General features: G+C 44.4%; 12 protein-coding genes, 10 long non-coding RNA genes and 4 pseudogenes across 77 annotated transcripts; 11 read left to right on the top strand and 15 right to left on the bottom strand.

Annotated features, from left to right (window-relative positions):
• Positions 1–8932: 8932 nt before the first annotated feature.
• On the top strand, positions 8933–49728 carry LOC102547797 (uncharacterized). Of its 3 annotated transcripts, XR_010052716.1 has the most exons (5): positions 8933–9114; positions 33959–34062; positions 37698–37779; positions 44205–44275; positions 46809–49728. It is a non-coding gene; the product is annotated as an uncharacterized LOC102547797 (long non-coding RNA). The 3 variants fall into 3 exon arrangements; XR_593102.4 differs by lacking the exons at positions 44205–44275; positions 46809–49728 and having other exon boundaries at positions 8940–9114; positions 37698–37966; XR_010052717.1 differs by lacking the exons at positions 33959–34062; positions 44205–44275; positions 46809–49728 and having other exon boundaries at positions 37698–37966.
• A 5972-nt stretch (positions 49729–55700) lies between these two features.
• Positions 55701–98844, bottom strand: Tmem229b (transmembrane protein 229B). Of its 13 annotated transcripts, none has more exons than XM_063262351.1 (4): positions 71670–76156; positions 69793–69973; positions 65838–66032; positions 55701–59033 (listed from the first exon to the last, which is right to left on the bottom strand). In XM_063262351.1, exon 4 carries the CDS (start codon positions 59013–59015, stop codon positions 58512–58514), a length of 504 nt encoding a protein of 167 aa, XP_063118421.1. In that variant the 5' UTR covers positions 59016–59033; positions 65838–66032; positions 69793–69973; positions 71670–76156; the 3' UTR covers positions 55701–58511. The 13 variants fall into 13 exon arrangements, with proteins under 13 accessions (XP_063118421.1, XP_063118420.1, XP_017449805.1 ...); XM_063262350.1 differs by having other exon boundaries at positions 55701–59036; XM_017594316.2 differs by lacking the exons at positions 65838–66032; positions 71670–76156 and adding an exon at positions 98541–98844 and having other exon boundaries at positions 55701–59036.
• A 19703-nt stretch (positions 98845–118547) lies between these two features.
• On the top strand, positions 118548–167973 carry Plekhh1 (pleckstrin homology, MyTH4 and FERM domain containing H1). Of its 8 annotated transcripts, none has more exons than XM_039112286.2 (30): positions 118567–118798; positions 124289–127924; positions 129099–129259; positions 137231–137293; positions 138242–138391; positions 141522–141605; positions 143723–143804; positions 143900–144651; positions 147896–147974; positions 148516–148607; positions 150250–150400; positions 150582–150709; positions 152391–152501; positions 153421–153507; positions 153807–153968; positions 154663–154743; positions 155051–155233; positions 155600–155708; positions 156494–156606; positions 157272–157448; positions 157775–157872; positions 159365–159542; positions 160011–160166; positions 161092–161192; positions 161822–161963; positions 162790–162932; positions 163014–163143; positions 164900–164989; positions 165232–165378; positions 165691–166499. In XM_039112286.2, the coding sequence occupies exons 3-30, from the start codon at positions 129137–129139 to the stop codon at positions 165844–165846; spliced, it is 4068 nt and encodes a 1355-aa protein (XP_038968214.1). In that variant the 5' UTR covers positions 118567–118798; positions 124289–127924; positions 129099–129136; the 3' UTR covers positions 165847–166499. The 8 variants fall into 8 exon arrangements, 7 of the variants coding, with proteins under 7 accessions (NP_001382520.1, XP_038968214.1, XP_038968212.1 ...); XM_039112284.2 differs by having other exon boundaries at positions 118593–118798; positions 123919–127924; XM_039112282.2 differs by lacking the exon at positions 118567–118798 and adding an exon at positions 123646–124210.
• On the bottom strand, positions 147613–176458 carry Pigh (phosphatidylinositol glycan anchor biosynthesis, class H). Of its 6 annotated transcripts, XR_010052119.1 has the most exons (6): positions 176193–176458; positions 171708–171917; positions 169821–169904; positions 163332–163364; positions 150177–162664; positions 147613–148060 (listed from the first exon to the last, which is right to left on the bottom strand). XR_010052119.1 is itself a non-coding variant. In NM_001401362.1 (4 exons), exons 2-4 carry the CDS (start codon positions 171909–171911, stop codon positions 168735–168737), a joined length of 381 nt encoding a protein of 126 aa, NP_001388291.1. In that variant the 5' UTR covers position 171912; positions 176193–176403; the 3' UTR covers positions 166952–168734. The 6 variants fall into 6 exon arrangements, 4 of the variants coding, with proteins under 4 accessions (NP_001388291.1, NP_001102184.1, XP_017449717.1 ...); XR_010052120.1 differs by having other exon boundaries at positions 150177–163364; NM_001401362.1 differs by lacking the exons at positions 147613–148060; positions 150177–162664; positions 163332–163364 and adding an exon at positions 166952–168827 and having other exon boundaries at positions 171708–171912; positions 176193–176403.
• Positions 176459–205610: 29152 nt separating this feature from the next.
• Bckdk-ps1 (branched chain ketoacid dehydrogenase kinase, pseudogene 1) lies at positions 205611–207114 on the top strand (annotated as a pseudogene).
• Positions 207115–215244: 8130 nt separating this feature from the next.
• On the top strand, positions 215245–240619 carry Arg2 (arginase 2). The gene is made up of 8 exons (NM_019168.2): positions 215245–215458; positions 216325–216397; positions 232355–232532; positions 234536–234695; positions 235420–235514; positions 235643–235747; positions 236406–236542; positions 240150–240619. The coding sequence occupies exons 1-8, from the start codon at positions 215348–215350 to the stop codon at positions 240353–240355; spliced, it is 1065 nt and encodes a 354-aa protein (NP_062041.2). The 5' UTR covers positions 215245–215347; the 3' UTR covers positions 240356–240619.
• On the bottom strand, positions 240586–255788 carry Vti1b (vesicle transport through interaction with t-SNAREs 1B). Of its 4 annotated transcripts, XM_039111591.2 has the most exons (7): positions 255294–255712; positions 254686–254768; positions 249169–249227; positions 247999–248190; positions 243403–243576; positions 242418–242479; positions 240586–240882 (listed from the first exon to the last, which is right to left on the bottom strand). In XM_039111591.2, the coding sequence occupies exons 4-7, from the start codon at positions 248179–248181 to the stop codon at positions 240786–240788; spliced, it is 516 nt and encodes a 171-aa protein (XP_038967519.1). In that variant the 5' UTR covers positions 248182–248190; positions 249169–249227; positions 254686–254768; positions 255294–255712; the 3' UTR covers positions 240586–240785. The 4 variants fall into 4 exon arrangements, with proteins under 4 accessions (XP_038967519.1, XP_038967518.1, XP_038967520.1 ...); XM_039111590.2 differs by lacking the exon at positions 254686–254768 and having other exon boundaries at positions 255294–255788; XM_039111592.2 differs by lacking the exons at positions 249169–249227; positions 254686–254768 and having other exon boundaries at positions 255294–255715.
• Positions 255789–258616: 2828 nt separating this feature from the next.
• Positions 258617–274491, bottom strand: Rdh11 (retinol dehydrogenase 11). The gene is made up of 7 exons (NM_001012193.1): positions 274343–274491; positions 271671–271789; positions 271164–271319; positions 269238–269342; positions 268000–268209; positions 265593–265782; positions 258617–259309 (listed from the first exon to the last, which is right to left on the bottom strand). The coding sequence occupies exons 1-7, from the start codon at positions 274405–274407 to the stop codon at positions 259204–259206; spliced, it is 951 nt and encodes a 316-aa protein (NP_001012193.1). The 5' UTR covers positions 274408–274491; the 3' UTR covers positions 258617–259203.
• A 119-nt stretch (positions 274492–274610) lies between these two features.
• On the top strand, positions 274611–275946 carry Adtrp-ps1 (androgen-dependent TFPI-regulating protein, pseudogene 1; annotated as a pseudogene).
• An 18754-nt stretch (positions 275947–294700) lies between these two features.
• On the top strand, positions 294701–307623 carry Rdh12 (retinol dehydrogenase 12). Its single transcript, NM_001108037.1, has 7 exons — positions 294701–294901; positions 296553–296671; positions 297092–297247; positions 297997–298101; positions 298908–299117; positions 303951–304140; positions 306931–307623. The coding sequence occupies exons 1-7, from the start codon at positions 294834–294836 to the stop codon at positions 307031–307033; spliced, it is 951 nt and encodes a 316-aa protein (NP_001101507.1). The 5' UTR covers positions 294701–294833; the 3' UTR covers positions 307034–307623.
• A 3484-nt stretch (positions 307624–311107) lies between these two features.
• Positions 311108–374764, bottom strand: Zfyve26 (zinc finger FYVE-type containing 26). Of its 4 annotated transcripts, none has more exons than XM_063261931.1 (42): positions 374654–374764; positions 373903–374198; positions 372192–372270; positions 368414–368503; positions 365666–366188; positions 363895–364016; positions 363187–363351; positions 362962–363050; positions 361769–361929; positions 360487–360690; positions 358010–358618; positions 357709–357795; positions 356207–356275; positions 355476–355627; positions 353127–353328; positions 351990–352253; positions 350666–350785; positions 350402–350566; positions 349195–349413; positions 347985–348087; positions 345567–346309; positions 343655–343851; positions 342978–343082; positions 341625–341747; positions 341085–341261; positions 338858–339104; positions 338139–338255; positions 334706–334869; positions 332645–332781; positions 330414–330445; positions 329409–329545; positions 328634–328854; positions 326255–326402; positions 325818–326027; positions 323725–323943; positions 320478–320675; positions 319234–319433; positions 318242–318383; positions 317680–317739; positions 316724–316906; positions 316059–316103; positions 311108–313676 (listed from the first exon to the last, which is right to left on the bottom strand). In XM_063261931.1, exons 2-42 carry the CDS (start codon positions 374094–374096, stop codon positions 313473–313475), a joined length of 7626 nt encoding a protein of 2541 aa, XP_063118001.1. In that variant the 5' UTR covers positions 374097–374198; positions 374654–374764; the 3' UTR covers positions 311108–313472. The 4 variants fall into 4 exon arrangements, with proteins under 4 accessions (XP_063118001.1, XP_038968220.1, XP_038968219.1 ...); XM_039112292.2 differs by having other exon boundaries at positions 350396–350566; XM_039112291.2 differs by having other exon boundaries at positions 350396–350566; positions 361769–361932.
• Positions 374765–375633: 869 nt separating this feature from the next.
• On the top strand, positions 375634–920167 carry Rad51b (RAD51 paralog B). 12 transcript variants are annotated; one of them, XR_005506073.2, is made up of 13 exons: positions 375739–375831; positions 378090–378365; positions 378795–378900; positions 380756–380869; positions 383555–383671; positions 402750–402886; positions 413792–413911; positions 415815–415998; positions 757716–757812; positions 872149–872252; positions 909513–909591; positions 915060–915180; positions 919725–920149. XR_005506073.2 is itself a non-coding variant. In XM_039113277.2 (12 exons), the coding sequence occupies exons 3-12, from the start codon at positions 378817–378819 to the stop codon at positions 915128–915130; spliced, it is 1107 nt and encodes a 368-aa protein (XP_038969205.1). In that variant the 5' UTR covers positions 375739–375831; positions 378090–378365; positions 378795–378816; the 3' UTR covers positions 915131–915408. The 12 variants fall into 12 exon arrangements, 10 of the variants coding, with proteins under 10 accessions (XP_017449965.1, XP_038969210.1, XP_038969211.1 ...); XR_010052147.1 differs by lacking the exon at positions 872149–872252 and having other exon boundaries at positions 375634–375831; XM_039113277.2 differs by lacking the exon at positions 919725–920149 and having other exon boundaries at positions 915060–915408.
• Positions 561438–562791, bottom strand: Cetn2l1 (centrin 2 like 1; annotated as a pseudogene).
• LOC134479407 (uncharacterized) lies at positions 794491–826029 on the bottom strand. Its single transcript, XR_010052726.1, has 2 exons — positions 825420–826029; positions 794491–795037 (listed from the first exon to the last, which is right to left on the bottom strand). It is a non-coding gene; the product is annotated as an uncharacterized LOC134479407 (long non-coding RNA).
• Positions 848708–866756, bottom strand: LOC134479408 (uncharacterized). The gene is made up of 2 exons (XR_010052727.1): positions 864489–866756; positions 848708–850899 (listed from the first exon to the last, which is right to left on the bottom strand). It is a non-coding gene; the product is annotated as an uncharacterized LOC134479408 (long non-coding RNA).
• On the bottom strand, positions 885693–913865 carry LOC134479406 (uncharacterized). 4 transcript variants are annotated; one of them, XR_010052723.1, is made up of 6 exons: positions 898357–908916; positions 896934–897039; positions 893588–893659; positions 893121–893183; positions 891519–891694; positions 885693–885923 (listed from the first exon to the last, which is right to left on the bottom strand). It is a non-coding gene; the product is annotated as an uncharacterized LOC134479406 (long non-coding RNA). The 4 variants fall into 4 exon arrangements; XR_010052725.1 differs by adding an exon at positions 913772–913865 and having other exon boundaries at positions 891519–893659; positions 898357–898541; XR_010052724.1 differs by lacking the exons at positions 891519–891694; positions 893121–893183.
• A 25134-nt stretch (positions 920168–945301) lies between the features above and the next one.
• On the bottom strand, positions 945302–970105 carry LOC102546647 (uncharacterized). Of its 4 annotated transcripts, none has more exons than XR_010052718.1 (3): positions 969387–970097; positions 968598–968714; positions 945302–945716 (listed from the first exon to the last, which is right to left on the bottom strand). It is a non-coding gene; the product is annotated as an uncharacterized LOC102546647 (long non-coding RNA). The 4 variants fall into 4 exon arrangements; XR_005506075.2 differs by lacking the exon at positions 945302–945716 and adding an exon at positions 953391–965205 and having other exon boundaries at positions 969387–970102; XR_005506076.2 differs by having other exon boundaries at positions 968598–970105.
• A 5802-nt stretch (positions 970106–975907) lies between these two features.
• On the bottom strand, positions 975908–976363 carry Atp5pdl1 (ATP synthase peripheral stalk subunit d like 1). The gene has a single exon (XM_017594556.2). It carries the CDS (start codon positions 976361–976363, stop codon positions 975908–975910), a length of 456 nt encoding a protein of 151 aa, XP_017450045.2.
• A 13596-nt stretch (positions 976364–989959) lies between these two features.
• On the bottom strand, positions 989960–995163 carry LOC108351266 (uncharacterized). 6 transcript variants are annotated; one of them, XR_005506082.2, is made up of 5 exons: positions 993637–995163; positions 993305–993365; positions 992981–993076; positions 992457–992808; positions 989960–990652 (listed from the first exon to the last, which is right to left on the bottom strand). It is a non-coding gene; the product is annotated as an uncharacterized LOC108351266 (long non-coding RNA). The 6 variants fall into 6 exon arrangements; XR_005506080.2 differs by lacking the exon at positions 993305–993365; XR_005506078.2 differs by lacking the exon at positions 993305–993365 and having other exon boundaries at positions 992915–993076.
• A 16675-nt stretch (positions 995164–1011838) lies between these two features.
• LOC120103560 (uncharacterized) lies at positions 1011839–1020832 on the bottom strand. The gene is made up of 3 exons (XR_005506083.2): positions 1020177–1020832; positions 1017389–1017549; positions 1011839–1012683 (listed from the first exon to the last, which is right to left on the bottom strand). It is a non-coding gene; the product is annotated as an uncharacterized LOC120103560 (long non-coding RNA).
• A 14567-nt stretch (positions 1020833–1035399) lies between these two features.
• On the top strand, positions 1035400–1039992 carry LOC134479404 (uncharacterized). Its single transcript, XR_010052719.1, has 2 exons — positions 1035400–1037803; positions 1038227–1039992. It is a non-coding gene; the product is annotated as an uncharacterized LOC134479404 (long non-coding RNA).
• Positions 1039993–1081163: 41171 nt separating this feature from the next.
• Positions 1081164–1081778, top strand: LOC120103562 (60S ribosomal protein L39-like). Its single transcript, XM_063262771.1, has one exon. The coding sequence runs from the start codon at positions 1081304–1081306 to the stop codon at positions 1081571–1081573; it is 270 nt and encodes an 89-aa protein (XP_063118841.1). The 5' UTR covers positions 1081164–1081303; the 3' UTR covers positions 1081574–1081778.
• Positions 1081779–1083792: 2014 nt separating this feature from the next.
• Positions 1083793–1086262, bottom strand: LOC134479409 (galectin-1-like; annotated as a pseudogene).
• Positions 1086263–1088693: 2431 nt separating this feature from the next.
• Positions 1088694–1096284, bottom strand: Rpl36l6 (ribosomal protein L36 like 6). The gene is made up of 3 exons (XM_063262770.1): positions 1096131–1096284; positions 1095841–1095936; positions 1088694–1095409 (listed from the first exon to the last, which is right to left on the bottom strand). The coding sequence occupies exon 3, from the start codon at positions 1089067–1089069 to the stop codon at positions 1088752–1088754; it is 318 nt and encodes a 105-aa protein (XP_063118840.1). The 5' UTR covers positions 1089070–1095409; positions 1095841–1095936; positions 1096131–1096284; the 3' UTR covers positions 1088694–1088751.
• Positions 1096285–1116067: 19783 nt separating this feature from the next.
• Positions 1116068–1120966, top strand: LOC134479405 (uncharacterized). 2 transcript variants are annotated; one of them, XR_010052720.1, is made up of 3 exons: positions 1116068–1116205; positions 1118615–1120472; positions 1120565–1120966. It is a non-coding gene; the product is annotated as an uncharacterized LOC134479405 (long non-coding RNA). The 2 variants fall into 2 exon arrangements; XR_010052721.1 differs by lacking the exon at positions 1116068–1116205 and adding an exon at positions 1117445–1117552.
• A 24245-nt stretch (positions 1120967–1145211) lies between these two features.
• Positions 1145212–1148644, top strand: LOC120103563 (uncharacterized). The gene is made up of 3 exons (XR_005506085.2): positions 1145212–1145350; positions 1145627–1145833; positions 1147961–1148644. It is a non-coding gene; the product is annotated as an uncharacterized LOC120103563 (long non-coding RNA).
• The last annotated feature ends 4789 nt before the right edge of the window (positions 1148645–1153433 follow it).

Here is a 1153433-nt window from a genome sequence, read left to right on the forward strand (position 1 = left end):
ACTAAGGGCCAGGTAATGCCTATCGTGTATCGATGTGCAGAGAAAGCTGTTAAATCAGTGTCTGTGCGATGACTCAGCCTGAGGTGAATTCTGCCATTACAGCGTCATTCCTCTGGCTTAGGCTAAGAAGCCTCTGCTCACATCCAGCAGATCCTTATTCACAATGAACACTATGTCTTAATGAGTTTGTCAGATTGACCATTCAGCCCTGGAGAATCAGAGCTGGAAGTGGACTGAGGCGAGACAAGTCTCAAAGCCTGCCCCACCTGGACACTTCCTCCAGCAACATTTTACAAAATTGAGCCCTAACTTCCCTTTTACAACATTTTACAAAATTGAGCCCTTTTAACTTCCAATAGTTAACAAGTAACTTAACAAATCACTAAAATGATTCAAAAGGATGATTTCAATAGTTACATAAAACTCCATTACGACTGTGTCATAACATGTTCAATCATTTCCATATTGGTTGATTTAGCTGTCTTATATTTGGTACCAGTTTTGTTTTGTTTTGTTTGAGGCAGGGTCTTATTATATAACCCAGGCTGGTCTTGCACTTAAGATTCTCCTGTTTAGGGCTGGAGAGATGGCTCAGCCGGTAAGAGCACTGGCTGCTCTTCCAGAGGCCCTGAGTTCAATTCCCAGCAGCCACATGGCAGTTGAACAGCAACAATAGTAAAAACCAAAAGGTGCCTGTAATTCTGGATTCAGGGAATATGACACCCCCTACAGACATATGTAGGCAAAACACTAATGCAGATGAAATAAAATAAATAATTTAAAAAATATATTGACAAGATTCTCCTGCTTCAGCCTCCTGGTTGCTGGATTAGAGATGTGTGGTAAATCCTCAGTACTCATTACCAAGCCTCTCTCCCAGACATGGCCCCTGTGATCTCCTCACCAGCATCCCAGACTCCATGGAATACAGTAATTTTGGGAATCCGCTGATTTCCTCAAGACAGAGGCATAGGCTGTGTCATCTGTCAGGATGAACCCTGTTTCCTGGAACAACTTCCTGTGGAAGTGACTGAGAACTGGAAGAAGCCTGGGTCACGGAAGGGGCAGTGGCCACAGGGAAAGGTGGGCGCTTGTCATCCTAGAGCCTACAGTGCACCTCAGAGCACGTGAATAGGGTGTGTAGCTCAGGTCCAGGGTTTGGTCCCCAGCACTGTAATAATTATAACAACAATCACAACAGCCCACTGTAAATCAAGGAGCGCTCACGGTCTGTCGTCTGCCGTCGTCGCGTTCATTCACTAACAGCAGGAGACATGCATTGAGTGTGACAGGAGCCATTCATTGAGTGTGACAGAAGACATGCATTGAGTGTGACAGGAGACAGGCATTGAGTGTGTCAGAAGTGCAAAGGACAACGTGCAGTGAGCAGTCTGCAGATGTTCCCCTTGTCAGCCATCAGTGTAAACACAATGAATGTCACTGAGTGGCATAATAAGGACAATTGAGCCAGGCAGTGGTGGCGCACACCTTTAGTCCCGGCACCTGGGAGGCAAAGGCAGGTGGAACTTTGAGTTTGAGGCCAGCGTGGTCTATAGAGTGAGTTCCAGGACAGCCAGGGCTACACAGAGAAACCCTGCCTTGGAAAACAAAATGAACAAACAAGATAAATAAGTAAACAGACAGATAAGCAGGCAGAGGCAAAACAATTTGCCTAATTCCCGACTCTGCCCAAGCTCATCCACTAAACTGCCTTGCCACAGGAGGAACTCACTGGCTCTCAACCTGCTTGGATCCCGCCCTACGACGCTTCAAAAGCTGCTCGGCGTAGACACTTACTTATCTCAGAATTTTATACTTTTGTCTTTTCCCAGAAGAATGCTGCAATCCTCTCCGTTGTTTTGTTTTGGGTTTTAGATAAGATCTCACTGTGTAGTTCAAACTGATCTCAGACATGCTATGTAGCCCAGGCTGGCTCAAATTCAAGATCTCTCTGCCGCAAGACTTCCGTGCTGGTCTACAGGTGTACACCATCACCCCTGTGGCCCTCTTTCTGTTCAGAGCAATGAAGTGAGTGACGACACCCAGTCAGCCAGCCATCAGGACGGGAAGGGATGGTACATCCCACAGTACTGCTGAGCTGTGGCATTCCACAGGGTTGAACAGACTTTCTGTTTACAGTGGGTTTATGGAGCTGTAACCCCACTGTAAGTCAGGGAGCACTTATATTTCTCATTCACCCTTTCATTCATGCATTAACAGACTGTGTCAGAGGTGACAAGCATAAAGTGCTATGAGCAATTCAGACTTTGTTCTTGTCACTAATCACATAGACCCAACCAAGGTCACTTGGTGAAAGCTTTGCCACAGTCCCCTCTCCAGCCCGGCTGACCCTTTCTACCCTGGTGCTTCAGAAAACTCCATCTCTCTAGAATCTAGAGTCTAGATGCTCAGTAAGTCTTTTGCAAGGACCAGAGCCCAGATTCCCTGCTTCCTGCGGTGGTATCAGCACTGCCTGCCCTCTCGAGCACTTCAGAGAGCCATTCCTGTAGGGACTGTAAGGCTTCGGGTGGAGCAGGATGGTGTGACTCAGCCCTGTAAGCAGGCAGGACCCAACCTGTTGGAGAAAGATAAGGGCCCCTCTGCGCCTCTCTTTCATATTTCCCTCCCTTTTCTTAACTCCCTTCCCCAATTGTTATTCCGGGAAATTAGGTTTTCTTTCCTTTGTTTATTTTGTGTAGGGTAAGGGACAAAGGGAGCATAATCTTGGTTTGGGGATGTCTGAGAGACTGAAGAGCAGGAAAGAGTGGCTATGGTGTCCTGTGCCTAACACTGTGCACCGAAAGCTTCAGAAGTCACCTGCAGGGCTCTTAGGGCGATCACCTGGTCTCAGCGCTTAGAACAAAAGATAGTGCTGTACAAAAGAGACCCTGGCTGTGAGGTGAGAGTAAAGGACCAAGTGTCCTGGCACAGGGCCATCTCCTCCCAAGGAAGGAGGCTTCCTCTTCACTGAAAGGCGTGGCCGGCTCTCCAAGCCACATCCCAGCAGGACCGCAAGCAGGGATGTCCCCGCTTTTTATCAACTTTGTAGAAAAATAGCAGAAGCCCTGGAGTCTGTAGACTAGAATAGGTAAGTCTCATTCTAAGAAATCTCTTTACAACCTAGATGGAAACTATTCAGGAAAAAAAAAACAGTATAAAAAAAAAAAAATCCGGGCGTTTCTGAAGGTGAGCTGGCTCCCTGGACCCAGGAAATCCCCTAACTGCCCCAACCCTCCCCAGGCCAAGACTCTTAATCCCAATTGAAGGTCAGTCTCCTGAGAAGGACTGGGGGAAAGCACCGCAAGGAACCGCTGCGCCAGGGTCTAAGCCCCTCCCCATGCTCCGACGAGCTTGGAGGGGCCAGCAACGGGTCCAGCTTGGCCTTTCAGCCTGAGGCCCGCAGGTAAATGTCCTGAGGACGCTACTTTACACAGCCAGCCCCACCCTTGGGAGAGGTTGCCTGTTGCTAGGTGGAGCAGTTTGCCTGGGAAATTAAAAGCCGGGTGAAGAAAGCTACCGCCAACTTCAACAGCAGAGCTAAGAACTAAGGGGGTTCTGGGGCCGGGTGGGGGAGGGGACGTGCTGGGCACTGACTGCGGACTTCCTGAAGCTAAAAATCAGAAGAGAAGGCAAGGACATTGAAGTCTGATTCGCATCCATCACTCCGCTTTGGGTTTCCTTCCACCTGGCTGTTCGGACTAGAAATTCTCAGGGCGAACTTGATGCTTCTAATGCTGAGAACTACTAAGCAGCGTCCGCAGACGTCCTCCAGGCGAACAGAAGCGCCAGATAATAAACCCACAAGCGCCAACTCTGCCGCCACTGCAGAAAAGTAAACTAGTAGTTACAGACAAAAATTTAAGGCGGCACATGCCTCGGAGTCATGCAGGGGCAGGATCTGGCACCGAGAGTGCCTGTCTCCTTAAATGTTGCGCCCACTCGCTTGCTTGGCCGCCTCCACAGTTTTTGTCTTGACTTCAAAAGCAGGAACTTTCCATTCCTTGCAGGATGCTTGACTCCTCTGTATGGAAACTTGCGGGTCCTCTAGTTTCATGAAGGTAACAATAATCTCTTCTCATTTGAAGATCAGAAATTAAGATATATCGAAGGCAATTAAGGGTGTGTTTCTAGTAAATGCAAACATTTAATAAGCCAACGACCGCCTGCAGGCTCCAGATCTGATCTTGATAAAGTATATAACCGACTCCACTGAACCTGTGGCTTTTTTATTTTAAAAGATTGTTTATCTTATATGTATGTATCTTATACGTATGTATCCTGCATGCCCGGATGTGAACCGCATGCATGCCTAGCGCCTTGGGAGGCCAGAGAACCTCAGATTCGCTAGAACTGAAGTCATAGATGGCCGTGAGCATCTCTGAGGTGGACGCTGGGAACTAAACCTGGATTCTCCGTATGAGCAGCCAAGCGCTCTTAAACACCAAGCCACCAGTACATCTCCAACTTTGTATTTTTAAAAATTATGGGGACTGGAGAGATGGCTCAGTGATTAAGAGCACTGACTGCGGGGTTGGGGATTTAGCTCAGTGGTTAGAGCGCTTGCCTAGGAAGCGCAAGGCCCTGGGTTCGGTCCCCAGCTCCGAAAAAAAAAAAAAAAAAAAAAAAAAAAAGAACCAAAAAAAGAGCACTGACTGCTTTTCCAGAGGTCCTGAGTTCAAATCCCAGCAACCACGTGGTGGATCACAACCGTCTGTAATGGGATCTGATGCCCTCTTCTGGTGTGTCTGAAGACAGTGACGGTGTACTCACATATATTAAATAAATAATTAAAAATTAAAAATTATGAAAGAGCATTGAAGCTGAGGTTGAGTCATCTCTCTTTCTACATGACGACTTTTTTTTTTCCACAAAGGGGTAGGGTAAAATTATAATGGCATTTTGAAGGTGCATAAAAGAGTCTATTTTCTTTTCTCTTTCTTTTGGTTTATCAAGACAGCCCTAGCTGTCCTGGAACTCGCTCTGTAGACTAGGCTGGCCTCGAACTCACAGAGACCCACCTGCCTCTGCCTCCTAAGTGCTAGTTTTAAAGGCGTGGACCACCACTACTGCAACCACTACCACTGCACCCAGCCTACGGAGTTTGTGTCTAATGATGCCTGCTCCATCAAACTAACTGGGCTACTTGCTTATGTATTGTCTCTGGGTGCTTTGTCTTCTGTGTTGTCTTCTGAAAGGGGGTGGGAGGGAGAGGTGACAACAGCAAGCCTATAACTGCACACTTCGCATCTCCAAGGCGAGCCAGTGAGAAGCTGGGTGTGACCGTATAGGCCTGAGATTCCTACAGCTGAGAGGTGGAAGGGTCTGGATTTCAAGATCATCCTCAGCTCCATATAAACTTGAAGCCACTCTGGACTACATGAGAGACCCTGTTCTTGTAAAAAGAGCCCTTGCTTCATGTGCTAGTCAGTCAGTCAGTCAGTCAGTTTTCAACACCTTGACACAAGTTAGCATCATCTGAGAAAAGATGGCGCTCTGTTGAGAAAGTGCCTCCATCTCTGGCCTAGAGGCAAGTCTGTGTTTTTGCTGTTGTTTATAATAATTGATGTTAACCAATCTAGCCCACTATACCCCTGGGCAGAGGGTCTATATCAAGAAAGCAAGCCTGGAGAGCCAGCCGGTAAGTGTTCCTCCACAGAGCGCTTCCGCATTTCTACCTCCAGCTTCCCTCAGTGATGGGCTGTGTAAGATCAAATAGACCCTTTCTGCCCTGGGTTGTTGTTGGCCTGTGCTTTATCACAGCAATGAAAATCAAACTAGAGCGCTACATAGCCCTGGGACCCGTGTTAAAATCCCCAGTAACTCCATAGAAAGTTGCATACAAGCACCTGTAATCCCAGGGCCGTGGGAGGGGACAGGGAGATCACTGGAGCCACCAAGCTCCAGGTTTAGTAAGACCTTGTCTTAAGGGAATAAGGAAAAACAATTCAGGTAGAGCCCTCACAAGTCCCTCTCTGACCTCTGCATACCCAGATATGTGCATGTAAAACACACACGTGTGCACACATACACGCACACACACAGAAACACATACACACATGTACATACACACAGACACACACACGCATGTACACACACGCACACACAGAAACACGCACATGTACACACACAGATACACACACACACGCACATGCACATATACACACGCTCACACACACAGACACACACATGTACACACACAGAAACACACACACACATGCACATGCACACACAGACACACACGCAGACACAGACACACACACACACACACACACACACACACACACACACACGGGCACAAAGATGTGGAACAGTTCCTGGCCTACTGTGCCCTGTAGAGACATTTGTGACCACTGAGTGACTCACCTGGCTGAGGCACCAAAGTCTAAAGGCACAGTCTGAGTCTTCAGGAAGAGCGCAAAATTACACCACAGCTGCAGCGGTGTCCTTACGCATGTGACCTCTGAACTCGACAGCCCGTTGTGCTTTGTAGGTTTCTAGACTGTGTCTGACACCCTCTTCTGGTCTCCATGGGCACTGCACTCACCAGCACTAACCCACACAGAGATATACACATACACGCATAATGAATAAAAAAAAGTTTTGAGACAGAATCTCACTATGGACCACCCCAAAATCTTAAAGCCCTTTATGGCTAGCTGGATGAGAACTTGATGTGCAGACCAGGCTGGCCTTGAACTTATAGAGATCTGCCTGTCTTATTTTATGTACGAATGTTTTCCTGCTTCTGTATCTGTGTTCCACATGTATGCCTGATGCCTGTGGAGGCCAGAAGAGGCTGTCTGATCCCCTGGACCTGGTGCCCTGTTTCACACGCAGGCATATATGCAGGCAGAACTATACATCATTTCTTCAACCTGTCCCCTGTCCTGGGTGTTCCTTCTGTTTGATTCACTCTCTTGGTGACACTTTCCATTGTTTTCTTTGCTATTACTGTTTGCTTTCTCAAGACGGGGTCTCACAATGAAGACTGGGCTGGCATAGAACTCACGTGTAGAGCAAGGTGGCTTCAAACTTTTGGCCAATTTCCTGCCTTTCTGGAGGGTTAGCACTCAGGCTGAGTGTTTTCCACTGTGCTGTTCGTTTGCTTTATTTGGCTTTTTTTATTTTTTAAAATTGTCTTAGCTTAGTTATTTTCTGGTGGGGAGGGCACAGGTCACAGTATACTTGTGCTTCTTGAGTTCAGAAGGTGAGAAAGGATCTGGCAGAAACCAGTCCTCTCCTTCTGCCCTGTGGGTCCCATGGATCAGACTCAGGTCATGAGGCCTGGCAGCTACTGGCTTTACCCACAGTCGTTTCACTAGCCCATCATGGAGTTTTTCACTTACAAAATTACAGATTGTATTTTTTTCTTCAAAATCTGTGCTTCTTGCTGAGTTTCTCATCCATATGGTGGCCTTTCCCATACACTGACATCTTATTGTACCCATACACTGACACCTTACTGTGTCCATACACTGACACCTCACTGTGTCCACACACTGACACCTCACTGTGTCCACACACTGACACCTCACTGTGTCCACACACTGACACCTCACTGTGTCCACACGCTGACACCTCACTGTGTCCACACGCTGACACCTCACTGTGTCCACACGCTGACACCTCACTGTGTCCACACACTGACACCTCACTGTGTCCACACACTGACACCTCACTGTGTCCACACACTGACACCTCACTGTGTCCACACACTGACACCTCACTGTGTCCACACACTGACATCTGTGTCCATACACTGACACCTTACTGTGTCCATACACTGACACCTCACTGTGTCCCCTCTATAACCTTTTTCCATGCTGGTGTTGGTTTTCTGAGACAGGTTTCTCTGTGTAACCCTGACTGTCCTGGAACTTTTTTAGTAGTCCAGACTGGCCCCAAACTCAGAAATCCCTCTGCCTCTGCCTCTGCATCTGCCTCTGCCTCTGCCTCTGCCTCCTGAGTGCTGGGATTAAGGGCATGTGCCACCACGCTTAGGTTTTTTAAAATTATTCATTTGTATGTATGTATGTATGTATGTATGTATGTATGTATGTATGTATGTATTTACATTTTTGAGACAGAGCTTCATGTAGCCCTAGCCGGCCTGGAACTTGCTATGTAGACCAGGGTGGCTTCAAATTGACAGAGATCGATGTGCCCCTGCCTCCTAAGTGTGTCACACCACTCCCAGCTCTAAAATGTTATTTAAAAGAAATATCTTAAAGTTTATTACCACCAATGACCATAGGAGGAAAATGGCAAAAATGTAAAGTATGAAGCTAAAAATTGAAAGTTACAATAATAAGTAAAGGATGGGGCCAGAGAAAGGAGAAAGAAAAAATGGAAAGAAAAGACCAGGGAAAGGGAGGGGAGGGGAGAGGAGGAGGGAAGGGAAGGGGAGGAGAGAGGAAGGAAGAGGAGAGGACAGAAAAGGAGGGGAGTGGGAGGAGAGGGGAGGAGAGGAACAACAAAGGAGAGAGGCAAGTACTGTATCGCTTCCAGTTTTGAGTGAATTTCATCGGAATTGCCACTAGAGGGCAGGCAAACCCCGCTTAGTTGAAATGGTCGTTGGCAGGTAAGGTCCTTGGCTGCCAAGAGTTGTGGAAGCTGTGAAAGTAAAAGTGTTTCCTGCAGCCGATTCAGGGGATCCAAGCTGAAGTCAAATCCTCCGTCCTGTGCGCCCTCCTTTCAGGTTCCGCACTAAATCCAAGACGCAACCGGAGTGTTTTAGGTGCTTATAAGGGCTTAGGAATGTCCTCTCGGCCTCCACTCGCCCAGACGGGGTACCTCTGCTGCTTCTAGAACATTTGAGGAGCTCTCTACCCACATACGCAAGGTGTCCTCAGTGGACCAAACCCAAAGCAGCACCTTGATCACAGTAAAATACACAGCAGTAGCCGGGGGAGATGGCTTAGTGATTAAACACTGGCCATGCAAAGACCAAAGTCCAGGTCCAGAGCCTCATTACTAATGCTGGTTGAACACGGTGGCCCATTTTAAACCCAGCCTCAGAAGATGAAGACAAGGACCTCCAGAGCACCACGGCAGGAGACTATCCATATCAGTTAGCTCTGGGTTTTGGCTGAGAGACCCTGCCTCGTGAATAAGGTAGGAGAGAAATCAAGAATGATTTCCAAAATCAACTCGGAACTTCCAAATGAAAACCATACACATTTGCAGCCTAACATACAAATGAAAAAGAAAAAAAAAAAACCCATAACTTAAGATGTATAGTCTGTTGTGCGGTTTCAAACAGAGAAACAGGACAAGAGTTTTCTGCCAGGAAGTACCATTTATCTGTGCTGGCACTGGATCAGCAGATTTACATCCAAAGACGGAGCCCCAAGTGTAGCGAGATGTGGTAGCTTTTATACTTTTGTTAGTTCCCCATACATTTTAGCCCCTTTATCTCCCATTCTGATTATGTGGTCTGTTACAGGCTCGAGACATAGCCATGCATGCACACAAAGGACACTGGTGATGCCATGCTGCCTTCCCTTTGTTTTGAGAGGACCCTTACCGCAAGCCCCCACACGTTCCATATGTGCCCGGTAGTGCTTACACATATGTAATCTTCCAACCATCCACTAGGGGTGCTATTGCCCCCCACTGTTTCATAACCAAGAATGGAGTACCGTGACTAAGGTCACACGGGTGTTGAATGGAAGGGGCAAGGTTCAAACTAAGGCAGCCTGCCTGACGCCTCAGTGTGGCTTCAAAGCAGTATATACTCTTCCTTTGCAGAGAACTGCATTTTTAATCTACCTCGAGATCCCCTTCCACCTTTGGACTCAGTCAGGGATAGAGACACAGTTTACTCATCTCAGTCCTGCCTTTTCACCCTGGGGCTTGAGGCCTGCCCTGTCCTTCCTTAAGTGTTGGGTACTTGTCATTCTGTGTCTGTGGATGAGTTTCTGCATCCCCTCCCTCTGCTACCTGCCATGTGGGCCAGCGATCTCATGTTCTTTGGGCAGCCAGTCTCCTCATATAAGGATCTAAAAATCAAAACAACAAAATCCTTTTAGAAAGATGTTTATCTTATTATTTTATGTAAATACATATTGCCTGGGCTGGAGAGATGGCTCAGTGGTTGAGAGCACTGACTGCTCTTCCAGAGGTCCTGAGTCCAATTCCCAGCAACCACATGGTGGCTCACAGCCATCTGTAATGGGAACCGATGCCCTCTTCTGGTGTGTCTGAAGACAGCTACAGTGTACTTATACATGAAATAAATAAATAAATCTTTAAAAAAATTTATATTGCCCGAATGTCTGTATAGCATATAGTGCCTAGTGCCTAGAGTTACAGAGGGTTGCGAGCCACCACATGGGTGCTGGGAATTGAACCCAGGTATTCAGCAAGACCAATAATTGCTTTTAACCATTGAGCCAACTCTCCATCCCTCATCTGGTGATGTTAATGTTGGTTTTCATGGCAAGTGGAATTACCTCCTGGGAGTCAAAGGGATGCTAGGATCACAGCATTGGAAAAAATGTTAAGGTTTAAGACATATTTCATTTAATATACACTAGAGCCCGCAGGGATAAAATAACTAGTTCCAACGCCATCAGGCTGAAGCTGAACTAGAAGCAAAGTTTTCCATTAACAACACTCTCAGCGATGGTTACAGCTAACGCCTGCTGCTGTGCCAGCCACCAACAGGAGGCCCTTTGGTCGTCTTATCACTCAGTTTACCTGTAACTTGGAATGAGGGCAGAGAATTTTATTGGCTTTCGCTTCTTGGGTGAATGTTTTTGAAAACCATTTCTTAAAAGACAGGGTTTTATGTCGATCCTCCTGCCTCCACCTCCTCGGTGCTGGCTAGGATTACAGGCATGTACCACCATGCCCTGTCGGTATGGTGCTGGGATAAACTGTGTGCGTTCTAAGTCAGCACTCTACCAACTGAACTAAATCCCTAGCCCCTAAAATATTTTCAGGGAGCAGAGAGATGACTCAGTGTGTAAGAGCTTTGCTTGCTCTTCTCCAGATGACCCACACGAGGCAGCAAACGACCCCCGGGAAATCCAGTTCTAGGGTATCCGACCACCTCTTTTTGCTTCTGTTGGTCACACACAAATACACACACACACATACAAACACATAACACACACACATACACACACACGTGACATACTCCCATAGCACACTCTTTTCATTTAAAAACAAATCTTTAAAAGTATTTTCGACATTTTACTTCATTGAGGACATGGAGCTGGACTGGGATATGGTTTAGTAGCAGGATATGTCTCTATTACATGGAAAGCCCTGAATTTGATTCCCAGAACTCAAAAAATAAGCATAAGAGACCAGTGTCTGGAGTGTGGAGTTGTAACTGTTTTATACAGGACCTGAGTTCAGTTCCCAGTACCCAAGTTGGACAGCTCACAGCTCCCCATAACTCCAGCTCCAGGGGAGCCAATGCATTCTCCAGCCTTTGAGGCCACCTGAAGTCATGTGTGCCTACCACCCCCATATACATAGTGAAAATAATAAAATACATCTTAAACGCACAAAAGACGCAGAGCTGATACACAAAACAAGAAGTATAAAAGTAAGAAGTATGAGACCTTCCAATCCTTCACCCCGTCCCTCCTGCTCTATGGGCAACCACCAGTAATTGGTAAATCTACCCAGAGGTTCATGGTTTAAATAATGTTTTTCCACAAATCATCTCACGGATCCTAGCATCAGCTCTGTAAGACACACTGGGAGTAAATGATTGTTGTCTCCATTTACAGATGGCTTCAAAATATCTAGGTACTTGTCCAGAATTAGTCTCTAAAAGATCGTAGAACCAAGATTGAAAGCCTGGTGGTCAGAAACTTTCAAATTATGCTCCACTGAATCCCTTGATGACAGATCCTTGGGTGCTTAAAACCAGAATGTCCCATAAATAGTCCTGCTACAAAGACAGATTTGCAGTTGGTCAGGAAACAGGAGAAATTTTGTCCTTCCGTGATGTTTGCATTCCAGAGGGGACTGCTCATGTTCTGCTCTGGGCAGGATTTCAACAACACCCCCTCTTCTGTCTCAGCTGGGACAGGCTTAAAGTAACACCCCTCCTCTGTCTCAGTGGATCTAAGGGTGAAACACCAGTAGTGGAGAGGCCCAGGAAGATGGGAGTTCAGGGTGGACTGGAGCCATTCAGCTGCCCTAACAAGTGAGCAAAGTGTATACTCTCACACTTAGGGAGCCGAAAGTCTGAACTCAGGGTGTCCTCAGGACTAGGACCTTTGGAGGGTGGGAGGGAACCTGTTCTGAGACTCTCTCCTAGCTTTTGGGGGATGTTGGCAAGGTCCAATTATCTTGGTTTGCAGACACATTCCTCCACTCTCTGCCTCATTCACGACGTGGCTTCTCTATGTGTTTTCTTTTTTTTTTTTAAACATTTATTTATTTATTATACATAAGTACACTGTAGCTGTCTTCAGACACACCAGAAGAGGACATCAGATCTCATTATAGATGGTTGTGAGCCACCATGTGGTTGCTGGAATTTGAACTCAGAACCTCTGGAAGAGCAGTCAGTGCTCTTAACTGCTGAGCCATCTCTCTAGCCCTATGTGTTTTCTTTTATAAAGACACCAGGCATGGACGTAGTCATCCTGACCCAAGTGTGACCTCATTTTAACTGACTCTGCTTGCAAAGGCCCCATTTGAAATTAGTCACATTCTGGACGGCATGCATGTTAAGGAGACACCATTCAACTCAGTACACTGTCTCCTCCTGTTTCATACATTAAATAGGGATGGCACTTCTGGAATATTGAGTCTTTTTTCAATGAGTAAATGTTTTAATCCAGGAAGACAGTGCAAAGATAAGTCTGCCCGTTTACAGGAAGGGAAAAGGAAAGAGAGAAAGGCAGTGTGTAAGTGTCCTCAGAACAATCCAGACAGCTGCTGGCTGATGCCAAGAAGTGACATCTGTTGGGTCAGGAGGGTGGTGGTAGCGTATCATTTTAGCTGTGTGGCTTTTGGATCAAAATGCTTTTATTTTAGTAACCACAAGAATAAGAGTGGTATAGGGGAAAGGGAACAGAAAGGGAGAGAGCTAGCTTGTTCAAAACAACAACTCAGAAAATGAAGTATGCAGTTGGGAGTGAGTTTGCTTTGGAGCAAAATATATTTAGTCAAAGAAAAATAATTAAATAGGAAGAGTAAAGAAAACCCTGATTGACCAAGGGATGGATCTTCACTCTGGTTTTTGTTTTGTTTTGGAGACACTTTCTCTGTGTAGCTCTGACTGGCCTAGAACTATCTCTGTAGACCAGGCTTGCCTAGACCTATTTCTGTAGGCCAGGCTGGCCTCGAACTCATAGCGATCCACTTGCCTCTGCCACCTGAGTGCTGGGATTCTGTGCCGCCACCACCAGTGTTTCTGATTTTTAAAAATCTCTTTTTTAAAATTTACATGTATGTTGAGCATGTGCACATGAGTTCAGATGCCCTTGAAGGCCATAGCTGTGGGGTTCGCTGTACCTGAGAGTTGCCTGTAGTTGTGAGCTGCCTGGTGTAGGTACTGGGAAACAAACTGTTCCTGTGTAAGAGTTACCCACTTTAAACTACTGAGCCATCCCTCCAGCTCCTTTAATCCTGATTGTGAAGTTGAACAATAAGACTAAAATGGGGAGAAAAAGACAAAACGAGACACCTTATATAACTTATATAATTGTTACAATTCATTTGGAGTCTGAAGGGGCAAAGCTTTTTATAAAAAGTTGTTGTTGTTTGCCTGTTTGCTTGAGACAGAGCCTCACAGTGTAACCCATCTTGGTAGAACTTATGGAGCCTCCCATCAGGCTTGTCAGTGCAAGTCACAGGCAAGTGTCACCATGTCCAGCTCAAAACACACCAGGACAAAAATAGGAGAAGATAGTCAACTGTAGTGACACACACCTCTAATCCCAGCACTCCGTAGGCAGAGACAGATGGAGTTGTGAGTTTGAGGCCAGCCGCGGATACACAGTGAGGCCTCGATGCAAAAACAAAGAAAGGAAAGTTAGGAACCAGGGCGGACTCTGTTAAGACAGATACATTATTTAAAGACTTGGCTGAGGGCAAAGACGCATTCACAACGCTCAGGAAAGAGCCACTCTGCAGGAAGACTGTGGGACGTCAGCACGCTTTAGGGTCAGCTTCCACCCATGTTTTTTATATCATGCATCACCGTATACTCCAAATGGGCCATAAGAGAGCCAGAGAAAGAAATGGAAATGCAGATGACTTTCAGCTGTGACGGGAGAAAACATTTTAGCTATCCCTGCAACAGACATCCGAGACAGGACGGATGGCTCTAAATCTGTTCTTAAAAGCCGTTTGTGCCACCAAATGCAATAAAGCAAACAGGGAAGTGAAAGCCACAGAAGGGGGAGAGACTTGTGGAGCAAATAAAGCTCTTTGCCCAAAATAACTGAAGAACTGCCCCAAGCTTAAAAAAAAAAGCCAGACTCCTGATCCTTTCTGATAAGAATCAAATGAAGAGTCCACACTCACAAGTAAATAGAGCAGCCTCACTGTGAATCTTGAAGTCTAAACATCTCTTCTATGGTTTTCTTTTTCGTGTGTGTGTGTGTGTGTGTGTGTGTGTGTGTGTGTGTATGCGTGTCTGTCTGTCTGTCTGTCTCTCTCTCTGCGTGAGTGTGTGTATCTGTGTGAGTGTGTGTCTGTGTGTCTCTGTGTATGTATCTGTGTGTCTGTGTGTGTGTCTGTGAATGTGTGTGTATCTGTGTGTGTGTGTCTGTGTCTCTGTGTGAGTGTGGGTCTGTGTGTGTGTGTCTGTGGTTCTGTGTGAGTGTGGGTCTGTGTGTATCTGTGTGTGAGAGTGTGTGTGTCTCTGTGTGAGTGTGTGTATATCTGTGTGTGTATGTGAGTGTGTGTCTATGTGTATATCTGTGTGTGTGTATCTCTGTGTGAGTGTGTGTCTGTGTGTATAGGTATGTGTATCTGTGTGTGTATGTGAGTGTATGTGTGAGAGTGTGTGTGTGAGTGTGTGTGTCTCTGTGTGAGTGTGTGTGTATCTGTATGTGTATGTGAGTGAGTGTGTGTGTATCTGTGTGTATCTGTGTGTCTGTGTGTCTGTGTGTCTCTGTGTGAGTGTGTGTCTGTACGTGAATGTGTGTGTAGGTGTGTGAGTGTGCATGTATCTGTGTGTATCTGTGTGTCTGTGTGTCTGTGTATGTCTCTGTGTGTAGGTGTGTGAGTGTGTGTGTATCTGTGTGTCTGTATGTCTGTGTATGTCTGTGTGTGTAGGTGTGTGAGTGTGTGTGTATCTGTGTGTCTGTGTGTCTCTGTGTGTGTCTGTATGTATAGGGGTGTGAGTGTGTGTATCTGTGTGTGTATGTGAGTGAGTGTGTGAGTGTCTGTGTCTCTGTGTGAGTGTGTCTGTGTGTGTAGGTGTGTGAGTGTGAGTATATCTGTGTGTGTATGTGACTGTGTGTGTATGTAGGTGTGTGGGTGTGCATGTATCTGTGTGCCTGTGTGTCTTTGTGTGAGTGTGTGTGTATCTGTGTGTCTGTATGTCTGTGTATGTCTGTGTGTGTAGGTGTGTGAGTGTGTGTGTGTATCTGTGTGTCTGTGTGTCTCTGTGTGTATAGGGGTGTGAGTGTGTATATCTGTGTGTGTATGTGAGTGAGAGTGTGTGTGTCTGTGTCTCTGTGTGAGTATGTGTCTGTGTGTGTAGGGGTGTGAGTGTGTGTGTGTACCTGTGTGTGTATGTGAGTGTGTGTGTGTAGGTGTGATGCATTTGGAGGCAAAATGTTGATATGGGGGATCATCTTCAATTATTTCTCCATTTATTCTCTTCCAGTATGACTAATCTTTTGAGCTAATATATTCTGGGGGAACCTGCCTCTCAATTCTGAGACTAGAATTAAAGTTGGGACACCAGGGTTTCTGAACCATCTCCCCAATTTCATCCCCAACCCTCTATCTTTGAGACAGCTTCGCTGTGCACCCAGGCTAGCCTGCAACTCTTCATTCTCCTGTTTTAATTAACTTATTATGTTGTTATAAAAATCAATTTAAGGCCAGTCTGGTATAGAACATCCTTAATCCCAGCACTTGGGAGGCAGAGGGATATAAATCTCTGTGAGTTTGAGACCAACTTGGTCTACATAACGAGATGTTGTCTCAAGGAAACAACCCCTGGAAAAAAGCAATTTAAGGTACAGTGTGTGGTGTGCGACTGTTATCTCAGTACTTGGTGGGCAGAAGCAGGGTGATCGGGAAGGTAAGTCCAAAGCCAGGCTGCAATACATGAGAAGCTGTCTCAAGAAAAGAAAACAGAAATCAATTTTAGCCGAGCATAGAGTTGTGTGTCTGTAATCCCAGCAGTCAAGATGAGGAGGCAGAAGGATCAGGAGTTCAGGGCCAGCGTGTATTACTCAAGATCCTGTTTGAAAACAAAGCAAAATCCATTTAAGTGATACAATTTTATGTTTGGTAGTATAGACTTCCTGATGCTAATATGACAAAAGCTTAAAAAACTGCTTCTATCTTTTGATCCCACAATCTTACCTCCACAGATATAACTAATGTGTGGTCCGTGGAGTCATTTCTACAGTGCTCATTATAATACTTAAGTTAAAAAAAAACTCAGAAGCTAGCTGTTTGTACAATGATTCCCTGTGGTGGAGTTTGAGGCAGGAGGATGAAGAGTTGTAGGCCAGCCTTGGAACTCTGTCTCAAAAACAAAGGGGACGGGACTGGGTAGAGCTCAGAATCACCAAGATACTCTTGGAATAAAGTCACAGAGCCTACGAGACTCACTGATCAGAATCTTGAAAGAGGGCCCGGGAACATTCATTTTATAAAATCAGACCAGACTCAACTCTATACAAACCACAGACAAGAGAACCTTTGGAGGACGGAAGAGAAGGATTCAAGCAACAGGTCAGGGACATCCACAGAAATAAAAGGATGGATAGTAGGAATTTGAGGAAATTCCAGATCCTGAGGCAGCGGCAACCCCTCTGAGAGATGCCCTCAGTCACCTATAGTCATAATGCTGTGTTTAGTTCTACAAGCCCCCTCAAAACTCAGAATGGACATACAAGGGATATTTTTATATTATAGTATAATTAAACATTTCCCCCTTCCCTTTCTTCCCTCCAAATTTCCCTATACCCTTCCTTGTTCTCTTTGAAATTCATGGCCTCTTTTCTCAATAATTGTTGACACATGTGTATATGTACACACACGCACCATACACACACACACTCACACACACACTACACGTACACACACACACCACACACACACACACCACACACACACCACACGCACACATCACACACCACATCACACACCACACACACACCACACATACACACTCACCACACATACACACACACACCACACATACACACACACCACACATACACACACACCACACATACACACACACACACACCACACATACACACACACACACCACACACCACATACACCACACACACACACTCCTATAGACTTCTCAGTCTGTATAGTGTTATGTGTTTTCAAGATCGGCTATTTGATAGGAAATAACCAGTTGCTGCGCTCCTCCCCGGGGAAGGCTATTTCTCCCAGTCTGAGTGTTCCTCAGTTGTCTGCAGTTCTTTTGTAGGGCTGAGGGCTCACAGCCTTCCTGTCTACTTTGGCGTGTCTATGGGTGTTGGTCTTGTTCAGCTCTTGCTCCTCAGGAAGCCTGGCTGGTGAGACTGTGTGGGTGTAGCTTCTGATAGTCCCAGGAGACACAGTCTCACAGCAAACTCCCTGACCCTGGCTCTTACAGCCCTCTGCCCCTCTTCCTCAATGGTCCCTGAGCCTTAGGTAAGGAAGTCGTAAAAGATTGTTCTTTGGTTGTTTGGTTGTTTTTGTCAAAAGCCCGGGAAGGTCATTTGAATAATTAAACGAACACCTGCAAAGCCTCCGAGAGATTCTTACTTCAAGGCGTTTCTACTTGCAAGTCACCCTTTCCTTTTATCTCCTGGGGACCCCAGGCTTCAAGTGGCTAGAAGTCATATTGCTGTTCAAGGTCTGGATGGCACAACCATAGACTGACTGCAACCCTAACCGTGTCAGAGGAGGCACCACAAAGGGGGCTGTCTTTTCTTTCTTTCTTTTTTTTTTCCTTTTCTTTTTTTCCAGAGCTGGGGACCAAACCCAGGGCCTTGCGCTTGCTAGGCAAGCGCTCTACCACTGTGCTAAATCCCCAACCCCGGGGCTGTCTTTTCTTTAAGTAAGTTTGTTGGTTGCACATTTTGCACAGTATATGGGGTAACCAACAAATTATTTAAAAAGTCTTAGCAGGTTGCCTATTAAGGAGGCTGCTGAGTCTTGAGGGAGACAGAGCTGACGGCTTGTTCCTAGTGCTCTTCCGAGGCTCTCGGCTCCCAGGGGCTTCCTTTCCGGCACACGGATCCCTGAGGCCCAGAGGTGCCACCACAGCTGCTTCCCACAGGAGGTTTCTTCCTGGAACTTATAGATCTATCCTTGCCCAGAGTCTTGGGGCTTCTTGCCAGGACCTGGGGATGTCACATGACACTACTTTCCAGCCAAGGGTGGTCAACCTCTCCCAAGAAGGCTGGGCCAATGCCCAGAAAGCCAGGCCGATTACTTTTCACCAGGCATCAGTTAGGGGCATTGTGGAAGCCAGGCCTAACTCAGCAATATGTCCAGAGTTTCATTCTTGCTGCTCTGTGGCCCTGAGCCAGTCAAGCAGGCTTCTTTTGAAACAATGATTCCTGTCTATTCCCCGTCTTTCTTGGTGGTCCTCACAGCAGCTCCCTCTGGGTACACAATCTTGGCAACCTTCCAAGGCTCATCAAAGGGAGTCCCACTTCTATAAGGGAGATCAGGCTAAGGGAAATGCCTCTGGGGACACCAGAGTGGGTACTTGGGAGTTGTCATTGTTCCCAATATCCACTCAGCAGCAGACAGTCACTATCCAGTTGCCACCTTCAGTTCTCCCACAAGGCAGAGATAGAAACCAGCAAACTCAACACCTTCCCAGCTCCCCTTCAGTGACCAGCCTTCTGGAGACAGAGAGCAACGGGGAGCAGTGCGGTGCAGAGAAGACTCCTAACCCGGAGGCCTATGGGGACTTGCATCTTTCATTCCGAATTATTTCTTGAGTGCCAATTGTGTGTGTGTGTGTGTGTGTGTGTGTGTGTGTGTGTGTGTGTGAAAGAGAGAGAGAGAGAGAGAGAGAGAGAGAGAGAAAGAGAGAGAGAGAAAGAGAGAGACTGACTGCTGTGAACAGATCAACACTTGTAATGGGTGCTCAGAAAGAAGGAACCAGGTGGTGTTGAGGGGAAGCCAGTGGGATTTGGCTTTAGGTGTCGGCCAGTGAAGGCGTCTGGGGCAGAGTCTGAGTGTCTGTTAGGTTGAAAACCAAGAGATAAAAAGACCCGGAGTAGGGGTTGGGGATTTAGCTCAGCGGTAGAGCGCTTGCCTAGTAAACGCAAGGCCCTGGGTTCGGTCCCCAGCTCTGGAAAGAAAAAAAAAAAAAAAGACCCGGAGTAGAAAGAGATGTATTCAGGGGCCTTGAACTCTTTAGGATTACAGCTCAGGGAGTACGGTGCAAGGCCTGTGGTATGAGGTAGATGGAGGCTGGTCAGGGCACAGAGCATGTGACCAGGTTACAGCCCTCCTCTCCTCTCTTCTCCTCTCTTCTCCTCTCCTTACCCTCCCCTCCCCTCTCCCCCCTCCTCTCCCCTCCCCCCTCTCCTCTCTTCTCTTCTCTTGTCCTCTCCTCTCTTCTCCTCTCCTCTCCGCTCTCCTTTTCTTTTTAGGACAGGATCACTGAAGGCTAGCCTGGACAGCCCACCACTACCTCCAATTGCTGGAATTACAGGTACATGTGTACCACCATGTATAGTGTGATTTTTTTTTTATTATTTTCGTCCATGTCAAGTGGAAAGTTATTGGAGGGTTTAAGCAAATGACATGATCAGTTTTGAATTGTGCCTGTGGCTTCAGGTCTGAGAACAGATTATGAGGAGCAGACTCAGAGGCAAGCAGCCCATGGGAAAGGACACAGTGACTCGTACTTGCTGGTGGAGGAGGAAGAGGGGGAGACTTGAGACAAACCCAGAAATTCACCTAAGGACTTCTCCACAGGTGGGGGTGAGGGGGAGGGGAGGCAGTGCTATGTCCAAGGTGGGAAGGATTGGTGGGAGGGAGTTACAGAGAAATGGGCACAGGAACAGAGTAGCTTGTCTTCAGGGTCCTTCTGATTCCAAAGTCAAGGGATTTGTTATCTTGCTGTCCTTACCAGCCAGCCCCTAACACCTGATTTTATAGACTGAGGAAACAGTATGATTAAGCCTGGGGAGTCCAGAGTCAAGTCTGAGAGATAATACCAAGAAGCTGGTTTCCCACTTAGGGCCTTCAGTTCTCAGAGTCCAGGATTCCAGCCCACCAGCTCTCAACTCTCTCCCGAGCACCTTACCAAAGACCTCTTTGAGCCATCCTGGCACTGGGATTTGGGGCAGAATGCTCTGGTCAGGAGACACATGTTTTGTCTCCTTCATTCCTAATTTGCCCTGGCCTCCCTCCTTTCCCAATGCTTGTTAGTGGGTCAGCTTCTAGAATGAAAGATGATGACAGAATGGGCTGGGCAGCAGAAGCCCGGAAGCTGTGAATTAGGGCTGGAAGCAGGTTTCAGCTTCTGGATGGTTTGAGCTCATGACTTCCTTCTCTGAGAAGGATGGTCTCAAACTCACAACCCTCCTAACTCAGCAGGCATCAAAAGGGAAGTCCCTTCTTTCTTTACAGGGTGAAGATTAGGGCTTAAGAGTCAGAGAGACCTCACTTGGGATGTCAGCCATTTGACCCTGAGCAGGTCAAGGTATTCTGTCCTTTCTTCAGAAATAGTAATCGGTTCTCTGGAAGCTTTGGGAGAGTCACAGAGAGTTGAAGCACGAGAGATGAAGTGCCTCCCCGCCTTTACAGGTCATCAGGGAACGTGGGGGCTTCTGTTGTTCTGCTATCACGAACCCCACCCCCATTTTGCCTTGTTTTTCACAACAGGGTTTTTCTGTGTTTTGCTGACTGGCTTGAAACTCAGTCTATAGACCAGGCCCCAAATTCACAGAGATCTGCCTGCCTCTGCCTCCGGAGCGCTGGGATTAAAGACACGTGCCACCACTGCCCAGCTGCTAGATTCTTTCTTTCTTTCTTTCTTTTTTTTTTTTTTTTTTGGTTCTTTTTTTCGGAGCTGGGGACCGAACTCAGGGCCTTGCGCTTCCTAGGCAAGCGCTCTACCACTGAGCTAAATCCCCAACCCCTTAGCTGCTAGATTCTTAAGACCACAAGAGACAGGAGTCAAGTATCAGTCCCAAAGCTGGCTGGAAGTCACAGAATCTGGGGTGAGAAGGCTTGATCTGTCGGCCCCAACCTAAGCTCACACTTGTATTTTTCTCTGGCATCTTCAGAGCGTGGAACATCCAGGGCAAACTGGATGGGTCCAGGCTGGGCTGATGACATTCAGAGGCTGACAGTTTCAGATAAAGAGGCTGTTGGTAGTCTGTCTAAGCTTCACGTCCACAGCTACCTGGCAACAGCCAGCTATGCCTGACTATAGAAAGGGCTGCTTGGCCCCTCCTCACTCTCTTGCTCTTTCTCTCTCTTCTCTTCTCTGCTCTCTTGCCCTCTTCCCTCTGTCCCTCCTTTCCCCATTCCCCCCCCCCCGCCCTTCCCTCCACATGCTCATGGCCTTTACTTCTCCCCTCTGCTACTCTTCTTCTCTCACTAAACCTCTCCAAGTGGAGCCATGCTGGCTTGGTGTGTTCTGTCTGGACACGAGCCGAGATTTAAACCCCAACGGAGGCAAAGCGGAACAATTAAGTGGACCGCAGTTGAGCGTGAACACAGACCTGGGCGTTCCTGAGGTGCATGTTTCTAAGCGCCAGACATCAGAGCAGGGTCAGTCTGTGGTGGCATTCCTCCAGGCTGGGCAAAGAGAAAAGAATGTAATGTCATTGAATTGTTTTCTTTTAAAATATTTTTGCCCGGTGCCTTTTGTTTTTAATAGGTTGTGTGTGTGTGTGTGTGTGTGTGTGTGTGTGTGTGTGTGTGTGTTAGTCTGAGTGTGTGTATGTGTGTGTATAAGTGTGTATGTAAGAGTGTGAACCTGAGTGACAACAGATAGGTATATAAAAGTCAGAGAAGTCATTAGGTTCTCTCTCTCTCTCTCTCTCTCTCTCTCTCTCTCTCTCTCTCTCTCTCTCTCTCTGTCTCTGTCTCCTATATTCGGGTCCCTCACAGAATCTGGAGCTAGACTGGCATCGATAAAGGCCCAGCGGATCTTGTCTCTAGATTCCCTCAATGTTGGGTTTATAGGTACAAGTGACTGACTGCACTTGGTTTTTGTGTGGGCTCTGCAGACTTGAACTCAGGAGCTCATACATGTGCAACACACACTCCGGCCCACCGAGCCCTCTTCCTACTCTTTGTTCTGCCACAGTATCTTACTCTATAGCTCAGACTGGCTTTGCTGTGACCAGGCAAAGCAAGAATTGTCTGAAACTTGGGTTCTTCTGGCTTCAGTCTCCCAGGTGCTGTGATCATGAGTCAAGGCACCATGTCTGGTTCTGTGGTCATTGTTTTGAAACAGAATGTAGTTCTAGGGAGCCTCAAATTCAAAATTCTTCTGCCTTTGGAGTTGTAGGGATTATAAATGTGTACCACCATTTCTTAAGTATAAATTTATCCCATCATTCAGTTTTAAAATCTTGTTCTTTATATTTTTGGTGTTAAAACATCCTCTCTTTTGCTTGGTCCAGTAGCATGTGCCTATAATTTCAGCTATTCAGGAGGCTGATGCATGACAATAGCTTGAGCTTCAAGAGTTCAAGACCAGTCTGGGCGACATAGTAATACTTGCTTTAAAACCAATAGAACATATAGCCTCTCTTTTTGTAAAATATGGGTGAGAATTTTTGGTGCTCTGGATATTCGTGATGATTCATGATTACTTAACTAGATCTATGAAAGGTAAAACTCTGTCTATAAATGGGGAACTGAGCCCAGAGAGAAGATACAGCTTTCCCAAATCAAAAGCGTAGGTTTTGCAGAGTATGGACTACTAGGCCTCCTGACTTCAAGCCCAGGTCCTTCTACTAGAGCCATCTGTAGCTCCTTTGGGCCTCTTTCAGTAGCAAGTGACTGAAATCCAACTCACACGGGCTTAAGCAAGGGGAAAATTCAAGTCTTTCAACTAAAAAAAGAAGTAGATTCTTGGCATAAATAAAACAAAACACTGGATTCTCATGAGTTTTCTAGAAGCAAATGTTCTCAGGACCAAACTCTCTCTTCTGGTTCAAAACTCCCACCTAACTTGAGAGACTGAGGCAGGTAGATCTCTGTGAGTTTGAGGCCAACTTAATTCACCTGATGAGTTCTAGGTCAGCTGACCTGTCATTGAGACTCTCTCAAACTAACCAGCCAAGCGACCAACAATGCAAACAGTGATGTAATTAGAAACCAGACATACATTAACATACATTGGTAATCCTAGCCCTTGAAAGGACGAGGCAGGAGGATTGTGTGTCTGAGGTCAGCCTTAGTTATATAGGGAGGGAGCTCATCTCTCAAAACCAACCAACCAGCCAACCAAACAACCAAACAATCTGCCAACCTGCCAACCAACCAACCAGCCAACTAACCAACCAACCAACCAACCAACCAGCCAGCCAGCCAACCAACCAGCCAACCAACTAGCCAACCAACCAACCAGCCAACCAACCAACCAACCAGCCAACTAACCAACCAACCAACCAACCAGCCAGCCAGCCAGCCAACCAACCAACCAAACAAACAAACAAACAACCAGCCAGCCAAACAAACAAACAAACAAACAACCAAATAACCAACCAAACAAACAAACAAAACAGCAACAACAAAACTCCATGACTGGACTCCACATCATTTTTATATAACACACACATGCGCACACATTTTGTTGCTAATGATCAGCACATACCCAAAGAACTAAAAATAAGTGATGGGAGATCAGATTTGTTTGAGGCTGAGTACATGTGTATGTTCTCAAAGGTAAGACTTCCTGGATGTGGATGAAAGGCTGCCTGGAATATGCCTTAGGCTCACAGACTAGTGTGTGATTCAAATACTCAGGTGGGCAAAACACTATAAGTCCGCTTTGAAATTCTGTCCACTCGCTTTGCCCTGAGATTCAATAACGCTAGGGTAATGGAAGCACTATTGGCTCTGTTTGCTTTTAGCTGGCACACTGAGCAAATAGGTTCCTCTCATACCCATCTGTCTGGCTGATGGACAGGAGGAAACAAAAAGACAGCAGACATCCTAACACTTGAGGTGTCATTAGCTCCTCACAAAGAACCTTAGAACTCGCCTTGTTTCAAATCCATTTTCCCAGAATATTGAAGCCACGGGATGAAGGAGAAGCATCAATTTTGAGGAAAACAAATCTGAATATAATATGAATTATAATGTAAAACAAATGTAACACAAAGTCTCATTATGTTGCTCAGACTGGAACCAAACTCTTGAACATAAGTGATTCTATTGTCAGTCTTGAGCCATTGAGCCTACAGATATGTGCACCTCAAGGTGGTCAATTTTATATCTATTGGTTTAGTGTGTGAGTGTACATGTGTGTGTTCTTGCACACATGTGCCATCTACTTGTATGGAGGTCAGAGATCAGCTTTCAGAAACCTGTTCTTACCTTCTACCTTATCAAAGCAAGGGATTTCTTTTTCTGCTGTTGTGATATGTACTACAGATTAGCTGGTCCACAAGCTTTTGGACAATTCTCCTATCTCCACCTCCTATCTCACCACAGGAGTGCTGAGGTGACAGATGCAAGTTACAACATCTGGCCCTTTAAATTTTATTTTTATATGGTTGGCAGTGATGGCACACAGCCTTTAATCACAGCACTCAGGAGGCAGAGGTGGGTGTATGTCTGTGAGTTTGAGGCCAGCCTGGTCTATAGATCAAGTTCCAGCACAGCCAAGGCTACACAGAGAAACCCTATCTCAAATGTGACGACAACACCAACACCAACACCAACTGTGTATGTATGTGTGTGTGTGTGTGTTTTGCCTGCATGTATATGTATGTGCACCATGTGTATACAAGCAAAGGTTTATCTGGGTGTGGTAGCATATGCCAGAAATCCTTGCATTAGATAAGGTGAGGATTGAGGATTGCCATAACTTTGGGCTACATAATGAGTTTCAGATCAGCCAGAGCTACAGGCTAAGAACTGTCACCAAAAAAACCAAATGGATGAGTTGGCTCAGTAGGTAAGGATGCTTGGCCAAACTCAGGCACACTTGAGTTGATCCCAGGATCCACGTGGAACAAGAGAACTGATTCTCAAAAGTTGTGTACACACACACACACACACACACACACACACACACACACACACACACACACACTGACTGCCACTTTCTCTCTCTCTCTCCCTCTCTCTCTCTCTCTCTCTCTCTCTCTCTCACACACACACACACAGACACTGACTGCCACTTTCTCTCTCTCTCTCTCCCTCTCTCTCTCTCTCTCTCTCTCTCTCTCTCTCTCTCTCACACACACACACACACACACACACACACACACACAGACACTGACTGCCACTTGCTTTCTCTCTCTCTCTCTCTCTCTCTCTCTCTCTCTCTCTCTCACACACACACACACACACACACACACACACAGGCACAGCCTGTGATCCATCAGCTCCCAGGGTTTTGGGCCCTGCTGAGTCAATGCAGTGCGGCCAGAAGGCAGAAGTGCACGTAACACCAAGTAGGTTCCCATGACTGAAGGAAAGACAAAAGGGAAGAAGAGGAGTCCCTTCCCTTGTGTCCTAAAGACATCTCTGTAGGTACTGGCACTACCTTACAGTGCCATCCTGACGACCTAGCCTTGACTTCATGAGCTGTTGGAGAACAGTCAAGATCCAAACTGCAGAAACAGGTGACCACTGTGTGTCAGCCATGTCTTCTGTGGGTCCCACTTATACAAGGAGGTGACTCTGCAGAAAGGACCTATGTCCTTTCTACTTTCACACACCCAGGGACAACTTCTCCAACAGGCTCAGGACAGACAGTGTCCAGAGCTCTGTGATGATCCAATGAGGCCCTCACTTAGCTATCCAGATGCTTTGTCAGGCATCATTCAGGATATCTTTGAGAGTGTTTACCAATAAGATTAATCTATGAATCCGTACACTGACAAAGTGAATTGTGGGTAGGTCTTGTCAAATCTGTTAGCAGCCTGAAAAAAAGAATAAGGTAGAATAAGGATGTGCAGTCTCCCCTGAGACATTTGTCTTCTGCTTTTGACTTTAGTCTCTGATTGGAATTTACAAAATGATTCTCCAGAGTCCCTGGCTTGCCAAAGGCAGACCCCAGAATTTCTGAGTCTCCATATACTCATGAGATATATGTATCTTCATCTTGTTAATTCTGTTTCTTTGATGAACATAGGCAAGTTTTGAAAATACTTTATCTATGAAAATATTTTTTGAGACAGGTTTTCTCTGTGTAGCCCTGGCTGTCCTAAAACTCACGTGTAGATCAGGCTGGTCTTGAACTCAGAGATCTGCCTGCCTCTGCCCCCAAAGTGCTGGGATTAAAAGCATGTACCACCACCTCCCAGCTCTATGAAAATATTTTATTTGTAATATTTTTAAAAATTATTGGGAAAGGGTTGGAGAGATGGTTCGGTGAATGAACTCCAAAAATAAAGAACTAAAACCGTATCTCCAGAGTGAAGCGCTTTAGCAGGCCAGAGGATGGCAAACGCGGGCCCAAACATGGCAAACTTGGCCCTGACAGTTTTGCCTTTTACACCTTTCCCCTTCCTTTGCTAAAAACCATTAGGTTACATTCCTAAAGACCCAAGGTCTATTCCCTTATTTGACCACTTCCTCTCCTCACCACCAAGGTATAGTGAGAGTTTGGTTCCTTTAAAAACCATACATGAAGGCTTGGATTCAACCATCACCACCAATGAGCCCAGCGGGTGGCACACGCCTGCAGTCTCAACACTCAGGATGGCGGAGGCATGAGTATCAGGAGTTCAAGGCTAGTCTGAGCAATTTGAGCCTCTTTCCTGGGGGGGAAAAACCCCAAAAAAACCTAAAACCAGGGTTTGAGGCTGCCTCAGCAGGTAAAGGGCTTGCTGTGTGTGAGGAACTGCGTTCAGTCTCCAGCCCCCACAGACAGAGGGCTCTCAGGGAGTGTATCCAGCCAGTCTTACAAAAGCAGCTTCAGGGTCAGGCAGAGACCTTGCCTCAAAAACAAAACATAAAATAAAAGGTGTCTAGCAACAGAGTAGCACACCTGAAGTGACCTCTGGTCTCCATGCTTCATGCAAAGGTTCTGTGTCTGTGCGAGCATGTGCTACACGACACACACGTGTACCACACATACACACACAAACACTAAAGTCAAGAGCTTATAACAATAACGATCATAGAAAAAGGAATAAAATCTGGAGCATTCGCCTTTATAACAATAAAAATATAAAACTTAAAAATATTTTATAGGAGCCAGCAGGGTGACAGTGTCTAAAACCCACAGCAGTCACAGGAGGACCTGCTAACATTTTTAGCATACCCCTCTTTGAGCCAACGTCTACCTTCCGGTTCTGGAGATACCGGGGATGGGGTTCCCATGACCTTCCGATCACCTTGAAGACTGAGTTATTTTTGGAGTCATTGTTTTGAGTTTTGTCTACAAATAGAATTGTGTGTGTGTGTGTGTGTGTGTGTGTGTGTGTGTGTGTGTGTGTGTGTGTGTGTGTAGTGGAGGATGGTCTGGTCACACAGAGGCCAGCAGGTAGGCAAAAGGTGTGAAATAGCTTTTTCTGGCAAGGGTGGCTGTCCAGAGGCTGCCTGCCTCCCCTCCCCTCTTCCTCTGCGTCTTGTTCTGTTTTCTGTCTAATTAGGTTGACCTCTGCCTCCTGTAGGACTCAAATATTTACTGCTCATGATAGGCCAGCGACCCTGTCACGAGGTGAAGAAAAACTATTCACTACCCGGAGTCCTCAGGGAAACATTCCTGTACACAAGCTGTTCTCGCTATCCACACATTGGGGTTCTCACAGAACTCAGTGTCCCAGCTCTGTCTGCATCACGGAGCAAGGCCCCGTAGATGGAGGGGCATTTGAGCAGGTCTTGGAGGCATGAATGTGGTTTGACCATCAGGGTGGCCTCAGGGGAGAGGGGAGGAGGGCAGAGCCTTCCACAGGGAAGAGTTTGTGATGGTCTGAAATGAGACGAATCATTCACTAAGCCTTTGTTACACCTCTGTGAAGTGCAAAGCTATTTCTTTCAACTAAAAACTAGAAACAATATCTGAGACGACTCCCAATGAGGATAGAGTGGCAGAAGCCAAAGGCCTCCCAACAGACCAACAACTCATTGCAATGAACATTTGCAAGCAAAGAAGTGTGGACAAAAGGGTAAACTGTGGGACACACTGGGACACACTACAGCTTCCACAAGGAGATTTTTTTTCTGTTGGAAGGAAGGTTACAAGGGTAAAGGGCCTCTATGATGGGAGGGGGAGACGAGTGGGATTGGGGTGCATGATGTGACATTCACAAAGAACTAATAAAAAGTAAAAAAAAATTAAAAAGGAAAGAAAAGAAACAAAGGGCTAGAGAGATAGTTCAGTGGTTAAGAGTCTCTCCCTCTTTCCCTCCCTCTCCCCCACCTGACAGGGTTTCTCTGTGTACCCCTGGCTGTCCTAGAACTTGCTCTGCAGAACAGGCAAGCCTGGAACTCACAGAGATCTGCCTGCCTCAGCTTTCCGAGTGTTGGGATGAAAAGCTTGCGCCACCACTGCCTGAGTTCCTTGCCATTTTGGGGGAAGAACAGATTTCTGTTTCTAGAACCTAAGGTTACAACCACCTATAACTCCAGCTTCGGAGGATCCGATGTCTTCTTCCAGAATCCACGGACACCTGCATGCATACACACATACACATAAATAAAAATTTAGAAACAGAAGTAAATGTAGAGTGTACCATGTCATAGAAGACCAAGAATTCTGTGTCCCTTGTTTTTAATCACCCTCGGCTTTGACAGGAAAAGAAAGAGGATACACACAGCTCCTCTGAGGCTGGTCTTACCACCCCTCTCAGCCCCTTTGCCGTTCTACTTCCTCCAGATCCTATAGCTGACAAGAAGACCCAACTACTTGGGTAAGGAACTGACAAATATCTCTTAGCATCTCAGAACTCAAACCATCTGATGCGCTTCCTTAGTAACTAGCAAGGTCCCGTAGAGAAAGGAGCATTTGAGCAGGGCTTGGAGTGGCCTCAAGGCCATTGTACCGTCTAACTAGGGAAAAAGAAGAAAGCTGGCCCCTGGAGAAGTCCCCACTCAGCGTGCAGCTGCCTTTCCCTTCTCTCCTACAAAAGCCCTCTCACCCCTGAGCCCCGCCCCACCTTCCATGAAGGTGGAGCTTTGAGGAGCTGGTCCCCTGTCTCCAGGGGCAGCTTTGAATCATTGATTCCAATCTTCCAGCTCTCATCTTCCTCCTTTTGATCACTTGAGGAGGTAGACAGTAAGCCGTTTGATTGCAATAACAGAAAGTGGTCGTTCCAAGCAGATGGTGCGCACGGCACAGGCAGAGAGGAGAAGCCCAGGGTGCTGTGAGTGGCAGGAAGACCCGCACAGTCAGAAAGAGAGATGAGGACAGTTGAGACTGTCCCCACTGGTACAGTTGAGACTGTTATCTGGAAACTAGGAAAAACAGCTCACCTCGATGGCGAGCTGACTGTCCCTGGCCCTTGGAGGCTGTCTCCGCTGAAAGCAGGGGTTTCCACTCGGGCCCAACGATGTCTAATGTAAAAGAGCAGGTGTGAGCCTGGCTTCGCTGCCTTTATTTTACATCTGTTTCCTTTGATACGTTAAACTTTGGGTCGAATACCTGCACAACTCTGCACTTAGGCCTGTCAATCACTTAAGGAACATTCATTTAAAACTGGTGCTCCCAGCTGGCCTGTAGTGTTACATGCCTTTAATCCCAATATTTAATCCCGGCACTCAAGAAAGGCAGACAGATCTCTGTGAGTTCAAGGCCAACCTGGTCTCTGTAGTAAGACCTTGTTTCAAAAAAGAAGAAGAAGAAAGAAGAAAGGAAAGAAAAAATTAATTAATTTAAACAAACTGGTCATTCCTCCCACATCAAGGCTGACGTCATAATTACCACATTTTACAGCAGCCTGTTCCAGATCACCAGTGTAGCGCCTAGTAGACTCCAGCCATTATGCTAACCATGAAGAAAGGCCCAATTGTTGACCTCCATTAACCTTGGCTCCCTTTACCTTCCTTTCTTCTCTTCCTCCTTCTCCTGTATCATCCCCCCCCCCCATTTTGCTTTAATGTTTCCTCATATGTATGTGGAAGTGCGATGTGTGCATAGGAGCCCAGGTGCTGAGGCGGTCAGAGCCATCAGGTCCCTCAGGACTGGAGTTACAGGAAACACGATGGGAACCAAGCTCCTGCCCTCTGGCAACTGCTCTTATCTGTTGAGCCGTCTCACTGTGTAACCTAGCTGGACTCAAACTTGCAACTCTTCCTCAGCTCCATCTTACCTTGTCTCTCTAACTTGGCCTTCCTCAGAGTCCTCTCATGCAGTCACCTCGGATTCCAGGAACAAGTCTGGTCAATATACATCCGTGGCAACAATTGAAACTACCCACCTCTGGGCAGCAGGGATTTTCTCATCTGTTGCAAGACTCCTAAGGTGAACCTCGGCATACTGGAACCAAGTCTTTGCCTATTCACCACCAACTTTTCCCACTTGGTATTTTGGAGCAAATGTCCCAGCCTGGTCTGCTGAGACCCTCCCCTGAGCTGGGCTTCCAGCCTAGGACTCTAGTGGAATGTGGCTTAGGATTCTAATCTATAAGGCCCTAGCCGCTTGGAAAATCACACAGCTTAGCCTACTCCAGCACAAATAGCTGTTTGCCCTTTGACTCTGCTTCCTTGCACGTAGCTCACAGCCCGGTGGGACTGCCTGAGAGATAACAAGCTCCTTTCGAAACATGCTGGAGTTCACGATAATGAGGTGAAATCCTAAGGTAGGGGTTGGTTGCCAGAAAAACCAACACATAATTAAAGGGTGGGGAGGTTCAGCCTCACCTCGTGACCTCCAGGGAGGGGAGAGGCACCAGAGGGTGAACTGTAAAGACTCGTGAATTATGAAATCCAAGGCTGTTCCCTGTTGGTGAAGAAACACCTCTCCTGACACATCTGTTTGACTGTTCTGACGCATGCCCCCAGTCATAAAGCCACTGCCATGAACTTCCCTGCATTTTGTCCTCATGGGTAATCATTCTGAGAAGGATGCCATCAGAATCCCCTATTTTGTAGTCAACCAGATAGAAGCGCAGGTCATCTGGGGGCGCCACCTTTGTGGGGGTTACGTTGCACAGAAATAAACCTTTTAATTTCTGAAATCTAATGCAACTCCAGGAAGAGAGAGTCAGAATTGGGTACCAGTTTATATGGGAGAAATGGTGTGGAAAAATGGCACGTATTTGGTATCGCCTTCCCCTCCCCTGTCCCTTGCACACACATCTAGTTCAGAAGTGATGTCAGAAAGAATCACACACACACACACACACACAAAGGTTATTCACAAGGAAACATTAACCCGGCTTGAGGGAAGTGAGTCACAGAGCAGCCTATGCAGTTCAGTTTGCTTATGGCTGATGTAAAGTCCTTTTAGCCTTGGAACTAAGCCTCTGAAAAATAACACACACTCACTACACACTACACTACGCTACACTACACTATACTACACTACACACACATACCTTACACACACACACACACACACACACACACACACACACACACAAAACCACCAAGCAGCCAGGTGTCTTAGTCTGGTCTGTGCTGTGGTAAAGGACTACTGAAGGACTGGAGAGAGGGCTCCAGCAGTCTAGAGCACAGTTGCTCTTGCAGAGAGCTTGAGTCCCAACACCCACATCATGGCTCACAACCATCTGTGACTCCAGTTCCAGATACAGAGTACCTATGCCCTCTGGGAATGAGACAGGGGCGTGGTACATAGATACACATGTAGGCAAAACGCCAATACACTTAAAATAAAAATAAATCTTAAAAAAGATGGGGTTGGGGATTTAGCTCAGTGGTAGAGCGCTTGCCTAGGAAGCGCAAGGCCCTGGGTTCGGTCCCCAGCTCCGGAAAAAAAAAAAAAAAAAAAAAAAAGAAAGACTACCTGGGCCTGGAGAATGTACGCAACCAGAGTCGGTTTATACCTCACAGTTTTGGAGGCCGGGAAGGCCAAGATCAAGGCACCAGGGTCTGCTGTGTGAGGAGAGCCTGGTGCCCGTTTTTAACGTATCACCTCGAACACGTCATCTTCAGGAGTGACACTGCTCTCCATGTGGAGGAAGAGTGAGGGAATAAAAAGGAATTTGCTCTGAAATCTTAAAAGCCTTTGAAATCCGTCCACATTAGAGGAGCCCTCGTGGCCGAACCACCTTATAGGTCCTATCTTTTAGTATTGTTATATCGGGAATTAAATTGCAACATGGATTTCCAAGAGCCAAATATTCAGTAAAGCAAAAATGTTACCTCTTTGGTTCCCTTTAAGGACAAGCTGGGTGGTTCTGATGAGGTGAGTGGCTCCTGGGGCTTTATGACGTGGATGGTCTTTCTCTGGGAAGATGTGGAGGAGAAAAGGCAGAATTCAAGTTTCAGCCTAGCTCTTCCACAGATGCTTTCTTGGGCTTCTCTTTTTCCAGTTTGTAAAATGGGGGGACCCTGAGCTTACTAACTGCTAAGACCCAGGCCTAAAAGTAGGATTCTCTGAGTCTAAACTCAGAGCCCCTACATCCTGACACGCATACCCCAGAGATTGCTGGAGTTAACTGTAAAATAGCTGGACCACAGGCTCACGTTGAACAAGGAAACTCTCGTGACAGCCAACAGCCTCCACTGTACCTCTGTCCCACCTCTAAACCAAGCATTCTCTATGACACTGACACCAGAGAGTTAAGGACCAAGCCAACAGAGGCTGTGTGCTCCAGGCCACTTAGAGGGGCGTCTTGCCAAGCACCACATCCACTGCTGTCCTGGCTACTTACTAGTGTGACCTCTCTCAGGAGGCGTAGAGTGGGTCACCTCTTGTCACATCTTCAGGGGTCTGTGTACCTTTTTTTTTTTTTTTTGGTTCTTTTTTCGGAGCTGGGGACCGAACCCAGGGCCTTGCGCTTCCTAGGTAAGCGCTCTACCACTGAGCTAAATCCCCAGCCCCGGGTCTGTGTACCTTTAAGACACAGAATCTTCTGGGTATGGTGATACAGCATGAGCTGGGGGGCTAGCCTGGGATACATAGCAAGACCCTATCTCAGGAAGAAAGAAAGAAAGAGAGAGAGAGAGAGAGAGAGAGAGAGAGAGAGAGAGAGAGGAAGGAAGGAAGAAAGAAAGAAAGGAAGGAAGAAAGAAAGGCTATAAAAATTCAATTAATAAGCATACAACTCAGATGCTATTCCAAGTGATCAAAGTCAGGATTTAAAATACATCACTGAGAGGCAGAGCTTTGTGAGTTTGAGGCCAGCCTGGTCTACAATACATACTGAGTTCGGGGACAGGCAGAACTACAAACAAACAGCAACAAAAACCAATCAAGCAAAAATGTCGCCACGTTGAAAGATGGGCTGAAGCTAGCAAGAGTATATTTAATTACTGAGAAATGAGGATCCAAACTCAGACCCAAAAAGAGCTCTTGGACTGATAGTTGCAAGCCACAGCATGTGTGCCAGATCTAGTCTCTGCCTGATTTCACTTGCTTTTTTTTACTTTGCTTTGCTTTGGGTTTGGGTTTTAAACACAGACCTTGCATACATTAAACCTGGTCAGCCCCTTCTGCCTGTTACTACATGAAGTCCTACTGAAGCCCGGCCGTGTTCGTTTGTCTCCACAGCCTCTTCTGGGCTGTGGCAGCAGAGCTGACCAGTGGGACAGCGTCTACACAGTCTACAACACCCGCTATCCGGCTAACTGATCTGGACAAGAAGGACTAGAGAAGTGAGTTTATCATAGTCCCCTCAGGCTGCTACACAAAATACCACAGACTGAGTGGCTTACACATGCAATCGAAATTTATTTCTCACATTCTGGGAAGCTGGGCTGTTCAAGGTACTAGCAGGCTCCTTATCTGGTGGGGCAACTTCCTGAGTCAAAAACCACCCTCTGACTGTGTCTTTGCTTGGTACCAGGGGGAGGAGTCCTCTCTCAGATCTCTTTTATTTTATAGCTGTTAATCCCAGCACCAGAGTTCCATGGTAATCATGACCTCATCCTAGAAAATGTTTGCCTCCTGACATCACCACTTTAAGGAGTCTCTCAGAATGTTCACATTCGGGCAGGCAGCTGTGGCACGTGTACTCTGGAGGCAGAGGTGGGCGGGTCTGTGTGAGCTGGAGGCTAGTTTGGTCTACAGAGCCTTCTGAGACAGCCACAGCTACACAGAGAAACCCTGTCTTGAAGTATTTACACATTTGAAGGGTCATGTACTTAGCAGGGAGGTTTGAGTTCATAGCAATTAATGTGAAGATGGGGATCTAGCTGTTTAGTCTGTATTAATTAGTAGCATTATGACATTAAGACACTGTATTAGACAGACCAAATGTGATACAAAATTGGCTCAACACAAGGAGGCCTTGGGAAGATGCCCTAGAGACAGCAGGTCTTCCTTGGGAGTAGTCTCCCTAATACCTTTCTCTGCCTCTCTGGCTGCTGTTTCTGACTGCCCTCTCTGTATAAAGACTAGTTATCTATGCATCGAAAGAAGCAAGTGACCACAAAAACCAAATAAAAACTCAAACACACACATCCCCCACCGCATACATGTATCTACGGCAAGCTTCTACTTACTAGCTTGCTAGTTTTCACTAATTTTTGTAATTTCTCATCTGCCCTGAGACATAGAAAGATGAGATTCCCTCAACCTACCCTGCAGTTCAGGAAGACTAGGGATTGACACCTGACTGGTGAGCATGGGAGAAAGCAGCCAGAATCCCTTTCAGAAAGAGGCTACTCAGAATTAGTGGGCCTTCTCCATGTCTGCCCATCTCCACCTTCTTCCCTGCAGTTGGAAATGGAAGGTTTAAGATGATGGAGCCTCAGAATGGCAAGGTCTTGGGTCCCTGAATCTCCTCAGGAGAACTGCACAGCTGTAATTGGTGCACTGAGACGCTAACATTTCCAGATTGGTTCACTTTCAAGCATCTGTTATTTTATTTTGATTCACATAATTGGACATAGATTTTGACTAGTTTGTCTGTTGTAAAGATTAATTTGATTTTACATTAATTTTTTAAAAATATATTTGTGTGTGTACATGTGTGGGGGTGCCCGAGGTTAGAAGAGGACATCGAATCTCTCTAGAGATGGAGTTAACAAGCAGTGGTTGTAATACTCCTGACCTGGGTGCTGAGAACTGAACTCAGGTTCTCCAGACGTATTCCTAACCACCAAGTTGTCTCTCCTAATTTATTTCATTTTTAAGTGTGTGTGTGTGTGTGTGTGTGCATTTTTGCACATGTGTGTGCACATGTTAGTGAGTAGAGGTGCCTGCAGAGGCCATGAGAGGGCGTCCGATCCCCTGGAGCTTGAGTTACAGCTGTTTTTTGAGCCACTCGATGTGCATGCTGGGAACTGAACCCTGGCCTTCTACAAGAGCAGTCGCCATTCTTAACTGTTAAACTGTTTCTCCAACACCTTGTTTGGTTGGTTTCAAAAAGTTTCCCTTGCCTTAGGCTTCCAAGCTCTGGGATTCCAGCATGTCCCACACTGAGAGGCACAGGGGTTCACAAATTCCATAAAATGAATTAGGTTGACCAGGTTAAATTGAGGGCCAACCTCTCAGCTAATTAACTGGGCCTGGGAGCAGAATCATGGTGAATCTGGAAACCTCTACTGTCACCACAAGAATACACTTTGGTGAGAAAGGTTTCATTTCTGGGAAAAGCCTGGAGAGTTGGGGAACAGCAGGTTGAGGACAAACAGAGCCCCCCCACCCCACCCCACCCCCCACCCCCGCCATGACAAGAATGCTGGCCCCTGAGCAGGGGCATTGATGTGTTTGCTCCAGGAGTGGGAAAAGGATCCTGAGTCAGGGCTCCTGACAGATCCATTAGAATATGCTGGGAATAGAGGGAGCGCTGTGGTGACCTGAGAGAGTGCAAGGCAAGGGGAATATTTAATCTCCAAATAGAAGAATTGGCAGGGCCATTGTGAGCTCCTCAAGAATGGGAAAGACTGTCCAGGAGGCCTTGCAGGATGGTCACGACAGGGTAGTCAGATGGCAGCCTGGCTTCAAGAAGAATGTCAACCAGAAGGGCTTTAGGTGCTGTTTGCTGAGGACAGGAGGCTGCACTTGGTCTTTGCCCCTGCTGCACATTCCTCTCCAATACTGGGTCACAGAATTACCTTAGTTACCTATCAGGCCAAGAGAGTTCAGGAGAAGTTAGTTCTAGTCCAGATCAAATAAACACAATCCCACCTGCAGTGGACACGATTCATATTTTCCAGGAACAGCTCTCTCAGAGCCTTGGAGCTGCAGAAGTGGGGAACAGATCCTCTTCTCCTGTCCTGTCCTGTCCTGTCCTGTCCTGTCCTGTCCTCCTCTCCCCTTTCCTCCCACCTTCTCCCTTTCCCTTCCCTCCTTTCTCCTCTCCTCTCCTTTCCTCTCCTCTCCTCTCCTCTATTCTCCTCTCCTCCTGTCCCTTATCCTCCCCTTCCCTCCTCTCCCCTTGTCTTTTGTCCTTTCTCTTCTTTCTTTTCTCCTTCCTCCCTTCTTTCCCATCTCAGGTAGCCGAGGCTGGCCTGGACTTATCCATGTGGATGAGGATAGTCTTGAACTTCTGTTCATCTTGCTATGTCTCCCAAGTGCTGAGGTCACAAGCATGCCCCACCACACCTAGTTTATTTGGTACCAGAGCTTTCTGTGTGCTAAACAAGCACTCTATCATTCCCACCTACAAGCTACATTCCCACCTATTTTTCATTTAAACTTTTCTCTGCTCCATTTCTTGACTCTAAGTTGGGACTAAGGTGCTGCTTACCTCAAAGGGATTATTTTGAAGATTGGATTGCTTCGTTTTCACAAGGCTCTGAAATGGTAATTTGTCCCTTCCTGTTATCACCTCAGACAGGGCTTCCTTAGTCTAAACACAAGAAACTTCAGGCCTCACGCGTGGGGAAACTGAGGCACAATGCAGTCATTGTGGCATATTACTTCCAGAAAAGAGGACCTGGTGGCTGAAGAAGGTAGCGGATGTCCTTTAAGTCATGATCTGGTGATGGAAGTGATTGGAGAGTGAGCCAGAGATCCACCTGCCTGGGTTGCTCCAAGGGGATCCGCTTGGTGCTGCTACACTGGGTCGAGAGTGGGTTGACATATCGACCTATCTCTTTGTGTGAGAGGAGGCGGCCTGCCTGTCGTCCCAGCACTCAGGAGGCCAAGATGGCAACATCACTTGTCCCTAGCTTGAACAACACAATGAGACTTACCTCAAAACAACAACAACAACAACAAGCCAAAAAAACCCAAACAAACAAACAAACAAACAAACAAGCAAACAAACAAAAAACACGGAACCCAAACAAGTAACTAAAGACAAACGAAACAGTGAAAAGTTCCCATTGTTTTGTTTCAGGCTTTCTGAACCTGTCAGCTCTTGTGCCCTGGAGATGAAGCAAAAGAGAAGAATGGGTCAGAACCAGGAACAACATCCTCTGGTAAATGGACGCAGGGTCTACTTGAAGCTGCTGTCCTGGCCATCTGGACGTCTTGCATCAGCCCACTCAGATACTCAGGATGCTGACTTGCTGAGACCTTGAATGGCCTTCCCTCTGTTGTCTGCCTCTGTCCTCCCCACCTGGGACATATAAATAGATTCTAGCTGTACTTATTTTTCCTCCCAAAGTCGCTGATGCTCTGTGTTGTTCCTTCTCCTGGGCCAGGTCAAGGTGGCGTCCCTGTCTTCATCATGGTAGGTCAGAGGCTTAGAGCCGGGGGCCCAAGAGCTAGCTGCTGAGTCAGAAGTGTGCATGGGACATGGCCATCTGCTGGTCCTTATGGAGGCTCCCAAGCTGCAGAGAGTGACAGACAGAGGTGACCTGGGCCTACAGTTCAGTCTTGAGCATCTGGAAGGCGCAAGAGGCAGTGGAGTGGCTGAAACTGGAGACCTTGGATTTGCAGTTTATCGGCTGCCTGTGTTTTGGAGAAATTCGATTATCTCATTAGCCATGCATGCGTGCGTGCGTGCGTGCGTGTGTGCGTGCGTGTGTGTATGTCCCACTCTCTAAGGAAAGCCTTTAAACAGGTGTCCAAACTGGGAGTGGAGAGGAGGCACAGGACTGTCATCCCAGGTACTTGGGAGGCTGAAGAAGGAAGATTAAAAGCTCAGTGTCTGCCTACACTTCAGAGACCAGGTCAAGGCTGGGCAAGCAACCTAATGAGAACTCTTGCTTAGCATCTTCCCCTCCCTTTCTCCCTCCCTTTACATTCATATATGCATGCACACACACTCACACACACACACACACTCATACTGCACACACACACATGCACACACATGCACACATACATCATACTCACACACACTCACACATGCACACACACACAGGCACACACACACAGGCACACACACATACAGGCACACCCACATAAAGGCACACACACACCATACACACTCACACTCACACACACACACGGCACACACACAGGCACACACACATACAGGCACATACACACCATACACACACACACACACTGTACATACACACAGTATACACACACACACACTGTACACACACACAGTATACACACACACACTGTACACACACACAGTATACACACACACACTGTACACACACACAGTATACACACACACACTGTACACACACACAGTATACACACACACTGTACACACACACTGTACACACACACAGTATACACACACACACTGTACACACACACACACAGTATACACACACACACTGTACACACACACACACAGTATACACACACACACTGTACACACACACAGTATACACACACACACACTGTACACACACACAGTATACACACACACTGTACACACACACAGTATACACACACACACTGTACACACACACAGTATACACACACACACTGTACACACACACAGTATACACACACAGTATACACACACACACACTGTACACACACACAGTATACACACACACACTGTACACACACACAGTATACACACACACACACTCTACACACACACAGTATACACACACACACACTGTACACACACACAGTATACACACACACACACTGTACACACACACACAGTATACACACACACACTGTACACACACACAGTATACACACACACACTGTACACACACACAGTATACACACACACACTGTACACACACACAGTATACACACACACTGTACACACACACACAGTATACACACACACTGTACACACACACAGTATACACACACACTGTACACACACAGTATACACACACACACTGTACACACACACAGTATACACACACACACTGTACACACACACAGTATACACACACACACTGTACACACACACAGTATACACACACACACTGTACACACCATCAGGCAAAGTCTGGCTGGAGAACAGCACCAGGTGAAATAAGACCTTAGACTCTAGAATGATGTTGCTAGGGTCTAAAGCCTAGCTCTGTCGCTCACAGCTGCATTTCCCAGGCACAGGGCAAAGGGGTGTGTGCATGTAGCCTCTGAACTCCTCATCTTCAACATACACAGGGTACTACTCAAATGCTCTGCAGGTTACTGGGGGAAATTGGATGGCTTCGAACTTGGCAAAGCACTTAGAACAATGTTTGGCATACAGTGTGTGGGCAGCGGATGGGGACCCACCTGAGGCTCTGCGCACTCTGTGGTCCTTCCCCAGCATTTGGTAAACATGGCCCCCTTGAAAACATCATCCTTTCCTTCCTTCTAAGAATGGCACCTGCAGGTGTTGGGGATTTGGCTCAGTGGTAGAGTGCTTGCCTAGCAAGCGCAAGGCCCTGGGTTCAGTCCCCAGCTCTGAAAAAAAGAAAAAAAAAAAAGAATGGCACCTGTAATCCTTCCTTCCTTCGTGAGGCACTAAATTCACAGCATCCTTTATCTTTCTGTTTCCACCTTCTGACCCCTCCTCCTCTCACCAAGGCCTCCAGAGCCTTTGTTCTCACGCCTCTTGGCAGCCCAGACTTCCCCAGGGTACAGAGCTCCAAATGCCTGCCAGTTCACTCTAACATGGCACTTGTCTTGACCCAGGCACTGCATCAGGCAGCAGGGAATAGGTTGCACAGCCACAGTCCACCTTACCAGAGAGACCCTCAAACTGAGAGAAGGAGAAATAGAGAAAGCAAATCATTAAACAGGCCTGATAAGAAAGGGATGCGGGTCCTAGCTCATCAGTACAGGGCTCTCTTGGTGTGTGAAAAGGCATAGTTTTGTGTGACTAAGGGAAGCCTCCTGGGAGGACAAAGAAGGGGCTGGGTACAGTATCTCAGAGATGAAGCCTCCAAGGCCAGGTCAGTGGTACCAAGCACAGTGGACACTGCTGGCCTTTCTGTTGCTTCTCTGGCCACACCAGGGGTCTGCTACAGAGCCTGTTGTGTTGCATCCTGTCCACCCTGTCCTCACCCTTCCTACACACCATTGCCCCTCAGCTTCTGCCCTTTCCTGTGCCTCAGTGTGCTTTCCCAGACTCTGGCTCACGGTTAGCATCCCACTTCCTCCTACTGGCCTTGGTCACAGACCACCATGGCTGATACTCCCACAATCAGGTAGTAGTTTTGAGGTGTGTGTTCTGAGGTTATCTTTTGGGGGAGCGCAAGTTTCTCTGTGCAGTCCTGGCTGTCCTGGAATTCCTCTGTAGTTTAGGCTGGCTTCAAACTCAGCGATCCACCTGCCTCTGCCTCCCATGCCTGGCAAAGTTATCTAATTCTGGTTTCTCCCAAAAGCAGGGTGGAAGGAATAACCTAATGAGTGACTAAGAAATGGATATGAGGGGTTGGGAATTTAGCTCAGTGGTAGGGCGCTTGCCTAGCAAGCACAAGGCCCTGGGTTGGGTCCCCAGCTCCGAAAAAAAGAAAAAAAAAAGAAATGGATATGATAGGACAATGTGTTTATTAATCTTGAAAAGCTATAGAAATTACTGTTTCCTTTAAAAATCACAAATAACCACTTATTTATGATAATTACTTGTAATAACTATCATTCATCAGCTATCATAATACTGCCGAGGGGTTCTTTTTTTTTTCATCCAGCAAATGTTAATTCAGCACTGGCTTTGGTGAGGCACAGTTCCCAGCAATGGGATGGGAACGTAATGTAGATACAATTGATTATTGCCTTCTTATATTTGGCTGGGCTCCCTAGGGACCGAGGAGATGGCTCAGTGTACATGGTGTTTGTTGCTCAAGCCTGAGGACCAGAACTTGGAGCCCAGCACCCATGTAAAAGCTAGGTGTGACAGCACGTGTCTGTAACCCCAGTACTGAGAAACGGAGGCAAAGAATCCTCTGGGCTTTTTGATCCACCACCCTAACCAATCAGTGAGCTCCAGGTCCAGTTAGAGGCCTTGCCTCAAACACTGAGGCAGAAGAGCTGGAGAGGTCTCAGGGGTTACCATCATGAGCTGCTTTTGCAGGGGTCCCAGGTTCAGTTCCCAAAATTCACGTGGTGACTTACAACCTTCTGTAACTCCAGTTCCGACCTCCGAGGGCTCTGTGTGCACACATACATACAGGCAAATGCTTATACACATAAAATAAAACAGGAAATGGGTGGGAAGTAACAGTGGAAGGCACTGCCACTGATCTCTAGCCTTTACACGAGTATGCACAGGCACAAACACCTGAACACTTGTACATGTACACACACATACATACTATGCACGCAACTTAAAAAAAAACAAACCAACAACTCTCTGGCCAGAGTGGGGAGCCCACTGCAGTTACTAAAAGCCCAGGAGGACCAGAGTGGCTAAAAGACAACAGGATGCTGAAGACCCTGGTGGCACAAGGTACGAGCCTGGCCACATTCGTATTAGCATCCTTCTCGACTGACCAAAGTGTACTCAGTCGGTGACCTCTGGGGCCTGCTGTCCCTTGCCTCATCAACCAGGATCGGGAAATGAAGGGTGAGCCAGCCGATGAGTTGTGGTAGTGATTCCTGCACTCCGTGAAACACGAGAGTCTGGCTGAGGACAGCTCTTGCCTCTCCTTCCCTGTCCTGGGGCGAACTTTTAGCTTCAGGTTTTCACTCCCCTGAAAGAGACACTTGTTATGACAGATGCAGGATGTCAGGACCACGGTGCAGAGTCTCTGGAGAGGAGGAGCTGGGTGACCCCAGGTCCAAGCAAGTGCTGTGGGGAACACTGTCCCTTGTGGACCCATCAGGACACCTGCTGGTTCTCTGGTTCAGCCAACAAATGTTTTTTGAGCTCCTACTATGTGCTAGACCTGTGCTGTGCTGGGTGCTCAGTATGTAGTAACTGATGAGCTGTAGTCTCCAGCCTTCTTTTGTGCATCATTTGAGAAATGTTTTGCTATATCTTTTCTTTCTTTTTTTTTAGATTTGTTTATTTATTATGTATACAGTATGCTGCCTGCATGTTTGCCTGCAGGCCAGAAGAGGACACTAAGTCTTATTACAGATGGTTGTGAGCCACCGTGTGGTTGCTGGAAATTGAACTCAGGACCTCTGGAAGAGCAGTCAGTGCTCTTAACCACTGAGCCATCTCTCCAGCCCGATCTTAGATCTTAATCTGAGTGTGTGTGTGTGTGTGTGTGTGTGTGTGTGTGTGTATGTGTGTGTGTTCAAATGTGTAAAGGCATAAACTGTGCCATAGAGCATGTGTGGAGGTCATAGGACAGCCTCAGGGGTCGGTTCTCTTCTTCCACCTTGCTTGAGAAGGCGTTTCTTATTGTTTGCCACTATGTACACCACACTAGCTAACCTGGTATCTTCTAGAGATTCTCCTGTCTCCCCAAAACCCATCTCACTGTAGGAATGCTGAAGTTCCTGACTCCTGCTACTATGTCCAGTTTTACATGGGCTAAATCTAACTCAGGGCCTCATGCTGTCAGTACAGGAGCTTTACCTTCTGAGCCATCTCCCTAATCTTCTCTTTCCTTTCTAAGATTAGGGTTTTTATTTATTTTTGTTTGTTTGCTTGAAATATGGTCTTGCTGTTATCCAGGTCATCCTTAAACCCTCGAGCTCCCTCTTGTTAAACTCCGGGATTCCACGAGTGCACCATCTCAGCTGGTTTAAGGTTTTGATCTTTTGACTCAATCTTGGTCAGTGTTGAGAAGACTCCTCTGGAATGGGGGACCTGGTGCACTGTAATGTGGGACACAGGAAATGGCACGATGTTGATCTTGAAGGAAGTTCATTCTCAGGAGAGTGAGGTACTCCAAGTCTACAAGGAGATGCACACCGCTGGCCTCATCCCTACTTCTCGGTCATTCTGTAGAGCACCAGCGTCGTGCTGTGTGGACTCATGAGCCAGCAGAGCTTGGAGCCAAAGAATCTTCTTTACTTGTGTGTTTCCCAACCTCGGGCGTTTTGCTCTATCAGCTAGATGGACCAATAGATTGTTCTTTCCGTTTCATGAACAGGCAAGAGAGACAGGGAAGTTCCTGGCATTTTATATTTCTAAAAGGTTTTTGTTTGTTTGTTTGTTTGTTTGTTTGTTGCTGTTGCTGTTTTTTTGTTTTGTTTTGTTTGCTTGGGACAGGGTTTTTCTGTGTGTCCGTGATTGTTCTGGTGCTTACTCTGTAGAGGAGGCTGGCCTCAAACTCAGAGATCCACTTATCTCTCTCTCCTGAGTGCTGGGATTAAAAGTGCCTGGTTGCTGCTTCCTCCTCCTCCTCCTCCTCCTCCTCCTCCTCCTCCTCCTCCTCCTCCTCCTCCTCCTCCTCCTCCTCCTCCTCCTCCTCCTCCTCCTCCTCCTCCTCCTCCTTTCAAAGCTGATTTCCTTACTTGTGAAAAGAGTTTGGTGTGTGAGCAGCTGCCTAGCTTGATGTATCTGTGGGGGGAGCTCTCCAAAAGATCTGAATTCCCCTTGTTAATTTTGTTCGGCTGGTTTTTGGTTTTGAAACAGGAGTCACCATGTAGCAGGCTGGCCTTAAACTTGGGATGCTTCTCCTGAGTTGCCTGGATGCTGGTTTACAGGTGCGTGCCTATACTATTTTTAGTTCACATAACCTCAAGGGTCTAATGTTAAGGTGAAGGAGAGGAGGCTCCATACCACTCGAGAGTTTCTCCTCTCCACTCCATTTTTAGCAGCTTTTTGACAAGTGAAAGCCAAGCCCAGGACAGGCAGGAGGACAGATGACAAACCTATGTAGAGTTCTTGCTTTTATCACAGTCCTCATGACCAGACCCATCTGGATGACCTCATTTGCTGGATGCAAACACAGAGGAAAGGTCTCCTTGGTTACACACAAGCTCCTTGGGGGTCAGGGACACAGTTTATGCTTCTGGACCTCGAAGCAGCAGCACACACAGTTCTGCACTCGGGCACTCGATGAGGCCTAATTGAACTGATCAGCTGATTGGAAACAACACTGACAGAGTCGAAGTGCCTAGAAAGACAATCTCCCAAAGGCTGCCGGCCAGTGGGGTCAGAGAAGGCTCAGGAAACAAGTTACTGCAAATCAGTGTGTTTGCTCAGTCCCAAGACAAAAGTGAATGACCGAAGTATTGTTTTAGAACAGGACAAAACTGTAAACCTAATATTGGGGGACTAGCTAAGCTGACTAGGTTATATATTAAGATTTTGAAGGGTCTGTAGTTATTTAAAGGCATGGGTGTTGTCTATTTCAATACAGAGAAATGCACACCAGATACTAAAGTGGGAAAACCATAATCTGTAGAGAATGCAGAAATACATATGTGTGCGTGCGTGCACGTGCACACACACACACTCACACACTCACACACTCGAAAAGACAAGAAGAGGGCTTGGCTACGCAGTAGCTCATTTTCAGATTTTAGACGGGTATTGTTTTATTATTTTATATGTATGGGTATTTTGCCTGCGTGTATGTCTGGAGACCACATGCATGCCTGGTGCTCATGGGGGCCAGAAGAGGGTGTCAAATCTCCTGGAACTAAGGTTACCAACAGTCGTGAGCCACCATATGGGTGCTGTGAATAGAACCTGGATTCTCCAGAATAGATCTAAGAGCAGCTGGTACTCTTCACTGCTGAGCCATCCACCCCGGCTTCACATCTTCAAAATTGCATTTTTAACTATTTATGGTGGGGCAGTAGCAGGGGCAATTCCATAATATGCATGATGTGGAGGTCAAAGGATGGGTCAAAGGTTGTCATGCCCAGTGGTTAGTGCTTTTACCTGCTGAGACATCTTGCTGGCCCAGTAGCTCATGTTTTAAAATGTACAGAACAAAGGGACTGGGTATAATAGAGTCAGGTGTCATAGGAGAGATGACCCAAGGATTATAGTCTAGACTATATGGACTTGAGCCTTCCTCTGTCCTCCTCAGCTTGTCATCAATGTGGTAAGAACTATATATAATATTTGCCCTGCCTGTCTCACTAGGGAAGGATGGATTTAAGGCAATCTGGAATCTTTCTATACCCCCATGAATATATTCATAAATTCATGTATAAAAGTAATAGTAGCTCCGCTAATAGGGTCTAATTCACATATGACTCAGAAAATACAAAATATACAAGATAAAAGAGAATGTTTTGGACTGGGCATGATGGTGCTTCCCTTTAATTCTAGCACTCAGGAGGCAGAGGCAAGAGGAACTGTGGGAGTTTGAAGCCAGCCTGATCTATATAGTGGAGTTCTAGGTCAACCTGGCTACCAAGTGAGCCCCTGTCTCAGAGATAGATAGGTAGGTAGATAGATAGATAGATAGATAGATAGATAGATAGATAGATAGATAGATAGATAGGCAGATACTGAGAGATAATCAGACAGAGAAACAGAGGCAGATAGACTGATACATACAGAAAGGGGGGAAGAAAGGAGGGAGAGAGGGAGAGAGACAGAGACAGACAGACACACACAGAGACAATATTTCTCCTGATTTCAGACATTGCACACCACACACTGGACAATCACAGTCTCAGCTAATCTCTTCACGTCTCTGAGATGCTAGACTATTATTAGCTCCATTTTCAGATGGTGCCTAGACAGGTTATATAATATGCTCCAATGAATGAGTCAGGGACCTGGAATTCAAAGTCAAGTCCAAAGTCTTGGACACCGAGTCTTTTGCGGGCAGTCGAGAAGTTCTCAGGGCACATGGGTTGCAGATGGCAATGTCTGAGAAAGGGGATGAAGGTAGACATCTGTGAATACGAAGCAAGCTGACTCCTTCCCGGTCCTTCACTGTCTCTCGGTTGCCCTTCCCCTCATCCTAGCACCTTCTGGACAACAAAATGAGCTCTCATCTCTGGGGATGCAACATAAGCCAGGCTGGGTCAAGTGCCTTCAGCAGAGTTAGAGGGAGAAAAAAGATTACACAAACAACTGGAAGGGATCTACAGACATGCCACTCCGAAGATGAGGAGGTATCTCTTAGGAAGCGAAGGCAGGCACCATGAGATGTTCTAGTACACGGTGCCATCTGGTCCTGCTGGTCAGCAGGCATGAGATCCTGGGGGAACAGATTGAGAGAAAGTCAGCAGAATAACTTCTACTGTCATTGTGTCTTCACACCTAAAGGGATCCAAAGAAAAGGCTGCCACTTCAATGTCTAATGGGTCCAGACAGGCTCCTACCTCCCGCCTTGATGCTTGGCCGCTCACACCATTACGGAAGCTGCCAACGAGAAAGGCACGAGATGCCGGGGACCAGCTGACCTTGACTGCCTGCATCTGAAATACTCCTGTCTATCCCACCACGGAGAGAGACAGCAACTAAATTGGATTAATCCCAAAGGGATCAGTCTGTATCTCAGAGTATTTATAAAATTTGAAAGATCTAGGCGCTTCACGGGCAGCACTTGCTCTAGCTTTAAGCGGTTAGCACAAAGCTCTGGAGCGGGTAAAGCTATGCTGAGCAACTGAATGGACTGTGTCAGGTCTGTGGAGGAGTTGTGAGACTTGAGGCTTCGCATGAATAGTGAAAAATCATATGCATATACATATACATTTATATACATATATGCTAAAGAATATATATACTAAGTCCTCACCTAACTGCAGGCTGACCAGCAGGTACACATCGTACTTTATAGGAATCATAACTCACCTGCCTTTGTTCTGCTTCTATGATTGCAAGGCTTTCTGCTCCCCTTGAGCAAATAGAAATACCACGGTGACACAACTGTGCCCTGTTCTTATTAAAAATTTCCATATTCTGTCATGGTTGGTAACAGCCTTGTAAGTTACTGTCAATGTGAAGCACCAAATGTGTTGATTTTTACCTTTATAAACCCCCTGCTCACTCAGCTTGGGGCAGCGTCTTTAGACTTCTGGTCATGCCCCTGGCTGGGTCTGTGTGCTTCAATCAAAACTTCAGATTCATAAAGAGTTCTCATACTGGTCTCTTTTTCTTGGGTGAGAACAGCCTGGCTACAATGGCCCATGAGATAGGAAGAGAGTCTGAGGGCTAAACGCAGAAAAAAAGAAGATAAAATGCTTTAAATGGGTTTGCACATGTAATCCAGTTTTAGAGTGTTTGCCTGGCGTGCATGAGGCCCTGGGTTCAATTCCCAGTACCACATAAATGGGTATGGTGGTGTAAACTTCTAATCTCAGCCCAGCATCTGTGTAACCCAAGGTCCTTCTTGGCTACATGGTAACTTTGAGGCCAGCCTGGGTGACATGAAACCCTATCTCAAAAACCAAAAAGATCAACAACAACAACAAAAAAAAAATTTTAGAAGTGAGGTGTGCACTCTTGGGCATATATGTGAAGGATGCTCCGTTATAAAACAAGGATAACAACTATGTTAATTGTGGCTTTATTCATAACAACCAGTAACTGGAAACAACCTAGACGCCCCACAACAGAAGAGTGGATAGACAAGATGTGGTACATTTACACAATGGAGTCTTACTCGGTGGTTTAAAAAAAGAAATCATGGAATTACAGGCAAATAGATACGACTAGAAAAAAAAATCATTCCTGATTAAGGTAACCCACTCAGACCCAGAAAGACAAGTACGTTATGTATTCGCTTATAAGTGGGTATTAGCTGTTAAGTAATGATGATCAAGCTATAACCCACAAACCCAGAAAGGTTAGGTAAAAAGGAGGGCTATAGGGGGATCTTCCTGAGAAGAGGAAATAGAATAGATTCTGGGGGTGGACGCGGTGTTGGTGGAGGTGGGAGTGGAAGGATCAGGTTGAGGAGAAGGGATTAAAGGAGAGAATGCAAAGAGACAGCTGAAGTGTGTGCAGGGGTATTGGGGGAGTGGTGTGGAAACCCAGTATAGTGGAAACTCCCTGAAGTCTATGAGGGTGACCCCAGTGAGGACTCCTAGCAATAGAGGATATGGAGTCTGAACTGGCCAGCGTAAGTAGCCGGGCAAGACCTCCAGTGGTGGGAGGGGTTATGCTGGGTTGAGTTGTTGGCTGAGGAAGTCTCGAGGAGATCCCTAAACATCCCAGGCTGATGCTAGGACAGGAGGTCACCCTCTGAAGACTGCCAGCAGGGCCCCATTGCCTAGGACAACTTCCATTCAGCTCTTGAACATGGAAAGGTCTAGCTGGCGAGGGCTTGGAGCTTTCATCCCTACATTCTAGTCTCTTGGGCACGAGAAGGAACTCTGCAGGCTATAGAAGGATCACCACAGCCACAAAACTCTCCACCTATGATCTGTCCTGCCTGAAAGATGTGCTAGGGCAATGGTGACTCAGAGTATCTGGGAGTGGCCAACCAATGCCTGGTTCAACTTGAGGTCTACCCCACAAGAGGGAGCCCATGCCCTACATTGCCTTGATGACCAGGATCCAGAGACTGAGACTGTATAACCCAATACCAAGGTAGAACAAAACATGACTGGCAAAAAAAAAAAAAAATCAATGCGGTGCAATGATTCTTAATGACATTCTGCTATACTCATAGATCAGTGCTTTGTCTGGTCATCGTAAGAGAGGCCTCCTCTGGCAGCAGATGGGAGCAGAGACCCACAACCAGACATTATGTGGAGAGTCTAAATTGGAGGTCTCCACAGGGTGCCTTCCCTAGATTAGAGAACCCCATGGAGAAGGGGAGGAAAGAGTCAGCGAGGATGGGACACTGGGAGAACGTGGCCTACTGTATCAATTAAGCAGGACTCACACAGGCTCACAGAGACAGAAGCTACAAGCACGAGACCTGCATATATCGACACCAGACATGGGTATCTACATATTTGTATGGCTGTTAGCTGCATAGATCTGCACCAGACATGGGTATCTGAATGTATGTTAGCTTTTTGTTCTTGGGAGATTCAGAACAGTGGGAGTAAGCAAATCTCTCACTCCTTTGCCTGCTCTTGAGACTCTTCCTCCTATTGGGTTGCCTTGTCAGCCTCGATAGGAAGGCTTTGACCTTGTCTTATTGTATCTTGTCCTGTCCTGTCTGGCTGTTGTCTCTTGGAGACCTGCTCTCTTCTGAAGAGGATCTGGGGGAGAGGGGAGGTTTGGGGGGAGCTTGGAGGAGGAGGAGGAGGAGAGAGAGAGAGAGAGAGAGAGAGAGAGAGAGAGAGAGAGAGAGAGAGAGGAAACTTTGGTTGGGATGTATTGTATGAGAGAAGAATCTCTCTCTCTCTCTCTCTCTCTCTCTCTCTCTCTCTCTCTCTCTCTCCCTCCCTCTCTCATTCTCTCCCTCTCTCTTTCTTCTGAAAGAGGGCTGTTCTGTGTAACTTCAGTTGTCCTAAAACTAGTTCTGTAGACCAGGCTGGTCTTGGACTCACATAGATCTTATTGCCTCTGCCTACTGAATGCTGGGACTAAAGGTGTGTGCCAACACTGCCTGGCAAAGAATCTATTTTCTATTAGAAGGAGGAGGAGGAGAGGGAGGAGGAAGAGGAGGAGGAGGAAGAGGAGGAGGAGAAAAGGTATGTGGCAGATTCTGGATTGTTCACAGAGAAAGTTTTTGCTGCTATACAGAATGGAGAGACAGACTGTAGCAAGCAAGAGAATCTGTTGATATAAACCAGAAGGGAGTTTATTGGAACCCATGAGAAGAACTCCCCAGTGTTAAAAGAAAAGCTGAAAAAACAACAGAAACCCAAGTATGTCCAAACTTCCAGATAGGAGGAGTTAATGGACCTCCAGCTTAGGGTCTGGGGTGAGGCACCAATGAAGGAAAACAATGCTGGCTGTTCTGTTTCAGACCTGAGAATACTCACCAAGACCACATCCAACAGGAAAGAGGGCTTTCTGCAAAGTGGAGTCTTGTGACTAATAAGGAATATGCTTACACTAATGTGCTTTGTTTTGTCAGTTTGGGTGTTAAAGGTTCCATGTCCTAGCACACCCCTTAGTCTCAGGCACACTAGGATAGCAGGATACTCTGTAAACAAGGCGATGAGCTAAAATGAAAAAAATCTCCCAAAGACCTAACCTGCAAATTGCTTAATAACTCAGATGTGTAACATTGCAGCTTGACACACTTGCTGAGCTGAATGGAACCCAATACCCCTTTTGCTAACTGAACTTCTGCCATGGTTACTTTCACACACAGCCTGGGAGAGGAAATGTCAGTATGTATTCTCAATAAAATGAATCAAATCTGTGTAATGGCACTGTCAAAGGGGCCCAGTGTCTTGTCAAATGCTGTCTTAGTTATTGTTCTATTGATGTGTAGAGATAATTTGTATAAGACCAAGGCAATTGTATAAGAGAAAACATTTAATTTGGGCTTGCTTACAGTTTTAGAAGCTTAGTCCTTTATCATCATGCCAGGCAGCATGGTTGAAGGCATAGTAGGCATGGTTCAGGAGATGTAGCTGAGAGTCACATCCTTGTCTACAGGCAGAGAGAATGAGCCCAGGCCTGGTATGGGCTTTTGAAACTTCCAAGTCCATCCCCACTTCCTCCAACAAGGCCACACCTCATAATCCTTCTAATCCATTCAAATGGTGCCATTCCCTTGTAACTAAGCATTCTAATGTATGAGTCCATGGGATCATTCTTATTTAAACCACCACAAATGCCATACAGATAGATGGTAAGTGGTAGGAACAGCAGTTAGAACTCAAGTCCATCTGGATTAACACATGTGGTGTCCGCCACTCACGTCCTTCTGTGGCATCTTCTAACACTGCCAAGACCCCTGAGACTCCACAGGTTTGTAGGAAGGAAGGGATCTGAACACTCAGTTCACTTCAGGGTGCCCTCAGTAGCCATCTTATAAAGGTTCAGGTGGGGCAGGTATGTTTGCAAGTTTGCAGCTCCTCAGAACCCACAGTGCTATCTATCCTAAAGCAATGATGCTCTCATGACGCTGGGAGAGAAAAGGTTTCAGAGGCCAGGGAAGCCTGCTCTTTAGTCCTGCTGGTCTCAATCCATGACCTGGCCTCTGAGAACCCAAGGCAGGTGCTAACAGTACGAGCGCTTCCAGGATTTGCTGGCAGCCTGCTGGCACTTGGTCCTACTCCTCAGGAAGTAGGACCTGTAAGGACCTGGGTAAGACCCTGCCTCTTTCTTAGAACTTTGCTACATTTAGGTAAGTCTCCCTCAAAGGTATGTGTAGTAAAGGTCTTCAGCCAGCAGCAGTATTGGGAAGTGATGGACCTTTAATAGGTGGAGCCTATTTAATCATAGGATATGAGTTTGTTTGTGAAGGGGGTATTGGTAACCTGACCCTGTCTCCTCCTTTATAACTGGCCATAGGGGTGACAGGTCTCATCTGACATGCACTCTTGGATGGTGGTCTGTGCTATAACAGGCCTAATGTTAAGGATTGAAATCTCCAAGACTGTGAGCTAAAATAACTCTTTCTCTTCAGCATATGGTAGATCCTTAACCAGAAGCTCCCTGTTCAATAGGTGTGATTAAAGCGGGAGCAAAGCCTAGGCATTCTCGGTGGATTTTCCTTCTGTACACTATTTGACTCTAAAATGTCATTCTTTCCGAGGTCAAGATAACACACCACCTAAAAGAGCCAATCAATACAGCACGAAAGCTCCAAGAGGACACTAGCAAGGCTCCTTAGTGACTTAGTGAATTCAGAAAAGGGAGCAGGTCTGTCAGTTGCTTTACGATGGCAGCCACAGACAATGATGGGAATAGTCTGAATGAATTCCTAGTCTCAGGTCCCCGAAAGAGCCTAAGATACTCTGGAATGCAAATCTCACTTATCAGTTGGTCATGTTGGTGGCTCATGCCTTTAATCCCAGCACTAGGGATGCCGAGGCAGGAGGATCACTGTAAGTTTTAGGCCACACAGTGAGCTTCAATATAGCCTTCGTTACAGTGTTAGGCTCTATCTTAAGAAAAATAAATCATTGATCATGAGGTCTCTTAAACACTCACTATGTTCTGGCCTTGTTCTGTTCCAAACCCAGCTGAGATTTCTCAAGCATAGAAAACATTTGTGTTTTCAGGACAGTGGGAATCCAGCCCATCTCTGAAAGCATCAAAGAATGGCAAAGTCCTGTGTAGTTCTTGGGTACCCTTACCTGTCCCTGAAGACAAGCAGGGTCTCTTGGAAAGTCCTCCATGGAGAAGCATCCGTACATGGCATAACTGATAGGGTCCCTGTCACCATCTTCCTCCCTGATCATCCATCATTGCTGCTAGCCTGGTCCCTATCCTTGGAGATGATGGATATGGAATTGAGGAGCTAAAGTGGTGACTCCTCTGGCCTGTCTAAGTTTGTGGAAGAGCCTGGCAAAGGGTTCTTGCCTTGCCACAAAGAGGTTTCATCTGGTAGTTTCAAACCCTCGGAGAGTACATACAGCCAGAGGCCCAGACATCTCTTCAAGTTGAAAATAGGATCATTGAGAAAAGCCTGGGACAAAAATAAAACTGTGTAGGAAGGACAGAATGGGTGTCAAGGATAAATTTAGCATCCAGAGGCCAAGATTTCATAGCCTCCTCCACTGGGAGGGGTCTTTGACCAGTTGTCTTGGCTTGGCTGAGATGGCCTACATTATAGCCCCATGACACCCCATCCTGGTACTCACAGACATTTCCATTTAGCTTTGTAAATAGCATTCACATGAGCTGAGCTCAAGTCATCACCTGACTCCTCACAAATCCTCCTTGAAAGATCTGCTTGAGTCAAAACAAGATTTGTAAAGCTGGGAGCCTTGCCATGTGCCAGGTGTCAGCTGAGACCAGAGCATTTTGGCCTAGGAGTTCGGGCCAGCATAGGGCAATATAATGATATGGCATTTCAGAAAAAAGTGGGGGAGGGCATTGGAAAGAAATGTGGTGAGTGAATCCAGGCCGGGCATGGTGGTGCACACTTTAATCCCAGGCCTTGGATTAAACAGCTGGATCTCTTTGAGCTAGAGGTCATCCTCTACATAGACCTCTAGGTCTATGTGGTAAGGTCCCGGAAAGCCAGAGCTAAACAGAGATTCCCGCCCCCACCAAAGAAAAGAGTGATGAATCCAAGGTTGTAGACTGAGTATCAACAGTCCTCCTCTATAAACAGGGACAGGTGGTGCCTGACTGAAGTGGAAGAGAATGTGTGGGCACTGGTGCCTAGCTGCAGTGCCACAGGAACCACAGCTGCAGTTAAGTGAGACCCCGCTCCTCTAGCCTTAGACCAGGGCCTCCATCTTCTTGTATCACCTCCCCCTGGCAGGCAGTCTGCTCGTCTTCTGGTTGCACCAGCACACGGGGCGGAAATGCACACTTTGAGAGACCCGCTCTGGAATGAAAAGTTTAAGTTCTAGTACTTTCTTCGTTGTCGTTAAACATCATTCAGACCTTGGCATGAGCTCTCCTAGGCCATTTGTGTGAGTCCTGCATCTTTAGCCTTTGGGTTGGGTTGGTAGGGGAAGAGGAAAGGTGGGATTAATGTGTCAAGAAAAGATGCAGCCCAGCCAGGGAGCAGGCTATCAGTAAGGAGCTTGCTTTGCAGGTGTAAGGACTTGACTTTGGACTCCAGAACCTGCATAAAAGTTCTCTGGCCTGATGCTGCACTTCTTGTAATCTCAGGGCCAGAAAGACAGAAACAATATTTTGGGGATTAGCTGGCTGGCCAGACTAGCCTAACTAGTGAGTTCTAGGACAATGAAAGACCCTGTCAGAGTGGGTAGATAGCATACCTGAAGTATGACACCTGAGGTTGTCCTCTGGCCTCCATATACTTGTACATACATGTGCACATGTACCTGCACATACACAAATGGGGTGTGTGTGTGTGTGTGTGTGTGTGTGTGTGTGTGTGTGTGTGTGTGTATAACGGGGAAAAGCCACTCACTGAACTGGCTACTTAATAAGTTAAGTCTTGGGTCCTCTCACTGTAGCGCTCTCTCTCTCTCTCTCTCTCTCTCTCTCTCTCTCTCTCTCTCTCTCCCCTTCCCTCCCTCTCTCCCTCTCTTCCCCTCCCTCCTTCTTTTTCTTTCCTTTTGTTGTATTTTGTTTTGTTCTTCCAGGCAGGGTTTCTCTGTGGAGCCCTGGCTGTCCTGGACTGGATTTGAAGACCAGGCTGGCCTTGAACTCACAAAGATCCACTTGCTTCTGCCTCCTGAGTACTGGGATAAAAGGCATGCGCCACTACACCCAGTCTGCCTCTTTCTATGGCTCCATTTAGACTTTCATTGTTTGTCTCTTTCTACAAAATCTTACTCTGAAAGAATTACCTTGCAGGCTTGTTTATACTAACACGCAAATGGTTATTAGGGCGCTCTCGTTTTATAAGGAGACCAGCTATCAAAGAAATAAATACATTTGAGTGAGTATGGGTACAGGAAAAGCAAAGGGCCTTCCCAATGTCTTAAATCACACTGTCATGCTCTGTACCCCGGCTATGGCACAGGGGGATAGCACATTTGGATTTAGCAGATCAGACTGAACAACTTTGTCTCTTTCTGAGGCAGGGTCTCTCCATGTAGCCCTGGCTGTCCTGGAACTCACTCTATAGACCAGGGCCTGAAGGACTTCTCAACTCTCCCTCTTCTTCCGGAAAGCAGGAAAGTAGTCAGGGGTATGGTGTATGGCAGGGGTCAGGCAGAGGACCTGACAGAGCCAAGCTCATGAGGTAGGAAAGGACTGCATTCTCCAAACGCCTTCTTAGTGAATGTAACGTAGGTTTGCTAGGAAGAAGTAGGGAACTGTATCTTCAAGTGTAGTTTTCATGTTATACAAAAGGGGTCTTTTTTTTTCTTCTGAGTACCCATCAAGCCTCCTTCTCTAATCATGGGTCATACCAGGTTTTTGTCAATATGTCTAAAAGCTGCTCATCTCATGAACAAGTGTTCGTAACCCGAATGCTGCTGGGACTCCACGTCTACCTTGGTCTGGGACTGCAGGAGTTAGGGAGCATTGGAGTGGATTCAGGTGATTAGAGAGAGGGAGGGCTGATGGCAGGGCCACACGCCTTCACCACCAGCTATCCTGGTTCAGGAAGGTACGATGTAGAAACTGCCAAGTATGAAGGGCCCAACCTCCAGTAAGCCCTGGGAAAGGGGCCCCACAGTGGAACAGACGGGTCACAGCCAGTCCAGGAACACAAACACCAGTATATTTTATGTGCACAGTTATGAAAAGGGAGAGACAGACTAACGGAGACATAGCAGGCAATGGGCTCACAAATTAGTCACGTGCCTTTCTCAAGAGCTGTCCAGCTGGAAGACAGTCCTAACCAATTCATAGGCCCTGTTACAAAGCCAGGGCCTAAACTCCTCCAGGTAAGGGTGGCTTCAGGGTGGAAGGCACTCCCACTGCCTTACTCACAGTTCAGAGCTGGGCCTCTCACCTGCCTCCTGTGACAACACTTTGCACAGCCCAGAGCTTCATAAATTGATTCTCACATGAACTGACCCACTCAGTAGTCTCCTGGGAGATCCATGAAGAGTGATGGACCAGGACAAAGGGGACTCACAGATGCTCCCTATATATTATTGCTGTGATTAAGCACAGGCCATTGTGACTCTCTGGCATGAGGAGGGGGCAGGGCACTGGAAGCCTAGCAGACATCCAAAGCAACTCAACCATGCAGGGCAGCATACTTACTATCTGAAACTCCTACCTCGGGCTCAGAACATCAGAGGGAGGCTCCATAGACAGCCAGCAGACTCCCCACTGCTCAGAAGGGTTTAATTACCCCCACCTTCAAGCCCCTAAGCACTAAGGGGTTGGATTCCTGAAGAGAGCCAATGAGCAAGAGCTGAAGTCTAGACTACCCTGCAGGTCTGTGGTCAGGCCTTAAGGTAGAGTCTCCTCTGGCTGGGGGTTCTGTGCCTATGAGGGGCCCTAGGAGCAACAGGGACCTAGGGAAGCAGACCACAATGCTGAGTATTTCCAGGCCAGCAGATCTGCTCTGGGAACCTCTCCTGACATGGGATTAATAGCGCTTTGAGAAAAAATGGTACTAGGGGATGCCTGAAGACAACATCTGGAGCGCTGAGACCCAGGGGCCACCCAGTGGCGTTTTCTGGTTGAGAATTGGAGTTTTAATGCTGGGACACCTCAGCCAGCCAATAGATCAGTTGTGATCAGGTGTGAGGTGGCCTGGAGAGGTGTTAGGATTCAGGTAATTAAGATAATATGGAATTGGAGAAAATACGGAACCTTCTCCACTTGTATATGGAAAGCGACCACTCCCATAACCCCCAAGTCTTAGGGCCATAGCAAGTTTCCCTACGACAGAATAGTATCTGGTGATTTGAGAAGCCTACCAAGGGAAACACTTAGCATCTTACCCCAGACAGAGAAAACACAGGGAAAGGATACCACAGAAGGTTATGTCTCCAAGTCTTTCCCCCAGCCTAGGACAGCCCTGCTGCTGGCCCTGGCCTGGTGCTGTCTGCATGGTCCACAGGTGTTACGGTCATTTAAAAATGATCTATAAGAAATAAGGGTTGATTTCAACCTCTGAGAGTCCCAGGGTGGCCTCATGGTATGCTACACTCTCTGATGGTCCCATCTTCTCAAAGAGTTTGGGACAAAAATGAGAAGGGGCCTGGATTTCACCTGTCCACTGCCAGCAATGGACCCATCATGGGGTAAAGTTACAATAACCAAGCTGACAAGGCCCATGAGTGTGACAGAGTTAAGACAACACTGTTTGAGAACAAGCTTATGGGGCCGGCCTGGAGTTGTAGGAAGAGCAGCCCTCAGGGTTGACTGCTGAGCTGAGGCTGTGGTACAACTCATCTCTTTTCCAGGGAAGGGCCTCTAAAGAGCCTCCCGTGGTCTTCTGTATCTGTCTTGTTATCTTTGAATCTCCTCTAGCTCATAGGAAGCCATATTGGCTAGCTGGTGGAAATAATAAACCAGTTTGGGTAAATAGGACCTAGAACTCCACCCTTTATTTCCCACTGTGGATCCACCACACACCTCTGGGCCTCGCTGGACATTGTGGGGGGATATTATGCATTTTCAGTAGGACCTCTGCAGGGAAGGGACACCAAGACTATCATCCCTGGGTCAGGAAGACAGGGCGCCCCCAGTCATCAGAGGAAGGTGAAGGGAAGGCTGCAGCAAGGCAGGGGGGGTCCATTTCAGAGCTATGCCTCTGGCCACTGCTGTGTTCTATAGGGAGCTGGGAGAGGGGGAGGCTATGGTGACTGACACAGGAAAGGACTGCCTGCTAGTGGTAAATGTCTTGAACATAAGGGGAAACGCCACCGAACACACGGGGATTGAAACCTCCAAAAGCCCAAGGTTGGTGGGAATCCAGCACCACAGGGGCCCCCAGAAGGCCAAGGGAGCAGCGTGGGGCCCTGGGAGAGGGAGAGGAGCCAAAGGAAGCTTTCCTGGCCTTTGCACAACACCAGTGCCACCATGCAGCCCAATTGGCTACTGGGTCTCTCTCAGGCTGCAGCTCAGAGGCCCCCGGGGAGGTATTGGTTGCAAGCAAGCACCTGAATATTGCCTAATGGAACCAGCCAAAGCCCAGCTGAAGCCAGGGGGCAGGTGAGGTGGTGGCCCCAACAGCAGCCAAGGCCTTCTCAGACCTTGCCTCCCACCTGTAGCCCCGGAGTTCATGTCCCTTAGTTAGGACAGGTCTGCTGCTTCCAAAGTCATCCATCAAAGTCCAATTGTTCGCCACCCAGCCTCCAGCCCCCAGGATGTGTTGAGAGGCATGGATGAGTCTCAAAGTATTTCTGTTGTCTAGACACCCAACTCCCCAACACCCATCCCACTGCCCACCATGTGTGGTTATGTTTGCCCTACTGGGCTAAGACCCAGTTGGGGGCGGGGCTTGTGCTGAACCAAGGGGTAACCCCACCAGCTTGGTCTCTCTCTCTCTCTCTCTGTTCATGGGTTCCTACAAGAGACTTCAGGTCCTCACATTAATCTTCTGACTCAGTCAGTCTTGACGTGGCCATTGGCCAGGGCTGGTGGGCTGGCCGGCTCCCCGGGCTCCGCGTCCTTGTCAAAGCGCAGGCGGAGGGTGTTGCGGATGATAAACTGCTCCATGATGAGGGCCCCGCAGAACCAGGGCACAGCATACTCTAGGGTAATGAGGCCCATGAAATCAAAGTCGAACTGGGAGTAGTCCCAGGGACAGGCGTTGAACTGGCGTAGGATAAAGCCGGTAGTGAACTCCCACAGGTAGGTCCAGAGAGTATAGATGACACAGCGCACCAGAAGAGGGCAGCGGCCTCGCAGGCGCAGGTACATGCGCTCCACGATCAGGATGGAGGTGCCATAGATGAAGAGGGCCCACACGCTGGTGACCCCTGGGAACTTCCAGTTAAAATTCACCACGAACTCCCAGGCCGCTGTGAACATCACCTCGCAGAAGTAGCCATGGATGGCATATAGGTACCAGCGGGACAGCGCTGTCAGGGGCTCCGCAGAAGCCATGGTACCAACTGGGGCCTCCTGCTGGGGATACAGGGAGACAGATGAGGGACCCACCTTGCACCTTTCCCTGCCTCCTGCTTCCTATGGTGAGTGACTGGAGGAAATTTTACGTCGTCCACCTTTCTTCATTCTCATTGGTACCTACCATAGCCCCAATAGACTTTCTTCTGAGAAACTCTATTCAAATACAATGTGGAAATGCCTACTGAATCTCATATTTATGGTTATCTAAAGAGTTAGCTGCCCTGACCCATTGATCTCTTTCTCACCAGACCCACTGAAGACCTTACTTCTTCTTCCCCAACTACTCCAGGTCACTCATATTTCTGAGATCTAATATTCATATTTCTCTCTCTCTCTCTCTCTCTCTCTCTCTCTCTCTCTCTCTCTCTCTCTCTCTGTGTGTGTCTGTCTGTCTCCCTCATACACACTATTTTAACAATTTTTAACTGCCACTCTCCCCTCTCCTCCTTCCCCCAGCTCATGGCATTGTTTTAGTCTCTGTAAATTTAACAACATTCATAATTTTTCTCTTAGGCCGACTTAGTGAACTTAGTGTAATATGCTCAAGGTTTATTCCGGTTGCAGCCTGCACCTGAGCAAACCCCTTCTTTTCAAAGATGGAAGGACTTCCAGTGAATGGAACATTGTCTCTCCACTGTTCACAGACACCAGGTGACTTCCACTTTTGAACAGTGCTGTCACACACAGGCGAACAAGCGTCTGTTCAAGGCCCTCCCCCAGCTCCTTTGGGTCTATACCTGGAAGTAGAATTGTTAGGCGACTTTGTTGTCTTTCTGAACAGCCACAGTACTGGGTTGGACAGCACTCACATGATAACTCCCGTCCTAGGGGATCTGACATTCTTCTCTGGCCTCCGTGGGCACCACACACATGTGGTGCACATACATATGTGCATGCAAGCAAAACACCAATGTACATAAAAAGTAAATCCTCAAAAGCCGTGGCGATGTTTTATACCCCTCACAGCCTTGGCAGAACATGTACACACTCCAGCTTCTCTGTGTCCCTGTCAGCATTTGGGCTTTGTTTTCCTCAGAACGGCTGTCCGAGACTAGAAACCTAAATATGATATCATTGTGGTCACATTTTATTTTTAACTGCGACAGTAGATGGGGTTTGGCTAGCTCTTCTTTCCTCCTCTCTCAAACGCCACCACCGGTCTTCAAGCCTGGCTCCCCTCCCATCATGCTTCCTCGTCTGGCTCTTAGGCCTCTGTCTTTCTTCTAGCTCTCTATTTAAAGGGTCTGGACCACTGTGGCAACTAGAAGAAGCCGCTGTCTATTTACTTTTTGATGCTTGAGCCCTTGAGATTCCACAGGCTCTCCAACTTCTGAGCGAACTCTTTTTGAGAGTGTGGCTGTTTAACAGTGCTGTTATCCAACTATGGCCCCAGGCCTCTCCTCTGTAAGCATCTAGACAATACAATCTTGTTTATGCAGAGGGTAGTGTGGGAGGGCTTGTGATTTATCAAGAATTAAGAAGTTTTGTCAGCTACTGTGGCCACCTGGCCACGGTACCAAACCTCTCTCCCAGGTAGGACAAGGGATGGAGTTTATCAAGGTGGCACCTGCTGTTTGCCCAGCTGACTGAGAATCCTAATGCCATCTTTTAGCCACACAGCCTCATTGCTGTGATACTTGCCCACCCTTGTGCCTCAACTATATTTTTAAAACACTGGCTCTTAATTGAAACTCATATGAAGCCAAGTGTGGCTGTATGTGTCTGTGACCTTAGTACTTGGAAGTCTGAGACAGGAAGGCTGCAAGTTCCAGCCTGGGAGACATGGCAAGACTCTGTATCAAAACAAAAACAGAAATGGGGGGTGGTAGGGTTTGCCTATCATGCAGAGGCCCTGTATTTAATCCCCAGCACTGTGTAAACCAGACATGGCAGTACAACACTTAGGAGTTGAGGAGTTGAGGAGTAGAGGCAAGGAGGATCAGAATTTCATTCTTTTTTTTTTCTTTTTTCTTTTTTTTCGGAGCTGGGGACAGAATTTCATTCTTAACTACATAGTGAATTCTGGTCTAGCCTGAGCTGCAAGAGATCTGAGAGAGCATGGGTAGAGGTGAAGAGAGAGTAGACAGGGGAGAAAGGAAAGAGAGAGGGAGGGAGGGAGGGAGTTTTGCTCCTATTTTATATATATGAGATGGGGAAGGAAATATTATGGACCCCACACCCAAACCTGCTCTTGATTCCACTCCAGACTCTGCATAGCTCTGTATGCCTCCAAGGGCTCCCCCTTTCCTAATGAAACATGATAGCATCCTTGGCCTGACATTCAGGGCCCCAAATATACCTCCTCCACCTCATTCTCAGGACTCCCTTCCTGGATCGTGATTATTCTGTTTGGTATGCCTTCTCACACTGGCACCAGCACAGCCCCCTTGTCTGGGTGACTGTTAGAGCAAATGTCTCTTCTCTCAGGCCACCAATCCTCTTCCTCCTCTGAGTTTCCACAGCACCCTACCCTCTGATGCCAATTATTTTGTTCAGTTCTATTTTCAGTCCCAAGCCAGATCTTATGCTCTTGGCTCTCAAAGCCTAGACATCTTCCTTCAGCGATACAACTAGATTCCTTCTCCTTCCTGGATACCTCTTGGTACCACAAGCTCCTTCCCAAATCAATTCCGTATCTTTACCCAAAACCGGTTTCTTTCCTTTGCCTGCTCCTGACAGATGGCACCACTAAGCAACCAGTAAGAATCAAGAGGCCCTGCTACCTTAACCTGAGTTTCTGAGTGTCAGGACCTGTGTGTAGGGTTCACTGTCACAACCCTGTGTGCATACAGGACTTCATTCAGCAGAGGGTTGAGGGTAGCTCTCGATCTTTAGCAAATGTCACCAAGCATACCATCCCCAAACCATATCCTAAACCATCTGTCATTTCCTATAGCTCAGGCACATCTGCGGGTCTGAAGATCTCAGCTGGCCTAAGTCACAAGGCTGTGAGTCATCTGAGGCTCTGTTCTGTGCTCAGCTGGGGAGGCAAAACTGGGGTCACTCCGCTCCATCGGTTTCTCATCTTCCTCTTGGGACTCGGCGGACGAGTACTGATCTCAGGGTAAGCTTGTAAGTCACCAGCCCACCACCAAACCAGCCCCACCACACAAGTGTTTTTTTTTCACCCTGGACAAGAGAGAGAAAGAAGGGAAGGAGACCACTGTTAATGGTCCAGGAGTACGGTTAAAGAGAAGGAATAACTTCTAATGTCCTGGGGTAAGCTAGGTTAACCATGGTTGATTTACACGCATTGCGTACCTCAAGATATTGAGTTGGGAGGATTCTGAGTGTTCTCAAAAAATGACTCATGTCTCAGGTGACAGTACCAATATCCTGATCTGATTAAACACTGTGACCACGCCGGGAAAGATCGCACTGCATATCCTAAGTACTGACAATTACTAGGAGTGCATTAAACAGTTTTGTGTGTGGCAGGGCCTGGCATACCCAAGTTTGGCTCTTGAATTCACTACGTAGCCAAAAGTAACCTTGAACGTCTGATCCTCTTGCTTCTACCTACCGAGTGCTAGGATTACAGGCACGCAGCAATGCGGCCCTGCACAGTGCATGCTTGTGCAGCGGGAGTCCAACCCACGGCTTCCTGCATGCGAGACAAGTACTCAACCAACTGAGTCCATCTCCGGCCCCGTTTAAGATGTTTTTCATGTTAAAATTATTTAAGTTCTTTTCAATAGATTAAAAAGGCACCCCCCCCCCCGGCATTGCTTTTTAAAGCCCTTCCTAAGGCAAGTCTGTGAATATCTCATTGGTCAAGGTAAGTCGCATGGCAAAGCCCTGGACTTTACACCGTCAAACTCCCCTGGGAACCCGTCCCTGTGTTACCACTGTTCAGGTTTGACCATATCTCACCAGGCAGCTCTAAAAGTCTTCCAGCCTTGCCTCGCCTGCTTACAGTTCAAGTCCATAACCAAAGTGTACAGAGAGGGCGATCTTTCTAAAATGCCAGTCTGATGTTTCTCCCCATTAAAAGCCCATTAGTGGATCTTCAACATCAGCATCCCTCAGAGAAAGCTGGCTATGTCCTCCCGGGCTCAGCTCTACCTCTGAGTCCCAGCCAGCTCTATGCTTTGGCTCCCAGCATCTCTGGCTGTCTTTGCTGGGATGATGCCCTTTTCCATTTGCTGCTTATGAACCGCTTTACCCCCATGCCTATCTGACACAGTCCATGACCCTGCAAATCCTACAATATTCAAGAGCCGTCTACTGCCCCCTGTGCTACCTCCACTCACCCTGCTCATCGGCTGCAACAGTCAACCCTCGCTTTGCTACAATTTGTCCTGAGGCTAACCCCAGTAACCATCTGAGGGACATCTCACACAACGTGAAGAGAGAGATGTCAGGACTTGAAGCTTTGTTTTTGCTAAGGTGCATACTACCCCTATGAATGTGCAAAACATTTGGCCACCAATTGTCTCTGGGTGCGACTGTGGTTCTTCATTACATTTTTCTGTATATTTTAAACTTAACAAACAAGTGGACCCAAGGAAACCTGAAGACACGCAAAACTGATGATGTGGGTTTTGCCTTCTGTGCTATCCTCAACACACTTCACAAATTAGGTGTGGACGAAATAGACTGACTGACCTCAGACTCCTGCCTGATCTCCCAGAGCTGTAGCTTGGCAAGCTACCTCACTCCACCCAGCCTCAGCTTCCTTTTACATGAACTGGGAAGGATAGACTATCAATCACAGTTGTGGTGTAGATGGATTATCTGCCTACTTCTAAGTACTACAGTAAGGGCTAGAGAAATGACTCAGGTCGAGATCATTCGTTGTTCTTACAGAGGACTAGGGTTCAGTACCCAGCAGCCACATGGCAGCTCATAACTGATTGTAACTCAAATTCCAAGGGCTCCAATGTTCTCTTCTGGCCCCTGTGGTAACTACATGCACATGGTATACTTACACACATTCAGGCACACACACACACACACACACACACACACACACACACACACACACACTAAAAATATTAAAAACAAAACACACACAAATAATTCTGCAAGGATCCTGTCCTTTCTGGCATAGCTTCTGCTGCTACTAGGGTCACCTCGCACTTCAGGCAGGGTCACTATGTCCCTGTCCTAGCCAGCTTACTGGCACCTTTCCCTGCTAAGCAGGCTTACAGGACATCAAGTCACAGGACCAGGAAACCCTGTGAGACAATGGTGCCACACATATAGCCTGGGAGAACCAATGTGAGGTCCCTGCTTCCCTGTGACTGCCCACAGATGGATTAAAAGGAAAGGGTCAGGCCTGAGGGTCAGGCTTGAAAACAGAACAGAATAGAAGAGCAAATATCCCCAGGCACAGCCTTGCAAAGGTCCACTGTTTTGAAATTTTTCTTCACAGACCAAGAGAGAACAGACTTGGGTGATGGGGAAATGCAGGGGGTGGGGCATGGAGCCTGGGAGGAGGGAATACCGATAGGTTTATGGCGGGGGTAGCCCAGGTGAAGAATTTTAAGACTACTGAGCCTCCTAACATGATCCAGGTCCCTTTGAACTTAGGTTTGTCCACTTGTCCTGCACTCAAGCCCCTATGCAGGGGATCCTAAGATAGGGAGTATCCCACTCAAGTGATTTCCCCTGCAGCAGCTCGAGTGACTATGTGGATCTCCTTATACAACCTCCGTGTGTGTGTGTGTGTGTGTGTGTGTGTACATGTGTATGTTCATGTAGTTTGTGTAAGTGCATGTGTGTACATGTGTGTGTACACATGTTTATGTGTATGTAGTTTCTATGAGTGCATGTGTGCACCTGTGGGGTGGGTGGAGGCTGGGGCTCAAACCCAGGACCTTTTACATGCTAGGCAAATGTCCTGCTACTGAGCTCCTTCCCTAACCCACTCCTTCCCTTCTTCAGGTTGACTTTAAATCCTGCTCTACTTGTCTCTGATCTCCTCTTCCTGGAATAGCCAAAAAGGTTTTCTCAGCTGAGAACCATTGCCTCCAGCTTTCCCAGGTATCTGGGGAGAGCTGGACTTCAAAACTTCAGCAGCAGAAGCAAGATGGAAGGCATACATGTCTAAGGGAGAGAGAACATAGGACAGAAGGGGACCAACTCAGAAAATAGGGGGAGGACAGAACAGGGACAGAGGGAGCCAGCCGCAGGCATGGTTCCATTTCTAGACAGCAGAAAGTGCTTGGGAGGCTAGGTCAGACCTTGTTCAAGGAATCGTGGCAGGAGAACAAAGCTGGTTCACGCAGGATAAATGTGGCCAACTGAAAGATCTGCTGGGGCAGTCTTTGGGGGGCTGCAGCTTTGTGTGGTGGGAGGTGATCAGATGAAAGGTAGGGTACTGACAAGAACACTTCAGAACGTCACACCCAACTCCCATCTTTAGTTACCGTAGGTGCTGTGTCTGAATTTACATCTACGTTGGGCTCATCCCATCCTCTACTGAGCCCAGCAGGCCCACTTCTTGTTGTATCCAGCTTCCTTACCCTTGTGCCTTTTCCAATAATCCCCTGCTCAGCTCTGGAATCAGCCCTGGGAAAGTCTACAGCAGGGGTCAGCAGCTCCAAGGATGATGGCCTCTAAAGATGGGACAGTCCAAGAAAACATTTATGGTGACATAGAGGAGAGTGTGGATTGGAAGCATGGGAAAAAAGGCATTTGGAGAGTGTGGATTATTTTACTCTGCTCACACTTGGAGAAAGAATACAGTGTCCCTCAGAAGGATCAAAACTCCAGGGATTTGTCAATATGAGGGAACGGATGGTAGGGACAAGGAAGCTGGCTTCTTGCATCCAGTCCCTAGGGATATCTCACCTGAAGCTCTCAGAGTATGCTGAGCTCTGTCACAGGGTAGGATCACACAGAAGCAGTGGAGACAGGTGAAATCAGTCTTAATGGACCAGGATAAACGTGGCAGTGGTGGTGCCTGCCTTTAATCCCAGCACTTGGGAAGCAGATGTCTATGAGTTCGAGACCAGCCTGGTCTACAGAGTGAGTTCCAGTGAAACCCTGCCTCAAAAAACCAAAGAGGGAAGTAGGAGAGAGAGAGAGAGAGAGAGAGAGAGAGAGAGAGAGAGAGAGAGAGAGAGAGAGAGAGGTAGATCAGGATAGACAAAGCCAGCTGGAATGGCTTTGGTTTTGCCTTAAATTCTGATCCTGCTCTAGGAAGCTAAGATTCTGTAACACAACAGCTCTGAGGATTTTGCCCAGGGGAGCATCATGCTAGGCTTGGCATCCTGTTCTCTTTCCAAGCTTACTCCTCACCCCAGGCACCCAAATCATCACTAACCCATGCTCTAAGAAGCCACACCACCCATCTAGGAGGTTTTTGGGGCAAGACAGGAAAGACCTTGAGTCTTATCCCTAACAGGATTGGGCTGAGGAATCAATGGGGGTTGGGGGTGGTGATCATTATTGCCAGACCTCAAATGACCCTGGGTTTCCCTTGTCATCAGGGTAGAGGGAGGAAAACAGAAATGGTTCAAGGGAATGGTCCAAGGGAGGCCGGTTCCTGTGGCCAGTGGCTAACTCAGATGCTACCAACTTTCTCTTGCCAGGTCCCTAGTGTCACACTGAAGGCCCTGATGAGGTAGTCACCCTACATCTTGAGTGACAATAATAACCTTTCCTCATCACTTTCCGTGTTTTAACTCAGAGAATTCTGAAGCCCATTTTACAGAGAGAAAAATGGGGCAGAAAAAGCTACATAATTAGCCTATGTTCTTATAGATCTAAATGGCTGAGCTAGGAATTAGATCCTCATGAGCCTGGCTCCAGAGTCATCACCCCTGATTAGCACCCTGTACTGGTCCAAAAGCCACCTACATGCTCCTCTGAGATACCACAAATTCCAAGGTGCTGTCTCTAGATACTGAGATGATATCTGGAGTAATAAGATTGGTGAAATGGTTGTGTACTTTCTCACTGGGCCACCTACCAAGCTCACCACTAAGTGTTCGACATAGCAGGCTCCTAGCCTATTTCTCAGACCAAATTCTGGCAGGAGCCACATAGAAGTATTCCAAGGTCAAAGCTGAGCCTCACGGCTACGGCCACCCTTCTGAGCTTCAAGTCATGAGCCATTTAAAGACCATTTGCCAGGGCACACATTACCCAGTACCTTCCTAAGTGCCAACCCACCCTGATGTGGAAATCTGAGACAGCTCAGCCAAGAGCAGTGGCCTGTGTACAGGATGTCCAGAGGGGCCATCTGTCCAGAGTGGCAACAGCCAGGGTGTCAGAAACAACTATCCCACCCCAGACATTGGAAGGACTCAGACTAAAAGATGGAAAGGACTCTCATTCCAGAAGGAACGGATGAAGGGGAACGGACTCTGTCCGAGCTTGGGAAGCAATGGGTGACCTGCAGCTGAGGGCACGGGCTAGGCATTCTGTGCGTTGACTAGAATGCTCTTCTGGGACCTCCATGTGGCCATCTCTCTGCTGTCACTCAGGTCTCAACTTGGCTCTCACCCTTCTGAGACCTACCTGTCCCTACATCAAAGGTGGATGTTTTGTTACTCAAACCATCCCACGCTACCTTCTCTGTAACATCTTCCAATAGTTTACTGCTGTTTATGGTCTTTCTCCTACTGCCATGAGAACTCTGTAAGGTGTGAGACTCAGTCTTTTCTTCACTGATTCCTGGCAATAGTGCCTAATGATGAATGCATAGGTGGGTGGGTGGGTGAGTCGACTGATAGATGGGCCTTAAACACAATGGCAATAAAGAGCTAGCTGACTCAGTCTTTCTCTTCTCTTCTCTTTGGGAAAGATTGCCTTTTAAGAGGTTTTAATTCTAAACTTTAAAAATATCTTTATTGTTTAATTTCAATTACTAAAATAACACATGCTCACAGCTAAAATTTAAATATTATAGGAAGGAATGTTTTAGCAAACAAAAGTTCCCCACCCCACCGTTCTTAGAGAAAGTCACTATTAATGGTGCCTTCTTACAGACACTCTGCTTAAACTGCTGTAGAAGAAGCCTACTCTGGCGCCACAGAAAGGAAGAGCGCTCTTAAGGAGACTTAGGACACAGAGCCAGCATCTCTTCCTCTTTGCTGTCTGCCCACAGGTGCACAGGAAGTCACTGGGACCTGCACTCTCACTTTCTGTTTTCACTTACACTGAGACTGTCTTTTCCAAGTCCTACAGCCTGTGTGCTCATCCTTATAATAGCTATACAATGTCCCACCAAGTGGAAAACTATAATTTACTTGACTAAGATATTCAACAAAGGTAATAATTGTTTTCCATTTCCCCTATTGCAGAGAACAGCACAGAAATACCTTCCATGCCTGTAACAAAAGAAATATAGCCATTTTCCTCTTTGAGATTATTTCATGATAAAACATTCATCTATCCCTTCCCCCTTCTTCCCTCCCATCCCCTCTCCCTCTCTTCCTTCCTTCCACCATTTTTGTTTGTTTGAGACAGAGTCATTGATCCAAGGATGGCCTTAAACTACTGATCCTCCTGCCTCTCAATTAAAGACGTGCACCTCCACATTGAGCTTGCTCGTTTGCTAGTTTTCTTTCTTTCCTTCCTTCCTGCCTTCTCTCCCCTTTCCCATCCCAAACTGGAGAAGCCCAGGCTTACCTCTATCTAGATATCCATCTGTCTCTGCTTTCCATGTGGGGAGGTTACAGGCATGTACTCCTATGGCCAGCATGAAAGATCTCTTCATGGTAATTCTAGCAGTGGAACTATTTCTTCAGACTAACAGTGTAGATTGCTATGAGAAGCTGTGCCGTGTGATGGCTAGGTCTCACATCTAGGTCACTACATCCTACAGTGACCTTCACGAACCTCTTCTTCCTCCTTCCAGGCCCCCTTCAAATCCAGGCCCACTTACTCTACTCTGGTTGCAAATCAAAAGCGTGTCCTGAAATGACCTGTTAGTAGCACATGACTTTGCAAGCCTAAGTGGACTGATGATAAATAGATTGTGACCCTCGGCTAGAAGAGTCAAGATCTATCTACAGCTGAGAAATAACCCAGTTACCTGCCTCCCACTTTCTGCATGCACCAGTATAGAATCAACCCTGGGCTCCAAGGGACCAGCCCACAAGCTTCTTAGAAGCCATCCAATCAAAATGGTCTCAGTGCCAAGACAGCCTTAGTGCCAAACCTACCCTAACTTTCTGGAGCTTCCTTCTTTCTGATCCCACCATTGTATTGTCTGCTCTGCACTGACATAATGGTCTTTGGGCCTCAGGGGCTAGGGAAAGCATCCAATTGCCATTCTTTAAGGTATCATCAAGGAAAAGCCAGAGGCAGAGAATGGGATATAGGCCGGATGAAAACAGGAATGCTCTGTAGTCAAGGCCTTTCACCCTATGTAGCTTGTCTGGACTGAGGAGCCCAACTCCTGGAGGCCCAGTACACTAACTGTTCATACTATGGGGTAGAATTCAGAGTCTAGGTAAGTCCTAGCCCCCACTGCTTGGATGGGAAGCATCCAGGAACATCTTGAGGAGACAGAACATGGGAAGACACCCTAAGTGTCTCCTAGGTGTCTAGCTTTATGCTGGTCAGCCAATCTTGGTCTGGCCCAGTTTTAGCAGTCGTAAGATGGCTCCAACAGGGGCATAGCCTGAAACTGCTCAGCACTCCCGTCCCGTTTCAGAACTGTAACCTGTGACGAGCCCTTGGACAGGAAGCAAGCTGAGAACTTGAACCCCGACACCTGTGCCCATGCTGGTGAGGTGCCAAATGGGAAGGCAGACTGGGTCAGTGATCCCCTACATGTCTGGGGCATACTCACTTGTCACAGTCTTGACTGCGTGGCTGGGAACAGACATCAGGATCACTGTGCAGTTGTGTCCCTGTTTAACCTTGTCTTGGTATCAGACTGGACCTTGGCGCCATTCTTAGCTATGCAGACAAGCATTCACCCCAGTGCTCAGTTAATTCTTGGCTGGCAGAAGGATGGCTTTCATGTGTCTCTGGGAATAAAAGAGGAGGCCTTTAGATTAATCCACCCCCAGTTCTGAGCAACCAGGCCAACCAAAAGGCAGATCTAAGGCCAAGTACTCAGCAACAGGCCACCAAGGTTCCTCTCCTAGAACCTGACATCTCTCTGCTCAGGGCAGTTGATTCAGACATCAGAGGCTGGGGTGATTCCCAGGTGATCATCTTGCAGGGTTAGTTAAGACTTAGGGCCCTTTTGTACCACGCATGAATGCACACTTTGAAACCTGAAAGGAAATATAATTTTAGACTCCAGCTCCATTCTCCCCTTTAAAGCACACTCTGCCAAGCAGTGGGGACATCTACTTGCAAGGGGTAATCAAGAACCTAATGGAGGGCAGGCAGTACAGGTTAGAACACTGGTTCTCAACCATCCTAATTCTGCCACCCTTTAATAATACATCCCTCATGTTGTGCTGACTCCCCCTGCCCCCCCCACACACACCATAAAATTATTCCGTTGCTACTTCAAACTGTTTGCTGCTGTTAGGAATCATAATGTAAATATCTGTGTTTTCTGGTGGTCTTTTGGGGGTTGCAACCCACAGGTTGAGAACTGCTGATTTAGAGACCTAAGTATACCACACAAGGACAAGCAGGAAAGCAGAGAGCATGCTAAGCCTCCCTGAACCTGAGCTGAGCCTGGTGGTGTGCCCCTTTAATCTCAGCACTCAGGAGATTTAGGCCGAAGAAAGTCCCCAAGGCAGATGTAAGCCAGGGCTACATAGTGAGACCATGTCCAAGAAACAAACAGAACAACATCAACAACAAACAAACCCCAAATCTTATCTGTAACCCATCACTGCAATACTTACCGTATTAATACTACTGGTCCTTTAAGAGTAGGGTTGGCAACTGGCTTACAGTTGATATAAATCTTACATCATAAGGCCTTTTGCCACATACATTCTCTCAATAGTATCACGAGGACATTTTTTCCCTTCCTTTTACAACACTGGGGATTGGACCCAGGACTTGGCATACGCTAGACAAGGGCCTGACCACTGAGTTATACCCCCAGATCTTTAAAAATTATATATCTCTAGTAAGATACATACAATTGTCCTACCTCACAGGAGATAGAACCACAGCCTGGCTATCAAGACTAGTAAGATTTGATGCTTTTTTTTTTCAGGAATAATGAAATTAAATAAAGTACCAGAGCTCCTGTCAGACTTCCCTTAACACAGTGCCTTCTGCGCAGGTCCCCAGATGGGACTTTGCCCAGCACAGGGGGGCAGGGTGAGAGGTGGCACCATCACCCCCACAGATGGGTAGAACACAGAGATACCAGCCTGTGCTGATGATACTCTGGAATCATCTTCCTCCCTCCCAGAGGCTCTGAGTGGCAGCAGATAATCTCCCATTATTATCTAAACTAACAACTGGAAGAGCAGAGAACTGACAGAAAGTTTGAGGGTAGGGTCCAGAAAATGTACCCTGCCAAGATTGCTTTAGAGGCTCACCTGGCCCCATGTCTGCCCCCAGAACTCTGCACAGAGAAAACAAAGGTACATGCTGCGCCTGTGGAGGCTGCTGGGTTCAGGCTTGCCCATCTCCCAATTCCTCCATAAACAGGAACCTCAGCCCTCACTCACCTGTCGTCTTCCTCCCCTCGCCTAGCCTGCCTGATGGGGTGGGGAGCAGGGCAAAGGTTGGCTTGGCACCTACCTATCGCCTTGATGAAAGAGTCTTAATGAAGCATGTTCCATACCCTCCACCATTTGCACCGCCATGACATATGGTTTGGAAAGTTCAATCCCACCCATGGGCACTTCCTTTTTCCTGGGGCCTAGGCAAGCCACAGCAACAGCACAAGTCAAAACAGAAACAGAAACCAAAAACCACATCCTGCTTGTTCAGCCTGGTGCTACAGCACCCGATGGCCATCTGCTACAGGCTGAGATCCTATGCTAGGCAAGGACACCACTCTGGGGTGGTCAAAACGGCTCTCTGGGAACCAGCTGGACACTTCCTGCTTCTTGTCTGCTTGCCAGCCTCTTCTCAGGGGTGGATGAGATGCAATGGTCGGTCACCAGGGTGGAGTCTGGAGGGGGGTGGGGTGGGGGTCCCACCTTTCCCTGCAAGTGCACAAGCTGTCCCCAGATCTTTCTTACATTCTAGCCTTCAAGAGCAGGATCCACACCTTTAATCCCAGAACTATAGGAGGCAGAGACCGGCAGATCTTTGTGAATTGGAGGCCAGCATAGTCTACAGAGTAAGTTCCAGGACAGCCAAGACTACATAGAGAAACCCTGTCTTGAAAAACAACCAATCAACCAACCAACCACCACCACCACCATCACCACTACCACCACCAACAACCACAAAAACAAAGAGCATGATTCTGGGGACAGAAACTATAAGGCTCTTAGGTGGTTCATACAGCCTGAGTCAGAAGCCTGTGAGCGTGTGAATGTATCAGGAGCCCTCGCAGCAGCTAACGCACAGGCGAAGCTGGGCCTACTCAAGCTTATCAATTCTCAAGATTCTTTTAGGACACCTTCGGAGCAGGGAGGGCTTAGACACCATCTATCCTGGGTAGGTGGCAGTGGTGACAGATACTAAGGCTTAGGACATTAAGAGATTTGGTCAAATCTATGTATCTGATGAAACCCCAGGCCTGAGGCACCTCACTCCTTCGAAGCCCTGAGGATGGAAGGCTCAGTGACTATGTCTCAGTTTCAATCCCTGTCTCCTCCAGCCCTCCTCTGTGGTGTACCTACTCCAACTCTTCCTACTTGGCTGCTTGGAGAGGCCACTGCACCCCTGGGCCATCCCAGCAGTTCTAGTTCCATGAGACTTTAACTGTATTTCCATAAAATATGTTATCCCATCTGTAAATAACCTCACATGTGTGCATTTCACACCGGATGAGTTCCTGGAGACCACAGGTCTTCTATTGGACAGCGGAACGAGCAGAATAGAGAAGGATCCAGCTAATTCTTGGCTGAAGGAGTCACCCAGCTTGCTATTAACCAAAGCTAGCAATGCCTGGAGTTTGTCTCTTGCTGGTAAGCACCATCAAGGGGTCTACAGGTCCGTCTCTGTGGATGAGAGGAAAGAAGGGGGTGCTCCCCCCTCTTCCTTCTCTAAGCACCAGCACAGACTGAAAGGGGGTGGCATGGGTCTGGAGATACAAAAGACCTGTCTGAAGGCCCACAGGGAGAGTGAGGCTGGAAACAGAGTGTCCCACGCAGGCATCCCTGGGGACACTGCAGGCTCCTACATAGCAGAGGTCCAGGTAGGTTCAGGTCAGAGAAAAACAAAACTCATTTTGTTATTTCTACAATGTGCAGGGGCAGCCAGTTCTCCTGAGGAGGATTCATTTCCCAAAGAGGTTTAAGCAGCAGCTGCTGGCAGGAATGTCCCCTGCGTCATTTTCTCTCCTCTGTAACTATTTAGGGTAAGCTGGGCTTGCAGGATTCAGTCTGCTTCTCGGACTGGAATCCAAATCCTCTCACCTACTCCATCTCTGTAGCCTGGGACCTAAGGAGGGAGCCAGAGAGGGTTTGCAACAACACCCTTTCATTTGATGGCCTCCCTCCCCAGAAATCCCCCAATCTCTCAGGAAATAGGAAAGATCACACATTCAAACTGCACTTGGCATTAGCCTATAATCCCAGCACTCAGGAGGTGGAGGCAGGAGGATCAGGAGTTCAAAGCTAGCTTCAGCTACTTATGAAGTTCTACATGAGACCTTGTCTAGCAACAACAAGGACAACACAGCAATAACAAAGTCCATTGACAAAAAATATGATGGTTCACCAAAACAAACAAAACACACTGTCACAATCAAGTACTTAGTACTTCCCTAACCACACACACACACACACACACACACTCACACACAAGCACTCACACACACAAAGAGACACACACATACTCACACACAAGCACTCACAAACACACACACACACATAAACACACACACACATACTCACACACACACCAGAGAGAGAGAGAGAGAGAGAGAGAGAGAGAGAGAGAGAGAGAGAGAGAGAGATCCATTTCTTGACGATACGAATGGCTTATCCTAACAGTTTTAAAATCTGACATTCTACCCAGGACAGTGCCAGTTTCTCCCAGAAGTGTGAGGGCTCCCTACCTCAGATACCAATAACAAACCAGTTTTCACCCACACTTCTGACCACTGACTATAAGCCATTATTTCCAGACCCTCTGTCTCCATAGATTGATCCCTCATAGAACTCACAGAAACACATACCTTGACTAGGGCACCTGGATGAAGAGGAAAAGGGAGCAAGGTAGAGATGGTGGGTTTCACAATCAGTCCCCACTCAGCAACTGGGAGCACAGCACACATTGATAAGACTGTTGAGGGGTTTTATACTCTGAGAGGTTAATACAAGGGGCTAGAAGGTCCACCCCTCTAATCCCTTATCACAGGGTGTTCTGGTGACTGGCCAGGGCCCCACCCTGAGTACTCCATTAGTGAAAACTCAAGTGTAACCAAAGAGGCTGATTCAACCGTGTTAGCCTGTTCTATAGTGAGACCAGCCCTCAACACTATGGATGTGTTAGGTCCCCAAGCATGACGACTTCCCCTCCCCGAGCTACAAACACAATTGGTGTCCGTATTCCAAGGGACAGGCAGTGTATCACCATCCCCTGGGAAGTGAAGAGGAGGTACAGGCACACTTATGGAGTCGGCAGATGTCCCCTCACTGCTCGGGGTTTGGCCTTCCACTTGGCCCTTTGCTCTGGGCTTGGACTCTGGCGGTTCCTGCCTCCTCCTCATCTCATCCCCACCTTCTCTCTCATGAAGGACTTCTTGTCCTGCCCCCTCCTGTCCCCTCATATCGCCCCTCACGTCTACCTTAGCAAGCCCCATCCAATCTTCCTCTTAACAAAGCACTGATTGCCCAACCAGTGCTCCTGGGAGTGTTTTTCCTGACAACTTCCCCACACAACCTCTTTCCTTTCCTTCCCAGGATGCTCATTGGCACCTGGTAGCTCCTGCTCGGTGCCTGAAAAGCTGGACAGCTGCTGAGCTTTCTAATTAGCCTCCTGGCTGCTGTCCCAGAGCTAGGCATGTGTTACAGTAAAGAGACTCCTTACCTCTCCCTCATCCATAATCCCCCCAGTGCAGATCCCGTCGCATCACAGCCAGGGGCTCTAGAAACCTCATGGCATGACACTGGCTGGCAAGCCACCTCCTGAGTCATAAGAGACTGGCGACCTTACAGCCCGACAGGAGAGACCGGGAATCTGGGTGGGCCCCGACCCTCCCATCACTATGTCTTTGAGAATACCTTAGTCTTCAGGTACAATGATGGCTCCTCAGAAAGAAGACTAGAGTTCATTTTTTGTGTTTTAAAAATACCATCCTGAGTGAGGTAACCCAGACCCAAAAGGACATGTATGACAGGAACCTAGCGTAACTGCCCTCTGAGAGGGTCCACCCAGCAGCCGATGGAAAGAGATGCAGAGATTCACACCCAAACAGTAGATGGAGCTCAGGGAGTCTTATGGGAGAGTTGGGAGAAAGACTGAGGGGCCCTAAGAGAACCAGGACTCCACAAGAAGACTAACAGTCAAACAACCTTGGGGACTCCTAGAGCCTGAGTCACCAACCAAAGATCAAGCACAGGCTGGACCTGGGCACAAAGATCAAGCACAGGCTGGAGCTGGGCCCCTGCACATACATAGATGAGCAGCAGCTTGGTCTCATGTGGGTCCCTCAAACAATTGGAGCAGGGGCTGTCACTGAGCCCATTGCCTACCTGCCTGCTATGGATCCCACATCTCTAAATGCCTTGTCTGGCCTCAGTGGGAGAGGATATGCTGAGTTGGCCCAGTCCAGCAGCAACTGGATGCGTGGGGTGGGGGTGGGAAGATAGGGGGCTGACATCCAGAGTGGGGCTTCCCTTCTAAGGGGAATTGGGGGGGGACTTACAAGAGGAGATATTGGGAGGAGATAAGAGCTGATATTGGGTTGTAAAATGAATAAATAAAAAAATTAATTAAAACAAAACAAAACCACAGCTAAACCTGCCCAGCAGTGTGGTTCAGTGCCCTGCTTCCATAACTAAGCCACCTCAGAGGCTTTCAAGCAACCACAGCCAAGCCCAGGAAATCTGAGTTCACAGTAGGCCAGGTACTGCATGCATGTGAATTAAGGTGATGCCCTTGCCCCTCCCGGCACAGACAATCCCCACCCCTTGTTGCAAGGTACCCAGAGCGCTGTACAGTGCTGGCTCAGACAAGCAAAACCCCTGACTGCCAAACAGAGATCCACTAGCTCGAAATGCCCCCTGCGGGCAGGCACTGGCTGCACTAACAACAGGTTTGTTAGTAAGCCGAGACAAAACAGATTGCTTTGACCGATGGTCTAACCTTCTATCTGCCTGTGAGCATAAAGAATTTTCTTTTTTAAGACAGGGTTTTTCTGTGTAACTCTGGCTGTCCTGAGACATGCCTTGTAGACCAGACTGGCCTCTAGCTTAGAGATCCACTTATGTTTGCCTCCCGAGTGCTGGGATCACGGCCACTGAACATTCCTTTTTATCTAGGCTAATATGATGGGTTTTCCATCACTGTCAATCAAGAAACTCCTAAGACAGGCATGAGGATCACACATCCACATATCCACCTGTACAGCTCCAGCACATCCTTGCAGACAGAAAAGGAAACATGGAGAGAGGTCAGATCTCAAACTGGTGAGTTAAGCAGTATGGTTAATGCAAATCTCCCCTCTGGTCATTGTCTGGACCATAATCGGTAGAAAGGAAAATTTACTTTCCCTTTGCCAGCGACCTAGCAAATCTTGCCCATCTCCAGTAAACAGCATTCATGTGAACCAGAGATAAAACACATGCCATGAACAGGAAGTGTACAAATACATTTTTTTCTCAAAATTCTAATAGCAGCCATCTAATCGGATAGCCATTAGACATGTGAGATTATTTAAATGTTAGTGAGTAAAAGAGCATGAAATCGAAAACTTAATCTCTTAGGTGAACTCGCCACATTGCAAGTACTCAAAGCTAAATACGGCCCTTGTCTGCCATATTGGACAGCAGATGTGGAAATGCCACTGGGTGGCACTACTGTAGATTTGCTGACCCTGAGTTCCATTCCCCTGCTCTCAGGTATCTTGGCCTTCAGAACAGGCATCTGTGTTCTCTCGCCAAGTCAGAAAAGGTCAAGGTGACCAAGGCTAACGTTTGAAATGAAGGGAGGGTAACCAGAAGACAGTCATGGCTACTGATGAGTGAGGTCAGCCCTTGATTGTCTCGCTATAGCTCAGACCATCAGTAATGCTTTGAGTGCTGGAAATCATTTATTGATTTCTTCTGAGCCAGACAGCTTCTGATAGGCCAATTCATCTGACTCTACCCAGGTCTATGAGATGCACATAGGATCCACCCCCCAAACCTAATTTAGAAGGACGAAGCTCAAAGAGGTTAAGAGACTTGCTTAAGTTCACAGCTAAAAATTTGGAGGGCCAGGTCTCTACTCATACCTACCCAGCCCAACCCCTTCATGAAAGACAGAGGTCTTCATATAAGCGGGGAGGGTCTAGGAGGACTTGATTTGTCTATTTCAAGAGGCCGCTTATAGTTGATAACAGTTCCTCGAGAGCCACTGGACATTACCTATAGGCCCAGGACCTGCCAATCAAGCCTTGACAGATATCATACCAAAACCACAGGAAGGCCACAGTACTGTGACAATGGCAGAGGTCAGAAGACAGGCATGCCATATTTATCCTGGGCATGGTGCAAATGTATTTAAGGGAGCTTCCTGGGCCCTGGGCTCCTTGTCTCTGTATTCCCATGTTCTAGACAGCCCTTGAGGTATGTGTCCTCCAAGAACGAAGAACTTTGGCCGAGAGCAGCCTGAAGGGCAGGTCTACTAGAGTGAAGGGTATGAGGCCGACGGCTCACCTGTAGAACTGTGAACTCTGCTGTTTGCCCTCCACCTGACTCCGTCTGGCCCGTGTCATTTAAGGGATGGCACACAGGAAAGGTTGCCAGACACTTGGCAGAGCAGACTCCAGCCACCTCAGGCACCTACATCAAGAGCCATGAGCTCAGCACTCCCGCCCCCTCCCTCAGCTTCTTGCTGGACAGCTCCATCTACTGAGCACGGGGCCTTGCAACACGCTCGAATTATGGCTCCAAACAGCAGTTAGGCAAGAGTAATTAAAGGCAATGTTATCTCAGTCAGTCTCTCATTAGCCACATAATTAGACTGCTGAAAATAATTAACATTCCTTTTGACAAAGGAAACAGAGGACCCATTACATTCATTAAGGGAGCCTCAAGCCAGCCGAGGAAGCCGAGGGCTCCTAGTCCTGCCCGTGGCACAGCAACATTGGGTGACTCAGACCTGGTGGCAAGTCCTGCCTTGAGCCAGGCTGCTGGGGGAGCTAATGCATGTGACACTACATAACTCCATGGATCTGTTACGGACAATAATAACACACATGCGCACGGGGAGAAGGCAGCCCGGGGGAGGTGCAGGGCCGTGTCGGGGCTGGAGGCCAGCAAGGGCACACAGCTAGCTCCTCAGGGCCTGAGAATGACAGAAAAGACATTTTCTAGGAACAATTAAGCTGAGACAGCACCGGGAAACAAGAAGGAATCACAAGGCCTTTCTGAAGACAGAAGTCAGACGAGAATACGTTGAGGAGAATACCCTCCCCCCAAAGAAAACAATGACAAAGCAATAATGACAGCCGACATCCACACAGCACAGGTGACAGACATCGCTCCAAGGATCTGCCATATATCCTCTCACTTGCATAAATCCTATGCATTAGAGACTGGCATTGCTCCCCTATGTTAATGAGACCCATGGTTGCAGGAACTGTCTCCAGATCATGATGCCAGGGCTAGGCTGCCGATTCTCTGTTCCACTAGTGGGCCAATTTTTGGGGTCCATACTTAAAGAAGTGACTAGAAAATGTGAAGATGAGAAGCAAGGAGCACATGGTGTTCCTGCGAAACTGGACCAGCAAAGAGAACAGGAGGAAACGACTTAAAAACATGTAAGTAGGAGTTTGTTCTCTCCCCCACAGTGTGGCTGACAGGGACTGAACTCGGGTCACCAGGCTTGGTAGCAGTGCCTTTACATACAAGCCATTTCATTAGCCCCAGAAGCTACTTTATAAAATGCCTAGCATGACACAAGTACTTAACAAGATTTTATAGAACAAAGCAAAAAGCAGTAGCCCCTGTCTCTTATACCAACCCAGGCCTTATCAGCGTGGGTTGCTCATAACTGACTGTCTCTCAAACGCATGCTCTAACGTCTGTTCAGAATTTCCATCCCCAACTCCACCTGGAACGTCTCTGTCTCTCATCTTTGTTTACCCACCTGTCTTTCAGTGCTCTCTCAAAGATTCCGATCTCATAGAAAAAGGAAAAAATTACTCTCCCTGGAAAGAGTCCACTACAATCCTTCTGACCCCCACACTCTTAAAGGCACCTATTTCTCCAGGGTCCCAGTGCTGGTTGAACTGTTCTGTGAGGTCACAACATTGACAATTCACAAGCTTCTTACCTTTTAGGAGGTTCAAGGCTTGTCTTGGTAGGCTAACGAGAGGCCTCCTTTAATACCCCACTGTGTGCAATAAAGCTGAGTAATGTCTGTAGTCACACTCCTGCACGTCCTGTGTGAACGACAGGTCAGCTTCTACTGATGGGAGAAGAATGAGGAAAACAGCAGAGAAGCCGTGACTCAGTGGGCCCAGGCTCAGCGCAACCTGGCTCTTTTGCATGGCCATGCCTTCAAAATGGCCCACTCGGTCCTACAGAGATTTGAACTCCCATTCTTTAGGTTAATCATAAATACCAGTAAACGCACAGTGGCTGGTTGGAGATCAGAGTGGAACAGACATGAAAGCAAGCCAGGAAGACGGATGAGACGGCCCCTCCAGGCACACGAACTCCACCCTGGGATTTCTATCATCTGCCAAAGTATCGCCATGAGTGCATTCTCTCCCTCCTTTGCCTTGCTTCTCTGCCATTTTTTCTTCCTTTCTCTTCCCAGGATCATGTGATCTGTATTCTAAGGCCAGAAGACATGGGTAAGCTTTTGGCACCATACCTACATGTCATTAATGCACTCTAACACCTGGCGGCTCCATAAGCCCCCAAACGTGGCTCAAGCTACTGGTAAAAACCAGGATCTTTGAGATTCAGGAACTTGCTAGTCTCACTCACACGGAGGCTTCCAGGACAGTCTCTCCCTTTTGAGATCTCACCTGGGCATTCTAGAGCAGAAACTCCATTTTCAAGACCCTCTACCATCCTCTCCACCAAATTCTAAAAGAACATCCCCTCACCCCGCCCCAACACATACCACACAGGTGCTATCCCTTCCCCAGGTTCACTGCCTTGCTCTGTGTGAGCTTTAAATAACACACAGCCAGGTGGCAGAGTCTTTAAAGAGGCTCACTGAGGGCAACAGGGGATGGGGCGAACTACCCATTATACAAATGCATTTACATAGTAATGCAGAGATTCTCACATGCATCTTGAACGTGCAGACCAGATGCTAAGCAGGCCTAGTATGAATGCCAAGGCACATCAGGGAGCTGGCTGTGTTTAAAACATAAAATCTTGGAAGGCTAAAGGTACAATATCAAAGCCCAAAAAACCAACAACCTATCCCCCTATTACAGTGCGTTTCACTGTAAAAGCGGGATCTCTGAAGTCTGTCTTATTCTCCACACATTACTGACATGTTCGTTCAACAATCACTCAGCACCTATTTGTCCCATCAGGTGTGTTCGTGCAAAGACCCTGGCCCAGGCCAAGGTTCTTGACACTTTATCGGGCACACTCCTACAAACAGGGGACACCAGAAAAAAATATCTAAAGAATGGGACTGGGGTGGGCTCAGTGGTAGAAAATTGTCTGGCATGTTTAAAGCCCAGTTTTTATCCCCAGCATAAGAAAGGGTCAAGAAAAAGACCTAATATCCATTCTGAAGGCTGACAAAACTCTTAGTCCAGCCCCATAGTGAGTTAGGAATTGCGATCCTAATACTGGTAAGGAATGAACAGCCAGCACGATCAGCTAAGACGGCTGAGAAACCCGACCCCAGTTAGTGCAGAGCCATCATGGAAGATGGCCAGCAGGACTCCTGGGCGAGTCTCTAGAAGAGAGGGGTTGAGGATGCCACCCAGACTTCTGCCCCTGGCTATGGTGGTGCCATTCCCTGAGAGAAGGATCCAGGAAGAGGTGCAGTCTAGGGACCCACAGTAGCTCTGTCTCAGATGCTCTGTGTTTGAGGTGCCGATAGGAGAGTGCAAGGCTGGACAAGGCCTGGGCTCCTGTACTGTACCTCAGATTCCCGGGTCTTTGCATGCACGCACCTGATGTATGAATAAGTAAGCGAGTGACTGTCTAACGAGCATGTCAGGGTGGAGCACTGCAGTGGAGGGGCATGCTGGGGAGGATGGAGACATCTGAGGCTGGCAGAGGATGGGCCCTGTGAAGGAGCTAGAGGAAGACACTGGAAAGCATAAAGGAGAAGGAAAAGCTGAAGCAGGCATGAGAAAGGTCTACACACCACACACACGCACTCTTCCCTTTCTCCCCTCCCCCATCCTCATCTTGCCCCATCACTTCCTCCTTCTTCTCCTTCATTCTTTTTCTTTCCTTTCTCTCTCTCCCTTTGAATACAAAAGAAGTCTAAGAGAGTTTGAAGGCTAGAAAGAAATCAAGTGAGAGGGAGTCCTAGAGTGACCTGAGCTCCAGTCCCAGAGTAGGTAGGACACATGAGCTTTTTCAGTAGTAGTGGTGGTGGTGGTGGTGGTGGTAGAGGTTGTGGTGGTGGTAGTGGTAGTCGGGGTAGTGATGGTGGAGATGAAACCATCTTCATCACATGTGTATTGCTTGACTCTTCTTGACAGAGAAGACACACAGACATACAGAATGAAGTGTAATCTATGTAAGGTTATACAAACACTGTGATACTGTAAGCTAGACCTAGAGGCCAAGCAGCCAGTACCTACCTGGTCCTTGGCTCTTCCTCACCAGGACATAGAGTTGGAAGGTAGCTATCAACTCCATGGCAGGTGCCACAGGCTCTCAGAGGCTCCCACTTGCCAAAACGCTGCAATTTCTACCTGACTTTGGAGGGTTCTACAGAAAAGACACTCTAAATTATAATTACGATTAAATATATAATGGTTTTTTAAAACAGAGTTTCTCTATATAGGTCTGGCTAACCTGGAACTTGCTCTGTAGACCAAGCTGGCCTCAAACTCAGAAATCCTCCTGCCTCTGCCTCCTAAGTGCTGGGATTAAAGTCATGTACCACCATTGTCTGGCTTTGATTTTGTTTTGAGGTGCTGGGAACTGAGGGCCTTATCATGCTAGGCAAGCATGTGACCATTACGTGACACGGTATGAGACAGACCCCCGTCCCTTTTGCATGTTTTTTATGTTGTCGCTGTTTTATTTTGGTTTAGCTGAGACACAGTCTCACTATGTATCATAGGCTGGCCTCCAATAGAAATCCTCTTGTCACAGCCTATTAAATGCTGGGATCGTAGGTGTCCGTCACCACACTCAGCACTCATGACTTTACTGGACGCTGCATTGACTAGGAATGCTGTTAAAATGTAGACTGAAAGGCTCCTACTTTAGGTTCTCTGGAATGCTACCGAGAAACGTTCGTCATAATGGAGGATGACGTCAGTGCTCGGCAGCACCTTTCCTGGTATGGTGAGTCACCCACAACACACACCTGTATCTCTTTCCTGGTCTTTTCATTCTCAGTGGTTACTATGCAAAGGGTCCAGTTTCTGACTTCCAGGTGGTTATGACGAACCAATTACACACCAAACATATGATGCTGCCTGACAACTAAGTTCTCCCTTTATTTCTCTTTCCGGTTAGAGTTGACCATTTATACTGATTTAAAATAATGAATACAGAGGCAGCACATATGTTTGCACCTGCTGTACTCTCGACACTTGGGAGGCAAAGGTTGGAGATGCAAGAGAGTTCGAGGTCACCCTGGGGGACTGAACAAGTTCAAGGCTTAGCCTGAGCTAATCGAGACTATATCTCAAAAACAAGACAAAATAAAACCCCAAAAGGCCCAGTGTAGTCCTCAGGCCTATAATCCCAGCTACTCAGGAGACTGAGGCAGGAAGGGTACAAGTTTGAGACTTTCCTGGGCTACAAAGGAAGTTTAAGACAAGATTGGGCAACTTAGTAAGATCCTGCTTTAAGATAAAAATACAAAAGGCTTGGGCGGTGGTGGTGCATGCCATTAACCTCAGGGAGAGGATGGCAGACCTCTGAGGAAGGCCAGTCTGCTCTACACAGTGAGTTCTAGGGCAGCCAGGGCTACTAAAGAAAAACTGTCTCAAAACAAAAACCAACCAACCAAACAAGCTTAGCATATAACTCAGTGGTAAAGTACTGGGACCAAGCTCCAGTACTACACACACACACACACACACACACACACACACACACACACACAGGGTGGAGGGGCAGAGGGCAAGAGCGAGGGTAGAGAGAAAATAAACACAAGTAAGTAGCATCAATAATAACAACCAAGGGCTGGAGATGGGACACAATGGTTGACCACTGGCTTTGCACGTACAGTCCTGAGTTAGATCTCCAGCACTGAAAAATGCACAAAACTTTATGTTTATATAGGTAGGTCTGAATTTTATTCAAAGTAATTAGGAGGCCCTATAAACATGCTGACTTAAACAGGGCAACACTGTAGGTTGTGCTTTTAAAAGCAAAGAAAACTGAAATGCCAGGGGAACAAGAAGATTAGGGTAGATCCAAGTGATCTGTCCCACAGAATAAAGACAATGGTCTTTTCCTGACATAGACTGGAGCTGCTCCCAAGTGATCATTATGTGGACAATGTAGCCAAACTTCAATCGAGCCCCTTTGGCAAATGTTATTTGCTTACTGATTCAAGTTATACTCTACCTCAGCATTTCCCCCCCCCAGGGCAATATGACAACAGAAAGATCAGAAGTCATCAGACGGGGCAGGGAAATGATAAATGGTTCAATGCCTGGAGGCAGGAGGCAGAGATTGTGCTTAGAGGAGGCCAAAGAAACAGGTGCCAGGCTGAGTCTCTTCCTTAATGGATATAAAGATGAGGACACAGCTCAGAAGACGGTGCTCAGGGATATTTATGGAAAACGCCATATCGTGAGGAATTGTGGCAGGATATAAGGACACAGAAGGGAGCAGCCTGGAGAACTTCTAATGGGTTAAAATGGCAGAGCCAGAAATACTTACAGCTCAGCTTCTTGAGAGGGGCTGATTAATTAATAGGAGAAGTGGCCCAACCTTCCACAGACCTGGCCACCATTTCTCAACATGGACAAAGTCGAGAGAGGATAGTTGATTTGTGTCTCTCAGAACCGAGGGATACATAGGGACCAAGTGGAAGGAGAAGAAAGAACCCACCTTGGGAAAGGTCCAGAAGCAGGACTTAACGACTGTCACTGTGTAACTCTGTGACCTAATCTCTCTCAATTTTCAAGCAAAAGAGAAGGGGAGCAGGAAGAGGAAGAAGAGGAGGAAGAGGAAGAGGAGGAGGAAGAAGAGGAGGAGGAAGAGGAGGAGGAGGAAGAAGAGGAGAAAGAAGAGGAGGAGGAGGAAAAGGAGGAAGAGGAGGAGGAGGAAGAGGAGGAAGAGGAGGAGGAAGAGGAGGAGGAAGAAGAGAAGGAAGAGGAGGAGTAAGGAGAGGAGGAAGAGGAGGAGGAGGAGGGGGAGGAGGAGGAAGAGGAGAAAGAGGAGGAGGAGGGGGAGGAGGAGGGGGAGGAGGAGGAAGAGAAGGAGGGGGAGGAGGAGGAGGAGGAGGAGAGGGAGGAGGAGGGGGAGGAGGAGGAAGAGGAGGAAGAGGAGGAGGGGGAGGAGGAGGAAGAGGAGAAAGAGGAGGAGGAGGGGGAGGAGGAGGAAGAGGAGGAGGGGGAGGAGGAGGAAGAGAAGGAGGGGGAGGAGGAGGAGGAGGAGGAGAGGGAGGAGGAGGGGGAGGAGGAGGAAGAGGAGGAAGAGGAGGAGGGGGAGGAGGAGGAAGAAGAGGAAGAAGAGGAGGAGGAGGGGGAGGAGGAGGAAGAGGAGGAAGAAGAGGAGGAGGAGGGGGAGGAGGAGGGGGAGGAGGAAGAAGAGCACAGTGATGCCTTCTATCATTTTGCATTGTCCGTGCAGGGTTGTTTTGTCTGTGTAATTTTTGCATTTCCCATGAGCATTTGAATCTACATTTTAATTTTCAAATATGCAATCAAACAGGAGTGATGGCTTATGCGTGTAGTTCCAAGCACTTGAGAGGATAAGGCAGGAAGGCCTTGACGACACAGCGAGACTCCATTCCAAACAGCCAGTCTAAATAGATGCGCAGTCAACACAGCTGTAGTGGCCAATAAGCAAACTGATGGTCAGTACGAAGGTACATCACATCCCTTTGCAGATGAAGGAGCAGAGATGAGGTCTTGGGCTCCAAAGAAACAGCCAAGTATAGAAAATGCTTCTGGAGGCCATCAAGGTTACTCATGTGCGCTAACTATGCCAAGTGGGAAGCAGGGCAAAGCCTAGTCTAGCAAGTCTGCTCCACTTCATCTCAGAGCCACAGACTTAGTGGTCCAAGAGTCCTTCAGGGAATGAACTGGAAGCCAGGACCCGGTGAGGCAAGGAAGGCACTGGCAAGAGAGCACTGTAGCACATGATGGTCGTCACAGTACTTGGGAGTTTGAGGTTTCAAGTTCAAGGCCAGCTGGGGCTTCATAGCAAACCTCAGGCCCAAAACAAAAAGCATTTGCTTGAAGTCTAAAATGTAGAGCAACTTATAAATATAGATTGTGTGTGTGATTAAATATATAATTTATGTGTGCATGTATGTGTTCTGGAAACTGGAAGAGAATATGGGTCAAGTATCCGAGTACCAGGTCAAGATGAGCCACCTGACATGTGCGCTGGGATCTGAATTCTGGTATCGCACAACAGCAACAAGTATTCTTAATCACTGAGCCATTTCTCTAGCTACCATAAATAATATTTTTTTTTGGTTCTTTTTGTTCGGAGCTAGGGACCGAACCCAGGGCCTTGTGCTTCCTAGGTGAGCGCTCTACCACTGAGCTAAATCCCCAGCCCCCATAAATAATATTTTAATGCAACACACAAACACAGCAAACCATGGTCAACGGTAGCAACTGTATGGGAACCACGGTTAGGATTCAGGAGAAGTCAACAAAGTAGAGACTCCTCTGAAGTTCCATGACATTTAAAGAGCTCACAAGGCCATCAGAGCCAACAGCATCTCTGCTGAGAAACATACTACAGAACCTCAGGCCTTTATCCCACAGCCTTGGAATTTAGAATGTCTTAGGTTTCTGAAAAAGCAATTCTGAGCCAATTCCTATAGGCTAGGGAGGGCTCATCCCTTAGGGAAACCTCAGTGACATCTATGAACACTCACTGTGCTATGAGAATAGTCAGCAATGACCTTCTCGGTCCAGGTCTGGTCCCACTGTAATCAGTTAATTCTCCGTTTAGGGATGTTTCTATTTCATTGTAATCAAAGAGATCTGCAGCATAATGAGTATTAAATAGGTTTCTGAAAGGGGAAAGACAGCAGATTGGACCTGAAATGTTTGTCTTAAACTCACTCTGAAAAGAGTAAAACCTCGAAGCTCTCACTAATAATCACCCAGAGAGTATGATTTCTAGAGTCGGTCAAGTCCAGAATGAACATGGCATGAAATATTTCCCCAACTAATATTACACACATCTTCTGTATGCAAAGCTTGTGCAGAGTCCTGAACCCTCAGGATCCTCCCTAATGGAAAACAAAACGGTAATTAAGATGTGGTGGCTCCCAACTCCTGTAACTCTAGTTCCAGAAGATCCAACCCCCTCTGACCTCCACAAGCTCCTATGTCTAGTGCACATACATACACATACAATGAATAACATACATACACATACAATGAATAAAAATCATAGACTATTGCAAGTTGAAGGGACCTAATCCCCACCTCCATAAAGATGAAAAGACAAAGGTTTAGAGAAGCCAGGGCTTTGTATAAGTTAGCAACAGGCAGTTAGTGGCTTTGATTGCCAACCTCATATTCACTGCCCTTGGTGTGAACGAATGCAGTAATAATAATGGAATGACAGGAGGAGTTGAAAGAGACCAGCAGACGTGGTTTGGACCTAATATACCCCTGCGCTGAGTTCTAATGTAGACAGCCAGCCAGACGAAGGCCCTGAAGCCAGCACATCCACGGGAGGCAGTGACGGCACAAGCTTGGCAGGTCACCTGGGCAGGTGGGTTAGACTCTGGGAAAAGACACAGATGAGGTTGTTGGAGTAGGGATGCTGGGAGGGGAAAATGCAGAGAGCCTCCAAGCCAGAGTGAGGGAGTAAAAGTACATCCAAAAGCATCCTCTGTCGATCATGAGTGTCATGTTCATGACCCCTCCCTCGTGGGAAGCAGAAGAGTACTGTGGTTTAAAGATGCATGCTCTGGGGTCAGATTTCCTCCAGGCCAATCCCAACACCAATGCAAACCGACTATGTGACCTTAGACAAATTGCTTTAGCCTCCCTTTGCCTCAGTTTATTCATTTGTAAAATAGAGCGAGCCCAAGCACCTCATGGGGATTGAGAGTGCCCGCTCATTGTACTGAAACCAGCACTTAGCACGACAGCCGCCACTTAGTGTTGAAAGGTGGCGGTTTCTAGGGAACCCCAGCAGATACCCACGTCTGCAGAGATGCAGATCTCCTTTATGAAATGCATATGACCTAGGCACATCCTCCACATGTTTTAAATCATCTCTGGGTTGCTTGCCATACATAATAAATACTATATAGATAGTAGCTGTGTTGCATTGATTAGAAAATAATAGCAGGAAAATGCTATACATGCTTAGTAAAATTCGGTAATTCTCTTTCCTGAATTGTTTTGATCAGCGATTGGTTGAATCCATAGATGTGTAGTTGGATATAGGAGTACCTTTGGATATAGAGGATGACTATGTAAGAACTCAATAAAATGTTCATTATTCTCATTAACCTGTTTAGATTAGCTGAGTGTGTGTGTGTGTGTGTGTGTGTGTGTGTGTGTGTGTGCATGTGTGTGTGTGTGTACATATTCTTGTGTATATGTGCAGAAGTATCTGTGTAGAGGCCCATGGGTTGACATGAAATCTTCCTTAGTCACACTCCAACTTATCTTTGAGAGAGAATCTCTTACTGACGGGCACTCTGATTCAGCTAGGCAGCTTGGCCAGCAAGCTCCAGGGATCCACTGTCTTGTCTTTCTAGTGCTGGGATTATAGATATGTGCGGTGGTGCCTGGCTCTCACACACGTTCCGGGGATCTAAACTCAGATCTTCGACCTTGCATGGCAAAGCATCCAAAGGAGTCACCTCCCCAGCCTCAAACACACAGGCCTTTTCTCTGTCTTTAGTTTCCTGAGTGCTGAGTACGTACAACTACATCTAACTTGACAGTTTTTTTTAATTATATGTATGTATCTGTGACTTGCGTGGACATGTGTAAATGATTGCAGTGTTCATGGAGGTCAGAGGCGTTGGATCCCTGGAGCTGGGCTTGTTGAGAACAGAACTGAGGACCTCCAGAGGATCAGCACAATCTGTTGCTGCTGCTGTTGTTTTCAAGACAGTGTTTCTCGTGTAGCCCAGGCTGTCCTGGAACTTACCCTGTAGATCAGGTTGGCCTTAAACCCATGGAGATCCACCTGCCTCTGCCTCCCCAGCACTGGGATTATAGGCATAAGCCATTATGCTTTCTAACTACTGATCCATCTCTCCAGCCCTGATAACTTATGATCTTAAGGAAATACATATAAAAAGATATATAACTAAGACATATAACATATATAATACATATATATATATATATATATATATATACATATAACTAAGACACAAAGATACAAAATATATGTTGTTCTCCAGCGTGATACCGGTCAAGGATGGGTGTTTTTTAAAAAAAGAAAAGAAAACAAAGTGTGCACGATCCTTCCTCACACTGAGGGCTCAAATGGTCAGGATAGGCAGACACTGAGGAGCATGTACGTAGAGGGCTGGAGAGTGTTGCTCCTGGGCTGTGTCCCCATCCCACCACCAGAATTTTCTCTGAGGGCTGGGTGGGAAGAAGAGCTGCCACAGGACCACTCAGGAAACTTGATGTGTGTTCCTTACAGGTGAGAAAACAGCAGGTAGAGATGAGCAGTCGGTGAACCATCAGCTGCTGGAAGAGCGAGGCAGGCTGCTGAGCTGGGAATCAGCCTGTACTTCAGGTCCACTGCTCCGAAGGATGTGGGATTGGTTTCTAGAACTAACATGAGTGGGTGGGAGGAGGGCTGGTCCAAAGCACCTACATGGACAAACTAAAGGGACGCAGTGGACAGAGACTGGAAGTAAATCACTGGCTTCGGGAGCCCTAAGGCAGGAGCAATAATATGGAATGAAGAATCATTTTCTCTCTTTTATTGGTTTGTTTGTTTTGAGACAAGGGTATCACTTTCTAGCCTAGGCTATCCTGAACTCACTCTGCAGCCCTCACTGGCCTTGAACGTGTGGTAAACTTCTTGCTTCAGCCTTCCCAATGCTTGCCCAGAGATAAATTTTCCATTGTGAATATTGCAGCAGCTGGGAAAAGAGTGATCTCTAAGAAACCCATGAGCATGACCACAAGAGAAAGAATCAGCATTAAATGCCTGTCAGACCTAGAAACAGTAATGCCAGCCGGAGGACATCGGTCCTTTGCAGTTCAGTGACAAAGATGTGGATGTATGAAACTCTGAAGTGAGGCCATCCTTGTGACTTAAAGTGACTACAGGACCTTCTACTGCCCATGAACAGCCGGAAAACTTAGAAAGCCTGACTGTTCATGGGTAGGGAAAAGAGTAAAATCACCGAGTGAAATAAAGGCAGCCTGGGTCACAGAACTATTCGTGAATAGCTGTTAAAATAAAATGTCCTTGTAGTTAAAATGGCCTCTCATAGAGCTGGAGGGTGCTTAAGAGCACTGGCTGTTCTACTAAAAGATCAGGTTTGCTTTCCAGGACCCCCAGGGCAGGTTATAACTGTCTGTAACCCTAGTTCTAGGGGATCCAATGTCTTCTTCTGGCCTTCATGGGCTCTAAATACATGTGGTGCATAGACATATATTCAGACAAAACATTCATACACATATTTTTTTAAAAAAATAAGCCTCTCACACCCTCTGAGGCATGGTGATCACTATTAGAAATAACTAATAAGAGGGGGCTGGAGAGATGGCTCTGCAGTTAAGAGCACTGACTGCTCTTCCAGAGGACCTGGGTTCAATTTTCAGCAACCACAGGGTAGCTTACAGTTTTGGTGTCTGTAACTCCAAAACCTGACAACCCTCACACAAACATACATGCAGATAAAACACAAATATGTATAAAATAATAAATTGTTTTAAAGGAATAACTTGAGAAACAGGGAGCAAAGAGGGAAAAACAAAGTAGGCAGGAGTAGAAATGATCAGTTTGGTGGGTTTAAGAGGAGCTCACTTGCTACTCAACTGTGAGTATAATAAAATAAAAACCAGAGGATGTATAAGGAAGAAAGAATGGGTAGATCCTTATATAAATGACCCTACTCAAAGGAGATCCAGATGGTCCAATTCCGTGAACAAAGAGGCCATGATGTCTAATACCCTGGCTGAGTTCCTGGTTTGGTCTTGTTCCTTCAGGCAGAGGTAGGGCAGCAGGAGAGACGAGTCCTCCCAAGCACTGTGCTACCTAGGAGGTTTCAGGCAAAGTCTTGAAGTCCTGAAGACCTAAGAAGCAGGAGGAGGAGGGAGAGGAGGAGGAAAAGGAGGAGGGGGAGGAGGAATAGGGGGAGGAGGAATAGGGGGAGGAGGAGGGGGAGGAGGAGGGGGGGAGGAGGAGGAGGAGGAGTCATCCATAGAACTCAAAGGCAGAATATAAAATGCCTACAAGGCACAGCTGTGCTGGAGCTCTCCCTGGAGGCTGCTCTAGGGCTATGAGAGGACAAAGTGAGGTTTCAGAGAAGGCACAGGGTATTTACCATGCTGCAAGGAGTGGAGTGAGGAAAGGTATACAAATGCCACCCCTCCACTCCCTCAGTAGGACAAAGAGGAACACCAGTCCTGTTACCCCTTCACTAGAAAGTTCTTATTCTAGCTCTGGCTTTGTCCATTAACTTCTAGTATGGCTTCATTCTCCTTCCTCTCCACCCCAGCTTCCTCAACTCTGACTTCCATCAGTTCCAGAGGAGCTGAGTCCTCCCTGAGAAAGGCCAGAACCATCCCCAGAACACTGGATTACCCAGCATACTTCTTAGATGAAAGGCTACAGACAGTCTCATCTGGCAATCCCTATTTTATACACAAGGGGACCCAAACCCTCAGAAGTTACATCCCATGTACAGCACTGAACTGAGTCCAGAGCTCATCTCCTTGTCCCTACCATGTGATTCTATCAAATAGCTTCTCAACAACTCTAATACGGTCAGCCCCCTCTCCTAGGTCTCCTTCATAACACTCATTTCTTTCCATAAATGCCCCAAATGATGTAAGAGACATAAAGTCGAATGGTCTAGGACTGAGGATAATTACCACTGAAGTAGCTTGTTATCTCTAATCAGAGTAAATCCTTGCACAGAACGGAGTAACCTGATGGATTTAGAGTAATCTAATGACTATAAGGTAAACCTATTTTTTCCCAGTGCTGGGGATTGATCCCCTGGTCCTCATGTATTCTAGGCAAGTTCTGTGCCATTGAGTTATATTCCAAACCCTAGTTTAACGTTTTCTATGCTTTGCAAAGCATATCTGGGACTCAAGCATATTCAAGTCCCCCAGACATATACTGATGGTCAAGGGAAGGATGGGCTTGGAGGACAAAGACTACAGTCAAGAATTTGCTAATGTGAGCTGCTCTGTCGAGCAGGAGGGTAACAGAAAGGAAAATGCTACCCAAGAGCCTACCAAGCAAGAGGAAAAATGTTAGTATCAGAATGAAATGGGGTTTATAAGATTCATTGCTATTCCAAGCAGAAAGCCTGTTCCCTTTATAATAACTTCCAGGCCATCTGGTCTACTTCCCCACTGCAGAGTACAGATTTCCCCCTCCTTCCTGAATACTCATGAGGATGTTAGTTTTCAAGAATCTGTCCTTCCATCTTCCTTTAGCTGCCATGTTTAATCCGCATCAACTCTCTATACACTCACACCACCTCCACTGTCAGTCACTCATCAATGTTTGTTCTATCACAACCAATCCAACACTCACAATCAGCAGCAGAATCAGCCCTCAGCTCAAGTCCCAGTCTGAACATTTTCTAGCCAGATGACATGTGTGATCGTTCTTGCAGAAGCTCAGTTTTTCCAGCTGTAAAATGGGGATAATCAATAGTAGCTTTCTTAGTGGTATACAGGAGAACAGAAAAAGAGTACTTAGCCCAATGCCTGGCAGAGAGTAAGTATTCAATACATGGTGACTGTTATTCAATACTGTCAACTGTTAGCACTCTGACCACTGAAGCAATTTGAAATTTCATATTAAGTCTCAGAGCACTGAAATGGGTCACCCAAGGTCAATCAGGCAAGTGGGATGGGGAGTGTTCTCAGATTTCCTGATTTTGGAGTTGTTTCTTTAAAACGATGTCATTGTCCAGTGACCTAGAAGTCGGTGTGTCGGATGACATCCAACTATCACAGCTGGTGATTTAATAAGTACTTTCACATGTCAGGAACTATGCAGGCATACGCACTTATATTAGGTCAGTATAAGAAGGTCACCTCATTGCTTTGGGTAAGCAAAAAAAAAAAAAACCCTCTGGATCTGCTGCTTATGCTGCCCCAAATGATAGCAATAAGTATTGTTCATATTTGTTTAATGATGTAGATAAAAGTGTGCCCAATGTCCAGGTTCCTTAGTTCTGACTTTGGAAGTGTGTGTGTGTGTGTGTGTGTGTGTGTGTGTGTGTGTGTGTGTGTTTTAATTGGGAAAAAGAGGCAGAGGGATCCTGAAGACTAGGGAGCTTAGGAAGTAACATGGAGACGAGTTAAGGACACAGCTAGACAGACAATGGAGGTTGTACATGTGCTAAATACAGATGCATGATCCTCCCTGGGACTAACTCTCAGAGTATTGGAAGGTGCTATGCAAGCTGCTAAGGGGGGAAAGCAGTCAATATTCCTACCCAGCTGGAGAGACTAAGAACCACAATGATGACTGGCCTGCCGAGATACCCCAATGGTGCAACAGCTGTGCTTTAATCTTGGGAGGTAATCAACAGCTATCTAACTGGACTTCAAGCCTGCGTAAGAGGAAGGAAGCCATGCTAGGTGGTGCAAACTAACCAAATACTCATGGCTAGAGAGGTCACAGGCCCTAGAGCAGAATCTACCTCCGCCAGTTTCCTAAGCCAGTATAATTTTTAATAGTAAGCTAAATGCTTACTATTAAAAATCTGTAGGTATAACTACAGATAAGTGTAGCTCTTGCCCCCCCCCCCCATCAAAGAAACTCCTTTCTGAAACAGATGAAGACTATTATGGAGACCCACAACTGTCAGGAGTAGAGAATAAATGGCTGAGAAGGTCCCCATCCCCAGTTGATACATCTACAACACAACCCCTAGACCTGAGTGTCAGAGGAAACCACTGAACAGGGTTTAAAAAGATTTTAAGAGCTGGAGTACCAAGATGTCTGCTCCAGATATGACAGGGAGGCTGCGCCCAGGAAATCTCAGCAACAAAGTTGCCTCTGCAAGACCTGGAAGATGGCAGCACCAGTTGGCATACAACATGGGTGGAGGAAATTTCATAAGATCCCACCCACAGGCAATCATCGGCTGCTGAGAGAGGAAGAATCGGTTTTCTTTAGGGATGAGCCCTATGATTTATCCAAACCTAAGTGGTCAGCCCTAACTACATCTACCATGAGCAAAACTACATAGACTCCGTGTGTGTGCGTGTGTATGCGTATATGTGTGTGTATATGTATGTGTGTGTATGTGTGTGTGCGTGCGTGTGTTTGCGTGTGTGTGTATGTGTGTATGTGTATGTGTGTGCGTGTGTGCGTGTGTGTGTATGTGTATGTGTGTGTGTATGTGTATGTGTGTGCGTGTGTATGTGCGTGTATATGTGTATGTGTGTGTGCGCGTGTGTCTGCGTGCGTGCGTGTACACATATGCACATGCGTGCGTGTGTGGAAGGTTCAGGGTAGAACCCTCTCTCTGTAGCCCTCTGTCTTTTGGCTGGCATCTCTAGACTTGTGGCTGCTATCAAGGCCCTACTGAAACTTCTCTTATGAAGATGGACCAGTCTAGAAGCTCGTGTGGCAGAGGTGCCTCCTAAAAACTGAAACAGTGAATGGACAGACCTGCTAGAAGCCATCTATCATTTGAGCCCACCTGCTAAAGCAGTCTGCAGTGGATGATCCAATATGTCCCAAATGCGGGACCTCGGGAGAGAAGAGGTGTGACAGAGATGCTCTGACTTACTAAGTCCCCTTACCAATTAGATCTTCTAATACTACTTGGCCAGTGATTGCCAAGATTCCAGAGGAAAGAGCAGTGTCAAGGCCCAATTTCTGCCCTAGAGCCCAGACCTACAGACTGTTTGCTATAATATTAATGTTGCTGATCTTCTACAACACCGGCCATGATAGACAGAAGCTCTCGAAGTCCCCGGAAGCCATCAGAGGAAAAGAAAGGGAGGGCTCCAGAAGTTCAGAGATGCAAATGGCAATGGCTGTGTCCCCGGACTAGACCACTCCCAATCCCATCACAAAACTGTCAGCACTGGAAAGGGATAGAAAGCTTCCTTTGACAACCATTCTCTGAAGGAGCCGAGGGCCAGCATCACTCTACAACTTCAACACCACTAATCTTACAGGTAGAGGAACTGATGTCAACATGAACCTTAGGCAGAACCTCTGCTTGGAGGCAGGCAGGAGCCCACCTCTGGAGCCTAATTCATGTGAGCAAAAAGAAGCAACCGGGCTCTCCACATTAGCCAGAGAATTAGCAACTCACTGACCCAGCCTCAGTTTCATGGTGAATATGGGTGCCACGGGAAGAAGCCACTTCACTTCCATAAATGGCAGCAGCATGGAGCATCCCATAGCTTGATATGAGGCAGATGTAATTTTTTTCCCAGTTCCAGTTGGTCTGGAACTCTATATGCAAACCAGGCTGCCTGTACCTCCTAAGGGCTAGGATTAGGCACTTGTCAACCATGCTTGAACCAAACCTACAGCACCCAAACCCCCTTCTAGCATCTTGGAAAAGTTTAACCAAGAATGATAAGACCAGAGATTCTAAACCTTCTCTAATCCCAGAAAAGGAATGTTAGTATAGACCAACCATCCCGGGGTGGTGAGTGACTTGAAGACCAGGACCAAAGCATGCAGCTTCTGTCTCCTTCCCCTCAAACTCGCTTACACTCTACTGTTCAAAAACAGACTGGTTTCCAAAAGGCAGGGAGGGAAGAAGCAGAAAATATGGCCCGTTTCAGATGATCTTAATCCCTTTCTGGATTCCCTCCTTGGCCAGGTTTGAACAAAAGGAGCTGAGGGTGCCAGGGCAGAAATTATTCACACTTTAAAAGGAATGTTCTTGAATTAAAAAACAAAACCGAACCAAACACCCACTAAAACCCAAACCACCTTGTTTGTAATTAGGGGGTAGAGAGAGTGGAGAGAAGGGGGGGTTAAAGGGCGCAAATTTGAGAGCAGTTGAGTGAGCAAAGGGAGGGCTAGCTATCCTTTTCCTCCCTCAAGGACAGCCAGATCTGATACGGCTGCTGCTGCTAAACCAAGCTACCTCACTTTACTGCTCTTAGCCAGCTCTCACTCTCTCTCTCTGTGATACCAGAGGCCCCCACATCATCAGAGACCCTTTGCAGAGCTTCCAGGGAGACTGCCACTAACACCCTGGTTTGTCATCTCCTTTGGAGAGCTCGGAGATGTCCCATCAGCAGCGGCAGACAGAAAATACACCCACTGCCTGTGTACTATAGCAACTTTTCTGATAAAAACGACACTTTTAAAACTAACACTGGCCTTTCCCTATCGCAAAAGCTGTAATTTAGCCCTTCCCTGTAAAACGACACTTTCCCCCTTTTGAAACAATCCGCAAACTGGAGTCAACTGAAACAAATGCAGTGTAAGACTCACTAACTCTTCTGAGATCTTTCAGTCGAGAACTCCAGGCTCTTGAATCAATTTATAAATGTAGGAGATCAAGTCCCACTGCTTTCAAGAGAGCCCACACTCTTACCTCACAGACTGTGTCTGAAGAACAGTCAGTCCCTAGAAAAGCCTTCTTGTACCCTTTCCGCTGGAGAGGTCAGGCCACTGTGCACTATCCTCAGCTTGTGAACCAACAGCTTGGGATAAACCCAACAGGGACTGAGCCATAACCAACTGAGCTAGCCCATGGAGGACCTCCACAGAAGTAGTGCTGCCTGTGTTGACTGAGATAGCCACCTGAGCTAACCTGAGCCACTTTAGTTTCCAGGAGCACAGCTGGAACACTCAGCCACTTCCTTCTCTCCTGTGATCCCTTACAAGTCCTGGAATCTCCCTTGATCCTATCTTGGAGTGGCCAGAAGCAAGACTAAATGGACTAATCCTTTCTCTCCAAAGACCAGCGTTCCGTCACCCCAGTGCCTGTTTGTTTCAGAGCCCAAAGTCTCAGAAAGGGTAAAGAAGGCTCATCTCGAGCCCACCCCTCACGTCTCTAAACCTAGTTCTCCATGTTAGACACATCCTTGGTCCAGCCAAATGTGTCATTAGCTCCTTCACAGAGATGTAAAAGGGTCACCCAGGAGTACAGAGCCTACCGTGCCGCCAGTCTCTGGTCAGATCATACACAGAAGCAAGTGTAGCTCTACCCTGCAACCAGGTAAATGACAGGAGCTTCTGGATGGCTGCGCTGCCAAAGGACAAGAGCCAATGGTCATCCACATGCCATCTGCAAGCTGAAGGAACCTGGTGCCCGGAGACACAGATTGGGAATTGGGGTCTTGGAACCTGGCCCATTTGTCTTCTAGAGAGAAAGACCCCATACCATTTGACCCCTCTCTTTGACCCCTCTTACTATTACAGAGAGAGAGAGTGAGAGAGAGAGAGAGAGAGAGAGAGAGAGAGAGAGAGAGAGAGAGAGAAGCTTAGGCTTCTGAGGATCCCAGTGTGATGACCATTTGTTATTGGGGTGCAGAGAACACTCAACAGTGGGTAGGCAGAACCCCAAGGTTACACTGGTATGCAGCTTCCAAGGGTCCTTCAGTGAGCATCTAACCAGGTTTGGAACAACCTGACACCACAAACCCTGTGCCCGAAGAGATCATACACCCCACCTCCGAAGAAACCCCAGGAAAGAAAGGAGAAATGGTGAGGGAAAGAGGAGAAACGGGTCAGTTTCTGACTGGTCATAGAAAGAGAGAAAAGAAGACAGCTGGGAAAGACGCCAATACCTCCCTAGCCTTGCCCGAAATAGAGCTACATGGCTCCCCATCTCAGCCCTCCAGAGATGGAGAATGCAGATGAAGAACCAGCAGCCAGGGGCTGGGCACTGACCTAGGCACCCACCAGAAGAAAGAATGCGAAGGTGTGCAGCCCACCATCACCCAGTTCCTTCATGGCCACGGAAGAGAAGGCAATAGGTCATTTTGACGGGGATCCTTCCCCAACCCGCAAAGTCAGGAGGGTCCTTGGTTCCCATTCCCAAGACCTGGCTCTCCAGCTTCCATCCAGTCTGGCGCCCCCCTCTGTCCTATGCAGAGGGCCTCGGGGTGCACTCCACTAGGTTAGGGAGGAGGTGTCAACCTTCAGAGGACTCAGATCCTCAGTCGAATCTTTCACCCTCGCCTCAACCCCGCACCCCTTTGTTTCAGGCGAGGAAAGTTGCCAATGTGCACCCATTTCGCCAACACGCCCCCCTGTGCGCCCATCCCCCGCAGGGAATCCAAGCTCAGACACAGCATCTAATCTGCAGCTCGCTCTCCAGCCCCAGCAGTCGCTCCGAAACCGAAAGCAAAGAGGAAGCAGGATCTGGTAGTGTCCCCGCACGGGGTCTCCGGGTCTTCCCCATCACCGCCCCATCACCCGCGCCCCCGCGCACCGCGCTGCCCGCCCCGCGCAGACACCTCTCTCCGCGGCCGAAAGGCCTCTCTGCGGGCATCTTAGGCACCTACCGGTGCGGGGCCGGGGACGAGGGTAGGGCAAGGCAAGGCAGGGTCGGGCGGCCGTCTGCCCAACGCAGGTGCGGCCAGGAGCGCGGTCTCACCGGCTGGCTCCGGCTCCTCCTCCCGCGCCGGGACTCGGGGCGCTCTCCTGCGCCGCCTGCTCCCTGCCCCCACGCCCGGCGCTCGGGCTCCCCCCGCGCCGAGTGACCGGACAAGCCTCCCCCACGCCACCCGCCCGCAACTATTCCCGCATCGAGTGTCCGCGGCCGCCTGGGCGGCGCGGGGCCCGGGGAGCTGCAGCCGCTGCTGCCCCACGGAACCCAGCCCCAGGCGGCGGCGGCGGCACTCACCCATAGTACGGATGCGGTGCAAACTGCACATGCTCGCTTCTGACAGGCGCTCTGCCCCCGGCCCTGTTTAACTCCTTCAGCGCCCGCGTGTCCGCTGGGCCGGCTGCCCCCGCCAACCCAGAGGACTCCCGCCACTCATCCTCAGCCTGCGGTCAGCCCTGCCAGGACTCCGCCTGCAGCCCCTGCGGCTCAGGTGGCTGCTATAAGGATTCCGTGGCCCTCCCTGCCATTCATGTGTGGAGTAAGGGTCACCTCCGGATTGTAGGAATTGAAGGGAACAGGTTACAGAACATTCACTGTGGGTATTATGAAGGTTCAGGCTACCAGAGATCCACACTTCACATGGTGTTGCATACCCGCTGTGTGCCCTCAATATGTTTCACACAAGTTAATCATTGAAGCAGGAAGCAGGCAGACCAGGTCGGTTTATTTGCTTTTTGTTTTGTTTTGTTTTTTTAATCATCATCTTCACTACCACTACCACCACCACCACCACCACCACCACCACCACCACCACCACCACCACCACTACCACCACCACCATCAACAACATCATCGTCATCATATTCATTATTGTTATTATTCTCATTTCTAAGATGGAGAAACCGAGGCCCGTGAAAAACTAGCATTTGCCTCAATCAAGGCCTGGGCCACCCAGGTTCGCAATTTGGTTTGTAAAGAGTAAATGAAATATGTTCTTTCAGAGGTCTTCTTGGGAGTTGCAAAACGATGGACGTCACAGTAAAAACAATAAAAGAACAGGAGCAAAAACCCTTGGCAATTTAGAATTCAGCAACCGGGAAATCAGCTCAATGTCCCCGAGTTCTGATCGGCTGCTCAACTGCTTGTGGATCCTGCAGGAAACAGGAATGAAATTTCCCTCTCAGGCATCAACCATGAGTCCTGGTGCAGGGTACTTCAGCCAAGAGGAACATACAATCTTGAAGGCCTATAATAACATGTGGGAAGGAAGGTTTTTTTGGATAGGTACGGTCTTGAATTCCTCATCCTGTGCCCACCTGCCCAATGCTGGGATTACTGGAAGGCCTCAACAGGTCTCCATGGAAGTGTCTGGATGTCCTTTTTTAAAAAAAATCAGAAAGAGCAGTCTTCCACAATTCTCACCATACCTGATGAGTGCCTGATCCCAGAGGTCTGGTGGTTGCTTCTTCACACATTTGTGTGCAAGTGTGGGCTTACCCCCCACCCTTGCACAAATGGGGTACTGGGAGAACTAAATTAAAAGCCTGCACACATGCAGTGTGGAAAAAGGGGGGTGGGAGAAATTTAAGGAGAGGGATGACTGTATTGGTCAGAGTTCTCTAGAGAATCAGAACTGGTAGAAAAACATATAGGGAATTTATTGGCTTGGCTTACAGGCTGTGGTCTAGCTAGTCCACAAATGGTTGTCTCCCAACAGAGGGTCCAAGAATCCAATAGTTGTTCAGTCCACAAGGCTGGCTGTCTCACCTGGTCTCAGTGTACATCAGGATCCAGTAGAAGTAGGCTCTAAAGCAGTGAGGAATGACTTTGCAGCAGGAGAGATGCGCGTGCCGGTGAGAGTGAGAGCAAGCAGGCAAAAAGCAAAGAGCTTCTTTTCCCCCTGACCTTTATCTAGGCTGCCACGAGAAGGCGTGGCCCAGTTTTATGGAGGGTCCTATAACCTCAAAAGAGACAACCAAGAAAAATCCCTCACAGGTGTGCTCAGCTGCTTGGGTTTTTGGTTAATCCCAGATGCTGTCAGGTTGGCAACCAAGAATATCCATCACGGTGTTGGGGATTTAGCTCAGTGGTAGAGCGCTTGCCTAGCAAGCGCAAGGCCCTGGTCCCCAGCTCTAGGGAAAAAAAAAATATCCATCACAATGACCAAAGAAACTGTAACACTTACTTCCTTAAAAAAAAAACCCACAACCCATCCACCCCCCAAAAACCCAGAAACATGTGTTTGAGTTTTTGCCTAATTGTATGTGTGCTATATTCATGCCTCGTGCTCTCACACACACATGAGACCACAAAAGAACATCGGAACCCCTGGTACTTAGCTACGGACTGTTGTGAGTGGCCATGTGGGTGCAGGGAACCTGACCTAGGTCCTCTGCAAGAGCAGCAAGTGCTCTTAATGGCTGAAGCATCTCCTTAACCCCACTTACCCCATATTTATAATGCGCCAGAAGGACAGAAGTCTCGGAAGATCGAGGCAACACAAGTGTAAGGAAAGGATCCCAGACTTCATTCCTGGTCTTACCCCTCTCAAGACAGGGAACCAGGCTGCCCTTCTACTTTCTGAAGCTAACTGGATGGATCCCGTGTCTTCCCTTGATTGCCTAATGAGAGCACAGATCTCCATCGGTCTTCTGGCCCTAGCCAGGGTATTCAAGGCTCAACAAGGACACATCTTTAAAGTGGAGTGGGCAGTGTAGACCAGGGGCTTTAAGCCCATTCCCATACATACTCTGTTCTTCAGTAAGGACGGAGAGTGGAGCTGGGGATGAAACTGGGTGGTAGTGCCCGTGACTGCTATGTGTGAGTCTGGACTCCATCTAATACCATGGGGGCAAGCACTGGAGTTCAAGTACAAAGGATAGGCATTATCTTGGGCTCCTCACATCAGTAGAGGAAGTAGATAGCTGCGGGGTGGGAGTGATGAGAGCTATTGGCCTTCCTTATCTTCTGTGCAGTAGAGACGCTATCACCTACATTATGAATATGATGCAATAATCTAATGACATAATACGTGGGAAGTCCTGAACAGTCCAGCATAGATTTCCAACAACGGAAATTGTGTTCTGTTGGGAGGAAAGCAGGGAGAAGAACTACAAGCACTCACATGGGCTATATACACTGGGCCTTGTCAGGAAGACACAGACCACTCCGAACTCAGACAAGTCAGCCAGAAGTGATCTCCTTAAACCTAGCAGCAAGGTCAAGCTGATGGGGGGTATCCTCTACACCCCTTGCTGTAGAACAAACTCCTCGAGTCCTCATTGTGTTTGGCAGCCGTTTGGCTTTCTTCTGGGCTCTGGGAGGCAGCACTCTACAGAGGAAGGAAGGTGTTAGGAGCTGCAGGCAGCCAGCTCTGAATTCCCGGAAACTTAGCTATTGGGTCCGGTAGGTACAGTCCCTAGTGCCAGCAATATTTTTAGGGGCCCACAAAAATGCATTTTTTACAATAAAAAATGGATGCAAAAAATAAACTTTGAGGCCAAAGAAAATGTTTTCATGCAATATTAATATTTTCCTCCTTAGTCTGGAACAAGATGCCAATGGCAGGGTACAACGGAAGAGAGTCAGCGACTGAGACTTGGGCTTAGCACCGTGCAATCTCTGTTCACCTCTCCCTCGGGCTTAGTGACATGATCAGGATTTTCCTCCCTTCTTTAAAAGGGATCATTTCCTCCTAGCAACAGTTTACACAGCTGACCTCTCTCTGGGCAGGGCAGCTATTTCTATCCCTCATTACATAAATGAGGAAATCAAATCTGAGAGAGGGTGTGTACTTTGACCCAGGTTACACTGCTAGTGAAAGCAGGATATAACTCGGGTCCTTCAGCATCCTAACCGTGATCTTCTCCACCTGTTTATGAGAGATAAAACCACTCATAAACAGGACAGAGCAGTCTGCGGCAACAGGGAACCTAAAAATAGCATCTGTAGCAGTGAGTGGGTCCCCCGGCTTTTCTACCAAAGGATGCTGAGTCCTGTGTGCTGTGGTGTGGGGAGGAACTGGCGACGTGGGCCCAGCTGAAGGTAAGCACCATAAAATCATGGCCACAGTGACTCAAGTAAGCCCTGAGGGACCCTGAGAGAAACCAAGACCCAGCATCCATACAGACGGACAGTATCAGCCCCCTTTTGCTTCTTGTCTTAGAAAGCCAATGGAGCAGTGTGGTGAGCCGTACAGACATATATTTTTTACACACAATCCTGAAATATATATTCATATTCCTATTCATATTCCAGGGACACGACTGTCCTTGCCATGCAAGCCTGGGGAGCACAGTTTGGATCTCCAGGACGTCACGTAAGTGTGAAGGGCTTGCCTGTAATTTCAGCCCAAGAAGTCTGAGAGAATCTGATCTCCAGAACAAACAGCACGCAAGGCTGGCCAGGTCGGTGAGCTCTGAGTTCAAGTGAGAGACTTTTTGCCTCAGGAAATGAAGTAGAAGAAAATGATTCCTGAAATCAACCTGGGGCTTCCACATCCATAAGCAAATAGGTTCACCCATAAACATGCAAAAACATGCATACCCAAATGACACCACACATACACACATCAAAATTGGAGGGGGTGATGTCTTAATTAGAATTTTTTCGACATACCAGGCCTGAATTTGAACTCAGACTCCACATCCTAGTTGGATGTCTTAAGGCAGCTCATCTTGCTCCAACCATTTCTTCATCTGCAAAGTGGACATAGCAACAATACCCACCCTAGGATGTTATGTGCATAAGATGATACGTTAAAGATGCCTTGTACAGTACTGGGCACAAAGTACCTAATAGCACCAATACATTGACATGGAAAATCCCTGCCATAGTCAAGAGTTATCTTTACACATCCTTTCTACCACCATGATGCAAAAATAAAAACGTTTTAAGTATCTATGTAGCCTCTCATATGTCTTGCATGCATTAAGTTCTTAGGCATATTTTCTGAAGGACATGGGATTTCTGCTTTTCCTACAAAGCAAACCACCCATAAAGGACTTACTCTTATCTCTAGCATAAGGAATGTTCTTGGTGAAGGGAATCAGAAAGATCTCTTTATGCTTGTTAAAGAGGACTAGTTCCCTGGCGGTTGCCGTCTGGAGAGATGTGGCTCAAGAGAGTAATTTCTGTGGAGATTGGCCTGCAGCCAGATAAGAAAGGGTCTGGGCACAGAACCTGGAGGCTAAGAAAGGAACACACAGTCTATGGAAGATGTGTGGTAGGAGAGAAGTGAGGCAGAAACAGAAAGAACATGTATTTGGATGGGCTTTCTGGGGAAACAAGTTAGGTGGTGGGGGAGCAGGTATATGGTTCTTTATTTCTATTGGGGTGCTTAATGAATGGGCATTTGCTTTATTTAATGTTGACAAAAGCTGATAGAATGATTGCCTCCACAAATAAGTCATAGAAACATTACCTATTTGAAAGAACAATACTGTTAATTACAAAAGTTAGTGGTAAAACTCAAGCAGTGGTTACTGGTCAAATCTACTTTGGTAGCTCTAAACTGTACTTGCTAATTTTTAAGCAAATGACAAATACCAGTTCAGCTTTCCTAACACTTCAGAGTCTACATAAACTTGATTCTGTGCAGAAGGCAGAGAGAATAGAGTGAGGTCATCAATAATTAACCCAAAGGCATAATTTTCCAAACAACTTTTAGTAACAGCTTATAACTGCGTGAGTGTCTACAGCTATACAAAACTCAAAGCGATCTATTTTTCTACCTGAGATCGAAACAAGATTTTTTTTCATATCTGAACATAATTCTTAGTATTGAGGTAAATCTGAATTCCCACGATACACCCTGCTTTAAGGAGGAAGTCTCCTATCTCACATCTATGTACATCTTTTTTTTTTTTTTTTTTTTTTTGGTTCTTTTTTTCGGAGCTGGGGATCGAACCCAGGGCCTTGTGCTTCCTAGGCAAGCGCTCTACCACTGCGCTAAATCCCCAACCTCTATGTACATCTTTTAAAGGCTGCTGACAACTTCATGAAGTTCACAGGCCTGCAATGGGACCCTGCTATGGCTCACTGTATGAGAGTAAAAGGCACTCATTTATACAGTGTCCCTGCACGTGCAATATGAAACAGGACCCAAGAACCTACGTATATACACAAATCACTAAGGGCTCAGAAGTGAAGCTCACTTCTGAAAAACTCACTGTACTCTCCTTTAGACCAGAAGCTAAAAAACAGTGATGCAAAACAAAACACATGTATGAAAGCTCCTGCCCCAAGCAGTGAACTGTTTTGTTTTTTGTTTTGTTTTGTTTTGTTGTTTTTGTGACCCGTAGTTTCTTTAATGAGTCAACTTCATTTCTTGTTCCTTCCTCTTGCTCTTTACCACAAAACCAAAAAACCAACCAACACCAAACCAACCAACCAATAATGGCAAAAGCTATATATACAGGGGCCTGCTTCCTGGCTCTTGGCCAAGGCTTCCAAATCTTGAACACAAAGAGAAGCTAAATGACAAGGTGGAGAGATTGTGTGATGTCAGCGGCCTGTGAGAGTGAACTGAGGAAGACTGTAAGGACACCGGAGCAAGAACCCACCCCAAAAGACAGACAGTAAGGACGGAGGGGGGCATTCCTCCTCCCACCCTTCTCTCATAGTCTTTCAAACTCTGAATAAGAAATGACTCAGCAGGAGCTCGAGACTGAGTTAACAGGTAAAGAAGTACAACCAGCAGGGCTTTAGCCGTCAATGAGTTTCTCTGCTCTTGCATTGGCAATGCCAATACGATTCCTGTTGGTGTCAGGCTTTTCTGTGAGCTTCTGTATTTGCTGGGTTTGAGCATCAATTTCATTGCCCATATCCAGAGCCATGTTCTTTAGGTCACCTAGGATGCTGCCCACTTGAGTCAGGTTCTCTTCCAACGCATCTTCCCTGGCATCATCAGTTATACGTGTAATGTATCCACCGCCGGCTGCTCCTGAAGGCTGCTGAGGCTGACCATTTGTTACCCGTCTTGGTTGCTTAGATTCTACATTGTTAGGTGAGTCGTCTCCACCATCTCCCCATGTTGCCAGATCAGACTCTGGTCACTGGGCTTGAGATGCACATAAAAGGAGAAAACATTCCCACCAACTGTCTTCCAACCTCTGTGCATCCTCGGTGTCCAACGCAAAAAAGTCAGTAAGGAAGTCCTTGAGTGTTTGTAAAGCCTCAGAGTAGTAAAAAGGGAAATGGTGGCCAGGTTCAAAGGCTCCTTGGGGGTGGGGGGGTTGGGGGTGGCATGCAGCTTAATCCCAGCACTTGAGAGACAGAGACAGGAGGATCTCCGTGAGTTTGAAGCTTGCATGGTCTACAGAGTGAGTTCCAGGACAGCCAGGGCTGCACAGAGAAACCCTGTCTCAAAGGACAAACAACAACAAAAACACAAACACAGAAACTAGCAAAAAAACATTAAGATCTGGGGACATAATCAAGGTGTGATCGTGGGGACTGGGATGGGCACTTTCACAGAGCTCAAAAATAATTCATCTTTCTACTTCGAGGGTGTGTTCCTGCCCCAGCCCTTGGAGGAATAAATAAATAAATATTTAAGAACAAAGGTGCTATAGATGCTGTGCAGGTTTGGGTGTGGGCATACATTTTCACCTGCTTCCGGTGAATACCAAGGTCGTTCTCACTATGTAGCCCAGACTGGCCTCCACCTGCCTCAGGGATTGACTACAGGTCTGCCTTCACTCTTGGGTACTTCGGGATATCCAGAAGTCAGGAAGTCATGTCCTCTGCTTTCCTTACTTTCTTTCTATTGTTAGAAAGAAAATATAGGGGGTTGGGGATTTAGCTCAGTGGTAGAGCGCTTGCCTAGGAAGCGCAAGGCCCTGGGTTCGGTCCCCAGCCCCGAGAAAAAAAAAATATAGTGGGTAATAACCATACACGCTGAGTCTGAAAATAAGTAAATCATGATTCAATGCTGTCCTGACTGGTTTTATGTGTCAACTTGACACTAGCTGGAGTTATCACAGAGAAAGGAGCCTCCCTTGAGGATATTCCTCCATGAGACCCAGCTGTAAGGCATTTTCTCAACTAGTGATCAAGGGGGAGGGCCCAGCCCATTGTGGGTGGTGCCGTCCCTGGGCTGGTAGTCTTGGGTTCTATAAGAAAGCAAGCTGAGCAAGCCAGGGGAAGCAAGCCAGTAAGCAGCATCCCTCCATGGCCTCTGCATCAGCTCCTGCTTCCTGACCTGCTTGAGTTCCAGTCCTGACTTCCTTTGGTGATGAGCAGCAATGTGGAAGTGTAAGCTGAGTAAACCCTTTCCTCCCCAACTTGCTTCTTGGTCATGATGTTTGTGCAGGACTAGAGACCCTGACTAAGACGTATACCAACGTGAATTATTCATAAAGCATTAAAATATTAGTCACAACCTTGAAAATTAGTTCAGACTCAGAAGGCTAGCAGTAAATTAAGAAAGTATAAGTCAAAGCTAAAGAAGTAACAGAGGCTGGAGCTATAGCTCCGTTTATGAAGAGCTAGCCTAGCTTCACAAAGCCCTGCTTTGGTCCCCAGCACCACACAAAGTGGGAGCGGTGGCACATACCTTGTTACCTCAGTCCCGGAAACCCAAGTACTTTGAGAGGTAGAGACAAGAGGAAAATTTCAAGGTCCTTGGCTAAACAGCAAATTCAATGCCAGCTTCTAATAAAACTAGGTCTTAAATAATTAAAGAAAATATGATGTAACTGGGAAAACTGCAAAACAAGAATAGGAACACATTGAGACCACATCACTTTAGACTTCTAAGTGTGGGTTCAACTGGGAAGGCTGTAAATCTTTGGGAGGAGAAAGTTGACTTGAATACCTAAGAATCATGGGAGAGCTCCATTACACACACACACACACACACACACACACACACACACACACACACTGTCTCTGTCTCCGTGTCTCTGTCTCTCTCTGTCTCTCTCTGTCTCTCTGTCTCTCCCCCCCCACCCTGAACTTCCATTCCAACTCTGCTGCTGTCCTTTCTGACCCAGCAGTCAATCCAGATGCTAGGCATATTTAACAGAATTTCTATCCTAGAGATTAAAAACTGAACTCTAAGCTGGTCACCTCCCCTTTGTGCCTCCCTTTGCCAGGATACAGGGAGAGCAATCGTCTGAGGAGGGACAAAGGAGTATTGTTAGGGGAGCCTGGTTATGAGAGGGCTTTGCAACTAAAAGCTTTTCGGCTGCTGTCTAAGACTTCTCCCCCCCAGGGGACACTGTGTGCTTGTCCCAACTTTACCATATCAGTTCAAAGGGAAATTTCAGCCAGACAGAGCGATTACAGAAAGGTATCTTGGGACTTGGCAACATTAATAGGCTAAGAATTTCTATCATGATATCTCATCCAAGCCCAGATTACCAGCTCTACCAGGTCCTGGGATGAGGTAGAACGGGATTTTTTTTTTTTTTTTTGAGAACTGCATCAAGAGATTTTCCCCTTAGGAGCTGGTTGAGAGCAGACTGGCCTGGGGCTCCAAGATACATGGATTGCATCATAAAAAGTAGGGTAAAACCTAGCTCTCTTCTTGTCCATGCTCTTCTAGAACTCAGTCACCTTAAGGAAAAGATGCATGATCCAACAGAGTCTGCCTTGTCTGGGAAATTAGTTCAGCTAAGACATTTCATTAGCTTCGGATGCTAGTTAATAAATACACATTTGCTGCCTGTTCTCTTTTGCTTCAGACTGTGCTGTGTTGAGGACTAGGCTCTAGAAATGTCTATTCAACATCCACCAATGTGTAGTACGTTTTACTAAAGATTTAGAGCCCACAGGTAGCAAAGATTTACACCTATGTATTAGGGCAGAGAAGAACCGCTACAAGATGGTTTGTAACTTAGTCCAGCTCCAAGAGAATTCAAATTCTCCACCTGCTGTGTAGTGAGGAGCCTGAGGTTACGGCTTCTATCACAGGGCTGACTCCATAGGCAGGCTGTATCTGTACCACACATAAACTCTCTGATTTGAGCTCACAGTTGACCAGCATCTACACATCTCCCTTTCCCTCAAAACACTATGGCTCCTTTTTCTGGCTCCCATCTCAGGTCTAGGTCAGACACAGTCTTCACAAAGGGGTGTGGGAAAGGACGGTAACATCTTTGGTAGGATTTTTCCCCTTCTCTATAGGCCTGAGCAGTGATGGCCAATATATAGAGGTATGGCTTCCCCCATAGAAGAGCAGGGGGAGGTCTGGGATTAGGGAAGGGAAAACTTGGGGTTTCTAGGGACTCAGAGGAAGAGTAAAGTGGGGAGGACCTTTCATAATGAATATGTTTAGAAGATAGCCTAGAAAGAGAACTGCTATCCATTTGGGGTACCCTCCTGCAACCCCAGCATTTAAGAGTGGAGGAAAGAGAATCACCTTAGGTTTGAGACCTTGTCTGCAGGAGGAGGTCCTCACAGTGTGGGAATGCATTCGTGTAATCCTAGTTGGAAACAGGATGGTGAGGATTCAAGGCCAGAACTGGGAGCTAGCTCATGAAGGAGAAAAAAAGCACCCAAAACAAAAAACAACCAACAATAACAAAACCCGACTAGCCTGCTACATATACACCTAATGACCTTAGTTTGGGCCTCCAGAACTGTAATCCTGGAGGCCCCACAGGAAACAGGAAGCAGAGACAGGAGAGCCTCCAGAAGCTTGACAGTCAGCTACTCCAAGCTACTCCAGCAGACAAACCCAAAGTCTGCTCTGACCTACACATGTGCTCCATGACATGTGTGCACCTGTACCTACGTATAAAAAATGCACACACATGCATATTATACAGATGAAAAAATCATTAAAAATATTTTAAAGGAATTTAAAACCAGCCCTGGAGACATTCCAGGTTACATACTAGGTTACATAAAACTGTATCTCAAAACAAAAACCTCAAGACAAATGCCTCGTTCAATGGTTTGTGATGACCCCTCGTTTGCCATAGGATGTATGAGAGACTGTTAATATTTCTTCATGTTCTCTCTTTTTCACCATTTAGATCTAAACTGGCATCCTCAACATACGCTAGAACTTGTGGGCTCCAATCCCTACCATAACTGATGATTGAGCTTGACTGTACCCCGGTGCTAAGATCAAAGGAAGGACCATCGTGGGATCAGGGGGACAGTTAGGAGTAAGGGTGAGTATGGATGATAATGGACTGGCGAGAAGAGACAGAAGGGACGTGGGCTCAGGACTTCCTCCTCCAAACCTCCAGCTATGCTTCTCCCCTGAATACTCTAGGCCAGGCCTCTGGGCCACACCCAGCCAGCCAGCATAAGCTTCCTTCTTTTCTCGAGTGCAGAAAGTGGCTGAAAACAGCCTTTCACTGGTAGGATATGAGATGGGCTTGGACTAGAAATAAAAGCCCAATGTAACTCTGTCCCTAGACTTGTGTCTGCTTATTTAATACTTGGGCAACGGCCAGACCACAAGAACACTGTGTATAATAGGAGCCCGGTAATGCTCTTGTGGTCATAGTTTAATTGCTTTGAAGAGATAATAGGAGACCCACACAATAATAGAGTCATGTGAGTCCCCTCTGACCTAAAATTGATTCCTAACTCCCCCAGATCCCTGCTGCCATATTCCTCTCCAGGATCTTATCCAGCTGGAGACGGGATCTAAAGGGCTGGCACTAACCCCGAGGGGTGGGGCCACATTTGCTTTCGGACAGGGAACTGTGGCTTTATTGAATTGCTTGTCAACTTCCACTAATCTCAGCTTTCTCCCTTTCTCATGAGATCAATACTTTTTAAACATTTTAGTAGCTTTTATTTGAAAATGATTCATGCTTCTTGTAAAAATGTTTGAATAATATAGAAAAGAACAAAACAGAAACTCAAAAGAAAACATATTGAAATTCTTTACCCAAGGATAAATCATTCTGTGTGTGGGGGGGGGGGCTCCATATATGTTCATACATCATATTCTACATACTTTTTATCATGTTTGCTTTAATTCAGTTCTTTGGGAATCTCATATAATGTATTTTGACAGTATTTGTTCCCATTCCCAGCTCCCCTCCTTCCAACTCACCCAACTTCATTTTCTTTCTGGCTTAAAACAACCTTTTTTACATCTATTTACTCCATTTCTTGTGTATGAATATTTTCCCTGCATGCATGTCTATGTACCACATGCAGGCCCAATACCCTGAGAGGTCAGAAAAGGGTGCTGAATTCCCAGGACCTGGAGTTATAATGTTTAGAGCCAACATTTGGTTGCTGGGAAATGAACCCTGGTCCTCTACTAGAGCAATTAACACTGCGAACCATTCTTCCAGGCCTTCTCTTTTTCTAGTCTATATACTTTTTAAAAAGTTGTTTTACACAGCATCAAGCAATGACTATATTTCCATTTCAATAAATATCGTCCATCGCCTTAAGGTTTAATAATGTGTGGTGTTTGTTTTGTAGTTGAATCACCATAAGAATGCTTATTACTAAGGTTTGCATCCTCCCCCCATCCCTTTATTCTCTTCTCATTGCTGTTCTAACTACTGAGGACATCTCTCATTCTTTTCTTAACAAGAGGGGGTTGGGGATTTAGCTCAGTGGTAGAGCGCTTGCCTAGGAAGCGCAAGGCCCTGGGTTCGATCCCCAGCTCCGAAAAAAAAAAATCTTAACAAGATGTGGTGATCTGAATATGAATGGCTGCTGTAGGCTTGAATGTTTGAATGGTCCTCGGGTAGAACTGTTTGGTAAGGATAAGGAGGTGTGGTCATGCTGGAGAAGGTGTGTCACTCTGGTGGTGGGCTTTGAGTTTTCAAAAGACTCGCTCCATTCTTTTTGTGCTCTCTGCCTCCTGCTTGCAGCTTTGAGACGTTAACTCTCAGCTGTCCCTACTACTACAATGCTTTTTCTTTGCCGTTGCAGGCTCTAACCCTCTGAAACCATAAGTCCAATTAAACGGTTTCTTTTATAAGTTGTCTTTTCACGGTGTTTTATCACAGCAATAGAAACGAAATGCATGATCTATGAGAAATATTCAGTGCCCAAGAAAGGGCATAGAGATCACACACTGACACACCAGCAAAAGCTGAGGTTTGGGGTAAAGACCCTAGGGGAAATCGTCATCTTCCTTTTATAGAGTTTCTGGTCTTATATTTATGACTACACTTGTACATTACTATTTGACCGGCATGAGTGGCAAATGTATTTCAGGAACCTTATTTTCAGCATCACAGTGGGTTTATTTCTCAAAAGTTTTGCTTCTCAAATGAATCGCAACTTTCGCAAGAGTGTCTTTCGTTTCTGGAGAGCCTGGGTCCATAAAAGTATAAACTCTATGTCCAGGAAACCTGTGCTTTCAGGATCAGAACATTCCAGAAGCCACCTGAGTGTTTCCCCAATGGAACACAGAGCAATAAGGAGTACTTGAAAGAGGCAACGGCTTGGGGTCATCCCAAGAGCAGTGCCATCCTAGGACAACTCTTCTGCTCCACCTACACCCACCCTCCCTCTGTAAGTCTGAAGTCTGTGTGCCACCTACTTGATTTCTCTGGTTGGGCTGCCTTGAAAGGGAAGCAGTGGCTTCTCTCTGGACCTGAACTAAGAAGTTCAGAGTCTAGACATCTAAAAATTCCATGTTTAATTTTTTAAAAAAAGTTTTAGAAGGGGTTGGGGATTTGGCTCAGTGGTAGAGCGCTTGCCTAGCAAGCGCAAGGCCCTGGGTTTGGTCCCCAGCTCCGAGAAAAAAAAAAGTTTTAGAGATTTATTTTCGTGTGTGTGTGTGTGTGTGTGTGTGTGTGTGTGTGTGTGTGTGCATGTTTGTCTCTGTGTAGGTATGTGCACATGTGTGCAGGTGCCTGTGCAGGCAATGGGTATCAGATACCTCTGGAGCTGGAGTCACACGTGTTTGTGAGCCACCCGATGTGGGTGCTGGGAACTGAACTTGGTTCTCTTTGAGAATGGACTGCACTCTTAACTGAAGCATCTCTCCAGCCCCCAAATCCCCTTTTTAAAGTAACATTGCACGTGCCCTGCCCATAAATTCCAAAAAAGCTCATTTCCGCCCATGCCTCCAGAGGCGTGAAGCTAGGAACTCTCATCCCAGCTCTGCATCCCGTGCAGTTATTGCTAGATGAGTAAAGATGGCGTCTCGGTGTGCGCTGAGGGGAGAGAAGGTTCCTTCCATCTTTGCAAGTGACACCCTCGTCTCTCCCTGGCAGCCAGTGCTGGAGTTTGAACCCAGGCCCTGCCACATGCTAAGTAAGTGCTCTATCCCGGAACTACACCCCCAGCCTTACCCTTAGTGTCTCAGTATCACTAAGTTCCCCTGCTCCTCTGAGATTACATAATGGTGAATAGAAGGAGCTGGGTCTCACCTAGAGTAAGTGCTGTGGGTTGCCTGTTCAATCCCTGCCAGTCTGTAGAAAAACAAGAATGGGAACATAACTTAGTGAAGAGTTGAAAGTCTTCACTTTGGGCTAGGGATGTGGTTGGGTTGGCAAAGTGCCTTTCTAGCATGTACAAAGCTCTGCTTTCAGTTTCTAGGACCACACAATTGAAGTAGCACTCAGGAGGTACATGCGGGATAATAAAAGTCCAAAGTCATTCTCTGCTACACAGTGATTTTGAGCCCAACCTGGGCTACACAAGACCCTTTCTTTAAAAAAGTTCCTTTTTAAGTGGAGATTACAGTTACTAACATCTATGTTTGAAGGTTGATCAAAGCACACAGTGGTCAAATCAAAAGAGAACTGATCTGGCCCTTGACCTGCCTGGGAGTCAGAATGCTGGAGCTCTGGGTCCTTTGGGAAAGCAAACGGGCCACCATGGCCACTAGATGGCACTGGGAGATAGCCTCTCATATCTCTCTGGGTCACGCTTAGAAGAGGGAGGACAGGTTAGATGTGAGTTGACCACTAGAAATGGCAGACAGTGTCCAGGAAGGCACGAGGCTGGTGAGTGGAGAACGCAACAGCTTAAGTGTTAAGCCAATAAAGGAGATAGCCTCTCTGTTCTTTTCTAACCAAACCAGAGTGGCCAGACCTATTGTTCCCTGAAGTAGGCCCCAGCAGTGACCAAAGGCATGCTCAGCCTTTGGAATAGTCAGGCACAGCAGGGCCTGAGTCCTGGTTTGACTGCATTTCTGCTACCTTAGTCTACTCTGCTCACGAAACGGAGGTAAAAACAGCTCCAGGCACAGAGAATTGTGAGAACTAAGATCACTCCTTTGTAAGTGTTTTCTTTATTTTTCTTCTTAAGGTTCTCATTCAAACGCTTTATAAACTGCTCAGCAGATGCCTGGGAGAACATGCTCACCCCTCAGTGTTAAATATGTATTTCTCGATGAGAAAATCAGAGCAAACCCTGGAGTGGCTGGCTGTGTCCCGGGTATGATTAGTGATGTTGCCTTTATTCCCAGGTGGACATTCTGACACTAGCCAGAAGCGGGCTTTGTCCTCCTCCCCAACCCTGGCCCTCCTTAAGTGTCCATCATCTATCAATGAGGACGGGAACCATAGAAGCTGGCCTTGGTTTCACAGATTAACAGAGGCATGAGAACCTGGGAGACCGTCCTCAGATCATAACAAAGAGACTGAGCAAGCACTAGTGTGCACGCCCTGTGGGCTGTGTAGGCCCCCACACACCAGATCATAGGGCTCTTCCTATTAGAGCAAACAAGGGCTCAGAGGAGGGCCAGCCAGGGAGCCTGGTGAAGTCCGTCAAGATCCAGCTGTTTGGGACTGGTCTCTGCTCCGCACTTCCCGTTTCCTGGCTTCCAGTGGAACTGCAGCAGACAAGACTCGAACATAAAAGTCAGACCCCGAGTTTCCCAGACCTCTAGTCCAGATGAGCTTATGGAAGAAGACGTGGAGTCAGGTTGGTGAGGTAGAGGGTCGGACCTCTTCAGCTTGTGCCTGTCATGGGCTGAACAGATCACAATGTCAGAGCTAAGCTAAGAGCTAGAGCAGCAATTTCAACTCTAACCAGGATGCCAGAATTTACATGCTGTCACCTGAAAACTTGTAGATTTGACATTGCCATATACTTACCACAGAAAAGGAGCCAAAGGCCATACGACTAGCTCTGTAACTGACTTGAATTTTCTTGGCTTCTTTCCCAGGGTTTCTCCCAGCATGGAGAACCTGCCACCCACTTAGAACAGCTCATCCCTTCCTGAGTTGATCTGAGCAGGCCTTTGTTTTTATCTTCGATGAGAGATGAGAGAAAAACAGGCCACGTAAAACTGCAATACAAGCCCTGGGATGATCTAGAACTGGCTAGATATGCCTGGTCCTCATTTTCTACAGTCCACAACTCAGCTTATTTTTCCCTTTCTTCTGTTCTCATCGCACTGAGCCGCCCCTGCCTGGCTCCTTCTTGCCCACAGCTGCACTGGGCAGATCATTTTGCATTGACATAATGTTGTAATTATATCCGTTCTACCCTGTGTTTCCATCTGGGGCTGCTATTCTCTGAGGCAATCACAGAAATGTCAGAATATGATGTCTGGTCTACTAGTCAATACAGACACCCGACGAGTCCTGAGAAAGAGAAAACACAGCATCCTATGCACCCCCAGGTCTGCTGATTCAAAAGGCCATTGGTGGGACCTGGAATCTAGGGTTTTAATCAGTGCTCTCAGAATGTTATAATGTGAAGTCAGATTGGAAATCTGTCTATCCACTCTTCAGGGTCTTCCTTGGCCAGAGTCCCTTTCCATCCCATCCTGTCTTGTTTCCTTTAGCATCGTGGCAATCCTTTCTGCCTTTATTCCTTCAGGATCGCTTTTCATTGAAGAACAATTCCTACATGCTTATAATACGCCAGACACTAGGACAGGCCTTTGATCTCCACCATTTTAGGAAATGACTGACTCCTGTTTTACAGAGGAAAAGGCCTGACTTCCCCATCCTCTGTCTGGCTCCCTCTGACTCCGCAGATCATGTAGCTATGTGTGGTCCATCCTGCATCCTCTGGACTAGCCAGGAGTCTAGGGTAGACATATGGTGCTCTAAAGTCTATCTTCTGAACAGCAGGTAGTTAAGACATGTATTGGCGAGCAGCTGGATGGGCAGGTGGGAGAACAGGGAATACTAGAAGTGGGGACACCTTTTGCTCATCTGCCTTCAACATTCATTCATTCATTCATTCATTCATTCATCCTCAACCCCACCTCCAGACCTTCCATCGGACACTTCTCTGCATGTCCAATCACTGTTCATCTAGGCCACCTTAAGACGATGACCCCAATCTTGGCTCAACTCCATAATTCCCTAGCTGCCCCCAAAGGTTCAGCAGTAAATGACCTCTTGACTTCCCTAAGGACTACTATGCTCTACCCCTGGCTATGAGGCAGAGGTTAGACTAGGACTATCCCTACTTCCCCATTCCTAGAAACCTGGGTTTCTCCCTGCTTTCTCCTCTGCTTATCCCTCTCTAATCTTCTAAAAGCAGTGGGCAGAAGGAAGGCTGCATTGATTCGAGCAGGTATTAGTGAATGGAGGGGGCCTGGTTCTTTGCAGCCCAGGACCTGCTCAGAGAAAACAGGCAGTCTCAGGAGAACATGACTTGCTAATCACTCTGTAATTCTAGAGTTCTGGAGTTCTCCTGTTTCTCCATCCAGGAGAGACGGGAATTGCAGTCCTGTAACAAAGGGGCTCTTTAAGAGCAGATAGCGGTCTTGACCATTTTTATATCCCCTACCCCAGACTTTACTAGAGCGTCTGGGAAACATTTGACCTCCAGAAAATATTTGTTCAAAGATCAAATAACAAAAGCTGCCATAGATAGGTCTCCTGCTAAATGTCAGCTTCCATATTGTCTCATTTAATTCTTTCAGATTTCTTTTTAAAGATTGTATTTATTTACTTCATGTATGTGAGTACACTGTAGCTATCTTCAGACACATCAGAAGAGGGGATCAGATCTCATTACAGATGGTTGTGAGCCACCATGTGGTTGCTGGGAATTGAATTCAGGACCTCGGGAAGAGCAGTCAGTGCTCTTAACTGCTGAGCCATCTCTCCAGCCCCTCAGATTTATTTTTAATTTCTATTTATGTATACGTATGTTTATGTCTGCCTGGGTACACCACGTGTATGGGTGCCCAAGGAGGTCAGAAAAGGGTGTTAGATCCCCCCAAAGCTGAAGTTTCAGGCAGCTGTGAGACACCATAGAATGTGGGTGATGGGAACTGAATTCAAGTACTCTGGAAGGACTGCACGCACTCTTGAGCTGGGAGACATCTCTCCAGCTACTCCCTCAGCTAATTCTTCCTAAAGAACCTATTGCTAACAACACTTTCCAAAGGAAAAATTAACCCAGGAAATCCAGCAACATCTGGGAAGTCACATGACCCCTAAAGTGACAAAGTAGGGACTTGAACTGGTCTCTTTGGTGACCGGTTCCCCTTATTCCCACAGTGCTGTCTGGGAACCCGGGACCAGACTAAGACACTATTATACCTACTCTGTATGGTTAGTCAGCGTTCCAGCCTCAGCTTTCTAGTGTGTGTATACAAACAGACTCCTCCTCTACCCCAGAAGTGAGGTTAGCATCTGAGATGGTCTAGTCATGAATCTGTACTCCAGAACTTGGCTACATAAACACTTCAAAGGCCATGGAAATATGTATCCAACACTAACTAGGTCTTAATGTGCTTGAGAGAAATAATCTTTCCTGGGTGAAATAAGTGGTTTTCACGGCACAGAATCAGCGAGGAAGATTATCTGGGCCCTGCTGCCTTTGCATGAAGCAGATAAGGTCAACTGTTGGCCTGCCTTTAAGTAGGGTAGGTAACTATTTTGTGCCTGCTTGCTGGTACATGAACATTTGGCTGATTTGGTCTTGGCCATTTAACATAAAGGAATGTATAAGCGGTCATTTGTCAATGGCCTCTGCTCATGCCAATAGGAGAACTCTACCACCAACAAGGGTCCAAATTGGTTCAGACCGGATTTCATCCTCACTTCCCAAAGGTTCCCTAAGGGATCCTTGAAGCCAAGGCATGCGGTGACCTTCTTCCCACCTCAGGTGTCTGAACGCCAGAAACAATCACAAGCTAATGACCTAAAGTTTCAGTTTGTTATTACAAATGTAAGTGGATAATACATCATACTTAGTGTCTATGAATGATAAGGTCAGGAGTAAAAAGCAAGCTGGGTGGGGCGGCACACATCTTTAGTCCTGGCATTCTGGAGGCAGCGGCCGGCAGAACTCTGTGGGTTCAAGGCCAGGCTCATCTACAAGGTGGGTTACAGACCAGCAAGGGAGGGAGATACATGGTGTGATCCCATCTGGGAGTAGGGGGAGGGGGGGAGTAAAAAGAAGCGCTGCTTAATTAGTGTTAAAAGGTGATTGTGAATACATACATATGGATATAGACAAATGCATATGAACACAAATATTTATATGAGTATGCATAATTTACATGACAATAGTTGTATTTGGGTAGCGCTGGTCTGCCAAAAAGTGAGAAAGACTTGGTGTCCATTCTTAGCCGTCTGTATTTGAAATTCATACTATGCTCTTGATTACCTCGAGCATATTTAAAGTGTAGGGATGAGTCTCTGCTTTACAAAACCCAGAGGTCTTGCCCGTAAAGGCACTTGGCGTCCTACCCACCCAGTTTAACTGCCTTCCTTAGTGCCCGAGCTTTCAAAACTGTGCATGAGAATGCCTGAGGAGGTTTGCTCCAGGGGCAATTCCCCTCTCCACTCCCACTCCCAGATTCAGATTTAAACCTGGGGTGGGGCTGGGGATTTTTCTTTGTGAGTGCTTGGAGTGAATATTCTAGGCCCGTGGTGTTTTGTTTCAGTACAGTCTATGGAATTGGGAAAGGCAGCCCCCCCCCCCCGCCCTCCCCGGCCATCATCTCTCTTTTTGTGCTGGGAATCAAACCCAGAACCCGGGGCTCCTTCCTTCTTAACTAAAATTCATCTGCATCTTCTTCAGCCCCATCCCCTAACCAAATATCTATTAGTGTCCCACGCCCTCTGGAGGTGTAATTATTATTGTGCGAGTTAGGTATTGCAAACAAGGGCTCTTTGCCCTCTGGCTCCCTGACTGTCGCCTTTAAAATAAGTTAAGACATACACAAACAAACAAGGTCTCCTGGAACTGTAGTGACACGCTCCCCTTTCTCTCTTAACTCCAGTACAGACTGCTCCCAATAACGAGGTGGGACGTTCTTACAGGTGGCTAGACACTCGCTTGGACCTCCTTCGGGGGAGGAAGGATCCGGTCTAGTGAGCATCCCGCGGGGGTCCCACGCTGTCTGGGGGTCGCAGCGCGCAGCCAGCCCTCCGGGCGGCCCCGGCCGCGCCCCGCGGTGGGAGGCTGCGGCTGCTGAGGTCATTTCCTGTGCCTGGCCGCGAGCTGCCCGCCGAGCGCGGTGCGGACACAGCGGGCGCGGCGCTGCACCCTGCGCCGGGGCGGGCTTTGTGCGGAGCTCCGGGGAACTTCCAGGCTCCGGCCTCGGCCCGCCACGCCCACCGCGACCCCTGCTGCGGAGGAGCGGAGACCCGGCGGCCTCCCGGCACTCGGGGAGAGCCACTGCGGGGCAGAGGCGCGCGTGGCGGCCGGGGTCGCGGCGGGACTCCCGGCAGCTCACTCAGGTGAGCCGGGCGGGTCGGGAGGGCTGGGGGTGTGCCGCCGGGAGAGGGCGTTCGGCTGGGCGAACGAGGCTGACTCCTCGCGGCTGGGAGGGCGACTCTGGAGCAGGTGCCTCTTTACCTGGGAGCCGCGGGACGGGCGCAGGCAACCCGGAGCTCCTTGATACCAGCACTGGGAGGCGGTGACTGCCCCTCCCGCAGTAGGTACTGGCGTTTGGGGCCGGCTTGATCCAGTTGCTCCTGGGAAGGTCTCTGGGATGTACGTGCAGGCTTCCTTCCACCCCAGGGCTCTCTGCTCAACCCTTCCGCTCCCCTCAGCACCTCGTTCTAGGTTGTTAATGTGACTTCTGAATGTCTCTCCTAGGAGTCTTGAGTCAGGCTGAAAACTCTTACTGACACGTCTGGCCAAGCAGAAAAGAGCACAGGTTGGGCTCTGAGTGATATCAGGGGCTTTGGGGCTTAGCAGTCTTAGGAATATGCCTCCCCCGGAGGGTGGCAAGACCCTCCTGTGGAAATAGAATGTTCTCCCTGTTGCTCCTTCAGCATACTTCCTCCCTGTCAGGATCTTCATCAGCTTCTACTGTAAATCCAGCTCATAAAACTTACTGACACTTGATAAATTCCGGGTTCCAGGAGAATGCTCGAAAGATCGTTATTTGAATTTCAAACTTTGCCCTCAATGTAGTAGCTATCAATTCCTCAGCACCAAACTTTCCGGATTGTCTTGTTCTGGACACTGTGTGGTGGAAATAGTCGACATTCAGTTTAACAATCTATTCACCTTTCCCTGCGAAGGAGGAAACTAGGACTCAGAAAACTTGTGTCTTGCCCAAGGTTATAGTGAAAGACCGTAAAGGTCACGGAGAGACAGAACTCAAACCTAAGCCTTCTAGATTCCAAATGTGATACTGTCCATTGCCTTCCTAGCTGCCTACAGGACTTACTCAGAGTTTGGCTTGTGATATAGTTCACTTTGTGGTTCCAAACTTAGGGAAATGAACAATTAGCCTAAAATAATGTGCTGCCCTTCTGACTGAAATGATCATCAGCAATAGAAGTGTGTCCCTCTCATGCTACTCTTCATGGTGTATTTTTTTCTCTACACTCTATTTTTCTCCATTTGTCTCTTTCTCCTTCCCCTTTATTTCCTTTCTGAGTCTCTCAACAGTCCTCCTGCCTCAGCCTGTCTAGTGCTGGTGACACCCCCACACCCAGCTCATCTCCTAATTCTATTCCTGATCTCTACAAGGCTGCGTATAATGTTTAGGTGCTGGAATTCCCTCCCTCACTGCACACGGGTGCTGAGCCACCATCTGTAGTCTATGGATGGACCAATAATCTGTCTAACCCTGTCTGACCCTCTACCAGTAGCTGGCTCCAGCGTGGTGGTCCGTCCCTATAATCAGCATACTTGGGAGGGTAAGGAAGTCGGGAATACAGATTCAAAGTCGACTGTGTAGCAAGTTCCAGGCCTGCCTAGGCTACATAATAAGACACTGAGTGAACACCAAAAGCTGGAGTCTGATTTGAAGAACAGGCACTTACTGTTGACTGAGGTATGAATTAGGAGAGCCCCCAGGGAGTGCGCTATACAATGTACATTACTTAATCCTCTGATCCCATTTCCAGGACTGTCCTTCAGATATATGCTAATACATATAAAGCGAGGCACAGACATCCAATATTCATTGTCGTGATGCTTATTTTAGCAAAAGGTTGGAAAGCACTCAAATGCCCATCGACGAGGGATTCTTAAATAAGATCACATAATAGCCTCACAATAGGATGCACTAAGGTTCTTGAACAGCCGGGAGGCACACCGTAAGGATGTATGCTGAGGAGAAGAGCTCTGAGTTCTGCTGTTAAGTACAGTGGATCTAGTGTGTCAGGCTGTAGACATGGCTCAGCAGTTACTTACTGCTTACTGCTCTTGCAGGGGATCTGAGTTTGGTTCCCAGCATCTTCATCCATGGTAACTCCAACTCCATTCCATCTGCCCTCCCTCTGGTCTCTGAGGGCACCAACACAAGCAAACACACACATTATATATCCATCCATCCATACATTGTACGGGTATAGCGCATATATGTGTGTGTGTTTGTGTGTTTGTGTGTGTGTGTGTGTGTGTGTGTGTGTGTGTGTGTGTGTGTGTATGTTATGCTTGTACTCTGGCCAGGCAGTGATGGTACATGCTTTTAGTCCCAGCACATGGAAGACAGACACAGGCAGATCTCTGTAGATCTCTGTGAGTTCAAGGCCAGCCTGATCTACAGTGAGTTTCAGAACAGCCAGGACTGTTATACAGAGAAACCCTGTCTTGTTTATGTACTGTGGAAAGCTCTAAAAAAAAAATAATAATAATAGCTGTTGAAGTTCAGTGGTGGGAAGAAGCTTTACTGTGTACCTCCTTACACTCCTTTTTTAATACTGAAAAATTATAATAAGACATTGTGATTATTTAAAAGTACTGGCATCCCACGTGAACCGCATAACCTCATATGTCTGGGGAACATTAGCTGTCAGTTATTGAGTGCTTATAAACTCAGCAGGGGTCAGCCTTAGATAATACTCTTAAAATTTCAAGGAATTTCTGTGCAGCGTCTCCCCAACTCCTCCCCCGCTCCCTGTCCATAGTACAGGTATAGCAGAACCCTGGCCCTCACACATACTAAGTACACAGAACCCTGGGATAGCTACCCACCCCACCCCTGGGTTATCCTAGAGCTCGTCCCTCCTAGCTCTGGTTCTCAGGCACTGGGAATACGGGACATCACACCCAGATGACGTTACCTTTGTTTGTTTGAGGCAGTCTCACTCCATAGCACAGGCTGTCCTGGAATTTGAGGCTGTTTCCCTGTTTTAGCCTCCTAAGTGCTGGGGTTACAGTTGTGAACTACCCTGCCCAGCTTGGATTTGATGTTCTGACGGTCATAAAGATAGCTGAATGTTGACGGCTTCATAGGTCTCACCCGGTATCACTGCTCTTGCTTTCAAACACTGCTGTCAGTTTCAGCGTGGAACCGGGGACCAGAGGAGTCAAGCACATGGACTGTTTAGTGTGTGACCCAGTATCCAGACCCAGGTTGTTTGGTCTGAGCTTGGGATCTTCAGAGCTCTGCTGCTTCTCTTTCTTTTGATCCTTCGGTTCTCAGGGGATAGGGCATGTGTGCTCCTGCCTTCCCGCATCTCCTCCAATGCGGTCTGAAGGATGGGATGAGGTAGAGTATTTGTTGGTGTTCAGAGAGAGGTGCTGAGATCAGAGGGATCCCTGTGCTTGTTCACCATCCGCCCAGATGCATCAGAAGGAGGCGGGGTGGTCTTCCTTTCCCACAGTTGGCTTTTAAGAGAGTAGCACTCAGATTAGGTGAGAGCCCATCCCTAGAAATGAAAGTCACACGGGGCCCTAATGTCCCCACATTCCAGAAATGCATCACTCTCCTCCTCATCTCCCTTCCTTTCTCTTCTTCCTCTTTGTTTCATCCTCCTCCTTTCTTCCTTCTTTCTCCCTCGTCCCCCTACCCTTTCTCCTTTTCGGAAATTTCTTACTAGCGAACCCTCTGCCTCAGCCTCCAGAGTGCTGGAATTACACATGTGCGCCACCAACCCTGGCCTTCCTCACCTTCTGCTAATGTTATTGGAAGTGTTGTGCGGTCCTGGGTCTGCAGTAACCAGACTTGAAGGCTTGAAAGATAGACCATCTTTAACAGCCTTACTGCTCACATAGGAGTCACCGTAAGTTAGCCAAATTAAGTTAAATGTCAGCATTTTGTCTATTTCTGGCTAAATTCATCTGAGCAATCTCATAGCAAATTTGTGTTTTCCCTGATACGGACTGAGTCCAAAGTCACCAAACTGGTCTTGTGTCTTTTCTCCACTACCCTTTCTACTAACCCCAGCCCTTGCCTACAGCGTTGCCCCTGTGGGGCCTCTATGACACCATGTCCAGGATGCTGGGAATGCAGAGCTTCAGGACAGCAGGTAGGGCCCTGCAGATCATCTGGTCTATGTCATGCATTCAGCCTTTTGGGCCCTAGTAACAGCAAGAGGAAGAACAGGTTTCAGACAAGTGGACATGGGATGATGAAGTTGTTGCTGACTGGAGGACACAGGAATTTATTGTATGAGTCTCCTCACTTCTTGTGTGTGTTGTAGCTTCCCAACAAAACTGTGGAGAAGGAAGAAAAAACAAACAAAATCCAACAGTGCTGGGTCTGTTTCCAGCTCATTAAGCTACATCCCCCTCAGTCTGTCTGGTTGACTTCTTTGGCTGTTGTACGTTTGTTCTAAGCTGGCCAGGTACCACTGATGTCTACCGTCACTGAAGCATCCTTGCAGAAAGAGCAAGGCTGTCGGTGTTGGGACAGCATTGATTCTTGGTTCAGTCCTGTTCTTCCCTGTTGGTCTCTGAAGGGATCACATGTGCATGTTACCTCTCGTGTTCACTGTGAACAATTATATTTGCTCTCTCACAAGTTCACATGTTGCGGTGCTTTGAAAAGTTAAGAACTGGGGTTTGGGTTGATTAAGCTTTAGCCACAGAGCCTGAGAACCTGGGTTTGAACTCCGGCATTCTTATTTTAAAAACAACAAGTACAGCAACAACAACAACAACAGGGTGTGGCCACATACCTGAAATCCCAGCTCTGGGGAGGCTGAGACATGAGAATCCCAGGAACCTGTTGGCCAGTGAGCTCCATGTTCAGTGGAAGACCTGGTCTCAAAAAACAGAAACAAACTCATAAGTAAATAAAATGGAGGGGCTGGGGATTTAGCTCAGTGGTAGAGCGCTTACCTAGGAAGCGCAAGGCCCTGGGTTCGGTCCCCAGCTCCGAAAAAAAAAAAAGAACCAAAAAATAAATAAATAAGTAAATAAATAAATAAATAAATAAATAAATAAAATGGAGAGTGTTGAGGACAACACTTGATATTGATCTCTGGCTTTGACATTTGTGTACGTACACACACACACACACACACACACACACACACACACACACACAGCATTTCTTAAATGCCAGGTATTCCTTTCTGTTTATCCTTGGATGTTTTTTTGTGTGGTACACCTACAAGACTTAGGAGGCAGAGTTTGTTGGCATCTTCCCTTCACTTCTCCTGCTTTATAGCCGTAGGCCCTACCACCTGCTTCAGCCTGAAGAGCCTCCAGGCCTTTGACTTGGCAGTGGATACCCCTTACTCTAGATCTGACTTCAAACCTTTAAATCACTTCACGTGCCAAGGCACGCCTAACTGGAGCCCCAGCCTTCTCAGGGCCTGTCAGCATCCCCAAAGAGGGGAGAAGGATTAACCAGATCACTTGCTAGTCTACAACTATGAAGTCATGGAGATTCAATGGAGAAAGCACTCCCTGGAATCTAAGGGAATCTCTGCAGCAGTTTGAACAATCAAAAGAAGGACGTAAGTGTTTAAATCAAACTCAAGTCACCAAATTCCCAGTGTCCTACCTCTCAACCTGTAGCCTTTTTTTTTTTTTAGGTGTGTTAGTCCTTAGCCCTGCACCAGAGAACAAGACTCCCCCTGTCCCAGCCTCAGATCTACCACTTTTCCTGTTTATGGGATGAAAAACACGCTTCCCCAAGGACAAGGAGACTCAGAACGTGGAGCTTCCCAGTCTTCTCCCAGCCCTCCTAGACTCTGTTTGTCTTTACAGCGGTGAGATCTTAGCTCAGATAAGCTCAAGGTTTGTTTTTGTCTTTTGTCTTCCTGCTTGTTCCAGTCGGTCCCAGTCTTTTGAAGTGGGACTGGCTCGGAGGTCACAATGTCCCTATTGTCTAGAATGACACTTCTGGGCTTAGGTCATGTGTCCAGTGTTTAGAGGATCCCAGAGCCGAAAGAATCAGACAATAGACCTATCAGTGGCTCAATTGTTCTGCTCTTCTCTCCGGGGCTGCGGACAGGTGAGTGTCTGTGTTTATTGAGGCTTGTGGTAGCAGAATATTGGAGCCCCAGACGCCTTGGAAAATCTGGGCTATAGGTTTACCTTAGTTCTAAGGCTTCTGAAAGACATTTGACAATTCTAACACTTTGTCCTATGCTTTGCGCAATCAGGAATAGAATGCCTGCCACCTGATGTGCCACTGGCCCACTCAAACTCAATGCCTCAAGTACACTAGGCAAGCAGGTGTACTACTTCTGACCTGTACCCGCTGTGCCACCAGTCTCTTTTTCTTTTTCTTATTTTATTTTGATTTTGAATGGGTTTTGGAATCAGAACTCCAGTGCACTTCTCGTAGAAGTTGTTCACGTTCTTCCTCAGTGACTTTCTGTGTATGGACAATAGTGTCTTATAGGTTCTAGGTTGACCTGAAGTGACTGCTGTACACTAAGGATTCAAGAAGTCCTTATTTGTAAAGCCTAACTGGAGAGGCCTAGCACCACTTACCACAGTGTCACACACTTTTAGTGCCAGCACTCTAGAGACAGAGGCAAAGGGAGGCAGAGCTCTGTGAGTTCAAGGCCAGCCTTCTCTACATAGCAAGTTCCAGAATAGCCAGGGCTACACCGTGAGACCCTGTCTCAAAGACAACAAACCAAACCACAATGGGAGAGATCTATTAATCACAGTCAAGTGTGAAGGGAGAAACAATGTTGTCAATTCACCACGGAAGAAGCTCACAATTGCTGCTGGGTACTGTTACTACCTGGCCACAGCACAGGAAGTAACTGGGTAGAGGCCTCATGGCTCCTGAAGACTGAGAGAAGCTCTCAAAGCACAACACGTTTTATTATAGAAATTAACAAGCATATTTTCAAGTAGAAAGAGTAGTATAACAAACTTCCATAGACCTATCACCCAGCTTCCCAGATCATCAGCAGTTAGAGGTGAGGTATAGCTGAGAGGCAGGGAGGTCACCTAGCATTCCTGAACCTCTAGAACATATGAAATCCTGAGTTTGATTTCCCGCAACAAACACAAACACACATCTGTTAAATTTATTTTTTATTTTTGTCTTTTGAGACAGGGTTTCTTTGTATAGCCCTGATTGTCCTGAAACTCTGTAGACTAGGCTGGCATGGAACTCTTACTGCTTCTGCCTCACAAGTGCTGGGATTTAAGGTGAACACCACTACTGTCCGTCATCAAAATATGTATTCCTCTCTGTTATAAACATAACTTCCTCAGTCCATATGTTGCTTATCTGCTGTATTCCAGGGCTGACCATTTGGTACTGGACAGCAGTTTTCTCTCCCTGGGGAAGACTATTTCTCCAGCTCTCGGGATGTCTAAGGTTGAGGCCTTATGAGCTTCCCCTTTCTGTGTTAGGGTGTCTGCTGCTGTTGTCCTTGTTCAGGTCACGGTTGTATACTTTTTAACTTTTTATTTTATGTGTGGGTGTTTGGCCTGCATGTGAGTCTGCACGGCATTCACGTCACCCCGTGCCTCTGTCGCTAAGCTCAGGCATCGGCAAAGGGCAGAAGGAGGACTTGGATCCCCTGGAGCTGGAGTTACAGATAGTTAGGGGTCGCCACGTGGATGCTGGGAATTAAATCCAGGTCCTCCAGAAAAACAGTCAGTGTTCTTAACTGCTGAGCCATCTCTTCAGCCCAAATTGTCACTATTCTGACAGATCTTACTTGACATGTTTTTACCTCACACTGTCACCATAAGATATTTTATCATTTTCCCTACAGATCATATGTAATGCTTAACCAGGTAACATTAAAGAATACTATCAACAGAACTGTCAACAGAACTATTAACAGGTTTTGTTTTGCTTTGTTTTTTCTTATCTAAACTACAGGTAAGGGGCTTTTGGGTAAATACTCCTGGCTAGGGTTGTGAAAGGCTTTCACTAGAGGCTGGAGCAAAACATCTAGAAGTCTTCTGGCTTGCGTCTTATGACATGAAGGGTGAGAGTTTGTTCCCAGTCAGGATGATCTGATGACAATTGGCAAGGCCCCAGCTAAACAGAAAATTGTCAAGGAATAGCAGAGCATGTTTCCTGTCCACTCTCAGCCCGTCCAACATCAACAGAGGTAGAGGACCAAAGCAGGAACCAGAGCTCTGCTTCCAGGTAGCCATGCAGCTCACTTTAGAGGAATCCACGGTTTTCATAAACACCAAGGCTCTCACCTCTACTATGCTCAGCCTCTTACCCTGCTCCTATTTGTCCAACATATGGGTGGCACATGTGGTGTGATGGAAAACTTCAAGGCAGAGACCTCTGCTTCTTCAGTGGCCGAGCCTAGAATGGGATCTGACAGTATGGCAGTTGAGGAGACAGTTAAATGAAAAACAAGGGAGGGGGTGGGGATTTAGCTCAGTGGTAGAGCGCTTGCCTAGCAAGCGCAAGGCCCTGGGTTCGGTCCTCAGCTCCGGGGAGGAAAAAAAAAAGAAAAACAAGGGGGCCCTGTTCGTATCCAGTTGGAATAGCTACCATCTAGAAAGCAGGTGACAGCAAATGCTGGCAAGGATGTGGAGAAAGAGGGAGTCACTGCTAAAAGGAATGTAAACGTAATCTAGTACAGTATAGCAATTACCATGGAAGTTTCTCCAGAAATTAAAAACCAGGAAGGAGTTCATGAACCTCCACCCTAACTGGGGAGCTATGGACAATAGATGGCTTCCTAGGGGAGAGTCAGTTTTCTTTGAGGGTGTGGCCTGGTAGGTGCCTCATGCTCTGGTGGGTGGCACCACACCTAGAAGTATATGGACACCACGCATTGCAGTCACGTTATTTTTTTAAATGCCATAAAAAATTAAGAGTATAACTTCCAAATGACTCAGCTGTGCTACTCCTGGGCATATTCCCAAAGGACTCCCTGTCCTACCAACTCGGTGGGACACTCGACAAGCTTGCTCATCCATGTCACCATCTTACTGTTCATTATACAAAGCAAAGGGAGCCCACCTGTAAGTTCAACCGTGGGTGGATAATGGAAATGTGGTGTATGCCAAATGGAGGTTTGTTCAGCTGTAAATAAAAATGTAACCGTGAAATCTTTAGAAAAACCGATAAATCTGGAAATGGTTTTATTAAGCAAGGTGACCTGGTCTCAGAAAGTCTCTACCTCTACCTCTTCTTACCTCACACGTGGATCTTTTTTTTTTTTTTTCTTTTTTCTTTTTTTCGGAGCTGGGGACCGAACCCAGGGCCTTGCGCTTGCTAGGTAAGCACTCTACCATTGAGCTAAATCCCCAACCCTGTCACACGTGGATCTTAACTTTCAGTGTGTGTGTGTGTGTGTGTGTGTGTGTGTGTGTGTATGTGTGTGTGTCTGTGTGTGTGTGTCTGTGTGTGTGTCTGTGTGTCTGTGTATATGTGTCTGTGTGTATGTGTCTGTGTGTGTGTGTAGGTTTTGAGCAAGGGTGGGTATAGGTTCTAGAGCCCTGCCATCCAAGTTGAGTAGCCTTCATTTCATCCCAACAGCTGTGACTATTTACAAGTGACCTCCCCCACCCCCATGGTGCTTGTTGACTGTTGAAGTTCCCACATAGAAGGAAGGGTTGGGAAGAGCCATTGGGCCCTCCCCTGAGATTCCTGAAGCTTCCCTCTCACCTCCTGCCCTCACTTCACATGACCTTGTGGGATAGAGTATATAAACTGGAATGTTAGAGTGAGGAGATACCATCTATGCTCCTATAGGGAGGTTGTCACCCATGCTGGGGTGAAAAGGCTTTGTAGTCTCCCACATTCCTGTAAGTGCCCTTCACCTGTGTTCTGTAAGTAAGCCTGATAAATTCATTGATTTCCCAGGCTGGACTTCGGTGGGATTATGTTTGATTTGCTGTTGGTGCTGTATGAGGAAGAAGTTGGTGTTTGTTTACATCTTCCCAAGTTGAGAGTTGAGCAACAGTTGGGAAACTAGAAAGGGAACAAGAGAGGGAAGAGTGGTGCTGAGAAGGTGGTGTGGGCAAGAGTGCATGTGACAGGAAATAGAAGAAGGTGCCTGTTGGGCCAAGTGGGGCATCGGGTTGGAGGAGGAGAGTGGACAAAAGCAACTTCTATCTGAAAATACCACAATAAAACCTAATGCTTTGCATACTAATTAAGAGAATTTAAAGCCTGGAACTCTTTATAAGGTTCATTTACCAAAATATAAAAACAGACAACAATCAGAAGAAAGCGGGTTCTTCTTAAGGTGTCTTAAGTTTTGTTCTGAAGCTGCTCAGCCCTCTGGTCCTATCTCTGGATGCCCTGGCTGAGAGAAGGGGGACACAGTAGGGAGAGTTGGAACTACCTCTCCTCCTCACCTGTTGTCTCTGCCCTTTGCTCCCCTTTTCTCCTTCCCTCACGTTGCTCCTCCTCCTCCTCCTCAGACTCTCTTTTCTTTCCATTCTCAGTGTGCTGGATCTTGGAACTCCTGGGAGTATTTGGAATCATGGCAGAAGTCAAGGTGGAGGTGGTTGGCATAGACTGGCAGAAGCGCTGCCTTTCCCTGGAGACACAGCTTTTCCGCTTCCGCCTGCAGGCCAGCAAGATAAGGGAGCTGCTGGCTGACAAGGTGAGTCTCTGGAGAGGAGGCTGTCCCTTCCTCACATCAGGGCGGGGCGGACAGAACACACTCTCTCTCTTGCTCACTCAGTTACTCCCTCGATCGCTAAGATTCTGCTATATTTTTCACGAAAAATGGAAACTCAAAAGCTGTCATGTGGCATTTCTCCTGACTCTGCCACCTCAGGTGTCACATAGGAACGAATGGCACAGTTGAGCTGGGCATGGCGTGGCCCAGTTTAAATCTCAGCACTCAGGAAGCAGAGGCCGTCAGAGCTCTGAGTTCAAAGCCTCTTCCCTCTTCCAAGGATTCAAGGTCAACCTGGGCTATGTAGTGAGATGGTCAGAAACAATTAAAATTTAAAAACAATATGGTCTTCTTGGTTCTCTGTCACTTAGCGTGCTAGTGGCTTATCATTCTCATCCTCATTTCTCTTGCTGGTACTACTGCTGTTAACACTTTACCCTCATTTTGGGCTGGATGACTCTTTAAGAGAACAATGGGAATCCCCACCCTCTGCCCATCCCTTATTATCAGAAGAGCCTGATTTTCTGGGGACAGCAAACAAGCTTTGGAAAAAGACAAGCCTGGCTCTGTGAACTTCCACCTCTCAGGCCCAGGGCAGTATTATACCTCTGAGTTATTTTGAGACTTGTAACAGATAACTTATGTAAGAGTTCAGACACAAATTAAGTAATGTGAACAGGTGTGTTATCTTTATAAGCTTAGGTAGGCTGGTCTGCAAAACTGAGCACTGTTGTCACATTTCTCTGGGAAGGTACATTCACGTGGCTGACTCTCACAAGTATCTCCTGTTTAGAGAGTGGAGCCCTGCAGTTAAAATGTATTTGTGTGGGGGCTGGGGATTTAGCTCAGTGGTAGAGCGCTTACCTAGGAAGCACAAGGCCCTGGGTTCGGTCCCCAGCTCCGAAAAAAAGAACCAAAAGAAAAAAATGTATTTGTGTGGGTACACAGCAGGTGAATGACTCAACTAACTGCTCTCTTGATGGTTCTGATTACAGTATCAGAGTGCTTAGCTAATCCTTTCTTGGTACAAAGGTAAAGCTCAGCTCACCCCTTATAAGTACACCGAGCCTTGATTAGTAAAGCTGGAAAGAAAGGAACGAATGACCTGCTCCTTTTGGTGTTCCTGCAACCTGGGGTTTGGGAAAGCAAGTGGGTCAAGTCACTTCCCACAGCTGAGGCGTGGCCTCGGACTAGATTGGATTTGAACTCTTGAACGTGGGGTCTGCTGGCATTGCTTTCTTAGTTCAGAAGGCATAGGGTTCCTGTAGTGGGTATGGCCACCTCAGGGAAAGGGTAGTGGGTCTGAGGATGGCGTGGTCAGAACCCCTGTGTCGGAGTCACCTTGCAGCTTGCTTGTTTAGGGTGTCTGTTCTTGGATTGCTCAGTCTTCTTACCCTAAGTCTTCGGGGTGCTGTTAATATCTGGTTAACGGGCTCCTAGAAAATGGCTTTGTCAGTATGAAGTTTGAGGACCTTGCTTTTGTGGTGTTGGTGGAGGGAGTAAGGTAAAGAAACTGTAAGGGGGGCTCTGCTCAGCCAAGTGGGCTGAGGCATATCCCAGGGGAAGACTTCTAAAATAAAAATACAACAAGGAATTAGCATCAGATAAAACAAAGTAGAGGACCTCGAATGGAGCCCATAGGAACTCTGAGGGGATGAGAGATAAGCAGCACTTATCTTGGAGAAACAAGACTTCAGGACAGGTCACACAGGAGTTCCCAGGAATCAGAATTAGTGAAGATGAGTGTAAAACCCAAGTGACCAGTGCCTAGGGGTAATCTATAGTTAGTAGGGATTCACATGTGCAAGAGACAGCTGCACTTCTGACAATACAGCCATGGACAAGAGACTATAAATTAATTTACTAAAAACTACTAATCGTAGAATAAAGAAATTGAAAACTCGAGACAAGAATAACACTGTAGGGCTGGAGAGATGGCTCAGTGGTTAAGAGCACACTGGCTGCTCTTCCAGAGGTCCTGAGTTCAAACCCCAGCAGCCACACGGTGGCTCACAACCATCTGTAATGAGATCCGATGCCCTCTTCTGTTGTGTCTAGTGTGTGAAATAAATAAATCTTAAAAAAAAAAAAAAAAAAAAAAAAAAACAAAACCCAAAGTTCTAGATCAGGGTTCTGGCCCTCATTTAAAAAAAAAAGAATAACACTGTTTCAAAAAGACCAGCTGACTTTAAAAGCCAGCTAGAACTTTGAGAAAGTCTCCTGGTTGAAATTAGCTTTTCAGTGGATAGAATATATACCAGGTTGGGCACCATAAGATGGATTGTGTGTCTATTACTAGGAATAAAATCTAGTGCCTCCCGTGTGGCCGTATGGCAGGTAGGCGCTCTCCCAGAAGGTATGAATACACACACACACACACACACACACACACACACACACACACACACACACACACACACGATACAGCATGATGTGACTGCAGGATGCTGAGAACGTGTACATTCCAAATCACACTCCCTAAGAGCCATGGAGGAGAGGGAGTATTTGAAAAGCTAATGCCTAAAAACACTGCAAACTTGAGAAAAGAGGTGAAGCTGCAGATTCAGAGAACACAAGGAATGAGAACAGGATACAAGACTTAAACCTCTTTGTCTTCTGTTTTTAGCTACTTAACAGTGTGGCTGCTGTAAGAACCAAACGGCGGCTTAGACCAGACACACCAAATGGTGGCTTAGACCAGACACATGCTTGTGTCTGTCAAGTGTGGCTTCCCAGACAGCAGCAGTCTAGCCCTGAGCTGGGCGACAGTTTACCCTGGTGCCCCTGGTCTCACTCTCCTTCTAAGTGTATAATCCAGAGGTTGCCTGTATCCCTTCTGCCCAGATCCCACTGGCCAAATCTTAGTCACATGGTCATGCTCAGCATCAAAGAAAGCTGGGAACCCAGGACCCCATACGTGCTGCACAAGCACTCTACCACTGAGTTACCATCTCAGTAATCAGCTGTCTTTGAGTCTGGAATAATGAAAGTGATAATGAGTAGAAATAAGTTATACGCTAACTCAGATCATAGAGTGAGGAAATGGAATAAAACGTCTCCTGGATACAGATGGTAAATAGGAAAGGAAGGGGGATTATAAGCCAGGTATGGTAGACAGTGCCTGTAATCCCAGCAGCACTCAGGAGGAATTCACCTCCTGATTTTCTTGCAGAAGGGTCATGGCAAGGTCAAGTTAGGCTACATGAGATTTTGGCTCAAAAAACAAAAGGAGAGAGGACCTACAGAAGGGACAAATACAGTGGTAGAAATAAATCTAAATATATCAGTCACAGGTGACATATAAGAACTATATGATATATGAAAGTAGGAAATGGTCTAGTTAGGTGCTAGCATCTGCCTGTGATCACAGCACTGGGGAGATTGATGGAGTGTTCTAAAGCCACCAAGGACATCAACTAGAACCCCAAACCTTTGCCTTTACTTGTACTGTTTTGTCCAGTGTGTAAGAAAGGTAGTAGGGCACGGACTTTAGGGTGTTGGGAATCAGGCCCAGGGCTTTGTCCGAGGTAAGCAATGTTTTATTTCTCTGAGTTACACCCCCAGCTTTTGGGGAATTTTGAGACAGTCTCACAGGGCCCAGGCTGGCCTTCAATTTCTAAGTAGCCAAAAATAACCTTGAACGTGTGCTTCTGCCCCCACTTCCTAAGTGCTGGGGTTATAGGCATGCACTCCCACACCTGGCTTGAGCCCCCTTTTCAGGACAGTTGAGACCCAGGTCTCAGCTCAGGTCTTCTCAGGTAGCTCTGGGCATGGCCGCACTGGGTGCAGGAGAGTGCCTGCTACTCCACTACTGTGAGGTTGGTATTTCACAGTGCTGCCATGTGTCACAAGTTCTTGTGGACATGAGGCGTTGAATACCAATCTGGTGCCAAGTGCTTTTCGTCAGATTGCTAGAGCCAAGTCCTAGGGAGCTTGTGAGTCTTAACTGCAGCTGGTGAAAGTGGATCCTTGACAGCTGGGTAAACCTGACACCCTGGCTGGCAGGTCCTGAGAAACCCACACACTAAGAGGAGAGCTGAGGACAAGCTCTTAGGAATCCCTCTTCGGTGAGGAACCAGAAGCAGAGTGGCTTGCCCATAGAGCCTGAGTTCCCAGGAGAGGAAAGGAGGTGTGGAGAGGCAGCAGCGGCATCAGTGAAAGGAGAGCTCACACTTAAGAAGTGATGCATCAGCCTGATTACACCTGCGAAAGTGCAGAAAATCTGTCTTCATAAAAACAAACGTAAAATTCCTCCTCATTCAAGGCCAGTATTGCTAATTGAGTACAACAGAAGACACACAGATGGCCATGGTGCATGCCTGTGCATGTCGCCTTTAATCTAGCACTCAGGAGGCTGAGGCAGGAGGATCGTGAATTTGAGAATAGCATGGACTACATAAGTAGAGTCTCTGTGTCACAAACCAAAATAAAAATGCTTTTAAAATTTATTTTACTTTACATTTATGTGTGTGTGTTTTGCCTACATGTATGTATGTGCCCGCAGAGGTTAGAAGAGGATCTTGGATCCCCTAGAACTGGAGTTATAGAGAGTTGTGAGCCACCATGTGGGTGCTGAGAATCAAACCCAGGTCCTCTGCAAGAGCAGCAAATGCTTTTAACTTCTGAGCCATGTCTCTGGTCCCTCAAGAGTTCCTTTTCAAAAAGGGAGGGCTGGAGAGATGGCTCCAGGGTTAAGAGCACTTGCTACTCTTGCAGAGGACCTGAATTCAGTTCCCAGTAGACATGTCTGGCAGCCTGTAACTCCAGATCCAGATCTGACACCCTCTTTGGGTTCCACAAGCACCAAGCATGCATGTTGTGTGCACACATATACTTATCAACTCATGCATTCACATAAACAATAAAGCCTTCAATAAAGGGGGAAACCAGTTCTATATGTTTAAAATCATTCAGTGTTCAGAAGCTAGTTTTGGGACCTCTTCCTTCCCCCAAAAAGAGGCATAGAAGTGAGTGCAGAGTTCTCAGGAGCTCCAAGTGTCCTGAAAAGCTGATCGCAGGGAGGGTTTGCAACCATCAGCAGCTGAGGGACAGAGCTGCTTGCTAGTGGCTGACAGGGGGCCACTGGCTCTGGATGGCCTTACAGGGTTTCTCTGGTGTAGACCAGGCTGGCCTCGAACTCAGAAATCTGCCTGCCTCTGCCTCCTTAGTGCTGGGATTAAAGGCATGCACCACCACCACAGACCGGCTAAGACAAATTTTTCCATGTGACAAAATTAGAAAATGTGAGACAATAATTGTGGACGGTCATAAATGTGAATTATTTCCCAAGGCAAGCCTATGGCTTTTGAGCCACAGAACAGATGTTAGAGCTACTGTCTAACCGTCTGGGAAAGTTGTTGAGGAGCCAAGACCTTCCTGTTCAACATTTCATTGTACTCTTAGCGTACTCACAGTTTTACATTGTAAAACTAAAGATTTTATGGGTGGGGCAGCCACTTCTGTCCCTGTAGTATAGTTCTGTGCGGTGAGAAACTGGCTGAAGGTCAGGGAGCCCCAGACCGGCCTAGGACCGTGTGGTTTGACCTAAGTGATACTTAGTCTGGCACAACATCCCTCTCTCCTAGATGAGCTGAGTGAGTAATTTGTTCATGGTGACTCAATTCAGTAGAAGGGAAGAAGTGCACTTGGCCTTGGCCCTTCTCACCGGTTGGGAGACCTGTGCGTATAACTTTGAGTTTTACCTGGACCTTTGCAGGAGCATCCCCCAACTGCTCCTCAGATGCAGTGTCTACCAAGTAGCTGTGTCTTCTAGACCCACGGGAAGGCAGCCTCAGAAAAGAGACTCTCGGGGCCTCAGACAGGACCTGTGGCTCTGCTGTGACCTTCCCTGACCCACACCAGCACAGCTTCTCTTCTTCCCTTCCCACCTTTGCTCAAGGAAAGCAGAACTGTAGCTGAGGTGTGCCTGTGAAAAGACTCAGGGGATTGCTTACTGTTTCTAACGTCAAGCCAACGTCCAGGCTGAGGGAGACAGGGTTACATTTCTGGAGAAGTCAACTCCTCAGTGAACAGCAGCTGGATCAGTGCTGGCCTTTGGAAAACAAAGGGCTCTGAGCCTACCCACCCGCAAAGAGAAGGGTGGGGTGTGTCTCTCACGCATGAACAATGTAGGTGTGTTGCCCTGGGGCAGGAGAGAGAGAGAAAGCAGCTAGCGCCATCTCAGGGAAGGCACAGGACCTTTGACATGAGAGCGTATGAATTAATGGTAAGTGGTTCGTCAGCACACAGAGGTGCAGCTGAGGAACCTATGCTGCACACTAGGCTGTGGGCGTGTGGGGACTGCAAAGGGATGTCCTGTAGGCCATGGGCTGTACCTTAGGCTGCAGCTTAGAGCTTGTCCCTGAAGAGCCCCTGCATAAGATTTCAGAATTAGCCTTTAACCCCAGCCCTCAGGAGGCAGAGGCGGCCAGGTCTCTGTGTAAATCCCATGCGAGATAAGTGCTTTACCACTGACCACCTCCAGCCAGCAAAGCAGGTAGGTGACTAGGTAGGTAGATGGCTTTGTTTTTTAAATTACACAATGTATCTGTATAGGTGCACATGTCATAGCCCATGTGTGGAGGTCAGAGGACAACTTTGTGGAGCCAACTCTCTCCTACCTTTATGTGGGATCAGAGATGAGCTCAGACCCCAGGCTTGCACAGCAAACATCCTCCATCTGCTGAGCCGTCTGGCTGGCCCAGTATATATTTTATTTGTTTGTTTTGGTTTGCTTATTTATTTATTTATTTATTTACTTACTTACTTACTTACTTACTTACTTATTAAGACATGATCTTATGTGGCCCAAGCTGTCAAGAATTTTGTATGTGCTAGTCCTGGATTTTTTTTATCTTTCTGTCCCCGCCTCTCAGGGCTGTTACTGCAAGTGTACACTGCTATGCCCTGTGCAAGATAGAATTTTAAAAATACATGCTATTATTTTGTGTGTGTGCATCTATCTGTATGTCTGTGTGTCCATCATGCGTGTATGTGGTGAGAATACAGTTTTCAGGGTTTGTCTCTTATCCTTTTCCTTCCCACCTCTGCACTTGCTGGCTTGTTCCTGGCCAGGTCTGTCTCTGCCTCCCAATGGACCCCGTCTCATGGTAGAAGTGCTGGGATCACAGATTTGAGCCATCTCATCTGTTTCCAGAGATAGAATCAGGTTGTCAGCAAATGCTTACCTAGCAGATGCTTTTACCTACTTAGCCAGAAATCTTTTTAATTTAGGAGTTGATGGATCATCATACCCCTAAGTTTCCTTTGATCCTCAGCACACACACAAACTTACAAATACTTGAGTGTCTTTTTTGTTCGTTTGTTTGTTTCCTGCTCCCATTCCCCATGATCTTATGCTGTAGCTCTAACTGCCCTGGAACTTGCTATGTAGACCAGACTGGCCATGGACTCACAGAAATGCACCTGCCTCTGCCTCCGAATGCTGGGACTAAAGGTGTGCACTATCATGTCTGGCCTTTTTCTAGTCCTTTAAAATTAGTGAAGTCAAGTAAGAGGATACTAATGAATGCCACTACCCCAGCTGGTCAGACACTTGGAGTGGAGGAAGCATTCCCTTACACTGGCAGAAAGTGGACATGATCTGTGCTGGCACATGGGCAGACAGCAGTGTGGCCTATCCATCACCCAGTGCAGAGAAAAAAGAGGCAATAGAGAGGAGACCAAGGCAGGGTTGGAGTGGCAGTGTTCAGGAAAAATTACAGTGACCTGCTATCCTACATGGTGGCTTTTTGTCCTACAATGATGACAGCAGCCATACTACTTCATCTGCTGAGAATTGCCGTGGAAAGTCTCTAGCCTGACAACCTGGAGCCATTTCCACAGGCAGTTGAAGTCTGACCCAAGTATGATGTCTGTGCACCTGAGTGCCCTTATACCACTGTCATCATCAGGACCTGGTACCAATCTCTCTCCTCCCTCTGCCTTGAACAGATGCAGGAGCTGGAGCAGAGGCTGCTGGAGGCTGAGCAGAGAGCTGAAAATGCAGAAACTCAGGTAACTGTGTGGGGGAGTGCTGGGGAAAATGATCTTCCTTTCCCATGGCCACATGGGCACACGCTTAAGAAGAACCTCCAGTCATAGGCGGGGCTCAAACCCGTCGAGGCACTAGGATCTTCTGTGCTGACAAGGAAGGAGACGAGGGTAGTGAATGGGTGTGTTAGTCCAAACTGGCCTCGCTGTGCTGAGGGAAACTGCAGTCCGTGTTTGTCATGTCCTTGTGACTGGTACACAATTAACGTGGAGCCTGCTTCCCCTGTCATTCAGGAATAATCCACACTGAAGGACATTTCACTGTCTTTTAGCGGGATCTTACACCGGCGTGTACAACCTATGGGGTCTGCATTTATCCCAGAACAACACAACACATGTGTAGGTGACACTGTCATGTTACAGTGTCAGTGTATGGACACTCCTGCCTGGAACGCACAGCCTTCTTGGTTGCCATTGGAGAGAATTCACTGGGTACCCATGTACCAGATTTTTAAAGACTTCAGAGCAATACAGAGAGTTGAAGGTCATTCAGGGTCACAGAGCAGGACCCTGCCTCAAAACAACAACACTGTAAATACGTTAGCCCAGGAGTATGTGCTGTTTCTACTTGCAGTTGGCTGGTTAGATGAATGGCAGGGCCCTGTCCAACTCTGAGAGGGTTAGGAAATCTGAGCACATGGATGTCCTGTGAGGAGCAAATATCTCTGCCCCAGTGGGGTGGGAGCTGCTCAGCCCCCGATGTAACTGGTTTTCAGAGCAGCCGGAATGAGTTCTCAGTCCTCAGTCCTCAGTCCCTTCTTCGGCACAGATTAAGGCATCACTGGTCATTTCATTAATTGGCCCAGATTCCCCTGAAGTATCAAGGGGTTAGCCCATTCCCTATCATATTAGCCACTGCACATGGTTCACGAGCGGTCTGAAACCTTATGGGCACTCGTTGGTGCTTTTCAGGTGGGTGTGATGGAAGAAAAGATAAAGCTGTCCAACCTGAAGAGTGTGGACTCCACAGGCAGCTTGCACCAAAAGTACCAAGAATTGCTGAAAGCCATGCAAGGCAAAGATGAGCTCATCGGCCAGCTGCAGGCACAGCTGGAGAAGCAGGTAGGGGTTAATGTGGGCCAATGTGAGGCAGAGCCTGTTTCCCCTCTCAGCATCTGCATCAGTTGGCCTCGGTGTCCCTAGGCCCTGTGCTTGAGCCCTGGGGTGGTGGGGAAACCTTCCTTTCATGAGACTCTTCTTTTACATGGCAGTCATTAGCGTCTTCTTCATCTGTTCATTAGAAGCTAGGGGAATATAGAGGAAGTAGACCTGAGGGGAATGTCACCTCTGCTGCTTGCTGCTCTCTAGGGAAATTAACTGACTCACACCTTGGAGGTTACGAAGCCTCTGAGGTTTGGGGAGTAATTACCCCTAGGTATCTGTGGTATCAGACTTGTGGTTAGGACTTGCTAAGGAGATCTTTTCCTTCTCTGTGGTGGCCTTGTGCCAGGCCATCATGTGCTACTTGATACTTGGCTGTAGTGAGACTGAAATGGTGTAGGACTGGATTGTCCACAGATGGTTGGCCAAAGTTTCTCAATGAACCTGGACAGGCAGAGAACAGAGTTGTCACTGAAAATGGAGACTCCGCATGAGTACATGGGAGCCTAACAGACCACTGTCCAGTATTGAAGCAAGTTGGCCTTCTTGCTCCTAGGGGCTTCCAGAGCCCCTTTGGCCCTTCCTTTTGCTACTTTTGCTACTTCCTGTGCACAGACTTCCCCTTCATGGTCTTTTAAGCACCATCATGGAGCCCAGTCTGGCTCTGAACTCATCTTCCTGCCTCTACCTTCCGAGTTCTGGGGTTATGGACATGTGGCCCCATGTCTTTTCCATTCCAGTTCCGTCTCCTTTGTCACTGGTCTTATCTACCCAGCTTTGCCCTGGTGCCATATTGCCATCCATTCCCCATAACAAGCCCAAGGATAGAGTGGAGGCTTTGACTTATCTGCATGTGTATTTGCTGTAAAGGTTCCAGCAGATTCAAGCAGTTCCTTCAGTCATCGTGGGTGAGTGGAAATTGTCAGTACTCACTGAACAGTCCCTGACTGGATGTGCCTTTTATGCACTGATTTTAGAGATGTTTTTTCCTCTGAGTGACTCAGAGTTGGAAGAAGTGGCAGGCAGCATTCTGATGGTTGGTGGGGCAGAATGGCTTGCTCCCAGGTGAGGCTGAAAATGTCTACAATTATAATCAGTAGGGAAATTATAACTGATGTTAGAGAACTGAAGTCTGCCTGCTCTTTGTACAAAGCCAAAGGCCTTACTTGTTTTCTGGCTTTGCAAGTCATATACTCAGTGTGGCAACTGCCCAGTTCTGCTGTTAGAGTGTGAAATAAAACGTGATGATCTGTAAATGAGTGGGTGTGGCTGTGTTCCAATAAATCTTTGTCTATAAAAATGTGTAGGACACAAACAGGTGGCAGACTTTCCTTTGGCCTCAGGGATACTGTTTACCAGCCTTGAACTAGGTGTCCTTTAAGGTCCTTCCAGGTCTGAATCGCTGATCTGACATTCCCAGCTCCTCTTCACAGCCTTCTGGTTTGGAGTCTGTCTGTCATCTGAGTGTCAGGCACTTTGCACTAGGAGTTTAAGGAGAGTCATTTCTGCTCAGTTCTGAACAGCTCACGAGCTTCATGCTGTTCCGGTCTGGAAGTAGTTCTCTTTGCGAGCTAGCTGATACCTGTGGTGCAGCACTGCACTCTGCACTCTTACTTCAACTTGGAATGGCCCAACAAGAGGGGCCATCTTACCTTTCATTTTAGAGTGTATATTTGAGCCCAGGGAGATAGGCTCAGTGCCTTATAGCAGGAAAGCTTCGTGTAGAACCAGACCTGTTATTTCATTCTGGGCTTCCTCGTAAGCTCTGCCCAGCTCTGACCCTCAGACTCACACTCTCGTTCATGGTGGTCATGGGCGTGTGCTCTCCCATGGAGCTCAGTTTTCACTGTAATGTGGTGGAGTTAGACTCAGGCTGGCCTCAAACCCAGAAATCAGACAGGCTGCCTCCCTAGTGTTGAACAAAAGGCCTGGCTACATGAACACCTTTTCGATCATTGATTATTTTGAGAAATACTACTTCTATGCGCATTTATCTCTTAATGTATGGTATAGTAAAAAAAAATTAAAAACAATAAAACCTACAAAACTACACCCCCAACTCCATCCAGAAGGGATTAAAATGCTAAGTGACCTTTGCCCTCTCTCCCCAGTGTTCATTCCCACCCTCTCTGGTCTTTGTGTATCAGACTGTCGTTTTGTGGTTGTGCCATGCTTGCTGAAGTAAGTCCGTTGGTGGGCACTCGGGCTCGCTCGGGCTTTGGATTTCCTGTGTTGTGTTGTTTTCTCAAGTAGTATTTCAGTGAGCGCTTCCATGGCTCGTTAGGCCAGGGATGTGTATGCACGAAATGTCGGCAGATGTTGTCTAGCTGTCTCCACAAAGGTCTTGCCAGTTTGTGTGAGAGTTGCTCCCAGTATTGTTGACATTGGGGGTAATATCAAAGTAGTCTGATAGAGGGAAGTGATGTCCCCTGCATCTGTATGCCTAAAGTCATGGCTGAGCTTCACCCCTTCATGGGTTCTTTCTTTGTTGACTCTGTTCAGACCCTTTGCGTGTTTATTTGACTGTTTGTGGGAATACCCCTTTGTGTGTTGTTTTTGTTACAGATCCTTCTTAGCTAGGTCTTTTGTTTTGTTTGGAAAACGGGTCTCTGTATTTGCCCAGGCTGGTCTTGAACCTGTGTTTAACTGCTCTTCCCACCTCGGCCTTGTGTACAGTTGAGTGCACACTGCCCACCACCATGGCCGCCTTCCACTGGTGTTTCAGTTTCTTCAGCTGCTTTTCTTTTGTCACACAGTAATTTATAGTGATGATACAGGATGATAGTGACTTACTAGTTTTTTCTTCCGTGGGTTTTTAGAATTTATATTATGCTTAGGAAAAAGCCCTTCCTAAGTTAACTTTTGTTTTAATCAGGATTTTGTTGTATAGTTCAGTCTGATTTTGGGATCCACCTGCCTCAGCTCCTAAGTACTGAGGTTGTAAGTGTGTGGGTATCATGCCCAAGAAGAATGTGTTTTAAAAAGTGTAATGTAATTAGTTTTCTCTGCTGCAGCGCCATGTCCCATCACTGTGCTTCTCTTGGCTTCCCTCCTCCCTTGCTGTCACTAACCAAAGGCTGTCTCTTTGCAGAAGCAGACAAGAGCTGAAGAAGCCAAAATTGTTCAAGAAAAAGCTGCAAAGATCAAGGAATGGGTGACAGTAAAGTTAGCAGAGGTGAGTTAAAACCTCGGCCTGAGGGCCTCCTGGGCCTGCCTCTGCCCAGCTAACCTGGCCCTGCCTCTGCCCAGCTAACCTGGCCCTGCCTCTGCCCAGCTAACCTGGCCCTGCCTCTGCCCAGCTAACCTGGCCCTGCCTCTGCCCAGCTAACCTGGCCCTGCCTCTGCCCAGCTAACCTGGCCCTGCCTCTGCCCAGCTAACCTGGCCCTGCCTCTGCCCAGCTAACCTGGCCCTGCCTCTGCCCAGCTAACCTGGCCCTGCCTCTGCCCAGCTAGCCGGCCTGCGCCTGCCCTGATTCTGTTTATCAGAGTCCTGCCAGGCTTTGCTTCAGACACAGCCAGCTCCACTTTCCCCTTCTCCACTTTGTCTTTCTAATCACTTCCCTTTTCCTTTTGTCTGGGTCACCCTTCCTGAAGCCTTCCAGCCAACCCCTGGGTTGAGGCTGGGAAAAGGGATCAGTAGCTAGAAGTTCCAGAATCCTCTCAGCTGCTTTTCTGTGAGCACACTCACAGTGCCATTTATTCTTTGTCTTACTTCTTTTTAAAAATATTGTAACGCATGGGCTGCAGAGATGGCTCAGTGGTTAAGAGCGGGCACCGCTCTTATCGTGGGCCTGAGTTCAGTTCCAAGGACCTAAGTTGAGCACAACTGCTTATACCTCCAGCTCCAGGGGCTCACACACATGCACACACACAAACCAAAAATAAATCTTATTTTAAAAGAAATTGTGGTCAGCCTTGATGTGGCAGCGCACACTTTTAATCCCAGCACGTGGGAGGCAGAAATCTGTGAGTTTAAGACCAGCCTGGGCTACACAGTGAAACCCTGACTCAAAAAATGTGTGGTAAAGTATACACAAACTTTGCCATTTTAACTGTTCATTAAGTATCCAATGCAGAGGTGCTGAACACACACACACACACACACACACACACACACACACACACAATATAGCATATTGTGTGTGCGTCATCACCATCCATTTCCAAAACTTCTCACGCACCTCCAGTTCTCTCCTCTCACAGACCTCTTACCTCTCTCTCTGTAGACTTCATCATTCATTACAACTGGGTTAGGAGGCCAGGACTAGACACTTAGAGCATTTCTAGCAAGCAGACAGGGCTCTTTTTAAACTGTGAGTTCTTGGGGACAAAATAAATACCTCCCAAACCCACTATCTGGCCCTTGCTGCAAAGAGTTCAAGAAAAGTGTGTTGGGTTTAATTTAATAGAAAATTCAGTGGTTAAGAGCTCTTCCAGAGGTCCTGATGAGTTCAAACCCCACAACCACATGATGACTCACAACCATCTGTAGTGAGATCTGATGCCCTCTTCTGGTGTGTCTGAAGACAGTGATAGTGTACTTATAATAAATAAATAAATCTTTAAAAAAAAAATAGTCACCACAGGGATAGAACTCACAAATACCATAGGGAGAGAATCAAAGTGGATTTGAGAAGTGCACATCCCATGTAACTACTTAGCTAGAAAGTGAACATGGGTCCAGCTAAATTGGTACATGGGAATATTATATAAATCCAGTAAGCAGGAGAATCTGGTAAGAATCTCCCGCTCCTCCTGTGGGGAGGGAACAGCGTGCTTGTGAAAGGGCAAGGCCGGAAGTGTCAGGGGCTGACAGCTGCCATCAGGAGTAGCAGCTTCAGCATCGTTTCAGCAGCTCGCTGAAGTAGATTGTTTTCTGTGCGTGTGTTATATTTTCACAAATTTAAAAAGAGGAAAGAACGAAAATTGCCAGTTCCAGGACAGCTAGGCTACAAACACACAAAAAACAAAAATCCAAGTCATGGTGTGTACACACACACACACACACACACACACACACACACACACACACACACACAGAGAGAGAGAGAGAGAGAGAGAGAGAATGAGAGAGAGAATGAATGAGAATGAGAGAGAATGAGAATGAGTGTGCAGGGGTTATGAAATGATATCACGTACTATTTTTCAAAGATTTGGACTTTTAGGCTTTTGGATTATGTGCATGAACAGAGATTGGGCATTGCTTCCTTATTGCTAGGTATTAAACTGTGGCCTCCAGCTCAGGGCATGTGCTCTGCTGAGTGACACAGCCCTCATTTTCTTTTTGCCCAGCTTGAAATGGAGAATCAACACCTGAAGACCTGTAATCAGCAGCTAGTGGAGCAGGTGGCAGCCCTTCAGGATGCTCTTGAGGGTAAGTGGACCAGCTGGGAATTTGTATGCACCCCAAGAGGTGGGACAGAGGAAAGACGTTCTCAGCGGATATCCCTGGTCTTGCCTCGTCCACAGATCTTCGTATGACACCTTCAGAGGAGCTGCTAGGTGTTCCAGAGGGGACCCCAGAGGGGGATCCTGTCCCTTCAGGGCCCAGTGCCCAGCCTGTGGAGCAGGACAGTAATCCCAATACCCAAATTTCGAAGGTGGCTGTGCCTACGCCTCTGGGCACCCTGCAGAGCAAGGACTTTCTGTCAGAAGCCAGAAGTCCCGAGGATTTGAGTTTCAGCATGGCCCATCCTGGAGACATTGCAGAGGCCAAGACCCTTCAATCTCATCTTCAGAGAGAGGGCTCTCCCAGTCAGCCGTTCATGAAGCCTGGCAGCCCCAGATGTGGGTCAGCCTCTTACAGGGAGGGTCTGATCACTGCTCAGGGAGGGACATTCCCTGGGACCAAGATCTCTGCCAGGGAAGGTGGCCCGGGTAGTAGCCTGACCCTGCCAAAGGTGCGGGCTCCCAGCATCCCCCGGGACAGCTTTCAAGTGGCCAAAAGGCACCACAGTCAGCCCCAGGTGGGCCCTGGGCATGTTGACCATGTGGTAAGCATTGAGATTGGGGCCCTGTCAGCCCTCCACTCATCTGGCCTCCCCAAGTCTGAAGCCAGAGCTAAAGTCCGGGAAGAAGCCGAGAAGATGGAGATGGAGGAACTGCCTCCAATGGGCAAGAAGGGAGAAAGAGAGAGCCTGAAGCCCCGCAGAGGTGAACTGGAGGGAGTGGAACCGGAGAACAAGCCGCCGACGCCCCCACTGCACCGGTTTCCATCCTGGGTAAGTGACTTCATCAGGGCAGAGCCAACCATAGGCATGGTTTTCTCTGAGAGTATCCAGGGCCCAGCATGAGATAAGGCTCATTCTCACAGCAGTGGTGGTGAGGCTGGCAGGCAGGCCTGCCTGACCCACTCACCTAGGCAGAGCAGAGCCAGAGTCTGGCATGACATGTGCCCATGCCAAACCGGATGTTCCGTGTGTCTTCTCATTCACCTGATTCTGAGGCGACACATTCGAGAGTGAAGAGCTGTGCCCAAGGTCAAGCCACTGTGCTGAATTTCTACCTGTGAGCCTAGGCAAGTCTCCTATCTCCAAAGTGGGGGGTGTGATTGCTAATAGGGTTTATTTATTTATTTACACTGAATTTGGGGGAGAGGTGTCATGTGCCACCGTTCCCAGGTAAAGGTCAGGACAAAACTTACAGGAGTCAGTTTTCTCCTTTTCACTGTACAGATTCTGGGAGTCAAATTCAAGTTGTCGGGCTTGGTGGCAAGGGCCTTTACCCACTGAGCTATCTGGCTGCTCCTACTAATAGAGTTCCTAGGGGGATTGAATGTATATTGAGGGGCTAGAGAGATGGTTCAGCTCTTCCAAAAGACCCAGGTTTGAGTCCCTGCACCCCTATGGTCCTAGCTCACAACTGTCTGCAACTACAGTTTCAGGAGATCAGATGACCTCTTCTGGTCTCCTCAGGCACCAAGTGCACACACAGACATGCAGACAAACCTCCCTACATATTAAAGTCAGTTAATTAAAGTGTGTGTTAAACAAGTGCCTGTAAGTGGTTAGTGTCTTCCATTGCTATTTTTGTCCCTGAGCCTTCGCTTCCTTATAGGTGACATTTTACACAGTGACATGGTGTCTAGGTGGAGGTGGGATCCAGATAAAATGAGGCTGACCATACACTGATACAGGGTGAAGATGGGGACAGGGTTCTTTCCACTGGTCTGCTTCTCTGTCTGACGTCCGTGATAGAAGGTTAGAATAAAACCAGGGAGAGTGGGTATTACTAGTTCGCGGGTTGCTGAGAGGTTGACACAAAGGCCTAGCGCAGAGCCTGACCTTACCCTGAACGTACCCTCATCTTCATAAGGGATAGGTGTTGTCTCCTTTGATTGAGAGGAAACTACCCCAGATCAGGCTGTTAGTGAAGGAAGAGGCTTTCAGTAGCTGTGCGTCTGCCTTGTGCACAACCCCAGCCCTCAGCAGTGACTACAGGCCAGCTCTCTGGGTGCTACAAGAGCACCTCGAGATTCAAGTCATGAGTGTTGAGCAAGGTTGGAAGTCGGGACAGTAGGTGACAAAGTGTGGCATCCCAGGTAGCTAGACCAGACTTTAAGTGCTGGCTGCCGGCCCCTGCTGTTCATTGCAATCTTGTTCTGCAGCCCTGAAGCTAGATGGGGACAAGGGAACAGTTAGACAGAGGTGCTGAAAGAGAGTCTGTTCAGTAGGTGTTTTCTGAAAGAACTGTTGTTCATGTCTGCCATTTTACCAGAAAGTAGCTACTCACTGTGGTGGTTAACAGTGGGTTTTACATTTTGCCCAGACATGTTAAGTGAGTATACACATGTGTATGAGAGAGTGAAAGAGCAAGAAAGAAGAAAAAAGAGGACAAATAAATGAGAAGCTTTAGCCAGGTGAACGCTGAGGGCGAGAGAAGGAGCCCAGGAGTCTAGGCCAGCCTGGCAACACAATGACACCTCCTCAGATAGCCCAGAGCACAGAAGCCCCAAGTGCAGCCCTTTTCAGCTGCACTCAGGAGTGACGGTGTTAAGGCTCACTGTTGGTCTTTCCAATGACCCCCCACTTCATCTGGCACCCAGGAACCCCAGTTTCCAGCAGTGCGGTATAAGGAGAGGCTGTCTCCTATTTTCAGTTGCCTTTGTAACTTGCTTCTGAGGAAAGAGCTGCCAGCTCATCACGGTTCCTAGCTAAGCTTAGACATCCCCTCGGGCAGGGCCAGCAGCAGTGGCCACCAGCAAAGTCTGGAATTCAGAGAAGAACATCCTCGTCCAAGTGATTGAGGGCACAGTACACCTTCTTTTGCAGTGATCCTTTGACAACTGTGAGGGAAACACTCAGTGACCTTTGTCCAACAGGGCTGTCTTTTGTTTGACCTTCCCCCAACTTAGAGTTTCATTTCCTTTATGAAGTAAGAGCCTGTCCTTGGTGCAAGTCCCTGCATGATCTATGAGCAGAGATCTATACCCAGCTAGTGCTCACCCTTGATGTAGCTGTCCTGCCTGATGCAGTCTGCTGTCCTCCACCGGTCTTGCCACAGCTCTGGTTACCTCAGCAAATCACTCTACATTACCCCCAACTGCCCCCTCTTAGGCCACACCCCAGTATTCATCCCTGCCTCTTAGTTGCTTCTCTGGTCCAGCATGTCAGACTTTCCGGTCAGCTCCTGTGACTCAGCAGTCACCTGAGAGGGGGTTTGCATTCCCTGTAGGGGTAGTGGAGCAAACAGCTTGGAGCAGCCTGGAAAGGGCCTTCTAGGCTGTTGGAGCAAAACTCTGAGTCAGCTTCGGACTCAGGGGCCTGTATAGTTAGTATAGTGTATAGAATTTTCTGCAGAAATGCTTTAGTATAGGGATCCGGAGCCCTGTGGGACTGCAGCAGCTTTGCAGTTAGCCTTGGAAGATATATATATATATATATATATATATATATATATATATATATATACATACATATATATATATATATATATATATATATATATATATATATATGTGTGTGTGTGTGTGTGTAGGAAGCTAATGCACCCTAGTCCTGAACAGCTGAATTACAAAATTGTATCTATCTCCCTGTGGCTCTCCCTTCTCACTGTCAACACACTTAACCTCTGGGGTTGACACCCGGGGACCCAGGGGTCTCTAAAACAGGCCAGAATCCAAGGAGAGATCAAGGGAAGGGGTGGAGGCCAGGGGCATGGATATCTGTTGGGTATGGATTATGTCCTGCTTATATTACACATTTATTTGTATTTATGCATTATATTATACATTAATGACTTAATTTTAAGAGTTTTAGCAGGCTCTTAAAAACTCAGTAGTATTTTAGAGCTGAGAAATTAAGGCTTAGAAATGAAGACATTTGTTTAAAATACCTTAGCCAGTAACCAGCTCTTCGGGAGTGGTGAACCCAGTTCTGCCTACCACCCAAGTCATGTCTTCCCTCCACTTTCTTGGAAGGGCTGAGGTGAGCATAGTCCCTGACCATCTGGGACTTTTTCTTTCAGGAGCGCAGGATCTATGCGATGGCCACATCAGGCATGCAGCTGTCAGATGTGTCGTCCCGAAATACTGCTTCCTGTTTCGGTGAGTACAAGTGGTGTGTGGAGGCCTACAGATCTCCTTATGGGCCTGGCCCCCGTTCCCTGGGTGCAGCAGGCATGGAGGACTGCCTGGAAACAGAAAGCGGGTTGTTCAGTTTCTCATTAGCAAAGAAGATCCTCAAGTTTCACCTCCTGACTCTTAGTGTTTCCCTCCTGCAGGGCTGGCCTGGGGGTGGTTGGGTGGGTGGGAGAGCCCTGAACCCCGTGGTTCAGATGGGCACTGCCCACTGGCTCAGGAGTCACTGAGCACCATAGCATCTGCAGTGACAGGGGTGTGTTTGCAACTCACTTCAGCAAGAGTGGGACATGGAGAGGAAATGGTTAAGGGTGATGCCTGGGTTCTGTGGTGATGCCTGGGTTCTGTGGTGATGCCTGGGTTCTTTGTCCTTGGGGATCCTAAGCCAAGGGAAGTCACAGGAACAAAAGTAGGAAGAGGAGATATTCAGGCGTTTGCCCAGTTGCCTCCCTGAGCTTCTGGCTCAGTTGAGCCTCCTGGGTTCATCACCTCCCTCTTTTCCCCTCAGCATCAGGACCGCCTGCCCTTGCATTCCCTGGAGCTTTCTCTGGCCTTATTTATAAGAATGTCACTGTGCCTGTCTACACAGCACTGAAGGGGGTAAGCAACTGCCTTGAAAAAAGGGGCCCCTAATCCCAGGGCAGTGCTCGCCTTGGCTGGAGGGTCAGGCAGCTTCATGAGGTGATCGTGGTGATCGCAGTCAGGGAGCCCAGCCTCCCTTGTGTGGTTGTTTTCTTGAGTTTATTCAGTTCACTGCAGTTCCAAGCCAGGCAGGAACGAGAGCACTGCCCACCCATCCTTTTGTCATATTTGATAATTTATGATAAAGATTCATCATGTAACTGCAACATGACATTTTCATTTTTGCCAGTGGCTTTTGTTTGTTTTTGCAGTGCCTGAGCTAGAACACATCTCCTCTTGCTAGGCGGACCCCATACCACAGAGCTACACTCCCAGCGCTTACTCATTTTTAAATCATATTAGTAATATTAGTAATGCTTTCAAAGCTTTTCCTTAGATGAATAAAACCACAGAGGTTTCTCTCACATTGCTTTCCCCAATTCCTGACCTCAGAGCTAACACTCAGTGCGTGATGTTTACTCTGCAAGGCCTTCTGTTGCAATTGCAGCTGATCTGCAGATAGCACATGTGACCTGTGCTCTCTCCTTACTTCCGTTTCTCTCCACTCCACTCTCCTCCTGCCATACATGCAGACAGACACACGCACACACGGGATCCTGTACACTAACGTCACTTACTCACCTGACCGAGTCCGCCTGGCCTTCCATGTTTTCTGTGTATTATCTGCAGAGTAGACACTTTACCTTAGGTCTCCCTCCACTGACTTACAGTAGATTGTAACCATGTATTTTTTTTTTAAATAAATATTGCAATGGGTGTCACTGCACCACACGTGTTTCCATCAGAAGACAATTCTAACGAGAGATAGAATTGTTGGGCAGGTTCTATGAAAGCTTTAGATTCTGATAGGTTCTGCCAAATTGCTTTCTAAAAGTGCTCCGTGGGCCGGAGATGTACTCTGCGATGAAAGAGTGGGGTTCTGTGTTCTACCTTCAGGACTACCCAGCCCCCCACCCCACCCTCCAAAAAAAAAAAAAAAAAGGACAAAAGGGGGAAAGATGAAGCTAGCAAGTGGACAAACACTTCCAAATGCCGTGTCACAATAGGGTGTTTTTTGTTTGTTGGGCTTTGTTAGTTGGTTTGAGACTGGGTCTCACTGTGTATCCCCAGCTGGCCTCACCCGGTAGAGCCAGGCTCACCTCTTTGGAAATCTGCCTACCTCTGCCTCCTGGGTGCTGGAATTAAAGCCGTGTGCCACCATGAGTGTGCCACCATGAGTGTACCGCCACGGTGAGCACTAGAGTATTGCTTGGCTGTGCTCCTGCTGCACTCTTAGTACACTGAAAGGTCTCCCCCTGTCTCAGTGTCCTGTACTACACTTGACTTGCAGTATGGCTCTCTAACCTCCTAGTGAAGAGATCGCAGCTCTCTGGGGTAGGGAGTGGAGATCCAGAGAGCAGCATGGAGGTAAGACCATAGGAGTGAGGTCAGAAAAGGACTTTGCATTGCTTGGGACTACCATCTGGTCAGCAGTGGCTCAGCTGGGTGATGGCCTCATGTTTCCCCAGACAGACTGTGTAGACATACCAAAGTAGATACAGCTGTTGTGTGGAAGAGGGCTTGTTTCGAAGCTGTAGTTGGGGAGGCTCCTCTCTTGCAGAAAGCCACACAGATCAGCAACGTGCCTTTTGTGGATGAGTCCTCTGGGTCCGATGATGACTGCGGCTCTCAAGCGAGTTTCCGGATGTCAGTCCCTTGCTCTGAGTATAGGAAGACCAGTGGACTAGGCAGCCCCCGGGCCATCAAGAGAGGTACAGAGAAGGGGAGGGACTCCGTTTTTCTTGCCTGTTCTCTGCCTGGGGTCTCTAACAGTTTAACCCTCAGTTCCAGACTTGGGATCCCAGTGGGTAATGAAGGCCTTGCATCTCTGGCCCTGGGTGGAAGGGGTGTGGGATCCCAGCTTTGATTCCTGACTCCTTTTCCTCTGGCTAGGGGTCTCCATGTCCTCACTGAGCTCCGAGGGGGACTATGCCATCCCTCCTGATGCCTGCTCCCTGGACAGTGACTACTCAGAACCTGAGCACAAACTCCAGCGCACTTCAGCGTACTCCACTGACGGGGTGAGCACAGTACACGTGTGGGGGGGAGGGGGTGAGCACAGTACATGTGTGGGATGGGGAGGGGGTGAGCACAGTACATGTGTGGGATGGGGAGGGGGTGAGCACAGTACATGTGTGGGTGGGGAGGGGGTGAGCACAGTACATGTGTGGGGTGGGGAGGGGGTGAGCACAGTACATGTGTGGGATGGGGAGGGGGTGAGCACAGTACATGTGTGGGTGGGGAGGGGGTGAGCACAGTACATGTGTGGGATGGGGAGGGGGTGAGCACAGTACATGTGTGGGTGGGGAGGGGGTGAGCACAGTACATGTGTGGGGTGGGGAAGGGGTGAGCACAGTACATGTGTGGGGTGGGGAGGGGGTGAGCATGTGACAGTACATGTGTGGGGTGGGGAAGGGGTGAGCACAGTACATGTGTGGGGTGGGGAGGGGTGAGCACAGTACATGTGTGGGGTGGGGAGGGGGTGAGCACAGTACATGTGTGGGTGGGGAGGGGGTGAGCTCAGTACATGTGTGGGATGGGGAGGGAGTGAGCATGTGACAGTACATGTGTGGGGTGGGGAGGGGGTGAGCACAGTACATGTGTGGGATGGGGAAGGGCGCTAGGAGGGGTGAGCCTGAGCAGAGGTTGCCTGGGCCTCAGTGCCCATGAAGGCAGCAGAGAGCGAGGGGAAGAACCCAGAGAAAGTAGGGAGAAGGAGGCTCGAGTGGGTTTCAGAGACAGCTGTGCACAAACTCCAAGATGAAGAAAGACAGAGTTCAAGCCCAGGAATTTCTCAAAACCCATGACGGTTTGCACCTGTTACCCTCTTTAATCTCCATCCTGACCCTCAGGTGCTGGCATGAGCTAACAGTTAAGGTTCAGCAGTCAGGTGGCTGCCTCAGGCCCTCCTGTCTTCTCTGCCTCATGGTCGTCATGGTTCCTGCTGTGTTTTATGGATGTGCCTGTGGCTAGAGACCTGCCTGCTTTCTCCCATCTCTGATGCCTCAAATGGCCTTCCTCCTCTCTGCTGGTCTGTGAGGACTAGCCTTTCAGTTAGAGCAGTGATTCTTCTCAACTTGTGGGTCTCAACCCCATGGGAGTCAAGCAACCCTTTCACAGGGATTACATATCAGACATCCTGAATATCAGGGATTTTACAATTCACAACAGTAGCAAAACTATGGTTATAAAGTAGCAACAAAAATAATTGTATGGTTTGGGGCCAGCACAGCATGAGCTGTATTGAAAGGTCCCAGCACTAGGAGGGTTGGAACCTCATTGACGTAGGTGAGGTGGGATGCTACTCTTCCCTGAAGCCAGCTTCTCTGGCCAGCTTCTCTGCTGCTGACAGCCCCTGGTGTGCCACCATCTCACGGCGACTGGGTGGTCTTCCCCAGTCCTCACTGAGATCTCACGGTAGTACTGCCTTACCTTATTTATTCAGTTCTCTCTGGATCTCACAGGAGCACGGCGCCTGGAAATACTCATTAGACACACAATGACAGAGGTGGCCTAGACCATTTTGTCTTGAGTGGTGTCGGCAGCCTTCTGTGACTTTCCCCTTTCCCTCCTTGTCTTTTTCTCCTCAGGGTCCTCATCCGACTTCTTCCCGTTTGCCCCCTCTCCTCCTTGCCTTTAACCGCTCAGGAGCCTCATGCGACTCCCTTTTGTCCCCTCTTCTCTTCTTGCTTTCTACTTCAGGAGACACTGGAAAAGTCAGGCTACCTGCTGAAAATGGGGAGCCGGGTGAAGACCTGGAAGAGGCGCTGGTTTGTCCTGAGACAGGGACAAATTCTATACTACAAGTCTCCGGTGAGTCCCCCCTCAGGACCATGACCACGGAACCACACAAGCACAGCCCAGACCCAGAACCGTATAAGGGACTAAAGGGAAGGCAGTGTGGCTTGAGGCCTGGCAGGTAGAAGACTTGACGGCCTGACTGGCCTTTGCAGGTGCCGAGCCACACAGGAGACTCTGAGGTAGTCACCTGTTCTCAAAATGAGCTGAAGGACTATCAAAGCAGTCCTAGGCCAGCTGGTTAGGGATTTCCTCTTCCTTCAGAACTGATTTCCTCGTATGCCTAGCCTTGTAAAAGGTTGTTCCCAGGCTGCCCTTACCTCTTCTGGATTGTTCTAACAGAAAAGTTCATTGTTTCCCCTTCTTCCTCCACGGTCTGGAATTGAGGAGCCTTGGATATTGAGAACAGGTTGGCAGACCCAATCATAATGTTTTAATAAAGAGGAAAAAAGGATCTGTCTCTCGAGAAACTGATTGCTTAGTAGACATTGTTTCTAGCATGCCCACATTAAGGATTCTGAGCCTATATACCTCGGTGAGAAACATGCCACTATCAATTAGTAATGTCTAATAATCCTGGATAATAGTGATGTATGCGTCCTTTGACTAAGCCTCTTGCCGCGGCCCACTAAAGAGCTGCGACTAGGGACGTGTCACTGCACATATTTTGGTCAAAGGACTAGGAGGACTTTATAGATGGGTTTCTGATCCCATTTTAAAGTCTGCTTTTTGAGATCCTTTAAGGCCTACGTTAGAGGGTTTCATGTTCCTAATTATGGTTTTATTTTGCTAGAATAAAAATCTAGAACAAGTCACTCATTGTACCATAGCGTGGGACTCTCTTTTTCCTTCAAGCCTGTGACCTGGAGTAAGAAATGGTGATCTGAGAAGCCTCCAACTCCAATGCTCTCCTCTTTACTCCTTCCTTTCACAGAATGACGTCATTCGGAAACCTCAAGGTCAAGTGGATCTGAACTCTCATTGCCAGATTGTCCGAGGGGAAGAAGCACAGACATTTCAGGTGAGCCTGCTTGTAGCAGCATAGACTGCATGGTGTTGGGCTCAGGTATGGCTGTGACTGAGGCAAAGATGAGGCCAAACAAAACATGAGTGGATGATGTCACACCACGAGAAGGATGTACTCTTAGGTTGTGAGCATGAGAAAGAAGAGACAGAATGAGAGATAAAAGGAAGGGAAGAAAGTCAGGGACGATAGGAAGGGGAGAGAACAGGTGGTCAGTGGGGAGGCCAGCATGTCGAAGGATCTGTGCCTTCAGACTGTTGCTAGCTTTAACCCCTACCCCCAACCCACACCCACAGCTCATCTCTGGAAACAAAATCTACTACCTAACAGCAGAGTCCCCCAGCCTCCTGGAAGAATGGATCCGGGTCCTACAGAGCCTGCTGAAGGTGCAGGTCACTGGCCCTCCAGCCCTGCATCAAGGGGGCACCAAGCCTACTGTGAAGGGCTGGCTGACGAAGGTACAAGTGGAACTAGGAGGGAGGTAATAAGAGCCCGATATGGGAGTGCCCAGAGATGGTAGGCTCCATTCTCTAAGAACTACATCCCAGTGCTTAGTGGGTTGGCCCCCAAATATGATTTGAACATACAAAATAATGGTGGTGATTCTGGAAACAGAGATGGGGGCTATCAGAACACTTACTCTCAAGACGGAAGGAAAAGAAATGTTTTTACTAAATGTTTAGGACATTAGTCGTGGCCCCCCACAGTATAACTAGCTGTGTCGGGATGAAAGGGGAGTTAACTAGGGAGCGCATTAACAGGCTGAACACTTAGGGACAGTGGCTGAGCTCAGCCAGCAGGCGCTTGCTCAGACTTTCCTGAGCCTCTGCTTCCCATGAGTCAGTCTGCCGTTCTTCCGTTCTTCCGTTCTTCTGTGTGAGAGCGCAGTTGCTGTTCCCTGGTGATTCACACCACCAGGGGCCCTTTTTTTACCTTGCGAGGCATCCTTACAACTCTGCCTCTGCCAGCTAGAATATTCTGATTTCCAGGATAATCTTTCACTGGCCGGTCATAGGTCCTGGGTGGCCCGACAGTGGCAGTGGCTGGGTTACGTAATGTAGCAGTTTCACTGTGAGAGGAGACCTGATTTTGGCAACCTTCCCTTGGCCTGTCTTGGCCAGCCCTGGTCTAGAGAAGTCACTTTACTTACAGGTAAAGCATGGCCACTCCAAGCTGGTCTGGTGTGCCCTTGTTGGGAAAACCTTCTACTACTACCGGAGCCACGAGGACAAGGTATGAGCTTCCTAACAGTGCCACCTCCAAGCTGCATAGCTGCATGTCACTGACACAGTCCCCAGCTTACCTTCAGCAAATGCAAAGACTGGCTGTCCAGCTCCCTCCCGGGCACACGGCCAGCATCATGGCCATGTAGTCCGCTGGACTTTCTAAAGCAGTCTTCTGCCATGCTGCCTCTTCTGTCTCCTCACCTAACTGCCTTCTGTCCACATGTATGATCTCCAGCCCCACACAGCCTAAGCATTCGAAAAGGAGACTTCCTTCTCCATCTGTTTTCCTATTCATGGAAGGCTCATGTCCACAGAGACCCCTGGGCTGCCTACCTGTTCGGGACGCTCATATAGAGGAAGTAGATCGATCCTGCGACTCAGACGAAGACTATGAGGCTGGAGGAACTGGACGCTTGCTGTCCTCTCACTGCACACTGGTGATCCACCCACCAGAGCACAGCCCCACCTACCTCCTCATAGGCACCAAGCATGAAAAGGTAAGGGAGGAGCTTGACCTGTGTTCTGACTCCCCTTCTCTCCCCTGAGCTTTCCAAATTCAAGTTCTATTTCCTCCCGGCATCCGTCTCTTCATCATGCACCATGACAGAGCTTCTACTTTGAAACTTGGGTTTACCTGATCCTGTCTCTCTCTTTGGAGGGGTGATCTTGACTTAATGCCAGCCAAACTAATGAAAGCCCGCCTCCCCCAACACACCCACGCCCCAAGACAGGGTCTCACATAGCCTGAGAATCAAACCCAGAGCCTTACACGTTAGACGAGTGTTCTGTTTCTGAGCTGCATCCCCTGCCCCAAAGCCCTCCTCCTACCACATTACATCTGAGTGTTTTCTGTCATCTCCCAGGACACATGGCTTTACCACCTCACAGTGGCTGCAGGTGGCAGCAGTGCCAAGGTGGGCACTGTCTATGAGCAGCTCATTGGGAAACTGATGGACGGTGAGGGCAACCCAGGTAAGGAAAGAAGGAGTGGCCATCGGTGCCTGGGCAGCAGGGACCTGGCAGGGCTCTAATCGGAAGAGAAGCAGAGAGCACTGTTACACATAAGCTGCGCTGAGCGTGCCTGAGGGAAGTCCCATCGCACGCTCCAGTGTTGCTCTCTCCATGTCTGGTCACAACACTGAGGAAACCACTGTGCGTGAGGGAGTCTGTCTGGGAAACAGACTTCCCAGAAGCCTAGGTGAATGTTTACTCTGTTTAATCGGTAGCTTTGCTAGCTATGCAGAAGACATGGGGGTAGGGGGTCGAGTGGGAGGCAGCTGGTTAATCTACAGTTGAGTTTGTTAATAAGTGAAGCTTCAATTTGGATCAGACCAACCCAAGCCTGGGATGTTGGGAGTCCTTATTTTGCTACTAATCCTCAGGGTCCTCGTGGACCAACCTGAGGTGTCTTTTCTACTGCTCTCAGGGTAGGTGTGTTTCAGGCTGACGCATCTGTTCCTCCAGCCTGAAACTGGAGGGAAGGCTGTCCCTGCGTGTGTGTACTCACAGCTGTGTTCACTTAACCTTTGCGGCTCCTCGGCAGTGCTTTGGCCGCCTTCCTCCTTAGCTGTATGGGAGTGTGCAACTTGCAAAACACTGACATGGCCTCCAGCCTGTAGATGATCAACCCAGCAAAACCCACGTTTCCCATAGCATTAAGCCACAGTCTTCCCTGCAAGTCTGAGCTGGGACTGGTAGGTAGGAGGTGAGTTTTCCCTGTAGTGATTGCATTGCTCTCTGGTCCATGCTTTGTGCAGACTCCCCGCTCTGGAGGCACCCCATGCTGTGCTACAGTCAAGAAGGGCTGTGTGCTTCCCTCACCACGCTGCCCTCCGAGGCTCTACAGACGGAGGCCCTCAAGCTCTTCAAGGTAATATGGGAGTGGAGCCTGGTGATTTGGGTGCCCAAGCTCAGCCTGGCACAACTTGACCCCATCACAGCACAGGAGAACTCTGCTTACAGGGTGGCCCCAGGGTTGTGGGGAGGAAGAGAAAGTCCCACATGGTTCCCTTTATGGCTCCTTTACGGCAGGAACATAACCCTTCTGCAACCCAGGAAGAAGCTCTGGGGCTCTAGGAATTACCAGCAAAAGCTCTCCCTTGAGGAGCTGCCACCAACCTCAAGTAACAATAGAAGGGCCAGTTTGCACTACTCTGGACACCAGAGACCTGACCTAGTTTACAGTCTCTGTGTCCATTCGCATATTCTGGCCTAAAAAAAAAAAAGAATTTGCTAAGGGGCTAGTGTGGTGCTAAATGCTCAAAATCCATCCCAGGAGGCAGAGGCAGGACTTGGAGTTAAATGCCAGTCTGAGCTACATTGTGCTACCCTGTCTGGTAATGGCAAACTTATGTAATAGAAGCATTTAAAGAAGGTGTATGTAATTCTGACCCTACAGTAAGTAGCCCCTTTCAGCCTCACATGCAGAAACAGTCGCTCCCTCTGGAGAAGGCTGGTCATTAGTGAACTCGAGTCTTGAGGCTCTGAAGTACCATTGCATGTCACAAGAATAACCCACCGCCACCCTCCTTCCAGTCCTGCCAGCTCTTCATCAATGTGCCAGTGGAAGCCGCCTCGGTGGACTACCACGTGTCGCTGGCTCAGACAGCACTGCAGGTCTGCCTCGTTCACCCCGAGCTACAGAGTGAGATCTACTGCCAGCTCATGAAGCAGATCAGTCGCCGCCCACCTCAGAAGTACTCTCTCATGCAGGTGAGCATGCGCTGGGATTTAACTGGCTGGAGCCATTTGTAAGAGCTGGTTAGGGGGTAGAGAAGGAGGGAGCAGGTGCCTGGGCAGGTGTTCTCCCGTCCTAAACAGTGGGCAGCTTCTGTGCAGCAAGTTGCTTGAGCATGGTTGCCTGATGTGTGCGTGCTCACAGTGTGACTACCATTCTGGGCAATGCCTGGCCAAGGCAGCTATCCCAGTGCCTGTCAGGGGGGTTGAGGTTCTGGTTGGGGGAAAACAGTGTAGGTTCTGTAGCTCAAAACTGCAATGGCAGGAACCCACCACTGACCACACTGCCTGTTCCATGGCAGTGCTGGCAGCTCCTGGCTCTGTGTGCCCCACTCTTCCTGCCTCAGCACCACTTCCTCTGGTATGTCAAACAGCAGCTTCAACGCCATGCAGATCCCAGGTGAGTGAGAGCATTCTCTCTGTCACTACCACACTATTGACAGGCATGATTCAAAGGGATGAGGGGGAGGAAGAGGTTGAACTAACTGCATCTCCCCTCAGAGCTGCTCAGGGTTGAGAGACTCACTGTGTACACCTGAGCAGGTGGAGACTTTAGCTTTGAACACCAATCTCTGTGTGCTTGGGTATTTGGGGGACATTCTCATGGAATGGCCATGCTATCCCACATTATCCCCAAATGTTTATTTCCTCTTCTTCTGGCTGTAAGAAAATACCCGAGTATAGGGGTAGGGAAGAGCTCAGCTAGGGCAGACACCAGGCCCTGGCTTAGATCCCTAGTATAGGTTTTAAGAAGGGGTGGAGGGAGGGAGGAAAGGTAATAGTATCTTTTATTTGCCTGAAGTGACTGTCATCTCCCAGGCTTGCTGCCTCTGTCAGCTAACCTAGGCCTAGTCCTGGAAGCTTCTAGCCTCCTTGCCATCTTTTCTAGGCCTGGAATGTTTTCAGCCTCTGAAAGTTGCTACAGAATACACTCACCCCTTCCTAGCTCCTTCTGAGCTCTGGCTGGTTGGTTCACATTGGCCATTCTGGCTCTAACTCCTCTCCAAGCTGACTGATTCAGTCTGGCTTCTCTCTCCCTGCCTCTCCTGAATTGCTTGACTTTGGGAATACGTTCTAGTCCTCTGGCTCCTTCTCGTTCTCTGGCTCATTCTGTCTTCACCCGTGTCTAGCTTGTTCTCTCACTGCAACCTGTCTCTGTGAAACTCCCTGTAAAATCGCCTCCTCCTCTTCCTCTCTGCACTGCTCTCTCCAGTGGCTTCTCTTTCCTCTCTCTTCTCCTGAGAGCTGGGCATATCCTATTCTGATGTGTCATGTCTGCCACTCAGTTAGACATCACTTTCAAGCCTGGGTGCTTCCTTATACAAATTAACTTTACCTTCATTGTTTGCGATTAAAGGTGTGTGCAAAGGGTGTGCCTATATTCCATCAAGAAGGATTAAAGGCTGGTGCTAAGGGCTAAGCCACCACTAGAAACAAGGCTTTACAGTAAATAGCACAATCTTGGGGTTCACAATGTGATCAAATATCCTGCAAGAAGGAAAGGAAGGAAGGAAGGAAGGAAGGAAGGAAGGAAGGAAGGAAGGAAGCCAGCCAGCCAGCCAGCCAGCCAGCCAGCCAGCCATGGCAGCCATGTGCTGCGAATAATAGGTCCACAGTGACAAATGCACCAGGTGAGGGGGCTCAGTAGGTAAAGGAGATTTGCTGCCAAGGCTGACGACTCCCAGGACCCACACGGTAGGAGAGAACAGCTCCCACAAGTTATCCTCTAACCTCCACAAGTGTACTCCCTCCCCAAATAAAAATGTAATGACATCCCATGCTAGTTTTCAGGTCCACACAACCAGTCCAGTTAGCTTTTATCCTGGCTCGGTGTGGTATATACCACAGGGTGCCAAGAGGAAGGAATTCCCAATATTTCCTTCTGTTTTCAGAAGTGAAACTGGTCAGTATGCCATATACTGCCAGCGAGCCGTGGAGCGAACCCTGCAGACAGGAGAACGGGAGGCCAGACCATCGCGGATGGAAGTGGTGTCCATCTTGCTTCGGAACCCCTTCCATCACTCCTTGCCCTTCAGCATCCCTGTGCACTTTGCCAATGGGACTTACCAGGTAGGAGGTTGAGCACGTGCCTGTCCCAGGTCTGTCCATATCACTGTCCAGAGAACACTTCTGGCTGCTGCTAAACCTTGTAGGCTTTCAGATTTAGCCTAGATTCGAGGTGGGAATGGCATTCGTAGTATAGTGTGTGAAAGGAGAAACGAGTTTGAATCCAAAGTATGGAACTACTTGGTGCCTTGCAGTTAGGTCTCCTGAACCCATCATGGGAACAGGGAAGCTGAGACATTGGACCAGAAAAGCCTGAGATAAAACTCCCAGAATACTGACTACAAAAGAGTAACTAGGCCTCTGTCCGGTTCCAGTTTAGTGGGCAGGCTCAGGTTCTTCTGAATGGGATGTGGCTTTGACATCTTGCCCCCACCCTTGTACCTCTCCACGCTGTGTTCAGACCCTTCCGTGATCCCCTGTGACAGTTCCTCAGGAGGTTTGCTGGTTCAGGGTTCCTCTCCCCATCCCCAGGTGGTTGGTTTTGATGGCTCCTCCACAGTTGATGAGTTCCTCCAGCGGCTGAACCAGGAGACAGGCATGAGAAAGCCATCCCAGTCTGGCTTTGCCCTCTTCACAGATGATCCTTCGGGCAGGGACCTGGAGCACTGTCTCCAAGGGCGTGTCAAGGTAAACGTCCCACTCTTCCTCTTAGCTCAGAGATACAGGTGGTGGGTCAGAGCCCGTCCCGTGTGCGCGCCTAACTCTTCAGAGCCCTGAGTGGCACTGAAACCAAGATGCTATCTCCAGGCCAACATTTCAGTGACATCCTAAAATGTATTATCTATGCAGGCCTCGACCCTGGAGACAAATCCTCACAGTCCTGTCTCCCTCACAGGACTGTGCAGCATCCGGGGCAGAGCCTCTTAGCCCAGGGTAAAGATGAGGGAGCTCGGCCAAGCTTGTCCCCATGCTGTCTGCCCTCTTAGGTCAGCAGCTGTGCTGACAACCAGGGGGTGGGACTATCACCTAGCTTTTCCTCTGTCTGCCCATGCTTACAGACAGATGCTCATGGATGCTGAGTTTGGGGCGGGGTCCTCGGTTGGTCTGTTCAGTGGTCTGGGGTGTTAAGTGTTTGTAGGAATGGATGGGCGCATCTGGCTCCAGCATCTGCTTTCTTCCTTATCCTGGAACAAAGGGCTAGTCTTTAACAGTGCATGGAAAAACTGCCACATACCCTCCTAGTAAATGTATGGGTATCTGTAAGGCTTTGGTCAGAGCAGGCTTTGGGTGTATTTATTGAAAGGGGAATGTGGTGAGTGAAATAAAAATGGAGCCACGATGCCATGGACTTTGACTGGGGCCTGCCTAGTCTGGTCCCTCAGATGCTAGTCTTCACAAAGCCAGTTTGGCAGTGATCATTTCTTGCAGTGCTAACTACATCCATGGTGCTCTCCAGCTCCTTATCTGAAAGGGAATTGGTAGGCACTTCCCATCCTTGCAGCCTGAGACCTCACAGGGCAGCCGTCTAAAGCAGAGCGTCACTCGGCTTGGCCGGACCTCATCCCCACCCCAGCCCCGGGGCCTTGCTGACACTCCTCTTTTCCTCTTTAAGATCTGCGATGCCATCTCCAAGTGGGAGCAAACGCTGAAGGAGCTGCATCCCGGAAAGTCTGAGGGTGGGACACGAGTTGTGAAGCTGATGTACAAGAACAGGTCCTGAGAGCTGCTGAGGGTGGGGTGGGCATGAGGGCTTCTGATCGCTCCCTCAGGAGATGGTGACAGTACAGGTGTTCTGTTGGCACTCTCTAGACTGCCATGTGCACACGGGTATGTATGCATACGTGCCACAAAAGCATACTGAGGCCAGGGGATGCTGTACATTACCCTCTGAGAGTACAGATTTGAATAAGCACGAAATATTTAAAGCTAAGGAATAAAAATTTCCCGTATATCAACTTCAGGACACACACAGGTACTTTCTACCAATTTAAGTAAGAGACATTTGTCCCAGTATGCCTCTAGGCAAATATTTTCCATTAGTCTCTTGGGAGTCTTAGTTCATCCAGACCTCTAATAAACTGTGTAGAGGTACCATAATCTTCATGCAAAGTCCATGTGTAGTGGTGGTGTGTTCAGGACTAACCATCTGTTCCTCTGCGTGAGACCTGCATGCCCACATCTAGGTTAGGCTTGGCTACAAATTTCGTGGGTAGTAGAAAAGAGGCTTACAAATGGTGTAAACAGTTATCCTCACTTGAGGGGTCAAGAGAAAGAGTCAGGGAAAGCCTTATTTTTGTTCAGGGTGCCAGCTGAGATCTGGTTTTTCACTGTCTTCACTATAGGCTATACTTTCGAAGTCAAGTAAAAGGGGAGACAGAGAGAGAGCGGCTGCTACTTGCCTTCCAAACCAGTGGCGAAATAGTGGCAGGAAGATTTCCAGTCACCAAGGAACTGGCCCTCGAAATGGCTGCCTTGATGGCACAGGTAGGTTTCTTCCTGTTGAAAACACCATGAAACCTGATGGAAGACTGCAGATCCTGGGGCAGCAGGGAGGGGCTCTGTTGTACGGAGGCAGTGACCTCCTTACTCACTGCACATGGATGCTGTGTGCAGGGGAGACAACAGGGAACTGAAAGCCTGGGCTTATGTCCCGGCCTCCCTCCAATATGAGAACTTGGTCAAGTTGCTTTGGTGCTTCAGTTTATTTCTGTGTATTTGAAGAACACAACTCCCTTCCTGCCGCCATCCAGGGTATGTGCATGGGCATGCATTTGAATGGCTCCCCTTCGTCTTTCATATAGAAGGCTCTCTGCCAGGGGTATCCATGGCTCCTACAGATGCAGTCAGGTGTGGTGGCACACACCTATAATCTCAGCATTTGGAGAGCTAAGGCAGAGTTGGCACAAGTTCAAGGCCAGTCCGGGTGGCAGGCCAGCCTGGGCTGCACGGTGGTCTTCATAGTTATAGTCATCAGTGTGAATTGTCTGCAGCAAGTCACAAGCAGCATTCCAGATGTATCTGCGTACTTTCCATCCCCACTTAGGACAGGGTTGACATTCAGAGTTTAAATAACTTGAACAAAGTTCAAGGGGCTGATGCCTGAGCCGGTGACACCAAGCCCTCTTCTGTCCTCCAGTCTGTAAGCCCTTCCATCTTCTAGGACCTTCAGGATGGTTCTCTAATGTCTATGAAACATGGGGTTAATTCTTGCCATTGTTATCTGATAAGGCAGTGATTCGGTAAGGGGCTTGTCCACTTCTCGAACAGCACAACCACCCAGACTCACGACTGCTATCTCTTTCCACCTCAGGTGGAGTATGGGGACTTGGAGAAACCTACGCTGCCAGGCCCTGGGGGTACACCTCCGGCCAAAGCCCAGCATCTCCTCCAGCAGGTCCTTGACAGGTTTTACCCAAGGCACTATCGAAATGGAGCACCCCCTGAGCAGCTGAGGTGGGCTGGAGGAAACCTGTGGGGAAGCCTGGGAGCTGTAATGAAAACAGGCAGGCACTTCACTAGCATGTCTTTCTACAGGCACTTGGCAGACATGATGGCCACCAAGTGGGCAGCATTACAAGGCTGCTCCCCTCCTGAGTGCATCCGCATCTACCTGACTGTGGCTCGGAAATGGCCTCTCTTTGGTGCTAAGCTCTTTGCTGCTCAGGTGAGTGACAGGAAAAGGAATTACCCAGACCCTCAGATGCTGTTTTCCCTGGAGTTTCTCTCCCCTCTGTCTGGTCATAAGCCCATCGGTCCAGTCTGCAGCCCCCTCCTCCTCACTGTCTCCTTGTCCATTTCTGACCAGACCCTGGTCCACAGTTGAGTTATCACTCATTGTTTATCTTCACTGACCTGTGTTCCTTTACGGGCTTGCCAGTGCTTCTCCTGCAAAGACAAGTTCAACTAAGTCACACATGAAGATTCAGACTGAAAAGACAATGTGACCCAAACAAACTCATCTTGCCTCACTACCCAAAAGCCCAGAGGTAGACAGACATGGACCACCCAAGGGAATCAGACTATGCAGACAGTAGTTATTTTCACCTCTGCATTGAAGGCCAGGAGGCAAACAGTAATTTCAGTTGGAGGTTTCCATCAGTAGGTGTCTGGTATGCATGGACTCTACAGTTAATCACAGACATTACCTGTGACCAGACATCATAATCAGACATTGAGACTGGAACCATATCCTGATCACTGAAGCTATAAGTAAGAAAATGGACGTTCAGTCATCTATCTAGCAGAGATAGATAGGCTGTTGAAAGCATGGTATTTCTATTCCAGCTGTTGAGTTATAGAAGGCTGGAAAGAAGGCTCAGCAGGTGAGCATTTGCTGCTTTCCATGGGACCTGGGTTTGATTCCTAGCACCCATGTGGTGGCTCACAGCCATCTGTAATTCTAGTCAGAGGCAATCCAGTGTCCTCTTCTGGCCTCCTTGGATACAGGCACACACATGGTACTCAAACACACATGCAGGCAAAACAACCTACACATTAAAAGTAAATTTAAAAACAAATGTTTTTAAAGAAATGAACAAACAGCCCCTTGCTTTCAAGAGGCTTTCTAACTTGAGGGAACAGAGCAGTGGAGGTGTTGGGCACAGTCACAGCGTGTTCTTCATTCTCATGCTCCTGTCTTCAGTCTTAGCACCATTAGCCTCTGTTTAATTTTGAGAATATGCTGGGGACTTTGCACATGAATACTTTCTGCCCCTAAACTGTACCTCCAATCAAGAGTATGAGCATGCGTTTGTCGGGAGGAGGGGGATGAAGGTGGGAGGGAGGGGGGGAGGAGGGAGGAGGGGGAGGGGGATGGAGGTGGGAGTGAAGTAAAAGTGCAGTACTACTGTAATAGAAAGCCGCTGGCCTGGAAAGCTGGGAAAGCTTCACACAAGGGTCTCAGTTTGTCTCCTTCCCCCAGGCTCTTGGGTAGCAGAGAGACCTTCTGGAGTACCTCACTGTAGCCCTGACAGAAACACCCAGGAAATGGCTACCAAATAGTCACAAACTCACTGAAAGGACCTAAGGCCCATCTCACTTAATTCTTGTTATCCTATTTCTTTTATAGTTCATAGGAAGTTGGTTAAAGCAAGATGTATTTGCTTGTGAGAGTTTGAGGTACAGGAGAAAATACCTACCAACTAAGCTACACACCCAGCCCCTAGTTCAGCTTGTCTTCTGACCACAGAGCTCTCCATCCTGTTCTGACAGGTGTGACTCCCTCTACCTTTTCAATGTTGGGTGGCAGAGACCCAAGGCCAATGCCTCCTGCCAATCCCTGATGCTACAGAAATGCACTTTTCTGTGTTTTCCACCATGACAGGACTGTCCATCAGACTCTGGGTGGACCCCTCTTCCTCAGAGTGTGCTTACATTCAGAATCTCTAACTGTGGGTGGGTCTGACACGCTTTTTCTGCAGCCTGCCCAGCCGTTGTCTTCTAAGGAGAACACTCCGGTGTGGATTGCTGTGAATGAGGATGGTGTTAGTATCCTGGACCAACGCACTATGGTATGAGAGGAAAGGGCTGGTTCCAATCCTTTTTAGTCTTAAGCTCTCTACTCTGGTCGGAGGTCTGAACTACGTGGCCATGGTTCCTCTCTTCGGCTCTTGCCGAGTAGTGCTGTCTTATAGTCTGAGCACAACTTACATACATCAAGATTTAGCTCTCTAAATTATCATCACCTTGGGGTTCTCCTTCCCTGTGTCTAAAAGAAAGAGTTTCCCCTGAACTGGACTGGCTCCTCCCACAGCAGGTGAACATCACTTATCCCTACTCTTCAGTGACAACGTTCGGTGGCTGCAGGGACGACTTCATGCTTGTGATTAGATCCATTCCAGACCAGAACTCTGGAAAAACCCGTATTGACAAGTTGACCTTCCGAATGCCTGCTCCCAAGGTGGGTCTGACAACTACTGTAACAGTTTGCTCTGGCCTGGTGTGGTGTGATGTAAGCTTGATACTTAGAAAACTCTGGACAGCATCCCCAAGGGTTCAGGTGGAATAGCATATCCATCTTTCTATTGAGCTGGACTTGTGGGAACTATCTGATCCAGCAACTGCTGTCCCTCCTGGCCTCAGGAGGGTACAGTGCATCTCAGACTCTCTAGGCCAACAGCAACTAAAGCCCAGGTACTCAATGTTAGAGCCAGTGAAAAACCAGCATTCAAGATAAAGCTAGTTTAATCCTTCACTTTCCTGATCTCCTTAGATTACAGACACTACCTTAGTGATGGCCAGCTACATGAACCACTGTTCTGCAACTGTGAACCTATCAGCCAAGCTCCCTGCAGCCCGCCAGCCCAGAGACCTGGATGGACAGTTTTTTGCTTCTGTTTCCTGCACTAAGGGGTCAGCTTTGCTGTGAACGTTTCTCCTTCCCATACCCTTAAACCACCCCTGGTGCCTCTGGGATTAGATTATATCCTGGAGCATACTACTGTGATGGGTCTAATGGCCCCTCCTCAAACTGTTCTGTGAAATGTATATTTCAGGGTCTCTTGAAACCTTTGTGACCGTTAGGTGCCTTATCTTTCAAGGCCTAATGTTTTAAGATTCAGACCCAACATCAAAACCACTATTTCTTTAACAAGAATACTGACTCCGGATGCTACCTGATTCTAGATTAAGACAGGGATGGCCCGCAGTTACCAGGGCAATGGTACTGTATTTGGGGCTTCTGCACTGATACTCAGGGAAGCTCATCTTTTTATATTGTACATGGTCTTTACGTGGGGACTTATACTTGAAGTTTTCTGAACATCCCTGAATAAAATAGGACTAAAGTTCCTAATTCACCTAAACTCTGGCAAAAGCCTACAAATCTCTAAAATTGAATTTCTTTCCCAAATGGGAAAAACACTGGGGCAGCAGCTCTAATATTTTCAGGACAGCACAGTGTTCTGTTAAGAGTAAAGCCCTCTCGGGGCTGGGGATTTAGCTCAGTGGTAGAGCGCTTGCCTAGGAAGCGCAAGGCCCTGGGTTCGGTCCCCAGCTCCGGAAAAAAAAAAAAAGAGTAAAGCCCTCTCTCTCACACTGGACTAGCACAGGTAGGGACAGAGCCACACCCTTCCTGTGTCATTTTAAGGCTCTGCAAAGCTCGGTGACGGCTGTGCTCACTCCTGAAGGACAAGGTGGTCATCGTCTCCCTGCACTCTTAAAGACCACACACATGAATTTTGCTTGTTGCTGCTCTCAGAGGCCACCAGAACAAGGTGTCAGGAACAATAAAGACCCTTCCATTATTGGAAGGCCTGGATTGCTCACCAAGACTTTTGGTAGATGGCTTCTTGAAATCATTTGGAAGCACAGGGCATGTATATGATATCTGCCCTAGTAACATGTGGAAACAGAAGTTTCTTCCAACTTTGCCTTCCTGAGAATATTCTAACCCCTCTCAACTCAAATCTAGCTGATTTTGATGAAGATGATCTTTATTTTACCTCCCCACAAAATAAAAAAAAAGTTCATACTTTGGTTTTCCAACATATAAAAAAATAAGCTTTATTGTATAGCTTTCAGACAGTTTATCATTTTTCAGTAACATGGACTAGGGAATAGGAAGAATATCAAGAAATAAGCCTTTAACCTAACAATGTGTGTGTTGTACACCACAAGAAACTGCAAGGCCAAAAATTAGTTTGTCCGAATGCCTCAGCTGCTGTAGTCTTTCATCCTTTGAACTGACAAGCCTGACTTTAAAAGGGCACAAGAGTCTGCCTCTTAAAGGAGCGTGGCTCGAAAGCCAGGCAGCTTTATAACCGTTTCTGTTTGCACCCCAACTCCCACCCCAGAATTTGGGGTTGTAGTGGAGACAGGTCTACCTCAAGTCACATCACTATAGGCTCCTGGACAGCTCCTTCAAGGCTGGCTGAAAGGCAGAGAATTCAGTTCTAGGTTTACATCCAAGGGCCTTGAAGCCAGTAAGGATGCAGTCTGCTCTTAGGTTGTTTGTGCTTTGTAAACAGAACTCCAGCTAATGCAACTATTTGTACTAGACTTGAAGGTCAGAGACTTGAAGGTCAGATCTGTTGCTGCTCCCCTCCCCACCCCCCTAGTCCCCCCTTCTCTCTTGCTCTCTTTGAGACAGGGTTTCACTGTGCAGCCTTAGCTGTCCTGGAACTCCCTATGTAGACCAGGCTAGCCTAAAACTCAGAGATCTACCTGCCTCTGCCTCTGCCTCTGCCTCCCAAGTGCTGAGATTAATGGCAAATGCCGCCTAATCCAGCTCCTTTTCTCCTTCCTGATCTTTAGAATCTAAGGAACCACCTTTGAAACAAAGGCTTCTGTAAACTGGCTTCTTCATCCTTTAATGTGACAGTCTCAAGTCTGGGAACCAACATGTAATCTCTCATTTTTCATCTAAGCCCTCTTAGCCAAGCAGCTTTTGAGCAATAGAAAATATTAAGTAACAGAAAGGTACTAATATGCTTGACACCCATGGCTGAAATGCTGTGTATTATGTCTGTCAATAAAAAGCTGTCAGTGAACCAGACCATGACTGTGTGTTGTACATGTTTATTACCTTGGGGTTTGAGACAGTCTCATCATGTAGCCCAGGCTGGCCTCAAACTTTTCAATCTTCCTGTTGACACCTTCTGAGAGCTGGGATTACAGGCATCCACACCATTCCTACCTAAACTGTGGATTAAGGAGTCACTGTCCTGCACAGATCACAGGAGCTAGGTGGACAGAGGCTAGCCCTTTGTAAGGCATTTTATTCCTGCTAATTCATACATAAAAACGTGACTTATTTTTCCCTAGCTTTTCAATAAGAGTCTATACAGATGGAATTATATTTTTCTTGTGAAATCTGGTACATCTTAATACTCCACAGATTTTAACACAAACATGAAGGTACTTAAAATTTTCTTTCTGGACAATACATTTTTGGGGGTGGGGGAATCCTCACTATGTAACCCAGAATGGCCTTAAACTCAAGAGATCACCTGCTTCTGCCTCTTGAATGTTGGGACTAAAGGCATGTGGCACTATGACTGGCCTTCTTTTGACAAGTCAAAATCCTTAAGGTCTCCCCTTGATCAGTAATATAGATAAAACCTATACCGGGAACATTATGACACACACATCATGAACATGAATCAAGTTCCAGCCCCTCTTCTGTGGTTCTGAGATCTACTCGTTTTGATTCCCAGGACCGTGTCTGTCCGATGGTTTTGACAGTACAGAGAGTAAACCAGCTACTGTGGTTGAGGAGTCCTCTCCATAAAGATACTGGCGATTGAGTGCTGAGAGTCATAGGCTTGTTGGCGTGGCTTTCTGGTGTGCCAGAATCTCCTGGCAGCTTCTGTAGATTTCAATCAAGCAGTCCAACCGGGGCTTGGCGCTCTGGATTCCAAGGGGAGAGATGCAGAGCCAGGGGAGTGTGAGAAGAATGCACCTGCACCCTCCACCTCTCATACACCACAGCTCCAAATGTCAGCTGTGCGCTCAGACACAAGGGCGGGCGAGCGGATGAGGACCTGCTGGGAGGTCTCTAAATCCGGCCTTTGTGTGGGGGTGTGGGTGTGCAGGGGAGAAGGGGAGAAGGGGAGATAAAAAGAGGTTTTGGTGTGGTTTGGTTTGGTTTCTAGGCAGGGTTTCTCTGTGTAGCCCTGGCTGTCCTGTAACTTATTTTGCAGATCAGGCTGCTTCTGCCTCCTGAATGCTGGTATTACAAGCATGCAATCACATGACAGTGAGACAGATCATGTCAGAAAATGTTACAAGTTGTGAAAGAAGCATCAGAGACAAGATGTACATTCTGAAAAGATCTTGTATTATAAAATGTAATGCAACTAAAATTAAAAGACAACCCACAGAATAGGAAAACTGTATGAATGTCCATTTAATAAATGTTTACTATGCAAAATAACCCAAAATTATTACAAATACATAACTGATCTCTAGGTTCTATCATTGAGCAGAGAAGATTGATAGTTTACATGTTTTACCATAGTGGTTTTTATTGAAAGATCAAAACAAGATAATCTAGACATTATTTAAAACCTAGCAATAACACAGCTAAGTAAGCTGATACTTTAAGTATAATGGCTGTGACAGACAAGACATTATTTATATTATTACCCTCAACCTTAAGATATCAAGGTAAAATTATAGGTGAACAGAACTGAAGTACAAGAATGTGATTTGTAGGTAGAAGTGGTTATATGATTGGGAACTGTCTTCTCTAAAATCTAAAAAACCCTTTTACTCAAATTGGTTGTCAGACATTGCCAGTACTCTGACAACAGAAGTTCGTGTCCTACTGCACTTTCTGACTTAAGGGTAAGCAGAAAGAAAAGGCAGGCTTTCGGGAGAAAGGGAGAGCATGGTACTCACCTGGAAGACAGGCACTACTTGGGATATCTCATGTGGTTTCCCTGGATCCTTCAGTAAAATGCAGAGGTAGTAAATGACCTTCTGCTGTAAGAAAAGAAACCAGACAGAGACCTCAGTGAAACTCATCTTGTTCCTTTTTTCTTCAGAGGCAGACTAAAGAGTCCTTTTCGTAAAGTATCTCTTGTGTAGTAAAATATCTGACAACTTCTGAAACAGAAGAAAAGTATATTTTTGCAATGGGGGGCATGGTGGTGGTGGCACACACCTTTAATCCTAGCACTTGGGAGGCAAAGGCAGGGGGATCTCTGTGAGTTCCACGATAGCCAGGGCTTCACAGTGAAACCCTGACTGGAAAAAAAAAGGAACTTTCATTTCTTATTTTATATATAAAAAATATTTTTGTTTGTTTTTCTTGAGACAGGGTCTAATGAAATAGTCATGGCTAGCCTGGAACTCCCTTTGTAGACCAGGCTGGACTCATTAAGAGAGCTCTACCTGCCTCTGCCTCTGCCTCCCAAGTGCTAGGATGAAAGGGACAAGCCACCATGGCAGCAAGAGATCATCACTGTGTTGTAATGTGCTCACAAATAGAAACATCAGAGCTAGATTAAGGTAGTTACTCAAAACTATCCAGTCAGAATGGCCACTCTGGAGCCACGGGGCCTCACTTAGGGGTTATACTTTATCAACTACACTTTTATGCCACATATCCACTACAAAACAAGAAAAAACATGATGGAGTCGAAACTAGAACAGCAATTAGCTTTCTCTCTTCCTTCATAATTTCATGTATGCATTTACCTCCATTTTGTCCTTTAATAGATCACCCCCCCTCCAAAAAACAAAAACAAAAACAAAAACAAAAACAAAAAACGTTCCTTTGAACCAGAAGTTCATAGGACCAAGGCAGGTGGCTGCTTGAGACTAGGTTGGACCTGGGCAACACAGTAAGTCCTCGTGCCCTAGAGGAAGAAAGCAACAAGTAAACAAACATGTCTGAGCTGCAAGACAAATGGTGAAATGGTGACTGTATCCATGACAACCTGCTACTTCTCCAAAACAGTCATGCTTTACATATCTGCTATGTGTTTTAAGTAGGTGTGTACTCCTACTTGAAAGAGAAAAGCCTGGTAGCCAGGCATGGTGACATAATCCCAGTACTCAGGCGGCAGGAGCAGGTAGATCTCTGAGTTTGAGACCAGCCTGGTTTACAGAGTGAGAGGAGGTGGGCAGCTAAGGAGACAGCTCGCCAGGTCAGAGTGCTCGCCGTTCTCCCACAGGCCTGGAGTCAGTGCCCAGCACCCATGCAGGGCAGCTCACAACCACCTGTGACACCATTTTCAGGGCTCTGACATCCTCTTCTGGCCTCAGCAGGATATACATACAGACACACATGCATAAGCAGAAACAAAACCAAAAAAACTTAAATTAACAAGCAAAGAGAGATTAGCTGCAGGAGGATGGGAAGTTCAATGCCAGCATAACTATACAATGAGACCCTGACTCAAGTAAAGCAGCAGCAGTGTTGCACTTGGCAGCAACCTTAAGCATCTCGTATTTATTACACACCATCAGTGGGATGTCTGAGTGATTAAACTGTACCATCTAAGCCTAAGTGTGTGCTGTGATGTCTGTACAACCAGCAAACTCGTGAACAACACATTCCTTGCAACATACCCCATCACTGAGGAAAGCATGACTATAAAGAAACTTTTACTTCAATGTAAGTTTCTTTTCTACAGCTCACAGGCATGCCAGCCAAAAACTACCTGTATTGGAACAGAGGCACCGTAAGTTTAGTTCTGTGACAACGACTTTTTTTTTAATTAGGACTCAATTTAGGTTGCAGCACACCTCATGGGCTGACTGCCTCCTCTGGACACTTACCATGTAAATAGCCTCATTAATGATAATATCCTTGACCTTGTTCATCTCTATGAAGGTGGTACTTTCTTTGCCCGATGCATAGGACGAAGTCATCTGGATGCCAAGTGAGTCGATGATTAATAGAGTCTCCTGATCAATCTTCACAAAGTGGAGGTAACCAAGCAGGCCTAAGATAGTGATGAAGATGGCGGCAGAGAGGATCATGCTATTCTGAAGAGAGAGCCAGACACAGGCAGTAAGATCACCAAATGCTCCTCTGCGTATACCTATGCTATTCAGCAAGTTAACTGGACAATGAGGGGAAAGGCCTCTGCTGGGTGGCTATTCTGTGAGGAGAACAGATGAGGGAACATGCATGAAGGGGACATTATCTTCACTTGAGCTCTTAAAGTGTGAGAGAGGCACGTCGTGAAAGGGGATCCAGACTACTACTGAATAGGTCCGGGAAGCTCCCAGCGAAGCATCTGCCATCACATCCATCAGAAAATTTTCTTCCCCAAATTACAACTTAAAGGCCAGATGCTCCCTCCCTCTCATACTCCCCCTGCAAAACATGGAGCACAGAATTACAGACAGAGCAACAATGGAGTGCTTAGCACAGCAGCAGATACTATTTCTTGACTGATTAAATAGCCACTTGTTTTTTTCTAATAGAACTTGGAATGAATTGTGATTGGATCAGGAGTGGTCACATGCTGCGAGGAGACATGCAGGCTGGAGGACTACAGAAGAGGCCGATATATCAATTATGTTCTTAAAGGTTAATAGGAGGAACACTGGAGAAAGGAAAGGGGGGGGGGGGTTAAGATTAAAGCATACAGGAATAGCATATACAGCGGGACTTAACTGGTGCAGAGGTCATTTATTAGTGGTTAGTGCTTTCTGATGGGTGTGGTCTGCCACAAAGACAGCTAAGCTCTCACTGTGTGAGAGGAGCCAGGGCCAAAGAAGACTTTCACTTGAACTCTGCAATCTTTGAACCTCAATTCTTTCTGCATTAATAAAGCCCCTTATCATTTTGATCTCCTTTCGTTCTGGGCTACAGCTGTGACTAAAATGAATGTTAAGGGGTAAAAAGTGTTAGGTAGACTGAAGATGTACCTTAGTGGTAGAGCATTTGTCTAGCATGAACAAAGTCTTGTTTGATCGTGCACGTGCTCACACACACACACACACACACACACACACACACACAGCTACATATGCCCTTGTGTCTAAGGCACGTTTATAACCTTTTAACACTTCTGAACTGAACCGTGGGATGTTTTGTTTTGTTTCTTTTATCTGGTCTCTTGCACCTTTTTACTCCTCTGACTCTCCACAAGAAAAGGGAATCACAGACCTAGTGTCTCAGGTTCCTATTCCTGTGACAGAACACCATGACCAAAAGCAACATGAGGAGGAGAGGGTTTATTTCAGCTTACAGTGTACTCACACACATAAATAAATAAATCTTTAAAAACAAACACCAAAGCAAAAACAACAAAAAACAAACCATGAATCTTAACAAGTGAGGTCAACCACACACCTTTGCTCACCCATTCTGAACAGAGAATGGTCTTTAACATTTTTCACAAGGTTAACCAAAGAACAAAAAGAAGCAGGTGCAGTGGCTCACATTAATCCAAGCACCCAGGAGGCAGAGGCAGGTGGATCTGGACTATACACTGAGCTCCAGGCCAGACAAGGCTACACAGGCCACACAGTGAGGCCCTGTCTCAAAACAAACAAACAAACAAACAAACAAACAACAGGCCAGAGAGATGGCTCAGCGGTTAAGAGCACTGGCCGTTCTTCCTGAGGTCCTGAGTTCAAATCCCAGCATCCACGTGGAGGTTCACAACTGTCCATACCTCCAGTTCCAGGTGACCTGATACCCTCTTCTCACTTCCTTGGGCACCAGGCATGTATGTGCTGCACAGACAAATATACAGACAAGACACCCATATACATAACATAACACAAGGACAAAAGAATATGGGACAGAGATCCACAAAGCCTAAGATATTAATTTGGCCTTTTGAAGAAAAAGCTTGCTGACTTCTGTTCAGATAATTATTTCTGGCTGGTAAATAGGAGTCAGAACTGGGCCTCTGATGACCCAGAAACATCTCCTTTTGGCTAATTAACTTCAGGTGTGGGGCAGTGTCTTGTAAGCAATCCAAACTGAATAAGCACTATGGAAGAAAGCCAAGGTTTATCAGATGCAAGATTGATAGGGAAAAAAAGGCTAGAATACTGTGTTACTGACTGTTAAGAGTCAAATGGAGGAGAAAGGGAAGAGGGAAGGAGGGAAAAAGGATGGAGGGGAGAAGAAAAGAGGGGGACAGAAAGACAGATCAGAGCACACGGCTGGTCCATGAAGACTTCCAAGGAAGCAGGCCCCAACTGGTGCAGAGAAGATGGTACACGCTGATGGGCACACTCTGCTCAAAGGGCTAATATACTGCAGAATGGAATAATGTTAACAAAACTGATCAAAGCAGAGGGGGTCAGGGGGTCAGTGAATGCTTAGGGGATTTTACCCATCAGCCTCTGTCAAGATAATCTGCCTCAAAGTCTGTTTTCCTGGTCAACATTCTAAGGTGGCACACTACTCAGCCGAGTCAGGTTAAGCCACAGTTGAAGGACTCCTTTGAGAGTTCTTCCCACTATTCATCACTTCCATGAAGATTTGGAGTAGGAGAACGATCTGAACCTTTGCACACAGAGCCCTGGGGGAGTCTTGGAGTAACGTAAGGGAACACAATTACTTCTGCATTTGGGGGACATTTGGGTGTCCATGCAGGAGAGTACAATAGGGAACTGACAGAACAGCTATGAGCAGGGTGTGGTGCACACACCTGTAATACCAGCCCTTCCCTGGGAGGGGCTGAGACAGGAGGATGCAGTGTAAGGACTAAACTACATAGCAAGACCCTGTATCTCCAAACCAAACAACAAGTAACAAATGCGACTGCCTGAGATCTGGAGACCAAAGTATGGCGGAAAGGGATTTCAAAGTCAGGCAGCTCTAGTTTGGAAGCCCAGGTTTGTCACTTTATCAAAGTCAAGACTGTATTACTCTTTCTGAACATTTCCCCCATCTAGGGGTGAAATAAGAAATTCAGGGAAACAGCTGGCCTTCTGGGTATTTAATAAATATCAGTTCCTGCTTACAGATAACCGCACAGGTATCTGGAACACAGGCTGGAATTAACATTCAACTGGGCATGGTGATGAATCCCTTTAATAACAGCACTCGGGAGGCAGTAACCGCTGAATCCCTGTGAGTTCTAGGCCAGCCTGGTTTACACAGTGAGTTCAAGAACAGTCAAGGCTACATGGTGAAACCTTAACTCATACCTCCTCCCCCAAAAGAATAAAAATCCAAGTATCTTACAAATTTGGGGGAAGGGCTAGGTCAGTTTAATAACTTCAACTGACCTGTGAGGAAACTTTTAAATATGAATTGGTAAAAATTAGGAGTCTTTTTAAAATACTGTTTATTTGTGTTTGGTTGGTTGGTTTTTTGAGACAGGGTTTTACTGGGTAGCTCTGGTTTGTTCTGGAGCTGATAATGTAGACTGGTGTAGACCAAGCTAGCCCTGAATTCACAGAGATGCTCTTTCCTCTGCTTCCCTAATGCTGGGATTAAAGGTGGCCCCACCACACCAGCCCATACCATTGACTGTGTAGAGGTCAGAGGACAACTTTGTGAATCTGTTCCTTCCTTCCATCATGTGGGTTCTGGGGATTCACCTTAGGTGGTCCAGTTTGGCAGTAGGTGCCTTTACCTGCTGAACCATTCCTCAGACCCTAAATTAGGGGACTTAATTTCATCTATGTCTATGCACATTATTAATTATACTCTGCCATGCACTTGGATGGCATAAAAGTGATTGGACCAGGTGTGATGACACACCCCTTTGGGAGGCAAAGGCAGGCTCTACATGGAGGCTTCCAGGCCAGTCAGACTACATTTACTGAGACCCTACCGAAATTATTGATGATGATGATGATGATAATAGAATGCGGTTCAGAAAAAGATTAAAAAGTCTGGAAACTGAGCATAGAAAACACTCGTGTCTTAAATCTGGCAACTCTTTAGAAAATGCACTTAAATTGAGGAAGGGTTGGGAGAGGGGAGGTAGTTGATGTGGGCTTGAGAAACAGATATTAGGAGGAGATATTATAGTGTACAGTTGTGGAGGCATAAACCTTTCTGGAATTCTGTCGAATGCCCGCTATCCGTTGGCAGTGTTAGCCTGTAAGGAGTGATGGGAGGAGGATGCTCTGAGTTCTCTAAGGAGGTATGTTCCATGAATGAGCATGGCAAGTGGTCCACTGTGGTAGAAGGTTTAGATGCACAAACTTCTTGGGGAGGGAAGGCAGTCCGGCCGCGGAACGGCGTCCCAGATCCAGGGAGTCCCCTCCCTCCCGGATCCACAGGTGAGTCCCAAGACCTTTCCAAGCAGCCTGCACCGGCCGAGCGCCGGCCTTTACCTCGCACAGGGTGAAGAGCCCGTAGGCCGCCAGCCACACCGTACAGGTGACAGCGGTGAGCGACCACAGCGACAGCCGAGCCGAGCTGAGGCCGAATTCGCGGCAGTACGGTGAATAGTAGCGGCGCCGCAGGGCCAGGCGGCCGCCGCAGATATCGGAGAAGCTCTTCTCGTCCTCCATGGCCGCACACGCCGGCCCGTCGTGCCGCTCTAGCCTACACAGAGGCTGGAAGTCTCGCAGGCTCCCGACTGTTCCGGAAGTGGCTCAACCCGGCCCTCCAAACGCTCCGCGCAGCCGTAGTCGCTCACTGAGAGCCGGCCTGGGGCTTGGAACTAGTTCTGCCAGTTCGTCCTTAGCCAAAACTCCCCAGAATCGCAGCACCAGTTTTGGACAGATTAATATTTCTGTTCACTCGACTGACTCATTTATGTTGTTATGCCAGAATGACCAACAAAAAATTGTCTGCAGGTATATTCATTCATTCATTCATTCATTCATTCACGCATTCATTTCCCTGCGAAGGGATTTTAGGTACTGAAGATTTCTGGCCCCATCTAGCTTCTTTTCTAGTAGGAAAAACGATATAGACGTAACCTAATAGTATTATTGACAAAAACGTTCAGAGCTTCAGTGAGAAGGACTGGGCAACTAAGTAAAGGTCTTCATCACTAACCTACAAGGGCCACATTGTTCGGTGGGGAGTTGGGGGAGAAAATCTCCAAAAAGAAGAACCAGGAAAAAGCAAAGCTTGGAGGCTGGAACCAGTTTCAGTCACAGGAATCAAAAAACTATCGAGGCTAGAATGCATACCGGGAAAGAAGGTAGGCAGAAGATTCAGTTTTGAGTTGGACAGATGGCTTAACTATTCAAGAGTATGTTGACCCTAAAGATGGCAGGAGAAAAAAACACCACTGTACTGACTGGTTTTATGTGTCAGCTTGACACAAGCTGAAGTAATCACAGAGAAAGGAGCCTCCCTTGAGGAAATGTCTCCATGAGACCCAGCCGTAAGGCATTTTCTCCACTAGTGATCAAGGGGGAGGACCCAGCCCATTGTGGGTGGTGCCATCCCTGGGCTGGTGGTCTTGGGTTCTATAAAAGAGCAAGCTGAGCAAGCCAGGGGAAGCAAGCCAGTAAGAAACATCCCTCCATGGCCTCTGCATCAGCTCCTGCTTCCTGAACTGCTTGAGATCCAGTCCTGACTTCCTTTGGTGATGAGCAGCAATGTGGAAGTTAAGCTGAATAAACCCTTTCCTCCCCAACTTGCTTCTTGGTGGTGATGTTTGTGCAGGAATAGAAACCCTGACTAAGACAACCACTCAAATCATCGTGGCCAAATTAAAGCAAGCTTTTAAAATTCACTACACAGGCTGCCTCCTCCTGAGATGGGTTTCAACTTTGGATGTAAAGACAGGCTTTTATAGCTCAGGGGTAGGAAGGTTTCCAAATGGGGGATTTGTCTGGTAAAATAGGGTTACAGGAGCAGAACAAGTATAGCAAGTAAGTCCCTTCTGGAAAAAAGACACACAAGGTAGTTTTGTAACCTTTTGAAACAAAGGTTGCAAGATGGTTATAAACAACTTTTTCGAAACAAAGACATGATTACATTCCTGGAACAGGCAGTACAGAACCATTTGTAGTTAAGGTTACAGGTGGGGCATAGTTCAATCCTTGAGAAACAGGTTTCACCCTAAACAAGAATGAACCTAGTTTGTCTTTAAAATGACTTTCAAGCCTAACATGGAGGCAGGCAGGTTCTTCAAGTACTTACTCAGTGAGGAGAGAGAATTGGGGGAACCACTACGAGACCCTCTTTGCCACACTTTCTAAAGTTTTGGTTAAAAGAACCAGACCATGTATTTGCATAGATGGAGTGCTACTGTGGCAGTTCATAGAAGCAATCTTATTTCTGATGATGGGTGATTATTTATTTCTACTGTTGAATTTATTCTTAGAACTTGAATCACTATAAATATGAATAACGGAGAAGCAAATGTAATCAAATAATTCCGCTGGCGACTCCGCAGGCCCAGACTGGGTTCTTAAAATCTTTTTTATGGAGCTCTTGCTTTAGTATTCGCTTAGACTTAGATTTCGTAGTTCTGAGAATACTGTGTTAGGAGCCTTCCAGGGGGCTCTGCACGTAAAGCAACCTGCCTCCAAGGCTAATGACTTGAGTTCGATCCATGGAACCTACGTGGTGGAAGGAGAGAACCAACCCCCACAAGGTGTCCTCTGACTGTCACAAGTTGACCAGCTGTGACATGCCTGTACCCACGCTAATAAATAATACTCACACAAATAATTTTATAAAGGAATGCTGTCTTTTTTTTTTTGTTTTGTTTTGTTTGTTTTTTTTTCGGAGCTGGGGACCGAACCCAGGGCCTTGCGCTTCCTAGGTAAGCGCTCTACCACTGAGCTAAATCCCCAGCCCCAGGAATGCTGTCTTATAGCTTTTATTCTATTTGATTTTGGTGGAAGGGTATTTTGCAACAAGATTTCACTCTATAGCCCAACCTGGCCTCCAACTTGTGATCCTTCAGTCTCAGCTTTTTCTGAAACACTGGACATATGTTAATGGCCCATGTGAAAAGGTTACAGGCTACCATGTATATAAAGCCCAATTAAGAGTCCTTACTGGCCAGTGACCATGAGCGGCCTCAGAAAAAAACTCTTAGTAAGGGGTATACATAGCATTTTAAAAGGCAAGCCCCATGATGACATCAAGTGTAGGTCAGAGAACTGGCAGCAATTGCTTGGGTTATACATTCAGGTTATGCATTTGGACCATGGTCAGGGTCATGGTAAGGTCCTAAACGTGTTTGCCAAGGTAAAGATGACGTGTTTAGGGAGCAAACATAAAATGGGCCTAGGGTAAGATCAGAACAAGATGATATTGTCTTAATCACTTCAATTTTGCATTTTAAGATATATGTAAGCATCCTAGTTACTTTTCTATTGTTGTGACGAAATACCATGAGCAAGGCAAGTTATAGAAGAAAGTATTTAATTGGGGCTTACAGCTCCAGAGGGTTAAAGTTCATGACCATCATGGAGGGAGTGTGGTGGCAGATGGACAGGCATAACTGCTGCAGTAGCTAAAAGCTTACATCTGATCAGTGATCACAAAGGAAAGAGAAAGTACCAACTGGAAGGGTGTGGGTTTCTGAAACGTCAAAGCCAGCCCCCAACGATACATCTCCAACAAAGCCACACCTCCTAATCCTTCCCAGATAGTTCCACCCACTAGAGACCAAGTATAGAAACATATGAGTCTATGGGAGCCACTCTCATTGACAACACCACAGTAAGGAAAGTCTAACATCCATTTAATCTCACTGTTGGTTTTGTTAATTGTCTATATAATTTAAATTGAGATTTTTCTGGCTCTCAGAGGCATGTGTGTGTACATGTGTGCGTACATGCATGTACAGTTGTGGTGGTGATTGAACCTAGCTAAATTCTCAAGCATGCTGGTGTTTTGTTTTTGGTGTTTGTTTTGGGAATATGGGATTAAGAAAGCTGTGGCCTTATTTAAATGTTATGTCAAGACTCTTCTGTCACTATTGTGTCAAGGAAACAGGTTCCTACAACATTATCACCAAGGTAGAGGTAGAAAGAAGCCCGGGCCCCTCACTTGGCCTCTACTGATGCCTGGTTGGTAAGGTGCTGTTGGTACTCAGTGGCTGGGGTGAAAGTCCTTGATGTCCCCCTAGTGGCTAGGTGGGGCAAATCCTTAGCCCTAGTGAAAGTAAAGTTTGGGTCTCTCAGCCTTTGCTGACCGCTAAAAGTGAAAGCCACACTTTTTCCTGTGGTATTTGGCAGGAGTAGTTATTATCTGGAGTTTTCTCTCTTTCTAGGCCACTCCTTTGTTTGCCCTTTGGCAGCAAGAGGCAGGTTTTCTTCTGTGCATTTTGTGTGTGCATATCTACTGATGTCACCACGTTGCTCTTTCTCTTGTGTCTGGTTTGGGGTACACAAGGAAAAAGCAAAGTCATGAAATAAATCACTTCATCACTCCCCAGGCCCAGGATCCCTAGCCAGTCTGCAGGGGTGAAAGGGTATGATGTCTTTTCAGTTATCCGTCACAAAGAAGATCACATACTTCCAATATCACAGGTTATACATTACCATTTCAAAACGTCATAGTGAGGAAATACTGGACCAGAGCAAAACCAGAAACCAGCTGGGCAAACTCTAAATTCTGTATCTCCATATCTGATATCCGACTCCTTCCAGCTTTGTTGACTGCAACACAATTCTTTCTCTTGGGTTGGTCCCATTCCCTCCCTGTTAGCAGCTTTCCTCAGCAGCTATCCCATGGCTCTGGCATCTCTAACATGTTGGAGTCTCCAAGGCAACTTCAACTCCTTAGATTTTTGTTCCAGTATCTGGGACCCACACATGAGCTTCTGGGCTCCTCCAAAATGCTTGAGTCACTTCTCCAGCTCTGCCCTCTGTAGCACTCTAGACTCTGACTGACTCCACTCCACTGCTGCTGCTGTTCTTGTTGGTCATCCCATGGCACTGGCATCTCCAATACATTGGGGTCTTCTGCTTCAACTGGGCTGCACATTCATCATAGGCACTCACAGGCTCTCTTCATGGTGCCAAGCCTCAGCTTCTTTGCATGACCCCCTTGGTCCTGGGCCTTCAACTGCCACTGAGGCTGTACTTTCACCAATGGCACTTTTCACAGTGCCAAACCTCAGCTGTTCTCCATGTCCCCTTTATGCCTTCAAAACGAGTGCTACCTAGGTGACATTACCAAGTCCAGCTGCCAGCACAAGGTACAGCCTTGGCTATCTCTGGAACACAGCTTCTTTGTGCTCACAGAAAATTCAGAAGATTTCACCTCAGTGATTCTGGTCCCTATTTAACCACTGCTAATTCTTTAGCTCCAGAAAACCAGCATCAATTGTCCCCATAGTCCCCTTCTATTCTTGACTCTAAAGCCAGAGCCACATGGCCAAAACTGCTGAGTTCTGCTGTTTGCTGGGGCTGGAACATGGCCCCTTCAATTACATCATCAAGAGCTTTCTGTTTTCTATAGTTTCTTCACTGCCTAAACTTGGCTGTCCTGGAACTTGCTCTGTGAACTGACCTTGAACTCAGAGATCTGCCTGCTTCTGTCTCCGGAGTGCTAGGATTAAAGCCATGTATCACGACACCTGGAGATAAGCTTTTCTTTGATTCCTTTTTACAAGATCTTTATAAACATGGCCACTGTCCCTCAAGATCCCGATCAAAAGTCTGTGTCAGGCTGGAGAGATAGCTCAGTAGTTAAGAGCACTGACTGCTCTTCCAGAGGTCCTGAGTTCAAATTCCAGCAACCATATGGTGGCTCACAACCATCTGTAATGAGATCTGATGCCCTTTTCTGGTGTGTCTGAAGACAGCCACAGTGTACTTACATATAATAAATAAATAAATCTTAAAAAAAAAAAGTCTGTGTCTTCCAGCCTCAAGATCTGGACTGCAGGTGACCTCTCCATTTCTGGATTGAGGTTCATTCCAGATGTAGTCAAGTTGACAACTGAGAATAGCCATCAATTCACACTGTGTGAATTTGACACACAATTGTATCTCCTTGTGTCCAATTGAAAACAGTAGCCAACGAGGTCATAATAACACCTAGCATGATATACCCATCCTTTGTTCAGCTGCAAGTTTAAACAATAAGTTTAGCTGGGTGGGGTCTTGCCTGGAAGTCACCACCCCTTTAATGACATTTGATATCTTTGAACTGGATCGAGCTCCATTCTACTTCCTGCTGACTCTTTAATCTCTGATCCACACATTTTGTATTTTTCCTTCCTCAGCTTGCTACATCTGATCAGAACACTCTTCATAAGGGTGAACCACAGGACAGAGTCTTTGCTAGGGTGTTTTGATTTTCTTTATCAATACAATTAATCTTAATTTCTTTAGCACCAAGCAAACACTCCACACAAGGGCAAAAAGCTACTTTTTTTTTCACCAAAACATCACAAGAACAGTTTCTAGGCAACATACCAATTTTTTTTTACTTCTGAAACCTCTTGAGCCAGGCTCCTACAGTTAAAATCACCCTCAACACCACTGTCTTCCATGGTTCTAACAGTATGGCCCATTAAGCTCCACTTAAAGCATTCCACTGCTTTTTAAAGTTCCCAAATCCACATTCCACCAAACAAAAGCATGGTCAGGCCGATCACAACAACACCCTACTCAGGCGGCAAAGGCAGGCAGATCTCTGAGGGCTCGAGGCCATTCATCCTTGCCTACACAATGAGCTCTAGGACAGCTGGAACCATATAAAGAGACCTTGCCTCACACAAAACAAACAAATGAAAACAGTGTTTATCAGAGAGATGGCTCAGACTGAACAAAAGCATGAGGAGCCTTCTGGGTGGGCATGATGGTCCACCTATAATTCCAGAATGCCAGAGACCAGGAATCACCAGAGCAAACTGACTACCTATACTAGTCAAGTTGGTGAACTTATACTAGTCAAGTTGGTGAACTCCAGGTCCAAGTGGGAGATCCTTTGTCAATCTATTAGGTGGAAAACAATGAGAAAAACACCTGACATTAACATGGGGATTCTACACATACATGCACACATGCCAATTCCAGTTCACCTGCACATATACTTATGTATACACTTACACATATACCACACACTCGGGGAGGGGGGAGGGGGGTTGGAGAAGGCCAGGGGTGAGAAGAGGAAAACCAGAAATTACAGAAACCAGAGCTCTTCTCCATGGTGCCACAACCCCACCTTGTGGCCTTCCACAATAGTGACACTTGATAGTTTCAATGTAATTCAAAGACCAACATCTGGCTTTTGTGTGGAAGGTTTCTCTCTCTTTGTGATATCAGGATGTCTTTCACTTTTATACACGAAAGGGCTAGGCCTCCTCTTGGTTTCTTTGTGTTTTTTTGGTTGGCTGGTTGCTTTTGTGAGGCTGGGAATTGAACTTAGGGATTTGTGCATGCTAAGTGAGTTATCTACAACTGAATGACAGCTCCGGCCCTTACAAGCTTCTAAACCACATAAGCCAAAGTTAGAGGAAATTTTATTTAAAAAGATGAACCTAGCCTGGCTTGGTGGCTCACACCTGAAATCCCAGCACCGGGGAGGTGGAGTCAGTCAGGATCAGAAGTTCAAGGCCAGACTGAACTATGTAGTGAGGCTGTCTCATAAAATAAAAGCCCAAACAGACAAAAGGACGCGTGGGTCTAGATCTAAGAGACAAGTAGATCGGAACACTTTGCTACCCTGCTGATAATAACAGACAGTGCCCAACAGCCCACGTTCGGCCATTCACCTTCTAGGAGACAATTAAAGAGTCAAATTAGTGCTCAAAAAAAAAAAAAAAAAAAAAGGAGATTTATTACACAGAGGGACAAAGAGATCCAGTGACACCACCCCCTAATGGCCGCCACACCCAGTCCATCTCCATGGTCCCCACGTGAAAGTGAAGCTTAAGAAGAAAGCAGGGCATATGTAGTCTGGCCGAGGTGTGGCCCCTCAGCCACCACTGTCTCAGCTCCAGGTCTCTCCTGCAAGGCCATCAGACAGGTTGTAAATCCTTCTCCTGTGACAAATTCCCTCCTCTAGTTCCCATCATGACCTCTACATTTTCTTCCAGCAAAAGATTCCTGGGGAAATCTCATTTCTCAGAGGTTCATGCTCTGGTAGCTTGACCGTCAAAGAGAGGAGCATGTGTGTCTCTTTAGAACATTCATCCCTGCCAGACAGACGGCTTACACTTTCAGCTCAATTTTATGAGCTCATTCTGCAGCCTGGGCTGGTCTGGAACTTGCTCTGTAGAGTAGGCAGGCTCAAACTCACAGAGATTCACCTAACTCTGCCCCCCAGGTACTGAACCAAGCCCACAGAAAGATAGAATTTTTTTTTTTTCAGTTTTGGTTTGCAGCTCCAGCTGTCCTGGAACTCACTCTGTAGACCAGGCTGGCTTCAAACTCACAGAGACCTGCCTGTCTCTGCCTCCTGAGCACGTGAGCCACCATGCCTAGCATAGAATTCTGAACATCAACTTCTCTGTCTCTCAAAGCATGTTTGAGTCACCCAAAGAACTTTAAAAACCTGGGTCCACCCCACCATTAAAAATGAGAAAGATTTGGACATAAGTATTTTCTAAAACTCCCAAGTTCCAATTAAGGAGCTGCCAGGGTCGAGCTCAGCCAGGAGGAAATCTTTTCCTTGGCCAGCCTCAGTATTTAGACTCTAGAGGGTAGAAACCTAAGAGTTAACTGACCACAGAGCGAGTAACACTGGGAAGAGTTATTTACACTGTGTGTGTGTGTGGGGGGGTAGTTCTGTTGTGGAGTGTCCACCAGAGAAGACTACAGGACACAGGCTTAAGCCAATAGGAAGTTTTTATTAGCTGTCTGGTGACTGCATTGAAAGTTCAGGATCCCAGCATAACCTTTCTCAGGGTGAGCTTTTCAACCCCCAAAACATATCCTGAGGTGACAGACTTCAGTTATTAAAAACCACCACAAAACAGGACTGCAGAAGCCAAAAGCAAGGTCAGTACACTTAGAGACTTTGATGGATAGGGTCTTTGTTTTCATTTTGGCAGATAGTGCCGTCTCCCTGCTGGGTTTTATGGACTAAATAGTACTTTAATCATGGAGTCAGTTGGGCTAAGGTCTGGGGCCTGTGGTTGCTCAGTCACGAGAAACTTTCTGAAGAGCCAGATGAAAGCATAGCAGTAATGACCGAAGGGTGGGGCATTCTGCACCTGAGTGAAAAACCACTAGAAGGTTCTCTTGAGCTTTTTGGTGCAAATAAATAAATAAATAAATAAATAAATAAATAAATAATCAAACAAACAAACAAAAATCATTCTTTCTGGTGCTGAGTGGATCTTTCCTAGTCAGGAAATTCTCCTTTTTGTGTTGTGTGTATGAGTGATTGCCTGCATGTGTACCATGTACACATGATGTCTCTGAAGGCCAGAGGAAGGTGTTGGGCCCCTGGAACTCAAGGTGTGAAGCAAGCACCATGTGGTGGTGGAGACCTAATGAAGAGCAGGAAGTGTTCTTAACCACAGTTGCTGCTAAGTTCCAGAATGGAGATGCCAGAGTCCAGGGGTCAGTGACTGATGATGGACCGTTTCTTTGGGTCTTCTTTAATTTTATTTTATGCATATAAGTGGTCTTATATTTGGCTGGTGCCCATGGAGATCAGAAGATCCCCTAGAACTGGAATTACAAACTGTCATGGGTACTGGGAATTGAACCCAGGTCTTCTGCAAGAGCAACCAGTGCTCTTACCAATGGATTCTGTCATTTTTAAGACCACTAAGCCTGGCACCTATTTCTTCCACTATGCTTTCCAAACACAAAACACACGTGTGCCTAAATGTGGCAGTGTGGGGCAAGGAATCTCTCACGGTCCAACAAACGATTTAGTTCTGATATTATCCAGAAGTATGAAATCTCAGAAGTTGGCAATGGTAGTGTACATCTTCAATTCCAACACTTGGGAGGCAGAGGCAGGCAGGTCTTTGTGAGCTTGAGGCTAGAGTACTCTATAGAGTAAATTCCAGGACATCCAAGACTACACAGAGAAACCCTGTCTCAACCCGCCACCCTCCACCCCCACCAGGAAAAAAAGTTCCCAGCAGTCGAGAACCTAGTTCCACAGGACTACCTCATGCTTAAGATTCCAGGGGCAAGCCTGAGCTTCCAGAACTTCCAACTAGTCAGCTATAAGTTAATGTTCCTTGAACCTCTTCCTGGGGTTGATTAATTTGACAGAGAAGACCCCAGAACTCAGGGCGACAATTAACTTTTGCTTACTGGTTTATTATGAACAATAGTTTCATTCATGAGGAAAGAATTTTACAAAGAAGGAAGGTTTATTATAAAAAGCAACATAGACAGCAGAGAGAAATAAAGGCCCTCCTGTTGGGAATTGGTTCTAATGTGTGTCCTAATTTGCTCCCAAAAGCTGTTCTTCCGGACCTGAGGGTCCCTGCCCACAGTTGGCTTTGATTGATAATAAAGAATTGCTATACAGTCAATGGCTGGGCAGGGAGACAGGGCAGGACTTTTAGATTGCCCAAGCAAGGGGTGGAGAGAGAGAGAGGAGAATGGCCACGACTTGGAGGCAGAGGGATCAGATTTAAGAGCTGCAGAAGAGAAACCATCCAGCAACGTAGGTGGAAAGGGAATGTGGCCCTATGGGGGGGGCTGTCCAAAAGGTAATGGGGCAGCAAAGATAAAAATATAGATTTATTTACAAGGTGTTAAGCCAGAAATACTGAAGGGAAGTGTGTGCTAGTTGTGTGGAGGTTTAGAAGTGCCTAGGCATTGAGCTGGTCAAAACATATCAAAATTGGCTGGCTAGCTGGCGTTTGTGTGTCTCTCGGAGAGCTCCTGGGTAGGTGCAGCATGCTGGTGTGATCCCGGAGCCAAAGCAGTTTAACTAATTCACTGCTACATCCTCCTGCCTCCGGCCCTGCTACTTCTCAAGCTGGAGCCCTGGCAATGGACTGTGTGCAGTGCCATGTTAGTTTTGGCTGTCAAGATGCACTGGACACTGAGCACATCTTTAAGCCCCAGTAAGATTATAGAGATATTTCACCACTTTGAAACTGTACAGTGACAAGATGTGACAAGATGTTCCTGAGAGAGATCTACCCCGTGAAGCCAGAATGAGACGTCCTCAGATGGGGTGAGAAATTCTATTGGATGTCAACACAACCAATATTATCAACACAAAGACTAAAACTCATGAGTAGACAGGGAAAGCATTCTCGCTTCTGTATTGTATCCTTTTAAAAAACAAACATATTTCTACCTGGTAATTGTTTGTACTTTGATACCAGTATTTTTTAAATTTTTATTATTGTTTTGGTATTATTCCTATAATAGTTTTTCCTTTCTTTCTTTTTTTTTCTTTTCATTCTTTTGTTTTGCTTTGATTTTCAAGACAGGGTTTCTCTGTGTAGCCCTAGTTGTCCTGAAACTTGCTCTGTAGACCAGGCTGACCCTGAACTCACAGAGGTCCACCTGCCTCTGCCCCCTGAGTGCTGGGATCAGAGGCTGTGGCACTGCTCTGAGAGCTTTTTGTACTCTAGCTTGGGGTACATAATTGCCTTCCATTTATTAAATGCTAGGTCATTGGTTGAACATCACTGCTCTTACTATCGTATGGTGTATCCAACTGCCTGGATATACTTCTATTCTGCAACAACATTTTCTGACTAAACTCTGGGGACTGTGCCTCCCAGTGCAGACCCCAGGTTCCCCTGGCTCTTTCCTGTCACCCTTTTAGTCTGTTCTTCTAGCCCATCCCACTCTTTTATGACACCAGCCGATGCACAGAAACACTCTACCAGGGACCCCACAGTCACCAGTCACTCTTGGCTAGAACCCTGAGTGGGCAACAGCAACCAAAGAACGATCATCCAAAGAGACCAGACCTTAGCCAGAAACACTTCAAAGCTTTAAGTCTGGATGCCTACATCCCAGTGCAGAAACACAAATACAAACACACGACATAATACACTTCCTCCAGAGGCCCCGGGGAAAGCCATTCGCTGAAGCACAAGACAAGGACTTCAAAAAGCAAGTATGAATGTGTTCAAGGTCCTTAAAAAAAGACATGGACAAATGCCTAAAGGAAGGCTTTGAAAACAAACAGTTGAATGAAATAATAAAACATATTCAAGTCATTAAAGTGGTATTTAAGAAAGAAATAAAATCAATAAAGAAAACTCAACCGGAAATAAAACTGGATCTGAAAAACCGGGGATGTCAAACAAAAACCTCAGAGATCGGGGCACCAATCGATGGTCATCAGAGAAGTTTCTTGCAGGAGATGGGAATTAACACTGAGGCCACGGCCAGACAATGCAGGTGGTAAGAGACGAGCATTCGAATAGGATATCTTCATCAGAACTCCGCCCCCAAGCTCAGGCATCTATTCCAAAGAGTAGGAGAAAGGACGCTAAGAGCCTGAGGTGATAGATGAACCCACTTGATCCTCTTGAACTCCCCGAAACCAGGACAGCCCAGGTCCAAGCCAGACCTCGTCCAGCACTAAGAGGGGTAAGTTGACACGAGGTCCCATCTCTAATCTCAAACCAAAATCCCATTTGGAATTGATTCCTGCAGGCAGAAGGGAGTTTTCTCCAGTGAAGTGCGACAGAACACACTGGGTTTATCAATCACACCCACGCCCAGAAGTAGTTGGCCAACCCAAAAGGAACTCCATGTTTTTGTGTCTTTTGTTTCTTAAAAATTCGTTTCATGATTATAACGGATGCTAAAGGTGCATTTGTATGTTTTAAGATGTGATGAGATAAATTGTTAAAAAAAAAAAAGCAAACTGGACGCTTGAAGTATTTTTAAAAGTAATTTGTCCTTTGGCTGGAAGCGATGCTTCTGTGGTTAAAAGTGCTTACTGCTCTTCCAGAAAGCCTGAGTTCAGTTCCCAGCACCCATATGAGGCGGCTGCCTGTAACTCCAGTTCCAGGGGGCACTGACACCTTCTTCTGGCTTCCATGGGTTCCCACACATGTGTGATAAATACATATATACACATAAAAATGTTTTATTTAAAAAAGCAAGGGCTTTTTTATTCCTAAGGTATAATATGACTGTCCAAATTTTTTATGTAAAAGCATTAGATTCAGAGGAGTGGCTGAGGTGTTGCTCTGAAGGAGCAAAGAGAAGGGCTGGTTTATACAAAGGAATGTCTTGTCAGGGCTCCCGCTCTCTTTGCTATGCATTGATGGTTGGTATCAGCCACAGGATGGGGTAGGAGGTAGAGGGTGAAGGGTGGTTGGCTCAGTGGTAGAGCACTTGCTCATCTCCTGCACCGCAGGGTGAAAAAGGAAAGTTGAGAAGAGGTGGCAGAAGGGACTTCCTGGAGGCTGTTTACCTTGGCAATGGCGGCAGGAACATTCTCCCGGCAAGCGCTGCCAAGTTCAGTGTGTGATTATTCCAGGAACACAGAGTACCTGGGCAACCCCATCTGGAAGACAGCAACCAAGACTTTATTTTGATCGTAGGTCCTATTAACCACTTGGGACTTTATTTGAAGATTCAAGAAAGATGTTTCTGAAGTGAGTGCAGAAGGTGTGACAGGCGGGACCCAAAGTTTATTCTCAGACACTGACCCAGAGACCTTTGTTGCTGTGCTGGCCAATGGTTAATATGTTTTTGCAACACCCTCTCTTGTCTCTCCTGTAAGAACTGAGATACTTCTGGTTATAGACCCTTAAACTTGTGATAACAGGGAGGAGGTACCTGGATAGGAGTTGTCCCAGGACTAAGTGGGCGATAAAATTAGAACCAAGGCCCCAGTGGACCTTGCTTAAAACCAAGCCACCAGAAGACTGCACATGCACACACACAGAATTGCTGCTGATTATAATGTGTCTGGAGTTTTTAGCCTCCTGTTGGCTGCTGAGACACAGGCCAGACACCAGTGTCCCTCAAAGGCAGTGACCAGGTCACAAAGTCTAAGTGTCAGGATGTAAGACAAGAGAGGAGAATCACATAATTTTTGGTTTCATTTTGCTTTTTACTATTGTTTGTTTGTTTTAGGGACCCTCAGGAAAGTCTATGTAAGTTGACCTCATTCTTCTGGAGAGGTGGCTCAGTGGTTAAGAGCACTTGCTGATCTTCACAAGTACCCAAGTTCCCTATATCCACATTAGTGGCTCACAGCCACTTGTAACTCCAGCTCCAGGAGATCCGACGCCCTCTTCTGGCTTCCTCCGGTACATGCACATGTGGCAAGCACACATATGGCACAAACTCATACACACACACACACACACACACACACATACACACACACATAAATAAATACACATAAAAAAAACACATAAAAATAGGTGGCTGGAGAGATGCCTCAACAATTACGTCTCCTGCTCTTCCCAAGAGTCTGAGTTCAAATCCTAGTACCCATGTCAGGTGGCTTACAACCTAGTAACTCTAGTTCCAGGGGATCCAACAGCTACTCCTGACCTCCCAGGCACTACTCTCATGCACACATATCCACTGAAGACATACCTGTCATAGAATGAATCTTTAAGAGACAGAGAGGGAGAGGGAGAGGGGGAGGGGGAGGGAGGGGAGGGGAGAGGGAGAGGGAGAGGGAGAGGGAGAGGGAGAGGGAGAGGGAGAGGGAGAGAGAGAGAGAGAGAGAGAGAGAGAGAGAGAGAGAGAGAGAGAGATTAGGTCATTGGGGATTGTAAACCAATCACTCTGCAAAGGCAGTTCCAACCATAGGTTCACCAGCACCAATCCCCGTGCTCTTCCCCTGTGCTTCTACTCTTCCTAACAATAGGAATCTGGAGTCCTCAACAGATCCCTTTAACCCAAGAAAACTAGTTTCTCCTCGTCCTCATCTGCTTTCTATTGCTATGATAACATTTTCTGACCAAAAGCAAATCAGGGGAGAAAGAGTTTCTAGACCTACACATCCACGTCACAGTTTATCATTGAAGGAATCGGGGCAGGAATTCAAGGGAGGAACCTGGAGTCTAGAAGGTCAAAGAGAAATGGTGCTCACTGACGGGCTCTCTCAGCTTGCCTTTTTTTTTTTTTTTTTTTTTTTTTTTTTTTTTTTTTTTTGTTCTTTTTTTCGGAGCTGGGGACCGAACCCAGGGCCTTGCGCTTCCTAGGTAAGCGCTCTACCACTGAGCTAAATCCCCAGCCCCTCAGCTTGCTTTTTTATTCAACCTAGGAGCACCTGCCAGGAAGATGTCACAGTCCACAGATCTCACAGCAATCATTAATTTAAAACAAAACAACCCTTCCCCCCCCACCCCCCCACCCCAATGTGGTGGTTTGTATATGCTTAGCCCAAGGAGTGGCACTATTTAGAAGTGTGGACTTGTTAGAGTAGACGTGTCACTATGGGTGTTGGCTTTAAGACTCTTGTCTTAACTTCCTAGAAGCCAGTCTTCCACTAGCAGCCTTCTGGTGAAGATGTGGAACTCTCACCTCTGCCTGCACCATGCCTGCCTGGACACTGCCATGCTCCCACTTGATGATAATGGACTGAACCTCTGAACCTGTAAGCCATCCCCAATTAAATGTTGCCTTTATGAGTTGCCTTGGTCATGGTGTCTGTTCACAGCAGTAAAACACCCACAGACTTGCCTATAGGGCAATCTGGTAGTTATTTCCTCAACTGAGGGTTCCTCTTCCCAGATAAGATTAGTTTATGCCAAGTTGTTAAAAAGCTAGTCAGCACTGGTTCCCACAGCAGGGTTCTAGGATGCTGACTGGTAAGAAGTGTTACCCTTTGCCAGTCTTTTGTCAGAGGTCCCAGATCTCAGCTACAGCAGTTCCAGGGGAAGCATTGCTCCAATCTGTGGAAGCCTCATTTGGACAGGAAAGTTGAGGTCATTCCGAGTAATGTTTGTCCAGAGATTTAGCAAGTTACAACTCTATGGACAATAATTTTTTAGTCATGAAATGTGTTTGGAATGTAGGAGGTTGATGATCAAGAGATGAGCTAGAGAAATGGCTCAGTAGTTAAGAGTCTTGAGTGGTCTTCCAAAGGCCCTGAGTTCAATTCCCAGCAACTACATGGTGGCTCACAACTCTCTGTAACTCCAGTTTCAGGGAATCTGACACCTTCACATAGACATACATGCAGGCAAGATACCAATGCACCATATATATTTGTGTGTGTGTGTGTGTGTGTGTGTGTGTGTGTGAGTGTGAGTGTGTGATTTTTCTCTCTTGAAATATGTTCTGTAAGTCTTTTATCTGGAGTACAGGAGGTTTGAATTCAAGAGGACTTGTCTGAAGTAATTCAACATTTCCAAACATACAACTAGTCTCAAGGGCTCTTACAGACACTAACGTTATCATTCAAGATGGTGCTGGAAAGCCTGGGAAAGTTGGGCTGGTGAGCCAGCTCAGTGGATAAAGGTGCTTAGTACGAAAGCCAGATAATTTGAGTTTGATTCCATGGTGGAAAGATTGAACATACTCCTGAAAGTTGTCACCTGACCTCCACAAGTACGTGGGACACTGTGCCCACATTGACACACACACACACACACACACACACACACACACACACACTAAAAATAGTAAAAATGATGATAATAATAATATTTTTATATATGTATTTTGAAATAAGGTTTCTCTCTAAATATCCATACCTTGCTGTCCAAGCACTCTAGATGTGGACCAGTTTGAACTTAGAGATCCTCCTGCCTCTGCCTTCTAAGTACTAGGATTAAAGGTATATTGTACCATGCGTGGCTGTTACTTTTTATTTTATGTAGTTGTGTGAGTGCCTACATATATGTTTGTGTGCCATCCGTAAGCCTGGTGACATGAAAAGGTCTCCAAGTCCCATGGAGTTGGAGTTACAGCTGGTTGTGAGCCACCCTGTGGATGCTGGGAACTGAATCCATGTCTTCTGCAAAAGCAGCATTCACTCCGAACCGCTGAGCCATTCTTAACGGCTGAACCGCCTTTCTAGCTCCAGGTTTAAAAAGATGTTTTTAAATACGAAATAGTTCATAAATTTGCACAGGGGTCACGTTAACCTTATATGTATCAGTCCTATTTTAGTGTGTGTGCTGCCATTTTGAGCTCTAAATTTCATTTTTAAGAAAACTGAGAAAGTAACCGAAGACCCCATTTGTTTTATTTTATTTTACTAATTGCTGTTTTTGAGACAGGGTCGTGCTATATAGCTCAGACTAGAACAGGGCCTCAGACTCCATGATAGAAGGAGCACCATTCGGGCTGTAAAACTCACCACGTAGACTGCAACACCTGTCAAACATGAAAACAAAGATCTAATCCATCAAAGTCCATAGTTCTGGGAAAATCTCCAAATGTACTAACCTTGCATTTTGGCTTCTGTAGTTCCACTTCTGGCTAACTGTTCTTGCTAACTGAAGTGTGTCAACCCAGAACACGGTTTGTGTGCTTAAAAGCTCATCCTGAGAAAGGCTCAGGGCTATACTAGGATCCTGACCACTCAGCGTGGTCACCAGCCAGCTAAGAAAGACTTTCTATTGGCTTAAACCCATGTCTGAGCAATCTTCTCTGGTAAAAACCCCACAATGAGACTAGCCTTGAACTTAGGATCCTCCAGCCTCTGCCTCCTGAGTGTTGGAATTAGTTTATACCTGGCAGGACCCCACTTCTGATACCTAAAGATTAACAACAACAAAAAAGTACTAGAGAAGAATTTGAGGAAAAAGGAGGAGGTTAATTTTAGTTTGAATATTTATTTACTCCCTTGCTTGCAGCACTGAAGATTGAACCTAGGATTTCATGGATGCTAGGCAAATGCTCTACCATGCATATAGGTTTTTAAATAGCAGCTTGCAGTTGGGGAGATGGAGCAAAGCATGGGGACCAGAGTTTTGGAACCCTACATTAAAGCCAGTCATGGCAGTGTGGCACCTCTGTGATCCCAATGCTGTGGGGATGGAGGCCTTTGGGGCAGGCTAATACCAGTGTCTTCAAAAACCATGAGCTCGTAGAGCGCTTGCCTAGGAAGCGCAAGGCCCTGGGTTCGGTCCCTAGCTCCGAAAAAAAAAAAAGAACCAAAAAAAAAAAAAAAAACAAACAAAAAAAAAAAAACCATGAGCTCCAGTTTCAGTGAGAGACCTTCTCTCAAAAAGTAAGATGGAGAGCAAGTAAAGAAGATGGATAGGGGCTGGGGATTTAGCTCAGTGGTAGAGCGCTTACCTAGGAAGCGCAAGGCCCTGGGTTCGGTCCCCAGCTCCGGAAAAAAAAGAACCAAAAAAAAAAAAAAGAAGATGGGTAGCTTTGATCTCTGGCATCTGCACATGCATGGATGCACGCGCGCGCGCGCGCACACACACACACACACACACACACACACACACACACACACACACACACACACACACACCAGGGTCTGGCTTGTGTAGAAAACGTTTCTGCACTGTCAGCAAACAGAGATACAGCACCTGGGGAACAACAGTCCTGATTGACATTTAAATTTGACTTCGAGCAGCAAAAAGAGCTTCAGGAAGCTGGTTACCTCAGGGTTTCGAGAAGAACTTACCTGAGCAAAGGCTGCAAGTTTTAGTCTGTGGTTCCTCTAGAACACTGTGTGTGACCTCTCACTGGCAGATGGCCATTGAACTGAGACCCACTTAGCCACCTTGACCCTTCTTGAAGATTTAGCTCTTGTAAGCTTTCATGCTGCAAATGGACAGATAGACTAACAGAGGTACAAGGTGAGGTCTGGCAATGTCTAAGTACAGGAACTTTTATTTCTATGGTACTGAGTTGTCAGCCTCCTGGCAGCGGCTCTGAACTCTTGTCTGTCTGTCTGTCTGTCTGTCTGTCTATCTATCTATCTATCTATCTATCTATCTATCTATCTATCTATCTATCTATCTGTTGGGTTCCCAGAATCACCGAAGAACGATACCCCAGATTCAAATAGTATACAAAAGCAAAGAGTCTTTACCTAGCTGAATTTCCTGAATACAGGAGCCTCCCCGCTTGGGAATGGGGACCCCTGGTAGACTCTCAGGCCCAGCCTTTATCATCAGTTAGGGGAACTCCAGGGAGGGCATGTGCCCTCTTACCTGGATTGGTTAGCGCTCTCTATGAGTCTGACTGACACTCTAATTGGTTAGGCTCTGGAGACTTCCCAGGGGGCTGCTGATTCATTCCAGCCACCTATTCTTACTTCAGGCCAGATGACGAGGATTGCCTGCCCGTGGCTGTGGTTGGCTGATCACAGGTTCCTGGAATTGGGTTCTCATGCTTTGGCAAACAGAAACTTAGCCCTAATCTCCCAAACTGCCAGTTTGCAGCCTGTCATGGAGTCAGCCTGGCTCTGGCTAATTCAATCCTTCCTTCCTATCTATCTATCTATCTATCTATCTATCTATCTATCTATCCATCTATCCATCTATCTATAACCTATCTCTACTTACCTACCCATCTCTATCTCTATATACACCATATATGTATTGGCTGGTTTTGTGTTTCAACTTGACATGGAGTCATTGGAGAGGAAGGAGCCTCAGTTGAGGAAATGCTTCCATGGGATTGAGCTATAAGGAATTTTTTCAAGTAGTGATCGATCAGAGATGGCCAAGCCCATTGTGGGTGGTGCCATCTCTGAGCTTGTTCTCTAAAATGCTAGATTCTATGAGAAAGCAGGCTGAGCAAGCTGGGGGAAGCAAGCCAGGGGAAGCACCCCTCCATGCCCTCTGCATCAGCCCCTGCCTCCAGGATCCTACCCTGTTTGAGTTCCTGTCTTGACTTCCTTCAGCAATGTGGAAGGATAAGCTAATGAACCTTTCCTCCCCAACTCACTTTGGTCTTGGTGTTTCATTGCAGCAATAGAAAACGGAACTAAATTTTGATGCGAGTCTTTACTGTTTAGTTCAGGCTGGCTTCAGCATTGCAGCAATTCTTTGGCCTCTGCCTACTGAGTGCTGGAATTTATAAGTGTGAGCCACCTTTCCTGGCTTAGGATGCTCTCATTTACTCCTGTGAATGTGGCTATCAGCAACAGGCAACTCTGTCCTGTAGCCTGCTGGCACACCTTAGATCCCAACATGTCCCCAAAGGCTACGAGCTAACAGATTGGTTGCCAGCTGACGGGGAAGTGATTGAATCTTTGAGCTCATTAATGGTTTCATTATTTGACTCCATATGCAGTCCTTAGCACATTTCCTCACATATATCATGAGCACATGCATGTGTGGGTGTGTACACATGTGTGAACACACACAATAACAAATAATTTTTTCATCTCGTTTATCAGTCAACTATTTAGTTATTCCCAGAAAAGAAACCCATAGCAAAAATCAAATTAAATGTTTTAATGTATATTATATAGAGGTGTTTTGATTATTATAAAGATGGCTGAGAAGGCCTAGGTACTTGCTGAGAAGCCTGAGGACCTGTGCTTGATCTTCAAGATTTGCATGGCAAAAGGAGAGGACCAACTCCATCTAAGAGAGCCTGACTTCAGGCTGACCTCAGGTTAACTAACAGGCCAGTACCTAACGCCAGTTTCCAGGCTACTCCCTAACAAACCTGCACCTCCAGGTTACAAGCCCGCCCCTGTCACTTCACTTCCTGACCACCATCAGGGGAAAAACAGAAGTTAAGTTTATTATTTGGCTCCCAGCACCTGTCAATATGTTAAAGGCCATAATGCACCCCCACAATCAAATGTGTACCAGGTAGATACCCTCGTCTTGCCTCTATAAAGACCTGCTTGAAACTGAACTAGGGGCTGCTCCCTCCCGTTCTGTTTTATCAAACTGCCGGCGGTGTGGCCCAAGCTTATAAATAAAGACCCGAGTGCGATGGCAGCAGAATCCGCTCCTAATTGGTCTTTTAGGGCTCGGGAGTGCTTCATGGCCAACCCTAAGACCCACAGAGAGAGAGGAGAGAACTCTTACAAGTTACCTTCTTACCTACTCAGGAGATGGATACATAGACACATTTACAAACAATAAGTGTAACAGAGAAAACGGGGAGAGACAGGGAGAGGGAGAGAGAGAATATGTTTTTTAAATCTCAGATGTGACAGAGTCAGTCCTGGAATATTCAGCCATATAGATCTGATTGCTAATTTCTTTTGTAAAGTACCATTTAAAACCCACTTATTTTATGTGTATGACTTTTGCCCACTGGTCTGTATGTACACCACATGCCTGCCAGGTGCTCATGGAAGCCAGAAGAGTGGATTGGATCCCCTGGAACTGGAGTTACAGACAGTTGTAGCCACGATGTGGGTGCTGGGAACAGAACCCAAACCCTTTTAGAGAGCAGCCAGCGTGCCTAACCGCTGACTCATCTCCCTAGTCCCAAGAGTGAGAAAGAGGTACTTTTAGTGGATGTGAACCGGTAAATAAGTGAAAGAGGTACACACAAGTTGTAAGTTTAAAGGTGGTGTTGTTGCTTAAAAACGAACATTTTTAGAAGAGGAGAGCTGAAGCAGCAGGCTGTGTTCACCCTCCCAGGGTAGTAAGGGGCTCAGCCTGGCTCGGATCTTTCCACCAGAGCAATGCTACACTGAAGGGTCCAAAGACGTCTCTGGATGCAATTGACATTGGAGAAAACAAAACAAACAAATTGAGCATCTAAAAAAAAAATATATATATATATCAGGGGTTGGGGATTTAGCTCAGTGGTAGAGCGCTTGCCTAGGAAGCGCAAGGCCCTGGGTTCGGTCCCCAGCTCCAAAAAAAATAATAAAATAAAATAAAAAATAAATAAATAAAATAAAAAAAAAATATCAGGAACGGAAAGCATTTCCCAGGATGCTGGAGATAAAAATCAAAGCCCACATGGCCTGTCACGAGAGTGTCTGGGGGCGGGGTTTGATGCTGAAGCACTGCAGTTTGTAGCAGTAGGCCCAGGAGGAACCTACCACTTTCTTTGAAAAACCATTGGCATTGGACGGAGACTTAAGTTAGTTAAAACTGAAGGAGGCGTGGCTATTACAATTTATAGCTGTCCTTGAATGAACAATGCTTAACAAGGGCCATTGGGACTTTAAAGCTACAGGTCTAAGTGTGATAGAAGACACAGAGCTCCCATCTCTATGTGTCCGTCTCTGTCTCAGTGGCAATGTCTCTCCCTCTCCACTCTCCACTCCCACTCTCCGCTCTCCACTCTCCACTCCCTCCACTACTCCCTGCACTCTTTCCCTCCACTCTCCTCCTCCACTCTTCTCCCCCATCCCCCTTCCCTCTCCCTCCCCTCTCCTCTTTCTTTTCTACCCTTCTTTCTCTTCTATCTAGTGTTAGAGGGTGAAAGGGTGGGGGTATAAAGGGTGGGGAAAGAACCTACGAAGTAGCGAATCCAGCTCCATGCTGGCTTGCAGGTTATACCATATGGGTCCTATGCCTTGGCAGACCAAGAAATAAAAACAAAGACCCTTTTTTGAGATATCAGCAAAGAAAGCAAAATTCATAGTGTTGACAAAGACTACAAGTGTCAGCCAAGAAAAAGATGAAAATCCACACAGATTTTTTTTTTTTTTTTGGTTCTTTTTTTCGGAGCTGGGGACCGAACCCAGGGCCTTGCGCTTCCTAGGTAAGCGCTCTACCACTGAGCTAAGTCCCCAGCCCCACACACAGATTTTATGAATGCTTTTTGTTTTGTTTTTTAATAGACACTCAAAATATTTTGCAGAAAAAAAAAAAGCTGAATGTACGATAAGGCAAATAAACTACCTGAATGCCTACCGTCCCTGGAACCTAGACACTGTTTCACATTCACTCACATGGAAATGCCATCAGAAGTAATCAAAACCATATTACTGTAGGGGGAGGGGCTGATAATTAAAATTCTGTTTCCTAATTGTCTCTTGATTGGCTCAATAAAGATAGCAGAAGTTAATCAATGGGCAAAGATAGAGTGGTGGGTTTTCCGGGTCCCAGGAGGAGAGGAGAGAGAGAGAAAGGCCTTTTCAGCCAGGCTGTGGAGTGGAGAAGAGGGACATCGTATAAGAGGGACATCTATGGTCTGGAGGCTATTAGATCCGGTGGTGACTGGATGAATTCCAGCCTAGGATAGCCAATGAGTTTAGGACAATAGATTCCACGCCTATCGGTTTTGTCATCTGGATGATTCTAAATATAAGTTTGGTGTTTTCCATCTTTGATGACTCGGTTGGGCAAGAGAGAGCGCAACCGCAGGGAGGTGGTTGGCAGTCAGCAGAGCCAACCACCGAGGGCAGGGTCGTCCGTGTGTGGTAGCTCTAGGTGTTCTCAGGAGGAACGGGTGCTGTATTTGGGAATACAGGCAGTGGCTTTTCTTGGAGCAAGCCAGGATCTCGGGAAAGCATTAGCTAGCTGTGAGGGATGACTAGATGGCAGGTGAGTGGCTGATAGTCCCAGAGCCTAGCCTGAACAAGAGTGGTTTTAAAATTACACCCAACATATTACAAAAGATAATCCCCTGTTTTTGGTTGCTACGTGGGATAAAGAGTGACAGGGATTGGCTTGTATTTTGTGGTGTTTTGGATGAAAATGACTACCACCCTCCAGGCTTATAGGTTTGAACACTTAGTCTCCAGTGTTGGGAAGGATTAGGAGGTGTGGCCTTGTTGGAAGAAGTGTGTCACTGGGGCGGGCTTTGAGGCTTCAAAAGCCCAAACCTTTCTGAGTTTTCTCTGCCTCATATGTATGGATCAGATGTAAGCACTCAGCCACTGCTGCAGCACCATGCCTGCCTGCCTGCCGACTGCCATGACAGTCAGAAACTCTAGTCCTCTGAAAACCGTAGGCCCCAAATAAACTCTTATTTCTAGAAGTCGCCTTAGTCATGAAGTCTTACCACAGAAATAGAAAAGTAACTAACACATGTTTAAAAAATAATAAAAAACTTTAGCGGAGATTGGCCTGCTTGTGTTAGGGTGTCTTCCTGGAGGGGCTAAAACCAAGCCCACGTGGGTTTTGTTCAGCAGAGCCTTCCAGGCATCTGAAACACTTTACTCCTCGCTTTAAACATGGAGGGATGATGTTTGTTGTTAAATATTCTTTTTTTTTTTTTTTTTGGTTCTTTTTTTCGGAGCTGGGGACCGAACCCAGGGCCTTGCGCTTCCTAGGCAAGTGCTCTACCACTGAGCTAAATCCCCAACCCTGTTGTTAAATATTCTTATTCTAGGCCAATTTCCATCACATAAACCTATGTACCTGAGATCAGTAAAGTAACTCTCTCTCTCTCTCTCTCTCTCTCTCTCTCTCTCTCTCTCTCTCCCTCCCCCCCTCACTGTTTCTCTGTGTAGCCCTGGCTATCCTGGAACTCACTCTGTAGACCAGGCTAGCCTTGAACCTAGAGATCTGCCTGTCTCTGTCCCCTAATGCTGAGATTAAAGGTGTGTGCCTCTGAGCCATCTCTCCAGCCCCAGGTGTATGGTTTTTAAACGAAAGGCTAATGCCAACGAGGACTATTTGTGTTGGTTTATTTCACCACCAATTTTCATTACCAGCACAACGTCCAGAGTAAATCAAAACTCTACTAACGGGTGCAGCCCAAATGATCCAAATGATCTGGGATAAAGTATTTTATGACTGACACGGATGAACCTGCCATCAAATAGCCACCCGACCCTGTTCAAACTCAAAGTACTAGTCCTGTGTCTGTTCAGTCCCAGTGTCCTGAGACTGAAAGCCACGTACCAGAAGACTGAAATGGACAGTCTGACAGTGGAGGACTGGAGTGGGGCTCTATGCATGTTCTCATTCCTTACCATGAGCTTGGCAATCAGCACCAGGGCCTTGGGGCAGCTCTCCCATCTGGCCTGCCCCCTGTGATAGAAGCAGCACAGGAGCAAGCAAACTGGGGATAAGAACATCTTGAGAAACCACAACCTTAGCTCTTGAGATTCACAAAAAATGAAAAATACTGGACGACTAGGTTGGTAAGGGTTGAATATGGGTCATAGGCCCACCTGCTTTGGGATGATATCCTTCCCCTCACCGCAATTCTGTGGCTGCTCATCATCTGCTGGGAGAAGCTTGGGAATAGCACCAACCATAAGCATAAACTACCGCTTCCTGTGGAGATGGGCTTTGTGGAAAAAGAGCTTGCTCTCCCCCTCCAAAGAGGTCTTATGTATCCCCAGGCTGGCTTCACACCCCCTAAGTAGACAAGGATAATCTTGCATTTCTTTGTCCTAAATTTGTTTTTATTTATGCTTTCCCGAATGACCATCTGTGCGTACCCTGTGCATGGCCCTCAGAGGCCAGAGGATGATTTCAGAGTCCCTTCCAGCAGAGTTACAGATGATTTTTAGATACCGTGTGGGTGCTAGGACTCAAACCTGGACTTTGGGAAGAGCAGCCAGTGCTGTTAACTGCGGAGCCATCTCTCTAGTCAGGATCTTAAACTTTGCATCTTCCTAGCTCCACCTCTCAGATGCTGGGAGTCCAGGCACGTGCTACTGGGTCTTGGCTTACACAATACTAGGGACCAACTCCAGGGCTTCATACTTGCTACTCTACAGCCAAGGCACATTGCCAGTCCCAGATATTTGTACTTCTTGAAGATTTTGCTTTTATATTTATGAATGTCTGTCTGGGTGCGTCTCGGTGCACCACAAACATGCCTGCTACCCATGGAAGCTGGAGGATCTTCTGGATGGCTGGTCATAAACCACCATGTGGATGCTAAGCCTTCCCCCCTAAATGTCTGCAAGAACGGCAAATGCTCTTACCCACTAAGACGCCTCTCCAGCATCTACACTTTTATTCTTTATTTTATTTTGGTCTTTCAAGACAGGGTTTCTCTATGTAGTCCAGGCTGTCCTGGAACTCACTCTGTAGACCAGGCTGGCCTCAAACCCAGAGATCCACCTGCTTTTGCCTCCTGGGTGCTGGGATTAAAGGTGTGTGTCACCTCTCAGCTTTTATTTTTATTTTTTAACATGCTATGGATTCTTTGTGAATTCTACATCATGTACCCCAATCCCATTCATCTCCCTAACACTTTGTATCCACCCTCTTCCCTTGCAACTGCCTCCTCCCCAATAAAAGAAAAGAAAAAAACAACAATAAGAGGAAAGTACATCTTGTGGAAGCTGTAGTGTGTCACAGTGTGTCACACAGTGTGCCCTTTTGTCCACACTTCTTTACTTGCGAATGTTCATTGCAATGAGTCATTGGTCTGTTTTGAGGACTCTGGCTTCTGCTACTCTATCAGTACTGAATCCTCACTGACCACCCAGCAATTTTTATTTTATGTGCATGAGTGTTTTGTTTGTATGTATGTGAGTGCACTGTGGTATCTGGAACAAGAGTTATAGATGGTTGTAAGACACTGACTGAGTGTTGGGAACCAACCTGAGTTCCCTGCAAGAGTAGCAAGTGCTCTTAACCATTGAATTATCTCTCTGCCCCAGCCCCCACATAACTTTAAAATAAGCTGCCTTCTTCACCTCCACCCTTTACTTTTGACTTAGTTGGCCTGCTGTAAATGAGTAACTGGATTTGAACTTGGGCCTGAGTGTGGTGACAGTCCCAAGGGTGTTTCAAGAGTCAAGCTCAAGGGTCTGGTGTGGTAGTTCACCTATAACCCAGAACTCAGGAGACAGAGACAGGACTGTTGAAAATTCAAGGTTTGCCTGGGCTACATAGTAAGGCTGTGTCTCAACAAAACAAAACACAAAAGAATCAAGAACAAAAAGCCAAACTTCAGGACCAAAGGAGCTATGAGCTAGGAAAAAAGAATATATGCCTGTCGAAGGGAAGATTATGAACCACCATTTTGAAACTAGGAACTGAATCTGAATCCTTTGGAAAATAGACAAATCCTTAAGTGCTGAACCATGTCTCCAGTCTGAGTCACCCATTTCATAAAGCCACTCTTGTGACCATAAAGCTACTGTTTTAACTGCGGTTGCCCATTTGGAGTATAAGGGTCAAGACTGAAGGATTCTACATCTTGTTTATACAAGTAAAACACTGCCTTCTGCCAGCACACCTGATGTGATTGATTTGTGCCAATAAAGAATTACACCTGTAAAGTATCAAATCAAAGGAAAAACACAGGACACCAGACATGCCTTTCCCCTGGGACATATAAAATCGAGCCCACCAAGACTAAGAAAATCAAGTCAGAAGATTGACTTATTCCTTGGGTGCTCGTTGGGATGGTTGAGTCTTGATTGTCGACTTGATATAATAATGGAGTCACCTGGGGATGGAATCTCAATGAGGAATGATCTGGATTGGGTTAGCCTGTGAGGATGCCTATAAGGCATCTTCTTAACTGGGCTAATTGAGGTGGGTGACCCTATCTTGAATGTCAGCAGCACCATTTCATGGCTGAATCCAGGAGTGAGTGAGGCAGAGAGAGGGAGCTGGGCACTCACATTCACATCCTCTTATTCATTGTTCTCACTTGACTGTAGGTAAAATGTTAGCCTTCCCCACAATGATGGACTGAAACCTGGAATTGTAAGCCAAATAATGCCTTTCTTGCTTAGGTTGTTTTTGTCAGGGCATTTTATCACGGAACAAGAAAGACAACTAAGACATTAATCGTGATTCATAAGCCTCGTCCAGGAAAGTTACCAGAGCAAAAGACCTCCACACTGACCCAGGGCTTCAACTCAAGGGCACTGTGCCCTGCCTGGACACTTGGACACATGGAGACCATTTCAAAATGACACCCAACACTGTCTACCACCAGGAGTTGCATTTGGCAACTCAGTGTCCTACACATGTCCAGGTTGCTAAATCTTATCTGGTCCTGTGTGGTGGCTTTTTCTGGTATGAAGCGGGGAACTCCTGGTTTCCTTGGAGACTCAGTAATGTCATGTGATGTTTTTCTGGAAGCTGTCTGAGAGGATGTTTTGCTGAGAATAGGCACATGGAAGCTGTCTGGTGAAAGGCCATGTGATGTTTTTCTGGAAGGGACACTTGAGAAGATACATGGTGTTTGGAAAGGGTATAAGTATGACCCAACGGACAGTGGACAACATTCTGACCCTGGTTCAGCTTGCTGGTCTTCACTGAGGACACTGGCATTGGTTCATCTTGCTTTCTTTGCTGATCTTCTCTTGTGACTTCGTAGAGAAGAGCACACCAAAGAACTTCTGGAGGTGTTCTGGGTGCTTCAACAGACTCATACCAATCGGTAGAGCCTTTCAATTGCTTTTAGACCAACTTCAAGTCTCAACTTCTAGTGTTGCTTCAGACCAGAGAAACTTTAATTCCCTTCTGCTTACTGTATAAGCCTACTTATAGGCTCTATTTTTTTAAAGATTTATTTATTTATCTTATGTATATGAGTATACTTCAGACACACCGGAAGAGGGCATCGGATCCCATTACAGATGGTCGTGAGCGACCATGTGCTTGCTGGGATTTGAACTCAGGACCTCTGGAAGAGCAGTCAGTGCTCTTAACCACTGAGCCATCTCTCCAGCCCCTAGGCTCTAATTTTTATCACACTACACTGGCAATTCCCAGAAGTCCCCTGTCGACCACATTCAAAGATCACGAGAAATTGTCCTGGCAAGACTTTTACACGTCTTTAATCACTTGTTCATTTATCTCCCCTAACTTCTCTCTTCTTGGGAGCTCAATACGTGCTGCATCTACCATCCGGCCCTCTGCCTCTCATCTTAACTCTTCGTATCAGTTTTGAACCTCGGGAAGAAATCCCCACATGGCTTGCGCAAAATCTGGATGTTCTCTTCTATCCTTAAAAACAATTGGGCACTATCTGTAACATATATTTTCTACCATCCCACTTTAAGCTCCGGGCAAACCATGCTACCAGCACCCTCCCGGGAGTCACCCTGGATCCAAGGATGAAACATACACATTAACTTTTTTTTTTTTCTTTATTTTTTCGGAGCTGAGGACCAAACCCAGGGCCTTGCGCTTGCTAGGCAAGCGCTCTACCACTGAGCTAAATCCCCACCCCTACATTAACTAATTTTTAATATGCTTTAGCTCAGTGTCTGGGCCCTTCTAAGCCTTCCTCAGCTATCAGGCCCTTCTTTTCACTCCCAACTCAGCGTCTCTAAATCTTCCCTCAGCTTATTTTCCTGTTTCTAATCTCCCACCTGCTACCTCAGGCTCAGTCAGAGAAGCAGCCAATGGCCACTCTACCCAAGATCTCACATGGCTGGTGGCTCTTTCTCCCTCGGAATCATGGCAAACCCTTTTCTCTCTCCTCTATCTGCTAGCCTACCTTCAGTAACCTGGAAGTCCTGCCTATTCTTCCCAACCATTGGCTGCTAGCAACTTTATTGATTGATCGAGAACCAATAGGAAAACAGGACCTTCAGTGTTCATTCGAAGATTCCTGATCAAAGCATCAGAACCATCCCTACAGGGCATGGTTGTCTACATTTTAAATCTTAACACTTGGGGAGTCCTAGGCAGGAGGATTGCTGCAAATTTGAGACTGACTATGCTACATATTGAATTCCAAGCTCTGACTAGGAAAAGGAAGGGGGATGGGAGAGATGGCTCAATGGCCCAGAGCATGTAGTGTTTTTGCAGAGGAACTGACACAGAGTGTTTTTGCAGAGGAATTGAAATCAGTTCCCAGCACCCACCTGTAATTCTAGCTCCAGAAGATCCAACATCCTACTCTGAACTCCATAGGAACACATGTACGTACACACACACACACACACACACACACACACACACACACACACACACTTTAAAAATAAGAAAAAAAGAAGGCGGGCTTGGCCAGCCAGGCGGGTCGACTGCTCCCGCGGTTCCACTCGGACCCGGCCCAGCGTCTGACCTCGCGATGGAAGCTGCTGTGGCGGCGCCGAGCATGTCAGCATCCTCGAGGGAACCACATCCCTGAAATCTGGAGAAAACCCTGTCCACTCACTCTCTACTCCTGCTTTGGGGTCACCGTTGCCTGTCGAGCCCTTAGTCCCATAGTATCACCCTAGTTCAACAAAGAAGCAGGACAATGATACTGACTTCAGTGCTGGGCAGCGGCCCTCGGAGCGGGTCTTAACTTTGGCCCCCTCTTAGGGTCCTCACTGTCATTCCGGGTTCGCTCAACATCAGCCACCGATACACACCATGTAGAGCTGGCCAGGGAACGCTCCAAGACTGTTACCTCCTTTTACAACCAGTCAGCTATTGATGTGGTAGCAGAGAAGCCCTCAGTCTGCCTCACTCCCACCATGATGCTCTATTCTGGTCACTCACAGGATGGCAGCCACCTTCTGAAAAGTGGCTGCTACTTGCAGCAAGAGTTATCGGTGAGGATCGCTCACCGCATCAAGGCCTTCCGTAGTCTTCCTTTCATCATTGGTTGCAACCCTACCATATTGCGTGTGCACGAGCTTTACGTCCGGGTCTTCCAGAAGCTGACAGACTTCCCTCCGATCAAGGACCAGGCAGACTAGGCCCAGTATTGCCAGCTGGTGCGACAGCTGCTAGATGACCACAAGGATGTGGTGACCCTGTTAGCTGAGGGTCTTCGTGAGAGCCGGAAACACATAGAGGATGAAAAGCTAGTCTGGTACTTGCTGGATAAAACACTAAAGTCCAGACTTGGGATCCGAATGCTGGCTACTCACCACTTGGCGCTACATGAAGACAAGCCTGATTTTGTTGGCATCATCTGCACTCGTCTGTCACCCAAGAAGATTATTGAGAAGTGGGTGGATTTTGCCAGATGCCTGTGTGAGCACAAGTATGGCAATGCCCCTCGAGTCCGCATCAATGGGCATGTGGCTGCCGGTTTCCCCTTCATTCCTATGCGGCTGGACTATATCCTGCCTGAGCTCCTCAAGAACGCCGTGAGAGCCACAATGGGGAGTCACCTAGACACGCCCTACAATGTTCCTGATGTGGTCATCACCATCGCCAGTAATGTTGTGGATCTCATCATCAGGATCTCAGACCAGGGTGGAGGAATCGCTCATAATGACCTGGATCGAGTCATGGACCACCACTTCACCACATCTGAGGCCAGCACCCAGGACCCCCAAATCGGCCCCCTCTTCGGCCACCTGGATATGCACAGTGGACCTATGCATGGCTTTGGCTTCCGGTTGCCTATGCGGAGTATCTCGTTGGCTCCCTGCACCTGCAGTCCCTGCAGGGCATTGGCACAGATGTCTACCTACGGCTCTGCCACATTGATGGCCGGGAGGAAAGCTTCAGAATCTGATGGTGGATATTGGCCAGCTAGCCTGCCACACTCCTCGTAGGACCTACTGGGCCTGGCAGGGGGCCACTGTGCTCCACACACTGCTGCTTCGTGGAGCTTAGGGCCTCAGACAGGTGGACTTAGATGGAGCTGGGCACCACTCCTCCTCAACAAGGCTCATTGCTTTCTGCCTCCTGGTCTCAGAGGAGAGGAAGCAGGAGCCTCTGAGGCCTCCAATACCAGCTGTGCTGTGCTTACTCTTGAGGAGTCCTTATTTGACCTGCTGTTATTAAAGTTTGCATTTTGAATGCCCTCTTGGGCCCCCAAAAATATATTTAAAAGAAAAAACCAGGCATATTGGTGTATGACTTTAATTCCAGAACTTGGGAGGCCGAAGCAGGTGAGTTCAAGGCAAGCTATGTCTACATAGTGACCAGCCAGACCTGCATAGAGAGACACTGTCTCAGAAAGAAGAAGAGGAGGAGGAAGAGAAGAGAGAAAGGGTGTTTCCTTAGTATGTGTAAGGTTATGACTACAAAAATAAATACATAAATAAACAAGCAAGCCAAGAATAAGAGTAATCTCAGCACTGGGAAGGCTGAGGTGAGAAGGTAGCAGGTTCAAGACCAGCCTAGGTTACATATGGGGGTTATGGGCTAGCTTAAGCAACACAGCTGTGTCAAAATAAGAAAATAAAACCAAAACTAACCAACCAAACGAAATCCCCTCTAAATTGCTATAATTTTGTCCTTTAGAAGATAAGACAAAATATTTCAGACATGTAGAAATAATATTTTTGAGTTTAAAGAGATAACTATGTGGAACACAGAACACAAACCCCCTGTCGTAGGACCTTGGCATGCTGAGTACTTTGAGGTAAAAGGACATCAGAAGGACCTCGGATCACAGTCTCTTCTACCCCCTCATCTCCTATAGCCCCTTTCCTTTCTGAGAATCCAGAATTCCTCTTTCCAAAGCTAATCCATGGAGACTATGTGATTTCTATATCTCTAGAATGCATTGTGTTAGAATGTTTGACTTTAAAAATTTGTTGAGTTTCTGGCTTAAGTTTCTCAAAAAAATGTTTTTTCAATGAGTTTTGCCTAGGGATTAGGACAGAAATCCCAACAGCTACTGAAATGGCCCTAACCATACGTTTGGTGTTTTGTACTACATATTTATATGAAGTGGTGTTCTCGGCATTGGCAGTCATAAAATCAAAGCATCAACCCTGAAAAATGCTGAGGATTTTCGTCCTACTTCGCTTCTCTGGTGCTGTGATAAGACACTAACCAGAAGCGTCTTCATGGGGGTTCTGTTGCTGTAAGGAAAACAGATGACCAAAACATGGTCATCATCAAAAGAACGTATCAAAGGAACATCAAAGGAGCTCATCAGGACAGGAGCCTGGAGGAAGGAGCTGAGGCAGAGGCCATGGAGGGGTGCTGCCTACTGGCTAGCTTTTTAATGCTCACTCAGTCTGCTCTCTTATAGAACTCAGGCCACCAGCTCGGGGGTGGCCCTGCCCCATCAATCACTAAGAAAATTCCCTACAAGCTTGCCTATATCCCAATCTTATGAAGACATTTTCTCAATTGAGGCTCCCTCCTTTCAGATAACTCTACCTTGTGTCAAGTTGACAAAAAACTAGCCAGCCCAGCAACTAGTGGGGAAGAAGGGGTCCATCACTGAGGGGAGTCAACCAGGGACCATGGAGGAAGCTGCTTGTTTTCTTGCTGTAAATGGCTTGCTTAGCTATCATTCTTTCTTTTTAGACATAATTATTTTATTATTTTATGTGTATGGTTGTTTTGCTTGGCTATAAGTATTTGTACCATGTGTATCCCTGGTACCAGAGAAGATTAGAAGAAATGTTGAATACTCTGGAACTGGAGTTACAGATAATTATGAGCCACTATATTGGTGCTAGGAATTAAACTCAGGTCCTTGCAAGACCACAGTGCTCTTTTTTTTTTAAATATTTTATTTATTTATTATATATGAGTACACTGTAGCTGTCTTCAGACACACCAGAAGAAGGCATCAGATCCCGTTATAGATGGTTGTGAGCCACCATGTGGTTGCTGGGATTTGAACTCAGGACCTCAGGAAGAGCAGTCGGTGCTCTTAACCACTGAGCCATCTCTCCAGCCCGCCACAGTGCTCTTAATCAATTAGTTATCTCCTTAGTCCCACAGTTGCTTTCTCATACAACCCAGGACCACCTGCCTAGGAGTAGTACCACCCACAGTGGGCTGGGCCCTCCCACACCAATCCATAATCAAGAGAAAGCACTATAGACATGCCCACAGGCTGATCTGATGGAACCAATTCCTCTACTGAGGATTTTTTATTCCTAGATCTCTCTAGTTTGGGTCAAGTTTACAAAAAGCAATACAATGTTCTTCACAGGCAGTATCAAATATGCAGCTAAGATTTAATTCTTTATATAAAATTAATCAATCCAATTAATGTGCAAATTTACTTTAATTTTTCTGACCAAGTCAGCTCAGTCAGTCAATGGGCTCTCCAGGGAGGGAGCAAGGATTGAAAAGAAAAGACAGACGCACCCGCGGATCCCGGCCCGCAGCAGCTCTCTGCTCCCAAACCCCGTAGGAGAGAGACCTCACCGCCTGATCAGGTGGGCACTCCTGAGGCTGCAGAGCGGAGGAGACCACCAACACTGCCCACCCCTGCCCACATCCCTGGCCCAAGAGGCAACTGTATAAGGCCTCTGGGGTCCCATAGGGGAGGGCCCGGGAGCGGCAGGACCCCTGCGCCTGAGACACTGCCGGAACCTGAAGGAAACAGACCGGATAAACAGTTCTCTGCAACCAAATCCCGTGGGAGGGAGAGCTGAACCTTCAGACAGGCGGACACGCCTGGGAAACCAGAAGAGACTGCACTCTGTGCACATCCAGGCGCCAGAGGAAAACACCAAACGTCATCTGAAACCCTGGTGCACGGAGGCTCCCGGAAGGAGCGGCACAGATTTTCCCGGTTGCTGCCACAGCGGAGAGGACTTAGGCAGTACCCCACGAGCAAACTTGAGCCTTGGAACCACAGGTAGGACCAACTTTTCCCCTGCAAGAAACCTGCCTGGTGAACTCAAGACACAGGCCCACAGGAACAGCTGAAGACCTGTAGAGAGGAAAAACTACACGCCCGAAAGCAGAACACTCTGTCCCCATAACTGGCTGAAAGAAAACAGGAAAACAGGTCTACAGCACTCCTGACACACAGGTTATAGGACAGTCTAGCCACTGTCAGAAATAGCAGAACAAAGTAACACTAGAGATAATCTGATGGCGAGAGGCAAGCGCAGGAACCCAAGCAACAGAAACCAAGACTACATGGCATCATCGGAGCCCAATTCTCCCACCAAAGCAAACACGGAATATCCGAACACACCAGAAAAGCAAGACCTAGTTTCAAAATCATATTTGATCATGATGCTGGAGGACTTCAAGAAAGACATAAAGAACTCCCTTAGAGAACAAGTAGAAGCCTACAGAGAGGAATCGCAAAAATCCCTGAAAGAATTCCAGGAAAACACAATCAAACAGTTGAAGGAATTAAAAATGGAAATAGAAGCAATCAAGAAAGAACACATGGAAACAACCCTGGACATAGAAAATCAAAAGAAAAGACAAGGAGCTGTAGATACAAGCTTCACCAACAGAATTCAAGAGATGGAAGAGAGAATCTCGGGAGCAGAAGATTCCATAGAAATCATTGACTCAACTGTCAAAGATAATGTAAAGCGGAAAAAGCTACAGGTCCAAAACATACAGGAAATCCAGGACTCAATGAGAAGATCAAACCTAAGGATAATAGGTATAGAAGAGAGTGAAGACTCCCAGCTCAAAGGACCAGTAAATATCTTCAACAAAATCATAGAAGAAAACTTCCCTAACCTAAAAAAAGAGATACCCATAGGCATACAAGAAGCCTACAGAACTCCAAATAGATTGGACCAGAAAAGAAACACCTCCCATCACATAATTGTCAAAACACCAAACGCACAAAATAAAGAAAGAATATTAAAAGCAGTAAGGGAAAAAGGTCAAGTAACATATAAAGGCAGACCTATCAGAATCACACCAGACTTCTCGCCAGAAACTATGAAGGCCAGAAGATCCTGGACAGATGTCATACAGACCCTAAGAGAACACAAATGCCAGCCCAGGTTACTGTATCCTGCAAAACTCTCAATTAACATAGATGGAGAAACCAAGATATTCCATGACAAAACCAAATTTACACAATATCTTTCTACAAATCCAGCACTACAAAGGATAATAAAGGGTAAAGCCCAACATAAGGAGGCAAGCTATACCCTAGAAGAAGCAAGAAACTAATCATCTTGGCAACAAAACAAAGAGAAGAAAAGCACACAAACATAGCCTCACATCCAAATATGAATATAACAGGAAGCAATAATCACTATTCCTTAATATCTCTCAACATCAATGGCCTCAACTCCCCAATAAAAAGACATAGATTAACAAACTGGATACGCAATGAGGACCCTGCATTCTGCTGCCTACAGGAAACACACCTCAGAGACAAAGACAGACACTACCTCAGAGTGAAAGGCTGGAAAACAACTTTCCAAGCAAATGGTCAGAAGAAGCAAGCTGGAGTAGCCATTCTAATATCAAATAAAATCAATTTTCAATTAAAAGTCATCAAAAAAGATAAGGAAGGACACTTCATATTCATCAAAGGAAAAATCCACCAAGATGAACTCTCAATCCTCATCTTCGGTTGGTTTATATACAAGTGTGCAATTTCTAGGCTTGAAAGTAAAATGATGCTATCTGGTGCTGGATAGAGGAGCCTTATTTTTTATTATGGCAGCTTGCTATTTTTGTAACATGGTGATTTGGTTGAACACAATAAAGTACAGTAGTAACTGATCTCCCCTTCTTCCTGGATGAGTGAGGAGATGATTAAATGTTGATGTCAGCATCCTTGAGCATATTCAGATGAGCTTCTGCTTCTGTTGAAAAGGATGCTGTGTTTGATTGTGGTCCGAAGCTTTGAAGCAGTACTTGGCATCTCCTTCCTTGGAGGTCTCACTGTTTAAACATAACAGATTTGATAGCTTGTTGGTAAGGTGAGGTCCAGCTTGTCTCCACTAGGTCATCTTCATGTGAATCCGGTGGTTATACGGTTTTGTTCTAGGGATATTTCATTTTTTTAATAACGGTTTTAGCTGACATTCATGGAGAGAATGAATCCTTAGAACTGTGCCACTAGTGAAAGGAAATCCTGTCTAGAGTATGTTTCTTTACAAAGCTGTGTCACACCATCCTTTGGGCCCTCTGCTGGAAAAGTAGAATCAAGTCTCAAATAATGCCTTTTAAATTGTATCCTCTAGTATTATAGATGTAGGACAGTACTGTATCATACCTCTGTGGATGTAAAATAGCTTGTACCTGCTTTATGATACGTAGTAGTGACCGTGCTTTATCAGAGCTGTTTTTAATGATGTTGCTCAGAATGTTTTCTTTCCAGATGATGATTGAGAAGCTAATTTAAAAAAAAATGGTGCCAGGTACCACAAGAGTAACAGAACTGTGCTGTTTTCTCGGGTTTTGTTTTTTTACTTTTTTTTTTTTTAATGGAGTGTGCTGGATGTCTCTACAGTTTTGTTCAGATGACTGCAGAACCTGGAAAAGCTGTTGCTGCTGTTGATGCATAACACACTGCTATTATTGGTCTTTTTATATAAATATAAATATATATATACAGATATATAATTTGAATTTTTTGAAACTTTAGCTGTGCTGTCAACTTTGGAAAAAAGTATCCCCGTTTACTGTGTTGAGTTGGACTGTACAGAAATTAACAGCCATAATGGTCTAGAAATGTTGAACTTAAGTTTTTTCCATTTGTACAGGGGTAACACACTGTATTAAATATGTAAGGTCTTATCTACATGGGTTTGATTACAAAAACTAATAAAGTATTCTCTAAATTTAAAAAAAAAAGTCTTAGTCAGCAGCCTTCTTTTTAAATTTTCTGTTTTTTTTAGTACCCTCAATTAAAGGATTTTGCAGATTATTGAAGATACTAAAATACATTCAAATTACAAAATATTTGTTTTCTGTGACTCTAAATTGGACCTAACTTAAATATATTCATTGTTTTTCTTGTGATTCTTGAGCTGTACTATCTTTGAGATATATGACACCTGATAATTTTATTACTATTGTACTAATAAATTATTATCATCTCTTAAAAAAAAAAGAAAAGAAAAGACAATTAAGACAACACTGTAACATGACCCCAGCCAGTTCTGAAGCTGAGGCCGGTTTATTTTTTTCCAACCTGCTTTTATATTATTCTAGGTACATCCAAAGAATATAGTCAATCCTAAGGTGTAAACAAAGTAGTCAAGGAACAAACAAGACAACAATCAAAGTAACCAAACAAGGCAATAAACAAAATCCTGTGGTTACTATGTTTCGGGGTTTATCAGGATGACCAAGATACAAGGAATATAATACATTTCTCAGTTGTATTTACCTTGAGCCTACTTCGATGTCCAGGCCCAATGTCAAATTCTTGCCAAATTCCTAGAAGCAGCCCCAAAAGCTCTCCACAATTTTTAATAAATGGTAAAATTACATGCATGCCAAATAATTATTTTTAACATAAATTTTTTATTTGTCATCAGTAAACATTTGATTTGTATACTTATAGCAGGCCAGGTGTGGTGGCACACACCTTAATCTCTAGCACTGGAGAGGCAGAGGCACACACATTGCTGTGAGTTCAAGGCTAGTCTGAGCTGTATAAGAAAGCTGAGCAAGCTTGCCAGTGGCAGTCCTTTGTGGCCTCTGCTTCAGTTTCTGCCTGCAGGTTCTTGCCCTGATTTCTTTCAGTGATGGATTGTCCTGTGGAACTATCAGCTGAAATAAACCTTTACTTTCCTAAGTTGTTTGGTCATGCTGTTTTACCTCAGTAATAAAAAAAATGCAAAGCCATTTAAAGAACCACAGCCTTGCCAGGCGTGACAGTCTAGTAATAACTGGCTGCTTTTGCTAAGAGCACAAGATTTCTTTATTAAACCAGCAGGGGGAGACAAGTGTGCTGGGTATCCCCTAAGAATAAAGGCCTTTAAACTTGGAGTTAGTGTTGCTATGGAGACTGCTGAACTACTTTAGAAATAAGCACATAGATTGGTATCAGGTGTTTACATAAAAATGGATCTGGGAAGGAACAAGGTCTAGATATTTGCATACCCCAGTGTCACGGTTAAGAATACAGTGTTAGACACTCTAACTGTATGAAACATTCAATATGTCCATTTAATCATACTGTAAACTTGTGCTTACAACAAAGAATTCAAATCCTTCTATCTCCCCTAGCTTGCAGTGTCTGTGGAGGCAAGAAGCATCTGATTATCCAGAAGCTGGGGTTACTGGCTGTGAATAAAACTCTGCAAAAACTCAGGTCCTCCGTGTGTCCAGAACTGCAGCGCCATCAGAACCATCAACCATTATTTACTATTAAGCCATGAGTAGCTCCTTGATATTTTTGGACTTGTTTAAGCCTCCTTTTAATTTAGAATGGCCAAAATGTTTTTTTTGACATATTTGGCCTTTAATAACCAGGCCTCTCATTGTTCACGCAAAGAATTGAAGATGGGCTGGAGAGGTAGCTCAACAATTAAGAGCACGTATTTTTGCAAAGGGCTTGGGTTCAATTCCAAGCACTCACATGGTGGTTCACAAAGGTCTGTAGTAACTCCAGTTCCAGTAAATCCTATATCCACTTCTGACTTCCCTGGGCACCATGAATGCATGTGGCGCACAAACATATATAGAGGCAAAACACTCACACACATTAAAAAAATCTGAAAAAAAATAAAATTTTGTTTAAAAAATTAAAAACACCTAGAAAGTAATCGCTTGGTAAATTCTATCTTCCCCCAAAGATCCAAGGTAGATGAGTCTTTAAAAAGTCAGACTCAGAGGATACTGAGTCTCGACTGTAATGTTTCTAGGATGTTAAGCTTTGAGATAGAAAGCTGCAGATGGATGCTGGCTTGGTGTGGGTTAGCAGAGGACCCCGGGTGCGGCCAGACCATGGCCAGAGCCTACTCTTCAGTCGAAATAGCTAGCGCCTGGGGCGGGTACATGTGTCAAGTTCCCAAGTTCCACTGAGGTCTCCAACCTGGCAAGGACCGCTGCTTCCCGGGAAAGCACACAGGTGCCACTCTGATCAGCGGCTTTATGGTATTCGCCCTCTTGGCTTAGGCATCTGAGGCGTGTCCAGGGAAAGAGAGGACACGTCCACTGGTGACTCAACAGCGGGCGTGTCCCAGGCTAAAGAGAGCAGTGGTCCTCCGAGAAGGTGCACCGGGGCTGGTTGGGGGTGTGTCCGAGAGATGCTTACGTCACAGGGCGGAGCGCTTGCCTAGTGAAGCTGCGAAGCTGTGGGAGGCTGCACTCACTCGAGGTCCTGAGTTGCGCGGAGCTGCTTCTGCTAGGGCGATCGCCTCCCTGCCAATCATGTTCCTGAGGAGCAGCGTCTCCCGTCTCCTCCACGGGCAAATTCCTTGTGCCCTGACGAGATCCGTCCACTCTGTAGCTGTAGTCGGAGCCCCTTTCTCTCGGGGACAGGTGAGAGCTGCTACCCGAGCTGACGGGACACTAAGCCTAGAGAGTTTCGTGGGGCCGGGAGGCAGGAGGGAAAAAAACGTGGGGAAGAGCTCGCGGGTTCTCATGGCGGGCACCCGGAGCGCACGTGGGATTTTCTCCGACCCAGAAGGAGATGAGGGACTGATGGAAGGCAAGGGCTGAGAGAGGGCACTGGGCATCGAGAGGGAAGTGGGCATCGAGAAGGCGAGCATCTGCGGCCTCCAGGACGACCGAGAGGTGGGTATTTCCAGCTTGGAGTGATGAAGGGAAGGAAAGGGGAGAGGATGCCATGGAGAAGCTGGATAAGGCGAACCCGGGATCGTTGGGAATTTGTCGGAGAGGAGGTTAGAGATGTGACCGGGGATTAAGGCAAGCTCCAGGTTCTATTCTTGCAGAAAGAGCATTAACCTGGGAAGAAATCGATGCTGATCTCTGCAGCTGCGGGAGGACTGGAGGGGCTTTGTTCTGCCTTCAGTGAAAGAAACCTGCTGTCGCGGAGGGCTCACTCACTGATGGGGAAGCTAGGTGCCGGGTCCAGCCAGATACACACTCTCAGTCACCGGATCATAGCTCACTGAGCCCTTTCCCGATCGGAGACAGACTCCTCTGGTCTGGCTCTCAGTGAGGGACCCAGAAGGTTGATTTGCTTTCAAGAACAAAATCTTCCTTCCTCCATTCATTAATATTTAATGAACCGACGAGCCTTCTACCGAAGAAGTTTTGATGCTGTGAAAGATTTGCAGAGGAATCTGTTAGGAACTCCGTGTAGCATCAGAGATTTGTGTGTAAAGTGTTTCTGCTCCTTTTCTCACCTTCTCTTATGTCTGTGGGATTTGTATGATTCACAGAAAAAGAAAGGAGTGGAATATGGCCCAGCCGCCATCCGAGAAGCTGGCTTGCTGAAGAGGCTTTCTATGTTGGGTAAGTGGTTGGGTTTCCATGTTTGTCCAGGAAGGGGAAAGGACCTGATCAGAATCTGATCTCTTACACGCTGATCCTGTGGTATCAGCTTGGCACCTGTAAGTGGAATTCTTTGGATTCCTTCTGCAGATATGAATCTATCAGGGAGTATTCAGAGGGAGTCTCCTTGCAAATAGTTTGTTAAGGAAGTGGGGCAGAGCAAAGTAGGTCCTGGAACAAGCCACCGGTGTGTGACGAGTTCAGCTAAGGATGCTAGCTAGCTCCAGCTTTAACTGCTCAGTCAGCCTTTCCCCGTTACACAGTCAGCTTTCCTAACGGAGACTTGAGCAGCTTCTGAGTCATCCATCTCACAAGTTGCCTCTTTCCAAACCCTCTCTGGGGCTAACAGGTTTGTGTTATTGTAAGCCTGAGGTAGATGGTTTTTTTTTTTTTCAAAACTACCTAATTATGAAATCACTTGGGTGACTTGTTAAAAGCACTTCCTAATCTCCTCCGTGGAGTTCTGATTCCTTGCAGCTGAGGCAAGAGCTAGAAAGATCTGTGCACTTTTACAAGCATTCCTTGAAGTCAGATTTGCAGTTTAATGTGTTGTAATTAGGGTGCTGTTTAGACTTTTAGGACTAGAAGGAATCAGACTCCGAGATAAACAGCATGTCTACAGCAGTGAGGAACTATTAGTACCAAGGCATCAAATTTCAGTATGTTTGGTATCTGACCCAAATACCCTAGCGTGCCCCCCCATTCTCATCAGGACCATTCACGTATCTTTTCTGGTTCTGTGAATACAAATTTTATAGCCAATAGAGAGCTTTGGTGACGGGGATGCAGAGTCTGGACTACAGATGTCCACTCTGAAACAGTTGCTGGTCACCAGGCCATTCCAAGGGGCACTCGACTTTCAGAGTCCAGAATAATGAAATCATCTAATGTGTCCCATTTATGTGGGACTGTGATAGGGAACCAAAGACATGAAAGTAAAGAGAACCACAGAAGTGAAGTTGGTGAACCGGTGAGTTTGCTGAGATGGCTTACGGGGGAACAGGTGAGGGGTTACTTATATTACTGAGAGCCGACCCCAGCTTGAGTATCAAAAACAACTGCAGTCACCTCTTTCAAATTAGCCTGGGCCAAATGTCAAAGGAGGGGCGGCCTTCAATAAGGTAGAGATTGGGATGTCTTTGGAATGGCTTGAGTAACTAGATTATGGGTGATTCTGTGAAGTGGGGGGAAAAAGCAAGAAAAGCAGATTTTTGTTGTTTTTTAAGGCATGGTCTCTCCATGTATCCCTGACTGTCCTAGAACTTGCTATGAAGACCCGGCTGGCATTGAACTAAAAAAGATACAATTGCTTCTCCCTCCAAAGTGCTGGGATTAAAGGCATTTGCCACCATGCCCAGCACAAAAGCAGATCTGAAGATGTAATGAACTTGGATTTGAACCTGATGACTTTGAGATGCGTGTAAAAGGAAAATGAGGGGCCAGAACAAAGGTGGAGAAGCAAGCAGGCTTCCTAGAGGAAGGTCCAAGTTGTGACAGCTGTAAGATGGGGAGGGGGCTTAAGGGGTAACACAACAGTCAAGAGCACGTGCTGCTTTTATAGAGGGCCCAGGTTTGGTTACCAGCACCCACACGGATGCTCACAACTGTAACTGAGGGCAGCTGATGCCCTCTTCTGATCTCCCTGGACACGGGGCATCCACATGGCACACATACATAGGACTCCTAGCAGACAGACATATAGGGCCCATGGCTATCTAATAAAGGTGGAGAATTTCTTTCTTTTTTTTTTTTTCCGGAGCTGGGGACTGAACCCAGGGCCTTTCGCTTGCTAGGCAAGCACTCTACCGCTGAGGTAAATCCCCAACCCCGGAGAATTTCTAAGATGGCCAACTTCTACCTCACTCTCCCGACTTGAGTCAAAAGCCTGGCAGCTTACAACAAATGCCTTGTAGGCTTTTGTCTCCCACCAGCAGGGACCCCGGTTCAGAAAGTTCAAATCTAGAACAGATGGTGTCACACAACAACTGTTGCATGCCAATCAGCCATCCTCTCTTTCTATAAACTGGCCAACTCTTCAGAGACTTGAAACCCTAGCCCTCAAGAAGAGAATGGATTTTCTGGTCTTTTTTTAGAGTGTCTTCTCTGTGTCTCTGTTGTATGTATGTATTTCCTCACCTCCAATGAACACCTTCCTTCTACTGCTGATGGTATCTGTTCCTGATGGCTGTGTTTGAGATTGCTTTACCGTAACCTGTTGAAACTGTATCACATATGCACACACATACATGCAGATATGTATGTGTGTATATATGCATACATATACATATACATACGTGTGTGTGTGTGTGTGTGTGCGTGTGCATGCACGCGCGTGCATACATAAAATGTGATTGTCACTTTGGTCTGCCGTAATGAGCAAATGATGGAGACACATCAGTTGAAGGTTTGCGGATTAGAGAATCTCTCAGGAAGAGGACCAATCAAGGAGGAAAGGAGGCCAGGAGAGGGGGAAGTGTTGATCCAAGCAGCTGTATAATAAGAAACGGGCGAATACATCAGGCAGATCCTGGGCATGAATGTGGAAGTGTCAGTCAGTGGAATGGTGGGAGGGAGCCAGGCTGAGCCATGACTGTCATACAGTGGACTCACAGGCCTCCCGAGGTTCTCTTTTCTTTCTGGAAGCAAATGTAGATGTGGAATTCACGGACCTCCGTTCTCAGCCTTAGAATCTCTAATGTCTGAACAACCACCTCAGGCTCAGTTCCTTGCATTAGCAAAACAGATTCCTCTTCTGCTATCTGAAGAAGCGCCAAGTGGACTCGAGAAGAAATGTCTTAGGGAAAATAATGTGGGCTTTGTGATGAGGGACCAGAAAATCCCCAAGTGGCTTCCTGTGTTACAGCGCCTGTGGCCTCCCCACACCTCCCAGTTCTTTTGTACAGCAGCCTCAGGAACGTGTAGCTTCTTCACTAGCATAGTGGAGTCACATGACCGTAATTCCAAAGTGAGACTTAGAAGTGGTAATTTAGGCTTGCTGCTGTCTCTAAGCACAGAACACTTGTAATGGCAAAGGGGGCGGATTCCCATGGTGCTCAGAGCTTCAGTGGAATCCGGAGCCTCAGAGCCTTGACACAGCAGGCCTCTTCCTCCCTCAGGTTCTTCCATTGCACATTCCACCGCGGTTTTTACTGTGGCTGAAGCTCTGGCCGTTTGGCCCAGGTTCCACCAAGGAAAGCATGCATAGCAAATCTTGATTTGAAATTCCAGAAGGGACTGTGACGATCCCTTCACTGGATCATTCTGTATTTCGTGGGTCATTATCCCTGGCAAGCATTTCAACTAGACTTTTTTTTTTCCTTTTTCTGAAATCCCTGTCTTACTGTATAACCCTGGTGATGGGAACTCCAGGGTGGCCTGGAACTCAGGGCAATCCTCTGCCTTCGCCTCCCTATCCCTAGGCTTACAAGGCAGCATCCCCGTGCCTGGCTTTAGACTCTCTTTAAAGATTCTAGGAAAGTCTCAGATTTGGTGAGCTGTTTTTCTGCTCAGGCAGGTTTCTGTCTTTTGTCATTAAAGCTACTTTGTAAGCAGCAGTGAGAAACAGCCCCCTGTGAAGACCTAGATGGTGAATTTTGATCTCCTGCTTCCCTCCCCTTTTATACAATCTGGTTTTTTGTTTTCTTTCTTTTCTTTTTTTTTTTTTTTAAATGTAGCTTCCTAGCTTAGTTTCTTTGGCCTTTAATCTTGGGATACATCTTAATTCTTTTGTATTTCAGCCACTTCCTGTTGGCGGTGCTTTGATCCTTGAACTGTTACATTCCTTGCAGATAATCAACTTCTCAATAAATGGACCTATTGTGACTTGGCTTTTTTTTTTCCATTCTGTTTTTAGTGTGGAGGTGGTGGTGGTTATAGGACTATATGTATTTCCATCACAACACATTAAATTTAAAATGAATTAATATAAAGTATGCCTCAAATCTGTTTTGAAAAAAAATTCATCATCTTCAGGTTTCTTTCTCCCTTCCTCCCTCCCTCCTTCTCTTTGTTTCCTTAAGTGGCTATCATTATAGATCACAAGCTGGCCTCAAGCTCACAATTCTCCAGCCTCAGCCTCCTGAGATATGGAATTATGGGTGTGTGGCATTGTGGCCAGCTGAGGTCTGTCTGTCTGTCTGTCTGTCTGTCTGTCTGTCTGTCTCTCTCTCTCTCTCTCTCTCTCTCTCTCTCTCTTTCTTTCTTTCTTTCTTTCTTTCTTTCTTTCTTTCTAGTCTTGCACTTCATTGTCGCTGTGGTCTCAGGCCTTGACTGCTCACTTGTACAGTGCATACAGCTGCTCCTTCTGCTGCTGCTCCTTCTGCAGCTGCTTCTTGGTCTTCAGCTTCTCTGTGTGGTGAGCCGGCGGCTCATGTCTTCTTGAGTCGCAGGTCCAGGGGCTTGTACTTCTTTCCCTTGTAGAATTTCCTGAGGTTTTCCTGTTGAGTTGGGTTAATGACAGGACATGGGCGATGGATTTGTGTGCGACTCATATTTTGGAGAGCTTGGACACAGCACCTGTCACTCTGGCAAGTGAAGCTGGGACACTTCCACCTTCAGATCGTCCAGTTGTTTCAATAGCTCCTCCTCCTCCTTGCTGTGCAGGTCCCGAGCCTTAATCTTAGCCATTGCTGCCATAGTTCACAGCAGCGGGGCTCTTTTTTTCTTTTCTTTCTTCCTTTTTTTGTTTTTGTTTTTCAAGACAGGGCTTCTCTGTGTATCCCTGACTGTCCTGGAACTCAGAGAGATCTGCCTCCCTCTGCCTTCCAAATGCTAGAATTAAAGGCCTGTGCCACCACCGCTTGGCAATTTCCTCCTCCTCCTCCTCCTCCTCCTCCTCCTCCTCCTCCTCCTCCTCCTCCTCCTCCTCCTCCTCTTCCTCCTCCTCCTCCTCCTAAAGATTTGTTTGGTTATGTGAGTACACCATCACTATCTTAGACACACCAGAAGAGAGCATCAGATCCCATTACAGATGGTTGTGAGCCACCATGTGGTTGCTGGGAATTGTACTCAGGACCTCTGGAAGAGCAGTCTTAACCTCTTAACCTCTGAGCCATCTCTCCAGCCCCCAGCAGGGTTATTCTTAAGAGCAGCTTTTAGGCACTAACACGATGCTGAGCTGGGCATGGGGATATACATCTTTAACTCGGAGGTAGGGGCAATTGGATCTTTGTGATTTTGAGACCATTCTGGTCTACATACTAAGTTCCGGGGCTAGCTAGCAAGATCCTGTCTCAAAACAAAATTATGAATGTAGGGGTTGGGGATTTAGCTCAGCGGTAGAGCGCTTGCCTAGCAAGCACAAGGCCCTGGGTTCGGTCCCCAGCTCCGAAAAAAGAAAAAGAAAGAAAAAAAAAAATGAGTGTATTCACTTACTGATTGGTAATTTATGTATAGAGTTGTAGGATTTGCATACTTGGATTAGAGTGCTGATAAATCCTAGATGCTAGATTTAACCCTAGTGGACAAAATCAACTCCCGTTAACAATGCCCTAATGAAGTGTGATTGGAGATAGAAACAGAAAACACGAAAATATGTCAGATGGGGATGGGGACAGCAAATGTTGGAGCTGGATAAGCATTGAACCTTAGATAGATGCCACTGAAAAGCCACTGAGTCCGCAGCCCCTGGGAAGGAAGGAAAGAAGTCTGAGCAAGTTTCAGGCAGAGAAAACAGCACATACAAAGACCCTGAGTCAGGTCTAGATTCTGAGCAGAACCTATTCCTGAGCCGAGCCAAGGCTGCTGTGTTCACTGGCATCTTCAAAAGACGGTTCTCAGGAAATTGTCCTTACTTGACAAGTCCAGTCACTTCTTAGAATGCTCTTTTGACAAGGCTGATGATCTTTATTTGACTAACACAAGTCAATAGGAAACAGAATAATCTTTTATAAATGATTTCAGTATAAATGGATACTCTTGTACAAAAATAAATAAAATTTATAAGAGGATTCTCCCTCATAACATTTATCAAAATTTTTAATTCAAGCTGGAGAGATGGCTCAAATGGTCAAAAGCACTGGCTGTTCTTATAGAGGACTGGGGTTTGGTTCCCAGCACCCACATGTGTCTCTGTATTGTAGTTCCAGTTCCCAGGAGATCAACACATACTTCTGACATTCACATGCACATACACAGGTACTCACGTATGGACATACAATAAAAATAAGTAAGTCTTTAAAATCAACTGGGCATTTACCAAAGTTCTAAATGTAATATAAAGTTATGAAGCAACCATGTGGACTTTCGTGGACTTGGGTTACACTAGGTGTACTTTCTTAGCTATCTTACCCAGCCACCAAAATCACACACGACAGAAGTAAAAATAGATCACATGAATTTTATCAAAATGGAAACTTCAAGCTTTGAAGACATCATGCTATGAAAGAGGGCAGGTATAAAAGGCCACTGACTGTCTTCGCAAGTGTGAAATGTCTGGAGTGGCTGGATCTGTGGAGGAAGTGACTTCGTTGTTCCTAAGGGCTGAGGAAACAGGGCATGACTGAAAATGGGTTTAGGTTTTGAGAGGGAAGGGAACTGAAGCTCTTCTAGAATCAGATAGTACTGACATTTTTACAACTAGGTGAATAATATGTTAAAAAATTACTGAACTGTAAATTCTAGGAATGAATTTTGTGGCATATAAATTGTATCTCTAACAAACTATGTAGACTGCTGTGACCATTATGGAACTTGTGACCTGCATGTTTTATTATATGCTGTTTGCTTTACAAACATCGTGAACTATTGTATTTTTGCATAGACTTTATAAGTCATGTCTGTTGACATCTAGATCTTAGGCTACAAATTTATAATCTCTAGTTTTCAGGGAAAAGAGACAATTCTACTTTGGAAAAAAAACGATGAAATTAATGTTTTCGGGGTGCTGTTTGAATAACACTTGGATATCTTTGGGACAAAAATCGGTTGCTAGGTTGTGTCAGTATCAGAATTTGCTATTAGTGAAGGAGTAGAGCGGGTGTGTGTAGTCACTCTTTTATATAAAAAAAGAGTCTGCCCTTACAGTCAGGAAGCCAAAGCAGCTGTCAAGGAGCAGTAGATGTCATTTAGTGTAGGTCTGCATGTGGGAGCGGAAGGTAAGCGATCAACATGAGATTCCTTAAAATTAAAGTTTTGGAATCTGCTTGTCAGTGACATCGTTTGGACACATCTTTAGAAACCAAATGTCAGAAAATTGGCTTTATACTTTCTTGATGATTGTGTTCGTCCATTTTGAGTGCCTGGGTCTGAGTGAGGTATAATAAACAGAAATGAATTGGCTACCGGTATAGAAGCGAAGGAGTCCATGACCAAGGGACTACATTCGGTGATGCCCAAGTTTACGGCATCCTAACATGGGTCACGTGGCAAAAGAGAACAAGAATCAATTTATAGCCTCATGCTCTCTTGTAATTAGCATTAATCTGTATATGAGGAAGCCCACATGATCTATCTGCATACACACTTCCCACTCAGCCCATTTCCCAGCACTGGTGCATGAATTAAATTTCCAGCACATGATTTTTGAGAGGGCACATTCCAAACCATAGCAAGACTCTAGCACAACTCAAAATACCGCATTGCTTTGGTCCTGTCTGAGCCATACTGCCCTTGTGTGGTGAGCGATCTGTCCTGGGGAAGTAGGAGCTGAGACCTGAGAAGTTGTCTGTTTAGGCTCCCTACTCTCTTAGACCTTGGCTGTCACTATTGGTGATCTATTTCTTTTAGTTTTAATTCTTAAAAACAAAAACAACTGTTGTTCATCTATTTATTTTTATTTAATGTGTTTTACCTGTATATATGTATATGTGTATGTATTGCACCACCTGGGTGCCTGGTGCCCTCAGAGCCTAGAAGAGGGCATTGGGTCCCCTGGAGCTGGACTATCAGATGGTGCTAGGAGTCCAAGTTAGTTAACTACTGAGCCATTATCCAGCTCTTTCAAAAGCACAGCTCAGATTATGTTTGCGCACAGTGTGAGTGTACAGGTCAGGAAATTTGTACAGCCTATCAGGCATAGTGACACACACCCGTAAACCTAGTCAGTACTTAGGGGGCTGACACAGAATCCAGTTTGGCCTGTATCGTGAGATGTTTTCTCAGAAAACAAATACACATGGTCTTCAACACCAGCTTCCTCTGAATTCTTGCTCCCATTTCCAGTGACTCCTTGTCTGTAATCTCAAGCCCTTGCTTTACCAACTCGGATACAAAGTCTCAAGTTCTCCCTGTCCTCTCCCGAACCAGCTCTATTAACAGGAGTCAGTTTTTCCTCTACTCTCAGAGTCTGCATCCAATCCCTGTATCAGGGAGCTCACATTACACCTAAGAACCTGAGATGGGAAACATTAATTTCACTTTCAAGCAAACAATCTGGAGGTCCAGAACAGGTTTGGTGGCTCTGTGCCTCAAATCTCGATTCCTAAGTTGTGCTGTTGGCAAGGCTCCTACTTAACTGCTGTGTGTTCATTTCTGGGAGCAAGGTATGTGAATGGACAAAGGTACAAAGGGAGAACTTTTCCCTTTCTAAGAAGCTATGGCAGGACACTACTCTCCTGTTGTACTTGTTGGCTCGTGCTGGTTACGTGGGCACATCCCTCTTCCAGGAAAGCTGGTGAGTTTAGATTATTCTAACAGGTTTACCCCAGAGGAAAGTCTTTGTGGATGGAAGGCCAGCCTACACCACGCTATCTCCTTATCTATATTAGGACTTGAAGTTTTTCCACTTGGGACTCTTTTTAACCTGAGGATTTTTCCCTGCTTTGAGACAGGGTTTCTTTGTGTATCCCTGGCTGTTCTCCAACTCACTACGTAGACCAAGTTGGTCTTGAATCTGGAGATCCACCTGCCTCTGCCTCCTGAGTGCTGGGACTGAAGACACCACTGCCCAGCTCACCTGAGAAATCTTTATCCAATTCTATATTTATGGTTATATAAATCAAACATTTTCTGATAAGCATAAATTAGTATTCCTATTTTAACATTTATTAAAGACAGTAAATCCATATACTGATAAGATGGATATGTTTAGTTTTACCTACAGAACTAAGTCTTGAACCAGGTATGCTGGCTTGTACCCACAAACAGGTTTTAAGAGGTTAAGGCAAGAGAATCATTACAAGGTTGAGGCCATCAAGAGACATAGTAAGTTCCAGGCAAATCTGGGTACAAATGTAAGACTGTATTAAAAAATAAACAAATAAATCTTGGCTGAATACTTGATTTTGCCAGACATAGTTACTGTCAATGCTTTTCATAGTTGATTGATATTTATTGATTTTATTCTATAGTCAACTTTGCTTTAGGTAAATATGTAATACAAAGTGGAAGAATTATGTTGGGGGCTATCTCAGTGCCAAAATTCATGTAATAAGTTAGAAAAAATTTAAATGTATTTATCTATGGATGTTTCACTCACACGTGTGGATGTGCACCATGTATGTGCTCAGTGTTTCGCTCGCACATATGGATGTGCACCGTGTGTGCGCTTGATGCCTGAGGAGGTCACTTCAGCGCATTGCGTCCCCTGGAACTGAAGTTACAGACAGTTTGAGATGCCATGTGGATGCTGGGAATCGTAGCGAGGTCTTTTGCAAAAGCAAGAAGTACTTTTAACCCCTTTCTCATCTCTCCAGCCCCCACATGACTTTTTAAAAAAATAAATCTCAGGTCAGCAACTCAAACAGCAAGTGTATTTATTTTTTCATCCTTTAATGATTTCATTTTACAGTGACAGTCTGGCCTGTTTGGATCTTCTTACACAAAATTGTTTCACGAAATGATGCAATCATATGATAAACAAGTTTTAGGAAGCTTTAGATTACAACACCAGTTTCAAAGAAAGCATAAGAGGAAGGGTAGAGAGAAAAACCAGAAAGATGTCTCAGGTGACCTGTAATCCCCCCTTCCTTGTTACTATATTAATCCTTGTTACCATTTAAGCACAATTTACAGGAAGGGCTTAAAAACTCATTGTCCTTTGATAGCATGCCTCTATGACGTCTGGGACTCTTGCCCCAGTGTATTTTCTTACAATTTCAGACCATGAATTTTAAGCCGTTATTAGGCACAAACATTTCTTTTCAATTGTAGAGTCTGCTTATGTAGCCCTGGCTGTCCTGGAGCACAGTGAAATAGGTTTGTTTGTTCTGCGGTATAAAGCATCCCTGCTCTGGGATTTGACAAAGTCCTGGGAAACGCTTTTTGCATTCTGCTGGCTGTCAGAATGTTTGAAGAGGTCTGATGGTGAGAGGTCAGATGAGCACGGTGGATGGGCAGGACATCATTGCCCACTTGGTTCAACTTTTGAAGAAGCACTGACTTTGTGATGTGTAGTGATGCATTGTTCTGAGAACATGGCCCTTTCTGCTGAGCAGTGTCTACTGTAGGCTTTGCAAGTTGTGGTGTCTCCATGCCCTTCTCTGTTCCTGCTGTCTCCATGCCCTTCTCTGTTCCTGCTGTCTCCATGCCCTTCTCTGTTCCTGCTGTCTTGAACCTGGGGAGACCTAGACACACAAGAGCAAAACCCTAGGTATGACAAAGCCAAGAGCCAGGTCCCTGAATTACTGCGCAGACAAAAGTCTGATGGTTATTGGAGTGGAAATCAAACATGGCTGCATTTGAACTCTATTTTGAGTCGTGATCTGCTGCAATTTAACCTATTCCACCTAATAATCTTGTGTTATGCATAAATGTCTTCATGCATACATTGTTAGGTTTAGGGACTAACATGGGACCCTATATCATTAGATACTTTCTTACTCAATTTTTTTAAAAGAATTTTTATTGTCTATGAGGGAGGAGGGAAAGTACATAGCAAGGTGGAATTGGTACAAATTGTACTTGCAGAGGGCTGTTCCTTGAGTCTGGTATTCATTGTCCCTACTCTCTACCTGGCACTTACATTGTGAAAATTAAAGAGCTGAGTTAGGAAGGCTGTCATACCTTTGCAAGATCGAATCCCCTTCAGGGTCTGCCTCTTAGTGTTGTGGAAACACGAGGCAGGTGGAAACACGAGGTGGGTTTTCATAGACAGACTCACGTTGACATGTAAATTATCAAAATTGTGTGCAGCTGGCATAATTAGGTTGAGAAATAGTCCTTCCAACGTGCACTGTCAGGAAGCCCTTGTGGGTGTGTGAGGCACCTGGGAAGCAAGTGAGAAAACAAGAAAGGTGTTTGGTGAGAAGGAGTAGGTAGTGGGTAAACTCTCTACAAACAAACCAAAAAGATTTATGTGTATCGGTGTTCTGCCTGCATGCCTGGTGCCCATAGAGGCCAGAAGAGGCATTAGATCCTCTAGAACTGGAGTTACAGACAGCTGTGAGCTATCATGTGGGTGCTGGGAATTGAACCCAGGTCTTCTGAAAGGGCAGCCAGTGCTGTTCATCACTGGAACATCTATCCAGTCCTCCTGAGCTGGTAATCATAAGAGTCCATCTTCATGCATAAGCGAATCTGTTGAACTACTCCTGCAGTACCTCCCTGACTGGTGTCAGGGATCAAATCCAGGGTCTTGTGCGTGCTCAGCAATTGTTCTACCCCAGAGTTACAGCTTAGCCCCTGAGCTGCACATTGAATGACCAAAATCCTCCCATGAAATGCAGTCTCTCTTCCATGGAGTAATGCTGTAAGATCGGAAAATTCTTTTTAGACCTTGTGCAGCTCCTTTCTGCTAAGTGCATTTAAGTGAGTAGAATACTGTTTTTCTGTCAGGCTTATCTCAGTTTATTCCCTGGCATCCTTGATTGGGCTTTAGTGTTCCCTAAGATCTGTTACTTAATCTTATCCACTGAAACGTTAATGTCCTTGTTTTCTAATTGGTTGTGAAGATTTCTATGAGCTAAAGACTTGGCAAGTAGTTCTGAAAGTTAATATTAACATTATTATAATCTTTTGATTAGCCAGGGTTCTCTAGAGAAACAGTACTTATAGAATGAATATATATGTATGTATATATTATATATACATATATATATATATACTCATTGTATAATATATATTAAAGGGATTTATAAAAAAGGGGGGATTTTATTAGAATGGCTTACAGGTTACAGTCTAGTTAGTCCAACAATGGATGTCTAACAATAGAAGGTTCAAGAATTCAGTAATTGTTCAGTCCATGAAGCTGGATGTCTCTGCTGGTCTTCGGTACACACTGGAATCCTGAGGAACTAGGTCCCAACAGCAGCGAAGGAGTTGATGTGCTGGCAAAGTAAAGGCAAGCAGGCAAAGAATGAACAAACTCTTCCTTCTCCCATGCCCTCATATAGGCTTCCAGCAGAAGGTATGGCCCAGATGAAAGGTGGATCTTCCCACCTCAAAAGATCTGGATTGGGGTTGGGGATTTAGCTCAGTGGTAGAGCGCTTGCCTGGGAAGCGCAAGGCCCTGGGTTCGGTCCCCAGTTCCGAAAAAAAGAACCAAAAAAAAAAAAAAAAATCTGGATTAAAGGTGGATCTTCCCACCTCAAAGATCTGAAGCAGAATTGGATCTTCCCACCTCAAAATATTTAATTAAGAAAAATTCCCTCACAGGTTCATGAAGTCACTGGGGTCTTGTTAATTCCAGATGTAGACAAGTTGATAGCCAAGAATAGCCATCATACCTGTAATAGTAAATATCATAGTATTAAAAAAAAAACCAGGTCTGCCCCAGTCTCTTAGACCACATTAAGAACCTCACACTTGGTGTAGTTTAAGGAAGTTGCTGGTAAACAAGGAGGCAGAGATACTCTAGCCCAGTGGTCATTAGAGATCTGTCCAGCGCTCTGCAGAGATGCTCAGTGGTTAGGAGCACTTTACTCTTCCAGAGGACTGGAGTTCAGAATCTTCATTGGCCTCACAACTTCTTGTAACTCCAGCTCTAGGGAATTTCACACCCTCCTCTAGTGTACCAAGTGTGTTCAGGTGACTGGGGAACGGAAGAGAATCCAGGTCCCTCAGAGCTAGAGTTAGAGGAGACTGTGAGTGCCCCAACGTGGGTACTGGGAGGGCAACTCCTTTGGAAGATCAGCTAGTGCTCTTAGCCCGCCTCTCCGGCCACACAGACTTGAAAAAAAGTTTTCTTTTTGTCTGTGAATCTTCAAACTTAATTCTTTTTGCATTCATTGTATGTGTGAGCACATGTGTGGTATGGCACATGTGTACACATGTGTAAAGTCAGAAGACGAGTTGGTTCTTCCCACCTACCATGCATATTCCGGAACCAGAGACCAGACTTAGGTTGTGTGGCAGGGGACAAGAGCCTTTACTCTATTAGCCACCGTGCTCAGCCCTGCTCCAAGCTTTCTACTGTGTATCTACACCATGTATGTGCAAGAGCTGGAGGGTGTCAGACCACCTTAAACTGGAGTTAAAGAGGTTTTGAGTCACCCATGTGGATGCTAGGAACTAAACACAGGTCCTCTGTATGAGCAGTTAACTGCTCTTAACCACTGAGCCATCTCACCAGGAGCCCCTACCCACAAACCTTTTAGGATGGCTGTTTTATTTGATAACTTTTCTGTTGGTTTTTGAGCTGGCTGGTTATTCTGTCAGTTCGACACAAGCCAGAGTCATCTAGGAAAGGGGAGATACCGATTAAGAATTGTCTCCATTAGACTGGCTTGTAGGCAAGTCTCTGGGGGCATTTTTTTTCTTGAGGCAGGGTCTCTCTGTGTATCCCTGACTGGCTTGGAACTCACCGGCTTCTACCTCCTGAGTACTAGGAATAAAGGCATGCACCACTGAACCCAGTCGTGGGAATTTTCTTGAATGATGATTGAGACAGAAGGGCCCAGTTCTCTGTGGGTATTGCTACCCCCTGACAGGTGGTCCTGGGTTCTACACAAGTAAGCCATGGAGAGCAAGCTAGTACGCAGCATTCTTCCATGGTCTCTGCTCTAGTTCCTGTCTCCAGGTTCCAGAACTGAGTTCCTGCTGACTTCCCTCAGTGATAGACTGTGACCCGAGATGTGCATGCCAAATACTTTCCTTTCCAAGTTGATTTTAGTCACCGTGTTTACTGCAGCAGAGTAGAACAATTCTCAGTGTCTTCAGCACGTTGTTGTCGTTGTCTCCTTCTTGGCTGTAGTTCCTTCTTTCTTTAGTTGACTAGATCTCCTTTGCAGTTAATATAATTATTTTTTTTTCTTTTTTTTCGGAGCTGGGGACCGAACCCAGGGCCTTGTGCTTGCTAGGCAAGTGCTCTACCACTGAGCTAAATCCCCAACCCCTGTTAATATAATTATTAACTGATTGAAAGGTTCATAAATTTTTTTAGCTGAGGTATATCTTTTGAAAAAGGATAGTTTTGCCCCCAATATCCATTTTTGTTGATTAGGGTTGGCCTTAATATCCCAGGTCTTATGATTTGAAGTGTTAACACTTCTCATTTCTACACTCTCTCCAAGGGCTGCTGTGGAATAAGTTGAGTTCAAAAGGAAAGCTCCTAAATGTACAGTTTACACCCATGATGAAATCACACTGGTCATAACCCAAACCTTTAACTGACCTTTGTGAATGTTAAGATGTATGGTTTCCTAGCAATCCAGAGGTAGAGACAGGTGGATCTCTGTGAGTTTGAGGCCAACTTGGTTTACAAAATGAGTTCCTGGATAGTCAGGGCTAGAGTGAGATCCCATCTCACCAAACAAACAAAAGGAAAAACAGTAACAAACATCAAATGCTTTCCAGATGTCTTAGCTATAGGTTTTGACTTTGGGACTGGGCAGGAGTAGAGTGTGACCGTGGGCAGGAGTGTGACCGTGGGCAGGAGTGTGACTGTGGGCAGGAGTGTGACCGTGGGCAGGAGTATGACCATGGGCAGGAGTGTGTCCTGTGGGCAGGAGTGTGACTGTGGGCAGGTTCCTTCTCTGCTGTTTCTCCATCTTTCTTCATTTATACAGTAAACATTATTTCCATTGCCTCATTTTGAGTCTGAAATAAAAATTTATGATAAGCATTTAGATCAGTGCCTGAGCCCCCATAACAAATAAATGTTAGATTTATGTCCTCTGATTGAGTTGTTATTATTTTGGGACAAGTCTTGTAGCCTTAGCTGGCTTTGAGTTTGTTTGTGTAACCAAGGTGACAAACAACTTCTGATCCTCCTGCCGTTAAGTCTCAAGTGCCGGGAATAGGGTTTTGTATATGTGTAGGCAATATTCCACCACTGTTACACTTCCAGCTCCTGACTTTTTAAAAGAGCCGTATTGCATGTCTGTGTGTGTGTATGTATGTATGTGCATATGTATATATGTATGTGCATATGTATGTATGCACCTGTATGCATATGTATGTGCGTATGTATGTATGTATGCATGTGTATGTATGTATGTATGTATGTATGTATGTATGTATGTATGTATGTATGTATATGCTCTATGTGCTATGGTGCCTGAAGAAGACAGGAGAGGGCACTGGATCTCCTGGAGCTTTAGTTACAGACAGCTAATGTGAGTGCTGGGTACATGACTCAGGTCTTTTGGAAAAGCAGCAAGTGCTCTCAACCTCTGAGCCATCTCTCCAACATTAACTCCTGACCTTTTATTCTAGAAAAAAAAATTGAGGTTTTCTTGCATTGCTGAGTATCAAATCAGGGCCATGAGAATTTCTACACATGTATTTTTGTCCTGAAAACCATTTAATTTTTTATATCCTAATGAGTTTTTTTTTAATTTTAATTCTTATAATTTTGAGATGTAAGGTCTATTTGCTTGCTACCTATTTGATGATTCTTAGGTTAGTGAAGCTTCTGGAAAATGGTGTTCATAAAAGGGCTTACCTTGCTAGCAGGTGACATGTGGAGCTGTCAAAGCGAGGTGGGACAAAGTGAGTATGACATGTCACCACTTTGTCCTAAGTAATTACTTGTAGCCCAGGCACTCAGTAGATGATGGAATGGCACAAACGGCCCATTTTCTTGTTCTTCATCTGTTGCAGGATGCCATCTAAAAGACTTTGGAGACTTGAGTTTTACTAACGTTCCCAAAGATGATCCCTACAATAATCTGGTCGTGTATCCTCGCTCAGTGGGCATTGCCAACCAGGAACTGGCTGAGGTGGTTAGTAGAGCTGTGTCAGGTGGCTACAGCTGCGTCACCATGGGAGGAGACCACAGGTAAGTTTTGGGCTCAGCAATTAGCTTTATTTCAGTGTCCTTACTTGGAGAAAAATACACCATAAAAGAGACTATGTACACTCAATGCAAGAACTAAACAAAGTTTTGAGAAACTGTCTCAAGACGTTCATCTGGCTGTGTTGGAGCACTGGTCAGATCTGTCCATAGACTGAATTTGCATGTTTTTATTAGCATTTCTGCTGACTCATTTGTTAGCGATCCTTCCTTGGCACGTGAACACATTTTCTCTCTAACATGGACATGGTCAGTCCTTTAAGTCTCTCTTAGTGGATTATTTTGTCAAAGTATGAGATAATGCTCAACTGAGATCTATCAAATAATAATAATAATAATAATAAATAATAAATAAAAATTAAAGGCTGAAAAATACTAAATACTAAAGAATTTCAGAGGGAGAGGTCTGGACTAGTGTAGCCAGATTCCACCAGGGAGTTTGGTGTGAGCTACAGTGAAGTAGGGAGAGGCTTTTCAGTAGTCGTGAACACATATTGATACCTTCAGTTAGTCAGTCCTAATGCTGTCCTGGGGGAGATACAGCTTTATCTCCTTTATTGCTCGAAGCTCTGAGGGACAGAGGTTAAACAGCCTGTTCAAGGCCTAACCCAGGAAGTAGCAGAGCTGGCATTCAAATCCACTTTGTTTTTCTTTTTGATTCAGCCTAGCAATTTTCCCTGAGGTGCTCGGAGAACTTTCTAGATAACGATCAGAAATTAAACCTTTGTTCCAGCTTCAGAAGCAAGTAGGTTCCTCATTAGGAATACAAATTCAGGAAGAGGAAGAACTCAGGTCACACTTGGGTTCTCTGGAGATGACTGGACACTCAGTGCAACCAACAGAGGAGAGTGTGGGCCTCTTGCCTCCCATCTCTGAATGCTTGTTCTTGGTTTTTGTTGTTTTGGTTCTTGTTTTCCCTGCTGGTCATGTCTCACTGAAGATCTCATCAGTGTGAAGGCCACAGCCTTTAGTTTTCCTTTTTGCCTATAGCTATATATACCGCAACCAGGTTACTAAACTATTTCCAGTTCAAAACTAAGACTGAGGCTGTTATAGCACGGAGGGAAGAGAAATGTAATTTGAATGACTATTTGTTCAGTGGTGTACATGAGCTCAGTAAGGGTTGCCTTGTAACGTTAATGTCTAACGGCCCCACTTTCCTGGTTTTCAGCAGTGTTACATGCAAGCTTTTACTGCTTTGTGATTGTGTGTGTGGTGCTGGAAATTAAACTCAGGGCCTCACACATAACTAAGGCAAATGTGGGGCTACGTAGCTACACCTGCAAGTCTGCTTCCTAATTTTTATCTCTAGAAAGTTAATGTAATTGGATGTAGTGGTGTATTCCTGTAGCCACAACTACCTGGGAAGCTGAAGTGGGAGGACTGCCCGAGCTCCTTAGAGAGCAGCCTGAGTAACATGCAAGACTCCATGGCCACCAATCAGCAAACCCCTCTAATGAACCAGATCCCTCGGAAGTCAGAATTTAAAAGATAGGCAGCATTCTGCAAGTTGTTAAAGACAAGACTCCATTGCACAACTAAATTTCATTCACTGGGAAAATGTTAATATTTGAGCTCCTTTTCTGGGCTAGTGCTAATGAACAAATTAATGTGGAGCTGTATGACACGTGTCACACTGCAGGGACAGCCAGTCACCAGCACTGCTTTTCCCTGTAACTTTGAATTTTATGCATATATGTGTTCTGCCTACATGTCTGTCTGTACACCATGAGTACAGTGTCCTCAGAGGCCAGAAGAGGGTGTTTGGGTCCCCTAGGACTGGAACACTGACTTCCTCCTAATTCACTTAAAAGTTAATCTTTGGGAGGTACGACTAAGGGACTTTTGTCTCCCTGTAACCCAGCCTCAGGCTAGACCCTGACTTTGCCCTGGGGACAGAGTGTAAGCACTGTTGGCTGGGGTTATCTGTTCCTGGGCATGCTTGCCAAGTAGAGAACCTTAAGGATTATTATATTTGTTCCTTGCAGCCTGGCAATAGGCACCATTATCGGCCACGCCCGACACCACCCAGATCTCTGTGTCATCTGGGTTGATGCTCATGCTGACATTAATACACCCCTCACCACTGTATCTGGAAATATCCATGGGCAGCCTCTTTCCTTTCTCATCAGAGAACTACAAGACAAGGTAAGGGGGCCCAAGTGAGAAGGCCAATGGCTTGCACGGTAATCTGGGGCTTTGGGACTCTAACTGAGATTTGAACAAAGGATGGGCTCAGTGTGACTTACATGACTCTTTCACTTTTACTGATATTTATATCATTATGGATTGGGTGGTCAACTGGATGCAAGGGCTACAAAAATACCTAGGTCTCTGTTTTCTGCAGGGTGCACGATCATTTAGGAAATGAAGTTTGTAGTGGTAGGTGATAACTGTAGTCGTGGATATTTCCATAGCCCCAGGACTCAGGAAAGAGGCCACACTCGAAACCACATTGATGTAGAGGCCAGGTCTCACCATGCTTACCTCTGGGTAAAATTCTTCTGAGCTCTTCAAAAGCCAAGGAAGTCTTCCTTAGACGGATGAGACTCTGTGCTCACCAAGAAGCTAAAGCCAGGCCAGACCCGATTAAGGATTCAATCTGTAATGAGCAAAGGGCTGGGAAAGCCTGACCAGTACATTCCTGCCACTTAGTAGTTAATGAGAAACCAGGACCATCTTAGAAAGGATGCTTCTACGTTCTCAGGAAACCTGTCATTTCCACTGGACAGTTTTCCTTCCTAGCACAGGTGCTTTCTGTCATCTCAAACATAGTAGACAGGAGAGTGACAGTACACTCTTGGGAGCACATGTGATTATCTTAATGAGAATAAGGATTTCTGACTGATGTGCTTCACTCCTCTCTTCACAGGTACCACAACTGCCAGGATTTTCCTGGATCAAACCTTGCCTCTCTCCCCCAAATATTGTATACATTGGCTTACGAGATGTGGAGCCTGCCGAACAGTAAGTCGATGCAGAAGGGGTGAGCTCTGGGCCCGTCCTGCCTATCTGCTTTAGGTCAATATAAAGCAAAACCTCTAAATACACATTAAAAGCTTTTAAAACTAGACTTTTCCCTTTTATCTTACCAGCTTTATTTTAAAGAGTTTTGACATCCAGTATTTCTCCATGAGAGATATTGATCGACTTGGTATCCAGAAGGTCATGGAACAGACATTTGATCGGCTGATTGGCAAGTAAGAAATGACATAAATGTCTACTCTTCTAGGTGTCAGGAAGAAGCAGGGCAGTTATGGGAGAGCAGCACACTTAAGCCCACACATTGAGCATAGTAATTTCACGTCTCAAGGAAAATTAAAACATGTACATGTATTTTCAAATAGTTCAGAAAGTCATAGTATCAATCATAAATCATATTTTTCTGATTTGGGAGGGGCTAAGTCAGTAACCCATCCTGTTTCTTATAAACTGTTTTCAATTTTATATCTTTTGATGAGAAGCCTTCATGACTGTTCCAGTAGTGCTGTTCTTCCTAACCTCGTTATTGCTTCATCTGAGTTCTTTATTGATCATAAAACTACATGCTAGTTAGGCTCCTTTTCCCAACAATGGGGGCTTTGCTTCTGGGTGGTCAATATCAGAACTGCCGTCTCGTCATTCTCTAAGCTGCCAAGAAGTTAGTTATCTGCCACAAGGATGTTGATGTTAGTTTTAGTCATGGGATACCTGCACTCAAGTTAGAATGGGAAGATAAATTTGCAGGCATAAAACTGGATTATTATGTTCATTCAACAACTATCACGTAATGAAGCTAACTCAGTGTATGACTGAAGCAAAGCGTTCCACAGAGTGAAGGCTGCAGCGTAACCTAGTCTCTCGTCCTTTCCCCGCCAGGAGGAAGAGGCCGATCCACCTGAGCTTTGACATAGATGCATTTGACCCTAAGCTGGCTCCAGCCACAGGAACCCCTGTGGTAGGGGGGCTGACCTACAGAGAAGGACTGTACATTACTGAAGAAATACATAGCACAGGTATGTAGCCAGGTCTGCAGCCTGCCCACTGTGGACAGACACGGAACATGCCGAAATCTCTCTGCAGCGGATCTTTTCTGTGTCACTCTGTTCTGGGTTAAACTTGTAGAGCCCAGAATCAAATGGCTAACAGAGGGTATAGATAGATACCTAGAGGCATCTTTGGGTCAGGACCAAAATATGCTAACACCGAGCAGGAAATTACGTCACTCGCGCACTTAGTAAACTTAGTATACGGAACAGAATGTCAAACATGCATTTCCTGTGTCTAAGCTGCCTAAAGGCAGATTAAGAAAACAAGCCAAGTAGCTCACTTTCTCTAATTGTAAGGGGTTGTTGCTTTACCAGCAGTTGGAAATTATTTAATTATTTGGAGTTAAGCTTGTCTCAAATCCTTTTTTTTTTTTTTTTTTTTTTGAGACAAGGTCTTGTGTAGTTAAAATGGACTTGAAACTCATGTAGTTAAGGAGGGGATGACTTTGAATCCTGTATCCTGCTTTTTATCTCCCGGGTGCTGAGTACAGACGTGCACCACCATGTCCAGCTTTTAAGAGTGTTTCTTGAAAAATAAGGTGCCATTCATCTCTTAGGTGTATGCAACTCAATAGCGGGGCAAGTCGGCTAGCCATGAGCTCTGAGCTCTGCGTCCCCAACACTGGAATGGCAATCACATGGATCATGCCTGGCTTTTTATATAGGGTCTGTGGTTTGAGCTCAGGTCCTCACGCTTAGACAAGCGCTCTACTGACCGAGCTAGCTCCCCAGTCTCCATCTTGAAGACAGTTTTAGGATTTTTTTTTTCTTTTTAATCAGAGATAAGCCACCTACTGGAGCCTGACGGTAACTCTAATTAAGGATACTGTTAGAGAAATGGCTGATGAGGGTCACTAAGGTCGTGATTAAGGTGAATTCTAGATTATGAAGAGTAACGACCACGTGATACAGCCCCAATCATTTCACGAAGCTAGGAGACAGACGCAAACAACACTAAGATTCAAGGGCTAAGACCTACAAGGAGCTTTTTTGTTTTCACAGGGTCTCACTTAGACTTGGCTACCCTTTAACTCAGATCCGAGTTGTCTCTGCCTCCAAAGTTGATGGGGTTAAAGATGCACACCTCACAACAGACAAGAAACCCTTAGGAAATATTTAGTGTGCGTGCGTGCGTGCGTGCGTGTGTGTGTGTGTGTGTGTGTGTGTGTGTGTGTGTGTATAGAAGACAACTCGTAGTAGTCACCTCCCCTAGTGTGTGTGTGTGTGTGTGTGTGTGTGTGTATAGAAGACAACTCGTAGTAGTCACCTCCCCTACTGTGTCAGTCCTGAAAATAGAATTCAGGTTGTCAGATTAGCAGCAGAAGCCCTTACCCTCTGAGCCATCTCACCAGCCATACAAGGAATCCTTAACTAGCTGGAAAAGAAATAGATCCTTAGAGTGTGCTATAACCTTAGGAGAGAACTGCCTATTACATCTGCCTGTAGGAAGACAGACGTATTCTTAGACCCACAAACATGAATATCGCCATGGTCTTTCAGTTAACAGCGAACTTAGAAGTTCAACATTTCTGTTGCTTCATTCAAGAGAGGTTAATAACCTTTGTGGCAGTGGTGTATCTTTTGTTTTCCCTGTTTTGTTGACGTGACATTGTCAACAAAGACAGCAATTGGCTTAAACTAACTTGTAGGCACCATAGGAAACATACATTTTTGATGGTGCAAACCCTCTTGATCACTAACTACTTAGGATATGCTAGAGATGCTAGGTCCAACCACTGGGAGTGAGACACAACTCACTACGGACACAGGCTCCTGTGCAGGAAATGAGGACAGTGTTAGCACCCTTGGTTACTGTAGTTTAGCACAACACACTCAACTATGCATCACTTGTCAGTTTGTCATGTGGCAGAACGTAATATAAATGAACGATTGGGTATTAGGATACACCTTATGTGACTTTACAGCCAGCCTAAATATCCTTAGACACTTGTGTGATTGGGTTTTAGTTTGTTCAGATCACTCTTTAAGAGACAGATTAACCTAGAGTAAGTGTTAGGAGAAGTAAGTTCAGGAGAAGCAGGCCAGATACGGAGGGACAGAAGTGAAAGGCAGCTATGGATTAAGTTCTTTCCTTTCCCTCAGCCCACTCTAAACAAAGGAAAATGCTGAGGACCTGGGCACAAACTCAAACCCTCAGATTAGGCAACTGAACTCCAGATTGAACCAATCAACATATGGCTGGACCTTTTCTTTGACTAAATGCTAAGGTGCTGGGCCAGTCAGATAAAAGACAAATATGTCATATGTGGAACCTGTAAATGCCATTCAGGAGGCTAGGGCAGGCAGATTGACAGTTTGGGGCTAGCCTGGGTTACATAACAAGACCTTGTCTCAAAATGGTAAAGTTAGGAAGATGGCTAAGTGTTTGGTAAAGCAATTGCTGCACAAACGTGAAGACCCAAGTTTGCCAAAGATAGCACACACCAGTAATCCTGTGGTAAGGTGGAGGCAGGAAAGTCCCCACAACTTGAGGGCCAGCTATCCTGCCATGTTGGAGACCCTGCCTCAAAGCAGAAATGAAAACCAACATTCAAGGTTGCCTTCTGACCTTCACGTACACAGTGGCAGGTGCAGGTACACGTGCATGCTCACACACACACACACACACACACCAACGAAGTACTGATGGTGGGCTGGACTGGGTTGCAGCTCAGTGGTAAAATACGTGCTTAGTGTACATAAAGACCCATAGTGATGGATGTGAGGGAAAAGGACCAATAAAACCCCCAGACAGACAAGGCGCCTGAAATCCTGACAACTGTGCTTACTTATTACAGTAGTTTGAACAGGGATAGATTTTATAACTGTTCTGTACTAACATGGTTATTTTAACTTAAATGTACAGTCAAGAGGATGAGACACAATGTTCTTTCTTTAAATGTTTGTATGGATGTGTATGTTTTTCACATATATGGATGTGTGCATACATGGTTGATGCCCATGAAAATCGGAAGTGGGTGTTGGATCTTTTGGGATTAAGGGTAATAGACACGTGTGAACCACCACGTGGGTGCTAGGAACTAGCCTGGGTCCTCAGTCAGAGGACCAAGTGCTCTTAAGTGCCAGTCTCGTTTAGCCCCTCAGGTTTTCTTGTTTTTGTTTGTTTGGTTTTTCAAGACACATTTTCTCTGTGTAGTCTGAGCTGTCCTAAAACTTACTTTGTAGACCAGGCTGGCCTTGAAATCAAAGATCTACCCACTTCTGCCTTCTGAGTGTTGGGATTAAAAGTGTGTACCATCACTGCCCCGGTGTTTTTGTTGTTAAAGTTGGTTTTGTGTCTGTTTGTGGAGTGGTGAGTACATGTGGAGGTCACTGGACAACTTGCTAGTCTGTCTCTCTTAATACCATGTGGGGTCCAAAGATCAAACTCAGGTTATCAGGCATGGCTGAAGCTCCTTCACTACACAGCCATCTTCCTGGACTGTAGACACTGTAGGCGCTGACAGTAGATCACTTAATGTTTGAAAATGACCTGTTTTTAGGAGGTGGGATAGCCCTCACTGAATGTAGCAGCTGGGCATGTTCTAAGGTCTTCTCCCTTTGATTGTTCCAGGGTTGCTGTCGGCTCTGGATCTTGTTGAAGTCAATCCTCATTTGGCCACTTCTGAGGAAGAGGCCAAGGCTACAGCCAGCCTAGCAGTGGATGTGATTGCTTCAAGTTTTGGTCAGACAAGAGAAGGCGGACACATTGCCTATGACCACCTTCCTACTCCTAGTTCACCACATGAATCAGAAAAGGAAGAATGTGTGAGAATTTAGGAAACACTGTACTCTGGCACCTTTCACGACAGCATTCCAGAGTTGGGAGGCATTTAAAGGGACAAAGAGTAAATGGCTGTCTGGATCAATATTGCCTTAATGAGAACATCTGTGCACTCTCACAAGTGTAGAGTCCCCTTCTCTATTTTGGTCACAATACTATCACTGTAAATGTATCTGTTGGGTTTTTGTTTCTGAAGTTTACAAGCTATTGTTATTATACACGTGTGTTTGAAGGAGTCATAAACAGCATTTATTACCTTAGTATATCATCCTGCTCTTATTGCTGCTCCTTCATTTATGTGGTTTTCCACTGCCCTCCCGCCCATAGTCTGACAAGACATTCTGGAACTGTTAGCCCACAGCAGCGACATAGATCCCTAACACCATTCAGAGTCAAGATCTCCACAGTGCCTCTCCTGCAGGCAGCTCAGTGGTGTCGGAAGAACTTGTAATACACCAGCCCGACCAGGATGGCCAGCTCCAGCACGATGATGACGGAGAGCAGCAGCTTGTTGGTTATCACTCTGCAAAGACAAGCAGAGGGGGAGACGTGAGGAGCCTGCGTGACCGCAACCCCAGCTGTTCCCAATGCTACACAGTGAGGCAGACCGCTTGTCTACACAGCCACATAGCAGCAAGCACTGAGCCCTTTGGATAGTGACAATTCATGGTGCTCTTAGCTGTGAGGGACAACACTGACTACATCACAAAAATGTGGGAAACAAATACTAAAACATATGAATGACTTCTTGACTCTAAAAAAATCCTCCCCTTGTCCTGCTGTTTTAAATATGGTCCTATCAGCCATGCATTCGCTATGAGTGCATGTTGGAAACAAGGTTTGGGGCACACTTTTTTTTTTTTTTTTTTTTTTTTTTTTTTTTGGTTTTTTTCGGAGCTGGGGACCGAACCCAGGGCCTTGCGCTTCCTAGGTAAGCGCTCTACCACTGAGCTAAATCCCCAGCCCCTGGGGCACACTTTTTAGTGTCAAAGTTAATTTAAGCTCATGGATGGTCCTGTTTTTAGGATGAGCAACTAAGCCCCTGAGAACTGCTTTTCAGTGTCTTGTAGATTCTCCCTTCTTACTCTTCCCTGTTTCTCCCTCTGCTCCACTACCTGAGCAGTCACTCTCCAAACAATTTACTTCAGACTGTCATCTGGTTTCTCCTTCTGTAAAGAAGGACTTACTAGTGTTTGGGGAGGGTCTACTCCCACTGCTCATCCTACGAATGGATTACTGTGGATCGCTGAAGCTCTTGCTTGCTCATGCACCAAGGACATGCCACACTAGGTACCCAGCTTAGCCCCAATGTCACGACCTCCCTTCGGCCTTGCTTTTACTGCAGTTACAACTTACCTCAAGGTTGGTTTTAGTGTTTTAAATTAGTGAGCACAGGTGAGTGTGTGCTCTCACAAGTCCACTTGTGGCAGTAAGAGGACAACTCGGGATGGCTCTCTCCCATCAACTGTCAGGCTCACGCCACAGCCACCTGACCTGCTGCTAGCTTGCTCTTGTTTTTGTTATTTTTAAATACTTCTTGCTAACAAGACAGGACGTCCCAAAAGGGCCTGCCATGCAAGGCAAGAACTAAGTACTATCCATGCTCACAGGTCAGGTGTTTACAAACATGTTCCAGGGAGCAGAGAGCTCTTCTTAGTTCCTTAGGTCTCTTCTAAGAGACAGAAACTGGGATTGACATTGGTCAGTAGACAGGTTTTCCACTACTTTATGTTGGAACAATCTATGAATTTAACAAAGACCTCATCCTCAGATATTTAACTATATAAACTATAATATAATAGAGAATATCTTCTCCTTCGGTTGGTGAATGCCTAGAGGAGTGCTTGGGTAGCACTAAGGTAATTTATCAGGGTGTTTGTTAAGTTACTGGTCTAAGCTCTCTATATTTCTTAGTTGAAATATATTGAATATCAAGAATTTGTGGGGGTTGGGGATTTAGCTCAGTGGTAGAGCGCTTGCCTAGCAAGTGCAAGGCCCTGGGTTCGGTCCTCAGCTCCAAGAAAAAAAAAAAGAATTTGTGGGTTTCTTGAAACTTACTTTCTGGACATAGAGCGAAGAATCTTTCGGCTTTTGCTTAAGTTTTCATTTGTGTTTACCAGCTGAAAAAGAAAATAACAGATCATTTCTTCTTCCTTTCAAAAAAACTTATATAATTTGAACATGGGCATTAAAAAGGTCTATAATTCCAGTTCCAGGGGATCTGATACCCTAACACAGACTTATAATATATGTAGTCAAAACAGCAATGCACATAAAATAAAAATAAATCTTAAAAACACCCCACAGAAATATAGGAATATGCTTTTGTTTTAGTCCCAGGTATGGGATATAGGGATACTTCAGGTTGTTCACAGCAGCTGACTTTGATTGCTTTGTGCAGGGGTGTGATAGTCTGTGATTGTGAGATATTTGGAATTCTGGGGACTTTTCAGAGTCCCCAGAAGCAGGATGGGTTGGCTTTTGTTGGTTGGTGGTTGCTGGTCATGATTTCTCAAGAAGTTATGCACAAAGAGATGAGAAGAAATTAGATATCTTGATGAAGATCAAACTTGCCACAAGAAACTCAATCCCCCTAATCAGCAGGAAGTAGCCTAACTATAACATCACCCCCTTTCTTTTCTTTTTTCTTTCCTATCTAGTGTTAGGGGGTTGAAAGGGTGGAAAAGGGTAGAAGAAAAACTCACAAAATAGCAAAAGACCAGTTACACCACCATATTAAGAAAGGATTTCTTAAAATACTGGCTGGCCAACAAATTCCAAAGATCCAACTATTTCTAATCCTCACCCCCAAACTCTGGGGTTCCAAACCCATGAGCATCTGTATTGATCTTTATTGACAGACCCATCTCCCTTAGCTCTGTACAAGTACTTCTAATGCGGAATCTTTCAGCTGAGGAATTTAAAACTTGTGAAAAGGGGAGGCGGGCTGTTATTCCCAGAAGTCAGAACTGGTGTAGTGTCTGGCCTTAGTGTGGTATCTGGGTATGAGGACCCCCCTACTTTACACATTGCCCAGACTTACTCTACTCTTGGTACGTTCCAACTGGTCTCGTTGCTCCCCCAACTCTTCTATGATTTCTGAACCAATTTGGTCAGTTTCTGCGGCAATCCGATGAGAACGCTCAATGCTTTGGGTGGCTCGGTTCAGGCTTTCAGTGCCTTGCAGAAGTAATGCTCTTTGAGACTGCAGCCGATTCTGATAGCAGTAAGGAAGAAAAATGTTAGCTACTTCTGTTATAAATTTATTGTCAGTTATTCCTTGTGGCTTTCTTCTTATGTACAAGGATACAGTAAACCATCATTTCCCTAGCTTTTCCTTTCTGTCTGCAGGGCACTGATTCTAGGGCACTCCTGCTGAGGTCCTATGTGTAAAATAGTAGTCTGCATATAACATGTACATATCCTCCTAATACATTAAATCATCATTAGATTACTGATACCTGAGAAAAGGTAAATATTATGTATATTTATTGTTCAAGAGAATCATGGCAAGAACATCAAAAGATGTTCAGCAAATAAAAACATTTGTAAAGCTTTATGGGTACCAGAAGAGGGTATCGGATCCTTCAGAATTGGAATTTTTTGAGACAGGGTCCTACAGTGTAGTTCTGGCTAACCTAGAACTTACTATGTACACCAGCCTGGCTTCAACTCCCAGAGATCCATCTGTCTCTGCCTTCCACGTGCTAGGATGAAAAGCTAGGTGCTACCATGCCTGGATAGATGTAATATTAAAAAAAAAAAACAAAACATTTTCAATCCAAAGCTGACTGAAGAGTGCTTTTAAAATTGAATCAAAAATTCTAATGAAAAATAAGATCCTGTTCAAGGTCAGGATTAAAGCAGGCAGATTCCACTTCCCTTAAGACTTCTGAAAAAATAATGAAAAAGAATTGGAGCATTTCCCCTGTGAACCAGTTAAAATCCATTAACATGTAACTGGCTATTAGCAACTTCAGTCAGCATCCAGACTGAGTGAGAAGGTAGTAGTGTGTGCAAAAATGACCTAATAATGCAATTAGCTTGTAACTTTAAAACTCTCTGCTTAAGCATTTATTCATTTTTGTTTTTTAAGGCGGCCTCACTGTAACTGAAGTTGAATTCAAACTCATCATGACTGTCCTGGCTCAATGTCCACGTGCTGGGACTGTAAATGTGTGCCATCATGCCTGGCTTGCCTTACACTTCAACAGTGCCACAAGTAAACAACGAGCTTCCAAAACACTAGAAACTAACTAATTCACTCAAGTTCCCACTTGGCTGGTGCTGATGTAGAGACCATAAATAACGTATTCTTTCTCAGCTCAGAAGTCATTAAGAACTAGAGACATTGGTGCATTCTTAAAAAAACTTCCATGGCCATGAGTGGCTCATGCCCAACAGCACTCTCAAGTTATCACCATGCTGGTGATTGTTCACAGGGAAGGGAGAGTCTGGACCTCACTCGAGCTTCCCTAGCTTCCCAAGAACTCTTACTCTTCACTGAAATTTTCTCTCTCTAAACACAGCATGACAACAAAATCGGCCCAGGTCAGGCCAGAATGAGTAGTGATGGACAGGGGTTCAGCTCAGAATTTACTACAGAGCAGGTGGCAAATGGCAGAAGATCTCATCAGCAATCAGATTCTGAAGCCAAGCACTGAGGAGGCAGAGACAGGCAGATCTGAGCTCCAGGATAGTCAGGGCTACATAGAGAAATCCTGCATCCAAAAATAAATAAATAAATAAAAAATAAATAAATTAGCCTCTTGGGCCGGGATGGTGGTGCACAAGTTTAATCCCAGCACCCACAGAGAGGCAGAGGCAAAAGGATTTTTGTGAGTTCAAGGCTAGCCTGAGCTACACTAGGGAGTTCAAGAACTATATACTCTCAAAAAATTTTTTTCTTAAATTAGATTCTTAGAATGTTTATACAGACCAGTAAATAAAGAAACCACCAAGGGTCAAATAAACCCATGCATGTGGTCCTCGTCTGTAATCTTAACACCTAGGAGGCAGATGTGGGAGGACAGCTCTAGCTATGAGGCCAGCCTGGTTCATATAGAGAGGTTCAGTCCAGCAAAAATGGTGCTGATGAGAAGGCTCAGTACCAAGTCTGAAGACCTGAGTTCAGTTATGGGGACTCCTGCATGTGGTCCTTTGACTTCAACACATGTGCTTATGCATATATATATATATATATATATATATATATATATATATATATATGCACATACAAAATAAATAATGTAATAAAGGAGGGCTGGAGCAATGGCTCAGTGATTAGTCCTGGTTGTCTTCCAGAGACCCTGGGTTTAATTCCCAGCACCCACACACTGGCTCACAACCATCTGGAACTCCAGGTTCAGGGGATCAATAGTCTCACCTCGCCTCTGTGAGAACTGCATGCACATGGTGAACATGTAGTCGAACACCTACACACATAAAAATAGGTCTTTGTAAAAACCCACAATTAGCTGAAAGGAAGAAAAAAGATTTCTATATAAAATACACAGAGTTTTAAATGATTAAGCTAAAGAAAGAGCAAGGAAAAGTAACATCCCACAAATCAACCTCCGACAGACATGGGATAATCCTGTGAAGGTATCCATGTTATCTACATTCACCATGGACTTGGGTGAGGTGCTAAGTGCCTTACGGTTCCACATATTCAGGCTGCTGAGTCAGGAGGCTCGACTGGGCATTTAAGGTCAGGCTTAGCATCATGGTAACAATCCTTTCAAGTTGACTTATTGTGTTTTTAAATTAATAAATTTAAAGCAAATGTTTGAACTTGTCAATCCTCTTTTTTTGAGGGGGAAATTAGCCAAAAAAAAAAAATTTTATGAGTGGTTTTTAAGTCTCCGTTTTAACAAATTCTATTTGCCTTTTCAGCCTTCCTTCACAAGTGTCCTCACAGGTATCCATTTCAAAATTGTTTTGTTTTGTTTTTCTCTTCAAAAATTGTGTATAAAATTCAAGAACTCAATATAGGGGCCATTGCTAGGGAAGATAATTCGGCTCTGCTCCAGGTTACCTGCCAAGTAGGGCTGTGCACACCTCGGGGACTTGAGCAAGTGTCTGTAGGTCAGGCTCTAGGCTGGAGCAAAGCTGAGAGCTCCCTGCCCTTGCCTGGATTGGTGGTCTCTGCACAAAGTTCTTCAGTCGGCACTTTGGCAAACAAGGCAACCAGCATCCCATCAGTGTCTGTGACCCGGGCAATGAGTGCTTGCCTACACTGGCACACAAAATGTGCTGCTCTGGCTGCCGTCTGAGGAGGAACATTGGTTGCAGCTGACACGGATTCTGATGTGGGTACCGACCATTTGCAGCTGCTTTCCATCCAGTCTCTAAGTTCTGAGGACAGTCACTGTGAGCACCAAGCTTTGAGACAGAAGCTGAGCAGCTTGTCCAAAGGCCTCTGGGGCCTCCAAGGGATGCTTCCAAAGTCCTATGTGGCAGCACTGACAGAAGCCTCATCTGGAACTCCTTGAACTCCTCACTGTGTGGCATCCCAGGCCTACGCCATGATTCTGGGGTTCCCAGCCTCTTACCTTGGCTGCCACCTGTCTCCATGTCAACGTTTTACATTCCTCTCCAAATGATGTGCTTAAACATCAGCAATGCTAAGTCAGCAGAATTTGCTTCTCACACTCTAATGAAAACACATGAAGTGGCATTTAAACTCTACTGCTAGCCCGTCTATAGATGTTAATTTCACAGTGCTGGGTCCCTTTCCATTTCTTTTACAAATTCTGTCAATTTTGTTCTTTGTGGACTATAATCCAAAAGCACACTAAATTTAATCTTCGGGAGTTTTTACTTTATTCCTTCAACTAGTCAGCTTCTCTGATGGTTTCAAGATATGGGTTCTTGAAGTACAGTATTATGTCAGAGTCATTTGTTTAGAAGCATTCTAGCTGACTTTACAAGACTAGGTGTCTGAATGGCTCTACTGAGAAGTACTCTGTGTTTCTCCACCAGTTTTAGGGCCTTCTTGATATTAAGTTAACAGAAAGCTTGGATTAATATTGTAAAATACTGTGATTAATTAAAAACCTAACTGACCCACAGCTGCTCGGGAGTTGTGATGAGATAATTACTTGAGAATACCACACTCTATCTCAAAAACAAAACAAAAACTTAAAATCTAACTGAATGTTGGGAGTATACCCAAGAAAATGATTCTAATTTATATGAAAAAAGAAAAGTTCAAGAAGAAAGGAAATTAGATCAACAAGTCAAAATAAGAGTCTAGCTTGGAACAGTTTCTAGGTTTGGTAGAGACAAAGTACTGTTCTATCTGTCTATCTGTCTTTCTAAGCTCACAAAGAAGTCTAGGCAGATTGGAGTTAAAAAGAGCAGGAACCAGAGGGTAGAACGGTGACTAGATGCAGGAAAGAGGTCAAGGTTAAGAAAACAAAAACCTGGCGGTTGGGGATTTAGCTCAGTGGTAGAGCACTTACCTAGCAAGCGCAAGGCCCTGGGTTCGGTCCCCAGCTCCGAAAAAAAAAAAAAAGAGAAAAAAAAAAAAAAAAAAAAAAAAGAAAACAAAAACCTGAGACTCAGTATACATTGATAACATAAACCGTCTAGTTCTTGTACCACAGGCCCTTAAGGAGGAGTAGCTAACACTTACCAAATGCTCATTCTCTAAGGTATATGTGCCAAACTTCAGGTCTCCTCGGCCTCCAGGTGTGGCTGTCAAAGGTGTACTTCTCACCTCACGGTGGAGTTTAGCAAGGTCCTTCCGGTAGTTTCGAAGCTTAGACATCATGGAGTTACGAAAAGTCAGGGGTGCATATCGTAGTTCTTCCTCCATCTCTGCCAACTGGAAAGGCAGAAAGGGGTAAGTAGACAGCCTGGTTGTCCCCTAACCTGGACAAAGGAATCCAAAAGAACAAGTATATTTCTGTGGCAGATCCACCTTAAGTGCCTGAAATAATGTTCTAGCAGACATTCACTCAAGTAAGCATGTGGCAGGCTGGAGAGACAGTATTGTGCTTGCCCTGCAAATATGAGGACCTAAATTCGATGTCCAGAACCGTGTAAATAACACCGGGGATGGTAGCATGCACTTAGAGTCCCATGCTGGCTGGCAAGTTCTAGGGCAGTGAGGAAATCTGTGGAACTTGAAGGAGATCACATGCATGTGCAGCCACATATACACATGTACTTTCACAACAAACATGAGTATTTGATGAATGTACTAGTGGTAATGTGCCTACCTACCAATACTAAGCATGCATAAAGACCAAGGCTCTATACCTAACAATGCAAATAAGTGTGCACATACACGTATGCATGGCCTGTGAATTATTCGTCTTCTGTGCTACTAAGTTTAACAAAGGTCAGTAATCGATCTCAATGGGCAGCTTCAGGAAAGGTATGGGAATGCCCCTACTACTCATATTAGGAATGTGTCAGCAAAGGCTTGTACTTCAGAAATCTAAAAAACTACCTATTTGTGTTTCTTAAGCCCACACAACACCCACACCACCAGTTAGCCTCATTTAATAAATGCAATGGTTAGTGGTATGCATTCGTCATCACTTCCTGTGATGTGACCAACTGCTTCAAGTTTCTACTACTTTCCCTTCTCTACCATGTGAACTGTGAGTCAGAACAAACTCTTCCCTGAGTGGCTTTTGTCAGAGTATTTTATCACAATAACAAAAGAGAACCTAAGAGTTAGAAACAGGCAAAATCAAGACCAGAAGACAGGGAAAGGTTACCTGTTATGAAGTCAGTATTTCTAGAAAAGATCAAAACCAAGTACAAGAAACAAGTACTTGCTCCCTGTCCTCACCGTTTCATTTGCTTCCTGCTGCTTTTCATCAAAGTCTCTGACCAGCTTCTTCTTCTCCTCTAGAAAAGACAGTGCATTTCAAACACTTATTACTGCTTCTGTAATTTGTAGAGGCATTCCCTTTGCTTAGAACAACCTTCCCATTCTTCCTGGGTGGGGTATAACACTTAACTACCCCTAGAAGCCTAACTATGTTTGGAGACTTGCTTTCACTGTGCCTGAAGGGTGCCTACCATGTTGGCATTTAGTATCCAGGGAAATACTCCTGCGGAGGACAAAGCCAAGCATAACAATTATTTGGTTCTAAAGCCAACAACATCCCTACTAAAGGTTTAAACTAACAATCACTCTTAACCTTCTCCTCCCCAACCTAATGGAGGGCAGGCACTCATCAATATGAATGTCCATCAACACTGGTTTCTACAGTGAATCCATAACCGCCACTGTTAGGCACATCAAGCTCAACCTTGACTCCACTGTGATTGCTCACTGGTGTGATACACCTCTCTCCCCTATGGTGGCAGGGATAATGACTTGCCCACGAGACTATTGTTTTTCTTTCAGTCCTTCCATGTCAACTAAACTGCTGCACTTGTTTGTCTGTCTGTTTAAGCAGGCTCTCACTATATCTGGCCAGGCTGCCTTCAAATTTGCAATCTTCCTGCCTTAATCTCACAAATGCTAGAATTATAGTGAGTACAACCATTCCTGGCTGGTTTTGTCTTTAATAAATTACTTATCTTCCCTTTTAGCAGGATAGTAAGAGAAAAAGCTTCAGTTTCAAAGCAATAATATCTAGACAAATATTTCATCTTTACTATGTTTCTTTTGATCATTTATAATATGAAAATTTTCCACTTAAAATATAATTTCCTTTAAAGCTAACTGCATCAGACACATATATTTTACAAGAATACACTGATAAAGGGAGAATTTTTGAGAGGAAAAATGGCACCTGACATAGTAAAAATGACTAAGGAATGTGGAATGCTGTCTGTCACCTGGTAAACCTTTGTGGAGGGAAGAGCCCTGGTTGGTCAGGGGATTTGGTTCAGACACTAGTGCTGAACCTCCCTTGATAGAAAAGCATGGGTACTTTTCATTTCTCTGGCTATAACACAAAGCAGATCATTCCTTCATATCTGACAAGCAGCAATCAGCTTTATTTGTGAAAAATTTGAATTTGTAGATGCATGCCTTCCCTGGGTGTGGTTAAAAGCTTGCACCTTGGGGCTGGGGATTTAGCTCAGCGGTAGAGCGCTTACCTAGGAAGCGCAAGGCCCTGGGTTCGGTCCCCAGCTCCGGAAAAAAAGAACCAAAAAAAAAAAAAAAAAAAAAAAAAAAGCTTGCACCTTTAATCCTATGCAGAGGTGGGCGGATCCTTGAGTTTGAGGCCAGCCTGGTCTACTGAGTTCTAGGATAGCAAGAGCTACATAGTGAGACCCTGTCTCAAAAACAAACAAAATATTCACCTGAATGATCTACATGCATGTGAAAATCTACACATAACTTACTTACTGCAAAGTTACCACTGCTTACAATATTTTTTAACTCATTTTTTCCTCTTTTGAGACGGGGTCTCATGTAGCTCAAAACTCACTTGGTACCACTTACTTGGTAGCCAAGGGATGACCCTGAACTTCTGAACCTCTCACCACCACCTTCCAACTCACTAATTACTATGTCCGCCCAGTTGTCTGAGACTCCCTGAACATACATGAGGCACTCCCTGCAAATGACTCTTCATACTACTTCCTACACGACACAAAATAAACAACAAAACAAACAAGAACCAAGGACCCATTAATTTAAAAAAAAAAAAAGACAAGTTTAGCAAAGAGTGCACACATATGCTATCTGTGAGGTAACTGAGATGGACAGCAAACATCTGTGACTGTCCCTGAGGGGCTGGGCTCTTAGTCACCAAGAATGGAAAAGCACCATGTACAGTCAAGAATGGCTACTCTCCCGAGAGCTGAGTGTCACTACTCCTACAATGGAGCGTATCTCCAAACTCAGGTACACACTCTTCCTGGCCTAAACTAGGAAGCGTGCAGCAGTACTGTATACACACCTGCATCCCTTTTCCTACCTCAGATTTTTCTACAACAGTGTCATTCTTTATCTTCCATTGTTAACTGATCTAAAAAGCTACACTCAAAGAGGTGAATTCTAGAACAATTCAAGAAAAGCATGCCAGTGAAAGCAGTGGGGGTGGGGGGTGGGAGGGAGCAGTTTGTTTTCACCAACTTTCCTGTGTCGCAGTTATTTATTACCTTTCAAAATAGAACTTCACCTTTGAGCTCCTTTATGGAGTCCTACATTTAAAACAAAGGAAAAGCCTAAGAAACCATTCCTTCTGCTGAAGAACCTAGAGAGGGCTCTTTCCAGTCTTGGCTCCAACACAACCAAGAAAAAAAAAAGAAAGAAAGAAAGGAAGAAGAAACAAGGCTGTAGCCATGTGCAGGCAACGTACTGTATGAACTGCACTTGGTTCATGCCCAAGGACAAAGCCATTAAGAAGTTCCAAACAGGGCTGGAGAGATGGCTCAGTGGTTAAGAGCACTGACTGCTCTTCCAGAGGTCCTGAGTTCAATTCCCAGCAACCACAGGGTGGCTCACAACCATCTTTAATGGGGTCTGTGTCTGGTGTGTCTTAAGTCAGCAACAGTGTACCCACATACATGAAATAAATCAATCTAAAAAAAAAAAAAAAGTCCCAAACATCATAAAGGCTACTACCAATGGAGACATTTTCAAAGCAAGTGTATTGATGCTTATGTGCGTCCCAAAAGCGCTATGCCAAGCTGCAATACCCAGGCATTGGTGAGACGCATAGCAAGGTAGTCAGGGATCAGTCTTGTGAGGCTGGAAGGACCTAACACCCCCACCATGATATAGACCAGCTGTTGCTGCCCTCTGCCAAAGCCCGCAAGGACGGAAAAACATCTAGAAAAATAGATGTTAGGGAAGCAAATATTCAGAAATAAAAAGAGGCTTGTCTCTACTAAACTGAGGGGTCACTCGCTGTTTCTTTAATGCTTCGGTCTCACACATCAATCAACATTAGAGATGCGAGAATTCTCAGAAATTATCAACTTTGTTTTATAGCTGTAGAAACTAGAACGTAAGAGACTGGAGAGATAGCTTAGCGGTTAAGAGCATTGACTGCTCTTCTAGAGGACCTGAGTTCAATTCCCAGCAACCACATGGTGGCTCACAACCATCTGTAATGGGATCTGATGCCATCTTCTAGTGTATCTGAAAATAGCTACAGGGTACTCATATACATAAAATAAATAAATAAATCTTAAAAAAAAAAAAGAAGAAGAAGAAGAAAAAGAAACTAACCTGGACAGGTGCCTTCCCTAAGGCCATAGGAGCTCAAATTAATGTACCATTAAGGTTGGCGCCCTCTTCTTATGGAATATTAACTCATCAGACAGTGAGAAAACTTCAGTTTCACCAAGAGCTTTAAAACACAAGGTTCAATTGCTTTAGCACCCTATTGTGGCATTTCTGTAGACTCACAGTGTACTTATGTCATCTGAAGACAAACAACAAAAACACAGCTCTCTCAACCTCTTTCCTTTGTAAGTGCAATGCAGTAATGCTGACTAGAGAGGGCACTTAGCAAGCACCAGACACTGTGAACTTTCAAATATTAGGAACTACCATTGATTCTCAAATCAAATCCATAGACCTGGAGCAAAACACAGTTCATACCAGCCTGACTTGCATGGCGCTTCACGTTTCCTTCCTAGCTCTAAAAACACAGCGTCTCAGGGCTGGCTGGCTGACTTACCAGGTAAACTGCCGCAGACTGATGACCTAGGAGCCATGCAGTGGAACAAGAAAGCATAAGATGACCTCCTCTAAGCTACACACACACACACAACAACAACAACAAAACTGAGGTCTCAGGCATCCATACTGGACTTCACGCAAACTAAAATGGAAAACTGTCAATAACCTTATTATAAGGACACATGTCTACAGGTACCACAAAACCAAAACTTAAAACAATAACCATAAGCACTTAACATATTAATCAGATGACAAAATTCTATCACTTCTGAGGCTTTTGAGAAATCTCTTCAGAAGATGCAATGTCAAGATAAGAGATACCAGATGTAGGTGATGAAGACTATAAAAGTCTAATGATTTCCATACATGGTAAGACTGTTACTGCCACAAACCTCCTAGATTAGGACACACTGTGGCAGCGATCCCTCCAGGGCCACGAGAATACAGACTATACCTTGAGGAAATAAGTCTCTCTTTCACTTTGGGTGTTTTAACCAGTGTACACATCAATTTGAAGAGTAATGAATGTGAATAAAAGGGAGAGAAATAAATTATTCTGCTTCGATACCCAGCTATTTTCTTCTAAGAACTCATAGTACCTTTAACAACCAAAAATGGTTTTTACAGTAATTTAACAAATACAATATGTAGTATTTTTTTTTTTTTTGAAACAGAGTCTCACTGTATACTCTAGGCTGGCCTTGAACTCACTGAGATTTCCTGCCTCTGCCTCCCAAGTGCTAGGACTAAAGGCATGCACCACCACCCCAGACATATCTAGCAAATATTTATCAGATACCTAGGATGTGCTGGGTACTGTTCCTGGGAGTTTAGGTCATATGCTAAACAAGCAAGCAAAAATACTATTTCATTTCCAGTTTACTGGCTCTCACTTGGGAGGCAGAGGCAGGAGGATCTCTGAGTTTGAGGCCAGCCTGGTATACACAAGAGAAACCTTGTCTTGGAAAACAAACACAAACCCAAAAAGCAAAAACAAACAAATGAAATGGGCATCCTAAGAATAACTGTATAGAGAGCTAATATTTCTAAATAAAATAGCAAACATATTAATAATAGCTGGTAGCTCTTACTATTGTCAGACAGTAATTTTAAAGAGCTTTACATATCTCATTTACTCAAAAACCCCATTCAGTTAGATGCTATGTTTTACTTTATAGTAGAAACTAGTTTGGTTAAAATAACTTGCAAGATCACATAACTAATAAAAGGTATATATAACTTCTGGCTCTAGAATCTCTCTCTTTTTAAATAGAGTCTCAAGATGTAAAATCTAGCTGGTCTGGAAATCTCTGTGTTGCTGTGTACACCAGGCTGGCCTTGATCTCACAGAGATTCTCCTATTTGTACCTCCCAAGTGCTGAGATTAAAAGTGTTCACTACTGTTAATCTCTTAATTTTTACTGTATTTACTAGATTAATAAATTCTTCATAATGTTTTTAATGGCAGAAAAATATTTTGTCATGCTTGGTACAGAACACACTGTTATCTCTAATCTACAGGTAGACATTCTCATCTACAGCTCAAACGAGTTTGCGCCTCTTATTTAAGTTCATTCACTCAACTGATCACGTGAGAAAACACGGACCCTCTTCAATCTTTCTTCCTACTCATATCCACCAATCTCATAAATCTCTGCCTCGGAACCACCTGTTAGATTTAATGCTCACTCTCCAGATTCCCATGCTTACCTAGTCAACTGTCACGGAAGCTCCTAACACAGTCTCTTATAGCCATTCTCACATCCTCTATCCAGCTATCCGCCGCCTTGCTTCTAAAATGAAATCCACATTACTCAGCTGCTTATGTTCCTTACTGATTTACCCTATTACGTCAAAAATCTTAATGTGAGACATTCAGGTTCCTCTTTAAGTGGCTGTTTTACTCCCCTCACCTCCCACCACTGTCTTACCTATAAGCTTTACAACTATTTTTAAATTTTCATTGCCTACCAACCAAATTCCTACATCCCCAACCCCAAACTAAGTTTCTTTTTTTTTTATATATAAAAAAGTCGTCTTAACGAAACACAGGACCGTAGATTTAAGAACGCCCTATGCTGCTGGGAGAGGAGGAGAACTAAGAATTTGGGGGCTAGGACGTGGGAGGCTCGCTAGGAGACGACATCCTAATGTCGATCCCATTGCACGCCCCCAGTCACAAGAGGCTGCAGATCCTGGGCGCCCGGGGCTGGACAGCAGCAGGGGGCGTGCCCGAGTTGGAAGCCGGGAGCCCGGGATTGCGTTTGGGATCCCGCACCCTGCGGAGTTCTACCGGTCTGGTCCCGCCCCCGCCTCACCGGTCCCCGCGGTTCCCAGCAGCCGCTCCGGCACCCCTTGTAGATCTTCAAGGAGGCCGCGGAAGATCTCGTGCAGCTTCTCGAAATGCTCGGAGGAGGCGGCGGAAGTGGCCATAGTGCAGGTTGCTCGTGAGCTGCGGCCACTGAGACTCCGGGCGCTGGGCCCACTCCCACCTCAGGAATCAGCTACCCGGCCCCAAAGCCATCACCGCTGCCGCACCTCGGCCTCCCGGAATCAGGCGTTTCCGGGGTCCTCCGAGCCGGACGCCCTCCCCCCTGTTGTCACTGTGCGAGCGCCAAAGCCTGACAGAAAGCCAGGCGAGGACGACACCCGGCTACTATAGGGGCGCGGCCTGGCGCCAAGGCGAGCTGCTGTCTCCAACCTGGAGACAGGCAGTGGGCACAGGGGAGGTACCAAAGCGAAGAGCCCAAGGGAGCCCGCGGGACGGGCGCCTCGGACGCCTCATTCGGGCCCGCCGGTCCTGCAGTGCATGCTGGGGGTTGTAGTTAAGTGAGGAAGGGCGGCTGTGCAGGGAGGGCCTGGAGTGCCAGCCCTGTTGCGCAGCGACTGGATAGCACAAGTGCCTAGCTGTCATTGCACTTCATTCTGCCACCTGACTTCAGTTCAGTCTCAGCCCTAGATAGATAGAAGAGCAGAGGCTTGCCCTGCTCTTCTCGGATGGTAAAGCTCTATAACTGGGGAGATTAAGTGGCCAGGGTCACATGCTTTCAGAACAGGAAAATGAGCACTGTGCTCCCAGAATACACAAAGCTTTTAGGGGCTGAGCCAGTCCAGTCCATTAGGCTGCGCCGGGTTCTCATTCACAACAGGTTAAGAATAGCCATTTTGATAAGTTAAATATTGATCAAAATATCTTTGCCTTTGCCCTTGAGTAATGTATGATTTGGTGTGGAAAACAGACCCGTCTTACCATGTCTCTCTCTCTCTCTCTTTTTTTTTTTGGTTCTTTTTTTTTTCCGGAGCTGGGGACGGAACTCAGGGCCTTGCGCTTCCTAGGTAAGCGCTCTACCACTGAGCTAAATCCCCAGCCCCGTCTTAGCATGTCTTATCTGCCCTTACATAAAACATATTAACAATTATGAAGTCTTCTCTGTTCTTTCATAGGTATAAATTCCTATGTATACTGTTGGCAGGGTTTACACAAAGAGCCTACTCTCAAAAGTTTGCGTGGGAGCTCAGTATTTATACATGGAAATACACACACACACACACACACACACACACACACACACACACACATATGGCTGAGGATGTAGCTGAGGGTACACTTATCTAACATAAGCAAATCCTGTAATCCATCTTCCAAGGTATATGGTAAAGTGGGTTACTGGTGATTTTTGTCTTTGAGGCCCTAGGTTTACAAGCTTGAATCCATTGACCATTAAATTCAATGAAAAAAATTGTAAAATGCATTGTGCAAAGATAAAGTCTGATGTTGTTAGCAGTGGTGCAAACTCTTATATTTTTCTCATAAAATTCAAAGATAGGCCAAGAGTGGTGTTGCTTGATTTTAATCCCAGCACTTGGAAGGCAGAGAGAGGCAGATGGATCACTGAGTTCAAGGCCAGCCTGGTCTACAAAGCACTTTCAGGACAGCCAGGGCCACACAGAGAAACCCTACCTCAAAAGCAAAATATAAAATTAACAGGGCCAAGTGCTCTGCCTGTGGAGCCCAGAAGAGGGCGTCGGATCTTCTGGAGCTGGAGTTGAAGAAGAGCTGCCTGGCGTGCCCTGTAAGAGTTGTATGTGATCCTAAGAACTGTGAATCTCTTCAGCCTCAAGTCTTATATTTCTCTGTCGCTTAGTCGGGGCATGTAAGTAGGAAATGCTTTGATGGTTGGTCTGATGGTCACAACCCAACTTAATGGCATGTGTGCGTGTTGTAGGTGCGCTGTAATGATTCTGGGACACGTGCCCCCAATAGAATGGGAAACAGCTGCAGAACTAGAAGTGGTTTTTGTTTTTTTTTAAAACTACAATCGGACTTTCCTTTCTTACAGTTATAATCTGGAACTAAAAACATGGTAATTGAAAAGAACCTTTATTTTCATTAACAAGTGAATAAAAAATTAAGCTAAAAATATTAATTCAATTAATCACTGCAATTGTCAAGTTTTCCAATATCCCCATAAACTAATTTTAAGATACAGTTTATTGGTCAGAACAACCCCCTATAAATGATTAATTACAAATATTAGAAATTAAAGATATGGTCCTGTCAGTCCTATATATTCAAGCTTAAAATGTAGTTGTCAGCCCAAGGCAATGGCAAACTCCCACAGAAGAGCATCCTCCAAACGAGTGCCTGGAACACAAGGGCTTCCCGATACCTTTGCCTGTACTGCTTTTGACAAAAGCTCTCCAAATAAAGCAGAGTTTTAGTGAATTGACGCTATCTCCACTCTCTTTGGCAGTGCTGGGATCAAACCCAGGGCCTCACACATTCCAGGAGAGCATGTACCCAAATCTCAAAATTGATTTTTTTTTTACAAAATTATTTATATAATGTATCTGTCCCGCATTCCTGCAGTGCCTGTGGAGGTAACTGAGGCTGTCATATCCTTTAGAGCATGTATAGCTGAGGTTACAGATGCTTGTGAGTTACCATGTGGGTCCTAGTAATTGAATCAGGGTCCTCTGGAACAGCAGCCAACAGTAAGCCACCCCATCGCTCCACACACACTCCTGACAAGGACATCTTGTTACGCTAATGTAAGAAAATGCTCTGAAAGATACTGAACTGACTATAATTACCAATCCTTAGGATAACATTTCTCAATAGAGACTTGGTTTCCCTTGTGTGCTTTGGACGTTTTCTTGCCACCGACTGGTGATTAAGATGGTGTGGCTTTGTAAAGCTGTCTATCACTGCCTTTCAGTCATGGTTTTAGATCCTTAGCTGACCCCTTCATTGCCATGTGTCCCCTCCCAGGGTGTTTCTTCTTTTATACTTCCTCCCCTCTGCATCTGTGCCTCAGTGATGGATTACCACACAGACAGTGTCTCCTTCAGTTTGCAACCTTACTCAAAGGCTCCACCATGGTCCTCCTCTCTCATCATTTGTCTACACTACAGTCTGATTAAGGACTTTCCTTTTGGGGCCACTGTGAGTTTTCTGGAAACCGAACTGCATGAATACACAAGATACACAAAATCAACACAATGACACGAGAAGGCCTTTCTTTTTCTAGTTTCCTAAGAGAAACTAAGGCACAAAAAGGAGACCTCCATGGGTCTGGAGCCAGTAACTCTCATTGTTCCTATCATTACCTCCTTACTAGGCTGAGAAACAGTAGGAAGATGACAGTTTGGCTTTATTTTTATTTCTGTTCTTCAAATTTCACAAACTTCTTAGAGAAGGAAGCTCTTCTGTGGTCTGGGTATAGAAAAGTGTTTTGGTATCAAAAGCTTCAAACTGCCAGATTTAGTGAAAACTTTTGTTAAGTATCCAGATGTTGGGACCACAAAGACCTGCTCTTGGGCCAGGTCACTGGACTCCTGAGGTTCACCTGAGGTTCCAATGGAGCACAAGGAAAGGATGGTTGGCTGGGAAGAGCTCCATCTAATCCACGTTGCCACACACCAGCCTTTATATCGCTTTCTGCTCCTGGTTAGGAGTAGCTTCCAAAGGAAAATGGGATCTGTGTGGGTCATAGGAAGGTCCTCTGTCTCAGTCCATGATACTACTAGAAACGCTGGCAGGAGCAGGAACAGAATAAGTCAGGACAAACTGAAAGGGTTTAGAGGAACCTGGCAGTATACTGGGATTTAACTGGATGCCAAGCAGGCGAGGCTTGAAGTTCTGCCTTCTTCATCTTCAAGGTTTTGGCCACTTTGAAGGACAATCATCAGCTCTTCCAATCTTCTTTTGAGCCAAACCGCCACTACTTACCAATCCATAGGGAGGCCCAGCAGGTCACAGCTGACATCCCATAGCCGTCTGGCTATTGTCTCATTGCCAGCTTGGCTAGAGACCCATGCCAACTGGCAGTCACTGGAAGGAAAGCAAAGAAACTTGAAACACAGGGTCAAGAATGGAATTTTCTCTTTGCCTAATATAAAGAAGCTAAGAAAGCAGTCTAGAGCTCACAAGTCCCCCAGGTACTTTACAGGGTCAACGCTATCCTATTTCTTCACTCATTGATCCTTTTCTTTGTTTGTATCTCTCTATGTAGTCAAGGCTGGCTTGGAACACTTGCTCTGTTGGCCCAGCCTGGCTTCAACCTCATGATCCTTTTGTTTCAACTCCCTCCCCTCAAATGCTGGGGTTATAGGCACCACAGCCAGACTATTCTCCAGTCTTTTCCTCAAGAAAATACTTCTATCTTCTCACTCTACTATCTCTGATCAGAATGCTCTGCCATTATATAATGTGGTCTATGTATATGCTTAACTATATCAGTGCCTCCCAGACACCTGGCCAGATCCATTTTCGTCAAATAAGATCAACGGTCTACCCTTCAAGGCCTTGGACAGTGTCCTCAGGCTAAGGTCCTGCTGTTCACATTGGCTCCAGAGGATATTGCCGTGGTGGAACTTTTTCATAATGAATGAAGATGACAAGGGACCAATCACTGTGAGAGTAGGCAGGACTTCCAGAGAGGGAAAGCAGGGAAAGGAATGGCCCTTTAGGATGGTGGGAACAAGGGAAGCAGACAGAATATAGGAAGCTGGAGGCTGTTGGTCTGAGTGGCTACTTGACCACCAGGATCCACCACTTGAGGATTTATAACATAGATTAGTTTACAAGATTAGGATGCTAGGTTCGGTGCCCAGCCATTCGATTAGCTGTTGATTCTAAACTAAGATTGTGTGGTGTTCTCCTTCATGCGGTGACTCAGCTGGGTTCCAGAGAAAAGTATGGCATTGGTGTGCAAAAGTGCACCCCGGCCAGTCATGAGAATTTGGAAGCATGGGGCATGTGTGGCAATAGCCAGCCATGGGAACTCAAGTCAGCTAGGAGGAGAGAGCGATTTCAGAGCTCTGAGTCAGAGTCTGCCAGGCTGAGAACAGGCTAGCCTGTCTGCTGGTGCCTAGCGATAGCATGGGATTTTTTAAAATATATTTCACACTACACACTGTTACATGAGTGAAGAAGCTTGGGGAGACAGCTCAGTGGTTGAATACTGACTTCCTGGCTCACATGACGCCCTGGCACATGGGGACACTGTGAGAGAAGGCAAGGAAGAGCAAAAAGCTTAAAAGTGAGAATGAGGGGAAACCACTTTTATAATCCCATACCCACTCGTAATAATGGCAATAGTGTTCCATGGGCTTTCTCAACACCGTTGTGTTGGGGACACATTCAAGCCACAGAAAGGTATTCTTATATGCCTTCTCTACATTGCCATAACTCTGCAGGACAGGCATCCAAACTCTGTGCCACCTAGAAAATTCTTTCAAGGACAGTTCTTTTATTCATTTTATATTCTCTGCATCTAGTAACATTTTGTGTATGCATGTGTGTGTATACATCAGTCATGTATACATTCTTGTTCACGTGTGTACATGTGCATATGTGCATTCATGTATAAGGAAGGCAGAGGTTGACGTCATGTGTCTTCCTCAATTACTTTCTACTTTATTTTTAGGACAGGGTCTCTCACTGAACCAGAGGTCACCAATTCAGCTAGACTGGCTGACCAGCAAGCCTCAAAGATCTTCCTGTCTCTGCCTCCCCAGTACTGGGATTACAAGTGTGTACCACTGCACTTTTCTGTGGATGCTAGAGAGTGAACTGCAGTCCAAATATCAGATGTGATAACTATGTGAGAATCATTTCATCCCATGATCTTGCAAGAAATGCTGGTGGGAATGTGAGCAAAGTAACTCTGGACAAACCCAGAGTGCTCGCCACCTCGAGTACATACTTATCTGGGATTTTCCTTATCCTGTGTCCCTGTGCTCCAGGGCAGTGGCTCTCATACAGTGGTGTCCCTCACCAGGAGACGTGGCAACGTCTCACTACAGTTGTGGCTGTCACAGTGGACGGAGGTATACCAGTATTAGTAGGGAGAAGGTAGGACTGCCAAAGATCTTCCTGTGCACACGGCAGCCTCCCACAAGAAAGGTCTCCTCTGAGGACTGTTGACCTCCCAACAATACCAACTTTGCCTTCATTCCTATAGTTACAGGAGGCTCAAAAGCTTTAGCAAGTGAGACTTCCTGCCCTGCATAAATAAAATCAGAAATCCTCTCAGCACTCATGGCTGGCCACAGGTGAGGGAGGTATTTAGGTTGCTCTGCAGGACCTAGCCACTCCTCTCTGAACTACATTAAAAAACTAACGTCAATGGACCTTAGCCCTCAGTGTAATAAAATGGTGAGAAGGAAGGAAAGCACCGCAGTATGTCCTTGTGGCCTCGTCAGGCAATAGATCCCTGGATACGACACCAACAAAAATGATAAACTGGACTTCATCAACATTAAAATTGGATACTTGAGTTAGGGATGGAGCTCAGTGGTGGAAGCTCTGGGTTCAGTCCCAGCAGCACACGCACGCACATGCACTCATGCACATGCATGCACTCCATAAACATATTTGAGCTTTAAAGGAAACCATTAGTAAAAGGTGAAATGATAATTCACAGAATATGAAAATTTATTTGAAAATCATATATCTGGACTGATATCTAGACTATAAAGAACACTGAACAATAAAAAAGACAAAACCTAATTTTAAAATTGGCAGAAGAGTTGAAAAGACAATTCTCCAATAAAGATGCACAAATGAAAAAAAGCACACAAAACGCTCAACAACATTAGCAGGAAAATGAAAAGGACAAGCTGCTATTTCATATATACCAGGATAGCTAAAACTAGAAGGTGCGAAAGGTGTTGTCTGTGACTGTGGAGAAACCAATGCCTTCCTTCATACACTGCTAATGGGAATGAAAATGGTTCATACAGCCATTTGGAAAAGCCTGGTAGTTCCTCTCCAGTTAAACACAAAGCTGCCCCATGGCTCCGAAACCCCTCTATGGATCATTAAGGGATGCCCATACAAGAATCCCTATGCAAGTCAAGTGTGACAGTGTATGTCTCTAATCCAAGTAGTCAAGAGGCAGAGGCAGGAAGATCATAACTTCAAGGCCTGCCTGGGTTACTTTGTAAATTCAAGGCCAGCTGAGATACAGCGTGAAAACTTATCTCAAAAACAAACACACATGAAAAAACAAAAACACCACAACTAGACATTAGAGCTCACACCTATCATCCCAGCACTTGGGAGGCTGAGACAAGATACCTGCCCCAGATGCCAGGCCAGCTTTGTTTGAAAAACCAAAATGAAAGCAAAACAATAATAAAATAAAAATTATATGAATGTTTATAATGTATATAATGTTTATAATTTAAGTAGCCAGAAAGTAGAATATCATGTTCATTTATGCATGGTATATAATGTTATGAACATACAATGAAATATTGTTTGTAATTAAATAGTGAAATATGCTTTCACATGGATGAAACTTGAAAATATTAAGGTAAGTGAAAGAAACCACAAGAGGTTCTAGCTATGATTCCACTTATATGAATGTCGAGATGAGGCAAATCCTTAGAGACAGAAAGTAGATTAGTAGGAAGAGGCAGAGGGAACAGCCACTAAAATAGGAAAGGCCTCTCTCAGGACAGGCTTCGACACTCATCTCTAGATACCGATCTACATGACTGCCACTAGACCTTCAAAATGAAGTGAAAATTAATATTCACAGCATGAGAAAGGTTCCTTCAGAGTCACACATCTGAGCATATGGGAATTAGAAGCAAGAGGATTAGAAGTTCAAGGCGAGCCTCAGCTAGAAACTGAGCTTGAAACCAGCATGAGACCCTGTCTCAAAAAAAAAAAAAAAAAAAAAAAGAAAGAAAAGAAAAGATGAGGCCAATGTGGTGGTGCACACCTTTAATCCTAGCACCCCGGGAGGCAGAAGCAGGTGGATCTCTGTTTGAGGTCAACTTGCTATACAGAGCAAGTTCTAGGACAGCAAAGGCCTAGTGAGACCTTGACTCAAAAAAATAAAAAATAAATAAATAAATAAAATATAACCATTCCAACACAGTTATGTATCGAGTGTACACTGCTTTTATACTTTATATAGTTCTTGAGGGTCAGATCTTTATTTCCATCTATCTGCTATACAATGCTACTTGTATGCATGCAGACATCACATACTAGACACATATAGTCTCAGGGAGACAGCTGTCACTTCAACTGAATATCCATTTAACGTTAGTTGGGGGTGGGGACAGCAAACTTACTCTCCCAATCAACCCTTTGAAGAGTGGATGGGAAACAATGGAACTAAGATTCAAGACAGTTGGTGTCCCACACTCTCAAAACAGTTCCCATTGAGGTAGGCCAGCCCTCTGATTGGCCACTGACATTCCCAGTCTGTGTTAATCTTGTAGTACACTACACTTCCTTGTTAGCCAGACTCCATGTTCACTGCTTTGGAATTCAAGTCCGTAAGTTGCATGTATTATTTCCCCATTCTGCATCTCCTTTCACGTTCTCATCAACCTCCTGGTCCTCAGACGTGAAACTGGGTTACCAGATCCTCTTTCAGCCACACACTCAACTAGGCATCAGCTAAAAAGTCAGGCAGGCCTCTCTCAAGAAGCTGCCTTTTCATCCCAGCTGCCATTGCTTGAAACCAGGAACTCTGTATCTTACCGGGTTACTTATTCAATCATTTAAATAAAATAAAAAAGCTTCTTTCTTTTTTCTCCTGAAGCAGAGATCAGAGTCTATCTTTCTGCTGCTCCCCCACCAGTCTGGTGTTATTCATCTGTTTATCCATCTTTCCAATCTAATGCTACCCACAGTTTCTTCTCTGAAATATCCTGAAGGTGGAGGTAAAACGCTGTAAGTTTGAATTTATGTGACACATAATATCCTTTATAAAATACGGAGACAGGCTTGGGGATAGGGATGGGACAGGTTTGGCCATGGGTCACTGGCAGCTTAGCTGAAACGTAGGTGAATGTGGGGTTAATATGCTATTTATTCTACAATAAAAATCGAGGCAGCAGCAGGCAGATGGTGAGTTTGGGATCAGTTTGGGCTATGCAGTGACACCATGTTTCAAAAATAAATATGTCAATAGATAGTAGCAGGACTGGGCATTAGCTTAGTAGGCGACGTGTGCTTCGCAAGTATGAGGACCCATGCTAAAAAGGAATGCAGTTGTGGTGGCACAAGCTTGCAATCCCAGGAGAGAGACTGAAAAGGTGGGCTCCTGAGGCTCACTGGCCAGTTACTCTAGCTTTCTTGGGACAGCTCAAGCCAAGAAGAAATCTTGTCATTCTCTGTGTCCTACCCCTTTCAAAAGGTGGAAGGTGCCTGAAGTTATCCTCTGGCTTCCCCATGTACAGACACACATGCAAGCCTTCGCATATACAAAAATGTGTACAATACACTCAAAAAACCCCACAAAACTTAGGCAGGTTTCAAGCAGGGAAGTGATAGAACCCTTGCCTGAGCATTGCAAGAGGCCCCAGGTCCATCCCAGCACTGAGAAAATAATAAAATAAAATACAAGGGACTCTATTGGTTCTATTTCAATTATGAAGATAACAGAGAAATACAGATTTAAAACAAAATAGAGGGCCTGGAGAGATGGCTCATTGACTGCTCTTCCAGAGGACCTGAGTTCAATTCCCAGCAACCACATGGTGGCTCACAACCATCTTTAATGGGATCTGATGCCCTCTTCTGGTGTGTCTGAAGAGACTAACAGTGTACTTTCATACATAAAATAAATTAATAATTCTTTAAAAAAAGAAAGGAGTTGGGGTACAAAAAGGGAAGAAAACAGGATTGACATGAGAGAGAGAACAAAAGCAGAAAAAACATAATTATTAACATAAAAGATGGTATAAAAATAAAATCAAAGCTAGCAGTACTAAAAGTGTGAACAGGCAAAATTCTTTCATTAAAAGACAAAAGCTATTTTAGGAAATATACCTTAAAACTTTAATTTATTGTTATTACTTTATATGTATGAGTATTTATGTATGTCTATGAACCATGTACACCCCTGGTACTCATGGTGGTCAGGAGGGAAGGTCAGATTCCCTGGAACTGGAGTTACAGACAGTTGTAACTAAGTGCTGAGAACAGAACCCAGGTCCTCTGGAAGAGCAGCCTGTGGTAACCCAGCCATCTCTCCAACTCTGGGAAATACACATTTTATAAAAAGCATATACTATACCAGACAAACCCCAAGTTATTCCCCTTACACAATAACAACTCATTTCAAAGACAGATACATTCATACCTGAAATGACTTCCACTTAGGCCCTCGATACCTTCTGTCACGGCACAGTACAGGCTTGTCTGGGCTCCCTGTTGAGGGGTCTTGATGAAAAAGAAGAAAAGCTGCCAAAGCCATTTCAAAGCAGTCGAGTGCCGAATCAGTTCAGAGTGGACTGTGCCGGGATGGACAGAATATGTTGTCACTCTAGAGCCTGGGGCAGAGAGGGGATAGGTCAAGAAGAAGGAAGGCAAGATCTGATTTTATCAACTAGACAAAGAGAGCATAGCATGTGAGGACACTTATGACCCCCACAGACGATCTCTGCACTCCTGGTACATCACTGTGATTTATACATGCTGCACAGATTCCAGAACTAGGCTCCTAAGAGGCAGGCTTGTCACTGCACTAGGGCAGGAGAACCAGGTCCCAGCCTCTTGGCAGTCCTTTCCATTGCTGGCCATCCTCATCCCTCCCTCTTAGGCTTCTTTCACCTGGCTTCCTACAATGTTCTTACATCTCTAGGTGCTGTGACTCGGTTCCCAATGTTTCCCAGTCATCACTTTACCCAAATACCAAGCCTCAGAATTCTCATGGCTCATTAAACTCCCACCATACAAGTTTGTTTGTTGGTTGGTTTGTTTGTTTGAGATAGGGTTTCTCTGTGTAGCCTTGGTTGACTGGAACAGGCTGGCCTAGAACTCATACAGATCTGATTGCCTCTGCTTCCCAAGTGCTGGGATTAATGTGTGTATTACCACTACCTGGCTGATACTTTCTAAAAAGATTTATTTCTAGTTTATCTATGTGTATATGTGGGTCTCTGTGTCTGTTGCCATGTGTGGGGTGCATGGGGTACATGCAGAGGCCAGAAGATCCCCTGGAGCTGGAGTTACAGGCAACTGTTCCTTTGAAGAGCAGTAAATTTGTACACATTACATGGAAAGACCACAGAGATCTTACTAGAATGGTAGATCCGTCTATGATGAATACACAGAAGCAAATGCTAGGAAAGTGGCTGGCAGCTGCTGACAGAGGTAATCTGAAGGATGGGAATTAGTAGAGGCTTTCTGTCTCAAGTTCTGTGCACTTCTAGACTATTTGAATGTCAAAAAGTGAATGAGACTTACATACACCTAGAGTGACTTCATGTGCCGGTTTTACAAACACTTGTTAACCTCTCTCTCCTTCAGAGCTGAAAGCAAATCAAGGAAGTGCCAGAACCTGCCCTGTCCTGTACTTCATCCGCAGACCCTAAGAAAGACATGGATGCATGTCTGTGGGATGCATGCTCGACCTTCCTGACATCAGGGCTCCTGTATTATATACTCCACTATTTTCCACTTAATGAACCTAACTACCAGCATTCCCCACTGCTCCTTCCTAACTCTCACAATGGTCGAATCTCTCTTCCTCTGCATCCTCTTAGCTTGCTCATCAGCCCTTTGGTAGTTCTCTGTCCTGAACTGATGAGGGATACCTTGCCTTAGCGTAGACTGAACACTGGGTCTGAGCTGACTACTGGCTTCCTTCTTCTCATCTCGAAACTTTGCACCCATCCATGTGATTTGATCACCCTGTTTCAACAGTGGGGGGCTCAAGCTCCTGACTCCTTGATCTTCAATTCTGTCTGGCTCAGCTCCTAAGCACTGCCTGTCCTAGATTCCCTTTCTCTTTATTTGAAATCCACAGCAGAAAATGCTAACAACTCTGTTTACCCATAACTAGAGATTCCCTTTCTCAAGCATATTTTTCCCATGAATTTGACCTTTTCTTTTAAAAAATATTTGTTTTATAGTTATGACTATGTTGCCTGCAGGTCTGCATGTATACTATGTGTGTGTCTGATACCAAGGAGGCCAGAAGAAGGTACAGGATCTCCTGGAACTAGAATTGTGGAAGGATGAGCCCACCATGTGGAAGCTGAGAACTGAACCTGAGTAAAAGCAACAAGTGCTCTCACCTGCCAAGCCACTCTCCAGCCCCTTGGTTTGACCTTTTGCTACTAGAGAGATGCCCCTCCCCCTGTCCACCAGTGCCAGTGCATGTTTGATACTACTGTCTGCTATTGTGACCACTTCACTGGTCACAAGGAGTGAAAAACCCTGACTTGCTTGTGAGGACTCAGTGGGTTGATCACAAGCTATGAAGCAGTTCTCACCTTACCTAGGAGGGACTAAATCTTGGAAATCTCAGTCACTTGCTACAGTAAGCAGTGAGGCCAAGTCTACAGATTCAAAGTCAGAATTCCCCTGTTCTTAGCCAGCCACCTCCAATATTCAGAGAGGGCTACTTACTAATAGCATACCCAGTTATACTCATGGAAGCAGATCCTGTCTAGGTAACGGGCTCAGGAAAACACTTCCCACCCTGTGGCTTTTCGCCATTCCCACTGCCTCCTGTCTCTCACACTGCTCACTTCCACACTCACCTTTCAGCCTCCTGGCCAGTTCCTTAGTGAAGAGAATGTTGGCTAGTTTGCTGTGGCAGTAAGCCAGGCCTCCACTGTAGAACTTCTCGCCATGCAGGTTATGGAAATGGATCCTTCCCAGATGGTGTGCCAGAGAAGACACATTGACTACCCTTGATGGGCCTGACTCCTTTAGCTTTTCTAGCAGCAAATGGGTCAAGAGGAAGTGACCTGTTGAGAGAAAGTAGGATTATCAGAGCTGTTCAGCACCCGTGTGGGGATAAGAAGCATTGTGATAAGCAGAGATCAGCTCTGGGAGGAAGGGAAGGAGGGAGGGGACCGCCACAGCAGCTGGTATAGGTGAGGTGGTACTTCAGAAGGAGGCCCACCACTGCAACTTCTCTTCATGAATTAGAGAACAGGTTCAGAGGGGATTTTAGGAAGTAGAAGCAGCCAAAGATATGAAACACCCTTATACAGGCATGTTCGTGCTAAGGATATGTATGGATCCTGTTTTAATTCAACAGAGGTTACCATCACTGTTTGAGAGCAAACAGTGGCACACACGTGTAATCATAGCACTCAGGAGGCTGAGACAAGAAGATCACGAGTTGGAGGTAGTCTAAGAAAGACCTTGACCCACAAAGGAACATGGAGAGCGTGTGGCTTCTACCTGCTGCTAGCTATAAAGATTGCTTGTTAAGAATAGCAACATAATCCTCTAACCAGCTAATCAAGCTGTTCAAATATATCCCAACATAAGCCAAACCTGAATTACATGTTTAAAAAGTAGGGAGAAAAGTTGGAGAGACAGCTCAAAAGTTAAAGTGCTTGTTATTCTTCCAGAGGACCCAAGTTTGTTTTCTGGTAACCGATGTGGAAGCACACAACTGCCCATAACTCCAGCTCCAAAAGAGCTGATGCTTTCTTTCAGCTTCTGTAGATACATACATGCATGTAGCATACAGACATACATACATGCAAATAAAAATAAATCTTTATACATGCATACAGATATAAGTGTACGTGTGTGTGTGTGTGTGTGTGTGTGTGTGTGTGTGTGTGTGTGTGTGTGCAGAACCTGAAGCAAGCCTCAGGATTAGCTCTCATCTTTCAGGAAGTTCTCAACTATTTATCATGCCTGCATGGTTGATTATATCCCTGAGCCCCAATGATGCCCAAAGAAGGCTCAACCTGACTCCTGAGTTTTCTGAGGTTTCAGTTCCCCCTGGCTTTGGACTGGAGACAAGACTTCTCACCCAGGTGGTTGACTCCAAAGTGCATCTCAAAGCCATCTGCAGTCTTAGAGTAGGGGCACATCATCACTCCTGCATTGTTGATTAGAATGTGCAGGTACTTTTCCTCTGTAGGAAGAGAAAACAGCCATGGGCATCCACATCTCAGACATCCTCCTCACAACCTAGGCCTAGGCCTCCAAGTGGGGGTGAAAGCAGGAGTGCAAGACTTCACTCTTTGCCCTTTTTCCCTCCAGTGACCTTGTACTGGTTTTTTGCTGTAAGACTGGGGCTAATCCACACAATTTTATAGGGCAACATTCCATTTTCCATCACAGGCTATCATGTGCAGGTTTTCCAAAAGCTCCACTCATTGCTTTGGGGAAGTGTTCCATCTACCTCTCCACACAGAAAGACTTTCCAAGCTGAATGGAAAGACCTAGAAGCTAGCAGGGGTGAAGGGGGTGGGGCTGGGGTGCTCCGTGAGCACCCATGCTTGTGAGACTCAGGCCCTCAAAGAAATCTACCACCTCTCTCCCATGGTTCATTTCCTTGTGTGATTTGTAATTTATGACTGTAAACTCTTAGGGGGAAGTTGTTTTCCTCAAGAGGTCTAGATGCTTAGGTGATGGGGCGAGGCATACCTACTTTTGGTGAGATACCACGCAGGTTTCTAAAAGCTGTTATTGCATCTGTTTACTTGAGAGAGACAGAGAAAATGCATGACGCGGAGTATGTGCAGGACAACTTGTGTGAGTTAGCTCTCTCCTTCTGCCATGAGGGTCCTAAAGATGGAACTCTGGGTGCTTGGCAGCACCTGCTGAGCCATCGTGCCAGCCCCACAAGATTCTTTTTTTTTTTTTTTTTTTTTCCGGAGCTGGGGACCGAACCCAGGGCCTTGCACTTGCTAGGCAAGCGCTCTACCACTGAGCTAAATCCCCAAGCCCCCACAAGATTCTTATATTAAGATCCTACATCACTTAGAATGATTTCATGATACCAGCCTGGGTATAATTCTTGCACATCACCACCCTTTCTTTCTCTATCCAGATCGCAAGTGTATGGTTTGAATGAGATGTCACCCATGGATCTCAGACATTTGAATACTTGGTTCCCAGTTGGTGGCTGTTTGTTACCCTGCTGGTGGAAGCGTGTCTCTGGGATCAGGTTTTGAGGTTTCAAAGGACTCGTGCCATTCCCAGTATGCTCTCTGTATCTTGCTTGCTGTTGTAGATGTGAGCTCCCAGCTGCTCCTGCCGCCATCCCTTAGCCTACCATCATGGACCCTACCTTTCCAGAACTGTATTATCACAGAAAAGGACAAGTAAGTAATAGACCCAGAGCTGGTAAGCTGCTGTACTGTGTCCAAGGTGGTCAGGGCTTTGTTCTTCTTAGCTCGTAAACCATGGACTAAATCTCAACCTTCTACATAGCTCCAGCATTCAAGAGCCTAGGGCCTCATCATCTTCCTATCCCAGCATGGATGATTGTGATATATCCTGCTAAACCCCTCTTGAGTTCTGATGCTCCTGCTACAGTTTTGACTTTAGCTCTTGCTCACTGCTGCAATTTTGGGGCTGGAGGAACTCTTTGGGAAGGACTTGGAAGTGTAGCCTCGTTGGAGAAGGTATGTTACTTGGGGTGGGCTTCCCAATTAGCTATTTCTGCCTTGTGGTTGCAGATCCAGACGGGATGTCTCAGGTACTTCTCCATAGTCAAGCCTGCCTACCTGCTGCCATGCTCCTTACTCCATGACAGCCATGGACTCTAGTCTTCTGGAACTAGGAACCCCAAATTAAACACTTTCTTTTGTAAGTTAACTTGGACACGGTGTCTCACCATGGCAATAGTAAAGGAACTAACACAGGCTCTCTTTTCATTTCTGTACCCTGAAGATGTCCCTTTGACCTAAATCATGTCCCAGCGATCATAATATCGGCCACCACTTACCAGCTAAGAAGCCTTCGGCAAAGGCTCGAATAGACTTGGTGTCAGCTAGGTCCAGTTTCCGTACGAGGACCTGGCTATTCCCTGTGGTGGCTTGGATCTCACTAGCCACCAGTTCCCCCTTCTGCATATCCCGGCAAGCCAAATACACACGGGCTCCTGTAAACCAACGGAAGGGAAACCAGTCAGCTCTGATTTTATGTGGTTTGAAAGGCTGAGCGCAGACGCTGAGTGTTCCTGACATTTTACACAACAGGAGTTTTATCCCTTACTTCACAACCATGCTATCTGAAGCAGATTAGCAAAGAAAAACCAAAACTGATGTTTGCTATTGTTAAAAGTTTTTTTTGTTAAGTGCCTATTATATGTAGAGCAACATACTAGAATTCAGACTGTCACAGGAAAGAAGGTACCTGGAGTATTCTTACATTCCAAGTCTGGGAAGAACCATGACTATCACTGTGAGGGGTGAAACGTCAGCAGAGGTGAGTTGGGAACATGTGCACTTGCCTCTTCGGGCCAGGTCTTTGGCTGTCTCTTTCCCAATGCCTGTGTTAGCACCGGTGACTATGGCTACCTTCCCGGAAAGCTGGACGTTAGATGTGCACACCCCACAGGACAGCATTTTCCTAGGGACACAGGAAAACATATCAGTCCTTCATCATATGTTCCTGCTGAGAACTCCTGAAACTCCATCCGCCTTCCGATTCCAGGGCTGGGTTTGCTTGTATTTCTTCCAATGTTATTCTTTTATAATCTTAAGTAACAAAATGTCAAGGCCAGCAGGATGCCTTAGCAGTCAGGCACTTGCCTCTACACACCTGTTGACATCAGGACCTACATGATGGAAAATGAGAATTGATGCCTCAAAGTTAGCCTCTGACCTCCACTGTACACCATAGTACACACATGCACCCCCACCCCAACATATAATAACTTGTATACAGTAAACAGATGTTAAAAGTAAGAAATGAAGAAAAAAGACAGCTTTCTGCTCTTAGGACAGGTATATACCACTCAGGGTATACATGAGTTCAAGGTCAGCCCGGGTTACAAATCAACCATCTCAAAAAGGAAAACAAAAACTTTATGTTCTTGTTTAAGGACAAAAAGTGATAGCATTTTAAAGACAAAAGTGAGATCTGGCTGGGTATAGATGGCCCATGCCTTTAATCCTAGCACACAGGAAGCAGTGGTAGGCAGATTTCCAAGTTCAAGGCCAGCCTGGTCTACACAGTGAATTTCAGGACAGCCAGGGTGATATAGAGAGATGCTTTCTCAAAAAAACTGAAACAAAGTTATGTCTGCTCCCCAAAGCACAAAATCTAGAGGAGTGTTTGATTGGTCAGGCACCTGACTTCAGTTTAGAATTTCCAATCAGGCAATTTTGGCTTAGGAAATCATAAGACTCAACCAAATAGAAGAAAAGTGGTCTTTATATGCCAATCTGTGGCAAGCTGCATTTTATAATCTTAAGAATGGCTAATCCAATTCAAAGGATAGAAATCATAAGCTTATGAATCTAGGTCAAAAATAAGAAAAAGATAACACATTAGCACATTTTTTTAAAAATTCATTTAAGAATGAGGCAAGGGTTAGGAATGTAACGGGGTAAACATATATAGTTTACCCCAGTGCCAAGCCCTGAGTCTGACAGAATATCAACAGAGCAGAGCTCCAGCAGAAAGAGTCAGGATCTGCATCTTGTTTGTCTAACTGGAGTCCTTGCTCCTGTTCTGCATGCTCTGTGAGCCTTCCCAAAAGGATAAGGCACAAACACAACCCTCAGATTTCCCTCTTCTTGTCCCCTCAGTTTTAGGACTAAAAGACATGTTGACTAAGAGGTGTGTTTTTAAGGAGCATTTCAACCTACTTTACTCAACTTGGTAACTGCAAGCAGCCACCACTTAAGGCAAACTAATTTGTGGTGCCCAAAGGAACCTCTCTCCTTAGGGATCAAGGCCCGCTGGCCCTGTCTCTCACAGCCCTTCAGACTGAGCTTCAACACTGACAAATCCTGGGACCAGTAATTGCCCCTTCCTCTGCAACCAGCAGAAACAAGGCAATCCACTTTGAAAGCGCAACTCTGGCCCCACTCTCACAACTAGCCCCAACGGGGATGTAGAGTCCTTCCAGTGCTCTCTTCTAAGACACATTTCACTGGCTGTAGCTCCGGCTCAAGGTTTTGCTCAGATTCTATATGGATATGAAGATCTTGTGGTAGAAAGAAACCCATGTTTTCACCTGAGTACAAGGCCCATGTGTGCCTACATGTGGGAGCAGTAAGTGTTCAGAGAGGAGGAAAAATACAAATGGAAGTAGGCCACTAGAAAGAGAGGGAAAGGCAAAAAGCCGGACTTGGGGGGAAAAAGTTGGTTATGGTAAGAAATGACAGAAGGATGGCACAGCCTCAGGTCCAAAGAACTATGGCCAAGCGCCTAGAAAGAAGGGGGCGTTTATTACTGGTCCACCCGTCACTCCTGGTGATTTACTCAGAACCAATCAGTGGACTGCTCCTTGTTGTAGCCTGCCGCTAATTCTCAGATGACTGAACCGCCACGTTTGGGCTGACCTGACACCTAATCAAGAGACCATTCCGCCTTCTTTGACCACTTGCTTCCTCTCCTGGTCCCTAGAAGTCTAATTCAGCCAAACAAGCACACACCCTACTCAGAAGGAAAAAGAATCTTCCCCTTCAATTGTCTCTAACACCTGCACGGTGGAGTGAACGCAAGAGAGCAATGCCCCAGATAACACTGGCTTCAGGTTCATAGAGCAAAAAGTGCAAACCCCCTGTAGTACCTCAAGGGCTGGAGGCAAGTAGCTAGACAAAGGCTGGTTCAAAGCGTGGGAGTGGAGAAAACACTGTTAGAATCTGAAGCCCGCCATGCTCACCGGCTTCCAGGAGTCAGAAAGTAGATGGTGCTGGAGGAAATAGGGTAGGCCAGAAAGAGCAAACAGAATGATGGCGGCCCAGACCGCTTTTTACGACCACCTGGGGTCTGGCGTCTGGCTGTGCCCACGTCCAGGGCACCAGGGTCTTGCCTGCAGTTCAGTAAACTCCAGATCTTAGCTATCTTAGTGGACTCTTCAGTCATTTCTTAGTCTTTCTTTACGGGGGTTGTGGGGTGGGGAGAGCTTCTCTAAAAGACCTGGCAAGAAAAGGCAACATTCGCACAGACCTGATTTTCGGCGTGACCAAGAACAGGATGAAGGGAAGAGAGAGCAGGAGCGGAAACCAAAACATCTCAGCACCACCGAAGCGCAGTGAAAGTTGATGCTCCAAAGAGGACAGCCGGACTATGGCTTTTAATTCCTAGACACACCCCGGTTCAACTGCAACTGCCAGGGAGCAAAGCCCTCTGGGAAATGTAGTTCTGGATTTGGCGGCCGCCAGGCGGCGAGACATTCAGAGTGATGCTTCTAAGCACTGTGTAAAATCCAGCCTGAACTGAGTGCCGCTGTGACTCCCAGGATCAGAGTGAAAGCAGACCCGGTACATCGTCACTCCAATCCACGGAAACCATAACGAAAACAACCATTTGCGTGTACCACTTCCTTGTTTTGAACTGGTGCGTTTTCCTCAATTATTACATCCCACCTATTGGAAAGGATGATGAGAAGCTAACGGAATTTCATGACGGTGGACGACCCAAGTACTTGACGCTCCTTAATCTGCTCTTGCAGGCCATTTGGGGTCGCCTGCCTGGATGATATGCACAAAGAGTCATCAAGTTTACCACACCCTTCAGAGATCTGCTTTTTACCACACTGGCTTTTCCTATATCCACATTTGTATTCTTGATATTCTGGACCCTCTTTGACTATGACCAGAGCCTTGTTTACCCCAAGGGCTTGGATGATTTCTTTCCAGCATGGGTTAATCACACAATGCATACCTCCATATTTCCCTTTTCACTGGTTGAAACTATTCTCAGACCACACCACTATCCATCGAAGAAGCTAGGACTAACCTTCCTGGGTGCTTAAAATTTTGCCTACTGTGGCCTTACATTCAGACTGGGAACTGGGTGCACCCGGTGTTTGCCTCCCTCAGCCCAGTGGGTATTAGTCTCCTCTTCTCAGCCAGTTATGTCCTGAGTGCCAGCATCTTCAGCTTTTTGGAGAGAATCACTGGAAATGGGGTGCCACAGTGAAGCCACGGATGAAGAATTGACTACATACTATTTTCCAAGCATCATGGAAAAAGAAACTTAAGAACTGATCATCTTTCTATTATTCTCATTATTTCTTTTTGGATCAGGGGTGGAATTGCTTGGGGAGATAGAAAGGACTGAGACTGTTGCATAGTTTTAATAAAGAGCACAAAGTGGGGTAGGGAGTAAAGTTCAATAACACAACACTGGAGCAATAGTCTTCAATGGTCCAGGGCTAGGCCTTGTGGGATCATTGAGTCAGCCCTTCTACCACCCTCTGGCCACTAATTGCTTCTTTGGAAGTCTCACGAGTTTGCTATCTCCTAGGGCCCAAGTCCAGTGTTTGGTTCAACTTTCCCCCAATCATTATTAGGAGATTACCACATTTTGTCTGGGAGACATCTTCTGGAAAGTATTCCGAAGCCAATTACACAGGTCAGGAGCCGTTAGTCTGACAGTTGGTGTGGTGGAAGATGCCCTTCCTCAGAGACTACCTTTGTACTATGTGGCAAAGCAAGTTTAGACCTCCCCCTAGAGCTTCACTGTTGTGTGCACTTTGAACTATGATAGCATCCTTCATGATTTCCCAAGCACTTGGTCGTTATTTGATAATAAAAGAGTTTCTTGGATGGCTGTATCATGCATTACTCCTCAAGGTAACAGTGAATTTCTCAGACTGGCATAGTTGGTCTTATCACTTTGTCAACGAATTTAATCTTGTCTTGAACTGAGGCTGGGAGCACTTCTCTGGGAACAGACAAGCTCCCTGCTCGAGTTTTTCTTTCCTTTGAGGTGCATTTCATGGGGATAAACATGGATTATCAAGTTTAACGCGTTTTAAAAGTTATTATCTGTCAGTGGTTTCCCACCTACACTATTCATTTCTGATTCATTTGCATAATTGATTTCCATTCACTGGAACACACCTGTTCCAAGGTCAGTTTGGAGCTATACGCTGTATAGCATCTGGGAAGAAGGCTTGTTCTTGCAGATCTAGCATTGGATTATCTAGCAACCATCAGCACTTGTCCCTTTCTTGTCACCGTGACGTCACCTTTCATGTGTCCTGTTTCTTATTCATTTTATAAATGTTTAACAGTGTTTCTACCATGAACTGGTGTGATCTCTGAGAGGTGACACAGAGACAGCTGTGAGGGACTACTGTGGGAGCTGTCAAAGCTGCAGCTTCTCCTTCCTGCTTCAGTCTTTGCCTTCCTGAGATAACGCTACAGGAGTGATGAGTGATGAGTGATGACGCATCAGCCACTCTGACGAACTGGCCCAATGTAGGGGAAAGGAGGTAGGAAAAACCCCTGCCAATCCCTGAGCTCCTCAATGTCAGGACTTGAAATCCCACTAATCCTCACTCTGGAAATCTCTGCCCTGAAAAGCTCTACTCCCTAAGAAATACTATACAAGCCTGTTGTTGAATATTTTTAATCCCAACCTGGGATTTCTAGTCCACCTTTATATTTATAATAAGCCTTAATCAGCACAAGAGCTGGGCAGGTATCTGTCCTCTATGTTATTAAAATCTATTTCCTATTGATAACCCCAAGTTTCATCTGGGCTGCTCTTAACTCCAATTGGCCAGCTCTCAGGGCTATGCTTTCCAGAATCCTAACCCATGGTGTCTTTCTTCTTTCTCCACTTTCTTCTTTCCCTCTCCATGGTCTCTTCCAGCCCTAAGCCTAGGAACACCAAGCCCCGCCCATCTCAATTCTATGCAGCTATAGGATGTAGGCATCTTTATTCACCAATCACAAATAACTTGTGGACAAGGTCACATAGTCACTTGGGTCTCTGTGCAGACTCTGGGAAACCCAGGTCTTGTGGGCCACACTTAGCATTACAATACATAGCAACAGACCAAACCCCAACAATTCTCCCCAAGCTCAGGACTTGAAATCCCACCAATCCTCACTCTGGGAATCTCTGCCCTAAAGAGCTCCACTCCCTAAGAAATCCTATATAAGCCCTGCCTGCTTTTCAATTTGCAGCTGCTTCTCCCCTGAGCAGAGTCAGTCATTCCTGGATTCTTCCTTCCTGGTAAAATTTCCTACATGAGGTTTGCTGTGAGGTGTGACTTCCAGGAGCTGTAACACTTTCCCCCAGAGTGGGTAGCCATCAGAGTATTGGGGCAATCCATCTTCCTTCTGGATTCCAGGGCTACCTACTCAGTCCTGACTGAGTTCTAGGGACTCACATTTCTTTTCTATTTCCCTATGGACAGGCTTTACTATGCTCTGTTGAAAGCCAGCTTTAACAAGTCAGGGGAAACTGAGGCAAAGGAATAGAGTCAACAATTGATCACTCAGCAGATTTCTCTCTGAAGGAATAAAGCTTGATTCACTGGGGCTGGCACTTCCTGTGACCAGCAAGAAAATCTCTGAGCTCTTTAAACTCTTTGGGAGTCGGTGAGAAAGAAAAGAGAGAAGGGGGAAAAATCACACACACACACACACACACACACACACACACACACACACACATACACACATTCACACACACACACATTCACACATTTGGCAGATGGAGCAAAGCTCCAATGAGCAAGCTCCAGCCATTTTCCATACATACATATACATACATATATACATATATACATATATATATACATACATACATACATACATACATACATACATACATACATACGTATATATACATTTAATGGGTGGAACAAGTTTAACAAGCACACCCCAACTACTTTATTATTCCCTTTAGTCTTTTGATACCATCTAAGATAAAGCTCTCTATGTAAGAAAAAGATTTACCCCATAGCCACATGTTGCGATTTTCTAAAAACTATCACTATAAAAGCATATTCTTCAAAAATAGATTAAAATCATTACACAAAAGGAAATTACAACAGAATTATCGAGTATGTATTTCTCTTTTGAAACTATTACATAACTGAATATTTCCCATTGATCTTTCTCTCCATAAGTTCATCATAACCCCAAAGCAATAATTTTTTGTCATTGATTAACAAAGTGTAAGCAAGGCAGTCTATGGTAGCAACTTTTTCTATGCTTAGCTGATAACAATTTACCAATTGTTTACCAAAAATTTATATCTTCTGTCTTACATCATTGTTTTGAAGTCTGGCTCAGTTAAGCTGGTAAATTCTCTATTCTTTATTCTTAAGCTCATAATACAATTATTTACTCTTTATTCAATACCCCTGTCTTTTCATGCTGCCCACCAAAACCTGGGGCCACATTTTTAGATCACAAGATCCAGGAACTCAGATCCAACCTAGGATGAAATGTTTTTTTGATCATTAACTTGCCCCCAGCCTATATTTCTCTTCCAGGTACAATTACTTGCTTGTAATGCATGAAAGTTCACTGAACTCCTTTCTAACCTATGCAGCCCTCACTATTCTATAAGGGATGGGCGTATTCTGCTGTTTCCGGCATTACAACTTAAACCCCCTCCTTAAACTTTCTATCAACTACTCTAACTTCCTTAATCTTATTCTTAAATCAAGTCATGGATTCTGTAAAAATCATTACTTCATCTAAACAGTACTATTTTATGAAATTTCATCTTCATATTGATCTGCAGGAAAATTGCCCAATAAAGTAGGCATTATCCCAAGAAGCAATCACATGAGGGTCTCCCCGTGCCCAATCATACGATGGTAGATATATGAGGAATATGGCAATGACAAGCATGAGAAGGCACAGCAGCAACAAAGAGCAACCCAGGGACAGACCTTCTGGGACTGTCCCTCTCCATGGTACATCCATTACAGCTGTGCAGAAGAGTGGAGTGTCTCCAAGAAACTCATTTGCCCACTGCAGTCCTTACTGCTTGGCATCTGCCAAGCTTACCAAACCCACCACTTAGCTGTATACATAGGGGTATCCATTTTATCTATTCCTCCCTACTGATACCAACTTGTCTCATCCCCTTGCTGGGAAGGGACCTTCTAGCCAAAATGGGAGTCTTTATTTTCTTTCTTCTCTACGTTCACATGACTCCAGAGCTCACCAGTTGTTTCTTCTCTCCTCCTTCTGCTCCAAACCACACACTCTGATACACCTTTCCCTCACCTCCTTCTCAGGTAGATCCATAGGTATAGGATACCCAAAACCCTTCTAGAGTCAAACATCACCCCCAACTCGTCCTTCAATTACAAAACCTCACCAAAAATATCACCAAAGATCCCACTTCCTCTCCAATACTCCGAGCCTTGGGAGGCAAGATCAGGAATAGTGCCTTGGAAACAGCGGATACTGGTTCCTTGCCAATTGGCCTGGAACACACCCCTACTGCCAATAAGAAAGTCCCACTCCATTGACTACTGGCTCATACAAGACTTAAGGGAAATCAACAAAAGGGTAAAGATATTCGCTACATGGTGCCTAACCATTACACTCTACTGAGCAGTCTGCCTCCCAAACAAGACACCTATATACTGTACTGGACCTTAAGGATGCCTTCCTTAGTTTGCCACTAGCCCCAGCTAGTCAACCTTTGTTCACTTTCAAGTGGAGCAACCCAGAGTGAGGATTCAATGGGCTGCAAACATGGGCCAGGTTGCCACAAGGATTCAAGAACTTGCCTGCCATCTTTGATGAGGCATTGCATGAAGACCTGGGTGAGCACAGGCAAGCCAACCCTAGATAACTCTCTTGCAGGATATTGATGACTTACTCACAGCTGCCCCAGATGGAGAGACTTGCCGTTTGGCAACTTAGGCTTTGCTCAGAGAGTTAGACCAGATGGGATATCAAATGCCTTCGAGGAAGGTACATCTCTGCCAAAAGGAGGTAACACACCTGGGGTATATACTCGGGGTGGGGGGAAGGGCAACCTCTGCTATCCCAGGCTAGAAAAAAAAAGATTCTCAACATTCCAGTACTAGTTCCCAAGACTCTGCAACAGATTTGTGAATTCCTGGGTTCAGCAGGATTCTGCAGACTCTGGGTACCAGGATTCACAAAGATTGCAAATCCACTAGAGGACAGGAGAGTCCCTTAAACTGGACTCCCCAGATGGACAAAGCTCCTCATAGACTCAAGGAGGCATTGCTCGAGGCCCCAGAACTTGCCTTGTGGGGCATCTATGAGCCTTTCCACTTGTATGTAGATGAAAGCAAAGGCCTAACCAAGGGGTACTGACTCGCACCCTGGGTCCTTGGAAGAGGCCAGTGACCTAGCTGTCTAAGAAATCAAACCCCTTTGCTTGAGAACGGCTGGCTTGCCTACGTATTGTGGTAGCTGCTGCTTTGCTGGTCAAGGACACAGACAAAATCACCATGGGACAAGGACTGATTATAACTACCCCTCATGCCATCAAGGGAGTGCTCAACAACCCCCACTGCAACCCAACCACTGGAGATCTAGTGTCCAACTGGTGTATTATCAGTCCCTGCTCCTGAACCTGCCCCACATTAAATATCACCCTGCCTCCACCTTAAACCCAGCTACTCTGTTCCCAAACATGGACCTGGACGTTAAGCAATCAATAAGGCTGAGCCACTTCCAGAACCTGAGGCCAGACCTGACAGACATCCCTTGACTGGATTCGGAAATGATCTACTTTGAGGACAAGAGCAGCTTCATGCAAGGCAGAACCAGGTGTACAGGTGTGGAGGTGGTGGCTCCTGACTCTACAATGTGGGCTTTGGCCTTACCTCCTAGGACTTCGCCTCAACAAGCTGAATTAATTGCCTTGACTCAGGCCCTAAAACTGTCAAAGGGTAAAATTGCTAACATCTATACAGACAGCCAATATGCCTTCCCTACGACCCATGTTCATGGACTCATATATGAATAAAGGGGGCTGCTCACGGTGTGGGGAAAGGCTATCAAAAGTAAGTTTGGATGAGATTGGAGGCACTATGGCTGCCCCTCGAGGTAAATATCGTTCACTGCCCAGGGCATCAAAAGGGCATGGATGAGAGGGCAAGAGGAGGCTGTGTTAGACTCCACAGCTGAAACCATGGTAGCTTCAGTTCCACTAGAGCTTCCCCCAACCCCACATTACAACCCAGAAAGGATCAAGGATTCTATCACAAAGAGGGATGGCTCCATACCCTAGACAGTCATGTAACCCTCCCTTCAGAATTTGCTAGACAGCTTATACATCAGATTCATCAGAATACCCACCTGAGCCACAGGAAACTCAAAGAACTATGAAGGAATGCCAAATATAAAATCCTCTTACATCTACACAGTGAAGTACTACCCAGCTATTAAGAACAATGACTTCATAAAATTCTTAGGCAAATGGATGGAACTAGAAAATATCACCCAATCACAAAAGAACACATACCAATGCACTACTGATAAGTGGATATTAGCCCCAAAGCTTGGAATAACCATGATACAACTTACAGACCACATGAAGCTCAAGAGGAAGTAAGATCAAAGTGTGGACGCTTCAGACCTTCTTAGAAGGGGGAACAAAAATACTCAGGGGAGGAAATATGGAGACAAAGTTTGGAGTAGAGACTGAAGGAAAGGCCATCCAGAGACTGCCCCACCTGGGGATCCATCCCATAAGCGGTCACCAAACCCAGTCACTATTGCGGATGCCAAGAACTGCATGCTGACTGGAGCCTGATATAGTTGTCTTTTGAGAGGCTCTGCCAGAGCCTGACAAATACAGAGGCAGATGCTCACAGCGAACCATTGGACTGAGATGTAAAATGTAAATAAAGAAAATATTCAATAAAAAAATAAAATCTTCCATGTAGGCTCCTTAGTAGATGAGGTCATTCCCACTGCCCGTCCCGCAAGGCAGTAAATCCCTAAATACAAGACAAGGAAGCCCAGGGACCAGGCTTTGAGGACAGAAGTCAGGCACAAACCGAGAAATAGACTACACTGAGATCAAGCCGGTCTGCACGGTTATAGATACCTCCTTGTCCTTGTAAAGACTGGGAAGAAGTGCTCCCACCAAAAGAGAGACTGCTACCATGGTAGCCAAGAAGCCCTTGAAAGTTATCATCCCCAGGTATGGATGTCCTCACTGTTGGGGTGACAATGGTCCAGACTTGATCTCTCAGGTAACACAGTCATTTGTTAAAATATTGGGGGAAGACTGGAAACTACATTGTGCTTATCGTCCCCAGAATTCAGGACAAGTAAAACTGGCAGCGACTGGGTAGCCCCCCCCATGCCTTGTATAAGGCTAGGAACGCCCCTTATATTTTGGGATTGACCCTTTTGAGATACTGTATGGGAGACTTCCTCCCTACTCCCTAACCTCTAGTCTGAAATTCTTGCAGAATATGACCACCAGAAGTTCCTGGGGGCAGTGCAGTTTCTTCACAGGATGCAAAAGTAAATATGGCCAAGCATTGGCCAAATCTGTGAGTCTGTATCCCCTCCTTATCTGCATTGCTTTGAACCAGACCCGACCCTTGAACCCCATTAGAAGGACCCACACACGCTGATCTTGACAATGCCCATGGACATAAAAGCCGATGGAATAAAGACCACTCCCACATCAAGCCCGCAGGACTAGAAACAGCTGAACAGCTGAAACACTGCAAAGAACAGTTTCCAGATGGCTGCGTGCCCTGGGTCAATGCTGGTCTGTGGTGAGCTATCACCCACCCTTGAGATCCACTCAAGCTAAGGATCCAGAAAAACTCTTGCCTCATGTGTACCCTGTTGTTCCCTAGAGGATGGAGGGCCTTCATAGATCTCCAAAGGGTTTCATCTACCTGGTCCTTATACTTGGCTTGCTTAGAAATCAGATGTCAACAAACACAAATCCTCAGCAAACTGTTACCACCAAATGGATATTTTGAGGCCTTGAGAGAACCTCACAAGGCTTAGAGAGAGTACTGACTCTAGTATTTACTGGTCTGTTGAGTACCACCTTCCCAGTTTTAACCTAGACCTTTGTGCAGTGGTCGGATATGTATGGAAGGGTCTAGGTTCAAGAGGTAAAACTGTTGGTCATCAGGAACTGCAAAGGCCCTAGCTCAACTTTCAGGAAGGGTTTCGAAGAACGGCAACTCACAAATAGCCAAGTCTATGTGTGCATACACATGACTACGGGATGTGCAGCAGTACTGAGAACTTCTTTTGCAAAGAATGAGGCTGTGAGACCAATGTCCCATGGGTTCATAATAATCGGGAACTTATCCAGATAGGCAGGACAGCAAGCCCAGCATCCCGGGGACTGGATGTGGGGAAGGAACCCTATCTCCTTCTCAATAATGAGAAAGGGAAAAAGAGCAGAGGCTGTGAGGATGGGAAGGTTTGGAGCTTAATGGGATATCATGGGCAAAATAGGGGACTCTGGGTTGGGGATTTGGCTCAGTGGTAGAGCGCTTGCCTAGCAAGCGCAAGGCCCTGGGTTCGGTCCCCAGCTCCGGGGGAAAAAAAAAAGAAAATAGGGGACTCCACTTTCAGATTAAAAAACAAACAGTCCTGCCTGGACCCCCTTCGATAGCTGCAGGACCTGCGGTCCTGGTTATGCCAATACCTGTCTCAATAGGTCCAGATCCCTCCTCCCTTACAAATTTGGTCCTGTCCCAGTCATCATGTCCCTCCCTAGGGCTTTTGACCCAACCATCTTGTTTAAACTACTTAACCGCACCTTCACTTTTATTAACTCCACCACTAACCTCACTAGAGAAGAGCGTTGACTCTGTTTGGACCCCAGGCCCTCATTCTATGCTGGCTTGTCTACCACAGGAAATCTGTTGACACCCCTAGAAAGCCTGCCAAGGTGTTCCCGGAGAAGGACTCTGGTCTTCACCCTCCAAGCAGGGACCAGAAAGGGACTATGTGTAGTAGGAAGGGGACAATTAGATAGTTTCTCTCACCTTAAATGTCTTTGCAATCACACCCTTACTGTAGAAGCCAGCAACCTGTGCCCCCCATGGAACTTGGTTTGCATGTACCTCAGGTTTAACCCCTTGTGTCTGTCCATAGGTACTTCAAAATCCCAGCTATTGTGTTCTGGTTACCCTGTTCCCTCAAATCTACTACCTCTGCTTCAGTACCTATATGAAGACAGCTCTGGACCAGCATAGGGAAAAATGAAATTTTGAGACCTCAGCAATAGGATGTCAGGGAAAGCCTTTAAAGGGGAATTACTGTAAATAGATCATGGGAAGGCTGTGGAGGAGAATAGAGAAAGCTTTGGCAGTTGACAACAGGCAGGTCCCTCCTGCTCGAGAAATCAGAAAGGGCTACTTCGAGAAAATAGCATTTGAGCAGAGGCCTTAGGAGAGGTCAGGATTAATGCACCTCAACACATAGGAGCACACAAAGGAAAGAATCCCCCTATCACTGAAGGGCTTGGTATAGGATAAAAGGATCAGGAAAAGAGCACCCTAACCCTGACTTGACCCCAAGACCAAGACAAGAGCCAAGGAAAAATATCCCATTCATCCCAGCGTTTGCCCCAAGATCAAGCCACCTGAGACATACTCCCCTCCCCCTTTGCAAGAAACCCTGTATAAAGCCTGTGTCAGCTCTGTCCCCTGCTGCTTCTCAACCTGGCAGACTCAGTGGCAGCTGCCCTCCTAGGTTTTTCCCTCCCAAGAAATCTCTTGTGTGAGGTTTGCCTTGCAGCGTGAGGTGTGCCTCTGTGATATTCCTTGGGTCCCAACTGTAGACTACGTCTCAGAGCAGAGCTGTAACACCTACGCTGGGGAAACATTTCCACACACACCCGAGCAGAGCTAGAACAGTTACCTGAGCTAGAACAGGAAACCTGTCCCTGTCAGAGAAAGCCTTTCCCTTCAGAAGTATGACACACTCGGAGCTTGGGACTCCTGGGCAGGGTGGAGTGCTGAATGGACCTTGGGTCAAGGAAGACAGCCTGAAACGATATTAGCTTATGTTTATATAGGGTTTATTACGTGCCAGATTATGGCCAAGCACTTTTTATTCTCCCTCTCTCTTCTCCTCCCCAGCACCCCATTGCTAAATTGCCTATGCTACTTGGTTGGAGCCTCGGGTGGCTCGCCATACCTACGTAGTCGGGGAAAAGCTCCATACTCTTCTTCTCTCTAACCTGCCAGCTCAGAAAGCCTCCGAACAAAGAGAGGGCACCAAAAGCCCAGTTCTGCATTCCTGCAGCTGTCACAACCACCTCCCCTGATATCGCCAGCCACCCAAATCCCCACCAGACCCATTCTGTGGCTGAGGTCATTTTCCTTCGCCTACAATCTGTAGCCGGGGCACTACTTCTCTGGTTTCGTTCTCTGAGACTGTAGGACTCGCCCAGCAACTGTTCCCACATAAAACTCTTAGTGCTCAAGGAGGTCAGAAGAGGCCACTGGATCCCCTGGAACTGGAATTACTAAGGTTTGTGAGCCACCGTGTAGGTGCTGAGAACTAAACCCAGGTCCTGTGCAAGAGTGACAAACACTCTTAGCCACTGAGCCATTTCTTCAGCTCTACCTCTTTTCATTCTTATTAAGTGTGAAGTCAATACTATATAATTTCCCCCCTATTTTACCAACAAAGAAACTAAAGCTCAGCTAAGACATTAACTTCTTTAGTCATAGAATGACCAGCAGCTGGGGTTCAGACTTCTGCAGAGGAGACCTTGGTCTTCCGTCCTTATCATTAAACCAGAGTGCCAAAAGATGAAGCCTCCCTATACATATACATAGTTTTCATATCCATGTAACAGTAGCATATAATTTAAGGTAACGTGATATCCTTACCCATAAGCTCTAAAAACTATTAACTGAAGGGCTGGAGAAATGGCTCAGCAGTTAAGAGTACTCGTTACTCTTCCAGAAGACCTGGGTTCAATTCCCAGCATCCAACATGATGGCCACAACCATCTGTGACTCCAGGTCCAGGAGATGCGGTGCCCTCTTCTGGCCTCCTCAAGTATCAGGCACACACACACATGAGACACAGACATGCATGCAGGCAAAACACCCATATGCATAAAATAAGAATTAAAAAACAAAACCATTGGTTAAACTGAGAGTGGGGGCACATACCTTTGATCCCAGCACTCAGGAGGCAGAGGCAGACCATTACCTATGAGCTTCAGGTCAGCCTGGTCTAAACGAGGCCCAGGACAGCCAGAGCTACAAAGAGAACTTGTCTTAACCCCTGCCCTCCTCAGTAGCCATGATAGTAATACTAAGGTGAGTCAGTCAGTTCCGTAGAGAGGCTGTGTCAGAGGGAACCTGGAACATCACTAATGGAAGAGATGGGGGAGACGCTGAGAAAGGCCAGAGAAGTTGGACGTGTATCAGGTTTAATAAGGAGAGGGTGTAGTTTTTAGAATTTTAATTAAAACTTGTAAAAAAATGTGTAGAACTCTTTTTCCATGAATGTACATCTGTGTAGTATAGGCATGCCTGGTGCCTGCTGAGGCCAAAGAGAGGCCATCAGATCCCCTAGAACTGGAGCTACCATGTAGGTGTTGGAAATCAAAACCATCTCTCCAGGACACAGAGAAAAATCTTTTAAATGGCCAAGTGATTTGAACAAATGTAACTGAAGTACTAAATACTGCTTACTACTGTCAGACATTAGGGAATTTTAATTAAAACCACAATAAATATCACTGCACTCCTATGGCTGACCGCACCAGTATTGCAGGGCTTTCTGGGTCCTGCTTGTGGTTTAATCATTAAGATGTGGAGACAACTATATAGATTAAGGCTGTTGGCCCTTTGGCTGGGGCAGTCTCTCAGCTAGTCTCTCTAACCTAACCTGACTTCTCGAACACTGCTCTCCTCCACGTTGTCTCTCCCTGCTCTCCCCCTCTGCTCCATTGTCTGTCCTGTCCTTTTGCCCCAGAGCCATTCCTTTCTCATATGAACAAGCTGTCAGCATAGTGGGAGATGTTGCACAGACTACCCATTCTGAGCCGAGGCACAGCAGGACTAAGCCCAGTCCAGATCTTTGACTGTTGGGCAGACGGAGGACAACATGACCATCTGGGACCTCCCAGACAGCAGCTTGCTTTTAAACAGGATAATCTTAGAGAGGGGCAGGTGAGGAAGTGACAGACATTCCCAAATAGAAAGCAGTTAATGGGCCGCAGAAACGACAATACCAAATATCCTGCTGACACTTGGGCTCATCAATTAACAATTGAAAATACAATGGCATGCCTTCAGAGCCATTTGGTACAATTTGTGTGTGGGTGTAAGTAATCCCAACAGATTACTACTATAATACAGAACAAGGGGAATGGTTACTTCTGGGGGAGTCATAGTACACCTTAGTGTTGTCGCCACTGATAAGTTTTGGTTGTACAAGGAAATAATGCCCCACCTATGCTCATGTATGTAACCTTATGCATGCAGTAGACCTCCCCGCTCCCCCAAATGACATAAAGCTGGGGAAGATGGGGGATTCAGTGGAGGGGGAGAGCAGCACGAGGGGATAATATGGGCAGGAATTTGGTCAAACCGCGTATGTGTGTGCATGAAATTGTGAAAGTATAAACAGCAATTTTAAAAAGGGAAAAGTTAGATTTAAAAAAAATTATAGTATGTACATTTTCCCACAATTAAAAAATTAGAAGAAAAAGGAATGAGTGAAACCTAATGAGATAATTTTACAAATGTCTGCCAAAAGCAAATCTTTACAACTTCTATTTGGACATTCTGTTTTGGCTTGGTTTGGTTTTGCACTCGCCTCCTCCCTTTTTGAGACAGGCTCACCATAAAGTCCCTGGTTGGCCCAGAACGAACAGAGGTTTGCCTGCCTCTGCCTCCCGAGTACTGGGATTAAAAGTGTGCCCACCACCGCCCAGCTCCGTTTGGACATTCTCTTTAGGTTTTGTTTTGTTTTGTTGAAGCAGAATCTTACTATGTAGCCTGGGATGGCCTCAAACTCACTAGGTAGCCCAGGATGGCCCTGGATTCACAGTCCTTCTGCCTCAGTGTTCTGAGCATCGGGATTATAAGCATTAAAAAAAAAGGAAGTGAGCAGAGCTTAAAGAGTGAAGTGACCTGGGCCATAGTGGAGACAAGAAGACTGAGAAGTAGGCCTTAGAATCCTCAGGGGAAAATAGCAGACATGAGAGGGACAGGACTACAGAACAGGGACCAGGAATTGCCACAAAACCACCTGAGCCAAGCTGGTACCAGCAAAGTGGGGGTATTTCTGTGGCAGACCCACCCATGTTGTTTTGGGGAGGATTGTGGAAGACTTTGGAATGGGCTAGAAACGCCATTGAGTGTTGAGAGCTCAGTGGGATGTTCTATAGAAATTTGGAATACAAGAACGTTGAGAGCAGTGCAGAAGCTGGAGGCCTGGTTTGTGAAGTTTCAAAAGGAAGTTTAAAGACTCTGAGGTCCGTTTGCTATTTTGAATTAATTCTTTTTTCATTCTGATCAGCTGGAGCCGAAAAGTCAGCTGTAGTTAACAAGAGACCAGCGCCATTGAAATCTTTGTGTTACTGGGACAATCGATGCTGGTGAGCTGGAGGTAAGAAATTAGCAGTGATTAAGAAGGGATCAGCATCCCTGGGGTGAAATCTGGGAAGTGTTTCCTGAGGGTCAGCATGCAGAAACTGTGGTCCAGAGGCAGCCAAGATCATACTTCACACTGGCAGCAGAACTTAATAGTGAAAGAGTCAACCAGGTGGTGTGGGTTTTGAAGGCACAAAGAGGTCACGGAGAGCGGCTGAGGCTTGGCACTGCGGGAGGCCAGGAGAGGCCATTGGTGAAGGCATAGCCTCAGTAGCAGTGTATGGCCCAGGACTGAAGCTCATGCAGAGAAGCTGAGTCTTGGCACGGTGGAGGGAGATGAGGGGAAGATAAAGGTGAAGGTATCACCCTATGGCAGCATAAGACCCCAGCATTTTGGAGATGTCACAGCCATGGGATGACCACCAAGAACAGTAGCATCAGAACAGAGAAAGAACTGGCCGACTCCCAGATAGCACTGGCTTATAGATGAATATCTTTCATGTGTGCAAGTAGGCATGGATTCAAGGAGAGTAAAATGTCATTAGTAAGGAGTCTTTGCTTTATTGCTTAAGGTATATTTATTTTGCAAATGCAGTTGAGCAAGAGTTCTCTAGGGCAGTGCTGTCAGACCATCGCTCCAATTATCCGTAGTTGAGTAACGATCTGTTCACACTTAGGAATTAAATAAAACTTCACAATGGTCATGATCCTGTCATGATTAGGAGTTCAGGAGGGCTGCACAAGGTGATTCTTCTGCACCCTATGGAGTTGATTGTGAAAGCCCTGGTGTCAGGGGTTACAAATGATGTTTGGGTAGGTGTGGGGAAGTTCAAGAAGATATCTCTCAAATATTTCAAGTTTTGCCAGTAAAGCTGAGCTTGGCTGGGCTACTTTCTCTTTGTAGTCTCAGAACCTTTCTATGACCCTCCTCAGAGTGCTGATTGGTCATTTCCTCCTTTTCCTCCTCCTCCTCTTCCTCTTCCTGTTGCTGCTTCCCTTCCCCTTCTTCTACTTTCTCCTCCTGTTTTTTTTCTCATATTTTAGGGATTTTATTTGGTATTTATACATTCTTTTGCATAGGATAGTTAAAAGGAAAAATTCAGGTAACAGGAAACTGGTTCCATCCAGACACAATAGCATACATTTCTAGCCATGCAGGTAAATCTTGGGTGTTGCACTTCTAATGAGATGACTTTGTTTTCCAGGAGTGATAGCCTAAGAGACAGGAAGACCCCTAAGTCTGAACCTAGAAACCTAGAAATGAACCATGCCATGTCCATGTGGTCTGTAGTTCAAGAACGTACGTAATATGGAGGTTTAATGAGAGGTTCGGTTTCTTTAAAAACAAATATTATAAGAATGTGTTTTCATTTTAATACTAGGTGTGGGATATGAGCTGCTTCAGGTTGTCCACAACAGCTGACTATGATTTGCTCTGGCAGGGGTGTGAGAAACCCTGTCTTGACAAAACATGAACAAAAGGCACTCAAAAGAGATATAAGTCAAACTATTATGACTGTATTAAAGAAGAGGTAAATAAATATAATACGTGGTAGCAGGGGGGAGGGGAGGGTGTGACTGATGAAGGTGGATGAGGGCTGCAGAGAATGTAGAGTTAAGACATAAGGGGGTTTAAAGGTTTATTCAGCTAAAACAAAACACTTATATGATGTTAGAAAGTAAAAACAATTGATATAGCAATGCCCCAAGTCTTCATTCTGGAATATTTCCTGTGTTGACTTCCACAGCAAAAGGTCTATGTGCAGGTACATTTCAAAATGTTCGTAAATCTTAAATTGAGAAATATTGAACATTCACAGTGTTTGTAGAGTTTCGTAGTAACTGTCCAACTGGTTCTGCCTTCTTTCTACACTTACATTTTTTTTTCTTTTTTTCGGAGCTGGGGATCGAACCCAGGGCCTTGTGCTTGCTAGGCAAGCGCTCTACCACTGAGCTAAATCCCCAACCCATTAAAACATTTTAAATACAGTAAATATCCAGTGAATCATTGGTTTTTGCTTCCTCTGTCCATCAAACTATGTATTAATCTACTTAATACAAATGTATTAAACTTTTTTGAATTGTGTGATATGGTGACAAGTGTTAGTTTTAAAATTTATTGATATGCTATTGACATTTAGAAATTTATTTATTTATTTATTATTTATTGTATCTGGTATAACTGTTTTGTCTGCCTGTATGTGCACCATGTGTGTGCCTGGAACTGGAGTTGTAGACTTGTGAGCCAACATGTTGGTGCTGGAAACTACCTGGGCGCTCTTGAATACTGAGTCATCTCTCCAGCCCTGATTTAGACTTTTTTCAAAGTAAATTGAAGGCATCAATTTACTTCTAAAAACTTCAGCATGTATAGCATTAATCATAGCTCAATATTTTATCTAGTTTTTAATATTTATGTGAAATTGCATATAATGAAATGTAAACGTTTAAAATGTATAGTTGCCATTTGACCAATGCATAGATCCATCATGGGTCCCAGGGATTGAACCAGAGTCATCAAGTTTTGTGGCAGATGCCTTTACCCAGTGAGCCATCTCACTGGCCACTCTAAAGTCCAACCCAAATTTCTACCAGTGTAAAATATTCTTATCATCCAAGAAAGGCATTCATAAGAGGTGTGGCTTTAACTTTTTTCAAAATTACATTCATTTACTAATTTATGTATGTTTTATTTTGTGTATGTGTGTGCACTCACATTCCCCAGAAAGCATGTAGAAGTTAGAAGACAACTTCAGGGAGTTGGTCCGCTCCATCACATGGGTCCTGAGTATTGAATTTAGGTCATCAGACTTGGTGGCAAGTGTTTTTACCTGATGAGCGTTTTGTTAGCAGGAGAAGTTTTTGACTTGTTCATGTGCACAGATCCCTGATATTGTAGGTTAATGGAGACAGCAGAGGTAGACATAACTGAACAGTGAGAAATAAAGTTCGGGAGGTTGAAATGATTAGTTGATGACCAGCACCCCAGACCCTGTGAGATACTAGTCATTTGGTGCAGATGGTCAGCAGATTAGGTTGGCTGAACCTGCATAACATGCATGGGATCCAAATGAAACTTTGCTGTGCTCAAATCCTTTCAATATCACACCTACGAGAGCTGTGACTCGGCGTTAGAGAGTGCAGTTAGCATTGACGAGACTCTGTGTTCACTCTGTAGCATCAGAACCAAAATCTCATACCAGGATTCTCTCATATGCCAGACAACCTGAAGGACAGACAGTGTTTCCCGTGTGGAGGTGTTTGTACCCCACAGTGGACAGTTGACAATGTCAGGAGACATTTTTTTTCTTTTTTTCGGAGCTGGGGATCGAACCCAGGACCTTGTGCTTGCTAGGCAAGCAAGCACTCTACCACTGAGCTAAATCCCCAACCCCATCAGGAGACATTTTTGGTTGTCATTTTGGTTGACATTTTGGGAGTAGTGCATAGGCGGTTTACTGAATGGAGCCCAGAAATCCTGCTAAACACTTTGTAGTGCACAGAACAGTCTTTTACCTTTTTATAACCCCAGTGGCAATGGCTACAGGTTAAAGGTATGCTATCTATAGGAGGAAGTCAATCACATTGTGCCCTCAAAGCAAATTTTTAGAAAGTAGAGGTGCTATTTTACCTTTAAGATCAAGAAGAGAGAAAAGGAGACTCAGTGGTGGTCAAGAGCATGCACTGCTATTGCAGAAGACCCTAGTTTAACTCCCAGCACCCACACTGAGTAGCTTGCAACTATAAATGACTCCTGTACCTGAGAGATTTGAAGCCTGCCTCTGTGGACACCTGCATTCACAGGCATATATCTCCCCGACGCATACTTTAAAACCAAATCTAAAAGGATGAAGAAAGAGGACCTCATTATTGAATAAACAAGACACAAGCAGGTCTGGTGGCATTGCACACCTTTAATCCTTGGGATACAGAGGTAGCCTGATCTCTGTGAATATGAGGTCAGCCTGGTCTAGCACCAGGCCAACCAGGGCTATCTGGTAAGACCTTGATTCAAAACAACCTCCCCCTACCAACACATACAAACAAAAACCCACTACCACTACCACCAGTACCCCAAATTCTTTCATTTTGGTATAGTTTTGAATAGGGATGGAGGGGAGGCAGCAAACTGCTTGTGACTAGAAATGAACACATTGTTGTACAAAAGATCTTTTAGGGAAACCATTGGGGGTAATGCTAGGCTCCCACGTTTCTCATCTGGAGGCCAGCATATATCATTTGAGGGTAAAAAGAGGGGGAGAGAAGGAAAGGAAGAAAAGGAAGAAAAGGAAGAGGCATTTACAATTTTCACATTTGGTCTGATTCTGTGAGCTCTGTTCTTAGGACAGTGGTGACATCAGCCACAGGCATGTGACTCCACTTGACAAATCACCACCAAAGGTGAACTCAGAGAGTAGCTTCTCCTTGGTTCTGTTTTATAGAGTATGACCTCCATAGGCCCCCCTGCTGTGTCATCTTCTGAGTCTGACTAACCTGTGAATCATCTGAGGTGAGCAGCCCCAGTGTCCAAGTGGGGACTTGCAAGTGAAAATTAATCACTCCCATTGGATAATCCAGTAAACTGAGGTAGCAGAAAGACTTGATAACTTGTCCAGGACCATAGAGCTTGAAGGATGATGAGCTGAGATTTGAACCAGGAATTTTAGTCTAGCTCGAGAATACGTAAACACGACATACCCTTCCCTTGACATGTCATCGGGCGTGTCAACTTCATCGAAGCGTAACATAGAGCATACATGGAAAATGCCCAAATCAAAAGCATCTGACCCAATGAATTTTCATGGCGAGCATACCTGTGCACTACCACGAAGATCAAAGATCAGCTCGCAGCCAGCCCCACAGGGACCGTCAGCCTCTTCATCCTATATGTCTTCAATGTATCCATTTATCGTTATTGTTTATTTAATTGTGTGTATATAGGTGAGTGCAGGGACGCACAGGCCCAGCACATGTATCACTTGGGGAGTTGGCTGGGGGACCCAGGATCTGAACTCAGTTCATTGTGCCCGTTTGCTATCGCTGATACCTGTTGAGCCGTTTTTCTCTGCCCTATTTACTGATTTTGGGGTTCGTAGGGACATGCATATGGAAATTAGAGAACAGTTTTTCAGGGGTCAGGTCACTCCTTTTACCTTCTTTCCGAGGCAAGGTAGGAAAGCGCGTACCTCTTGAGTCTAGGGCAGTTCTATGTCCTCGAGGCTACCTGACCTTTGAGTCCCAGTTTCCATCTTGAATTAAGATTGCTGTGGTTACAGATGGCAGCCACTCTTCTAGCCTGAGCTGCCACATTTGACCTCTACACCGGTTCTGGAGATTGGACTCATATTGACGGGCTTGCATGGAGAGTGCTTTGACCCTCTTAGTCATCTCTCTGACTATCTCTCGTCCATTTTTTTTTTTTTTTGGTTCTTTTTTTTCGGAGCTGGGGACCGAACCCAGGGCCTTGCGCTTCCTAGGCTCTCGTCCATTTTTAATCATGCTCATTTCAAGCATCATTAGAACTTAGAATTTTTTTTTCTTTTTTCTATTTTTTCGGAGCTGGGGACGGAACCCAGGGCCTTGCGCTCGCTAGGCAAGCGCTCTACCGCTGAGCTAAATCCCCAACCCCTAGATTTTTTTTTTTTTTTTGTTTCCATGCTTGCTTTTTTGTTTGTTTTGTTTTGACACCGTTTATTATGTTGTTGGGCTGGTCTTGAACTTGTATGTTCAAGTGATCATTCTGCTTTAGCTTCACAAATAAGTTGATTATAAGACTTTGTCACTAATGTGTGGCTTTTATGAAGACTGCTGATAATTTTTAACATGTTCTATCTTGAAAATGGAGTGTTGCGGGGGACTCTAGTTTTGCCAAATTCTCTCTGCTACTATAAGGCGAAGATCTTTCCTAAAGCCCCACCCCTCCAGGACTACATCTCCCATGAGGCTATGCTCTGGTGGCTCTCAGATTTAAGTAAGATTCTGAGCACTGCTTAAGCCAGCCAGTTGCTGAGTGCCCCGGAGAGAGAGGAGCCTAGAGTCAACAGAAGCTGCCAGGAATTGGAGCCAGAGAAGGATCCTCCGGCCAAGTTGAGAGTGGAAGCTGCAGAGACAGCAACTAAGGCGGTTGACAAGATGCTGGTTATCTTGGTACTGCTCACGTCCTTCTTCTCGATCTTGTACCTGGCGACTCCATCCATCAGGTTTGTCTTAATCCAGCAACTCAAAGATATTTTATGAAGCTGGTTTCGACTGCTAAAAGAAGAGTGAGGGGAGGCAGCGAAGGCAAGCTTAGGGCATTAAAAACAGGAAAGGAGGGGTTATGGATGCCTCTGCGGAAAAAGAGAAGGAAGCACCTGGGTGGGAGGGGGTGGGGCTGGTTTGAATTCGGATGCTAAGAGAAGGCGGAGTAGATGACTGTCCTGGCTCTTCCCCCTGATTCCTTTGGGTTTCTCTGACACTTTCCTTTTCTTTTCTGTCCCTAGGTAAGACGGGTGTCATGGGGACTTCATCTTTTAAGGGACTCATTGTCAAGTAGTAGGCATCTGGGAAGGAAACACCCTCTCTTTCCTTGATACTTCTCTCAGTAAATGTTTTGGAAATGACTCTTTCACTGGGGATTTATGGAGGTGTCAAGAAATGACTATTCTGTGTGAAGAATTTAAAATCTGTTGATGATTAGGAAGGTTATGAGCCAGATGTGGTTGTGCATGCCTTTAATCCCAGCACTGAGGAAGCAGAGGCAGAGAGATCTCTGAGTTAGAGGACAGCATGGTCTACAGAGCCAGGTCCAGGACAGCCAGGGCTACACAGAGAGATCCTGTCTTTGAACACTGAGGACAGAGTGTCAAAGTGTCATACCTGGTCCTGGCCACCCTTAGAAATGACTTGAACATCTTTGGGCTTCAGGGTTTTTTGTTTGCTTGTTTGTTTTTGTAATGTAGAAGTAATACTGAAATGGCTGGGGAAATTAATGTAAATGGCATATGGGAAGATACTATGTATGGAAGATGTAGAAAGGTAGTGAATGTAGAGTCAATCTAGCATGGGGTAGACTGAAAGTAGAAAGTGTCTAGCCTGGGATAGATATTGTGGAGAAAATCAAGCCTGGGATAGACCTCATGAATGTAGTAAGTGTCTAGCTTAGACTAAATATTGAGTGTAGAAAGTCTAGCCTAGGCTAGACAGTTGGTATAGAAGGTATCGAGAAAAGATAGTGTATAGAAAGTATCCAATGTCTGTCAGCCAATGATGTTCAGGAAGCATTCTAGACTCTCTGGTCTTGTTTTCAACAAGAAAGTTTTCTCTGTGTGCCAATGGCCTAAATAAAATCCTTAACAAAGTGCCAGAAAGACTTTCAGGATGCTCACTCTCTAAAGAGGCAGCTGAGGTGCGGTAGTTATGTGTCAGCCCAGATGCTGTTCGCTAGTTCTTGTGGTAACTATTGGAGATGTAGGGCTCAGGACCATTGAGTCCTCTAATGTGTCTCACCTATGTGATTCTAATGTGGGTCAGAGGAGGAAGCTGACCCATGGGAATCTAGAGATTAGACTGATATCTTTTTTATCTGACAAGGAATGTCCGAATTGGCTCTGGCTCAGGAGCACTTTCTCTGCTTGCCCAAGTGACTATTTTTAGTTTCCGGACATATGACCTTTCAATTCTTATCTATGAGCTGGCCACTACCTTTTCCAACCAAATGGTAGCCCATGCAAATTAACTTCTAAAGATGATAAAGTCTTATGACTCCAGGTTATGGACCTCTCTCTTTGGACTATTGTGGCCTTACTTCTTTTATGCATCTCAGCATGAGATTGGGGAAATGGTGGATGACTTTCCTCCCTTTGGCGACAGGAAGTTCTTTGCTGGTGGAGTTTGTACAACGAAGGTGCAGATCCCAGGGAAGGTAGTGGTCATCACAGGTGCCAACACAGGCATTGGCAAGGAGACAGCCAGAGAGCTTGCTCGAAGAGGTGAGTCCTTTTCTTCTATCTCTGCAGAACCACACCCCCTGCCCTCTTCACTGCGGTTCTCTCATAATTTCCTTGTCTTTCCTTCCTGGCTTGGAGGCTGTGATGGGAATTTAAGGAAAGTGGAACTCATGTCTAATGTGACAATAACTTATTCTGACTTTCAACATAGTTCCTTTCCTTCCTGCATCTTCCCTATTTCAGAAAGTGGGGAGAAGTATTTCAGAAAGTAAGTCTCAGCATAATATTGGTCATTATTGATAGTTATTCTAAGGTAGATACTAAGCAGAGTTAACTATCAGAGGGTTCTCGGCCCCACTGTGAGAATTTGGAGGTGACAATATGGCCACTCCACTGCCGTGGGGACAGCTTTGGTATGCTCCTGTGCCTCTGTACATATTGCCCTGCTTTCTCTGGTCCCAGGAGCACGAGTATACATTGCGTGTCGAGATGTGCTGAAGGGAGAGTCTGCTGCCAGTGAAATCCGAGCAGACACCAAGAACTCCCAGGTGCTAGTGCGGAAACTGGACCTCTCTGACACCAAATCCATCCGAACCTTTGCTGAGGGCTTCCTAGCAGGTAAGCCAGGAAGGCAGGAAACTAAGTGAGGGGTGGTTGCTCCACCCAGGACGTTTATGGCCCTTGCGTCATATCTGTGATCCCACTGGGCAGGTTTAGCTACATAAACCAGCAGGACAGGGATTTGGCAAAGGGATGGCGGGTGGACAAGCTGAGCAGGATCCTTATCGGCGTTTTGCTCCACAACGGGAATCTTGGAGGTATCGCCTCCATGTCTGAGCTTGTGACTTAGCATAGGGTGTGGCCCCGATTCTGCTCTTTTCTTTCATCCAGAAAATCAACCTTCTGCGGATACGGGCACTAGATGAGTTTGTGCCATTGTCAAAAGGCTCCCGTGTCTTGGGAAATTACCAACCTATACCGAGAACTACAGCTCCCTGAGGGACGAGGTTTAGGTGTGCCTTGTTTTATCGTGTCTTCCCAGGGCCAACCATGCCGGCCTCCTCCAAAGTTAGTGTTAATATGCATTGGCTATATAAATGAATAAATGGTGTTCAGAAAAGATAAAATTAGAAACCCAGTGACAACGGAGAGTCCATATCACACAGACAGGTCGGGATGGAGATAATTACTGACTTCTGAGCCAACACCTTATCTTGGAAGACAGGAGAAAGATGAGCATTATCCTTGCCCAGCAAAGTGTATTCATAGATGAAAGCCCCAGTGAACACTTGGGACAGTGACAGGTGGATAGAAGATGCCATGACTAGGAGACCCTAGTCATGGGTCTCCTTGATTGTTCTCAACAGAGGAGAAGAAGCTTCATATTTTGATCAATAATGCAGGCGTGATGATGTGTCCATATTCTAAGACAGTAGATGGCTTTGAAACCCACTTTGGAGTCAACCACCTGGGTAAGTATCTTTGGGTGACTAACAAGTGGGTGACAACTTACCTTGTTCTTTATAGGAAGATGGCCCTGCACCAGGGTTCAGGGTCTCCATGGGTCCTCAGAGAGCCTCATAGACTCCTCACAGGATTCCCCCTACACTAGACACATTGCTAAGCAGTCAAAAACGTGACTCTGTGCATTCTGTCCAGAAGTCTCATCTTGGAAGATACTATGGAGAAAAAAAAATGTCATCCTTGGATGGGGCAATGGCAATGCAGGGCTTGTTGGGCAGGGTCAACCTGTGGGTACTCAGGAATCTGGATTTGGCAGGGAAAGTACCATCCATATGAGAACTGAAACAAGCCTTGGGCTGCTCTTTGGTGGTAAGTGAACCCTGAGAAGTTGACACACAAGGTAAATAGGTGTTCAGAGTTTCCAGTGAAGGTTCCTTCTAGTCAGGGGAGCATGCGTCATATTCTTGGATCCTAAGCAAACGTTATTTTCCCTGACTACTCTAGCTTTCTTCCTGCATGAGTGTGAGGACCCATGGTTGTGCAGAGATGCTGGAGGCTAGCAGATGGGTATATAAACAATAGGTACCTGAGTATAGGTTAGATCTTGTCTTACTGAAGTCGGTCTTTGTCCCTTGCTTTGGAGAATGGACTACCCTAGAGTAAGTGACCAGTTAGCACTGAGTGACTCGATGTGTCAAACTTTACTCACACTCGGAAGGCAGAGAGCTGATTCGGAAGTGCTGTCATTGGTTCCACGTATCCTGAGCCTCGGGTCCTTCTGCCCTTGAGCTTTTCCTTTTGGATTGCTTTGCAGGCCACTTCCTTCTTACATACCTGCTTTTGGGGAGGCTGAAGGAGTCTGCTCCCGCACGGGTGATAAACCTATCCTCGGTGGCCCACCTTGGTGGCAAGATCCGTTTCCATGACCTCCAAAGCAAGAAGCGATACTGCAGTGGTTTCGCCTATAGTCACAGCAAGCTGGCCAACGTGCTTTTCACCCGAGAGCTGGCCAAGCGGCTCCAAGGTAAGCGTGGAGAAATGATAAAATATATTTAAAAATTATAAAAATAGTATCTATATGTATACAGTATGTATTATATTATATATTTAATTTTTAAATTATAAAAAGTAAATATTTTATTATATTTAAATAATAGATAATAAAATAATAAAATAAATATTTTATTTCTTTTTTATTATTTTAAATCAGAACAGAATCCTTGGTCCAGATTATAGGTTCATAGAAACTTCTGGAAGCAGGCTGTTGAACATATAACTTTTTTTACTAGTCTTCTGTATAGTCCAGGAAATGATAACTGTGCTTTTTTTCTCTGAATAAATGAGTTTATTGGGTAATAACAAGCAAAAATAAAAGAATAAATAGCGAGTAGCAGGTAGAAGCAGTTGACAGATACTAAACATTATCAAATTGTGTGCTGACAACATCTACAAGGGGCAACTGGAGTCACTGAATTGAGAGAACAAACAAAAGATAACACCCCACGTCAGGGTCTTCAGACATCTAGCACCAGTTAGCTGAGGAAGCCCCTTTGTGGCAATCCATTGGAGTTCTGACTGAGAAAACTGGGCAGAGCTCAGAACGGCCTCTAATAAAAGACAAGCATCCTCAGCCAAACACAACCATCAAAGCAGGCACCTTCAACATCCAGCAGATGCCAGCTATTGAGATGCTGGAACCCCCCATTTAGCTTTTTCTCCATGGATGAATTTCCAGTAGCTGAGCTTCTCCATCCCTGTTCCTTCTCTAGGCATTATTATTATTATTATTATTATTATTGGATAGACAACAGTAACCTTTGGTTGGAAATAGTATATTTCTAGCTGTTCTCAAGAACACAACAGGTTTTTTTTTTTTGTTGTTGTTTGTTTTTTCGTCTGTTTGTTTGATTGGTTTGGGTTGAATTTTTGAGACAGGGTTTCTCTGTGTAGCCTGGCTGTCCTGGAACTCATTCTGTAGACCAGACTGGCCTCAGATTCAGACATCTGCCTGCCTCTGTCTCTTAAGTGCTAGGATTTAAGTCATGGGCCACAGCGAGGCTAAGAACACAATTTTTTTTAACACTCTTAGCATTTTTCCCTCTCCTCATACAGAGCCAGGGGGGCCATCCTGACCCAGGAAAGGGCAGAGGGTTTTGGAAGACATTTGACATAAGTATGCTTGACCCTGAAGGGGGCAACCCAGCTTCCAGAACCAGCTTCCCAGTGAGTCCAAACAGCACGTTAAATATTACCATGTAATGTACATTCCAAGAAGAACTTTGTGAGCTAAGAAGAGTGAGACTGTACACAGAATCCCGCTGCTGTCCCACAGGAAGCATAGTCTAAGAGGTGCTGGAGCACTGTAGTCACCTCACGTTTGATACACTTTCGCCTCCTATTACTTCACTGTGTTCTTACAACAAGCCTTTGTAACATTCAGAGTGGGCACTCATTTTCTATTTTATGATAAGGTCAGAACTGAGCTTGTGGAAATGGCTAGATCAGGATTACATGGCAATGGAGTCATTAGTCTGTGCCTCAGGAATTGCTTCCGTAGTTCATAAAGGTGTCAAGACTGGAATGTGAGCTCTATGCTTTTAGTCTAGAGCTCTTCCTCCTGTGTGCCTCTCGCTGAGTTCTGCTAAGCTCCAATGGGGTCCTTGCCTACCATTGGGGAGTTAGGGCTGGATTCTAGGATCCTGGGCCCGAGTTCTTGCTCTTCCAGATATGAGGGCCATGTATATATAAACCTGTTCCTTTAACTTCCCCAACTGCCTCCTCAGTTGTAACATGATTAATAATTATAATTATTACTAACTCTGCACCTCCCTGGAGTCTAGGTAAGCTATGACCTCTGATGTCTCTGAGTCTGGGGGAACGACTTGACATTGTGAATAATTCAGAATTTGGGAAGAATAGTCTGTATCAGAATGCCAAGGCAGAAGAATAGGACAATCAGGGCAGTGAATGGCAATGACGAGGAGCTTTGTGTGCCTGTCACTGTGCGAGCCTCAAACTGATAATAGCGCTCATGAGGTTAGCACTATTATTTTCCGCCTTCTACAAATGAAGGGAGAGGTGCATCTGTAAGGAATTTGTTCAGGTAAGTTCGGAGAGCTCTCACTCTGGAATCTAGCACTGTTTCCTCTGTGCGAGGCCTTGGTCTGCAGCTGACTAGCTATGACTGTGAGTGATGTATTAGGTTTCTCTGCGTTTCAGCTTCCTTAGGACATGAGCATCTTAATGTTATTTACTGCATATGCCTCCTTTTAGAATGGAGATGTGACTGGCCTCTGCCCAATGCTTGACAAGTCTTCCTACCTCTGATTAGTTGAGCAAGAAGGCACTATTCCAAAAAGGAGAAGCAGAGGGCGGCACAGAATTGTTTGACCTTGGTGGCAGGTGACACCTGTGTGTTGGGTAGAGGTGATATCAGAGGAAGAGGCAATCTTTCACCATCAGATGATCAGGAGCTTTGGCCAGACCTTTGGACACATATTGAGGCAGTGAGGGGCTAGGTGCTCAGACTACATGTCGAAATGGATTAATAAGGAACTTTGTGACTCGGCCCACGACCCTCCCCCACAATGTCCTACAGGTCAATTAAGGATAATGTTTCTTTAATTAAGCAGCCCGATGACAGTCCACACCAAGTCAGTGTAGTCTTTAAGTTTATTGTCCCACAGTGGCACCTTTCTCAAACAGCCAAGGCTGCATTTACAACCTGACTTATCATCCAAATATTAACAGAAATGGCGCCATTTGTCTCAACATTCTGAGACTGCAGCAGTCTCCTGCTTGAGTTATTTCCCAAGTTACCTTGCCCATTTTGTCCACTGCAAAGTGATCCAAACAAATGTGCCTCATGTCCTAATTGACAAAACAAACAAGTGTTGCAGATGAGAGTGCATCCTAGGAACAGACTCTGGAAGGCCATGGAATGTCACCTTAAACCCACAAGAACCTGCAGGAACCAAGTCTAAACCGCTGTTCCTGTGTTGATTTTCTTATCCCTGTCAGACCTTGCCTTCATTTTATTTTCTCCCAGCTTTGGACAATAACTACTTTCTAAAATAGTAACAAGTGAAAAGTTGTCCGAGACTGATACATTTTTTTAATAGAATGTGTGTATTATGTGGCTAGTATTTTCACTTTAATTTGGTTGTGATACTCTGTTGTCACATCAAAGGAAGCGATGGCATTCTAGCTGTGTCTCTTCTCCTTTAAGGCATCCACTGTGTTCATAACTGATGGGGCTGCAGAACTGGTATTGAATTTACAGTATCGTTAGAAGAGAATGTGTGATACAGGTTACGCATGCCAATAAAGGAATTGCTTGCTCTTACTTTCCAGAGTGTGGAAACTGAAAGTCAAGTACTTTCTGCCTTCTAAGTTAGAACCTCAAAACCTGTATACTTTTCATTTCAATTACTGGGAGGCATTGGGGTTATTAGCCCATCTTCCTTCACACAGTTTAATATCTCACCGACTGACTGATGCAAGCTGTTAGTGGCTGATTGCTCCAATGATAACTCTGCTAGTAATTGATTTATTTTCCTTCAGTAAAGTTGTATAAACTAAACAAAACTAAAAAGGAAATGGGATAACACAGGGAAAGTGCATAGTGTGGTCTCATAGGTTAAAAAGTACAGCCAACAAAGTGGTACCAGAATTGCGTTGGGGCAGCATAATGTCCCATAATTCCCACCAGCACCCTTCCATCCACACCTCATAAATGCTTTTGCCCCTACTCCCAACCTTTCAAGCAGATTGTTGTCCCCAAGCTTCTCCCATAGAAATGGCAAAGATACTGCTATTAATGATTAATGCTACTAGTTCGCACGTGTTTTTATGGGTAGTATGTGAGCCCTCATATAAGATGACACTGAAATAGGACTCTGGCTTTGGAGCATAGAAAGCTCTTTCTTGGAGGGGTTAATTCATTACTAGGCAGGGTAATAAAGCCTTTTGAAGCCTAGTCTTTTATTTCCCAAGTCCCTTCTTCTTTTTTAATTAATTTATTTATTTTACATCCCAACCACAGTTTCCCCTCCCTCCTCTCCTCCCAGAGCCCCCCCGCCCCGCATTCCGTTCTTCTTTCACTTCTCCTCAGAAAAGGGCAGGCCTCTCGTGGATATTGAACAGCCATGGCGTATCAAGTTGCAGCAACACTAGACACCGCCTCTTCCATTAAGGGTTTACAAGGCACCCAGTCGGAGGAAAGGGTTCCAAAGGCAGGCAACTGAGTCAGAGATAGCCCCTGTTCCCACCATTAGGAGCCTACAAGACGATACGAGCTGCACAACTATAACATAGGCAAGGAGGGCCTAGGTTAGTCCCACGCAGGCTCCCTCATTGGCCGTTCAGTCTTTGTGAGCCCTATGAGCCCAGGTTAGTTGATTCTGTGGGTTTTCTTATGCCTTTGACCTATAATTTGTTCTGCCTACAAGGCATGCTAGGGTAAAGATCGCCCAGAAGTTGTGGAAGTGGCCAACAAATGACTCATCCAGCTTGAGACCCATGCTTTGAGAGGGAGCCCACCCAGGCTGGATAGCCCAGAGACCTAGGATAGAATCAGATAGGACTGGCAGTGGCAAAAAAAAAAAAAAAAAAAAAAAAAAAGTCAATAAAATGATTCTTAGTGACATTCTGCTGTACTAAAAAATTGGTGCCTAGCCTAGTTGCCATCAGAGAGGCTTTACCCAACAACAGGTGGAAACAGATGCAGCAGAGACCCACAGCCAAGCATTAGGCAGAGCTGGGGGAATTATGTGGAAGGAGGAGGCAAAGGACTGTAGGAACCGGAGGGACTCCTACAAAGTGTGTCCCTAGCCTTACTGTATCCTCTTTGTCCTAGGGACCGGAGTCACGGCCTATGTGGTTCACCCAGGTTGCGTCCTGTCTGAGATCACCAGGCACTCCTTCCTGATGTGCCTGTTGTGGCGCCTCTTCTCGCCCTTCTTCAAGTCCCCTTGGCAGGGGGCTCAGACCAGCCTGCACTGCGCCCTGGAGGAGGGCCTGGAGCCCCTGAGCGGAAAGTACTTCAGGTAGGAAGGAGCTGGCAGTGCCCTGCGTGCTCAAGAATTACGGTACCCCAGGAGCTTTGCACCAATCAGACTCCTCCTGCCTGCCGATGAAATCCACGCTTGGGTTAGGTCTGGAAATCAGCTGCAGTGAGTTTTCCAAAGGAACTCAAGTCAGAAAGAATTGCTTTCCTAGTTTGGTTTTGTTTCAGTGTGACACATCTCTGTGAGCGGCGCTGCTTTCTGAAAGCCTTCCCCTGTTGGTTGTACTATAACAAGGATGTTAGCTGGCCCTCTGGATTTTTTTCCTTGAAGGCTCGGCTGACTTGACAATTGGATTCTTTGGCATCATAAAATGCTAGCAGGAGGTCATATCTACTGAGTGGGAGCCCTCAGTGTTGTTAGGACTGGCCTTGCCTGTTGGTGTGTAGGGATAGACATTTGGGTACCATATGTAAATACAACTCCACACGCAGCCAGAGCTTCCAAATAAGGAATCCAAGATAAAGGCTCTGTTCCTTTTCATAATTTAGCCTAGCCCAGTTTGCTCTGCTGTCCTTTGCTAAGCAAGGCACCGTTTATTAAGTGAGGCAATGAGAGTAGGCTTAGTGTCTGCTGCAGGGGAATGGCTGAGCGACCACAGCCAATACTGCTCGAACCTTTGGACTGTGTTTGTCTCTTGACTAAGTGTGTTGTGTGCCTTGACTGATGCAGTCATCTCCAGCTGCCTCTGGGATTAGAGGATCGTGCCACCACCGTCCACCTCTTGATTTACTTTAGAGGCAGTTTCTCACTATGCAGTCCCGTCTAGCCTCAAATTTAGGATTCTTCTGTCTCAGTCTTCTGAGTGCTAGGATTACAGCTGTGTCCCAGCATGCCTCACTTCTTTTTCTTTTTAAAATGTGGCCACTGGAAATTTCAAATTCTGTATGTGGCTCCTGTTTCAGGTTTGCAACTTTTGTTGTCGTTGTGTTTTATTTCTTTGAGCCAGTCTGTGATCCTGGGCATCCTGGAACTCACTATATAGACCAGGCAGACCTGAAACTCAGAGATCTGCCTGCCTCTGCCTCCTGGTTGGCAAGTGCTGGGATTAAATGTGTGCACCACCATGCCTGGCATGCATTCCCTGTTTATTGAGCAAATCTACCCCACAATCTGAGTGTTTATATTATTGCCTTATGAGTGTGACAGATTTAATTAATAAGGGATTTTCATGATACAATGTTATAAACAAAAAAACCCATAGAATACAAAACTATATGTTCTGGAGGCACAGCATAAGAGTTCTTACTGCTTTGGCAGAGGACTCCAGTTCAGTTCTCAGCACCAGATGTCTTACAACTGCTTGTAACTTCGGCTCCAGGGCATCTGAAACCCTCTTCTTGCCTCTACAGGGACCTGCTCACATGCAAAAACCTTCACAACAGACACACACAGATACATATAACTACAAATAAAATCTTAAAAAAATGAAAACATTTGTTACAAATACATAATGAATAGTTTACATAGACCAGTCAGTGCCTAGTAACAGTTACTCCAAGGGAGTGTGAGGAAGAGAGGCAAGGCCTGAAAGAGGACTGCAGCTGCTCCTTCTAGACACTTCCTTATCATTCAACATGTTTAGAAGAACATACATTTATTTGCTGTCTATCTAGTTAAAATACATTTTAATAAAAGAAAGACTTCCCCAAACTAAATACACGATCCTGCTTTTGAATAAAAGGAAAAAATATACATAAACTTATGTATATCTCTAGATAAACAAACAAGGCTTTAAAAAGGCAGTCAAAGGGTAGGCTTTTCTTTTCTACCAGAATCATAATTTTCAAACATCGTATACAAGTTTTATAAGTATAAAAGATAGAAGCATGCCCCATAGGGTGGTCTCTCTTCCTTATTCCTCCCAGCCTCACTCCCTCTGCTCACTTTAAAACAGGAGTGTGCTTAAATAGGTTCCACTGGGCACAAATCACTCTGGTTGGAATTCAGAGTTTCTCTAAACTTAGGCAGAAAGTAACCGTGGTGTTATCTATGACCTTTGCAGGTATGTTCATATCACATTGAATTATTGAAGATAATTTCATAATGTCTCCTTTGCTCACAATTACTTTGAGGCAGCATTCATCCATCTGGTATTATATCCTGTTGTAGACTATAGTAAGGAAAAGCCTATGTATTGCTAGTTTGTTTAAGTATTTATGCATATGTGTATGCATTTTTAAAAGATTTTTCCCAACTATGTGTGTATATGTGAACATATGTATGTGTGTGGGGCCATGGAGGCCAGAGAGGATATCGTATCCCCTGGAACTAGAGTTACCGGTGGTCATAAGCTGCTTGACATTGTGCCAGGAATCAAACCCAGCTCCTCAGGAAGAGCAGCAAACATTTTTAGCTCCCCACTCATCTCTCCAGCCCCTATATTTTGGTTTGTCAAGACGGTTTAACTGTAGCCCAGGATTGGCTCAAAGTCACTCTGGAGCCAAGGATGGTTTTGAACTCCCAATCTTCCTGCCTCTGCTTCCCAAGGGCCAGGACTAATTAGGCTATGCCACCACACCTTATACTTTTTTTTTTTTTTTTGGTTCTTTTTTTTCGGAGCTGGGGACCGAACCCAGGGCCTTGCGCTTCCTAGGTAAGCGCTCTACCACTGAGCTAAATCCCCAGCCCCCACCTTATACTTAAGAAGTCATTTCAGTGTAGTTTCTTTAAGTCTAGTGCACATATTTTATATCATTAGAAATCTATTCTGAGGAAGGTGTTCCATGAGGGCCGGTTTTCATTCTAACATTCACTTTCTCTGCCTACCAGTGACTGCAAGAGGACGTGGGTATCCCCAAGGGCCCGGAACAAGAAAACAGCTGAGCGCTTGTGGAATGTCAGCTGTGAGCTTCTAGGAATCCAGTGGGAATAGTTGGCCTGAAGACCAGGGCCTTTTCAGGCCTAATCCATGCCAGAAAAAAAGGGGACCAAAGAGAAGGCTGACTGGAAAGGATTATCCTCCTGGCTTGGTGCTGCTGTAACTCCTGCCTACTAAGAACCTTCTGGAGCCCTTTATACACATGTTTTTGTGAAGCAGGATTGTAGGACAGGATGATACTCATACTTCTAGATGGTTCTCAAAGGATTAGAGAATCCACAGCTCCCTTGGGCAAGAGGCTGAACATGGGGGTGGAGGAGGATCCTGAGAAGTTGGATCGGTTCCCTCTCCAGTACCACTGATGTGAGCTTACATGCTCATAGGAGCAACCAGCATCACACATTTCTATACCCTCAAACTCTAGCTTGGCCTCTTTTTCCTTGAAATGAAATGCTAGTCACAACCCTGGAGTCTGGACCAACTCAGGAAGAAATAGCTCATTTTGGCCAAACTTCATTTCTTCTTTTGAGCATCCCGGAGCCACTCATGAAGCTGGGCCCTTCCCATTTTTCATCATGTAATTTTTTTTCCTAAACCATTCTCTTTACCTCAATTTTTAGAGAAATAAAGATTTGTGTTTATCTCATTGCCTTGTGTCTTCCCTCAGAGAGAAATGGAAGAGAGGAAACCAGTCTGTTAGTCCAGTGAGTCACATGTCACCCTACTCAGCCACTCCACCTGTACATCCAGAATTTTCTCACAATACTGTGTGTGGACACAAAGTAAGCTGACCATGCTGGGTATTCAGTCAGGTCTCTCTCAATGCCAGTATTTTATTATGAGAAGTGAGACGGTTGGCTTAAAGTACAGAACCACTGAGCTCCACTGTGGATTATGACCAGATAGATTTGACATATAAATACAAAAAAATCAAGACTCTACCTATCCACCTCCATAAACATGGCTCTCATTCCCTCTGCCTCCCCTCTCTGTGGTGTAGTCCTCATGAACTCCTTGCTGAAGGTCATCCAGAAGAGGTGGGCAGATGTGCCCAATGTCATAATACTTGGGCCCAAGAAACAAACTTCACTGGTCCCAGATCTGAGGCATTCAAAGGGCATCTGTTGATAAATGTTCTTGTCAATAAAACATAGCTTTTAAATTTCATTAGTATATGTTAATTGTTTAAAATATGGCTTTAATTATGACATCTTCACACATATGGATGTAGTACTTTGATCACATTTATCTCCATTATTTACAGTTATCTTCTTGCCCCTGGAAATAACCTTTCTCCTAAGAGGCTCTGTTAGAGCCTGACTAATACAGAGGCAAATGCTCGAAGCCAACCACTGGACTGAGAATGGGGTCCCCAATGGAGGAGTTAGAGAAAGGACTGAAGGAACTGAAGGGGTTTGCAACTCCATAGGAAGAATAACAATATCAACTAACCAGATACCCCAGAGCTCCCAGGGACTAAACCACTATCCCAAGAGTACACAGGGATGGACCTATGGCTCCAGCTGCATATGTAGCAGAGGATGGCATCAATGGAAGGAGAGGCCCTTGGTCCTATCAAGGCTCAATGCCCCAGTGTAGGGGAATGTCAGGGCATGGAGGTGGGAGGGAGTATGTGGGTGGGGATCACCCTCATGGCAGCTTCCAAGTCTATAACTTCACTTCCAGGGCATCTGATGTCCTCTTCTGGTTTCCATGGGCACCAGGCATACACATGAATATAGTAAATAAAATCTTAAAAAAGGTCAGTGACTCCATTGCTCCTTAAGTCCTTGAGTTCTCCATCTGGTGTTCTGTGTGGAGCAGGAAAGTGAGACCATGGGGACCAGTCGTTACAGACCTGTCTGATTTATAAAGTATCATGTACTCGTCTTAAAAAATGTATTTTTCTTGCTTTCTTATCAGCACCTTTTCGGTTTTGATTTAAACATGTTTCATTCTGTCCATTTTCTCACAAAGATTTTTTTCCTATCTCAGGAATTATTTCTATATTGGTGCTTTAGTAAATGTACGATTTCTACTTACATATAGTAAATTTCATGAAGACAGAGTCCACTAGCGGTGTTACCAGGGGGTGGGGGAGTTTTTGTGAGTCATTGATCATGCTAGGGAGGGCTTTTCAGTCATGTGGTTGCCAGAGACTTACCCATGCTCCTTTGAGTATCCCTACTAAACTCACTGGTTTACCAAGCCACATTGGAGAGGATTTATTTCTTTGTTCTGTCATTGGTGTCCTATGCCAGGTGAATACATATGTCTGTTCACATCTTCCCAAGGAAAAAAACATAAGAGAGAGGGTTAGACCAAGAAGAGCCTGTTTCCACCAGGGTAATGCAACTATTGGTATATGCTTGCCTGGGTATTAAGAGTCTAATTGCCTGGGATCTACTTTGCCTAAGCCTCAGCCAAAGGCCTCTGGCAACCTAGCCTGTCGGGTTTCTAAACACGTTATTCATCTGTCTTAAATTCAGACGGAATGTCTCAGTGTTCTTCGTTGTGACATGTCTTTGTGTCATGTCCACACCAGATGTTTCCGGGTCTCCTTTCATTATTATCATTTCTTTGCTGTACTTGTTTTTATTGTTTAGTTTTGAATGAGGAATAGGAAGGGCTCACATTTCTGGGGAAAAGGGAGAAGAGCTGTGACACGAAGGTTTTCACTTCAGGTATCCTTCTGCAAACGTACAGCCCCAAGAGAAAGACAGGCAAACAGGTTTTTTGATATATATTTTTTTAAGCTTGAATTATGCTCTTCTCAAATACATACAGGTGGTTCTCAAAAAAGATTCACAAACCAGTTGATAGTGAGAATATAGTTGGCTATTTTCAATCATTCTAAGAATCACAAAGTTTAAAAAATGACAACTCACTTTATAAAAGGTTTCAGTGTGCCATCTGTCTCCCATCACCTGAGCAAAATTACAACAACAACAACAACAAACTATGAAATTGAGACCCTATTTCAAGAACAAAATAATCCATAAAGTTTGTGAATATCAGGGGCAAGAATGGTGGGAGTGGTAGGATGAGCAGATTCAGTGAAGGATGATGGGAGGCAGCTGACTTATTTCCCCAATGCACATATCCTCTGAGTCAGCAGTTCAGAATCATTCATTGCAGAGAATTTGCTGTGACAGGAGTACTCCCCTGCCTACTCCCCTGTCCCGGGAACTATACATTAGATATTGGTAACCCTGGTCACCTCTGGGAGAGACAGCCAGTGGGGTAGTGACAGGAGGACCTCTTATTTATGTTTTCTACTCCTAATGTATCACCTATTTCCACCCCTTCACCTGGAGCAGACATGAAACACACCAAGTTTTCTGGTGGTAGATGGTATGCTAAGATGATTTTAAATTAATTTTTTTTATGGTGAAATTGGGGATTGAACCTAGGACTTTACACATCAGGCAACTGCTGTTTATTGAGTCACATTCCTAGAAAACTAATAAAACAATACTTCATAAAAACAAACCTATTTTATTTTATATATATGAGTATTTTGCCTGCACATATATGTCTATGTACCATACGTGTGCCTGGGGCCCTTGATGAAGGTCGTCTCTGGACCTGGAGTTAGAGATGGTTGTGAGTCTCTGTGGATGCTGGGATTGAACCTGGGTTCTCTTGATAAGCAGTCAATGCTCTTAACCTATGAGCCATCTCCACAGTCCCAAAGGGAGCTGAGCAGGAACACTCACTGCTCTCTTTGTCTTTCCGAGACACAGTCTTATTATGTAGACCAGGCTGGCCCTGAACTCAAAGAGATCCTTCAGCCTCTTCTGAGTGCTGGGAATAAGGGTGTGCGTCATCACGTTCAGCCCCCTTTTAAGGTTTTAAATTTTACTAACATGTGTATAGTGTGTGTGCATGTGTGTGCATGCTCTTGCGTACATACCATGGTATCTCATGCTATGGTATATCGGAGGTCAGAGGGCTGGAAGAGTCAGCTCTTTCTTTCCATCTTCATATGGGTGCAGGGATCAAACTCAGGTTGTTAGGCCTGTGTGGTGAGCGCTTTACCCGCTGAAACATCTCCCTGGTCCACTAATCGTTTTTTTTTTTTTTTTTTTTTTTTAACACATTTGATTTGACTGGTCACTCCAGGAATTGTTTAAGAGGAAGTTAGCCAGTTGAACTTTATTTCCCACTCATCTTTTCTTTCCACAGAACACACAAGCAAAAGACAGGAGTCTGGAAACAGGGAACATGGAGGCAAGAGGATGAGGGGTTCAAGATCACTTTCATCTATACAGCAATTTCAACACCAGCCTGTGCTATATGAGACCTTGTCTCAAATCAAATAGAAGGCATGGGATGAGACACGCCATTAAGAGCACTTGTTCTTATGCAGGATCTGAATTCAGTTCCCAGAAACCCTATTAGGAAGCTAACAGCCACTTGTAACTCTAATTCTAGGGGATTGGATACCCTCTTCTGGCCTCCACTGGTGCCAGGCATGCATGTGTCACACGCATGTGCGTGTGCACACACACAGGCACACACACAGACACACATACACTCATATGAAAATTTTTAAAAAGTGTGTTTATATAAATAAAGCCAAGGGGTGATGACTTGGATGATAAGAGCACTGGCTGCTCTTCCAGAGGATCCAGGTTCAATTCCCAGCACACAACTGTCTGTTACTCCAGTTCCAGGACACCCGACATCCTCACAGAGACATACATGCAGACAAAACACCTATGCACATAATAGTAAATAATAAAAAATTTAAAAAGCCTAGAAGCCAAGAAGTATGTGGGACAGCCAGTTTATTGTGGCGTGGTTGTGGTAGGATACACAGTCCCTCAACATGTACAACTATTTTGATGTTATTGTTGCTTTTCAGGAAACCACAGTATGATGTCTTAGGTCTGCAATCTTTTCTCTGTTAACCTGGTCAATGGTCCACCTATTTTACAATTCAAGTTAGAGAAAGTCAGGGAAATCTAGTTGTGTCATCCTAAATCGAGGGCTGCAAGACTTACAACCCAGTTGTGTAAAGTGCTTATGTTCAGTGCAAACATAGACAGCCTTGAGTGTAAGCTGACCTCAGGCAATGGGGGTTCCTGGGAGCTGTGGTGTGTTCTATGCATCAGGAAGGAAAGGCCACTGTCAGACTTTACCCTCAAGGGAGCCCATTTCAGCCTTTCTTCTCTACTAGGACCAAAGCTTGGAATCTGACAGATGTCCACTAACAACTGTTAATTAAGAAAAACTTGGTTCAGAAGAAATGAGCAGGGTTTCTAAGCACCAGAGACACTGACTTCAGTTCCAGTTCCTGTTGCCTTGGCAGCAAAGGGGAGACCAATAGGCTGAGCTCTGGCTGGTGGGAGACTTGGGGCCACAGGCCTTTCTTTAGGGCTCCCAGTCACCAAATGACAGACCCTCTGTCTGGAGCACCAACCCACCCCAGGTGAAAAGCAGTAAACCCTTCATACAGTTCCCCACCCCTGGGTGAGAATTACTTGTTATCCGCTTGTTCTGCCTTGCCTGTAGACCCAACTCTGAAGCAAATCCCTCAGTGCACTACTGCCTCAATGAGCTAGGTCTTTGCATATCCAACCCATGGCCCTGAGGAGGCCAAGGGGAAGCACGAGGGATGGAGAAATGGCTTCTTAACTAATTCCTGAGGTACAAACACAAATGGAATGCAAACAGGTAGAGTCTAGCATTCATTCAGCCCCAGGGTCTTGGCTACCATTTCTCTCCCTGTCAACCCTGCAGCAGGGATACTGACAAGAGCCAGCTTTGTGCTCAGAAGGGTTGGCCCTTTCCTCCCTCTGAATGAATGTGAAGGGGTCTGGCCTCAGTCTCCCAGATCTGACTCTTTATACCATTGCCAGAGCTTTCAGATGCCCACACTTGAAAACCTTGTGCTTGTGAGAGGTATGGCAGGGAAAGCTGACATATTCCACAGCCATACTCCTAACATTCGCTCTGAATTTTGGGGAAAAGCAACCTTTTTGGCATTGCTCTGTAATTCTGTTGATCCCTCCAGTTAGGAGGAGCTGTTAAAGCATGTGTGTCTGCATAGAGGGGAACTGTGGATGAACAGGCCGACCTGGGACAAGAACCAAACACACTGAAGGTCTTCAGACTAGCAGAAAGTAGGAAGTAAAGTGCCTCTCTTCAATGGAGGAATCTCATTTGTTCAGAAAAATGCTTGGGCGTAAACATGAGTGCACAGGAGCATGCACACGGGTGTGCACACATGCACACACACACACAGTCACTCTGAGGTAGAAAGTGGCTATTTGCAGACAAACACAGAGTCTACAATTTTACATGGCACTTGTGTGAAAGGACCTACTCTTGCCCATTCAGGTAAGTAGAGTCCGACTTGCTCACTCCAACCTGGGGCAGGAGCAGAAGTCCCACTCCACAGGAAGATGGAGATGGAGGGCGCTGTGTGGCACTGTGCCTGTTGCTATAGTTCCCAGGCTGTAGTTCCCAGGTTCCGCTCCCTGGGTCACTTCCTGGAGCCTGAACCATGGGCACCACGGGAATGGCTTGTCAGAAGCCACTGAGCACAGATGTCTTGCACTACAGAATCCCCGCTGCTTTTGGCAGCCTGCTGCACCTGCTGGACGAGGGCGGCGGCCTGAGTGTGTTCTTGCTTCACGGCAATCAGGTAGGCAGAACGCAGCTTGCAACACGTCAGATAGGCCCGGACCTAGGCATTGGGGATGAGATGACCACCAAGGAAAATCAGTAAGCACAGAGAGCACCAGAAAGCACAGGCAGATGGACGATACTTCTCACTCACCAGATCGAGAGCGAGGTTCTTGCCTTTTATTGTTTTATAACAATTTGAAGTGTTCTAGGCAGTAGGCTATTGCATGGCCCTATGTTCTAATGTAAAGAGCTATCACAGGTAAAATAAGATTTAGAAACTAAGGTAGGCAGAATCTGGCCTCTGTCTATTCTTCCAACATCTTTTTAGAATCAGAGCTAATATTGCCATTATCTACACGCTGTGATTTTATAGTTACTTGGTGATTGTTCTTGACTAGACTGCACGGTCTGAGAGCGCAGGAATAGTGTTTGCTTTTTCTACACTTTGTATTCTTGGTGCCTAGCTGGTAGTCAGTGTTCAATTAATGAGCCTTACATGGGTAACTGAATATATGTGTAAATGATCATACCTTTCTTTTACAAAGGGTTTACAGATTCCCTTTTCTGGTTGTGTGTTTTGAACATGCTGAATTAAAAGAAAAAGAAACAAAGCCAAAAAGCCTTTGGGTGGGTGGGTGGCACTGGGGATTAAACCTGGGCCCATGCATCCTGGGCGAGCCCTCCCACCATTGAGCTGTATCACATCACCAAATCTGAACTTAAAGCTCTCCGTATTTCCTACGCTCTCTGTCTCAACTCAAGAACCCTTTTCTTCTTGGCTTGGGTTTTACCAGCACCTTCTGGTTAGCCATCACTCGTGGCTGAGCAGTACCACGGCCTCCATAAGCTGTGGCTGAGCTCCCACTGGCAGCTTAGTTTCTGCTATAACAGTTATTTCTGAATCAGAGATGCATGCATGCATGCATGCATTTATTTTTGCTCCATGTAAAATGTGTTATCTTTTTGGAGGTGGGTGAGTCTTAACCTGCCAAGGGCTTGATTACATATAGTTTCCCACTACAGAATACATCTGGTGTGCTGTGAGCTCACTGAAGCAATTTGGTGTGTGTGTGTGTGTGTGTGTGTGTGTGTGTGTGTGTGTATGTATGTATGTATATACTGCCATAGGGGGTGAGCCCTCATCTAGCTCTAGTTACTGCTAACTGTATGAACCACAAGTTGACAGGCAAAATTCAATAGGGGAATAATGATTATAAGGTGATGGGGAATCAAACGAGGTCCTGAAAGCACCATAGAACAGCTGCTGAGCAAAACAACTGAAGAGTAGTAATAACTGTCTAGCTTGACTCTTGGTTCTCATTCAGACTCTACAAAAGTAACCGTCGTTTCAGAATGTGAGCATCCATCCTTTCTGAGGATCCAATTAGGATGTTACTCAGACTGTGAGGAAATACTTAGAACATGTTTCCCTTAAGACCAAGACTGAGAACGATGGCTGGCATGCTCTGTCTGGGGACTGACGCTGCCGCAGGAGCAGTCCTACAGTTGTGTAAGATACCACCACCTGACACGAGGCATTATACCACAAGGGACTTGGCTGCTAGGAAATCTGTCTCCCGATGGCCACTGGTCTGGCTTTGCTTCTGTGGGACTCTGCCTTCCTGAAGATGTAGAACAGTTGATCCCATGGCCAGCCACAAACAGCGACACTTTTGTCCTAGCTGGCACTCATAACAGAGGCAATGTAAGCCAAAGGTTCAGTCATGTCTGAAGCAGGGAAGAGTTCGTGGGCTCCAGAGGAGCACTGTCCTCCGAGGGCAGAGTGGATGCTTTGGTCTGAATGTGAATGCCCCTCATATGTTAGATCTACTTGTCTGCAGCTGGTGGCAGTGTTTCAGAAGGCCACACATTTGCTAAAGGAAGTGGTCACCTGGGGTGGGCACTGAGGGTTTAGGACCTGGTCTCCTGGTGCTTTCTACCTCTGGATGCAGTGTCACCAGACGGCCATCTCTTCCCCTTTTCCTCCCCACTGCTATGGAGTATATCCCTCAACTCTAAGTCAGAATGTGTCTTTCCTTCCTTCAATTGCTTCTTGTCAAGTATTTTGTCACATTAATGAGAACAGTAGCTGACATAGTGGGGTTTTCCTTACTGAACTCTTTTGAACAAGGAAAAAACTGCCTCCCTAGAAACCTTATACCTGAAGATGGAAATCAAGCAGGTGTCCCCTACCTTGGCTATATGGTAAGAGACCTCAGAATAACACGGAGAGTTAAACAGTCTTCAGGGATAAAGAGTTGGGAAGGCAAATGTTTGGGCAGCCAATGTTCATCGGCCCCTGTCTATACCCTCTGGGGCTTTAAAGCCACTGTCTAGGCCCTGGGTAGCAAAGAAAACTGAACTATGAACTGCATGGAAGTGAGAGAAGCTCAGTGCTCTCACTCAGCTGCGTCAGCAGGGCCAGGACATGGCTGCTCACCTTGTTGTCATCGCTGTGGATGGCCTGGATCAGTCCCTCCAGCTCCTGTGTACAACAGAGACATAGCAGCCGTGAAAGAGAGAAGAAACTCAATCCACACTGAGCCCAGATATTGTAACTCCGAGGTAGGGACACTTGCTTGATAGTTCTCTCTAACTCAATTCCCATTACACGAATAATAAATTAGAGCTAATAATACGCTTGAAAACTGGGCTAGAAGGGATGTCTTCTAAGTGGCCTATGCTGAGCAGTCACAAATACATGAGTCTCTGTTTGCCCCACAAGCATGGTTTGTAGTCAATGTGCTACAAAGGCCACTCTGATCTGTGCACAGACACTTCTGGGAATACACAGTATTAGATGAGAAGATGCTGAGCCACATCTTCTGGATACAGAAGTCACAATCATGAACTACACAGGGAGAGGGTTGGGAAGAGGGAGGCCATGGTTGCAGTGTTGGAAAGAGAAATGAATCTTGTAGTGAGGAGGAGGAAAAAGAGGAGGAGGAAGAAGAGGAAGAGGAGGAAGAGGAAAAAGAAGAGGAGGAGGAGGGGGAGGAGGAAGAGGAAAAAGAAGAGGAGGAGGAGGTGGGGGGGAGGAGGAGGGTGCAGACAGAATGATACAGGAGCAGACAGAGGACTGGAGAGACCCAGGAGGTAGCACACCTGGGGTGGAATTCTCTTGAAGGCTTCCAGGCAGTTGAGGAGGATGGTGTCGCCATCGCTTTTGGCTGCCATGCCTGACTCACTGACACATTTGAGCAGCTGTCGAATCTCCCCATATTTTTCTTTCTCAACCAGCTGCCTGGCAGCTCTGCAGTAGGTCACAGCAGCGTCCAGCTGGAAGTCCTAGGACAGAACGTAGGATGATGGACTTAGGGCATCAGGGACGTCCACCATGGGAAGCCATACAGGAAAGCAAGAAAGGAGTCAGGCAAACATTTAAGAAGTGATTACAAACACCACCTCCTCAGTAGATGGAATGGTGCATCCTATGAACTTCCGGTTCTTTTCTTTTTCTTCTCTTCAGGACAGGGTCAAGGCTGGTCTTGAACGCCTGATCTGACTGCCTCAATTTCCCAAACACTGAGATTCCAGGCTGTGCCACCATGCCTGGCTCCATGGACTTGCAAAAGACATTCTACTTAACTCCTACGACAAATTCTCTCTCCCCTGATTCATTTTTCTTTGGGAAATAGTGTTGTCTGTTAAGAGCTGCCTAAGTGTTGAAACAGATTATCAAAAGACTCACTTCCTGAAACTTGCCAGATAAATACACTAAACCTAGTCTAGGTTAGCCCTTACGCTACACACAGGCCTCGGGAGACATGTTCTGGCTCCTCCTTCCAGACCTGAAGGTGAGTGAAAGTTCTGCAGTAAACCAGTTCTGGGCAGCTGCCTTACATGGGCTCCTCGATATCTTTTGAGGGGCTAAGGTTGGCTTGTGGCTAAGTGACAGAGAGCCTAGCATTTGATCCAGTTCTGTATCACCTCTGATTTCACCCCTCATACACACGTAAATCCACTCCTCTTGGGATACCATTTTTTTAAAGAATAGCATTTCACAGAAATGTCAGGTGTGGGTTCCCTTGGCATACACTTGACTAACAAACATATCATACCTGCAGAACACGGAATGCAATTCCAAAACCATCTTCCACATTTTTCCCTCCCAGCATGACCTGATGGAGAGAGAGATATGCTTAAAGGAGTCACAATTATTCAAATAGCTTCTCAATTAAAACAAAAACAAAACAAAGAACAGGGTTCCTATCAATATCACTATTACCACCACTACCACCACCACCACCACCACCATCATCATGTTTTCTGTAGAGACAGGGTTTTCCACCACAGTCCTAGGTGGCTTAGAACTCACTTTGTAGATCAGGCTGGCCTTGAACTTGTAACGATTCTCCTACTTCTGCCACTCTAGTGCTGGGATTACAGATATGAGCCACCATACCCAATGCATTTAATTATTGAATATATGTTGAGATTTTACTAAGCATCCAAGTACGAGAGACACAAGTGACCAAACTGGACTCTGCCTCTAGCCTGAGGCTTGCTTTCCAGTATGGAGGATGCCGTCCAGGAAACAACGGACACAGTCAGATAATTACACCTGGAATAAGCATCCTGAGAGACGTGAGCTGTCTGCCAGAGGTGACACACTCTGCGTACCTGGCAGGCAACTTCCATTTTCATGTGGTTGTTTCCGAAGAGTGTTGGCAGAGGCAGGGTGGTGATCTGAGAGGTCCTGGCACTTTCGCAGCGATGTAAGAATCTGGTCACTTCCATCTGGAGCTGCAGCGTGTTCATGTGCCTATGGGGACAGGGCAGGCGTGGTCCAGCCTTGTGAGGCTCTCAGGAGTGGGGTGTCTGTGGCTAGCTGATTGGTTCACCATGGCCACAGAAAGACCAGACAAGTTACATGAAGTCAAGGGTCTTGAAATACCTTCCAAACAGCTATGGCTTGGCAAAAAGGAAGGACCTAGGTCCACCCACAGATGCACGGTAGTTAGGGTGCACTGCGGAGCTGGATGAAGTCCCAGCCCTGGAGCAACAAATAATTGCTGAATACCTGTGTGGCAGGTACCAGAGTGAGGATGGAGGCCTGTGCTGGACCTCACAACTCACACTAGAGAAGCAGACAGGAACCAGACAGAAGAGCTTTAGTGACTGAGTCTAAAAAGGTAACAAATTAGAGTGGTGGAAATTTTGTTTCCTCAGGGTTTTTTTTGTTTTTTTTGTTTTTTTTTTTTGAGACTACATCTAACTACATTGCTTAGACTCACTTCAAATTCACAATCCTTCGCTTTAGCATGGGCTACCATGACTGGCTAAGCATTTACTTCAGAGAGTATGTTCTAAACAGAGGGGCTGACAAGCATAAAAGAAGGAAGCACTTGGGTTGAGGATCCTGGAGGCTGGGTTGGCCAGTGGCTGACGTGTGCCAAGGGAGAAAGAGGAGTATAGAGACATTGCATGGGACCTTTTCCCCCCCTCATTGTACAGAATGAGGGGCTCAGTCTGGCTGTAGCACGTGATCCGAATTCCCTCCCTTCAAGCACCTCGGGAGCTTTCCAGGTTGTAGCAGACTTTGTCATCCAGGGCTGATGCCTTTTCAGCCCCAGCTTCCCACCTGCACTGACCACCTGAGAGGCATTCAATACCTGGACACATCAGCGGCAGCCATCTTCTTCCGGAAGAAGGTGGTTTTCTTCCTTCCGGAGCTGCGGGAGTTTTCTTGGAGGTAGATCTTCAGGTGGTCCTTGGCCTTAAGCAACCATGACAGCTTCTCTCCCAGCTCTGTGTATGACTTTGCTTTGTGACTGAAGAACCGAATACAGGTCATGGCAGCTCGGACTTGGTCCTAGGAGTGAAAAAGCGAATGTTCGGGTTGGGAGAGATGTTGGAGTGTGGTCGTGAGAATTCACAGGAGACCTTCACATTCTGGCCCAGTGAGCTCCACTCCAGGTCCTCCCTTCTTCCCTGATTAGAAGTGCCTTCCCTATCGCCAACTGAGCTGCCATTTTACATTGGTGATTACATGGTCCCAGACACCTCCTTACAGTGGACTGCAGGACAAGCTCTTGGGTTGGATGTTATTTTTCCCTGTGGAGATCTAAAGGAAGAGCCTTTGGATTCTCCATTGAGAATGGAGTCTTAATGTGGCATCCGTTGATGTAATTTCTTTGATATTATAGCACTGAGAAACCTCAGACAGTTTGGGGAAACTTGGCCTTTCTACTTGTATGTGTTTTCTTCTAAAGACTCCAGCTTTCTGGAACATCATTCCTTATAGATAAATCTTTTTTTTGTTTGTTTGTTTTTAACTTTTATAGTCCTTGAATTTTTTTTAAATTAGCTTTATTTTATTTTATGTGTGTGAGTATTTTGCTTCATGTATGTCTGTGTACCACATGTGGACCTGGTGCCCATGGAGATCAGAAGAGAGCATTGTTTCTTAGGACTGGAGTTATGGATGGTTCTGAGTCACCATGTGGGTGCTGGAAATTGAACCTGGATCCTTTGGAGGAGCAGACAGTTCTCTCTCTCTCTCTCTTTTTTTTTTTTGGTTCTTTTTTTCGGAGCTGGGGACCGAACCCAGGGCCTTGTGCTTCCTAGGCAAGCGCTCTACCACTGAGCTAAATCCCCAAGCCCCAGACAGTTCTCTTAACTGCTGAGTCATCTGTCCAGCCCCATGTTTTTTTAATTCTAAAGAACATTACTATGGACAAGATTAAAGTTTTGCTCTAAATGTAGGATTAAAGTTTAAATATTTAACAATGTCAGAGAGCCTGGTGGAATGCCAAGGTCAGGGTCAAGTGTCTGCCTGGTTCCCTCATCTTGCACAGCCTCTCCTGCAGGACAGGGCCCCAGGGACAGGAGAGGAAGGGCGGCTGGGCGTCGTCACCTTCATAAACTGCTGCAGCTCGTACAGGATGTGGTAGTAGTTCTTCTTCTGCAGATGCTGGCACGCAGCGATCAGGTATGCTCCCCAGCTCTCCAAGGTTGGATCAATGGATTCCAGTAAGTTTTCCAAAGTGTGCAGCTTCCCACTTTTATAGCTTGGCTGGAAAATGCCTTCTATGAAGACTTCTGCAGGACTTTCCTGGAGCAGGGTAAGGTAAGAAGTCAGAACTGTGAGGGCTGCTTCTGGCAGGCTCTAGGATTTGCTTTGAGCCTAAGTGTCTTCCTTGAGCACCACCTCCCATCCTGTGTCACAGGTTTTCGCTCTGATTCCCCTAACATCGCTTTTGCCCCAAAATGCTATCACACTGCAGCTAACTAGCTAAGAAGGAGCTCTACATGTTAATTCTATCAGAATTGGTTCTTTGTGGTGTCGGGGACCAATCAAACACCTCTCACACACTAGAGGACTGGTTTGTCGACCCCAATGGGACCAGCAGCTTTTGACAGATGATGACTTCCTTCTCCTTGAAAACCTTTAAGCTTAAAACTTTCACCTTTAATTGAGAAAAAAATATCTTTATTTTGCTTCCAGGATACTAGGAACCATCCCCTGCAGGTTTTCTTTCGACATCTCTGGCCACTGAGCTCCTTAGCTGGTTCCTCTCCTCCCTGTAGGACTCCTCTTCTATCTCTAGTTCCCCAGTGAGTCTATCCAGTCCCAGGCATGGCTTTCCATGTTGTGTGTTGATGACATTCACGCCTCTATCTCCAGCCTGCTCACCCTCCAGGGTCTCTGGATCGGCATCTCCCATGGAACCCAGCCACCTTTCAACATGTCTTCCTGCAAAGCTGACAAATTCAACACACTGAAAACTGCTCCTTCCATACCTTCCTCTTTCCCACAATTCCATTCTTCCAGTAGTTCAGGCCGAAAGCCTCAGGACCATTTTCCTCCTCAAACTCTGATAGAGAACTTTTTAGCAAGTTCTGCCTTGGGGACCTACTCAGAAGCTGCCCATGCACACTCACACGCTGACCACCATTAGCGCGCCTGGGTTACTGAAGTAGCCTTCTCCATGACCTCCCACTGCCCACTCCTGTCTCTTCCATATAAAGCCAACAAATCAATTTTGCCGGCACATGAATCAGATGAAGTTACCCTTCTGTCCACCATCTTCCAGTGATTTTGTTACTCATGCACTATGAAGCCCAGGTTCTCCCAATGTCTACATATACTGTATGACTTAGCTATTGCCTTCCTGATTGTTTCTGCTACTGACCTGTCCCATCTTTCCTGGCTTTAGCTACCCTAACCTTTCTCTTTGTTACTTCCTCTTCTTGGGCCGCAATCCCTCCAACTGTCCTGTCTTTCAGCCCTTCACTCAGAGGCCACCTTCTCTGGGCACCCCATCTAATATTGCATAACCCTGCTCTTCTGCTCCCTTCTTCTCTTGACTGCTCCTCCCCACCCTTCCTTCACCTTCTTCTGCCTCTCTTTCTCCTTTCCTGCTCTTCTCTTCTTCCTCTCTACTGAGCACCAGATATCTTAGAACTTGAAACATAGACCAGGCTGGCCTTGAACTCACAGAAATATGCCTGACTCTGCCTCTGGTCTAGGGATGCTTAATCCCTGTTTAGCCCGAAAGGATGAATGGAATTTCTCCAAGAAAATGGGGCTGGGGCATTCTGGATAGGTGGAACAGTGCAGGAAGACTAACAAAGATATTGATGTTAACATTTTGGTGAGTCTGGAATATGGAATAGCATTTGTGGTGAATAAAAAAAACATTAGAAATATGGAGACAGATCTCGAGGTCCAGCTGCATGCTAAGGAGATGTCCTTCACCCTAATGATTCATGGAGGCCCTCTGGGGAGAGGAATAACAGGAGGGTGTCATGTTTAGGATGTTCACACCAAGGGCAGTGTGACAGGGAAGGAATTCATAGAAGCCCTGCCCATGCTAGGAGCTCAAGTGTCGTTTTTCAGTGCATTTTTTCTGTGTCCCCACTTGCTTGAGGATAAAGGAAGGCTCTTAAAAAGGCAAGGGTAGCTGATGACAGGAGACCACAGAGCCTCAGAGTGAGGCAGTGCTGTCGTCAGCTTCTCCTGGATAAGGAGATGAGCTGCTTACCTCTGGCTGCACTTATCCAAGGCAAAGGACCTGATGATGTACACCATTAGTCTGTGCCTGCCAGAAACATCGTTATTTCTCAACTCATGTGGAGATGGAGGAAAAGGGGACATTAAATTCCAAATAATAAGGCTCATTCTATATGACTCTTAAGACACGCTCAGCAGCGAAGACTCACCAGCCAAGCAATGGTCTCCCTTTCACCGACCTAGAAGGGTCTAGTTACCATGATGCTGCATTTCTCTTGGAGTCGTCTACAAAATAGACCTATTTGCAAACTGTTGTTGGCTGCTGTTCTGATTTAGTGTGGCTGGATGATGTTTAGTTCTCTGTGAAATCTGGTAAATATCAGTTGCTTTGTCAGGAAGTTACCATGGAATGTGGAGAGATAAAAAGAAGTGCAGGCCTAGGAGAGAGCTCAGAGGGTAAAAGCTTTTGCTATGCAACCTGATGACTTGAGTCTGGTCCTGGAGCCCATGTAATGTGCAGGAGCGTGTACCTGTAAGCTCAGGATGCCTGCGGTGAGATGGAAGGCAGAAACAGGAGAAAGCTTAACTTACAGGATGCAGAAGAGCAGCAGAGACAGGAGAGCCTGCCTCAAAGGTGGAAGGTGAGGAGTGACTCCTAAAATTTATCCCCTGACCACCGCATGCACCATGACCCCTGTGTACAGACTTTCTCTCTCCCTCCCTCAAACCTACCCCTTCCTTCCTCCCCCCCCCCCCTCTGTCAATAAGTAAACAGAAGAGTGATGGCTCTCAGTGCTCTTGCCTCCAGTGGGAAGTGCCAGGGGAGAGAGAACAAGGAGAGGGCGTGCTGCTTCCTCCTGTGCACACACATGTGCCTGGTGCTACACAAAACTCCCACTGAGCACCTCACTCCAGAGGCCGGGTTGATTCTCTGACTGTGCCCTGTGCTTTGGGAGAATTTGCTATTGTTGGTCAGGAGGGTTATTAGGCTCTTAAGTTAAGACTTGCTTCCCTCGTTGGACAACCGTATAGACAAGTTTCATTCTGACCTGACTCTGCTGGAAATGATCTCACAGTAGGACACTGAACTACGTCTAAGGAGGTGATGGGGCAGCCACTGTCCTTGGCCCATGTCTGAGTGTCTTACCTTGTTGAGCAGGTGCAGCAGGGCTTCCCGAAGGCAGTTATGCCTCATGTAGAAACTGATGATGGCCAGGTTGGTGCTGTAGTTGTGCAGGTAGAAGAGACATTCTTGGTAGTAAGTGTTGTTCATGATCTTCCCATCAGGAATGGCCTCCAGGAAGAGGCTCTGGGTTCGAAGGGTGGCTTCTAGTTCCCTCAAGGTGGCAAAGTAATCATCATCTTGCTGGCAGGAAAAAGAGAAAGTGAGAAAAGCTGGGGCATGGTGTATTGTAATTGTAACGCAATACACAGAAGCTGGGACTTGGGAGGCAAAGGCAGGTAGAGCTATGAGTTCAAGGTCAGCCTGGTCTACATAGCAAGTTCCAGGACAGCAAGGGCCACACAGAGAAACCCTGTCTCAAAAAAGAAGCCTACAATCAAAGGTGGAGAGCACCGAGTTTTCTCAGCCCCTAGAAGCTGTGGTGGAGGTGGCGGCAGAGGTGGCGGGCCATACGCTGCTGCAGTGTGGAGCCCGGCTGCCTGAGGGAACGACAAGTTTTAGAGCAGAAAAGCAGGTAGGATACAAGCGCCTCTACGGGAGGGCACAAACTCAAGCTCCATTCAACACCATAAACACCTTGTTTGTTTACTGACAGTCTTCCTGGACTACTCCATGTGACCTTGAACTGCAGTGTTTAAGAAGTTATTTTCCCTCTTCCAAGCCTCTCAGCTTCCGAGTAGCCCAGACTGTGGGCCTGCGTTACTCTGCCTGTCTCTCAGCAGATCTTACACTAGCTAGGGTGGATGGTGCACATGCGCTTGAGGCATGAGGATCGTGAGTTCAAGGCTGTTCTGGATTAAACAAAATGAAACCAGTTTTCAGAGTGCTCGCTGTGCCGTTCTGTGGACCCCAGCGTCCCTGCGTGTGTAAGCTGCTGTCCTGGCGTGTATCTGTAACCCAGTGTTTGAGTGTGCAGACTGCAGCGGGAAGGAGAATCTACTAGAAGCAGTGAGCTCCAGGTTCAGCGACACACCTTGCTGTGAAAGAGAAACAGAGTAGGGTGGGGCAAGAAGGTTCAGCCATTGAGGGCACCACAAACCAGCCTGATCTCCGAATTTCATCCTGGAGGGAGGACAGAACTGACTCCTGCAAGTTGTCCTCTGACCTTCTGGAGTGTCTGTCTGTGTGTGTGTGTGTGTGTGTGTGTGTGTGTGTGTGTGTGTGTGTGTGTGTGTGTGTGTGTGTTTGCGCGCGCGCGCGCACGCTCACAGACTCAAAACAAAAGTATAAACAAAATGGAAAGAGTGAGAGAAGACAGCAATGACCTCTGACCTCCCTCCACACATTCACATGGGTGAGTACACACAGCCGCACACAAATACACTGCAACATACTCTGTACAAAATGAAAAAATGAAGAAACTCTAAATGGAATATTAAAACTCAGTAATCTGGTTATATGATTTTAATTTTTTTTTTTTTCTTTGGTTCTTTTTTTCGGAGCTGGGGACCGAACCCAGGGCCTTGTGCTTCCTAGGTAAGCGCTCTACCACTGAGCTAAATCCCCAGCCCCATGATTTTAATTTTTTAATATGTTTTTAGAGTTTCTTTTAAAAAACTGACTTTGTAACTGAGTGGCCATGGCACGTGCCTGTAATCCCAGCACTTGAGAGGCAGAGGCAGGTGATTTCTATGAGTTCAAGGCCAGCCTGGTCTACAATGTGATCCAGGACAGCGAAGGCTACACAGAGAAACCCTGTCTTGAAAAACCAAAAACCGGGGGTTGGGGATTTAGCTCAGTGGTAGAGCGCTTGCCTAGCAAGCGCAAGGCCCTGGGTTCGGTCCCCAGCTCCGAAAAAAAAGAAAAGAAAAAAAAAAAGGAAAAACCAAAAACCAAAAAGTCAACAAACAAAAAATCCCCAAAAAACCCCCCGACTCTGTGTCACTTATTTAACCATACAGTCACTTACCTAACCACATGTAATAGAAACAGACAGACAGACCTCAGGTGAGGATGAGCCCAAATGCACTGCTGATAGGATTAAGCCAGTCCTCTCCCTGGATCCCTACTGTCCCCAGCCTCTCCTGAACAGGGTCCACTCTCTGCTTTGCTCTTACCAAGGAAACGAGGGGTCTCACTGTGGACTCCAGGTACTCCACCACATCCTGGACTAGCCTCGAGCCATGACTCAGTTGGTTCAGGTCCAAAGGAGGCTTCAGGCAGCGACTGAACTTCTCCCTAGCAGCAGTGAGGTTCCCAGCTTTGAGGCAGGCCATGCCCCAGGCGTGCCATGCTCCTGTGGAATCAAGCCCAGTCTTTGTAGAGACCTGGAGGTAAAAATGAGAGGCGTATACTTTCAGGTCTGAGAGTCTCCCAAGCTCTGTTCCGTTCCTTTGCCCAATCATCAGCCCACCAATCAAGCGCTGTAACTCTCACCCCAGCAGGCTGGGTGTACCCTGTACGTTTCCATTATGAGGACAATGGAGAGATGGTACCGCCTGATTCAAAGCCACTCATGGCAGCAGGGTCAAAGGAAGCTTCATCTTTGTCTCACCTCAACGCCCAGTTGGTAGTACTCCGCTTCCAGGAGCTGGTTCCTCAGCCTGGTTACCGAGGCCGGCTGCAAGATCTGATCTAGAGACGGCATATGGCGGTAGGCAGCAGCGACTAAAATATGCAGCACGTCTACCTTGCTGATGTAGCTACGGGAGAAAGAGCAAATAAGGCTATATAAAAATAAAAACTAATCCCTAAGGAACAAAACAAAACAGCAAAACCCACTGACCCGTACTCCTGGTCAGTACAGTGGTTTCGCTATTACTATGGTGGTACCTTCAGGAGCCCCTTGGCCTTTCTGGTCTAGTCTCCTGAACTTCATATTCTTTCTCTGGCCTAACAACAGTCTTCCGTATACCCCAGCAACAACCTTACTCCTGACACCTGAGCACTGGGAGAACCTTATTAAGACAGAGTCCAGAGGGTCCGACCATTCTGCCTGATGCAGCAAGCTTACATCCATGGTTCTGGAGTTCTGTCTCATAATTACCGAAAAAAACCCAAAACAAAACCCCAAAAACCTGTGGTATCTGACTTATCTGCTTAGCAATTTTTCTGATTCCATATATTTAATGATTTTTAACTTGGTGGGGACAGGTGGGGACAGGAGGATAGTAAAATGTAAAATCAGATTTGACCATAATATAACTCTCCATTTGGAAAATGAAAACATTTGAAATAGATGTGTTATTTGTTTGTTTTGAAATATATTCATTTTTATTTGTTTATCCATCAGAAGGGGACATAGTTAAAAACTGAATATTCTGGTTTGTATAGCAATATGTAGCAGAGATGAGTCCTCGCCCATGGATAGAATCACATACAGTCATCATACTAAAGCAGGCGCGCGCGCGTGTGTGTGTGTGTGTGTGTGTGTGTAGAGGGAGAGAGAGAGAAGACAGAGAGAGAGAGAGTGATTGACTGATTGATTTCAAAGGGCTGTAAACTGTTCGGGAAGCCCATGACCGTGTGTATGGGTGAGAACTCTGTTAACGTCAGGGCTTCCTGAATGTGTGCCACCCTTGGGAGGCTCACTGGGGTTAAGCAGACTTGTCTGAGGTTAGAACGTTAAGAGATGATGCTGCAGGTATGTGCTGTGAGTGAGTGTCTGAAGGAGGCACTTATGCTTCAAAGCACCTTCTATCCCGGGCTCCCAAGGCTGGCTGGGATTGGAGCTGGAGCACACTTCATGAGTCACACCTCTGGGTGGGTAAGGAAGGAACTAGGAGTTTTCATTGTCAAGTTAATGGATGGAATCAAAGCAGGTTGTACAGGAATCTGTGGGAGAAGGGAGGCTAACCACCAGTTACGCTCTCCCCACTTCCATAGGATGACTCACAGTCCACCATGATTGAAGTTCCCCACTGGTTCCCCAACCTTTTTAAAAGACATCTATTCATTTATTGTGTGCACATCAGTGCACGAGTGCCCAATGGCATGTATGTAGAGGTCAGAGGACCTGTGGGGGGACTTGGTTCTTTCCTTCCACCATGTCGGTCCCAGAGACAAACTTCATGTAGTGAGGCTAGGTGCCCCCAAATTGTTTTCATGGACCCATTTTCCAGATGTCCCAGAGGTCACAGTCAAGACAGGAGAGGAGTTTTTTTGCAAGGTTAATCACTGGTCACATTTCTTTTAAAAACTAGGGTTCCACAGACACTAAAGGTACTTCTCTAAATTATTTTAATGACAAAGAATCTAGTTAAGGTCTTTCCTTGCTTTGTGACAGGGTACAGCTAGGGAAAGTCTCTGTGCTAGTGTTATGTGAACTTGACAAAAGCTGAACTGATTTAGGAAGAGGGACTCTGGACTGAGAAAGTGCCTCCATAAGATGGGCCCAGGCAAGGCTGCAGGCTCTTTCCTTATTAGTGATTGACGTGAGCGGGCCTAGCTCACTGGGGAGGTGCTACCCTTGGACAGGTGTTCCTGAACGGTACAAGAAAGGATGGGCAAGCCGTGAGGAGCAGCAAGCCAGTGAGCAGCACTCCTACATGGCCTGTGCTTCAGTGCCTCCCTCCAGGTCCCTGCCCTGACTTCCTTCTGTGATGGACCATGACGTGGAACTCTGTGCTGAATAAGCCCCTTCCTCCCAGAACTGCTTTTAGTCATGTTGTTTTATCATGGTAATAGAAAGCAAATGAACATAGTCTGTTTTTAAGGACTGTGGAAAAGGAAAGGATACAGGCTGACATAGGGCAAGGCCACCAGCTGGACCACTTGTGATGAGTACTTATATCTCACCAACACCAAAATGGGATGTCGGTCAGAGAGGATGGGAGGATGAAAGGAAGGTCATAGTAGAGTCAGAAAAGGAAGCCAGATAAAAACCTGCCACTGTATAAAAAGAAAAAAAAAATGGGGGCTCCTTCTTATGTACCTGTCACAAAGAGCCAAGTCCTGGCTCTGGCCAGCCTTGACGAACATCATTTTGGCACTGAAGAGTAGCTGCTTCATGATGTCTATGAGCAGCCCGGCGTCCACCTCTGGGTTGGTGAGGCCCCTGGACAGCCTGCAGCAGTGCTCAATCAGCTGGTGACCACAGGCGATGCTGTCTCGGTGTAGGTTCAGGATGGCAATGCACAGGGAGGCGCTGGGGGCCTGATCAGGATGGGAAAGAAGAAAAAGACAGTGAATTCAGAGACCAGAGCATTGTTTAAATACAGCTGTAGGTCTGGAAACCACTGCAGGAGGAAGCTGGACATTCCACAGCAAACCAACAGAGCAGCCACATTTCAGACGCTCATAACTCTGAAGCACTGGCTGCTAGGTTCTCTCATACTGTCAGAAGAGGATTATATGCCTACAGTTCCTACTTCTTATGTTGTCTTTTGCTTTGTTTTTCAGACACAGTCTCTCTACACAGCCCTGGCTGTCCAGGAACTTCCTACTGCTTGCCAATTTCCACAGGTGGCCTCCTTTCTTGGTCTTCTGTCCCACAGGTGCAATCACACTCACACCGTCTTCTGGCTTCTCTTTGTGCATTTCTAGAGATGGTCCTCACCATCTGCCTGACTGGGTTACCCGTTTAATCTCTCAAATAATTGTATGGTATGCAAACATGCACCAGGCTTCGTCAGCAACCTTCATATTTCTGGCTATACTGTGACACATCATAAAGAACCTTATATGACATTATGTTTTATGGTTATTACCTGCTCATAGTAAAACTCACTGCGCACCAGCTCATTTTCTTCCTCATTTAGACTCAAGATCCATTCCACCTCAGTTGCTTTGGGGATTCTCACCACAGCTGAATAAGAAGGGCTTTCATTTTTAGCGCTGTCTGGAACTGAGAAGAGGCTTGTTATTCATGTGCCAATCACTGGCTGGTCCTGCAATCTGGCAAGCTGGTGTGTCTGTCACCAGCAGCTACCTGCCTGCTGTCTGAGGGCCCCCATCTTTCTTCTTGGTCCTTTCCCTTTTCTTTTTTAAGGACTTATTTACTTGTTTGTGTGTGTGCCTGCGTGAGTTTATGTGTGTGTGTGTGTGTGTGTGTGTGTGTGTGTGTGTGTGTATGCACATTCGTGTGCATGTGCCTACAGAGGCCAGGAGAGGGTACTGGATTGCCTGGAATTAGTTGTTCAGACAGTTATGAATCTGGTTCGGGCACTGGGAACCAAACCTGGGTCTGTCTCTGTGAGAGCAGTGAGTGTCCTTGATTGCATTCTCCCCACTTTCATTTTCTTTAGGAGAGCCCACCGGGTACCTCAAGTCCTCTTCCCCAGGCATAGGTCTGGGATAGATGTCACAGCATTTGTGATATGACTGTGATGATTCACACAAGAAACCCTGAAAGACATGGCTCAACCACTGGATACTCCCAAAACTACCCTGCTTTGGAAAGGCACTGGCTAAACACAGTAATCACCTGAGGGAAGGACAAAGCACTGGATGGAGGACAAATGGAGGAGGGAGCTGGAGTGGTGGTGGATGGGGTCGCCTACTAAAAGCTAAAACCCAAAGTCCTTGGTTGTTGGCCTTCCCAGTACTAGAAGCCATGGGCTTAGCTAAAGGTTCTCGTGAAGGATGTCAAGGGAACCGGTTGATAGAAAAGCCACAGTTTTCCATTGCTGCACCAAGTGGACTGAGTTGTCACAGTCATCAGTTGCAGCTGGTGCACTGACAACAGAGACACAGCAAACAGATTTAGGCCTTACCTTCTGACTGGCATGGGCTCTCCTCTGGTGCACTAGAAACAGAGAGAAACAGAATGCCTCAACAATCACTTCTCTGTTTCGCCCTTAGTGAAGAGAACTGACATTTGTTCTACTAGTCATTGGTCAGTGTGACAGTTTGAGTGGAAAAGGCCCCATAGGCTCATGGGACTGACACTATTGGGAGGTGTGGCCTTGATGGAGTAGGTATGGTGGTGTTGGAGGAAGTGTGTCACCAGGAGTAGGTTTTGGGGTTTCAGATTTCAAGCCAGGCCTAGTGTGTCTCAATCTCTTCCTGCTGCCTGAGGATCAAGATGTAGAACTCTCAGTTCCTTCTCTAGCACGATGTCAGCCTGTACACTGCCATGCTTCCTGGCATGAAGATAAAGAACTACACCTCTGAACCGCCAGCCAGCCCCAGTTAAATGTTTTCCTTCATGAGAATGGCTGTGGTCAGGGCATCTATTCCCAGCAATAAGGCTGTAAGGAAGACGGTCAGAAAATTAATCACACATAACTTTTTTCTTCCTTGCTGTTCATGACCATCTCTTACCATGTTTTTTGTCTCTTTTATCTCTTATACATCCATTTAAAAGTCCCCATCTCTCTCTCTGACTGAGGAGATCTCATGGTTTTTTGCTGGCTTCTGTAATAACTTTGCCATAAATCTGCAATAACTCTCCTTGACTCTGACCACCTAGCCTCTACTCGTGGCTGTAGCAGGTTTCAGGAATTCAGATCTGCTCCCATTCTGCTGCTGCTTAAGAGCTCTTCAGAAGCTGCTCATGTGGGAAGCATCCCTCAGAAGACAGGCTTCTGAGAGTTGGCATGACAGCTCCTTTAGCCATCTCCTGCCACCCATGACCTGTCCTCGGGCTGTAAGGGTCCCATGGTTCCACCTCCAGCTCTGCTCAAGGGCCAAGTTTACAATGTGTATAAGGAACAAGCTGACCCACTCCAGTCCACGGCACCAGGGAGCAGGCCAAAGCCTTGTGCCAATAAGGCTTCTGGGTTTGGCTGCCTGCTTTACATCCAGGGTCCACTGATCAGAACCCTAGCTGTCATCTACCTACTCACAGCTCCTCAAATGGGTCATCTCCTGCATCTGCTTCTCCACCTTCTGGGAATACTTTTTCTTTCTTTCTTTTTTTCTTTTTCCCTGTTCTTTTTTAGGTCTCTTTTCTACCAAACTTCTCATTCTCTAAGACTCATCTCTTGGGGTCACCTCCAGGAGAGTCTCTTAACTCCCTGGGCCAATCTGTTGTTCTGTCACCACTGCTCTCATCCAATCACCTTGTGGTGTGCTTATTGGCTGTCTCCCTATTAAAATGAGGTTCCCTCAGGGTAATGGAACTATTGCAGAGTGACTGCTGGAAAGACTCCCCATTAACATCGACTGCTCATTTAAAACCCCGCTAGGATGGTGTTTGGGTAATCCCTGTCAGGGTCTCGGGAGCTGCTCGACGCCTGTGACATGCTTCACTCCTATGCAGTCAATACTTATTATGGTAAACAATGACCAAAAATCCTTCTGAGTAGAATACAAAATCCAGTTAAGTCTACTGAATAAAATGAAACCTGAGACTCCAAATAATATTGCTTTCGCATAGCTGATTTTCCCCAGGTGCCCTAAGAACTTTACACTTCACACTCTCAATGAGAAACAATAGAAAAAAAATCCAAGTCACCATGACTCACAAAACATCCTCTTCATCCATCTGCCTTGCCAAAGGGAGGGGCAGCTACTGAAATTTATCTGGAGTTAACCATGTGCAGGGGAGTGTAAGGGCTTGTCTGTGAGTAACCAGCCAAGACGACTACCAGTACAGAGCTAGAGCAGATGCGCTCACACACCAGCGGGTATGGACACATCGTCCCAAGTCCAGCTGGAGTCACATGAACCACAGGTAGCCAGGTAACAGGAGAGGTGACAAGGAGAGATGGTGACCTCAGTGTGTGGAAGGGCTGAGGATCAGTGTCTCAATTTCAGAAAAAAAAAACCAGCCTGTGAGAACTCTGAACACTTCCTTCTTATCCTACTCCCCATCTACAAAGTGTCTGACAAAGTCACTCGTTCTACACGCATTTCACAATACAGTTAATGACACTGCTGTGCACATGTTAAGTCAAACACCTCTGTGGTGTAATACAGTATAATACTGCACAGTGGGAGAGAAGGAACAGTAAGGACCCTGGGGAGGTGACAGTGGTCCATGATGGTGTCACACACTCACTCTTTGTTGTAGTAGCTGTAGCACTGGTCACAAACGCGTGTTGGGTTTTCTCTGCAGCCTTCCACCACCATTTTCTTGGTGGAGCAGGAACCGCACACTAGCCGCCCACAGCGGCGACAGTGATGACGCCTGTTGAACTGAGGAAAGCCATCGAGACAGAAGGAAAGGCAAGAGATGAAAGTGAGGCTGTCATTCATATGTTCATACTTCTTTTTTGATCAATCATGGCTTATTAAGAAGACCAGGCACTTAGGTTTTTCCTGAACATGAGCACTAGCCCTTGTCCTGGGAAAGGTCACACTTTGGGAAATGCTTAGTGCACAAGGTCCTGGGTTGGAATTTCAACACCCCCTCTCTCATACACATGAAAGAAAAGAAAAAGAAAACAAACAAAAGCCCACCAAACATTCTAAGGTATTATTCGGCCGAAGAACAAATGTTCTAAGTCCTGCACCATTTGCAACTAACAGTTCCTGACGAGGTTTGCCTCTGTGTGGAAGCAACATGTGGAGACACTGTAAGAAGCAACAGGGAAGGTGGGCACTCAGGAGGCTGAGGTAGGGGGATTTCTGAGAGTCCGAGGCCAGCCTGGGCTACAGTAACATCTAGCAGGGAACCGCAGAGTCTTGTTCTCCCGACCACTTGGTAAAGCAGTTGTTGTGCTCCTTCTGAATGTGGCTGCAGTGCAGGAGTCTGGTGACTATGGGAACGGCCCCTGAACAGAGACCAATGCACACGCCATGGCCTTCTCCGAGCTTGCAGGCTCTGAGGGCAACAGCGTTTGCATGAGGGCTACATACAGTTAACCTGCATTATTAACAGACTCCATGTTCAGTAACACAAATAAAAAATAAAAACATTAAAAGCTTTATGCATTAACATCTTAAAGCTTTATTTTATTCCTATTTACATGTTTGTGTCTGTCTGTGTGTGGGTCTGTACACATGAGTTCAGGTACACAGAGCCCAGAGGAGGGCACCAGGTCCCCCAGAACTAGAGTTAGAAGTGGTTGGGAGCTGCCTGGTGTGGGTGCTGGGAACTGAACTCTGGTCTTCTGTAAGAGCAGCCAGCATTCCTAACCACTGAACCACCATCTCTCTAGCTTTTTTTTGACTCATGGTCTGTCTCCTGCAGCTCAGGCTGGCCTCAAACTCACTATGTAGCAGAGGATGACTCTGAACGCCTGATCCTCCTGTCTCCGCCTCTTGAGTACAGGTACCACAGCTGTATATCATCCCATCCATTTTAGGAGGTACTGGGACTGAACCAGGGGCTTGGTCCACGATAGGCCACCACTCTTTTTTTTTTTTTTTTTCAGAGATGGGGACCGAACCCAGGACCTTGCGCTTCCTAGGTAAGCGCTCTACCACTGAGCCAAATCCCCAACCCCAGGCCACCACTCTTTTAAGTGAGCTGCATACCCAAGCCCCTCCAAACTGTCTGTGTTTTTAATGGATTGCTCTATTTCACTCTTAGAGGTTGGTAGTCATTTTATACTCTTTCATAGATGATGAAAGAGACATAGAGAAATTACACCACTGCTGTTGACATTAGTGCTGATGTAATCTACTAGACAGGTACTGGTATTAACTGTGGTACCATATGCAATTGTATGTAGTTTTAACAACTCCATGAGCCAACTCACACATCAACGGTAGCTTATAAGAGGCCCATGAGATTGAAAACGTTTACAGTCACATTGCTATTAGGAAGCAGAGCTGATAGGAGGAACTGAGTCTTCTGTCTCCTGAGCTAGCATACACAACTATTACAAGGCCATGTCTTATTGTGAAAGACATAGGGACTAGATATAGGATTGCAAAAGACTCTTGACTGTTTTTATCATCCACTGGGAACAACAATGGTTTTTATAACTTAAGGCTATCTGAGGATGTCTACTAATGAATAGGTCCTGAAGATGCACTCAGGTCAGGTTGAAGGCAGACACAGCCGTAGGATTGGTGATTGGAAAACATCACTATCCTTGTGGACAGCTGAGAACTCACAGCCCAGCACTGCTTTTCTCTGTGTGGAGTGATGCTGAGGGCGGAGGCTGCTCACCATGGTGAAGTGCTCTCTGCAGCAGACCATGCACATGCTCTCTGTCTCATCTGGGACCCACTGATCCCGGGCCGGGGGTGTCTCTGGGGGCACGAACTCCAGTGGCGGCTGAGTCTGAGGGAAAGCTCTCTCCTTGGGACTGGGAGAACAGACTAAGGCACTTCCTGGAGTAAGAAGTCAGAGAAAAAGCTTGTTAGCATTCCGGCTCATCCGTGAAGAGGGAAAGGCAGAATTTTACCTTTCACAAGGCCCTACTGGAATGACAGATCTAGGTACTTGGTGGCTGTTTGAGTCACAAACAGAGACAGGGGATATTGTGTACCTATCCCCAAAAATGGAAATGCACAATAAAATCGGTTAAATATAGTTAATAAAAACTGCTAAGCCTGGGGTGGGGGTGGGCAGTGAGTGTTCTGTGGGTAGAAGGTGCTTGCTGACAAATCTGAAGGCCTGAGTTTGATCCCTGGGACTCACATTGGTAGAAGGAGAGAACTGACTCCTACAAGTTGACCTCAATACATATTCTATGACACACATATATGCACACAATAAAAAATGTAATTTAAAAAAAGCCATATAAAGATAAGCTTTAGAACTACTAATGCACTAGAAACATAGGGGACACAGACCCTCATTGTCATAAGGAGGCAGCCTGCAAAACTCAGCATGTGGTCCAGAAGCGGTGGCACACGCCTTTGATCCCAGCACTCAAGAGGCAGGGGTAGGCAGATCCCTGAGTTCTAGGTCAGCCTGGTTTACACAGTAAGTTTCAGGATAGCCAAGGCTACACACGGAAACCCTGTCTCAAAAAAAAAAAAAAATCCAACATATGCAACAAATGAATTAATTTCCTTAATAAATAAAAGGGGGGGGTGGGCTGACCAATTAGTTAGGCTTAAGAGACACTTTAGTCAAATGCCACATGTGGATGTTATTTGGAACTGTTTTTAGAACACACACACACACACACACACACACACACACACACACACGTGAGCGCAGGTGTCAACAGAATCCAGAGGAGGGTGTTAACTCCCCTACAGCTGGAGTGACCACCAATTTTTGAGTTGCCCTGGTTGGGTTCTGGGAACTGTGCATTCTTCTGCAACAAAAGTGCATGCTCTTAGCAGCTGAGCCATCTCTCCAGCCTCCAATGGTCTGATACTGTAAAAGTGTTTGGCTTTGGAAGTTTGTAATGACATACTTATAGTGACATAATGTATATCTGGGATTTGTTTTGGAACAGGACATTAGAAGAATGGGCACACAGATATAATAACACACACGCACACACACACATACATACAGACACAGACAGACAGACACACACGCACACACACACATGCAGACAGACACACAGACACAGATACACACAGACACACACACACACGCATACACACACACATGCAGACACACACACAGACACACACACAGACACATACGCATATACACACACACATACACACACACGCAGACAGGCACACAGACAGACAGACACAGACACACACACAGACACATATGCATATACACACACGCATACACACACACGCAGACAGGCACACAGACAGACAGACACAGACACACACACAGACAGACACAGACACACACACAGACAGACAGACACAGACACACACAGACACACACACAGACAGACACAGACACACACGACCCCAAAGTTTCTCAGGCTTCCTTACAAAGCTGCTTAGATACCCAGAGTCTGGGGCCTCCCTTCAGGTCTGCTGGTTGTTGTGAAGTCTGGCTAGGAAATGTCATGTTCTTTGCTTTATGGTGTCTAAGGAGATTTCTTATTGTCTGGAAGTGCAATTTCACTACCAGCAGGAAAACTGAACTGAATGGAACTGAGAGCACAGTGATCTTTGGCAGCACCCAGAGCCCCACTCTCCTGACTGTTTGACTAATCAACTGCAGAGCCTTTCCTGAATATGGGTTGTTGTGCATGGCCTTGGAGACTGGGAGAGCAGGGTGCTGAAAAAAAGGTGACCAGAGAAGAATTGAGGCCTCCAGGGAGCTTGTTCTTTGTGTGGGCAATAGAATTTCCACGAGGGTAAATACAGTTAATCCTCATTATTAACAGATCCCATATTTACAGTGTTGTCTATCCACTGAATATGTCACTTCAGAATCAATACTCTTGTGGTGGCTAGCTTTTGTCAGCTTTGGTATGAACTAGAATCACATGAGAAGAGAGACCCTCAATCAAAGAACTGCCTCTATCAGACTGTCTGTGGGCACATCTGTAGGGCTTTTTCTTCATTAATAATTGTGCGTGCGCATGCACCCATGTCTAGCCCTCTGTACCACCCCTGGGCAAGTGGTCTTGGGTTGTATAAGAAGCAAGATGGCGAGCTGGGTGATGCTGGTGCACGCCTTTAATCCCAGTACTCAGGAGGCAGAGGCAGGCAGAGCTCTGAGAGAGAGAGAGAGAGAGAGAGAGAGAGAGAGAGAGAGAGAGAGAGAGTGTGTGTGTGTGTGTGTGTGTGTGTGTGTGTGTGTGTGTCTACAGAGCTAGTTCCAGGACAGCCAGAACTACACAAAGAAAACCTGATCAAAAAAACCCCACAAACAACAACAAAGAGAGAGAGAGAGAGAGAGAGAGAGAGAGAGAGAGAGAGAGAGAGAGAGCTGAGCAAGCCACAGGAGCAAGTTGTAAGCAGCGTTTCTCTGCTTTAGTTCCTGCCCTAATGCCCCTCACTGATGACCTGCTACCTGCAAGTGTTCAATAAAATAAGCCCTTTCCTTCCCAAGCCGCGTTTGGTCAGTATTTTATCACAGCACCAGAGAAGCAAACCAAGTGACTGGAAACCCACATCCCCACTGCTTTTACAGTTACACATGGACATGTCTGGACTGGAGAGATTTTGAGTCACCCAGCATTCAGGTTCTCAGTAGAGGTTGATTAAGGTGACATTCCTCACTCCTGTCTCAGTTCTCACGTGGTGGGAGTCAAGGAAATAGTAGGGGGCAGGTCAGGGCTAGGAAAGAACTCTGGTTCCACGCAGATGGACAGATTTAGAATTCCACCGTGGGTTCTTGTTAGTGAGGTAAGTCGATTCTGGGCCTCTTTTTCCTTTGTAAGGTAAAGAACGTCACTTTGTCAGATTTTAATAAGATAAAGTATGTAAGGAGTGTGTGTGTGTGTGTGTGTGTGTGTGTGTGTGTGTGTGTGTGTGTGTGTACATGCCCATATGCATGCAGCTTCCTCCTCTGGGAGCAACAGATCAGGGTTCACTGATGTGGTGTTTACAGGGACATTTATAGGCACAATGTCATAGATAATGAGAGTCAGGTATACGATGAATCTACTGGGAAGTAAAAAGCTGGAGTAAATTATGAAAACAAAAGAGTTTCTTAAGTGGACATGAAGGCTGAGTGAGAGGACGAGACAGGAAGAGCAGCAGTTCTCAGTTCTCACCAGGAGCAGCAGGAGCAGGAGCAGCAGCAGCAGCGGAGAACTCAGCTGACGATGACCTAGACAGGGTCTCTGGGTCTGAAGCTTGGTGGACAGGCTCCTGGAGGTGAATCATGGAATCTGTGGAGACAGAGAAAGAGCTGGCAAAACCCCGGTCTACCACAAGCACCTTGTGTGCTTACCACGAACTTCGGCTGGTTTTGTTGATTGTTGCAACATGATTATATTAAATATAAAACAACGGTTAAAGAAACCGTGTAACCTCAAATCAAACAACAACAAAAACAAGTCATGCTTAGGGCGCAGGAGACAATGGAGCAGATTTCTCAAAATAAGTCTAAAAATGCCCAGAGAAAAGCGGAAGGCACTTCAGTGACGTCCCTGGAGGACAGGGCTGGCCAGGAGTTTCTAGACTGGTTTCTTTCTTTCATTCTAGAAGAAGCTGAATCAGCTCACATACAATTGATGTCCAGCATGACCCTCATAAAAACGACAGCTCTTATAAATCCACTGTCAAGGCCAGGTTGTCTGGCTTCCCACACCTTTGTGCCATCAGACATGGAGCATTTGGCCCTTCTCCTAAGATCCAGGTCCTGCCTAAGGAACAAACGGCTGGATCTCCCGAGGGTCCCTTCAGTTGGTAGGGAGAAGAGATGGAACCCAGGACCAGTATGGCATCTTGTCTTATGTGTGCAAATTCGGTCTAGCATGCTGTCACTCACCTGATCGTTTTTCTCTCAGAGGGTACGGGAGGTCCAGGGCTTTCCCTGCGTATCTGGAGAGCAACGAGTCAACCTCGTCCAGGGTGAAGCCAATGTCCTGTCCAGCCAGCAGCTGCTGCAGCGTTTGCACGGCTGTGGTGGCCCAATCCACCTTCATGTTCATCAGCAGCTGCTCTAACATGAGCAGAGGACTGGAGGACAAATGGGCATAGCTGGCCCGGTGCTGCTCAGGGAGGGTCAGAAGAACCTGTTTACAGGGTAGTGCGAAGAAAATAGTACATCAACTTCAGGAGACTCTCACTATTCTTGCACGGAAGGGACAGGGTTAAAGCACTATTGCATTTGGGAAGCAAGTTTGAACTTCTAAGTTCTCTGGGTGGCAAATGAGAAGTGTCCTAAGGGTCTTTACATAGACGAGAGGTTGTTAATCTTTTTTCTGTAAGAGGCAAGAGTGTAAATATTTTAGAGTTTAGGACTTAAAACCCATTCAGCTCTGCCAAAGTAGCATGAAAACAGGCACAGGAAAATAGGTAAGTGAATTCATGAATGGATGTGGCCTGTTCCAATACAACTTGGTTTTCAGAAATAGGCTGAGGGCTAGCTCTGGGCTACAGGCAGCAACTGGCGGATACCATGGCCTAGAACCCCCAGGCACAGTTGAGCTTTGCCTAACCCCAAATGCTGTCATTCCGTGTGAAGTTTTGGTTTTAATGGATAATACAAAGGGATGCTGGCAGGCTGTCCCATCCTGGCAGCTCCAGTGTCCAGGTCGTAAAAAGATGAATCTAAATGGCCTTTAGTGGTCCTGTTCTGCTAACTAGCTTCCCCCACTCCCAATTAATTCAGTGATGTGAATCAAGAGGAAGAGCTGAGCATGGTGGGCTACACCTGACAGCCCAGCACACGGAAGGTGGAGGCATAAGAGCTGGGAATAGTCTCGGGTATGAAGTGAGTCTGAAGCTAGCCTGGGTTTCCAAAAACAGACAGCTAAAACCTAACAACCCCCAAATTCCTCACAAAACAAACAAACAAACCAAAAACAAAATGAAAGAAGGAAAAATAATCTTTTGAGGGCAAGGCTGTGTCCCTGGCTCTCCTGGTACTTTGTTTCACTTGTGGGGCAGTGAACATGAGAAATCAGAATAATTAGAAAGGAGTCAGAGGATCTTGTCTCCACTTAGTCATTCATTTGTTTTATTGTTGTCTCTCACCTATTTTCTCATATAATTACTGAGACAAATAATCCTCTTCCACTGAGTGTGGACTACTCACCAGACAGACATTTTAATGAACCTGTGTGTGTGTTTGTGTGTGTGTGTGTGTGTACCTGCTTGTCTATACATGTACCACATGCATGCAGTGCCTGTAGAGGCCAGAAGACATCTGATGGAACTGGAGTTGTTGTGAGCAGCCTCATGTTGGTACTGGAAACTGAACCCAGGTCCTCTGTAAGAACAACCAATGCTCTTTTTTTTTTCTTTTTTCTTTTTTCTTTTTTTTTTTTTTGGAGCTGGGGCCGGAACCCAGGGCCCTGTGCTTGCTAGGCAAGCGCTCTACCATTGAGCTAAATCCCTAACCCCGCAACCAATGCTCTTAATCTTTTTTTTTTTTCTTCAAAAACCTTTTTTATTATATACATTGTAGCTATCTTCAGCCACACCAGAAGAGGGCATCAGATCTCATTACAGATGGTTGTGAGCCACCATGTGGTTGCTGAGATTTGAACTCAGGACCTTTGGAAGAGCAGTCGGTGCTCTTAACCACTGAGCCATCTCTCCAGCCCCCAATGCTCTTAATCTTAACCACTGGGCCATCTTTCCAGCCCCTCAAGTAGTAGTTTTAAATCCTTACATCCAAATCCTTTCAGAAAAGAACTAGTCCTTATCCCAGGACCATTTTCAACTGGTCTTGTGTGAACGTCAACTACCAATATTTTTGAAATGGCCAGTGATCTTAATAGATGGTCAGTCAGTCTCGAGAAACAATGATATAACAGGTACCATAGAAAACCCAAGGACAGCTTGAGAGGTCTGGACAAACCTTTCCTTCAGAGGGAGAACAGAAAGACTATGACAAGTTCTAGGATACTCATTAGGACAAGGTGAAGAGCACAGGCCAGGGGAGCCGGTGCCTGGCATGAGGGCCTACGAAAGGGCAGATTCTGAAGGGGAAGCGAGACCAGATGTCTCTGTCAAGCATCATTTCCACAGACCTCTCTTCTCCTTACCTTAGATCCCATGTACAGTGCCTGGATCTCATGGTGTCGGTCAGTGGTCAATTCTCCATAGAAGTGGGAGGTGAGGTAGTTGGCCAAGAAGTGTGAAGTGGCTAAGCTAGGGTGCTGGTCAAGGGACCTCTCTGTGACCTCAAGGCACATGGTAGGGTCAGGGATTCGTTGCAGGAGCTGTAGCAGAGGGCAGAGGGGGAGGTGAGACCTACAGAACTCTCAGCTGGCCTTGTTTGGTGTGAGGAGATAAAATTTAGGTTTGTTTATTTGGGGCCAATTATCTTTCTCGATTCATTCTCATTTGTTGTCATCCCCCTGCCCCCATACTTTACTAATGAGCCGTGGCTTTGGGAGGACCCAAATGCTCCATGTGGTACTTAAGGTCTAGTCACCTAGCTCAAAATGAATGTACGTGTCCCCAGAAGCACGGAAGGGGCAGGTCTGCAATGGCAAGTACTTTGCATGGGATTCAGTAGGAATCATGTGAGTTGGGTAACCTGGCCCCTCCCTGGATGAGAAGGGTGAAGAGGCAGAGCTTACCTGAAGAGCCTTTTCATACTCTCTTCTTTCTAGCAGGTAGAGAAGATGCTTGTGATGCAGACTGACCAAATGTTCTCTTGGAATGGGGTACAAACAGCCCCACTCCTCGCATAGTTCATACTCCTGGAAGGAAATGCACACCGTCAATCAGTTTCTTTACATTCCTACCTGTTGGGGCTGGAGAGATGGCTCAGTGGTTAAAGAGCATTGGCTGTTCTTCCAGAGGTCCAGGTTCCATTCCCCGCACCCACATGGTGGCTCACACCTATAAACTGCAGTTCCAGAGGACCTGGCACCCTCACGCAGGTGCAGAAAAAACCCCAATGCACATGAAATTAAAATAAACAAATCTTTAAAAATTGTACAGTAATGCAGCCTTTGCATGTACCACTTTCTTTTTCTGAGACAGGGTCTCTCTACGTACGCCCTGGGTGCTTTGGAACTTGCTATGTAGACCAGGGTGGCCTTGGATTACATAGATCACCTGCATCGGCCTCCCGAGTGAAGGGATTAACGGTGTGCACCATCATGTCTGCTTCTTACCACTGCCAAGTCATCCCAGTGCACTACTGTTTGGGGTGCCTCTCTATGCGTCTGCCTGGGCCTGCCTTCCTCACCATGATTCTTTTCTTTTGCTTTTCTGGTGATGGTCAGGTGCTGTTGAATTCTGGGATAAATTCTGTCGATATTCACGTCACATCGCTCTGGGATGCATCTTACATTGCCCTTCCTTCTGAACTGTGAGCCACTCAAGAGCAGGGACCGAGCTTAGTTATGTGTGTCTCAGCACCGTTTCGTACAGTGCTTAGCAACATTTAGCAAGTGTTTCCGGAATAAGCATCTACATTGGGAACTTTGATTTTTCAGCTTCTTAAAAAGCAGCTACATTGCTATTAGTGCCAAAACGGACTATAAATCCAGAAAAGTGATTCATATTCATGACCAATCATGGAAATGCAACTTGGATCAATAAGATGCTACTGAGTGGCAAAAAAAAAAAAAAAAGGACAATATAAAAACTTGGCAACGCTATGGAGCAGTGAGAATAAAGCTGTGACCTCTGATTTGCCGAGAGACTTGATTTCATCCTGGTAAAAAGGATGCTCACGATAAACAGCATTCCATGTGTAGGAACACTCTGCATGCAGGACAGGAGAGCTCACACAAGATCACTAGCCTGACAGGATTACCTCGCGCTCTCTCTGGGTTGGCAAATCTCACAACTAAAAGGGACAAAGATTCTGCTGTAGTTAGGAAGTACGTGGACACTGACACCTGCAGTGGGCTCACCCACTGGACCAGCTAAGAAGCTATAGCCTGTGGAGGGAGAGGAATGCATCCTGGATCAGGTACCTGTGATCCCAGCATCATGTCCATGACAGTTGATGGGTCTTCAGCACAGCAGCTCCTCAGGGTCTGCCAGTCACACCACACTGGAGGATCCTGTAAACCTAGGATCTGAGGAAAGATAGGCCGACCCATAAACCAGCTGGTAGCCGTTCCCTCCATGAACATGTCGTATGTCTATGGAAGGGCTGTCTCTAGAGCTCCGCCCTGAGTCAAGCTGTCTGAGCTTTCCAGGAAAGAGGGGGAAGAAAGCAAATGAGCAAACGTTGTCTAGAGACAATAAAGTTCACCAGGAGTTAAAATCGGGGGAAAGTCTGACCAGCAGTCAGGGTAGGAAGCTCTCACTAGTGAGGACAGTCTGGCCTCCTGGGGTCACTTGTCCCCAGTTTTTCTATCTCAAAACTCTACCCAAGAAGTTCTCCCAGCCTGAATGTCCCGAGGACCATCCTTCCCATAGCACGTAAGTGAAAACTGTCAGGAGGCACACGAGACCCTTCTCCCTGACCACGGACACCTTGCCTGGTGAGCTCCAGGCTCTGTTCTAGGCCACAGGGAGGTTCGCGTGCACTGCATTCTGGTTATGTAGCTGACCTGGGACTGTCTCCCTGAGCCTCTTCAGCTTGAATATGACACACGTCCCACAAGAGTCTTCCACTTTTTTCTCTCAATGCCACAGTCTTTACCTTCTGGTAGACCCGCAGCTCTGTCAGTTTCCTCTGCAGCTCAGATTTTAGTTCTTCTGGGACAGCCATGTCTGAAACACAGTAAGCCAAGATCTCCAGGCAGGACTCCAGGGGCCACTTGTCCACAAACCGTAGGGCCAGTTGACTTCTCAGGGATGCGTCCTTCACGGGAAACAGGTACTGCCAACCTTCCTTGTCTGTAAGACAGAACAATGTTCAAGGGCAGCAAGCCTGACACAAAGGAGCTCAAAGGCCCAAGTTCAGAGGGCTTTGTTCTATCTTATGACACAGGATCGTGGAGGGTCCTTCAATCCACGTGACTGGAACTAGGCTTATACTGGAACCATTACATGACAGAGAGAAACCCTCTGCTCCTGTCACAGTCATGACTTTCTGAAGGGAGAGAAGGAGGGGAAGGACAAAAGAGAGGAAAGGAAATGAAGGAAGGAAGGAGGGAGAGAAGGAAAGAAGGAAGGCAGGCTTCTAATATTTTGTTCTACTGCATATCTGGTGCCTTTGCAAACTCATCTTGTCAGTAGGGCTTTTGTGCTCCTTAAAATTTCCACCCTGCATCCTATATATACATTATTGTAGGTAAAAGAACTTTATTCCCTAAATATCCTGTCACCAAGTAGAACTCTCTCTTTCCTACACCCATTCATAATTTGATCTTAGAGACACAAAAACATAGACCCCAAGCAATTGATATCATACAGTTCTTTTAGTGGGTTTCTTAACCTTCTTGGAGGCCATTTTCCTTTCAAAGGGTAGCTCTGCTTCTACAATAGAGCCACCCTGAACAGCACATCTGGCATTTGCTCTCTCCAGTGGAGCACTACAGCTCATTGGTTTTCTATATTGATTATTCATGCTCTTCCATTTATTTTTTTGATTGTGTGTGTGTGTGTGTGTGTGTGTGTGTGTGTGTGTGTGTGTGTGTATGTATGTGCATGCATGCGTGTGTGTGCATGAGATTAGAAGTTGCTGTTGGGTATCTTCTATTACTCTCTACCTTAGCTTTTTAAAAATCTTATTTATATTATTATGTGTGATATATGTGTATGTAGTACAGCTGCACGTATACCATGGCAGAGGTCAGTCTTGGGAGTCGGTTCTCTCCTACTTTTATGTCAGTTCTGGGATTCAAACTCAGGTCACTGCACTTGGTGGCAAGCACTTTTAACAGCTAAACTATCTCACTGGCCTCAGACCTTAGTTTTGAAACCTGTCTTTCATCTACCTGGAGCATGGTTTTTGGCTTGACTGGCTGGCCAGATAGCCCCTAGGATCTACTTGTCTCTGTCTCCAAGTTCTGGGGTTAACAGTTGTGCGCTGGACCACATGTGGCTTTTATGTGATGCTGTGGGTCCAAGCTTAGATTCTCATGCTTGAGCAGCAAGCCCTTTCTTCGCCTTGCCATCTCCCCAGTCCCTTGTTTTGTTTTGAGAAAGGATGGCCCCAAACTTTCTTTAGCTCCCCAAGTGCAGGGCTATGAGCATTGATAACCAGGCCCAGCTCACAGTTCATTTTGCATAAGCAGTTCTATTAGCTTGCGGACATTCCAGTCCCTGTACTTGTGGCCTCTGGCTGCCTTCTTCATGCTGCACAAGCAGAATGGCATAGCAAAGACCATGTGGTCTAAAAGGTCTCTGTAGGAAAAGGTTGCTAAAGTCTCTTTTAAAGGTACCACTTAATTGAATTCCATCCTGGGCCTCTGAAGGCAGGCCCAGATTGTCATCTACACACTTGACAATTCTGATATGCAGGATTGAAAACATTGGTTACAACACCCATTGTAAAGTGAGATTATAGTCTCCCTAGAGTTGCTATAAAGATTACATGTGATCACACCACCGTGAATGCTAAGTGATGTTAGTGCCAAGGAGAGGGGGAGGGAGAGTGTCCTGCTTACCACACACAGTAGCACAGGTCAGGACCGAATCCCGTACACTGCTCAGGTCGTCCGAGTCTTGCCCATACACGTCAATGAGTTGAAGGGCCCGTGGCCAATCTCTGGCCACCAAAGCTTCCTCAAAGGCCTCAGTTACTACATCCTGGGCCAGAGTAGAATGTAGGCCCAGAAGCACAGTAGAGAGCCTGGCCTGACCACAGAGACTGGCTGCCAGACTTGGTCTTGACTCAGATGCTTGCTGCAGAGGCTCCCAGTTAGCCAGAAGGGCGGCCTCAAACACAGGAAACTGTTCCAGAAGGTGCTCACACTCCTGGGCTACCTTCTCTGCAGTCAGAGGTGCCTCCCTGCGACCACGAAGTTCTTTCCAAGACAGGCTGGGTCTGCTGACCTTTGTCCCCCGGGAAGCCCGCAGACAGGCCACCATGGCCAGTATCTTTGAGCGAGACTTAAGGAAAGCCAAGGCAGAGGCGGTGAAGGCTGGGAGGGAATCCTTTGGGGAGGAATCAGACTTTCTTTCTGCTGAGGGATTCTCGCTCGGTCTAGGGGAGCCCAGTACAGAGAGGGGCAGGCCATCCAGAAGGTGAGAGGCGTGCCCCTGAGCCAGCATGCCTAGATGGGCCGTGAGGGATGAGGCCTGCTGGCTTTGTCGAGACAGGCAAAGAGTAAGGGGCTCACAGCAGCAGCTGACAATGACCTGAGGCACACTTAGGTTGAGATGCTCTTGGGCAAGAAGAGCTGCCAACCTGGTGGAAGAGAAGAGAATGCATGTGAGGCCTGAGCACATAGGCACCATCGCCCAGTCTTTTGTTCGTTCATTCGCTCATTTATCTTAGACTAGGTTTTACTGTGTAATCTTGGCTGGCCTTACACTTGCTGACTTTACCTCCCAAATGCTGGGCTTGCAGGCAGGTGTCGCTGCACAGCAAAAAGGAATGAAAGCTCTTAGTCATTCTTTTGAGAGTCATCTAAAAGGCAGCTCCCCAGACATGCTACACAGCTTCCTTTCACTTCACAATCTGAGGGATCCATTCATAGCCTTCTATAGGGAGGTGATTTTTCTATAGCTATAAAGTATTATATAACTTAATGTACCCCATCTTAGTGGACCATGGGGGCTTCTGGTCCGTTGCACATGTACACTTTTCATATATGTACAACCAAGTGTCAGGATAAAGTCCCCAACATGGATCCCTAAGTTAAAAGACCCATCAATTTGCTTAATTTTAAATAGCACACAAAATAATAGATTTCATTATGATGTTTCTATAGTTTCCTTTTGTGGACCATTCTCTTTGACTCTTCTCTATCTGCTGGCCCCCACCTCTTTCAACTTTAGTAGCTAGACAGGGTTTCTCTGTGTTGCCCTGGCTATCCTGGAACTCACTTTGTAGAGCAGGCTGGCCTCAGACTCCGAGAGATCCACCTGCCTCTGTCTCCCAAATGCTGGGATTAAAGCCACTGCCCCCTGGCTGTCCCTTGTTTTAATATCCTGTGTATCTGACACAATACCCAGCTATCAAACCTCTTCTTCCCATCTTGTCCCCTTTCTAGTTATATGACCTATGATCATAAAAGTATATATTAATCCAAAGCTAGGATCTGTATATGCAGAGGATATACAGTATTCGTCTTTCTGAGTCTGTGTTACTTTCTTTAATATAACACTTGGACATTCATCCATTTTTCTGCAACTTCGTCTTTCTCTGTAGAGAATTGGCTTCCATTGTGCACACGTAGTGCATTCTCACTGTCCACTCATCTGCTAATAAACACCCCACCTGTCCCATTTCCTGTAGTTGTGAATAAGTCAGCAACAAACATGGCTGTGTAAGTATCTCTGAGGCACAGCAGAGAGTCCTGGATACACAACAATGGTGTAGCTAGGTCATATAGTAGTCCTGCTTTTTGATCTTAGAGAAAGCACCACACCGCTTTCCACACTGCCTATCCCAGCTTCCTCTCCCACCAGGGCTGAATGAAGATCCCTGCTTCCCTCACCTTCACCAGATATTGTTGTCACATGCTTTTCTGATCGAAGAATGGCATGAGGTAGAATCTCAAAGTAGCTCTAGTTTGCATTTCCGTGGTGGTTAAGGATGTTCACTACTTTTGCAAATATTTATTGGACATTTGTGAACAATTTTTAATCTTAGTAGATAATGATAAAGTGCTTTCCCACAGGAGCTATAGCAACTTTTATACCTTACAAGCAATAGTCTCGAGTCTGAGAATGCTTATTTTCCTACAGGCTACATGACCATCACTGCTGAACCTCCGCCTTTGCTTATCTGTCGGTAAGGAGTCACCATTAGTATCCTACTTAGAACACACACTAGCGGAAGTGAGAGAGAAAGAAAGGAAGGTTGTTGAATTTGAGCCTGCTATGAAAGAATAAAAATTTTCACATGTGAAGCTTACCTGTCGGGGGGAACTTGTCTTTCGAGCAGGAGATGTGACACCAGTTGGGAAGAGCTCTGCTGCAGGAGAACAAAGGGATTTCCAACCTTGACCTCCACATTATCTGAGAGAGTAAAGAAATAATCTTTGTTTGCCTTGCTGGGCACAACTGCTCAGGGCTCTGTTTCAGAGGATGGATGAGTCTACTGTGAGCGACAATGAAGACAGCAAGAACAGTCTTCTGTTGACTTATAGTAGGTTAATCTACATCACAGCCTTAAAGACTTCCAGCCCAGACACACTTCAGTGGCCAGTCTAGCCACCATCCATACACAATGCTCACTGTAACCTGACTGCCGATGAAGCTGACAGTTTGAGCATCCGTCTCTGAGATGCCCTGAAGTGTTTTGGCTCCTGGAATGCCTGCATGCACATAATGGGTTACCATGGGATAGGATCTACGTTTAAACATTGATGTTTTATTGATATCTTATGTACAGAACCCAAAGGTAAGATTATATGGTATTTTCATGCATCTGTGTTTTAGCTATGAGCTGTCAAACCATTTATGGCATTACATTGGTGGTTAAAAAGGTTGGGAATCTGGAAAATTTAAAATTTTCATTCATTCACCTGGAATTTACTACCAACTCCAGGAAGAATCTAGGACTCATGCCAAAAAGCCTGAGTTTTCTACTGGGCTCTTAAACCCACAATGGACCGTAGGCCTGACGGAATTTTTTGTTTTGTTTTGTTACAGGTTATTATATAGCCCAGACTGGACTGGAACTCCTGATCCTTCTGCCTCTGCACTCCAAGTTTTAGGATTAGAGGCATGTGCCACTACACCTGGCTTCAGAGATGTTTCTGAGACACTAACTTCATGAGATGTTATTGAGAACTTCCAAGAGCTGGATATTTTTACTTAGCAGAAAGATGCATAAAAAGAGAGTAGTAAGAGATTTACAAATCTGATATCCTTGGTTATTGTGTAACTAGAAAGAACTTCTTTTTTTCAGTTTCCTTGTATAGCCCTGGCTATCCTGGAACACACTCTGTAGACTAGGCTGGCTTAAAACTCACAGAGGTCTGCCTGCCTCTGCCTCCCGAGTGTTCGAATTAAAGGCTGTACCACCAGTGCTTGTGTTAGAAAGAGCCTCTTAATGAAGCCCTTCTCTTCCTTTCCTTAAATAACTGCCAGTCATGACTCCATATCTTTTTCACTACTCACCAGGGTCCGAGCTCAAACTCCGAAGGAGGACTTTAGCCAGGCTGCTGCAGTAGCTGAAGAAGGCTCCCACATAGTCAGTCTGTCTAGGGCCTGCCAGTGTCTGTTTTCCCAGGGTCTTCTGGAGCAGCTGACTTTGGATGTGCACGGGGTGGGCCTCTGCCTCAGGGGCTTTCTGGGCTGCCTGCTCCACTAGGCAAGTGAGTGGAGTACTCTTGGGCTCTGTGAGGAATTCGGGTGAGAGAAGAGATATTGCTTTATTCTATGCTTCTAGCTTTGAGTCAATTTCTAAAAAGAAATATCCTATTTATTTATTTGTTGGTTTGTTTTTGAGACAGGGTTTCTCTGTGTAGCCCTGGCTATCCTGGAATTACTTGCTCTATAGACCAGGCTGACTTCAGATTCACAGAGATCTGCCTGCCTCTGCTTCCTGTGTGCTGGGATTAAAGGCATGGGCTACTCACATGGGCTCAGTTTTCATTTTTACATATGTGCCAGTGTATGTGATTTTGGGTGCCTGCAGAGGCCAGAAGATGATGTGGGACCAACAGGAGCTTGAGTTCAGGTGTTTGTGAGCCACTCAATGTGGGTGCCAGGAACTAAACTTGGGTCCTCTGGAAGAAGAAGTCCTCTTAACCACTGAGCCATCTCTCTGACCTCTCAGCTTTGGATCAATTTGTGACCCAATATGTAACTGAGCTTTCTACATAAGTACACTGGGTATCTATAGGACATACGTGAATATGTAAAAACCTCACTTAGAAGGTAGACAAGACAGATAAATATAAATCCCAGTTTAGCCATATGACCAAGTGATCTCAGCCAGAAAGAGCCTGGAGTTTAACAAAAGCAGGCCATATCGATCTCTTATGACCCTGCTGTCTCTGGGGTGAAGCATCTTTATGAAGAGCATATGAAGTTTTTTGAGGAGGGTTGGCCAAAACCTACCTTGTACCAGCTAGGTATATTTCTTACCAGGAGTTAAAAAAAAAAAAGTACCTGTTAGTAAGAGTGTCAAGTGTCCTTCCAATTGAGCTGAGGAAGGAGGTGCAGTTCTGAGATGTGCCTTCCTTGGCTAGAAAGGGCTGACTGAACCCAGCTCTAGAGGGCAGAGCTTCTGCTCTAAAATGCTCACACAACCTTGGCTGTCTCACCTCCCTTTTCTGCTGCTCTTTTTTGCTTATCTATTCCTGTGCAGACGGACCTGTACCTGACAGCGTTAAAGCCTCTCGCAGCGATTGGAGAGCCTGATCTAGCTGTTGGGAAAGACTGGTATGGCTGGCAATGCAATCTTCAGTGAGGCTGGGCCAGCACATCTGAAGCAGCTCAGAGATGCTGCACCGTGGAGCGCCTCCTCCTCTTTCTTCTAGAGTCTCTGTGGGAAGCATGCGAAAAGAAAGAGAGGAAAAAAATGTCTACAGGCCCATTGTTCCAAGACCAGAAGAAGCAAAGATGGTGGAGTAAAGCAGCTTACCTGATTTTGTTAGTCCTGTTACCGTAAGGGGATAACTGAGAATCTTACTAATTTGCTGCAGGACAAATGGAAAACCTCGCATCCCATCAGGATTCAGGACGACCTGGTCTAGCCTTCGACCTGAAGTAGACAAAAGAGAAAATGGATTTCAGAGCTGATGCTCCATTTCGCAGTTTCTTGTGTAATCTTATCTTTTCTAACAGTAATGGCAAGGTACACCTTGTGTCACTTTGGGTGACAGCAAGCTGACCTGGTGCATGCCATGTCTCAGGCTCCAGAACTACCTTGGTGAGATGCCTCAGCCATCAGCAGCAGGTTCAGAATCTCTGGCATTTCTGTGGGATTTGTTGGCTAAAGACAAAGGGACACTTCCTGGGGATTCATCTTCCTATTCTCTTCGGCCATGGGCCTGAGCTGGAATCAGATTTGTCTTTTCTAATTGCCCAAGGCTATCTTCATATACCTTCCCATACTCTTTCTCTCGGATAGTGGCTCTCAACCTTCCTAATGCTGTGACCCTTTAATACAGTTCCTCATGTGGTCACCCCTCAATCATAAAATTATTTTCATTGTTACTTCATGATTGTAATTTTGCTACTGCCATGAATTGTAATGTAAATATACCTGTTTTCCGATGGTCGTATGTGACCCCTATGAAAGGTTGTTCAACTCTCAAAGGGGTTGTGATCCACGGGTAGGGAACCTGCTGCTCTAAGAATTCCATGTACTTGTCCTAGGACATTTTCCTGTACCCTGGTCTACAGATTTATAGCAGTCTCAGGCTACTGTCAACATCTTCACCAGGAGGGGCCTGTAGTCTCACGGTACTCGTTTCTCTGGATTTTGTAGGCCAACAGATTGAACCAAGGGCCCCAGTCTGCTACACTCTCACCCCACCCTCTGTATCAGTCTTAAAGTATGTTGCTTTCTTTTTACAAAGTAGCAATTGCTGGATTTCTTTGTGGCATCATTATGCCATAAGCCTTGTCCTTCCCTCCTGTTTATCCTCCTCTCTCTTCTGCTCTGGATCCCTCTTCTCTATAAACCTGGTTACCCTCTGATTTCCTTCAAGTTAATGATAAATGAAAAAAAGGATTTCCCTGAATGACTGCAGACTGCCGTCTGAATATGAAGAGACACTCGTAATCTATTCTTATGCCATTAGGATGAGGGCATTAACTAATGTTTACTACCTTCTTCATGTCCTCCCCTCCCAGCTTCTTAAAGGTTTGATGAGCTCTTTGGTACAACTGAGAATGAATGAATGAATGAATGAATGAGTGAAAGGGGATGGAGGGAGATGAACCCCTCCTTCCCCACTTACCCCGGCCCTCAAGGCTGCTGCTGAGTCGCCGCTCAGCTGTTTCTAAGAGCTGTTTGCAGGTCTTCCAGAGCTGGCACTGGCAACAAGCTAGGTCAAATGCAGCCATGGCTGGGGGGCTGAGGTCTTCCAGGACCCCTCTAAGAGGAGTGTTGGTTTCTGTGAGAGCAGCATTTATCCAAAAATCCTCCTGGAGTGTGGGGATGGGGTCTTCGGAGGGGCTGAGGAGCTTGTCAGTCACATCAGAGATGGAGTAAAATACCATTCCTGGATATGCAGCATTGGAGGAAAGCACAAAGGTTAGGGGGATCCTCCCTACCACCTGTATTGTGGAAAGCAGTTTGCCTGAGGCTCTTCTGCACAGGACCTATGTCATGCTAGGCTTTCATTAGGGCCCATTCATGGGTCACACTCTAAAACACACTGCTAAAAAAAAAAAAAAAACCATACATACACCATGCTACTCTGTCACAGCCCCTTTCTGTCTGAAACATTGAAACGATGTGCCTGTCTATGTTTCAAATCGGGACTGGGGAGATGGCTCATTGGGTAAGAACACTTGCTGAACAAGCACAAGGACTTGAGTATGTATTTTAAGTAGACACTGAAAAGTTTCTGGAAGCACACAGGATGGTAACCTGAGTCTGGGGACAGGCAGGAGAGTTGAAAATGTGGGACAAGATTCGCTTTAAGAAAGAAGAAAGGTAGCTGCTGGAGAACGCTGCCACTGCTGGGAACCACGCTGTGGCCCCCAGGTTGCACACGTTAAGAAGTGAATTTTTTTTTTTCTTTTTTAACTTTAGGAACAATCACGTGATACAGCTTACTGTGGAACAAATGCAGGGAGGGGAACTACTCCTAACATCCTCCAAAGGCCCCATGAGTGATTACAGAATGCACTGGGGCAAACCTCTTTCTCTTCAGCTTAAGCTGTGGAGGACAAACCTGGGTGGCAGGCATGTGAAACCTCTTCAGGGAGGCTTCGTGCAGCTGGGAAACTGCTCAGAATGTGTCAGGAGAGCTGGTTTTTAGGACACGTGTCCTGCCATTTCTGTCAACTTCTCATGATCTGGGTGGTTTCTTCCCTTAAGCCACCACCCCAGCTGTCCCCCAATGTTGATGTCAGCAGGGAGGACAAACCTGCTGCTGCAGCACTGCCAATGGCCTGTAGAGTCGAGCGCCCACTGCCAGTGCGCCGGACGGTGTTGTTACCCCCATCAGAATTCTGGTTCTCAATCTTGTGTTCCACTCGGGCCAGCTCCTGGATCACCTCTTGGTAGCGCTCTACAAACATCAGCTCCCCGGCACTAGGTGAGGACTTCAGGTTGAACATGAGCACCACCTGTCATGAGAAAGGAAGGGGTGTGATGGTGGTGGGTCCACAGATGCCGGGAGCATCCAGATAGGATGCTGGGCCAATTCATCAGACCATGGACCTAAGATGGCCACTTTACAGGACTAGAAAGCAATGGATTTTATTTTATTTATTTATTTTTTTTGAGACAGGGCTTTTCTGTGTAGCCCTGGTTGTCATGGAACTCACTTTGTAGACCACATGGCCTCACTCCACCTGCCTCTGCCCCCCACGTGCTGGTTAAATTCATGAGCCACTACACTCAGCTGACACCGAATGTTAGGAGACCAAATCCAAAAGGGCTTTACAAAGTCCACAAACCAAAGGTACAGTAGGAAATAAGCAAATAAGATCAGTGATTTCAGAGGAAGCACCTATGCGAAATACACAAAAAACATTTTTTTCGATCAGGAATTTAATTAATGATACTCCTTTCAATTGCAATGATGAAATACTGTGACCAAAGCAACTTGAGGAGGAAAGGGTTTATCTGGCTTACACTTCCACATCACTGTTCATCCCTGAAGGAAGTCAGGACAGGAACTCAAGCAGGCCTGGAATCTGGGGGCAGGAACTGGTACAGAGGCCATGGACAGGTGCTGCTTACTGGTTTGCTCCTCTTGGCTTTCTCAGCCTGCTTCTTACAGAACCCAGGGGTAGCTCAGCTCGTCAATCACTAATTAAGAAAATGCCCTACAGGCTTACCTATCGCCTGATCCTATGGGGCCATTTTCTCAGTTGAGTGTGGCTCTTCTCTGAGAATACACACACACACACACACACACACACACACACACACACACACACACACACACACACACACACACCCTAAGACTTGAGGAAAGGAAGACAACTGTAGGTAGGGTATTTAGAGGAGAAAGCACCATGCAACTCCTAGTCCAGCTGTTAGGAAGCAACAACAAACAGTGAGATCCAGGATTCATTTCTGATCCAGGAGTGTAACTCACTGTGAAGCCTAGCATGTGTGAGAGCCCTGGTTCAATCCGTGGAATTACAAAAAAAAAAAAAAAAAAAAAAAAGAAACAGTGTGTGTGTGGGGTGGGGTGGGGTGGGATGGGGGTAGGATCCCCTATCTTGTCCAGAGGTTCCTATTTATTAAAGTAGGAACTCTAAAAGGTACTGGGGGAATTAAGGAAAGATCATCTCAGCATAGAGTTTCCCCTAGATCTACTTAGCAACTGCAGTCACATCAGAGAAAATTCTAACCTAAACGTTTGGTCATGGACCAGCAATAATTTTCAAAAAACACATTGAGTGTTTGAAGCATAAGTGGTACTTAATGCTATTAAGTTTAGACAGCACATGGTTCCTGCGCTCCTCATGACTTCTGTATAATCTTCTTAGCCACTATAAGGTGGGAAAAGCAGGAATTATATACTGAGCAACAATTCTCCAGGGAGGATCAAGGCTTGGCGGGCTTGAGTCTTTTGACTGCTAATTTCCTTACATACCAGAGCTCTCCAGTTTGCTACTTCTATGCTGTGTGGTGAATGAACTGTCATTCTATTTATTACCAGAAGTGATTTTTTTCAAGACAGGGTTTCTTTATGTAGCCCTGGTTGTCCTAGAACTTGCTCTGTAGACCAGGCTGGCCTCAAACTCAGAGATCCAACTACCTCTATCTCCCTTGTGTGGAGATTAAAGGTGTGCATTACCATGACCAGCTCTGATTTTTTTTTTCTTTTTTTTTTTCAGAGCTGGGGACTGAACCCAGGGCCTTGCACTTGCTAGGCAAGCGCTCTACCACTGAACCAAATCCCCAACCCCATCTGATTTTTAACTATATAAAAATACAGATATGTTCACAGAAGTATGAAGAAAAAAACAAAAGTTTCACAGCTATGAGATAGTGAGATTGTGGGTATTTTATTTTATTAACATACGACTTCTATTAGGAACACAAATAACTCAATGTCTCTAAGCCTGCAGTACTGAACACAGGGCCCGAACACTTACAAATTCCTTTCCATTTCTTTTGCTCAGCGGGACATCCTGCGAGCACGCCCAGGTACTTTTGGTGTCACATACATTTAGCTTTCCCTGAGGCAGGATGTGACAGCCAGTTAGGGGCTCACTCAGCAGGCTTTACCATGATGAGGTGTGGCTCTGCTTACCTGATGGGCTTCTGCAAAGTTCCCCCTGAGGATGCAGGATGCCAGCAGAGACTCTGGCGGGGAGAACATCATAGGGATGATCGAACTCTGAGGTTGGGGCTGAAACCGGTTGTCTGCCTCCACCTGCCCAGACACAGCACTCAGACTCCCTTCTGTTGGGTGTACGAAAGTTGGAGACATTATGGGGCAAAAAACTAGTTGTCATCTCTCTCCATATTCCTATGTTTTCTCTAAAAGATTTGTAAATGACTTCTGCTATTATTGCTGTTTACTCAAGACAGGGTTTCTCTGTGTGGCCCTGGCTGTTCTAGAACTCACTCTGTAGTCCAGGCTGTCCTTAAACTTACAGAGATCCAACTGCCCCCGCCTCCCGAGTGCTGGGATTAAAGGCATGCACCGCCACTACCTGGGTTAGAAAGAGCTTCTTAATGAAGCCCTTCTCTTCTTTCTCTCCCTAAATAACTGCCAGTCATGACCCCATTAACAAAGACTAAACATTTACTGCCGTCTTAGGATATAAGGACCAACTACCTCCCTTGAACAGTCCCCTTCTTCTCATTGCTGGATAACTGAACTGAGGGAGCCTTTTCCCCTTCCCCAGCTGACTTCTGCTGCTATCTGCAAGAATAAACCTCGAACAAAGCTTCAGTTCTAGTGTTATACCACAGGGCGTGGCAGGAGTGCACCAGGGCAAGCAGTCTATAGGTAGCAGCTGGCTGGGACGCACACACCTGAAGTACTTGTGCTCAGCTCACTACTTGTACCTTCCAGGGAAGGGTTGGAGCCTCGTTCCCGGCCATCTAGAGGTAAGAGATCAAACACTTAGTCAGCAACTCCATGTAGTGTACAAAGTGCAGAGTCAGACTACAAGCCAAGATCAGCCTAGACTAGGCTAAAGGTTGACTCAGGATGGAGGGTGGGTATGATGCGGTTCCAGAACTCTCTGGGTGGCAGTTTATACCAATGGCTTTTACCATGTGGGATCTTAAGAGTCCTAGGAACATGTGAGCAACATCTAAAGACTAAGCACTATCCACAGTTTGGTCAAACAAAGGCACAACTATCATGACCAGGAAACAATGGGACACAAGGAGGTCATGACATTTCTGACACAGAGGATGTGTCTTCAGATATGAAAAGGGAGGAAATACAGTGTAGCCTGTGGCCTGCAGAAGCCGCTTGATTCAAAGCCCAGCGGGGAGAATCTGCTCAGTTTCAGTGTCCTCAGTGCCAATGGAGGCTGTCTGGCCTAGTGTGGCCTCATGGAGGCTGTGTCATCCACCAAGGTTATCCCCTTGGTCCCCTGTTGAGGCAGCCCCATGGGTAGAGTCAGCTGTGGAGAAAAGGAAATGGGGTGCATATGCTCGGGTTGTGTGACTCGGGTGGACACAGACTCTGCCTGTGTCTCAAACCAATCACCTGAGAAGCATCAGAGCTGTGTGACACCACCACGCAGTTTCCCAGGTTTCTCTCATGTCAGCCTTGCCCTACTCAGAGTGTTTACATTCTGTGTGTGTGTGTGCATGTGTGTATGTGTGTGTGCATGTGTGTGTGTGTGTGCAGGTGTGTGTACATGTGTGTGTGCAGGTGTGTGTGTGCATGTGCAGGTGTGTGTTTGTGCACGCAGGTGTGTGTGTGCATGTGCAGGTGTGTGTGTGCATGTGCAGGTGTGTGTGTGCATGTGCAGGTGTGTGTGTGTGTGCAGGTGTGTGTGTGTGTGCGCGCAGGTGTGTGTGTGCATGTGCAGGTGTGTGTGTGCATGTGCAGGTGTGTGTGTGCATGTGCAGGTGTGTGTGTGCATGTGCAGGTGTGTGTGTGTGTGCAGGTGTGTGTGTGTGTGTGCGCAGGTGTGTGTGTGCATGTGCAGGTGTGTGTATGTGCATGTGCAGGTGTGTGTTTGTGCACACAGGTGTGTGTGTGTGTGCAGGTGTGTGTACGTGTGTGTGTGTGCAGGTGTGTGTGCATGTGCAGGTGTGTGTGTGCAGGTGTGTGTGTGCGTGTGTGTGCAGGTGTGCGTGTGTGCACGCTCGTGTGCTTGGGAATATGTGAAAGGATAGGCATGTTGTGTTTCTGCATGGCTATGTAGGAAACTGTTAAGGCCTGACGTGGAGTGGGATGATGCTTTTGTATTTTTGACCATATGCTCTGCCTAAAAGAACAGACGACAAGCATGCGTATGCCTCTTTGTCAGGTGACTGGGAACAAGGCCTGAGAAGAGAATTCTTTAGATCACCTGCCCGGGTCCTTCTGGTCCTACGACCTCGGCGGAGACTAGAATGCCTCTTGGCAGTGGGCCGATATCTTCGGGAAGGTTGCTCTTCTGAAACAGCAAACATAGGCACGGTGACCAGGTTTGATCTTGTGGAACCAGGTGGGGCAATCTTCATTAAGGTTTGCAGCAGTGCCCTGGGCTGCCATGTCATATGCCCTGGATGAGGGTGTGGTGGTTCCCACATGCCTGCCCCTTGCCCACACTGCTGGGGCTTTCTCCTTTCCTACTTTCTAGACGTTCTAGTTCTGACCCCTCCTCTCACCTGAGCTCTGGTTGCTTGTAACCACTTTGTACCGCCACTGTGCCTCGGAGAGAACCTTTGAGAACCTGTGCAGGCGGCCCTGCAGTCCATCTCTGGCTGCCCAACAGCTCTGGTCTTCCAGTAGTTCTGTCTCCTCGGGAGTCCTGTGGCTGCTGAGCTCATTGAGCTGCTCCTGAATAAGGCTGAGGAAAGCTCCTATTGCAAACTCGTCAGCCAGGAATCCACTCAGGCTACTGGTAAAGTGCTTCAGGTCCAAAAAGCTGTGTGTGTGAGGCCCTGGTGAATTGTCTTTCGGTTCTCCCTTTGGACAGCCTGGCCCTGTAGGAGCAAGGTCCCTGGGTCCCATGGAAGCCCGCTCTGACCTCCTCTCAGTTGCAGCTATGTGCTGAGGGCTCTCTGATGGAGACCACAAACCCCAAGGGCCTTTCCCCTCGATGTCATCGTCCTCGGCATAGTCCTCTGGCAGGTGAGGCTCGGGGTGAAGGTCGGCGGAGGTAATGAGGAGCAACGAGAAGATGTTTTCGAGAATTTCCAGGCACAGAGAGTCGGGGATGCGCTGTAAATACTGTCGGCACCTGGCCAGGTATGTTGGGAAGAGATGTGAAGCACCTAAGGACAGATGAGGAAGAGACCAGGGAGAGCGACGTTAGAAAGCACAGCCTACTGAACAATGCGGTGCTTCTGTTCCTAAACTTCCCCATCTACGGCAAATGCTCCGTATTTCAGCACTACGGATTAAAGAACATGGACTCCTTATCCCTCAATTCTACTTTAACTTCCCATGATGCTTAAAGAGGATCTCAGGCTGCCTAGGTCTCTTATCCCACAAGAATGTGGTGGTGCAATTCTGATCCCAGCATTCTGAAGGCTGAGGCAGGAGGGTTGCCACAAGTTCAAGGCCAGCCTGAGCTACAGAATGAAACTTCCCTAAAAAAGAAGGGGCTGAAGGTTCAGTGGTTAAGAGCACGGCTGCTTTCTAGAGGATCTGGGTTTAAAACCCTACATCTGTAGAGATGGTTTACGACCTCCGCATCTCCAGTTCTAAGGAGGGCTGAAGCTGTTTTCTGGCCTCTGTGGGCCCCAGGCATGTGCATAGTAACAGAGCTACATGCAGGCAAAACACCCACATATATTAAAAATAATCTAAAAAAAAATTAAAACAAGAGAAGGAGGGGGAGGGGGAGAAGGAGGGGAAGTAGAGCGAAGCTTGGTAGTTCATGCCTGCGATCCCAGTGTTTGGAGGCTTCAGAGTTAGAGACCAGACTAGGCTGCATCAGTTTCCATTTGGACTGACCACACAGTATGACTTAGGAAGGAAGAAGGGAAGGAGGGAAGGAAGGAAGGAAGGAGAAAGAATCGTAAGTCTGTTCCACTTGGAGTGCTGCTTCCTAATACTAAGCTTTGATTTATATCTCACATACATTAATGCATACATACATAAAGACATACACTGCATTCCCATGTTTATACCAGAGTTGATAAGAAATATTATTATTATTGTTATTATTTTACATACATAGACAGGTTTACTGGGAAGATGCTCTCAGGCAAGTTCACTGACCCCAAGGATAGAAGCCAGGGAAGTCACCATGGGGAGAGAGAAGGAAGAGAATGAGAGAAAGAGCACGTGAGGAGAGAGAGAGAGAGAGAGAGAGAGAGAGAGAGAGAGAGAGAGAGGTCTTCTATTTTTTAAATGATCTATGTATTTATGTATTTTATGTATGTGGGTGCTTTGTTGGCATGCACATCTGTACATCAGAAGAGGGCACTGGATCCCATGGGACTACAACAGTTACAGACAGTTAAACACTGTCATGTGTGCTGGGAACTGAAATTTGACTCTGAAAGAGCAGCCAGTGCTTTTTTTTTTTAATATTTATTTATTGTATGTGAGCACACTGCGGCTGCCTTTGACACACCAGAAGAGGGCATCAGATCCCATTACAGATGGATGTTAGCCACCACGTAGTTGCTGGGATTTGAACTCAGGACCTCTGGAAGAGCAGACAGTGCTCTTAACCACTGAGCCATCTCTCCAGCCCAGTTAGTGCTTTTTGTTTTATTTTGTTGTGTTGTTGTTTTTGAGACAGGGTTTCTCTGTGCATCCCTGGCTGTCCTTGAACTCACTGTGTAGACCAGGCTAGCCTCAAAGGCAGAAGAAATCCACCTGCCTCTGCCTTCTGAGTGCTGGGATTAAAGGTGTGCACCACCTCCATTCAACCACAGGGTCAGCTCTTCAACCTCTGAAATGCTATTCTCACTATGGTGTCTACTACAAAAGAAAACATTTGGCACATACTATGCTAGATGATCAGAATAAGACCCATCAAGATGTAAACAGGTCCTTCTGATGCAGAGGTTAACAAATGTATATAATTATTCCTGAGCATTTTCAAATCAAGGAAGAAGGTGAGAACCACACAAAGCAGTCACTGGGGAAGGTGTCTGCACATGCCAGGGGCAGGGAAGCTCTGTACCTGGGGAAGGGAGAGAATCCCTGCCTGGCTCCACCAAGGCCAGCTCCTCAGAGGAGGCACTGTCTCTGCAGTCCGGACACTGAGAGTGCTGATGTGAGTTCACACAGAGGGCGTAGACCGCATACTTCATGGCACAGAAGCCTTGGTAGAGGGTCAAGCTCTGACACTGGCTCAGGTGTTCAGGGACTGAGGCATCATGGGTATCTGAAGCATAGAAACAAAGGTTCAGAGGTAACCTTTTCAGACAGCAGCAAGCACGGCTGAAGCAAAGAGGGTTGACCTGGTTCTTACCCTGCTGCCTGTCTGACCTGCAACCCTCCAGGCCTTTCCCCTGGTCAACCCCAGCTTTGTCCTCTGTGCTTTCGTTTCCCTCTCAGTCTTCCTCTATAGGATGCATGGCCGCCACTGCCTGGGCCCTATCTTCTCCCTCATGTGGTTGTACCCTAGCCATGGTCCTATTGCTGTTCCTTCTTAAGTTTAAGTCCCAAGCTCCAAGTACATCTCAGTGGGTTCAGGGGCCAGATCTCAAATACATCCTTGGAAGCTTTTTGCACTTGCCTATAGGTGTGAATCAGAATTCTATTTGGGGTAGGTGGAATTTGCTAAACGAGTTGCCCATCTTTCTGGGTGGGAATGCTAGTGGGGTTTGGGGGGGAGGAACGTGGTGACAACGGTTTGTGGTGACACTGGCTTGTGGCAGATTTTTTTGGAAAGTAAATGAAAGCAACATCTTCCTGCTGGAGACATCTGTTCTCATCTGACCTGTGTAGCGGAATGTGACGCACTATGGCGATACTTTTAGATAGCAAGGAGAAAGATGGGGTCTTGATTTTTCAGGAAACAAAACAAAAAAACAAAAAACAAAGGTTAAAATGCAGTGTTTTTGTTTCTGGCAAGCCTTTCCTCCAAACTTCTTGTTCTGTTCAACAGAGTCCAAAGGAGGCGCAAATGTGCCGTGAGGAAGTTTATGAGTCCACGCACCAAGGATTTCCACAGAGCTGAGAATGCAGATGGCATTTCATAGCATGGCTTCACTGACACTCTAGTTGGTCCTGCCATGACTCCACAGGGTGACAATGGGATCATGTCCACAGGATTCTCTACACCTCCGTGGCAGAGGGGAGGGATGCCACTATCTAATCAGACTTGGGGAACACCAATACTTCGAAGGATACCTGCTGGACCAACTGCCTACCGGGTATCCTGGCAACCATGCCTAGACTCATCTCATACTTCGAGAGTCATGTGAGAGACTCTTCAGAGGGAATCCTGGCCAGCTTACCATGCTCTCCCTGGAGGTCCTTGGTTGGCACCTTCTGTAACAGCTTGAGGACTTCTTCCTCCCTGAGGGCTGGAAGGTTTGTAAGGTGATGGAGAGAGTAGAGCACTGAGTGGCTGTCTCCACCATGTAAGTGACACAAGAGCTCTCTCTTTGGTATGAGGCTGCTGGAAGGGAACAATGAGAGGGTGGGGAGGGAGGCCGTTTATAATGTTGCCTGGCAGAGGACAAGTCTGTCCTTCTCTGACCTGTAATACTTCAGGTTTCACTTTCTCAAACTATCTTTCATAGGTCTAGGAAAAAAAATGACATTTATTCACTTGGAGGGAACTGAATCCACCAAGTTAGATACTTGTCTAGAAAGGATGGAGGAAGAACCTTCCTGCTCAGTGGTGTCTTAGATGACACAAGTTCCTAAGTTCTACTTGCTCTGTAGCTCTGAAATAAGTTTCTTTGCCTTTCTTTGAGTAAGGACCCCTCCCTGCTCACCCCTCTGACTACTTTATGAGCATGGGTGAGATGAACAAAGTACTAAAGGGAAGCTCAGATCTGGGCTAAGTTACTAGGAAAATACAGGGTTTCATATACATCCAATGAACATAGGTTGAATAAAATATGACCCAGAAAAATATATGGCTAAGAATATGGATGATAATTTACTTGCTGTATAACTCTGTGCAGATTATTTAACAGTTCTGGGCTTCAGTACCTCACCTTTTTGGGGGGTGATTGTGTTTTTTGAGGCATGGTCTCACTAGGTAACCTTTGCTTTTCTGGAACCTGCTATGTAGAATGGGCTGCCTGTGAATTCAGAGAGACCAGCCTGCTTCTGCTTCCCAGGTACTGAGATTATAAGAGTGAGTGGCCACGAGGGTCCCATGTTTAAAGTGAGAATCCTGTTGGCGTCTCCTCCACTGGAATGCTGTGAGGACTGATTATCTTCTGAGGGGCTCGGAACAGTGCGTTGTAGTACACGTCTAGGGACTGTGAGCTGTTGTTCTGTCAGACTCTGAGTTAGCCTCTGGCTGTGGCACAATGGTTGCAAGTGGAACGTGGTCATTATGTTTTCCCTAACTCCTAGTTTAACAATTATTCCTGCCTGGCTAACAGTATCAATTTTCCTTTCTCAGAAATGGAGCACAGGATTGAGTCTGCCTCAGGTAGGGTAGGAAGGGAATGACTTCTCAGGTACATACCTGCTCTGCTGTACACACCACTCCAAGACTTCTAAGTGAGCCCACAATCCTTCACAGGCATCCCTGAGAAGCTCATCATGGCCTTGGTCCTATGTCAACGTAGAAGAAACATGCTGACTTAGACACCTGGCATCAGACACTGGCTGACTAGAGACTGATCTCTGTGTAGGCCCAAAGCCCCATGGTATTTGCTTCTGGAGCACCCTGAGGTGCTGAATGAGGTACCTGGTTCCTGTAGAGAGTCTGGAGTAGTCTCTTAGCTGATTCAAGGCTCTGGCAGTGTGTCCAGCCCAGGAGCACGAGCAGGTGACTGAGAGGCCTGAATTCTCTATCAAGCAGGTATCCAAGGCTTGGGAAATCTTCCTCTTTCAACAGGGTCAGTGCCGTTACCTGCAAGCCAAAGGTCACCATAGGTGGCTACCTGAACGGGAAAGGATGACTTCCAGCTTCCTTAGGATGGGATGCTGATAATGACACAAATAGTTGGTTACATAAAAATGAATGTCCCCAAAGCACAGCGTGCTAAGCAATTTGAAGCGAGGGACAGACTTCTGTTATAACCCCGTCTCTTCACATAGTACATGGCTTACAAGATGGGATTCATAAATAAAGTTCAGTTGTAATCGGGAAGGTGAGAGTTAGGAGTTAAACATCCCTGGCAGCTAGACCTAGCATGGCTGCCATGGCCTTTGCTTTCTACATCCTCCAGAGAGCCGACACACAGCTAACATCTTACTTCCTACCAAAGGTCCAACAGAATGAAAGTGACTACAGCATCCATCATGAACAGAACTGATCCTTAGAGGTCTCTCTCTAGGGGCTGCAGGATGACAACCAGAGGGTTTGTCGCTAATTAGATTGTAGGAGTTGAATACATAAGTGGGAGAGAGTTCTGGGTTCTTCTACGATGGACAGCAATTAAGCTCAACTCACAAGGATCTGCTCCAGGAAGTGTTTGTTGTTACTCAGGCAGTAGAAAAAGGCCATTTTCCACGCGTGGGCTGGGTCAGGAGTGGAGAACAGGGCCAGCATCGCCCGCTCAGGATCAGGATGATCTGGGGAGATGGAACATCACAGCAGAAAGGTTACCAGGCAAACTCCCTTTTCTTATGCTACAGCCCACAATGAAGACCAAGCCACGTGAGGCTAGGCGCGTGGCTTTATTGAAATTTATTAGCCAGGCAGTGGTGGTGCACGCCATCAATCCCAGCACTAGGGAGGGAGAGGCAGGTGATCTCTGTGAGTTTGAAGCCAGCCTGGTCTACAGAGTGAGCTCCATGATAGCCAAGGCTACACAGAGAAATCCTGTCTTGAAAAAAAACCAAAAAACTAAAACCAAATCAAACCAAAAAAAGCCCAATAAAACACCCAAAACCTAAAAACAAATTACTATGATGGTGGTGATGATGATGATGATGATTGATGATGTGTGTGTGTGTGTGTGTGTGTGTGTGTGTGTGTGTGTGTGTGTGTGTGTGTGTATGTGTATATTATGGAGGTCAGAGGACAATGTTGTGGAATCTATTTTTTCCTTCCACTTTTATATGGATTACGGGGATCAAACTCAGATTACTGGGCTAGTGTGGCAAGCATCTTTACCCACTGATCTTTCTGGCCCAAGAGTAGACTCTTGTGAAAAGCTAAATCCAATAGTTTACACTTTATCCTAAAGATGCTTCATTCCTCTTAGCAGCTTCTGCAAAGCTCTTTTCTCTTTTATTGTTATTGTTATTATTTATTGTTGTTGTTATTATTAGTATTAGTAGTTTTTCTGAGACCAAAAAGCTCTTCTGGAACTCGATCTGTAGACCATGCTGACCTCAACCTCACAAAGCTCTGTTTGCCTCTGTTCTGGCTGCTGGGATTAAAGGCCTGCACTACCACCAACTGGCTTCCTGTTATTTTTTTTAAGCTCTGATTTAATCAAGCAAACAAACAAAAAAAGAAACCGACAGACAAACAATTATGAAATACTCTACATATTTTGGCTTAGCCTCTCTTGTCTTAGACAACAAGCAAGTACAACAACAGTTAGTCCCGAGTTTCAGAAGGGCTGGGGAGATTGAAATTACCCAAGTAGAAAGACTGAAGGAACACCCATTCAGAGCCTGCCCCACATGTGGCCCATACATATACAGCCACCCAATTAGACAAGATGGATGAAGCAAAGAAGTGCAGACCGACAGGAGCTGGATGTAGATCGCTCCTGAGAGACACAGCCAGAATACAGCAAATACAGAGGCGAATGCCAGCAGCAAACCACTGAACTGAGAATAGGACCCCCGTTGAAGGAATCAGAGAAAGAACTGGAAGATCTTGAAGGGGCTCGAGACCCCATATGTACAACAATGCCAAGCAACCAGAGCTTCCAGGGACTAAGCCACTACCTAAAGACTATACATGGGCTGACCCTGGACTCTGACCTCATATGTAGCAATGAATATCCTAGTAAGAGCACCAGTGGAAGGGGAAGCCCTGGGTCCTGCTAAGACTGAACCCCCATTGAACTAGACTGTTGGGGGGAGGGCGACAATGGGGGGAGGGTTGGGAAGGGAACACCCATAAGGAAGGGGAGGGGGGAGGGGGATGTTTGCCCGGAAACCGGGAAAGGGAATAACACTCGAAATGTATATAAGAAATACTCAAGTTAATAAAAAAAAAAAAAAAAAAAAAAAAAAGAGAGAGAAATGGTGAAAGAACATACCTTTTCCTGAAAGTGAGGCCTTTGGTGGCCTTTCTGCCACCTTCTCTGCATAGGTGTGGCCATAGAGGGACAGTAGGCTCCGTCCAGCCTTGTGCAACAGGCAACCAAGTAGCCGTTCCTCCTTCAGGGGACTGCCCTCAGTTCTGCAGGTCTCCAACAGCTCCTCACATAGGACGTGCCATTCGCCCTCTGGTAGCTCAGCAGTGCAACACAGAGCCTGAAGGGCTCCACAGACAGCGTCGGTCACCCCAGCGGGCTGAGAGGCAGGGTCCCGCAGGGTCTGCAAGGCCTTTCGGATGAGGTCCAGCAGGGACTTCTGCAGAGAACTATGACAGAGACTGGCACTGTGGCGTTCCTCAAGCAGCAGCTCCAACAGGGCCTGGGCTGGCCCGGGGGCTTGCTTCAGAAGATTCCAGAGCATGGAGACAGCTTCAGGGCTGAGCTGAGGGGCCCCGCTCTCCCATCTTTGACTTCTGTCAGATGTACAGCCTGCTGGGCCTTGTGCTAAGGTTTCAAACAGCTCCTAGATGGAGAATGAAGACAGGGACTGTGGTGGTCACCCAGACGGTTATGTACGCAGCAGCAAACACTTCTACAGCATTTCTTTAGCTAGCCACTCTTCACAGCGCTTCACAGAAGAACCCATCAACCATAACAAAAATTTCCAGAGAAAGATACTCTAGTTATTCCTATCTTACTGATGAGACTGAGGTTAAAAGTGATCAGCCCAGTTACCCAAGTCTTATCTCACTCTCTCCAAAATGTGCACTGGTGACCTAAATGAAGGACTATACATTAAGGACCAGGTGGCCAAGGCATTATGCACACCTAAAAGCACTTCACCTTATTTTTTGAAAGACCATTCCATATCAGCTTTTAACTACTGGTCTGAATTTTGTCCATACTTTAAGGTGTAGTCCTAGATCCTTCTGCTATAGTTGGAATGCGCCTCTTAACAGTTCCAGTGCCAGTAGCCAGGTATACAGCACACACCTGCAACCCCAGCATTTAGGAGGCTGAGATAGGACAATTTAGAATTTGTGGTCAGCTTGGACTATGGCAAGATATCGTCTCAAGAAATCAAAATAACAACAAAAATAGTTCACGTGTTGGAAACTTAATTTCTGATTTCACATGTTAGTATTTGGAGACTGGGCCTTTGGGAGATAGTAAACATCAGATGGACTCTAACCACAAGGCCCATTCTCATGCTGCTACCAGTCTTATGAGAGATCCCTGAGTTGGCAGACCCTCTCACTTTGTGATGCCCTCTGCCATGTTATGGTGCAGCAAGAAAGCTCTACCAGATGCCGAGCGGACGCCGGTGCTATACTATTCTTCATAGTGTCCAGACCATAAACTAAAGAAACCTTTGCTTTACAAATCACCTAGCCGGTGGTAGTTATAGCAACAGACACCAGAGGCTCTTGCTTAATAATCCTAATCCACACACCTTTGACTTAATTAAATGAGTATAATATGGTTTATTAAAAACAATGTCTCATAAGCCAGGCATGGTGGTACATGCCTTTAACCCCAGTACTCAGGAGGCAGTGGCAGGCAGATCTTAAGAGTTCAAAGCTAGCCTGGTCTACAAAGCAAGTTCCAGGACAGCCAAGGCTGCTACACAGAGAAACTCTATGTGTGTTAGTTCTGCCTCCTCAACTAGACTGCTAAAAGCCCGACTCTGTGTAGTCTGTCTGTATAGCCAGACTGAAGGGGAATGGGAAGTGCACTGTTTCCCACGTCTGTAGATGCTGCTCATGGATGGCTTTTTATTAACTGCAAGTCCATGAGCCCTTGAACTCATTCAAGTCAGTTCTCATACGAGTCCTACCACGATATGCCTTAACTGGCAGCAGGGTCATAAGAAAACAATAGGCTGGGGTGTGGGCCAAGGACAGAGTGACTGCCTGGAAGGTGCAAGACCCTTGGCTTGTTACTGATATGAATTAAAATAAACAAATGAGGAAGTGAGTCTTGAGCACTTGAATAGCAACTGATATACATATATATAATTACCTAGTTATCCATATCTGTTACAGAAAAATTAGGAATTGTTAGTTGATATATTATTATCTATATTTATCTATCTATATATAGATATAATTATATCTATTTATTGATTGCTAACTTTTTTCTATCTATCATCTATCTATCTATCTATCTATCTATCTATCTATCTATCATCTATCAATCTAGCTATCTCTATAAATACAGATAACTGTATCTATATCACCTATTGATTGCTAACTTTTCTCTGGGGAGTGGCAATAGAGACAGATTTTCACTGTGTATCTCAGACTGGCCTCAAATTCTTGATTATTGGCATACACAAGCATGCTGACCTATTCACAAAAAAACACTAAGTTAGATTATGCCCCTAGAAGGTTGTTGTAATGATTAGCTATAAGACATCAATGTATCTGTCTTAAAAGACAACTCCGTCAAATATATCCCCTCCCTGTCCTTGAATTCTATCATCTCCTGGTCAACAATTCAAATATCTTAAATTAAACCCAAGCAGTGAGTTCCCTCTAGGGAAAACACAAAGAACAGTTGACAGCTTGTTATGAATCTGCTTTCCCATTCCAAAGTCACCTAAGTTGATACTTAGTCTAAACTACCGTGGAGGGGCCTGGTTTGCTTTCTCTGAAAAGAGGGCAGCTAACGTTTTAGAGACCTGCCTACCCAAGGCCCTGAAGTTGAATTTGTTGAGGAACTGCAATGGCCCTCAGTCTCTCTTACCTTGAGGATGGTCTCTGGAATGCCACCTTGGAGGTCTTCTGACAAAAACAGAAACTCAAGTTTTCTCCGGAAAACAGTAGAAAGTAATTTCTAGAGGAAGAGTAAGCAGTTACAGAGGTGAGGCATATGCTTTGCTTAATAAATACAATTTCTCTTTAGTTACCCTTATTTCTGCTATGTCTCTAAGATAAAGTACTTTTAACCATTAACCCCCTGGATACGTTTTAAAAAAAAGATTGATTTTTATTTTTATGTATATGGGTGATTTATATATGTCTGTGCACCATGTGCAGGCCTTGTGTCTGCAGAGGCTAGAAGAGGATGTCGGATCCCTGAGACCAGAGTTACAGATGGTTGTGAACTACAATGTGGGTGCTAGGAATTGAACCTGGGTCCGTTAGAAGGGCAGCCAGTGTTCTTAATTTCTGAGCCATCTCTCCAGCCTTCCTGGATAGGGTTTTAGATGCTTTAAATGGCAATTAAGCTGGTTAAATTTGAACTCTCTTTAAATTAATGTTTGGTGTTTGGAAAGGTAGCTCAGTTGAATAAGCGTTTGCTCCCCTGAGGACCTGAGTTTAGATCCCTAGCACCCACCTAGTGATGGAGCATACCATTAGTGCCAGCCTTTAGTCCCAGCAATTGGGAGGCAGAGACAGGGAGACATCTGTGAGTTCAAGGCCAGTGTGGTCTACATTGTGAGTTCTGGGCCAGGCGGAGCTACATTTTGAGGCAAAACCAAACCAAACCAACCAACCAAACAAAAACAACAACAACAAAAAAACCCAAAACCTGCACTGGAGAAATAGCTCAGTCGCTGAGGTGCACAGACATACGCAAGCAAAGCACCCACATACCTAAACACAATGGAAACACAGTAAGAAAACAAACAACAAGAATAAATATCTAGGGTTGAATGAATATGATCTGAGCTCAGGAGGATCCTGGGAGCTTTCTGGCCAGCCAGTATAGCTGAATTGATTAGTGTTAAGTTCACTGGGAGACTTCATCTCGGGAAGAAAAAAGATAGAGGAAGACACCCAAGTGACTTGACACTGATTTCAACCTCCTCACACACACACGTGCCATTCCATGCACATATTCCATATGAATATGTACACACACACACACACACACACACACACACACACACACACACGCATACCACACTAAAGCCTACAAGGATTAGCCTGAAACTCCAAGGTTTGTCCATTTCATATGCCTTTTCCTTCTTTTTTTTTCCCTTTTCTTTTTTTCGGAGCTGGGGACCGAACCCAGGGCCTTGCACTTGCTAGGCGAGCGCTCTACCACTGAGCTAAATCCCCAACCCCACCTTTTCCTTCTTGAGATACAAGCTTGCTATGTAGCACAGGCTTGCCTTATATCCCAGGTCCTTCTGCCTGTTTCCTTCCTGCTAGGATGAATACGACACCATGCTGGACTCCTTTTTGAAAAAGATTACTCCAGTTTTCCATTGGGACTTGTTGTTGCTCTGGGCAAACAGTTGTGGGAAAGCCTTGGCCCGCATGCCCTTCTAACTCTGTTTCCATCCAACCATGCTTTTGTTATTCTCTAGCCTTTGTATGCCAGTTGTTGAAAAAACAAAACAAAACAAAGGGGAGGAATATAATGTTATTTGGCAAGCATGCCTAGCACACAGTGCCACATTCATTTACAAATCAAAGAAAACCATGGGATGCAGCTACTTGTTTTAAAAATAATCTTTACTGGAAGTGAAATGGTTAAGGAGTATTTTCTAATCATTTCAACATGAACATTTTAAAAAAGTAATACATTTTTGATGTAGAAAAATCAAAAAAATTATAAACTATAACAAATAAAAAAAATTTCCAACAAAGGAGAAGTATGACTAATGACGCTGAAAATCCATGTACCATATAATTTGGAACAGTGGCATAGCGCACTACATGGAGATATGCTTCTGTTTAATAATGGATCCTGTGAACTATGGGCATAAAGGTCATTTCTAGCTTTCCGATTTTAGAATCGGCTTATCAGCAAACACCGCTGTAGCTAAACCTTTATACACATGCTGACACTTGTAGGCCTAAATCACTGCAAGATAAAGAGACAGAAGATAAAAGTGAATACAGGAAGAAAAACAGCATCATGGCTTCAACTAATAATAAAAGGCAGCTCTTGGCAGGCAGTGGGAGCCTGGAAAACTAAGCTGCTTTGAGTTTCTAGAGCATGAAGCTGCAACAGGTTTTGTGGCATTCCAAAATGTACCCAGAGACTGGGCCCTCATAAAACCATTTATAATTCTCCAAACAACAAAGCCACCCCTATCACTGTTTAAAGAAGTAGATTGCTGGAGCTTTAAGAACTGGATAATCTGTCTGATACTAGCCAAAACAGGAACCATTCCCAGGCAGGCCAAGGAGACCAGCACGTGAAATCCAGCACCTGATGGTGTTGAGCAACCTTCCAGAGAAGAAGCAAGCAGTGAGGCCACGAGTAAGCAAGCAGACCTCTTCCCCAAAGGGGAAAGGTCAGTTAGTTCAGCGGACTTCATGTTTGAAATGGGAAGATCCGTATTCAGTAACAAGGCCTCTCTCTCTCCCCCCTCCCTTTGAAGATGCTATGGAATCTTCTTTTCTACTTTATTTTTGTTCTCTTTTATCCTCTCCAGTTCTGACTCTTATTTATCCTAGGTTTCATTATTTTTTCAATTTTGCTTCTCTTGTTATTTCTGCTAGTCTTTCTGAACGATTCATTTAGCCTTGGCAGTGGTGGCGCACACCTTTGATCCCAGAGCTCAGGAGGCAGAGGCAGGTGGAACTCTCTGAGTTCAAGGCCAGCCTGGTCTACAAAGTTCCAGGACAGCCAGGGCTACACAGAGAAGCCCTGTCTCAAAAAACAACAACAATAAAAACAACAACAATAAAAACAACATTACAACAAAAAAAAGTTACATTCAGAACATGAAATTCTGCTATTTTTTTGGACATTCGTGGGAATGGACAAATGTGCAAAACATAAACATAAAATTAATTCTGGTATGAAAGCAATAAATACAAGAAAAATTAGGCAAAATGAGAAACACTTAGAAATTGATTTTTTTTTTTTTGAGACAAGGTTTCTCTGTGTAGCCTTGGCTATCCTGGAACCTTCTTTGTAGACCAGTTTGGCCTTGAAAATGTAGAGATACTTCTGTCTCTGCTTCCTAAGTGCTGGGATTAAAGGTGTGTACTGCTACCACCCAGCAAAAATTGAATTTCTTACTTTGAAGTCCATATGGGTTAAAATAGTCATGAAATAGAGAGTGGACACGGGTAGAGGGGGATCAGATCTTGGTTTCACCTCTGGCTTTTCCAGAGTCTCTTCTCTTGAGTCAAATGTTCCTTGTTTACACACACACACACACACACACACACACACACACACACTTTTTTGTGAAACAGTCTCTTTTGTTGCCCATGCCAAGTGATTTTCTTTTGTCAGCTTCTTAAGTAGCTGAGATTAAAGTCTTGAACCATCATGCCACACCTATCTTGGTATAACTACTGAATTCCACAAAACTCTCTTCAAGAGCAGGACTCCTAGAGATATTTAACAAAATAGTATCACTCCTAATGATAGGATATGTCAAGCCACCAGGGCAAATTAATAAGCAAATCATTTCCACAGTCAACCCCGAGAAAAACAACAATCAACCATGAAATAAAGGAAGTAACAGATAGAAGGAAGATTTCCAAGATCCTTCTAAGTTCTTCTCAGTCCTGGCCTCAGGGAAAAATTTAAATGTAAACCCACGTACCTTTTCTGGGGGCAACCATTTTTCTAATACGAGAAGCCAGAGCCAGGCTAATCTTTGAGGGTTGATGTCTGGCCCACATCTGGAAAAAAAAAAAAAAAAGAAAAGAAAAAGATTTAGTAAAATAGGAGTTTCAGCCCACCCTTTCTCTTTTGTGATTCAAGATTTATAGTTCAGTTTTCAGTCAGCCCACTTTAGATCGGAACAGCTAAGTCCTAGGGTGAAATTCTCAATCGTAAGTAACAGTCCAACCAAACAGAGCCACAGAACTTCCAGCTTGCATTACTGCCTGTGCCTTATCTAATTGTATTTTAGCGTCCCAGCTGTAGTGTTATGATGCTGGCTGCTCTGGAATTCCTGGGCTCAAGTGATCTTCCTCTGCTTAAGCTTCCCAGTGTGTGGAGGTGCAGACAGTCTCCCCATACCTGTCTTAGTCTTATTTTTTAAATATACTCCTACAGAGAAAATCGCAGTAATGAATGCGCTCTCTCTCTCTCTCTCTCTCTCTCTCTCTCTCTCTCTCTCTCTCTCACACACACACACACACACACACCACAAACACATTGTCCTTCACTGTTTTGAGATAGGGTTTCATACTGTAGTCCAGGCTGGCCTGAACTCATGGCATTACTCTTGCCTCAGTTGGGATGCATACTCAGCTCCGAAGTGTAGTTTTGAACACAGATGATGAATCAAATATAAAAGAATAATGGGAGTTCATAGGAATTCACTTATAACTACATAGTTAAAGGAACTCATAAGCCTTACTTTAAGGCTGTATTTTGGGCTAGTAATAAGCTTAAGAGGGAAAAGATAACAAGAGTCATTTGTTTCTCTGGTCTTTATGTGCTAATCCATTCCTTCTATAGGATTAAAACACAACAGTTAAAGTGAGAGAAAGAACGTGGTATTATTTTGGCTCCTATGGCACTAGTTAATAGCACTGCTAAGAACTTGATTTAAGGTCTAGGATGGAGAACTGTGGTTCTTGTGAGGCAAGAAGGGGTCACACTGTAAGCATACAGAACGGTAGCAAGGAGTGAGAGGAGTCCTGTGCAGGGTGCAGAACTTCTCTATCTTTATCACACTGGGGCTCGTATCAACCCCCGAATGGATAAAACTGCACAGACTTACAAGGAGAGAGCAAATACAGATTTCAAAATGGTGAAAATCAAGTAAGTTTTTTTTTTTTTTTTTTTTTTTTTTTTACTGTAGTTAATAGTAATTTACTAAGGTCAATTTCCTGGTTCTGCTGTTTTTAGTACATCTGAATGAGATGTCACAACTGGAGAAGTTGGAAAAAGAGTTACACTGAACTCTATTATATTTCAGGTTTTTGTGGGTCTATGATTATTTCAAAAGAAAACATTTTGAGTTAATGCACTTTCAATTCTTTGTGAGAGCACCAACATCATCGATCTTAGAAGCAATTCATCTTTTGGAGACAAAATGCAGTTAAACCATCTTATACGGATATAAACAAGAAGTGATTTCCGCATCCTTCTGGTGGTTCAGGTGCAGAGCGTAATTCAAGGCCATCGAAATACATTAAATGGAAAACACATTACACAGATAAAACACCAGAATATTGAAATGTGCTCCACTTCTGGATACTTTTAAAAGAAAGTAGCTGACTGGGGGCATAGAGACCAGAGTACAAATACTGAACCACTATCTTCCTCACTGAGATCCTGGAAGATCGGGGATGGCTTACCTTAGCAGAATGGGACACTGTACCAGTGCCTGTAGTATGTCCTCCACCTTTTGGGGGATCTCTCCTTGCCCCCTTTGTAGTTGAGGTACACATGCTTGTGCCAACTCCCAGTCTCCCCTCCGCAGGCACTCACAGAAAAATTCAAAAAGCTGCTTCTCTGTAGTGGTTTCCTCTTTCCCAAATGGGTAACTCATTTTCCCAGCACAGAGTGCAGGTAGATAGAAAATAGAGGCGTTACACGAAATACATTCTCAATTTTCTCATCCGTGGAGTACCTTCTAGAAACACCACACGAGCTGAGAAGAAACGAAACTTTAGATAAACCACCAGACTGGTCCGAAAGGAAACTGCAGAACTTTCTTTGCTAACGATTGTTTTGTGTTTAATTTGACCTGTTACTCTCTCTTTTTGAGAACCGTCTCTTTCTCTAAGGGATGGTCCCATTTCCTAACGCAGACTCCACATACAATAATCTTATTATCTGTGTTAGCCTGAGGCGCAGACACATAAATTTACTTCCGCATTCCTCCCTGAACATTTTGTCAGTCAGACTACCAAATCTCTAGGTGGGTGGATGCCTCGGTAAGGATGAAAACTCTCTTGTTAGAGCCTTCTGTTAAGGCAGAGAGCTAAAGATCGAGAAATCAATCTGGGACTGAACTGTAGAGCCAGGAGGCTGGGGGACAGGGATGCTCCCCCTAGCGGGGTCGTGGACAGAACCCTCACAGTCTTCCCAGCGCCTAACACTCACCTGCTCCGGGAGTCGATTGCATTTTCGCGTCCAGAGCAGCCATGTTTGATCCCAGTCAGGTGACAGGTCCCATTGCCAAGAGTGGTGGAAGGAGCGGCGATGACGAAAGAGATCTCCACTCTTATTGGCTCAGGAGAAGGAAGATGCAAATCAAGTGCCATGTTTGTTTGAGTCACGTGATACCACCTGATTGCTAGGGTGAAGCTAAGGAAGAATTAGATCCGCTAGCTACAGGGCTGAGGACCCTCCCTAATTATGATTTCTCTCCTCGCAACACCTTCAGTCATTTATTTCAGGGGAACTGGGGCCAGGAATATCTGTGTTCCACACCCCCGACTCACCACTGTCTTTGTTTGTTTTTTGATGTCAACATTTTCTCAGTACTAATCCGTGACAGATGCTGGGTTTAGCCACAGGAGTCCTGGATCTTCCTGCATCATTATTCTATCTAATATAAACATATATTATACAATTATAAATATATAACATATATAAACGTATATTATATGATTATATATCCATCAGAAGACTGAGGTCGGTACAGAGGAGTTGGACCGAAAACAAAGCAAAGAAAGGCTTTTCACAAATCATGTAATCTAACCAGTTCTTAAGTTTATTAGTTTTTCTTATTGCAGCTGCTTTAATACTAAACCTACTTGACTTCCTTTATTTTTTAACTAAACTCAGTATTTTTCTTCCCAATGCATATTTTAGTTTGGGACGCTTTAGTTAGTATTTCCCGGACATTTTCATCATCCAAGTGTGTTGAAAAGTGCAAAGGAAAAACAAAGCTCTCATCACAAAACGGGAATAGGCAGATTGCCCACTCTTTCTCCAAGCCCACAAAAGACCCTTTTTTGGTCCGGGAAATAACTTTAAAATGCGATTCACTGAGGAAAAGAGTTTCCAGTAAAGGTTTTCCTTGTTTCACATTCGTCTTGAAAGGTTCCGCCCCACCATTTAGACAATCACTGCAAAGGAGAAATTTAATAGGATTAGCTTCGAGACTGAACTACAATTCCCAAAATACAGCGGGGCTGACCCGAGATTTTTTCCTGCTTCTGATTGGATAAGTCGTCAGAGTATCAACCAACCAGCGGCCCAGATATTGCGGCTCGCACTTTCGCGGGTAATTGTGTGAGGGTGGGGAACTTTGAAATTTCTACGCTGCTGACCTGGTACTGGAGTTTTCTGACGGGGGCAGTTGTGGGGAAGAGGGGGTGTTCTCATTATCTCGTGCTCCCTCCCGGAGCCTGTGGATATTGATACCGGAGTCGCGGAGACTCTTGCGTATTAGGCACGTACTCTGCTTGTAACGGGGCTCGTCCTTGGAACCCGGACCGGGTCCGGTGGCTTCCGACTTCCTCTAGGGAGGCGACTGATGCTTGGAAAGTGCACTGTTCTAGTAGGACGTTCTGCGTCAGGTTTTCTAACTCTTGATGCCTCTCCTTTCGCTTCTGGGCAAATTAGGGATCCCAGCAAGTTTAGAAGCTGTCAAACTTGTGTTGAGAGCGCGGAATCTGGAGTCAGTTCTCTGGATTCGAATGCTGGCTCTAACCCATGGCTAGTTCGTGTGTTTACTAAAAACATTCAAAGCATTTAAAAGTAGTGACTGGAGCATAGCAAGGGCCCGATAAAAATTAACCCATAAAACAGCTGGCTTTTGTTGCTTCTCTTTTTTTATTGAGCACCTAATAGAAGCTCAGTCTGTGATGCTGTCTCCTCTGTCTTCAAGACCCACATACGCGCTCACTCACACATCAAAAAGGGATACACTATAATAACGCACAGATCGGATTAATGAAGAAATAAGTGCAAAGTGTGGAAACAGCACTGGAGAGGAAGTGACTGATTGGCGAAGAGTGTGTGAGGACATATATGTGCTTAAGTAACCTAATCTAAGGTTGTGGATGGTCACGTTAGAAGAATCACATCTATGATGATTGCCTACCTTGAGCATTATACACCAGCTTTGTAGGAGAAGTTAGAAATCACCCTTGTTTGACATATGAGCACAACTTTGCCAGGAAGACAAATCAGATCGTGCCTTGCAATCTTATATTTGCGTGAGAGCTTAAAAGTAAGGGATCAAGTTGAAAAAAAAATGTGACCATAAAAGTTTGGAAGTTGTCATATGATGGTCCCATGAAGCATTTTAAGCAATGAAACTGATTTTTAAGGGAACCGCTTCTAGTAGGACTGTGACATGCGGCCTAGTTTTTTTCAAGCCAATTGGAGACTTCTTCCTGTCTGCTTCAGTAGCACGTGTACATAGCAATTACAATGCTTGCTGCATAGCTGTAGTTACTGGAGTATATGTCTCTTCGTTCTTCAATTGTATGTATGCAAAAGGAGGGAGCGTAGCATGTGCTTAAGACATATTGGCGAAAGAAGCAAATGGATGGAGAATATTATATTTGGAGAGTTTATATTATATTTGGGAGAGTAGGGAAGTAACTTGAAGCTGTGAGCAGAAGTGGGGGCAAGTGAGGAGAGTGGTACTATTAGATCAGTGGTCACTGCTAGGGTCTTTGTAATTTGGAGTTGTAGTTTTTTTTTTGTTTGTTTGTTTTTGTTTTTGTTTTTGTTGTTTTGAGGGCCTGAACTTAATCGTTAAACAATGTTATTGCCTAGAACTACCTCATCTGAAAAGCAGTAGGAAACAGAATAGCACATAAAGGTTGGTAAACTTTCTCTTAAGGAAACAAATCATCCTTACAAAGTTCCAATCGAAGGAAATAAAGGGGATGTATTTTGGTTTTGTGAGGAGAGAGGAGAGTAGAAGATGGGGGATGAAGAGAGAGGAGGGGTATTTAAGGTGATTCAGATAATTCAGGTGTTAAGTAGACGCGGGCTATAGTGTTGGTAGTAGGAATCTTAATTCTTGTATATAGTTTGTTCTTTTGTGCATAGTTATTGGTTATTATTACTTTATCCATGGAATACTGAGTTCCTATTATTTCTGGGGCATGCTTTGCCATTTCAGTGAGGTACACAGCCTCTTCTCTGCATTCATTACCACAGAGATCACAACAAATACTGAAGACAAACACTTCATCAGCCTCATTTAGCTATCTAAGCTAGAATTTAATTCTATATGGGATAGTAAACAGCTAGTATAATAATGAATTTTATTGGTAACAGTTGATTGAGATTTGTTCTGATTCTAGAAAAAGCAAGGGTGAAATAAGATTTGTGGTCCTACAGTAGTAATGAGTAAGAGGATAGGTCTCAGAGGCGAACTGCCTGATGAAACTCTAAACCTGCTACTCTTTATTTATTTTCTGATGACAGTGGGATAGCTGACATTTGCACAATAGGTTTCTAATAGGTAAAAAAGGCATTTCTACTTTTATTATACTCTGTCAGGAATATTAAATAGAAAGTTTTGGAGCATGGTTGATATTTAGCAGATGTCTCTTCATTCTTGTTACAGTTCAGGAAAGAGTTGCCACTGGAAATGCATCTTGAAGATTACCTTACCAAATGAAATTTGCTAATAACACTCAGTATCTCAAGATGTGATAAGTGATGGCTAGTCGTGGTAATCAGTTTGATACTTGACACTTGGGAGAAGAGGGAATCTCACTGAGCAACTGTCTCCATCAGATGGGCCTGTGTGTGTATCTGTGGGGACATCTTGATCACTAATAATTGATGGAAGAGCTCTTGGCTCACTGTCAGTGGTCCTTTCCGTGAGCCAGAGTGCCTGGTAAGCAAGCGAGAAGCAAGCAGCAAGCAGTCCTTTGTGATCTCACCCTCCATTTCTGCCTCAAGCTCTTGCCTTCAGTTCCTGCCTTGACTTTCCTTGACAGTGGAATGTAATCTGTAAGCCAGATAAACCCTTTCTTCCCAACTTGCTTTTGGTCAGTGTTCTATCACAGCAACAAAAGGAAAACTAGACCACTGTGTAAATGTGAAATGCTGTTAAAGTCACGTATCCTCAAAGGGTTGCATGGCATGTGTTTTTGAGGGTGCCTTCTTTCTCCGTGTCCGTGGTTGATAAGAAAGTGTCTTTCCTACTTTTTCATTAGCACTTTTCCATGTTTTGTTTCACACATAGAGACGTTTGAAGCACTTTATTTTATAGGGAGTTTTGTATTGTCTGTCCACTGCCATTTTTTTTCTTTTGTTTTTCAAGATTCTTTGGGAAACCTGGAAATATGAGCAGCAAGAAACTGAGGAGGGCGGGTTTGTCTCAAGAGCTGTGTGACCGTTTATGCAGATATCAGATTGTTAACTGTCAGGTAACGTTTATGTGCGTTTAGTTAAGTTTTATGTACAGATTAACTCTACGTATAATTAATAACTGTTAAACTTGGGTTATAAAGATTTAGCGTTGTAGGGACTGGGGCCATGATGGTGTCGGTAAAGTCCTTGCCACGTAAGCACTAGGACTTGAGCTTGGGTACCAGCATTGTCATGAAAAGCCAGTCCTGGCAGTGTACACCCGAACTCCTAGCTCCAGGGAAGTAGTGACTAGAGGATTTCCAGGTAGCTAAATTGGGACCACCAAGTTTGCCTCGGAGGTCAGACCATAGAGATTGTCAACCCAATGTTGACTCCTCACCTCCATAGACAGAAAAGAAAAGCTTAGATGTACAAAAGTAAGCTAAGCAGGGGTGCTTCCCATACATGGTTTAGGTTGCATTTCAGCTGGAATTTTATTTACTTAAGTCCAATGTTTGTATTTTAGGGGATGCCATAACATAAGGAAGAATTCCTCTTCCATGTTTGGGCGGGGAGTTGGGGGGGAGTTCCTGAGAAGTTTAATCCATTTACAACTTAGTTTCATTGTTACTTGGGAAATGTGACTTAACTGAGATTACAGCGTGGATGCACGAGATTAACAATCTGTGTTATTATTATGATTTACTAACTCTGAGGGTTGAACCGCAGGCTTAGGTGCTCTGCGACTGAGTTATCCTCCAGCCCCACAGTATGTCTATAGTTCTTCATAAATGTATACAGCAGGAGTTTATTTTTTCTTTCCTTTCACTTTGTTTATTTTTTTTTCCCTCACATGTTACATCTTGTAGTAATGAAGAAAGCCCCTCTTAAGAGGGTAAATAGGGCTAAAGTTTTATTTTAGAATTTCTGTCTTTGGGGCTGGGGATTTAGCTCAGTGGTAAAGCACTTGCCTAGGAAGCGCAAGGCCCTGGGTTCGGTCCCCAGCTCCGAAAAAAAGAACCAAAAAAAAAAAAATAAATAAATAGAATTTCTGTCTTTAGTAAACATATTTTTCACGACATATAATTTTGGGGGATTGATCATTTTAAGAATACTTTAATTTCTTCTGTTAATTCATTTAATAATGTTTATATTTTAAGTGGTTTTAAGAGTATGAATTATTTACTCAGTTGTCAAATACTTTTTCTTTTTGAGCTAACTTTTAACTTAGAAACCAAACACTGTTTATTTTTCGATTATATTTGAGACAGGATTTCTCTTTGTAGCTCTGACTGTCCTGGAACAGGCTCTGTAGACCAGGCTGGATTTGAACTCAGAGATCCACCTGCCTCTGTCTCCTGAGTGCTGGGAATAATGGTGTGCACCACCACCACCCAGCCTCAAATACTTTTTGATCTGTTCTTTCTGGGCATACATTTGGACCTAAACTCAAGTGCAATATTCATTAAAAACTTGGACTGGGGTGCTCTTCCTTATGTTGCTTGGGGCATCTCCCAAGACACTGATAGATGCCGTCTGGAGACTGTGTAATAGAGTAGAAATAAGGCTGTGCCTCACATGTCTGAGTTAAGGGGCACATAAGCATGAAGAAGCTCAGTGGTAGGATGTAAAAGATGCATACATATATCTGCAATAAATTTAATTTCTCCCTAGAGATGAATAGTGACAACCAAAAGTTTTCTGGTTTATTTCTGCTTTTTTTTTTTTTTTTTTTTGGTTCTTTTTCCCGGAGCTGGGGACCGAACCCAGGGCCTTGCGCTTCCTAGGCAAGCGCTCTACCACTGAGTTAAATCCCCAACCCCTGCTTTTCTTTTAAATCAAAAAGCCCATGATGAAATTTTCTTTTTAATTCTTGTATCTTTGTTACACATGCATGTTAAACTATTTCTCTTTACTTTTTTTCCTTTTTAGGACTTTTTAAATCTCTCCCCACTAGAACTTATGAAAGTCACTGGCCTGAGTTATAGAGGTGTCCACGAGCTTCTGCATACAGTAAGCAAGGCCTGTGCCCCACAGATGCAAACGGTTCGTGTAACTTAACAATAAGGGGTGTTATTTACTTTGGGGGGCAGGATTGCTCCCTCAAGACAGCAATGCTTTACCTAAAATGTGAAGGGTGAATAGGGGAGACAGGCAAACACATTGGGAAGAGATAGAGCTGGGGCAAGGAAGTGTCTAGCATTGGGATGTCAAATGCAAAGACTGTGAGAAGGGTGCCTGTTCTTCAAATAGCATAGGCTGTGCCAGGGAACACAGTGAAGAGGAGAGTTGTAAAGACGCAGCCAGGGAGAGAAGCTGGAAGCAGCATGGGGTCCTGTAAACTGCGCTAAGGATTTCGGACATTATTCCAAAAGTAGAAAATCATAAAAAGATACAAGCGGCGTATTTGAAGAGGATAGGTCTTGAATGCATATTGACAATGTTCGAAAAGTATTTGTTGCTGTGTTTGGACAGATGGTGTCCACATCAGTGTGGTGGTGCAGCAGAGGCTGGAGTTCTGGTTACTATGAAGGCAGTCTGGGAAGTCTAGGAAGTAGGCTTAGTCTCACGGCTAAGATACTCCATATGAAAGAGTAAAACCTAAAAGAAAGAAAAGAGAGAAGCGAAGAGACACTCCTTGGCCCCTTCTGGCTCATTCTTCCGCTACAACACCATCTTACCTCTTTCTGGTTGCCACCAGTCATGAGCTATCTTCGTGCCATGCAGACTTTTTGTATATCCGGTTGTCTAATGGCAAACCGTGAGACGTTGGGTGAGATAAGTCAAGTGCCTCTGTAGGTCACAAAGGACCCACAATTTGAACTGTTGTTTTGTGCACAAAGGAACCTTTGAGGATGATGACTTAGTACAGGGAGGTAATTTGGTACAGGAGCTTCGCTCTGCTCATGGCTGCCATGACCGTAGGTGAGGAATCCGGAGGCCCCTTGAAGTCCTTGTCACGTATATTTCAGCACTTAGCAATTCCGGATGATTATGGAGCCACTGGACCTAGTTCTCACCAGGTGAAGCTCCTACTTTCCTCAGACCGCCTTTCTCAGTTGCCAGTTTGGGTAGTGTGACTCACCGTTCACTCTTGTGTTCTGTTGTGTGTTGAGAGTGTGCTTAAGTTCACTTGCTTTCAGATCGTGACTTGAAAATTAAAAAGAGAAAGAATTTGTCATGGTAAAACCCTGCAAACTTGCCGTACAGCATCTATGAGTACTCTCTTTTCATCTCCACTCCTGGTAAGCTCCCCACGCTGTCAGTATTGCCCTTCGGAATGGTTGGAATAGCTTCCTGACATGCGCCTTACTTCCCAGTGTTATCTCTTCGGGCTCGTCTTCTAAGCCAGTGCTTCTCAACCTTCCTAACGCTACGACCCTTGAGTACAGTTCCTCATGTTGTGGTGACCCCCAACCACAAAATTAGTTTCATTACTATATTATAGCTGTAATTTTGCTACTGTTATGAATCATGATGTAAATATCTGTTTTCTGATGGTCTTTTGGGGGTTGTTCTCAACACAGGTTGAGAACTACTATTCTAGGCCAGCTTTAGCATCTTCCCAAAATAATAATTTGTGGTGTTGGAGACATGACTCAGCAGTTAAGGGCTCTGGGTCCTCTGGAAGAAGACCCAAGTTCAATTCCTAGCACCCAAATGGTGGCTCATACCATAACTACAGCTCCAGGGTATCCAGTGTCTCCTTCTGGCCTCTTCGATCAGCAGGCATGCCTGTGGTGCACAGACATACATGAAGGCACAACACCCATATACATAGAACAAAAGTGTGATAATCTGCTGTATTTACCACAAATGGGTGGATTTGAGGAGGAGAAAGTTGTCTCACAGTCAGGCTCAGACACAGCTGCACCCTCTGCAGAGCATCTAGGGAAACATCCCTTCCTAGCCTCTTCCAGTTGCTGGAGAAGGTTGGCATTCTCTGGCTTGTGGCCATTCCCCTTCTCTGTTCTATCTTCCTGTCACATTTTCCTTCAGTGAAACTGCTTTTGCCTCTGTCTTAGATGTATACTTTGGTTAGCATTTGTGGTCCACACATAATCCAGGATTATCTCCTCATCCGAAGGACTTTATGTTAGTCGCATCTGCAGACCCCTTCTTCAAGTATTGTCACATTCACACGGGCTCCAGGGATTTAGCGTGCATATCTTTTAGGGGCCATTTCTCATCCCTCTCTAGCCTCTTTCAAGCTGTGCCTCAGGAATCACCCTGAGTTTGAAACAATCACATCATCATGCTACCTCTGTCCTGGAGCTTCTGGTGTGAGGCCCCTGCTTGCTTTTCCAGCCCTGTCACTGCCACACTGCTGTCTTTCAGCCATCCTGAGTGAGCTGTTGTCTTGTTCATTATTCGCAGTTTCTCTTAGCCTCCCACTTTTCACTCTTTCTGTGCACATCCTTGCCTCTTTGACAGGAATGTCTGCCTTCCTTTTGCTTCTCTAACAGTGGATTTAGAGTTTTGCACAGACATCTGGCTCTTCAGTGAAGCGTTTTTAGACCACCAGGTCTGGGTCAGGTGTAGTCTGTAAATCCCCGCCTCTTGTTAACATTGTAGCTGTTCGGTGTTCTAATCCCACAGTCACTGGCACTGGGTAAATACTCGCTGATCAAATGAATAACAGAGGAAAGAAGGGTGGCTTGTGGTTAGAGATTTGGTTTGTGGTTTTGATTGATTAGCAACTGAAAGAGATGTGATGCCTTTCTCGTACAGGCTTATGAGTTAAAGACACGAAGGTCTGCACATCTCTCACCAGCGTTCCTATCTACTACCCTTGGTGCTTTGGATGAAGCACTGCATGGTGGTGTGCCTTGTGGATCTCTCACAGAGGTAAAGGAAACCCATCCCCTCTTCTATAAGTATCAGAGCTAGGAGAAATGTTTAATTAAAGAAAAGCATAAATTACCTCATGAAAACTACTGTGGATTAAGTCTTTACTTTGCTGGCGTAGTCTTGCCAGGATCACTGTAATTGCTTTAAAAATGGAGGTATTGAGTAAGTCCTTGCTGGCTGACTAGATCTGACTGGGCTTCTGTTTCTTTGAATTGCTTTAGAGAATGATGAGTATTAGGTCTTAGGAGGTGGCTGAGGGCAGAGTTATTATGTTGTTCCACAGTCATGAGGTGCTGAGTCTGGATCTCCAGCACCCATCACAGTTATGAGGAACTGAGTCTGGATCTCCAGCACCTATCACAGTCTTGAGCTGAGTCTGGATCTCCAGCTCCCATCACAGTTATGAGGTGCTGAGTCTGGATCTCCAGCACCCAAGTAGAAGCCAGATACAGTGGTGAATGTAATGCCAGTGTGGTGGAAAGGAGCTGATTCTGGCTCAGAGCATAAGATCACAGGAGTAGAGAATAGCATTAAGTGTTGATCTCAAGTCCCACCCCGTGCACACACACTCACACATGTATGAATACATACACATACATATACCACATGCAATGGTGAATATTATAAAAGAGTATTAGGAAACAATTGAGTGAATTAAAGAAAGGATCTCTACTTTGGAGATTTCTAGTGTGAATCGATTCTGATAATATTTGAGCAAGTAATATATTAAACGACACTGAATTAGTTGTTTTTCCTGCTATTGATAGCATTTGATCTAGGAAGCGATACTTCCTGTATTATTGATACTGTATTATTGTATGTGGTTGTATGGTGAGCTATCCTCAAGCTAAGTGGCTTAAAGCAACAGTAAACATTGACTTCTCAGTGCCTCTGGGGGTGTCTGAGCTTAGTCATGTTGGCAATGCCTGTAGTCAGCCACAGGTCAAGACCCCTAGAGATGCTGACCCCTCAGAGGCTCACTCACACAGCTGGCAGGCGGGTGCTGTTTTTGGTGTTTCATGGAGTCCTCTCAGTCTGCCTGTGTCTTCTCATGATGTTCTCATTCTCTCAGTGGAAGTGTTGGTGTCTTCGGTGATCACAGCACTGCTTATGACAGGTTCTCTTCAGGAAAATTAGGCTGTGGCTTTTGAACGAAGTTTCTAGAAGTCAAAGGCCCTTCAAGAGCACTATGGTTCTTCTCTTTGAAAGTTGCATTGGTGTGTATGGGTGTGGAGTCTGTAAGAACTTTTTGCCAGGAAAGTTGAGAAGCAAAGTTCTGAGAGCAGACATGTTGTATGTTAGTGAGTGTGTGTGTGTGTGTATGTGTGTGTGTGTGTGTGTATGCTGAGCTACATCCCCAGCAGGTTCTTATAGTTTTTATAATCATAATTTAAATGAATTTTCTCTTAAAGCTAGGAATCCTGTGTTAGGGGCTATTTTATTTCCTATATAGAGAGATTTAAAGATGGCTGATAGATGCCTCTTAAATAAATAGTTGATGAATGGATAAGCTAATTGAAGGCCTGTTGTTGTCTTGTATTGCCACCAGATGGTGCCAGAATTACACTTTGCATAACCATTTTTGAGATGAGAGTGGACCAGGTCAATTAAGGCTTGTAATGTTGATGGAGCTGTAAATTTACACACACACACACACACACACACACACACACACACACACACACACACACACACACACACACACAGAATCTAAAGAAGAATAACTAATGCTTTGGGTTTTATGGTGATTTCCCCCACCAATTCTTCAACCTTGTCACTGTGCCAGTTCTGTTTGAATTCAGGTGGAGGGTAGAAGCCTTTGAGGGTTTTGCTGTGATCCCGCCTGAGCAGCTTATAATGCTGACTAGTAATGAGTTCTTTGCGTTCTGCCCTCGCCGAGGTCATTTCTAAAATCTTTTGAGGGGATTCCTCATGTGTGCCGGGAAGACTTTAGCTTAGCGGCATCTTGAATTTTTACCATTCTCTGTAGTTTCCTTCTACTTTAAAGTTACATAAGAGGCACACGGTTTTTGTTTCACTTATTTTTGAACTTTAAAAATCATACATTTGTGATGTAGTCTTATCTCATGTTTCCTTTATGCAGCAAGAACATACTTTTTCTGCTGTATTCTCTATCCTTTTGAAAACATGTCACAGTTTACCCCTTTTGCTATCAGTGGACATTTGGAATGTTTCCCACTTGCTACTAATATGAGTAAGTCTTGTGGATATTTTTCTACATGGCTGCTGGATAGCACACTGAGCTTTTCTCTGGGGCAGGAAATTGGAGAACCATTGCCCAGCAGTTAAATTCAGCTCATTGCCTGTTTGTGTGAATAAAGTTTTATGGCCAAGCTCATTTGTTTACATTTTGTGTGTGGTTGTCTTGTGACATAGGGGCAGAGTTTAATGAGCTGTGACAGAGACCATATGATATGCAAAGCCTGAAGAATTTTCTGTGTGGCCACTGCTTCCAGCATCTGCCCTGGAGTGGTTTGGTGGTTGTAGGGTATGCACGGGGTAACCTCGCACAGCCAGGACAATTGTCCCCCAGCGTGCTGTGACGATTCACAGCCATGCACAGAATTCTCCCCGACTCATATCTTCTTACCTTGGTATAATTAGACCTTGTCTGTCCTTAGGGTCTTAATTTTATTTTTTCTAAGTACTGTGAGTCTTTTATATGTCACTTGGATACTTTAAAAACAGCCTTATTTAGACATAATTTAAATGACCTGGAACGCAAGCATTGTAAGTAAATGTGATTTAAGCTTGTAGCTGTGCAGTCACCACTGCAGTTACATTAGTTATAAAGGCTTCTTTGTTCCACTTGTGGTGAATCCTCACTCCCATCCTGAGCCCAGGCATCTGATCTATTTTCATCCCCTATAAATTTGCTTATTGTAAGCACTTCACATAAATGAACTCAAGCAATTTATATTCATTTCTGTTCAGTCCCATTCACATGGCATTTTTAAGGTAACCAAAGGTTTAAACATATATTAGGAATTTGTTCTTTTTAATGATTAATATTCCACAGAACAGATATGGCATATTTTTTAACCATTCATCAGTTGATAGGTATTGGACAGTTTCCAGTTTTTCAACCCTTGTAAATAACGTAACACTTATAGATCTATTTGTGTGAAGTAGGTTTTTGTTACTTTTTGGTAAATGTTCACCTAGGAGTGATCGGAGAGACTGGATCATGTAATATACATGGCTCTTTAGGAATCTGCTAGACTGATTTTCAAAGTGACTGTAACATTCTGCATCCTCTCTGGAATGCATGTTTTTTGTTTGTTTGTTTTTCAGTGCACTGTCACCAACACTTAGCACTGCTTGTTTGTTTTCTTTATCATGCTAGGTTTTGAGCCTAGGCCTTCATTCATGCTATACAGTCTACCACACATCCCTGGCAGTTTACACCAATGCCTCTTTGTGTTTTATTTTAGCTCCTCTCATGAACATGTGGGTTATTTCTTTGTGGTTTTGTTTCATATTTCTCTAGTGTATCTGTCTTTCTGTCTGTCTCTTTCATTGCAGGGTCTGGTTGTATAGCTCAGGCTGCCTTTGAACTTGTGACCCTCTTGCTTCAGTTTTCTAAGGTCTGTGATTATGGCTTCTTTATTTTCTAAGAATTATCTTTTGTTTTTTAAATTTATTTTTATTTTATGCGTATGAGTATTTGCCTGCATACATGTATGTGTGTAGGTATATAATATCTATGCCTGCAGAGGCCAGAGGAGGGAGTTTGATTCACTGGAACTAGAGTTACAGATAGTTGTGAGCTACCATGTTGGTTCTGGGAACTGAACGCAGATCCTCTGCAATGCTCTTAACTGTCCAGCCATTTCTACAGCTTTTACTTTTAATTGAATTGTTAATATAGCTAATTAAAATTATATTGGGGCCAGCGAGATGGCTCAGTGGGCAGAGAAGATTGTCATTCCAAGCCTGGTGTTCCAAGTGTGATCTCAGGAACTTGCACAGAGATGGCTGGAGTGATCTACATGTGTGTGATGGCACACATGTCCCTCTACATTGGGCACAGACATAGTAACAACACAAAAATTAATTAAAATAATCACTATAGTGAGTAACACCCTTTGTGGTTTTAAAAGGATCACCTTTTTATATTTCAGCCTTAAAAATGATGGTGAGGGCTGGAGAGATGGCACAGTGGTTAAAAGCACTGGCTTGCTCAGAGGTCCTGAGTTCAAATCCCAGCAACCACTTTGTGGCTCACAACCATCTGTAATGAGATCTGAAGCCCTCTTCTGGTGTGTCTGAAGATAGAGACAGTGTACTTATATATAATAAATAAATAAATCTTTAAAAAAATGATGGTGAGTCTTATATTTTTGGTTGTGAGCCTACCCTTTAATGACTGAGCCATCTCTCCAGCCCTGATGGTGAGTCTTATTGAATCAAGTGACAGAAATTAGCAATCGGAGCAATGTTAGGTTACTGAAGCCATTAATTAATTATGATTATGTAAGAATATCTTTATTAGTAAATAAATACTAAAATATTTAAATGACTTTGATATATACAATTAATTCAGATAGTGGAAAGAAACATGCACCTCACACATACATATGTGGACATGGGAGAGGGCAAGAAACAAGAAATAGTCAAAAAGTTAATAGTGAGTTGATGAATTTAAATGGTATGATATTCTGTTCTTCCTCTTCCCTATAAGTTTAAAATAATCTCCAGATAGAAAGAGAAAGAAAATCATCCAATCCATAATGTTGACTGTAGGTATTAGGATTTATCCTTGGTCAGAATCAGGGACATTTTCTTCTTTCCCTAGGTACAGTATTGGTTTGGCACGGCTTTACCAGGTGCCTCTTTTGCTGGATTGAAATGAGCATTTTCTGTTTTGATATGATATGAAGTGAGTAACAGTTCTAGCTCTTCTAACAGTAAGTCACCATTGTCCTTTGGTACAAGCTCAGCTTGATCAGGATGGACCATTTTGTTTTTCATCTCTTGGATTCAGTTTTCTGAAATTCTGATTTCAGTGTTAGTATTCATGGTGGATCTTGGGATATAAGTTTCCTTTCTGCGTGTCTGTCTGTGTTAGAATCTATAGTCGTTTGATATACTGGACTGTGAAATATTGCCTTCTCTTTACATTGCATGACAGCATTCACATGGTTAAGATTGTTTGTGTTTCAGAGTTTTGCCTCAAGGATTGTCAGGTATTGTTATTTTCCTCTGTGATAAGATTAAAGGGAAAAAAAGGATTCAGTTCCTTTGACTACTTAGTTTCTATTTCTCTCTGAGTAGTTGTGGCAAATGTTACTTTTAGGAGAGAGGGAGAGGGAGAGGGAGAGGGAGAGGGAGAGGGAGAGGGAGGGGGAGGGGGAGGGGGAGAGGGAGAGGGAGAGGGAGAGGGAGAGGGAGAGGGAGAGGGAGAGAGTTTGAGACAGGGTTTCACTATGTCTTGTCTTGGCTGTCTGTAGACTACACTGGCCTGGAACTCACAGAGATCCACCTGTCTCACTATCCTGAGTGCTGGGATCAAAGGCATATGCTACCACTCTTGGCCAATATATTCCTTTAAGTTTTCAAATTTATTATCATAAAATTACTAAATTTCCTTTGCTTTAAAAGTGATTTTATAAGTGGCTTTGTCTTTCTTCCCATTCTCAATTCTATTTATTTTGTCTTCTCTCTCACAGTTTAAGAAAGATATAGTCAGAGATCTGAATATTTTTTGTCTTCAGTGTTGTTGTTGTTGTTTTTGTTGTTGTTGTTCTTGATGGATTTCTAGTTTCATTGTCTTCTGCCAGGCTCGATATTCTTCCAAGTACAATGTTTTCATTCTCATCCAGGCTTAAATCTTAGGGTTTCTGTTATGATAACATATTTGCCTTATGAGTTTATTTGGAATTAAAAAATTAAATTATTTAAACAAAATTATTTAAAAATTTTAGTTAGATTGTTGCCTTGATTGCATTTTAGTCAGAGAATTTGGCATGATGTTGAGGGTTCCCCAAAGTCCCTTGAGAAGAGGTTTCTCTCAATCACTGGGTCCTCCCAGGTGATTGGATTGTAGATATGTGTGATCATGATTGCTCACTGAGACCTTAAAGTCTAAAAGCACCCTCAGCTTTTATAACTGCTCATGTGTGCTTGGACAGAGTAATTGTTCTCTAGTCACTGGTAGCTCTGTATATGACCAGTAAATTAAGCATGATATTTAAGTTATTTAAGAGGGCTGAAGAGATAACCCGGCAGCTAAGAGCATTGGCTGCTCTTCCTGAGGATTTGGGTTCTATTCCCAGCACCCTCATGCCTCTCAACCATCTTGAACACCATTTCTTTGGGATCCAACACCCTCTTCTACCCTCCATGGGTACTGCGCACACACATGGAGCTTAAACATGCATTCTGGTGAAATACCCATATACATAATAAAAAACAAATAAATAATAAAATTTTAAAAATTTCTTAAAATCTTTATAGATCCCTCCCAACTTGATATAATAGCTCTTCAGAGAGAGAGAGAGAGAGAGAGAGAGAAAGAGAGAGAGAGAGTGTTGTTTAACCCATTTCATTTTGAGGTAGACAAATTTTGTTTCTTTTTGATGTACATATTTGAGAATATTTCATTCTGTTAAACTAAACACATTCAGAATTGTCATGTGCTCCTGGAGAAATGAGCTACGAGCCTCTTCTATGTGGCACTTGTCACTGTTACAATTTTATCAGTCGTGTGATTAATTACTGTGCATTGTCTTCACTGCAGTGAGATTGAGTTTTCTTTTAATCCAATAATAGTATTAACACACATACAGAGTATTAATCCACATACTTCATAAATACCCATTGAGTGAAGGCATTTGGTTGTCCTTCTTTCCTTTCCTTCTTCCTTCGTTGCTATCTTTCTTTATGTATCCCTGGCTGGCTTGGAACTGGCTATGTGGATGGACTAGGCTGGCCTCGAATGCAGACACCCACCTCTGCTTCCTGAGTGTTGGGATTAAAGGTGTGAGCCACCGTGTCCGGCTTCTTTATTTATGTTTAGCACTTGTCTAGTAATTGTTTGCTCTGCCACTTTGGTTCCTGATGCCTGTCCTATACATTCCACTTGATCTTGGAATTAGCAAAGGTTTAGAGGTTTTTTTCTTTTAAAAAAAGATTTTATTTTTTTATTACTTTAAAAGTGTGTGCGGGTGTGTGTGTTTGCACAGGTAGAAAGGTATGAACATATGAGTGCAGGTACCCTCAGAGGCTAGAGGTATTCGATTCAGAAGAGCTGGAATTATAGGAGGCTGTAGGCTGCTAGGAATTGAACTTTGCAAGAACCTTATGTGCTCTTAACTGCTGAGCTCTTTCCAGCCCAGGTTTAGAAGTTTTTAATGTTATTACAATTCCAGAGTATAGTAGTTCATTTTAATATTTATTTATATACTTTTAATATTAATTTATGTAAATTTGTTTAAAAATCATAGAAATGGTACTTAAGAAATATTATTGAGGAACATTTAATGAGTCTTTTAGGAGCTTTTTTCCTTACACCTTTTAAAAGTTACATATTTTAAAATTTTATGTATCTTTAGACATCACTTAACAAATTACTCCAAAGCTTAATGGTTAAAACAGTGTTTATTTTCTCACACAGATTCTCTGGGTCAGGACTCTGAGAGCAGCTTAGTTGGATGTTTCTGGTTCAGGTCTGCTATGAGGTAGTAGTCAGAATATTGGCCGAGGCTCACATTGTCTGAACGCTGCCACCAAGGTGACTCACTTACATGGCTGGGGAGTTCTTTACCATGTGAACCTCTCCAAGTGAGTGTTAGAGTACCTTCATGCTATGACAGCTGACTCCTCAAGGGGACAAGGTAGAAGTGGCAGTCTTAGAAGTTATGTCCCATCCTTTCTTATATATTCTGTTAGATACACAGACCAACCTGACATGTGGAGAGGACCACAAAAGGCACAAATCTGAAGGATGAGGACCACTGGGTCCATCTGAGAGATTGGCTGTCTACTAGTGTGCATACAAATGTATATGGGCATATAATGGAAAACCCTTACTTTATTAAGGTTCTCACAGACCTAGTGGAGTGGTGGAGTAGGTGTGGCCATCAGAAGAAGTGTGTCACTGGAGTGGGCTTTGAGGTTTCAAAAGCCTATGCCAGGTCCAGTGTGCCTCTCAGCTTTCAGAGCAGGATGTAGCTCTCAGCTCCTTCTCCAGCACTATGCCTGTCTGTTTCCATGCTCCTGCCATGATGGTAAGGGACTGAGCCTCTGCAGCTGTAAGCCAGGCCCAGTTAAACGGTTTCTTTTCTAAGAGTTGCTGTGCTCATGGTGTCTCTTCAGAGCAATAAAGCAGTGACTAAGACACCTCCCAGTGACCTTGTATTCTCAGCCCTGGTATTTCTGAGCACAGTGAGATGTCACTGCTGTGATTAAGGCACGTCGTATGGCTCTGTGGCTTTCATAGGAAAGCACCTAGATCTCATCCCATGAGCTCTCTGAAGCAGTGATCGTTCTCCCACTGAGATGACAAAGCATGGGGGACATTGACGGTATTGCCGTTTGGAGATGAAGTAGGCATATGAGCAAGAATGCATGTGGCCCCCAGGAGCAGTAGGCATGTTCCGAGCTCTCAGATGAGTGCAAGGAAGAAACCTCAGACCTAGAGCAGCAGCACAGATTTTGCCAACAACCTGACTGGGCCTTTGAGGTGACACTGAGTTTTCCAGACTGGAGCGCAGGACAGACTGAGAACCTTGGTTTAGCCTCGTGAGATTGTATGCAGAGAGTTGTGTCCAGCCCGTCAGAAGTCAGACCTCTAGAACTCCAGGATAATGAATGAGTCTTCGTTTAGGCTTCAGAATCTGTGGTGATTGGTTACAGCCGTGGACAAGTAATAGAGGCATGGATAGCATCACTGCATCGTGCAATCTTGCTTCTCATTCGGAGGCCTGGAAGTGATCGAGGGAATACATGTAAATCTCAGAACATTCTCTTGTCATTTTTATAGTCGCTCTTCCTTAACTTTAACTTTTAATCTCAGAATGTATTTATCATTAATTTTAACTTACGTGAACTCGCTGAATCTGGGTATGGCTAGTTACCTCATCAGTCACAGCACCAAGGTAGGAAGTGCGATCAGAGCGGTGCTCACGCAGAGCCTCAGAGACAGCAGTCCTGCTGAGCTGCTAAGGGGGTGAGCCAGGGCCTTTGCCCTATTGCCTTACAGAACCAGGATTTCTTACTTGTGGAATACATAAACAAATAATTCTGAATCCATTATAATTGAAAAGGATCAGTGAAGATAAGTTTGAAGCTTAGGCTTTAGAAGTTTTATTATGCCAATGATTATCAACCAGTTTTTCATTATGACAAATTAAGGACCCTTTAATTTTTTTTCTCTGTCTTCTGTCTTCCCTGTAAATGAAAATGTAATGTTATAATATGCTGTGCATTTGTTTCTGTACCGTGTCTGTCTGTGCAAATATAAAACAATAAGCTACTGTCTTCTCAAAAATGGAGTTTATCCCGGGGTCAATGATAGCCTTGCTAAAAGTCCACAAGATAGACACTATTGTGAGTAGGTAAAATTAGAGTTTTTTTTTTAAAAGATGTTGTCTTGCCAGGGACTGGCAGGATGGCCACGTGAGTAAAGGTGCTCGTCATCAAGTCCATTTCTATGACCCATGTGGGAGGAGGAGAGAGCTGACTTATTTTGGCTGTCCTCTGACCTCCATATACACACTGTGATGTACCCCCCCAATAAATTAATAAATGAATAAATGAAAAAGAAACTTTAAAAGGGCATCATCAAAAGGTAGTTTCATTTTATGACCTAGAGATTATGGTCTAGAGAAGTGGTCTAAGCTTTTGTCAATCAAAAGATGTCAAGTCTGTGTATCTTGGTTCACAAGTACCTCTGAAAGACCAACCTGTGAGCACTCCCAAATATTTATAATTATCGGTATTTTCTGGTTCATTTGTAAGCTTTTTTTCATGATTTAAGGTAAGTGTCTTCTTTTTATGGAGCAGTTTTAATTCTTCTAATTAAATTCTTTTTTTTAAAAGATTTTTATTTATTTTACATATGTCAGTACACTGTAGTGTGAGTACACTGTAGCTGTCTTCAGACACACCAGAAGAGGGCATCAGATCCCATTACAGATGGTTGTGAGCCACCATGTGGTTGCTGGGAATTGAACTCAGGACCTCTGGAAGAGCAGTCGGAGCTCTTAACCACTGAGCCATCTCTCCAGCCCTAATTAAATTCTTCTAATGTTCCCAAAAGGGAGCCAGAGTCCTGATTTAGCATCCCTATTTTCTCATGTGCAAACCTCACAACTCAGGATTCTTTCCTTCTCATTGGCAACATTAGTGTGTTCTGCATGGTCACGGGAAGTAGTAAGAGAAGGCCTGTAAGAAGGCCTGCAGATACCTGCAGGACCCGAAATAGGAAGACTTGAGACTTCCATGGGTCATTAGACTACTGCTGAGAACTGTAGCAAATCTTAATTTCTCTTTCTGTGGACCTACATGTCTGTGAAGATAGGTTTTGTCTTGTCCAGTTATAGTTGGGTTTGGTAGCGCACTTGTAGCCATAGCGGTGGGGAAAGTAAGGGTGATTTCAGGTGGGGATCTCGTACGTGTGATGCTCTCACATGATTTCTTTACCTGGCTTGCTACTGTGAAAGGCTCCAGTCAACACAAGATTTTAGCGTGTACTGTTGGTTTCTTTACTCATTCCTTACTCTAGAAATAAACTGATTGCTAATGATGCCTTAGGATTGGTCACATAGCATGTTCAGGAAGTGCTATTGATGGATGATGATTTGTCTTCATACTGTTTGATTTTTACTGTACAACTTGGAGCATTTGTCATTTCATGTTCTGTTTTTTCCTGCTCTGACCATCTCTTTTCACACAAAGCATACACACACACACACGCACACATGCACTTGTGTGCACACATATGTGTGTGCATGCACACACAGAGTAGTCACCAATATATAGTAATAGTGGAGAGAGTGTTGGATGTAAGCTTTCACATGCAGATGGTCAATAAGTTAAAATCCAGTTTTCTTTCACAAGGTTGATTGTAGCCTTTCTGAGATTCGGGTTTTAGGATTCGGAGAGGTAGTTATAAAATGAATTATGTAGGTCTGAAGACCTAATCAAATTTCTGTATAATTCTTGAGCAAATATAGACAAGTACTTGGATGCTTGGCCACGGGAATGGGATTGCTAGGGGGAAAAGGCAGCTCCTATGAGCTGCCTTGTTTCAGGTCAGAGCTAGAAAAGCCTTCGTTTTCTTCTGCCAAGTAGTGGCTTGGCAGAGTGCACTATCTTTCTGCCCCAATCCCAGATGTGCAGAGTTAATTTGGTAAGACTTGAGGTCCTAGCAGGTCCAGACTTCACCTTCTCTTCCACCCACACAATCAAACTTCAGGTTGGAGTGAATTTTTTTTTTTTTTAAGATAGTAGATTTTCTATTTTGGGGAATAGTAGTTTTCCTCCTCAAAGTGAGTCACTGTTTCTTTTTTTTTGTTTGTTTGTTTTGTTTTTTTTGCTATGTTGCTACTGATATTTGAATGGCCTTCACTAATAATTTTTCTTTAGTGTTATTTTTTGCATTTTTCATGGAGGTTACATTTTTTATGAAGAGGTGTTAAGAAATCAGCTTAATTGATTTTTATCTTCTAGGTATGTCTGTGTGCAAATATTTCATTCACCCTGAGTTTCCAGGAAGCAAATGACTTTGACTGTTCTGGCTTGGCAGGTTTTCTTTCTGGGTTGAAGCTGGAAACTGAACACAACTTGAAATCTTGTGGTTTGGATGGTAGAACTCAGGGCTAAACTGTCTGAAGCTAACTTTATTAATGTTGAAATATTTTCCCCCAATAAATAAACCTGAAAAATAATGAAATTTTACTTCTGGCAGTCCATACACACACACACACACACACACACACACACACACACACACACACACACACACACACACACACACGGCTAGCAAGGAGGAAAATATATGAAGAATATAGTAGGAATAGTTACTATAGTTTAATTCAAACTCAAAAGAGCCAACAAACCCAAATAGTCTTACTGTTCATCTTGTGACATTGTGTCACAATTTCCCCAGACTGTGTTTAGTTGTCACATGAAAGTGACAAGTCAGAGCGAATGAGACTTTACTTAACCTTTTTTAGGTAGATATTTTAGAAGATGGAATAGTAAATTAATACAGTATATTTTCATGATACTTGATACTTTACTGAAAATTTTCATATATGTTATCTACATTACATTCTACTAAAATCACCAAGCATTTATCAGTTTTAATCTCATCAATGGACAACCCTTGTAGGCTGACAGCCCATCCCCCATCTCTCTATCAGTTCACACTCAAACTTGCACACAGTTGTTCAGTTTCAAAATCCACATGCAACTTCTACTGACTGGAATCTCTCTTGTCATTATACGTAATGAACAACCTGATTTGTGTTGACTTTGGTAACAATAAAAGTGGACTTTTAGGGATCAAAACAAATTGTTCAGTCTTGAGCAATCAAAGGGAGAATGCTATATATTGAAAGAAATTAAAAAATACTTTTGGCTAGGTTCATCACATACCTTTACCATACCATACATCACATACCATACTCAGGAGGCATTGGGAGGATTTTTGTGAGTTCAAGGTCAGCCTGGTCTGCATAGTGAGTTCTAGGCTAGCCAGGACTACAAAATGAACCTTGCTTTAAAAAAATTTAAGGGGGACATTGAGATGGATGAGCATGTAAGGTGCTTACCATGCCAGCCAAGCTTAGGTGCCATCCCCAGGTCCCATGGTAGAAGGAAAGAATCTACTGGCTGAATTTGCCCTTTGCCCTTTGCTTTGCATGTGGGCTATGCACAGTATGGAAGAGAAGTAGTAGTAGTAGTAGTAGTAGTAGTAGTAGTGGTAGTGGTAGTGGTAGTGGTAGTGGTAGTGGTAGTGGTAGTGGTAGTGGTAGTGGTAGTGGTAGTGGTAGTAATAGTGGTAGTGGTAGTAGTAGTAATAGTGGTAGTAGTGGTAGTGGTAGTGGTAGTAGTAGTGGTAGTAGTAGTAGTAGTAGTAGTGGTAGTGGTAGTAGTAGTAGTAATGGTAGTGGTAGTAGTAGTAGTAGTGGTAGTAGTAGTAATCAAGAGTAACAATAATAATAACAACAATGATGGTAGAAACAATAAAAAGGATTGTAAAGTATAAATAGTATGGCCTAGGAAAATCGCTGGATTCTGTTGCAAAAATGAAATCCAGTAGGAATTTCTTTCTTGAGTAAATCTCACTGAGGTAAAGATGTTATCAGGGATGGTATATCCTCAAAAACGAAGGACTTCCTGCACACAGATGGTCTTGGCTTGTTTTTATAGCACTGACATGGAACTCAGGGCCTAACCCATGTTAGGTAAGCATTTTGCTACTGAGCTGTGTCCACTGCCATCCTTCCCCAAGGCTCTTTCTGAGACAAAACGTTGCTTCTGCTGGCCTTGAACTCACTCTGTAGCTCAGATAGGCCTTGATTCTGCCTGTTCAGCTTTGCAGGTAGCTAGGATTATAAGTGTGTACCACCAGCTTGCTAAAACTTTGCGACTAGAAAGTAATCCATAGGTCACTTCCTGAGAGTAGTAAAATTTGATTTGGTAGGAGTTTAGATTACAAATATAGGAATGAAGTTAGAGCTTAGCATTAGAACACTTGCCTAGACTCACAGACCCCTGAGATCAATCCCTAGTACCATGAGCAAATACTTAATAGATGGTGCACGTGTATGGCGTTAGTTTCATCAAATGATAGGTAGCATCTATATATGAGAAACTCAAAAGGAAAATACATATTAAATGGTAGAATGGTGTGTATGCAGAAGTCTTGGGAGGAAGCATATTTGATGCCTTTGACTTACTTTGAAGTACAAAAGACAGTAACCCAAGGTTGACAACCAAGGATGGAGAGATGGACAGACAGATTTGTGTAGCAGAAGATAGCATAGCAAAAACAGGAAAATAGTAATTGTTGAGTGCAGGCTTGTATGCACATTTCTTGTAAAAATCTTTTAGCTTTTCTATTTTGTTTACTCTGAGGCATCTGACCACAAAGAAGTTGATGTTAGATGAATGAAAGACTACTTCAGATGGTATCAGATTTGCTAGATTTTATAGAAGCTTGGTTGAGTCTATGACTATGCCATTCGCTATAACAAATCACTGAAGGTTGGGTACTTTTACATAGTAGAGAGGTTTATTTGTCTCAGAATGTGGTGGCTAGAAGATCCACACAACATGGCTCTAGCCTGTTGGTAAAATCCACCTGGCTGTGTTACATTATGGCAGAGAAGGGAAGTGCTGAGTGCAGAATGAACCTTTGGACTAAGAAGGACAAAAATCCCTCCTGTCCTCCTGACCTCCTGTCCAACCTAATTATCTTCCACCAGCCTGACTACCTCAGACACCACTGCACTGAGGGCAAAACTCCAAGGGTGCCAGCCTTTGGGAGAACCCTCGGGCTGTACAAGATAGGATCTCTGTAGTGTGATGGGACGAGGAGTGCTTATGAGAACCTACAGAATCACAAAGGCTCCTGGTTTTTGTTTTGGAGAAAAGATGAACAGCTGGATGTGGTGGTACATTCCTTTAATTTCAGCCTCAGGTAGAGGCAGACAGATTCCTGAGTTCCAGGACCACATACCAAGTTCTGGGCTAGCCAGGGCTACACAGTGAGACCCTTTCTCAAAAAAAAAAAAAAAAAAAAGCCCACATATACGTGGAAATTGAACAATGCTCTACTCAATGATAGCCTGGTCAAGGAAGAAATAAAGAAAGAAATTAAAAACTTTTTAGAATTTAATGAAAATGAAGGTACAACATACCCAAACTTATGGGACACAATGAAAGCTGTGCTAAGAGGAAAACTCATAGCGCTGAGTGCCTGCAGAAAGAAACAGGAAAGAGCATATGTCAGCAGCTTGACAGCACACCTAAAAGCTCTAGAACAAAAAGAAGCAAATACACCCAGGAGGAGTAGAAGGCAGGAAATAATCAAACTCAGAGCTGAAATCAACCAAGTAGAAACAAAAAGGACCATAGAAAGAATCAACAGAACCAAAAGTTGGTTCTTTGAGAAAATCAACAAGATAGATAAACCCTTAGCCAGACTAACGAGAGGACACAGAGAGTGCGTCCAAATTAACAAAATCAGAAATGAAAAGGGAGACATAACTACAGATTCAGAGGAAATTCAAAAAATCATCAGATCTTACTATAAAAACCTATATTCAACAAAACTTGAAAATCTTCAGGAAATGGACAATTTCCTAGACAGATACCAGGTATCGAAGTTAAATCAGGAACAGATAAACCAGTTAAACAACCCCATAACTCCTAAGGAAATAGAAGCAGTCATTAAAGGTCTCCCAACCAAAAAGAGCCCAGGTCCAGACGGGTTTAGTGCAGAATTCTATCAAACCTTCATAGAAGACCTTATACCAATATTATCCAAACTATTCCACAAAATTGAAACAGATGGAGCCCTACCGAATTCCTTCTATGAAGCCACAATTACTCTTATACCTAAACCACACAAAGACCCAACAAAGAAAGAGAACTTCAGACCAATTTCCCTTATGAATATCGACGCAAAAATACTCAATAAAATTCTGGCAAACCGAATTCAAGAGCACATCAAAACAATCATCCACCATGATCAAGTAGGCTTCATCCCAGGCATGCAGGGATGGTTTAATATAAGGAAAACCATCAACGTGATCCATCATATAAACAAACTGAAAGAACATAACCACATGATCATTTCATTAGATGCTGAGAAAGCATTTGACAAAATTCAACACCCCTTCATGATAAAAGTCCTGGAAAGAATAGGTATTCAAGGCCCATACCTAAACATAGTAAAAGCCATATACAGCAAACCAGTTGCTAACATTAAACTAAATGGAGAGAAACTTGAAGCAATCCCACTAAAATCAGGGACTAGACAAGGCTGCCCACTCTCTCCCTACTTATTCAATATAGTTCTTGAAGTTCTAGCCAGAGCAATCAGACAACAAAAGGAGATCAAGGGGATACAGATCGGAAAAGAAGAGGTCAAAATATCACTATTTGCAGACGACATGATAGTATATTTAAGTGATCCCAAAAGTTCCACCAGAGAACTACTAAAGCTGATAAACAACTTCAGCAAAGTGGCTGGGTATAAAATTAACTCAAATAAATCAGTTGCCTTCCTCTATACAAAAGAGAAACAAGCCGAGAAAGAAATTAGGGAAACGACACCCTTCATAATAGACCCAAATAATATAAAGTACCTCGGTGTGACTTTAACCAAGCAAGTAAAAGATCTGTACAATAAGAACTTCAAGACACTGAAGAAAGAAATTGAAGAAGACCTCAGAAGATGGAAAGATCTCCCATGCTCATGGATTGGCAGGATTAATATAGTAAAAATGGCCATTTTACCAAAAGCAATCTACAGATTCAATGCAATCCCCATCAAAATACCAATCCAATTCTTCAAAGAGTTAGACAGAACAATTTGCAAATTCATCTGGAATAACAAAAAACCCAGGATAGCTAAAGCTATCCTCAACAATAAGAGGACTTCAGGGGGAATCACTATCCCTGAACTCAAGCAGTATTACAGAGCAATAGTGATAAAAACTGCATGGTATTGGTACAGAGACAGACAGATAGACCAATGGAATAGAATTGAAGACCCAGAAATGAACCCACACACCTATGGTCACTTGATTTTTGACAAAGGAGCCAAAACCATCCAATGGAAAAAAGATAGCATTTTCAGCAAATGGTGCTGGTTCAACTGGAGGGCAACATGTAGAAGAATGCAGATCGATCCATGCTTATCACCCTGTACAAAGCTTAAGTCCAAGTGGATCAAGGACCTCCACATCAAACCAGACACACTCAAACTAATAGAAGAAAAACTAGGGAAGCATCTGGAACACATGGGCACTGGAAAAAATTTCCTGAACAAAACACCAATGGCTTATGCTCTAAGATCAAGAATCGACAAATGGGATCTCATAAAACTGCAAAGCTTCTGTAAGGCAAAGGACACTGTGGTTAGGACAAAACGACAACCAACAGATTGGGAAAAGATCTTTACCAATCCTATAACAGATAGAGGCCTTATATCCAAAATATACAAAGAACTCAAGAAGTTAGACCGCAGGGAAACAAATAACCCTATTAAAAAATGGGGTTCAGAGCTGAACAAAGAATTCACAGCTGAGGAATGCCGAATGGCTGAGAAACACCTAAAGAAATGTTCAACATCTTTAGTCATAAGGGAAATGCAAATCAAAACAACCCTGAGATTTCACCTCACACCAGTGAGAATGGCTAAGATCAAAAACTCAGGTGACAGCAGATGCTGGCGAGGATGTGGAGAAAGAGGAACACTCCTCCATTGTTGGTGGGATTGCAGACTGGTAAAACCATTCTGGAAATCAGTCTGGAGGTTCCTCAGAAAATTGGACATTGAACTGCCTGAGGATCCAGCCATACCTCTCTTGGGCATATACCCAAAAGATGCCTCAACATATAAAAGAGACACGTGCTCCACTATGTTCATCGCAGCCTTATTTATAATAGCCAGAAACTGGAAAGAACCCAGATGCCCTTCAACAGAGGAATGGATACAGAAAATGTGGTACATCTACACAATGGAATATTACTCAGCTATCAAAAACAACGAGTTTATGAAATTCGTAGGCAAATGGTTGGAACTGGAAAATATCATCCTGAGTGAGCTAACCCACTCACAGAAAGACATACATGGTATGCACTCATTGATAAGTGGCTATTAGCCCAAATGCTTGAATTACCCTAGATCCCTAGAACAAAGGAAACTCAAGATGGATGATCAAAATGTGAATGCTTCACTCCTTCTTTAAATGAGGAAAAAGAATACCCTTGGCAGGGAAGGGAGAGGCAAAGATTAAAACAGAGACTGAAGGAACACCCATTCAGAGCCTGCCCCACAGGTGGCCCATACATATACAGCCACCCAATTAGACAAGATGGATGAAGCAAAGAAGTGCAGACCGACAGGAGCCGGATGTAGATCGCTCCTGAGAGACACAGCCAGAATACAGCAAATACAGAGGCGAATGCCAGCAGCAAACCACTGAACTGAGAATAGGTCCCCCGTTGAAGGAATCAGAGAAAGAACTGGAAGAGCTTGAAGGTGCTCGAGACCCCAAAAGTACAACAATGTCAAGCAACCAGAGCTTCCAGGGACTAAGCCACTACCTAAAGACTATACATGGACTGACCCTGGACTCTGTCCCCATAGGTAGCAATGAATATCCTAGTAAGAGCACCAGTGGAAGGGGAAGCCCTGGGTCCTGCTAAGACTGAACCCCCAGTGAACTAGACTATGCGGGGAGGGTGGCAATGGGGGGAGGTTTGGGAGGGGAACACCCACAAGGAAGGGGAGGGGGGAGGGTGATGTCTGTCCGGAAACCGGGAAAGGGAAAGGGAATAACACTTGAAATGTATATAAGAAATACTCAAGATAATAAAAAAAAAATAAAATAAAAAAAAAAAAAAAGAAAGATGGGACAGACAAGCTATGTGCTGCTATGCCATATCTACTGAGCCTCTCTGAATGACAAGTGGCTGTGCCATATGCTGTCCCATCAGTCGACTACACTTAAGTAGTATTTTCGCAATGTCGTTTTTCAACAGGAGAATGTACAGTGCATGGGTGACTCTTCCAGTCTTTCTCAATTATATCTTCACATCTGGTAACAAAGGACAGAAGGTGACTGACTGAGTGACCTTTCACCATTGGCTCCCAAGGATATGCGTCCCAAGTATCCACCAAATAAGGGGAACGTTAGCTTCTTATGTGCAGTGGGGTCTTAGGGCAGTGGGGCTTAATTCTCTTGGAACCAATGTTATGGGATTGTTTTGTGCAGCAAATTCTAAAACAATTTTCTTTGGCTTGCTTACAATGTTTATACAAATTTTATACACACATGTATGACATGCACTTTGTTTTTTTTAGGTTACAGGTCCACCAGGTTGTGGGAAGACCCAGTTTTGCATAATGATGAGTGTCTTAGCTACATTACCCACCCGCCTGGGAGGATTGGAAGGGGCGGTGCTGTACATTGACACAGAGTCTGCGTTTACTGCTGAGAGGTCGGCTGTTTTATTTCATTATATTGCTTTTATAACGTTTGGCTTTTAGAGCTCCTATGCACCATGGGACATTTATAAATAGGTCAAAATTTATTTTGACTTTTAAGAAGAAAGGATGCTGGGTACTGGTTTTAAAGGAAATTTTTCTTTTGAAATCGATACAGGAAGCAGATCATTTTTCTTTCTCTTCTATGTGTTTCTTATTGGCTTACGCAGGGGTCCTGTATAAGTTGTGTTTTGTAGAAGGTAGAGAAGAAACGAGGTGAAGAAACAGGGAGGGATGTTGAGTAAAAAATGGGAAGAGGGAAGACTCGAGAGCAAAAGGGGGAGCTGCTTTATACTTAATTTCTAGAAGGAAGTAAAATATTGGTGAATGGATGGATTTTCACCAAATAGGAAAATATGCATTTGGAGATCAATTCTTATCTTAGTCAAGATATGCTCTAGGTACTTTTTTGGACTCTCTGAATTACATCATTATGAACTACTCTCTTATTTATTTCTCTCTGAAGAGTAGTAGGTCAAAAAGGACCTGATGAGGTATGACGTTTCATATGGATCCTTGCCTTGACAGGAACTAGAAATGCCTAGGAGACAGGTTTCCATGGAGACCTGGGAGGGCTCTAGGTTAGGTCAGCCTCTGGGCAGGCATGTGAAGGGTTGTCTTGATTAGGTTAATGGCGGTGGGAAGACTCTCCTCGGAGTCGTGTGGCCCCACTGGGTCCTGGACTGAATGAAAAGGAGAGTGCTCGTGATCCTGTGTTTATCATCCCTGCTTCCTGACTGTGGGACGATGGGATCAGCTGCCCGGACTCCCTGCTGTGGTGCACTGTACCCTGAACTGTTCTCTGAGAGTGGCTTTTGTCAGGGTGTTTGGTCAGGTGTCAGCAACAGGAGAGGTAACTGACACACCCGGGAAAGGCCAAAGTGTAGGTTTCTTTCCCTTTTTGGGCCCTGTAAGATTTCTGATCCTCTTTTCCTTCCTTCAAGAAGGAAGGTTTCAACCTGGAGGAAACACTGCAGTCCCAGGAGCCAGCCTCTTCCTCTGTTAGTGAAGATGCGTGGTTGTGGTTCTTTTCTTTGCATATGGTCTTAATTATATTTTGGATTTTTCATATTTACTATCTCTCATCTCTTTTTCTGGTTTCATGTAGTGTTAGTACTTACATCAGAGGCAGGGTACAAAACAGGTACGATTTTAGTCCCCTTTACATTTATGCTAATATATGTTACATAATTAACAAGAAGGCTGTTTTAGAATGGGGTGGAAACCTGCATTGTTTTTAGCTCTTATTGCGTTCTTCATGTAGCCCAAGTATGGTCAAGGCTGCTCTCACAGTGTGTGGATGTTGGTGAGCGTAAGGCGGAATTGGAGCTGTAGTGCCTTTGGTATAGCTGCCTTCAGGTCTGCTGTGTGGGCCACTCGTGGAGCCTGCGCTTTAGGCTCTGGTCATGTGTTACCCGTGCTGTTGTCAGTCTACTTGACCCTGTTCGAGTCATCAGAGATGGATGGTTGGTGAGTTGCGGAAGCTTTCTGCCACGAGTAAACTGAGCAGTTGAAGAACAGCAGTGTGAATAAAAACAGGTATACTTTGCTCACGTGTAAAGATCTGTTTCGGCTGCTCTGTGATGAAAGGACCTAAAGTTGGTTTATTTTTAGTCCTCTTATCCATTCAGTACTTACATTAGTGAGAAGAGAAAGGGTTAGGCACACCTTTCATCAGGAAAATATTCTTTTTAATTTTTGTGTGTGTATGTATGTATGTATGTATGTATGTATGTGTGTATGTATCTATCATCTGTCTGTCTATCTATCTATCTATCTATCTATCTATCTATCTATCTATCTATCTATCTATCTATCTATCTATGAGACAAGGTCTCTCTCTATATCCCTGGATATCCTGTAACTTACTGTGTAGACCAGGCTGGCCTTGAATTTACAGAGATTAGCCTGCCTCTGCCTCCTGCGTGGAGTGCTGGGCTTAAAGTCAGGCATCACTAAGTGAGGAGGTTTACAGGACATCCACTTCCTTTCATCTTCTTACTTGCAGGTGTTTGCTTTAGCCACAGTAATTCCCCTGCAGATTTCTCACTAGACCACTTCTAGGTGGGAGGATGGGAAAGCGAGGGGAAGAGGTTCTCTAGCAATCATGATGAGTTGTGAGGGATTGTTTATATTGCTGCTTGAATAAAAGTGAGAATCAAAGCATCGAGGAAGTGGGTTGGGTTCTAAGTCAGTGTTTAACCGGAGCCCAGGTTGTTTCTGGACTTAAGTAGAGATAGAGGGGTTGGGGTTGGGGAATAGGAGACTCAAGAGGAATCTGAAAGAGAGGCTGAGATGCTGAGTGGGCAGGGTTAATGGATGCCCTCTTATGGATGATTCAGAAAAACGTCTGCTTTTATTTGTTTTACCCGTTAGACATCTGCTTAAAACAGTACAGTCTTAGATTCTGTAAGTTTACACAGTTTGAGAAGATGGGTAAGCAAGGTAACAGATCTGTATTCCAGCCTATGGGAATTTGACAGCTCTGAGAATTCCCGTCCATATGACTTGAGTAAGCACCATATTATGTTTGTTGGAGACAAGCAGGAAAAGACAGAATGGCGGGCAGTCAGCGTGTAGCAGAGTTGATGGAGATAGCACATTCTTTAGATTTGACAGAGTGGAGAGAAACCTCCAAGTGTCTTAACAATAGTTGTATATATGATTTGTGGCTCGTGGAGTTACAGTGCTTCAAAGGATGAAATTTATAACCAGGGCCAAAGATTAACTCAGTTTAAACACTAAATAAAAGGAAAAACTGGTTCACTTATTCTCTTATCTTACAGAATTCATTTTATAAGTGGACTTGTGGGGTGGTTGGCAGTGCATTATTCAGGTTTATGGTTGAGTGTTGATGAGGTTAAATCCAGAGGTCACATGTACTTTGCCTTCGGCATGGCCTTAACAGTCTTGTTTCAGATATATCTCAGAAAGAGCATTATCTCCGTAGGGATTCTTTACAGTGTATGCGCGTGCGTGCGTGTGTGGACCCAAGGAGTCAGACCACCTGGGATGCCATTTCTTGGGTTCTGTCTATCTCCTTAAAAATTAAAAAAGTATGTTATGGGTGTTTGCCTATGTATGTCTGTGCATCACTTGTGTATCTGATGCCTAAGGAGGTCAGGGGAGGACATTGGATTGCCCGGAACTGGAGTCACAGATGGTTGTGAACTGCCTTGTGGGAGTCAAACTCGGGTTCTCTGGAAGTGCCGTTAGCAAGCACTGCTAACCACTAAGCCATCTTTCTAGGCACTAACCCCTACTTTAAGATCTCAGTGGTCTAGCCTGTCTCTCTAGGGAGCCTCAAGGACAAGCTTGTCCCTGCCTCTCCAGCTCTGAGATTGCAAGCCTGGGCTGTTTCTCCTTGCTTTTTTAAACATGAGTTCTGAGGCTCAGACCCAGGTCCTTATGCTTGTAATGTGAGCACCGTGCCAGCTGAGTTACTGCCCTTTCTCTTTGTGTTTCTGACAGTCTTGCTGTATAGCTCAGGTGGGCTCCTCCTTCTCTGTCTCCTGTGTAGTGCTGGGATTAAGGCTGTGAGCCACCTCCAGCTCTTTGTCTTTTGTAGTTCTGCAGTTCTGCAGTCAGTGCAAAGGTGACTGTAAAAGTAAGTGAACAAGTAACGTGTTCAAATAAGAGTTTATTCACAGAAACAGATTATTCTCCAGTTTGTGTCTACAGTAATAGTGCTTGGCAGTGTCTATGTTGTATGTAATTTTAAATCTCTACTGCCTTTAGTTCCAGGATCGGCAGCCACCAAACCTAACCGGGCTTCCCTTTCTACCTGCCTTTGGTTCCAGGAGGGTGACCAACCTACCAGCCCCTCCTGTGACCTTTGAATCTGCGGATAAAAGACACACCTATATAGTTAATTTCTTTATAATTCGCCTTTTAGGCACAATTGCTGGGTGCAGGTATCTCCTGCCTAGAAAAGCATCTCTCCACCTGCCCTAAAATTAGTGGCTACTGCCACCTAGCCTCTACCAAACATCCTTGGCTACCCTTCTGTAGTGGAGGCCACATTGCTCAAGCTCTCCCCAAGACCTTCCATGATTGCTATGTTCTTCTTCCCTAGCATGACAGAAAAGCCTCTCTCTCCTTCCCTGCATCTTCTTTACCTTCTGGGACACGGAAATCTCACCTGTACCTTCCACCCAGCAATTCTCCCCCCTTCCCCAACTCCCGGCTTTCTTTACTGACAAATCAAGAACCAATTGGAGAACAAGACCTTAGTATCAGAACCTGTACTTTACCCACTTGTATAGATTTATAAGATTGCAAATAGTTGTTTCTGAGGGCATTAATAATGCCATTATCTATTCAATTTCTGTTCTTTTGTTAGTGATTTAATTTTGCCCTGCCTATAGATCTTTTCTTCTCCTTTACATGCCTATGAATGAAATTTTTAAAATTATTTTATGTGTATGAGTGCTTGCCTGCGTGTATCTGTGCATCAGTTCATGGTTCCCACAGAGGACGTTGTATCCCCTGGAATTGAAGTTACAGATGTCTGTGAGCTGCAGTGTGGGTGCTGGGTTGAAACCACGTCTTTTGGAAGAGTAGTCAGTGCTCTTAACTGCTAAGCCATGTGTTGGGGATTTAGCTCAGTGGTAGAGCGCTTGCCTAGCAAGCATGAGGCCCTAGGTTTGGTCCTCAGCTCTTAAAAACAAAAAACAACCCCCCCCAAAAACAACAACAACAACAACAACAACAACAACAACAAAACAACAACCACCCCTGCTAAGCCATTTCTCCAGCCCCTTTCCTAATGGTTGTTAGACATTGCTATGTTAGATGCTGGGCTTTAATGTATACCTCTAAAGTGTTAGATATTTTGTTTTAATATATAGTTAAGATTATTTTGATGGTCTTGAGACCCATTAAGCCTCAGCACTGTGAAGTCCCTCTGAGGACTCCACTTGTTGCCCAGGGCCTAATGAGATCTCTGTGGTCCTTGTTGGCGTGGGAACATGCACTGCTCTCGCCCTGTGTGAGTGGTGGAAGTGTTTAGTCTCATGTTGTCTGTCTCCTGGTCCATCCTGAGGAGTTTCCTTCTATACATTATGCATATTAGTTCTGGCGTGTACCCTGCCACCCAGGTCACCTCTTCTTTTCCGCACATGACTTCGTGAGTCCTACCAGCTTAGCTCTGATCTCATCTTCTCCACTCTGGGCCCACCAGACTCTCGTTGGCTTCCCTTTTTTGTGTCGTAGAATGGAAAGTGCCTCTGGGGTGAGCCTGGGACACACGCGAGGTTCCTTTATTAGCTTCCTTTCTCATGAGGGGCACGGTTTTGAACTATTGTTTAGTGTGGAACTGCTATTTCAGACATTTTGTCTGCTTTTCTAGTTGATGCTATCGGGGCAGTTCCCAAGCCATTAATCTTTTGTTCACAGAAGTCAAAATCTCCCTGTTATTCATCTTGAATTCACTCCGTACTGGCTTTATTTCCTAGCCTATATTGAAATTGATTTTCAAAATTTTATTCAACTCAATAGTATTTAAAACACAGCCGTGTATTGCTTGGTGATGGTGGTATGGTTTGGGGACTGTATTACTAAGTCAGTTAGTCCTGTGAGTCTGTCAGAGTATACTTACACAGACTGAGTAGTGTGTGTTCATCATGGAAGGTGGCCTCTGCACGCAGTCAAAAGGTGAGGTGAGCAGAAACAGTGTAAGCTGGTGCATTGTGTTTTACAGAACTTAAAAATGCTGTAGAAGTAACTTACACTCTGAAATAATGATCGCTAGCAGAGTAAACACAGCCAGAAATATCACCAAGTGTTGTATGCTGTGCATAATGTATGTGCTGTGCTTTTATATGACTGATAACAGTGCGTCTGTGTATACCAATATTACTATAAACCGACTAAGGTGCTGCCTTTGGATAGGAGGCTGGCTGTGATGTCACCAGGAGGGGTTGATTCTCAGCCCCCATCACACAGCCGCCACATGCTCAGTCCTGCAGCACTGCCAGTGGTGGTCATTTTTCTCCCCAACAGTTTCTGTCAGATGGCTTCTTAGGACCAGTCTCTCTTGGTTTTATCCCTGTTTCTAACCACGTCAGTCTGTGTTGCTGGGCTCTACTCACTTTGTAAGCTTCTAAGCCTTGGAGAATCCCGGAACTCAGTTTTAGGATTTTGTTTCTCCTCTCTCTGTCCTCAGTCCCTCATATCCACGAGGGATATGAGTTTAGTAAATTTCTTGATTGGCAGAAGGGTCATGGATTCATGTTCTGAGCTTTCCCACAACCTCCAGATTCATATACATTTGCCATTTGGCATAATATATTTATATATGAGGAAGCTTGATGTATCTGAAGATGAGTTCTGGATTTCCTGGTTTAAAAAACCAGAACACAGGAAGAACACCAGTAACTACAGTCCCGATCGAATCACCGTTCTTCTAGATACTCATCCAAACAATCAAATTCTTCCATCCTTCCCCCACTTTGAATCATACTTTAAATCTGGTTACTTCTAATTATCTGAGGTATTATTTCCCTAGGCCAAGGCACCATCATTCCTTGTGTGAACAGCAGTACTAGCTCATCTCGTTTTACCCTTACCTTTGAACAGTCTTTTCTCCATGTGACATCTAGAACCATCTTCCCTGCTCCCCTCCATCCTCTCTCTCTCTCTCTCTCTCTCTCTCTGTGCATGCGTGTGTGTAGGTGTGCGTGTGTGTGTGTGTGCGTGTGTGTGTAGGTGTGTGTGCGTGTGTGTAGGTGTGTGTGTGCGTGTGCGTGTGTGTGTAGGGGTGTGTGTGTGTGTGTGTAGGGGTGTGTGTGTGTGTGTGTGTGTGTGTGTGTGTGTGTGTGTAGGTGTGTGTCTGCCTACGCATGGTGGCTGCAGGAGGAGGTGTCATTCTTTCCCTTCCTCCTTTGAGACCGTTCTCTCTGGCCTTGGAGCTAGGCTGGCGTCCAAGCCTGAGACACTCCTGCCTGCTGAGCCATCTCCCCAGACTCTTGAGCAGAACTTCAGGAAGATTTATTTATTATGCTGTATCTTATGTGTTTGGATGTTTTGCCTGCATGTTTGTATGAGTGATGGGCGTGTGCCTGGTGCCACAGAGGACAGAAGAGCACCGGTGGCAGGTCCCTTAGGTCTGGAGTTAAGGATGGCGTTGACTCACCACGTGGGTGCTGGGAAATGAATTCCATCTTCTGAAAGAGCAGCCAGTGGTTTCTAGCACCAAGCCATCCCCCCTACCCCCCGCCCCAAGAGCAGTCTTTTACTTTAAAAAAATTATTTTGATTTTTAAAGAAACATATGTGGGATGTGGTGGCTGCATGTTTAAGGTAATGGCCTGTTGAAAAAGGAAACCCGATGGTGTCAGGTATGCTCCCAGACTTCTCATTTTTCTTAATAAAACCCAAACAGACTACACAGATCTGAAGGTCTGAGGGGACCTTGATTTCTGGCTAGCTCTCTGGCTTTTCCCCCTTCAGTCTCCTTCCTGTTCCCTGTTCCAGCTACATTATCCTTCAGAGCACTGTAGCTGGCTGGCCTCTGTTGTATTTTGCTTTTCTCTCCTTCTGGAATGTCTTAGGGTTTCTATTGCTGTGATAAAACACATGGCTAGAGGGGGGGGTCAGGGAGGGAGGGAGGGAAGGAGGGAGAGAGAGAGAGAGAGAGAGAGAGAGAGAGAGAGAGAGAGAGAGAGAAACAAAACAAAACATAATACTAAAACCCCCAAACAAACAAGTTAGAGAGCAAAGGGTTTATTGGGCCTACACTTCCACATCACTGTTCATCATCAAAGGAAACCAGGACAGGAAATCCAAACAAGCAGGGACCTGGAGGCAGGAGCTGATGCAGAGGCCTGGGAGGGGTGCTGCTTACTGGCTGGCCATGGCTTGCTCAGCCTGCCTTCTTATAGAACCCAGGATCAGCAGCCCAGGGATGACAACAACTAGTATGGGCTGGGCCCTCCCCTATAAATCTCTAATAAGAAAAGTGTTTTCTAGGCTGGCCCACAGCCTATGGAGGCATTTTCTCAACTGAGGTTTCTTCCTCTCAGATGATGATAGTTTGTGTCCAGGTGACACAACTCTAGCCAGCACACAGAGAATGTAACTTTCTCCTTCCTTCTGCTCTTCATTTCCTTTTTGGGGGGTATTGTGATGTCATATATTCAATACTTACAGTAGTTAGTAGTGCCTGGCACATACATGGTCCTCAGAAAAGCTTGAATGAATGAATTTTGAATGCATCTTTTCAAAGGAGTGCCTTTAATAAAAAGATACCCACTAGGTGGCACTGTTTTCAAACTTTATGTGATTTATTGGAGGCAAAGATAGGTTTTCTGGTTCTTCCCCTGAAGAACAAGATCTTGTGAAGATTGTCACTGGTTACTAACAGAATTAATACTAGGCCTTTAGGAAAACTTCAGTGATATTTATTTTGATTTATATTGTTTAAAAAGTTTCCCAGAATAAAAATTATTTGGAGAAGCCTTTAGAAAAATTTGTAACATATTAGCCCGTATGTTGCTATCTAGTCAATCTAGTTACTTAGCATGGCCAGTGTGAATAACAGTAGCTCCTGACTATATGCATATTCTGACTATCATTCCTCAGGAGCAGGCTTAATGGAACAAGGATCACAGGACCTTTCACCACTCAAAGCACTGGTGGAAAACCAGCCTAGTGTTACACTGTAGCCAGTAAGTTAGGAACGCTAGCTTGCTTGCTAGTCTGTTCCTAACAACAGGCTATCCAAATCCTCAAGTTTGCAGTACACGTGGCTGTACCCAACCTATTGAAAACTGGTGTCTTCCAAGAGCTAGAGCTCCAGCTGCCTTCTCTACTAAGCTCACATCATAGTTACGCCACCATCACCACCACCACTACCATAATCATTGTAATAATAAAAATGACATGTTTCTACAAGCCTTCCAGTCTGCCCATTTTACATGGCCAATACCACATCATTTCTTTTTTTTTTTTCAATTTTGTAATTATATTTATGTACAGAAAACTTAGTGGACATTTAACCCAGCTTAGTGGTGAGTTCTTTAGCCTTCGCCTTTTCCAGCTTGGCAATATGAGCCACAGCCATAGGACCCAGATCGTTGTCTCCCCAGTGGTGGCGGATCTCGTTGTATCTGTCATTATAATTGGTCCTAATAGCTTCCACCAGCTTAGTCAGAGCACCCTTGTCTTCCGAGTTAACCTGTGTGAAGGCAACAGTGGTGCACGTCTTCCTGTGGACCAGGCGCCCCTTGATGATACAGTAGGGCATCCCCATCTTTTGACAAAGGGCAGGCAAGAAAACCACCAGCTCAATGGGGTCTTCTTCATGGACAGTCACCACTAGCTGAGCCTTCTTGTTCTCCACCAAGGTGGTGACTGTAAGACAGTCTCTTAGTTGGGACACCCCCTTTGCCAGCAGCTTTCTTCTCAGCACAGGCTTCTTCTCCTGCTTTGTTTCTGGCCTGTACTTGTGGGCGAGCTTAAGCAGCTGAGTCGCTGTTTGCCTGTCTAGGGCCTGGGGGAACTGGTTGATGGCAGGAGGTACTTTGAGCCGCTTATAGAGGATGGCTCTTTGCCACTGCAGTGTGATGTAGCAGGGCCATTTGACGAAGCGTGTGAGATCTCTTTTGGGCTGGGTGTCCTTCCCAAGTTCTTGGGCCTTTTCTCAAACAAAGGATTGACCACCTTTTTGACCTCCTCTTTCTTGACCATGGAGGGGGCTGGGGACACCTTCTTCCCTTGGCCTTCTTTCCTTTGGGTATCTTGCTCGGCTGGAGGAGAGAGCATATCATTTTTTTGCCTTTCTTACTTCCTGTCCTTCCCTCAGTCCCCATGCCTTGTCAAACACTCCTCATCTCGAATACCTCTTTAAGTCCTATTTTTTCTCTTGAAGCATTTTTATCTCTTCTTATTGAACCAAATTATATATTTTTCTTTTCAGTTTACTGAAAATGCACTTAAAAAGTTCTTGACTGTCTTTATTTTTCTCTTCTTTTTCCTGTTTTAGTTCCCTCCCTCGCTTCTGATTATAGCATATTTAGGGATATGTTTTGTTTATCTATTTAAAGTTCTCAGCCTCTTCTCAGAACCCTTTAACTGTTTAGAGATGAAGACACTGCCCTTTTGTTCTTCTGTGCCTCCAACTTGAATGTAGAATATGGGATGTCTTAGTGTTTATGGTTTCTTTGCCAGATCCCCCTGGATGGCTAAGTAGGGCTGGGGAGAGTCATTTCAACTGGGATACAGTTATACTCCAAGAGTCTTGCTTTTGAGTTTTAAATCTTACACTTCTATAGTTTCCAGCGATGCCCTTCATGCCTTCTTTGTTCTGCTAATTGATGCTGTCATGTATGTTTTTGGTTTATCACTCCTCCTCACTTGACCAGCCCCACATGATTAGGTTTAGCTTTGGGGTCTGAATTCAGCATTTAGAAAATAACTTTTTGTTAACAAGAAGTAACTGGATAGCATTAATTTGGTTAAACAATAATTTTCTGTTTGCCAAGGAACTACTAGATAGCATTAAATTTTAATTGAGAAAGCAGTTTTTTTTTTTTTGGAAAGAGACATGATGACGTAGGTATATCAGGATACAGTACTATATTTATTGAAATAGACTTTGTTCATTCAAGCAACTGAAAGTTTTTTCTAATTTCTAATATGTTAAAATAGTTCTATAAAAATGTTGTTTGTAAACATTTTACTTCCAGAAATGAAATCTTGGGGACATTGTTGCTTGTTGGAAAGTCAGTTCAGAGATCTAGAACCCTTGCTAGGTTCTGACAGCCGACCCCTGATAATTCGCACAGAGGACACGTGTATTTCAGACTTGTGTTCAGTATTCACTGTTCTCTCTTGAAGCCTCCTCCCTTCTCTCCACAGACTGGTCGAGATCGCAGAATCCCGCTTTCCACAGTATTTTAACACTGAGGAAAAGTTGCTTCTGACCAGCAGTAGAGTTCATCTTTGCCAAGAACTCACCTGTGAGGGACTTCTGCAAAGGTAGGCGGTTTCATATTGATATTTTAGTAATGCTTTGAGGGTTTTCCCCTCCCCATTTTCAGGTTCTTAGTAAAATAATTCTTATATAATAGAGTTAAGGAAATAATTATTTGTGCCTTCTTTATTTGTTGTAGTTGTTTTGAAATGTTTCTTTAAAATGGAATAAAAATTAAGTGAGTGTTTTGGAATCTAAGTGGATATTAATTATAAGTTGTTTTGTTAGTGAATTACCTGTAAATGTGCAGCTTAGAACAGCAAATATGTATTTTCTGGGGGCTGAGCATCTGGTAGTGACTTAGCTGGCTCTCCTGCTTTGCTTGTAGCCCAGGACTATGGTTGTTTTGCTCCTGTTCCCAAGCTCACTGGCGTGCTGTTGGAAGGTGTTCTTTCTTTATATATGGAAGGTGTTATCTCTTATGCCCCACTGCCTAGAACATGAGCATCACCGTTTTGTCATAAGTGTTTGTCACACAGACCAACTCTTGTGCAGTGTGGGAAGAAGGCATTTAAGTACAAATTCATATAACATGTGTCATAGCAGGATAGGGGAATAAGAGGGGGCCATTTTAGAGACTGGCTACATGAAATAGTTTTACTTTAAACTTCAGCTTTTTTTTTTTAAAGATTTATTTATTTATTTATTTAATTTATTTATTATGAGTACACTGTAGCTGTCTTCAGACACTAGAAGAGGGCGTCAGATCTCATTACAGATGGTTATGAGCCACCGTGTGGTTGCTGGGATTTGAACTCAGGACCTCTGGAAGAGCAGTCAATGCTCTTAACCACTAAGCCATCTCTCCAGCCCCCTAAACTTCAGCTTTTGTAGTATTATAGGACAACATGGAAACACTGTCTCTATTTCCAGAAGAATGCAGTCGACAGGAGTGCTGAACTAAGTTATGTGTGCTGAATTTTACAGCCATCCCTGTAACTTAGGGAAGGTGTGTGTGTGTGTACACAGTGCATGAGCAAGTTCACGAGTTGTTACTGGGATTGGACCCAGGGCCTCATGTGTGTCAGGCAAGTGCTCTACCAAACAGCTGCATCTCGGCCGTTGTTAAAGTCTTTATTTTGATGACGTACAGACCACGCTATCCAGTATGGTTTTGAACAACTCCCACTGTAGCCCAGTTTAGCCTTGGCCTTGCAAACTTCTTTCTTCGGTTTCCTGAGTAGTGAGGACGAGAGACCTGTAAGACCAGAGCTGGCTTGCTGTTATTTTAAAGCTGATTAACCTCTGCAGCACGGCAGTGTTGTTTTTTTAGGTTTATTTATTTTATATTTTATGAGTATTTGCCTGTATGTTTGGGTGTGCAGCACTTACATGTCTGATGCCCTGGGAGCTGGAAGAGCGGGTGGGATCCCGTGGAACTAGAGTTACCAATGGGTATGCAACCCAGCATGCGTGCTAGGAACCAAACCCCGGTTCTCTGCAAGAGTAACAAGTATTCTTAACCATTGAGCCGTCTATCCAACCCCTCCGCTCTGGTTTTTAAAGTCATGTCTTGGCAGTTGCTTGCAGATCTTCAGTGTTAGGCCTGCCTGCTTTCCTGAGTTCTAACTCCAAAAGCATGACTGTCCTCTCCCTACATTCTATCTCTGTACTGGGGAACAACCAGAATCCCAAGTGTGTTTGTTTGCTCGCAAACTCTGGGCTGTCTCACTGTTTGCTCTAACGCCCTCTTCCCCTCACAGATGTTTGCAGACCTCCATAGCTGACTCTAATTGTTCGCTAGCTCCCTCCTCCCAACAGCTGCCAGGATTTACAGCTTGCCCATCCTGTGTTTGGCTTTTCTCTCAAAGCCCAATACAGTGTTCTTCCATATTCCTCCCGAAAAGAAAAGCAAATAAATAAAAATTGTGTCTTAAATTTGTTATTTTACAAATTCTGCTTTCATAGGCTTGAATCTTTGGAGGAAGAGATCATTTCGAAAGGAGTTAAGCTTGTGATTGTGGACTCCATTGCTTCTGTGGTCAGAAAGGAGTTTGACCCGCAGCTTCAAGGCAACATCAAAGAAAGGAACAAGTTCTTGGGCAAAGGAGCGTCCTTACTGAAGTACCTGTCTGGGGAGTTTTCAGTCCCAGTAAGTGTCGCCTTTCCTTCTTGTCTCTTAGGGTCATGACCTTATGGTGTCGAGTAATATACCGTAGGGAGGACTAAACAGGTGACCTTCTACACTTTGACTGCTATGACAAGTAACCCTGCTTTCATAAGCCACTCTCTGCTGGTTATTCCCCATTTTGTGACTTGACCCCGGGACAGACTTAAATGCTTCTGAACCGTCACTTCCTTTATTCCTTCTCATGGTTTACTCCTTCTGCATGTTCTGTGTCACGTCTGTCATGCTGAGATTACTATTAAGTGCTACAACTCGCAGAGTGGCCTGGATCTGTTTCTGCAAACTTTCTTTGCACCGACGGTGTGTCCTGTAAATTTTGTAATTAGATATTTTTAGGCTTTGTTCATAGGTTACTCTGTTCCGGGCTGTTTTGGTTTGCTTCCAATGGACAGAGGTCAACCATTAATGGAAATGCCATTGAGAAAATCTTAAAAGAGCTGTTGGAATGGTTTTCTGTTGTGGGCATTGTGGTCAGGAAATCTGAGGGGAGATTATCAGGGTTGGCGATGTGCAGCAGACAACACAGAAATGCATATTAAGTTACACCCCACTCTGCTGCATGTGGGGGTGCTGTACTTGTTCCACAGCACAACTCAGGAACATTGAGTAGTATTACGTTTGCTTTTATTTCTTCCAGACAGAGTCCTGCTGGCCAGCCCTGACCGTCCTCCCCCCAGACCCTCTTGCCTTTTGCCTTAGTGCTGGGGTTCCAGGTGCGGGTTACCACACCCTTCCAGACTTTTCAGTTTTAGCCATGACCCACCCTGTCAAGGAAATTCCTTAACCTGAGATAAAATTTGCTTGAGGCTTTATGGTTTTTATTTGTTTTGGAGAAATTAAGATCTTGGGTCTTTGTATCATAAAGAATATATACAAATAGTGAGTTGCTATGTAGCCTTTAATTTGTAGCACAAAGTCAGAGAAAGTTCACACTCATACATTCTACATATTTTAACGGCTCTAAAATTGATAGTTTAAATTAAAATCAGCCATTACAAAGTTTATCTTGAGAATTGTTATCTTTTCAGTTTTTAATAGTAACTTAAAATGATATGCTTGAATTTCTATTGTTCCTGGTCAAGTAGAATAGAAAAATTAAAAGCATTTTTCAAAGAGACACTTAATGGAAATTTAAGATGAGCTGCATACTTATTTTTACTAACTTACAGTGTTACTTGAACTAAGCTGTGCAAAATGTGGAAATTAACCTTTTAAGAGGTGTTTGGTTTTTTTTTAAAATAGAAATTATAGGCTGATGTTTTGCAATTTACTAAGATAATTTATCTTTCTGAATAAGAAAAAGAATTCTTCGTTTTTAGTAGTAGTCTCTGATCTCTACTGTGTCTGTCTCTAATCTCGACGCTTCTCCCTGGGCTCAGTGCTCCAAGCACAACAAATATCTTATGGAGTTAGGAGGTGCAACCGCCTTTAATCCTAGGAAGCAGAGGCAGGAGTGTCTCCAGTGAGTTCAAATTGTGAGGTTCAGGCCAGCCAAGGAAAGAAAGAAAGGAAGAGAGAGAGAGAGTGAGAGAGAGAGAGAGAAATAGAAGGAATTGAATGGTTTTTTATATTATTTCAAAGCATTGACACCCCCCCCCCCACTATTTAAGAAATTTTTACTAGAGCAAGTATTTTATAATTCAAATCATTTTGCCTTGTTATTAGGATAGCACTGAGCAGACCAAGCTATCTCACATTAAAGAATTACAAACTTAAAGAAAGGAATGCTTTACATTTTTGTATTTTGCTGAAAATTCTCTCATGGTCTATAAAACATTCATTTGTTTTTTTATATTTTACCATTTTTGTTTGTTTTGTTTTAAATCAAATAATCCATGACTGGTGTTGTTTGTTGGACCTGGGATTTGCTTGGTTCATAAGGTTCAAAGTTTACTTTCCTTTTAGAGGTTATTTTATATTTTGCATTTTTCATGATATTTAAAATTTTTAATGTTTAGATATTTTTCTTCTAAGAAGCATGAGGGTTTTTTGTTTTTCTGTTTTTGTCCCTGATCAAATTTAGTCCTTTGGAGCCAAGTGGCACTGCTCACCGCCTTCTGGGCAGCCTTTTTCCGATTGCTGTGCCATTTGTGTAGCTGCGGTGTCATCGGCCTTTGAGAGGAGAGACTCTGGAGGGTCAAGTGTGTGGAGGAATCCTACAGCCTGCTGCTCTTTGTCAAGGCCAAGAGCCTTGACTGCTCCCATGTTAGCATCTATATGTCTTTGGGAACAGATGTTGGGTGAATGGCTGTTTTCCCTCTTCAAACTGCGTACCCTACTCTGGCAGATAGTCATGTACCACAGGAGTATGATGACATAGGAATAACCCTTCCTAACAAAGGGTACTTATGAAGTCATTAGGTGTACTGCATTTATAGACAACACAATGCTGTACAAATGATTATGCTTATTTAATGTTCTAGATGATAACTTGTGAAGTTTATATGTTTATAATATGTATATATCATAATGTATGTAGCTTTATAATATGCACATATTTTATGTTTGTTATAATATGTACATATTATGCATACATAATTATGCATATAATGGTATTCATGTTAAGCTTCTTTTGGTTTTTTTTTTTTTTTGGTTTTTTTTTTTTTTTTTTCGGAGCTGGGGACCGAACCCAGGGCCTTGCGCTTCCTAGGTAAGCGCTCTACCACTGAGCTAAATCCCCAGCCCCGCTTCTTTTGGTTTTAACGTCCTTGCTATAGTTAATGTGATTACTCAGGCTTTCTCTTGTCTTTTGAGCTACCAGCAAACCTTTTGTTTGGGAAGGGTGACATCATTTGAGCTTCATGTGGACATGAATGTGCTTATATTTTAATTTGGTCATGGCTCTTGTCTGCGTTAGTCACTGACCATCAAAGAGATTCTAAGTGACACTACTGGAAACACACATATTATTATGTTATGGAGGATTTGAATTATAAAATTAAACATTCTCAGGAGAGAATTTTATAGACTTGAATACATTAAGACTGTGGTTTGAGAAACAGTTGCAGAAGTCTGGTGGAATCTTTCTCTCCAAAGCTTTAGGGAGTTTTAAGAGTGTGCCACTGTGGGGTGGAATGTTTGTCTTTAAAGCATATTCATGCTAGTAATGGAAGGAGTTGTAGATCTTGTCTTAGGGTTTCATTGCTATGAAGGGACAACTTGACCAAGGCAACTCTTATAAAGGAAAACATTGGATTAGGGCTGGCTTCCGGTTTCAATGTTTCATATCATTATAGTCACGGCAGGGAGCATGGCCTTCTGCAGGCAGAATTGGTGCTGGAGGAGCTGAGAGTTCTAAATCTGATCTAAAGGCAGCCAGGAAGAGGGTCTCCCACACTGGATGGAGCCTGAGCATAGGAATCCTCAAAGCCAACCTACACAGTGACATACTTCCTTTAACAAGGTCACACCTACTCCAACAAGGCCACACCTCCCAACATTGCCACTTCCTAGGGTTAAGCATTCAAACACATGAATCTATGGGTGCCATACCTATTCTAATTGCCACAATCCTGAAACTGTTTATAGATGGTTCGTGGAAATAATATGAGAAGAGTTTCGATGTTGCCTTCTGAAGTCGCTGGTGACTGTGGTTGTGCTGCTCACCACTGCCCACTCTATTTACCATACATATAAAGCAGTAACGGCACACTGCAAATTCTTGATCAGGATAAGGTCATAGGACATTCTTGCCAAGAGTAACTGTTAGATAGCTCACAGAACCCCCACTCCCATATTCCTTTTTCACAAGTGATACTGAAAGAGGAATAGCTTCTTTGTCACCTATAGCTGTCAAAGTCTAGAGTATTTTAAGACATGATTGTAGCCATTTTCCTGTGGTTGTCCTCTGTGTTCTTTGTTATGTGCTTGTTGGGAATATACATGGCTCTAATATATTGTTTACCAAGGTTTCTTTTGAAATAGTAATTCCCATTTTTATGCTTAAAACTGTAGAAAAATGAATGAAAATATGTGTACTTCTCATTTTGCTATTTAAAGGCATTCAGATCATTAACAAGAAGAAACTGTTTTTGTTTTAAGTGAAGAAAATACAGTAAGAGTAAACATTTTATTATTTGGAAAAGGTATCCATTTTTCCCTCAATTTAATCTGACCCAATTTTATATGGGCCAGAATTTATCTTTTATTTTAGCTGTCCCATCATGCAAGGTGGGCTTCATTTTTAAGATCATACCTTATTGTCATCACTAATGAATACTAACAAAAATTTAAAGTAGTAGGGGAGTTCATTAAAATGTTAAGAGTTTGTTAATTACAAGATCTTCATATTGTGCTTCTGACTTGTGACATAGGTTTATGTGTCTGCTTTTGCCATTCTGCCGTCTTATGAATGTTTAGAACTTACATTTTTAGGAGAGTCTTAGGAATGAAGTTGTTCATTGAGATAGAAACCACGGATCCTTAATACTGGAGTCAGAGTTTGTGATTTGTATCATTATCCTGTGGCTTCTCTGAAAATCAGATCCTTTGGGTTCAGTCTGACCATTCATATGAATCAGTGAGAGCAAACTCTCTGGACTCTGAGGTGAAGCAGGCTCTGTGGGGCCTTCTGTTTGCTTATGCCACAATCTTTCAACTTATGTACTTTCCATCCCTGGATCTTAAAATCAACGTGTAGTAAGCCTTTATTCATTAGCTAGTGAAATCCTAGAAAACTTCTCTTTCATTCGTCTAGCCTTTTCTGACATGCAAACATTGTTAACTAAAGTCAGAAGCTAGAAACATGTACCGGTTAAGGAACAGGTGATTGGCAAGGCAGCACTGGTGTGTCTGAAGGGTGATATAGCATGTGGTGCTGGGATGGATCAGGTAGTCCAGAAGTACACTCACCACGAGGAAAGGGTTATCTTAGCTCACGTGGGTTGCTTAGATTTCCAGAAAAAGCTTCCCTTTGGGCCTGATTCTCTCCTGGGTCCTGGGAGATGAGCTCTGAACCCTGGGAATATTCTACCTGGTAAGTATTTCTGTGTGCATGAGGGTTGAGGGCACAGGTACCAGTTGGATCACAGTTTATGCAAACAATGTGGTTTGTGGTGAGCATTGATTTTGCTCTGGGGACTGGAGTCTAATTAGCTGAGGTCATTTAAGTAGGTGTTGCATACCTGATTGACCCCTAATAACAGTCTGGACGATAATGATTGAGCCAACTTTTCTGATAAAAACCACTTTGCCCATGTTGTCCTGAGTCACTGTGGAGAAGCACAGCCTTGCAGCTCCACTGGGAGAGGACACCGGGAGTGTCTACTGGTTTCTCTGCACTTTGTCACATTTTCTTTTCTTTGCTGATTCCACCTGTCTTTCTCCCTTAAAAATCATAACTGAGGGAAGGGAAAGAAGGAGAGAGGGAAGGAAGCTTAACTATAACATCTTTTCTGAGCTTATGTTTTTAAATTTATTTTTATTATTTTATATTGATAGTTTATAATTTTTTTTGTATTGATGGGATCCAAAGTGATGTTGTGGTAGTTTTCATGGTAACTGCTTAAGACTGGCAAGATTTAGTTAATAACATTACAATGAGCACGATTCATTAGTTTTGACGACTGTGCTATCATATACTGAGTGAGATGGTAAGAGGGACGGACTGGGAGAAGGGAACTGTGTATTCTATTTGCAGCTTTATGGTAAATCTAAAATTATTGCAAAATAAACAGATTTTAAAAAGGAGGTAAAGTGGGTGATTTCCTATGTCGGCATTTGAGGTACTGGCTCTGCTCCCTTGGCCATCTGCTTCTATGGATATTATCTAGTACCTCATTACTTTTAACACTTCTTCATCTTTCAACAAATCATCCTGGGTCTGTCTTCATAATAAACCTAGTGTCTGGTTACTTCCACCATCTCAGTCCCACCTCCCTGGGCTATGGGAGTGCAGCACTGGCTTTGGATTTAGATGTTAGCTTGAATGATAGTCCACTCTTGCTAAAATTAAGACCTTGAGGAGGTGTGTATCCTGGCTCTGACCTTAGTTATTTTGTTTGAAAAATGGGTATAATATCTGACTTGTCTGGCTGTGGGGAATAAATGAAGATGTCTGTAAGGTTCTTCACATAATACGCAGTGCACTCTGTGAAAGGCAGCCTTTAGTTATTAATTTTAGCAGTTACCTCATTCCTGATGCTTTGTATATTTTCTATCCTAATATTTATGCAGTACTAAAACCACAAGAACAAATCATGCTGTCCTCTTTATTGTCCATTTCTCAGTGTTGTTGATAGATATTAATGCTGCCCGGAGCCTCTTCTAACCTATAACACCTACTGTTTTGTATCTCAGATTTTCTTCCATGTAAGCTTTTAATTCCATGTAAGCTTAAAATTTTCTCAACCCTACTTTTAATAATGGTTCTTAAATGCTTTAGCCTGCCTTCTAGCCCACCACCCACCAGAGGTAGTGGAGAAGAAAGGTTATTAGGATTCGTGGGAAGTGGACCTGTTTAGAAATTGTTCTTTGGAGCAACTCCCATCTGCATTGCCAGCAGTTCAGTTCACAGGATTCAGCAGTGGTAGCTCAATCCACTTGCAAATACTTCACAAATAACCAGTAGTCCAGTCCAGTAGTGTTGGGTAGCAAACAGGAATCAGCAGCAGTGGCTTGACCTAGCAGAGACAGCCAGGCCTTGGCCGCGTCGGCATGAGTCAGCAGGAGTGACCAAGACTACCAGGGAAGCCAGAAGAATTTTTCTGTGGTGCTTCTCTCAGTGAAGCAAAAAGGTCAGTGAAGACTCCAGACCAAGAAGCATTGCAAAGCTAACTATGGAAGCTCATCTCTCACAGTCTATTGAGTCCTATTTGTACTCCTTCCAAGTATCATGTGTCCTCCAGGGGTCTTCCCTCAGGACATGAGTCTGTCTTAGCAAAACTCCATGTGAGTCTGTATCAGCTGACATCACCCTGCCAATCGGTCTGAGTCTGTGGAAGCTGCCAGAAGCTTCCAGAACACCACCAGAAGTTTTTGGTGCATTTCCATCTATGGAGTCCTGACAAAGGGACCTCAATAATGCAGTGTTGAGGTGAACCAACACATGCATGTAGTTATTGAGAATCCTTCATCACACAGCCATCCTTTCACGTGCTTACATTAGCAAAACATCCTTTCACCGTGTCCACTTCAGGAAAATGTTCCTTCATGTGTTTGCCCAAGCAAAACAACATCCGACACAACCGACTTTCCAAACGACCCTTACGTTTCCACTTCAATTCTACCCTCAGTAATCATATCCAAAGCTCTATGCTAGGTAGCACGAGGTCACAAAGATGAATAAAACATCACAGTCTCTGCCCTTAAGTCTTCTACAAATTAGTCAACTGCAGAGACAAATCACTGTCTGTGGTATAGTATAGCATGAGCATCTTGTCTACTGTCCTTTTACTGTCTAACTGATGAGTAAACCGTGGCACCCCCATTTCTGCCATTGGGGCGATTGACTACACAGAGATTGATGAGTGGAAGCACCCAGTTAAGCCTCGGTCGTCACTCTCTCTGAGAGACAGAGCTCTTTTGGAGCTAGGTAATTGTCAAGCTGATGAACTCACGAGTAATTTATAGTTGTTTTGCTGAGAAGAGGTCAGAAAGGAAAGCAAATTGCAGCCCTGGTGGTCAGTGTTCCCCCACACTTATTACCAAGTCCCCTGTGTGCCATGTGCTCTCCAGTTGATCTCAAAGCTTGTGGCTAAGTGGCAACCTTTAGTTTTCCAGTGAGGACAGGGATACAGTGAAATGAGGCCATCTACCCAAGACACTTGTAGCATGGGTTTTATTCAGTATCTAGCTGGTTTGCGTCTGACTTTCCTGTATAGATAATGGTATGATACACACGGCGCCGTGTTACTTTCTCCCAGTGTATCTCTGACCACATCTTTTACTCAGAAGCACGCTGTGGTATCATGTATAATTTAAGTACCAGGCTATAAGCATTATAAAGACAGAGAACTTCCATGTTCTGACGTCAAGTGTATCCTTTGTAGCAAGGTCAGAATATTTGTTGGTTGATTACATTCCTGATAAGGTACTCAAGAACATTCTTCCTTCCGACTTCCACATAGTCCTCCTATCTTGTCTTCTCCTATGCATGTAGACAGCTGGTCTACCTCTGCTTTCTAACTGGTCCCACTTTCCACTGTGCTACAAACATCATGACTTCTATTTGGAACTTGAATGATTTATTTGACTTTTGTATGTCTGTGTCTAAGCCCTCCAGTTGTATCATAAAGCCCCCAAAACAAGTATGTACTCTCCATAGCAGACTTTGTTTAAGTGTCTCATCTGAAGTAGGTACATATTTGTAGGATATTTTATATGTTTTAATTATCAATTTTTAAAATGTTTATTTAATTAAATGCTTATTAAGTCCCTATGCTATTTGAAGGGGCAACACTCTAGCATTGCTTCGAAAGTATGCAAAACCACCTGGAAACCATGACTTGCTGCCTCCATACTTCTTGTTTACAACTGAACCTCGAGGTTTGCTGAGGATTGGAAAACTCGGTGCCTCCAATTCCTGGAACTGCTCAAAGTCCTGTGAGAGAGCATCAGCTACCGTTTTATATAAAAAGCTATACGATAAGAATTCATCATGAGAGCTCTGTACAGAGTGCTACCATATGCCTCACTTAGAAATCTGACTCCTAAAATGTGGGCAACAAAATAAAGTGAAATGTGACTCTATCAAACTAAAAGACTTCCTCACAGCAAATAGTCATCAGTGAAGTAAATACAAACTGTAAAATGGGGAAGCATTTGTAAATCATGTATCTGGCAAAGGGTTAATATCCACCATATATAAAGAAGCCCTACATCTCAGTAATACAACCTGAACAAAAAGCAAACTGAGGAAAAACTGGGCTAAAATGACCTGAATAGATATTCCTCAAAAGACGTACATAGTCCCGTGTGGTGGCACTTGGCTGGAATTCCAGTACTTGGGACGCTAAGACAGGAAGATTGTGAGTTTAAGGCCTGTCTCAGCAATATCTCAAGGTGCTATCTCTTCTCCTGTGTTCACTGCAGCATCATTCCTAAAAACCAAGCCATGTGAACCGATGAAGAAAATTCAGTATATACATGCAGTGGAATATTAGTCAACCTTCGCAAGAAATCCTACGTTTGTGTAACAGGAGTGAATGTGGAGGATGCTGTGCTAGGTTAAGAAAGCCAAGTTAGAGCACATGCTATGTGATGGCATTTACATATGGAATCTAAAATAGTCAAACTCCTGGAAGCAGAAAGATGATTGACAGGAGGAGAAAGAGGAATGGGAAAACAAGGAGGTATTTGTCAAAGTGAAAACTTCCAGATTTTGGAAATGACTCAGTCTTGGAGCTGTGTACATAACACAGTGTCTGAATTAGCAACATTGTCTTAGATACTTTAAAAGTTGCTATGGGATCAATCTTACATTCTTATCACATACACAGCAAATGTGGGGGTGGGGAATCTAAGAGCTAACAAATGTATTGAGTATAATAAGTGTAGAAATAGTTTCATGAAAATCATAATAGTTGAGCTTTAAAAGATTTCTTCTTGTACTTCTTAGGCACTTTAAAATAGAGCATGTTAAAAGTTATGTAGTTCTCATTTGAACAATTTATTTACTCTCTTTTTGCTTTCTGTTACTAAAATTTTTGTGTGTATGTGTGAATGTACAGTGTATGAACTCATGTGATAATGGTGCACACAGCTATGTGCATGCAGAGGACAGAGGAGAATGTGGGATATCTTGTTTTCTTACTCTCTGCCTTATTCCCTTGAGACAGCCTCTAACAATCCTGTAGCTGGGTTGGATGGCCAGCAAGCCCCAGCAATTCTCTTGTTCCCTTTCCTGCTATGAAGTGGGGTTACTGGCAAGTGTGTGACCACACCCTGCTTTTATATGGGTTCTAGGGTTTTAAACTCAGGGCATAATGTTGCTCAGCAAGAGCTCTTATCTGCTGAGTCATCTCATACACCTGTCTGTCTGTCTGCCTGCCTGCCTGCCTCCCTCCCTCCTTTCTTCCCTTCCTCTCTCACTCTCTCCCTCCCTTCCTACTTATCTATTTATCTGTCTGTCTGTCCATCTGTCCATCCATCTGTCTGTCCGTCTGTCAATCCATCCATCTATCCATCTATCCATCTATCATCTATCTATCCATCTATCCATCTATCATCTATCTATCCATCTATCATCCATCTATCCATCTATCCATCTATCATCTATCATCTATCATCTATCTATCCATCTATCCATCTATCATCTATCTATCCATCTATCATCCATCTATCCATCTATCCATCTATCATCATCTATCCATCCATCCATCTATCCATCTATCCATCTATCATCTATCTATCCATCTATCCATCTATCATCTATCTATCCATCTATCATCCATCTATCCATCTATCCATCTATCATCTATCATCTATCTATCCATCTATCCATCTATCTATCCATCTATCCATCTATCCATCTATCCATCTATCATCCATCTATCCATCTATCCATCTATCCATCTATCATCTATCTATCCATTTATCCATCTATCCATCTATCATCCATCTATCCATCTATCATCTATCATCTATCTATCCATCTATCATCCATCTATCTATCTATCATCTATCTATCCATCTATCATCCATCTATCCATCTATCCATCTATCATCCATCTATCCATCTATCATCCATCTATCCATCTATCCATCTATCATCTATCCATCTATCCATCTATCATCTATCCATCTATCCATCTCTCCATCTATCCATCTATCCATCTATCATCTATCATCTATCATCTATCTATCCATCTATCCATCTATCATCCATCTATCATCTATCTATCCATCTATCATCCATCTATCCATCTATCCATCTATCATCTATCATCCATCTATCCATCTATCCATCTATCCATCTATCATCCATCTATCCATCTATCCATCTATCATCTATCATCTATCATCTATCTATCCATCTATCCATCTATCATCTATCTATCATCTATCTATCCATCTATCATCCATCTATCCGTCTATCATCCATCTATCCATCTATCCATCTCTCCATCTATCCGTCTATCATCCATCTATCCGTCTATCCGTCTATCATCCATCTATCCATCTATCCATCTCTCCATCTGTCTTTGTTGCTGGGGGTCTGCCATGTGTGCAGGTTCCTGTGGCGGTCAGAAGAGGATGTTAGATCATCTGGAGCTGGTGTCACAGGGAAGATACTCTGCCCCAGTTCTGGGAACTGAACTCAGGTCCCCCTGGAAGAACAAGTGCTCTTAACCTCTGAACCATCTCTCCACTCTTCTTCCTTTCTGTTTTTGAGGCAGGGTTTCACTGTGTAGCCCAGGTTGGCCTAGAACTACTATGTATGTCAAGCTGTCTTCAGCTTTGTGGCAGTCTTGCTGCCCCTGCCACCTGAGGTCTGGGACTAGAGTCATGAACTGTGTATTTTCTTTAAAAAGATCCTCTGGCTCGATTTATTTTTAAATGGCAGTAGAGTAGTATGGGCTGTTTCCAGCTTTAGTTATTTGAATGGTGGATTAAAGTTTCCTAAGCTTAGAGAATGTATTAATGAATTTTATTCAGTATTAAAGTATTTTATGACTCATATTAATATTTTTTAAAAAACAGCTTGTAAGTAATAGTTATGAATGATTTGAAGCATTTGGGACCAGTGTCATTTTTGAAGGCTGTAGTAAGGTTCTCTTTCTATTAAGACTGAGTAAGGTTGCCATTTGTAATAACTCAGTGTGGTTATTTAAAAGTAAATATTTAGCATTTATGTTTATGGAGTACTCTGCGATTTTTAATTAGCCCGAACGAGTGTTTATCTCTGCAAATGTCTGGCAAGTGCCTGTGTAGCATCTGTTCTGTACTTGTTGTTAATAGACTCATGACTTGATCCTCACTTTGTCCTTTCTCTCTTGTGCACTTTCCAACTTGTATCAGGAAAGCTGATCCTATTCTCATGTTGGGCTGATTTGTCCAAAGACCACCTTACTGCTGTTACTTGATCAGTAGTTCACACAGGAGCTGATGATTTAATTCTGGGGTGCCAGAAAAGTTTTTAAGCTTCTGGTAATATTCTCGTTCTTGGTCAAAATCTGTTGGACATTACTTTCTTTCCTAGGACATGTCTAAGGGCATGTGACCACTAAGTCCTGGCTGACATTAGTGAAAAGTCTTATTTCTGATTTTGCATTTATATTTTAAAAAGAAAAAATTTAAAGAATTATCTATCTATCTATCTGTCTGTCTGTCTGTCTATCTATCTATCTATCTATCTATCTATCTATCTATCTATCTATCTATCTATCTATCTATCTATCTGTTTTATTTGTGTGAGTGTGTATATGTGTGTGTATATGCTGGTGCCCATAGGGCCTGAAGGGGACATTGCATCTCTTAGAGATGGGATTTCAGGCATTTGTGATCTGCCTGATGTGGGTGCTGGAATCTGAACTCTGGCCCTCTTGATAGAGGAGTAAGTGCTCTAGCCTCTGAGCCGTTTCTCCAGCCCCTATATTTATGTTAACCTGTATTTTCTTGTGGTTAAGTTCTTGGGATTGAAACTGTGGTCTATAGACTGGCAGAAGCATCCCCTGTGCCTGTTAGAATTTCAGGCCTTCCCTTTGTCCTACTAAATCAGAGAGTCTCTGGATGATTCCATGTGCATAAAAGCTTCAGAGGCGTTGTTTAAGTCCCCTCAGCTTGGACTTTACTTACTTGCAGCTGGAAACATCCTGTTCTAGTGTCATTTTGGTTGCTGTGATAAAATGCTGTGACCAAAAGCAACACAAGGGAGTAGAGGGCACTTGGCTTGTATTCTAGGTTATAACTGTTTTTGGAGGGAAGCCAAGGCAAGGAACTCAAGCAGCTAATCAGAGCACATACATAGTCCAGAGCAAGGAGAATGCATACATCCTTGCTACCCGCTGGCCTGCCTATGCTCAGCTAGCTTTCTCACTCTCGTATGGTTCAAGCCCAGCTTGGGAAATGGTGCTGCCCACATCAGACTGGGTCTTTTTGTATCGATGGACAATCCAGGCAGTCCACCAAAGGCGTGCTGCTGGCCAACCTGATTTACACAGCTCCTCCGTTGAGGCTCTGAGATGACTGTAGGTTGTGGAAAGTTGACAGTTAAAAACGAACTGGGCACAGTGGCACAAGCCTTCAATTCCAGCATTGGATGTAGATTTAAGCAGATCTCTGTGAGTTCAAGGCTGGCCTGTGGTGGTCTACATAGCAAGTTCCAGGATAGCTAGGGCTACCTAGAGAGACTATCTCAAAAAAGAAAAGAAAGAAAAAGCAACTAGTCATCATAGTCCTGGCATTCTAGACCTCCTTCCTCTGAGGAGGTGCTGCCCTTCCTGTGTATGCCATGTAGAAGCAGGAAGGTGCTATTTCTACTGTAATAGAAACATCATTTATTAGATCATTGTATAAACATACTTTTATTGTACTCTGAATGGTATATGGCTTTAAATTTTTTAATAGTTATTTTTGGTTGAAACATAAAACTATAGTCTTTATAACTGTGGTCAAGGGACTTTAATGTTGTTTTTGGCAGGTTGGGCTATGCACATAGCTCCACAGGTGACAGGTCAGCTTAGAGTCACATTTCCCCCCTCTAAGGATTGCTCCTTTCTGTTGTCTCCCAGCCCTGTTCTTCTTTCAGCTTGACAGGGTTCTGAACTGCACTTCTCCTGTAGAATCGTGGATCTCTAGGGACTGACCCTGGTGGCTAGAGAAGCTGTTGACTTGGGCATCTCTGTATCAGTCCTCTGCTGTATCTTTGTCCACGGAGACAAAGGGCAAACTGTACTTAAAAGTTTTCTTACTTGTCTATCCATCTAACAATCTTGACGGGACTAGGTATTGGAGTGTTGAGTTCACAGATTAGACTATTAGGCTGTAATTAATAGATGGCAAACTGTGTGTTGTTGCAGTGAGAATTCACTAAGGTCTACCTTCACTAGGCAATACTGTAAAGAATGTGTGACACTGCCCATAGATTTTTATTCTGTAATATTCTGGTTTAGCTGCGTGCTAGGCTTTATGGTGGAGGCTGTAAGAAATGAAGCTGTACTGTCCATTTGAGATGTGATAAAATTGAGGCTAGGGAGGTGAATAACACAGAATATTCAGGTCTGGAAGCTAAAACTCCATGTCCCCAGCTCGTCAGCTCCTCCGGTCTACAAGGCAGATGGGCGTTCTGAAGTTTCTGAGGGCGCCTTTGCTGTTGTTTGAGTTGTGTATTGGTGCTTTTTTTCTTACAATACTGCTTTCATATATTTTAAAAAAAGGTATCAAGCAATCTGGTTGTTTATATTTTGATGTCCGGAGACACTGCACCCCCTGCCTCTCAAGAACCAAATGAAAAATTGGCATTGCTAATAATAAAGCTTAAATATAGAAATAAAAGTGATAATTTGGAAAACTCACAGTGAAAAACATTTCTGATAAGCCTGATAATAATTGACCTATAAACATTAGGAAGCCCTACATAACTAATCTTTCACATGATTGGCGTGTGGTCTATAAAACATACTGGTAAAGATCTTTTTGGAGTACAAGGTAGATTTTAACAAAGCAGAACAAAGGAAGTTCATTTCCCTGCAGTTTGTATGGCAAACACTAAAACTTAGCGTTTGTTACGGGCTGGTATATTTTCAAGTGAACGTTTCTCCAGTTATGTGAAAACACCATTAAAACGCGTTTTCCAACTGTAGATAAAGTTGTATCATCTTCAGAGATACCAGGCAAAGCACGACCACGTGACAGACTTCAGACTTAAACATGAAGCACAGTGAGTTGTTTTCTGTTATGATTTGCAGACATTTCTATTAAAAATGTATTTTGTGGCCTGAAGAAATGGCTCAGTGGTTAAGAGTGTTGGCTGCTCTTCCCGAGAGCCTGAGTTCAGTTCCCAGCACCTACATCCAGAGCAGCCAGTGGAGAATAATCACCTGTAAGTCCAGCTCCAGGGACCTGATCCCTTCTGGCCTCCAAGCACGTTTGTACACAGACACAGATAAACACATACACACTAATAAAGGTGAAGAAACAACTTTGCATTGCATGTATTATTGTCCAGTGAGGTTTAAAGGAGAGTCATAAAATAAATAAACTATGTATAAATAATAAAGATCCCAGGCTGGGCATAGCACACATGCCTTGTTGTTCTCTGGGGAGGTGGAGACAGGAGGATCTGAAATTCAAGGATGTTTGAAGCTATAAAGGAAGTCTGGGACCAGGCTGGAATATATAAGACTTTGTCTTAAAAAAAAAAACCCACATAGATACGTAATCGAAATTTTCTTTGTTTCAAATATGCTAAATGCCAGTGTGTAGTTCATATGTCTGGAAGTTCCTTGTGGACCTTAGTAATTTTGACAAGTATAAAGTAGTCAGTCTTTGTGTGTGAAGAACAATTTCAATGTTTATCAGCCAGAGCTTTTCAGTTGCTTTTAAGAACATCAATAAAGTGGTCCTAACATACTTTCTCCAAATTGTCTGTTTTAAAGATTTATTTTTATTTTCCATGTGTGGGTATTTTGTAGGCATGTATGTATATCTGTGCACCATAAGTGTGCATATTACCTGAGGAGGGGTCAGATCCCCAGGAAATGGACCCTTGCGGGCCACATTTAGATTTGGGGAAGAACAGCCAGTGCTTTTAACTGCCGAGCCATCTCTCTGGTCAGCAAATTGTGTCTTATATTGGTCTGAATACACCCTTTGTAATAATCACTTGAGACTCATTCAGTAATGCACTACTCATCCAACAGACGGAAATCCTTATCCTCTCTGTACTTGTAGTCTAATGCTGTGTTGTCTAAAACAGCCACAGGTAGCTCTCCACCCAAAATTAAACACATTAAATAAAACTGAAAACTCTTTTCTCACTGGCTACATTTCAGGTGTTTGTCACTTGCAGTTGGTAGCTGTTATGTTAGACAACATAGAAAACATGCCGACAGTGTGAAAAATCCCCCTTTTTATAACAATATTCTATTATGTGCATGTTTCATATTTAGAATTGTGCTCCATCCTCAAGACACTTCATTATGTACAGATTCCCAAATTACAAAAAAAAATGCTGAAATTTAAAAACAATTTGATTTCAAGTAGTGAAATAACTAAGTTGTTTTTAAAATTCTACTTTTAGAGCCAGTTTTTGTTCCGTTTAGGAGGCAGTGATATTCAGGACCCCAGATCTGTGCTTGTGCTCCTTAATTCTAGGTCCTTTAGTGGACAGGGCACTCAGGGAAAGCGTTACGTGTGAACTTACACGCACATTCATGTCTGTACCTTTTCCTGTTTCTGCTGCTGCTTCTGCAGTTGTGCCCTAATGCTGACATGCCCAGCTCCGATCTGGTATCCCAGGTTCCTTCTGTCCATCCCCTCCCCATGTCTGAGGTCCCCTCCCTGGGACTGAGAGACACACTCTTGTTGTTCAAAGTATATTTACTTAGTTTGTCGGTCTTAGACTATACAGAAAATAGTTTCAGGATTGCTAATTCATTCCTCCGGAGAAGGCTTGACTGCTTAGACTTTGCACTTTGTTTGGAGATAAAGCAAACAGTTTTGACCCAAGGGACTGTATTTCAAAGACTGTGGTTCACAAGTCGCTTGGGTTGCTTCTCCCAGAGGGACCATCACACGTTTGAAAGTTGCTTGGGTTGCCTGTCCCAGAGCGACCGTCACACGTTTGAAATGCTGTGCTACTAGCATCCCATGTTAGGATTGCCTTCCCACTTTTAAGTATGTATTTATTTTAACATAATCTAAAAGTCAGAGCTGTGCAACGGGACGCATATGCCCTCCTCCCCTCCTGCCTATCATGTCCTCCCTGCCCTACGCCCTTAAGGTTTTGGGTCTTCTTTTCTATGCTTTTGCTCAAGGCCAAGTCCATGCAGACTTTGTTTTTTTCTTAGTTCTTATAAAGTCAGCACACTGTAGATGTCTTTTTAAGCTATTGTTGAGATAGCATCCACCTTTGTGTAAGTACCACCTCAGTTTCATTTTAGAATGCTTCCCACTCCAGACAGGATCCCTCCCGGTACCCCTCAGTAGTTAGCCATTTTCCATCCCCCCTCTCCCTACCAATTCGTCTCTATAGCATTGTCTTTTCTGAGTATTTCCTATACGAGGAATCGTATGGTATATAGGTGTTCTGTACTTTGGTTTACTTGCTTAACTGCAAATAACTGTACCAACTCATAGTTATCTTCCCCCAGATATACTCTTCTAATCAATCAAATGACGAGCCAGTTTGCACTTTTTATTACATACTATATAGAAATATTCTGTCCTCAGTTTTTAATGTGTATGCTAGATAGTTCACATCTTATAATTATATTGTGAAATCTGATAAAAATCTTATTAAAACACACAAATGCTCAATACAAATCATGTTACCAAAAGAAAAACAACATTTAATAGATGACTGAGGTGCCATCTATGTTTTCTGTTACATATGTACATGGGCTGGCGGGATGACTCTGCAAGCAAAGGGTCTTGCTTTTTTTTTTTTTTTTTTTTTTTGTTCTTTTTTTTTTCGGAGCTGGGGACCGAACCCAGGGCCTTGCACTTCCTAGGCAAGCGCTCTACCACTGAGCTAAATCCCCAACCCCGGGTCTTGCTTTTAAACCCTGCAGCCTGCATCTGATCCCTGGAACCCATACAGTGGAAGGACAGAAGCAGCTTCTGAAAGTTGTCCTGTAAACCTCCCCACACCCTACCCCTGCTGACTTGTCACATAATGGAAGTCCTGTACAGATTGGGACTAGAGGTGGTGCACATTCCTGTACACATGCACACATGAATAAACATAAATAAATGTAAAACATTTAAATATATACAGCATTTACTGCCATATAAATGCTTGCTAAAAAGCTGAATTACATAGTTTGCAAGCCATGATTTTCTTAGCAACACTTTTCTTTTTTACATTTTGGTTGTGTGGGTGAGGTGTGTGTGGTCTATGTATGGTGTGTGTGGTGTCTTTGTGGTCCAAGTGTGTTGTGTGTGTAGTCTGCGTGTGTTGTATGTATGTATGTATGTATGTATGTATGTATGTATGTAGTATTTATGCTGTCATATGAGTGGTGTTTGGGAAGTATGTGATACATATCTGTAGTGTGTGTGCTGTGGTGTATTGTGTATGTGTGGTGTATGCAGTGTATGTGGGATACCTGTATGGTGTATTGTGTATACGTGTATTGTGTTGTATGGTGTGTGTGTGTGTGTGTGTGATATGTGGGATGTATGTATGGTGTGTGGTATATGTGTATAGTATTTGTGCTGTGGTGTATGTGCTGAGGTGTCTATAGGGTATGTTGTTTGAGGAGTACAAAGTATCTGGGTATAGTGTGTGGTGTATATGATGTGTGTGGTGTTGTGTGTGATGTGGTTTGTTGTATGTGTGTAGTGTGTATGCTGTGGTATTTTGTGTGTGTGGTGTATAAGGTATGAATTGAAACTCAGGTCCTCATGTGGACAGGCACTCTTACCTACCAAGCCATGGCCACAGCCTCATTCCCCCTTTTAGACCTGAAAATCTTTTGTTAGGACCCCACACCCTTCTCTTTTCCTTTTTATATTTTTTGAGACAGGGTCTAATGGAACCCAAGCTGTCCTCAAACTTACTTTTTATTTAAGTCTCCTGAATTTTAACTCCCGATTCTCCTGCCTCTGTCTCCTAAGTTTTAATTGTTTTCTATCAGTGTCAATATTATAGCTTTATAGCATACACTGCAATGATAACATTTAAAAAACACAAACACAGACATAAGACTTCTCAATTTTCTAGATTATCAGCAAATAAAAAGTAATATTCACTTAGATTTTTGAGGGGAAAAAATACAATGCTCTGTTTAAATAAGAAATCCCCAGGAATACTAGATTTCCCAAATTTTTACAGAATAAAAATTTCTTTCTCTCATAAAGCTCTTTCTAAAATTGAGGAGCTTCCCTGGCTCTTCAGCTTTTCTCTCTGCCCCTGCAGGTTAGCCCTGTCCATGGCCAGCCGGCTCTCCTCTGTGCCCCACCCTGTCCGTGGCCAGCCGGCTTTGCCCTGCGCTCCACCCCAGGTAGCCAGGTCTGCTTTGGGATTCCCAAGTATGTTTGGCTATCCTTTCAGATCTATAATAAAACCCTTCCCCCACCACATAGGGGTCAGATCAGTGGTCTCACTATGCCCCCACTTACACTTCCTTACACAGGCAATTTTTATGCTTTTTGTATAAAACTAGTACCATTTTAAAACATCTTTCCTTTGGATTTTAAATTTTCTTTGATTTTTGCCTGTGATGGTGTGCCTTTATAAACATTTATTTTATTTTTATTTTTGTATATGTGTACACATACATGTGAGTGCAGGTGCCTGTGGAAGCCAGGGGCACTGCTTCATCTGGAGTTGTGAGTTGCCAGATTTGGGTTCTAGGCAGAAAGTTCAGGTTCTCCTTAGGAGCAACACATACTCTTAACCCCTGAGCCGTCTTTGCAGCCCCAGGGTGTTTTTTTTTAACCTGTGTTGTATTTGTAAGCAGTTTCTGTTAGTCCTTTGACTGCTGGCTTTCCTCTATGCATAAATTTTTCTTTTTCTTTAAAAAATTATTGTGGGTGTGTGCATGTGTGTATGCATTGTGTATGCATTGTATATGCATGTGTGAGTATGTGTGCATGCATGTATGCATGTGTGTGTGCATGTGTGGTGCATGTGTATGTGCATGTGTGTGTGTGATGTTGCAGGGGTGGAGAAGTGGCATGCCATGGCACATATATGGATGTCAGAGGAGAACTTGTTGAGTCAGCTTTTGTCTTTCACCTTTTGTCTGGGGATTTAAATGGTTTGTTAGGTGGACATCATCGAGTAGCAAATGCCTTAACATAGAGATGTCTCACAGCTCCAGGTTTCCTACTTATATGTGATCAGATACATGTGTATTTTCTTGAGCTGAGTTTGAGCTGGAAGAGTACTCATATTTTCTGCAAGTGTGCGTATATAGTTGATCTTCATTGTTTATAGATTCAGTGTTGTGAATTTGCATCCTTATAATCACTAAATTGACATCTGTGAAACTTTCTTGTCATTTCCAGAGAATGTACTTCACCCTCCAAGTGCCTCCATGTTGAGCTGGCCAGAAGCTTCCAGGACCAGTCTTCTTAGATGAAGATTTTATTCTGTAGGCTCATTGATTACATCAGTGGCCATGGGTAAACTTTCAGGCCCTTTCTCCTTTCAGGAGGTGTAGGTGTGTGAGTCGCTTTCCTCATAGTTGGGGCACAGAAGTCCCCATCTTGAAGCTCTTTGGGGCTTGCAGCCACCAGTCCTCTCATCACACTGAGGATACTTTCATCACCTGAAGAGTCCAAGGCTTTATCTTAGAAAAAAAGGGGACAAACCCTACGTCTATATTTTAGACTCATGCTTTTGTAATCTCTGTTTTCTATGTTGGAGTGTCATGTATCTACTGTGTCAGTGGGGACTTGTTACTCCTTTTGGACTTGACATGCCCCACCCTTATTTTGGGGGATGCCACCCTCCTAATAACATGCCTGTGAGTGCTTTGTGGGGAGTTAGATTTCCAAATGGAGTCTGTTTCCCAGAAGAAAGGGGTTGGGCATCAGTCAGGAACAATTGTTGACTACAGTATCTGGGTAAGGCTTACAGGGTAGGCCTGAGTTGAGTCAGTACACGGGTAAATTGTGGTATTTCTGAGAAAGGAAAGGTCCCGGAGGATTTCTTAGGAAGGAATTCCTTGCTGCTTGTTTTCCATCTACTTTGGCAATAGCTGACTGTTTCAGGACGGATTCCTCTAGCTTTATGGGCCTCAGTCATCTTTGCTGGAGGGAAGCGATGTCAAGAAAGAGTGATGTCAAGGAAAATAAGGGCCCTACTCGCCTGCAGCCTTAGTCTCGCCCACTAAGCCTCCTGCCAGAGACACATAAAAGGCCTTCCTCTTGACTTATGGGGCAAATGTGTCATTCTTACATAATACATAAAACATGTTTCAGATTGCATACTTGTACCACAGGAGTTTGGTTCTTCTTGTTAGTATTGTCTAAAGTTACAACATGTAAAAACTCTTTATCCTACTTTCTAAGCCTGCCAATAGGGAAAAAAATATCTTAAGGAACATTTCCTTTTGGAGCCTGGAGTGTTTTTCCTCTCTAGCTCTGATTTAAAGAGAATATGTAATTTAGACATTTAAATAAGAATAGGGGAAGTGGCCAAACCTTTTTAATAGACTAGTTAAAATACATGAATGTTTCTGTCAGTGAGAACCCATGCAGAGCAGAGTACCCCCGGCTTCCCCCACTGACCCCTGGTAGGGCTTGTTCCTCTCATGATGAGTTGTAATATCTCTTGGGTATCTCTTTTCTCCCCTCCCCCTTCTGACTCTCTCTCCTGCTTCAGAAAGGATATAGAATTATTCATCCAGGACACAGGAGTATTAGACTCCTCCAGTCCTTTTTTTTTTAAATTTAATTTTTCTCCACTTGGGAACACTGCAGCTGATCTCACTCCCTTTATCCTCTAAAGGCTTCAGCCCTCGTTTCAGGCAAACAACTATGTACTTGGCAGTCCTGCTCTGGGCTGTGGCTGTTGGGCTAGTCTAGCAACGGCTGCCTTGAGCAGTCTCTAGACAGTGAACTGAGCGTGTTAAGGCGCTTTCTTTCTCTGCAGCTCAGCAGCAGCCAGCTTGGGCCCACGCTGCTGCTTCTTGCAGACATCTTCATCTCAGTCTGTCACGGTGTCCTGCAGTGCGTCTTTCATTAGTAGTGTCAACCCGTAAGGTGACAGTCCCAAGCTTCTTCAGATTTTACCAAATGCTCCGCTGAGTTTAATACCTCACAGCAAACTTTGAGGGAGGTGACTGGGGCTCTTCCTCAGCTTTAGTTGTTTATTGCAGTCGTACCCGTGGACCCTGGTTACTGATGCTGAGGCAGGAGGACAGCTGCATCCTTGCGTCTTCTTGGACTGTGATCAAGTGTTGGGCACATTCTTGTAGGTAGAGGAGAGGAGAGCACACTTAGATTTTTGTTTCATAGGATTTAAAGTTTCTATTAAGTAAAAGGTCTCTATATCCTTGTAGTTTTTATCAGAAGAAAGTAACTACTGGTAAGCAAAATCACTGTATGTTTAAGTGCACGTATTTATCATTGGTAACGCACAGCTTGGTTATAAAGGTTAAAGGGCGCAATGAGAGTGTCTGATGCTGCCAGGAGAGCAAGCTCAGTCAAGCAAACAGAAGTTCATTCCTGTGGCTGATTTCAGGTTCCTGCACCTTAGGGACAGAAGGGGCTAAACTACTAGGGGGTGCTTCTTACTTAGAAAATGGGATGCCTTCCATTCCTGTCACAGTGGTCATTGTGGCAAAAGCAGTTGCCAGTGACAATAGCTGGTGGCAGTTCCTGAAACCTAAGAAAGGTCTCAACCAAGAGAAAGGAAGAAACAAGGCAAAGGAGAGAAAAATATGAAGGCAAAAGAAGAGAAGAGAAAGTAGCAGACAGTCGTGAAGGAGGTGATTAAAGGACTCTGCCCTCAGGAGTATGGCGTCAGTACCATTTGCTGCTGGTAATTGGGTTTGGTTCTTGCTTATTCATAAGCTGACACTTATGGAGGGAGAGTCAGGATTCCTGACTGAAATACTGTGGAGGACAGGATGTCGTTCCCAGTCTCTCAGACTTAGGGAGTAGTGTCTGCGTGTGTCTCTGAAAAGTACTCAGTTGTTTCTCCATCGTGGTGAATTACTTTATAGTAATGTCCTCTAGTAACTTGAATTGTTTTTATAACCATCTTTGTAAGGCTGTGAGTGCTCCGTCCACCTCGGCTGAGCGAGTAATCAGATCTGATTAGTTACGATATACCAGGCATAAGATGGCCTTGCACGGGGTCCTTTCTGAAGGCCTTAATTGTGAGATATGCCAGGAAAGCCTCCCTGTAACAAGTTCATACACCCGATCACGTGTAAGCAAGTGCCTTGAAGTGTAAGACACAGCTTATTTTTAGGGGTACCCAGAAGACAGGGTGGGGTGCCCATCCTGTAAATATATTTTGTTTTCATAAATATGGATTCTGTTGCTTTGTCATGCATACATAGTCTAGGTGGTGGTGTCTGTTCCTGAAATAATAGGGGCTAGAGACACTGACTAGGCTTTTAAAGCCCTCATTACAGAGACAAGCTGTGGATTCAGTCAAGACCACGTCGGCAAAGACACAGAGAGTCATTTCCCTGTAGCTGAACTCAACCACACCAGAGACTACTGTGTGAATCAGGATTTGCTCGCCCTCGCCCTCACCTCAGGCAAGAAAACTGCTGTAAGTGCAAGGGCAGGTTGTGTCTTCCAGAAAGGCCAAAGGAGAGAGACCAGGAAGAGAGACACCCTTTCTGAACCAAAGCAAAGCAAAGTGAACCAAACCACAACCCCCAAAACAGGTATTCATTGAGTGCCAGGGTTATTATATTTAACACTGTAAATTAGGAAATAAACACCATTTCAGACCCTTAAATGCATACTATTTTCTAAAGAACAAATTTTGGAATCTTTAAAGAACAGAAAATTTAAAAATAGGTAGAGGTGGTTTTTTGTTTTGTTTTGTTTTGTTTTGTTTCTCTTATATCCCATTCAGGCTGGCCTTGAACTTGCTGTGCTGATCCCCCTTCCCCTCCCTTCCAAGTGTTGGGATGCAGTTCCAGTCCTGTGCCATGCTGTGAACTGGGGCAGTAAGAAAAGAATGGCTGTTTTCTCCTTTTGTGGCACAGGCAAGAGATACTGTTAGAAATGTTGCTAAGTGAAGGACAAACTAGTTCTAGCAGGAATGATGAGTCAACATCCTCAGAGACATTCCCTTACAGGTAGTCAGTATCATAGCTGCTGCTGCTGTTCCTTTCCTTTAGGTGCAAAAGAGTATTGAGACTGTCACTTAGGTTCATATTTTAATGGGCTTGGGTAGGTGGGAAAAGTGGAATGTGTCTTTGGCGTGGTGTGAGTGGTCATGTCTCCCACTAGTAACTGGGTTGCTGTGATGCGTGTGGAACTGCACACTGACATGGTGTGATCATGTCTACCCACTGGCCACTCTCTTGTTATATTTCAGGCAGCTTTTCCTGGTCCCCCTTGCCACACCTTTAGCCTGATGTCCAAACACAGTGGCAATCAGGATATGTTTAATGTTTATGTTATGTAAATAAGGATTGGATGTGGCGGGCTAGTTAGAGGCACAATGAGTGCTTCCTCCTTTTTTGCCCTAGCAGTTGACTGTTAACAGACCTTTGAAGAAGTTGTTCTTTTCCCTCAAGATCTTCCCCTCAACTTGGCCAGCGTGATGCTCAGTGTGGACTTGTGACTCTGGCTTTTCAGTTGTGCTATGTGAGAAGATACTGGCTTTGTGACTAGCCTGCGGTGTGCTGCAGTTCTTTAAAATGTACCTATTTTCAATCCTTCAGCTAGGTGTGGTGGTGTGACTACAGCTGCTCCAGGGCCTGAGGCAGGAAGGAGGATTGTGAATTTAAGACTGGCCTGGACTATATAATAAGAGCCTGCCTCAAAATCAAACATGATAGAAGAGAGGGATGGAGGATGGAAGGGAAAAAGAAGAGCGACAGATACCCTTTGATTGGAGTCTTGTGTCCTGCTTAAATTCTTCAGGCACTTTCTCCTGGACTCCTGTCCACACCCAGGAAGATATCTTAGCTTACCATTTTAGTCATGTGCTTTAAGCAGTGAAGGCATGAGTCAGGGAAGGTTACGATAATGATTTTTTGGGAGGGGGTTCCTGCAGCCTTATTTAGAGTCTGAAATGGCACTGTCAGTTTTGCTCCTTGGAGAAATTTGTAACTGAGAGAGTGTTGCATAAGGCTGACATAATTGAGGGTGTAGGGTTCCTTTAGAACACAGCCCCCAAGAGACTGTTCAGTAGAGAATGTAAAGATGCTAAGATGCTAGTGGAACTCTTTGCTGCCAAGTCACAGGGCTGTCCCTTCCAGTTTACCAGTTTGTGTATAGTCTGCTGTGTAGTGATGCTGTTCTTCAGTAACCCTACCCCCTTTTTATGGTCGTAATGTCCTGTTAGCACTTGTGGTTAAGAATAGCTCAAACTAAACTTTCATGTGTGAATGTGTGCTTGTCCGGACTAAAGGTCAGCGGTGTGTGACTAAGGAAATGGTCTGTGTTTTATCTGGTGTTATGAGGTGGTGAGATGGCTATTGTATTGATTGCAGGCTAGGGAGGTAATTGGTAAACATGGGCCTGGGGATAGGAAGAGGTGTCTTAGATAAGAAAAGCAGTGATCAAAGGATCTGTATTTGCTGTTGATCAGCTCTGACTGTGAAGCATCTGAGGCATTTGGGCTGTAAGTTGAGAGATTAGCTGAGAAACACTGACTTAGTACTCAGCCAGTTGCTATGAACTTAGAGCAAGTCAGCCACGTTCCTTGTCTTTAGGGACATAGACTTGCTGAGACTACAGAGGCAATTACTTAAAAACCATGCTGAGGTAAAGGCTTTCTCTTTTAGAATCCTGTTTCAGTATGAAGCACAGACAACAGAGAACACGGGAGAAATGGCAGCAAACTCATTTTAGGTACATGTCTGTACCCAACATGTGATATGCGTCACATTGCCCTGGGGAAGAAGCTGTAGAAATGGAGCAGACAATTGTGCGTCTGTAGTATAGAGGCTGTGTAGATCCCTTACCAGACACAAGATTCCTTAAAAGAAATCCCAATAGCTGTGGCCCAAATCAACTTTTTTAAAAGGCAAAAGTGAAATTTATGCACAAATTCAGAATACATTCCCCTGTGGGAAGATGGCTTCTGCTGCTGCTGTCGTGTCTTGTCTGCTAGGACTACTGTAGGGCAGCATCTATGCAGAGTAAGCAATAACATTCACTTCTGCATGTTCTAGTCACTGAGCGTAGGAGACCAGTGTCTGATGGGGTTGGCTGCTTGGTGAGGGTCCCCTCTTGGTGATCGTGCTCTGATGTGTCTGTTCCCAGCATGGCATTTCCACCTTTGAGACCTAATCTAGCTAGGGACCTTTCAAAACTTCATAGACAAATACCATCATCCCAGGGACTAGGGTTTCAACAGAGAATTTTGGGAGAGATGTAAAATTTTAGTCCACAGCAAATTACCAGATTAGAAATATTCTGCCCACCTCCATCTTCCTTTGTCATGGCTGAGAATTATACCTAGGGTCCTGGACATGTCAGGCAAGTATTCTGCCACTGAGTTACATTACTAGTTTTTCAGACAGGAAAAATGCAAATTAAAAAAAATAGTTGGCAGGTTCATAGGCATGCATTCCATAGCTATACCTTATAACCTACACAGTGTGTATATGTGTGTGTATGTGTGTGTGTTCTTTTGCATTTATCAAATGTTTTATTTTTTTGAAGCCATGATATTTTGCTAGTTGAATATATTCCAACTTGGATTTTTTCAGAGCTTTTGCTTTTGCTAAGTTGCAGGAGAGAATACTGAAGACTCTGGCTTAGCCAAACTATTGTCTCCTATCTTCCCACTTTTTATAGCCATTCACTTTTTTACTGTAAAAGTTACAGTCATGCTTGCCTAGCAAGCGTAAGGCCCTGGGTTCGGTCCCCAGCTCCGAAAAAAAAAGTTACAGTCAGTGAAGGAAACTTAATAAAAACTTAAGTATGGAAAGTAGAAAGAGATGGGTAGACTAACAAAAGGAGGGTTGTGCCTCCCACTGTAATCTCGGAAACGCAACAACATTGATGTGGAACTCACTCTCCCATGGTCTGTATCCTGTGCGTTTGCCCCCAAATTTCCATGTACCCCACTCAGACCCAGCTTCCAGGTCAAAAGCATTCTAGCTGGTCTGCCCCCAAGCCCAGACATTTAAGTATTCATTACCTCAGCGAGTGCATGTGTATCTGTACGTAATGATGTTTGTGCTTGTCTACTTAGGGCTTTTGAAATCTTTGCAGTTTTAGACTAACGGCAAACCCCCAGCCAAACAGAAAAGTATGATTTCCCCTTTTATCTGTGTCCCGTGTTATACAGATGTTCCCTGAAAATAGCAACAGTTTTCTGGGAAAGGTCCTGACAGAGTCTGTTCTCACCCTTTACCCTGGCTCTCCGATTCATGTTTCCTTCTTCCAGTGTGGTCATGTGCTTGCCCGAGCCTGGCTCATGAACCGTGTAGGATATTCGTGGGGTTTTGTTTTTTAAGCCATACACTGTGCACATGATGCAGTATTTAATTTGGAACGAGCTCCAAGTTTAGACACACGTGCTTCTTGTGGTGTTTATCTTGGAGTCCACAAGTAGGAGGAAAGTATTTTTGCATTTTATACATCTGGACACTGTTCATGGTCTTTCTGTGACTTGGGAATTGTGTGTGGGGCAAAATCCAAGGAACAGTATTAAAATAACATGGAGTCATAATGAGGTCCGAGTGCAGCCCCTTGATGAGTATTCTTCTGATCCCAGCAGAGTTTGACTTTGGATGTGGTGAACTTTTTCAGCTGTGTGGTTCACTGGTGGCCTGAGCAGATTGGTGGACTATAAATTACCTGACACCCTCCCGTTCACTTCATGTGCTGCTAGACATGAAGTCTAAAAGTCTTTGACAAATTTGGCTCTTTAAGGGGAATAATTTGACTTGATTTTGTGTGGGGCAAGATAGGCAAAGGGAGCACTGCTCAGTGCTGCTCTGCCTGCTAATCCACTGCACTTTATGAGATCTTTTAGTTTCTCGCCATTGTTCTTCTGCTCCTCCCTCAGTCCATGCATCCAGAACTATAATGATCCCTAGACCATCTCGGGCTGTGGGTGAGGGTTGAGGGCGATGTCAGTGATGGTGGTGTCCATTGTGTCTGCTAACCTTATGATCTCACACAAGAAGTTGTCATTTAAAACAGGGTGAATGTGATGTGGTACAGTGCCACCTTTTGGATGGGGGTCTGCTAGAATGGGGCAGGTGAGAGAGGCATTTAGAATGTTGCTGCTCTGAGGAAGATTGCATAAGGACAGTGTTGCTTCCTTGTCAGCCTGGTTTTCTTTAATTTTCACATTTCTCCTATAATGTAATGGCAGATATAAGCTGGGGAGGCAGGATAAAGCTTCAAGTGGACTTGCCCTTGAGTGAAAGAGGGCGGGCAAGTGTTGTTTTCTGTGCTGTCCATCATTTGGGTGTAAAACTGTTTGGATCTTTACTTTCTATAGAAGGGCTGTTTGCCTTTTTTCTTTCAATGCACTAAAGGGAAGAAAATCTAATAAAGTAACTGAATCTACTGGTTATCATTCCTGCAGAATTTTCAAGTGTGTTTAATAGTGGTCTCTCATATAACTATAAAGAAATAAATAATTGGAGAGGAAAGGTCAAAATTGTGTTGTAGTTTGAGAACCAGAAGAGTCTGGGGATGTTTGAGTGATTGGGTAAATTGCTCAGCTGGGAGCTGTTTCTTTTTGCTGCCTTTTGGGCCTTTCCTTTGGGACACTCCCCCCACCCCCTTACTTTTGTAATGCATTTTGCAACCTTCAGTTAGAAAATAGCCATCAGAATTTAACCGCTAGTAAATAAACACATTCTAGTTCTATGATGGGAATCACTAAGTAGCAGAGAACGGTCTGGCTTCATTTGAAGAGAAAGATTCATGGTAGTCATGGTAGTAACTCCGAGAGTTGACACCAGAATCATGTTTGTTTGGCGTGTTAATGAGTCTAAGAGGAAATGGTGAAATCTGCTGATGACACCAAATTGTTTTGCTTGATCCTAACATGAGGTTTCTGGGAAGCTGCTTTGTAGTATTAGAAATAGTGGAAGGATTGGGCAATTTGGGGCAGACATGCTGAACTCGAAGTGATGGTTTTTGTGGAGCAGCCAGGGTACACCAATGAAGTTGCAGAGCCTTGCCCTCTTGAGGGAACTGCTCTCTCCAGAATGTGAAGACTGGGACAAAGAACATTCTGGTTAGAAGCAACAGTGATGTAAAAATATGGCATTTGAGTGTCTTTTGGACACTCAGGTCAGTCGTAGTATATAGGAGTGGGTGTTATTTCCCTTCAAAACAACCATGGGATATTGTGTGCTTACTTTCTACACATGCTTGCTTTTTTGATGGGCAGGTCTAGCCCTTCCTATAACCTTTTAAGTATTTCCTGTGGTTTGTAGATTATTCTTCATTTTTAAATAGCCGGCTGTCTTTTAGAATCTCAGTGACAGACTTAAAATGTAAACGAGATATAAAGTAGTACAGGGAATCGATTGCCTCCAGGACTAATTCTCAAGGAAATGCCATGAGATATTGCAAGGATGTTTGTACAGCAGTAGTAGAATAAGTTCTTCACTGATACAGCTCACAAATGTGACTCATTGGGCTGTGTACATTACAAAGGCCTGTTAACACACCCACCCTGTGATAGGCTATTGATTCATGGGACTGAAACCAGTGCATTGTACGAGCCAAGAACACATTACCACTGAGCCTTAACCCTGGCTCCACACGTCACACCTCTTTCACACTCCCCTTCTCCCTTTTCAAGCATTATTAGAAGAATCGGGACATTGTATACTACTTAGAGGGTCTCAGTACACTGGTGCCTAGAAACGAAAAAGGTTCTGGGAGTTGAAAACATAAGACAGCACTGTCACAGGCACTGTGGGCTGGCAGGCTGTAGGTATCCTCACATTAGGAAAGGATTTGTGTGGTCGTAAACAACTGAATGAAACACAGGAACAGGAGTCAAGAGGGCTGAGGGGGAGGAGAGCTTTCAGGCTCTGTGGTGGTGCCTTTGTTTTATCTAAGCAGGGAGAAGATGGGGCTGGCTCTACCTCCTGGAGTTGGAATCCCTGGAGTAATTTTGGAAAACCACTACAGAGAGTCAGGTATCTAGAGGGCCAGAAAAGGACTTGTATACAGAACAGGAAGACTTCATTCCTTCCATACTCTTCTGAGATTATTATAAAAAAATTAAAGTTTTCCATTTACCAATTGTATACGTTCCTGTTTCAAAAGCCATAAAGTCCTTTAAATGTTTTAATTTTGTGACACCCTTGTATTTTCACAGTTCTCGGTCTTTAAACACTTCAAATTGAAAAATCAGGAGAACCTTTACCCAAAAGTAGAGGAATTCTTTTGTGAGTAATATCCTGACTAAATAGCCCAAGCCAACCCACCCTCCCCAACACACCCTCCCCTTCCCCCCAACCTCCATGGGTCTAAATGCAAGGCCTCAGACTAGTTCTATCAGATTCATTGGAGGCCACTTGTTAAAAACAAAGATCTCATATTCTAGGGCTGGTGATGTAGCTCAGTGGTAGAGCTCTTGCCTAGCATGTACTAGGTCAGTGTAGAGCTCTTGCCTAGCATGTACTAGGTCAGTGTAGAGCTCTTGCCTAGCATGTACTAGGTCGGTGTAGAGCTCTTGCCTAGCATGTACTAACTAGGTCAGTGTAGAGCTCTTGCCTAGCATGTACTAGGTCAGTGGTAGAGCTCTTGCCTAGCATGTACTAGGTCAGTGTAGAGCTCTTGCCTAGCATGTACTAACTAGGTCAGTGTAGAGCTCTTGCCTAGCGTGTACTAACTAGGTCAGTGTAGAGCTCTTGCCTAGCATGTACTAGGTCAGTGTTCCATCTCAGTATTGCAAAAACTGAAACAAAGAGACAAAACGACACTGAATTAGAGCCGTCAGGGAGTACATTCTCAGCATAAGAGAATACTTGCTGAAAGTTGGTGTCAGCTCCACCCCCGACTCCTAACCGAGGGCACTGGGAAGGTGGAAGGGTGCTGGAGTAACAGAAACACTGTTATTGTGGTTAGAAAGTTTACTCTGAATGTCTGGTCATTCACTAGCTATGTGACTTAACCAAAATATCTAATAACGTCTCAGTAGCTTATATTATTTTCTATAAAATAGATTTTTGGATTTTATTCCTCGGCACTGCAAAGGCAAATCAACAGCAGCAGCAGCAAAGATGCGATTGTTACTGCTATTCCCTTAGCATACAAAGGAGCTCTCTGGTCTCTGATGTGTGTGTGTGTGTGTGTGTGTGTGTGTGTGTGTGTGTGTGTGTGTGTGTTTAATCCTCAGTCCTATTTAATAAGGAGGTGAAAAGAAAAGCCTAAGAATATTATATAAATGTATATGCTGGGGGAAGACAGGTTTCTTTCATTCTTTGGAAGAAGATTTTCAAGTGGCATTCTCAGTATTCTACATGCTCAGTATTCTGTTTTCATTTCTGCAGTGCTCTCTGGCCAAAAGAGCTGTGATAGAGCAGACACAGTAGATGGCGCTTTAGACTTATTTTAGAGGAAATTAGTGTACGGGTGTGGGTGGAAGGAGAGATTGGATAGTAAGCCCTGTGTTAATAAGCCCCCCAAGACTACCTCCATGTTGGCGCCTCTAAGAAGTAACTTTGTTTTGTTTTGTTTTGTTTTTGTTTGTTTTTTGTTTTTTGTTTTGTATAGATCTAGAGTATAACTTCAGTAAAAATCAAAGTCTTAGCTGGTATATTTGTGTGACTTTTGTCACTTGGAAATTATCTCTTGTGCTTCAAGCCATAAGAATATAAAGGAGTTATTTTCTTTTAAGACATTTTCTTATATATGAGGGTTTCCCCTAATTTTCTTTGTTTTTTAATATTTCCATGTCTTCCTAGTTTTTTCTGAACTTTTTTGTTATCTAATAAAAATGTGGTTATAAAGTTAGTTTGAATAACATCAATTACAATGTCATATTTTTTAAATTCAAATTTTCACATTAAATACACATTCAAATAGTATGGGTCACATTTAGGATAATTTAATTTTAACTTTTATTTTATTATGTGAATGGGTGTTTTGCCTGCTTGTATGTGTATGCATTGTGTGCAAGCTTGGTATCTGTAGAGGCCGGAGGAAGGTGCCAGATCCCTGGGAACTGGTGTTACAATGTGGGTCTGGGAATCAAATCCTGGGTCCCCTTGTAGAGCAGCCAGAGCTCTCAATGGCCGAGTCATTTTTCCAGCTCATATATATGCATATATAAAAAAATCTGTGTTTTATGTGGTTGGTCTTGTTTAATCTTTGTAATAACTGTGAGAACCATTGTCCCCATTTCTGGATAAATTGTCTCAGAGATGCTCAATAAATCTCTAAATTCTCATACAGAGAGCTTGAACTGCAGCTGCTGTAGGAGTTTCATCTGTGCACTGAAGTTACAGGTTTTGAGTACACACTATGTGCGAGGCATGCTATATGCTAGGCATACCACAGGGATCAAAACTAACATGGGTATTACCAAAAGGGACCTTGAAATTATTAACTGTTCAATAGAGAGATTTGGAAACTTGATGCCTTGAGAGTGGGTTAAAAAAAAAAAACAAAATAAAACACAGGAGGATGGTCAGTAAAGCGCTTGCTGTGTAGTCAAGGGGACCTTAATTAATGAAATCTGCTGCACTCACATGAGGAGGTCGGTGTAGTAACTTGTGATCATAATCTCAGCTATGGGGAGACTGATACAGGGAAGTCCATGAGCTTTGCTGGCCAGCTAGCCTAGTCAAACTTACCAGGTCTGGGCCAAATGAGAGGCCTTTGTCCTAAAAACCAAAGTGGATCACCTGAGGAGCATCTGATTAACCTATGGCCTCAATATACATGCATGTATACTCATGAGGGAAAGAAGGTCAGATAGATAGATAGATAGATAGATAGATAGATAGATAGATAGATAGATAGATGTTTCAGTCACTAGTTATAGAGTAGGCCAAGGAGCTGCATGTTATTCAAAGAGAAAGATACAATCATATCTACGTTGAATGCATTACTGTATTAATTTTTTTTGGTATACCTCTTTTATCCAAGGGAAAAACAAGACTTTTCTTCTTCTTTTTTTTTTTGGTTCTTTTTTTCGGAGCTGGGGACCGAACCCAGGGCCTTGCGCTTCCTAGATAAGCGCTCTACCACTGAGCTAAATCCCCAGCCCCAAGACTTTTCTTCTTCAACAGTTGAACTATGACTTTCTCCCTGACAGCTGGGCATCAGGGGCTGGGGAAATGGTTCAAGAGAAATTGCTCGGCGTGCAAGCTTGAAGCCCAGGTTCCTATCCCCTAATCCCATGTAAAAACTGGACCTGGTGGTGTGCTCCTGTAACCCCAGTGCTGGGAGGCACACATGCATATGCTACATATACACACAAAATAAAAATGTAAAAGTCAGTAAATAACAATGAGACAAAATAATGTAAAACTGGCTTCTAGATAAGACTTAGGAAGAATGGGTACAATCAAGCTGCACTACAATGTCTGAACTTTCTGCTGATTAAATGACAGTATCCAAAGCAAGGTGGTAGTGGAAATAAGCAAGATTGAATTTTGTATTCTAAAATCATAAAAATGTTTGGATTGTTTCTCTAGTGCCATTTAATGGGACTTTTGGCATCCAGCCAGCCTAGGAGTACCCCATTGGCAGGGACCCCTTTTTTTAATTTTTTGCACATTTGGCATTTTTCTTTCTATTGACTTTTCATGAGTAAGTTCCTATGTATCTTCTCACTGATACCAGAACTTCTAAGGAAATATGGCTGAAGAGAAAATGTAGAACAATCACTTTATGTTTGACCATCCTTTAGGCCTCCTGAAATTACAAAAGTGTTAGATATATTCTTAGAGTGTATTCTAGGAAGAGACCCCATAGCCTTCATGAAATTCTCCTTGGCATTAAAAGGGTAACCATTGTGATATGGCTCTACTAACAGGGTCTTCATGGTTCACTGCTCTAGGGTTGTCTCTTCCTAATACGGACAAAAGTCTCGAGGTTCTGAGTGGAGATGGGATTGGAGGTGCATGTTTGGGGACCCTCCAGTTTTAGGATGTTCTGTTTGCAAGGAAGGACTATCTGTAGTTGGGTCAATGGTGTTTTTTTCTGGAAACAAAATTGAAAGAGAACAATAGGCAAAGGAGAAATAAACACCTGGAAAAGTTAAATCCCAAATCTCTCATTTTTATCACATTAAAACCGTGGGTCAAGGCACCTGATGCCAAGCCTGGCTAACCAAGTCCATTCTCTGGGACTCAGGTAGCCAAAGGAGAGAACCAACTGCCACGAGTTGTTCTCAGATCACCAGGATGGTCACCACTTATGTCTGCATTATTTCGTCTTCGCTTCAGTAGTTAACTTGTTAGACTTTGTCAGTTTGTCTGTCTAAGTTCTTTATTTTGACAGAGTATTTTTGATCAGGGATCTGTTTTGGGGACGATAGCTTGAATTTAGGAGTTGTAAACTCACGTGGACAATGTGGCAAGACATGGTCCTAGACAAACAAACAAGCAAAGAAACCCAGTGACATTTCAATTCTACCCTTGTCACACAGAGTAATAGTGTCAATCAAATAGGGTTTTGGTGAGGAGAAGATGGGACAGGAAGTTCAAATATCTTAAATAACTCTAAATAGTGCCATATCAGGAGTTTTACTGCTTTTTAAGCAGTTAGTGTTGCTGTCGTCGTCATAGTTGTCGTCATCATTATCACTACCACCACATCATCATCACCACCACCACCATCATCATCATCACCCCCATCATCATCACCCATAACATCCACATTGTATATTCCCATGACTGGATGATGTCAAACATACATATTAAAAACTGCCCACAGGTGTAAAGGAAGGGAATGCTCAGTCTGATGAACCTCTTGTTTATTACAGGGTTTTGGATAGAGTTTCTTTTTTTATTTTAATTTTTAAATATTTATTTGATGTGTATGAGTATTTTGCCTGCATGTATATTTGTGCACCATGTGACTGCATTGACCTCAGTGGCCAGAAGGGGCATCAACACCCCCCCCACCCCCCACCCCCACCCCCACACACTGGTCTTAAGAATGCTTGTGAGCTGCCATTTGGGTTCTGGGATTCAAACTTGAATCCTTTGTCCAAGCAACCAGTGCTCTTAACCACTGAGCTGTCTCTCTAGCCCCCTGAAAGGGGTTTCTTATAAGATATGTCACTTTTATTCATGGATGAATGGCAATATAAATGTCTCTTTTGTTGTGATAAACCTCTTAACAATGAAGCTTAGTTAGAAGCTCAGTAAGGACAGGGACATCTCTGTTTTGTGATCATATGTCCTCAGTAGTGTATGACTAAGGAAAGCATTGCGTTAAGTCTTTATTTTCCTCAGTGTTTTTCTTTGGCTTCCTTTTAGCTTAAAAAAAAGTAGTTGATTTTACATCCAACAGTTTTGCTGAAAGTCAAATCAGTAATTTAACCACTAAAATTGATGGTTAAAATAGGATCTTCCTTGGAATGACGTTGTTTTGTTTGAAGCAAATGACTCGGGAGACAAGATTTAATTCAACTTAAGATTATTTGGACTTGTGGTGTTTATGTTCGTATGTTCTCTGTTGTTATAACAGAATACCTGAGATGGAGTAATTTATAAAGGAAATGTATTTTTCCTTTGATTCTGGAGGCTAGAATGCCAGATGCACTGTGCTTGTGTCGTTTGACTTTTGGTGAAGGCTTAGGCAGCTTTAGCTGTCATGGTAGGAAGCAGAAGGACAGCTGTGTTTGTGTGAAGAGAAAATAAAGGGGTTCAGCTTCTGTAGTAACTAACTCAAAATACATCAGTCCATTCACGAGAACACGACTGACATGTTCTAGAACCTCTTACCACACTCTGCTTTCCAACAGTTACACGTTCAGAGGAAAAAGCCTCGACATAAACTCATACACATCAAATTATCGTGTGTGTGTGTGTGTGTGTGTGTGTGTGTGTGTGTGTGTGTGTGTTGAAAAATATGTGGTCTTAAAGACCCCTCCCCTTTTCTTCCTTCCACTCTCATTACCTCCTTTCCTCTCCCCTCTCCTTTCTTCTCTCTTCCCCCCTCCCCCCTCATTTCCTCTCTCTTCCCCTTCTCTCCCCTCTCTCTCTGGGTATTAAATCTAGAACCTTGTATGCACTGGGTAACTGATTTGTCACTGAGCAACACCTCGACCACTATGTTTTCAATAAGGAATTCTTTCAACTCATCCCACCCTTGCTGCCACCCCCTCCAAGCCTCATGAATTTTTACAGTGTTTCCTAAACTGGCCTGGAACCCATGGGCTCAAGTGGTCTTTTTCACATTAGCTTCCCAAGAAGCCAGGGTTACAGGTTTGTGCCACTGCCCCTGGCGAAGAGTGTTTCTCAAGTATTTTATGAGTCTGGTATAGCCATGTGGGTCTGTGTTTCCTGGCACTTGGGAGTCTACTGCAAGAAGATTGTATGAGGCCAGGGTCTCAGGGCAAGTCTGGGCAATATAGTGAGATCTACCTGAAGATAAATAAGTAAATAAATACCTATGAATAAAAAAGGTTTATTTTTATTTCATATGGGTATTTTGCATGTATGTGCATATGTGTTTTATGTGTGTGCCTGGTGCCCTCTAAGGCCAGAAGATGCTGCTGGTTCCTCTGGAACTGGAATTATAGCTGTTTGTGAGCTGTCGTGTAGATGCTGGAACTGAACCTGGGTCTCTGCAAAAGTGGTGAGTGCTCTTAACCAGTGAGATCTTTCCAGCTCCAAATAAACACCCTTGACTCTCACGTCTTAGAAGAAAGTTCTGTGTAGCCTACTTGGATATGTACAACGAGAGAAATCAGCTTGCCATGGCAGAATGCGAATCGAGACGGTCCTGTTTGAAAATGCACATTCAGCTGGCATGGTTTGAGGATTAACCAAGACTGACTTGGGACTTGGAGGCATTTTGAATGTCTCTGGTCATAGAAGTTCCACATTTTCTACAAATATGCAGTGAACTCTGGACATGTGGTGGATGGAGTGAAATGGTGTCTATCTCTAGCAAATGGAGTCAGAGCCTGGAGATACAAACTATAGAATACTTTTAGTATTTTTGTTTTGATAGCGAATTTTCCTACTGTTTATGCAGTTGGAATCATGTGATTTCTAATCTACTGAAATGTAATACCATTCTTTCTGGAGTCGGGCGAGGGTTGTAATAATAGTGCCATCATCGGCTAATCAGAGACTTGGGGCTTTTCTGTTTCCTATGGCAGATAGGTTGGTATTGTAGAATATTAAGTGGTTTATTTATTAAAATAAGAGTATTAATTTTAGCTTTTGATATAGTATCTATTTTCCACTGAGGATTATACCCTCTGATTTCAAGGCTTGGATATGGAGGAATAACAACACAGTTAGAAATGGAAAATTAGAGTCTGTTTGCTCTTGACCCCACGACCCAGCAGTCAGATGAGTAAGGCAGAAGGAGTTCTTCTTTACTATGGGGATATTTTGGGCTTACTTGGATTTGGAACATATTTTAGCAGTGCTCCAGTAACTTCTGTAAATAATGGTTGATGTTGTGCTATCTATACTCCTGTTTTGTGAGGTGAGCTCATGTGGTTTCTGATTTGTTTATAGTTTACCCTGGAGGTTCCTCATTGTCAGGTCTTTCATAGCTTTCTGCTCATTTGTTAAATAGCAACACTTTCCTCTTGTCTTATTAAAGGGATGGAGCTATTTTCTAGCATATGGAAACGTTTTTTGCACCTCGTGTTCTTTTAACCAATGACCCCGTGTGACTTACAAATGTTGTAAAGGCAGTAGCTGTTTCCAAATGCTTTGTGGGTGACTAAACTAATCCTTAGGTACCAAAGAAGATTCCAAGAAGACAAAGAAGGCCGAAATTAAATATAGCCACGCTTTCAAAGAAGCCCAGTTCTTTCCATGTTAATTCCAGATTTAAAAAATAATTTATTGTTTGCATCACACCAGTATTTTCACAAAGGTCTTAAGAGTCCTCATATTAGATGGCCACGTTTTATTCAACCTGTGTGTACAAATTTTTGTTAAGTTTCATTTGTTGAGAAAATGATAACTGGAATTAAACACTCCAAGACTTCTGAAATGTAGTAATATAGTTTGAAGTATCATTGTCGATATTAAATACACAGGAGTGTAATATTTCAAACAGTAATAAGCCTGTGGCTGGAAGAGTGATTGAAGAGTATCTGTAATATTAATGAAGGGACACAGTGAGAGAAGTGATGGTAAGTCTTGTTACACATTCTAAGGATGCACCTGGACAAAGTGAGACCATTTAGAAAGAGCAGCAACATTTTATTGAAATGGAATGTATATCCCGTGGTTTAAGCTTGTTCCTAGACAATGTCTTGACATTTGGCTGTGCCCAAAATTTTCTTTTAAAGGACAGAATGTATGATTGCTGTCCTCAGGGTGGAAAAGTGACATTCAACCCTGTAATGAAGTTAAAGTACAGAGTTCCTCTGAAAAATGGTCAAGCAGGGGAAGTAGCCAAAGAGGAGGATGAGGAAGAAGTGCCTTACTGCTCTGAAACCGAACAGGTCTAGACATAGCGGCATTTCTAATGTTCAGGATGCTGCCTGTAAGATACTGGTGGGAGATTGCCACTCTCTGAGAATTCTAGGAGCAAAGGAAAACGATGACTTCTGAATCAGATGCTCTTTTACAATACTTTTAAGTACACCGGCTGTTTTGTGACTTCAGTGTTTCTATAGCTATTCTCATCCCATCTAGTAAAGAACATTGTCCTGAGTATTACAGAAAGAACAAGATGACTAAGATATGGCATCTATCTTTGGAGAGGACTTGCTCATGGGGGCCGAGACGTTCAGTTGAGTGTGAACTGGACAGCGTGTGAATAAACGTGGATGGTTAAAAGGGAGCCAGATTACGGCAAACAAACCAGCACGAGCTGAGATAGAGCTAAGGTAGAAATGTCAGGCCTTGCCTTGGTGGAGGAAGCTCAGTCCGGAGAGCAGAGCACCCTCTTTGTCTTCTTTCCTTTATTGCTGGTTCCTGGAATTTTGTTTTGTTTTTGTCCCTTGCCCTAAAACCAAGAAGAAAATAAACAGATGGTATATTATTTAAATTTCAGCCACCAATATCTTCACTTGGCTTAGTTGAATATTAACTATTTTTAAAATGTTAAGCATTTGCTGTACATAAGATGATTATGAGCAAGATCTAGTTCCTGCCCTCGGAATGCACATGCACACTCAGTTATGAGAAATTTCACTTACGAAATGTGAATTATATCAGTAAGCTCTGCTTTACATTTCAGTATGTATAAAATATAATCAAGTCAGGTTGTGTATGTTTTATATTTCCACTGAGACTCTAGAGTTAAACTGTTCAATGTGTTCATCACTAACCATGTGTGACTAGTGAATGAAATTACATACTGTGAAGAATTCAGTCGCACTGGTTACATTGCAGGTGTTGAGTAACCGCATGCGACTAGTGATTAGAGAAGTAGCCAGCATAAATATTAGATATTACTAGTTTTGCAGAAATCCCCACAGACAAACAGTGTTCTTGAGGTATATAACATATTTTAATTGTGTCACTCATATAAGTGGCCTGTCATTCATTTATCCCCCAAACTTCAGTAAATAAATGCCTGCTGTGGTAGCTAGTGTTGTCAACTTGGTAGAACCAGAGTCACCCGTGAGATGGGCCGCTGTGGGGCATTATCAGGGTTTTGTTCATTAAGACGGGAAGACTGTGTGCATCACCGCTTCCTGGCTGGCATTCTGGACTTTAAATGGACTGGGCCTCAAACGTGTGCTCATCATTCTTTTCTTCTGAACGTGGATGTGATCTGACCAATGGCTTCAAGGTTCTGTTGCTTTGACTTACCCTTCATGATGAACTGTACTCTTGAATTAAAGCAAAAACAACCCTCTCCTTCTTAAGTTGTTTTCGTCAAGGTCTTTTATCAGAGCAACAGAAGAAGAAACTTAAGACAGAAATTGGGATCAGAACTGGGGTCATTGTTGAACCTGACCATGCTGCTTTTGGAACTGGTTTTCAGGAGGAATGTCAAAGGCTTTGGAACTTGGGGCTAAAAAAGCCCTTGGAGTACTACAAGCAGAGCATGATGGGCCATTTTAACGGAAGCTTGAAGACAAGAATGTGGAGAGAACTGTGTATAGTGGAGGCCTGGGTCATGAGGTTTCAGAGGGAGAACAAGAACACTATCAGAAGCTGTGCTAGGGGCCCTTGGTGTAATATTTGGGGCAAAAATCTGATTCATTCTGCTTGTGTCTTGAGAACTTGAGTGAAGTTGCTTTTGAAGATAATGGGGTAATTTGCTTGGCAGAGAGAATTTTAAGGCCAGTACTAAGAAAGCAGCTGCCATTGTTAAAATGATCAGTACTATTAAAGAAAAATTTTAGTAAATGCACCTTGAGGGTAAAATCCCACTCTTTGATGACTTCATCTTGTAAAGATCCATTTTTATTTTAAAGAAGCAAGCCTAAACTGAAGGATTTCCTTGCTCCTCACAAGCAACTGCCTAGGAAGTTGTTTCACTGGGGTCAGCTCAGAAACCAGTTCATCTGTGATCAAAAGGGCCAGGCTCTATCCACAGCTAGCAGCAAGCTTGGGAAGATGATATATATATATATATATATATATATATATATATATATATATATATATATATATATATTACGGGTTTTGAAGAATGAAGGAATCAAGCTGAAAGGCTAGGCAGTGTGTGTCAGAGTCCTGAGAGGAGGTTGTATGAAGATGTGACGGTGAAGGCTAAGATGTAAAGGAGAACCCAGGATGTTGGAGATGCCAGGACCACTGGATGTCTGCTAGGCAAGCTTCATTTTGCACAAAGGCAGAGGGTTTTTTTGTCCATGATTCTTCATGGTAAGGAATCAAGGCAGCAGCGTCTTGAAGCAGCTTTGGTCATATCAAGCCTGCATATGTCTATATGAAGAACTCAAACAAGCAGTATGTGCTCTAGGCAGCAGAGCCAAAAGGGTGAGGTTTCCTGAGCTCTTTGGAGCACAGCCAATTTCATCATGAGCCCTAGGTGCCAGATAAGGAGCTATGCAGTTTGGTATTTGCCCTGCTGGGTCAAGGTTTTCTTTGGTGTGATTTTTTTTTTTCTTGCTATGCCCTGGTTCTTCCATTTTGGAATAGGAATGTTTACTTTGTGCCTTTATATTTTCACAGTTTGTAACTTGTTTTTGATTTTAAAGGATCTCACAGTTAAGAAAGTTGGAACTGTTAATAACTACGGATTGTCTGTATTATGTTAATGAGCTGCCCACTGTAGGTAACGCCGTTCCTTGGTTGGCATCCTAGACTGTATAATTTGAGAAAGGAAATGGAGTAACATTCATGCATTCCATTTTTTTTCTTTTGTTTTTTTCTGACTAAAGACATAATATGACCAGAACTGCTTCAAGCTGCCCTGCCTTGATTTCCCCACCATGGAGAATCGTGAGCAAAAACCCTTCTCTAAGTTGCTTTTCTTAGGGTATTTTACTTCCGCAGCAGAAAAAGAAGCTAAGACACTTAGCATGTGTGTTACGTTTCGCTAGAGTCGGGCGGAAGATTCCATTCAGTCCCCTGAGAGATTGAGATAAGGGAACAGATGATAAAATAGGATCTGGCAAGCACCAGCATAGAAGGGAAAAGAAAATCTAGAAAGGTTTGAGAAGTACAAAAGCAAAACTCAAAGTCTTGCCCCTAGGGAAAGTTGAGTAAGTGTTGGCTTGGTTACATTTGGCTGGGTGGATTAAGCTGAGGGAGTAGAAAGAATGATTAAAGCAATGTAAAACACCTGGACGTGAAGACGTGGCCTATTGGAGGGACTGAAAGATGTCTATTGTGCCTGGAGCCCAGGCAGTCTCTAATGTCTCTGTGCAAAGTCTTTTTTTATTATGAGGATTTCAAAACCAGAGTCTTTTCTTTTTCAAACGGGATGGGGAGCACCTGCATTCCCAGCCACACGGGAGGCTGTATCAGGAGGATCGCTTGAGCCTTGGCATCGATCAGCTGGCCACAGAGGAAAATACTGTTTCTTCTTAAAAACGAGCATACATCCTTGATGAGAAAGGGCCTGGCTCTTCCACTATTGGAGAAGCTGCTTTATTATTTCTTATGTTTTATTTATTTGTGTGTTTATGTATGTGGCTGTGTGCATGCCATGATGATGTGTGCAAGTTAGAGGTCAACTTGGAGTCTGTTCTCTCCTTCCACTATGTGAGTCCCAGAGACTACACTCAGGTCATCAGGCTTGGTGGCAGGGGCCCTTATGTGCTGAGCCAATCTGATTGCCCTTGGGTTTTTTTTTTTCCTTAACATTTACCTTATATTTGTAGATCCCATAAGGAAAGTCTAGAAAAAAGCGAAAAAGACAAAAGCTAGTTGGGTAGAGAAATGACTCCAAGTTTAAGAGGACTGGAGTTTGGTTCTCAGCTTCCAAACAAGATGGCTGTCAACCACTTGTAACTCCAGCTCCAGAAGATTCAATGCCCTAGAATCTGCAGGCACCTGTGTGCTGTGTTTGTATGTGTGCATGTATGTATGTGTGTGTTAAATCATATTTAGAATAATTTTAAAGGTCTATATGCCAGGCACTTTATTATATTTATTTTTTTCATAAGAAAGGTTAAGCTTTGTTGGTTATACTTCGTGGACTATTTGCTGTCCCTTCCCAGTTACTGTGAATAGTCACTTAGAAGTTTCAATGTGTCACCTTTATTCCAGCTTCTGTGGATTTCAAGTAAAATTAGAATTGATTTTTTTTTAGAAGAGTGACTATGATCTTACCCAGAAGTAATAAATTTATTTCTCGATCTCCCATCTGCCTCTGTGCATATGTGAATAGTTGTCTGGGATGAGTCAATCAATGTTGGATGTTTTCAGTGATGAAGGTTTAGATGATTTGCTGCATTTTGGGGGACTTTTGTATATTGTTTGAGTATTTGTAATAAGGGCATTTTAATAAAAATGTTATAGTGATTTACCATGGTGAAAAATGAATTTGTATGTGTATAGTTTTATACCTCCATTTCTTTTCAAATTGACCACAACTTTCCTTTCTCTGTCATTTTTATTGGCAGCGTAGTATTTTATGGGTGTGAAGTATTTCTTCCAGTCTTCTAAGTGGTAGCATCTTTCTCCTAAATAAATCAAATTATAACTCTTGAGGAAGCACCTCCTATAGAATACAGTCAAAACCTATGCATATTAGAGAATTTTAACCAGGTTTTGGTCAGTTTCACCCCCCCCCCTTTTTTTTCTTGTGGGCTAGTCATTGAACCAAGACTCTTTGGCATGTTAAGTCAGTGCACTACCAATGAGCTAAACTCCAGTGATTAGCATCAATATTTTAAAGTTAAAGGAGTCTTTGAAAACCACAGTCCTTTTCTAACATTAAGTTCTTAACTAACATCCTACAGCCAACTGGAGTGAATGAAATTGAGCCTAGATCTTCTGACTTCCTATGTTTTTGTTTCCCCAAAGGTAAACATAAATGCTTTTCTTTTAAATACAGAGGGGGGTTAGAGAGATGGATTGGTTGATTAAAAAGCACTTGCCGAGTCAGTAAACCTGACAACCCGAGTTTGGATTCCCAGAACCCACATAAAATCTAGATGTGGTAGGACACATCTGTAATCCCATGGCTCCCACAGCAAGATGGGAGTCAGATGGAAGAATTTCCTGGGAGCTTGTGGGCCACTAGTCTGGTGTGCAAGACACAGAGGTAGAAACAAGAGTGACCCTGCCTCAGAATAACATGGATGGCCAAGAACGGACTGCAGAGTTGTTCGACTTCTACATGCCTGTCATTGTGCATGTGTGCACGCAGAGACACACACACATAAATGAGCAAATAGAAAACTAAGAGGCAGGCAGAGAAGACGAGAGCCTTAGAGTAACCCGGTTCACTTGCTTAATGCCATATCAAGGAATGCACTTAATTTATAAGCATTTCTTCATCACAAAGAGATTAGCTGTTTAGCCATTCTTGAACCTTCTTCAAGCACCAGAAACAAGACAGGAAAGTTAATGGGATTCTGATGAGAAGGAAAACAATTACTTGTTAAAAAAAAAAAAAGAAAAAGAAGAAGGAATTTACTGTTGTTACTGAGATTAAATAAAACAGAAGTTTCAGTTGGCAGAGGGTTAAAAACTGAGTTGCTCCCAAGTATGGTGGTCCTGGAAAAGCTGCGTCACCCACTGCTCCTATGAAGCCATCACTCCTTCAGAGTGGAGGGGGCAGGGAACATTGTTTCTTTATTTCTGGAGCTGATTTATTTAGTTATGATTTCAACATGCCTACAAGGCAAACCCCAGAAAACATTGCACAACGGCATTAAGCAGAGCAAACGGTGCTTTTTTTTTTCTATACCTCCTGCAAGGTCTTTAAAATAAAACAGCAGTGAGGTTGCCACCCCCTCGCTCCTTTTCTCCCCAAGTTGTTGAAACGGCTCTGCTCATGTCTGATCACTGAGTGTGGAAGGCTTTAGCATCTCCAGTGCTAATACAGGTTCCTGACAAGAGGTGTTGTGATTCCATTATTGGACTGCGCAGAAACGAGAGGCACTGTGGCCTACACACGCTGCTCTTGGCAACAGATCTTCTTGATCAAAAGCTCTGTTGTTAGTGCACACTTATTTTGGAAAGCAAGAGAAATTTGACATAAAAATGAAACCAATGGTCTTGTCTCATATTTTCTTTTTACACAGCCACTCTGAAGAGATATCTTAATATTGTCAGGTCTTGATCCTCCTGGCCCAGGTTACCATTGTTGTCATTATTAGAGACTTGACTTAAGCCTGGGTGACATTGCACTGGGTATGAAGCAAGCGAGAGCCTTATCTTTGGGAGTGGAGTAAGAATTGCTGTCCCAACAAACAGCTGAATAAATCTCAAACTCATTTTTCCAGTCACACTTCAAACACCAGTGCTCGCCCATGTTCTCTAGCTTCATTAATGACTTCCGCATTATAGCTAATGACTTAGCTATAAACCTCATGTATATTCATCTTGAGTCTTATTTTCCCTAAACTTCCACTACCCATCTGTCAACAAAGCCCTGTCTCCTCTATCTCAGAAGTTGCCTTTGAAAGAGTTCTTGCCATTCCCTTGGCCTTTGCCCTGGATAGACCCATTTTTATCATTCACGACTGTTCTGTGGAGAGCCTCTTATCTACCTTCAGTCTTCCCATTTTCTAATTGATTTTTTCCATATCATATGATTTTCTATCATATCAAGTAGCCTAGGCTGGCCTTGGGCTTGTCATGATGTCCTGAGTGGTGATTTTATGCAGTGCTGAGGATCGAACCTGGGTTCTCATGGTTGCTAGGTAAGTGCTCTCTCCACTGAGCCACACACTCAACCCTCAGTTTTTCCATTTTCTAATCTGTCTTCTACACAGCTGTCAGATATCTTCCTTTACAGACAGATCTAATCTTATTCCTTGGCTTAAAAGCCTTTGATAAGTCTCTACTACTGTCCAAGGGATAACTTGCCAGGCTGTGGTTTTATAGTGTGGGCTTAACCTGCTTATTCCTGCCTCGTTTCCTACCATTACCCTCTCCCCTACCTTGTGCCCAACACATATTTACTCTAGTGTGCCCAGCTTCTTCCTAGTTTCCTAATCTCACCATTTTCTTGTGTCTTTGGTTACGCTGGTGCTTGCTCCATGCATGCAGAGTCCTCTGCCCTGACTAATAATACATTTCTGTAGTATTGGAAGAACAAGGAGGCCAGGATTTCTAAAGAATATTATCAGCTGGGAAGGAATACTCTCTGTAATCCAACACTTGGCTTTGGCAGGAAGACTGCCTTGAAATTGGGGCCAGCCTGTACTATCTACCTAGTAAGTGAGTACAAGGCCAGCCTGGGCTATGCAGCATGTTTGTCTCAAAAACGAAAACCAAACAACAGTAATAAAATAATCACAGATACAAAAAAAGAAGCAAACCATGGAGCCTCCAAGGCAGGAGTTAGAGTAGTCAAGCAGGGTTCAGACTTCTGGGAAAACAGGGAGGCAGCTCTTATTCTTGTAGATTGAGATGAAAGGAGAGAGCCACGGAGGATTTCTGGGGTGGTAATTCAGTTCAGGAATTAAGAGAAAACTCCTATCCACACCTATCTACTGCTTCTATCTTATCTCACTTTTCAAGGGACACTGAAGAGATGAGAACCAGGAGTTTTCACTTTAATGCATTTTAAAACTCCAAAGTCCTGGGTTCAATCTCCAGCAAACAAACAAACAAACAAACAAACAAACAAACAAACAAACAAACAAACAGCAAAAAGTAAACCAAACCACACGAGCTGGGTGTAGTGGCTCACACCAATCATCCCAGTAGAAGGTGGAGGTGAGAGGATTGTTATGATTTCTGGGCCCGAGTGAGTTCCAGTCTAGCCTGGGCTATCAAGTGAGTGCCCTGTCTCAAAAGAACCAAAGCCAACCAAGCAAAGCAACAACAACACATCAAAAAGAAAGACCTGAAGATGCTGGCTTTAGAATAAGACCTAATGAAGGAGAGTAGAAGTCTTTACCTAGAGAGGAAGAGGACTCATCTCACACCCGCACGTTCTCACACCCACACCTAGTCATGCAGACTCATGCGGACTCCCAGGCAACTTTTCCTTTGTATCTGCATCTTATTCTTATGAACAGTTAGCTTTCTTATAAAAGTAGTATATTAACATATACACATGTTCAGAATATTTCTAAAGCTCCTGTTACCTCCCTCATAACAACAGCCCCTGTCTCGTCCCAACTGAAATCAGGGCCACTTTTGGCTTCTATCCCTTAGGACCTTTTCTTGTGCATCCTTTTGGGGACGATGTCCAAACGGATAAGCAGGCTTATGTGGGCATGTAACTCTGCCTCAGTAGGGCTATTCTTTACAAAAACATACTCCGGCTCTCACTTTCTGTGAATCTAGATTTTTAACTATATCATTTCCTGTTACTGCAAGCAGATGCTTTAATCAAGTTATTTATTTATTTATTTATTTTAATTTTTAAATTGTGTTTTAGCTTCTGACACAGTAGAGTCTTTGGGGTTTTCTTAGTAATTGCACATGCACAATTAGAAGGTAAAAATAGGGAAAATTCAGTAATCAGGCATTAGGTTTGAGGGTAATTAAAATATGAAGAAAGTTATAATCGTTGGCTTGGGGAGAATGTTTTCCTTAAAAATGAGACCATCTTAGACGCTGTTGGATTAAGTTCAGAGAACATCCTTATATGAACTCTGCTCGACTCCTACTCCTCCATTACTGCTGCTGCTGAAAATTGAGCAGACCTGGGACTTGGTCTACATCTGCTTTGCCCACTCCATATGTCGTGAGTTCTCCCTCCTCAACTGCTTCTGTCAGCACGGAAATTCCCAAATTAATTCAAGAAGCAAGCTTGAAATCTGTAAAGTAGGAGGACCTTGGTAATCTTTCACAGCTCTGGAGTCACTGAAGCTATTGGAATACGTTCAGAGAACAGTACAGTTTGTTAAACTAAACCTTTTGGTTGTTGATTTAGGTTGTGACTAATTGTGAACATAAATAATGGAGTTGATGAAACCTGTGCCATTCAGTTGCCACCCTTTCTTGAAGAACATTAGTAATAATCATTGAATGTTCCAAGCAAACCTGTCACGTTGTTTGATGTTCATCAATACTATTTTCAGTAAATTCTTGACTTACTTAAATAAGATTTCTAGTTCGCTTTTATTATATAAAGCTAAGGCATACAGGTGAGAAAGCACTTGTGAAAGGTTTGCACTTAATATGCGTTTGAGTGTCACACTGTTTAGAGGTACCTTAAGACTAGAACAGAGAGTTGGGAGCCAGGCCCTCACTTTCTCAGAGATTGTAAGGACCCTATTTACTTGTAGCAGGTAGAAGATTGTTTTTCTTAACTGACCCAAGTATATCTTTGAAGTGATGAAGACCATCACTTTGTGTTCTGCTCCTCAGTAAAGATGCAGTTGAGTGGGAGTGGCAGTCGGTTGTTACGTTGTTTAAGATTATTCTTGAAAGCAAGATAAGTACTCAGGGTTGCCCACTTACATTTTTTGCTTCTTGGAGGCCAAGTGTATTCTGTCAGGTAGAACACTCATGGAAACCTGCATCAAAGCAGAGGTCTCAGGCCACTGTAGTGGCTAGTCTATGCTATGTTTAGTTCTTTCCGACTCTAACATCCCCACTCATTTGCTGCTTTATAGACATTAGCTGCCTGCCTTTTGGCCTTTGATAAAGTTATATCTGTATGGTTATTTTTTTTTATAGAATATCCTTCATGGGTTCTGCCATTTAGATATCCTCTAAATGAATAGTAAGGCATATAAACTTTTCTCTTTGCTCAGTATAATGTGTTTTCTGTTAGAAATCTTGCCAGAATCTCTTTCTAAATTTCATTTTCAATATTTGCGATTGGTTGTTTGTTGTTATAAATCTGATTTTGTTAATGAAAAGTACCAGTATATTTTCTCATAAAGGAAAGACAGTTGTACACAAATGTTGGAATTTCTTGGAGGCAGCAGTTTAAAGAAATTCTTCTTTCTCTTTTTTCATTTTCTTCTTTCCAAGTTGCTCTTTCCCATTTAGTGTAGGGAGTCTTTCAATGTTTGGTGTCCATGTGGGGAACAAAAGTGTCACTTGATTGCCTGAAGTCCCATAGCCTTTGCTGTGTATTTTCTGCATCTGGGGTCTGTTCTGTTACCACATAAAACTATTAAACACTGAAATTTAAAACTGTGTGTCCCACAATCAAGTATTTATAAACACATCTGAAACTTATTGTAAGTGTAATCGGTTCTGAGATGGGGAGGCCATGTTTATGATACAGGAGTGTTACATTCTCTCTGCAATGTTTCAGATCAGGCTCATTGGCTGCAAGATATTTTGAACTGATGTTGTCAGAAGGATTTTTGTTTGTTTGTTTTTCTTATTAGTTTCATGTGAACTTAAACTGTAACTTGTGTCTGACTAGTTTGCAGCTTCAGTTTGATATATTTCTTATGCCAATAGAAATTGTCTTTCTGTCTATAGATTTAGTAGCATTCTTCATAGAGTATGATTGGGTAAAAAAAAGTTACTGTTTTGGTTTTTTGTTTCTCTTCTTTAGAAAGCCACCAGTTAAGTGGGCAGGAAGGCAGTTGGAGAAGCCAACCAGGGACTTGCGTTGCGTCTTTGTATCTGCTTGCAGATGTGAAGGGACCAGACGCTTTATGCTTACACTACATTGCTGTTAAAGGCAATAGTGTGGCAGAGTGGCCAGGAGGCAAGAGCTACATGGGCTGTGCTTCGGTTTGAACTGATCCTGAAACGCCTGGTTCTTGTTATTTTCCAGATTGCTTCTGGGAGGGTCTTTCTTGTGATTGCTGTATGTCCTGTGACTGCATCGTTCTGTCTCAGAGGAAAGGCAGGGCTGTTTATTTTCTAACTACAGTGGCGTCTTTTTAAACGTATTGCCTTGGGTGAATCTCATCACTCTGCTTTGCCTCAGTTTCTCCATCTGTTAAGTGGCTGTGTAATTTGAGATTCATTTAATTTATGGGAACCAAGCTGTGTGGAACTGGCTTTCATTCGAATGGATTTAAGACATAGGATAATATTGCCCCAATAGTGCACCCATCCACCTTTAAGAAGTCTACTGTCTGTTTCCCTGTCTGGAATAAAAGGAATCGATAGGCGTCTAAGAGTGCTTGCATGCCCTATGTATGTCCTAGCTACTAACAAGAATCTTAACCAATTTTTACTCACTATTTGTGATTTATTTGTGAGATACCTATAATTAACCAATAACATGTCTGAATCTTTGTTTTTATGAAGGCTCATGACATACTTTAGTTGTTGTTAGACAGCAGGCAAAGGATTGAATAGCCTTTCAGAAATAAAAATTTGGTCTCTGTGATATTGTTATCTGCACTGATATTGTTAAAATATGTTTAAAAATATTTTCCCTGCTCAATTGACATTATTAATGGCAGCATTTTCTGAACTACCAAAGAAGCTAAAGTTTCTTTGGTGTGGTTTGAGCAGTTTAAGACAGCTTGGAAGACTGCTGGCTTAGAAAGGTCAGCTCTAAGGTATTTAGGAATGTTATGCAGAAGAAAATTATTAGGTTATCTGCTTTTCATGTATGTATTTGCCAAAGTTAAAAAAAAATAGAGACCAGAGTTTGTCTTAGTAAAAATATTCATATTTTTCTTCCCAAGGACATAGTGACTCTGTAATATATGTAAAAATTCAAATACTTCATAGGTAATATCAAATGAGGTGAGTCTGTTTTCTGATTAGCTTTCAAATTGGTACATACCCCTTGTGTGTGTGTCTGGGGAGCAAATTGATGCTTTTGTGCATGCCAGGAAAGCATTCAGCCCTGATACATACTCGTTTCTGTGGTGAGTTTTCATTTTTCAGGGAAATGTTGTTAAATACAATTGTCTGAAATGAAACTTGATAGTCACATTAGACACTTTTGGTTGGAGTTATTATCCACTACAAATTAAGAGCTACTTGGTCAACCCGCTTATTTGGAAAACTCTATCTCAAAATTTGCCTAACACCCATGACTTCTACTGGAAGGGGCACGATGCAGGGCGACATTAAATTTCTAAGTCTAACTCTCTCCCTAAAAATCCCAGTGGCCAACATTGCTTTGTTTGGGGGCAACCTAAGGCCAGGGATTGGTTAATTTCAAGACAGTTTAGTTTGACAATGGTCTAGGGCTAGGTCTATGATAACTAGACCCACAGGAAAAAACCAACATAACAACAACAATGTAATTAGCTGTATCTATCAACAAGAGACAATCAGTCCTGAGGCCACTGAAGTGTTAGTAGTGAAAATTCTGCCTCTACCCATAAGAATTAATGACCTTGAAGATTTTGGATTAGAGCCTAGAAGTGGTTTTGCATCTGGCCTGGAATCTACTCCATACTTGTAAATAAATAGTGTGCAAAGTTAATGAAACTAGATCACAGTGACACTTACAGACACTATGCGTTGTGCAAGTGAGAAGCTGGCCGTAAGGAGTTTCAACAGACAAATGCTTGCCCCTACCAGACCTAAACCAACAAACAACAAAAACTCTCCACATTGCTGAAGTGGGTTTTATGTAAATTACTCATGCTAAACATTCGCCTTCTATATATCTTCTTTTGTACTTCTCATTTGATGAAAATTTCAAACTGTGGTTTGTTGGAGGGGGTAACCCCAAACCCAAACCACATAGGACAAATTGAATTACAAACCTGGTGTGGTCCTTTAACTCAATTACATCTAATTTGTGTTATTTTAGTCATCCTGGGTGGCAGCTGTTTTGTGTAAAAGCCCACAAACATTTTCAACGTAAGAATTTGTCCTGATTACAACTTAAGATTGGTAGTGGCCTATTTATATTTAAAGTGGCAAAATTGTAGATTCGTTTGGCACCATTTTGAAAAATGTAAATTTCATTGTTCTTTGAATAAAATAAAAAAATTGAGCATTCAATGTTCACTTTAAGTGTCAATTTTTAAACACCCATTTTCTTATGCTTCTTAAGTTTAGTCTTCTGAAAACAACTACCTAGTTACTTTAGGCAGTTATCACTCAAAAGCCTTTTGATATCTTAACCCCCAGTTTAGGATGACTTGGAAAGGAAAACATGAAAGATTATGAATTTTGGATCGTATAGGTCAGTATAATTAAGATAGAGGACCGCGTTAGGGTTGCGTGTGGAGAGAGGTGAAGATTTACAGATGTAAAGCCTTTGAATCAGTCCTGCAGAAGCATGAATGATCTACATAAAACCCACTGAAACACTGTCTTCAGGGCAGGTCATCCTTCGTCCTGTCCTGCTTTCCTGGTCATCCTGGTCGTTTTTGGGGTCCCCTCTCTAGCTTCAGCCTGTATTAGTTATCTGTTGCTGTAACAAATTGCTTAAAAGTTAACCTTAAACAAGGAACATTTGTTACCCCTGTTTCTGGGGACCAGAAATACCCATTTATTTGTCTTACGTGCATGATAAAGCTGAGAGAGCAGATGCTGACTGCCTGGTAAGGGCGATCTCTTATTCAGTCTGAGGCCTTTCAGTGCTAAACATGCGTGCATAGCTTCAATAGCTCCTTTGCTGGTTTTTAATTTCTGTCACATGTGTGTTCTTTTTTCAACCATCCATTGGAAAGAGACTCGTGCTGCTTCCTCCCTTGCGATGACCGATTATGCTCCACTGTTCTGATCTTCCGGTGTAGATTTGCCTCCTTGGCATTTAAACCCAACCACAAACCAGACTTCCTCCACTTGCTCAACTGAGTTTTTTTCAGAAGATTATTTACTTATTAAACATATGCCTATGAGTGTTTGTGTTCATGTGTGTACGTGTACCACGTATGTGCCTGCTGCCCACGAAGAGCCGAAGAGGGCTTTGATTTCCTGGAACTGGAGTTAATGGGCAGTCGTGACCACCTTGTAGGTGCTAGGAACCAAATCTGGGTTTTCTACATCATCCACAAGTGCTTTTAACCATGCAGCCGTCATCCTAGCCCTCAACCAATTTTATTTTAAACACCTACTTTGTTTAATTGCCTCTATCGTAGACTAAAGTCCGTCTAAATCCCTCAGACCACATGCAGAAATCTCCCCGTCCTGCTGTTTCTTTGCTTACACTGTCCTGTCTCCCCTCCTGTCTTTTCAATTCTTAACTTCCGTCAACTCAAATCTCATTATGTTCTTTCCATTCTCGTAAAGCCACTTTAGACTTTTCTGGCCCAACTAGTTATTAAACTTCAAATTCCTGTTGTATTAACGTGTAATGCCAACACAGTTTATTTCTCTATTTTTAATTTGTTTAAGTGGGTTAGTTAATTTCTCTTTCCACAGAGAATTCCAATTTTCCAAAAGCAATAATTTTTACTTCCCGTGTGCTTTTTGCTGAATGCTCTGAGTCCATGCTGGCTGATTGAGAAGCTAGGAACCTTGACTTGACTGTAAAAACTTCTTCCCCTGATGCTGCTTAATGAGGGATAACTCCCAGAGCCATTCATGGGGATTAGCCAACTTCAGTACAGTACGAGGCTACATTTCATCAGGTTCCCCACTGAACGAAGAGATTAGTTAAAGAAAACTCCCTCTGGCTAACCGTCAGAACGGGCATTTAGCCTTTGAGTTGTCACAGCAGAAGTGTGCAGGTCGCCTGGAGCAGGACAGCAGGACAGACAGCAGCTCTGACCCTAGCCTACTTCATCATGAGCTGGCCAGGTTCTTTTGACTGAGATAAGCAGAATTTACTAGATAAACAAGATTTTTACTTCTATTTTTCTAAGTTTCATGAATTTGATACACATACACCGTACACAAAACCTTCATAAGGCAAATAACTGAGATTTAGTTTCAGTATCTTTTCATTCATTGAGAAAAGTTAAAATAAAATAAATAATATGAAGTTACAACCTGAAATAGCCAGTGAATAACGTGGCTAATTGTCTTCCATAGCATTCTTCGTATTTTTATAAAATGTGCAGCCTGGAAGAATGAGTCCAGAGAGACGCCAGTGGGAAAGACGGCCGGGCTCTTTTGGTGACATTAAGTTCTGTGCTCTGCCCGCATTGTTAGTTCTAACATTGGTTTTCCTCCTCCTCCTCCTCCTCCTCCTCCTCCTCCTCCTCCTCCTCCTCCTCCCCCTTCTCCTCCTCCTCCTCCTCCTCCTCCTCCCCCTTCTCCCCCTCCTCCCCCTTCTCCTCTTCCTCCTCCTTTTCTACTTTGCACCATAATGACTCAGGAAGAATGTTTGCTTAAAGTCAGAGGAAAGAGGCACATTCAACTTCTTTTTCTAAAATTGAAAATAAAGTTGGGGGTTTCTGGAGGGGAAACCTGGAAAGGGGATAACATTTGAAATGTAAATGAAGAAAATATCCAATAAAAAAAAATAAGGTATATTTTTCATACAATATGCTCTGATCGTGGTTTCTTCTTCTCCATCTCCTTCCCATCTCTGCACTTATCTAGCTCCATGGCTTCTCTCTCTCTCTCTCTCTCTCTCTCTCTCTCTCTCTGTGTGTGTGTGTGTGTGTGTGTGTTGTTTATAAAACAAGCAGGAAATAATAAATATCTCCCCAAAGAAAGAAGCACAAGAAAACACACAAAACACCATGAAAATACAACCAGAAACCATAATATACCAACAAAAGGCCAGGTGATAAACAGTTCCCCAAATAAAGCAATATAAGACACAAAAATGTACAAATATTCAGCTAAGTATGGTTGGAGTTGGCCGTCTTCTGCTGAGTATGAAGCCTACCGCGAGTGCCCGCCTCGGCAGCACATATACCAAAATTGGAATGAAGCCTACTGCGAGGCGTGGCTTCTCACTATGTACGTAGTGAGACTCCACTGGAGAAAACCAATTTTTGAAAAATCTTCTTTTTCTCAGGACCAGGACCCATCTGACTAGAACCAGGCAAGTCCTGTGCATGTTGCAACAGTCTCTGTGAGCTCAGTCCCCTTGTGTCTGGAAGAGTTTCCTTGGTGTCAGTCACCCCTCTGGCTCTCTCTGCTGCTCCTTCTGCATACTTCCCTCAGCCCCGAGGGGAGGGTTTTGGTGAAAACATTCTTTTAGGACTGAGTACTGCAAAGTCTCTCACTCTGCGTGCTGTCAGGCCATGGGTCTCTGTTTAGTTCCCCTCTGCTGCAAGAGGACGCTTCTCTGCTGAGGCCTGAGACACTGATTCAACGTTTGCCTTTTTCCATGAGAGCCACCTCATAGTCTCTTCAGGCTTGGTTTTAGGATTACTTATAATTTGAGTCTGTGATTCAGGTTATTATTTGGACATTTTTGTTTTCCCTGTGGCTAAATTACTGATGTTTATACAAAACTAAAAACCAACAAAACAAAACAAAAACCAGTCTTTCCCTGTTATTTGTACATATGTGTGTTTAAGAAAAAAATTCCTCAGTTTATTGCAGAAATACTTGAATTAGAGAAAGTCAAGGGCCAGAAAAGGTTACATCTTTTGGTCCTTACCTTTGGTCGTTACAGCTAGTGTTTTGTTTTTGTTTTTGTTTTTTTTTTCTTTTCTATTTTTTCTTTTCTATTTTTTGGAGCTGGGGACCGAACCCAGGGCCTTGCGCTTGCTAGGCAAGCGCTCTACCACTGAGCTAAATCCCCAACCCCACAGCTAGTGATTTTTATTTTGGGGCGCAGGGCACGTCGGGGGAGAGGATGGAGAAGCATGTCCTTGGGAAAGCAAGACGTAATACATCTTTACTGTCTAGATCACCCCAGTACTTGCTGTCTGCAGCCCAGCCTTCCATAGAGCACCCTATGACACCCTTCCTGTCCTACATGCTCTGCACATCCCCCCTTCCTGCCTTGTAGAAAGGAAGTAAAGAACCGAGGGGGAGCAGCAGGCTTGGGGAGTGTCAGGGCCAGCATGGTTGCTCTTTGAAGAGCCTGCTTAGCCTTCTCTAGCTGCCCCTCCCCTTCCCCAACCTCATTCCTTTTCCCAACACTTCACTATTTGGATAAGGAATTTAAAATAAAAGTCAGCTCATTTGCTGACTGATTTCAGATCTTTTCTTTAATAATCTCCCATGTTCCGAAGAATCTTGCAGTTTTACTCGATTTCCATCTTTCTCGATCACTCTGGTGTATTTTATACAAAGTCAGCATTCCCTTCTGGCCACAGGAATCTTTGTCTAATCAGGCTCACTGAAAGTGTATATCTCACTGAATGGCATTTGCAAATTGTTTTCTTCCCTACCCCACCAGGGCTGACGATATAAAAATGCTTCCATATGCTGAAAGCTGGCCGATTTACCTTGCTAGAAGGGTGTGTGTTTGGGGTGGGGTGTGGGGGGTGAGCAGTGTCCTTTACTCCCTAGTTATCATATAAACATGAAACTGCAAAGTGTGGAGATTTTGCAACGAAAGCCTGTGAGTTCACTGGAAACATCTCTAAAGCCCCGAGGCTTTACTACTGTTCGAGATACGTGTAAAGAGTTGTTTTTACCCACCAAGAGTAAAATTTAAAAGCGCAATTATGATTTTCACCTGGCTTGAAAATATTTAATTGAGTACAGTTAGAACAGAGCATTAAATTCTAATTTTGAACAGGCCTGAACATTTTAAGTAAATAAATACTTTTGCTTGACTACCTCAAGGCATTTCAGAACTGCCACTAGAGGTTTCTTCTCCATGATCTTCCCAGTGTTAGCTGTTCCCCTCTCCACCTGCCCTGCCTGGTGTCACCTCTCTAGCTGCCCTGCCTGGTGTCACCAACAGAGTTTAAATGCTATGTTTCTGTCCTTTGAGTCCCTATCCCCACCTCCATTTCTCCACAAACCCTATTTATAGTTTCCTCGAAAGTGATGGTTCTCAACCTGTGGGTCTCGACCCCTTTGGGGGTCACATGCCAGATATCCTGTATACCAGATAATCATATCATGATTCATAACAGTAGATAAATTGAAGTTATGACAAGGTAATCAAATAATTTTATGGTATGGGGTCACCACAACATGAGGAACTGTATTAAATGTTGAGAGCCACTGCTCTATAGAGTCTTCATAACAATCCTACCTGGTCTTATTTTTCCATGGTATTTTTGGACTACATATTTCTCTGTTGTGTTGATTTATTGACTTTTGTTAATTTGTATCTGTACTCTACTTTTTGTAAAGAATCTTGTCAAATCCTCACTTTTTGTGCTTTAAAAATCTGTTGTTCATGCTTAGCTTTAAAAATTGATGTTCGTGGGCTGGAGAGATGGCTCAGTGGTTAAGAGCACTGACTGCTCTCCCAGAGGTCCTGAGTTCAATTCCCAGCAACCACATGGTGGCTCACAACCGTCTGTAATGGGATCTGATGCCCTCTTCCGGTGTGTCTGAAGTGTACTCATATACATAAAATAAATAAATAAATCTTTAAAAAAAATTGATGTTCGTTTCTTAGAGAAATGGGGTTTACGTGTTATAAATAGAAATTCCACATTTAATTTTTATTACTATAGCAATAGACCAAAGCATTTTTTTTTATTTTAAAGATGAGCTTTAAACTGGTGTAGTGATAGATAAGCTGGCACCCTGGGAAGGACGGAGGCAAAAGTACCACCATGAATTCAAGAGCAGCCAGGATGATAATGAGTCCCAGGTCCAAGAGAAGGAGAAAGAGAGAACCAACGGATGTGTAGAGGACTTACTCCTTCTGATCTAAAGATGGAGAAAGCTAAAGAGAGCAAGGAGGGCTCAGGATTGCTGTAAAGACAAGGAAGCAGATTCATGGAGTCTGGAGAATCTGAAGAGAGATCTTCACATAGATGTGCCCCTTAGTACAGTTGACAGAAGTACACTTAACCAAGGAAAGACAAATCTTTTAAGTTTTAAGAGATGTAATTGGATATTTATGTGAAAGAACTTTTCAAATCACTCCGAATAATGTGTAAAATTAACTCAAAATGAATTATAGGTAAAACTATAAAATTTATAAAAGGATAAATAAAATATTTTTGTTGCCCTGAGGCACACGTTTCTTATATAGGTACAAGCTATAAAAGAAGCAATATATACCCTGCACATGAAAATTTAAAAAAATCATCTTTCCAAAACAGAATGAGATCACAAACCATAGACCGGGCAGAATATTTGCAATACTTATAGTGACTGTGAGTAGACAAGATGGGGACTTAGAACCAGCATATAGAGTTCTCAAAACTAAAAAGAAAGACATACCAACAAAAACTATGTGCATGCCTAATGTACACACTTTGAGGTTGCACAAGATTTTAGTAGTTGTGCCACTGAAGGTGTATGGGTGACAAACATGAAAAGAAGCTCAGTGTCATTATCAGAGAAATGCAAATCAAGACTAGAGAGAGATGTCACACCCATTTGCAAAGCTAAAATTAAAAAGACTGACCATATCAAGTGTTGGCGGGCATGGGAAGGAACAAAATTTCTCCTCTCTTAGAGACAATGCAAATTGGTATAATGACTTCGAAAGCCTGTCTGACACTGTTTTAAAATGTCATACATGTACCTACCATGTGATCCAATCATTCTGCTTCTGTTTTTTTTTTTTTTTTAATTAAAGAAAATTGAAAGCATACATTTGTTTGGGCTAGAACATGATTGCCATAGCAGCTTTATTTGGCCAAAAGCTGTAAGTCACCAGAAGAGCCACAAACAGTGAACACATCGTAGCATATCCATATAAGGGAACCCTACCCACAAACTGTGTGGGATTACTGTTACACGTAACAACATGGACGGCTCTCAGAATAATTATGCTGAGTGAAAGAAACCAACCCAGAGAGAATGTAAACTATATTTCACACATTTAACTTCTAGAAAATAAAAAGTAATCTATACTGGTGCCTGATCAATAGTTGTCTTGTAATGAGAACAGAGAAGGAGAAGGGTTGCAGAAAGGCACAAGAAACGTAACTGATTATTAATTTCAGGGCATATATATAATTTAAAGCTTATCAAATTGTGTGTTTAAATTACACACAGCTTTTTATAATTCAATAAAATCATACCTTAAAATACTTCAAAGAAACTTACAGTTCATCCCCAAAGCAGTATTATTCAGCATTTATGTACTGTTTTATAAACATGCTATGCTCATAAAGTTAACAATTAACATATATATCATGAAGTATGAAGGTTGCTAATAAATGTTTATTTTATGGTGTTGCTATTATATTATTAAAGAAGACTGTTTACAAAATAATTTATTGCACCCTGGTCAGTCAACACTTTATCTTCCATTTTGTATATAGAATTTGTATCTCTATATAATATAGAATGGGTTCCATTTTTATTTCTTTAAGTTATGGTAGAGACCATCTCAATCTACCTAAACACATTTTCATCTTGTATTTTCTATTTCTTAGTGTGTTTTCCTAACAAAAATCCTTATTGAATCAGAGGTGAATCTATAGGAACCATAGAATGCCACTCTACTGTATTGGTTAAGTGACTCATTTGTAATAGAATTTGGGGAAATACATATTCGCATTTTACCACAAGTGAGGAGTAAACTAAGGTAATACAATAATTATAATGAGGAACTAAGTTTAATAGACTATTAGGATTCTCAGTGTAGTTCATGTTTTGGCTTAATTTAGCCATCATGAAAGTAAACTTAGACACCGTTGACCTCTTTATATAAACAGAAAAACAAAAAGGAAAAAGAGTACTACGGAAGCTTCTTATGCCAGGGGATGAAGGGAGATACTGCATCTATGCCAACAGTGACAGCACTGGGCAGCCCCCACTAATGTATCACAGTGTAGGGAAGTCAGGCCGTTTACTCTTTGCCTGTTGAAACGATTGGCAAATGATTATCTTCTGCATATAATGGTATTTACTGAATATTTATGGGGGCTAGACATGCATAGCTCAGTGGCACATTGCTTACCTAAAACACACACACACACACACACACACACACACACACACACACCCCTATGGGGTTAATCACTACCACCACCACCACCACCACCACCACCACCACCACCACCACCACCACCACCACCACCACCACCAGGGCATAAGTGTGAGAAAGAAACTTACACTTATTTAAAACCTCTCTAACAATTTGAATAAGATAGGTTGTCAGAAGTAATAGTCCCTAATCTTAAACCAGCCAACCAACCAACCAAGCAACAAAACTCCTCAAACCACTACCACCAGTAGCAGAATTCTACTTCAGTTATAGTTATAAGCACCTAAGATGACTATATCTATATATCTATATCTATCTATCTATCTATCTATCTATCTATCTATCTATCTATCTATCTATCTATCTATATGGCAGAAAGAGTGTGACTAGCTAAAAATTTGGCTACAAAGTGACAATTACAAACCAATTAAGGTAGACTGAAAATATCTGTATGTTATCTCTTGATGCAAAAGCATACTGGTCATTGGTAAGTGGGACAGTCACATAATTTCTGCAAATAAACAAGTAGGCTGAGTTAGGTGTCTCTATGGTGTGTGTGTGTGTGTGTGTGTCTTTCTCTCTGTGTGTATGTATGCTTGTGTGTGTGTGTGTGTGTGTGTGTGTCTGTGTTTGTATAGATTTGTATGTACCTGTGTGCATGTGGAAGCCATGGTCAACCCTTGGGTATTGTTATCCATTGCTGTCTGTCTTATTTTCTGAGACGGAGTCCTTCACTGAGACCTAGAGCTTGCCTTTCAGGCTAACTCAGGGGCCAGCAAGTCGCAGGTCTGCTTGTCCCTTCACTCCTAATACTGAGATTCCGAGCTTGAGCTGCACCATACTTTCTTCCCCAAGTAAGGTTTGTGGACTGGACTAAGGTCTCATGCTTGTGTGGCATGCACGTTAGCAACTGAGCTGTTGCTAAACACCAGCTTGAGCTGGGTGTTTGCTAAAGACTTCATGTTCGTTGAGTTCATAGCAGCCCCGTACAGTAACTTAGTAATCACTTGCCCCTCTCTCTGAATTTATTCTGTGAAACACCTTATGGATTATCCATAGACATTGTTGGGTTATTTCTTACTGGATTTCTTTCAAAGTCATTCTTTACTGGCGCCATTATTAGCAAGTTATCCTCCTCATTGTTTGTTTGTTTAGTTTTTTTATATTTTATTTTTAATTAGCATGTAAGCTAGCATGCAAAGTAGTAGGTATTATTACAGCATTTTCAGACACATATGTTATTATACGTTGTTCTTATTTACCCTCTCCCAACACTCCTTGGTTTTACATTCAAACCTTGTTCAAATCTGCTACTGAGCTTTCTTCTCCATTTCCCTTATTTTTTAATACGGTCTTCACGTTTTGTCCAGGTTGGTCTTGATCTCACTGGCTCAAGAGATCGTCTTGCCTTAGCTTCCTGAGCAGCTGGGACTGCAGATGCACACCCTGGCTCTTCTGTAAGGTCTTATTTTAGCTTATAGATTGATTAAGGTAGAAAGAATTGAAAAAGTAAAAATTCTAAGTATAGTACAATCAAGTCTTATAAGCCAGTCACAGATTTTTTTTATCTATTGTTAACAATTTGTTATTGTTTCTCTTAGTTTTTGAAATGCACACATGTACATAGGTGCATGTATGTATTCTAATGTACCTTTTTTCTGAACCGCTTGTTGGTAAATTGAAGAGGTTATGACTCTTTGCTATAAATACTTTAATGTGCATCTCTTAAGAATAAGTATAGTGCTCAAATTCAATATATTATTATTCAGTATATAGTTTATGTTCAACTGATACCTCATGACCCAATATGACCCCATGTATCAACATTTCACCAACCTAAAGATTGAGAGAAAAATATCACTGTCTTATCTCTTTAGCTTTTTTAATAGAGTAGATTCCTAGCCTCTCCTTGCCTTTTCCCCTATTCATATTATTAAAGTATGAACTCTCATTTTTTGTATAATGCCTCATTGAGATTTGCATAACCATTTTCACTGGGTCTTGATTTATTTTCTTTCTGGATTTGAATTCTGTTGTGTGCACCTGCGTGTTAGCGTCACATTTTTATTACATTGTGCTTTTCTTTCAGATCATACATTCTTTGTGGTCAGATGATTCATTCAGTTAACCTTCCTTCTCCCTATTTCCAAGCACACATACTACATAACTCATCATAAAAATTAGATATACCTGTGCCAAACACTCTCATCTGTAGATTGTGTTGCTGCTTTAAAACACAGAGAAGGATGTACCGGTTTGATGAGCTTTCAGAAGTTAAGGATGTCCAAAGCTGTCCAGGAACAGCAGAAGCGTTATGGTCTTCGTTTTTTGAGTATTGAAGAAACTTGAATAGTGCAGAGAGCACTAAGAATTCTGAGCTCACTGGCATGAGCTGTTCCTTTTTATTCTTTCTTTGAAGAGATCCTTTGCAACAGTGTTTGACTGCCTTCCTATAAGCAGGTTCCAAGAGCATTTCCAGGTGACCCAGCATCTTAGTGGGCAGTGAAATTAGCACGAAAGACCCTTGGCTTTTAAAATACAAGAGTGAAAATATCTTACATGGTGGGGAAAAGGCTTTTTTAAACTAGCCATTTGTTATCAAATAAGAAAGTGACTCATTCAAAGTTTTGAATGTGACTTCAAGACATTTTTCATATTGAAGTCAGCGTCTGAGAGGATACTTGTGGGAGGCCCTGATTTCCCTGAAGTCATTCCCTTCCTTGGAAAAGGCCAGCATGAGCTTACATTTATGATTTTAAGATTATTTAGGACTTTAAGTCTAAGTATTTAGAAACCCTAAAAGCACTGTTTTTCCTGCTTCAGTGAAGAACATTTAATACCTGGTTCCTTGCTCTATTGCCTTTTGCAGCCCTCATCTGGGAAGCCTTCTTATCTCATGTGAGCATTTCTCTCAGGTTCTGTTCTGACGCTCTATCCTTCTCTACTTACTGGAGAACTCCTCATTACTCAGCACATACTTCAGTGGAGAGTCCGAGGACATTCCGAGAGTCCGGCTGACATTCTCCATATTGTGGTTTGTCTGTGTGCATATGCCTGTGGATAACTTGGCAATAGCCTCCCAGTGAAGTAACAGCCAGTGCAGTTCAGCCAAAGGTTAGAGGAATAAAGTAACTCAAGTGGGAGTCTGTTTGTTTGTTTGTTTATCTGTCTGCTGTCTGTCTGTCTGTCTGAATAATCCCAAGTGACACTACTGTTGGCTATTTATCATTGAGCTGTGGAGTCTTGTTACTTATTTGGACAATACCAGCTGATATTGCCATTGCTGTTTTTCATTGAAGTGCTTAGCTGGTAGGTAGTGTTTCATGGATACAGCAGATATTAAGAACAAACCAAGCAAAGAAAGAAACACTAACAAATGGGGGTGGGGGACAGGCAATTCAGATGCCTACTCTCTTGGCATATTCTGAGGATTTTCCAGTAACTCAAACACTCAGATCACAGAATCTGATGTGGAAAAAACACATCCTATTTTTTTCCCATAGTCAAATTTAATAGAAAACTACTTTTTCACAGATGTGACTTGAGCACAATTTTATATGCTTGTGATTTTTCTTAAGTAGGCTTCTTTGGGGCGTATTTGAACTGCAGTAGAGGAGGGGGTGTGATTCACCAAATTGTGTGAATTAAAGACATGACCAAGGAAGAGGCCATTGGGATGATGGCCCCGCAGTATTAAAAGCTCTTTGATCTTTTGTTTTGACACGTTGAATTTATCTTTAATTATATGTGATGACATTTGATTACCGTACACTTAGATTATTATAATGTGGCTTGTAAAATGTAGTTTACAGTATGTAATAACTTCAGCACTCATTTTTCTATACCTATGAGTTTGCAGAGTGATGTTTTCGTTTTGGGTAAGTGAAAACTATTTCTCTTCTGAATTAGCAGAATTTCAAAATGTAAAATCCCCAGCACCCAGGCAAAACATGATCCCTATGTACTAAGGATTGTGTCTGTGCTTTCTGGTACCCAGACTTTTCTTACAGTGGCAACAGAATTATGTGTGGTGGTTTCTTGACGTGTTCAATAATTGCCCGCTTTCCTTCAGGAAAATCACTTAAGTTCCACAAACCTTTGAAAACTGAAAGGCTTAGTCTAGATGCTTTTCAAAGTTTTAGTTAGGAAATTCTATGATTCTCCTCTGGTTTGTTTGTAGACATACTGTCTCCACATGTGATAGGCATTTCAGACACATTTTCTAGAAGGATATTTTTAAAATACTGCAGAAGTTAATTGTTTTTTATTCTGTGTTTAGTAGAGAAATAAGATGCTGGAAAAGGGCAAAGAGCCTTTTTGGGTTCCCCTTGGAGGGAGGGGCTATACAGAAGGCAGCCCCCATAGGCTCCACGGGAGGGAGGTTCACTTGGAATTTCCTGTGCCGTGTCAGGACATCGCCTGGAGGATTTGGTGTTTTTCTTTGAAATCTGCTTTGCTTGCATTCACTTGCTCAGCTTTGGATTTATCCCAGTTTTGGCAGTTATGGCCTACCTATGATGAGTCTCTTTAAGAGTTTAGGTTTGATCCTAATTAACTAGGGGAAATTACAAAGTTATTCTCTATTTGCAAATAGCAATTCTATGAGTCATTTAACTTTTAACATTATTTAATCAATTTTGCTTATTTTTATCTTCTTATTTTTGTTTGTTTGTTTGACCTTTCTACATAGCTATCATGGAACACATTCCTTATATAGACCAGCCTGGCCTTGAACTCACAGAGATCCACCTGGCTCTGAAAGTGCTGGGATCAGAGGCATGTCTAATGCCTGGCTTTCTCAAGTTTCTTAGAGGGAAGACAATCAAAAGAAAGGAAATTAAGACAACTAAGAAAATTCTACAAGTCCAGTAGCTTAGTTACTGAATCCTGTCAGAGCAGGCATGCGCCTTTACAACAAATTTTGCTCTTTTCTCCATTACCACCAATTCTTTTGCTTGCTCAGGGGGTTGTCTTTTCTTGTCAAAAGTCTGTTCCACAGAATTACTGGGTGTCACTGTTTGTTAGGCAGTAGTGCTCTGACAGCCAGGCAGTGGCGCTTTGAATGTCTCACTGTGGCACCTGAGTGTGCTTTGTTTATATTAAGTTCTTGTTTGTGATAAGGAGTTGACAGCTTTGAAAGCCCACCCTCTTGAACAAGCTGTGCCCTGCAGCCACACATGAGGCTGCTCTGTTGATTTAGAGTATGGCTTTGTTAAGGGTTGAACATTCAGGTTGTTGTTAGAGAGGGCAAGAAAGTGAATCAGACTTTTCTTTTTAAACCTAGGCTGATTCCCTGACTTAGCAATTAAGAATAGGGTGGCAGGAAACACGGTTGTGCACATGGCTGTTGAATGCTGCCTTTGATCCTTTAGCTATAGTCCCAGGAGTACTGTAGCATATGGTGGTTCTATTTTTAGTGTTTTTGAGGAACCTCTGTTCTAATTTCTGTAGTTGCTGCACTAACTTACAATCCCCAAATAGTGTACAGGATTTCCTTTCCCTGCATCTTTGACACATTTGTTATTGTTGTCTTTGGTTTTCTTGATGCCAGACATTCTGACTGGGGTGAGGTTGGGTGAGGTCAAGGCACACACCATTAATTCCAGCACTTGGGAAGCAGAGGCAGGTGGATCTCTGTGAGCTCAAGTCAACCTGGTCTACATAAAGAGTTTCAGGTCAGCTAGGGTTATATAGAGAGATGATGCAGTCTCAAACAACGATGACAACAACAACAACAACAACAGCAGCAGCAAAGCAAAGACTAAAAAATTAAAAAGAAACCTCAGTGTAGTTTTACAACCTTTGATTGTGTGTGTGAGTGTATATGGAGGTGTGTATGTACATGTGTGTCGTTACATATGTGCACATATGTGCACCTGACTGTGGATGTCAGAGATCCACATCAGATATCTTCTGCAATTGTTCATCTTATTTGTCTTGTTGAATCTGGAAAGCGCTGGTTCTTTTTTCTGTCACTACATGTAACTAATATCTCCCTAAATCTCAATTCACAGCTTATTTACTGCGTTATAAACCTGCCCTTAGTAAATTTATATTGGCCAAGCCAGGTCTTGTTAAGCCCTTCTTCATCTGTTCATCTAGATTTGGCTGGGACAGAGAAAGGTGGCGCCGGGGAAGGAGAGCAGAACAGACACTTAGGTGCCTAGGAAGGTGGCCTGTCTTGCTCCCTAGAGCTAATGAATGTGAAATGAGTCTTCAGTAGAACTCTCAGTAGAGTCTTCAGTAGGTGATTTCGCAGTACTTGTTAAGTACTTAGAAGCAGTAAATGGTGATCTCTAGGAGCCAACCTGAGTTCAAGAAAAAGAAAAAGAAAAGACTAGGCTGATTGTATCCTTTATTTTCTTTTTTTAAAGTTTTTTTTTTTAATTTGGGTTTTTTGTGTGTGTGCCAGCATGTACGTCTGTGCACCAGAGTGTATGCCTGAGTTCACAGGGGGCAGAAGGTGGCATCAGATCCCCAGAATTGCACTTCCAAATGGTTAGAAGCCTTTATGTGTGTGCTGGGAATTGAACCTGGGTCCTCTGTTTGAGCAGCCAGAGCTTTAACTGCTGAGCCATCATCACTTTAACCTGATTTTATTCTTTAAAAAAATATCGTGTGTGTGTGTGTGTGTGTGTGTGTGTGCGCATACGTGCATGCACAGGCACAGACACAGGCACAGGTACAGGCAAGCACAGTCAGACATGGTAGTACACTGTAGAAACAGGAGTTACAGGCTGTTGTGAGCTATCAGATATGGGTGTTGAGAACCAAACTTGGGTCCTCTGCAAGGGCAGTATGACCCTTAACTGCAGAGCCATCTCTCAATCTGCTAGGCGGTTTTCTTCTTCTCTAGATTTATGTGTTCACAATCACTAATAATACGACTTTTATGAATCTTTTTGACTTCTTCTATTATATGACATCACTAAGGTTGATAAGAGAGACAGGGTGATACAATTTTATTTGAAATGTAACTGGTTGAATAAGCACAGGAAAGCAATAACTGACTTACGTTATCCTAGAAGGAGGACTAAGGTAGTACAGGAGCCTCTCTCAGTTACCTGCTACCTAATAGATGAGTAGGGGTTAAGAAGATACAGCCATGTGTTGATTGGATTTGTAGTTGATTCATACTTGGGAGGGATTCCCGTACCTATCACCTACATTTAAATCTAAATTGTTAGGTGATAGGTGTGGGAATCAGAAAGGGTAAAACATGCTGAGCTGATAGGCTTGACCAATGTGGTAACATTCAATGAGGGTGAGTTTATAGTGTAACATATGGTCCTGTGTGTTTTGCAGCAGGGAGGTGATTTAGATGTAGGTGTAGAAAGAAAGATCGGGCATCTTTCACTTAACTGCAAACTTAGTATGAACGGCATTGTCATGTTCATTTACAAAAATGCATTGTGACCTTGGACTACCTTAATAGAGGGTCTAGAGCAAGGGTGATGACAGCCTCTCAAATTCCACAGCAGATTGTTCTGATTGACACATTTTAACAATGGTGATCCTCCAGCCTACCTATAAGGCAATGGCTAAGACAGTTAGGGGGATTTTCCCCTCGTATAGCTAGGCTAAAGAATGAAGGACTTGCCTATAAAAGGTCATAATCACTATTACCAAATATTTACTGAGTAATTCTAGAAAGGGAGGCTAGGTGAGATTATGATATTCCAGAGGCAAAATGATGACTAGGGCGCACGCGCGCGCGCGCGCACACACACACACACACACACACACACACACACACACATTGGGTTTTTTTGCTCCATGTATGTATGAATGTACAGTTTTATAGAATTTTTTTTAAAAGGAAGGAGGAAAGAAAGGAAGGAAGGAAAGAAGGAAGGAAGGGAGGAAGAAGCCAGGTAGTAGTGGTGCATGCTTTTAATCCCAGCATTTGGGAGGCAGAGACAGATGAATCTCAGAGTTTGAATCCTTCCTGGTCTTCAGAGCGAGTTCTAGGATAGAGGACAGTCAAGGCTACACAGAGAAACATTGTCTCAAAAGAAAGAAAAAAATCTTAAAAACAAAAAGATGAAAGAATGAAAGAAAGAAAGAGGAGTAACGGACTAGTCTGTGCTGGGAATGAACAGTCTTCAGGGTGTTATTAACCACCTCTGGGCATGAAGCAGTAAAAGAAGTTCACTCATCAAATAACAAGCAAAGCTAGTTGAGTTCTGCATTTAAGCTGCGTTCTTTCTGGTAGTGTATTCTCTATTTGTTCATAATTAATCTTATTCTCTGTCATTCTGCTAAGAAGCAGAGAATGTCTGTGGTTGGAAATTGGTCAACGGAATCATTCATATATATTGCTATTCAAATGTGCCTTTCTGCTATGCAAGAAACCATTTCTAACTGCTCATTTCTAAATGCATTTCTGAAGTCAAAAGGAAGTTTAAAGGGGGGAAAAACCTTACAGGAAATAATACTCATTTTTTGTTTTTTACACATTCATTAAAACCATGGTGATCGTATTGCAGCCTTTGAGGAGATGATGCTGTGAAATCCAGCACGCACGTCCAGCTTGCTGTTTTATTCATGGCTGCGTTTTCCTCATTCACTAGTGTATAGATGTTGTTAACTTCAGCCATTCCACTGAGGACTAGGGAAGTTGATATTTGCTGTGTTTTCTTTGAAAGTTTATTAAAAATCTTATATTAGGCTTGTTTTCTCAAGCCTGTCAAGAAATCATTTAATCAAGATAATAAATATTGCTCTTTTTATTTGTATTTTGTATCATGTAAAGTAAAAACTATAAATACTAGAAATCTTGATCTTAATTCTATATGGTAGCTATTAGATGTGTTCACACAAAAATTCACACTCAGTGTCTGTCTTCAGTATTTACATTACTTTTCAAACTGAATTCTAAAATAGATCTTGGTCATTTATAGTTGTGAAGGAACAAGAAAATATCAGTTGAGGGTTTTTAAAGTACACACTATCTAGTACTATTTTTAGGATGAAATAAAATATTCTTGCTCTCTTGGCTAAATATGATTAATGATGTGCATCATTGCTGGGTGGACAGGAAAGATCTTGAAATGAGAAACCTGAAGTATTAAGCCACCAGTGGAGTTGCCTGCAGAATGTTAATTCTGCACATATTCAGTGGTTACATGGGCAAGTTTTTTCCCTCAAGTTTTGATTTTGTTTTATATGGAGAGGTGTTTAGTCTACATGTATGTCTGTGTACCACCTGTGTGCCTATGGAGGTCGAAGGAGGGCATCAAGACCTTAGAACGGGAGTTACAGGAGGTCGTGAGCCACCAGGTGACTGCTTAGAGCAGAACCCTCATCCTCTCCAAGAGCAGCAATGGACTGTAACACCGAGTCATCTTTCCAGCCAACAGCGTGTGAGTGTTAGTAAACGCTAAGCCATTCTGATGCACTCATTTGAGAGTCATTCCTCTGGGCCCATTTAGGCTTTCCTGTTAGGGTCTGAAGTTTGGAGCATTGCTGTGATGCTCTACATATTTAATGAGGTCTCCGTCTTCATCGGCCAAAATAGCCCACAATCTTGTATGAGTTCTGAAAAATATTTTATTTCTAACAAAAATGTGCCTTTTGTGGTATTTTGCTTGGCCCTGCCCAGCTTGCTCTGTAAGTATACATTTTATTTTTCACCTCCAGTCTCGTGTGTGAGCCATCACTGTACAGCTCCCTTCTTTGTACTTTCCATCTCTTCCTACCCTTTGACCTCTGCCCTTTGCCACCCTAGAATAACACGACTCTCCACTCTGACTGTGTTACCATTTTTAGTATGCTCTAGGTTGATTTGGGCTTAATTTCCATTCTTTTATAGATTACAATTCTATATGACTTTTGTCTAATGTGTGACATTAACTTCTCAATGTTTTTATTAATTTTGTCATTATTTGCAATAAGAATACAAATATGGCTTCAATTAGACTGTTAATGCTGCTGGAATTGTAAGTGCTTTATATGTATGGGTTTGTGTGTGTGGGGTGCATACATGAGTACACATGTGGGCATGCTTGTAGAGGCCTGTGGTCAGTGTCAGGCATCTTCCTCAGTCACTTCTCCATTTTAATATTTGAGAAATGGTCTTATTACTGGGGATCTCTGTGTCCATTTACCAAGTGGCATGATTATAGGTGTACAGTGCTGTGCCAGGCATTTTTTATTTGAGTCCTGGGGATTTGAACTCAAATCCTCACGCTTGTGTAGCAGGTATGCCAAGAGTGTCATCTTCCCAGCCCCTTGGGTACTTACTAGTTTTATGATCATGAAGTTATATTGAAACTAATTATATGAGGGAATTTACATTGTACTAATTTCTTCACATTGCTTCTGGCATACATGATGCGTGCATATTCTGACAGTATTCAGAACTGGAGAGAGAGGACTTTGCCTCTAAACATCTCATAACCTACCAGATTAGATTGTTGTGTAAACTCATTCTAATTGAATTTATAATGGAAAGACTCCAAATAGGGTCATAATGACTCTGTATGAAGATCTGGGACTTTGAAATGAGATAGGCTTCATTCAAATCGGTGTCACTTGAGTTCTGTAAACTTTCTTCCTTAGTTTCCATCATTGCACATAAACAATAATTTATGGAACTTAATCAACAAGTTGATTTTTTTGTAAAGCCTTGGCATGTAGTAGAGACTCACTAATTACTGGTTTCTTTAGCCTTACAGTACATTTAAGATACAGAAGCAGTTAATTTTATTACTGCAACAATTTTCAGGATAGAGTTGACATTTAAATTGTGCCTTGGATGTTGGATAGGAAATCAATATACATTTCATGGATTTTCACTGTTTTTCAAAGGTGTGTGTGTGTGTGTGTGTGTGTGTGTGTGTGTGTGTGTGTCTGTGTGGGGGCATGTGCATGTGAATGCAGGTGCCTGGAGAGACCAGAACAGGCTGTTGGATCCTCTGGAGCTAGAGTTACAAGCAGTTGTAAACTCCTCAACATGGATGTGGGGGCCTGAACTTGGGTTGTCTGCAAGCACAGCACTGCTGAGCCATCTCTCCACCCATTCACTCTCCTTCAGTCAGCGTCTGTGAACTTCAGTGAACAAGGGTAAGAACATGTACCAAGCCTGCGTGTATGGTTATGGAGTTAGAATAGTCTAGAACTTAAGAAAAGCAATTATGCTTCTATCTATCCCCAGTGCTTAGGAGTCTGATGCAAGAACATTGTCATGAGTTCCAAAGTATTCAGGGCTACAAAGTGAGACTCAATCTAAATGGGCAAACACATGAACTAAGAAATAACAAAAAGAAAACAAAATCAAAGTAGTGGGTAAATAAAAAATGAAAGACAGGATCAACCTGGGCCCTTCCCATTTACTGCCATAGCCAATACATTAGAGAAGGCCTGTGGGAGACGTGTGAGCTGATTTTCTGTAAGACACGTTCCAGGCTGCTTTGGACAGTGAGCAGAGCTGATCAGTTCATTGATCTTCAACTGCAGAGCGCCCTCCCTCATTGCCGGACAGTTGCTGAGTAGTTTCCTTCTTACCTGTTTGCTTCCTGTCTCCCCTCTGCCTGTTTGGTTGGTTCTTAGATTTTCTGAAGGGGATGAGGCCTTCCCCAGCTCTGGCATGCTCTCTTTAGTATGAGTGCTGACTTTGAAAATTGTACCTAATGCTCTTTTCTATGCTCCTTAGTGTATAGAACCCTAAATCGACATTTGATTTCACTGAGGTTAAGATTTGCCTTGAGGTTTTATTTGTTTGTTTGTTTAGCCTTTTGAGGCTGGAGCTCAGTGGTGGAGAATTCAGCACTGAAGAAAGAAAAAAAAAGACTTTTTTTTTCCTTTCTCTTTGAAGTTAATATTTCTTGTACTATTAAGAGTGAGTGGCTTCTTGGCCTGATTGGTCCATTTGTCCAGTGGGTAGCTCATCTGACCTTTGACTTAATATTGTTTACTTTGCTTTTCGAAATTCTTATAATTTAGAAGACGTAACAGGGGAGTGATTTCTCTGACACAGATAAGACCAGAAATGGGATGAATAAAAAAGTCAAATGTCGCCACACCCGCGGATCCCGGCCTGCAGCAGCTCTCTGCTCCCAAACCCCGTGGGAGAGAGACCTCACCGCCTGATCAGGTGGGCACTCCTGAGGCTGCAGAGCGGAGGAGACCACCAACACTGCCCACCCCTGCCCACATCCCTGGCCCAAGAGGCAACTGTATAAGGCCTCTGGGTTCCCGTAGGGGAGGGCCCGGGAGCGGCAGGACCCCTGCGCCTGAGACACCGCTGGAACCTGAAGGAAACAGACCGGATAAACAGTTCTCTGCACCCAAATCCCATGGGAGGGAGAGCTAAACCTTCAGAGAGGCAGACACGCCTGGGAAACCAGAAGAGACTGCACTCTGTGCACATCCAGACGCCAGAGGAAAACACCAAACGCCATCTGGAACCCTGGTGCACGGAGGCTCCCGGAAAGAGCGGCGCAGATCTTCCCAGTTGCTGCTGCCGCGGAGAGGACTTAGGCAGTACCCCACGAGCAAACTTGAGCCTTGGAACCACAGGTAGGACCAACTTTTCCCCTGCAAGAAAGCTGCCTGGTGAACTCAAGACACAGGCCCACAGGAACAGCTGAAGACCTGTAGAGAGGAAAAACTACACGCCCGAAAGCAGAACACTCTGTCCCCATAACTGGCTGAAAGAAAACAGGAAAACAGGTCTACAGCACTCCTGACACACAGGCTTATAGGACAGTCTAGCCACGGTCAGAAATAGCAGAACAAAGTAACACTAGAGATAATCTGATGGCGAGAGGCAAGCGCAGGAACCCAAGCAACAGAAACCAAGACTACATGGCATCATCGGAGCCCAATTCTCCCACCAAAGCAAACACGGAATATCCAAACACACCAGAAAAGCAAGATCTAGTTTCAAAATCATATTTGATCATGATGCTGGAGGACTTCAAGAAAGACATAAAGAACTCCCTTAGAGAACAAGTAGAAGCCTACAGAAAGGAATCGCAAAAATCCCTGAAAGAATTCCAGGAAAACACAATCAAACAGTTGAAGGAATTAAAAATGGAAATAGAAGCAATCAAGAAAGAACACATGGAAACAACCCTGGACATAGAAAATCAAAAGAAAAGACAAGGAGCTGTAGATACAAGCTTCACCAACAGAATACAAGAGATGGAAGAGAGAATCTCGGGAGCAGAAGATTCCATAGAAATCATTGACTCAACTGTCAAAGATAATGTAAAGCGGAAAAAGCTACTGGTTCAAAACATACAGGAAATCCAGGACTCAATGAGAAGATCAAACCTAAGGATAATAGGTATAGAAGAGAGTGAAGACTCCCAGCTCAAAGGACCAGTAAATATCTTCAACAAAATCATAGAAGAAAACTTCCCTAACCTAAAAAAAGAGATACCCATAGGCATACAAGAAGCCTACAGAACTCCAAATAGATTGGACCAGAAAAGAAACATCTCCCGTCACATAATTGTCAAAACACCAAACGCACAAAATAAAGAAAGAATATTAAAAGCAGTAAGGGAAAAAGGTCAAGTAACATATAAAGGCAGACCTATCAGAATCACACCAGACTTTTTGCCAGAAACTATGAAGGCCAGAAGATCCTGGACAGATGTCATACAGACCCTAAGAGAACACAAATGCCAGCCCAGGTTACTGTATCCTGCAAAACTCTCAATTAACATAGATGGAGAAACCAAGATATTCCATGACAAAACCAAATTTACACAATATCTTTCTACAAATCCAGCACTACAAAGGATAATAAAGGGTAAAGCCCAACATAAGGAGGCAAGCTATACCCTAGAAGAAGCAAGAAACTAATCGTCTTGGCAACAAAACAAAGAGAATGAAAGCACACAAACATAACCTCACATCCAAATATGAATATAACAGGAAGCAATAATCATTATTCCTTAATATCTCTCAACATCAATGGCCTCAACTCCCCAATAAAAAGACATAGATTAACAAACTGGATACGCAATGAGGACCCTGCATTCTGCTGCCTACAGGAAACACACCTCAGAGACAAAGACAGACACTACCTCAGAGTGAAAGGCTGGAAAACAACTTTCCAAGCAAATGGTCAGAAGAAGCAAGCTGGAGTAGCCATTCTAATATCAAATAAAATCAATTTTCAATTAAAAGTCATCAAAAAAAGATAAGGAAGGACACTTCATATTCATCAAAGGAAAAATCCACCAAGATGAACTCTCAATCCTCATCTTCGATTGGTTTATATACAAGTGTGCAATTTCTAGGCTTGAAAGTAAAATGATGCTATCTGGTGCTGGATAGAGGAGCCTTATTTTTTATTATGGCAGCTTGCTATTTTTGTAACATGGTGATTTGGTTGAACACAATAAAGTACAGTAGTAACTGATCTCCCCCTCTTCCTGGATGAGTGAGGAGATGATTAAATGTTGATGTCAGCATCCATGAGCATATTCAGATGAGCTTCTGCTTCTGTTGAAAAGGATGCTGTGTTTGATTGTGGTCCGAAGCTTTGAAGCACTACTTGGCATCTCCTTCCTTGGAGGTCTCACTGTTTAAACATAACAGATTTGATAGCTTGTTGATAAGGTGAGGTCCAGCTTGTCTCCACTAGGTCATCTTCATGTGAATCCGGTGGTTATACGGTTTTGTTCTAGGGATATTTCATTTTTTTAATAACGGTTTTAGCTGACATTCATGGAGAGAATGAATCCTTAGAAGTGTGCCACTAGTGAAAGGAAATCCTGTCTAGAGTATGTTTCTTTACAAAGCTGTGTCACACCATCCTTTGGGCCCTCTGCTGGAAAAGTAGAATCAAGTCTCAAATAATGCCTTTTAAATTGTATCCTCTAGTATTATAGATGTAGGACAGTACTGTATCATACCTCTGTGGATGTAAAATAGCTTGTACCTGCTTTATGATACGTAGTAGTGACCGTGCTTTATCAGAGCTGTTTTTAATGATGTTGCTCAGAATGTTTTCTTTCCAGATGATGATTGAGAAGCTAATTTAAAAAAAAAATGGTGCCAGGTACCACAAGAGTAACAGAACTGTGCTGTTTTCTTGGGTTTTTTTTTTTTACTTTTTTTTTTTTTTAATGGAGTGTGCTGGATGTCTCTACAGTTTTGTTCAGATGACTGCAGAACCTGGAAAAGCTGTTGCTGCTGTTGATGCATAACACACTGCTATTATTGGTCTTTTTATATAAATATAAATATATATATACAGATATATAATTTGAATTTTTTGAAACTTTACCTGTGCTGTCAACTTTCGAAAAAAGTATCCCCGTTTACTGTGTTGAGTTGGCACTTTACAGAAATTAACAGCCATATTGGTCTAGAAATGTTGAACTTAAGTTTTTTCCATTTGTACAGGGGTAACACACTGTATTAAATATGTAAGGTCTTATATACGTGGGTTTGATTACAAAAACTAATAAAGTATTCTCTAAATTAACAAAAAAAATAAATAAATATAAAAGTGAAAAAAAAAGTCAAATGTCACCATTGACATATGGGATTTAGTGCTTCAGAAAGAAGTCTGTGTCTAGTACTGATCATTTGGGAATCTGTCTCTGCTAAATGCTGACACTTGGTGTCTTCTTGAGGATGTGTTGGAGTTACTTTAAATCATAGGCTAAGGAGATTATGATGTCCAGTAATGAGAACGGTCTACTTTCCTATTTAGGAGGTTTTAGCCAAGACCTGGCACATTATTTATTCATGGCTTTTCCATATTCATTTTTAGCAGGGGTTGTTTTTATTACACAATCAAATTGATATATCAGAAAGTTTTGTTTTTTTTTATAGGTAGATTTGGGGTCAGAAACCTATCCTTCCTAACTTGTTCCAGTGGTTTGTAAACTTCCTCGGGGAGAATCACTTATGCAGTGGGAATTCTTTGGTTCAGACCTTGTGCTTTATCATTGTGACCGTGCGCAGTGATTATGGGGTCTTGTTTTGTCCTGATGTGAAAAACACTCCTGACACCGAGCTCCTCACGTTAGAAAGTTCTGTTGCTGGTAAAAGTTATTTCCTTAAGCAATAAGTCAGTGTGGGGTTGTATAAATGTCTTTGTGGCCAAAAAGGTAAATCACATGGACTTTTGCTCTTATCCTATTAATGTATGAATTTATTAGTAGATTTTTCTAGCATTATTCTGGTCTTCCCACTGGGGACAGAATGTAACCAGTCCTTTTAAGCTCCTGCTTCTACGATTACTTCCCTGTCATGATGGACAATGACCTGGGACCTGAGCTAAGTAAGCCATGTCTCCTTTGAGTGTCTTTTGTTCAGGGCATTTTATCCCATCAGGCGGAAAAGAAGTTTGTACAGGAGCCTTTCCTTTTTTCTGTTCTCTGGAAATTTTCAGACAGCAGAATGTATCTCTTTGTGAAAGTCCCACCTTTAAGCACACATAATTGGTGAAATTTTTAGGTTAGCATCCCTTTTCTTTTTAAAAGAAGTTTTATTTGAATATAATTCACATATAAAAAGCATATACAAGCCATGACTGTGCAGGTCCACACATTTTCTGATAAACCAAACAATTCTAGGTAATCAGAATCAACATCAAAGTGAAAATTACCCAGAAGACCCTGTTATATGCCCCTTTAGCCCCTCCCTTCATTCAGAGTGACCACTATCCCCCAGTGTCTGAACCATAGAAGGGGATTTTTGCATGTTTTTAAGCTGTATCCATGGAGGGTCACACAGGATGACTTTGTATGGATGATTCCCACAGCACTCTGTGAGTGTCATTGTGTTTTTTTAGTGGTTGTGGTCCCTTCAGTCTCTTGCTCTTTTACGTTTTGGGTGTGTCTTTAACTATGCATGGAGATTTTTGGGCTTTCAGTGTTTTCTCTAATATAAATAGGGCCGTTAAAGACCTTTTTGCAAATGTGTCCTCTATTCAACCTAGGAACTGAATTACTGGGTTGTTAAGTATATGTATGTAAATATATGTATATGTAGAAATATTGCCAGGTCAATTTTGAAGCAATTTATATGCCTTGACCAACACCATTTGTATACAAATCCTTCTACATTCTAGTTAGAATTATAATTATTTTAGCCACTTGAAAGGGTTTGTTGGGTGTCTGTCTTAGTTACTGTTCTATTGCTGTGGAGAGACACCATGGCTAGAACAACACTCATAAAGGCAAGCACCAAATGGAGGCTTGCTTATAGTTTCAGAGGTGATTTTGTTATCATCTTGATGGAGAGCCTGCAGGCAGGCAGGCAGGCAGGCAGGCAGGCAGGCAGGCAGGCAGGCATAGTGTTGGAGTGAGTGCTTTACATCCTGATCTTCAGGAAGAGAGGGAAGAGGGGAGAGGAAGGGGGAGGGGAGGGGGAGAAGGGGGGAGGGGAGGAGGTAGGGGAGGGGGAGAGAGAGAGAGAGAGAGAGAGAGAGAGAGAGAGAGAGAGAGAGAGAGAGAGAGAGAGAGAGGGGTGGGGAGAGAGACACTAGGATTAGGCCTTTGAAACCTCAAAGCCTACTGCCAGAGATACACATCCTCCAACAAGGCCACACCTCTAATCCTTCCCAATGATCAACTGAGGACTAAGCATGCAAATAGATGAGCCTGTGGGTTTGCTCCTTCAAACCACCACAGTGTCACAGTGTGCTGCTGTTGATTGCATTTCTTTGGTGATTAAGTACATAAAACACTTTTCTATGCACTTAGTATTGGTCATTTATAATCTCTTTGATAAAAAGTGCACCTTTTTTTTTTTTTTGTAGCTTGGTGGGTAGAGTGCTTGCCGGGGTGCACAAAACCATGGGTCTAAAGACAGGTATAGTGTTACACACCTATAATCCCAATAATCTTAGGAGGTGGAGACAGGAAATGAGGAGTTCAAGGTCACCCTCATCTACTTAGTGAGCTTAAAGTCTCAAGTTCATACATTTGTATGTGTGCATGAATCTGTGTGTGTGGTTGATTTTTATTTTGTCACAGTTGTACAACCACTGCCACTATCCTATCTCAGAATATTTTCATCATTTCAAGAAGAATCTTTATATGCATTAGCTATTACTTTACACTTCTTCCTCCTCGAGCCACTGCTAACTCCTGCTCTACTTCCTGCATTATGTATTGGCCTTCCTGCATTTATGTATATATAAATGGAATCCTAAAACAGTGTAGACATTTGTGTCTGGCATATTTTACTTAGTGAAATACTTCAAGGTTTGTCCTTGTTATAGTCAAATAATATTCCACCGAATAGCTGTATACCATAAATTTTATCAAGGAGATTTGATTTCTTTCTATGTTTTATTGTTATACATAATGCTATTCTTTGTAAATATATGAATATTTGTTTGGTTTTGAAATTGCATTTGCTGTATGTGGGCACTTGAATGCAATGCCATGGCATGCTGTAGCAGCCAGAGAACTACCTGTGAGAGCTGGCTCTCTATTCACACTGTCAGGTATGGCAGCATGAGCTTTAAGTCATCCTGAGGCACCTCACCTGCCATATATGAGATTTTTGTATTCTTTTGAGTCTATACAGAGAATATGGAGTGTGGGTTATATAGCAAACCATGGTTAGCTATTTGTGAAGCTATATAGTGAACCATGGTTAGCAAGACACAACACCGATACAGCTAAGACAGGAAGTGAGCCTAGAGTGATGTACCCAGAGGCTGAGGCAGGAGGATCATGATTTCAAATCTAGCCTGGAAAAAAGTAAGTTTGCTAAAAATTTCTAAGAACATGCAAGGTCCATTAAACATATGTACAGAAATGAAGGGAGATAAACACACACCTGTGAATTGATGGATATGGCCTTTTGAAGATGCAATAAAGTTGATATAGCTTCTTTGGAAAATTCTGAGTTTTTCTTTCTCCTTTTAGACAATCAAGAATGTATATTGCTTGCTATTTTGGAGCGAAGTATAACATATAGATAATATATTTTCACACAGATTGAATACACTATTGTGGTGTGGTGAGAATTTTCCCTGTGGTTCTGGCGTTGTCTTTAGTGCTAGTGTGTTAGCAGTTGTGAACTAGATTGCTAAGCGATAGGAATCAGCTTTAGAATGAGCTGTTTCAAGTCCTAAGAATTACAACGAATTAAATATTGAAGACGGGAGTACCAGTAAGTCTTGATGTGTTTTGTTAACTGGTCACTACTTCGGTTAACATCTGTAATGGTGGCTTTGCTTTTCTTCTTTGCTCATTATAACCCCCAACTTACCTGCCTTCTCAGCCCGGTCTGGATATTTCTCTATTGACTGGGTGAGTGCTGGATTATTTAAACAGTTCTTTCATTCTGTCTCACTTAAAAACATCACTTTTCCAGTAACTTGTGCATTTCTTTCATTGCTTTTAAACTGGAATTTCCCCAAATATCTACTTGCTATTTAATCAGGGCCTCTTTAATTATGATGGAATTTTTGTATTTTTGTCCAGAAAGGATATTTCATTTTCTTTACTCTGCTACCTGCTGTCACTCTGCTTTTAAGGGCGCTTCAGAGAATTACCACAGTTCTCGCCCCCTGTTGGTCTCTGAGGAAACTTTTTAGTAAGGGAGGAGAGAATAGCATATTAATAAAATCGTGAGATTAGCTGTCACTTTATGGGTCCAAATACATCTGCATCTATATAGGAGAAGCAACAGCTCTTCACTCAGTATTTGTATTTTTCTCTTTTCTTCAATGAATTGATTTATTTCCTTTTTTTTTTTTTTTTTTGGATGTAAGACACCCAGGCTGGACTTGAATTTCTTTTCTTTTCTTTTCTTTTTTTTTATTAACTTGAGTATTTCTTATATACATTTCGAGTGTTATTCCCTTTCCCGGTTTCCAGGCAAACATCCCCCTCCCCCCTCCCCTTTCTTATCTGTGTTCCCCTCCCCATCCTCCCCCCATTGCCTCCCTCCCCCCAACAATCTAGTTCATTGGGGGTTCAGTCTTAGCAGGACCCAGGGCTTCCCCTTCCACTGGTGCTCTTACTAGGATATCCATTGCTACCTATGGGGTCAGAGTCCAGGGTCAGTCCATGTATAGTCTTTAGGTAGTGGCTTAGTCCCTGGAAGCTCTGGTTGCTTGGCATTGTTGTACATATGGGGTCTCGAGCCCCTTCAAGCTCTTCCAGTTCTTTCTCTGATTCCTTCAATGGGGGTCCCGTTCTCAGTTCAGTGGTTTGCTGCTGGCATTCACCTCTGTATTTGCTGTATTCTGGCTGTGTCTCTCAGGAGCCATCTACATCCGGCTCCTGTCGGCCTGCACTTCTTTGCTTCATCCATCTTGTCTAATTGGATGGCTGTATATGTATGGGCCACATGTGGGCTGGCTCTGAATGGGTGTTCCTTCTGTGTCTGTTTTAATCTTTGCCTCTCTATTCCCTGCCAAGGGTATTCTTGTTCCCCTCTTAAAGAAGGAGTGAAGCATTCACATTTTGATCATCCGTTTTGAGTTTCATTTGTTCTAGGCATCTAGGGTAATTCAAGCATTTGGGCTAATAGCCACTTATCAATGAGTGCATACCATATGTGTTTTTCTGTGATTGGGTTACCTCACTCAGGATGATATTTTCCAGTTCCAACCATTTGCCTACGAATTTCATAAAGTCATTGTTTTTGATAGCTGAGTAATATTCCATTGTGTAGATGTACCACATTTTCTGTATCCATTCCTCTCTTGAAGGGCATCTGTGGACTTGAATTTCTGATCCTCCTCCTTCTTTCTCCCCGCCAAGTGCCAGGATTCCAGCTGTGAGCCGCCATTGCTGGCTGATGGTTTTCATTTTAAGACACTCTACTTTTCATGGAATTATGGTAATGCACAGTCCCTGAAGCTCCACATCTCTTTTGTTCATTCTTCTGAGCCTTCTCAGCTCAGTTACTTCTGCCTGAAAATGCCCTCAACAGTCACAGTCGGAGGAGGTGAGCCTTCTGGGTGATTCTAAGCTTAGTCTGTGTAGACAACTTGACAAGAGATTACCCATCAGATCCTTCCATAATGGCTGAAGTAAGTAGACAAGAAATGCTGGCCACACGATGTTATTCAGAATTCCTTTTTAAAATTAATTTATGTGTAGGTGTTTCGCCTATATGCACGTCTGTGTACCACAGGCATCAGATGCCCTGGAACTGGAGTTACAGATGGTTCTGAGTCACCATGTGAGTACCGAGAATTAACTCAGGTCTTCTTAAAGAGCAGCCAGTGCTCTTAACCACTGAGCCATCTCTCCAACTCCTACTCAGAGTTTCCAATTTTTGCAGCAAATTTGTGAGATTTGAATTTGTATAGGTGAGAAAATTGATTTGCTTAAGATTTAGTTAGTTTTGATATAGAGAGAGTATTTTGGGGGTCTTAAGTGTTAATTTGCAGTGTTCCTAAACTGGTTCTTTTTATTCTGTTTCCCTCAAAGAAACAAAAGGAGCAAAGGTTTGTGGAAAGATAACAAGTGAACTGGCTTGGAGAGATGGGGAGGAGTTTCACACTGAGATTGGGGACAGAAATTTAATCAGAGGGAATGCTCAATGCTTAAGAGAGAATCAAGATAAATCGGTTGTGTGTGTGCACCTGTGGAAAGGAATTTTGTTGAGGCTTACTGTCGACTTGAGTTGTCTAAAATGGAGCAATGGTCTAAAATAACTGAGCATTTACATTCAAGTTAAGCTTAAGGTAAACATTTCATGTTGCAGTATATTAGCTGTATCACATGTGTGCAGTAGCTTCAAGGGCCAGTGGCTACCATCTGGACAGTACACACATGTAGAAGTGTAGAAGTGTTGACTGGAGAGCATTGCTGTAGACAGTAAACACAGACAAGCTAGAACACTCTAGTAAATCAATATATAGAATTACTTATAGTAAAAAATGGATCTCAAAATTTACCAAATTCTAAAAACGGGATTGGCCATTCAAAGCTGAGTCCACAAAAAGGTTTACTAGGCTTCTGCTTAGGGATATAAGCCTCAGTGGACTTGAGTTGGAATTGGGACACAAAATCAGAATTTTCAGTGGCTTGGGGAGTCTGAGATTATAGACTAAATAATTATCTACTGTCCTTTCTCTCTTCCCCTATCTAGGCTCTGAACGTTAATGCTGATCAGCAATTATGCAATAAAGTGACATCACCTAGTATGGATCTATAATCATAAAGTCATATGCCTATTAAAACTTTATATAAATTCTCACGATAACCCCCCCCCACCCAGACTGGATTCATTTTCTCAAATTACATCAATAAGAATATAGATAGATGGCCTTGTCTGGTGTTGTGTAATGATGAAGAGATAGAGCCAGTACGAAGTCTTACAATTTCTGGTGCTGCAAACCAAGTATTACTTACATAATCTTGACAATGAGGCTGCATCTCTTTAGGGTAAAAGAAATTTGAGATTTTTATGAGTTTAGGGGAGCTCAGGTGAAAGGTAGCAAAGGCCTTAGATAAGTGACTGGGGAGCAATGAGCAATTCTCAGTCATTGGGAATTTCCAGCATCCTCTGGGCCCCTTGGGTAGGACAATGAAAGGTGTCTGAGAAGACTTTGGAAACAGACTTTCTGATTTGCTTGGGTCACATAGTATCATCACAGAGGAAAATGCCTCTGCTTGGACCTGGCTAGTGCCAAGAGATTAGGGATAGATCAAGATAGGTTTGAAGAATGAACACTCGTGACTTGGCACAAATCACACTGCTTTAACCATTACTCATCTTACAATGTTCTGACTTCTACTCAGGATTGATTGTATCATCTTCTGGACCTGTAACATGTTTACACATATTATAATTCTCACCGTTGAGTCATTATTTTTAAGGGCTTTATCTGCCCGAAGTATTAAGTTATAGGTACTTTAAGAACTGACTGATTTTAATATTTTTAGTGCTTTGCACAAAAGTCTTAAGTCTCTGTTGCATCAAGATATCTAAAGCCATTCTTTCTTATGCTGGTATTTAGCAATTTATCAATATTTTTTGTGTTAGTATGAATGTGGGTACATGAGTGTGCATGTTATCTCTATGTGTGATCATGTGTGTAGATGTGTATGCCCATATTCTTGTGTGTGTGTAGGCCTGAGATTAACAACAGCATCATTCAGAATTGCTGCTCACACAAATGATCGTTCTTTGACCTCTGACTGCTCGCAGACACTCTCAACCTCTTCCACTGTTTCTGGCCCATTTCTGCTTTTCTCTCCTACTAGCTCAGGTGTCTGCCATCTTTTTTTGCAACAACTGGGTGGTGACTATTATAATTTGGCCATGTTTTTCTTCTAGTTCCTATAAACCATTGTGCCTAAAATACCTAGGATCTGTTTGCCATTGTAATTTCACTGTTTTCCAGAGGCTTCCTGTGTCTGGCCATAGCCCACTCAACCACGTGTCACTAAAAGTCAGTCCCTTCTCAGTGGAGCCTGTCCTTCTGTAGTGTTAGAACAGTGGCAAGCAGGTTAGTGGTTGTCATAAGAATTTCTTATATCTGTGACCTTGCTGTGAGTTTAAAAAGATCTAGGAAATGTGGAAAGAATAGGAAGAAAAGATAAAGATAATGGTCACCTCCTCCACCTTGTGATTCAGCCTGTACCTGCTCTAAAAGCAGAGAGACAAAGACTATGGCCTCCGAGTCACCTGAAGGCTGTTATTGTAAATCCTGAATTGTTTATTCAGACCAAGTGGCTCCCTGTCTCAACAACAAAACTTAGGGTTTAAATTTATGGGCTGGGCTTTGTCAGTGTGGGAATATTTCTTCTGTTGGAAGGCTTTAGGTGCTTATATATTCTTGATTAAGTATCGTTAGGTCCTTTCCCAGCACTGTGAAACTCTATCAAGTAGGGTGTTTTCTTCTGGACAGCTTCTGCCATGAACACTCAACCTAAAGTCATATTGGATTAATTGAAGGAGAAGTAGGGTTTCGCAGTTTGATAGCACTGAAGTGTGCATGGTAAAATTTAGACTCCATACAAGGGATGGCCCAGCTTATGTGCATGGTCTCTCAGCCACATAGTAACAAATGTTCTGATAGAGTTCATTGTGTGAGCGATTAGAGTTTTCTGTATGTTAGTTGCTCTAATATTGCCCATATTTCTCATTTTGGATGATCTCCTGGGTGAAAAGTACCGATGTACAAAATGGTAAAAATTCCCAGAAGCCCTGAGGTAATGATACTTTTAATTTTCTACGTCTTTCTAAAAATGGAAGAAATATAGTGGACGGTTGTGAGTTTTAATTAAGGGACTGTTTATTCTCTGTTGATTAGTTTAACTAATCATCTGATTTCTCTTGAGGAAGCTTGTTTTTACAGCCATGGCATGTCTGCCTTACTTACCAACAGTAGGCTCCTATCTACTGGGATCTGTTAGGAGAGCTGTGCTTAAATCCCAGCTTAGGAGCTTTTACTTAAACTTTAATTTTACATTCTTGAGCAAACTGAATAAAATTTCTTTATACACATGAGCTCACTTCCTCACTCCCATATGCATTCCAGGTTCTAAGGGCCTTCTGATTTATAGGCTTTCAAAAAATTTTTCCCTTCCAATTTAAATTTAAGTAATTAGTTTCTTCCTAATTTGGAACTTTAATATGAAAACAGTTGTGTTTGGTTTGGCATTAGACTGGGTATCTCTGAGTGAGGTCATGGGGCTCAGGCTTTCAGTGATCAGAGGACCAGGCCTCCAGCAGCATCCTTGGCACACCGAGGAACCAGAAAACAACATTGCTACCAGGGCCGAGTCCCCTCGGCGTCTCTTTGACTGGAGTGGTGTTCTGGCCGCACCAATTCCAGTTTGAATCACTGGACTCTGATCTTGTGTTTGATGTGATTAAGGAGTTTATTTATGTCTAAGAGACAGAGGCACAGACTGCTAACAGCTGTAGATGCTGTAAATTTAGTTGATTAAGTTGTGCGTAGACAAATTTCTGGTGGGAAATGGTTCCCTAAAGCTTCCAGCTCACTTACACATGAAGGTAACATGGCTCTTCCCATTTTCATAATTCCCTGCCAAGAATAATAAACTTTTTTTTTTGTAGAGCATGACACTGAAAGTTAGAAGTAGACACTGTTTTATCAGTAACAGTGGCTGTCACGACGCTCAGTAAACAAACACATGTCTGTGTCCATGCTTGGAGAAGCAGTGGGAGCCAACAGAGGTAATTTCCTCCAGACAGTATTCTAGTGGGCGTCACGTCCACCAAGGCGTATATTGGAGTGGAATGATGAATGGCTTGTTTATCAACAAAATTCAGGGAAGTGTGTACTTTTTGTGTATAATAATATCTAAGCAGAAAGGAAGAGAGAGAGAGAGAGATTAATTTGATATATAGAGTCTATGAATTATACTAAAAATGGCTCTACTAATTTAAATTTACATTATTCATTATCATCCTGTTGTGGTTGTCAGATAAGTTATGAACTGGGGGAATTGGGGGCTACAGGGGTGGGGCTCCATGTTTTTGTGGCATCTGCATGGTAAAAGTAGAAGTTAAAAGTGGAACAAATAAACAAAACCCAGGAGGGATAAGCCAAAAAGACTCCACAGAGCGTGGGCCGAGCATGGTGGCACACACCTTTGGGGGCACTCAGGGGGCAGAAGCAGGTGGGTCCCTGAGTTTGAGGACAACCTGGTCTACAGAGATAGTTCCAGGACATCCAGGGCTAACAGGAAAGCCCAATCTTTGGGGGTGCGGGGGGGGGGGAAGCAAAGGAAAAAAAGGGAAAATTAAAAGATAAATGAATAAATAAAAAAAGACTATTAGAAGAAATCTTTAAAGACGCAATTATTTTTTGTTTGACCTTTAAGAAGATGTCCCCCTCTTCATTCTAACTCTGCCATAGTCTTTCGGTTTTGGTGGTGGATACGTGCATAAAAGTGTATTTGATAGTGAACGTCTCAAGGCCAGGGTGAAGCTCTGCAGTGTCAGAACGGCCATTCCAACTGTAATGAAGTTCACGGAGATGTGTAGACTTTGACTCCGGTCAGTTTCAGTGTTTGATATTTTTTATTTGCAAGTTTTTCTTTAGATTATAAAGTTTATTAAAATAAAAAATTAAAGAAAATACTCATTAATTTTTTTATTGGTAATAGTCATAAGATGGTTAAGTATAAAAGGGTACAAAATGTGCTATCAATGAAGTAGGTTTCCTTGACATCAGTGTGAGGGTAGCATTTCTTGCTCGTTACAGTTTTTTTTTTTTTTTTTTTTATTAACGTGAGTATTTCTTATATACATTTCGAGTGTTATTCCCTTTCCCGGTTTCCGGGCGAACATCCCCCTCCCCCCTCCCCTTCCTTATGGGTGTTCCCCTCCCAACCCTCCCCCCATTGCCGCCCTCCCCCCATAGACTAGTTCACTGTGGGTTCAGTCTTAGCAGGACCCAGGGCTTCCCCTTCCACTGGTGCTCTTACTAGGATATTCATTGCTACCTATGGGGTCAGAGTCCAGGGTCAGTCCATGTATAGTCTTTAGGTAGTGGCTTAGTCCCTGGAAGCTCTGGTTGCTTGGCATTGTTGTACTTTTGGGGTCTCGAGCCCCTTCAAGCTCTTCCAGTTCTTTCTCTGATTCCTTCAATAGGGGACCTATTCTCAGTTCAGTGGTTTGCTGCTGGCATTCGCCTCTATATTTGCTGTATTCTGGCTGTGTCTCTCAGGAGCGATCTACATCCGGCTCCTGTCGGTCTGCACTTCTTTGCTTCATCCATCTTGTCTAATTGGGTGGCTGTATATGTATGGGCCACATGTGGGGCAGGCTCTGAATGGGTGTTCCTTCAGTCTCTGTTTTAATCTTTGCCTCTCCCTTCCCTGCCAAGGGTATTCTTTTTCCTCATTTAAAGAAGGAGTGAAGCATTCACATTTTGATCATCCGTCTTGAGTTTCGTTTGTTCTAGGGATCTAGGGTAATTCAAGCATTTGGGCTAATAGCCACTTATCAATGAGTGCATACCATGTATGTCTTTCTGTGATTGGGTTAGCTCACTCAGGATGATATTTTCCAGTTCCAACCATTTGCCTACGAATTTCATAAACTCGTTGTTTTTGATAGCTGAGTAATATTCCATTGTGTAGATGTACCACATTTTCTGTATCCATTCCTCTGTTGAAGGGCATCTGGGTTCTTTCCAGCTTCTGGCTATTATAAATAAGGCTGCGATGAACATAGTGGAGCACGTGTCTCTTTTATATGTTGAGGCATCTTTTGGGTATATGCCCAAGAGAGGTATAGCTGGATCATCAGGCAGTTCAATGTCCAATTTTCTGAGGAACCTCCAGACTGATTTCCAGAATGGTTTTACCAGTCTGCAATCCCACCAACAATGGAGGAGTGTTCCTCTTTCTCCACATCCTCGCCAGCATCTGCTGTCACCTGAGTTTTTGATCTTAGCCAATCGCACTGGTGTGAGGTGAAATCTCAGGGTTGTTTTGATTTGCATTTCCCTTATGACTAAAGATGTTGAACATTTCTTTAGGTGTTTCTCAGCCATTCGGCATTCCTCAGCTGTGAATTCTTTGTTTAGCTCTGAACCCCATTTTTTAATAGGGTTATTTGTTTCCCTGCGGTCTAACTTCTTGAGTTCTTTGTATATTTTGGAAATAAGGCCTCTATCTGTTGTAGGATTGGTAAAGATCTTTTCCCAATCTGTTGGTTGCCGTTTTGTCCTAACCACAGTGTCCTTTGCCTTACAGAAGCTTTGCAGTTTTATGAGATCCCATTTGTCGATTCTTGATCTTAGAGCATAAGCCATTGGTGTTTTGTTCAGGAAATTTTTTCCAGTGCCCATGTGTTCCAGATGCTTCCCTAGTTTTTCTTCTATTAGTTTGAGTGTGTCTGGTTTGATGTGGAGGTCCTTGATCCACTTGGACTTAAGCTTTGTACAGGGTGATAAGGATGGATCGATCTGCATTCTTCTACATGTTGCCCTCCAGTTGAACCAGCACCATTTGCTGAAAATACTATCTTTTTTCCATTGGATGGTTTTGGCTCCTTTGTCAAAAATCAAGTGACCATAGGTGTGTGGGTTCATTTCTGGGTCTTCAATTCTATTCCATTGGTCTATCTGTCTGTCTCTGTACCAATACCATGCAGTTTTTATCACTATTGCTCTGTAATACTGCTTGAGTTCAGGGATAGTGATTCCCCCTGAAGTCCTTTTATTGTTGAGGATAGCTTTAGCTATCCTGGGTTTTTTGTTATTCCAGATGAATTTGCAAATTGTTCTGTCTAACTCTTTGAAGAATTGGATTGGTATTTTGATGGGGATTGCATTGAATCTGTAGATTGCTTTTGGTAAAATGGCCATTTTTACCATATTAATCCTGCCAATCCATGAGCATGGGAGATCTTTCCATCTTCTGAGGTCTTCTTCAATTTCTTTCCTCAGTGTCTTGAAGTTCTTATTGTACAGATCTTTTACTTGCTTGGTTAAAGTCACACCGAGGTACTTTATATTATTTGGGTCTATTATGAAGGGTGTCGTTTCCCTAATTTCTTTCTCGGCTTGTTTCTCTTTTGTATAGAGGAAGGCAACTGATTTATTTGAGTTAATTTTATACCCAGCCACTTTGCTGAAGTTGTTTATCAGCTTTAGTAGTTCTCTGGTGGAACTTTTGGGATCACTTAAATATACTATCATGTCATCTGCAAATAGTGATATTTTGACCTCTTCTTTTCCGATCTGTATCCCTTTGATCTCCTTTTGTTGTCTGATTGCTCTGGCTAGAACTTCAAGAACTATATTGAATAAGTAGGGAGAGAGTGGGCAGCCTTGTCTAGTCCCTGATTTTAGTGGGATTGCTTCAAGTTTCTCTCCATTTAGTTTAATGTAAGCAACTGGTTTGCTGTATATGGCTTTTACTATGTTTAGGTATGGGCCTTGAATTCCTATTCTTTCCAGGACTTTTATCATGAAGGGGTGTTGAATTTTGTCAAATGCTTTCTCAGCATCTAATGAAATGATCATGTGGTTCTGTTCTTTCAGTTTGTTTATATAATGGATCACGTTGATGGTTTTCCGTATATTAAACCATCCCTGCATGCCTGGGATGAAGCCTACTTGATCATGGTGGATGATTGTTTTGATGTGCTCTTGAATTCGGTTTGCCAGAATTTTATTGAGTATTTTTGCGTCGATATTCATAAGGGAAATTGGTCTGAAGTTCTCTTTCTTTGTTGTGTCTTTGTGTGGTTTAGGTATAAGAGTAATTGTGGCTTCATAGAAGGAATTCGGTAGGGCTCCATCTGTTTCAATTTTGTGGAATAGTTTGGATAATATTGGTATGAGGTCTTCTATGAAGGTTTGATAGAATTCTGCACTAAACCCGTCTGGACCTGGGCTCTTTTTGGTTGGGAGACCTTTAATGACTGCTTCTATTTCCTTAGGAGTTATGGGGTTGTTTAACTGGTTTATCTGTTCCTGATTTAACTTCGATACCTGGTATCTGTCTAGGAAATTGTCCATTTCCTGAAGATTTTCAAATTTTGTTGAATATAGGTTTTTATAGTAAGATCTGATGATTTTTTGAATTTCCTCCGAATCTGTAGTTATGTCTCCCTTTTCATTTCTGATTTTGTTAATTTGGACACACTCTCTGTGTCCTCTCGTTAGTCTGGCTAAGGGTTTATCTATCTTGTTGATTTTCTCAAAGAACCAACTTTTGGTTCTGTTGATTCTTTCTATGGTCCTTTTTGTTTCTACTTGGTTGATTTCAGCTCTGAGTTTGATCATTTCCTGCCTTCTACTCCTCCTGGGTGTATCTGCTTCTTTTTGTTCTAGAGCTTTTAGGTGTGCTGTCAAGCTGCTGACATATGCTCTTTCCTGTTTCTTTCTGCAGGCACTCAGCGCTATGAGTTTTCCTCTTAGCACAGCTTTCATTGTGTCCCATAAGTTTGAGTATGTTGTATCTTCATTTTCATTAAATTCTAAAAAGTTTTTAATTTCTTTCTTTATTTCTTCCTTGACCAGGTTATCATTGAGTAGAGCATTGTTCAATTTCCACGTATATGTGGGCATTCTTCCCTTATTGTTATTGAAGACCAGTTTTAGGCCGTGGTGGTCCGATAGCACGCATGGGATTATTTCTATCTTTCTGTACCTGTTGAGGCCCGTTTATTGACCAATTATGTGGTCAATTTTGGAGAAAGTACCATGAGGAGCTGAGAAGAAGGTATATCCTTTTGCTTTAGGATAGAATGTTCTATAAATATCCGTTAAGTCCATTTGGCTCATGACTTCTCTTAGTCTGTCTACATCACTGTTTAATTTCTGTTTCCATGATCTGTCCATTGATGAGAGTGGGGTGTTGAAATCTCCCACTATTATTGTGTGAGGTGCAATGTGTGTTTTGAGCTTTAGTAAGGTTTCTTTTACATATGTAGGTGCCCTTGTATTTGGGGCATAGATATTTAGGATTGAGAGTTCATCTTGGTTGATTTTTCCTTTGATGAATATGAAGTGTCCTTCCTTATCTTTTTTGATGACTTTTAGTTGGAAATTGATTTTATTTGATATTAGAATGGCTACTCCAGCTTGCTTCTTCTGACCATTTGCTTGGAAAGTTGTTTTCCAGCCTTTCACTCTGAGGTAGTGTCTGTCTTTGTCTCTGAGGTGTGTTTCCTGTAGGCAGCAGAATGCAGGGTCCTCGTTGCGTATCCAGTTTGTTAATCTATGTCTTTTTATTGGGGAGTTGAGGCCATTGATATTGAGAGATATTAAGGAATAGTGATTATTGCTTCCCGTTATATTCATATTTGATGTGAGGTTATGTTTGTGTGCTTTCATTCTCTTTGTTTTGTTGCCAAGACGATTAGTTTCTTGCTTCTTCTAGGGTATACCTTGCCTCCTTATGTTGGGCTTTACCATTTATTATCCTTTGTAGTGCTGGATTTGTAGAAAGATATTGTGTAAATTTGGTTTTGTCATGGAATATCTTGGTTTCTCCATCAATGTTAATTGAGAGTTTTGCTGGATACAGTAATCTGGGCTGGCATTTGTGTTCTCTTAGGGTCTGTATAACATCAGTCCAGGATCTTCTGGCCTTCATAGTTTCTGGCGAGAAGTCTGGTGTGATTCTGATAGGTCTCCCTTTATATGTTACTTGACCTTTTTCCCTTACTGCTTTTAATATTCTTTCTTTATTTTGTGCGTTTGGTGTTTTGACAATTATGTGACGGGAGGTGTTTCTTTTCTGGTCCAATCTATTTGGAGTTCTGTAGGCTTCCTGTATGTCTATGGGTATCTCTTTTTTTAGGTTAGGGAAGTTTTCTTCTATGATTTTGTTGAAGATATTTACTGGTCCTTTGAGCTGGGAGTCTTCACTCTCTTCTATACCTATTATCCTTAGGTTTGATCTTCTCATTGAGTCCTGGATTTCCTGTATGTTTTGGACCAGTAGCTTTTTCCGCTTTACATTATCTTTGACAGTTGAGTCAATGATTTCTATGGAATCTTCTGCTCCTGAGATTCTCTCTTCCTTCTCTTGTATTCTGTTGGTGAAGCTTGTATCTACAGCTCCTTGTCTCTTCTTTTGGTTTTCTATATCCAGGGTTGTTTCCATGTGTTCTTTCTTGATTGCTTCTATTTCCATTTTTAATTCCTTCAACTGTTTGATTGTGTTTTCCTGGAATTCTTTCAGGGATTTTTGCGATTCCTCTCTGTAGGCTTTTACTTGTTTATTAATGTTTTCCTGTGCTTCCCTAAGTGTGTTCAGGTCTTTCCTGAAGTCCTCCAGCATCATGATCAAATATGATTTTGAAACTAGATCTTGCTTTTCTGGTGTGTTTGGATATTCCATGTTTGTTTTGGTGGGAGAATTGGGCTCCGATGATGGCATGTAGTCTTGGTTTCTGTTGCTTGGGTTCCTGCGCTTGCCTCTCGCCATCAGATTATCTCTAGTGTTACTTTGTTCTGCTATTTCTGACAGTGGCTAGACTGTCCTATAAGCCTGTGTGTCAGGAGTGCTGTAGACCTGTTTTCCTCTCTTTCAGTTAGTTATGGGGACAGAGTGTTCTGCTTTCGGGCGTGTAGTTTTTCCTCTCTACAGGTCTTCAGCTGTTCCTGTGGGCCTGTGTCTTGAGTTCACCAGGCAGCTTTCTTGCAGCAGAAAATTTGGTCTTACCTGTGGTCCCGAGGCTCAGGTTTGCTCGTGGGGTGCTGTCCAGGGGCTCTCTGCAGAGGCAGCAACCAGGAAGACCTGTGCCGCCCCTTCCGGGAGCTTCAGTGCACCAGGGTTCCAGATGGTCTTTGGCTTTTTCCTCTGGCGTCCGAGATGTGTGTGCAGGGAGCAGTCTCTTCTGGTTTCCCAGGCCTGTCTGCCTCTCTGAAGGTTTAGCTCTCCCTCCCACGGGATTTGGGTGCAGAGAACTGTTTATCCGGTCTGTTTCCTTCAGGGTCCGGCGGTGTCTCCGGCAGGGGTCCTGCCGCTCCTGGGCCCTCCCCCACGGGAGCCCAGAGGCCTTATACAGTTTCCTCTTGGGCCAGGGATGTGGGCAGGGGTGAGCAGTGTTGGTGGTCTCTTCCGCTCTGCAGCCTCAGGAGTGCCCACCTGACCAGGCGGTTGGGTCTCTCTCTCACCTTGTCTGGGAGCAGAGAGCTGCTTTGGGCCGGGATCCGCGGGTGTGGGACTTCCGGTAAACACAGAACGTGCCCGGTTCTAGAGAAATTCTGCTTCCGTGTGTCCCAAGCTCACCAGGCAGCTTTCTTGCAGCAGAAAATTTGGTCTTACCTGTGGTCCCGAGGCTCAAGTTCGCTCGTGGGGTGCTGCCCAGGGGCTCTCTGCAGCGGCAGCAACCAGGAAGACCTGTGCCGCCCCTTCCCGGAGCTTCAGTGCACCAGGGTTCCAGATGGTCTTTGGCTTTTTCCTCTGGTGTCCGAGATGTGTGTGCAGGGAGCAGTCTCTTCTGGTTTCCCAGGCCTGTCTGCCTCTCTGAAGGTTTAGCTCTCCCTCCCACGGGATTTGGGTGCAGAGAACTGTTTATCCGGTCTGTTTCCTTCAGGGTCCGGCGGTGTCTGTGGCAGGGGTCCTGCCGCTCCTGGGCCCTCCCCCACGGGAGCCCAGAGGCCTTATACAGTTTCCTCTTGGGCCAGGGATGTGGGCAGGGGTGAGCAGTGTTGGTGGTCTCTTCCGCTCTGCAGCCTCAGGAGTGCCCACCTCGCTCGTTACAGTTTTACGTTTCGTATTTGTAGGTAGCATGTAGAATAGCATCCTTACAGGATTAGCATCAAACCTGGGCTTGGTGTGCCTGATACATGAAGAACAATGTGTGTTAACTGCAGCTGTTGTAAGGACTCCTCCCCTCTCTCATGCACACATGGCCACAAACATATAAATAAATAAAAGCAAAGATAAGTTTAAGGATTTCTTCATGAAGTGGTCCACATGAGTTAGTTGTGGATGGAAATCTTGGACTGATTTATCAAATTCCTTCTATGAACATCTTACAGCAGTAGATTTACTCAAGGGCTGTCCTTTCCTTTCTTGGTATTGAACTGTTGACTGTGAAGGTTAGTACTTTGGGTTATAGTTTAACCTCCATTGACCTTCAAGTATTTTGTCAGGAAAAGTGTGCTCCTCCCCATACATCACTGCTGGTTGGTGGAGAAATGTAACTTTGTTTGCGTGACTGTTGGGGACATTGAGAGGCATATCTATTTTTCCGTTTTTACATTTGTTGGGTCTAGTTTGAAGATTTAGCCAAGTTTGAAGATGTCTGAGCAAGTTGTTTGGAGCCTTGTCACTCTTCTTTTTAACTCAGTGTTCTATTTTAAGCATGGCTGAAGTGACTTTCATCCTTCTACATTTGTGACACATTTAACTTGTATCTTCTCGTCTGCCCATGGCACAGCACAGCACACGGAACCAAGAAAATCGTGTTCATGTTATAGCGTAGAAACTCAAGTGAATTTTCTAAGTATTTAAATGGTATTTTTTTTCTACTTAAAAATTAAAGCTATTCTATAAAAGCTGTTTTTATTAAGGTTAAATGGAAACAAATTCATGGAATTAAAACTTGCTAGCTGATACACACCCTTATTACTTAATTTGCCTTATTTTGAGTTTCTAAGTTAGAGTGAGCCAGGTAGGAAAGAGGCATAGGTCTGCAGTCCCAGCACTCGGGGGCGGGGGCGGGGGCGGGGGCGGGGGCGGGGGCGGTGGCGGGGGCGGGGGTTCAAGGCCTGCAGGGCTACATAGTGAGGGTCTATCTCAAAACTGAAACAAGAAAATAAATAAGAGGAAAGGAAAACGAGCTCCTGAGAGGGACTAGGTTACATAATTTAGAAGTGTGCAATTCATGCAAAAATGAATTTCTTGAGAACAAGCATGGCTTCTCTGAGTGCTGGAAGCTGGAGGGGCAGGTACTTGTTGGTGAGAAGGGTGAGTGTGTGGAACACGAACACACTCCTGAGACAACTGAATGTCGATCTTAATGTAGAGTGTAATATCCACGGAGCTATACACTTAATATCTGTGTTATAATTCACTTGTAAAAATGAATAAGAAAGACAGACTTCAAAATTAAAACAGAGCTGGAGAGATGGCTCAGTGGTTAAGAGCACTCACTGGCTGCTCTTCCAGAGGTCCTGAGTTCAATTCCCAGCAACCACATGGTGGCTCACAGCCATCTGCAATGGAATCTGATGCCTTCTTTTTTTTTTTTTTTTTTTTCTTCTTTTTTTCAGAGCTGGGGACCGAACCCAGGGCCTTGTGCCTGCTAGGCAAACGCTCTACCACTGAGCTAAATCCCCAACCCATCTGATGCCTTCTTATGGTGTGTCTGAAGACAGCTACAGTGTATTAACATACATAAAATAAATGAAATCTTTAAAAAAATTTAAAGAATATTTGTAAAAGCATTTCCTGCAGTTTGCTACTGCAGGTCACTTCAGATTTGTTTATTTGAGAGAATGAAAAATCTTAATCACTGATCTTCCACGGACATTGCATTTCCTTGAGAGATGGTGTGAGGATTAATTTTTGTCACCTTGATACGAGCAAGTCACCTGAGAGGAAGGGACTCGACTGAGGAAACACTTTCATCAGACAGGCATGTTGGTTTGTTTGCGCGGCATTTTGATTGTTGATTGATATGGGGGCAGAGTCGGCAACTGTGGGTAATGCCACCCTTGGGCATGTGTACCTGGGTTATGTAAGAAAGCAAGCTACGTAAGCCATGGAGAGCAAGCCAGTAAGCAGCATTTCTCCCAGGTCTCTGCTCCAGTTCCTGCCTCCATTTTTCTGCCTCAGGTTCCTGCCTTGTCTTCCTTCAGCGATGGATTGTGGGGTGGTAGCAGTAAGATCAGATACACACCTTTCTTTCTCCAAGAGCTTTAGGCCAGTCTTTTATCACAGCATTAGAAACCAAACTAGGACAAACGGTGTGGCCAACTGGTAAAGAGCAGTGGCCCTGGAGAGCCCGGCAGAGCCACAGTCTAGCTGTCTTGCTTAATCTTAGATTTGTTGCTTCTTCACTCTCTGATCGAGTTTTCCTCTTGATAAAAGTGGCACTCACCTCATGGTGTTATTGTCAAAAATGGTTCGTTACATGAAAAATCAGCACATCGTCAGCCCTGAGTGTGAGCTCTTGTTCATCAATCTGCTTTCTGGTCAGTCATTAAAGACACACATGGATTAAATATCCCTGTAGCACAGCAATGAGTGAGATGCGGGAGGTAATGGGAGAAGGAAGAGGTCTCTTGTAGTCACTATTGCCTTGGTGGAGGGGATGCACTGTGACATGTGACAGTGTATTCGGAGGATGGAGAACCGTCCCTGTCCCCCTCAGGTACTGGGTTGGGGACCCAGAGCCCACACATGCTGGACCAGCTCCTTACTACTGAGCTGTATCCCAGCCTCAAGTAGGGAAGTGTCTTTTTCAGCCTTAAACAATTATTTCACTTGTGTGTGATACCATTTATAACTTTAAAAATTCTTTATTTTTTTATAGACCTTTTAAATTCTTCAGCATGATATACCCTGTGTTCCTTGCATCCTTGTATTATTTTATGGTCTGGCAATTCTTATTTTCTAAATTAAGTCATCACTTTTTTTCTGTCTTTGACATTTCTGGGTTTCTAACAGCTACTCAGGGATATAGTCCTAGGATGCCTTGTGCCAGACTGATGAAAACACTTAGACATCTGCTGCCTGCTTTTTAAAGTTTATTTTATTCATCCTTCTTTTACTTTATTTTAACTATTAATTTTATTATTAAAGAATTAACCACCACTACCAATTAATTAATTAATTGGGATGCACACATGGCACTGCACATGTGTGGAGGCCAGAGGACAAGCTGCAGGAGGCAGTTCTCTCTTTGTACCACGTGGGCTGCGGCGATTGAACACAGCTTGTCAGATCTGGTGGCCAGCCCTTACCCACTGAGCCATCTCACCACTCCTACTCTGAAAAGGTTTGTAAAGGGCCTAAACTGGTAGAAACTGGTGTGAGTTGAAATAAACTCGCTATGTGAGTGTTCAGGGCGATTTCCTGGGGTTATGTGGTGATAGGAAACCCCCTTGAGCAGCATTTTCCATTTTCCAGAATATGAATGTTTCATTGGACACTTCAGGCCATTGCTGTGCTATCCCTGGGCAAGCAGTCGGGAAGAGGTGTGCAGAGCACTATTATTCAGTGTTCCCATCAAATAGACACAACTGGTACAAATGCCCACCAGCAAATAAGAGCAAAGTGAAGTAGCATAAGAAACAAGTAATGAGTTTATTATCTTTGATTTAATAGCATTTATGAAGTTGTGCATTCATAGTATTTCATTTTTACTGGTGTATGCACTTGACAATTAACTTAGAAAGGCTTGAAAATGTAACAATTAGTAGTCATGAACCCAGTACAGCTCACTGCCTTCATCTCTGTGTGACTCTGGCTAGCAATTTTAGTACTAGCAATTTTACTAAGGAAATTACCTACATATTGTGTAAAGCACAAAGGTATCCCAGATGGCGTTATTAATAGCAGCCAAGAAATTGGAAACAACCCAATTATTTAAAATGAATTGTGGTTAAATCAATTCATTGGAATGCTCCCAATAATTAAAAGTGACTTCTTTGAAGACTTTGTAACAACAGGAAAATTCCACATGTTTAAATGAAAAAAAAAAAAAAGAATGTCGAGTATCTGCTCCATATAGGATGGCAACGTTTAAAATTCATAAATATGCTAATGGCAGAAGTAAAGTTAGTGTTTAAAGTAAGAGCATGGTGCTGTCCTCTTTATTCTCCTCAAAATTTCCCATAGTTAATGTTTCTCCTCGTATGCATAATGAAAAATAGTGTCACCTTTTGCTCATAACAAGATTGTAACATCCCTAGATTTTTGCTGCATTTAAGTATATATATTATCAAAGTATATCTTTATTATACAAATTAAATATTTTTAACACTAAGGAGACTATATACAAACGAAATTGGCTTTCTAGTAGATTAATATCCAATTTCTTTTTGTCCCTAGATTTTATGTGTAAGCCATTGTGGATTTCCTAGGTGATTTGGAATTTTTATAGAAGTGATACTTACATCTTTAAAAATTCATAAGCTGTATAGTAAAATTCATAAAGCTGCATTGTACTAAGTAGTTAGTTGTCACTTTGGAAAATGGAAGAAATGTGGTTCTAAAACTGCCTGCGTCCTGCGGATCCTACATTCTTCCCTGATCTGTGTGTGGGTGAATTTCCATCTCATTTATAGCCTGTCTTAGTTCCTGAAGGGATTTCTCAGACCTCTTCAAATTATCTTCAAATACAGATAATCTAATTTCACACACTTTTAGTAAATAGTTTAAACTATGTTCTCTGTCCCATTTAGTCAATAACGGGTTAATTCTGGCAGACCAGCTAAGCTTCTGTGCAGATTTTCCCTTCTAGATTAAGATGTGATGAAACAAATACCACAGAAGTGCACCGAGCAGGAGGAAATGCCATCGTGATGACTTCTTAAAGCCACTAATTTAAACATCAGAGCGAGCCCCTGTCAGCTTTTCTTCATCCCAAAGTTGTAATATCTCTTCCACTTTATTGACTTGCCGTGGACAGGTTTCAACAGGGATTTGGTCTTAAAGGTAATTCTTAGTGTTTTTATAGAGAAGAAAGAAACAGGAGTATTCCATGATCTCCCGGGTTCTGCGTTCCTTCTCTCCTGGGAACGCCTGCTACCTGTCTGTTCTCTTAAATCATATACTGTTATTAACTTTTACTTTCGATTTTTGTCTTGATGATCTCTCCCTGAAATACTGTCATCTTTTTGAGAGATGTATGTCAGGGGGACAGTGAAGAAAAGACTTTAAACTTTATTTGCTAACGTACAAGTTTCCAAAGTTTGGCTTATCCAGTTACCAGTTGTGAGAACCTGGATAATTATTTGGGCTTTAGACATATGTCTGAATTTAGGATAATTTTCTCTATCTTGCTGGATTACTGAGAGGTCTAGAGATAAAACACGCTAGTCCTGATATAGAGTCAGTGTCTAATGAACAGCATCTGCCTGATTTTGTTTTAGTTGAGTGAATAATTGCTTGTGGGGAAAGTTTTTATTCCCAAATCACCTTTAAACTCTGTCTTTCTCTGTCTCTGTCTCTGTCTCTGTCTCTGTCTGTCTGTCTGTCTGTGTCTGTCTGTCTCTTTCACACACACACACACACACACACACACACACACACACACACACACACACACACACACACACGCACGCACGGTTTTGATCAATGCTAGAAGAGTTCATTGCCAGATTGTAAAGAAAACTGAAAAAGAGTGAGGAGAGATGGAGAGAACTTGAGAGTGGAGTGACACATTTTTTGGAGTATTGTAATGGTTGGCATGGCTGATGCTATGGTTAAGTCAATTGGAAAAAGGTTGAAAACTGGTCACCTTTGAATTTGTTAATTTTAATGATTTCTATTGGCATGATTTTTATGATCACCAGTGTGTGCATGCATGTATGCTTGTGTGTGTGTGTGTGTGTGTGTGTGTGTGTGTGTGTGTGTTATGCATGTGTGCATGTCTCTGGGTGCACTTGTCTATGGGGGCCAGAGGCTGATGTCAAGTGTTATTTCCCATCACTGCCCACATTATGCTTTATGAGACAGTGCCTCTCAGCAAACTCAGATCTTGGAGATTTGGGTAGGCCTAGACCAGTGAGGTAGGAAGCCCCTGAGATCCTCTTCTTCCTGCCTTCCATGCTAGGATTACAGGTGTGCACCACTCTGCCCAGCTTTTACAACTTTTACATGTGTGCCGGGAATCTGAACTCTGGGTGTCCGAGTGCCTGTGGCGCAACACTTCAGTGACAGATTCATGTCTCTAGCCTCAGTATTTATAATCTTGTTGATAAAGTAGAAGGATGTAACGCATGCTTGGAAAGAAAATGATTTAGCGTGAGCAGCATCAGTTATGATCAGGAGAATTCTATATAACAAGGACAAGCTTACTGCTTCCTTGGCCTTAGAGTGCTGCATTGTGCTCCAAGATGACTCCTAGAACTCCATGGTTGTGCCAGTATCACTCCTGGTAGGAGGAGAGGGTTAAGAGTGTGCTTCCTGCCTTTTCAGATCTTTCTTTGAAATTGTACACAACACTTTTTTTTTTTCCTAAAAGCTGTCACATGGTCACAAAACTAACTGTTGCCATTTTGGGGTCTGGATTGGTTAATTTTTCTCTAGCAGTTAAAGAATTAAAAGGTGGAAAATTTTCCACTATAGTGGATAGCAATGGGGGAAATCTTAAGGCAGAGTAGACAGCAGAAGACAGACAGAATCAGCTTGTCAAGAAAAGCATTTATTAGAGACAAGGAAGCACACACAGCAAGGCACAGAGAAAGACGCTCACAAAGCAGAAGGGAACTCAGGAAAGCTTTCATTCAGGGATGGGAGTTTTAAGGCTCCTTGAAGGTATCTTCTTACCCCAACTCAGGGTTGGCCTGTTTGAACAAAAACAGAGAGCCTGATAGGTCCACACATTTGGGTTAAACATGTCTGCCTATCAGGGACTCCATAGCTACTAATGATGACCAGGAAATACTGTCTTTAGGGGGTTTTTATAACTAGAAAGAGAGGGAAATCTAGACACTGAGCAATGATAATGTATACAGCAATAATCTCTTTTATGGTCTAATAGGTTTTTTCTGTTTTGTTTTTAGAATTGATGTGGTTTTTTTCTATTCTAAAAACAAATACAAAAGTTTTCTTGCTTGAGATCACATGTAAACTTTCTGGTCCAGATCGAAGCAAGATGATTAAATAGGGCTCTTAATCCTTCTTCTCTTTCTCCGTTTTCAAACTGTCAGTGTCTAAAAATTCATTTGAAATTAGAAATTTATGCTGGGAACAATTTCCTTTTAGGAAAAACTAATAAAAAAATACAGACAATTAAGAAAGTAGGGAAAAGGGCCCGGTGAGGTGGCTCAGGGGGTGAATGCACCTGAATTCACTGAGTTCAGTCCTCGGGACCAACCCAGTTGAAGAAGAGAACCGACTCCCATAGAGTGTCCTCTGGAAACACACTCAGCACGGCATGTGCGTGCCCCAACCCTCAGCACATACGGTTAAATAAAGAAATGCTCTTTTTTAAGAAAGGAAAAAACAGCTAAATTTCACTGTTTATTGTCACCATTTCTTGGCATGCCTCTGTTAACATTTACTATTTATAGTATGTCATTGGGTAGATGGATAGCTGTCATGATTATACCATCACGTGACTGTATTCCCTGCCAGTGAACCGTACACTTCAGAGTATTGAAAATTATCTTGTGTATATTGAGCTATTGTAGGAAGCCAGACTGGGCGTACAGCTCAGTGATAGATTGTTTACCTAGCATGTACAGGACCATCAGGTCAGTCACCAGCACCACAGAAGACAAAACCAAACCAAACCATGGATTGTTTAAAAAAATGATATCGTATTCCCCATATTACCCAGTACTGTGACTTTTGCATTGAAAATGAAAAGAGAATACCTTTGCATGTAAATAAATACAATCTTGAAGAATGATTTTTGTGACCAACTATTTACTTTAACCTTTGGCTGGACTGCCTTTATTCAGAGGATGTTGAGCAAATGAGGAGTGTTGTCTGGTCCTTAGAGCATGGGTTTACAGAGAGTTTTGTGATGCGTGGAGAAGCCTGAGCACGTAGCCAGGTGTCGCAACAGAAACTCGCTTAGCTCCTTAAATGGTGTCTGCTTGTTCAAATGATTCTAAGTAAACTACTTTGCTCAGCTAGGGTCAGTATGGCAGTTTCGATCCTTGGTTTGTTTGTTTGTTTTGTATAAAAGGATTTCTTTTATCTCTTTCTCAAATTCATACTTTTCTTGAATTTCTACCCCACTACGTTGCTGTCCTGTTAGCAGAACCAGGGGGAAAGAGAACATATATGGCATGACACAGATCGAGAGAGTTCCTTGGCACAAGCACCATGTCAGTTGAGGCAGGCATGACTCCTGGCATGGCCCTGGGCAAGCCACTTTCAGAACCATTCTCCCTGATGTGAGGTCTGACTGTCCCCTGAGATAGTTTCCCTCCAGCCACCCTGAGAGGATGCTTGCTGTTTCTGTCATCTTACTTCCTGCTGTGGGCTCTGTGACTTTCCAAGTCCTCCCTGCCTCTAAGATAATCATGCCTCCCCGCTTTCCCCTAAGGAAATGCTCCATTTGGGTAAACTAATAATTACCTCTCTCCTGGTCATCTTTACCAGCTAACCTCAACTCTGAGACTCCTCTTGCCCCCTCTGCCTCCCTGCACCTTCAGTCTCTCCATGACTCCCGTAATACACGCTTTAATCTTCTTTTAAAAACTTCATTTGAGACCTTTTTCTTCTCTGATATTTTCCTCTGTCTGTCACTCCCCAACCCCCTCTTTGTCCTGCATGATTTGTCTGTGAATGTGTGGGCACTTTCCCCTTTCTGACCATAACGTCTGTGTTTTTCTACCACATGTGCTAGCTACTGGGCCTGAGGGGACCTTGTGATGCTAAGGAACAAGTTTGTTGCTATCCCCACTGCCCTACTTTATATCTCACAGTCAGCACCTCTAACTTCTGTCTTGTCAACTGTCATTCTTATACCGTACTATTAAGTACGTGTGCCTACTGAGTTCCCAGCAATGGATGACATGGGGTTTTCTGCAGCTGTTCCTGAGCTGCTCAGTTTACTGAAGAAAACTGTAGAGTGAGATTCACGGCACTGGCTATCAGAGGTTCAGTTCATTATTACCATAGCAGGAAGCATAGCATAATCCAGGCAGACTTGGCGAAGGAGAAAGAGCTGAGCCTTCTACATCTTGATCTAAAGGCATCAAGGAAGGGGCTGTCTTCAGCAGGTAGCCAGGAGGACAGTCTCTCTCCCTGGGCAGAGCTTAAGCAGAGGACCTCGAAATCCACCTCCACAGTGACACACTTCTTCTCAAAGGTCACACCTACTTGAGCAAGCTGATACCTCTTAGTAGTGTCACTTCCCATCAGCCAAGCATAGTCAAACCACAACAGTGGGCAAGGCCTATGAGATTTCTCAGCTTCAGTTTCATTGTGTTAGATGAAGATAATAAAACTTGTGTCATGGAGTTGTTGTAAATATTAAAAGCAATAAAATAGATCGTGAGAGATGGCTCAGTGGTTAAGAGCACTGGCTGCTCTTCCAGAGGTCTCAGATTTGGTTCCCAGTACCCACACGGTGGTCCAAAGTTGTCTGTAACTGTAGTAACAGGAGATTTGATACCCTCTGTAGGCAACAGACATAGAAATGGTAGGTAGATATATGCATTCAGGTAAAACAGAATGATTTTTTTTTTAATTTTAACAAGTGATAAAACACTAAACTCTGTGGCTGGTTTTTGCAAGGCCTTTTATTATGATCTAGCTCTTTCTCTTGTGCCCTGCCTTATTCTTTCATAGAAAGAAAGTTTGGCCGTTTCATCTGTGGACTTGCAGCTCTCTTAGCCTATCCCAGCTTCTCTGAGATTTTTACTCTTCTCATTTTAGAGTCCACTTCTGTCTGGCTTGGGAGGCATCCCAAAACCTCCCCTTAATCTCATTGCTTCTCTGCCATCCCCCTCTTAGCCTATTCTGCTTTTTGTGACCTTATTTCTCAGTGGATCCAAGTCAGAAGCCCAGAAAGTCCCTGTGTTCTTTTTCTTTTAGCCCCTCACATTCCATTATCAGAAATCTTCTGATAACGGGAACTTCAAATAGTTCCTGACCTGTCTCACTTTTAGCTACTACTGTTGCAGCTCCAGGGCCTGCTGCCTTCACAACATTGTAGCAGTGTCTTCTACCATCCACCCTGCTGCTAGACTGTTCCAGCATATCACATGGTATTCTCAAAAGTGCAAGGCTAATAATGGCGATTCCCTTCTGAAATAACCAAGGAGCTTCTTTCTCTTCTAAGCAGAGCATCTTGACCAGGCCCTGGTCACCTCTGGCATTGTCTTGTCCTCCTGTTGCTCTTGTTTCACCAGACTAGAGCTCCTTCATTTCACTGAGTGTCAGTTGCCTATAAACTGACTGCCTGTGTAGTCTGCTATCCCGCAGCTAGCCCCGTCATACCTTCACCACCCTTGCTTGCTATACATTGTTCTTTGTCTCCCCCCAGGGTCCTGGAGAGCAGGCGCCACATTCTTCTTGGTTGTCAGTGTATCACCCATTCTCCAGCCTGGTGCCTGGCTTGTATAGTAAGGTGAATTGTTAAAGGTTGAATGCTTCAGTCAGGAGAAACCCATCTTATAAATAAATTGCATATGTTTAGATTCAGATCCACAATAGTATTCCTGCATTGAGTTTTGGCTATTTCTTTGAACACAAGTGTGGGGAAAACAATGAGGCTTCTTTTCAACATACACCCTTATTTTTCTATTTTCACACATTCCCTTGTTTTAAAATCTTTTATGTTTATTTCCATTCAGCAGACACTGAAGCCCTCCCTCCCCCACTCCCGCATTTGGATGCTTCTGAGAGTAAAATGCCGTTTAACATTAGCGTTTCCACCAGCCTTTGGTCCCCTTACAATATTTAGATGACATTCACAAGGATAATTTTGTGAAAGTTTTCGATTAAGACATTACATTTGTACTATGCAGTCTTCAGTTCAGCTCATCCTCAATGAGGAGGAAACCCACTAACTGTCATGTTCTCCAAGAAGCTGAGTAGCAAGCACTGGAAGGCTACGTGGCTGTGGCTTGCTCTGACTCAGGCACATCACTGCCTCTCCTATGGCCTCTCTCTTCATGGGGACTGTTCAAGAGGGATGGATTAGCTATCCTCTCCCTCCTACTCACCCCTGAAAGCTCTGGGATGGCGTCAGGAAGTATCAGTCTATAATCTGTTATCCCGTAGCTAACCCCTATGCATTATCTTACTATGCATTCATTGTCTTTTCCTGTCTGTCTGTGGTGGTGTTTTCTGTGCCGCCTGTACTCAGGATCAGTTCAGTTGCAGTATTAAAATATCAATGTGTGGTTCCAGAAATAAATAACTAATAGACTTTTTTAAAGATCTCTTTTTATTTATGTATATATCTCTGGGAGTATATGCCACAGGTATGCAGGTGCCAGGAGATGGTGTTGGTTTGCGGGAGCTGGAACAGTTGAGAGCCACCCAATGTAAGTGCTAAGAACCGAATTCAGGTCCTCTGAGATATCAGCAAGCCCCTGTAACTGCTGGGCGGTCTCTCCAGTCCCTGTAATAAGTTTTTTTTTTTAATAACACTTTATAGCATTGCTGACATTGTTCTGTTTACCTGTTGTTAATCTCTCCCTGCGCCTAGTCTATAATTTACAGATTATGAAGAGGAGGGCGTGTAGGAAAGAACTTAGTAAATGCAAAGTTTGTCACTGTCCTTAAGCAGCATCTTGGAATTCATCCTCCATAGGTGGGGGTGGGGATTACTGTAATTCAACTAAGAAGTGCTTCTTAGCCCTGCCATGGTAGCACATGGAGGAGCTTTGGGAGTTCAAGGCCAGCCTGATCTACTTAGTGAGTTCCAAACTAGCCAGAGTTACACAGCAAGCTTTTGTCTCAACAACAGCAGCAAAACAAACAACACAAAACAAACAAACAAAACAAACGAAATATTTTCTTTATTTTTGAAAGATAGATGATAGATCATCATTATTGGTTATGCTTGATTCTGTTGTTTCTTTAAAAATCTTTTATTTATTTTTCAGTCTAAGGTAAACAAAGGAGTTTACTCTATCTTAGTTTTTTAAGGAGTTGGTACTGTAGTTTAGAGGAGATTTTGTACACTTCCTGCTGTGCTTTGAATGTAACCTATTCGGAATGTCTGTGATCTGGAAGGCATTGGAGGGTAGGATTGTCAACACTCTAACTGAACCAAAAAGATTAAGCTATTTCACTTTTTTAAAATTTTCAGCTTCTTTTTATTTATTTCCTTTTTTTTATGAGAGGGAGGGTCATCGTGGCTTCGTGTGGGCTCCCTGACTCTCTTGCCTCGTTCCCCGTTCTCCCGAGTCTCCCAGGATTACAGGCCTGTGTTGTATCACCATGCCTGACTGTTAGTTACCTCAATGAGCATTGCTTAGCTACAAAAATGCGAAGAGAAGAGACTGTATAGCCCTATCAAGATCAGCGTGAAAAAGAGATAAGTAATAGACACAGAACATGTGTCACGCGTAGTTTTAGGATAAAGACATGATGTTTAGCTTCCACCTTAAAGTCACTAGAGGGAGTTCCTCAGTCATAGTCATCCCAGGGGAAAGGATACACCACTCCACTTCCTCATGTTCTTCTCTGGTAAGGGTCTGCACTCAGAGGACCTGGATGCCTCACACCTCAGCAGCATCTTAAAGACCAAGAGGGCAAAATATAAAAATATATGTATATATTTAGGCAAAGTGAAACAAAGCCCACAAACAAAGCCCACTATGTTGTTGGCCAACTGCACAGGACCTGCATAGTTCAAGCCAGACAGCATTCCAGCACCAAGAGGGGGAGTGGACAGGACATTCCACCCCTAACTGAGAAGCTAACAGCAGTTGATACCTTCTGGGAAGGGAAAATCAGTTTTCCCCAATGGAGTGTCATTGGGTATAGCAACCACACACTAGGGCCAGCTCCATGCCTAGCAGTAGCTGGATGCCAGTTTTATAATGCCAGTCAAATGAAGTGCTTCTGTGCATCTACATACTCAAATACTCACAAAATGTTATTTATAAAGATTTTTTTTCAAAAGGAACCTTCCTAAACTCCACTCTTGAATGAGATAAGAAAATAAAAAAACTACCTTACTCTCCTTCTCTTGTTGAAAACTAATATGCAAGAAGAGGATTTCTCATAGTTACTGTACAATGTTAATATTCCAGGGAAGGATCCTAGCTGCCATTTATAATCCCATTTCTATGAGAAAAATATATCCAGAGCTCAGCAGGGAACAGCAAGCAATCAACACAGCTCCCCCATCTCCCTGCTTCCTGTCAGAGCTGCTCCCTTGTCATGAAGCAGCTTATTAAGTAAGTGTCTGGCATTTAAGACGTGTGGAGTATTGTAACTTAAACTTTAGGGAACACAAGAGCTAAGCTGTTGCCATCATTATACCTTCATAGTTAAAAATGGAAATTATATGAATTACAGACCTGGGAGTCTTTAGAGAGAAGATCCAACGGGAAACACTGTGCACCAGCCCTTAATAACCTAAATGCAAATCCTGGCAACTGCCCAGAAACTAAGTTTCAATTAAATGTAATTGTTCCATCTTATAAAGTCTTGTTCCCACCAAGCAGTCTCGGCAGATGTAGTGATGACTTCTCAGGGAAGAGGCAGGAGGGGGCTGCAGAGAGCCCTGATGGATCCCTAAGAGTAACTTTCTAATTCTTCTAAAGTAAGGAGCCGGGTCTGGGAATCACGCACCCTGATTTTCCTCTGGTTTTCTAATCACGAGTTTAGTTTCTTTGCTTGTCTCCTACTTGTTCAGAAGTTGTAATTTGTAGGGAGGGCTTAAGTGGATGTTATAGAAAGTGGAAATGAGATAAGATCTAGATGGCTGTTTGTGGGTTTAGTTTCAAAGACCATATTTATCTAGAAAATAAGCAAGCGGGGTCAACAGGCATTTTCCGTGAGCAGTATCTGTTCCTGGCATTTCACTTTGGCCACCGTTGGTGTCCCCCACAATCTCTCGAAGCTCCCCTGCTTTGTGTCAGAATGCCCCACCAAGAGATCAAAGCCTTCCTGTGTGTTACTTGGTGTAGCCTTGCATTGTTCTGGTACCATGTGACTCTACTTTTAAAGCCAAGCGTAGACAGGTAAATCTTCTCACTTGGAGCATGCACTGAGGCAGATGAGGGGCAGAAGTAGACTAGTGAGACTCATCCTGGGCCTTAGGCTTAACGTGCAGCTGACAGGCCTTCCTGTAAACAGGCCTTTGGCATGTTGGGTGTGTGGGAGCCTGTGCCCTGCCTAGCTGCTGTTTCCTATTCTTTGTTGCTGTAGAGGACTGAAGGAAACAGCAGAAGGCCTCATTTCAGCTGCGCTGAGCTGAGCTTCCTGCAGGGAGGGCTCTTCTGGGGAGTTATTTCTCTGACTTTATGCTTGCTTTGGTTGACATTTTTCCTCAGATCACTGCTGAGGAAAGTGTGGGGAAGTTTGATTTTTTTTTTTCATTCAGATTTCATGTATGGAAGCCAGACTTCTGAAATAATATATATTCCAAAACTTGACCACAATGAAGTGAGAATTTTAAGACTGCATTTAAAAAAATTATTTTTTGAGAGTTACTTACATGAACATTTTATCTACATGGGTCCTTCTTTCCAATCCCTCATTCTCAAATTCTACATTTTAAAGAGAATTTACACTCATCTTTCCAACTAGCACACTCCTAAAATATAAATTTTATTGCAAAAATAGATTAAATTTTAAGTCAGTTCATTAATCTACATTGCTGTAGATTAAATTTTATAAAAATGCTAGCCAGTTTGCCTTGTAGCATGTTTTGTCCTAAAATAGTTTTCAAAGTAGTCTATTTTAAAATTTTAGTTGTTTTCACTTTTTTTGAAATAATGATTTTAGTGTTCATTATACTTACTTGGTACTGCTTTCCTTTCCTTTCCTTTCCTTTTTAAACAACTTTTTCTCAAATTAGCCCTGTGCTAAACTTGTGGTGTAATGGAAACGAACAATGGACCCTCTGGCAGGCCTCCTTTCCCTGCAACCCAGGGAGGCTCCACGTCCTCTGGGTGTCTTCAGTGTTGTAATTTCTCTAAAGTCTTCCATGCAGCTCTAGCACCTTGAGTTTGTGACTGCCTGTCCCTGTGTTTCTCTCCCTTCTGGTCCTCCACATGTTTGTTTTGCAGTGTAATAGACTTGACAGCCGTAAACCTTTCCATATGTTCCATCTCGTAGAGATAAACTTTTCCCTCAGCTTTGAAGACCTACTTCTGAAATAAACAACCCCAGCAGACTTCATAGGAGGTTTTGGAAAGTCGTCACACAAGCATGCCCTCCATGAAGTGAAGGTGGTTGACTTCCCGCCCCTGTAATGTAAACTAGGTAATTGAACTTTTCCAGGGGACTAGGACTGCCTTAATAGGTTTTTGTTTTTCAAAGGTTTGCCAGAGCAGTGCAGACTCATGTTTGAAAGTCTTTAAAAGTACTAGTTAACATCATAAATGACTATTTTATGCAATATAAATTCTTTAATTCACTGAGTGATTTACTTTGGCTAAAAGGATTAGTGAAATAGCTTTGGGTTTGCTTGTAATTTCCTCTTTTATCTTTTACAAATTAAAAAGTTGGTGTTGGTATAGAATGATGACATCAAAAGCACATTTTGGAAATTGTTTTGGAGAAAACCTCTTGATGATGTGTTTTAAGTAACTGCTTCTTTAATTTTTGTTCTCAGCAAATCAACACTTTCGGATCCATTTTATTTGTTAAAATCGATGTGAGTATATTTATTCTTAGCTTGATGTCCCCACTCCCTAGACCAGCATGTTTTGCTCACATTAGTCTTCTCCCAGATGTGGGTATGGGTGCTTTGGCTATCTGACTTCCCGAAAGCCTGAAGGTAGACATGTTTTGTTAGTTTTCAAGTTAACTATAAATTCAGGTATGTAAGACATGAATTCTAATACATATAGATTTATCTTTGTTATTATCATCATCTCCTTAGCACACAGAATTTACCAGATTTATTGAAGAGACCTTTGATTTTAAGAAGTCAAAATTGGCATGTAAATATGGGATGTGGTTCATGGCCAATGTGTGCCCAAGTCAGGCTCTTCTGGTCTCTGAAACCTAATGATTAAACTTTCAGAAGTTGTATGAGCTGGTTATCATTAGATATTAAAATATAAAAACTTACCACTAAATACACTATTCTAAATATCTTTATAATATTCTAATAGTGCTCTATAATCAATATTTTGTAATCATCTTACTACATCTTATTTATACTTGTTCACCTGAGGTCATTTGGGACTATTGTGGGTGCAGATTATTAGGAATACTATATAATAGCATTGATGACTACTTTTCTACACAGTTTCATGTTCACTGACATGTTTGAATTTTAATAAACCTTGGTAGAGTAATTACATTTGGAAATCAGCAAGCTGAACTCAGGATCTGTTAGCTTTGTTCTCCAGTCTTCGGAGTAATGGGGGAAATGTTAACAATGGATATAAACTTAAATGAATGTCATGTTTACGTGCTAATTATCTTCTGAGTGTCACAAAAATGAGAAAATAGTTTCTCAATGATTAAAAGCTACTTTCTAGTGGTGAACAATGTGGGCCATCGTAAGAGCCATTGAATGAATGAAGTTCTGGCACACATTTGTTCTCATTTTCTTTTAACTCTTCTTCAGCCACACATAGAAGGGTGTATTGAGGATGCGTTTGGGGCAGCTAAGATTATTATCATTATTGTTTCGAATGCTGGCAATTGAATACAAGACCTTGTGCAGGCAGGCAGGTATTGTACTTCTGAGCAAACCCCAGCCCTCTTGGAAGGTTTGATAGTACTCTTGTCATCTTGAGGTGCCTTGTTCTGTTTCCCTCTGGTTCTCTGGCACTCAGTTCCTGCTTTCATTTTGCTATGCATCCTTCTGCTTTCTCTGCTTCTCTCATAATTGCACGGTTTACATAATCAGCAGGCTTGGAAGGCCCTGTAAATGTAGTCTTCGGGAAATGGTCAGAGGCTGAGGAATTCGATGGTAGAGCCACTAATGGGAATCTTCTGGAAGCAGTCATTGTGTCGGACATTAGAAGGCCGAGTGTCTGTGACAGATGCTGCTGTTGCCTTTTCTAAAGGGTTCTGGTGCTCCATCAGGATTCTGTCAATGTGTGTCCTCGTTGTTTTCCTCTGATTCTGTGCACACAGAGTTTGTAGACACTGCAGTAGTTTGTACATGGAGAGTCCCTCTTTCTTGCTACTCATTTAGATGTTTGTTCTATCTCAGGAATGATTAGGTATTTGAGAATAGAAACCAGGCCTATTCCTGAGACCAGAGCTTCTTGGTCATTGGTAGCCAGATATATAGAATAGAATTTATAGTAGATAGTAGTCTTATATGTTTTATTTCACGTTTTAAAGTTTGAATGGAATTAAAGGGGAGTTAACTCTTTTGCATTAAAGAAAGCACTGAAAGAAAACTGTATTCATCGTCAGCACAGTGGAGGAAAAACCGCTCTATTATTCATTACATTTTGTAAAGCAAGAAACAAAGAAGTCTGGTTGTTTCTTACCACAGTCATTTTCGACTGGAGAGGGTTGTTTATTAGCCAATTCTGACACACCCCTCTCTTAAGCCCAGACTTCTTTTTAATGGTCTTCAATTTCGCCGTCACTTAGAAGTGAGTTTTTTTTTTTCCTTTCCACCACATTTTTTAGTACACACCCTCTTCCCTCCTCTCTGCCATACTTTTGTTTCCTTGAGAAAGGAGAGTCCCCTTGAGAGCATAGAATAAACATTTTTTTGTGAAGTGTGACTTATTTATGCTTCAGGGGTTGTCAATGTATACACAATAGGGAAGGTGATGGAGGCTTCTAGGCATGCCAAGCCAGCATTTTGTGCATGTTGGGGCCAAAGCGTTCTTTAAGAAGCTGAAAACATTTTTAACAAGTCAGAACATTTTTACAATTTCCATATTTATCAAGCATGTCAGGGAATGGAATGGTAAAGCCTTGCAGGGATTAACTGACTATAGGACTTGAACGGTTCTGTTAAGATGGAGGAAGCCACCTTCTCAGCACCAATGATTTGCTGTAATAACCACAAGAGTGAGGATGTGGGTGAGCCCTGCAGGAGGAGAGGTAATCCTGAGGCGAAAATGCTCTTTGAATGGGGGAAGAATCTTCTAATTGTGTGACTCTTCTGAGAGAGTTCAGCAGATTGGAGCTCACTGACCCAAAGCTTCTGTTTTATTAACTCTCTGGTTGGTGGTTCTTGATCTTTGACACAGACACATGAGTGAAAAAGAACCAAGAGACATGTAGATGTTTCCAAACACAGGTGGCCATTGCTTTTTAGGACTTGGCAAAACATGCCAGAGTTTGTATTTGTTTCAGATGTCTGAGGTCCAGCAGACCTTTGCTTGCATTTGCAAGAACTTTCCTTTGAATTTTAGCTCAGGGATATATTGGGTGGAATTTAATTGGTGATTCATTTGCATGATACGGTAGGCAGCCTTTAGAAGGTTGTGTGATGACTAAAAAATATTAGGAGCGTTACATAGGTTTTCTTATGCCCCCTCATTCTAATATTGGAAGATTTAGGCCTCACGTATTTTCTGTAAGATTTGGAAGTTAGAATGTGTAGTTATGGAGTGGTCCCCAAATTCATCATGGGAGCTCCACAAATGCAAACCCCTCTGGCATGGTCTCTGAATCTTTAGAAAAGTTGCAGGGTTAGAATGCAATCCTGGGCCAATAGTTAATTTTAAAATTTGTGTTTAAATGGGTTTTCAACAGCTAAATCTAGAGCAAGCACATTCTAGAGAAATAAAGAATTTTTAAAAAGACAAAATGCAAAGAGAGTAAACATAAGGCTTTGTGACATGAGAAGCTCAGAGATGACAGAGCCCTCACAACCCTGGAGTTAATGGAAGGTGCCACAGGTGACTCCATTACAGTTGGTAGGAAAGCATGTGCAACTTTATGAATGAGGATTAAGCCATAAGCTTTTGAAAGACACAAAGAAAGCCACAGTGAAATATGGCGCCCAACTTGTTGCTGCATCTCAGGTTGCAAGGGAGCATGTTGACAAGGCTGGCTTCCTCTTGATCACTTGCAGCTTCCTTCATTTGTAATCCCAGAAAAATCAATGGCAGCAGCCCCAGAGAACAGTTCAGATGTCCTCCAGCAGAAGGAGGTATTTTGAGCAAATTGATGGGGTTATTTTGAAACTAACCAACCAGAAGTATAGGGAAACCGTAGTTTTCTAATTGTTCCATGAGTGGGTGGTACAGTTCACATCACTCTGTGAGGTGAAGGTTTTCAGCCTATCTGGGTCTTCTTGAGGATTTTCTTCTTTTTGTCAATGTGTTCTTCAAACTGTTTAACATGCCCAAAGGCAGAGTCTGTTTTAAGTCCTTGATTTTATCTCTGATTTAGCTGGTCAGAACAGAGGTGATCTGTAGCGTCATGCCCACTTAGGTCTGTTTTACAGTCACATGTATTTGATTTTGGCATATAAAAAAGTACTCATGGTTTTCTTTTTAAACCTTTGTTCTGGTTATATTCAAACAGGCAAGTCAGTAAATGGTGATAACCCACCCATCCTTTCACTTTCTTTCCCTAACCTATGTCTGTCTGTCTTCTTCCTTCCTTCCTTCCTTCCTTCCTTCCTTCCTTCCTTCCTTCCTATCAATTATAACTTAGTTAGGGCATATCACTCACTAGTGACAACACTGTTGCGATTTTACGTGTTCAATTGTAATCTGTTGCAGTGGGTGTGGCTTGGTGAAGTTGAAAGGCAAAGGCGGATCAATGAGTCAAAGTTTAAAATGCTGAATGGATTGTTACTCTGTGTAGCAGCCATTGGGCCTGGACTCCACAGTTGAGAAACATGGTGACATTTTAAGCACAGCTTCTGTCCTGAGCTTCTCATCTGCCACAGTGCCTTTTCCATAGGCAGGCTTGATTAAATCATTTCTGCTTTTAATTCAGTTAATTCTCAAGTGTTCTGTGTCTTTAATAAACAATCCAGGATTGAATACTACTTTATGCTAAAGTCCATTAATTTTGTAGTAAGCTAAAACTAATGAAGACTGTGTAAGTCAGGAACATTGCATTTAGTTTCTCATATTGACTTGTGTATTTTGAAGTGGTCTGCTCATCTGCCTTTAAATTACAGTCAGGAAGTAGAGTCTTCTCATGAGTGAATATTTGAAAATACATCAGTACCGTCCGTATTCGTCGCTATTCTATAGTACATACTAGTGACGTGGGGACAGGCCTTGTGTTATGTGGACTGGGAGGAACAAGAGCAAGACAGACAAACCCTCAGGGGTATCAGTATAGTTTTTTCATAACACTTAGAAAAATGACGAGTTTAAGAAATGTATAAGTGGTTTGTTTCTTTCTTGACGTCCGGAAGCAGACTTTCCTGTTTTCTTTCCTTGGTGACGCCGCAGTGGGAGCTTCTGTGGCCCTAACGGTGCCCTGTGGAAATTTCAGCTCACACATCTCATCATGAGGAAAGATTCTGGGGAAATGCTGGTTTATCATGTTGCTTTTTAGAGCATTGGTCTAAAAATCATTTAAAACCACCTGTACACTTTCTGTGGCTTTCAGTATAAAAATGGTACTATTGATACTTCTCAGTGAATCAGACTTGTACACATTCTGTGGTTTTCGGTTTTAAAATAGGCCTAATTGCTATTCCCAATGAATTGGGTGACATGTTGCCAAAGCATTGCAACTTTTTAAGGCAAAGGATTTAAGGATAATAGTGTTATCCTCTCTGCATCTCTTTCTTTATTTCCTGTCTGTCTGTCTGTCTGTCTGTCTGCCCCCACTGTCACAACCCCCCCCCCCCGCTTCTCTGTGTGTATCTGTGTGGTATTTAAATTTTCCTGTACCCACAGTATTAAAGGACATTTCATGTCATGTCCTCAGCACAGGAGGTTTTATTATAATAGCTATCTACATAAATGAAGGCTCTACTTAGAAGTAAGCCTAAAGCCTGTTTGTGTCTGTGTGCAGTTTAAATGATCATTCTCTAAGACCCTAAAGAAGAGCAACTGGGCAACCTGTGGAGAAGTAGAAGGACCAAGTATTAGAGAAGGAAAATGAGATTCCCTAGAAGAGCTACAGCCTCATCCTTGAGGGAACCAAGGCTTCAAAGGGAGAAAGTTCTGTCAGTCTGTACTTGCCAGGGCAGGAAATGCCCCCAGTGGCTCCGCTTATGTGTAAAGTCTTGAAAAACTTCAGTTATGCAAATAGCGATTATTAAAGAAAGGCATTTGCATTGTGGGAAACTTGAAAAGCATAAGGAAAAGCAAAGAGCAGCTACCTCTTCCCCAGGATGAGTGCAAGCTCCCATTTCCCTTTGTTCTTTACTTATTATTGCTACATGTATGTACATATAATGTGTAAGTAACTGCAATTTACGGAGTCCATTTAGTGCTCTTTTCTCTCCAATTTGTGTTATTGGTCAAATTTTCAGACTTAGGGGTTCTATTGCATATATAGGAAACTAGGAAGTTTACTATTTTAAAACGCGACTGCGATAACCACATACTCAGGAAAGGGGCTCCCGGGACCTAGCAAGCATGCTGAAGTTTAGGCTCAGCACAGCGCAGTGTGGGGCGGTGGCCGGGACAGAGGTGAGCCTGTGTTACCCACATCCTGGAACCCAGAGCGGTGGCTTTTTGTCCTCCACGCTGTGCTGTGAGGCTGTGAGGCTGTGAGGCTGCAGCGCTGGTTGGAGTTTAGCTGCTAGTTGCCCTAGCACTGCTCTACAGGTCACCACGAGGACTGTGGTCTGACTTGGTGTGGCTTCCTTAGGAACACGCTGATGGTTGATTTGGAGCCCACAGGAAGCCAGCATCTCAAACAAACACCTGATATGGCATTAGGGCGGCCATGCCCATGTGCAGAAGGCACAGCTGTTACTGCTCAGCCATGGTGAGGTAGGACACTGGCACACTCACACTCCAATTGGCTTGATCCACATAGGTCTTGAAGTCCACCGATCTCACCTCTGGCCCCATTGGTAAAACCGCTACCAGAGTGTGTTTCTTTACAGTAGAAAACCAGGGTCTGTGCTGGGTTGGCTGTTCCACTGAAGGGCTGTTGTCAAGGTACCCAAATGGGCGTGGCCTCTCTGCATAATTGACCACTCTCTCAGGCAGGCACCTGGAAGAGCCATTCTTCTCTTGATGAATTTATTTCTATTTTTTTTAAAAGGAAATTTTGTTTTGTTCATTCATTCATTCAGTCAGTCAGTGTGTGCATGTGTGTGTATATATGTGGTGTGTGTGTGTGTGTGTGTGTGTGTGTGTGTGTGCACAGCTTGTGTGTTGAGGTTAGAGGATTACTTGCAGAGTGGGTTCTTTATTCTGCCATGTGGGTTCAGGGGATCAAATTAAGGTCATCTGGCTGCAAGTGCCTTTCCCCATTGAGCCCTCTTGAGGGCTCTCTTTCTAATATTTCTCTATGTAAATAGAACCCAGTTGAAAAAACGCTAAATAAACTTTATTGTCCTGATAATTTTTTTTTTTAGTAATTTTGGGTCTTAGTTTGAGTAATTGGAGTGTGCCATTAAGCATTTTACAAATATCTCCTCTCAGGGTGAGATGGGCATTATAAAGTCTTGAGCTTGCGTTTCAGGAGACGTCTGTAAATGAGTCTTAAATGCTAGAGAGAAAGCTAGACATTTTTATGAGTTTTTGAGGTTTAATATTAAAGGGACAAAAGGAACAATCCTCCTGAAGAACGAAATATTTTCAACTGAACCATTATCTAAAACCATTATCTAAAAAATGTGTTTAGTATGTCAGCACTTTTTAAAAAGAAATCAGCAGAAAGGCTGCATTGAAAGTGATAGGGAAATATTTGTCTAGTGTTCGGCCCTCCAGTGCCTAGATACAAGCATACAAGGGAGGAAGTGAATGTTATAATATTTAGATAGTGACACTAATCACAGCATTCTTTAGGTGTTCAGTAGAGGCTTGAGTTCGGCCTACCTAGAACTTAGGAGACAGAGCAGGTCGGGATTCAGTCGCCCAGACACTTGTTAGACACTGGGCAGGGGTGGTGCTTCCTTCCAGGAGGTCCAGACACATCAGGATGGGTAGAGCATTGCATATCCTCTGCCTCCACCCGGTGCTATGACACGCACTTTATACATTTGCATCATGTGCACCCAGCAGTAATGCATTTAATTTTTTAAAATGATACTTGGGTTAGTGTTTAGTCTCTGTTTGCCCTCTGCTGCTCCCAGCATGGTTTTATTATTTGAGGTGAAAACTTGGTCCATTAGTTTCCATTTAGATTTCACTTTTCACTTTACTCTTAGCCTCTGATAATCGTGTGTGGGTGTATGTATGTAAAACAATGTGTTTGTGCAAGGAAATGCACTCAGAGAGGGACCGGCTCCCTTCCTTGCCGTTTTCATCCTGTCTTGGTAACTTCAGTTTCGTTCTTACTCTTCCTGCGCTTGTTTCTCCTCACGGTGTCTATATTTATGTGAGCACATCCTTGATTTTGTCTTCTTTACAGAGTGATATTCTATGATTTTACTTAATGATGTATCCTTAAATTACTTCATACCAATCCATAGAGGTTTCTTTCTCCAATTCTTCATTATAAAATAATAGTGTTCCACTGTGCAGGACACCTGGGAAAGGTGACCTTCCCACGCCAAGCATCAGTCTTCCTGTTGAACTCATCCCCTCCCCACCAAACCCCGACATAAGGTACAAGAAATTTGGAGAATTAGTTGGGTCTCAATGAGAGCAGTAAATTATTACAGCTCCTCTAAACTTAACAAGTTAGAAATGAACAGATGTTCCTGTTAAGTGAAAAAAGCTGGTCTGCCTATGGAGGCACCAGCGTAAGTGATCGGTAATATCCTCTTCATACTGAATGTTAAAAACTGTCTTGGTGATTCAGATCTGTAACCCCAACTTTTGGAGAGGCTGAGATAGGAGCACCACAAGTTCAGGGATTGCCTGGGCTACTCTGAGTTCAAGACTCCTTAGTAAAGTCTTGTCTCAACATAAAAATAAGTCAGGGTGGGGAGGATGCGGGGGTGGGGGTAGAGGGTGGAGCTGAGATGTAGCTTGGTGGTAGAGGTCCCAGGTTCAAACCCCAGTTTAAAAAACAAAGCAAAATCAAACTCCTGTCACATACCCAATACAGTACATATGAACACATGAACGTATCTTATCCTCTTTTAGGGACAATTTTGCCTTTAATGATAAAGAATTTTTCCCAAAGTGTATATAGTAAACAATATAAACTAATGCTATTTATCTGCAGATTGGCAAGAATTATCAGGTTTCTTCAACACTCTTTTGTAAATAAACAAGTAAATAGATACTCTCTCATCCCTAGAGGCATTTAATCAAGAGAGGCCATGTAATGCAGCCAGAGTCAGTAAGGCACACTAGATATAGGAATCTTTAAAAGTGTAAGGATTTAATGCTGGGCCCCGGAGTGATCTACTACTTGGAAGAAATGATCTCACATGTTATGTGGACAGGATGCCAGTACTCAGGAGCCCTAACACTTCTGGACAGGTGTTTCCGAGGTTGTATCTTTGCTGATTGTGAGGTGGAGAGACCATCATGGTCATCCATAGCTTGAAGGTTCTGCAGACTGGAAGGTCATAGCAGCACGCTGTTGCACAATGGTGCTCTGAAGACTTGAGGTGCAAAGAGATCTTGGAAGCTACACACATCACTCTGATCAGACCCTGATGGTCCTGCAGTCCGGCTTTGATTCCTGTAGAAGAGGACTAGGTACGGAACTGGGGACTACCTTCAATGACCTACAAAAGTGCCTTAAAATATCACTAAAGTGGCCTCCAGGGTTGTGGTCCCTTTCAGTTAACAAAGCCTTTTCTTATTTTCCTTTCAGCTGAGTACTAAATCCCAGTGTTTGCTGAGGAAATATTGATTAATTTGGGTGGAGTAGACTCAAAAACATGAATGCTCTGAATGGCCTTAGATCTGGGTGGGAATGTTTAAACTTACTATACAACAAAAGAGGTAAGATGGCTCTTTAAAAGAGAGCGGGAGAAGAAAGAGGAGGGCTTTCAGGAGAAGATGTAAGCCATCACTGTGACCTTTGACCCTCTCACCGTCATCAGCAGACCTGCCTTTCTGAGTTCTAGAGTGTGTTTATGGAAACTTTAGTAAACAAGCTTTCAATGCCATTGGCTGACTTTTAAACACACGCTTGCAGCTTTAATGAAGTTTAAAGTTGTCTATAATTTTCTGAAAAGTTTTACAAATTAGTTTGGATACAGGAGATGGGATTTGAAATTAAAATCATGCTATAAAGTTGGGCAGTCTTAAAATTTTCATCCAACTCATAAAATGTGTCAAACATGTTTAAAGCCACTTGAAAAGGAAGTCTGAATATACTGTCCCTTTAACATCGAGGTTCTCTCAGAGTCTCTCGGGTGTGTTTTTCATTCTTTTCTCATTCAGTAGAATCATTGATGGTTGCTGTATTCATAATTCTAAAACCAATAAACGGTGCAAAGAAAACCCACCATTTTTTATACTTAAAAATAGTATTTCCTTTTAGATTTTGTCAACTGAATCACTTTTTAGTTTTCTTTTTCCTTTCTTTTTTCCCCTCTCCCCTCCCCCATTTGAGACAGAGTCTTGTATCTTGTGTAGCTCAGCAGACCTCAGACTTGTAACTCTCCTACCCCACACCTCAAGGGCTGGGATTCAACTCACCTTCCCTGGCTACCATAGGGGAAAGCATGTGTGAAAACGTGGGGAACTAAACAAGACATGTATGTGTCTTTTGAGATATTGCTGTGTAGCCCACACTGTAATCCCCCTGCCTCGACTTTCTGAGTACTGAGATTTAGAGGCATGAATCATTATGTTTGGCTTTAAACAAATATCTAACTCCTATGTCATTCTGTGGCATTCAGTTTTATTTACAGTATGATGAAGGAAGGGTGTGTGTTTGTCAGTGAGTTCACTGGAGCAGGTCAGTATATTTTTTTAGTTTATGTTTGATAAAAAGTACATGACTTGTATTGATCTATTTTCTTTTATAATAACAGAATACCAGAGGCTTGGTAGTAAGTTTAAAAAGATAAAAGGGGGTTTTACTCTAACAGTTTTGAGACTGACAACTGAGGTCAGATGCTCTGCAGACTTGAGTCCAGGAAGCGGCTCTCTGGCTGTGTCAGGTGTTACTAGTTGCCTTCATGGTGGGAGTTGTGTAAGAGAGAGAGCTCCTGTGATGACAGGATCTGGAGAGCACGGTAGAGCCAAGGATGCTGCTTTCTAACCGCCTCCCAAGAGAACTAATCAAGGTTTCATGATTTTGTTTTGTTTTATTTTTAATTTGTAGTGCTGGGATGGGACATTACAATTCATGCTTCAGGCTGCAGTCCCCTGACCTCTGAAGAATGTGTGTCTCATAACCATCACCGTGGTCAATTATAAAACATCTCCATCTTGTCAGAGAATGTCCTTGGGCCTCTGTGCTGCAGTCCCCACCCTGTCCCCAGACAACAATAGGATCCTTCTCGATCACAGCAGGATAGTTTTGTCAGTTTTAGACTCCCAAGCAAATGGAATCAATAGTATATATCCTTTTGTGTCTGGCTTCTTCTGTGTTCAGGACAATTTGTGGCATTTCTGAGTCATTTGTTCGTCCTCTTAAAAAGATCCCTGCGTAGTATGTTCTGTACAAACCGACTGTCATTCATTGCCCTATGTATTAACCAACATTTTGCTCGTCTTTATTTTGGAATTACAGGTAACGGGTTTTTAATTTGTGAGTATCTTCTATAAATGCATGTTTTAATTGCTTCCGTGAGTGCTTGGGAGTAGGTTGCTGGGTCTATGGTGAATTGCAGTCAGTTTCACCAGCAAGTGATGAACCGTTTGCATAGTGGTCACTCTGCCACTGACTGAGGCTGTGCACCCCGTTCCCATTCTTTTATCTTTTTTAATTCTCGTGTGTGCAACACAGCGTTTCATTGAGTTTTAACACATGTTTTCCTGTTGAGTGATAACATCTATACCACCTTTTTTGTATGTATTGTCCCTTTAGACTTTTTGGTGTTATGTTCCAAATCTTTGGCTGGCTTGGGTGATCATATTAGAAATCATCCCTAGATATCACTCATGATGCCATCTTTCATCCAGTGTACCTTCATTTTCTTCATGGCATTTGTTGAAGAGCACCAGGCTTCAATTTTGATAAAGTCTGATATATCAGTGCCTATGGTTAAGAGGCCTTAATGTGGTGAAATTCAAGAGTAACAGTAAACTGAAAGTGTGTGTGTGTGTGTGTGTGTGTGTGTGTGTACTGGGGGATAAGTAGATTATACAGTCAGAAAATAGTTCCTATTAATGCGTTTTGTCTGACTATTGAAAATTAAGCCTTTTTAGTTATTTTGAAATGTTAATGTTATTAAAGAGCCCTCTCCCCTTTTCTGTTCAGTTCTTTCTGGATTTTTCTCTTCCAGTTTACTTTCTGCTCCTCCGGGATCACTCTCTGTCTTCTATTTACACTCTTCTACGTGGTGCGGCATTTGCCTCTATTCCCTCAAGCTTAGGTCAGCGCTGACTCCCTTGATACTTGTCAGTTTGGGGTACATGTACTTTATTTAAAGCTTTTTCCTTTATTTCTATGTGTGTGGATTTTTGCTTGTATGCACATTGGTGCATCATATGTATGCAGTGCCCCTGGAAGTCAAAAGAGAGTGTTGGATTCTTTGGGGCTCAACTTACAGTTGATTGTGAGCCACCATGTAGGTACCAGGCGTCAAACCTTTGGCCTCCAGAAGAGTCACATGTGTTCTTAACCACGAAGCTTCTCCTCCAGCCCTGTTGGGTTCATAGATTTTTAAAAAATAAGTATTGAATTTCCATTGAAAATTTTGTATATGATACCTATGTCCATAGGAGAAAACTAGGAAAAAGAACTCTATTCAGATATAGTCGATAACAGAGAAGAATTTCCCAAGTCAAAGAGCGATAGGGAAAACACAGTGAAAGCTATAGAAATTATAGAAATTTGCTAATGTGTAATGCATTTACATCCAAAGTCTTTATTTTCAGATTTAAAAGGCACATTCAAAATTTACTTTTTAAACTATGTTTTGTTTAAAGACGATGCCTGATGCTGTGTGTTTGGGTGGAAATATGAAATGGCAGAGCTGGGTTAAGTGTAACTCAGTGTTATAACATCAGAAGCTTGGAGTGGACAGCGGGCTTGTTTGACTTCTTAATTCTACTATCAGAAAATATATCTCAGAGATGACATGTGTGTGTTTATATGCAGATACGGTTTATTGCAAACAGTTATCCCATTCTTGGATTCGCAGGTCTACATAAGCAAATACCAGGCAATTAGAACTGGCCTTTTCAATTCAGAAAGTAGTGATCCTGGGCCACTTGGTAAGGAGCCTCAAAGGGATGCCTGGGGGAGGAACTGAATTGACAAAACCAAGGACAGTTCTTTTGTCCAGTATTATATTTTATTCATATTGAAATGTCTCAGAAGGGAACAACCTGCTTTGGATTTATTTTATAAATACGTGCTATTGTTTTTTGTTGGTTTTCTTTTTCTTCTTTTCTTTTTCTTGAGTTAGGATCTCATTTGGACAGCTGGCTGCTCTGGAACTTGCTCTATAGCCCAGGCTTACCTCAAACTTTGAGTGATCCTCTGGCCTCAACCTCTCAAGTGCTAGGATTATATATAGGTGCATACCACCATGCCTAGCATTTGCTTTCAGTCCTGTCTATCATTATCTACCTCAAAGTGAAATCTGCTTGGGACTTCTCAGAAATCAAGGAGTAGTTAAAAGAAAGGTCTTTTTATTAGCCCCAAGGGATAAAACATTGGTTCTCAACCCTTCCTCATGCAGCGACCCTTTAATACAGTCCTCATGTTATGGTGACCCCAACCATAAAAGTCCTTCATGGGAAGCCCTTGGCCCTGCCAAGGCTGGACACCCAGTGAACGGGATTGTTGGGGGGAGGGCGGTAATGGGGGGAGGATGGGGAGGGGAACACCCACATAGAAGAGGAGGTGGAAGAGTTAGGGGGATGCTGGCCTGGAACCTGGGAAAGGGAATAACATTTGAAATGTAAATAAGAAATACCCAATTTAATAAAGATGGAGAAAAAAAAGAATAATGTATATAGGGCAGAGGCAGATGTATTGTTTGGAGTTTAAAAACAATCTAGTCTAATATAGTAAGTTCCAATACAACAGAAGCTATAGGAAGAACTTGTTTCAAAATAAAACAGCTAAACTGATAAAAAAAAGTCCTTCATTACTACTTCATAACTGTAATTTTGTTACAGTTACTGATGTGGAGGGCATCTGTGACCCCTGTAAAAGAATTGTTCCAGTCTCAAGGTGTCATGACCCACAGGTTGAGAACCACTGGCTGAAACACCCTGAGAAACTGCAAAACATTTTGCTTTAGTGTCTGCCAGTGAGAGGTTCCGCTTACACCCACTTAAGTGCCTTGGGGTTGAAATTCTCCAGTGCGATGCTCTGGTTTTCTAAGTTTGAGCCATGAGTCTGTCTTTTCAATTAGCTATGGTCAAAGTGCAGGGCCATGTCATAGGAATAGGGTGAAAATGAGGGTAGGATTGGTTTTTGTCTGAGTGTTAGTTAGCATTTCTAAGAGGATAAAATGAATAAGTTATGGACTAGACCTCAAACGATAGTTATTACATTTCCCAAATGCCAGTGGTGGGGTAGGGCTAGGCGTTGGCTTGTCTGACTCTGTTTTAGATCAGCAATGTGTCTTACTGTGACTGTAGTACACATGGTGCCATTCTGAATGATGAACAGAAAGTAGAGTGTGCCACATGCTTCCCGCTCTGCATTTCCTTACAATCTCTTTGGTGGGAAGAGTGTTCATTTTTTAGTCTCACCTGTGTTAGCTTCACATGTAGGAAGGACAGCCCACTGATTTAATGGAAGGCTCCATTCAGCTTTAGAAAAGTTCCAAGCTCAGTATTAAACACGTTTGCCTTTTTAAACTATCATTTTTCAATTAAAAATACATGTAATATTTGTATAGATCATTCTGAAAAGACAATCATAAGCTTAAGGCTAAACAATAATTCCAATACCCACCTATTTTCTTCTTATTATTTTTTGAGACAAACTCTTACCATGCACCTCAATCTTGCCTTGTAGCTTAGGCTGGCCTTGAACTCATGGCAGTCTTCCTGCCTCAGCCTCTGCATGCTGCATGCATTGACCACTGAGGCACACCACTGCAACCAGCTCCAACCTTCTCTCTTGAACCAAAGAGAAGTTGGAATTATCTGCTTTCTTAATAACCTTTGTGTTGCTGTTACAGAATACCTGTGGGAAACAACTTAGGGGAAGAAAGATTTATTTTGGTTTATGGCTTCAGAAGACGTAAGACCACCATGGCAGGGCAGGTGTGCTTGATACAGATCAGCCTGTGGTGATAGAATGTGTGGCAGAGGCTGCTCACATGGCTGAGGACCAGGAAACAGAGAACGGAGGTTGGAACCAAGGGCCAGGCAATAAACCTCGAAGGCTTGCTCCTCCTGTACACTTCTATTAGCCAGTTCCCATCCGTGAAAGACTCCACAGCTTCCCAAAATACCACTACCAGATGGGGATTAGGCATTCAAAACGTGAATCCAGGGTCTGGAGAGATGGTTGGTGGTTAAGAACGTGCGGGGCTGTCGCAGAGGACCTAGAGTTAGGTTCCCAGCAACTGCGTTCAGCGACTCAGAGCCACGTGGAACTGCTGCTCTAGAAAACCTGATGCCGTTGGCCTCCACCCCTACCTGCACACATGTGCACAGCCTTCCCCACTCAAACAAACATGAACCTATAGGACACATTTCAGATGGAAGCCATATATCTTGTGTGGTTTGAAATATACCCCATCAAAATATGTGCTTGCTCTTATTCATGAATAATATAAAAGTTGATCAACATTGTTAGTGTCCATGAGCTACCCACAGCCCAGTTATGTCACAAATAATGTGAAGATATAATTTGTAGTGTTATTATATAATCTAATTTGTTTTAGGATGTATTTATTCTAATTGACTAAGTGAGAATTTTGTATATCCACATTCAAGATATATTTAGGTTTGAAAACTGTCATGTCTGAATCACTTTCAGCTTTAATGCTTTGTGTTGATTAAGTCATTTATCAACCCAAGGTGATAACGTGAGAATAGTATGGCATGTATCTTAGACTTAAATCCTTCACCTTTCCTTTACCTTCTCAGATAGGGCTGAGGAAAGTTATCTCGTTACAATGTCATGTTAGAACCCTTTAAAGATAATCAGCAGTTGACTTAGGTAATTGCTGGGATGTTTTCCTAGAGACTAGCTTACTCTGTGAGGTAGGACCTACTTGATCTTGAGTAGAACAGGTCATTGGCCCTATCAAGGCTATGCATTTAAACTGTAGCTTGGTGTATTTAAAATCCTATATTTGTTTGAAATGGTTATTAAACCTTCATATCATAAAGGAGTTATGTACTATTCTGTTTTTGGTTTGACAATTTCTCTGGTTTTAGAAAATAGTTTTGGTAGCGAGAGTTCTCTGATCCTGTTCTTTGAAAATAATCATTTTCTTTTTTAGAGTCTAATATTTAGTTACATAGGCTCCCACTATTTATACAGTACTAAATTTCCACTGTAATAATACAATTTTAGGAAAGATCAATTCAGGCATGTTTAATTGAAACACATTTTTAGGCAAATTATAGTCCAGGTACCTTTTTTTAATCCCATGTAATCTTGGCAAATCATTATTAAATCACATTAAAACTTTGCTTAGAAATGAATTCTATTTGGTTGCATAATGCTCTGTCATTTACACAAATGCCTGCCAGTTCTACTAAGCTTTTGAGTTCTTCTTGATGACATTCGACGTTTCCTGTTTCCTTCCCACACAGTGATGGGCTTCAGCGCCGCTTCATTTGGTCCCGTAGGTGGAGTCTCAGTCATACACTGCTGGGCTTGAGAAAGCAGAGTTGCCCGGTAGTGTTTTTACCTCCATTATTGGCTGAAAGATGTAATATTGTTAGCTGGATAAGTAAAAATTTAGAAATACCTAATCTATATTCTAAATTAAATTAAAATATTCTGTCTTCTTTTATCATCACCATGTCCAGTATTATTTATTCAAAGTACAATAAAAGCATAAAAGACAAAATATTTTTCTTGAAGCTCAGTTGTTTAAAGTACTTGTTCTTAGGTTCAGTTCCCAGTTCCCAGCACCCACATGGTGAATGACAACTGTCTTGAGCTCCAGTTCCAGGAGATCCAACACTTGCTTCCGGCCTCCATGGATCAGGCACTCACAGTGCACAGACATACTTGTAGGCAAACACTCGTACACATAAAAAAAAAAAAATTCCCAGCACTCACACGGTGGCTCACAACCATCTCTAATGGGATCCGATGCCCTCTTCTGCTGTGTATATTTGTTTTTTGTTTTTTGTTTTGTTTTTTTGGTTTTTTTTTTTGGTTCTTTTTTTTTTTTTTTTTTTTTGGTTCTTTTTTTCGGAGCTGGGGACGGAACCCAGGGCCTTGCGCTTCCTAGGCAAGCGCTCTACCACTGAACTAAATCCCCAACGTTTATTTGTTTTTATTGTAGGAATGTTTTGCCTACATGTATGCCATCATGTATGCCACTATACGTGGACAGTGCCATCAGACGGTGTCGGATCCCCTGGGATTCAGGTTACAGATGGTTGTGAACCACCTCGTGGGTTTTGGGAACTGAACCTGTCCTCTGTAACCTAATGCTCTTAACCACTGAGCTATCTTCCCTAGACGTAATAAATCTTAAAAATTTGTCTTCAAGTGTGTATTCTTTCAACAGTCATACCATCAATTTTGACACTGACTTTATTCCTTCTCTATTTTCATAAAGATTTAAGATTACATACATCAATGATTTTATTAACTTAGCATACATTATCTCCTAACACACAACCTCCTGGGAGGCAAAGATTATGTTTTCTCCCTTTTTGCCTATATCTTTTATCCCTGGCCAAAATTCTATTTTGTATGCATAAAAGTCTTAATTATTTGTAGCATGGTAGTCATTAGGAAGGCCATACATTTTTTGAACAACAGGTAATGACAGCTAATGGGATGCTTCTATGGAGCAGGTGGGGGCAGTAGAGTGGCAGCAAGTGATGTGTCCTTATGCTTCTCAGTGAGTCCTTTCCGTGAAAACCTGGAACCCGCCCCACAGCGATGCCCTCCTGTCCACTTCTGTCTGACTCTCGCATTTACAAATGAACATGGAGAGTTGCTTTCTCACATACCTCACGGGACCTTAAGGATAAATGGGCTAGTGTTTCCATCCCACGTGTGTCAACTTACTCTTGTTTATTTTCTGTCTGTACGTCTGATTCCATAGTGTCCAGTGTGTATATATATTTCCATTCCTTTATTTACATTCTTTTCCTTCTCTGGAGTTTTTTTAAAAATCAAAGAACGCTAATCACATTTCATAATGCACTCGAGTACCTAAGGTAATCTGCAGATACAGGCGAGTGTTTGAATAGCTGCGTTTGCTTTGGAGTATCTGTACTCCCAGGCCCAGACTATCAAAGAGCATAGCAAGAGGGGTGTTCCCTGTCTGAGAGGGAGCCCAGTTTTAAGTGAGTGCTTTCCACAGGTTTACCTTAGAAAATGCCACACTTTCTGCCTGTACCATCCACTCAGATGTCATCCTTTACCCTTTAGGGTCCCTTTTGAAATACTGCCCGGTAGAGTGGATCAGTATGTGTTCTCCTTGAAAGCATCAACTGAAAGGCCTTGGTTTTTTTTTTTTTTTTTTTTTTTTTTTTTAAATCTGAAAAACAGATGTTTCACCATGATCCTCAATATGTGTGTGCCTAGTCTGTTTGATGTTGCCTGGGGGTTGCGGGGAGGGAACAGCTTAGTAGTCAGTGTCTCTCTGGCATCACAGCAATTCAGATAAACTTTAATATAAGAAAGGAGGACATTGGAACTTAGAGACATAGTATTAACTGATGGGATTACACCAAAAATCAGAGCCAAAGTAATACATAAACACGTTTATGGCTGTCCATGACCCTTGGGCCTGATCTAACTTAGTATGACCCAATTAGGACTTGGCTGAAGACCCAAAATTTTGTAGCAGTTACAGTCTTGCTGGTTTTGAAGACAGGATTTGAATGATTATAATTATAAGTTAATGATAAAATTTTGATATGGCTCATAGAGTTTGGAAAGTTTTATCCTAGATTAATATACCCAAAGGACACAGTTGTTAAGTACTGTTCATCTGAGCACTAAAAAGTGTTTTCCATGGATGGTAAAATTGATGAGGGGTGTGTGTGTGTGTGTGTGTGTGTGTGTGTGTGTGGTATGTGTGCGGTGTGTGTGTGGTTTGTGTGTGAGTACATGTGTGTGAGTGCATGTGTATGAGTAAGTATGAATGTGTATGTGAGTGTGTGTGCATGTGAGTGAGGGAGTGAGTGTGTGTGTGAGTGTGTGTAGTGTGTGTGGTGTGGTATGTGTGTGTATGTGGTGTGTGTGTGCTGTGTGTGTATATGTGTGTGTGTGAGTGTGTATGTGAGTGTATGTATGAGTATGTGTGTGAGTATGTGTGTGTAAGTGTGTGTAGTGTGTGTGGTGTGGTGTGCTTGTGTGGTGTGTGTGTGTAGTGTGTCTGTGTGTGTGTGGTTTCCCTTGGAAGGTGGATAGAAAGTCAAATGCTTCCTAAGATACTTCTTAGAAAGTTCCTGCAGGGCTGTAGTCCCAGTCAGAAAGGCATCCTCAACTTCTCTTTAACTATGGCTATAAGCAATGTGACTGGGACACACTATTCTGTCCTTACATAAGAAAGGCGTCATTTAAAAGAAGAGCTATGGTAGAGGCTTATTTTATAGAAGTTAACTATATATTTATGTTTGTTCAAAGTTATGTATTTCCTAACATAATAGACATTGAATTGTAAAGGAAAAGTGTTATTTTCAAAGTCTGTATTGAACTTTGTGTAGCGCCAGGCACACCAGCCCTGAGGTTTGTGGTGACATCTGAGTGACGACTGTGGAAATCACAGGCCTTTTGGGGAGTCTCAGAAGGTAACAATGGACAGATAAGTCCATGATAAAGCATCCTATTTTTTTCTCTCTTTCGCAAGTAGGGAAAATAACTTTATTAGCAGCTTTTAGTCGTATCCCACAGTTTCCTCTTTGCTGTGATCACATACTGGGCAGAAGCAAATCAAGGAAAGAGGTTTATTTTGTTTCACTGTTTAGGGAATGCAGTCCACTGTGGCTGCAGGCCATAGAGCTCACAGCACAGCAAAGGTGGGACTCCTCGTGGCAGCTGATGGTAGGCCGGAGCTGTGAGGAAGCCAGGCTTAGGCCCACCCACACCTGTGGCTCACCTCTGCTAGCCATGCCTCCCTCTCCTAAAGCTCAGCAGCTCCCTGGAATGTTGCCACCAGCCGGAGACCAAGCGTTCAATACCTGAACCTATCCATGCTGGCTGCCTGGCATTTACACAGCAACCTTAGCACTGCCCTCCTTTTATTATAAATACCTCTGTGAACTGCCCAGAGAGTTTTCAAGATGAAAAGTCTGCCTTGCAAGTGTTTTAAGGTCAGTTACATGTTAGATACAATTAGCAGAATTTTAAAAACTTAAAAAATTAAATGTCAGTTTTTTAATTAAGAGATATATTACCTGGAACACGATTTCAGAAGCGCGGGAAGGACCATTTTGCACACTCTGGTTCTTAGGCCAGTCTGTTAGCTTCCTGGTAGGCAGCTCTAATTATGTTCTCTCGCATTTCATTCTACACATACTTCATATATGTAGAAGATATATGTGTTTTAAATACATAAATAAATATAAAATTTCCCTCTTTTATACCACTGCTTGCTCGTGGTAACCTTGCTTGCTTTCCCTACACTATTCTCCTCAAAGTAAAATGCTTGCTCACTCTTCCTCGAGATGTCCCCAGGATGAATGAGGCTCATTTGGTTTTAATGGGCGCCTACGACATTCATCCATTCATTAATATTGCTTTCTGTTTAGCTTTCCCCCTCTGAATTCACTTTCTACATTTAGTCGGGGATCACAGTGTTAGTATCAAGAAATGTGATGTTGGGTAAGAGAGATGGCTCAGTGGTTAAGAACACTAGCTGCTTTTCCAAAGGACCGGTTCCCAAGTTCAGTTCCCACAATCTACGAATCAGTTCACAACCCTCTGTAATTTCAGTTCCAAAGGATCTGATGGCCTCTTCTGGCCTCTGGGGGAAATCAGATGCACATGTGGTGCAGAGACATACGTGTAGACAGAACACCTATACACAGAAAATCATCTATTTAAAAAAATGGATATTTATTCTGTCCTAGCACCTCCGAAGGGTTTGTTTGTAGACATTTGGCGATAGAAGGGACACTGGCCAGTTCTCGTCCCTTTCCTCAGGGAATTCATCTGAAGTGTTGCTTATTGTTGGAATCGTGGGTTTCAACACCTACAGGCCAAACAGGAAGTGTCAGCCTCTAACCTGTGATTTTGATTCTTCTTACACAGGCCTTTTTTTTCAGTTAGAGGAAACAACACTGGGTGAGGTGCAAGGAATGAGACGGAAACTGTCATTGATTAGGTGAGCTAATCAGTGAAAAATCACAAAGCACCTCAGTGTACAGGGTAAGTTGACTGCAGACTGTCAAAACAGCAGCACTTTGATTTCAGTCCTGAGGTTATTATTCCACTGACGTCAAACAGCCCTGCGCAGGACACAGCTGCTGTATTTCAGATCCAACGCTCGTAAGGCAGTGATTGGATGTAGTAGTCAGACAACACAGTTGTGAACCAGAGCTGCTGGCCTAATGGCAGAGTGCTCTAATTGTGGACCATGTCCTGTGTAGGTAGCACCAACAAAACAGTCATAAGAAGCAGGGGAGGTTGTGATGCTGGGCCATGCGAGTTTGTGCTCACCATACTGTTGACTCCTGCTGTCTTAGTGTACTCCTATTTTGTACGAAGAGCTTTATTTCTTAAAATGTAGTATTTAGGAAATAAAGTGAATAGAAAAAAAAATCTCGTAGTGTTGATACAACTTGATAGGATACTGGTGTCGTAGTGTCAGTTTTAGATAGAATATTTCTTCTTTTGTCATGGAGAAAAGCAGCATGAAAGGAGAGAATTTTCATTTAGGATTTTTGTTTTGTTTCTGTTTCTTCAGGAAAGCATAAAGGTCTACATACCTGCTTTTAGTCTTGGGGAAATGAGGCCCACGAAGTGCAGCAGATAATGATGTTTACTCCTTGGCCCTATTGTAGTTTATTAATAAAAACACTACACCAGATGGAAACAAGCAGAAGAAACAATCTTTGTGTTATCACAAGGTATGAGGAGCAAGGAGAAAACATCGAATGTGTCTGCATGCTTTTGAGGTCTTTGTTACTGTAACTATTTTGGTAGTGAGGAAGTGTGAGTAGAGGAAGAGAGGAGCCATCCACAAGGAATCTGTTGTCAGACATTGCTGTGCCCTTCTTTATTCTGACCGTGTAAGCAATAAGTCATTGTTTAATTTTTCTTGTCTTTGTTTGATGTTAGAAGAACATGAGAGCCTTCACTCTGAAAAGAAGAGCAGTCAGTATATAAGAAATAAACAGGTTTTCTGCCCCGTGATTACATCCCTGTAACACTTTTGTTTATTTTGAGACAGAGTCTTACAGTGTAACCCACTTAACCTTGTGATCCTCTTGCATCACTGGTCCAAGCACTAGGAATGTAAGAAGGTAAAGCCACACACAGGTTGTTGAATGACATTTTGAAATATTGTTACCATGACAGTGCCTTTCTTTTGTAACTACAGAGTCTGGGGCCATTGGCGTGTTAGACTGGATCCTTTCTTAGAGGGTCTGTTCTGGTGCTTAGAAGCCTTCCTGGCTTCTGCCCAGTGGATGGCAGTAACAGCACTCCCCCTGGGAGACAAAGTCATCTCTACCTGAGAACAACTACTCTAGACATATTTGTTGGCCCCGCCTACTCCTCTGAGAGTTTACGTAGGATGAAAACTAAGAAGGTGATTTTACAATTAAGAAGACATTAGCAACTTTTTGAGAGCCTTTTTGATAATATGGTGGTTGCCAGGATTTGGCAAATTTGGTTAAAGATGACTAAATGGGAGGGCAGTGAGTGGACACAGTTGACGCAGGGTATGTTCCTGTGTGGTTTGCCTATGGAAGAAAGATGGATGGTAGTGTGTAAAGGGATGGGTTAAGGGAGGACTTGTGGCCTTGAATATATTCAAACAATCATAGGACAGAGTCAAGGAGGCAGAAATTCATACCGGAGAGGAGAAAATGGGATGGGCAACTTGAGGCAGGATGAATCAGAGCACGGGGGAAGAATGAATTTTAGGGCTGATGCTCTATAAACCAGAGACTTTTTTGAGACGAGGAAGGTCCACATTTTACTGCTATGATTGGCTTCTAATTTGTGGACCTTTAGACAGAATGATAGGTCTGGGATTTTCTTAAGACCTAGGACTTTTACACAGTCTACTGTACTGGAACCCATCGGTCTCCAGATCCCACAGTTCCATTTGGGGTATGAGGCATATGCTGGAATGCAGCACTAGGATTGCGGGTTAGGTTAGGGTTTGGAGCACACTTGTAGTCTGGAAGTCTAGGAGGCTTCTCAGATATCACCTAGTCTACCTGTGGCTCACCTGCAGCCAGCCTGCCTTATTTCAACAAAGACCTTATTCTCATAGCGTTTTACAACTCTTTATAACAGTCATTCATCTTATTGAGAGGACGGGGGCAGATAGCTAGAGAGGGATGAGAGAGCTGAAGTGAGGGAACCCTGTCGAGGGTAATTGTGCTGCTGTTTGAGAGAAGTTCAGATGTCTGGCTCTGGTTCAATTACTCTGTGGGTGTAACTGAAGAAGGGGCCTGAGGAGGGGCAAAGGCAATTAAAACCTTGAACATCATAAATGCCCTTCCTAATTAAGTGTCGAGGATGGAAAATCAAGGAACCACTTTAGCTGTGTTTCTGTTCTTTTAAAACTTTGCTGAAAGGCCAGTTGTTCACGTCTTTTAAAGGACAGAACTTTCAGAATAACCCTGAGAAAAAGTTTTCAAAGTTGTCTCATTGTCCTATGCTATTTTATGAACTTTCCCCCCTTTGATTTCCTGGGCCCTCTTACCTGTATCCTCCTGCCTGGCTTCTCCAACACTCCAAGTGGAAGCGCCAGGCACGATTCTCTAGTGAATTAGTCGAGACAGTTCAAGTATCTGACGTTGTTTCCTTTGTTCCTTGGCTTTTGGTGTTTGCTGGGAAATACTCTGAAAACTGAACTGGGGACTGAGCACAAAAGCCAGCTGATGATGTCCCTCCTGGTAAATGCACTGTGTGATTTGTTCCCACCTCCTGTTCACGACTCATTAGTCCCTTGGTACAGAAAAGGTTGCTTCTCTGGAATAAAGGGAATAGATGCAACTTGGAGTCCTTTTTCGCTCTTTCCTGTGTTTTATTTGGGTGCGCTCACAGTTCTCCATCTTCATTAGTGACCTGGCGGGGGGCTGGCACAGTGCTGAGTCTAGCCTTTGCTGGTTCCCTGGAGTGTATCAGAGACCTCAGAACTCAATACCCCACTATAAAAATAAAATACTGTGCTTCAAACGACCTTTTGATGGAACAAAGCCATACATCCCAATTGGCCTGAGCCTCTCAAATTGCATCCTTGCCAAGTACCTCCTTTATATTTTGCACATGCCCTCCCAGCCCCCACTTCCCCTCCTTAAGATATGCTTCTTTTGGTGGACTGTATGTCAGGGAGATGTGTGTGTGTGTGTGTGTGTGTGTGTGTGTGTGTGTGTGTGTGTGTGTGTGCGCGCGCGCGCGCGCGCGCGCTCAGGGGGTACAAAATGCAGGCTTTGGAAAAGACCTGGTGTCTTTCAAGCCCCACATAATAGTAGCTTCTTGGGAAAGAGAGGCAACAGATATTTGTGGTCTTTCACACTTTGTGTGTGTGACAGTCACCTTGGGGTTACACCTAAAGTGCAGGGAAGTAAGCCGAAACCAGTGGTACCATGAAAGTGAGTTATAGAGCTGGAGAGGTGGGTGAGTGCCTAAGAATCCCTACTGCTCTTCCCAAAGACCCTGCTGCGCTTCCCTGCATGCATAACTAGAGCTTCATAACCTTCAGCTCTAGGGGAATGCAACTCCTCTGGCCTCCAAGGGTACCTGCCCTCATGTGTACAAGTACAGACACATGTGTACGCGTATTAAAAACTAAAACCTCACTGTGAGTTGCATATTTATAATTCAAGTTAAGTTACTACATTTTTCAGGGTGGCCCAATGATTGTCTCATGTCTAAGTCCATAGGGACCTTTCCCTGAGGAAAGGAGAGCCATACATATGTGAATTTTATAGTCCAGTGTGGTGCTGACATGGACGCGATGCTCATCAGACCCTTCTAGGGAGTACTTGGAGTCTCCTGAGCATTTTATCTTGTTAAATGTTTAGCATTTATCTGTGTGCTACAACGTTGGAAACTGCTCGCAATACTTGTTTGAAGCATGGGAGAGTAAACACAGGAACCTTTGTGGGTTGAATGATCTACTGACCTCAGAAAACTCAACACTTCCACTCTTTCTTTGTTATCCCTTGATAGCTGCAGCAATGGACTCCAATAAATGACTTAACAAGGTGTTTTTAATTCCTTAAGCAAAGTTTCAAAGTATGTTGCTATTGTATTTCTATAATACTTTATTTACCATTGTGTATGTATGTATGTATGTATGTATGTATGTATGTAGGCAGGCAGGCAGGCAGGCACACAGGCAGGCATGGGCCATCGTGCTCATATGGAGGTCAGAGACAACTTTCGGGAGTCGGTTCTTTTCTTTGACCATGTAGTTCCAAGGACTGGACTCAGGCTTTTTCTCAGGCTTGAGAGCAAATGCCCTTACCTGGTGAGCTATCTCACCAACTCCTAAATGACATTGTAAAGAACATTTGAGATATTTAGTGTCTTAGTTTATATAAATTAGTCAGTGATTTAGTGACATACATTCTGATTCTGTAAAAGTGTAATGTATACCAATCTAAGATGTTGTTGTTGTTGTTGTTTTGTTTTTTACATAAATTGTATAGTAGACTCTTTGGTTTCATCCCCAGTCCTTGTTTGGGCTAAGAACTACATCCCTATCTCTAAACTCTTTTTAAAGAAGTTTCTGGAGATAAGAGGTTGACCTTTTCATAGGTCTCTATCATTTCATTTTATATTTTAAAATAATCATCTTGCTTCCCTGCCACTAAAGCAATGGTGTGGAGATAGCCTGCTAATCTCTGAGCATGGACATGAGTAGAATTGCAAAGTGGCGAATAATACACACTCTGAAGGTCACTGGGCATCAGCACTATCTCCAGATTGGTTCCTACAGCTGCAGTATGAATAGACTAGAAAGATTTCGATGTCATACTTGTTGGCCAACACTTTACTTTTAGACTTACTCACTTTTCTAAATTAATTGATATAAATGGTATTTAACTTTAAGTTGTGTTTCTATGTTTACTAATAAAATTGAGCACTTTACTCAATATATTAGTTTGCTATTTTATTTTGACCATTGTGACTTATTGGAAACATATTTTTAGACTGTAATTTTAAGTTAAACATCTTGCCTTTTAAAAATTAAATGAATATTCTTAAATATCTATTTGTCTATCTATCTACTTACCTAATTCATAACTAGAGTGCACATATGTTGTATATGTAGTTGTAGGTGTATGTATGTATGTGTGTGTATGTGTCCATGTATGTCCAGGTGAAAGCTAGAGTTGATGTGAGGTGTCAGTCTCTATTTCTGTGTACATTACTTTTTTACATTTATTTATTTATTTATTTATTTATTTATTTATTTATTTATTTATTATGCATACATCAAACAGCTTTCTGCCTGCATGTATGCTTGCAGGCCAGAAGAGGGCACCATATCTGATTACAGATGGTTGTGAGCCACCATGTGGTTGCTGGGAATTGAACTCAGGACCTCTGGAAGAGCAGACAGTGCTCCTAACCGCCATCTCTCCAGCCCTGTACCTTATTTTTGAAGGCAGGGTATCTCAGTGAGTCTGAGCTCAGAGTTTGGGAATCTGTCTCTGTCTTTCCACACATAACGATACACCATTCTAACCAGCTTTTATCTGCATGCTGATAAAATTCATGTTCGCCTGCTTACACAGCAGGCACTCTACCCAACAAACCATCTCCCAGCTCCATAGATTACTTTCTTTTAGTTTTATAGTTTATGCTTTTAGGATCCAGGGTCACGTTAATCACATTTATTTTTAGTCTTTACCTCACCTGTAAGTTATCTTTGGCTGTAGAGACATAGGAGAACCATATTTTAAAATAAGATGCAACAATTTAGTATCTACCAGGGGACCATACTATATTATGAAGACTTGTGTAAGTTTGAAAAATATAGAGAAGATTATCCATGGCATATGATTATATATAAAGTCTAAAGCACACACACACTCACACTCACTCACACACACTCACACACACATACTCACACACACTCACACACTCACACATACACTCACACACACTCACACACTCACACATACACTCACACTCACACACACTCACACACACATACTCACACAACTCACACACACACAGAGGGGGAGAGGGAGAGGGAGAGGGAGAGGGAGAGGGAGAGGGAGAGGGAGAGTTAGTTTATAATCTCAGAGAAACAAAGACAGATGCCAAGAAATGAAGCATTTATTTGGTGTATAGAATAGGAATGGAGACAAAGATAAATTGAACTTAAATATCTCACAGACGGGTCTTGTAGAGAGTGCAATGGCATGTACTAGATTCTGGAGGGTCAACCATGCATTTGGAATAAGGTTAATATAATTTATAGGAGGTGATACAGAAAATATGTCATCAGTGATAAGCCAAAAATCTTAATTGAAGACAAGGTGAAATAAAATATTTTAAGTGTTATGATTCACAAATGAAACGTCTACAAAGAAGAAAAATGCTCCTAAATGGCTACATCTGGATTTTTTTCTAAGTTTAAAGCATTTTGTGGAAGAAATGGTAGTTTCTCCTTTCTTGCTTGGCTATCTTTTTTTTTTTTTCCAAAGAAAAGCAGATGCGTCTTCAAGCGTGTGTGCACCTGCCATGACACAAAATGAATAGTTACTTTCGAAAGCCGGCTCTAGTTGTTTTTTATGTTGCTTGTTAAATTAAAGTTCTCTTCCTGGCAAGCATAGGTTTATAATTAAGTCATTTATCATACATGTCCTTTTGGCTCCATTTGAAATTTGATGCTATACAGAAGCAATATGTGGGTGGTTTCTTAGAAATGAGAGGAATGAGTTACTTTATTAGTATCCATCATTTGATGTATAGGTTCTTCCTGTTTATACCAAACATGGAACGCTGACTAATTATCTGCAACTGAAGGAAGGTGAAAGGTCTTGATCCTGAAAATTCGTTGGAAATTGTATTTTCAGCCTCCTAACCCTGGAGGAGTGTGATGCCTAAGAGAATCATATCCTGTTTTGGTTATGCTAAGGAGTTGTCTTTGAAGCTATGGATGCCATATTTCTTTCCTTTAGTTTCTTACGTGCTTTCTGAATTAGTTCTCCCACTACCTACCTTGCTTCTGTCTCCGTTGATTCTTATGTCCACATACTCAGAACTATACTCACTTAAAAATCCATCTTGTTTGGTGTTCTTTACATCCTGCATATTATAGATAAAATAAACAGATCCAGAAAGACTAAACAAATTCACACGGTACTGACTAGCAGAGCTAGGATTTGGAACCTGGTCTCTATCCAAACCTTGCAAATGCATATCCTGAAATGCATATTTATGATATGTTATCTTCATTAGGTGCCTTAGGTTTTGAAAATGACATCTGAAGGATGTGGGTACACTTATGTTGCATTGAAGAAAATGTGTATTTATCTGGGTATGATGGTATACATCTTTAATCCTAGACCCCGGCAGCAGAAGTGAGGCAGAGTTCTTTGAGTTTCGAGGCCAGCTCACTCTACATAGTGAGTTCCAGACCATCTAGGGATACCTCCTAAGAATATATATATATGTGTGTGTGTGTGTGTGTGTGTGTGTGTGTGTGTGTGTGTGTGTGTGTGTGTGTAAAAGAACAGAAGACAGAAGGAAGGAGGAAGGGAGGGATTGAAGACATAAAGGAAGGAAGACAATCTCTGTTTAAGTGTATGTTGAACTTCTGCTGTTCAGTTGCTGAAAAATCAGCTCATGACAAATACTACTGTTCTTCATCTATGCCCTAAAATTGTCTGCAGTTTAGTTTGAGGTGAGGCTATAATGTCAGAAAGCCACATACCTGGGCCTAGCTACTTTCACTTTTGAGGGGAAATCCATCCCTCCCTCCCTCCCTCCCTCCCTCCCTCCCTCCCTCCCTCCCTCCCTCTCTCCCTCCCTCCTTCCCTCTTCCTTCCTTCCTTCCTTCCTTCCTTTCTTTCTTTCTTTCTTTCTTTTTTCCTTCCTTCCTTCCTTCCTTCCTTCCTTCCTTCCTCCCTCCTCTCTCTCTCTCTCTCTCTCTCTCTCTCTCTCTTTGGAGGAAGGTGAGGAGCTTAAACCATTGGTCTTCAATCATGCATTCTGTAGGATATTTGAATAAAGCTCACTGTTCTCTGAGATTTATTTTTATTGAGGGGGGCACATAGTACATTGGACTCCACCATGCACGCTGTCCTGGAAATGGCCTGCACTGAGCTCCTCCTGGAGTTGAGGGTCTGGAAACAGTGCATCATTGGTAAACCTTCACGTAGTCACTGTGCGTCTTACACCTGCTTGTGTTTTCTTCTTTGTTTTGGCTGCTCGGGAAGATGATAGCTGTGTTTACAGCTTCCCCACAGAGTTCCACGGGAGTTAAATTATCCGTTTTCATATGTGCTAACCTCATCCCTGATGTGACTGTCTTTGTATTTCTCTTTAATCTCCTGTTTTATAATTATTTATCTTATTTCTTTGTGTTGAATGAAGTTTTATAAGGTACCATAATTGTTTTGCTGGCAATAGATATAAATATGTTAAGGACATCTAAATTTCCCCGTTGATAACTAAATCACATTTTACTAAGGAACTCATATGTTTACATTTCTCTTCCTTTTTTTACATTATTCATTTTGGATTTCTCTCACAACTAATGCATTAGTTCAGAACTGTTGTGTTTAAAGGTTTTTTTCCCCGTAAAACACTGGTCTTTTAATTTATGTTTTTCTTAGTTCACAGTTCTTATTAAAGATATATGCTTAATTTTCACAAAAACGTTTTATTTCCCCAAATAAATTTAACCAAATTAAATATGTTTTTAATAGCATAGACATAGGGAAATTTGGACCTCAAAGGTATGCCAGCTATAGAGGTTTGGGTGAACTTATATATAATTAGACCAATTTTAGCATGTTCCCATGAAGCGATTTCTTGTCTGTTGTCTAACTTGATGTTCATGTAGTATCTTAGACCATCCAAGGGTTCCCATACTATTTTTCCCAAAGTTAGCCTTTCCCTGCTCCACACCCTTTCCTGTTTTGGTGGCTGGCAGTCCTCCAGACCTGCTCTTTCAAGTCATTTATGTGACTGTGTATCATCCCTAATTGGTCACCTGGGTTTTACATTTTACCTACCTCTAGACTTGAAGCTGGCCCTTTCCCATTTTCTATTACCTTTTCCAGGTGGTTTGTAGTCCTTCTTAATTAATCAAGCACTGAGACTTTTTGGTTGGAAAATGAAGAAAAGAAGGAATGAATTCAGGAATGGATGCCTTTAGTCTCATTGTTTCTGTCTGAACTACTACTTTTCTGTGTTCTGTCCCCTTCCCTGTGTGTGTGTGTGTGTGTGTGTGTGTGTGTGTGTGTGTGAGAGAGAGAGAGAGAGAGAGAGAGAGAGAGAGAGAGAGAGAGAGAGAGACTTAAGTGAGGAGCCATGTTCATAGTATGGGATTGAGGAGGGGTGGTTCTGGTCAGAGAGCAGAGCATTCCTATACAGTTGTTAAGGAGCAGGCACTCTGTTCTAAGGGCTCTGGAGACAGCAGTGGACTAGACTGTTAAACATCACCATTGTTTATTGTTTAACTCCACCATCTGTTCTTTTTCCACGGTATATACCATGGTTCAAACCCTTTGTTTCTTTAACTGTTTGATGTTTTTCAAGTTGGGAAACCCACCATGGGAAAGCCCCTTTGTTCCCTCAACTGTTATCACTCATATTCCTCTCTACTGTCTCGATCTGATGCCCTGAGCATGAAGAATGCCAGTTCAGGCTATAAACTCTCACTCATTTGTAAGAATGTGTAAAGATGTCTTAGGTGTTCAGTGTTTGGGTTTGGCCCAGGCTGTAGATATGTATGAAACACCCTCATCATGATAAAATGGAGATACTATTGATGTTGCTCAGCTCCAAGCCCAGCCTGTGACCTCTTGTCTTCAGCAGTAGACATGTACACGCACAGTCGTGGTTTGGGACTCGGTTCCATCATCTTACTGCAGTTACGTAGGCTCTGTGGCAATTTCTCAGTCGCTGGAAGGGCATCCTTCTAGTTGAGTGGTAAAATTCATGTTTACTAAGTCCCCATGCCCTTGAAGATTAAAAGCTATAGGAATGAGGAAAGAGAAGAAGAAGTGAGGAGGGGGGAGGAGAGGAAGGAGAGAAGGAAACGGAGAGAGGGTTTGGGCGGGGGCGGGGGGGGGGGGAGAGCGCGAGAGCGCACAAGAGACCTGTGCAGATTTGCAAATATGCTGTCCTCTTGTGGCAGCTGACAGGTGGAGTGACAACCCAACAAAGAACACTGGAGCCACTGTGGTGTGAGGGAACCCAATACGATTACTGTTCTGCCCAGATGAAATTCACGGGAGGTTACCCAGCTCTTGCATTGAGATCATCCATTTGGGCAGAAAGGGTTTGGTTTCTAACTTTAGAGCTGCCAAACAACAGAGGGAAAATTATTAAATCTGGAAGGAGGCAGCTCACTCCACAGGCGTCTCTAGGCACCCCAAGGAGAATCAAAGATAAATAAACACTGTTTTATGAGCAGAGTGTTGGGTGAGAGGGAGGGCCAGGACAGGAGTTAAAATTTCAAAGGAGAGGGAAGTTCTCCTACTTTCTTCCTGATCAGACACTTGTCTTATGATTCTACTTACGCTCAGAGTAGTCTGCCCATGTAAACATGTGTGAGTTTGCTGGGTAAGGTAGAAGACAGAGTCCAGTGTTCTTACTGTAAAGGGAAACTTGATCAAATATTGAGGTCTTTATTATGAAATGAAGCATTACAAACCAGCTCACACCTGTAATACCAACACTTGGAAAGCTGAGGCAGGAGCACAGCCAGGAGCTCAAGGGCACTGCTACATAAAAAGTTGGCCTGCCAGGGGTATATAGGAAGCCATTGCCTTAAAAAACAACAACAAATGTCTTATTTTATAAATCTTAGCTGATGTTTGCTTGCTTCTAGTTTCCATAGAATATCATATAGGAAAATTCTGACCCATTGCATAGATGTTTAACTTTGGAAGTTACTAATTTTTAAGACAGCATTGGAATTTTTAGTATGGGCTTTCTGTAGACCTCAGTAAGTTACCCTTTCGCTTCCTGGGTGTGGATCCAGGTCTCTCATTCTAGTGTGCCTTGAAAAAAAATCTTTATGTATAATTTTATGTAACAAAGTTAATCAGAGGGGCTTAACAGTATTTAGCTGGCTAAAAATATTTCATTATTGTCATAGATTTATAGAGCCTTACAGATCTCTCCCCACTACTGCCCTTGTTATTTCCCTCTTGACGAGGGTAAACTGAAGCGGGAGGAAGAGTTAATGGCTTGGGGATGGGTTTTCTGCTAGTAAATGAGCGTTCAGGGACTCTGCCCACAGTCTGAACTCATGCAGTCTTTTCTGTACCAGTGTGAATTATTCGAACTGCCGAGAGCTCAATATTATATGCAGTGTAGGAAACTACAATAATTTGCTTTATGGACTTATAGAGACTACATTAATAAAAGAATGAAATGAATTCCCTTACAGTTCAAAACTTCGAGTCATCAAAATAGTTTCAACCTTTTGCCTTTAAATCTGTCACAAGAAACTAGTGACTAAATCTTCACACTGAGTTCTAATCTGTTGTGGTTTTTGTTCCTGCTGTGGGGAGTAGGACGATAAAAACGCAAAACTGAGAGGCCCAAAGTCAAGAAGGCAAAGGTGAACAAGGGGACCTTAAGGAGTGGCTCACCCCGTACTCCTCTGACTCAGGGTGGCTTGCTCCAGCTACACCAGTCTTAATGCAACAGGGCTTTTGTCTGGCTGCACCCCTATACTCATAACCCCCTCTTTTTCCCAGTATACCAAGTCCATTTAAAATGTTAGTACAGAGAAAGGGAAGGGGCAAAAGGGAGGAGACTGTGTTATTGACTGATCCACACAGACCACTTCAGATGAGGGTCAGTCTGTAAAGTTAAATCTAAGGGCCTAGGGAGATTACATGTCTCAGTTAGAAGGGTGCTTGTCCATAAGTATCAGGTCCTGAGTTCAACCCTGTACCCCACCCCACAATCATACAAACAAGCTCACCGTGAACAGAGACGGTATGTGATCCCGGTGCTAGGGAGGCAGACAGGAGGATCCTTGAGGCGAGGTAGCATAGTCTGATTGGTAAGCTGCCAGCCAGTGAAGAGACCTTGCCTCAAAACAATAAGGTGGATGGACTGGTGAGATGGCTCAGTGTAAGGCTTTTGTTGCCCGATGCTCTGAGTTGCCTGAGATCCCTGCAGCCCACACAGCAGAAGGAGAGAACTTGTACCTGCAAGTTGTTGTCCTCTAACTTCCACATGAGCACAAAAGCAAGGGCACACCCACCCACTCAGAGTAGATAAATGGACCTAAAGTAAGTAAATAAAAAATAAGATGGGCCTCATCAAGGAAGACACAGAGTAGCGTATGATAGCCCCTAGATGCACTTGAACACACATGTAACTACACACAAGCACTTAAGCACAGACAAACACTACGGATGAAAAAAGTTTCAACATTAAATTAAAAATGTATCAGAATCATTGTGATGTATGAACAATAAAATTAACCAGTGCCGTAAAAGTATAGGTGTTTCACAGGTTTGGTATGTTTTGTTTTTTTATTAGAAGTGCTAGTTGACATTTGTCAGGATTAGCACTGTGACTTGGGGTCGCTCCTTCTGTGTTCCTGTTAAGGAACAGGGCTCGCCTGATCAGTTTTAAGAAGGGCTGAAGTAACCTCCTTTGGTGTGACATTAACACTGTTTGTCTTGGAGACAGTTCCCAGAAACCCAAGGGAATGACATACACAGAGAACGGGCTATATCTGGGAGATTTTTATTTGGCATTTTTACTGCTAACAATCTACAGAAGTTTAGAGTATCATGCCAGGCCGGCTTAAGGGGTGGTTTTCTATTTCTGTAGGACTTTGAAAGGTTGGAAGACTTAGCAGATGATTATATAACATGGCTAGGAGAATGCCGACTTGGGCTTCTATAGGACCTCACCAGGTTCTGCTTCGAGGTACATTTAGGTTGGTCTTGAGAAAACCCAAAAAGCATAGTAGTTTTTTGAACCAAGTCTTTGTTATACAGACTTGGGAGCACTGCCACCCCAGTAAGTAGTACCATGTCTGACTCAGAAAGCAGGTCAACTGAGAAACAGCACCTGGAAGGTTGTCCTTAATTGCACTGTAAATTGGCCGTTCAGCTGCTGCTATACTACACATTCTACCATGGGCCTCAGCCCCCTTGGCTCAGTGGAGCCTCAGCAAACCCAGCCCCTGGGGGCAGGGTCATCTCCAGACACCACCGACATCAGGTCTTTTCTCACGTACACCGACTGGGTGAAATCTGGTCCGATGGGAGGGTTCTTGGAAGCAGATTACGAAGAAATCCACTTCATTCACTCTGGATGAATCTGAGAACTCTCCATGCTTTTCTTAATGAGCTATTCTTTTATCACGAAGGACAGCAGGTTAGGGCTTGTGAGCTCTCTGAATTCTTAAGGTACTGAACTGAGAAAGTCAAATCTATGGTTTTACTGCGTGTGCACAGGAATTTGCTAAATTCGTAGGGCTTTTTATCTGATTTTTTACATGTTATATTAAGAATACAGGGGTGAGTACATCTGTTAAGTTTGCCCATGAGGCATAACTGGTTTTGGAAGAAACTAAATGACTCCCTCCCACCTCATGCCGCATGCAGGGATTCCTTAAAACAGTGGAAGAAAGTTTAGCGGTTTGTCTCTGCTTCAGTTTAGTGCCCCCTCCCCCACTGAGAAGTTTCCTGGGCTCTGTTAATAAACAGCAATATCTTTGAATGCATACAGGACAGAGTGCTAGGGCCTCTGTGGTATTAGGATATCTCTGGGAGTGACTAGCTCTGCACAATCCTTTTAATTACCAGAACTGTGACACAAGAGACTGCAAATGGTCTAATGTTGCTTCTAGCTCTCAGGTTCTCCTATCCTTCCTTTAGAGTCAAACAATGATAATGAGTGATGTTCACAATTTTATTTTGCTTCATGTTTGTCAATATGAAATTTAGTCTTTTCTGTGTATGTCTGAATGACATGCCTATGTGCAGAAAACTTAAAGTTGCTAGTAATAAATAGTGATTTCATACCTGGATAGATGGCTTAGTGGTGAAGAGTAAGGATTTGGGTTCAATTTCCAGCAGCCACATAGTGATTAATAGGTGGTTAACTGATAACTCTAGTTCCAAGACCTCTGACACCCTTTTCTGACCTTTGCAGGAATAGCATACACAGTGCCAACATACAAGTAGGCAAGATACTCATAGATAGGAAATTAATCAATATTTTTAAAGTATCTTTCTCTCGTATATTATACCCTGACTACTGTTTCCCCTTCTCCTCTCCTGCCAGCCCTGCCCCCCCAAACTATTCTGCCTTTGTTTCCCTTCAGAAAAGGGGAAGCCTCCCAGGGATAATCAACCAAACATGGCATATCAAGTTGGAATAAGACTGAACTTCTCCCCTCATATTAAGGGTGGATAGAGTAACTCAGTAGGAAGAAAGGGGTCCTAAAAGCAGGCAAAATGGTCTAAATCAGCCCCCTGCTCCCAATGTTAGATGTCCCACAAGAAATCCAAGCTACACAATCAGAGGGCCTAGGTCAGACCTATACAGGCCCCCTGATTGTCTGTTCAGTCTCTATGAGCCCCTATAGGCCCTGGTTAGTTAATTTTGTGGCCTGCCTTCCTTCCTTCCTTCCTTCCTTCCTTCCTTCCTTCCTTCCTTCCTTCCTTCCCTTCCCTCCCTCCCTCCCTCCCTTCCTCCCTCTCTCCTTCCTTCCTTCCTTTCTTTCTTTCTTTCTTTCTTTCTCTTTCTCTCTTTCTCTCTTTCTCTCTTTCTCTTTCTCTCTCTCTCCCTCTCTCTCTTTCTTTCTTTCTTTCTTTCTTTCTTTCTTTCTTTCTTTCTTTCTTTCTTTCTTTCTTGTTAAATTAAAATAGGTTTTATTTTTTAAAGACAAAACAAATGCATTAACACACTCGTCCAGATGCCACAGCAAGTGCTCATTGAGTTTTGTAAAAGAGAAAACTGCACTGTGGTGTCAAATGAAAACCAAAACTATTTTAAGAGCCACTACAGCTTATGGTGACATGGATACATGGACAACTAAGACGCCACTGCATGTTTTCAGCTCTGTGGAAATGCACGAGCAAGATGAAGTAACGGAAGGCGGAGTGGCCAGAGTCACAGCTTCAGACCCTTTCCCTGCTTAGTGTGCTCTTGTTCTGTCCTGTTGACTTAGCAGGTAAATGTACAAAGAACTTAATATCAAAGAACACTTCCAAAAGTCAAAAATAGACTCAAGGTCATGGCTAACGTTGCCCCTGAGGTTGGGGGAGGGGGACTATCAAAAGCCATATTTCACAAAGTGCCAGGCACTAAGTCTAGTCACATGTGCTTGCAGTAGAAAAAGAAACACTGATTTTTTTTTTTTTTTAGGTAACACTCATTTTTTCTTTTTATTTAAGATCATTTTGTCACCATGTCTTAATTTCATTAAATATTCTCTGAAAATACTATTTTGATAATAACGTTCCCCTTTGAAGATTTTGTCTAATTTGTGTAAACATTTCCACTGCTGGAAATTTGAGTGGCTGCTAACTTTTTTTGTACTGGGAATACCCGCAGCATCAAATTGAAAATTAGTTCTGAAGAAAGGAGAAAAGTCCAAGTGTACTGAGTTTTCATGCGTATTGGTTTGGTCTCTAGATACTCCGGGTGTGTGCAGCTTGTCCGTTTCTCCTCCTGGAAGGTCACTAATCTGTAACAGCTTTCCTTAGTAAGTGCATTAACCTCTTATCTCTCACAGTTGATACAAGTTTCTAACTTTGTATTTTCATTTTCTTTCTGATTTTTATTTACATAATTTTTATTTCTCTGGTGCTTTGCCTGCAAGTATGTGTGGATAAGGGTTCCCCTGGAACTGGAGCTACAGATAGTTGTGAGCAGCCACATGGGTGCTGGGAATCTTACCCACAGAACCATTTCTCCTGCTCCTATTTACAGAATTGTAACAAGATGTTTTCTATGTAAGAACAAGTGTAGCCATTATCTGCTACATACAATTTGCTCTAAAGAAAAATTTACTGCAACCTTCTTTTCTTTTTTTTCTTTCTTTTACATCCTCCTAGCCCCTCTCCCTCCCTTTCTATATGGGTGTTCCCCTCCCCATCCTCCCCACCCATTACCGCCTCACCCCCAAGAATCCCGTTCACTGGGGGTTCAGCCTTGGCAGGACCAAGGGCTTCCCCTTCCACTGGTGCCCTTACTAGGCTATTCATTGCTACCTATGAGGTTGGAGCCCAGGGTCAGTCCATGTATAGTCTTTAGGTAGTGGCTTAGTCCCTGGAAGCTCTGGTTAGTTGGCATTGTTGTTCATATGGGGTCTCAAGCCCCTTCAAGCTCTTTCAGTCTGATTCCTTCAACGGGGGTCTCATTCTCAGTTCAGTGGTTTGCTGCTGGCATTCGCCTATGTGTTTGCCATATTCTGGCTGTGTCTCTCAGGAGAGATCTATATCCGGTTCCTGTCAGCCCTCACTTCTTTGCTTCATCCATCTTATCTAGTTTTGGTGGCTGTATATGTATGGGCCACATGTGGGGCAGGCTCTGAATGGGTGTTCCTTCAGCCTCTGTTCTAAACTTTGCCTCCCTATTCCCTGCCAAGGGTATTCTTGTTCCCCTTTTAAAGAAGGAGTGAAGCATTCACATTTTGGTTATCCTTCTTGAGTTTCATGTGTTCTGTACATTTCTGTTAATTCAAGCATTTGGGCTAATATCCACTGATCGATGAGTGCATACCATGTGTGTTTTTCTGTGATTGGGTTACCTCACTCAGGATGATATTTTCTAGTTCCATCCATTTGCCTATGAATTTCATAAAGTCATTGTTTTGATAGCTGAGTAATATTCCATTGTGTAGATGTGCCACATTTTCTGTATCCATTCCTCTGTTGAAGGGCATCTGGGTTCTTTCCAGCTTCTGGCTATTATAAATAAGGCTGCTATGAACATAGTGCAGCACGTGTCTTTCTTATATGTTGGGGCATCTTTTGGGCATATGCCCAAGAGAGGTATAGCTGGATCCTCAGGCAGTTCAATGTCCAATTTCCTGAGGAACCTCCAGACTGATTTCCAGAATGGTTTTACCAGTCTGCAATCCCACCAACAATGGAGGAGTGTTCCTCTTTCTCCGCATCCTCGGCAGCATCTGCTGTCACCTGAGTTTTGATCTTAGCCATTCTCACTGGTGTGAGGTGGAATCTCAGGGTTGTTTTGATTTGCATTTCCCTTATGACTAAAGATGTTGAACATTTCTTTAGGTGCTTCTCAGCCATTTGGCATTCCTCGGCTGTGAGTTCTTAGAAACACTGATCTTGATGGAGGCTGGTCTTCTTCACGATGCAAAGGAACTCTTGCTCACTGACCTCACCATCTCCATCTCGATCAGCTTCATCAATCATTTCCTGCAGCTCCTCATCTGTCAGGTTCTCGCCCAGCTCCTTGGCCTCACACTTAAGATTCTCGAACAGCATTTTCCCATTCTCATTGTCATCGGACAGCTTGAAGGCTTTCAGGATTTCTTCTTTGGTGTCTTTCTCAGACATTTCCTGAGTCATCACTGTCAAAGAGTCACTGAAGTTCACCTTTTCTGTTCTTTCTTTATCAATTTCACTTATCATTTCTTGATTTCCTCTTTCTTGGGTTCAAAGGCACGGTCCTCATTGCTACCTAGAGTTCCTTGATGTCTATAGTTCCAGTTCCATCAGCATCAAAGAGATCAAAAGCTTCCTGGATTTCCTGTTTCTGTTCTTCAGTAAGTTCAGGCTTAGGGTTCATCGTTTTTCTCTGGATCTTTTCACTGGATGCCTATTTGTCTTCTTAAAATTAGAGGCTATTACCCAGCGGACTCTGCCCTTGTGGGCCATTTTCTAGGCAAAGTACTTATAGACAGAAAAATCAATAAATCTTAAAAAGAAATAAATAAACAGTGGTTTCTTTCTTTTTTCTTTTTGGAAAGTTTACTCAGTTACTTATGTAGAACATTATATTTGTATATTTTAGAATATGTTTAAATTCTAGCAAATACTAATTTTTATTGATTATTTTATTTATTTATATTCCAACCATTGCCTCCCTTCCCAGTCTCCCTTCTGCAGTTCGTCATCCCATTCTCCCCTCCCCTCAGCTTCTGAGAGTCCGTTCTGTCCGCCCCACTCTGGGCATCTTCCTTCCCTGGGGCCTCAAGTCTCTCAAGGGTTAGGTGTATCTTTTCCCACTGAGGCCAGCCAGGCAGTCCTCTGCTGTGTATGTGCTGGGGGAGCCTCAGACCAGCCTGGGTATGCTGCCAGATTGGTGGCTTAGTCTCTGGGAGCTCCGAGGGGTCTAGATTAGTTGAGACTGCTGGTCTTCCTATGGGGTCACCCTCCCCTTCAGCTCAATCCTTCCCCTAATTCCTCTGTAGGAGTGTCCCAGACTTCAGTTCAATGATTGGGTGAAAGTATCTGCATATGTCTCAGTCAGCTGCTGGTCAGGGCCTCTCAAAGGACAGCCATTGCTTATGTGGGACAATTTAAGAGTTGTTTTCAATGGATTTCCATCATGAATATGAAATAGAGATGGGAAAAATGATTTTCAAACCAATCAGTTAAGAATTTGTAGAACCAGATGTAGAGCATTTCAGAGTTTCCTTAGTAGTAGGTCTCCCCAATCTTTTTCAGAAGATAAAACTTCAGGACCTGGCAGAGTGGTCTGTTGAGACATGAGAAGGCATGTTATGTGTCTGCAGATGTCCATCTGGACTTGAATTTTGGTTTGGGCACTGGTTGTACTACTTTCTAACAGTGAATATTTCTGTGAGGTTTTGAGAATTATAAGATCCTAGTAACTGGATGTGTCTGGCCAATTTCACTTGTGGATTTTATTATCTTTAAAATTTTCTAGTTTTCTTTTTTGTAAATCTAAGAAAATTTACTAAAATTGACAACCTCTGGATCATTTGATTCTAATTTTGAAAAAATTAGTACTTTCCCAGCACTTCTAATGTAATTATGCCACTGTAACCAGTATGAAGTAGACATAGTTCTTTTGTTTGTTTGTTTGTTTGTTTCTTTTGGGGGTTCTGATTTGCTTTTTGAAGTTGCTGTATGATTGCTTGAACACCTTCCTTATCTGGCACAATATTCTCTAGCTCTTCCCCTATTCAACAATATCTAGAAGGCTAGACTTATTTTAAAGATGCCCAATAGTGCTGTTATCACAGTAGAATTACTAATATTCTCATTTTCCCAGATTTGCATTACTTCTAGCTAAATTTACACACATACACAGATACACACACACACACACACTTGTGGAATGGATGTACGAATATGTGTGCACGATGGCACACTTGTAGAGGTCAAAGGAGAACTTTTTGAATGATCAGTTTTGTCCTTCTTTCATTCAGGTTCCAGGAATTGAACCTAGGTCATCAACCTTGGCAGTAAGTGCCCTTATCCACTGAGGGATCTGACTGACCTATTTTTTTTTCAGAATATGATATTACTGTACTTCAGTTTTGTTATTACTTGGCTAGAGCATCATGGTATTTATGCTTCAGAACTTGCTAGACCCAAGGCATTCATTGAGAGATTAGAGACTAGGGATATAATTGTGACTATGAGAACGCCTTGGTTCTTAAGAAGTTTTTTGCTTCTTGTTTTTAATCTATGTAACATCTTCAAGAGCAGATGTTATAATTTATTGGAAAACAAAGCAGAGACTAAAGGAGAACAGTTTGCAGGATTCTGTAGCCTATGACTGACCAACTTTTAGTTTAATTTTTTATCTGGTTGCCATTTGTACTCAGGTCTGTTATATTGCTTCAGGGTAGACCAGTAGTCTATCTCTCCTCATTAAGATATTTATTAAAGGCTTATTTGGACCATGTATATAGTAAAACTGGCAGGGATAGAACATAAGTTACAAAGTTCATAAAGAATATTTCCTCTTAAAACTTGGTGCAAGCCTTATTTATAATAGCCAGAAGCTGGAAAGAACCCAGATGCCCTTCAACAGAGGAATGGATACAGAAAATGTGGTACATCTACACAATGGAATATTACTCAGCTATCAAAACAATGACTTTATGAAATTCATAGGCAAATGGATGGAACTAGAAAATATCATCCTGAGTGAGGTAACCCAATCACAGAAAAACACACATGGTATGCACTCATCGATCAGTGGATATTAGCCCAAATGCTTGAATTAACAGAAATGTACAGAACACATGAAACTCAAGAAGGATGACCAAAATGCGAATGCTTCACTCCTTCTTTAAAAGGGAAACAAGAATACCCTTGGCAGGGAATAGGGAGGCAAAGTTTAGAACAGAGGCTGAAGGAACACCCATTCAGAGCCTGCCCCACATGTGGCCCATACATATACAGCCACCCAAGTAGATAAGATTGATGAAGCAAAGAAGTGCAGGCCGACAGGAACCGGATATAGATCTCTCCTGAGAGACACAGCCAGAATACAGCAAATACAGAGGCGAATGCCAGCAGCAAACCACTGAACTGAGAACGGGACTCCCGTTGAAGGAATCAGAGAGAGGAGTGGAAGAGCTTGAAGGGGCTTGAGACCCCATATGAACAACAATGCCAACCAACCAGAGCTTCTAGGGACTAAGCCACTACCCAAAGACTATACATGGACTGACCCTGGGCTCTAACCTCATAGGTGGCAATGAATAGCCTAGTAAGGGCACCAGTGGAAGGGGAAGCCCTTGGTCCTGCTAAGACTGAACCCTCAGTGAACATGATTGTTGGGAGGAGGGCGGTAATGGGGGGAGGATGGGGAGGGGAACACCCATATAGAAGGGGAGAGGGAGGGGTTAGGGGGATGTTGGCCTGGAAACCAGGAAAGGGAATAACATTCGAAATGTAAATAAGAAATACTCAAGTTAATTAAAAAAAAAAGAAAGAAAAAAAAAAGAATGACCCAATCACAATAAAACTATCATTTAGCAGCCTAAAAAAAACAAAACAAAACAAAAACACAAACCAAAAAAACCCCAGACAAACAAAAAAACAAAAAAAAAAACTTGGTGCAAGAGAGCCAGAAAGGACAATGAACTTCTGATTCAGACAGAAAAAAAAGTCTTAGCAGTAAATTAACCCCATATTTAGAATACTTGAACATTGGAAATTATAAAACATCTTTGAAAAAAATTAAAGATGCTAAAAAGAATGGAAAGATGTTGCTTGTTCATAGAAATACACGCTAATCCTTATCACCCTGTACAAAGCTTAAGTCCAAGTGGATCAAGGACCTCCACATCAAACCAGACACACTCAAACTAATAGAAGAAAAACTAGGGAAGCATCTGGAACACATGGGCACTGGAAAAAATTTCCTGAACAAAACACCAATGGCTTATGCTCTAAGATCAAGAATCGACAAATGGGATCTCATAAAACTGCAAAGCTTCTGTAAGGCAAAGGACACTGTGGTTAGGACAAAACGGCAACCAACAGATTGGGAAAAGATCTTTACCAATCCTACAACAGATAGAGGCCTTATTTCCAAAATATACAAAGAACTCAAGAAGTTAGACCGCAGGGAAACAAATAACCCTATTAAAAAATGGGGTTCAGAGCTAAACAAAGAATTCACAGCTGAGGAATGCCGAATGGCTGAGAAACACCTAAAGAAATGTTCAACATCTTTAGTCATAAGGGAAATGCAAATCAAAACAACCCTGAGATTTCACCTCACACCAGTGCGATTGGCTAAGATCAAAAACTCAGGTGACAGCAGATGCTGGCAAGGATGTGGAGAAAGAGGAACACTCCTCCATTGTTGGTGGGATTGCAGACTGGTAAAACCATTCTGGAAATCAGTCTGGAGGTTCCTCAGAAAATTGGACATTGAACTGCCTGAGGATCCAGCTATACCTCTCTTGGGCATATACCCAAAAGATGCCTCAACATATAAAAGAGACACGTGCTCCACTATGTTCATCGCAGCCTTATTTATAATAGCCAGAAGCTGGAAAGAACCCAGATGCCCTTCAACAGAGGAATGGATACAGAAAATGTGGTACATCTACACAATGGAATATTACTCAGCTATCAAAAACAACGAGTTTATGAAATTCGTAGGCAAATGGTTGGAACTGGAAAATATCATCCTGAGTGAGCTAACCCAATCACAGAAAGACATACATGGTATGCACTCATTGATAAGTGGCTATTAGCCCAAATGCTTGAATTACCCTAGATCCCTAGAACAAACGAAACTCAAGACGGATGATCAAAATGTGAATGCTTCACTCCTTCTTTAAATGAGGAAAAAGAATACCCTTGGCAGGGAAGGGAGAGGCAAAGATTAAAACAGAGACTGAAGGAACACCCATTCAGAGCCTGCCCCACATGTGGCCCATACATATACAGCCACCCAATTAGACAAGATGGATGAAGCAAAGAAGTGCAGACCGACAGGAGCCGGATGTAGATCGCTCCTGAGAGACACAGCCAGAATACAGCAAATATAGAGGCGAATGCCAGCAGCAAACCACTGAACTGAGAATAGGTCCCCTATTGAAGGAATCAGAGAAAGAACTGGAAGAGCTTGAAGGGGCTCGTGACCCCAAAAGTACAACAATGCCAAGCAACCAGAGCTTCCAGGGACTAAGCCACTACCTAAAGACTATACATGGACTGACCCTGGACTCTGACCCCATAGGTAGCAATGAATATCCTAGTAAGAGCACCAGTGGAAGGGGAAGCCCTGGGTCCTGCTAAGACTGAACCCACAGTGAACTAGACTATGGGGGGAGGGCGGCAATGGGGGGAGGGTTGGGAGGGGAACACCCATAAGGAAGGGGAGGGGGGAGGGGGATGTTTGCCCGGAAACCGGGAAAGGGAATAACACTCGAAATGTATATAAGAAATACTCAAGTTAATAAAAAAAAAATATATAAAAAAAAAAAAAAAGAAATACACGCTAAATTGATCTACAGATCCAATACAATCTCTATCAAAATTTTGGCTGCCAGTAAAATTAGTTGTCATCTGGAATAGCCCAGGTAATCTTTAAAAAACAAAGAATAAGGTTGGAAGAGTTATATATTCCATTTCAAAAATACTATAAAGTAATATTCATTATGATAACGTGGTACTGACATGCAAAAATGATGGATCAGAATGAAAAATTGAGAAGTAGACTCCTTATGCCACTTGATTTGAAGTTAGTTTTACAAATTTTATGTCTATGGGTATTTTGCCTACATTTTTGCCTGTGTATCATGTATGTGCAGTGCCCACAGAGGCCAGAAGAAGGTGTTACAGATGATTGCTGGGATTGAACCCAGGTCACTGGAAGAACAGCCAATGCTCATAACCACTGAACCATCTCTCCAACCTGCTGCTTTCTTTTTGATAAGGGTGAGGAAAGCATCATCTCCTTAGCAAATAACACTGACGGAGGGGAGCTACACAGCCAGATGCTGAAGAGTGGAGGTGAGCAACTTTATGCCATACACAAATGGACCAGACATCTTAATATGAGAGCCACAGCTATTGAAGGAACTATAGATATAAACCTTGTGACTTTAAACTGGGTAATAGCTTCCCTGATATGACATCAAAAGCAACTAACACGAATATGTGTCTTCCTCAAAATTATTATTTTGTACTTTGCAGTATCTCACCAAGACACTAGGAGTCAATGCATAGAAGAAAATATTGCAAATTTACATCTAATAAAGATTTAATATCAATCTAAGTAATTCTTATATCAATGCAAAGAAAATAATTCAATTAAAAACAGACAAAATATTTGAAAATATTTCCCAAAGAAGACACACAAACACCAATTAAACATACAAAAATATACTCAATTGCCTTATTCATCAGCAGAATATGCATTAAAACCATAACAAAATGGTAGCTTATATTAGTATATGGCCGTAGTTTAAAAAGATAGGCAATGGCAGGAGTGTGTAACCACCTTGAACCTTTCAACATTGCTGGTGGGAGTGTAAAATGGTGTAGCCATTCCTGTTTGACCCTGCAAGTCTACACCTAACATATGCCCTGGAGAACAGAAAGTATCTCCACATGAAATGTATACATATTTATCAGAACAGTATTTGTTGAATACTAATAAAGTTTCACTGTGAAGTTGAAAGAAGCGAGGCATCTATTAACTAACGAATGGATGAATAAGTTGTGGCATATCCATATGTTGGATAAATACTGTACTGTGTGAAAAGGACCAGTCACATACAACTGTATTGTATACTTGCGTGCATATGAAATGTTCAAAATAGGTAAAGCTATAGGAAAAGAAAAGGCATTAGTGGTTGCCGTACTCTGGAGCAAGTGGTGGATATGGATTGGGTTACTGATGGACATGCTTGTTTTCATCAGGGCAATGACAGTGTTCTGTAGTTATATATTAGCGATTATTTCACATCTCTACATACCATTAGAAATGCCAAATGGTATGCTTTACAACATTATGTGGTTAAGTACCTTAATAAAACTGATTCATGTGTTGAAAACTATGCGTGGATTCAATCTACTCCTTCAAGTACTTGTTTATGGGTGGATTATTCAGTAATCACTGTAATCGTCACTTCTATTTTCTATTAGGAGCTCCAGTGTTCTTTATTATTTTAATTATATGTTTATTTATGTTTTTGATAGGCCTCAATTGTCAGTCCAGGCTTACCTTGGAATTGGGATCTGCCTGCCTCTTCCTTCCAGATTCTGGAATTACAGGCATGTGACATTGTGATTGGCTTTTAATTTTCCTTATGTTTAACTGATTTTTTGTCACCTTTCTTTATATCTGGTGGCCTTATTGTACCCAAGCAACATCTGATAGAAGACCATTTCATGTCATGTGTCCTTCTTGATCATTTTAAACCTTAATGGTATAATACTAGTCAAACTAGAGTGTCCTGTCAGAATTACATTGTTTGCAAATGTTGTTTTCGAGAGTACACATTTGATTTAGAAACCACTTTCCCTATATTTTCTGCTATTCATGGCACTTGATGACCACACACTTTAAGTATTCCCTGGCTAAAGCACAAGGCCTCCTGTCAGTGTAGACATGATTCATGGTTGGATAGGATGCAGTCAGGTTGACTCTGACTCTTACGATGTGGCTGCCTGCCCAGTTTATGATATGAATTCATACATTGCCTTTCTTTTGTAAGCATGATATTGAAGTAGGTTTTCTTTTTAGAGGGCTTTGGCACAGTGCTGGTGAGAAGTGTGAGTGTCCTGCCTAAAGCATTTTAGAACAAGAAGCAACGTTTTCTGAGGGAAATGAAGAGCTCAGAGGACAGAAGATAAAATCTCAACAGAAGGCAACTCTTTTCCATTGTCATTCTCACTGCATATTCCCAGGGGTGTGGCTGGGAATCTTCTGCTGTATGCTCCTCTGTTGGAGTGATTGGATAAAGAAACCAGTTATTTGGGGCCTGGTGTGTAGACAGCAAGGAGCCACTGTTCTGGATGTGGTATTTGGCTTGGGCATCCTTACTGGTGGTGGAAATGTGGGCTGGAGGGAAAGAGCACAACAGTGCTTGATAACACTAGATGTTGGCCACACCACCTCCATGTCTGGTACTCCTGCTTAAAGTTGGCTGCAGATTAGACTCTCTCAGTTGAAGGCTGAACATCCCTGTAGACAGTGCCTTCTAAGTTGTTGGCATACTTAGGGGAAGTTCTGTATCACAGCCGCAGTTTCTAGCACCATTTAAATCTCTAAATTTAATCAGCTATTTTGCTTTTCCCAGCTTTCCCTCTTAACAGTTAGTCTTTCTTCCCAACTCTCTTAGCTGACTACTCCAGGTTAGCTCCTTAGTCTTGGCTCATCTTCTGGTTGTTGATTTCAGTGGTTTAATGTGCAGACAGCATGTTTAAAATTGCCTTTAACTGTTATTATTAACTTCAGTTTTGAATCTGGATGAATAGGAAATCCATTTTACCTAAACCAAATTGGATTACTCAGGTTTTAAGCTTGGTAGGAGCGAGTGGTACCTGTGTTGTGGCTTTTCTTTCACTTGAGTTTGTAAAAGATGATATGCTGTCAATTATTACATCATCTTGCTCTTCATTAGAGCCATGAGTTATCATTGCCTTGTTCTTCCTAGTCGAATGTCCTGAAAACATCCTTAGAAAATAATAGTCTAGTAATTTAAAAAAAAATCTCTTCAAGAACTAGGCCATCCCACTTACCATTTTCATACTACGGAAGTTGTACTTATAAATTTCTTACATCGATTTCCTCTAAGAAGGTTTGTTCAGTGTTCTCACTTGTGCTTCCCTGTTTTATTAGGTAGAAGTTTAATATGGTTTGTACTCGTTACTTCACCACTAAATAGGGGAAATTCTGCTGTACAGGACGCTATGATCAAGACAGCATGATGGTCCAAGTCGAAGTCTCAGCACCTAGGAGACAGGCAGGACGACCAGAAGTTTGAGGCTAACCTGATCTATATAGTCAGTTCCAGGTCATCCAGGGCTATAGAACAAAACTTTGTCTTAATAAAAAAAAACTATTCTGTATTTATCTCTTAGATGTCTGTTATTTGAATTTAAGTTGTGCTTGAATTGAGAGTAAGAAAGTCCTAGAGATAGACATAGTGTTTCATGCTTGGAAGCCTGTAATCACCAAGGCTGAGTCAGGGAGAGAACAACTTTGAGGATAGCCTAGGCTAGAAAGACTCTGGGGAAAAGCAAAACAGAAGAGTACAAGTAAAGAAAGAATGATCATGAGAACTCTTGATTTTATTGTCCGGAAAGACTGACATACTATTATAACTTGGAGTCTCTAACCCTAATTCTGCCCAAGTTCCTAACTAGAAATCTGCCATCCAGTTTGGCTGTCACATTAAAGGAAGTTCAGTAAAAGTAAATTTAGGTCTTCTGTGTAGGGTAGAAATATAAGATAGGGACAAAGCTGCCTGTAAGAAGCTGTGTGCTGTAAGGTGCCCTGTGGCCTGGAAAACTTAAAAGTGTACAGTGAGCATTAGAGGGCAGGGCAGCAGAGAAGACGAGGTGAGTGATGATGTAGAACCCTGAGGTGTCCACCTCATTGCCTGGTCTCAACTCACTGTGCCAGCCTTGGAAAAGGATGAAGAAAACCCGTCAGTCCGTCTCAAGGTTCCCTCTGCAACTTAGGGAAGGGAAGCAACATGCTTTTTAGATCTTTGGATCCAGAGTCTGGTTAATGGGAAATTTTGTTTTTCATACCCTGTAAATAAAAATATTTGTTAAAATTTATTGAGTATAAGAACCATGACAAACCCTTTAAGGACTTTACTTCTATACCAATTTCTCTACCAGTTAAAATAGTTAAAGAACTTTAAATAGTATCTGGAATACAGTAAGTGTCCAAAAAATAATGTTGATGGGGACATGTGAATAGTACTTTGGTATAACTATACGGTGTATTATATCTCTCCTTCAAGAAGCCAGGTCCTTTATCCAAGCCTTCCTTCCTATTTTCCTATACATTCTAGAGTCAGACTTGTTTAGTTCTATTATCTGACCTGTTCCATTATGTAAGTCCTCAATTGTGTGGTTGCCCCACCCCCATCCCAGGGAAGTTCATTTTTCAAATTATCAAGGTCTGGACCAAATTTATTTAGTGAGAATGTGGATTTTTTTTCTTCTTTTTTACAAGATTTACAAATGGCAAGTAAGATAAGTAAGTAAAAGGCTCTGCTCAGGCTCCTTTGGTATGGCAGTGGTGGCCGTGGGGAATGGCAGAGCTCTGGTGGTGGTGATGGTGGTGGTGGACCAGACGACCTTGGGAACACCAGTTGTCTAAGTCACCCATTTTGGCAGGATGGCTGCATGTAAAGCCAAAACCCAACTTTTTTTCTTTTCAATTATTAAATTCTTTCATCGTCACTAGGAAACTAGAGAAAATGAATTCTTCAAAGTAAGCTCAGGCATGCAACTTGAAACGGCTTGAACACTAAGTGAAATTCAGTGAAAGGCAGCTGTTTGGGAAGGAGCTGTCAGGAACTTATGGGGCTCTCAATTAAAGGAGAATTGTCTAGGAATACATTCTCAGAAACAGTGTAGAAGAAGCAAGCACATTCAAGTACTCAAGTCTCATGCGCTGTATGTCTTTTCAGCCCTTTCCTCTTAAATTATTTAAATTTTTTTTTCTTGGTGGGTAAGTGTCTGCTTTTAAGGCGTCTTTTCACTTGTGGAATGTGTGACAGTGCTTTCTCTTTTGAGAAGTGAAGACAGTCCAGCCCTGCTACAGTATCCTATGGCCTTTGATTTGGTGAAACTGACAGTTCAGTAATGCTTACCAATCCACCTCCTTCACCCAGCCCCTCTCTGTTCTTGCCAACTACACCCAGGGAAGGACCACCTTGGGCCAGTTGCCAGAGGTGCCACCGAGATCTCCTGAAATGACTGTCAGCAAGAAGGGAACAATTCTATCCCAAACCAGACTCAAAGCAGAGGGTTGTCAGTGGCGATGAGTGTCACATCACGAAGCCTTTGATTTGTGGTTGTTCTTTGTGTTTCCCAGGTACTTAATTCTTGTTAACCTGCGTGATGCACGCCCCTGCTCCCCGTAGCCTTGCTGCTCATTGTATAGGTATGTGTTAAACCATCTACCGCTAAGAGCCTCACCCAGATCTTCTAACCCTGCTTGTACAGTAGCGAGCTCATAGCTCATAATAGGAACTCTGTCAGCCCTCCAGCATACCTATGGATTATACACAGCCCCGCCTTTAAAGGAAATTTTAGAAAAGCCTTTTAGGGTTTTATTTTTAAAGCATAACATACCCACTCAGGAAATTCAGTTAGCATCCAGAGTTAGGAATCCTAGGGTAATGTTTCACTCATGTAGCTTTTATCTCAGCAGAAAGAATTTTTCTGCTTTTAACCCCATTTAACGATAGTGTTCTGTAACTCACTTAGAGCCTAATCTCAGCTGCCTTCCTTTGAGGTCCTGCTGGCTTTTCCCTCAGCATCTTGCTCATTTCTTTTATTTAGAATGCAAATCCACAATCCCTCTTTGGACTAATGTAGGAAGTCACATGATCATAGGGTGCCCAGTTATAGCTCCCAGTACAATGTGGATCCTGAGGTATCTGCTCCCAGTTTTCTAGCAAGCTAGCAGAGTAACCCACCCCATCCCCATCCTGCAGAAACAAGAAGGGACCGCAGAGTCAGTAGTTCTCTAGACCCAGGCTTCCCTTCACCCAGAAGGTCAGGGCTAGTGGCGTAAATGTACTTTTACTGTTTCCCCGGCTTCTCTGCAGTGACTGAACATATCTGAATGAGCAAGTGAGCCAGGGGCCCCATGTTGGTGTTCCTCCACGTCTGCCCTCACTGGGAGAGGGAGTGGGCTGGCTGGTTCAGAGATGCCGGCCTTCTTCTCCATCTTTAGGAAGATGTCTTCCAAAGCAGAAGCATTGACTGAAAATAAGCTGTGGATTTACCAGTGACCATGTTGGTATGAATGCTTGCTTCTGAGTTCCGGAACTGCTCCTGGTAACGCCTCTGAGTGTCCTCCCTTTTTCCTCCCAGTTAAACTCCACAGTAGACTCCCAAAACAGTCTTCCTGGTAATCAGGATATCCTGAAGTACTCATTCTGTGTGTGGTGTTTTGAGTAAGTTGGCCCTGACAGGCTCATATGTTTGAATGAGTCATCAGAGAGTGGCATCCCTTTAGAGGGATTAGGAGGTGTGGCTTTGTTGGAGTGGGTGTGGCCTTGTTGGAAGCAATATATCACTGGGGTTGGACTTTTAGCCAGGCCCAATGGGTTTCTCTTTCTTTTTCCTGTCTATGTATCTGGATGTAGGACTCTCAACTACTTCTCTAGCACCATGTCTGCTTGTGTACTGCCATGATACCCACCATGTTGAAAATGAACTAAACCTTTGAAAGTGTATGCAAGCCCCAATTAAATGCCTTCTTTATAAGAGTTTCCATGGTCATGGCATCTCTTCACAGCAGTAGAACACTGATGTCTCTGTATCAGAGGCAGTCTACCTTGCTCTGTTGTCACCTAAAGAGGATTTGTATCATGGTCTGTACCTCCATTTCTTATCATTCATGACAATTACATTGAGCACTTGTCATCTGCAGGAAGCTGTGCTGGGACTACTGTCAGGATAGTAAACTGATAAAGCATGGGCCCTGTTCTTGAGAGCCTATCTTCCTGAATGTCACTGTCAGTATTTCCTTTGCTTTCCACCCATCCTAGTATAAGCGGTCCTCTCGTATGAGATGGCAGAATGTACATGAGGGAGGGAGTGGTGACAACCTTAGATGTACTTCCTTGGTGATAGTCTTTCTGAGTTCTTGGCATATTTTAATGTGGTGATCCTTTGTTGTAGGAATTTGGATTTCATTAAATGAGAGTGACAGTTTTTAGTTCAGCCATAGGAAATCAATGCCTGCAGTGAGGCTGCAGCTGTGTCTTGGCTGGTTGCATCTGAGTAGAATTCAGAAGGAAGGGCGACAGCACCCCCAGCTGCAGGCCATAGGCTTCAGTCAGGCCAGGCTGTGCATCCTAGATGCTTTGGAAGCCAGAGCAGTTAGCACTCAGGAAACCAGACCAGCAGAAACCATTAAGAATACAGGATATGGTGTGTGTTCAGAAGGTGTGATATCATTGTTTTCTTGTTTATGGTTGTTTGAAGTCCTTTTTAGGCATGCAGTCCACTTACATACATGCAGACAAAACACTCATGTACATATAAAGAAAAATAAACCTTTAAGAAAAAAAAAGAGGGGTTGGGGATTTAGCTCAGTGGTAGAGCGCTTGCCTAGGAAGCGCAAGGCCCTAGGTTCGGTCCCCAGCTCCGAAAAAAAGAACCAAAAAAAAAAAAAAAAAAAAAGAAACAATTTGTGTTATAGTAACCTGTATACTGATATGTAGGATATAGACTACATACTGTCTAGGCCATAGAATAAAACCTTTATCATGCAATCTGTACAGTATAATTGAATGACAACTTTTTATCTGGTGTTTTCATATGATAGTCTTTTTGTTTTCTTGTATTATTATGTGTATGTGTGTGTGTGTGCCATAGTGCACATATGTATGTGTAGGAGTTGTTTCTCCTTCTACCCTATGGGCCTTGGGTAAGGTACCTCACTCCTGAACCATCCTGAAGGTCTATGTCTTCAAAATGGGGCCTTTTAGGGATACATGCAACTTTGTAAACTTTAGACAATTATACTTGATGACTTCTGGGGTTTGTTTTTTACTACATCAATATAATAGCATCACAGCCAAAATATCTGTTTTGTCAGTTTTACCCCTTTCTGTGGGTTTGTCCTTATCAAATATGGGCTAAATATTTCTCAGTTCGGGCTTCACAGTCATGTGTTTAATATAGAAGTAGAGATACTGATATTGTCAAATCTTCAATAATTAGACATCAAATGATCTGACAGAATTATTAATTACATATTTTAGGTGCATTACTGCTTTTTAAATTGTTTTTTTTTTAAGACACCATAGAAAGTGATGGTTTCCATCATGGGCATTTGCATAATGACATCGTCCTGGTCTTCTCCCATCTCTAATCTCTCTGCGGTCCTCCCATCAGTCTCCTGCTCAGTAGCCTCCTCTATTTCCATGTCACTTGTAGTCCATAGCTGTGCTTTCTTGGTTGTGTATATGTATCCAGTGCTGTGCGGAATAGTCCATATCCAATCTCATTTAGTCATCTGAGTAATTTTTAGTATGAAAGTAGGCTTTTGACTTCCCAACAGTTTCAGTCTGGTCACGTAAAGCACAAGTGGTAATTCATCAAGAAAATGAATTGAAAAAGCCAAGTCAGTTAAATCTCGTTCAGCTATAAAATTATCTTTTATTCTCAGAAGCTTCTAAATGTTGATTAGTGAGAAAATGCAGCCTTGTTTTGAAGCAGAGCATGGACAATATTTACATCCCATTAGCTCTCTTTCTTACTCCATTCCTGTCGCAGTTCCCAGCTGGAAATGCCGCGTGAATTTGTCACTTTGCTGAATACAGCGTGTCCATAGGCTGAGCGTCAGTGACCACTGCTCAGCTTTGGTTCAGTCCTTATGTGTTTTCCTGGCTCTGCGTCCTACTAGATTGGACTATGCTTATGTGAAGAAAGTTTGTAAACCACAGGCAAGAAAAGCTGCAATTTCTTCCTTTGGGGAATGTCCAATGTCGAGTTACAAGCAAATACTGAGGTTCAGAGTAGGCAACATAGTGAGTAAGTTCAAGGACCCAGCAAGCACTTGTGTAACATTTTGTGCTTGCAAAATGTTTTACAACCCTATTATTAATTTCCCTAAATCTCCTGGAAGGTAACAATGTTATTACATCTGTTTTATATGCAAGGCAGGCAAATTAAGTGGCATAAAGGAAGAGAACCTCAGACATTGGTTTTAAGGTTTGGCTGTATATCCTAAACCATACTGCTTCATCAGGGAGATAAAGTTCAGTTCTAGCCTTGGGAGTGGTCCCATCTGGGCACTTGTTTCTGTGTGTTCAAATAGTGGCCCAATGACTTGCGTTCCAGTGAATGGCTAGCTAAGCATTTTATCTAATGGTCATAAGTTCTCAATAAAATGTGGCCTGTGGTGGCCAACAGATTAGTGACTAACCAGGTGATCTTTGGTTTGCTCTAGCTGGAGTCATCGTGAAAGCAATATAGATGCGGCTTGGAAGAGCTCACACTAGGGGCTGTCCACTGCCTTCAATTCTCTTTTTCTCTATTACTGTGTTTCTTTCTTTTTCCCCCTTTCTTCACCCATAGAAAAGCAAATTTATATTAAACAGTAATAACATTTCTCAAAACCTCAAAAGGGTAAAATGTACAGATTTTCCATAACAGAAGAAATTGAAAATAACTCAGACCCCTAATTTACAAGGCAGAGGGAGACATGATAAATTATTGCCTTCAGTTAACTTTTCTTTCATTTACAGAGTATTCAAAACTGCTTTCACACCCCGAGGTGTGATCAGAAGGTAATGAAGAGTGATTTTTAAAAATAAATATTTCATAAGGTACCCTGGTTTAAGGACTGTTCTTCAACATAGTCGCACTTTGACTGACCAATGATGTTGTCATTACAAAAAAATATTTTTAGAACTTGTCTTTTGAATGCCTTAAATAAGCCATTTATGAACTGTAAAAGAAAACAGTCTCATGTATTTTTAATCAACCCCTCCCTTGCAAAGGGAAATTTATTACTCAGATACATTACTGACTTTCTTTTTAGTCTCTTCTCATCGGTTTTTCTTTTCTTGTTTTGTTTCCAAAATCAAGTCTATAATTTAAAAAAAATAACAATTTGAAATTGGTGCAGATATTTCATTTTAACTTTCTATTTTGAAATATTTTGTACCTGCATAAAAAGTTATATAAATAGTATAGTTTCCATATTTCTTTCATTCAGCTTCCCCTAATTCTCTACCGAAGTTTTTGTTAATTTCTTCAAAAAGTACATTTTCTATGTTTTAGAAGCCTTTAAGTGTTTATCTTAAAGTTACTTTGAAGTGTAAAATTGTTATCAACTAAAATTATCCTGAGGTGACAGAAAGGCTAATTTGCTCATTGATTCACACACACACACACACACACACACACACACACACACACACACACACTTTACAAACTGTACTCTGTAAATAAGTACAAATATGAGATCAATTTTACAAAATGAGGCTAGAGAGATGAGCTGGCTAGGCGGTTAAAATGCACTGTTCTTGCAGAAGACCCAAGTTTGAGTCCCATCACCCACACTGGGTTGCCTATAACTTCAGTTTCCGACAGTCCCATGCCTCTGGCTTCCTAGGGTACCTACCCCATCATATACATCTCTTTTCAACTCCACTTTAAAATAATAAAGATCAATGATAAAAAATGAATAAAGTATTCATGTATAAAATAGAAATTAAAAAAGCTGTACCTTCTCACTCTCGATTAAATGGGAGATTTGTCAATTTTATTAGTTTAATCAAGAATAAATGTCTAGCCTTTTGTTTTTATGGTGCTGAGGATCAAGTGCAGAGTTTAATGCATGTGGATGCCCTAGGTATGGATTTTTTTAAAACTCTCCCTATTGTATTTTTTATTTTTCCACATTTTATCTTTATCTTATTTTTCTTATTTGGACCTTCCTCATATTACAGGTCTCTCTGTGTTATCTTTTCTTCATCTAACTTGCCTCTTTGTTTTTTATTCATTTTTGTTTTTTAACCCAACCTGACAAGACTAAGTCCCATTGGAGCGACACCACCTGATTAAGAATATGCAGCAACGTCACTCACTTGACTCAAAGCATTTTCTCCCCTTATGATGTCTCCTTTGACTTAACTCTCACAATGGCTCCTGAGCATCTACTGTGGGATCTTTCTGAGAGGTTCTGGAGGGAGAATCTTGAGGATGTCAAGGAAGGGGAGATCCCTGTTGCCTCTTTCAGGTATGTGCAAATGTTGCACTTCGAGGGATGCCACCAACGCACTACTTGAATGATGAAGTTTTTAAACTGTCTGTGAGTGTTTTCCATTTCTAACCCTGAACCATACCAACTAGGCTTCAGTCTGAATCTCTCTTGGGGGAATCGGTTACTTGAGATCTTCATTACGCAGGTTGTAGAATGTTTTCTGATACAAACCAGACACACGGGGAGTATTTGTTGAAGAATGAATGAATGGAGAGACCCCTTTTCTCCTCACCAGCCTGTAGCCATCACGGAGAAAGGTGGGTCTCTTCAGCAGAGTGTGTCCTCCTACCTCCCGTGCTTTGGAATTGCAGTCTCCACAGACAGTTTCACTGTCACCTCCTGTTCCCCACCTCTGAGTGTGCCATGTACCCATTGCAAGCCAGGCTTTAGCTCACTAAGGTTGGCAATTACTTACAGGTGTGAAACCTTCCAAGATTTTCCTCTCCAGTAACTTTTTAAAAAGTGTTTCTAGCCTATATTTCATCCCTAGCTAGACCATGTTTCTTAAAGATAAACTTTGCATTGTAACAGAAAGTGTTAGGTACAGTGTTGACATCTATTTAATGGTTAAAAGGGATATTCTTTGTAACAGTTCATTTAGAAGGGGAATGGTGTAGAAGTAAAGTGTATATCCCTTATGTGAAAGCAGTGGTTCTGATCACTTTACCCATGGAAATCACAGAGCCTTTTCCCATTCATGTATTCTAAGTTAAACGCTCTTCATAAAATGATGAAACCAGCTGAGACTTACTCTCAGACTTCTCAAACTTCTCTGTGCTATGGGACATCTGCCTGCCCACAAGCTTTGAAGAGATATTACTTGACTCTATCGAGGGGCAGTGGCCATAGTCTATGCTATCTGAACCCACCCTTGTCTCAGACTGGTAGATGGCAGGTACTGACTCCTCCTGAAGACTCTCAGCTGGGGTTGGTCCTTCCGTCTCACCAATCTAAAGGCTGAACTGGGCAGATTATATTCTTCCTTTTCTGGCCATTTAAAAAGCAAAAGTTGGGGTTGAGGGAAGAACATAAATAGTCTTTGAGGGGCTGGAGAGATCGCTCAGTGCTTAAGAGTATGGACTCTTCATCCAGGGGACTGGGTTCAATTCCTTAGAGCAACTCACAACTGAAGGTAACTCCAAGATCTGGCATCCTCACAGAGACGCAACACCAATGCACGTAAAACAAAAACAACTAATTATTTAAAAGAATAGTCATTGGAAACAAGAGCTAACTCTGTATTTTGCTGTCCCTTATATAACTTAACTGGAGAGTTGCTCCCCTACTTGCTAAGTCTTCAAGTATTTATAAATATGTTAGCTCTTCTATGTTTAATAATTTTAATATATATGTAAAGAATTTACATTATTAATTTGTATTATAATTAAATTTACATTTTTAATATACTCTAAAGAAATTACATGGTTCTTGTACATTGATTTGTACATATTCTTGTACATTTACTTGGAGGGAGCATTCCTTATGTGAGAGTGAAGGTCAGAGGGTAATCTGTGGTTTCCTCCTACCACAGAGTTTCTTGGGATTCCATTTAGGTCATCAAGCTTGGCTGCATTGTCCCCTTCCCAGTGAGCCACCTGGAAAGCCCATTAAAAAGGATCTGTGAGCTCTACTATCTAACTCATATATGTGTGATGCACATGTATGTTATGGGCACATATATGTGGAGGTCCAAACCTGACTTCAGGCCTCTCTACTGTATTGAGGCAGAGTCTCTGTGAACCCTGAAGTTACTGAGTCAAACTAGTATAGCTACCTAGCTTGATCTAGGAATTCCACCCTCCACCCCTCACCCGTGTCAGGAATTCTAGGATTAAAAGCAGCCATCGACTTGCTTGGCTTAAGATTTACTTTAATTCCATGTCAGTATTTTAGAATGTGTAAATGTGCAGATGCCCTGTGTCTGTCTGATAAAGACCTGGGAGCTCTGGGGCCAGAGTTACAGGAAGTTGTAAACCTGATATGGGTGCTGGGAACTGGAGTTGGATCCTCCGGAAGAGCAGCAACAGCTCTTAACTGCTGAACCATCTCTCAGCCCCATGCCTAGCAGTTATGTAGTTCTGGGGACTGAAACTCTGCTCCTCATGCTGGTTGGATGAGGGCTTTATTCTCAATGCATCTTCCCCAGCCTCCATATAAGTCTTGATTAAAATTGCTACTATCCAGGCATCATAGTGCACACCCTAATCTGAGCACCTAGATGGCAGGGGCAGGATGTTCAGCAGTTCTAGGTCATCCTCTACTACATAATGAGTTCAAAGCCAGTAGTCGGCTACATGAGATCCTTTCTCAAACCTGTTTTCTGCCCCACCTCCGCGAAATTCATAATAGTATGGGTTTTACTGACATATTTTCAGGACTTCTCTAAGTACTATATGGGCTCTAATCCCTCCAAACCTCCAGAAACTCAAAGTTTCTGCTTAACTGCAGCAATATTACCTTCAGAAAGCCCGCCCATTTTATGTGTGGATCCAGTTCATTCTGCAGTCTGTATTAATCACTGTTGTGTTGTCTTTCATGTAGGACGTTGACAGACAGCCTTACTCTCCAATAACAAAGTGCAATAATTATTTAATTGTAGAAAATATAATCATATGTTTTAGGGGGGAAAAGTCAGATCATTTAAGATAAATCTCTGCTTGAGAAAGGCAGAGAAACCTACACACCATAGAATACAGTATAATCAAATGCTTAAGGAGATTAATGTATAGCTAGAAAATCCATTATAAGGTGAGTAAAATGGAAAATTAAAATCTGGTAAAAAAAATCTCAGACCACGGACTTCTTTTTTTAGTGCTTAAAAACATTACCAATAAGCAAGAAAATGATGATCAACATCTTAGACCAAAAGTGTTAAAAAGCAGAGGTAAGTCACAGAAAAATAAACACAAATATTTGAAAAAAAAATCCTACCTTCTCTTATAGAGCTAAAAATTCAAATATCATTTGATTATAAATAAATATTTATCTATTGGTTTATTGAAGATACTTAGATTTTATTCAAGACTGTGTTGGCTTAAGTTTAGTACCGTACTATTGATAGAATGCTAAATTGTTTTATAGTTTGTAGACATTTTGTTAACTTTAAAAGCATGTATCCTTTCACTGAATAATCTACTTTAAGGAGGTTTTTTTCCATTTTACTCTTATTTGAATAATATTCCTAGCATTAGCATAAGTATTATACCATTTCATAGAACAGCAAAGGATTAGGGGGAAGGGGTGGTGACCATCAACATGGGATTAACCAAATACACTGGGGTGGGTCATGGAGTAGTGCAGAAAATTTTACTAACATGATGTAGAATTTTTACATTAGTAATGAAACAAAATCGAAGATGCATTGTAAATAAAGCATACCAGAAGCAAAACATTGACATGCTATCCTTTGCCGAAGTCGCACACTTTTTTTTTTTTTCAACAAATCGCTTGTGTTTGTTAAAAGATTATTCCAGCATTGAGAAATGGTGTCTGGAAGCAGGGACAGTGGAGGCTCCTTTGCACGGCCCGTCTCCTCATATTTTATAGCATGTTCAGGACTGCCTGTTCCACGCAAAGAGAATTAGCTGCATATGTGTAAGCAATTCAACCTTTTGAAAAGTGGGGGCTCGAGACCCCATATGTACAACAATGCCAAGCAACCAGAGCTTCCAGGGACTAAGCCACTACCTAAAGACTATACATGGACTGACCGTGGACTCTGACCTCATAGGTAGCAATGAATATCCTAGTAAGAGCACCAGTGGAAGGGGAAGCCCTGGGTCCTGCTAAGACTGAACCCCCAGTGAACTAGTCTATGGGGGGAGGGCGGCAATGGGGGGAGGGTGGGGAAGGGAACACCCATAAGGAAGGGGAAGGGGGAGCGGGATGTTTGCCCGGATACCGGGAAAGGGAATAACACTCGAAATGTATATAAGAAATACTCAAGTTAATAAAAAAAAAAAAAAAAGAAGTCCTCACAATTAAAAAAAAAAAAAAAAAGTGGGATAACAATCAGCTCCTGCTGGCATTTGAAAGGTTTTACCGAAAAGACCTTTGCGCACATGAAACAGCGTGGGGTTTCATTTACCTTTCTTGGACAACGAGCTATGCTGGCCCTGTTGCGATCTGACTCAGTGTTTCTACAGGTTCTGAGTATTTCAAAATGATGCAATAGCTCCCGGGTTCCATGATTAGTGAGCCATGGGCTGGGGGCCTGTACTATTCAAATTACCCGGCACAAGTAGATGTTTGAAAGGCGGAAGTTCTTTTCTCAGTATAGAAGAAGCGTAGTTTTTAGTGGAGGCACATCTTATAATAATAAGCATACACGGAGAGTGGCGCCTTCATTTTGGAAAAGTCTTAATGGAAGCGGAAACCCCTCCTGATGTGGGTTCAGCCTTGTTTTTCCATCCTTACCACTGAGCTGTGAGGCACTGTGAGGTAAACAGTGTCATCACATCTTCTTCCTGAAGAAGAGCAGAAGTGTTAGTACCCTTTCACTCAGCAGCGGATTGTTGAGATGCAGTGGCTTCTGATTTCTAACAAGACAATGAAGGCCTCTGTGTACAAGACAGTTTCACACTTAGATGATTCCTGTGACGGCTTTGTCCTTTGAGGCCATAGAGGTGTTTTTCCTAAGGTGGAAGAATAGCCTAGCTTCTTGGTGTACACTGACTTCACGAGTTTTGGTTGTTGTTGTTCTTAATGTTCATTTTAAATGATGAATAGCCCTTACAATTCAATAATACCGAGAGAGGAAAAGTCAGATAGTCTTACTCTCATTTTAAAGATGAGATGGATGTACAGTTAAAAGAGATTATGCAACTTTCCCAAGCGCTCATGAAAAACAGGTGACAAAGCTAAATTTTCCCACATAATGTTGGGATGAGAAATGTATCCTCACTTAGAGTATTACATCAGTGAATCATGTGCTTTGAGAAGCACTCAGGCCCACGGGAACATCGCTGAACCTTATCCCAGGCACACGAGAAAATGGTCTGAATCTAGGGCTGTTGTTCATTCACTTACACAGCATTCAGAACAAAAATCAGTCCTGTGTCAGGCCCTTGGAATCGCAGGCCATGAGGGAGTGAGAAATTGATTGTCCTCTGTTACTTCGTTTTTATCCCCTTATTTTCTCTGGTTGATGTTCTTAGATGCCAGAGGCCAGTGGCTGTTGCCAGATGACTGGGCCCTGCTGGCTCATCAAGGGGCTGGGGCTTGTTTCCATGAGAGCTGGAAGACCAGATGCAATGGAAAAAGCAGGCCGTTGTTTCTAAGTAGCTGGCAGCGTGATTCACAGCGGCCTGCAGAATGTGAATGGAATCTGACCGCTCTTGGAACCAGGCTTCCTGAGGAAAGCTAGCATGCTGGCAAGCTGAGCAGAGGCCAAGCACTTGGTTAACATGTTCATATCCGGGCTTTTAGGAGGAATCCGTGCAGTTCACCTCCAGCTCATTCGGTTTTCCAAGTAGACTAGATCTTCCTGGAAGGGGTAGTGCCTACTTTCCAGGGGTACTTGAGGATGTGATTTTTGAAGGCAAATCCCTTTTTGTGTGACGAGTAAATTAACCTTAATCATCTTGTAATCTGCCGTGGAATTTGTTGGTAGGTTGTTCTTAGGATTCCACTTCTAGACAGGCTTGATGACTCATCTGTAGTCCTAATGCAGGGATGGCTGAGGCAGGAGGGCCCAGGAGTTCAAGATAAGCCTGGCTAACACAACCAACCCTTGTCTCAGCCAGGCAAAGCAAAGCAACAGCGAACCCCTCTACTTGTACAGAAGCCCATCCTCAAAGTCATTTAAAAGGTGTAAGAAATAAAATAGACCCCAGGGTCTCTTGTGATCATATGAAAATAGAATTTGAAAAGCAGTTGTAAACTACCAATGGAATCACAGCAGCATAATAACTCATAATAATTCAGGCGTTTTCCCAGGGAGTTCGTGAAGCTAGCTCTGACTGTGACACAATAATTGTAAATAGATGATGGCTGCATTATATACATCTGTGTTTTGTAGTCATATAGTTTCTTTATGATAATGTCGCTCCCTATAGTAACAACAAAAATATGTTTATCAGACTATACATATTCATATTCATCCATAGTCTTTTCCTTGTTTATCAAGCCTTATTTCCTAATATGTTTACTGCCTTTTTTTCTGTTGTCATTTATTGTCTTTTTCTGGTTAATCACTTTGCTCATTTTTGTGGAGGGAAAAAGAATCTCTCTGTAATTGCAAATGTCTTGCCCTCCTTATGGACTAATCTGATTTGCATTATTGTGAGTCACAGTCAGAAGAGTTCTAGGCAAATGAAAATGGGTTTTACGTTGCGACACCTCCGTCACTCTAAGATCGCTGAGCTGAAGAAGAGGTTGTGCAGTGTGTCCTGTGACAACCGAGGTGCTCCTTACTCCCCGAAGCCTAACCTCCAGCATCTGCTCCCTCCCCAGGAGCGAGCAGCCTGTTTTCCAATCAAGACTTGCTCTGCAACTCGACCTTTTTTGGAAATTAGGTACACTTTCCAGCATATATGCTTAGAGGCCCTTGGGTATTTGAACCATTTCCTAGTCTACTTTCCCAGACATAAAAGATACCATGTGTGAAGTATGTGGAATGAAAATGTCAAGGTGTTTGGGTGGGTTCTTTCTACAGAAAATACATTTGCTTATTGCAGTTTCTCTGTGAAGACTTTAAAGTGATGCAAGGACAGCTTACAATCACCTCTTTAGAGCTGAAATGATTTATGTCTGCTGTATAAATAAAACCTTCCAGAATATGAACCGATGAGGCACCTCAACTCCCACCTCTTTTATGAAGCCTTCCTCAGTACCCTTGTTAAAAAGAAGAGTAGTCCTCCTCTGCTCCCCTTCTCCGAAGCACGTTGACCTTTTGCGAGAGTGGTAACCTCATATCCCAGTCAGCCTTGAATTGAAGTTCTTTCATCTCCTCCTCGTCCACTTTTGAAATTAGAGTAGGACTTTTGTTAGACTCGTGGGGTTTCCCCCCTCCAACTACATGTCCAAACTCTTGCACTAGCTCACACCCACTCTACCTGGGTTCCCCTCTGCTTGCTGTTCCCTCATTGCTGTGATTATATGATCTCTAAAGCAATTGCCCTTCACATACTGTGGAACGATTCGTTTGTGTAGCTGTCTCTTCTATTACACTCTAAATTCCTCGGGGAAAGAGCCGTGCTTTTTTCTCCTGTGTTTCCCCAGGGCCAGGCGTAGTGCTGGAACACAGAATACTCATTACATCTCTATTGAGTGAATGCTGGACTTTTGTTCAGTGGACTTGACCTTGAGTATATGAATTTGGAAGGGTAGAAGCCCATTTTCCACAGTTAACTGGACTGCAAAACAGTTTCAGGAAACCGTTGCGTCTTACGGTACATATCCATGCACATCTCTGGAGAACTGTAAATATCGATGAAGTCTTCCACTTCATTATATTCATATTTCATGGCAGGAAGTTTATGTTTGTTTCCTTTTACTTTAAAACCCAAAGTTGGTTGTATGCCATTTCTCGTAGGTTAAAAGTTGATACAATTTTTTTTAAAAAAAATTTTGAATTCCCATTATATCAAATGATAGAATTGCCTATTTAGCAGTGTGTTCAGCCATCTCCCATCTAAGAAATGTAAGCCGCTTGTGTCCTGGCATCACAGCTAATGCCCAAGTTCCCACCGTAGTGCCTGGAGAGTATGAGAGGAGGTCAATAAGTATCCACTGGATAGAATGTTAAGTTGAATCTGTGAACAGTTAGAAAACTCCATAGAACTTCTTAAGAGTGGAAGTCCTTGTCACTGGTTGGGAAGGGTCGGTGGGGTCTAAATGATTTCAAACGGCTGGAACTGCTTGGATATGATATTGCAGACCTAGAATGTGAGTCCGGCATTAGTTGTTCCCAGGTTCCCCCACAAACTGACACTGCTTCCTTCCTTTAGGAACTTAATATTATTTTTTTTTGTATTGCTTAAACATTTCCCTAGAGAAACAGACCTTCAGAAAAGGTAACATAAGGAAACGCTCAATGGAGCCCCAAAGCTCCTCAGCCATTGTATCTTCTGTAAGTCACATCATATTGGACAGCTGTGCAGGAGTCACTGTGAAGGGCTTAGAGATGTTGTTCTTCGTCTCTGTTCTTTAAGGAAACAACTTTGTAAAAATATATTATTGTCAAGCAAGAAATTCTCTTATTCTCAGCAACATGAAGAATTTTAAACTCCAGATACTTTTAGTAACTCTGTTTTAAAATGTAGCAAGTAGTTTGTCATTGAAATATTTTTTTTACACCAAATATAACTGCCTAGTTATGAGGTCTTCTCTTGGATGAGGTGAAGCAAGCCACTCATAGAACTGCCTGCTATTTCCAACCTTTCTCTCATGGTCTCAAGGCACTGGTCTGCTTTGGGGGAAAACTACAGAAAGATCTCTTCGCAGTGGATCTTACAGACCACTTTTTTGGGATTTTCATTCCACCAGTGAGCAAACTGAAGTCCTGAAGTAACTGACTTGTGTCAGACCATACAACCCACCTTGGGTCTCTTGAGAGCTCATTCGATCCTGGCTTTTCTGGCATGACTCATCGGATTTTCTTTGAGTAGTGAGGATAGATGTTCACTTCCAGGCAAACACTAGCTCTTGAAACTGCCAAAATTCTGTGGGTTAAGACTTCAGAGGGATAATACATAGCTAAAAACTATGTAAATATATCATATTATTCTTTAGGGAGGGAGCCACATACTAGGGAAACTTACACACCACAGGTAAACAAGATAGGAGCTTCTCACTAGTGAGGGGAATGATGGTGTACTTAGTTTACTCAGAAGTCAGTAGTGTTATGCCACAGGGTATTTTCAACAGTTGTCTTGAAGAGCATGATCCCAAAGGGCAGATTTGACTGGAAAGTAAACAGCAAGATAAACATTCCCATGGAGACGGAGTGTCAGCCAGAAAAGATTGTACTCAGTTCCAGCTGTATAATCTGAGTGTCCCCTCAGCATGTGAGCTTTAGTGACTTTTATCTAGTGTGCCTTAGAGTCAGTGAGAGGGATTACAACGTACAGACCTGTAGGCCCTGCTGCCAGAGGGCCTGTACTTGCAGAGGGCCTGAGTTTGGTTTCCAGCTCCCATAGTGGGTGGCTCACAACCCCCTGCAACTGCAGGGCATCCTCAGGCATCCACATGTACATGCACATACCCCCACATAGATATTCATGCATACCCATAATTCGAAAATAAAAATAAATCTTCAAATTTCCTATATGGCATGGAGTCTAGTTGGTGACGTATTTATTACTTGAGGGACTAGAAGAATGGCTTTAAAAAAATAAACACTGGACATTTTGTTTGAATTAGTATTAACTTATCTATTTTAATTTTATTCATGCATTTAATTCAAGAAAATCTATACAATAGAAAGTTGAAGAACAGGTAGGGGAATAATGCAGCCAGCTTGGTTGATAGGTGTGGTTCGTTTCCGTTGCAGTGTGTTCACAAACTGAGCAGCTGAAACCAACATTCATTAACAGCTCACAGTTCTGTGGGTCAGGAGTCAGGGGCAGTGCTGGCTAAGTTCTCTGTGTAGACTGAAATCAAGGTGTTGGCCTCTCACTGAATCACTCATCCAAGTGTGCTCCTGTGGTCATTCCTCGTCTTTACTTCTTTCCTCTGCTCCTGGAGTGTGTTTACTTAAAGATCCATGGAGGATGCCTCTCAGGGGAGTATGTATGCTACTCTGAGTGACTCAAGAGTTCCTGGCTATATAGCAGTTGAGCTTCTCCTGGGACGTTAATGAATTGGCATTAGTATGATATTCATCTGCTGTTAAAAATGTATTTCATAACATAAAAGAGAAGTGGGCCTCCGCTTGCTGTGTTGACAAGATTGACTAAGTTTCCATCCTGGATAAAAATAGACTCACTAAAATGAAGCACAGTATCGGGACCAGTTCAGACAGCCTATCTACCTGCTCAGGGATCAGTTTTTTATGGCTCTACCATCATTCTTGTTCTCCAAATACACCAGATTAAAACCAAGATCTAAAATAAAATGGGAGATTTCTCAGAAATTCAAACCAAGTGTCCTGTAACTTTTTCTAAAGTTAGTCTCTGGAAACCTTCTCTGAGTGATATGTGATTCTTTGGTGTTGAGATCTCTAAGCAATATAAAAATTTGTACAGAAATAAGATCTTGGGCTGCTCAGGGGTAAACGGTGGTCTAGTAAATGATCTACCATTTTTAAATGCCTTGTCTGAATTGTAGCAAATAATTATTAATAAATCTTGACATGAGGTTTTTATCCACCTTAGACATTTATGTTTTTGGATGAAAGACACAGAGACTTTATATTTTAATATATGCCATAGGCAGTACAATAGCCAGGCAGCTGCCTACCCTCCATGTTGTTGGAATCTATTTTTTTTAACTGATAACAACGAGTTATTATTTACTGTGTTTTATTTGGGCTGTTCTTTGCTCCAATTGGCTAGCCACTCAGGCCATATTTCTTTTGTTTCTACCCCATGTCAGCTCTCTCTCTCCCTCCTCCATGTTCTTCTCCCATGGCCTCTTGTTTCCTTCTTTATTTTTCCTTCCTTGTAGGTTTCTCTCTCTAAGCCTCAACCCCACCTATGTCTCTTCTCCCCAGATATTGGCTCTCAGCATCTTTATTCACCAATCAGATTTAAACTGGGGCAGGGTTCCAGGTTTTGCAGGTTTGCACTTAACATTACAATGGGCAGTAAAAGTCAAAACCTCAACCCTGAGTGTCTCTTTTATTTGCTATATCATTTCTTTAGCCATTGGAATTTTCTAGTTTTTCTTATTTGAATATTAACGGATCGAGGTTGAGGATTATTTTACATAAGTTTACTTAGTTGATTCTTATATGTAGTATAGACATCTGTACTCCATTTAAGAATGTAGAATTGTTAAATTCCTTTAGACAAGACTGCTAAATAGGACTAGTTTCTCACACTGTCAGAGAATAAAACTTTGTCAACATAAGACTTATGGGAAGAATTGTTACCTAACTTTCAGGCTATATAATGTAAAGCTGCCAAGATTCGGTTTTAAGAAAAGCTAGTGTGAAAAGGACTAATATATTTAGCTGGCTATAAACTAAAAATTTGTCATTAATGACATATGCTAGTAACCTGGACTTTGGAGCTGATTAATAGAAGTGCATGTCTAGATCAAAGATGAACTTTAGTCTTTCTATTTCTGAGGAGGTTGAACCTTTGTTTTAAAAATTCTGTGTATCTTGGATGATTTTGAAAAAATCAGTATATTTAAAAAATCAATGACATTAACAGGTTAGAAATCAAGTCACATGAAATTGATTTCAGCAAAGAGTTCTTAGCCTGAAAAGGGTTAGATATAAAAAAGTTAGGACTCCTTGGCTGTCTAAACTAATTAGCCTAAGCAGTAGCGTATCTGATTGGGCGCTTGAGTTAGCTTCGGTACTGGAGTGTCCACAAATGTACTCAGTGATGCTTTTAGTTTTGTCTTTGTTTTTGTTTTTTTTTTCCTGAATTCAAAACTGGGTACCCTTGTTTGTTAATTCGTTCTCTGAAGAAAGATACATTAATTTTTCAGGTGAAGAAAGGCAGGGCACCTTTGTCTATTAACTATCTCCTAATAGAAAGGTTGGAAAGTTAAATTGTGGTAGAATAGGCATCCACTGGGCCTCACAACCAACTGGAGGCAGAAACTCCTAATTTCCCTTTTATCCCTCCATCTCTGCTTCCCCAAGAATTGGCTTATTTTTCCCTCACAGCAGTCTCTGTTTTCTGAACATCATGTGGACCATTCAAAGTGCCTGAGTGTCCCATTTCACCACACTACAGAGAAACACTGTCACATTTAGTGAATGAAGTCTTACGGCTGGCTGAACGTGACCCTGGCACTACACTCTGGACAAATCAGCCAAGATGAAACTTGAGGAAGCTTGGTTATGGTTTTAGTGCCTTCTTAGGACAGACCTGGAACAGTTGCTTTTTGTAAGGCGAGAAAGATACCCCTCCTCAAGTTGTGGGAGGTGTCCTAGACACTTCCAAAGATACATAAGTCATTGCCATTGTTTTCCTTTGTCCACAGGAGTTTGATGATAACCTCTTGTTGGATACTGTCACATTTTGGTCACAGGACATGGAGAAATCAGGCTGGTACTTACTGGAAGCTTCCTGTCTCCTCGCTAGCTTTCATTGGATCCGAAAGTGCTGGAAGAGAAAAGTTAACAACAGCCTTACTAAACTCTGAACTTGGTGGGCTTTAATAATGACTGGCAAGGCAAGATAAGCCCATAGGTACAATAGTGCTATGATTATCATGGAGGTGACTAACAATTTCTGAATGGATTTAAGGCTTGCAACACAGGAGGAAATGTATGCCTGGTAGCGTAAAGCTGGTCAAGTACCCATGGCTGCTGAGTCATGGGCCTCAGGGACAAACCCATTATGGCTATTCTACTAAACTGACATCATATCCAACTGCTTTCTGAATATACATCTATACCCATAAAGGTACAGCTCTCTACCCTCATCAAGAAGCTTCTTGTTTAATGGACAGTAGCCAATGCCGAAACTGACAACTCACAAAAGCATAGAGATTAAGTGTCAGTGGAATGCTTGCCCATAAAAGGCACCTCTATATTATGCCTCCTTCCTCCAGAGTTTAGGTAACATTATGGAAGAAAGGCCAGAAAGGCTATAAGAGCCAAAGGTTGGTGAGGATCAGGGCTAAACAGTCTTTTCTGGAGACAACAGGACCACTGCACTCAAAAACTTAGAACAGCTGTAGTTACCCACATAAGACCTGCACAAGATCAAGTGTGTCAGCATTATGGCATAGAGTGTGGACGGGCTCACAGTCCTTATCCCTAGCTAAGGAGTCATGGGCAGACAATGGCTACTAGAAGAGGAAGAGCGGCTTTCTTGAAAAACATTACCCTTGATAGGTTGACTATGTCCCAGCGGGTGGCCCCACACTCAAGCATATACAAGCAGCATGAATCAGACTCTGGGTTATAAAATAGGAACAGGGACATGAAGTTGGGGGGGGGTGAGATAGATTTTGGAGGAGTTAGGGGAGGAATGGGGCTGAATATGTTCAAAATACATCGCATGGATGTATGAAATAGCAAATATATTTAATTTTTTTTTTATCTTGGGGCCAAACAAATGACTTACTAGTTGGAAACACCAGTACTCTTTCAGAGGACCCAAGTTCAGTTCTCAGCAACTGTGTGGTAGCTCACAACTGTCTGTAATCCAGCAACAAGTGATTTGACATCCTTACATAGACGTACACGTGGGCAGAACACCAATGCATAGAAAATTGTGTGTGTGTGTGTGTGTGTGTGTGTGTGTGTGTGTGTGTGTAAAAATGAGAGGGGGGGGAGGGAGACCGACCACAGGCACTTCTACCCTGACTTTACAGTGTCACTGCCTTGCATGAATCTCATAAAGCAACAAACCCAAGAGCTAACATTGGTACAATGAAAACATTTATTTTGTTACTGGTTACTTTTGTATTTAATGTGTGCTTTTCATTTTAATAGCACATGGAGCTGTATATAATTGCTACCACTCCAAAGTAACAGTCATATCACTTAGAATCTCTTACGTACCAGCCCCCTGAAGCCATACTTACCTGGACTACTCCCCCGAATACTTTGTATCCATCGATCTGCTTCTCATCTCTTGAACTGTGTTGCTTCACAGAAAGTCTATAAGTGGAATGATGCAATGTGGATCCTTCTAAGATGTCATTTTTTTTAAGGTTTGACTATTGGTTTTTATTGCTAATACTTCTGATTGCAATATCCCAGAGTTTGTTTAACCATTTACAATTTTATGCAGATTTGAATCGTTTCCAGTTTGGGACTATTATGACTAAAGCTTTTAAGAATATTGATATATACATTTTATGTTAAAATACATTTTCTTTTGTTTGCTAAGAGGCTAATTTTGGGCTTGCGGTGTAAAGCTGTTCTTGATTAAAAAGGAACTATTGAACTGTTCCAGAGCGCTAACCAGTTTACATCCCACCAGCGATGTCTAAGTACAAGTGGTTCAGCTTATCCTCTCTAGCGTTTGGTGTTACCAGTAGTTGTTAGTTCACCTATTTTGATAGGATGTACGGATATCTCAATTTGATATTCGGTTATATTTCCTTAATGACTAATGATTTTAAATGTCTTCTTATGTGCTTCCTGTCATCTGTATGTCCCCTTGGAGAAAAATCCTTCCCTAATTGGGTTTGAATTAATGTTGAGTGTAAGACTTCTCTTTATATTTAAGATGTAAGTCTTTGGTTAGATATATGCTTTGTAAACATTTTCTCCAGGTATTTTACCTTTTAATATGGTTACTCACAGAACCAAAGTCTTTATTTGCTTAAGACAGAGCATGCAAGCTTGAATTTGCAATTTTTTTGCCCTAGTCTTCTGAGTGCTGGGATCATAGCTCTGCACCACCAACTTGGCAAATTTTAACTTTTGATAAACTATTTTAAATAACAAAAAATAGATTGTGGGTGCTGCAGAGATGGCTCAGTGGTTAAGAGCACTGACTGCTCTTCCAAAGGTCCTGAGTTCAATTCCCATCAACCGCATGGTGACTCACAACCATGTGTAATGGGATCTGATGCCCTCTTCTGGTGTGTCTGGAGACAGTGACAGTGTGCTCACATAAGTAAAATAAATTTTTAAAAAATCTTTAAAAAACAGATTTCGCACATTTATGATCAAGTTAAAGAATTTTCGGTTTTCATCTTCATTTTTAGTCTAGATGTAGGTATAGTTACTGGTGATGAATAAAACCATTCAACTCACAATGCCCAAATGCAGCGGAATGGCTGTGTATCTAATTCTGTGTGTTTTTCTCTTTCATGGTGTTTTATATGAAAGAGAAAAGGGGAACGTTCAGTTCCATTAAGGAAGCAAGATGTGTTTGTAGACTAAATGGACTTGTGATTCTGTCTGTACCACTGACTCTATCAATAGCGCCTCACTTCAAAGAAGCCCAGCTTCGTTTATGCGTGCTTTGCTTTTAGGCTCTCCTGAAGGGAGCCTGCTGGTTTCTTCTAATAATATAGGGCATCATCCCGTGTGTTGGAATTGCACACACCGAGTTACCATGGTGAACAGAATAGATGTGGGTTCTGTGCCCACAGGCTTGCCACCCGTTCTTCCATATCTTCTTCTTCTTACGCATAGGCCTGTGATGTTTGTCAAGGGTTCCCTGATGCGGCTGTGTGTCCTTGTTTCCTGTCCCTCACAGGATCTCTATTGCTCTTTCAAAATGCTGCATGTCTTGAATCATTAAGTGAATGATTTTAATGCTTTAGGAGTGGCTACATTCTGGGAAGGTGCAAACCAACCCAGGCAAGTAACACTTACAAGCATGTACATGAGCATATATTATGAGGAGGAAACTGTCACATTAATTACTTTCTTTCCAGCTGGGGAAATATTTTTGCAAAGCCTTAAATTACCTCAGGGTGACTGAAAACTCTAAATGAGACTCCAGAGCCCACCATTCCCCTCATTACATAAAGAAAGGGCCAGCTACTCGAATGAGCCTGATAGTCAAATCCCTCTTTCATAGTTTTAAGTTTTTTAAAATTTCTGATCCCATTATCATCTATAAAAATTTGATTCCATTTTAGTTCTATAGATTAGATCCTTTTCCCATAAACTGGCTGACTTATTTATAGTCTGGTTTTGTTACGATTTGTCCAAACACAGGAAGAGTCTACAATGGGTTCTAAACTACTAACTCAAAGTCAAAATTAATTATGAATCAATCTGAAGTTGAGTGTGGTACTAAGTGCCTGTAATCTCAGCAGTCAGGAAACTGACTCAGGGGAATGACCCCGAGTTTGAGGTTAGCCTGGGTGATACAAGTTTAAGGCCAACCTTATGTTGTGAGACTATTAAAATATGTCAACATTCTAAACAGAATTAAGTTTAGGGTTCAATTGTTATCTCACTAGATAACAAGTTTGTTTTTGCCTTTACTATTTTGTTTTGTTGTAAGCAGGATCATATATAGCAATGTTCAGGTGGTTTCATTATGATTTTTAAAAATTTTTTTATTAGATATATTTCTTTACTTACAATTCAAATGTTATTCCCATTCCCGGTTTCCTGTCCATATGATTTTTACTTTATTGTAGCAAAGATATGTTCTACAGTTTTTTCATATATTAATCAATTAAGTTCTTATGATAAAACTATAAGGTAGATATTATTAGCCCCATTTTGTTGATGATGAAATTGAGGTACTAACGAGCTAGGAGCATGCGCCAAGTAACACAGTTAATAAGAGCCTGAGCAGGGTCCAAATCTAGTCCATCTAGTTCCAGAGACTTTGTTTTTGACATATATAATAGATCTGAAACGTGGCTAGTAAGGTATTTTCCCAGGGAATACAACAAAGGCATTGAGCTTAAACTTGAGTGGCAGCATAGAAAAACAAAGTAGATAAATGTTTTGATAGAAACAAAACTAGATTTAGAGTCAAATAATCTGTACTCTAACATCCCCAGTAAAACGTGAGTAACCTGGGGAAGGCCACTACCTTGGTTCTTATTGGTATAAAAACCACGAACTCGTTCTACTAAAATTCTGGAGGTGAGAGGCTTAAAGACAAAGTGTTAGCAGGGCTGTGTTTCTGTTGGAAACTGGAGGGAGGGATTAATTTACTTGTCTTCCAGCTTCTAGAGACTGTCTGCCTTTCTTGTCTCGTGACCCCATTTTCCTTCTCTAGAGCTTATCCCTGCAATCTCTTGTTCCAGGTTACATCTCCTTTCTGTTCTCAATCCACAACACTCCACCTCCTCCTTAACGAAAGAGTCTTTCTTCATATTCCAGAATAGTCTTGAGTCCACTCTGATTCCCAGGCCGGGCCTCACTGATGGCAATCCTCCTGCTTTACATCTTAGTACTAGGATGACTAGCATGTGTCATTCCTGGGCTCCCTCCTCCTCCTTCTGAGATCCACAGTAGCATTAGGTCTATCTGGTTGACCCAAGATGAATCCTTAACACAGACCCTTTCTCCAGACAAGGGAGCTTGTTTGGACATTAGGATGTGAATATCTCTGTAGGCTGTTTTACTTATCAATCACTTTGTCTTTGTGACCCTCGATTTCCTTAACTGTAAGGTGAAGGGACTGATCTAATTCCAGTCAGTGAAGTTTCTTGTTTCCTCCATTTCCAGTTTCAAGAGGAAAGTGATAGGTTAAAAATTAAGAGAAGGGAGAGAGAAGCTAAGATGTTTGTCTTGAGAGCCAGTTTACTCCTGCTGAGGTTTGAAAGGAGATGCTGGGTGGTGGAGGGCTCTTTCAGATTTTTTTTAAAACAGTATATCGCTGGATTTACACTTCTTTAAACAAAAACCTTTTAAACTTCTGGTTGTGTGTGCAAGTACTTTACCTGCATGTTTGTATTTGTGCAGTGGCTGTGGAGGCCTCAGTAGGCATTGTGTGCCCTGAGAGTTGAGTTATAGATAGTTCTGAGCAGCCATGTGGGTGCTGGGATTCCAAACCCAGGTCCTCTGTGAGAATAGCAAGTGCTCTTAACCACTGAGCTGATTCTTCAGCCCCTGAAAACCTTCCTTCATAGAGTAGTGATAAATAAAGTTTGGTTTTAGTTTGTATCACATAAAAATTCCACCTGTAAATGGTGTAAGCATAAGGACATTTGCTATCTTATTATATATTGTCCTGGGTTGGTGACACTTCAGCTCAATTATTTCATTACACACTCACATCTTATGGAGTAGGCTTTGCTAGCTACACTGGGTCCTATAATACCACAACATTCCTATCTCGTCCAAAACTGACACTGCCCATTACCAATGATAGAACGACTATCATTGACTTGTTTGATTTACTTGGTCCAAAACAACTTTTTTTTTTTGCAAATAATAGGAATGTTTTATATTTATGCTGTTCAACACAGTAAGCTGTTAGCCACACATGGCAATTTTTGAGCACTTCAAAGAAATGCTGTAATGCAAAGTAGTGCTATAATTGAGAAACTAAAGTTCTTTAAATTCAATTTATAGAACCATATACAGCAAGTGGCTATGTATTGGACTGTGTATGACTAGATCAACAATCTGGGGAAGTAATCAATTAAAGTGTTCATTTGTCTTTAGATTTTTATCCTAATTATTTACCCAGACCAAAACAAATAAACAAAACCAAGTGTACTGGTAGATCAGGCTGAGTCAGCATATGGCAGAGCTGGATAGTGCAGGTTTTATTGAGGAGCCCTGCTGGGTGCACTCTTCTCACTTAGGGAGCTGGTTTGTTTGCAGGCTATGCATTGTCCGTCCCCCAGGTTGGCCACGCCAAAGCTTTTTCAAACCTGGGAAAGAACCTAGATAGCATCTGTGTCCGCTCATCCAACACATACTCACAATCATCGGTTGTGAGCCAGGTATTGCTCTAGGTATTGAAAAGATAGTAAACCGGAAAAGCTCCCTCTTCCTGTCGCCCTTGGAACTGTTGCAAGCAAATGAGTAATGCAGTTTCAAATGAGGACGAATATTTAGAAGCAAGTAAAGACAATGAGACGGAGTGAGGGAAATAAACTTTAACAGTTGTCCAAATCCAGGACTTTTCGTGAAAGAAGAAAGTGATTTGGGCTTTTTCTCCAGGAAGAAGACTTTTGGTCTTATTTACTTTACAGCAAAAAATAAAAGGGCTCCAACATCCAAAAAGAAGAAAAGCCCGATGAGTTTGCAAGAAGACACTGATTTTGTCTCCTGTGCAAAGCTGAGTCTTGCCTGCCACGTTCTCGTGAACTCTGCGTGGCCCTGTGCAGAACAAAGTTTATTTCTTGTTTGTGTTCCCATATATCTTTTGCTATGTCTGGAGCAGTTTGGCTTTCTATAGTGGGTTTCTGGTCTCCAGCTTTCTCATCATAAAGTAGGATTATCATCATAATATTTATGAATCATACAGTTCTGGAAAGATCTGTCCTTAATCAAAATAATTATTAAATGTCTCATAAACTCACAGGCCAAAGAAAACATTTAATGTTTTTATTAAATTTGTGCAAATCATTCAGTGGGTTCAGGTTTTCATTTTTTCCCCCAATTTTAAAATAGAGTAGTCGTAGGATTGTCAAGAATATTAAGAAGTAGATCCTGACAGGAATGATAGAAACAGCAACAAGCACAGCCTTCCTGGAGAGCCAGTTGGCAGAACAACAGACAGTTCTCTGCAATATGCAGATTTACATCTTAGCCCCCAAATGTAGAACCGAAGCAGCGTTCAAAGGCCTGCGTTCAGGGACATTCATCATCATGTTGTTCATGATGATGACAGGCAGCGCACAGCTCAGGCATTTAATATAGGGACAGTTCAACATGGAACTGTGTGTAGCTATTAATGTAATGATGGCATTAATAGGAATTAATGGATTTGGAAAGAAGTTCATAGCGTGCCAGCATTTATAGTGTCCCGTGCTGCTTTTCTCTGAGCATCGGCCGTCAAAGGCGGTAATCGTGATCACTTGTAAAACCCTTGACATTCATAGCATGTTGCTGCTGAGTGCTGAAGCATCCTGGGCAGTCTACTGAGCTCTATCCAAATGTTATCTCCATGAACGTTCATCCTAGCCTGACTGAGCAGGTGCAGTTTGGAGTAAGGCCTTATACTGAGCGATAGCAGGGATGCCACTCAGACTCAAACATTTATTTCTAGAGTCTATATTCTCAAAGTTACAAGAGAGCCACTCCGGCTTCTTTAAGTCTTAGAAGAATGTCCTGAAAGCATATTGTGGAAATCTCTTTCATATGCTTTCTTTTAACTGTACCTTTATTTGTGAGTACTTGGTCCCCTAAGGGGCAGGGAAGAGTTAATACTTACTAAAAACACAGGTCACCAAGTAATAGCTCATGAGCCAAAGTCGGTCTGATGGTGGACTTTGTAAGTCATGTTTTATCGCAGGAGCACTGTGTGACAATTACATATTGTCGCTTGCCGCTTTTGTACTTTAGAGACAGAAATGACTGGTTTCAATAAAGACTATATGGCCTAGGGACTAAAATTGTAGTAAAAATAGTATCAGGCCCTTTATTTTAAAAAAAAAATTGCCGATGCCTGCCATATAAGTCTGGAAGGATGTTGATTCAGTCTCAGAGACTGCTGTTGTTTAACAGTTCTCGGCCTGTAGTAGGTACAGGCCACAGATAGTCGGTGAGGGTTTACTGAGAAGGTGAACCAATAGCTTATTTCAGAACTTCTGAGCCCCTCTGTGCATGGCTGGCTGGCATCCCTAACTGGGCCTTCTGTGTTGCCCTGACACTCAGACTGTTGCTGCTCCTCCGAGACGGAATGTGTATTCACAAGTGAGGGCTCCATTAGTCACGGTGAATTTCCTGGGCCCTGGAGACAGGGCCATGACATCACCAAGAGCCAATGAGAAAGGAGCCTCTATAGTCCAGCCCTTCAATCCTCTTTGGAAGACTGTAGACTAAGTGTTCTGTTCCTAGCCCTCAGGGTGTGATTTGAAACGGCCTTCTTCGTCCAGCCATATTCTGGGCACAAGAGTCTTGCTTCCAGACCCAAGAAGCAAGGGCGAACTTGAAAGTCTGCAGAGCTGGAGGCAGATTCCTGTTGAACATTTTTTTCCATGGCTCGGGTTTTTTCTTCCCAGAGTTTTCCACACCAAATGACGTTGTTGCTTCTGTGGCAAAGGATGGGTGGTGAAGGATGAAGTCTGCCTCAGATAAAAAATGGCTGACAGTTAAAATTTCTGGATAAGTATAGGTTGGTAGCATAGCGAAATCAGAAGCATGCTTTGCCGTTTTGTTATACTGCTTTCCTGTACCCTTTAACAGCTTCTAACAGCAACTGCTCCTAGCAGAATTAGTGTGACTAAAAAGCAGGGCCTTTACCCAGGGGTCTTTGTGACGAAGGTTAGTACCTCATTAAATCTTTTATCTTCAGAAAGAAAACACCCACCCCCACTTCTCGTTTTTTGGGGATTTAAATATTTTAGATTTACAAGCCTCCTCTTTCTTCTGTTCCTTTTCTCTTTCTTCTCCTTCTCCCTTCCTGTTCTTCATCCCAATTTATGAAAGTGACTTGTAGAATTTAGTTTTAGAGTTAACTTTCCTAATCCTGTGCTCAAGACCGTCTGTTCAAATATGTATTTCTAATTGGCTTGGTCTCTTGCTACCAAGCTATGATAGTAAAAACACCTTTAAATTTTATTCAAGGCTCACACTTGTAGTTCTTAGCACTTCTAGGGGTGAGGCCAGAGAGTCTCAAACTCAGGGTCTTAAGTATCACAGAGAAGTGGCAAAGGCTCCCTGTCCGCCTAAGCTGTAGAGTGAGATCTTATCTTAACCAAACCAAACCAAACACGACCAATTCCCAAAACTACCCTAGCAAGCAAAACCAGAAAAAAAAATCATTAAGTGGTCTCATTCAAATAGAGTTTTATAGTTTAATCCAGTAATGAACCCCAAGATTTTGCCTTCCACTCTCCATAAGAAGTATATCTAATACCTCTTCATATTTTCCATAAAAATCAAAGAGAAATTGGCAGAGTAGCCTTCGTTATTAGTTTTCCTGCAATTTCTGAATATTGCCTCTGTCATGTTAAAAACTTTTTTTTGTTCCTGAATATAGTGATAATATTATATAATTATAGCGGGGTTTAATTTTAGAAGTGTCTTGAGTGCATGGGAGTTTATTCTTATTTTCCAAAAACATATACTAGTAACTAAGAGATCCATCCTCTAGAATCATGTAATATACTGCAGAAGACTCTTTTCAAAAAGGCACTGTAGAGGTCTTCCCTTAAAAATCTCTATGTCCATCACCTAGAGAGATGGCTCAGTGGCTTAGTGCACTGGCTGCTCTTCTAGAAGACCTGTGTTTGATTTCCAGCACCACATGGTGGCTCGCAATCATCTGTAACTCCAGTTCCAGGGGATCTGAAACTTCCTTCTAGCCTATATGGGCACCAGGTATTCGTGTGTTACACATACCTGCAAAACACTTCACATAAATTAAAAATTAGAAATTAAAAAAAATCTATGCATTTCAAAGCATGAATCATTAAAATTTCAAATATTCTGAATGATTATAGTTTTTGTAGGTGAGGAAACTGAAGTACAATAAGCTTGACGCTTCTATCAGATGTCTTTCACAGAAGTAGGTACTGAATGGGAAAATCCCTTTGTTTCATCAAAGCCCTCAAGTGAGCAACCCTCTGTGTAACTCCCTGCGTCTGTTCCTGTTTTCTGTTGATACCTTAAAGCTTTGCCTATGGACAAAATGCTCATTTTCATACTCTTCTGACTGGCACAATCAGGTTAATGTAGCAGGGGCAGAGCTGGGGCGAGCCTGGTGTACAGTGGATGTTCTGTGTGGTGGCCGTGCTCTGTGAGCTCTCCCCTGGCCTTGTTCTTAACAGGGTCCAGTCTCCTCACTCACACACCAGTTCTCCCACCTGAACTAATATTTGCCACCTCTTTACTCAGATGGTTGTCATGACTACTGAGGACTTGATGTTGATAGTGTGCTTCAAGGCTTTTGAAAGAAAGGTCTTGTAGAAGTGCAGAGTCAGCTCTCACCAATGAGGTTAACCACACCCCTGACTTTGGTGAGGCTAAGCCTTAGAAGTTCTACTGCCGCCTTGAGAGAACACACCTGGTTTGGATGCTGAAGGTCTCCTCAATACTTCTGTTTTTGACAAATTTGGGATGTAACAGATGCCTCCCTCAGAAACTCGCGGAGAGGGCGAGCCTGCTGTGCTATCATTTCATTAAGTCCGAAACCTTTCCTGCAGAAGAAAAAGTCTCAACAGTCGATTCCAGAATCTGGCAGTGAGAGGTCATGGCAGACAATCAGATGAGTTTATGAAAAGCTAAAAGGGAGCTATGTCACTCCTAAAAGGGCTGGCATCGGTTTATTACAAAAACCAAGTGCAGGAGGAAGAAAAGCCTTTAGTCTCATTAAGGAATCCAGACAAAAATCCCACTTAATCTGTCTTGCTTTTCCTTTTCCTGCAGTTCAGCTGCTGTGCAGGTGCAGGGCAGCCTGGCAGAAGCTTTGAACATTTGGAAAAAGGAGTCATTACTGAAAGTCACTGACACACACTTCCCTCGGAATGCTGCTGATGTCATGGAAAACCAGGACCTTAGCAGTAACCCTTAACAACTAGAGCTACAGTAAACACTGAGTGTTACCTCCACCAAGGCATTGGTTTTTAAAGACCTTTAACAGGCTAGGGCTTGCCAGCCACAACTCATAAAAACGTTCTTATAATTTCACCCTCCTTACTAAAAGCCTGGACAACTGCTAAGGTCTCTTTGGCACTCGGGGCTGCAGAGCCAGCTTCCCGTCAGTTCCAAGGCTCACTAATCAGATTTTATAGCACTTCTTTTCCAGTCCTCTTCTTACCCCCCGCCATGATCATGGCGCTCGGCCTTGGCAGACTTACTATGTCTTCAAAGAAGTCCCTTGTCTTACTGTGTTGCCTCAATTTCTGGTGGTGTGGTGAACTGGTGTGCAGGGTTTTGCCTAATGTTTTGATAGACTAGTGGTTAGTTAACTCGGCCTGTTAATTGGTAGCCTTCATTTACAGGTTACATTTCAACCGATCTGAAACATTTGACATCTCATCGTTCAAACTCTAACTAGGTACAGAACAAGAAGCCAGCATGGGCTGCTGTGGAGAACTGTTCAGCAAAAGACCCTGAGGTGGGAAGTTGTTTTCCCCCAGGGTTGGGTGAAATATCATTATTTGAACCAGTTTGGCTTCTTTCTGCTTATCCGTACAGTGAAAAGAGACAGGAACCTTCCATTGATTTTAAAGGTTATCTTTAAATTGACCATAAATTTGACCACCAAATTAGGATACTTTTGAAGACTAAGGGGCACTTTTAATAGACAACACCCTGAGACTTCCCAAAGCAAATAAGGCATATGGTCACCCTCATCAGTGTGCTAAACCCCATTTATCCCAAGCCTTTTGAGAAGGCTGTGTTCACAGTGCTAGAGAGCAGACCAATCAGCTCCTCTGTCTACAAGAAGATAAGTCCAATCTTAGAAGCACAAGTCCAAATCATGGACTCTGTTCCCTAAGTTAAAACTACAGGTAAGTCTGAATCCACACTATAATTTGTCTGGTTTTGACACTTACTTCTATTGGTAGGGGAACCGTGGTTCCTAGCATGTGGTCTTGGGTCCCTGGAGGCCACTGAGATCTTCTCAGGAGGTCTGTGAGGCCAAGCAATGCACACCATGGTCAGAAGACATGATGTGCCTTTACCATTCTTGCTCTCTTACTGCTGTATATACCTCGGTGCCAAAGCTGATCTTAGAAGCCAGCTGTCAGTGACTACGCCAGATCTCCAGCAGATTTGTAAGAATGTAAACGATGTTACTCCTTCACTAAATCTTGTTTTAGAAAATGGTTTCCTTGATTAAAAAAAAAGTGTTTTCTGTATCAGGGTGTATGGGGTTATTTTATCTTATGATTTTAGCAAAATAAATGCTTTAAAAGTTGTCAGTTATGGTTTCTTGTATGCTAAACTCAGTCCTTAGGAGTAAAATCTCTGCAGGGCTCCAGCAATTTCCAAAAAGTTTAAGAACCATGACTCTAGACCTTTGTTTCTCCCCAGGAAGGAATTTGCAGATAAAATAAACTCCTTAATAAGAAAGATCAGCCACTCATCACTGTATCTACCACAATGTCTTGTGTAGGGCCATACTCTCTCTTTTTAAAATTTTTTTTATTTATTCATTTTTACACTCCTGATTTTCTTCCCCTCCTGGTCCACCCTGCCCCACAGAGTTCCACATTCCAAACCCACCACCCCACCCACCCACCCACCAGACCTCTAAACTTCCTGGGGCCTCCAGTCTCTTGAGGGTTAGGTACATCTTCTCTGACTAAACCCAGACCCTGCAGTCTTCTGCTGTTTATGTGTTGGGGGCCTCATCTCACCTGGTGTATGCTGCCTGGTTGGTCTGAGAGATCTTGGGGGTCCATGTTAATTGAGACTGCCAGTCCTCCTACAGGGTCACCCTTCTCCTCAGCTTCCTCCAGCTTTTCCCTAATTCAACCAGTGGGGTGAGCAGCTTCTGTCCATTGGTTGGGTGCACATATCTGCATCTGACTCTTTCAGCTCCTTGTTGGGTCTTTTGGAGAGCAGTCATAATGGATAGGCCAAGCTTCTGTGACAGCTGTGAGGTTTCCATGTTCTCTGACATTTGGGTATTACATTCATTCACATCGTTATGCTCTTAAATTGTGTGTGTGTGTGCATTTGCACATATGTGCATGTGAATACTGAGACCAGAGGTTAACATTGAATATTTTCTTTGATCACTCTCTACCTTATAATTGGAGAATAGCCTTGCACTAACCCTGGCACTTACCAACTAGTTAGATGGACGGGCCAGTGACAAAATGCATTTGTCTCTGACCCCACAGTGTTGTGATTGAAAACATGCCCAGCACCCGTGGTATTCTTATGTGGGTGCTGGAGATCCAAACACGGGTCTTCATGCTACAGGAACTTTACTAACTGAGCCATTTCCCCAGCCCCCATCCAAATTTCTGGTCTTTAATATTATGGTACTCCTGTTAGTCTTATTTTCATGTTAACAGTAATGCTATTTTTCCTTCAAAACATTAACAGAATGTATCAAATTCTCATGCACAGTAATGTTATTAGATTAAAAGACTGTGAAGCATAATAGAAATGGGGTTCTTGTGTGTGTGAGGCACTGTGTGGCACTGGGGATGGAAGCTGGGGTCTTCTTGCTTATGCTCAGCATGTGCTGTCCCACAGTCCAGGAAGGCTCTCTGCTGCTGTCTGTTTGAATCTGGTTCATTCTGTCCCCTTCATTTCAGGTGTCACCTTCAGTTCTCCTTTCTGAATTGAGGAAGCCAGGCTGATCCAGGGGCCGCCCACTGTGTCCCACAGCACCCTTTATTGCACCATTGCTCGCCGTGCATACTGATTTGACTTGGCCTTACACTTGGTCTGTTAGTGCTCCTCAGTTGGTTTCAATACCCTTATGCCAGAAGAGAAACAATATTCCACTTTCCCCACATGTGAAGACAGCTGTTCTTCCTTCCCTGCAGAAGATATTTTTCGAGTTGTGGCTTGGATGCCAGAAATCAAAGACAGTAATGACCTTCTATGTTGTTTTTATTTTCCCACACATATGTATATATGTACACACACACACACACACACACACACACACACACATATATGTATACACACACACACACTCATGATAAGAAGAGAGTGCTATAGTCTATGATAAAAACATTAGTGTATTTAAATTTAAATATTAGAGGAAGAAGGAAAACTTGAGTAATTTAACTACTCTACTAAAACGTTATATTTCAATGTCATATAACATGGATTCTATGTTTCTGAAAAATAGTTTGCTTTTGGAGTAAAAGAAATCCGACTAAGAAAGAAGGCAGTTTTCATTTTGTATTTTATTTATCCATATGCATGTATGTATGTTCGCACATGTGGGGATGCACATATGTGTAGGTATGTGTGCACGCATGTGCCTATAGAGTCCAGAGGTTGGCATCAAGTCTTTGTCTGTTGCTCTTCAGTTTATTTCCTGAGATAAGGTTTCTCTCTGAGTCCCAGCTCACTGACTTGATTAGTCTTGGCAGCCAGCTTGCTCCATGCCCTGTCCCTGAGTGCTGGGATCACAGGTGGACTGATACACCTGCCCAGCTTTCATGACTGTGCTAGAGACCCAGACTCCATCATCACACTCACTTTGTCTGCTGACCCATCCTCCCAGCACCTCCTTTGATTTTTAAAATTGTTCCTGAAGTTGGAAATTCTGTGCTGGAATAGTTGTATGTCAACTTGACACAAGTTAAAGTCAATGGAGAGGAGGAAACCTCGATTGGGAAAATGCCTCCTACAAGATTGGACTGCACACAAGTCTGTAAGGCATTTTCCATCCCTGGGCTGGTGGTCCTGGCTTTGATAAGAAAGCAGGCTAAGTAAGCCATGAGGAGCAAACCAGTAAGCAGCACTCCTCCATGGCCTCTGCATCAGCTCCTGCTTCCGGTTCCTGCCCTGCTTGTGTTCCTTTCCTGACTTCCTTTAATGATGAACAGTGTTGTTGAAGTATAAGCCCCCAAAACCCTGTCCTCCCCAAGTTGCTTTGGCCGTGGTGTTTCTTCACTTATTTTGAAATATGTCTCCAAGCTTGCAATTAGCCTGCTACTTTTAAGTCGACATGACAGGGAAAACCGAGGCCGTAGTTTATTTGAATGGCAACATTATCTTCATGTGATTGACAATTACATATGAATTGAAATGAAACTCAATAATCTTTTAGTGGCACCTTTTAGTGACAAGCATTTTGCTTGCTTTTTTTTTTTTTTTTTTTTTTTTTTTTTTTTGTTCTTTTTTTCGGAGCTGGGGACCGAACCCAGGGCCTTGCGCTTCCTAGGTAAGCGCTCTACCACTGAGCTAAATCCCCAACCCCGCATTTTGCTTGCTTTTAAGTTCATTGCTTTCTAGTATTGTTAAATTATATACATCTCTGGGTTTGTTTGTTTTTTTTCCTTCTGGGGGAGGTAGCAAACATTTTGAATAATTACTTGGCAAACTTGATATGCTGTGACGCATTCTTGCTCAGAACTTTGAGAATGAGAATGAGAGAGGACATCGTTCTTATCAAATCGGTGTTAGCAAGGAGGATGGGAGTAGATGCTCTTGTCTAAAATGAAGCCTTGAAGAGAACAGATGTTTGTGGGCAGGACTCTGTCTCCTCCCCCTTTGTGGGGGGGAGCTGCATACTTGTCCACACTTTGGTGCTCTTAAGAGTTAGTGTGGTGTTAGCAAGTCCCCTTGTTCCTCTGAAATTCTGTTAGTTTGCCCATCTGTAATTCAAGGCCCGGTTGAATGCCCTCTAATGTCTCTTACAGAGAAGACATCTCCCGTTGTTTGCCTTGTGCTACGCCACAGGTTTACGCCCTCCGAGTCCCTGCTTGACAGATAATGGTGTGTGAGGAAATGATGCACAGTGCAGCCCTGAGAAACCCAAGTGGATTCTGACCACACTGATGTGCTAATCCCCAAAGAAGAAGAAAATACAAAACGGGCCAGAGACTGAACATGAAAACGGTGACAGTGAGAAAAACATTGAAGCAGACAGCTGAAAGCTTCATTTCCTGGCCCGTCTGCCATGAGAAACGCCAAGCCTGCCAAATCCTTCAGGCCGTCAAGGCCCCAAAACTTTGGCTAGCTCTCATATTCAGCTTCCCACACCACATGCCCAAACCACACAGGAAAACTGTCTCTCTCCCTTCATACTTGTGCCTGTTGGCTGCACGTCTGTTTATGCCAAGCCCTTGCCTAACCCCCTTCCTTCCAGCTGTCACTGTGTCCCAGCTGCTGTTTTTGGGGGCTTCGGGGTGCAGCTGCAGTCTTCAGGGGAGGCACAGACTGGTGAGGATAGCAGCAGTGGTAGAGTGTACGGGACTCTGGAACTGTAGCTGTTTCTACCCAGTTTCTATCCGATCTGAACAGTGCTCTCACTCCTTGGCAAACGTTAGCGCTGATGGCTTTTATTTTTTCTCCTCTCCTCCCTCTTGAGAAGTTCCTCCCTTCTGCCCCCTGAACATTCTTTGGCATCATGGTCTGTGAATATCTTCCTGTGGAAGATTTGGTTTGTCTTGTTTTCTTTTGCCAGACTGTTCGTTCATCATCTTTTCTTCTTCCATGTAAAACAGATTTGTCTATCTCGAGACTTTAAGGCTGATAACCAGAGCTGCTGGCCTCTCCCAAGTTTAGAAATTTGACTCTGTCTCAGCCTTGACAGTCCATCCCAACCACATGGCCTCCCAAGGCCCTGCACTCTCTAGGCCATTTGTTGTCTGTCTAGCTGCAGCTGCTGTGGGAGCCTTTCACCTCTGGCCTGTGAAGTTCTTCTGTGAGGCTTGTCTGTACCCACCTCCTATTGGCTCTTAGTGATGGCACTTTCTCCTCCTTTTAGAGAATCCATGAAGAATCAGGAAAAGTATCGAAGAGTCTTGGCTGAATACACGGAAAAGCCATGTGTTATGAAAGTTTTAAGTTGTTCTGCTGTGCTTGGCCTGCATCTGCCAGCTCAGTGTGAAAGGCAAAACCAAACAAAAGCCCCACACAGTCATTGTCTCACATAGCAGAGCCTTGTCTTTTGTTGCTAAATAGAGAGCTCTTGCAGAGACAATGGCTTGTTCTTCTCTGCCACTCTTTCTGGAGCCTCCAAGAGCCGCTGTACCCTGTACCTGCCAACTTCAACCCACACTTGTTTCTAAGGGGAATTCCACTAAGTTTTCAGAATCTCATTCAGTGAAAAACAAACTCAGAGTATGTTTGTACTTAAGTTTCTCTGATGTCTCCCCATATCTGTGTGTTATGCATTTTACTTAAATAGTTAAAATATTGCTTGATGGATGCTGAGTTGAAACAGACTAGTGTAGTTGGTAAACATCTTCAGTTACAGGCTTCGTGCACTTGTATTCTGTAATGCCTTCATAATCGTCGGTAGTATTGGCCTACAAAACTGCTTTTCTTTCATGTCTGCCTGTCCAAGTGGCTTGGTTATATTGTGTCTTGCACCCAATTAAACTTTCTCTTGTTTATCTTTTCCCCCACCCACAGTTTTGCCCGGTGTATAATGGGTAGACTCATGGATAGGAGACTATTAAGAACTGGAAGGACTTTTAGATCTTAGCTATCAGAACTCCTTGTTTCATGGATGAGAAAAAGAAAGCAAAGAAACAGAATAGATGAATTACGATCACGTGCTTGCAAGAGCCTGAGCTTGCAAGCTTCGTGGCCATTTCCCCTGCTCCACCATCAGGTCTAATGTGTCAGGAATTTCCTAAAGCACTGATAATGCTTCCTCCAACTCATAGGAGACCAAAGCACACAGGCCTCGAAACCAGGCAGATTTGGGCTTGAGTATCGGGTTATGCCACCTGCTGGCAGGGTGACTTGGGCAAGTAAGACATGCTTAGGGAAACTTTGTTTCTTCCTCTGTATTCTAAGAGTATTAAAAGACACCGATACTTTTGGAGCGGCTGTAAATATGAAATGATATAACCTATATAATGTTACATATATTCTATTTAACAAATAATTATAAACACTTGCTGGTCATTTAAATGATAACTTGGAGTAGGCACCTTATTGATGGGCAATGTGAACCTCTTTTGTTCAGTCATAGTTTTCGAATTCAGGGTTAATATATGAATGGAGTAAGTTGTCTGGAAATAAATTCCTGAAATTATTTATAGCATGACTATGCATGCATTTCCTGTTCTTTATGGCTTTCATATGGTTTCAGCTATAGTGCATCTTGTCCAAAAAAACTTTTGTACAAGTTAAACTCGCCCAAAGAAGACATCTGAAGTATCTTCGGTTTTGTCCGCTCCCTTTTATCTGGCTAAACATTAGTTTGCAAAGGTAGGATATAATCTGTGTAAAATATTTTCATCCATACTTTTCATAATTTAGAGATTTAGTATTATTCTGATTTGCATGGGACTGTGAAGACTGGGCCCAGTGTAGAGTCATCTGGACCTGTTTGGAGTAGTAAGAAGTTATAATGTAACAAAAGGCATCCCAAACTCTTCTGTTAGAAGGAAACAGGACTTCATTAGTAAGCTTCACGGCATTGGTAGGGAAGGCTGAGTTGCAAAGACATAGCTGGGAAATAAGCAAAGACCAAAATAAAGTTTTGAAGCTCTAGGGGATTTCATGTGAGGACTTCTCTGACTGCCTGGACTATGTATGGGCTGCTGGGAACAGACTTGAGCTTCAAGGAGAGGGAAAAACCTTGAGAAACTAGACAGAATAACGGAGAGCTTCATTTTCAGATAGAAATGAAGAGTGGCATGGTGGAAAACATGGTGCATGCTTTTGGTTCCAAGAACTCAAGGAGACTGAGCAGGGGGATCAGTTTTTAAGTAAAGCACAAGTACTTGTCACACAGTGGATCTTCCTAGCTGCCCAGGGACTCTGAAGTCCCTTGCCTTGGTTAGACAAAGCAACTGGAAGCTCCTGAGGGTTTAATAGGAGTCGTAGTTAGGTGAAGGTGCCAGTGTAGCTGCGGAGTGCATGTTCCTTACGCCCGCTCGGACCTCAGACCATAAAGTACAAGTCCATTAAGAGCCTCTGACTGGCAGTTTCTTCAGGATAAAAGCAGGCATGATTTCGAAGGGATATTGGATAATCAAATATGGCTAGAAGTAGAAGGTCCTACTTGGCTACATTTTTGGTTCATTCAGATTCAGGATCAGACCAGAGGAATTTGGCAAGCACCGGGACTTACCAATTAGAACCACACTCACATAGTTGTGGTAGCAAAAGAATTTCTCCGGGAGTCTGAGTCTGCTTGACTAAGCCAGAGGTTTCTGGCCCTAAGTCCAAAGTTCGTGAATTTTAAAAGAATCAACTGAGGTCTATAAACCAGTGAGGAATAGTTCCATCAAATGAGTGTATGTGTGTCTGTAATTTTCATAGGTAAGACATACTGTGAGTACCTGTGTGTATGTATGTCTGTAATTTTCATAGGTAAGACATACTGTGAGTACCTGTGTGTATGTATGTCTGTAATTTTCATAGGTAAGACATACTGTGAGTACCTGTGTGTATGTATGTCTGTAATTTTCATAGGTAAGACATACTGTGAGTACCTGAGTGTATGTGTGTCTGTAATTTTCATAGGTAAGACATACTGTGAGTACCTGTGTGTATGTGTGTCTGTAATTTTCATAGGTAAGACATACTGTGAGTACCTGTGTGTATGTGTGTCTGTAATTTTCATAGGTAAGACATACTGTGAGTACCTGTGTGTATGTGTGTCTGTAATTTTCATAGGTAAGACATACTGTGAGTACCTGTGTGTATGTGTGTCTGTAATTTTCATAGGTAAAACATACTGTGAGTACCTGAGTGTATGTCTGTCTGTAATTTTTATAGGTAAAACATACTGTGAGTACCTGAGTGTATGTGTGTCTGTAATTTTCATAGGTAAAACATACTGTGAATACCAGTGGCATGGGTGATATTCTCTGTGATTGACTCTTCCTTAATCTCATGGCCTCCCACTGAAGTGTGATATACTCTAATTTAGGATGAAAACATGATTTTAAAGATGAACGTTAAGACCCTCTACTTGACATCTATATTTTTGAAATTCTTACTTACTCACCTTGGCATATCTTTCCTTCTTTCTTCTCTCTCCTGTTCTCCCTCTTCTCCCTCTTCTGATTCTCTCTTTGAGGACAGGGTCTTACAGTGTAGATCTGGCTAACCTAGAGCTCACTATGCACACCAGACTGGTCTCAAACTTGCTATACTCCTCCTGCATCTGCCTTGTGCTAGGATTACAATGTGTACCACCATACACAGCTAATTGGCTCATGTCTTAAGGCTTTTTGTCAAACAGTTGTTCATGATCCTAAACTTGGTCTCCTTGTGGTCATTCCCTGAACATTTCTACACTCTAGAAAAGAAAATGATGCCTACCATCATACTTCATTGCCATCAGTATTATCTATTCTTATAATTTGATAGCATTCCTATAGCATCCAGTGGTCCCCAGTCTGCTAGTTTACATATAATAGGTTTTTAACAAGTACTTTTAATTTAATGATGAATAAAGAAATAGTTCTTCGTTTTAAACAACTGTTACTATAGAGAGCTACTTATAGCTTTGTTTAAAATTGAAGATATAAGTACAACATTAATAATCAAAGAAAAGAGGCTATCAATTTGAGGGTGAGGGGGTGCATGGGAAAGATTGGAGGAGGTGAGATGGGAATGGATGAAGAAAGGAAAAAGAAAAGAGAAGTGGTATAATTATAGTTTAATTAAAATATATTTAAATAAAAAAATTGAACATAAAACTAGAACAGAAAATTTGAGGGAGTCAATGATACTGGGTCATAGTTGGCATCTAATAAGAAGTACAAATAGTACAATTAATAAACTGTGGTAAGTTTTGACATATGTGCATATGCATTAGATCATAATAGCAATGAGGATAACGACTTCATCATCCTCAAAGGTTTCTCCCATGTCTTTCCCATCTACCACTTCTCCCATTCCTCTTCAAGTAAATGACTGACATATTTCTGTTACTCTAAATTATGTTTCATCTTCAAGAGCTTTACATGAATGGGATCATACTCTTTAAAGTTTCCAGTATGAATTTTAAACTCATCTTAATTATTTTGAGATTTATTCATGCTGCTTAGATCATGTTTCATTTCTTTTATAGCTAAATAATATTTCACTGTGTATACATACCTCCTATGCATATCGAGTCTCCTGTTGATGTTTACTTTTAGCAGTTATTTGACTATAGATTATTAAATGGAGTAATGCTTTCACTATAAATCACCAGGTCATGGAGTGGGTCTACGTTCAATTTGTAAGAAAATGCCCAGCTAACCAGTTGCATTCTCACCAGCAGTGAAATGAAAACAAATGCCTATTGTTCCACATGCACAGTAGCGCGTGACAATGTCATGGCTTATATTTTAGCCTTTATTATAGGTGTTTAGGTTTCACTTTGTGTGTGTGTGTGTGTGTGTGTGTGTGTGTGTGTGTGTGTGTGTCTTTTATTTTTTACAGTCCAGTCGTTAATCCCACAGTTTCATCTCCCACTCCTTCTCCACTCTGTCTCCAAGAGGATGTCTCCACCATTCCCACCCCCATCCCATCCTCCAGGCCTGGGGCTTCAAGTCTCAGTCTCTCTCTCTCTCTCTCTCTCTCTCTCTCTCTCTCTCTCTCTCTCTCTCTCTCTCTCTCTCTCTCTGGTTGGGCACATCTTCTCTCACTGAGACTAGACCAGGCAGTCCTCTACTGTATATGTGTCGGGGGCCTCAGACCAGCTAGAGTATGCTGCCTGGTTGGTGGCCCAGCATCTGAGAGATCTCAGAGGTCCGGTTAGTTGTTCTTTTTTTTTTTTTTTTTTTTTAATTAACTTGAGTATTTCTTATATACATTTCAAGTGTTATTCCCTTTCCCGGTTTCCGGGCAAAATCCCCCTCCCCCCTCCCCTTCCTTATGGGTGTTCCCCTCCCAACCCTCCCCCCATTGCCGCCCTCCCCCCATAGTCTAGTTCACTGGGGGTTCAGTCTTAGCAGGACCCAGGGCTTCCCCTTCCACTGGTGCTCTTACTAGGATATTCATTGCTACCTATGGGGTCAGAGTCCAGGGTCAGTCCATGTATAGTCTTTAGGTAGTGGCTTAGTCCCTGGAAGCTCTGGTTGCTTGACATTGTTGTACTTTTGGGGTCTCGAGCCCCTTCAAGCTCTTCCAGTTCTTTCTCTGATTCCTTCAACGGGGGACCTATTCTCAGTTCAGTGGTTTGCTGCTGGCATTCGCCTCTGTATTTGCTGTATTCTGGCTGTGTCTCTCAGGAGCGATCTACATCCAGCTCCTGTCCGTCTGCACTTCTTTGCTTCATCCATCTTGTCTAATTGGGTGGCTGTATATGTATGGGCCACATGTGGGGCAGGCTCTGAATGGGTGTTCCTTCAGTCTCTGTTTTAATCTTTGCCTCTCCCTTCCCTGCCAAGGGTATTCTTTTTCCTCATTTAAAGAAGGATTGAAGCATTCACATTTTGATCATCCGTCTTGAGTTTCGTTTGTTCTAGGGATCTAGGGTAATTCAAGCATTTGGGCTAATAGCCACTTATCAATGAGTGCATACCATGTATGTCTTTCTGTGATTGGGTTAGCTCACTCAGGATGATATTTTCCAGTTCCAACCATTTGCCTACGAATTTCATAAACTCGTTGTTTTTGATAGCTGAGTAATATTCCATTGTGTAGATGTACCACATTTTCTGTATCCATTCCTCTGTTGAAGGGCATCTGGGTTCTTTCCAGTTTCTGGCTATTATAAATAAGGCTGCGATGAACATAGTGGAGCACGTGTCTCTTTTATATGTTGAGGCATCTTTTGGGTATATGCCCAAGAGAGGTATAGCTGGATCCTCAGGCAGTTCAATGTCCAATTTTCTGAGGAACCTCCAGACTGATTTCCAGAATGGTTTTACCAGTCTGCAATCCCACCAACAATGGAGGAGTGTTCCTCTTTCTCCACATCCTCGCCAGCATCTGCTGTCACCTGAGTTTTTGATCTTAGCCATTCTCACTGGTGTGAGGTGAAATCTCAGGGTTGTTTTGATTTGCATTTCCCTTATGCCTAAAGATGTTGAACATTTCTTTAGGTGTTTCTCAGCCATTCGGCATTCCTCAGCTGTGAATTCTTTGTTTAGCTCTGAACCCCATTTTTTAATAGGGTTATTTGTTTCCCTGCGGTCTAACTTCTTGAGTTCTTTGTATATTTTGGATATAAGGCCTCTATCTGTTGTAGGATTGGTAAAGATCTTTTCCCAATCTGTTGGTTGCCGTTTTGTCCTAACCACCGTGTCCTTTGCCTTACAGAAGCTTTGCAGTTTTATGAGATCCCATTTGTCGATTCTTGATCTTAGAGCATAAGCCATTGGTGTTTTGTTCAGGAAATTTTTTCCAGTGCCCATGTGTTCCAGATGCTTCCCTAGTTTTTCTTCTATTAGTTTGCGTGTGTCTGGTTTGATGTGGAGGTCCTTGATCCACTTGGACTTAAGCTTTGTACAGGGTGATAAGCATGGATCGATCTGCATTCTTCTACATGTTGCCCTCCAGTTGAACCAGCACCACTTGCTGAAAATGCTATCTTTTTTCCATTGGATGGTTTTGGCTCCTTTGTCAAAAATCAAGTGACCATAGGTGTGTGGGTTCATTTCTGGGTCTTCAATTCTATTCCATTGGTCTATCTGTCTGTCTCTGTACCAATACCATGCAGTTTTTATCACTATTGCTCTGTAATACTGCTTGAGTTCAGGGACAGTGATTCCCCCTGAAGTCCTTTTATCGTTGAGGATAGTTTTAGCTATCCTGGGTTTTTTGTTATTCCAGATGAATTTGCAAATTGTTCTGTCTAACTCTTTGAAGAATTGGATTGGTATTTTGATGGGGATTGCATTGAATCTGTAGATCGCTTTTGGTAAAATGGCCATTTTTACTATATTAATCCTGCCAATCCATGAGCATGGGAGATCTTTCCATCTTCTGAGGTCTTCTTCAATTTCTTTCTTCAGTGTCTTGAAGTTCTTATTGTACAAATCTTTTACTTGCTTGGTAAAGTCACACCCAGGTACTTTATATTATTTGGGTCTATGATGAAGGGTGTCATTTCCCTAATTTCTTTCTCAGCTTGTTTCTCTTTTGTGTAGAGGAAGGCTACTGATTTATTTGAGTTAATTTTATACCCAGCCACTTTGCTGAAGTTGTTTATCAGCTTTAGTAGTTCTCTGGTGGAATTTTTGGGATCACTTAAATATACTATCATATCATCTGCAAATAGTGATATTTTGACTTCTTCTTTTCCGATCTGTATCCCCTTGACCTCCTTTTGTTGTCTGATTGCTCTGGCTAGAACTTCAAGAACTATATTGAATAAGTAGGGAGAGAGTGGGCAGCCTTGTCTAGTCCCTGATTTTAGTGGGATTGCTTCAAGTTTCTCTCCATTTAGTTTAATGTTAGCAACTGGTTTGCTGTATATGGCTTTTACTATGTTTAGGTATGGGCCTTGAATTCCTATTCTTTCCAGGACTTTTATCATGAAGGGGTGTTGAATTTTGTCAAATGCTTTCTCAGCATCTAATGAAATGATCATGTGGTTTTGTTCTTTCAGTTTGTTTATATAATGGATCACGTTGATGTTTTTCCGTATATTAAACCATCCCTGCATGCCTGGGATGAAGCCTACTTGATCATGGTGGATGATTGTTTTGATGTGCTCTTGGATTCGGTTTGCCAGAATTTTATTGAGTATTTTTGCGTCGATATTCATAAGGGAAATTGGTCTGAAGTTCTCTTTCTTTGTTGTGTCTTTGTGTGCTTTAGGTATAAGAGTAATTGTGGCTTCGTAGAAGGAATTCGGTAGTGCTCCATCTGTTTCAATTTTGTGGAATAGTTTGGATAATATTGGTATGAGGTCTTCTATGAAGGTTTGATAGAATTCTGCACTAAACCCGTCTGGACCTGGGCTCTTTTTGGTTGGGAGACCTTTAATGACTGCTTCTATTTCCTTAGGAGTTATGGGGTTGTTTAACTGGTTTATCTGTTCCTGATTTAACTTCGATACCTGGTATCTGTCTAGGAAATTGTCCATTTCCTGAAGATTTTCAAATTTTGTTGAATATAGGTTTTTATAGTAAGATCTGATGATTTTTTGAATTTCCTCTGAATCTGTAGTTATGTCTCCCTTTTCATTTCTAATTTTGTTAATTTGGACGCACTCTCTGTGTCCTCTCGTTAGTCTGGCTAAGGGTTTATCTATCTTGTTGATTTTCTCAAAGAACCAACTTTTGGTTCTGTTGATTCTTTCTATGGTCCTTTTTGTTTCTACTTGGTTGATTTCAGCTGTGAGTTTGATTATTTCCTGCCTTCTACTCCTCCTGGGTGTATCTGCTTCTTTTTGTTCTAGAGCTTTTAGGTGTGCTGTCAAGCTGCTGACATATGCTCTTTCCTGTTTCTTTCTGCAGGCACTCAGCGCTATGTGTTTTCCTCTTAGCACAGCTTTCATTGTGTCCCATAAGTTTGGGTATGTTGTATCTTCATTTTCATTAAATTCTAAAAAGTCTTTAATTTCTTTCTTTATTTCTTCCTTGACCAGGTTATCATTGAGTAGAGCATTGTTCAATTTCCACGTATATGTGGGCATTCTTCCCTTATTGTTATTGAAGACCAGTTTTAGGCCGTGGTGGTCCGATAGCACGCATGGGATTATCTCTATCTTTCTGTACCTGTTGAGGCCCGTTTTTTGACCAATTATATGGTCAATTTTGGAGAAAGTACCATGACGAGCTGAGAAGAAGGTATATCCTTTTGCTTTAGGATAGAATGTTCTATAAATATCCGTTAAGTCCATTTGGCTCATGACTTCTCTTAGTCTGTCGATATCACTGTTTAATTTCTGTTTCCATGATCTGTCCATTGATGAGAGTGGTGTGTTGAAATCTCCCACTATTATTGTGTGAGGTGCAATGTGTGTTTTGAGCTTTAGTAAGGTTTCTTTTACGTATGTAGGTGCCCTTGTATTTGGGGCATAGATATTTAGGATTGAGAGTTCATCTTGGTGGATTTTTCCTTTGATGAATATGAAGTGTCCTTCCTTATCTTTTTTGATGACTTTTAGTTGGAAATTGATTTTATTTGATATTAGAATGGCTACTCCAGCTTGCTTCTTCTGACCATTTGCTTGGAAAGTTGTTTTCCAGCCTTTCACTCTGAGGTAGTGTCTGTCTTTGTCTCTGAGGTGTGTTTCCTGTAGGCAGCAGAATGCAGGGTCCTCATTGCGTATCCAGTTTGTTAATCTATGTCTTTTTATTGGGGAGTTGAGGCCATTGATATTGAGAGATATTAAGGAATAGTGATTATTGCTTCCCTTTATATTCATATTTGGATGTGAGGTTATATTTGTGTGCTTTCATTCTCTTTGTTTTGTTGCCAAGACGATTAGTTTCTTGCTTCTTCTAGGGTATAGCTTGCCTCCTTATGTTGGGCTTTACCATTTATTATCCTTTGTAGTGCTGGATTTGTAGAAAGATATTGTGTAAATTTGGTTTTGTCATGGAATATCTTGGTTTCTCCATCAATGTTAATTGAGAGTTTTGCTGGATACAGTAACCTGGGCTGGCATTTGTGTTCTCTTAGGGTCTGTATGACATCAGTCCAGGATCTTCTGGCCTTCATAGTTTCTGGCGAGAAGTCTGGTGTGATTCTGATAGGTCTCCCTTTATATGTTACTTGACCTTTTTCCCTTACTGCTTTTAATATTCTTTCTTTATTTTGTGCGTTTGGTGTTTTGACAATTATGTGACGGGAGGTGTTTCTTTTCTGGTCCAATCTATTTGGAGTTCTGTAGGCTTCTTGTATGCCTATGGGTATCTCTTTTTTTAGGTTAGGGAAGTTTTCTTCTATGATTTTGTTGAAGATATTTACTGGTCCTTTGAGCTGGGAGTCTTCACTCTCTTCTATACCTATTATCCTTAGGTTTGATCTTCTCATTGAGTCCTGGATTTCCTGTATGTTTTGGACCAGTAGCTTTTTCCGCTTTACATTATCTTTGACAGTTGAGTCAATGATTTCTATGGAATCTTCTGCTCCTGAGATTCTCTCTTCCATCTCTTGAATTCTGTTGGTGAGGCTTGTATCTACAGCTCCTTGTCTCTTCTTTTGATTTTCTATATCCAGGGTTGTTTCCATGTGTTCTTTCTTGATTGCTTCTATTTCCATTTTTAATTCCTTCAACTGTTTGATTGTGTTTTCCTGGAATTCTTTCAGGGATTTTTGCGATTCCTCTCTGTAGGCTTCTACTTGTTCTCTAAGGGAGTTCTTCATGTCTTTCTTGAAGTCCTCCAGCATCATGATCAAATATGATTTTGAAAATAGATCTTGCTTTTCTGGTGTGTTTGGATATTCCATGTTTGTTTTGATGGGAGAATTGGGCTCCGATGGTGCCATGTAGTCTTGGTTTCTGTTGCTTGGGTTCCTGCGCTTGCCTCTCGCCATCAGATTATCTCTAGTGTTACTTTGTTCTGCTATTTCTGACAGTGGCTAGACTGTCCTATAAGCCTGTGTGACAGGAGTGCTGTAGACCTGTTTTCCTCTCTTTCAGTCAGTTATGGGGACAGAGTGTTCTGCTTTCTGGCGTGTAGTTTTTCCTCTCTACAGGTCTTCAGCTGTTCCTGTGGGCCTGTGTCTTGAGTTCACCAGGCAGCTTTCTTGCAGCAGAAAATTTGGTCTTACCTGTGGTCCCAAGGCTCAGGTTCGCTCGTGGGGTGCTGCCCACGGGCTCTCTGCAGCGGCAGCAACCAGGAAGACCTGTGCCGCCCCTTCCGGGAGCTTCAGTGCACCAGGGTTCCAGATGGTCTTTGGCTTTTTCCTCTGGCGTCCGAGATGTGTTTGCAGGGAGCAGTCACTTCTGGTTTCCCAGGCTTGTCTGCCTCTCTGAAGGTTTAGCTCTCCCTCCCACGGGATTTGGGTGCAGAGAACTGTTTATCCGGTCTGTTTCTTTCAGGTTCCGGAGGTGTCTCAGGCACAGGGGTCCTGCCGCTCCTGGGCCCTCCCCCACGGGAGCCCAGAGGCCTTATACAGTTTCCTCTTGGGCCAGGGATGTGGGCAGGGGTGAGCAGAGTTGGTGGTCTCTTCCGCTCTGCAGCCTCAGGAGTGCCCACCTGACCAGGCGGTTGGGTCTCTCTCTCACCTTGTCTGGGAGCAGAGAGCTGCTGCGGGCCGGGATCCGCGGGTGTCCGGTTAGTTGTTCTTATAGGGTCACCCTCCTCCTTAGCTTCTTCCAGCCTTTCCCTATTTCAGCCACAGGGGGTCCCAACTTCAGTCCATTGGTTGAGTGTAGGTATCTGTTTCTGTCTCAATCAGCTGCTTGTTGGGCCTCTCAGAGGACCGCTATGCTAGGCTCCTGTCTGTAAGTACACCATAGCATCCATCAGTCATAGTGTGAGGCCTTAGAGCCTCCCCTTGAACTGGAGCCCAAGTTGGGCTGGTCACTGGACCTCCTTTCCCTCAGTATCTTCTCAGTTTTTGTCCCTGCAGTCCTTTAGACAGGAACAATTCTGGGTCAGTGTTTTTGATTGTGGGATGACAACCCCATCGCTCTACTTGATGCCCTGTCTTTACTAGAGGTGGACTCTACAAGTCTCCTCTCCCAACTGTTGGGCATTTCATCTAAGGTCCCCCTCTTTGAGTTCTGAGAGTTTCTCACTTTCCAGGTCTCTGGTACATTCTAGAGGGTCCTCTACCTCTCCCTTTCCCCCGAGGTTGCATATTTCTATTCTTTCTGCTGGCCCTCAAAGCTTCTGTCCTACTGCCCCCCCATACCTGTTCTCCTTTTCCCCCTCCCCCTCCACTCTCCCACCTAGATCCCTCCTTCCCTCTGCCTCCTGTGATTGCTTTCCTCTCCCTCCTAAGTAGTATTAAAAGCATCCTCACTTAGGCCCTTTGGCTTGTTAACCTTCCTGAGTTCCGTGGACTGTATCCTGAGTATTCTGTACTTTTTTGGCTAATATTCACTTATTAGTGAGAACATACCATGCATATCCTTTTGGGTCTGAGTTACCTCACTCAGGATATTTTCTAGTTTTATCCATTTGCCTGCAAAACTCAGGATGTCCTCTTTCTTAATGGCTGAATAGTATTCCATTGTGTAAATGAACCACATTTTCTGTATCCATTCTTCTGTTGTGGGACATCTGGGTTGTTTCCAGCTTCTGACTATCACAGATAAGGCAGCTATGAACATGGTGGAGCTTGTGCCCCTGTGGCTTAGTGGGGCATCTTTTGGGTTTATGCTCAAGAGTAGTATATCTGGATCTTCACATAGATCTTTTTCCAATTTTCTGAGGAATCTTCAGATTGATTTCCACAGTGGTTGTACCAGTTTGCAATCCCACTGGCAATGGAGGAGTGTTCCTCTTTCTCCACCTGGTTGCCAACATGTGCTCTTACCTGAGTTTTTGATTTTAGCCTTTCTGGTGTAAGGTTGTTTTGATTTGCATTTCCCTGATCACTAAGGACTTTGAACATTTCTTTAATTGCTTCATGGTCATTTGAGATTCCTCTGTTGTGACTTCTCTGTTTAGTTCTATACCCCATTTTTTTATTGTGTTGTTTTGGTTTTTTGGAGGTTGGCTTCTTGAGTTCTTTATATATTTTGGGTATTATCCCTCTATTGGATGTGGGGTTAGTGAAGATTTTTTTCCTAATTCATGGTTGTCAATTTGTCCTATTGCCTTACAGAAACTTTTCAGTTCCATGAGTCCCATTTATCAATGCTTGATCTTAGAGCCTGAGCCATAATGGAGAGGTCATTGAAACAGAAATTGAACAGAGACACAGTGAAACTGACAGAGGTTATGAACCAAGTGGATTTAACAGATATATACAGAACATTTCACCCTAAAACAAAAGAATATACCTTCTTCTCAGCACCTCATGGTACCTTCTCCAAAACTGACAATATAATTGGTCACAAAACAAGCCTCAACAGATACAAGGGGACTGAAATAATTCCATGCATCCTATAAGATCACCACGGACTAAGACTAGACTTCTGTAATAACAAAAACAACAGAAAACTCACATGCCCATGGAAACGGAACAGCGCTCTACTCAATGATAACTTGGTCAGGGAAGAAATAAAGAAAGAAATTAAATACTTCCTGGAATTCAATTGAAATAATGACACAGCATATCCAAACTTATGGGACACAATGAAAGCAGTGCTAGAGGAAAAATCATAGCACTAAGAGCCCTGATAAAGAAATTGGAGAGATCCTACATTAGCAACCTAACAGCACACCTGAAAGCCCTAGAACAAAAAGAAGCAAACACACCCAAGAGGAGTAGAGCACAAGACATAGTCAAACTCAGGGCAGAAATCAACCAAACAGAAACAAAGAGAACAATACAAAGAATCAACAAAACCAAAGGCTGGTTGTTTGAGAAAATCAAGGTAGATAAACCCTTAGCCAAACTACAGGGCACAAAGACCGTATCCAAATTACAAAATCAGAAATGAAAAGGGAGACATAACAATAGAAACTGAGGAAATTAAAAATATCATCATGTCCTACTACAAAAGCCTAGACTCAATGAAACTGGTTTCAGCTTATTTTAACTTGCCGTTTCCTAGTATGGTGTACTTATTTATCATTAAACAAATTTCTGCTAGTAGGAATAGGAATTGAACTCACTAACCCAAGGCCTTTTACATTATTAGAAAGTAGAAAGAAAAAAAGAGAGGGTGAGAAGAGGAAGTGCTTTACTACAGAGCTATCTCCTCAGCGTTTGTATTTCTGAGTTTTAATCTTCAGTATATCTTGTATATAAACCCAATATCATAGATACATTTTGAAAACAATTTCTTCTAATCTTTGGATTATCTGTTCTTCTTTTTAACATTTCCTTTTTATGTGGGGGAAGTGATGGTATAGGCCAGAAAGAGTTGAAGCCCCCCCCCCCCCGCCCTAAACTGGAGTTACAAGCAGTTGTAAGCCACCTGATGTGGATGTTGAGAAATGAACTGAGATCCTCTGGGCGAGCAGTAGGTACTCTTAACCACTGAGGTGTCTCCAGCTTGGGAAGTATTTATTTTAGTAAGATTCTATCTATCATTTGTTTTCATGGATTGTGTTCTGTTGTTCTATCAAAAGACTCAGTGCCAAGCTCAGGTGGACTACCTGCTTCATTTGCTGCTGTTTTACCTCTTTCCATGTTGTAAGGAAATACTCAGACATTAAGGGAGGAGAAGGCTATGGTTTGAGGTTACGAGCCCATCAGAACAGAAAGCTCGAAATGGCTGTCGCTTGAAGCTGCTGGCCACCTTCCACCCTGAGTCAGGAAGCAGAGCCTCGAGTGCTTGTGCTCACTTCCCACTCTCCTTTTAATACAGCCCGGATTCCAATCCACTGTGAGTGGTCGTCCCACCTCAGCTCACTTAACCATAATTATACATGAGTTATAAATCCTACTCTATGCTTCTGCTTAGGCAGTCAGCTGCTGTTAAAATATGTTCAAGTAATAAAAGCATATGCTTGTCAAAAGTTACCATTGCCAGCGATTCCATACCTTTCTGTACACCCGTATTTTTACGAGCTTGCTGAATCACAGGCATTTAACAGAAGGAATTCCTCCCTCCTCCCTCTCTCACTTCCCCCATCTTTCTTCCTTTCTTGTCCTAGGCAAAGTTGTCTACGTCTGAGGTGTATCCCTTGCCCTTTATACATATTTTTATTTTGAGGTAATCTACCTAAGTTGTATTTGCTAGCCTTAGACTCAGTCTGTATACTAGGTTGGCCTTGAACTTGTGGTCCTGCTGCCTCAGTCTCCCTAGTAGCCGGCATGATAGGCACATGTCAGTAGACCTACAACATCAGGCCAGGATCATTATCTGTCAGTTTAGCTTTACTCCCGGATGTTGTTTTAAAGTGTTTATTTCACTTTTTTAGTAAACATTTTCATCAATTCTTTGAGAATTTCATAAAATTATTTTGGTCATAATCACCTTCCTCCTCCATCTTCTCCCAACTTTGAATTCTCATCTTTATCGTTCAAACCCGTGGCATCCACTTTATGTTCCTGAACTACTCTTTGGAGTGTGACTTGCACCACTGGAGTCACACCATGAAGAAAACTGACTTCTCCTCTCCCAGAAGCTACCAACTGTCACCTTTGATTTTAAAAGATGCTTTTGTTGGATGTATAACTCTAGGTGAAGTTTATTGTTTTTCCATATTTTCAGAATCATGTTTTAGGCAGCCCTTTTTTTTTGTCTGTTTTTGTGGGTAAAAGATGGTGTGTGTGTGTGTGTGTGTGTGTGTGTGTGTGTGTACACAAATATATGTGTAAAGTACAAATATATATATACATATATATATATATATATTACATCAATTAGGAGGTAGTTGTAGGAAGATACTGAGTTCAAGGTCAGCCTCAGCTACAGAGTGAGTGCAAGGCCTTCCTGAACAATATGTCTCAAAACAATATGAGTTGTTTTTTTTAAAGATTCTATTTATATGAGTATACTGTAACTGTCTTAGAAGAGGGCATTAGATCCCATTACAGATGGGATCCAATCAATACTGTGTGGTTGCTGGGAATTGAAATCAGGGAAGAACAGTCAGTCCTCTTCACCACTGAGCCATGGTAGGGTCCGTCTTGTTCTTCCAGGGACTTAGTCAGAAGCAAAATTTCCATAGGGCTCCTTAGGTATTCAGAGCTAGTACAGAAATGACCATAGCAAAACAGAAGAGTGGTGGAAACTTCATATTTTAACCATAAATTGAGAATTAGAAAATGAATTAATTTCAGAATTACAATAATATATACTTCCTCCCACACACATCCTCCAAACATTTAGAAAACAAATTTGCTTGTGCACCACTGACCACACCAATGAAACATGCTTAAGCTACTAGAATGGGAATTTTCCTAGACTGTGTGACATCAGAAGAAATGATAAAAAGGGATCCATGTTGGTGTCATAGTTCATAGTTCATGACCTTGAAACAGTAAATGGCTCTGAGATTTTTGTTTTTGTTCATTTTGTTTTGTTATTTTGGGTTTTCTTTGGGGGACCAAATGGGTTTTGGGGTGGGCGGTAAGAGAGTAGCAGAAAAAAAAAACCTAAAGTAATATCTTTTTCTTGTTCTTACATCCCCTTGTAATGTCAGCTCAATCAGTGTCTGTAAAATCCAACTTTCTATCTCTTTATAAATAGTTTCAAAAGCAAACACATTCATAAGTAGCAGTGACTAATTGCAAAGTATAAACCCAGATTTTTTGCAAGTGTGAGTTTGGGTTTGACTAAGTCCTCAGCACAAAGCCACCTAAACTTGATTAGTAATGCAAGAAGGTTTGGATTTTACTGTGCCCACTTACGTGACTAATTAGCACACAGTGTTTTAGAAGCCAGCGACAGAACAAGATTCATGGGAGAGCCCTTATCCAGTCATATACTGCTCAGAAAAGGGACATGGAGTGTTGAAGTGCAGTGAGCAGTTAAGCAGTCTTCCAAGTTAACCCCCTAGCAAGCTCTTTACTCCCAGCACTGCTCTGTGGTGGCCCAAGAGAGGGAATCTGTTTCTATTTATTTGTTTGCTTCTACACAATTTCCTGCATCATCACATTTTTTTTGTGAACCAAGTGTTTGAGGTCGATGCTGCTGATGGAGCCCTTACAGAGTATAAGAATGAGGTTTATCTCCACCAGGAAAACCTTGCACATTTCAATATTTTAAAAATTCCAGATCATTTTGCTGGTAGTTCTCTCTGCTTTTGTGGGGAAAGTTGCTCTGTCTCCATTGGTTTTTAGGAAGAGCCCTTTTTTTAAGTCAGGGGAGCCTTTGAAGACTCTGTCTCCAGCCTATATGACGCTTGTAGTAGCTTCTGTGGCCCTGCTTGGGTTTTAGCGTTTGGCTGTTCAGATGCATACTCAGTGCTCTCAGAGTCTTGAGTACTTTTCTAAGTGTAGCTCTATGATAAGTTATATTTAATTTTCCTTCCCATAGTCATTATTCATAGTTTCATTTTCATTACCTACTATGTGATGTTTATTCATGAAGTATTTGGGAAACCATGTGTTTGAGCTACAATGAATTATAAATTTTCCTTGTTAAAAATGATGTGTGCCCCCAAGTTTCTTGACAGTTTCAAAATAGGAACTTGGATAACATTTCTTTCCTCAGAAGTGTTTTGTAGTCCTTTTACGTGTAGTCCCTTTACGTTCCCAATCTGACTCCATAATATCTCTTTGATGCAAAGGAGTATTATAGTCTGAGGAAGGCTTACTTTGGGTACTGCTGTTGGCATGGTAGGGAACATTAAATATTCAAGTATTTAGAATCCGTTATAGATTAGCACTCCATACATGACTGTGCTGAACTTCTAAACATGGCCTGAAGGATTGAACTCATAGAATTCAGAGAACTAGAAAACCTTACTTTTCTTCCGAATTCCGTCTTGTAAAAAATCATATTTATAAGCAAATACTCTGTGCCAGTCCTTCTTCATCTTCTTTGATGTCTGGCTTATTTTAACAATTTTTACACACTAAGTGGCCTTGTGAGAAATGAAGATTCTACATAGAAGTCGAACAGTAACAGTTACCGAGCTAGGTAATCTGAGGACTTCAGGACTGAAGGGAAGCACAGATACCTTTCAGACCACACATGTAATCTGAGAGATGAAAAGGCTGCTGTTCTGAAGTGTCCCAGCCTCGCCCAGCAGAACTAGCAAATGCAGAATCAAGACAAACCTGGGCTGCCTGGCCGCCCTCTCACTGCTCCTTCTACCACAGCAGTGCTGGGGTCCAGAAACATTTTGAATTTCAGACTTCTTTGGTTTGTGGAATATTTGCATCTGTGGGATTATATGTCATGGGAGTGGAAGGCAAATCTAAATGTGCAATTCACCCGTGTTTCATATGTGCCTCCTTCCCGTGGCCTGGACATAATTACATACAATACCTGTAGCATGCCTGTCAGCCTGTCACAGGAGGTGACATTTTCCACTGGTGGCCTCATCCTGGCCTTCAAAAAGTCTCAGGTTTTGGACTTTAGGATTATGGAAGTTGAGCCTATAGATTTTAGTTCCAATTTCTGTTGTATTTTAGAAATTGCAGCTTACAGGTCCTCTACGTCCTAAAGAAATGCAATGATGTTGGTAACCATTAATTTTAAAATATGTCTTAAGTCTATTAGTTTTGTTGATTTTTTTAAAATGTTAATTTATATTTGGTTTATCCAAAAACTGCAGTATTGCTTTCCAAGTTGGAGAGAAGTTACTGGAGAAGACTCCCTCTTATAGACTGTTAACTACTCTTTTGGAGCTTCCGTGGGCTGTGATTTCTCTGTGGTAGGAGACAGTGCTTAACCACAGCCAGCTCTTCTTGAGACCATAGGAGAAGAGTTGTTCTGCTTCTGGCATATCCCATGAGATGACTAATAGACAGCTTTCAGGGAGACTAGCTCATGACGGACTTCCCACCACACCCTTTGCAGAGTGTCCTTCCCACCCCCTTCTACCCAATCCCAACGTGTCTTGACTAAACTTAGTGAACAAGACCATTGTGTGAATCGGAAGGAAAATGTCTAAAGTATACAAAGTTCTAATGACTTGGTAAAAGCTGTAAGGACTTTCTGAGCTGGAAACTGAATCACTTGTGCCTGTGGCATTATGGAGTGTGCCCAAGTGGGATAATTCTTAAGTGTAACACTGAGGTAATTTTTGCATCAGTCAAGGAAATGGTTTAAGTTCCAAGCATATGAAATGGCAAGCTATAATTGTTCAATTCCAGGGAAGCACGGGTGTGTTTAATTCTCTTCCTTTGTGTCTTATTGTCTTCTTTAGGTAAGCAAAGCCAAGGAAGGCGTGTGCTCATATGAATCTGCCAGCGAGCTTTAAAGTCAGTAAATGCATTTGAACGCCCACATATTATATAACACGCTTCTCTCTTAAATCTATGAAAGTCCTTAGAGCATAAGTCTCGTTCATTTAGAGAGAGAGGTTGCTTGCACATAGTAACAACACAGATGGTGCATAATGATCGTAGAGTGTAGAGAATCAGAAAAGTAGGGATTTATTTTTGCCCTCACTACTGATTTTCGTTTGATATGAGTTGAATAATTTACTTCATTTACTATATCTGCTAAGGTGAGTGGTAATATTTTCAGTGGCCACACAGAGGTGCTGGGAGAATGAAAAATAAATTTTCCCAAAACTCATTATGTTGCCTAGAAGATAGACATATTTAATAAACAGTCGATTTCATTTCCCATCTTGTTTTATATCAATCACCTATCACATAATCAGAAGAGTCTTTAAAAGCATGATCATTTTTTTTACAACGACCCTGTGTAGAGCTTAGAATAATTGCTTGTATTTTCAAATATGGAAACTAAAGCTCCCAGAATATTTGCTTAATTCGGGTTTACAATGAACATCCCTAAGCATAGGTAAAGGTGTTGCAGTTTGATGGAAACACACTGACCGTGAGTTGGGAGTTGTTGAAACGAGCTTTAACATATGGACAACCACGTACACCATCATATGCACTTCATCTATGCTTGACATTTTGTGTGTAAATATTTAGTTTTTTTAATCAGTTCCTGTTTTCATTATGAATTTTGTTTAAAAATTGCTGGGCTCACTTATCTCTTTACTTTTTAAAGTCCAGCAAGAAGTTTGATAAAAGCTTATAAGCAGGGACCTAGAACACAAGTTTTAATTTTTCTTCTTCAGTCTTTACAGTTTACGGTGTTACAACATCACTCCTTTTCAGCACTTTTGGCCCCAGACGTTGTGTTGGAATTGCTTTTCTTTTTTTTTACTCTTGCCCTTGCTTATCACCCTGTCATGTGGTTGTTGACTTTAGATTATCATTTTCCTATCTGGAAATTATAGGGAGTTATTTATTAACCTGATTACTTTATGCTTCAATGGGCTTGTCAGTGGGTGGCCTTGTGAATTATTTCAGCTTTTAGAGGCACAGATTGACCATGCCACCTTATACTCACAGCACAAAGCTACCGACTTCTCCTTTGTAGGACTTGTAATTGAATGGCATTTGAAACATGTAAGAGCTCTCCCCCTGCTTTTTTTTTTTTGTTGTTGTTGTTGTTTTAATAATGCTTAACATGAGTTTTATTTTCTTAGTAGACTTGAATAGTTGAAACTTGTCATTTCATAAGCTCCCAGATAGCACAAATGTTGAACAAGAATTACAGCATACTTGGTGCGATTTATTTCTAGTCATCAAAAGCAATCAATTTTACAGTAGAATTGTAAAACTTCAGAACTAGGTGTAACTAATAATCAGGTATGGGTCTTTCAGTTTATTTAAGAAAAATATGAAGATCAAAAAGGCTAGGTAATTTGTTACCACTGCATTCTTTAGGCCTGGTGAAGTTGGGACTTGAACCTGGGATTCTTCTCTTGTAGCTCAGAATTCTTAATTAGGCTACGTCTCTCATGCCTCTGAATCTTAGACTCCACTTTTGAGCATTGTACAACTTAGGAATGTGATTGTTTTTGCTATTCCTTGCCAAGCTTATTGAAGCCTGAGTCAAAATGAAAGACTAGCTATATTGACTCTATCTTTATCACAGACTTTTAGCATTTTTTAATATATTAAATAATTATCTTAATCAATAAATCCTTCAATCACATCCTGGTTCTATTATTTTACTTATTACCAACTATAAATTTCTCCTTCAGACTTCTGAAATAAATATGGGAATTTGAGGGATATTTTCTAGTTTATTAGGAAGTTGAAGCCAGTTGGAGGTCTGTTATTTTCCTTCACTGTATTGTGCGTTGAGCCCTTACATAATGTGTGTGTGTGTGTGTGTGTGTGTGTGTGTGTGTGTGTGTGTGTGTGTGTGTGTGTGTGATTTGTATGGATTAGCAACTGAAGGGTGTTCTTTGTAGCCCTATTACTTTCATTACTGTGCTTGGTTCTCTCAACTGATGTTTGAGATAGGTATTGAGTAAAGTTTTTTCCCTAAATGTTCAAGTCTAAATCACACAGACCTAAAGTGAAGGAATTAAGTCACTGATCACTTCTCTGATGTGTCTGGGGATAGACCTGACTTGAAACATTAAGCATCATTTCCTCAGGTTCTACTTTCTTCTTTTCCCAGCGTGAAGCTCCAAGCTTAACACTCTATTCTACTAGCTGAGCAGGATGAGCTCCTCCCAAGTGCTCCGGCACCAGGTTGCAGAGTTGAGTCTAACTGGCCCACCATAACTCCAAACCCATCCCTAAGCCAGACACTGAGGCTTCAAGATACACTTACATTACTGTTCAGATATGCTTCTCGTGCTCTACCTTGGCCAAGAGTCTCAGTACCAAAAACAGAAGAAACGTTAACTCTTCTAAAGGAAGAAAGGGTACCATAAACCCCTCCCAAAAGAAGTCCTAGTCTTGGTGATCCCGATCTGTAATCCTAGATAATAGGGAGGCTGAGCTAGAAGTATCTGTTTGTGTACGTTCAACCTGAGCTACAGAGAGTCCAAGGCCAGTGTGGACAACTTATAGAGGCTGTGCCTCAAAGGAAAAATAAAAAGATGGCGGAGGAGTATAGCACAGAGAGCTTTGTCTGGTGTGGTGGCTGGTTTTAATCATCACTTTGGCACAGGTAGAATTCTCTGGGAAAGACTCTCAATCAGGTTGGCCTGTAGGCATCTCTGTAGGGGTTGTCCTGGTTACATTAATTCATGAGGAAACCCCAAATTAAAAGTAGGTGGTACCATAACCTGGGGTTTGGCCTTCAATTCTATAGAGAACGTCGAGAAACAAATGTCTCTCTGCTGTTGACTGTGGATGTGATGTGGCCAGCGTTTTAAGTTCTCACCACCCCTGCTTCCTACTATGGTGGGTGGTGACTTAAATTTTGAGTTAAAATGAACCCTTTCTCCCCTAAGGGGCTCTTTGTCAGGGTATTCCATAGCAGCATCAGAAATGAAAATCGAATAGGTAGTATGTGTGGGACCCCATGCCAGTTCCCAGTACTGTGCATAGGTTAAGGGTTGGTATTCTGGGCTGTCAAAGACAAATAAATACTTGAATGTGATTAATCCCTTCCTCTTCTGCAGAAGTTGGGGACTACATAAACTAATTTCCACAAGGCCACAGAGGCAGTGAGTGGTAGACTGTGAATTTCACTTCCTATCTGACTACATATCAAGCCTTCTCTTTTCCCAATGCTTTGCTGTGTTTAAAGACACTTGAAATAGTGATGATGGCCATTTCTTTACAGCAACGCTTTTCAAGGGAATGGTTCCACCCTAGAGGATGTTTGGTAATATTTGGAGATGATTTGGGCTGTGGTAAGTATGCACAGAGGTGGCAGGCATGCTGGTGGGTCCATACGCTTTCAACATCCTGAAGTGCACAGGTCAGCTGCTCCCAAGAAAACCTTTACCCAGCCCTCAAGGTTCACAGTGCACCTCAAGGTTAAGAAACCCTGCATTTCTTGGACAATTTCCTAGACAGATACCAGGTACCGAAGTTAAATCAGGAACAGATAAACCAGTTAAACAACCCCATAACTCCTAAGGAAATAGAAGCAGTCATTAAAGGTCTCCCAACCAAAAAGAGCCCAGGTCCAGATGGGTTTAGTGCAGAATTCTATCAGACCTTCATAGAAGACCTCATACCAATATTATCCAAACTATTCCACAAAATTGAAACAGATGGAGCACTAACGAATTCCTTCTATGAAGCCACAATTACTCTTATACCTAAACCACACAAAGACCCAACAAAGAAAGAGAACTTCAGACCAATTTCCCTTATGAATATCGACGCAAAAATACTCAATAAAATTCTGGCAAACCGAATCCAAGAGCACATCAAAACAATCATCCACCATGATCAAGTAGGCTTCATCCCAGGCATGCAGGGATGGTTTAATATACGGAAAACCATCAACGTGATCCATTATATAAACAAACTGAAAGAACAAAACCACATGATCATTTCATTAGATGCTGAGAAAGCATTTGACAAAATTCAACACCCCTTCATGATAAAAGTCCTGGAAAGAATAGGAATTCAAGGCCCATACCTAAACATAGTAAAAGCCATATACAGCAAACCAGTTGCTAACATTAAACTAAATGGAGAGAAACTTGAAGCAATCCCACTAAAATCAGGGACTAGACAAGGCTGCCCACTCTCTCCCTACTTATTCAATATAGTTCTTGAAGTTCTAGCCAGAGCAATCAGACAACAAAAGGAGGTCAAGGGGATACAGATCGGAAAAGAAGAAGTCAAAATATCACTATTTGCAGATGATATGATAGTATATTTAAGTGATCCCAAAAATTCCACCAGAGAACTACTAAAGCTGATAAACAACTTCAGCAAAGTGGCTGGGTATAAAATTAACTCAAATAAATCAGTAGCCTTCCTCTACACAAAAGAGAAACAAGCTGAGAAAGAAATTAGGGAAATGACACCCTTCATCATAGACCCAAATAATATAAAGTACCTGGGTGTGACTTTACCAAGCAAGTAAAAGATTTGTACAATAAGAACTTCAAGACACTGAAGAAAGAAATTGAAGAAGACCTCAGAAGATGGAAAGATCTCCCATGCTCATGGATTGGCAGGATTAATATAGTAAAAATGGCCATTTTACCAAAAGCGATCTACAGATTCAATGCAATCCCCATCAAAATACCAATCCAATTCTTCAAAGAGTTAGACAGAACAATTTGCAAATTCATCTGGAATAACAAAAAACCCAGGATAGCTAAAACTATCCTCAACGATAAAAGGACTTCAGGGGGAATCACTGTCCCTGAACTCAAGCAGTATTACAGAGCAATAGTGATAAAAACTGCATGGTATTGGTACAGAGACAGACAGATAGACCAATGGAATAGAATTGAAGACCCAGAAATGAACCCACACACCTATGGTCACTTGATTTTTGACAAAGGAGCCAAAACCATCCAATGGAAAAAAGATAGCATTTTCAGCAAATGGTGCTGGTTCAACTTGAGGTCAACATGTAGAAGAATGCAGATCGATCCATGCTATCACCCTGTACAAAGCTTAAGTCCAAGTGGATCAAGGACCTCCACATCAAACCAGACACACTCAAACTAATAGAAGAAAAACTAGGGAAGCATCTGGAACACATGGGCACTGGAAAAAATTTCCTGAACAAAACACCAATGGCTTATGCTCTAAGATCAAGAATCGACAAATGGGATCTCATAAAACTGCAAAGCTTCTGTAAGGCAAAGGACACTGTGGTTAGGACAAAACGGCAACCAACAGATTGGGAAAAGATCTTTACCAATCCTACAACAGATAGAGGCCTTATATCCAAAATATACAAAGAACTCAAGAAGTTAGACCGCAGGGAGACAACCCTATTAAAAAATGGGGTTCATCGCTTCTCGGCCTTTTGGCTAAGATCAAGTGTAAAAAATGGGGTTCAGAGCTAAACAAACAATTCACAGCTGAGGAATGCCGAATGGCTGAGAAACACCTAAAGAAATGTTCAACATCTTTAGTCATAAGGGAAATACAAATCAAAACAACCCTGAGATTTCACCTCACGCCAGTGAAAATGGCTAAGATCAAAAACTCAGGTGACAGCAAATGCTGGCGAGGATGCGGAGAAAGAGGAACACTCCTCCATTGTTGGTGGGGTTGCAGACTGGTACAACCATTCTGGAAATCAGTCTGGAGGTTCCTCAGAAAATTGGACATTGAACTGCCTGAGGATCCAGCTATACCTCTCTTGGGCATATACCCAAAAGATGCCCCAACATATAAAAAAGACACGTGCTCCACTATGTTCATCGCAGCCTTATTTATAATAGCCAGAAACTGGAAAGAACCCAGATGCCCTTCAACAGAGGAATGGATACAGAAAATGTGGTACATCTACACAATGGAATATTACTCAGCTATCAAAAACAATGACTTTATGAAATTCATAGGCAAATGGTTGGAACTGGAAAATATCATCCTGAGTGAGCTAACCCAATCACAGAAAGACATACATGGTATGCACTCATTGATAAGTGGCTATTAGCCCAAATGCTTGAATTACCCTAGATGCCTAGAACAAATGAAACTCAAGACGGATGATCAAAATGTGAATGCTTCACTCCTTCTTTAAAAGGGGAACAAGAATACCCTTGGCAGGGAATAGGGAGGCAAAGTTTAGAACAGAGGCTGAAGGAACACCCATTCAGAGCCTGCCCCACATGTGGCCCATACATATACAGCCACCCAATTAGACAAGATGGATGAAGCAAAGAAGTGCAGACGGACAGGAGCTGGATGTAGATCGCTCCTGAGAGACACAGCCAGAATACAGCAAATACAGAGGTGAATGCCAGCAGCAAACCACTGAACTGAGAATAGGACCCCCGTTGAAGGAATCAGAGAATGAACTGGAAGAGCTTGAAGGGGCTCGAGACCTCATATGTACAACAATGCCAAGCAACCAGAGCTTCCAGGGACTAAGCCACTACCTAAAGACTATACATGGACTGACCGTGGACTCTGACCCCATAGGTAGCAATGAATATCCTAGTAAGAGCACCAGTGGAAGGGGAAGCCCTGGGTCCTGCTAAGACTGAACCCCCAGTGAACTAGACTATGGGGGGAGGGCGGCAATGGGGGGAGGGTTGGGAGGGGAACACCCATAAGGAAGGGGAGGGGGGAGGGGGATGTTTGCCCGGAAACCAGGAAAGGGAATAACACTCGAATGTATATAAGAAATACTCAAGTTAATTTAAAAAAAAAAGAAAAAAAAGAAATAAAGAAGGTTGGACCTTGAAAAAAAAAAAAAAAGAAACCCTGCATTTCTAGGTTCTATTTCTAGACTAATTGCCATTGACCTAAATTAGAAAAAATGAATTAATACTGAACAAGATTTAAATAATTTTAACATCAAAGTAAAATTAGCCTCATAAATCAGTTTTTTTTTGTTTCCATAGCATCCAGCTTCATGTTGATTCTCACCTAATGAGTAAGTTTAAATAGAGCATAAATTACTTTAAAAATTAATTTATACATGTTAGCTAACTACCCAGAAATATTTTTTATTAAAAAAAATAAGTCATATAAGTTTTCATCAAAATACAAATCTAAGCTCGGATGTGGTGGATCAAGCCTATAATCCCAGCATTTAGGAGACAGGAGAATTACTGTTAATTATAGTGAATTCAAGACCAGCCTGGGCTATCGAATGAGAAGAATGAGATTTTTGTCTTAATGTGGTAAGACAGGTAATATCCTACATCTGGGGGGGGGGGGGAGGAAATTAACAATTATTTTAAAAACTCTTGGCCAAAGCAGTTTTAAAATTTTGATGACAATAAAGGATTTTTGTATGCTAGACAATGGTCAGAGTGTTTCTTGCTACCAACCAGTGCTTTGTGATGTGTCATGAGTCTATGAGCTAAAGGTAGCCATGTAAGAGGAGGTGCCGTGTGGAAGACTGATGGGGACAGAGTGAATGTCATGCATTCTAGCTCTTCAGAAAAATCAGCCTCTGTAGAGGAATTTAAATCTAGAACATGACTGCTCTGGTAAGAACTCACAACCAAAGACCTTCTAGGTCTGTGTGATCTGGCTGGGGTGCAGACATGCCTCTAATCCCAGGAGACAAGCAGGCCTGAGTTCAAGGCCAGCCTGGTCTACTGCAAGTTTCAGGTAATGAAAAGCATAGGTCGAGGGGTTGGTGGCACAGCCTTTAATCTCAGCGCTCAGTTCTGGTCTGTCAGCTCATGGAGTTCAGGAGCCAAAAGATTAGAACAGATTGCTAGAGTTGGTTTGAGGCCAAACAGGGCAAATCAGTGAGAAGTTTGAGTCAGGCAGCTTGAAGAGGAGTTTTGAGCCAGAGCAGCTGAGTTGAACCAACCAGGACTCAGAAAGAACTGGAAAGGTGAGCATATTCAGTAGTGAGTCTCAGAGGCTGAAAATGTTGTAGGCCTGGATAAGATTTTACAGAGGCTGGAAGCTTCCAGGACTAGGCCCATGTTAGCAGACTGAGGACTATTCCACCAGGAGAATAAAAGGTACTTTTACCCAACCTTCTTGTTTAGTGACATGAAAATAGTTGAAACCCTTTGCCTCCTTGATTCTTGAGTTGAGCAGATATATCTGAATGAAACCTAGGAGGACTATCTATAGTCATCCCACAGCTAGTTTTCCAATAAATAGTTGAAATGATACCACAGATGGGTTCACATAAGAACATTTCCACAGTCCAGTAACTCAAAGTTATTGTTGGAGTTTGATTTGAGGATTAGCATTTTCTATTTCTGCCAGTTTTATACAAATAATTTCTTAGTGCTACATTCTAAATCCTCATGGCTGCTCCTGTTTAGAATTATTAATGTATTCCGTTTGGCTCCTTCTTGTCCCTGTTGGGCCCTATCCTGAGCAACTAACATTCTCTCAGCTTTTGACCAGTAATTCTGACTTCCCTTGCTATTTCACATGGCTGAGTCTCCTCCCACTTCTCCCCCACCCCATACTCTAAGCCGTCCGCCCCCGCCCCCATGGTGTGGCCTCACTGAGTCACCTGACTGCACTGCTTAATTCCAGAATGCTCCTTGTTTTTCTGTTTATTCTGGTTTTTTCTTTGGCCTCTCATCGCTCCTCAGTATTAAATTCCCTTCCTGTCTATTATTCCTTCCTTCTTCTGTTTCTCAGCCCCTAGTTACTGGCTCCTTATCCTTAGACTTCCCAGCTTCTTAGCTCATGTCCTCATCTACTAAGGGATCTGATGTCCACCCACGTAGCGTGTGTTAGAAGGCCCGTGTGTTTGGAGAGACCATCTATTCACTCCTAATAGAATCCAGTTTGCAGTTTCCTTAGAAACAGGGCAGCTGCTGATCTTCAGATTACCCACGCTTCTCATACACACCCCTTTGTTGCATTAGGAGGAGCAACATTTATCTGTAAAACATGTCAGAAAAGTACCTTAATAAACGGTGTAAGTTAAAATAGCACTATTTATTATTGACAGGCACTTACTATTTTCTTTGAGAAAAAAAAAGGCCTTGAAGAGCTGACATTTTTTTTAAAGTTTTTTTTTTAATTTAATTTATTTTACTTATTCACTTTACATCCCTCTCACTGCCCCACTCCGGGTCACCCTCCCTCTACCCCCAACGCACAATTCCTTTTTCCTCTGAGCAGGTGCCTCCCTTGGGTATCCCTCCAACCCTAGCACTTCAAGTCTCTGTGAGGCTAGGCACTTTCTCCCCACTGAAGTCGGACAAGGTAGAGAAGAACATATCCCACATACAGGCAACAGCCTTTGGGACCCCCCCACACACCTGCCCAATTCCAATTTTCGGGACCCACCTGACGTTCAAGCTGCTACATGTGTGTGGGAGGCCTAGGTCAAACCTGCGCATGCTCTTTGGGTGGTGGTTGCGAGAAGAGGTGGCATTTCTTAATCTCTGATTCACACACACTTTCCTGGCGCTGTCAGAAGTCAGCCCTTAGTCCAGCATTTCAGTGCAGCTTTTACGGGGCACAGATATGAGAGTCACCTGACAACAAGTGACTCGTTTAGGATTTCAGCAAGCTAATTGCAAAGGCCTTGAGTTTCTGCCTCTTGATCCCTGCCGCATGAATACAAAAGCATGTATTACGTATTGCTTATTTCTATGAATGCCCCGGGGCATTTCCTTTGCTTTAATGAAATTGTGAAAATTATTGCCCAGTCAAGGAATTGTTAAATAGAAAACAAATAAAGTAGGCCTGAGGTACCTAGTTTATTACTGTTTTTCCATCTGACCAGTGATGGCAATTGTTGGTTCCTGGGCTTCTTGGACCTTGAACACTATACTCATGTTAGTCTACACAGTGAAGTTCCTTGAAGTCCTTGAAAAACCACAAAAACAAAATTTAAAAGTACAAAATGTTATTATTGATTAACTCACACTGACCCTTGTTTGTTTACAAAGTTCCAGGACTCTATGGGGCAGGGAATTCCCGGTGGTGAGTTTGTAAGCTTCCTGTGGGAACCAGCCTGTCTTGGCCACACACTTTAGATTTCTGACACTGTCTTTCTGTTGGGTTGAGGAGGGGCAGCAGTGTGTGGAAATGCTCTTGGTACTGCCAGCAGGCTGCTTGGGAATGAAAAGTGCATTCCAGTAGTATGTTAGGGGGAGGTTAGCTGGTCAGGAAATATAACCCTTACCAAAGGTAATGGTTCCCACTAGCATTTTCACTAACGAGTACCAGATGTGAGTAGTTAATTATTCTCAGAGCTGATAAGTACCTGTCAGCCAAGGCTAATTTTATTTTCAATAAACAGTGACCAAAGGTCCTAGCTGTTCATGTGATAGGATAGGGCCTGTTTGCACTTATCTATTAATAAATGCACAACACTCCTTCTCCTCTCGTTCTCCCTTCCCAGGGCCAGATAAAACACTTCAGACACTCAGAGTATTTGTCTCAGTAAATCAGACAAAGTAGACAAATCTGGTGATTAACTTGGTAAACAGAGAGTGGCTAAGTGTTACCTTTGGAGTTTAAGCCAATGCCAAATAAATAATATTAATCACATGGCATTTTCAATAACCTTTATGAAGTAAGACAGAGAGGATTTTCCACCCTTTTTTTTAACCACCAGATAAGTGTATCTCTTAAGTGTTTTCAGATGTCATTTTGTAGGGAGATTGTGAAAATCACTTTAAAATGAGATTTAGTCTTATGTACCATGAATAACCCATTGGGAACGTTATATCAGTTAGCATTGTGTGTAAACCTGGAAACCTTATGATCTGTTCCAGAAGGAAGACTTCCCCGGGGCATGTAACCTTTCCTATAGAGAGAGAGATAATAGCCTTCTAAAGATTTGATTTGGATGGAACCCTGAGAAAAGAGTTTCCTTTTATACTGGTAAGAGGGGTAGGTAACAGAAATTCATTCCTGTCTAGATTCTCCTCTTTGAGGCAAAGGATTCTCTTGACTATTGAACTGTTTATTTTGTGATGTCCATGCTTGTCTGGTGAGAGCCTGTGAGAAATGGGCTGCTTACTTCATACTAGGTAACACAGCACTATTACATCAAAGAATTGTCATTCAGTCCCAGCCTGGACTAAATTTTCCTGGTGACCCACTACCTTTATTTCTGGTCACCTTTTCTATCATTAGACTTTCCTCTTTGGTCAAAATCTACATGCTCTACCAAAGGTAGTGTCTTTTGCATTGACTTTGTATTTGCAAGGAGCCTATGTAATTCTTTTTAGTTTCCCATTTATATGTAATAATAATTACAAATAATGTAATTTACTAAACATTGAATATAAAAAATAGCTGGCCTGCCTTAGAGAAAAATGCCTTATCTGCACGCCTCCATTTAGAACAATTTCCCTTAGTACCTTATTCCATAAGAGTGTTCTGGCAAAGTGCCATGATTATAGTGCCAGGTACCCAGGGGTAACATCACTGATGGTTCACATTAAAATGTGGAGGAGACACAGTGGAAACCTAGAGTTGGGGATGTGTGTTATGTTTGCCATTTCTTTAATGACCTGCTGGGAGGCCAGGTGCATTTCTAGTACTCCTTTGATGTTTTCGTTTCTGTAGCTGTACAGAAAAGTCACAAGTTCTATCCATTTACCTACCTGGCAGGTATGTCCTTAACGCTAATGAGAGAAAACAGCAAGTTCTTGTAGCTCGAAGGGCGAAAACTATTACTACTCCTCTTGTTTAGTTGTTTGGGAGTGAGTTTTTCTCCCATACTACTTATTATTTTCTATTACACTTACTAATATTTCTTATAATTTTATATTATATTTACTTATTTTCATGTCTTGCTGTGTAACCCAAACCCTGCCTTCTAAGTAGCTGAGACTCTATTTAAATTAGAACCAGCTTGTAGTACTGGAGGAGCTCTTTTGCTCTCTATGCTGCCTCTTCTCTTAAGATCCTTTTAGCTATAAATCTGGCTGCATCTTTGAAGTATCTTTGCTTATAGATGATTGAATAGACTAAAGTGATAAGGGGAAACTTAAAAATATTATAAAACTCATAAGGCCAATGAGCAGTAATCTGTGACTGATCCCCACATCCATGTTTCTAGTCCAGAACTTTTTCCTGGTCTGCAGACCTATAAATCCAACTAGCCAGGCAACTCCTCTATTTGAATGTGCTATAATAATTTCTAGAGTCTCATATAAATGTAATATCCTGTTTCTGAATTAATTTTTTCTCTCGAATGGGAATCACCACCCACCCTCTCTCTCAAGGTGGCCAAGCCTCACTATAGTCTCTTAATGGCTGTACCTTTGACCACCTTAATGTTTTATGTCCCTCCTGTCCATTCGTGTTATGACCTTCATCAGGTTGCGCTGGTATCTTCCTGCTACCCATCTTATTCCATTGCCACCCCCGTGTTACATTCAGGTTCTCTTTTCCAAAATGCACAAATACTATCCTGATGTAAGGCCTGCGATGGCTCCTTGTGAGCTAGGAGATGAGATTACACTTGCTTTGGTTATTGGGATCCTAATGATTTTCACCTTGTGTCGCGCTTGCCTCTTCTTGGAGCCCTTGTCGTCGTCTGTAAACCCTGCTTTCTTTCTACATGGTTCTTTAATTGACTTACTTAATTAAAACACTTACTTAATTAAAAAAATTTTTTTGACATGAAAGCTTTTGTGACCGAAGTAAAGTTGATTACTACATCTTTGATTCCCATCGTACAGTGTGTATTCTTCTCTCAAAGTTACTGTAAAACCACTGCACTTGCATTTTTCTCTCCCTAATCCATTGCCCGAGGGAATACATCTCGTACACTTTTGCATTTCCATGCTGAGATCCGCGGTTGAGACAGGAACTGGAGGTGCTTGATGAGTAAATGGACACATGGAATAAAATCTGCAAAGTGACTTCCTGCTCAGATCCACTCCTTTCCAGTGCCGGATTGAAATGGTTTAAGAATTCAGATTAGGATTTGATGAATGGGTAGACTAGGTGTTTACTTAATTGATATGATTGCAGGGCCAGTAGGAAGGTTTCTAATCCCAGTACCCACCCATAGACTTCACAGTTTGTTTTGTGTGCTTTGTGACACTACCAAGTCTCTGTGTCAGCATGTCAGGTCATCTCTTTGTTAGAGAACTTCCTAATTTTCAGTGGCTCAAAACCAACTGATTGCCAAAGTTTGGGGAGTTAGGGAGAGAAAAGGACTGGAGTGTGAGATGTGTTCTCTCCCAGGATATAAAAGTTCACTTTAGCTCTTGTTCAGTTCAGTTCAGATTCAGTACCTTTCTGAGCCCAAACTTCTGTTATACCTGGTGTCTTTGAGTTTACAACTTCTTTAGGTCTATTTTTCCAGAAGCCAAATAGCTAAGATTATGTGGTACAAAACATTTAAACTTGTGAAGTGTACACAGGACTTGAACCCAAGGAGACAAGAAAGTCTTTCTGCAAAAGGAATTGTACAAAACTCGGAAGTACAAAACTGGTGAGAAAAAGAAGAATAACAAGGTAAAGAGGAAATTACAAATAACCAGGTTGACTTAGAGTGAAGCAAACCAGAGACGCGCATTGAAGGAAAAGGAAAGCTAGAAACAGAATCTAGGACCTTCAAAGACAAAACAAGCTTCAAGTTCCTCGCCCCTGGAGGTGTTCAAGTGCCAAGGCACATGCTCAACTCTTCCACTAAAAGTTGCCTGATAGACTCTAAGTGCCTGGGTCACCAATGGGCCTTAAAGGGTGAGGAAATCTGAGGTGCTATGACTTTGACATTGTGCAGTATTTTGCAGTTGAAGTCTTGAAAGAACAGAGATGTCATGTGTACATAATGCAAGCTTACAGATTCTAAGGCTAGATTCTGAAGCTTGGTTCACCTGTTAATGTGTACACGCTCTCAGTGAGCTGGTTTTCTAAGAATGTGAGCACTCACAAGTGCCAGCTCTGATTTTAGTCACTAGATGTTATTTAGAGCACAAATGCCATCACTAACATGGGCCAGCCAGTGTGGTACAGAAGCAGAGACCCTTGGATGAAAAGAATCCAAAGGAATTACCACTTGTCCCCGGAACTTTATTGCACTTAATAAAATCTCCTCTCTATTGGAATTTTATTCCGTCTTGTTGGGAGCAAACTACAAGACAGGACTTTGGTTCATTACCCAGCATGCCTCTCAGCCGTGCAGAAGCTGGTCATGCTTTCAATGGCGATATGAATAATGATTTAGAAGCTATTTTTTGCTGCTCTGACCCCTACCAAACCCTCCCAGGGCTAAGTACTTTTCTCCTTTCTCAGACTGGGAGGAACAGTGTTTGAATTGATCTCAGATACAAATTTCTCTCCTTCAGACTGTTTGCCTGGGCCTTAGAAATGTGGCATGGTTACATAAGCACTCTGGAATGTAGATTAAACAGCATTCAATTTGAAAATCTAATCACATCATCTAAATATCATTAAGTTATAATGGGCTGATTGATAGAGACCAAAGCCGTTTTAGCCTGGTGCTGCATGCCTTTCACTCAGCCAGCCTTTTCAAACCAAGATGTTGATAAAGGGGTCTATAAATCTTAATAGTTGGAGACAGTTTAAAAGCATAGTTCATTGGGTAAGGTCACACCCACTTAAGTGACCTATTTTGTATACTTTTCAAAAATAGGTTAATTAACTTAATAGAAATAATAGGTCTCTGGTATTGATGTGCAATTACTACAAAAACAGGGTTTTTTTTTCTTTCTTTCTTTTTCCTTTCCAAGAAAACACGGTGTTCATGAAATTGAGGGCATAATCGCTATGACAAAAACCAGGTTTAGCAAGGAGGGTTGTGTTTGGCAAATACATTTCAGACTTACCCTTTAACATCTACCTTTATTCCAGGTCTTGGGACACGGGCACACATCTACCAGAGCATTCTGTTCCTGGCACTCTCCTATCACCGTTTTTAGGAGGGATTACTTTAGCTGCTGTTATTCCCCTAATCGCTGTAACACAGTTTATTTAGCTCTTGGCCCTGGCCTCAGCAGGCATAGAGTGCAGTAAATGCTGACCTCTTTCCTTTTTATACCAAGAGCATTTTCTTCATTGTTCCAGCACATGGTTCGTGTGCTAGCATAGTTTCAGGGAAGGATGCAGTGGAAAGGCAAAGGATGCCGGTCCAGAGTCCTGCTGGGACAGGCTGCAGCTTCCTCGTGTATCCTGCTTTGTTTTGATGTTGTTGTTGTTGTTGTTGTTGTTGTTGTTGTTGTTGTTTGGTTTGCTGTTTTTATTGTTATTATTTGGTACTCAAGTCATTCTCCCAAAGTATCTTATATTTTCCTTAGGCAGGACTATTATAACCTTTCTTTTCTTTTCTTTTCTTTTCTTTTCTTTTCTTTTCTTTTCTTTTCTTTTCTATTTCAGATCCTATTACAGATGGTTGTGAGCCACCATGTGGTTGCTAGGATTTGAACTCAGGACCTCTGGAAGAGCAGCCAGTGCTCTTAACCACTGAGCTATCTCTCTAGCTCTATAAGTTTTATTTTTCTATTACTGGCTACTAAAATTGTGTCATTTGATTTTTCTGTTCGTCTGTTCCTTAGATATAAAACCTTAATGTTTTATGTCTTATGCAAAGGGATGCTTATTATATCATTCTTTAGAACTTTTAAGTGCATTTATATTACAATTTCATGTTTAGAAAAGCTAAATCCCAGCCAGAGACAGTGGCAAAATGTGTGGTCTTTAATAGGGAAACTCTGTCTTAGAAAAGAAAAAAGGAGGAATGATGGGCTAGAGAAAAAAGATAAAGAAAAGAAAAAAATATCTCTCCAACTCTCAGTCTGATACATGTATCACACACAACTAAATACATGTTGCTAAGTCCAGGTGTATTATGTTTCCCTGTGGCCTAGGTGTCTTGAGGAACAATAGTGCTATTCATTCAAGAAAGACACTTACAATGTAGTTGTGATAGATACATTTTTAATTAATGGATTTATTTTTAACAAATTGGAGTGTTTTGCAGTAGAAACTCTCTGTGGACTCCTTGGTCATCTTACAGCAATCCCAACACTCGGTTGTGCTTTTCCTACCAGTCCAACCTTTTCTTTCAAGGAATACAACACTTTTAGTTATTCTTTGGCAAATTTATACAAGCACACAATGTATTTCTACTCCTTCCCATAACTCCTCTAAGATACACTCCCAATCCGCTGTGTATCCTCTTTTTAAAAAATAACTCACCAAGCCCAATTTGGGCTGCCCATTTACTCATGTGTGTAGCCAGAATATGGTTGACTTATCAGGAGTCACAGGAGAAACTGAATCTCTACCTCCAGAAACCATAAACTTCCGTAGCTCCTCAATTAGAGGTAGGGAGTGCAACAGTCTCCTCCCACTTCATGCCAGAGTGTTGATTGGCTTGATCTGCTGCTGGTCTTGTTCAGGTAGCCATAGCTGTTTTGAGTTCATGAGTGTAGTGGCCCTGCTGTGTCCAGAAGAGACTATTTCACTCTATCCTCTCAGATCTCCGACTCTTGCAGTCTTTCTGCCTCTCTTGTGTGGTGGTCGCAAGAGCCCCATGTGTGGCTGAGCCCTCCACTGGCATTCATTCTCTTCATGGAAATTGCGAGTTTCTGCATTAGCCACTATCCATTGCATAAAGAAGCTTCTCTGATGAGGGCTGACAACCAAGAACAAATGTTGAGAGCAATTTGATATTATGATTATTTTGCAAATTAATAATTGCCGGTTCGCCCCTGAGGTTTATGAGTTCCCCAACCATGAGTTCTTTGGCCAGCTTTACAGTACCAGGGGTGCATTCCGTCCTGTAGAGTGGGCCTTAAATCCAATCGGAAAGCTACTTCGATAACATTTATGCCTCTCTAGTATCATTCATGGGCACAATTTATCATGCCTGCTCTTATTGTAGCTCACAGACTTAACAGCTGAGAAAAACTGTTGGCGGCTTTTCTCCCTTATTAGTCTGTGTAACACCTTTTGCTAGAGCCCAACATTTTCTAAATGAAACAAATCTTATATATATATGTGTGTATATAAATGTATGTTTGCAAAAAAATCACAAATTATATTGTTCTATAGAATCTTAGCTGTGGTGGAAGAGCCTTTAAAAATCCCCCTGCCTTGGCTGGTTCTTCACTGGGGAGACAGGAAGAGACCTTTTCAACAGGACCGTAATGATGCTGTGATGCAGACAGATAAGACTTGGTTTTGTGTTGGATGATAGAACGGTTCACTCTTTGGTACCAGGGGTTGGGATTAAAAAGGACCAATTCAACTAGAATTTACTCTGTTCTTTTATTCCTATGTCTGTGAGGTGGTTTTCCCTTGAAAGCATCCCCACCCCCCTGAGTTTAGCAGCATCCCTTGTTTGAAAGCAAAGACCTTGTTTCCTGTTTACTTGTATCCTCTAATTTGCCCAGTATAGGGTCCAATTCAGAGCAGACATTCATTAAGAACATTTCAGTTAATTAACTACAAAGTATCTGGCTTGAGCTAGGGAGAGGATGACAGATTAGAGGAAGTACTGACACACAGGGATATTTTCCCTATTAGTAATTTTTTCCTAATACTAATAGTACTATCCGTTTCTTATAGAAAGTGTGGAAGAACAAAAGTTTAAAACAAAATCACATGTCTACTTCTTGAATGGCCCTAGGACACCTGAATAAGTTGTACAAAAATGTTTTTAGCATTATTCAGAATGTCGAAAGATGTTGAAACAACCTAAATGTCCATCAATGGTAAATGAATCAACAAAATATGGCACACGCGTGCAATGCCGTGTTGTTCAACAATAGAAAGAAAGGAATTATGGGTACATGGTCTAATATGGATGCATCTTGAAAACAAAGTTTATATGATGTCAAGGAAATCTGTCGAGCAAAACTGAGGTTGGTAGTTGCTTCGTACTCAGGGAAGGGACCTATGGGCAATAGCGAGAACACATAGGCCCTCTCTCCTTGTGCTTCCCCTTCTTTGCCCATCTCCTCCCCTTCCTCCCTGCCCTAGTTCTAGGGCTCAAACCTAGGGCTGCCTGCATGGTAAGAAAGGGTTTCACTCCCGACTATACTTGCAACCCTGTAAATCTTACAGATATCATGAAGCCGTTGGAACTAGATGGTGGTAATGATTGCACAGCTCTGGAAACAACTATAAAATTGTAATGTTTTCAATGGGTGAATTGTTTGGAAGGTGAATGGTATCTCAATGAAGCTGCCATAAAAATGCATCACCTAGAGCCCCACCCTGAAATCACTCCTGTTGAGAGCATCTGTTGTTCTTCTTTCTAGAAATATTTTATACAATTTAAACATTTAACCTAGTTCAGCTCATATTTCACATGAAGTTTTTAGATTTTATTTATTTTTACAGGTATGGCTATTTTACTTAATATATGTATGCATACAGTACTTGTGGAAGCCAGAGAAGAACATTTAATCCCACTGGACTGGCGCTAACTCTGGTTGTAAGCCACTGTGTAGAAGCTGGGACATGAACCTGGGTCCCCTGAAAGAGCAGCCAGTGCTCTTAACCACTGAGCCGTCTCTTCAGCCCCTCTCATATAATCCTTACATAGTGGCTCTAACTATTTTACCATGGACTATTTTACCATTTTCTCATTCTAGTGGACCCTCCCTTGTAAACAGTCTTGTAAAGGGAACAGCATAATTCATCGCACAGTTTTAACATAATTTCTATCACCGTTCTAAGTGATAATTCTTAGATTGAATGTATCCATTACAGTTGTAAACAGCAAGTTGCAGTTTGAAAAAGCTCAAAAAACTTTTGTCTTCTCATTTTTGGACACACAAGCCTGATGTAAAAGAAGCAAACAAAATGTATGGGGCGTGGCGGTTTTGTTGAATTTTACACTAGGGTTTCAGGAAATAGAAACTTGAATTTCAAGCAGAAAAAAAAGTGACTTTTCATCGGGTGAGACCCTTGCAACAAAAGTCCCTGGGCGGGGCATCCAGGCTCTGCCTCCACCAACTAGTGCAGAAGTCTTGGCTTCCTGTGAAAACAGGGCTCTGACAGGTTCTCAGCCTGACAGGTCCCGGATGCATACATGAGGTTTTTCTTTCTCTGGAAGAGGTTTTGAATTATTGATCTGTCATTTTCTCTTATTTTGTAAGAGCAGGGACAAAATGTGAAGGAAATTAGGTGTTCTGTAGTTAAATCTTTCTTGATGAGAAAAAGGTTCAGAACCATACAAGTTCTCACTAGAAATTTTATTTTTTTAAAAAGAAAATATTAAATACCTTGTTATAGACATGAGTTATTATTCATCTTATGTTCTATGTTTTACGTTAGTAATTTAGGCTAAAGGAAATCTTAAAAACTCAGCACTTTGTCATAGCCGTTCACATGTGGACATCCACTAGCCAGTATTTTTAATGTTCCTCTCCCTTCTCTCTTTTCTTTTTTGCTTCCTTTTTCTTGCTTTTTTTCCCCCTGCGTACATGCTAGGCAGTCACTCAGCTAATTGATCTACACTCCGGGCCCCATTATACAATGTCAGTTTGATTTCACTGCATTCTGTTAGGTCCTCAGTTGAATAGCGCCTTCTTGAATTTCACTTTGTCCCCTCCTCCCCTCTGCAAGCAGAATTCTCACTTCGCAAAGGTTGGGAAATACATTGTCAGTTGTGGAGAAGAGAAAGGGGCACCCGTAGTTTATAATTTTTCTGTCCTTAAATTCTTAACTACAAATGTTTGTCCAGTTCTTCTTGGCTCAAATGCTGATCACATTGAGAGACACAAATATCTTAAGGAAAGGAGAGCTGGGTTTTGTCTCTCTATTAGTCAGGGCCCAATTCACAATTGCTGTTTTTAACTTGGGGGAATAAGAAGCTTAACTAGATGAAAAGACAGCCTAACTGTTTGCAAACAGCTAAGACCAGGACTTAGGGGCTTACGAAAGCATCTCTACAAAATCCAGAAGCCTGTGGGAGCTCATTCACCCGCTATGTAAGAAGTTATATAGGCAGAAATCATAATCAAATCTCCATACAACTCACTGGACTGGCCTCCCGCCCCTATTTCATTGAAAGACTCTTAGTCAACTTAAAGCATGGAAGTGAGGCAAGGGGAGCAGGCGGCTCGCCCCATACACCATTTCCTTTTAACCACGGATGCTGCGCTGTGCTCGGTTGGGTTCATTGCCAGCCCGGCAAGCCTATGTTATGAAAGAGAAATAAGACACTTAATCCTGAGAATGATTAACCTGCATTGGCTGCCCTCCCTCGTAGCTTGCCCTAACTTTATTGTATCTGTTTACTCACTCCTGAGCCAGATCTCCAACCACTCTTACTATTGAGCCCAGGGACACCTGGGTCACAAGAAGTTAGACCTTTGTTTTAGTCTGAAGGGGAGCTCCAGGCACTTTTCTGTTCTTTTTATTTACTATTTATTTATTCCTTTATTTTTGAGCCAGGATCTTATTACATAGCTCAGGCAGGCCTCAGTTCATTGCTCTGTAATCCATGCTGGTCTTGAACTGTCTTCCCTCGGCCTCCTAAGTGCTAGGATAAGAGGCATGTGCCATCACACCCAGCTTTGAACTTTTCAAAGGTATTTTTAAGTTCACTGCTTGCAAAATCCCAGTCAACAAAAGATCATTATTTTAAATTTAGCATACAAGGACGTCAAACTTAGGGAAGTTTTCCATGCCAGAAACTCCACAGCAGATTTTTATCTAAGTGTCTAATTCAGAGAAGGATAGTGTTAGTTTTTATTTGTAGGGTAAACTGGGGATGGCTGGAGCCATTTGTTTTATATATATATAAATATAAAATCTTTGCCACTGAAGGCTCTGTGACAATGAACTAGAATTACACTGTTGTACTCCACACAAAGATGACTGTCACCTTGTTATTCAGCCTCTGGGAGCTTCTGACTTTAGAACCCAAGACTTATTTCCCCCTATACTTGTGTCTATAAGTATAGTGACACCTAACTGGGACTTGACCTTATGCTGAAGATTTTGCCTAGAGAATCCTAATCAGTATTTCAGAGATGACAAGATCAGGGTGATTACTCATTGGATTTAGATTCTTAGAGCTAAGTAGCTTCTGTAGGATGAGAGTCACATGAAAAATAAGTACTTTTGTCTAGTGCTGATCCGCAGGCGTAAGCAGTGTTTGCTCTTCAGTAGAAGAGACTCGGAAAGGACTCAGCTTCCTCCTCAAATGGAAGGGCAGTAACAGAAAACAAGATGCTATTCACATTTGCTGGCTTCTCTCCTCAAGCAATAGACTGCACAGATTAAATATTTACTCAAGGGAAAGCATAGCGTTGGAGGAGCAAAGCCTTCAAATGTCAAAAATACACAAATCACTCCTACAGATGTCTTTATATTGACATCTGTGGCCACAGATTGGTCAGTGAGGGGGAACTCATAGTCGCCCAAACCTCAGGCACTGGAAACGTGTTCTGCAGAGCCTCTTTGTAATTATGCCATTGGCTGGCCCCAGTCTCAGATTATCCCAGCATGGACTCTCTAGTTTCATATCGACTGTGTCTATTATTAGTGGCTACCTACTAATTCCTGCTTTTCCCATCTTCCCAGTGACCTTCCTGTTGCCATTTACTTTTATTTTGTATATTCTACTTTTACTCTGCATGTCTAGAGTGTGATGGAAGTGAGGGAGCATTGTACTGCCTGGTGGATTTCGGAGTCCATTCTGAGTGATGTATAAAAGTAGTTGTAAGAATAGTGGGAAAGCAAACAATATCATTCTTACGAAGATAAGGACATGTTCTTCATAGACCTCAGTGTCACCAGACTAATATAAGAGCAGCTTAGGTGTAGTGTTGAAATAACTTTAATGAGCATTATTTTAAAACGGGATGGCCATAGTATAAGTTATACTGAACAATGCTGGAGTGAAGCCAACAGCATGTGGACAGGACTATCCATCGGGGCAAGATTAGTAACTAAAATGCTCTTCTCCTGATATGCACATGACTAGTTCCCTCACCCACTTCAAGTTTCTGCTCAAATGTTACCTTCTCCAGTGAAGCCTGAAAACCTATTCTGATCCACCTATTTAAACTCGGAATAAGTTGAAAGAACTAATTGAAACCTCATGCTGACTAATCCTCTTTGCAAGGCCCTGAGCTGCATTACACAAGAATATTTAACATTATAGCTGGTGAACTCGGGTGATACAATCCTCATAGAAGTTTTTAGCTTTATTCTCCTTTGAAATAATAGTATTAAGTTTATATAAATATTAATGTTTATCCATGAGAAAGGAACAGAATGTTCTCTCTCTTTCTGGCTATACTTTGAATCCTAGAGATCAGCCTTTCCCAGAAAGATTAAATTTTAAATGAAATAAGGCTTAAATAAGTTGGTTCAGTTGAAATACTGACCTTTAAATATATAGATCTACTACATTCTTCCCTATGTTTTTGTTTTTGTTTTGCTTTTCAACCTCGAGTGTATAATGCCAAATTCTCCTTTTCATCTTTGTTGTTAAGAAGAGAGAAAGAATTCAAGGTTCATTTTCTTGACCCATAAAGTCAGAGAGTGGGTGTGTTCATAGCAAAAAACGGAGCACACCACAGAGATCCAGTATTTGAGTTTCACCAGCCGGGCAGAGTAATTTAGGTATTGAATGTGTCAGGAGGATCATTTCCATCTTACTCATTGTTGGCATGGCTTATGACGAGTTAGCGGGTGCACCTGTCCATGGCCATCCCACCTGCTTTGGGGATGAGTTCACAATGTGACCCAAGTATAGCTGGCTGAGGTCAGCCTTTAGACTGGGGAGGATGACTAAGGTTTTATATTGTATACGTAAGCTTTGCTTACACACTCCAGGACCTTCCTTTCCCACTGAGTGATAGACATGCAGCTGAGGGCACCAGGATCCCAGTACTTTAGGTTCTTCTGTGGTTCCCCAGCCAAATTCAAATTCTAGGACGATGTTGTCTGTTTACATTTTAGGTGGCAGACTTAAGACATACTCAGGATCACCAATGCCTACTATTTCCAGAATACTGGAAGGAAATATGTACCTAATTTGACCTGGGTTTAGCCCCGTCTACTGCCTTTGTTTATGGGTTCCTTTCTGGGCCTATACTTTCCCATTTGTAAAACCCAAGTGTCCAAGTGAGTGGCTGTAGGACTTTTCAGATATTCACTTTCTAGATGAATTATGATAGGATTTGTAATATCTATTGTTGAGACGTTGCCAATTTCTCCTCTAGCTCTTCTACTGTGGTCAGCGACAATAAAGCTTATTTAGCCCTTTGTTAGTGAATTACTAGAGTTCTGAGGCAGTGGGCTGATCTCCCACTGTGCCTGGCCTCCATGCAGATCCACTGTTCCCATGTCTGGACTCTGACTGTGGGCAGACTTCCTAATCTATCTAATCCTGAGACCCCTAGGAGGTAAGGTGGAGGCTTACTCTATCAGGCCTGTGTCTTAGAAAACACACCACGTATACTCTTCTGGGGCTGTGGAAAGTAAACTGAGCTGTACAGCAGCAGGTAGAACTGGAATTCACGTCCTGATTTAGCCAATTCTAAAACATCAGTCTTAGTCAATATTATTGTCAAAGAATTGGCTTTCAAATCCTTGTCATTTCTGGAAATCAGATAATAAACCTTGTGCTGTGATGGTGAACCAAGAGGCTAAGATTTCCGCCTGAGCTGTGCTGGTGACCTCACCTCTGGCAGCAGCAGTCACCATCATGCGATCTCTCCACGAGGCAGGAGGAGGAGCACAGTGGCTGTCACTTAAGGCTGAGTAAACATTAGGCACTAAAACTTACCAGCACCTATGGTAGTCCTGACCACCAGAGAGGGTGGAGCTCACATGGATTTATGATGTTAGTATTTCACTGTGAAAAGTCCTCAAGTAAAGATAGGTGCTGTAAGCACAGAAAGGTAAATTCTGGACCTCAGACTTCCAGATTCCAAGAATTAGGTGTAACCGGTCATGAAACAACCAGCACTTTGAAAGGAGTCAGATGATAGCACATGGTCACCCAGGTTAACTTCCAGAGAAGGCTTCTGGATTGTTTCAGGTCACAGAAAGACTATCTATTTCAACGGTCCAGGACATATTAATTAGCTATCTATGGCAAGACTGAGTTCTGGGGTTTTTTTTCCCCTATGATATCTGTTTTAAATCACTCTGTTTGTAATATTGTCATCAAGTTTGTCATCCTCAATTGAGACACATCACTAAGTGAGCAAAGGAGGTCCCCTGGCCAGAGTATAAGTACCAGAATGGCAAGCCAAGAGCCGTAACACAGAGGATTAAGATTTGTTTCTGTAAAAGGTTGTTGTTGTTGTTTTCAAACTAGGATGCTACCAAATGTTCAATGCCACATTGAATTTCAGGCGTAAACAGCAGGAAATGCTGTTTACAAATACACTCAATGGTGTTTTCCCTTTAAGCTTAAGAAAGGAGATTTTTCTAGGTGCCAGAAAGGAGTCCATCCCATCCACAGCTGCCTCTGTCTGAACCTGTGTCACAAGTGTCTTGTGTGGGGTGTGCACACTCATACCCATGTGGCTGTGTGTGCATGTGCAGGCACGTAGATATTTTCTTCTTGTTTGGTTAGCATGATCCTTGATGCTGGTCCATAACCAGAGATTTCCTCAATGGCCTATTTTATTAAAAGAAAAAAACAAAAAACAAAAAACAAGCAAGTAGTCATATGTGGTTACCTCTTCTCTCACTAGCAACAGCCTTAGTCATGTCCATTTACAAGGAGAGCATATAGAAGATTGCTTTAATTTTGGCATCATCGCAAAGCTTCTCCAAGCCATGTAAATTGAGTAGTGCCTGAGTGAGGTGAAGAGAGAAAAGGAGAAATAGAAACAAAGGGCAAGTAAACTTTAAAATGTTAAGTTCCTGGCAGTATATATAAACAAACAAAAAACAAATAAGTAAAGTCTTACAGTCAGTCAGGTGTGATGGGAATCCCCTGTAATCCAGCACTATGGAGGCAAACATCCTAAGTATAAAGCCAGCCTGAGTTAGAAGTTTTAGGCCAGCCTGGGCAATACAGTAAAAACCCTTTTCAAAGAACCCCCCTGCAAAGGCCTTTTAATGCTTAAGTTTGTTTAAGTTGGTCTATATGGTTCAGACCTTCTAGCCTTTGACTAATCATTACGCTCTGTTTATTGATGGTCGAGCCCCTGCTGAGAGGACCAGATGTACAGGTGCTGAGAACACTGCATGCACGGTTACCTTGCCCGGCATTATTTGCATACTCAGGTGTCTTAAAGTGTTCAGTGCACCTATCCTTCACACGGCTCCAAAAGAGGCCACCCATTGAAGGAGCAGAATGGGTCACCTTAACACCATCTTCCTCATGCCCTTTCCCTGACGTTCCTACGTTTCGATGAGGACCTTGCTCCATTCTGCATGTTTGCAGTAACTACACATGTCATCTTCCTTCCAAACATCCTCCTGCCTGCCCTGAGGCTACTTAATAAACTTAAACCCTTTCCCTTTTCTGGACTTATACATAACATAGTAATTAGATGTAGCATTTTATAAGACATCTTTGCCCCTCTGGGCCCATTTATTACAATGCTAGTTTTAAATGACTGCTTCCTAGTAACTCAATTAACGGTAATTGTTTCTTGAAACCTAACAGCATAAGTCCCACCCACCCACTATGCACATTGTTCACTACGCACTAATTATGTGTGAAGCAAAGATTAATATGCTTTAGAATATTTATCGTTAGTTTGGCCCTTCCGGCCTTGCCGTGTGCTGGGCATACTTTTTTTTGTTGCTCTGTTTGTTCTGCTAGCCATTTCATGAACAAAGAAGGCAGTTAGCTGTTTGTGAATACCCACTGGAGACTTGATGAAGTCTTTGGTTGTCCAAGTACCTGGACTGTGATTAAACTGTTGAACCATATTCCCTCTCGAGTTAATCTGTTGGTAGGATCTTTTAAATTTTTTTCTTGTTGCATTAAGTTAACAAAGGAATTTTTAAGCTTATTTGGAGGGTGTGACTTCCTGGTGCTGGCTGATAGCTGGCATGTTGCAGATTGAACAAAAGTAATGTAAACTAAGAGAGGAGGCCATTCTTCCACGACCCTCAGCTGAGAGGTCAGTTCCTTGCCTCTGTTTCCATGTGGCTCCTGGTTGCTGTTATTTCAGGTTATTGAGAACTCCAACTCGTCTTCTCTAACTTTTTCAGGCAAAACAGAATTCCCTGAGGCCAGAACTAGGGCAGAGCTTTCAGTGATGCTGCAGAGCTGAGTAAGAAACACCCTGACAGAGAGATATAGATAAAACTGCTGCTCTGGTCTGAATCATGTCGATGCCCAGGCTCTGACTGCACAGGGTGTGGGAGGGTGTATGCCTGTTGGCATTTTGACATAGAACAGACAAAACCAGTACCACCTTCCGGCAAAGCACTCTAAGATGCTTCCTGTGTTTATCAGTCCTCTAAAGATCCAGGAGCTGTATACCACACTTCGGTGTATGTCACACATCCCTTTTCCAATTAGATAACTGCTTGTTGGTATGTGATTTCCTTCCTATAAGTGAGACGTAGTAGATTTTGTTGTTTGTTTGTTTGTTTTTATCTAGCCCAAGACTTCAGGCTTGTTTTAAGTGTCAGACTCAGTTAGTGTTCCCTGCTTTGGCAAGACTTTCCCATTTAAGATACATTTTATGTACCAAATTAAAAAGAAATATTTTAAATTTACTTTCTTTTTTTTAAATCAAAAAACATTCAAAGTGCTTGTAGCAGAGGTCATTAGTTTGAGGCAGATGTATTTATTTTACTTTTTTTTTTTTGAGGTAATATGTCAATGCATAGACTATTAACCACCGTAACTCCTCCTCCCTCGCAGGCCCTGAGCCACAGTGGTATCTGATGGTGTAAGGTTCGATGGAATATAGGCAGCACCAGCTTATTTACTTTCTCTTCACTGTGGTGCAGTGTTTCCCCCAAATCTGTTTCTCCTGTAGCTTTCTCACCAGTGACTCAGTGTGCCCTAGGTGATTGTGGTCTGGAAAAATGAAGTCATCTTGCCCACTGTTAGATGAGGGATTGTTCACCTTGCTTGCTGAGGCACAGGATGAAGACTAAGACCCACCCAATCCAGTCATTCCCGTAACTCTCCGGAGAGGCCCTGGCTTTTCACTAACTAAGGGAAGCACTTTGAATTTGATCAGGAAGGAAGGAAGGGTCACTGTAACCCTCACCATGCTCCCGAAGCTTTTGTTTTGGTTTGTTTCGTCAGGGTCTTTGTATTATGTTCTACTAGCTGTCCTGGAACTCACTGTGTAGACCAGGCTGACCTCAAACTCATAGACATCCACCTGCCTCTGCCTCCGAAGTACTGGGATCAAAGGTGCATGCTGTGCTCCTGTGACCTTTACACTTCAGTGAACTCATAGGACAATAAGATCATTGTCTTAGAGTTTCCATTGCTCTGATAAAAACCTTAACCAAGAGCAACTTGGGGAGGAAAGGGTTTATTGCAGTTTACAGTTGTAGTCTGTCAGAAACTAAAGGCAGAGAGGCCTGCAAGCAGGACTAAAGCAGAGGCCATGGAGAGATGCTGCTCTCTGCCTTGCTCCCATACTTGCTCAACCTGCTTTCCTGTATCATCCAGGACTGCCTGCCCTGGGCTTACCTCAATCATTAACCAAAAAAAGGAGAAGAGAAGCTCCACAGGTTTGCTTACAGACCAGTTTTATGGAGGCGCTTCCTCACGGAGTTTCCTCTTCTTAGATGTTTGTGCCAAGTTAACCAAAGCTAACCAACACAGTCACACACTATTTACTATTTGCACAGTATCACAGGCCAGGAAGTGTGGCTCTGAGGCTGTGGCCCTGTGCCCTGTTCCTTCTCTAAGTAGCTCTAAGAGCCCCAGGTTGTGGGCAAGTGCCTAGTGATAACCCTCATGGAGGTTGGTGAGGCGTCCACTGAAGTAAACTTCATCACAGGGCACAGATGAAGAATGTGGGAGCCGAATTGTCCTGGGCTAGGCAGCCGTGCTGTCCACCAGGGGAAGTAGGAGCTTGCTGGTGACCACAGTGAGACTTCTCTATACAGATCATGGCACATAAGGGGTAAATAAACGGTGGGGTAAGAAATACTAACACCCCTCAATGGGGCAAGGGAGGGAAGGGGAACAGACAGCAGAGACACCATTGCTTTGCACTTGGGTAAGCACACTGCTGCTGGAAGAGAAAAGCCAGGGCCTCTCGGGAGAGTTACGGGAATGACTGGATTTGAGGGTGGGTCTTAGTCTTGACCCTGTGCCACAGCAAGCAAAATGAACATCTCCTTGAGCCAAGATAATCAACATGAAAGTGTGTTTATACAGACGAACAGTGGGATTTATCCAGGATTTGGGGAGGTAATCCCTGGGTTCAACACTCTATGAATAGCGCATACCATGTTCCTAAGCTGAGAAATTACTGTGAGCTTTTTATGAGAATGGATTGTGGGAATCATCTAGGTGAAATGTACCCGGTTTCACCTTGAGTCCAAGGCCCACTAATGCACTCCAGGTGTGCAGGCTGCCCAGACTCTGTTTTGGAAGCTCAAAGAAGAACTCACAACCCTACAGGGAGGCTTTGAAGAATACCAAGGACCTTTCTATCTCTCCTAGTGTTTTGTATTCTTTCAGGCCACATTTGGTAATTGGAGATATTCATGGTGTTAAAGCCGGACTTGTTCCTTCTTAGCCTGCCCCTTCAACAGTGAAATCTTAAGCCTGTGGCTTCAATTGTGCTATGTGCAGTAGTGATCTCGCTCCAGTGTCCCTTGGATGTAAGAGGAGAGCGGTTGAAATACTAGAAAGGGGGTTATAGGAAATCATCCAGCAACAATTTTCCATGTCTATAGACGCTTTCATTTGAGGGCAAGAGAAGCTGGAGGGGTACCTACAAAAGGAGTGGGTGCACAATTTAAAATGCTTTGGTTATAGGCTAAGAACTAAAGATCAAAGGGCTGGATCCTCAGAATTACACAGTGAGTCACTGGAAAAACTGAGTAGAAGTTGGGCATCCTGTTCTTCAGTCTTATATGGCTACTAAGTGCAATTGACTTTTAAGCAGTACCTGTGTTTTTTTTTCCCTCTGAGACCCAGTCCCATTCAAAGCAATATAATTATGTGTGCATTATAGATTGCCAAGCCCTACAGCGCCATGAAGTACTTTGCCATGATAATATGGTGGCTGAGGTGAAAAGGTAATGAGAAGCCACACATTTGATGTGTGGTCCCTGTGTTTCCAGGGGACCATGGCCTTCTGAACCACTGTTCTGGCCATTTCATGGATTCAATTTACAGGTTCTTTAAAAGGAGGAGATTTCCAAAGCTGAATCGCCAATGATGGGGGTGCATTGGCAGCTGACCTTTTACAGCTTTGTCTGTTGTGTGCCTTTCAGTTTGTTGCCTGCTGCTTTACACCAACTTTATCTCAAAATGTAGTGAATGATTTAACACGAGAGATGAATATGTCAGTTCGTTCATCCTTTCTTTCTTTCTTTCTTTCCTTCCTTCCTTCCTTCCTTCCTTTCTTTCTTTCTTTCTTTCTTTCTTTCATAATAGGCAGACTGCTTTGAAGCTAGGTGACCCAAAATGAAGGTGTCTAAATCACGTTTCTGTGTGTGTGTGTGTGTGTGTGTGTGTGTGTGTGTGTGTGTGTGTAGTAAAAGATAGCCAGACACATCTCTAATCTTCTTACTATGTCCTGAAAGGGGCTCAGGAATCTTCCCCACGTGCACTGGAAGAGCTCATCTTCTGGGCCAAGCATGCTTGTTTCTTAGCCATAGATGTAGTGTCTGCATTTACAGAGGTAAGACACAGGGCAGTCAGCACTGGGAACATTCTGGAAGAGTGTCGAGGTTAGGAAAACTTTCATAGCTTTATTGGGATATGTGCAAATATCCAGATAGCAGGGCTATCACTGGTGTAAACTCTGAGCTCGCTAGATTAGGGTTTAATGTTGTCCTGCCACTTTTCAAATGAATAACTTTGATCATTTAATTTATTAACCTTAGCTACCTCTTTAGAAATATATAGGAAGGTAATAACTATACAGGTTTATTGTGAAGATTAAGTAGAAGCATGTATGTAAACTTCTGGGATATTCAAGACTTGATACATGTTAGTTTTGCTTTCTCTCCCTCTTTCGTTCCCTCTTTGTCCCCCCCTCTCCCTTTTTCTTCCTCTCCCCCCATTCCTTTCTTCCTCCTTCTCTCACTCCCTTTTGTCTTAGAAAATGATATTGCCATAATTTGTTTTATTTATGGCCCACCAATAAAATACTATCAAAATCTTCTCCAATCCCGAGTGGGCATTTGTGTTGTGATGCATCTTTTCATGAGATGTTTTCTAACATGTATGTGATTCTGTATGTCCATGGATGTCCTCACCCAGTAAAATGCAGGTAGAATAAGTGAGTTCACTGACAGCCTAGCAAAGTTTGGCCAACAGGTATAACCCTGGACCCATGAGGACCTCTTGATCCAAGACTGTATAGAATATAGCCTTCCCCTCGTGGCTGAGCCATTTGTCACCCATCAAAGAGCCTGCAGCACTTGCCCTTGTGATACATACTCCTGTGCTGTGTGCCTCAGTGCATACAAAGTGAAGTTGAATCAAACAGTCGTGGTTGGTGGGAGACCCATCATCTCTAGGCAGTAGTTCTCAGAGTGTGTTTCTCATTTTATGACTCCTCCTCCTGAAAAAATGACCTCCATGGTCACACAGAAAGCATGTGAAGAACGATGCTGAAGGAAGAGCATGCGAGTTTGTGGGGGAACTATCTCACACCCTTTCTGCTCACCACACTGCCTAGTAGTAACATAACCATATTGAACTACTGGGTCTAGAAACTGCAGCCAGTCATTGTGTACAGGAAGAAGGTTTTGTGAGCAACTAGCAACCTCTGACAAATGGCTCTTGGCTCAGCCTTGCTCTTCTGGGTCCATATTCCTTTTCTCTCCTTCACTGATTCTTATTCCAGTTTATGATGTGTATTTAGGATTTCAAGTTTATTTTGATTCTATGGCTGGAGAGATGGATCAGTGGATGAGATCATGGCTCCACTTGCAGAAGACCTGGCTTCAGTTCCTAGCACCCAGTTAGTAGCTCACAACTGCCTGGAATTCTAGCTCCAGGGATCTGATGCCCTCTTCTGACCTCTGTGGGAACCAAGCATATATGTGATGTGCAGACATCCATGTGCTCAAAGCACTCAAATAGATAAAATAAATAATTTTTTAAAAAATTTAGTTTATTGGGATAGGGAGAGACTTACTCTCATCTGATAACCTATGGATCCTAATTCTCGATCTCTTAGCCATACTTCTAGTCAGAGAAAATTAGAATTATTTCTGAATTAAAGACAAATCTTAGACACATTTGAGTTTTGACAGTCATTTCAAATGATTTCTTTCTAATAAGGTTGTTTCTGTCTAAAGATTATTGTTAGCTTTGCTTATGAATGAAAGTAAAATAGAACATTTGAGAAACTGTATCTAAAATTTTCTTCTTTATAATACTTGGGCATTTTTAAATGTCCGAGAATTTCGAAAGATAGGTGAGTCAGAAGGAAAGGATTCCAGGTACAGTAAAAAATGTTCCTGGCATTTAGCCCTGATTAGCCATGTAAGTGACTCATCTTTAACCAGCTCTAATAGGCAACAGAGAATCATTGGAAATATTAGAAGCCACATATGTGGATGGTGAGATGTTATATGTGGTATCAGGAATGTGAGTAGTTCTTTGTTTGGTCCCCTTTTTATTTATAATATTTATTTTCCCTCTAAGTTTTCTGACTTGGGATACATTCCTTCTGTATGTTCTCGCTTTTCTCCAATCTTTCTTCAAAAGTGAGAACCAGGTAGAGCTTGTGGTATCCAGCTTGGGCTACCCCATGAGACCAATGCTCTGCTTAGACTCGTCTGAAACAATGTGCAGAGCACACATTGAAGGATGCGTAGACTAGTTACATAGAGGGACATTGCCAGAAGGTTTGGCTTTACCTTAAATTCGGAGTTTCGGTAAGGCAAATGGAACAACAGCCCACCTGTAGAGTACCTGAAGCTCTTGTGTTTGCAGTTTGGCCATGGTGCCCCTCCAAGAGACTGCAGAGCTGCAGGTCCCACATGCAGATTTATTGTTAACAAAGACAGTAACTTAATATTTGCTGCCCATGCAGATTCATCAGCATTACGATCATGCGTAAAGCTGCAGGGAGAATGTCATCTTAACAAGGACATGCATCGTGTCCTGGGGTAAGCTATCAAGATGCCAGAAGGCACAGTAGGTGAGCTTTGCCTGCTAAACTAAAACTTCTGTTGGGGTATGTCTTTTGGACCACATGGAAATACGTGAAACCTGCTTGTTAGTGGTGATTCTCACATGGAACCCCTTAGTTCATTTATCTGGCTTCCCACAGCCTTTGTGATTACAGGCCACCATCGAGAGATTTTACTTAAATTAAGGTGACCTTTTCCTATGTTTTCCTGTTTGTGAAAGTAATACATAATCATAAAATTCCATCCTTTAAGAAATATGTTATGGAGAAAGAAAAGAAATCTCCCATAATTTTCAACAAAATTGCTGTTAACGTGCATGTCTGTATAGTCCTTTAAGTATTTTCAATGACTATGTTAATGTTGTACCATTCATTTGCTTAATACGGGATGGGCTTGTGTGGTCTTCATTGTTTCTCGTATTTTCCCTTCTCATTACATGATGGACATTATTTTACAGCAGGATTTTCTTAGATGTTTTCCTTTCTCCTATTTCTTCAGAGTCCCATGGACCCACTGGATGATATATACTGCAGAAAATTAGAAACGAGAAGCTCTAGGTGCTAATTATTGCCCCTCCATTCCCCTTCCTGCTCCTCTATATGAGTTTTTAAAAGAAAGATCACTCACAAACACTTCTAAAGGCAATGATATCAGAGGTGTCCATAGATCTACTTTCCTATTTGCCAGTCATTACTTCCATTGTTGTGTTGATAGTGTGATTCATTGAATCAATGACTTTAGAAAATCAGAGTTCCTACCCTTGACACTCTTTCCAGCAATAGGCTGTGCAAGCTACTAGACTCGAGGGGTGTTATTGCTGTCATCTAGAAAGATGGCGTAAGTTGTCTACCTAGAGAAAAACCAACAACAACAACAAACAAAAAACAAACAAACAAACAAACAAAAACAAGAACAAAGTTCTTCTAAGAAGGATAGAATCCACACTGACCAGTTTGCTTTGTAAGGTTTTCTTGGCCCAGTTCCACCATTCCGGTTCTTGTGCCTACTCATCAGACATGTGGTTTCTTATCACCCCTTCCCTCTCACACACACACACACACACACACACACACACTGACACACACTGGCTTTCCCTCTCTTGTGGGTGCCTTTTGTTCCTTCTATTTGGTGAAGTTTGTGTGCCCATAGCTCTTTAGAGAGATGTCACTAGACTCCAGACAGAACTTTTTGTTCTTGTTCTCTACCTCTCTTGGGTGGCTCTGCTGTTAGGTTATGTTTTACCTTACTTGTCTTAATTAATTAACTAATTTAATTTTTGTTTATATGGTGCTGGGGGTATACCACTGAACTACATCTCCAGCTCTCAGTTTGTTTTATCATAGTGTAATGTGTACACAGTAAATTTCACACAGCTTAAGTACGCAGTTGACTGATTATCAGGTCAATGCCTAGACTACAGACTTCAGAAGATAGGAAACGTATTTTCCCATTCTTCTGTTCCCAGAGGTAGCTCAATACGTTCTCAAATGATTATGACTGACAACTGGTAATTTTGCTCATTTCATCCAATATACATTTCTTATAAAGGATTTATTTTTTTTTGTGAGAGTATCAGACCAAATTTTTATTGCCATTCATTTCAGTTCTTAAGAGAACAAATTAAAATATTGATTTCTCCAGTGGTAGTTATAGGTCAATGAATAAAACACATATTCCACCTACTTTTCTATTAATTGATAGTTTAGCATCTATTTGATAAAGTTTTACTAGAAGATGTTAGTCTCAAGATAAACTGTTAAGCAGAAAGATATGATTTGTTGTTTATTTCTTACAGAAAAAAAAATCCCTTTCTTACATCCCTAAATCTAGATTCAGATTTTTAAAATGCAATGATGTTCTATTTCAGATTTTCTTCTCCTACTAAGAAATGATACATTTTTATGAAAGGTACTTATGCACTTTTTTAAAGCTAGGAAGCAGAACATTTGTTCTGAGTAATTCAACAGAAAGGCTCAGTGATCTTCCTGGGGAAATGGTCCTGAGGCTCAAAGGAAAGTAAGCACAGTCACATGTCAAAAGGCTGGCCTAGTTCACCTCTTGTACATATGGAATCCAGACTGAGAGGCAGCTCTTCTTTGAGAGGTATACAGGGAAAAGGACCTATGGATCGTTTCTCAGCTGTCTCAATTGTCTTTCTTGTATTAATTAGTCATTAATCTTGTATCAATGAGCTCATTCATTTACATAACCTGTCATTGTCAGTTCTTTTATTTCCAATGTGTTCTTTGCTCCCCGAGATCAGATTAAAATTTTGTTGACCATTTTTACAAAGGCAGTTTTATTCCTTGTTTATAATTGACTTAATTGAACAAGTATTCATTCAGAACCTTCCCTGTGCTCAGTGCTGTTTAAAATCATGAACCATACTCTCTCTAGAAGGTAGTATGGTATCCCATTGATTTAAATAGTAGCTGATGAGTTTTAAGTATATGTGCTTGGATCTTGGTTTTATAGAGGCCATACTTCTGCTTTATGGAAGCATGAGCTTCTATGTAGACATTTGAAGCAACTACAAGATCAAACTGTTTAAAGGGCAACCCAATGAAAGGTATTTCCCCCCTGTGATAAGAAGATAAGTACTTTGTGGTACTTCTTTATCACCTGAGAGGAAAGTAAGGCTCTGCCTTCAGTGTTCATCCCATAAGGACATGGGAAAGATACTATCTAGAGAATGCTTTCTAAGGAAGGACTGATGGAAGTCCCTTTCATCTTGTCCTCTGTGGTCTCTTTCGAAAGCCTAAGTCATATTCAGAAGTAATTTCTCAAACTCAGAGAAAATTAGATCGCTTTGGTCATTGCCTGTAAATGTGGTTGACACTTTTGTGTGTGTTCTCCTTTAGAGTTTTGCCCTCAATAGAGGGCAGAGAAAAGAGTCTATTTCATTAACTACCAAGAGCTGTTTACCACTGTCATCTAGAGGGCACTTGCCCATGGCAGGGAGTAAAGTTACCTTGGTTGTGTAATCATGGTTAACTTAGACTGGCCTCAAATGTTTGGGAATTATTCAAGAGCTGTCTGAGACTAACCACTTGGCTAGTTTTTTCAGTGTTCTCTTTAAATTCACCATACACCTTCCAATCGCATTGACAGGAATGGAGGTTCCAGAAATTGCAACATTACTGACTTCCAGCCATGTGACATAGGGTTTCAGACATCCAGTTAAATTTTAAGCCAGACATTCAGGTCACCTACAGGCCAGACAAAGCCAAGGTCATATGTTGAAGGAATATATGAGTTCTGTTGGTTCACTAGCTCTCCTGTTGTTCATAGCTTGAAATACCAGGCCATGGTTAACCATAAGTGTCAACTGCTGTGTCCTTTTCTTTATGAACCTTAACCAGGAGAACACAACAAGAATTACTGCTCACATGGAGACTTTCATGGCGTCTTTTTGAATACTCTTTCCTCTGCCATTGTGAAAAGAAAGTACCTGAGGTTGACTTGCAAAAAAATGTTGAATGGTACATATTGGCCTCTCTGAAAGCAACGTTTTCTATGCTGTAATTGAGTGACCAATATATAATCTTTATGTTGTTGCTATGAGAAAAGAAACAAACAAAAATCACCAAGCCGTTTCATTCCAAACAGTTGCTTTGAATGGGTCTTTACCTGCCCTGTCTCTCTCTCCCCAATCTGTTTTATAGATACACTTTTGTAAGAATTAAAAGCAAAATACTTTTTGTCTTTAATCAAAGAAGGCTATAATTAGGAATTTAGAGAGGAACATTTTATGAATAAATATCAGAGGAGAGTTTTTACTCAGATAACTTAGGGGCAGCTTATATTTTCACATTTATATGTTTTCAGCTTCATAACAAAAATCATGTTCAGTTCCTTTTTTGGTACTCAGAATGTTTCTAAACTTTAAATTCATGCCTACCGTTCTTGTTTTTTGTTTTGTTTCGTTTTTTGTTGTTGTTGTTGTTGTTGTTGTTGTTTTGGGTTCTTTTTGGGTTCTTTTTTTTTTTTTGTTTTCATTTCTTTGGTTTTGATTTTGGTTTTCAAAACAGTGTTTCTTTGTGTAGCCCTGGCTGTCCTGGGATTAGCTTTGTAGACCAGGCTGGCCTTGAACTCACTGTGGCCCTCCTGCTTCTGCCTTGTTAATGCTGGGATTAAAGGCTTGTTTCCCCACTTCCTGGCTTGGGGCTTACTTTGTTGTGGTTTTCATTCTTGTGGACTTTCACTCAGTAATCCCAGATGGATCTTCCATTCCATCCAGACAGGCTCCATGTGGTCACCTGAACACAACGTGCTTGTACCTGCGTTGCCTGGTTGTATAATGCTGTTCCCTCAGCCTTCCCTTCTTCCCTCGTGTCCCTCAAGACAACATTCCAGTGCTACTTCCGCCATCCCCTGGCCTCATGCTTGGGTGTCAGTGCTGTTCTGTGTTTGACCTGCTATGGAAGTAGTCCATACTGCCTCATATTTTAACCTTTTGTTGTTGTTGTTCAAGTTTCCTCAGCAAAAGGGGCATCCACACAGAGGACCAAGGCCATATTTTCTAAGCAACATCAAAATGGTTGATTTGGCTCAAAACTATATTATTTCTCTTGTTTCCTCATCAGTAGATGGGCAACATTCATCTTTGGTTTCTCAGAAGTACTCTGAGGAAGGACTGAAAGACTGACAGTGAACTCGGAATTCTCTTAAAAGTAGTTAATAGAAGAAGAAATAATAGAAGCTAAAAGAAGAAATTCCAGAAGGATTACCATAAGTGTTCAGTGACAGCTGTATGACACAGCAACCTGACTTTTCTACAGTATCTAAAAGTTAAAATGGACAGTCAAGCGCAGTCAGAGGTGATAGGCTTACCCTTTGCCTGCAGTCTGTTTAAGCAAGCCAAGATGAAGCAACAGTGCTGGGAAACGAGCTGCTCTGAGTAACGTATTTGTTTAGGCTGCTTCTTAACCTCTGCTTCCTCTCCACAGTATCCACCTTTTCAATGCTCTCTTGTATAGGAGAGCATGTTAGCTGTTCGAATAATAGAGATCACTCCCACTGTGCCAGCACTAGTCGGTCCCAGTCTGATCACACACACTGGCCTGTTTACCAGCTGGAGCTCAAGGGAAAATAGCAGTGGGACATTAAACAAACAAGCCAGCTAAGAGGGCTGTCCAGGCCCAAGAAACAGAGTTTCTGGATTTGTTTAAAGAATTAAGCTCATGCACTGCACTTTCTCCCTTTGCAGCACAGATAGAAATCTTTGCTGGAGGAACACTTCAGCATCCCAGCTGCGAGTATAACTTACAATGGAAAATGGGTTTTTTCAGTTTGGAAAGAGGCAATTGTGCTTCTGTAATGAAAGACAAGGATGGAGAAAATGTGTTCAGGGTTGACATGGCGTGATGAAGAGAGCAAAGTCTAGTGTTACTGTTAGTCCTTGGACATCTCTGTTTGCACCTTACTGTTGGATTGATCAAGTCCACAGTGTCCACCGTGCTGAGGACTGTTCAACATTATGGACATTACCGTAATCGGAGAAGACATGGTTACTGCCCTTGAGGGAGTGAACATTGAATAGGCAACTGATAGAGATTAGGATCAACAACAGAATTATGTAAGTCAGGTGTAATCAAAGAGCCCCAAACAAACTACAGAGCAGAAGGTAAGGAATGCATTACCGTGGACTCGGCTGCTACGTAGCTGTAAGTTTCTTGGATATCCTCCACGTATTATATCCTTTCTCTTAAGCAAGATTGTATGTGCCCTTTACCAAGGACAGTGTTTACGATCGTGAACTTAGGACTTTGAGTCTCTTGCAAAACTGTAAGAAGAGTGCGAATGGGAGCCAGCAGTGTGACAAAGATGATTTTAGAGGAGAAGTACTTCACAGCAAAGGAGGCACAATGCTTGGTCGTAATAGAGATGATACCCTTTTTCAGCTTTGTAAAATGTGACTTTTGGTTACAACTTCAAAGGGGAAAAAAACCTACTCTAATTTGATTACTTTCCTTAATTTAAAAAATATAGAACACTTCATTTCCCTCTCAGTCTCAGTATGTTTTCATTTTAATTTGCCCCACTTATTAGTTTATTCAGCACATAATTATTTTTGGCAGGCTTATATCCCATGTGCCCTGTGGGTATAGGTTGGGGTCCTGGGCAAAGCTGGAAAGACTAAGGGGTAAAGTGAGCACCTACCATTTTAACTTGTTAAGATATGTGTGTGTGTTTTCTGCAGTTAATTTTGTAGAAACCTCTAATTTTAGCTAGAGTTACTGTGTCCTCATCATTACTGGTTTGTTCCTATGCCATTCATTCATTTTTCAAGTTAATGATTGATGGAAATCTAACTCTGAGTCATCAGAGGGATCCCTTCTCATTCGGCTCTGATGAAACCATCAGGTTTCTTCACATGTTACCCTCCAGGATGTGCTGGCTCTATTTTCAACACCTTCCAACTGGTCTCCCAATTCCTGCTGTTTTCTTCCCTTTTATAGTAAGTTTCATACTTGGTCACTCTGAACCATGATAAAAACTGCATTCAGATGTGCCCTGGTGCGATCCATGTGTTGCTGTATACCTGTAAGACTAAAACTAAACATTCTCCAAGTCGTATATGCCTTTGCTCTATATAAATCTCTTTTTTTCCCTCCCCATTCTTTTTCATGCATGGCACGGTCATCCCAATTCATTTCATGAACTACTACGGCTTAGAGTGCAGTATTCAGTTCTTCCCATCTTATCGGTCTACCTGGAGGTTTCCTATCACTTCCTCATTTGAAGTCTTTCATTGCCTTCCAATTGCACTTACATGGTTCAGTACAGTCATCTCCACATTGTGTATGTGGTCCTGCATGGTCTCAGCACTACCTCTCCTTCACTCTTTCCTAAGTGACAGTGTCTCCACACAGGTTCCTCCCTTTTATGTCCTCCTTGTTCTTCCATTGGCTTTCAACTCCCATTCCCCTTTTCAGATCTCTAGGTAGAGATCACTCTCCTAAAAAATTAGATTACCACTAATAATTTTTATTTCTCATATGTACTTTTTATTCACTGAGGGTTTATGATTAAATATTTCTTTTAGTTTGAAGTTTGTTTTTTGTTTGTTTGTTTGTTTTTAATTTTGAGACAAGAGTTTTCTAAGTTGCATACATTGGTCTTGAACTTACTTTGTCATCCCAGCAGGTCTTGAGCTTGTGCTTCTCTGGAAAAACTGGCATCACAGGCCTTTGTTTTGATGCTCAGTATGCCTTCTTGAGGATTGTTGAACATCTGTGGCTTCTGTTAGGATGCAAGTTTGGAGGAAACAAAGATGGCTCGATTATGTGATGTGTCTGAAGATAAGGTATCTAAAAGGGAAAACGAGTTCATAGTCATGTTAGAAAGAGCATCAGATTATTGGATTGCATAAAACAATGCCTTCTTGAGTTGACAATTCTAACAAGGAACATTTTCCTATTTATTCAACTGTGCACCCAAAGCTCAGCAGTTTTGCTAATGTCTATGAATAAAGAATCTATTGATTGGGAAAATTTTAAGACACTGATTTGTATGTTTTAATGTTATTTCTATATTATGTTGCTCACAAACTCAGAATCTCAAGACATTTCATAATAAACCAAGTTTAAGCAATATCTGTCTACAAATCTAGCCCTACAGAAGGCACTAGAAGGAAAATTCCAATATAAAGAAAACACAGGGAATGAATAAGTCCAGACTAGCAAATCAAAAGAGGGAACAAACACACACACACACACACACACACACACACACACACACCAGCAGCAGCAGCAGCAACAACAACAACAACGTAAGAGGAATCAACAAATACAACTCATTAATATCTCTCCACATCAGTGTCCTCAATTCCCCAATGAAAAGACACAGATTAACAGAATGGATATGAAAATAGGATCCATAATTCTGGTGCATCTAAGAAATATACCTTAACATCAAGGATAGACATCACCTTAGGGTGATGAAAAGATGATAAAAGATGTTCCAAGCAAATGGACCTAAGAAGCAAGCTAATGTAGCCATGTTAATATCTGACAAAATAGACCAAACCAAAACTAATCAGAAGAGACAGGGAACGAAACCACATACTTGTCAAAGGAAAATCCATCCACTGGAAGTCTTAATATCTGTGCAGCAAATACAAGGACACCCAAGTTTGTAAAAGAAAGACTACTACAGCTCAAATCACATGTTGACTCTCACACACTGACAGTGGAAGATTTCAGTACCCCACTCTCACCAATGGACAGGTCATCCAGACAAAAACAAAATGGAGAAATGCTGCCCTTACTTATCAACCAAAGGACCTGACAGACACTTACAGACATCTCACCCAAACTCATAAGAATTTATCTCCTTCTCAACACCTCATGGAAAATTCTTCAAAACTGACCATGTGCTTGGACACAAAGTAAGAAAATTTAAACAATACCCTGCATCCTATGTGATCACTATGGATTAAAGATACTGTCAATAACAACAAAAGCTTACAAACTCATGAAAATTAAACAACTCACTATTGGATGAAAAATAGGTCAAGAGAGAAATTAAAGACTTCGTAAGGGACTGGAGAGATGGCTCAGTGGTTAAGAGCACTGACTGCTCTTCTAAAGGTTCTGAGTTCAATTCCCAGAAACCACATCATGGCTCATCTAATGAAGTTCAATGCCCTCTTCTGGTGTGTCCGAAGAGAGCAACAGTATATTCACATACATAAAATAAATAATCTTTAAAAAACTAAAAAGGACTTCTTAGTGTTAAATGAAAATGACCATACAAACCAGAGGCTGGATGGCCCAGAGACATAGGATAGAATGAAACATGCCTGGTGAAGGAAGGAAGGAAGGAAAGAAGGAAGGAAGGAAGGGAGGGAGGGAGGGAGGAAGGAAGGAAGGAAGGAAGGAAGGAAGGATGGAAGGAAGGAAGAGATGGATGAAAGAAAGCAAGAGAAAATGAATGCATATCCAAATTTATGGGACACAATGAAAGCTGTTCTAACAAACAAGTTCATATCACTGTCAGTAAGACAGAAAAGATTTTATACTAGTAACTTAACAGCACAGCTGAAAGTGCTACAACAGAAAGAGAAACATACCCAAAAGGAGTAGATGACAAGAAATAATCAAACATGGGGATAAAATCAAGAAAAAATAAATAAAAATCCAACAATACAATGAATGAATAAGACAAAATTTTGTTCTTTGAGAAAACCAATAAGATTGACAAACTGTTGTCCATACTACTAAAAGCAGAGAGACAGTATTAACAAGCTTAGAAATGAAAGGGGGCAGAACAACAAACACCCAGGAAATCCAGAGACTCAAAGGATATACTGTAAAAATCTTTACTCCACCAAATTAGAAAATCATAAAGAAATGGATAATTTTCTCTTTTTTTTTTTTTTTTTTTTTTTTGGAGCTGGGGACCGAACCCAGGGCCTTGCACTTGCTAGGCAAGCGCTCTACCGCTGAGCTAAATCCCCAATGGATAATTTTCTTGATACATACCATTTGCCAATGTTAAATCAAGATCAGATAAGCAATTTAAACAGACCTATAACCTCTAATGAAATAGAAGCAGTCATTAAAAGTTTCCCAACCCAAAAAAAAATGGTTTCAATGCAGACTTTTACTGGACTTTCAAAGAAGAGTTAATGCTGATACTCTGCAAATTATTCCACAAAATAAAAACAGAGGAACGTTGCCCGATTCATTTGACAAGGACACAGTTACCTTGAAATACAAGCCATATGAAAGATCTAACAAAGAATGAGAATTTCTTTATTATAGATGCATAAATTCTTAATAAAATAACTAAATCCAAAAATATATCAAAAAGATTGTTCACCATAATCAAATGGGCTTCATCTCAAAGATGCAGTGATGGTTTGATATATAAATATCAATAAATGTAATCCACAACATAAGCAAACTGAAAGAATAAGACCACATAATCATGTCATTAGATGCAGAAAAGGCCTTTGACAAAATCCAGCATCCCTTCATGATAAAAACCTAGAGAGATTAGGGATACAAGAGATATACCTCAACACAATAAAGGCAGTTTACACAAGCCCACAGCACTTCTTACTGGCTTGCTCCTCACAGCTTGTTCAACCTGCTTTCTTGTAGAACCCAGGACCAACAGCCTAGGAATGATACCACTTACAATGGGCTGGGCCCTTCCCTATCAACCATTAATTAAATGCCTGAAAGGCTTATGGATCTTTTGGAGGCATTTTTCTCAAAGGAGGCTCCCCTCTCCCTGATGACTCTAGCTTGTGTCAAGTTGACATAAAACTAGCCAATACACACCTTCCCTACTCAATCCTCTCATTCCAGCACCCCCATCCAACCATAATTACCTATTCTATTTCCCTTTCCAATGAGATCTGTCTGTACCCTCTATTCCCTTACTGTGTCCCTTCTATCCTCTATGGTTCTATGGGTTGTAGCTTGATCGTCACTGACTCAATGACTAACAGCCACATGTAAGTGATTATATACCATAAATTTATTTCTGGATCTGGGTACCTTGCTTGAGATGATTTTTTTTCTAGTTCCATTCATATGCCTGTAAATTTCATTGATGTCATTTTTTTAATAGCCGAGTAATACTCCACTGTGTAAACATCACTGCATTTTCTTTAACTGTGCTTCTGTTGAGAGACGTGCACGGCCATTTTGCATAGAGAAGTACTGAATGCGGCTAAGCAGGTGTTTCTGTGTGCAGTTCTTTGTGTATATGCTCTAGAGTGGCATCGTTAGATCTTAATGCAGATCAATTTCTATCTTCCCTGCTTGGGTGACCAAGAACCCAAGACTAGTCAGCCCAGGGACCTAGGGCAACCCCTCCCCCAGAAAATACTAACAATAAAATAATTCCTAGTTATATTCCGTATACTCATAGATCAGTGCCTTGTTCAGCCATCATCCGAGAAGCCTCTTCCTGCAGTAGATGGGATCAAATACAAAGACCCGCAGCCAGACATTATGCAGAGTGAGAGACCTCAAATCCCTCACCTTGGGGCTCAGGGAACCCTGAGGAAGAAGAGGCAGAAAGAGTAAAAGATCCAGAAGCCATGAGGATACCCAGAAGAGAAGGCCCTCCAAATCAACCTGATCAAAGTACACATGCACTCACAGGGACCAAGGCAGTGTGCACAGAGCCTTCACGGGCCTGCACCAGGTCATTTTTGTATATATTAGGACTTTCAATTTAGTGTTTTTGTGGGATTCTTTTGGACTTTTTACCTTCTATCTGTTCTGTCTAATTCCGATGTGTTACTTTTGTTTCATCCTATTGTAGTTTAGTTTAGTTAAGTTTAGTTTACTATTATCCTTTAGAAGCCTGTTTTCTAATGAGAGACAGAAAGGAGGTAGATCCAGAAGGTTGGGGAAGTGGTAAAGGCCTGAGAAGGTTAGAGGGAAAGGAAAACATAATTAGGATATAGTATATAAGAAAAAATATTTTAAATAAAAGGGGGAGGTAAAAAAATAAATAAAAGAATCCCGTTGCTTTGAGAGCAGCTTCTGTTTACTGCTGGAATGCTCAGCTGTAACACCGCTGAGCTGAATTTACCAGACTTTGCCCTCCCCGTGATAGAGTAGTAACTATTATACACAGCAGTCTATTCCATTTGGGGACAGTTTTAATTATTAGGAAAAATGTTCTTTTGTAAGCTTATAGAGATAAGTTTTTTCTTTCCTCCACAGAATAACCCATCCTTATTTAAAAGAGCTAAAGTACCCAGCAAAGTCTTTCTTCCGAGTTGAAGAACCCTAGTTTCTGCATTTAGTGTTCATACAGCATGGCTTCCCACTCCATTCTCCTCCCGTGATTCTTGACATGTCCTGGTTTTTCTGCAAGGGCTCTAAAAACATGGCACAGAACGCAGGCAGTGCTCTGGTTGTGTCAGCACAGTGAGGCTGTGTATTTTCCTCACTCTGAACACTATACTTTTGCTAATCTGGCCTTTCAGCCGCGAGGCTGTCAGCAGCCAAGTGACAGTATTGGCACATATAATGTTCATAATCAAGTGTAACCCCTGGATCGTTTCCCATGACCTCTTGTTCAGCCTCTTCATTCTCCCCATCTCAAATGTAGGCATTTCCATTTATTCTCAGTCAGTCTCGTCTTATTAACTTCAGAGCAATCTCATAGTCAATCTTTTGTGGGGTCTACAAGCTTGGCAGAAGTAGAAGGAAAAGACACACCCTCACACTCCAGTGAATACCACAAACAGCTATTTGCTTTAGGTTCAGGAAATGAAAAGACCTGCTGGTTTTAAGTGTCTCAAATGGCCTCCCTCCTCCTACCCACCCCTCCTTTTGAGGCTCCATGGAGGATGTCTGCAACTAGACTCCATTTAGGGAGGGTGCCACTCCCATCTTCCACATTGCCGCTCAATAAAAGCTGTGATGTGTCTCGATTAAGCCAAGGGGCATTCTTGGCCTCTCTGGGCACACCCTTGCTGCTTAACTGTATATCGGCAAATGCGGTGTAGCATTGTCTGGTAGACTCGGCCCATTGTCTCCGGAGGAAAACATCCATCCCACAAAGCCTCTAAATCTTCTGTTCCCACAATCCATCTCTAGAGAATATCTGAAGGCTACACAAGTAGGAGTGCCCTTTGATGTTTATATTAGCGGGCTTCTTTCCCTTTTCCTTTTTTTTTTTTTTTTAAATAATCAGGATAGTAGGAAATGTGGAGAATTAACCGCATGACAGCAGCAGAGGAATTCATTAAAGTAACTGAGAAGCAGTCTGCTCAGATTTCAGCCTCTCGGGCAAGAGTCACAAAGGAGTAATCATCTTCTCGTTTTTTAAATCATTTCCTTTGTAGGACCTTCCTTGTCCAGGAAACCAATCTCAGAGTCCAGCATGGAGGAGCTTGTGAGCAGAACTGTCAAATGGTGGTTTTGATTCGGGGGTTACTGTGGTGGGATTAAGCAAGTTCCTCTAACCTAACAATGGGGAGGATGGGAGCAGCACCCTCCCTAAATGGATTCTAGTTTCAGACAAGACTCCCAACCAAGTCCTTCTAACCTGCTACATAGTGAAAGGATATGTCACCGCTTTTATTTAAATTGTTACCCATCAAAAGCTTGTTTTGAAAATGTAACATTGCACACAGCATTTTACTATGGAAAGTTCTCAGATATGCCAAGAAAAGTGATGATGAGCCACATTCTGCAAATCTATTCTCCTCTAACTTAGTGTCACCAGAGATGTTCCCTTTCATGAGCCTCAGAGGCGTATTGTGATCACTTGCCACCTTTAAGATATGCATAAAATTTTTACCTGAAGGAACTCAGTGAATTAAAGCAGTGGTTTCCTCTGTGACAATGTAAAGGCATCCACAGAATCTCCAGATACTGTTGCTGTCCTTAGATTTTGCCCCCAGAGTCCATAGTCTCCCCTGTCTTGCATTCTAATTTTTTCATGAGTTTTTAGAACTCAGCCACATTAGGAGACTCTGTATTGAAACTATTGAGAAAAAAAAAAATCTTTTCTCAATACGTTCATATGCTTTAAAAGTTCATATTTACATATAATTTGCTGATCATATATAAATCATTTGTATCTAATTTTAGAGTTCTATAAGACCACTGATTAATTATGCTTTTGAGCTAGTTTTATGAGTAAGTATATGTATCAGGGTGAATGAAAGCACCAGTTCTTCAATATTAGTGATGTTTCTTAAGAAAGAATTGAAACCTGAAGGACTCATGCATATAATTTATCTTAAAACCATTTGGTTTTAACTTTAGACAAGTATAGTTACTTACACACACACCACACACACACACACACACACACACACACACACACACAGGTGTGCCTGTGCACGCACACACACACACAGCCCATACACAAACACAGACCCCCCTCATGAGCTGTTTGAGAATCAATTATCTGCATTTTGACTTCTTTTATCCCTAAATGTTTCAGTGTCTGTTTCCATGAAAGAATATGTTCTCTTATGTAACCATAGTAGAGTTACTAGATTTGATAAAATATTTTTATCTACCATTTGTATTCTAGTTTTACCAACTAACCTAATAACACCATTGTGTCTGCCATAACACTTCTTTTTTCCAACAGGTCTGGTTTAAGATTACAGCTTATAAGGGTTGGGGATTTAGCTCAGTGGTAGAGCGCTTGCCTAGCAACCGCAAGGCCCTGGATTCGGTCCCCAGCTCCGGGGGAAAAAAAAAAGATTACAGCTTATACTTAGTTGCTATAATTTCTTGTCATGTCCATCTAGTTTCCTTTAATCTAGAAATTTCCAATAGCCCGTTTTGACTTTTATATACTGGGCTTTTTTTAAAAAAAAAATAATTTAGCACCAGCCTTCTCCCAATTTCTAGAAAATTTGTACACGTTTCCTTATTATCTGGTTCAGGTTACACCTTGCCAGCATGGTGGTGTTTTGCCCTCAAGTTATTGTTTCTAGAGGTATATATACAGTGTTCATCTGCCACTCATTGCTTATATAAAATTTTGGCAATTCAGTTAAGACATATTAAATTTTCCCTCTATATAGTTACTGGTTTTCCCTTACAAACACAACACAACCATCCTGCTTCTCATCACTGTACATGGGTCTCATATTATGTGCTTCAGGCTCAGTAAGATAGTTGTTACATCATGGTTTCCAACTCCAACTTTCTCTTTATATTTGCTGGTCAATACTGTAACTTTTCCTTATAATCATGAGAGATCTTTCTCCACTCACCTCCATCCCTCCACCCATCTATCTATCCACCCATTTATCTACTCATCCATCCATCATCCACCTACCCATCCACCTGTCTACCCATCCATCCACACCTACCAGCCATCCATCTATCATTCATCCATTCATCCACCCATTCACCCATCCACTCATCAATCCATCCACCCATCCTTTTACCCCCACACCCATTCATCCACCCACCCACCTACCCATCCAGCCATCCACCCATGCATCCATCCTTTTATCCAGCTATCTACCCACCCATCTATTCATCCATCTAGCCACTCATCCATCTATCTACCCACATGTCCATCTGTTCATCCATCCATCTTTTATCAGTTTAGACTTATAGATTTCTATTTTTTCAGTGGTCAGTACTATATTGAATTTAAAATTCATATTATCCCCTTTGTAGCTAGTATGTTCCTGTCTCATGATACTCCTGTCATGTTTTAGTGTTATTTTACTTTGACGTGATAAGTTATGACAGACTTACTCATACTGCTTGAGCACTCAAGTTGTCTGTTTCTCTTTCGTTGGAAATAGTATACCAGGTTCTTAGACATACTTGTGCTCATTACTAATGTGGTGTCTGGGCTTCTCAGCCCTTCAATATACAGACAGGACTGGGAAACATGTGTGCATACACAATACACAGATGTGCATATACATATAACATAATATATGTATCATAGAACTCATTAATCACGTACTGAAACTTCCAATTTCAACCTATTTACAGATTTTTTTTTACAGCATGATTCAGTTTTGTACAGTTTTTAAGCTTGAGATGATGAGGCATATAGTAGAGGAAGGTAGAAAAATGAAACTTACATGAGATGATTAAAGTTCGTGGTCAAGATTAGGAAATCAGCCACAGAGAGTGAGGAGTCTGCCAAGCCCAAAGAAAAGAATGTAAGAGAAAAATACTGAAAAAGAAAATAGCTGAGTTTGTCTACTGAATTATAAGCTACACTTAAAAAGTACTGCAGGCAAAGGAGGGAATAAAAAGAATAGCCTGGGAAAGAAATGTGGAAACTGGAGTTCAGGAAGTAGCTCCAGCCAGGGAGGTGGTCAGTGTAAGGCGCTTGCTGTGCGAGCATGAAGGCCTGAGCACAGATGCTAGAACCCAGGTAAAGGCAGACATGGTACCATACCTCTCCTCCCACAGCTCCTGTAGTGAGGTGGGGAATAGAGGCAGGAATGTGCCCAGAACCTTGCACGGCAGCTAGCCTGATATGTGCAGCTATGAGCAAGACTGTCTCAAACAAGGCAGACTTGTGGGATAGGGGTCACACCTTTAATCACAGTATTTGAGATTCAGGCTGATCTCTGTGAGTTCAAGGCCAGCCTGGTTTACAGTGAGTCCCAGGCTGGCCAGGGCTACAGAGTGAGATTCAGTCTCAAAAAATAAAATCAAACGAGTAAAGAAAAGGTGGAAGGCAAGAACAAGCAAGCAAATCAGGCAGAGGCAAGCCAATCTTTGAGTTCAAGGCCAGCCTGCTCTACAAAGCAAGTTCTAGAGAAACCTCATCTTAAAAACAAAACAAACAAAAGGGAACAAAAATAAAACAGGAAGGAAGAGAAGAGGAGGAGGAGGAAGAGGAAGAGGAAGAGGAAGAGGAAGAGGAAGAGGAAGAAGAGGAGGCAGCAGCAGCTAAAAAACCCGAGTGCTCAGAGAAAACTGAAGACCAAGGTTGTGTCTTTAGATTTTATATTTGATTACCCAAATTGTTTTTTTACTCTGATATTAGAAGCGCATTTGAGTCACTTTTAAGAGTACAACTTTAAAATAATAACCCAGCTTACATTAATTACCATTTCTTCAGTCTTTGGGGAATATTTACGGACAGTTTTTCTTAAACTTGTAGATATGATCCACAAATATTATTTTGTTTCTAACTGCATACTAAGCAAGTTGTGCTCTGTGCAGAAAGCGCTCGAGTCTGTGAGGCATTGTAGACGGGCTATTTTTAGGGGACTCATGTTTTTCTTTAAAAGCTTGGGTAGCATTTGGAATTGATACGCAGTATAATATTTAAAAGGAAAACAACACATTTCCTCATCCCCCAAGAGGTTTCCTAGAATAGCATGTAATCTTACCTACATTGGGAAAAGCCTCAAATTTTATAAATTGTGTTGGATCTAACCCAGATTACCTGACCAGGAGAGCCCCCAAGAAAAACAAGGTGTGGTAAAGGTTATAGTAATGGCAATTAAGAAATTTGTGTTGTGCCTGCTAGACCTCACTGAAGGCAGTGACCCAGCCTGTGGCTACTGGCGTTGTTTCCACAGCTGAGACATGCTGTCTTTTTAGAGAGAAATCCAAACCAAATCTTTGCCCACTCTGAAAGCCAAAATATTCTTCTAATTCCTCTCAGCCACAGCCAAAACCGAGCTTTTGCTCGTAGGATCCACGCCTGTGAGACCCGATATATTAACCTGTTCTCTGTACACTGTTTCAGCACTAACAGGTTTGATTTTAGTTGCTTCTCCATGGGATGTGAGAAGTCAGAAAATATTTTTGATGTTATCTACTTGAAACCTCTCACTTTTCAGAGGAAAACACCAGAGGTTCTGAGAGGCAGAATCATGTCTGCCTGTAGCCCCACAGCTGTAGACGGTAGAACCCTATCTTAGGACACCTGACCCTCCATCCAGGCCTGCAGCTGGCTCATATGCTAGAGCATCTCTCTAAAGCTGCAAAGGCTCTGTAGGTTCATACATTACATTCCAGATGTTGTCCGCCAGGCCTCTGTGATATCAAGCAGCACTCTAATAGAAGTGTACTATGATCAGCAACAACTTAGTAACCTATACACAGCGGCTAACTGCACAGTATGAAAGCCACCAACTCTTCATTGACCTGAATGGACTCCATTGAGAACTTTGCTAAGCTCCTCTTGAGGTAGAGAGGAAGTACTTGAGAGAGTGCTTTGAAATCTCCTTAGCAACCTGAAAGAACAAAGAAACATTTTTGTGATTACTTGGCAGAAGTTATTTGCCAAAAGCTCATGGGTTGGTCCAGAATGAGTAGATAGGACACTGCCAACAAAATTCCCCGGGTTGAGTTACCAAAAACTGAAGGTATAGAGAAGTATCTCTGTGTAAAACATTTATTTCGTTTTCATACTCTGTGCTTTACCAACAAAGCAGTTTCCCTTCATCCTCCCTCCCTTTCACTTTCCAGTTCTCAGGCTCAGTTTACCGTCAGAAGCATTCCCACACTTAGATATTTGCATTGTCCTGCTTGACTTCTCTAATTTCACGTTATAGCTAGGCTGGAACATTGCTCATGGTCAATTTTCTAGGTAGACATATCTGAGAATGAGTAGCCTCATTCAGAACCCTCTTTGAGACCTCCTCCCTGACTGGTTTCTTCCCACACTGCCTGGCTACTGATTTGTGTGAGGATAGACTCTGTCTACCCATAGTTCAAGTACCGAGTCCCTCTGCATGGAGATCTCTCTGGACACAAGGCCCTTTCCCACCTATTGCCTAAAAATATATTGTACTACCAATTAGATGTGGTAATAGGTGAAAATTAAAGAATAAAATATTTTTAAATGTTAATAGGATGTGTTAAATACATCAGAGAGTTTTTTAGGCCAGATCTAAAGATATTGTAGAGCATAGAGTAGACATCAGAGTTATTTGAAAATTGGGTTGGAAAATAAAGTAATACAGAAAATACAAGAGAATGTGTTAAGTAGATTTATGAAACATGACCGCAAGTCATCTTCAAGCCTAAGCCTGACAAAGGCATCTAGTGAAGCCCAGATGCGTTGAAAAGGTATCTGGTCAATGTCTGAAGGTCCATGCTGACTTTACGGTCTGCCTCAGAGCTGTGCACAGAGATGGGGATGCTGGCTGACTTCAAAGTCATAGTGCCACCAGTGAGATCCCTCCTTTGCTATGAATTCCTAGAGCAAACTGCTTGTATTCGAATAGCTTTTAGTTACAGTTTGTCTTTTGTAGAAAGGTATCTAAAAGGAGAAATACCGTGGTCATACTGTCAGGATTATCTGATCTGAGTGAGATACATATTCGTTGAAGATCAATAGACTGACTTCTGGCTTACCAGACCAATTTCCTATGAACTTGTTAGGAAGAAACACTCTGTGTAAGGTGAGTTACAAAACTGTGGGATTGTTAAAAAACTTCTGTGCCTGCTGGATGTAGACTGGACCCTAGCTTTCTAGCTTACACAGCCAACATGGTGTCCTTTATTCACAAAGGAGATACTACTACTAATGATTGGTTGGAAACTTGGACTTTAGAATTAATTACTCTTTGGAATACTCAGCCATTTGCAGTCTATCTGACCTATGTCTTATTCCCACTCTGTAAAACAAAATGTCAGAACAGCCACTTCAAAGTATTCCTTATGAAAATTAGTTCATGTGTTTTAAATGCTGGGACAGAGTCTGACAGAACTGCTGTTGTCTTTGTCATTGTCATTGACATCCACAGTAAAACAAAGTAAATGCCACCCTGTGTATCTGTTGGATGGTCAGCAAATTAGACTGGATTTCACTCAGTGCTGGGTCTTTCCTTCAGAACCACAAGACAAAGTAGAGCCTGAGCTGCTATGATGTGAACACATTTATGAGATACTATAGCAATAAGTTATGGTCCAGAACATTGAAGAAGGGTAGGCATCATTCCGATTTTGAAAAGAGTGGGGAAGTAGAAGGGGCATTCTAGAACCTGAAGAGCATTGATCATTAGAAAAGTTTAGCATCATTAAATGATTACTCATGAGGAAAATATTCTGGAGACAATCCACACTTTCCCGAAGCAAACCATTCCTATTTCTAGCCTCATTTTATTCCTTCACAGCTTGACTAAAGGGTAGATTCTTATTTCTAGGGTCTTGTGGCTGATACTCTTGTTATGTTGTCAAGGATGATTAAATAGGTTCAGAGCTGGTTGAACAAATGCATCTTGATGATTTTGAGCTAAGTGATGGGTTGCTGTCCATCTGAAAAGACATCATGGTAAACCTCAGGGATCCATTTGCTGACCAGTTTTCTCAATTACATTTTTGATGGATGCTCTGAATATGTGTTCCTATAACATATGGTTGACTCAAGGTTAGAAGAGGAGACTAGCAAGTCCAACAAGGCTGCAGTTTTACCTCTGTGTAGGTTGGAGAACAGATCTGCCACTAACGCATATCACTGACATTTGTCAAGCACTCGCTGTGTGCTGAGTAGAATGTTGAGTGCTGTGAATAAAGTTTCACTCACTGAGTCCTCACAGTGATCCTCTGAGACACACATGATTAAACATTCTATCGTAGAAGAAAATAAAGAGACAAAGAGATGTTGGTCCTTTACTCAGTCCTGTAACTGATTGGAGTCAGACCAGGGTGACTAGGAGGAAGTTTTGCTTGATACCAAGAAATGGAGGAAAGTCTCAGAATGCAAGTAAACAGGCACCTGAGTTAGAAACACTACTGTCCATGTACTTTGTGAAGAGTAAGGGCCAGCATGAATCTCAGGTACATTATTAGAATGCAGTGCTGTGCTCTAAGTGGGGTAGGGGGAGAAGACAAGGAGAAGAAGAGAGAGAGGACATTGAGTGGAGGTTATTTTGGTGTTTAAGAAGGCCAGAGTCTTATTTTTCTCCGCATTCTCTCCTTGAAGAAAGAGATGCAGACACTAAAGTGACTAAGAACAAGAGGGCAACATTAGCCCAGGGAAACCATGTTGTAGGTGTGGCCCTTGTTGCTCTTCTCTTTCTCTTCCCTGGTTAAACATTCCTGGAGTTGGGCTGCCAGCTGCGTCACAACAAGCTTTGTCTTGCAAGGACAGAGCTGAGGAAGAGAATTATGCAGTCTGAAGCCAGGAGTCATCTGCTGATGACTGTGCTCTGTGTAAGAGGGAAGCCAGGTTCTCAGCTCTACAAAAACATAACAGTGATAACTAAGGAGTCACACATTGGAGAGAGACTGGGAGGGAGGACGTGGGAGGAGTTGGAGAGGGAGAGAATGGGACAGAGATCATGTAAGCACAGTATTCATATTTGAAATACTTTTTAAAATTACATAAAATAAATGTAAAAAAGAAATCCTTCCTGGACTCCCTAGAGAAAACCTCTGAAAAGATTGGTGTATTATTCCAGTAAGTGGCCCTTCATGGAAACCTTAGAGCAGAGGAATGTGCTACCTCTGGCATTTGTCACCAAGCCCCAAGTAATTTTGTCCTTGATATGTTAGGCTTCTGTCTATAAATGGGGTGAAAAGACTCTTCAGGCATATGGGAGAGAAGCATCTAGATGATCTATAACCACCCCTATAACTACCCTGGCTCTCTTGAGATCCGTTATGATGAACATTGGTAAACAACAGAACAGTTAAGTCAATAGTTACGGGCCTTTGAACAATGGAAGATGGTCAGTGTTCTGAGTGTTGTGGCTTGTCATGTTCTCAAGAGGCTTTGCTCCAACTGTTTCTTCACTGGTGTTTTGAGTTAAAGGGAATGACAGTCTACAAACTTATGCATATGGCACTCAAAGAACAGAAGAGGCCAACTTCTGGGCTCTGGTGCCCACATGCAACAAATATAGCTGGATCCTTCCCCAAGGACTCAGTTGGTAAGCCTCTTTATTACATTGTGCTGTAGGGCCAATTCCCCAGGCTTGTGGACAGTCCATGAAGCCAGCCTTCTCTCTGGTTCAGCTTTGTTCTGGTTTTCCCTTTAGACTGTAAATTAAATCAAACCTCAGGGATTCCAGTTATATTATGGAAAAAAGAACTCAGGGTTCTGAGAACATATAGAACAGTTTGTTTCTTTCAGCTTTTTTTCCAAGAAGATTAATGTTTCCCTCTTACTTCTAATGACAGGTAGGACTATTCAGTTCACTCCCAAGTTGTCTTTGCAGCAACCTTGTGCTCTTCCACATTCTTTACATTTTATAAAGTGCTGTTTTATAAAGTGTGTATTGTTTAAAATGGTGCTGTTAGAAAAAGTAAAGCAGAAGAAGTAAAACAAGTGTAATTGTCCCTATTTCAGAAACAAGCACAGATTGCAGAGAATGATGGGGCAGCAGTTGCCATACTACCAGTTTAATGTGTTCACCACCTTTGATAGGGCATTGGATTCTTGCACTTGTTCCATCAGTTATGTATTATCCCCATTTTGCCACACGGAAGCTGCCACTCAAAGTGCAACTCTGCTCAACATCATACAGCGCTAACTAGAAAAACCAGAATCAGACCCAGAGCTTTCTGATTCTCAGTTCCACACTCCCAATTGCTATATTATTGTCAAGGCCACTCGCTGCCTTCTGGCCTTGACAGTTCCAATGCCTGTGTCTTTAGACTGCGTAGCACGGCTCTACATCATGTGGCTGCTTCACCAGTCTTCATTAGCTGTTTTTGTTGTTATTGTTTTAGTTTGTCTTGTTTTCCTTTGAAACAGAGAATTAGCAAGTGAAAGAAGAGCCGAGTTGTCCTAGTAATATAGAGAAATCGTTCCACATCATCTTTCCGAACCACAGACTCTCAGCTCTCATGGGGTCACTTGCCTGTCAACTCTATAGCCCAGTTCTCCACTGTCTCCTGTCTGCAGAGTGTACACGGTTCTTGTACAATAATGATTCACATGTGAATCCATGCCAGGTCCCCCTCTTTTAGTGCTTTTGGCATTGCCAGAGGCAGTATGTTTCTCAATGTGCTTAGTTCTCAACTGTAGTAGAGAAAGAAGTAAGATCGTCATTGGGGTTCAATGGAAGGAGCTCAGCCTAACCTTTGGCATCAACAGAGTGCTTGGAGGTTCCAGCTCCGCCTTTCCCTAGAAGAGGGACCTTAAATGCATTGCCAACAGCTATCGAAAACTTGTTTCTGTATAAGGTGAAGCTAACGCTGGAAAGAGTACATTGCAAAGGTAGTTGAGTATTTGTTGGTAATGAACTGTAGTGTGGATACCATGTGTGTATTTGCCTCAGCCCTCAATGTAGTGCTAGAACATAGGTATTGTTAGCTAAACTTGATGAAGAAGGAAACAGTCTCAAAGAATATTAATGGCTTCTCTCAAATGAAGTATACTTTGGAGTCTAAAATGCATTTTCCAAGTGCTGTGACATGTCCTTAGGTTTCCCCAAGTGAGGCTGCCATTAACTTCCTATCTTCCCAATGGTTCCTTTGCTTTTGTGTGTCTCTATGTATGTGTGCATACATGTGTGTCTGTGTTGTGCCTGTACATACATGTGTATGTGTGTATGCCGGTACACATGTGTTCATATACATGTCTTTACTCCTCACTGCTGCTTTTCAGCCATTCTCCATCCCTCCCTGCTTAAAAGAAAGTCCTTCTCTGGTACTTGCAGTGTTAGTACTTGTAGATCTCAGGAACTCAGGTCAATACAGCTCTAACTCTTGAAGGAAAGTGAATTGTGGCCCTTGTTTGAAAACGTAAGTTTGTTAGTACCATGTGATGAGCACCTGTGCTAGCAGGAAGTGGGTTCTGATTCCATCTGTCCAGTGGAGAGCTGGGCTCTTAACCCAGTCAGAATCGAGGACCTCTGTGGAAACACAGTTCCTGTCTGTGTTTGGTATTCACAATGTGGCCATGGGACATTAATTCGGATATGTCTCACTTTCAGAGTCTCTGTGGAGGAAGGAGAAAGGACTGTAGAGCAGAGCTGGTCTTTCATGGAAACAATATTATTCTAAAGCTGAGGAAGCCGTAGAAGACTTTAGGTCTAGGGTCTGAAGTGTCTGCTTGATGTTGAAAGGACAACTTTATGTATGTTAGCAAGTCCTTGCTTAAAGGAAGTCTTACAGCAGAGGGCCTCAGTGGGTTTCTCAGTAACTCACAGTAGTTAACAACTGTTCCTTATCTGTTACAGGTATCTAGATTATAAACGTAATGGGGATATAAATTTAATGCCATGTAATTAAACCAACTTCACACTATTTATAAGACATGTCATACAACACTAAAAAGAAATTGGAGCACGCGTTACGTCTGCTGATAAAAAGGAGCAGCAGAAGGAAAGTTGATGTGTCGCTGACCCAGGCCTTGGAGCAAAGAATGTATTTAACAGTTGTTCTGTTCTGGACTGTAAAGTGTAAAGATGTTGTCCCCACACCCATCCACTTCCAAGTGAGTGCCACAGGTTAAAGAAATGGTCCTAATACTGCTTGGTTTGTTTCTGGTCTAACGTGCCAGCCTTAGCAAGGAGAATTGTCAACTTTTGCTGAAGTAGCCCAGGCAGTTGGCAGTCTGTTTCATGGGCTCTGATGTAACAGCCAGTGATGTTTGGGATCCTTTGGAGGACAGGTGTTAGAGAAGTATGTGCTTGTTGGAAAGCCCAGTGTTATTTGTGTCATGTCTTGATTTTGTTGTTGTCTGAGCATGAGTGCAATTGATGCTGTATTAATATCAACTATACAGAGAACATCTCATGTATTGTATGGATGCATCACCTGTCAATTAAAAAGGCGATGCTCTATGGCTTAGACAGGAAATGGGAGGTGGGCCATCTGGGAGGATAAAGTATTCTGGGATAGAGAGAAGCAGTAGAGTCACCAAGAAGACATGAGGAGATGGACGCACAGATAACCAGCCACTTGGCAGAATATAGATTAGAGTAAATGGGATATTTTGTTTTATCTAGTCAGAGAAGAGCCTAGCTATATGGCCAAGGTATTTGTAAATATATTTTGAGTCTAAGTCTTATTTCTGGGAACATGGGGCTGGGAGGAAGAATCAGGACTAACATTTACAATCAACGAATATTTATTTAGCCAAGTGACAGAAACCAGGGTTTCAAATGTGCAACTATGACATCAGCATATTGGTTGGTAGTCCAGGCTAGCTTTAAAGTCATAGCACTCCTCCAGCCTACTGCTCCCAAGTTGTAGGTACAGACATGAGCTAAACACTTAACTTGTCAGTCTTCAGGCATAAAAAACAAAGTTGAGAGTTATGAAAAAAGTCATAGTTATATAAAAATACAATTCATTTTGAAAGAGTAGACAATAACCTAATTTGCATGTTACGTCAGAGTTTGAGTCTGTGGGACTTTTGGTGGGATGTGTTAGATTTGGGATGCGCAGGTACATTAATGGAACCTGCCATGAAGGATTACACAATCAGAAATAAAGACGATAATAGGCATTGCCTGGGGAGCAGTTAAGTACTGGTGTGGTGTCAGGGCAGTGGGAACATCTCTTCAGGCTGACAGACTGGGTAGGTGCAGGGGAGTTGGCCGACGAGATACTTTCAGCCTTGGGGAAAACTACAGAGAAAGAAAAGGATGAAGAAAGTCCCAGAGTGTGCATGTGCTTGACTCAGCTCCTACGTCCTGAATATGGGGACCACTCAGCTCTTCTGAGGCAAAAAATTAACATTCTTTTCTCTTGTGGGGAGGTTTTATAAAGAAAAACAATAGAAAATTGGAATTGTGTTTTCAACTGACTTTAACCTGTGCACTTCACCTAGCTCACAGCATACCTTCCTGTTCGAAAGAAGAAAAGCATCCTTGAAAGTGGTACAACAGCACATTCACAAATACGGCTTTGAAAATATTCTTTTAATATTTCTTTTAAGACTTTATTTTACGTAAGTATGAATGTTTTGCCTGTGTATATATGTGCACCATATACATATATGTTGAATGCCCTGGAAGTGGGGTTATGGATGTTCGTGAGCTGCCATATGTGTACTGGGAATCAACTCAGGTCCTTTACAAGAGCATCGAGTGCTCTTAACCACCAAGCCATCTATCTAGCCCTTGACTACATTATTAGAAAGTCCTCCGGTCTCCACATCCTGCTTTGAAGCCCTTTGTTCCCCTCTCAGCATGAGGACAGTCTTCCTGTGTCTGCCAAAATTTAGTGTATTACCTTTCGAGCCCTCTATGCTCTGTCTTTGGAGAAGACAGAAAGCAGTTGTTTGCTGTTTTCTGCTTTACTGTCCTTGAATACTGAGGAAACGTTCAGAATCATCCCTTTGACTTAGGATTTTCAGATAGAATCATTTCCAGTACTTTATTCTTCCATATACATCTTATTCTAATCAGCGTATGGCTCTCCTTTTAAAACATCTGGATTCCAGAACATGACACTACAATCTACAATGTCTGAATTTAAAAAAAAAAAAAGAATAAGAAGATTGTTTGTTTCCTAAGTGATCCCCTTTATGAATCCCATCATCCTGTTTGAATTGGTAGACTGTAATTTTTAACTGAGATCCAATTCACATACTACAACATGCATTTGCTTTGTGGATATTGACTAGTATGTTCAGCTATCATCAACATCTAATCCAGAATGTCTTTGTCACTATGAAATAGAAATCCAATGCCCACTAGCAGTCACTCTCAATTTCTTCTCCAGTTTCTAGAAACCGCTCATCTATTTTCTAGTTTTTAAATTTGTAAGTTTGGGCACTTCAGTAAATGGAGCTGCATTCAGCGCCCTCCCTCCCTGCATTTGGCTGCTCTCCTTTAAGGTTTCCCCCCATTGTGTCATGAGTTAGGACTCCATTCATTTTGTCACCGGATGCCATTTCTCCACGTGGCTGTCAGACATTTCGTTTATTGTGCTCACGTGCTACTTTCACGTCAACAGTCTCTGTAATTTCCTGGAAGTACTCCACTCATTTTGAGATTTTTACATTTTCTTTAGTCCTTTAATATTTACTCTGCAACCCAATTAGATCCTTTGGAATCCCAAATTTCACTGCTCAAGATTCTGCTTACATACTGAGGGCACGAATCCCACCTAGAATGTTACTTATTTCATTTTCCTTCGGTACATCTATTATGCTATGTATATAACCACTCCTTTTCAGTTGAAAGTTTGCATTCTCAAAAGTCTACACAGAGGCTCCCTTGTCTTAGAGCACTTCCCTCAGCAGGATAACTGCTTTCCTAAGATGATCCAGGGAGTAGGGGGGCATTGGATGGAGCTGATTGATGGATGAGGCCAGGTTATTCTGAAATTCCCCTGTTGTCTCTGATGAGGGTGAGATGTTTCCTTTACCTGAGGAGGGGGACATGTAAAAACATTTGGAGAACTTTTCTGGACATGGGTTCACTCCTATATAGGAAGTGAATGTGAGCTTACAACTTGATTATGTCATTGCTGGAGCAATTGTATCCCCAAACTGTAGCATCTACAAAATGAGATAATGGCAACTGTGCAGTCATATTGTGGTGTTTAAATAAACTAACCTATATGAAACGTTGAACAACAATATCTAATACATGGGATGTATTTAGTAAGTTGTAGTTATCAGTCTTAAGTAAAGCCTAGACATTATGCTCTATAGTGGCCTCTGATATCAAAGAGCCCAATGCCCTAATAGTATAGGCAAATTTTATAGTTAATATTGATAAACTTAAAGACAAATTTATGGGGTTTAAGAGCGGTTCAGTAGTTAAGAGCACTGGCTACTTTTGTAGAGGATCTGACTTTGGTTCCCAGCACCCACAACCACATGTAACTCCAGTTCCAGGGACCCGATACTCTCTTCTGGCTTTTGCAGACACCAACATTTGAAATATCTATACATACATGGTGGTAAAAGAGTATACACAAAATAAAAATAAATCTAAAAACAATAAAAATTTAAACTTTAGGAAATGTGCTAAATAGGTACATAAAGTATATAGTATATTTTCTTGTCTCACTTTAGTAAACAGAGTAACTATTTGAAAAGTACTGTTAGCATTAAGAAAAATATTTTTTCTTAAATATACACTGAAGTAGAAACCTTCGTGAGGAGCGAACCTGAGCCTCGGGACCACAGGTAAGACCAAATTTTCTGCTGCAAGAAAGCTGCCTGGTGAACTCAAGACACAGGCCCACAGGAACAGCTGAAGACCTGTAGAGAGGAAAAACTACACGCCCGAAAGCAGAACACTCTGTCCCCATAACTGACTGAAAGAGAGGAAAACAGGTCTACAGCACTCCTGACACACAGGCTTATAGGACAGTCTAGCCACTGTCAGAAATAGCAGAACAAAGTAACACTAGAGATAATCTGATGGCGAGAGGCAAGCGCAGGAACCCAAGCAACAGAAACCAAGACTACATGCCATCATCGGAGCCCAATTCTCCCACCAAAACAAACATGGAATATCCAAACACACCAGAAAAGCAAGATCTAGTTTCAAAATCATATTTGATCATGATGCTGGAGGACTTCAGGAAAGACCTGAACACACTTAGGGAAGCACAGGAAAACATTAATAAACAAGTAAAAGCCTACAGAGAGGAATCGCAAAAATCCCTGAAAGAATTCCAGGAAAACACAATCAAACACTTGAAGGAATTAAAAATGGAAATAGAAGCAATCAAGAAAGAACACATCGAAACAACCCTGGATATAGAAAACCAAAAGAAGAGACAAGGAGCTGTAGATACAAGCTTCACCAACAGAATACAAGAGATGGAAGAGAGAATCTCAGGAGCAGAAGATTCCATAGAAATCATTGACTCAACTGTCAAAGATAATGTAAAGCGGAAAAAGCTACTGGTCCAAAACATACAGGAAATCCAGGACTCAATGAGAAGATCAAACCTAAGGATAATAGGTATAGAAGAGAGTGAAGACTCCCAGCTCAAAGGACCAGTAAATATCTTCAACAAAATCATAGAAGAAAACTTCCCTAACCTAAAAAAAGAGATACCCATAGACATACAGGAAGCCTACAGAACTCCAAATAGATTGGACCAGAAAAGAAACACCTCCCGTCACATAATTGTCAAAACACCAAACGCACAAAATAAAGAAAGAATATTAAAAGCAGTAAGGGAAAAAGGTCAAGTAACATATAAAGGGAGACCTATCAGAATCACACCAGACTTCTCGCCAGAAACTATGAAGGCCAGAAGATCCTGGACTGATGTTATACAGACCCTAAGAGAACACAAATGCCAGCCCAGATTACTGTATCCAGCAAAACTCTCAATTAACATTGATGGAGAAACCAAGATATTCCATGACAAAACCAAATTTACACAATATCTTTCTACAAATCCAGCACTACAAAGGATAATAAATGGTAAAGCCCAACATAAGGAGGCAAGCTATACCCTAGAAGAAGCAAGAAACTAATCGTCTTGGCAACAAAACAAAGAGAATGAAAGCACACAAACATAACCTCACATCAAATATGAATATAACGGGAAGCAATAATCACTATTCCTTAATATCTCTCAATATCAATGGCCTCAACTCCCCAATAAAAAGACATAGATTAACAAACTGGATACGCAACGAGGACCCTGCATTCTGCTGCCTACAGGAAACACACCTCAGAGACAAAGACAGACACTATCTCAGAGTGAAAGGCTGGAAAACAACTTTCCAAGCAAATGGTCAGAAGAAGCAAGCTGGAGTAGCCATTCTAATATCAAATAAAATCAATTTCCAACTAAAAGTCATCAAAAAAGATAAGGAAGGACACTTCATATTCATCAAAGGAAAAATCCACCAAGATGAACTCTCAATCCTAAATATCTATGCCCCAAATACAAGGGCACCTACATATGTAAAAGAAACCTTACTAAAGCTCAAAACACACATTGCACCTCACACAACAATAGTGGGAGATTTCAACACCCCACTCTCATCAATGGACAGATCATGGAAACAGAAATTAAACAGTGATGTAGACAGACTAAGAGAAGTCATGAGCCAAATGGACTTAACGGATATTTATAGAACATTCTATCCTGAAGCAAAAGGATATACCTTCTTCTCAGCTCCTCATGGTACTTTCTCCAAAATTGACCATATAATTGGTCAAAAAACGGGCCTCAACAGGTACAGAAAGATAGAAATAATCCCATGCGTGCTATCGGACCACCACGGCCTAAAACTGGTCTTCAATAACAATAAGGGAAGAATGCCCACATATACGTGGAAATTGAACAATGCTCTACTCAATGATAACCTGGTCAAGGAAGAAATAAAGAAAGAAATTAAAAACTTTTTAGAATTTAATGAAAATGAAGATACAACATACTCAAACTTATGGGACACAATGAAAGCTGTGCTAAGAGGAAAACTCATAGCGCTGAGTGCCTGCAGAAAGAAACAGGAAAGAGCATATGTCAGCATCTTGACAGCACACCTAAAAGCTCTAGAACAAAAAGAAGCAAATACACCCAGGAGGAGTAGAAGGCAGGAAATAATCAAACTCAGAGCTGAAATCAACCAAGTAGAAACAAAAAGGACCATAGAAAGAATCAACAGAACCAAAAGTTGGTTCTTTGAGAAAATCAACAAGATAGATAAACCCTTAGCCAGACTAACGAGAGGACACAGAGAGTGTGTCCAAATTAACAAAATCAGAAATGAAAAGGGAGACATAACTACAGATTCGGAGGAAATTCAAAAAACCATCAGATCTTACTATAAAAACCTATATTCAACAAAATTTGAAAATCTTCAGGAAATGGACAATTTCCTAGACAGATACCAGGTATCGAAGTTAAATCAGGAACAGATAAACCAGTTAAACAACCCCATAACTCCTAAGGAAATAGAAGCAGTCATTAAAGGTCTCCCAACCAAAAAGAGCCCAGGTCCAGACGGGTTTAGTGCAGAATTCTATCAAACCTTCATAGAAGACCTCATACCAATATTATCCAAACTATTCCACAAAATTGAAACAGATGGAGCCCTACCGAATTCCTTCTATGAAGCCACAATTACTCTTATACCTAAACCACACAAAGACATAACAAAGAAAGAGAACTTCAGACCAATTTCCCTTATGAATATCGACGCAAAAATACTCAATAAAATTCTGGCAAACCGAATTCAAGAGCACATCAAAACAATCATCCACCATGATCAAGTAGGCTTCATCCCAGGCATGCAGGGATGGTTTAATATACGGAAAACCATCAACGTGATCCATTATATAAACAAACTGAAAGAACAGAACCACATGATCATTTCATTAGATGCTGAGAAAGCATTTGACAAAATTCAACACCCCTTCATGATAAAAGTCCTGGAAAGAATAGGAATTCAAGGCCCATACCTAAACATAGTAAAAGCCATATACAGCAAACCAGTTGCTAACATTAAACTAAATGGAGAGAAACTTGAAGCAATCCCACTAAAATCAGGGACTAGACAAGGCTGCCCACTCTCTCCCTACTTATTCAATATAGTTCTTGAAGTTCTAGCCAGAGCAATCAGACAACAAAAGGAGATCAAAGGGATACAGATCGGAAAAGAAGAGGTCAAAATATCACTATTTGCAGATGACATGATAGTATATTTAAGTGATCCCAAAAGTTCCACCAGAGAACTACTAAAGCTGATAAACAACTTCAGCAAAGTGGCTGGGTATAAAATTAACTCAAATAAATCAGTTGCCTTCCTCTATACAAAAGAGAAACAAGCCGAGAAAGAAATTAGGGAAACGACACCCTTCATAATAGACCCAAATAATATAAAGTACCTCGGTGTGACTTTAACCAAGCAAGTAAAAGATCTGTACAATAAGAACTTCAAGACACTGAGGAAAGAAATTGAAGAAGACCTCAGAAGATGGAAAGATCTCCCATGCTCATGGATTGGCAGGATTAATATGGTAAAAATGGCCATTTTACCAAAAGCAATCTACAGATTCAATGCAATCCCCATCAAAATACCAATCCAATTCTTCAAAGAGTTAGACAGAACAATTTGCAAATTCATCTGGAATAACAAAAAACCCAGGATAGCTAAAGCTATCCTCAACAATAAAAGGACTTCAGGGGGAATCACTATCCCTGAACTCAAGCAGTATTACAGAGCAATAGTGATAAAAACTGCATGGTATTGGTACAGAGACAGACAGATAGACCAATGGAATAGAATTGAAGACCCAGAAATGAACCCACACACCTATGGTCACTTGATTTTTGACAAAGGAGCCAAAACCATCCAATGGAAAAAAGATAGCATTTTCAGCAAATGGTGCTGGTTCAACTGGAGGGCAACATGTAGAAGAATGCAGATCGATCCATCCTTATCACCCTGTACAAAGCTTAAGTCCAAGTGGATCAAGGACCTCCACATCAAACCAGACACACTCAAACTAATAGAAGAAAAACTAGGGAAGCATCTGGAACACATGGGCACTGGAAAAAATTTCCTGAACAAAACACCAATGGCTTATGCTCTAAGATCAAGAATCGACAAATGGGATCTCATAAAACTGCAAAGCTTCAGTAAGGCAAAGGACACTGTGGTTAGGACAAAACGGCAACCAACAGATTGGGAAAAGATCTTTACCAATCCTACAACAGATAGAGGCCTTATTTCCAAAATATACAAAGAACTCAAGAAGTTAGACCGCAGGGAAACAAATAACCCTATTAAAAAATGGGGTTCAGAGCTAAACAAAGAATTCACAGCTGAGGAATGCCGAATGGCTGAGAAACACCTAAAGAAATGTTCAACATCTTTAGTCATAAGGGAAATGCAAATCAAAACAACCCTGAGATTTCACCTCACACCAGTGCGATTGGCTAAGATCAAAAACTCAGGTGACAGCAGATGCTGGCGAGGATGTGGAGAAAGAGGAACACTCCTCCATTGTTGGTGGGATTGCAGACTGGTAAAACCATTCTGGAAATCAGTCTGGAGGTTCCTCAGAAAATTGGACATTGAACTGCCTGAGGATCCAGCTATACCTCTCTTGGGCATATACCCAAAAGATGCCTCAACATATAAAAGAGACACGTGCTCCACTATGTTCATCGCAGCCTTATTTATAATAGCCAGAAAATGGAAAGAACCCAGATGCCCTTCAACAGAGGAATGGATACAGAAAATGTGGTACATCTACACAATGGAATATTACTCAGCTATCAAAAACAACGAGTTTATGAAATTCGTAGGCAAATGGTTGGAACTGGAAAATATCATCCTGAGTGAGCTAACCCAATCACAGAAAGACATACATGGTATGCACTCATTGATAAGTGGCTATTAGCCCAAATGCTTGAATTACCCTAGATCCCTAGAACAAACGAAACTCAAGACGGATGATCAAAATGTGAATGCTTCACTCCTTCTTTAAATGAGGAAAAAGAATACCCTTGGCAGGGAAGGGAGAGGCAAAGATTAAAACAGAGACTGAAGGAACACCCATTCAGAGCCTGCCCCACATGTGGCCCATACATATACAGCCACCCAATTAGACAAGATGGATGAAGCAAAGAAGTGCAGACCGACAGGAGCCGGATGTAGATCGCTCCTGAGAGACACAGCCAGAATACAGCAAATATAGAGGCGAATGCCAGCAGCAAACCACTGAACTGAGAATAGGTCCCCTATTGAAGGAATCAGAGAAAGAACTGGAAGAGCTTGAAGGGGCTCGAGACCCCAAAAGTACAACAATGCCAAGCAACCAGAGCTTCCAGGGACTAAGCCACTACCTAAAGACTATACATGGACTGACCCTGGACTCTGACCCCATAGGTAGCAATGAATATCCTAGTAAGAGCACCAGTGGAAGGGGAAGCCCTGGGTCCTGCTAAGACTGAACCCCCAGTGAACTAGTCTATGGGGGGAGGGCGGCAATGGGGGGAGGGTTGGGAGGGGAACACCCATAAGGAAGGGGAGGGGGGAGGGGGATGTTTGCCCGGAAACCGGGAAAGGGAATAACAGTCGAAATGTATATAAGAAATACTCAAGTTAATAAAAAAAAAAAAAAAAAAAAAAGAAACCTTCGTGAGGGCTGGAATCCCCCCTTTTTTAACCCCTCTATGCCTCGTTTGATTACCCAAAACATACTTCTTAAATTGTCCAGGCCAGCATTCTTGGCTCTCAAATGACGTCTTCCCACTCTGACCAAACGCAGACCTTGACCACTAGATTAGACTCTTCTGGACTGTTCTTCTGCGCTCCAAGGCATGTGTTCTAGGTATATCCTGGATGCTTAAGTTAGAACTCTTGATCTTGACTTGTAATGACTACTACCTCTCACACATCCCTATCTTGTTTAGTAGGAAAGCCTTTATGCAATTCCCTAGGCCACAGTTTGGGAGCATGGTCTCCTTCTTTATATCTCTCATATGTCTATGGCTTCTTTCTTTTTTTTCTGCTTTGGGTTCCCTCCTATACAAAGACCCTAATGCATTTTTATTATCTCTCTCTACCCCAAGGGAATACATATGTTTTCAATAAATGTCTGATAAGTAGGAATTTTTTCTATACCTCTTCACTTTATATTGAAAGGACACTCACACACGTGTGTGCTTATGAGCACGTGCATGTGGTGCTCACACAGCCTTTCAAGTACGCCAACTCTTGTCCAGCCCTTCAACCTTGGGTTTATTAGTGAGATTGTTATATGATCTAAGCCAGCAGGCATGTGTCATTGTTTAGGGGTTATAGACTGAAGATTCTACCATAATGCATAATTCTTTTCAACTAGTTAAGCCACATACCTGGCATTAAACTCTTCTCAGGGATTTCTCAACCACTTTTCTCCTCCTCCTCTTCCTCCTCCTCCTCCTCTTCCTCCTCCTCTTCCTCCTCCTCCTCCTCCTCCTCCTCCTCTTCCTCCTTCTTCTATGGAAAAAGAAATTAGGAAAAGAAAGAAAATCCTAACTTAAGACATTGCCGTGGCCTTGCTGAGGATACACTCTGGATTCCCTGTTGACTACTTTCCATATTGTCATTACATCCGGAGAACAACAAACCCCTGAGCCTAGCCATTGTTCCCGTGGTTTATGGTTCATGCTCTGCTGCTTCCTGCCTGAGAGCAGGCTTAACTGACAAAGCTGATTTCTATAGCTGTGCTGATATCACCCATGATTCAAACCCACACTGAAAAAAAATGACAAATTAACCTCAACCACATTTCTTGCTATTCTTTTTATTGAAAACACCCAAGCACAGACAAAGAAACTCATGTTTGCCAAGAAAGACCAAGGAATCCTGCTGTAGAATGAACAAAAAGGTTGTGAACCTACATAGGGTAAGCTTATTTAAAGTAGAAAAGGCAAGTGACTCTGGTTATTTTTGTTTCCGGACCACTCTTGGATTTGAACCACTCACTCATGCGGTGTCGTCCTTCCCATGACCTTTGTTCATTAGTTGTTTTCCAGAGGTTGTACTGAACTGGCCTGACTCTTGAAGGACTTGGATGATTCTCAAGAACACAGTTAGAAAAAATTATCGTAAAGACAGCCTCTCTTCAGGGTCCAGTTTCCCACATTCCCAGTCACTTCCTTTGTCAGTGTCATGTTGGTCAGCTCACAGGACGCCGCCCTGCCTGCCTCTGCTCAGGTTCCTCTGCCTGCTGTGTTTCCTTAGCTTGAGCACCGATCAAAATGCCACCCATTTCCTAGTGTTCAGCTTCCACGTTACTTCTTCTGAAAAGCCTTTCAGGTTCACGGTATCCTCCCTGCCCGTGGTCTGTCCAGCTCTCTGCGTACCGAGTGTGCATAACATGTACACAGTATTTTTAAGTTGATGTTCAAGATTAGGTTCAGAACATTGTACCTGATCTTGTTTTTTTTTTTTTTTAATAGAAACAAGGTGATCTGTATAAGTTATTTTAAGTATCATCAGCACATATAGAAAACACAGGAGAAAACTAGTCATTTGAACAGATAGGCTTACTGTTGCACAATCCACAAAAACATTTCTGTGGATGTTGTAAATTTTGGGGGGAAATGTGCCAAACCCAAAAGACACTGGGAAAGGACAGGGAAGTAAATGTCTTAGATACCAGTGAATTATTTGTACCAATGGAGGAGCAGTGAATGACATACAACCCAAACCTAGTCCTGTGTGTGTGTGTGTGTGTGTGTGTGTGTGTGTGTGTGTGTGTACGCGCGCACGCAAGCATGTGCATCTTTAAGCAAGTAATGCATATAAAGTGTGTATATACTCACACATACATATACCATAACCCATGTGTAGAGGTCAGAGGACAATTTGCAAGAGTTGATTCCTTCCTTCCATCATGTGGATACTAGGTATTGAACTCAGATCCTTAGGCTTGGCAGCAAGCACTCTTACCCACTGAGCCATCCTTCTGATCCTTGTGTTTATATTTGCTACATTTTTTAAGGTTCCTGTTCTGCTTATTTCTTATTTATCCAGATTCTTATTAAAGTTACTAATCGCTTGCTAAAGTAGAAGCATGTTAAGAGTTAAGAGGCAGGCCGTTTACATTTCTGTTCCTATAGAAGCATGTTAAGAGTTAAGAGGCAGGGCGTTTACATTTCTGTTCCTATAGAAGCATGTTAAGAGTTAAAAGGCAGGCCATTTACATTTCTGTTCCTATGCTATAAATAATCTCCTTTCTGGCTAGATTAAAGTGGATTCTGCAGTACTGCAAACCCAAGCATGATCATGAGGTGCTAATTTAGACTTCTATTCTGAAGAATCGTGACACAATCATCTTGCCAGTTGACATTCAGAACCATAGTTGGAAATTGTGCCCAGTTCTGCAGTTTATAATTAATGTGGAGGAGTTCAGTCTAGAGGTGGCTGAGAGTTCAGCCACAAAGGTGATTAAAGGATTGGGAAAGAACTATGAGGGAATTTAAAGAAACTGGGATTAGTCTGCATGGAAAGGAAGGAGGATAAAGGGCAATTTAATATCAGTCTTTATGTGTACAAAGCCACTTAGGAGACCATATTGACTGTTTCCCATCTCACCTGAGGAAAACACACCAATCCTATATTGTAATGTTACTGAGTACAGACATTGAGAAGTATCAACTGACAGGCAAACTTGGAGTGAACTATTGAGAAATGATTGAATTTCCATCTGATGGTATCTACCCATCTATCCATCCACCCATCCCTACCTCTGTCTATCATTCATCCACCCATCCATTCCCTCCCTCCCTCAATTCTTTTAAGATGGGTCTTACTGGACATGGTAGGAAAGGGAAGGGAAAAGATTGTGAGTCTAAGACCACTTTGGTTCACAGAAAATAGAAAGACCCTGTCTCAAAAAAAGAAAAAAATTCTTGCTTAAAGACAATGGCAGATAAATTGATGACTTCTTGAAATCCTTACTGTTGTTTGATGATGGAGATGATGACAATGATGATATGATGATGGTGATGATGATGATGGTGGTGGTGGTGGTGATGATGATGATGATGATGTAGCAGTGGAACTTGAACCCAGGACCCTGTCCATGCTCTGTGGTAGGTAGACTCTGCCACAGTCATATCCCTAGATCTGCATTATTATTTTAAGAAACTTCTTCATGGATCACTATGGACACTAATCAAATGGTAAGACAACACATTACAGTTTCACTCCTATCGAATTGTTACACAGATATTATTCTGCTCTCACGGTGACAATAACTACTAGCCCTTACTAGGGGCCTACTCTAAGCCAAGATAAGCTAATGCTTTACATACATTGTATCTGTTTTTGACAGTGACCCTCTAGAGTGCATCTTCACTTCATAGATAAGAAGGTGAGATTTAGTCAGAACTAAGGTCACAAACTAGTAAAGAGCAGAGCCAGAATGTAAACTCACACCCAGGTGCCTTAGCTCAAGTGTCCAAAGCCCATAATCCTTTGCAGTATAATTTTCTCTTCCCCATTCCAGATGAGGCTGGGCATCTCTAACCTGGGGACCTGAGTCCAGAATCATTTACTGGACTTATTAGAAGTATTAGCATAGTGGGAATACTCACTGTTTCTGGTAACTGTTCCATATATTGTTTCATTGATTCTAAATCATTATTACTAAGATTTGAGCTTGTTCTCCTGCCTTTCCACAGTATGAAAATTTCGTGACCATACCCGTAGCATCTCCTGCCATAAGCAGACTTGCTTGATAGATGTATGTTAAATGAGATGAACGCGGGAGAACCTAACACACTCGCAAGCCATTTAATTGTAAAGCATTCAGTATGATGGGATGGCCTCTGGACACAGTAGTGTAGGCTGTCTGGCCATGGACCAGATGTGGTATTTATGGTATCACTGCTTCCTGACTGGATCTCACATGAAATGTGTCCTTTGCAAAAGGAAAGAATTTAATGCAAGCAGTTGCCAAGTTCCTTTCCATCCTCTGCCTGCCTTCATAGCCTTCTGCACACAGCAAACATGGAATTACAGTATGGTTTCTCTGTTTATTGATCTGAAAACCTAGGAACTAGCACAGTTTGTAAAGAGATATAATAATCTCTAAAAATACTGTGGCAATTCCAAATTTACAGAGAGCTTCTTAAAGTCTATGTGTTTGTGAGCCCCTAAAGACCTTAATTACAAGCTAGCTGATATCACCCTTTGTTGGTGGACAGAGTTGACAGGCATATTTAGACATAACGTTATATTTGTGCTATTAGATAAATTGAAAACGCCCTTGTTAATAAGCTCTTATAAATAACTGAGAGGTAGTTATTTTCTTGTGCATTGTATCATATATATCTGAATCTTTTATGTTGACTTGTGGTTATCTCACTGGTCAAGCTAATGTGATTTATTGGCCACGAATAAAGACCTAAATCATTACTAGCCTAATTTTTGTGTTGGCCTGCCTATAGAATTCTTGGCAGTTAGAGTTTCTTATAAAACTTTCCCGGTGGTGCCTTGTTCCCTAGAGGGAACGTTGCACTTTCGGATAGTAAGTGATAGGAACCAAGAGATGAAATACATTTTGAGAGTTCTGGACAATTCTCAGTGCAGTTAAAACTGTATTAATTGATGTCTATAGCATACTTATCTTCATTATCAATTCCATTTTCAAGGTCACATGTGCTTTCAAAGTAATGCTATAGATCTCCAGGGCGCTGGGAGAAACTAGGCTTGGTCTCCAGTTCTAGGTTCAGCTGAGTTGCTTTGCCTTCTACTGAACAGTGCTCCTATTTCAGCTGCTCCGTCCCCTTGTCTCCTGACAGGTCTTACTGTGCATAGCTCCAGTGTGGGGCTCCCTGTAACTTTTTAGCTAGGCAATTCTTAAATCTGGGTACAGAGTCAGAGTTGTATCATAGATATTATCTTAATACCCCATCCAACTCTCAAGACTGCCATACCTAATTACTAGTGACTTAGAATTTCAAAAGGGGTTCACGACCAGATTCTGAGTGCCATCATGGGCCGGACCACCTTCCTTGTCTTATGCTAAGATTTTAGTTTTGACTAAGTGGAAGCAACTCATATTCTTTGTAGCATGTCAGTGCATTTTTTTTTCCTCTCCTAAACATTTTCAGTTGGATTTACAGGGCTGAGCACAAAGGGACACCTTGCCTGGAGCCAGCTGAGGAGTAACAAAGGGTATTCAACTCTATGACAATCTTGTAAAGGTTTTCTCATTCACTAACATACATTGTGTTAGTTTAGGCTTTTTGGTTGAAAATAAAAAACTCGCCTTGGCTGACTTAGTGGGGAAAGAATAATACTGGATGGATCTAGAGCAGTTACTACTACTACTAGGATGAATCTAATCCAGATGTTTTCTACCCAAGTTATTTAGATTCTCAAAAATGTGTTTGAGTGGCTGGCTTGGATTATAAACCTACCTCTTAGACAGGAAAAGGCCTCATAACCTTCCAAGGTATTCTTACCAGCACCGGCCACAATGAGTATAGATACCAAAGCCCAGACTAGAATCTCACTCGAAGGAAGTTTGATGCTCACTATGGAGTTTTGCAGTGAGGAGCAAAGTAAGTCTTTTGGCAAATGAAGTTGACAGTGGTTATACAGAGGCTCTGCCTCCTTAGCAGTTGCCTAAAGCCTCATCAGCATAGGGATTCTTGGTTGTGATTTAGGGTCCTTTTGTCTGCATTATAATTTGACAATGTAGATCAACAATGAACAAGATATATCATTGGCCACTAGTTATCTGGAATAGAATGAATGCTGTAAATTCTCAGAATATGATTTAGCAACCATCATTACCATATATAGAAGGCCAGAATGAAGACCAGTCATTAGAGGTAAATGGTCAGAAGTCCAATCCAGGTGGTTTCCCACTTTGGAGTTGTGTAGAATGATAGACTGTGAGGGCTTTGACTAAGTGACTAACTTCAAAAGAATCAAGCGAGAATCTTTCTGCTTCTATGGGCCAGAAGATTTGCAACCAGAAGCCTGGTTGTGGATGGCAGATTCTAATAATAGAGCAGGTTTAAAGAGGTGACGCACTGATTTGGAATGCCTTCTCATCTGTGTTTGCTTAGGACTGAATGGCCTCTCTCGTGCTTCCTTTTCCAAGCAGAGGACTTATTTTCTCTTTACCTCTGCTCCTGATTTTTCTCTTCCTTAACCACTCTGCTTTCCTTCCCCTGACTTGTGTTTTCTCTCTACTCCTTCATTTCTCTATATTTATCTCATATGACTTTTTTCCCTCCTTCATTTGTTGCTTTTTTGGTAACTTCAGATCCTTTTTCCAAAGTTCCCTTTCTTTTTCCTTCTCCGAGCCACCAGTCCACCACCACCACCCCCTTGCCAAGCTCCTTATGTCTTTACTGCAAATCCCCAGTGTGTTTACTGACCTGTGTGCCAAAAGGAAAATTCCCAGGCCACCTCCATGCCAATGCAGTGAAAATCAGCAGCTGCCATTGCTCAACAAGGTCCTGTAAATCAATGGGTAAGAGCCCTTGCAGTGAGCGTTGGCATGTGTATGTTTATGTGAATGTGTGAGATACACGACAGTGTTTACTGCTTTGGGGAAGAACCTGGATCTTTTCAGATAAGAAAATTAGACAGACATTTTTGCCTAAATCTTTTGCGGTTGTCGTTGTTGTTGTTGTTGTTGCTGCTGCTGCTGCTGCTGCTGCTATGTTAGTGAATGAAATCCTAAGAAGTTGTATAAGAGAAATGAATGACATTAAAGAGAGAAATAGATACACAAGACCAATAAACAATGAAGTCTACCTCTTACTGACACATCATTGACAGCACACTCACAGTAAACATTATAGATGCACTGACGGGGCAGAAAGCAAAAGCAGTAAAGAAAGGTCTGGAGGTAAACCCAGCAGTGTGCTTGTTTAAATGAGAGGAGACAATGTGAAGAGGTGAGGAAATGGAGGCAGAGACATAACGAAGACAAACACGTCAGAAAGCCCATAGGCCCCGTATCATTTCTCCCTGCATCAGGGTAGCATTTCAGGCAAGAGAAGAAATGGAGGAAAAAACACTTGCCCTGCTCCGATACACTGTCTGCAGCACGTTAAGGACCCACATTCTGATGGTACCAGAATCGTATCTTCAAAAAACAAAATCGTAAAACAGAAATCAAGACCTCAATAAAACATTTGGGAGAATTTGAATAAAGGCAGCAGGGAACCAGAAAATAATTCAAATCTTCTACTGGAAAAGTGATTTTAAGTTGTGCCTGCAGTGTAACAGCTGTCAGAGAGAGAGAGAGAGAGAGAGAGAGAGAGAGAGAGAGAGAGAGAGAGAGAGGGGAAGAAGAAGAAGAAGAAGAAGAAGAAGAAGAAGAAGAAGAAGAAGAAGAAGAAGAAGAAGAAGAAGAAGAAGAAGAAGAAGAGAAGCAAGATGGTGCTGTATTTCCTGAGTTGTGAGACCAGCCTGCCCCGACAGAAGAAAAGGACCCCCACACACCGACTGACTGCCAAGCACTGTGCTAGGGGCTGTGTGTATACTTCTAATTTCAGCCTCACAGTTAAAAGTGAAGCCAGGGACTGAGAATGCTATCCACTGAGAGAAAAAAGCAGAGGGGATTTTCTGAGCCAGTTCCAGAATCATAAGGCTCAGGGGGAATTACTTTGATTTTGTCAAGTCAGAGCACACAGCCAACGGCAGCAGACATGGGATATTGTCAGAGGTAAATCACCCAGCTGGGTCTGTTCTGTCTTATTGCAAGGTCAGAGGAGCATGGCAAACCAGCCAAATGTTTTCAACCATGGAAATCCCCTAACTTTCCAACTGCTGCAGTCCCACAGCTCCGAGGCTTTACTCACAGCGTGGCTCTCTTCCAGCTTTCAAACCTCTCCAAGTTGATTAATCATTTCTTGTTCTGACTCATTCAGGCTTCTAGAAAAATAGCTAAAGGTACTAGATGGGCAGGGTGGATCAAGGAGGTCAGATAAATTGGCTTGATGTTAGTCTATACAAAAACCTAGAAGAAATTGCCAAAAGCCTTTCAGCATACCGTCCGCGGATGCTATGTATGGTTTGGGGCCAAAGGCCATTGGCTTGTTTCATGTGTTTAAAGCAGGATATTTCTGTGTGCATTAGGAAACTTGGGTATGCAAACATTCATTTCTTAATGTTAGTATAGGCTAGTCACTTAGAATTAGGATTCCCTTATCACAGCTTCTCTTTGTATCTATGCAGATGAACTTGAAACTCTTGTATAACCTGTAACACTGGCAATGTCAGACACATACACAGTGTTTATTATTTATCAGACACTGTGTGGTTTTACCAAGAAACAAGTTTATAGCACTAAAAAGGTCAATTTTGATTGTCTTAGCCAAGGCCATGCATAATGATTATATTTTTTGGTCTGGCTAATATCCCCTCACCATGAAACTTTTATTTTAAAAAATAAATTATTTTAGTTTATGATTATATTGAGTCATACTGGAAAGTCTGCTTTTTTGCTTTTGTAACACATTAATCTCTGGGCTTATTCATTGAGTTCATAGACATCTGTTAAGCACCTGAGTGTACCAGTCATCAGAGGATCACCAGTCATAACCCTAGGATGCCACCTCAGACCTGAAGACACACGGTGCAGTGCCTTTTAGCCAAGCGAACAAACACATGGACACACAGAACATGAAACAACTATTTCTGCAAAGGAAAGGAGGAGACACTTGAATTGGGGGAGTTAAGAATAAGTCGAAATTTTCAGAGCGGTAGGGTTGGAAGGAACAGGATCGTCATAGGGAATGGTTTATGTAAATGCTGAGATGTTTGAAATGGCATAGCATGCTTAAAATAAAAAAAAAAATGTGGAGCCATGGGCGGATGCTGAGTGGGTTGAGGGGAGATTGTGATGGGCCTTGGGTAGAATAGTTTAAGTTCTAGAAGAGCTCGTGGGAGTTTTAAAGAAAGACAGCAACTTGAATGGATTATGTTTCAGAAAGAATTCTGAAGATAGCATGGAGAAGGACTAAAGAGAAACAGAGGCCAGACAGAAAGCATCTGTGTGTCCCCTGAAGGAACAAGATCCAAGATGGATTCTGGGAAGTAAGGTGGGCAGACAGGAGAATTGAGAACAGAAGATGATGTTTGGGTAATCCCTGGATTAAGGAGGTGGGTGCTCAAGTGAAGCCCAATGCAATTGACAAGAAATCCTGAAGGAAAAAAGAAAAAGAAATCCTGAAGGAAACAGTCACAGGGAGTGTTGAGATCACTTTGTAACGTGTTATGTTTAAATGATGACACAGATTCAGAAGAAGGCATTGAGGTCCCCTTGGTATCCATACCAAGATCAAGAGAGTGACATACCTAAAACACATGAAACCCAGGACAGCTTGATTGAGCAACAGAACATAAGGCCACCGAGGACAACAGATTAAGATTGTTAAGACTGATGCTATCAAGGGTTCCTCATGATATTGGGAGAGTTTGTGGAGGTGCAAATGGAGATACTTTTTACCTTACATCTGTTAACACGCTTTGGATCCTGTTCTTTCCCTACATGTGACCAACGGACTTTGTAAAGAGGTTTAAAAGTCTCTGTCAAAGGCTAGTGGGACACTGACCCCTTCTATAACTCTGTTTTAGGGGACCATTGGGGGAACTTTCTCTCAAACACACAAACACATGCTTTGCTTAGCTTTCCCCATTGGCCTGCACTCCCGGCGGCTGGTACCATATAGCTTTGCAGACATCTGTGCCCCTTAAGTAATTGTAGCAGTCTGTTCTGCACGTCTCCGAGAAAGCACACAAATTGATTCCCCAGCAGTGTCCATCTCTAAGGACACCTGTACGACCCGCCATCAAGTCAGCTGCCCCTTCCCTTTGTGTTCGCCTGCTATTTCCATCATGGGACCAGTAATAGATCAGCCTCAAAAGTCCCTGTCCTGGGAAATTTCTTCATAAGAGAATTATTGGAAGCAATATTTTGGCTGTGGAGCCGACTTGCGCATTTAAATATCTTCCAGCAGGCGGAACACCTGGACTTAAGTGTCTAGTCCCTGCTGACTCTGAAGAATGAGCCATCCCTTAAACTGAAGCTCATAAGGACATTGAGAAACTGTGAGTCTGTTTCCTCCTGCTGTTTGCCGAAGCAATGAAAAGTAAATGAATTCAGAAGGCACAGAGCCAGTTTGAAGCGTCACAAGCAGGAGCCTTACGGTGTGCAGGGATGTGTGCACTTTGGTTTTAGTCTTGTGTGCACGATTGTCTTGTGCAGGCTGCTGGAGCTGGTTCATTCCCTGGTGTAATCCTTGCCTTTTGAGAAAAAGAAATCAACTCCTTATATTTCGTGCTGACCCTAACGTCTAGTACATCCCACCTAAGACTTTGATGGTGATATCTGTTGACTGGTTAGATTCTCTAAGTTGTGAGGGTTGATTTAAAAAAGACCTCTGACCCTCTTGAATTCAAGCAATCCACTTTATTGCGCCTAGGAACAGTGTAGTGCAGGTTGAGGGTCACAGCCTGGCAGCCCTGAGGTCTAGTGATCTACAAATATACTTTATTTCTATCTATCAGTTTTTTTCTTTAAAAAGAAAAAAGATGAACTCAGCATCAGCCTTTCAATATTAAGAAATATAAAAACGCAAGACCCAGCTTTCCATCTTTGTTTCAAAACTGTGAGATCTGACGACCTTATATCCATTCTCTCATACTGACAGTTTGTAGGCCTGAGTAGCCATTGCCTCCTTTATGATGATCATGCCATTCACAATTTGCCAAAGTCCCTGCCACTCATCTCTTTTTCACTTTTGATCCACTCCACTCACATGATTTTATATGCCTTGTTGGGGTTTTTACCCCCAAAGAAAGCTGTTAGCAGTGACATCATCCCCGTTCCTTACTCTATCCTCTAGCTTCACACTACCAATCTATTGCTTCCGAGGGTTTGAACTATTTCCACCCACTTCCAGCTATTAAAAAGTGTTGCTACTGTGAATATCCATATGCAAGTTTTTGCACAGGTGCCTGCTTTTAATCTCTTGTGAATATAGCTAGGAATGGCATTGTTGGATCATACGTTAACTCTGTATTTTGACATGTTGAAAAAGCTGCCAAATTGTTTTTCAAAATGACCACACCATTTCACATCCACACCAGCAATATAAGAAGGCTCCAGTTTCTCCACCTGCTTCTCAGAAACTCTTATCGTTAACGTCATACTTAACCTGATTATTATTGTAAAGTGATATTTCACCGTCAGTTCAGTCAAAACATTTTATTTATCTTTTCACACAGAATAGAATTTCTTAAATGTCATGCGGAAACGTTACTGATAGATTGTAGTGACAGTTACTCATCCCTCGGCCCCTCGCCCCTTGGCCTGATCTCAACCCTTAAGACCAAATAACGTAATGCCATGCAATGTAATACGTCCCCGGGCTGTGGTCTGTGGAGCACCTGCAGTGAATTTCATCAACCTGATGGATGCTTGCTACAAATTCAGATGCCTGGTCACACAAGGATTCAGACTATCTGGGGGTGGAATGTGAGCTATAGGAAGTTACACGGCTATGTGAAAATAAGCAACACGGGTGGACCCAAATCCGGTGACTAACACGCCCTCACTACACCAAAGACTTTGCATCTTCCTATGTTCAATTACACCAAAATAGCTTAAAAAAAAAGTTTAGTGAAGAGCTAAGTCCTTTGTCAGTAAAGTATGGTGGAGTAGGGATGGGTCACAAAACTCTTTACAACAGCCATACCGCTTAGCCATAGTTTCTCAGTTGACCGGTTTCCCCATGAGTGGTATGGGAGAAATGGGCACAATGACGCATGCCTATGGTTCTTTGCAGCTGTAACGAAGTTGTAGCGTTTCGTAACCACTGTTAGAGGAAGATGCGTCTGGGGAAGCTTTGACACTTTAACAACAGCAAAACAATAACCTTTCACTGAGTAGTCATGACATGCAAGGCATCGTGCTGGCGGGTCCCACCCCGTAGATGACTAAGCTGCATCCCTGGCCTTGTGGAATCCAGTCTCCAGAGGAACTGTATCTTCATTCCATATAAGATACACTTCTCATTTGAAGGAAGTGCCTGAGCTTCTCTGTCGCTTCCCTTGAGGGTACCTGCCAGCTATGGTAGATGGTCTTCCTATGGCCATTCGATCTCCTCTTCCTTGGTTCTTTTCTATAATTTTCTTCCTCAGATTGCCACAGATGACACTTGATGGTGCTGAGTCTGTGAAGTTACTCCACTGTACTGGAAAGGCCATCACTCTGGCCATAAGAGTGTTCACAAAGGCATCTAGAAGCAGCAAGACCTTTTTCCTCAGTGTGGCACTGGAATTTTCCAGTAATCCTGTCTGCCTTTGTCAGCAGAAGTGATTTTTTTTAGGGCCTCCTTATTATTGTGGTGGTCCCATTTTACAATGATAAACGCTACAAGACCTCTGGTCTTCAGTTTTCTTTATCGGAGAACAAGCTTCATTGTGTGTATTTGGGGCCACAGCCTGGGCTGTGGCATCTTCAGTAAGTGGGTGCTTAGAATGTACCTTTTACCCCAGGATCTGGAAACCTCTGACAGCTTCAATTCCATGTATGACAGCTGAGGAAGGTCCTGATGATGATGAACAGGACCTTCTTTCTGGTCATTGTCTGTTCAGGGAGTAAGAAGGTGCTGGCATTCATGAGCATCCTCAGCCTTTTCTCCTTAGGCCAGTATGACCCAAAGCCCATGTGAGTGACCAAAGTATACAGTGTACATGTGATTGATGCCTTTTACTTCCTTATCATGTTCTTGTGAGTGCTGTGCTCATTAGCTACTGGGAGGTGAAGTGACAATAAGGGACAATTACTTCCTCATTCAAGAAAGTCAGACCATCTTCCAGAGGTCCTGAGTTCAATTCCCAGAAACCACATGGTGGCTCACAACCATCTGTAGTGGGATCCGATGCCCTCTTCTGGTGTGTCTGAAGACAGCTACAGTGTATTCGTATAAATAAAATAAATAAATCTTAAAAAAAAAAAAAAAGACAGACCAAGGTTTCAGCTGACACAGGACCTTGTTCTTTTCGGATGAGTTACCAGTTCACGCTAGAGTTGGGCTGGATGTGAAGGTCACGTGGTAGAACGCATGCATCATGTGGATGAACTCCCAGGTTGGCTCCCAGTGCCACATAAACTGGATGAGGTAGTTCATGCCTCTGCTCTCAACACTCAGGAGGGACACAAAGTGACCTTCGGCTACTTCATAATTAGTTCAAGGCCAGTTTGGGCCACATGAGACCCCGAGTGTCTTCTCAGGGAAACAGGCTCTCTTTGTCACCAGGCTCAATTAGCACGTAATTTCAGATCAAAAGCTTTAGCCCATGGAACTTCACCTCATTGGTTTTCTTGCTCAAGAATTATAGGATTGTTTGATATTTTTTCCCAGGTTAAACTGTCAGAGAAAGAAAAAGCCATTCAACCCTTTGTTTGAGTGTGTTGGGAAGAAGCCAAGAAGGGGATGAAAAAGAATTGTGCTTGTTTTCTCTCAGGCACTGTTAAATTAAGAGGAAGCTACATTCATAAGGATGTATCAGCCATGAACTCTTCCTAGGTTGTCTCGGCTTTAAACCCAGCTCTCTGCCCAGGCCGTTTCTCCCTTTAATTTCCAATGTCGTCCTGGTACCCTAAGAAACCCAAAATGTATGTGTTCTTCACACAAGTACACAGTCTGCTTTTTCTCTTTCCTTTTAGTTTTTCTCCCTTTGTTGTGAGAAACACACACACACACACACACACACACACACACACACACACACACACACCCTGTTGACAGTGTCAGTGTGTCAGTTTTGGCATTGTGATAAAAGGTTCAGTTTTATCTTTTTGGTCCCATCTAATGGATGTAGGTCCCATTTATATTTAAATTCTATGAATCTCAGATCTTATTTTACTTTTAAAGTATTTATTTATTTATGTATTTGTGTGTGGTGTATATAGAGAGATCGCAGGACATCTCTGTGAAGTAAGGTTTCTCCTTCCATTTTTCTTTGAGTTACGGTGATAAAACTTGGGTTTCCAGGCTTACATAGCAAGTGCCTTTACTGGCTGAGCCATCATCCTGCTTGGTCTCAGTTCCCATCTCATTTCACTTTATTTTATTATTTCAATATTTAATATTTTATTATATTTATTTGTGTGTGCCCATGTGGAGGTCAGAGGACATTTTGCAGGAGTCCCTTCTCTCTTTCTACCGTGTGTGTGTCCTGGGGTTGAACTCAGATCGTCAGACTTGGTGGTAAACGGCTTTACTTGCTGAACCCTCTCACCACCCAGAGTTGGTGTTTGATGTAGAGTTTCTGTTTCAGTTCTCCACCCCTAGAGTACTGCAGACCAGCCAGTATATTCCTCCTCCATTTCCAAGACCATCACAGGACTCCTGCTCAATCATACCTCTCCTCATAAGTTCTAGAGTCCAGACCCTGTCCTATCTTTTGGGAGTAATGCAGCCTTGGGAGTGCACTGCCTGGGTTTATCCATCTGAGGGCACTTGTGGGTTGTTGTGCGGGTTGATGTCTGGCAGTAGCCTTCCTGTCTCAAGCTCCCCTCTGGGTCCACCAGAACACAGCTGTCAGTTCTGTTTGTCTGATCATCCCCGCTTCTCTGGTTTCCACCACTTGTGCCTTGGCATCTGAGGCCCTTCCAGCAAGCGCACACTGCTCTCTCTAGACCTGACTCTCGCCACTCCCCAGCACCAACACCTGTTCTCCAGCCAGCCTAGACCAGACAGCATTCCTACCAAGGCCTTTCCTTCCTCACGTGACTCAGCCCATCCTGTCTTCATACAGGTATCTCTCTTCTTGGCTCACTGAAATCCCAGCACCCAAGCTACCCACCTTACGCATCCTAACCAAGAATACCTTGGATGTGATCAGTTACCTCTGAACACCTAGTCTTTCCCCAAGATGGTATTTATCATAGATTACCCAGAACGAGATATTATTAAACACTTAGTTTCCCCTTCTGGGTTGTAAACCTCTTGAAGGCAGGAAGTCTACTTTCTCTTATATGTGTGTTCAATAAGTATTTTTGAATAAATGAATAAAGTACCTTTGCTCCCTAGGTTTGAATCCAACAGCTTCCTCTAATGTCCAAACCAAGGGAAGCGGATGATATCATCACCAGCGTCTGACACTGCACTCACTTGCTCTCTCTTTCACTTGCTCTCTTTGAGCTGGGGCTCTCACAGCATTGCTCAAGTTGGTCTCAAACTCCCGGATCTAAGTAAACCTCTTACCTTAACTTCCTGCTGCTGTGTACGTGTACTACCCCATCCAGCTACATCAGCATGTATTTTTGAGTACCTGCTAAGTGTTAGAAACTGTGATAATTGCTGGGGTTTAAAATAATTATGGTCTAATTTACTGATTCCTAGGTGCTAAGCACTGTGCTAAGTAATATTTTTTTTGTATCATCGCATGTAATTTTCGTGGCAACCACAGGAGGTTATTATTTTATTATCAAGGAATTATTTTGTAAGCTGAAGGTCAAAGAAGTTAGTCAATTTCTTAAAGCCACCCAGATAGACAATAAAAGGACTTCTTAGTTATAGAATGTGATCTACCCTTGAAGGGCCTGGCCTTGTGCAAGATGGTCCACCAAAACTAAGGTTAATCCTGATGCTGTCTACTCCTCATTCTTGACAGAAAGGTCTTTCCCAGAGGCTCAGGCTAGGCATCTTGAAAATGTTTTAAATTCTCAGACAAGATTTCACTATGTAGCACTTGCTGGACTGGAACTTACTATATAGCCCTAGTTGGCTTCAAACAGACAAACCTTCCTTGTCCACCTATCAAATGCACCACCGTGCCTCTAATATATATTCTCTAGGATTGCCCACAGTCTTAAAGCTAGGACGATTTATACCAGAATTTAAAGGAGAATCAGTACTGTTTGCCTTCTAGCCACTCAGAGCTTTGAGTCACATGATAATAGCATTTCTTTCTTTTTTCGATGTTGCCCATTTCTTGATGTTATAAATTTTAATATTCTTATTTTCAGTATGATAAGCTATTGTTTCAAAAAAATAAAAAAATGCCCAGAGTGTTCATACCGTTTTCTACCTAGACTTGTAGCTTCAAGGTGATTAAAACTTTAGCTTGTGAACACTCTGAGACACTAGTTTCTGTTTCTTCTCCTTTGTTCCCATAAAGCACTGTCCATACCTTTTCCCATTATGAGCTTCCTTCCTTCTCCGCGTAAACCAGCTTTCTGCATTGCTTGTTTTGTTGTCTATGCTTATCCTTTTCCTTAGGTCATCTAGCTTGTAAAACTCACAGCCCAACACCACTATTACGTTGTCGTGGCTGGGTTTTGTTGTTGTTATGGCTTTGTATTTTGTGGGGTCTGTAGCTTACTGTTTTGATTTGGCCCCTTCCTCCTAGGGGAGTTGGGTCTCTCTTTGCTCCCATGTTTATCGCTCTGCTGTGGGTATGGTGTAGAGGCTTGGTTTTTATTGCTCCAATTACACTATAGTAATTGGCATACTGTACACGTCCCAGGTTCCTGCTCCCTTTACGGACACACACTAGGACTTCCATGACTCAGACAGACTATAATGAATTGCCTTTATCCCAGGGTACCTGAGATTCTGCGTTGCTGCGTTGATCTGTTCTTCCTAAACACAGAGCCAAGCACAATGCCTGTTGTAAACCAACAGTGTTTTATTTCTTCTGGCTTTTCATCCCCATAGGTGCCTCTCAACCTAACTATATGTTGATTTGTAATCAACAGAAGCCTCCTCTTATTTGATTTTGTGCTGACTCTGTATCCCACAGGTCCCTCTACACACACACACACACACACACACACACACACACACACACACACACACCATTTGGAATCCTCCAGGACTATTGTCCCAACTTCAGTTTCATTAAACAGATCTCCTTCCATGATGACCTCCTTTTAATCTGTTACTTTTTTGCTCAGTTAGTCTGCCAACCCAGGGTATCTGTTGTCTATTCTAAAAACAAACAAAGCACAGCGATATGTTGGTGGGCTCCATTTGCCTCTCTGAAGTATTAGGGAAAGCACCGTCATTACCACGCATTAGTCCCGTGCCCCACATGTCTGCTCTACAATAAGATACCTGACCTTAGGAAGAAAACAATGTCAACCAGAATCCTCACTGAAGTCTGATTTGGATACAGTGAGAATTCATCAAATATGTAGAAACTGCATTTCCTAGGGAATCTATCCTTTTTCCTGTGTTTGGGAGTGGTGAAGAATACACCCAAGAACTTGGAACAGATACAAAATTGGTGGCCAAACAAGATCTGTCGGGCAAGACTTCCTTTCTCCCTGATGAACTTTTTCTGCTATTATCTCTGAGAAGATGAACAAATATGCAAACAGAAGCTGCCTTGGGATTGTCTTCTATTGACAGGCTGCTGTGTTCAGTGATTCCTACAGCCCGGAGTGTATGCTGGACAGTTGGAAGCTTTTGAAGCCGTTGTATTGTTAGGGAATAATTAGGGTGAATGAAGCAGGGAGTAGGGGTTAACAGCAAGTCTTTGTTGTAAGCAATTGCTAGTCTTGGCATCGATATTAGTAACAAGGCCAATCTACTGGAAGGATTCTAAACAAAAGATGGAAAGGTTGCGGTTGGTTTGTCTAATCCATCCAGTAAATCCACCCATGCATGGCCATTGTACCCTGTGAGGTCTCTGGAAATGCCTTTGGTCACACTGCATTCCAGGCCACTGGGTGGGTGATCTCTGCGCAGCGCTGTACATGGGTTTCCTAGAATGCTTCCCATATGGAAAGGGGATGCACAGGTGTTGCCTTGGCAATTAATCAGCATACTTCACAAAGAAAGTAATCTCCAGACACTGGGATGGATGAATGGGCATCTTATGAAAGGCTCATGACCGTTTTCTGCGGCTGGAAGAGTTAGAGAATACCCTAATGCAAAGGGCTGGATGTCTATTGAGACTAAGGCAATAGAGCACCTAGGTAAGCCACTGACCTGTGTTCTCATCCCTTCTGCCCACTCCAGGCCAGCTGGGCCCAATCTTCGACTCATCATCTAGTCCAGGGGACTGAGGTAGCCAGAAACTTAGTACGTCAAAGACAGTCAGTGGAGTGGGGTCCAGAGATAGCGAAGTTGCTTAGCATGTGTTTATCCCACAGTACTGAGCACAGAACCAAGAGACAGATAGTAGCTCTCAACACTGAATGTCTGCTTCTCTTCACCCATGGGGAAACCTGGAGCTGATGGTAAATGCTGTACTCAATCAACCTGCACTTCTGGTTGTTCCGAATCATAATCAATACCCGGCAGTAGTGCCGCCTTGCATAGGGACTCTGGGGTCCTGCCCAGAGCCTGTCAATCTTATTTTTAACAAGTGTATCCTATTCCCAAATCAGCTTTCCACCAAAGATCCCCACCAATCTTGCTTTCTGTCGTCATCCAAAAGCGGAGATGCTAAGGAGTACAGAAGTGGAGGGAGACGTGTCTCTGGAAACACGTATGATCTTAGAGACATATACCTAAAAGGCCAATTCTTGCGTCAGGTATTGAATAGGGGTCTAATTTCACAGTCTGACATAGGCCAAGGATGACTGTTCAAGACCAGTGTTGACCTCTGAGCATTGAGGCCAAGGTGATTTTTCACCTATAGATTCTTCCCAGAAAATACCTGACTGTTTTTCTGTGTGAAAAGTACTGGGCGTCAGGGATGGGGAGGTGCTGTGTGACAAGAGAAGTGGCTGGACAGCAGTGTGCTTATTTCCAGTTTCTCAGCTGCTCTGGAAAACAGCCAAAATGAATGAGATACAACAAGCCTTCAGTGTTATTGTAAGCCACAGAAAGGCAAGGCCCCTCATTTTAAAAAGCTCTGTAGAGTTTAAAGTTTCATGTGTATTTGGTCTGGTCTGGGGCAAGTATACCCCTGAACTTCCTCCAGGAAAATGTTTGCTTGCAGGAGCACCCAATGGGCCCTGCCTCCCTGGGCAGATTGTGTCCTGAGGGAGATAAAGCAGTGTAGCACCCCAGTGAGACTTCCCGCTCTGTTTGGCTAGTAGGGGAAGATTGATACAAACCTTGGTTAACCCTGTCTTCATGGCTTCTGGCCAATTGTTAGAAAGACTGGAGAAAAGTCCATTTGTCATAAGGGATGGATGGTCTAGCAGAGGAGGGAAAGTGAGGGCTAGATCCTCTGGGACCAGTGTGCTTGTGTGAGGTACACAACATGGCAGCCAGGGATACCAAGCAAAACTAAACAGTGTTTCATAAACCTAAATCCTGGCATACTCCCAAAGGATGGAAAAGCTGGACGTTCGAAGCAAGTTGCCTTCCATGGAGAAAAAGCCCATGAGCCTGAGGTGGCTGTGAGTCGTGTCCTGCCCAGGCGGTCGTGTTCCAGGCGTGACCACTCTTCAGTGGAACTCTTGTCTGCAGTTCACGTCAGCGGGCGCTTGTTACTGTCTTCCTAAGTCGTGTTGACATGTTTTAGGCAGAGAAGAAATCTGGATCAGTAAAATTCTTTTCTTGACATTGCTAAAAAGCATTACCAAAAAGAGCAGGGGTATTTTCAGAGCTATGTGGAAGAAATAACATTTATTGTGGACATGGAAGCCCAGGTGGGTAGCTTGGTGAGCTGTTTCAGGCCACAGACATATGTGAGCAGCTCAGGGATGTTCCGATATGGACACTAACAGGACCGTACTTCAGTGACCACCTCCTTCTTCCTAAGGCTGTATTGTCTATCCTACAGTTTTTAGGAATTTTCTGAAAAATTACATTGTATCGGTTTGTGACGAGCTTAAGCTTTCAAAGAAATCCCACTGGATCCTCAAGAGTGTTTCGTTGAAGAGAAAGAGTGGATATCAAAAGCAAGCCACTTTTTTTTTTTTTTTTTAATCTTAGAACTGACGGGAGGTGGCTGTTCACTCTACATCTGTCTTTTCTGTGCATTTGCAAACTCCAGCTGAGGGCAGCGATGTGGCTTTTCCTGAAGTTACACAGAAAGTTAGTTCAGGAACAGCAAAGAAAAGCCCTGTCTTCTCATGCCTGGTTTGTCACCATGATGTGAGCTCTGTCCTTCACAGAGGAATTTAGTCTTGTTGCTTGTGGGCGAGACAGTGGTGGTGCACACCTTTAATCCCAGCACTAGAAAGGCAGAGTCAGGCAGATTTCTATGAGTTTGAGGCCAGCCGGGGCTACAGAGAAAGTTCCAGGACAGCCAGAGCTATACAGAGAAACCCTGTCTTGGAAAAAGAAAAATTGTGAATATCTAAGACATTGGAGTGGCTTGACAAGGTAGGCTTGGCATCCTCAATAAAGCATAATTTTAAAGAAACGTATTTGGAACACTCTACTTTTAACCTAGAGTGATAATTCTAGCCTGCAGAAATTTTGCACAAAGTGCCCCCCACATACATTTTGAACAGATCCTCAAGGCAGCTTTGTGGAAGTAGGAAAAACACATCTAAATACAGCTGTTTCCCAGAAAACAGAACCCAAGCGGGAAGCTGTGTGAGATTTAACCACACTGCTAGCAAGTTACTGAGCAGGCTCCTGCCCAGACGTGCAGGCCCAGCCCACAGCTTATCTCATGGCCCCAGCACGCATTCATTGCTAAAATGGTGTTTTAAAATGCAGTTCCCTTTCTTCATCTCCTGCAATGTGTATACTTTTTCTGCCCAGTTCCAGACAATGCTGCCATATCCACCATTTACCATATGTGGAGGGAATGGACCTTTTCAAATCACCGAAGTAGAGTTGTTATTCCTTTCTCCTCCATGTCCTAACTTCAGATCCAGTGCTCTTCGCGTCGCCTTCAGATGAGAGGGGCCGTCGGGGTTAATTGGCAGTGTCTCACCAGGCTGCCAGTGTTGAATGACCTTCATTTTTTTAGAAAGAAAAACAAGGGGTGGGGAACTTAGAAAAGTTTATGGCTCTCCTGAAACCCAGCATGTGTTGCCAAGACATGCTGCTTACTTTCACGTGGATCGCTAGGTGGCAGGATGGCCACACCACTGGCGGGATCCCAGGGACTGCTGTGGTGAACCTAGACATCTGTGGCTGGGGAGATTAGGCTAACCAACCTGGCTGATATTTTCTTGACAGGGAACTGGCCGAAGTGATTCTGAAACATATGCTTCCAAGATACTGTCTTTAAATTTCCTTCTTCCTTTATTCCCTCAGCCCACTTGCAGTTTAATTTTTCTGCCCCATTGCATGCTGGTAGCAGAGGGCAGACACCACCTGCCAGCAGCTGCTTCGAAAGGCAGACTGTGATGGGTGCACGCAGTGGTGCTGGCACCCTTGCCTTGGCATGTCATCTGGGTCATGGGTGTCTGAAGGTAAGACCTTCCCTTGAGTTAATTAGATATTTCTCAGAGGGACAGCAGATTGAGCCTAAAGATCACAGTACCACTAACTCATTACCCTAAAGATTACTGTCCCCACTAACTCAAATACACTAAAGATCACAAAAGCAAACAAACAGAACAATGACAAAATGAGATTTTTGTTTTGCTGGCACAGCGCCATCTTGATTGTGCTGTATCGCTGGACAGGGAGAGCTGCTGTATGTGGATGAGACTTGGTTCCCAGTTTTTGTTTTTGTTTTCTTACCTAATAGTTTACCAGGGTCTGCTACCCTGGATGCCTTGCACGCCACAGGCCGCAGGCCACAGGCCACAGTAAGCTGAATAAAGCTCTAGTACAAGTTGTGTCCTTTCATGTTGTGAAGAGCACGAACTTCGGTTACAGAAATACTTCTCTGGATCTTTGGATTTTTTTTTCTAAGAAAGAAGGAACACCATTAAAACAAAACATTGCGTACCAAGTGAGGGTAGCACTCTGAGAGTACCTGCCTTGAGACTCCAGTAAAACCAAGTCTGAATGTAGAAGATTGATCAAACAGAAAGATTTCATTTTAATTACAAAGCGTTCTTTACTCACAGCTGAAACCACAATCAGATTTCATTAAACGGTGAGTACTGAGTTCCTGATGTGAATTGTTAATGATTCCATCTATGAGAATTTACAAAAAAAAAAAAAAAGAAGAAGAAGAAGAACATTTAAGTCTCAACTTTTCAGGAACTGACTGGTTGCATAATACCGAGAACCAAGTGTCTTTGTACAAGAACTAAAGTCACTTTGTACATCACGGCCTACTTACAGCCTACCATTGCCCAACTGGGGAACCCATGGCATTTTTCAGTTTTCAGCTAAGGGTCTTGATAAAACCCTAATTTTGCACATACAACATTGGCAACATGGAAGGGCCTTGTGAATATGGCCAACGTGACTTGTCTACGGGATTATCCTGTAGATGAAGGCCCCAAGTGTTCCGTTTATTCCGTTACCTAATGGACTTATGATTCTTTCATTAAGTTCAGCGATCTGACTTTTGAGAATACCTCAAACAACACACATAAAGCAGGCCAAGGGTATTAATTGCAGGCCACCACCACAGCAAGGCTTTGAAGCTGGGAGAGGGTGGTGAGACCTTCTCCTTCCCTAAGAAAGAAATGTCATAAAAATTCCAAAGCAGAGATCAAATTTCCAGGGGGAGGGGCTTCTTTATTGTTTCCTCTAATAGCTGCTCTTGAGCTGTCTTTGCTAGAGTGCTGTACAGAATAGCCCCAGGCACAGACCAACCTACAGCCGGGCCTTGCCCCATTCCAGTATTTTGCACCCATTTTGAATGATTAATTTATGATTATTTTGTCTCTTGTTGGTCATTTCTTTTATCCCACCCTCCCGCTGGAAGGGCACATCTTATTTTCACACTTTTCCAATTAATTGGTTTCTTCTGCCCTTAGAACCGCAGCAAACGTGCAGTGGGTCTTTATGGGGGTCTTCGCTATGTGGATCACGCTTTAAAGTTTGGGAACTGGAGGGAGGGTGAAAATAGTCACAGCTTGTCTCTGTATTTGTTTCAATGTCAAGGGGTGTAGTTTTCTACAATGTCTGAGACGTAGAACTACATAGCTTACTGTTTCAGGGAAATAAACCAGAAATCGGTCAGTTCCTTTAGTGAAATGTTTTCAAATACTGCAGAGTTCTCTGCCTTTGTATTTCCACACTGAACAACACAGTGGTGGTGGCCTTAGTATTTTTCTCCACAGGAAGAAAAAACATACTCGAAATAGGCTCCCCACCCTGCCCTCCAAGTCCTCCAGGTACAGGCCCGTTGAGTGTTGCTGAGCTGTTCACAGTCTAAGGACACCAGCACTAATGCACTAATTCACTGAAGGCCTCATGCTTCTGAGTGACAGCTCAGGACAGGGACTGAGGGGCTGAGATCCCACGGCGGGGGTGGGGGGAGGAAGGAGCTGGGGGTCAGGAGGCATTTGCTGGGGAGATGTAATATGGGAAAAGCACAATGGCTGCCCCAGCAAGCACTGCATCCTGGGATAGCAGCACTTCCACCACTCGAGTAGACACAAGCTGTTAAGGATCAGCTTGCCTTGATTTTTAGCATAAAAAAGCCAGTGACTACTCTTTGTGTCAGTTTATTGAGCTCTCTAGCACAGACTCATAACTTACATTAATTAGGAGGAAAAATGCTTCCAAGGGAAAGAGAAATGCTAGCCAAACAAAGCTGACTTTGACCAGTTGTCAAGGCCCTGCTGTTTGGAGTCATGGACAAGTCCTTGATTCTTATATGACAACCAGGGTGGGGCCTAGAGGAGCAGTTCATCTTTTGTTACACTTTTAAAGAAGGAATTCCTCTCCCCACCAAAACCCCCACATTTTGTTATGGACTTACCATCGCTGTAAGGTCTAATTTACTATGGTACTCTCTCCCCTAAGTCTGAGTACCTTCAGGAGCCTTGTTAAAATTCCTTCTTAAAAGCATAAGGTAAAAGTGTCAAACTTGTTTTCTGAGAGGGGAGTGTAGCTGCAGAAGGGACAGGCCCAATCCTTTTGCTATTTTAGATTCTGGTAAATAACTTGAAACCTGTTAAAGCTTTTAAAGGAATGAGGAGGAGCTGTCCCTTTGACTCTTGTATTCCAGAAAGCAAATAAAGGGAACGATTTTAAGAAGAGTCAGCCCTTGATGGGCTCTGTTCTTCGCAGTATCTTGCAAATGTCACATTTGTCCCTAGAGGCTCACGAATTGATTCTCTTGTCTCCATGTCTTAACAGGTTCAACATCCTTATCCACTGCCCCAGCTGATTTTTTTTTCTTATTTTGGTATTACCCTTGTCCAGATCAGCCATTTAAAGAGTATGAAATATGGCGTTTGAGAGAGAACAGTGTTGCTTAGGGCTGGCATGCTAACAGATGTGTGTAAAAGTTTTCATTTTGCAAACATGAGTATCTGTTGGCACTAGGTATAGCTCCTACCCAGACCATTTTATTAGTCATGCAAATGAAGATAAACCTTCATAGCCAGCAAAGTACAAAAGGAACTACCTGTGTTTATTGAGATTTTAAAAGAATGCCTGTTGTAACGTACCCGTTCATTTTTGAAGCTCTTGTTTCTAAAGGATTGCTGTAGTTTCTACAAAAGGGAAGAAGCTCAAATTCCTTTCTAATCCCACAGCTCCAGGAGTGTACCTGCAGCAGTCAGTAGAAACCCAAAACAGCAAGATGGTGATATTCTAAAATTGCATTTTGGCTCTGGAGATTTTGAAAGTAGCTTGATTCTGATTTTCTTGGAAGTAAACTATAGTGGAACTCAAGTGTAGGTTTTCTCTGTTATTTTTCTCAGTTGCTTGAGAAATGATGTGAGTGGGGGAGGAGAAATAGAATCAATGATGGAGACATGCCATGGGTATTCTCTTGGGGATTAACGTTTAACACACTCATGCACACACACACACACACACACACACACACACACACACACACACACAGAGTAGGGAACACTTTGACAAACAATGGAGAACTATGCTATATTTTAATTTTTTCTTTATTTGTTTGTTTGGGGAAAGGTTTCTCTGTGTAGCCCTGGGTGACCTGGAACTTCCTAAGACCAAGCTGGCCTCAAACTCACCAAGATCACTGCTTTTGTTTCCCAAATACTGGGATTAAAGGAGTATGTCACCACATCTGGCTCAATATTTTTAGTAGATCTGTTTAATAGAACTGTTTGATAATTTTCCTTTTTGTAGCCCTATTGCAAAAGCAATAAACGCACTCTTTTTTGACAGTTCCTGTTGTCATATTAAGTACGTGCTCCCTAACTCACTTGTTGACAGGCGTCTAAGTGGTGTGTTAGTCTTTACTAAGTGACTTATTTTAGCCAGGAGTAATAGCACATGCCTTTAATCCCAGCACAGAAGCAGGAGGATCTCTGAGTTTGAGGCCAGCCTAGTCTATAGAAGGAGTTCCAGAGCAGCCAGGGCTACACAGAGAAAAATATTTTCTGAGGTTATAATTACATCACTTCCCCTTTCTTCCTTCAAATACTTCCACACAGCCTTCCTTGCTCTCTTTCAAATTAATGGCCTCTTTTGTGGTTGCTGCTGTTAATTGTCGGTGGATTTGTACATGTATACGTGTGTATATAACCTGCTCGGTCTGTACCTTGGTAATTCTATGGATGTTTCAGGAATCTCTGGTACGGGAGAGGAACAGCATAAAGGGATGAATTGTTTCCTTCAACTCACAGTTTGAGGTTTACTCCACCGTCATCAGGCTTAGTGCTGGAGGCCTATGGTGAAACAAAACCATCATGGAGGGAGGCCATGGTAGACGAAAGCTCTTCACCTTCTGCATCCAGGAAGCAAAGAGTAAGAAGAGGGGCCGGCCAAGGCTGTTAGACATTCTGTTACAGCAGCCCACATCCCAGCCGGAGTCCGGCTTCCACATCTACCAACAGATTTATTATTGATTACATCAGAGTTCTCAGTTACCTCTGGAAACACCCTTAGAAGCACAAAGACCAATCAAATTGACAAGATTAACTTTAACAGGTGGTTTTAAGTTTTCCACTCTTTAGGCAATATTATACCTTCATATTCTTTTTTTATTAAAAAGAAATTCTGTATGAATGTGGTCAGATTCTCCACTAAAAAAGGAAGAACATTATGTAAGAAAAATGTCTTACATTCATTATCTTCTCTCCATGCATGTTTAACATGGTGGGATAGTCCCTTCTAGACTATAAAATGCTTTTATGTGCCAATATTCTGCTATTGATACCATTTTCCACTTGACATTATTGTTAGATCCTTCATATACTAAAGATTTCTTATATTTGTTTTAATTTTTTTTCAATTTTTTTTTATAGTTTTTCTTTGATTTTTAAAAACTTTTTAAATGAAACCATGGGTATGGAAAGTTTATGTAATCAAATACATCAGTACCTTTTTGTTTTTAATTAAAAATCACCTGAAGAGAAGCTATAACACTGGTAAATACATCTTTCCGGCACTTATTAGCTACCATTTCAAGTGGTGTGTGTGTGTGTGTGTGTGTGTGTGTGTGTGTGTGTGTGTGTGTGTGTGTGTTCATATGGAGTCACTCTTTGCAGCGGCCCTGTGAGGTGTGATATTATATCTGTTTTACTAATGAGGAAACTGAAGCACACGGTATCATAGTCATAGAAGTAGCATAATGAGATGAGTCAGGCCTGACCTATGGCTCAGTTCTGGTTTGTGTGAGGTCCTAGGTTCAAAGCCATTACTACGAGAGAGAGAGGGGGGGGGAGAGAGAGAGGGGGGGGGGAGAGAGAAAGAGGGGGGGGAAGGAGGGAGAGAGAGGGAGGGAGGGAGGGAGGGAGAGAGAGAGAGAGGGAGGGAGGGAGGGAGAGAGAGGGGGGGGAGGGAGGGAGAGAGAGAGAGGGAGGGAGGGAGGGAGGGAGGGAGGGAGGGAGAGAGAGAGAGAGAGAGAACATGAGCATGCACACATGCCTACTATATTACACTGCTGTGTGCCCAGCTGGCTCAAGATCAATCCTACTCTCTTAATAATCACTAGAAAGATGTTCATCATCTCCTCTAAGTTAGTACTTCATATTTTATTAATGTCGGTCTGGAGTTTTGCTCTATGCTGGGAAGTGGGCTCACGTGTAATTCAGTCATTCAGCATCCCCCGTCATCCCCCCTACCCCTGTCACCCCATCTGCATCACTTTTCACTTAGGGTTTCCCTGTCTTTCTCACTCACTCGACTCTTCTTTCCTTTCTCTTCCTTTTATCACTTAAAAAGTGAATATTTTTAAGGAGTTCAACGTGTTCTTTAAAAAAACATAAACAACCTTTTCTCTCTCTGGTTTACAAATGAATTCATAGCCAGGGATAAACAAAAGGGGTAGGTAGAGTAAGTCAGAGCAAGAGTTTGAAAGCACAGTTTGGTAGGTTCTGGTCCTCTGACATCTGCTTTTGTCCCAAGCCTATCCAGTTGCTTTTCCAAGTTTTCCCTTGTAAAACAGTCATACATTCAGATTTTCAAAATGCTCACGAGGGTATCCTGTACTGAGAGAGTGAGAAGTTTAGACCATGTTGTCGAGATGCAGTCACTTCTTTGGGATTGTTTCAAAACTGCATATCTTTTGTGGACAAAAGTTATCATATAATTTTCTCACCCAAAGTGGGGCTTTTGATGCCTGTAACAAGTTGGTGTTTAGTTACTCAGGTGCTTGCACTGTGGCCTTCCCTGTCTGCTGCAACATAATAGTCGCTGGCCGCAGATGCCATTTATGTAATCTGGGTGGCTATAGAATCTTTCTTTCTGAAAGTAATTTCTACGTCTGGGATAATGCCATTTTTCTACACCAAAAACATTAGCTCGTCTTACAGTTAATATAAGCTGAAAATTAGAGGTGCCTGGGGGAGGGAAACGAGTGCTATGGTTTCACTTTTTATGCACCAGTCACCTTGGAAGAATTAATGCCCTGTATGTGTGCCAATCAGATTGCCCCCATCATTGCTAAACATTCCATTTGCTTTATTAGAATAATAAATACTGTACCAAAAAAAAAGTTCATCTGGATCCAGGCTGTGGTCAGCTAAAGAAATGTATGCCGTACCTTACCTCTGGTTGACTTTACCTCTGGCTTGACTTGATGGAGAACGGGGAAGGAGGGATAATGGGACAGATGGATACAGATTGCCTAATGTTGAATGTGATGACTGATCTCCAGCCCTAACCTTTGGAAATTCTTGTCAGCAGTGCAGGGCCAGTGCTGGTGTCCACCTTATTTACTATTCCTGCCGTGCCCCTCTCCATGTGATGAGAGCTCGCTGCTTGAAAAGGAGTAGGATGCTTTTCTTTATCTTGCTACACGGATGTGTAGTCAACCCCCAAAATCGTACTCAAAATCCATAGTGTTTTATCTGATTTCATGGCTATGTTCTGAGCTTACACCTTCTTCCCTCTAACATCGTGATTTAAGTGCCCTTTTCATTAACTGCCACCTCATCTACTTTTTATCTCCAGCCTAGCAACATGTCAACTACATTAAGATCTCCCCAAATTAATGATTATACATCCTCAGTTCATCTCCTAGCCAAAACTACCCAGTTGCCCACGGTTATAATTACTACAGGGTATAGACCCTCAGCTTCTTTTCCTTAAGGAAAAACTATTAAACCTAATCATTCTTTGTCTACTCTGTCTCACTGGAGAAACAGACCCGATCTAAACCTGCCCTTACTGTCTTACCTGAATGCCTTTAGTACTCCCTAGGATCCATCCTAACATTTCTCTCTGAAGCAAATACCTTTTCCTTTTACCAACATTCAGTACTTCTCTTTTACTCCTCGGTAGCCATTCCTCTGGTTTCTCTGAGGCCATAGAAGTAGTTCTCACGTTGTTACTGAGGAACCTTTCGATTCCATGTATACTCAGGTTCTTCCTCATCGCAGCTGCTTACTTAACCAGTGGTTACACCTACTTTCACCCCCTCACACACTTCGTGATATTTACTCCCATCTTCTCCTTACTAATTTTCATAAAACATGTGGGAATAACTTCCATTTTCAAAATGAACTCTGCATCTTGGATTTTCCCTCTAGATACCCAAGCTAACTCCAATTGACCTTCTAACATATCTCTTCCAATCCACCCCACTTGGGCTTTTGTTTCCAGGGTTTCACCAAAGCTGTTTTGTATAGGTCACTCATGGCTGTTGGCCTTGTCAGCTCTTTTCATCTTGTATGCCACACCAGGCATACTCCCACCTCAAAGACTTTGTCCTATTATTCTCTCTGCTTTATTTTTCAAGTCACTTGTGGTCTCCCTGACATAAATTCATGTGACTGCTCAAATTTTGTGTCACCTCAAATTCTCTTAACTGCTGAGCCATTCCTCCACCCCAGTTCTACTGCATCTTAATCAGGGGAGCCATTGTGAGAAAAGAAAAAGAAAATTGAATGCCTGGTCTCAAAATTCAGGTTCTAAGATTGATGCCCTTTATCACATCTAAGATCCAGTTTTATCCTGTGCAGAAGCAAGGACCAATAATGGGATTGCATTATTGCAAGAATTAAATATCACGTATAGAAGGATCTAGAATAACTAAGATAACGCCTGATGCATTAAAAACTGTTCTAGAAGATAATATTTATCCATTCCTCATAGTTTGTTACAATCATGTTACTGTTAGATATCAAAGCATGTTACTTCAAAGTGTAACACTTTGGCGTGCTAAGTATTTTGAGCTAATGAAGATGGGAAGGTCTCAAAGGGGCTGCCAAGTTTGGTGGCTTTTAATCTCAGTAGTCAGGAGGAAGAGGCAGGAGGATTTCTGTGATTTTGTGGTCAATCTGATCTATATAGTGAGTCAGGGCTGTGTAGAGAGACCCTGTGTCAAAGAAAGAAGGGAGGGAAGGAGAGAGACAGATGGAGGGAGGGAGGGACAGAGGGAGGGAAGGAAGGAAGAAAGGAAGGAAAAGACAGAAGTTTTAAAGGTAGTCAAGCATCTCTCTCTAGGCTCCTCCTACCCTCCTATCTCCCTTTGGATCTTTATTATTAAAAGGCCCATGTCGCATAAAACTTTGACTGTGTATAGGGGTTGTGCATTTCTCCTGTTAAGCTCCCTTTTGTTGCAGGAGACTGTTATGACCCTTAGGATGGCTGAGGGAAGATATCACCTCCTTTTGCCCCTACTCTGTCGTTGCTAGCTATCAATGTCTTTCATAGCGGAGTGTATAGGGAACCAGAAACTCGTTATGATCGGTTCCCATGACTGTGTATTATCTTCTGAATGGATTGTTAGTCATGGTAATAAACGAATCTTGAAGTCAGTACTCTTTGAGCCTCACCTGCCATTTCCTGTCAGTCATGCTTGTTTCTCTATTTGCATTAAGCCTCCATCATTTGGTTGTCTGTGTGGAGCCCACTGGCTCTCATCCTAGTGTCTCCCACAGCACTCTGCAGCATGTGGTCTGTGAGGCACGGTCAACAAAGGGCTTTTGAACTGGATTTCAGTAGCATCTGGGGGAGGTAATGGATATGTTCTTGCAGGGAATTAGGCATCATCTAATGATTAAGCTCTGACCATGTTTGCTGCTTCTTCTGGAAAAGCCCTGTGGTATTGGTGAAGCCAACTAGATCAGATAGGTGAAGGGCCTTAGATTGTAATTAAGGGTGAGCACGCGGAGCTGGGGGTGGAGGATTAGGATTGTTTCCTTTGGAGGACTCCGGGAAGAATACGCCCAGATATTCTAGTCAGGCTATGGCTCTGAGTCTCTAATCTCTTCACTTTTCAATAAGAAAGGGGAGATATTATATAGAGAAACCTCAAAGGAGTCCGTTTCCTGGGGGTGCTTGGCTCTCTGTGACTTTGTACATTGAGCCACTGGACCCTTGTTTCCCCTCATAGCCCTTTTCTTGGTGTTTGGAGTACTACACATGGTGTCTTAGCCAGAATACTGGAGTCCAAGTGAGAGGGATATGTCTAAATGGCTGCGTCTATAAACCTGTTTTGTCTCAGAATCATTCCTTTCCTCATGAAATATGTATTGGCTGTAGTCTTTGGACTACATGCCAAACATTGAAGGGAAAGTAGCGATCAAGGCAGAGGTCTCACCTTGAGGAGCTTGCATTTCAGTAGAAGGATCCAGGTGATGACCAAAACAAGGCACTTCCAGGTAACATGTTAGTGATGATGGGCAGGTGAACTGTCTGCTGCACAGTAGATGGTCAGGGGAAGCCTAAGAAGATTTGAACTGTGACTGACATTATGTGAGAATCTTCTGGTCATGGGGAGAACTAAGGAAACTATTCAAATGGAAAGAAATGCTGGAAAGAAAGGCTGTTCTGTCCTATGTATGTGTGTAAGTGGACAGGGTAAGCCAGGGAAAGTAATTTGATTTCTTTGCCCACTGCAAGGTTTCTGGTTAACACTCCAACATCTAAAGACAGATTAGCAAATTTAACAAAAGTCTTAATTATCTTAGAATAAAGGCTCAGCCACAAGTAAAACTCTTCTATGGCTAGCTTTGATCAATATAAGTACTTATATAGACTTATGGTTGGATAAAAAGAGGTTATAACCCACTGGGAGTGACTTGAGGGGACCTTAGAAAGGCCATATGGTTTATTCTGCCTGCCCTGTTTGCTTATCTTTCCTTTCTTCCATGGAGAGAGGAAGGTAACTGTCACATCTGTATCTTCAGGAGGGAAGGTCAGGGAGTCTTTCTTACTTTTCCAGTTTACTCAATTCTTTCCATTTAGAATGCTCACTATGCCAATGTGCCATAGCTTTAACCAGCATTTTTGCATCTCATCATTCTATAAGGCCACATTCTTTCATTTAATGTTCAATGGCCAATGTAACCAATTATCTAATGCAACGGTATTGGGACATATAGGAGAGGAGAGGGGGGAACCATTTAAGGAGGAGGAGAGAGGAGAGGAGAGGAGAGGAGAGGAGAGGAGAGGAGAGGAGAGGAGAGGAGAGGAGAGGAGAGGAGAAGAGAAGAGAAGAGAAGAGAAGAGAAGAGAAGAGAAGAGAAGAGAAGAGAAGAGAAGGGAACAGGGCCTTGCATGAAGGCCAACTTGTTCTTAAATTCATATCTTCTTGCCTCCTCCTCCTCCTAAGTGGTGTAACTACAGATGTGTGCCGGCATATTATACCATATTTAAAGATGTCCTTATGCCTATTTGATTTTAATTTGTTTTATCTTTTCATTTCTCTCTCTCTCTCTCTCTCTCTCTCTCTCGATAGACTATGAAAGAACAAAGAACATGAAGTTGGTTGGGTAGGAAGACGGGAGGTCTGGAAAGAGTATGAGTAAACATACCTCAGGAAAATAATTTTAAATAAAACACTTTAAAGGATGTGCTTATGTAAATTCCTAGAAACAATAAGCACATTCACAAAAATCATTCATCTTCCATTAATGGTGAAAGGCCTTATCTAACCATTGTTTTACTCAGGTCAACTAGAATGCTTCTTTATTTTGAGCAAACTTCCTGTCCTTCACAGATTTTAGGCCACCCTGTCATGAAGACCCTCCATCTCTGGGCTTTGTGCTGCGAATGTCGCAGTTTAAGGAAGCCTTCTAAAATGTGGTGTGTTCCACAGCCTGGTGCAGAAGTTACTGCCTGCAGGGTTTGCTGGCTTTCTCTTTCAGATTTTTTTTTTTTTTTTTTTTTTTTTTGTTCCTGCCACAAGGCAAAAACAGGAAAGAGATGTGTGTGAAAGAATGCTCTCTCTTTCCCTTTTGTGGCGATTGTGTATCTTATGAGAAGGCCTCAAAGGTTCCCGGAGCTGTCTGCCTTTTCATGTAAATGGAGCCCTTAAGCCTATTTAGAAGTGTGTAAAAAGCCTGTGGGAGTTGAGGTGAAAGATACTGGGCTGTAGCTTCAGCATCTCATTTAGTTTATTCAAGTTCAACTGGGCGCCCTTCCTTCTACATAATTAGAACTACTTCAGGACTGTATCTGACACTTGTCGGAGTAAGACGCGGTATGCACATTATCGTACACACATATTACCGTGCAGCACCGTAACTACAAAACCAAGTATCTTGTGCTGGGAGGTTTAAGGGACTTCCCAGGGTAATTTTGACAATGTTAATTTTGCCAACTTAAGAGTGCAACTCCCATGTAGAGCGTGACCCTCTGCCTTAAATCCCTGCTTATTCACTAGTGCAGGAGCCAACAGATCTGGGGTTCAAAGTCACACCCTTCACCCAACAGCGGCAGGTGTGGACTGGCAAAGGACTTAATAAGAGGGGAACAGTCGAGGCAGGAGGATTTCTGGTAAAGACAAGGATAGAGACCAGAGACCTGAGACTCCTTAGTCAGGCTGCCAAGGGAGTCTGGCTGGTCATGGTGCACCTTTTCCTCCTATGAGCTAATGGCTCAAAACAGCGCTAACCATGGGCTTGCTGTTGTTTATAAATGGATGCAAGCCTGTCTAGGTGGATATTAAGCCCCTTCCCTCGAAACTGTCCCACCTTCTAGGAGGACTTGTTTGCGCATTTGTCCTGTGTGTGTAGGAACATCACCTGAGTCTGCAGTGCTGTAGGCAGGCACAGAGAACATCAGGATCAGAACAGATGACGCTCTACCTTCTGCTGTCCTGAGGCTGGGATGGGGTGGGAAGAAGCCAGATAATGGAGGGAGATGTAAGGGAAGTGAAGGTTGCACCTGCCAGCCCCTGTCACAGGTTGTCCTGGAGAAATGTTCCCTTCCCCTCTTCCCACCTTTCCACCAACCAAAGGGAGAGGGTTTAATCAGATGCAGAAACATTCAGATACTGGGAGAACTGATAAACAGCTCATAACTCCATTTCAGTGCAATTGATCTTTGTATCCATGGACCCTCACTGTGGGATTTTCATCTGCCTGCTCCACCTCCTCCCCGACCCCCTCACAAATCCTTTAGGAAGCTAATAGAATTCTGAGTCACTTCCTCTGGAGTTGGAATCCTTCCCATAAGTCTTAGTGGCGCTAGGGTTAAAGACAAACTGCTCATGGTACCCCGATGGTTGCGGAACCCTGCAAAAGAAGAAAGATCACCCTCTCCTTTCACCTTTTCCCTCTGAGGTAGTCATCAAACCCTCCCTGGTCAGCTGCCTTCCCCAGACCCAGAGAAAGGGACATCTTTTATTCTGAAGATCTTCAGACACAGAGAAGAGGCCCTGTTAAGCTCCCTCCCCAACCCATTTACTTCTGTTTTCCTTCGTCCGATCATAGATCAAATGGCCTCTTTGTTAAACCTAAGCATAAAAATAAGCTAATTTCCTGAATCCATATTTCTGAAGGCTTTCGTGCACGTAAAACCTATACACGAGGCACTGGAGAGACAGTTCAGTAGTTAAAAGCTCTTGGTGCTCTTGCAGAGGGTCTGGGTTCAGTCCTCAGCAACCACATGGCAGTTCACAACTGGCTTATCAGACACTACACATTCACAGAGCTCATATACATACACATGCAGGCAAAACACCCATACATGTTTAAAAATAACTTATAACCAATAAATGTTTGTGCTTTTCTCTTGTTAATTTGTTGCCATTAATTTAAATTTTAAATTAACTTTAATTAAAAAACTTGATCTTCCCCTCCTTTGTAGGAGCTACTAGTTTTCAAGCAAGACTCGGTTTCCCTGTCTGCAGCACAGAGATGGAACCCCTATCCCTGCATCCCTGTGCCGTGGGGATCTATAGATTGCTATAAAGAAACTGCCTAAGAGAGAGTTCGAATACAGATGATCCTAATGCAGCATGCATCCTATTGCATCATACGAATCACAGAAACTCAAATCTAGCTAGTGCAACGGGAGCCAGGGAAGACCTAAGGAAGGAAAAGCAAATAAAGGTCCAAGTCAGCCAGCAGAAGCCAGGCGGTAAGCGAGGACACATAGGACAGGTAGGCCTGGTGACAGGAACTTACTTTCAACAATTGCAGTATGCTTTTTTTTTTTTAACTTAAATGTTCATTTAATAAGAATGCATATACTTTATGAATATTTATTCCTAAATTTATATGTTTAAATTTATATAGTTATATTACATAAATGTACAGTAAACATTAGCATATTTCTTGGTGCCTTCCTGCTTCCTGACACCGATCCTTGTTTGAACACACAGAGTTACACTTAATACTGTAAGCAAAAAAAAAAAAAAAAAAAAATTCCAGTTTTGTTTTTCAATTCAGAAACCTGAGTCAAATCAGCAGTCTCCAGGAGGAGAGACTTTGTAAGGCCTACGTGCTTTAGTAACATGTCTATTCCTCCCCTCTCCCCCACTTGACATTTTCTTGTGGAAAACATCTGGTTTAAATAAGCACCACCAAGTGTCAGCCTTGATCATCAGAAAGCAGAATGTAAGAGTCACAAACAATGTCTACTCAACCAGCAGAAAGCAGCGTGCAGAGAGTCAGCAGTGTGGCGAGTTCACAGATATACTCCACCTAGCCCAGCAGTGCAGTGAGTTCGCAGATAAAGCTCACCTACATCATGCTTACCTTTTGATGGCTTACATCTCTCTTTTGGTAACAGCCATGGACCCCAAAACACAAGTGTGTGATCATCCTACCCTGTCAGACCCTTGAGATGGCTCAGCAAATAAACACCCTTCACCCCTGGGCCCTCACAAGAAAACAATGAAAACAGTGGAGAGAGCCCTAAGAATCCTTTTGTTGAAAAGAGGTTCCCATTCAGGACTATGTCTCCTACCCTCTTCTAATAATCAGGGTTAGGGGTGCCATATTGACCAATAGGTTTGGCTATTTGTGACTACCCTAAAGGAAGTGTAAATTGCTCCATGTTCCTACCCAGATTCAGGGGTTTTGTGCTGGAGTGACTGATAGACAAGGATAGGGTTCTATTCCTGTCATTCTCAGCGGCTCACAGGCTTGGTGAGAGTTTAGTACAGTGGGACTGAAGAGGAAGTGTGCTGAGTACGTAGTGTTTGGTCAGCAGGGATTTGTAGATCTCAGACAAGACAGGACAAGATACTTTGGATAACGAAGGCTCTATCAATGTCCTGGAATGCCAGGGGTGTAAGAGGCATCCTAGGGCGTGAGATAAAGGTGAAGAAAGTGTATAAGCTAGTTACTAGGACTTTAGGACTCTGGAGATACTCACGAGGTTAAGGATGTGGAAGCAGGGATTATTTCAGAGACATTAGAAGAGTTGGAAGGTTCCAGATGATATATCAGAAGTGTTCAGGATCTAAGGAAAGTCAGTGGAAGGACGGGAGGAAATGAGCTTTGCTGTTGTGTGCAGTCAGCCTCCTTGCCATCTCTCATCTGCCTGCCTGTTCCAAACTTAGGGGGTGGGTCTAGAGGTGAGGAAAATAGAAAAACATGGTCTATTGACCCCCAAAACCTTTACCTCTTGGAATCGTGTCTCTTCGTAGCATATATAACTCATCATAAGATTCGATGTGAAACAAAACAATAATCTCAGGCAAGCTGATTAGGCAGAGTATCAGCAAGTGGCCAGACATCTTGGTATGCCTAGGATAACCTTGGATTTCAGCTTCCTTTCCTGTGTCCAGTTCACGTTACCGTGAAGAGTTACCATCACAGATGTCTGGAGTAAACCTGCTTTTATAAATCTATGATAACAGTTGTCCGTGGCCAAAACAGAATTCGTAAACTGGATCCAGATGTAGGATTATAAATGGCAGTTATTATATGTTTAGGGAAATGAGTTTGCCACTCATTTACAGATAAATATATCACAGGTATTTGGGTACCAGAGCAAGTCTTCAGCCATCATTTTCTTGATGTCTACTCTACTATTCTATACCAATGGCAATGAGTGACACATGGTTCCTGTTTTAAAAAAATACTCCCAGATCAGCAGAGCAGATGTACGTGAAAATAACTCTACTGAGTAAGATAATAACTGACCTGCTGTTTGTACAAGTCAAGCAGCACAGAGGAAGAAAACAATTCACTCCAGAAAACCAGGGAAGAGCTCATAAAGGAGGAAGTACACGGCGCACATTTAGAGAGGTGAATATCACTACACTCAGCAAAAAGAAAAAACAGGGCGAGGGAGGGGGAAGTAGAGATAGAGTAGTATAACAAACACATAACTCAGAACTGAAGGGCACCACGTCGGATTAAGCGCGTGTTTATAGATAGATGATTCCTTCATATTTCCCTACTCATGAGGAAATTCTTACCTGGCAAAGTAATCCATGTTTGTCCTGTTGGTAATAGGGTTTAGATCCCTTGTTCAGACACTAGAAAGCAACAGGGAGAAAAGATATTCTTCCCTTCCTCGTTACAAGATTCATGGCTGACACCCCCGTCAGAGAGGGGGATTAACAAGGGAAAAGGAGAGAAATACATTTAACCAAAGGTTCATGTAACATGGAAACCTTCAGATAACACAAGTCCAAAGACCCATGGAAACTACTTTTTAGGGACTGTTAGGCAGAATCTGATGAGAGGACAAAGGTGGTACTAACTTGGGGGATCTAGCAAAGCTGATTTGTTCCAAGTCTGTTTAGCCTCCAAGATATGGACAGAAGAATGGAAACTTTATGACCTGCTTCTTGAAGAGGTAGGTCAGAGTACTTTTTAAATAGCTTGAGTCAGAGGAGACGGGCAGAATAAGACCAAAAATGTTCTTCCCATTTGTGTGTGGCGGAGTGTGAATATATTTATGTTTTAGTTTCTGTAGTTTAAAATACTCACCATGACAAGGTGCCATGTTTCATAGACTCATGTTCTGAAACCCAACATTTCTTTAGAAAGGAAATTGATTTTTGGTCTAAGTGAAGCTAATATAAGAATGTGTTATAAATGAATACAGGACAGAGTATATGACCAAATGCACTCTACCACATAGAAGCAGAATAATTTCTGAAAAGTTAGCTATTCTGGTGACTCTGGTATCTTTGTACCATAGGGTTGATACAGTACCATCCCCTTAATGTTGTTCCTCCAGGGCAGAAATAAATGTGAGAATATCTTCTAAAGTGCTTTGAAGAGCTGTAAAAGTTATTTTATCAAAAGGGTGAGTACTGTGTAGTACTGTGAATTATGAAAGTCACTACAGAGAAACAGAACCCCTTCCTCTCAGGGCACTGTATTTAAATACAGTGGGAAGAAATAAATTTGGAAGGGCGAGAATATTGTGCTTTCAGAAAATAGGTTGCTTTTTGGAGAAAAGTTTTACTCTTTTAATTGTGAGTTCTGAAGATGAACAATCCGTCTGATTTGGTTCCCCCAAAGTACCCCAAACAATAGGAATACTATGACAACCACAAATATTAGAGACATACCTCAATTTAGGCAACTTGTATAAAACAAAACCATTTAATATTATATGCCAAAAAAGCTCTGCAAGTCTAGGAATATAATTTAATGCAGTTATATTTAACACAAAGGGGGTTATGACAAAGAGAACATGGTGACCAGTGGGAAATTCAAAAGAAAGAATGTGTCTCCTACACCAAGGCAGGCGACACAGAATGAAATGAGTGATTTCTCTTACTTATGAGAGGAAAACTTGAAGATCAGATTAACGTTAAGTTTTTAAAATCCAATTTGCATCTAATAAAGTGCACAGCTTAATGAGTTTGGGCACGTGTACCTAGCAGTTTCTATAACCTAGAAAGTTTCCTTATGCAACTTTGTAGCCGGTTGTCTTCCTCCTCCGCCTCAGGCAAGCATGGATTTACTCTTTTGTTGTCGTAGTAGAGTTCTGCTAAGGTTTACCTTTAATTCATAGTCTGAGTGTTGATCAAAGTCATGATAGTTGAACATCATCAAAAATTGAGATTCAGATTTTATGTCTGATAGAACAATTCCAGAAACTTCCGAGCCTTACTGTTTTCATGCATCTGTGAAGATGATATCTACTTTTGTATCTTGTAAATCCAACGTGAACAATCCAAAGTCATAGAGGAGAAATGCTTATGTATAGTCCAATTGACTATTTGGAAAATAGTAATTTCACTTGGAACAGTACTACTGCCAGAGAGTAACCTTGTCGAGAGATTCTGCCAGACCTCTCATGGTACCCGTACAGATTCTTGAAGGCTGGTCCTTAACTATGGAGAGGAAGTTATATTTTGAAATATTTGGCTTAAGGGTCCAAATTCAGTCTTCTGCCTCCAGCCGACGATAGAGGTGAACAATTCACTTAGCAGATATGTCTCAGTTGACATCAGATTACTTATTTTACTTTGGCTATAACTAAAATGTAAAATGTCCTCAGTGGTGCTGTCTTTGTAATGCTGTTATGATCAAATGGTTTATGCCATGCGCTAGCACCTACTGCCCAATTCTGAACCAGCCAGCTTTGTAGTTTCCATTTTTCTTTGAATAAATCTGAATTTTTTTAGTTAATATACTTCTCTATACTGTGTCCGCTGCTTTGTAAATCATTGTTGTTTGAACAATTGACTTATCTATCAGTTTTGTTGGAACAGAGTGGAGGGACTAACCAAGCTTTTGATAGAGTTCTATTCACTTGCCCTGATTAAAAACAAAAACAAAAACAAAACAAAACAAAAAACAAAAAACAAATCCTGCTAGCTTGAGAGTCCACGTCTCTCTTATCTTCCTTGTCTGTGAGGTATTTTTCTGACATTTAATAGGCACACCTACAAAATGTTCAAATCTCACTTTTTAAAATTGAGGTAATAGATTGCACACGCACACACACACTGTTGCTGCCATTTGCCTCTGTGTACCCATGGATATCATTGTGTGGATTGTGCATTTTCAGAAAAGCACTGGCTGTCAGCACGACACTCTCACTTCCCCCGTGTACATTTTGTAGCTTCCCCAAAAGGAAGTGAAACTGGTGGTGGGTGGAAGACATTGAGTCTGTCGAAGTGGATTCTGCCGAGTGGCTTTTTGTGGATAACCTTTGTCTTAGGGTAATAAATAGCAGGAGCTGCAGAATTCCAGCGGGTGTCTGAAAACAGCCCACCACCATCAGAATCCTAAAGCACTGGCTGTGTGCCTATGCTCACTTAGGATGGTGATGAGCCAGGACTCAGGAGATCCTGGTTGGGCTTTCTCTAAATGTGCATGTTTGTGTGTGTTTGTGTGTGTTGTGGGGGGTATGTGTATATAGGTGGCTTTGTGTTACTGTTGATATTTTCCTTCTTGTGGCTTAGCTTCTGTGTAGAGCTATCAAATCCTCCAAGGCCCATCACACCTTTAACTTTTGCAATATTCACTTTTTCATCTTTGTTGTGTAGAGATGTAGTAAGTACTTGCTCATTGAAAGAATTAGACCATTACCCTGCCTGCATTGAGCTGGATTCTATTTGGGCATTTCCAGAGGGCAGTAGTCTGTCTGTGCCATCCACACCATTAGGATCCATCTGGAGCAAGTGCAGAATGATCAGGCCTTTTGTGAGCCATTCTCTACTCTGCTGCTCTGACCTTGGTGCCCCACTACTCTGTATTTCTCTCAACTCTTAGGAGCCTGAAGAAGAACTCTATTAACTATTTCCTCTTCTTTTTCTCATACCAAGGATTGGACACTCATAAATATTTTAAGCAGGTTATAGGGGCCACAAAAGCTGTACCTTTGTGGGATGGGCTAAATGTTGGAGCTGTAACATTTCAGATCAAACGTATTTTAAACATTAACTCAGATGGTGCCAGTCTTCTCTTTCAAACCGTCCATGGTTTCTTACCATCCTAAAACCAACCTCTTCTTACCATCCTAAAAACAACCTCTGAGTCAGTGTTGTGGGAGCCAAGGTGCCGACTCAGCCCCACCTGTTTCTTTGATCATTAGCCTGCAGCCTCACTGGCCTTTGGGTACCCAGATGGTCCCAAGCATGTTTCTCCAAGGAACCTTATGTTCCTCTTTCTGTCTGGGAGTCTACCATGAACTCTGGGGAAACTCAGCACTGCCCCTCAGATCTCAGACTAAACGACTTCTCCTGGGAGCAGCCACCCATCATTCTTCACACTCAATACTTTGTTTATTCGTAAACCCCATTCTATCTGAAACTCTCTTGCCCACCCCCTGGTTTCCTTATTTATTACTAGACCCTGATTAGGAACCCACTCCCCAAGGGCAGAGGGTTCTTTGTCTGACCTGTTCTCTACTGTAGTCTCCTAACCTGGAAGGTTGTTTAATCCCCAGTGGGTACTAAGCACTCATGTGTGCAGTCACTGAGGGATTAGAACTGAAGACATTTACTTTGCCCTCCAGCCCTATTGCTTCACCTTCCCTCCTCACGTGCTGTGAAGCATCGTGGAAATGTGTGGTCTAGGACTGAAGCACATGCTTCGGATCAAGGTTTTTGGTTCACTTGTTCCCTTAATCGGAAGCGTCTGGTCCTGAACAGCTGCAGAATGGAAACAGCATTGTTCACCTTTTCCCCAGGGTTGACAGGTAAGCCAAAAGTAGGAATTTATCAGTGACCAATAATACTGTCTTATACCCTTACCAATAACTTTTCACCCTGCACTTCAATCACCAACTAGATGCTTCTACTTCTTCAAGGCCCTTACTTTGTAGTGTGCCCATAGAAGAGAGGCTCTAAAAATGTGTCGTTGGACCTCAAATGCATTTATAATCCAGAAAGAAAAGATGGCTAAACCCAGGATCATTGGTAGGGGAAGCTAGGCAACAAAACTCAGTGTCAGGTCCTAATTCTTCCTCATTAGAATGTCTGGATAGAAGGCTGAGTGCTTTTCCTGTGTGGATGAAGAGTTTACTTCTGTGGCCTCCCACAGTCCTTGGTGGAACTCACTGATACCCCTCAGAGAGCACTAAGCTTCTGCTGCAAGATGGTCTGGGCTCTGTGTACCTAGGGAGGGGTGGAACAGACCTTGCTCTGTTGGTCTTGCTGCAGGTGTCAATTTGGTCACAGACATTCAATCAGTCATTGGCTGTAATGGAATGCAGCTTTATGTGGACATTTCTAATGTTCACATCTGCTCCGGGAGCTTCATGAGGACAGCACACTCGGTGGGGACGGCTGATGATGCCAGGTGATAATTCTTGGCAGTCCTTTTCTTCTTTGTTTCCATGGACACCAACCTTACCCTTTCCATCTGTAATGACAGATGAACTCTGTGCCTGTTTTCTTCTTTCCTTGCAGCGTATATTGGTAAGTTAGGTCATAAGCCTTAGCTTTTATACTTCTCTGCTTCCCTAGTTGCCACATGATGTATTTGGGGTTAGAGGATTTCTCTGGAAAGATTATAGAAAAGGGGATACAGATCTGGCCAGATGTGTACCCATGTGCTGCCCCCCTCTCTCCAGATTGTCTCCCTTTTTTCTCCTGTCCTACAATGCCTTTATAAAACTGCACCCATTTCCCACACCATATAAACCCACTTGCCTTTATCCAGTCCCCGGGGCTGCTAGACTTCTGGCGCACCCAGTCACTTGTAATTTGTTGTCCTTATTTGTGCCCCCAGCCCCCATTGCTTGACAACAGATGCCTTCTGGGAAGGATTTTCCTGCTTTAGTCTGTTGTGTCTTCAGAGCCTGGGTTAGTGCTCAGTTTTCTTGAGAGGACTTGGATGGATGAACCTCAATGAATGAGGCCGTATAGTGTAGTAGTGGTGGAAAGCTTGTGCTCTGGGATGCAACCACCCTGGGTTGGATCCTAGGGTTGCTGCTTACTGGCTGTGTGTCTTTGGAGAATGATTTAACCTTTCTGAGATCCACTGTTCTTAACCGTAAAGTGAAAGCGTACTGTGGAGATCAAAAGCGAGAAAGGCAACATAACTCTGGTTAAGAAAGTGGTCTTCGGGGGCTGGGGATTTAGCTCAGTGGTAGAGCGCTTGCCTAGGAAGCGCAAGGCCCTGGGTTCGGTCCCCAGCTCCGAAAAAAAAGAACCAAAAAAGAAAAAGAAAAAGAAAAAGAAAAGAAAGTGGTCTTCATGTTTCAATAGGTCTGACTGGATTCAGGTACTAAGTGCAAGCTCGCTTTCCTCACCTGTCACATGGGTATGAGAGTATGGATCTGGAAGTGACCAAATAGGGCTATCTCCGTCACTTACTAAGGGAATGACAGAGGCAAACTGGCCCTTGAAATGGTGCCTGAGGTAGTGTGGAGAGGAAGTCTGACAAGGCTCTACCCATTGATCAAATTTTGACTGAGCACTTCCTCTCTCTTCAGCCAAGTATGCACATTTTTTTAGTTGTAGTTTTCATCAAAGGAAAATATGTATATTGTCTCACAGATTTAGCGAGAGTATAATTCTTAACTGAAAACAGTTCCTTCCTCTCCCCTCCCCCTCCTTCTTGCTTCTTCTTCTCTGGAAGCTGCCTCTGTTGACTTCATGGGCCTGCTTCTCTATTCCAACAGACACACTAGAGCTGGTCCTTGTTTTCCTATTTTAGATGTTTTAGATGTTTCCTGTATTTAGATCTAAACAGAAGATGCCTTCTGTTGAGGATGGACATTGACCTCTTATGCTTTTCTCTCTTGGTGACATTTTTAATATACCCCATTTATGATCTGTTTTTAGTTTTTGTTTTAAAATATTTATCTATTTATATTTAATTCTATGTGTTATTTTATGAGTGTCTTCTTGCCTGAATGTATGTCTGTGTACCACATGTATGCATGGTACCCAGAGAGGCCAGAAAAGGGTGTCAGATCCCATGAAATTGGAGTTACCGATGAGGTTACCATGAGGGTGCTAAGAATTAAATCGAAATCCTCTTGAAGAGCACCCAATGCTCAGCACTCCAGCACTCCTAATATTAAATTAAAACCGTATTTAGCATGTATACTATTTATATTATTAAGTATTCACAGTGAGTCATAATTATATCTTCCTTTCTTGATAGTATTTAAAACTCTCTCTCTACAGTGCACGCTGCAGGGCTGAGGATGTAGCTTGATTAATAGAGTGTTTATCTAACATGTGGGAATTCCTGGGTTTATCCCCAGGCATCAAACCGAGTGTGGTAGTGCATACCTGTGATCCCAGCAGTCAAGAGGTAAAGGCAGGAGGATCAGAAACTCAGACTCATCTTTGGCTACATAGTGGGCTGGAGGCAGTCTGAGTCCTATCTCAAAATGAAGAGATGGTGGTGGTGGTGGTGGTGGTGTTGGTGGTGTTGGTGGTGGTGGTGGTGGTGTTGGTGGTGGTGGTGGTGGTGGTGGAGGTGGTGGTGGTGGTGGTGGTGGTGGTGGTGGTGGTGATGGTGGTGGTGGTGGTGGTGGTGGAGGTGGTGGTGGTGGTGGTGGTGGTGATGGTGGTGGTGGTGGTGGTGGTGGAGGTGGTGGTGGTGGTGGTGGAGGTGGTGGTGGTGGTGGTGGTGGTGGTGGTGGTGGTGGTGGTGGTGGACAATATTCTCTACCCTCCCACCATCTTTAAATTTGATCAAGGAATTTGAAACCCAAGCTGCTATGTCTCCAGTACACTTAACACCATTAGCAACAATATGTTAAGACCATCTAATGCCCAGCTCACATACAGATCTCTCTAATTGGCTCCAGGGTGTTCTTTTACAACTATTAGTTAGAATAGGGCCATTGAGCTTTTGCAGAAATTGGATGTCATTTGTCCCACACTAGAGGTTTAGCTGATGGCTTCCTACTGTTCCCTTTGGCTGGTTCTGTGTCTCTTACTTCCATCAACTAGTGATTGCAATTAGAGGCTTAGATTCAGATTTAAGGCTTTTTTAAAAGGGTAAAAGTACTCAATATGTGGTGCTAAGGACCTCCTATTTCGTCTTGTTGTAGGACAACAATTATGCTTGAACTAACGTTCATAGTGCTTGGATCAGTTCTCAGGCTCAAGTGGCAGTGACTTGTCCTTCCCTGATCCAATTCTCCAACAGCTATTGCCCAATGGTATGCTAGAACATACTCTAGAGTCACTTTTGTGACACTCATAATTGGTCCTTGTGCGATTCTGACCGACCCCATCGGTGTCCACTTGCTTTACTATTTACAAATTTGTATTAGAGTCAGAAAGTTCTGTGCGACCCTCACCTCCAATATTTATATACCACAACTGTACTCATGTAAAAGTAAAACCTTTACCATTACAATGATCCCACCTTGTGGAATCTCCATTGAGTTTTGTTGTCGGCCTCGAATTTATGAACAGAACAGAGGAAAGGGTTCTTGTCCATCATATTGAGGAATAGCTGAGCAAGACAGACTTTTAAACTGCAAGCATGACTAAAGGGGCTCTATATGCCATGTCTCCTTGTACCTGGACAGGGAACTCTGAAGTGTGATAGAGTCTCTCTATAAAGAGGGAATTAGATGGAAGCCACCAGGGTGAGCTGCAATGACACACAGTCTTTGAGGATGTTTTAGTTGTTTTAGTTTTTACTGCCCGGATTTTAGCAGAATTTGACTTCTAAATACAGCTTGAAATGTCGGACCTCCCTGCTTATACACACACAGGGGTGGACACTTTTAGCCCTGCTCCCCTGCACCCCCTTTTCTTTCTAAAAGAACCTATCATCACAGGGCAGAGAGTTTTGGAACTACTCTTCCTGAGAAGTTGGGGTACTAGATACCTAGCGGAGGAGAAAGTCTATCTCGGTGTCTCTCAGTCAAGGTCTTGTTACCATTCTTCTCTAAGAGCTCTCTTTAAGTACAAATAAATTCTTGGTGTACATGACTAATCTATAACTGTAGAAAGAAATGGGATGACCACTTTATCAATGACTTCTAGCACTTCTGAGTTTAAGGATCACATTTAAAATACTCTGCAGATCCAAATTCTTATAATATAGGGAGGATGTTCTGCCATTCAGAATTACCTTCCACATAACTAGATGCTCTCTCCTTTAAGGTCCAGGTTCACTAACACTCTCCCTGAGTCTCTGTCCAGTGGTGACTCCTCTTTTTCCCAACCTCTATGCACTCACATATCTCTGTACACCTCTCTCATGACAAGAATTATCTACTCCTTTTCATTCACAAGAAATACCTGTCTGTTTCATTTTATGTATATTTAGTATTTAATAAATATAAGAGTTTTAATTTTAATAATGAAATAAATTACTTGAGTAATTTTGTTTCTATCTGATATTCATTTTCTATCACAACTGTGCTTCAGGAATGTTTGGAGGGAGTCTGTCATAAAATGTAGAGTCAAATATTAAATTTTGCAAAGGGGAAGAAAAAACTCACAGGGGAGCTAATATGGATCTGAAGTCAGAGTCACTGGCTTCCAGACACATGTTCACCACTTCAGAGGCAACTGCTGTAAGCACTTGCTTATCGGTAGGGCTTAGTGACACCAAGTCCTACAACCAGAGTCACTTATGAAACTTACTTAACCTGGAGTTCACCAAAATGAGGGAAGAATTGCAGATTCTAGGTATGATGGATGAATGACTCAGGACTGAGACTATGGGCTCTCCAAGTCTACTTTGCAGGGAGAGGGGATCTGCAGAGGTACAGAGATGCTCTGGGAAGAATGGGTTATTATACTGGTGGAACACTGGGGCAGAAACAACATGGTGGGCTTGGGGGGGACTTAAACACAAGCTTTACTCTTAACTTCCTTGCAAGCTTATCCTGAGTCTTCCTTGTCACCTCCTGCCTGTACTGGTTTCTCTTGGAAACTCTTTGGCTCAGTCAGGGCAGGAGACAGCTTGTGATAATTTATGACCAACCAACAAGCCTCATATAAGCAATGGATGACCACATCAGCCAAACCTACTCTTGGTTTGGTTTGGTTTGATTTGATTATAGTTTTGGTTTTGGTTTTCGACACAAGAGTTTCTCTGTGTAGCCCTGGCTGTCCTGGAACTTGCCCTGTAGACCTGGCTGTCCTCCAACTCATAGAGAACTGCCTGCCTCTGCCTCTGGAGTGCTGGGATTAAAGGTATGAGCCACCCCTGCCTAGTTGTAAAGCTGTTCACAATGAGAACCCATTAGGGGAAACAGGGAAACAGTGACCCAGTTTCCATAGGAGAATACAGGTCCTAAGCAGCCTGTCCTCATTTCAAAGACAACGAGTTTCCATTCTTGTGGCAGTTTTCCCTGTCTCTGGGAGGTGAGCTCCCCTTTGGGTTCAAGAATATCAAGAGGATGGCTATAGCATCAGTTGGACTTGGGTTTGGTTCCATTTAAATGTAAACTTTGGACAAGTTGTTCTTTCTGATGGCAATATCTACTTTATTGCTGGCAGTGAGGTTCAGAGAAGAGTTTATATTCATTCACACATACTAGGCATTTAAAATTACTTTAAAATAACCTAGAAAATTCTTCCCCATAGCTATGTTATTTCCAAAGCTACATCTCTCAGGTAAGAAGAGAGCCATGCTGAATTTTAAAGGTTCTTCTGCCTACCGTGCAAGCAGCTCCCTACACTCTTTAGTTCCTTGCCTTTCTATCCTCTATAATGGGTTGTCTTGGCGAAGAAACCGATCAGGAAAATGTAAGCCTGGAAAGTTTACACTGGTGAGTTACCAGGATACCATTCCCATCACTATCTGTATTTCATTCCTGCCAGTGGGATTTAGGATGTAACCGTAAATTTCCTGAGTTAGGTATCATCTAAGTTATGAAAGATTGCTCTGTAGTCACATGATGTTGTTGCTTGCTATGAGCTCAGCAATTTGGTGTGTGTGTGTGTGTGTGTGTGTGTGTGTGTGTGTGTGTGTGTGTACATATGTAGGCCAGAAGTCAATCTTGAGTGTCTTTCCTTTGGAGATGCCTATCTTGTGTTTTGAGATAGAGTCTTTTGCTGGGACCTATGACTTACCAATTAGGCTAAATTGGCTGGCCAGCAAGCCTTAGGGGCCTGCTGATCCCCTCTTCCCCATGGCTGGGATTACAAGTGGGCACCATCCCACTTGCCTTGTTATGTGGATGTGAGGGTTGACTTGTCTTAATTTACTGATTGAGTTATTTCTCCAACCCAGTTGCTCAGTATTTTTCATTTGTAAAGTAGAGAGATAATGTCATCTAAGTCACAGGCTGTGATGGGTATTATAGAAAGTTATTTATTGCCACATTGTGGTTTGCACCAGGGCCGTGTGTGCGGCAAGCACTTTGTCTCTGAGCTATACCCCAAGTCCCTGAAGGGGTTGTTTAAACAAGACACTGCACTACGCATGGCGATCGGCACTCTGTAAATATTGGCTTTTTCAAGGTTTGTCCTCATCAAATAGCACTTGCTGAGTGTTCTAAAGATGGCATGGCCTCAAAAACTTTAGCTCTGAATTAAGAGATGCTGGAGGGAAGGTCAGCTTTGAACAGAGCCTGTAGAAGCCAGTGATGTTTGTTGCTCGTCTGTTAATCAACTATAATGGCTTCTCTTCCCCTTCCCCTGGTATTGAGCCTGCTGAGTCACTGTCCCGTGGCCCATATCTACTATGTCTATGGAATACAACAACAACAACACACACACACACACACACATTCACACACACACACACACACATTCACACACACACACATTCACACACACACATTCACACACACACACATTCACACACACACACATTCACACACACACACACATTCACACACACACACATTCACACACACACACATTCACACACACACACACACACACACACACACACAAATAGCACTAATAAAGGGCAGATCATTTGAGGAAATTTGTTTGCATTCCTGTGCTTGTTCCCCTGGTGAGATAGGAAACCTTTAATAAGACTTTTCCTAAATAATGCTGCATGTGTATGGGGGAATTTCTCCCTCTGTGCTTCTAACAAATGACCATCTCATTGAGGCTTCTTTTCATTTTTTTTTTCTTCATCTTTCCTGCTCTCAGTGCATTCCACAAAGAGCTTGTTCCTCTGCTGGTTACTGATTGATGGGTCTGCTCTCTGTGTGCCCTTTAATTTTGCAATAAGCTAACAAGAAGTTGAGACCACAGAGTCAAAAAGAACTGACTCACTCACTCACTCTGACTCACTAGCCCAACAGGCTGATTTAGTGATTTCACTGTGGTCCTGCCGAAGGCAGGAGCCCCCAATAAGAAGTGCTGCCTTGTCAGTCACCAGGGAGAAAGGAGCTCCAGTGTCCCCCACATCCGCAGCAGCATGACATCTCTTCTCAGTAGTGATCCCTTTCAGGAAGTCAACTGCAGGACTTGTTCCCCACACCAGGATTTGGTATACCATGAGACACCAGCTGAGTGGAAATGGACAGTCATTACTTCCAGGTTCTCTATGACTTTTTTAAAAAAAGAGTTGTGGTATGCCATAAAAGAAAACAGCTATAACCCACCACTGGCATTTTGATATGAATGAATTAAAAAAAGGGGCGGGGCAAACCTTTGCCTCTGCTGTGCCTCCTGACCCCCAGCTGAGTTTTCCCCATAAGACCAGGTGCTCAACCAGAAGCAAAGGCACTAATATGATATTTCATGACTTGATTTCCAAACGTAGCAAGAATCAATCCTTTTTATTATTCTTCATTGCTACTATATACAGTAACCAGTCTGAAAAATACGAATGCCACTTAAAGTAGGAAAACAAGGACAAATTCAAATGGCTCAGTGGACTCTAAGTGAACTACTCCCTACAGGTCCACATGAAACTGGGAAGACAAATGCCCACATGGAGGTTGTCCCTGCCTTGAGCTCCCATTACAGATCCCAGTGCTGTGTGTGGCCATAGCACACCTAACCAGCTGGCTGGCTGGCTGGCTGCTCTTACGTAGCAGCTTTTCTTCTGAAACTCTCGTCATCACAGCTTAGCAGAAGTGAAAGTGTTAGCAGCTTGGCATTAGTGGCCAAGACAGAAGAATCCAGGGTTCTGTGTCCTTTCCCTTGCCCACACCTACCAGTGCATGGTTCCTCCTCAGCCTGCAGACTCAACCTTTTCGGTCTACTGAGTAGACTGCTAACCTTTGGCTGATTCCTTTCCTTCCCACTGAACATTTGTTTAATTCTTGAACACCTTGTTTAGGAATCGTCTCCTGTCTAATGTTCCTGGATATTATATGTATATGTGGATATGTGGAAGCCACAAGTTGATGTCCAGAATCTTCCTCTATCATGTTTTTTTTTTAATTTTAATTAAAATATAATTAACTCACTTCCCCCCTACCTTTTCCCTCTCCAACTGCTCTTAGATACTCCCCCCCTTCCCATTTTACCCCATCTCAGAATCATGACTTCTTTATCTTTGATTGTCATTGTGTTTGTGTGTGTATGTATGTGTGTGTATGTATGTATATATATATATATATGCGGTATTTATACACGCATGTATATACATATATATGTTTAAATTGCTGTGTGTATTTAGTGTTGCTTATATGTATATTATTTCAGGTCTGATCACTTGGTATTACATGATTAATCAGCAGTCATTCCTTTCCTCTAGGTTTTTGTGTTGGGGTTGGTGCCCTGTAATATTTTCCCTTTCTCTGTTAACACCACCATTATTTGGGTCTTGATTAGGTACCCGTGTGGCTTCAGTATCCTGGGTGTAGTTTTCCTGTCATTTCCAAGAGACGGGATCTTACATCAGACTTCCTGGTCCCCTGCCTCTTACGTTCTTTCTGCCCTCTCTTCTGCAGTGTTCCCTGAGCCTTAGGGAAAGAGTTGTGTTGTTGATGTATCCAGTGATGCTGGGCACCGCACGGTCAATTGTTCTCTACATTTTGACTGATTGTGATTTTCTGTGATGGTCTCTTTCTGCTGCAAAGAGGTGGGATTTTTTTGTTGTTGTTGTTGGTTTTTTTGTTTGTTTGTTTTTGTTTTTGTTTTGACAAGGAGTAAGAGATTGACTTATCTGTGTTTAAAGGATATATTTTTAGAACACAGTTTGGAATTATGCTGGTCTAGTAAAGGAGTGGCAGTAGGTTCCCTTCTAAGATCCATGAGCTCACTAGCCCTAGGAAGTTAACTAGGTTTCCTGTACTGGACATGATTTCCCTCCTGTTGAGCAGGACTTAAGTCCAATTAGACATCTGTTGGTTACCACTGAGACATGAGTGCCACTGTTACACCTTTAGGTATATCGTACCGTGCTGATCATTGTTGTGGTTCATAGGCATCACAGCTTCCACCTTATTTTTTGAGACAGGGTCTCTCCCTGAACCTGGAGCTCATTGATTAACAAGACTGGCGGTGACTCTCCTCTCTCAGCTCCCAGCACTGGCTTACAGCCTCAAGCCTCCATAACTGACTTTTTGCATAGATGCCAATGGGCTGCATGTAGGCTGTCAGGCTTGTAGAGCAAGCACTTCACCCACTGAGTCATCCTCACAGATTTCTTACTGATTTGCACTGAACAACATGGAACTTGGTTAAACTAATATTAGCATGCCTTTCTCTGATGAGCTGAATCAGTAAATCATGAGGCCATGAGTTTTCATGCAAAGAACTTTTATTTTGAAAAAACACTATAGACCAGGGAGTCATATAGGACTGATTTGAGTCTGCCCCCTGGTGCTGTTTGATTTCAGGAAAGCAGGATAACAATGTTGACCTCACTGGGTTGAGAGGATGAAATAAGCTAAATAAATGTCAGGCAGGCATTCAGGGTGGAGTCTACAGACAGGAAGAACCGAATCAAAGCTTGATTCCATTTTCACTCCCCGAATTTAGGATAGGGACCCAGAAAGGGACCCAGGGAACCAGAACGACATCAAACCCCTTGAAGTTTACACTGTAAGCAAAGATTTACAAGGATTAGAAAGACAAATCTTTATGATGAGTACCATCATAGATGGCTTGGCTTAACTGACTTCCCCTCCTTGGACTCCTTTGAGACCAAGAAATATTTCTGTTAAGTTTTGTTAAAAGAAAAATAACACATGCAGGATTGTAAAGAATTCTTGTAGTGAGTTCCTTAGTACTGATGCTGAAGTAGATATGCTAAAAACTGAGAAATTAGTTGAGGCTCAAATATTTGGGAAGTTTTTCATGAAAGAGTTGAGAGTTCATCTGGACCCTGAAATACAAACAAGTGAAGGAAAGGGTTTTCAGACTGGGGCCTTTGGGATGGGAAGAGTGAGAACCAGAGGAAATGAACCATGAGACATAAACAGGTTCCAAAGAGGATGTCATAGCAAAGGGAATGTTCATTAGGCACCTATCAAGTGTCAGGCTTCTTAAAAAGCACTTCCCATGCTGTCCTTTGTCTCCACAATAGGGATAATTGCTAACCCAATTATACAGCTCAGGAAAATGAGGCAGAGACGGCAAATAACCTATCTGAGTAAGTGTAGACCTGGTATTCCACTACTGTTAGGAGAAGGGAGCCAGGAAGTTTGAGTCCAGAGCCCGCCTACCTCTCTAACCCATGATGGCTGCCTGAGTTAGTTCTCAGTTTCCCTCACACACTAAGGATCACTTAAGACCAGTCTGTAAATGAACTCTGAAAAGTATTAAAGAGCCATTACTCATGTTAATGATGTCAGATGAGTGGTGCCAAAAAGCCATCTGAAAACGAGGGAGGGAAAGATATAAGATATCGGCTCCAATATGTAGTCATATTGGTAAGATGAGCCGGAGGTCCCTGCACATGGCTAACCCTCACCTCCAGGAACACTGAGGCCTGCCAGAGCCTCACATTTCCTCTCACACTCTGCTCCAGATGGCTATTTCCAGGTCACCAGAGTGAGTAGCAAGAATAGAAGAAACTGGTTAGTCATCTGGCCTTGGGCCTTGTACCTCATGTGAGATGGACCCTTGCCAGGATACCCACTTCAGTGAGCCTGTAGCATCTGACTCGGGGTTTGCTCGCTAGTGGCCACATTGGAGAGTGCCACACCAAGGACTACTAGGTAAATATTTGGTCACTACTATATTTGTTCTCAACCTATTCTTCTTGTGTCTCTCCTTTGTTGACTCTGTCTGATTATGAATTGTCACTGTTTGTGTCTATATCAATGTCTTCTAATATGAACATAGAAGCATGGTATCATTCCATCTCAAAAAATAGTAACTTATACCTTTGTCCATCTTCGAGGATGTGAAGTAATTTTTTGCATCTGATAAAGCTGCTGACTTGTGAGTTTCTAGGCAGACCTGTTAACCAACCTTTGAACAATGGTGAACCAAGTTTCTTTTTGTGCTACAGATTCACTCTGGAAATGAAGATAATTGGATCTGCCCAGTCAGTGAGTTTGGTGAGCCTGTGCTGGCTAGAATGCCACACCACTTATGCTGGCAAAATAGAGATACAAACAGGGAGACTAGCACTGCTCTGTGCCCAACAGGACGTATCTGAGGTTCCTCTGAGCTCAGCTCTCATCTACAATAAGCATACATTGGGCTAGAGGATCAAAGTTGGTGTTGATAAAGTTGGACTCCCCCAAGAGTTATATCTTCAGTCTCTTTGGGGAGCAAATGACTCAATAGAACTATTTTTCTTCGCCCCAGATGAGTATAAGGAAGGGAAGTGAATTAGTACCAGCCATCTATGATGGTACTTATCACAAACCTGTGTCTTTCTAACCCTCCTTGCAGCCCAAAGGGAGGGGAATCCCCAGCACCAAGGCATACACGTGAATAGAAAGCACCACAAGTAACAAAAACACCGAAAAAGGTCATCAGAAACTCAGGGAGGGAGGGGTCTGGAAAGTCACCTCCCTGCCTTTCTGAAGAGCTCAGTAGACGGGGATGAGGAAGTGGGCAAGGACAGCCAAACAAACTTCATGCACAGTGACTCTGCCACAGAAAATGCACAGTGCAGCTGGTAGGAAAGTTTCTTTCACATCTGTGTGAACCTCGGGGCCATCTGACAATTGGCCACCTTCTTTTCCACACCTAGGTAGCCAGCCTTTCTTGGCCTCATGGTAACTTCAGTATTTGCTAAAGTTAGGTAAATATACCATTGGAAGCCATAGTGGTTACCCTGTCACAACTAAACCAAGAGAATGTGTCATTTCCTGCAGGGGGCCCCACACTGCCACGTTGGGGTAGAGGTGAAAACAGCACACTGGCCTGCTACTTGTGACTTCCGCAACTGTTGCCACCACCCTCCCACCCCACCCCAGTCCCAGAACCAACAGGTGCTAAGTCAGCCCACTGGAGCCAGGCAGGGAACATGTTGATATCTAACTAGAACTCACCATACCTGTGGGCCACACTGCCACAGGTGCCGGCCACAGATTTCCCCTGGAGTGTACATTCTGGGGCTAAGTAGGCCAAGGAGAAAGCCTTATCCCACATGCAGTGCAGTTACCTCATACCTGGTTTGAATAAATGGCAGACACGGTCCTTCCTCATACATTTCCCTGAACTCGATGGTAGAGGTTAGGTGATGGAAGTAGGACCCTTAGTGGTGCCCTCTGCGGCTGGGCGGGTGAGCATCGAAAGCTGAGGAGGTTTAGCATCCCTCCATATGTGCCACCCCTCACACAGAGCCTGTCTCTCCTCCAGGGACTCTCCTCTTCAGCTTGACTCTGGATTGCTTTGGTCTGCTTCTCCCAGAGTGTACACTGGAGGGGAAACCCCACAGCCAGCAACTGTGGTGCCGTGGCCACAGGCATGGCGAGCTCTAGTTGAGTATCAGTTTGTTGCTCCTTGGTCTCAGTGGACTAGCCTTAGCATCTGTTATTCTGGGACTAAGGGAGAGCAAGGATTGAGCTAGTCCATGAGAAAGGTCTATATTCCCAGATCACTATGCAGAGTGAGAATTGAGGTCTTTGCAACATGAGTTCAAATATGCCCAAGCTGCCTCCCTTTCTGGTTCCCCCTCTCCTTTTCCTCAGCCACTGCCAGGGCCAAGAAGCTTCTTTAAGGTTGAAGATGGTGAGAGTTGATGGCAGTCCTAAAGTTTTAAGTACAACAGCAGAGCTAATGCAACCTGAAACATTAACATTTTCCTCTGTAGCCCCTTCTACTAACAGCCATCAGAATATATGAATTCTCTCCATGGCTTTTGTGGATTCAACACTTTAAAGTTCAGAGGAGTTAGGCACATTTCCCAGAATTGCACAGCAGAATCGTGTCAGAGCCAAAACTAAATACAGGCAGGCCGCTGGGATCCCGTGGCCGAGGGTTTTTTTTGTTTGTTTGTTTTTTTTTCAGGTCAAATTGAAGCCTGGTGTTTTATGACAAATATTTCAAAAAGAAAGACCCTGATAGTGTTCACATTTTCCCAGATAACCATTGTCCCACATTCGGTCCTTCACGATGAAAATAGCAGATGGGCGTCCTAAAGCCTTATCGGCTCTTCATTCTAGAGCTGATAGTTGATATTCTCGGAGCTGAAGGGGGAAAAATGATCTTTTTTTTTTTTTCATCATGGAATGATTTATAATTTTCCAGAGCTTGGCAAAACTAAGCCAGTGAATAGTAAAACCAGATTTGTTTTTGTGATACTCAAATTCCAGAATATTTAGTCTGACTTTTCCTCACAACAAATGCTGGATATCTCTCTCCAAAGATGGAAATGGGTAGGAAGAGAGTGGGAGGAATGGGGGCCATGCCCAGGAACATGGCCCTTTGGACTCGATGGTGAACCTACCCTCTTCTTAATCCATTTTCGTATACACACACACACACACACACACACACACACACACGCACGCACGCACGCGCACACACACACACACGCACACACACACGCACGCGCACACACGCACACACACACGCACACACACACACACACACACGCACACACACGCAGAGAGAGACAGACAGAGAGAGACAGACAGACAGAGAGACAGACAGACAGAGAGACAGACAGACAGAGAGACAGACAGACAGAGAGACAGAGAAAGTGTTGTCCTTTGCTCACTGTCTTTCTTCGGTATGCCTCTCCCAGGAGCTCCCTGGGAGCAGGAGTGTTGACCAGACGCTGTCATGGTCGGGAAGCAACAGTAGGGCATGCTGAAAAACCACTCCAGGGTCTTTCTCAAGTCTTGGCTATGAAAGGGCTCAATGAACCTGAACAATTTCTCACAGGAAAGTTCCGGCCTCTGTCTTCTTAAGAACAAGGCATTCTGCAAGCTTTAACAGATCTGGGATCAAAATTCAAAATGCCTGACTCACCCAAGGCTTTGTTTGGATAAAAAGACTAGATCACTGTCATATCTGAAATTGGGATGCTTTAAGGTACAAAGAGTAATATTTAAAAAATGTTCCTGAAGTAGATAGACCGTTTTTAGTACAAAAAGAATGATTAGAATGATTATGCCTTCAGAGCCCAGGAAAAGCAGTGGCTCACCCTTTTGAAAGCACTGTGCTAGCGGTGAGAAGAGTTGGTCTGAAACTCTGGCCAGGCTCTCTCTCCCACTGGCCCTGTTCTTCAGTGGGCTACCTATTTACAATCATGGCACCTAGCCCTCCCAGCTCAGTTTTGGAACTTCACTGATTCTGTGGAGCAGGCTGTGGTCATTTTCTGCCAGGGAGTGGGCAGAAGAGGAAATGGTGTTCTGGTCAAAGAACTCCCTGAGATGCCTGAGGTCACATGATGGTTTTTCTTTCCAATCTACCCTTTAAAATCTGCTGCAAATAGACAGAAGTTCCATGAAGAGTTTAATTTCCAAGATACCTGTAGCTTCAGAAATGACCAGTCCAGCATATGAGAAAACTTGACACAATTTATGTAGACTCTCTTGTGTACTTGTCTTTCCAGAAACTGTAGCTGTTTGCCTGTGTGGCTCAGAGTTATTTATTCGTATGCCTAGGGGCCAGTTATCCACTGACTCGGGACAGTCTTTTAGTGCATTTCTGGCCATGAGATCCCATAGTTTATGACTCATAGATTGAATTCTCTAAGCCAGTGCTCCAAAGCATGGAGAAGTCACCTTCCTACTGTTGGTTTAGAAAGGAGAGGTATCAAGAAAACCTACATGCCCCTCCTGTCACCTGGGCTGTTGAACTCAGGCAGGTGACCACTTCACTCAGTGGAAAATGGAGATGATAAAATCTGTCTCTAACATGCCCACACATGGAGTGAATGATAGCATTTGTCATACTCACAATGTCTTTTTTTTTTTTTTTTTTTTTTGGTTCTTTATTTCGGAGCTGGGGACCGAACCTCACAATGTCTTTTTTAAAAAGTCTAACTTGTTTGAAAAAGGCATGTGGAAACCTACTATTATATAAACTTCATGTGTTTGTGGCTCTGTGTGTGTGTGTGTGTGTGTGTGTGTGTGTGTGTGTGTGTGTGTGTGTGTGTGTGTGTGTGTGTGTTTGAGAGAGAGAGACAGACAGAGACAGAGACAGAGAGACAGAGACAGAGACAGAGAGACTGGAGTTAATATCACAGGGACTATGCTTATCCCAGAAGCTAAACAAAATCCCAGTGTAAGACGCAGGATAGCTCACCTCCAGTTCTTGATCAGAGGTATCCTAGACACCCAAAATGATACAAGCTATTGTCATTGTTCCTAGTTGCCTACTAAAACTTGATAATAGGACCATGTTGTTGAAGACACTACACACATTGTTCATATGATGTGGAGAAATAAAGTACTGACCAGGAAGCTTTCTCTACTGGCTAGTTTTCATAGTACTGTAAGGGGCTATGTAGGCCACTGAGGTAAAAAAAAAAAAAAGTCATCAGCAGGTGTACCTAGACAACCTAGATATGACCCTGGGAATCCTGGGAACTGCAAACAATGACCCTGATGGTAAGATATGCCCATGGTGGGATGAATGTTATGGAAAAATCCAAACTCGTACCAGGTACTGTAAATTTGGCTAAAACCCCATGATGGGGTGCTCACAAGGCCCCATGATTGAGCTTACTAAATGGACATAGTATCAATCTGTCCTCTAAACTCATGCCTTCCTCCCTGTAGGTTAGTGCCACTCTGAGACTCTATCCCAAAAGTTTTCCTGTACATTGGATGGTGGTTAACACAGAAACTCACAGCTGGTCAAAGTGCAGAGAGTAAGTGTTGGGGGTGCTCAACCCCAGATTGAGGTGTCTGTCTATTTCAGGGTTTATGGACCATTAAAGGAGACAGAGGGTTTGTAAGTATCAGAGGTCAGGGAAGACCAAAATGAAGTAGTATCTTCTGAACATTAAGGATAGCGATACTTACAAACTCTTAGCAGCTGTAGTAACCTGTGTAAGACTTGTACAATATCATGCCAGTCAGCGTTGTAACATGGAGGGATAGGGATTCACAAGTCCCTACCACTATCCAAGGACCTATGGACAATTGATGTCTTATGGGAGAAAGAAAGTCATTTTTTCTCTTAGAGGGTTGTCACTTATAAGTCACCTTGCTCCAGTGACTGGCCCCATAACCAGAAATATACAGCCAGCACAAATTGGAGCCAGTTATTGTTTTTAAAGTTTTAAGAAGAGGACACAAAGTTGGAGGGGTAGAGAGGTGGGGGTTGATCAGGGAGGAGTGCGTTGGGGAATTAATGTGATCAAGATACATCATATGAAATTCTCAAAGAGTTAAATATTTAATTGACTGATAAATATTAAGTTACTAATTTGCAGACCGTTAATATTTCTTCTGCTGATAAACAAGACCAGATATTACATTTTACCTATTCTATTCTACCCCTGCTGAATACAAACTTTTTTTTTTTTGGTTGTTGTTGTTATCTTCTAAGAGTTGAGTAAAAGGCACTTCTTATATCAAAGGTGGCAATCCCCCATTATGTTCTCTCCAATTGATGTTGAAACTCTTGGTAGGCTATGGTACACTTGACAGTTGATGTTGATACTCTTGGTAGGCTATGGTACACTTGACAGTTGATGTTGATACTCTTGATAGGCTATGGTTTACTTGACAGTTGATATTGATACTCTTGGTAGGCTATGGTTTACTTGATGGCTACTCTTGGAAGCCCCAACACTGATACTTCTAATCCTTCAATGTGGAGCAGATCAAACTAAACACTTAAGAGGCCCAATCAAGCAGAATTATTCTAGATCGGAATCAATAATCTAGAGGATGGTCTGAGTATAGCCTTGCATCATAGCATAGGTAAAGATAACTCAACTAAAGGCAGGTATTTTGCACTGGGTTCATACAATAATGCAAAGTTGAACTGAGATGCTGAAGTTCCCTGCTTGACCTTTAGGCCTAATGACCAGCTTATTCTGCTTCTACCCCTTGGTATCAAAGTATTTGACAGTTGACTTAATACTTAATGAAAGTGAGTCATATATATTTGTGTATGTATGGTTATCTGAAAGAGCAGAACCCTCTGTCTTCTGACCTAAACTACATCAATTTTCCAGAGATTTCCCTGACTAGTTCCCATCTCCTTTCTCTAATTTCCAAGTCTTCTCTGTGACAACAGGGTCTACTGTGTTGTTTATGAGGCTGCACCTTGAATTTACTTCTTTCTAGAGAAGTTCATTATTTCCTTAAACTATGCTCACAGAGGTATTATGCCAAAGTGCACAAAAAGATGTGTGAGATGTATTTATAGAAGATGGTGCAAAAGGAAACTTGGAACGAGTCATGTAGGGAGCAGAGGAAGCCGAGAGTGAGAGGAATCTTGAGTGAATGTGTGCTGTTGACAGAAGCACAACCATGTCAAGGACCCCCTAGCGTCAAGTTCAGAGGAACAGCCAAGCTTCTGCAGGAGACCAAGTGCAATGTTGGCAATATATGCTGACACTATCAACCATAGCTTTCTCTCTATAGGTATTTACAGTCCCCTTGCTCCGGCTGTACTCCATAAATCCTGCCTCCTTGTTTATCTGTGTGGAACAACCCCACATCTTTGTTCATCTGTATTCAATAACCCCACCACTCTGTTCAGCTCTACATAATAAACACAGTGAGATTCTGGGGTCCTGGGATTCTCCAGGTGAGAGCCCAGACACTGTATCCCAGGTTTCTGTACACATGCCGATCTGTCTGTCTTTTATTCATTTTCTTACCACTACCGCCAGGTTCATCCCATGGTGCACATGACGTGGAGAGTTGTCTTTGAAGGAAGGAATGACGCCCTCCTTCTATTGGGAGGGGGTATTAGCAGTGGGACTCATAGTCTATGCTCTGTTATATGAGAGTGCACTTTGTATATAAATGTAATTTTTATGTATCCTATAGCCACGGCAGTGCTAAAAAAACAAGTCAGCGATCTCTCCATGAAAAAGGGAGTCAAGGAAATAGTTGCTGTAGAACTTGCAGGGTTCCATGAGCCTCCCTCCCCTCCCCGCACAGTAGGGAGGATGGTATTCTCAGTAAACACTGAGCCAGATTCAGTCTCTCCCGGATTTCTGATGAAGCCATGCTCAAGAAGTCTCTTATCTTCCCTTTTGTCTGAGAGTCCCCCCTCTGGCTCTGTAGTTACAGCTGATGGCGATGTGCGTGTGTTGTGTTTTCAATTAGCTACGCTTTTAAGGAAATGGGGAAAATAACAGATGCACGTCCAACCCAAGTTTTATTGCTTTTAAAGATATAAATAGCAAATGTATGTTCTTTGTCAACAGTGAACGAAATGCTCTACAAAGAGGATATAGACTTTTATTTGTGATATTTTCATAGATGAGAAACCATTAAAAATTTTTCTTAACAGATACAAAAAACTATACATTGTACATACTAACAGGCTACTATATGATGAAGTTGGGCATGAGACATCTAAACAAGCAAAACCGAGTCAGTGATGGGTAACTACAGACAATGATGGGATACCATTTCCCCTAGGTGGAGTTTCGTGTTAAAGACTTTAAGTGAATCATTGTCTAATCCTTAAGCTCCTAAGAGTAAAGTTTATCACATCCAGAAAATTTATGGTACTGGCCAGTGTCACATAGGTCAGAAGCAATAGAACCAACATCCGAACTTCAGTCTGTCGAATTCCAAAGCCACTGTCTTAAACCTCTGCGCAGACTGCTCTCACACAAACTTATGGCCAGTATCAGAAGCCCCAGTTGCTCCAATGAAACAGAGTTTACGAAAAGCCCTCGGAAGTGTCAGTCGGAACTCATTTCAGAAACCAGACAGTGTTAAGACTCTGTTTATAACTCCACAGTAGTATTTTATAAGTTATTTTAAGAGCATAGTTTTCACATCTCCAAATCACTTCAGTGAAAAACACATCTGTAGGCTTCTGTCCAAGTTGTGATTATTTGTAATTGATGCTTTTGGAAGTGTTTCTGTTCCATCATTTTGCTAAACACAGATTTAGAAAACCACACAATTTTATCAGATGATATGCTTACCAAGTCCCCGAGTTTCCATGCTGTGGGAGCCTTTGTGACTTGGCTTTAAAGTTCATGATAACAAGGGGGGAGATAATCAGCAGAACCACTTAGGGAGAAAAGGCGGCTTCTTCATCTACTACTTTAGTAAAATGTGTATTTTGCTTTCTCCCCTTCCCCACCCCCTCGGTTCTCCTCCCCATCCCATCATTCTTATGTTGGGGATCGACCCTGATCCTCTCATCTAAGAGCTCTGCCACTAGACTGCACCCCAAAGCAGAGCAGACATTGTTGAGGCAATCTGTAGCCTTCAGAGATTTGCTGACTGTTACCTGCTCCACACATTGAAAGCATCTCATTTTTGTAACGTTTCCGTTACAAGAACAAACTTGAAAACAAGTGATGGAAATATTTTAGCTCATGCCTTCTCATGGGTACTATATTCAGTGAAGTCAAATATATAAACATAGCTGTCTGTCTGTCTCTATCTCTGTGTGTGTCTCTGTCTCTGTCTCTGTCTCTCTCTCTCTCTCTCTCTCTCTCTCTCTCTCTCTCTCTCTCTCTCTCTCTCTCTCCCCTGTTGCCACATTGCTAGAGTTCTAGACATCATCTGGAATAATCCCACAAAGATTAAAGCTCACTTTTTATTATCATGTTCCTAACCAACTAAAAATAACCTTTAAATAGTTCAGAGGAAACAACCCTCATTTCCACAGATCAATAAGTGTAACAGTGCTGCTGAGTGTGGTCACTGATATACTTGAATGAAAACACCATTGTTGGGCTGGGCATGGTGTCATGTACTTTAATCCTACCTCTGAAGGGGCTAGCCTGATCTCCATAATGAATTCTAGAACAAGAAATAAATTTTAGAAAAGAAAATGTCATTATTAAACTCATCACTTTGTACAAAGAATATTTGCTAATAAAAATTTTTAATAAAAAACAAGACTACATATCTAGACTCCTCAGAAGTCACGATTTAAAATGCAAACAACAAAAAACTAGAACATACATTATTTTGCTCCTTGGTAGATAAGGAACATATTACTATCAGTGCAATGTCAGTGTCTGATTGGTTTTGTCCCACTAATTATCTTTCCTACTGTGGTAGTTTCACATCAGTTTTTTTTAAATATTCAATTTATTATGTTATGTGGATGAGTGTTTTGCCTGCATGCGTTATATGCATTCAGTTCCTGCTGCAGCCAAAAGAGGGCAACAGATCTCCTGAACTGGTGTTACAGGTGGTTGAGAGCAAGCATGTGGGTGCTGGAACTGAGCATGGGTTCTCTGTAAGATCAGCAAGTGCTCTCAACCATGGAGCCTTTCCCCCAGAACAAACATTTGTGGTTAACTTTAAAAAAAAAAAAAAGACTAAGTTTGGAGGGGATGACCTGCCTAAAACCTAATTTCTGGTATGATTTTTTGTTCAGTCATTAGAACCAATGTCTGAAGCACAATGTGTCATTAACAGACACGTCATCCTTCTAGAATAATGACAGTGGCTTCTGCACATTTACTGAACATTTACTCACTACCAGGCATTCCATTAAGTATCTTGTATTGATTGTCTCGGTTCACATAAAAATTCTATAAGACAGATACTATTTTGTATGTAGAACATGGGGCTCAACACTTCAGTAACTTTTCCAAGGTCCAGAATGTTGAAGTCACAATTCGAATCCAGCTATATTAAACTATATATTCACGATTTTTGAAGTTTATACTATATATTCACGATTTGAATCCAGTTATATTAAACAGCCATATCACACTATATATTATGAAGTAAGAGGTGAACATAATTTGTTATTAATACTCTTTCACACAAATAGTTGTTATTTGGGGGTGTGTTTGCTGACGTCAGCTCATGTGAGTCTTTCCAGTCTGGATGAGAAATAGCAAAATGAAAGACTGAGAAATGAGAACGGTAACTACTGCATTGGCTCCCGGATCCTGCTCAGCGCTCCTAGAAAGTGTGCAGACAGCTGAGTCTCCCCATCACTGACAACTCTAAGAGTTTTTCTCTGCTAATAGGACCCCTCAGTTCTTAACCTGACCTGTTGTCATCCTCCTCCTCCTCCCTCACCCCTTCATTAAACCACCATGTGTTCTAATTGGTTCAGGGTTTATATGTGGCATTGGTCCATGGTGACAGAGGTGGAGTAGAAAAGCTGGATTACGTGGAAACCTTTCAATGTAGCTAGATATAGAGCACTGGGCTAGCATTCACAAAGCCCTGGGTTCAATCCCAGCACCACAAGAGATTTTGAAAAGGAGGTTATTTTGTTCATGTCAAGATGGCAAACCTGTAAGGTAGCCCTCACAGCAGGTTAAGACGGTTCTATTAGGTACACATGCCAAACACTGAATTGTGCACACGGGGATGTTTCCTTCAGGTGACCAACAAGTTTCCTTCAAGTGTCAGAAGTTTCCTTCTCGTGATGGAAACCCTACACAGAACCTTTGAAAATGATTGCGTTCTTGGAATTTTCTAATAAGAGGATCTTCGTTTTATTCTCTCTCTCTTTACATTGTTTAACAATAGATTTTATTAGTGGAAATTTTTAAGGAAAAGTAAGTTTTCGACTTACTAAATATAAAAGCATTGTATAACATTGGATGATGGGAGCTACATAGTTTAGAGTCTTTTCCAGGAATTTTAAGTGCTGCAAACTTTATTTTTTAGTAAAATTGTGTTAACTTATGTCTTAAATGTATAGCAAAACTACACTTCTTTTGCTACATCAACTAATTTAAAAGGAACCTGTGTCCTTTTAGAGACAAGTCTTATTCCTGATTCACAAATTTGGAAATAAAACTGTCATTGTGGGTATCGGGAAGAAGCCACTGACCTCCAAATGTTAAACGATGACTTTAAAATCGGTGCCAGCAATGTCTTAGATTTGGGAAGCAGTTTTCAAAATCGGTACTTTATAAAATGTGCACGGTGCTTCTTCATTCCGCTTTGCTCTCTGCATTTAGCTAAGACTGTAACACTTCTCAGCTTGCTGGGCATCTGAGACGAATCCACCAGCCATAAGCTGAGGAAAGCCCACCTACTTCTGCTTTCTGGGCCTTGAATAGCTACAGGCCCTGCCTGAAGATATGCTGGTGAGGGTTCAGCAGGGGTTTGCCTACCTGGCATATCACTCTTCTCCTAAACCACAGCCTGCCTTTTGATGGCTCTAATAATTAATTTGGTCTTCTCTCTTTCTTCTCCCTTCCCCCTCCTGTCTGTTCACAGGTTATCTTGACGAATCAAATTACGACCCATCTGAGTGGAGCCCTCCCTTCTCAAGCAGACCTGGTGTCTCCAGCTGATGATTTGTCCCCGTCTGAAGGTAAAGGATCTGTCCTGGGGAGACTGAAACTTGACACTGACTTACAGACTCCTGCCTCCTGTTGAGAGCTAGGAGACATGGCTGGCTACTGGACTCTGGTCAGTGCTGCTGCCTGGAGCCTGGTGATTTAGGCTTGGACATCTTGCAAGGCAGCTGATCTATTCTTGTCTTTGGCTGTCTCTGAGTTTCCTTTGAGGTATCTTCATACCTATCCATCATGCCCCCATGGATGGAGTCTTGTTATCCCTCTGCAGTGCCCCACTTACCAGTTGCTGACTGTTTCTGAGACCGATACTCCAGCATCTCCTTTCCTGGTGGTCCCGTGATGACCTCACCTTTTCTTTGTACTGAGCTCCTCTGGACTGTCTAAAAGTGTGCAGTCGTTCCATGTGCAGGCAATGTGACATTCCCAATCAGCTTTCCAGAAGAAGTATGACAAAGTCTCCACGGGGTGAATCCACCCATTTTCTCTGCCACCTCCTAGCTAAGGTCAGACTAGCTGGGAATTTGAAGGCAGTGAGCCTTGAGTAGTTGGGGGAACTACATCAGCAGCCAAAAGGTGGTTTCTAATTTTGTTGGAAGTCCTCCCTTGACATTTCTGGGCTCTTCTAGTTGCCGTTGAATTTGGGGTATGGCACTATGGGCCTGAGTAGACATACACAGTCCTTCTAGTCCATTTTCCCTTTCTACTTTCTGAGAATTGGTCATGATGGAAGACAGGGGACTTTCAGTCCTGGTGAGGCTCCTGAGTGCCTGGCCAGGTAGGCTTCCTGGATCAGCACCACCTTATTCTCAGCCTGGAAGCCCCATGCGTCTGCTTCTTGGTGTTGTCTTTAGAGTGAAAACTTCCTTCTTCCCAAGCAAGACCTTCAGGCTCCAAGACTGCCTCTTGAATAGAGAAAGTCTCCTGGCCCATACAATTGGTCTCGCTCTCTTCCTCCTCTATGCCTTCTCTACCTTCTCAGCTATGTAAAGAAATGCTCTAAGGTTAACTTGGTAGATCTTGCTTTCTGCTTCTAGAGATTAAATTTAGGGCCACATGCATGTTTTAACAGCAAGCCCTTTACCACCCACTGGAATAAATCCAGCTTAAACTCCTGGATTCTCAGAGACACACACTATGCTGTATTCTTTGTGTCTTCATCTTTTATCTCAGTGACCAAGAAAGGTTGTAGGCATACTGTGAGCAATAAGTAGATATTAAATGATTTCCAATGAAGATACTGACTCTGCCATTTATGTCATTAAAAATCGTTATGACCACACACACACACACACACACACACACACACACACCCCACAGGCACCACATACATAATATACAAAAACACACTCAAATACCATATATGCACTTATCACACACACAATACAACTACATAATATACAACGTGCAAACACACACACACCTACAATATATGAACACATCACACATACACACAATACATATATACACATTATACACAAACATACTCACAAACCATACATACACACACACACACACACACACACACACACACACACACACACACACTTGTTCAGCTCTGAGGAAACCGGAAGAAACTATCTTCCTTCTTTATTTGGAAATAAGTGGATTTCTTTTTCTTAGTTTCCTGCTTCATATTAAGGAAAGAAGTAGAACAAAATGGAGGGGGAAGAAATGGCCTCGGACTCTAGTGTAACGGCAACAGGAAATGATAACAGCAAAGGGAGTTCCTAACTCCTCCTTAGGTAAATAACTCTTCCTGACTATGAAACCCTAGTGGGATTGAAGCAGTTGGGGGTTTGTTGGTTTGTTCTGTTTTTTTAAGATATTTTTCTTGTATAGCTGAATAGGTAAAGAGGACATGGGAGTGTTTTTCTCAAAGTCTAAAATGGAGTTACTTACCAGCAAGTTAAAATGAACAGATTTTGGCTGGGGAAAACACTTGCCTAATACTCGTGAGACAGTGACAGTCTGTCCCGAGAACTTCAAAGAGGTGGGGGTCATTTCTTAGAACATTCATTCCTGATCAAATATATTGCAATGGTCCCTAAGTTCCTATGAGAGAGGTGAGAAATATATGGCACAAGATAGGATAAACTGCTTGTGGTTTCAGTCCTTTACTTGGTCACCGTTGCCTATGCGCTAACTAATGCCCATGGGCAAACTCTTCGCCACTTTAGACATTAGTTTCTTCTTCTGCCTGATGTTAGTTTGAAGAAGTACAGGATTGCTTGAGTCTCTTGCAGTCCTGACTGGGTGAGATGGGTCTGCAGATGGGAAGCACCCAGCCACGGGTGACTCTTCTGTTTCCCAGAGTAAACCTGTAATGGATTTCAGCTGCAGAACAGAGGCCCTTGCTTAAACAGTGTTCGCTTGAAAACAGTTGTGGGGTGAGAGCATGCAGCCAAGAGCAGCCAGCAATAAAATGATCTGGGTTGACCTGAGAAGAGCACCCAGCGGGGGTTGATCCGGGAAATGAAGTCCCTTCTGCTCTGCTGCAGAGAAGGGAATACAAGTGACCTGGTCCAACTGAGCCAACTCTTCTACCCAAGCTGATCCTGTGCTATTAATATCTGCCAGCTGCAAGCCCAGAGCATCCCCTGCTGAGATCAAAGGAGCCCCTATCTTAGCTGGAACAAGGTCATCTGCACAGGGCTATAAAAGTAAGTCCTGGCTGGCTACAAGGATGGCTATGGGGGAGGAGAAGTCAGGAGATGGGAGGCACTCTGTGCTCCTTTAATCTCAGCTGACCAGCTGCTGCCCTCCCTGTGTTTGTGAAGTTGAGAGTTCTTTGTTTTTGCATTGCTGCCTCTGCAGTATTCAATTTGTGCCCGGGTTGTTGTCTGGATTAAGCACACCCAGTGTTCACAGTTTGGGTCCCCAATATGAGTCCCTGCATTGGGGTTTCATTCCAGTGTTGAGTTACACAGCTCCGAGGTAGGAAGGCCAAAGAGGGAGGAGTAGACTCCATAGGCCAAGGCCTTTCCCAACCTACTCTTGCCCTACACAGCTTGTGTCTTAGGAAGGAATAGGAGGGCACATTCAATCACTTGGTGTTTTGCAGCCTGCCTCTCATGAACTATCTCATTAACTCAAGAAAAGAGAACTTTGAGGGTCCATGCAAAGTCATCCCAGCCCAGGGTGTGTCTCACTCTCTCTGGGTTGCATACACTTCTGTTTTGTTCATATGGATGAGATACAAAGAGAATAAAGGACAGACAACCCAGTAACATATATGGAGTAAGGAAGAAGCAATATAGAAAGAGGAGTGTGTGTCAGGCCTGTCAAAGTGTTCACGAGAGCAGCCTCAACCATGAGGTCATTTGCCTCACTCTGTAAATTAGATTAAAATCCCACGGGTGGGTTGATCTTTAGACCCCCTTACTGTCTTAAAATAACATCAGGGCTGGAAAAGACTCCAGGCTTGTTCTATGGGCTCATCATTTCACAAATGAGACCAAGTTAAAAAAAATAACTATTTTTATTGTTTTATGTTTTTTGTAATTCTAGGCCTGAGTAGGTAGTAGTGTCATTCAAAGCAGCTGTTGCAGGTATTGTTCTACTGGTGAAAACCCTGCTATACAAATGATCAGAGATCGTTCAATGGTTATTGCGACTTTTCTGATCCTCAGCTCTTGCAGTTCTTCCTTGTAGTGACTGAAGAGACCATGGGTTGCTGGACCTTAGCCACAGAGACTATCTTTCCCCGTATTGATCATTAGGGAAAGATCTAATGATCCAGCTGCCCATAAATGCGTAGCCTATTCTGACCGAGTCCTCATATACTGTGACATGGTAAGTGACGTTGTTGTGTAGTAGTAAGATTGGAGCTCTACTCAACTCATGCCTTTAACTTGCTCTCTTCTGATAGTTTGGGAGGGTAGCAGTTAATTTTCAATATGGTGACATGTCAGGCCCACTTGAGGAGTCCCCAGGGTCTTCACGGGATGGAAGACATTACTGGGCTGCCGTCCCAGCATTCTGGCATCTGGCGTGTTGGTATCATCTTATCTCTGTTAGTAGTCTTTGGTTGACTACGGCACATGGAAAGTAAAACTTGAAAGTGCATGGAAGGGTCAGAGGTAGAACAAAAGGAAAATAAAATGTGCTTCTCACCAGAACCAAGAGTGGTTTTTAGTTTTAGTGCTGGAAGCCTTTCTATTCCTGTTTCAGTCAAGGGAATTGATGGCTGATTTCATTTGCAAGAGAAAGTATTTTGGGATTCAAATTCCCTAACAAGCCACCCTTGCGAAAAGCTGGAGTCCATTTGAAAGATTATATGCAAGTGTGTGTGGCTTGTGTGTCTTTTAAAATAAATTTAGCAAGCAAAAGCAGCTCAGAATGGTTGGGGCGAATCGGGGACTCGTGGTTGTGAAAGAAGCAGACTTCAAAGCGTGGTATGAATTCTCTAGTTTTATTTCCACTCTTGCTTTCCAGCTGGCTCTGCTCTGGATTTACTGCAGGATGTTTGAAAATGCGGCTCCCTGCTAATCTCAGACAGTTGCTGTGATCAATGCTTTCTTTCATTTCCGATAAAAAACACTGGTGTTTCTGCTTAAATTGTGTGTACTTTCAGCTTTATTATTTTAGTTGTGATTTATTGTTCTGCATTACCCAAATTTGTAATCCATTAACCACAAATTTTGGGTGGGTTGGTCAAGTTAGCCAACTCTCTCCACATGTTAACTCCAAGGCCCTTCAGAGTTCAAGCTCACACTGGCGTTCATAGGTTTGTGTAGATCATGTAGACAGGGATATGGGTGGGGCAGGTTCATACCCACTACTCAGGGGTATGGTGCATGGCTGAACTTGGTGCTTTGAAATCATCAGGTGTCCCTGTGTGATTTTTGAGGTTAATATTAACAATGGTTGTCAACAGCATTTAATTAGTATTTCCATAGTACTATGAATTGTCTTAAAATGATAAATGTCTTAATCCACCTCAAGCAACTGGAGCATGAAGAAGAGAAGGAAAGTGCTCAAAGGCCACACCATGAGTGGAAAGGGTGGTGCCAGGGACAGGAGTCACCATGTTTCCCATGAAACCTTAGATTTGAACATCACAGCTTCTTAGGAGTGAGTTTTGGATAAAGATATTTAAAGGACCCAGTTTTTATTCCAAAGCCACAAACATATGTCAACACACAGGGTGTTTCATGTGTTTCTCTTCACAAGGGCACACACATTTGCCCACACCACACATTCCCTTCATTCTATAATCTACAGTGCTTGACTGTGCCTGTATGACGTCCAGCAACTGTTTAGATGCCATGGAAAGTCTAATTTATAGGAAAAAAAAGATTAAAAGCACACAAAAAATGTGTGGTGTTTGGCTAAAGAAAGTCTAAATATTGTGTAAGGCAGGAGAAACTGGAGTTGAGAGGAGATTGGCACAGCCTACAAATGTCAGAAAAGCCATAAATCTCCAGAGGGAGGAGAGCCGAGTGAGGGTTCTCTGCAAGGAGGCCAAGGGGGCAATATAACCATGACTGAAAGATCAAAGGAGAAGGGAGCATTAAAGCCAAGCACTGGGAAGTCTGATTAGCCATGAGCTCTGGACTCTTTTGGTGAAGGAACACAGTCAAGCACAGGTGTAAGATAGCCACACTGGATGACAGTCAGAACAGTCTTTGGATAGTTTTGTGAGACCTGGATATGTGGGGGTTTTGTTTTGTTCTGTCTTGTTTAAATGTTTAAAATTATATTTCTTTATGTTTGTCTGCATGCATGTGTATGTGTGTGGCACAGTGTGGTACACACATGTGGGCGGGCCAGAGAAGAACCTGTGGGAATTGGTTCTTTCCTTATATCATGTGGGTCCCCTGGATACAGTTTATCACCAGTCTTGGTGAGCCCCTTTTACCCACTAAGCCAAAGTATAGACTTCGTTTTGTTTTGAGATAGGTTTTTTACTAACTAGCCCAGGTTGGCCTTAAATTTGAGATCCTCCTGCCTCTGTCTCCCAGATCCTAAGATTATGTATCATCACAGCATCTGGCTCTGGGATAGGTGTTCTGAAAGTACTTCCCCTTATTCTCAGTTCCTTTTATCATCTAGATTTTATTATCTGGTTTCCCAGGTCTGCACATGTTTTCATTAAGATCTCAAGGTCAAGATGACTGAGGGGTCACCAAAACCAAGCGTTGTCGCTTGCCTCCATGCAGAGGTAACGAGCCTAAAGAGAATGGTATGATCCTGGAGGATTTCCAGTTGGAAGGGATCTCTGAGAAAATATCCTTATTGGCCATCAACATAGAGAGTTCTATACCAAGGGTGGGGCACCAGGAAGTCAGATTGATGGCAGAAGGGGAAAGTAGCTGATTTGTTTAGTTTGTGTTGTAATGTGATATGAATGCTTTCAGAATGCATTTACAGAGTTGACTGGGATTAGGCGGAGTGTCACAGTATCCAGTGAAGTAGTATATCCTAAGCACAGCTGAGACAAACTCTGACGTTGGTTCTTGTGTTCATTCCTTCCAGAGCCATGTGCTCAGAGAAGATGGAGAACTCCCCTAATTAGATCAGCTCTTCATTAAAAAAACATACGGAAGTACTTGCATTTCTCCACTAGAACCTTTCCTCTCGTGGTTCTTGAACTTTAACTAGAGAGTTTATCGATACACACGTTCCTGGGCTTCTACTCCTAGAGTTCCAGTTGATCTGGGTAAAAAAAAGAAAACAAAGAATCTATATGTCTACAAAATTCTGAGCCTTTGAGAACAGGATACTATTGGTCCAGAAGTCACAATTTGAGGTTCACTGCTTGTTCGGTAAGTCTTTATGGGAAGCATCTCCAGGATCAAGACAGCTGTGTTTTCATCTAAATTCTTACCAGTGGTGCTTCCTGTAGGCTGGGATAGAGGAGACAGTAGATGGTCTTGGGACTCTTGAAAGTAAGAAAGAAGGCTGCTAAAGTTCACCTTTAGAAGGCAAGCCCATGAATGTGTGCTGCCAGTATTTATGGACCATGTACTATGTGCTTGGCTTTGCTCCACCATTATCACATAGAATCCTTAAAGGAACGCTACAGAAAGACAGCATGCATTGTCCCATCTCACAAAGGGCCTAGGACTTATGTGGCAGCAAAGTTAGTTGTGGAGCCAGGACTACACAACCCATAGAGGCTGATTCCAAAGTTTACATTTTAATCTACCAAGTTCTTCTATAAAGATTTAATTAAGATTCTCTTAATCTATATGCAATTAGAAACCAAAATGTAGCCAAGTCATATGGGGAATCAGACATACCGAGACTTCAATCATTCTATTTACTTTTTCTTGGCTGTGCCTTGGCTTTGCATTGCCTTGATCTTATGAACGGGTTGGTCCAACCGACCTGCTACGTCTATGCAGCTGTTATCCAGTGAGTTGGAACTAGGAAGTCTTATGACAAATGGAATGTCCAGTGCTCTGCTCCTTGTATGAGCACCCATGAAGTGGGGGAGGTTCCCTTTTTATAGACACAGCATAACATCTAATGGAGAGATCTTGCCCAGTCAAGCAGGTGTTTGGGTAAGTTTGATAATAGGGCTGTACATTCTTTTTGTCCTGTCCCCTCTTGATGTCCTCTCTTTTGAGAGTTTAGTCTTAATTACCTATTATGAGCCCATGCCTTTAAGCAATATACTGTGATAAAATAAAATAAATAAAATAAAATAAAATAAATCATTGTCTTTCTGGCCTCAAACAGCTATCTGGCTCCTCCTTGACCCATTTGTTTGTTTGTTATATGCTTATAACAAGCCCTAACGTTGTTTTCATGGGGAAGAGAGATCTCTTTTGTTTATCCATAATTCACTACTTAATCTTAATTATTAATTGTTTTCGATGTGGACCCTAACCTAACTCTAGAAGAGCCGGTTGTCAGCTGAGTCACTGAAAAGCACACACTGTAAATTCTCTATCCATAAGTTATATCCTTGCTGTGATTTTAAATAAGTTGGAGCAAAATTACTATCTTTAGGAGAGGTTCTCCAGTTATGAGCTAAGTGTAATTTGTGTGTGTGCGCGCGCGTGCGTGTGTAGAGAAGTTGTTGAGTTGATTTTCTTAATTATGTCTCCATTAGACTCATAAAAAACCAGCTAAGAGAATCTGTGTTTCCTAGCAGTATCACTTCTAGTTATAAAAGATGGATAATAGCAGTGTGGTCAGGAAATTAATGGAACAAACTGTTTTGATTTAAAATATGATGTATAAATGAATGAAGCTTTAAAAAAATGTCAAAATAAGCAGAGTATGAGGCTGCATGTCTATAATTTCAACATGAGGAGGCTGAGGCAGGAGGATCAAAAGTTCAAGATCTTCCTGGGCTACTCACCAAAGACTGTCAAAATAAACAATCATGAAAATGACAGGATAAAATTATTTTTGTACAAATAATATATTCCAATGACAACAAATGACAAGGAGAAGGTGTTTCCCTAAGATATTTATAACAGGCATACAATTAGCAATTGAAATCTTCAAAGGTCGAACTCAGGAAACAAATGTCAGTGCCCGAGTGGCTCAGAACACCACGGATAGATACGAAACCCAGATCCAAAGGAAAAGACTGCTTGTTCCTTCAGGGCTCAGACTGAACCCTGGGAGAGTAGCTTTCTCTCTGAGCTTCTAGCACTAAATTACAGTAAGCCAGCAAGAAAGTCCTATGCTCGAGTCACTAAAAATATAAGTTCCATGAGGGTAAGACTTTGTCCTCTATTAGGTCCCCGCAGAGAACACTGACAGGAAAGGGCAGGTATGCAGCAGATGTCTGGTGAGTGGATGAGGTACCTACAGGCAGAAGGGGAAGAGTCTTGCTCAGACATTTAGGCCTAAGGCATGACACAACCACTGGAATTTTTAATAACTTCACACATGTGAACGCCCCCACATTCCTCAGTGTGTGTCAGATGAAGGGCATCGGGGAGCACAGAGAGAGGACCAGACCAGAGAGGACAGGAGGAGGACTCTCACTCACACGGGGGCGGAGACTGTGGCACTTTAGTTTGATGCTCTAAGGATATTTATTAGACCACACTAATGATGCATTAGTTCTGGGGAAAATGCTCCGGTCCCTGCTGATCAGGAAGCTCACAGGTAGTGATGTGTGTAATAGATTAGTAGAAAAATTGGGTAAAATTTTGTTAAAATTTTTAAAAAATTAAATATAAAAGTTTTAAAAGATTTGGTGTCAATGATGGCACAGGTTTGGGGAGATTGTGAAGTAAATACATGAAACTCCTGGCTGGGGGATGGGCTGTGTAAGAAGACTATAGCAAGAGGGAAATTCAGATGGACCTTGAAGGGTCCTTAAGAGTCCTAGGAAGAAACTGGTGCTCCTTTTTGGTGCTCCAAGTAGAGGTTTAAGAAGGAAAAAAAAAAGAAGAAAGGAAAGGAAATAGGAAGGAAGGAAGAAAGAGAAAGGAACTGTGGTGGAGTAAAGGAAGCTATAGACAGATGGAGACCCAACTATGAAAGATTTACAGGTTTTTATTTGTTTGGTATTCATTTATTCATTTATTCATTTATTTATTCATTTATTTATTTATTTATTTATTCATTGCTAGGCTGGTACCCAGCCATCGTAATAGAGCCATTTTGTAGCTGGAAGATATTTCTCAAGTAGTAATTTAAAGACTAGAAATGATAGGAACGAAACACAGGAGCTCTCATCTCGATCACTTTGGGGTAGAGCGTCTTAGTCAGGGTCTCTATTCCTGCACAAGAAGCAAGTTGGGGAGGAAAGGGTTTATTCAGCTTACACTTCCACATTGCTGCTCATCACCAAAGGAAGTCAGGACTGGAACTCAAGCAGGTCAGGAAGCAGGAGCTGATGCAGAGGCCATGGAGGGATGTTACTCACTGGCTTGCTTCCCCTGGCTTGCTCAGCTTGCTTTCTTATAGAACCCATGACTACCAGCCCAGGGACGGCACCACCCACAATGGGCTGGGCCCTCCCCCTTGATCACTAGTTGAGAAAATGCCTTACAGCTGGGTCTCCTGGAGGCATTTCCTCAAGGGGAGGCTCCTTTCTCTGTGATAACTCCAGCTCCTGTCAAGTTGACACACAAAACCAGCCAGTACATAGGGATAGCCCTAGCCTAATGACAATAGAACCTCTTGGTATACTTTCTAAGGTCCTGAGTGGCAGGTCTAGTTTTGATTTCCCATCTTGTTGGCTCAGGAGAGATTCATCTTATACATTAGGCTTCTGAAAATGTCATGTGAGCCTGACATGATAGTTCATGCTTGTTGTTTAGGACTTGGGAGAGGGAGGATGATCAGGAGGAGTTCAAGTTAATTTTGAACTACATAGTGAGTTTGAGGCTATAGGAGTACCATTTCACTCTCCATCCATTTATCAAAACACCTGTGGTTAGAAATAACATCAGAGTACCTATAATTCATTGTTAGGGTGTAAGAGAAAAAAAGCTAAAAGAGTTAAAGTCCTAAATGAATGCATAGAAATAAATACATGTATGCCTCATGTTCCTTTTTCTAATAGTTGCAACAGTAATGTCAAGTGACTGATATACACTAGACCCTGTACCAAGCACTAAGAAAAGCTCAATAAGTTTGTGAGGGTCAGTTTTTTTCAGTGTTGTGATCAAGCCTAGAATCTTTATGTTTTTTCACTATTACACGTTTTTTTCTCCTTTTCTATTGTTTGAGAATTTCACACACACACACACACACACACACACACACACACACACACACACACGCACACAAAGTGTTTTAATCAAATCCACATCTACTCCCTTTCTTCTAATTCCTTTCCTGTCCTATCTACTGCTTTCCCTTCCCAACTTCATGTGCTCTTTTTTCTTAAACACATTGGGTCTACTTGATGCTGTCTGCATGTGCATGGGCATAGCGTGGGTGTTCTCTTAAAGTTGCATCCCTGCCTGTAGGAAACTGACTCTTCCTCTCCCAGAAGCCATCAGTTGCCAACCGCACCCCAGCTAGGGATGAGACTTCCTGAGCCTCTCCCACATCTTTACTGGGAACTTAACTGGCTTGAACTCAGGTCTTGTGCATGAAGTCATAGCCTCTGTGAGTTCATGTATGCAGTGGTGCTGTTGTGTCCAGATAATACTGTTTCACTGCAGATGTCCACTGCCTCTAGTTCTTATGGTCCTGCCTCCTTTTCCTCATTGATCCCTGAGCTTTGGAGGAAGGAGGTGTGATATGGATTTCTCATTTAGGATTGACTATTCCATTCTTTTATTCTATGTGTGTTTACCAGTTGTGAGTTTCTGTGTTAAGTGCTGTCTACTACAAAAAGAAGCTTCTTTGATGAGGGTTGAAAGATCCACTAATCTATTGGTATAAAGATAAGAACTTGGGGGCAGTGTATTTAATGTGTCCATTTAACAGAATAATGAATGGTATCAGGTTCTACCCTAGGGCCTATGATCTAGCTGGCCATGGGGTTTTGGCTAGAGTTATCTGAAAGGAGAAAACCTCAACTGAGAAAAAGTCTCCATAAGATCCTGCTGTAAGGCAGTTTCTTAGTTAGCGATTGATGGAGGACGGGGCGTGGGGATGGCAGGGGGGACCAGCCCATTGTAGGCAGTGCCGTCCGAAGCTGGTGGTCCTGGGTTCTATAAGAAAGCAAGATGAGGGGTTGTGGATTTAGCTCAGTGGTAGAGAGCTTGCCTAGCAAGCTCAAGACCCTGGGTTCGGTCCCCAGCTCCGAAAAAAAAAAAAAAGTTAAAAAAAAAAAAAAGGAAAGAAAGATGAGCAGGCCATGAGGAAAGTGCTCTTCCATGGCCTCTGCATCAGCTCCTGCCTCCAGGATCCTGACTTCTTTCAATGATGAACAGTGATGTGGTTTAAGCTAAATAAACCCTTTCCTCCCCAAGTTGCTTTTGGTCATGGTGTTTCATCACAGCAATAGTAACCCTAACTTAAGGTTCATGCCGGTTACCAGGCATGAGCTTCATCTTTAAATCTAACCAGAAAGTGATTGGTTACTGCCTTAACAGTTATGTACTCTCTTGCCAAGGCATTCTATTGTAGCTCACAGTGTTTACAGCTGTGTAGGACAATTGATTACTTTCCTCCTTTGGTAGTTGAATAGGACCTTTCAGCACTAAGAAATCTAGTTGTTGGAATCAGGTAGGAGTAGGGACGACTTCCAGGTGGGTACCAGTTTGAGTTTTCTATGTCCTGTGACTCAGGTATGTAGTATCTTTAGCAGTAGGGTCTTACCATCAAGTTCCACTGAGTGATCAAGAACTATGACAATAGCCATTTTTGATGGGGGACTGTTTCTATTGAGTCACAGTTACCAACAATTAGAAAGGAGGTGATTTATCTGCCACTGGGCTTATTATTTGATAGCCTATGGAATCTGCAAGGCACATTGTCTTCTCCCTGCCCCAGTCATGGGTCCTTTTAGAGTATCCTCCTGGCCCTCCTTTCCCTTGGCCACACTAAGTGACACCCATTGGCCTTTTCGGGCTGTTTCGTAGAGTTCCGTCTTTACAAAGCAAGGTGTTCTATTCTCTCTTCATTCTGTGATGATGTGTAGAGTAAACACAGGCTGGACCACTCCTCTACAGGCATCTGGCACCTTCCTTGTCAGTTATTATTCTGGGTATCTGTAGCAGAATGCATTTTGAACCTATAAGCCGTCCATATTTAGCATATTTTCTGTAAAGCATTGTACAAACAACTGTGTGGTTAAGTTTTATAAAAACATTAGAAGTAGGACATTTGAAAAGGAGACAGATTTTACCATTCATTTCCCACATCTCACTGAGTAGAACGTGTACGTCTGGCATTGGGTCTAGTTCCAAAGTCTCCATGGTTTTTTTTTTTTTTTTTTTTTTTTTAGAGAATTCTTTACTATCTCAAGAAAAGTGAGACTATACCCCAAATTCATCTGTCTGTCTGTCTGTCTGTCTGTCTGTCTGTCTATCATCTATCTATTTATTTTTGAGGTGTACATGCCACAGCATGTTTGTGATCAGAGAACAATTTGCAGGGGTTGTTTTCTTCTTCCACCATGGTGGGTTGCAGGGCTCAAAGACAGATCACTGTGCATAGTAGCAGACACCTTCATCCACTGCGTCACCTCACTGACCTTTAATCCCAAATGTGAACATTGGTTCCATCCATTCAATTGCTTGCTCATTAATCCATCCCTTCATTCAGTGTAGAGCACCTATAATAGTAAACTCTTACTGTTCAGAGGATAGGAAGACCAGTTTCAGCCTTGGCCCTTCTAGAACATAAAGGCCAATTCTAATGCTCAGCTTCTCTGTTTGGAGTCTTAGAATGTCTGAATACCAAATGAAGTCTGAGTTGGCCTGGTGCTGTGCTATAGTTGACTAATAAATAGAGAACGGCCTGATAACAGAGTTCAGACACATGCAACAATTATTGTTGTGTTATGTTGTACAGCAGCTAGTAAGTAGTCAAGAAGGAGGGAGAAGTTCAAGTCCAGTAGGAGGCTCAGCAGGAAATGAATGCACTTGCTGCCAACCCCTGACAATGGCATGGGCCACCGTCACAGGATATCTGAACAAAACGAAGACAGTCTCCTTGACTAGCATTTTGATTCAGTGTGTATGCAGTACCCTGATAGACTGACTGCCTTTGTCACTGGTCACATCCACTGGTAAAGTGGCAGCTGAAATTCAGTACGATGCTGCACCAAGAATCTGCCAGCCTGGTCAAAGTAGCTCAATGTACCTTACACCTGAGGTAGTCAACTCTGTTTTCTTGGATAGCTTCTTAATGAGAACCAAATCAGATAAACTATTGCTTGGTTCCTAGGCTCACTACAGACACAAACAATTAGTCACTTCCTGGTGCAGGGATTATGTCAGAGAACCTGGCTTCTCTATACTGATCATCTGGTTTCCCTGACCCTTGGGACTGGAGTTTGGAGTAACTATTGAAGCAGTCTTCAGAAAGCTTTAACCCTTGAAACTATAGCTGTTGATCAGCAGGTGTAATAAAAAAACTATTTTTGGCCAGGGCCTCACTGCCAACAACAGTTTAAGATAACTGCCAAAATCATAATTTATCTCCCCTCCACTCAAAGAGGTAGGAAACTATAACTTGCAGGCCATCCCTGGTGTTGTAAGCAACTTGTGCTCTTTTTTTTTTTTTTTTTTTTTTTTTTTTTTTGGAGCTGGGGACCGAACCCAGGGCCTTGCGCTTGCTAGGCAAGCACTCTGCCACTGAGCTAAATCCCCAACCCCGAAACTTGTGCTCTCAAGTTAGGTCCGTCACCTCCCTTTCCTGGTTGCTCATCTGCTACCTGGGTGAAATGTCAAAAGAAACCCCATTCTGTTGGCTGTTTCAGATTTTTCGAGAAACCATTTCCTTTATGGTGATATACTTCTCTGTTGAGTTTGGTGTGATTCATCCCCGATATGAATTAGTATGAGTCGTGAAGCTGATCAAGAGAAGGCATCTAAAATTAGTCCTGGCCTTTACCAACTCATATTAAAAACCATAGTAGGAATAGAGAGAGTGTAGTCTTGGCCCTTTGCCTACTGGTAAGCATTCTTACAACAGTGAGTGTACCTGCAGTTTGTGACAAGTACTGGGGACATCTTTGTTAACGCACGTTGGCAACACATTGCTTCGGGAAGGTGTGCTTCTATGGCTGAAGTCAGATTACATTCTAGCTGTCTGGGAGAGAAAGACGTTAAAAAAATGTGTATGGACCCCAAGGGAAGAAAATGGTATACCAGGCCGCGAGTCCCACCTTCAGGGAAGGAACCTAGAAGGTGGGAAGACTCATGAGAAAAGAAATGACTCTGTTGCCCAGTCACTCTTTTCCAACTACGTGTGGCTAGAAAAGGAAACCCAGCTCCCTTGGATTGGTTGAAAAATATTGATTTTTTTTTCCCCTAACTGGAATTTGACAGGGTCAGTTCATGTCTGGGTTTTCAGCACTTAAAACAGGGCTCTTTTGTCTTGGGAGGCGGCTGGACTGGTTTCTCCTCCAGGCAGGTGCACAGAGGGCGGTTATTGTAGCTTGAAACACAAACACCGAGGCCCCGAGCTCTGATCCGCACACTCTCCGGCATGGCTCAAGGAAGTAAAATGAACAATGACTCTTGCAACAGGCAAGCACTGTAAATGCCACTCCTGAATGAAATATTTCTTAAAACTTGGTATCCGTAACTTGATCGGCTCTTAAAACTTAATTATATGTCAGGGGAAAGGAAGCCATTGGCTCCTCCAGCTGTCCAGGTTGAACAAGAGCACACAATGGACCATATCCGATTCGCAGCCATACTTAGGTAATCAGATTAATATCTCTTGAATTGAATTTACCCTTTTGATACGGACTCTTTCAGTTGGCTTGTTTCACATCTCAAATTTTGACAAAGCCGTGCGGCCTTTGAGTAAGTTCCCTGAAATCTATATGCGGGAAGCCTGTGCTCTTTGGGGCCGTTTTTGGGACGTGTACCAATTAAATCTGTTTCTGGCACACTTTTAATGGCATACTTTCCCCCCGAGTCAACAACTGCTCCAAAATCTGAGGTCATTTGTTTAATTTAAAAGCAAAGGTTATGGGACAACCATTGCAGGCTTCACAAGCCAAGTCCCTGTGGCTTTGAAAGGAGGGATGAGGAAGGGGAGGCTATATAAACTAGAGTACTTATACACAAAATAAGTTAAGTACTGTGTCTCTGTCAAGTGAGTATCAAACAGGGCTTGTCCACACCCACCCCACCAACCTCCTTTCCCTTTCTTTTCCAACCAATCCCTTTCTTCTAGAGCTTTCTCACTCCAGAGGGAGTTTCACACAGTTACTGTTGATCTCGTAGGACAAACATCTGGACTGGATTTTTGTCAGCTGGAGACGAGAGAGAACTGTAAATGATGAAGTGACTTTTTTCATCCTTATTAAATTTATTTATAGCCAGTCTGAAGCCAGGAAACATGCCTGGGTCCTTGATTGGATGTTCTCGAGGAACGCAGGGCAGATGGCATTTTCCTGTTGTTTTCTAAATAGTATCAAAGATAGCCTTACATAATTCCCAGCTCGGTCTTGTTTGTTTGTTACCACAAAGGACACATCATTAGGACATTTTGTGCGTCAGAAGGCTTCCACTGTGTTAGCTTATCCAGCATGCCTTCCTTTCTGTCAGGGAGAGAAGGAAATGTGCCTGGCACAGCCTTTGAAAAACTGCAGTGATAGAAAGTCAGTGTCTGGTTTGAGACATGAACCAGTGTCATGGGGAGTTCCTTGCCAGAGGAACTCAACTTGGGTCCTGTTCTACCTTTTCCACTTCACAAACCTTCAAATCTTAAGGCTGCCAAATCAAACAAAAACAAAAAACAAAAAACAAAAAACAAAAAACAAAAAACAAAAAAAAAAAGGCTCATTCATTTTCTCATTACTGAAGATAATACAAAGGCTCTACAAGAGGTATTTCCAAATACTTTGTTCTGCCCTTAGACCATATTACTTAACAGTGCCTTAGGAGTTGTGTAGTTATTTAAGAAACAAGGCTTCCGACTTAGTCAAATGAAGATTTCTTGTGGGCCCTTTCCTGTACTATGACTTGAGACGATACTTTGATTTTTCTCTCACTGGCACTTGTAAATGTATTGTTTGTTTGTTTTGTTTTGTTAAGGCTTGGGAATGAGGCCTGCTACCCACAGACATTTTCTTCTCTAGAGTAGAGACCGGTCAGCTTCCTGCCACCCAAGTCAGCCATCCTCAGCATGAACAGTGGAGCCTAATATTCCCCATCTTGCTAAGGGTTAGTCTCTGTTATGAAATCGAATGGAAACCAAATGCACTCTTACTGGAAAAGCCGTCACTGATGCCCATTCATGGGCAATCCTCAGAGGGAAGACTTTTAGGAAACAAGGGGTTGTGTAGCAGTATCTCAGCTCCCAGGTTCCCAGTCTCAAGTCTACCAACAGATCCCTGCAGCAGGACTACTTCCTGTGACGTTCCTGTGTCACAGGTAGATGGGCATTCTTAGAAATGTCAGCAGATTCTTCCAGGAGTTATTTTGCTTGTGGAATAGGGAAGCCATTCTTAGAGCAAGACTTAAGGCCCTGTATCCATTGGTCTGATGGGAAGCTTCATCAAGTGCTCTCTACTGTTGAGCCTGCTCAACGGTGTGACACTGGCCCTGGCACTGAAAGTAGCCATAGGGAGGTCATTATTCATTCTTAACTCAGTTTGGAACACTGAGTATAAAAGGGGAGAACCAAAGGTAATAAAAATGTTTGTTATCAAGTAGGAAGGAAGGACAGACCCAGAGATGAAATGCGGAGGAAGGTGAAGGGCGTGGGGTTGGGACCAGATGGACTATAAGCAACACTGCATCGTTTAAGATCATAAGACTACATAGTTCCTGCTAGATTTAGCTTCAGGGTTTTCAGAGACAAAAATTACAGATTGGGCGAAGAGTTCTCTGTCTATGGTTAGAACCATCAACATAGTTTTAATAACAACAATAACAATAATAATCTTTCATGAAATCTCCCTAAAGAAGGGTTTTTTCATCTTTTTTCCTTCCTTCTATCCTTCCTTTCTTTCTTCCTTTCTCCCTTCCTTTCTTTCAGTACTGGAATTAAACCCATGACCTTGGTACACTCTGTCCAGCCTAATGCATCCCATCTAAACACCCACACCCATAGCGATGAACTATATCCCACATACCTCTCCCTTCTTTGTTTATTTTATTTTATTTGTGTGTGAGTGTTTTGCCTGTGTGTATGTATGTGTACCATATGCATGTCTGATGCCCACAGAAGCCAGAAGAGGGCTCTGATCACCTAAAACTAGAGTTGTAGACGGTCCTTTGCAAGAACAACAAGTGTTCTTAACCATGGAGCTATCTCTCCAGCACCCCTACCTCCTCATCCCCCAATTTTTGAGGCATAGCTCACTCATTTCCCAGGCTGATCTTGAAGTTCTTACACAGCCGACAGGCTCTGAACTTGCAGTCCCCCTGCTGCAGCCTTCTGAATAATTAGGATTCCAGTCTTATGTCACCATACCTGGGAAAGCAGCATTTTTTTTTTTTTTTGGTTCTTTTTTTCGGAGCTGGGACCGAACCCAGGGCCTTGCACTTCCTAGGCAAGCGCTCTACCACTGAGCTAAATCCCCAACCCGAAAGCAGCATTTTTAATTCTTTTAAAAGTGTGTGTGTGTGTGTGTGTGTGTGTGTGTGTGTGTGTGTGTGTGTGTGTGTTTATAGAGGTCAAAGGGCAACTTTGTGGAGTTGGTTCTGTCCACCTATCTTTTCATGGTTCATGGAAATTGAACTCAGGTCAGTAGACTTGCAAGCACTTTACCCATGGAGCCATCTCACCAGCCTCAAAGCAGCACTTTCAAATGTATTGCTATCGCTGTAAAAGATCCCAGGTAATGGAGTTAAAATGTCTATCAAAGATGTGAGCCTGAACTAACATGGCAGGATTAGACATTGATGAAGTTAGTCCCTCTACCAAAAGAGAAAGCGAATGATGGTGTTCCACCCCAGGAATAGCATCTCCCATAGCTGTCATGCCTGACAAGGCTCCAGTGATTACAGCATTCACCCCATGGACGTTGTCATTTAAGAGAAGGCAGAAGTTAAAGGGGAAATAAGTAGATATTGGCACCAAACATTCAACCTGTGGACCCAGTGAAACTTGACACTGTTATTTCTGTTCATGTTGAGCATATCATGCACTCAATTATGGAGCTAACTATTCTCCATCTGAAAAGGTCCAAATCCATATGGGACAGCAACACAGTAGAGGGTAGATATGGTTTTGTTCTGCATTTTGGCTGATGAGCGGTATTCTACTCAAGCGTAGATTATAAACACTGTGGCAAGATTACTCAGAAAGTCAGCACTAACGGTACCCGAGTTAGTGGGAAATGCATGGGGCAGCAGTTCTTGGGAGCCCCCCAGCTGGCTGTGCTCCTGTGTGTTCAAAGCAGGGCAGAGAATGTCTCTGCTGTTCTTCCCACTGTCTTTCCACTGAAAACATTGTAAACCAAAGTCCAGAGGGAAAAGGCTCTGTTGCTGTCTCTTTGTCCCACCCAGCCATCAAGGCAAGATAGGAAGGAGAGATCAGTCTTTATGGACGATGAGGACACACCCCTCCCTACCCTCAATCGCCCACCACTGTGTACCTGTCATTGTGTGAGTGCTTGGGGTCTGGTACACTAAGAAAAAAGGGGGGAGGAAGATGAGAAGAATGGGGGGAGGAAAGAAAAGACAGCACAACTCTGACCATCAGTCAAGTGGTCCTAACCTCAGTTATGTGAGAATACCTCATTTGCAGTTCCTTCCTTTCTACAGCATGCTGATCTCTAGCATAGCCCTGCAGCTTTCAGTGTCTTCCTTTCTACATCTTGTTCTGTTTGATTAACTTGGTGATGTCATGACTTTTCTATTTTTAGGATGAGTGGAAGATAAAATGTTCCTAAGAGCAACTTGGATGGTATTGAAAACGTTAGGAAAGAAGTGTAGCGGGCATTGTTAGCAAACAGCTGGGCTATAAACACTTAGCATGAGAAATGATGGGTAAGGCCATTGGGCTATCTACACGAAAGGCCTGTGTTTGAAGCACTGCAGAAAGCTCTCATGGCTGGGATGTCTGGTAGTGTCAGAACCTGGGGTGACAGAGATCAGAGGCTGCTGACTCTCATGCATCAGTCACCAAGTGCCCACTGACCCCTTTAAGAGTTTGTGGGGAAAGGGTAGGATGTGAGTTTGAGATCTTTGTTCATTTCATGTGTGTGAATATGTGTGTGTGTGTGTGTGTGCGTGTGCGTGTGTGTGTGTGTGTGTGTGTACCGTGTGCCTTTGTGGGCCCATGTGAAATGACCCGTGTTGGACATAACTATAACTATGGAGGTGGTTCTTCCCTTACACCTCAAGGGCCAAACTCAGGTGCCAGGTTTGTGTAGAGCTTTTTACCCTGCGCTATCTCACCAATCCCTTTGCTGGCTTCTTATTTAAAATATTTCTGTTCCAAGCAACTGATCCCAATTGTGATTACTTCTACCTGTTGATTCGGGTGTTTTGCATGGGAACCACACTGCATGGCCATGGGGCCTTCCCATCTGCCTCCTTTGTGAATCTCTCTCTCTTTCAGTGCCTCCAACTTGGGCCCCAAAGAGGGATACAGCAGCTGAACGTCATTCTCTTGGGCCTTGGCCCAGGCATGCATCTCTGGAGGGATAACTGAATCCCATTCTTAAGGCTGAAGTTCCTCTTGATTAGCAGCCCCTTTTGTGTGTTGTTCTTAACAGCGTCTCTGTCTCTCATGGGCAGCTTACAGGGATGTGTTTGAGAGTTCCTTCCAGCTGGGAAGCTGCCCAGCTCCCACCAGCTGAGTTGGGGGATGGCTTTGCTTTAGTTCCGCTGCATGTGGACTACAAGGACCCACTTCCAGCCTGGCCACAGTGGCCCTTTTCTGCTGTGCACATTTGGCTCTGTATTCCGGTTTTCATTCTCCAGCCATCTGGGCATTTTGAGCATCCCTCTTATCTTAGTACCTTGGCACTCAGGACCACATGTCATCCTATCATAGAAATGGAAACAAAGGAATCCTTCACCTCTGCCTTACAGTTCCCCTGGAGCCATCATAGGTTGAGTGACAGTCGGGGAGATTGTGAGCGCAGCATAGATCTGCAGTGATGTAAATGGTTCTGCTGATAGAAAGCGCACACAGTGGATGACAATAGCCATGATTGTTCAGTACCAGGGTTCTTTGCTTCCTTCTTTTTTCCCCTGGCTAATTTGAAATCTAGGAGAAAGAAAAATACCAACCCTGGTGGCCGCTGATTGCTACAGCCTTGTCAGACCTAGAAGAGTGAGCTTAGGATGGGGTATGCCATACAAGTGAATATAGTTCTCTTAAAAATTCTGGAGACCAGTTAGCTGGCGGGGAAGGTCGATAACCTTATCAAGGTGATTACCCAATGCTCTCAAGGTGTGATTTCCCCAATTGTGAGAAATTCAATTTTAAGGCTTGTAGTAGTGGTGGACTACATTCTCTCTCTTCCCTCATTTATTGAGAGGGAAAGGGAAAAGGAGAGGGAGAGGGAGAGAAAGAGGGAGAGGGAGAGGGAGAGAGAGGTCAGTGGTAGTGTGCTTGCCTGCCATGAACAAAGCCCCAGGTTGAGCCCCAGCACCATCCCATGAGTATTACTGGCTTTTTAAAACTCCTCTTTTTTTTCTTCTTCAACTTCTGGTTTGGGAAGGGTTGGATCAGAATCACTCTTCAGAGAAGCATCTGGAAAAATTAGTTCAAGCATACTAATGACAAGCTCCCTATAATTGTCTTAACTAGAGAAAAATAAGCATTTGCCACAAAGACAGTTCTGTCCCACCCCTAGCCTTTGGCTCTCATGCATTCATTCTGATCCTTCGCTGCCCAAATACCTCTTGGAGAAGAGGTTAACAAAACAGTCTTAGACTGTTTCTCAGGACGCCTCAGCAGTTGGGGAGGTTGGAGATGCCCTGAAAGGTTGTCTTAACAAGCTTGTGTCTTTCAGAGATTCTGATCTGACATTGGTGGCTGATTATTTATGTATTGTAGAAACTTCTGCATACTTGATGCTACAGAGCAATATAATATTAAGATATGACTTTGGGTTGGGGTAGAAAGCAATGTACCTCATTCCATACCAAACTGGTGGACCTTGTTTGTTTTGATGCTAGAAATCACAAAGACAAAGGGAAGGCCAAGAGCTCATTCATATTGTCCTTTTGAGTCCAAGTTCCAATCCTCTGGTCTCTGTGACAGCCAATGATGGTCACTTTCCTAGAAAGCCAATTTCCAATTTAGCCAGAATCACAGATTCTAAATCTGGCTTCGGTTCTCTACCCTAATACTGCCACCAATAGTTATCAAAACCCAGTGAGCATTCTATAAAAAGCTAGCTAATGACACGAGATATGGGTTCACCAGACAGCTTCTGGCCTTCACCTTGCTTTACTCCCAATATCTCAGTCCTCAAGTGAGGATCAGGTCTCCACATGCAAAACTGACTTCCTCTAGTTGGTTCAATTTCTGTCTAAGAATCAGCCACTGTTCATCCCTGGTATTGTCTCTGAATGGGCAAACCTGTTTGGAATATAGATTTCTTGCTCCCAAAGCACAGAGATGATGCAGTGACCTCTGTATCTGTCAGTGAAGGAGGGATGCATACTCTCGGGCACGAGCTGGTTCTACCACATGGTTTGAGGTAAAGGGCTGTTCTATTTCCCATTAGGAAAAGTTTGGAGCAGCTTGGCAGCAGATCTGTGGCTGAATAATTAGTCTAAGAACTATCGTTTTTTTTCCACATAGGAGATTAAATGCCTGCTTTGGGTCACATCAAAGCTGGCCTCTTGTACTATCTGATCTTTGCAAAAGGCCCCATGTTGGGCCAGCATGACAATCTTTGCATGCGTTGCTCCCTCTGTTATGAAAGAGGCCTTTTTATGTGAGTCTAAATAATTTGGAGTCTTGCTCACACTAATATTAAAACAAGTCACTGTCTTTCAGAGTTGATGTAAAGTCAGGTCTATGGGGAATTTGAGAGAGAAAAGTCTCACTGCTCTTTGGGTAGTATATCTTAAACATGAAGGGCATTTTCGTTAGGGCATTAGCAAATCGAGTTTAGCAGCCTGTCCTTCATTTCCTTGAGTCTCACTGGGGTATGGGCTCTGTATTCTCCATCTGTAAAATGGGACTATCAGAGCACCATGATCAGCTTAGACAGATGACAAGGACTGCAGGAACCATCTGAGCTGCAGCGCCACAGACCTTCTACATGTGTAGTCTACATTTTGCCTACCCAAGGGAATCTGAGCAGTGCACGATTCGGGGCAGGATGCAGAAGGTCCACAGCCCGTCTGAACTGGGCAAACAGATGGAACTGGTTCCAGTTTACCAAGTTGGCACAGGTTATGTGCTGGTCAAGGAAGTGTTTTTCAAATCATGGGAAGCCACTGGTGAAAAATCTACTGGTTCTTTATGGCGGCCTTTGGAGATGCTTTAATAATTTGAAACCGTTCCATGGCAGGCCCAGGGAAGGGTCTTCCTTCAGCTAACATGCAACATTAGGCAGAAGAAATAGGGCCTTTCTGACTGGTTTGGCTGTGGGTGGGCCTTTTGCACATGTTTCTAATTAGGGATTCAAGAAAGAGTAGATATTCTGTGGCGACTCTCCTTTCCCTCTTTGCTATGAGACAGAACAACAGTGCCTTTGTGGTGACCTACGTAGAGCTGTTTACATTCGGTGACCTGCCTGCACGCTCCCACTAGAGTGGACTCACCTCCAGGCTAACAAAGGGCAATCCTGCTATCTCCTGCTCTGGTAGGCCTAGGAGTCAAAAATGAAAATTAAAAGGATTCTCTGTTGTTCACACACTTAATTTTCTTTATAGATTTATTGAGGTCTAATGTATATGCCATAAAATTCATCCATTGTAAGTGTACAATTGAGTAATTTTTTTAAAGTAAGTTTATGTAGCCTCTATCCAATTTTAGAACTTTAGTTGGACTGATTTCAGAAATACCAACAATCATAATTGGAATGCAAGCTAAGCTGAAGCGCAGAATAAAGGCTATCTAGGGAGGGGCCACCCAGGAAGTCACTTGAGACATCTAGTCTCAAGGCCAGAATACACAAAGTCCTGAGATTAGCATTTACATATAGGAAGATTTTTCCGTAATTTTGCTTTCCAAATGACAGTACCTCATTAAAAATTCTAAGCGATTGTTTGCTGCAGAACCTCCCTCACATGTCAACACCAGTTTATGTTGCTTGGTTATACAAAGAATGTACAGAAAATGAGAATTTAAGCTCTCCTCGGTGAGCTGATAGATCACTTTCAACATCTGATCAAGTATTTATCCATCTTCTCACCTCAGCCACTGCTAACACTCAATGAAACCTTCATGAGATAATGGGCCGGTGGCTTATGTGATCAGTTCAATATGACATCATGCGTTTTGTAGTGGACCACATGGAATTGAAAAGTCTTCTGTCAAGACTTCTTAGAGGAGATGTTACCAAAAGAAAAAGATGCCTTGTAGCTAAAAGCACTGGCTTCTTTTGAAGAGGACCTGGGTTCAATTCCCAGCAGCCATGTAAGCAGCCTTCAACTGTCTGTAGCTCCAGTTCCAAAGGATCTGTCACCCTCTTCTGGCCTCTTCTGGAACTGTGTGCATATAATATACCTACATACATGCAAGCAAAACACGTATACACATTTTAAGAAACAAAATTATCTAATGAATTAAAAAATAAAATAGAAGGCATTTCTTTGCATGGGACATGATCTGTGCCAGGCTGGTAAGCTGGACCAGTTCTTCTGTTTGTCTGGTTCTGCCTGGCTGCAGACCCTTGTGTCCTGGACCTGCAGTTCATCATTATCCTTTCAACACAAAAAGAACAGCAATGTCAGCTGCTTACCTTCTAGAGCATAACCTCATACTTGAGTAGCTTTAGAGAAAAAAGATCCAAGAAGATAAACAAAACAATTACAGAAAGCGTTTGCTTAAAAATGCTAGGGCCCTACAGTGTGAACTTTCTACGTTTAAGATGTGAAGAACCTAGAGTTGTTCGGAGATATTTGGAAAGTAGGGATATCTTTGGCTTCCAGTCAGAAATGGGATGAACGCAGCTGGTTTTGATCTTACCAAGGAAGAGGGAGTTCTGTATTTGTTTGCTGTCCTACCTACTGTGTGGTCTTGTTTATGACAGGGCTAACCTCTCTCTGGGATTATTATGAACGGTCTATCTCAGCAAGAGCTAGACACAATGGCCAATACCATTGAACATTGCCCTTTGAATCTCAAGGTTGATTCATGGTATTTAGTGGTATTGAACCTGCCAAAGAAAGTACCACTATAATTGGGGAAATGTAATTTTTATTTTTTTTATAAAGAATAAGGAAGAGAGATTTTTAGAAGAACATACCCTAGCCTATTTGCCTTTCTAGACAAACTAAAAAAGTAAGGGCCAGTAATCTTAAAAATGTCATGTCTTAAATGTCAGCCTGCCAATAATTATTTAGACGTCATCAGAGGGGAAGTCCCCTCCCATTATTATTTTTATCTATACTGAGATAAAATTTTTTAAAAAATTTTAATTAAAAAAAATTCCTGTGTGGGTAAGTAATTTTTTTAAACCAAACACAAGGGTTGGGGATTTAGCTCAGTGGTAGAGCGCTTGCCTAGGAAGCGCAAGGCCCTGGGTTCGGTCCCCAGCTCCGAAAAAAAAAAAAAAAAAAAAAAAAAGAACCAAAAAAACCAAACACAAGAAAAGTCTGCGAGTTTAGAACTGCCTTACCGAGAAATAACAGACCTGGAAATTGTGTGGGGTTTTGTTTTGCTTTTGTATCTTACTTTCCAGTGCAATACTAATCATGGGTGGGGAGAGTAAATACGATCTGTCACTCTGCATGTTAAAAAGGGCAAGCTTTTGGACACTGCTAAGATTTGTCAAATAAAATCCAGGATGCTCAGTGAAATTATAATTTTAGAGAAACCAACCACACATAATTACTTTAAATACATCTCAGCTGTTATATGGGGATGTACCTATACTAAAAAAATCTTTCTTTGCCTGAGTTATGTTCATTTATTTATTTTATTCTAGCCAAGTTCTCCATGTAACCCAAACCAGCTTCAGACTTGCTATGCAGCCAGGCCTTAAACTTATGATCCTTCTGCCTCTACCTCCCAAGGGCTGGGATTACAGGCATGGACTCCCGAGTCTAGCATTATCTGAAATATAAATTTAATTGAGCCATGTATATTTATTTTTGATAAATCTGGCACCTTTTTTGGCATGGTACTTCTACAATGAAAAAGAATATACCACCCAAGAAGCTTGGGAAGTTTTTACAATCACTGAAAGTCACTATCAAGCTTAAGCTAAAGCAAATCATAGTAACTGAAACAGTGAGGTGAGCCAAGCCAGTTGTCTTGGTGACATGAGTCTTCTCACCCTTTCTACTTCCTGTGACTGGCTCTAGGAGTCCATTTCTGTAGAAAGCGGCCTTCCAACTGCTACTCATAGACACTTTGGGTGGCTGAACTCAGAACTGTGTTTCCCTTTGAGAGTCATTGTTCTCGACCTCTGGATCCTCTCAAATTCTTGCCTCTGTAAAATCAGCTCAGTGAGGCGGGGTCCCACTAGACATGTCCCAGAGAACAGTAATGGCTGCCATTTGCTGAGTGCTTAGAATGTCACTGCCTTACCTCCATTACCTGCACCCACCTTAATGGGTTTATGTGTTAAATGGACACAATTCCAGTTTTAGAAACAAGGCAACAAAGACAAGGAGGTTTAGTAACATGAGCTGTTGAAAAGCAGAGGTGGTGTAAGGATTTCTGGCAGCGAATTCTTGCAGCTCCTCACTGTGCTGCTTCAGGTTTGACTCTCTGAGCCCTGCTTTCCTACAAGCTCCCCAAGCTCCTGGCTTGACTTTCTTTTAGAGCCTTCCTTTTATTCCTGTTCCTTATTGATATAGAACTCCTCATCCAGAACTGGCCCTACACAGTTTTGTCTGTGTGTACCATATAGTAACACAACAAACCAGAAAACTGAGCACTACAGACGGTTAACGTGAATGCTAAACTGAGTGCTTCCTGTTGTGTGTGAAAATGCTTACATCAAGACAAACAGCAAGCCCAGGATCTTGATTTGAGCACTGTTTAATGTGTTTTCCTTTTACCATCTGTGGTGATTTGGCTAGGAATGGCCTCTATACAATTACATATTTGAATAGTTGATCATCAGGGAGCGACACTATTTGACAAGGATTAGAAGGCGTGGCCTTGTTGGAGGAAGTGTGTCACTAGGGGTGAGCTTTGGGGTTTCAGATGCTTCATTCAGGCCCAGTGTCTCTCCCTGCTGCCTGTGTATCCAGATGCAGAACTCTCAGCTCCTCTCCAGCACCACGTGTGTCTGCCTGTGTGCCACCATGCTCCCTGCCATTGTTGACAGCGACCTAAACCTCTGGGACTGTAAGCCAGCCCCAATTAAATGCTTGCCTTTGTAAGAGTTGCCATGGTTGTGATGTCTCTTCACAGCCGGAAAACATTGACTCTGTGGAGCAACATGCTGTAAATAGTTACCAGCTCCAAGATGCCCTGACTGGGAAATCACATGACTGGGCAAAAATGGTGGCTGTTCTAATTGCAGGGTGGCTATAGCTCTCAGCCAAGGCAAAGGGCCCCTCTTTGCTGTCCCAGCCACTCTGCCCTCTCAGCATTCCTCTTGGTTAAGAGTACCAAAAGATATGTACCACCAAACACCATGCTCCTTTTAAATTAACACACCCTCCTCTTCTTTACTCCCTATGTAAAATAACTAGTTGGCATGTTGGTCTTAGTGTGTAAAAAGTTCTACTCGCTCCAGTTGGAAAAGTTCACAAAGTTTCCATCCCATCCCATCATCTGCTGTGGCCACAAGTCGTTAAGTGTCAAACATCTCCCTGGGTGTGGTCTACCATGTCTCACAATGGCATTTCTTAAACTTGTGGGCTGCAGACCCAAGGGTCTGGAGGAATTCTCTCTTCCGGTCACAGGAGAGCACAGTACGAGCTTTCCCAGCCTGTCAGGGACTCTCAGCCCATCTCTCTGGCTTCCCATGTAGTAGTTCAGCAAGCCCTGCTGTCCTTGTCTACCCTCACCCCCACTGCAAGCCCCACCTTCTTTGTCTGGTGTCCCACAGTCCATCCAATTAAGAAAGAAAGTCTAAAGCAAACAATGGGGAATGGAGGGAGGGAGGGTGAGGCATAAAGTTACATTGTACTCTATGTTAGCCCTACTAGCTGAAAAGAAGCAATCTCTCTCTTGTCAAAAACTAGCCTGGGTTGCCCCTCCCCTCCAACCTTGCTTGCACACTGCCATCCTTTACTAAGCATCTTCCAATGTAGGTCAGACTTGGTCATTTTTTATTCTTTGTTTCCTCCATTTGAGCGCTGGAATGGGAGTGTCACTGGGGCTTTGGGACCAGTTTAGTAAGTGGTAGCTTACAAGATTTCAAACCACAGAGAAGACACTATTGATTGGTCCTTGCTCTCTGCAGCACTTTGTTGCCCCTTGAGGGACTCAGCAAATGTCAGGGTTTGATCCATAGTGAGCAGGAGAAGCAGCAGCAGTGTAGACCTTTAAAATGGCTCCAACGTGACACTGTGAGGTTAATGAGTTAACTTTTAACAACTCTCCAAGAACATACTTTATACAGTAAACACTATGTTAAATACATATATCAGATGTGCAAATAATAATAATAATGTTCTTCCTTTAATCTATGCCTAAAAGAACAGCATTGAACTTCTGTCTGATTGCTTATAGGTCCAAACAAGATGCAAGTGACCATTCGAAAGGATTCAAATGGTGTGGTCCATGATTTCACTCAAGGACTTTGATGGTCTCCTTAGTGTATTTTGACATCATTTCTGCTCCAGCTTCCCACTCAACTTCCCTTCCACATATGTCTATTGCTGTTGCTGCTCCTTCTTCAGTTACAGCCACCAGTATAGGTGCCCTGTCAGCCCGAGTGCCACCAGGCTTCTATTGACTCGTAAAGCTCTTTCCCCTTCAGGTTGTAATGAGGTATGAGGCCTACATTTCTGATCATTATGTCTTTCTGCAAGTTTTGTACATGAAGAGATATAACTCACAAGTGGTGGAGTCTAGTCATGCTTTGATGGTCTAATCCGAGCTTGAGCAGAGTGGGAAAAGTTAGATCCAAGGGACAGCTAATAGCTAGCGCCTTGCTTCCAGGTTTCACAGCTGCACTCAGTAGAAAGGCAAACCCTCCTGACAGTTTGTGCAGTGACAGTTCAGCCACCAGTGTCGGCCTCAATAGAAACAGCCACTTCACAGTTGGTGGTGCGAGGGAGTCACTGGGATCTGTATATGGAACAACAACGGGAGGAACGTCAGCAAGCAGAAAGCTTAAGGCTTAACCTGCGTGATTACCGGGAACGCAGTGCCTTGACTAGCTGGTTAAAACATACTAGCTGTATAAAATGTGAAGGGCCACCTCTGAAAAGGCTACGGCGCCACGGGCCAAGAGGCCAAAGTAAGTAAGCACAGAGCTGGTGGGACCCGTGTACCTCTGTGCAAAGTGCACAGTGGATCCGAGCAGGGAAAGCAGGGTGTGTGCATTGGTAACTCTCTATGGCTATCCAGAAAGTACTCTTTTATATGTAGGCTTTTCCAAATAAATATGCAAACTATGTAAGAGAAATGCTCTTCTAGAAGCAAATTCTGCCACCACTACACACTGGCACATATGCCATAAATGTCCCTGTGCAAACTCATGCAGCCGTGTGCCCTCACATGATGGAGATCAAGTTGGAACACACAATTGAGTGAATCAGAAAGTACTATGCTGCTCTAATCCCAGCACAGTTTCAACCCAGACCAAAACCTTATCCTTCCGTGCATGAGGATAGCTAGGTAAACCAGATACTAAACACATTTTTATAAAAGTAGCTTGAAATTGGGCAGACAATTAAAGGTGGCACACACCTTTAATTCCAGCACTCAGGGGGTAGAGACAGGCAGATTTCTGAGTTCAAGACCAGCCTGGTCTACAGAGTGAGTTCCAGGACAGCCAGGGCTACACAGAGAAACACTGTCTCCAAAAACAAGGCCAAAGGTATGTGCTCATGCTCTGGACTTTGGGGGTTCTCACTGTTTGTTACCTGGATGGCTTTAATAACCTTCACCGATAGATTGGCACATGAGGATTTCAGAAGGAAGGGACTGTTGTAGAGACTCTTGCTTTTATACGTCAGCCTTTAGTAGCAAACAGGCACATGCTGCTTCCCTCCAGGCAGAGCACAGTGAAATCATACATGGACCTTCCTGACGCAGAGGCCCAAGGGAACCCATGGGGTTTGGGAAAGTGAGCAGACTGGAGGGATGTAGTATACAGATGAGCCTGGTGCTAGCATCATCCAGGCAGCCTGAGGCAGATGAGCTCTGCTCTTAGTGCCAACAACCATCCGGAGGTGTAAAGTTTACATGAGGCACAGATGATTAGATATCCAGAGGTGTGAGCGGTCTTCTTTTGTCCCTTCATCCTTCCATAAATTCTAAAGTATTTACCATATACCAGACACTGCCCAAGGAGTCCAAGATCTAGGCCTGCCAGGCGTGGGGCACAGAATAAACAAAAAAGGTGTTAGGGAAACCTAGCTGCATCAGAGAAAGTGATGTGCAAATGCTCAACATCCTCTCAGAGTGAAGCAGGAACGGAGACATCTGAATATTGGAGCTTAACCTTTAGTCATGAGCTCCACATACTAAGAGGCTACTAAAGCGTCTGGCATCTTCTTTATGTCAAAGGTGATCCAAGTTGAGCATTCCTTATTCGAAATCTGAAATGCTCCTGAATCTGTGACTTTTTGAATGTCGGCGTGATACCAGATAATTCTATCCTGACCTCAAAGTCCAAATATAGGCAAGTCGAAAGAATTATATAAAATATCCCAGGCTTGGTGGATCAAGTGTACAGGAAGCCCGGATGAGCCGCATGCTTAGTCAGTTCCTGTTTCCCATTCTTAGGGACTCTGTGCTGAAATGCACCTTTTCAGATTCCCTCCAGAGTACTTTATGTTCTGCCCTTTTCCACATCAGAACTGTCTGCTCCGGATGACATAGGACATCTCAGCTACTTTTTTTTTTAACCTGTAGTCCTTGAGCTATATTTATCTTTTGATGTGGAGAAGGTACATAGCTTTCATCAGAATGTCAAAGGGGAAGTCCATGTTCCAAAAATAGGTCAGAACCCACCGCAGAGACATCGCTGGCATTCTGTTCAGCGGAGTGAGCCTGGGCCTGGTAGCGCAGGGCTGTTATCCCAGCACTCAGAAGGCGGGAAGGTTGGGGTCAGCCAGAGAGGTATAGCAAGTTTGAAGCCAGTCTGGGCAATGTAAGGAGACTTTGCCTCAAATATAAATAAATAAATAAGATAAGAATAAAATACCAGGGTCAGAGAGAAGCCGGAAACACAGCAGACACGTACAGCCGGGAGTTCACAACCACAGCTCCACATAGCACTTTAACTATCTCCTGGACCTCAGGCTTCAATACCATAACTCATGTCAGCAAGTGTTTTCACAGAGCTCGCTAAGTGCCGGGTGTTACGCTCATTCTGGGGACGAGGTGAACAAGACAACATTCCTGTGCAAGGACTCACTGGGGTATCGCTCTTCCCTGCCTTGGTTAATAGTAAGTGGGTAGTTAGTGTCGATTAACTGATCTTACCCAGCGCTCAGTACTGTCCTGGACGGCATTAGCAAGTGCTACTTGCTCCACCACTGGTGAAAAGAATGGGTGGCAAGTTTTGAGGACAGGCAGGAATTTGAGAGAAGGAAAGGGGGAAGCTGGCATGGACTACTGTGATGAAAGGCAAGCATCCCAGGTTCTAGGCTTCTGTATCTATGTGGGTAGAAGGCTTTTTTGAGCCAAGCCTTCCTTGTGCCTAGGGTTGGCCTGCATTCAGTTCCAATAAAAAGGATAATAAATGTCAGGAGTAGATGTAAAAGGAGGTACAGGTTGCCATTAGACCATTTTCTATAGCATAATGACTCTTCAACTAAATGTGCTCTTACTATTATAATATCAGGAACGAGATGGGATAAGCTAATTGGTGCTACAGACTTGTATAATCAAGGGAGAGCACTCAAGGAATGGGTAGCTATGAAGAAACGTCTAGGACTCTGCAGTGTTTTAGTGGTACTTACTAGTGAGCGTCATCAGCACTCCTGACTGACGGTGAACGCCTTCCTGTCTCCTGCTAATGCTCTCCAGGGACCGTGCCCAGGGGAGTCCTGCTAAGGTGATCCACAGAACCCAGGTGGCAAGGGCAGAGGTGGGGTGAGAAGGAACTAGAGTAGATCTGCAGGGTCGCACAGGCGATGTCTGGCAAATTTGCATTAATTCTTGATTCTAGAGGTAAACATGTGTGCTCCCATTTTACCTGTTTGGGAAAGGTACAATTTTAATAGCTTCTGCCATAATTGTTACACTACTGATTTGATGATCTCAAATGTTTTCCTGTTTCCTATAAACTCATTACTTTTCCTCTTAAGCAAACAAATAATAAAAATGCTTTTCTTTGGAAACATTGCTTCTCGCAAAGGGACTCACTCCGTCTCTCCCCATGTCTCTCTCCTCTGCTTCCTCCTTCTGTGTTTAGACTGAGAGACATTGCCTTTGGAGACACCCAGCATAGGTCGTTCCCCAGCCCTTCTCAGCCAGTGTCCTGTGGGGATCCGACTAAAGTCCCTGGTTTGCTTTTGATTTCAATCCCAAAGGTCATACTCCCCAGTAAGGTTATTTTTATTATCTACAGATATTTTATAATTAAGCTAAGACTCTACATCCTTCCTAAGGCTACACCCTCATGATGTGGTGACCCACAATCATAGAATTATTCTCTCGTTACTTCATAATTGTAATTTCACTACTGTTATGAATTGTAATGTAAATGTGTTTTCTGATGATTTGGGATCACTACTCATGGGTTGAGAACCACTATTCTACATGGAACCAAAGGTAAACAGACTTCGGTTATCTCACCTTTTAACTGCCACAATTACTAAGTACTACAAGTATGAATCTTGAAAGTATTATTAAAACACAACAGAATAATCATAAATTAAACATCAGGTTATAGCTGCAAAAGTATATATACACCGTAAAAGGCACAATGAAGTAAAATCTAAAAGCCAATCAATGTGCCTTACTAAACATACTCATGGCCCATTTGACACATTTTTATTAGCTTTATGATAGGATTCTTGTTCTAATTATTTCCTTTTCCACATTTCTTTTATTACCAGTATTCGGCAAGAAGTCACTTAAGTCACTTTCAAAAGGTAGTGTTTTCCTGTCTTCCATCTAGACATCCAATATGTCTGCTAAGTCTGCCTAGAGCCTCACAGGCACTTACTTCCCTGTGAAGTCTGTCCCTTCCTCCCTTCCAATAGATACCGTGTGTGTACATTAGTCCAGTCTTGTTCTGTGTCCACCCTGCCTGTTTTACTCTACTGCAGAAGTTTGCTCAGAACATTACTGAGTCTATCACAAACTTTAAGGGTAACCCCCTTTGTAACGCTATGGAAGTTTGTCTCTCTTAATCCTTGGGTTTCCCTCCCTGATGCAGAGAGAACTTTATCTTATCAGATTATTCTTTGCTCTTCAACCTCCTCCCCAACTCAACATTTTCTCTGCATTTCTGGACGGTGCTACCAGTAGAGTACCAGTGCTGGCCAGAAGAGTTAGAGGTCTGGTGCTGACACTGAGTAAGTGGTTGGACTCATTTTTTCTTGGTCTTTCTATACCATAGACTCAGACAGTCATAAGACATTAAAGGTATGGATAGAGGGGTGCTAGGTCACCTTCTTCTCAACTCCCATTCTTTGGACTTTTGCTGGTCATCCTAAACCATATCAGAAGGTCATAAGACACTGAGGGCATGGATAGAGGGGTGCCCTGTTATCTTCTGCTCAGCTCCCTGACTTTTAGAAACAGCAACCCAGCATTCCTTTTGGGAGTTTCCCACCCTACTCTCCATCCTTGTTGTTAACATGCAGCTGACAACAGCCTCCAATGCTATAGGCTGGCTCTGAACCTAGACCAACCAGTCAGGGTTTCTGGGATTGCCTTTGGGATGAATATATGACCCAAGCTGAAAACATGAGACTTTACTACAAGAATTTAGTCAGAACCACCAGGAAGGAGGACTCTTCTACCTACCAGTATACCAACCTGCTGGGATACAGTGTGTAACCATACTTTGCAGGAGCCTGCCTGAGAATATTAACATACTAGAAGGCAGAGGTATAAGGTAGAGAAGGATTCCCATATTTATCTGACCCACTCAGATGCTTGGTGGTAAGGCCCATTAGGTCTGTCCCTAACCCTACTGTTGCTTTGCCTACCAAATCAACCTGAGTATGTGTACTGTGGCTTATAACCCAGATTCATATCTGAGAAGCCACAGCCCCACCAACACCATAAACATCTGTACTAAGACCATTGTGTTACCTGTTGATTGCTCTGACGATTCTGAACAAAACAATGGAAAGGGGCTTATTTATCTTGATGCATAGTTACAGAGATTTTAGCCTGTAATCTTTGATTCTGTTGATTCTGGGCCCATAGCAAGATAGATCATCATGAGAGTGGGAGCAAGAAACAGAGACTGTCTCAAGGCTAACAGAGAGCTACCTAGAACATGATAGCCTCTAAGGACATACCGCCACTGGCAGCCTGCTTTCTGTGCCTAGTTTTTAATCTCCTAAAATTCTCGAAACCTCCCAGAATAGCACCAGCAGCTAGGAACTAAGCTTTTAATAATGAGTTGTTTTGCTGTGGTTTTGGTTTTTGGTTTTGCTTGTTGTTTGTTTTGGTTATTGTTGTAGTTTGTTTTTTTGTTTAGCTTTTTGAGTTTTTTTGCTTTTGTTTTGCGGGGCACTTTCTACTCAAACCCTAACAGTCAGTTTGAGCTGGGAATTCCAGAACGATACAGAGAGCTTTTCTTTAGTTTCAGAAATCACAATGGCATACACATGGAATGCAGGAATTCCAAGAACAAGCTTAGGCCTAGTAACACAATATGTCACTGGCTGTGTGGAGCATCTGGAATTAAATGTAGTCTCCCATGGTATTGGGGGAGGGGTCCAGGAGAACCCACCCAAAGCCCAGCAAATACCAAAGTCATGGATGCTTAGACCTCTTACATAAAATGATGCAGTATTTGTATACAACCTAGGCACTTCCTCTTGCTCACTTTAAATCATCTCTGGATTACTTATAAATACCTAATAGGATGCAGATGATATGCAAATGGTTGTTCTACTGTATTGATTAAGGAATAATGACAAGAAAAAGGTCTGTATGCATTCAGTACAGATGTTTTCCCCCCAAGTATTTTCAGTCCATAGTCTGTTGAATCCACAGATGCAGAACCAGCCCATATAGAGAACCAACTGGCATTAAAACCCTGGGAGTCCAGATTTTACTTTCTGTAAGTTATTCTAAAGGAGTTAAATATTTTTTAATTTTAAATAAGCTAATGTTAAAAATGTTCTTACAGAAGAAATTCTAAGGATCAATTATGCCTTTTTTTAAAAGCAACATTGTAAAGAAAAAGATGTCCAGATGTTCTCTGCTTCCACTGAGTATGAAGGGCTGGGTTATAAAGTGAATAAATAAATTAATTTAAAAAAGGAATGGAGAGAAAGAGAGAGAGGGAGAGAGAGAGAGGGAGAGAGAAGAGAAGAGAAGAGAAGAGAAGAGGAGAGAAGAGAAGGAACTGAAGACATTTCCTTTAAATAGAGAGCATTTTCAAGTAAATCAGATTTTTAACCAGGTGAGAGCTTATACTTTAAGGTTCCTCTTCCCAGAGATTCTCCACAGAAGAGTGTTTTCTTTTCAGAAGAGGATCCACCTGACATGAGGGAGCACTTCCGCCTGGAGTGACTCCCAACACTCTCCTGAAAGACGCAGATATTGTGGACAAACAGCAAATTAGAAAAAAGAAAAATGCCAGAAAGGAAAAGACTAGTGAGTTTGAATGTGAAGGGGGTGCAGGCTTTCTGGTTTATACTCTTTCAGTTTAGCTTCTGGGCAGCATTCAAGCTGGGCAAGCCAGGGACTAGCTGAGCCACGGTGACAATGTTCTGGCATTGCTTAAGTAAATGGGTTCCATATTGAGTTGAGGGCATCTAATGTCATCTCTAAGAGAGAGCAGCCATATTTCTTTCTGTGACTTAATTAGTCTGTCCTGGACTCCAGACTCTCAGGGGAAAAAGGGTTCAGTTACAGGATTCATTCTCGTTTTCTGTATGGGGAAGTCTACGGAATAAAAGCTTCGCCATTATTATTGCTTGGCTGGATCTAAACATTTAAAATCTAAAGTCGAAAGACTGTTTGAGGCTGTCTGTTGCTCCACACTATACTAGTCAACCATTTCATTAAGTTCTAGCATGTGGCGCTCAGCATGCTTTGTACAGGTGCCAACATCCCTCACTGTAGTGTGTCCTGTATCCACACATCCATAGCTAGCTACACAGCAGCATTCTTCAACTTCCTACCAGGACGTCCCATACCAGCAGTCATTTCTCCTCGTGGAGCCCACATGCTCACTTGAACATATCTAGGAGGGTTGCCAGCCTTTAGAGGACTATACAGAACTCATCATCCGTTATTCTGAATAGGTTCGGGTGACAGTGTGGTGCTGTCCGATTTGTAGTTTTCAAGTCATGAAAATAACTGGGAAGAGAAAAGAATATCCACTTTGCAAACTTGTTTTTGAGGGAGAGTTGGCTGCAGATGGTGATTTTGATGGGAAAGGACTCTACAGTGCCCCATTCATTCCTGCTTTCCAATTGAGCTGTGAAAAAAATGAACTTTGAAACAAAAGCAAACACACAAAACACTGCTACACAAAAAGCCTGAGCAAATGCTTTGTGCGATACGTTTACCTTTAAAAGCATGCTGGGAACCAAGAAGCTGGTTTCTAAATTTATTTCTATACTTGCCCTCTGAATCCTGTCTTGCTGAAAACTTCAAGATATCAAATTCTCTCCCATAATTCCCTTTCAACAGAACCTGCCATATTACCCGCCCATCCCCCAAGCATAAATGGCTAAAACAGCTGCGTCTTTCATTCTGGAATATACATACACATTCAAATGAGGTACACCCCATCCGTGTGTAAAGTACATGTCTGCATACATAAACACACTTTGCTCATTTATTTTTTAGTCATTAATCAAAATACAATTCGTTTTAAGAGTGCAGCCTTGACATGAGATCATTAGTTCAGGAAAACCCAAGAAGACTGAACTACTTTCTCTCAATATGTGGTGTACAAGTCTTCCCCACTGAGAACCCTGGGGACAGCACCAAGCGGCAGCCTCTGCATCCACATGTTGAAAGAGTTAAGTTCCTCTGGTGAAGGAGCTCACACCACAGATTGAAGGTAAGATGTGCTGTCCTTGTGTTTCTAAGTTGAGGCCCTCTCTGGTTAGCAGAGAGACCAACGACATGCTTTATCCCTCAGAATTGAAATGGAGTCAGGAGAATAAACCTACGCATCTCTTACTTGCTCCAGTTTAGCTTTCTTTTCCTTCTTAACATTTTGTGAGCTGAAGAGAAAGATTTCCAAGTCATCTCATCTATTTCTAAATTCTTCCTTGAAGGATCCAGAGCACCCGGACGATATCACCTTCCTCCTGGGATCCATGGGTGTTGTGAATGGCTGGTCCAGGGCTCTCCTTCCTACACGAAAGGAACAAGCATCAATTAGCATACGACCAGGGTGGTGATTAAGCAGATGAAGGGTGGCCAAGGAGCCTGCCCACCCAGATAGCCAGCAGTTAGCAGACTCCTTCACAGGATAGTTGCCCTTGTCCTTCCTGCTTTTACTGGAAGGCTCTGCCAAGAAGCCAGCCACTGAACTGGGTGTCCCCTGATCACAATCAGAACCAACTAGGGGCTTTTTCAGCCTTAAGAGATTAGACATACTCTCTTGTTCTCTCTTGCTCTTACCTTCCTTTACCCCCTCTCTCCCCATGCCCTCCTCCCCCTCCACGTGTTCATGGCCACCCTCTACTTCTCTTCTCTTCTCTCCTCTCCTCTTCTCTTCTCTTCTCTTCTCTTCCCTTCCCTTCCCTTCCCTTCCCTTCCCTTCCCTTCCCTTCCCTTCTCCTTCTCCTTCTCCTTCTCCTTCTCCTTCTCCTCCTCCTCCTCCTCCTCGTTCTCCTCCTCTCTCTCTCTCTCTCTCTCTCTCTCTCTCTCTCTCTCTCTCTGTGCCTTTCTCTGCCCTACTACCCTCTTAACTCTTCTCTCCATGCCCTGAATAAACTATTCTATACTAGAGAGACAGAGAGAGACAGAGAGACAGACAGAGAGAGAGAGAGAGAGAGAGAGAGAGAGAGAGATATTAAACATAATCAAGGGTCCTATGCTGATGATATATAGATGTAGATATATTGATATATATGGTTCCTTAGAACCTGACAAACTTCCCAGAGTCTGTGTAAGCTCTAGTGTGCTAGCACACACTTCTGTCTCTAGACACCTATGAGCTAGGTATCCTGCCTCATTTACTGGAAGAGAAAGAAGGAAGGAAGGAAGGAAGGAAGGAAGGAAGGAAGGAAGGAAGGAAGGAAAGAAGGAAGGAAAGAAGGAAGGAAGGAAGGAAGGAAGGAAGGAAGGAAGGAAGGAAGGAAGGAAGAAACCTTCCTCTAAACAAGGTAGAAGGCTAGGCTGTACACTTGAGGCTCCAGATATAAACGCAGGTGCTTGCATTCACACACAAAGATGGTGGTGGTGGTGGTGGTGGTGACGACGACAAAGGAAAAGGTGGTTGTTAGGAATATTAATATTATAATCTGTAAAAGTAATCCACAAATCAACAACAACAAACCCTATTTAAAAGTAACCAAGTTAATCTCACAGGGCTTAGAGATGGCTGATTGGTTAAGAGCACATCCTGCCCTTCCAGAGGACCTGGGTTTAGTTCTTGACACCCATGTTGGGCAACTCACAACCTCCTATAACTCCCACTCCAGGGAGAATCTCCAGAGAGAATTCTCAAAGAGACACCTCTGGCCTTCAAGGGTTCCTGTACTCATATGCACATATCTACCTACAGATACAAACATACATTTACATAACTTAAAATAATGTGTGTGTGTGTGTGTGTGTGTGTGTGTGTGTGTGTGTGTGTGTTAAAAACCTCACCAAAAGAAGCAGAAACCAAAGTGTTCTACTTCTTAAGTTGTTAAGAAAATAAAAATCAGTGCAGAAATGAATGCTACTTCCCCCATCGGTCTGGCAAAATAAAACAATTGTTTCTGAACTTTCAAGGAAGGAAGAACACATGCTGATGACAGGCGAGCAGAGTGGGTTACACATTCAGGACCACCCAGCAGCATCAGGTTCTACATAAAAGACATCAGTGCTGCAGGAGCATTAGTGCAGTGCTGCCTGCATGGGTGCCCCCGGAAGCTCTGTGCTCTCCATATCACCTTGTGCACAATGTAAAATGACTGTAGGGATGGCGGTCACTGGAGGAAGCAATGGGATTTTGTCCTCATGTTAAGTTGCCTACATAGCTGAGACTGTTGTTATATTCTACCATTTCTGGAAACTTGATGTGTTGTTACATAATATCTACTAACAAAAAAGTAGTTGAAGAAAATATAGGGGTAGTGTTTATGGCACTTTTCTCCGTCCCATTCTGCATTCAGGTTTCTCAGGGCTGTAAAGCACATCCTGTGTGCAGGGCATCTAATGCCTGGCATGCCAGCATCACTCATCAGCTTCTGACTAGCATCCTTAGGACACACATGGGTCTCCAGAGAACTAACTAGTTCCCTGCCCAGAGCTGATTACAAAAAGCTCTTCAAAGGAAACCCTTCAAAAGCCTATAGACCCAGGAATTACAGAAGAGATCTGGAATCTTTTCCCTGGCCTTCCATGGCATTTGACCTGGTTTATGTGACTCTATTGACTCTATGGCCATGAGGGAGTCAAGTCTCCACTGCTTTATCAGTTCCAGTTGGCTGGCCAAAAGTTGAGAGAGAGGCAGCATCATAACTCCAGATGTTCTCCAGCAAAGACTCCACTCCATGGGAGATAATAGTGGGACTAGGGAGGTTCCACTGTAGCAAGATTGGGATTGTGAGATTGGCCATTAGGACAGCATTGCTTCAAGAAATAAAAGGAGAGTAGTGAAAAGCCTATGTGATCAATATAGGTTTCCAGAAGCAGGTTAGCTCAGAGATTAAAGAATTAAAATATCAGAAGCCAGGCCTCTGCCTGTGCATTTCTGATTCTGCCATTTATGGCTGAATTGCTCCACGTCTCTGTGGCACTGTGGCTTTCATGGTAAAAGTTTAAATGATAGCAGGCCTGTTTTGTTAACATTAACATTCGAGAACAGTGATAGATAGTATCCAATGTGTCCAGAAAACATTAGCTGTTATATTACATCGTCTGTAGAACCATTGAAGAGACAAAGGATTTAATAATATCCCTTCCATCCGTTGCTTTAAACCATGTACTTACCTCTCAAGACTGTCAGTAATGTGGTTGTGTTGGACTAGCATGAGTCTCAGTTTTACAATAAAAAAACCATAAGATCATGTGTCTTCCCAAGAACAATGTTATAAATGCACCCCAGTGACTATCATTCCTTCTCATTATAGTTCATTCCACACTTAGTCAGGCTTTGGAATATGTGGGGCTATACATGACAAGTACATTGGCCAAAGAAATAGAGGACCCAGTCCTTGGGGGGGGGGTCTCACTGTCCAAAATCCAGACTACTGTCACGATGTACTCTGAATGCAAGTTATGTAGGTTCTGAAGGAAGGTGCTACCCAACCTCTGCAGTCATTTTGATGGGAATCCTTGAGTCTTAATATAAGGTGATACAGAGCGTAGCTTCTAGCCAAATTTGCTCTGTTCTATGAGTGAGGCCTCTCAGTCCTCAGTCATGTTCCCTTTCCCTGCGACAACTCTGAAACCAAACTGGATCTCGTGTTAATTCTGACAAGACTTCAGTCTCTAACCGTGCACTGGGAAGAGCTCATTCCCATGGCTTGCAAGGAAGCTATCCATATCGTTATTTGTTTCTGGATCATAAAGAAGCAATGTAATCCCCAAATAATGAAGTCGTGAGTTAGTGAAATGGCTCAGTGAGTAAAGGCATTTGCCATCAAGCCACCTGAATTCAATTTCTGAGACCCATGTGGTAGAAAAAGAAGATGGACTCCCACAAGTTTTCCTCTGACCTCCACACCCATGTCCTGGTGCATAGGTGCACGACACATAAACACACACACACACACACACACACACACACACACACACACACACATTAAATAAATGTAATAATTTTTAAATCACATTTTTTCATTCAGTTGTTTAAAATAGTTTGTTTTTGTTTTTAACAAGCATTCTAGTAATTTTTCTCATCTGCTTCAAAAAATGATCTATGTTCTAGCCCTGCAGCAAATTCCTTTGTTAAAGTAATAAGAGGGTGATTTCACTGCAGTTTGCTTACTAATTTATTTCACAGTTTGGGTGTTAATCTTGCTGTCAGATGAATGCAATCAGATTTTGGACTGGATTTCTTCCTGTGTGGGGGGGGTTTAGGGGGGTTAGACTTTTATAGCACATTCTCCTGTAATTGCCCTTTGCACACACACCCAATGTCTCATTTTCATGTGGGCCCAGCCAAACCCATCACAACCTATAATTAACAACTAAATAATATTTAGATTTGATGCCATGCACAAAAGTTATTTGAGTTAAAGTTTCAGTTTATTTCCTTTTGCTTTTATAAATGACAAGGTCTCACTGTGTAGCATAGATTGGCCTTGGAACTCAACGATCCCCCTGCCTCAGCTTCCTGAGTGCCATGATTGCAGGTGTGTACCAGCACCACCAGAATGACAGCTTATTGATATGGAAGGCAGACGGTTATTGCAGCTCTTCGATGCTTAAGTCTTTTCTAAGGGAGATGGCTGACGTTGCCTGCTGTGGTCCGTGTGGAAGTAAATGCTGAGATGAACTGTGTAGCCCTAGGCTGATGGCAGAGGGGCACCCTGGGGTTCTTCTTCCTGTTTACCACTGTTGCTTGTGACAATTAGTGCTAATCATCAACTTGACAGGATCTAGAGTCCTGGGCCTCTGGGGCACATATATGGGGGATTAGCTCAATTAGGACAGTTGATGTGGGAAGGCCTGTCTTAACTGTGGATAGTACTATTCTCTAGGCAGGGAAACCCGAACTGAATAAATCTGAGAAAGCAAGCTGAGTTTAGCATTCATCACTCTGCATCTTGGCCAGCTCCTGCTGCTATGGTAGATTATACCCTTGAACCGTGAGCCAAAGTAACCCTTTCTCCTTTAAGTTGCATTTGTTGAAGTATTCATTACAGCAATGAAGTGAAGTGAAGATGTTATTTTGGTCAGACATGCCCTTTCAGGTGCCTAGCAGAAAGCTGTCTGCTACTTACCACTTGCCATTTCTGTGTTTCGTAGCTCTCGGGGTGAGCTTTTAAAGATTTTTTTTCCTTGTCATGAGTATACCATAGACCATCTGTGTTTGTTCCTGAAGGAAGGGAAGGGAATTTCGGTGTTTTTACAAACCTCTTTAGGGCATTCTGATGCTCAACCTTGGATTAAGAGCCACTTTTGTTGCCTAGATTAAAAGGTTTTTGTTAGCCAAATCTACTCAAACTATCTTAACTGAAGGGATTTACCATAGGGAATCTGAAGAGTCACAATCCAGAGGATTAAATTCAGCCTTGTCTCTTTGATAAGAGACCAGGGCTTTCTAGAAGGAGCCAGGGTAGCTAACAAGGTCCTCCTCCTCTCTTGGTCTCTTCATCTCAAGACCTCATGATGTCAAATAGCCTCTTGATTCTGTACCTACTTTCTTGTTTTCTTTTTTATTGGCTGGCCAAAGCACATAGCCACATCCAAAGGACCTAAGTCCATCTGTTCTTCCTTCTGTTTCCCAGCCCGGGCCAATTAGCATGGTTCCATGTAAATTCCTCAGGGGATTTTATTGACCTAGCCTGGGTAATATGTCTACCTTTTATCCAATCAGAGAATGTGGTGTGAACTGGCTTTCAAACCCCTAAACCCATCTTCTGAATATGCGGATTCATACTGTGGTATCTCACAGTGTGACATACTGCTGCTTTGTCTGTCTGTTTTATTTTGTTTTGTTTTGTTTTTGAGACAGGGTCTCACATAACCCAGGCTAACTTCAAACTCACTATGCTGTAGGATGGCCTTGAAATCATGATCTTCCTTCACACTACCTCCTGAGTTCATTACAAGCATGAACTACGATACCTAGCTCAAAATGTGTCTTCCTACTTCCCATAGCCTCCGTCCCACCTCAGAACTGCGTTAAATAGCTGTTTCTACGTCGGCCTTGTTGATGACGACATGGCTGTGTGCCACAAGCTCATCATAGTAGGATTTTCTTGCAGATGTTGCTCTAAGAATCTCTCCTCTTTCTATGCCTTCTTCTCCCTTGTATGCATATGATTGTGACGCCACCTATATGTGAAAGTCAGAGCTTTGGGAAGTCTGCCCATCCTAGATAGTAAAGTTAAAGAGTAGAGAGTAGAATGGAAATATTGTCTACACTGTGTGCACCTTGAATCACCTCAGTAAAGCACGTTAAAGGGGACAGAGCTCATTTACTATGGAGACGTTGAGACAGAACCTTATAAAGCCTACACAGAAGGCTGTTGAAAGATTCGAAAGAAAGAAGAGAGAGAGAGAGAGAGAGAGAGAGAGAGAGAGAGAGAGAGAGAGAGAGATACCAGGCTGGCAAGATGACTCAGCAATTAAGCAAGCAAAGACCCTTGTTACCAACCCTAATAACCTGAGTTTGATCCCTCCATCTACAAGGTGGATTGAGATAGCCAACCGTGAGTTGTCTCACACACACACACACACACACACACACACACACACACACACACACAAATACATGTGTTTTGCTTTGTTTTAATGTTACCAGGAGCTTGGCACATAGCTATGGTGCTGGCTAGTTTTATGTCAACTTCACATAAGTTAAAGTCACCTGTAATCTCAGTTAAGAAAATGCCTCCATACCATTGAGCTATAGGCAAGCCTGTAGGGCATTTTCTTAATGATTGATGAGAAAGGCCCAGCCCATTGTGTGTGGTACTATCCTTGAGCTGGTGGTCCTGGGTTCTACAGGAAAGCAGACTGAACAAGCCATGGGGAGCAAGCTACTAAGCAGCACCCCTCCATGGCATCTGCATCAGCTCCTGCCTCCAGATTCCTCCTCCCCAAGTTACTTTGGTTATTGTGGTCTCTCACAGCAATATCAACCCTAACTAAGACAGTTAGCATTCAGTACAATCTAACTGATAGTGTTTACTAAGCATTTCTTTTACCAGAAATGACTGGTTTGGACTGGTGGAATAAGTTTCCAGAGATAGTAGACAACTGTTTCCCATTCTTTTCTATTCTCTCTGGCCTTTATCTTCCATATATGGATGACTAAAGGAATTCATGAAACTTGGCTCTCTAAGAGCTCAGATTTGGTAGAGGAAGCAGTCATTATTTGGCCAACGAGGACACATTTCGACATAGATTTGGAGGGTGCAGTCCTCATGTGCTCCATCTCATCTGCATAGGATAAAGAGGGGAAACAGGACTCATTAAGGGTCAGTTAATCAGAATAGCTTAAAATTCTGATTTTGCTGACACCCAGCCCTTCATGGAAGGTGGGAAGCAAGAGCTTTCACGTAGGGGAAGTGATTCATTCACCATTGAGATGATCTGGGAAGACAAAGTTAAGGTAAAGTAGTGGTCATAAATGTATTAACATCAAATATACTGCTTCAAGGAGAAGAAAAGAAAAGAAAGAAAATGAAGGGGGCTGGATTTCAGTAAATTGTAATACACAACAGGTAAAATAAATCGTAGAGCAATAAATAACGTGACAGGAGAAGTTCAAGCTACAGGTGACAGTTGGTAAATGATGCCACATTCAAGAAGATTCACCAGGAAACAACACAGATGTCATCCTTAGAGGAACTGGCAATTCTTAGAACGTGTCTTTGAGTATTAATGCAGGAAGTCTTCATGCGTTTTATATGTACCTAAAAACCTAGATACTCAAGTTGAAAGGACAGTAGACCCAATCCTTAGGTAACGTTTGAAAGTAATTTATAAATAATAATAAAATCGGTGCCAGACCCAATGGAGTTCCCTGTCTAGTTTGGAGATGAGGGCTACAGCCAGGTTTTCAATGTGCTGCCCCTTTCTGCTGTGCTTCCTTCCCTTCTGCCTGCTGGTTCAGCCCTTATTGCCATGTGGCAGCAAAGCAGCTTCTCAGGACTTCAGAAAGCACTTGCTTGGCCCTCAGGATCTCTCTCCTGCCCCTGTGGCACAAAGGCAGGGCACCCATGGGGGTGATAGCATTTCTCGTAAGGAAGGCTTCTACTGTCAGAAGTGTGGAAGGGACACCAGTCAAGTGGAAAGAACACGTGTCCGCCCATACGTTGTACAATAGCACACAGGTGCTTCTACATCCTCTGGCGACTGAGATAAATTCACTCATGGAGAAGCACTGACATGCTGTATGAACAGACAGATGAGCCGCTTGGTCAGGCCTTGTCCTCTGCCTGGAGCTTACTGACTCAGCTGGACTTCCTGTCACTAGGATTACAGATACGTGCCACATGCCTGACTTTTTCTGTGAGTTCTGGGCATTGAACTCTGCTCCTTGTGCTTGCAAAGCAAGCACTTGCACTTGACTGACAGTCATCTCTCCAGTCCCCCAGTTTTGATGCCTAGAATTCATTATTTTGTCCACCCTAGGCAGTCTTCATTACCCACACAATGCAACATCTCGAGAAGCTGAAAGGGAAGTCATTCCTCCTGTTTAATCGAAGATCTGGACCTCTGACCCTCATCCCTACCTGCCCTTCCTCCATGCCCCAGCATAGATATCCACTATTCCACTCTCGGCTTCTGAGCTCCACACATAAATGTGAACATGCCAAAACTGTTTCTCTGTCCTTGGCCTATTTAACACGCCATTTGCCAGCTCTGTACATTTTGTTACAAAGACAAATTCCTTTGTGTCTTTTTTTAAAATTCAAACCCAATTTAACTGCATTCTGCATCTTATTCCACAACTTGCACGTTTCAACTCTCACCTCATCAAATCTTCTCTCTCTCTCTCTCTCTCTCTCTCTCTCTCTCTCTCTCTCTCTCTCTCTCTCTCTCCCCCCCCCCATCTCGGTAACAGCAGTCTAGTATTTTTGAGATACATTTGATATTAGGTATCTTTTGAATAGCTCCTTGAGCCTCAAGAAAGGGGTTTGCAAAGACTGTACGTTTGTCTTTGGGTTTGTTTGGAGAATAGAGCAGAATCTAAGAACGTTAGCATTCTGTTTATTATTCATTTATCCCTCATCTCTTTCCAAAGCATTCTTACAGTGGCTTCAGCTTTGACATGGTAATCTCGCACATGACATTTAAAAGCCACAGAGACAAAAAAACTCTCCCTTGGTACCCTGAAGCACGGCTTCATTTAATATGGTTTCCTAACCCAAATATAATCAGGGAGGCACTGTCCCTTTAAAAGTTTTGTGTTGTTTTAAAACAAAAAAGCTCAATCTTCTATTCCTTTGCACAGTAAATCAACCCAATAGCTACCTAGTCACTAAACCAGAGGCCTAGAAATCAGCTTACCTCCTCTCCTCTGTGGCCCTGCCTTGTCTACTCCCCTAAGCTTCTCTCCTTGGTACTCTCCTCCCCTGCCCTTTGTCCAGATTCAGGCCTCGAGCTTCTCATCTGACTGGTTTGACAGTTCACCTGTGGAGTAGCTCCTGCCCCCTTGCTGCAGGACCAAGTGTCCATTCTGACCTAATGGCGTGACGTCATACTTCCCTGGGTGTCTTTTAGTTTTCTCTGGGATTTAGCTGAAACTCTTGAGCATGCTCACAGGACACGGAGGATCTGTCAGCAGCTGAGCCCTGTAGCTGCATCTCTCTGAATGGCCTCTCCTTTGCCTGATTTCTCTATCACCTTCCTCCAAACACTAAGGCAGTTTGTGTTCCAAGGAGTGGCTGCTAGGATCGACCTGCTAGAATTTACCTTTTCCTACCTGGCCTCCTCCTTCTGCCCCAAAGCAGACCCTGTGTTCAAGACTCCACGACACCTCCTGAACAAAGCTGTTTTCACACTCCATCTGCTGAAGATCAGACATTCTCTTTCAACGAGTTTCCTGTTTGGGGCCCATAAACTGTTACAGTGTTTTCTTTTCACTGGAATAAATGAACATGGGAACAAAGACCACACTGTGTGGTTTCTGTTGTCCTTAGCATATAGCATTTCACCTGACACATTTTCAATATTCTATACATGTTCACAAAGCCCTTGTTTGCATGCATGGATGAATAATTTAGTACTTCTTGTTAGTGGCATTCTTTCTACTCCTGTAATTGTGGGGAAATGGATCAGCTCTTCCCACACAGTGGCTGGGTGTTGCAAAGATCTGGCTGTAAAAAGCAGGCTTATGAACAGTGGCAGGCTCTCAGCTATTGACGTAACTGTCAACTCCTTGTAGGGTACAGAATGGTTTCTCCTTCCTTCTTTGGTCTTTACTGCAATACACAGAAAGCCTACATGGGAATCTAGGCCTGAGGATATCTGTGGACTGAGAAGGGACTTCCGAGCTTTAGGAATCCTCACCCTTGTTGGTTCACTGAACTGTGTTCCTTTCTGTGGTGTGGGTGAGATAAATAAATCACTCAGCGTTCAATCCGGGCTCTGGAAATTGGCAGGGCAAGGCGGAAGTGAGGAATGCTGTTAAAACCAGCAAGTGCCAAATGAACATTGGAGAGCCACACTCTGGGAGGTGTAGTTAAAAGACGGTGAAGGCCCTCCTAAGACACAAGCCATGGCTATCAGTCTCTGCGTCTCATATACCTCCTGTGACAGGTTCTGATGATACCGTCATTTAAAAGTGTAAAATACAGTGTAAAGCTCAGGAAATTATCTTAAAGCCTGCCGCAGTAGCAAGTAATGGTTGAAAACCGAAGCCATATTTGAGTTAAGTACGGCAATAGCCTAAATCAGAGATTGCAACTGGTGCCTGCTGGGATCAGTATCACAAGATTTTTCAAGCTCAGGAAATTGTTAATAAAATCAAAAGTTTCTCACTTGCGGTTCTTTGTGATCTTGGGTGTAAATAGGTCGTGCATGACTTGATGGCCTGTGGGAAAACCTACAAAGGTTCCGTGTGTGTGGATTCTGGATAAACACAGGACTGTTTAACTGGCTGTGCTCCCCTAGGCCTAGGGCATAGGCGCATGGAAAAAGCAAAAGTAGGAACCGAAGAATGCCTTTATCTCATAGTGGAGATCTGAAAGGTCAGGAAACCTTTCTGTAAAGGTCCCGATAAATATTGTAGACTGTGCACATCAGATGGTCTTTGAAGCAGTTCCTCTGTTCTGCTGTTATAGCCTGGCACGGACTGTGAACAGTTAAGCATGGCTAAGTTTCTGTGAAATGTGAAGGCTGGGAACTTGACTCTCATATAGTCCCCACATGTCACAAATATGTTTCTATTGTCCTTGTTCAAGTTTAAAAAGAAAAAAATCATTAACACGATTCTTAGCTGGTGGGCCATATAAGAACGGGAGGCAGGCCTCAGCATGTAGATCGGATGGACACCAAATAGTTGCCATTGTAAAGCCTTGATCTTAGTCTGTTTAAGGCTAACCAGTCCCCACCTCCACCCCAACCCCCCTCCCCCGACCCCCACAATGAGCTGGGCTGTTTTGTCCTGTGTGGAGGCTAAGGGAATTCTCTTTTCTCCACGTTTACCCATTCTGAAGAAGCTGCTTGATACAGTGCATGAATGTGGAAAAGCCAAATTGTTCACCTTGTGCTTTCCAAACCCTCAGAGGCTACTCTGCATTTCAGACAGCCTGGGTGATGAGTGAGCCCCATGCTTCCCACAAGGAACCCTATCCCTTAAGCATCTGTGTCCCAGTCAAATTTATGCATGGAAAGGCTAAGTGAAATCTATTAATATCCTAACTAGAAAGAAAACTATAAAATTACACATATATGCAAGCGTGTGTGTATTCTGCAGTTCAAAGTGTAGTCAGCAGAAAAAGCTTGCACACTGTTGCATGGAGGAGGAAACCAGTGTCTTTGAAATAAAATACCCTGCCATTGGCATATCCAGGCTTGAAGCCTGGCTGCAGCTTTTAGCTTCCACCACATGTTTACATTGGAAATCTCTCTGTGCACATATAGAGTTTGTTCTCTTATGAAATCATGTCTCTAGGGAAGGATAATTTAAAGCCATTTCCGTTTGTTATGTCTGAGCTGAACTAGACTATTAGGGCTTGTTAACGCTGGATAAACTTGAGCCCTATAACTGCCTTCATCTGCAGATTATAGAATCTGTCCAACAAATTGCATTCTGATGTTCTCAGAATGATGGCTCAGCAAGCAGGGTTCTCTTAATTTATATTCCATCACCAAAACTGTCTTAGGAATCATGATCCTAACTCTCCTGCTCACCCAGTGGAGCGGAGATGGTCTGTCAGATGGCCGAATGCGGCAGTAATGGAGACCCTAAACTCCATCTGCACACTTCTAAAGCAGAGCAGGCAACGGCAGGCAGCAGAAAATTGCTGGTGAAGCATCTTTCTTTGGCTCCCTTCCCCCAAGTCTTAGCATAAATCAATGTTTGGTCCACCGAAATAGCGTGTGTGGTCCGCACTTAGAAATTTCACTTGAAAATTATATTGTGGCAACCATGAGACAGAGGGATAGACTACAATAAGTTTCTCTCAGCCAGTGTTTAAGTAAACAGAGCAAAGTGAAGATAGACAGTTACCCTGATTTAGTGAAGGGGAGGTGGTGGCTGCCCCGGTACAGTCAACTCCCTCCACCTCCATTCATCAAACCCACTGAGCACACTCGCTATGCTGCTTACACTGAAGGCTACGGCGTATTACTGCTCTCTGTCTCACATACCAAGGTGATCCAGGATAAAAACTGCACCAGTCTGACTCCGTTTACGAAAGAACCTACCAGAATACCTGGCACAGCTTCAGGGAAGTCGTGAGTGGGGTGACATAGCAGTGGTGTTCCCAAGTGGTGTATTGGCCTACAGCTCGAGAAAAGGATTTCTCCTGTGGCTCCACCAAAATTACCTTTACAATAACTGATGGAACGCGCTCTCCTATGCCTTCATGTTGGTGGTCTAGCTGGCCGTGGGATATGGAGATGGATTGGACCTTGCTGAAAGGCAACTATGTTGTTAAGCCACCCTAATCTAGACCAGAGCCAAAGGATATCAGAAATGGAGGATAGACACGAAGTAGTGGCATTCGGAGTGGGAGTAGAGTTTTAATTTATGAGGGAAAGAGTGCTACACTCAGGGAACAAAAGCACAAATATTGGAAACTACAGCTCCTCTTCCTCCTTCACCCTTAGGTCTTCTCTTGATCAATTCATGATGCCTGGGGTGAACCAGACAGACGTAACATGTAGTCCAAGGAAGGAATAAACATGAGTAAAAGAACCCTTGTCTCTACCTCAAAGGAGATGGCTGCATGAGGGAACTAAGAACTTAAGAAAGTCAAACACACTTTACAGGCCTTCACTAGAAAGGGGGGCAGCCATTGGTGAGGGTATTACATGGAAGAAAGTTATCTTGTATACTGTGTTTAAGGGGCTATAAGGAAGTGAAGGCATGTGGCCTACACACATGGACAGAGTCAGGGGGCAGCCTACAATGGAATTTTGTCTCCACTCAAAAGCAAACTATTGACCTGCTTCAAGCAACAAAAGAGATTAGGAGGTGAGATTTTCTTGTTGGAAAGACACTGTCGTAGTGTGGAGAAGGGACTAGACAGGTAAGTGAGGGAGTCCCCCCTGGAAAGCGGATGTCATTGTCCAGGCGGGTGACACTATCTGCACTGAGGTAATGCAGGTGACGTTAAAGAGTCATGGGCTTGTGGTGTGTCTCAGTGGTAGCGCGTTTATCTAGTATATTCAGGGTCTTTCATTCCAGACTGGGGGCTGGGAGTTCAGGAAGAGCATTCGTAAGCTGATTATTACCTTGGCCTTGGAGACATCTGCAATACCTTGGGGATGGTATAATGAAGAAGGTGAAGAGGTCTGGACATTTGAGAGTCATTTCCCTCCAGGAGACTACTGACCCATGAGAACAGATAAGTAAATAGTAACTGAACACCTGACAGAATTAGTTACTGGAGGAGCCCAGGGTCTCTGGGGTCTGAACTTAAATAGTATATAAATACTATATAAACCTCCTGTGAGGATAATACAGTGTGTGTGTGTGTGTGTGTGTGTGTGTGTGTGTGTGTGTGTGTGCACGCACATGCATGCACATGTGCATGCACACACGCACACATGCACATACATTGTCCTTTTCCCATCACCATTTCCACAAAACAAACAAAATAAATAAAGCTAACGCAGTACAAAACTTTCCTGACATGAGATTACAAAAAACAATATTAGGAAAATGAACTATATCATAATCCCAAAAGGAAAAAGGAGCTACAGTTCTTACCATTTATGGTGTTATGTGTGGATGATGTCCTATCATAAGAATTTTACATATCACTTAAGTCTGAGTCCAGCCTGGCCTGCATAGGAAGCTCCTGCTTTAAATAAAATGGAAAAAAAATGAGACTAGCTTACCATGTGTGCTTCTGGCACTTAAACAAGAATTCTGGGAAAATGAACTCTGTGACTAAGATGGGACCACAATGGGCTCAGGAAAGAACTTATTGTCTGTTCCCCTTCTCCCCTTTCAGGTACTCTTGCTCCACCCACTCCTGCCCCCAGCCCTCTACTTCTCTGTTTCTCTTCAGAAAAGGGCAGGCCTCCCATGGCTATCAGCCAAACATGGCATAGCAAGTTGCAGTAAGACTAGGCACCTCCCCTTGTATTAGGGCAACATGAGGCACCCAGCAGGAGGAAAAGGATCCTAAGGCAGGCCACAGAGTCAGAGATATCCCCACTTCCACTGTTAGAAGTCCCACAAGGAGACCAAGCTACAAAACTGTAACATTTATGCAAAGTGAAGGGACTCTATCCAGTGGGGGTGTGGCAAGCACAGCACTGGCAGGCCTTGCCCTTCTCCTCCATTCCCTCCTTGCTAAACACCATTCAATTGCATTCCTGAAGCTAGCCCCCAAGATCTGTTCCCTTATTTGGCCACTTCCTCTTCTTGAGGTTGACTACCGAGATCCAGCTATCAAACTATTGAAGTCCAACAATCAAAACCCAATTTGGTTCACCTAATTAACATGTCCAATTAAAATGAAACACCTCATCCTATCACGGGGTTTCCTTTTTTACCTTTATAAACCACCATTTGCCTATGTCTGCTCTCTATCCAGAGGCAGTCCTTTGTCCCCTGGGACAAACACCCCTGCCCCTTTCCTTTCTTCCCTCTCCCTTCTCCCTTGTCCTCTATCTCCTGTCTTTGTCTCTTATTCTCTGCCTCTTGTCCCTCTGGGGCAAATAAATATCTTGTGTGCTGAGAACTTGGTCTTAGGGATCCTGAGCTGATACACAGAAGACCTAGGTCAGACCCTTGTAGACTCCCTTCCTTGTAGACGGGTCCATCTTTGTGAACTTCTATGAACCCTTTTTAGTTGATTCTGTGGGTTTTCTTGAGGTGTCCTTGACCCCTCTTGTTCCTATAACCCACCCCCATCTTCTGCAGGATTCCCCAGGCTCAGCCTGGGTGTGGGTCTCTGCATGGTTCCATCAGTTGCTGACTGAATGAAGTCTCTCAGGACACCTGGGCAGATGTGGTTTTTACAGTCCTTCTGAATTAGTTACATTTTTCATTGCTATGACAAAGTATATGACCAAAAGCGACTTAAGAGAGGAAGAAGTTATTTGGGGCTTTTCATAAGGGGTCCAGTCCATCCTAAAACAAAACTCACGTAATAGGAGTGACTCACGACTGTGTCAGCGAGAACATCAGACTGCTTGCTCATGTCTCAGTGGGTCAGAAAGCCGAGACCAGGGTTGGAAGCGGGGTTCACTGTAACCAAAGCCCAACTCCCAGTGATCCACTTCCTTCAGCAAAGACTGACCTCCTAAAGGTCCCATAACGTCCAAAAGCAGCACCCCCATCAGGGACCTGGTGCTCAAAGACAAAATAATTCTTTAAGTGATTTTCACATCCAAAGCACAGTTTTCCACCTCTGGCCCCATAGACTCATGGCCATCTATCTCATATTGCAAAACCATAAACATCTCCAAGATCTTACAGTAGCAACACTATTTAAATGTGCGAAGTCTCTTCTGAAACTGCAGACCATCTCTTAACTGAACTCCCATTTATTTCCAACATACAATGATACAGAGTAAATAAAATTCCCCATTTCAAAGGGAGGAATTCAGGCATAGCAAGGGAAGAGCTGACCAGAGCAAGATTCAGCAGGGAAAACATTAAATCTTTCAGTCCATATCTAGTGTCTAGTGCTCATAGTGGGTTCCCCTGCCCTCCAACAGGCCTGGGTAGCTCTGCCCCTACAGTATTACTGCCCGGAGCACACTCCACTGGATAGCTATGGCTGTCCTAAGAGGACACACCACATTCTTGGCCTCTTCAATGTTCTGGGGTGTCGTCACCGCAGCTTAGGCTTCACCTGCACAGCTTCATGCACAGCCCACTTCAGGGGACCCATGCAGTGAACCCAACCCTGCAACACATGCCTGGCTTCAGTGACCATCTGGAACCTCCTTGGTGGAAACCTGTAGGACCCTGTAACCCTTTCGTTTTGTATTTCTTCAAACCCAGAACTTGGTAGAGGGCGCCAAGTTCTGCTCCCAGCTTTACACATAGTCTGGTCCCATTAGCCACAAGTTCTGCTCCCAGCTTTACACATAGTCTGGTCCCATTAGCCACAGATGCAACAACCTCCGTGTACCGGGAGAACAGACCGGGGAAAGCATTACCTGAACGCCTGTGCTGGAGCAGGTTGTTGCTAACGTGTCACCCTGTTTGAACATTTTTCTCTGCTTTTTAGCGTTCTCGTTTTAAATAAGGGTTTTACAATTACATTTGCATTGTTAAATCCTGAACCTTTAGGTGAGTGAAGTCTACTGGGGTTCTGCCCTCATAACACCTTTCCCGTAGTTCCAGAGCACTGGGTGCAGTTGATGTCCCCTGTCTTCTTCCCTCTCCCCCTCCCTCTCCCCCTTTTCCTCCCACTCTCTCTCACCCTCCTCCACTGTGTCTCTTGAAGGATTTGTGGCCAACTTGTGCTGTGTGGGTACACATACACATGCAATGGATGCCCAGAGCAGCGGACAGTGCCTGTGGTTGTTCTCTGGTGCAATCTGCCCTGACTCTTGCTCCATTTTGCTTTATTTTGAAAGGAGGTCTCTCTGGCCCGGATCTTAAGAAGTGACTTAGACTGACTGGCCAGTTAGCTCCAGGGACCCACCCTTCTCTGCCTCCTCCTCGGGGTGCAAATTTACAAGAGTACACCTTCAGGTCTGGCTGTGCTTTTTTTAATGATGATTTCTGAGGAAGAAAATCAGGCCTTTTGCCTGCAAGCCAAACACTTCATTGATGACCCCAGACCCCTTAAGGTTTCTTCTCTTAAGTGACTTTAGCAGCTCTTTCCACACCCAGCCTACCTGCATGCAGATTTACTTGCGTTCACAGTCTTTTCCTCACTAAACCACACATTGTTCTCAACTTGGTCTCTACCTCTTGGTCTGTATTCTCAATATAAGCCTGACTTAAAGACTGGAACGGTAGCCATGCCATAGCCACAGTGAGGCACCATCTTAAAATGTCTCCTACCAAACGAGTCCATTACTTTTGAGTCCAGCTTCACTCACATTTTCAGAACTTGTGTAGAATGTAGTCAGACTCTTTGTCAAGTCTGGGTCCCCCGAGCTTCAGTGAGCACATCCTTCACTGTCCCCAGGGCTGACTGCATTTTGCTCTTCTGCACTGTCACCAGAATCACCCTTTAAGCTCTGATTACAACATTCTAGCACTTGACTGGACCACAGTTCCAAACTCTTCCACATTCTTCCCACATACCATCTTGGTTAGCTTCCTCACAGCATAGCAGTGCCCCCACTTCCCACTTCTCTGGTCCAATAGTCTCCTTCAGCTCTTCCCCATCACCATGACCAAATACCTGACAGAAGACAGCCAAAGTGATGAAGAACGTTTTCTAACTCATGCTCTGAGGGAACAGTATATCATGGTAGAGAAGGCATAGCTGTGAGGGTGACTTGTGATTGGTGGCAAAGCTTGAGGCTGCTTGTGTTCACCTCGGTGGACTATAAATCAGAGAGGAGAGGGGAAGAGGAGAGGAGGGAGGGTGGGAGGGAGGAAGGGAGGGGCAAAGGGGAGGGACCACAGCTGGAACTAGGACTAGGCTAGCCCATAAGGCCACCTCCTAGTGACCCACTTCTAGCAAGACCCAGTTCCCAGTTCCAGCAAGCTTCCTAAACAGTGCCTGGGACTAAGAGTTTGTGAGGACATGACACACTCAAACCATAACAGTCTCACTTTCTGTATTGCCCATAATGCAAATTTATCAACTTACTAGGTAGATTCAGTATCCTCAAAGTAACTTGAACATCTAAAAATTCATCTTAATATTGTCGAAAACTCAGCCTTTTTTGCCAAAAAAGCTTAGCTCCTCATTGTGTTACCAGTTTTGATGTGAATCTGGAAACACGAGAAAGTGGAGCAGTAACTAGGCTGTGGGTCAATTAGATTCTCTAGTTTAATCTACTCCTTCATCTCCTGGGCATTTTATCCACCCTCTCCTTCTTGTTCCCAACGTTAACAAATTCTCTGAAATCAACTGCCAGTGGTTTTCATCCTGGTTCTCCTCAGAAACAGACAGGTTTGCTGTTGAGATTATTCTAGGAGTTTGAGGGTTTTGGTTGGTTTTGCTTTTTGTTGTTGTTTTGTTTTGAAATCCCAGGGAAAATAGACCAATTTTTATTGTTTTCTAATTAATAAAACAAACAAAACAACAACAAAAACAGGGAGGGAAAGAGTGTGATCAAATATATTTAAAGTTAAAATTGTTTTAACTAATAAAATAATGATAATAATAAAGAAATTTTAATGGTTTTTAAATGCTGTGGTGGGGAACTAAATGTATAAATGGAAAAGTCAATTAAGGTCATTCTCCTGAAAGGAGTAAGTCTGGTGAGCCCCTCTTCAGGGATCTGTGCATGTTACGTTCACACACATCACCGTCAGCAAAGTGGTGTTGGTGACCTTTTTGTTGCTGTGCAAATCTGTAGACAAGCTTATGTCTATGAGTAACACCATCAATTCTCTTGACAAAGACTAATATTCCACTAAAAAGCTGTGCCACCATCCATTTCCATTTCCCAATTGTTGGTCATTTCATTTTACCAAATTTTACTATCATTAAAATTTTACAATGACCGTTCTTTTATATCCAGCTCTCTGTACTTATTTAACTGTTTTTAGAATATATCCTAAGGGAAGTCCCACACCCGAGGATCCCGGCCCGCAGCAGCTCTCTGTTCCCAAACCCCGTGGGAGAGAGACCTCACCGCCTGGTCAGGTGGGCACTCCCGAGGCTGCAGAGCGGAGGAGACCACCAACACTGCCCACCCCTGCCCACATGCCTGGCCCAAGAGGAAACTGTATAAGGCCTCTGGGTTCCCGTAGGGGAGGGCCCAGGAGTGGCAGGACCCCTGCGCCTGAGACACCGCCGGAACCTGAAGGAAACAGACTGGATAAACAGTTCTCTGCACCCAAATCCCGTGGGAGGGAGAGCTAAACCTTCAGAGAGGCAGACACGCCTGGGAAACCAGAAGAGATTGCACTCTGCACACACATCTCGGACGCCAGAGGAAAACACCAAATGCCATCTGGAACCCTAGTGCACGGAAGCTCCCGGAAAGGGCGGCGCATATCTTCCTGGTTGCTGCCGCTGCAGAGAGCTCGTGGGCAGCACCCCTCGAACAAACTTGAGCCTCGGGACCACAGGTAAGACCAACTTTTCTGCTGCAAGTGACCTGCCTGGTGAACTCAAGACACAGGCCCACAGGAACAGCTGAAGACCTGTAGAGAGGAAAAACTACACGCCCGAAAGCAGAACACTCTGTCCCCATAACTGGCTGAAAGAAAACAGGAAAACAGGTCTACAGCACTCCTGGCACACAGGCTTATAGGTCAGTCTAGCCACGGTCAGAAATAGCAGAACAAAGTAACACTAGAGATAATCTGATGGCGAGAGGCAAGCGCAGGAACCCAAGCAGCAGAAACCAAGACTACATGGCATCGTCGGAGCCCAATTCTCCCACCAAAATAAACATGGAATATCCAAACACACCAGAAAAGCAAGATCTAGTTTCAAAATCATATTTGATCATGATGCTGGAGGACTTCAAGAAAGACGTGAAGAACTCCCTTAGAGAACAAGTAGAAGCCTACAGAGAGGAATCACAAAAATGCCTGAAAGAATTCCAGGAAAACATAAATAAACAAGTAGAAACCCATAGAGAGGAGACACAAAAATCCCTGAAAGAATTCCAGGAAAACACAATCTAACAGTTGAAGGAATTAAAAATGGAAATAGAAGCAATCAAGAAAGAACACATGGAAACAACCCTGGATATAGAAAATCAAAAGAAGAGACAAGGAGCTGTAGATACAAGCTTCACCAACAGAATACAAGAGATGGAAGAGAGAATCTCGAGAGCAGAAGATTCCATAGAAATCATTGACTCAACTGTCAAAGATAATGTAACGCAGAAAAAGCTACTGGTCCAAAACATACAGGAAATCCAGGACTCAATGAGAAGATCAAACCTAAGGATAATAGGTATAGAAGAGAGTGAAGACTCCCAGCTCAAAGGACCAGTAAATATCTTCAACAAAATCATAGAAGAAAACTTCCCTAACCTAAAAAAAGAGATACCCATAGGCATACAAGAAGCCTATAGAACTCCAAATAGATTGGACCAGAAAAGAAACACCTCCCGTCACATAATAGTCAAAACACCAAACACACAAAATAAAGAAAGAATATTAAAAGCAGTAAGGGAAAAAGGTCAAGTAACATATTAAGGCAGACCTATCAGAATCACACCAGACTTTTCGCCAGAAACTATGAAGGCCAGAAGATCCTGGACAGATGTCATACAGACCCTAAGAGAACACAAATGCCAGCCCAGGTTACTGTATCCTGCAAAACTCTCAATTAACATAGATGGAGAAACCAAGATATTCCATGACAAAACCAAATTTACACAATATCTTTCTACAAATCCAGCACTACAAAGGATAATAAAGGGTAAAGCCCAACATAAGGAGGCAATCTATACCCCAGAAGAAGCAAGAAACTAATCGTCTTGGCAACAAAACAAAGAGAAGAAAAGCACACAAACATAACCTCACATCCAAATATGAATATAACAGGAAGCAATAATCACTATTCCTTAATATCTCTCAACATCAATGGCCTCAACTCCCCAATAAAAAGACATAGATTAACAAACTGGATACGCAACGAGGACCCTGCATTCTGCTGCCTACAGGAAACACACCTCAGAGACAAAGACAGACACTACCTCACAGTGAAAGGCTGGAAAACAACTTTCCAAGCAAATGGTCAGAAGAAGCAAGCTGGAGTAGCCATTCTAATATCAAATAAAATCAATTTTCAATTAAAAGTCATCAAAAAAGATAAGGAAGGACACTTCATATTCATCAAAGGAAAAATCCACCAAGATGAACTCTCAATCCTAAATATCTATGCCCCAAATACAAGGACACCTACATACGTAAAAGAAACCTTACTAAAGCTCAAAACACACATTGCACCTCACACAATAATAGTGGGAGATTTCAACACCCCACTCTCATCAATGGACAGATCATGGAAACAGAAATTAAACAGAGACGTAGACAGACTAAGAGAAGTCATGAGCCAAATGGACTTAACGGATATTTATAGAACATTCTATCCTAAAGCAAAAGGATATACCTTCTTCTCAGCTCCTCATGGTACTTTCTCCAAAATTGACCATATAGTTGGTCAAAAAACGGGCCTCAACAGGTACAGAAAGATAGAAATAATCCCATGCGAGCTATCGGACCACCACGGCCTAAAACTGGTCTTCAATAACAATAAGGGAAGAATGCCCACATATACGTGGAAAGTGAACAATGCTCTACTCAATGATAACCTAGTCAAGGAAGACATAGAGAAAGAAATTAAAAACTTTTTAGAATTTAATGAAAATGAAGGTACAACATACCCAAACTTATGGGACACAATGAAAGCTGTGCTAAGAGGAAAACTCATAGCGCTGTGTGCCTGCAGAAATAAACAGGAAAGAGCATATGTCAGCAGCTTGACAGCACACCTAAAAGCTCTACAGCAAAAAGAAGCAAATACACCCAGGAGGAGTAGAAGGCAGGAAATAATCAAACTCAGAGCTGAAATCAACCAAGTAGAAACAAAAAGGACCATAGAAAGAATCAACAGAACCAAAAGTTGGTTCTTTGAGAAAATCAACAAGATAGATAAACCCTTAGCCAGACTAACGAGAGGACCCTGAGAGTGTGTCCAAATTAACAAAATCAGAAATGAAAAGGGAGACATAACTACAGATTCAGAGGAAATTCAAAAAATCATCAGATCTTACTATAAAAGCCTATATTCAACAAAACTTGAAAATCTACAGGAAATGGACAATTTCCTAGACAAATACCAGGTACTGAAGTTAAATCAGGAACAGATAAACCAGTTAAACAACCCCATAACTCCTAAGGAAATAGAAGCAGTCATTAAAGGTCTCCCAACCAAAAAGAGCGCAGGTCCAGACGGGTTTAGTGCAGAATTCTATCAAACCTTCATAGAAGACCTCATACCAATATTATCCAAACTATTCCACAAAATTGAAACAGATGGAGCACTCCTGAATTCCTTCTATGAAGCCACAATTACTCTTATACCTAAACCACACAAAGACACAACAAAGAAAGAGAACTTCAGACCAATTTCCCTTATGAATATCGACGCAAAAATACTCAATAAAATTCTGGCAAACCGAATCCAAGAGCACATCAAAACAATCATCCACCATGATCAAGTAGGCTTCATCCCAGGCATGCAGGGATGGTTTAATATACGGAAAACCATCAACGTGATCCATTATATAAACAAACTGAAAGAACAAAACCACATGATCATTTCATTAGATGCTGAGAAAGCATTTGACAAAATTCAACACCCCTTCATGATAAAAGTCCTGGAAAGAATAGGAATTCAAGGCCCATACCTAAACATAGTAAAAGCCATATACAGCAAACCAGTTGCTAACATTAAACTAAATGGAGAGAAACTTGAAGCAATCCCACTAAAATCAGGGACTAGACAAGGCTGCCCACTCTCTCCCTACTTATTCAATATAGTTCTTGAAGTTCTAGCCAGAGCAATCAGACAACAAAAGGAGATCAAGGGGATACAGATTGGAAAAGAAGAAGTCAAAATATCACTATTTGCAGATGATATGATAGTTTATTTAAGTGATCCCAAAAGTTCCAACAGAGAACTACTAAAGCTGATAAACAACTTCAGCAAAGTGGCTGGGTATAAAATTAACTCAAATAAATCAGTAGCCTTCCTCTACACAAAAGAGAAACAAGCCGAGAAAGAAATTAGGGAAATGACACCCTTCATAATAGACCCAAATAATATAAAGTACCTCGGTGTGACTTTAACGAAGCAAGTAAAATATCTGTACAATAAGAACTTCAAGACACTGAAAAAGGAAATTGAAGAAGACCTCAGAAGATGGAAAGATCTCCCATGCTCATGGATTGGCAGGATTAATATAGTAAAAATGGCCATTTTACCAAAAGCAATCTACAGATTCAATGCAATCCCCATCAAAATACCAATCCAATTCTTCAAAGAGTTAGACAGAACAATTTGCAAATTCATCTGGAATAACAAAAACACAGGATAGCTAAAACTATCCTCAACAATAAAAGGACTTCAGGGGGAATCACTATCCCTGAACTCAAGCAGTATTACAGAGCAATAGTGATAAAAACTGCATGGTATTGGTACAGAGACAGACAGATAGACCAATGGAATAGAATTGAAGACCCAGAAATGAACCCACACACCTATGGTCACTTGATTTTTGACAATGGAGCCAAAACCATCCAATGGAAAAAAGATAGCATTTTCAGCAAATGGTGCTGGTTCAACTGGAGGTCAACATGTAGAAGAATGCAGATTGATCCATGCTTATCACCCTGTACAAAGCTTAAGTCCAAGGGGATCAAGGACCTCCACATCAAACCTGATACACTCAAACTAATAGAAGAAAAACTAGGGAAGCATCTGGAACACATGGGCACTGGAAAAAATTTCCTGAACAAAACACCAATGGCTTATGCTCTAAGATCAAGAATCGACAAATGGGATCTCATAAAACTGCAAAGCTTCTGTAAGGCAAAGGACACTGTGGTTAGGACAAATCGGCAACCAACAGATTGGGAAAAGATCTTTACCAATCCTACAACAGATAGAGGCCTTATATCCAAAATATACAAAAAACTCAAGAAGTTAGACCACAGGGAGACAAATAACCCTATTAAAAAATGGGGTTCAGAGGTAAACAAAGAATTCACAGCTGAGGAATGCCGAATGGCTGAGAAACACCTAAAGAAATGTTCAACATCTTTAGTCATAAGGGAAATGCAAATCAAAACAACCCTGAGATTTCACCTCACACCAGTGAGAATGGCTAAGATCAAAAACTCAGGTGACAGCAGATGCTGGCGAGGATGCGGAGAAAGAGGAATACTCCTCCATTGTTGGTGGGATTGCAAACTGGTACAACCATTCTGGAAATCAGTCTGGAGGTTCCTCAGAAAATTGGACATTGAACTGCCTGAGGATCCAGCTATACCTCTCTTGGGCATATACCCAAAAGATGCCCCAACATATAAAAAAGACACGTGCTCCACTATGTTCATCGCAGCCTTATTTATAATAGCCAGAAGCTGGAAAGAACCCAGATGCCCTTCAACAGAGGAATGGATACAGAAAATGTGGTACATCTACACAATGGAATATTACTCAGCTATCAAAAACAACGGCTTTATGAAATTCGTAGGCAAATGGTTGGAACTGGAAAATATCATCCTGAGTGCGCTAACCCAATCACAGAAAGACATACATGGTATGCACTCACTGATAAGTGGCTTTTAGCCCAAATGCTTGAATTACCCTAGATGCCTAGAACAAATGAAACTCAAGACGGATGATCAAAATGTGAATGCTTCACTCCTTCTCTAAAAGGGGAACAAGAATACCCTTGGCAGGGAAGAGAGAGGCAAAGATTAAAACAGAGACTGAAGGAACACCCATTCAGAGCCTGCCCCACATGTGGCCCACACATATACAGCCACCCAATTAGACAAGATGGATGAAGCAAAGAAGTGCAGACCGACAGGAGCCGGATGTAGATCGCTCCTGAGAGACACAGCCAGAATACAGCAAATACAGAGGCTAATGCCAGCAGCAAACCACTGAACTGAGAATAGGACCCCCGTTGATGGAATCAGAGAAAGAACTGGAAGAGCTTGAAGGGGCTCGAGACCCCATATGTACAACAATGCCAAGCAACCAGAGCTTCCAGGGACTAAGCCACTACCTAAAGACTATACATGGACTGACCCTGGACTCTGACCTCATAGGTAGCAATGAATATCCTAGTAAGAGCACCAGTGGAAGGGGAAGCCCTGGGTCCTGCTAAGACTGAACCCCCAGTGAACTAGACTGTTGGGGGGAGGGTGGCAATGGGGGGAGGGTTGGGAGGGGAACACCCATAAGGAAGGGGAGGGGGAGGGGGATGTTTGCCCGGAAACCAAAGAATTATTATTAAGTATTAAATAAATTAAAAATAAATAAATAAATAAAAGGCAAAAAAAATAAATTGTCAAAGAATAAAACTCTGACATAAAATCCACCCCTAACCTAGAAGCTACCTTCACCTGATACCCATTGGCAGAGTGAAAATCAATTTCTACCAGTAAAGTGTGACTTGGGTATATCAACCACTCTCTAGGGCAAACACCATTCCCAGGAATAGATGCCAACACAAAAAGAATGCGACGATACTTCTGTAGACATTTCCTGCTATATACATTTCCTTTGTTTGGGTATTTTTGCCTTGCTGATCTTTTACTTTTTTGGTTTGGTTTTCATTGTTGCATTTTCTTTTAATTTTACTTCAACTTTGTTTCTTCTTCTTCTTCTTCTTCTTCTTCTTCTTCTTCTTCTTCTTCTTCTTCTTCTTCTTCTTCTTCTTCTTCTTCTTCCTCTTCTCCTCCTTCTCCTCCTCCTCCTCCCCCTCCTCCTCCTCCTCCCCCTCCTCCTCCTCCTCCTCCTTCTCCTCCTCCCCTCCTCCTCCTCCCCCTCCCCCTCCTCCTCCTTCTCCTCCTCCCCCTCCTCCTCCTCCCCCTCCCCCTCCCCCTCTTCTTCTTCTTCTTCTTCTTCTTCTTCTTCTTCTTCTTCTTCTTCTTCTTCTTTTTCTTCTTCTTTCTCCTCCTCTGTCTTCTTTTGAAAAGAGAGTATGAAGTTGGGTGCATAGGGAGGTGGGGAGGATCTAACTAAAAGTCAAGTGACAAAAGACTTAGTGATGTAATCTGTGGGTGATGAAGTCTGTGGATGTCATTGGTTTCTGGCAAAAAGCTTGAGAAAGTAGTGTAAAATAAATATATCTCACAAAGATAAAACAAAAAATAATATATCCTTAAATAGCCTCGACGGCTCCTATACATGTTCCTATGCTCACGTGTCAAACTGCCTGTCGGCAGCATATCATTTGCATGATGCCAAGAACGTCTGTGAATTCTCAGTCATGCGCACTGTTGCTGGACTGTGAATTCTCGGTCATGCGCACTGTTGCTAGACTGTGAATTCTCGGTCATGCGCACTGTTGCTGGACTGTGAATTCTTGGTCATGCACATTGTTGCTGGACTGTGAATTTTCAGTGATGCGCACTGCTACTGGACTGGTACTCAATGTCTCAACCTCTGTTGACTCTTACAAGTGAAAGCAATGTCTACTGGCTCACGCCTTCATATTTGCTTTCTTTGATTGATTACTGGAGGGAATGTATGTCTTTTAAAAAAATATTTATTGTCCATTTGTGTTTCTCTTGTGGCGACTTGCTTGTTTGGACCTGTCTGAACACTGAGGGGGGTTATGGTCTGCTTGGTCTATGGAATGCAGGATCTGGGCTATAAATTATTCTTCCGCTACATTATGTGATATGCCAACCTATGATAAAGAAAATATTGAAAATCATGAGAAAGTAATTTTGAGAATTTCATTTTATGATTAAGTATTCCACGGAGCTGGATTGCCCTTACAGATGAAGAAATTCATAACACCTGTTAAAGATGGGCCAATCCTAGACAGGACGGGAGCAGACGGGACTCAGCTAGACCCTGTGTTATAGTCCAAGCAAGTGTTAGTAGAAATGCAAAATACCTCCCCAAGTCTGCCCTGCCAGGGGAGGCTTTGCATAGTGCCTACCCCACCTGCCTGCAGCTGCCTCTCCAGGTTTTATGATGCGTCTAAGATGAAATTTTTACTGCCTTCTCCTTCCACCTCCCCCAGAACCACAGAGGGAAGAAAGGAAAACAGACCCCATCGAGAGGAATGAGCAGAATTGTCTGAGGTGGGGAATTGGCTACTCCAGAAGGCTACAGAGAGGGAAATACAAAAGACATAAAGCACACCTCACTTTAATCCCTTCCGTCTGCCCAGAGCGCCCAGAGAGCTCATAAAGTCTCCCTTTCTGGGTGATTGGATTCCTTTAGCTCAGGGCAGGCAGGGTTTTGTTGTTGCAGAAGAGGGCTCAGGGAGCTGGGGTGAGGAGAAAGGCCATCACTGGGGTATGAAATCTCCTCTCCTAGTTCAAGGTACTGAACTGTTAATACAAACAGCTGTGGAGGGAGGGGCCCAAGCAGGCCCACAGGCCCAGGCAGGCACCTCCAGCCTCTGCGTCCCCTTGGTGGAATCAAGGGACCATTTTGAATGCTGCTGGCAAAAAATGAGTGTCGTGGGTGGTGTGTTTTCTCTCTGAAAAAGTGGTTGTTCTGTGCCAGTGTTTAGAAGCTGGGGCCCTATGTTCTTTTTGTCTAAAATAAAGACTTGAGAGACCAGTCCTTTCAGACAGTGGAAAAAGGAACAAGGAGGGGGGAAAATCTCCTCCAGTGTGCTTTTGGTGTGGGTCTTTTTTGGCCTGTTTGCTTTTGACCTTTCTGCAGTGTTTGCAGGGTGGGGGAACTGGACTTGCTCCATCTGGGCTGAGCTCCTGGGTCCCCAACAGCAAACACTTAAAACAATCAAAACAATTTACTTGGCGGCTTCAAGAAGAATCTCCTGAAGTGTGTCTAGTCTCTGCTGCCTTTGAACTGCGGGCTAAGGCAGACATAGCTTTTTCTTCCCCCAGCCCTGCCCAAGCGACTCTGTCAGGCATCTTCTTGCCAGTCACCCTCCTGGCCTGTCCCCACTTCACTCCTGCAAGGCCTTTCCCACCTCCCCTGGGAAGCCATCCTCACCATCATATTAGGCTGTTTTGAATGCATGGTATCCGCAGAGAAGACACAGTATCATGATTTCTGTTTCTCCCTTTCATTGGCTGAAGTCCTGGAAAGTGGAGCTGTGTAGCCTGAGGGGGCAGCAGCAGTCATGATGACTATGCTACTGACACCATTGGTTTTCTACCTGTCGGCCACTAGGGCTCTCTTCTTGTAAGCAATGTCTACAGCCTTCCCACCAACCCCATTGTCATAGGTGACAACTCCATTTACAGAGGAAGTTGAAGCTTAAATGTTTGAAATTGAGCTCACGTAACTAAGAAGGGGCTAAAGCAAAGTTGACATCTGGAGCTTACTCATGTCTCTTTCAGAATCCCTTATTAGATGCTTGAGGAAGACATGCTAAATGATTAACTGAAATAGGCTTTGTACCTTGAGGAACTTTGCCAAGAATTTGAAGAGGCACCATCTTCAGTTGGTCCAGGAGAGCTTTGTTCTCTAGAGCTTCAGTCCCTTGTCTTCAGTGCCTTCTCCCTCTTTCTCTCTCTCTCTCTCTCTCTCTCTCTCTCTCTCTCTCTCTCTCTCTCTCTCTCTCTCCCTCTCTCTCTCTCTCTCTCTCTCTCTCTCACACACACACACACACACACACACACACACCATTCTCATCCTCAGGGGCAGAGGAGGGGTGGGAAAGAACAATTATGTTTTGTCTTCTCTCCTTGACTTGGTTCTCGTTCTTTCACAGTTTTTATAGTTACCACCAAAGACATTCCACTACCAGAATAAAGCTTCTGCCTTTGTAAGTCTACAGTAATCAAATGTCAACCATATTATATGCCTTAAACTAACAGAGAGCTCCTAAGACAATAACTGCAAATGGTGCCCGGTGGAATACATTTAAACATACACACACACACACACACACACACACACACACACACACACCAGAAATGTTAGCTTTTATCATTTTATTAATCCTTGACTAGAAGACAAAAGCCATAGATGGGATGAGTCAAGAGAACTATACTGACATCAGCAATTAACTGCAGTGACTAATACCTACTTCTACTTGCCAAATGTCATTACAAGGATTTTTCACATATTAGCTGGTTTACATTAGCTTTCTTTTTTTCCCTTTGTAAAATATACTTTTATTATTTTATTTTTTGTGAACTTTATATATGAACCATCTACATCGCATTGCTTCTCCACACCCCCAGTCATTTCCACAGCTACCCGTTCCGGGTAAGGGAGTGGAGGTGCACAGACAAAGTGCAGGAGATTGGGTTTGTGTGTCTGGCGTGCACGTTTCTCAATTACACCTGAAGAACATGATGGAAATGAACATATTCCTCATATGTGTTCTCAGGAGTGAGTGTACATCACGGTGGATGCCCGTGGTGTTTTGCACTGTCCCAGACACTGCTCAGGGGAAGACAGGCAGCCAGGAATTTATGTTCTTAAAAGCAACTCAAAATGGGCAAGCCCTTTTGCATCACACTTACCTTCTGTCAAGCTAGCATTTCCCAGTTAGCATGAAACCTACATTACCATGGTAGAGGCTGCTCCTAAAAGGAACAACTTAGCATTCTTATTACTCTCGCCCCTGCAGAACACCACATTTCCATGTTTGATAGAGGCCAAAGCAAACTCTACAAACAAACCGAATCCTTCAAACTCTTAATACTTAGGAAACTGATATTTTACATAGAGTAAGAGTTTGATGAGATAATACAACTGAGTCAATAACTGGGAAAAATGATAAAACTGGGGCTGGGGATTTAGCTCAGTGGTAGAGCGCTTACCTAGGAAGCACAAGGCCCTGGGTTCGGTCCCCAGCTCCAAAAAAAAAGAACCAAAAAAAAAAAAAATGATAAAACTGTGCAATATGCATGTCCACAGAAAATGCATGCAAATAAGAATCTATATGTAAAACACATGTTATTATATATAAAGTTATATTTTTATTTGTTTGCACATTCTGGATTAGGCCCAGAATAGAAGCAGAAGTATCTTCAGGTGTCAGACTGCTTACCCTCCTCAACTGTGCACACTCAGCTTTTTCCTAGTTTGGTCCTTGACCTTGTGACTGGTGTCACTGTATAGTTCAAACAGGAGACCTGGGACTGATGTCACCCCGGAAAGTAAAGTGTGATATTCTCCTGTGAGAGAGCCCTGAAGTCAAGACTTATGGGGAGTGTGCACACATGGGCCCTTGTGTCTATGTGCCCTGATGTTAGCTGGGAATCTCAGGCATTGTCCTGCTTCACAGACACACAGGGAAAAGACACAAATTGGATGGCAGTTAGAACCCATGACAAAGACTTGTCCACGGAAAGGTACATGTCTGACTAGGGCACATGCTTACCTCCCCATATGCATTCCAAGGGAAAGCAAGGACACATGGATTGCCTTCTCTTACTGGCTCTGTGTGGCAAAGCCAGGGTCTGATGAACATTTACCTTAGCTTTGCTGTCATCCTTTCTTGTCCGTCTTCATCCTCTCTCTCCCCATCCCCATCTTCTTGGTCCCTGGGTTCCCCTTGTTTATGATTCCCTACCTGGTCCCCCATCAACCCTCTCATCCTCTCCTATAGCTCACAACTGCTCTCCCTGGCCTCAGAAGAGTCTTAGCCTGACTCAGGACTCAGTGAATCAGAGTGCATGACACAGGCAACCACCAGGCATTTTGTGGGGAGGACCAATTAGAGACCAGAGTGACCAGGGTGAGCAGCAGGACGTCCAGAAGGACGCTGAGCTGCTGAGGAGTGTAGCCTAATCTCGTTACAAGCAGGATGGAGACTCCGGGCCCACAAGCTTCCTCCCTGCTGTGCCTAGAGGGATATCATTGGAGGACGCAGGGCTGTGGAGGGCTCTGCTAGCCAGCAGCCCCCATCCCCCCACCCTCCAGCCCCCTAGATTCTCTTTTCTTTTGCAGTGACACACACTGAGTGCCTCTGAGGTCATTTGTTTCCCACAGCCTCACAGGGCGCTGTGGCAACAAGGGGGACAATGATCTCTCACAGGAATGATGGGAGGCCTTGTTTTGCCTTAAATAAGCCCCTTCAAGGGAGCAGCAAGGTCTGTTGTGTGTGTGGTTTGTTTTTTCAGAAAATCCTCCTGCCCATAGTTCCAGTGTGAAGTACTCAGGCAACTTCAATTGAGGACATAAAGAATCCTATGTGTGTGAGAGAGGGTTTAATTTTATTTTTATTGCCGCTTTGAGACCAGAACTGTGTTTTCCCTTCTCTCAGTTACCCTCTCTGCACTCATGCTCCCTGGACCCCAGCATTCTTCAGATAGTTATAGGCAGGAATTGGCAGGTGCTGGGGACACAGCATCCGTGGATGCCCACATCCCCTGTCGGCCTCCAGTTGCCCTCTTCTTTGGTGAGGGAGCTCAGCGGGGATTTAGAAATGTTCCTTTGCATTTTTTCACCTAGTCAGGAGTCTGAAGAAAGTGCTTAAAAGGGCATGTGAAGGGAGGGGTGGGATTCCTAGCAAAGGGAATGTAGAAACTGAAGAGAGAGGAAGACTGGCCCTTTATGCCACCTCAGAACACAGCAGAACTTCTGGGGAGTGTCCAGGAGGCAGGCCTGGGTAAGAGACAGAGAAGTGGGACTCAGGGCCTGATCCAGCTGTGTGTTAAGGAAGGATGCTTAGGTGTTCTGACCATGCTCTGATAGCCCCACTCAGAACAAAGAGCTGTCCCTCTATCTTAGGGTGTTCTGTCGAGGGTTTCAGGCCTTCTAATGGAGCACGGGGTGACCGTGGAAGCTGCACAGTTAAGCATTACCCCCGATAAGGTCAGGCCATGCTGTGCCACTTTGATATTTCATCTGGAGAAACTGAGCTTGGACAGATCAAAGTCATTCCCAAGATTGCCCAAGGTGAAGAGCTTATGTGAAGACTTCAGATTGCACCCAGGATCCCTTGCTCTCTGGACCCTTAGCTAACTAGCGCAGTCTAGAAATTCTTTGTCCTTGTTTTTCGAGAAGGGTAATTGAGACGGGGTCTGATCTGAGCCTTCACTAGCACACATCTTGCCTCTTGTTTAACTGCTTTCTAATAATCATAAAACAGTATCACTTCTACCATACCAAGCTCAAAAGCTGTTGGGTTTCTGATCAGGACAGTAGGAAATAATATTTTTTATTTGCCTCTCAATTTCCTGACTTTTTTTTTCAGTAACATTTTGAGTATTTTTGTGAAATACCCAGGAAGGAGATTTTTCCATATGTGTCTGTTGATTACACTCTTATTAACATGTAATAATTTAAAGACTGGTATCATTTTGTAGTAAATTAAAAAAAATAGTGAGTTATTCTTGAGGAATATCTCCAAGATTAATTCTTAACTTCTATATCACTTTAATTCTTCACGGTTTCTGAAATGGGAGTCCTGAAAGTCTTGACAATTGGATTGATGTATGTTCACTTTCTCTGCAACATCAGTTTATTTTTTAGTTTATCATCTATTTTTATTTTGCGTGCAGTGATGTTTTGTCTGCATGTATGTTTGTGTAAGGGTGTCAAAAACTGAAGTTACAAATGGTTGTGAGCTGCCAGGTGGGGAATTGAACCTGTGTCCTCTGGAAGAACGGCCAGTGCTCTAATCCACTGAGCCATCTCTTCAGTCACTGCCCTATCCGTTTAATGCTTATTCTAAACTGAAATAACATTCATCAGTTTCAAATAATAGACATCCTATAGTCAATATAGCCTCTGTCTCTTTCTGACAGTGATGGGACACTGGCCAGACTTTCCTATTTCTAGCCATGATGGAAGAGAAAGGATAGACTGATTTGAGCTAAGAAATATAGCACTTAAACAAATAAATAAAAATCAACAAAATAATAAGGTCTGTGACAAATGATAGATGGTGAAAGGAAGCCCCTAATCTCCAGTCAGCTTTGCAAATGGCTGACTTTAAGCAAGTGCAAACTGTGCATAATTTGCCTTGTGACCCTGGACTCAAGCAGCCTTCCTTTGTGGATCAGCACACCCCCACACCCCCAGGGCCTTTTAACTATTGACACATCCTACTGCAGCGTCCACATATACAAAGGTTTCATCAAACCCAAAATGGTAACCAAAAATGCTGAACTGCAAGGAAATGGCATTGAGAGCTGATAAATAAATAACAGGCCTGTTGTCCCACACCCCAGTCTAATGCTCTCAAGAGGTTCTTATGTTGCTCGAATTAGTGGGCATGTAAATGAAACCCCTGTTGGCCTTGGCAGATACTGGCCTCTTCCTTGACCTTGTTTGACTGAAACAAAAAGTCATTGGTAGAACAAAAATTCAGAGCTCTGAACTTGGTTGAAAGAAAAGGGCAATTCTCTGAATTGGGTAATTGGATCACTCTCCCAAGTGCCCTCCGGCTTATATCAAACATATAAGAAGGGGATTAATAACTTCAGTGTGTAAGTGAGCTTCAGCCAGCTTCTAACTCTAGCGTTTCAGTCTCAGGAGCTTTGGGACACTAACAGATTTTCTTCAGAGCATTTGAAGTGCTCTTTATAAAATGCAGGAAGGGTCTAGTCTACAGGCTACTATGGAATCCTTGTCATTTGTGGATTGTTCTACTTGACAGGCAGCCCTTCAAAATGGCCACTTAATGAAGCTCACCACCGAATTATCAGGCTTTAAAAACCAATGGTGATAACAGTGTTACTCCATAAATAGCCACTTCCTTAATCATGACTTTATAATCCAGACTAAATTAAATGTATCTATAAAGTGAAAAGCTCACCATAGTCCTATTTCTTACAGAAAAGTTTGGGTATTTCAAGACTTACCACAGACCCATAACCTTATGGGTAAGTTGTAAGGAGTCACCTGAAAAGCAGGGAACATTTTATTAATATATTTTAATTGCTCATGATTCCAGTCAGTGCTGAATCCCTTCTTCTGGGTATGATATACATAGTATAGAGGAAATTAAAGGTCACTAAAGGTTTCAGCGAAGCAGGTTCATGAAGATTGGAGGGACACATGGGAAGGGAACCTTTGCTTCTTGGGAATGTGCAAGTGCAAAGAGACCCAAAGGAGAAGGCTCATGAGTTTATGAGGCAGGAAAGCAGAGAAGAACATTCCAAGTAGAAGGCACAGCACTCAAAAGAAATATATTTTTAAAGCAGCATTGGAGATTAACCCGACCCAGGTAGAAAAATGCAAACTGAAATCCCCATTTTTCTCATAGAGGTTGTTTTACTGAATCCTCTAACATGGGGTTACTAGTGGTAGAGATGCTTTGATGAATAAAGAGGGTGGGGAACATTTATGAAACCTTTACAGGTATAGGCATCTTCTGAAGACCACACAGAAGAACTCCTACAGAACATTCTAGAATCGATTCTTATCTTAATAGATATATATCAATTCAAAGTTCAAGAGTTAGCAGAATCTTATTATGTATTCATTTATTGCTGACTTAGTTTAGAGGTAGAGTCTTGTTTACTCCTGATGAAATGTTAGAAAACTTGGATGGATGTATTGGTCAGGGTTCCCATGAGTAAGAGAACTGATGGGGTGAACATATATAGATATAGAAAGGGGATTTATTAGCATGACTTACAGGCTGTGGTCCAGATAGTCCAATAATGGCTATCTACCAGTGGAAGAGCCAAGAATCCAGTAGTTGCTTGGTCTAGAAAGTTGAATGTCTCAGCTGGTCTTATGGTTTATGCTGGAATCCTGAAGAAGCAGTCTCTAATGCCAGTGAAGGCATTGACTTAGCAGTGAGAACAGGCGAAGAGAGACAAGCTTCCTTGTCCCATGTCCTTTGTATAGACTGCCAGAAGAAGGTATGGCTCAGATTAAGGTATATTTTCCCACCTCCAAAGATCTGGATTAAATGTGGGTCCTCCTACTTTTAATGATTTAATTAAGGAAAGTCCCTCACAGGTGTGCCCAGCCACTTGAGGTTTAGTTAATTCCAGATGTAGTCAAGTTGACAACCAAGAGTAGGCAGCGCAGTAGATTTGCTTCTGTGAACTAGAATACCAGAAAAAATTAACTTTAATCATGAGCTGAGTACATATCTTCTCCTCCTCCTCCTCCTCCTCCTCCTCTTCCTCCTCTTCCTCCTTCTTCTTCTTCCTCTCTCTCTCTCTCTCTCTCTCTCTCTCTCTCTCTCTCTCTCTCTCCCTTGACTTTTCAAGACAGGGTTTCTGGGTTTCTCTGTATCCTTGGCTGCCTGAAACTCACTCTGTAGACCAGGCTGGACTGGAACTCACAGAGATCTACCTGCCTCTGCCTCCCGAGTGTGGGATTAAAGGTGTGTGCCACCCCTGCCCAGCTTATTTCCCTTTAACTTTCATAGAAAATTCATGAAGTAAATGTTTTGCACATGTAGCAAACAAAATGTCAAAGAAGTTAAGTAACTTGCCAGAGTAAAGGCAGACCATTTTATTTTTATTTTATCTTTTATTTAGCAATGGTTTCTAGCCAGAGATGACGAAACAGTTTCAGCTTGCTAGCTAATGTGTTTAGATGATTATGTTGAAGTTTTGATGCAGCTGCCTCCACATGCTCCAGTGTGGGGTGGTAGTGGTGTGTGACCTGCATGTGTCTCACCAAAGAAACAGCCTTCGGATCTTTACTTCCTCCTGAGAGCGGAAGATGAGAGAAGTCATCTGAAGACCAGTGCAGGAAAGCTATGCCTATTGCCAAGGAGCAAAACACTTTGTTGTTGCATGAACAATATAGGCCAGTAAATTTATGAGATCTAATTGTAAAGACTTGAAAGGGAAATTAAGTGTAAATAAAGTGGGTTTGTAGCTTAAATGTGTATCTTGAATGTGATGACAGATTTCAGTTTGCTTTGGTGTCTTATTTTGAGGATAGCTGCTAGACTCTTTGCTTTGCCTGGTCTCTTCCTCCTCCTCCTCCTTTTCTTCCTCCTCCTCCTTCTTTAGGGATATTATATTTTTATTCTTTGTATGGAGTGAGATGGAAACTACACACACACACACACACACACACACACACACACACACACACAGAGTGTCTTGACTGTGATATCCCTTCACTAGGCAGTTTAGTCAGTGCCCAACTCTTCCCTACAGCTAGTGCTTTGTTTGTCCTGAAGAGTTTGATGATTCATCTCTCTGGGGGGATGAGACATGGTCCCATATTGATATCACCCATTGGGCTTATTGCTTTGCTTAAATTCCCAGATTGTTCAAGTGTTTGCTGATTTTTTTATCCCAGAATAAAGTCACTTAAGTCACCATGTAGTGCCAGTGGATCTGGCAACTTATAAACTTTAGAAAGCCTCCATCCCATAAAGATGTTCTTAGCACTGCATCAGCCAGGGTGCAATGCCCTTTTACATGCAAAGTCTGCACAGATTGGGTCCACAGAACTGAATTATGGAAACCCAAACTCTCCCTTTAGAAGCCAAGAGCACTCCAGAGTAGTTCTGAGGATCCTCGCTCAGAGCACTTTCGTGCTACCTCAGGTTCTTTCTTCATTGCACCACTGGCTTTTTCTTGGGTGAGATGGAAAGCATTGGTTCTGCCTCTCTTGGGGGTTATTTTTGGTTACTTGGCTTTGAATTTGGGTGTAAGTTAGTCGTTGAAATTCCTCTCAGAAAACCCTGTTGTTCTTTAAAATGGATGCTGTGTCCTTCACTTCCCCTCCTGAGAACATGGTATGCCATTTCTGGCAACTAGGTTCCATCCAGAATCTCTTGAGTTTAGGTGATAGATGGCATAGTCATAATACCAGCTTGGTGCAAGCTGCAGAATTAGAGACTGTAGCCTGGTTATTTCTCTGTATCACACAGCAGTCACTTCTGAACAACAACAGCAACAACAAATGCTATATACAATAAAATAAGCTTTATTCTTTTTTGCTGCAGAAACAAACTTTGAGAGGATGATTCTCTCACAGGATATGGAAATGGCCTTGGAGAAGATCCAGGGCTAGTGGCACAGCTGCTATTTCCTGCAAAGGACATCTACATCCAGAAGGGGAAAAGACAAAGATAAATATATAGCAGGAAAATAATGCCTGAACATATTAACAGGAATGAAAGGATTTGCCTGTGTCATAATCTGTCCATAAAGGTATATAGCCATTGTCAAGAATTACAGTTTATGCTTAGAATATTTAAAGCTCTCCATCAAACAGTAACTGATCCACCACCAACAGCAGCAATAATAACAGCATCCAATGCTGTTCCCTGATAATTGTAACCCTCTTTTGGATGTCTAGTTTTACATTTATAACAGTCTGGTATGGCTAATAAGTTATTTTCAAAAGGCTAAGTAAGGCTGGTAGAACTGGAGCTGGGGTATGTAAAGCCAGGGGGAAGACGGGATTTTATACTAAACAGACTTTTAACATGAAAATCAACATGACTTAATTTACACTTTTAGAAACCTGCATAAACTTGATTGGGGCCTGAAGGAGATGGAAGCTAAGAAATAAACCAGGAAATATAGCACCAGTGGATGGCTTTGGAGAAGGGTGAGGGGATGAGACTGGCCTCTCTCTCAGCTGTGAAAGAGCTCTTGACTCTCCCATCTGCATGTACTACAGACCCAACAGAGAGGGTGAGGGAGAACAGCATTACTGGAGAACTTCCCAGAACATATTTGGATTCCACACAAATGGTATTTGTTTGCTGGTGTTAATTAGGATTCTGATATTTTAAGATCCCTGCTTCATGTTTGGGAAGTAGAAAACACAGAGCTTGTGAGTAATTAAGAAGAAATAATGACATTAAGGATGCTAATGTTTTTCTTCTGGAGTTACTGAAAGAATGGAAATCCAAATACCAGACTTTCCACTCCCTTGAAAGCAGTGACATGGCTTTTTAATGGTCCTTTCACTGCTTCTCAACAGAAGTCCCACCATGACGCTGCTTGTGGAGTTATGATATCTCTTTGTAGCTCTGTGACTCTAACAAGTAAATTAAGAAAAATACACGTACTATAAGAGCTAAGACAAAGCAGCAACTTTAAGACAGAATTCTGCTGCTCCCATTGTTTGTTAATGAGCCAGGCAGCTGCTGGTCCTTCCTGATTATCCTACATAGGTTGTGTTCCTCTTTCTTAGATGTAGAAGAATTTTAATCCAGCAACAATGCTGCTCTGGCAAGGGATCACAACCAAAGACCTTCTAGGTCTGTATGATCAGGAAGGAATACATACCCTTCATCCCTCTGGCTAGAATTTAGACACATTCTTAGTACATATCTTTAGTCCTGAACAATGACATCTAACTGATGGACAAAGTGAGGAATCAGAGAAAGATTTGTCAGAATTGGTCAGAGATAGAATACACCCAACTCACAAGAGAACAGACAGAAAAGAAAGGCTACTTAAGAGCAGTGCAGGGGGAAAAAGTGGAGTTGAGTTTAGCAGAGTTTATGTAGTTCATGCAGCCAGTGCAGTGCAGTTCATGGAATTCAGTGGCAGTTTTGCCAACTAGAGCAACTTAGTCCGAAACCAAGAGAAGCCAGTTTGAACCAGTCAGCTTGAAGAGTTGTTTGAGCCAGAGCAGCCAAGTTGAACCAGCCAGGGTTCAGAAAGAGCTAGAAAGGGTGAGTTTATTCAGTCTTGGAGGCTGAAACATTCTAGGCCTAGGTAAAGAACAGAGGCTGGAGACTGAAACCTTCAAGGTCCAGGCTTGTAGGAGATTAAGTTGTACAGAGGGTAGATGCTTCTGGGTCTACGTCTAGGGATAGTTAGAAACACTCTGGGCTCAGCACAAGCCATGTATTCAAAAAGCTTGGGTACGACTCTCCTCTCATCCCTTCATCTGAGGAAATAAAAGCAACATTTGTATTTAATGCTCAAGTCTCTGACATTTCACAGATGAGGACCCAAAGGCCCAGAAGGGTTTAAATAATCTACTCGAAGCCTCACATAAGTGTCAAGCTGCTAACTCTGTGTTCCCCAAAATACAGCTCTTCTTACTATTCTGCCTATTGCAGGGAAAATGTTGACTGTGGCTTGACTATTTATGTTAGTGAAGCATCTTTCATTTGAAGAGATGAAACTGAGAGTACCATTTTGTTTTTGTTAGTTGTTTTCCTTTGGCGACTCTTGCAGAGAGGAAGGAAAGAATAGACACTTATTGACTAACTTATATGTGTCAGAAATAATTTCACTCACGTTCATATTTCAAACGGGTTGTATCTGTTGTCTACATTCTGCAGATGAGGAAAGAGAGTTGTCCAATGTCATATGGCCCACAAAGGAATAGATCTCAACCTTGGTGCTGCTCCCCAGCAAACTCTAGACTCCATTAGAGCAGGGAAGAAGTCTATTTTCCCCTCGGGTTGTTTTTGTTTTGCTTACCAGTGAGCTAAATTCCAGATCCCAAGCGGTCTGTTTTCAGAACATTATATCTCTTGTGCCTACAGCAGGGTCTGACTGGTTCATATGAGATGCTCAGGAGGAAACACTGAATGATTAGTGAGTGCATTCGTTCTAAAGTACAATTAAAATGCATGGAGCCTTGGACCACACTCCCTAGTGTGTTCCAGTACACGTTGAGAGGTACCGCAGGAAGGGTCTGAGAGAGTTCATCCTTGAAAAGAATGTGTGTTCCTGATTTGCTAAAAGCTACTATACTTACAGCTATGCAGTTTAAGCAATGGGATTGCTCTCCTGTTGTCAGGGAAACTGAGACACGGAAAGGCTTTGCAAGTCAGTGAACAGTTTGTGACACACCCAGAATTGTGAGATTCTCACCTTTACAGCCTTAAACCACTTAGCAACTCTGTGGTCCTGTAGGATCGCAGCTTTCCGTAAATCTGGCACTTAATCATTTAAAGAGACGGCAATTTATCTTAAATATGTGCCTCATTATGGATGCGACACACTTAGCACAGATGGTCTCAGCAGTTTTTCCTGGCTTCCTTTAGCCTAACATATCTAGTACGCTAATGTCAATATTAGCTTTACTGTTTTAGGTAACTTTGGTGTGCTTCTCATTAGCTGCAACCATAAAGAGTTGAGTTTTACCTGCGCTGAGGGATCACTAAATTCCTGCTGGCATCTGTGCACACAACCCCATGTCAAAAGTGAGGTCATGTTTCTCCTGGATTGTGCCTGTATCTGATGAGCCTAGGCTGGCATGAATCCGAGACAATGAAATAATCACACCCATTAGCTCACCAGGGCCTTATTAAGATGTGGCCTGGCTTTCCATCCATTTCTCCTGCTTGGAAAAACTGACATAGTCATAGTGTGCAAAGGTTAGTAGAGATGAAGCTGCTTCAGCAACCAAGAGTTAGCACTCCCCACTTAAAATCCTGACGAGCTGTGGCTGATGGCAGGAAGTAGCACTTCAAGAAACAGGATGCAAGGGTCTTTTCCCTCCCCTAGCCCCGCCCTCCTCTTTGAAACAATGTTTCACTTTGGAGCACTAACCAGCATCAAACTTGCAAGATGCTTCTCTGTCTGGAGAGGCCTGAGAGGCAAATCGGAGGACATCAATCACGCCGTCTGCTTCAAGGGTGTTCTGTGATCTGTGCATGTATGATGGAAACACTGAATGCCCCCTTCCCACACCCTTCAGTGCCACACTGGAACAGTGTTGTCCAGACTTCCGTTGTAGATTACATTTCTCTACAGACCCCCACATTTGGAAGGTCTGGGTCTAGTAAACAAACTGTAATAATTAAACAATAATTGTGTTTTCTCATTGACAGCTCAGGTTATTGCGCCAAATCTTCTGCTGATCTCTCTCTCCCTCCCCCCATCCCTACCCCTCCCTCTCCATAGTGCATTGGTGGGGATACCTTCCCAGACCTCATGCAGGGCCCTGGATGTGACTCCCAGTTACATGTCCAGAATACCCTCCACTTCATCACAGACACCCTTTCACAGTTCCTTGTGTGCCTGCCATTATAAAGTCTCGTTCCTGACTATTTTTCTACTCCTTGTGTCTTTGCTTGGCATATATAACTGGCACTTGGTAAACATTTGTTGAAGGCATTAAGGCATTAGGTAACTGAAACACAAGAGAATTGTGGGCCTTATATTGGCTTGGAGAGTCTTAATCTATAAATATGGTAGGGTTGCTGAAGTGTTGACACTGGCTTAAATGAAAGTGACCAAGTTGAAAATACGAGATTAACGTTGGGGGAGGGGTTGAGAAATTATGCTTCCAGCACATTGTCGAGGTTCTGGTTCTTAATATGGAGGAATCCTGGCTACTCCTGAACAGAGACAGAAACCTGCTCATTTCATACATATCCACCGCAGAGCTAATGGAGAAGCCTAAGGAGCTTTATGAACTGTAAGGGTATTATTATTTTATGGCTCATATGGTTGTTCGCCTAAGTCTCTTGGTAACACCCATTTTCCCTGGCCATAGTTTTGGAGACACTTAGGACCATTCTGCCTCTGTGTTTGTGTCATAAACTTTCTTACCCCCTTACGATGAAGAGCACAGCAGTATTTGGTTGACCACCTACTTTGTGCTTTGTGTTCTGGAGTCTTTTATTAAGCTTCACAGGGTCTTTAGCAGTGGATAGCATCAGGTAAGAGAAGAATAGCACCATGTCCTGGCGCCAGGACAGTTTTCGGGACTTTCCTAATGATCTAATGCTCTCTGTTGGGGACACATTGCATAAGTACAGGAGAGTCCTTGGAGAAGCCACAGCACCTGCCAACACCTCAGACAGGGATGTAAGTTAAAGGATGCCCCAGCTTTCAGACACCCCCTCTTACCAGAAGTTCGCTAAACACAGCTGTTAGGGAGAGTGAGCCCGACAGCCTCAGTCAGTCCTCTCATCAGACGGCAATCAAAAGTTGCTTGCTAAAACAGTGGGGCTGAAAACACTCTTGGCAGTTCCAACAGCCAGTGGTAAGAACAAGCTTTCTTTCCTTGCAACAAGTACATTATCCAAGGGCCAGAAGTGCTCAAAATCATTGATTGGCTAATTATAAGTAACTCAAGGGCCGTAATGTTTCAGTCCCTCTGTGGGAATATTTATAAGTGTTCAAGTTCAGCTCAGATAAAAGAGAGGAACCCCACCCAAGGAAACTGCAGGGGAAAGTCTGGAATGTAGATGGCATGGGATGTTGCCAGTCTGAAAGAAGAAGGTTCAATATATCACTGGGTTTTACAAACTTTGGAAAACAGATTCCCTGTGTCCCCCCAGCTTTCAGTGGGATGTAAAGCTAGAGGCTTTCCCCTTACTCACAGTAGAAAGTCTACCCTATTTTCTTAGGAAGGGGAGCGGTTGCTTTAGCACTCTGGCGAGATTCCCAACATGAACAGGGTGGCCCGATTAAAACAGGCCTGTGGATGCTTCTGCGTGAGGGAAGGGGTTAGCTGTAAAGCACCATGTGTATGTGGGTGTTTAATGGATATGAGCTGATTAAATTGGCCACCCTGAATTATAACCTCATACCTCTGGAGCTCCTCTCTGGCTCTTAGCTCAGGACCATATTCTTCAGACTTTCTGCCCGAACTTGTTAGGCAGAAATGCTTCCTCTTAAAGCTGCTTGTGTTTTTTGCCCAACTTTTCTTTGTTTCAAAGATGCGCAAAAGAATATGACCATAGGAGTCCCTTCCCTTCAAATACAGGCCCAGCTGCAGTGACGGCAGCCACACCCACGGCACTTCCCCTCAAACCTGCTGCCTCCATCTGTTTCTCCGTCTCTGGACTAGTACAAAGCCAGTGTCTGTCTGGGACAGATAGTGAGCTGATAGCAGACAGAGGAGGCCTTGTCTAAAGAAGGAAAAACTACTGTTCTAGAAACCGGGCGACCTAGCTTTCTGGCTGGATTGTGCTAAGAGCCATCTGTGTGGTTAGGAGAGTCCTTTGTTCCTTCACCCATAAAAGGCAAGGGTGAGACAAAAAAAAAATCAATATTTCTCAAATTGTGGGCTCTGGATTCTTGGGGTCTGCACGTTCTATGAGATTTTTTATGCTCTTACCACCAAAGTTTTTTTTTAATTATAAAGACAGTATAATTAACAATTGAAAGACACTGCAAAAAATAAATATTAATTTCTTAAACTGATGATTCTGAAACTTATGTAACATTTTCTGGAAGTTTCTTGGTGTATAATGGGAATCTCAAATAGTTATTTTTTAAAAGGACTCCATGAATCAATCAATGAAATTTAAGATAAAGCAAAACATCTTAGTTTCAAGTTTTTTCTTCTCACTGTGGTGTGCTTAACTCTTTCAGCGTGTGGGCTTCTTCTGTTTTTACAATCAAGATATTTTCTCTTTCACCAGAATTGTACACGAAACTGTAAAGAGTGTGTTTCTTACAAAGGCTGCTTTTCCCTTTAAGATTCAGAGCACTGGGCTGAGGACATAACTCACTGGGTAAAGTACTTGCCACACGAGTATGAGAACCCAAGTTCAAACCTCCAGAGTCCATGTAAATCTGGTACTGGAGCACCTGTCTGTGATCCTGGTGCCCCTACATGGACCTGGGAGACAAGAGAATCTCTGGGAACTCACGGGCTACTGACCTGGTATTTGAAGCAGGGAAGGGCAGAGACCCTGCCTCAAACAAGGAGGAAGACAAGGGAGGACAGATCTTCAGGCCTCTGCTTGTGCCATAACACACATACATCCTCATACACACACACACACACACACACACACACACACAGAGAGAGAGAGAGAGAGAGAGAGAGAGAGAGAGAGAGATTCAAAAGGCTGGAGAGATGATTCAGTGTTTAAGAACACAAGTTGCTTTGCTTCACTTCGCTTTGCTTTGCTAGAGGACACAGGTTCGGTTCTTAGCACCCACATGGTGGCTAACAACCAATTAATATTCCATTTCTGAGGGACCCAATGCCTTCTTCCTGCCTCTTCAGGTAAATGCACATAATGTATAGAATACACTCAGAAAAAAAAAAAAACACTCATGTAGATTTAAAACAAATCAGAGCATTTAAGCCATTTTTAATCAATTTTGTCAACTGGGACTACCTTTATTTTCCAACCCTTATAAACCTAAGATTAAATTTATTTGTACATTTTAAATCAGTTTACAAAATGCATTTGTATATACTATCCATCCATCTTTTATTTTGTGTGCACATGTGTGGGCATGGTGCACATATGGAAGTCAGAAGACAACTTATGGGAATTAGTCACCACCGTATTCTATCATGTGAGTCTTGGGCATCAAACCCAGGTCCTCAGACTTGGTGGCAAGAGCCTCTATGACTGAGGCATCTCACTGACTTCATCCCTTTTGATTTTTCAGTAGACATTGTCTGGTAAATAGATCAAGTAGCATGATGCCCATTATAGAAGGAAGGATAAGCCTACCATAAAAAACACCTGCTGTTTTCTGATTCATTCTCCCCAATGAAGCTTCCCAGGTATCTGTTAGGCACTCTACTTCGATGAACCAGGGTTACTTGTTTCAGGAAATAGTGACTGGAGCTTCTCATTCAAGGATAGCCTGACATTGCCAGGTGTCAATCACATGGCATCAGTACTGACTTAGAGAGTCTCAGCCCAGTTCCTGGTATGAACAGGTACTCTGTGTTTATTGAATGTTAAGTGAGTAAATGAACGGGAGGATTTTTTAAAACTCAATCCTTCTGCCTGGGGTTGCATGCCTCTGCAATCCTATCACTCAGGAGTCAAGGTCAGTAAGAGTGTCTGAAAACCCAAACCAACAAAATCTTTCTAATTAAGGTCTGTGAACTGGAGGTCATTTTTTTCCTCACAGACTTTTCCAAGTACTAAGTCAACAGGATTTGCTCAGAGTCTTTCAAGTGCTTTGAGGGGAAAGTAGGGAATTGATGAGAAATGGTGGACTGACAGACCAACATAGGAAATCCCCTTTCTGGCTTTCTCTACCTTTCCATCCAGGGCTGAATGGTCTTCCAAGGGAAATGGTATCATTTTGCCAGGGACCGAGTGAAATTGTCACTCCCAGGGAGAGGAGAGGTATGACGGGGTGTGAAGAGTAAGGAGCTGGTAGCCAGGTGTACCCCATGGGCAGATGGGTTGGAGAGCAGAGGAGCTGGTGAGAAGACTGTGGCTCCAGCCAGAACATGTCGGCATGCAAAGGAGAGAGGCTTCATCTGCTTCTCACATAGTGTGGTTTGGCTACTTTCCCATTACTTCCCGGGAGAACTTTTAGTGACCAGAGACATCGTATTTAATCAAGATGGTTCTTGCTGAACTGGTAAGTTAGGCTCCCATGGGTTTGGTGGAGTTATAGCAGGGCGAAGAGAGAGGCTGCTCTTCACAAGTGGATCCACTCCCTCTCTTCCGCTGTTGGCGACTGCTGCAGTGTCTATAAACAGGCAGTGTCCTCACATACTCACAAATGCCACTTATTGCCGTGTGACTGCATTGTCTGTGGAAGTGGCCTGCCTGGAAAAAGTGACTCCATTTCATTTTTCTGTACTCGCTGTTCCTGGAACCACATCCTAAATCCCAAGCTTCTATTTTGCTGCCATTCTCCGAAGTTGCCTTTTTGTGGAAGCCTTGGGATAATCTAAAGAGTTTTTTTTTTGTTGTTTTTTTTTTTGTTTTTTTTTTTTGTTTTTTTTTTGTCATAAGTCATGCCTCCAACTAGCTGCTGGGAACTCCATAAGATGGCCTGCTTTTGCTTGGTCAACAAAGAGGTGACTTCCCCTTTCAGTCACTCCTTCTGTCAGTTGTTGGTCATCTTGAAAAACTTAGACAGTTGGAGGAGACCAAAGTGAACTTGAGGAGCACATTCACTCAGCCAAACTGAAACACACGTGATTAACCAGCCACACACACAGCCTTAAGATGACATCTCACTCATGGATTGTGGTTAGTGCCCCAGCAAAGCCCAGATACCTAAAGTGAACGTATATCTATGTTTTCTGCCAGGTATTTTCATGAGCTTCCTGGGATGTCAATATGTGTGTAATATTAAGATGATTTAATTGTATTAAAATTCCCACAGAAATGCACAGAGGATGCAATAAGGTGGAGATCACTAGGTCTAGCCAGAGTCAGGAGTGGGGGACTAACTATTGCTGTGATAAAATACCATGACCGAAGCAACCTGGGCAGGAAAGGGTTCATTTGGTTTACACTTCCACATAGTATTGTCCATCATTGAAGGAAGTCAGGACAGGAACTCAAACATGGCTGGAACCCGGATACCGGAGTTGTACAGAAGCTCAGTCTGCTTTACTAGAGAATACAGAACCACCAGCCCAAGATGGTGCTACCAATAATGGGCTAGGCCTTCCCCCATCAGTCACTAATTAAGAGTGTGCCCTTCTAGCTTGCCCGCAGTCTGGTCCTATGACATTTTCAAAATTCAAGCTCCCTCCTCCCAGATGACGTTAGCTTGTGCCAAGCTGATGTAAAATTATAAGCACTGGCACCAAACGATACACCGAAAAGACCCGTCACTGGACTGTATCTGTGTAGTAACTCACCTAGAAGTCTGCCTGACATTACCACCCTGGTGTCATTTCCAGGAAGATATAATCCAAACTCTTGCCTTGAGAATGGTTTTGCTATCTCATTCTATTTGGTTTCATTAGCTTCTTTTGTGGTCTCTGAGTTCCACTCAATCCAAGTGCTTTATTACCTGAGCTGCACCCAGCCCTTCACTGTTTTAGTGTTAGCCTCAATATTTGGATTGCAGAAGAGAGCTCTCTTTGAATTTGTGGTCGTGTGTGTTCACATAAGGCACCCTTCGGTTTCATACAGTGATGGCTTCAGTCTTATAAAAACAAATGAGGTTGGCATTCCAATCATTTGGAGTTAGATCTGATCGATGGGGTGACTACAGGTTAATCAACACCTGTTAATAGACTTCTAAATTAAAATATAGACCCACCACTCCCAGCCAAGAAATCATTTTCATGTTTAGTCAAAATCCTTCACTCTTGCCTGTTTCTCTATATATTGTTTTCCTTGCCCCATCAACCATCAAAATTAGTCTGGACATGATCTCTTTATTTTGGATGAGGGAAGCAAGTTCCAGTGACTAGCTACACAGCTAGTTAACTACTTAGTTAGTTTTTTTTTAAAGTTTATTTATTTATCATATATGAGTACACTTTAGCTGTCTTCAGACACACCAGAAGAAGGCATCAGATCCCGTTATAGATGGTCGTGAGCCACCATGTGGTTGCTGGGATTTGAACTCACGACCTTTGGAAGAACAGTTAGTGCTCTTAACCACTGAGCCATCTCTCCAGCCCTACTTAGTTAGTTTAAAAAAAAAAAGTTTACCAGAATTCCTGTCTTTCTGCTTAGACAAATAGCCTGTAGATTTCCTCCACCATTAGGCTCTCATGATACCTCTAACCCTGACTGGTAAGAGCGTTGTGATAAATGTAGAATAGTATGGTAGGCATCAGTTGAGTATCTACTCATAATCCTTTCAGGCTGTTCTTTATTGAGGGAAGAAACAACTCACGTTTAGTTTCTGTCCTTTATGGGATCTTGACCATTGTCTCTCTCACTTCATCCTATAGTTAACTCAGAGTATCTTTGACACAATCAGATACAATAGGCAGTAGATAAAAATACATATAAGGTATCTGGAAGCTTGAGATGGACAGATAGATACAGAAAAGACTGAGCTGGAGAGTCACTTGATGTTCTTGCAGAGGACCCAGAATCAATTCCCAGCACCCACACAGTGGCTCACAACCATCTGAAACTCCAGTTTCAGGGGCTTTAACACCCTCTTCTGGAAGGCACAGATGTGGTATGCAGTCAAAATGTCCCTGCATATAAAATAAAATAACCACGCCAGTGGACTATCTGGCCTGGGATTTCTCAACAGGACCGCTCTTGACATCTGGAGCCAGCTGCCCCTTGGTTATGGGAAGTTGTCATGTGCATTGTTCTGTGTTAGCTGCACTTCTGCCTCTCCCTGCTGAGGAGATGCCAATGGCACCCTCCCTACCATTTGTGACAACCGAAATATTTCTCTAGACATTACCAAATAACCACAAGTCAGGGTCAGGGGAGAATTGTTCTCCATAGAAACCCACTAATCTTAGATTAGTGATTGTCTTTGAAAGCCACATCAGAAGGCATTTTGTGAGAGGATAGAATGGCCTTCCTAATTATAACCTCAAAAGTTAGAACTTTAGACATTTCTTATCTGGTACAAATACACATTAGTTTGTTGTTCTTTATTCATTCATCCACATGGCAGCTATTGCAAATGGCACGTCAGGCACTTTGCTAAGTCTAGACAAAAAGCAGAACTTCTCCACAAGGTCTTAGAACTTGAAACTATTCAAATGCTATTCTGTAGAGTTGATTTGCTCACCAGGGCTAACAAAGTTAAAGTTTTGGAGTTGTGTTTCATTATGCGCCTTTAACTTGGATCAGCCGCAACATTTATTAGACAAGTACAAATGTCCTCAAGACTGCTTTGAATCCTATTGGTAGGATGTTGGACGGTTCCTGGGATATGAAGGTAGCATTGGTAAAGCTGAAAGACTCAGAATCCAGTGAAAATCTTTTATTAAATGGCTTTCAGTACATGTTTTGCTTGGTTGGCTGGCTGGCTGGCTGGCTGGCTGGCTGGCTGGCTGGCTGGCTGGCTGGTTGGTTGGTTGGTTGGTTGGTTGGTTGGTTGGTTGGTTGGTTGATTGGTTGGCTGGCTGACTAGCTGGTTAGGTGGGTGGTTGGTCGGTTGGTTGGTTGGTTGGTTGGTTGGTTGGTTCATTAGTTGGTTGATTGATTCATTGGTTGGTCGGTTGGTTGGTTGATTGGTTGATTGGTTGATTGGTTGGTTGGTTGGTTGATTGGTTGGGTTTTTCTCTGGCCCAGCTGGACCTAGACTTACTCTCAGACACTGCACTTCATGATTCCACCCAGCCTTATGTTGTTTTGTATTCCTTTAGTTTACTTAAACCCTTCTTCCTAAATGAGACACTATACCTAGAAAAAAAAGCCAAATACTTCTTATTTCACTCTTAGCTCTGACCTATTAGAAGAAGTTCATGCATCTTGTAATTTGTTGCTAATTCTCTTTCACAGCTTGGTAATATGTGGGGGCATTTTAGTTACCTGGCAAGAAGGATAAGGAGACGCTATTGACATGGGCTCAAGAATGATGCTTAGTACATATACAGCCACCCAATTAGACAAGATGGATGAAGCAAAGAAGTGCAGACCGACAGGAGCTGGATGTAGATCGCTCCTGAGAGACACAGCCAGAATACAGCAAATACAGAGGCTAATGCCAGCAGCAAACCACTGAACTGAGAATAGGACCCCCGTTGATGGAATCAGAGAAAGAACTGGAAGAGCTTGAAGGGGCTCGAGACCCCATATGTACAACAATGCCAAGCAACCAGAGCTTCCAGGGACTAAGCCACTACCTAAAGACTATACATGGACTGACCCTGGACTCTGACCTCATAGGTAGCAATGAATATCCTAGTAAGAGCACCAGTGGAAGGGGAAGCCCTGGGTCCTGCTAAGACTGAACCTCCAGTGAACTAGACTGGTGGGGGGAGGGCGGCAATAGGGGGAGGGTTGGGAGGGGAACACCCATAAGGAAGGGGAGGGGGGAGGGGGATGTTTGCCCGGATACTGGGAAAGGGAATAACACTCGAAATGTATATAAGAAATACTCAAGTTAATAAAAAAAAAAAAGAAATGTAAAAAAAAAAATAAAAGAAGTAAAATGTTGTTAAAAAAAAAAAAAGAATGATGCTTAGGTCCTACCATGCCGCAAAGAGCCAGTACAACTATGTGATTAGTTCAAAGAATTTCCAGGTCATTAGATGACTGGCACACTCAACTTTAAACTATCACAGGGTGGGGAAGTATACTATCCCCTGATCTGTGGTCTGAAATCTGCTAGTGAGCTCAAAATTCTTTGAACTTTTTGTCATCATTAGTCCAAGGCCCCATTCTAAGAAGCTAAGGTGTAAACAGGGAAGTCCTGAGAGGGTAGGTGGAGAAGAAATTTTGAGGGAATGGGTAGAGGTATGAGTAGTCTTTTGGTGTGCAAAGTGTACATCTGTGTTCCTATTTACATATGCATTTTATTAAATCATCCAGTGACTCCTGAAAGTTTCTTCTTCTAAGTCAGCTTTTTACTTTTCAAAGGCAAAATCCATTTATATGAATAAACTTAACTTATTTTATTTTATTTTAAATGTATTTATTTTATATATATGAGTACACTGTGGCTCTTCAGACACACCAGAAGAGGTCGTCGGGTTGTGAACCACCATGAGGTTGTTAGGAATTGAACTCAGGACCTCTGGAAGAGCAGTCAGTGCTCTTAACCTCTGGGCCATCTCTCCATCCCAATTTATTTTATTTTTTTGCGATTACAAAATAATTATATAATTTCCCCTTTCTCTTTACTCTCTCCAAAGTTTCCATAGATGTATTCTTACTCTCTTTCAAATGCATGGTCTTCTTTTTCATTAATTAATGTTGTTGTTGTTGTTGTTGTTTTTGATGGTGGTGTGGTGGTGGTGGTGGTGGTGTGTGTGTGTGTGCATGCGTGTATCCAGTTACTTTTGTGTGCATGTTTTGGACTGACCATTTGGTATGGATAACCAATTGATGTGCTCCTCCCTGAGCAAGACTATTTCTCCTTTATTCAGCATCGTTTAGTTGCTCGAAATTCTGAGACCAGGGTTGAAATCTCTTGAGCCTTCCTTCATCCACATTAGCATGTTCATTAGCATCCTCCTTGTTCAGCTGATGTTTAGGTAGCCACCTTGGTGAGACTGTATGGGTGTAGCTTCTGACATTCCTAGGAGACACAGTCTCATAAAACTCCTCGTCCACAATGACACCTTAGATACCAGAGTTGGGTTGTGCATGTATGGGTTGGAATTGAACTCCCAACTATACATTTTAGTTGACTATGGTTTCTTTAGTGGTCACCATCAGTTTCCTTGATAAGGGGTGAGGATCACACTTACGGGGCTAGACCCTGGAAAAAGTTGTCTTGATTTTCTTAAAGTTTCTAATCACCTCATTGAATGAAGTAACCAGGTGGAAAAGGGAAGGAAATAAATTGTAAACCTTCCCTTTCTTCTGAAGATAGTTTCCTGTTGTTTACTTGACAGGGATTGTACAGGAAATATTATTTTAAAAATGAACCAATACTCAAAAGGTAAGGATCTTCCAAACTGGCTGTCTAAGCTTGTGTCAGAAATAGGCAAGTCTCACAACTGGCAACTGCCTTTAATCCCACCTGAAAATAATGACCATGGGAAACATGTTTGTTTGGTTTCTTTTCTAGCAAAATCAAAAACAAGACAAAACAAAACACAAAGACCTTAAAAGATGCACAGAGTAGACAAGTGGAATGACTCAACAGGTAAAGGCATTTGCCACCAAGCCTGACAACCTGGGCTTATTCCCAGGCCCCACATGAAAGAAGGAGAGAACCGACCCCAGCAGCTTGTCTGCTAACCTCCACAGGTGTGTGTCAGCATGTATAATGCATGTGCCCATGTGTGCACATATACACACAAACACTTATCTTTAGGGAGGCACACACTGTTGATGTGTATGTTGTGTTGAGGGCGGGGAGTAACAGAAAAAGAGAGTTACAGACTACTTTAAAGCAGTCATTCGCCTCCCACGTGAATAGCCACATGTCAGGTCTCAGCATTGTTCACTCACCACGTTCTCTAGACAAGACTCCTCTCCTACCAGCCCACAAAGGAAACTGTTGCAATCTATAGATCTGACTAAAGGAAATTTGTTTTAGACTCAGAATATAAGGTTCCCCGAAGTAGTATCATGTTCTAGAATTCTGTACAGACTGTCTACTGGTTAAAAGGAATTATATCTTAAATATAAAATAACGAGAATTCCAAAAACATCACTGTGTCCCCTTTAGAGCCAGGGTTGTCTCTCCAAGGCCACCAGTAAAAAAAAAAATTCCACTCCACGCTATACCAATCATGGGCAACAGTTGTGTTTTTAAAATGGGCTTGTAGCTGTTTTTCATGCTGGATGATTACTCAGTGACCATGACCTTCTGGGTTGGACTTGGACGGAAAGGGCTCTGCAGAGTTAGACAGTACAAGGACAGAGGAGACGCCGTGGGAGTGGCTGCAAACAGAGATGGGCTAAGTTTCTCAGTTGCCATCTGTCTCTGTTTTGCTAACTCATTAGCTCGGACACCACATTGTGTTAATCCCCACTTCCCAGGGCTATGAGCTTGATCCAAGTCTCCAGGGAACAGAGGGACTGCTCAGCCTGACTCTCCCCTCAGCTGGGTGGCAACTTCTCCACATGGGCAGCATGCCAGGTCTGCCACCCTTCCCTGCTACATCAATCATATGGAGGTGAAGCCTCCCCTTCCCCAGCCTTGACAATGGAAACGGAAACCTCTGGATGTAACTATTCTTCCAGGCAAGGTGATACATTGTGCCCTTTCTCTTCTTAGTACTCCTTCGCAGCACACCTTCAAGGCCCTTCAGTTTTAAGCCGGTCTTAGAGGACACTTGATGACACTGTACCCCATCCCACAGACTCTTGCATGCTTTTGTATCTCTCAAAAGAGCCTATATCAAAGCTAAGAACCTATAAGCAAGGCTGAATTCATTTCCCAGAACTACCCCCCAGAAGGCAAAGCCTAAATCTAGTATTAAGAACATCCAATAATTCTGAGAATAATTCTTCAGAAATGTTGGAGGCTAGAGAGATACCTCAGCAGCTAAGAGCACTTATTGCCCTTACAGAAGACCCGGGCTTTAGTCCCAGCACCCATATGGCAGCTCCTAACCATCTGTAACCCCCAGGCACTCGGGAGATGCACATTCATAAACATACAATAAATAAAACTTTAAAAAATTTTTTTAAAGAAACAGTCTTTCCCCCCATGCTTCCTGGAATACACAAATTGTTTTCATTGACTTATTTTGATCTTTTTTCTTTTTAACCTGAAGGGGTGTTTTCTAAGCAAGACTAGACATTTGTATAGTCTTTTCCAGATTTAACAGTAAAGGTGTGACAGTGTTTGGTAGCCTGTACCTGCCATCCCAGTACTGATGCCAAAGCAAGAGTAGGGCCAATAGAAAAAAAGAAAGGAAGATTGAGGCTGAGGATGCACCTTGATTAGTAGGCTGCTTGCAAGAAGCTGTGGGCTCAGTACACATCACACCATAAATAGGACATGGTAATAAATGGTAATACATGCCTATAACCCCAATACTTGTAAGGTAGAGGCAGGAGGATAGAGAGTTGAAGGTCATCCTTACCTGCATTGGGAATTCGAAGCCAGCCTGGACTAGAGACTGTATGTATAAGTAAATCCTGTAAACACACTGTGCTATGAGTAATGGGATTTGCTAATATTGATGGGTACAAGATGCCCTAGATACCGAACACACATGACCTCATCTAGTGCATGGTTCCCAACAGGTAAGAAAAGCATTGTCTCTAAGTTACAGGTCGAGAGACCGAAGCACAGAGAGGTTACATCATTTGTCTAAAAGTAAGCAGGTTATAAGCATAGGGGATTTCAAACCTAAAGCTTGTCTCCAAAGTCTGACCTTAGTCTTTCTCTGTGGTCACCTAAGGAGGTCCCTCAGCCACTTTGTTGCCTTCTTTCCTGTATCCTTTCCAAAGTTTTGGGATCCTCAGATATGATCTTATCAACTGTATCCTTTGGAGGTTATCAGTTCCTCCTTCTTTCTTATAAATGGCACCCTGAGAAAAAAGCAGGAACTTAGAAAAGCCACATATACAAACTACCAGAATAATTTAAATGTCCTGCTTTTGTGCCAGGGTCTGTCTGTCTGCCTATCTATCTATCTATCTATCTATCTATCTATCTATCTATCTATCTATCTATTCATCCATCCATCCATCCATCCATCCATCCATCTCTATCTCTATGTGTCCGTGTGTCTGTGAAGCTTCTTACCTACTCATAAGTAGGATGAGCAGAACAGAAACTTTGCATGTTTAAGGCTGTTTTCATTGACTCACTTGAGTTTTCCAACAGGAACTGCCTAGTCTATCTTCATGGGAAAGTGTGTTGTTTCCCTCTTACACGGCGAGTGACCTGTCCAAGGGAAAAGGCATCTACAAGGCCCTGACTCACGCATGTGGAGTAGTGGCATGGCATCCTTGGCTCTCGAGATAGCTGGAGCTACAGTACATGCTGCAGTTTCCTCCCGCATGGCACACAGGACCCATGCCGACACTGTAAAGGACATAGTGGCATGTTTGCTTTCTCATTCTTTCTGTCTCAGCCCTCACAATATCTAGTTAAACAGTTAAATACCTACCACATACCCTTCCCATCTCCTCCAAAACCACTGAATTGCACATGCCAATTAGCACTGGCACTCCTGGTCCCAGGAGGGCTCCTATCTGCTAGTGGAAAAAGATTGTTTCCGCCTCTTTTTTGGTCTAGACTTTCCAAGTTGCCAACCCTATATCACCTACAAAGACACCCTAGAAATCAGGGTAGCCCTGATTTACAACCTAAACTGCCCAAAGCTTGCTTTATGACTGAGAGAAGTATAGTTTAGAAGAGACTATACTGCCCTCACCTCTTCAGCATAGACCTGGATCTTTCAGAAGAAAAGGAACACTAGTCCCAAAATAGCCACACTTATTTACCATCAAATCACAAGGATTTGGGTCCAGGTGTCAGAGATGGCCGCTGCTTTCCTCACAGGAGACATCAACCACTGACCCATTTCCTCCCAAACTCCAGTTCCATGTTTAACTGGAAACACAGAAATACATGTGTGCTGGCGGGAAGACAGGAGCTGAGATGAAGCAGGAGTTTGCTGGCTGATAGAAAGGCTGCTCTTTTAATTTCTTTTACATTGTAGCAGTCTCCCATGGATAGGATCCAGGTATCTTGTAGGCCTGCACCTTATTAAACTCCTGTTTGATTCAGAATTTACAGCAAACGCACCTGGAATTCTTCAAACAGGAACTAGTCTTTGGTTCATTTATTCACAAAAAAAAAAAAAAAAAAAAAAAAAAGACTGACAAATTGATTATGTAACCTACAGCGAATGCCCTCGAAAGCCAAGAATAAGATGGGGGCACATTTCTTTTAATAACTTTCTTAGTTTATAAATTCAGCCGTGCTGATTTAACCGTCTGCTATTCAGCAGGCACTTAAACAGGATGCACCCATAGGCACGCCTTCTCTATCTCTGCCTGCTTTTATTGTGTGACAGAAACCATGCTCGAAGTACTGGAAGCAGAACGTAAAATTGCCACAGGGTTACTAGGTATCTAGAAAAGCAGGATTCGGATGCAGCTGACTGCAGAAGCAGATGGAAACACTGTTACATCCGAAGCTTGTTTTTCTGCATACCTTGGGTCCACCACCACCAAATGGAAGCCTCCTAGACCTGCAGTGTCACATGTGACTGCTGAGTGCAAAACACGTTCTAAATGTAAGGTTCAATGAACTTTAGAAACTTCATACATGGGAGATAGAGTGGACTATATTAACTTCTATATTGATTACACATCCATCTGATGGTAGTTTGGACATTGTGCTAACTGAAATAAAATGTTAGCATTTGTTTCACTTGTTTTCACATAGCCAATAACAATTTTAAATGACACGTGTTCCCTGAACTGTAGTTCTGCTGGAAAAATCACGTCTTTCCAGGGAGTTTTCCCAGATGGGTACAGGAACTTCAATCCCCTCATGTTTTAGCCCCTGGCGTCCTTGAGATGCTGCAGAGACAGCCATCCATCCAATGTGCCATTCCAGCACGTCCCTTCCATTCACAGTCACTTCTACTTGAACTGGCACATTTCCAGTTTTCTTTTTGAACAGAGACTTAAACATTCACACATGTCAAAAGTATTTCTTAGGTCCCTGTTCTGTTAATGAGAAGATCTCAAATTAGGAACTGGGGATACAAGGGCGCCATCTTCTTGGAGTTTCTTCTAGAAGATTCGGTCCTTTGTTTTCATAAATCTGGGCTTAGTTCTAGACATGTGCCTCTCCATATGATGTATCTGGTCCAGATTCAGCCTTTCTGGAGAACCTGAGATGAATGAAAACACAGCCTTTCAGAGTAGCCATCAATCTTGTGTTGTCAGAAAGATTCAAAGGCTGCTAATCTTGGCAGAAGTCATGACCTTTGCTGATGTCAGTTTGTGTTTTTCTTCCTGGTTAATGGAACCAGATTGTGGAGCCCCCTTCTCAGACACAGAGCTGTGAAGACAGAATTGTCTCCTCCTTGTCATGAGCACCCCCCCCAATAGAGCTGCACAACTGAAAGTATAATTTCAATTCTCCCTCCTGTGTCCGCAAAGAGCGATTCCCTAGACTCCCCAAAAGTATAGTAGAGTGAAGCCTCTGAGTGTTTTCTTTGTTCTAAGCAGTTTTTAAAAAGTGTGAGATACAATCAGCAGCAGGTATGCATTGGACAGGGACAGCACCACTAACTTTCTCCATGAACATATATGTGCAGCTAGCATGTAGCGTATGAAGCAGAACACTACTGATCTCCAGAACCGATCCCTTCTCTGGCACCATCCTTCCCACCTTCCCATCCCATCCCCAGAATAACCACCCACTCCACTCGTAGGCTCCCGCAACCACAAGTCCCTTTGTCCGTGTTTGAACTCTCTGTAAACAGAGTGACAACAGGTTCTCACTCTCAGGTGTAGGTTCCTCTGCTCCACCTTGTTTATGAAGTTTATTCGTGTTGTTTTGTATATCAATATACAATATCATTACACAAGATGTATGTAACTCTGAGTAATTTTTAAAAAGTAAAAGAAGAAAAATATAGATCATGGAAAGGGAAAATGAAGATTATAATCTTTGCGCTGACAGGAGTGTAACCTAAATACAAGGGAGGCTGAGATGTTCAAGGTGCTCAAGGCCAGCCCGGAAGCAAAGGAATCAGTCCTCTTGCTTACTACATAGTAAGATGACTCAGAAATGTATGCGTATAAACACTTGTAGTGAGGGCTTTTTTCTTCTTAAACTTAGACCATACCATACAGACTACTTGTGGTTTGTCATTGTGCATATTATTACCTCAGCGTGCTCTAAATATTAGTCATCTGAAAGAGCATGCACGCGGACGCCAACCAAAAGACAATACAGGAGAGGGAAATGATTTCCTAAGTTAAGAACAGATCAGTATTTATATTAATCATCTTGGCTAATCTAAATTCTGTCCGCCCTAGTTAGGCTTCCAGAAGGTTCCCAAATTGATCCCTGAGTCACTAGAGAAATCAGATACTTGGGACCCCTTTTTTTTCTCCATGACTTCTCTAAGTTTCTGCGTAACTCACTCTGGTATCTGCTAATGTGTTAGAGATTAGGAATTGCTCAAATCTGAAAGTGCTTTGTTGGAATCTCTGTTCAAGTCCTGGCTTACTCTAGACAAATCTGTAAAATGTCCCTCATTTCTCAGATGAATAGCTTCTCCACATCTGTTTGGGATCATAAGAATCCTTACGTAACATTCTGGAACCCTTGAATGAAAAGTTCCTTGGAGTTGCTGACTATTCTTAAAATTCCCTCAACTAGTGTTATGGAAACGTTGTTATGGATGGGGCTGCCAAGCTGGGCTATGAACTAGACTGGAAATGTTGAATGCTGAGAAAGTATCTGGCCATTTATGTTCAAAGCTGTCTTCTTAAACTTCCTAGATGTTTGCATTATAAAATTAACCTGCAGAGGAGTGTGTGTGTGTGTGTGTGTGTGTGTGTGTGTGTGTGTGTGTGTGTGTCTGTGTCTGTGTCTGTGTCTGTGTGTGTCTCTGTGTGTTTCTGTGTGTGTCTTTGTGTCTGTGTATCTGTATGTGTGTCTGTGTGTGTGTCTGTGTTTCTGTGTCTGTGTCTATGTGTGTGTGTTTGTGTGTCTGTGTTTGTGTCTATGTGTATGTGTCTCTGTGTGTGTGTCTGTGTGTATTTCTGTGTATGTGTCTTTGGGTCTGTGTGTCTGTGTGTGTGTCTATGTGTGTGTCTGTGTTTCTGTGTCTGTATGTGTGTATGTGTGTGTGTCTTTGTCTGTGTGTGTCTGTGTGTGTTTCTGTGTGTGTCTTTGTGTCTGTGTGTCTGTGTGTGTGTCTGTGTGTGTCTTTGTGTCTGTGTGTCTGTGTGTGTGTCTGTGTTTCTGTGTCTGTCTGTGTGTGTGTCTGTGTTTCTGTGTCTGTGTGTGTCTTTGTGTCTGTGTGTCTGTGTATGTGTGTCTGTGTTTCTGTGTCTGTGTGTGTCTTTGTGTCTGTGTGTCTGTGTCTGTGTATGTGTGTCTGTGTTTCTGTGTGTGTGTGTGTGTGTGTGTGTGTGTGTATGTGTATGTGTGTGTTTTCTTGCTAAGCCTTCACATGTGGGATCTTCATCCTTTTGTTTTGGATTAGAGAGCTCTTAGAGCATCCTTAGTTCCTGAGGTCAGCTGGATCAAGTAGAGTCAAGTCTGCCTTGTAGGGATGGGAGAAACATTTGACTGAACTGTCCATTAAAGCTTCAGTTTGGGGTTGGGGGTTTAGCTCAGTGGTAGAGCGCTTGCCTAGGAAGCGCAAGGCCCTGGGTTCGGTCCCCAGCTCCGAAAAAAAGAACCAAAAAAAAAAAAAGCTTCAGTTTGTGATCTGAGAGTCCCCCCCAGACACTGCTAGGCATGCTTGAGGACTAGGGTTCAGTGAAGCCTGAAGGGTAGAGAATGTACTGCAGCCAGGGAGTGCTGGAGCCAACCCTGCAAAGATGCAGTCATTACAGGAATTCGCAGAGGATGGATATGAAGAGGCTCTCTAGTCCTGTTTCTTCATTTTCCAGATGGGACCGAAGCCTGAGGAGGCCACAGAGGGAGGCTGGAAATTTATTTTGTCAACCGCTTAGATGTCCTCAGCATTCAGGAGACAGAGGGAAAGATGAGGGCCCCAGTGTGCCAGTGCTGTTTGTAGCTGGATCTGAGGCGCTCTCACCTGGGCTAGCCCAAAGTACCAATGTATTCTTTTCTAATTAGAGATTTTGAGGGGAATCTGTATTTTATCTAATCAGAACTTAGAAATTTGGACTTATGCTAGAATGTCCAGAAAATCAGTTCAGGGGAGATTCACCAGGTATTTCCCCCCAAAATGTGCTATTTGGGGTGGTTAAATATATGAGATTAACCATCATTGACATTAACATGCCACTCCCCCCACTTCTTGTGGTGTTCTTTTTCAAACTTGTGTATGATGACCTCTTTACCTCGCTTTTCAGGTTTTATTACATTTCAGCTATATCTGGTATCAGCTGTTCAATCTGTAGTATGCAGAAATGCTGAAGCTTGCCCTTCCAAAATTCTTCCGGGGTCAACTCCCATTATAGCCTACAGCCAGGAAATGAGAGTGTTTCCAGTTCACTGGGAACCATCTTGGCTTTAAGCAGAAATAGGGTCTGAATCATTGCCTAAGAGAGCTTTGTAGATTGTCACAGTTGGCAGCCTCAAGATTTGAGCTAATCCTGGAAATTCCTTAACTTCCCAGAAAGAAGGTTCCACAAGGTCAGTCTGAGGCCCCTCGAGATTAGATGGAACAGATCTGGCAATCTGTGGCCCTTACAGCTGGACGTGGAGATGAATACAATTCACCCCACCCCCCACCCCCGAAGACACTGGCTTTGAGGGGATCCTTATTCTTCATTGCTTTTACTCTGTACAAAGGAAAGTGTTCTGCAGTCCCTGTAGGAGCAGCAAGCAAACGGCGCAGTTCCCATGGTGAAGGCACAGATCAGGCCAACAAAAACAACCTCATTACTACAAAAATGTGCTTCCTCTGGCAGTTGCATAGTCAGTCCTTTATCTCTGGTCCCTGCAACCAACCACTCCCTCACCCCAAAGCCTCATTCTTTATTATTATCCAAGGTCATTATTCTTGAGGCAGGAGCTGCTTCTACAAACAAATATTGGTTTCACTGTCTTACCTCTCCAGCTCTTTGTTGGATGGTCAGCAGTGCATCATTTAGAAAAAGTAAGTGTTGAAGATGAGAGAGATGAGCTATGGCAGGTTTTCTAAAGGTCCAGGCTTATGGGGCTCAGGCGCCAAATTATAAACTCCTGAAACCTGTGTAATCCAATTTTGATTAACTTGAAGATCAGTGCTTTATTATTATTATTATTATTATTATTATTATTATTATTATTAAAATGAACTTCTGTATAAATGGAAAATTGCCACCACAGGGTACACTGGGCCATTGTTCACATAAGGGGGGGGGGGGGACTGGCAAATCCTCTATCTGGAAAAGCCACATCAAGTCCTGTTGTTCCCAGCCTTCTGATACTTTGGGGGACTTAGTATAAATTCCACAGAATATAGGGTGTGTCTCTGGTTCAATCTGAGGCGCAGTTCATGGCACAGTTTGGCAGCTTTACACTTTAAGTTCTTCCTCTACGGCCCGTTCAGTATCTTCCTGCTCCCCAGGTCTCCATCTCTTTAGGCCTTAATGCACCAGGGCCACCTCTTCACTTTGCCTTGTCACACTTGGCTGCCCTGATGCTTCCTGTCATAGGTGGATGGTGGATGACAAGGAACACTCTGTAAGAAGACAAGGGTGCAAGCCATTTCCAGCTTACGAAAGGAATGAGGCCCAGATGGTCAGAGGGACTAGTGAGCACAGTCATCAGGAACTCCTCATCCATCACATACGAGCGGGAAAAATCCTCCTGTCTAAGCATCTCCTTTCCTAGGGAAGGCACTGCGACTCTGGCTAAGAACTTTGTCTAACCTGAGTGCTGCCATCTGAACGCATCCTCCGTCTCAACTCCTGCCCTTTCCCCCTCCGGCCCAGTGCGAGCCTCCCTCCAGACATGCGGATTTCAAAACAGTGCTTAGGAGAAAACCCCACCCTGTCAGCGGATCAGTTTTACAAGCTGACAAGGGACATGTGCACATTTGGAGTCGGGAGAGTGGCCGAGTTGTACTTCCAGTCCAGCCTCTGCTTTGCTAGCTTCGCTTCTCCTTCCTTTGTCTATTTCCCCTATTGCTGAGGAGAAGATAATGAACCTTTCCACCTATCAGGCTCGCTGGAGTGCTATAAAGAATAATGAGGTGATATTTGTAAAGTGCTTTGAGCCGATGGGAAAGAAGAGGGGGCGAGCTAAGCAGAAAGCATTATGAGCTGGAAGCACTTATCAATTGAGCTGCCTAACAAGGACAGGGAGTAAGAATACTCAGAAATGAGTTCCAGGGACCAGCCCTGCTTTGAATTTAGGAGGGGAATTAGTGGGGACCTAATAGGTATCCCACTTCTCCAGTTTCTTTAGTGTAGCATCAGACTAGAAAAGGTAATTGCATTCTTCTATGTCCGATTCAGCCTGTAGTTTCAATTGGGATGTCAGAACGAGCTTGTCTTCTGTTCTCATACTGAGGCTGTGTTATGTCTGGATTGTTAAAGCTGTGGGCATCTTCTGTCCCCCGGGGGATTTTACTCAGGGGGCTATACAAAGTAGTTTCTATGCAGAGGCTGGGCTTGCCGTTTATCAGGCTTATTAGTGGAACTTCTAAGTCTAAAGTGCCTGGGGACCAATTTCACTGAAGGAGAGAAATAAAAGGCAAGGTCTTTATCATGGTCTCTCTCACTGTGTGGCTTCATGGGAATTTTCTCAGGAACTAAGATAGCTCAATGTGCATACAGTATAAATGGGACTTTGATAACCACTGTGGCATCCTTATCCAGGTCAAAATGGGGGACCTGGCTCTAGGTTAAGGTGAGCTTACCAAGTCACTAAAGATATTCAGAGCTTTTTTTTTTTAACCCCTCCTTTCCCAAAGAGGGTCAAATGAGAAATGTTTGTGGGGCCTGATATGTGTAGGAATGTTTCCAAATGTTCTGATGAGGAATCCGTTTCCACAAACCCATACTCCATTGCTTCAAGACTCATGGCCCCTGCCAGGTTGTTGCCATTTTCAGGGCTAGCAGAAAAGAGAAAATGCAGAACAGGGAAAATGTTTTGAGCTCACATAACTCCCTGGACTGACTAAACACTGAGTGGGAAGCATGCAGCCCCCTCCTAGCTGGCAGCAGCAGGACTGAATTTATCACCTCCCTGTAAATGGTACGAAGAGAGGTCATGGGGGCATTTGGAACAATGATTTTCCTGATCAAAGTTATATTAAGGAAATTACACTGATTACATCTCAGCCCCCTGAAGTTTACAAGCCTCTTTGTAATTACTACTTCTGCAAATGGTTCCCTCTCTTCACCGCTTCTCCAGTCCTCCGGCTGCAGAGGCTGCTGGACTTTCCTCCTTCTAGGTGGATGGGTTCACCAGCCAGCCAGGGCTTCCTGCACTAGCTGTTCGTTGAAATGACTTCTGAGTCTCCAGGGGCATTCCCCAGTATGGCACAACTGCATATACCAAGCCCACTGGCATCCTGTCCCCATGCCAGACAGACACGCAGAGACATGCCCCCGGCATCGTGCTATGGCAGGCAAGTACACTTTGATGCCCGCACTTGTACAGAGGCTGACTGGCCTCTGACCCAGGTTCCTTCCTAACCCATGTTTGCATTTGTCTCTGCAAGTTGCTCCTTTGTCCTCTCTCCAAACTCCAGGTTTCTTGTTTGTTGTTTGAATGGCTTACTCTTAGTGCCTGGATTCTTTCTTCATTTCCCCCTCCTAAGGTATAGCCATTTGATCCCAGACATGCCTCCCCCAGAAGGTTTTCAGGGAAGGAAGCAAGGGACTTTGGCCTGGACTCCTGTCCTTTCTTTCACCTCTACCAGTGCTCAGTCAAGAGCAAGGCTGACCTTCCTTGGCCATGCCTGAAGAGAGGCTGTGGGACTGACTGGGCCTTCCCTGCTGCTGCTGCTGGCAGCTGATGCCCTCCCCCTCTCCTTTTCTCCTAGATCCTCAGCGACACTGCCCCAGTGAGCTGCTGGGAACAGAGGCCTGGCGGCTACTCTGGCCTCAGCCCTCAGCACAGAACATCCCAGCATCAATGGGAAACAGCAAGATCTGTCAGCACTGCCCTTTCGTCGGGGTCTTTGAGGGCCACCTTCTCCACGGCCATCTGTTCCCTTTCACCTCTCTGGACAATGTCGCTGTTTCAAGCCGGCGGTTCTCCCTCTTTATCCAGTCCCCTCCCGCCTCCCTTTCTTCACTCCGGACTTCTCCTCTCTCTCATCCCTCTTCTTCCTTGCACTGTGAAGGTAGTGTATCGTAAGGTGACATACCCCCACTCCCCAAAGCGGTTTGTGACAACTGTGGGGTTTTGAGTTTTTGTTTTAAAAATATCCCTTTTGAAGTGAGAGCTTCTACCTTTAAAGTTTATGATTGTGGTAGGGGTACTTTTTTGAAAAGGACGGGGAGGGGGAGGGTGGAAGACTTCTCAATCGTGAAGAATGATACAGAACAATGAATTTAGATTCCTTTTGCCAGGCACTTGCCTCTTGAAAGACTCTCCCCTTAGTGGTCAGTTTAAGGGAAGTTTTATGTCCCTGAGGCCTTTCTGTCGTTTGTCTTATTATTATTTTGTCCTGCCTGACATGTTATTACACTGTTGTTTGTTTGTATGTGTATCTGTGTGTACGTGTGTGTGATTGATTGTTTGTTTATAGCGATCAAAGGACACCTTGCAGGAGTTGGTGTCTGCTTCTACCACGGGGGTCCCAGGGATCAATCTGAGGTCACTGAGCCTGGGCACAAACCCCTTTACCCACTGAGTCACCACACTGGCCCTTTTGTGCTGCTTTTAATTTAGAGCCAGAGGTGCTGTGGAACCTTTCATCTTGAGCAGAGCCATAGGCAGGTACGGGAGTTCCTAGATGCAGTCATCCCTAGGGGCCTCCAGGGTAAAGCATCAGCTCTGGTCCCAGGGTGGATGCAGAGGGGTACTTGACCTGTCCCGACCAGGGGCTGTGTAACAAGGTGACTCTCCTGAGGAATACTAGTAATCTTTTATGTGAAGCGATCACTTACACGGGAGATTTCTGTTTGTGCCATGCTGTTTCACACACATGATAAGCCTATGGTAATATCATGGAAAGTTTATGGAAATCTTTGCTTAAGAGTCTGTGATGGGCTGGGCAGTGCTGCCACACACCTTTAATCCCAGCACTCCGCTTAGGAGGCAGAGGCAGTTGGGCTTCAGGTGTAGTCCAGCCTGGACTACAAAGTGAGTACCAGGACAGCCAGTGCTACACAGAGAAACCCTGTCTCAAGACAAAGAAGCTGTGATGATTCATTGTTAGGATCAAACTCAGAGATAGGAAGTATCCAGGCCCAAGGTCCCAGCCTTACCTCCTGGCAGAGTTGAGCATAAGGCTGACACATGGGCCCTGCAGCCAGACAGAACAGCTTGAATCCTGGCCCTGCCACTTGATAGCTATAGAAATGGAGTTGCCTCCTCTCTAAAGGAGGAGCAATGGTGAGAACTGTTTCATATTGCTGGCAGCATGACGAAGGGCTCTTATACAATATTCCTGGTTCACACAGATGCTTGTAAGTATTAGCCATGAGTCTCGTCCGCCTTCTTATCCCCCAAGAACAGTATGGGTTAGAAATAAACTAACTAGCTTTCGAGATGTTTTGGGGGGTAGAGGAGCAGGTTGGCGGTGGGTGACCATGCCATGGAAGTTGGTTTTCTTTTTCTATCGTGTGGGTTCTGAGGATTGAGCTCAGGTCGTCAGTCAGCCCTAACTGACTTTTTCCGGGGCTCTTGGCTCTATCACCTGTGTCTTCTGCAGATTTTCACTGTAGAACTAATGCTAATGAAAATAAACCATGAAATTACCAATGGGAATTGAAATGACTAACACGCCACCTCTACTCGGAGATGCCATAAAATACAGGCATGTCCGAAAACATAGAGAGATACATAATCACGTACTTCTGGCAAAGAAATCCAGATGTGTAGATTATGATCATAGGAAGAAACTCAGTCATGATTTTAGCAGCTGGGGTTATTTTACGTATTTCCAGTTGAAGAAAACCTGAAGATTTATTTTTCTTTGGTATCAGTTTCTTGACTGGATTCCCAACAATAGAGAATTTTTATTAAAACATCTTTTCTAGAAAGGCACTGAGAACTCTAAATGAGAAATTCTATATTACAGTTTATTGAGGAAGAAGATCTCTGGAAATGGCGTGGGCTGAGGATCGGTAACTTTTCCCTCCCAGGAGGAAATATGAAAGAAGAAATAATGAGTGGGACTGTGGGGCTCACGTCCTGGTTGTGCCACTTGCCAAGTGGCCTTGGGCAGATAGCTCTCTTGTCAGCTCAGCTTCCTCCTTGGAAAACTGGTGTGATGGTGGTACCTCCCCCCTAGAGACAATATAAGTTGAGGTGTTTAGCCCAGCACCCGGAACACACTCATTATCCTACAGCGTTACCTCATAAGTCTTTACTGTTATGTCAGCTGATGTCTGAGATGTGGGACACATTATACAGGTTGGTGGTCTTGATTGCTCTCCTGACTCTGGTCATTTTTGGAAAACCCATAGTTCTATCCCATTTCTGGATAAACAGTGGCTATGAGGAAGATGGAAATAGCTTTGCTTAAAAATTCATATTTTGCAGATGTATCCTGACAGCCTACTACCCACCGAAACCAGTTCCCCCAGTTAAAATGATTCTGCTGGCATCAGCATATCTCCATTGTCAGTTTCCTCTCTGCCATAAGGCCGCTTTCTAAAACTATTTGACCAACCCTCAGAGATCTGGATGCCTCTAGGGAAGTAGAGAATGCTGAATCAAGATTACCTCATTGCACTAGACTATGGGGGGAGGGCGGCAATGGGGGGAGGGTTGGGAGGGGAACACCCATAAGGAAGGGGAGGGGGGAGGGGGATGTTTGCCCGGAAACCGGGAAAGGGAATAACACTTGAAATGTATATAAGAAATACTCAAGTTAATAAAAAAAAATTATTTTTCTGGCCACTCAAAAAAAAAAAAAACAAAACAAAACAAAACAAAAAAGATTACCTCATTGCCTAAAAGTACCTTCACCCCTTAGATCTATGTATTCGGACACACACACACACACACACACACACACACACACACACACACACACACGCTGGTAATCTACACATTGTTGGGACCCAAAAATTTACCATCTAGAGTTTACTGTGAATGTGGTGCAAAGAAGAGCTTTCCTCCCTTCTGTGCCCCTCATTTGTTGTGAGCCTTGTGTTGAGGTGATGGGGACATCTATCCCTCCCATGTGTGCACAACCCTCCCATGTGTGCACAATCCTCCAAAAGGGAAGTCTGACAACTTCTAGCCTTGGCTCAAGGAAACCCTGCTGCAGATGTCAGCAAAGGTAGGCCACACCAAGGGAACTGAGCAGCCTGTACAGATAAAGCAGCACTCGTACTCTGGCAAGGACACGGAGAGGCCTTCACAGACCTGAGCTCTTCTCGGATCTACTTCTACTCTTCTCCCCTGCTCGGTGCCTTCAGGGGCACAGACATGTGTGCCGCCCACATTCCATTCTCTCCATGCAAGAGTGTGTACTGATTCCTATCAGTCATTTTGCTTCCCGGAGGGGCAATGGAGATGGGTGGGAGGAAAGCACAACAATAAATCCTCACATCCATGCTAGGTGATAATTAAAAGCATTCTCCACCACAGTTGCTCTCAGATGCCAGAAGGGAGGCAGCTGGGCCAGACTCCAGAGAGGCCTGAACTCAGGCCTCAGCAATGTCTGCAACAAGGTGGGCTAGGTCTCTCTCTCTCTCTCTCTCTCTCTCTCTCTCTCTCTCTCTCTCTCTCCTCTCTCTCTCCGCCCTCCCTCCATCCCTCCCTCTTTCCCTTCTTCACTCTTACACAGGAATAATGATTGTACCTGTGTCTTAAGATCAAAGGAAAGAAACTTTAGTTGCCTTCATCAGCTATACAGACAACCCCAGAGTTAGAGACACCTAAGGGTGTCTGTCTCCTGTCCCTTTTACTTATCCTGACCCTCTGAGTGTCCCTTCCTCAGTGACAACAGGAGCTGGACCTTTGAATACTGAACCACTTTGGTGCCTTGAAGAACTTCAGACCAAGGAGCATAGCAGAGGAAGTGCCTTAATGAGAGTTCCTAAATGAGGACCCGGCCCATTCTAGCCCTGACCTGTTTTATGCCACAAACTGTCAGCTGTCCCTCCTCCACCCTTTCTGGATGTTTTGGGTGGCGCCTCTGACAGCAGCTCCAGACAGATGAGTTATGGCCACTCTGAAAAGCTCTCACATCTCTCCTCTCTTTTCCCCTTGGGAGCTAAGATGAGGAGAAAGTCAGCAGACAACATTTTTAAACACTGGGCCAAAGGGCATTCTGCAGAGCTGTGTCTCCAGGGTGAAAAGGAGACAGAGCCTGTGTCACAAGACACTGAAGATTTCCCAATGCAAATGCACCTGGGCCATTGCAAACAGAAATGCAGACTCCTGCTATGGGTGCATGTGTATGTGCACACATGCATGCGTGTTTGTGTGTGTGTGTGTGTGTGTGTGTGTGTGTGTGTGTGTGTGTGTGTGTGTGTGTGTGTGTGTGTGTTTGTGTCTGGGCAGCGCCAGTAGAAATGCTGATGTCTTAGATTTGAGGTTTGAATCCTGGAGCTCCAGATTCAACATCGTAAAGAGTTAACCAGGTGATTCTGATGTGAGAAACATTTGACCCAACCCCAGGTCCTGCTATCATGAGTGACACAGTCCATCCCTCACAGTTAACTTCCATTTTTGTTCAGGACGTTCTAAGAAAACTACAGTGAGCTCCTGCACCATCTCCTAGCTATTGGCATTCTGCCTCACCTGTTTTATCTTCTGACTTACTGTAATGATATTTTGTAATATCATTAAGCTGTTATTGTCTTTGTGGCACCATTTAACAGTACACTGTAGATGTCATGGTCTTCAATCCTCCAAAAATGTTGTCTGCTGACTTTCTCCTCATCTTAGCTCCCAAGTGGAAAAGAGAGGAGAGATGTGAGAGCTTTTCATTTATTTCCCAAGAACAACAATTTCTCTATATAGCCATAATACATTTATTCTTTCGCCCAGGAAATTAACATTGATACAACACTGTAATCTAATATTCGGGCAATATTTAAGCTCTGCCAGGTGTCCCAGGAATGCTTCTATAGCAGGTTTTCCAGGGTTCAGTCCAGGATTAGACACTGTGTTTAGTTGAAATGCCATTGTGCATTAAGATCTTTTAGTCACTGGTTTCACAGAAATATTTTTCTACAAGAATATACTTCCTGATAAATCACATTTCTTTTTTGCCTCCTGTCCTTGCTGCTCGCAGAGCTAATGAGCTGATGTGGGCATGAAGTAGGAGCTGCTCGAGGAGGTCTAGCTCCACGTCAACTAAATGTGAAGGGACTGGCTCCCCAACCTGGAATTTACACTTCTCTGTGAGCTGAGCTCCTAAAGCCAAAGCATAGGTCCCCCTCGCTTTTCAGTTAAGTGGGTCTCATGTCAGACTGAGGCCTGAAATGTGTGCAGCTTTTATGTATTTTCTGTGACTTCAGTCTCCCCAGGAAGAGTAACTGATAAAGGATGTGCTGTTTTAAAACCTTTTCCAGCTCTCTTCCATGGAGTTGTCTGAATGTACATGTCTGAGGAATTTCTCTCACCCCATCAGTCGGGGTTCCAACCAACCTGATGTGAGGCTAAACAGCTGTGTTCCTTCTCCATTAGCCAGTGCTTTCCGAAACAAACGTCAGAGGCTTCAAAACTGAGATGATGGCCGTGCATAATACAGATTTACTGAGACTGCAACTCTGGTATCCTCCTGCTGCCTCAGCTACCGTAATGGGAGCACAGAAACAAAGCTCAGGCCAAGGCAGCTGTTAAGGGCAATTTGAAAAATTCATAGCAAGAGGATAGAAATACATTTGGGGACAAGGGACATTTCATGTAAACATCCTAGCCTATTTTAAATGGACTTTTTTTTTTTAAGTGCTTCAGGTTTCTTTAAATAGTTCAGTTTTTTTGTTGTTTTTTTTTTTTTTTGCTAGTGTTAGCTTAAGCATGGTGTGTGTGTGTGTGTGTGTGTGCATGTGAGGGGGGGGCGCACGCACACACACATTTACTGTACTTCGTGAATTCATTATTAATTAGAAGTTCTCCTCAGGGCTGGAAAGATAATCAGTAGATAAGAACATTTGCTAAGCAGGCATGAGAGCCTACATTCAGATCTCCAACACCCACATAAAAACCTAGGCATGGCCTTGCCTGCCTGTAACCCAGCACTACAGTACATCGCTAGGGCTCAAAGCTTAACTCCAGATCAATGTAAAAATGGAAAGGCAGCATACCTGATGTCGCCGTCTGGCTTCTATGCATTGCATGGGTATGGACACCTGCACACACAAGATCTTTTCACATAGATCGAGAGGCTTAGTTTCAGGTCATCCTTGAGGACTATCCCCTCGAATAGGGAGTACAGAGAGAAAGCAGTGCTCCTGGAGAGAGGTTCAGAGGCTCCAGGGATCTCCGGGGCCGTGTTGCCTGCTAAACCTGAGATGCTTCTTTCTACTCAGACACTCAGACTACTCCAGTTATTTTTTTTCCTATCTATATTTAAAGATATTGATGCCTGTCACTGCAGGCACAGCACAGAAGAAGCCCTACATAGTTGGGATAGTTTGTTTGCCAAACGGGATAGTCTTCAAATTGACCTTTTCTAAGAGCGAGCCTCCTCACCTGATTCCAGACGGTTTCTGTGTGGTGACCCTATTAGATGACAGCCTGTGTTCACCGGAACAGTCCCAAATTCCTCTCTGCTGTCCTGTTATGACTCAAAGGAAGCCCATCTCTATTTCAAAAAGTCTCCTGATTGGATAATAACTTACATGACCATCCCAAGACTCTGGGAAAGTATAAGTATTTTCTCCCCATAGAAAAATCGGTGGGGCTGTTTGAGTGATTTGTGCTGGTGCATACCAGGCTTTATCCTAGCGATTAGCTTGCCCCGCTTCTGCTCCACCTGCTGCTAGGGGAGATTAATCCACCTCTAAATCTTGCATTCCAAAGGTGCTGATTACTCTACCTTTTATGGCTTGTGCTACACTTCTCTTAGTCTCCCCAGTAATGAGTGTTGCTGAGACTTGAGTCAGGCTGAGTATGTGATAGGAGCAAGCACTCTACTTCAATTCATCCCTCCCTCCTCTAGCTAAGAGAGCCTGGGGATGACAATCTCCCCACGGCCTAAGCAAAGCGGCCAGTTCTTCTAGCAGGTCACTGGGCTGTGAGCGGACAGTATTGGGTGAGACAGTTGTTACATGGCTTTATGCCTCAGATCCTTTCTTTGTAAATCTGAAAGACTAATAGCTTCCAAATATTTTGAGAATCTCAAAACTCAGAAGATTATAAATAACCCAGGCTATTTCTTTCTCGTCTAAAATGGCAGCACAGATACGGTGGTTGCTTACTAGAGAGCGTGTGGTTCCCGGGCCAGTCTGTGCAGCTGATGGTTTTTTTCCAGTACTCTATTTATAGAGCTAGGTCAGAAATGTCACTTCCGTTGGAACTTGACCTACAGTCGATCGTCAGTGTTAGAGACCCAAGGAAGTAGCTAAGACACTAAATACAGCTGGTTTACAGGTTCAGTTAGTGAACTGCAAGCCCCCAAGGAAATAAATGTTTGGGCCTTCCAAATCTCTTTATTTGATACTTTGGCCCTGTGGCTTCATGGAACTTGTAGGTCACCTTGAATCTTTGTTTTAAAACTACTGTCCCAGCCAGTGTCCCATTGATCTTCAACTGTGGCTGTTGAAATTGCCTTTCTGCATCAGACACAGTGAAAACTGTTGACCCCCCACCCACCCACCCAACTAGGCAGCATAGACTACTTGGAAAGCCAAGAGGAAAGAACCTGAATGTGTCCTACTTCATCTTTCTACTGGGGTAACCTGGATCCTCCAGTCACTTCCCTGTATCAAACTGGGGAGCCAATGAAAAGTGCCTACCACAGCTCAGCGACTCCTGGCCTGGTCTGGAACAGGAGAAATGGAGTCGGATGGATGGTGATCCTGGTTCCATTCAGCCACTCAGACTCTGGAGTGAGCCTTGTTGACTGGAAATTGTGTTTGCTAGAAGTTGGTCCTCATAGGTTGTAGTAGGACGAGCAGACTAAGAAAAAATCCCTGGTCTGGGGAGAGACCTGTTATCAGAAAAGGTACCACACACTTGTACTTGTACCATTAGGTGTAAATGGTCGCTGAGTAGGATCTGCCAGTTCAGACAGTATGTAAGTACTGTGCTCTCAGGCTTCCTAGAAAAGATGAGACCCTGAGTAAAAAGCCAGTTTTTTGCTGTCAAAATATCATAGGCTCCAGGCTTTTTTGTTTGTTGGTTGGTTGGTTGGTTTTGGGGTTTTGTTTTGGTTTTGTTTGTCAGTAAACCCAAGGACATTTGAAGTCATTTTGAACAACTCTTTCTGACTATGGGTGAAGGTACTGAGGATTGGGGAAAGTCAGCCCTGAGGCTCACTCCTGTGTGCTTTGTTATGGCTACCCCTTCTCCCAAGTATTCTTGAGCTAAACCAGAAGTAGACAGGGCCAGATCCATCAGGTATGCTGTAGAAAGTTCCCATGGTAACCCACCATCCTTCCCTCACTTACTTCAGTCTTCAAACCCCTGAGCATTGTTCTTTTTAATTTCCTTCTTCTTGCCTCAGGAACTTACTTTTTATCCAACAGGAAAGAAGAACCGAATATCCAAAAAATTCCTTCACTCCTTTAAACCTGTGAGCTTTCCCCTCCCTTCCATTCCTATTCTGGAAGTCACCACTTTGGTAGTTTAGTTGTTATTTTTTCATTTGTTTTGGGGATAGGTTTTTTTCACTTATTTTTAAGCATGCCTAAGTCTATTCGCTTAAAATTGAGTCCTCTGCCACGGAGTAAACTTGTTTCTGTCATTCACTGGCGACTCAGCCTGACCTCTCAGAAATGTTTAGCAGAGAAGCCGTAAATTCAAATGTTTTCAAAAAAGAAACATTTTTATTACAGCATCCCCCCCCCCACACACACACCCAGGCCCTTTCTAAATACTGACTGACACAGAGTGGTACCAGCTCCCCATCACCTTCTGGAAACCCAGCTCCCTAACAACTTTGGCTATCCTCCTCCAGCCCTGAAATCATGAAGGCTACACCCTATGTGTACAGAGCAGGGAGACCATGTGAGAAATGTGTCTTCCTATCCAGCTCCCACCAGAGGCTGGGAACTGGCTCCAAAAGATAGCAGTTCTGGGAGAGGTTTCAGAATCTCCATCCTGATGCTCGACACTCCATTTCCAAGCTCTGCTATCTCCGATAATGATTAGAATGAGAAAAACAGAGAGAGCTGCAATTAAATGTCTTTTCTTCCTCAACTTTCATCTCCTGTGTTTGTATCATTTGTCTTGCTGTTTATCCCTATCAAGTATCTCCATCTAGGGTCACCAAGAACCTTTGGTTGCCTGGAGGCAAGAATTAGTATTTGAATTTTACAGATGGGTAAGCAATCACAGAAGGAGACTAGCAAGCTTTGACTCACCTAACCAAGTCTCTGAGAGAGTGGGGAATAAGTATTCCCACAGTCTTTTGAGAGAGCCTTGAGTCTGTGTGACTAAATTAGGCCGTTCTGAGAACCTTACTCAAACACTTCTGTGGGCTCAAACCTGTGAGGATGAAAAAATAAAACAAACCAAAAACCCAATAGTTAAAATATTTTCAAGTCCCCGTTGATTTCTTTGACTTATTTTTTATTTGTATCGGAATCCACCAAATGCCAGACAATGAAGTCATACAGCCTTGGCAGGTCTAAATATCACAGTTGTTCAAAAATGGGAGGAAGGGAGAGTGCCCCAGTTTTCAGAACTTCCGCTGAAAATGAACATAAGTAGGCCCACTTATCAGTTTCTTAACCAATGAGGTCACTGGGCAGGAAATCACCTTTTACAAAGAGCCAGTAAGCAGACTCTCCCTACTTAGAATTTCCCATAAACAGCATTGGTGATCATTTATTCCAACCCTCGCATGGGAATGCTAGAAACGCCAAAGACAGAAAAGACCTCAAAGTTCTCCTAAAGGAAGCCAGGCCATGAATGTATCGTAACCAACAGCCTCCCCATTGACATTTCTCAAGTGATCCTACCACCAGGGCCACCTCCGGTTCCCCTCTTGTGTTTGGAGCCCTATGAACCCTCTCTTAACCCGAGTTTAAGCCTCTAACCAGGGAAGGTCAGCTGTAGGCCACCTGACTTGTGTGAGTGCAGCTGCTCGGCCAGTTGAGCAAACTTGCCAAGCCAGGGCATGCATGTGCTGTCTTTGTGGAGACCTCTTGCCCTGGGTTATCACTGAACATTGGAACAAAGGAAGCTGACTGTGGAGTCTGAGTGACACGCAGCTTCATAGGAGTAATAAGATAGCTTGTCAGGACCGTTCCTGAGATGCACCTTTGGGCGATCCAGGACCCTTCTCAGCCCCTGTGCACAGGAAAATGACAAGATATTTGATCTTCAAGACATGCATGATGAGCCCAGAGAAGGCTAATCGAAATGGGGGTTAGTAGCCTAGTTTTGAACCCTAGCTCTGCCATTAATCAATCTACATGACTCTCAGGAACTGACCTCATCTCTCAGCTTAAGTCTATCAGTAGAATCGATAGTGTTGCTATCTCATAGGCTGTTGTTGGGCTCAGAAAATGTGTAGTGAGATAGGAAATTCAAACGGTATTTTGAGGGGTTTACATAGTGCCTGGCATACAGGAAAATTGAAAGCATTGTCTCCATCATTATTAACTTTCGAGGCCTTGCTGGGGTTGCTCTTATACTGGCCTGATGCTTATAGTTGCTTCCGAAACACGTCTCCTCAAGGTCACTCGTTCAGAGTTTTCCCTGGAAGCTTTTCTCTGTCATTTGCCCTTGCAGCCCTTGATTAGGACCCAAATATATCTGACCAAAGAGCAACCAAATGTCTGCTACTGACCCACCCCGTTCTCATTGGCCTAGTGCTATGGAGGGTTTTTTGGTCTGCTTTATTTTCGTTTGTTTTTATAATCATTTGCTTGTTTATTTACTTTTATGAGATGTTTAAAATAGTTGCCCATGCCCTGAATGTGTCTCTGATCTCTCAAACCATCCTCTGCCTTCCTTCAGAACTAGGACACTCCTCCAGTTTTATCACTACCAAAAGAAAAGTTGTAAGTTCTTGACCAATTAGTAACTCCTAATTATTCACATGTAGCCTTTTCTTGGCAAACTGTAAAGCTCAGCCTCACTTAATCCTCTCACTTAGGAGACATGTAAACAGCTAGCTTCTACAGTTTGCCTGAAAAAATGCAAACCTATTAATTTAAGCTTAAGGTAGAATTAAGAATGTAAATATGCTGTTAAAACAAGTCTAGAACATGGTTCAGCACTGAGTGGAAATAACTTATTAGTCATTTGATCAGTGTAAGCATCTTTGTGCTAAGTGATACAGGGCCTGCTGGCACAAACCAGACATGCCTCTGACTCATTTATAATGTATATTATACAAAAATCACACAAATAATATGCCACAATAGAAAAGGGAGGCCAATGAGAGGATTTTAAAAAGTATTTTGTAACTTTAGAGGAGGAAGGCAGTAATTATGTATGTGCTGGTAAGAGAAGTTGGCATTCAAGAGGCAGCTCTGGACATAGGGTAGATTTTAGACATGAGGTCATACCATACATTTTCTGTGAGCACACAGAAAATCTTGATGGGCACAAAGCCCATCTGTTTAGCTAAGGGGGGGCAGGTGTGCATGCCTGCAATCCCAGCATTTGGAGGCAGAGGCAGGCAAATCACTGTGAGTTCAAGGCCAGCCTGGTATACAGAACTGGTTCCTGGACAATGAGGTCTACACAAAGAAACCCTATCTTGAAAAACAAATACAAGCAAAACAGAATGTCAACAAAACCCTTCACATGTAAATATTGAGGGAATTTTATGTGTGGTATGGAACTGAGCCCAGGCCTGCTGAACCTGGTCTCAGACCAGGTCAGCACTTTTAAATCAGGAAAATTGACTCAAAACACTTATTTTTGGTTTTTCTTTTTAAAAACTCAAAAGAGGGGCTGGAGAGATGATAGTTTAGTAGTTAAGAACAGTCACTGCTCTTACAGAGGACCGAGGTTCTGCTCTCAGTGCCCACATGGTGACCCACAACTGTCTATAACTCTAGTTACAGGGGACCTGACATCCTCTTCTAGCCTCAGTGGGCACCATGCACACACATAGTGCATATACACATACATGCAGACAGAGCACTCATACACATAAGAACAATAGCTGAATTATGGAAGCAGCTTACATCTATAACAGAGGACTGGTTAAAGAAAACACAGTATATCGAGACACATGGAATCTTTTTCAGACACGAAGAAAAATAAAATTATATCATTTGCAGTGAAATGGATGTAATTGGAAATATTTGTATTAAGTAAATTGGGTCCCCAAAAGGCAAGTATTACATGTTTTCTCTTACTCGTGCTTCCTAGATTTTATGTAGATCCATAAAATCATAGATGTAGGTATGGTATGAATATAGAAATTAAACAGTAAACAAAGGTGGCTAATGAGGAGGGGGAAGAAAGGCAGAGGCAGAGAGAGATGGGGGAATGCGTTTAAAGTGCGGGATCTATTTGTAGGGAAATACCTTCCCACTATGGTAACCCAGAAGCACATAACACCACTGGAGAGGGAGGGGACAGTGGAAGGGAGATGGAAAGGTTGAGTATCTGAAGGGAATTGGAAGTGAGTTCATCTCCGAGGTAATAAAGACCTGGCCTCTTACTTTAATAATAAGCATTAATTTCACAACCACTCAATGGCTTTTTAGCATTTGGTATTAGATAGGGAAAAAAAAGCTGGCCATGCCCTGTTCCCTAGGATCCACGCAGGTGACAAAGAAAGAAATGAAAGACAGAAAGGGAAAAGAAGTGCTCTCCAAGGTAAAAGCCAAGAGAGAAGGCCAGAAGACTGTGGCAAGGAGTGGGGAGCTTTAGCACCTGCTGACTAGAGGTCAAGGCTGGTGACAACTGAGGAGTGGAAGGGTCACAGGAAGCCATTCATGAGGGAGCTCAGAGAGGTAGAGTCAGAGTGAGGGCGGGGCAGACAGAGGACAAAGCCCGCAGAGTGTACCGTTCAGGCATTAGCATCTTATCCTCAGCAGAGGACCAAAGGGATTAAACCAGGGGCTGAGCCAATCAGATCCCCACAGCCAGATTGTTTATTTTCACCTTCTTCTATTCGTGTTTTGAATTGTGTCCACAGTGAACCAGGGTTACTTTAAATTTTACTCTTTTTCTATTCTAGGCTAAATTCTTTAAATCTCCTTATTGAAGTCCATGTTATTGATTTGCACCCAGTGCGTACAATACCTAACATTGGGGTTCCAGAACTGTTATATTATTGAGGAGTGGGTAGCCCTTTGTCACAGTCCTGTCCTGTACATTGATAGGAGATGGTGTCTCTATGGTGGGAGGCAACGTGTTCAATGGCCCCCTCCTCAGACCAGGTTCTCTGCCATGGCCTGGAGTCAAAAGAGGGCACAGGATTGAGAAGGAAATCTCAGGATGTGTCAGACTTGAATTAGAGGAGCTGGATTCCCTGAAGCAGGGTTAGGCCTCTAAAGAGAAAAAAATGGGTTTGGAAGCTGGCGTGGTTTCTCCTGGTCATGTCAAAAGGGATCAGTAAAGCTTTGCAGCTATGAGATAGCTGTCCACATGCAACTTGCAGTAAGCTAGGAATTCACATGAAGTCCAGTTCAGGTCTCCCTTGCAGAAAAGCCTTAGAGGGTAAAGGAATGTTTCTCTTGAAATAGAGCAAGCAAAAGCAGACAGGATGCGAAAGGCTGAGCTCCTCCAGATTTCCTTGTGGGGTGTGGATGTACACAGCGGGAGGGAGGGCCGAGGAATGTGATATGTATATGTCATGAGATTGATAAGGAAAACTGAGTTAAGACGCTTAGCAATCTAAAGAAAGGTCTACTAGTTCAACTAAACAGAGACTGCTCATAACAATAGAGTAGCATTTGTGCCCTTCTGCCAGGGATGGGAGAGGTGTGGTTCCTTAGGAGCAGTACCTAGGTTACCACACCATGCCATCTTCTTGTTAATGTGTAACTGCCTCTGTTTGCCCGTTGGGGGTCACTTTCTGCTAAGGCTGAAGGACCCCCTGCCGGCTCCTATTTCATCCCTAGTTCCTTAGTGCCAGCCTCCTCTAATTCATCCACATTCGCTGTGATGGACTGAGTCTCGAGTACTCTTCTGAGTAAGACTAATGACTGAGCTTAAGTCAAGTCCCACGCAAGGCAGGGCCTCTGCAAACCGGGTTTGCTCTGTCTCCCTTTAGGCGCCTCTGGATCCAGCTGTTTGGTAGCGGCACTGGGAAACACATGGAGTCACTGTGTGAACACCCGGCTGATTCTCCAGTACCTAGATTCAGAGAGAAGGCAGGTGAGTGAGTGCTGCCACGGAGTTCTTCAAGCCTGAAGGTCAGAGAAAAAGATAAACTAGAAATCGGAGATCTGAAGGCGGTTGCCACCATATTTGTCCTGGTGGAATACTGACTGACTAGACCATAAGGAAAGCTCTCTTGACAGTAACTACAATAAAATGGGGGGCTGGGGGGGCTGGAGGGGAGGGGAGTTGGCCATATCACAGGGAAACTGTTTGAGAATGGGTCCTGTGGTTAGCATTGCCTCAACATCTGTGAATGACTGGGGACCACGCTGAGAAGGATTTAAAAGCCTCCATCTCTAAGGGCTCATTTTGTTAGATATTTGTTGAGGACTAGCTAATTTGTGAGCAAATTAAACAGTTACCACGATTTTTCTTAGCATGTGTGTGTGTGTTGAGATCTTAAGATGGAGAACTTCTGCTTAGTTCATAAGCCCAGATTGTGGATGCCTTTACCTCGTCACATATGCTAGGGGTTTAAAGAACTGAGCGACACTAGAGGATGCTCTGAAAACGGGATGACTTTCTCAGGCCTCCCTGTTTAGGTTTCTGGCCTCAAGAGAGAATCCCTCTATTCAGAAAAGAATATTGTCCACCCCCTTCTTCATCTTCTCTTCCAACTCCAGAGAAAGGAACCCTAGAGCCTGACCTTTTTATGCTCATGAACTTTATATCTCCTGACGCACTGCCTCAACTGTCCCAGGTTTTTACCAGACTGAGTTAGCAGTCTCTCAGGAAATCAGGCAAAGGGAAACGATCGGGTGGATACTCTGATGCTTTGAACGGAGCAGAATTCATATGCCATATTTACCAGCTAAACGCACAGCAAATCCAGGTTAATAAAGAAGGGGTGGCACTGGTGGGCCTTTCCAGGGGACATGGGGTCAGGATGGTGTTGCTGTTACAGCAGGAGATAAATTGACTTTTTTTTCTAGCAAGGAGGCAGGAATCATCAAATACAGACATGGGCATTTATTTGTCTTTTCCAGACAACTTTATAGATGTCCTTGCTTACAGACCAGAGGATTCTTCTTGATTTTCTTGGGCCTGTATAAACAACATTTCAGCCTGGACACTAGGTCAGCCCTGTTCTGAGAAGATAACGCCGGTTATTCCATCCAAGGAAACATTCTTGTGTTTTCAGGCTCTAGCACATCTGTTACCTCAGAGACACCTTTCCACCGTGGTTCCAGTATCCTGGTTCTGAGGCCAACACTTTTCTTGATGGAATACATCCAGAAGATTTCTGGAGACCCTAATGACCGTTGATGTGTCCCGTAGGTGGAGAATGCCAGTAAACAAGCAGTTTGTAGCTATCAGAAAGAAAGCACAGAAAATAGCAACATTCTGTGTGAATCGGTGTGGGCAGAGGTCTCTACGACCACCAGGGCTGGCAGACTAACAGTCCATGTGAAGCAAGAAAGAAATCCAGTTAACATGACTTAGATGGTGTTGATTCAAACTATGAAAGTCTGACACCAAGCCGTTTATTTTAGACACATTTAGTGCAATACAACTTTGAAATAAGTTTCCTTGTGAAGGTTATCTTAATCCTGTGTGCACAGTAAAACTTAAGGCATGACTAATCAAAACTCTTTTGCAAAGCACATGTGACCCCTTCTATAAAGATGGACTCATCATTTAAGGGCCTAGGATCTGGTGTGGCCTTGGTCATACAGATAACGTAGAGGTTATCAGGCTATAAAGTACACATGACATCCATGAGGACGGATTCTATTGACTGAGAAACAAAGTTAAAGATAAAGGTCTAAGGAGGAAGAGTCTGGAATAAACAATCTGGGAGATTCGAGTGAGGCCTGGCCCTACAGATAGCAAAGGTCACTGGATTATTAACTGTATGTCCACTGCTGGCCTTCTGAACAGTTATACATCCCTTCCACGGAAGAGGCAAGCCTGTGTGTTTGACATTGCTGGTTTCCTCAGTGCCCGTCTGTGAGCACAGGGACCTTTGAGTGCCAATACTGGTTCTTTCCCTTCATGGGCCCTACTTCTTGAAAACCCATAGTATCTCTGTCTTCTACTTGAGATGGCTTTCTTCTGGAAACACTGACTCTGTGACCTTTCAATATAGTACATGGAATCCAGGCTTCCAGATTCCAGATTTTCTAATTCTAGATAAAATTTATAAATAAGTAAAGTTAAAACCAAGTTACTTTTGGTCTCCTTATAACATGTCCACCCACGTCTATTTTGTCAGAGCCAACAGAAAGTACTTGATAGAACTAATGCAGGGGTTTTTGTTGTTATTGTTTGTTTTGTTTGTTTTGTTTTGTTTTGTATCTTTGGTGACTTGAGGATTTGGGTGGCTCTTGGCTGTTAGGGTCAAACACAGGCCATTGATCACAAGAAGCCACAGGAACAAAGTGTGGATGGATCAGTGACAGGCTATGAACTCATATCCCATTAGATGGGTCATTGGTATGATCTACAAAGGAAAACGTGTTGCCCTGGTTACTAATCAGTCGGCAACAGATTCGAATGCCTTCGAGTCTTGTTTAAACAATGATGAGCAATTAATAAAAATATGACCGGACTACCAATCCAGACAAGATAATATACATTTAATTTCTCAGTAAAAACATGTTGTTAAATGTGTGACCTAATACCTAGGATTATCATACCTAGGATATAGAAAACAGTCTTAATCTGATGACCTTATCTCGCCTGAGCAGATAGTGAGCTTAGTGATTCATTCGCTCTTTCCTGTGGTCTTAGTTCATGACAACACAGTGAAGCCATATGAAGATAAGGCTTTTTGATGATATGGGTAGCAAAACAATCCTTTCAAGTTAGTCTAGAAATACCTTCTTATGGTGCTTCTCAGCGGGAGAGCACGTAGGGCCATTTTAGGCCAGCCATACTCCTGAGACACCAACTCAAATACAGCAGGTATCGTTTGTGTGCCTTGGTTTGTGTTTTGTCCTCAGTCTGCAAACAGAGACCACTCTACCAAGGGATCAAACTTATGGAGTGAGGATTATGTTTTATCCTGCCCCAGGGCTCCTGAATATAAGGCTTAGTCGGGATCACCGGGCTGGCAGGGGGTCAGGCCAAGCTGAGCAGCCTAGGAGTTAAATTGTATTGTCCAGAGGAAGCCACTCACCCCCACACCGGCTGATTATTTTCTTCACACCCTGGAAACTTTGTAAAATTATATAAGTAAGAAAGAAATCTTATCAAGGTACAAGGGAAGTTCAGACTCTTGTTTATTCTTCTTCCGTGTTTGTAAAACCTTCTTACGACACTGTGATGTGCTTTCTTTTGAACTAATTCAGGGCTCTTTTCCACTTGGCTTTTGTTTGTACCTTCCCTGCACTGCTTCAACCCTGCTGTAGTCCTTTTGCAATATTTTCTTGTAACTGAAGACATGAACGAATGAAAGTGGTCTCTACTAGGTTTTAGTCTTATCCTTGGCCTTTAAAATCATCCAGAAATATGTGTGAGCTCACTAAGCGCATGGCATAGAGGTGCCAGGAAGAAGGCGTAGTTCGGATCTCGAGCGCCTTCCAGTCCAGGATGGAAGATTTTGTGTATGCACATGTATGTACTCAGGAACATCAGGAGGGAGTCCAGAGAAAGGGATGCTGAAGCCACCACAGGGCAGTGTCTGTGTAACTCCTGCATTGATGGCTAAAAACGTGACCACTGTGAATCTAAAGAAAGGTGAAGTCATCAGGGGCATCCTGAGAAGACACTAGGAGGGGCTGGTGGGACCCGAGTAAGTCCAACCAGTGGTTCCCATTGCAGCTCCAGTGTGAGAGCTTATAAAATACCAATGCCAGAGCTCCACACTGGCTAGCAAAGTCTCTGCCTGGGGAGGGGGAACAGAGAGCACACAGAAGCATCGGCATCCATTGCATATGTAAGGCCCACTCAGGTGATTCCAACGAACTAGCAAGCTTGAATGACAGCTAACTAAGGATAGGCAGAAAGATGTTAGAATGGTGCCCAGCTCATGAGAACAGCTGGAAGGTGTCATATGTGGTGGCACAGGCTGGATTCTGCCTTGTAACTGAGCAGAGGGTTCCTCCCAGCATTTGTTTGACAAATCTTTATTGAATCTCCCTCTGTCTACTCATTATGGTGGAAGACGCTAGAATCAAAGAATTACTTGGAAAGACAACCATGAAGATGGTATGTTTTATAAGAACATGAATAATTAGTAAATGCAGAGGTGATAGAAGGCTCTACCACTGGTAAAACTTCTGGGAGGATTAAAGAGGCAGCAATGTGGGCTGGAGAGATAGCTCAACAGTTAAGAGCACTGACTACCACACCTCCCAGAGGTCCTGAGTTCAATTCCCAGCAACTACATAGTAGCTTACAATCATCTGCAATGGGATCTGAACCTCTCTTCTGGTGTGTCTGAAGATGGCTACTGTGTACTCATATACATAAAATAAACGAATAAGTCTTGAGAGAGAAAGAGAGGGAGAGAGAGAGAGAGAGAGAGAGAGAGAGAGAGAGAGAGAGAGAGAGAGAGCAATATACACAGTGAATTGGCCAAGACTAGCATTTGGGAAGCTTTTGAAGCACCAGGTTCCCAGTGATGACTCAGAAAGTTGGAGCTTAGGTGGCTGTGCTTGAAAGTGAAGCAAAACCTGATGAAATAGTCAGAGTATTTTCCATCAAATCCTCATCAAGTCTGTTCCTACAAACCACATATGGCATTATAGAAATTTTGAAGTGCCCAAGAAGGAGTAATGAAATAAATTAATCCTGGCTAAGCCTCACACCCTCTTGATGAAATAAATATGACTCTTTTATTTTAACAGATTGGAAGGAAGTGGCCATTTCATATAGGCATTTTATTTGAATAGACTTTATAAATATATTCCATCTTCTACTCAGGAGGCGCCCTAAAGTTATTGGACACTTGAGGGATGAGCCAATATGTTGTTGATAAGACCAATACTGTAAACTCAAGTCCTAATCCTGATTTGGATCTATGGTTTTCCCCAATGCCATAGGTTGTTGGGGGGTCTTGGAGATGAAAAGGAAAAAGGTGGACCATCATAAAACAAATAATGAGAAAGAAGCATTCCTTTATTAATACATGAGCCCAGCCTTGAATTATTCTTCCCCGTATTGAATGTTGTAGCTTCATAGTTCCTTAAAGCATTAATAGTCAGTTAAAAAGTTTCACATCAGACCACAACTGCAAGCAGATGTCTGTATAGCAGTGTAATAGGAATCCTAACCATGAAGACAGTTCAGAAGCAACCTGCTGGGAGCTACGGAAGAACAGGAGCTGGTCTACTAGAATCCTCATAGGCATTCCTTTAAATAACCAAGCCAGAGCCCTAAACATGGTCCATGTCACATGAGGGAGGGATGCTACAGCTACCTTCGGGGGCAGCGGGTTTGAGTACTTGAGAGTACACAGAAGTCCTAAGGAAGAATTGGCCACAGAGTGAGACACATGCCTGCAATCACTCAGACATTAAATGACGTTAGGTGGTGTAAGCCGCAGTTTTGAGTCTCTTTGCTTTCAGATTTCTCTGAAGATATCTGCTCTAGAGAGATCATACTTAGTTAAGCCCTAACGCAAACAGAAACCCTTCCCACAAACAGCTTCTAGCTAACCATACTAGCTTGCTTGCTTTTCACCCCAGCACTTCTGCTTGCCTGCTCTTTGTAGATAGGGAGAGAGAGCAAGGGGGGAAGAAGTGGGGAGAGAGACAGCACGTGTGAGAGAGTGCTCACAGATCACATATGCAAAAGAGAACTTCTGAAGCAAAAATACCTGTAGAAATGGCTAAGGGAACACGGAATTCCAGCCAAGGGCATTGCCTTAAGTATGAATGTTGCCTCCCTTCCATCTGCTCAAGTGTGAAATCTGAACTTTTGCCCACACTCTACCATCAGAAATGCTCTTTAACAGTTATTGTACAGATCAAGAAAACTGTGACTTTTAAACAACTGGGTTTTTGTTTTTGTTGTTTCTTTTTTCAGGCCACCAAGTAAGTAGGAAGATAAGTAGGTAGGTAGGTAGGCAGGCTGATAGGTAAAGAAAAATCTGAGGAAATTCTACTTGAAAGGATGCCATGACCATAAACAGTCATGTTGAGTTGGTGTCACAGAGCCACAACACAGAGTTGGTGTCAAGGAGGAAAAGGACAACACGGTTACCAAGTCAACAACCCTTATGACTATCTCCTGCTCAAGATACACATATCCATATCCTTCTTACCACCTAAAACACACACAGGCACACGCATACGCACACGCACATGCACACTTGATAACAGCTCCTTGGGAAAAAGTCAGTGGTAGGGGCTGGAGAGGTGGTCAGTAGTTAAGAGGCTGCTCTTCCTGAGGACCCAAGTTCTAGCAGCAAGTTCCAGGTGTTCCCTGCGTGGCCGCTTACAACAATCTGTAAATCCAATTCCAGGGATCCAGCACCCTCTCCTGGTCTCCACAGGCACTGCATGCTTGTGGTGCACAAACACACATTCAAGCAAAACACCCATACACATTAAAATAACAACAACAACAACAACAACAACAACAACAACAACATTTTAAAAAGAAGAAACTCAGTATGCTTGCTGTCACCATTTCCTAATGGATCCCAGGAAGGGAGGCTGTCTCTTAAGGCCTTGGGCATACTCAGTTAAAAACGCCGGTGAGTTGGCCCCTGGCCCTTCTGTCGAAGGCCCTTTATTCTAGCCTTCAGCTACAACAGATCATGGACTGTCACTCAAGTGTAGATCCTTCCTAGGAGATTCTGAGCGCCTTAGAGACATTGAACGTCTAAATAAAAGTGAAAGCATTTTTTTTTTCAAAGTAGAGTTGTAAAATTAGTTGTTACCACCATTTCAAAAAAAGAAAAAGCCCTGAAACACCAAAAACAAAGTACAGAAAACATATATATGGATAAAGAGTATATTAGTGTATTAAACCATATGCACTTATTTTTGTAGCAGGCTTACTATTCCTGCTTAACTTGTCCTTCCTTCTCTCTTTGAGGATCCTGGTCCCCGGCCACCAGGAGCCTATGCTGGGTCTACTCAGAGCTCTGAAGGCTGAGTCTCCAGGAAAAAGCCCCCCTCTCTCCATCATTCCCCAGCTCTGAGAAGTTTTATTTTTACATGCTATTGTCTAGTTCCAAATCCCCTGGTGCAGTGACCCTCCCAGCTCTAACTTGCAAAAGAAAGAAGGCCAAACAGCCGGGTGAGATTTTTTTTTTCCAGAGAAATCTAAGCAGTTACAGGAAGTAAAAGAGACACGGAGCTTTGGAACCAAACTGAAGACACTGTTTGTCTAGCTTTAAAAAAAAAAATGCTTTCAGTTGGGAAGCAACGTAGGAAAATAGCTATTCGATCTCTTGGACAAAGCCTGTGGCCTGCGAGTCAAGGATGCTGAAATGTATTTGGCTCATTAGAAAATGAAGGTTGGGGAGGATGCTACATTTTACCCTTGGTTCTTTAGTTACGGGCAAAGAAACCATGAAAACGACCTTTGATTGGGGAAAGCAAAGAAAAAAGAAGGCTTTCATATATTCATCAACTATGAATTAGTTGGCTTTAAATCTTCACATCCACTAGAAAATGACAGTGTCTTATTTGAAATACCTCCTAGTTTATCCAGTGTACTACAGTGAGTCACTGGATAAGCTAAGGTGCCTGTGACCCAGGAGGCCCTGGGCCCTCTCCTCATTGATGGAGTCAGTTAAGGCATACCAGAGGCAGAGTCTGAAGCCTTTAGGAAGATGTTGCTGACTCTTGTAACAGCGGCTTTCTGGCTTATGCTCGCCTCTAACCTCCTAACTAGCCTACAGTTGGGCATCTCTGGGGTTCAGTGATGGATACACGGCCCTGACGCTGGCAGGTAAAAGAAATGGGCGTGGAATTAGAATTCACTTCTTGCTCCTGACATGTCATTTTCACTGTCTCTGGATGAATCTTTAAGATAGACTATGATTTTCATAAAAGTCCCCAAACACAGCCAAATTCTTAGGCTAATAGGTGCTGGGCTATTTACATCTCCTATGATTTTCAGTAGTGCATAAAAAAATTCTACAGAACCCTTCAAAAAGTATATTCTTACAGTCACCTCCCCACTCTACATTGCAATGAATTATAAAAATCAGTCTTTGAACCTTGGGCTCAGATAGGAGACTCGGAATCTTTTTCCTAGTTAAATGGCACAGTGAGCAAGGAATTCCCAAAGGAGGATCTGTGCTTACAGACGATCTCCTGTAAACGTCATTTGTGCTCTTGGAAGGACATTCTTCAGCCCCAAGCTTCCTGTCCCCGCCTTCACAGGTTAAAGGCATTCAATCCTTTTCCTGGCCCTTTTCTTGGTTTTTCCAGTGTGGAAGATGCTTTGTACTTACCTCATTTTTGAGTCTTACATGTTCACTGTGAAAAGGCATGGCAGGGCAAGAGGCAGCAGAAAGCAGGAGGCGTTCTGCATGGGGGACCAATTTCTATGCATGTCAGGGCCTCATGCTTGGCCCCTGAGTTCCAGGCAGAACTAAAAGCTTCTTCTAGGAGGGGAAGAGTTAGCCTGTGGCAGTACCTGTAGCATTGCAGCCTTCAAGTTTGACTCATTCAAATGCATGGTTTCCATTCATCACCACAACAGTCAACACAGATATTAACATTCCCAGTCCTACAAAGCCAAGCTGGGCTGGTAAGATAAATATTGATATTCAATGGTAGCTTCGAAGTGTAGACAGGCTTGTGCCGCTCCAGAGCCCAGGTAACATGTCGTCTGAGGTATAAGGGTTTTGTTGATATTACTATTGCTTACATTTTTATGTGTAGGAATTAGATGAGGGGCTGGAAAGTGACACCTATCTCACAGTTAATGGCTCTCATTCTCTCTTTCTCTCTCTCTCTCTCTCTCTCTCTCTCTCTCTCTCTCTCTCTCTCCCAAACTGCCCCCTCAGCACTTCACTCCTTCACACTTAGTTTTCCTGAAAGACAGCTGGATCTAGAATGTCATTTAACTTGCCTTCAAAGGGTTACCTTTGAGAACGGCACCCCTGACTCAGGAACAAGGACGCGAAGGGATGGTGGTCTGTTTGATGTTTTCTTTCCTTGTTCTTAGTGTTGTTTTGGCTCAAAACTACTCCTGACACTGGCTGGTGAAGAAGTGCTCTGTTCGGTCTGGGTGTGTGACTCCAAACACCTTGTCGCACATGACCCTGAAGCAGGCCCAGGTTATAGTCCTACAGTCTGGCTGCTGTTGCCAGGGAGAATCCATACGGTGCGCTTGCAGGCTACCTGGGCCTATGGTCTCTGAGGCTTCCCTGGAGGGGCTGTGGCTGAGAGTACACAGTCAGGTACAGTGCTGATTTGCATTTCTCATCCTTCCTGAGGTCCATGATTGGAGCAATGGATAGAGTGAGGCTCTTCCAGCATCAAAACAGCTTACAAAGTTAGGGGCAGGGGCTGGATGCAGACAAGGGAGTTACATAATGGATGTGTGGGGGTAAATGGATATGTTTCTGGCATTCCGTTCGAATTTATGAAGTCTTACGTTACTGTAACGTTTTGTGATACATTACACATTATCAAATGCATGATTGGTTGTCAGAAGCAATATAAGTCATTGGGCTTTCGTGATTTCTGCTGCTTTATCTAATTTGGAGTTTCCAGTTGACATACTCCTTTCTTCCCTCAGCCCTCTTCCCCTTTTGCCCCTCTCCCTGTCCCTAGCCTTCTCTAGAACAGGCAATGGCTTCTGACAACTTTGTCTTGGTTGAAATGCTTGAGAGAGAGGCTTTTCATCTTAGGGTCTCCTGGAAGTTTCCCTTCTGGGTTTGGCAGAGTTTTAGAGTCTTGGCATTTTTGGACAAAGACTGTGTGTTTTTGACTCTTGGACTCCTGCTTTATTGTTACCAAAGGAACTGTGATTTTGAGAACACCTTTGGGTAGCCAAGCTGTGGTCTTTGTATCCCCCTGCCTACCATCTAAAGCTTCTTTTCAGAACTGGCAGTAAGACCCTGGGCTGGAATGATGGTGCAGTCCTCCCCGAGAGAGCTCTTCACTGCCCGTTAGAACCCCAGATGAGACACATCTTCACAAAGCTCACAAAACAGATCTGAGGACCTGGGTATATTTGGGAGGGACCAGGAGCTGCCCACCCAAGGCCTCACAGTCCTGGCTTTGAGGTTTCTTTGCTTTGTTATCTCAGCTATTTATTGCGTTTCTTTTGGGCCAGTTACTCTTCTAAGTTCTTTGTGGGCATTCCCTTGTTCCAGCCTCATAATAACTCAATGAGGTAGGCATCCCTAGGTGTGATTTATAGGTGAGTACACTGAGGTTTATGGAGCTCTAAAGTTTGGCTCTAAATCATATAGCTTCTGGCCCAGAATTTTCCTTCTCCTTTTTGCCGGCTCCAATTGTACGTATGTACTCCCTCATCCGCACCTCTGGGTTTTAAACCTTCATCCTATACTATATCCCATGCTAATGTAAGGCTGCTCATGCATGCACTTTCTTCAACCCCTGGAGCTAGCCACCTGGGGTGGTTATATTAGATAGAATGTGTCCTTCAAAGACTAGAATGATCTTTACCCTGAAAAGGCTGTTTTGATCTCTATCTAGCAACCCATAGCTATTTCCTATGACTCCGTGTGCTACCAGAACAGAACTGAGAGAAGGGAGCCCTTGGGCATTACACTGAATCTTACCATCCAGTCAGCCTGCCCTTTCCTCTCAGCTTCCAAGTTGTGGCCTTGCCAGCAGCATCTTTCCACGGACTGGCTTCTGCATTTGCCTTGTGTCCTTTGTTGTTGATGACGATAGAGAGGGCACCTCTGTGGACATTCACCACGGGGTGTTCTCCAGTGAAAATGGGCAGGGCCCATAGCAGACTCCATAAACGCATCTCCTCCTTCATGGGTGACACAACTTAAATTACACTGACCTCTTAATTTTCCCTTAAAAAGTCATTTTTTAATAGGTAAACTTCATGGTTTACCTTTAAGTCTTGAGTTGTCTGTTCTCTGAAATTATTGATCCTGTACTCTACTAAAGATCCGATCAGGGTTGTGTGAAATGAGATAATTGACCATCCTGTGGTCTTTCACTAGCATTCCCTCGGAAGAAAAAGGTTTGAGAGATTCAACATGGCCCCCAACCCTTCAGCAGCTGTTCTTATACCATGTGCTTCCCTTTTATCAGTAGCCACTTAAACCTGTTCTCTCTAGATATACTGCCCTACACTGGGCACTTATGTGAGCTGTTAGTCTCTTCCTTGAAACTGATCTCGATTTCCTACTCTGACTCCATTCTGGAACTGCTCTCGCCTTTGTCTGCCATCCTTTGCCCCGCTCTGAAATCCTTGGGACTGGCTCAGCCAACAGCCATGGGCATTTCATCCCACTGATTTGAGAAAGCCAGTCCTCTAAGGCACCATTCATAACCTTAGTCTCAATGGAGCAGCAGTCTCTGGGTCTCCTCGGCAAGGCTCTTGCTACATGGTATAATTGTCCAGAGGCCAAGTGGTTCCTAGGTAAATTCATAGAGATGAGTTGAATGAGTGTCTGCCATAGCATTGGCAAGGCCTTTTTCCTTTTTTATATATATTAAAATGTGATTTTTTTTACCTCCTCAGTTAAAAACAAAAGTATATGCTACAGTTTGAATGTGCCCCTCCCCAAGCGTATCTTGGAAAGATGATGGTTGTTATAAATAACTGTATTAAGAGATGGACAGAGACATGGTAGGGACATAGCTCGGTAGGTGAGAGCACCTCAACCTGAAAGCCCAATAACCCAGGTTGTCCCTGGAACTCACATAACAATCCAGATGCTGGTGTTTGCACCAACATTCCTAGCATCCCAATAGCAAGATGGAAACAGAATTTCCCCCGAAGTTGGAAGGCTAGCCTGCCTGGAGTGTTCAGTACAATATCGATACCAGAGATTCTGCCTCCATGGGGTGGAAGATGAGAACCAACCCGGGACAGTTGTCCTCACGGCATGTACACACCAACACACATGCCCACTTGCACACACATGTAATTAATTAGCCCGTTTTAAAGATAAGCTGTTGAAGAGACGGCTATGCCATAAGGTTTTGTGAAGAGGTTAATGTCATTATGGTGGGAATGTGAATTGGTCCCTTTCATTTCTTTCTCGCCTTCTCTTTGTCCTTCCCTTATGTGATTATGCAAGAAAGGTTCTCACTAGATCCAGACACTTCATCTCAAATGTCTGAGGCCCTAGAACTGCAATACATTTCTGTACATTACTAATTACCCAGTCTGTGGTATTCAGATATAGCCTCATAGAACAGTCTAAGATGGTGTCTAATACGTGTAAAGCCTTTAGCTACAGAATTCATTAAAATGTTAGTATTTGTTAGAATAGTCCTTTGTGTGTATCTAGCTATAAACACAGGTCCCCTCCTAATTCTTCTGCCTTTAGTTAGACAAAGCCTTTAACTGTTAGAACCCTGTTATTTTCCGTTAGAACCCTGGCTTCTGTATAGGCAGCCATCAGAATGAAATGCTTGTCAATGCCTACTGGGGGGGGGGGGAGAACAGACTTTACAGTAGACCCCTGCTTTCTTGAGGGAGGGGATCTCCTATGGGTAGCCCTGCCTCCTTCCCTAGCTAATTCTGGCAAATTTAAGGTCAATGGGTATGATAAGCAGTGAGATTGGAGAACTTTCAGCTTCAAGGGTTTTGTAAAACACCCCCTACAACTTGGCAGTCAGGAGCCTGTCTTGTGCATCCCTCCAGTAAGTAGCTTATCTCCTCTCAGATGAGTTCTCTGTCCTTCCAGGCTCAGCTTAGGTTACAGAGAACTGACCCTACAGTTCATATCCCCAAGGCTCCCTTTCTATTCATTCTGGGTAAGTATAAAGAAGCTGTGTATTCTTCCCTGCACCCTGACATCCCCATCCCCCACCCCTATTCCCTGCCTCCAGCCACATCTCAGGCAGTTGTGTTGGTTCCATGTCTCCGGTCCCTTTGTTGTCCAAGGTTGTCCAAGGTCCAACTGGACGAACTTCTTCAGCCTCTGGGCTCCAGCAGCAATGGGAGTTCTTTCTCGAGTCCTCCAGTCCTGGGATGGAGACAGCTTCTTTTCATTGCTATTCCACTTTCCTTTCGGCCCTTCCTCAGCACATGTTAACTAGTTCCAAAAATTAAATCTCTGTCTTGAATCTCCTGGGATAAGCCCTGTTTCTCTGACATAGACTGATATGGGTCTAAAGTGTTCTCTCTTGATAAATGGTTTGTGTAAGACTCGAGATATGTTCTTTATTACCCAGTTCCCCAAAGTACTCCTCTCATCTCCAGGGGCTCTCTAGCCAGACGAGTTAGGTTCCTGAGCTGGCCGTCTTAGAGGGCAAAGAGTCTGTGCAGCGCTTCCTGCACAGCATGGGAAAAGAAGCTCTTTTTGGCCTCGTCTCCTTCCTGTAGGATTTTCCAAAACTTTCCAGATGTATCTAAGTTCAAGAAACATTTTAATGACTGGAAATAGTGTCTTGTGGGGGTGATGGGCTTAAAACTAGCAGGGCCTCCTCTGAATAGGGTCCACTGAAGCACTTGAGGGGTCCTAGCTCTGCCCTCCCCTTGGTAAAGCACAGCAGGCTCCATCCTTTAGTGCAGTCACTGTTGAGGAGGGATCCACATTCTCCATGTGCCCTGATGATAGGAAGAACAACTCCACAGCGTTCTCTGTTGGAAGAAAAGATTGGTAAGCCGTTAGTCATGGATTTTGACTCTAACTCAGGGGCAATCTCCTCGTCTATGAGGAAACCTCTACATTAAACTGAGGGGGGCGCTATTTGCCCCATGTTAATGACTTTAAGATTGGCCTAAATCATAAGTTCTTTCTAAAGCCACAGTTACTAACCCAGTGAATTCGAGTGCTCAGGTTCTGAGGACCTGTACAGTCACCCACAGCCATATAGAGCTCCAGTTCCAGAGCATCCAACGCCCTCTTCCGGCCTCCACAAGCACTGCATACATGTGGTGCACAAACATGCACGAAGACAAAACACCCATACCCATAAAAATAAATAATTTATTTAACATTTCTCCAAATTATAAACAAGATCACCATTCTTCTCTGGTAGCAAAAATCTCGTAAATTTCCATATTTCTGTTACTACAAGTAATGGTTGAAACCCCACATCTTTAAAAATGGCTTGAATCTACTTCCTTATTGATTTATTTGGAAAGTTCACATAGTCTTTAATGCCATAACCACTGAGCAGGATACTCAACATGGTTATTAAAAAGCAGGCTGCTAAGGAAAGGGAAGCAGATGCTATGCACAGATGGACCTATGATTCCTGGTCTCTGAGATATCCAGTGTGCGTGTGTGTGTGCGTGTGTGGGTGGGTGTGTGTGCGCGTGTGTGTGCGTGTGTGTGCGTGTGTGCGTGTGTGTGCATGTGTGTGCGTGTGTGTGCGCGTGTGTGTGCGCGCGCATGTGTGCACATGTGTGTGTGCGTGTGCGTGCGTGTGCATGCGTGTGTGTGCGTGTGTGCGCGTGTGCGTGTGTGTGTGTGTGTGTGTTATTGTAACTGTGTACAATTCCCGTTCCAGAGCATCCAACGCCCTCCTCTGCCCTCCACAGGCACTGCATACATGTGGTACACAGACATGCATGAAGATAAAACACCCATACACATAAAAAGAAATAATTTATTTAATATTTTGCAAATTACAAACAAGGAAATCACCATGCATTTGAGCACATTGCCATGTGAAGGACAGAATTTGGACCTGTGCATGCAGATCTCTGAAATCCTTCAATGCACCTTTTTCAGAGTAGGCCCTTTTAGTTTCAAGCCCACTGCCCCCACAAGTATATTTACGGTTATATGGCTTCCTTCATTAGCCTACAAAGAATTCTACCACACAAGTCAGCCATGTATGTAGTGTGGGAGCACAGTTACATTTGAGTACATTGAAAGTTAGTGTAGCCTTTCACATTTTTTAAAAAATTAAGATTGATTCATTGATTCTAAAATAAAATATGGAAACAAAAGACACTATCTTCATCTCGATAGGTACAATGGGAGAAAAAAAGATGTCCCTTCACCAAAAAGATAATGATACTTTTAAATTAATTTCAGGCTTCCTCTCAAATGAGATATCTGATCATGGACAGATGGCTGTAACCATAGCAGAGAGCCACTGATTCTTCTAAATTTTTGAAAGAGGTTTTATATATTATGTGTATATGTATATCTGCATGTGGGTTTATGTATGTGTGCAGTGCCCACAGGTTCCAGAAGAGGGCACTGTATCCCCTGGAGCAGGAGTTGCAGACAGTTGAGGGCTGTGGGCGTGGTGCTGTGAGCTGAACACAGGCCCTCTGTATAAGCAGTGTGCACTCTTCTCCACCCTTCCAGTCCTGGATTTCTCTTCTGCCCTTTCTGATTCTTTGAAGAAGATGAGACATTGCACTCTGCCTCTGCTTTATGCAATAGGAGCATTGTTCATTATCTTCAGGAATTGCCGCATGGCTCATTTGTGCAAAGCCATATTGTATAATCCTATGGTTCCATGGTTTACTCGGCCAGTAACTTCCTTGAGTAACGTTTCTGGACAGGCAATCAAAGGAGAATTGCTTAGACTCTGCCTGCAGAGCATAGGACAGTTCAGCTTCCTGAGCCTTTCTATGCTGAATCCAGAAACGATGCCCTCTCCTAAAAAATCTGGATTTCTATGTTCCTGGGCGGTTCTTAGGCACACAAAGCCTGAGATCCATGTATGTATATCCTGTGATGGAAGTGACTCTGGTTCTCTTTCCTGTTTCCTTCCTGTCTGCAAGCCTTCTCCTACCTAGCCCTTTTCATCTCTCCAGTGCCTCCTATTATGTAATACAGAGCTGGAGTGTTCGTCTCTAAGGGATATTTGGGTTCTAGTGGTCTGTGAAATTCAGTCTCTAGTGACCTGTAAGAGCTACTGAACTTATCTTAATAAATCATACATAAGTGCCTACCGTGTATGTACTGGGTATTGTGTGACTGTGTGTCTGTGTGTGTGTGTGTGTGTGTGTGTGTGTGTGTGTGTGCACATATGGTGCATATGTACCTGTGGGGGTCAGAGGTCAGTTCCATATGTCATTCTCAATCACTTTCCACCTTACTTTTTCAAACAAGGTCTCTCACTGAATGTGGAACTCACTGACTGGCTGTAGCCCCCATGGACTTCCATCTCTGTTCCCCAAACACTGTAGTCTTAGGTACACAATACTGTATGTGCCAGCTTTTTACATCTGGGCTGCAGATATGAACTCGGGTCCTCATGCTCCCATGGTGAGGTCTTTTACCCACTGAACCATGTCCTTAGACCCCATAACTTTTATGTGTGTCATCCTAACTCTGTCATCATCATCATCATCATCATCATCATCACCACCACCACCACCACCTCCTCCTCCCCCTCCTCCTCCCCCTTCTCCTCCCCCTCCTCCACTCAAGATCAAACTCAGGGATTTATGTGCACAGTCACCATCACGGAGCTATACCCTCTGCTCTCCATCTTTAGTAACACATGCTGTTATTAGTAGCAGTCACACTTGTTATCAGACTGAGGCTCAGAGAAGTAAAGCAACGTGTCTAACTTTACTTAGTAAGTCGAGCGGCAGTGAGGTGGGATTATAGCAGGGCTACAAGCAGGTAGAGAGCTGCCCGGGTTGTTGTTGACCCAGAGCTGCCCAAGGCCTGGGGCTCACCCAGTGAACTGCTCACTCTTGCCTGATCCACTCTCCAGCAGGGGAACCTGGTTTTGGTTTTCTCAGATGTTTACTTGGCCTCTCGTTTGAGCATTTGCCTTTCGTACTCAATAGTAATGAAAGGACAAAAAAAAAAAAAAAAAGCCTAAGGCTGGAAACATTTTGTTTCCTACAAAAAGAATATGTTTTGAAGCCAGCTCTGTGGTTGAAAGCATTTTTTTCCTGTGGTCTAGGGATGGGTTGGATCCCATCACTCCTTGGCTAGTGACTGAGAACTCAGCCTGTGGCTTCCCAGCAAGTCTGTGCAAAGCACGCTGTTTTCCAAAGGAGTGTTTAATGGTGTTGGATATGTGCACGAGTGGACAGATTAGTCTGTTTGGGTGTCTAAGAGCATGTTCATGAGCCTCTGAATGTTTCAGGGCAGAGAGAACCAGGGAGTGGTTTTCCACATGCTGGACACATCAGCGTCGCCTTTAAGTTTTCACCACGTACATGACAGGCAGACACTCAGATGCTGACAGAATGAGAGGAGAGAGATACATAAGCCTTGTATGGATTTGCAAGTAATCAAAAAGCTAGGGAATGTGAAATTTTGACCTGTCACATTTCTGTCTGTTTTCAAATGCCCAGATCCAACACATGGCGTAGGTTTTATTAGATGGCAGGGTGGTCTGACGGTAACACACAAAGTGGGTATTCTGAGGTACCGGTCTCCAGTGTGGTCAACTTTAGGATTCAGTACAGTAATCTCTGCCAAGATTTTAGATAAGTCACTTTATAAAGATTACATTTCCATGTCAAAAAATTTTTTTACTTAAAATTAATTTTTAAGTTCTGCTCTTCTAAAAATGAATGTGCTTTTTAATAGGATGGATTTTGAACATTCTAGCAATCCACAGATATTCATAATTTGCTCTTCATAATTTTATGAGCTGATTGAGACTTTGTAGTATGTGGTCTTTCCTAGAACTTTTCAGTGCTGACCCTATGGCCTAGCCTTAGATTCTGTCCCCCTACATTTTCGTCAACCACCATCAAAAAAGTAGAATTCTCTGGCTCTCATTGCCTCTGGCTTTTAAGCAGAATCCCAGTTCAGTGCCTGACACAGAGTAGACGTTGCCCCATAAACATTGGTTGACTTAGATGAAATAAACTTCTTCAGAGTTGACAAGCTGCTCTCTGTAACTTCAGAATTCCAAGCAGAGTTTGGAGTACAAAACATCATGCTTTTCAGAAGAGACAGCTATAGCCACTGGATTCGGGACAATCATTTGAAGAAACGAGTATCACTGATAGAAAGAACTGTGAACTCCTTTGCTATACTGTGAGGTAGAAAACACACTTGAACCATAGGATGGTTTCCCTTTAGAGACAAATTGAGATAGACCCATGCCTGGCATGGGATCCTGGCATGGGATCCAAGTATGTGCACTTGGATATAGAAACTGGTCGAGCCAAGTCAGGCTCATAGGAAAGGCTGACCACAAAGAAATCAGACCACAAGTAACCAGTGGAGAAAACTAGCATTTTTTTTCCATTTTATCACACAAGGCAATAGGCCTGTTCTCACAGTAGGGGGTAGGGTAAACTTGGGAGGATAGTGGTAGTGATTTTAGTATACTGGTTTACAGATGGGGTTGGTATTTCTATCTTTACTCTTGACAATGAGACAAATAATAGATCCCTTGGTATATCAGGATGCCAAGGCTAACTGAGCTGGTAGAGCTTTGTGGCTTTGGCTCTTGGCTGACAGGCGTATCCATGCATTAGGGCCATGCTTGGCAGTAGGCAGAGCAGCTGTGTGGGTCCTGGGAGAGCTCTCTGGCTCTGTGGGTTTCTTTGATACGCAATTGAACTTTGGCTAATTTTTCTTCTCATGGCTGTTTATGAAGTCCTGAGCTGGGCAAAGAGCTCCTTCTGGAACTCAGAAGCAATAGCAAAGGCGAGCATGGTGTGTTCCCACAGTCATACTCTTACTTGTAGCCTCCAAGGATGGTACACAAGGCCTTCCACAAAGGGACAAGTAGAGGTAAGGGACTGCAGAGTTCTCTTTCAGTTACATACTGCTCTACCTAGTGGACCGGGTAGATCCCTTCAAAGTTCCCTTTCTTCAGAAGGAATGGATCTCTCATTTCAAACATATCAGTAAGCTTACTAAATTTGTATTCTCTGGCACCATGATGCTTAACAGTAGCAGCTGATGAGTACTGAGTATTTAGACATTTGTGAGGTACTACCGTGAGGTGGATAACCCATCTTACAGCTTGTAAGGTAAGTACTGCCCTCCCCCCCATCTCATACATGAAGAAATTCAGTGGCAGAATTGTTAGCGACCGTGGCTCTTACTACTCCCCAACTTAATTCTACAAATATGTCTAAGTGTTAACTGATATTCCTGAATCCCTCCCCACTTCAGTCTGTAGCATCAGGCCACAGATAATAAAATAATTGAAATTAGCCTTCTTAATTACCCACTTTAAGTTATAATAGGCTGCCTCAGTTAGGGTTAAATTGCTGTGAAGAGACACCATGACCAAGGCAACTCTTATAAAGGACAACATTTAACTGGGGCAGGCTTACAGGTTCGGAGGTTCAGTCCATTATTATCGTGGCAGGGAGCATGGCAGCATCCAGTCAGAAATGACACCAGAGGAGCTGAGGGTTCTACATCTTGTTCCAAAGGCAAACAGAAGACTGACTCACATGTAGTTAGGAGGGAGGTCTCAAAGCCCATGTCCACAGTGACACACTTCCTCCTATAAGACCACACACCTATTCAAACCACCACACAGGCCTTGGTCATTTTCAGGCAATATCATTCAAATAACCTGAAATTATGATTTCCCTCAATTCATACACAAGTGCAGAGAAGGTGCTTGGCTTATCTGAAGCTGGGACTATCTGCTCTATCAAAGACAGATGCAGTAAATGGTTTAGAGCAGCGAGTCTCAACTGTGAATCGAGACCCATTCATCAAACCTCTGTCTCCTAAAATATTTACATTACGATTCCTAAGAGTAGTTAGGTTACAGTTATGAAGTCGCAACAAAAATAATTTTTTGGTGGGAGGTCACGACAGCACATATGAAAGGCTTATAGCATTAGGAAGGTGGAGCGCCATCGGGTTCGAGAACTGGAGAGAAGGATGCTGTCCAAGCACAGACTCTAGAGCATCTGGGGTCAGAATCAGGGCACAGCAGTGTTCTTCCTGGTCATTTCTACTCTAGCCTTTGTGCTTTCCACTGCTATCCCCAAGAAACAGTGACATCAACAGTAATGGCTGCCAATTTTGTGCCAGGCATGGAAGATCCCCATAATATACTATGAGCCGGTTTTCTCAGTAACACTAGCAAGTGTGTACCATGACCCATGGCTTACAAATGGGGAAATAAGCTTGGAAACGAAGGTGTGTCCTAAGGCAGAAGCAACTAGTGAGTGGTAGAAAAGGGAGGCAGACTCCCAGAGAGACGGGCACCTGGCATCTGCCTTACCCTTGACCGCTCACCCTTTCCTTTAATGCTTGTACTGTGGTTCTCCTGTAAGGAAACACCCTTCTTTAATCTTCAACCTGTGTGTCCAGGCCCTGCTTGAACCAGTGGCTCCATGTCTGACCAGCAGAAGGATCATGTTCCTTCTGCTACCGAGATTAGTTTGCAGTATTGGTGAGCGCAGACTAAGCCAATTAAAGTAAACCCAAGACTTAGCTGGAACAAGGGTGGCTAAGCTGGTAGATACTGAGCATGGAGCTCCTGGGGGACATCTTTGCCACAGTATGGAAGGAAGCTACTTTAAGAGTGGCAAAGAAGTCCATCCATAAAAAAGAAGAGACACAGAGAGACTGTTTCCTGGAGAGACATGTTTGGAAGGTTGTTCCCATGCTCCCCAAGCCTGACCCCGGCTCCAGATCTGAAGCCATTATTGAATTGTTGATCCTGTCCTCCCTGTAGGCAGAGGCAGAGATCTGATTCCCCGAGTCTTTTTTTTTTTTTTTTTTTTCCCTCAACTGGGTCATTTCTTTGCCTCTCCTCCCCTTGTGCATTTCTCTTCTCTGGCCTTCCTGTTGACCTTTTCTTTGCTCTCCAACCACAGTATGGAGGGGGAAAGCCAGAAACCTAAATCAGGCAGCCTTGTTGGCTCTCAGAAAAGGCTTGGGTGAAGAGTGAATTAAAAACACTGACTTACGAGGCTGAAGAGAAGGCTCATCACGTAAGAACGAGTGCTGCTCTCACTAAGGACGCAGTTCCCCTATAAGCAAAACTCGCACACATTTTTTTAAGTAAATAGACAATTTTTAAAAAATATACTGACTTAAAAGCAATTCAAAAGTCATCCTGGAATTTTAGTTAGCCATTCTAACCATGGCTTCTTTGTCACATACGAAACTTGATGTCATTGCTTCCACTGCTGAAATTCAGCCTCTTCTGCGTTGGTCTCACTTAATCATCAATGAATGATGGGGTGTAAAATAGTCTTTCCAGCTCAAAAGCAGCATCAAGTAAATAAGATGAAACTACTAATGCTTTGGGAGATGAGGTCATAAGCAAGTTGATACTTTGTAGCCATCTACCAGGCTCGGTTATGGAAAAGCCAAAGACGAATGCAATATCACGTTCAAAAGTCTAGCCAAACTGAGTCTCAGAACCACTCACCATAATACAGTGTGATGGGCAGGAGGACGAGGGACCACATAGGAGGGGACAGACAGCAGCAGATGCCAGGACCTGGAGAAAGAAGGACGGGTGCGGGTGTCACCCCAAACATACACACAATATTGCTGGATCGTGTAGGGCCGCTCCAGGGCCGGGCTTTACAGTGAGGCATTTATAGACTTAGAGGTGGCAGCCATTCACCAGATGACATGGCAGGATTTCAGTATTATAACTAGAGCGACTGACCTCGTACAGTCAAGCAAGAGCCCAAAAATTATGCTGGAGTCGAGATCTCCTAAAATGGATGGCAGAACTCCTGTCCTGCCTGAGGAGGAGTGCAGCTTCAGAGAAGGGCTCTAGCAGACCACATTCAGAATTCAGAGAGAGCAAACTGTCCAAGTAAAGGCAGCTTCTCCATGTTTAACCCACAGGGCCAGATTTAGAAGTGATCAGCATGGGAGACAGGGGAGCTGGAGCAATAAGTCAGCCCACAGCGGGAGGGCCTACTGAAGATGTGAAAAGTCACAGCAGGGGAGCCAGCAATGCCCATCGAAATGTTAAAAACATGATGATCATGCGGGCATGGTGCTGCACACCTTCGATCCCAGCACGTGGAAGGCAGAAGCAGGCTGGTCTCTGTGAGTTTAAGGCCAATCAGGTTCACAGAGAGAGTTCCAGGACAGTCAGTACTACATAAGGGGAGCCTGCCTCAAATCAAACAACAGCAAAAAACAAAAACCAAGATACTCCGCCAACTTTTGCCTTCTGCCTGTGGCTTGTGTGACCCTAATGTTATTTAGATATACAGTCCATACACACTTCCAGGACATCTTTGATCTGTTGTTCACATTAATCTGAAAAGGCCAGAAATACAGGCATATAAGCCACTAAATCGCTAGACTGCTGCTCGCCCTATGCAAGGCAGCAAGAAGCCAGTGTTCTTTAAAGCCATCTCTGGATTCCCGGGGCCTTCTGGCTTACTTCAAAGCTGGGCCTTTTGGCTGCTTATGGGCAGAGGGCGCATCATATTCGTCTTTGTTTTCCCTACTGTCTAGCTCAGTACCTGGGACATAGGAGGTGCTCGATAAATATTTGCTGAATGACTATAACATGAAATAAGTCATTCAGTTCTAAGTAACCATTGCTTATACTTCTTGTAAATGTGGGTTTATATAATTGCAAAGTGTGTCTGCCCTTTTTAGGTCTTGTATTTTCATTGGGGCCTGAGAGCTGTCAGTGGTGCTCTGCTAGAGTCTGCCTGCTCCACAGGAAAGCTCTGGCAGGAGCAAACTAAATATCCCCGCGTGACAACTGACCGAATATGGCAGAGTTCTCCCTCCCTTCAACTTGGCTTTCCCTACCTGAGGAAGGAAGAGGAGTGCTTTGTTTGTGTGTTCTGAGATGAGAAACAAAATTTAATGTATATGAGGTGTGTGGAAAGAATCAGTCGATATAGAATAATATGGAGCAAGAGGAAAAATCTCCCCACAGATGTGTAATACAGGCTTTCTCTGTTTGCACTAACTGTACATAATGATATATGGCCTGTTTTGAAAATAATCTGGTTATTGTAGATTTTCTCCCAGTGTGTGTGTGTGTGTGTGTGTGTGTGTGTGTGTGTGCGTGCGTGTGTGCATGCGTGTGTGTGTGTGTGTGCGTGTGTGGTGTGGTGTGTTTACTAATCACTGTTCACAGAAACATGGTATTCAATAATATTTGTATAGGCATTCAGTCAAAAGCATTGTGGCATTAAAATGAAGTTCTGTGTTCTTTAAACTCATACCAGGAAAACATGAAATATTTTGTTTTTAATTACCAAACGTCATTGCCATCATCACGAGGCTGGTGTTCTAGCTTAGGTAGTAGAGTAGGTAGGTAGCTTGTCTAGTGCACATGAAGCAGTAGATACAAGCCCCAGCACTGCATAGACTAGACTTGGTGGTACACACCTATAATCTCAGAAGTTCAAACCCATCCTCATCTACACACTAAATTTGAAGCCAGTCTGTGCTACAAGAGAGCCAGTCTCAAACAAGTAAGAAATACGTACCATCACTGACAACAAAATTTGTATTACAAGAAAAGGAGTGATACAGCTTCACTTCAGAAACAGCTCTGCTTCATCTAAGCCCTTCCACCTCAGGACATGGATAAAAGTTTACTGTGCTTTTATCAGTGACTCCATGACAGGCATTATGAACCAATTTGAACTGAACCAATCTTTAAATATACTTACTGTTTCAAGTGTCTCTAAGTTGGACCTACTTTAACTTGAGCCTCTTTCATTCAGTAGATTTTTTTAAAGAGAAATAAATGAGTGTGCAGCTCATTAGTGGAGTTCTCAACCAGAGTATTCATGGCACTATTACATTCACGGTACCACACATATATTCAAATTAAATGTAGAAACTACAAGCGACCAAAGAAATACAAACTCCGAACAATAAAGTGCTTAAAGCCTGTTTGCACCCCTGACTCCAGCCCCCATCTGTCCCCGGGCTCACACGTAAGACCCCTCATCCTGTGCTGGTGAAAGACATTGCACAGTCGATCCTCAAGAAGACTGATTTCCAGCACAGTCGATCCTCAAGAAGACTGATTTCCAGCACAGTCGATCCTCAAGAAGACTGATTTCCAGCACAGTCGATCCTCAAGAAGACTGATTTCCAGCACAGTCGATCCTCAAGAAGACTGATTTCCAGCACAGTCGATCCTCAAGAAGACTGATTGCCAGCACAGTCGATCCTCAAGAAGACTGATTGCCAGCACAGTCGATCCTCAAGAAGACTGATTGCCAGCACAGTCGATCCTCAAGAAGACTGATTGCCAGCACAGTCGATCCTCAAGAAGACTGATTGCCAGCACAGTCGATCCTCAAGAAGACTGATTGCCAGCACAGTCGATCCTCAAGAAGACTGATTGCCAGCACAGTCGATCCTCAAGAAGACTGATTGCCAGCACAGTCGATCCTCAAGAAGACTGATTGCCAGCACAGTCGATCCTCAAGAAGACTGATTGCCAGCACAGTCGATCCTCAAGAAGACTGATTGCCAGCACAGTCGATCCTCAAGAAGACTGATTTCCCAGCATGCTTTTGCTTTTTTTTTTTTTTTTTTTTGGTTCTTTTTTTCGGAGCTGGGGACCGAACCCAGGGCCTTCCGCTTCCTAGGTAAGCGCTCTACCACTGAGCTAAATCCCCAGCCCCATGCTTTTGCTTTTGTTGACATTCCATTGTCATCTTTGGGTTCTTATCCCTCTTAGAAATACTGACTGTTCCCCAGGGACCCATCTACCTACCTGTGCGTAGGAGTCTGAAGCATCAACAGGGCTGTCTTCACCTACTCACCCTTTCTCCTATTAGCGATTCTTCCTGAGCATCAAGGAGGATCCCTGCAGACTCTTGCTTTGGATAGTTTTGTCCCATAGCAACTGGGCAGATCTCTGATTCACTTCTAAAACATAATTATTGATTGGGAAAGAGAAGAAGTTGGGTTATTTAAGATAAAGGCTCTAGGGAACAAAGAGGGGCTTTTTACCCTGCTGGCCTCATCTTTTCAGCCAAGTCCTAGGTTGTTATGATGTATGCCATTCCAAGAGGTAGGTTCCTTGCCTGGAAAGATAGGACCAGAGGGATCATGAACTGAAACTGACCTCAGAAAGACATTCCCTGCCCTCAAGGCCCTTTACATCCTCTGGACCATCCCTTACTCCAAGGAGCTCAAGAGGCAGTGCATACCACGTAGTTCTTCCGTTTCAGACATGAAGTTTTCCTCAGAGATTTGCTGAGAAGGGGCTGGTTTGCTCTGTTCTCCCAACTCTTTCTATTGCTTGGCTCCCTTTTTGTGAACATATACTATTTATATGAGTGCAAAGACCTAAAGCCGTTTCAATAAAAAGGTGTGTGTGTGTGTGTGTGTGTGTGTGTGTGTGTTCCTATAGTATCATCAAGTCAACAATAGCTGTAGAAAAGCCTTTGCAATTATGATTTTGTAGAAGGCCCCTAATGTGATGACACAATAGGAGGACTTTAACCCTTCCCATGACTCCTGAGAGTGGAATCACAAACTGCAGAACCCCACAAAAGACCTTTCTACACTTCCCAGCCTTGTATGTATCTATGTATGTATGTATGTATGTATGTATGTATGTATGTATGTATTATGTATTATGTATTATGTATTATGTATTATGTATTTTTGGTTTTCAAGATAGAGTTTCTCTGTGTAGCTCTGTCTGTCCTGGAACTCAGTTTCTAGACCAGGCTAGCCTCAAACTCAGAGATCTGCCTTCTACTGTCTCCTGAGTGCTGGAATCAAAGGTGTACACTACCACCACCACTCAGTATATCTTAATCCTCAAGTTCAAAGCTATATGTTCCAGGCAAGGGAATCTACTAACTGACTCAAGAAAACATGCTTTGCTAGTGGTACCTGTGAATCAAGGTGGGAAACCCATATGCACAGCTTAAATCCAAACATAGTATTCTAATGAAAAGTGCTGACATCAGAAACTGTGGGGTAGGGAAGATTTTGACTAGACACATCTAGCACCCCTCAAGTAGTCAGATCTCCAGAGTGGCTGGTGGGGTCTATAAATAAATGTCCTAGGCATGGAGAGCCAATTTTTCCCTCTTGTTGATCAGTAACCTTGTTCAACCTAAGCCGACTTCCTCATTAGTAAAATGAGGATAATACTACTTCCCTGCTAAGAGTGACATAAGGGTTGCACACCTCAGTCCTGGACACACAGGAAGAGCGTGTAAACATTACCTGTCACCACTACAATTATCCAAAGTCTGCCAAGAGTTCCAGTGTTCAGATGGCAGTCTGGTGGGCTCCCAGTGTGATCAACTCTGTGTCTGGTCTTGTCCTGTTGAGCTCTTCTGAGTTCTTTTCAAAGGTTTTCTCATGCAGAGCCCTGCTTTCTTGAATTGTTTCAGCATGGGCGCCTAGTTCTGTGGGTAAAAGGTACTGTGAGTTTTCCATAATACTTCATGAACAAGTCTCCCTGTACTTGTATATACTATGAGATTTGAACACAATCTTATTTAAAATATTGAAAATACAAAAATCTAAACAGATGCGTTACTGGTTACACACTGACTACGTTGGAATAAAGTTCTAGCTGTCCTTTATAGAGAAAGAGTTGGTTCTCTCTCTCTCTCTCTCTCTCTCTCTCTCTCTCTCTCTCTCTCTCTCTCTCTCTGTGTGTGTGTGTGTGTGTGTGTGTGTCCCTCTGAACTCTATTTTCCTTTGACCTTTTCTTCACTGGAGGAGGGCTTTAGGGAAATAATAAGATTACTGTGTTAATAAGAATTAATCTGAAGACGCAGCATTGGTCCTCCACCCATCACAGCACAGCCAGGAATGCGGTACATTACACAAGCCAGTCCCATTTGACCAGCTGTTCTTGGATGTGTCAGGCCCAGATCTCAGCCTCTTTACACAGAAACATGTTGCCTTCCTTGAATCAATTCCTGTGAGACTAAAGAATGTCCCAAGTGGCCCAAGCATGATGTAATAGGGATGTGTGCTTCAGAACTCAAGACACACCCTCTGAGTCCTGGCATCGTTTTACTATAATACTCACACAACCACAGCTTTCCTCTGTGACCCTTAACGGCCAGAGCTGCCTCGCCTTGGTTGTGTTTTCTAGCAAGCCTGGACCGGAGGACCAAATGCTGCTTCCTGTAGGCCTGTGGAGGATCTGGAAGGGAAGACCTGCCTAACTGGACATCCAGAGAGCTCAGTGTGGGCAGCTGACTGGTGCTCTTGTTTTCCCAGTGTCTTGTTTATTTGGTCAGTTTTGTTCACCTGCTGTAAGGGAGAGAAATAGAGTGATTCTTGCTTACTTGAAACTGTCTGCTCCGGGAAATATTGTAACAAAGTGCGATCCCCAGATTGAAATGACGATGAAACAGTTCATACTTACTTGTAAGTTGAAGTGAGTTGTACTTCCAGCCTATCTGTGTCTTTGACTCTAAAGTGTGACCGCCTAGAGACAGTCACAAGTAGGTTGAAAATTCAAAGATTAAAAATTATATACACTTGGGGTGGGGATTTAGCTCAGTGGTAGAGTGCTTGCCTAGCAGCGCAAGGCCCTGGGTTCGATCCCCAGCTCCAAAAAAAAAAAAAAGAAAAAAAATTATATACACTTTATATACACATATACTATATACTTCAAAAATAAAAAATTTTAAAGAGAGAAAGAAAACCATGTGAAAAATCATAGAAAATAAACTTGAAGACAAACAAATTGCTACCAGGAACAAAAAATGGACCCGTAGTTGTTAATGTTTGAGACAGGGTCTCACTATACAGTCCAGGCTTATCTTAAATTCATGAATCTTCTGTTTATCAAAGGCACGAACCACCACACACACCTGGCCTAAAGGGGAAAAAGGTACAGGGTATCCCCCTAACCAATAAGATATTTACAATTGATACCCAGAGGCAAAGAGAAAATCAGTTTTTGCCAGTGCTGTCTTGAGTTTAACAACCAACTTCAGGGTAGGCCCCATGTTCAAGGGTATTTGGCCAACACAAAATTCCATGGTTTTTGGTTTTTGTATTTTTTTTTAAGAGAAAGAATATAGAGTTGAGTAGATAGGGAGGTGGGAGAGAGCTTGGGGGAAACTGATGGAGAAGAAAATATAATCAAATATATTGTATGAAACATTTTTTAATTAAGAAAAAGTCCCTCCATCAGGAACACTTAACTATTATAAACATATGTACATCTAAAAACTGAACCCCAAAATAATAATTGAAACAAGAACAAATTCAAAGGGAGAAGACACCTATAGATAATTCAGCAGTAACATTAGGAGACTTCTATATCCCATTTTCAATTATGGATTCATCAGTGGAGCAGCGTTTCATCAAAGATGCAGATTTGAAGAGTGCTGTGAACCTCTCAGTGTGCTCAGCCGCTGTCTGTAAAGCACTTCCTGCGGGAGCACATGCACTCTTGTCTGAGTGGAGCACCCTCATACGAGTCTCAACACATCTAAGAGAGCTGAAATCTGACAAACTTCTCCAGTTGTGGTGGAATGGAGTTAGCAACAAATGACAGGCAGAAATTTTGAAAATTCTGAATTGGGTACTTTGAAATAAACAAAGCAAAGAATCAATCAGGATAGAAAATTGTGGCAATTGAAATAGAATATATACTATTCTATTTCCAAAGCCTGCATGACATAGTTAAAGTGGTATTCAAAGGAAAATCTCTAGATTCAATGCAATGAACAATAAGTTCATTCCATGTACAGTGTATCTGAATAAAAGTTCATATTGAAAGATTAGTGACCAGCTTTACTGATTAAGTTTATATATGAACACATGTATATTCATCATATTTTCTCCAATTCTATTATATACATATAGTACACTATATGTATATTATATACATTGATGAACATTAAATAAAAACCAGCATGACTGATAAGATACATGAGCAAACCGTAATCTTATAACAGTTATATGCATGTGAACGTACTTAGGCAAAAATGAGCTAACGTTTGCAATTTATTTTGACAGGTAACAAATGCAGGTGAGTTGATAGGTAACTAGGATGTAACTATAAAAATGCTAATTATAAAGAAAGATGATTGGTTCGTAGATATTCATTATAAATGTTCTCCATTTTACTGTGTATTTGAAATTTCTAATAATGAAATAATGATGAGAAAGCAGTGAGAAAAATCTCACTCTGATCCTGTCTTATAATTCACTCAGCTAGCATCCCATTGACCTGAGGAAACTGTTTTCTTTAAGGAATATATTCTCTTCTAGATAATACTTTCATAATCCTATGTTATAAGAAAACATTTTGGAAACGGCACTAGAGAGGTGCTATCAAAGAAAGTAATAGTATTCTGTGGCACAATGTGAACTCACAGCCTTGGGTGCAGACCTTCTAGGGGGTTCATCCTAAAACCTAGGAAATCACTATTTTGTAGCAATTTGGGCCAGCTTACTCTCTGTGACTAAATGTCGTGGGAGAAGCTGCTAAACGGAGATAAAGTAATAATTCCACGCTCGCCGAGGTACGGTCTACTTTCCACCCTGCCATGTCCACTCTGCCTGAACCCGAGCCCCTCTGTTTTGAAAAGACGACTTAGATGCCATTGAAGTCTTCGCTGGCTCTTCTCTCATGGCTGTGGCATTGTTGCCAAAGCTTCTGTATTCCACGGAGAGTGGTTTTCCTAGTGAAGCAGGTTCTAATCAGGGTCAGATCTAGATACACACAACAGCTGCCCGGCGCCTTTCCTGTAGTTCCTTCAACACAATGACAGGGAATTCCTATGAGAACCTCTGGGTGTACTTCGGAACCCCTCAACTTACGGCCTCCTTGCAGACACAGACCTTCCTGTCTGAAGCATTTCCGGACCTCCTGTCCTTAGCTTGGAGGACTCCGCTCAACCTGGGGAAGGGGCAAGCCATGAGGTTTTTCACCTCTTGGATTACTCAATGCCAAGCCAAGCAGCTTTCTTCCTGGGCTTCCAAGCATTTGAGGGAATCTTTTTCTAAGTCTTCAACAAGGAGGCAAAAGCCTGGCATGTAAGATTGTCACAGTCACTTGGCAGAGCTAGAGGAAAGATGTGTTTCATTTAGCAATGGGTTTTGTTAGCCCAGACTACAGATGAAATGAGATAATAGAATCCTCATTGAAAGACATTTCAGAGTCCACAGGTTTCTCCCGAGCTCCCTAGTAGGATCGTGCATACAGATGAAAGGCTCAGACGTGTCCTGCAAGCACATCCCGGCTCTAGTCATCAACAACCACAGAATCTTGCTGATCAACGGAAAGACTGAGAAAGAATTGAAAAGCGAGGACAGGAAAACGTGGGTGGGTGTGCAAGGTGTCACTTCTGAGCTGTCTCTCAGCTGTTTCTTGGCCACTGTTTCCTCAGCTGAGAGCAGAAAGCCAAGCACCTGCTCCTCAGGGAAGAAAAGGTTTTCTGCACACTTTGACTCTGCCAAGCCCTTTACCCGGCCCTCACCCTCAACCACTGTGAGCTCTAGGATGTGGGCGGGAAGAGGAAGAAGAGAAATGAGGAAGGTGCTCATCACCAGGGTTAAAAGGAGCCTTCCGGGCATGGGCTTGTGGAAGAGAAAGTGGGAGAGCTGGTGCCAGGCTGCCTCCCCACATGGCTGCCTATTCAAACTTGCTTTCCTAGGCCACAAAGACAAAACTCACTGTTTCCTGAGCCTGGGCTGTATTGCAGGAACTAACAGAGCCTGCCAGGACCAAATCTTTCCAAAAGCACCCTCCAGAATAGCCTTTACTCAACACCCCAAGATCCCCCTCCCCATTGTCTGCCCTGGCCAACCATGGAAGAGGACCAGGCTGGGCTGCTCCAGACAATAGAATGATAGAATACCTGTATCATAACAGCAGGGCACAGGCACTATTCCTGGAAGGCGTCCTCATCCTGGAGAAGGACTCCTGTGCCCAGCACTTTCTGTTCTATGACTCCTTTTCCACTTTTAAGCCTTATAGAAGTAGGATCAGGGCAGGAAAAACACATGATGCTATAGCAAGCTGGAACCAATGGCTTGACTTTGGGTCCTGACCAAGCTAAGTCTCTTGTCAGAGCTTGGGAGGTAGCCTGCTCTTTTCTATGGCATTTTCTAAGTCCCCTAACTGGGAGAGAAACTACAGATAAATTTTAAAAATAGATACAAATCAGTGGAGCTCTGGTGGGTCGCCACTTTATACATTTATTCATTCCACCTTTTGCTCCAGAGAGGAACTTGTTTTCTATCAAGAGCATTCTAAAAGGCGTGGGAGCCAAAAGCAGCTGTTGGCGATGATGGCTGCCACCAAATACAGTAGATTCCTTGCCTATATTCATGCTATCGTACAGCAATGAGGACTGGAGAGATGGCAATAGCTGTTCTTCCAGAGGAACCAAGTTTAGTTCCCATCACCCACACAGAAGCTTATAACTCCAGTACCAAGGAACCCAACACCCTCTTCTGGGCTGTGCAAGTGCCAAGCACATCACACGACACAGACATACAAGCAGGCAAGATACCCATACACATAAAATAAAATAATATTGTGTGTGTGTGTGTGTGTGTGTGTGTGTGTGTGTGTGTGTGTGTGTTAAAGAACAGTAATAAAACCGATTTCATTCTCAGAGAGCTGCAGAGACAGCGTGATGGGTTAGGGAGAGATGGCCCTAGGCTGGGGAGAGAATACTAGTTTCTGGAAGAGACAGCATTTGCACCCAGGCTGAAAGGCTTGGGCATTCAGAGATGAAAGGCAGTGCCAGTGTGGAAGCCACAAACCGTGAGGTCACTGCACAGATGCCCTAGCCAGCCCCCCACCCTTTACCCCCGCCTTGAATCATGCAATAACCTTACTGTGGGGTGTATTTGCTATCTTGTCTTTTCCTTGGCTGGTTTTTTCACCCCCAAGAGAAGTGGACTGATCTACATCTGTCCAATTGGGGCTTACCATTCGGTATTACAAATGGAGACTTTGGAACCCTCAGAGGCAGAGCCCACTTCTTTTTTTCCCCACAAAGGACTCAGGGTTTTCCTAGTCCCCAGGCCTCCTTGCAGGCCTATGTGCTGGAAAAGATACAGGGACTCTGGATGACCGCCCACATGTACACACTAGAACACTCCAACCATGAGAGGCCACTGAACATCTGAAGCAGAAGAGCCCAAGTCACCAGCTGTGAGGCCGTTTGCTTCCAAGGGTGGTTTACCCTGGGGAGTGGCTCAGTGGGTAAAGTACTTGCTATAGAAACGTGGCTACCTGAGTTCAGGTCCCAAGTAGCCATGTAGAAAACCAGGCATGGCAGTATGTGCCTGTAACTCTAGTTCTGAGGCAGGGTGCAGAGATAGGAGGATGCTGGAGGCCTGATGACCAGCCAGTAGAGCCATAATAGTGAGCGCCAGGTTTAATTGGAAAACCTGTCTCGAAAAATATGGTTGAGAGCAATACTGAAATACATTCAAAGTCTATCTCGGGCCCCACACTCCCCCTATATGCTACACATACACACACGTATATGCAGGAGCTAGCTTTTAGTTTGAATGGCAAAGGGGTGCAAAGGTATAGGCTACTGGGTCATGTTTCAGGAGAGAAGAGTCTTTGCGTATTTACAAAGACATGCAGCATTTGTCACTCTTTTCATTGACAGCTATGGGGCTTTTATATCCCCCAACTAGTTTTGTGAGACACACCTATGAAAACTCAGAAGCAGTGTGGACTTCCCCTCAACGTCCAGCCTTTGGGACTGCATCGAAGTGTTTGTGATCTGAAGTGCTTTGGACTTTCAACCACCTCTGTTTGCTCTCCTTTAGGTGTCCTCCTGTTTGTCAGTTTGGAGTTTGGATTTTGTCCCCTATCCAAACATGCTGCATTCATTAAGTGCGGTTTGCTGACACAACCCCCGCTCCCTGCAGAGGCTGAACTTACAACCTGAGCCCGCACTAGGTTTTTGAGCCACATCTCAGAGCTGATTCATTTGACTAACATTCCTAGTCTATTTTCTGAATGCCAAATCTCATTTCTCCTAACATGTCACCAATAACGGATACTCTGTTCCCAAAGAGACGGCCTTACATTTATTTCAATGAAATTGTACTCTCCAAGATATGCGATTTTCTGGTTACCTCTTAATATATAAACCTTTGACCTTCCGCTAAAATAAACATAAGATTTGTCTCAACGTTTTAGCCAAATTGAGATTCATTTGATTATCACAGTTGCCTGGTTAATGTACAAACTCCCCTTTGTCATCTTCTTCTTTTTCTTCTTCTTCTTCGTCTGTTTTAAAGCCTTATTTACTCATTGTATATGTATATATATGAGTACACTGTAGCTGTCTTCAGACACACCAGAAGAGGGCATCAGATCCCATCATAGATGGTTGTAAGCCACCATGTGGTTGCTGGGAACTTGACTCAGGACCTCTGGAAGAGCAGTCAGTGATCTTAACCACTGAGCCATCTCTCCAGCCCCTATGTTTCTCTTCTGTTACCTCCTCAAATCAACTTCCCTTGGGTGTGTTAGTCACATAATCCTCAGCCCTTTTCAGTGACCTCCACCCCTCTATTTAAAACCAAGCACTTCCCTAATCAACCACAATATCTGTTCTATGCTCTTTTCTTTTTTTTTTTTTTTTTGGTACTTTTTTTCGGAGCTGGGGACCGAACCCAGGGCCTTGCGCTTCCTAGGTAAGCGCTCTACCACTGAGCTAAATCCCCAGCCCCTCTATGCTCTTTTCTGCTCCCCTTCATAGACACACAACTGCCTAGCACACCACAGCCATTCAGCATTACCTTTTGCCTCCTTTAGAATGTAAGGTGTGTTGAGACAGAGTGGTTTTTGGTCACTTTCTTCCCTATTGGGCTCCATGTTTGTTTTAGGGTATGGGTACAGCAACATCTTCACTTGCCTCCGTAAAAATGCTGAATGTGACAAGGCCAAGGTTAGATTCGGGGGCACCTGCTCAAGGTTGCTGCCCCTCATAGGTTGCTAAGGACCGTTTGATCACTCGCAAACCCACTTAATGCTACCAGCATCCAGCCTTACTCGTCCTCACTTTATCCAGTAGGATACCAAGAAGGTTGATCACATTTTTTGCTACAATTAAATACCTCATGTTGGAGATACCCCTCTCACCTATCAGTCTGAAAGGCAATGGGCTCCACCTGACATGGTTATCTCACTGCCTCTCACTAACTGCACACATCTTAATCCGTGACCTCTCCAAACCCTGTGACTATTTTCAAGAAGTCCTTCTGGATACAACGTCCCTTAGCTGAGGCTCAGAACCTTATTGTGGGGTGCACCCGGCATCAGGAGACAGCTTAGATTCAAAGGCACTGCTCCATCAAGTATTAGAATATTATATTTTATCTAATTCTCAACTTCTGTAGTCTATAAAAATAATAATATAACACTCAGAATGTGATACCTTATGCATTGATATTTGATCATATTCTTTGGCCTTTGCTTCTTGTTGCTACACACAGACAATAAAGATCCTAGATTTGCTGGGTGTGATAGCAAACATCTTTAACCCCAACACCCGGGAGGCAGAGGCAGGCAGATCTCTGAGTTTGAGATCAGCCTGGTCTCCAGAACGAGTTCTAGGACAACCAGGACTACACTGAGAAATCCTGCCTCAAGAAACCAAGCCACACAAACAAATAAAAGATGATCCTAGATTTGGGGTTTTATTTGTTTTCTTTTCTTTGGATATAGGTCCATTTTGGTGTCATCCCAGATTTACCCCAGCAGCTCCTGACTGGCCCCAGGCCTCTCATCTCCTGCCTTCCCATTCCAGACTTTTCAGAGTCAGGCCTCTCATGCATGATTAGTGGAAGCCTGTGAGAAGCACATCTAGACTTCTCAGGCTCCTCTCAAAATCTACCAAATAGGAATCTACATGTTCCTGGGCCTGCAAGTGATTATATTACAGTTTGGAACACACACCCACTGAAAGAACATCCTTAAAATTCACATGAGCCATCCCCGAACTATGCCCATCAGGAAATGAACCGCCTCAACTTTCAGATTCTCGAGATGCCTTTGACGTTGGCTCTTAGCTCGATGAGCTAGTGCATCAAGTAACTTTAGAGCAGCTATAAAAATGATCAAGATTCAATTAAAGACTAAAGCGAAGTGTATTGTTTCTTGGTGGAAAAAGGGTGTTTGGGAAGCATGCGTGATGGGCTGAGTCCCCCTTACTTATTTTCCACTTGAAACACAGAGGCTGAGACAGGTAGTTCTGTCCTAAGAGGTCGGGTGACCTGGCGGTAGGCACTGATGCTCTCCCAGACCACCTTTCTCATGCATGGCTTCAGCAGCAGCAGCAGCAGTGTCTGTGTGGTTGGAACATGTTCCTGCTCTTGGGAAGGAGGACAGGAAGAGACCTGGGCATTCAGCTTCTTATGAAAACATGAGTTGAAGCTTTACCTGTCATTTCTATTTGTGTTCAGTGCATCAAAGCTTGCACACATGGCCACATTTAGTTGCAAAAAAAAAAAAAGGGCAAAGAAATGTAGACAACTGCAAGTTGTTTACTAGAAAGAAAAAGGGGAATAACCAAATGAGAGAAGCCAGTGGGACCTGCCCAGGTGCCTAACTAAAGGTTGAGATCCAAACCCTGTCACAAAAACTTGTGATCTTTTTATGTAATTGATTCTCAATTCATCTGTAGATGCTAAATTGAGATATATGTGTGTAAGCTTTTTTATGGTTTGGGATCTTTTAATTCCTTTGACTACCAAGGTGATTCTGCGACAAACTGTCACTTATTGCAGACATTTTTACTTATGAAACAGGATATGTTTCATATCAGTTTAGTAGAAATATTATAATAAAATAATCCACCAATTATTTTCTAGGCTTTTTAATGAAACTATTTTTTTACATTTGCGTGTGTGTGTGTGTGTGTGTGTGTGTGTGTGTGTGTGTCTGTGTCTGTGTCTGTGTCTGTGTCTGTGTCTGTGTCTGTGTGCACGTACATGCTGGAACATTCATGTAGAGGGCAGAGGTAACTTATAAAAGTTTCTTTCCTTTCCACTTACAATCTGGGTCTTGAGGATCAAACTCAGGTCATCAAAGTCTAGAATTTTTATTTTATTCCAAATAGATACAGGCTTATTATTTTGTGTTTCAGATTATCTATTCACATACCCATTGATAAGCACTTGATATAGATCCTTCTAGATACATACGCTCTTCTCACACACACATATACATATGTATATATGCATGCATATATACTCTGAAAAATTATCCTACATAAATCATTTTTACTGAACACACCTTCTTTAGAGGAGACATTTGTCTTAGGAGAATGTCGTTGTTCCAAACCCTTCAAACATTTCGTTTTTGCTGGCACGTGTGTCACCTGTGTGTAAGAATGCTTCACAACAACACCATCAAACACTCAGAGGCACACAGCAATATTGGCCTCTCACCCATGTGGGTCTCCTGCAGCTGGACCTGAGTGGCTAGTTCTGTCCCAGGCACCTCTGACTCCCCTGACTAGCTTGAATCTGTTTTCCTCTGGCTGTGACAGGAGTGTAAGAGAACAGATGGAAATACTCGAGGCCTAGGCTGGGAACTGGCCTAAGCCAAAAGAAACCACGTAGACAAACCCATAGTCAAAAGCCAACAAAAGTGCACCATGCCTTCAGCTAGAGAAAATCCCATCACTCACGTGATAAAAGGCAGAAATACACTCGGTAAGGAGTGAGGCCAGGGAAAAAGCTTACTGTTGTTTCCCCCAGAGATTTATTTTGAGCATTTTTCAAATAGTAATTATTTTAAGGGTAGCTTTGATTTTTTTTTTTTTGGTTCTTCCCCCCCCACCCCCCCCCCCCCCGGAGCTGGGGACTGAACCCAGGGCCTTGCGCTTCCTAGGCAAGCGCTCTACCACTGAGCTAAATCCCCAACCCCGATTTTTTTTTTTTTGATAGCTAAGTTATGGGTAAAATTAGATAATCAGGGTAGGTTTATCATTGAACACATCACATAAGATAATCCTATTTCTGGAAGAATTTGTTTAAGAACATAGCATTTAATAACATAATCTTTGAAATAAATGGCTTTCTAGGTGACCACTTTGAGGTGATTAAGACTCATTTGAACATTTGGTTCCAAAAACAATTTTTTTGTTTGTTTGTTTTGAGACAGAATCTCTCTACATAGCCCTGTTGTCCCAGAACGCACTCTGTAAACCAGGCTGACCTTGAACTCAAAGAGCTCTGCCTGTCTCTGCCTCCCCAGAGCTGGGATTAAAGGTGGGCAGCACCACTGCCTGGTTTTCTAAAACATTTTTAATAATAAATTCGATGCATTATGGTCTTGTGCTGTCAAAGTAGAAGGGGAGTGAATAGAAGCTCATGAACTTTTGTCTAACTCTGGAAATATGCTCTCTCTGCAGATTCTCATCGCCAAGTCCCCTGTGGCTCCCCTCACCTCCTTTGTCTACACCATCAAGGGGGAAGGCCTGGTCCTTCAAGGTAAGGTCCTTCAGTTAAACCTTTCCTGTAAGCATCTTCTTGTCAGCGCTGCTCACCGCCAGTGGCAAATGCTGCCTGGGTCCCTTTAGATGCTAGTTCAGGGCAACTCAAAGCCCAGGGCCAGTTAGCAGATGATATTTATTTTACCCCGCTAAGATCAAGATCTGGCAGTTGTAACAAGAATGTGATGGGGGGGGGGAGCTACAGGATTTGGTGACAGGAAGGGCTGGGACTCCTGCTCAGTGGTAAAGCACATTAGAACAAGTAAAACAAGCAAAAGTTTTCCAAATGGGACAATGATGAAGAGAAAGAAAGAGAGAGAGAGAGAGAGAGAAAGAGAGGGAGAGAGAGAGATAGAGAGAGAGGGAGGGAGGAAGGAAGAGAAAGAAAGGAAGAGAAAGAAAGATCATTAAAGAGATTCTGCAGAACAATATGAAGTTGACCATAAAATTAATAAAAAAAAATTGCTTGTGTGTGTGTGTGTGTGTGTGTGTGTGTGTGTGTGTGTGTGTGTGTGTATGTGTTTTCTATACACTGTCGGGTACCTGTGCGTGTTGAAACCTGAGGTTAACAGGTAGGTGTCTTCCTCTCTTACCCTATGCCTTCTGTTTGAGGCTGGATCCCTTGCTTAACTAGAACTTGTCCCTTTTGGCTAGCGTGGCTAGCTAGTTTGCCTCAGGGAATCTCCTGTCTCCTATATTGAGATCACTGGAGGGCTGTCACACCACCAGTTCTCCACAGGGGGTCTGGGGTTTTCTTTCCATGGGGGTGGGGTGTCTCTCCGAGGCTCGAATGAGACTGCTTTGTCTCCACACTTTCCCAGCAAGTGCTCTACTTGCTGAGTAGGCTCCTCGGTCTCGAAATGGGGTTTAAGTTACTTCAGTTTGGTTTCAAGCGACCATCTCCTTTAAAGTAGGCATTTGTCTTAGGAGTGTGCCTGAACACTTCTGATTGTGAGAACTTGTCTCACTGTCTCCTTTGCAGCTTTGAACCGTGCAAAGTTATCTCCCTTCTCCAGTGTGGCAAAGATCTCCCTTCTAAGCCCACAACCTGCAGGGCTGTGTGGGGGAATCCCTGGACCACCACTTCCCTGTGCTGAAATCCCAAAGATACTTCTTCTAGCTTGTACTCTATGATATCATGGTCTCTGGATTTGAAAGGAGCCAGGTTCCTGCTCAAAGCAGAGCTCCACTGGATAAAACCTGGCCTTACTGATGAGCAGATCTTCGATCCTAGATGCTCTGTACCCTGGTTAAGAGAGGCTCTCGATGTTGCCACGTCTTTTCAGAACATCATTTACTTACAAAAGTAAATTCAAGGCTTAGATGATTCGCCTCTCCAGTGAACTGTCTAAAACTCCTCCATGGATTAAGAAGTGTTTGGGAGTCACATTTGTACCCCCACTGTCAGGGCAGAGTCCCTACCCACAGGGATGCATAGATGACCATCTGCCCTGAACCATAAAGGGCCTTTTGCCTTTGCTTTGCATGGGAGGAATGTCGGCCCTGCTGGCTTTTATGAACTGGAGTCCCCCCCACCCCACCCCACAAGGTTTGTAAAACAGGGCAGTCAGTTGCTCTGTGTCCCCAAGGAGGTGCAGCAGGACCAGGATGGAGGAGCAGGATGCTTCTGGATGAGGGATAGGCTGTAGCCCACCCTTTTCTTCCCCCTCCAAAATGCCTGCTTCTTAATGGACTCTCAAGCAGGGTATTTGTGTGGTGCCACTGAGCCCCACTGCGGGAGACTCTCAGGTCGACAAAAATTTGGGGTAAGAACCGCTGACCTTTGGCTCTTAGCCTCTGACTTATGCTATCCAAGTTCCTTGGTAAATATTTTTTTTTTTACAATTGCAAATATTGTTTTCTGACAAAGAGGTAGAGATTTTAAGACCAGATTAAGCAAAGCAAACAGCAGGCCCCTTTGTTACATACCCTGTAAGGGTGTATGACTAATACGCAGACAGAGAGCTGGGCTCATATTTACCCAGTACACTGGGTGGGTTTTGAGTGCCTCATTTTTTGAAGCTGTCTTAAAAGATTAGTAGCCTAGTAAACAGAAAATTTAGATGAAGATTTCAGAAAGTCGAAGGGAAGACTGCAAGCGAAATTCAGGAAGAAAAGACTCTGTTCTGCCCAGAGAGCTTGGGCTGGAAGCCTCCCTGTGAAGCATTTCCAAGCTTGTCTAAAGTGGGTAACATCAGTCAGGGGTGTCGGCAGGGACCAGATTCACTGGTTACCTCCCTCCAGTTCATTCCTAAGGCCATGATTTAGATGAGAAAGGGGAATTATTTACAGAAGAATAGAAACTGGATATACAGTTGGTGAGTGGAGGTCAAAAGCCAAAAGGGCCTCACAAGCCCCACAAACTCTGCGGGAATTTAATTCCCAGAACCCACATTAAAAAGAAAAGGAAAAACAAAAGAAAACCCAACCAGATGTAGTGCAAACATCCTATGAAAAGATGAGAGGCAAACACAGGAGGATAACCCTGAAGCTGGGCTAGCCTGGACTATATATGCATGGCAGAAATAGCAAGAGATTAATTCTCCTAACCTGACCAAAAAAATTGCCCCACTATCTATCTCATTCCAAATTTATCAATTGCCTGCTTCTCAGAAACAAGGTAGAGAGGCTAGCCGGTTAGAAGTGACAGCTGCTCGAGCAGAGGACCTAGGTGTGATGTCCAACACTCACTGGCAGCTCAAAACCATCTGTGACTCCAATTCCAATTGATGTCTCTTCTGGCCTCTCCGGATACCAGGCATACATGTGGTGTGCATACATATATGCAGGCAATATATTCTTATACATGAAATAGAATCTAAAAAAGGAAAAGGAAAAAACAAGAGGTGGAAGAAAAGAACAAGTCTCCAAAGTTGTCCTCTGACTTCCAGATGCCTGCTATGTCATGTATGTTCCTGGGCATATACATACATACACACTAATAATAATAATTAATAGGAATAATAAATACAGCTACAGAAGAAACTAAAAACCAGCTAAGAAAGTATGTTACTGAAGGGGATGGACCTGAATCAATGTGTCCAGGAAAGAAAAGAATTCAAGAAAATATTAGGATGCAGAGTCCCCCCTCCCCCAACCAATAAAAACACTCTCAGGGGAGGAGCTCCAAACCTCACTGGCTGCTTTTGAGGCTGTTCCCCCAGAAGCACTCCACTCTGTGAGGGAGCCCTGCTCTTCTTCTCCCCACCCCTTCCCCTTCCCCACCCCCATCAGCAATGGCTCTAAACCTACATCCTCTCAGCCACTCCTGACTCTTCTGGGGGATGGGAGGGACTGGAGCTGTTCTCCCCAGAAAATCCGAGAGCCTCATTTTATTGGAAAGAGGGCTTGGTTTTCAGTTCCAGCCGTAACGCTGAGAAAAGTCTCTGGGGCCCCAGCTTTTAGGAACCGTACAGTAATCTGTTATCAAGCAGTAATGAAACTGGCGCATAAGAACCATCGCAGAGCAAGAAAGGGAAGTGGAGGGAGATGCGAGGAAGGAGAACCAGAAATTATCAGGTTATATCACATGCCCTGGGTCTTTACATACAATATCCAGTCCGTGTGTGTATATATGTGCATGGTGACTTGTGTTTTGTAGACCACAGTGACCTGTGGCTTGGACTGCAGTGGGCAACCTCAGCCACCTCTAAAAACCTCTAGACTTCCATGTACCCGCTTTTCCTGGAAGACCACATACTTCTGTCTCTCCTCTCAGTACAGTTGTTCCCTTGAGATCACCACAGGCTGAACCACATCTTAGCAGACAAGCCTGCTGAAAGACCTGCATAGTCCCCAGGTTTAAAGCAGAGAATCCTTGCTCCCTGTCTAACAACCTGGAGGTGCCTGCTGTTAAGCTTTCCTGGTGGGGAGGGGCTGCTCTGGCTAGACAGCCAAAGGGAGCGCGCAGCTCCTGAACCTGCAGTTCATGCCTGCCGGGCCCAGAGGAGGGTGGTGGGAAGGTTCGCTAGGAGGCTGGGGCAGGTCCTAGGCCATCACTAAGAGAATGGCAGGTGCCATTGTAGCTTCATGTCAGCCTGTAGGAGAGAGCCAGGCTGGAGTGGTGGGAAAGCACAGTTAGCTCACGCTGGCTGCTCTGGGGGTGGGGCTGTGAGTGACCGTGGGAATGGTGCCTCGGTGCCTTTTATCCCTCTGCAAACCCCAAAGATTCCTAATACCTGAAGCTCTCTGTGCACAGCGGAGGGAGAGAATGAAAGGTGAAGGCAAGAAGTGATTGACCAGCTCCACAGGGCGTTCCCCTCACGAGTTCTCAAGGATTAGGATGCGGAGCGCGGGCGGCAGGCAACTGGGGGCCTGACACCGGCCTCCTCTTTGTTCGCTGGCATGGGAGAGACAATGAAAGGGCAGGCTGGAGAGACCAAGAGGCTGGTTAGAGAGTTCTCAAGCTGCTTTTTGAAACAGTTGAAGGAGCCAGTCCGTGCTATTGTTGTCGTAAAATAGAAAGCGGAACTATTCTCCTATGGCCAAAAAGAAAGAAAGAAAAGAAAAAGTAAAAGAAAGAAAACCGCCCTCCCAGGCATCTTCAGGAGGCTGCTGGACTGAAGCCATTAACATGGTAATACCATCCTGTTTGCATCTTCTTTGTCTGCCCTGCATTTGTCTGCGATTCTGCCTCCTCGATCTAGGCCTAGGCCCTGGAAATACTTAGGCCCCAAAGGAGAGGGAGCAAAGCTCCCAGTGCTCACCAGCTTCCAGCCCTGGCCTCTAGCAGGGGGCCAGGTGGAGTCAGAGGGAGAGCTCAGTCCTTTGTACAACCTAGAGAAGGATGTTGGGAATGGAAAGGAACTGTGAATCTGATTTTCCTTTCCCCCCTCTACGGAAGCCCCTTTGTGGAAGCCTCAGTACTACCAAGTAGAAATATTTGCACGGGGCTGAGCGAGGCAGAGAGGTGCCTGGACTGATGCCTGGGAGACAGGGGTGCCTGGGAGACAGAGGTGCCTGGGAGACAGGGGTGGGAGGGAAACCTTGATTTGGGGGATGAGTTTTAATGGAGTGGGTGTCAGAGCACCAGGCTACAAAGGGGAAGAGAGAATTTACAGGCAACTCCAATTTGACCTACATGCCCATGGTCTCAGTGAGCTCCAAATGCGCCACCAGGAACAGAGCTGGGATGAGAGCTGAGATGGGAAGCAGCCTCGTGTGCTGCTGATGCTGGGGGTAGAGGGGCTGGTGCAGGCTGGAGAGGCCAGCTGGCCTCCTAGAGCCAGCCCTATGTTCTTGGGGCCTATGAGTGGATGAAGGACCTTCCAAGGAGGAAGCTGGCCCAGGGAGTGGAGGGGACGGATGACTAGGCCTGCTGTTTACTGCTTCGCCTTGCACTCTCCTTTCCTCAGGAATCCAGGAAGTGGTTGGGAAAGCAGAAAGCCAAGTTGTTTTAAGCAGGACAGAAGACAGCTTCATTGCCCAGTGAGACAGAGTTTTGTATGTCTTCCATTGTTTTTACAGCACCAGGCTCTAGCGTGACATTTGGCTCTGTGCTGTCCTGTACTAGTCTGGGTTTGAAGGAGCTGAGGTAAGCTGAGCACATGAAAGGAGACCGGACCACCCGGACACGGCTCCTGAGAAGGTAGACACAGGCATCAACAGCTGTTTCTTCTGAGACCCCGACACTCAAGTGTCTCTGCTTTCTTGCTCAGTTTTTACCGTCAAAGATACTTTGAGCACCTTTGGAAGCTTATGGGGAAAGATATTAATCTGCTCTGAAGGCTTGTCACCAGCTTGGGTTAACGTCTCCAACCCCATTTCCTTAGTCCTAAGTCACCTGGGAGACAATACGGAAGAATTCATTCCCCTAGATACTGCCTTGTGGGTTTATTAGCCTTCATTTGCAATCCGTAGTCTATCTAAATGTTTCTTTTTTGGCCTCCTGGACCCAAAATGACACTAAAACTTCTCAACATCTTTCCATCCGGGTACAGAAGTGCATAGCAAACATATCCCATATACCTGGCACAACCCAACATTCATGACTGGGCCAAGAGCCCTGGGGTTTGGTGGAGCAACAGTGCTAATCTCCTCCCAGAGGTCATGGAGAAGAAGGCAGAGCTGTCCCTGTGTCCCTGGCCTGCCAAGTACTGATGAAGCTCTACTGACCCAGCCTGAAAACAGTTTTTAATACAGAACAATACAGAAGTCATAAAACATGAGTTTTACATATATCTAGTACCTAGACTTTAAATTCCCCTTGGTTTCGTTTTATTTTACATATGAGACTAAGACTTAGCAAAGCTCAATTCTCTAAGGCTAGCCCCCAGGCCAACCCCACACCCCCATACACCTCAGTTCACAGAGTCATCTCTCTGGCACCGCACCTCCTTCCCTGCTGTTCTTGAACATTTTCCTGTCTAGATGTGACGCCACATGGAATGACTTCTTCTGGAGCACATTCTAGAAGTTGCATAAATGGTTTACCTCGCACATTTTACAACTTTTCTTTTGCCCCTTAACATGTTTCCAGGACATATCTACGCTGACATATGTGACTCAGAGTTCTTTTACCTCAGGCAGCCATACCCACTGCGCACAATCCCACTCTCCTGGTCATGAACATTTTTATAAAGATTTACTTATTTTTATTCTATGTGCATGTGTGCCTCTGCACAACAAGCATACCCCGTGCCTGAGGAAGCCAGAAGAGCGTCCGGTCACCTGGAACTGGAGTTTCATCTGGTTGTGAGTGACCATGTGGGTGCTGAGTCAAACCTGGGTCCTCTGCAAAAGCAGTGACTCTGAATGAACCATTGAGCCATTTCTTCAGTCTCCCCTCCCCCGTCCCTTTTTTGAAATTTTGATTATTTTAGGGCAATGGGTCCCCTTACCAATCTCTTGGTAGACAGGCATGAGGCTTCTCTACGAATTGCTGAGAAGTGCAGAGGCTTCCAGAGGCTCTGAAGGTTTCTTCTCCACCGTTCCACATGAACTCCCCTCTGAAGAGAAGGTAGTGAACCGGTTTCTGTGCAGTGCATGTCATCGGGAGGCTTTTGCTGATTTTCCCAGCCCATTTGTTCTTCTGTCAATTCCGCCTTTAGAATGGAAGCCTTCCTGTCCTCTAACAAGATCTACACAGCATGTGGGAGCTTCTGCCGTCTACTTAGGTGGTTTCTGCTGAGAATTACTTCCCTGCTTAAAGTTAGCTATACACACATTTCCTTTAAGAACCTTGGAGTCTGACCCACCCCTTTCTTCTTCGGGTAAGGAAGGGGATCCAACAGGTGAAGTACAACCACCGCCCCCAGAGTGGGTTTGGAGCCCTTTCCAAGCATCCAGCCTGGGCCCAAGGCTTAGGAAACTCATGCCTTCGGGCCCTCCCCTGCCACAACAAGCCCTGTAGCCACTTAGCTCTCAGGTGCTGGACCTCTGTGGATAAACTTCAGGCCAGCATAAATCTTACATCTTGATATCCTAAGATAAAGATACATCAGTCATACTGATCTAATGATCCCTTGAGAAATTCTCAAGGGCAGTTGGACAGTAACTTCACTGGGTATAACCCCTACATTAAACAGTGCTGCACAGCTCAGAGGACTCCTGCTTTCTCACACAGCACTGTGGAGGAATGCAGCTTGAGGCCGGCATGTTTGTTCAGGGACCTAGTCTATTGGCTGATACGGCCATTGTTGTCTTGGCCCAGCTCAGCATCACATCCTCCACCAACAGCAAGATTTGAGTTTGATGAATAATTGGTGAGACGAGAGGGAACACATTCTTCTTCCTTCAAGGACAATTACCCAGAAGCTGCACACTTTATTTCTGCTTATATGATGTGGGCCACGCCATCGATGAAATGCTCGACAAGAACATCTGAACATGTTAATAGTCTGAGTAGTCGTGTGCCCAAGCAGATGAGGGGGGCTCTACTACTAGGATAGAAAGGTGTTTCAAGGACACCCCCCTTCAGAGGCCAGTTACAGAGACTGAGGGTACAACAGTACAGATCCTAGGGCTCTCACAGCCTGAAGTGCAACATATAAACTGAATTACCAAAACTTCCGTCTCTCGTTGGTTTCAGAGACTACAGCAGGCTAAGACACAACAGTCTGCTACTCTACCAAGAATCCCGTCCCAACCCCGCCCCAGTCTTTTAAACAGAAACTTCAGTATGTGTTTTAACTAGTATGGAAGGAAGAAACTAGAGAATGAACTTGAGTCCAAAGTCACAGACTAAACACTTTGGTTTTCTTTAAACTTCGAACAAACCATTAGTTGAAAGACGGCTAGAGAAGAAAAGCCTTTCTTCTAAGACCTGGACTATACTTAGGCTGGCAGTGTGCTCCTCGGGTAGAATCTGGAAGTCATTCACTGAGTTCATCATTTGCATTTGTTAAGATGCCCAGGTAATAATACCCAAAGATGTTAAATCAATTCAGATTGTTGATTTTCTTCAAAAATCCCTTCCGAAAGGACTCGCCGTTCTTCCCCGAGTATGATTTAAGTTCTGCAGTGGTTAGTTCGGTTCAGAGCATGCTAGCTGAACACCTATTGTTTACAAAGCTAGGTGCTCCTGATGCAGAGGAGGACGTGGGGGAGGGGAGAAAAGTCCCCTCTTTTTAGCTCAAGAGAAGATGTAGTTAGATAAATTTAATCAAAAACAAACTGACACCTGTTGCACAGGTTTGACCAGTGGGGCTTGAAAGGGGGAAAGAGAGAGAGTCTTTCTAGCTTCAGATGACTAGGCAAGGCGCCTGAGAGCCTGTGGGACTTGAACTGGATTCAGCTGGTGAATCCCATTGTCCTCGACAGGGGCCAGTTTCTTTTGCCGTTTGAGAATAGATTTGGAGACTCTGGGGAATGCTGGTTCGTTCTAGCACTCACGCTGATTAGTGACAAATGTTGAATCATGCTGACTAATGTGTTCTAAATGGATTGATTCAACAATAAAGGAACATTGAGAGTCAAGAGTTCAGGTCCTGACTCTCACCCATGTGATGAAATGCAAATCGCTTCACGCTTCCTCCTCCTCTTTCTTTCTGTTTTTTCATTGAATTCATCAATTAAAGCGTCTTCGTCTTCGCCTTGAGAATCCAGTAAGTCACCTTGCTTTACAAACCTCAAGGGTGACAGAAATGCTGAGCCGCTACCCGGACAGGCTTACACAACCTTGCTTTCTTTCACAATTCATACCGAATCAGCCCGTCCCTCACCCACTGCTCACTGACCATGCGAAACTCCCATTTCCTCCCAAGCGCCCTGGAACCCGCAGAGAGTGAACAGCGCTCACGGACAAATAGGGGAGCAGCTATTGAAAATTTTTCCATCGACCTCCTGAGGCCTCTGTGCCTCTGGACAACAACTGTCAGCAAAGAACTAAGTGCTCTGGCCTTGCGCACAGGGCTCTTTCTCTCTTCTGACACCTCCCCAGCTAGAGTGCTTGAGAACCTGGCCTTCCACTCCAGATGTTTACTGAATTCTGAAGACCCCCCCCCCTCAAAGGGCCTAAATTCTTTTGTTGCTCTTCAAATCATTTCCCACAGAGACTGACCAATGTCCTGAAGGAGCCCTTCAATAGGGAGGATAAATGGAGGCAGATGAAGACAGGACCCCCTGAGGCTTGCCCGCAACCACTCTAACAAAGGGCCTGAGGCACAACCTTGTAAGGAGTGTTTTGGTCAGCAGCGTCCCTATGAGAGGCCAAGTCTCCCCTACGGGGCTGCTTTCAATGGTTATCATCACAGTGGAAGTCCTGAGCATTTGTTAAGGGCTGTGGTGGGCTAGGTGTAACATACAACGTCTAAATCACGCTCAGGCCTTTGTGAGGGTTTCCTGGGGCCACAGAAGGCAGCTGACTTTCTCAGGAGAAACTTGGGGGTACCAAAGCCAAAGAGGGTCTCCTGTGTCTTTGGATGATCCTGCCCCACCTAGTGCAGATAGACTTCCCCTTTTGTCTGTGGTTCTCGGCAGTCAAAGCCAGAGTTGCTGGACCTTAACCCTGACTGGGCCATTTCTGGATATCTCTGGGGCGTGCAATGGTTGGCTCTGTGGGAGGGGAGGGCGGAAGCAGGGACAGCTTTGTTTAGGTTACTAGTGGGAAGCTAGTGCATTTCATGACAACATTTTCTTTTAACTTTCCCTTTCTTTTTCTTCTCCCCCCAACCCCTTTCTTTCTCCTTTTAGGCCAAGAAAGGCCATAGGGATACTGTGACCTTTGTCTAGTGCTGATGGGATGTGATTTGTGAAATGAAACAGGACTGTGCTGCTTGGAAAAAAGGAAACGGAAGCCAACATAATGAGGATTAATTGGCTGATTGCTGTTGAGATGGTAACAGTGATTTCAGACCTGGAAGGGAAGGTGAAGATGAAGAAGCCTTTGTCCGGTCTCTAGATGTGGAGGCTAGCGGCTCCACCACCGTGGGATGTCAGCAGCCATAATAATAATTTGCACTTACACAGCACCTTTCAACCATGCACCTCAAAGCGGTTTAGCCACATTAATTAATTAAAACCCACAATCCCCCTAGGGAGAGGAGGAGGGGGACTAACAAGATTTGTAATTACAAAAGGGAACATTTCCGAATAAAGTATTGTCCAGCAAATAAAAAGAATAGGTGTACAAAGAACCGGGGTAACTGATTCACAAGTGAAATATTGAAACCATGAAGGCAGCCATGGATGTGGGGGTCTGCCCTCAGGTCAGAGGGAGGTCGATGGCCTCAGGACTCACCGACAGGCTCAGACCCCACTTGGAAGCAGGGAGCACATGGTACTAGTGTTGTTTGGAAGGTCACTAGTGGCGTGACTATTGTAAGTATAAATCCACGTTCCACTGCTATATTGTACATAGCCTTGCAGAACAAAGAGTGAGAGTCTTGCAGTATTTAATAAAGGATGAAGAGATTTCTTTAGAGCTGAAACCCAAAGCTGGACCACTCAATTAGCAAATAAATCAATTGGTGGCCCATGGGGTAATTCAGTCCCTTCCCTTGGACGTCCAGCCCACCAGTTCCCACTGCCCTGAGGCTCCTAGCTGAAGTATTAGATTGAGCTGGTTCAGTGCAATGTTTGGGGACTTAAGCCCCTTCAAAGTCAAAGTTTGAATCTCCCCAGGGCTGGCAAGGTGGCTCAGCTGGTAAGGACACTTGCCACTAAGCCCGATGACCTGAATTTGATACCCAGAACCCACACGTCAGAAGGAAAGAGCCAATTCCCCAAGGTTGTCCTCTGACCTCTCTCTACACATACACATTGCACATACCCCCCCCCCAAAAAGAGAGAAAGAAAAAAAGGATAATGATAAAATTATTTTATTAAGACATGGTCTTTCTACACTCACTGTAGCACCCTGGCCTGAAACTCACTGTATAGATCAAGCAGTCTGAACCCCTTCTTCCTGAGTACTGGGATTAAAGGGATACACCACTATATCCAGCTATAAAAAAATGTTAACAACAAACTTTCCAGTCTCTGGCAACCTGTCATCTAAGTTGTTAGTGACCCCAAAGTGTAGACTCACTTTGTGCCTGCTCTCCCTTGGGGGATTTTAAATGTCACAGGAGCTAGTGTATGGAGTATATCTCATTCCCTGCCTCCTGTTGCTGCCCAAAAGAGTGCTATGCAAAAACCGAGGGGCGAGTGGTGAAAGACTGCCTCTGCCTAAACAGTAGGAATTGCTGAGCCTATAACAGTATAAAGAAGGGCTGGAGAGGTGGCTCAGTGCTTAACACTGACTGCTCTTCCAGAGGTCCTGAGTTCAATTCTCAGCAGCCACATGGTGGCTCACAATAGTCTATAATGGGATCTGTTGCCCTCTTCTGGTGTGTCAGAAGAGAGGGACAGTGTGCTCACCTCCATAAAATAAACAAATCTTAAAAAAAAACCAACAAAATAAAATAACAGAACATATGCTCCCCTCAGTAAGTGAATCACAAGAACACTCATTCTAATAACCTTACAACAAAATAGGACGGAGTCTCGTGGTGGATGATGTCGAGGTGTCTTGCTGTGCTGGAGCTGAGTTCCTGAGGAGCCAGCAGGCGTGCTGGGCAGGAGGGGGCCAGGACAGGAGGGGGCCGGGACAGGAGGGGGCCGGGAGGCGTGGTAGAGTTCTGGAAGAGCCTGCTGAGGTAGACGCTCCAGCTGAAGTCATGTACTTCCTCCGACTGAGGAACATTTTTGAGAACTTGTGTTTTTTTTTCAATAGTTCCATGTGCAAACCAAGCTCAGTTTTAAATTTTCTGGTGCATTGTTATGACTGGAATTGGCTAACTTAAGACAGCAGAGAAGCATTGGAGAAAATGGTGAGGAGATGTCACAGGCACTAGCCCCCTGTGTACTGAAACAACAGGAGGAAGATCGATGGCTGCCCCCTTCTCTCCTTCTCCCCTGAGCAGCTCATAAAACCTGACCAGCTTCCCCCCTGAAGTAGGTCATAAAGACTTCAGCCTAGAACTACCCTCCCTGGGCCCTGAGGAAAGGAATGTTCTTATCTCTCAGAGGCCGGTGATGAAGAGAGGAATATAGAGCAGCAAGTTTACTGCCCTTAGATCGTGCCTGCATATCCTTCCATCATGCTTCTGCCCACTCTCCTTCAAAAACAAAACAAAAGAAAAAAAAACAAAAAACAAAACAAACAAACAAAAAAACAAAGACTCTTCCCTGCTTCTTTGGGTCTCCATTTTATATGACTCTACGTCACATAAAACATGAGAAAGATGTGCACGCTTTTCTCTCACTAATCTGTCCTTTGCCGTAGAGGTCCTTTTGGGGGAGAGGGAAAAGTACCAATGTGTCTTGCCTACAGTTTCTAGCATCCCGCATTAGGAGGCTGAGACACTCCTCTTGAGCTCGTAGATGAGATCCTTGGACAAACTGACAAAGAGCAGTACATAAGGATTCTTACCAGGTTGACTCTTCCCGGATTGTCTGCAATGCCAGGTTGAGAGGAAGGTAGAGATTTCTTCTCTTTTCGTGCTTCCCAAATTGCTCTGGCGGGCCAACAAATGTGTTTCAACTGAGTGTGAGCAAAGCTAGTTGGGTCCTTTCCACACAGCCTCTCCACAGCACCATCTCTCTCTCCCTCCTTACTCATCTTTTCATGCCCCTGATATGTGGCTTCACTTTCCCCTTATCAGACTAATTCAGTTTTGCATATGTAGGCAGCCATTTTCAGGCTAGAAAAGCCACAAGGATGTTACCCAGTGACAGTAGCTCTTAGGAGGGTCTCTCTGTCCTTCCTTCCTTCCTTTCTTTGGATCTGGCAAGAGCTGCATCTTTTTAGTCTCTTTTGATGACACATTTCCTCCAGTATTTACACACACACACACACACCACATGGACACACACATTCATATATATGTTTTGGGTTCGGCATCAATAGATACCTTTGGCTTGAAAGAGAAAATGAGTAGATAAGCATAAACCTTTCTCATGTCAAGCCGTGCTTTATTACGAGAACGTCACCCGTGAACCTCAAGGTAAGTGAGCAAACTAAGATTGTCTCCACCTTCAGGAAGATGTTTATTCTCCACCACTCTTACTTGGGTCCCTCTTCATTTTGACTAAACTGAAAGAGAAAAGTGGAGCGCTCCTTATCTTAAAATGGATCCCTCCCTCGAAAGTGACTGAGAAGTATCAGGGCAGAGAGAGCCGTCTCCTAACCCACAGTGGCTTGGTGGCTTCCCTCCTATTGGTTTCTCGTTTGGTTTGATTTTGGTTTTGAGCCTAGGAATCTCTGAGAACTGTATACCCAGGGGTTGACAGAGCCAGCCAATCCTCTGCTGCTCTGAGGGTCCCCATATGCTGTACTGCTGGCACAGGCCTGGACACTACGACAGCTCACACCTAGCACTGTGCACACTCAGTCCCAGTCCTTTCTGCAGTTTGGTGAGGTTGGTTGTCACAGTGTCCCTTCTATACTAACAGGCCAAGGCAAGAGAGGTCAATCCCATGGCAGAAAAGACAGAGTGGGGACTTGAACCTGAGCCCTTTGCCTATGTAATATTTCTGTTCAAAGCTACTGCAGCCTCTCTTATTCCTTCCCTGTTCACTGATGTACTCAGCATGACGCTAAACACCCAATTCTATAGACACTAGTAATCATTTTCTACATAGTTACAGAAGAGACGCTGCTGGTTAGATCCCGTGCCCTGAGTAGTGGCTGCACAAGGCTTGAGCCTGGGCATAAGGAAGAGAACAGAAGTATTACTGTCACCTTCTTCATTCCCATCACTACTAAAATACTGGGAGGCACATGCAAGAAAGCTGCACAGGAGAGAGGGCACAGCTGAGAACCTGGGGTGCCCAGGATGTGCTAGTGAGGTATCTTGTATTTCTGTTCCTTTGATTTGATGATGTCATTTTTGTTATGTATATAAACCTCTCGGGGGGGGGGGGAACTTCCATCCTGGGGAAGATTCAGAAGAAGGTCTGGATTGATGCCGAAGTGGCAAACACTATGCGTGTTGTCTTTTAAACATGTGCTATGAGTAAAAAAGTTGCCTAGTCAGGATTGCAAAAGAATGACTGTCAACGCCTCAAAACTGCCCAAAGAGGCAGTTGTCTCTGTCTAGAGACAGAGGGTGAGGGTGTAGATAATGGGGAGGAAGTCCAAAGTGTCTGATTCCAAAGACTGATCCCGGGTCTCAGCACTACCCAGGAGTGTCAAGCATTGTGCTTTCAGTCTCATGGGCATCACTTGGTTCCATAGCTGCGGAAGGACCACCCTTCACTAAAGAGTTCACACTTCAACACCAGAGGGTCTCTTCTCAGATAGAAGGAAGGACCCATCAGAATTCTCAGCCGAATATGCCAGAGTGAAAGAAAACACACCAGCGTCTCTGAATTCTGCTGAAGACAGAAATCAGATGAAGCGCGTCTTTTCTAGCACCCCATAGAGACCTGAGAGGAAAGAAAATCAACAAATCGCCAAGTATAAATCAAGACAGAGTTGATTTTACTGCCCCAAAACCAGGGACTAAAAGTCTGTGTGAGCGTGAGAGACTCTGGACATGCTCCCCTCCAGGTGGTGACTTGAGTGTCAGCATGCCTTTCACAGGGCCACTTTGGGATGGGGATTTAAAAAGGCATCAAGAGGCTGAGCAGACGCCTTACTGACCAAATGCACTGGCTGCTCTTCCAGGGGATGCAAGTTCAAATCCCAGGGCCCACAGTAGGCAGCTCACACCTGTGACTCCAGTTCCAGGACATCGTGTGTGTGTGTGTGTGTGTGTGTGTGTGTGTGTGTGTGTGTGTGTGTGTGTACGCATGTGCATGCACACATGTGTTTAAAAGGAAAAATAAAAATCACTGGTAGTTGAGGTCTCCTCCCAAGAAATGACACAGGCCTCTTCTCCTGGACTTTGCACTCATGCAGCCTCACCTGAAGGGAGCAGGAGAGGTCAAACTCCCCTGAAGAGAAGAACTCGATATACTAGTGACCACACAAGCATCTGCCTCAGTGTACTGACATGGGTTTCCTCTCATAGCCACTCCTTGCATATACCTCCCCCATTGGATCCCTTGGCATATATCAGCGATCTCTGTGGAGCAGTGCTGAGGGAGGGAGACCTCTTTGAAAGCAAGGCATAACGGGGAGGACCAATTAACTCCACACGTTTCTCTACATACTGTTAGCAGCTAGTGGCTCTGAGAGAGAAGAGTGAGTTAAAAGGAATGGCCTGCTCTGCCTGATACTCTGAAGATAAAACAGCTAACTGTGGCTGCCCCGGACAGTCTTACTTTTTTGTGCAGACTTCTGGAGATGTGCCTCCGTCCCTCCCCTTACCAGACATGATTCAGATTCCCCCTAAGCCCTGTGACTTCCAGAAAGCTGCTCTCCCTACAGCGGAAGAGGGATAAAAACTTTCCCTTATTAATGAATCCCTGCTCTGAGTGAACTCTGTCCATGTGTTTTGAGTCAAGTGCTGATGGCAGTCTTGCCTGGGGACACTTCCAAGAGGCTGTGGACATAATAGATGAGGTCTGTATTGACAAGAGCTGTCCTTCCTTCATTTTCTATCCAGTTCAGCCTTCCTGAGCCCTGAAATCAGAGACAAGAAATGATGAGCCAACGTGCAGCCACACCCCTTCGCTTCCTTTGGGTAAAGAGATGTCATGGTTTTTGTTTTTTAGGACTCCCTGGTCCCCCAACAACACCCCCAAAGCTCATCATAGATCTGGAACCTAGTAATCTGAGAAGAACTTCTTGGGACAGAACCATTTCTTGTAGACGCTAAGACTGCTTCAGGACCTAAGCATGGTCTTAGCTTACCCTGACATCTCAATAGCAAAGGAGACATGAGGCTGCAATGTTTCCTACAAGAGCTTCATGCAAAGCCTCAGTTCAAGTACACAAAGCACAGTTTCCAAATAAGCCGTGTTGTTGGCCACGCCTGTAAAAGAGCAAACCGCCTACACAGAATGCATACCCTCACTGGGATAAGTTAGCCTCTCTTCATTTGGAAAACAATTCCCTCCAGTAAAAGTTGACATGTAGATACAGATAGGAGGCATCCTGGGACCTCCCTGCCATGCCTGAATGTCCCGCAGTCTACAGTTCTAATCCCTGGGGCTTCAGTTACATGTGGTTCCTATGCCTTTCCGCTACACCCCTCTCCTCCATCCCTCTCTCCCTCAGCCCATCCACCCTCCAGGTTAACATTCCTAAGGAAACACGTCATACCCCGACCCTGTCTCCTCTTATTGGATCTCAGCACTGCTGGTCACTAGCTAGCCCCAGTCAAGAGGCCAAGCCATGTTGAGCTCTAGTCCACTCCTTTAATGGGTTTCTGCAGGGTCGCCCACTCTCTCCTGTGCTTCCTTCTCCCCAGCCTGTCCCTGTAGGCCTGTCCCTTATACCTGTCACACCAGGAAATGTTTATTCTTTCTCCATCGCCCAACCGTGGGGTCCGTGTTAACAAACGTGCCCCAGTCACCGAGATCTCAAACTGGTAGTGAGGCTCTTGAGAGTTATATGAGAATATGAGGAAATAGAAACAAATATAAAATCCTTTCTGCTAAAGAAAATCCTGTTTCCCTCCTGAGGCCAGTCCTTTTCCTTCCCAGTCCTTAGAGCAGTTTCCCAGAATCACAAGCAAAGGAGGCTCTTACACTGAGGATCCCTGACAGAGCAGGCAGGGAGGTCCTCCATCTCCGTTCATCTCCCTGGTGCCAGGTTCTTAACTAAAAAGACCCAAGCAATTTGCTTTCAAACTGAAGTTTGGAACACTACTCCCCAAATGCCCAAAACTCTTAGAAGTTATTCACAAATCTCCATGGCTTTGGAAGACTGGTATTGTGTGTGCACTAAGGCTTTCAAATACTACGTGAATGCAGATACCCAAGGACTAGAGGCAAAGTTGAACTATAACTCCCGGTTTCCCTTTAGTCACTAGACAGTACTAGCTTTTGTGCCTCATCAGATAGCTGAAAGTCCGCCACGGTCTGCCTTCAAATTCTAGTATTTCCATATTCTTCTGAGTAGCCATGCCACTTATGAGTGAAGTAGACAGAAACCTAACCAAGCCGGGTGCTCTGCCTGGCCCTGAGCTCTGGGTTTGTCAGCGCTGATCAGATCACCAGTCAGACTCTTTATGTGACTGACACTTTTATCTACTGACTAAAACCATAGCATTCTCTTTGCTGAGTAAGATGGCCGCAATGGTAACTGGCTGTGGTTCTAAACCTGCCGTCTGGGATCGGAGAGTCAGTCTTTCTGGATCACTTCCAGATCCCTGCTCATTCCACTTAGAGTCTGAGGTTGATGCCTATTGCCATTGGCTGTCCTCTGGGACAGAAGAGCCCGCCTGGGGTTTGTCCAGCCTCTCCTGCTGCACAGTCATCCAAACTCCACAGTCATTTCCAATCCAACAGCTGGGAGGTTGATGCAGAGACAAAGCAGAAGCCAGTTTGGCTTTCTCCCAGTTCTCTAGGCCCCCTCGGGGGTTAATCAGCAACCACCTATCTTTGTATCGATAGCATAGGCCTACATAGAACACCTGCGAAGACCCACAGGAAGCCGATGAAGAAATGATGTCACAGCAGTTACTCTGACCATGGCTGTTTAAGCTAGACTCTGAATCTCTGGATTCAAAACAACCCGTTCAAACCAATCGACCAGCTCATAGGAGGCGTGTAGCTCTGATACCCTGGGTTTCGTCTGTTCCATGTTCCATAGGCTCCTTGTGCTGTGAACACACAGGGTTGGCACAGGGTTTAGTGAGGGGTTCACATTCCTTTGGTGGCATCTCAGCCCCTTTCCTATCCCCACAGCCCAAACTGGCACAACTACCAACTTCTCTTGGTAGCTAATCCATATGACCTTGGGCACTGGGGAATTGCTTATGCTGGTGAGAGAGGAAGTAAAGGTGGATGGAGGAAGTTGAGGTAGGCAGAGGAAGTAAAGGTGGACGGAGGAAATAGAGGTGGACGGAAGGCACAAACAGAGCATCTGGCTGCTGTCGTGTGTTCAGGCTATTGTGGAAGACTACCACACACAGTGTGGTTTAAACACCAGAGATGAACTTTCTCAGAGCTCTGAGGACTGGAATTCCAAGATGTCAGGGGTCTCCTGAAGCCTCTGACCAGGGTTCACAGACAGATGGAGGCAACTTCTGAGGCCTTTGGCCTTAGTTTGTGTCTTCACTATCCATGAGTTCCTCCATTTCAAAAGGTACCACTTGTATTGCATTAGAAGCCTCCCTTCCGGCCCCACTTAACCTTATTTATCTCCTTAAAAAAAGGCATCCTTTTATTTTAGGTTGCTTTGTTTTCTTATTTGAGACATGATCTTACTGTTTGTCCCTGGCTAGCCTCACACCCGTGTGACCCACCCAGGTCTTCTAGCTTACTTATCTCCTCTTCAAGCTCTAACTCCAAATAAAGTCACATATGACACTAGCGAGTCAACATCTGAATTCCGAGGTAGCGTACTTTGATCTCTAACACCCTTAGCTGCTCTCGTCAGCAGATCCTCTCCCACCCTTTGATACTGCCCTTACCTGAGACAGGAAGGAAGGGGTGTGCGGTGGTTGGACGAGGTAGGTCGAGTGACAGGTGACTTTGGATTCATTGGTGGCAGCAGGGTACAGTTACATGATGCTACTTTGGCCTTGTGGCTTTCTGTCGTCCAAGCATAGTGGCTGAGATGTCTATGCTGGGCAGCTCATGAGAGCTCTTGCAAACAGAATGGTGGGGGGCTGATGGACTGGAGAGAGCGTGCCTTGTCAAAGTCAGCATCAGTTACAGGCAAAGAGTGCCTGACCAAAACCAAGTCAGGCTCATCTGAGCCTCTTGCTAACTAGGCCCCCATGTTAGGCTCTGTGTGTCCTTGGTTTGATTAGCTCAGTTTTACTAAGAAGACTGCAGAGTCTGTTAGACAGACTGGAAATCCCAGTTTTTCAGAGGCTGAGACAGGAGCACTGGTGTGAGTTTGAGGTCAGACCGGGCTGTATTGTAAGGATCTGGACAGCCTGGAGGACAGAATAGGGCTTTACTTTTTTTTTTTTTTTTTTTTTTAAGTTTCAGGTGTACTCTTATCACTACCCCTTATAGTTCTCACTTTATAAACCTATTTTTCATAAAAGAAATAAATAAAGCTCTACCATTGCTATTCTGTTTATCTAATCAAAGTCCTCTCTTCCCAGCTCAATAAGAATAATATGTCTCTTGACTTCAGTTTCTTCTTGTGAACTGACCCCACTCCTTGGCTATAAATTCCCACGCTTCCTTCCTTTTTTTTTTTTTTTTTTTTTTTTTTGGAGCTGGGGACCGAACCCAGGGCCTTGTGCTTGCTAGGCAAGCGCTCTACCACTGAGCTAAATCCCCAACTCAATAAGATTTATTTATTTATTTATTTTATGTACAGCATTCTACCTGCAAATGTGACTGCAGGCCAGAAGAGGGTGCCAGATCTCATCACAGATGGTTGTGAGCCACCATGTGGTTGCTGGGAATTGAACTCATGACCTCTGGAAGAGCAGTCAGTGCTCTTAACCGCTGAGCCATCTCTCCAACCCTCCACGCTTCCTTCTTATGTTTAGTCTCTCTTTCATCTCTCCTGTAAAACCTCACTATGTTGGCCTTTCCTGAATAAGACCTTCCTTAAAGTTTTTAGCAAGTGTGACTAGAGAAGCTTGTCACAGAACTCAGCTGCACACACCTCATGGCATACTGGACTCAGGTTGCCCAAACATCTGATTTTATGAGAAAACCCAGGGATCTGAATGTTAGGTAAAATATTTCTTAAGTCTTAAGTAAATCTTTAAATGCAAACACTATAAGATACCGTGCAAGACAAATAGACCGGTTGGAGGTCTGAATGCACCTGGAGGGAGCCAGGTTCCCTCTCTTAGAAGATGTGTCACGTTGTCACATGGCTGTGATAACAAGTGCCTAAGAATTCAGTCCTGGGTGGACTTCCTGAGTTCATAATCTAGTCTATCCCTGGTGACTTTTGTAACCGTGGCCATTATCTGTGTCGCTCAGAGTTGTTGGGAGGGTACACTTATTTAATACATGCTGAGATCTAGAACAAGCACCTCCCTGCCTAGTGACATAGTCAGAACTGTGAGTTAGTATTGGTAGCTAGTCTCATAGACCTCACAGTCCTATAAGACGTCCAACCTGTAAAATGAGAACATTTGTCTTTCCCACAAGATTGTTGTGAAGGCAATAGAAGAATGCGTTTGCTTTTCTTAGGCAGTAAAGGAGATGGAACCCACAGTCTCACATAGCCTAAGAAAATGCTCTACCACTGGACTACACATCCACTCTCCCACTCCCTCTACCATCACCCCACCCTACCCCATTCCACTGCACCCTACCCTGTCGATAGCTTCCTTACTGTTTCTGTAGGTGGAGAACCCCCTTTCCGAGTTAGGACAAGACAAGGGTTAAGTGATAACGGAGACTCTTCTGTCTTCCCAGGACTGTATTCTTAGGATGTCTTCCTAAAAGTTCAGGAGGGCCTTGAGCACACACTTATAATCTCAGAACTTGGGAGGCAGACAGGTGATCTGAGAATGTTCCAATACAGCCACAGCTACATAGAGAGGCCTCGGCTGGGGTCGGGGGTGGGGAGTGGGGAGTTTTTCTTTCCTTGACAAATGTAAACAGAAAGAGAGAGAATAGTGTAATGAAAACCCAATAGCCTTACCTGGATTTAATCATTGTTAATCTTTGCCATCATGTTTCGTTTGGACAGAATACAGCAGTAAGGAAGTGGGGTGCAGAGGGTACAGAGTTATTGAGCCTCTGTGAGTGAGCGAGAGCAGGCAGCACTCACTCCCTCAGCATCTGTGGACTTTTTAAACAGAAACCAAGGATGGACAGGTCAGGAGGGAACCAAGAAAGGATTTTGTTTTTAAAGAATAGTCCGTTAGAGTAATACATTGTTACTGCTTTCAATAAAAGTGATACAAACAAGTAACAGAACTGGTTCTACTATTTTTAAGATTTTAGGCTGGACATAGCAGTGCATACCTATAATTCTAGCACTTGGCAGGCAGAGGCAGGTCGGTCAGGGGTTCTAGGCCAACCTTAGCTACATGGGTTAAGGCTAGAGTGTACTATATGAACCCTGTCTCAAAAAAGTACCCCCCTCCCCACTATTTTAATTGATTTGTTTTTAAGGTTTTATTTTTCACTCATGGAATTTCTGGAGAATTCAGATGAAAAAAAAATGTCTCTATTGAGATCTCAGATTCATACTAGTGGACCGTGAGGAGTTTGGAAAACTCAATGATAGAAATTAAAAAAAAAAAAAAAAGAATGGCTTTATTTGAAATACAAATAGTTTGATTCAAAGAAAGTATGTGCTTGCTGTCAATGATTGCTTCCTGGTGAAGCTCTTAAAGGGGTCTCCATTCTAAACTTGTCCCCCATTTCTTAACATCAGCTATCACTGGATGCAAATGCTCACACTTCTCCCAGGGACCGAGGGCGAGAGCAACTAGACCCAGCTTCCTAATGCTATTATTCAGACTCCTCATTAATTTCAGCTGACGTTCCTTCTCAACTGGGGCAGAGCATCAAAGCTCTATTGTGCTGTGAACCTCGAATTCAGCACAAAGGATGTGGGGTATGGGGGGAAACTGTGGCACAGAGGGAGGGCAGAGTGCTCCCAGGGCTGGGAAGGGGTTGGGGAGGGGAGGAATACCCTCCGGACAGCAGAGAGAAGCACTAAGGTGTGTGGGGTGAGAAGAAGACAGAGCCAGCAATCCAGCAAGCCTTCCACTGAAGGGAAGGAGAGGGCGGCCTAGGAGCCTCTGCTGTAAAACTGTTGCTTAAGCTTCATTCGATGTACATTGTAGAAACAAAGTGGCGATGTTTTCTCCAGAGGTTTTTTTTTTTTTTTTTAATTTTTGGGTGTTTTGTTTTGTTTTGTTTTGTTTTTTAATGCTAGTGACTAGGGAAAGGCAAAGTTTCCCCTCTCTTCCTTCCTGGAGCTGCCTTGGGAATCTCCTTTCCAGTAGCTCTGGACCTACCAGGAAGCCCATCCCCAAAGGCCCTCTGACCTGAGCCCGACCTGGCTGAGGGTCTGTCTGCGTCTGGCCAAGTTGCAACTCTAGCCCAGACCCTTTTCAGGTGCCTCTTCTTTCCTTGGGCATCTAGGTGTGGGAGTTGGTCATCAGTGACCACATGCTTTCACTGCCCAGCCTTGATTTATAACTGGCACACAGTAAGATTTAGAAAGGTGGTTTGAGCCTAAGGAAAACTTGTTTTACTCCTCAATGTGTAACTTTAATAATTAAAATATTCATTTCCCAAGCCAAAGTCTCCAGATGACCTGTTTTTTCCCTGCACGAGAATAATTCTCAAGTACCCAGGACCGATGCAAAGCTCTTAGTGTCTGGTCGCATATCGGTGACCAAGTGCAGGTGCTGTAATGACGGAGCGCTCAGCCCCTTGGCTTCTAGCTCTGGGCCCTTAGATAAGGTTGTAACCTCTCCCAAGGAACAGCTCTCAGTGACTCAGCAGAAATCACCTTCCTCATCCTCATCTGCAAAGAGACCTGAGAAGACCACAGGATGGAAAAGTAAGGCTTCTCCAACTTGCCCTGGAGGTCAGAGCCTGGGTTCTGGCTTTGTGACAGGAATCCAAAGGCCTCTCTCCTTGGCACCACACGCTGAAGCGGCTGCCTTTTTACTGAGTGACTCCCACAGGGCACCCACCAGCACCCGCTTCCCTGTTTTTTCTTCTCCTGCCCAGACACACCACGCTGCAGCCAAGTGGCGGCTTGCCTATTCCCTCCCACAGGTTCCCTATGAACTCCCGTCTCCTTCCCCAGACACTGCGTGACTCTCACATCTGTTTACCAAAACGTTATCTTCTCCATGCAACCCACCCGGCTTAACCCCTCTCTGCTCTGCGTTTATGTTCCTGAAACACCTATTGCACACAAGGTAATAAATAAATAGCTTGCTATGTTTATCAACCCCTGGATATCTCCCATGCTATTATATAGGCTCTGGATGGAAGCCATCTTTGATCCGTTTGCTGATGTGCCCCAGGGCCCCGAAGCCTTATCTGGCATATCAGGAGCATTCAGCTAATAGGCTGCATCTGGCTTAGATGCAGGCTATAAAACCAATATAAGAAAGGTCGTTGTAGATGGACAGCAATGTGAACTCCAGATTCCTCACACCATCCGTGCATGCTCTCCACAGAAGGCCTGTGGTTCTAATGAGCAAGTGTGAAACGCTCTAGACGTTTTCCTTGGATGTGAAGCTATTTCTGAGGCTGTGAAGTGCTGTATGATATCAGGGTTTGACGGCCTGGAAATGCACACAGTAGGCTCTCAGTTGGCACAGATAATGAAGGGAAAGACGACAGATATGTGTTGAGCAGCTTCTAGGCAGACCTGCCGCCAGTGTGCCATGTAAGTGACCACTTCAGAGTTGTGTCTTCCCAGGCTCTTATACCAGTTCTGACAAATATCAGGGGCTGCCAGTGTGCACTGATCACACAAGCAAACTTCTTTGAGGCGGGAATTAGCTCTGTCTCAACAGCCTCCAGGTTCAAGTTTAGGCGGCTTGTTTAGTTTTGTACACGTCTGTCTGGTAACTCCAGATCCGGGGAAACAAGCATCAGACCGTCCCTCAGAGGTTCCTCCAAGCAGACCTGTCTCCTGGCCTCACAGGACACCAGCAGAACATGCTTCCTGCACCTGGCCTACTGCCTCTCTTTGTGCAGTTACTGACCTGGAGTGCATCTCCAGTCACCTTTTGATTAATGGCTCTTCCTTTCCCACCCCAACCTGGGCAGGGTAACCCTGCAGTTCTCAGCATCTTGAGTCATAAATCAAGTTCTTGCAGCTTTGTGTTCAAATCTCCCAGAGAGGCTGGAAAGATGACTCAGTTTGGGACAGAGTTCAATCTCCAGAACCTGTACTTTAAACACACACACACACACACACACACGCACACACGCACACACAGACACACAGACACACACACAGACACACAGACACACACACACACGCACAGACACACAGACACAGACACAGACACACACACACACACACACACACACACACACACAGTTGATTGCGTGGTATATCAAGTTTGTAATCCCAGCTCTTGCAAAGTGAAGGCAGGTGAATGGATTCCTAACACTGGCTGACTGGCCACTTGGCCACTTGGCAAGTTCTAGACCAGGGAGGGTCTCTGTCTCAAGAAACAAACAAAAAAGGTGCTTAGAAATGACATCCATTCACACTCATGTTAATGCATGTCCAAACATGAACACACACACACACACACACACACACACACACACACACTACATCTCCCCCAGAATTCAAAGTTTCTGCGAAGGTTATTTGCTTCATTGAGTACTCCTTTAGGAAAAACCCAGATAGAATCTTCTGGATCCTATTCTCCAAAACCAGCACTTTGAAGGGTCCGTTTAATGAAGCTAGAATTCCTCTGTGGCCCTCACACCAAGTTTGCACTCTGGCCATCCCCAGGAAGCATCCTGCTTCTATTTTTATGATTGAGATCGCTCACACCCAGCACGCCCACTGTGCTTCCCATATACTGTGAGTTTATGTCCTTGCTTTGGCCACGTGTCACATGCTACCTGAGTACCCACGTGGAGACAAAGCGACCTAACAAATGCCCTTGACCCATTTCCCAGAAGACAGGCAATTTCTGTAGCTTGACTTCCTACAACTCTCAGCCTAGGAGGGCAACTCCATAATTTCTCATCGCACCGGGTTCGGTAGTCTTTTATGAAAGTTACGGGGTTTGTTGGAGTTTGTTTCAGGGTCACCTTTTGAGTCGAACGTGGGGTACAGATGCCAGGCCGCCTCCTCTTTCTCCCTGCTTACTTCATCGACAACCAACTGTGGTCTTTAACATTGGATTCTCCAGTTGACATCCCCTCCAGAGATTTAACGTTCAAAGACTCTAGATTGGGTCTGGACAGATGTTTTCATCGTGTAAAGGAGTTTGTCACCAAGCCTGATGATCTGAGTGACTTCCAGAATCCAGGTGGTAGAAGGAGAGAACACACACACACAGACACACACACACACACAGACACACACACACATACACACACAGACACACACACACACCACACATACACACACTACACATACACACATACACACCACACATACACACACACCACACATACACACACACCACACATACACACACACCACACATACACACACCACACATACACACACACACACCACACACACACACACAGACACACACAGACACATACCCACATACACACACACACACACACGGACACACATACACACACACATACACACACACAGAGACACACATACACACACAGACACACACAGACACACACAGACACACATACACACACATACACACACACAGACACACACACACATACACAGACACACACACACAGACACACACACACATACACAGACACACACACACAGACACACACACACATACACAGACACACACATACACAGACACACACACACATATACACACAGACACACACACACAAACACACACACACACAGACAAACACACAGACACAGACACACACACATACACACACAGACACACACAGACACACACACAGACACAGACACACACAGACACACATACACACACATACACACACACAGACACACACACACATACACACACAGACACACATACACAAACACACACAGACACACACACAGACACACATACACACACATACGCACACACACAGACACACAGACACACACACACACACACACCTTTTTTGAAAGACTCTAAGTTAAATGTTTGTATCTGAAATGACCACGTTCTATCCAGATTTCTTTCTCAGTAAAAGGCTGGGGTTGTTCTTCAGTTGAATGGGCTTGTCCTGTGTGGGGGAAGACAGTCGCCCTCCCAGAAATGTTAGGTGCACACCTGTCACTGAATCGCCAGAAATGTCGGTAGACAGTATTCCAAGTCCCCTTCATTGATAGATGGTGAACTGGGGGCATATACCCCTTCATTCTGAGGTCAGCCATTCCTCCCTTGTGAGATACTTCCTGTCCCTGGGGCCCTCAGTGACCTGTGCTTGCTGTCCGCTCTTGTCCTAGTGAACCTTTATTTCCATCACTGATTTCCATCCTCTCATATACAATGGACAGTGGGAAAGAGAAGGAGTAATAGAAATAGTCCCTGAGCACATGCACTCCTAAGAAGGGTGAATGAATGAACTCTCTTCACAGCTCAGCACTTAGGAGGGTTAACTACGAAGATTCCAAAGCTCAGTGATCCAGATTTGGAGTAAGAGATAGAAAAGAGTAAAAATAGCAAAGCATGGTGGCACACATTTTTATTCTCGATACTCAGGAAGCTTGGACAGGAAGATCTCCGTAAGTCCAAGGCCAGCCTCATGTTCATAACAAGTCCCAAGCCAGCCAGGCCTATGTGGTAAGACCTGTCTCGAAAAGGCAAAAGGGACAAAGCAGGGAAATAAATGTACTCCCCAGACCCATCCATAGGTTGCGACCAGCAAGTCCTTCCTAGCTCCACACCAGATGTGGGGCAACCCTCTAGATCTCCTAGTGCTGCTCCTCTGTCCTGCAAGGCATACAGGGTCCTCTGTGCTGTCTACAAATGTCATTGTCCCTGAATGGTAAACGGTCAGATCTTCAAACCCCAAAACGAGTGGGAACCCTCCAGGTAGGCCGTTGGCTGAATCTTTGTGCCTGTCTTCTGGTCCTGTGTCTTGTTTCTTTTGGGCACGACTGATACACACGCCAACACTCAGACTCCCAGGCCCTCTATCCAGCCCTGCATCCTGCCTGCTTCTCTTGCTGGGGAGTGCTCTCGGTGGTTCTTACATCCTGTTTGTTCAAACCCTTTGTCTTCTACTGGAGCAGTGGGAAAGAGGATTCCACTGAGTCCTTTACTTTTGGCTTTGAAATCAGATCCTGGCCCACCTGATTACACTCAATAGCTGGAAATGGTAAGGATGTCCGATGGCAGAGGGCTCTTGTTTTAAGCTCTGGGGGCCAGGAAGGCAAGGGGTTGGGTCTCCTCCTCCTCCAGGCTGCACCGAGGGGACAGGATGCTCTAGCCAAAAAAGCAAACTGTGAAACTGAAGGGAAGTTCACTTGAAAAGGAACCAGAACTGGATGTCAAAGGGCGTATAAGCCATCCCCAGGGACACAATGTCTGGTCGCACTCCCTCTCCCTCTTGCACATCCACCGATGGAAAACCTTGTCTAGGGTTTGTAGGGTCTCTAGCACTGTGCCCTTCATTTTGATGGTTGACTCGACTGTTTGGAACCTCATTGTCTTCATGGGCACAAAGGTGGCTACTGAAAGGATCTCAAGAATCGATGCGTGATAAATACACAGCTGTTGTTCCTCTGAGAAGGAAAAGGTCAGCACAAAGAACGAGGCTGAGTATGTGCGAAGCCCTTCCCAGCAGGGCCCTGACTTGCCCGGTAGTGTCCTCCCCTCAGATCATCATGTCTCCATGCCTCTGGGCTGGTCGAGGTGTTGAGCTCATCCCCTGTATTTTCTGGCCCCTAAATCCATCTGCTTTCAACACTGGTCACAAACATCCCCATCTGGGAAGGGCCTCTCCCATGCTTCAAAGCTCCCACAGCTGGGATACCTTTGTTTAAGAATTGCGGTGTGGCTACAATGGCCCTGCCCTGTCTGTTGGCTTTGTACTGAGCTGTCTGAATAGCAAGATGGGGGTCAGGGCTCTTCTCTAGCTGTGGTCAGGAAGTGAACGAATGAGTGTGTGGATAGATTCAGTCACCAGACTCCAACCACTAGTCCCAGACAGCAGGGTAGTCTCCATACCCTGGTTCTCATGCTGGGCTTTTGCATGTTGAAGTCCCAAGTCTTCTAACTAAAATGTCTCCAAACTCCTCAAATGAAGCAGAAATGGGAGCAGAGAGATCCCGGATGTAAACTTTCCCCCCAAAACTTCCTGCAACAATAATTTTGAAGAAAACTGCCAACCCCAGGTGTCCTGCCTAGTAGAACTCAGCTTCTTCTTGATGCCTATATAAATTCTTAAAGACCTGTGCTTCTTGCCCAGAAAACCCACTTTCCAGCCAGAGAAGCCAGCTGCTAAGAAAGAGCAGCTGGCTCAAGCGTTCTCATCCATGCCCACTGTCCTCCGCTGTGCCTGAGTGAGAACATGCATGTGCACATGCGCACACACAGATAATTAGAAATAAATACATCTTTCTTTTTGTTAAAGAGGACATAAAAATGGGAGAGAGGTGGGGGATCTGTAAAGAGATGGAGAGGAAATGTGGGGTAAATATCATCAAAGTATACTATGTGCATGTATGAAATTCTCAACGAATAAATTAAAATATTTTTAAAAGACTCATCTACAACATCACATAGATTCATGTGTCGTTCCTTTTACAAATTAATACCATTCCACTAGGACATTTATGGCAGCACTTACCTTTCATCTATGACAGATATTGTGGGGCTGTTTCTTGCTTTGGACTCTTGGGGATAAAGTTCTTATGAGCTGATAGAGGCATATTTATTTAAGCCCATTTTTCTGTTCTCTGGGGTATATGTCTAGGAGTTGACTTACTAGGTCACGCGGTGATTCAGTATTTCCCGATTCTGAGAACCCAGTCAGTATATTAGCTTGCCCAGTGATGGGACCATTTCACATTCCCACCATCAAGGCACGAACACAAGTCAGGCCCTCTCCTTCCAGGAGCCTTGTTTAAAAGTCCTCGAAAGGACTGCCTTCCGTGCATGTAGAATACACAATATGCTTGTAAAGACACAGGTATGTGAACAGAAAGAGAAAAGAAAGACGAGTGCAGCCTTCAGCAAGAAGTGTCACAATGGTTCAGAGATATAAGGCCTTTTCCCATCTCCATACTGTGCCAATCAGTATGACAGCCCTGAAGTACCATTGTCAATGTGTGTGTTATATGCGGCTATCATGAACTTCCAGTTAGTCACCAGGGCCACCTGTTCTCAGGGTCACGGCCACCTCTTACCTTTAACCAGGCCCCAGTAAACATGGGGAGGTGGGGTGGGAGTCAGAGACAACTGTGTGGGTAAATGATCCAGAGAGACCAAATGTGTGAAGGCTGAATTCTACACAGGACTTGTAGACATCTGCAAGCCAGAAATAGGAATGAAAAAGAAGGAGGGGGGAGGTATTGTCTTAGGGTTACTGTTGCTGTGATAAAACACCATGACCAAAGAAACTTGGGAAGGAAAGGGTTTGTTCAGCATACCCTGCCACATCACAGGGCACCATCAAAGAAAGTCGGGATAGAAGCTCAAGCAGGGCAGGAACTTAGAGGCAAGAGCTGGTGTAGAAGCCACAGAGGGTTGCTGCTTACTGGCTTTCTCCTCACAGCGTGCTCAGCCTGCTTATAGACCTCAGGACCCCCAGCCCAGGGATGACAACACCCACAACGGCCTGGGCCCTTCCCCCATCAGTCACTAATTAAGAAAATGTCCTACAGGTTTGCCTACAGCTTTATACAGAGGCATTTTCTCAGTTGAGGCTCCATCCTCTCTGGTGACTATAGCTTGTGTCAAGTTGACATGAAACTAGCCAGCACAGTTATTAATAGGAGCTAATGAGGGAAAAAAGAGGTCACCATCAGAGCGCATTGGATTGGACGCATCAGAGGGAGGAGCATGACACTAGATTGTCCTTTGAGTCCCTTTCAAAGGCATGGATGGCTTCCATGCACACAGAACACTTTCCTGAAACCACCTGCAAGGAACTTGTTAAATTTCTATAGAATAGTGTTTGACTGGAAGAATATGATTGTATTATAAGTCTTCTTTACATCTCGCTTTGTAGCTTCAGAATCAACATGGGGAGTGGTGGCTCGTTTATGTCAACTTGACACAAACTAAAGTCATTTGGGGAGAGGGAATCTCAACTGTTAAAAAAAAATGCCTTCATAAGATTGGCCTGAAGATCCACCTGTAGAACATTTTCTTAATTAGCAATTGATGGGGGAGGGCCCAGCCCGTTGTGGGTGGTGCCACGCCTGGGCTAGTGGTCCTGGCTGCTATAAGAAAGCAGGCTGAGCAAGCCATGAGGAGCAATTCAGTAAGCAGCCCTCCCCCATGGCCTCAGCACCAGCTCCTGCCTCCAGGTTCCCGCCCTGCTCCTGCTCTGACTTCCCTCGGCAATGAAGAGTGACTTGAAAGCTGTTAAGTAGGAATAAACCCTGTAGTCACCAAGTTGTTTATGGTTGTGGTGTTTTATCTCCACAATAGAAACTCCAGAAAGACGGGAGGCCTGGTAACAGGAGCCCAGGAGGAACCTCTATGAGAAAGTCGTTTGCTCTAATAGACATGGATTCCTGAGATTGAGCAGGAGGCTGAAGGAGGAATCAAATGAAAGATCAGGCCAGCAAGGGCAGAAGAGGCATCGGCAAAAAGAGAGGCCCCCTGGGTGTGTGGACCTTTTCTGAGGAGGATGGCGGACAGGGGAGAAGGTAAGGAAGGGTGTGAGCATCAGGAAACCAATCAGTACAGCAAGAAGATACAGACCTGCCAAGTCCTCACATCAGCCTCACGGGCAGTGCAGGATTCAAAACCTCAGTGTGTCTGGCTGAGAACAGGAGGCTCCAGGAGGCAGCACAGCTCGAGATCCCTCTCTGGAGCAAGGATCCCTGACTCTCTTCTCCCCTCCCTGGCAACTGACAGTGGGTGAAAAGCCACCTTTCGCCATGAGGATGATAGTAACCCTCCCCCTCCTCTTTGAACCAAGTGGAGGTTCAGGGGTGTTGCCATGGGGTAAAGAACACTTCCTGTGATGTTTTAGTCTTAATCAACTTGGACGTTTTGCAGGGTTGGCCATGTGTTCCTTTGAAGAATGATCCTCCCAAAAGATGTGTTTTTATCTTGACCCTATAACTTGTAAATGTGACCCTATTTGGATCAAGGGTCCTTGTCATCGAAGTCAAGTTAGGAGTCTTGCAATTCAATTGCAGATCTTGAGGCCACACGTCTCTGATGAACTATAAATGTAAGAGACACACAGAGAGGAGGAGAAAGCTCAGCCACCGAGGCTGACAGTTATCAGTGCTCAATCTGGGGACAAGTCTGGGGACACTCATACCTCCAGAGGAAACACAACCCTGCAGACCCTCAAGTTTAGCCTCTGGCTTCCATAACTGTGGAAGAGTCTGTGTCTACTGAATTAAACACCATCTCGCTTGTGCCCATCTGTCACTGAAGCCCTTGGAAACCAGTCCATTGTGACTGTCCTGAGAGGTGACAGGGCTGGTTATATTCAGATCTGTCCCTGGATTTTCTACTGGGGTCCCAGGTGGACTTTCTTAACCTTTGTGCTGTGGAATCAGCCCCCTCCTCCCCATATCCCCCCATCCCTGCCCTGTGTTTGTTCCTTCTGTCAGAGTAGGGCTTACTGTTCCCTGAGGTGGCTACTTAGGAGGAAGGAGGTAGGCCAGCCAGACCTGCATAGCTGTTTGAAAGGATGGTAGTGATAATGCCACATTATAGAATCCTTAGTGTGTGGTAGGTACAGCACAGACTTTGTCTCATGCTGAGTGAGAACAGCCCTCTGAGGTTGACGGTCTTGCCAATGTGAGATGTCAGGTCACCTAGTCAAGATCACTTGGTGAATGCTGGCAGAGCTAGATCTTCAACCCAGGTCTTCCTGTGTTCAATTTGTAGCCTTATAAAAGGCTCAAACACCAAAGAACGGTGTTCCAACTTCCCACAGCGCCTAGCTGCTGGATAGGAACTGCTTTCCTTAGTTTCTGAATAGGGGCAGCAATGGCACTGGGGTTTCTCCTTGGCAGGGAGGCTTCTGTGTATGGACTAAATGACCTTAAGAATGCTGAGATGGGAGGCTGGAGTGATGGGCAGCAGCACTTGCTCTGTAAGCATGAGGACCTGAGTTTAGATCTCCAACAGCCATGGCAAGACGCATATGCCTCTAACTCCAGGGCTAGGAATGGTCAGAGATGGGAAGATCATTGGCTTGCTAGCCATTAGCCTAGCCAAAACGCTGCAAACTCCAGGGTCAGTGAGAGACTCTGACTCATAGTAATAAGGCAGAGAGTGCCACAGTAGAACTGACTTCCTCCTGTGCCCTCTACACACACGAAGTCGCCACACATACCTGTACACACACATGTACGTACTCACATACATATACTACCCCACCCCTCCCCCCATACAAATAAATCAATGCTGACGAGATGGCCTGGTGAGACGCTGCTAGCAACACGCTGTCGTAGCAAACATCTGCTTTCACAGGGAAGTAGTCACAACTGGAACCAGCCAAGTTCCTCACGGCCGCAAGGGTCTGAGGTCCCTCATGGCTGCAAGGGTCTGAGGTCCCTTCTCCTTTCCCAGGCATCGGGGGAAAAAGGATGAACTCTCTAAGCAAGTGACCTCCCTGTGTGAGAAATTGAGCATTCACTGCTGTGTCTGCCCCCTGCTCTTCCACCAACAGAGGACAGGGCTCTGCATAGCTGTCAAGCAGTGACAGGAGCAGAGAGCAGGGCCTGGCTGGGGAGAAAAGCTCAGGCAGGTCCTGGTCTGGGCACACTGGCTCTCTCGGGAGTCTTCATTGCAGGTTTGCACCCTGATGGGCACATCTTCAGAGTGTCTCCTTCTTGCTATGGCTGAGGCTGGGATGAGGCCAACATGGCAGCTTCTCTCCACTCCAGGGAGACAAATGTAACCGGCCAGATTTCCTCCCACACAGACCTCTGTAGGAGATAAAGGCCGAGAGGGAACTGCGGCAGGACAGCCACATGATAAATTCCCCTGGGTCTCCTCCTGTGTGCATTGTTCTGCCCTGGTTGTTTTGAGTACAGTCAAAAGGAAGAGCCCTGCGCTATCAGACTGAGGAAGGAGGACGCTCTCCTGTTGCCCTTGGCCACCCTCATTTTAAATGTGAGGAAACCGAAGGACAATGTGCAGCCTAACCCCATCTGCCCCGGAGGAGCAGTCAGCCAGCCTTCCAGGGAGGCTGCAACCTCTCTCCAGACCCACAGCAGCACTGGCGGCCCAGCCCTTGGAGCTAGAAATAGGTTTTGGAGGGGCCACATTAGTTGTCGTTCATGCCCTGGGCTAGGAACTAAACCTGTAAGGCCACAACTGTTAGAAATAGCAGGCCTGAAAGGGACATCCTGCATAACACTGGCCCGCTGCCCACTTCTCAAGTCAGAGAGCAGCTCAAGTCCCTGGGAACTGTAGTCAACTTTAGGAGTCTGAGCTATGTCCCAGGTTCAAGTGAGAGCAGGGGACGAACAGGGTGCTGCTTCGACCACCATGGCTGAATCTCTTCAAGGAAGTAGAGCAGAAAGCCTTGGCTTTCCTTAAGCTGTGTGCTCCGAGGTTACAAGTGCCAAACTGAGTGTTCTTGAATTGCAGACCCAAGCAGATGTCTGCCCTGTTCAAGGCCAGGACTCTGACTGGACAGAGTCACCATGGCCTGGGTCACCTTTGTCTAAGCTAGAGGGCCATGGCTGAGCCATCAAAAGAGCCTCAATGGGAGAAGACAGACGTCAATGTGCTTCCTCAACCAGAAAGGTGATTTCAATTTGGCCGGAGCAGCCCAACCAAACAAGCAGAATCCTGTCGACCAAAAGATAGGGCTGCTGGGACATCACACAGAAGCAAAATGGGAGCCATTATCAGACTTGTCCCAGCCCGAAGGGGCAGGGCCTTTGAAGCCACAGACAGGCTGAACAGAACTTTCCACCTGGGGGATGTTGGAGATGGGAGGTCAGGCTGCACTCAGCCCCCACCATAAAGAAAAAAAACCTGATCAAAGCCTGCTACAGAAGGGAGGGGGCGTACAGCTGCAACCAGTTCCCCCCACGGGGCCGCCCAGGCCCTCTGAAGGCAACTGGACTGCTTGTATGGGGGCCTGTGGGAAAACCCAACACAGATACAGTGTACAGCCAAGCCCCGGAGCACTGCTGGGAGAGGGAAAATAAACCCCTCAGTGGTTCTGAAAAGAAAAGCCGGGAATCAAAGCACAAAAACTGCAAAGACCACCCACCTGATGTGCGCCTACCTTTCGGAAACAAATAACTCCTGGCTTCCAGGGCCTGTTTCTAAAAGAACAAACAGACTGAACACTTGGCCTCAAAGCTTTGTGCACCGGGGGATTTGTGGGACGCCGAGGCCCCTCCTCAGCATCCAAAGCTTGAATTAAAGTGGTGCCTATTCAAGGGCTTCCTTGCATGGGCTCTGCACTCCTCCCTGGGAACCTGAAAGACAAGAACTCTCAGGAAGGGAAGGGGTCCTATGTGGCTACTGCTAACTCAGTTCCTCGGACTAAATGGTTGCCCATCTATCTGCTGGGGGATGGTCTGGGCGCCCACTGTCCAGGCTGGTTCCGGGTAATGAGCCCATCGGTGAGCGGGCCATATACTGGCTAGTTGTAAGGCTCTTGTTCCTCCAGCTCTGTGAGAGCCTCTGTAGCCCCTGTTTGGGCTCTTCCCTCCCCCTCCTGCCTGAAGCCTCCCTTCGAACGAATGGCCCTTCTCTTCCTGGAGCCTACAGTTTGATCTTTTTCTGAAGTGGGCACAACAAAGCAAAGCCACTTTCAATGGACTTTCTCCTTCTCAAAAGAATACAAGACCTCTTTGCTTTCTCCCCCTTGGGACTGGGCTTGAAGGGAGGGTGGAATGGGGATGTGACCTGGGGCCCCTGGAATTGCCGCGTGGAGGTGGGAGAAGACGCAGGGAGGGATGGGTTGAGTATTTGGGAGAAACTGAGATGGAGAGCAGCTTAGACTCAACCAAGTGGTGGTACTGTTTTGGAAATAGGTTCGAGGCTAGACAGAGGGCTTTCGGAAGGATGAGGAGGAGAGGAAGAGGGGGTGAGGACCCCCTTTCCTCTGGAACCAGATGGTAAAGAGACAGCAATCAGAAACCACCCACTAAGGCTCTCTATGTCACTTGACCTTGTGAGATGAGTGAGGGCATCTTCCTCTTATAGGTGACCGAACTCCCTCCAGCAACACACCTGGTGCTATAGACTCCAAGGCTCACAATCTTTTCTCATTCCAGTCCTGGTTATCCTGCTTCTTAGGGTTAATGAGATATTAGTAGATGTTCCACAAACAGAATCAAGGGCAACCAATGGGAGTGGCTGAACACACACACACACACACACACACACACACACACACACAGGCCTCTTTTTCCACCGGGTGGGGGAGGTGGGTGGAATGGGGGGGTCGTCCTTTCAGGTCTATCTAGGTTCTAGAAGGAAATTCTCTGAGACAGCAAATAAAATTCTGCCCTGAAGTGGAAAGAGATCTATTTTGAAATGAATACCCAGTAACATTTATGCAACACGCCCCCCCCCAAGGAAAGCCAGAGGAGGTGGAGCAACATGAAAGGCAGGGTAGGTAGATAGGAAACTGCCACAGCCTTGCCTTCCATCCAGGAAGTGGAAAACCTTCACAAGCTCTAATTACATCTTCATCCCGGCTCTTCTGAAGTCTCTGGGCCACGTTAACAATACCCCTTATTTTAGGCATGGACACATTCCAGTACCAAAAGCTTTGGCAATTCTCCTCCAGGCAAGCAGAATCCAGAGCTGGACCTGGAAGCACAGCCTCGTTCTGCAAATCCAGTTGAACGTTATCTCCAGCACAGGAAGCCAAGGTCTTCATTGAGACATTCTGGGGAGAGGGGCATCAGAAGTCCTAGAAATGAATGTGGGCAGAAGTGAGCGATTATCTCTGCACTTTGCACGCAGCCTAAGTGCCGTGTGTGTTCTTCAACCTGGGCATGTCCCTCTGTGTACTTCTATGGGTTTGCTTTGTCACACCAGTGCTGAGGCCCAGGCTGGGTCCCTCGTTTTACATAATGCTACACTGGACAACAAGATCCTCTCCTGACAGAAGCCAGAGGAACCTGGCCGATGTCCATCATGAAGGTTAAGAGGACTGTGATCCTGGGATATGGAGGCTAAGGCTGCTAGAGATGGAAAGGGGAACCAAAACAGTGTTTTGCTAGTTTCTGGTTTGATTTCAATTATGTCATTTCCTGCTGGGAGCTGGGGAGAAGAGGAGGGGAGAATAAGAGAGGAAAAGGGGAGGCAGGGAGGGAGAAAGACACACACAGAGAGAGAAAGAGAGAGAGAGAGAGAGAGAGAGAGAGAGAGAGAGAGAGGAGAATGAATATGTATTAGTGGTTCCACATTGCCAGATAGCACTGGATTCCAAAAGTGATGGTGTCACTCCCTAATGGGCATCCAGCTTTGTTTCTCAGCCCTCTCGAGATTTCTATAGTTATTCCCCATTGGTGAACTACAGATCCCCTATGGAAGCTCAGGGGGTGGGGTCCCACATCTATGACATGACTTTGTGCTATATCCAACATGAGCAGAGCCTGAACCAAGAGAATGTAAAATGCAGTCTGATGTGAAAGTCTCGAGCAACCTTCATCACTGAAGTTCAGTACCCAAGAAAGTACCTCTCTGTGGTCCTGGTTTTCAGACTAAGTCCAAGGAAACTCAGAGACTCCTTAATACATAAAGGAAGGATTAGCGGAACTCCCCTACACACACACACACACACACACACACACACACACACACACACGCACGCACGCACGCACGCACGCACACACGCACACACGCACACACGCACACACACACTTCCTGACTCTGCTCTTACCAATCTTGCACACTACAATTTTTTTTGCAAGATTTTCTTTGACCTTTGCTGGGGTGGGAAGTAGGGAGAAATTTACAAGCAAAGGCAGAGTCCACAGACTTCCAGTCAGCTCTCGCCACAGCTCAGCAGTGTGTGCAGAAGGGTCTGTCAGCAGCCTGCCCCTGCCCTGTGAGCAAGCGGCACTGCGTTTGGTACAACACAGCTGTTACCTCTTGTCCACATCCACACGGCCAGGACTTGGACACGTTAGGTTCATCAGGACCAGGGAGTTAAGTCTCCTGTGACTGGAAACAACCTGGGGCTATTGGGGGTGGGGCTGGGAGCTCTCTGTGTATCGGTTTTTCTGGTGGGTCCAATTTCTCAGGGTTGCAGTTGTCACTCAGAGCCTATTGTTAACTCTTTCAGTTTCCACCCAAACCCATCCTTGTTTGTTTTTCTGGTGCCCACACACCCACGCTTTCAGAAGATAGTTTTCTCCAAGAAATCTGGACCTACAAAAACTAGAACAAAAAAGACGCCATAAAGCATCTGAGTCCAGAGCTCCTTTAGCTGAACCTCTCTGTCCTTCCCGTTTACTCTCAGACAGGCACAATAAAGAAATCCTCCAAAGAGCCAGAGTGCTCAGTAGCCTAGGGAGATGGGGTAGGGTGCCCCATGGCTGCCTGTAACCCTGAGTCCATCCACAGCGCCCCCCCCCCATCTTCAAAATCCTTCAAAAAAACCTAAAGAAAGATTCAAGGGTCGTGCTACAAACCATGTTCACAAACCTTTCCTGCCTTTCTCTGCAAGTGGACACCTGGTAAAGGCCAGTGCAAGCACAAACAACCCAAGGCCGGGCCCGGCTGTGTGGGAGCCAGCTGGAATGTAGACCTTGTGTGCATGTGTGTGCGCACACATGGGAATAGAAACATCTCTGACTCCTGCGGGAGTTCCTTTGCATTAGGTGGGGGTTAGGGGTTGGAAGGTGAGCTCAATGGCTGGGGGAGGGGATTTCCATGTGTCTGAGGAGGAGAACTCACTCGTGCACGTGCACACACATAAATAACAGACATAGGAAACCAAGGGAAGGAAGTTCTGGGGAAAGGATGTGTTTCCTGGTTAAGGGCAGTTGTCTCTGGGATGGGAGGTGGGAACCAGGGAAATTTTGTGTTTTGTGTGTGTGTACAACATGCATGGCAGTGCCCCTCCTCAAGTGGGCAGGGGAGACACTGGGAAAAAATGGCTTGAGAACTGGTGAATATTTTCAGGTAGAGGAGCTGGCAGCTCCCTCCCCGTACCACAGGCTGGTACGCACTGAGTGCAGCTCATTTCCTGTGCTAATCACCAGCCCTTTGTTTATACAGGTCACAACACAGCTGATAGCAGAAACTCAGGCCTCAGCTAGAGTACAGGGCTGCTCGGCAGGGCAGGAGAGTGTGAAGGGAGGTCCCTGCCTTGTTTCTTTTGAAGGACACATGAAATCAATTTTCAACATGAATCTACAATTCCCACCCATCTGTGCCCTGGTGGGGAAGCTTGTTTTCTGTGGAGACCCTTCCCCAGACCCCCCCTTTTTTAACAATCATGTCTTCTTCACTGCTCTAGAGTCAACCCAGTGCCAACTCTGCTCTCCGTGACAGCTTGTGCCATTCCTGGATGCATTTATGTGCTTTTGAATGGGTGCATTTTATAGGTCTGGCTTGCTCTGTTTAGAGTTGAAGTTTGTCCGCCCAACCCCAGAAAGCGTTTATGGGCTTTTTTCTCGGTTTCATCCTGGTTTTGCTTTGTTTGGTAGCACAGAAGGGAAGAGCTTAGCTTACATGCCTAGTTTTGTGAGTGTGTGTGTGTGTGTGTGTGTGTGTGTGTGTGTGTGTGTGTGTGTGTGTGGCCAAGGGAGGTTCAAGATCCTCAGCCTGGTGATCCACAGTGAGTAAGTAGGGAAGTTTGGCCAAATGCAACAGGGACATAGGATAAGAGTTTCTGACCACCTCAACAGGGTAAGAAACTACATTCTGTGAACAAACTCATTGGCATGGGACTTTAGGTCTGTCTGTCTTGCTGCTGTGTTCATTCAAGCAGTGCCCAGTTCATAGTGCACACATGGTGACCCCTATTTAACCATGGTGCACTGCATTCTGTGCAGGGGCCACAGCAGCATTACCAGTTGTGCACAATGCCCCATTGTTTTAGCATAGCTCTGGACCTTGTTAAATCACGTGTCCCAGATGCCTATTTAGGTCTCCAGTTCCGCCTCTGTTCTCCGTTTGGACTAGAGAAAGCAGTGGCAACCATCTTCTGGACACTGGGTTTGGTGAAACAGCCTGGAACCAAGTCTAGACAGAATAACCTTGAAGATTTCACCATGACCTTTGGTCCTGTCAGAAGTTCGGGTACTAGGGGAGGCCCTGAGGCTCACAAGGAGGCAGAAAATGGAGCTGGTATTGTATATTCTCCTCATGCTAAAGGCTAAAACCTACATAAGGCAGTGTCTAAGCACAGAGTCCCAAAATGGGGGCAGTCAGATAGGCTAATAGGGTCATTTCCCTGGGTTTGCCCTGACCTGCCAGGAGGTACCAGTTGTTTATGTCGATGAGGGCTTCCTCAGTCCTTGCTTGGACAAGTCCTTCTGTCACTCTCAGGGGGAACTCGCAGTCACTGAGTCACATAGAGATCATCAAACAATAGCAAACCTCTAAAGCTGGAACTCTTTATTGACTGCTGGAACTCTTCTGAGCTGATGACTAAAACACAAGAAGTTTGCAAGGAACCTGGGGACACTGATGGAAATGGACAGACAGTCAGGCCTAGAATAATGTCCTTTGTAGGAACATTCAGCTCCTGCGAGCCCAGACCCCAGTAGAGTCAACATTCCATGCAATGCAGTGAGGCACCGTACTGATCTATGATTCCAGGCCCAGGCATGAGTAGAGTACTGTGACGACAGCATGTGTTCCGGGCTGGGCTCTGCCCTGCAGAAAATGGGCTCCCTGTTCTTGCCAGTGTCACATGTTAACATACCGACTAGTCCTAGGAGGATGCCAACTGATTCCTACTCCCTTGCTTTCCTCAGAGTGATTCCATGAGTCTTTGATTCCCAAAGCCTTGGAAGACCTTCATCGCCATCTGAACTGGAGTCTTCCCCCCTAAAGGCTTTGCTTTCAGGGAAGGAAACCTAAGTAGGCCCAGCACCCCAAATTCGTCTTTATCTTCATGTCCATCACAGAAGCTCCCTGTTTCTTGTGCTCCTCCAGCTACCTTACAGGGGTTCAAGAGACATCTTAGCTATCTGGGATGCTGATTGTAGGATGATCAGCATCGGACCCACAATTCCAAGAGGGGGATGCCCAACACTCCTTCAGCAATGGGCCATGGGAGAGACAGTTTTCACAAGTGAAATCTGGCCAATCTCATTCTTATCCTTATCCCGACACCCAGAGCTACTTTTCTTTGCCTTTGAAATGGCTGTGTCAGCCCAAGCCCAGCACAGCACCATGTCTTAGTCTAGCCAGTGCTAAGAGTGCTCTGGGAGCTGGCTAGTGTGATACATCAGGGCTGGGGTACCCCGGTCCCTGCATTACCATCATCTAACAAACAGAAATGGTGTGTGCCTCGGAGACTAAGTCCTCTCAAGTGCTCTTTCCCACATGAGCACTGCTCAGAAGTTGAATGGCTGACTACTACGTCTCAGAAACTCCTCTTCAGTCTGTGAACAGGAGAGGAAGGCTGTGAGGCCCAGGGTTCGGCAGCCTTACCTTGGTGGCACTGTCTTTTATTGCCATTGGTTAAATGAGCACAGAGATTCTTTCCTACAGGGTAATGTCTGGAAGGAATCTAGACTCTTGTATGATGTGGGAACTGAAGGAATTCTAAATCTGTCCTTTGTTGTCTTATAAGCCGAGTGCCTGGTCTCTCAAGACTTAGCCTAGTTCTGTAACTCAGCAGACTTTCGGCTGCAGCAGGGCGGATGGTAAATATTTTCAGCTTTCTGCCACAACAGTTAAAGCAGCCAGAGACAATGCCTTAGGAAATTGGCACCGCTGTGGCCTAACAAAACTTTATAAAGTCAGGTTGGGGGCCTGATTAGACCAGCTGGCCGTGGTTTGCTGAGCTCAGCATTAACTCATGGTAGATGCCCAGCAAGCGCTTGGGGGGTTAATTTGTTGGAAGACTGGTGAATAGAAGTCCCAGCTCGTCTAGATAGTGGTCTTAACTTTGTTTACATAGGCCCACATCCTATGTGCCTGCCACAGGGTCAGTACAGCAAGACTCTCTCTGCCTCTCAACTCCCTTCCCCAGCTTTGAGAACTTACAGGCTCATTCAAACTGGCTGCTTAATGGGGAGCAGAGATTTTGTGCCTTCCAGTATGCATTTCCCCTCCCCCCTCCGACTCCCCTCACCCTCCCCACCCAGGGCCTTTCCCCTCCATCCCAACTTTGTGGGACACACAATTTGTAACCTCCTTAAAACCAAAGAAAGGAGGTTTCTGATTCATGTAGATTAAAATCAGCTGCAACCTATTAATGGCCCCGAGCCCAAGACAGATTTTAGGAAACAAAAACACTGGACCAAATTAGACCGAACCAGCCCCTGTCTCCAGGGGAGGGAGGTGGAGAGCAAGGCTGGGGGGTGGAGGGAGTGGCCATGTGGTTTTAATTAATTTGGATTCTCTTAAAGCTAATTCACCCAACACAGAGCATGTGGAAGCACCGTGGCATCCTCCAGCCCCAGAGCCCTGCTCTTCCTGGTGGAAGAGTCTGGTCCTGTTGGGGAGCTGGGACCAGTTGTGTGTCTGTAATTAACAGGTTTCAAAGTGGTTATTTTGGAAGAGAGAATGTCAGTGGCGCGTTAAAATCCTTTCATCAGCCGTCAGCTGGTGTCCCAAGGCCCTCAGGAAGGCCCTTGCCACTTAAGGCTTCAGAGAGCTTGGCCTTCCAAGAGTCCCCTCTGAGAACATGGAGGCTTTTGTGGTGGTTTTCATTATCTTGTTTGGTTACTGGGATCATAAAAATGTTTCTATCTTCCTAGAGTATGCCTAGGATCATTAAAGAGGAAAGCCCCTGCCTCCTGTACCCTTGTGGTAGACAGTGCTGACACTCCATCTGGGGAAACTGAGGCACAGAAGTCCTCATCGGAAGCTGGTCTGAAGTCTTGTGCTCAGTGTTGTTTCTCTTATTGGTGGCATCGTGCTGTCAATCATCAACAGTGGAAGAGGGCTCTGAATTCTGCTGACCTGGTGTTTTGGAATCCTTCTCTTGGTGTGTATGGGGGGAGGGGGAGCAAATTCAAAGGAAGCTTTGAGTCAAATGCTGAAGCACCCAGAGCAGTGATCCAGACTAGCACAGGTATCCAAAGGCTCAAGGGGGGGTGTGCCCCAACCCCTTCCTTGGTGCTCTGGACCCCAAGTTGAGCTATGGAGGGAAAGCAGACATACATGCCATAGAGGTGATTTCTTCTGGCTTCAAACAAAAGACTTCTGTAACCCAGTCATTTCAAAGACTCACCAGAGAATCAGCCACGGGAATTTCTATTAAGGTGGCATTATCTGATACATTGGCACTGGTCTGGACCTACCTCTTACTTTGATGGTGACTGTCCTCCGGAACCTTCTTTAGTGGAGAATGTGGGCAATACACTGGGGGGAATTGCTGTTAAGTGGTGATGCTACATCCCAGAGCAGCTGGTCTCACTCTCAGTAGGACACAGGGAAGAGCTTGTCCACAACAAAGCCGTGGCTGTGAAGGTATGCTCGGAGAATCAGAGCTCAGAGCCGGCCGTCCAGTGGGGCTTTTCTAGTGTGAGCAGTTAGACTGAGGCACTGAGCCACACAGCTGGCTTAGGGGGTTCCTGACTCTCCATGCAGCTTTGCTACCTACATCCTTCCTCCCCAGGCTGTTCTCCTTTGACTAGGCATTCTCATTTATTCATTTGGTATTTCAGCGCCCCTCGGGTGTTAGATGCTTCTAGGCATTGCTAACCTTGCTACCTTGAAGTTATGAAAAGTGGAGAAGGGTAAGATTCTGAGATGCACATTAAAGAGGAAAAGAGATTTCCTCCACTCTCCAATCCAGGTTTTAGGGTAGCTTGGCATCTTGGGAAAATATCCGTTTCTGGTTGCCCTTTTCAAAGGAGTATAGGGTACCGTTATTGTGAAGATGGGATGTAACCTATGCTTCTCCTGTTTGCGCTGACCCTCCACCCCTACTCCAAGCATCCATCATGGCAGCACAGCTCAAAGGATTGTAGAAAGTGGTAGAAATTCTCTGGATGCAAGTGTGGGTGAGGTCGGATGGGGAGCGGGGCCACTGAAGGCAAGCACAGCAGCCTCCGTCTGCCTCGCATCATCTCCTCCTACGCCCATTTGTCAAGCCGTTGCTCTTGTTTACCTCTACGTGAATAGTTCCCTGATTATAAATCAGAGGACTTGGCACCGAGTTTTTGGATTATCTGTGATCTTTAACTTTCCCAGGGCAGAAGAAGTTTAACCAGCGAGTCTCTTTGTTTCTCATGGTTCAGGATCCAAATCACGGAAGTGTTGATCTGTACAGAGTAAGCCAAGTCTAACCCTACCTCTGCCTCCACCCCTGCCTGCCGGCAGCTGGTCACGTGTGCCTCCATTCGTTTATTTGATATAATGAGTATCCAGTGAGTAGCAAGCTGTGTGACAATAGACCACATTCTAGACGCTGAGCGAACGTATAGGGTAAGGACAAAAACATGCCTTTCCTCTTTACCCAGTTTATTATGGATGACAGATGTAACCAAGCAAGCATACCTGGTAACCGGGGGCAACTGGTTCCAGGACACCTACAGATATCAAGGCCTACACACTGTATAACAGCGCTTCAACTTAAGCTATGCACAGGCTGTCCCGCACATCGAGTCACCTCAGCGCCATTTGCAGTGCCAAACGCCATGCAAGTACACAGCTGCTACACTGTGCTCCACAGAGCAAAGACAGAAAAGGCTCTGAACTGTCCGTTAGGGATGCACCCTTTGACTGAATGTTTTCCACCCATGATTGGTCGAACCCTCAGATGTCTGACAATGCACGGTGATAAGTGCCTTGGAGAGTGTAACACGGGCTAGGAGACCGTGGTTCACATGCACTGTTTTGCACGCAGTGGGACCTCAGAGGCCTCTCTGAAGAGGTAACCTGTGAGTTGAGACTGAGTGAAGAGAGTACAGGGGAAGTGCAGGAAGATCCGTCCAGTCTGAAGAGAAGAGCGAGTTCAGTGTGTTTGGGGAAACAGCAAGGAATTATAACGGAGTGAAGGGCGAGATGCCTTACTGTTTAAACAGCAGTGTCAGAGCAGACGGCAGTACCTGACCATAGAAACTTTTGGTGACTTTTGGTTTGTCCTCAGCCATCACCGATCTCCTCAGAGGCCTTAGAGCAGGGCTGATGAAGCAGAGGTGAACACTGGAAAGACTGGAAGGCAAGGACCTCTCCAACTTGGCTTCTGAACATGGAACATCGTAGCTGTTCTTCATCGGCAGCGTCTCAGGTGGAAGCCCCAGGAGGCTGCATGTTTTGACAGGGTGAGGCTGGGCCTGGGAGCTCCCTACCTCACTACCAATTAGTGGATTAGTAGTAGGCCCGGAAAAAGGAAGCCCTGCTGTTTAAACAGTCAGGGTGGGGACTGGTGAGTCACAGAACCCTCGGTCAACAGGACCATGACAGGCTCTGGTGCAGCATCTCAACCTTCATCTGAGCTGCTTGGTCCCCACCGGGGCCTCCGGCATAAATACTGACCAACCTGTTAGGATCTGGCTTTATTTTTGGCTGATTGCATGTTGTCTCGTCAGCTTCCTTCCTAGGCCTTTTCCCTTTGCACAGTGCCAGGCACTTTCCCTGAGAGGAGATGGGGGAAAAGGTGAGGCGTGCCTTTGGAGCTCAGCCAGGCCTGAGATTGGCTTGTCATGTCAACTCATCAGCATTTAGGTCAACTGAACCACATAGAACTCCGCTGAGCAGCGCAGTGGCCATTAACCATCTACAACCACATTTAAGTCAAGATGAAATAATATGTAAAAATGTACTGCCGAGGCTCGCTCACCACGTGTCAAACACCTGATGGCGTAAGGGCTGGTGGCCCCTTCATTGGACAGTGAAGGCACAGAGCATATCCTTCAAGATAAGAATTTCTATTGGACAGTTTTACTTCCTTGCAAAATATGTTAATTCCATAGAAACAGGTTAGCACAAGGTATAGAGTGTGTGCCTAGCTCGTGGAAGGTACCAGGAAACGGTATAGCCTCTGAGGATTTTGTGACTCTCCATACATGACCCTGAAGTTGGGTAGCCGTGTGGCAAGTCCCCCAGTCTCCCTGTCCCTCTGTGTTCTGACATGTGAAATGAGAATGAGAGGTACTCTGGGTACATTCCCCACAGTATAACACAATCCTTCTTTTTCTCAGTAATCCCAGACCCTCGAGAACTGCTCTGTCAACCCTCCGTTGACTGATCTAAGCCAGAATTTAGCATCTCTGGCCCTGCTTTATTTAGTGGAAAGGTTAACACATTGTGGTTCAATAAAGGAGTCTGGAGATTCTAGTCACTGCAAAGGGCTTGACCATGGTTAGTGGTATGAAGTTCTAATGAAACAAATGGACAGTTCTAATCAAGAAAATATATATCTTTTAATGGAGGGCATGGTAGCACAGGCCTATCCAAGCTATCCAGGACGCTGAGGCAGGAGGATTAAAAGTTTAAGACCTGTTAGAGCAACTTAGTCAGATCTTGTCTCAAAATGAAAACAAAACAAATGCAAACACAAGGCCCTATGTTAGCTCAGTAGTAGAGCGGTTGCCTAGTATGTACAAGGTTGAGATTCAGCACTGCAAAGACAATAAAATCATTTGGCTCAAGGCAGGGGTTCAACCCCTCACAACAGTCTGAAAGAAGTTGGGGCTGCAGATACGTGTGGCTCAGTTGGTAAAACGATTGCTTCCACACTCGGCAGACCTGAGTTTGACTCCCAGAAACCAAGTAAGAATGCCAGGCACAGTGGTGTGTGCCAGCGCAGGGGACAAGGGAACAAGCAGATCCTGGTTTTTGCTGGCTGCCCAGCCTATCCTACTTTCTGAATTCCAGACCAATGAGAGAGACCCTATCTCAAAACCCACGGTAGATAGCATCTGAGAAACGACGCCTGAGGATAACCTTCGGTCATAAAACTGCGTGCATGTGTGCATGCGTACGTGTGTGTGTGTGTGTGCACGCATGCACACACACATCAAAAGTCCCACCTCATGTGTCCCTGTGGGAAGCACCATTCTAGAAGGAGGCTCTCAAGCAGCCCTTCCAGGGTCGCAGATCAGGCCCCTCCTTCTCATGTTGGGTTTTTTTTTTGTTGTTGTTGTTAAAGCTCTATTGATGGCAGGCATTTGGAGGGTAGAAGTTGGGGTTTGCCTGGGGCTAGAAGGAAGTCATTTGCAGGGCAGGATAATGTGTGGCTTAAGAGCTGGGGCTGAAATTCTCTCCACCTGTTTCAAGTGTTTCAGGAGAGGTTTTCAACTCCCAATTACCTTCCAGAACTGTTCAACGGAGATCCTATCTCCACTGCCTGTTTTCTTTCATTTCCGATAAGGACAAGGGAAAGGAGCAAGAGGCCCAAGACTAACATTCTCACACTCCCTGAAACAAAATTTCACACAGTGAATGACTTGCTTTGGTTTTCCAAGAAGCAGGCAGTCTCTGTTCGGGGGGGAGGCACGGCTGGAACTGCAGAAGCAAAGGCAGCTGGGGTCTCTCTCGGAAAGCTCGGGCGAAACTGGCCCAGTCCAATGAAACTTTTGAAATCTCTCCTTTCAAACTAGGGCTTTCTCAATTAATACAACTTCAGGCTTCTAGCTGTTCAGATCAAAACCCTGGAGCCATCCTTGAAATCTGTCTGTCCAGTCACGCCCACTTCCAAGCTGCCCTTAAGTCTGTTGGCTCCATTGTCTAAACAAAGCTGGAATCCAACTGGTCCTCACAGTCTCACTGCCGCGTCCTGGTCTCATCCACCTGCATCTCCTCCCTAACTGACTGCTACAAAAACTTCCTAACACCCTCCCAAACCCTCCCAGTTGCTCTAAAATGTACTTTCAGCTTAACAGTCAGACTACTTCCGGTGTCTCTTAAACCCACCCACACAGGCTCAAAAAGCTCCTGTTGCGTTCAGAGTAAAAGCCGCTACCTCAGCCACTGAGACGCCAAATCATGTGCCTCCGTCAATACTCAGAGCTCTCCTCCTTCTGCCTCAATCGTTCCAGTCTTTGCCCATTAGTGACCCAACTCTTGGAGACCATGATTGTCCAGGGAGCCTGATCTAGAAGGACTAATGATGCCATCCCAGCTAGGCTATTGCCATTCAAAAAGCAAAACAAAACAATGACAAGGATGACAACCAAGACGACGATGACAATAACAACAACAACAACAGCAACAACAACACAGTAAGACAAGTAGGCTAAAGAGAAGAGTTAAAACTCCCAGGGGCAGATCCAGGTAGCTCACTCTGATCACATAGGGCTTAGTACTCTGCATGATGGCTGCTGTAGAAACTTCAGTTTGACTCATTCACGGCATTGTGGGAACAACGGCAGAGTAAGGGAGGCTGCCTTCCTTGGAGCTGGGGAGATGCCTCGGCAGTTACAAGCGCATAATGCCTATGCAAAGGATCTGGCTTCAGTTACAGCATCTGGTGGCTCACAACTGCCTGGAACTCCAGTCCCAGGGGCTCTGATGCCCTCTTCTGGCGTCAGTAGGTACCTGCACTCATATGGTACACATAAAATTCGCACAGGCACACACATCCACATAAATAAAAAAAAATTTTTTTTTTGAAGACTCACAATGGAGTCTTTGATAGCATGCTATTCAGACTGGTTTCTTCAGACTAGCACTCTCAGCTGCATTGTGTCTTGAGTTTCATTGATGATTCCAAAGAGTCTTTGTTTACATAGATTGTATCCATTGGTAAATCCTCGGGTGACAGTCTCTGAATTCTCATCAGCTAGAACTCATGCTTGCCTGTGCTTGCCCAGGGCCAGCTAGCCCTTGTCACAAGTAAAGTGACTTCAGAGGGAGGGTCATAAAAGGGCCCTCAGGTCCCTAACTGGTCTCTTCTGTCACTCTGAGGAAGACCAGTCACTTGTGATTTGAGTCCACTGGAAATACTCATGGAGAAAAACCAAGACCTGCACCTGCCAAAAGCCAGCAACTGTCCCGGGCTTCAGAGAGTCAGCAATCTCAGGGCAGATCCGTTAACTCCTGTGTGGCCTGCAGACAGCTCCAACCTCAAGAGACCCTGACCCACCCAGGGCGTACCTGAGTCTCAGGAACTATGGGAAACAACCAAGGAGTAATGCTGCTTTACTCTAACGGGCCGAGGGTGCTTCGTTACGCAACCATAATTAAGTGCTTTTTATTGTGCTGTGAATTAAAACAGAAAACAGTGTCAATGCGTTGTTGCATTGCAACAAACTATATTTATTCATTTGAATGGATACATTTTAATACTTAGTCATTTGTTAACCTTAACTCATTTAAAAATTTAAATACATTTTTCATTGTAAAAACAACTGCCTACCAAAACAAAACAAAGTGTGGCGAGAAGGGTGATGGCAGTGCATGGGTTTTTTGTTTTTTGCTTTTTGTTTTTTTTCAAATCTCTTTAATGTCTGGCTTAATAGAAGACAGCTGGGTCCTCACGTATGGACTTCTGCAGTCAGTGGTCCTGATGTTGCTTTGTTTGCAGCCTGTGAAGGAGGCACAGCCTTCCTTCACTGTTGGAAAAGGGAGGAGTACTTTAATGGCCTTTTCAGATAATTACGGATCTTCTCTGACTCGACTCTGTAGTCAAGTAATAGAAGGTTACTTGCGATGTGGAATGTGAAACCCAATCAGTGAACTCTGTGTTCTTGAGTACGTTAAAATCCCTAGGTCCAGCTTGTACTTGGACTGGGTCTTTAGGGTGTGCGTGGTAACGCTGTGCATGGGTCACTTGGGAAACATTGCTTCATTAAACTGTGCAGCTCTCCCCAGTTTGATCTATTCCGTGATGAAAACGAAAACTCCGTGTTTCTTAACAGCACTGTTGATTTAATCAGAAACGTCTGTCCATGTGGGGGAGGTGTCAAGACCGTGGCGGCAGACATTTTTTCAAAACTTCTAAGTTTTGCTCAAAGTTTCTATTTTGGCCACCGATATTGTCAGTCACCTTTGTGTGGCAATCTCGGGTGGTTGTTTTTGCTTGTTTGTTTCTTTTTGTTTTGTTTTGTTTTTTTCAGAAAATGCCTGCCACATGACCTTCTCTGAATACCTAAGCTTATCTAGACTTTTGCATTCTGCAAAAGTGGTTCATTCTATTCACAACACCCCCAGGTACTTCTCAAGAACAGCAGCTCACAGAGAGATGTGCTAGCAGGGCCCCATGCCCCCACATCTCAACTCATTGTACAGGACAGTAAACGAGGGAGCTGCAGGCAAGCCTTTATGGCTGCTTCATCTAGAACATTCTGAAACACAACTGGCCTCGTCCTCTCACCTACCCCCAAAGTTTGTAGCACTAAAGATTACCATGGTGGCCAGAATAGTCTGGTGACCGCGATGTCACCCCAAATGTCAACATAGTAAGAAGGAAATAGCATCTTGCTGTTTTTAGGGAAATACCTGTGGCCTTGCTGACACAATGACCCTATGTCATGGGCTGCAAAGGTTCCCCAGACTCACCATGAGAGCCACTGTTTTCAGAAACAAGTGACATTGCATTACGTGACCCATTTTAAGGCGACTGCTATGTGCTAAGGCATGCATGGACTAAACCTTTGTGCATAGCCGTAAAGGCTGCCTCTTCTGTAAGCTAGGACACTATCGATAAAGAGCAGTATATATCCGGTGGCTAGGGTAGAAACGGCTTCTTTATTAAGGCAATGAGAGTAATCTTCATGCCTTTGTTTATCCCATTCATCAGTCTCTGAGAAGTTCCTCGGACAATCAGTGTTGAATACATAGCGGATGAGGAAGCTAACACCCACACTTCTATGTAGCTCCCCTTCATCTGACGGGCAGCGAAGCTAGCTGATGCAGAAGAGACCCATTTCAGGTCAGTAGGGTTCCCTCCTGCTCCAGGCCAGGGCTGCCGAGGCACTCATGCCAACAGTATGTGTACGATGTGTCTAGAGAGCAGCAGGCTGTGTGGAAGGACTGAGGCCTTACCTCTTCTACAATGCCTGGAGATTCCTAGCCCAGAGCACACGATGTCATTGCTTCATTCTCGCTTAGTTTAGCTGGCAGAAGTGCAGAACAGACTTGAACGCTGACTGGTCTGGGCCCTATGGTTAGTGACTATGTGGCTCTCCTGTCTGAGGGCAGACCCAGGTCTACAGGCGGGGGTGGGGGGCAGCAGGCCGCTGTGTCCTGAGCCTTGGGAACTGGAAACCTTTCCATATCTGTTTGCCTGGTTGGGGGCAGGAGGAAATCACCAAAACCTTCAAACACAAGGCCAGAGCTGGGAAACAAAGGGAAGGCCTTAAGTGGCCAGTGACCTTGGGTCATATGAGCACCCTGGGGACCTCCTCCGTCGTCTTCCATCCTTTCAGATCCTCCAGCATCCAGTCTTTTCATCGTCCTCCAGGTCAGCAGGGTCAGGTTGACTCAGAGGACCAGAGAGTTTATCAAATGGGCCAGAAGCAGGTATGAGGGTGCCCTTCCCACTAAAAGCCAGGTGAACCAAATGAACAGTGTACCGAAGCCAGCATCCCACACTGACTGAATTTTCTCCCCTTCTTCCTTGTCCTTCTCCCTCTTTTTCTGATTTGGAACCCTGTGAGAGCACTGGGAACCAGTCACCAAAGCAGACCATTAGCGGACTGAAGGATGTAAGGAAAGATTCAGAGGGCAGGCAGCCTACACTAAGAGCCCAGGAACCAGCACACAGAGCCATCCAGAAGCTTCCGAGGAATGCCACCACCCTACGGTGTGCTGGAACCATGGGCGTGCACACACCTTGTCCCACCTTCACAATCACAGTAACATGGTTGACAGTAGCGAGAATATTTACACCACGGATATTGGCAGGCTGCAAATCAGACTCCCACACTCACTGATGGCCACACGTTTACCAACATACCAGTACCTCCACCATAGCAAATATCCATCCCTCCAGATATAATTCTCTGAAGGATTACGCTGGAATTCTAGGGAGACAAAACAGGGTGGGAGTGTTGTTATTTAACATGTAGATTTCTTGGCCATCCTGAACTAAGGAGGTCTGTTTCTCTGGAGGCAGGGCCTGTAGGAAAACTCTTTTTAGCAAACCCTTAAGGCTATTAATAAATTCAATAAAATTTGAGACTTCAGGCTTAGGGAGTGGGAGAGGAGAGTGGGTGTGCATATGGCTCTTGGCATCTGGAATAAACAGCTGGCGTCTGTCCCAGTTGGCTAGAGAACCGGCAGCTGTTTTACCTCGAGATATAACTTCGTGACAGGAAAAAGAGGTGGGAATTCTGGGTTTCCAGCTACTCACTGACAACACGATTGGCTCTGCATTGGATCTCAGGATGTCTCCACTTTGCAGCCTGGAGATTTTGACCCAAGTCAGCATAAACACATGCCCAGATAGACATATGTCCCATCGAGGAGAAAGACTTCACGGTTTGGCCCAGTAGGCAGCTGGTATAGCACAGGAACCCCTCAGCCAGCTCAACACCAGACTGCTCAGGACAGTGGTTCTTTCTGAGGGGGTACAGGCAGAATCAAGAACTGTCACAGCCAGGAATGGTTTTTAAAGCAAAGAGCTGTTGATTACCTTCCGCTGAGCCAGGAAGAGAAAGTTAGTTAGGGCAGAAAAAGGAAAGGATGAAGAATGGGAGAGGAAGGGGTGGCGAGATGGTTCAGTCAGTAAGAGCGCTTTGTTCCAAGCCTGAAGACCCAGATTCCTAGACCCACATGGTTGGAAGAGAGAACAGTGGCACATACATTGGAACATGCACATGTATGTGTACACATACACACACACACACACACACACACACACACACACACACGTCATAAAAAAAGTTTAAAAAGAAAAGGAGAAGAAACAAACCTTTTCCCAGTTGTGAAACAGAAAGTGTCCAGGGATCCCAGCTCTGCCTTAGACTGGTTTGTGTACCCACCTGACCGGGCAGTTTAGACTCTTTATTTTTTTTCTCCTGAAAGCTTAACTATGTTTTGAAATAGTCTTGGGGGGTGGATAGTGATAGGAGAACAAAGACAGAGCTGGCATATGGAGGAGCTGGGGTTTGGACGGACAACTTCTGTGACTGAAGGCTAATATACTGCCCCCCAGACTCCCAAGCTTAATGCAGTATTTTTCTGCATGTGCTGGGAGCCCAGGAGGGCCCTTTCTAGCCCACAGAGGCAATGGTGATAGACACAGGGGCTCAAATGAATTCTTAGACTATCAGAGTCGCCATATCCAATGCAAATTCAGAAACATAGTCCAAAACCACATGTAAAACGTTCAGGGCTGTAGGATATTAAATTGTAAACTATTAGATTACCGGCTATTAGATTATGTGCTGGAGTGGATAACAGAGAGTCAACCATGTTTGTGCATACACTGTAGACACACCCTGTTTCAGGCATTTAAGCTTGCAGCTTGTTCATGATTGTGCCTGGTGTGTTTATCCTAACAATTCAGGGCTGTTATTAAACATGAAGCTTCATCAAATACAAGGCAGACAAAGCCAAATGGCCCCACTTGAGAAAAACAAGATGTGATCTCAAGTGTTTTCTAGTCTCTCTCTGTGTCCAGAAACTCTTCCTGACTGCATAAACCATCTCTGCTTTGAAATCATGGATTCAGGGCTGAGAATATAGCTTGTGGTAGAGCATTTGCCTAATGTGATCAAGATCCTGAGTTCAATTCCCAGCACCGTAACCACACAGAGAGGGAGGGGAGGGAAGGAGGGAGACAGACAGAGAAAGAAGTCATTCATTCAGTAAATACACGGACCTACCAGATCACTCAGATCTACATAAACAGAATAAGGAAAGCTCACACGCAACAGTCATCTGCGTTAAAGAAAAAAAAGGACAGAGAAACTTGGCCTCATTCACATGAACTTTAGTTTATCTAGAAGTAGATAGGAGACAAATACACAGATAAGGGTGTGCCTGTGCATTGTCTTTGGGACTATGAAAGGAAGGTGTGCGGCCCGCAAAGGTCATCTGCTCAGAGGGAGTTTCCACGGAGTCCTTGCTGTGATGTGGGGTTTGATTGGTTTTAAGGACCTGGGGTCGAGGTGAGAGGAGATGGAGAGCTCTGAGGAGGACATTGGAAAGGGAAGGGCCAGCGGCACAGTGAGGACAGCAGCCCTCCGCCTGGATAAGATCATTCAGGATGCCGAATGAGAGCCAGGCTGAGACTGAGGTAGCTCCCTGGATCACCCAGGGCCCTAGGATACATCTGAGTCCTGTCTCCTGTCTTCCCACAAGCCAGACCAGCAATTTCAGAGTCTCAGAATTTGAACAGATCACCTTTCTCTTCCTTCTTCAGTCTCTATTCCAACCTAAACCCATTGCTTCTCGGCGCTTCTAAGCAGGGAGGAGCTAAGGAAGCATAGCTAGTTCACGTTTCTTGAAATACCCAAGGGAACAGAGGCAGTAGGAAGTCTCCAACATGGATCTCAGGCAACTTCAGATATTTAAGACAAATCCCTTGAGAGGAAAGACACCGGATTGGGGCTGGCACCCTCTGCCTCCCTGCTTCCTTATACTGTTTCCCAGCTGCTCTTCCTCGACCCTGTTCAGACTGACTGCAGCAGAAGGAGCCCTGACATTGAACGTCATCTAACACTTATTGAACATTTGGTATACACAGGTCCCAAACAGGCACTTCACGTGGGCTAACCCCATGTGGACCCCACACACTCTCTGAGGTTGGATTAGTTACTGCTCTCACTGCGTGGGTGAGGTCCTGTGAGTCAGCTGATCGATTAAACGAGGTGCTCCAGGTCCACATGCGGAGCCATCCAGAGACTCTCCACATTTGGGTTTGCTGTTTTGAATGCACAAAACGAATCCTTCTTCTGGTTCTTTGAGGCGGGTCTTAGCCTTACTGTGTTGAGTTCCGTTCTGAGGTCGGGCAGCCTAGGTGGAGCCCAAGGTTACTGATTTCAAACAAGAAAAGAGTTATGTGTGGGGCCAGTTTCTGTCTCTTGAGAGAAAACAAAATAAAAAAGCAAATCCCAAACTTCCAGGGCAGAACTGAAGTCATAGTCTCTTCAGACCAAACCTCTTGGGCAGTCTTGAGGGGACTGCAGAATATAGACAATTCCTCTAGCACTTCTGAGATGCGTGGCTTCTTCTCTCTCTGAAGCAGAACCTTTGCGAAGTTCTATAATCCTCCCTGTAGCTCAGAGGCCTGGCCACCCGCCGTAGAGCAACCCAGAGCCACGTGATTTGCAGCATGTACCGACTCGCACATGGAAGACAGTAATTACCTCCAATTCCAGTTAGGAAAGCTGAACCCTGCCTTTTTCGTGCCTCAAACAATTATTGAAATGCCTTTTGAAGCACTGGACAGAAGAGAAAAGCAAAACAAACCAGAGCCAATTAGAGCCTGGGATTTGAGGGTGGCTTAGAATGGTGCAGCTCGACTTGGGAGGAACTGTGGGAGAGGGTCAGAGGTCACCTCAAAGCTCCAGCTGCCAGCCAAACTTTGCTTGTGCCAAAAGAGCCATTACTTTGCCTTTAGAATCAGGGCCCTCGCCCTGCCTGGGGAATGTTTTGCAGGAACAGCCTCTGCATGGCTGTCGGAGAAGGCTCCCTGATTAGATAAGGCCTGGAATGTGTTTGATGTTGTGCAAAACAGTCTCTGACAGCTTTCCTAACTCGATGTCCAAGGCTTTTCCTCAAGCAGAGACTCTAGTGTACAAAGCGAGCTCACAGAGAGCTCTTCTGCAGGGATGCACCTTGGAGGGGTCTGCGCGTGAGTGTACCGCTGATCGGCAAGGTCTCCTGCGCATGCGTGTACCACTGAGCGTCAAGGTCTTCTGGCTCTGGATCTCTTCTGGTGGCTCAGAGGCAGCTTGAGTAACCATTGCTGCCAGTGGAAACCAAGATACCCTCCATGAAGGTTACAAATGGCCTTTGGGTGGCGTGGGATCTGGGGGAAGTACTTCTTTATGGAACTCAAAGACAGTCCCATTCAAAGCTGTGACAGTGCAGGCCAGTGAGTTGGAGCATGAAAGGTTGAAACCCAGGTTAAAGAGGATCTGGCCAGGGGTTGCCTGGGAGATAATTTGAGTTAATAAATTCAGACTGCCTGTCAGGGCAAGGTGGCGCCATCCAGGAAGTTCCAGTTTGAGTTTGGGTTAGGATCTGGGTAAGCAAGCAATAGGCACCAAATAGCCAACGTTCCTAACTCGGCCTGAGCAGGCAGCTTTGATTTTGCTCTTGGCATGAGTGCCAAGTTCTCCATTTGCCTGTCATCCACCCATTTCCTATGCCTTCATGTCTGCCGTCTACTGTAAGAAATGGTCCTTGAAGGAATAATATTCCTATAGAAAGAACAAGATGACACATTGCTTAAAAATGGTATAAATGCGACATTCTGGTGGTATGCAAGGCTGGGTCTGCCCAACACAGTGGTAAATGCTTTTAATCACAGTGCTTCAGAGGCAGAGGCAGATGGATCTCTCTGAGTACAAGGCCAGCCTGGTCTACAAAGTAGGTTCAGGACCAGCCAAGGCTATAGAGTGAGTCCCTGTATAAGAACTAAATTAAAGAAAACAAACAAAAAACAAAAACAAAATAGACTGTTCTGTGGTTGGGAGAGGAGGTTCATGCTGCACCTCCTTTTTGGATAAGAATGGTAGCTAAGATATTCATGGCTTTCTATTCTTGGGTTGTTGCCTGGTACGCCCTCTGCTCCCTCCGGCCCTAAATGGGAAGTGCTGTGATTAGCCTTGCTGCAGATGGGAAGGGGACAGAGAAAGGTCAACAACCTGGCCAAGGACACGTGGAGTGAGGGGTCCACAGAGAGCAGCTGTCATGATCCAAAAGGGACTTAGACATACCCAAGTTCTAAAATAGGCTTTGGTTTTAAAATTAAACCCTTTAAGGCTCCCACAGAGCAACACTGAGAGATGAGCAAAGCAGACTAGTAGAAAGAAAAATATATGGACACCCCCCCCCCAATAAACCCTGTCTGAGACAAATCAGGGGCCTTCTCGATCCTCACTCCTCACAGGAATGTGTCAGGATGAAGGGAGAGGACTGAGAGGATCCACTGCTCTGGTTGTAGGTGAATGGCCCCATAGGCTAAAGCTGGCTTTAAGTAGAGTTCCTAGCTGATCCAAGACACACAGTTTAGGGAACGTTCTAGAGTTCAGAACTGCATTAACCGTGGAGGACATTCATCTTTTCTTCTGTTTCACGTGGTCATTGTTCAGGAGGAATCCAGATTCTGTCAGCCAGGTCACACAGAAGGCCCTCCTTTACTAGGTTAGAACGAGGACCAGACACATTGCAGTTCTAGTCTTGGGGGGGTTCCAGTTTTTCAAGATACAAGTGCAAAGCCTAGGGCTGTCTTCAGCAGTGCAGTGCGGGTCTACCGAAGCCTGAGGCCCTGGTTTTGGTCCTCACCACACAAAGTAAAAAGATCAAGATGACAAAGACAACAGCAATGGCGACACAGGATGGGGAAGAGGGCATGCCTATGGCTCTTTGGAGCAAATCATGTGCCAGGTGTGGTGGCACACCCCTGTAATACCAGCACTTGGATACTGAGGCGGGAGGATTACGAGTTGCCCACAGTAAGACACTGAAACATGCTTTCCCAATGTTTTCTCGGAAGCAGGTTCCCAATATGCCTGGCAGAGGTCACCCCTTATTTAGCCTTTTCTCTACTAGACCAAGAGTACCATAAAAGTAGCTTGGCCTATGCTACTAGAAGGTGTGGCCTTATTGGAGGAGGTGTGGCCTTATTGGAGGAAGTGTATCACTGTGGAGGTGGGGCTTTGAGGTCTCATAATCCTGCCAGTGGGATCCAGACCTCCCTCCTTGCTGCTTTCAGATCAAGATGTAGAACACTCAGCTTCTTCTCCAGCACCATGTCTGCCTGCATGATGCCATGCCTCCCACCATGATGATAATGGACTGAGCCCCAATTAAGCCAGCCCCAATTAAATGTTGTCCTTTATAAGAGTTGCCTTGGTCATGGTTTCTCTTCACAGCAATGAATCCCAAACTAAGAGAAGGGGGTCTTGGATTTTTTTTTCTTTTGAGGCCTGTGCTAGGCAGAGTAATGACTGTCCAATGATGTCACCACCCTAATCCATGTGTCATATGATGAGAAAGAGTCAAGGTAGGAGATGACATTGACGTGCAAGCCAGTTGACTTGAGAATGCAGAGATGACCCTGGATTGCATAAGTGTTTCATTAACCACAGAAGAGAATCATGCCATATCAGAAAGACTCGATGAGCCTTGAAGGCAGAAGGAGCCATGAGTCACGGGCTGTGGATGACTTTTATATTCAGACCAAAGCAAGACAATGGATTTTGCTTCCTGAACCCCCAGAAATAAGTGAGGCTCTGACAGTGGCTTTATTATAGCCCCATATCTGACTTTTGACCTCCAGGAGTATAAAATAACAAATCTGCATTGCCATGAAGAAACTCACTAGAGCAGCCGTGGAAACTCTTATGGTATCATAGATCTCTCCTCTAAGATCCTGGGACAGCCTCTGGCAGATCCCCTGACTTGGGGGCCTGCAACCATGATAATTACCACAGTGGTTTCCTGGAGGTCCTTGTGGTCTCCTTGGCCTAGTCACACCCGAATGTGAGCAGTTCGGCCCCCAGAGCCTCCCCACCTAGGGTCTCTTCTTGGTGAGTCATGTTCCCTGTCTGGACAGCATGTGGGGGCCTCTCTGAAGTGTAATCCCCTTGTCCAATGGCATCAATGAGCTGTTCACACTCACCCCAAATACCAGACAGTGCTGGACAGCACGGGAGCAGGGAGAGTTTTCTTCCCTTCCTACAAGGCTGAAGTGTGGCATGGCAGGCGTCAGTCTTGAAGGAACCCTCTATATCTGACAGGTCGTCTGATGGAGAATACTTTGGATTTGTGATTTCTCCCAATCCCATCCCATCTGTCATATGAATCTTTAAGCTGTTAAGAAACTAGAATGTGGGGCTAGAGAGAAGGCTCAAAGATGGAAAACACTTGATTGTTCTTACAGAAGAATCAAGTTCAATTCCCAGCACCCACATGATGGTTTACAACCATACCTCCCGGTTCTAGGGACTCCAATACCACCTTCTGACCTCCAAGGACACTAGCCAGCATGTGGTACACATGCATAAATGCAGGCAAAACACTCATATACATAAAATAAAATATACATATACAATAAAATACTCATATACATAAAATAAAAATAAAAATAAACTAGAATTCTCGGAGCTTTGGTTCAGACTCTTACAAGCTCTGTGACATTGGGAAAGTCATCTAGGACTGGGGAAACAGCCTAACAAGTATGAGGTCCAAGGTTCAATTCTTGATACTGAAAAAGAGAGGAAAGAATCCAACCTTGGGCCTCAGTTTTCTCGCCTGTATAATGGGTAGAATACATGAGTCATTATAGCCAGGTATAGAGAAGGATGTGTATAGCACTTTATGTGTTTCCTTTTATTGCTTTCATTCATCGTCCTTGATATTTGTTTGCTGGCTTATCGGTTTGTTTTGAGACAGGGTCCTGATATGTAGCCCTAGACTCAAACTCGTGGGTCTCCTGCCTCATCCTCCCAAGTGCTGGGGCCACAAGCATGGGTCACCACAGCCAGCTGCCATTGGGTGCATCAGAAAAGCCATCTTTTCTGTGAATCACATCTTTGCTGTGAATCTTATCACCAGAGCGGGAGAGGAAGGAAGTGCTGGTACTTACAGCATGGAAGCCTGGGTATCTAAGTCTGCCTGGAAAACTTCTTTTTCCCACGCATGTCTTCAGGAAATAGGCCCCGCTGTGCCACCGCCAGGGGAGTGATTATCCGGAAGGCAAAGCCTGTGTTTAGAGTTATGCAATGGAGAGAGGGCATTTCGGTCGCTGACTCACCCACTGGCACAGCAGCCTGACTTATCCCTACTGCGGCAGAGTGCCTCCCTCGCTCGCTTGGCAAACATTCGCCTCGGATCAATCTCTCTTCGGGTCCAACCAAGAGCCGGTGGCAGTTAGACTACCTGACTCCTCGGGACTTAGGGCCCCCAAGGGGGAAAAGGTCAGGGGAAAAGACCCTCTTGCTTTCAGCCCAGGGTGACCCTGACTCCTGGGTCGTTTGCCGGTGTTGGACCGTTCACAACAGGCTTGTCCCTTTAGGGGTGGCAACCAATGTTCCCCAACAACTTTGTGGCTTGGATCTGCCCAAGGAAGTGGCTCTTTCAATGGCTGCTCGAGAGCTGCTCAGGATGCTTCAGTCATGACTTGTACAAGAGAGAAGTTTGTGCGCGAATCAGAGTGCTCAGGAGAGAACAAAGCCATGTCTGCACAAAGTTCCAACTATAAACCACAGTATGAGCAACAACAACAAAATTTGACACCGTCTCTGGCACTGTCCAGACTGAGAACAACAGAACCGCGTTTTTGGGACCTTCTCGTAATTTGATTCCCAGGGAAAAGGAAGGTTTGGATTAAATTATTTTATCAGCGCAAAAAACCCACTGGTTTCTACAAGCTAACCTGCAGTCCAGGCAGTTAGGTTTCTTGGCGTCTTGCATGTGGAGAAGGTAGGAAAGAGAGAGGAGCTGGGCAGAGAGTGCTCCTTCCTTCTCTGTACTGGCTGGCTGGGGCCCCTGACCGGGCTCAGCCACTATTGGACACTCCTGTTCCCAGGGATCACAGCCGGCTGGAGGGAGCTGTCTGTGTCTCTGAGCATCTGCTGAGGTGAATGTGCTGTAGAGACACACCCGAATTTGTGGGTTTGCTCTTCCTTTAGTGCTGTGTGATTTAGACAAATTACATAACTCTACACACAGGGAAGGCATCCTCTCGCCTGTTGGAAAAGACACAGACTTTGAAGCTAGGCAATTACCTCACTGGGCCATCTATGGGTAGTGGCTGGCTGGTTTTATCATAAATAAAAATGACTCAAGTCAAAGATCGCAAGCTTACAGAATCATCTAGATGGAAAGAACGCAGCAAGAAATGAGCCAATTGGAAGTTAATTTATTAATAATTAATCACAATTGTTTTCAAGTGGGATTGTCAGATAATTACCTTTTCTCCTTTATACTTTTCTAGATTTTCCTAATCCTCAATAAATAGGAGTTTCAAGTTTACTTTTCTGTGTTTATGTGTGGTCGTTTGCATATGTGTGTGTGCACACTTGTGTGCTCGAGAGTGAGACCACATGTAGGGATAAGTATGTGTGTGGGTTTACATGTATGGAGGCAGGGGATGATGCCTTCCTCTCTTGATATCTTTCTTTTTTTTTTTTTTTTTGGTTCCTTTTTTTTTTTTTTTGGAGCTGGGGACCGAACCCAGGGCCTTGCGCTTCCTAGGCAAGTCCTCTACCACTGAGCTAAATCCCCAACCCCTTGATATCTTTCTTAATTTTTTTTTTGTGGCAGTTTCTCACTGAACCTGGAGCTATTTGGCTGAACTGGGTGGCCAGACAGCTCCAGGGTCTGCCTGGCTCTGCTCCATCAATGCTGGGGTTCCAGGTAGATGCCACCACACCTGGCATTTAAATGGATGCTGGAGATGTGAACTCAGGTTCGAACGCTAGCACAGTGGGCATTTTACAGACTGAGCCATTGCCCAGGCCCAAATACATATTTTTATACACAAATATTTCAAAAACTTTTTTAAGATTTTATTTTATTCTCAACCATGTGTGGGGCTGTGTGCATGTGAGCATAGGTATCTGCAGAGGCCAGCCAACGGTGAGAGGTCCAGGGCTGTGTGCATGTGAGCATAGGTATCTGCAGAGGCCAGCCAACGGTGAGAGGTCCTGTAGAGCTGAATTACAGGAAGACATGACCTACCTGATGTGGGTACTGGGAACCAAACTTGGGTTCCTCGAGAGGACAGTGTGTGTCTTAACTGCTATACTGAAAGTCCTGGCTCTAGTCAGGTTTAAACCAAAGCTGCCCAGTCTGTTGCTACAGTTGGGAAGAAGGAAGGATGGGACACACTGTAGCAACCCACACAGACTTGCAGGATGGAGTGTAACCCAAGTGCCCTGTAGCCCACTGTAGCCTGGTAACATAGTTAAAGGCACATTGTAACCATCAAGTTACCCCTTTGTATTCCCCCCCCCACCCCGGTTAGCTGCCAGAAAACCTTGAACAAATTTAATGCTCAATTACAATAGCAATTAACTCAGGTTTCTGGCATAATTATTTTCCTTTCGTTCTCTATGATTTAAATTTCTCATTCTTATTCAACCAACTTATTGTACATATGTCTTTTATTGTAAACTGTCCCAAGTACACTTTGGAAATTGGACATAAATCAAAAAGAATAAGCAAAATAAATGGAGTCTTACCTGGTTCCTTATGAGCACTCATGGCCAGCCTGTTAAAACGCCTGTGACTGAGAACACCTAGGCCAGTCACTGGCAGATAGGAGGAATGATGAGCATTGGGAGGAAACCTCAGAGACAAAATGCTGTACTTAGTGTGACAAAATATAAGTTAACCATGAATGCTTTCAGAGTCTGAGGAGTTTTGGTGGACAAAGCAAGCATACCAACTTACACTACCCAAGGAGCAGTATCTCTCCCTTCAGTTTTTCCCAATCTTCACTTTTAACTTCTGCTTTGTTTTTGTAGTCTGTTGATATCAGAAGTAATAGATTTCTGAGCCTACAATAATTTCTTAACTTCTGTACCTTGCCTTGAGACTTGTTTTTCTTCTTGTTACCTAACTTTTAGTGATTAATTTTGTGAAGATTTCACTGTTTTTTTAAATTTTACTTTCATTTTTTAATTTCTAAAAATGCTTCTGCTTTTAACCTGCCCCTTTAATGATAGTTTAACTAGGTATAACACACTAGCTTAGCAGTTTTGTTGCCTTAGATCTTTGAAGATACTTTCCCATTGTCCTCTGAAGTTTATCTTAAGTGTGTGGTGTGTGGTGTGTGTGTGTGTGTGTGTGTGTGTGTGTGTGTGTGTGTGTATGTGAGAGATAGAGACAGAGACAGAGACAGAGACAGAGAGATAGAAAGAGACAGACACAGACACAGAGACAGACACAGAGAGACACAGACAGACAGACAGACAGACAGACAGACAGACAAAGAACGGTCTAGGAGACGACACATGTGGAAGCCAAAGGAAGATGCCTGTGTCTTCTACCACTCTCTGCCTTTTCTTCTTTGAGATAGGAGACAGGATCTCTCACTGGACCTAATGTTGGAATGGTGGCCAGCAACCCCCAGTGGTTCTCCTGCCTCTATCCTTGCTTAGCACAGGGTTACAGGTACACCTAGCTTCTGACATGGGTTTTGGCATCCAAACTCAGGGCCATGTACTTATGCAAGAAGTTCTCTTAGTCACTTAAATATATCTCCAGGCTCTCCCCTTTTCAAAAGTTAACTTTTACTGTAAAAGAAAGGCTATCCTAAAATATCTACTAAGTGATGTTTTCTTATAGAACATTTTCCAGGGGTTTCCATCTCCACTGCTTCTTACTCATTGTAAACCACATTAATAGATTTCTGTACAAATGCCTTAATTAGTCCAACGGTCAATAATGGACAAGCTAGTGGGTAGATTCGAGGAAGGAGAAAGAGTTAACAGCTGATTCAAGAACAACAGGAAGTTTTTCTCTGTTTAAACGTAATTCTTAATTAGTGGCTTGGCGTGATGTGTTTTCCCCATCATATATGTCTTAGTATATATTCCACCGGGGAGGCAAAGGAGTTGGCCGGCGTATAAAGAACTTGCTGTGCATGAGACTGGAATGGCCTTTTAAAGACAGAGACACAAGGCCAACTAGGTGTCAGTACCCCGGGTGTCTGGAGCAGGGCTCTCCAGAAGCTATATATTCTGAGTCAATGCCCAATTCATGGTTCTTTTTCTCCAATGGTCAGGATTCCCAGGCCCAGGAATCAAGGGGCAGGATTTGAAACAGTATCACCAATCAGCACCCTCAGTGGTCCACTAGCAATCCTTTTGCTTTGTGTTTCCACGGCCTGTGTTCTGCTGGTGAGAGGGCAAATGGCCAAGACTTTTCAGGAATGAAGGTGTGAAGCGTCCCTCCAGTGACAAACTAAGATCCCCTAAGCTGCTTTCTGAAGGTGGAGGAAGGAAGAGGAAGAGGCCATGTGACCAGTTACAGATGGGAATCAGAATTGCCCTGTGTTTTCCTATCCCATTTTGTGAAGAATAGATCTGTGTATGTGTACACATACATACCCCAAGCGGGTATCAGCTTCTTTATGATGCAATGTATCATCAATTAACATGTATTGGCGGCTAAGTATTATAAAGCTATATGATCATATTTAAGTTATAGGACACTAAAATACTGAGTGCTTCTCAAAAGGCTTTGTTACCTACACTGTGGGAAGAAAAGCTTATTTTTGGTTATACATGGGATCATTATCTTGGGGGAACTAAAACCTTGTTATTGTCATTATTAGGAAATTGGGCATGACATAAGGAGATACAGTTGGGTGTCAACTTGACAAAGGGAACCTTGTCATGTTAATTCTGAAGGTTAACTTCACTGGATCCGGAATCAACTTATTTAAATGTCTCGTAGAGATTAGCAGTGAATCTATCTTTCAGTTGAGAGATAATTTCTGAAATTACTGCTTCAAGTTTGTTGCTTGTTATAAATGTTTAAATGGTTTATCTTAATTTAACTTTCAGGAACCCCATGTCTATAGACATTCAGCCATATCGTGTATGCGTAAGGAATATTGCTTTCTGAATTTCATTGGTATCCTCTGTGATCTTTCTCTCTCTCTCTAACCTCACCTCTAATTTTACTCATTTATGTCTCCTCACCCCCTTGTTTAGTTTGGCTAAAAGTCTGTGCATCTTGTTTATAATTTCAAAGAATAGACTCTTTGTTTCACCAATTCTTTACATTGTGTTTGTGTCTGTGTGTAGTCATGTATGAATATGTCTGTAGGTGTGTGCCTCTATTCGTGTGGATACAGATGCACACATAAGCACATACTATGGAGCGAGCTGCTAATATCAGGCAGCTAAGCCAATTGTTCTCCACATCTATTTGCTTAATTAGTTATTATGTGTTTTGAGACATGGTCTCTCAATAAACACGAAACTTACCAGCTTATCTATACTGGCTCGCCCGTGGGCTCTAGGAGTCTGCCATGAATGTGCCCTGCCATGCCTGAGTCTTATGTGCATTCTGGTGATTCCAATTCAGGTTCTCCTGCGTACACAATAGGCACTTTTCTCAACTAAACCATCTTTCCAGCCCCCTCTGATTGTTTCTTATTTTTGTTTATATTTCATTCATTATTGTCCTGAAATTATTTCCTTTGGATTTTAGTTTGTTTTTGTTTTCCCAAGGCCCCAGGGCACATCATTAAGGTATTTATTTTAGAGCCCTCTAAGTATTTTTAGTGTAGGCATTTGTAGGTATAAACTCCCCTCTTAAGACTGCTTCCATTGTACCCCATAGGTTTTGATGTGCTGTATTTTGATTTTTGTTTGAGTCTATGAAAGTTTTGCTTCCCTTCATGACTCCTTCAGTGACACATTTATCATCCAGCAGCTTAATCTCCATGCGTTTGTTTTTTTTTTTTTTATAGCTCTCTTTGCGTCAATGTTATGCCATTGAAGGCAGAATACAAGAGGCTATTTCGTTTTTCATATTTGCTGAGGATTGTTTTGGGTCCTAAAATAAGATTTATTTTAGTGGGAAACTCCATGGTCTGTTATGGTGTCATTAAACTGGAACATTTCTCTGTTTATTTTCTTGTTGGAATGACTTGTCCATTGGTGAGGATGTGGATCTAAAGTCACCAGCTGCTGCTGAGTCAGACCTAACCTGTGACTTTATATCTAGCAGCCTTTGGCTTATGACCTTGGAGGAGCGTGTTTGGTGTGTATATGTTTATAATGGGAACGCTCCTTGATGATTTGTTCTCCAACTAGTATGAGGTAACCTTGATCGCTTCTGACTCTTTTAGTTTGAGGTTTGTCATCAATCAGAGATTCCAGCGTGTTTCCTCATTCCATTTGCTTGTGATGCGTCTTCCTATCCCTCCATCCTTGAATCTGTCTTTGACAATCAAGGAGATTGGTTGGGGACAACAGATAGATCCTGCTTTTTAGTTCAATCTGCTAGTCTCATACCCATTGATTGCAGAATAGAGGCTATCATCATTCAGAATTATCATTAAAATGTTTTTATTACTTTCTGTCATGTTATCGGTTTCGCTGGGTTTGTTATTTTCCTCTCAGTTGTTCAACTAGCATGATTTATTCTTTCCTGGAGCCTCCTGGGTGCGTTTATTTTTCTCTTCAGTCTGAAGAATTCCTTCCACTGTCTTCTGCAGAGCTGGCTTAGTGGTCGTAAATTTTTTTTAGCCTGCTTTTATCATGGACAGTTTTTCTTTCTCCTTCGATTATGACAGTTATCTCTGTGGCGTATAATATTATATAGGTCAGCAGATGTGGTCTTTCAGAACTTGAAATATATCATGCTAAGCCCTTTTGGCTTTTGCAGTTTCTGATGCGTAATCGGCTGTTATTCTAATGATATGGGGTGGGTTGACGGTTTTCTCCTGCCGTATCAATGATCTTACCTTGTTCTGTATATTTGGTACATAAACTACAATATAGTGTGGGAGATTTCTTTCCTGGTTTAATGTACTCGGTGTTCTAAATGTCTCTAGAACCTGGATGAGCCCCTCTTTCACAGGATTTGGGGTGTTCTTTGCTATAATTTCATTGAAAAAAGTTTTTATGCATTTGACATGACTCTTCTCCTTCTTTATGTTCATAATTCAGTTGGCTCTTTTTCATAGTGTGTCCCAAAGAACCTTCATGTTCCATTCATGTATTTGTATTAATACATTAATTTGATCTTGACTGACCCGATTTGTCTACCTTGTCTTCAAGCCTTGGTCTTCTGTCTACCCCATGGTCCATTTTACTCACGAGGCTTTTGCTAAGTGTTTTTTTTTTTTCCTCTATGTAAATGTTTTATTTCAGGTCAGCCAGGGCTCCGTCCTGGGCTGCTTCATACATTCTCGATGGGCTGGTTGTGCCACTATGGGTACTTCTTCTTGTCTAGCTTGGTTTCTGGGAAGATCTCATTCAAGTCATCAGGGGTCATCTGGTCAAAGGGAATCATGCTCTTTATTTTCTCCAGCTGCTTCTCATACTCCTGGATCCTGGCCTGAAATCCAGACACAAACTGGGCACAGTTCTTCACACCCTCCCTCTCCTCGGTGTCCACCAGGGCTGTGTATTTATCCTCAGGCACAGGGATCTTCAGAGCATTAAACTTCTTTGCAAAATCATCTGCCAAGCCAGCCTTGGCCCCATTAGCCTTGTAGTAAGCCCAGTCAGTCGCTGGTGGTTCCTCAGACAGACTAGCCAACCTGGTGTGGAAGGTCTCGTTCCAGGACTTTAGGGTGTTTCCAATTGTCTTCTGGTTTTGAGATATGATCTCCACAAAAGATACCCAACCAATGGTTTTTAGGGCAAATTTGTGCCTAGCCATCTTGGGATACTTTACCTACCCCCTGTGGAGCACTGTTTCCAGCAGCAAGGAATCAAAGTGTGTTATCTCACTAAGTTTTTTATTTAATTTATTTAGGTTTTCATCTCTAGGATCTCAGTTTGGCTTCTTTTTTTTCCTTCCTCCCTCCCTCCCTCCCTCCCTCCTTCCCTTCCTTCCTTCCTTCCTTCCTTCCTTCCTTCCTTCCTTCCTTTTAACAAGATAGTACTGTGTGGCTCTAACAGACCTGGACTTACTATGTAGACCAAGTTGTTCTGGAAATCAGTTTTCCCTGATTCTGCCTGCAAAGTCCCAAGAATAAAGGCGTGTGCCACTATGCCCAGTTTCAGCTGGAATTTTCTTTAGAACTGGCTAAGAAGGTGAGAGAGTGCAGGAGGGAGATGAAGAATATAAAACCATTCAGCCTGATAGCTGGGTTCAGTATCACCCCCAGCTCAGTGTTCTCCCCCAGTATCAGAGCCTGTCTCACTCCTGGGAGTTCTTTTGCGATGGGCAGTCTTGTTTTCCCCTCCAGATCTTCCTTTCAATGGTTGACTATGTGTCTAGTCTGTGTGTGGTGTTTCACAGGTAGACTCTGTCCATTCCTTCAAAGTTCGGGTTGCCAATGCTGGCCCTGGCCCTGTGTTATTCTTTCTAAGGTCTGACGTGCTGCTGGAGACTATGAATCTCTGTTCCCCCTGTTAACTTTGGGTCCCACCAGGTTTTCAGCTCCCTGAATGCTGCACAGTGCAGATTCACAGTTTCTTTTCTACAGTCTGTCAATATTATGCTTCAGCATACTGTCCCATGACTCTTGTTCAAGTTGCCTAACAGTTCACAGCATCTCGGGCTACCAATGTAGTGGGTCTTTTTGAAATGTATTACTTCTGATCCAGGGGCTGTTGAGTGCTGAGCACTAGAGAAAGGTGTGTGTGTGTGTGTGTGTGTGTGTGTGTGTGTGTGTGTGTGTGTGTGTGTGTGTGTTCACATCGTGTACAGGAGAAAGAAGAAAATCTGGGGACTGATGCCAGTTTTTTCATTTTGCTCCCTCTCTTTTTTCTTTTTATTATGTCCCGTTCCCCGTGCCCCCCCCTCCGCTAATATGGCTGTCACTCTGGATGTGGATGTATTTTGGTTGGTTGGTTTTTGTTTTTATTTTTTTTTTCCTTTACTTTTTTTTTTTTCTTTGAGACAGTTTTACTGTGTAGCCCTAGCTGGCCAGGAACTCACAGAGATCCACCTGCCTTTGCCTCCCAAGTACTGGGTTTAAAGGCATGCACCACTATGCCTAGCTTCTGATTTACTTTGTAAAGCTCACAGTTCTATATTTTTCTAATGAAGGAGAAATATTCAGACATCACCTACCCTTTTAATACCTGGTTGTCTGCTTTCCCTGGAGAAGTTCCCCAGAGACCAGCAGATCAGACCCAGTGTCATCTGCCACCTTTTACATTTCTTTTCTTTCTGCCTATTTGTTTGTTTGTTTGTTTTTGTAGCCCACACTGTCCTGAAACTTAGGACAATACTTCTGCTCAGAGTTCCATATGCTGGTACTACAGGTAATTCTCTCTCTCTCTCTCTCTCTCTCTCTCTCTCTCTCTCTCTCTCTCTCAAGTTCTCTCTCAGGCATGCGCACTCTCTGCCTTCCTTTGCCCACCTTGAGATCCTATAAGAGTTTGTCTGTCTGTCTTTCTGTCTGTCTGTCTGTCTGTCTGTGATAGAGTTTCTGTACCTAAGGCTGGCCTCAGATTCCCTTAGCGTTTTGGCTGGTTCCCATGATTATATTCTGTTCAGGTACTTTCTGGCATCAGATTTTCTTTCTCCTGTACCACACACACACACACACACACACACACACACACACACACACTTACACATACACTATACACACACATACACTCACACACTTACACATACACTTACACATTCATACACACTTGCACACACACTCACACATACTTGCAAACACTTGCACACACTCACACATACACACTTGCACATTTGCACATACTCACACACTCACACATATACTTATACATTTACACACTTACACACTTGCACACACTTATACATACACACACAAGCACACACACTTACACACACTTACACACATTTACATACACACACATACACTTACACATTTACACACACTTGCACACACTTGCAAACGCTTGCACACACACATAGACTTACACACTTGCACATTTGCATACACACACACACTTACACATATACTTATACATTTACACACTTAAACACTTGCACACACACAGACACACACACAGACACACACACACACACACTCATTTACCCCTTTCATTATTTTCAGTTCCTAATCACCTTCCTTTGGCACCTGGAAAGCCCTCTGCCTTTCCGTTAAATTCTCTGAAGGTAATTTGGGAACATTGAAGCCCACTCATTTTCGGTTTTAGGTTATTTATTTTACATTATTTATTTTATTTGTCTGCATATATGCATGTGTACCACATATGTGCCTAGTGCCTGAGGAGGTCAGAAGGATACATTGGATCCCCTGTAACTAGAGTTACAGATGGTTGTTGACCACTGTATGAATGCTGGACATCGAACCTGGGTTCTCATAAAAGCCACAAGTGCCCTTAACTCTCTCCAGGAGCATGCTTTCCAAGCATGTGATATTGATACACGTACTTAACAGCAGGCCTTAGGAGCTCCAGGATGACTCACTGTATATAGATTCCAATTACAAACTCATCCTGGGAGTGCCCTTTGAAAGTTGTGCTTCTCCTGGCCAGTTTTTATGAATAGCTCATAGGATGAAGTAAAGAATGAAATGAGTGTCCCAGCATTCCAGGAAAATGAAAAAAGGAAACAAATATGTATGGCTGGGTGGGGGAAGCCTGGGATGGTGTCTTGTTCCTCAGTGAGATATGCTCACACTGGGGCCGGGTGCACCAACGGTCAACAGCATTTGGTAAGCTGCACTGGAGGTCAGCACTTGCTGTTCTGGTGCAGTTTGGAGCCAGTTATTAGGGTGAATGCAACAGAAATTATCCCAAAAAGAAGGTGGACAGGACAGGGGGTGGAGAACTGGTTTCAGAGATGGCGGACATGTGAACAGGGGGTGTGGATCAGTGAGAGAGCGCTTACCTAGTATCCCTGGGGTCTTGGAATCAATCCCCAGCACTATAAAGAAAGAAATGAAAAGAATAGGTGAGCAGGAGGGGAGGGGAGGAGAGGGGAGGGGAGAAGTAGGAGATAAGCAAACTTTCAGAAGCCAGGAAGCAAGGACGTCAATCAGGATCATACAAGTCTGTTAGGATAAGTCACTTGAGCATCACGCAATTCCTGGTAGAGCCATTCCCTTCTTCCTCCACTACAAATTCACTTTCCATCGAGGGGCATCTGGTTGGCCGGCCCAGCATGGCTCACAAACCTTCTGATAACCAGCAGCATCCACAGTCTAACCATACAGGCTAAAAATTAACAACCACCCCCACGATACCCAGATCCTCAGTGGAGATTTAAGGAGTTGGAAAAAAATTAACTCAATTTCAGGCTAGAAGAATGGAGCAATGGCTAAGAGCACTTCCTATTCTTCCAGAGGACCCAAGCTTAGCTTCCAGTAGACACGTCAGGCAGCTGTAACTCCCAGCTCCAGGGGTTCAACACCACCTTCTAGCCTCTGCAAGCACCCACATACAGTGAACACATTCCCATATATGCATTAAACTCAGGGGGCAGCGTGAAGAGATAACTCGACAATTAAAATCACCACTGCTCTTTTTAGAGGACCCAGGTTTAGTTCCCAGCACCCATATGGTGGCTTACATCCATCTGTAACTCCAGTTCTAGGGCATCTGAAGTTCTCTTCTGACCTCCATGGGCATTGTATGCCTGTGACACACAGACATACATGCAGGCTACAGGATGTTTGATCAGTCTGTGAAGCCGGAGATGGTGTTTCTAGTTTCTAGTTTCAAGTTGTGGTGTGGCCCAGCCTTAGCACACATCTTTAATCTCTCTCTGGCTAGAATACACACACTCTTAGTACACACCTTTAATCCTAAACAGTGAAGGTAAAGTTAGTTTGTAGACAGAAGCACCCATGTTTGAAAGTAATGTCTAACTGGGTGACAGACAAAGTGATGAATCAGAGTAAGATTTGGCCGAATATGATATACTCAACTCTCATAAGAAGAGAGAGGAAAGAGAAGCTACTTAAGGAAGCAGAACAAAGAGAGGGGAGTGAGGGTCAGTTTTACCAGGAGACAGAGACAGGTTGAAGAGAGAACAAGCTAGACAGAGGTGAAGACAGAATGAGCCACAGAATGAGAAGGAACCAGAAGGTTAGAACAAATTGCCAAAGTTAGTATGAGGCTAAGCAGAGCAATTCAGTAAGAAACTAAAAGGAGCTAGATTGAATCAGTCAGCTTGAAGAGGAATTTGAGCCAAAACAGCTGAATTGACCCAGTCGGTCAGAGATCAGAAAGAACAAGATAAGGTGAGCTTATTCAGCAGAAAGTCTCAGAGGCAGAAAACATTCTAGGCCTAGATAAGATTTTTCAGAGGCTAGAAACTTCCAGTACTAGGCATGGGTTAGCAGATGGAGTCAGTAAGTCTCAGAGATGATATTACATCAGGAGAATAAAAGTTACTTTAACATGGGCTGGAGAGATGGCTCAGCGGTTAAGAGCACTGACTGTTCTTCTAAAGGCCCTGAGTTCAATTCCCAGCAACCACATGGTGGCTCACAATCATCTGTAATGGATTCTGGTGTGTCTGAAGACAGCTATAGTGTACTCATATAAATAAATAAATCTTTTTTTAAAAGTTACTTTTACACAAGCATACATGTAAAAAATCAAAGTTTAAAAAAACCTGTGTGTGTGTGTGTGTGTGTGTGTGTGTGTGTGTGTGTGTGTGTGTGTAAGCCACTGTGCTACTATATCCAGCTTCCTTCCATCTTTATTTTTTGAGACAGACTCTCTCATCTGTCCTCACCGTTTTGGTTGCCTTGGTAGACCAGTGAGCCCCCAGAATCTGCTTGAGTCTGTCTCTGCCCTCCCCAGTGTTGGGATTACAGACATGGGCCACCACAGCTGAGGTTTCTGTGGGTGCTGGGATCTGAATTTAGATTCTCATGTTTGAGCAGCAAATACTTTACCAACTGAGCTATCTCCCCAACCCTGGATCTGAGGCTTGGTTTCGCCAATGCAAGAGAGGATGTAGCCTATGAAATGAGTGGGAGATAGGCAAAACCTTCAGTGATAGATACTGTGGGGAGTGAAGATGTAGCTTAGTAATAGACTGCCCACCTACCGAATTCAAGGTCCTGGATTCAATTCCCAGCACCAGGAAAGAAGAAAAGGAGTGTATGGTTTGGGTTTTATTGTTATGAAGAGATACTGTGACCATGGCAACTCTTTTAAAAGAAAACCCTTAATTGGGGTTGTCTTATAGTTTCAGAGGTTTACTCTATTATCAGTATGGTTGGGAAACATGGCAGCATGCATGCAGACATGGTGCTGGAGAAGAAGCTGGGAGTTCTGTATCTTGGTCCAAAAGCAGCAGGAAAAGACCGCCCTACTAGGCATAGCATGACCCTGTAAGCCCTCAAAGCCCACCCCAACAGTGACACATTTCCTCCAACAAGGCCACACCTCCCAGTAGGGCCACTCCCTATAGGCTGAGCATTGAAAGGCATGAATCTATGGAACTATTCCTATTCATACCACTACATGGCAGGAGGGACATTGAGAGGGAAGAAGGGAGTTCTTCTAGGCTTAGCCCATACCTGGTACTAAAGAAAGGCTATGTAGAGATAGTTTCGGCGAGCTCTTTGTACGTAGATCCTTTGCTAAGTCTTTACTCGAAGCAGTTGTTTTCTTGGTGATTCTCTGCCAACATTTTCCAAGGTATTTTCAGAGATGTAATTGTCTTCTGCTTCTCAATTGAATTGGTTGACGAAAGCACCATATTCCATTTTGTCAAGTGGAAATTTGTTCATCAAAAATCCTGCACTTTACCCACGATCACGCAGCTTAGTCATAACACCAGGCCAAGGGTCAAGGCACCATTTCTTCTAGGTATTTAATGAGCGAAATTAGAGATCTCTTCAAGTTGGGCCCAATAGTTACTTAGAGCCTGACTACTTGAGACCCGATCTTAAAAGACATCACTGTGGTGCTTTCCAGGGCTGTGAACTAGAGAGAAATGACATACCGAGAGCGTGTTCCTCCTGAACACTCAGCATCCTGTCAGATATAACCAAGTCCATTTGTCCGTTCCTTTCAGGGCAGCTTGCACATCCTGTGCATATTGTTACAGTTTCAGAGGTTTAGTCTATTATCAGTATGGTTGGGAAACATGGCAGCATGCGGGCAGACGTGATGCTGGAGAAGAAGCTGAGAGTTCTGTCTTGATCCAAAGGCAGCAGAAAGAGACTGCCCCACTAGGCATAGTGTGAGCATATGAGCCCTCAAAGCCCACCCCAACAGTGTCACCAAGCCAAGGGTGGCTATTTACAGGTGTGAAGGGACAAAGAGCTAGGTCTGAGAGCAGGGGTTTCCACTGGTATGCAGGATCCCTGATAACACAGGATGGAGCTGGGAATGGGAAAAGGAGTACTGAGGGTCCAGAACTCGGCTCTCAGCACACTACCCCATCTCTGTGAGACCGGAATTGCCCTCACTCTGTCAGAAATCCCCAGTTGTCCCAAATTCTAATTTCACACCTGACTTCCAGGTTGTAGGAATGCATTTTCCCCCATGGTGGACAGACAGAACCTTCTTTGCTTAACAGTCCTTGAACTTGTTTTGGATCTGTTAAATATTTAAACACACAATATGCAGACTTCCCTGTGTCCTTTCCCCCCAGGCCCTGAAAATACTAAGGGTAGGTCTGGCTGGCACATTTTGAATTGGTCTCCAATAGGATATATAATGAGGAGAAGAACGACTCTGTGAATCCCAATGAATCCTACAGTTTCAGGCCTACCTATGCAAACACAGAAAGGCTGGAGCGGAGCAGCAAATGCCAGGAGTGGGCTGTCTCCTAATTGGTCACAGTTCCCACCTGTCTCCCTTCACTCATCCTGGTGACCTCTGACCTCTCTGGCCACTAGGGCGTTTGAGTTTGTCACCCCTGATTTAAGGCCTCCATTTAGATATGTCCCTTCTCTCTAAAGCCACTGGGCTGCCACATTAAACACCTGGTTTCCGCCTCTCCTCTCCCACATGCCTCAAAGAAAGTTGGCGACTGGTTTTCCCATCAGCCAACTGTAAGTTCTTAAAACTTCTGGATGGGATAAATGCCTGTAATTTTGGCAACTCGGTCTCTAACTTCTGAGTCTTGGGGACTCATTAAAACAACAACTAAGAATTTCAAGAGAGCAGCCTCTCTGCAGGGGTTCCTCTCCTTTCACGGAACCATGTGAACTGGAAACCAGGCAGCATGGATTCCTCACTCTGACCCCGGTGAGGGAGGCAGATTTTTGATAACCAACAAAGAGCTTTTGTTCAGGTTTGCGTCAGGATAGATCAGCTCTCCTCACTGCGTGGCCATTTACTTCTAGGCTCATCTTCCCTTTCTGCCCCCAAAAGAACCCTCAGCCCTTCCTCCACAGGTCCAGTCCCCAGCATCCCGCCCCCTCCTCCTCTCGGTCTGGAAAACAGCTTTGCGCGCTAACCTCCAGGGGCATTCACTGGCTTTCCAGCGGGGTCCCCAACCCCACGGGCTGCCAAAATAGGCTCTTTACACTCCGTATATGGGAGAGAAAAATATGCTTGTTCCGTTGCAACTGTCAAGCAAAGGACGTGCTGAGCTCAGATAGAAATAGCAGCAGGGTCAGGGCAGGGCAAGGCCCCAGCATTTCATTAGCTCGGCTTGGCCCAGGGTGATTAAATGCACACAGCGGCCTATGAATGGGGCCATGGAGGGCAGCGCACTGTGCAACACAGGAAAATCATTCTTTGGGTGCTGTCAGCTGGCTGAATGGGACTTAATCATCGGGATAATGAGAACCCATTTCCATTGTTTTAATTTGACGGAAGGAGTGAGAAAGAAGGACCTTTTCCCCCCTCTGGGTGAAAAGATGTTAAACTGTGGCCCATATGTTAAACGGAGTCCCATATCCTCCCCGCTGCTGTTGGCTAAGCCCCCAAGGTTTGGTGCTTTTTACCACTGCAGTAAGAGTGTGACCCCCCAAGTACTTGCTGGCGCTTCCTTTAGACCCTGTGATAGACGGGATGTGTCTTTGGTCCTGGCATCTGTCCCCAGCAGCTGTACCAAAGCATCATCGGGTAAAGCTGATTAGGTTCTGACCCTACAAAATGCTTCCAGCCATGAGTGAATCCTCAAGTGTGCCTTTATCTTTTTTCTTTTAAAAAAATTTAAAGATGTGTGTGTGTGTGTGTGTGTGTGAGAGAGAGAGAGAGAGAGAGAGAGAGAGAGAGAGAGAGAGAATGAGTGTGTGTCTTTCTGCCTGTCTGTGTGTACCAGCACATATCTGTGTATAATTTCACAACGTGTGTGTGGAGGTCAGTGAACAATCTGCAGAAGTCTTTCCTTCCATCCTGTGGGTTCCAGGGATCAAACTCAGGTCTTCTGGCTTCGTGGCAAGTGTCTTTACCCAACTGAAATATCTCTTTTAGCTTAATCCCTCTCTCTTTCTCTCTGTCTCTGTCTCTCTGTCTCTCTGTCTCTGTCTGTCTCTGTCTCTGTCTGTCTCTGTCTGTCTCTGTCTCTCTCTCTCTCTGTCTCTGTCTCTCTCTGTCTGTCTCTCTCCCTCTCAATAAAAGGTTGAGTGGATTCAAGTAACCTACTCAGATTAAACAGAATTCTGAGTTTCTTGTACCTCATTTGAGGTCCTCAGCTCTGCGGGGCTCATCAGAACTTAAACTGCTGCACAGCGTTTGTCTACCATGCACAGAGGCCCGAGTTCAAGTCCCAGTGTCACAAAGAATGAAACAGAACAAAGCTTCCCAGAACTGGACCGGAGGCAGCTAGTTGGGATAACCCCTGGCTCCCCGGAGGCAGGAGAGCTCGGAATTGATTCCCCCTCCCTCAGCCTGGTCCTCTTGCTCTTCTCCCAAGATCACACACGTCACGTGGAAACATGAGTTATGTGTTCTCCAACCTGATCACCCATTTGTTTACAGCTATGGAAATTCATGACAGCATGTCCTCCCAAAAAAGTCAGTGAGGAAGACCTGAAACGCAGAAGCATACCAGGGAGCTCTAATTAACTGTGCGAGTCTCTCCAGAGGAGGAAGTTGGAGCTGGGGGAGGAGTTGACAGCAGTGAAGGACATTTTGTAAACCCATGAAAGCTTGTGAGGGCCAAGGCTGGGGAGAATTTCAACCAAGAGAAAAAAAAAAAGGATTTGGGTGGCGTGTTTGAGAGCAGGAAACAGACGTGGTCGGAATGAAGACTCCATGTGGGGAATAAGATTCCACTGGAGAGTAAGGCCAGATGATGTGGGATTGTGAAAGGCAGGCATGGCGAACTTTTCTCTCCCTACTCAGTCTGTGGTCGTAAAAAGTGATTGTGGTCGCTGTCATTTGTTTTTGTTTTCATTTCCCCCCCTCCCACGTTCTTCAAAGAGATAGGCAGAAAAGTCTGTGCTCTTTTGGGGAGCACAGAAGGGGAAGCATTCTCTGATGGGTCCAGGTTTTTAGGCCTGGGCTCCAGACCAGAGCTAGTGTGTCCTGTGGGGCTCTCTGCTTTACCCCACAGGAATTATGCAGATCCTTCTCTGCTTAACACAGGCTAGCTTCTTTTGCTGTTTAGGGATTGGGTCTTGCTATGTAGCTCAGGCTGGCCAGGGACACTCCTCAGTGCTAGGATTACAGGCATAGCCACTGCACCCAACCCCTTCCCTTGAAGACTCGAAAGAACATAGATGGTGGGTTCTCCATTGGCACAGAATGGCTGTCTAAATAAACAAATGAAACAGATAAATGGCCCACCCAGCTCCTTTCCAAAGAAAAATACCCACCTTCTCCTCAGAAGTTGTGTTCTGTACAGACAGTGTTCTGAGAACGTGCCAACCCCATCAGCCTCAACTGTGAAAGCCCAGTAAGGGCTCTCTGTGGCTGCAACAGTTCCAAGTCCCTCCTTGCTGATGGCATACTCCATTGCTTTGGGGACTCATGTAGATCAGAGGAAGCTGAGTCTATGTGGTACGCAGCATTCCTGCCGGTAACAGCTTGGGATGGGAATTGGAAGCCTCTCATCAGGTTGGGACACTTTGCTGGTTAAGATGAAAATACCTCGCAGATGCCACATGGCCCGCCAGACCTGGCATTAGCGTGGGGTGGTAGATTCATTTATTAATCTTTACCACTGCAGGCTTGGGTTGAAAACCCTGCTTCTGTCTTAACGTCATATAGAAGATGTCTTGAGATACCTCTTATGGTTCTTCCTTTAGTCAGAAGTCACAAAGAGATTGAACGTCACTGTGGCTACCACCAGGCCAGCCATGTCCACAGATCAGAAGACAGCTCACTGTTTCTCTTACATTAAGCATCCTCTACTGACTCTGTCCCTTTGTACTCGCTATTCCAGCCAACTCGGGTGTGTTTCTTCTGTTCCCTACTTTAATTCAAGTTAAACTTTAGTAAGACTTGTTTCCCTTAAGCCAGAGTTCAACAAGTGTGTTTTTCAGAAGACCAGAAAGCAAATATTTTAAGCTTTGAGAGTCAGGCTGTCCGCGTTAGTCAGACTTTGTGTTGCTGTAACGAAACTCTTGGCCCGGACAGTTTAAGGGAGGAGACATTTATCTTGTTCATAGTTTTCAGAGTTTCAATCCATCGTGGCATAGAAGGCAGGACAGTGAAGGGCAGCTTGCCTCAGAATTACCTTCCCTGCCCCTATCTGGCATTAGTCTTTTATTTTGTTCTATTTTGCTTGGTGTTTGAGACAGGGTAACCATGAAACTCTGGTTGACCTAGAACTCACTGTGTAGACCAGGCTGGCCTGGAACTTGCAGAGATTTTCCTGCCTCTGCTCCCAATTGGTGGGATTAGAGTGTAAACCACCATAACAGACCCTGGCTTTGTTTTTGTTTTTGTTTTGTTTTGGAGACAGTGTGTTGTTATGTTTCCCTGGCTAGAACTCACAGTGCAGAGTGGACTGGCCTAAAACCAAGATGACTCTCTTACTTCTGTCTCCTAAATCTTTTCCTTCCTGTGTTCCTTGTGAACACCCATCCAGGCTGAGATGGTGTCACCATAATCATGGCAAGCCTGCCCCTTATATACTGTTCTCTGGGTCATCCTTGCAGGGGGAAGCACACTGAAGCTTCCCTTTCCTAAACCTTGTCAATCCAACCAACCTGGCAATCGAGTTGAGTCATGACACTCACTGTCTCTGTCACGGCTACTCAGTTCTGCCACTCTAGTGCAAAAGCAGCCATCACCAGCATGCAAACAAATGAGCTTGGTTGTGTTCTAATCAAACTTTCATTGCAAAAGTGGAACAAGAGCTGGTTTCGGCCCCAGGACCACATTCTGCTAACCACAGCCCTACTGCGACTCTTCTACTCCCCTCTTTCTCCATCTCCATGGTTAGCTATTTATGAGTTCCTATCTCCTGAGGAGTTGAATCTCTTGAAATTAAGGATTTTTGATCCTAGATCTCCCCAGATCTCTAGGGCTGAGAAGCTGTTTGACAAAGGCAATTGGTTGAATACCAGGACGGTCACAGAGAAGCAGCTTCCTCTGGGCTTGGCAAGACCATCACACATTTTAGAGTAGATGATGTGGTGATGTAAAGAATACCTTGGCCCTGTGCTCATACTAAGGAAATAAGCAAAATAATATAGTGGTAGCTAGGTCTATGGGAACAGGGATGAAGCTGTTAAGATTCACTAGGAGAAGAGACCGATTACCACACCAACCCCAGAGATTCTGTCTACCCCCTTTGCCTGGGGGCCACTTCACGTGCTCTTGTAACCCCCAATACATGCCTTGGTTTGCCAGAATAGACTTGGATAGAATCATTTCTTTGATCTGTCAGGGAATGCCTTATCATCCCAGAGAAAGTTAAGCAACAAGAATTGTCACTGTGTCCCTGACAGGAAAGAAAGGGGGGAGTGGCAAATTATTTCACCAGGCACGAGATTTAGTAGCTTAATTCTATTGTCTAAAATGAAAGATTATATGAAAATCCTGACAGATGAGCTTAGAGAGTTTGCTTGCCTTTGCAGTGTTTCAAATGGGGTGGTCATCATCCTGCCACGTTGCCTATTGTGTTTGTCTGCCTGTCATGTCCTAACTCACAGCTTCCATAAAACCCCCAGAATCACTTTGTTTTCAGTCCCATAGCTACAGCTGAGAACAACCCTTCCCTGTCTTTATAGAGTGCTTTGTGATGGTCAAAGCACAGAGCACAACTCACATTTCATAGATAAGGCAGTGGACACACATTAAAGGACTTGCTTTGATTGACATCGGTGAGACTTGGGACTCCCACCCAAAAGCTCTATTCATTAAACCAGGCAGACTCCCAGGCATCAGAATGAAACAACACAGTGAGAAAGGAAACCAGGACCTGGAAAGGGCTCGTCATTTAAGAGAACTTGTTGTTCTTCCAGAGGTCTAGGTTTAATTCCCAGCACCCACATCCCGGCTCACAATGCCTACAATTCTTGCTCCTGAGGATCCAGTGCTGTCCTCTGGCCTTCTTATTCAGTGTACACGGTACACATACATGCAGGCAAAACATCCAGACACATTAAAATACAATCTAAAATTAAAAAGAAAAGGGAGCCAAACGATAAATTAATCCCATTTGGAAGTCCAAGGAAACCTTGGAATGTGTATCAGGATTTCGGTGATATTTGTTAGTGTGGCCCAGTAGAAGAATAGATACCTTAAACTTTGCACAAGACACATACATCTTGAAATCAAATCAACTAGCCTTCTTGGAAATAACAAAACTTTACACTAGAACTTGGCTTGAATGAAGAGATTCACACTAAGACTGAATCCCCATCGCTCTGGTAAAACCTCTCAGGCACCCCGGTGAAGACCCCAGTGTCTTGCTTGTGCTTGACCATGGAGGTCACCTTCACAGTGGAAGGTTAATACTGACTCCGAAGTGAGCCAGCCACCGACTCCATCACTGCCACTTACTACAGCCTGTGCTCTGTGTTCCTTGGAAGCCTCCCTCCTCAGCTTGGGCTTGACCCAACCCACTTAGAAGGAGGAGAGCAATTTTACAGCCCTGTGTGGAGTGACTCCAAGCCAGTCGTATCTATTTCCAAGTGATCTGACGCAGCAAGCAGATCATGTTTCCTTTGGAGGCTTGGCTGAGAATAGCTGGGCTGGCAGGTCTGAGCCAAAGTGAATAGAAAACGACTGTCAGGAAAAATCCCAAATGGCCTCTAAGGAGGGAGGACTAATGAAATGCTCAGGTCAGAGGTGGGGTGCTTTCTGGGGAGATTGTAAAAAGAAAGGAAGATGAGGTGAGCATGTGTGAAATTCGCAAGAGTCAACAATGACAGGGGACGCCAAGCACACTGGCACATGCCCAGAATGCTCCCCAGAGCAGGCACCTAGCCTGAAACAACTCTCTCTCACACACGCACAAAAAATCTAACTCTTAATTTGAATCTTACCTTTAATCAGAACTTTTATTGGAATTTCTTACGGTTGGTTACCTGTCTACCTTGCCCTTATCCTGCCAAAGGCAGCAGTGATTCTAAGTGTGTTTGCCAAAGACCAACAAAGCCCTGTATTCAATTATTCTTGTCTCGGGGAATAGAAATTAGGGAATTCCAGTAACGGGTTGTGGGAACAACTGAGAAGCTAGGCTTCACTTAAGATCCTTGAAAAGAAATAAATACCTTGTTGTTAGGATGAAAACAGAATTGGTTCTGCACAGATCATTTGAATGGGTAAGCCAAGTCTTAAGACTGGCTCTCACCTGATGACTTTCTGCTCAGGATGATAAGAACAGACCATAGACCATCAGATCCCATGGGCATGTGCCTGGCTCTTGGTTCTCTGGCTGTACAGGGGTATTTTCAAGGGCAAGACATGATGACAAAGTTGTTTTTCTTGAGCAAGACGTGTGTGCCTCTGGCTGCCCACTTGTTGGTGGAGGCTTCATGATTCCTCTTTCCATCCAAACAGCTTGGCCACTGGATGTGGTAGTAGCAAGCAGCAGTCGCTTCCCTTTTGCCTCATGCCCCTGACAGTCAGCTGGCCTGTTTCAGGGCCCTACTGTGTGCCAGTCATTGTCTCAGAACGGAACCAGAATGTCCTTGCCCTTGGTGTCTTGGCTATATATCTGGACAGGAGGCACCTGGGGAAGAAACAGTGAGAAACACTGGGGACTCGAGGAAAGGAGCCACTGGAGTAAACCTGAGAACAGAAGAGGCCACACCTAAGGTCTCTTTCCTTCATCTAGGGACCCCACATTGATTTCCAAAATATTATCTATTCATTACACACATGGGCTTGAGGTTCAGCATGAAGTGGGATATAGAATATAGAAAAGGGTTGCGAGGAAAAGGCTCATGTGGCTTAGTAGGTAGAGTGCTTGCTAGCATGCATGAGGTCCTGTGTTGAATTCCCAGCATGCCAGAAACCATGTGGGGTGTAAGCACATATATAACCCCTGGGTTTGGGAGGGGGCAGAAGCAAGACGATCAGAAATTCAAAGGTTATCCTTGGTTCTAGAGTGGGTCTGAGGTCAGCACCTGGGGTACATGAAAGTCCGTCTCACACAAAAAGTGGGGCTGGAGAGATGGCTCAGAGGTTAAGAGCACTGTCTGTTTTACAGAGGACTCCAGTTTGAGTCTTAGTCCCCACAAGGTGGCTTACAAGGGCCTGTAACTCCAGTTCCATGGAATCCAACGCCCTCTGGCTTCTGTGAGCACTAGCTGGGCACACACCTGGTTCACAGACATACATACATGCAGACAAAACACCCAACATCCCCATGGGGTGGGTAGGAGGGAGAAAGGAGGAGAAAAGAGGGAGGAGGGAGGAGGGAGGAGGGAGAGGGAGGAGGGGCAAAGGAAATGTAGGCAGGAAAGAAGCCATGTGAAAGAAGGTAAAAATAGACTGGGGCATGGATACTCTGCTTGCTTGCCAAGCCAGGTATGAACTTAGTTCTTTAAATAGCGAACAGTTTCTTTGGGTCTTTCTACTGGTGTCTAGATAATATCCACCATACTCCAGTATCCCTACCCTTTTTACTTACACATCCTTTTTTTGTTTGTTTGTTTGTTTGTTTCTGCTGGTTCCGAAACTGGGATATAAACCACATGAGGACAGGAACCCTTTTGGCCATAGGCACTGTAAGGTCACCAGTTCTGAACACGAGACTAGCACAAACAGCTGCTATGTTTGAACAGTTGTCTCGGTTTGTAGAGTGGAGGGAAAACCAAGATGGTCAGATCCCAGAGGAGGGAATCTACCTTAGCCAGGGGTGGTGTTAAAAGCCAAATCCAGGTCAATGTTGGTACAGATGAAAAGGGTAGATATCTGTTAGTTAGAGAGGGAAGGTCAAGAGTAGTTTTAAAGTTTCCATTTGGGTATCTGTGGGATAGCAATTTTGTCAACTGTCATAGAAGAGACAGGGGAGGGGCATGATGAGGTGATCATCATGGGAGGCAGAGTCATGATAATCAATATGTTTTGGACATGTGTGATTTGAGGGAACTGCACAATGTCCGGCTGGGAGTGTCCTGTAGGCATTTGGAAATACACGTGGAAGACTGAGGAAGATGGCTGGACCTGAGGTCGTAGAGCGTGGGTGATAAACAAAGCCAGCAGAGCAATAAGGTCACTCGAGAAGAGCAAACATGTCTGAAAGAGAAAACAAGCCCAAACCTAGAGAAGACATCCTTTGATGGGGCAGCAGCAAGAGAATCTGGGGAAGAAATGAAGGGAGAGATCTAAGAGGGAGGAGGAGGGGGAAAGGAGGACTTTCAGCTACTGTTGACAACAGGTCAGGGCAAAGGTCAGTGGGTATAGGAGCCGTCACCCTAGGTGAGCAGTTCTTAGCCCAGTTCTTAGCATGTTTCTGTTACTGCGGAGTGCTTAGGAATTCTGGGCCATGAGACAAGCAAGCTGTGTCCACCAGGACTTGCTTCACCTACCATTCCCAGATGTGGGTGAGTGCTGAATGTTCTCCCTTTGTAAGGGCCACACCATCAGCTCCTGTCTCTTGCTACCGTCTACCAAGAACAGCACTCATGGACTAGATGGGTGAATGAATGGCCCTCATGTCTCCTCATATCTGGGTCCAGGTTCCAGTAGGAGTTTTAGATGCTGAGGCTGGTCCTCATGTTAGTGCTGATCTAGGTCTCTCCTTAGGCTAGCTTCCTTCCTCAGAAACCCGCGCCACATCCAGTCCATCTCTAGAGACATCTTCCATCTTGTCACATGCTGATACCTTCCACATCCTGTCTATTCACCATCAGACAATGATGTCCGCAATTACTGTAGTCCCTGAAGTAGACATAGCAAGGGCGTGAAAACTTACAGAGAAAATGGTACAAAAACATCGCCACGGAGATGCTTTAGCTCAAGTGGGGAGAGTTAGCTAGGTACTCACTCCACAGAGCCCTGAAGCCATCTGTAGTGAGTCATGGAGGGAGGGGTAGCAGCCTGGTCCTCTAACCTGCTTCCTCCTTAGAATGCATAGGTCCCTTCTAGCTGGTGCTCTCTGAGAAACAGGTCATCTGTCTCATGTACTTTTCCAGGGTATTCTTCCTCCCTGAGAGAGAACAGGCCAGGCGGGAGTAAAACATACTGTGACACTCTGACACAAAACACTCCTCAGCCTCCCTGGTCTCATGGTCCACAGCTAAATCATTCCAGCCCATTATCATGGATGGAGTCCTCTACACTACATGGGCTGGCCAGGACCACTCAGGAAGGAGACATTCAAGACAGGGTCACTTCACTAAATGAATCCAAAGCAGAAACCCCAGCGGAGACCCACCATTACATATACATAGAAACTCGACTCGACAGGTCCTGCTTTGGGGTCTCAGTGAAGCCTCCTAGAGACAGAAGAAGCTGGATCAGCTTTTTGAGAAGTTGGGAGCAACTCTTTGAAGCCAGATCTCTCTCTCTCTCTCTCTCTCTCTCTCTCTCTGTCTCTCTCTCTCTCTCTCTCTCTCCCTCCCTCCCCCTCCCTCGCTTCTTTTGGTCTAGAAGGCTACTAGCCTGCTTCCCATCTTGCCCCCACTCTTCCTCCCAAACCCCTGCTGAGATCCTCCTCCTCCTCCTCTGGGATCCCCCTTCCTCCCCCAGCCCAGCCCAGCCGCCTACCTCCACTGGGCTCCTGAGTCACTGCTATTCATCTCCTTTAGAGCTGGGCTTGGCTGCAGATGCTGTCAATATGGTAACTTTAGACTCCCTGATTGGAAAGGGTTGCAAGGCCAGTCAGACAGCCCAAGGAAGAGAGCAGCTTGATTTACTCCCTGCAGCTTTGAGCAGGTTCTGTCCCTCCCTCTTTGCCCGAGCTCTGACCTCCTCAAGTCCCATCCCGTGTTCACAACAGAAGGGAAGAAAAAGGGACTGGGCAGTGATCTAGGTACAAGGTCGGCCAACGCCATGAAGCAGCTGAGGAGGCAGAAGTGCAGGCCATCATGAGCATGGAGGGGGTACTGACGGGACAAAGCAATGCACAGGGCCTGAGGTGCCAGGACTATCCTCCCACCCAGGGCCATGGTGGGGGCACCCTGAGGATAACGGGGAGATCCTAAGGCCCAGGAGCCTCTGAACTTGTTCCCTTTTCTGTCTTTTCTTTCCTGAGCTCCCTGATTGAGAGCTGTCACTTCCAGGGGACTTATGGGAAATCCTAAAGTTGTTAGCTATCCTCTGACACCTCTTTCAGGTCTTAAGACCTCATTTGCGTTTGATCTTAGGACCTCTGGGTTGTCTAAAATTCAAATCTTCTGGAAGCCTCTGAGGCCAATGATTTAGGCTCTAGAAGTTGGGGGAGCTGAGAATCTTGAGCTCCAGAAGTTATCCTTCAAAGTGCCACCAGAGATGTGACATTTCCTCAAAATCTGTACTAAATTCAAGGCTCTTGAACCATGGCTTGGTTAGAGTAGAACCCATGAACACTGAGGGAAGGGAAGACTGATTTATCCGAGCAAAAATCCTCATGAGAAGTAGTTTGTGCTGAATCACATGTCCTTATTAAAAAATGGTTATTCCATATCCAGGGCTTAATCTATGGGCCAGACACATTTAAATTGAAGGGTCCAGAAGAAGGGAGAAGTCTAATAGGTATGTCTTTGCTCCTAAGTGCTGGGGAAACTAGGGTGGAATCCTGCTGTTCTCCCTGCTGAGAGGTGTTGGGCTCTTGTTTGGTTGCCTCTGGTGACAGGCAACTTGCCACCAAAAGGCAGCCTAGTCAAACTTTGGCTGGCTCTGACCATTGTCCAATAACTCTTTATTGCTGTGCATTCCCCAGCTGTCACCAGCATCTGTTTTGGACCGGGAGAGGGGGAGGACTAGAAGAACTCAGACACAGGGGTCATCCTGCTACAGGAAGAGAACAGAACCCTTCCGAGGGTGAAGGAGGAGTCCTCGATCACCTTCTCATGTCGTAGTGTAGTGCTCCACTCTGTGCTGTTGCAGGGTGCTCCCTTCTGTAAACAGTCATAGGGTGCTCCGTCCTATGCAGTCACAAGGTGCTCCCTTCTATGAAGTCAAAGGGTGCTCCCTTCCCTTCCTTGCACAGCCATAGAGTGCTCTTCAGTGACAGTTACCGGACATTCCTAGTCTTAGAGGTGCCAGGTACCACACTTACTTTTATTTGCTTTTTTTTCCCCTAAAAATATGGACATGAGAACATTTTACTCATTTTTTGTTTGTTTGTTTTGTGTTGTTGTTGTTGTTGCTGCTGCTGCTGTTGTTTGAGTCAAGGTTATTGTATAGCTCTGGCCATCTTGGAACTTACTCTGTAGACCAGGATGGCCTCAAACTCAAGAGATTCACCTGCCTCTGCCTCCTGAGTGCTAGGATTTAAGGCACATGTCACCACCTCATGACTATTCACTTTTTAAGATAAGTGACCCTTTCCTATAGCATGTTGGGACTTCAATGTATGGGCCCTTCCAACAGTTGTCTACAGTGATGATCTGTACAGAGAGTGTAAGCGATTGTTCATAGACTCTTTTACACTCAGACTACACAATAGTGAGACTTCAGTGTTGGGACTAATTCTGTGGAACCCAGAGCACTGCAGAAAGACGGTCTTAGTACCCCACCTTAGAGAGGTCATCAGAATCCCAGCCAATGAAATCTTTCCTGAAGGAGGTATGCCAGGTCTACTTTTAAAAAACGAATGTGCCTTCCAGCGTAAACAGCACTTGGCCTGCTGGAGTGTGAGTGGATGTTGTTGTAATGGTTGGAGACAGTTTGTTCTCTTGGTGGATTTGCAATTTCCCCTGGAAAGATTGTTCCTCAGTATTTGCTAAGCTTCTCTCTCCTTTATTGTGATATGGGATTCCCTCTCAGCCAACACAGATGAGTCAAAACTCTACGAATTGTGTTCATGCCCAATCCATCAACAACCCCAGCGTAGATTAGTGCTTTAAAGAGCCAAACGTAAGGCGAGGGCAGACTTTCTGAGAGGTGGAAGAATAATGGCAAATTACCTGAGGAAAGTTTCAGAACTCATGACAGAGCTGTGGTAATCAGGATGAATGACCCACACAGACAATGAATATGGCATTGAGGATATGGGGAGACTGTATGACCCAGGAGATTCAAACCACCTTAGCATCTCAACACAAGCACCGTTTCCATAGCATCCCATACCACTGCCACCGTTGACACTGACTATGAAAGTCTTTCATGTCATTAAAGAAATGCCGAGGCCTCTGTGGCTCCCTGGAGGCGGCTGCTATATGCTCTCTCACCTCACTGATACCCTGGTCACATAACAGAAGCTGATATAATTAAAATAATTGCTTCTTCTAAACGAAGTTTGTTTCTGCTTGTGGTTGGATTGGACAGTACACTCCCTACTTTACTGATTTGGCCTGGTAAGGTGTCTTTCCCTGCGTCCCCACCCATCCATTCCCAGGACCCTCCTTGTGCTAGGCTGGCTCTGTCCACAGATCTGCTCCCATTTGCTCCTTGTTCTTGACCCCAGGTCACTGTTTTTTGCTGGTTCACTTCCTTTTTTCATTCTTCCCCCAACAGATTAAACGGTCATGCTTTGGCAGGGCCATACCCATGATCTGCTTCCCCAAGACCATTCCAGCCTTGTGCCTTGCATGAAGCTCTAGAGGGAAATTCGCCACTCCACTGAATGCTCGTAGGGCCCTTGCTACATTTATTAGTATTTTCTCACCTACCTCCTGACCTTCCCTCAGACTGTTCCTCCTTCACCTCTATGGTGAGATCACATACGCCCAGCTCCTTTGTAAGCCTGACTGCCTCAGTTTCCCATGTGTTTTCCATGTTGTCTAGCCAACGAACTCTTAATATTTATGTCCAAGGTTAATTAGTCTCTCTTTCTGGGATGAAACCATCTCCAAGCCAAGGGCTTTCTCTCACACGTATTTAATAACCTCTGAGCACCTGTATGTGTGTGGCAGGTGTTTATGCCAGACTGTGGGGTCCTTAATAAACACACTGCTAGTGCCCGCTCCCCTTTATAAGCATTTCCCGTGTGCCAGGCACATCTTGTTGAGCCAACAAGTGCTGCCCTCAGCTCTGACTTTATGGAGTAAGAAGAGGAGATTGAAGAAGTTTCAGTGGACGAGGATATGGGTAATGAGCAATGGAGCCATGATTTGAACCTAGGTCTGTATACTCTAGAATTTGAACTCATAAAAGCCCTGTTATATTCTTCATAAAGACAAGGAGTGAGTCTTTCCCCAAGTTGGAACTGTGAATTAGCAACCCAAGGCTAATTCTGGCCCTTGCATATGTTTCGTTTGGCTTCTGCAGTGCACTTTTTTTCCCCTAAATCAGGAAATTGTGCATCACCATGTAGATTTATAGCTTCTCTGGAAAGCCTGAGAGGTCCAGTAACCCTGACTCTCAGCTTGGTGGTGCTGGGCTGCTGCTGAGAGACAGCCTCTGGCTTCACTACCACCCTTTCTTATGCAGCCAGGGATGAGCTGGAGCCTTAGGGAGTCCATCTCCTCTACAGTGCAGAGGAGTGCCCCTCCCCTGGTGTTGGCATCTGGGGTAGGCCAGTTCTTTTTCTTTTTTTTTTTTTTTTGGAGCTGGGGACCGAACCCAGGGCCTTGCGCTTCCTAGGTAAGCGCTCTACCACTGAGCTAAATCCCCAGCCCCGCCAGTTCTTTTTCTAAGACGTCCCCACATGCTACAGAGAAGTTAGCAACCCTGTCCAGCATCACCCCTTGGCCCCCAATCAATAGCACCTTTCCCTCAATCACCCTGACAATCAAATACACTCCAAACATTTCCCGAGCTCCTGATCAGGAGACACCACTGTACCCACTGCTGCGGGCTGAGAGCCGATAGCTGTCTCCTCAGTTATGGCACACACACAGTCGAGCTTCCATGAAATAGATTCAAAGGACCAGAATGCAGCATCCATGGCTGAACAGTTTCTGCTGGCTCCAAGTTCCCAGGAAAACAAAGACAGGAAAATTTAACAATCACAGTACTCTCAAAAATAAATTATCTGAAGCAAATTTAGTGCATTCCCTTAAACACCTGTTCCGAATGGGGGGAAGTTAGTAATAGTATGTTCCCTTTGGGGCGTTTCCATTCTGCACGCCTCGCTTCCCACTGTGATGTTAATTGGTTATGGTTTTCTTTATACATCACCCTTACGCATAATGAGTTACTGTGCAGATGTCTGCCCAGCGCCACCCCAAGGAAAGCTGCACTTAAAGGAACACCGAGAGGAACGGAATCGCATGCGGCTTTCCCAGGGAGAAATGTGGTCCCGTTTTCTTTTTCTTTACATCTTTGTTTTAATTATATAATACCACACAGTCTAACAGTAGAAAACCCACCTAGTAGCAAAGTACTAAGAATAAGTAAAAATTACTCAGAATCTCCTCACCTAAAGATGCACAATGTTTGATTCTGGCGTATTTTTTTTCATGCATATTCATTTCTGCTTTTCCAGATTCTGCTTCGCTTCAAGCAAAACTGCAGTCATGTTGTGTACAAAACCACCTCATGGCTGCAACCTCGTCTGTTTGACCAACCCCTATTGGTTGGGTATAACAGTTACTTCCCAGTTTATACTTTTATACTATATAGCAATCAACTTTCTTAATCATAAATCTTTTTAGTTCATTCGGATTATTTCTTTAGAAAGTATAATTTAGCAGCCGGCCCAGAAAGAAGTCATCTCCTCCACTGGGGAGACGGCCATGGCTCTGGCCCTGGAGAAGGGTGGAGCACCTTGTGGTGAAGTGTGCATAAGGCATGTCCGGGCAGGGAGATCTCATAGTGTTGAACTTACTCCCTGTACTGCCGCTGAGAACACCATTGTGCCGAGAGCAAGGAGAGGATGTGAGGGCCTGGAGAGGCAGAGAGGCCACACACTCATACTTCAGGAAGCAAACGAGCAAGGGCTTAACCGAAGGACAGAGCGTCTGACAGCACTGAGAGCCCAGTCCGGGTCACACATTGGCACAGAGATTCTCCTGAGAGACTGGGAGGCAAAAGCAGAGGTGGATGGGGGCAGGAGAACAGGATTATTTCAGATGTGGGAAACGGCCTTGACAGAGCCAGCCAAAGGTCCGAGGGATTGGCATAGACGAGCCTCGTGAAATCCTCCCCCACCCCAAATCAGATCGCTGTAGCACATTGGCACAAAGCCCCCATGACTTACCAAAGAAATTAACTTTGTCCCTGAACTTGGCCTTACAGACTTTATGTAAGCCGGACATATCCCTGAGTTAAGTTTGTGCTGCTATGGGAACAAGGGTGCTCTCTACAGCAAGGAAGAGTTCACCAATGCTTTAGGTAAAGTCCTAATTCCTGGCACAGATGTCATCCAAGTCACTCTCCCATTTTGCTGAAGAGAAAATGAAAACTAAGAAAGCCTGGTTTCAACCTACTGGAGGCAGGGACTGGGCAATGGGATTGGGTCTCAGACCAGCTCCCTCTGCTGACCCGACCTGACCTGCTGTTCATCCTGCCTTCCTCTCCCATCTCAGCATTTACAGCAGCCTCCATTTTCATGACTTGTCTGTTGTCCCCAGTAGAATGTAAATAGACAAGACATGTTTTCCAGGACAGCTCTTAGCTGCCATAGAGCCCTTCCACCCTCACCCCTCGCCCCTCAGTTATTGGTATATCTACGTGGAAAGTCCACTGAGTGTCTAGTGCTGTACCCAGTGCTTAGATCCACACAGATTTCAAGTATGAAATTTCACCCACAATAGAGCCACTTTAGGGTACTCCTGATACCTAGAAGACTTTTACCTCCTATTTAAGGGGTCTCTTTCTTCCTGGGGCTCGCTCTGGCCCCTCCTTGAAGTATAAGATCTCCTCACTACTTACTGTGGCCTCTTCTGCATCCCACACCCCCACCGTGGCTCTCTTTCAGATGGTTCCTAAAAGCTACAGTCAGTTGAGAGGAACCCACTTCTGAGGATGTAATCATCCCAGGGTGCACACAGACCAGGACAAGCGGGAGGGGCTACTCTGTGCTACACAGCAAATGTAGGGGGAACCCTTAGAAGAGAAAGAGGTAAGGGAGAGCTCTTAGCAGAGACAGGGTCACACAGGAGGTAGAGAGGAGGAGGTGGCCAGGATGTTCAAGAGAGAAGAGGGTCGTTTTAGTGTGTGACAGCTAGAGATCGAATGTCTCAGGGGGTCTAGAAGAAAGGTTTGTCTGTGAAGTGCTCCAGAGAGCACAGGAGGCCTGGCAGCTTCTGTAGTCATTTTGAATGCAAGTCATCTCTAAGTTAGGGCCAGCTTCATTTATGCAGATTACAAGCACATTGTCAATGTCACTGTTCTATAATGTCACCAACCACAGTCCTGGGACAGTGGGTTCTAGAGATGTCCTGGACAAAGACTCCCCGTCACCTGGCAATCTTGTTTTCTGTACCCACCAGGCTTCTCACTGTCTCCACGTACAGCATAGACGGATGATTTATTGGGCGTTCTCTGGCCTTCTAATCTGTGACATCTCGGATGTCCCCTGCATCTGTCCCTCATCTTCCTCCTGTCTTCCCATGCTGTATTTCAAGCCTCTACCCAGAGCCTTCATCACAAGAGGCCTTTGCTGGCTTTCCCATCCCTCCCGTTTGACCTTTCTGCTTTCTATCAGTTTCCTTCCTAGGGGCATCACTGGATGTGAAAGAGTGGGCTATAGAATCAGCTAGCTATAATTCCTTTTAAAACGAGCAGTCATAATTAAAGTTCTTTGAATCCTGCACAGATTACAACAGCAGTGTGCTCATAGAGTCTCTAAATGGTTGCTGGCTGAGTAGACTTCCTAGAGCAAGCCCCGTGGAGGTTGCCCATGCAAAGAGCCCGGAAGGGAGAGGACCAAACTCCAAGCCCACTGCTTTGAGTCTAGCGTCAAGGCGCTAACCCAAGCAGCCTTGCTGGGATGAGTTTTGCACTCAGTGCAGCAGGCCTCATAGTGCTTCTACAGGCAAAACAAGGGGCAAGGTACAAGCTGCTCTTTGCGCTTCCTGCTTTGCAATTGAGTGAGGACAGACAGATGATTTATTGGGCATTTCCTAGCCTCCCCCTCACCGTAGGAAACCAGCCTTTTTAAAAAGTGCAAATTTTAAAAAGATGTGTGAATGTTTTGAGGGGACTGGAGAGGAATTCTTCTGTACCATTAAAGTAAAAGAAAGAAGAAGTCTCTGACAGCAGGGCCTCTGATCCAGGGGTACTGACCGTAAATTAGCAGCTGCCTTTGAGAGCTCAAAGCTGCTCAGGGCTCGCTGAGAGGTTGTTGGGCGGGGCTGGTGAAGTCGTGATGTTTGGGGCCTCCCTCTCAGCTCCAGGAGGGCAAGCTTGGGCTGAGCCGGTGGTGGTGGACTTTAGCAAAGTTGCAGAAAATGTAACGTCCTTCATAACCTTTTGGTTTGGGTTGGAAAGCGATATCTGCCCCCCCCCCCCATTTGCTGCCTCTGATAGAAAGCTGGGGAGAAGGCTAAAGGGAACACCGAGCAGTTGGCAAGCCCGACTCTGAAATGGCGGTTTGTTCTGTTCCACTCTGCCATGAAGTGTATTCACTTCCTAGGACTGCCCTCATGAAGATGGATGGCTTGATACTTATTGGATCTATAAGTTAGAAATTGGAAATCAAGGTTGCAGAAGCGTTATGCTTCTCCTGGCAGCCCTAGAAAAGAGTCTTCCCCGCTTCTGGTGGCTCACACCATCCTCAGCCCTCCTCGCCTTACGTCAGTCTCTGCCGTCAACGCCATGTGACCTCATCCCTGTCGTCACGTGATCTGCCTTTCCGGGGATTCTGTGTCTGTGTCTTTCTAAGGGCAGCAACTCTACTGGAATCAGAGCTGATCAACTCCTGTGTGTCCTCAGCCTTACGTACATCTTACATCTCTGCAAAGACTAACTTCAAAACTAAGGCCGTACAGGAACCAGACTGGATAGCTTAGAGTTCCAGGGTAGAGCCAAGCATGACTACCTCTCAATCGATAAATTTTGCTCTACTTCTGGATCAGTGCCTTGTCCAGCGGTCCTCAGAGATGGGAGGAGCTGGGAGCAGATACAGAGACTCACTACCACATAGCATTTGGAGAGAGTCTAAACTGGAGGTCTTCATCAGGTCCCTCCCCTCAGAGCTTGGGGAATCCCAGTGAAGGGGGAACAGAAAGATTGTAGGAGCCAGAGGCGGTAGAGGCCGCCAGGAGAACATGGCCCACCGAGTCAACCAAGCAGGGTACGCAGGGCTCACAGAAGCAGCAAGCAAGGGGTTTGCAGGGGTCTGCACCAGGATCTCTCCATATATATTGTGGTTGTCACCTAGGTGGTTTTCTGAGACTCCAAACTGTGGGGCTGGGGGTGTTTTTAACTCTTTTGCCTGCTCTGGAGACTTTTTTCTTCCTGTTGAGTTAACCGCCTTGTCTAGCCTCGGTGTGAGGGCTTTTGTCTCGACTTACTGTATTTTGTTTTGTAGTATTTAGGGATTTGGTTGTTGTTTCTTGGAGTCCTGTTCTTTTTTGAAAGGAGTCAAAAGCAGAGTGGATCATAGGGAGAGGGGAGGTGAGGAGAACTGGGAAGAGTGGAGGAAGGGGAAACTGTGGTTGAGGTGTATTGTATGAGAGAAGGATCACAAAACAAAAAACCAGGAAAAAAATCCAAACAAGTCAACTAAGGCCATAGGGACAGGTAAAAGGAGTTAATGATTCAGAATATCTTTTAGGGGATACAATTTAGCTCATCACAAGAGCCAAATGGTTATTAGATTACTGCCAGTTATTTTGTTCCTGTGCTTGTGTGTATGTGTAATACATTTACCTGTGATTTATATATACAAATATCTATGTATAACTATATTACTCTTAGTGTTGTATATATGAAAACACAAATATCTATATATATTCGCACAAAAATCTACATGTAACTATACTGTTTATTTAAATACCTATATAAATGTGATTTGTATTTATAAAGTATCACAACATAAATATATTATACTAATGACAGTATATGTTCTATGTACAACATATTTATGAAATGTGTTATATAAACATTTGACATATATAGTCTGAACTATATGATACTATATAAATAGGCATATGATAATATAAGGACAAATCACAAAAACAACTCTGAGTAATAACAAATTTCATTACTCAAAGAAAGACAGCGGAACTTTCTCTTTGGTTTCTACATTGAAGAGATGGTGAGAAGGATCTGTCTTTGCCGCAGACCTGAGAGCTGAACCTCAGAAGAAGTCTCCAACATTGATGGCAGAGTCCCTGCCTAGCCATCTCCTTTACCAAGGGACATCAACTCTGTGGGTAGAGTGGCCATCTTCCAGAGAAGATGGCCTTAGCATGCATGTGTGCATGTGTGTTTGTGTGTGATATGTGTGTGTGATAGTATGTATGTGCATGTGTGTGTTACATGTGTGTATGATATGTGTGCATGTGTGTGTGTGTGTGTGTGTGTGTGTGTAGAACAGAGAACAATATTGGATGTTGTCCCTTGGAAGTCTTTTTTTAAGGGTCTCTTTCACTGGCCTGTCATTTGAGAGGTAAGCTAGGCTGGTAAGCAGCCAGCCCCTAGGATCTATCTGTTTTGTCTCCCCAGTGCTAGGATTCTAAGCATGTGCACCACACCCAGCTCCCCCCCAATTATTTTTATTTTATTTTATGTGTATGAGTGTTTTGCCTCATACTGCACACCACAGAAACCAGAAAAAGACGTTGGGTCCCCCGGACTGGAGTTATAGAACAGGAGCCACCATGGGGGTGCTGGGAATCAAACTGAGATGGTCCAGAAAAGCAGCTTGTGCTAATAATTACCGAACCGGTTCTCAGATCCCAGCTCTCTGCCTTTTTTTGTTGGTTTTTGTTTGTTTGTTTGTTTGTTTGTTTTTCTGTTTGTTTGCTTGTTTGTTTCTTTAAGACATGGTTTCTGCTGCTCAAGCTCAGGACCTCATGTGTGCAAGACAGGCACTGCCAAATGAGCCCTTATTCCTCACCCAGCTTTGTTCTGTATCAGGTGGAGAAGGGTGGTTTTGTATTGGTTTGGTTTGAGTCAGGTTGTTTGTTTTGTTTATTTGTTTTGAAACAGAAGACTCATTCTATGGTCCAGATAGGCCTGGAACTCACTGTATAGACCAGGCTTACCTTTAACTGATGACAATTCTCCTGCTTCAGCTTCCCAAGTGGTTATAGGTATGAACCACCAATCTCGGCTTCCTGCTTTCTTTAGGGCAAAAATCAAGGCCCCAGAATCCTGAACATCTTGCCCCAGTCCGGAGGCCACAAACAGTCCTTGTAGCAGAAGTCATGCTTCTACTCACAGAAGCAAGGAACGGTTCACTCCAGCAACTTTCCTCTCTGTTCTCCCTTGCACTGTTTCCCCAGTTTGTAAACAGATTTTCCTCTGAGTTACTCCACTGAGCATGTCTAGATGCCCTAGGTTTTCACAAAAAGAACCGTAGTTTCCCTTCCGAGTGTGCCTTGCTGCAGGCCAAGACTGAGCATTCTGCACCCAGTTGCTTTGGAGTTACTGGGGAGGTAAGGGGGAAGTTCTTCATTTTTCAATTTGAAGATTTTTTGTTTGCTTGATTTTCTCAACTCCAACTAACCAACTTAAAACTTAATTTCATTTTCTGCACATAGTAGACTTCCACAGATGAGTTTGAGAACTCTGAAGTGAACTTTGGAAATGGAAGTATATCCTAACACACGGGCAAGAGCGTGTGTGTGTGTGCGCACATGGATGCACATGCATACACACATACTCAAGTACACACACATGCATGCATATACACATGAACATGCACATATATACTCACAGACACACATGCCCAAGTACACAATGCATGCATAAACACACAGTCCTCAGAGGAAACATACATGCTCCAGTACACACACAGGCATGCACACATGCATGTACACACCCACATGCTCCAGTACACACACAGAGACACTTTTCTGCTCCCATCATCCACTTGACTGTGTCTTCATCACTCTCTCTACATTGTGAGGCCACTTGACTTCCTGTCTGGTTGACTGCCTGAATCTTTCTCTATCCTGCTTGCTGGGATCTCCTAGAGAAAACAAAAGGGATACTACTTCCCAGCAGGAAACAGCAGCTTCCTAGATGCTTGAAATAGACTCTGGAGGCCTCTGCTTGGAACCTTTTCTATAGAATATTCTTGCCAGGGCATTTGCCCACCCTGGAGTTCCATACGGCTGGCAGAAATACCGTCCAGCCTCCTACACCTGTCTCTGCTACTCTTCACATCCCTTTGTCCCAGCATCCTGCTGAGAACACCAGTGTTGGTGCCCTAAATCTCAGTGAATTCTTTACAGTGCCCTACTGCCTCTAAGGCACCAGAGTGTAGCTGATGTTCAAATAACCAAGTCTGGCTTGTCATCAGCATCTCAAAATCACTTGAGAAGACGTCCCCAAATGCAGACAACACTCCCACTGCGGAAGGCCTTATGGAAGCCTCTGGCAGAGCCTGAGAATCTGTATTCATAGGGCAGCGAAAAGGATTTCAATGTGGGTGTCTAAAGGAAATGCAACAGGAAATAGACAGGCCGGGCCTACATCGGTCTCAACTCTGCAAAGCCTGCCAAGGGCACTTAGAGGAAATACGTAAGCGAAAGCAAAAGCTAGAAGTGTTCAGGTACAGGCTGAGAAACAAATACAAACCATACAGGCCAGGGTTGGGGTGTGAGAGCATGGGAGACTCCCAGTGTGGCTGTTTGGCAAACCACAGCATAGGGTTCCAGGTAGACACACGGCCTGAAGCCTAAATGCTCTGTCAGTGCAAGGAGAGTCTTCTTGTGGGTATGAGACAGCCATACAGAGCAACCCAAGCAGCATGAATGTCTTTACTCTGAGGCAGGAACTCCGGCTTTCTCTTAGAGGCAGCACGTGCTGAATTCAAACACCGCTTTTGGTATATCACAGTATTAGGTGCAGGTCCCTGCGTTATGGCTCCCTCTGAGTGAATGTGAGTAAGCTATATATTTACTCTGTGCCTCAGATTCCTCACCTGGAAAGAGAGGACAACATACCTACTACAGAGGGTTCCTGTGAGGATTACAAAATCAGTAGTATGTGAGACGAGTTTCCCCTGGCCTGGTGGAGCAAGGCCCCTTGCTCCTTAGCTGTGGTCTTTGTTATCATGGAAGCTCCTCCCATCCCCCATCCCCATCCCCTATCTCCCACCCCCCCACCCCGTAGTCACTCTCTGAAGCTGTCTTTGTACAATTTAAGCACATGAAGAATCTACTTAAACTATAAACGTCCTCATTCCCAGATCCCAGAAAGCTTTTGGTTCTGTCTCTCTCTATTTCTGTCTCTGTCTGTCTGTCTGTCTCTGTGTGTCTCTGCTTCCCTGTCTCCTTTTTTCTAAAAGCCCTTGCAGCCTGCATTTTAGGATAGGCATCCCGATCATCCCGACTCTCCAATGACCCCTCCTGTGGACACTTGTGTCACTCCAGGGATATAGAAAGAGCTGCTCAGCAGATGGGGGCCAGACCTTTGCAACTGAAAATTCTCCTTTAAAGTTCTGAAGCTCTGTCCCAGGCAGGCCGCGAGGCTGTGTGATCTACAAGGTGAGACAGGGAGTTTTGAGGCTGGAGTCAAAGGAAAGAGAAACGTAGCTATGCAGACTCCCAGACAGCAGCCAGTTAACCCTGCCCTTTCCAAGCCTGCTGTGGGACTTTACAAGGGCCTCATCTCCGAGTAGTTATGCCTCAGTTTCTCCTGCAGGGATGTTGTGGCACATGGGAAACTTAACTCCTTTTCCATGCTCTAGAATGTCAAGAGCAATAACGTAGTATTTTTTTTATTGGTTCTGTATTCTATTTAATTTTTCACTTTTTTTTTCATAGGATCTTGCTATATACCCCAGATTGGACTGAAAGTCATAATCCTCCTGCCTCAGTCACCCGAGTACTGCAATTGTAGCCTTGAGTCATCTATCATTCCCCACTCTGATTTTCTTCTCTGACTTTCAGTTGTGAGTAGCTGAGTAAATGAGAGTTGCTGTTCCTCAGCTGTTGAAAGAGCTTGGTGGAATACGGGGTTTGCACAAAGCCCAACCCCCAAACTCCTTCACCCATGTGGTAGAAGGAGTGAATTGACTTCTGAAAGCTGTCTCCTGACCATTGAACATGTGTCAGGCCACATGTGTGCCCATGTGTACACAGATGAATAAATTAAAATGTAATTAAAATTAAAAAGAGTCATTGCTACTCTATAAGGGAAAGATCTTCACTCATCGAAGGAACCCACAAGCTGGGTCACCTCATGCCTTCGTCAACAGTGCATCTCTGAAAGACATCCTGTTAGTGGCCCAGTGCTTTTTTGTCCTCTTCCTGGAGAAGGTGACAGACACCACAGGGGAATGTTCTAAGTGAAAAGGCCAGCATCCCTGGAAAACAGCAACAGAAGCCTCTGCATGGAGCCCATTAGCAATACATCCAAACACCGTCTGATCCGGAGGAAGAGACATGTTCCACGGAAGGCCCTGGTTCCTGCCAATCCCTCCCCGGTTCACTGCTGGGAACCACAAGAGTGGCCTCTCTCAGTCCTGCTGCCCCACTGGTCAGTGGAAGGGCAGAGTTGGCAGAAGAACCTTTGTGAGCCTTGTTGACTCTGCTGGGTTCAGAGAGGCCTTCACAGTTGACTCAGCGAAGGAGAGTTGTTTACTTCCCCAGCCTCAGGTCTGCCAAGCACGGGGGCCGGCTGGGCAGTTTAGTGCCCAGGTCTCTCACTCCCACACAGGTACCTGCAGAAATCAGTGAACCACGCCTGCCAGGCAGGCCAGACTGAGCCTGCATCAAGCTGCTTTCCCCCTCAGCACAGGCTTCTTCCTCCTTGCCAGTTCAGCTAGCCAGGCCTGCTTTAGTGACACTCCTGGGCTGGGTTTCTTTCTTTCTTCCTTAAGTCCAGAGCCCAGTTATTTACCCAAAGAAAACAGGGAAGTGACAAGGTAACAGAGTACACATGTTGTGAAAATATGCAGGCCGAGGCTGAAGAAAAGAAAACATTCTTCCATAAGTAGCTGCCTTGTTAATTCATTTTTTTCCCTTCCAGATTAGAACCAGCCATGGCTTGTGCTCCTTCAAGTACCTTCTGTGGTTCTGTGACAGCTGCCTACATGGGGCAAGATTTGGCCTGAAAAATGGGCCATCGGTCATGCTTTGGGTGGGGTGCAGGTAGGGGGAGGGTCAGACACTAAAATTCCCAGATTGCTCAAATTCACTGATCCCTCTCTAGACAGGATACAGGAGGAAGGGAGGTGGTGTGGAGAGAGGATTGCATAAATGTCCAGGCATAAGCTGATTTTCCACAAGAAGCCACAGCTTGGTAATGAACAGTCTTTGGAATGAGCTTTTCAACTCCTTTCGAAGTTGGTTTCCGATCCCTGGCAAACCCGGGCTCTACAGCCTTGAGTAACGGCCACAGGCTGATTCTCAGCAATTAAAAATAATATTGGCCCTGATAGAGAACTCTTGGGCACCCCCTCCCTTACACACCCTTTTTATTACATGCCAAAGATTACTTTCCCAAACCTGTTTCAGAACAGCTGGCCGAGTTGGAGGAGCAGGCTCAGCCCTCATGACTGTAGATATTAATAGCATTTGCTCTGCCTGGTGTTTGGGGCAGGAAGAGGGTGACCTGCGTCTGTTTGGAAAGTTGGGCCCTAATCAGTTTGGGGCCTGCTCTCTCTTCCCTGCATTCTTTAAACCTCAAACTCTACAGATAGTGGCTGAGGAAGCCCACAGAGAGGCTGGTTAGGGCCAAATATCCTCCGCTATAAATCTTCAGACTTCTCAGTCTTTCCTTCGTAGACGTTCTCTGCCTTCCAGTCTGTGGGTATCGGCCAGAGGACTGGCCAGGTTCCTTTTAAGGGAGGTCACCCACAGAGGCCTGGGCAGCCCCTGATAGCACTTTCTGGTAACAGAACCTGCTGATCCTGGTGTTACAGCACAGGCCTGCAAGGCAGAGTGGCCTCGGTCCTCTTTCCTAAAGACCTGAGGGCGGCATGGGTTGGGGAAGCATTTCTAGCCCTTATAGCCACAGTTTGTCAGCTTCCCACGGTCAGCACCCAGCAGCCTTAACCTCAGAATGGGTGGAAATCCCACTGTCTCCCCACATGGCTGACCACAACCACCACAAAGCACCTTCTCAAGATACCAGGATAGGGCTGGGATGGTCTTGATTGTCAGGTTGGGTTGCAGCTCAAGTGGAAAACCTTGAGAACAAGGCAGATTATGGGTCTGAGAATAAGGTCCCTTTCCTAGGTGGACATTTCCCAAGAAGAAGACGATGGTGGGTAAGAAGCCACATTCAATCAGAAGCCATGGATTCCTGGTAGAGGGTACTTCAGAATGAAAGCATCAAACCGGGGCCACCCACCTTTGCTAGAATGCTTACATGGCCCCTGGCTCCAACAGAGAGAGCATAGCTCTCCCAACACTGGGCCAGACTCCAGCCTCTGGCCATAGGTGGAAGACTATTTCCGGTGATTGTTTTCAGATATTTTATATCCAGTGTGTGAAAATATAATAGTGACCAGAAAGAGACGCACACGCACGCACGCACCCTACAAAGGTGGTCCCGTCCTTCACTAGAAAGGTCAGAGGACCCTTTTCTCATTTAAGTCCTTGATGTGGATCCAAGGGAAGCTGTTTCTTTGAAGTCAGCAGAGACTACAGCTGGCCCAGCTGTGAGGGTGTGGCCGGGGACTCAGACAGGATGCGCTGCCTTATCAGGGGCCGTTCTAATTCCCTCCCCTGAGGACCACGTTTCCTCCGGCAAAAGGTGACTTCAGAGCCATTTGTTCAGGAGTCTGAGGAAGACTCACTATAACCCATAGTGATCTTGTTCTCTCCGAAGGCAAGCCTTTCTGAGTGTAAAACTCCAGGCACCAGGGCTGGGGATTTAGCTCAGTGGTAGAGCACTTACCTAGGAAGCGCAAGGCCTTGGGTTCGGTCCCCAGCTCCGAAAAAAAGAACCAAAAAAAAAAAAAAAAAAAAAAAAAAACTCCAGGCACCTTGTGTCCTTGAACTAGGCCCTTTACTTTCTCATATGTTGATTTTGGCCATCTTTAAAATACCTGTTGATGTGTTTATAAAAAGATAAAGAGAGAATAGGTCCCTGGTTTAGGCGCCAATGTTGTGTTAATAAAAGGATAGAGAGAAGGGGGATATGTTCTATGGAGGTCTGAGGAAAGGGGGTGCCTCCTCAGACCCATGCTGAGACATCCCTTCCCCCGGAGGGACCAGTCACAGAATAGAGTTTATTCAGGGGAGTTAAGAGGGTAGTAGGGCAGAGAAAGAGAGAGGGAAAGAGAGAGTAGAGCAGAGAAGGAGAGGAGTAGAGGAGTAGAGTAGAGGCCAGCCATGAGCATGAGGAGAGAAGTGGGGAGGGGTATGGGGTTAGAAGGGACAAAGGGGCAGAAGACAGCAAGAGGAAGCAGGAGCAAGAGCAAGAGAGTAAGGAGGGGGCAAGCAGCCCCTTTTACAGTGTCAGGTAAACCTGGCTGTTGCCAGGTAACTGAGGGGGTGGAGCGTAGACAGAAGGCCAACCCCTATAATATAAACAAATGGCTATGAGCAGAAGATCCTGTGCATGGTGGGGAAGACTCAGAGGCCAATGCCAAATGACATTACAAATCAATTACAGGACTCCTGTGACTGTCTGGCGGGCAGGGGTGGAACTCAGATCTCTCCTCCTTACAGTCTTTGACCTCCTAATAGTAGCCCCCTGGAGCCCTCAGGAGCCTAGGTCATTAAATTCAGATTCCAGGGGCCGGATTCTTCCAGGATAGAATGCTCACTACTCTGTAAGCACATCTGGACTGCTGTTGGAAAATCCGTACCTTTGGCAATTTCTTTCTCACACTAAAGTAGGATCTGCCACTCAGGCTGATCTGACTCAGCCCTGCAGTCATTCTCAAGAGCAGCAGTGTGGCAGGGTTCCAACGCCTGGGAGCACAGGCACATCAAGAGAGCAGCCCCTCCCTACTGCTGTTTACGACTTCAGCATGCTCATTAGTGTCCTGAGTTCCTGTTGGCTGGACTGATTCGTGCTTTTACCCTATGTGTTTTCATGATGGCTTGACATGCCTAGGTCAGTATTACCTTTTAGAGTATTACCAAAGCCCAGCTGTGACATGCATGCTTTGAATCTCAGCATTCAAGAGGCAGAGACAGGAGGATCTCTGTAAGTTAGAGGCCAGCCTGGTCTACCTAACAAATGCCAGGTCAGCAAGGGCTCTCTGTAGTGACACCCTGTCTTAAAACAATTTTTCTTTATATTATAAAAATTGCTGGGCTGGAGAGATGGCTCAGTGGTTAAGAGGTCCTGAGTTCAATTCCCAGAAACCACACGGTGGCCCGCACCCTCTTCTGGTGTGTCTGAAGACAGCAACAATGTATTCAAATACATAAAAATAAATAAATCTTTTTAAAACTTGCTTTAAAGATACAAGCTACATAAGACGACTCAGTCCATAAGAAGTCTTTGAAGACCTGAATTTGAATCTCCAACACCAGGATTAAAATCTGGAAGTGGCCACCTGCTTCTGACCCTGTACCTTGGGGAACAAAGACAGAAGCATCATCCTGGCTGCCAGCCTAGCTCCAGGCATAGGCACAGGCATGTGAACACACACACACACACACACACACACACACACATACACTCACACACTCACACACACATACATACACACTCACACACTCACACAGAGACAGAGAGACACACATGCACTCTCTCTCTCTCTCTCACACACACACACACACACATGTACATACACCACTAACATACCAATACATATAAACACACACCAAAAAAGTAAGAATAAGGAAATGGCCAGTTGAACAGCAATAATGATGTTTATTGCACTGTGCCCTCAGTGCAGTGGGGAATGGACCCAGGTCTCTTTGCCCTGGGGATGTGGATCTTCTTCACCTCCACCTCTATTCCACCTTGGGCACAAGCCACTGTTACTGATAGACAGACGTTCTAGTTTCTTTCTCAACATACATTTCTAATTAACACCCCCAATCAGCTCATCCTTTCTCCGTATTTGAATAGACTACTTTTAGAGACTTTCTAGACTCACGGTAAAGTTGGGCAGCAAATGTTACCATGTTCCATGCTCCAGTGCACCGTATCAACCTCACCCACCAATGTGATACATTTCTTTTTCAATCCCTGAGCCCACATTGGCCCAGCCTCGTTGCTTGACACCCACAGTTTACATGGACTTGAAGCTGTGCATTCTGTGGTTTTGGATGGGGCATAAGGATCTAAAGTCACCTTTATGGTATCATACAGAGGAGCTTCACTGCCCTCTGAGCATGTCTCTGTGCTCAGAATATTTTTTTTATTAGCGTTTGCATTGCGGAACGTAGCCATTGTGGATAGTATAAGCTCAACCTTCCTTGGCATGCCTCTCCTCATGGCTGTAGTCCACACATCTCTCTCCGTCTGTGATTCCAGCCACATCAGCAAGCAGGACGTCTTTGAGATGTGTCACTGTTGTTTCTTCTGTGTTGGCTTTGATCCTTAGATTCCACCCTTGTGCTTGGCCAGGGGTAGGCATTCCATAAGCAAGGCTGTTGTGTGCTTCCCTCCACAAGTCCCATTCCCGTGATGTGAGCAGGATTATGCAATATGATAGGCCGGGTGCACATGATGGGTCTTTGGTTCATAAAACTGGAAAACAACAAACAAACAAACAAACAAACAAAAACAACCCCGTTGACGGCGATCAGTACGGTTCTCCAGGCAATCGTTCAACAGCTGACCATCAATGACATCACGATGAAAAAAATGGTTGACCCTGTACTCTCTTGGGACACACACATACACACACACACACACACACACACACACACACACACACACACAAAACAGATAATGGTAGAGAAGATTTGATGAGGTTTGCTTTCCCCATCACATACATATTACACACGACATATACACAAAAGAATAAAAATTTAAAATTCTTTAAGTGAACAGATCACCATAACACAGTGAAAAGTACTGAGATTGGGTATGTGTGACAGATGCCGCACCTGAGGTCGGTAGAGATGGGTGAGTGGGTGGGGAGTATTCGAGCAAGAAAGTGTGGTGTTGGCAAAATGAAAGTATGAAGCAGATCTAGAGAGTTCTGAGTGCCACCGTTCATTTTCTGATGATAAAATAAGAGGCCCAGCATCAAAACTTGCCTGTTTCTAGAAGAAAAAAGAAAAGAAAAAAATACAATCTTCTTAACAGGGTCTTCCTCTTGAGAGAGCTAGACCGAGGATAATTGTCATATGGAACTTCTCTGTGCTGCTGTGTGCACAGCAGAGTGGCCACTCCAGGAGTCGAGCTGGGTCTCTCTAGAGTCCTCTTTGGAACTGGCACAGGCTTTCTTTGAAGCTTCATCTTTTGGGAGTTTACCGCATGAAAGTAATAATTCACATTCCTAGTCTTCCTAATATCTTCTTTCTCTGTCTCCCTTTCCTCTTCTTTTTCATCTTCTTCTGATACTCTGGATATTAGAAGTGAGTGTGTGTGTGTGTGTGTGTGTGTGTGTGTGTGTGTGTGTGTGTGTGTGTGTTGGATGGGGGTAGTGTGACCAATATATTTCATCCTCCAATATGGCTTCCTTTCTGTAACCCAGAGGCTGGGTGTTGGTTGCCATGTTGGAGCTAGGACGCTGCTGCTGCGTCTCTGCAACATACGGCCTCATCCCAGAGTGTACAAACAGTGTTTGTGTCTGATTGGATAAGAGGGTGGAGGACCAGTGTTGTGGTTCTGGGCACCTTTCATTTCCCGTCTCTGTTTCCCCTTTGCGTCATCAGCTGGAGAGTGTTTGAGACTTCGGGAGCTCGCCTTTGTTCACCTGGGAAAGTCCCTGCAGCGAGAGCTAAGGTCCCACAGAGGAAGGGGCCGGAGCCCTGACCTCTGTCACCCGAATTGTTTGGGCCACGAAGCCCCCATAGGAGTTAGGAGGGTGATCAATTGGCAACCTGAGGAGTAAAGGCCCCTCTCTCCCTTCTCCTCTCTGCTCATTGTGCTCCGAAGGGCAGCGGGGTCAGCGGCAGCAAACTGAAGGGCCAGCTAGCTGTGCCGTGAAAGGGGCTCGTTTTGTGTTTCGGTAATGAGCACTCTTTCTCCCCTCGGATGCACTCAGATTTCACAAGTTACAGGGAACCTGTCAACTGCTGTTTCCATTGTGTGGGGCTCACAGGGAACTTGGATATAGGGCAAGCTTGTTTCAGAGAAAAGCGGGGGAAGAAAAGTCCTGAATAGCAGCGACGTGCTGTCATATGCAGATCACAGCTCTAGTTACCATGGGACACCTCTGCCAGCCGAGAGGGCAAGATGCCGAACGTCCCTTATTGACGTGATTGCCTCCTTGGAGATGGGGCTGCCACCACTGAAAGGGCTTGCCACAGCCTCCGTGGAGCCTGGCCTGCCGGCATCCTGAATCCTAGCAGCCTCTGCCTCCCACTGGCTGTTTCCTAGGAAGCCCCTCACCCAGGCAGAGGAAATGGGCCAAGCTTGCCCTGGAATAGGGAGGGGCAGGTAGAAAGGGCCTGTGCTCACAGGTCTGCTGGGGACGGTGGCTAGGAACCAGGGTCCTGGTGTTACAGTCAAGGCTTTGTTTGTCCTGCCCTCTGAGAACACTTGGCAATAACATTCCTTTCCTGACAGGTTCGTTTTGTAGCCCACAGGCATTGTTTTCTTATCCTTGTTTACCTAAAGTGGCCCAGAGCAATGGGACCGGCTGTGGCAATGAGAGAGGAGAGCCTGCCCTAGTGGCTGTTAGGTCATCACACCCAGGTCCCTCTCTGCCCTATAGTTCCTTGTCCTGATGTTTTCCATAGGTGGGAACATCAGGTTTCCAGAATGTCCTGCTTGGAGCAGAGCACGGACACCGGGTATGCAGGGGGGAGCTTGGGTGAGCAGAGGGCCCAGAATGAAGACTCCGAAGGATCTTTTGACATATGGCAGGTGGGTCTCAATATGGTTGAGGGACAGTACTCTTGTCACCTTGTATAAGGAAGGTCAGTGGCACCAAGGACTGGAAGGACCTAGAAGTCACGAGTGACCTAAAAAGCAACAAGGTGGGGGGCCATGGAAAATATGTCGCCAATAAGTGCTCACTGCATACTGCATTTAACGGAACACAGTATGGTCAGGCTGTCGTCGGAGAGTCTAAGTCTAGAGGCTGTGGGTGAGCCAGGATGTGGAGTCAGAGCTCTCAGCAGCCTGTGGTCACCCCATACCCTCATCAGAACTCGTCCCTGATTTTACGTCCTCCTTCACTGGAGGTTAGTCAGATAAATACTTAAGTCCACAATCTTTGCCTCAAGGAAGCTTCAAGTCTAGTCGGAGAATGGCATTTGCATAATTGAAGACTGTGGTCGATACCCTAAAAAGTGGGGTCCCCGCAGGCGTGCAGAATCCTTGGCTCAAAGTCTAGAGAGCCACATATGAACATGCAATCACACTAGTTCATGCTTGCACTCGCTTCCCCATCACCGACGTCCTTGGTATTGCCTTTGAACAGTCAGCCCGTCAACCCATGAGCAGGCTTTGGAAAGCCTGAGTTTCTCCACAGAGATAGAATCCAATGACCTTTCCAAGAAGCATCTGGAAAATTGTCAAAGGTCAGGGACAGGGACTGTCAAGGAACGATGAATCTTCTGGTTGGCAGGAACACAGGAGGTGACCGTGAGAGCTAAAGTTGGACCACTGGGATAAGAACAGTGCATACTGTGGCACTGGGCCCTCCTCACAGAACACAGATCTAGCTTGGGTATTCATTTCTCTGTCACTTGTGTACCAAACTACCACAAACTTAGTGGGTTTTGATGGTGCCAATTAAATTCTCTTACAATTTGGAGGTCAGGAGTCCAAATTGGATCTCACTGAGCTAAAAAATCAGGGATGCCAGGGTCTTACTTCCTTTTGGCAATTCCAAAGGAGATTGGTTTCTTGCCTTTTCCAGCTTCTTGGGGCTTCCCACATTCTTTTGACTCAGAGCCCCCTTCCTCTGTCTTCAGAGTCACCAGCATTGTAGCTCTCTGATCATTTGTTCTTCAAGCACATCTCCTTCTGGCTGCAATTTCTCTTCTCCCTCCCTTTTCCATTTAAAAAACCCTTTTGATTATATTGGGACCAATATGGGGTACTGTGCCTACTTCAGGATCAATCAGTCAGAAACTTTAAATCTACCTGTAAGGGGACATACACACAGGTTCCGTGCACTAGCATTGCTATCTCCACAGGATTATTACTCCGTATGTTTGGCTAGAAGACTGGTCAACTCCTGGTTCTCTGGTTAGCATTGACTGGTTGCGTTTTGAGACTCCACTTCCCAGCTTCTCACCTAATCAGGCTAATCAGGCATATTGAAAGCAGCCAAATAAGAGTGCACATCCCCCTGACATGAAGAATGGGCCTCTGAAACAGACACGGGAAGTAAACGTGGATCTGGTTTCATTGTCTATCGGAATTAGCATAAGAGCACAATCCTGGTGATTGACAAATATGTCCTTCTGGGAAGATTGTTGGCCCACATGTTTCATGGGCTCCCAGGGCTCTGCCATTTCATATTCCATTCAAGAATTTCTCCTCAAGTCCTCAGTGTCTCTGGCTTAGGAGCAGGGATGTCTGGCCAACTCTTGGAGATGCTATCTCTAATCCAAATACACCAGTGGGTGTTGCTAAGTATCACTCGGTCCCTGGAGCTTCCGCAGCCTACAGTGGGTTTTAAGTTTCTCATCTCTGCAGTAGTCCATCCCTGTGTCATGAGCCCTGCCCAGTGAGTCCCAGACCTCAAATCTCAAAGCTGGAAGATGCCAGCAGCTGTCCTGTTTTCGGCATTGTCGGAAGCCGTAAGCTGCTCATTAGGAAGCCAACCACATCGCATACCTGAAGTAAGATGTTGGCATTGGGTACTTGCCCCAAGTTGTCCTTGTTTCCTGCCTCCTGAGTTTGATCTCTTGATCTTTGGCCCTTCTGGGTCCCAACTCCTTATTTCCTAGCGTCTTTGCCTGGAGTACTTCACTCCATTCAGAACCTACCCATCACTGTTCTCCCACAGACGGCCTCCAAGTGAGCTTCCACAGTCCCTCTCACCTCACTCTGCACCACCCACTCCTCCAGGACCTTCAGCCTTTCCTGACAGGCCCACCCTCTATGCTTGCATTGTACCTCCTGGCTTCCGTGAATGAATTTACAGTTTGAGGCTTCAGTGCTTTTTATTTTTTGCTTTTGTTTCAAAACAGGGTCTTACCTAGTCCAGGCTGGCCTTGAATTGATATATAGTTGAAGTTAACCTTGCAATCCTGATCTTTCTGACTCTGCCCCACCCCCCACCCCCAAGCATTGGATTACAGGCCCGTGCCACCATTCTTACCATGATGACTTCTATCTTGATGACATTTCCCCCCTATGGCCTTGACTACTCAGCTTCCATCGCCTCTGACGTAGCAACAACAGCAGGAACAACATAGCTCTTTGATGGGTCAGGCCCTGTGCACACAATCACTCAGCCTATGCAGAACTCCATGGACTCATCTTAAAGGTAAGGACACAGAAGCAAAGAGATTCACTTAGTCCAATTTGGGTCATACATGGACTCAAGCCCAGTCTGCGCCACTGTGACAATCTGGATCCTCTCCATGCTTGTCCTTTGGTTCTGTACTATTCACAGTCAGTTCTTACCATCCAGGGTGACTGGGGGCATACCCCAGTACACCTCTCCTTGTTCCAAATCTGTCTCCTGCCCCACACAAGTCATCTTATGCATGGGAGGCCTGAGGTTACAGTGATCCTAAGCCTGTGAGCTAGGCCTGCTTCTTCTCTGCCTTCACCTCCCTCTCCCCCTCCCTCTCCCCTCCCCCCTTACCTTCCCCCTCACCTCCCCCCTCTCTGTGTACTCAGGCACATGTTGTAAAGCAGCGATCCCAAGTTGGTGTCCTTGTTCACCATTTTTCATCTGCCTGGATTGCTCTATGCTCCTCACTCACCAGATCCATGGGCACATGTTTGCCATCACTCAAAACACCTGCCTTTGATAATATCCGTACTTAAATACTCTCTACACTACTGTTATGATTAATCATGAATGCCATCTTACCGGGATTCAGAATCACCTATAAAGCAAACACCCTGAGCATGTCTGTGAAAGCATTTCCATAGAGATATAACTGAGGTGGGAAAGACCACGGCCAGTGTAGCCATAACCCTCCCAAGGGTTGGGGTGTTCCATTGCATAGGAAGGAGGAAGTTATGGAGGACCAGCATTCATCTCTCTGTTTTTCCACCTGGACCCAATGTAGCCAGCTGTCTCATGCTCTGGCCAGTGTGCCTTCCCTGATATGATGGCTTGAATAAGAGTGCTTCCCACCCCTCTACCCTCACAAGTTCATATATTTGAATGCTTAGTCATCAGAGAGTGACACTACTTGGGAAGGATTAGGAGGTGGGGCCATATTGGAGTGGGTGTGGCCTAGTTGGAGGAAGTGTGTGATTAGGGGTGGGCTTTGAGGTTTCAAAAGTCCAAGCCAGGTCCAGTGCTTTCTCTTCCTGCAGCCTGTGGATCTAGATGTAGAACTCTCAGTTCCTTCTCCAGCCCTGTGTGCCTGCATGCTGGCATACTCCCTGCCGTGCTCCCTATCACGATGTTAATGGACTGAAGCTCTGAAACTGTAAGTTGGTAACAAAGCTGCTGGCTTACACAGCCCTCTCAGTCCTCAAACCTTCTCCAGACTGTCTTCTACATGTCACTGTTCCTGCTTTCTGATCACACAGGGCTTCACTCTAGCCCCTGAAACAACACTCAGATCTCCTACTGGTCCTACTCAAGAGCCAGTGGACAAAACTAATGGAACCAGTAGCAGTCCTGGGCTCGAGTCCCTCGGTCACCACTACTCAAAGGGTGGATTGTTTCTGTGCTTGTGGTGGCAGCATAGCAGCACCTGCTACAGGTCCAAGAGCAGTGGTTCTCAACCTCCCTATGACCCTTTAGTGCAGTTCCTTATGTTGTGGTGACCCCAACCATCCAATTATTTTTTCTTTCTACTTTATAACTGTAACTTTGCTACTGTTATGAATCTTAATGTAAATATCTGATACACAACTCCCCAAGAGGCTCGTGACCCACAGATTAAAAATCATAGTGGACCAAGAGCTCGTGGGCCAAGGAAGCCAGGGTTTGTCTCAGGTGTATGTGGGTGGAGTGGAGGCTGCTGGGAAAATGGGCCAAAGGGGAAGAGATACAGGGAGAAAGTGAAGATTGCTTAACCAAATCTACTCTGACATTCAAAACAAACAAACAAAGGAGGGGGTGCAATGTCTTTGGTCTTCTGGATGCTTTAATAAGTTCACTGACACCCTCAGCTTCCAAGAAGATTCTTAAGAATGGCTATTTCTCTAAAAGGGGGCCAAGGTTAGCAGTGGGTTAACTGATGCACTGTACCTTAATCTATAATGTGCCAAGCTCTTTAGAGGCCTCTCTCTATTGGGAGCTGCCCAGCCTCAGAATCTATCAAAGTGCTGAGTCAGCAATCCCAGAGGGACCCTTTTTTTTTTTTTTTTTAATTCCCAATTTAATAGGAAGAAAAAAAAACAAGTGAGGTCTCTGCAAGAAACAGAATTTTTTTTCCAAGTGGTTTAACCCTAGGTGGCAGGAGATGGTAAAGGGACAGTTTACAGATGGTTGGGAGATGCCAGGAATGCTGAGCCCCTTCCCCCACTGGTAACAGTGGGAAGCTACTGTCATCCTGGAGCCCAGAGGAGCCAAGGGAAAAAATGATGTGGCTGTCCTGGTGAGAGCTGGGACCCTAGAAGATGTCACCTGGGAGAGCTACAGAATGGAGGGACATGGCCTCTATCAGGGACAAAGCGTGGTTGCAAAGGCAGCAATGGGGAAGAGATGTTCTCCTAACCTCTGACTTCCTCCCCCTGCCTCACACTGGCCAAGCCCAAACAGAACCCAGGGAACCATGGATGCTGGTGGCTAGGTTCCTAGCTGACATCCCCAGGGAACACAGAAGCAGCCCAGCCAAGATGGAAGAACGGTCAGTGAGAGAGAGAGAGAGAGAGAGAGAGAGAGAGAGAGAGAGAGAGGCATCTGTCCCTGCCCACCACCCACATGCCCATATTTCAGTAAACCACAAGACTCTGAAGACGGAAAGTCATACCCAACACAGGAAGGCTGAGGACATGTGAGAGAGAAGCCCTCACTCAATAGGCAAGTCTCCTAGCATCCTCTTCTCAGTGGTACTTGGCGATGAACAACAAGCTCTTTCTCTTCGTTGCTGGACTTGGGCAGTGGGCATGACTGGGCCTGAGAGGAGGGTCCATGTTTCTAGGGAAGGATTCAGGCGTTGGTGCTTCAGAGCTTTGAGGGCAAGAGACTTCTTAGCAGTTAGACCAGCTGCAGTCTTCCTCTCTACACGGTTGTGCTGACAATGAGTTCTGGCTTAGCCCTTGATTTGGGCAAGGGCAAGACTGAGTTCAGCAAAGGGTCAGAAGTGAGCCGGGCTGGGTGTGCCTCCCCTTGTCCCAGAGCTGTATTCCCAGCTAAACTCTCTGCCGCTGGGGGATCTGCAAGAGAAAACATTTCAACATCAAGAGAAACAGTTAATTGTCTTGTATTTAAAAACAAAATACTGGGTAAAGAAGGAAGAAGAGTGATTCTTCTTGTGGTTTGCTGAGATTCCCTGGAAAGCAAGCTTAGGAGGCCAGGGTCTTGTCAGAACCTGAGAGACCAATGCTCATTCTGGAGCTTGTATAAACAGAAACACTTAACAAGCTGACAGGAGTTATGGGAGGGAAGCAGGATTTTCAGTTTGGTTCCAAGTCTTTTCTAGCCTTGACCTTTGGCTTAGAAGCAGAGCCGAGCTGATCTCTGCATTTACTGTAACCCACAAGGAGACACAGTGGGCGAGGAGAGATGATGGATACAGACCATGTACCTGTGGCCTCCTCTTCGGGGAACAGCAGCAAAGCGCCTGGGCCCTCCTTGTCCTGTGATTTTTCTCTTTGATACCCACCATTCTGAAGATGAAGGCCCAGCCTTGAAAAGGTGCAGTGACAATTTTGACAATTCGGGTTTCTTAAACAACAACAACAACACAGAACTATTATTGCAATGTGCTTTTGTTTTTTAATCCCAGGTGTAGGGATGTGAGGCTGCTTCCAAGCAACTCACTGAGATTTGCCTCTGCTCACGCAGAGGCATGGTTTTGCCAGCTGCAGATAATTTCTTTGATTGTGTGACATTTGGAATTCTGGGAACTTCTCAGAGGGTTTTTAAATGCTAGGACCCCCTTGAGGCATGGGGAGGGTGTTGGTGGTCATTTAGGGAGGTCGGTTGTGGCTTATTAGTAGCCGTGGTCAAAGAAGAAACAAAAGGAAAGTTAATTAGATTCAGGGACTTTCCTAACTCCTCTCTCCCCTCCAGCCTTCTTTCTCTCCTAAATAGGGATGGGGGTAAAACCAGAGTAATAAAGAGTGGGACAAAGGAGCAGGGATGTGGCAAAGGCCAGCTACACAAAAGTGGTAAACAAAAACAAACCTCTCCTTCACCTGCAGCCTAGCGATGGAATCTGAAGTAATCGAGGGGGATGATTTTCATTCCCTGTTCTCCAGATTTTTACCTTAAAAGAAAAAAAAAAAAGAGGGTCTAAAGAGAGGGCATTGCATTCCTGTGTGCTTGCTGCTTCTCTCAAAGTACCTGACTCCTGTTCCCAGCACCCATATAGACTGTCTCACAACTGCCTTTAACTCCAGCTCAAGGGAGTCCTGTGCCCTCTTCTGGTCTCCACGGGCACCTACATGCATGTGTGTCTCCCTGACAGACACACATAAAGAAAAAAAATAAAAGTGAAACCTTTTAAATTTTAAAAAGGAAGTAACATCCTGGCTAATCGTTACCATGCTACCCTGGATCGCGGGCACAAACCGTGGGATCTGCCTTTTGCACTTCTCCACACTCTCAGTCAGGCACAGTGCCAAGATATTGAGCTGACTGTGTGATTGGTGACTTGGGGAGCTAAGGCCATGTCTTTCTGATTAACTTCCTTAGTGCTCTATTGCACGGATCCTTTCTGCCTTCTCACATCGCATCTGCCTGTGCCCTTCTCTACAATGGTCTCCCACCCAAGCGTGTTCAACGTTTTAGGATCCACTTTCCCAGACATTGCTTGATGGTCTCCTCACCCCTGAGTCCTAACTGGTCACCGACATAGGATCTTTTCCATTGTTTTTATGTCTTTCACATATATCCTTCCTCAACCTTGCTTTTAACAATCAGATAGCCTCCTATATTGACCTTAAATGCCTAAGGCAGGTTTTTATTCAGAACACTTGATCCCAAAAGCAGTTGTTCCCCTTACCTCAACCAACTTTCAAACTTTCAACTTTCTCTGCATACCAACTGGAAGTCTTCTTTTTGTTTAAAAATTACTTATTTATCTATCTATCTATGCATGCATGCATGCATGCATCCACCCACCCATCCATCCATCCATTCAAAATAGTGTCTCACTACGTAGCTTTGGCTGTCCTGGATCTCGCTATGTAGACCAGAACTCACAGAGACCTGCCTTCTTCTCTCTTCCAAATGCTGGGATTGAAAGCCTGGCTCTACCTGGAAATGGAGTGTCAATCCTGACCCTCACTGCTCAGAATTCCCAACAGATGCCACAGGTTTAAGGGCTCCAGACCACAAATTCCTCCTAGTTCAGGTGGGAATCTCAAGATGCCAGCAGCCTCCTCGAAGCTCACTGTGTTACCCTATGGTCTTCCCAACCTTTGGCACCTGGGGTTTACGGAGACGTCATAGAAATAAGCACAGCTGTTTAAATCACTTGCCACCAGACTTAGCTCAATTTTCAGTCCTTCCCTTGTCCCTGGAGGGGAGGGGTTGAGCATTAATTTTCTTCTTGTGGTAGCCAAACTGCCTCACCAGGACAAAGGAAGGAAGGTTTATTTCCGCTCCTGGCTTCAGAGGGATTTCAGTCAGTTGTAGCAAGGAAGAAATGGCAGCTCTGTCAGGGGGATTGCAGGAGCAGGTATCAGCAGCTTCTTCATATGGTACCAAAAGCCTAAACTAACCTTCAAAGACCTGACCTAGTAACCTACTTTTGCCAGCCAGATCCTGTCCCCCAGTAGCCTCACAGCTTTCAAAATGCCGCCTTGCTTTCAAAACATGAGCCTGTTGAGGGCATTACAGTTCAAACCACAGTTCATCTCCTTTCTGGCTATCAGCCTCCATCATGAAGCTCCCTACAACCCCACAGCCTGTCCATTGTCACGGGTTTAAGGAGCTCTGTGCCAGTTATCCTGGGCAAAACTCGAAGACAAATTTCTCGATATAAAAAAGCACCATGGCCTGCCCATCTCTCTGATTCTCTCACCCAGGGAAGAAAACAGTTGTCAGTGTACCATGGAGCCTGTTCTTAGTTTAGAAAGTCTGTCCCTGAAAGCCCGTGCTAGGGCCACCAAACTCACCCTGACCCCTTAGCATGGTCTCCAGTGCTGCTCATCAGTGGTGGGAGGGGAGCACAGGGCCCCAGCTTCTGACTACCTCTCTATCTTCAACCTTGCCGTCCATTAGCTTTATATGACACCTGCCTTCTTGCCCCCAAATTAAACCCATGGCTCAGACTGCTCCCCTAGATCGAATAACTCACTTGGCCTCGCCCTCGCACACCTAGTAGCCTCCCCCGTAGCCCTTCCATGGTTCTGGAAAAGTAAAATATAGAGGGCAAAGCAGGTCTGAGGGTGGCTGGCTCCTGACGTCAGCTCTCCGTGTTGGTGAGGCTACCACCAATTATCCTGTGACATGGCTTTACTCACCTCGGAAACCCAAGGGTCTGAAACAAGTTACTTCTGAGCCTCCCACAAGTTTCTGTCCAGCCGATTCTAAACAACCAGACCCAATCTACCCCTCCTATGCCCCTGTCACCTCAAAGAAAGAGGCCCCGTCAGCACAGGCTAAGGAAGGACTTCCTTACTCCACAGGCAGTGAACTAAGACAGTTCAGAGAGGCCTCTATTCCTGCTGCTTAGGACTCAATGTAGGTCTGGATTAAAGGAGTCCCTCCTGCCCTGGCTTCTCCTTGACCATACTTGGGGACACCAACCCAAGGTGTTTAACTTTGAGGGCAGGACCTTTTGATGTCACAAAAATTAAAAAACAATTTCAGATAACAATGTAGTTTTCTAGTATACATATCTTCCATTGTATGTTTTAGTATAAGTAGACTCTACGCTGTGTGTGTGTGTGTGTGTGTCTGTGTGTGTAGTGTGTGTGTGTGGTGTGTGTGTGTGTGGTGTGTGTGTGTGTGTGGGTGTGGGTGTGTGTGTGGGTGTGGGTGTGTGTTGTGTGAGTCCTATGGTATCTAACTTGTCTGAAATACAAATGCCACTGGGTATTCTGTTTTTTTCATTCAACAAATTCATTTGTATGGTTTCCAAACATACCAGGAACTTGCAAGTCAGCCTACACAGAGAAGGTCACCCCAATCTGCATTCCCTACCCTTTCTTAAGATGGCAGGCAGCTACCCCACTGTCAGAGCATCTGGGAAAGAAAATGGAAAGGAATAAATGTACCCAGCAATGCCTCTGGTGAGGGCCCAGTCTCTCTCTCTCTCTCTCTCTCTCTCTCTCTCTCTCATCTTCTTCTCTTTCCTCCCCGTCCCCGTCTTTCTCTCCCTCTCCCATTCCCTCCCCCCTCTGTCTCCCTCTCCCTCTCCCATTCCTTCCCCCTCTGTCTCCCTCTCCCTCTCCTTCCTCCTCCTCCTTCTCCTCCTCTTCTTCCTCCTCCTCTTCTCCTAGATATTCTAGAAACTATTTCATTTAAGTAGAAGTCTGAGAAGCCCCTCTGTAATGCCTATCCCTTACCTTTTCATACTCCAGAGCGAGCTGCAGTTTGGCTTGATTATGGAAGCAACAGAGTAGGAACAATAGACCTCAACAGAGCAAGAGGCTTTGGGGCCTGAAAGGAAGTTTACCGTCTGAGCTCAGAAGACAGAGGACATGGTGGACACTGGTTATTTTGGCAGACCTCAGGCTTTTCCAGTTTCCTTCAATCACTCATAAAGCTTACCCCACTTCTCTGTAAGGCACGACCTGTGCCCCCAAACAGCAGCGCTTCTGAACCTGTGGATCTAATGACCCTCTCACGCCCTAAGACCATTGGAAAGCACAGGTTCAGAACAGCAGCAAAATCACAGTTATGAAGTAGCAACAAAAATACATTTATGGTTGGGGGTCACCACAATATGAAGGACTGTATTAAAGGGTGGCAGCATTAGGAAAGTTTGAGAATCACTGCCATAGACGATCCCAAACCCCAAGGACATAATTGGGAGAATGTGGGGTTTTCAGGTGACCCATTGGGTCTGGCTAGGGCTAAGGGGATGAGTTCAAGGCACAGGCAGATCTTGACTCACCAAGGTCTTGAGTCCATTTGATTTTCTGCCCATCTGTCTATCACACTTGTAGACCTGCTAGGAGAGAGTGAGACTCTTTGGAGACAAGTCACAGCTCAGTAGTGCTGTAACCGGAAGCCAGGTATGAAAGCATTGAGAACTACAGACCCACCCTGCGACATTTTGAAACACAGAGTCCAATGGAGGCCAGATTCCACATGTCCAAATATGTAAAAGTTATTCATCAAGCTAGTAAAGTCTTTAATCTCTTCTCCTGCCTTGACAGACATCTTTATGATGTCCTGAAGGCCAAGTTTGAATTGAGGATTTGGAGTCACGAGAAGTCCAGCTGGAATGTGATAGCCTAGAGATAGCTAATCATAGACTGGTTTCAGCCCCTGACCCTACCTAGTACTAGAGAGGCCTTTAAATTTTTAAAATTGTATTTGCATTCGTTGTGTGTGTGTGTGTGTGTGTGTGTGTGTGTGTGTGTGTGTGTGTGTGTGTGTGTGTGTACAGCATAATACACATCTAGAGGTCAGAAGACAACTTAAGGGAGTCGGTTCTTTCCTTCCATCACATGGATCCTGGCCATAGAATTCAGGTCTTTAGTCTTGGCATCAGGTTCCCTTACCTGAGGCCATCTTAGCAGTCCTAAAAAGGGTCCTAAGCACAAGCACGTAAACACTTAGACTTTGAGTTCTAGCCCTCCCGCACCGCCCATCACCAGAACCCGAGGGTGTACACACCAATGCCATAGCCCACCTGCTTCAGCAGACCAGGATTTAATTAATTAGGACCTTAAAGTCACTGATTTAGGCTCAGATGCTTGGCCAGGGGATTTCAGAATCTGAAAGCAAGGACTGACAGTGTGTTCTCGGTGAATCTGTTCCTTTATCCCAAGAATATGCTGACTGTGGTTGGAACATACCAACCACAGCATGGGCCAATCTTATAACCAGACCAAGGCAAAGCCTGGTAGGTGTGAGGTCAGCCAGTGGGAATTCAGAAGAGGAGCTCAAGAATTTCCTAGAAGGGACTTCATGGTGCCCTGTGCCTCCTGCTGCCAAGATGGGTGTTGGCCCACCACCTCGTGCCTCTACACAGGTCCTTTAGGTGTCCTGAAAGTGTCCCCATCTCAGGCTCCCGACACAGTGGAACTTGTCTTCTTTCTCACTCACTCCTTAACTCTAATTTCCACCCTCCTGTGCCACTTGGCTGACCTCCTTGGCAGAGAGGTAAGGAAAGGATAAGTCTCTGGAGGTTCATGTCCCCCAGCCACCGAAACTCAAAGTCTCCCTGAGGCCACACGAGCTAAAGGCCAATAGTCCTGCTCTCTCCAATCACTGACCTGGTTTCCTTTCACCTCTTCTGGCTGGGCTGTTAGTGGATGTCACTCAAAGCAGGTTCATTCATTTAAAAAGCTACTGGGAACAAGCCTCTTTCCTCTCCTATACAGATGCTTCTCACTGCGTCAGACAGCCTTCACTACAGTTCCCAGCGTCCTCCCCATTTCTCCTAAGCTGGCCTTCTCCACAGGTCCCTCCTCTCCCCCCAATATCTGGATCTTAGTCCGCTGTCAACTGTCCTTATTTCCGTCCAAATCCTTTCATTCTTGGAGTTGTGTTTGAAGCCTCCCTCCACGAGACACCTCCCTGTCCCTTCTAGCACATCCATGAATCCTTCTCACACTTTATGTCCCATGAGGTTAAGGTCTTGTGTCTTACGTTTGGCCCAGGGATGACATGTATGTGCTTTTTGTAAAGCATTTGTAATCTCTCCTTCCTGAATAAAACTTACAGAAGAGACCTTAATCCATTTTCCAATGACGGAGAAGGGAGACTCATAACTTACCCAAGTTGGAAGTCTGAGCTTGGCAGAGTTGGGTATGACACTCATAACCAATCACCTCCACCCAATCCAGGACCTGCCCACAACCTGCTGCTGTCTCCCTCCACGGAGCTATGCCACCCCCGGGGCACTCAGCTGTCAGGAAGGGCAACCACAGGGCATTCTCATCAACAGGGCAAATGGTGCCTTTCCCTTTACCAGCAGGACGAGACGGGCTGCTGCATCGCCTCTGCCCCTCTGGGCTCTGTGCGTTGCTCGACTTCTTTGCATTTTAAGATCCACCAGGCAAAACAAGTAATGAACGGGAACTGGGGAGAGGGGGGTCACTTGGATTTTCTCAGACCAGCTTTAACTCCCTGCTGGCTGCATGTGAGTCCCTCCCTTTTCTTCAAAGTGAGCAAGCCCCAAGCCCGCTCCCCGTGGCAGGGAGGCTGGCTCCTTTTGCAGGCAGCCCTTTCCATTTCAGAGCCTCCTGACACTGCTCTCCCTCAGAAGCTGCCGCAAAGCCCCAGGCAGAGGCTGGTAGGGGCAGAGGAAGCCAGCAACCAAGGCACTTCAGAAATCCGTGGGACCAAACAAGACAACCTGGGAACTGAAGAGCAGGGAGGACCAGAGCAGCCAGCGAGACCCCCTAACTTGAAGTAAACACCCTGACTCGATGTCAGTCTAACAGCACAGAGCAAACATTCCTTCCCCCCTCCCTCCCTCATTGTCCTGCTCAAGCAAGGAAGAAAAACAGAATAATGAGCCACGTTGGACAGTGTCACCAGAGCAGCCAGGAAGACGTGGGCAGATGCCTGGCCAGGCCACTGACTTTCTCTGTTTCTGGGAGAGATTTTATAAATATTCGGGGAGTTTGATCTGAGGTTGGTGGGGAGGCAGAAGAGCTGAGGGAGGGGGAGATAACTCAGTCCCCGGGGGTTCTTGGCCCTCTCGGAGGCCTGCTTTTCATTAGTGTTACCAAGACAACGGCTCATCTGCTGCAGAGCTCACCACAGCCTGCAAAGCACCCTCAGCACGCTCTGCTTCCTGCTTTGCTAGTGAATCTCCATGGCAAATCCACCTCCCTCCAGGACTCTGCCCTTTAGTCATGCTCTCCGAGCCTGGGCAAGAGAGGATCACTAAACGGGGACAGGAAAGCGCTATGGCGACTTTCTGAGGCTAAAATGGACAGGCAGAGCTGTGACGGTCCCGTTACCAGGGTGGTAATTTGCCTAGCATTGTTCAAAAGTAGAGTCAGGAGCCTTTGAGTAGGTACAAGACCCTACAGCAACATCCTGGTTCCAGTGTCTTTCTGTGCAGCCCAATCTTTACTCACACACCCCCACCCACCCATACAGCCACCTTTCCCCTCCACATATACTTTGATTTGATTTTCTTACTAAGGCAAACACATCTAAGAACAGCCTTCCTGGTCATTGTATGGATAAGTTCCAGATGCTCATGTAAGTATGAGTCCACAGGTGGATTGAACCTAGGTGTCCAGTGGGTTGCAGAAGGGCTCTCAGGGGAGAGGGAGGGAAGAGACTCAGCGGGCAAAGCAGTATTTGAATAAGCAAGTCAACCCCAAGAGAACAGCCTGAGGTCAGGTAGGGAATGTAGGCCCATTGCTATAACCTCTATGGATGGCTAGTTACTGGATAAAAAGTCAGCTCCCTCTAGCTGTGAGCTCCACGGGGCCAGCAGCCAGGGAGTCCCACTCTTGGGCTGCATGCCAGCATCCAGCAGGGTGCCTGTACCCAGGAGGCCTCTTAACATGGGTTGTCAGAGAAACAGTTCTACAGAAGCAAAGGAGGGGAAGAGAGTCATAAAGATGCTTCTGGGACTGGGGCAGAGTTTTTTGGGGGGGTCATCTTCCTAGCCTAGTTTTGTGCTTTGGGGAAAAGCTGGACCCCAGGTCTCTCCTAGCCCCTCCTTATTGTGGAATGCAGATTACCCCAACCCTCTTGCAAGGTCTGGACTCTGAAATCCAGAGCTAGCGCTGGGGAAATGAAGACTCTGGACTCTCTCTTTCTCCAGTTCTCTTAAATGAAATAGGACCAGGAACTCTAGTCATTAGGGCTCACACAAAGCATTCCCTTGCCTTTATATATATATAATGTATATATAATATAATTTATAGTATATATAATAAATTTATATAATATTAATATATAGTTTATTTTAAACACACATGTATATGAGTCTGGGTGCATACACACACACACACACACACACACACACACACGCATGTATATAAAACAGGCTCTCATAATGTGGTCCAGGCTGGCCTCAAAGTCTGAGGAAGGCTCCTTGTTCAACCTTCCGAATGTCATCTTGTAGATATGAGCCCCTGTACGTGTACAGGCCTCACACTGCCTTGTTTCTTGCTTCCACTGAGATTGAAGCAGCAGACTCTTGTAATTCCTTTGCTGGTCAGGGGTGGGGGTGGGGTTGAGGATTCTCCCCATCGTGTGGGAGAGGCCATCTGAAAGAGATTTTACCACATCCATCCCCTGAGATACCAAAATCATAGCAAAGTCTCCTCTGAGCCCCCAGGGAGCGGCTGTCTCCTGGCATGGGTTTCTGATCCTCACTGAAGAGGCCCCTGCTGGCATCTGTGATTCAGTACTGGTGTTGGGGTTTAACAGGCAGCCAAGTGAGACAGTGTGGGGCCAACTGCACACTGGGGCTTCTTGGTCGATCCGAGCATCCTGGTGGGAGAGCTTTACTCCAGAGAGAGTGACACCAGCCCAAATGGCTGTCAGAGTGGAGTGTCCCTGTCCCTGAGCCTGCAGCCTGTTTGTTTCGTGAAGAGCTGCAGGCCCCTCCTGGATCAGGGAGTGAATTTCCGTAGGCTCACTAGGTGACATGACACACATCGCAGTCTGTGATACCGTGGCACCCAGGGAAGAGTCTCACGGATTCTGGTTCCAGTTTTGCTCTCAGCAATGTGGCAGAAGAGAGGTGAGCCCTCTGTCTGTCGCTCCCTCCCTTTAGGGTAGATGTGACAAACTACCTTCCACATGGCGGCAGGGGACCCGCACTAGCAAGCCCCAACCTCACGAACAATAGCAGCCTTTGGTACCCCGATGTTGGGGTCTCAGCTATTTCATTTTTGCATTGTCTGTATTATTAGTCCCTACTCATGACCCTGTTTCCAACTGTCGTCACCTTTCACCTCAAGAGTATTCACCCATGGGACCCTTATTTCACATGAGATGAAGGAGTTCTTGGAAGAGAAAACAAATCTAGCCTTCACAATGGAGTCTTCCAGAACCTTCCCCATTTCCCACAAGCAAGTAGGGTCTGGTTTTCATCTGTTTCACTACCTGTTTCCTTGAGAGACAGCAGGATGTTGTTGCCATGACAGTGTGTGTATGTGTGTGTGTCGGGGGTAGTTGGCAGTTTCCCTCTGGGGTTGGCATGCTCTGTGGCTATGGTTCCATCTGTACACCTAGGCAGAGTGGGGCGCAGGGATGAATGAGCCACAGGGGGTGGGAGGTGGATGGGGTGGGGTGGAGGACTCTCAAGGATTGTGCGAATGCTGGACTGATTGAGCACAGCTGTTCCCCCAGCAGTGCTTTTCACATTCATTTCATGGGAGGAAGGAAAGGCAGCTCCTTGGATGGTTCTTGGAGTGTATGACTGGGAGACCTGGGAGTCTTTTAGCAGCGTCTGGCCTCATTTTCTTCTGGAATGTAGAACTCATACAAGAACCTTCCTGAAGACAGTCATATATTTTTACCCAACAGCATTGATATATTTACCAGAGGGTTAAATGGGGTGCTGCTCAGCAGGAATGGGGTACACAGAGTATTATCTGGTTGAGAAACGGTGCCTGCCATTTCAGTATCTGTCAAAAGGGGCAAAGCCTTAGACAGTTGGCTCGGGCTGAAGGCACAAGTAAGAGATGGTGCTACAGTTTGCAAAAGTCAAACAGAGCACCCAGCTCCCAGGCGGATCAGCAACTCCTCCCTTCCCTCCTCCTTCAGCTGCAGAAGTCGAGACACAATTCTCCAGGTCACCCCAGTAAGTTAAAGCTTTAAATAAATACACACTCAAAACTGCTGTCCCATCTCTGCCCCCTGGCTGCCCCAGGCTCCTCCCTCTTCTTCCCTCTCTTGCCAGGAGTCAGGCCAGGCAGAGCTCTGGAGAAGGTATCTCTTCTGCCTGCACGTATGCTGTCCCAGGGGTCTTTGCTGGACACAAGGGGCATCCTGATCCAGTGCAGACTCTCCTCTTCCTGGGTTTGTTAGGAGCCTGACCAGCCCTGAGTCTTATGACTTCAACAGATGTTTCTGCTTAAGGAGACCTGGCATCTTTACGGCCTGTTTTTTCCATTCTTGCCTCTCTTCCTCTGTCCCAGCAGCCCTGAACACAATTTAGACTTCATTTTCTTTCTAATGGTTACAGGGATAGAAAAGGCTGGGTTTGGGTTTTTTGTTTGTTTGTTTCTTCTTCTTTTTCCTTAATTTTTCTTAGCTCTTCAACACACGCACACGCGTGGGCGCGCATGTGCGCGCGCGCGCACACACACACACACACACACTTCCATAGGCACTAAGGTATATTAAGGTCTATGCTCACGGTGTATGTTAATATTGAAGCAACAGGACTGGAGAGATAGCCCAGTGGTTAAGAGCACTGAATGCTCTTCCAGAGGTCCTGACTTCAATTCCCAGCAACCACAGGGTGGGTCATAACCATCTGTAATGTAAGAGCTGATGCCCTCTTCTGGTGTGTCTGAAGACAGCTACAATGTACTTATATATGATAAATAAATCTTAAAAAAATATTGAAGCGGGGTTGGGGATTTAGCTCAGTGGTAGAGCGCTTGCCTAGCAAGCGCAAGGCCCTGGGTTCGGTCCCCAGCTCCGAAAAAAAAGAAAAAAGAAAAAAAGAAAAAGAAAAAGAAAAAAAATATCGAAGCAACATTGTCGCATTCTGTTTCAAAGTCTCCCTTCCTGTCTCTACCCATGCCTCCTAATCTCTCCTGTCTGTCCCACATAGGACTGATTGGGGTGCACACCATGATGCTGGTTCTGAAGGTTTGCATCGATCTTGGCCTACTGCCTGTCTTCTAACAAGGCATAAGGAGCCTCACTACTGTCTATCAGCTTCTAGGGAGGTTTTAGCTGATCAACAAGACTGAGGGTGGTTCTCTCTCCAAACTCTGTCTAGCCAGCCTGCCTCTCTGGGCTCAAGGGGGTGCCAAGTTGACAGTTGTTAAAAATGGAACCAGTTTTCCATGGACAGGTTGCAGGCTTGAAACCAGCTCAACCACTCTTCAGATCACACCTGTAATTCCCTCTTGCTTGCTGGCATGACTGGATGTTCCCAGTCACTTCCCCTGCAGGGTTTAGAGTGACCTATCCCAGGACCTCAGCTCTTGATTTGTGTACGCCCCAGGCTGAGGCCTGTTCATTACCTGCCGAGACTGACAAGCAGACCAGAATTTCTTGTCTAGGCTCCCACAAGAATCTAAGCAGATCTTCCTGGAGTCCTAAATGTTGACTCACTTGGGTACTTAGCTGGGGTTAGACCTGTGTTTTACGGTATTCTTTGTTTAAGACTCCCATCCTAGAATACTGTCGTGTAGAGCTAACTGCCCCAGGCTGTCCAGATTCACCTTGATGCTGGCTATGGGGCAGAAGTGGGACAAAAATCTCTTGGATATCCATCTTCAATGCCTTTTCCACAGAGAGCCTTTCCTGATGGCTAGGCCAAGCCCTGTGAAGTGTTTATTAGGTGACAACCCACACCTGAAGAGGCTACCCTCCTGTCTCTCGCTCTTTCCCACGGTACCACCACACTCACTTTTTCGTGGCCCTCTCTCTCTCTTCTCTTTCTTTCCTATCTAGGCACATCACAACTCTGATTCTTGCTGTCCCGTGCTTTGGAGACAGAACTGTATCATCCTCTCCCTTTGGGGAGTCTGTTTAGTGAAGACAGCAAAATGGGTCAGATTCCTAATAGCATGATGTCGCCCATAGGGATAGTGGGAAATGGATGTTGGAATAAGACTCCGACAGGATGCTGAGCACTGTATAGCCGCCTTGCCTAGAGTCTCAGTTAGCCCTGGCTTTTGGCTTTACTTCATACTTGTCTACCAGTGAAGAGGAACACAGTCTCTTAGCTTTTTCATCGGTAAACAAGTCCCTTCAGAATTCCCCCACCCACAACATGGACACTTCCCTAGAAACCATTATTGATATCCTAATCCTAGATCCTGTGGATGGTCAAAATCAAGTCTGCCCTAGAATCCCTCAGGGTCTAACCTCTTCCCTGGCCATATGTCAGTACCAAGTCTTGGCAAATGGGACAGTGTTGTGTTGGCTCCATAAACCAGCTGGATGGGGCATTGTTCATCCTGTCGCTGAGGTATGGGGTTCTCCTGCTCCTGGATGGGGCTCTGGTTCTATTGAGCAAGTCTTTAGAGACCCAAAGCCACTATTGGATTTACAAGCCTGTGCTATCAGCATACGAAGGGGTGATTCATTCACCCGCATGCCGCATACCATCCTGTGTCATTTGCCTTCTCTCTGTCCCCTACTGCAGCCTGCTGAAGCCATGGGTAGTGCCTTGCTGCCTGGACCATGTGAAGGCAGGCACAGGCAATGGTGAAAGGTAATGTTCTGATGGTCGGGGGCAGCTCTCCTTTTTCTCTGAAGGCCGTAATTTCCAAGGCCTGGGCATTAGCAATGAAGGAATACCCAGAGTATTGAATTACCTAAGATGTTTAAACATATGTATCCCAGATTAAAAATAGCAACATTGTGCCTGGAAATATAGCTCAAAGGTAGAAAAACTGGCCTATTATGCACAAGGCCCTAGGTTCAATCCCCAGTGTTACAGAAAGAAAAAGAAAGGAGGGAAGAAGAAAAGGGAGGCGGGCTTGCTCATAATTCCTTTACTCGGGAGACAGAGGCAAGAGGATTGCCACACTTTGAAAGCAGCTTGGTCTACCTAGTGAGTTCTAGGTCAGTTGGGGATGTATAATAAGACCCTGTCTCAGGGAGAAAGAGAGACACAGGGACAGAGAGACAGAGAGACAGAGGAGAGGGATATTAGTCTTTTTACAATCATTGATTGAGCTCTTTCTCCATGCTAGATGTATATTATCTCACTAAATTCTCAAACAAAACAAAAACAAAAGAAACTTTGAGCTACAAGTGCCATAACTTAGATCAATTGTCTCAGCAGAAGGAAAGCCAGAACCCCAAGTCTTCCCCACGAGGCTCTTCTGTCTGTGAGTACATGGTTACAGGAACACTTATATCGATAATCAAGAACCGCTGGCACACATAAACATGTGCCACGTTCCAGGTACAACCCCATCCTAAGTGCCTTACATAGATTCACTCAGCCATTACAAACTCTGTATTTGTTATTGCTACTTCATTATAGAGACCAGGAGGCTAAGTATGTTAGCACTGATTTCCTGCAGCAAGGCACACTGGGACATTTCCTGTCCAGGCACTTCACTAGGCAGGGCTCTGTGTGGATACAGAGCCGAGGAAGGCTGTGGGAACATCATGTGGGATTCTGGCCATGGCCTACATAATGAGTCTACGGTGGGCTAAAGAAGGGGGCATATGTAACAGCAGTGAGAGCTGGGAAGATGAGTACCCCGCTGGTCTCCAGAGAAGGAGCAAGCACAGGAACAAAACAGGATCCTGTCACCAAACTGAGATCAAAGCGAGCTAACAGCAAGGCTTGACAAGACTGGAACCATTTTATTCCCACTGCAAAACCAGGCTGCCAGTTCTCATGATCCGGGCAAGGTTATGAACCTCCCTGGATACTAACAGCCCTATCTAAAGCAAAGGTGGCAAGTGCCCACCCTGCGGCACTAAATGAGGTAGCACATCTTACACACCCAGGCGGAGCATTGCTGAGGTCAGATGTCCAGGTGGGCTCTCAAGCTCCCATCAGCCTCTCCGTGCTTCGAAGGCACTAAAGGAGCAGAGGCCTCAGATAGACGGTAGCTCATCTTTACAGTAGAGAGAGCTATAGCAGGAACTAGTTAGAGCCTGTCCCTGAGGCTTGGTAGACAGGGATAGATGACATCTCATAGGACAGAGAGGGAATTCACATCCTGGGTGTAAATGTTTGGCAACCAGGCTCAGGCTCTCCCTTCTTTGTCACCAGAGGCCAACTGGGAGGTCCTGTGCGCCTGGGCGGGTTGAAGGTGGGAATCTTTAGTCTGGCTTGACCATAGCATCAATGTCATCCAATTGTGGGCAAAAAGAGGGTCTTCCTAGGTCTCTGAACAGTTCCTTCTTGTCACTCAGGACAGGAATATTGATCCATTTTCAGCCTTTCTATAAACTTCCCCGATCCCAGCCTCAGGCTTGGAAGAGGAGATGGGGGTAGTGGGTGGGGCTGTGGAAGGCAGCCATGTTCTGGCGCAGTAAATCTTTCCCCAGAGACGAGATGGCTGAGCTCATCAGCCAGCTCTGGATCTGCTCAGAATGAACCCTTTCCAACCCCCAGAAGACCCTCAGCAGCTTGGGAAAGCAATGGTTCATTTGGGCGCTGGGTTTGTGTATATGGGACTGTCAGGCCGTGCAGGGCTGTCTGATGACATATTAGAGCAGCTGAGAAGAGCAGACCTTTTGGAGTGGAGACAAAAATGTTGGCCTACAGGGAAACTTGTGACCCCCTTGCGGTTTCCACCCCCACTTGCTTTGGAAAGCCCGCCCCAGGACTTTTCATGAGCAGCTGGGCCCACAGCTTCCTCTCTTAGAACTCCATTAAACTGTGAGTGAGGGAGGGAGAGAGGGTAAGGGAGTGTGTGTGTGTGTGTGTGTGTGTGTGTGTGTGTGCATGCGTGTGCACGCGCACGCGCAGAGACGAACCATCATGTCTTTCTCGCCCATTGCTCTTTTCGCTCTGCCATTGTATACATTCCCATGCCAGTCCCCTCATATCATTCTCTCCGTTAAGCCTTCCTCTCCTCATCTCTTCTACAACTTTCTGTACCTCAGCAAAGGACAAAAGGGGTCTGGAATTTGCCTTGCAAAGCAGTTTCCTCCTTAGTGGTTTCATCCAACATCGTGGATGCGAACAGAGTTGGGAAGGAGTGGGCAACAGAGTGGGAGCTGATGTCTAGACCTCCCCACACAGACTCTATGCCTCTGGAATGCTGCCCTTGCCCCTCCACTAGAGAGCACACTTTTCTGGCTTGCACTAAGCCAGACGACCAAAATACAGACACAGGAGGTGTCTTGAGGCTCATCCCATACGCAGTTAGATTTCTTTCAGATAAGCTTCACTGGAGAGAGACCAACAGCCTGGATTTTGCCCCAGATTCTCTGATCTGAGTGCAGCCAGTTCTGGGAGCCCGTGCTTTTCCTTCTCTGCCTGGGTGAGCCACAACTTCTAAGCATGCTTGGAGCCCTGGCATTTTATTCCAGCATCCTTCTGATCCTCTACTCGGATAGAATGGAAGTGAAAATCTTAAACAGGAAAAATGCTTCCCTCTGCAACTCCTACTTCTATGAGTGGACTTTGCGCCAGCATTCGGCCTCTATAGCTACATAACGCTGTTTGTGTATCCTGCAGGAGAGACAGGCAGGTTTGAGGAGATCAGCCAAGGGGACAGATCAGTCTTGTCTGAACTAACGCATCTATGAATAGAGTTGTGCTGAATTGAGCCCACTGTCCTTTTACATTGGTGGGTGTTTCTGTGGGTTTATAAGCACATTCTGGCTGCTTCTAGCTTGAATAGATTAAATTTATCCTTCTGTTCTGAGAAGTGTCTCTGGCCCCTAACGAGACCGATGGCTTTTGAGGAAGGACTAAATGACTTATGACCAGAACAATAAAGCAGCCCGAGTCAGTCTCCTCCATGTCTACGTCATGTAATTTATAGTGGCAAAGAAAACGGTACACAAACTAAAGCCAGGCACAAGGATAGGGTGTGAGTTAAATTAAACATCTGTGAGATAGAATACTGGGTAGTCATTAAAATTGTATCAGAAGAAAACCTGAGCTGGTGGGGAAATACTCACACAACGTACCATTAAAGGGAAAGTGATTTATGAAGTGCCACGCACAGAACCAACAGTTTTTAAGGAGAGCATCATGTAGGGTTTTTGTTTTTTTTAACTCCAAAAACCTGTCTACGATGGTCACAGCATGGTCTCTGGGTGATAAGCTTACTTACATTTATTTCTTTAGAGGCATTCGTTCTATTTTTCCAGTTTTCTGCCATGGACATGTATTTTCCAAAATCAGTGGTGGAAATCATTAAAGAAAGGTTATGTGAGGGGCTAGCAGATGTGTCTCCCCTGCTTATTAACCCCACATCTTTCCTTGAATTCTCCACCCTTCCCGCCATGCGCACGGTGCCAGCATCTTCCACATCACTAAGGTGGATGTTCTGCTGCAGTAAGAGCTTTGGAAGGTTTTGGGAATTTGACCTGACGCTGAGAATTCATCAGTTTCGAGCCACATCTTCTCCCAGCCAGCAGTGAGCATCTCCGAGGAATCTTAAGTGTATTTCCAGGGGTTTGAAGAGGACAACGGCAAGCACTGACAGCTCCTCGGTGGGTTTTCAAACGCGAGTGTGATTCATCCCTTCTCAGAGGTCTTTCCACCAATCCCTGGGACCTGTGAAAACTCAGCAGTGGCTGTGAGAAAGAAAGGAGCTTGGGAAAACAATGGCCCTTCTCTTGCAGAGGAAGATGGAGGGAACTCCAGCAAACAAACCAGGGTGAGGGACAATTCAGCTTTGTTTGTCCAGTTCATAGGACAGGGTTAGCTGTAGAGCGGAACCCAGTAAGCATCTGGAATAATGAATGAGTTCATGGAGGGGTACAGTTGGGCCACTGTGGAAGCCAGTGCAGCGTAGATAAGCCCTGTGCATACCACTTCTGTCACAGAGTTTAGAGAGCGGTCTAGCTTTCAGCTGCCCTTCACCGCCACCTCCTTCCCAAACAGAATCAACATCTTGTCTCTTCTCACCACAGGGAAATGGCACTGAGATGACCCAGCTGTCTTGAAATTCTTAATCCCATTGGTGGCACACCTCCACACACACTAGAAAGTGGAGAGAACACAGCTTTCCTCCTGGGATAGCCAGTCACTTCTTCTGCTCCAGGGGGTACCACATTACCTAAGTATGGATCATGGTCAAATGATGGCTTCTCCTGGTCAGCCTGTCCTTGGAAAAGCCACCCCCTGGTCGTATTGGAAAATTCCTCTTGTGTCTGTCACTGCCACACATCAGAAGACCAAGATACCCATTTTCTCAGAAGAAATCAACCAGCTACTGTCACTGAGAGCTACTGTCTGCTCCTGGAAACTTTTCACTGATCCTCTCAGAACCAATCCAGGAAAGTCAGGCCAAGATGGAGGCTAGTATTCCCCCAGCATAGAAACCACCGGGCTAAGCCGAGTCTCTGCAAGGAGACTACGGTCTGGACCCAGAGAAGTAGTCTGATGCTGACTTCTTTAATATTGCTGGAGTTCACTAAAGCAATCAGCTTGAGACAGATCAAGTTCACTTTTCTACTTTTTCAAAGATTTATGTATATGAGTACACTGTAGCTGTCTTCAGACACACCAGAAGAGGGCATCGGATCCCATTACAGATGGTTGTGAGCCACCATGTGGTTGCTGGGAATTGAACTCAGAACCTCTGGAAGAGCAGCTGGTGCTCTTAACCTCTGAGCCATCTCTCCAGCTCCCTTGAAATCAGCTTCAAAAAAAAAAATATGTCTTGCCTTGGATTCCCATTATCCTATCAGTCAGATTTCAAATCTAAACGATCGAATGGGAGTTGCTTCTCGGAAAAGGAAGTCTCTTTCTACATAGAGTTGAGACCAGTGGGAAGTCTCAGGCCTGAGCCTCTTATGGTCAATTGTGATGAAGGTGACATTTCTGTTGTTATTTGTCAGAGTGGACAGAATACACCGTCAACTATCTATCGATCACATTATGGGTGTACGAAACAAACATTGGGAAAGATTGTTTGAAAGAGCTAGCCGGGTCTAGGGGCACATGCCTTTCATTTCAGCACTCAGGAGGCAGAGGCAGGTGGTATCTGTGAGTTTGAGGCCAGCTTAGTTTACATAGTGAATTCCAAAGTAGCCAGGCTATATAGTTAGGCCCCATCTCAAACAAACAAACAAACAAACAAACAAACAACAAAAGTACTTTAGCATAGTCCCCTCTTAGGAGCTTACAGCCCAGGAGAGTGTTTGAGAATGGAGCTTAAGTCACATAGTAAAGAGTGAGTCACAGCCACACAGAGGAGGACCATTAATCCACCCAAGCATTCTGGGGATGGTGTATAGAAGGGAGACCTAGATGTTGGGGCTAATGTGAACCAGCATTTTCCAAGCACCTGAACTGGCTTTTCCTGGCAGGAGTGATGAGTGCGTTGACCAAGGCCCTTGAGATCTGGGGAGTTAAAAACAGGGTGACAAGCTCTTAGGGAATGTGAATTCCGTTCACTGGGAACCAAGGCTATACCCTTGGGCAGTATGTCTGGTGGCCTAAAGCATGTCTTAATATTTGATGTAGTCAAACATCTTAGAAAAGAGTTCCAAAGCTGGTAGCATGTTCTTCTAGAGACTTCTCTTTTTACAAAAGAGAAGGTTCAAGTCTGCTTAAACATGTAAGCAAAAATTTGTAGAGAAATATTAAAGACAGCCTTATGGTGATGAATCCAAACTTGGCATGGTCCCTTACCTCACTCCTCCCACCTGTCCTAAAACCCTACTTTCCCCCAAGCAGCTCAGCTCAATTTCTAGGTGCCCCTTTCCCTTCACACAAACCCATCTTACCCTCATGAAAAGATCCTGCATTTGCCAGCTCACCTGTGTGCCTTTCTGAGGGCAGGAAGTGGGTTTTTCTCCTCTGACACCTACCCCACTCCTAAGGGCCCATAAAGATTTTGGAGAATGGACTGGGACTGCTATAAACAGCATGTGAATTTGTCCTAAAGTCTTCTAGCAGAGAAGGGTCAACTGCAAAGTCTCTCCTGATAAAATCAGAATGTCTTCACACCCTAGTTTCATACATAAAGAATCTAAAGTGCCAACCAGGGTGGCTAGTCCAGAAGTAAGCTTGTGTCCAGACCAGGAGGATAACAAGTGCTCCTCAGACTAGGATGAACCCTACCAGGACTATACTGGGATACCCAGATTCCTCAAAGTCCATACGCCACCCCAAATCAGATGAAAGTCTAAAACAAGTCATAGTGCCAAGCCCCAGCATGTTCTGAAAGGTTCTCGAAGGCTGTGTCTCTAAAAGATTGGGGTGGAGAAGAGCCCTAAAGGCCCAAGACAGTGTCAGGTTCCCCCTTTTCAGTCAACGGGAATGGAAGAGCCTTTAAGAAAAACCAAGTATTATCTGTTTGTTTTCACAGTGACTCAGTCTGTAGTAACTGGGTTAAAGTCCACTTTGAGAAAAGGAGAACAAAAGACCTCCTGTTAGTGCTGGAAGTTTGCCTCTTAAGATATCCCTGAGGGGAACTGGGAAGAGAAAAAAAAAAAGAGCCAGCAGCAGGGACAGAGGAAGCTGCAGGCCTTCAGGAACACAGCCGAACTCTGGAAAGGAAAACGGGTTGCCTTTCATCTCCAGGCCTATCTGCACTGGCCACTCCCTTTGCCGCTGTTTTACGGCCCACTGCAGGACGCAGGCCAGTGCCCGATTCCCACACTCCTCTAACACACTGAGACTGCCAGGGGTTATAGCAAAATAGACAGATGTCCACGGCTAACCAGCCATAGGTGCATGATGAGGGGGAAGAAGGGGACCCCACCCTGTAGAACTTGTTAAATGTCGGGTGCTCTTCTGACAGTACCTGTGGCAAGCCATCCCCTTGACGCTGAAGAGGATACTAATGAGCTAATTCCCAGGCCCAGAAGGGAGAAGCAAGCTGGTCCAGTCTGAGAAAGCTATTCGCTTCAGTACCGTAGAGGAGTCACACGGCAAGTAGACCAGGGGAATCTTCCAGGTTACACACTAAAGCCATCTGACTCCAGCACTGGAGGACTTTATCCTACTCTCCCTTCGAGTAAAAAGAGAAGATTAAGGAAAGACAAGGCAAGAGGAGTTCTCATCCCAGCCCTGACTGTAGGCCATTAAACTTGTGCCTGTGACCTTTCTCCATCACCCTATGGAGATGTCCCACCCCCCACTCCCAGATGGTGAGGTGAGTCTGCACTGTGAATGCCCGTCCTGGAATTGATCCTCTATGCCTTGACTGTATGAAGCTGAACGGAGAAGACAGATACTCCGAGATAGTCTCAGACCTTCCTCCATTAAAAAGTCTTCTCATCCTCTTTCCCTTCCAAGGCCTCTCAGAGATTAGATCTCGGCCTGCAGGCCCCAGGGCCTGCCCTATACAATGTCTGAACCTTCTGGGTCTCCCAACTCATTTAACACTTACCATTTTGTGTCTGAATAAGTCATGTTTTTGCTGAGTCATGATCAGACAGTAGAATTTCTCCACCGAAACCAGAATAAAAAGCATTGTGTGCTAACTGTAACTGTCCCTTGTCTCTTTGTGGGACACCCCCAGTTCTACAGAAGTCTGCATAATACTGATGTGGAGAGCCAAGATGGTTAGGAGCCTTCTGTAAAGCCTGGTCCTCTGCCATCCTATTGGCTGCCAGTAACTTTGGGAGGATTATTTGCTCCAATAAGCAAAGGCTTAGATGGAGCTGGGGTGGCTCCTTGGGATGCTTCTCGCTTTGGCTGGCCTCAGAGGGATTGGGCTCCTTGTGCAATGACTAGACCCTGGCTCTGTGACAATGTACCAGTGGCCTGCTTGAGTGTCATAAGTACCAAGCTGGGAATGTGAACTGCTTGGCCTACCCCAAAAGAGATAGCCCTCCTTAGCTAAGCTCGACAAGACCTGGGAAGTGTGACTTTACATGAGGCATCTTTTGCTGACACAGCAGAGGCTTTGTACAGCACCTCAACCATTGGGGCCTTTGGCAGTCCCTTTCCTCCTTGGCATGGAAAAGTCAACACTCAACACCAATTACATTGCAGAGGTGACCAATTACACCATTCTTTGTCTCCTCCTCCTCCCCATTTTTCCTGTGTGTGTGTGTGTGTGTGTGTGTGTGTGTGTGTGTGTGTGTGTGTAGAGCTCACATTAATATGCAGGTATACATGTGTGTTCAGATGCATGTGTACATACAAGTATGTGGTACATGTAGAGGCCAGAGGTACATGTAGAGATAGCCTCAGAAATACCATCCACCTTATTTTGAGACAGCGTTTCTCACTAGCGTTTCTCAATTAGCCTAACCTGGCTGCCCAGTGAGCCACAGGTGTCCTCCTGTCTCTACCTCCCCAATGTTGGGACTGCAAGCATGTGTTACCATGCCTGGATGTTTTTGTTTTGTTTTTTTGTTTTGTTTTTTGGTACTGAGGATCAAACTCAGGTTCTGGATATTGCAGGGCAAAACGTTACGTACCAAGCCATCTCTCAGATCTCATCTTAGGGGTCTGCCCTGATCCTCTCTGCCTTTAGAAGGAGTTTGACTTCTGAGCACATGGCTGGGTCCTGCACAGGACTGGGGTACCACTGAACAGCTCTGGATAAGATCTTAAGAAAAGGTTTCCACAGACTGAAACCTGAGTGATTGCCTGCTTTCTTGGCGTGATTATTTGGCTTAATCTTTAATCTCAGCATTTGCTTGTGGTAAATAAATAATCAGAGGCAGATGGTGGTTGCTATGCCTTTAATCCCAGCACTCAGGAGGCAGAGGCAGGCTGATCTCTAAGTTTGAGGTCAGCCCAGTCTACAGGTTGAGTTCCAGGACATCCAGGGCTACACAGAGAAACTCTGTCTCAAAACACCATAGGAAGAAAGAAAGAAAGAAAGAAAGAAAGAAAGAAAGAAAGAAAGAAAGAAAGAAAGAAAGAAAGAGAGAGAGAGAGAAGTATAGACAGACAGACAGACAGACAGACAGACAGACAGACAGACAGAGAGATAGATAGATATGTAGTCCAACACCGAGCGTACGGAAGATCCACGCTGGCTCCAGGACCCCTCTGTTGTTATCCTGCAGCTATCTGCAAAAGAAGCAGATGCTGCCACTGATGCCATAGCTACAGATGGACAAAATCACCAAGGAGAGCAGGGATAATAGTAAAATGGGTGACTTAGGAATGGCCCAGTAGTAGAGGGTAAGGCCAGGTAGCTAACCCTCACTACAGACAATTGGTGACTTTGACAGTAACATTATCATCCTTCAACAGTGCCCATGCCTATAAACATAATATCTTCCACCAACTTTCCCCTAAAGGATCCTGGGAGAGGGCACTTTGAGTTTTAAAGAAAAGGCCTTTAAAAATATAGAGCAGGATTAAAGGCTATCAGTTGGCTAACTCTCAGAGGACATATTTAATGGGATCAAGCCTGACTGTTGACGACTGCGTTAAATTCTTTATTGGGCTATGCACCAAGCTTCCATTACTCAACTCTGCTGCCCATTCAAGTGATTATTATGCTTTACTTCCATCTCCATATAATCAGAATAGTGGTCTAATAAACATTGCCTTCCTGCCATGCCTGCCCACTGCCTTCTCTCCTGTGTTGTTAAACCCAATGACTTATCTCATTATTTATCCTGCCCTCTGTGCAATGGAACTTTGGTCATTAGCCTCTCTTCACCTGTTTAGTTCTGTCTGTCTAGTTCTCTGCTTTCCTCAGACTTAATGGTTTTATTTCAGTTGTACCAGTACTGGGGATTGAATCCAAGGACTTACACATTAGGCAAATGCCTTACTACTGAGTATCTACCCAGTTCTCTTTATATTTTGTGCGTGTGCTCATGGGTGTAATTATGTGTATTTGCACAGGGAGGCCAGAAGTCAACCTCTGGTGTCCTTTCTCAGTAGCTATTCACCTTGTCTTTCTGAGTCAGGGTCACTTATTGGGATTTGGAGTTTTCTGACTAGACTAGGCTGGTTGACCAGCAAGCTCCAAGGATCCTTGGAGTTTGAGATCAGCCTGGTCTATAGATTGAGTTCCAGCACAGCCAGGGCTACACAGAGAAACCCTGTCTCAAAACACCATAGAAAAATAGAAAGATAGAAAGATAGGTAGATAGGTAGATAGATAGATAGATAGGTAGATAGATAGATAGATAGATAGACAGACAGACAGATAGATAGGCAGTCCAACATCGAGTGTACTGGAAGATCCAACCTTTCTTTCTGCACGAGTACACTTGTATTTACACAGGACCATTCCTGGCTTTTTACGTGAGTGCCAGGAATCAAACTCAAGTCCTAACGCATAGGCAAGCTCTTCAGTGACTGAGCTGTACTCCTAAGCCTCATTTACATCTTATTTACATATTTATCTTGAGATAAAGACTTGTGCATTGATTTGCTTTCTGTGTGTCTATGTGGAATCCAAGGGGGTCATATATGTGTGCTCATGTGTGCATGTACATGGGTACACATGTATGTCAAGGACAGAGACTAGCATCAAGTGTCTTCTTCAATCCCTTCTCTCTTTGTTTTGAAGCAGCCTCTTGTTGAGCCTGGAGCTCACTGATTGGCTAGACCGTTGGCCAGCAAGCCTTATCTTTTATCCTCCTATCCCCACCTCCCAAGCAACAGGACCACAGGCAACACTAATCATGCCCAGCTTTTTACTTGGGTGCTGGGGATTCAAACCCAAGTCCTCGGGTTTGCACGGTAAGTACTCTATAGACCGAGGCACCTCCCCACCCCTGCTTTAATTTTTTTTCACTGATACCTGTATCAAATTTATCTGAGATATTAAGGTCCAGGAACTATGCAATCCTAATAATTATGAACTAGAAAACCATGAGCTATGTTATCAAAACCTCTTTCCATTTTTAAGTTACATTCTTTACTCCGTGTGTGTGTGTGTGTGTGTGTGTGTTTGTGTGTATGTGTCTGTATGTGTGTCTGTTTGTATGTCTGTGTGTGTCTATGTCTCTCTGTGTAAGTGTCTGTGTATGTCTGTGTGTGTGTCTGTGCATGTTTGTCTCTGTGTGTGTGTGTGTGTGTCTGTATGTGTGTCTGTGTCTGTGTCTGTATGCATGTCTGTATGTGTGGTATGTGTCTGTGAATGTGTGTCTATGTGTGTCTATGTCTCTCTGTGTATCTCTCTCTCTCTCTCTCTCTGTGTGTGTGTGTGTGTGTGTGTGTGTGTGTGTGTGTGTGTGTACATACTGGTCAGAGAACAACTAGAGGCATCACATTCTCTCCTATTGCCACCACAGTCCCCGGGACCAGTTGAACTCTGGCCACTAGGTTTGGCAGCAAGTACCTTTACCTGCCAAGCCACCTGGCTAGCTGTCCACCTTTATTTTGAAGGTACAAATATGGGGAGAGTTTCAGAAACAGGAAGAGCATTTAGACCTTGGACACTGATGGCAGCCTATAGGAATGGATTAGAGTAGCTTCTGTTTCATTTGTAGACTTCTCTGTGTTTTGAAACTTGCCCTCTATAGCCACGAGTTACTTTTAAGATCATAAAATGCAGCCTATATCTTTTTCCCGTTCATTTTTTTTTTCATTTCTGAATCTGAAGAGTTCAGGGCTCTATCCCTAACTCTCTCAGGCCCTCAGCACACCTCTGGGCTTCTCTGAAAATAAGGTGACCCAGGACAGAGGCCTTACAGACAGCTATGAGGTCATAAAAAAGGAAAGTTAACTACAAACAGTTAGGTTTTAATTACATGTGGTGTCAGGTAACTGGAGAACTTGCAATGGCAGCATTTGGAGGGTTAATGATGCCACTGTAAGCCATCTTTAGGAAGGAGCAGGGATCCGGGACACTGCCTCTCCCTCAGGCCACTCCTTCAGTCTGCCTTGCCCTGCCTGCTGGTGCTGGTCCTGGGCTTTTAGTGTGTTGTCAGGCTGTGTGTGCCAAACACCCAGCCGCGGTGGAAGCGACTGTTCCTTGAACTTTGCTACAGTCCCCGCCTGCTGGGGTCTCCGGAGGGAAGCATTTACCTCTAGCCCAGATGAAATGGAGCTTCAGAAAAACCACAGCGGCCTCGGGCTCTGAGCTATGTATTTCTTAGACTGCCAGCATCACTCGCCACTGAGTGTCAAATGACTCCCAAATATGTGAAGAGGAAACCAAAGAGCTGAGGAACACAGAGGGCCTGTAGCTGGAGAGGCCATCTAGAAAGTGGCCTTCTACTGAGACACCAGGTGTGTGAGAGGGATGGGAGGCCTATGAGAAGGTGGTGGATCCCAGAACCAAGAGGCCAGAATTCCAGGAAACTTGTGCTTCACGCAGCCAAGTTTGTAAATTCCCCCCTGTTCTGGAAAGGCTCCTATACAAACCGCTGGGGTTTCCAGCCTGATATTTGATAAGCACAAATCATCTGAAACTATTTTGGAGACTTTGGGTTTTAAATGGTTAGTGACAGTCAAGGAGGACCTTCTCACCTCCTACAGTGTCTCGCCAGTGGCTGCCGTGCTGGGCTCCTGCCCACGTCAGCCCTCCACTGAGACATACCTCCTCCTCACAGGGTCATTTCCTCACTGGCTCATGTCGCCAGCAGCCTTGCTTCTGCCCTGACTCTCTACATCTGTGACCACAGAAAATGCCCCTGACCCCTTCTTTCTTCTTCCAAATCACTGAATCTCAGAGTTGGAGAAAATCCCAGACACATCAAACAGCTTCTTTAGTGATATACAGTAGACCTTGTGGTCCAAGATCCCTGGGATTGGGACAGCACTGGCTCTAGCCTTGGGTGCATTTTTGTTCTGAGACCCTGGCCTGTAGTAGGCTCCATAAGCAGATGGTAAGTGGGTGAATGAATGAATGAGCGAATGAATGAGTGGATGGATGGATGGATAGCATTCCCTTGTTCTTATCTTCAGAGTGATACCAAATGGGTCACATCACTTCTCTGTGCTTTCCCAGAGCATGAGCCAGGCAGAATCAAACAGTGACACCGGCTCCTCAGACAGCCTTGTGGTGTGGCAAGGCCAGCCCACAGTCTCTCTTATAGCTTTAAGGAAAGATTCAAGTGTGCCAATGATGACAGCCTTGTGTTGGTTTCCACAGACTTGGTGTGAACTCTGGCTTAAATAACAGAAATCCATTCTCCACAGTGCTGTAGACAAGATGCTGTTAACAGGGCCTCCTTCAGGGCACTCCAAGGCAGAATGTAGTCCAGGCCTTCCTTCTAGCTTCTTCTGTTACCTGCAATCCCTGGGCACCTATTCAGTGAGCATGGTGGTTCAAACAAGAACGCCCACAATGGGCTCATAGTCTGAGACTACAGATGTGTACCACCACATCTAGCTCTTTACAAAGGATCCAGGAATGGATCTTGGGTCCTTAGGCTTGCATGGGCAAGCATTTTCGACTGCTAAGTCTTCTCCCCCAGCTCTCCCTTCTACTTTTCTTCACGTGTCTTTTGTGCCCTTCCCACTTCCCCAGTACCTCTGGTCCCTCTCTGGTCCTCATTTCACAGCCTATAGCCATGCCCACACCCACAGCTCTGCATATATAAACACCACAGGCTAAGGTCTGATAGGAAAGAGAACATACGGTATTCTCTTCCTGAGTCTGGGCCACCTCATTTAGCATAATAATTTCCAGGTCCGCCCATTTTTCCCTTGAGTTTCATAATTTCATCTTTCTTTACAGCTGAATAAAATTCCATCACGTATAAGTACCTCATGCTCGCAATGCATTCATGTGTTGTTGGTCATCTAGGCATGTTCTTATTCTGTTCCTGTGAGTAGTGTAGCAATACACACGGATATGCAGGAATCTCATGCAGCCCAGGAATGGTATAGATGAGTAGAACTCCTAGTCCAGCCACAGACACAGACCATAGACACAGACACAGGCACAGACACAGACACAAGCATAGACACAGACACAGACACAGATACAGACACAAGCCCAGACACAGACATAGACACAGACACAGACACAGACCACAGACACAGACACAGACACAGACACAGACCACAGACACAGACACAGACCACAGACACAGACACAGACACAGACACAGACCACAGACACAGACACAGACCACAGACACAGACCACAGACACAGACACAGACACAGGCACAGACACAGACACAGGCACAGACACAGACACAGACACAGACACAGACCACAGACACAGACACAGACACAGACACAGACACAGACACAGGCACAGGCACAGGCACAGGCACAGGCACAGGCACAGACCACAGACACAGACACAGACACAGACACAGACACAGACACAGACACAGACACAGACACAGACACAGACACAGACTACAGACACAGACACAGACACAGACACAGACACAGGCACAGGCACAGGCACAGGCACAGGCACAGGCACAGGCACAGGCACAGACACAGACACAGACACAGGCACAGGCACAGGCACAGGCACAGGCACAGGCACAGGCACAGGCACAGGCACAGACACAGACCACAGACACAGACACAGACACGGACACGGACACAGACACAGACACAGACACAGACACAGACACAGACTACAGACACAGACACAGACACAGACTACAGACACAGACACAGACACAGACACAGACACAGACACAGACACAGACACAGACACAGACCACAGCCACAGCCACAGACCACAGACACAGACACAGACACAGTCACAGACACAGGCACAGACACAGACACAGACACAGACACAGGCACAGACCACAGACACAGACACAGACACAGACACAGACACACAGACACAGACACAGACACAGACACAGACACAGGCACAGACCACAGACACAGACACAGACACAGACCACAGACACAGACACAGACCACAGACACAGACCACAGACACAGTCACAGACACAGGCACAGGCACAGACACAGACACAGACACAGGCACAGACCACAGACACAGACACAGACACAGACCACAGACACAGACACAGACACAGACACAGACATAGACACAGACACAGACACAGACACAGACACAGTCACAGGCACAGACACAGACAGAGACACAGACCACAGACACAGACACAGACACAGACACAGACACAGTCACAGGCACAGGCACAGGCACAGACACAGACCACAGACACAGACACAGACACAGACACAGTCACAGACACAGGCACAGACACAGACACAGAACACAGACACAGACTACAGACACAGACACAGATACAGTCACAGACACAGACACAGCCACAGACCACAGACACAGACACAGACACAGTCACAGGCACAGACACAGACACAGACACAGACACAGGCACAGACCACAGACACAGACACAGACACAGACCACAGACAGAGACCCAGACACAGTCACAGACACAGACACAGGCACAGTCACAGGCACAGGCACAGACACAGACACAGATACAGATACAGACACAGACACAGACACAGACACAGACACAGACACAGACACAGGCACAGACCACAGACACAGACACAGACACAGACACAGACCACAGACATAGACACAGACCACAGACACAGACACAGACACAGTCACAGCCACAGACCACAGACACAGACACAGACACAGACACAGACCACAGACATAGACACAGACCACAGACACAGACCACAGACACAGCCACAGACACAGACACAGACACAAGCACAGACACAGACACAGACACAGACCACAGACACAGTCACAGACACAGACACAGACAGACCACAGTCACAGACACAGACCAAAGATACAGACACAGACACAGACTACAGACACAGACACAGACACAGACACAGACACAGACTACAGACACAGACACAGACACAGACTACAGACACAGACTACAGACACAGACACAGATTACAGACACAGTCACAGTCACAGACACAGACACAGACACAGACTACAGACACAGACACAGACACACAGACACAGACCACAGACACAGTCACAGACACAGACTACAGACACAGACACAGACACACAGACACAGTCACAGACACAGACACAGACACAGACAGAGTCACAGGCACAGGCACAGGCACAGACACAGACACAGACACAGACACAGACACAGACACAGACACAGACACAGACACAGACACAGACACAGACACAGACCACAGGCACAGACACAGACACAGACACAGACACAGACACAGACACAGACACAGACTACAGACACAGACACAGACACAGTCACAACACAGACCAAAGATACAGACACAGACCAAAGATACAGACACAGACCAAAGATACAGACACAGACACAGACACAGACACAGTCACAGACACAGACACAGACACAGACACAGACATAGGCACAGACACAGTCACAGGCACAGACACAGTCACAGGCACAGACACAGTCACAGGCACAGACACAGTCACAGGCACAGACACAGACGCAGACACAGCCACAGACACAGCCACAGACCACAGACACAGACACAGACACAGACACAGACACAGACCAAAGATACAGACACAGTCACAGACACAGACACAGACTTCTTCTAAAAGACTTTCTAGTCTGGACTTGGGGACACTTTTCCCTACAGGAAAGTCATGGGAAAAGAGAGGCAGACAGCAGCAGTGGCCTGTCTTCCCCCACCCTTAGCAAGGCCACAGAAACCTTGCACCAGCCCTGCCCTCCAGAGGAAGTCAGCTAGTCTTACCCTGCCCCACTGTCCCAGGCCCTTTGAGGCTCCCCATCCCCACTGCCCTTTTCTGTTTACAGTGAGAGTTGAGCTTCTGCAGAGCTTAAGTGCAGTTCTGGCCTTTTTGTTTGTTTTGAAGTCAAGTTACAACTTTGCTCCTGGATTTATTGCAAATTCCGTTTATCTCCCTCTGCCCTGAGTTTCAGCACAAATCCTTTAGGTCTTTTCTCCCCACTGAGGACAAATGTCAATTGTACAGAGGTGGGGGAGGGGCACACAAGGGCCAGAGCTGTCCCCAGGCTCGTAGCACAGGAGACTCGCCCAAGGGGAACAGACACAGCAGCCTGTCCATCACCCCCCCACACTCCCGCCAAGCCCCTTTTCCATAGACCCTGGAGAGCCAGACCCAAAGAAATCCCGGTCCTGAGGGGCTAGGGTAAACAAAGGAAGGTTCTGGTTTGGAGGAGAGAAGCCTGTGGCAATTTTTAGCAGGAAGTGGTGTGAGGCCAAGGGTCCTGGGAGGCCTGGAATGGAAGCTCCCTGGAGTTGATCTGACAAGGGCTGAGGGCCTGAGCATTGGATATGGGTTTGTGCCCAGGGCCTTGCTGGGAGAGCGCAGCCTCTGAGAACTCCCTTCCTTCATGTGGACATCTCAGGTCTCTCTGAACCCCACCGTGTCTATAAACTGCTGCTGAAGGGCAAACATCTCTGCACGAAGCTCACTAGGGAAAGAAAGAATCTAACCGAGCTGAACAAATTGGGAACGGGAAATCCCACTGTGCCATTGGCTTGTCCTTCCAAGACAGGAAGTGCCGGTGGCCTGTTCCTTCCTTGCATAAGTTCCCTGGTATGCAGAAGATGCTTGAGGACTCCAAGTCAGCCTGCTAAGGGAATAAAAGAGGCTGACCCCTCCTACAGACAAGGAGTCAGTGCCCTGGAGCAGGCTGTGGTGGTGGGAAGCAGGTGAGAAGAGACACTTTTCTTGTGCTCCTCTGGGCATTACCCAAGTCATAAGACTAGAGCCTTAGGCTCTCAGCCAAGGATCCCAGGAAGCGGGGTTAGAGAGAGAAGACAGAGCACCCCGCCCTCCCCTTGCCTCTGGGAGCACCCTGATTGCACTTGTAGGTGCTGCTGCATATGAGAAGCATTTTCCATGCCATTTCTCCACACAGGGTACTGGGCTCCATTCCTACAGTCTGTCCGGACTTGATTCTTCCTTGGTCTCTAATCACCTGGGCCAGTGGCCCAGCCTCTCCCTGACCTTCGCATCCTCCTGCATCAACCACATTTCGCTGACCCAACTCTGCCTCTTAATAGCCGGGTACTCTCACATGCCCCATGCCACTGTGCCTCTGACATCTGCACCTCCAGGTTCTGCCCCTCGCCAGTTTCTGTGGTTCTCTATGCTTCCCTCATTCCCTGCCCCCCTCATGTCCCCTCACAAGCTTTTCTGTGTCCCCTCAATCCCCCCGTCCCTAACTTTCTCTGGGCTTTCCAGAAGGACCCACCTAAATCAATCTTTGCATCCTCCCTGCACCTGAAGCTGTCTTGTCTGGCCCCGTGGGAAGCTAGGCACCATGCTGGTGGCAGATTCAACACCCGGGCAGCTGCCTCTGAGAATTTCACCCTCCTCAGATTCTCCCACTCCCACCCCAACCTCCATCCACCCCCCACCCCAGAACATCTCATGACCCTCTTTGATAGAGCTGTCTGGTCTTTCCTCAGGCCCTTTCTGGTCTCTGCTGGCTCACCTCAAAGTCCTTTCATACAGCTACCTTCCCTCGTGCCAGGGCAGCGGATGTACCTACCTCCTCTCCAAACTAACTTACCTGGCCCAGCTTTGCCTCTGTCCACACTTGGTCATCATCGCCTCCATCGTCCCTGGATCAGAAGCTGCATGTTCAGGCTCTGCTGTGATTCAAAGGTACAGTCATGGTCACACCAGAGAATCAGGAACCCAGAGCATGGTCGCCTCTTCCCTGAGGCTGGAATGGCCTCCCTCAGACCTGCTTTCTGTCCATTCGTCACCTTTTGGTTCCCCGTTACACATTTCCTAGGGTCCTACATACCTGCATCTATTCGTTTCCTCCAGCCCAGCCCACACACCTTCCTCACAGCCGCCTCCTGGGGGCGCTGTGCCTCCAGACCACCACCTGGATTCTACCTTGGCATCTCCTGGCCTCTCTGCCAGCCTTCCTCTGTCCTCATCCTCATCACCCAGAGTCATGTCTCCTGCCATTACTTCCATTAAGCACACCCTACCATCTCTACCTTCTGAAATTCCCACATTTCTGACTGCTGCTGGCCACTTCTTCACAGACACCATGGAGAACTGCATGAAATCTAACCAAATGTCTCCCAGACTCATGTCTCTTCTTGAGACTGCTTGACCATGATATCTCTCTAGCCTCCCCACTGGCAAGGCTGAAATCCACCCCCTGCAGGATTCAGCTCCCACAAACCCAAACAATCTAATTTGGAATATATATAATACATATAATGTGCACATATATTATACATAATATATGTGTGTGCATATATATATGTATTATATATTATATTAGATATAATATCTGTACATATATGTGTGTATGTGTACATATTGTATATGTGTATATGTATATATTTTAATGTTATCTAAATTAAAGCCCTCAGTCTTTTCTCTCCCATACTTTTCTCTTACAGTCTACTTGTCTGTGGACACAGGGCCCATCACAGCGACCAATCTTTCTTTTAGAAACCAAAGTAGACGCCATACTGTACGTGGTTCCCTAGCCAGGGACAGGGCCTTGCCCTGCTGCCAGCCCGATCCCTACCACCTGTTGCCAGCAGCAGTTGGCTCGGGACCTGAGTCTAGACTCCAGCCACCTGCTCCCACTCGCAGAGCTAGCCAACCCCTCATAGACCCAGTTTTTTTGCTCGCAGTTTTGTCTACCCAGGATACCTCTCTTCCTTGTTTGCTACATTGTATTTCCCAATCTTGCTCAAGGCCTTGCTCTTCCAAGAAACCTGCAGACCTCCAAAGGAACAACTCCCCTCCTTTATCTCCTATGACAGCAGCATCTGAGCCTGTCTCCTCTCCCTAGTTGCACACTCTGGCTGACAGAGGTCAGTTCTTAATGGCATGTGTATCCTATACATATTTAACTAAAGCCAGTTGCTTTTGATTTGGATCTCAGATTCAGCCTAAATTCTTAGCTGCTAGAACTGCGGGCAGAGTCAGAGGGTGAGACAGTAACAGGTTTCTAATCCCTGATTCAGTACCTGGAAAATTAAGGAATCCCTGACTCAGTGGTCCAAAGTCTTCACATGCCCTCTGTAGGTATACTGATGTCTCTTATGACCTTCCTCCTACCAACCGGGTGGACGGGAATCAGAACAGAGAGACCTTGGATGTGCAGCTGGGGCTCACCAAGTTTTTTTTTTTCCAGTTACCTCTGAGAACATGTAATTCTGTTCTCAGAACCTCTAGGGCGATTGCTTAAGGCCGACTTTCAGCACCGGATGTTACTGTCTTATAGGTCTGTGGTAGACAATCTCGTTCTTGTTCCCTAAGCCTTCCTCTGCCTCTCCAAGCCTTGCTGCTCGATCTTCATTCCGTCCCCTCTATCTGGGTCTCCTGTAGATGAAGTTTCTCCTATCAGCACAATGTTCGGTGGAGGGAATCTCTGGAGCTTATAGAACCTTGTAACTCTGGGAGAGAGCGAGAGAGAGAGGGAGAGAGTGAGGGAGAGGGAGAAGAAGAGGAAGAGGGGGGGAGAGGAAAGGGAGGGAGAGAGAGAGAGAGAGAGAGAGAGAGAGAGAGAGAGAGAGAGAGAGAGAATATCAGTTCATACCTTTAGCAAAAGGGGAGGGGATACAGCCTGTCTGTGGCTGTTCACACAGTACCCTCACATAGGAATTTGAAGAAAACTAGACTTTGTAACTTCGGAGGGGTCCGTGTATCCGCATGCCTTGGTGAGGCACAGTGCTGCTCACTCTCAGCCTTCCACCACCCGGTTCAACATGGGACATTCCAGGGCCCCCTGGACCCCACCTGTTTTCTAATCTCCCTGACTCCAGTCTAGTTGTGCTCTTATCCCAAATCCAATGCAAGATATTCTTTTTGAGGAAGAAGAAATCCACATCCACAAAAGCCAGAAGGATCTGTATGAGGCTCCGATCCTGTCACAAATGCCAAACAACAGCCTAAATAGATAAGATCCTGGCAGCCAAGGCTGAGGGAACTGCTGAGTGGCCGACTTGCACATTTTGAAAAAGTCTTCGTGATGCTCTCTGCAACTTGGAACAGAAAGCTCAAGCTGTCAGGGAGCCGGTGTTCTCCGTCAAGGGTGAGCTGGAGCAGGCTGACCCAGGAACGGGCAGTCACAGCTGAGTTCATCGGCTTGCGTGGGAAGGCCAGCTGTCTCAGTGGGGCCCAGGAGACAGTCAGACGAGGGAAGAATTCCTGTGTTTGGAATTGGGCTTGAAAAGTCCCCTGTTTGTAGCACTCGACTCACAGAAGAGCAGAAAGAATTTCCAGCTGTCATCAGGACACAGAAAGTCTTCCTGATTCTGTCTGGAGCCGTGTGTGTGTCTCTGTGTGTGTGTGTGTGTGTGTGTGTGTGTGTGTGTGTGTGTAGAAAGTCTTCTTGTGATGCCTTTGTCTGTGTGTTTGTGTGTGTATCTGAGTAGTGTGTGTGTATGTGTGGTGTATGTAGTGTGTGTGTGTGTGTGTGTGTGTTTGTAGAAAGTCTTCCTGTGGTGTCTTTGTGTGTGTAGTGTGTATAGTGTGTGTGTGTGTGTGTGTGTGTGTGTGTGTGTGTGTGTGCTATAGACTCTCCTCTCCCTTCTCCTGGCCTGGTTACCATATCAAATTCCCAGAGGGGTCAGCTCCAGGGCCACATGACTCCTTGCTGTCAAGAAAAGCAAGCAGGCCAGGCCTAGTGGCACAGGTTTCTAGGGATCCCAGCTGCTCAAGAGGCTGAGGCAGAACAATCTCAAGTTCAAAGCCTGGACAATTTAACAGAAGTGAAAAGGGGATGGGAAAAAGGACACATGCATTCACACGCAGATATTTCAATGGCATTATAATACTATATAATATACATGGTATATATGATATATATTATAGAGTTCAGTGATAGAGCACTGCCTAGGAGGTACGTGGCCTCAATGTCATGTGGCTCCTCTTGTTTGAGGTATGTATCTTAATTAAATTCATAAAGACAGAAAGAAAGCATAACTGACTGCTATGTGTTGAAAGAAAATTATTGGTTTGTGGGAACAGGGTTTCATATTTTTCAAGATGAGAAAGTTTTGGAGATGGATGGTGGTGTTGGTTACAAATAGGTGCGGATGTACTTTAATGCCACAGGATTGCACATTTAAAATGGCTGGGGCACAGCCCAAGGAGATGGCCCATTGGTGTAAGCATGAAGACCTGAGATCAGCCCCCAGGACTCAAGTGAAAAAGGCAGGCTCACTGGCTTGTGCTTGTAATCTCAGCTCCTGAGAGAGAGAGGCAGGCAAGTTCCTGGGGCTCCCTAACCAGACAACCTAGGCTGATTGATAAGTTCCACTCTAGTAAGAGACTTCTCAAAGAAACAGAGTGGATGGCTCCTGAGAAACAGCACCCAAGGTTGTTCCCTGTTCACACACATGCAGTCATCATACATACATACACATATATATACATACATACATACATACATACATACATACACACACATACACAATGGACATACATACATGAACATGCATACACCACATATATACACATATGTACATAATAATACATGCATGTATATTTCATACATATACATATCATATGTGCACACACAGCCCAAAATCATTTATCTTAAGTTGTATATATTTTACCGTAATTTGGGTATGGAGAGGTGACATAGAAAGAAGAAAAGGAAGAAGTAAAAAACAAGGGAGGAAAGAAGGAAAGGAAGGTGAGCCAGGGAACTCAGCCATGATCACAGCACAGCTGATAGAAGACGGTCATGTGACTGGGGCCCCGACTCTGAAGAGAGGAGTGTATCTGGGTGCATATATCCCTGCTGGAGAAGATGCATTCACAGACAGCATGATAAAAGTGGGGAGCACATGAGGCCAAGCCACGTAACCCCTGGATCCTCCCCATGACTAATAACTGAGGTAATTGAGTACAACACAGACCAATCAAAGCCTTTCAATGGAAGTTACTCATTGGAAGCCTATGAACCTTCATAATGCCCTTGTAGGCTGTACAGAGACCATTTCTCCATAACCTGTTCAAACACACAGTTTAGTTGTTCTAAGAGAGACTCTATTTTGGGAACCAGAGCTCAGAGACTGCCATTGTGTGGCCGGTTTAAGATCAGAGGAGTCTGGAAATGCTTTCTGGAAGTTGCAAAGTGCTTTTCCATCAGCTTTTATCCTTTTAACCGAGCCTGGTTATGGAGCAAGTTAGCAATAGACATTAAAGAAATAATACCGTAGGAAAAAAGCCATGGCTGCTAAAACACAGAGCTCAGTCTCCACTTCTTGTCAGGGAGGAAGCCTGCAGGAACAACGCTGAGAATCAAGCAGATGTCCCTGAAGCTGAACTCTGAGAAAATAGATTCTACTTGGCAGGAAGGTCAACCTGAATCAGGCCAGATGTGGGTGGGACACAGTCACTTCTATCAGATTCTTACATTTTTAAATTGACACGTAACTCATGTGATTAAAATTTACTATTTTAAAGCATATGGTCCAGTAGGTTTTAGTATTGTAGGGGAGAAGGAAAACATGTTCCCTTTGCCCTTTTCCCTTTACCCTCTGGAGGGTCACTGGAGGAAACCGCCAGCAGATTACCAAGAGAAACAGCACACACATATTTAGCTTGGATGGTGGGAAATCCCTCCAGAGTGGTTACCAGCAACCCGGTCAGGCAGAGCTGCCTACCCATCCTAATTCACAGGACACAAGGAGGAGGGGACTGAAGACGCTACAGTAAATTATTGCAGCAAATGAACATTTGGGGGAAGGGCCTGACTGACAGGCAGAGACAGGCAGATCTGTGAGTTCAAGGCCAGTCTGCTCTCCATAGTGAGTTCCAAGCCAGTTAGGACTACAAAGTGAACCCTGTCTCAAAACAAAACAGAAAATGAACATTTGGGGGAATGAATGGGTCTATGGGCATACAGCATAGACAGACAGAGCTTAGGGCAAAGCTGACCTGGCTGTGGTAGGGTGATGATCTCCAGGGGATTGTGGGAAGAAGCAGGAACTACCTTCTGCTAATTGGCATGGGTACAGGGAATGTTCTAGATTTAGACAGTGGTGATTACTGTACAACATAGTGAACAAGTTAAAACAGCCATGTTCATATATTAAAACTGTGTTAAACTGTGTTAAACTGTGTTAAACTGCCCTTAATGCCAGCACTCAGAAGGCAGAGGCAGGTGAGTTAGAGGCCAACCTACTCTACAGAGTGAGATACAGAACAGTCCAAGGTACTAGTGAGACTCACACACACACACACACACACACCACACATACACAAATACACACACAAATACACACACACATACCACACACACACAAATACACTCACACACATACACACACATACAACACACTCACATACACAAACACATACATACACACACAGAAGCACACACACAAATACACACACACATACACACACACCACACACACATACGTACACACACACCACACACATACACAGGCACACACACAGGCACACACACACATACACACACACACCACACATATATACACATATACACACCATACACACACATACATACACACACACACCACACATGCACACACACATTCAACACACACACATATACACACACACCACACACATGCACACACACACATACACACACACCACACATATACACACACACATACAACACATACTCACACACACACCCCAAAAACAGGTAAAATTTATGTCTTACTTAATTCCATTCAGTTCAAAACAAAAATTCTAAACTATCCTCACATTTTCTTCATTTATCTTGCAAATATCTGGGTATTTTCTAAATATATTCCTGGTTTCACTTGTAATTTAATTTACTTCTAATTATCTCATTATTAAATTTCAATTTAAATCTAAATCAATTTCAAAATATCAATTTAAAAACTTAAAAATAAATGTATCTAGTCTTTTTTCTTTGCAGGGCTGGGAACTTAACCTAGGCCCTTACACATACCAGGCAAGGGCTACATTGAGTTACATTCCCAGGTCAAATGTAGTCTTTTGTTTTAATGTTTTTATGGCCCAAACTGTAATCTACCTTGGCAACGTCTTAGGTAAACTTGAAAGGAAATGGGCATCCTGTTGCTGTGTGAGATCTGTGAGTCTCAGCTGAAGTCAAGTGAGCACGCTATCACGTCTATATTCTTATTTTTCTATATGTTCTAGTGATTTCTGATAATTATATTTTTTTCCAGCTGTAATTGTGTGTCTGGTTCATCTTTGTGATTTATCCGTTTGTCTTTCCTGCACTATGAGGTGCTGCTTACGGATGGATACATGAACACTGAGTATCTCTGTCTTCCTACATTTTTCTGTCTTTATAAGACTGTCCTTCTTTATTTGGGGGGATATTCCCTGCTCTGTAGTGTTCTTTTGCAGTCATTAATCCATTCCAAGTTTCTAATAAGGGGTGTATGGTTCAGTGTCTTATTCTATTTCTTGAAAAATATTTGTGGTTTTATTCCTAAAGATGTCTCTTTTAAAAGTATATATAAATAAAAAAAATGTCTTACTGTCTGTTTTCCTATTGTCCTATCTGCCCCTCACCTCCTCCTCTTGTTCCTCCTCTTCCTGCTCCTCTTCTTTCTCCTCCTCCTCCTCCATGTGGCCTGAGCATTCCTTTCTATATTTCGTTTTATCTACATTGTTGACTTTCATGTTTGTGTTTGTGTGGTTCTTGTGTGAACCACTTCTGGCATTTTTCATTCTTTTGTGAAGATCTAAGTTTTCTGCCTAAAGACTTCCTTTAACGTGTCTTACAATGCAGATTTGCTTGTAGTGAAACTCTATAGTCTTGCTTTACAAAGTCTTTATTACCCTTTGCCTTCTGTAAAAAGCATTCTTCCTGGATATAGGAAGCTAGGTTGAGTTCTCATTTTCTTTATGTGCACTTGACGTATTGTTCCACTGTCTTCCAGTTTGCATAACTTTGGCCAAAGTCTGCAATATTTCTTATTCTTTCTAAAGTATAAATTAATAGATTTTGTTTACATTTAAATTTTTTCTCTATTGCCAATTTTTATCGAATTGATTTTTTTTTTTTTTTTGCCACAGGGTTTCTCTGTGGAGCCCTGTCTATCCTAGAACTCCCTCTGTAGACCTGGCTGGCCTCAAAACTCAGAGATCTGACTGCCTCTGCCTCTCAAATGCAGGGATTACAGGTGTGAATCACGACATCCAGTCTTACCTAATTCTGGGAACTGAACGCAGGGCCTTCTACATGGTGAGCAAGCACTCTGTCAACTGAGCTATATCCCCAGCCCAGTAATTTGATTAAAATACACCTTACTGTGGTTTTGTCTCTTGCAAAGATAACACTGTAATTCTTGGCTCAGTGGCATTTATAGTTCTTAACATCAAATTTGAAAAAAACAATAGCCATCATTTTGTCCCTCCTCTCCACTTACACTTCGACCCTGTCTGTGTCTTCCTTTTATTTCCTTACGTCTTTCCTCTCTGCTCTACCTAGGTAGTCTCTGTCGCTGTGTGTCTTTAATTTCACTTCTTGTTTTCTCCTGAAGCTTCCAGTTTACTTTGAATCCCATAACTAGATGCTACATTTGGATCTTACTTTGTATCTCCTATCCTTTCTTCATTCCGTGCCTGTTCTCCCTCCAACTCTTGTTACATTTTTTTGTTTGTAGTTATGTTTATTTTGATGTGCCTGTCCCTTCATCATCCAATCAACTCTGTCACCTTTGAGTATATTTCTATTAGCCGATGTTTCTCTCGGTATGGGTCACACTCTCCTCCTCTGGTTGAACGGTGGCTATTTCAAAGGTTCTGTTGGTGACCATGTGTGCTTAGGTGTTTCTTTAGAGAATGTAGAGGTCTTTATCTGATATAGCGTTACTTACCTATGAATGTGATTTTTTTTCTTTTAGGGATTTGTTTTAAGCTTTATTTGATTGAGGATTCTAAAATCTCCCAGCCATGTGTAGTTTGGAGTTACTATTCGCAAGCTAGATGGTATCTGTATGAGTCACTGTCCTGTAGGAACTCTGACTTACTCGGTTTATAGCTTTTGGTCATCCTTTGCCCATCCACTCTTACAGAGCTGCACTCTAGGTGTGCACATCTCACTGGGAAACAAGTTTTCAAAGAGATGCTTATGCAGATTCTCCCACACGGTCCCTTCTTTCTATTCTGTATCTGCACTCTACCCTGACAACTTCTATCTAAAGCCTCTTTGGCCTTTTGTGTCTGAGACAGGGTCTTGCTATGTACTCAAAACTGGCCTTGAATTTGTAATCCTCTTGCTTTCTCTCTCAAAGAGCTGGGATGATAGGCATGGGACGCCATACCTGGTAATGCCTGTCTTTGAATTCACCAAGACCATCGTGCTCTGCCTGGGATCCTTCCAAAGCTTTGAAGTCCTGAATGTGTCCTACTCTAAAAGAGCTGATCCCAGAGTCCGCCTCACTAACTTCCTTCATCTTGGGATTGCAGTTCTATGATGCTTGCTTCGGTTGCCCTAGTCAGCATTGCTACTGCTAAGACGAAATACTACAATCACAAACAACTGGGGAGGAAAGAGTTTATTTCACTCACAGTTCCATAGAACAGATCATCATCAGAAGCAGTGAGGGCAGGAACTCACACAGAGCAGGAACCTGGAGACCAGAGCTGATGCACAGGTCACGGAGGGGTGCTGCCTACTAGCTTGCTCCCCATGCCTTGCTCAGCCTGCTTTCTTATAGAAGCTAGGACCAACACACACACACACACACACACACACACACACACACACACACACACACAATGTGCTGGACCCTTCCCCATCAATCACAAACACTCTATAGGCTACAGCCTGATCTTATAGATACATTTTCACAATTGAGGTGCCTTTCTCTACAGTGACACTAGCCTATGTCAAGTTGATGGCAAATTAGACAGCACATCAGCTTCTTCCTTCCTTCCTTCCTTCCTTCCTTCCTTCCTTCCTTCCTTCCTTGTATAGGGTCTCTTTTCTTTTTTGTTTTTGGTTTTTTGTTTTTTGTTTCCAAGACAGGGTCTCTGAATAGCCTTGGTTGTCCTGGAACTCATTCTGTAGACCAGGCTGGCCTCAAACTCAGAGATCTGCCTGACTCTGCCTCCAGCATGCTGGGATTAAACGCATGTGTCACCACCACTCAACATTGTTTACAGTGGGAGGGAAATCTGAAACCCACAGCTTTGCCACAGCTGAAAACAGAAATCTCATAAATTGATTGGCTCTGGTGGTGCCTGGCTAGAACTGGATTTGATAAAGATGTGGTGGAGGCAGAGGGAGGAGCTAGATAAGATAACTAGGGTCCTAGGGTTAAAACAGCAGCAGGAAAGGTAAGATCTGTAAGGCAGAAGCGGGTAAGACAGCAGAGAAGCCAGCAGCAGCAGCAGCAGACGGCAGCAAACATCTCGTGCTTCCGGGTGACTGTCTAGCTTTCATATGCTGCTCCGAATCTGGTTGTCACCCTATCCTGACCTGTGTCCCAGAGGCTTGACCTGTCAGTACTGCATAGGGCAGCATCTTTAACTTCCACTTTTTAATTGTGTCCAGGCAAAGGGAAGTGTGAGCAGGAAACCACAAGGTAGAGAATTGTTCACCAGCTCCTTCCCTGCCAAATCACCCTACTTTATGCCAGCACCAAAGGCCGCAGTGTCCTGCCATGCAACACAGTCCCTTTCAACACAGGCACTTCTCTCCGGGTTCTGCTAAACATTTTTCCCCGTGATATTTTTGTTCTTGATCAAAGGAGCAATCGTATTCCCTTTGGAGGCTTCAGACATGAAGCTGACAGTTTTCCTGCAGTTCACTTGACCCTTGTTCTAAGTACAGTGCACCCTTCTCCTGCCCATGTTGGATCTCACAGTACCAAAGCCTCCCCGACAACTTCTCCTAGGTCAACCAAACCACCCTTTCCCAGCTATCCACCCACATCTCTCTTTCTTTCCCCGTGAGATTCCTTCTAAGACTTTAGGTATGGTTGATGCGTCTTTGGGCGTCTTACCTCCTTAGCCATTTCTTGCATAGGCTTGAATGCTGTGTTGTATCTGCTTAGAGAAAAGGTCAGTGTTTGTGTCATTTATTGACCTTAAGGGGCCCCTGCAGGGCTGAAGAAATGGCTCAGAACTAAAAGCACTTGCTGCTCTTGCAGAAGACTGGACTTTGATTCCTGGGTCTGACATAAGCTGGCTCATACCATTCCAGCTTCATGGGCTCCAACACCTTCTTCTGTCCTTCATAGGTATTTGCACTCACACGTACACTTACAGGTACATGCACACACGCGCACGCACACACACACACACACACACACACACACACATACACAGAGAGAGAGAGAGAGAGAAGCCCCCACATAATTAAAAAAGAAATCTTCTTAAAGGGGGGAGTTATGGATATATTTCATGTTGGTTCCTGGGCTGAACGTATTCAGAAAACAATGCCATTCCAGTGATTTCACAAGTGAACAGGCCCTCTGAGGTAGTTGAGACTTAAGAATGCCACCTGTTCTCTCTGACCTCTCTTTGACCCTTTCCTACCTATCTCACGTGGGTAGCAGTTGTAGCATGGTGTCCCATGTCCCCATGTGCAGTTCTGGTTCCTGGTGAGGACCTTTCAGAAATGAGAGTCTTACTCTCCTGTGAGCTATGCTCATATTGTTTGTTTAAGGCTTGCAGAATCTGTAGCCCTTTGACTCCTAAGGCTTGGCCCTGACTCTCTTAACAAAGCATTCCTTCTGGGATATTCATGGGAGCGTGGAGCAGGGGGGATCCTTTCTTAACAGAAGAGAAAATGGTTTTCTGCTCCCGGTGCTCCAAAGGCTTAAGCCTTGGTGACACTCCTTATTCTCAAACAAATCTCGAGCTGCTTCCCTGCTTCCCCTAACCATGTTTTGGGCTCTCATGGGCCTCTTCAGGCCCTGGACATGCCTGATGTGGACTGGGATTTGGAGAAAGCAAACATAACACCATACAGTTGAACAGAGGCAGGTCTAGAATCTCTTAAGAGAAGACTGACAGGGAGAGCTGGACACAGGAGCATGGGGTTGTTCTTCAATCTGCTCAGTGTGTGAATGACTTTTTTTCATTAATTAATTTATTTATTGACTTTACATTCCAATCACAGTTTTTCTACTCTGGGTCCTTCACTCTCACCTCCCCTCCACACAAAATGTCCCCCCCTTTTTGCTTTGTGTTTACTTAAGCACACACTACATCAGCTCATAGTTCATATTTTTTCCTCCTCTTTTCACTCACACAATCCCTGGTAAATCCTTTGTTCTTCCTCCCATTCCATTGTTCAACCATCCACCTACCCACCCACCATCCATCTATCCACCCACCCACCCATCCATCCATCCACCCACCCACCCACCCATCCATCCATCCATCCAAGTCTGCTGGGTCCTCTCACTTTGGCTTCACATCCCAGCCATGTCCAAGGCGGTTGAGGTTGTCACTGTCTTTCCCTGTGGTCAGGTTTCTTTTCTTGCCATGCTTTCCCATGCCTTTCTCTGCAACTACTCAGTTGTCATCTCCCACCGTTGGAGTTGGTCTGGCACTGCTATGTGTGTAAATGCTAAATAGTGGCCCCCAAGATCTGGTTGTCCCCCCACAAAGAGATCTTCACATACACCAAGTGATGCTCCCCAAGTTAAATGGTTAATAAGTCTAATGCCTGTGATTGGGCAGTAGAGGGGAAAAGGTGGGACTTAAGAATCGAGTGAGGTGTCTCATGAGAGACCAAAGGAGAGGGGAGAGGAGGAAGTTCATCCTACAGGAGAAAATAAGCCTCCAAAGCCAAAAAGGCAAACTTTTCTCCTCTTCTTCTCCGAGACAGAACAACGGAGTCAGGAGTCAGTGACCCACCAAAAATAAGATAATGCTCCCAGCAGCCAGGGCCCAAGTTAATCTCCTTCCCAGCCATGATATCCGCTCTATGTGCAGAGGTGAGTGCAACCTGACCCAGAGCTGTGGGGTTCAAGAAGCCAGCCAAGAAGCCATGACATCACTTTTCTTCCCTACGTCATCTCCCGCCTCTGGCAGACACATAAATGGGTCACATGGGTTGTTGTAGACGACTGGCGAGCATCAGGAGGCTCTTTCCTAAAGAAGGCTCAGGGAGGACTGGAGGGTGATTCAGTTGGCAAAATGCTTGGCTCTGCAAGTGTACAGAGCTGGACCCAATGCCCAGAACCTATCTAGGCGAGGCAGTGCACACTTGTAATTCCAGCCTGGGAGAGGCACAGAAGGATTCATCCCTGGGCTTCCTGTCCATCCAGTCTAGCTTATGTGTGAGCTGCAGACCAGTAAGAGTGCCTGTCTCCAAAAGAACATCCAAGGTTGACCTGTGGTCTTCATGCTCCAGTGAATGTTCACTTACACACACACACACACACACACACACACACACACACACACACACACACACCACACGAGCACAGATCTCAAGTTCTTGGATAAGGATGTCCTCCTCACCTGCTGTACTCTGGTTATGGCTTTGCCATTCCAACCTCCAGGGACTTCTGGTCCTAGCATCTCTGGCCTCCTGACCCTCACTTGGGAATAGACCCGCCACAGAGGCTGGATTTCCATCACCAGAAGGGAATCTTCCTGACTTTTAGTATACTTGAGAATAAGCTAGTTTGCCCAGCTTATTTATGTCAGTGAGGGCCACAATGTGCCAGTGTAAGTGCTAATTCTGTAGACAAGGTCCCTCTCCTCCTAAGCTGGGTTTAGTGAGGAAAACAGAATGCGTCAAGCAGCAAATGTGAATGCTGTTTCTCAGAAGGGAGCATGCCCAGGTTTCAGATCTGATGGGGTGGTGGCATTTCCACTGTGGGCAGAGGATCTTTTCTCACTTGCAGCTCACCCCGAGCCTAAGCAAGAGCTGTCTGTCACATGGTAGCTACTCAGTAAAATCTGCTGAACGCGCTAGCAAATGAACGAGGGCTTCTGTGCTTCCTGACAGAGTCTGATGCTGGGGTCTACTAAGTCTCCATTTAGAAAAACGCTGAACAGAAACGGAAGTCGTCCACCCTCCTGAGGACCGTACATGTGGGCGCGCTGCCTGTGGTTCCTTTGGGCTTAGAGGTGCTTATGCTGGGTCACAGCTGGGGAAGATGATATCCCTGAGATCCTGCAGGGAACCTTCCAGGCTTGCCCCCTTGGCCCCCAGACCACACCATGAAGAACTCTGTAAATGGATTCATCAAAGCGGGGAGAGCAAGCCTCTTGACAGGTGAGGATTTAGAACTGAAAGCAGAGATGCGTTCAAACTCCCTGGGCCCAGATGTCCTAACCACAGGCCGAACTCTTGAAGGAGAAGGGAGAGTAGTACCATGAACCTCACCTCTCTTTTCTCAAAAGAGGTTGATGGTTCTTGGGAATTCCCTTCAAGCATCCGAATGCAATGTGCACACAAACCCAAAGGTATTTGCTGTCAAGTTTCTAGGCAGGATTATGTCAAACTGACCAGCTGTTTCATCTGCCATGCTTACCTTAACTTCAAAAGGCTGGTCTTCTGTCCCAGGAAAATTGAGCCTTTACCATAAAACATTTCCAAATTCCCTCAGACCTCAAAACATGCCCACATTAAGGTATCTCTCTTAGGCCTCTGGAAAACTGTGTCGAATGTACACAAAGACTCCTCAACCTTCTGCCCTCCAGTAAGCACCTTCCCAAGAAGAGAAATAAAAACTGGTGACAGTGCGAGGTACACCGTGTGCAGCCCTACGGGCAATGTTTGCTCAGGGAGCTGATGGGGGCAGAAGTTCCTCTAGGTAAACTGTGCCCTTGAATGTCTGTGTACACACAGAAGGGGTGCCTTTGATAAGCTTAACCACCAATGCCACATGAGCATGTAGTGACCCTGGGTGGAGAGTCCAAAGAACTACATCTGGAGAGGAAACCAAGCCGCCATTCCCCACACATTCTAAAGGTACTCCTCAGTAGATCAGATGCGCTAAGGAGGCAGACCAGTGAAGCACTGTGTTTTACTTTGGGGTCCTGAGGTTAACTGACAGGGAAAAGCAAATGACTAAGGTGTACTATGGAAGATTCCAATGTCTTCCTTCTGTTGAACTACTTTAAGGAGAAGCAAGATTTACAACAGGCATGGCCCCCTCCGGGTTGGAAACACCAAGGGTTTGGAATCCCGCCCAGTCCTGGGGCCGGGACTTCACTTACCTGGAGCCTGCTGAGCAGGAAATGGGCCCCTGGAAGATGAGGTAAAGTGAACACTTTCTCAAGAAAATTACTCTCCCCACAGAGACCCAAGCACCTCGACAGAGAATAAATTCCAACCCAGAGTGAGCAGCTCTCAGGGCCATCTGGATACCGGTGTGATGTGGATGTGTGTGTTGCTTGGAAAGGAGCTGGGGTTCTAGCTCGCGCTTTCCTGTGCAGAGGGAAATGTTTGCGCCTTGCACATGGCTTCACAGTGGAGGGTAATTGGCAAAGACTATGAAAACCCATGGGTGGGCTTCTACCTCCGCTCAGAAGCATGTCTCCCTTGTGACGCCATCTTCCCATCTGCCCGGTCTTCCTCAAGTAAAAGAACTGTGCCTGTGGGAAGCTGAGAGGAATGATGGAAGCTGGGCTCCCAATCACAGCTCTCCTGAGGCCACTAAGACTGTCACTGGCAGGCCTGCAGGCCAGCAGGCCGAGGTGGGATTGGTGCAGGGCTGCAGTGCTTCCTGAGAACCGAGAGCCCCTTAACTTAAATTCTCTTCCCTCCTCTTCCTCCATCGTCTCTTCTGTTTCCTTAACACAAGCTCAAATTGTGATGTCAGAATATGGCAGACAGGAGTCTCCTATGTCTTATGAGAAGCCTGGGGGGATGGGGAGGTTCCTAAGTACTTTCAGTTGCCAGCTTGTGGGTTAAGTGTTTGAGCCTGTGGAAGTCCCCTCCAACTAGAATAAAGTGCTGTCTGACCAGAGACAAGAAACTAGAGAACTGCAGAGATACAGAGATATGCCCAGGGTCACACAGTCAGTAGTGACAGAGCTGGGTCCATGTAGTGCCCACCCTCATCCTCACTTCGCAGCACAGGGAGCTCTATTCTAGGTCTTTACTGAAGTCAGAGGATGATGTAAGGAAGGGATGCCCCAGTCCCTCCCCGACTGCTGTCTGCCAAGCTCTGCCTGTGTAGTGAGAGATGTGCCGGACACCAAGTGCTCTGCCCCAGAACGGGATCTTTGTCTGCCTTCACTCCTCACCACACCTTCCAGTTCTACAGCCAAGTCTGGCTCACAAAAGAGCGACTGCTAAGGGAACCAAGAGAACCTTCCTGAGCTGCCCACTGGTCCCTTCATTCCCCCTCCCAAACTCTGAGCATGCCCTGGGATCACATTAGTCCTGGGTGGACACCGGGGAATGCTACTCGAGTTGAGAATCCCCACACTGAGGGGGACACTGAGGAGGGAGGGAAGCAAGCAAAGGAAGACTCCACGCTCCTGGATGTGCGTTGAGACCAGTGTGCATGGAGCAGCAAGTTGAGCATGTAAGGTTTTTCCATGAGACTGGGCCCAAGGCACAGTTCCAAAAAGAAGGGAGATACAGGGGAGGACACAAGGGCCAGAAGGCTAAGAAATGAGAGTTCTCCAGAGTGCTGGTGACATTGGATGATCCTAACTCTCCACTCTCCATGTCATTCCTGTTCAGTTATCCAACACCATGCAACACACTGACCGCCCTAGACTCAGCTACTGCCCACAGTGATTAGGCTAGTGACTCAGCCTGGCAAGCCAGTTCTGAGGGGGGCATTAGCCATTGCAGTTCAATGGCTGCTAAGGCTAGAGTCATGGTAACGATCTATGTGCCCGATGCCTGGAAGACCTGTCGCTCATGTCCAGGCTGGATCCAAGCTGTAGGAGGTCTAGAATTTCCCTAATAATCATAGACTTTTAGTCTCTACTGTGGCATGCCCAGGTTCAATGAAGGAAGTGTGGCAAGTCTTGGAGACTATAATAACCGCCTTTATAGAAAGACAAAATAACCTAAGGAAGTAAAAAGGGAGAGGGACAGACTAAGAGTTAGAACGAGAGAGAAACAGAAAGAAACCAGGCTATGGGCTGGGAGACTTTGTTCTTGTGTCTAAGAGAAGTTGCTTCTCTCAGCTTCCCACCCCACTGTTCCCTTATCTCATACCCCAAGGTATGCTCCTAGACTATGCCTAGATCCAGGGTTCTGGAGCCAGAAAGTGGGAGAGAGCGGAAAAAAACATTTACATCATCCTAACCAGCCCACACTTAAGAATGGGCCTGCTACGTGACCATTGCAGTAAAACTGTTTATCTGTCCTTGCTGAAGTGTGGCCTCTAAGGGTCATGATCTTCTGCCTGTGACGTCCCCACAGCAGTTGCCCTGGAGATGTGGAGGTCAAGGATGGTAAAAGAGCTTCTTGCCAAGATGATCTCACATAAAAATCCCTTTGCTGGGCTGAGTGGCCGCTTAGCTTACACAAGGCTCTCCCCTCTGTGCTCAGAAACAGGGAGTGGGGGCAATTGAGCTATGAAGGGAAAGGGAAGAACCATAAATTCCTCATGTGTGTACACAGGCAGGGAAGGGTGGGCTCAGCACAGCATTGTAACCCTTTGATTCCTTCCACTCCCCCAGACTTGCCCTGTAAGGGCTGTCCATTTAACCACAGTGGACTTCGGTCCCGGAGCCTTGTTTGGAAGGTTGCAGAATCATCTGTTTGAGACTACCTTTCCCATTCGTCTGGGTAAGTCAAGCATAGAATCTCATTCCTAAGACCGAGGTAGGCTTCCTCCAGCCTCTGCATGTTTCTCCATTGCATATTGAGACAACCTTTGTTCTGGCGAAGCAGAACTTTGCACATTATATTTCTCCTTCAAAGTCACGTTTAGTCCTACTCAAGAGAGCTCTTCAACCTTCTTCAATAACAACAAAATTTATTTGCTACCCTGCCTCCCTCGAGAGTTCCTTAGTGCATGACACAATCTCATCTTTGTACCATGCAAACACTACTTCTATTTGCCTTTTAAAAAACAAACAAACACTGGCTAGCCCACAGCCCCAAACAAAAGCCTGAACCTTGACAATAACCATCATTGCTCCCAAATCTCAAGTGACAATAAACAGGAAACCAAAAGAGTGGTCCTCCAGCATAAACAAGAGAAAATGGCCTGTTCCCTCAAAAAGATTTCACTTCTTGCATCAAAGATGACCAAAGACATTTTTTCCAAATGCTTTGACCCAAGTGTCCTGTTAGTCTGGGTCATCTAAAACCTGAGTTCCCAGTTGGTTTATCATTTTATTTTAATGACCTGTGCTTCCTACAGAAACATGGAAAATGGTTCTCTCTCTTTCACTCTCTCTCTGTGTCTGTCTTTGTGTGTCTATGTCTCTCTGTGTCTTCTCTCTCTCTCACCTTTCTTTCTTCAGTTAAACGTGTTGTGGTGAGCATATGAAAGCTAGTCTCACTTGCAAGGAGCGCCCGGGAAAACTCGGGAGAACCAAGTCAGGAACTGAGCGGGACCGCGCCACGCGTGTGCCCACGCCCCAGCCATGCTCCCTGCGCAGCCCCGCTTCTCCCCGCTCCCGGCTCTTGCCACTGGCCGCACAAGGCCAGCTTTGTTCTCTCAGCTCTGTTTTAAATATCTGAGGAATATTGCCCCCCCCCATCCCTGCGCCAAATCCCCCGGCCTGGCTGCAAGCCCGGTACAAGGGTGCATTGTGGGACCGAGCAAGGCGAGACGGGGCTGGGGGCAGTGGGGATGGGGACGCTCGTGTGCCAAGTTCCCTCGGCCATCAGGGTCACCTGGGCTTAGGTGTCGTGGAAGCTGAAGGTGGAGGCCCGGGGAGATGGGTGATGGTTGGGATTTTTATTTTTCTTTTTCTGATTCCAGAAGTAGAAATTGAAAAACAGGGGCCCCAGCAGGAAGCAGATTCTATAAGGAAGTTTGTAAAGGGGGGCGTCCCCAGCCCCAGCCCGGGCAGCAGCTAGCTGTACCGGTAGAGCTGGTAGGCGTTGACCCGCAAAGCCTCACGCCTGGTTTCTTATCGGACCATCGCTGTACATACTTAGAAAGTGCCTATCACTCGGACACTTTAAAAAGCATTGCATTCCAGAGCCAACTAACCGGACTCGGGTGGAGGAGGCGGTTCTTCCTCCCCCAAGCTCAGGGCCCTGGAGGCCAGGGCTGGCTTCCTGTAGCCATAGGACTACTTCGGTCCCTTGGGGAAAACCACACCTTCCACGGTGCAGCCTCTCCCTCCCGAGGAGAGATAGAGGGTGATTGGGATGTAGGTCAAACAAAAGTGGGCTTTCAGCTGGCCGGGAGTTGCCCGGCCTCTCCCCTTTCCCTGGTCATGCTGCTCTGCACTGTGGCCCGCAGGTAGTTTCTTCCCAGCGCAGGTGTTTGGTTTCCTGTAGCCTAGGGTGAAGGAGTTCCGAGTTGTCATCTCCAGGGAGACCTGCTAAACAGGAGTCACAAAACCCACCTGTCTGGCCCAGCTTTTTATTTTAAGGTCAAAGAAAAACTGCCTCTCAAACTCAAAATGTGAGTCTTCGTTACTCGGAAAAAAAGTAGGTTTGGTCTTAAATTTAATTAAAAGGCACCTTTTATGTCCCTCTGTTGTGAATGATGCCTGTATCTCTACCCTTGTAAGTGAAGGAAGGAGGAAGGTGTGGCTTGGGACTGTCTGAACAGTTTGCTAGTTCTGCTATTCTCATTCTAACCCTGAATGGGAGCCTCAAATCCTCCTCTTACCATCCCTCCTAAGTCCCTGGGTCAAACTGACATTTCTCTAGAGGCTATGAGAGGGATCAGTTGATAAAGGGCTTGCTGTCCTGGAAGGGGGACCCCAGTGTGTAAAAGGTGAGGTGGGCGATTGTACTCCAGGTGCTGTGAAAGCCAAGATGGGAGGGGGCTTTTACCCCCTCTAACAGAGTAAGTAAGCCCCAGGGTTAGACAGAGTTACCGTCTCACCAAATGAGGTGGAGAGCAACTGAGTGAAGCCACCGCCTAACTTCAAGCATGGGCCTTCACACTACGCACGCATACCGCCACCACGCTGAAAGAAATAATAAAAAGTTTAATAACAAGTTTCCCAGATGGCAAGAACATAAATACCTTACTAGATTGTTTTTTAAATCAGAGCTTGTTTTCCCTATGTCACATTCTACAACATTCCAATCAATGCCTAAATATAGAGGTGACTGTCAGAAACCAGCCCTCTTTTGACAACGAAATAACTTGTCCTGAGCTACTCAGAAAGACAAGGAAGAGGCAGTTGGAGGTCCCCCCTCCTGCCCAGCGATGGAGTTCTGTCTCTCCAACTTGCTAGCCTGCCACTTCCTCACATGTTTTCCACATGTGAGGAGCTCTGTCTCAAGAGTAAAGCTTTGATGAGAGAGTCTCGGTAATCAGGGAACTTTGAGGAGAAAGGGTCTCAGTATGCACTCTGGAACTGCAGAGTTTACAAGGACCACACCGTACAATCCCTGCTCCAATTGCTAAGTGGCAGAGACTTCCCGGGGATCTGTTTCCAGGCACTTGTTGGTCTCCTGAAGAACGCCTTTAAGGAATACTAAGTGTCCTTTCACCACTCCGCTGGCCGTAAGCCCCCTATCTCTGCAGATGATAGCAACTCGCCCCGCTTCCCTGTCATGCAGTGACCAGAGCAGCCTGGAGCCGATGTATTTTAGGGAAAATGTAGCCTAGAACTTGGCCACTTGACTGAACCTCCTGATAAACATGCACAGTCTCTCTAGCTACATAGCAGGGTGCTGGGTCCTAGGACCCACTCTTTTCATGTACCCCCAAATTCAGGAATGTGGGGAGTGACCTTCACCCACAGCTTCATCAAAAGGCAATGTTTGCCGACGCAAACAAGAGGTGCCAGGGTTTACACCTGTTGTGCTTCGTAAGATGAGATCATTCTAGTCACCTTTGGCTTCGACCTCTGACTCTGGCAATAGCCTATGTTTCCCCTTGACTTATATAACACCATCCCAAGCTCTTGGGCCAAGCCCTGGTTTCAGACTATCCCAGGTTGGCCGGTGAACAAGCCATTGAGACATCTGTGGTACTGGATCCTGCCAAGGAACAATTCCATTTCTGCAGTCTCACCTGCTGCCTGTTTGGTGGTGCTTGTGTGAGCCTTTGAATCTCTTCTTGCATTTTGACCTTAATTCTTTCCTAAGACTGAATGGAAATGGAAAATTGAAGTGCCGATGTTAGAGATAAGAAGGGCAGGTCTCACAGACCTAACATAATTTAAACAAAGATGGAAGTCATTAGGCGCGCCGAAAGTGGAGAATATTTAGCCCTAACTCAGATGCTCACTTGATTTAAGCCAGACAACTGTGTGTTCAATTGCGAGGGGGGGAAAGAACACACTGGGAAAGCCCACATGAAACTGTGGACATACACGTTCAAAGATCGTGTCTCAGAGGCGAGTAAAACTAGGCTTTTACTGTATTCACTCAATTCTAAGGCTGCATCGATTTAATAGAAATTTTGGGAGGCTTGGTGGAAAAGATACCAGGAGATTGTGATTCAAGAAATGCAAGGGTAATGCTGTTTTACTTCCAAGGAACAGAGTGTCCCCTTCAAACACGCATGCAGACGGCTTGCTTGCCTCCTTTGTGTTAGATGAGTGGACTTTCAGGAGAGCATTGAGTATGAGAAGATCGGGGTGCCTAGAGACACGGCCCCTGTGGGACTCAGCCCAGCTCCCTGACAAGGAACAAAGCCTCATGTTAATGTGCTGGAAGGAATGGAGCTCAGTTCAGAAGTGCAGAGACCATGAAGTTTTCACAGTCCCACGCGGCCAACAAATACACTAAGAGCCAGGTATGTAGTGTATTCCATCAAATCTCAGCACTCTGGAGACAGAGACAGGAGAATGAGAGTTTGAGGTCAGCCTGGGCTACATAAAAACACTATCCCACCGTTGGAGCAGTGGCTCAAGTTAAGAGCATTGCTGCTCTTACAAAGGACCTGGATTGTGTTCCCAGCAGTCCGTGGCAGCTTCTAGCCATCCATAACTCCAATTCCAAAGGATCCTCCTGACCTCCAAGGCACTCCTCGGGTGTACATACATACATGCAGACAAGACACTCGTAAAAATTCAAATAAAAAAAAAGAAGAAGACTATTCTGTCTCCAAAACTATTTGGGGCAGGAAAAGGGAGGAATCTCACATTTAGTGGGACCTAACAGCCATTTTGGAGTTATTAGACACTAAATCCTTGCCTTTGCTCTCTAGAAGTCAACTCATTTGTTCTGAATTCCTCCACTTTGTTACTCATGTCCTTCTTGGAAGTCCTCTTAACCACTCTAACCTCTCCGGTCCCAGCTCTTACAACAGTGCCGCTCACATCCCCTGGATGGTCCTTCACTAATCCTTTCAGAAAGTAAACGTACTGTCCCCCAGCCACAGACTTCTTGCTAAATTCCTCCTCTCCTTGGGCACAAACAACCCAGAAGTGCTCTCAGATCCAAAACGTTGCTCAGGGAGGGAGGTCGAGTGAGTATAAGGGCTACTCACCCTCCTGAGACTATGATGGGATGTCTGGGCGGCCACTCCAAAAACACTGGGGCCTGTTCATGGGATACCACATAGACGGGACACTGCTCAAAGCTGCCTCCGGTCCTAGGAACCTCTTGGGTTTGACAAGGTGAGGAACTCTTGACAAGGGAACTTAGTCCTACTGGGTATGGATGGTGCCACCGCTCAGCCCTAGCTGAGGTGTCTGGGCTCTGTTTTGTATTTCTCTGTTCTAATCCCTGCAACCTAGGCTGTAATGGTGAGAAGCAACAGTCTCAGAGGGGCCAGCTCAGAAGTCCCCTTTGGCCCCCCCTTCCTCAGTGTTATAACTCATGGGGTACTTATGCTACCACCTCCTGGTGAAACTCCTCTGGCACACAGGAGGCAATTTCTGCTCTCCAGGTCCTGTGGACTCTGAGCTCCTTGGGGCTGTGCCCAGAGTCCACTCGATAGAGAGCTGGGGTTTTGTTTTTGTTTTGTTTTGTTTTCCTGTGGGGCAAACTTCTCTGGTTAGTACACATCTGTCAGGAGATGGTTTGGCAGAGCTTCCGTACCAAGTAGGGGTGTGTGTGTGTGTGTGTGTGTGTGTGTGTGTGTGTCTGTCTGTCTGTCTGTCTGTCTGTCTGTCTGTCTGTGTCTGTCTGTCTGTCTGTGTCTGTCTGTCTGTCTGTCTGTGTCCTTTTTGTCTGATTCCCCAAACTCCAGGCAGGAAAACATGCTTTCCTCTGTGCACAGCCCCAGTTCCCCCTACCAACATTTGCATTCCCTGGGTATGAAAGGAGTCAGTAGCAGACCCCATGGAGGACAAGGCTGTAATTCAGCCAGGCCCCAGTGACATCCCAACCGTGAGAGTGCAGCTGGGGCAGCTTATGAACAGCGCTCGAGTCCCAGGGGGAAGTCAGGCCTGTTCTCCAGCCCACAAGCGCCTATTGTTCACTTTCTTGTTTTTCTCCAAATGTTTAGATGTGCTCAGAGCACAGAGAAGACTGAAACCAAGACCATTGGCCAGAGCAAGCCTGAAGCAGGGAAACCCAGGGATGGAACTCTGGGGCCCCACATTCCCTCCTCAGCTCTTTCTACTTCCCCTGCGCGTCCTGGATTAGGGGTCCGGAGGGTGGTCTCTTCCTGGCCAGAGCTGTTGGAACAGCATTAGGCTTGGGTTGGTCAGCAAGTAAAGTATGGAATCCAGCTCAGACTGGCTTGCTTGACAGCCAGGCACAACTGCCCACATTAACATGGGGCTGTCCAACCTGAGGGTTGGAAGAGTCTTATCGAGTCCTTTCTGATTCCCTAACATTGACCAAGACTGTTGAAGACAGGACATAATAATTGAGTGTCAGGCCCCTCTCTGCATCAAGATTGTAGCTCTAAGGTTTGACCTTTTGGGTTTGGCCTCAGCACTTACTGTGTATGCAGACTCGGGCGACCTCTCAGCCTCTCCCAGCCTCAGTTTCCCTTTTTGGTATATTGTGGGGACACTGAGATAAAGTAGACCCTCAGACTCTAGAGGCTACTCTTCCTGTTACCATTGGTTTCCTTGACCCAGTTTGGATGCTGCTCCTATTCTGGGAGCACTCGATTGTAAACCTAGACGTCCACGGCGAGTCAGAACGGTGGTGCAGGAGCAGCAGCACCAGAGGAATGCAGGATGGAGTGCCTTTTGACACCAGGGTATAGAGGACATACTTGAAAGTCTTCTCCCCTCCCTCTCTCCTCTGCCCCAGATCCCTTTCCTTTAGGAGTTCATATGACCTGCCCTCGCCCATGCCTGGGATTTCGAGCTTCCCTGGGTCTCCTGGTCCTAACAGACCCAAAGAAAACTCTCAACCTGGAAATGCCTCTCCCATACCATCCTGGCAGACATTACTGGTCAGAGCCATAAACAGGGATGCGGGTGGGATACTCAGTGCAGTATAGACATTGATCGCAGCGAACCTTTGGAAATGGAGAGAGATGGAGAGAGCAGACGGGAGGCCCCCACTGAGGCCAGAGAGCTGCAACAGCAAGGTCTGAGTTCTAGCCTTCCATGTCTGTGGACAGTTCACAGGCCCACGTAGGGGTTTGGAAGGCTCTGCCTTCTCCAGAGACAGCACTTTATGAGATCCCCTTCAGACTCATTAATCCTTATAGGAATAAGCCCCGGGGAGCCTCCAGTGACAGGGCCATATGGCTTTCTTATCTTCCTTATCTGCCAGCACTCACCTTCCATTTGGAATGTTTATCCCGAGATAAAGATCAGATTCCACTTAGGGTGATTGAATGAGGGCCTCCCTGCAATTTCAGATGAATGGGCGATCTGATCCAATCATAGATGAGCAGGACAAGTCTAGCTAACGGATGGGGCTCCTCCCATATCCCCACCCTCTGTTTCCCCCCACCCCCAACTTCCTCTCCCTGGAATGGCCCTTATTTCTCCCAGGATAGTCTGCTTTTGCCTGCTTTACGAGGGAGAGGGAGTTCTGGACAGCATGGCCACCGAACACAGGGCTTCACCCTGTTGTGTCTAAACCACAGTCTGATACTTTGCTGGCAGCTATTGGTTAAAAAAAAAAAAAACCACGAAGAAAGCAAGCCCCAAGGGTAAGCTAAGCACACAACCTAGTCATTTTCTACCTGCCACGGTGAGAAGAGAGAAAAAAAAAATAGGTGGAATTAGTTTTAAGAATTCATCTTCAGGATTGAAAAGATGGCTGGTGAGTGCTTGCCACCCAAGTGTAAGGACCTGAGTCTGGATTTCCCAACCCCCCCCACCTCCCCCTCCCAATCACCTTCCCCTCTCCCCCCCCCCCCCGTGAAGAAGCCACCCACACAGGGCATGGGTGGTCTATCCCAGTGCAGTGCTGTAGAGGTAGATACTGCAGGAGTGCTGGAACTCACTAGTCAGCCCATCTCGTCCATCAGTTAGCTCCGGGTTCAATTCGAGACCCTGTCTCAAACATTAACGGGAAGTCCTAGAGAGGTGGCTTGAGTAGAGAGTACTGTTCCTAGAGGGCCTGAGTTCTGCACACATGGCCTATAGCTCCAGTTCCAGAAGAGGCCAGAAGAGAGTACTGCATTCCCTTACACTGTAGTTACAACTGGTTGTGAGTACCGTATGTGGGTACTCAGGTCCTCTGGAAGAGCAGTCAGTACTCTTAAACACTGAGCCATCTCTCCAGCCCTTAAACTTTATTCTTGTTTTTACTTTAAAAATACATCATGGAGAGCAACTGAGGAAGACATCAAAGGTCAGGGTTGGGGATTTAGCTCAGTGGTAGAGCGCTTGCCTAGCAAGCGCAAGGCCCTGGGTTCGGTCTCCAGCTCCGGAAAAAAAAAAAAGACATCAAAGGTCAACCTCTGGCTTCTATATGTATGCACATATTCCCAGGCAAACTCATACACACAATAAATAAAAAAATCTTTCAAATAATATGCCTTGTAATTCGTTTTTATTTCTATCATATGTGTTTATTAGAATTAATAATTAATCATTTTATTTGCCCTCAGAATGCTCTTTCAACCTCCAACTGAAATTTTAAAAATTGCAAAATAGTTTATATTCACTTTGTACATTTTTATGTGAAATGCTTACATATCGCGTTCATTAGCTCTCTGTAGGTAACAATGGTTGCACCAATCCAGGCAGATCTGAACTAGACTGCACTAAGAAGCCTGGAGAAGGGATCCTGTGTGAGCGTCTGACTGCCAGAGAGCGCCTGTGGGGAGGTGAGCCACTCATATTTTACTCTCAGCCTAAACTTACCCCTGGCTGCATCTTGTTCCACTCCTGTCCCTCCTCTTAGAAGGAAAGCACACATATACAATGTTGTTGTTGTTTTTTAAATGGTAACAACTTTGATTACTACCAATTCCAAGATAGTTATTTCATGGGCTAATGTAATTATTCACGGAAGCCCCCATCACTGGTTGTCTCCCTACCCCCGTCTTGTTTGAAAATAAAGATGATGTCCATTGTCGCCAAGCATCAATGTCACGGGTTCTGCTGGACTTTATAGGAAGAGAAGGGCCTATGTGCCTGGATGGGGTCAGTTGGGTCACCATTGCCTGGAGATGCTCTCTAATTTAGAGGAAGAGAGACATCAGATGTCCATAGGACACTCAGGCAGGGAACCCACTGGTCAGCCTTACTTAATCACATTTAAATGACTACTTAGTGCTCTGGATAGGAAGTGGAAATGGAGTGGAAATTGGGGAAGGTGAGTGTGTACTTGATTTCTTCCAGCCCGAGGTGAGTCAAGACTGTAATGGGTCTCCTGATGGAGCAGAGATGGCCACTGCCTCCTTCCAATGCAGAGAAGCACAAAAGAAACAAAGAGGAAAAAGAGGACAGGGCTCTCTGCCCCACGGGCCAGCCCTGAGGCTGGAGTCTAAGGGAAGTAGAGAGAAGATCCCAGGCCTCAGAGAGACCTTCCCAGACTCTCATGTGGGATCGCTCCCTAGCCCCTCAGCTTCCCTTTTCTTCCAAGCGTTTCTGATTCTTGATGCTGTTGTTTGGTTTGTGTTGAATGCTTCTCTCAGCTCTGATTGTTGCTGTCTCTCAGTGCCTAGAGGCTTCCCTGCCACTTTTGGTGCTGAAGAATCAACACTGCGGGTGTTGCCTGAATACTGAAAGGCCCTGTGATGTCAGAGCAGCAACAGGGTGAGAGAAAAGGCAGCCAGAAAGCCAAAGGGAGGGGGGGGGGCTGAGAGATGGTGGCCCGCATGATTCCCCTAGGCAAGGGGAAGAGAGAAGAATGTGCAAAAGTGGAGGAATGCAGTTGCAGCATGAAGGCAGTGAGATTATTGTGTCAGCAACATTTGGATCCCATTGGTGAGGAGAGACATGTGGGCCCAGCAAGGAGACAATTGTGGTAGTCAAGACAGGATGTGAATAAGACATAAAGAACTGTTTCATCAGTGGGGATGGAAAAGAGCAGGGCCGTGGGGCTAACAGAGGGAGCAGGGAGGGTCGGCCTGGCATTCACACTCGCCTCCTCTCATGCGTCCTCAGTATGTCTCTATGTGCACACCTGCACACACAGGCCACCCACAGAGAGCATGCACTCAAAGCCCCATGTCACATTCTAGCCTAGTCGCAAGTCCCGTGATCTACTTCATGTTTTTTCTCTTGTTGGCTTCTGACCATAGAGTGTAGAACTGGGAAGAACAGGGAGCAGAAACTGGAGAAGGCTGTGCCTTCTCTGGTACCAGGTCAGATTCTGGCTACTGGAGAGAGAAAGGCCTCGGAGAAGTCACAAGCTCTGGGACAGAAAGGAGAGAGCAGACGGGTGAAGGAAGACTCGGGGAGGGGAGAAAAGCCCTTCTGTGAACTGGGCAGGGTGACTGTTAGCTAACATCCTAACTCATGCTCGCACATGTGTGGGCCACATGAAGGGTCTATAATTGAGACTGGGGCCTGCAGGAGGCAGATGGGCTTCTTGCAAGGAGTCGGTGGGGACATGCTTGGGAATCCAGTGGAAACAGGACTTTATTTTTAAAGGGCCTTAAATTGATGTCTACTAACCTAAATATAACTGAGTGGCCTTCTCCCCAGCCAGGCCAGACTTCTGAACAAGCTCCAAGACCCTACCTAGGAAGAGAAAAATGAGAGAGAGAGAGAGAGAGAGAGAGAGAGAGAGAGAGAGAGAGAGCGCCACAGATGGAAAAGGTCACACAGTTAGCCCTCTGGGTGTGCTGGGGGAGGGAGATGGATGAACTGGTTGTAGACACACTGCATTCCCCCGTGGCCTCACACTCAAGAAAGAAAGATTGACGACTGCTGGGCAGTGGAAGAGGGGAGCCAGCACCCACTTTATATCTAGAGTCTGCCTGGCAAACACTTAAGGCCCAGGCTTGAACTCAGCCAACAGTCCAGTGAGAGGGGAGGGAGGTTCCACAAGCATAGATGTTACATGCAGGACAACAACCAAGGGACAAACAACCAACAGACCTGTATGACATTTAAATGGAAGGTTTTGAGCAGAGAGGATCCACTCTGCCTGCTGGGCTGGAGAACCTGAAAAGTCTTGCCGTCAAAGATGGGCCTTAAAGGACAAGGGCAGAAAAGGAGAAAAAAAAACAGCAGGAGGGGGCAGGATGCTTTTGGTGGGGGAGGGGAGGGAGGTGGAGGCTTCTAAGTAGTCAGATTACACTGGAGTGCAAGAATGTGTGAGTGAGTAGGAGGGAGAAGCTTGCAGCCCCAGGGCTCCAAGCCTCTCTAAAATATGTCTTTGAGTCTGTAGGTAAACAGAGGCCATGGAAGGGTTAGGGCAGGGGAAGAAGTCCACATAATCACATCCATTGACAGAAGGTTGATTTGGTAATAAGGTACAACACAGAGCTTCCCAGAGGCAAGGAAAAGCCCAAGAATGCCCAGGTGAGGGAGATGTCCAGTGAGGCTAGCTACTGTATCAGACCCTCACGCCTCAGGGCCACGGCACAGTGGACATTTCTTTTCCTTTTACACTTAAAGCTGTGGTGTGAGGCTGAGGCAGTTTAGGATCCAGAAAAAAAGGAGCCTCCTTCATCTTCAGCTTGAACCGACACGCATCTGGCACAGAAGTCCTGGACTGCACGGGAAGGTTTCATGAAATGGATGCTCCACTGAGAGCACTCACATGGCCTCGGCCACATGCACTGAGGGCTGGGTTGAAGGGTGCTGTAGTTCAGATACCTAATGTTTCCTTAAGAAGCGTATGTTGAAGATTTTGGTCCTTGACTGCCCAGAGAATGACCTACAAGAGCCACACTTCAAGCTGTGAACGAGCGTGTCTATTAAGAATGAAACAGCTTTTCTCCTTTCCTCCGACATCATGCACACTACGCCTGGTTCGGCTTCTCGCCGTGTCTTCTCACAAGACCTTCAGAATCAAGCGATTCCTAGCCAAGAAACAAAAGCAAAATCGTTCTCTTCCTCAGTGGATTCGGATGAAAACTGGTAACAAAATCAGGCACAACTCTAGGAGGAGACACTGGGGAAGAGGGAAGCTGGATCTGTAAGGATCCACACAATGAAAAGACTGAGAGTTTATACTCATTGTGGTTGTCAATCAGTCCTACCAGATGGATTTCAACATTTTTAACCTGAGACTTGTGTCTAGATTAGGGTGCTTGTCCAATAATAAAATTTAGAACTTGTCAAACTGAAAAAAAAAAAAGAATGAAACAAGTCAGAGTAAAAGAGGAAGAAGGGGAGGAGGAGAAGGAGGAGGAGAAGAGGGAGGAGGAGGAGGAAGAGGGGGAGGGAGACAGAGAGACAGAGACAGAGAGATAGCATCATCAAATCTTAGCCGGTACTCAAGCATCCAACAGGAACTTGGGAAGCTGAGGCAGTCAGCTAGAGTTCTCAGCTAAGCTCTCTCCATGGGTGAGCTCCTTCCCCTTTTGCACTGCAGGTATTTTTAATATCATGAAGTCAACAACAGATCCCTCTGTTGGAACTGACTTACCTTCTAGCTGCTTTCAAGGACACAGAGTTTACAGTGTTTGCCTGATTGTTCATTCTTTTCCCTCACTGTCACAGAGTTAAGCAGCCCACCCTGAGACAAGGGCATTGGAGGACATTTTGAGACAAGCATGCTTGGGTTTGAAATGGGATGAGGGACAACCATGCACCATGCACATAGAACCAAATGAAAATTTACCAGTATAAAGCACCTGGCCATAGCATTACTGGGAGGTGGTAGAATGTTTAAGAGGTAGGGCCTAGGGCGAGAATGTAGCTCTTTTGAGAGAATGTTTCCCTGTCAGACAGGAAGCTCTGGGTTGGATCATCAGCACAGCATAAGAATGTGGTGGCTTTTCCCAGTGATTCCAGCACTCAGAATGTTGAGACAGGAGGATCAGAGTTCAAGGCCAGCTGGGGCTGCGTAGATCCTGCTTCAAGTATACATAGTAGACTAGAATAGGAAAAAAGAAAACCGGAAGTGGTAGAGACTGGTGAAAGGAAGTTAGGAAGGTGAGGATATACCCTTGAAAAGAACATGGGACCTTCTGAGTCACTGCTGTGTTTCCTCTCTGTCCCCTCCAGTTATTTCATTTCCCTGACTCTTCCTCCACCTAACTCCACACACACAGAGAGACCCCACTCCTAACCTTTACCATCATCTCTGTGACCAGAATACTTCTTCAGAGCTCAGACGTCTTACAGCAGAGATGACCAGAGTGTGTGTGTTAGTCTGATGACACTGATTCTATATGGCCCCAATAGTGACTATATATACTCACACCAACTGTGTACATATGCACCCCACATGCCAGACCAATGCTAATGGGGTTGATTTCAAATCCTCTTGTTCATTGCTGGTATACAGAGAGGCAGGTTACAGTATTGTTTTAACCTTGTATCCTGTAACCTTGTAACCATGTGTGGGTTCTAGTCAACTCCATTGGATTTTCTCTATGACTCATGTCACCTGCAACAAAAATAACTTTATTTCTTCCTCCCTAATCTGCGTGCGTTCTATTTCCTTTTCATGTCTTAACACATTCCCTATGACTTCTAGTAGTGTTGAAAAGCAGTGGGCTGGGCTTCTTTTGTTCCTTCTCTTGGTTAGGAAGCTTTGAGCTTCTCATCAGTAAGTAAGATGTTGGCCATGTGGTTTTTTTGTAGACATCTTTTCAAGCTGAGGAAATACCCCTGTGTTCCTAATTTACAGAATGTTGGAGAGAGGGGTCAGGAATAAAGTGTTAGACTGTTTGCTTGTTAATTGGCTAGTGAGTGGGTTGAGTGTTTGGTTGGTTGGTTGAGGGCGTCATGTATATCCCAGTCTGACTTCAAACCTGCTACAGTCAACTTCTGATTCTCCTGCTTCTACCTCCCAAGTGCTCAGATTACAGAAGTGTTCTACCATGGCTTGTTTTTATGAGTGCTACAGAGGACACCCCAGACTTTATGAATACCAGGTAAGCACTCTACCAACTAAGATACATTCCCCTGCCCATGAGCTGAATTTTGTCAATTGTTCTTTGTCGGCTGTTGATAATGATCATATGATTTTTATTTTTTCCTAGCTTATTGAAATGATGGGTGCCATTTTGGCTCATTTTCACAAGCTGAATAGCTTCAAATTGCTGAAAGAAATTCCACTGACTTTTTTTTTTTTTTTTGGTTCTTTTTTTCGGAGCTGGGGACCGAACCCAGGGCCTTGCGCTTCCTAGGTAAGCGCTCTACCACTGAGCTAAATCCCCAGCCCTCCACTGACTTTTAATATATAATTACCTTTATATATTTTGGGATTTGGTTTGATAAAATTGCCCTGAATATTTTAGAATCTATGTTTGTGGGAAATAATCGGTCTCCTTTTTCTGTACCGCAGTCTGGCTTTAGGTGATGTTGACATCATAGAATTATTTAGGAAGACCTACTCCCACTTTCTCCCTAGCTCCTAAAAATTACTATAAAGGATTACTGTAATTTCTTCCTTAAATATTTGGTAAAATTTATCAGTGGATCATTATGAACCTGGTTTGCCTTCTATTTTGAAAGATTATTAATTATTGATTTAATCTGCCAAGTAGCTACATGTCTATCAGTGTCTATATTTCTCCCAGTAAGAGTTTTTTTTACCTGGGGGTTGGGGATTTAGCTCAGTGGTAGAGCGCTTGCCTACCAAGCCCAAAGTCCTGGGTTCGGTCCCCAGCTCCGAACAAAAGAAAAAAGAAAAAAAAAGAGTTTTACCTGGTTGTATCTCCCAAAAAATTGAACAATTTCAACCCACAAATTGTGATAAGTTGGATTTCCATATTTTGTTTGTTTGCTTGCTTATTTGCAGAGAACAAAGGCAGCCGCCTTTATTGAGGTTTATGAACTGACGACTTTACTTAAAGGCTACACACTGAATCTTGAAGCCACCATCTGCCATGTAGTTGATGGCCTCCATGTTGAGGTGGTTGGGGAAGTTGAACTCATGCCCCTCTGGCAGCTTGATGGTCAGGTCAGCTATGTCAAAGATGATGCACATTCCCTCGATGCTCCCAGGCTGGCAGGGGAAGGTCTCCTGGTGTTCGGTTCTCCAGGCCCCACCACCCTTGCTATTGTACACAATGGTGTTGGCGTCCCCATGGACGATGAGGAAGGGGTTGAAGTGTAGGCACAGTTAAGCATCCGGGAGCCGCCTTTCCCTGACCTCTGAGACATTTCCCAGGTTTAAGATTCAGATTGCTGGCAACCAGACCACAGGCCATGACCGAAGGGAAAAAGAGATTCCTGCGACCTGCTCCACCAGCTGTCGGAAGACTCCACCAGAGAGATCTCTATTTTCATTGAGGTTTTGAGTGCCTTTAAACTTCTTTCGGGATTTTTCTTTTGATTCTGGTCTTCTTTACACTCCGCTATTTAATCCTCAAGTGCTTGAGAATTTCCCAGCTATTTTTCTACTATTGGTTTCTGCATCCATTTTGTGGTCTGAGAACCTTGTGTGGTTCTCTCAGTGCCTTGCATTCTTTTTATCTTTTGATGTCAAACCTGTAATTTCATCACTTTAGAATCTGAGGTAGGAGGAAGATGGGCTCAGAGCTGGCCTGAGTTACTTGACAAGACTATGTCAAAACAAAATGAAACTGCCACAAAAATGTGTGCATAAATCTTTTCTTTGTTTTAGATTTTTTTCTATAGTCTATATTGTAACTATTCAGCAAATATTTATTAAATATCTTCTGTGAGTCAAGTATGCATAAAATATTAATTTTTTATAATTTATAAGTTTGGGGTTTTGCTTGTTTTGCAAGACAGGGTTTCTCTGTATGTAGTCCTGGCTGTCCTAGAACTCACTTTGTAGAGGAGGCTGGCCTCAAACTCAGAGACATCTGCCTTCCTCTGTCTCTCAGGTGCTGGAATTAAAGGCATGAGCCACACCATTCCTGGCATGTTTGTTTTTTAGTGGCACACACACACACATACACACATACACACACACACACATACACACATACACACACACACATACACACACACATACACACATACACACATACACACACACATACACACATACACACACACATACACACACACATACACACATACACACACATACGCACATACACACACATACACACATACATACACACATACACACACACATACACACACACATACGCACACATACACATACACACACATACACACATACACACACACATACACACATACACACACATACACACACATACGCACACACATACACACATACACACACATACACACATACACACACACATACACACATACACACACATACGCACACACACATACGCACATACACACACACACACACACACACACACACACACACGTTCAAAGAAGCCAGAAAAAGATACTGTGTCCCCTGGAGTTAGAGATGCAGATAGCCTACCAAGCATGGGTGTTGGGAACTGAACTCTGGCCCTCTGCAAGAGCAACAAGCACTCTTAACCACTGAGCCATCTCTAGAAACAGCCAGCATTAAAATTTTAAGGCAAGTGTTGCCAGATAAAACACAGAATGCCTCGCGAAATTTGAATTTCAGATAAACAATGAAAATTTTCTTATCATAACTATTTCCCCAAAATATTGCCTGAAGTCAGTTTAGCCTTTAAAAAAAAAAGTAACAGTATTTATTGTGTGTATGTAATTCAAATTTAACTGAGAACCTGTTCTTTTATTTGCTCATTCTAATAACCACATCACAGGTACAGTTTCAGAAGTAAGTCAAAACCGATGGCCATCTTCAGTGTTCTCAGCACATATGGCCAAAGCAATGTGTTCAGAAAAGTGGGACCAATTTTCTCTCCTCTAACAGCAAATGGAAACACCCAGAGTCCCACAAGAGTGGCAACTTTCAATTCTTTCTTTTAAAAATAAACACATGGGACAAAAAGGTGGCACTGGGGGTGCTGCCAAGTCTGGTGATCTCAGTTCAATTCCTAGAATCCACTCAGTGGAAGGAGAGAACCAATACCCACAACTCTGACCTCCGCACATGCACTGTGCCACATGCACACACACACACACACACACACACACACACACACACACACACACACACCACTTAAGTAATTGCAAAACATATGAATAAACGAAACTTTACTTTTTCATAATAGTGGGAAATGGCCATTCATAAAGCTTGGATTATCACGAATAGCCATTTGCATTTCTACTTATGAATATCATGTTTCTGTTCCTTGTTCATTGGCCTTTTTGGTTTGGGATGTTGTTGTTGTCGTCGTCGTTGTTGTCATCATCGTCATCATCATCATCAAATCATCTGCACTCTAGCATGTTTGCATGTGTATACGTCCATGTGGGTGTGTGCACATGTGAGTGTAGGCCTGCATGTACATGTGTGTGCTTGTGTGTGCAAAAGCCAGAGATCAACGTCGGGTTTCCTCCACCTTCTTTTTTGCAATAGGGTCTCTCACTGAAGCCGAGTTCACCACTGGGTGGACTGGCTGTCCTGGGATCCCCAGCCAGCTGCTTCCCAGCACTGGCTGTTACAGGGGTGTGAGAGGTTTGAACCCATAGCCTCACGGCTGTGTAGCAAGCACAAGTAGGCCGTCTTCCTAGCTCTCTGTGAGCACTCTTAAAGAATGGTACTCTTGTGCCTCTATTTCTCCAAGATTTTTTTATATTGCCTTTTAATTTGGTTCACATTACTTTTCAAAGTAAATCCACTTGAATATTTTATGCACTTAATCCCTGTCTTTCATATTGTTTCTAGTCTGCAATTCTTTTTTTTTTTTTTTTAGAGATTAACATGCCATTCATTTATATTTCCCTTCAGAATCTGTATAGGGTTTTCTTTCAGTTATTTTTATTGTTCGTGCATTGGTGTTTTGCCTGCATGCTTGTCTGTGTGAGGGTGTCAGATCCCCTGGAACAGTTATAGACAGTTGTGAGCTGCCATGTGGGTGCCGGGAATTGATCAGGGATTCTTTAGAAGAGTAGTCAGTGTTCTTAACTGCCCAGCCACTTCCCCCGCCCACCCCACCCCCTTTCAAAAATGTGTTTTTCATTTAATTCATTAAACCATAAGAGGTTTCTCTGGAAATGGTACAGAGTAAGATTCTAAAGTCCCCTTTCTCTTCAAATCTCTAATGTCTCAGCTTTGCTCAGATAAACTAAAGCTTTCCCTTTTCAATGACACATGGTACCTCTTTAATCTTACACATTTAAAAACAAAACAAAACAAAAACAAAACAAAACAAAAAACCCAAGCTGAACATGGTGCTGCACAACTTTAATCCCAGCACTGGGGAGGCAGAGCCAATTAAATCTCTGAGTTCAAGGCCAGCCTGGGCTACATAGTGAGATCCAGGACAGCCAGAGCTACATAATGAGACCCCTTCTTGAAAAACAAAACAAAACAAAAAAAAAAAAACATTATTTTCTCTTATTACATCATTTAGCCTCTCTGCACATGGTTATAGCAGATATGGAATGACTGAGATCAACTTGTATATTTAACGAAATACTTCACTCGTGGCTTCATTCTACCTTAGGCATTCTCTAGATTCTGAGAAATAACTGCACATCGCTTCTTTCTGTTTGGTTTCAAGGCATCAGATCTGCCTATGCTTCCCAGACAGATCTCAAACGTCCTGGACTCAGGCAATCCTCCTGCCTCAGCTTTCTGAGCGTGCATGATCATTTCTATCGGCCTTAGAAAATCAGCAATAAGTGTTTGAACTTGAATGCACACAATGTAAAATGCCCTCTGAGGTCAGAAGAGTACTTTAAATCATCGAGATTAAGCTGAAATGAGGAGGGTGGGGGGAGAGCATTCAGAGGGAAAAACTGTTACGCAGCTTTGGTTTACCTTGAATAAAGTGTGTAGTCTCTCTAGGACTCAGGTTCCTCACTGCTAAGATGACAGGGTTGGCCTAGCTGAGCCAAGCCCCTTCCTGCACTGACATTTGCTGACAGTGATTCCCCTGTGCGGGATATCAGATTATGGAAGAAGCAGATCTGTGTGCCAGCCAGCAGGCAGCCCTGTCGTTAGAAGACTAAGCACGATCCTACCTAGGACTGATGCCCTGGTGGTCTCCAGGGCAACCCCGGCACCAGCCATCTCCGTGAAACACAAAGGTGCTGGACTTTTAAATCAGAGAAGAACAGCATAAAATTAAAGACTCCGTAAGAGGGGTCCTTGGAGGAAATTTTTTTTTTTAAGAACCATCTTTTATTGGGGGAGGGGTCATCAATCCTTCTTGGCCGCTGCCTTGCGCATGGCTGCCAGCACGTTGATCAGCTCCTCCCTCTTTCTCTTGGCGCGGATGTGCGTGCCCACCCTCTTCTTGATAAACTTGAGTGCTCGCTTGTCCTTGGACACCTTGAGCAGCTCCATGGCACGCCGCTCGTAGGGCGCGAAGCCGCACACCTCCCGGATCATATCTCGTACGAACTTGGTGTGCTTGGTGAGGCGCCCGCGGCAGCGGCTGTGTCTCGGCTTGCTGACATTTTTCGTCACTTTGTGGCCTTTGTTGAGGCCCACGGCCATGGGGTAGCGCAGGGCCATGGCTGCAGCTTTCCGATGGCGGCCGGACAGGAAGGAGGAAAATGTTTTTAAGAGTAACTCCTTAGGCTAGAAAAGGTCGCATTTTGATGGCTCTAGCTTTGAGTTCCAAGGGTCGCAGCAACTGTTTTACAGGGAACATGGCAGCTTTGTTGCAGGACAACAGAGACCCACTCAAGCCAGCTCTTAAGTCTTTCAGGGTCAGGAACATGAATGTAAGTGGGACTCACAGGAAAAGACAAGCTTCAGGGGGCTCAGCTCTGGCTCTCACGAGTGGTCCCTCACTGAACCTCTGCTCTGCTCTCTGAGCCTCACTGCCAGCGACTGCCACCTCACTAAGGTCAGCTTTGGGATGGACCCCACTCCATCTGCACTGGCACATCTTCCCAGGTGCTGTGTCTGTGGCCCCTGGCCTATGTTTCCCATTTACTTCTAGATTCCCCTGAGCAGATTCATTTACCCTAGTTTTCAGTGTCAAGCCACATCCATCACTGATAATTGTCGGCTAGCCACCGAATGGGTCACCCTCAGGTGTCCTGACCCAATCGTGTGTGAAGAAGGGAGGAGAGGCATGCCCCAGAGGTCATGACTGTGTAGTTTGTAAGAACAGATGATGGACACCTTCAGCAAAGAGGCCAGTGTCTTTACAGCATATCGCATGAGAACAAAGCAAGTCTGATGCTAAACCTTTATAAAGGAACTCCTTGGAAGAATCCCTCTCAGGACAACCTCTGAAATCCTGTGAGATTCCTGTCTCTTTATTCTTGCTAATGAAACTGCCTCAGGCTGGGGCTTTGCAGCAGGGCTTCTGAGGGTCACCTCTTTGTTTCTTAGCCTCAGAGCAGAGAGAGCACTGGTTCCCAACATGTGGGTCTCCACCCCTTTGGGGGTTGCACACCAGATATCCTGTATATAAGATATGAACAGTTCATAATAATAGCAACATTACAGTTATGAAGTACCAATGAAAATTATTTTATGGCTGGGGTCAACACAATATGAGGAACTGTGTTAAAGGGTTGCAGCCTTAGGAAGGCTTGAAAATACTGGTATTGAATATAGTCACTTCCTCTGCCTAGTCGGCTTTCTCTATACAAAATGTCTGTTCTTTGCTGCTGGGAGGTTGGCTGATTGAAGACTGCATAAAGCACTGATTCTGATCATTACTTACCAGAGGACAGATGGACAGACAGACAGACAGACAGACAGACAGACACACACACACACACACACACACACACACACACACACACACACACACACCAATCTAAACACGTCCCAGCCTCTCTGCGTTGGCTTAGCCTGTGTTCATTTACCTTGAATATCCAGTTCCTATCTTTACTTCTGAGACAATTTACAACTCAATACCTTCTCCGCTGGCGTGATTAAGTTTAGGAGGGGAAAAAGAAAACCCTCAGTGACCTCAAATTCAAAGTTTTGATGACTATAGACGTCAAGTCAGAAGAAAGTTTCCTCTATCCAGGACACAGCTACCCACATACCTCACTATCTAAAATAAGACCAGAGCTTGGAGATGAGCCAGGAGGTGTCTAAGCAGCCAGAGGTATCCACCTAAGCCCATACTGGAATGTTTAGAGAATTGTACAACCAAAACGACTGTGTCCCTGGAGGGCTGAATGGTCTGTGGCACTTTAAGACTGACTGGTTGAGTCCCGTGGAATAGGGAAGCTTACTCATGTTGTATCGGTACCCTTTTGGTCACTTAGGTCACGTAGAAGTTTAATAAGTTTACATAGATGGTTTCTCAATCCAGAACAGACTAAAGGAAGTAAATTAGACTAAAAAAAGGAAGGGATGTGAGGTTGCTGCTGGTGACATAACATTCTCCTTGACATCGAGGGAAAGAGTAACTGCTGGCCTATGAAAGAAGAGATAGGAAAATTGTTTTTTAAGAAACTAAAGACAAGGGGTTGGGGATTTAGCTCAGTGGTAGAGCGTTTGCCTAGCAAGCACAAGGCCCTGGGTTCAGTCCCCAGCTCCAAAAGAAAAAAAAGAAAAGAAAAAAAAAGAAAGAAACTAAAGACAAATCATACGCTGCTCTTCTGGAGGACCTAAGTTCACATCGGGTAGGTCACAACTGCCTGTAACTCCAGTTTCCAGGGAACCCGAATTCTCCCTTCCACTGTTACCCACATTCTCAAGAACATACCCTCATATAGACACACACACATACATATCATTTTAAATTAAATAAAATTTTTTAATATAAAAAGACCTATGGAATCCCCAAAAGAACGCATCTGAACATATCTGTTGTGACTAGAATAATAATAGACTAATACTTATTAAAATGACTGTAAGCACAGTTTTAAATATTAAATTAAAATAAAAACATCCTAGCTGGATCGGATGGCCCATATCTGCGATCCTGTCTACTCAGGAAGTCGAGACAGGAAGATCGATTGCTAGAGCTTATGGGTCCTCTATCAGCCTGGGTAACGTAGCTAGAACCTGTCTCAAAAAAAAAAAAAAAAATCCCAGCATACTCTACACTAAAATCTATTACTTATATGACAGCTTTAAAGAAAAGCTTTGATCCAAAATGACAGCATTTCATACGCAGGTTATTTACAAGAACAAACAAACCAATCGGTATGTTCTGCTGTCTAAAGTGATGTGTGCTGATCTAGATAACTGAGGTTTCACCAACACTTCAGGCAGACCCTCGAGGATACTAGAGGACAGCTAGGCACCTACAGCCAGGAAAATGCTGTGACTTTGACTTATATGCTATTTGGAATCAACCAGCAGGGGCTTAGGAAGGTTTTACTGTATTTGGTTTGCCGGCTTTGCTTGGCACCATCGCTTTAAAAGGCTGCCTGCCTTTGAACTAATCCTCTATTTATAATCCAGCTGGAGAAAGGCCTCTGCGATGTATACACATTCTCAGGATTTACAGAGTGCTGTTCGGGTGAGACCCCCGTCCAGAGCCCTGCCTGATCCTCTCCCCCGAGGAGAGCACCCCGCACCATCCTGGAGGCATCTGGGTGCTGTGGGAGACAAGCTGCCTGGCACGCCTAGGAATGCACCCCACATTCTTGGTAGGGAGCACAGGGCATGTCTGGGGCTGGGGCATGAGCTGGATTAGGCTCAGTAAACACCATCCCTCACTCCTGACAGGCCTCGCTGTTCAACAACCCTCTCCTAGAGGCCAGGGGCCAAGGCCTCATGTACAGCTTGGCCCCCTCCAGCCGCTCCTTTCTTATAACTCATTCCCTCCCCAAAACGACAACGCCAACTTCACATTTTCCTTTTCCCCCCTCACACAAATTATTGCAAGTCATGGCGGTCTAAATATAGCCCCCAGTCTGTTTTCCAGATGCTGGCTCGCCAGCCAGCCTCGACATTTTCCTGATGTGGTTCCAGCTGCCTCTTTGCTCTGGCTTTCCTTTCTCCTCTGTCTCACCTTTTCCCCCTCCCTGATATTCTTCCCCTCTGTCTCCCAGAGTCGTTAGTCTTTCCTGCCTCTCCAGTTCAAAGGAAAGTTCTAGAATCAAGATCCGAAGCCTGACAGCCCTGTCCCCAGCCTTCTAATGGTGCAAATGGCAGGATGGGGATGTAGTCTAGGGAAGAGGCAAGAGACATAGAGCCCTGCCAATCAACTTCCCTGATGTGTGCTCAACCCCACACATGCTTGCTTTGTCTGTAAGCCGGTGGACCTCCTTGCCTATTTCTGCCTCTTGGGTCATTGGTGCCAAAGAGTGGCTGATAGCTGTCTCCATTTGACAGTCTCCTTCCAGGATGACAGTGGTTGGAGCACACTCGAAACCCACTTCCTTTGGGTTAAGTAATATCAATTCCTTTTGCCTTTCTTCATCAGAGGAGGTGTCCAGAGTTTAATCATCTTCATGAGTCTCTCTGTGCAGCCTCCAAGTTGGCCACATCCCATGTAGGATGTGGACTTGGGTCTTTACTCCCTCTGAGCTAATAAGGGTTTGGTTCTTGATGCATGAGTGTATGGGAGCAATTTCCCTGAAGCTTTATCAAAGGCCCCTACTTTTAAAAAGATGTGATGTGTGTTCACACCCAAAAGCAAAGTATTCGATACGTGTGTACATTTTATTCCATCCTCTTCGATGTGCTTGTGCATGACAAGCTTGTGCTTGTGAACTTAAGACCTGATTTGAAGGCCTCAAAGAGAACCAGTCCTACAGTAAGAGACTATATAACTACTAGGTCATTCCGATCACTCACTCGTTACATAAATAGTTGTTGGACATCTTTTTAGGCCAAACATTGGACATTCCATTAGCCTATTCCAGGGCCCAGCATAATTAACATCTGGGCACACACTTTCAGGAGGGACTGCCCCATGCATTGTGTAGTTCTAACAGCCTCCCTGGCCTACAATAGGGCTAACAATACACACGCAAGTTGTGATGACCAAAAGTGTCTACAGATATGGTCAAATGTCTCCTGAGGGTTAAGTCATCACAGGTTGAGAGCTTGTAACCTGGTGGGGTAAACAGCAGAAGCAGGGGGGTGGCCCTGGAGTCCAAGGCACTTGAGTCACGTTCTGAAAGATGGAGATGCTTTCCACTTAGTGACCGTGTTAGAGGGAGAATAGGCCAAGTGGAAGAAACAGCGCGAACAATGGCACTATGGTGTCACAGAATGGACCAGCTGCTTGACACAGGCTATCGATTAAAGGCGATGAACTAGGGTGAGCCTTGTATGACCAGGATCTGTCATCTGTGACCAGCATCTGTGACCCTGAAGGTAAGAAACCCTCTTAGGCTGAGGAACGTGAAGAGCATGTGTAATTTTGATCCACAGACATGGAGGTGGGAGATATGTGGAGATGATTCAGAAAGATACTGAATATGTACTTGAATTGAGGTAGTAGGAGACAATATTTGAGGGATTGCTTGGAGGCAGACATTACAGAACTCAGGCCCAGTGGGTGTGAGGAAGGAGAGAGAACAAAGCTGGAAAAGATCTCAGTGCCTCAGGATTGACAGAATCTTGGCAGTTAGCCCCTCTCACAAAGATCTTGTTCTAGAGCCTGGCTATACCCACCTTATCTAGGGAGAGCAGACTCTGAGACAGTTTCTACTGGGGAGCATTTATGTCCATCTTGCCTCCCGCTTGCTTTAAAATCCAGCTGGGGGGGCACCAGGTTGGCAGACCCCACCTATGAGAAACTTTATTAAAGAGCCAGGCTACTAAGCCTTGTCATGGCCAGCCTCTAGCAGGTGGGTAGCTCTGAGCCTCAGTTTACACACTTGTCATAGAAGAGAGCCCCGGCTCCCAGCCTAGAGGGGTGTGCTGGGACTGAGTATGGTTGTTTCGGTGGGTGGTTCAGACCCCCGTGGGGACTTGGCACGCAGTGCCTGCAGTTGGCAAGGCTCATGAGTGGTAGTAATCAGGCCTGATGGAAAGGCCCCCTGACTCCACCACGGCCTTGAGCGGCTGCCAACCCCACAACCAGGCCTGCTTCAAAACTTGCCTGTGAGGTTTTTTTTTTTTTTTCCAGGATGTCTGCTTCCTGCAAATAGGCTTTCCAAAACCTTCTCAGGCTCCAGTAAAGCCCCTTCGGCTGTGCATCCAACTGTCTTTCATGGTCCACAAGCTCAGTGGGAAGTCAGGAGACAAAGCTACTCCATTCGGCTGCAGGCAAGCCCTTACCCACCCCCCAAACCCACAACCACTTCAGCTCCCTCCTAGTCTTCCCAGCTAAGTTAAAGTGAAAGACGTGGAAACTAGGGAAGAGGCTACACTCATAGAGGCCAGCTTGGTGACCCAGTCATCACCACCTTGGGTTTAAACTAGGCAACACTTGGTTAGATAGATGTGGGTAGACGGCATCAGGAGGCAAATGTGCATGCGTGTGCATGTGTGTTCATGCCTGTGTCTGTGTGTATCTGTGTCTGTTTGCATGTGTCTCTGTTTGCATGTGTCTGTGTCTCTGTGTGTCAGTGCATATCTCTCTCTCTCTCTCTCTCTCTCTCTCTCTCTCTCTGTGTGTGTGTGTGTGTGTGTGTGTGTGTGTGTGTGTGTGTGTGTGATGTTGATTGTGATCTTGCTCTCCATATAAGAACAGAGGCTGCATTGTTAGCAGCCCTATCTCTCGGTTTCTCGTTCACCCCGGGCCACTGCGGCCCGAGCAGGTTCACAGCTGCTCGGGGGATACACTTTCCAACACATTTAGGACTTGGACGGATCCCAGGTTTGAGGAACACATGGTAATGGGGGAGGAAAGGGGGCTCAAATAGACGAGGAAGGGGGAAGAAAGCGCCTTCTTTCTTTCTTCTAGACCAATCTCCGTTTTCATCATCTGATAGCAGGAACAGCACGGGAGGGCGGCGGATGAATTGCAAACCTGTGCAGGTCGGAGAAGAGGGCAGGCAAGGGGGAGGGGGAGATGGGGAGATCTCAGCCATCCTGGTGAGGTCCTCTCTCTTACAGTTCTTTCTCTGATTAGTCTCCTCCCAGCCTCAGCCCACCAGGGGCACTCCAGCCCACACTAGAGGTCACTCATGGAGTGAGTGGGCCTTCAGCAGCCAGGTCCTAGGATGCAGAAAGGGACCTGGGTCCCATCCCACTGGTCAGTGGTTTTGTCTTTTCTGCTCCTGATGACATAGACATAGACTCCCCAAGCCTCTTTTCTCTCTCTCTCTCTCTCTCTCTCTCTCTCTCTCTCTCTCTCTCTCTCTCTTTCCTGAGGAAAGTCATTACTCATCACAGGCAGGAGCCAAGTGGTACCACCATCTCTTACATTCAACCCGAATCTAATCCCAATCATTTACTAACCAGCTCATGGGTTTGTCCAAAGGCCATACATAATCCAGGTGCTAGAGATTAGCAAGAATGGAGTCGGAGTCGCTGCCCTCCAGATGAATAGAGAATCTAAAGGAATGAGCGAACATCTTTAGCATCAAGAGGACTCAGGCCCAGCAAAAGCAGATCTAAGCACTCTACCCCGTGACCTGCTCATTTTGCTGCATCACCTTCTTCCACACTGACCATCAGGCTGAACAACCTGGGCTTGTTTCTTTGTGTTCATCTCAGTTTAACAGTGTGGACGGTTGAAAGCGACCTACCTATCCTCCAGGGTGCTTCAGGATTTGAGTCAGATCCTGTGGATGCCATCCCGTGGTGAACAAGAAAGCCTCTATCCGATTCTCATGGTCCCCTTTTCTCCCCTTTCTTCATGAGTGCCTGAGGATGGAGGACCATCCCATGGGAGCCAGGATCGAAACAGGGAGGTTGATGTGCTGCTAAAGTTGGCCACCCCTCTTGGCCCAGCCTGCCTGGGCAGTACTGCACAGAGCTGGCCTCTATGTGGGGTTCAGAGCTCCTCCTGGCTCCCACACAGAGCCCTTTTCTCCTGTGCTCCTGCATAAAGCTCGCTCACAGTCTCCCATTCAGAAAGCTGGGTGATTGAAAGGAGGTGGCGGGCCAGCAGAGTAACCTTTGGGTTTGCCTGTGTAGGAGAGAGTTAGACCCCTGAAGATCCCCCAGGCCCTGAAAGGACCCGCTAGACTTTGACTCTGCACCAACATAGCTAGGAAGATACCTTGAAGCAAAGAAGACAGGCCGGCGGTGCTGGCTTCCAGCCCCAGTGAATTACTTGCCCTACTTTTCATCCCTCTCATTCATGAAACACGGTCGAGAATCACCCCCTCATCTCTGGGTGGACTGCAGAAAGTCGAGGTGAGACTATAGGTGTTTGGCAGTTAGATGAATTTGCAGCTGAATAAAAGGGCTTCACCAGGTGTTAAAACGAGCTCTGGCTTCAGTCACCACACTAATGGTGGTTTCTGTGAAGAGAGAATGTTCCATACTGCCTGCCCCAAGGGACAGCTACGGGCTGCAGGTGCTTCCAAGCAGTGAAATATAGTTAACGTGACAAAAACAAAACAAAAAAACAAAACAAAAATAAAAAACAAAACCAGAAAACAAAACAAACAAAAAGAACCAACTTTCATTTCATTTGGTTAGATTTAAAGAGCCACAAGGAGCTAGGGACAACTGACATGAGGGCACAAGCTTAGAGGAAAAGGATCCTTGAGGCCCTGAGGCCACAACCGACACAAGTTCAGATCCTGACTCCACAGCATGTACTTGTCACATGGTTGCATGGTTGGTCTCTTGGGTCTCAGTGAATAATCATTCTAAGGAAGTATGTGGGGGCCAGGCTTATGGGCATCTGACACTTGAGCCCCTAGACTCCAAGTCCTTCCTGCCAGCACTGCTTCCATCAAGCACGGCCCCCTCCAAAGTCAGTCTGGGGTTTCAGGACGCTATGCTTTCCCCAGCCTTTATTGCAAGCAAGACCATACTAAGGGCAAATCATTTCTCTCCAGTGCATGGGCAATTTGACTGATGGTCACAGCTCAGAAGCTGTCTGGAGTGTGTCTTCTGTTCTGTGTCCACCGGATTCATCTTCTGTGAACAAAGCTTCCTGAATCCAGTTGGTGACCCCGACAACCCCATGCCAGACAGTGACATTGCTAAAGGGAGTACCCTGCCCTGCTTCTCAGTGAACTGACATTCGTGTGTCGTTTCTTCTTCCTTTTCTACCTGAGTCAAAGCTTATCTATCCTCTGTCCCACCCTGAAGAGAATCAACTTGTTATCGTCCCAAAGGAGACTGCTTTCCCCTACAGTTCCAGGCGCTAATGAACTCCTAAGACCTGGCCCTGGTCTTTCGGAGAAGTACCAGACACCATGACAGAAGAGAGAGGGTCTGGCCATGTCAGCTGGCAGCTCCTTGGACTACTGAGAACAGACGCGTGCCTCCTTCTGCAGCCTCTCAGATGTAAATGATAACTGTCTAAACTAAAACTCGAGGCCAAAGAAGTCAGCACCCCCCCCAGCACCCCAGGACAGTAGGGGACAGACTAGGCAGGAACCATCTGGGGACATACAGGGGATCTACTTTCCTCCAAGGCCATGGTATATGTATGGGGTCTTATCTGGATGACAAGGGCCTCCTTTTGTGAATATGACCAGACAGAAGAGTTGGTGAGTTGCAGAAAACCCAACAGTGTCCACAGTGCCAAGGATGAGAAAGCTTGGTTTCCCTCTTTGATCTCATTACCCGGGCACGGGTATCAGAACTCAGCACCACAGCACAGTTTCGCTGCAAGGAGGAGGGGAAGAGCTCAGTTCTGTCACAGAGGGGGAGCTCTGGATTCAGGAATCTACCTAGAGATTCTATTCGAGCTTTGTCACAATTTCGAAGTGGTTGTCACCGTGATCGACACCTCTGCCACACACGCACACGAACTTGCCTTGTTCCTTACAATGACTATGAAACAAACACCATTATCCCCACCTCCCGGGTGGAGAAACTAACACCCGGAGAAGTCACTAGCTTGGATAAAACTGTCTAACTCTTTAGCAGAGAGTGTACAATGCCTAGAGAGATACTTCCTGCACTACACAACGGCTCAGGAGAAAGGCAAGAGAGAAGAAAGGTATGAGAGGTCAAACAGGTCACCAAACCCAGAACAGTGCAGAGCAGTAAGGGACAGTGTAGGCAAGAAACCCCCCACAGAACCATCTGGGGACACGCAGGGGATCTACTTTCCTCAAGGCCAGCCAGTTCTACTGGAAAAACAACCTTCCTGTCGGGGGAGCCTGGCTGGGCCACCTTCTGGTCTGCCTTCATTCAGATCCTCTCTGGGGCCAGGGGTTGGGGGAAGGCTCTGTGAGGCTTGAAGTCTTCATCTGGCCCCCTTGAAGCCAAGCAAAGAAAAATAGCCCTTTGCCAAGATCTTTCATCTCGGCCATTTACTCTCGCAGATGTTTTCTGCAATATAAACAAGAAACAAGGAATGTTGGGGAGGAAAGGAGTGTGGGAGGGGGCCACAGAAGAAGGAGTGCACTGAGAGCTTTGAAATCTGCCCTTGCAGAGGGCAGGAAACAGGACCCCAGCAGGGTGTGGGCAATCTAAGGATCATTGCAGCAGGCCAAGCAGACCACCACTGCTCTAAAAGGAGATTCTGGAGAAGGTCAGCCATCACAGACCACCCCCTCCCCCATGCCTGGGAACTACTGAGGCCTCTGAGATAAAGTGGAGTCAAGGAAATGAAGCCATGTTGAAGCCCCCACCCACCCCAACTTAGCACTCTGAAAGCTGGGTAGGGTTCAGGGGGACCTTGAAGGACTGTCAGGAACGTGGGTAGGGGGTGTGGCCCACACAGTGGACATTACTAATAGGCTTTGGTTGTACCACAGGAAAGGGAATGTTGGGCTGGAGGAAGTTGGGAAAATATAAGCTATAGTGAGTCAGGAAATAAGCCCAGGAAGTCAAATGTCTCCAAATTCAATGTTTCCCAAGATTCATTCCTGTGGAAGTCACAAGCTTTAAAACTAACAAACCTTGGGCTGCAAGCTCAGAAGCCTATGGGAGTTAGCAGGAGGCCAAAAGCAAGGGACATAGGGAGCCTACAGATAGGCCCATCTATAGGGAATGACCACAACTCAGTCTCTGTTGAGTTCTTTAAAGAGAGCCCAGAAATCCAGTTTCCCATAAAGTCTCCTGTCTTATTTGAACAATATTTGTAATCACTAAAACAAAAACATGCTGCAGCCCCACGAGGGGAGCCCGTGGGCAGCTCCAGTTTGTAAATCACAAATAGTTGCACAATGTTGTCGGTCAATTGAATAAATGCTAACATGGTGTTTACTCTTCCCGCTCCTGACTTCGCAAAGGGATTTGTGACGAGGTTGAGAGCCTAAACAGCAAGGCATCTGTCTACCCTTTCCTCAAAATGGAGGTATTAGGTGGGTCCAGAACAGAACCTTGTCCCAGACCTCTAGCATACGTTTATGCCTCTGGTTAGAAGACAGGAGCCTACCGTGATGGGCTTGGTCGCGTGGCACAGAGTGTTCAGGTTTCCCTGAGGAGGTCTTGTGGGGCTGAAACTGTGGGAAAGGGAAAGGGATGGTCACTCCTTGCAGGCTAGCAGTGGTTTCTGAAGCTGGAAGGTTGATCATTGAACTTGGGACATGGGCAACTCCCCAAAACCCGGACCTAGGACCTCAGGATGAAGAAACCCTCCTTCCACCCAGCCACTGCACTGTGTGCAATGAACCCAACAGACAGTCCTCTAGAGCACCCAAGGGGAAGTTAGTGCGGGGGTGCACAAGCATTGTTGGAGACTATCGAGGCAGGGTATCATTCAGGGGCTGCCCAGAAGGCCCAGCATTCAGCAGTTTTAAAGGAAAGAAGGGTATAGATTTCATACAAAGGCCTGCGTGGGGATCTGGTACCCAAGATTTCACAGATATGTCTAACACATTGAGTTCTGTGGCTGAATGGAAAGAGTGCCGATTATGGCTTGGCCCCAGGATTCCCGAATATCCGTTCACACATTCCACACAACATGCTGCATAGCGGTCATCATTATTCCCACAGCACAGCACAGGAAACAGACTGGTACAAAGCTCCCTGGGACAGAAGCCCTTCAGACTCCCCTAGGAGTTGATGACACTAGATGCAAATTACCTGTCTGGGGTTGCAGTCAAAAGTGGCTGAAAGGAGTGTCACAGCCAGGTCTGCCTGAGCCCCAAGACTAAGATCTTCCTCTATGCTGGGGAAATCTACATTGTCAAAGGTTCCCCCAAGTCTCTTGAAGAGAAATGCTCTCCTCAGAGTGCCAGAGATCCAAGCATTGAAGACTAGTTACCGGATGTGGTCCACCACCACCCTTCTCCACAGCCGATGAGCAGTCGTGTGAAGGAGAGACAAAGGGCAAGCATTGGCTGTGCTTTGAATATGCAGAGTCCAAAGAGTAGCAGGCACGTTGGGTCCACAGGGACCCTTCGGACTCATGGTCCTCTTGTTGCTGTGATGATACTTTTTCCTCTCTAATAGCTCTTGTCTCCAACACCTCTAACACAACCGGAGCCATGTCATCGCATGCTATTCTGCTATCCACTCAATGTGATCCAGTCACGCTGGCTTTAACTGGCACCCACTGGTCTTTATGCTTTCTCTATGTCCCTCTTAGGCCAAGCCCTCCTAGATAAGCACTTTTCAGACACCCACAGACCTCTCTCTTACCCTTCATATTCTTCACATCTGCTTTCTTCATATGTTCTCCACGTGACCGTCTCTCGCCTGCCTCATGCTTCATCCCAAGTGCCACCCATTTCTATTTGCTTCTCCATTAAAAATGAGGCAGAGGCTAAAGAGATGGCTCAGGAAAGGGCTTGCCTCACGAGCACAAGGACCTAAGTCCAGATCTACAACAGCTGTATAAAAAGCTGGATCTGGTGATCCGTGGGTAACCCTAGCATGGTAAGGAAGAAACTTGTAGGTCCCTGGAGCTTGCTGAACAACCAGCTTCGTCCAATCGTAGGGCTCTGGGTTTGGAGAAAAAGCCTGTCTCGGGAAACAAGATGGAAAATGATTGAGGAAAAGACATCAGCATCAGGGGCTGGGGATTTAGCTCAGTGGTAGAGCGCTTGCCTAGGAAGCGCAAGGCCTTGGGTTCAGTCCCCAGCTCCGGAAAAAAAGAACCAAAAAAAAAAAAAAAAAGACATCAGCATCAATATCTTGCCTCTACATGAATGCACATGAACACACACACACACGCACACACACACACACACACACACACACACACACACACACACAATCTCTCTCTCTAGGATAGAGTAATAAAGAATTTAGTAGAAACACACACATAACACAACACAACACAAAACAAAAACAAAAAAAAATGCCTTCCTTATCCAGCAGTTCCTCAGTTAATGTCATCCAAGAGCACACCAATTTTCTTGGTAGTCATACACATTGACTCACATCAAGATTACTCTCTGAGAGACAGCACCCTCACCTGAACATGGGAGTTTTGTTTGCTTCAGCCTCAGTGTCCCAGATGTCCATTCCCTCCTACTGGATTCGTTGTGTGAATCCTCTGGCCATCCTTAGCCCACATTATGAGACCTCTGAGGACTCCAGTTCTGTTATCCAACGTTTCAGCTACTCATGCAAGCAGCAGGTAAGTAAGCCTAGCCCCTGACTGTTCTTCCCAAGCTTGGGTGAGGGGTCACGGAGAAAGGCTGTGAGAGGCTAGGGATACTACTGGGTCCCTGTCTAGGCTGACACGGAGCAGATCAACAGCCTTGGGGGCACTCTCATAGCAGGTCCCCAGCCACTCTGCTTCCGTGATCTTCCAGATGGCTCTGTCCTCCTCTAATGACTTCAGTGATGCCTTGGGGGCCCCAGGTTAAGGGTTCCAACCAGAATCTAACAAAGAGCACCTGGCAGGTTCTTTCTTTTCTTGATGTATATATACCACCTCTTAACAATTAGAATTTGCTTTTATAGTCTTTAGAAACCATTCCTTTGCCTCTTAAAGAATTACCATGATCCCCAAAGCAAAAACCTTCATATGGTACATTAGTTCATCTGTTGTTATCTGAACACATTCATTTGTTTTTGGTTCTCCTCTCCAGCTTCTCACTATCACCCTGCACCCCCAGGAGACTGGTGATGCAGACAGGGCACCCTTGCCTTCTGGCTTTGGTTGCGCTTGTCCAGGGGGAGATGCCAACAAGAGACACAGCGTGAACCAAAGTCAGAAACTTCATTCCCTTGTTTCCACTCTATTTGAGGCTATTTGCTGCTTGCCTGTGTATCTTGGCTGTCCCTCCATCTAATACCACTGTCTCTGGAGTGGCACTCTCCTGCGGACCCTTTCTCTCAATACTGCCTACCTTGCCCCAGGGCTCCCCCACCCTTGCCAGTCCTGGAAGACCTTATCTTGGCTTGTTGGTGTCTATTGCCTTGCCCACAACTTGTGAGTGGCCCTATTTCTAAGTAATCTCAATCACCCTGTTGGAGTGTGACATCTATCTATTGCCAGGATGAAGACCAATTGCTTATATCGGGAGCCACACTTCCTAAACTCAAGCTCAACAAGGCTCAGGAGCGGAGGGGGTGTGGAGGGGTGGATGAGGACTCAGTAGGGCTTAAGTGCAGAGGACCTGTGGTCTCCATGACCAGAGCTGAAGACAGTCTCTACCACTGTCTAGATAGGGCTATTTAAGTTCTCTACACTTTTCTACTTGGTTTTTCTTCTAGGAATTGGGAGCAATAACCCGTCCTTGCAAGTCCATGTCAGGGATTAACGAGATTATATTTGTGAAGAATGGATTGGCCTGTGTTTTGTTTCGATTTGGTAAAGGCTTAATACATGTCAGGCCTCATAGGCTGTTATTAGGAGAAACATCTAACCATGTAGGGTGTTGGGTTGGTGCTAGAATACACTTAGCAGTAGGCAACAAGGTTTGGCTATTTATGGCTACTAGGGGAATTTGGACAGCACGTAATCCCCCCACACACTGAAGGAGAAAGGCAAAGATAAGCATTTTTGAAGTTATTTATAATCAGTTTTATGATTTAGCCTCAATAGAAACTCCTTTTTTATAATATAATAGTTGTGCTGGCTGATTTTTTTAAAAGCCCCTCACCCCCGACACTGCCACCACTCTCAGGAATGATTCTTACTTGCTTAAGCTAAAAAAACTGCAGCTCCCTTCAGCCTGTCCTTATGGAATATCTCCCAACCCGTCCTCCCTCCAAGCGATGTTCTTCACAAAATCAGGGTTAGAATGGATTCTCTTAACTTGGTCCAAAAGCTAAATCTGAAAGAGGTCAAAGACTCTCCGGCCAGTCGCATTTCACCCAACTATTTTTAACCAGTCAGTGTAGGGCAAAGAAAACAAGATTCCCCAAAGAGTCAGGAAAACTGGAAATTCTGCCAATGTGGAGGAATACAGTCATTTCTGGGGGAAGAGAGACTTATTTCCCCTTTTCATAGCCCCAGGATGCCGGTTTGTTGCCTGTTGTGAATTAGCCACTGGCTCTGCCTTGCTTGCTCTTGACCCCATTTGTGGGTCTGCTCGTCACTCCAGGACCCACCTTTACTTTGGAGACTACATTAGTGAACTCCAGTGTACCCACTCGTCCCCTGGGCTGCCTGTCTCCCGTGGCAGAGTGGGGTAGGCTCCTGGATGGACGGAAATGTGAATTGAAACATCCTGTATTCTCATCTGGGATGAACTCTTTCCCAGCCTCTTTACCAATGCTGCCACTCCAGTGTTTCCTGAGAGCCCACGCCCAGCCACACTCCTGTACTTTCTGCCTCTTCTTGCTCCCACACACATAACTGCACCAAGGATAAGCATCTTTCTGTCCAGCCATATCTGCCCTTCTACATGCTCCTATGTGACCCTCAACTCCCTGACCTCTGCTGCCTGACTCCCTTGCGTTAGAGAAGCAGAGATGTTTCCATGACTTTTAAGGCTTGTTTGGCAATACAGCAAAGAGAAGAGAGTGAGGGGCCAAGCGCAGAGTTTTGAGGCCTGACCCCAGATTGCTGTTGAAGGCAATGCCATGGGAAGGTGACCTCCCATCAGGCCTAGGGTCGTCCTCAGCATGAGGCTTCCCTGTTGCTCTGCTCCACAAGCAGGACACTGGGCGGGTAGAAATTGAGCTTGAGATTAAAAGATGTGTGTGGCTAGAATTCTACTTTGTGATTTATAGTCTAGCCTAGGCTTTCCAAAGCTGTGCTAAGAATTATTCCTGGGTCAGATCCTTGCTAGTCACATCTGTGAAGCAGAAACATGAGCTTTATTAGAAATACCCTGCCTCCCCAATTCCAGAGTCAAAAATCAAATTCTGGGTGGAAGATCTAGATAATGGATCTTGGTATGGGGAGGGGAATGTAAGGGGGACAGGACAGTAGAATCCTGTCACGCAGCAGGTATGGGGAGGATCCTGGGTTGTCAGCTTGGGTGTAGCTCTCAAGGTGCATTACTGTTAGCAAATGGATTATGAATACCAACGATTTCCTATTTATCATTTTAGCTACTTAGCGCCCATCTGCCTTCTTCTGGTGCCCAGGTGCCATTTCTTTGAGAAATCCCATACTCTCTGTCACTCTCAGCCCAAAGGTACAACAGCTTCACATACAACTCCGAAGCTTAAAGTCTACATGTGACCCAGGCTTAAATCAATCTGGGTGTTACATTCTCTTGGGTTAAAGCAGTGGGTATCAGATCCTTTGGAGCCAATGAGGTATCTTGAGATTACACACACACACACACACACACACACACACACACACACACACACACACCAGACTCCTGGAGAGGAGAGTGTTTCCCTTTAACTTAACTTCTGAGAGGCAGAAAGCTTGGGGCTGCTGTCCTTTTATTGTCTCCCGATTCCTGGGTTTGAAGCTAGCAAGGTAGAGAGAAGGCAGAGGGAAAGGAAAGTAACCAAGTTCTGGTAACATTGTTTTAGCTCCAAATCCAGTTGTGTCTGACGCTAACTCTAATTCTGGATCTTTCCATTCCATGGACCATTGGGTTTCCCTTTTGCTAAAGGAATTTGAGGCAGATTTTCAGTCCTTAGCAACCAAAGAATCCTCATGTATAGTAGCTGTTCAAAAGTAAACTGATAGTTGAGCCGAATTAAGGATACTAGGCCTATACTGTGCAAACTCAGGTGCACAGATACAGGTGTGATCATGTGACTTAATGCTGGACAGCAACACCAAGAGGTCCCCAGACAACACCAGGGGAACTCCAGGCAGGAAGTTCCATCAGCCAATATCACCTTTTTAGAACTGAACTGACTGAAAGATTAGACTGCTTTCTTGAGTTTGTCCCTGTAACACTCCACTTTGTGTACCCAAGAAAGTTGTTGCTGTGGTCAATCTCCCTCCCTCATCACTGGAATGTGCAGTTTACTCCAATTTACTCCCTTTCCCTGTGAGTTAAAAGCCTACTGTCACAAATGACTTCCATTGGTGCAATCTACTTTTCCCCACAGTGTGTTCATCTATGTTTTGATTTTGTGTTTTAAATATTTTTGTTACTCTACAAAATAATGGATTTTGCTGTGACATTTTCATACATGTTTATCAACACTGACTCACATAATAGAATTTAGGTGTGTGTGTGTGTGAGTGAGAGAGAGAGAGAGAGAGAGAGAGAGAGAGAGAGGGAAGTGAACTACAATTCTATTCATTTTCTGGCAAATGATATAATTTCAGTTTTCTTTTCAGCCAAAACTCCATTGGGTGTGTATACCACATTTCTTTATCCACTCATCTGTTTGTTTGGTTTGAAACAGGGTCTCCTTATGCAATCAGGTTAGCCTTAATTCACTATGTATCCCGGGCTAGCCTCCAACTACCTATCTTCTGGCCTTCATCCCCTGAGTACTATGATTATTGGCCTACACCAGGATGTCCAACCTAGATCTCTGTTTCTTTCTCTATTTTTTTTTTTTCATGAGCAAGCACCATCAGAGGCTTTGACCTGCTATCATCAGCCAACAGCTATGAAACTTGAGAAGCATCCTCAGAAGAGAGAGGATGCCCACCGCTCCCCACCCATACACACTATGAACTGAGCGGTTGTGTGGACAGGCAGGGCCGGCAAGAAACCCGAAAAGTGCAGCAAGGGTTTGGAGCCCTTGACAGTGCTGATCTCTTCTACTTTAGTTGAAATTAGAAAGGTGTCCTTGCTGTGACCTAGAAACGGAATCTTAACTGTTGAGAATGAGTGCAACTTAAAACTCCTTCACACAGAGCACACCCAGTCTGCCACGCATGACCTGCGACCATGGGTGAGACTGCTCGGTATTTTCATACTCACAGAAATGGGGCCCTGTTGATCTCAGAGGCTCCCAGATTAAGCCCGAGTCTCTATTTTTAATCTCTCCGGAAATAAGCGGAAAAAAAGAGAAGTCTAATTTCAAACAGACTGGACTTTACATAGGAAATATGTGGGTCCCCTGAGGCACCTAGAAATTGTCTGAAACCCAAGTGTCCCATTTGTTTGCCCCACACCCCTCTCCAGAGCACTAGGCCACACCCAGGAGGCCTGGGGCTGCAAGAGAGAGGGTTTGCAATCAAGAGCCCAACCTTGGCTTGGACTGGCCAAACCAGCCCAGCCAGCTAGCTTACTGTGCCTGAGGGCAGGGGTTCTGGGTGAAGAAAGAAAGGCATTTGCCCACAGCCTGCAAGAGGTGGCTCTGGGAGGATTCTTCTCTCAACCCCATTGCTTTGGAGTTTTCTGCTTTTTTTTTTTTTTTTCTCTACTCTGGGGCTTGTCAAGTTCCAGGCAAGAAAGCATAAAAGGCTTCCAAACTGCACCATCAAGCCCACCACACACACACACACACACACACACACACACACACACACACACACACACACACCATTCCCATCAAAATCCAATTGCACACAGTTCTGGGGTCTGGAGCCAAGTGAGGCCCAATAAAAGCTTTGAAACCATTCACATGGCCCCCTAGCCTTCCAGAAGCCCTCCATAGTTAAAAGTTCCAGCCAGAATCCTGGGCCTTGCTGGCAACCGTGCTGCTGGGTCACTGTGGGAGGTGGGACAAGGCCCTATGGCCTGCTGTGCCTCAGTTTCCCTGCCTGTCAGTTTAGACAACCATGACGACAGCTAATTCTGAATTGTCTGCCTGCTGGTGGGATCAGGCACTGAGGGGGGCTCGGATTTATGGCGTGGAAGTCTAGGAATGAGCCAAAGTGGAGAAACCAAATTAGGTTGGGTGCCCGGCTCCCAGAAAGGCAGCCAGGGAAAATTAGACACGCTGCTGAGAGAACTATCCCGATGACTTCACTGAAGGCCCCTGCTCAGAAACAGCCACTGTGTTATTGTAACTTCCATAGCCCCAGCCAGCTCTTCCTAGTAACAGGAAGTTTGGGATTGAAGTCGTCCATGTGCCTGGCTGTTACGGAGGTCACCCTGGGAGCTGGGGCTCTTCCAAAGGAAATCAGCATGGGGCTGCTGGGCTTGGCGGAATGGCTGGACAGATGGACAGTCTTTGAGTAAGAAAGTCATGGTTGTAAGGCAGGCAGGGGGCATGGCAAATCCCTCTGCTGCAGCTACCTTGGTGGGAGTAAGTCTTCTGCTGCAAAGCCTCTTGGTCCTGTGAAGCCATGGTCACACCAGTAAGCCAAGAGCACAGACACAGAAAGGGTCCAAGAACTACAGCCATAGTCCCCCCACATACACCAACTCCCGGACCATAAACCCGCAGTCCCACATAATTCCAAGCAATAGATTTTCTTCTTATCCACTAAACCCTGTCCATCTTTGCCCTTCCAGCCATTTGTTCCTTTTAATCTTCCTTTTATGCAGAAAATAGCCCCATAAAGACTCATTCCACCCATGTCTTCCATTGGAGTGCTTCAGATGATTATGAGAAAGCTTGGTTCACATTGTCCAGCAAACCAGCCTAACAGGTTTGTGGATAAGGGACTCATGGATAACTACTCCTGATTTTTTTTTTCTTTCCCATCACTGCCGGGCTCTCAGCCACTCACCCATCTCCTGCTCATCTCCGTTGGAAACACTACCAGCCAAGACCAGCCAAGGCAAACAGGTGTCCGTGCGCACTCAGACTCTCCAAGGATGAGGGTCTGTCTCTTCTGTGGCTACCAGATTGTACCCTGATGCAGGCCAGCTCCTGGCGTCTGCCACTGGCCCTCCCAAGATGGCAGTCTGTGGGGACATACTTCAGACACTTGATCCAGCTTCTTCCAAGTCTAGTTCCATTGGCAAAATGAAACTCCCTGCCAAGAGAGAGCCAGCTTGTCTTGTCCACAAGGCACCAGTGATACCTGGCAAGTCACCCACCCTGAGATGGCAAAGGACCCTTGGAGACTTCCATACTTGGTGGGCCAGTGTGAGGTGGGGGACAAAGGAAGATGCCCAGGGCAAATGCCCAGGGCAAATGACAAGAGAGTGCTTGCAAGGCAATCTTATTCTAGAAAACGGCACAAAGGGGCAAAGGCACAAAGACAAACATAAAACAATTGCTCTTGCAGAAGGAAGAAAAGGCAGAAGATTGTACACAGGAATTTTAAAAAGGAAACTCGAAGCTTCCCGTGATGTAGCTGTCTCACCTCTCCGGCCTGTGCGTTACACCTCTCTTCTGCTCAGCTGAATTCTTATTCATGGGCCTACACACCTGGCTGCCCACTTCCCCCTGCTCACTTTGTTGCTGTCACCCATCTTCCGAGAGGCCAGTTTCCAACTCTGTCCCCGCTGGCATCTCACCCCATTCCTCAATAAACCTTCTAGTGGCCTGGAGATACATTCCCTCTTCCCTCCACTCCACATCCTGGCTACTTCCTCCCTACACTTGGTTTCCGAATTGGTGGCTGCCCTACCTGTTCTCTGATGCACATGTACAGTGCCTTGCTCTCTAATGAGTCTTTGGGTCTCCAACCCTGACTTAAAACTATTTTGTAAACCCAGGGACATCTCCACAGTGCTCTGAACACTGTCAGGCCTTGGACAATGCTTATGGATTGGACTGATTGTCCCAAATGGATTTGGAGGGAACAATAGGAAAGCACAGCCATGAAGAACTACGGAAAAGTTAAATGAAGCTGTGAGCCTGGGACCAGGCGGTCCCGTCTTGGGGGCAGTAGTTTAATAGGTTTTCCATTCTAGGCAATCCCCTGATAGCCCTAGAATCCCACAGAGACCCAAGGAAGGGGGTGGTTGGGTGAACTGTGGTCTGCAATCAAACAAGACCATAAATGCAGATCCAGGCAAGCTAAACAGAGTTAGCTTTACAACTGCAGGTGATGAGAGCGGTATTTATAGGCTCGATGACACGTCTCAAGTGGTGAGTCCCAGAGGCTAACATTTTAAGCTGGACATCCCGAGACCCCGATGTTCTGTTTTTGTTCTCCTCCCTGTCCTTCCCTCCTGGAGCCCCTGGAACTTTCCGTGTCATTTGGATGAAAGCAGAAATCATCTGTTGTTTCTCAGTCCTTACTCATCCTAGGGAAGGATTTAAAAAATCTGCTTTGTAGAAGGGTGGTTTGTAATGAGTGGAAAGATTCTATTGCCTTGAAATGGCATTTGCCGTTACGTCAAAACCTCCTTCAGAAATTTTCACAATTCTAGGCAGAGACAGAAGTCATTCTGTCCTCTGAGACCCCCAGGGACACAGAGCTAGGAGTGGCAGTAGAGAGTCCTTATTGGTAGATGAACACATCTTAGATAAGAAGTTCTGGGGAGTCCAGGTTCACCTGCTGAAGAATTTTATTTTGGGGGTGCTGGAGAGATGGCTGGGTAGTTAAGAGCACTGGCTGCTTTTCCAGAGGACTCAGATGCAATTTCCAGCTCCCACGTGGCAGTCCACAACCATATGTAATTCCAGTTCCAGGGGATCTGAAGCCCTCTTTAGGCCTCTGTCAGCACTGCTTGTACATGGCACACATACAAACATGCAGGTACAGTACCTGTACACATAAAATAAAGATAAACAAACCTTTGTGAAAAGGACTTCCTTTTTCCATAAGCCTCTTTTTGTTAAATGTTGGACAACAGAACCCAAGGCAAATCTATGAGGAGAGGAATCTAATCCTCTGCCATTTGTGGCCCGGGGGGTGGGGAGGGATGCGGAAATCGCTGTTTTCCTTCAGAGCAATGTAAAAGCCAAAGAACAAATTACAAACAGCTACACAGCATCAGGGAAGTCCCACGGATCATACGGGATGGAAAATAACCATGAGATCATCATGCTCATCTCCTCTGGGGCCTGACAGCCAGGACACGGCCGTGCAAAGCCCATCTAAGAGTGTCCTGGCCACTGAGTCTCTTGCTTTGCACTGTGAACAGCATGTCTGATTAGTCTCCCTTGCGATCTCAAAGACAGGCCGCAACTACAAACTATGTTCCTCCCACAAAGGAATTAGTCTGGAATGGTCTCTGTAGGGCAGGGTTCTTGTTTTTGTTTTTGTTTTTCTCACTGTTTATAAGCAAGTCTAAATATTTATCCACAGTTCACCCAAGCATGCTGACCAGCACTCTATGCTAGCCAGACATGGCCAAGCTTAAACATGCATCAATTCCTGCAGTGACTAAGGGTAAACTTCTAGAAACTATCAATACAGGAAACTGTTGGGCCAATTTTCATGGTAAGAAAAGCAGATGTAGCTCATTTGTACCAAGAAATCAAACAGAAATAAAGAGCTAAACTAGAAATTTTCTCACTAAATGGAATATACAGAATGAAATACACACATACACACACGCACTACACACATACTACACACATTACACACACACTATACAAACACTACCCATACTACACACACTACACACACATACTACACACTCTACACACACTATACAAACACTACCCATACTACACACACTACACACACATACTACACACACTACACACACATACTACACACACATACTACACACACTACCCATACTACACACACACTACAACATATATTACACACATACACTATACACATATTACACACACTACACACATACTATACATACACATACTACACATATACACTACAGATACATACTACACACACTATAAACACTACACACACATACTACAAATATACATACTACACACACTACACACACATATACCACACACACTATACACACACTACTACCCATATTACATACACACTACACATACTACACACATATTACACACACTATACACATACTATACATACTATACACAGTACACATACATACTACACATACATACTACACACACTACACACATACTACATACACACACTACACATACACTACACACACTACACATACACATACTATATACACACTGCACACACTGCACACACTACATAAACACACTACCCATATATACTACACAGACACACATAATAAATACTCAGTGCAAAAACTTTGGAGGCTACACTAAATCACAAACAGAAAACTTGTTGAGAATGTTGTAGTTCCCTTCTGGTATTTCTCTCTCCATAGCCAATTCTGCTTTAACATGTGATCACATCCTAAATTATGCTCTAGATCATATATACAATTACTTCTGTGTACACTTGTGTTTAAGTATGTTCTTGGATATTTCATTACAGATTTCCCAGGAAATGCAAGAAGTCATCAGTTTTGTTTTCTAGGGATGCTCTGAATGACTCATACACTTCTTCCAAGCAAGTACCACCTCCTAGTCTGTAATGTCTCCCAATACTACCATAAAATTATAACTCCAACTTTGGATCAGCCCATACAAAACCCTCATTATGAAGTTCCTTCCCCAAAGCCCAATTTCTGGACATTGCATTGGGGAATAACCTTCAGTCAAGCCTTTGGGAGGTACTTCACAGCCAAACTACAGTAGTGCCATGAAATGAGTTAGAAGTAACCGAAGGAAGTGGCTAGATGTCTAGGTACATAGGCATGAGACAGCTAACTGGGTTCTCTCGTTGGTTCTGATTCCTTATAGGCTCAGTTTGGCAATAGAAGTGGTAAGAAAAGACCTGGCTTGGAGTTAGGACTCAGGGACCACAGTCACTTCCAGTTTTCTAATGCTGATTCGATCCAACTCAGTTGGGTTAATTCAAAGATGTGGAAGCTCCACCCCCAAAGATCTCAAGACCCAAAGAGTTTAACTTCTTCTATACCACTATGGTACATAGGTTAGAAAAATTAGATTAGGTAGATTCTGAGAGACCAACAATGGGCTAATTCCGGACTCTGGTCCACTCTGTTGGACTATCCGGTTTCTGAGAGTTAACCCAAGCACCAGTCATTCATCTTTTATCTCCTTGCCTTCTGCACTTCTGCATTCTCTAATCCACCTGCCTCACATACCCTCTCTTCCATACCTGCTCCCATGAGGGCTGATGCTAGTAGCAAACCTGGGAGAGAAGGTCAGGCTTGTAATAAAATGGAATAATAATGATGATGATGATGATGATAATAATAGGATCATTAGTATAATTTGGCGGCGTCTAATAATAATACTAATTATCATCACTATTGTGTATCACTTATGCTTTTCCTTACTGTTCTAAGCTCTGGGTAAGCACTTTTCATACACGGTGTGAACTTCTAGCTCAAATGCACAAGCTCATAGTGTGTATGGAATAACCTATGTGGTAGGTGCCACTATAAACATCATTTTACAGTGGGAAAACCTAGTCACAGGGAAGTTAAAGTGACTTTTCTGGGGGGCTACGTAGCCATCAGAGGAAAGCCACAACCCCCCATCCTAGTAATCTGACTCTCCACCCTCAACAGTTGGTGGCCCAAACACTCCGAAGCTGGACCAAGGCAGGTGACTGCATTGGGTTTGGGAAAGCAGGCTGACTCATAGAGGAACCAGAGAATCTAAAACTATGCACAAAAGAACCTCTCAATGATGTCTCAGTAGGCAGAGGTTTCAGAGTACCGATGGTTTTCGCTTTGCTACTAGGTCTGGGAGATCCAGAGGCAGCTCCAGGAGAGTGGAATTTGTTTAACTTGCACACTGCCGAAGCAGTGCCAGAGTTCAGGAAGGTGTGCATGTCTGTACTCGAACAGGTTTTCTGAGGAGACAGCCATGTCGAGCCCCCTGCTGAAGAATGCAGCAAGGAAAGCACCTCGGTCTCGCTCCGATGGCTTTCAAGTGAAGCTCTTTGCATTCATGCGCCTGGCACCTGAGCTACGCTGACAATGACAAGCCTTTGGCCCAGAATTCAGGGACTGTGTCTCTACATGCAGGCAGGGCCAGCAGGAGGGCAGCACTAACCACAGAAGTGGTGTGTCCCTCTCATGGGGACACACTAGACCTGGGGGACTGAGGAAGGGAGAGACCTTTGGAAGCACAGGGACTCAGAGAAGAATAACAGAGAGAAACTTGTAAGTTTTTTTCCCCCTCATTTGCTCTTGACAGTGACCCAGTAGAGGAATCAGGGATGTTCTTTCTTGTGTCACAGTTGAGGAAACTGAGATTAAAATCAGGAAGAGATTTTTGGAACCTCACACCCCATCTTTCAGCCCCTACTTTGGGTCATCACACAGAGCACCATCTTGAGCACCGTGGTATTTAAAATGTCAAGCAGAATGGGGACATTTTTTGACCCTAAACTGGGCTTCTGGGGAAACCGTCTCCGGATGATCAGCCTGGATCACAGACTGTTCCGTAAAGTCTAGTGGTGAGGCCCACTCCAGAGTCTGAACTGACTGTATCCGTCTGTACTGCTTCCCCTCCCAAATTGGCTACTCTTCTCATGCTGGGACAGAATAGCTGACAGAAACAATCTAAGGGAGGAAGGATTTACTTTAGCTCCCAATGTGAGGCTGTATAGTCCACATGGCTTGGAAAACACGGCTGGAGCACTGGCAGCGTGGGGCAGCCGATTAGATCAATCAGGAAGCAGAGAGCTGAAGGCAGTGTCAGAACCGACCGAGGACCCGTAAGCCTGCCCCTAGGGCTCTATCTGCCAACGAGACACCATGACCAAAAGGTTCTACAACTTCCCGAAACAGTGTGACCATCTGGGACCCAAGCTTGTGCAGCTCAGGTGGGGGGTTAACATTTGAACCACAGCACCTTCCCTGCCCTCTTTAATGTGGGGCTACCATACTCTTCCGTTCCTTCCCAAGTTGTCTTCGTGGAAAGAAAACTAGGCAGCTCTTCATGTTCCTTGCTCCTTGTTGGTTCCATGGCCCATGTCCTGTGTGTAGTGACACCAAGGCTGAGGCCATGACCAAGAGTAAAGGACACAGGATTTATAGGACATAGTCCATAGAGCCAGAGGCACCCAGATGGGGAACTACTGCTGTAAGTGAGATGTTTTTACTAAGCCCTGTGTATGTATGGCTTCACCGCAATTCCCAAAAGGCCAAGGAGTGCCAGACATGTTGTCCTGCCCTTTTCTTGGCCCTTTCCTCCCTGCCCTGGCTTCTAGCTCCTTAAAACTATGTGAGTAATTTTATCTTGATCCCTAAAAATACAGCAAAAAAAAAAAGTAAATATATTAAATGAAAGACTTATAACCAGTGTCGGTGATTTCAAAACTCAGTCGGGGGGGGGGGGGGGGAGAAACATTTATGGATGCTTTCCTAACTACTAGTCCTTTATGTCCGTTGATTGAATTTCACCCGAATTTCATCGCAAACTTGTGACCAAGACACTGTCATCTTCATTTTGTGTGTCTAGAAGATCAAAGGATGGGCAAGTGAGGAGGAGACCCAGCAGGTAAAGGTACTTGCTGCCAAGCCCCACAGGCCTGAGTTCTATTCCTGGGACACACGTGGGAGAAAGTAAGAACTGACTCCTGACCTCCACACGCACGCACGTACACACACACAAATGCACACACACACACACTCATACTAATTAACAAATATAATTTTCAAAAATTATATTTGAGTCAACACTTCAAATAGTAATTTTACTAAAGTTACATAAATGTCAGGGTTAGGTTTTTTTTCCCACTCCAAGTATGTCTGACCTCAAAGTTATGATAATCCTATGTCTCCATCAAGTGTCAGCCATTTATGTGGAAAGACTAACCGTGAGCAAACCCTGTAACTTCCTGGTGCCTCCATTTCCCATCTGTAAAATGGGTTTGATGTAACAGCTGTCTTTCAGCTTCATCATCTGCCCCACAGTTCTGGTGATCACATGAGCTGATGAGGAAGGAAGGCCTTTACAAACTCTAAGGGACTATAAATACAGTAATCCTCACTCTGGATTTTAGAATTGAGTTTGGCTTTTCTGCCATCTAACCCTAATTCTACCCAATGATGTGCTCAGTTGTGCATCTCTGTCTTATTTTCCACATTTTACCCTAATGGCAGTCTCTGATGCTGACTTTAAGTTACATCATCTGCCTGGCCTTCTCCCTGTAGTTAGTATCTGCTCCCCCATAACATGTCTATTATTGCTGAGTTGTAGGTATGCTGGGGGCTGGTCTGGGGTTATATATACAAATGCTAAATTCTGAACCCCAAGATCTGCTTGCAGTCCAGATTACATTCTCATGTACACCAGCCTTTGTTGTGTAAATCTTGCTTCCCAATTTAAAGCTGATTGGTTAATAAAAGGCTAAAGCCTGTGACTTTAGCAGTAGAGAGAGGAAGGCGGGACTTGAAGATTGAGTGACAGGTCTCAGGAGAGAACAGGGGTGGGGGGGTGGAGAGAAGGAAGAATAAGGCAGAGAGGAGGAGGCCGCCATGAGAACGGATGGATCATGAGCACGTGACCCAGAGAAGTGCACCCTGAGGACAGGCTGACAAAGCAGAAGCAGCCAGAGAGAGACTCAAAAGCAAGTAACAAGGGGCATATGGTTTGAATACAGGTGAGCAGAGCATAGACCCTATTCAGCCTGGCTTACAGCTTGTAAATAAAATACCAGGTTTCTACATCTTTTACAAGGGCTAGCTAGGATAAATAATTCCTTTACATAGGTATTCTATAATGTTCTTCCATCCAGAATCCCAGGCAGAGAGCCATGCACATTAATTCCCAGAAGTATGCTAGTAAAGGTTTAACAACTAATTTACATGAATCAGGCATGATTGTTGTTGGATAATTTGTCAAAATAATGAGTAAGAGGAACATGAAACAGCAAAAAACGCATGAATACACCCTACATAGCAATGTTTGGACAGAAAACACTCTGCATCTACAACCGAATCCTGTCACAGTGACATTGTAGCCATCTTAGCTTGTCTCCATAAGTCATCCAACAATGAAATTGCCCAACACATTTCTCAGAATGTATCTGTCATTCTGCTACATACAACAGCGTTTCAAAACCCCATTTCTTCATAGTTTACTTGACTCCACCTAGCAGGATAATATTTTTTGAAAACTGGAAGAATATTGCCTCAGTGTTTTATGTTGTTTACAATGTCAGTGTTAGAACTCAGAAGTGCTTCCACAATAGTTAGGAGAGTTACAATGTGCTTCTAGGTTAAATCTACCTTGCTGGTGTCTCTCACTTCCTTAAGTCTCTCAGTTTCTTAACTCTAGATGTTCAACAACAAAAGGAAAACATCACGCCGGTAGCACAGTCTGCCGATTTCTCTGGTGTAAATATTCTCATCCCAGCTGAGTTAGGCTGACAGTGTAAAAATTACTGAATGTGGAATTGTGGAGGTTCGCGGTAGCCAGCCCATATATACGATCATAGCTGAGGAACTCTAGAGGCACAGAACAAACTGTGGTGAGACAAATTAGCTTGTGCTTAGGTCGTAGCATTTACAGTTTTGGTCTTGAACGTTACCTAATAATGGCTGTCTTTAGCCATGAAACTGGTAAAATTCCTAAAAATTCTGCCATCGCTTTTCACAAACCAACTCCTGGACACCCCCTCCTGCCCCTTTCTTTTTTTTTTTTTTTGGTTCTTTTTTTCGGAGCTGGGGACCGAACCCAGGGCCTTGCGCTTCCTAGGTAAGCGCTCTACCACTGAGCTAAATCCCCAGCCCCCCTCCTGCCCCTTTCCATCAGCTCCTTGGGCCCCAGGCCTCTGATGACCACACCCATTATTACATAGCTGCAGGCTAGTGTAGGTCCACTTGTCTGAAAGAGCATTAGTCAATGCTTGGCATCTCCAAATAAGCAATGTCAACAGCTTCGGCCCAGTGGAGTGACTTAGTGATCTGTTTCCTTCAATAAACTGTGATTTCTGAACTCAATTCAGGTACCAGAGTGCCGTCCTAAGTGAAGAATGTGGCCCAAAGGCGCTCATGATGTAATGGACCCTGTTTAAACTTGGCAAGTGGATAGCTTTGTGAGAAATGGATTTTCTTAGGCTGAGTTTAGGAGTTTGGGATGTTTTGTTTTGTTTTGTTTTGTTTTAACAGTTAAGCCAAGGCAAAAAATAACCCTTGCAACACATCACTTCACAGCTGATCAGCCTGGGAGCAGCTATTCTGGGATAGCCAGTTAAGAGGTCACTACAAACCCCAGGCAAAGGGGAGTCAGGTCGTAGGGCTCTATTTCTGTCTGTGTCACAGACATGCTCAGTGAACCTCCATCTGTTAGTTTCCCAGCTCCAGCCTCACTTTGGCTTCTCCCAAAATCTGGTCAGGTTGGCTTTACCAAGAATATTAGACTCTTGGGGTTCTTAGCAGTTCTTAGGGTTAGTGCTATTTAGTTACCGAAAGGGTCAAGGGGAAAACGGAATTTCAAAACCTCATGCTTTATAGAATTCATCTTCATCTGGGGCAAGTCTGGCAAAAGCTGAGTATACGTGAAACCTTAGTTCTAAAAAAAATGGCGGGGGTGGGGTTTTAGCAGAGGTAGAGGAAAGAGAATAGGCAAGGCAGAGAAGAGAGTGTCTGAACTGTGTCTGGGATTCGCCTCCTGGAACCGAGGCTATCTGAAAAGATGAGCTCTTTACAGAAGAGAGAGCAGGCAGGATGGGGTTGGAGAGTACTTTTGTCTGGGCTGGACAGGGAGGGGAGTTTCCTAAGTAAGAAAGGCTTGTGATTGGTAATGATTCTGAGAATGATTCTGAGAATGATTCTGAGAATTATTCTGGATGATGACTAAGGATGGCAAGGTTGGAGACAGTCCGGATGACCAGATAGCAACATGCATCGGATCCCTCCTCACTCTTCTTCATCCTTAGACAACATGGTCCTCAAGTGTCCAGGCCCTCTCGCCCTTTGGAAAAGCATGAGCCGGGCTTCTGGCTGGGGGAGGTTAGCAGGTCTATATTTCCTGCTGTGCACTGTGCTTCTTCTGTCTTCCTCCTCAGGCCAGCAGATTGAAGAGAGGACACTACTCCAATTTCAACATCCAAGCAACTGAAACATACAGCTATTAAATGACTAGTTCTATCCAGATAGCAAGCAAAACTCAAACCCATAGCAGACCCACCCTGTGCTGTGTCTACAAGTCTCTGTCTCCATGAAACCTAACTGACTTTTCTTACCCAGACGTCAGATACCTTTGGGAAGTAGAAAGCCATGGATCTCTAGAAAACCGTTTGGTGGTCTCTCCAAAGCCCCAGACCTCCAGTTCCAGTCGTCAAACACAACAAGCTAACGAGAATCTCTCCCAGTGCTTCTCTGGGAAAGCCCAGACTTCAGAGTCCCAGAGCAGCAAGTCGGACTTTCCTATCAAGAGGCGATCCCTCTCCATTCCTCATTAAGCTAGGCTCGTGCTTTCTAGTAACTTTTGCTTACACCGCAAAACTGTCATAGGTTATGGAAACACAAAGGCCTTGTGCAGGGACGCCCTGAGCCCCTGGAAGTCATTATTCCTTCCTCTAGCGATTGTTGAATTAAACGTCGTAAATATGGTTCCCATCCTGTTCCCTTCTCCACCCCATGAGGCGCACACACACACACACACACACACACACACACACACACACACACACACACACACACGATCTGCTGGACATATGTTGAGAAGAAAGTAGGGACTTGTGAGTGAGAAAAAAAAATCACATGTCCTGAGTGACGAGCCTGAGAGCTTTAAGGAAGTTGGGGTGGAGGGGTGGATCTTCAGTTCCGGAAATGGAATATGTACAGAGTGTATGGCTTATGTGTCTCACAAAGCTTTTTTAACATATAAAAATCTGTAGCACATGGCTTCTTTTTTTCTTTTTGGTATAGGGCAGTAAACAAGAGCTTTGAAAGGGGAAGGAAACCAGGAGAAAGCCAGTTCCATTAGTCACGCAGCTGCATATCCTGTCACAAAGGACCCCAGTTGAGTAATCGCCCAAAATATGCCTGTTATTTTTTTTCTGTCAGAAAAAAAAATGGGGCCTGCCAAAATGTACTGTAAAGAAAAAAATGGAAGGGGGGGAAGCTGGTCTTTCAGCCCCCACCCCCCAGGAGGGAGGAAAATAAAGAAGAAACAGGCATAGCTTGGAAATGCTCTTCCAACCCCCTCTGTACTTGTCTTTGCAAGAAGAAGCTCTCAAACTGCTTGTGGCAATGGGGCCTGCGGGGCTGGAGGATGACTGGCTCCTTGGCCAACCCGTTTCCAGAGTCCTTACATGGCGTCACTGGGTACCAGATGTGAAGGAGGCAAAGGCAGTGGAAGAAGGCAAGGGAGAGGCAAGCTGTAATCCAAGAAAAGGAGCCTAGAGAGTGACTATGTCCTTTGAACATCCTTATGTGGGAGACTTCAGGGCTCCATAGCGAATCTGTGGCAGCTCACACACCCGTTCCACGAGCCCTGTGTGAGTCCTGCAGGGGCCACTGACTTCCTTCCGGCAAGCACAGCTGTCTCACTGTCAGCTTTTCTGATGAGCTCAGCAAAACCGGCTTCTGCTCAGGCGTGAGCCATGCTTGCGATGTTTGGACTACAGACGGAACAAGAGAAGGAGGATATCTGATTTGGGATTAAGCTGAGGAACTGGGGCTCAAAATCCAGCAAGGGTGTGCGCATCTATAGCTACCTGGGGACCTGAGGCAGGAGGATTATTTGGGCATATAAAGTCCAAGTTCACAAGTTGGGTGGGAAGGCACTCTGCAATACGCTCCGGTGAGTAGACGCTTACCGCGGAAGCTGACAACCTGAGTTCAAGCCCCAGGATCCACGTGGTAGAAGCAAAGAGCCCACTCCCGCACGGCATCGCACTTGCTGATACATTTTAAAATGTATGTGAGGTTCAAATTTTTTTGTTGTTGTTTCAAGGCGTTTATTGTCGTGTCAGAAAGTGGATGAGTAAAACAGTCTTTAATTTTTTAAGAAAGAAGAGAGGAGACTTAGAAGGCGCGGAGATGGGGCTCCGGAGACAGGCCGCTTTGATCAGAGCTGCCTACGGACTTCCGGACTTCCGGTGCTCTCCTGGATCGGCTTCCCAAGCACCTGGTGAGGAGACCAAGCCACAGCGAAGGTGCTCTAAAATGTCATCCAGTCACCACCTTTGCTCCATGTTCTTAGTCCGTCGTCCTCAGAACTTGGGGGGAGAGGGTTACTTCAAGTACAAAGGATTCTCCAAAAATCACACTTTCCCTCCTGCCAAGACTGTAAAGACTCAGAGCTGTCTCGAAGAAGGGGAGGGCTTGTACATCCACCAGGGAGTTTTCTCCTAAAGGAAGGAAGGGAGAATCAAACAAATAAAAGTATGTATGAAAAATGGAAAACTAAACCCCACTATCTTGTATACTAATTAAAAAATAAATAAAAGAAAGAAAAAAAAGGGAGGCATGGCTTGCATCACCACATGGACATGAATAGCAGATGTGCTGTTCCTTTTCTGGGTTTTCTGGGTGAGTCCTAGAGAACACAGACAGACAGACACACAGACACAGACACAGACACAGACACACACACACACACACACACACACACACACACACACCACAAGGAGATGAGAATCTTAGGAGACCTTTGCAGGGATGTCTCCAGGAACCTGAGTCCTAACTCTTGGGTACTACGTAAGAGCACTAACTCCTCAGCTCAACGGCCACATCAGGGTCCCCTGTAGATGGCTATAGGAAAGCTCAGGTTTGGGGTTTGTTTGTTTATCAGATCCAGGACTTCTTCAGCCCTTTGATGCTTTGGATCCCAACTAAGGCACAGTCCCATCCAGCTCTGACCTTAAAACCAGAGCTCTGGGGGGGTTGGGGATTTAGCTCAGTGGTAGAGCGCTTGCCTAGGAAGTGCAAGGCCCTGGGTTCGGTCCCCAGCTCCGAAAAAAAAGAACCAAAAAAAAAAAAAACCAGAGCTCTGAGATTGTACATGGGCACCTAACCTCCATGGGGGACACACTTCAATGTAATTACAGCTTCCCGCAGGGAACAGGCTTCAGGTTATGAGGCAAGAGTCTCCTTCCCCTCACTTACAGATATGCTTGGAAATTTGGACAATCCTCTGGTCTATCCATAACTAATTCCCCCTTCAAAATTTGTCAGCTATAGTCAACTGTCACTTAACCTTAAGGAGCAGTTCTGGAGCAGAGCATCCCATGACCCTGTTGCTATATGAGTACAACAGAACGCACTTAAGACAGAGACGGCTGAGGTCAGTCGCTCGACATGGCCTTCTGATGTCATCCAGACACACGGTGGTGAGCACAAGGTGTGTGAGGGCTGCTGCTAGAGTGGGGAAGGCATACGGCTTCACCATTAACATTTTTAGTTGTAACTAGAAAGAGAACACACGAAATATCTGCACTGTGATACAGTAAGTACGTAAGCCGGAACAGCCGCTGACCGTCGTTATCAAACATTACGGACTGAACACGATCGAACTGCATTGGTTTCACACAGCATAGCGGGTTTGTTCACACCAGTGCTACCACACATGTGAGCAATACATGCGCTTTGGTGTGGCTGCTGTATCGATGGGCAAGGGGAACTGCTCAGCTAAGTCATAATTTGATGGACCCGTTGCTAACCACGACTGGCCAAAACCTTGTCACGTAGAATGTGACTATTTCATCTGCAGCCTCTGTGTGCCTGCCACATACATACAAGGTCCCAGAATTCAGTGGCAAATAATACCGGCACTGTGCCCTTTCTCCGTAGAAAGCCAGGGCAGCCTTTTCCACTCCTCCCACATTCCTTTCCTCATCTGAGTTTCCTGATAGCAGCTCCTTGGATGTGTGAGCCAAGGATGGGAAAGGGCTATTCATGTACCAAACTATCAAGAAACACAGCCAAACAAAACAAACAAACAAAACAAACAAAAGCCCCAAAACCCTGTGCTATAGTAGTATTTCCAAAATGCGATGGCTAGAGGATAATCCCTTAGTTGCATGGTTGAGAGGAAAATTCCAGCAGGGCATCTGGAACTTCCTCTGTCAAACATTCCAGATGACCGGGAGAGGGAAAGATCCAAGACAGTCGTTTACTATACAGACTCCGTTCATGCTGATACCTGTCACCTAGTTCACGCCAAACCCCAGTCATGAGACGAGCCCATGAGCAACTCTTCATCTTCGCTTTCACTGCCCGCAGTACCCGAGGGCTGTTAACGTCCCTCGGCTCAGCCCTTTCCAACGTCCATAGAGCCCTCGAGGGGAGACCAGCACTGCCACTTTGATAGGCATTCAGAACACCACCGACTGGGGTAAGGAGGTCGCTGAGGCCCACTGTGATGGCAGGGACATCTTAGTCAGGAGGCACAGAGCCACCAGTCAGGTCAGTCCCCTTTCCACTCCCTCCCCGAACCCTGGAGTAGGACCCGGTCAGATCCTCACCCCAGAGAAGACCCACTTCCTCCAAGAACAAACAAATCTGTCATTCCAGGCCTCACAGGTACCCGGGTGACAAGGGTTTCTCAACCGCTGTTCCCTTGTGGTCTTTTGATGTTTCAAAGCTGACTAGGTCAGCATTTTCCAGTGCAGGGAACATGCCTGTCAGGTACGCCTTTCAAGTAGCTGATTAATATGTCCTGAGTCTCCAGTCAAACAAGAATGTAAAGAGTTGCTGAAATAACTTGCTAGCTTTGCCCCTGGGTACTGGGGGAACTAGCATGTCAGCATAAGGCCTTCAGCTGAAGGCAAAAGTGGACACAGGCAGTGAAGTTCTGGTGGTCAACAAACCACAGTGAAGAAAGCAGCGGTAGGCCCTAACTACCGCCATCTAGGACCCTACAGGGCCTGAGCCCCTGGCTCTGCTTAGGACTCACAGTACTGCAAGGATTATCAGACAAGAATTCCTCACTGGACCTCTAGCGCCCGCTCAATAGCTTATTTCTGGATGCTGCTAGATCTTCTTTGCAGGTGGTGTTATGAGGGCCTCTGGCCTGACAAAGCACTTACTGACCAAGGAAAATCTACTTCAGGTGCAGGGGGAAAGGCCTGCTACCAAGAATGTCTGGGGTTTTGAGACACTGGAAAAGATTGCCTAATAACGTCATGGGCTCATGCCCTGGAAATATCTGGAAATAGGATAAGGACTCCCTGGCACTGGTAGGGCCCACAGTGCCTGAGGTGAGGAGGTGGCTACAGCAAGCCCTGGAGACAGCTCGCCCACAACAGGAGTGGTAATATTCTCATAAGAAGAAATAGGACATTTTACTGGGACAAAATGCATACAACGCAGTACACAGTTTGGTGGCACTAAATGGCCACACCATCAGCCCCATCCAGCTCCAGAATGCCTGTGTCTTCCCAAACTGAAACTGACAAAAAATGCTCTCCAGTCATCCCCATAGCCCCAGGCTGTCCCTACCCCAGCAACCAGCATCCTGCCCTTCATCTGGATGGTTTTGAGTGCCTCCTGTAAGTTCAGTCCAACGTTGTTTGTCCCTTTGTGACTGATTTTTTTTTACATAGTATGTCCTCAAGGTGATTCTCTCTCCTCTTTCAGGCTGAATAACATTCTGTGTGTGCGTAGCATGCTTCCGTAATCCAGCCTTCTGCTGACAGACACTTAGGTGTTTCTGCCCCTCAGTTACCCTGAATAGAGCTGCCAAGAACATGACTGTACAGAGCTCCTCCTTTGCATTCAGTGCTCCGGGGTGCACACCCAGAAGTTGAGCTACACAAGAAAACAAGATTTCAGAGAAAAGCATTCCCTCCAAGTAAAAATTGGCCGTATCCTCACCTCGAGATCAAACGTGGAGACTGAACATGATACCGTTCACACACCTTTAATGTTAGCACTGCAAAGACCAAGGCAGGTAGATCTGTGAGTTCAAGGTCAGCTCTGGTCTAAATAACAAGTGAGACCCTGTCTTAAGGAAAACATTTTTTTTGAAGATCTAATATCTGGAACAGTTGGGGTTGGGGATATGGCTCAGTTGACAGAGTGTTTGCTTTGTGTGCAGTTGTTTGCCTAAGTTCAATCCCCAGCCCCCCATAAACTGGGCATGATAGCGAATGACTATAGTCCCGAGGTAGCGACAAGAGGATCGGTTCAGTGTTTCTTCAGTCATGCAGTAAGTTTGAGGCCCATCTCAAAATACTTAGGACCATCTCAAAATGACTAATACATAGAATGAATGCCTAATGAGTCTGGGTTCAGGAGTATTGATAACAAGGACTGAAGAAAATGTGAAGCAGAGAATGAGCTGCCTATAGGAGCAGCCCAACAAGGTGTCAGAGAAGAGACGAGATCTGAGCTTCACCAGCGAGGAGGCTCAGGAGTTCAGAACCAAACTGCTCTTGTCGAGGACCAGAGTACAGTTCCCAGCATCCACATAGGTGGCTAACAACTGCCTATTATCCAGCTCCAGGAGATCCAACACACACACACACACACGCACACACACACACACACACAAAACACTTAAAAGATATTTTTTGTTTGTTTGTTTGGAGCTTGTTACATAAGCAAGGCTGCCCTTGAACTCAGAGTTCTGACTGCCTTAGCCTCCCGAGCTCTGGGATAAAAGATATCACCATGCACCACCATGTCTGGCTAAAACTAAATCTTTAAAATAAAAAAGGAGGAGGAGAAAGAGCAAACCACAAGCTACCTATATGACCATTGGTCGAATAAATGATGACACAGTTGCCCTACAGACTCATCCAAAGCCATCCAAAGGATGACTGAGTGCTATGCTGACATGGCAGGAATTCTGGGCTTGTTTTTTTTTTTTTTAATTATAAGCAAGTCATTTCCCTGGATTACATACAAGAAACTGCAAACAGCCACTGTCTTTACGAAAAGCAGCTGTGCTGAGCATAGTGGGACATGCCTTGCACTCAGGAGGCAGAGGCTGGTCTCTGTGAGTTCAAGGGTAGCTGGGTCTATGTAGTGAGTTTCAGCACAGCCAGAATTACATAACAGAGAGACCCTTTTCTCAAAAAACAGAGAGGAAGGGAACAATGCTGAGGAGAATGACACACTGAAGAAAATAAAAGAAATATCTTTAATGGGGTGTGAGTGCGTGTGCGTGTGCGTGTGCGTGTGTGCTAAGGGATGGTGCACATGTGAATGCAAACACACTTGCCCATATGGGCACATGTGGAAGCCACAGGTTGATGTTGAAATGTCTCTCGGTCTCTCTCTACCTCATATCTTGAGATGGGTATTTCTCACTGACCTCGGAGCTTGCTGTTTCTGCTAAACTGGTTGGCTAGGGACCCCACTGTGGTCTGTCTGTCTCCCCTCCTTCATGCTAGGGTTACCAGTGTCACACCCAGATGCTGTGACTCCAAACTGAAGTCCTCAGGACTGCTGCCCACTGAGCCATCTGTCCTGTCCCCTGTGCTTCTTTTAAAAAAGAAATGCCTGTGTAGAACTGAAAGAAATGTTAGTCCCTACCAACATATCTCTGGGTGAAAGGATTATGGGACATTTTTATATTCTTCATGCTTTCCTTAGTTAAAAATATTGAAAAGAGGAAAACATCTCTTTTTCTTTTCTTTTCTTTTCTTTTCTTTCCTTCTGGATCGTTTAGTCCCGTTTGGCCTCTAAAGGCAGAACAATACAATAGATAGTTAAAGGGCCAGTCTGGAGAACTGTCTCTAAAGAGGATGCCTTTCAAGACAGAATGGTGTCCCTGTCTTCTGGCAAGAGACACTAGGCACAATGATCAGAGAAATAGGCCAAAAGCTAAGGCAAGGGATATGGGGTACCTGGGCTATCAAAAAGCCTGAAAAACTACTGGGGACCTTCACTCCTTCATAGCTTTGACGTTTTTCTGAACTCGTGGGGACCCACTTCTCAGGGACAGAAACCCAGCCACACAGGGTTAACCCTTGTGTTTTGCTTCACTGAGCATGGTGTGGGGGTGAGAACGGAGGGGGCCCAGCCCAGCCCAGCCCCAGCTCCAGGCAGCATTAATAAAATGCAGGTGTTTGTACAGTTGCTTTAGAAGAGAGTGGGGAAGAAAGAGTCTCAGCCGCGGGAAGCGTATAGAAATGAGCAGGGTTCAGTAGAGGAGAATGTGCAGGCAAGTCATGAGAAAGCATTTTGCAAAGTGGGCTGGATTTGGGTGACTGGAATGCAATGACTGCTGGCATAGCCCTACTCTGTAGCTAGCTCTCTCTCTGTGTGTGTGTGTGTGTGTGTGTGTGTGTGTGTGTGTGTGTGTGTGTGTGTGTCTGCACATGCCTGAACAGACAGGATTTTATTCTTACATAGACATATACTAATCACCATACATCTTTGCCCAGAAACACCTCAGACATCTGGGATTTGACCTTCACTTGCTATGACTCAGGACTGGTTACTACAGACCCCACTAAGGGGCCACCTTTTCTCTGCCTCCTCCTTCCTCTGGACTTTACACCCTGCCCATCCTTCCCACCATCAGTCCTTTCCCTCTGAGGCTTTCCAATGACTGTTTTCAGTTGGCCTCCAGTGTCTGAATCTCCCCTCCGCTCTGTCTCCAAGTCAACACCCGGGAGCCTGATGTCCTCTGTTTTCAGAACCTACTTCTGTGGCCATGGAAGAAAAGAGGCCTTGGGCTTCTGTAGTTCAGTTCCAGTGGTTACCCAGCTTCCATTGCTTGAGTACTGGGCTCCAGGAGTCTCCTGAGGTTCGTGTGCTGGCTTAGAATAAAGCAGGTAAGGGAGCTACTCAGGGCAGGGCCTGGGTGAAGAGATACAGAGGTGACTACCCTGTGACCTGGGCAGTACCTCTGAAGGCAAGTGGGTTCTATTATGGTTCCTCTGCCCTCCTCCTTACATGTCCTAGGAGTGTGTGAAGTTATCTTCTGGGAGCTCGCTCTTGGTTTTCCTATGATAAAGGAGGTTGAAGCTGGATTCTCCTGTGGTTTTATGCTGTTTGGGCCCTGGTCTGAAATCCATTGAGGAATAAGGTTATAGTTTATGACACAGGAAAGAAACTGAGTGATACAAGCTGAGCCCCAGACGGAGGTAAAGTTCTTCAAATGGAGGTGGGTTCCTAAGTCCATGAGGAGAGAGGACCGGGGACATGTGTTGAGAGGTTTATCAGTCAGTTAATGATGATCCTAAGTTGACCCTGAGTGTAGTATGTATGTGTGCAAAACCCCAGCCTACAGAGTCAGGGCTTATGACAAGGACAGGACGAATGTGTTCTCCAGAATCCAGAGCCCAGAGGTCAGGGGGAGATCAGGGGCTAGCAAGTACCTATCAGCTCCCCTCTCCCCCAGCCTAGACGGAGAAACAAGCTTTTAGTTTTCAGCAGAGTGAGAGCTATCAGATAGGCTCTTAGCTGCAGAGTCCCTGCCTGGATCAGCCTTTGGGGCTTCAGGACTGCCTGTCAGCCCAGTCAGGGACTTTAAGCACTCCCCAAGTTCCTGCAGCTGCAGTGTCCCAAGTGAGCAGCTTGTGTCTTGTAGGGACCACAGTGGCAAACACCCTGGAAAACCCAGGATGTGCACTCCCCAAACCAGCATCATATATGTCTTTGAGAGCCCCAGCCTCTCCTACCTTCTGGGAGTCGGGTAGGGGACGGCCTTGCAATTTCAGGACCGCACCCATGTCTGAAAATCCTAAGGAACCCTCTGGACTTTACTCCCCCACCCGCCCTGTGACAGGGGTCAGCAAGCCACAGATGTTTCTAATGAAGGTCCCAGACCCAGCCAGGAGGTAACAGGCAAGCCGCACACAGGGGGCCACAACCCCCAGACCAATGAAAGCACACACTGCCCAGTGAATGAGACCTACACTCTCGAATTCTCAGTTCTTTTCAGGAAATTGCCAACTTAGCCCTTGGCTTTCTCCTCTCCCCGCGCCCTCCCCGTCTCCGTAGTAACCACCCCCCATCCTCCGGAGCCCCTCCCCTTGCTGCCTGCCCCCTCCTCTCTTCTCCACCCTCGCGTCTCATCTGTCTGGGTGGGAACCAGGATTAGAGCGCTCCGGGACTGGGCTGCTTTTCCCAGGGCCGCTCTGCTTTCCTGACTTCGTTGCAGCCGCCGGGCTGCTACCCCAAGCTTTTCAAGTCCCAGACTTAATGAGCGGGTCCTGGGTTTCCTCCTCTTCCCTTTCTCTGCCTCCAATAAAGTGAGAGAATTAACCCAGGTTTTAAGGGCCGGGGTTCCAAGTTGCATATCAAAGGGGGCTTTCCCAAGCTGCTTCTGCATTTCAAAGGGGCTGATTTATGCTCACTTAAACCCACACTTTTTGGGGTAAGAGTTTTGCCGAGAGGTCAAACTCTGGAAAAACAAATGGATCCCCATTCACCCCCTCCTGGGGTGCGGTGGGCCATTAGTATATAAACTGCCCACACTAAAGGTGGGAAAAGGGCTGCTCAGAAGCCAGGGCCCAGATCCCCATGTTCCTGTGGGTTTCGCCTTTAAGAAGTGGGAGGGAACACCGTAGGATCCTCCCCACTACTACAGTCCTATGTGAGGCTGCTACATGAGGCTGGCACTAGCCAAACACACACACACTCAGACACTGCTTCGACTGTCCCGCTCCCCAGGGAAGCACTGAGTAGGGCAGGCTCTTCTCCCAGAGTCCTTGGCAAGGAATCACTCATTTCTCTACCCAATAAGATTAGCTGAGGAGGGTCACTGGGAACAGGAATAAAACTTTCTCCCTGGAGAGAGAAGAGGGATCAAGGGAAAATTTGGGGCGGTCACACAGGGCCTGGCAGTAGACCCAGGAAGACCCATACCTAGGTTCTGCAGTTTTTCCAAGGTCCCTCCTGGGTCTTTGCCTCCCCACTTCTCGTCACTGGCATGGACATGTACCAGAGTTGTCCCTACAGTGTCTTGCTCCACACCCTCCCTCTTTTGAACAGATAAAGCTCAAGACAACAGCAGGAGTCCAGGAAGAAAGAAGTGGGAGAGAAGGAGAGGACTTCATGTTTGAATTATTCAAGGAGATCCCCAGATCCTTCTCAAGCAGGGTCCCTGGAAACTCTTCCGAGCTCTTGGGCCCAGGGAAGCCCCTGGTGACTGGTAGCCACTAGCTAGACAGCCCTGCTCTGGCAGCCTGTCATCAGCCAGCTATGGGTCCTCAGCCTACTCAGGTCTCGCTCCAGGACACTTGTAAGACAATGCAATTCACACATTCAGCTTGGAGGGGGAGAAAGAAATCCGCCCTCTCTTTGTATCTTTTCTTTCTACACTCTCCGGACCTCCACCAAAACTTATTTACACTAAGTAACATTACACATCCCCACCTCTTCTTGGGCTCTGTAGCTGAGCCCTCTCTCCTGGGCAAGGCCTCTTCTGTCCCTCTGTCCCTCTGTCCCACCAGCGTTCCATAAAACTTCGGCTTAGTCTCTTGGAAAATGCTTCTCTCTAACAAACCTCAGGCTCTCAGGCAACTCCCCATCATCCACCAAAACCCGAATTCAGCAACAGGTGTCCTGAGGAATCTGGCGTGGCCCACCAGAAACCAAAGGAAATAGCATTGGTCTGATTCAAAACCTGCACAAGTGAGTCAGCTCCCATTGCTGTCACCTAGTGTTACACCCACAGTGTTCGTGGTTTACTAGACAGCAGAACTCACTCAGAACAGTGGGAGCCTCGGGTTGACTCCTGGGCCAGCTGTGGGCCTTTGTCTTGACAAGTGGGGTGTGCATACGGCATAAGAAGACTGAATCAGACAGTCTTGTGGCTCACTGTGTCTTCCCAAATCCTCTGGTCACCTAGAAGGGCTGTTCTGCATTTCATGCCTTAGGAAAATGTCTCTCAGAAATGCAATAAATAGCTGGGAATGGGGGAGGGGACACACACCCTTAGTCCCAGCATTTGGGAGGCAGAGGCAGGAGGATCTCTGAGTTTGAGGTAGGCCTGTCTACAGAGTGAGTTTTAGGACAGCCAGGCCTACACGGAGAAACCTTGTCTCAAAAAAGAGGAGGAGGAAGAGGAAGAGGAGGAAAGAGGAGGGAGGGAGGGGGAAGGAGGAAGAAAAGAGGGTAGGGGAGGAAGGAAGGAAGGGGGAGGGAAGGAGGGAGGAAGGGAGGAAGGGAAGGAGAGAGGCAATGAATGGGGAAATTCTTAGGAACAGCCTCTGCCCAAGCAGGTGTCCACAGCCAATCCTCTTTCTGTTCATCATCCTCATAACAAGACCACCGAAGTCTGCTTCATGACATTTGCTCCAGAAGAACCAGTGTTCTTACTAGCTGTGAAGCCTCTAGCAAGACCGAAACACCCCAGGTAACCTGAATCCCAAAAGCTCCAGAGAAGTGGAAATGGACCAAGATGGGGATCCAGAGGCCATTCATGTTTAATTGCCCTAGAAGAAGAGTCCCAAAGCTTGTTTGGGTATTGAATAATCATGAGGCGGAGGAGGAGGCCCAGAGGAAGGAAGCCTAGGAGGGGATCACAGGTTGGGAGGGAAGACTGTAAGTTGACAGGAGCAAGCCAAGAGCAAAGATGGGGGAACTAAGTCAGCACCTTCCAGGGAGCACCTAACCTCTGTCCTCGACAGGAAGGGTAGGAACAACCCAAAGACAGGAACCAAACTGAAGGCTCGGCTCCCACCTCACCCTTCTCCAGACAGTGCAAAACTGTCACCCTTCCCATGCCCTCTTCCTCTCTCATTCTGTCAGAGACTCCCCTCACCTTGACCTACTGGTCATCCAGGGTGCTTCAGTGAAAAACAAGGGCTTCAGTGAAAACAAGGGCTTCAGTGAAAACAAGGGCTTCAACAATTGACAACCAATTTCTTCCCAGCCCTGGAGAAACACAAACAGCAGGGTTGTGGAGGACCTGGCTGAAGACGCTGGCACACAGAGATAATTGGGAATGATGCCTCAGGTGGGTCTTCCCCAAGAAGTCACCCTGAAATATACTTGAATTGTGGTATGTGTGTGTGGTGTATAAGCATGCTCACACATGTGAGCGCGTGCGTGTGTGTGTGTGTGTGTGTGTGTGTGTGTGTGTTAAGTCATTTGTTGAGATAGACTTTACACATACTAAAGTTTACCCACTTTTAACCTCTAGTTCTGGGGCTAGAGAGCTAGGATGGCATAGTGGTTAAGAACACATACTGTTCTTGCAGAAGACTTGAATCAGCTCCCAGCATCCATGTTCGGGGCCACACCACCTCCTCTAACTTCAGTTCAATGCCTCCTTCTGGCCTCTGCAGGAACCCAAATGTGCATGCACATATAATAAAAATAAATAAGTTGGGGTTGGGGATTTAGCTCAGTGGTAGAGCGCTTGCCTAGGAAGCGCAAGGCCCTGGGTTCTGTCCCCAGCTCTGGAAAAAAAAAAAAAAAGAACCAAAAAAAAAAAAAAATAAATAAATAAGTAAACTCTAGCTCTAAGGGCCTTCACTAATAGATGCATGCGGTCATGTGAGCACTACATCCCCAAGGTATCCCTCTACCCCAAGTTCAACACTTCTTGTCAGTCCACCTCTCTCCCAGCACGAATCCCCAAACAATTCCTCGGGAATTCCTGTCCCACTAGAGTTTTGACCACTCCTGAATGCCACTTCAGTGGCGTTGTGCGCTGTGTTCACCTGGCTGAGTTGGCTTTGCCTAACGCACCAGTTGTTTGCTTTACTCTCCATGCCAGGCATGCATTTCACCCATGAGGTCTGTTCCACCACAAAGAGGGCTTTGCCGTTTTTTCCTTCAGTCACCCAAGTTCCTTTGAGTTATGTCCTGCTTTGGACCATTGCGATGAAAGCCATTATAAGTATTTGTTTACAAGGTTTTACAGGACCTGAGTTTTTCATTCCTCTTGGAAAATATCAAAGTGGTTGTCTTAGTGAGGGTTTCTATTCCTGAACAAACATCATGACCAAGTAGCAAGTTGGGGAGGAAAGGGTTTATTCAGCTTACACTTCCACATTGCTGCTCATCACCAAAGGAAGTCAGGACTGGAACTCAAGCAGGCCAGGAAGCCGGAGCTGATGCAGAGGCCATGGAGGGATGTTACTTACTGGCTTGCTTCCCCTGGCTTGCTCAGCTTGCTCTCTTATAGAACCCAAGACCACCAGCCCAGGAATGGCCCCACCCACAATGGACTGGGTCCTCCCACCTTGATCACTAGTGGAGAAAATGCCTTACAGGTGAATCTCATGAAGGCATTTCCTCAACTGAGGCTCCTTTTTCTGTGATAATTGCAGCTTGTGTCAAGTTGACACACAAAACTAGTCAGTACAGTGGTATTTCTGGATGGTTGTTTTTATATTAAATTGTCAACACTGTTTTCAAAATGAGGATACTACTTTGAATTCTCATAAGCAATGTACAAGAGTTCTAGTTGTTTCCCCAGCTGCTGATATAGCATGGTTTCTCTCCTTTCTTCTTTTTTAACATTATTTATGGAGTGGGGGATGGGAGTCATATGTACCACAGCACATGTGTAAAGATCAGAGGATGACTTGTGGATTCTCTCTCTCAACCATTGAGTTCCAGGGATCAAAAACAGCTAGTAGGCCTTGGAGAGAAGGGCCTCTATGTGTGTTTGTGCATGCATGTATGCATGAGTGTGTGTTGTTTTGTCTTTAATATTTTTTTCTTTTAGCCATTCAAAAATATGTGGCTTCTCACTGTGATTTCAATTTTGTGATTAATGATGCGGAACATATTTTTCTGTGTTTATTTTTTCTTTGGTGAAGGGTTATATTCAGTTATCTAATAATTAGAAATTTTTTACAGAGTTTTGAGGGCTTGTTTATTTTATGTACACATCCTCTGTCAAGATGGAGTTCTTGTAAATATTTTCCCTCGGTTGGTGGCTTTCTTTTTATCCTTTTAATGGAGATTTTAAATTTTGATGAAATCAAACTTATCAGATTTATGAGTTATATTTTCAGTGTCATATATAAGAATTCTTGTCTAACCAAAATCACAAATATTATCACCTGTGTTCTTATTTGTACTTTCAGAAGTCTTCCCCTTTCATACTTTCTCTTGTGTCGTTGTCTTTGTATATGAAAAGTGGTCACTTAGATCTACTATTCTTTATGAACTATTGGCCGATGTTGGTATTGTTCCTGCCTTCCTCCTGTTCTTCTTCCTGCTCCACCCGGTGTATAAGTAACCTTTTTCTGCCTTATGTAAATATTGTCTCAGAGGCTTCTAGCTTCCGTACAATCTAATCTAGGACTAGAATATTACAGCTCTGAGAAGGCTGAATGAACTCATACTTTCGTGTTCTTTCTGATCTTTGCCTGGCTGATTCAACCCAGCTGTTCTGACTCACGCTCCTCTCCAAGCTGACTGAGTCAATCTGGCTTCTCTCTCAGGCTCTGACTGAAAAGCTCTGCTTGGCTTCATACTAACTTTGGTAATATGTTCTAATCTCTGGCTCGTTCTCATTCTCTGGCTTGTTATTTCTTCACCTCTCTCTCTCTCTCTCCCTCCCTCCCTCCCTCCCTTCCTCCCTCCCTCCCCCCTCCCTCCCTCCTGCTTCTGTATAATTGTCCTGGTTAAACTTCCTTCCGCTCCTCCTTCCTCTTTCTTTCTCTCTGTCTGCTCTCTCTTAAGTAACCTTTTTTTCTTCTCCTCATGAGAGTTGGGCAGATCCTATTCTGTCAAATCTTTCTCTGATTCATCACTTTGTCTGGAACTCAATTAGATATCACTTTCAAACATGATGCTTCCTTCTACAAACTTCATTGCTTGGGATTAAAGGTGTGCACTCAGGGCACATCTGTATTCCTACTAGAAGAATTAAAGGTGTATGCTGAGGCTGAGGCACACCACAACCAGAAACAGGTTTGCTTGTTTGTTTCAGTAAATAACACAGTGTTGGGGTTCACAATGTGCAGTGTGATCAAACATCCTGCAACATCCTGTTCTCTGTTCCTCCTTCTAATCCTCATGTTCATGTTCCTTCCCCTCTTCCTCATTTCTTTTTCACATATAGATATCCATTTTTTCCCGATGCTTTTTAAAAAATTCCCTGAACTTTCTTTTCACTTTGTTGAAACACAAGTGACGAGGCTGGAGAGGTGAAGTGCTTGGCATCAAAGTTTGAGGTCCTGAGTTGGAGCCCAGCACCGAAGGAAGGAAGGAAGGAAGGAAGGAAGGAAGGAAGGAAGGAAGGAAGGAAGGAAGGAAAAGAGGGAGGGGGAGGGAAGAAGGAAGAGAGGGAGGGAGGAAGGAAGAGGAGGCACCAGGCACAGTGAGTGACTCCCACTGCTGAGATTTGGGGGTAGCTAGGGTCACTGGGGCTTGCTAGCTAGACAGTGCAGTCAAACCAGTGAGCTCTGGGTTCAGTGAGAGACCCTGTCTCAAAGAGTAGAGACTGAAGACGATGCCCAACACCAATGTCCACACACACGCGTGTCCACACACACACACACGCGCACACACATACACACACACGCACACATGCATGTATATACTTGCACATTCGCTTGCACACGCATGTGCACAATGTACATACACACAGAGAGGCAACAACTCCCCGCCTTGCATGTGCAGTTGTATCTCACACTCCTCCTTCCATTGTCATATTTATCTTTTCATCCTTTTTTCTGTCTTGATCACCCAAGCTTTGCAGCAATTCCTGAAAGTAGGTGGTTCAAGTCTTCCTGGCAGCATTATTTTAAAGGCCTTCCCTCCTCTCCAAGTCCATACTCTCTCCAGTGGACTGTCAAGCCAGGACCATCGAGTGATCAAAGTTCAGGGGCCTTCTATAACCCTGAAGACCCCTATGACATATAGCTCACTCTCCAGGATGCTTATATCAGTCATTTTTTTTTCTTTTTCTTTTTTTCGGAGCTGGGGACTGAACCCAGGGCCTTGCGTTTGCTAGGCAAGCGCTCTACCACTGAGCTAAATCCCCAACCCCTATATCAGTCATTTTTACCTGGCCATGTAGGCCTCCAGATCTCTCCCACAGTAGTGCCTCTACTGAACTTCTCTACCTCCCAGGACCTCCTCAGAAGTCTCCTCACACAATCGGTACAGTCTAGTGGTCATTAGTAAGCCAGACTGCTCAAGCTTCAATCTGGAGAACAGGAAACCCACTACTATGATTATAAGTAGGACACTGATTTCCATTCATTGGGCCACAATTTCTAACCTCTGAAGCAGAAACAATCAAGTATTTCTTCTTGTATTTGAACAGGTATTTCAAAGGCCCATACATGGACAATAACCCCCACTTGCACTTCAATGTATGCTATACATAGAATAAATAGTATAATTCTGTCACTATCAGGACTTGGCAATTGATATGTGGTATGCATGAAGAAACCTGTGTGTGAGCCAAGCTGCTTCCCTCAGATTGTTGGCATGCTTGGGTAGGAGTCAAGGACACCTGAGCCCAAAGCCATGGTCCTGATTGCACAATTGCTGTGTCCAAAAGCCTGGTGCTAAGGGATAGGTGACTGTAATATCAGCAGAGTTACACAGCTTCTGCCTCCATTGTCCTGTGTACACCCAGGTGCCCAATGCAGGGATCCTGCCAGTGAGATCGGAACTGAAGGTACATCTTGGATAATCCAGGATCCTTAGTGACTATCAAGGATACCTCAAGGCCAGGGCAATGGGATACCTACTCTACAGAGACAAAGTCCACTCACAAGGGAACTATGGAAAGTCCCAAGTCCCCAGGAGAAAAGAGTCCAACGATGACCAAGAACACTGGTTTGATTTTGGAAAGAGGGAAGCCCACCAAACCCAGAGAACTTCCTACATGTTGGATTCATTCAGATGTGGAGGAAAGTCCTGGGAAGCAGCGTGAAGGCAGGGAGGGGACATCCAGCCTAGTGCCTTCTCACTTCCCTTCCCTCACCTCTAGGCTCTCCTGGGAGGATTATGCCACCCCCCTCAGAACATAGCTGAGCTTTGAGGAGTAAATGAGAGAGCTAGGACAGAACCCTGCAATGCCAGCCTTTGCCCAGGTCCAGGACACAGGATTACTGTACCTGCTTTCTCGGTGGGGAAGGATGCTTCTGGGAGTGCCCACCAGTGTGAAATGCTCACTAGGGAACAAGGAACTGTAGAGGAAAACCAAGTCTGCTCACCTCCTGCAGTCCCTCCCACCCTAAGCCCTCAGGAGGCCTGCCCCATAAGCAGCCAAGGAGGAACTCGCTTCTCTTTGCCCTGTGGCTCCCAACTTTCTGGCTCCTTGAAGTCCTTCGGGCGGAGCTCAGGAGGCCATGTTGGGCTGGGCACATGTCACAGGGGGCTGGGAGAAGATGGCCCTGCCTTTGCCAGTGCTTTGGGGAGGAGGTTGGCATTCCTGTGAGTCCATTCATCAACTCAGCTGTTTCCTGCCCTGCTTCTGCATGGACTGCTCCACCTGCTCTACCATTTCCTGTTTACCGCAGGCCTCCATGACAGCAGACAGCAGCCCAACAAGAACTCCAGTATGAACAAGCCAGCCCTACTGGAATCTTCAAGGGTGGGCAGAGTGCTCTCTTATAGGTTCTCATTTTTCCTTGTAGGATGTTAGGGGTAGGAGGCTTTGGCAGGTCAGCCCAGTGGAAGGCATAGGGGGAGGGAAACGTCACAGGCTGACTCACTGCAGTGATTGTTACGTCATTTTCTCTTCATGAGAACCATGCTCCTATAATCCCTTCTCCTAGAGGCCCTGCCCCAACTCTACTGGTTCAGGTGAAGCTTCTTCTCAGCCTTGCCCCTTAGGACCAGTGCCATTCAGGGAGACACAGGACCTCCTCTGTCACTGGTCACTTAAAGGTTCCTCTATGACACTAACTTTCTGTGCAAGCAACGCTTGGGAGTTTTCCAACAACAGCTATGGGGGTGAAAGTCTTGGTTCCGGTCTCAGCAGTATTTATTTCTACCCCTATGACTTAGGCAAATTATACCAATACCTAAGTCTTTTGTCCCCCAAGGAGTAGAATATCTGGCAAAGTCAAATGGCAGAGAGAGAGCATATAGCATAGGTGGCAGCTCCTGGTTCAAAAATAAGTGGCCCATGCAATTATTCTCTAACTATGTAAAGAAAAAAAAGTGTTCCATTATACAAAACGTATTTTAAAATAAAGCACAAATTCCTTGCCTTCTATCCCTCTGAAACTGTGAGTTGATCTGGGAAAAAAAATAACAAGGTAGAAGGTTTTTTGTTGTTTTTTTTTCTTCAATATCTGACATTCAATCATCATCCAGTCTCACTGGGAGGGAATAGGAAGGAACAGTGAGGAGCACTGTCAATACAGAGGGACCTCTGGCTCCTTGTGAGGAACCAGAAGACAAAGCCTGCTACCCTCTACTTCTAGTAAGGCTTGAGTCCACCTCTCAAGCTTACAGTTACATCCAACCAGACCCTGGCCCTTCATTTCCAGTGTAGGGATTCCCTACCTGAGGACTTGACACTCTGGGCTGCAAAAATTCCTAGTGTGGGAATATCCAGCGGCCTACAGGAGACTTAATGACCTCAGAACCAACACTAGATGCCACAGCGCTCCTTCCATCGATAGGTGTGATCAAAAAACTTTTTTTTTCTGTAGACATTAGCAAAGAATGCCTGTCCATCGTTGAGAACCTCTGCTGTAAGCGATTGCATGGGCTCCTTGGTTTCCCTACCCATCTCCTTCTCCACCTGTCTACTGGACCCTCCTCCCTAGCCCTCTCTGTGTCAGTGGAACGTCTCCCCAACACTCAAGGAAGAATCATCACCAAGCAGCCCACTGCATTTCAGGAGCGCAGCCTAGCCAAGCTGCTGCTGGCAAACAGAAAACAATGGGTTGACAGAGCAAGAAAGGTCCAGCTCTGGGCCAGGGAGAACTCCAGAGATGGGGAAAGAACCCAAGGCCTCATAAGGATGAGTTGGCCACAGATGGTGTTGTGTGTGCCTTGGCTTGGCCACATCTGCTTGGTCAGCAGCCTATTCTTGGGGCAGCTGAAAAGAAATCAGGGAACTGAGTCTTGGCTGCCCTAGAAAGTCTAGGCTCTGGGTAGACCCCAAGTGTTCAAGAGGCCCAGGCTGAATCAGGGACCAAATATGGAGCCACACACAGGGCTTGGGGCATAAAAGCTCCCTTGTGAATAAATTATGTCAGCACTCTCCAGCAAAGGAAGAACAGAGGCATCAAAGGAGCCGGGCTTCAGAGGGATGGTGACTGAGGAACACAGTTTGTTGCTGAGGAGGACTCTGCCAGGAAGAGGTAGATGGAGTTAGAGCATTCCTGAGAATGGGTGCGTACAGGGCATGTGTAGGCAAAGGGCCTAGAGGTTGGGGAAAGGCTGATAGGACTGTGTGGCTGGTAGAGGAGTCGTAGTGGGTGACACAGATTTGCCCTCAGGAGGTAGCGAATGAGGATGCAATGGTGAAGGCTGGCTGGCAGCAGGAGAATGCACTGTAGGTATGAGGTACCTCCCCATTCTCAGCACTGACGTCAGCCAGCGGCTGGTGTAAGCCACCCATCTGCCATTCCTCTAAGACACCAAGCTCCCATTGATCTTGGTTAAGTTCCGAGAGTTTCCCTTGTCCCCCTGAAAGGTGACGTCAAGACATAGCATTCACCTAGCCCATGACCTTCGGCCGCACAGGTTCTGTACACCCTCACTGAGGACTCATATCCGACGAGGGTCAGAGTGTTCCCCACCCCCCTCACAGGACCTGGACCATTCGGCCACATCTTCCCTCCAGGCCACTCTGGAAGGTTCCCTGGCTGTGAACCTCACCCAGTCTTCCAGGGCAGGGAGGTGAAATGGAACCAAAGAACCAGGCTCAGCCTGAGATGGAGGAGACTCCTTCCCCCTGCTGGCCCCACCCCATGGACCTGCCCTATCACTCCCAGTCCCAGAAAAGGGCTGGACAGTCTCCATTTCCAACATGTCTGGGCGGCACCTTTCCTGTCTGGCCGATCTGCTGGGAACCTTAAACAGCTGAGTCAGCCTTTCACGACAGGCCAGAGCTCTTGAGCTTTCCCCCTGAAGGATCTCAAAACTTTTACCAGAAATGGGGGTGACCGAGCTGTGGGAGGACCCAGAGAGACAGAATCATAGCCAGGAGGTGGCAGCTGTGGCAGTAGAGTGAATGCTGAGGTAAAAGACAACTTCCCAGGGAGACCAAGCCCAAAGGCTAAGACTGCAGCTTCAATGCACTGTATCTGAATTTGAGAGCAGAGCTCGGTTCTAATAAACTAACTTAACAGGGGTGGGGGCTGCTGAGGACGAGGGAGACATTTTGCCTCTGCTTGTCTGCTTTTGGAAGACTTCTGAGGATGCCCCTAAAATGAAGGTCGCACGATGCCCTTTGGTTTGAGTCCAGAGTTCTGCATCTGTTTTGCACTTTCAGTCCTTGAAATGACTTTATCAAACACACGGCCTGAGTTCTGGGCTGTCTCGCCAAAGATATCGAAAAGCTAGACTTTGGGGATGAAGACAGCAGACTCCTGATGAAATCTGACTCAAATAAAGAGCAACAGGACTTTATATCCCCGGCGATATTTGGATCATGGTCATAGTAAAGTTTCTCTGTTCACCCGAAATCCAGATTTAAATCTCCCTAGCAACCTCAGAGAGGAAACACATGCTTGCATTTGACGCTCACCCATCTCAGCCACTTGTGCTCAGAGGAGTTCCTTGGGACTGTTTGCTTTGCCTGCCTGTCGCTCTCTTTTATGGAACAAGTAGAGAAGTCAGAACGATGCTAGACAAGCGCTCCACCACCGAGCCACACCCAATTAGGTCTGATCTGCCGAGAGCGCCAAAGCCCAGAACACATGTAAATGCCTTCCTTCCACTCCGAACATGTTAACGGTAATGCTTCTGGCCTGTAAACATCTCTTCATGCCTTTAGTTTGCCCTGAACATTCATCCATTATTGGTAGGAAGGCTTCGGACTGCAAACCTGCATGTTACTTGATGAAGAAGGCAGGGGACACTGGGACCAGGCTGCCCGCTTTCAAAGTTCATGCTAACGGCAGAGTGGCTACAAGGCCTCAACTGTTGAACTTAATTTACTTGTTTACAAATGGACAGTGACATACTCTCTCTAAAGGGTTGCTGTGTGAATCAAACAAGAAAGTGACCCTGGTGAAGAAACCGACTGTTAGTGATCGCACTCAGTGACAGTGCCAGGACAGGGTCAGAGATGAGCTGAAGACAGCAGTGATTGGTGGCATCCACACAGGCTGCTTTGGAAGGCTCTTTTGCTAGATGCTCACCAGCCTGGTGCTCACGTGTACTTCACACAAAGAACAAAGCTGTGGTAGCCACAAGGAGGGCCCAGAAAACGGAGGAAACACTTTGTTGCCTGTAAATGAGGTGCCCAGTGGCTTCCTGTAAGGGTACGGTCTGTCCCTACTTCTCCAAGTTAATGCAATCTGGGGTCTTCCCTTTTCAAGTGTGAATCATGCATCTTTAAAAGCCTGGTAAGAACTGCCCTTTCCTGTGATGAAGCTAACTGGTTGGTAACGGAGAAAAATACCGTGGGCCTTCTTAGGACCCCACGAATGAGTATCTCAAGGGAGACCCACTGGTGCCCTTCCAATCCCTCCATCCTCTTCCTCCTGAATCCTAGCGGGGCTTCTTGAGAGGCCCTAGATCAATTCAACCAAAGTTCAGCCCCCAAACGAACAACTTACTGAACAGTAATTGTTGTAATCCCTAAAACGTAATAGTTTTCTAGGATCTCCACAAACATTGTCAGCGAGTGTATTTTGCTGATCACTGATGGGACGTTAAATTTGACAAAAGCTCAGAGCCCTAGAAAATTTCCATGTTCTTATAAATACAGTCTTCTTGTGGATATATTTCCCCTCTCAAATGTGCTGTTTTAATTAAAATAGTTCATTTGTCTTAAGAATGTGTTTACAAAGAATTCTAAAGAATACATTAGATCAAGTACTAAGACATTCTTAATGCACAGTTACTAACATCTCCGGGCAGATGGCAACCAGATGCTAACACAAAAATTCTCTGAGTGTATTTCAGAAGATCATTTCTTAAGACAGTTTTTTGGTAAAATTTAAACGTTATTAAATTTGAAGATTTGACTCTCCCTCTTCTGCTTCCAGGATGTTTTTGAGAACTTGTAAACCACCAGCCCTCAAATGTGAATATGTGTCCTGACATGGGGAGGCTTGGCTTGGCTTGGACTCTTGGATTGCAGCCCCAGGGATCCTGTTCTGGGGGTGGGTAATGTCCAAGAGTCTGCCCCTTCAATACAGCAGGAAGGCCGCTCAGGTGCCTCCAGAGCCTGAACCGCATTCCGAGAACGAGATCTTATCGTGATGGGGAAAAAATCGCTAACCGTGAAGAGTTCTGCTGAAGTCTGAAAGGTCTGCTTTCCTCTTTTAGCTCTCCAATTACAGGCCGTGTTATGCTAATTTGGAAGAAGGTTGGGGGTTGTTTATTTGTTTTCCATTTTTGGTTTTATTATTTATATATTTAGGGACAGGCTTTAATTTATCCCACGTTGGCCTGCAAATCACTAATATCTTCAGCTTCTGATCCCCCGACCCCTGCCTCCGTCTCCTAAGTGAAACATATAGTACCTTGCCTTACTTACACGGTGCTGGGATCAAACCCGGGGCTTAGTGCACGCTAGGCAAACACTTTACCAACTGTGCTATATCCTGGACAGCTTCCTCTTAGATAATGAAATTAGCTATATCCTAGCGCTGTGCCGTAATGATCCTTCTCAGAAACAGCCTTCAACATCAACCTTGCTGATGAATGGATGTTCTCATTCTGTAAAAGCATTGCCATTCGCAACCCTAATGGCTATACAGTGCCACCGCTCTCATTACATGAGGTTGGTCCTTCCAGGGGTTCATGTGCTAGAGGTCTAGCAAACCTGTGGTGACAGGCTGGGACTTTTTAAGAGATAGGGCCTACTTGGATGTCCTTGGAAAGGATGATGGAACCCAGGTCTCCCACTGGTTCCTGTCTGGTGATGTGATCTTCTCCAACATGTTCCCATCATTCTGAAGTCATCTACCACGAGGCCCTCACCAAAGCTAATTAGTGCTGGCTATATGCCCTTGAGTCCCCAGAACCGTAAATTAAATAAAGTTTTTCTTTATAAAGTAATATGGCTTCGGGGGTTTTGTTACAGTAACAACAAGTACTAACTAATACATCTGCATTCAGATGCTTGGCTATTTGTTTATCTCATCTTCTCTTGTACTTGTTCCCCTGTGCTGAGCTCTAATCTGCTTATTTTATTTATTATTTTTATGTGTATGTGTGTGGGGTGTGTGTGTAGACATGTTCCCTTTCTGTGGGCGTGTGTGTGTGTGTGTGTGTGCGTGCGTGTGTGTGTGTGTATGTGTGTGTGTGTGTGTGTGTGTGTGTGTGTGTGAAGGCATGAAATCCATACCGGCAATCTTCCTCGTTACTCTTATACTTTATTCACTGAGGGAGGGTCTCTCAGTCAAACTCAGAAGTGAGTCTATGGCTAGTCATGGCACTCAGCTCGGTCTAGGAATCTCCTGCCTTTGCCTTTCAAGGCTGAAATTATAGGCAAGCTGCCACACCCACGCATACTTGCATGGGTCCACCAGTCCCAAACTCCAGTTCCCTCGCCTGCTGGCAAGTGCTTTAACTGCTGAGTTGTCTCTCAAGGCCCTCAATTCTTAAAAATGATAAATATATTCAAATATACAGCTTGTCTTTAGGTAGAGTGGCACAAGCCTGTTTTCCCAGCACTTAAAGGGTAAGACAGGAAGATTGTTGTGAGTTCCAGACCAATCTAGACTGCATAGTGAGCCCCAGACCTGCCTGAGCTATAATATGAGACCCTGTCTCAAAAAAATCAACCAAGCAAGCTACAGTAACGATTAGTCTGACAAGACAGGCTCACGGGAGCCGTGGTGGCAGTAACATTACGGGAGTAAAGAACCATTTTCGGATTGAATTTAAAGCCTGCTCCACAAGATGAACCTTAGGCCTGCTACTGTTAATTGGGCCAGGCACTTGAGGCTGGCTTGGTACGGGCTCCAGGGGTGAACCTGGTGCTATTATTCTGCTAAATGGACTAAGCTGTCTCCTGAGTTCTTATCTTTCTAGCCATAGATTAGTGCATCTTTCAACCCTCATCAGAGAAGCTTCTCTTTGTAGTCGATGAGCTAACGTTGTAGGTGATGAGCTAACGTTGGTCCCCATGCAGAGAATGAGAGACACGAGAGTTCTCAGCTATAAATACGACATTTGTATCACACACACACTTACCCCAAGGCTCAGGGATCATCGCAGAAGAGGAGATAGCAAGATTCTAAGAGCCAAAGAGAATGGACGTCTGTAGTGTAGCAAAGCAGCACTGGTCAGAAATAACAGTGCAGTTGCATACGTGAACTCGTAAGAGCTGTGACTGCATGCACAAGATCAAAGCCAGCGTCCCAGGATGAATGGGGGAGGGGCTCATGAGCTCCCACTCCTCTCTGAGGAGTGTTTTGGCAATTGTTAGCTACCCGGAGAAGGAGAGTCGCTTTCCTTCTGGGATGTGGACCTTGGAAGGCTGTGCTCCAATACATGGTCCAGTTCCCATGCACGTGCAGACGGCAACAAACAGACTCAGTGGGCATTAGAGAGAGCGCATGAAGTTTGGAAGGAAAAGTGGGGTAGAGATAGGGCAGGAATTGGAAGGTAATAAAAGAATACTAGATTGGATCCAACCATTAGTGTATATGAATATCAAATAAAAAATGTAATAGAATGGTTTTAAATAGAATTTAACAAAAACACCAAACACACAAAAATGTAGTTTTCACTTCTGATTAATAACGTCCTTCAAATTCCTTTCAAATATTGCACTTAGAGGTCTGCAGAACATCTACAGCAGTCCCTTACAGTGAGGATAAACAGAAAAAGACAAAAGGCTATTCCTAGGTGCTATGAAACACAAGCGTTATAATCCTCCATTAAGTCATTCTGACAGAGCTCTGGTGTAAGAGTCATGTTTGGCCTTACAGATAGATCAATTAAGGTCAAGTCATTGAAGCAGCTGGTAAATAGGGGTTACGAGCTTCTTACAGAATCATGATTTTAATGCACCATTTGTGGGGAAGGCCTGAGATACGGTATGTGCTTACTATGTCCCAGCGTTTGATGTATAATAAAGATACAGCACTTAGCCCATTAACAGCCTGGCGTAATTGGATTGCATCATGAACACTCCTTGCCACACCATGAAATCTGTCTGGGTCCTACCCAGCGGTGGCCCATTGACCATCAAGACTTTGGAAAGAGTGGAGTCTGACTCTGTCAGGTCCCATCTCCTGCTCCTGCTCCAGCTGCTCAGCTAGAAGACGGGAAGTGGAGGGGAGGGTGTGATGGAGTCCAGCAGCTGAGTCTCACTTCCTCCCTGGAGCCATGTTATGACAGCATTCTGAAAACCCGGGCAACGAACTGGTTGCCATCTAGCCGTGTATTGTTGGGAGGCTGCTGTGACTTCATCGAGATGAAGATAGACTCTTTGTCTTGCCAACATCATCACAGGTGCTTAATGAACAGTCATAAATTGACTAAATGAGTGAGTGACGGCCTGGGCTGCTGGACACTGTCCCAAAGGCTGCCTGTCCCTGATGTGATCTGTAGGAAGTGCTCTTAGCCACTTAACCACAGTTGGGACACAGCCCCTCCCACCTCCCAGTCCCACTCCCCCACTCCCCCCCCACCCCCCCACCGCTGTCTCCGAAGTCCTTCCCTCCTCAGGCGGTGCTGACTTTGGTTGTATTTATCTCCAAGATCCGACCTCTTGGAAGCTCAGCAGTGTTCATCCTCTGCCTCTTTGCTGAACCTGACAAAAGGCACGCAGTGCATCGAAGCTCAGTGTGGGCAGTTTCTTAGCTGGCTGATGTCTGGTAACTATCGAGTCCCTCTTTAGTGGACATGGTGGAGCATCCTCTGGAGACTCAGACTCTGGCTCTAGCTTCCCAGTCTTCTCCATTTCATCTCTGCTTGCTCTAATATGCTCCAAGGCTTCAAGCGTCAGGCTCCTTCAAGACCATGCCCCTCTTCTGAGATTGGCTCCCCAGCTAGGTGTCTACTGACAGATCCAGAATCAGCCATTTTTCTTTTCTTTCTTTCCTTTCTTTTTCTTTTTTTTTTTCTTTTACCTGTGTTCTGTCTCCTCCCAGGCAGAGCATCGGCACACATGGACCTGCTGAGGACCTCTCTTCTACAGCCCCAGATCTCATTCTGTAACACTCAGGGGTCAGTTCCATACAATGCTAAGGGCAGAGCTTTGGTCCTACTAATGGCAGACCACGGATCCAAGTGGGACAGCAATGATGGAAGCGAGCCTTCCCTTTTCCACTTGCCCGGCCAGGGATTCTGAATCTCAGGTAAGCAGTGGAGAGGAAAGCTTCCTGTCCCCACCCCACTGTCAGGTGATGACCTGGGAGGAGGGCCTCAAGCCAGTTGGCCCAGGTTGGGGCCCAGACAACCAGACACCTCCTAGTTCCCACGGTCAGGCAGCAGGCCCGAAGCAGAAGGGTTTCATAATCCGTAATCTCACCTCTGAGGGTGCTGGTGCATAATGACCTGCCATTTGGTTCCCACATTACAATCATAGTATTTATCTATGCAAAACAGCACCTCATTAAAAAAAAAAGAGGAGGAAGAAGAAAAAGCTCGTCACTATTGGCCCAACCCCTCATTAGAGTGCAACACATACAGGCCCTGGGCACACCCAGGGTGGGACTAGCATCCTGGTCAGGTTTTAGACTATCACACTAGCTCTGCCCCCACCCTGGTCCCATTCTTCCTGCCCAAGCTAAGCTGCTTCTCAGTTCTGTGTAGTGGGGAATGACCCACAGGACTTCTTCTGCGGTTGAGAGATGGACTCACTGGGGACCCCTTTCTTCAAGAGTCCTCCCCAAGAACTGTTCTGTTCTAACCCCTTGCGGCCATGTTTGTGCAAACTGAGTTCATTCTCTGACATTCGCATGATGGAAGGAGAAAAGAAGTGACTCTTGGGGTCACCCTCTGACTTCTGTATGCACTGCGTTACGTGTGCACGCGCAGAAAAGATTTTTAAATGTGAGCACAGGTGCACGTGCATGCCGCACCCAGAGAAAATTTTTTAAATGTGAAAATATTACATGTAAAGAATTGAGGAATTTCTTGACTGGTTCTTTGCCAATGGAGTCCCAATCTCACTACCTTCTGTTGCCCCAAGTGGGTCTTCTTATTCTTTACAGCCGTGCTCTCTGCAGAACTAAAATGCCTTAATTACAAATAATCACCGTATGTTTTTTCTATTAACTGAATAACTTCAGAGACCAATAATTAAGATGTGTGGGAAAAGTAAAAACAACAACAACAATAACAACAACTACCACGGCCTTCTACTCACTACCCAACATGGGAAGGGGAAAATGAATATCTAAAACATGAGCGTGACGACTGAAGCCCCACAGACTGTCCTACCAGCAGGACAGCAAGGCCCACTTCCCCCACTCCAAATGTGGTGACCACCTGACTGTTTAAGTCCATCTTCCTGAGGGTTGGCCATCGTTATGCCCTGCGAGTTGGGGTTAGATCTCTGCTCCCAGCCTGGGTTCCACTCCCACACTGCACCTGTTTTGTGCCCCAGTTTCTCATCTGTCAGTGGCAGTAATAATACCTGTTGCTTCCCCACTTCTGAGTGTGCAGATCAGTAAGATAAGCCTGACGCTCTCGATGCATCTGGGGAGCAAGGCAATGTGTGACCCCAAGCAGGTCGGCACCGCATGAAGCAGCAGCGGGCAGCTGCCGTGGGCTTATTGTGGGAAGGGTATGCTGAGAGGGTTCCCTTCCCATGCCTCAAGCCGTGTGCTAGCACGTGCTCCTCTTCTGCCTACACTGGAGGATCCCATCGTTGCCTATAGGACCCCAACATCCCCCTACCCCTCGCCGTGGGGAGAACTGCTTCAAGCACAAAATGGGCAGTTTCTCACCAGGTCCTTCCTGTCTCCTTTCCTGACTTTCTGTGAGTCAAAGCCATGCTGCACACAGAGAATGCTCTCAGCCACAGCAGAATCACAAAGAAATGGAAAGAAAGGAGGTCCCCCTTGCTAGCATCCTTAGGGGCACTCAGCCTGCAGCAGCAGCAGCAGCAGCCCTGTGCCAAGTGAAATCTGCTGCTTGGACTCCCTGCTCCTGGGAATAAGGTCAGAAGCAAAACTGAGAACTTACAAAGTGGGTGGAAAAAATAAAAGTAAGAAATTATCATATGAGGCCATACCCACAGTGATACCAGGGGACTTTGGGCTTGAAAATCAGTCTTACCCTGTAGCTGGAGAAGGCAGGTGGAGGAAGGACAGTGGGCAGGGGTAGCAAGCCTGGGACTCTGTCACTTTCCTGGACCAGTAGAGACCTTCAAAGCACCATGACAGCATAGCTGAAGAACCCATCAAGGTCAGTAGGTCAAAGAGTTTACCAAAAGAGATATTATCTGACTGCCATCTGATGCTGTCCCCCATGTGCAGAATGCTTTCTACTCTCCAGCCAGAGTGGTGGCTCGACCTGATGGAGCTGAAGACAGCTAGCAGGGAGCACCTGGGAGCATCTCAAGCTTCTATCCCCCATCTCACGGATTCACTGCTGGCTCCAGGTACCACCATTCTGTGCCTAGCTTTCAAGAAAGCCATGAAGGTAGATGGTGCTCCCAGAAACATTCCCCAGAGGTGATCTAGACGCTTAACCTCCAAGGATCACTGAATTGAAGCCTTCGGTTTCTGAAGTATGTATGGTATCAGGAGTCACACAGCCAAGAACTCAGAGCTGGAAAGCAGAGAGATGATTGGGAACCTCTCTGCTAGAGGAGAAAGAGTCCTAGCAAGTGACCAAAGAACAGAGTTTACTGCTTACTGTCTGTCTATCTGACCTGGGATGAATCACATCCCCTCTTTCTGCTCCCTAGCTTCCTCATTTGTAACATGAGTGGGTTGGAGTAAATTACAGTAGTTCCCCTTGATCCTGAGGAGGAACCTTCCAAGGCCCTCAGTGGACTCCTGAAATCATATGTAACATTGAACTCTATATATGTTCTTTTTACATGCATACCTATGATAGGGTCTAACTTGTGAGTTAGACATAGTAACAGATTGACAGCAATAACTGATGATAAAACAGAACCATTATAACAAGATGCTACAATAAAAGGTATTTGGAGATGCTCTTTTTTCTCATCTATCTCATAGGGTTCTAGCGCGTCTTACAATGATGGGAGATCATGGGAGATAATGAACTCAGTTGATGTCCATGTTGTGACATAGCGTTAGGCTACAACTGACCTTCTGAAGACACATCAGAGGGAGGGTCATCTGCTCTATTTGGACAAGATTTCATCATGCCACTCATTACAGCATACAGTCTTAAACTTACTCTTTCTGGAATTTTCTATGTGATGTTTGTGGACCACAGTTGGCTAGACCAGGTAACCAAAGTCATAGAAAGAAAAATCTTAACACCACTTTACCTCCAAGTGTCCAGCACTGGAACATCTCAAGGACAGCCTCAATGAACATGGTAGGGACCAACCAATAGTGTCTCTACACATGATGTTTAAGGCCACCCATGCAAAACAGAGTGAAGAACCAGAGGTAGTGTTTGGGAAGCATAGTTGTAAGGCTTTCCTAGCCATCACCTATAATTGTGCTTCCCAGTTACACAGCTCCCCAACCCCATTGTCCTATGGACACCGAGTAAGCCAATGGGTTACAAGTTGGGCAACCCAATTCAGGGACCAGAGCATGTGCTGGCTGTATGACTTCAGACACGGCGCTTATTCTGTTGCCAAGCCTGTTTCCTCATTTCTAATAATCTCTGCCTCCTCCCTGCCCCAGAAGGAAGCTGTGAGAATTCACTGAGTAATGTCTGCAAAGCACTTAGCTTGCAAGAGAAGAGTCCCACATAAGCAGAAGATGACGGTGGCTGTTGTGACAGCTGCTTGATTCTCTGAGCCGTTCCCCAGCCCTTCATTTGCTGCTCTTAGAGCTTAGCCTGCTGTGAGTCACTATGGTCTTGTTCCAAAGGTTTTGTTAAAAGAATTCCCCTTGAGCATATATTCCTACCTAGCTACACAGCCAACTGAGGCGACATCAGAAAACAAGGCTATGAAAATATGCTGTCACAACCTTCCCTAGCACCTGACTCCACTTTGCTTCTTATCTACTACACTGTAATTTCATAAGGGCGGGAACATCTAGGCCACAACATTGCACAACTGAAGGGGGCATCTTTTACCACCACCTAATTGACAACAAATTTGTTCAATGAATTCATGAGGGAAACACTGCCTAGCTGATATTTGGGTAGAAACTAACATTTTTTAATTCCCCCCACATAAAGAGTACCACATACCCTTTTATTTTATTTATTTATTCAACTCAACGGCCCCATGAAATCAAAATCAGTCCCGTATTTTATGAGTGAGCAAACTGAGGCTAACACGTGTAAGTAATCACCAAGGCCTTTAAGAATTTGCATCCAGGCTTGTTCAATCAGACACTAGCCATTGTGCCTTCAAGATAAGGAGTGGACAAAATCCTTGAGCTGTGGATAAGCTAGCCATCTCCTGTAGACGTTTCAGTCAAACCAACAGGACGACAGCACCAAAGATTTTTCTGGATCAATACATTAAACCAAACTTGTGTGGGTTGGGGAAATAACTCACTGTGCAAAGTGCTCATTGTATTGACATGGTGACCTGTTTAGTTCCCCAACACTCAAGTAAAAAGGGCCTGCAGCACACATCTGTAACCCCAACACTGAGTGAGGGGAAAAGATGGATCCCCCAGAACTTGTTGGTGAGCCACTCTAGCTAAAACAGTAAGCTCCACTTTCAATGAGAGAGCCTGTCTCAAAAAGTAAGGTGGAGAGAGACAGAAGACACCCAGGATCAATTTCTGACTTCCATGTACACGGCACTGGGACATATACCACAAAGAGAGAGAAAGGGATGGGGGGAGGGAGGGGGGAGGAGGAGGGGAGGAAGAGGAAAGAAGATAGATGGAGAGGGAGAAATGGGGTGAGGGGTAGGTAGTGGTGGCACACACCTCTAATCCCAGCACTTGAGAGGCAAAGACAAGCAGGTTTCTTTGAGTTCAAGGCTGGCCTGGTCTTCAGATCGAATGAGCTCCAAGACAGCCAAGGCTACACAGAGAAACAAACAAACAAAAAGTAGGGATGGAAAGGGAAAGGGGGGAGGCCCTGAGTGGCAATTGCTCGATGAGAGAGAGCACACACAGGTTATAGTAGGTTCTTACAACTTTCCAAAGAGAGTCCTTGGAGCGGGATGCCCCCTCCTACACCCTCTCTACCCTGACTCTTGCCCACCTTATCCTCCTCCAGCATCACCCTGCATCACACAAATACACACAAAGTCCTTGCCACAAGGTCTCCCCACAAATATAAATATAGTCACACAAGGTCCATTCTTCACTAGTAAAACTCAATTTCTCGGGCAGTGAGGAGCACGGACAAGCAAGACCATGGATAATGTAAACTATGCCAAGAACACGGACTGTTCTTTGCTTCAGCACTGCTGAAACTCAACAGTGTAGGAAATAGGTTTTTGGATTTTGTTCTGTATTCCCTATTGGGGACATTTTCCTAGTGTGAACCTTATTGGTGGAATGTTCCCCCTGGTCCCAAGGATTGATCCATATTCAACCCCTCCATTCATTTTCTGAGCTCTGATGAGCTTTATTAGTTTTCGATATTGGGACAATAATCTCTGGTCTGATATCTGAAGGAACTTGGGCTTTCAGAGCCTTACAATTGGCCTTGATTGAGTAGCAATCTTTAGGAAGGGCCCATGGAGAAAAGTACATATTGACTCAGGCCCTTGGCACAGGCAAAGGAATTTTTGACAGTTGAGAGGCACCTCTAGGTGAAGGCAAACTCCAGGTTTGGTGATTCCCTTCACCTAGGCCCTGATAACTGCAAGGCAACCTGTCTGTAGGCTAACTACACCTGGCTTCCCTACCTGATTCATGGAGGAGAGTGATGGGGTTGAGTTTATGAGTATCCCCTGTCCTTACTGTGGACCCACCCTACAGACCCCAAGAGATGGAGCTATCTCTCTCTCTCTCTCTCTCTCTCTCTCTCTCTCTCTCTCTCTCTCTCTCTCTGTGTGTGTGTGTGTGTGTGTGTGTGTGTGTGTGTGTGTGTGTGTGTGTAGGGGGAACTCCCACTTTATTCACATAAGACCTACCAGGTGACTGCACTGAGGGAACCCAGGACCAAAGACTTGTTCTTACCCTTGGGAGCCTCTGTCAATACCTGCCATCTTACTTTTTAGGACTGTGGTAACCAAGTCTCAAAGACCAGGTGGCTTGAACCACAGACTCATCTGCCTCACAGTCCTGGAGGCCCAGGATCAAGCTGTCTACAGTGCTCGTTCATTCTGAGGACTCTTGGCACACTAGTGTATAGGGACACACTAGTCAATGGGGTCAGGGCCTACCCTAAGGGGCTCATGTTTAAGTTATCAGCCCCTTAAAGGTGCAGTCTCCAAATACAGTCATGGGGGGGGGGGTGGACACTCTAATTCAACAGATTAAACTGGGGTTGACACAATGTATCCCATAAACCCCTGCTTTGGCTAAATCATTTCCCATTCCCTGTCTTTTCTTTCCTCACTGGAGTCTACTTTCTGAGGAAAACATGTAATGTGGCTTTAAAAGAGAAAAGTCTGTGTACTCAATGGTATTTTGTAGGGTTTTGGGTTTTTTGTTTTTGCTCATAATGCTTTGTTTGGGTAGTTTTGCCTTACTGGTCTCTTGCATATACTATGATTTCCCCATTTTGTGTTTTATGGGTGTATTGTGTATGTGGGATGTGTGTGTGTGTGTGTGTGTGTGTGTTCCTCCTGCTTTTTCTTTATTTTTGTTTGTTTTGTCTTTTTCTGATTTAGTTTTTTTTGTTGTTGTTGTTTGCCTGTTGTTTTCTAAAGAGAGAGAAAGAAGGTATAAAGTTGGATGGGTGGAGAGGATCTTGGGAAAGATAAGGAAGGGGAAAAGGCCATGATCAGAATAGATTGTATGAAAATAAATGTCTTTTCAATAAAGAGAAAAGGGTCTGTGTGTGACAACTGTCAAGGGCAGAGGAGGAAGGAAGCAGTGAAGAGTTCACCTTGAGCTTTCCTTTAAAAGCCAGTTGTCCTGAGGAGAGCAGTGGACACCATCTGACTAGAGACCACCGTCTGACTGGAGACCATCTCTTCAGACTTCTCCTTCCTTCCCAAGGCAGACATGTAGAGTCAAAACTAAACATTTTCAGGTAAATTCGGGTCTCTGTCTGTTAAATAAAAGAGGCAAATTTCTGACTCCACAAAATACCTGGTGGCAGTTGGGCAGTGTTGGCACACTCCTTTGATCCCAGCACTCAGGAGGCAGAGGCAGGCAGATCTCTGAGTTTGAAGTCAGCCTGGTCTATAGCCTGAGTTCCAAGACAGCCAGGGCTACCTAGAGAAACCCTGTTTCAAAGAAAATAACTAAATAACTATATAAATACATACATACACCACAATAGGTTTGAGATAATCACATGTCATAACATGTATACTTCTAAAGTGTATGATTCAATGACTTCTTTGCTATGTTCTTAGAGCCACACGGTCACCATGACAGTCACTATATAAGAATAAGAACATTTGCCTCTCCCCACTACCTTGCACTTGCTGTGTCTGTCAGCAGTTACCCTCCATTTTCCCCTCCCAGACAACCATCTACTTTCTGTCCACTATCATTCATTCATTCATATATATATATCACATAAATGGACTCATTCCCCATGTAATCTTTTAAGGATAACTCTTTCACTCTGCATGCTTCCAAGGTTCACACATGACATAGTGTGTATCTTCTCTTCACTCCTTTTGTTGATGAATGGCATTCAACTCTACAGGCACACTGCATTCTGTTTACCCTTCATGGTTGATTCACGTTTAGACTG

This window comes from Rattus norvegicus, chromosome 6 (assembly GCF_036323735.1).
Source record: "Rattus norvegicus strain BN/NHsdMcwi chromosome 6, GRCr8, whole genome shotgun sequence".
In the NCBI taxonomy this organism is placed as follows: Eukaryota; Metazoa; Chordata; class Mammalia; order Rodentia; family Muridae; genus Rattus; species Rattus norvegicus.

Bases quoted from the DNA above. Each gene is read 5' to 3' on its own strand.
- Rpl36l6 (XM_063262770.1), bottom strand. From the start codon at position 1,089,069: ATGGCCCTGCGCTACCCCATGGCCGTGGGCCTCAACAAAGGCCACAAA.
- Zfyve26 (XM_039112291.2), bottom strand. From the start codon at position 374,096: ATGAGTTACCCATTTGGGAAAGAGGAAACCACTACAGAGAAGCAGCTT. The intron at 360,691-361,768 runs GTAAGCTGGCCA...TCTATGCTTCAG, and splicing joins GGACCTCCAGGGAGAGCATG to ATACCCATGATGCCTCAGTC. The intron at 341,262-341,624 runs GTAAGCTCTGCC...CCTCTGCTACAG, and splicing joins AGTATGAAAAGGCTCTTCAG to CTCCTGCAACGAATCCCTGA.
- Atp5pdl1 (XM_017594556.2), bottom strand. From the start codon at position 976,363: ATGGCTAGGCACAAATTTGCCCTAAAAACCATTGGTTGGGTATCTTTT.
- Rdh12 (NM_001108037.1), top strand. From the start codon at position 294,834: ATGCTGGTTATCTTGGTACTGCTCACGTCCTTCTTCTCGATCTTGTAC. The intron at 296,672-297,091 runs GTGAGTCCTTTT...CTCTGGTCCCAG, and splicing joins CAGAGAGCTTGCTCGAAGAG to GAGCACGAGTATACATTGCG. The intron at 304,141-306,930 runs GTAGGAAGGAGC...TCTGCCTACCAG, and splicing joins CTGAGCGGAAAGTACTTCAG to TGACTGCAAGAGGACGTGGG.
- Plekhh1 (NM_001395591.1), top strand. From the start codon at position 129,137: ATGGCAGAAGTCAAGGTGGAGGTGGTTGGCATAGACTGGCAGAAGCGC. The intron at 137,294-138,241 runs GTAACTGTGTGG...GGTGCTTTTCAG, and splicing joins CTGAAAATGCAGAAACTCAG to GTGGGTGTGATGGAAGAAAA. The intron at 150,710-152,390 runs GTGAGCACAGTA...TTTCTACTTCAG, and splicing joins CAGCGTACTCCACTGACGGG to GAGACACTGGAAAAGTCAGG.
- Tmem229b (XM_017594316.2), bottom strand. From the start codon at position 59,015: ATGGCTTCTGCGGAGCCCCTGACAGCGCTGTCCCGCTGGTACCTATAT.
- Pigh (NM_001108714.2), bottom strand. From the start codon at position 176,372: ATGGAGGACGAGAAGAGCTTCTCCGATATCTGCGGCGGCCGCCTGGCC. The intron at 171,918-176,192 runs GTAAAGGCCGGC...CTCTCTCTTCAG, and splicing joins GGCTCTTCACCCTGTGCGAG to AATAGCATGATCCTCTCTGC. The intron at 169,905-171,707 runs GTAAGTGTCCAG...CTTTTCTTACAG, and splicing joins TTAATGAGGCTATTTACATG to CAGAAGGTCATTTACTACCT.
- Rad51b (XM_039113277.2), top strand. From the start codon at position 378,817: ATGAGCAGCAAGAAACTGAGGAGGGCGGGTTTGTCTCAAGAGCTGTGT. The intron at 413,912-415,814 runs GTAGGCGGTTTC...CTGCTTTCATAG, and splicing joins TGTGAGGGACTTCTGCAAAG to GCTTGAATCTTTGGAGGAAG. The intron at 757,813-872,148 runs GTAAAGGATCTG...GTCTCCCTTTAG, and splicing joins TGATTTGTCCCCGTCTGAAG to GCGCCTCTGGATCCAGCTGT.
- Arg2 (NM_019168.2), top strand. From the start codon at position 215,348: ATGTTCCTGAGGAGCAGCGTCTCCCGTCTCCTCCACGGGCAAATTCCT. The intron at 215,459-216,324 runs GTGAGAGCTGCT...TATGATTCACAG, and splicing joins CCCCTTTCTCTCGGGGACAG to AAAAAGAAAGGAGTGGAATA. The intron at 216,398-232,354 runs GTAAGTGGTTGG...CATCTGTTGCAG, and splicing joins GAAGAGGCTTTCTATGTTGG to GATGCCATCTAAAAGACTTT.
- Vti1b (XM_039111590.2), bottom strand. From the start codon at position 255,408: ATGGCCACTTCCGCCGCCTCCTCCGAGCATTTCGAGAAGCTGCACGAG. The intron at 248,191-249,168 runs GTGAGGACAGGG...CTGCCTTTCCAG, and splicing joins AGCAGGAAGCAAATGAAACG to TTGGCAGAGATGGAGGAAGA. The intron at 242,480-243,402 runs GTAAGTCTGGGC...TTTCTTTTTCAG, and splicing joins TGGAACGTACCAAGAGTAGA to CTGGTAAACACAAATGAAAA.
- LOC120103562 (XM_063262771.1), top strand. From the start codon at position 1,081,304: ATGACCTACAAGAGCCACACTTCAAGCTGTGAACGAGCGTGTCTATTA.
- Rdh11 (NM_001012193.1), bottom strand. From the start codon at position 274,407: ATGTTTTGGTTTCCGCTCCTGCTCTCTCTTCCCTTCATCCTGTTCTTG. The intron at 271,790-274,342 runs GTCTGTGCGAAT...CTGTGTCCCTAG, and splicing joins TTGGTCACGCCGAAAATCAG to GAAAATGCTGTCCTGTGGGG. The intron at 268,210-269,237 runs GTGAGAAGTCTT...TTCTCTCAACAG, and splicing joins CTTTGGAGTCAACCACCTGG to GTCACTTCCTCTTGACCCAT.